The sequence below is a fragment of the Microcaecilia unicolor genome, chromosome 2, assembly GCF_901765095.1.
Source record: "Microcaecilia unicolor chromosome 2, aMicUni1.1, whole genome shotgun sequence".
NCBI lineage: Eukaryota > Metazoa > Chordata > Amphibia > Gymnophiona > Siphonopidae > Microcaecilia > Microcaecilia unicolor.
Window position 1 is genome coordinate 334,074,125 of NC_044032.1, and position 1,153,433 is coordinate 335,227,557.

The following is a 1,153,433-nucleotide window of genomic DNA, read 5'->3' on the forward strand; positions in this document are numbered from 1 at the left end:
TTAAGCTGATGAATTGAAAATCATGGTCCCAGAAGTGCCCAAGTCACTGAGCCAAACAACTCATGCTTTCTGGTATTATTTATCAGCTCTTGATATTAACAAATGCAGCGCACGTACCGGCAAGAAAGAGCAGTGATTGGGGAGGAATGCTGGAAACAAAAGGGTTTAAATGGGCCAGTAGAAATTAAATATAGATATATAGACTTTCTTCATTACTTGGACTATATATATACAACAAATTCAATTCACCCAATTCTTTTGAACCTTGGAGAGCAGCTAGTGGGGGAAAAAGCTGAATAGAAACTGGCATCAAAGCAGATGTGGCATAACAAAAGTTAATGTTTTTCATAGACTGAAAAATATTTCAGAGTGCATAGGAGAAGCAGACACCATGCATAATCCATGAATGCAATTCTCTCCACCTGCATTCATGCCCACAAATACTACTAATCATTTCTATAGAGCAACTAGACGTATGCAGCACTGTATACATTATATGCAGGTACTTTGTCCCTGGAGGGCTTACAATCTAAGGGCCCTGTTTACTAAGCCACGCTGTAGGCACGCTAACACTCTAGTGTTAGAGTGTACTAATAAGTTAGCGTGCCTACAGCGCGGTTTAGTAAACAGCGCCCTAAGGGGTCCTTTAACTAAGCCACGGTAAAAAGTAGCCTGCGGTAGCGTAGGTGAAACACAGATGTGTAAAAATTATAAGCTAAAACCCCTGAAGATGCATACAGTGAAACACAGATTTCTGTAGGGTTTGACGTTGTTAAAAGTGAAGCGGACAAAACCTGTGAACATATGAGATCGAAAGAACCGAGGGAACCGCAATTTGGACATCTGCCATGTGAAGAAAATTGTATCAGAAAGATAAGGCATACGTGTGGGAACTGCAATCATTGGAATGGAAGTAACAGTGGTAAGTGAACATTCAGGTTAAAGTATTTCAAAAATGATGGATAATTAGAGGGTCTTTTACTAAAGATTAGCTCAAGTTATCTGCAGCAGGGCCCATTTTATTCCTATGGGCTTTGCTACAGATAACTCAAGCCAATCTTTAGTAAAAGACTCCCTTATTGAGGAACTCTGTATGGAAATAATTTCTGTGTGAAAAAAGTGCATATGCTATATTTCAGTGGAGGTATATTTCACATGGAGTGAAAAACATAAACATTAGAAGTTTAAAGAGCCCCAATGTGGGAATTATTCAATAAAATGTGAAGGGGTCTTTTACTAAAGCTTAGCTCAAGTTATCTGCAGCAGGGCCCATTGGAATAACATGGGCCCTGCTGCAGATAACTCAAGTTAAGCTTTAGTAAAAGACCCCCTGAGGTAGTTACTTGATAGCTGTTATATAATAGATTTGGGATAGGCACATACTTGGCCTTCACACCTAGGTAACCTGTTATAAAATAATCTCCTAAGTGGTTTTGAATAGTTACCCAAGTATAAGCAGGAGGTTGAACTACTTACTGGGATTGACAGCAGATAATGGATAAATTTGGTGGATTGGGTCTATAGTTAGCAAAGATTACCTTTAATCTGTTCAGATGTTAGTGTGTAAACTTATGTTTACCTTATAAGTAAGAATACATATGTAGCACACTAATATACAATAATATGGGCTATAATATTGATAAATAAATAAAATAAATTGGTCATTGTCAGTTCAAAGAAAGTAAACTAGATGCTTTGAACTTAAAAAAATTTACTTTTATTTTCAGAACCAATAAAATTATGGTAAATATTTACAAATAATTATGTCACATAAAGGTTACATAAAATCAATTCTTCACAATTAACAGTCACTCTCATGGAAAGACACACATATATTGAAACTACGCCAGTCTTATTGCATGTTTCTTCAACTATTCTAAATAAACAGATTTGCAGTCAACCATTTAACTTAGAAAAACTGACAATTCCAATACTGACAGGAAAATAAAGTTAAAAAATAAAGAAAATGCTCTTCCCCATCTTTAAAAAAAATATAAAGAAAATGAAAAATATGTTCAACATCTTTGGCAAATTGGCACTGCTGTAATTACATTCAAATATTATCACACACAAAAGCAACACACTGCACTAAGAAAAAAAACACCAAGATTTCAAATCAGTTCTTGTCCTGCTTAAAAAAAAAAGGAATACAAAACATACGCATTTTTATAAGAAGCAATGTTATCTGTGAGGAGACTGATCTATCTCCCATTTTCAAAGGCAATAACTTTTTTCCCTTTTTTAAACAAACTTTTATGCAGGCATCACAGACTTTGGCGGATACAATAGATATGTATTTCTTTGATGCTGGAAGTCCCTAATACAAAGTTGTCTTTGTCTCATGAAATCAGTTATGATTGTGTTATCAAGTAAAGAAATTCCAATGACAATTTTTGAAATGCATTTCAGTATTTTTAGAATGCACAAAGGCCACTAAAGAATGAAAACCAGGATGTGGTTTACATCAATGCAAGGCTGTGCTACAGAAGAGAAAGACGTAAATCTCCATTGGCCATTCTCCTGTCTTATTTAGATCTAGACACAAGGCAGAGTGGAAAATGCCTGAAATTATTACAGTCCCCACCAACCAAAAAACATGGATTTTACAAATAGGCATATATTCTTAATATGTACATAAAAGCATTCTGCAATCATCCTCAGTTCTTTTGCCTTCTTTTTTCTTTTTAAAATAGAAACATAGTTTTAAAAAAAAGGTCAGCAACAAGTACCTTAGCTGACTCAGAGTAACAGATTAGGCAGTTGCACCTGTTATATCACTGATTACAATTGTCATTTACCATTGGTTTATAATGTAAACACTGTATAAAAAAGGCAAAGTACAACTCTTTGGAGTACAGTTTCAAAGATGCAGGGCCAGATGTGTTTAGCATTTTTCCCATAAATGCTTTGAAGGAGAAGACTTTTAGAATATAAACTCCTTGGTCATCTATTCTACAGGTAACAATAGCATTAATCCAATTAGCCATATGCAGGTAAGTGGATTTTCAGCCACGTCAAAGTATTTGCATGCTTTTATGGTGCACAGGGACTCGGCCACATAATAAAGAGGTGCTTGCTTCAGGGGTGCATATTAGATGCACACACGAACATTACATTTTCAAGAAGTACACATGTACATGACATGCTGCTAATACATCTAACTTTACATCCCTGTTTTGTATATCTACCCATCCAGCTATCTATATATAGACAGAGATATAGATATACATACATTTAGCCACATCATCTGATTTTCAAATTCAGTTGAGTAAGGCTTTTTAGTATTTTATTCTATGAAGGAGTTTTTGTAAATTGAGGGGCCCTTTTACAGAGCAGCAGTAAGCCCAATTCCCTGGATCCTATATAGCACGCCTAGAGTTATGCACGATTCTGTGTGTAAATCTAGATATATTCTATAACTATGCACATAGATTAATTGTTTTAACAAGCTTGTTAACAGCTCTTAACAAGCAATAGCGAGCACTAATTGGCAAAAATTAGAATTTACGCACGTACATTGCTAAGTGTATTCTGTAATATGCTGCACCTAAATTCTAACACACAGAGGCAAAAAGGGGTATGCTTTGGGGGTGTGGAAATGGGCATTTTGTTGGCATTCCAAAATTTACGTGTTGTTATAAAATATGGGCCAGTGAGCATAAATCTCTGTGCAGGGATTTACATCTGCTTTTCATTGGTGTAAATGGATGCGTGTAGATTTACGCACATGAACTGCACCTAAGCGTATTCTAAATACTACACGTAAATTTACGTGTGGTATTTGAATATGCTTAGGTGTGATTGCCTAATGTGTGTTAATTTTAGGCACCATATATAGAATCGGGCCCAATGTGGGCTTACTGCATGCTAATCTGGAACTACCACTAGCCGAACACGGGTGCCAGTGGTAGTTCCAGTCCCAGTGCATGCCATTTGCTGTGCTATGGAAAATAGCTAGCTATTTTCCCACATGGCGCTAACCCGGTGGTAATCAGGCAGTGCTGTGCTCTACCTGGTTACTGCTGGGTTAGCGCGGGAACCCTTAATACCACCTCAATGGGTGGCATTAAGTGCTTCCACCATGGCCATGCAGTATGTGATATCTTACCACATGGCTGTGCCATTTTCTGGGCTTTTTATCTGCTGCGGTAAAAAGGGCTGCAGCGCACAGCAAAAAGGGCAAAAAGCGCAGAGCCCTTTTTCCACAGCTTGGTAAAGGGACTCCTTAGACTTTTGCAAACTATTGTATTATTTTATGTGGTTAATTTGTATTATCGTGAATGTATGCATGTAAATTGCACAGAAGTGTAGTAATGGATAACTATAAATCTAATACATGAAAGTATCTTGTGTTAGAAAAGGGTTTGTTTTGTGCAGTCTTAAAAGTATACACATATCGCAGTTAGGCACTCTATTTAAAGTGTATTCCATTTAGACTAAAAATGATACCATACATAAGCAACCTTCAATAGTAAGCATCACCTAGGTAATTACCAGCTTGAGACCACAACTCTCATTACTAATGAAATATCTGCTTCAGAGTATAGTATTGCTATTGCAAAACTGACATAGAGGGGGTCCTTTTACTAAAGTGCGTTAATGGATTTAGCATGCACTAAAAGATATGATGCCCATTGTATTTCTATGGGCTTCTTATCATTTAGCGCAGGCTAATCGTTAGTGTGCACTAAATCTGTTAGTGCACCTTAGTAAAAGGACTCCTGAATGTTTAAAAAATTTTCATTTTTGAAGAGTTAAAAATTATATAGCCAAAACTACATTTCACAGATTCCCAAGTCACTGAGGGGCCCTTTTACTAAAGGGTTGGCATGTGGCAATGCCTAAATTTGAAAAAAGTCTGTTGACTTCAGTAAAAGTAGGGTTGCAAAAATACATGCTAGTCTATGGAATTCTCTTTAGAAGGCCTGAGTGCTTTTTAAATGTCTAAATAGCAGTATGTCCTCTGCATATAAACAGCTGTTTTAGAAAGCAGCTATTTACACATGAAGATCTAAAGCACACACAGGGGTCCTTTTACCAAGCTACAGGAAAAATGGCCCTGTACTAGTGGTGGGGGCCATTTTCCTGTGCACCAGGGCTCTTTTTACCACAGCAGGTAAAAAGCCCCCAGACACACATGACCATGCAGTAAGAGAACTCTTACCGTATGGCCATGCGGCAGGGGTCCCTTACCACCACCTAAGGTGGCGATGAGGGTTCCCATGGTAACCTGGCAGTAACTGGGCAGCATGCAGCAGTGTCGATTGCCGCCAGATTATTGCCATGTAAGCCAATTCAGGGGGTTTTCTTTTTCCCCTGGAAATGGGGTGCACTCGGAGCGAACAGTAAGCCTGCAGTGGGCTTACCGCCGCTCTGTAAAAGGGCCCCACAATTTCCAAGGTGGAATGTTGTGGATGTATATTGGGTGAGCCAAAGACATATGTGCTATTTTCAATCTGCAGCAATAATACACACATACTTAAAATTAAAAGGCTACCGAGGTCTTCTCCAATTTTTGATATTTGAAACTGCACTGAGGCATACTTGTCAGCTAGCTGTTCATTTGGACCTGAGGTTGGCAAAAGTGATTAAGATGGCAACTGCGCTTACCTCTTCGGTGAATAACGCCACCCCAAAAATCTGAAAAAGAGGATTTTCACTCTGCTCCTTAGTTGGCCCTTCCTGATGTCCACTTTTGTAAGATCTAGCAGTTACGTGTATAAGTAGTAGTAGTAGTAAGAGTCAGCAGTTAAACACTTGAAAGGCATTCCTATAATTGGGTGCATGTAAAGTGCACAGAAAAATGACACACAAGTGCTATAGTGTGTGACCACAAGGGGTATGCGTACATGGGCAGAGCATGGAAGGGGCACGGGTGTGTGTCCAACATACACATGCAACTTATAGAATACACGTAATGTGCTTTGCAATGGTGTAAATGGTTTCACCTAACTTTAGGGTTCAAACTAGAGTTGTACAATGGTATCTTGGTGCACAGATGCTGTTCTAGAAGTTGGTGCTCAGGGTGTAGCATTGGTCTGCTTTTCCAAAATACAGCTGTTATACTCTTATCCAACTCCAAACGGTACAACCATATCACCCTTCTTCTCGTCACTGAACATTGGCTCCCGATAGGCCATAGAATTACTTTCAATTCTTACTCTAACTCATAAAATTCTCAAATCAGATACTCCATCTTTCCTTACCCATCATTTGTTCCCACATACCCCCTCTAGATCGCTTCGCTCTTCTTCCTCTAACCTGTTATATGTCCCTTCCCTTCGTCACTCCCACTTTGATTCTATCTACTCCAAGGCATCCAGTGTCATTGCTCCTACCTTTTGGAATTTTATTCCCCAGCCCCTAAGTTCCTTGACTAATCATTCTGATTTTCGCACTGCCCTTAAAGCTTTCCTTTTCAAAGATGTTTTTGATCATAAGTAGTACTCTGTGATTTACCCTTTTTGCTTTGCTTGGCTTAGAGGGGCATAATCGACCAGAAACGCCTATCTCCATGGGCGTTAATCTCCGAGAACGGGTCCGTGAAGGGGCGGAGTGAACCGTATTTTTTAAAAAAAAATAGACGCCCATGCTTTATTCGCCAAGGTGTGAGCTGGGCGTTTTTGCTTTTCACCGATAATGGAAAATGAAATCGCCCAGCTCAAAAACGAATAAATGCAAGGCATTTGTTCGTGGGAGGGGCCAGGATTCATAGTGCACTGGTCCCCCTCACATGCCAGGACACCAACCGGGCACCCTAGGGGGCACTTTTACAAAAACAAAAAAAAAGGTAAAAGAGCTCCCAGGTGCATAGCACCCTTCCCTTGGGTGTTGAGCCCCCCAAATCCCCCTCAAAACCCACTGCCCACAAGTCTACACCAGTACTATAGCCCTAAGCGGTGAAGGGGGGCACCTACATGTGGGTACAGGGGGTTTGGGGGGGGTTGGACGACTAGTAGCATTAAGCAGCACAATTGTAACAGGTAGGGGGGGGATGGGCCTGGGTCCACCTGCCTGACGTCCACTGCACCCCCTAACAACTGTTCCAGGGACCTGCATACTGCTGCTTGGGAGGAGGGTATGACATTTGAGGGTGAAAGTAAAAAGTTGTGAAACATCATTTGTTGTGGTGGGAGGGGGTTAGTGACCACTGGGGGAGTCAGGGGAGGTCATCCCCGACTCCCTCTGGGGGTCATCTGGTCATTTAGGGCACGTTTTGGGGCCTTATTCGTCAAAAAACAGGGTCCAGGAAAAGTGCCCTAAATTCTAGCTACAAACGCATCCATTATCGGCGAAGGGCGCCCATCTCTGTTCGGGTGATAACCACGCCCCAGTTCCGCCTTCACCACGCCTCCGACACTCCCCCGTCAACTTTGTCCGCATCCGCGACGGAGTGCAGTTGAAAGCGTCCAAAGTTCGGCTTTCGATTATGCCGCTTTATTTGTTTTTGTGAGAAGAACGCCCATCTCCCGATTTAGGTCGGAACTTGGGCGTTATTCTCGTTCGATTATAAGCAGGTTAGCCTCCTTTTTGGACAGCTCAGGATCCCTTCTTTCCCCTTCCCTCTCCTATATACAGTATTTATGGAGTTCCACCCCTCCCTTCCTTCTACCCCTACTTCTCACTTAAAGCTCTTTTCTCATGAATTATTTTATTGTTTGTAAAACCCCTTGAAGGCATTACCAAAGTGCGGTATATCCAGCTACTAATAAATTTGAAACTTGAATTACATACTGGAAGTCCGGAGTGACAATGGGTTTTTTTTTTTCACATTTTGTATTAAAACTGTTTGATATCCTTCAACATATTTTACAAAAGGACCCATATTCACAAAAAATAGTGATTGTTCCAAAATGAAACTCCCATTTCCCACTTAGAAACCTAAGCAAAATTAGTTTTTTGAAATATTTAACACTATCAATTTTGACGAAAGGTCAGAAAGAGAGACCGAAATGCATAGTCCCACAGTGACAGCAGTAATCTGTAATGAAGGGAAATTTTCTGAGACTCTGTGGGGTCAGTGTACATAATTTAAGTAACTAATAAGCTGTCATCTGTTGTGGCAACATTTACCACAAATGGTCAAAGAAGCCACAGAGATGTACATACAGCTATTAAATAATATTATTTTGCATCCCCGACTCCCAATGACTTCCTGTACAACACTAGGCAAGTCACTTCCTCTCCCAGTGCTAAGTTTACCCAAAGCAAACCTGATAGCAATAAAATCACTAATCTACTACTACTTATCATTTCTATAGTGCTACCAGACATACGTTGCACTGTACACATTATAATCTCCCACTTTGAAAGTGGTCATACAAGTTAATAACCAAGGGGTCTTTTCATTAAGCTGCGCATGCTCAGTTTCATTAAAACAAGTGTGCACAGTGACTGAAAACAGCATGTGAGACCAGCGTGGGACAAATGCTTTAGCTGGCAGGGGTTGGGGACCCCTGTCAGCCAAGGTACCGTGGCAGTGGGGGGAGAGCGGCAGCGGGTGTCAGAAGCGGCGGCGGGTGTCGGAAGCGGTGGCAGGAGGGTGGCAGCGGGAAGTCAGGCCAAAATGTGCCCCCCTCCCGTCAAGGTCTGGCTATGCCCCTGGAGCATGTCAGGAGTGGAAAGTAGGTGTTCTGTGCAAACATCTAATATTACTGTGCACTGACTGGTTAGCACACATTTTACGTGGGAGTCCTTATCACCTCCTTAATAGGTGGTGGTAAGTGCTTGCACAGTAATTTCTTTTTAAATGGCCATGTGCTAATGATCAAAACAACATATAGAAGAACAAATATTTGCAAATTGTACTGAGATTGCACATTCATATTTAATAAAAACTTATAAAATGAAGGTAAGTATGGAGGCTTTTGTCCTATGAAAGAAATTTCAGTCCACTATAGTCACTGTGGGGCCTTTTTACTAAGCCGCGTAAGCATCTACGCACGCCCATGTGCCAAAATGGAGTTACCGCCCGGTTTCCATGTGGGTCTTGCGGTAATTTCATTTTTGGCGGGGGGAAGAGGGGTTGGTGGTTGAGAGGCTAGGATAGGGGAGGGCAGACCTATACGGGGTCTGTGCCAGAGCCGGTGATGGGAGGCGGGACTGGTGGTTGGGAGGCGGGAAATACTGCTGGACAGACTTATACGATCTGTGCCCTGAAAAAGACAGGTACAAATCAAGGTAAGGTATACACATATGAGTTTATCGTGGGCAGACTAGATGGACCGTGCAGGTCTTTTTCTGCCGTCATCTACTATGTTACTATGTTAAATTGCAAGAGGATTGTGAAAAATTACAAGAGGACCTTACGAGACTGGGAGACTGGGCATCCAAATGGCAGAATACATTTAAGTGCAAAGTGATGCATGTAGGAAAGAGGAACCTGAACTATACGTGTGGCAAGGTTCCACATTAGGAATCATCGACCAGGAAAGGGATCTAGGTATCATCGCTGATGATACAGTGAAACCCTCTGCTCAATGTGCAGCGGTGGCTAAGAAAGCAAATAGAATGTTAGGTATTATTAGGAAAGGAATGGAAAACAAAATTGAGAATGTTTTAATGCCCTTGTATTGCTCCATGGTGCGACTGCACCTTGAATACTGGGTGTGGATCTAGTCACCACATTTCAAAAAAGATATAGTGGAATTAAAAGAAGTACAGAGAAGGGCGACAAAAATGATAAAAGGGGATGGGACAACTTCCCTATGAGGAAAGGTTAAAGGGCTAGATTCTATATATGGCGCCTAGATTTGTGTGCTAAAATCCAGGTGCAATAATTTCAAGTTACACACATTCTGTAATGAACTGCACCTAAATTGTGAAGCGTGCAGTTCAAAATAAATGTGCATTTAAAAGGGGTGTCTTTATAAGCATGTTTATGGGCATTTTGTGGGCGTTCCAAAATGTATATGTGTAATTATAGAATACGGTGTGGCCACCTAAATCTACACACTGGGATTTAAACCTAGTTTTTGTTGGTGTAAGTGGGCATGTGTAGATTTAGGCGCAATGATATTGACTAAGCTTATTTTATATACTGCACCTAAATCTTATAGAATACACTTAGGCAAAACTGAGTTCCATGCAGATTTTTTAGGCGCCATTTATAGAATCTGGCCCAAAGTACCTAGTGCTCTTCAGCATGGAGAAAAGATGGCTGAGGGGAGATATGATAGAGGTCTATAAAATAATAAGTGGAGTGGAACGGTAGACGTAAATTGCTTGTTTACTGTTTCCAAAAATACTAGGACTAAGGGGTACGAAATGAAGCTACAAAGTAGTAAATTTAAAACAAATTAGAGAAAAATATTTCTTTACTCAATGTGTAATTAAACTCTGGAATTCATTACCAGAGAATGTGGTAAAAGTAGTTAGCTTAGCGGGGTTTAAAAAAAGGTTTGGATACCTTCCTAATAAAAAAAGTCCATAAGCCATTATTAAAATGGGGAAAATTCACTGCTTATTTCTAGGATAAGAGGCATAAAATGTATTGTACTGTTTTGGGATCTTGCCAGGTACTTGTAACCTGAATTGGCTACTGTTGGAAACAGGATGCTGGGCTTGATGGACCTTCGGTCTTTCCCACTATGGCAACGCTTATGTTCTTATCCATGAAAATATCTTTCTTGCCCCATGCGAGGGAGTGGGTGGTACACAGGAAAGAGGATGGGATTTGATATACTGCATTTCTGTGGTTATAGTCAAAGTGGTTTACGTATTATATACAGGTACTTACTCTGTACCTGGAGCAGTAGAGGGTTGAGTGAGTTGGCCAGAGTCACAGGGAGCTGCAATGGGAATCAAACTCAGTTCCCCAGGTTCTTAGTTTGCTGGTTCTTAGGCTACTCCTCCACTCTCTTTAGGAGCAGTCCTTACAGAAGCAGAGCCACCTTAAGAAAAGATATGTTAGCATGTCTGGCCAGAAGGGTGTGGCTCAAGCAAACAGCAGTAAGTTAAAAGGCTTCTAGCAGAATAGAATGGGGAGGCCTTGAGCAAGGATCCTCCCAGGGTGTTCTCCCTTGGTAGCAGTATCTACCGGGAACTCCAAGGAAGAGGATTATAACCACAAAAATGCAGTCTATCAAATCCCATTCCCTTTCCCTTTGTACCACCCTCTCCTTCCCATGGGGCAAGAATGATATTTTCATGGATAACCTGCAAAGAGGTGGGAAAATGTGGGATACAAATGCAATAAATAAATAAATATGGGTTACCTTGTGTTGCATGAATCCTCAAGCCTCCAGGGATTCCAAGGATTGCATGAAGTAAATGAAGACTGCCTAGGTAGGCCAATTATCCCTTGGCTGTTTGAACTATGTAGCCATGTCTAGGACAGGCTATTGGAACTGTGATTACATTAGAGAAGGTTATTGCATATTGAAGTGTGTAGCTATGTCAAGGACAGGCTACCGAAACTGGGACTGTGCTTGAAGATACTTTATTAGAAGTACCTAGCCTGTGAGGAAACAAGGATGGTTATTTCCCTTCCGTATGTAAATAAAATGCTTTGACTTTTACCTGCAACTTGTGTGTGCCACATTTTGTGAAGTCCTGCAGTTAGACAATATGTGAATTTTACCAAATGAATTTCTCCTATTCTTTAGTAAGAATCCCTATTGGCTTGCACTCGAGTCTCACCATGCTGTCCTCTATCACCTGCAATTAACCAAACGGTTCTGCAGAATATCCCCTCTAACCACCGTGGCACTGTGTGATTAGTGCCAGGGTGGTCTGTGGGAAGGGAGGAATTGGCAGTTTTAGAGGCACAAAAGTAGCCCTATCTTTGCCTACCTAGTTGTATGGAGGCCGAGACTGAGTATTGGCCGGCAAGTACACAACTATGAGGTCAGCAGATGACAGTTAGATTCAGCCTGCGGTGATCTGTGGCTTTAAAAATGCTGGCCACTGTAGGCTGAATATTGAGTGGATCATTTTCACCCTGTACAGTAGTGATATTCAGGTACAATATATCCCTTCCTAAAAGAGCTTACAATTGAGGTAACATGACTTACCCAAAGCAGAATCAGGAACTGAATCTTGGCCCTTCTTCTTAATCCATTGCTCTAATCACTAACAGGCTCATTTTCGAAAGAGAAGGACGCCCATCTTTTGACACAAATTGGAAGATGGGCGTCCTTCTCACAGGATCACCCAAATCGGTATAATCGAAAGCCAATTTTGGCATCCCCAACTGCTTTCCGTCTCAGGGACGACCAAAGTTCATGGGGGCATGTCGGAGGCATAGCGAGGATGAGACTTTGGCGTGCCTAACACATGGATGTCCTCGATCTATAATGGAAAAAAAAGGGCGTCCCTGACGAGCACTTGGCCGACTTTACCTGATCCTGTTTTTTTTTTGTCCGAACAGACCAGATGACCACAGAGAATCGGGGATGACCTCTCCTTACCCCCCTCCCACCCTAAAAAAACATCTTTAAAAATATTTTTTTGCCAGCCTCAAATGTCATACTCAGATCCATCACAGCAGTATGCAGGTCCCTGGAGCAGTTTTAGTGGGTGCAGTGCACTTCAGGCAGGCTGACCCAGGCACCCCCCCCCCCCCCCACCTGCTACACTTGTGGTAGTAAATGTGAGCCCTCCAAAACTCACCACAAACCCACTGTACCCACATCTAGGTGCCCCCCTTCACCCATAAGGGCTATGGCAGTGGTGTACAGTTGTGGGTAGTGGGTTTTGGGGGGGATTTTGGGGGGCTCAGCACACAAGGTAAGGGAGCTATGTTCCTGGGAGCAATTTATGAAGTCCACTGCAGTGCCCCCTAGGGTGCTCAGTTGGTGTCCTGACATGTCATAGGGGACCAGTGCACTACGAATGCTGGCTCCTCCCATGACCAAAGGTCATTTTTGAGATAGGCGTCCTTGGTTTCCATTATCACCGAAAATCAGAAACAACCAAGTCTAGTGACGATCATCTCTAAGGATGACCTAAATTTCAGAATTTGGGCGTCCCCGACCATATTATGGAAACGAAAGATGGACGCCCATCTTGTTTCGATAATTCGGGTTTCCCCGCTCCTCCACCAGGATGTTTTGTGAGGACGTCCTCAGCAAAACTTGGGCGTCCCTTTTGATTATGCCCCTCCACACTACTTCAGACAGTGTTTTTCAAAATGGTCCTGGTATATCCTCTAGCCAGTCTGATTTTCAGAATATTCACAATGAAGCTACTTGAGTTAGATTTGCACTGCCTCCATTGTGCACAAATATATCTCATGCATCATCATTGTGGATATCCTGAAAACCAGACTGGCTAGCAGGTTCTGGTTTAGAACATAAGAGTAGCCATACTGGGTCAGATCAATGGACCAACTAGCCCAGAATCCTGTTTTCCAAACAGTGGCCAAGCCAGGTCACAAGTACCTGGCAGAAACCCAAACCATGGCAACACTCCATTGCTACAAATCCCAGGGCAAGCAGTTGCTTCCCATGTCTCTCTCAATAGCAGACTTTTTCCCCAGGAATTTGTCCAAACCTTTTTTAACCCCAGATATACTAACTGCTGTTACCACCTCCTCCGGCAAAGAGTTCCAGAGCTTAACTATTCGATGAGTGAAAAAATATTTCCTCCTATTTGTTTTAAAAGTATTTCCATGTAACTTCCTCGAGTGTCCCCTAGTCTTTGTACTTTTGGAATGAGAAAAACTGCTTTCAAGAATAGGTCTTCATAAACTGTTCAGCTAGTCATTTGAGAACCGTGCTTTCTTTTATTTATCCCAGGGACAAAAGTATATTTAATAAACATACACTCCTCTGTAAAGTAGGTAAATGCATTTTCTAAAAAATTTGTAACTAAATTTTAAGCAACAATTTGAAAAATCATGATATCCTTAACTGATTAAAAGCTTATATTGCCGGATTCTATATATTGTGCCTTAATTTCTGTGTTGAAATTGAAGAATATTGTATAACAATGTACATAACTTAATTAGTTAACTAGCTAATCAGCGCTGTTAATTGGATGTTAACAAGCAATTATCAGCACTAATTGGCATTAAGATTTATGCGCACAACACACTAAGTGTATTCTGTAACATAGCGCATGTAAATTCTAAAAGTCACATAGCTGAAAAGGAGGCGAGGCATGGGTATTTTTAAAATCTATGCACATTGTTACAGAACACACCCACTCTGCGCCTAATTTAGGCATCAAGATTTACGACAAGTAAAATATGGCGTAAATGGTCACAACTAAATTTGGTCGCATGGAGAGGTGCTCATTGTATTCTATATACTGCATGGAAATTTAGGCGTGCTTTAGAGAATTCGCCTAGGTATATATATATTTTTTTCATGTGGAATTTTCAGGCACCATATTTAGAATCTAGTCCATAATGACTAAACATAATCTCATTGTTAAAGCCACACTTGTATTTCATGGTATGTTGTTAGCCTAATTGTAAAACTATTTCCAGTACCAATATGGCAAATCCAGGATGGGCCATCTCAAGTTCCGCTAACATTTTAGAATACAATCTGTCAACACAGAACTTGTTCTAATATACATGATGAAATGGATGTTTATGCATTGCCGGAGCATCCATTTTAGAAACATAAATGTCGTAAATATTAACAAGCTCAACATGGCAACATAAATGTGTATGTGCCGGTATTTCAGAACATACATATTTAGGTGCCGGCACAGAAACGTTTATGATGTCCGTTTTAGAAGTATGCGTCTCTATGCTTTCCAACATTTTTGAGCATCACTTTTAGGCAGTGTGTTTTTTCTAGCAAAAAAGGTGCCGGTACTCAAATGCTAGGCCACCCTTCAGGGGTGGGGTGATCACTGAGGGACCCACCCCACAATAGCCAGGCCCCCTGCAACTAGTCACACAATCTATGACAAGGCAGAATTGGTGTGTAGAGCCTGAGCTCTTTCATTAAAACTTGGGGTCCATGGATCAATTTTAGCAGACAATGGAAAAGGTACCGGTACTCAGTACCCCCAAGTACCCCCTCAAAAATAGTCCTGCTTTTAGGGAAGGGGGGGGGGGGGGTAACATTGGGAGATTAAGGGGTTGACCTCTCCTAATAGCTCCAGTGAAGTGCTACATGAAAAAAAAGCATTTTTTCAAAACCTCGATGTCCTAAGAGGTGTAACATACATAACATAGTAGATAATGGCAGATAAAGATCTGTATGGTCCATCCAGTCTGCCCAACACATCCTAACATCCATCTTTCTGGACAGACATGCATTCCCTTTCTGAAATGGGGAATGCACATTGGTTTTTCCACCCCGCATTAGTACAGCCTCAAACACACCTATACCACGCCCCTTTGCCTTATACACAATTTTAAGATATATGTCTAAATGCCTGGTTATGGGTGACTAAAACACATATAGGGCTTCTAAATAATCAACATAATTTAACTAGGTATAAACAAATGGATCAGTATTCAAAAGCACATATCCGAAGAGCAGCAGACACTGAGGGCCCAATATTCAGCCAGCAGTGGGCAGCACATTTGCTGTCCGTCACCAGCATTAAACCCAGGTATTCAATGACGGGCCATATCCGGCAACCAGCATTGAATATCAGGGTTTATTTTGGCTGCTAAAAGTTAACGATATTCAGCGCTAACTAGTTAACTTTTTAGCAGTCAAAGATAGGCCTGCTATTTGTGACTTACTTTGACCACTAAACATAACCGGTTTGACACTGAATAACTGCACCTAATCGGCTATGTCGTACGAAAAAGCTGGTTAGGGCCAGATTCTATATAAGGCACCTAAAAAATCGGTGCCTATGCGTATTCTATAAGCCACGCCTAGATTTAGGCACAGTATATAGAATACACTTAGTTGATATCCCAGTGCCTAAAATTAAGTGCCTCCATTTACACCAACAAAAATGTGGCGTACATCCCTGCACATAGATTTACGCACACCGGAGCCATATTCATAACTATGAACATAAATTGTGGAACGCCCATTTCCCTGCCCATAGCAACTCCCCTTTTGAACTAGAATTTAGGCGCAGTTCATTACAGAACACACTTAGCGAGTTGTGCACGTAAATTCTAATTATTGCCAATTACTGCTCATTATTGCTTGTTAAGTGCTGTTATCAACCCTGATTAGCTTGTTAAGCCAATTAAGTTATGCTTGTTGTTACAGAATACACCTGGATTTCAGCGCAGATCTCTAGGCATGATGTATAGAATCCGACAGTTAGCGGCTAGTCGCTAACCAGGATATTCAGAAGGAGATAACTGGTTATCTCCTGCTGAATATCCACGGTTAGGCGCTTAAACACTATTTAACCGGCCAGGAGCTATATCTGGCTGGTTAAATAGTTTTGAATATTGGAGGAGTATGAGTGCAATTCTATAACTGGGCACCTCCACTAGGCACAGGGTAGGAGCCTGTTCTATAAAAGAACTGAGGCTCAAAGGTCCTGTTATAGAATAGTAGTGTAAACTGGTTTTTTGACATGCCTCGAACATTCAGGTGTGTATACTTACGCCAGCCATAAATCTGGTTTACATACAAGCACCTAAATGCAGCAGTAACCGATGTAACCTACAGTATTCCGTAAGTTACACATATATGTTGGAAACCCCACTCCTATGTAGGTCCCACTTGCAAATCTGTGCTATGTAAGATGTACAGGTATTTGCAGAACAGCGCTTAGTCAGCATGCAATGCGCACATTCATGCATATATCCTACTGTTCTAAACAATTATGCACTTAAATGCACATGGAACTGTGAGCACCAAGGTTATAGAATTGTCCCCTATATGGATCAGTGCCCCTATCCACAATCTGGATAGTGCTGTTCAAAATTCATAGAGACTGATCTGGCACTATCTAGATAAGGGGTAATTCTCGAAAAGAAGCTTAACGTTAGGAGTCAGGATAGAATGTGCTAAGAGTGAATTCTGTATTGGCAACTGTATGCGTAAGTGCCAGCATAAGTCGGCATTTGCACACCTAGCTTTCGGAGCGAGCACTTATACTAGCTCAATGCCTGCTGTAAATGCTCGCACCTAACTGTACGCAGTTAGGTGTGTAAATGCTAGTATTCTGTTAATTATGTGCACTACTGCTAGGCACTCCCCTGACCTACCTATGCCTCCTCTCCCACGTCCACGCCCCCTTGCCACTGTGCACGATACATTCTGTGTGCTAGCTCTACTGATAGTGGCCTAATGGTTAGTGCAGCAGGCTTTGATCCTGGTAACCTGGGTTCAATTTCCACTACAGCTCCTTGTGACTTTGGGAAAGCCACTTAACCCTCCATTGCCCTAGGTACAAAAACTTAGATTGTGAGCTCTCTAGGGACAGAGAAAGTACCTGCATACAATGTGTACAGCGCTATGTATGTCTAGTAGCACTATAGATATGATTAGCAGTTGATGGTATTCATCTGTTGTCCATAAAGCTGTGCAGATATCTATAGGCCAACAAAAGAGCTGTCTTAGGGTCCCTTTTACTAAAGGGTTAGTGGGCGGCAATGGGCTTTCCGTGTGCCAATCTGGAACTACCGCCGGGCTACTGCGGGAGACTGGCAGTAATTCCCACCCCCAGTGCGTGCCTTTTCTGGATTACCTGGTGGTAGATTAGTGCAGGACCCCTTACCACCCCTTCAATGGGTGGCAGTAAGTGCTTCCTCCCCTGAAATGACTGTGTGATAAGTGGTTCACTTACTGCACAGACATTTTGTTCAGCCTTTTACCCGCTGTAGTAAAAGGGGGCCTCAGTGTGCATCAAAAACAAGCGCTGACACTAGACCAGGCCCCCTTTTACCGCAGCTTAGTAAATAGACCCCTTAATGTACTACTGAATACTGCCACTACCCTTAGAGCCAGCAGTGGTCAATTCTCCATCTATATTCAGCACTGCTTGCCTCTGGATAGCAGAATACATGGAATATGCTGGCTGCAGTATTTCTGAATATTAACTTGAAAGTACAGTGCTCGTTGTTATAAATGTCTTTTTTGAAGTTAATTGATCAGAAACCATTTTTCCGAGTGCATCTTAGAATTACAAATTCAAACTCTAAATTAATATTTAAGCTGTAAAATATCACAGAATGCTGGTTTTCTTTTTGCTCATCTGATCCAGTGCCAATATACAGCAAGATTACATGGCCTTCATACTAAGCAACAGCACCTCTACTGCTTCAGCCCCAAACACAGTCAAATGAAGTTAAAATGGTTAAAGCTTTCTGAATTCTTTGATTCAATGCAGTATTGTTTTTGGATATAATTTGAGAGAATAATATGTATGATGTTGCTGTTTATGCTAAGCCACTCTCATAAAATCACAAGGAAGCAAAGTATTTACATGAAAACTGTAAAGTTGAACGGGTTGGTCTTCCATTACCAATCAGCTGGCAGTCCGTGAGTTATACAGACTGTGTCAATATATATTAAGGATATCCCATCTTGGACTGCTCATAATTAAAAATGTTTTGCCATTATTCCAGTGGAACTTTCAGACGGAAATACAATTTGTCCAGTAGTTGGTAGATTAGAGACAGGAGACACAGCCATTCTATTTTTTAAAACATTATGGAACATCCACAGAACTTTTGATTTTTTTTGTTTGTTTCGTTGTTAGATTTAGAATCAGTAGCAACTTTAATAATATAAAAATTTTGTTCACCCAGCTTAGGGGGGGGGGGGGGGGGGGGGGGGAGAAATGTGTCCTTTCGTCTACAAGTTTTTCATTCTAGAACTTGCCCTCTGTTGTTTTTTTTCATTCTGGATTGTTACAAGTCTGGGTGATGTAAATGCCTCTTTCCCAGATGATATGTATAATAAGTGCTTGAGTTCGTAGTTCCTTGCGTCAGTGGCGGTCATAGGCCGTAGCAGCTGCAGGTGGTGCTGCTCCTCGTGCTGCACTGTAATAGTAAGGAGAACCTGAAAGACAGAAGAAATCTATGAGAATTCAATAGCTAAAAACAACATATGTAAGTCACGAGAATGCTCTTCCGGGTATGGAATTAGTGCTAAACTACATGTTTACTAAAAGACTCATCCCTCCTCCTGAAGAGGAGGTGATTAGTACATCTGCATTGTATGAGAAAGAAAACAGAACATAACATGGGATTTTTATACACTGTTTCAACATGTAGCTCAGTATGGTTTACAACTATAGGGTTAGAATCCAAATTATTTCTAGCTGTACTCTCCTTCACATAGGATTTACCTAACACACATAAAAGTTCTGACCTCTGCAGTAGACACATGGACAGATACTGACCATACTCCTAAAGGTTTCAGCTCAGTAGAAAGATAGTCTACATACAAAATTACTAATCACTGTTGGTACAAGTTCGCAATATAAATGAATAAAAACTACTATTATAATAGTGTGCATGTGGTTATTCAGTACATTAACTGTGGCTACAAGCCCTCAGTATAATAAGTGTCAAATCTAAAATCCAAACGTTTCTGCACAGGTTCTGTAACTTGAAGCATATTTTCAAAGCATTTAACCTTCCAAAGTTCCATAGGTTTCTATGGAACTTTGGAAGGCTAAGTGCTTTGAAAATATGTATGTTAATTTTTGCAACTAATGCAGGCTAACTGCAAAACTTTAAAAAAAAAAATTGGGACTCCTTGTCAAAGCAGATGGATGTCTCAAAATGGCCCCCCAAAAATGTCCATATGCCAAAAATGTCCAAAATGAGATTTTCAAAAGGTAGAATTTGGTTATTTTACACTGCAGTATGTCCAGAAAGCAAGGGGGGGGGGGGGGGGGGGGGGGTGTTGGAAGCATGTTTTGTGCAGAACTAGGGTAGGCCCAAAATTAGGACATCTTTCAGTGATACTGGAACAGGGCGGTGGGGGGAGAAGTAGCGGCAGCTTTTCTAAAATGGCTGCCATGACCTCTAGTAACAACCTCACAGTACTTCAGAAAGGTATTTTAGAAAGACTGGACCAACGATGATTGCAGGTAAGTCTGGGAGGAGGGATCTATCCTGCATGATGGGGTAGTGGGAGGTGGTGATGGTGGTTTGCATGGTCGGAGGGAGGGGGAGAGGAGCTTGAACTCACTTCAGAGAGGGAAGGGAGAATTGGGACAGAAGGAAAAGATCGGGACCGGGGGGGGGGGGGGGGGGGGGGAATCATCAGGCCTCTGTACAATTGTTTTTTATTGTTAGTGTTATTATGTGGGTCCCAGCCAATATTTAGCAGGGGCCCACATAGCAAAGATGTTAGGAAGTATTTTTTCACGGAGAAGGTGGTGGATGCTTGGAATGCCCTCCCGCGGGAGGTGGTGGAGATGAAAACGGTAACGGAATTCAAACATGCGTGGGATATGCATAAAGGAATCCTGTGCAGTAGGAATGGATCCTCAGAAGCTTAGCCGAAATTGGGTGGCGGAGCAGGTGGGGGAAGAGAGGTTGGTGGTTGGGAGGTGTGGATAGTGGAGGGCAGACTTATACGGTCTGTGCCAGAGCCGGTGATGGGAGGCGGGACTGGTGGTTGGGAGGCGGGAAATACTGCTGGGCAGACTTGTACGGTCTGTGCCCTGAAAAGGCAGGTACAAATCAAGGTAAGGTATACACATATGAGTTTATCTTGTTGGGCAGAGTGGATGGACCATGCAGGTCTTTTTCTGCCGTCATCTACTATGTTACTATGTTTTGAGCTGCAGTGAATATTGCTGGTATCTGCATAACTCCCCCCCTGTACTGTCTCTGACTTGCCCATTTTTTGAATGGCTGATCAGAGCCGATATTCAGCAACATAGTAAGTGATGGCAGATAAAGATCTACATGCTCCATCCAGTCTGCCCAACAGTCACATTCATTATCAAATCTTTATTGAACCAACAATCCAATTTACAAAGTTTTACTTGCTATGTTCCATTTTACAATGCCTTCCCCTCCCCCCCACAGAGATTAACAGCATACAATATGAATGTGGTATAAAATATGCATACTTGATCTTGATCCATCCTTGTCAATTTCAGGGCTCAGGCCATAAAAAGTCAGCTTTGCACTGGCCCTACTTCCCAACTACTGAAGATGCCATCAAAACCCATTCCAACTCATCCTGATCTGTCTTGCCATATGCGGGACACAGACCGTACAAATTGGTCTGACATTGTCCTCACTACCCCACTGCTAGGATATAAATGTAGGCATTCCCAGAGAGGGAGAATAGGCAGATTTACACGAATACATACATGCATTTGTACTTTATACATGTACAAAGTTCTTATCTCAAAGCAGGTATAACTTTGTGCAGCAGCGTTTAGGGAAGCAATTTTTTAAAGGCACATGTTCATAATCCCCCACATTCTATATATGGCACTCAGGTTTGCGTGTCCAAATGTATGCGTCACCCAAGATGCACATGCAAATTAATTGTTTAATGAGCTTAATGGCATCAATTATTGGGTGCTAACAACCAAATTATCGATGTTAATTGGAACTCATTAATATTTGCACGCGCATCTGGCTGCATGCTATTCTGTAAGGCAGTAAGCCTAACTCCCATAGCGCATATCTCAGAACGGGGTGTGGCTATGAGAAGAGCACGGGCTTTTCAGGGACGCTACAAATACTTGCGCACGTAGTTATAGAACAGTGGGTCAGTGCGCTTAACTTGGGCACCAGTATTTACACCAGTTTTCAGCAGGTGTAAAGTCTGGATCAGCTTCCAGAATATCTCAGATCTCAGTCATCTCTGGAATGGTTTAAGGTTGACAATTTCACTGATGCTAGACCCAAGCACTACGGGGCTCTGGGAATGTTCCCCTTCTTAGAGTGTTTCCCTCACCCCCTGCTTTCCTGTCATGATTATTGTAGTTCTCCTCCCTTATTCATCTATCCTGTCCACCTTCTATATACTTCATGCCTCTTCGCTATCTTTGCATAGTCTGTAAGCCGCCTAGCTGGCATTGCTGATAGGCGGGATAGTAAGTCCTTAATAAACTTGAAACTTGAGCCCAAGATCTGCGCTTAAGCACTATTCTATAAAGGCTGAATATCCTTTACAGAACAGCCCAGTTCTATTCCCACTGTAGCTCTAGTAATTTTGGGCAAGTCATTTAACCCTCCATTGCCTTAGGTACAAACCCAGAGTGTGAGTCCTCAAGGTTCAGAAATATACCTACTTTACCTGAATGTACACCAGTTTGATAGCTTTCAGGCTTGGAGGCAGTATATAAATAAAGAAACAAAATAAATACATTGCCAGCATAGTGAAAACATCAGTTATATAACTATTGGCTCCAGAATGATCGTAAGTTCAGCTGTAAGGAAGCTTGAAATTTTAATATCAGTACCACTGCTATAGTCCTGATTCATCAACACTTGTGTTCTGTTCTGTGCCGATGGGTAAAACCCCTCATGAATCTAATTCACTGCTATTATTATTATTTTTTAAAATGGCATTTGGATCAGGGCTAAGATTATTATTTAAATAATTGATTTACCCTTTACACGACATTTGTAATCTCTTTTCCACTCTGCTGACTTATGACATTCTCTTCCAAGTCCATTGTGTTCGTAAAGGTTTTCATTTTAAAACTTTAGGGCACAATAATTTGCTTTTGCATAGTTTATTTCATAGAAGTTGTATGCAAAACAGTTTACAGTTACTAGAAGTGAGAGAAAAATAACAGTTTAAACTGGAGGGAAATAAAGATTTCAATTATTTATATAGCTCAAATTGTATGCACCAAAGCACAGGGGAGATCAAGCAAAGCAATGACAGAAAATTTAGAAGGCAATTTTCAAAATGTCTGCAATGGGATTAAGGGATATGGGATTCTTTTTAAAAGGGTTAACTGTCATTTTGCAAATGTAATAAAAGCTAGTCTACACATGCAAAAGGGCATACATATGCTTATTACTTACACATGTATCTTTGCAACATGCACAGATTTCAAGGCTGCATGTTCTGGGTGTAATTTGCACATGATCTTGGAGGATTTTTAAAATATGCATACTTTCCCTATTTTACAAGGGAAATGTACATTTATGTCATAAAATGTCCTCATCAGAGTTTACACTGCCTCTGAATCATGCACAGATTTATGAACTAACTGCTCATGTAGACCTCAGGTACTGAGGAGTGAGTGAGGTGGCGATTGTGCTTATCTCTCATCTTAAAAGCAACCTCATAAAGCCAAAGGTTGAGGATTAGAACCTGCTCGTTAATTGACTTCTTTTGTATGTATTATTTTTCAAAATCCAACACTTAACATTTATTTGCCTACAATTCCATATGGAAGTTGTAAAAAAAGGCACTTACAGATCTAAATACCACTGCTTAGATGTGTATCACGTATCACCCTGACTGAGGTTGCTCTGTCTTTTTTTTTTAATCCTGTGGTTTTTGTATAATGGCTGTTCCTGCTATATGTGGCAATAGATACAACTGTTATTTCCAGTGCCCTTCTATATATTTTACAAAATTCTCTGCATTCAGCAGGCCTTCTGTAAAATACCTTGAAAACTTTGGCCAAGTTTGATATCCCTTTCCCAATCTAGATGCCGTGTATTTTTTATCCCTAAACGTTACACGTATATGATGGTACTGTGCCCTGTATTATCTTCCACAACAGACATTCTAGTTTAAAAGTAATCCTAGGCTCGACACTAAATCAATGATTCTTGATAAAATAATCTGTAATTTTATCTGATTTCTTAAGTGAAAAGATCAGTCGAACAGCTACATTCTGGATCGTTTGGACCTTTTTCAACAGATACTTCAGTAACCCCAAATAAACAATGTTGCAATAATCCAACCTGCTGAGAATTAAAGATTGTACCATAAGTATAAATAATTCCACTGAAAGATATATTTCCGAATAGCCCATAATCTTCTCATAATATGAAAAGAGCTTTTAATAAGTAAATTTGGTTCCATGGATAGTTTGTTATCTAGTGTGATGCCTAAGAATTTAATGGATTGATCCAATATAAAACTTTTCCTATCTATAATCAGACCTGATGCAATTAGTTTAAAGCATTCCTGATTATCTTGCCACCTTAACTATTCCATATATATCTCAACATGTAATCTCTGATCATTTAGGGGCCCTTTTACTAAGCCGCGTAAGTATCTACGCAAGCCCAATGCGTGCCAAAATGAAGTTACTGCCTGGCTACCACGTGGCTCTTGCAATAATTCTATTTTTGGCGCATGTCTGATACGTGTGTCTGAAAAATAATTTTTATTTTTGGATGCACATATTGGACACACGCCAAGTGGCATTTGACATGTGTAGGTCATTACCACCCAGTTACTGTGTGAGTCTTTACCACTAGGTCAATGGTTGGTGGTAAGGTCTCAGACCCAAAATGGAGGCATGGCAATTTTGATTTTGCCGCACGTCCATTTTTGGCAAAAATTTTAAAAAGGCCTTTTTTACAGGCGCCCTGAAAAATGGATTGGTGCACACTCAAAACCCATGCCTACACTACCACAAGTCATTTTTCAGCGCACCTTAGTAAAAGGACCCCTTAATGATCATAGAATGGTCCTATCCAGCCTGATAAAGGCTTACTGGGAGTCTACACGAAGAGGTGCTTTTTATTTTACTGCCCCATTTTTATGGAACACATTGCCTATTTCCTTCTGATCTGAGACCTCATTCTGGCATTTTTTAAGGTTGGGCTCAAAACTTACTTTTTTAATTTGGCATTTGAAGGTTTCCTAAATAACAGATCTTAGATTTTATGAGCGTCTGTTCATTAGGGGTTCTCTGTGCTAGGGATATGCTTACAGTCAGCCATAGGCGGTCGGTGGCCCAAATGTTTGAGGAGGCTAAAGGGGGTGGGGTCAGGGGCAGTGCCAGGGGTGGGGCTTACATCCATAATTATCCGACAACAGAAAAAAAGTAAAATAGGAACAAGTAATACCTTTTATGAAATTTAGATATTAGATATGTATCATATGTCAAAGAATAAAGTGGTTACTCAAACTTGATAGCTGAACAGTATAGTTGGAAGGAAAGTGCATTTCTACAGAATAGGGATCCAGAACTTTTGGATGACACAAAAGCACCAATGCTAAGGTATAATTTCCAGAGTGCAGAGATACCAAGGGTGTCCCATCCCAAATGTGAAAAGTACCACCCCAATTAGTGAGATTCAAGGTTAGCAAGTGAAAGTTGAGCTACTACTGAGAATGCTATGAGCAAAATTAAGTCCAAATTCTAATATTAGGCATATTGAAAAGTAATGCAAAACCTTAAAAAAAGTCACTCAGGACCTAGAAAGCAAATTGACTGTAACATAACAATTGGCATACTGAGTCGGACCAACAGATTTAAATTTCAGAAACTGACACATTCCACTCACTAAGTTAAAAAATGAATAAATATTTGAAACAAAAATGTATAATAAGGTGATACCTTTTTATTTAACTAATTTAATAAATTTTTTTACTAACTTTTTGGAGTTTACTAACCTGAGGAAGGAGGTTTAGACCTCTGAAAGCAAGTCAAAAATGTATTTAGTCCAATAAAAAGTTGTCATCTTAGTTTACATTTCTTTTGTTTTATTTTTATTTATTAACCTGTAAAGTGGACTAACATGGCTACTTCATTGTACATTAAAAATATTTTTACCTTTGCTATCTGGCATCTAATTTTTCTAATTGTGCAGGTCGCAGTCTTTGGTTACTGCCTTTCTGTCTTTTAACTCTTTCCATATCTCCTGTCCATTTATCATTTTTCTCTCTTCGCATGTCTTCTTCACATCTTCTATTACATCTGTCTCTGACACTGATATTTTCTTTTCTGCTTTCTTCCATTTTTCTGCCTCTCTGACCACTCAGACTTATCCATGCTTCATTTTTCCTATTTTCCATCTTTTTCCCTCACCCAGGGTGTGTGTGTGTGTTTGTGTGTGTGTGTGTGTGTGTGTGTGTCTCAACTCCCCCTCAGCCATATCGGATCTGTTTCTCTCGCTCCCACTCCACCATCCAGGATCTTGTGTGTGTGTGTCTCTCTCCCTGCCTGCCATAATCTCCTCTCTGTTTCTCTCCCTCCATCTAACTTTCTTCCCCCTCCTTGCCATGCAGCATCTCTTCTCTCTTCCCCTGCCCCAGGCATCCAGTTTCTCCTCTCTCTCCCATCTCACCCTACCTCACATACCAGATCTCTTCTCTGTCTCTCTCTCTTTCCCCCATACAATGTACCTCTGTCTCTCCCCCACCTTCCAGCATTGCTCCTCCCTCTCTTTCTTCACTTTACACCTCAGCCTCTCTTCTTCCACTGCCTGTTTTTCTTTTCACTATCTAGCTTTCTTCCTCTGTCTCTTCCCCCCCCCAATATCCAGCTTTTTGTTCCTCTGTTTCTTCTCTCCCCCTAATATCCAGCTTTGCTCATCTGCCTCTTCTCCCCCAAAACATCTAGCCTTGCTTCTCTGTCTGCCCCCCTCCCCAAATATCCAACATTGTGCCTCTGCCTTTTTCCTCCCCCATCACCCTCTCTCTTTCCTCCCATTTCCTGCCTCCAGCATTATCTTCTCTCTCTTTTTTATTCCCCTTAGCTGCAAAAAGAAGATGGAACTTCCCTTCCATACTACCTTGCTGCCACCCGCTGCCTCTCTGATTCAGTGGCCATCGGTAAACAAACACTGTGCATGGAGCCATAGAGCTCTGCGACAGCACTGACAGCTCTTCTGGTCCCACCCTCTATGATGCAACATCCTGTTCAGGCAGGAACCGACAATCTGTCAGCAACGTGCAGAGCTCTATGGCCCCGCACACAGTCTGTTTATTGACGGCCACTGAATCGGGGAGCAGTGAGTCTCAGGCAGAAAGGCAGCAGGGAGGGGAAGCTCCAGTTAATACGTTTTGCTGCTGCTAGAGTGGGAAGCGCTTCAAAAGAGGTTGCAATTGGGCTGGGGAGGCTTAGCGGGCCAGTAAGGAGGAGGGGGGACCGGTGGAGGGGGGAAGTGGCGGCGATGACCTCAGGGGGTGGGGTACGGGGGCCGAGGATGGCGGGAGGCGGAGCAGTGGTGGGAGAAGGAGAAGAGAGAAACAGGAAGGGAGGGGTGCCCGGCGCTGCAAAAGGTTTGATTTTTATTTTGAGTTTTCTTTTCATACAGGGAGAAGCGGGGAGCGGCGGCGACCTCGGGGGGGGGGGGGGGGCGCAAGGCCATCCATACAGGACGCTCCTGATGAGCGCCTTTGCCCCCTCCCGATCCTTTTTTTTTTCACTTTTAGATTGATGCAGGGGGAGCGGGGAGAAGCAGCGACCTCGGGCGTCAATAAAGGATGCCCCAGATGCATGTTTTCGCCCCCCTCGCTTTTTGGGGGGGGGGTGGTTTTTACATAGAAGATTTTAGTTGGATAGCCCTAACGACAGGTACAGACCTGTCATTAACGTTTTGGCAGTTTTCCAACGTTAGGGCAGGTGGAAAACTTTAGTGCATCTCGTTTCAATAGGGGTTCTACACAATTTGCTCATCTGCATTCCGTTTTCGTTTTCTGCTACCGTCATCGGAAAATGGCCTTTAATGCATGCCATGGTTCAAATATTCTTCATTAAAGGGTCGTTAAAGTTTATTGCATCTGGGCCTGAGTTAGCTTCAAAGAGCCTGTTTAAAAAAGACCCCTTAGATTCAAAGCTATATAAAGAGGAAAGGTCCCACTGAACTTTCTTTCTGAGAAGTTCTGAGAGAAAAGGACATTTCTCTGGTAAGTGAACACTATTTTGCTTTGTGCTTTGGGGACTTAAAGATTGGGGTTTAAAAGAGGAATTGTAGGTTAGTGATAAGCAAAATAAAAATATAAAAAGCAAATTTTATCAACTAATCTCCATAGTCTTTTCCCCTTAGTTTTAAAACTTGAACACAGCATTAACAGATAGACTCTAACAGGCACAGATTGTGTTGGAGGCAAAAACATATAGTAAAATGTTTGTTTTTTTAGGTATATTAAAAGCAGGAAGCCGGCAAAAGAATCAGTTGGACCACTAGATGACCGAGGAGTAAAAGGGGTGATCAGGGAAGACAAAGCCATGAATTCTTTGCTTCGGTCTTCACCGAGGAAGATTTGGGTGGGATACCGGTGCCAGAAATGGTATTCGAAGCTGATGAGTTGGAGAAATTTAATGAATTCTCTGTAAACCTAGAGGATGTAATGGGGCAGTTCTAAAAATTGAAGCGTAGCAAATCTCCTGGACTGGATGGTATTCATCCCAGAGTACTGATATAACTGAAAAATGAACTTGTGGAGTTATTGTTAGTAATATGTAATTTATCCTTAAAATTGAGAATGGTACCGAAAGACTGGAGGGTGGCCGGGAAATTATAGACCCGTGAGTCTGATGTCGGTGTCAGGCAAAATGGTAGAGACTATTATAAAGAACAAAATTACAGAGAATATTCAAAAGCATGGATTAATGAGACAAAGTCAACATGGATTTAGTGAAGGGAAATCTTGCCTCACTAATCTATTACATTTCTTTGAAGAGGTGAACAAACATGTGGATAAAGTTGAGCCAGTTGATATTGAGGGGCATAATCGAATGGCACCAGCCATCTATATGGCTGGCGCCGCAAACAGCAGTCCCGAACCGTATTATCGAAAAAGATGGCCGGCCATCTTTCATTTCGATAACACGGTTGGGGCCAGCCAAATGTCAGAGATGGCCGGGGTTGAGATGGCCAGCATCAGTTTTCGCCGCTAATGGAAACCGATGCTGGCCATCTCAAACCCAGCCAAATCCAAGGCATTTGGTCGTGGGAGGAGCCAGCATTTGTAGTGCACTGGTCCCCCTCACATGCCAGGACACCAACCAGGCACCCTAGGGGGCACTGCAATGGACTTCAAAAATTGCTCCCAGGTGCATACCTCCCTTACCTTGTGTGCTGAGCCCCCAAAACCCACTACCCACAACTGTACAACACTGCCATAGCCCTAAGGGGTGAAGGGGGGCACCTACATGGGGGTACAGTGGGTTTTGGGGGGGGGGTTGGAAGGGTCACATTTACCACCACAAGTGTAACAGGTAGGGGGGGATGGGCCTGGGTCCACCTGCCTGAAGTGCACTGCACCCACTAAAAACTGCTCCAGGGACCTGTATACTGCTGTCATGGAGCTGGGTATGACATTTGAGGCTGGCATAGAGGCTGGCAAAAAAATGATTATTTTTTTTTTTGGTGGGAGGGGGTTGGTGAGCACTGGGGGATTAAGGGGATGTATCCCCGATTCTCTCCAGTGGCCATCAGCTCAGTTGGGGCACTTTTTTGAGGCTTGGTCCTAAAAATAAATGGACCAAGTGAAGCCGGCGAAGTGCTCGTCAGAGCTGGCCTTCTTTTTTCCATTATCAGCTGAAGTCGGCAATCTGATAACCAGGCCCCCGCCCCGCCTTCCATACCCTACCGAAACGCCCCCTTGAAGTTTGGCTGGCCCTGCGACGGAAAGCAGTTGAAGCCGGCGAAAATCGGCTTTCGATTATATCGATTTCGCCAGCTTCAGGAGATGGCCGGCCATCTCCCGATTTGTGTCGGAAGATCGCCGGCCTTCTCGTTCGAAAATAATCAGGATTGTGTATCTGGATTTTCAGAAGGCATTTGACAAAATACCTCATGAAAGACTCCAGAGGAAATTGGAGAGTCATCGGATAGGAAGTAGTGTTCTATTGTGGATTAAAAACTGGTTAAAAGATAGAAAACAGAGAGTAGGGTTAAATGCAGTGGTATGCTGGAGCCATTTGTTAAAAAGCGCGAGCCGGCTCTGGCTCTCCTCCCTCCATCCGGATCAGGTCCCTCAATGACTCTTTGTCCTTCGAATTCTTCGGGGTAGGCAGTCTTGCCTGCCCGCTGTCAACGCTGACTCTCCCCCGCTGACGGTTCGCGCTTTAAAAATGGCCGCCGAGACTTCCAGAGGCGGCCTTGCGAGACTTCTGCTGAAGTCTCGGTGGCCATTTTGAAATGCAATCTGGCAGCAGGGGAGAGTCAGCGCTGCCAGCGGGTAGGCAAGACTGCTTGCCCCGAAGAATTTGAAGGAGAAGGAGTTGGTGAGGGACCGGATCCGGAGGGAGGGAGGGAGGAGAATTCGCTGAACAACTCGGGAGGGGGTGGCAGGGGAAAGAAGGGAGTCACTGGGCATGGGTGGATGGAGGGGAGAGAAGGGTCGCTGGGTATGGGTGCATGCAGGACAGGGGAGAGGAGGGTCACTGCTGGACATGGGTGGATGGAGGGCAGGGGAAAGGAGGGTCACTGGACATGGGTGGATGGAGGGCAGGAGAAAGAAGGGTCACTGGGTATGGGTGCATGCAGGGCAGGGGAGAGGAGGGTCACTGGACATGGGTGGATGGAGGGCAGGGGAAAGGAGGATCACTGGGTATGGGTGCATGCAGGGCAGGGGAGTGGAGGGTCACTGGGTATGGGAGCATGCAGGGCAGGGGGAGAGAAGGGTCGCTGGACATGGGTGGATGGAGGGCAGGGGGAGAGAAGGGTCGCTGGACATGGGTGGATGGAGGGCAGGGGAGAGGAGGGGAGAGAGAAGAAATGCTGGACATGGATGGAGGGGAGGGAAGAGTGAGGAAGGAGATGAGATGAGGGGAAAGGAAGAGAGGAGAAAAACTGCACATGGATGAAGAAAATAGACAGAAGCTGAGGACCAGAAATGAAGAAGAAAGGAGGAAAGGAAAGAAATAAATGGAAAGGAAGCCCTGAAAACGGAGTTAAGAGGACAGATAGCAGCAGAATCGGATACTGGGCTAGCATGATCAGAAAAACAGTCACCAGGCAACAAAGGTAGAAAAAAATCATTTTATTTTCATTATAGTGTTTGGAATATGTTCACTTTGAGAATCAGGTGCTCAACATTAAAAGTTTATATTTATTTACTTATTTATGGTATTTTATTGCACATTAAACATGAATTAGATTGGAACCTGGGATCATTTAATTTTTTTTCCTGGAGTAATGCATTGCCACCACCCCCCCAGGCTCTCTCCCCAGCTATAGCCAGCTCTGCAATTTGGGGGAGAGGCGCAGACGGGGACCGGGGGGGGGGGGGCGCAGAGGGGGACTGGGGAGAGAGCCTGTTGTTAAACATTTACCAGCACACCACTGGTTAAATGGTCAGTATTCTCAATGGAGAAGGGTAGATAGTGGGGTTCCCCTGGGGTCTGGGCTGGGACCGCTGCTTTTTAATATATTTATAAATGACCTAGAGATGGGAATAACTAGTGAGGTAATTAAATTCAAAGTCATTAAATAGCGGGAGGATTGTGAAAAATTACAAGAGGACCTTACGAGACTGGGAGACTGGGCGTCTAAATGGCAGATGACGTTTAATGTGAGCAAATGCAAAGTGATGCATGTGGGAAAGAGGAACGCAAATTACAGCTATGTCATGCAAGGTTCCACGTTAGGAGTCACGGACCAAGAAAGGGATCTAGGTGTCGTCGTTGATGATACGTTGAAACCTTCTGCTCAGTGTGCTGCTGTGGCTAAGAAAGCAAATAGAATGTTAGGCATTATTAGGAAAGTAATGGAAAACAAAACTGAGGATGTTCTAATGCCTTTGTATCACACCATGGTGCGACCGCACCTCGAATATTGTGTTCAATTCTGGTTGCTGTATCTCAAAAAAGATACAGTGGAATTAGAAAAGGTGCAGAGAAGGGTGACAAAAATGATAAAGGGGATGGGACGACTTCCCTATGAGGAAAGGCTAAAGCGGCTAGGGCTATTTAGCTTAGAGAAAAGGCGGCTGAGGGGAGATATGATAGAGGTTTATAAAATAATGAGTGGAGTGGAACGGGTAGATGTCAAGCGTCTGTTTACACTTTCCAAAAATACTAGGACCAGGGGGCATGCGATGAAGCTACAATGTAGTAAATTTAAAACAAATCAGAGAAAATATTTCTTCACTCAATGTGTAATTAAACTCTAGAATTTGTTGTCAGAGAACGTGGTAAAGGCGGTTAGCTTAGCGGAGTTTTAAAAAGGTTTGGATGGCTTCATAAAGAAAAAGTCCATAGACCATTATTAAATGGACTTAGGGAGAATCCACTATTTCTGGGATTAGCAGTATAGAATGTTTTGTACTTTTTTGGGATCTTGCCAGGTATTTGTGACCCGGATTGGCCACTGTCAGAAACAGGATGCTAGGAATGATGGACCTTTGATTTTTCCCAGTAAGGCAATACTTACAGTGGGGGAAATAAGTATTTGATCCCTTGCTGATTTTGTAAGTTTGCCCACTGACAAAGACATGAGCAGCCCATAATTGAAGGGTAGGTTATTGGTAACAGTGAGAGATAGCACATCACAAATTAAATCCGGAAAATCACATTGTGGAAAGTATATGAATTTATTTGCATTCTGCAGAGGGAAATAAGTATTTGATCCCCCACCAACCAGTAAGAGATCTGGCCCCTACAGACCAGGTAGATGCTCCAAATCAACTCGTTACCTGCATGACAGACAGCTGTCGGCAATGGTCACCTGTATGAAAGACACCTGTCCACAGACTCAGTGAATCAGTCAGACTCTAACCTCTACAAAATGGCCAAGAGCAAGGAGCTGTCTAAGGATGTCAGGGACAAGATCATACACCTGCACAAGGCTGGAATGGGCTACAAAACCATCAGTAAGACGCTGGGCGAGAAGGAGACAACTGTTGGTGCCATAGTAAGAAAATGGAAGAAGTACAAAATGACTGTCAATCGACAAAGATCTGGGGCTCCACGCAAAATCTCACCTCGTGGGGTATCCTTGATCATGAGGAAGGTTAGAAATCAGCCTACAACTACAAGGGGGGAACTTGTCAATGATTTCAAGGCAGCTGGGACCACTGTCACCACAAAAACCATTGGTAACACATTACGACATAACGGATTGCAATCCTGCAGTGCCCGCAAGGTCCCCCTGCTCCGGAAGGCACATGTGACGGCCCGTCTGAAGTTTGCCAGTGAACACCTGGATGATGCCGAGAGTGATTGGGAGAAGGTGCTGTGGTCAGATGAGACAAAAATTGAGCTCTTTGGCATGAACTCAACTCGCCGTGTTTGGAGGAAGAGAAATGCTGCCTATGACCCAAAGAACACCGTCCCCACTGTCAAGCATGGATGTGGAAATGTTATGTTTTGGGGGTGTTTCTCTGCTAAGGGCACAGGACTACTTCACCGCATCAATGGGAGAATGGATGGGGCCATGTACCGTACAATTCTGAGTGACAACCTCCTTCCCTCCGCCAGGGCCTTAAAAAATGGGTCGTGGCTGGGTCTTCCAGCACGACAATGACCCAAAACATACAGCCAAGGCAACAAAGGAGTGGCTCAGGAAGAAGCACATTAGGGTCAAGGAGTGGCCTAGCCAGTCACCAGACCTTAATCCCATTGAAAACTTATGGAGGGAGCTGAAGCTGCGAGTTGCCAAGCGACAGCCCAGAACTCTTAATGATTTAGAGATGATCTGCAAAGAGGAGTGGACCAAAATTCCTCCTGACATGTGTGCAAACCTCATCATCAACTACAGAAGACGTCTGACCGCTGTGCTTGCCAACAAGGGTTTTGCCACCAAGTATTAGGTCTTGTTTGCCAGAGGGATTAAATACTTATTTCCCTCTGCAGAATGCAAATAAATTCATATACTTTCCACAATGTGATTTTCCGGATTTAATTTGTGATGTGCTATCTCTCACTGTTACCAATAACCTACCCTTCAATTATGGGCTGCTCATGTCTTTGTCAGTGGGCAAACTTACAAAATCAGCAAGGGATCAAATACTTATTTCCCCCACTGTATGTACTAATGCAACGTGGTCTAATACTGAACATAACAAAGACTCTACTGCTACACTAGTGTTTCTTTCATTGTTGCCAGCCCAAGGAAATGCAGTGGCAGTGGCAAAACAGAAGGTAAAGAGGGAGGTTTGAAAATAAAATGCTGAACTAGGGGGGAGGGAAGAGAACGTGGGAGATCCTGGATCACTTTGGGCAGATAAAAGAGAGAGTATGCTGGATGAAGGGGAGGGAGAGTAAATAGATAGAGGGTATGCTGGATCATATTGGGGGATAGAGGAAGACAGATGTGAAAGGGAAGATGCTGGGTCACAGGAGAATATGAAAGAGGGAAGAGAGATGCTAGACATGGGGGAGGAGACATAGTGAAAAAAGAGGGGAGATGCTGGGCATTAGGAGGTACAACAGGGAGATAGAGTAGAAATGCTGGGTATGAGGAAAGGGGACTAGGGGCCAGATGAACTAAACTTAATGAGCCATTAACGAGTAAGTAGTAAACCCTGGCATGCAGTAAAGGCTTCTCCCAGCCATTTTCCGATCATGGTAGCAGCTAACGTAAACGAAATGCAGATGAGCAAATTAGTATTATAATGTATAGAACCCGCATTGTAATGAGATGCACTACCATTTCCCAATTCCCTTACCGTGGAAACCCCTAACGGGAGGTCTGCACCTCTCGTTGGGGCTGCTGTGAGGGAATCGGAAAGAAAAAAAAAACATCCAAGTGTTCGTCAGGAACGTCTAACACGAGCTGGATGTCTTCCTGCAGCTTTTGTGTTGGGCGTCCTTCTTGGACGTGTTTTTCTTATATGCAATTTGGAAGGACTTCTCTGGAGAAAAAAAAAAAGGACGTTCCTGTTTTTCTTAACTGCCTAAACTGACCACAAGCACAGTTCTTTCAACAGTCCCCTCCAAGATTGTTTTCAGCTTGCACCCCCCCCCCCCCCCCACTAGATCGGAACGTGTGAGGACATCCAAATCAAAACTTTTGGATGTCCCTGCCTCCAGGTCACTCTCAGCCAATCCCAGCGCGTTTAGCTGTTAGCAGTATCAGCTAAACGCGCTGTGATTAGCTGAGAGAGACCTGGAGGGCGGGACGTCCAAAAAGTTTTGATTTGGATGTCCTCGCATATCCCGATCATGTGTGTGTGGAGGGGGGGGGGGGGCGCAAGCTGAAAACAACCTTGGAGGGGACTATTGAGAAAACTGTGCTTCTGGTCAGTTCAGGCAGGTAAGAAAAACAGGGACGTCCTTTTTTTTTTCTCCAGAGAAGTCCTTCTCCTGATACTTTTTGGATGTCCCTCCCTCCAGGTCTCTATCAGCCAATCTCAGCGTGCTTAGCTGTTACCAGTATCAGTTAAACACGCTGGGATTGGCTGAGAAAGACCTGGAGGGAGGGACGTCCAAAAAGTTTTGATTTGGACGTCCTTGCACATCCCAATCCTGTGCGGGGGGGGGGGGGGGGGGGGGGGAGGGGATGGGGCGCAAGCTGAAAACATTGCAGGTAGGAAAAACACGTCCAAGAAGGACGCCCATCACAAAGGCTGCAGGAAGACATCCAGCTCATTGTTAGATGTCCCTGAGGAGCACTTGGATGTTTTTTTTTTCTTCACAGAAGTCCTTCCTAATTGCCTGATGTAAGCCTGCCTTTAACATGCAAAGCAGTAAACAATGGAAATGTTACACAAGTGAAGAGCAGTAGCACTTAAATTAACTGGGGCTCTTTTCAGCACTGTTTCTCTTCTGAGGTTCAGGCTGCTGACAAGTTTCCTGCTCGTCAGGGACCTTCTTTTTTTTGTTGTTTTTTGAGTACAGGACATCCATAAAGGACGTCCTGGCATGCGCAGAGCAGTCAGCTTAAAGCTTGGCTGCTCTGCGCATGCTCCACCAACTGACTGGCCGACTGTTTACCGACTGTTTAGAGAATGCAAGTGAGCTACAACGAATGCCCGTTCCATTCCTTACCGATTCGCTAAGGGAATCGGTAAGGGAAGGGCTTTAATGATTTTTTAGTGCATCTTCCCCTAGGAAGACAGAAAAGAAATGAGGACATGTGAGAGAGAGAGAGAATAGGGCACTGAGGTGAGACACCTGATGGGGAGAGAAAGAGGTAAGATTCTGGATGGGGCACAATAAAAGGATGGGTGGAGAAAAGGAAGAGAGGATATGTTGGACGTGGTGGAAGAGAGAGGAGGAGGCTGGTGTTGGCAGATACTGGGGGTGGAAGAAGGGTCCTGATGCTGTGAGAAGAGGGCTGGAGTCTGATAAGAGGGCTGCAGTGTTGGATATGAATCTGACAAAAGCAAAGGCTGGCCAACAGGCGCTCCAACACAGGAAATGGTGCTCAAAAGATGCTTTATTCTCTGACTGGGCAAGAGGACCCAACATGGTCCGTGTTTCGGCACAATAAAATGCCTGCCTCAGGGGTCATATTAATATTCAAGCAAGTCCTGAACTAATTAAATTGCCCAAAGAACTCCAGGTAACGCTGTGTGTCTGGATTTTCTCCCAGAGTTCTTTGGGCAATTTCATTAGTTCAGGACTTGCTTGAATATTAATGTGACCCCTGAGGCAGCTGTTTGATTGCGCTGAAACACAGACACATTCCTGATTTGCATGCGCAATTTAATAGAATAATGAGCCAATTAGTGCCAATTATAATTGGCTTTTAACAAGCAATTATTGCCACTAGATGTATTTGTGACCAATGTGCCTAAAAGTTACAAACAGTCCAAAACTGGCTTTTTAACAAGTAATTATTGCCACTAATTAGATGTAATTGGGGTCCGTGCCTAAAATTTACACACAGACCAAAAACATTATGCACGTAAATTTGAATTATTGCCAATTAGTGCTCATTATTGCTTGTTAAGTACTGTTAAAAATGCTGAATGGTTTGTTAAGCCAATTAAGATACACACGTCGTTATGGACCATGCTTAGATTTCAGTGGGGAACGCTGGGCATGATATATAGAATCCGGCAGTATGTCACTTAGAATTTAGGTGCACCACGTTATAGAATACACATAGAGGGGCATAATTGAACGAAAACGCCTATCTCCATGGGCGTTTATCTCCAAGAACGGGTCCGTGAAGGGGTGGACCGAACCGTATTTTGGGAAAAAATAGACGCCCATGTTTTATTCAACAATGTGTGAGCTGGGCGTTTTTGTTTTTCAGCGATAATGGAAAATGAAAGCGCCCAGCTCAAAAACGAATAAATCCAAGGCATTTGTTCGTGGGAGGGGACAGGATTCGTAGTGCACTGGTCCCCCTCACATGCCAGGACATCAACCGGGCACCCTAGGGGGCACTTTTACAAAACCAAAAAAAAAGGTAAAAGAGCTCCCAGGTGCATAGCACCCTTCCCTTGTGTGTTGAGCCCCCCAAATCCCCCTCACAACCCACTGCCCACAAGTCTACACCATTACTATAGCTCTAAGGGGTGAAGGGGGGCACCTACATGTGGGTACAGTGGGTTTGGGGGGGTTGGACGACTAATAAGCATTAAGCAGCACAATTGTAACAGGTAGGGGGGATGGGCCTGGGTCCACCTGCCTGAAGTCCACTGCACCCCCTAACAACTCCTCCAGTGACCTGCATACTGCTGTCAGGGAGCTGGGTATGACATTTGAGGGTGAAAATAAAAAGTTGTGAAACATCATTTTTTGTGGTGGGAGGGGGTTAGTGACCACTGGGGGAGTCAGGGGAGGTCATCCCCGATTCCCTCCAGTGGTCATCTGGTCATTTAGGGCACTTTTTGGGGCCTTATTCGTGAAAAAACAGGGTCCAGGAAAAGTGTCCTAAATTCTAGCTAAAAACGCATACTTTTTTCCCATTATCGGTGAAATGCGCCCATCTTTGTTCGGCAGATAACCACGCCCCAGTTCCGCCTTCGCCACACCTCTGACATGCCCCCATCAACTTTGTCCGCATCCGCGACGGAGTGCAGTTGAAAACGTCCAAAAATCGGCTTTCGATTATACCGCTTTATTCGTTTTTGTGAGATAAACGTCCATCTCCCGATTTAGGTCGGAACTTGGGCGTTTTTCTCGTTCGATTATAAGCAGGTTAGTGAGTTGTACATGAAAATCTCAATTCATACCAATTTAGTGCTGATAATTGCATGTTAACATCCAATTAACGGCACTTATTAGCTAGTTAACCAGTTAAGTTATGTGAATTGTTATAGAATATGCTTCGGTTTCCGTGCGGATTTTTAGTCACCGTATATAGAATCTGGGGGTATAAGTCTATAAGTAGCGCACTTTGTAAGATCTTTCCCCAATTTGGGAAGAACAATTACTTGTGCCTGATACATTCTCCCAGGGAGGTTTTCGCCTAACAGAACATCATTAAACAGCCGAACCAAAAAGGGGGCCAGCTGCTCCCACAGAACCTTGTAAAATTCCATGGGAAATCCATCATTCCCCGTAACCTTCCCCATTTTCAAGATGTTAATATTGTATTCATGTTTATATTTGGTCATCTTACTGTTGTTATGCTGCTAACAAAATTGTAAGTTTTACGTTAAACTGTACCTTCTGTACACCACCTTGGGTGAATCTCTTCAAAAAGGCGGTTAATAAATCCAAATGTATAAAATAAATAAATAATTGCATCTATAAGCTCCTGCTCCCGTATATCCCTATTCAGCCATCTTTGATCCTGTTCTGTCAAAACTGGGAGATGCACCCTCTTCAAATATTCATAAATGGCTTGCCTCGGTGCTGTACATTTGGCCTATATTTAATTTTTTAGTGGCTTATTTTGATATAATTAGATTTCATATATTTGTATTTCTATGTAGTCATATATTTTATATCATTTTCTCACAACGTTTTGTTTGTTTTTTTCTAGTGGCATATATGGTTTGTTAATTGTTTAGAGTTCTTTTATATCAATTTGTAAAATGTATTCTCTCTTCATGTTGTTGTTCTGTATAGTTATGTAAAGAATCTAACAAAAAAATGTGTTTTGGTCTTTTGTAGATACAATTTGGGCTCCTGATGTAGGCCATTGGGCCAAAACATTATCCATGTTGAGTCCCATGTTATTTTTAGTGTTCGTTTTTAATGAAGGTTTTTTTTTGGGGGGGGGGGGGGGTTGCTTTTTGTTTTTACTGCACACTGCACCGTGTGGGTGTTGTTTTTTTTCTCCACTTCCCACTACACAGAACACAATTTAGAAAAATGCCCTATTGTTAGAAAAAAACAGGACTTTAAGCACAGCAGATAAGTTAACAGAGAATTCTTTTCTACAATGGCATTCATGACTTCAAATCACCAGCTTATAAGGTGGCCTCCGCAGGATCAAGCGCCAAAGGAGTTATCAGTACTTAATGAAAATAAATTCAGAAACACATTTACTAGAAATGCTTTCGCCCCCCACCCCTCAGAAAACTACAACAACCTGTTAGGTAAAAAGGTTAAGGCACAAACTCTGAGTTCATTCAGGAGAAAATGAAATGGCTTTCAAAGGTAACAAAACTAATGTAATACACAATGAAAATAGAAGAAGCTTTGTAGACCAGATTATTATTTTGCTCTCATCTGGCTATACTGCTTCGAATTTCCTAGCATTCTGTCTTCTAATTCATAAGAACAACTGAAAGGTGTTCTTTTTAAAGCTCCTTCTACTTCTTACATTGTCTGACAGGTCCACATTTATTCTCCTTGGTTTGATGTGTTCTAATTCACATTTGTATGATGAAATGAAAAGAAAAAACCCACCATTTTTCTAGCAAGATGAAAACCTCCCATCAGAAAGCATTCATTCTTTCTCTATCATTAGTCTCATATTTAAAAAAAAATGGGCCAGTCCTTTGTCATTATTATTTTTGCCTGCTTTCTAATTCATATTATCATCAATTTGTTCCTTGACACAGTCATTTCTGCCTCATACTTGCTCTCTAATCCTTTTATAGAAATCCAGAGAAAAACTGATTCTAATCCTAATTGACTGGCTCCAAACCTTTAACCCACTCTGAAGCCCATGCCAATATCGTCAATCTTATGCTGACCCCCGTCCCCTATAACAACAGCTAGATAGCTCAGGTGTATCCAAAAGGGAATCCTGTCAGACTCACTTACATTTCACAATGTACACAAATCACATCAGTTCAGAGTGGGAACAGTGCATCAAACAAAATCTGTCATGATCAACATCAAGTCGAAAGTAATGAGTGGAAATGGTAAAAGAAGTTATTACTACAAACCAGAATGAAATTGAATCATTTTTCTTCATTAGACTGGGTTGTTATTATCTACTTTTAGCATGTTTTTATTAAGCAGGCTATGTATACAGCAGCTTGCTATACCCCTTCTACTCCATATTATCTAATATGTCACAAGAACTTTTATAATTTTTTTGTTGGTGATTACAATGCACAGTGTAGAAGTGCCATATATCATGATACACACTGACATCTGGTGGAATTGGTGGGCACTTCACAGGTTGAAGATAAGGTACTCACAGCTGACAGTAAACCTGTCGCCTTGCTGATTATTATCAAGCATATCTTTTTTCCAATTGGGAATAAAAGGATAATGTAGCCCAGCAGCTTCCGTCTGTGATTTGGAAATCAATTGGAACTAATAGTTAGGAGAAGAAGCTCAGAACCAGGGAAGCCTGGTTCAAACACCCCTGCAGCTCCTTGTGCACTTGGGCAAGTTACTTAGGGGTCCTTTTACAAAGGCATGCTAGCATTTTTAGCATGAGCCTAAAATAAGCATGTGCTAAATGCTAGAGACGCCCATATATTCCTATGAGTGGCTGTAGCATTTATGGCACACTAAAAAATGCTACCATGCCTTTGTAAAAGACCCCCTTAACCCTCCATTGTCTGAAGTGCAAACTTAGGGGCCCTTTTACCTTACCGCAGCTGAAAATGCCTTACTGCGGGACGTGCTCAGGCATCCTGTGTTTATATATATATATATATATATACACTATAATAAATCGCACCCTCAACGTTCTGAGGACACTGACGTCACTGCAGGCACTCACACACCAGTTCGTAAGTTCATGGTGGTGAAGCCACAACACTCGGATATAACAAAAGAGAGGGAACAAAGTACAAACTAAAGTCCAAACAAAAAAAAACAGCACCACGGGCCTTTAAAAATGGAACACAGTTCTTTAATGAATGAGCCTTGACAATATTAAATGCTTTAGGTGTTTATATAGGCTTATATATGTACTGTATGCTTGATGAGTCTAAATATTAATCTTTGGTTTTACTCATTATATTTAAAAAAAAAATTTAAAATTATATTATTTCTATGTTTTGTATTCTATGTAGACCCCTGACGCAGGTGCTAGTCACCGAAACACGGCCCGTGTCGGGTCTTTTTGTCAAGGCTCATTCATTAAAGAACTGTGTTCCATTTTTAAAGGCCCGTGGTGCTGTTTTTTTTTTTTGTTTGGAAGCCACAACACTCACCATGTCTTCATGCCCCGCCCTCGCATCACACGTGATGACGTCGAGGGCGGAACACGTACAAAACAAGACAAATGAACGCACGGGGAGCAGTAGGGAAACACGCAGAGCGGGTTTCCCTACTCCTCCCCTTCCAACAAATCGCAGCCGCCGAGGACGTGCCCATCACCCTGCCTCTTTCGCCCCATCACCCCGCCCCTTTAAAGGTACCGCCCCACCCCCCGTCGCCCCCTCTTCCCCTCATCACCTTCCCTCCCCCCTGTCACCTCCCCTCCCCTTACGCCACTATCCCTGGTGGTCTAGCGGTACCTGTTCGCTTGGGCAGGAATGAGAGAGCCTCCGCTTTCCTGCCCGGAGCGCTGCTGCTAGCTGCCCGGCTGCATCGTGTGTGAGTCCGGCTCACAGAGTTTCAAAATGGCCGCCGAGAGTTCAAGCTGCCTCGCGAGACTACAACTCTCGGTGGCCATTTTGAAACGCCGAGAGCCGGACTCCCACACGATGCAGCAGGGCAGCTAGCAGCACCGCTACGGGCAGGAAAGAGGGGGCTCTTTCTTTCCTGCCCCGACCGAACAGGTACCTCTAGACCACCAGGGAGACTAGCGTAAGTGGAGGGGAAGGGAGTCCCGTGCCAGCTAGCGCCCATTTCATCAGAGGCAGAAACGGGCCTTTTTTACTAGTATATATATATTGGGGGCAGTTCTGGGGCGGAGAGTAGGCATGTTCTGTACTAATCAGTTGCACAGCAACATTGCCACATGCTAAGATTAGTGCGTGGTTCGTGGCTCACACGTTAATGGCCACACACTAATAGGAAAATTAGTGTGTGGCCATTAATTGAAAAAAATCTAAAATTCGCCCATTTTACCCATGTGGAAAAATTGGCCTTAGTTCGTGGGAATGAGCCATGTAAGCACATGCTAAGGTCACATTTTACTGCAGTTTGATAAAAAGGCCCCTCTGGGGACAGAAAAATACTAAGGGGACCTTTAACTAAGCACGTCCTACAAGCATCAATTTTGAACTACAGCCCGGCTACCGTGTGGCCTGGGCAGTAATTTCATTTTTTATGCGAGTCTACTACGCACACCGGACATTTTCCAGCACGTATGAGTAACCGGGCGGTAGTCAGCATTATACACACATAGACCAGTACTACCTGGTCAATGGGTGGTGGTAAGGTCTCAGGCCCAAAATGGATGCGTGTCAATTTTAATTTTGCCACATGTCCATTTTCAGCCCCCCAAAAAGCTTTTTTTTGCAGGTGCGCTGAAAAATGGACCTCTGTGCATCCAATACATACATCTACACCAGTGCTGGCCATTTTTTGGTGCACCTTAGTAAAAGGACTCCTTACTGCATCTGAATATGCATCTCTTCAATAGCTGGGTTCAATGCCAACTGCAGCTCCTTGTGACCACGGTAAAGTCACTTAACCCTCCATTGTCCCAGGCAAAAACCGTAGGGCCTCTTTTATTAAACCATCCTACAGATTCTAACATGGAAAATGTGACACAGTCCATTGGGCTGTGTTGCATTTGCTGCGCTAGGAATCGCTAGTGAGGTTTAGTCAGGGGTGTGCTGGTAAAGTTTTAACAACGGGCTCTCTCTCTCTCTCTGGGCATAGCCAGCCCTGAAATTTTGGGGGTGGGGTGGGGTGTGGGAATACATGCCTCTCTCTCTTCTCCCTTGTGCGGGCACGCTAGGTATACCTTTGCCGAGCCCCACCAGCCAATAAATGGATTGCTGCCATTCTCTGCTGCTTGTTTCTGGCTCTGAGCAGCATGATGGAACCTTCTTGCGCTTGCATGAAAAGTCCCAGCCTGATGATCAGAGTCAGAAACAAGGAGCAGGGAGCAGCAGCAGTCTATTTACTTGGCTGGTGGGGCCAACCTCACTGCCAGCAAAGTAAAAGAGAATTCAGGAGGGGGCCCAAGCCCACATTTTGGGAGTCAGTTGTTAAAGTAGCCATGGGGAGGCCTACTTTAACAACCGGCTCCCAAAATTCTTAAAAACTTAACAAACGGCTCTCGCGAACCCGTGAGAGCCCGCTCCAGCACACCACTGGGTTTAGTAAAAGAAGCCCTTAGATTGTGAGCCTACTAGGGACAGAAAAAGTACCTGCATATAATATATGCTACTAATTGGGTTTCTGCCAGGTACTTGTGACCTGGGTTGGCCACTGTTGGAAGCAGGGTACTGGGCCAGATGGTTTATTGGTCTGACCCAGTATGGCTATTCTTATGTTCTTATACTTTGGTTGTACCCACAGAAAGGCAATTTATCAAATCCATGACCCTTTACAGCTTGTAGGCAATATATAAAAATTATGATAAATAAATAAATAAATACTAATTTCTACAGGAAAGCAGTGCCATGAATCTTCATTTGCAATTGTATGGGGTTGTCACTATTTAAAAAAACCCTTTTTATTCTTTTCAACCCAACAGAAGTTGGAAAGAATTATACAAAAAGGGTCAAGAATGTCTGTCTGTCTACAGGGCAAAATAACTCTCTGAAAATGTAATGGATTGGGAGGAAATCTGGGATGAGGGAAAAACCAATACAAAGACATGAGTTCAATAATAAGCCAAATTGTACTGGGGGTACGAGAGAAATAAGCCACCTCAAAAAATGGTCCAATGCATTTCTATGTGATAAGGAGTTCAAGCTTCTGTAGCAGAGAAAAATTAATGGAATGGGATGAAACTTGGCAAGTGGGAAAACCCATTAAAATGACACAGGGATTATAAAATGAAATTGGACCAGGTTTCCAGAGAAATGACGCCCTCAAAATATTATTAAACGCATTTGTATGGGAAGAGGATTTCCAGGCTCTGTAGCAGAGAAACTTAGATACAGTGAAATGTAGCACTTAGGGAACAATGTAAAGCAGTTTAAAGGTGAAATTCCCTTCTCTTCCAAATTCTCAAACTGCCCAACCTCACCAGTGCCCCCACAGCCCAAAAACTACCTCCCCTCAACTCCACACCATCCTGCAAACTGTACATCCCAACAAACTGCCCCTCCCGTAACTGACATACAACCCTACTTAGAATTTAGGCGCATCACGTTATATTGTGCGTGTAAATCTCAATTAACGCCAATTAGTGCTGATAATTACTTGTTACCATCGAATTAACTGAGCTGATTAGCCAGCTTATTTTATTTATATATGACATTTATATCCCACATTAGCCCGAGTAGAACTCAGGTTCAATGTGGCTTACATAACAATAAGAAAAGTATGAACATGCTCAAAATATATTAACAGAAAGTAAAATACATCATATAATGTTAAACCAGTGAGACAGGAACAGATGTAATTAAATACTTAGGGGCCCTTTTACAGATCGGTGGTAAGCCCAATGTGGGCTTACCACTCGCTCTTTCGGAACTGCTGCCGGGCCAATGCAGCCACCGGTGGTAGTCCCACCCTGAGCGCGCGCCATTTCTGGGGGAAAAAGAACCCCCCCCCCCCCCCCCGGAAAGGGCTTGTGCGGCGGTCACCTGGCGGTAATCGGGCATCACTGCACCATGCCAGTACCATGTCCTCCTCTCCCTCCTACATCTCCTGTGCCACTCCATCCCTGGCCTCCTATTCCCTTCTCTTTCACCTACTCCTCATTAGTACAATTCTTCCCTCTGTACTTAACTATCCTCCTCTCACTCCTCTCCTTGAGATCCCCCATGGTCTCTCCCACATGGTTCCATCATGCCAAGTATCTCCCCCTCCCTCTTCCTTCTTACACCCTGGTAGCCTAGCATCTCTCTGTCCCTCCCCTCTCCTCCACCACTATGGTCCAGCATTTCCCTTTCTTTCCCCCCCCCTTCCTCCTTATGGTCCAGCAACTTCCTATCCCTTCTTCCTTTCCCTCCACCCCTATGGTCCAGTAACTCCCTATCCTCTCTACACCTATGGTCAAGCAACTTTCTGTCCTCTCTCTGCCCCTCCACCTTTATGGTCCAGCAATTCTCTGTCCTCTCTTCCTTTCCCTCCACTCCTATGCTGCAGCAACTCCATGTCCTCTCTCTCTTTCTTTCCCCCCCCCCTTATGGTCCAGCAGCTTCATGTCCCTTCTCTCTCTCTCGCCCTTTCCCACACCTCGAAGTGAAGCTTCAGTGTTCAGCAGGGCAGAAGCTCGGAGAAGAGAGCCTACTCAGGAAATCCAGCCTGGTGCCAAGAGAAGTGGATACACGTATCCCAGTGCTATGCACCATTCCAGGTTGTGTAAGTGGCAAACTGCACAGTAAAAATAAAAACCTGCTAAGCATGGTTTAGCCCCTACACAACCCAGAAAGGAGCATCGCATCAAGGTTTGTGTACCTGCATCTCCTGTGAGTCCAGCATTTCTCCCCTGCTCTTACTCTCTCCATCCCCCTATGACCTTCCATCTTATTCCTCTCTCCCTGGTCCCCTCACCCGTAGTCTGGCATCTCTCCTATCCCCCTACCCCTGCAAATCTAGCACCTGCCCCCTTCCCTCCCTCTTTCTCCCCACCCCCATGGGTCTTTCTCCCCCCCCCCCCCCCCATGGGTTCAGCACATCTCCCTTCTCCCCAATGAGTCCAGGACCTTTCCCTCTTCTTCCCTGAGTCCCCCTGGAGTACAGAACCTCTCCTTCTGCCCTCAGCCCCCCCCCCCCCCATGAGTCCAGCAACTCTTTCTCTCATTCCCTCAGCCCCCCATGAGTCCAGCAACTTTCTCTTTATCCCTCAGCCCCCCCCCCCATGAGTCCAGCACCACTTTCTCTTTATCTCGCAGGTGTCTCCTGAATCCAGCACCACTCTCACTTTTTTCCTAGCCCTCCCTTGAGACCAGCACTGTTCCTTTATCCCTCAACCCCTAACCTGAGTTCAGCACCTTCTTCTTCCCTCTCCCCCCATTCCCACCTTCCCAAGTCCAGCACCTCTTTGTGTATTTGTGTATCTAAAAAGTAACTTTCTACAAAACATGAAGTGAAGATGTGATTCCATGAGCCCCAATGAAAGGAGAGTTTAATTTTACTTCCATTTAATTTCAATATATTCCATCAACTTTATAACACCTGGCTTCCCAAGGCAGATTTCAACAGTTAAGATGAACCCGTGAAATTTCAGTGAGGATATCCTGTTTCTTCACCTGTGTTGTATAGAACAGTGTAAAAAAATTAGCCAAAAAATACAGAGTTTTTAACTGCTGTTTCTACCAGCTACACTAATTTTTTAAGCTGTTGTAGTGATGCTCAATTTTTATTTCATATAATGGGCTAGATAGGCTCACTCACCCTGGCTGTCTTCTGTTTTTATCCAACTTCTGAATCCTTGGCTGATACCGTCTTCTGTTCTCAATCTAACCTTCTCCTCTCCTTGTTCCACATCCCTCAAACCTGCTTTTCTTTAGCAGCCCCTGCAGTGATAACAGGCTGCCTGAGCCGGTGCCTAATGCTTCCCTCTGCCACATCCCACCCTCGCGTACACAGTTGTGTCAGAGGGGTGGAGCAGAAGGAAGCATCAGACGCGGGCTCAGTCAGGCAGCCCCTGATCACTACAGGGAAACAGCAGCAGAGAGGGGCTGCTAGAGAAAGCACTAAAGCAGGTTTGAGGAACCGAGGGGGAGGGGGAAGAGAAAGCGAAAGTGTCGGTATTAGTCTGCTAGGCTCAGGCAGGGGGAGTGTTTGAGGAAAGAAGAGGGACGGTCATTTTGGTACGATATGGGAAAGGGGAGAAGATGTGTTAGTCTGTCATGCAGCAAAGTTTAAAATAAAATCCATGCTGCTGTGTGGCGACTCAGCAGCAGGTGAGGTAGGCACCGTTTTTGTTTGAAATCTGATTGGGGGAGCAGCCGCTCCCCTTGCGCCCCACCTAGCTACGCCACTGGGCGGGATGAGGTAAAAATTAATGCCATCAGTTTATCTGAAAAGAGTACTTATTTCCTTAAAGGCTAGACTGAAGAAGTGAGCTTTCAAAAGACCAGAATAATAAAAAATCATCAGTGCATTTGATGGTTTTAGGTAAGGAGTTCCAAATTTTAGTGCCTCAATATGAAAAGATAGTAGAATGGATTGTTTTGAATGTTACTTTCTTACAATTCAGGAAATGTAGGATAAGACATTCTCTAGATAATTTAGAGGCATTACGTGAGGGTAATTCAATTAGGTTGTTCATGTATATTGGGGCCAAACCATACAAAATTTTGTGAATGAAGGTACACAGCTTCAAAGATATTCTACCTTTCATTGGCAGTCAATGCAAATTGTACAGAAGATTTGGTGAAGCGTGGTAGTCTGAATCTGAGAGATGCAGCAGTGTTTTGAGTGGTTTATAGTTTGTGGAGGAGATCCCCTTTAAGTCCTTCATAAATAGAGTTGCAGTAATCAAATTTTGTTAGGCCTAGGGATTGAACTAGGGTACGGAAAACTGATTTTGCAAAGAATGGTCTAAATTGGTCAATTGTGACTCCTAAGATTTTCATAGTTGAGTTAAGGGGATATATGATGTTCTCAATGGTAAATGATTTAAGATTTATAGCGTGATGAGGATTAGTAACTAATAAGAATTCAGTTTTATCGTTGTTGAGTTTTAATTTGAAATTGGATGCCCAAGATTCCATTAGAGAGATACCTAATCTGATGATATGAGTAATTTAATTTATTTCATTAATGAATGCAATATAGATGGTAACATCGTCTGCATAAATGAATGTTGGGAGACCATTTTTCTCCAGTAAATTGCCTAATAGAATCAACTTGATGTTAAATAGGATGGGGGACAATGGAAAGTCCTGGGGCACTCCACAAAGAGGGGACCATGCTGATGAAAATGTACCTGATTGTTTCACTTGGTATGATCTAGACCTTAGGAAGCCTGAGAACTATTTTAATACAGCTCCACAGATTCCGTAATGGTCAAGGATGTTTAGAAGAATATTATGATCAACAGTGTCAAAGGCACTGGATATATTAAATTGGAGTATTCATAGGCGCCGACTCCGTGGATGCTGTGGGTGCTCAAGCACCCCTAATATTTTATGGACTGGAAGTTCCCTTCCAGCCCAGCCAGAATTTTAAAACTACTACTACCCTCCGAGTTCCAAGGCCACCCCTCCCTCTGAGTCCGAGTTCCAAGGCCCCCCTCCCTCTGTCCGTCCGAATTTTAAAAGCCCTCTTCTTACCTCGCATCAGTGAAAAGCGTGCACTGCAGGCTTGTCGGCGCTTCAGCCTTCCTTTCTGTCTCTCGGCTCTGATCTGGTCCCGCCCTCATTTCCTGTTTCTGCAAGGGCGGGACCAGACCAGAGCCGAGAGACAGAAGGGAAGGCTGAAGCGCCGACGAGCCTGCAGTGCATGCTTTTCACTGACGCGAGGTAAGAAGAGGGCGTTTAAAATTCGGACGGAGGGAGGGAGGGGGGCCTTGGAACTCGGATGGAGGAGGACCTTGGAACTCGGAGGGAGGGAGGGGGGCCTTGGAACTCGGAGGGGGGCAGGCCTTGGAACTTGGAGGGAGGGAGGGAGGGGGCCTTGGAACTTGGAGGAAGGGGGCCCTTGGAACTCGGAGGGAGGGGGCCTTGGAACTCGGAGGGAGGGAAGGGAGGGAGGGAGGGAAAGGAGAGAGAGAGGGGGAGGGAAAGGAAAGAGAGAGGGAGGGCAGGCCCCTGGAACTGGGAGGGCGGGCGGGCGGGAGGGACTGGAACTCTAAGGGAGGGAGGGAGAGGGGGGCTGGAACGCAGAGGGAGGGGGTGGAGGAAGGGGGCAGAGGGGGAGAGGGGGCGGGGAATGCACCACCTGTAAAAAAAAAATTTCAGCACCCCCAATCATTTTGAAAAGTTGGCTCCTATGGGAGTATCAATATTTTATTACCAAAGCTACATTCTCATCTAAACTTAGCTAGAAGGGTGGTGAGAACACTTTTAGTACTGTGAGAAGGTCTAAAACCAGATTGTGGCTATGTAAAATGGAGTGAAGTTGGAGATAGTCCATTAGTTGGTATGTGACTAACCCCTCCATTACCTTTACCAATAATGGGATTGAAATCACTGATCTGTAGTTAGACTACACTTAGGCTGGTTTGGGTATGCTTTGGTATGGGAGTTAAAATAATGTTGCCATTTTGAGGGGGGAATAGGCTCTGAGATAGCATTAAAGTTATGTTTGAGTGAAAATAGCTTATGAGTAAATTAGGGTCTGATTTGAGAAGATAGCTAGTTAACCAATTATGGTTATGCATATTGTTATAGAATAGTCTTCAGTTTCTGCACAGATTTTTAGGTGCCCTAAATAGAATCTGGGGGTATGTGCGTAACATAATATTCTATAGATTAGATGCTTAACTTTGTGCCCTGCCCACATTCCACCCATGTGAATGCCCACCTGCAAACTATGCACTATTAGAAATATACACATAGTTATAGAATAGCGCTTAGGTACATATCCGGGATGTACATGCATATGTTCACATAAACACCCATATATGTTAGTAAACATTTTTGTGTGCATCTGGTGTATAAATGTTAGTGCACACTTTACAAAATTACTTCCATGCTGCCTCTGCCTCTGTGGTGAGAGGATTATATTATTTCCTGATGTTCTGAAAGACATTCAGTCAAGCGGAATGGAGGAGTGGCCTAGTGGTTAGAGCACTTGCAATCCAGAGTGGCCAGTTCAAATCCCACTGCTGCTCCTTGTGATCTTGGGTAAGTCACTTAACCTTCCATTGCCTCAGGTAGAAACTTAGATTGTGAGCTCTCCTGGGACAGAAAAATATCAAGTACCTGAATGTAATTCATCTTGAGCTACTACTGAAAAAAATGTGAGCAAAATCTAAATAAATAAGTTTTTCTGCCTAAGGTAGTGACATAGGAGGGGGGGATTACTGTGATTTTACATGTAAGTGCCTTATAACTTATTAAAGTGTTAGGTATGCTTTATTTGACCTTATTCATTTAGGGGGTCTTTTACTAAGCTGCAGTAGCATTTTTAGAGATGCTATGGTGTCTCTAGCTTTTAGTGCTTGCTAATCATTAGCGCGTGCTAAAAATGCTACCACGGCTTAGTAAAAGACCCCCTAAGAGAATTTTCTTCAGGGTAAGTAGAAGCGCATGGAATTCTGATTCTGATTTTACCTTGCCTTGGATATTTTTTTCCTTTGATTTTCTCACTGTAGGTTGCTAGGCCTTGCTTAACAAAATTTTGGCTTAATCGTAATTAGGGTTTAAGAGAAGTATATTTTTGTTTCCTTGAATTATTTCATTGGTTTGATTATTTCTCTTCATTTCCTCTATCTACTGTATATTACATGCTCTTGAAATTTATATAAATAAAAAATATATATATGCTTAAACCTTGCTGGTTGGGTTAGCTTTTAATAATTCATTTCTGTAAGTAGGCCACTAGAATCTATAATACTTGACATTTCAGCCATACTTACAGGGCCATATTGATTTTAATATTTATATTTTAGATTTGATTATTTGCCTTTCCAAATCCAAGCTCAAGGCAACTTACATATAGTAGGTATTCCCTTCCTGAAGACACTGCACTATCTAGGGGTCTCAATTACTAATGAGTTAATATACAGTGGTGGAAATAAGTATTTGATCCCTTGCTGATTTTGTAAGTTTGCCCACTGACAAAGACATGAGCAGCCCATAATTGAAGGGTAGGTTATTGGTAACAGTGAGAGATAGCACATCACAAATTAAATCCGGAAAATCACATTGTGGAAAGTATATGAATTTATTTGCATTCTGCAGAGGGAAATAAGTATTTGATCCCCCACCAACCAGTAAGAGATCTGGCCCCTACAGACCAGGTAGATGCTCCAAATCAACTCGTTACCTGCATGACAGACAGCTGTCGGCAATGGTCACCTGTATGAAAAACACCTGTCCACAGACTCAGTGAATCAGTCAGACTCTAACCTCTACAAAATGGCCAAGAGCAAGGAGCTGTCTAAGGATGTCAGGGACAAGATCATACACCTGCACAAGGCTGGGATGGGCTACAAAACCATCAGTAAGACGCTGGGCGAGAAGGAGACAACTGTTGGTGCCATAGTAAGAAAATGGAAGAAGTACAAAATGACTTTCAATCGACAAAGATCTGGGGCTCCACGCAAAATCTCACCTCGTGGGGTATCCTTGATCATGAGGAAGGTTAGAAATCAGCCTACAACTACAAGGGGGGAACTTGTCAATGATCTCAAGGCAGCTGGGACCACTGTCACCACGAAAACCATTGGTAACACATTACGACATAACGGATTGCAATCCTGCAGTGCCCGCAAGGTCCCCCTGCTCCGGAAGGCACATGTGACGGCCCGTCTGAAGTTTGCCAGTGAACACCTGGATGATGCCGAGAGTGATTGGGAGAAGGTGCTGTGGTCAGATGAGACAAAAATTGAGCTCTTTGGCATGAACTCAACTCGCCGTGTTTGGAGGAAGAGAAATGCTGCCTATGACCCAAAGAACACCGTCCCCACTGTCAAGCATGGAGGTGGAAATGTTATGTTTTGGGGGTGTTTCTCTGCTAAGGGCACAGGACTACTTCACCGCATCAATGGGAGAATGGATGGGGCCATGTACCGTACAATTCTGAGTGACAACCTCCTTCCCTCCGCCAGGGCCTTAAAAATGGGTCGTGGCTGGGTCTTCCAGCACGACAATGACCCAAAACATACAGCCAAGGCAACAAAGGAGTGGCTCAGGAAGAAGCACATTAGGGTCATGGAGTGGCCTAGCCAGTCACCAGACCTTAATCCCATTGAAAACTTATGGAGGGAGCTGAAGCTGCGAGTTGCCAAGCGACAGCCCAGAACTCTTAATGATTTAGAGATGATCTGCAAAGAGGAGTGGACCAAAATTCCTCCTGACATGTGTGCAAACCTCATCATCAACTACAGAAGACGTCTGACCGCTGTGCTTGCCAACAAGGGTTTTGCCACCAAGTATTAGGTCTTGTTTGCCAGAGGGATTAAATACTTATTTCCCTCTGCAGAATGCAAATAAATTCATATACTTTCCACAATGTGATTTTCCGGATTTAATTTGTGATGTGCTATCTCTCACTGTTACCAATAACCTACCCTTCAATTATGGGCTGCTCATGTCTTTGTCAGTGGGCAAACTTACAAAATCAGCAAGGGATCAAATACTTATTTCCACCACTGTATTAACATGCATTAATACAAAGTGATACAAGTTAAACAACACAACCCCCTTTATTCTCAATGAGATCTATGTATTAAAAACACTCCACACAAATTAACATGCAGTTAGGTACATGGTCAGCGTTAACTTAGGGATAGCAGACATGGAAGGGCCAGAACAGAGTAAGTAGATGGAGAGCTCATAGGTGAGAGGATTTCAACGACTGAAATGTTAACTTTGGAAATATGTGGCTTTTGTATGTATTTTCCTCAGTATAGAAGTTTCTTTCCCTAGCATCACACTGCTTCTTGGGATTTTCAGTTAATTTGTTTGTTTCATTTTATATCTAATTTATGGTTTCTTATTCCTTATATGGTGAGAAGCTATCCATGTTCTGCATGTATTACAGAATTTAGAGAGTTTAGTAATGTATAGTTTCAACACAGAGATCTGTAGAAGTCTGACTTTTTCTGGTTTTCTAATAAGAGGTCTGTTGGTGCTCTAGGGCACTTCAAAATTTGCAGAGTACCTTGTTGAATGTTTCAGGGTTGTTGTTGAGTGTTTGAGTCCTGGAATGTATTGCTACATCATCATTTTCAAAATCATATTTCAAACTACTTGCAAAGCTCTCAGAACCCTGGACAAGGTGTAGCAGGTGCAGTGATCCAGGAGGTCCGTATGCTCCATTATAAAGGAATCCTTTATTGAAAATAGCAGATCAGCTTGTGTGATTGACAGAATGGTCAGAAAAGGCTTTAATCCTTTTGACACCTTGCAGTCATCCTTTGGGCTGCCTCCCTCCAAGTTCTTTCAATGGCTACAACTGAAACACTGCTTGCAATCTACCTGCTATTTCTCTGATCAAATGCTGAAACCCCCAGACCTATTGGATCTCTCTTTTTGATGCTACCAATTTGGGCACACAGCATCACTATGTTACAAAATTTTAAGAGATAAAGTACATAAGTATTGCCATACTGAGAAAGACCAAAGGTCCATCGAGCCCAGCATCCTGTTTCCAACAGTGGCCAATCCAGGTCACAAATACCTGGCAAGATCCAAAAAATGTACAAAACATTTTATACTGCTTATCCCAGAAATAGTGGATTTTCCCCAAGTCCATTTAATAACGGTCTATGGACTTTTCCTTTAGGAAGCCGTCCAAACCTTTTTTAAACTCCACTAAGCTAACTGCCTTTACCACATTCTCTGGCAACGAATTCCAGAGTTTAATTACACGTTGAGTGAAGAAAATGTTTCTCCGATTCGTTTTAAATTTACTACATTGTAGGTTCATTGCATGCCCCCTAGTCCTAGTATTTTTGGAAAGCGTGAACAGACGCTTGATATCTACCCATTCAACTCCACTCATTATTTTATAGACCTCTATCATATCTCCCCTCAGCCACCTTTTCTCCAAGTTGAAGAGCCCTACCCACTTTAGCCTTTCCTCATAGGGAAGTCGTCCCATCCCCTTTATCACTTTCGTCGCCCTTCTCTGCACCTTTTCTAATTCCACTATATCTTTTTGGAGAATTGAACACAATATTCGAGGTGCGGTCGCACCATGGAGCGATACAAAGGCATTATAACATCCTCATTTTTGTTTTCCATTCCTTTCCTAATAATACCTAACATTCTATTTGCTTTCTTAGCCACAGCAGCACACTGAGCAAAAGTTTTCAACGTATCATCAACGACGACACCTAGATCCATTTCTTGGTCCGTGACTCCTAACGTGGAACCTTGCATGACATAGCTATATTCGGGTTCCTCTTTCCCACATGCATCACTTTGCACTTGCTCACATTAAACATCTTCTGCCATTTAGACGCCCAGTCTCCCAGTCTCGTAAGGTCCGCTTGTAATTTTTCACAATCCTCCCGTGATTTAATGACTTTCAATAATTTTGTGTCATCAGCAAATTTAATTACCTCACTAGTTACTCCCATCTCTAGGTCATTTATAAATATGTTAAAAAGCAGCAGTCCCAGCACAGAGCCCTGGGGAACCCCACTAACTACCCTTCTTCATTGAGAATACTGACCATTTAACCCTACTCTCTGTTTTCTATCTTTTAACCAGTTTTTAATTCACAATAGAACACTACCTCCTATTCCATAACTCTCCAATTTCCTCTGGAGTCTTTCATGAGGTACTTTGTCAAACGCCTTCTGAAAATCCAGATACACAATATCAACCGGCTCACCTTTATCCACGTTTGTTCACCCCTTCAAAGAAATGTAGTAGATTTGTGAGGCAAGATTTCCCTTCACTAAATCCATGTTGACTTTGTCTTATTAATCCATGCTTTTGAATATGCTCTGTAATTTTGTTCTTAATAATAGTCTCTACCATTTTGCCCGGCACTGACGTCAGACTCACCGGTCTATAATTTCCTGGATCTCCTCTGGAACCTTTTTTAAAAATCGGTGTTACATTGGCCACCCTCCAATCTTCCGGTACCACGCTCGATTTTAAGGATAAATTACATATTTCTAACAATAGCTCTGCAAGCTCATTTTTCAGTTCTATCAGTACTCCAGGATGAATACCATCCGGTCCAGGAGATTTGCTACTCTTCAGTTTGTAGAACTGCCCCATTACATCCTCCAGATTTACAGAGAATTCATTAAGTTTCTCCGACTTGTCAGCTTCAAATACCATTTCCGGCACCGGTATCCAACCCAAATCATTTAATCTCTCCGCTACGGCTTTGTCTTCCCTGATCGCCCCGTTTACTCCTCAGTCATCTAGCGGTCCAACTGATTCTTTTGCCGGCTTCCTGCTTTTAATATACCTAAAAAAAAAAATTTAGTATGTGTTTTTGCCTCCAACGCAATCTTTTTTTCAAAGTCCCTCTTAGCTTTCCTTATCAGTGCTTCACATTTGACTTGACATTCTTATTATTTTCATTCGGTTCCTTCTTCCATTTTCTGAAGGATTTTCTTTTAGCTCTAATAGCTTCCTTCACCTCACTATTTAACCACGCCGGCTGTCGTTTGGTCTTCCGTCCTCCTTTTTTATGTTCATCAGTTTTTATTAACAACAGAATTGCAAAACTACAAACACCAGAATGACATATTCACAGTATATTCAACTGATATATCACAATGACAACGAAAATCATTTTCATTTTGTTTGGACCGTTATATCCCCCTCCCCTCCTCTACCCCCTATACCCACCCTATATTCCCATATACTTATTTCGCCGGGCACCAGAGTTAAATGCAATATCAATCATAATTTATTAAGGATTAGACTTCTTCCCTGTTGTGTTATCTTGGCTAAGTAGGGGTTCCAAATCCCAAGAAATAGGAGCTTACGTTTATAAGAGCCTCTGGCTTCTTGTGCTTCCCAGGTAATAACTTGATGTACTTGGTTTCGCCAGTGCCAGTATTCTGGCTTGTCTTGTGAAGCCCATTTTTGCAAGATGCATTTTCTTGCTATCAAGCAAAGCTTGCGACACAGCAAGACTTCACCCGCACTGAGCCCCCTAAATGTGTCCGGACAATCAAGTACCGGCCTGGGCTTCCAGGATGATGTTTTTGAACAGCATCCACACCTGATGTAAATTTTTGACCTTCGCAGTCACTCCTCTTTCTTTTCACCATTCTTCTTATTTTATCATAGTCTTCTTTTTTAAAGTTAAACGCTAACGTATTTGATTTCCTATGCATACTTACTTCAAAGCTAATATCAAATCCGATCATATTATGATCACTGTTATCAAGCGGCCCCAGCACTATTACCTCCCGCACCAGATCATACGCTCCACTAAGGACTAGATCTAGAATTTTTCCTTCTCTTATCGGTTCCTGTACCAGCTACTCCATAAAGCTGTCCTTGATTTCATCAAGGAATTTTACCTCCCTAGCATGTCCCGATGTTACATCTGCCCAGTCAATATCGGGGTAATTGAAATCACCCATTATTACTGTGTTGCCCAGTTTGTTTGCATCCCTAATTTCCTTTAAAATTTCTGCAGCCATCTGTTCATCCTGGCCAGGCGGATGGTAGTACACTCCTATCATTATCCTTTTCCCTTTTACACATGGAATTTCAATCCACAGTGATTCTAAGAAGTCTTCTGTTTCCTGCAGAATTTTCAATCTATTTGATTCAAGGCTCTTGTTAATATACAATGCTACCCCTCCACCAATTCGATCCACCCTATCACTACGATATAATTTGTACCCCGGTATGACAGTGTCCCACTGGTTAGCCTCCTTCCACCAGGTCTCAGAGATGCCTATTATATCTAATTTTTCATTTAGTGCAATATATTCTAACTCTCCCATCTTATTTCTTAGTCTCCTGGCATTCGTATATAGACATTTCAAGCTGTGTTTGTTGCTCCTATTTACATCATGCTTATTTATTTTATTTATTGCACTTATATCCCACATTTTCCCACCTATTTGCAGGCTCAATGTGGCTTACAGAGGCCTGTTATGGCATTACCATATCAAGGTACAAAAGATACAGTTGGTGTTCTAGAGATAACATGGATATCAGGATACTAAGTCAATCTAATCAAGCAATTATAAAAGAATACAATCATAATAAGGGAGGAGTGGTGCTTTGTTGTATTTAACTATGGATTCTCGTGATAGGCTTTGGTGAAGAGATAGGTTTTCAGTGATTTGCGAAAGTTGGTGATTTCGTTAGTTGTTTTCAGGAGATTTGGTATAGCATTCCACAGTTGCGTGGTCATGTAGGAAAAGCTGGATACGTGTGTTAGTTTGTATTTTAGTCCTTTGCAACTGGGGAAGTGTAGATTGAGAAAGGTGCGGGTAGATCTTTTAGCATTTCTGGGTGGGAGGTCCACGAGGTCATGCATGTAAGACGGGGCGTCTCCATAAATGATTTTATGAGCAATCGTGCATATCTTGAACGTGATACGTTCTTTAATTGGGAGCCAGTGTAATTTCTCTCTTAGGGGTTTTGCACTTTCATATTTTGTTTTTCCAAATATAAGTCTGGCTGTGGTACTAATTTGCAATCTTTTGTCTGATTTTTATTTTTATTTAGGGACACCTGATCTACTACAGTCACTTTTGTAATCTCACTATCTGCATACCCTATCTTCCCTGTTTTGGTGATATCTTTGAAAGATACCTTATCCCGAACCATGCGCTGTTGAGTGACTGTCAGCCTTCTCCCCCATTTCTAGTTTAAAAGCTGCTCTATCTCCTTTTTAAATGCCGATGCCAGCAGCTTGGTCCCACCCTGGTTAAGGTGGAGCCCATCCTTTCGGAATAGGCTCCCCTTCCCCAGAATACTGCCCAGTTCCTAAAAAATCTAAAACCCTCCTCCATGCACCATCGTCTCTGCACCACGCATTGAGATTCCAGAGCTCTGCCTGTCTCTTGGGCCCTGTGCGTGGAACAGGTAGCATTTCAGAAAATGCTACCTTAGAGGATCTGGATTTGAGCTTTCTACCTAAGAGCATAAATTTGGCTTCCAGAACCTCTCTCCCACATTTTCCTATGTCATTGGTACCCACATGTACCAAGACAGCCGACTCCTCCCCAGCACTATCTAAAATCCTATCTAGGTGACGCGTGAGGTCCGCCACCTTCGCACCAGGCAGGCAAGTCACCAGGCAATCCTCACGTCCACCAGCCACCCAACTATCTATATGCCTAATGATCGAATCACCAACTACAACAGCTGTCCTAACCTTTCTCTCCCGGGCAGCACTTGGAGACATATCTTCGGTGCGAGAGGATAATACATCCCATGGTGGGCAGGTCCTGGCTACAGGAGTACTTCCTACTGCACCAGGGTGATGCTCTCCTTCTAGGAGACCTCCCTCGTCCAAGGTAGCACAAGGGCTACCAGACTGGAGGTGGGACTTCTCTACAACATCCCTGTAGGTCTCCTCTATGTACCTCTCTGTCTCCCTCAGCTCCACCAAGTCTGCTACTCTAGCCTCAAGAGAACGGACATGTTCCCTGAGAGCTAGGAGCTCTTTGCATCGGGCACACACATATGACATCTCACCAACTGGGAGATAATCATACATGTGACACTGAATGCAAAAGACTGGATAGCACCCCTCTCACTGCTGGACTGCTGACTCCATCTTAGTGTTTTTGACTTTTTCAATAATTTAAAACTTGCTACAGTATTAAGGATATTAGCCTAATATAAAAGTGTCTTTTAGTTCATGTGGAGGGGCATAATCGAACGTGAACGCCTATCTCCATGGGCATCTATGTCTGAAAACGGGTACGTGAAGAGGCGGGACAGACCGTATTTTTGAAAAAATGGACATTTTTCAGCTGGGCGTTTGTTTTTTTTAGCGATAATGGAAACTAAAAACGCCCAGCTCAGAAATGTCCTAATCCGAGACATTTGGTCGTGGGAGGGGCCACGATTCGTAGTACACTCGCCCCCCTGACATGCCAGGACACCAACTGGGCACCCTAGAGGTCAGTGCAGTGGACTTCAGACAACGCTCCCACATGCATAGCTCCCTTACCACGGGTGCTGAGCACCCAACCCCCCTCCCCCAAAACCCACTACCCACAAATGTACAACACTACCATAGCTCTTAGGGGTGAAGGGGGCACCTACATGTGGGTACAGTGGGTTTTGGAGGCCTCCCATTTACCAGCACAAGTGTTACAGGTGGGGGTGGGGGATGGGCCTGGGTCCACCTGGCTGAAGTGCACTGCGGTACTCACTAAAAGTGCTCCAGGGACCTGCATACATGCAGGACTCTAGGACTTGTTGCTGCTATATAACATTGGCACACCAGTTGACACCTGAAGACTAATCTCTCTGAAAACGTCCTTTATTGGAATACGCACGCTTACTCACAGTTAACTGCAGATCAGAGGTTGTGCCCCACTGGCAAACAGTCTCCCTGGTACTGAGATGAGCAGTAGGTCCGAGCTGGCAGAATGGTGTACAATGCCCTCTTTCAGCCACATTCAAGGTAAGAACTAAGTTCTGTAACGTGGCTAACACGTGAAAGGGATCTAAAACTGGCTTACAAAAATGGCCACTACCTCATGGACTACCGGAAACAAAACAGGGCATACTCTGACCCAGTAAGCGGGGGGAAAAGCACCATGGGAGTAGAGCCTACCAACTACCAACATCGTGAGCATTTGCCACAAGCTAGTGGAATCACAGACCCTACACCCACCACAATGCATTGCTGATGTGACTCTGCAGTGCACATAACAAAAAAGGTGTCACACTCACCCTACACCCACCACAATGCATTGCTGATGTGACTCTGCAGTGCGCATAACAAAAAAGGTGTCACACTCACCCGAGAGCCACATCAGAACCAGGGAAAGGCTGTCACAGGATAGAACACATTCTGATGTCATGGAGGTGGGTATGGCATTTGAGGCTGGCATACAGGCTGGAAAAAAAGTTTTTAAAGTGGGGTCTTTTTGGTGGGAGGGAGTTAGTGACCAGTGGGGGAGTCCGGGGAGGTCACCCCCGATTCCCTCCAGTGGTCATCTGGTCAGTTGGGGCACTTTTTTGGGACCTGTTTGTGAAAAAAAAGGGTCCAAAAAAAAGTGACCCAAAATCGCGGTAAAAACGCTTTTTTTTCGATTATCAGCTAAAGACGCCCATCTCTCCTCGGCCGATAACCGCGCCCCAGTTCCGCCTTCACCATGCCTCCAACACGCCCCCATCAAGTTTACCCGTTTCCACGAAGCATTGCAGTTGGAAACGCCCAAAATCGGCTTTCGATTATACCGATTTGGGCGCCCACGGGAGAAAGACGCCCATCTCCCAATTTGGGTCGCAATATAGGCGTTTTTCTCTTTCGATTATAAGCAGGATAGTATATTTTATGATTTATTTAGTGTTTCCTTCTTAGATGTTAATGAAATGTATTTAAAACTCTGTGTTAAGAATTTAGGGGTCCCGAGCCCCCCCAAGAAGGCTAGAGTGACCTTAATCTGACTCCATCTCTAAATAACACTAGTACTGGGGTAATCAAGGAGTTATTGCCTCTAAGGGAGATTTAGATTACAAGTTATACAATGCATTTATACTTACAGCCTTTCATCATTAAGTGAAGCCCACAAATCATCATTTGGAATGAGGAGTTTATTTGCCAAGGTATAAGTCAAATCAATAATTGACAACAGGCATGTACAATTAATTCATTATAGGAATATGATAAGCTGCAAACAGGTGTTAATTATTTGCTAATCTTTTATAATTTCTTTTACCAATTGGGGGTTTTACAAGGGAAAGCAATTAGGTAATTTGTTAATTCTGCTGGACACATTGGTTTCCCTTGGAGAGAGAGTGGCAACCCTTGTCTCTCTAACTTAAACCAGGAAATACCCTGAGTTTTATAGGTGCCCTTAGGATATGGGTAATATGACAGTAGATATACCTGATTGGATCTATGCTAATGTCATGGTTGTTACTGATTGGCTCATGCTAATGAGTAGCTTCTATCTTGCTAACATGGTTTTATCTTTAGCTCGCTTCTATGAGTCATTTCTGGCAGATGTTCATCTGTACCATCTGTACCATCTGTACCATCTTCTTTCCTGTTCTAGCTATTTTAAGTTATTGTGCAACTTCCTTTTTTGTCAACATTTCCCTAGATACGGACATCCAAACATCAAAACATGGACATCTCTGTCTTATATCATCTTGTGATCTGACTTAGGATTTTAGCCATCAATTCCTTGATCTTGGCTTTTGCACTGCTTTTGAATGTCACACTAAATTCTAATGAGGCCTAGTCAGTGCCTTTTAGTAGTTTAAGCTGTTTAAGGTATGTAAATTGACCCACCACTATTCCAGTGGATGGATCCCAAACAGGGACGCATATTACTTTACAGGAAAAGCACGTCCTTGCTCAGCCAGTCATAGATTTTTAAACCAAGCTGGTATTTTTACAGCCTGAGTCCTAAAATCTGGCCTTCCACCCTTCCGGTGGGCATCCAGTGAGGACCTCTTGCTGTACTATAATTATACATCTGTAAGAACACTCCTTGCTTGTTACCCTAATTACAATAACTGACTATAAATGAAGAGTTGTCCTAGGGGTGGGAAGACTAAACTAGATCTTGCAGTGCCTGTTAGAGTCTATCTGTTAATGCTGTGGTACAAAAATTTTTAAACTAAGTGGAAAAGACTATGGAGATTAGTTGATAAAATTTGCTTTTTATATTTTTATTTTGCCTAACACTAACCTACAATTCCTCCTTTAAACCCCAATCTTTAAGTTCCCAAAGCACTAAGCAAAATAGCGTTCACTTACCAGAGAAATGTTCTCTTTTCTCGGAACTTCTCAGACTAAATTTAGTAAATGGGCACTGAAAAAAATGCATGCTGAGCACCATTCTATAGACAGTACTCCAAGTTGGGCACCATTTATATAATAGTGCATGAGGATTTATACCAGCTGAACCCTGGTGTAAATCCTTGTGCCTAAATTAGGCTCAGATCCCCCAAATTCTTTAATAGCTTATAGTTTATTTGTGCTTGATATACCGCTCTAACTGACTACACGAAGCAGAGAAGTGTACAGAATACAAAGCATACAAGAAAAAGGAAAGGCACTCCATTATTTGACAGAAAAGTAAAGTCATTCACCCTAAGAAGAGCAATAGGGAAAACAGGAGGAGATAAGGACTAGGGGAAGAGAAAATAAAAGCATCCAGAGGAAGGAAATGAACCAGGAAGAAAGGGAGGGGGGCTGGTAAACCCTGACAATCTGATACTCCAAAAGCTTGCATAAAGTTTTAAGTTCAGAGAGAAGTGTTAAATTTATTTATTTAACACATTTGTACCCCACATTTTCCCACTAAGTTGCAGGCTCAATGTGGCTTACATAGTACCGTAAGGCAACGCCAATCCGGTAGAAAACTGTTACAGTACAGCAGGTTTGCTACATAGAATCTGAGTGTCTTTTTGGCATGTTTTTTGTTGTATGGCGGGGGGTGTTTGTGTTCATATGACAGCAGAATATGCTTTTTTTAATGGTGGACAGGTTATGTTCTATGGATGGATGCTCCCAAATCACTGAGGGGCCCTTTTACTAAGGTGCGCCCAAAAGTGGTCTGCACTGGTGTAGGTATGTGTTTTAGACACAGGCTGGTCCATTTCCTGAGCACGCCTGGAAAAAAGGGATTTTTTTAATGTGCTGGAAAATGGATGTGCAGCAAAATGAAAACCAGAGCACGTCCATTTTCAGCCTGAGACTATAACGCCACCCACTGACTTAGCAGTAAGGTCTCATGCACTAACCAGGTTGTATGCATCCAGCACGCCAACTGCTGATTACTGCCGGGTAAGCGCCCCACGGGCTCATGCAAAAAATGGAATTACTGCCTAGGATATGCAGTAGCCAGGCGGTAGTGCCAATTTGACATGCGTTGAACATGGTAGGCGCCTACACGCCTTTGTAAAAGGACCTCTGAATGAAAATGCTATAGGTTACTTCTGGTCAGTGATGGGAATTTTTCTCTTGAAAGTCCCTCTGTGTCTGTTCTGGCTTTTGGACAGGGTGTGGCTCAACTCTACACCCAAAGAAGCCTTTTATCTGCAAATGCAGGCAGATACCACTTCTTTTTTTCAGTAGAAATTCAACTGTGCTTTCCATTTTAGAAATCCTCTGGCTTGCTTGAATCCCAGGGAATCAGGGGCTCCTGCTGTCGATTGTGAAGGACCAGCTTTTCCATCTCCAGTCTCTTCTTTGGCTGTTTCAGTTCCCAACTAACTCTCTAAATGCATCAGAAGTGTCCCAAAAGTCAAAACAGCCCATGACAGTTAACTCTATCATTGTTTATAGAGACAGAGTCAGTCCTGCAACTTCCTGTGAGTTCCACTTGCATGGGTCTAGATGAATCCAATCCAGATTTTCTCCCTTAGCTGCCTTTAGGCTGTGCTTGAGTCCCATAGCAGCAGAACTACATCAGTTTCAGGATGTACTCCAACCAAGGGAACGAAAACAGAACTTGGTAAGGATCGGTCCTTTATAAGCTCAAGGGAACTGGAGCCTATATTTAGTGAGTTACTTTCATACATATATGGAAGTATCATTTTAGTGTGCTCCCCCTCCCCCAATCTAGCTTGCTATTTTCTTGCTTCCGCTCCCCTCCCCCCCAAAAAGAATTCCACTTAGAGATTCCACTGGACAGCAGACTGGAGCTAATTGGTTTATGCATTTATTTATTCACAGTTGTTTTACACACCTAAAAGCCGTACACTCTATGAGTTACAATGTTAAAATACAGTACTTTCCAGTATATTGGTAATCAGTAGTTGAGTACTTTCACTTTAAGGAGTCTAGTTTTCAACAGAGACAACAGCAGAACATGGGGAGAAGCTGGTTTCACATTAACACTAGTCTGGGCAGAAACACAAGTGAGAGAACTGAGGACATTTATTAATCATTCTTTCTCCTGCAATGGAGAATGTTGGCATTCAATTATAACCAGAAAAGCAGATTTTACTTATGGGGATAGTTTAGTATGTTTTCCAATTAGAACCAAAAATCAAAAGGCCAAACAATGATATCAAATGTGGTCCATGTGGTTGCTTTATTTCTTATTCAGGATGGGTAGATAAGGGAAGAATTTACTGTAGGTTAGGGTGGTCTTGAGCTTAGGAGTCACAGTATTTTATGACTCTTATTAATATTTTGAAGTAGGGTTTATTTTATGATGTCATATGTTGAGGGGTTATTATAACATTGGTGATTTATGTTATAAATGATCATGTTTGGTATGTCTAATTTATTATGATTCTTGGATTTATTGTTTTCAATGATCATATCTTGTCTTGAACTGAGCTATTTGAAAGGCAAGTAAAAAATATCAATCAATACATAAATAAATATAATGCTAGCAATCTAACAGTACGTTGAACAAGAAAATCTAAAGTTCTCAATAACTGTATCTAGAAAAACCTGTTTTGGATTACTCTTTTGCTTCTTGGATTTGCTACATGATAGTCATGTATTTCTCATTTGTTAAGTATGTCGTAAATTTTGGATTGCCATCAAATCTTAAGTTTCCTGACAGGAAACTTTCCATCTCCTTCCTTTGAATGCCTCTGAGTTTGGTGAACCTTGTAACATAATAACATAGTAGATGATGGCAAATAAAGACCTGCATGGTCCATCCAGTATGCCCAACAAGATACAGTATGATATAATGTATGCATACTTGATCTTGATCTGTCCTTGTCATTTTCAGGGCACAGACCATAGAAGTCTGCCCAGCACTGGCCTTATTCCCCAACTATTAGAGTTGCCATCGAAGCCCCATTCCAGCCCACTCTCAATACCTTGTGTTACACTATGGGAAAAAAGTAACACTTTTATAACAATTGTGCTCACTGTGTGCCAAGGCATCTACACATGCAAATAATGACTTTCTGAAAGTATAACCAATCTGCACTTTTAAATTCTGCTATGTACACATGTAGACACTTCTAAAATAACCATCTTTGTCACTTTCGTTACTAGGGAATCCAATTCTATATTCTTCAGCCTCTAAGACAGATATCATTTACATATATAAATGACAAATATACACATGTAAATTGGGTTCTACATATAAGTAGAGATTTTTAGAAAAAGGGCTACTTATACATATATGCAGCAGCATACTGAGATTTAAAGAAGCACGTTACATAGTACCATAGTAAATGATGGCAGATAAAGATCTGAACAGTCCATCCAGTCTGCCCAACAACATAAACTCATTTACATGGTATGTGATACTTTACATGTATACCCGAGTTTGATTTGTCCTTGCTATTCTCAGGGCATAGACCGTAGAAGTCTGCCCAGCACTGTTCTTGTACTAAAAGTTCTGAAGCTAACATCGAAGCCACTTACAATTTACACTCCAGTCCATCAATATCTATTCAGTTATGATCAGGGTGTGGACCGTAGAAGTCTGCCCTGCACTGGTTTAAGTTCCCAATTACGGGCATTGCTATCCAATCTCCGCTAAGATTCCGTGGATCCATTCCTTCTAAACAGGATTCCTTTGTGTTTATCCCACACATGTTTGAATTCCATTACTGTTTTCATCTCCACCACCTCCCGCAAGAGGGCATTCCATGTATCTACCACCCTTTCTGTGAAAAAATACTTCCTGACATTACTCCTGAGTCTGCCCCCCTTCAACCTCAATTCAAGTCCTTTAGTTTTACCACCTTCCCATCTCCGGAAAAAGTTTGTTTTGAGGATTAATACCTTTCAAATATTTGAACATCTGTATCATGTCACCCGTTTCTCCTTTCCTCCAAGGTATACATGTTCAGGTTGGCAAGTCTCTCCTCATAGGTTTGCTACGCAAATCCCATACCATTTTTGTAGCTTTTCTTTGCACCGCTTCCAGTCTTTTTACATCTTTAGCAAGATACGGCCTCCAAAACTGAACACAATACTCCAAGTAGGGCCTCACCAATGACTTGTAGAGGGCCATCAACACCTCCTTTCTTCTGCTGGTTATACCCCTCTCTATGCAGCCTAGCATCCTTCTGGCCATGACTGTCCGTCGTCTTGTCACATTGTTTCTTCACATTCATATCCCCCCTAAGACTGAACTAGGCCCTGCTGTACCTGCTAGAGGCTATCTGTTAATGCTGTGGTACAAAATTCAAGTTTTAAAACTAGGGGGAAAGAGTATAGAGACTAGTTGATAACGTTTGCTTTTTAAAATTTTTATTCTGCCTATTAATAACCTACAATTCCGTCTTTAAACCCCAATCTTTAAGTTCCCAAATGTTCACTTACCAGAGAAATGTCTTCTTTTTTCAGAACATAGTGGGGGAAACAGCAGTGGAAGCCATCTCTAGTCACAGGAAGTAAGAGGTTGAACTAGAGAGAAGGTCCTGTGCAGTACAAATGAAGCTTCTGGATGAGATGGGAGGAGTAATGAGCTCTGCTATAGGCACGACTGATCTTAGAGACAGCCAGTGAGTGTACCGAGGATAAGTTGGGGGGGGGGGGGGGGGGGTGGAGCTGCAAAACATATGAATCAAATGGAAAGAGGAAGCTGCTACAGGCTGAGGAAAAGAACAGTCAGAAACTGCAAGAACTATGCATTATGAGCAAAGCTGACAAAGGTGGGGAGAGCACTCACTGAATGAGCAGATGAGCAGCAGGTAGCAGCACAATACCAGAAATATATGTGACCAGTGGAGTGTTGGTAAATGCTTAACAACAGGCTATCTCCCTGGTCCCCCTCTGCGTCCCCCCATCCCCTTCTGCGCCACCCTCCCCCCCCCCTCCCAAATTGCAGAGCTGGCTATAGCCGGGGAGAGAGCCTAGGGGGAGGGTGGCAATGCATTCCTCCAGGAAAAAAAATTAAATGATCCCAGGTTCCAATCTAATTCATGTTTAATGTGCGATAAAATGCCATAAATAAGTAAATAAATAAATATAAACTTTGATTCTCAAAGTGAACATATTCCAAACACTATAATGAAAATAAAATGATTTTTTTCTACCTTTGTTGTCTGGTGACTGTTTTTCTGATCATGCTGACCCAGTATCCGATTCTGCTGCTATCTGTCCTCTTAACTCCGTTTCCAGGGCTTCCTTTCCATTTATTTATTTCCTTTCCTCATTTCTTCTTTATTTCTGGTCCTCAGCTTCTGCCTATTTTCTTCATCCATGTGCAGTTTTTCTCCTCTCTTCCTTTCCCCTCATCTCATCTCTTTCCTCACTCTTCCCTCCCCTCCATCCATGTCCAGCATTTCTTCTCTCTCCCCTCCTCACCCCTGCCCTCCATCCACAGATGTCCAGCGACCCTTCTCTCCCCCTGCCCTCCATCCACCCATGTCCAGCGACCCTTCCCTCCCCCTGCCCTGCATGCACCCATACCAGCAACCCTCCTCTCCCCTGCCCTGCATGCACCCATACCCAGTGACCCTCCTTTCCCCTGCCCTCCATCCACCCATGTCCATCAGTGACCCTCCTCTCCCCTGCCCTCCATCCACCCATGTCCAGAAGTGACCCTCCTTTCCCCTGCCCTTCATCCACCCATGTCCAGCAGTGACCCTCCTCTCCCCTGCCCTCCATCCACCCATGTCCAGCAGTGACCCTCCTCTCACCTGCCCTGCATGCACCCATACCCAGCTACCCTTCTCTCCCCTCCATCCACCCATGCCCAGCGATTCCCAACTCCCTTCAGCGAATTCTCCTCCCTCCCTCCCTCCCTCCGGATCCGGTCCCTCACCGACTCCTTGTCCTTCTAATTCTTTGGGGCAGGCAGTCATGCCTTCCCGCTGCCAGCACTGACTCTCCCCCGCTGCCGGCTCATGCTCCAAAATGGCCACCGAGACTTCAACAGAAGTATCGCAAGGCTGCCTCTGGAAGTCTCGGCGGCCATTTTTAAAGCACAAATCGGCAGTGGGGGAGAGTCAGCTGGCAGCGGGCAGACAAGACTATCTGCCCCGAAGAATTAGAAGGACAAGGAGTCGGTGAGGGACCAGATCTGGAGGGAGGGAGGAGAGCCAGAGCCGGCTCGCGATTTTTAACAACCGGCTCGCAAGTCGGTAGAAAGTTTAACAACCGGCTGTTGCGAGCCGGCTCCAGCACACCACTGTATGTGACTATGCATGTTTCTATGTCTTTCTCTTGGGGAGGGTGTGGACAGATTATGTGGTTCAGGACAGAGCCTGGACTTACTCAGCAATATTCAGTCCTAAAACCAGGTAACTATCTGGATAAAGTTAGGACATTATCTAGGTACCAGTCTGAATATCGCCAGTACCTGGATAATTGCCTGTGTCCAACTTACACTTAAATATTTGAACTGGCAGATATTCAGATACTGCCTCTGAATATCCAGGTACATAAAACTTGCAGCAGCTGTTTTGTTTTTGTTTAATGCTGATTGCCACAGGTTGAATATTGGGAGACAGAGGGGCATAATCGAAAGGAACACCCAAGTTTTGTTGAGGACATCCTCGCAAAATGTCCAGATAGAGGGGCAGGGAAACCGGTATTATCAAAACAAGATGGACATCCATATTCTGTTTCGATAATATGGTCGGGGACGCCCACATCTTGAAATTTAGGTCGTCCATAGAGATGGTCGTCCCTAGACTTGGTCGTTTCTGATTTTCAGCAATAATGGAAACCAAGGACGCCCATCTCAGAAACCACCAAATGCAAGCCCTTTGGTCGTGGGAGGAGCCAGCATTTCTATTGCACTGGTCCCCCTCACATGCCAGGACACCAACCGGGCACCCTAGGGGGCACTGCAGTGGACTTCATAAAATGCTCCCAGGAACATAGCTCCCTTACCTTGTGTGCTGAGCCCCCCAACCCCCCCCCCCTAAAACCCACTACCCACAACTGTACACCACTACCATAGCCCTTACGGGTGAAGGGGGGCATCTAGATGAGGGTAAAGTGGGTTTCTGGTGGGTTTTGGAGGGCTCGCTGTTTCCTCCCCAAACATACCAGGTAGGGAGGGGGATGGGCCTGGGTCCACCTGCCTGAAGTGCACTGCACCCACTAAAACTGCTCCAGAGACCTGCATACTGCTGTGATGGAGCTGAGTATGGCATCTGAGGCTGGCATAGAGGCTGGCAAAAAATATTTTTAAAGATGTTTTTTGAGGGTGGGAGGGGGTTAGTGACCACTGGGGGAGTAAGGGGAGGTCATCCCCGATTCTCTCTGGTGGTCATCTGATCATTTTGGCCACCTTTTTGTGCCTTGGTCGTAAGAAAAACAGGACCAGGTAAAGTCGTCCAAGTGCTCGTCAGGGACGCCCTTTTTTTTCCATTATGGGTCGAGGACGTCCATGTGTTAGGCACACCCAAGTCCCGCCTTCGCTATGCCTCCGATACGTCCCCTTGAACTTTGGCCGTCAAAAATCGGCTTTTGATTATACCGATTTGGACGACCCTGTGAGAAGGATGCCCATCTTCCGATTTGTGTCAAAAGATGTGCGTCCTCTTTCGAAAATGAGCCTAATAGTTTCCCTTTGAAAATTTGAGATGGACAAGTCCACTGTTTAATTACCTGGGTAAATTCCCTCAAAAACTGTCCTAATACTTTTTCCATTCTGTCTATATCCTTTCAGAGGCACCAAAGAAAGCTAAATATCATTGTCTGTTGTTTCTCTCATCTGTGAAGCCTTTTTAACACTTTCAAAAAATCCTTTCCAAACGAACAGAGTGCTTATGTACTGCATCATTCAAGCTGCCCCTCCACTCTCTCTTCTGAATGAAAGATACACAGAGACAACACAGCTACAAACACGTATATAGAAAGAATTCCATAAGTCCCATGCTTTCCCCAATTATCCTTAACATGTGTGTTGTGTTTTCCTGTGGCCTTATATATGTATATATTTTACAAAAAGGATCCGGTTTAGCAAGCCTGTCATAAAATACACTGCAAATTATGAATGTCTCAACTTGGGCATCTCTTTTTCTAATTAGATAACCTATAAAATGTTGGATTTAAATTAGGAAAGCAAATTAGAATTCAGTATAAATGAAAGGTTCTATATAAGTCAAATGATTATAATATCATATTATTATAACTTTACCCACAATAACACATAAGTGAAAATATCATAAACTTAATTTATCCAACAGAGGTCACATTTGGTAGCTTTGACTTCTATACTGCAACTCTAAAAATCTCTGAATAAGATTTTCTGTTGTTGGTTGATAACGGGTAATTGAAGATTTTACTTATCTTAGTCATGTAAATTATGGAAACAAATACTAATTATATTACAGAAGGTTAACATAGGCTTCTTTTTGGCAGTATAAATATTATGCCTGTGCTTCATTCTCTGTGTTGTTAAATTGACTTGATGAACAAGCACAAATTGGGGTCTGTATAGGACATATTTTGAATTACAAGACCAGGTCAAATTAGTGTTACAGAATGAATGGGATCTGTGGTCAGATTCAGTCTTGCAAGTAATTTATGTTGTAACAATCATTGGGAAGCGTTCACAATTTCTTTAACATACACGAAGTTACAGTCCAGTGATGTGCTTTATGGAAATGATTCAGTGTCCTGGAAATTACTGACTTTGACCTTGTATACAGTAATCCAATTTGTGAGTCAATGTTTTTTTCATTCTCAAAATTAGTAGAATGAAAGAGGCATGCTGATTTTACATGTTAAATCTCATTTGCATAGTTTGTAAAGGTAATATTTTGGTCTGTTCTGGAATGACAAGCCCTTTTTGGAATTGTAGTGCATGCTAAGTGTGTGTTATATATTTTTCCTTATATGCAAGGGGAATCTCAATAATTTGTTGCTGACGGATATGGTAAAAGTAGTTAATATAGATGGGTTGAAAAAAAGTTTGGACCAGTTCTTTTTTTAAATTTATGCACATTTTTCCTATTTCTCAATATAGAAATTATAATCCATTTCAAAAACAAAGAAAAACTCAATATATAAGGCATCTAAAAACAAAAGTTAAATTAAAAACAAATTAGAATGGACTAGTTAAGAGGAGCACCCATGCAATATAAAAGAAAAATAAAAGGAAAATTCTTCCAGAGCCTTCTACGATGGTCACACATCAAATATAAGACTCAAAATTTTCATGCAGGGCCAGCACCTCACATTGGAGAAGACAATACAGTCAGAAAAGGAGGCATCCGAGCTTCCAAAAAATTATTTAAATGAGTTGAATCAACAAACACAAATGTTTTCTCCCCAAGCTTTATAACTACTACTACTTAACATTTCTAGAGCGCTACTAGGGTTACGCAGCGCTGTACAATTTAACAAAGAGAGACAGTCCCTGCTCAAAGAGCTTACAATCTAATAGACAAGTGAACGGTCGGTCCGATAGGGGCAGTCAAATTGGGGCAGTCTGGATTCACTGAACGGTAAGGGTTAGGTGCCGAACGCAGCATTGAAGAGGTGGGCTTTAAGCAAAGACTTGAAGACGGGCAGGGAGAGGGCTTGGCGTAAGGGTTCAGGAAGGTTGTTCCAAGCATAGGGTGAGGCGAGGCAGAATGAGCGGAGCCTGGAGTTGGCGGTGGTGGAGAAGGGTACTGAGAGGAGGGATTTATCCTGTGAACGGAGGTTACGGGCGGGAACGTAAGGGGAGATGAGGGTAGAGAGGTAGTGAGGGGCAGCAGACTGAGTGCATTTGTAGGTAAGAAGGAGAAGCTTGAATTGAATGCGGTATCTGATCGGAAGCCAGTGAAGTGACCTGAGGAGAGGGGTGATATGAGTATATCGGTTCTGGCGGAATATGAGACGTGCAGCAGAGTTCTGAACAGACTGAAGGGGGGATAGATGGCTAAGTGGGAGGCCGGTGAGGAGTAAGTTGCAGTAGTCCAGGCGAGAGGTAATGAGAGCGTGGACGAGAGTTCGGGTGGTGTGTTCAGAGAGGAAAGGGCGAATTTTGCTGATGTTAAAGAGGAAGAAGCGACAGGTCTTGGCTATCTGCTGGATATGCGCAGAGAAGGAGAGAGAGGAGTCAAAGATGACTCCGAGGTTGCGGGCAGATGAGACGGGGAGGATGAGGGTGTTATCATCTGAGATAGAAAGTGGAGGAAGAGGAGAAGTGGGTTTTGGTGGAAAGACGATAAGCTCGGTCTTGGACATGTTCAGTTTCAGGTGGCGGTTGGACATCCAGGCAGCAATGTCGGATAAGCAGGCCGATACCTTTGCCTGGGTCTCCGCGGTGATGTCTGGTGTGGAGAGATACAGTTGGGTGTCATCAGCATAGAGATGATACTGGAAACCATGAGATGAGATCACTTTACTATAGAAACTGCAGGAACTAAGTCCTTCCCAGGGCTGCTACATGATAAGCCAAAAAGGCCTTCCTCCTTAGTTTCATAGCCCTGGACAAGCCAGGAAATACCAACATTTTTTAAAATCAAAATATTTGATCCTTATAACAGAGAAATAACAAAGGACTCAAATACGGACTGGTTCCAAGGCATAGGTCGCTATTAAAGTAGCTTCAGTTATTACATCTCCTCAGTTCTCTAGGAATTCAATCAAACTGAAAGTACCAAGGAGTTTCAGTTTTTCCCACTACCCCTAAGGTCTGGACAAAGCCCTCAACATAATAGACTCGAGTTATAGGTGGCTTAGTACCCGTGGAGGGGCATAATCGAATGTCGCTGGCGATCTATTTTGGCGGCGGCGCAACAGCTGGCCGGAACCGTATTATCGAAAAAGGTGGCCAGCCATCTTTTTTTTTCGATAATACGGTTTAGCCCGCCTTAATGCCAGAGTTCGCCGGGTTTCAGATGGCTGGTTTTTTCAGCGATAATGGAAAAAAATGCCGGCGATCTGAAACCCGGCGAAATCCAAGGCATTTGGTCGTGGGAGGAGCCAGCATTTGTAATGTTCTGGTCCCCCTCACATGCCAGGGCACCCTAGGGGGCACTTCTAAAAATGTTTTAAAAATACAAAAAAAGCTCCCAGGTGCATAGCTCCCTTACCTTGGGTGCTGAGTCCCCCAAATCCCCCCAAACCCACTCCCCACACCTCTACTCCATTACCATAGCCCTTATGGGTGAAGGGGGGCACTTACATGTGGGTACAGTGGGTGTTGGGGGGGGGGTTTGAGGGCTCAACACTTAGCACCACAAGTGTAACAGGTGGGGGGGATGGACCTGGGTCTGCCTGCCTGAAGTGCACTGCACCCATTAAAAACTGCTCCAGGGACTTGCATACTGCTGTCAGGGACCTGTGTATGACATTTGAGGCTGGCAAAAAAGTGCTTTATTTTTATTTTTTTCGTGTGGGAGGGGGTTGGTGACTACTGGGGAGTACGGGGAGGTCATCCCCCATTCCCTCCAGTGGTCATCTGGTCAGTTGGGGCACCTTTTTGAGGCTTGGTTGTGAAAATAAAAGGACCAAGTAAAGCCGGCGAAATACTGCTTAACGCCCCTTTTTTTTCCATTATCCGCGAAAGCCAGCCATCTGGTAGCCACGCCCATGCCCGCCCATGTCCCGCCTTTGCTTCACTGGCAACATACCCCTTTGAACTTTTGCCGGCGAGGCGACAGGAAAGCGGCGATGCTGTCAAAAAAGCAGCTTTCGATTATACCGATTTCACCGCCTTTCCGAGATTGCCGGCCATCTCCCGATTTATGTCGGAAGATGGCCGGCGATCACTTTCGAAAATGAGCTGGATAGATATCTGCAGTACTTCATTCAACTACTTTCTCAAAATCTCCAATGGTGACATTAATGAAGATTTAGAAAAATTCAAGAACTGGAGATTCAAACGTCTCATAGTTCTCTAAAGCCTCTAATTTCCTCTTTGTAATAACATTATTCTTGAACATACCAAATTGAATAAATTTTAAATATCGCGTGACTGTTCCAGCTGCAAAACACTCTTTTCCTGCTTTCACACAGTCTCTTCCTGAAGTTATACTTGTGATTGGAGAGAACCAGGACCTTCCAAAATCTTGTCAATTTTTTTAGCATAGATTTCTCCAAAAACAACAACTGCAGTCAATATCTCTTTTAAAGTGATGACTCCACTTGCATTTTCACATCCCAAGCATTCCACAGTCCCCAGCTTTTGCTTACAATCAGCAAATTCTCCCAGTAGATTCACCACCACAACATCAGCTGATCTTAAAAGTACCTCCATAACTATATTCTGGGGCTGGGGAGACCCATATCACCAGTTCTTAATGCCCTGTCCACCTGGATCACTGAAGCAGCACCTCTGGCATTGACAGCATCTCCCTGAAGTTCAGAACTGCCCATATTATCTGGCTTAGCATGATGCCCAATGCTACTGGAATAGATTTTCCACTTCCAAACTCTCGTTCTTGGCCCAAGGCACCAACCATCAAGGTAAGAAAGCCCAATAACATCTGTCACACCAGATTCGGTAAGGATGCATCTACAGATAGGTAAGCACGCACCTTGCCATTGTGCTTAACCATTGTTCTCCCACAGTTTGGTCCCAATCTCCGACGGCAATAAGCTGTACACACAGCCTCCGTTCAGTCCACCATATTGTATCCTGGGCCAATTCTTGTAGAAAATATCCATTAACATTATTAACCACATCGATTTGGAGAAATAAGAATATAACATAAGAATGGCCAAACTGGGTCAGACCAACGGTCCATCTAGCTCAATGTCCTACTTCCATCAGTGGCCAATTCAGATCACAAGTACCTGATAGATTCCCAGATAGTAGCAAGATTCATGCTACTGATACATGGAAAAGTAGTGGCTTTCCCCACTTCTATTTGATAGCAGAGTAAGGAGATTTCCTCCAGGAACTTGTCCAAGCCGTTTTTAAACCCAGATATGCTAACTGCTATTATCACATCTTCTGGCAATGAATTAACTATTCATGGAGTGAAAAAATATTTCCTCCTGTTTGTTTTAGAAGTAGTACCATGTAACTTCCTTGAGTGCCCCTTAGTCTTTGTACTTTTTGAAAGAGTAAAAAATCGATTTATGTTTACCCATTTTACCTCTATCATATCCCCTCTCAGTGGTCTCTTTTCCAAGCTGAAGAGTCTCAAACTCTTAAGCCTTTCCTCATATGAGAGGAGGTCCATCCCCTTAATCATTATGGCCACTCTTCTCTGAACCTTTTCTAATTCTGCTATATCTTTCTTAAGATATAGAGACCACAATTGCACAATATACTCAAGGTGTGGTCACACCATAGAGTGATATAGAGACATAAGAATGTCCTGTCCTCTTTTCTATGCCTTTCCTAATAATTCCTAGCATTCTGTTTGCTCTTTTGGCTGCAGCCACACACTGCACAGAAGATTTCAGTGTATTATCCACAACGACACCTAGATCTTTTTTCTTGAGTGCTGACTCCTAGGGTGGAACCCTGCATCAAATAACTATGATTGGATTATTCTTCTCTATGTGCATCACTTTCTACTTATCCACAATAAATCTCATCTGCCATTTGGATGCCCAGTCTTCCAACTTTCTAAGATCTTCCTGCAATCTTCCACATACTTTTTACAACTTTGAATTTTTACTTACTTTTTTCTTGAGATCCGCCTTGAGCCTTTCAAGTAAAGCGGAATAGAAATGACCAGATTCGATTAGATTTTGTTGACATCTGCACATTTAAACACCTCACATGTCATTCCCATTTCCAGATAATTAACAGATATGTTAAATACCACCAGATCCAGTACAGATCCTTGGGACACCTCATTATTCACACTCCTCCACTGAAAGAATTGGTCATTTAACCCTACCCTCTGTTTTATATCTATCAATCAATTCCTAATCCACAACAGAACATTGTCTCCTATCCCATGGGTTTTTAATTTTCTCAGGAGTCTCTTATGAGGGACTGTGTCAAATGTTTTCTAAAAATCTAGATGCACTACATCAACCAGCTCACCTTTATCCACATATTTATTCACATATTCAAACCATATTGGTGAGGCAAGACTTCCCTTGGCTGAATCCACGTTGACTCTGAGGGGCATAATCGACCAGAAACGCCTATCTCCATGGGCGTTTATCTCCGAGAACGGGTCCGTGAAGGGGCGGAGTGAACCGTATTTTCAAAAAAAATAGACGCCCATGTGTTATTCGCCAAGGTGTGAGCTGGGCGTTTTTGCTTTTCAGCGATAATGGAAAATGAAATCGCCCAGCTCAAAAACGAATAAATCCAAGGCATTTGTTCGTGGGAGGGGCCAGGATTCATAGTGCACTGGTCCCCCTCACATGCCAGGACACCAACCGGGCACCCTAGGGGGCACTTTTACAAAAACAAAAAAAAAGGTAAAAGAGCTCCCAGGTGCATAGCACCCTTCCCTTGGGTGTTGAGCCCCCCAAATCCCCCTCAAAACCTACTGCCCACAAGTCTACACCATTACTATAGCCCTAAGAGGTGAAGGGGGGCACCTACATGTGGGTACAGTGAGTTTGGGGGGGTTGGACGACTAAGCATTAAGCAGCACAATTGTAACAGGTAGGGGGGGGATGGGCCTGGGTCCACCTGCCTGACGTCCACTGCACCCCCTAACAACTGCTCCAGGGACCTGCATACTGCTGCTTGGGAGGAGGGTATGACATTTGAGGGTGAAAGTAAAAAGTTGTGAAACATCATTTTTTTGTGGTGGGAGGGGGTTAGTGACCACTGGGGGAGTCAGGGGAGGTCATCCCCGACTCCCTCTGGGGGTCATCTGGTCATTTAGGGCACTTTTTGGGGCCTTATTCGGGAAAAAACAGGGTCCAGGAAAAGTGCCCTAAATTCTAGCTACAAACGTATCCATTATCGGCGAAAGGCGCCCATCTCTGTTCGGGTGATAACCACGCCCCAGTTCCGCCTTCACCACGCCTCCGACACGCCCCCGTCAACTTTGTCCGCATCCGCGACGGAGTGCAGTTGAAAGCGTCCAAAGTTCGGCTTTCGATTATACCGCTTTATTTGTTTTTGTGAGAAAAACGCCCATCTCCCGATTTAGGTCGGAACTTGGGCGTTTTTCTCGTTCGATTATAAGCAGGTCTGTCTCTTTAAACCATGTTTCTCTCTTTGTTGGTATTTTAGTTCTACCTTTTCCTTTTTCTATCCTATCTATTTGTTTGCGTTCCTTTTCCTCTTATTATTTTTATTTTTTTTTTTTTTTTGTAGCATTGGTTAAATGGGAGGAGACAGAGGGTAGTGGTAAATGGAACTTGCTCTGATGAAAGGGCTGTTAGTGGTGTACTGTTGGGGTCAGTTCTTGGGCTGGCTGTTTTTAACATCTTTGTGAGTGATATTCCAGAAGGACTGTCCGGTAAAGTTTGTCTCTTTGCGGATGATACCAAGCTCTGTAATAGGGTGGACACCCCTGAGAGGGTGGATGACATGAGGAAGGATCTAGCGAAGCTTGAAGAATGGTCCGAAAATCGGCAACTAAGATTTAATGCTAAGAAGTGCAAGGTCATGCACTTGGGTTACAAGAATCCAAGAGCACAGTACAGTATAGGGGGGTGAAGTGCTTCTGTGTACAAAAGAAGAGCAGGACTTGGGGATGATTTTGTCTGATGACCTTAAGGTGGCCAAACAGGTAGAAAGGGTGATGGTCAAAACCAGAAGGATGCTTGGGTGCATAAGGAGAGGGATGACCAGCAGGAAAGAAAGAGGTGATAGTGCCCTTGTATGTGGTGAGACCACATTTGGAGTACTGCATACAATTCTGGACACTGCACCTACAGAAAGATATAAACAGGATGGAGTCGGTCCAGAGGGCTGCTACAAAATTGGTAAGAGGTCTCTGCCATAAAACATATAGGGACAGGCTTATAAATCTCAACATGTATATGCTGGAAGAGAGGCAGGAGAGAGGGGATATGATAGAGACGTTTAAACACCTCAGTAGCATTAATGTACAGGAGGTGAGTCTTTTTCAAATGAAGGAAAACTCTGGAATGAGAGGGCATACGATGAAGATAAGCATGGAATGGCCTTCCAGTGGAGGTAGTGGAGACGAGGACTGTGTCAGAATTTAAGAAAGCGTGGGACAACACGTGGGATCCCTTAGGAAAAGGAAGATTTAGTGGTTGCTGTGGAAGGGTAAACTGGATGAGCCTTTTGTCCCTTATCTGCCATCATGTTTCTATGTTTCTATTGATTATAAACCACTCTGCTGTGTTCTCCATGAAGAGTGGTATATAAAGTCTTTATAAACCATAAACAATAATAGTTTCAACTATTTTGCCCAGCATTGTTTTCAGGCTTACTGGTCTGTAATTTCCCAGATGATCTGACGACGAAGGGCTACCTTCGAAAGCTAATCAAAAATGTATTAAGTTAGTCCAATAAAAAAGATATAATCTTATTTTCTCTGTTTTATTTTATTCTATTTCTATTGATTACCAGATGACCCCTGGATCCCTTAGAAAAAATAGGCACTACATTGGCTACCCTCCAATTTTTAGGTACAATGAATGATTTTAATGACAGGTTACAGATCACTAACACCAGATCTGCAATTTCATATTTGAGTTATTTCAGTACCCTAGGGTATAAACCATCCAGTCCAGGTGATTTACTACTCTTTAATCTGTCGATTTGGTTCAGTACATCTGCCAGGTTCACCAAGACTTCTTTCAGTTCCTCTGCATCATTACCATTTGAAACCATCTCTGGTACAGGTAGATCTCTTACATCTTCTTCAGTAAAGACTGAAGCAAAGAATTCATTCAGCCTCTCTGCTATGGTCCAGTCTTCCCTGAGTGCCCCTTTTACTCCTTGATGATCTAATAGTCCCACAGATTCCCTGACAGGCTTTCTGCTTCTAATATGCCTGAAAAAGTTATCACTATGAGTTTTTGACTCCGATGTAAGTTTCTCTTCGTATTCTCTTTAAGCCTTCTTTATCAGTGTTTTGCATCTAAACTTGCCATTGCTTGTGTTCCTTCTTTTTTCTTCATTCGGATCTTTTTTCCATATTCTGAAAGATATTCTTTTGGCTCTAATAGCCTCTTTCACTTCTCCCTTTCACCACGCTGGCTATCGTTTGCTCTTCTTTCCACCTTTATTAATATGTGGAATACATCTGATCTGGGCTTCCAAAATGATATGTTTAAACAATGTCTATGCCCGATTTAAAGTCCTAACCTTTGAAGATGAGCCTTTAAGCTTTTTTAAAGACAATTTTCCTCATTTTATCATAGTTACCCTTTCAAAAATTAAATGCTGCTACAGTAGATGTTGTTAGTGACTGCACTCCAGTTATTAAGTCAAATTTGATCATATTATGATCACTGTTTCCCAGCAGACCGAACACTATTACCTCTTGTACTAAGTACTGCATTCCACTAAGGACTAGATCTAAAATAGCTTCCCCTCTTGTCAGTTCCTGGACCAGTTGCTCCAAGAAGTAGTCATTTATTATGTCTAGGAATTTTATCTCCCTTGTACACCCTGATGTGACATTTAACCAGTCAATATTGGGGTAATTGAAATCACATATTATTATATTGTTGCCAAATTTGCTAGCTTTTCTAATATCTATTAACATATTTTCATCTGTCTGATTGTTCTGGCCTGGCAGATGGTAGTATAGCCCTACGTGTATATTCTTTCTCTTCACACATGGAATTTCTGTCCATAAAGATTCCGTGTTGCTGTCTGTTTCATGCAGAATTGTTATATTGTTTGACTCAATTCCCTCTTTAGACAAAAGAAGGAGGTCCAAATCCTCACAAGTGTGCAACAGCAAACAAAGAAAGTGAGGCAACAAAAAATAAGGATTCCAAAGATGTAGTATAGCACCTTTAATTATTTGAAGAAATCCAATCACCTAGTGTGTCAGACTTGACATGGCCATGTTTTGGTATGTGTGCCTGCATCAAGAGTCAAGAGAACCTGTCACATCCAGCAATGCAAAAATGTTCAAAACATATGCAATAAAAGGAATAAAGCATCCCGTGCTTAATGGCACTTGTGTGGGAGATCCAGCAGCATACCACATACAAAGTGAAACTAGCAGCGTTTCACATGTTTACATGTACTATCGAAGTACCACGAGTTTGGCAGCCATTTTGTCATGGCAGCTGTTAGGGGCAGGAACGAGTGGGGTTCACTCTTGCACCCATTGCCTGCTGGACCACCAGGGACTTCAGGTAGACCCAGGGGGACCTATCCTATGTTGGGAGGGAGTATGGACCTGTGTGTGGTGGAGGGTTCTTGTTTCATTTGGGCATATTGGGGGTCTATGGACCTCATGGGGGTGGGGGTGGGAAGGGGGATTGGAGAGAAATGGGTCAATTTGTTTTATGCGGGTCCCGGTCAATATTCAGCTGGGGCTCACATAATTGTCTTATGCAAACCCTAGCTAAATATCGTTTGGGACCTGCGTAAGCACCAGTGGCTAGCCCTGCTTAAATTAGCACTATATATTCAGGCACTGAATATCTGGGGCTGATTCTGCTCATAGCTGTCAGCAATGAACTGAATATCATTCCCTTGTTTATAAGCCTTAATGAGGAACAGAATCAAAGGCTTTGCTGAAATCCAAGTACACCACATCCAGTATGCCCTTTATCAGGTTCTCTGTTCATGACAGGCTTTTCGTAAACCCATGTTGCTTTGGATTCTTGCAACCCACTAGATTATAAAATTTTTTCTATCCTTTCTTTCAGGAGCTTCCCCATTACTTTTCCCAATACCGAGGTGAGGCTGCCTGGTCTGTAGTTTCCCACTTTTGTAAAAAGGAACTGCATCTGCCTTTCTCCAGTCAAGTGGAGTCTTTCCTGTATCCAGGGATCTGTCAAACACATCCTTATGAAGACCTGCTTGAACTCTTAATCTAATCTAACCTGGATATTTATAATCCTCCTTCTACCTAACATGGTCCAAGTAAGATTGCATAAAAGAGACCAGCAAGCTCTAGGACTTGAGTTTTCCAATAAGCCCAAGTTAAAAGGGAAAGGGAAATGGGACTTGATATACTGCCTTTCTGAGGTTTATGCAACTACATTCAAAGTGGTTTACATATATTCAGGTACTTATTTTGTACTAGGAGCAATGGAGGGTTAAGTGACTTGCCCAGAGTCACAAGGAGCTGCGGTGGGAATTGAACTCAGTTCCCCAAGATCAAAGTCCACTGCACTAACCACTACTACACAAACTACATAAATTCTTTTAGAAATTCAGAAACATATTGTTACATATACTTAAACAAGTGGTAGATGTGATAGCAATGTATTATAGCACTTTAATTCTGACAGTATTTGAAATGTACAATGTATAATATTACAATTATAGAAGGCTAAACAGAGGAGCCATTTTACATAGTTGTGTTAGGCATCTAATGTGGATTTTACCATGCAGTTAGCATCAGCGTGAGCCCAACTTAATCTCCTGTGCTAAAACGGCAGCCTTTTTATAAAAAAACCCACATTGCTGCCTAATGCAGGAGTGAACAGAAGATGGGCCTGACATAGGTCAGCTGAGGTGTGGACAGCTGTGATAGCGGAGGAGGATCGCTACTGCCCAGGACCACTGCCTCACCAATGTTGGCCCCCAAGATAGTCCTGGTGGGGAGGCATAGGTGATAGTGCTCTGGCGGAGCAGGGGTTTTGTTGGGGACGGGCTTTTTGAAGTGGGTGGGGGTTTTGGATTAGGCCGCTTGGGTTTCTCATCATAGATCTGATGGGGAAGGGGACAGAGTTGTGCTGGGGGGGAGGGGTAAGCTACAACAGCTGTAGTGTTGTGTGTGACTAAAAGGCCACTGCATTACACAGCTGGGCCCAAGCTACCAGTCCAGGCATCAAATTTTGTGACGATACATTAACTGTGTGCATAGTGAATTAAATGGAGGGCAGATTCAAGGGCACATCCCCTGTATTTACTACAAGACCGTTGCACTTACTGCACATTAAGTTTTGCTTTTAACATATGGTACATGCCAAATGTATCGCATTTTGGTAAAAGGGCCCCTGAAGCATTTGGGTATGCATCTAAGTAACTAAGCATACAGCTATAGGGTCACAAAGGAAAAGTGCATGCTCACCTAGTAATCCAGGATTAGGAAATCTCCAAGAATCATTGTATGTTGAATACTGTGGATGACTGTAAGGACTTCCAGAGAAATCACTCCCTAAGTTTAAGAGAAAAAATAGCATTTATAATACTACTGTATATTTTTAAAAAGCAGTTTAATTTAGGTATAGATGATATTGTACATTAAAAAGAAAACAACAAATACATATAGCACAAATATATTTTTCACAGATTATTACATGAAGAAGAATTAAGACCTGAAACCCCATTTTGCAAAGGATAACTAGGTAGGAAGTGGGACTTCTAAGTCTGAATGTTCCAAATTAAAAAAGTACTTTACAAAAGGCTGTGCTGATCATGGAACCTTTTGTAAAAATTAATATAATTCATTTGCTGGCACTTCCAGTAGTAACCACTATTTCTAAAAAAAAACACATTCAGAAAAACAGCATCATCACTTAGGGCTTTACACCTGTAAACAATAGTAACCACACATGTAAGTGCTGATCTTGCAATATACCATAGATAAGCATATATATATTGCCCTCATGTATGAGTTGCAACCCTAACTTTCCCCTTACATCCTGAGAAAATGTGGTGACTCACATCTAGGCTGTATTTGGAGGGCACCCGTTCTTGTGGCCAGCATATCCCCTTCCCATTTCTACGCCCTCCCCGGGGTCCAGCATCTCATCTCTTGTTCCCTTAGACAATGTCTCCCCTTCTCCTCACTATCCTCCAAAGATCCAAAATCTCATCTCCCATTCTCATGACTAGCATCTCCACTTTCCCTTCCCTTCAAACACCCCTCCCCTCATGTCTTGAGTCTCATCTCCCAATCCCTGGAGAGATCCTGTGGCCAGCATTGTCTCCCCCTTCCTTTTCCCATTTGGCCACTGTCCTCCATACCTCTTCCAGGTGTTGTGCAAAGGTGTTGTGCACCAGTGCAGGGACTTTCTGTACAGTCCTGCACTTAAGCATGCTGCAGCATTTTACCCTCTCACTAACAGGAAATGCATCATGGTTGCTCTTGAAAGACTGAGTCGTCTTTCCAAAGAGCTCCTGTGATGCATTTCCTGTTGAGATGAGGGTGGGACAGAGTAGGACACTTGAGCATAGGTCTGAAGAGGAAGGCCTTGCACCAGTGCACACCACTGTTGGAGTGCAAGAGGCATGGAAGACAGCAGCTGCATGGGGAAGGGAGGGAGGAGAAAATGTTGGACATGGGACCAGGTGGGGGGCATGGGATGCTGGACCCTGGGGGGGGGGGGGATAGGACAGAGAAGGAGAGATGCTGGACCTGGTGCAGGTGAGTAGGGAAGGGAAGGAAAATGCTAGATCCATGGGCAGACGTGTATTGTTGGCTCCTCAAATTTTTACTTTTAAATTGGTCATAAATTTTGCCTATAGGTGAGTATCTGTGGCAGATGTGTATTTATGCCACATGGAGCCAAGTGAAATAATTCTTCATTTGTAATTTTTGGAGGTGGTGTTAGACACCGCTGGGGGAAGCACAATTGCTTCCTCTATTACTGGTAGACTCCAGATCAAAAAAAAGATGTAATTTAACACGTGCCATGGAGCAGGTGTAAATGTTATGTTATCTGAGTGTTATAACCTGCCAAATCTTCCAAAAAATGAAATTCAAGGCTAGGTAACAAAAGAATATAAACTGATACATAAATCAGGATGTAACAAGAAAACTAAACAACAGAAGAAAACAAAACAAAGAAACTAAACAAAATAAATCAGCTATTAAAATTAGAAAAAAAATATGTTTTAAAAGCTTTATGAAAAGCAAATAAATTCTGTATAGAACGTAACTGTACTGGTAAACTGTTCCAGAGATGAATAACAGAAAACAGAAATGATACAGAAACTAGTGTTTTAAAATGAACGCATTTAGCGTATGGAAATATCAGAAGCATGAATTTGCAAGTTCTAGATGAAGCAAAATTCTTTAAAGTCTAAAAACCGCCCAATCAGCAGAACAGGTTCCACATAAAAATTTAAATACAAGAAATAGTACTTTAAAATGAATTTTTGCTCGAACCGGTAACCAATGCAGTTTAACCAACAATGGGGAGACGCTATTGTACTTTGAGCAGCGAAAGAGCATCCTTGCTGCTGAGTTTTGAATCATTTGAAATTTGGAGAACTGATTACACATTAATCTTATATATAAGGAATTACAATAATCAAGTGTTGAAAGAATTGACAATTGCACAATGTTTGTGAAATGTTCAAATAAAAAATATGAACGTATGAAATGTAACTGTTTAAGTTTAAAGAAAGACTTATGTATGACATGTTTTATTTGAAACTCCATTGAAAGTGAAGAGTAGAGGGACACTCTTAAAACTCTAGATTCTTGATCAACTCTGATGGAAAATCCATTATCAAGTGTAAAAGTTTGTGGAATATTAGGATGGTCAAGCCCAAACCAGAGAATCTTTGTTTTATCCTTGTTCAATTTAAGTCTCATGGCTTTTGACCATGCTACTATCTTCTCTACATAAATATTAATTTTAGAGTCAAGAGTTCCAATAACCGTATCTACAGGAATCAGGAGAAAAATATCATCAGCATATGACCAAAGTTTAACATCTGTTCCAAGGGAAAGTTGACCTAATGTACTCATATGCAAGTTATACAACATAGAAGATAAAGGAGAACCCAAGGTAATGTTAACAGGAAGATTTTAAAATATACTTTGAAAAATGGGAATACACATATTTTCTTGGACTACCCAAACCACACCCAGTAATACCCCCTTTAAGCCTATGTATGCTGTGGCATCTATGGTTTAACTAGCAGCATGATAGAATTGGCATTTATATGTGTAGATCATTTACATATGTAAAAGCTGTGCAACCCTTCTATCATGACCAACACAGTAAAATACTGCAGATGGATCTTCCTAATTTTTTACCTTTGGGGCCTATTTACTAAGCTTTGATAACTCATTAACACGTTAAATACTGAAATCATCTCTCAATGGGCTGGATTCTGTAAATGGCATCTAAAATCTAGACACGTCCGAAAAAAGCGCTTAGTACTACTCTACACAATACCCCACATTCTAAATAGTGCACCTAGAGATCCGCACCAAAATCAGTGTGGGTTCTATAACAATGTGTGTAACTTAACAAGCTTAACAAGCTAATGAACACTGATAACAGCACTTAAGCAATAATGAGCAAAATTGGCACTTATTAGAATTTATGCACACAGCTCGCTAAGCGTATTCTGTAACGAAGTGCACCAAACTTCTAACGCACGCAGGCAAAAAGGGGCATGGTTATGGGCGTGGAAATGGGTGTTCTGAAATTTACACACGTAGTTATAAAATATGGCCCTTCAGTTGCTAGTGGCAGTCTCTGGATCTACCCTCTGCCACATTTCGCCCATTACATCGGAGGAGGTAAGATGCGGCAGAGGAAAGAATCAGGGGCTGGCTGAAGGCAGCCTGTCATGCTGCTGCTGCTGCTGCAAGCGAACAACATAAACTTTACAGGACTGTGAGAGAATGAGAGAGGTGAGGGAGAAGGGCTAGAACCACAGGGTGAAGGGGAGAGACCGGCTGGAGGGGGGGGAGAAAGGCTTAACTTGCTGTCTAGATAAGGTCAGAGATTGGGTATTTTGGTGCCCTTATTGGCATCCTGGGCCATAGCCTTACCTGGTCTGGACCCTGTGGTTAAGCCGGTCCTGTCTACATTTAGATGCAGCCACTTTAGTCACTGAAAACATGGTGTGAATACCTGCGCCTAAATGTAGGCCTTTTCCCCAAATTCTATAACAACGCATGTAAATCTGAGTAATGCCTTGACATGCCCACACTCCTCTCATGGCCATGCCTCCTTTTCAGTTACACGTGTTAGAATTTATGGGTATCTATTTTTAGAATATGCCTAAAAAGAAGCATGCAAAAATTCCAATTATTGCCAATTAGTGATAATAATGGGTTGTTACTGGCTAATTATCATCACTGTTTGGCTCATTGTTCAATTAAGTAGCAAGCGTAAACTGGGCACACGTCCAATTTAATGCATGCTACTCACTGGGGAAAGGCGCCCCCGACCGGTGATACAGGCAAACTAGGAACCGATTATTGTGATTGCAGCTGGTAATCGAGACGGAAGGTCTGAACCCCTTCCTCTGTAACAGATGTGTTCCTTTTCCTGGTCATTCCCGTCTCCCTTTTCCTAAAGGAATAGAGGTTGGTTGTTCACTACTTCATTTGTGGGGATAAGGCCTACCAGTCACTGCTTACCACTGGCGTAGCACTTGTTTCTTGGCTATTCTCTTACCTTTTTCTTCTTTTCTCGGAGTTCAATGCATCTGCTGACCCCTTTGTATGGGGGTGAAGATCCATACCTTCACCTATATCTGCTTCTGAAGATAGGGAAGCATCCCTTGTCCTTGCACTTGAGTATGTAACTACTGCTTCTCCCTTGTCTGGATGCCATTAGGGCCCTCTGCACTTGCTGCTGAATATGGTACTTCTATTAGGCATTTGCAGGCTGTGGTAGAAATCACTTTGCACTATCACAGTCACGCCATCCTGGCTTTACAGTCCCAGATAGATGATGTAATCTAATATGGTACTGATACACGCTTTGCTGTGGATATGCTTTCGGCATATGTGGGTGGGGTATGCAGTGTTATTAATTCTTCCACCTGTTCCCTTGCTGATTTTATACACTTCAAGTTCATGCTGACCTCCTTCCAATCTGCTCTTTTGCTTGCCAAGCAGGACTATTACATCCAACTGACTAATTCTCTCGGCTCAAACCCTCGTCTTCTCTTCGCCACACTGAATTCTCTCCTCAGGGTGCCTCCTTCTCCAACTCCCTCCTCACTATCTCCTCAGACCCTAGCTGAGTTTTTCCACGACAAGGTTCAGAAGATAAACCTCGAATTCTCATCCATGCCACCCCCACCTCTTTCTCCCCTTGTCCCTTCCCCTATCTCCCTAGCTCCCCGTCCTTTTCCTCCTTTCCCGAAGCCACTGATGAAGAAACAACTCATCTTCTCTCCTTCTTTAAACGAACTACCTGTTCCTCTGATCCCATTCCTACCCACCTTCTTAACACCATCTCTCCTACTCTCACCCCTTTTATCTGTCATATCCTCAATCTTTCACTTTCCACTGCGACAGTTTCTAATGCCTCCAAACATGCTTTGGTCACACCACTCCTTAAAAGCCTTCACTTGACCCTACCTGTCCTTCCAACTATCGACCTATCTCCCTCCTCCCCTTCCTCTCCAAGATACTTGAATGCATTCACTGCCGCTGTCTTGACTCTCTTTCATCTCATCCTGTTCTTGATCCACTCCAATCTGGCTTTCGCCCTCTTCATTCTACTGAAACTTCACTTACAAAAGTTTCCAACGACCTGTTTCTGGCCAAGTCCAAAGGTCTCTATTCTGTCCTCATCCTTCTCAATCTATCCACCGCTTTTGACACTGTTGATCACAGCCTACTCCTTGATACGCTGTCTTCACTTGGATTCCAGGGCTCTGTTCTTTCCTGATTCTCCTCCTACCTCTCGCTTCACACATTTAGTGTACACTCTGGTGGATCCTCTTCCACTTCTGTCCCACTACCAATCGGTGTACCTCAAGGTTCTGTTCTTGGTCCTCTCCTGTTGTCCATCTACACTTCTTCCCTTGACTCTCTGATATCATCCCATGACTTTCAATACCATCTCTACGCTGACGACTCCCAGATCTACCTCTCTACCCCCGAAATCTCAACCAGCATCCAGACCATTGTTTCAGCCTGCCTGATATCACTGCCTGGACTTCTCAACGTCATCTGAAACTTAACATGGCCAAGACCGAGCTTCTCATCTTTCCCCCTAAACCCACCTCTCCTCTCCCCCCTTTCTCTATTTCTGTGGATAGCACTTTCATTCTCCCTGTCTCATCAGCTCATAACCTTGGGGTCATCTTTGACTCCTCTCTCGCCTTCTCTGCTCACATTCAGTAGATGCCAAAACCTGTCGTTTCTTTCTCTATAGCATCAGCAAAATCCATCCCTTCATCTCTGAGCACTCTACCAGAACCCTTATCCACACTCTTATTACCTTTCACTTAGATTACTGCAACCTGCTTCTCACTGGCCTCCCACTTAGCCATCTCTCTCCTCTTCAATCAGTCCAAAACTCTGCTGCGTGACTCATTTTCCGCCAAAGTTGCTATGCTCACATTAGCCCTCTCCTCAAGTCACTTCACTGGCTCCCTATCCATTTGGCCACCTTTAAATCTAGACTGAAAGCCCACCTCTTTAACATTGCTTTTGACTCATAACCACTTGTAACCACTCGCCTCCACCTACCCTCCTCTCTTCCTTCCCGTTCACATGAATTGATTTGATTTGCTTACTTTATTTTTTTTTTGTCTATTAGATTGTAAGATCTTTGAGCAGGGACTGTCTTTCTTCTATGTTTGTGCAGCGCTGCGTATGCCTTGAAGCACTATAGAAATGCTAAATAGTAGTAGTAGTAGTTTTCGCATAGGGAGTGGCCTAGTGGTTAGAGTGGTGGACTTTGGTCCTGATGAACTGGGTTCGATTCCCACTGCAGGCACAGGCAGCTCCTTGTGACTCTGGGCAAGACACTTAACCCTCCATTGCCCCAGGTACAAATAAGTACCTGTATATAATATGTAAGCCGCATTGAACCTGCTATGAGTGGGAAAGCGTGGGGTACAAATGAAAGAAAAAAAAATTCAAACTTCTCTTACTGACCTATAAGTGCATTCACTCTGCCACTCCCCAGTACCTCTCCACTCTTGTCTCTCCCTATGCCCCCCCTCGGATACTCCGCTCTGTAGATAAATCTCTCTTGTCTGTCCCTTTCTCCTCTACTGCTAATTCCAGACTCCGTTCCTTTTATCTCGCTGCACCTCACGCTTGGAATAAACTTCCCGAGCCTGTACGTTGTAAACGAGCCCGCTGTGCCAGTTTGTGGGGGAAGGAAGCCTCCTCCCCCCCCCCCCCGAATAGCCAGAACTATACAAAATGCCAGCAGTTGAGACTTTAAAATATTTTTTTATTTTCCAAGTTCATGACAAACACTTCAGGTAATATGTGCTCAGTCTTTTAGGACATGGCTCCCCCTACTTAGCCAGTTATCAAGACCAACAGCCTTATAACATCAGGGCATTTAGTACCTTCCTGGTTTTGAGAGGCTCCTCCTGGCCCTCCTGCCTTGAGACCTTCTCTCCCAGGCACCAGGCACACCCAATCAAGCAGCACACATTAGGCATTTGGCTTCCCCCCTCAAGCAGCAAACATTAAGCATCTGGCTTCCCCTTCCTAAAGAAGCCTTTCCAATTTCCACAGAGTCTCTCCAAACTAATCAGGTTTAAGCTTGGGGGAACCCGGTTGGGTAATTCTTCCACCCACCTCCCCAACAGTCAAGGGTTCCCCAAAGCAAACAGTTCTCACCCAAGAAAGCAGGCTTCTCTATTCAAGCAGGGTTTAAATAAAAATAATTTTCAACCAAGGTAGCTTTTCAAACCTTCAGGTACTACACTCCTCAGGGCTCTCAGGCTCCCATTTCATTCTGCTTTCTTTTCCCTGCTCAACCTGATTAACCCCCTCTTCTATCCAATCCTCCTCCTGCTTCTCACCCCACCCCTCCCTATTACAGGTGGGCAGCATGATACACTGATTGCGGGTCCAGGGAACTGGGCTCCTTCATTCTCCCTCCCTCTTGTGGTCAGAGACGGTATATGGCCAGCTTGCCTATCCCCTGGGCTCTCACTGCTGGGACTGGAAATGCATTCTGGGAGATGTAGTTTAGGGTTTTGCCATGAGCGTAGATTGGGGGGGGCGAGGGGGGGCATTGCCCCCCCAAACGAGTCGCACCAGCGAACTGGTGGGGCTTAATTGTGTCTTCCCCGCCGGCGCTGCCTCGGTCTCTGACTCCCTGCAGCATTTTTGTCCGTCGCCGTCAGCGCTGTCATTCATTCTCACAGGCAGCCTCGTTCCCGCTCCCCTTTGCCGCTTCCACTCCTCCGACCGGCTCTCTCTGATGCACTTCCTGTTAAACAGGAAGTGCATCAGAGAGAGCCGGAGGACGCGGCAAAGGGGAGCGGGAACGAGGCTGCCTGTGAGAATGAATGGCAGCGCTGACGGCGACGGACAAAAATGCTGCAGGGAGTCAGGGACTGAGGCAGCGCCGGCGAGGAAGAGCGAGGCAGCATGCTGGCTGGTGGCAGGGAGAGACAGTCACAGGAGCACTGTTGAGGTGATGGGGTAATGCTAGGTAGAGGTGAGCGAGAGAGGTGGGAAATGTTGGTGGGGGGAGATGCATGGGGGAGAGAGAGGGAGAAATAATACTGGATGTGGAGGAGGAGGGAGGGACAGCAAGAGAAAAGGGGAAATGTTGGAACATGGAAGTGGGAGGGAGGGAGACAGAGAGAGATGCTGTATGGGGATGGGAGAGATGCTAAAAGGGGAAGGAAGAGAACGAAAGAGATAGATGTTGGGCCCAGGGTGCAAGGAAGAGAGATACTGAGAGTGATGTGGGCAGTGGGAGAGAAGAAGGAGGGAAGAGAGGTTGTACATGGGGATGGATGAGAGGGAGGGATAGATATACATTAGAGGGGAAAGAGAAAAAGAGGGAGATTGTGGATCCAGGGACAGAAGGGAGTGAGGGAGAAATGCTGGACAATTGGAGGGAGGGGAGAGAGAGAGGAAGAAATGCTGGACCACAGGGAGGGGGGGGGGGCTGGAAGATACTGGGGTGTGGATGTGTGTGTGGAAGGGACAGGGAGATATTAGGCTACAAGGGGAGAAAGGGAGCAGGCGTGCTGGGCTAGAAGGTTGGAGGGAGGAAGATGCTGCAAATGGTGGAACTATTTGGGAGAGGCCAAAGGGGAGGTGGGAAGGAAACAAATGAGAGGATGATAGTGATGGGGGGGGGCAGAAATGTGGTAATGGAGAGTTGATTAAAGATGAAAGGAAATGGAAGGTTGGAGGAAGGACTGAGAAGAGGAATGGGGCAGCTAGTGGGTGAGAGAAGGAAATGGAATTTGATAGCTGAAAACTAAAAAGGAGAAGGATGAGGACGAGGGTGAAATTTAAGTGAACAGAGAGGCAGCAAAGAAAAAAAACAGAGGAAACAGCTAAAAAAGAAATAATGTGTCAAAGGTAGGTGTAGTGAAGGAATGGAATAAGACAGGAGAGAAGAGAAAAGACAAATGGACAGCAAGCAGTTGAAGGAGAATTAGCAGAAAGACAGGAAAAGAGGAAACTGGAACCAGCATGATTGAACAGTAAAATGTCCAGACAACAAAGGTACAAAAAAGTATTTTATTTTGAATCTATTAAATGGAATATCAAATGGAAAGAAGACACTGCATAAAACAGAAGACACTGGGACCAAAGCGAATAGAAAAACTAAATGATCAGACAACAAAGGTAGAAAAAAGTATTTTATTCAGAATTTATTAATTGGAATATGTCAGCTTTCTGTGAAATTTTGCATGTAAGTTTCAATTTTTCTGGTATTGCTGCATGCTGAGTCTGACATCGAGTTAACTTTCCAGTTCAGTATTTTGCCTTCATATTTTTTGCTTTCTAGTTCCTTGTGTCATGTCTGTTGTGTCATGTGTTTTTCACGAGGTAGTGTATTGGTGTTTTAGAGCCTGGTGTAATTACAGTTCTGCCTTTTCACGCATAAGGTTGCAGCTCGTCCTGTCCTTGGAATTAGTGCTGTTATGGTTTAGTAAGGTTATGAGTGTGTTTTTGCACAAGTTTGTGTATAGTGTGTTGCAGTGGAGAGATTGTGTGTTGGCTTTACTGAGGTGGCACCAAAACATCAGAAAGGGTGTAGAGCCTAAATCATGACACACTACCTCTTGAAGGATCTACATATAGAGCTTATGCATTTCTAAGGTCAACACTGGCATGGTATGGGAAAAGGGGTGGGGAAATACTACTGGAGTGGAAGAAGGAAAGAAGGAAGGGAGAAAGAGCTGGCTTGATATCTCATACATATTCATTATGGTTATTCTCAAAAAAAGCCAGCTTTTTTTCCCTTCCTTCCTTCCTCCATATTAGCATATTCATTTGCATATGTATATATGCAAATGAATATGCTAATATGCTCCGCCCCATCCTTTGCCCCCCCAAATGAAACAGTCAAACTACACCTATGGGTTTTGCTGCTTCATTCTATACATCTGGGATGTAGCCTTGTCACAACGTCTAGCCCCGTCTTTGGCCATTTTCAAGTCCAGGCTAAAAGCCCACCTCTTTGACACTGCTTTTGACTCCTAACCTCTACTCACTTGCCCTGTACCCCACCTCTTTAAGTCCCTTTAATTCTCTTTAATTCTTAGTTGTTCTATCTGTTTACCTGTCTTTTTAGATTGTGAGCTCTTTGAGCAGGGACTGTCTTTTCGTGTATGGTGTACAGCGCTGCGTATGCCTTGTAGCGCCATAGAAGTAATAAGTAGTAGTAGTAGTAGTTGTACATTGTTGAATTCTCAGTCTGACCTTGTTGTCAGTGCTGTTCAAGATATGCTGTCAATCACACATGTAAGTACTGATAACTACTAGGGTGGTTTAGACTGGTCTTGGTGGTCCTCCTTTATGGGTTGGTTTCAGAATCTTGGAGAAGGTTTATGTGGGGGTTTTTAGTTTCAACAGTTTTTATTGATGATTCAGCATATTAACATTACAGCAAGGTCCACCGATAAACTAGTTATCAAAACAGACTGAACAAGGCAAGGTGGAATTCCATCATCAAAATTTTTTAACATTTTCTCCCCTCCCCCTCTTGAACTATTGAATTTCTACCCAAATTATACTTAGAACAAGTAGTTGTAACAGTTTTGCAGTCCTGCAACCCCTCCCACAGATGACAACCACACCACACTGCACTCCAGTCCTCCCCTCACCCCTCCCACCACACTCCCCCCGAACAACAGAGCAAGGAGAAACGAGAGATACACCCCAATCAAGTTCCACCATCACCCAACTAAACATCACAAATCCCATCCCTCCCACCCACCCCAACTCCCCCCTCTTTCTTGAATACAACCTTATAAGGGTGGTATAACATGAAGTGAAATAGACACACCTGCCCTACTAAGCGAGAAAGCAAAACGCTACCCCATTTCTTCAATCCACTCCCCAAATCCTATAGTGACTTAAGCCAGACTTATACCTAAGTGTGAATCCCTCCCCCCCCCCCCCCCCCCAGCAACTTCTACTGTATCCCTACCTTCCTCATCACCCAATCTGTTCTTGTGGGGCCTGAGTCCTTATAACCCCACCAGGCCACTAAGTAAATGAAGCCCCATGAATTATTCCCCTCCCACCCTCCTGATACCCCTCCCATCATACAGAATGCTAAGTATCTTCCTCCTAAATTTCAGCAATTCCACAATTGCCCATCCAATCATAGCTCGTTTAGCACCAAGCTCCTTCCACGAGAGGATAACGACGACAAGTATGGACCCAAGAGCTTCAAAAAATGCATCTTTCACCTGTGTGAGCCCCTCACCTCCCTTGCCTCCCAGACCATCAATTGATGAAGTTGGTTACGCCAATGCCAGTATGCTGGCGGTCCCTCTGACGTCCAAGATGTCAAGATACATTTCCTCGCTAATAAGAAAGGCTTCCGAGGCAGTAATGTGGCCGACGCCACCCTTCCCCCTCTTGGACCAGGGTTGTCCAACAGTGATATAGATGGAGTACACAGCAGTGGGCGTCGAGTTATACACGAGAGATATCTGAAAATTTGCTTCCAAAATCACTGGATTTTGTCGCAACCCCAAAAAACATGATAAAATGAATTATCTGAAAGTTTGCATTTGGGACAAAGTACAGAAGACAATCCCCCTTATCGAACCATCTGTACCTGAGTGCCCTATGTAAAACCCGAAAGTAACATTCTCTATAACTTGCATTACTTGTAAGCCTCGGTATACTTTTTATTGAGAAAAGCACATCCCAAGATTCCAAGGACAGACCCATATCATGTTCCCATCGACGACGAATTAAATCTAGATCTTTAGTTCCCCCCCAAAGCCCACAGCGTGCTATGTATGCCGGAAATGGATGTGGCATGTTATGAGATAGTATCAAAAAACTCCCGTACCCTCGCAACATTCCACCTTGCAACAAGTCTTTACAAAGCAATTGCACATAATGCTTGAGTTGACAATACGCAAATTTGTCTCCACAGTTTATTCCCTCTTGACCTTTCAGCACAGCTAAAGAAGCCTCCTTCAGAATTCAAAACCTTTTCCAGACTAGTGAGTCCCAGTCGGTCCCAAATCAAAATGTTCTGTTATCAAGACCAGGTGGGAAAGAGGGGGGTACCACGCAGAGGGAGCAGCTCGGTAACATGTGGATCCCCTCCAAGACTCTTCACCAAGAAGCGCCAAGCCTCCCATAAGGGTTTCAAAAGTATCGAGGTTTGCAACCCAGCCGGTATGAACGAGCGGTCCATGTGTAACAAAGAAATCAAAGTATACGGTGCAAAGAACTCACGTTCAAACTGCAGCAGAGTAAACCAGCTCTGTGAAAACACCCAGTCCCAGACACTACATAAGAGGCAGGCCAAGTTATAAAAATGTAGATTGGGTAGACCCATCCCCCCCTGTGCCCAGTTGCCTAATAAGAACTGATAGCGTACCTTTGGCTTCTTCTTAGTCCAACAAAATCTGCTAACCAAACGGTTGAAACGTCAGATATCTTTGTTCAGCAAGCGTATAGGCAAAGTTTGTAATAGGTACAGCCATCGGGGCAATATGACCATGCATATTAGGCTTATTCGACCTGCAAGAGGCAGTGGTAAGACCTGCCACTTATCTAGTTGTAATTCCAAGTTTTGCAGCATCTTGTTTACATTAAGATCATAAAGGGCTGACACACGAGTTGTGAGAAGAATCCCCAAGTATACAAAACAATTGCACGCCCATTTCAGCGGAAAAGTCCCCGTTCAATGCAGCTCAATCTCAACGGTAGTTGCCAAGGCTTCGGATTTGTCAAGATTTAAACGCAAGCCTGCAAAATCTCCATACTCTGTGAAATTCTCCAATAGGGCAGTGAGAGAGGCTTGGGGTTTTGTTAAGATTACCAAAAGATCATCTGCAAAAGCTGCCACTTTAAATTCCACTGTTCCTAGTGCTATCTCCTGTATTTCCGGATTCCAATAAATATCTCGTATAAGTGGGTCCAAGGTTAAGACAAGCAAAAGAGGCGATACAGGGCAACCCTGATGAGTACCCCGGGCAATCACAAAATCGTCAGATAAGTGATCATTGACCATAACCCTTGCCCTTGGGTTGCTATATAGTGCCCTAATTGCTGCCACAAACCAGCTTCCGACGCCATATGCTGCAAGGGTATCAAATAAAAAATCCCAAACCGCCCGTTCAAATGCCTTTTCGGCATCGAAGCTGACCAGCAGTGCTGGCAACCCCCTCGCCATGGGGCCTATCACAGGTAGGGAAACAGAGTTCAAGAAAACAGATGTGGGTTAGATACTGTAGCAAGTGTCAGATTTAGAGGCATAAATGGAGCTATTCACACACTGTTGGGTGGGGGTGAGGGGTTGGTTTGAGACCTGCATGGAGGTGCTGTCTCCAGCCTCCTCCCGTTACCCTTTGAATGAATGCACTTGAGTGATTGTTAGCTTATATGCCTAGGTATTTCTGATTGCATATCTCTGTAACTGTATTATCTTTTCTATAGCTGTCTCCTCTTTTCTGTACTAAGAAAGAATTTCTGCATTTAATTTTGTGTAAGTGTGTGGTGAGTAAGATTACTGAATAAAAGATATTTGCTGGATAAGTAAGTCTTCAGTCTCAGAAGGGATAATGTGAGTGACAGTGTGCGAGGAGAGAAACAAGTGCTGCAGGGATTGGGTGTGTGAGGTAGGGTGGGGTGTCCTTGGGAGCGAGGCTTGGGACCCCTAGCCTGATTTCTGACTCATATAGCATAAGCGAAATCAAAATCCCTTTATATGTTTCAAGCTACAGGAGTATTTTCCAAATTGCTTCAAGTTCTACAAACATTTTGTAAAATATTCAGAAAATTGTGCATGTCCTAATTTAGATTTCCCTTTTTTTCAACCAGATGGCCTAAGTAAAATCAGTGTTTAAGTATGTTAGTTTATCATGCTGCTTTGGATCATAATACCAACTAGCACAGACAGCACTGGCTATCTCACTTTAAATATATGAACTTGCATCCAAAGCTTCTTAAAGAAATTAGAGCCACAACCTTTACATTCAATGGGACAAAACAAGAACTGGCTGAATGTCTCACCAATGACTTGAGCCTTGTGGTAACCCAATGAGCCTTTCATCTTTGTTTAGCATAGTTACTGTTGTCTAGATTCATTTTATGTAGAATAAAATCTCATTTTATGTAACATTCTGTAATTATCCTTCCTTAGTAATTAGTTATCTTTGAGTCTTAGTCTTTTGAATTCTCTGTTAGAATTGTGTACAGCTTCCAAGCTTAATTGTAGACAAAAAGGAAGAAGAAATCTGGTAACAGCAGGTGACTTCAGGAGTACTGCTGTCCCTGCTACCAAAAGAGAAGAAGTGGGAGTGTATATGTGGATGGTTTCCTACATAGAAGGCTACTGGAATGAGCTGTAAAATATAATGGTGCCGATATTCAGATCGTGGGAGGTAAACGGGCTGCCTCCCGAAGTTGGCACTGAGCCCGGATATTTAATGCTGGGTCGTTTCCGGTGACCGGCACTAAATATCAGGGTGTTTTATAGCCAGTTTTAACTTAACCAGCCAAGCCAATATTCAACACTGGCTGGTTAAGTTGAAACCCAAAGATATTCTAGCTATTTCTGTGGTATAATTTGGCCACCAAACTTAGCTGCTGAGGGGCTGAATATATCATACAATATAACCAGCAATCCACTAAGCACTAACTGACGATATTAAGCGGGAGATAGCTGGCTATCTCCTGCTGAATATTGCAGGATAGCTAGTTAAGTACAATTTAACCGGTCAGGAGCCATTCCTGGACAGTTCAATAGTTTTATATATCATCCGGAGTGAGTTTACAGAATAGCTAGGGCTTCTGGTTTTGATTTTAACTGATAAAACATCAATAAAACATTTGATGTAAAAATAAGATAGGTGTTTACCCTCAAATTCTATAAATGGCTCCTAAAGTTAGGCATGCAATCCCGCACCCATTTAAAAAAATAGGGTCAGTTTCGCACATAACATAATTAGCTAATTGGTGTTAAATTGGAAATAAGTATTTAGGCACTTCCATTTTCACCAGCCATAAGTGGTCACGCCTAAAGGTAGGCATGTTACTGTGGACTTATGCTAGTATTCTATAGCAGATCTGGTGTGCAGTTGTGTTATACAAAATACTCTCTCAGTCTTCCATTGGTTTATCATATATCCTCCACTCAGTTTTTTTTTACTTTTTCTGTGGTGATGACTCCTAAGTGACACAACAGTACATATTTCATTCCACCAGAAAAGGTACCCAGCAATGGTAGCTGTGGTGTGAAATGACTGATACAGAAGCAAAAAGCAGGAAGAGTAGGCTCTTCTCAAAAACCGGAGGAGACGTAATGATGGAAATCAAATCTTTATTGCAAGAAAACCAGAAATGACTCAACACAGCAGCCGTGTTTCGGCCCCCAAGCACCTTCCTCAGGAGTCTTATGATGTATAGTTGATTATGAAAAAAAGATGTCTTTATTAAATCAATAGTCACAAACAATATAAATATAATCCAAAGTTAAACAAGAAAATAACACCGGACTCTCAAAATAGCTTCAATGAAGAAACAACATGGCTCCTGTGTTGAGTCGTTTCTGGTTTTCTTGCAATAAAGATTTGATTTCCATCATTACATCTCCAGTTTTTGAGAAGAGCCTACTCTTCCTACTTTTTGCTTCTGCATCCTTTGACGTAGGAAACTAGCGCACCTCCACCTTTTTTTTTTGCAGCGGGCACAGACCTCAGGAAGTAGACCATGGCTTAACGGGAATTGGGTCCTGAGTACCAAAGCAATTGTAGGAAAAAAGGAAATGGATAAGAATAGCTTCCCCTCTTCCTCACTCAGGAAAGGGTTGAAGTTCACAGCTAAACATTTCAGATTCAGTAGAATGTGTTCCTCTGGTAAGAGAGCCACAAGTGTGAATCAGTTAAGGTGTTTGGACAAAGCTGTGTGTTTTTATTCTGAAAATCTTCCAGAGAAAGATCAGGTGCCCCTCTGAGAATATCTGGACTTACAGGAGAAGGTCCTGAAAGTCAAGGTGAAAGAAGAAGCCGGAGAGTAGAAGAGATTTTTGACACTTTGGGGGTATTTCCCTACTGCCCCAGCTAGCTTACTGAGCCTATGGGGGAGTGGGAGGGGAAGGAGAGGAAGTTTGGATTTAGTTCACAACTTTTCAGCAGTAGCTCAAGGTGAGTTGCATTCAGGTACTGTAAGTATTTCTCTGTCCCCTCCCCCCCCCCCCCCCCAGGACTCACAATCCAAGTTTGTTTCTGAGGCAATGGAGGGTAAAGTGACTTTTCCAGTATCACATGGAGCATCAGTCTCCTAGGTACAGAATGAGAATTTGCAGGAAATGTCCACACCCAGAGGGGTTCTAAAAGCTCAAGGAGGAGGACTGGGGGGGGGGGGGGGGTTGGAAGGTGTTTTGCAGGTTCTAGAAGCAGTAGCACACATAAGGAGAAGATCCACCTGTTTGAACAGAAGTGCATGCCTGTCATCCAGGGAACAGAGGATCTACAAATTCAGAGATGACAAACAAGACTAAGGGGCTCAGGTTTGAAACAAAAAACCTCCAAAATGCGGCACAAGGCAGCAGATGGACTTGTTTTGCCAAAATGTCCAAATCACTATTGTTGAAACCAATTTTAAGACATGTTTCTATGCAGTTAGTATGCAGTGCATTCAAATCACAAGGGGGCATGTTAGGGGCATATTAGGGGTGGGATTTGGACATTCCCAAAACTTGGACTTTTTTTCCATAATGGAACAAAGCAGAAACATCCAAGGCTAAAAGTTAGACATTTTGATCTAGACCTGTTTTTAGAACAAATAAGGCACAAAAGGTGCCCTAAATGACCAGATGACCACTAGAAGGAATCAGGGATGACTATACAATATAGGAGGTGTAATGGTGAGATGTGTACCTGGGACCTTTTACGTGACTGCAGTGCCCCCTAGGGTGCCCCACTGCTCTGCTGGGATGTCTGTGTGGCCAGTCTACTAAGAATGCTGGCCCTCCCATACATCCCAATGTGGCTTGTTTTTGTCTGTTTTTCCCTTAAACTTTTTTTTTGTTTGAAAGTGGTCTAAAAAGATAGGTGCACAGAACACAAAAACATCTAGTACATGGCCATTTTCAAAACAAAAAGATAGATGTTTTTCTGGTTCAAAACTGTTTGTCACTTGATTTTTGGACATTTTCGGTAAAATGTCCAAAATCATATTTAGATGTCATATCGAAAATGCCCCACTAAAGCTTCTAAACAGGAGAAAATAAGTTCAAAAGCTTCAGAGAAGTAAACTAAAGACTTTCAGTCCATATTTCTTCATCCTAGTGATTTGAACTGCTTTATATTTTTGCTTTAATTACTTAGGGGAGTAGCCTAGTGGTTAGTGCAATGGACTTGGATCCTGGGGAACTGAGTTCAATTCCCACTGCAGCCCTTGTGACTCTGGGCAAGTCACTTAACCTTCCATTGCCTCTGGTACAAAATAACTACTACTACTACTACTTAACATTTCTAGAGCGCTACTAGGGTTACGCAGCGCTGTACAATTTAACAAAGAGAGACAGTCCCTGCTCAAAGAGCTTACAATCTAATAGACAAGTGAATGGTCGGTCCGATAGGGGCAGTCAAATTGGGGCAGTCTGGATTCACTGAACGGTAAGGGTTAGGTGCCGAACGCAGCATTGAAGAGGTGGGCTTTAAGCAAAGACTTGAAGACGGGCAGGGAGGAGGCTTGGCGTAAGGGTTCAGGAAGGTTGTTCCAAGCATAGGGTGAGGCGAGGCAGAATGAGCGGAGCCTGGAGTTGGCGGTGGTCGAGAAGGGTACTGAAAGGAGGGATTTATCCTGTGAACGGAGGTTACGGGCGGGAACGTAAGGGGAGATGAGGGTAGAAAGATAGTGAGGGGCAGCAGACTGAGTGCATTTGTAGGTAAGAAGGAGAAGCTTGAATTGAATGCGGTATCTGATCGGAAGCCAGTGAAGTGACCTGAGGAGTACCTAAATACATGTAAACCGCTTTGAATGTAGTCGCAAAAACCTCAGAAAGGCAGTATATCAAGCCCCATTTCCCTTTTCCCCCTTCCCCTTTCCATTTTACTAAGCTGCAGTAAAAAGTGGCCTTAGCATGCCCCTATGTGGGTCTTTCCTGTAGCAGTAAAAATGTAAAAGTGTATTTTTTCTATTTTTAATTTTTTAATTAAAGACCATGTGCTGTTGCTATTAGCATATGGCCATTTTTTAAAATTACCGCACAAAAACTTACTGCGGCCCATTTTGTACATAGTAAGGGCTCCTGCGTTATCCATGCTCTAACCAGTTAGCATACAGTAATGTAGATGCACTAATTGGTTAGTGCAAGAATGCCCATTCTCCATTCCTGACATACCTAACTTAAGCTCGAGCCCTTATGCATGTCAAAAGCCGATGTACATGGTCACGCCTAAGGTTGGCAGTTGCGCACGTGATAACATTCTATCCCTCAGATTCTATATATGGCGCCTAGTCTTCTGTGCCGAAATTCCTATAACAATGCACATTACTTAATTGGCTTAAAAGGCTAATCAACATTGATAACAGGTCTTAACGATCAATAATGAGCACTAATTGGCAATAATTAGAATTTATACACACAACTCACTAATAGTATTCTGTAATGCTGAGCACCTAAATTCAAATGCGCGCAGTCATAAAGGAGTGTGGTTATGGGTGGGGAAGTGGGCATTTCGTGGGTGTTCCAAAATTTATATGCACTGTTATAGAATATGCCCCTGTGTGCCTAAATCTACGTGCCGGCATTTACTCCACAATTCCTTTGGTGGAAATGAATGCATGTAGTTTTAAGCGCTGTATTCTACATACCTCAGCTAAATATAGGCACCGCTTACAGAATACACTTAGGCAGAAATGTATTCCACGCATAGTTTTCAGGTGCCATATAGAGAATCGAGCCCTATGCGCACAAGTGCAAGACATTCCTCTGAGTCACCCATGTGCACACCCCTTTTGTAGGGCTGTTACTGGTACTTAAGGTCAACTGGCATCTATTTTAACAACTGTCACTATTCTGTAACTTGTGCGCCCAAATTTGTGCACTAATCGGAAATGTGGGCAGGCAACTTTATAGAATCCGAGAATGACGGCAATTTCATTTCATTTCATTTTCATTGTTATTACAATTTATATTCAGCTCTTATCCAGGGCGAAGTACAAACGAACATACATAATAATAAAACAGGTCAAATAGTATTTGTGACCTGGATTGGTCAGTTGGAAACAGGATACTGGGCTATATGGACCGTTGGTCTGACCCAGAATAGCTATTCTTTTATGTTAAGATCAAGTCCAGCAATTCTATAAAAGGGAATATATTTTTAGGCACCATAAAAGCACCTATTTGGAGTAGGTGACTACTTTTCTTTATAGAATAATAGCATAACCGAGTAATTATGTGCATGTGGTTTTGCTTGCATGCACTTACGACATCCACAGAGCTGATGTAAATACTTGCACCTGGACTGAGGAGATACATATGTAAATTATAATTATTTCTTAGGATTTGTTGACTGCCTTTTTGAAGGAATTTACTCAGGGGTCCTTTTACCAAGCTGCAGTAAAAAGGGTTCTGCGGTAGGGGCGGGGGCCATTTTTCTTGCACACCAGGGCCCTTTTTACTGCAGTGAGTAAAAAGCAAGCAGCGAGAACCACTTACTGCCACCCATCAAGGGAAGCGGGACTGGTGGTTGGGAGGCGGGGATAGTGCTGGACAGACTTGTACGGTCTGTGCCAGAGCCGGGGTTGGGAGGCAGGGCTGGGGAGGTGAGGATAGTGCTGGGCAGACTTATACGGTCTGTGCCTGTGCCAGAGCCGGTAGGTGGGAGGTGGGGCTGGTGGTTGGGAGGCGGGGATAGTGCTGGGCAGACTTATACGGTCTGTGCCCTGAAGAACACAGGTACAAATCAAAGTAGGGTATACACAAAAAGCAGCAAATATGAGTTATCTTGTTGGGCAGACTGGATTGACCGTGCAGGTCTTTTTCTGCCGTCATCTACTATGTTACTATCAGGCTCATTTTCAAAGCACTTAGCCTCCCAAAGTTCCATAGAAACCTATGGAACTTAGCCTCCCAAAGTGCTTTGAAAATATGCCTCTATGTTACTATAGTAAGGGCTCCTGTGGTAACCCGGCGATAACCACTGCCCGTTTACTGCTGGGTTAGTGTTACGGTAAAAACTACAAAAATATTTTTTCATTGCACCGGAAATGGTGCATGCTCAAGGCAAAACTACTAGTAATAATCATTTCTATAGCACTACTAGATGTACACAGCACTGTATTATTAATTACATTTGTACCCCACGCTTTCCAACACATAGCAGGTTCAATGCAGCTTACATAGTAAATAGAATTACAGGGTTTTGAATGACACATTATAGGCAAGTAATTTCTCTGTCCCTAGAGGACTCACAATCTAAGTTTGGTACCTGGGGCAATTGAGGGTTAAGTGATTTGCCCAGAGTCACAAGGAGCTGCAGTGGGAATTGAACCCAGTTTCTTACGATCAAAGTCCACTGCACTAACCACTAGGCTACTGCTCCACAGGTTGTGTTGGGTTGGCAGTAATTCCAGGTTGCCACATGGTAACCCTTTAGTAAAAGGGCCACTCAAGGTGGTGTACAAAAATGGTATGGGGTTTGTGTTGCAAACCAAATGAGGAGAGACTTGCTGACCTGAACATGTATACCTTGGAGGAAAGGAGAAACAGGGGTGACATGATACAGATGTTCAAATATTTGAAAGGTATTAATCCGCAAACTAACATTTTCCGGAGATGGGAAGGTGGTAGAACTAGAGACATGAATTAAGGTTGAAGAGGGGACAGACTCAGGAGTAATGTCAGGAAGTATTTTTTCACGGAAAGGGTGGTAGTTACATGGAATGACCTCCCGTGGCAGGTGGTGGAGACGAAAATGGTAATGGAATTCAAACATACGTGGGATAAACACAAAGGAATCCTGTTTAAAAGGAATGGACCTACAGAATCTTAGCAGAGATTGGGTGGCAATGCTGGTAATTGGGAAGCAAAACCAGTGCTAGGCAGACTTCTATGGTCTACACCCTGATTGTAACTGAATAGATATGGATGGGCTGGAGTGTAAATTTAAGAGTATTCAACGTTAGCTTCAGAACTTTTAGTACAAGAACAGTGCTGGGCAGACTTCTATGGTCTGAGCCCTTAGAATGGCAAGGACAAATCAAACTTGGGTATGAATATAAAGTATCACATACCATGTAAAATGAGTTTATCTGGTTGGGCAGACTGGATGGACCGTACAGGTCTTTATCTGTCATCATTTACTATGTTACTATATATGTTACAGTAAGAATGACTCAAATATAAGCAATAGACAATTACAGCAGTAAAAATATTCAAATAACAATACAAAAAAAGTATGGCATAGTATACCACTTACAATGTCAACACAATACGTAATAATATTCTATAATTTCCATGTTTGTGAGCTTTACCCATGCTCTATCCATATTCCACTCACGTGAAAACCCACCTGCAAAGTACACACCACTGAAGATAGTTACATACTTACAGAACAGCATAGAGCCAGATTATTTGTCACCTAAATCTGCATGGCTTCTTACAGAATTATCCCCTATACACGCAGGCATTCCCAGGGGCAAAAGTCAGTGGCATGGATCGGAACTGGCAATTGCGAATATATGCTTGGAACAGGTGTAAATGTGTGTGCCTACTTTCCCTGGAGGACTCAGAATGACATGTACTGGAATTACATAAGCACGCAATTCTGGAATATACTACCGCGCAACTTGAAAACAATCCACGAACTAACCAACTTCCGCAAATTACTGAAGACTCATCTCTTTGATAAAATTTACTGTAAGGATCAATACACATGAAGTCCACACTCACTGTTCCAGAAATACACCAATACATTCTTTTCTGAACTCTCATCCCCCGTAATTTTATCACACTTAAACCTTTACTCACAAAAAATGTTATACTGAATGTTCATTTGCTAAGGTTCTATTACCCTATTAATTTCCCGTTGTCTCTTTCCATTGTTCCATTGTTCTTTTCCTTGTCCTATTCCCTAACGATACCTTGACTCTGCTTTCGCTTAAATTCTCACAATGTAATCCATAACTGAATTGTAACAAATCGTATTTCCATTATTTACAATGTATTGTAAGCCACACTGAGCCCGCAAATAGGTGGGAAAATGTGGGATACAAATGCAATAAAATAAATAAAATCAATAAATTTATACCTGGGTCCTGTTGTTGTTTAAAGTCCATTGCACAACCACTAGGCTGCCTCTCTACTCTGCAGGGACGTCTGTGTGAACATTTTTGTATAAATGCTGCCAGACAGAGGTTTTGGGGCTTGATTTTTTGGCATTCAGATTTTGGTTGTTTCATTTTGGAAAATGGCTGTTCATTTTGGAAGTTTTCAGCAATAGAACACCCTTCTCACATATTTTCGAACAGGAAATACTGTTTTTCCTGTTCGAAAATGGCTGTGAGATGGACATTTGTTTTTTAATGTTATGAGCAGGACGTCCCAATTCTGACTTGGATGTTCTTTCAAAAATGCCCTTCTACATCCTGTAACTTGATCCATATAATCTACATAATTTTGTACAACAGTGCATTGGGCAGTACTATTTGGTTGTCAAGAGCATCAATTTCTACACAGCACATTTGTCCACAGAGAAAAAAAAAGAAAAAACAGCCATACTTTTTGCATTTTGCAGGTGGAAGAATTTTTCATCACCTTGCAAGCAACTATGGGTTCCTTTTGCTAAGCTGCCGTATAAAGTAGCCTGTAGTAGTGTAAGTCCGTCTTTTGAGTGCGCACTGGGCCATTTTCTACCGCGTCTTGGAAAAAGGTCCTTTTTTTAAGGGGCCGGAAAATGGACATGCGCTAAAATTGAAACCAGCGAGTGTCCATTTTTGGCCTGAGATCTTACCGCCACCCATTGACCTAGTGGTAAGGTCTCATGCACTACCCGTGTAGTAAGCATGCAGCACATGCCAACGGCTGCTTATCACTGGGTAAGTGGCCTGTGGTAGAAAATAGAAAATTATATTCTACCAGGATTCAGTGTGCACCAAATTCAGTATTACTGCCCGGTAGTGTCAATTTGGCATGCGCTGTATGCACATAGGCTCTCCCACACCCTTTTAAAAGGGTCCCTATGTGCCAAAAAGCTCAGTACATCCTCTCTCTTTGCTTGGTGTGCTGATCAGTAGGGGATGGCACTTTTCAGATCATCAAATGAACTGCTATATGAGTTTCAGAAGATAATTTGGCATTTCATTGTTTAATTCTTTTTCGTGTGTGTCTCCCAAGCTACCCTATTTCACTCCCTTCTCAGACCAGAGAATAACACAAGCATTTCTCTGGGACTCTCTGGGGGACAATCCAGGGCCTGACAGGCTGAGGTTTCCAATTCTTTCTTTTTTATGCCTCAGTGATCAGGGTGTCAGACAAGCCAAAAGCTTCAGTGGTTAGCGACCGTATTGCTCATTCCACCCCACATACTCTGCATATTCATTAGGCATGCAAATGAGAAGAAGAAGCGAATGAAGACGAGGAAAAAAAGACCACTGGTATTGTTAACTACTATCAAAACCTTGGACAAACAAATGTCACAGGGAGACATAGAGTGAAACTAAACTGCAAGAATGACCACTGCGTGAGTGCCTGGAGAGATTCCATGAAATGCACTGCAGTGCCCATCACATCCACTTCTGGACAACTGTCTGAAATGATCAACAGAGTCACAAGAAATACTATATTTTCTGGGCTTGTTAATGCTTAAACAAAAAGTCTTTCTATCCAGCCCACCTCCTTAAAGACACTGTTTCTCCAAAGCCTTGTAATCTGCAAGGCTCTAATTTGTTTGGAAGCTGTGGGATACTGAACTATCAAGTTAATAAGACAATGGCCTTAGCTGCCCTGCCACATTCCATAATGCTCATTGTTCTTTAAGAAACATTGACTCCTTCACAGTATCCCCTGGACTAAAATTTCAACATTTCCAGCCTTTTACACAGAATAAACTGGGTAAGTATTCAGCTCATTTCAGTATAATGAAATTAAAAAGAAAATGGAACTGAATCGGCTATACCTTAGCAGACTACTAATTATTTATATATTTATTACAATGTATTAGGGATGTGTACGGGGAAAATGTTCATGTTGGTTTATGTTCAGATCAATTACCCATTTGGTTTGTTTTTAGATACTGAATGAATTGTTTTATTAAAATCAAAGGGAAAAAAAGAAATTTTCTTCTACAATAGTGGGGTTTTCATCCATTTTCAATTAAACTAACTGAAAACTTGTTATCTGACATCTATAACAGAAGCAGCAGTACTACAGGACATCAAGAGTGGTACAAAGACCCCCATGGTACTAACAATAACATGAAGACTCCAAATCATAGTCAGAGGGCAAATTAGCACAAAGAATGCAATGGACACTTCAAGTAACCAGAGAGTAGCAAAATGGCACCAATATGGGCTGGAACAAACCAAAGATTTAGGGCAGGAGTAAAATGGCATCAGCATTCACAGTAAGACCCAAGGAATAGAAAGAGGGAGAACATTGCACTAACATTGGCATGTAAGTCCCAAAACACTGGAGGAGGAACAAAGCACCAATTGGTAGAAACATCTCAAAGGAGTGAGAAAGGGGAAAAGCAACACTGAATGTGACTGGAAGACCAGTGGAAGAGGAACAAAAAACACTGAGATTGGCTGGAAGCATCAGATAGGCAAAGAGAATCCAGATATCTGCCTTCAAGTTATTGTCCTGGTGACTTTATTTTTACCAGTATGGGAATCTGTAGCGAGGCGCCATCTGGGCTGCAGGAATAATACACATTCATGAATAGCTTGGATGAGATTTTTATAGATTTGGATAGAGAGCAGAGGATGGTGGCAAAGGACAGACTCTTCCATGTTGTACTATGCACTTAGTGAAAAAAATATTTATTTCTATCGGTTTACAGTGTACTATTTTGTAACTCTATGATGTGTCTCCTTGTCTTTGTACATTTTGGAAGAGATCTCCCTTTAGCCATCTCTTCTCCAAACTAAAGACCCCTAGTCTTCCCATCCCTTTATCATTTTGTTTGCCCTTTCCAATTTTACTATATCTTTTTTGAGATACAGCAGCCATAATGGCATACAATACTCAAAGTGCATTTGCACTATGGAGTGAGACAGTATGATATCCTTTGTGGAAGAGTAACCTAATGGTTAGTGCAGCAAATTGAGATCCTGAGGAACTGAGTTTGATTCCCACTGTAGCTCCTTGTGATGCTGGGTAAAGTCGCTTAACCCGCCATTGCTCCAGGTATAAAAAAAACTTAGATTGTGAGCCCACTAGGGACAGAGAAAGTTCCTGCATATACCCCTGGATTCTACGTATCATACCCTAGTGTTCTGCGCCAAAATCTAAGCGTATTCTATAACAATGCACGTAACCTAATTGGATTAGCTAGCTAATTAGCATTAATAACAGCACTTAACAAGCAATAATGAGCATTAATTGGTAAATAATTAGAATTTATGCAAACAACTCACTAAGGGGTCCATTTATGAAGCTGTGGCAAAAGGGGACCTGTGCTGACGTCGGTGCATGTTTTTGATGTGAGCTGAGGCCCCCTTTTGACATGCGCAGGGGATAAAAGGCGTGGCCATTTTGGAGGGAAGCACTTAAAACCACCCATTGAGGTAGCGGTAAGGGCTCCCACACTAACCCAGCGGTAAACGGGCCGCATGCAGCACTGCTCGATTACCGCCGTGTATAACCGGCACAATAAAAATTGAAATGGATTTTGAATGAAATGGTGCCTATGGGAATTGGGCCTGCAGCCTCACACCGGCACCTATTTTACAAAAGGCTTGCTCCCCCTGGCTATGCTTCTTGTTGGCTTTACAAATTCCTGTGGAGATTCTCATAAGGGACTCTATCAAACACTTTGTGAAAATCTAGATATGCTATAGGTCTCCTTTATCCACAATGTAGCACATTGGCGAGACAGGACTTCTCTTGACTACATCTTTGTTGATTCTGCCCCAATGTATTGCCAGTTTTTAAAAAGGGTTCCAGGGGGATCCAAGAAACCACAGATTAGTGAGCCTGATCTCAGTGCCAGGCAAAATAGTAGAAACCTTTATAACGAACAAAATTACTGAATACATAGATGCATTTATGCATGTAAATTATAGTATTCTGGAAGATGTTCACATAAATGTCAACCATATACTTATGTCCCTCCCCTGAGAAAGTCCCCTTGCAATTAAGTGCTAAGGGGCCATTTTACTAAGTTGCGGTAAAAAGGGCCCTGTGCTAGCAGTGGAGACCGTTTTTGCCGCGTACTGAGGTCATTTTTACTGTGGCGGATAGAAAGGCCGAACAAGACATGACCATGTGGTAAGATTGCTCTTATCGTGTGGCCATGCAGGGGGGGGGGGCACTTACTGCCACCCATTGATGTGGTGGTAAGGACTCCAGTACTAACCCAGCAGTAACTGGGTAGCACACGGCACTGCCTAATTACCGATGGGTAACCCCCTGCAAAAATATTTTTTGAATATTTCTGCTAGCACCAGAAATGCTGTGCGCTGGGGATGGAACTACTGCTGGTGCTCGCGTTGGGCTGGCGGTAGTTCCAGATTGGCATGCGCGGTGGGCTTACCGCTGCTTAGTAAAAGGGCCCCTCAGTAATTTTAGCAAGTAATTACAAAACAGTGGTTAGGTGCATTACTGCAACATGCGTAAGTATACATGTAGCCATGTGACATTTATTTATTAGGATTTTTTTACTGCCTTTTTGAAGGAATTCACTCCAGGCAGTGTGAAATAAAAATAAATCAAACATGAGCAATAGACAATTACAGCAGTAAAATTATTCAAATAACAATACAAAGTATGGCATAGTATACTACTTACAATGTCAACACAATATGGAATAGAACGTTTTAATAGACAGCGTAGGGTATAAGCAAAGATGGAACATATGGATAGATAAGAGAGTAAGAGGAGTTAGAAAGTAAGGTGACTAATTTAAAGAAAGTTGCACATGAGGTCAGAGAGATGGTTAAATATTATCTCAGCTAGGGTAGGAGTGGATAAACATGTCCTGCTGCAGTATGTGCACCCCGAGTCACACCTTGTGTGTCTGAGTGAGACTAAGAAGCAGGGGCGTAGCCAGACACCCAATTTTGGGTGGTCCTGGGCCTAGGATGGGTGGGCAAAATAACTTTGCCCTGTCCCACAAGTGATTTGGTCTCTTCCTCTCTCGCCTGCATACCATTTGGTCTCTCAAACATCCTCCCTCCCTCGCATGCAGCAACTAATACACACTGCTCATGTTGGCCCCGTAGCCTTCCCTCTGATGCAACTTCCTGTTTCCGCATCAGCGGGAATACATCAGAGGGAAGGCTGTGGGGCTGGTGCAAATAGTATGTACTGTATCAGTCGCTGCTAGCTGCAGGCGAAGATCTGCTATTTACAAGGTATGCAGGAGGGATAGTTGTTGGGAGTTTTTGGCTGGTGAGGCTTAGGGATCCCTGCTTCTGCCAGCCACATCATAGGTGTGCTGCTACTGGGTGGGCCTGAGCCCAAAGTGGGTGGGCTCGGGCCCATCCAGGCCCACCCTTGGCTACGCCACTGCTAAGAAGTTAGTTACTTCTTCCATTAAAGGCCTAGTTGAAGAGCCAAGCTTTCACCTGCTTCCTGAAGTAGAGATAGTCTTGTGTTAAACGGAGCCTTTCAGGAAGTGCATTCCAGATTGTGGGGGCTACTCCGGAGAAGACTCGCTTGCAGGTATCCCATCGTGTAATGTCTTCTGGAGAGCCATATTCTATAAATTTCAGCCCACAAGCGGTGCTTAAATGTAGACAAATCTATCATAGAATGAGGGAGATAGTGGCTGCCACCATCGGAATGCACTTTTGAGTATTGGGCCCAAATATTACACATTTGATTTAACCACAGATATCAACAAATTAGTTTGCAACGTATTTTTCTTCAATATTCCCAAATCCGCATGCTGACACCACTGCAGGGCCCCTTGGTATAAGGAGCCCTAAATATTTATTTTATACAATACTACAGTAATATAACAATACCAGTACAGTATAGGAGTCTTTTTTCTATTAACAACCATTGTGCTTTATTTGCTCTGTAAGAAATTTAACTTTCTTAAATTAACAGCATAAAGATCTCGGGTTTGATTTCTATCATTTTTTTTTTTTTTTGCGGAAGCAATTTTATAGGCCATATATTTATTCAGCAAATTCCAATAACAATCATAATCCAGGGAGTTACGATATGCATGACTGCATGGAGAACAGGGATAAAGACTGCACTTAGCAACTAAATTAACAGAAGCAGTTGGCACAGTATACTGAAAGCAGCATTACAGAACAACTGCTAAATGCATACACATTCTGGTCCATAAACAGTCTAGTTTATAATATTTTATTATGCAAAAATGTAATGGAAGTTTAAGCATTCATTGGATCCATTCAGTAAATAACATCAACACTGTGCATTTAATACAATCAGGGCTCATAGTTGGTATTTATTTTTTAGGCTTTCTATCTGCATTTTACACATTAATTTTTAAAAAGAAATATTTTTAGCTTTCAGCATTAAGTTGAGTTATTTCAGAAGGCAGAGTTGGTAATTTTCCTATAGTTTTCAAAGTTTTGAATTGAGGGTACCTGGACACAAAATTAACAAAAATCCTTAACTCCCCCCTCCCCCCACTTGCTAAGCCGCGCTAGAGGCTGCCATGCGCTAATGTTGACACAGCCCACACAGAAAGCTGAAATAATTTTCTATAGCACCTGAAACTCTAAGAGGTCCTTTTACTAAGCTGCAATATGGACTAATGCGTGCTCATTGCAAGTTAAAAAGCACTACCATGAGGCACGCTCAGGCATCCATGGTAGTTTCTGTGTGTTGTCAGACAATTATGGATGTAAACCCCGTGGGGTTTACATCCATAATTGTCTGACAACACACAGAAAAAAAAAATAAGTAAAAATAAAATAATCACAATTAATACCTTGTATTAAATTTAGATATTAGATATGTATCATATGTCAAAGAATAAAGTGGTTGCTCAAAGTATATACTAACCACAATCGCTCAACTGCAAAACACTATGCACAACTTTGTGCAAAAACACACTCAGAACCTTACTGTACCATAAATATTACACTGGGCAGAACCTAATACACCAATATACCACCCATACGGAAAATGCAGACCGTCAACAATATGAAACAAGGGATCATAATACCACAATTCTCATGTAGAGCCACAAAACACCCTTTTAGGGTGGATAGTGTTCACAATGAGCTCCTTTTATTAACGACCAAAATTAGCAAATAAAACAAAACCAAAAAATAAGCTGATATCTTCTTATTTGACTTTTTGGCTAGTTTTCAGAGGCCAAAAACTCCTTGAAGTCAGAACGAGCATACTGTCCTGACCTGGAGAATTAGGTTTTGATCTCCGAAAGCTAGTCACAACAATGTATTTAATCCAATACAAAGGTGTCACCTTATTTTTAAAAACGTTTTTGTAACTATTTATTAACTTTTAAAGTGGACTAACATGGCTGCCACATTACTTCATCCTAAATTAAAAATAAAATTCTTTTTTCTACCTTTGCTGTCTGCCCGTTCTAATTGTGTTGGTCCTGGTCTCTGGTTACTGCTTCTCTGTTTTCTTTTAACTCTCTTTCCATGGGTCTCCTGTCCAAGTGCCATTTTTTTCTCTTCTGTCTTCTTCACCTCTTCCATAACAACTAACATCAACACTAATCTGTTCCTTTCAGCTTTCTTCCATTTTTTGTTACCTAGCCATTCAGATTTCACTCATATTATCGTGTCTTCCATCTCCCTTTTTTTTTACTGCACCTACCTACAGGTTTTCATCTCTTTTCCTCACTCTGGCCCTACCATTCTCTTTTCTCTTATTCCTCGGTCTTTCACTAGCTTCTTCATCTCTCCCACTGTCATTCAGTGTCTCCTCTCTCCTTACCTCTATAGGGTTACCATATGGCTCCAGAAAAAGGAGGACGGATTGAGCCAGCCGGGTTTTACTTCCATTGCTTTCAAAGCAATGGAAGTAAAACCCTGCTGGCTCAATCCGTCCTCCTTTTTCTGGAGCCATATGGTAACCCTACTCTGCCATCCAGCATCTCCTCCTTTTCTGTTTCTATCACCTGCCATCCAGCATGTTTCCTGTCTCTCTTTCTCCCACCATAATCCAGCATTGCATCTCCCCTCTCTACCCCTGTCATCCAGCATCTCCTTTGTTTCTATTTCTATCACCTGCAATCCAGTATCTTCTCTCTCACTCTCCCACCACCATCTAGCATTACCTCTCTTCTTTCTCTCACACCTGCCATCCTGCATCCCCTCTCTTGTCTCTCTCTCACCCCTACCACCATAAAGTATCTCATCTCTGTCTCTTTCCCTTACCCCCACCATCCAGCATTGTCCCTTCTCCCCCCCATGCAGTTTTACTTCTGCCTCTCTCACCTCCTCTCTGTCTCTCCCTGCAACCAATATCTCCTTTGTTTCTCCACATACCTCATACCCCTATCATCCAGCAGTGCCTGCAATGCCCATTGTCTCTCTCCTCTACTCTCCATCACTATTTAGTCCCTCCCAGCCATTAGCTATCACCTTCCGTTTTTCCAACACCACCTCCACCGGTTTTCTGCATTGATTTGATCGCCTGTACGTTTGCTGTATTGGCGGTGCCTTGGCTATTCCAGTATGGTAATGCTTATGTTGTTCTGTAGAATCTGCAGTATATTTGAGTATTGTACCCAGTTCTGCAGACCACATGCCCAAACACAAAGAAACAGTCAAGAGGGCTGTTAAACATAATGGTGCAGAGCTTCTCCTCAGAAACCCTATAAGAAGAGAAGGATTTTAAAGGCAGTGGCGTACCAAGGGGGGGGGGGGGCGGTCCACCCCGGGTGCCGGTCAGCGTCGTTGGTTTCCATGCTCTCTCTGCCCCGGAACAGGATGTTCCGGGGCAGAGGGAGCATGGAAACCAACGACGCTGACCGGCGCGCGACACCCCCCCAGCGGCGTGCAACCGGGGGGTTCTTTCACCGGGGTGGGGGGGGGTCCCTTCGCCGGGGGGCATTGCACCCGGGGGGGGGGGCGCATCGGCGATCCGCCCCGGGTGTCAGCGCCCCTCAGAACGCCACTGTTTAAAGGGTAATGTTATAATAGAACACCTATGTGAGAAATCCGAAAAGTTCTTACTTAAGCTCCACTCCTAAAGGTAACACAGGCATTTATGTGCTTTATAACCTAGGCTTCTAAAACTAGCCTCTGTAACATGATGCACTCATTTACACCTCCTTTATATTTTATAAAACATACTGAAACATCTCAACTAGTAGAGGAGTAGACTAATGATTAGAAAACCAACTTGACACCTGGCAAAAAGCCTGGTTGAAATCCCACTGCTGCTTCTTGTGAACTTGGGCAAGTCACTTAGGGGTCCTTTTACTAAGCTGTGGTAAAAATTATCTTTTGATATTTCATGTCTACATATAGTCACTGTTCCTGGAGCTTAATGCTATTCTAACTTTGACCGTCATTTATATAATAGCGCTTAGCGCTTTTTTTGCGCCAATTTTTCTGCACTGTTTATAGAATGTAGTCCAATATGCATACATTTAAGGTGTTATCACTTACACCATCCCTATGGCTGGTATAAATGCTCACACCTAGATGTTAGTCAGAACATGCATAAAGTATAGAATACTATATTATAATTTGTGTATATTTGCATTCTCCACCCATGATGTGCCCAATCTCCAGCCATGGGCATGCCTACTGGGAAAGTACTTTACAAACCATAAAAATAGGAAATATACTTTTCTGCTAGTTGATTTTCTATAAGAGGTGGTTCCTTCAAAGACAGTGTGCTGAGTTGAGCATCCCTAACCATTTTGAAATTGGGGGGGGGGGGGGGGGGAGGTGCAGGAGACCTTAATTTGAGTTTTGTACAGACTTTTAAAAAGATGTTACTTTGGACCTATAAACCATGGGGGTGGGGTGGGAGGGATAGGTCTTATTTTGCTGTGATCAATAACTCAAATTCATTATTGGTAGCATCAAAGCCCACCCACTTTCACCTCAGGCTCACCCAAAAGCAGTGCACCCCAGCTTCCCATGGTCTGACATCCCTCTCTCCTTTTCCTCCTCCCTCCCGCAGGTCCAGAATCTCTGCATCTTCCTTCCTCCCCTCCTGCATTCCTTTCAACATACTTATTGGTGCTATTTATAACTTCAACAGGCCATGTTCTGCCTCCTCTGATGCAACTTTCTATTTACACATGGGCGGGACTCAGCAGAGGGAAGGCCCTGGAGCCAGCCTGTATAAGTCACTATTGGTACCAATAAAGTAAGTTTAAAGGACCACAGACAAGGGGAGGGGAGGAGGAAAATGCAGAGATGCCAGACTCACAGGAGGGGGAGGGAAGGAACAGAGGGATGCCAGACCATGGGAAGCAGGAGTGTGCAGCTTCTGGGCATGCCCAGGTTGAAAGTGGGTGGACCAAGATCCACCCATGGCTACACCCCTGAAGAGGGCTTATTTTCTTCTGCCACTACAAGGCAGTACAGCTACAGCTTTAGAGAAGTCTCCAAAATGGATCTCTGCCAGAGCCAGAAGTGATTTCAGGAGACAAGACATGGTGGTTCATGTTACATAAAAACATATGTTTTGATTATGTTGTGTATATATATATTTTTTTCAATAAAGGTGTAATTCAAAGAATCTTTTACAAACTTAAGATGCTTCACTGTTTACATGATTTGTCCAGGTTTTTGTGTTTCCTTTGTTTGATTATTGCAATCCCTTACTTTTAGGATTTCCAATATGATTACTTCGAGCTCTGCAGATTTATCGTTTTATCATTCATTTGAATTTTGCTAAAACCGCCTTTAAAAAAAAAAAATGCAAATAAAAAAAGATGGTGCAAAATGCAACAGCTCAGTTGATTTCTGGTGTCTCTCATTTTGATCCAGTTGCACTGGCTTTCTATCTACTGGAGGATGCATTTCAAAATTGTGATGATGATGTTTTTAAACCTTCTTGATGAATCTCCTAAATGTCTTGTAGGACCAAAATTTGGAACATAGTATCCTTGAATTTACGTCAGAGTTCACTGGATGCAGCTGAAAGCAATTTTTTAAAGAGGCATTTTTTGGCACTTAGGGCCCTGATCACTAAGGTGTGTTAGCGTTTTTAGCATGTGCTAAAAATTAGCATGCACTAATGCTAGAGACACACATAGGAATATATGGGTGCCCCTAGCATTAGTGCGTGCTAAAAACGCTAGTGCACCTACAGTGTGGCTTAGTAAAATTTTAAACAAAAAACAGCCATATTCTAATTTTATTTATGGATATATGCAGTTTTGTATTGTTTTTTAAAATGGTATTTCCTGGACTCCTTTTACAAAGCAGTGTTACCAATTAGCTTGCGCTGGACACGTAGAAGCCCAAGGGAATTGAATGGGCTTCTTCACATTCAGTGATATGCTAATCGGTAGCTCCACTTTGTAAAAGGAACCCCATGTGTTTTAATTATGCATGTACATTGTATGCCACTTAGATTAGTGGAAAGGCAGTATAAAAGTTTTGTTAAATAAACAAAATAAAGTTTTGAACAAGTTTATATATGGTAATGCAGGGCAGGGGCGGCCCACGCAGATGCCTCTGTGACTGGGTGGATTTGTCATGCACTGCTGAAGTATGAAAACAAAATAAAAGTTAGAAAAATGTCTTGCTCTCATCTGCTTCAGTAGCTCACATCGAGCCTCATTATCCTATAATATCAAAATGTCAATACCACCAATAGTGGAGCTGTGGGACTACTCAGCTTTTTGACAGATATGATAGTGATAGGAATAAAACTGCTATATCTAATAACAGAGTTATTTATTGATTGATTTAATTACAATTTTGATACACCATCCTTCTAGTCCAGCAGACTCATCAAAACAGTTTACAGTGGTTTAGTTCCAAAACTTATAATTACACAAAATATACAAAGAAGGGTTAATAAAAATACAACAGGACAATTTTGTCTTGTTAAAATAACCAATGAAAGTAACAAATCTGTCCTTAGAGAGATGTGGTAGCCGTGTTAGTCCACTTTTAAAGGTAATCAATAGAAATAGAATAAAATAAAACTGAGAAATTAAGATGATACCTTTTTTATTGGACTAACTTAATAAATTTTTTAATTAGCTTTCGAAGGGCTAAGTTGCCTGAAAACTAGTATGCACTAAGGGCATCTTTTACAAAATCACGCTAGTGATTTCCAGCAAGGCAATGTTAACAAAGCCCATTCACTTTGTATGGACTTTATCGGCATTGCTGCGTGGGAATCACTAGCCCTAAATGCTAAATGCTAAGAATCCCATAGGCATAAAATGGGCTTCTTAGCATTCAGTGTGTGCTAATTCCATTACCACATGCTAAGCTTTAGTAAATGGGGACCTTATTTATTTGGATTTAGCTTACACTTTTTCAAGTAGTAACTTCAGGTTGGTTATTTTCAGGTACAGTAGGTAATTCTCCTATGTTGACATTACAAAATAGACTTAAAATAGGTGGGTTTTTTGGACTTCTCACATAGATGTCCTAATATAAACTCAAGCCTTATGTGAATCAAACATTAAGCATATAAGTGAGCACATGTTGCATTACTGATTAAGAAAATAAAAATGTGTGTTATTAATCCTGCTGAGATAGTAATATTTTTTGGATGGCTTAATTTCAGGGGCATAGCCTGGAACACAGTTCCACTGCTTCTTTTCAGACTCCAGAACAGCAGAGGTGTGCAGGGGAGAGGACAGGGGTGGGGGTGGGGGGGATCCTAGAACAGAGCAGAGAACAGTTACTCTATTCTAGTGGTTCTCACCTTTTTTTTCAGTTCTGACACACCTGACGGATGATGCTGGCTTGTGTGACACACTGAATACATGACCCTCACAGACATTTGGTCTGTAACTTCCATAAAGAAATCTCTCCACTACCAGGCATAATGTGAAATAATACAAAACCTGAATTTTGTTTTTGATTAAACATAAATATAGCAAATCTATCTTATTTATATTTTATTTTATTTATTGTATTTATTTTCAGCACTTGATATAGCTCAAGTGGTCCCTGAGGTTACTATGCAGTTTACAATTTCTATTACAGGGACTTCTAACCACCCCCTTTTACAAAGCTGTGCCAGCATTGACGCGAAGCAGCTGCTAGCGGGCTTTGTAAAAGGGGGGTAAGTTATATATTACATACAATACAATAGTAGTGCTAATTTCTATGATTCAAACAACAATGAACCCTATGAATAGGCAGCCCTGCAAATATTAGATGGAGCCCCAGAACAGCAATCCACCTACTACTGGTAAAACAGTACAAGTGGGCCTCCCAAAGAGTTCTACACAGAAACTACATGTAAACAGAATATCACATCTCAATCACATGCAAAACACAGACAAACCTTCAAATACAGCACAAGGGATCACACATTAGAAATATAAATATGAAGCCAAAAATTGTATTGGGAACCCCAAGAAGTCAAACTAGGCATGTACTACAACATGAAAGAAATAAACTCTCTGGTGCTTCCTCCATTAGTATCTACTCCGTGATGGGATAAGTGGGAATATGTTCTACTCATTTTTCCTATGTTAACCAATTTTTGAATAGTGCCTTGCCTATAATTGTGGACTTTAGCAGTAATTATCATTTTCTTTATAAAATATTTTCTTGTATGGTATGGTAATACTCCTTTTCTGTACAAGTGTTTCTTGTAAAATTCATTAAAATTACAAATAAATAAATTAAAAAAAATAGAAATGTGCTTCATCTTGTACTGAAGAAAATACAAAGACATCTGGGATGTCTATTTCCCCAAAGTTAACATATTCTACTTAATACATTCAAACTAAAACACTTTTTTATTTCTTTGTTGTCTTGGCATTCTATTTTTCCAAGCATGTTGATCCCAATTTCTCTTTTCTGTTTTCCTGCCTCTCTTCAGCTCTATTTCCAGTGGAAGCTGTCTGTTCTCTACTTTCCTCCTTCCATTCCCTAACTACATCTGTCTGACATATTTTCTCTTTCTTCCCCCCTCTCACTCTTCAGCCCTCCATCTTTTTCACTTACCTATCAACTTTCTATCTCCTCCTCTCATCCCTTAGCTCTCCCATTTATCCTGTCTCACTCCTTCACTGGCCTCCTATTCCCTTCTCTTTCACCATTCCCTATTACTACACTTCTACTCTCTCTACTCACCATCTTCCTCTTACTCATCAGCTTGACCTCCTCCATGGCCTCTCCCACATGGTTTCACCATGCCCAGTATCTCCCAACCCTCTCTCTTTCTCTGCCCACACTTAGAGTCCCTCTCTCCCCTGTACCCCTATCGTCCAGCATTTTCCCTGTCTCCTTTCCCCGCCCTTCCACTCTCTCCCCCTATGGTCCAGCATTTCCCTCCCATTCACTATGGTTTAGCAACTTCCTGTCCACTTTCCCTTCCCCTCCTTTTCTTTAGTGCAGCAATTCACTGTCTCCTCTCCCTTCACTCTTGTGGACCAGCTACTTCTTATCCCCCTCCCCTCTCCCAAGGCCTAGCAGCTCCCCTCTCAATCCCCTTTCCCCTTATGGTCCAGCATTTCCCTATCCCATCTCCCCTTCCATTCCATCCTTTTGTTCAAGCAGCTCCCTGTCCTTTTCATCCTTATGTCTCAGCAGCTTCCAGTTCCCTCTCTCTCCCCTCTCCTCCTCAAAAGTGCACCTTCAACTTTCAGTGCCTGGGAGGAGAGAGCAGCAGCAGAAAACACAGCCCAATGTAGATGAGGCTACATTACCCTGAGTCCGCATTCCTTCCTGGGTGTGTAGGCAGTGAATAGTTCTTAGAAGGCCTTCACCTCCCATGGTTACTGGCAGCCCAAAGAAGGACTATGGCATTCTGGTGAGCATAACCACATCTCCTGTAGCTGGGCTTCCTGCTGCCGCTCTTCACTCCAAGCTTCTGCTGTTTTTGCAGGTCACACGCACATCTGGGTGTTAATGACACACTGGCCGAGAACCACTGTTCTATTCCTTAATCCACCCCTTTTCCCCTGTTATGCCTGCCTGGTTCCACTTCCTTTTTTTCCGACAAATTAATCCCTGATTTTAAGTACAGATATCATTGTTATTCTTGCAACCCCTCCATCCTCGAGCAAAAATTGTGATTTGTGATTATTTTTATTAACTTTGTTAATTGAATTCTTTTTGCTGATGTTGAGCTGGCTTTTCTTTAAATGCTGATCGTATAAAAATTGTCAGTTTACGTTGCAGAAATGAATGAAAGAAGGTGTTATATTATTTTATATTTTATTAACATATACATAGATTACGCATTCTGTTTGATGTTACCTAGCTCTTGTACACTGAAGCTTCCCTCCATCTCCTACAATTGTAGGTGAGTTCCGTTGTTAAAGAATTAACAATTTCTTTTCATATTTTACCCTGGGAACATGCAGACATTTATAATTCCACCTCATTGCTTAGTGACTATAATGCACAAAAATCCCCATCAATGACTAATGAGTTGTAGGTTAAGGTGGACATGCCTTGCTGTGAAGTCACTGTACCATTCGCGACCTGCACTGCCTCCCATAAAATTTTAATGCTGCTTCTGACATATTTATGAAACGCCTTACAAAGTCTTTGCTAGAAGACAAAAAGATTTACCTGTGTAATTACTGCTGGCAAGCCCATTCTAGCTATGCACTTTAAACTTTTGTACATAAAGGTATTTAACTTTAGTACAACAATAAAGTCTGTGGTGTCATGCAGCAAATCTATGGGCAAAGAGATGCATCACAAAGAGACAAAACTGCTTTATATTCTTATTTTGAGGACATATCATGTTGGACTTTCTAGTACAGAAAATGTGGTTACAAGAAATAGACTCCTTCATTTTTATTAGAGTAGGTAGCACTGAAAATGCTCCAAGCCTTCACCTTCAAGTTTTCAATTTATCAGTATATACTTTACTGCACTCCCCATTCCCAGGATGGCTGTTCATATAGTACAGATTCCTTTGCTGATCAAAGGTAAAGAATTGTGTTTGCCATATTAGCCTACTTGGACATGTTACAGGTGACACTTTTATACCAGGGCTGCATTTTGATTAAAAAAAAGTTTTGCTTAAAATTTTTAATCCCAATTAACTGTTGATGAAAAGTTTTAATCATGATTAATCTTGCAATTAAAGGATCAATATCAGAAGCAAGAAGGGATGCGGCGGGTGAAAAGAAAATGAGAAAGGGGGTGTGGGATGGGTGAGGTCTGGCATACTCCCAGGTGAAGGTGTCAGAGATGGAATAAAGGGAGAAAATAAAGTGATTGAAAGGAGTGTGGCAGGGTTCAGCGAGAGTGTCTGATGGGATTGGAGATACTGTGGGTTGTGAGTAGAACTGGAGGGGGATGCAGGGTATGAGTTAGGTGTAGGGAGGGTTATGGGAGCATGGGGAAAGTGAGTGAGAACATCAGAGGGAGAGAGGTGGGCAGAGAATATGAGAGTGGAGAAGTGGGGACTGTGGAGAGAGTGAGGGAATTAGAGGGGCTGTGAGTTGATTAGTGAAGGGGTTAGAGTAGGTGTATGGGGAAAAAAGTAATTGAGAGGATCAGAGATGTGTGTAGGGTGTGAAAACTAGAAATAAGATCTTAAAAGTTATCCTATGAGCAATGGAGAGCCAATACTCTGCTTGCAATAAAGGCGTTACATGGTCATATCTTTTTGAATTAGTCAGCAACCTCACTGTCATGTTTTGAACTAACTGTAATCATCCTAATATTTGAAATCTGAATACCATTATAAAGAGCATTATAATTATCGAGCTGGCTCATTATAAAAGAATGAATTAAAACATGAAGAGCTGAAATAAAAAACAGCTTCCTAATGGAGAAAATCATCCGCAGCTTAAAAAAGCTACGTTGAACAACACTAGAGATCTGAGTGTGAACATTTAAATTCTGATCAAATATCACTCCTAGATTTTTACTGTTGGCCCAAAAGTGGTATTACTATTTGCTACTAAGAGAGGAACTTGTAATTCAGGTAATCCATTTCTGGCAAAAAGAACACCACATGACTTATCAGGGTTAATTTTAAGCTATTTAAGCTAAGCCATATTGCCAGCTTATCAAGTTCATAGCTCAGGGAATGAATTTCATGAGTACTAATATGATCGATAAGGACATAAGACCTGAATATTATCTGTGTAGACATATACCCCTTAATTCTGTATATGGCGCTTAAAATTGTGTGTACAAATTTGGGAACGCACCCAGGTGATCTTTTACAAAGGCGTGGTAGCATTTTTAGTGCACACTAATAATTAGCACGCGCTAAACACTAGAGATGCCCATAGGAATATATGGGCATCTGTTGTGTTTAGCACATGCTAAAAACACAAATGCACCTTTGTAAAAGGCCCATCCAATTTGCATGCAAAATGTAATAGCTTAACAAGCCGATTAGCACCTATAATTGGGTGCTAACAATCAATTAGTGGCACTAATTGGCAATAATTGAAATTTATGCATGCATCTTTATAGTTACTATTCTAGAAAGATGGATCCGAAAAGGGGGCATGGCCATGGGAGGGGCATGGGCAGATCAGGGGCATTCCTGGAATTTGCTAGCAGTGTTACAGAATAATGCTGATCCATGCCTAATTTAGGTGCCAGGATAGGCTTCAGTTGATGTAAATCCTTATACCTAAAATTCAGTGCAGATCCTGGTGCCAAATGTTATTCTATAAACGATGCCCAACTCGGACCACCCTTCTCCCCCTCTCTCGTCCCTCCCATTGTTCATCATCTCTCTCTTCCTTATCCCCATTGTTTAGCATCTCTACCTCTCTTTTCCCTTCCTCTCACCCACTGTCTATTATTTTTCTTTCTTTCCCTATCATTGCTCCCCTTCCATCCTTTCCACTGTCCAACATTTGTCTCCCTCCCCCTGGTGTGTGATCTGACATCTCTCCCTCCACATCCCTTCCTCCACCCACGGCTCAGCATCTCCCCCTCTCTCTCTCAATCCTTGTCTCCCCTCGCTACCTTAAAACTGGCCTTCTAGAGGTCCCTGGCAGTGTCAGCTGTAGAATTACACTGCATGCGCCCTGTTCTGGAGCTTTCTATCTGACCCATCTCACCCCTCACTGACAAAATTCCTGTTTCCAGATCAGGATGGGTCAGAGGGAAAGCTCTGGAGAAGGCTGCAGGCAGCACATATCCACCAGTTCCACTGCCAGGGATCTCTAGAAAACCAGTTTTAAGGTAATGGAAGGATTGAGATGTGGGAGATGTTGAACCCTGAGCAAAGAGGATTGAGAAAAGGAGGAGATGTTGAACCCCACCTGGGAGGGAAGTGGTGGGAGAGATGCCAAATAGCACACTGGGGGAGGGGGTGCAGAGAAAGAAAGTAATGGTGAACAATGGGAAGGAGAGATGCTGGGCTGGGGGAGGGGGAGGGAACAGGGTCATAACTCCTGTGTTGGGAAACTATCAGGATGTGCAACTGTGACATTTCTCACAGAATGACTCTCAGCACCACTTTCCTGCAAGGAAGGAGACAGACTGAGTTGCTACCTCTCAGAACAAAACGGTACCACAGTTCTGTCCCAAGATAGGGAAACATGGCAAATTGGCCTTGGATGCCTTCCTCCTAGATGGGGGGGGGGGGGGGGGGGTCTTCTGTATGCATATTCTCCAGCACCTCTCCTAGTGAAAACTCCCTTGAAATTCACATGGGACTGGGGAACCATGATTCTCTTTGCCCTACATTGGCAAAGGCAAGCGTAGTTTCTTCTTCTGGAATTTTCCATAAGAAGACCCATGAAAATTAGGAACTCCTGAACAGTGATCATGCAAGCTCAAAGAACTCTGTTGCATCAAACATCAAGTCCCTTGCTCTCACAACTTGTATGTTGAGGGGGTAAACATGGTTTATTTACACTTGCCTGACAGTATGCTGTGGGTGTTACTGGCTTCCAGGAGAGATTTCACTAGAAGGTTTTACACATTTACACCAAATATAAACTGGTTTGGTTGTACCACAGAAAGTCAGTATATCAAATCCATGACCCTTTACCTTTAACTTTGGATGCATCTGTCATGTGTGTTTGATATACCTTTTGAAGGGATGCCTTTTGCTAGATAAGATTGTACCATCCATCAGTACAAGAATCCAGAAGGGTTTTCTAACCAATATTATGCCCCACAGTCTGTGAGTGGCATGAGTCAACTGTGTGCATAGGTTATTGAGCTTGTCTCATTTTGAAATAAGTAAAAGATTTAACATGTACTGCTGAGGCCATGTGGCCCAACATTCTCAACGTGTTCCATGCTGATGTCTGCTGACTCCTTCAGATTTCTCCACATATGGACACTATTGTATACTTTGCTATGGTGGAAAGGCTTTTTTCTGAGTTGTATCTAGCACAGCTCCAAAGAATTCCAAATGCAGCAACAACAGGCTGAGTTAGAACTTAAGGTAATTTATGACAAACACTATGAAAAATAAAATGAAACAAACAATTTCCAATGTGAACCCCTACTAAGTATAAATCAAAAAGAAGAAGAAACCCCCAAGCAAGCCAGCAGAGAAAAAGAAAAAATGGGGGACGACCAATCAAATTCCAACCCAAGGGAAAATTATTTATTTTAAAAAAGCACAAATGTGCAACAAAAGCTAAAATGGTCCTTATTATTGACAATCAACTTATAAATTCAACAGACTCTTGTTGTATTCAATAGTCTCGATGCAGTCCTGCATTTTGGCGCAGAAGGCACCTGCCTCAGGATTCAGTCAACTCAGTCTAGTTGATAGTCCAATGATGTCAGTCTATGCAAGGACCTCAGTCAACATGTCCAAACAAAGAGAACAAAGGTTGTACTGTCGGTGCACAAAAATATATAAAGCAGCAATGTAGGGAGACGTCTGACTTTGAGATTATCTGTGGGGAGAAATCGCAGTGAAACTCACAGCACAGAACAAATGTGGAAAGGCGTCTGACATTAAAGCTATACACAAACACCAGATTTCTTTTTTTTATTTTAGAAAAAAATCCCTATCTAACTCTAATTAGACATTCTGAAATTCCCTGAACACTATATATAGGTTTGCTGTATAAAGGGGTTGATGTTCTAAAGAACTTACGAGGTCAGCATCCAATGCTAATCACATAAATGCTTGAAAATTTGGGACCTGTTAAACAGCATTTGGCTAGAAAGCTTGATCTTCCAACAAATGTCATCTGTCTAGGCCAGTAATAGTCTTAACTTAAAGGCACAAATTACTTGTGCAGGCCTCCCACCCCTAAATGGATAAATTTATCTGGATAGTGGTTAAATAACACTCCTGACACCTCCTAAACCTAGAAATCAAAACCATGCAGTTGATGCTAGCGTAAAAATATGGTAAATCAATACTAATATGTAATAACACTAACCACTAACAAGCTACTGAAGGATTAGAACTTGTTCATTTATTTAACTGAGTAACAGGAGAAAGATCCTTCAAGAACCATCTGAATTTAAAAATCCTTGGTTGTGACTGGCATAAGGTTTAAGCTAATGTCAAGTTTTTATCATAGGGTCCAATACTCATGTTTTAAAAAAAAAAAACTTTTTATGTGCCAATATTTAATGTGAATCAAACAATCTTCTGTGCTCAAATACACTATCTCCTAAACTGGGATGACAGATGCAGAAGCATATTAGACGAAATAGCACCACTACAAACAAGAACCTCACGCAGACACAATTCGATACCATGGTACAACGAAGAACTGAAAAAACTAAAAACACAAACCAGGAGGCTCAAACGAGCATGGACAAAAATAAAAGACGCACACACACTCAACACATGGAAACAAATGCAACGAAAATACAAATATGCAATAAGACAAACTAAAAGGTCCTATTACAGAACCAAGATAGGACCAGACTACAGACACGCATAAATTATACCAACTTGTGAATAAACTACTAGATACCACATCGGTCACCAAAACTAACACAGACACACCATCTGCAGACAACCTTGCTAAATACTTCAATGAAAAAAATTGCAAACCTACGTACTACATTACCACAGAACTCCACTGACATTGATAAATTCATGGACTGCATGGACCCAATCCTCGATGAGTACCCAGCAGACTGAATCTGGATAAACTTCACTCTCCTCACCGACGAAATTGTAGCCCAAGCGATCAACAGGTTCGCTAAATCCCACTGTAAACTGGACACATGCCCCAACTACCTAATAAAATCAGCCCCTCAATGCTTCATAGCAGACCTCACATCACACTTAAATTATATGCTACAAAATGGACTCTTTCCCAAGGACAAAGGCAACATACTACTAACCCCAATAGCTAAAGATCCAAAGAAAAAAGCAAACGAAATCACTAATTACCGCCCAGTAGCATCCATCCCCCTGGCAGTCAAACTGTTGGAAAGCATGGTAACCAAGCAACTTACCGACTACTTAAACAAATTCTCAATACTACACGAATCATAATCAGGATTTCGCTCCAACCACAGCACCGAAACAGTAATAATCATTCTCCTTACCAAGTTCAAACAAGAAATTGCAACAGGTAAAAGTGTACTTCTACTACAATTCGATATGTCAAGTGTGTTTAATATGGTAAACCAAAAAATACAACTAAGAATCCTAGAATATTTTGGGATCGGACGAAAGGTACTCAGCTGGATTAAGGGCTTCCTAACCACAAGAACATACCAAGTGATATCCAACTCGAATATCTCACCACCATGGAAATCAGAATGCGGAGTACCCCAAGGCTCACCACTATCACCGACCCTCTTTAATCTAATGATGACCCCACTAGCCAAATCCCTATCCAACCAAGGCCTCAACCCATACATCTACGCTGACGATGTCACAATATACATCCCGTTGCGATCTAACAGAAATCACAAACAAAATCGAACTCAGCCTGCAAATCATGAACTCATGGGCAGATGCATTTCAACTAAAACAACACTGAAAACACAAACTGTCTCATCCTCTCATCACAATACAATACTAACAAACCAACTAGTATAAACACCCCAGATTACACTCTACCTGTCTCAGACAGCCTGAAAATACTTGGAGTCACCATCGAACGAAACCTACTAGAAAGCCAGGTGAAAAATACAACAAAGAAAATGTTCCACTCAATGTGGAAACTTAAACGAGTAAAACCTTTCTTCCCAAGGGAAATATTCCGCAGATTGGTACAATCAATGGTGCTAAGTCACCTAGACTACTGCAATGCAATCTATGCTGGATGCAAAGAACAAACTATGAGGAAACTTCAAACTGCCCAAAACACAGCAGCCAGACTCATATTTGGAAAAACAAGATACGAAAGCGCTAAACCCCTACATGAAAAACTACATTGGCTCCCAATCAAAGAATGAATTGCATTCAAAATCTGCACCCTGGTTCACAAAATTATTCACGGCGAGGCTCCGAGCTACATGGCAGATCTAATAGATCTACCAACCAGAAACACAAAAAGTTCAGCACGCACATACCTAAACCTCCACTATCCAAGCTGCAAAGGACTAAAATATAAATCAACATATGCATCCAGCTTCTCCTACATAAGCACACAACTATGGAATGAATTACCAAACGTCTTGAAAACAATGCATAACATAACAATCTTTTGGAAATCATTAAAGACCAATTTCTTCAAGAAGGCATACCATAACGATCTAACCTAAACACCCAAATCATGCAACACAACGAAACTTGTTACCAGACCAGGACAATTAATTTCTCCTCTTAACCACCTAATTCACTCTCCTGCTTATAATCGAACGAGAAAAACGCCCAAGTTCGGACCTAAATCGGGAGATGGACGTTTATCTCACAAAATCGAATAATGCGGTATAATCGAAAGCCGAACTTGGACGTTTTCAACTGCACTCCATCGCGGAAGCGTACAAAGTTGACGGGGGCATGTCGGAGGCGTGGTGAAGGCGGGACTGGGGCATGGTTATCACCCGAACAGAGATTGGCGCCTTTCGCCGATAATGGAAAAAAAGTATGCGTTTGTAGCTTGAATTTAGGGCACTTTTCCTGGACCCTGTTTTTTCATGAATAAGGCCCCAAAAGGTGCCCTAAATGACCAGAATATCCCCAGAGGGAATCGGGGATGACCTCCCCTGACTCCCCCAGTGGTCACTAACCCCCTCCCACCACAAAAAATGATGTTTCACAACTTTTTATTTTCACCCTCAAATGTCATACCCACCTCCCTGGCAGCAGTATGCAGGTCCCTGGAGCAGTTGTTAGGGGGTGCAGTGGACTTCAGGCAGGTGGACCCAGGCCCATCCCCCCCCTACCTGTTACAATTGTGCTGCTTAATGCTTAGTCGTCCAACCCCCCCCAAACCCACTGTACCCACATGTAGGTGCCCCCCTTCATCCCTTAGGGCTATAGTAATGGTGTAGACTTGTGGGCAGTGGGTTTTGAGGGGGATTTGGGGGGCTCAACATACAAGGGAAGGGTGCTATGCACCTGGGAGCTCTTTTACCTGTTTTTTGTTTTTGTAAAAGTGCCCCCTAGGGTGCCCGGTTTTTGTCCTGGCATGTGAGGGGGACCAGTGCACTATGAATCCTGGCCCCTCCCATGAACACATGCCTTGGATTTATTCGTTTTTGAGCTGGGCGCTTTCATGTTCCATTATCGCTGAAAAACAAAAACGCCCAGCTCACAAATTGTCGAATAAAACATGGACGTCTATTTTTTGCGAAAATACGGTTCGGTCCGCCCCTTCACAGACCCGTTCTCGGAGATAAACGCCCATGGAGATAGATGTTTTCGTTCGATTATGCCCCTCCACGTAACTCATCTACATTAATGCAATTACCACTCTGTATTTCTCATACCGGAATTGGCGTTTCGCCATCACGGTACTATGTAAGCCACATTGAGCCTGCAAATAGGTAGGGAAATGTGGGATACAAATGCAACAAACAAATAAATAAAAATGCCAAAATAATGAAATAACAGCACTTAGCTTAACATTCAACGGACACATCCAGCCAGTTAGGTTTTCAAGATGCCCACAATTAATATGCATGACAGATTTACATACACTGGAAAAAGTGCAAGCAAATTTGTCATATGCATATTCATAATGGATACCTTATAAACTTGACCAGTTGGGTGTGTCCTGAGGACTGGATTAAGAACCATTGTGCCAAATATAGGAGGTGCCATGAGTGTTCCATAGGTGGGATCAAAACGTATCCATACAGTGGTATTATTCAAACATTATCCAGACAAATTTATTCATTTGGAGGTGGGAGGCCTGCACAAGTAATGTATGCCTTTAAGTTAAGACTATTATCTGTTTATGTTCAAAAGCAAGCATTTAGCATTCCAGAACAGACATGAATATTGTGTGTGTGTGTGTGTATATATATATATATATATATATATATATATATATATATTGCATTTGTATCCCACATTTCCCACAGTTTTGCAGGCTCAATGTGGCTTACAATGTATCGTTCTTGGTGGTAATGGATTAGAACATTATCACTTATTGTTACATAGAGATTTTGAGTAACATGGTGGAAGTTAAAACAAGCAGATATTATAAAAATAGGTCTGTATAAAGGTAAAGGAGATGCATGCATTTATATTTGTTGTTCTGTGTGGTATGCCTTATTAAAAAGATGGGTCTTCAGTGATATTCGGAAATGTGTTAGTTCGTAGAACTTTCTCAGGCTGTGCGGCAGTGCGTTCCATAGCTTGGCACTCAGGTAGGTAAAGTTTGCTGCATGCATAAGTTTGTAATTTAGACCTTTGCAGCTTGGGAGATGAAGATTAAGGAATGTGTGGGCTGATCTTTTGGCATTCCTAGTCGGTAGGTCTATCAGGTCTGACATATAGGCTGGGGCATCTCCATGGATGATTTTATGAATTAGAGTACAAATCTTGAACGTGATGGATTCAGATAATTCTTCTACTTATTTTTATCAATCCCAACATTTATAACAATTCCCTAGAGGAGAGAAATCCTTTTGTGCAATCAAGCTGCTTTCACATATATGTTCAAAGCTTATTCTGGGAGATTCACTTCAGTACAGTATAGAAATTGTGAGCCATAAAAGATTTTCTACAAAACATAAAAGACAGCAAGATAGAGGGAAAAATCAACTTATGAAAAAATGAACACTTCCTAAAAGTATTATGTATCTAAAGGTTCTTAAAATGTGAAATTCCCATAGCCCTTTATTTCACACAAAACAGAGAGGTGCTTATTTCCGATCTGACGAAGAAGGGCAACCTTCAAAAGCTAATCAAGAAATGTATTAAGTTATGTCCAATAAAAAAGGTATCATCTTACTTTCTTTTCCATGTTTTATTTTGTTTGATTTCTATTGATAACACAAAACAGATAAATGATTCTCCTGGAACATTGGCTTTCTGTCTAATATACCCTTACCCTACATATCCCCCCTCCAGTAATCACTAGTCAATATGTTCTGTTATACTATGTTACAGTTATATACCAGTTCTTCCAAGCGAAGGTTTGATCCACAGTAGATCACCAAAACATAATGTAATAATCAAATGCCATATCAAAACAATAATACTGCTATATAACAATAACCGTCTGAAATATGAACCAACAGAACAGCTGCATGTAGGTTTATAAAACATAAAAAATAAAATAAGATAAAATACAACAGTATTGGTTTCCTGTAACTTGCCATATTCAATTTAAGCTATAAGCACTACTCCATAAAACACTAACCCACCTGTTCACTGCTGTGCGCTAATGCCAACACAGCCCATTCACATTGAATGCTCTGTGTCAGCATTGGCATGCAACAGCCACTAGTGCGGCTTAGTAAATGGGGGGAGTAATTATTCTCCCATTTAGATTACTTCGTCTTCAAAAATTCATTGTCCATCATAGACACTGAGATCACAGAACAAGTTTCTCTTGGATGTGCCATCTATTTCTCAGATGAGGCTCGAGGAGGACCAGTCACATATATTTGATGTTGCAGCTCCATTGTTGTGGAGCTCTTTACCTATGGGAACTTTTACAAAGCTGTAGCAAAAAGCGGCCTTAGGTGGGGACAATTATGCTACCTCAATGGCTTGGGTAAATACTTGTGCCTCACTGTAGGCAGTGAGGCAAATAAATACTAGTGCTCTATAACCCACATACATAACTTCCTGGCTTGCTTCCATGACCCGCCCAGGGCCGTCAAGAGGGGGAGCAAAATTCTCCAAGAGGGGGCCTGTCACAGTCAAGGTTTCGAGGGAGCACTAGAAGCTTCTTCCTGCCTGCTTGCTTCCAGGTCTGTCTCTCTCCCTGTTCTGCATGCCAGGACCCGGGGTATCACGTTAATGTAATCATCCGGGTCCCAGAAGACAGGAGCAGGAGATGACAGACCAAGGAAGGAGCAGCCAGATACAGAAAGGTAATGGGGTGAAGGGCAGCGGCTCGATGTGTGTGAGGTGACAGTCTGAGTAAGGGGGGCGGGTGGCAGGAGGTGCCCCTGTCCCGGGCCCGGCTGGGTCTCTCAGTAGCCCTAGAATCATCTATGACCCTCCCAGGGTCTGTGCCCCCTTGAAGTTGACCACACTCTGGGAATTTGAGAGAACACAATTTTATAGAATACCAACTAAGGGCAGTTACGCATATTATTTATAGGATTTATTAGGATGTATTTACCCACCTTCATCTGCTAAATAGTGCCAATTAAGACCAATTTTATTTATTTACTTATTTACAGTAATTTGATATACTGCCCGAACTAACAGGTAGACCTAGGCGGTTTACAATTCTAAAAATTAGTACCAAATATGATAGGTATGAAAAAGGAACTGCAATGTTGATAGGAAAGTAAATAGCAAACACACTAAGAAGGACTGAGGAGTGAAGGAGTGGCCTAGTGGTTAGAGTGCTGATCTTGCAATCTAGAGGTGGCCAGTTCAAACCCCAATGCTGCTCCTTGTGACCTTAGGCAAGTCACTTAACCCTCCCATTGCCTCAGGTACAAACTTAGATTGTGAGCCCTCCTGGGGACAGAGAATATCCAGTGTACCTGAATGTAACTCACCTTGAGCTACTACTGAAAAAGGTGTGAGCAAAATCTAATCTAAATAATAGATAGCCATACAGGGATAGGGCAAACAAAGGGAAGGGCCAGAGGGGCAGGGGATGAGTTTGAACCAACAGTTGTGACCACAGGTGGCTAAGTTGGAAGATCAAATGCCTGGTGGAACAGCCAGGCCTTTAAAGCAGGCTTAGACTTTTTAAAGGATAATTCAACCCAGACTGTGGGGAAGGGAATTCCAATAGGCAGGGGCTGCAAAATAGAAGTCACAATGTCTGGTTGATTCTAAGATAGCTTGATTGGCAAAATTAAATGGTAATCATTGAGAGATCGCAACAGATGGGTGAATATGGAATGGTAAGATTAGCCAAGTAATCTGGGAATCCCAGTCGTAAAGCTTTAAAGGAAAGAGTAAGAAGTTTATGAATAATTCATTGCTCTATAGGAAGCAAGTGATATTTTTGAAGTAGGGGTGAAACATGGTCCATTCTTTTAGAATGGCAGAGAAGTTTAATTGTAGCATTTTGTAATGTTTGGAAACGCTTTAAAGAATAATGAGGCGATCTACGTATATTATGTTGCAATAATCAATTTTTGACATCAGAAAGGAGAGAATAAGTGAATGAAATGTATCGTAGTTGAAATAGCTTCTAACCAGTTGGAGTTGTCGGAGAAGAAAGAAACCTGACTTACATAGTTGGGAAATCTGTGCAGAGAAAGTGAATCGAGAATCTAAAGTAACGCCCAAATACCTGAACGAGTCTACTGGAGTGACAGTGGTGCCAAAGAGATTTAAAGGGGAGTTAGGGGTTGAACAACCCCCAGTGAACCAGCACACAACCATCTTTTCTTTATTTAGAACCAGCATATGTTCTAGGAGCCATTTATGAACTACTCCTAAGCAATATGGATTAGTTGGGAACAGTATCAGGCTTATTTTCGAAAGAGAAGGGCACCCATCTTTCGACACAAATCGGGAGATGGGCGTCCTTCTCCCAGGGTTGCCCAAATTGACATAATCGAAAGCCAATTTTGGGCGCCCTCAACTGCTTTGCATTGTGGGGACGACCAAAGTTCACGGGGGTGTGTTGGAAGCATAGCGAAGGGGGGACTGGGGCCTAACACATGGGCGTCCTCGACCGAGAATGAAAAAAAGAAGGGTGTCCCTCACGAGCACTTGGGTGACTTTACTTGGTCCATTTTTTCTTACGACCAAGCCTCAAAAAGGTGCCCGAGCTGACCAGATGACCACTGGAGGGAATTGGGGATGACCTCCCCTAACTCCCTCAGTAGTCACTAACTTTCTCCCACCCTAAAAAAACACTTTAAAATATTTTTTGCCAGCCTCAAATGTCATACCCAGCTCCCTGACAGCAGTATGCAGGTCCCTGGAGCAGTTTTAGTGGGTGCAGTGCACTTCAGGCAGGCGAACCCAGGCCCATTCCCCCCTACCTGTTATACCTGTGGTGGTAAATGTGAGCCCTCCAAAACCCACCACAAACCCACTGTACCCACATCTAGGTGCCCCCCTTCATCCCTAAGGGCTATGGTAGTGGTGTACAGTTGTGGGGAGTGGGTTTTGGGGGGCTCAGCACACAAGGTAAGGGAGCTATGCACCTGGGAGCTTTTTCTGAAGTCCACTGCAGTGTCCCCTAGGGTGCCCGGTTGGTGTCCTGGCAAGTCAGGGAGACCAGTGCACTATGAATCGGGGACGCCCATCTCTAAGGTCGACTTAAATGTTGAGATTTGGGCATCCCTGACCGTATTATTGAAATGAAAGATGGCCGCCCATCTTGTTTCGATAATACGGGTTTCCCCACTCCTTCGCGGGGACGTCCTGCGAGGACGTCCTCAGGAAAACTTGGGCGCCCCGTTCGATTATGCCCCTTCACACTACCTCAAACATGACTGAACACTACCAACAAATACAAAATAGGATACATCAATGCCAGATCGGCAGTCAATAAAACCTCGATACTAACCGACTGGATTACAACTGACCATCTTGATTTCCTACTTATTAGTGAAACTTGGATCCATGATCCCAAAGATCCAATAATCTTAGAGTTCTGTCCCCCAGGATACAAAATTACCCACTGGACAAGAGAAGAAAAAAGAGGAGGAGGAATAGCAATAATATATAAATCTCAATTCACAGTCACAACAACAGCAGAATCTATTCTTCCCCAACTCGAAATAGCCTCAGTCAGAATCAATCACCCCAACCTACGTGATCACCTAAACCTAATCTTATTTTACAGACCACCGGGCAACTTGGAAAACTCACAAACGCACTTTCTGGATTTCATATCGAATACTTGTGTTTCCACCCAGAACCTTCTTATAGTAGGAGATATCAACTTTCACCTGGAAGACACTAACTCAAGCAATGTATGCGAATGCAAAGACTTCCTCCAACTATGGGAGCTCCACTGGCCAAACATACAACTCACTCATAACAAAGGACATACACTAGATATCATCACCCACAAATTCTCATCAGAACCAAATCTCACACTAACAGACACAAAATGGACAGCCAGGCCGTGGTCCGATCACGACAGTGCAAACCTGTCACTCCAATGGATAACAAAAAAAACACAACAAAAACAACAAACATACACTACAAGAGGCAAAATAGACCCACTAAAATTCTGGCAACAAGTATACACCGACAATTGGACAACACCTACAGACTCATCCCAATTTCTTCAAGATTGGGATAACAGATGCAGAACAATACTAGATAATATAGCACCAATCCAAACCAGAACCTCACATAGAAAAAACTCAATACCATGGTTTAATGAAGAACTGAAAGAACTAAAAACCCAAGTCAGAAGACTTGAAAGAGCATGGAGAAAGAAAAAAGATGAAAATGCACTCAAAGACTGGAAACAACTACAAAGAAAATACAAATACACCATCAGACAAACTAAAAGGACATATTACAAAACCAAAATAGGACCAAACTACAAGGATACACATAAACTCTTCTCACTTGTAAACAATCTCCTAAACACTAATACGGTCACCTCCAACAACCCTGATACCCCATCAGAAACTAATCTTGCAAATTACTTCAAGGAAAATATCATAAAGCTCCGACTCATGATACCTACCAATATAACGAATTACACAAATATCCTTGAATGTCTAGACCCAAAACCCGGGGAATACCCAGCAGACCGATCTTGGACCAGCTTTGACAAGCTTTCATCAAATGAAATCTCACATTGGCTCAGAAAATATGCCAAATCGCAATGCAAATTAGACATTTGCCCTAATAGTCTAATAAGATCCGCACCTAAACAATTTAAAACAGACCTCAAGAACCACGTAAACTACAGACTCCAAAATGGGCTCTTTCCCACAGATAAAGGAAACATCCTACTTACTCCGCTACCGAAAGACACTAAGAAAAACACAATGGACCTAACCAACTATCGCCCAGTAGCATCCATTCCACCTATAACCAAACTCATGGAAGGCATAGTGACGAAACAACTTACTGAATACTTAGATAAGCACTCAATACTGCACGAGCCTCAATCAGGATTTCGGTCAAATCACAGCACCAAAACTGTTCTAGTGTCTGCAATAAACTCATTTAAACAAGCAATTGCAACTGGTAACAACATACTCCTCCTACAATTCGACATGTCCAGCGCCTTTGACATGGTTAATCATGAAATACTACTACATATACTAGAATACTTCAGAGTAGGAGGAACAGTTCTCAAATGGTTCAAGGGATTCTTAACCACAAGATCATATCAAGTAACAGCGAACGCAGACAGATCACTCCCATGGACACCTGAATGTGGAGTTCCCCAAGGATCCCCCCTCTCACCAACCTTATTCAACCTAATGACAATACCATTAGCAAAACTTCTAGCCAATCAAAATCTCAACCCCTACATATATTCAGATGACGTCACAATTTACATCCCATTCAAACATGATCTAAAGGAAATCACTAACAAGATCAACCAAAGCCTCCAAATAATGCACACCTGGGCTGATGCATTCCAACTAAAACTTAATGCAGAAAAAACACAATGTCTCGTACTTACCTCACAATATAACACAAAAAACTTCTCCACCATAATCACACCATACTGTTCTCTTCCTGTTTCACAAAACTTGAAGATTCTTGGAGTCACCATTGACCAAAACCTCACTCTTGATACCCACGTAAAAAAACACTATGAAAAAGCTGTTCTACTCCATGTGGAAACTCAAACGAGTAAAACCTTTCTTCCCGAGATACATCTTCCGTACCCTGGTACAGTCAATGGTAATAAGTCACCTGGACTACTGCAACACACTGTATGCTGGCTGCAAAGAACAAACTATCAAAAAACTCCAAACTGCCCAGAATACTGCCGCCAGACTCATATTTGGAAAAAATAAATATGAAAGTGCAAAATCCTTAAGAGAGAAACTTCACTGGCTCCCACTTAAGGAACGCATTGCATTCAAGATTTGCACGATTGTACACAAAATTATTCACGCAGTCTCCCCATCTTACATGCTAAACCTCGTGGACCTACCTCCCAGAAACGCCACCAGATCATCTCGCAAATTTCTCAACCTGCACTTCCCCGGCTGTAAAGGACTAAAATACAAGCTGATGCACGCCACCACCTTCTCTTACATGAGCACACAGGTATGGAATGCATTACCCTCAAACCTGAAAACATATTTCTTCAACAAAGCCTACAACGAGAACCTACAGCCACACTAATCCACTACACCAACCCATTCAGCTATGAAAGCACACCTGCTATAAATACCCTATTGAATCCCTTCCTTCTCCTGTCTTCCCTTAACTAATCCCTACACAATACTAATTGTACCTAACATACTGGAATAACCATGTTAACAATACTCATGTAAGCCACATTGAGACTGCAAATAGGTGGGAAAATGTGGGATACAAATGCAATAAATAAATAAAACTTGTGTGCACAAGTTTGAGTACTAGTTGCAAATTTGGGCACCAATGGCACAGCCAGACCTCGACGTGGGAAGGGTCTAGAGCCCAAAGTGGGAGGCACATTTTGGCCCACCTCCCCGCTGCTCCCCCTTGCCACCTCTGCTTCCGCCTCATATATCTTGACTGGCGGGGGTCCCCAACTCCTGCCAGCTGAAGCATTTGTCCAGCACTGGTCTCGCTGCATTGCCTGCCCTGCTCTTCCCCTCAGTCACGTCACAGACACACTCGTTTTAATGAAATTGAGCACGCTCGAAGTGTCGCGCATGCTCACTTTCATTAAAATGAGCATGAACGTGACATGAGGGGAAGAGCATGGCAGGCAATGCAGCAGAGAGCCGGAGACCAGCTCTGGACAAACGCTTCAGCTAGCAGGGGTTGGGGATCCCCACCAGCCAAACCAGGGTCCCCAGAGCCAATTTGGGGAGACCCAGGCCCCCGTACCCCCCCCCCCCCCATAGTTATGCCCCTGTTGAACACATTACTTTCTAGAATTAGGGGTTAGTTTGTATATGCAAGGGGCCTTAACAAGGGAGGGGCATCATCAGGTCTGAAATTTATAGGCGTAACTTATAGAACACAATACGTTATGCACGTAAGTGCAGCACTTAGACACTCCCTCTTATGCCAGTCATATATATACCCCCCGATATTCAAAGATACTTAACCAGCCAAGAATGGCTTCTGGCCAGTTAAATAGCGTTTACACGCCTAGTCCTGGATATTCAGCGCCAAACCGGGTATGTTGAGCAGTCAAAATAGGTTGCTTAAATAGCAGGCCTACCTTTGACTGCTAAAAACGTGGTGCTTTTTTTGTGCCGGTATGCAATGATACGGCGTACTGGCACCTTTGTTTTGCCCCCCCCCCCCCCCCCCCCCGGCGAGTCCTGCACTTCCTCTCAGTACCCTACTTACTTTTTTTTTAAGACTCAGCAGCGCGAACGGTGCAGGCAGCCATTGAAAGAGGCTGTCAGCATCAGAGTTTCCCTCTGCGAGTCCCGCCTATGTTGTTTCAACTTCCTGTTTCCGCATAGGCGGGACTCGCAGAGGGAAGCTCCGACGCTGATTGCCTCTTTTAATCGCTGCCTGCACCGACGCTGCTGAGTCCGATGCTGGCAGGCAGTGGAGAAGGAGGACAGGCTGGAAGGAGGATGGGCTGGAAGAAGAATCACTGGACATAGGAAAGGGGAGGGCAGGGGAGAGAGGAGAATCGCTGGGCATGCATGGGAGGGGAGGGCGGGGAAGAGGGAAGAATTGCTGGACATGGATGGGAGGGCAGAGGAGAGAGGAGAATTGCTGGACATGGAAAAGAGAAGAATCGCTGGGCATGGATGGGAGGGGAGGCCAGGGGAGAGAAGAGAATCGCTGGGCATGGAAAAGAGGAGAATTGCTGGACATGGACGGAGAACAGGAGATAGAGGAGAATTGCTGGACATGGATGGATGGAGGGGTTGGCGGGGAGAGAGGAGAAATGCTGGACTTGGGTGAAAGAGAGGGGACAGAGAATTATTGCTTTATATGGACACAGGGGAGGGAAGAGAGGAGAAATGCTGGACATGGATGGAGGGGAGGAGAGAGGAGAAGTCCTGGACATGGATGGAGGGGAAGAAAGAAAAAAGAAGATGCACATGGATGGAGATGAGGGAAAGAGAAGAAAGGAGAAAAACTGCACATGGATGGAGAAAATAGGCAAAAGCTGGATCCACGTTATACCTCCTCCAGTCAATTCCATGGAGGAGGACCCAGCTTTTACTTACGGATGTATGGCAAGAAATGAAGAAGAAAGGAGGAAACTAAAGAAATAAATGGAAAGGAAGCTCTGGAAACGGAGTTAAGGGAACAGATCGAGAGCAGCAGAATCAGAGACTGGGATGGATAGAAAAACAAAGTCACCAGACAACAAAGGTAGAAAAAAATCATTTTATCATCATTTTAGTGTTTGAAATATGTCCAGTTTGAGAATTTACATCTGCTGTCTCACTTTGCACTGGGTATACTGGAGCTGTAACAGCTTACAGAAATTATTTCTGATAAAAAAAATCACGTTATTTTTTTCTCCTATATTAGTATAATATTTTAAATGATGTCTGTTCATATATGCCATAGCTGGTATAAGGGGTGTGGCTAATGTGGGTGTGGCTATCATAGGGGTGGGGCCATATGTGGTGACCCTGCCCATAATGAGTACCGGCACCTTTTTTTCTACAAAAAAAGCACTGTAAAAACTTAAATGGTTAGCAATGAATATCGGTGTAGTCGGTTAACCTTTTAGCAGCCAAAATAAACCCAGATATTCAGGGGTCCTTTTACTAAGCAGTGGTAAAATGTGGCCTCCGGTAATGTGGGCATGTGTTTTTGGTGCACATTGGGACATTTTTGCCATGGCTGGGAAAAAAAGGCTTTTTTAAATGTGGGCAGTAAATGGCCATGCGCTAAAATTAAAAGTAGCGCGCAGCTATTTACTGCCTGAGCCCTTACCGTCATCCATTGACCTAGCGGTAAGTGCTCACGCGCTACATGCTCAGTACTCACGCAGTGCACCCCAATGTGGCCGCGCTGATGAATACCACTGGGAACACCCCCCGCAGTAGAAAATAGAAAAATATTTTCTACCACGGGAAACAACGTCTGCCAACTTTGAAATTACCACCAGGTGGGCACACTAACCGGGTGGTAGTGTCAATTTGGCGAACGATATGTGCAGTAGCCCTACCGTAACTTTGTAAAAGGGCCCCTCAATGCCAGTCACCGGATACAATGGTGGTGTACAGCAAAAACGCTGTCAACTGCCGGCTGAATATCAGGCCCATAAGCAAATTGATGCAAGTTATGCTATTATTTTAAAGCAGCAATTACACTGCCCATATGAAGTGGGTGCCTGAATTATGGCACTCAGGCATAGAATTTTCCACATTATCTCTTATTCTTTTTTGTTGCTGTTAATGTTTATTAGATAGCTGGTCTACTGTTTTAATAATTATATAAGTACATAAGTACATAAGTATTGCCATACTGGGACAGACCGAAGGTCCATTAAGCCCAGCATCCTGTTTCCAACAGTGGCCAATCCAGGTTACAAGTACCTGGCAAGATCCCAAAACAGTACAATACATTTTATGCTGCTTATCCTAGAAATAAGCAGTGGATATTCCCAAGTCCATTTTAACAATGGCTTATGGACTTTTCTCTTAGGAAGCTAGCCAAACCTTTTTTAAACCCCACTAAGCTAACTGCTTTTACTACATTCTCTGGCAACGAATTTCAGAGTATAATTAGACGTTGAGTAAAGAAATATTTTCTCCAATTCATTTAAAATTTACTACTTTGTAGCTTCATTGCATGCCCCTTAGTCCGAGTATTTTTGGAAAGAGTAAACAATTAATTCACATCTACCTGTTCCATTCCACTCATTATTTTACAGATATCTATCATATCTCCCCTCAGCCATCTCTTCTCCAAGCTGAAGAGCCCTAGCCACTTTAGCCTTTCCTCATTATTATTATTATTATTTGTTACATTTGTACCCCACATTTTCCCACCTATTTGCAGGCTCAATGTGAGTTACATGGTACTGTGAAGGTGATCGCCCACTCCTGTAAGAGAACAAATACAAACTGATGTTATAGTCAGATAAGGTTCATATGTTACAATCGCATTGGGAATCACAGAGAAGAAGAGTTATATAGTGTTAATTACGAGCTTTGGTTACGTTGTGTGGAAGGGTTCAGTCACTTAAGTTGGGTCGGTAGGGTATGCCTTTCCGAATAGGTAGGTCTTTAGTAATTTGCGGAAGTTAAGGTGGCTGTACGTTGTTTTCACAGCTTTTGGTAATGCATTCCACAATTGTGTGCTTATGTAGGAGAAGCTGGATGCATAAGTTGACTTGTATTTGAGTCCTTTACAGCTTGGGTAGTGGAGATTTAAGTATCTTCGTGTTGATCCAATTGTGTTTCTGGTTGGTAGGTCTATGAGGTCAGTCATGTATCGCGGTGCTTCGCCATAGATAATTTTATGGACCAGGGTGCAGATTTTGAAAGCAAGACGTTCTTTGATTGGGAGCCAGTGCAATTTTTCTCGGAGGGGTTTGGCGCTTTTGTATCGCGTTTTTCCCAATATAAGTCTGGCTGCTGTGTTTTGAGCGGTCTGAAGTTTTTTTTATGAGTTGCTCTTTGCATCCCGCAAAAATTCCATTGCAGTAGTCAGCGTGGCTTAGTACCATAGATTGAATCAGGTTGCAAAATGTTTCCCTCAGGGAGAATGGTTTCACGCGTTTGAGTTTACACATTGAGTAGAACATCTTCTTGGTTGTAGAGTTCACTTGGCTCACGAGAGTAAGGTTACGGTCAATAGGAAATTAATCAATATTTAGCGTGCAACAGTCATTGTTTTTTAAAGGATTAATCACCACAGGCTGAATTAGACCCAGATATCCAGTGCCAGTGCTAATCCAGGTACCAGCACTGAATATCCAGGACTTTTTCAGTCACAAAGGGGTCCTTTTACTAAGACATGTTAACGATTAGCATGCACTAAATGATAAGATGTCCATAGGATTATAATAGTCTCTTAGCATTTAGCATGCGTTAAATCCATTAGCACACCTTAGTAAAAGGACCCCCAAATTTTCAGGTCCAGTCTATATTCAGTGCCAGCATCTAGATAACTAACTGGGCATAATTAGGACTGCTTTTTTATGCATAACTTCTGGATCTGGCCTGACTCCCCTCTGGAGCACCCCAGCACTAACCAGAGAATGCTGTAGCAGTCAGCGCTGATAGCAAGCGGTATTTTCTGCTTAAGTGCCCTTGAATATCTGCTGCCAACCTTCCCCTACCCAATTAAATAGTGCTAAATATCTACCTTATTTTTAATTAGCATATTTAGAGTTTTACTGTCATTAACCTTATATATTTAGCTGTTGAGTTTTAAATTATGGTTGCTATTCACCTTGGATCTATTTTGGCTATGTGAATTATAAATACAATGTTGGATTGTTGCATATTAGTAGCTGATGGCAATTTTAATCCATAAAATTGGATCTATTTATCTATATATAGATGAAAGCTGCCAAGCAGTAAAACTTTCCCCATCCTCCCCCCAGCCCATGCAGACCACCGACTGCTGATCAGAATGAACCTTCCAGAGCCCATTCAGTTCATTGTTCTTCCATCATGTGGGGGCTTCCATCCAGTCTGTGCACCCACCAGAATTAAGCAGGTGCACACATGCACCTAACGCTGACCCCCACAAACACTAAGCATATATAAAGATAAATAAAGATTTAGATTTCTCTGTATAGATACAATTTGATATCTAAATATTCGTATATCTGTATGCATAAGAGGCCTGCAAGCTATCATCTTCCTATACAAGAAGGCTCTTAAAACAAAATAACACATGGCTAGGCATAAGCATTCATTCTTCGTCATTAAACAAGCAGTGATTAATGTCGGTCCCACTGACATTTTTCCCTAGCAAACAGAAGCTATGTTTATCATCATCAATATCTTGAATATGAAATTTTTTGATCGAATGCAGTGCTTTCACGGGTAATGTTTCAAATAAATTGTACAGAGAGCAGCAGGACACCTACACTTCCTGTAACATTTCTTTAATAGGGACACAGAAAATATAGATGTGGGGTTCAAAGCAAGACTAGTCACTGACCCACTCTTTGTTCTTTTGGCATGTCCACTTGCTAAAAGAGTATGGCCATCCATTGCTGGAAGTCCAGCAGATTTATTTTACTGAAATCAACCTGTCATTCATAAAGTGCCCCCTCGGTGCCTCTTCTGGCTGGATCTACTTAAGGGCTGGCTCCGGCCGCTTCTGTCTGCGTTCTCAAATGAAACAAGTCACCGAATGTGAATCTGACAGCTCAACTGCCGAATTACAACCATTTGCATGCTAATTTTCAGCATGCTTAACTCACTGGCAGACCTGGAGCGAGAAACATCCGCCTCATATTTGGAACAATGCTTGACTGATCTAGCTGTGTTAATGAGCAAATTATGCTAATTTTGTTATTACAAATGCATAGAAATTTCCACAGAGTTAAGCCATGCAACATATTTTCCCCTCTTTCTCACATCTAAATGTGGAGCCTTGTGTTTATATACCCTTTCTCGCGCTTACCTATGTTTAGATGGACCTAATATTTTGCTTTAAAGCAAGAAAGAGAGGATTCTAAAGCAAAGAAAACTACTAAAATAACCTAGAAACCTCATAAGGGACCAATTCAGTTTTGCTATGCGAACAACAGGAAAAATCTAACCGGAACAGGGCTTTAAAAAAAGTGATCATTTTACATATAACACCCCTCATAATATAATTTGTGTCTTTATATTATAGAATGCTAGCACTTATGTGAGTTTTATTTATTATTTATTAGGATTTATTTACTGCCTTTTTGAAGGAATTCATTCAAGGCGGTGTACAGTAAAAATAGATCAAACGTGAGCAATAGGCAATTACAGCAGTAAAATATTCAAAAAAACAACACAAAGTATGGCATAGAGGGGCATAATTGAATGAAAACGTCTATCTCCATGGGCGTTTATCTCCGAGAACGGGTCTGTGAAGGGGCGGACTGAACCGTATTTTCGCAAAAAATAGACGTCCATGTTTTATTCGACAATTTGTGAGCTGGGCGTTTTTTGTTTTTCAGCGATAATGGAAAATGAAAGCACCCAGCTCAAAAACGAATAAATCCAAGGCATTTGTTCGTGGGAGGGGCCAGGATTCGTAGTGCACTGGTCCCCCTCACATGCCAGGACACCAACCGGGCACCCTAGGGGGCACTTTTACAAAAACAAAAAAAAAGGTAAAAGAGCTCCCAGGTGCATAGCACCCTTCCCTTGTGTGTTGAGCCCCCCAAATCCCCCTCAAAACCCACTGCCCACAAGTCTACACCATTACTATAGCCCTAAGGGGTGAAGGGGGGCACCTACATGTGGGTACAGTGGGTTTGGAGGGTTGGACAACTAATAAGCATTAAGCAACACAATTGTAACAGGTAGGGGGGGATGGGCCTGGGTCCACCTGCCTGAAGTCCATTGCACCCCCTAACAACTGCTCCAGGGACCTGCATACTGCTGCCAGGGAGGTGGGTATGACATTTGAAGGTGAAAATAAAAAGTTGTGAAACATCATTTTTTTGTGGTGGGAGGGGGTTAGTGGGGGAGTCAGGGGAGGTCATCCCCGATTCCCTCTGGGGGTTATTTGGTCATTTAGGGCACTTTTTGGGGCCTTATTCGTGAAAAAACAGGGTCCAGGAAAAGTGCCCTAAATTCTCGCTAAAAACGCATACTTTTTTCCATTATCGGCGAAAGGCGCCCATCTCTGATCGCCCGATAACCACGCCCCAGTTCCGCCTTCACCACGCCTCCGACACGCCCCCGTCAACTTTGTACGCTTCCGCGATGGAGTGCAGTTGAAAACGTCCAAGTTCGGCTTTCGATTATACCGCTTTATTCGTTTTTCGTGAGATAAACATCTATCTCCCGATTTGGGTCACAATATAGGCATTTTTCTATTTCGATTATAAGCACAATGTCAACACAATATGTAATAGAACATTTTAATTGATAGTGAAGGGTAAAGCAAAGATGGAACATATAGATAGGTAAGAGAATAAGAAGAGTTAGAAAGTAAGGTGACTAATTTAAAGAAAGTTGCACATGAAGTCAGAGATGGTTAAATATTATCTCAGCTAGGGTAGGAGTGGATAAACATGTATGTGCAGCCCGTGTCACTCCTTGTATGTGTGAGTGAGACTAACAAGTTAGTTATTTCTTCCATTAAAGGCCTGGTTGAAGAGCCAAGCTTTCACCTGCTTCCTGAAATTAGGGTACATTTGTGCATGTAAGTGCTAGATACAGTGCTTTTTTTGTGCCGGTACGCAACGGTACGGCGTACCGGCACCTTTTTCTCCTCCTCCCCTCCCCTCCCATTATTTCCAGCGATTCTCCGCCTCTTTCTTGCCCTCCCATCGACGTGCAGCGATTTTTCCGTCCCTCCCCTGCCCTCATCTCTCCCATTTCCAGCGATTCTTCGTCCCCCAGCCGTCCTCCTTCACTGCCTGCCAGCCAGCGTCGGAGTCAGAAGCGAACGGTGCAGGCAGCGATTGGCTGGCAGCGTCGTAGCTTCCCTCTGCAAGTCCCGCCTATGCGTAAACAGGAAGTTGTAGGCGGGACTTGCAGAGGGAAGCTACGACGCTGCCAGCCAATCGCTGCCTGCACCGTTCGCTTCTGACTCCGACGCTGGCTGGCAGGCAGTGAAGGAGGACGGCTGGGGGACGAAGAATCGCTGGAAATGGGAGAGGTGAGGGCAGGGGAGGGACGGAAAAATCGCTGCACGTCGATGGGAGGGCAGGAAAGAGGCGGAGAATCGCTGGAAATAATGGGAGGGAAGGGCAGGGGAGAGAGAATTGCTGGACATGGGAAGGGCAGGGGAGAGAGAATTGCTGGACATGGGAGGGAAGGGCAGGGGAGAGAGAATTGCTGGACATGGGATGGGAGGGGAGAGAGAATTGTAGGACATGGGATGGGAGGGAAGGGCAAGGGATAGAGAATTGCTGGACATGGAAAGGGCAGGGGAGAGAGAATTGCTGGACATGGGATGGGAGGGAAGGGCAAGAGAGAGAGAATTGCTGGACATGGGATGGGAGGGAAGGGCAAGGGAGAGAGAATTGCTGGACATGGGATGGGATGGGAGGGAAGGGCAAGGGAGAGAATTGCTGGACATGGGAGGGAAGGGCAAGAGAGAGAGAATTGCTGGACATGGGATGGGAGGGGAGAGAGAATTGTAGGACATGGGATGGGAGGGAAGGGCAAGGGATAGAGAATTGCTGGACATGGGAAGGGCAGGGGAGAGAGAATTGCTGGACATGGGATGGGAGGGAAGGGCAAGAGAGAGAGAATTGCTGGACATGGGATGGGAGGGAAGGGCAGGGGAGAGAGAATTGCTGGACATGGGAAGGGCAGGGGAGAGAGAATTGCTGGATATGGGATGGGAGGGAAGGGCAAGGGAGAGAGAATTGCTGGACATGGGATGGGAGGGAAGGGCAGGGGAGAGAGAATTGCTGGACATGGGAAGGGCAGGGGAGAGAGAATTGCTGGACATGGGATGGGAGGGAAGGGCAAGGGAGAGAGGATTGCTGGACATGGGAAGGGCAGGGGAGAGACAATTGCTGGACATGGGATGGGAGGGAAGGGCAAGGGAGAGAGGATTGCTGGACATGGGAAGGGCAGGGGAGAGAGAATTGCTGGACATGGGATGGGAGGGAAGGGCAGGGGAGAGAGAATTGCTGGACATGGGAAGGGCAGGGAAGAGAGAATTGCTGGACATGGAGGGGAGAGAGGTGAATCGCTGGATGGGGAGGGGAGGACAGGGAAGAGAGAATTGCTGGACATGGAGGGGAGAGAGGAGAATCGCTGGACAGGGAGGGGAGGACAGGGAAGTGAGAATTGCTGGACATGGATGAGAGGGGAGAGAGGAGAAATGCTAGAAATGGATGGAGAGGAGAGCAGGAGATAGAGGAGAATTGCTGGACATGGATGGATGGAGGAGTTGGCTAGGAGAGAGGAGAAATGCTGACTTGGATGGAGGGGAGGAGAGAGGAGAAGTGCTGGACATGGGAAGGGCAGGGGAGAGAGAATTGCTGGACATGGGATGGGAGGGAAGGGCAAGGGAGAGAGAATTGCTGGACATGGGATGGGATGGGAGGGAAGGGCAAGGGAGAGAATTGCTGGACATGGGAGGGAAGGGCAAGAGAGAGAGAATTGCTGGACATGGGATGGGAGGGGAGAGAGAATTGTAGGACATGGGATGGGAGGGAAGGGCAAGGGATAGAGAATTGCTGGACATGGGAAGGGCAGGGGAGAGAGAATTGCTGGACATGGGATGGGAGGGAAGGGCAAGAGAGAGAGAATTGCTGGACATGGGATGGAGGGAAGGGCAGGGGAGAGAGAATTGCTGGACATGGGAAGGGCAGGGGAGAGAGAATTGCTGGATATGGGATGGGAGGGAAGGGCAAGGGAGAGAGAATTGCTGGACATGGGATGGGAGGGAAGGGCAGGGGAGAGAGAATTGCTGGACATGGGAAGGGCAGGGGAGAGAGAATTGCTGGACATGGGATGGGAGGGAAGGGCAAGGGAGAGAGGATTGCTGGACATGGGAAGGGCAGGGGAGAGACAATTGCTGGACATGGGATGGGAGGGAAGGGCAAGGGAGAGAGGATTGCTGGACATGGGAAGGGCAGGGGAGAGAGAATTGCTGGACATGGGATGGGAGGGAAGGGCAGGGGAGAGAGAATTGCTGGACATGGGAAGGGCAGGGAAGAGAGAATTGCTGGACATGGAGGGGAGAGAGGTGAATCGCTGGATGGGGAGGGGAGGACAGGGAAGAGAGAATTGCTGGACATGGAGGGGAGAGAGGTGAATCGCTGGATGGGGAGGGGAGGACAGGGAAGAGAGAATTGCTGGACATGGAGGGGAGAGAGGAGAATCGCTGGACAGGGAGGGGAGGACAGGGAAGTGAGAATTGCTGGACATGGATGAGAGGGGAGAGAGGAGAAATGCTAGAAATGGATGGAGAGGAGAGCAGGAGATAGAGGAGAATTGCTGGACATGGATGGATGGAGGAGTTGGCTAGGAGAGAGGAGAAATTCTGACTTGGATGGAGGGGAGGAGAGAGGAGAAGTGCTGGACATGAATGGAGGGGAGGAAAGAAAAAAGAAGATGCACATGGATGAGGGAAAGGGAAGAGGAGAAAAACTGCACATGGATGGAGAAAATAGGCAAAAGCTGGATCCATGTTATACCTCCTCCAGTCAATTCCATGGAGGAGGACCCAGCTTTTACTTATGGATGCAGGGCAACAAAAGAAGAAGAAAGGAAGAAAGTAAAGAAATAAATGGAAAGGAAGCCCTGGAAATGGAGTTAAGAGAACAGATAGCAGCAGAATCAGAGCCTGGGACCAATATGGATAGAAAAACAAAGTCACCAGACAACAAAGGTAGAAAAAATCATTTTATTTTCATTTTAGTGTTTGGAATTTGTCTTATTTTGCACTGGGTATACTGGAGCTGTAACAGCTTACAGAAATTATTTATAATGAAAAAAAATCAAATTATTTTTTCTCCTATACTAGTATAATATTTTCAATGATGTCTGTTTATATGCGCCATGGCTGGTACAAGGGGTGTGACTAATGTGGGTGTGGCTATAATAGGGGCGGTGCCATGTGTGATGACCCCGCCCACAATGAGTACCGGCACCTTTTTTTCTACAAAAAAAGCACTGGCTAGATATATGCTCAGCGCAAACATATGACACATGCAACTTGCTTAGCGTGTAAATGTACGGTGACTGTTCACAGGGGAGGAGAATGGGTGGAACCAACGTTTATGCAAAGCTTATAGAATGCCACAAATTACATATTAAAGTGCCACATTTAGATGCACGCATGTATGCCTACTGACATGACATTAACCCCCAGATTATATATATGGAGCAAATATTCAGACCGCGGGAGTTAGACCAGCTGAGCCCAAATATTCAATGCCGGGCTTTTTCTAGTGACTGGCATTGAATATCTGGTTTATTTTTGATTGGTTTAAAGATAACCTGCTAAGTATACTCAGACTTTGCCGGTTGTCTTTAAAGCAACCAAAGATATCCTACGTATTCATACGGCCAAATATTGCCGCTAAACCAGCTTTAAAAAATAGTTGTATAGCCAGTTATATCAGGTGATATAACCAGTTATCTGCTAGCCGCTAACCGGGAATATTCAGCGGGGGATAGCTGATTATCCCCCACTGAATATGGGTGGATAGCCAGTTAAACACTATTTAACTGGTCAACAGACGGTTAAATAGAACTGAATATCGGGGGGGGGGGGGGGGGGGCGGTGCTAAAAATTGCATGCACAAATTTGTGTGTGTGCCCAATTTGAACAAGCAATTTAATTCAGTAATGAGCCAATTAGCGCCAATAACTGGGTGCTAACAATCAATTATAGGTGCTAAATGTCAATAATTTGGATTTGCATGCAAATCTTGCGAAATGCTATTCTATAAAGATGCATGTCCAATTCTTTTAGCATGCAACTAAAAAGGAGGCATGGCCATGGGGGTTGCATAAGCAGGTCAGGGGCATTCACTGAAGATTCATGCAGTATTATAAAATTTGGGGGACCCACGCCTACTTTACAAGTGAAAATTTACACTAGGTTTCAGTTGGTGTAAATCAGTGTTTCCCAAGTCCAGTCCTGGAGTAATCTCTTGCCAGTCAGGTTTTCAGGATATTCACAATGAATTTGTATGTAAGAGATATGCATATAATGGAGGCAGTGTATGCAAATCTAGTTCATGCATATTCATTGTGGATATCTTGAAAACCTGACTGGCAAGGGATTACTCCAGGACTGGACTTAGGAAACACTGGTGTAAATTCTCACGCCCAAAGTTGGGCACAGACTCTGGCACTACACACTATTCTACAAACAATGTCTAACTCGGACTGCCATTTATAGAATAGCGCTCAGCATGCATTTTTCGGCACCCAAATTTGGGCACCATTTACTGATCCAGTCCTAAGTGGGCATGTCTAAATGTAGGTACATAGATGCCAACTTGCACCAGTATTCTATAAGGGAATCTTGGCACCCAGATGCCATCACAGAATTTGTGCTCAGCCCACTGCATCTAGGTGTCTAACTTGTGACTCCCAGTTATAGAATTGCCCCCATAGTGCAACACTGCTCAACTCATTTTCGGAAAAATATGAGTCTTCATGCTATAAAAGCAACAGGAAATCAGGGCAAAAATACCACCTTGTTTTAGAAGCAATATCTCACGATGTAAAGTGAACATGTTTGCTGGCTCCCTATGTCCCTACGCATGTCCTCTGTTCGTCGACACAGCAGAGTCTGATCATCCCCACAATTAGGGAGGTAGCCCACACAAAAATAAGGCGGTGTATCTTTTCAATACAAAGCCATGAATTCTGGAACCAGCTTCCAGAGCATCTCAGAACAGTCTGAAAACCTACCTCTTTCAGGAAGTATCTCGCTGACAACCACAGCAGGACTTCAGGACTGGGTTTGTTCCCCTACGTGGTGTGTGTTCCTTATCCCCCGCTTTCCTGTCATGATTATTGTAGTTCTCCCCCCTTACCCTTCTGTGCTCTCTGTCTTTACCTGCTCTTTCTTTTTCCTTCTTCTTTATTACTGTTTAGTCTGTAAACTGCCTAGCTGGCATCGCTGATAGGCGCGATAGCAAGTTCTAAATAAACTTGAAACTTGAAACATTTCCATTGATTTGCCAATGCTGTATAGACTATCAAGTACCATTTCACTGAGGCTAATGGGAAAAGTTATCGATGTAGGCTACTGTTAACCACAAGTCGGGTTATTTTACCACAAGTCTGTTTTTTTTAGTCCAGGGTCTCAATGCATAAAATAGGACCCTGTGCTAAAATAATCTGACTTGTGGTAAAATAACCCAATTTAACAGAAGCCCACATTGATAACTTCCCCCTTCCCCAAGTCACACATGCACTGGTAAACCCACATATTATTCTCAAATAAAAGGTATACACATACATTAAATCTGAAAATCAAGTTGTTAAGAGGGTAATATACATGCATTTGCTGAAGTACTGTAACATTAGGCCTGTTAACAATATTCCATCTATGCAAGTAGGAGGAAATTCCCTAAATCACACTCAAAATTTGGCACAAAAAAAAATCAGCGCTGAACGATATTCTATAATGGGCATTTCAGGATCAACGCTCTTTCTAGAATAGTGCATAGCACTGGGATTTGTGCTCAACTTTGGGTGCGAGGAGTTACACCAACTGAAACCAGGTGTAAATCCTGGTGCGCAAGTGAGGTGCAGATCCCCCGAATTCTATAACACTGTGCCCATTTTAAAGGAACGCCCTAGCCCACCTATGCCTCTCCCATGGCTACACCCTTTTTGCAGATCCACATAGAAATGTGTTATTTTATAAATGGGTGCATAAGTGTGTTTTTATGCAGATCTGCCACTTCTGCCCTGATATTCTGCTCGCGATATTCAGTGGCATTTAACCAATTAGTGCTTCTGATTATCACCACTAATCAGTCATCCCCTAACTGGCTAGGTTAGGGCCGGATGGGGGGCGGAGTTAAGGCGGAACAGTAATTTAGCTAATTAGCGGCGATATTCAGCCTACTAACCAGCTAAGTAACTACATAAAGTTAGGACAATAAAACAGGTGATCCTTACTTTATGTGGCGAGTTAACTGGGCACCAGTCTGAATGTCCCTTTTAGTGCTTCTACCCTGGTGCTCTGGACTCGGCTTTGATGCAGCTCAGCTCCTCCTGGGTCAAGCTTCCGGTACTCCCATCCAGATTCTCTTCCTTCCTTCTTAGTGCTTCTGCCCTGGTGCTGTGGACCCAGATTTGCTGCACTCCCCACCTCCCGGACCAAATGTTCTGGTACTCGTATCCTACACCTTCCTGGCCTTCTTCCTTTTTCTCATTCTTCCTTGTTACTTTGGACCTGGCTTTACAGCACCACTTCCTGGGCCAAGCCTCCCTATACTCATATCCTACACCTTCCAGGCTTTTCCTTTTCTCTCCTTCTCTTCTCTCTATAGCTTCTTGGGTTTTCAATCCTCACCACATGGAAGACTGCTCCCTCTGTCTGAAGGGAATATGCTATTCAAAGCAATATATATGTCCCTGATGCAGGTGTTAGCTGAAATGTGGCTGCGTTGAGCTTTCCTAAAATAAAGTGACTTTTCTACCATTCTGTACCGGACTCTGCTTTATCCAACTCTTCATCAAACTACATTTTGTTGGAGTTTGCCTCTATTTCTTGGTGGACTGCTCCCTCTGGCCTCATCCCTTGGCCTAGAGCCTCTCAATGACTGGACCCCTGAGGTTTCTCAGCCTTATTAGACTGTGCATCTTCATTAAATTAGTCACCTTATTTTCTTTTTTTTTTTCATATTTTTAATGAAGGTTTTTTCAAAACATAATATACAAAAGCAAACACAAACACAAAATCAAACAATATCAACAATCCATGACAAATAAGCGTAGATAAAGATCAAAACAACACTATCTTTCCATGACAATACCTTATTTTCTAACACCTCTTACTCTCTCACCTATCTATCTGTTAACTATCTCTCTGACCTCATGTGCAACTTTCTTTAAATTTGTCACCTTATTTTGTAACTCTTCTTACTCTCTTACCTATTTGGTCCATCTTTGCTTATACCCTTCACTGTCAATTAAAATGTTCTATTACGTATTGTGTTGACATTGTAAGTAGTATACTATGCTTTACTTTGCATTGTTATTTGAATATTTTTACTGCTGTAATTGCCTATTGCTCATGTTTGATTTATTCTTACTGTACAGCGCCTTGAGTTCCTTCAAAAAGGCAGTAAATAAATCCTAATAAATAAAAAATAAATAAATCAATCCTTGGTTTGGAGGGTTCCAGGGGGTACTTGCTAGCTTCCCTGAGACTTGGAAATTTAATGTACTAGGGTTTAAATCTTCTGATTAGTGTGGCAGTTAGTTGCTGGATCAGCTGAGTTTCTCCAGGTTTTCTCTAGCCTGGCTCTGCTGACCTCAAAATCTATGGCCTCATGGGACTTTCAGTTCTCTCTTTCTTAAAAACCAACCCACCATTTTTAGGTTGCTTGGCAATAAACTGTGGATAAATACCACAGTGCTGAACTCTCCTCTGCCCTAACAAGGGCACAGTAGTGCCTTATCACTATATACATTCTCACATAGTATGTTGCATACAGATACCATTGTCATCAGGCAGTGGGTTAACATCTGAGGCCATAATACAAGGAAGTTAAGATTTACTAAGGGGCTTTACTTATATTTGAGTATTCTGAGATGCTGTAAAAAAAAAACACAGGAAACATTGATTTGCACTGTATTGTAAGTAGGGCTACACATCGATTAAAGGCTTTAACCGCACGATTAATCACGATTAAAATTCTTAATTTCACAGTTGATCTCATGGTCTTGAATGGGCACTATCTCCTCCCATCTCCCTCCCCTCCATGGGCACCATCTCCTCCTTTTCCTCCCCCTCTCCCGTCCCTTGCTTCCCCTCCACTCCATAGACACCATGTCCTCCCCTCCCTTCCCCTCCATGGGCACCAAATCCTCCCTTCCCTTCATCCATGATCACTCTTGTTTCCCTTCTCTTTCCTCCACTCCATCTCCCTTCTTTGATTCTTCCATCCCCTATTTCCAGCTTCTGTCACTCTAACACTCCCCTCCCCACATCTCTCTCTGTCTCCTCTTTCTCCTGTGCCTCCCCACCCCGGTCCACATCTTTCTCTCTATCTTCTTTTCTCTGCTGCCTCTTTGTCCCATGGTCCCTACCCATGCTGTGGTCCACATCTTTCTCTCGGTCTTCTTTTTTCTGCAGTAAAGTCTCACATGATAACTGGGCAGTAATGAACTACGCATGTCAAATGCCACTTGGCGCGTGTCCAAAAATAAAATTTTTTCAGCAGCGCGTATTGGACGTGCACCAAAAATGAAATTACTGCAGCAGCCGTGCGGTAGCCAGGCAGTAACTCCATTTTGGCGCGCATTAGGCGTGTGTAGACACTTACGCAGCTTAGTAAAAGGGCCCTTAAGTAACTTATCCATTGTCACAAAATACTGCAAGGAATTGAACCCTGCTCCTTAAGTTCTCAGCCCACTACACTAACCATTAGGCTACTCCTAAACTGAAACTGCACTTGACATATACAAGGAAAACATAAAAGAAAAGTTGCCCTCAAGGCAAAACCTTGAATTTCAAAGCTAGGAATTGTTTCCTACATTCTTCAGTAGCACCGCTCACATCTGAAAAAAAGTTGAATGGTCTGCCCACAAGCCATATTTTTTTGATTAGAAAATTTGTAGCAAAGCATTACACCCAGTTATTTGTTGACCATGACAGTTAATTAGGGTTACAGCCTGCAACCACACCTACAAAAAGCACCCCCCCCCCAACAGAGACTCTTCCTTCTCGAATCCCCTCGCAACTGTACCAGAACAAGAGTCACCCACTTGCAAAATTGATCATTTTTGTACATTAGAATGTTTGTATCACAATGTTTGTGGAGAGTAGAAAACAAATGTTTGGAAGCAGAAAGACACAATAATCACAGTCAACCCATAAGAAGAGAAAAGCAAGTCTGCCAGGAAAAAAGAGCTTACAGGGAAACATTTTATAACCAACACATTCTTAACCTTGAAATAAGAGTTCAATATCATCAATTTATCCTTTTCAGATGCAAATATCTCTAACAAAGTAGCGTGCAAAGCAATTTTATCTTGTGAATCGTTCAAAAAGGCGGTTAAACCATAGTGGATAGGGAACCAATCATACTCTCTAGAGGAATTCTTACTGATTTAGAAGATAGAAACATTTGCTATTAGAAACAGTGTCAGAATTTTCTATATGCAAAACTTCCTTTAAATATGTTCTCACCAAAATCTCTGGGAAAATTAAATATGTCATAGGAAAATTTAAAAAACTTAAATTATTAAGGCACAACTGGTTTTCAAGAAATCCCAATTTTATGAAGAAGATTCACATTACCCCTGACTGCAGAAATATTAACTGCACCTGAATTCAGCCCAAACAACAGACTCCAATTTAGTGACTCTCTCTTGCATATCTGAAAAATTAGCAATATCGCCTGAAGAAAAAGGACATAATTCTGCTACTTTTCACCTTTAACAACTCTTCTATTCTAGAAACCACCCTCCATATGTCCACCAAGGAGCGGCAGTTGTAAATGGTAAATCTGCAGCCAGGTGCTGGTCAAAAGCAACTGGCTCCAGTTTGGGAGTCTCCACAGATCCCAAGGCAGAAGATTTGGGAAGAGACACAAGTTCAGACTGACTTTGTAACAGTCTAGGTTCAACCTCCAGATGAACACCAACTTTGAAGAGGGCAAAGGAAGGGTTCGTCCGCCTGAGCTTAGAGAGACGACCTTAAGAGGAATCAGAGATACATTCACAACTGGAACGATGCTCCCCAAATGTCTATCCATAGGACCTTTTTCAACAGGAGTAGATGCAATCACAGTTTTAGATATATTCCTCTGTTTCCCCATAACAGAAATAAATCTCAGACAAATTGAATAGAAGCTTCTACAATTACTCTGAATACTCCAAAGTCCTCTGAAGGGGCTCCAAAGGGACATGCCCCTTGAATAAGAGAGACAGTTGCTGTATTTCTATCTACTCTGTGAGCTGCAAGGCTGGCTATTGCTGGTTTCACTGGATATTAGCTTTATTGCGTGTTTGTGCCCTTTGGGACCTCAATAGCTGAGGAGCCTCTAGTGAGGTGAAATGTGGCCACGTCAGGACATTTTACAGAGTGGCACAAGTAAAGCCTATTTATCATACTAAGACGTGTGTTCTGCTCTTTGGACTACCAGAACATTTCGGTACTCTTCTGGTGTTCCTTGTCACACCCCTTCGGGCACACCCCAGTGGCCACATGCCAAAGGCCCCTGCCTAGGCATGCTCAACAGATGTTCGGGAGGTGGGGTGGAGTCAATGATGTCACTGCTGCAACCTGTCCCAGAAGCCACTCTCCTCCACATTACTCTCTGCTCTTCCCACTCCATGGTGTCCTGATCCTTGGTATATTTTCTAAATTTAATGACAATTTGTTGAGGTCTGTGCCAAGTGGAGTGCCATGGGAGGAAATAGTACAATGTGGTGGGGTCATGCAAAGGTATACAACCAAGTGAGTGGGCGGAGATTTTATCTTTTCTGTCACTAGAATTTGATAAGAGTTCCAGGAGAGACAAGACCTGAACTCTGTGTGGTTAGATTCCAAGCAACACAGGTCTCTAGGTACAAAAGAAAAAGAGCTACTGTTTGCCCTTGTCCCTCATTCTGAGCAGCAGCCAGACCTCAGGGTTGGAGCTTCTGGGCTCCACAGACAAAGGTTACCAGGCCAGCAAGCTTCGAGATGGTGCACAAAAGTGTTTGGAAGACATTGTCCCTAGTGGTGAGTAAATTAATGGAATATTGCTAAATCAGAGGGTAGTGGAGTTTCTGGAATCTAATAGATTATGAGCCCGATATTCAGTCGGCAGTGGTCAGCATTTTACTTACCGCTGCTGACTTTAGGAGTGGAGGAGTAGCCTAGTGGTTAGTGCAGTGGACTTTGATCCTGGGGAACTGAGTTCGATTTCCACTGCAGCTCCTTGTGACTCTGGGCAAGTCACTTAACTCTCCATTGCCCCTGGTACAAAATAAGTACCTGAATATATGTAAACCACTTTGAATGTAGTTGCAAAAACCTCAGAAAGGCGGTATATCAAGTCCCATTTCCCTTTCCCTTCCCTTTATTCCCGGAAATTCAGTGCTGGGCTATGTCTGGGCACCAGCATTGAATATCCAGGCATATGAGGCCTGGACAACACCTAGTTGGTTAAGTGCAATATTCAGCACTTAACCGGCTAAGATGAACTACATAAAGATAGGACTGCTTATGTGGTCCTATTGATATGGTTATCTTACCAGTTAAGTGCTGAATATTGGCACTTAACCACCTAACCTCCCTGTCAACTAAGCCACAGTGGCTGGTGGTGCGGTATGGGCTGTGTCGACATTACTGTGTGACTTTATAAACAGGGGGGTAAGTGTTGACTCCACCCCCAGGATGCCTACAAATGAGCCAGTGTCAGCTTAGACACTAACCAAGCATTTTCAGCGGCACTATCTGGTTAAGTGCTGCGGAATATACCTGGTTAGCCTTAGACAAGTGATTTAAATGGCCAGGAGCCATTTCTGGCCATTTAAATCACTTTGAATATTGACCCCTACATTATCCAAGGAAGCATGTTATTAGCAGTAGATCTTGTCAGAAGAATCAGATACATTTCTTTGACAGGGTAACCAGGTAGTTGGATTGGAAGGACGCACCAGATGTGTACTTACATTTCAACAAAGGCTTTTTAACACATTTCCACATAGGCAACATAAGTAGAATAAACTAAACACTCTTGATATGGGCCCTATGTTACTAACTGGTTGAGTAGGAGGTGACAAAGACAATGGCAAATGAAACAGAACACTGTAACCCTTGTGGAAGGGTTGTAGGGAAAGGTTTGCCTGTTTGCAAATGATTACCAAAATCTGCAATAGGCTAGATACTCTGGGAAGTGTGGATAACATGAGGAGGGATCTATCAACGTTTAAGGAATGTTCTAGATCAATATTTCCCACCTCGGTCCTGGAGTATCCTTTTGCCATTCAGGTTTTCAGGATATCCACAATGAATGTGCATGAAAGAGATTTGAATACAATGGAGGCAGTCTATGCAAATCAATTTCAACCCTATTCATTGCAGATACCTTAAAAACCTAACTAGAAAGGGGGTACACCAGGACCAACTTGGGAAACACTGATCTAGAATACAGCAGTTAAGATTTAATGCTAAAAAAAAAATGCAGGGTTATACATTTGAAGAGCAAAAACCCAAGAGACACTTACAGTATAGGGCAGTGATTCCCAAACCTGGTCCTGGAGGCACCCCAGCCAGTCGGGTTTTCAGGATATTCACAATGAATATTCATGAGAGATATTTGCATGCACTGCCTCCATTGCATGTAAATCTCTCTTATGAATATTTACTGTGGATATCCTGAAAACCTGACCGGCTGTGGCGCCTCCAGGACCAGGTTTTGGAACCATTGGTATAGGAGGCAAAGAAGTTCTGTGCAGCAGGGGCGTAGCTACAGGTGGGCCTGGGTGGGCCCAGGCCCGTCCAATTTCAGCTCAGGCCCGCCCAAGCGCACACACTGCAGCGCAGCCTTTTTTCAACGTTTTCTACTGTCATCGCGTTCGCGATCGCGATCGCGTACGACCGCAGACGGCAACCGCTCAGCTGATCTCCACTTCTCCGTCCAGCCCACTGAAATGCAGGTCACGTCGCGCAGCTTGGTCCATCCTACTTGCGGTATGACGTGGCAGCGTGCACAGCCTCGACCTCACTCACTCCGCGCTGCTGCTCCGCTCGTGGCCATCTGCACCACAGTGAGAGTGAGGGAGGGAAAAGGACGAAGTAATGCTGACCTGCGGGGCGGACTGGGAGTGAGTGGCTGTACTTGCAGGGTGGGAGAGGGGCCGGCTGGGAAACAGTGGCTGCACCTGTGTGGGGTGGGGGACTGTAGACCGAAGAGAAGGGAAGGGAAGGGAAAGAAAAGGAAAGAGGTTCTAGACCTATAAAAGGGAGGGTTTGGCTGGAAAGAAGGCAGAGAGGTTCTGGACCTGCAAGGGGGGAAGTGGCTGGCTGAGGCAAGGGAGAGAGGTGCTGGATTTATTGGGGGGGGGGGAGGGGCTGGACTCTGGAGTGAAGGAAGAGAGGTGCTGGACTTAAGGGGGAGAGGCTGGGGGCTGGAGGAAAGGAAGGAAGTTGCTGGACCTGCAAGGAGGGGCAGGCTAGAAGGAAGGGAGGTGCTGGACCTATGGGGGGGGGGCTAGAGGGTAGGCTTGCAGGGGAGGCTCAGGGAAGGAACAGAGGTGCTGTAGCAGGGGGAGAGATTAGGAGGGAAGGGAGAGAGATGACTGGTCAAGGGGATGAAGGAAGAGGGAGACAAATTTTTAACTCACAGTAGGAGAAAGAGCCAAAAGCTGGAAGGAAGGAGAGAAGCTGGATAGGTGGGATCGCAGAGGAAAGAGAGACATTGGTGTGGGTGAGGGAGAAAGGGGAGATACAGAAACAGATCTGAGATGCTGTATGGGGATGGCATATGAACACAGAGGGGCAATGCCTGACAGAGAGGGGGGGGGGGGGGGTTTGGAAATAGAGAGGCTATGCTGGACACTGGGAGGGAGGGGTATATGGACAAAGGGGAGAGATACTAGATATAGGGGAGAATAGGAACTCAGAAGGGAGGTACTGGATATGGGAGAGCATAGGGACACAAGGGGTGATGTTGGACACAGGGGTAGGGGATAAAAGGGTGATGGATGCAGAATTTTGAACACAGTGAAGATACTGGACAAGGAACTTTGGGGACACAGAGATGGGAGATGGATTGTGGAAATGGAGAGAGAAGGCATGACAGATAGACAGGAGACCTGGTGAGTTAATTAAGACTGAGGAAAGCAGAAACCAGAGACTAGGACCAAGCTGATTTGAAAAATAAAATAGCCAGACAACAAAAGGTAGAAAAATAATTTTATTTTCTATTTTGTGATTAGAATATGTCAGATTTGGAATGTACATCTTGCCAGAGCTGGTGTTAGACATGGCTGGAGCCCAGGCCATAAATTTGGGAGGAAACCCCAAAGCCCATCACGAGACTGCACTGCCTTCAGCTTCCATCATGCTTGTGGCTCTCTCTGGCCAGGGGACCAAGAGCAATTGCTCCAGTTGCATTCTTCTAACACCATCCCTGGCACGTACAATCTTTACATTTTGCATAGGAGGAAATGCATTTCTTTCTGTTTCTCTGGTATTGTATTACATGCAAGGTCTGGCTTCTTGGGGTTTTGATTAAATTTATGTTTATAATTTGTAGTCGATTATTCTATATTTTGGCATTTTTGGTCCATGTGTGTGATTGAGGTATTCTGATGGTATGAATTTTCTATGTAGCCTTCTGTAGTAATTTTGGTTTGTTCAGTTTTCCCAATAGACATATTGCTATTTTAGGACCCCACTGTAATATGTAGGGCAATACCTTTTTCATAGGTAGGATCCTTGTTTTGGAAGTTAGTGCTGGCATCGTAGATTTGCTCTAGGTTATGAGTGACATTTTGTTTTAAAGATTGTTTTATTTACTATATGGCGGCTGTTGAGATTATGGTGAGTTTTATTGGGAAATGACCTAATTCTGCTCTGCACCCATTGGGACGGGTGGGGGGGGGGGGGGGGGTGTCAGGGGGTTCTGTGGATGCAGAATTTATTTGCCTTTAATACTATACTATACTTTCTGGGATTGTTTCTATAGCGTGTACCTAGAGACATGTGTTGAAAAGTGTTTAGTCTTGCTATACAGGCTAAGTATGTGTGTTAGGGGACCGAGGCTGAAGAGTGCAATCTCTTGTACTTCCCCCTAGCCCTCAATGTGGCCTGCAGTCACTGAAGCCTGCACTGCTACCCTCATTAAAGTTATTGAGAGTGGGGTAGAGGTGGAGCATGGGGTGGGGCATCGGGAGGCAAGTTTTTCAATTTCAAAAAGTTGGCAACCCTGGTGCCCACCCATCTGACCTGTTGGCCCACCCAAAAATTGCCTTCTGGCTACGCCACTGCTGTGCAGAAAAAAAAAGCAGGACCTGGGAGTGATCTTAAGATGATAGACACCTAGAAAAAGTAACAGAAAAAGTCAGAAAGATGCTTGGGTACATCAGGAGAGGAATGGTCAGCAGGAAAAGGAGGTGATAATGCATTTGTATAAGTCTCTCTTGAGACCTCATTTGAAGTACTGTGTGCAATTCTGGAGACCACATCTTCAAAAGGATATAAACAGTTCAAAGGGCAACTGTTAAAATGATTCATCAGTGGTATGAGATCTAAAGCATATGGGTAGAGTACAAAGTAGCAGACACGATTGATGGATTATAAAAGAAACTTTGTTATAAAACCAAAATAAAACCACCCAACACGGCCATGTTTTGCCCAGAAGGGGCATAAGCTTATTGATAAAACTAGAAGAAAAACCTTAAATCACTGCAAATAAATTAATACATAAATAACTAAGATATCTAATTAATAATGAATAATAAGTAACATCCAAATCATACTATGATAAAATTGAAAACTCAAGACACATACTACAAATAATAAACATGAAAATGAAAGGAAGCTCTGGAAGTATTCTAAGGAAATATTCCTTTAAAGAAAGGGTGTTGGATGCAAAGAACAGCCTCTGTCATGGCTCTGTTGCGTCTCCCGCTCCGATGCACATTCTGCCACCCCTCCAGGTGGTGGTCAGCTGTCCCTTGGTACTTCTGGTGCCGGCTAATGCCAACTTCCTTGGGCACATGAGCCCAGTTTAAAGGGTTGCTTGCAGGAACGTCGGGGGAGGACACTGCGGATCACTTCCAGTTGGGGCATATATCAGGAAGCCCCTGACATTCTGTTACAGTTTGCTTCAGTGCCTGTGTTCCAGCCTTGCCTTATCTTGTCTCCTAGCCCTGTCTTGCCTTCTAGCCATGCCCTGCTATCTTTCCCTGCCTTGCTTCCCAGCCCTGTCCTGCCTCTTGGCCCTGCCTTGTCTCCAGCTCCAGCCTCACCTGGCTTGTCTCCAGTTCCAGTCTCACCTGCCTTGTTTCCAGCTCCAGTCCTGCCTTGTCTCCAGCTCTGCCTCTACTCCTGCTCCAGTCCTGCCTTGACTCCATCTCTAGCCCTGACTTGCCTCCAGCTCCAACCCTGCCTCATCTCAAGCTCCAGCCCTGCCTGCCTTGTCTCCAACCATACCAGCCTAGGCTTTACTACATGCAGCAAAAATTATTAGATGCTAAATAGTAAATGTGCCTGAATGCAGAAGACGCCAACTCATATCCTGGAAATAACTGAGCTATAATTACAATGAGCTCTATTCATACTTAAAATAACAGTCACTTTCCATAATGCTGCACTTTATTATTTCATATCCTTTGCATGAGACAGGTTTGATAAACTAGCATTTCTCAACATGAATCCTATATTAAAAAATCAATATATAATAAAACCTAGTTTTCTGTGCCTTTTGCTCTCCCCCCCCCCCCCCCCCCCCCCCCCCAGTTTTCTATTATTATTGGCATCACAAAGAAATTAAATAAATTACCTGCCTGTACATGGTGTACCTGTGATGCCCGAGATTCCACCCAGGAAAAAAAGGACAAAATAAAAGCAAACAAGAGACTTGCCTTTTTTAAGTAAACCTCACTTTGGCATTTAACTGTGTTTTCTGCAAGATCTTTAATCGAGTAATTGCACATAGACTTCGTATAAGGGAATTCATTTGTTCAGGGTCATCGCATGGTTTTTCATTAGAAACAAATTACCAGTGTTGAAAAAGGACATCTGGGTTTCAAGAGCCCCATTAATGACTATATTTTCAGCATCACTATCCTGGACAATCTACCCTTTCCTGTCACCCTCCGTTCAGAGCCCCTGGAGGGCAATGACAGAAGCAATCCAGGAAAGAGAAAACATAAGGGAGGAGGCCAAGAGCTCAGTCCTTCAGAGGATATGAGAGGTAAAGTGAAATAAATAAAGCCAAGGGTAACAAGGGCCTGTGCCTGATCACTTTCAACATAAGAATCAGAACACATATTTAAATGAATGATCATGATTAATAATTACTTTACTGCAATTCAATTATAGTATGTTATGTTCCTTTGTTAGAACATAAAGGGTCACAGTATTTAAGATCCTTTCTTCTATTTATTTTCCAGTGTCCTTCTAAGATATTTTTAATACAGGGACAGAGAGGGTAATATTTATTCCTGAGAGGAATTCTGCACAACTGCATTGCAGATTTCAGTGTGAGAATTAGGCGCACGACCAGGCCTGTGTGCCAAAGTGAGGCAAAAGGTACATGCTGTTGGCCAGGGGGGCTGAAGAGAGTCAGAAGGTGCATGCTGTTGGGCATGCAGGCCAAAGGGATGAGGAAGGTGCATCCTATCAGTCACATGGGCTGAAGGGAGGGGAAAGGGGCATAATGCCTGCTGCATGAGCTGAAGGAAAATGTGGTCAGAAGTGTAGGCCAAAGGGAAGTGGAAGGTACGTGGCTGCCAGGAAGATAAGAGGCTGCAGTGGATGGTTCCACTGGACCAAAGAGAATAATGGAGGTCTGCTGGAGCCTGAGGGCAGAGAGGAAACAAGATAGAGTTGTGGAGGGGAGTAAGATAGGAGAGAGAGTTTAGGGTCTTGTTATAGGGGAATAAAGGATACAGCTGATGAGTTTGCACACAGTGAGACTGTTGAGCCTGGTTGAGAACAAGCATGATGTGCTGAGGAGAAACCAGGCCTTATGGAAATGCCTTTAGAGATTTCTGAGTTCTGTAATATCTTGAAGATTTCTGAGTGCTACACTATGTTGAAGATTTGGATCAGGAAGTGTATTATCATACTTTAGAGATGTATGTAGACATGTTTTTGATTGTTTTCTAGATCATAAGATGTATTATATATTTAAACTGCATACTATTTGTCCTTATCCCTTATTTGTCCTGTTTGTCTGTCCTAATTAGATTGTAAGCTCTGTCGAGCAGGGACTGTCTCTTCATGTTCAAGTGTACAGCGCTGTGTACGTCTAGTAGCGCTATAGAAATGATAAGTAGTAGTAGTAAACCTTTTTAATACTAGTTGTCAAAAGTGGTATATCAAATTAATAAATCAAATCAACTCTGCATAAAAATGATACATCTGAATAATAACTTTTCTGTACAGTATTATCAATAAATACTTAAAGAATGAAATTACATTGTGTTATATGAACAAATGAAGTTGTTGGAGAGAGAGCAGACATTCCGCAGGGCACATTCAAGTTCTCTTTCTCTCACATACTCTGCATCTTTTTGCTCTGAGACTGAAGACTCTACTTCAGTTGCTGCCTTGAGTCATGGAGTTTGCCTTTTCTGTCAAACACCTTGTTTGGCCTTGGTGGTGGTGTTCGGTTGCTACTCTCACCTTCTTGTAGATTTCAACCTCTTCTTGCACCTCAGTATCACTGCTTTTTTTTTCCTTTGAAGTCCGCTCCACCCACCTATTCACTCTATTAACTCTCCAGGTAGCAGTCATTTATTGACCCCCCTGATAAATCCCTGACTTCCTTTCTCACTAACTGACTCCTGGCTTTCTTTCTTTCTTTGTTGAACCATCCACTTTTCTCCTCATTCTTGGGTATTTAATATTCATGCTAATGATGACCCCTCTGACTTTTATGCCTCTAAGTTTCTTCCTTTTACATGGATAAGTGCTGTGTGGATTATAATTAATTAATTCAATACAGTAATATAGGAAAGTAGACCTAGATAAGATTTATTCACGTAGATGGAAATTACCAGCCGTTCACATGATTACTCAATGTAAGAGAAAAACAAGCTATTTTCAGAGAATTACAAAGAACACAGAACAGCATTACAGGACTAAAGACAAGGTGTGCCCTGAGCAACAAGGCCAGGAAGCAAGCCATGATATGATAAAAAGAACCGTCTGGCTACAGTGGCCAATGACATTTCAGAAAATAACCCTAGCGGTCTGAAAAGCCTGGCATATGACAACCTAATATAGAGTTGTTGACTTGTTCTTGTTTGACAAAATACATACTCTCCAATATTCTGCTGGCAGCATGGTTAGCTGCTGCCTCTGGCACTGTCCCCGGATATTCAATGCCGGGCCATATCAAGCGACTGGCATTAAATATCCAGTTTCAGTTTTGGCTTCAGCAACTTAACCGGCTAAGCAAATATTCAGAGCTAGGCGGTTAAGTTAATAGCAGTTAAAGATAGGCCTATCTTAACCATTCAACTTATCCACTTTAGTACTATTTGCGCTTAGCCGGCTAAGTCGCACGACATAGAAGGTTAGCCGCTAAGTACTAATAGTCAGTGGAGATAGTATCGCACTGAATATTAGCACTTAGCTGGCTAAGAGTTATTTAATCAGCTAGGAGTCATTCCTAGCCACTTAAATAACACTGGATAGTGGGCTCATACAGCCTAATGTATTGGAAAAGGTTTATAAGAGTGGCCTGCGACTAAGGTGGTGGAGGATAACCTTCCCTTAAGAGTTAAGAGGTCATATGAACATTAAAATACACCCAAGCTGTGTGTATTGCAGCAGGCCAGGAGTTGAGCTCTGAGAGGAAAGTGCTAGTATTTCTTCATCTAAGAGAGACTGGAGGGCAGTTTGTTTAAAGAGAGAAGAAAATAAGATGATACCTTTTTTATTGGACATAACTTAAAAACATTTCTTGATTAGCTTTCGAAGGTTGCCCTTCTTCCTCAGATCGGAAATAAGCAAATGTGGTAGCAGATAATATATATGAGAGAAACATCAAAGCATAACTTTGACAGTCTGACAGAGTGGGAGGGTGGGGGTATGCATGGGGACATCAAAGCATTTCATTGATATTCTAACAGAATGGGTGTTGGTAGGTGAGAGGAGGGTGATAAACAGAGAAATAAACAGAGAAATACAGCTTTATGTTTTATAATGAGTTAGAAAACCCAGATCCTTATTAAGTCCTGTTTGTTGGGTGTCAAAATATTCAATCATTCTTATTTCAAAGGTCTTACGTTCCTGTATTGTTTTAAAATTACCTTTCAGTATTCTTACTGTGAAATCACTGGTGCAGTGTTCTGGTCTTGTGAAGTGTTGGCCCACAGGGGTGGGGGCTTGACTGGCACCGGCTATTTTCATGTGATGTCTGTGCAGATTGAATCTTGTCTTAAGCATCTGGCCTGTTTCTCCAATATAGCATCCTTCGTTACATTTTTTACACTGAATGATATATACCACATTGGAAGATGAGCATGTAAAATAGTCCTTTATGTTGAATATTTTTCCTTTGTGAATGACTGTGGGGTCTTGTGAAATGTTTTTGGCATAGTTTGCAGCTGGCTCTGTTACACGGAAATGTGCCCTTTTCTTTTTCCGTCTGTGTTGGAAGTTTACTTCTGATCAGCTTGTGTTTTAAATTTGGTGGCTGTCGATCTGAGGAAGAAGGGCAACCTTCGAAAGCTAATCAAGAAATGTATTAAGTTATGTCCAATAAAAAAGGTATCATCTTATTTTCTTTTCCATGTTTTATTTTGTTTGATTTCTATTGATAACCTTTAAGAGTGGACTACACGGCTATCACATCTCTCCATTTAAAGAGAGAGAGAGAAAGAAAGAAAGAAAGAGAGAGAGCGCTGAGAGACCAAAGGTCCTCATCTCTTAACAGAAAGCTGTGCTATTTGAGTAGCATGTTGGCAGTTTTGAGACATATTTGCAAGTACGAGAAACTAACATATGATTTTATTGTTGTAATCAAATGAATTGCTGATGTATTAGCCAGAGAAATAAAGAAGTGTATTTTTTCTTCTAATCTGTGTATGACTCATAGGTTGTAGAGTCACATACCCACAACCGTATTCCTAGCAAATAGAAGTGCAATACAAGATTTTGCTGTGGAGAACCTTTTCCCCAAGAATTCCCCATAACACTTTAACTTCTCATTCAATCTCCACTATTCCTACTCACCAGCATGGCCATTGCTTCGACCTTGTCATCTTCTCCTACTGATAACTTTCACACCTAATCATCCTTCCCCTCAGTCTTGTTCCATCACCACCAATACATTTGGGAATCTTCAGACTATAGAACCTTGCACTATCTCCAACACTGTTTCACCTCTCATCCACTATATTATCCAATCTGTCAGTGAGGCTGTATCTTCATAAAGGTTATTCTTTCCTCTGCTCTGGACACCCTCGCTCCTCCCATTCCCTGTTCTGTATCAAACCCCAGCCTTGGCTGACTTCTAGAATCTGCTACCTATGTCACTATCCAGCTTATTTTCAAAAGAGAAAAACGCCTATAGTGCGACCTAAATTGGGAGATAGACGTTTGTCTCGCAAAGGCGCCCAAATCGGTATAAATGGAAAGCCGATTTTGGGCGTTTCCAACTGCACTCCGTCGCTGAAATGAATAAAGTTGACGGGGGCGTGTTGGAGGCGTGAATGGAGGCGGAACTGGGGCATGGTTATCAGCTGAGGAGAGATGGGCATCTTTAGCTGATAATCGAAAAAAAAGGCGTTTTTACCGCAATTTTGGGGTCACTTTTTTTGGACCCTTATTTTTCACGAACAAGTCCAGAAAAGTGCTCCAACTGCCCAGATGACCACTGGAGGGAATCGGGGATGACCTCCCCGGACTCCCCCAGTGGTCACTAACCCCCTCCCACCAAAAAAAAAACCCCACTTTACAAACTTTTTTCCAGCCTCTATGCCAGCCTCAAATGCCATACCCACCTCCATGACAACAGAATGTGTTTGATCCTGTCCACAGCCTTTCCCTGGGTCAGATGTGGCTCTCGGGTGCAGTACAGGGTCACATCAGCATTGCATTGTGGTGGGTGTAGGGTATTGGGCTCCGTGATTTCATTAGCTTGTGTTACAGTCTCACATGTTGGTAGTTGGTAGGCTCCTCCCATGGTGCTTTTCCCCCTGCCTACTGGGTCAGAGTGTGCCCTGTTGTGTTTCCTGTTGTAGTCCATGCGGTAGTGGCCATTTTTGGTAAGCCAGTTTTAGTTCCCTTTCCTGTGTTAGCCACGTTAGACAACTTAGTTCTTCCCTTGAATGTGGCTGAAAGAGGGCATTGTATAGCATTCTGCCAGCTCTGACCTACTGCTCATCTCAGTACCAGGGAGACTCGTTGCCAGTGGGGCACAGCCTCTGATCTGCAGTTAACTGTGAGTAAAGGCGGTTATTCCAATAAAGGACGTTTTTGGAGAGATTAGTCTTCAGGTGTCAACTGCTGTGCCAATGTTATATAGCAGCAACCAGTCCTAGAGGCCTGCGTGTATGCAGGTCCCTGGAGCACTTTTAGTGGGTACCGCAGTGCACTTCAGCCAGGTGGTCCCCATCCCCCCCCCCCCCCACCTGTAAAACTTGTGCTGGTAAATGGGAGGCCTCCAAAACCCACTGTACCCACATGTAGGTGCCCCCTTCACTCCTAAGAGCTATGGTAGTGTTGTACATTTGTGGGGAGTGGGTTTGGGGGGAGGGGGGTTGGGAGCTCAGCACCCGTGGTAAGGGAGCTATGCATGTGGGAGCTTTTTCTGAAGTCCACCGCACTGACCTAGGGTGCCCAGTTGGTGTCCTGGCATATCAGGGGGGCCAGTGTACTACCAATCCTGGCCCCTCCCACGAACAAATAGCTCGGATTAGGACGTTTTTGAGCTGGGTGTTTTTTTTTCGAAAATTCGGTTCGGCCTGCCCCTTCACGGACCCATTCTCGGAGATAAACGCCCATGGAGATAGGCTTTTCTGTTCGATTATGCCCCTCCATGCCTACTCTGCTGAGCACCTTTGGTTATAACGCTATGCCCATGATGATTTCATACATTTCAAATTCTTATTGACCCCCTTTCAGTGTGCTCTTGCAGTCCTAAACTAGACTATTACATCCATTTGAAAAACTCTCTCTTGGATCCAACCTTCCCATCTCTTTGTCACACCAAACTCCCTCCTCAAAGTGTACTCTATCTCCAACCCTACCCATTTTCTTTCTTCCCAGACTATGGTTGAGTATTTCCATGACAAGATTCACAAGATTAACCTTGAGTTCTCCACCAGATCACCTTTATCTCCCTTTCCACCACTTCATTCTCAAACTTTCTTTCAACCCCTGCACCCTTTCTTCCTTTTCTAAAATCATACTACTACTACTTATCATTTCTATAGCGCTACTAGATGTATGCAGCGCTGTACACTTGAACATGAAGAGACAGTCCCTGCCCAACAGAGCTTACAATCTAATTAGGATAGGCAAACAGAACAAATAAGAGGTAAGGGAATATTAAAGTGAGGATGATAAAATAAGGGTTCTGAACAAGTGAATAAAGGTTAGGAATTAAAAGCAGCATCAAAAGGTGGGCTTTTAGCTTAGATTTGAAGACGGCCAGAGATGGAGCTTGACGTACCGGCTCAGGAAGTCTATTCCAGGCATATGGTGCAGCAAGATAAAAGGAATGGAGTCTGGAGTTAGCGGTGGAGGAGAAGGGTGAAGATAAGAAAGATTTACTCAGTGAACGGAGTTCCCGGGGAGGAATGTAGGGAGAGATGAGAGTGGAGAGGTACTGAGGAGCTGTAGAGTGAATGCACTTATAAGTCAATAAGAGGAGTTTGAACTGTATGTGGAAATGGATAGGAAGCCAGTGAAGTGACTTGAGGAGAGGGCTAATATGAGCATAATGACAGTGGCGGAATATTAGTCGTGCAGCAGAAGTTTGAACAGATTGAAGAGGAGAGAGATGGCTAAGTGGGAGACCTGTGAGAAGCAAGTTGCAATAGTCTAAGTGAGAGGTGATAAGAGTGTGGATGAGGGTTCTGGTAGTGTGCTCAGAAAGGAAAGGGCGAATTTCGGTGATATTATAGAGAAAGAAACAACAGGTTTTAGCAGTCTGCTGAATATGTGCAGAGAAGGAACGGGAGGAGTCGAAGATGACCCCAAGGTTACAAGCTGATGAGACAGGAAGGATGAGAGTGTTATCCACAGAAATAGAGAATGGGGGAGGAGGAGAGGTTGGTTTAGGGGGAAAGATAAGAAGCTCAGTCTTGGTCATGTTTAGTTTCAGATGGCGCTGAGACATCCAGGCAGCAATGTCAGACAGGCAAGCTGATACTTTGGCCTGGATTTCAGCTGAGATTTCTGGTGTGGGGAGGTAGATCTGGGAGTCATCAGCGTAAAGATGATACTGAAAATCATGGGATGAGATCAGAGTACCAAGGGAAGAAGTATAGATGGAGAAAAGAAATCATAGAAAAGGAAACTGCACATTTTTCCTCCTCCAAACTCATTATCTGTTCCTCTGATCCCATTTCCATCTATCTACTCAGCTCTATCTCCCCAACTGTCATCCCTTCTATCTGTCTTATCCTCAATCTTCACTTTCCACTGCAACTGTTTCTGATGCCTTGAAGCATGCTGTGATTACACTACTCCTCAAAAAACCTTCACTGCACCCCACCTGTCCTTCCAACTATTGTCCCATCTCCCTCCTCCCTTTCTTATCTAAGCTATTTGAACATGTTGTTCACTGCCATTGTCTTGACTTTCATCTCAATGAATTGGCATTTACCACAGGCTTTGCATTTATTGAATGTTAGGTTTTTGCAACTAAAGTATGATAAGTGCAAAATTTGCCACACTGTAAACATGCCCTAATTAAGGAAGGAGATAGAGAATGGTTATCCGTATAGGATACAACAATGAGAACATAAGAATAGCCATACTATGTCAGATCAACGGTCCATCTAGCCTAGTACCCTGCTTCCAACAGTGGCCAATCCAGGTCACAAATACCTGGTAGAACCCCAATTAGTAACAAATTCCATGCCACCAATCCTGAGGCAAGCAGTGGCTTCCCCCATGTCCGTCTCAATAACAGACATTAAACTTTTCCTCCAGAACCTCGTCCAAATCTTTTTCTTAAATCAGATTTTGCTAACAACTGTTACCACATCCTCCGGCAGCAAGTTCCAGAGCTTAACTATTCTTTGAGTGAAAAAATATTCCTACTATTTGTTTTGAAAGTATTTCCATATAATTTCACTGAGTGTCCCCTGATTTTGGAGTTTTGAAAAAAATGAAAAATAGATTCACGTGGAGGAGCATAATCAAACGAGGCACTCAGTCTTCCTGGGGCCGTCCTTGCAGGACATCCCCGCAAAGGGGCAGGGAACCCGTATTATCGAAACAAGATGGGCGGACATCTTTCGTTTCGATAATACGGTCGGGATGCCCAAATCTCCACATTTAGGTCGACCTTAGAGATGGTTGTCCCTGATTTTCGCCATAATGGAAACCGAGGGACACCCATCTCAGAAATTACCAAATCCAAGCCATTTGGTCGTGGGAGGAGCCAGCATTCGTAGTGCACTGGTCCCCCTCACATGCCAGGACACCAACCGGGCACCTTAGGGGGCACTGCAGTGGAATTCACAAATTGCTCCCAGATGCATAGCTCCCTTACCTTTGGTGCTGAGCCCCCACAAAACCCACTCCCCACAACTGTACACTGCTACCATAGCCCTTAGGGATGAAGGGGGCACCTACATGTGGGGTACAGTGGGTTTCTGGTGGGTTTTGGAGGGCTCACATTTACCACCACAAGTGTAACAGGTAGGGGGGGGGGGGGGGGGGATTGGCCTGGGGTCCGCCTGCCTGAAGTGCCCTGCACCCACTAAAACTGCTCCAGGGACCTGCATACTGCTGTGATGGAGCTGGGTATGACATTTGAGGCTGGCATAGAGGCTGGAAAAAATGTTTTTAAATATATTTTATAGGGTGGGAGGGGGTTAGTGACCACTGGGGGAGTAAGGGGAGGTCATGCCCGATTCCCTCTGGTGGTCATCTGGTCAGTTTGGGCACCTTTTTGAGGCTTGGTCGTGGAAAAAAAGGGACCAAGTAAAGTCGGCGAAATGCGTGAGGGACGCCCTTTTTTTTACATTATTGGCCGAGGACGCCCATCTGTTAACCACGCCCCATCCCGCCTTCAGTACACTGCCGACACGCCCCTGGGAACTTTGATCGTCCCTGTGATGGAAAGCAGTTGAGGATGCCCAAAATTGGCTTTTGATTATGCCGATTTGGGCGATCCTGAGAGAAGAACACCCATCTCCTGATTTGTGTCAGAAGATGGGCGTCCTTCTCTTTCGAAAATAAGTCAGATAGAGATTCACAGCATGAAGACATTTCAAAAGAGTGTAGTTTGGGTATACCCTCAGCAGGACTAACGTCTACATGTGCATTCCATTTACAAAGGGAATACATATTTACAAGAAAACATTTCCTCATCATGTTTTTTTTTTTTAACCAGTTCAAAGGCATGCACAGATTTCTTAAAAAGTGTAAGTTTCTTTCAAGGCTTAACAAAAGAGATTAAGGAAGTATTTATCGGGGGGGGGGGTGGGTGCATAAAGCTGACAGTTCATCTAGGGCTCTGAGAATGAAAACTTAAAAGGGATCTTTATCTGCTCTATTCCAGTTACATACAAAGATTTTTCTGCATTTATATGTTTGTTTGAGGGGTTTTTTAGATATGGGAAAGGCTTTAATATAATTTCCCCATGGTTTACATGCATATCAGTATGCATGCCAACAGGGTGCATACTTATACACGTGCCTTGTGCAGGCATTCCAGGGGCATAGCTTGGACAGAACAAGAACGGAATTGAGATGTACATGTACATTTTATCAACGTACGAAGGTACATAAACTGAGCATATGCACCCATTTATTACCCTTGAACTTTCGAGCAGGGTGTAAATGTGTGAAATGGCATTTATGTACTACTAGTAAAAAAAGCCCCGTTCTGATGCAAATGACAACTGGGGCTAGCAAGGTTTTCTTCAGAGGTGTGCATGGGGGAGTGTATGTGTCCCTTGCCCGCTGCCCTCTCTCCCTCCCCTCCCCCTTCGGAGTCCAGTCCTTCAGTGTTGTTTCCTGCTGTTCGTGTTTGTGTTACAGAGAGAGTGAGGGCATCTCTCTCCCCTCCCCCCTCTGAGTCCTTCACTGTTCCTGGGATTTCGTGCTGTGCTGTTTCCTTCACTCATGGGGAAAACCGGATATCTCTGGCGCTTCAACACTTCCGGCTGGAGGCTTCAGTGGTGCCTTTTATATATATAGTTATAGCAGGTTCCATGTGCCATAAAGGCACAAAGGCAAGTCTATGTTGCCTTGATAAAATAGGCACCTGTTATAAAATCATCCCAACTATGAAAAATGTATTCAGAATGAACAAAAGAGAAATGTCAAAAAAATGTATTGTTAGTCCAACAAAAAAGGTATGATCATATATTATTTATTTGTTTTATTTCTATTTTTTACAATATGAAAAGGTAAGAAGTCATTTTAGGTATGTGTTCTAAAGAATCAAATTTGGTACAGAAAAGTGATATCAATATAGAAAGGCAGACAGAAAACTAACCAAATCAAAATCTACAGGTCCCTTTCATTTATTATGAAATGTGTCTATAAAGTAACCTGAAAAGCACAATTGAAATGGTATTCGTCTTCAGTGAAAAGCTTGCAGAGAAAAGATGAAAAAGCAATTAAAAATGCTAGAAAGTTCAGAAAATTAACAAGATATTCATTTTAGATAGAGCGAGGGAAAGATTAATAGGAAACATTGTGGAAAAAAAAAACCTGTAAAAATTGTCCCACTAAAATGAAAGGGGTTGCACAGATTTAACAACCACATGACTCCAATTTACTGCACTTTGCTTCCTCCCAATTAAAAATAACACCTTTTCATTGCCCCTGACCTGGGCAACCTGTGTGCACACTTGATAGAAAGGTTAGGAGGAGCCTTTCTTTGAGGTGTAGCCATCTTCTCTTCCTCACCTGGATCAAGAGACTTTCTTTTTCATTCATTCTTTCTTTCTTTTTGTGTGTATGTGAGGGGGGGGGGGGGGAACACTTTATTAAGTTTGAAAAAAAACAGAAACAAAATCAATCTGATCTCGAGCAATTAAGATCATAAACAGTATGTCAGCTGTGTTAAAAGAAATGATCAATAAGCAATAGACAAAACTCTAAGAACATAAGAACATAAGCATTGCCATCCATCAAAACCAGTATCATAAGTACATAAGTAATGCCACACTGGGAAAGACCAAGGGTCCATCGAGCCCAGCATCCTGTCCATGACAGTGGCCAATCCAGGCCAAGGGCACCTGGCAAGCTTCCCAAACTTACAAACAGTCTATACATGTTATTCCTGGAATTGTGGATTTTTCCCAAGTCCATTTAGTAGTGGTTTATTGGACTTGTCCTTTAGAAAACCGTCTAACCCCTTTGTAAACTCTGCTAAGCTAACCACCTTCACCACATTCTCTGCAACAAATTCCAGAGTTTAATTATGCGTTGGGTGAAGAAATATTTTCTCCGATTGTTTTAAATTTACTACACTGTAGTTTCATCGCATGCCCCCTAGTCCTAGTATTTTTGGAAAGCGTGAAACAAACGCTTCACATCCACCTGTTCCATTCCACTTATTATTTATATATCTCTATCATGTCTCCCCTCAGCCGTCTCTTCTCCAAGGTGAAAAGCCTAGCCTCCTTAGTCTTTCTTTATAGGGAAGTCGTCCCATCCCTGCTACCATTTTAGTTCACCCTTCGCTGCACCTTTTCCAATTCTACTATATCTTTCTGAGATGCGGCGACCAGAATTGAACACAATACTCAAGGTGCGGTCGCACCATGGAGCGATACAATGGCATTATAACATCCTCACACCTGTTTTCCATACCTTTCCTAATAATACCCAACATTCTATTCGCTTTCCTAGCCGCAGCAGCACACTGAGCAGAAAGTTTCAGTGTATTATCGACGACCGACACCCAGATCCCTTTCTTGGTCCGTAACTCCTAAAGTGGAACCTTGCATGACGTAGCTATAATTCGGGTTCTTTTTTCCCACATGCATCACCTTGCACTTGCTCACATTAAACGTCCTCTTTCCAACAGTGGCCAATCCAGGAAACAAATACCTGGCAAGATTCCAAAAGAGTAAAACAGATTTTATGCTGCTTATCCTAGAAAGAAGCAGTGGATTTCCTAGTCCTATTAATAATGACTTATGGACTTTTTTGTTAGGAAATTTTCCAAAGCTTTTTAAAAATGTGCTACGCTAACCACTTTTACCACATTCTTTGGCAATGAATTTGAGTTTAATTACATGTTGAGTGAGGAAATATTTTCCCCAATTTGTTTAAATTTACTACTTAGTAGCTTCATTGCATGCCCCCTAGCCCTTATATTTTTGGAAAGAGTAAACAAGCAATTCACATCTACCCATTCCATTCCACTTATAGACCTGTATCATGTCTCCCTTTGGCTGTCTCTTCTCCAAGCTGAAGAGCCCTAGCCTTAGCCTGCCCTCATAGGGAAGTGGTCTCATCCCCTTTAATCATTTTATACCCTTCTCTGTAACTTTTCTAATTCTGCTATATCTTTTTTGAGATGCAGTGATCAGATTCAAGGTGCGATTGTGCAATAGAACGATATAAAGTAAGCTATTATATATTCTAATTTTCCTTTTCCATTCCTTTCCTATTAATTCCTAACATTCTACTTGCATTCTTAGCCGCTGCTGCACACTAATCAGAGGGTTCAACAATGACACCTAGATCCTTTACTGGGTGGTGACTCCCAAAGTGGAACCTTGCATCACATAGCTAGTTTGGGTTTCTCTTTCCTGCAAGCATCATTTTGCACTTGCACACATTACATGTCATCTGCCATTTGCATGCCCCATCTCCGAGTCTTGTAAGGTCCTCTTGCAATTTAACAATGTTGAATATCTTCATGTCATCAGAACATGTAATTACTTCACTAATTATTTCATCTCTAGATCATTTCTAACTTTGTTAAAAGCAGAGGTCCTTACACAGACCTTTGGGAGCCTCTCTAGCTACCCTTCTCCATTGAAAATACTAACCATTTAACCCTACTCTCTGTTTTCTATCTTTTAACCAGTTCTTAATCCACAATGGGATACTACCTCCTATCCCATGGCTTTCTAATTTCCTCAGAAGTCATTCATGAGGTACTTTGTCAAATGCCTTTTTAAAAATCCAGATACATGATATCAACCAGCTCACCTTTAACTACATGCTTTTTTACTTCTTCAAAGAAATGTAGTAGATGGTGAGGAAAGATTTCCCTTCACTAAATCCATGTTGGCATTGCTTCATTAATCCATGCTTATGTACATGCTCAGTAATTTTGTACTTTACTATAGTCTCTACCACTTTGGCTGGCACTCACATCAGGCTTATCGGTCTATAATTTCCCGGATCATCTCTGGAATCCTTTTTAAAAATTGGTGTTACATTAGCAACCCTCAACTTTTCTAGTACCATGCTTGATTTTAAAGATAAATTACATATTACTATCAATACTACTACTACTAATCATCATTTCTATAGCACTACTAGACATACACAGCACTGTATACATCATAAAACTCTGCAAGTTCCTTTTTCAGTTCTATCAGTACTCTGGAATATATACCATCTGGTCCAGGAGATTTTCTAACCCTTTAATTTATCAAATTGCCCCACTACATCTTCCAGGTTTACAGAGAATTGCTTCAGTTTCTCTGAATCAATAGCACTGAATACCATTTCTGGCATTGGTATCTCTGCCACATCTTCCTCAGTGAAGACCAAAGCAAAGAATTAATTTAGGGGTCTTTTACAAAGCCATGCTAGCATTTTTAGCTCATGGTAAAAATCAGCTGGTGGTAAATGCTGAGACGTCCATAGGAATATAATGGATGTCTCAGCATTTACCACCAGCTTATTTTTACCGCAAGCTAAAAACGCTAATGTGGCTTTGTAAAAGACCCCCTTAGTCTGTTCACTATGGCCTTATCTTCTGTTCTGTTTTGGGTAAGGCCGCAGAAAATAAAGGCTAATGGGAATGGATGTGTTAGACCAAGACCGATTCTTAGAAGACTAGGTTTGTAAGGAGCTAGCTAAACTAAAAATAAACAGAGTGAAGGGGCCTGATGAGATACATTCAAGGGAACTCAAGGAACTTAGAGAAGTTCTGATGGCTCCATTATCTGACCTTTTCAATGCTTCTTTAGAGTCTGGAGTGGTCCCAGAGGACTGAAGAAGAGTGGACGTGGTCCATCTGCAAAACAGCAGAAGAAGGAGGGTTGGGAATTACAGACCTGTTAGCCTGACCTCAGTGGTGAGTAAACTAATGGAAATGCTTCTAAAGCAGAGAACTGTGAAGTTTCTAGAATCAAATGAACTGCAGGATCTGAGGCAGCATGGTTTTACTAGAGACAGGTCTTTTTAGACAAATCTGATTGATTTCTTTATCTGGGTGACCAAACAGTTTTAAATAATTTTAAGTTGCATTTGTAGAGTGTAATATAGCTACTTATCTATCTATTTTAGATTCTTAATATGTTTTAAGGAAGTTCTTATATTTTTGGAACAAGTAACCTTTGACCTGGTTTTAAATATAAATAGATCCTGTGTCAAAGGTATGGTTAGACTTCTAGCAGGTGTGCTGTAAGTAGGAAGGATCTCTACCACTCTGTAAGTAGATATGCTGTTTGGACATTCCTTACCAAGCCCTCTTGATTGATTTTTAGTGTCATTTAGGTTTCTGAAAAAACCATTTGTATATAGTCCTTTAGGCATAAAGGAATCCTAACTGGCTAACAGAGGGTATCCCCTGTACTTTATTGCAAATAGGTATGTATGCCTCTGAGATTTGTTAACCCTTACGCTCTCAGTTTTTGGTTTTTTGTTGCCCGAACAACACATGGATTTTTAAAAATGGTACGGCACTTATATTTATACTCTTTCTTTTGCACCAACATGTATTGAGTACTTTTAGCAAGCGCTGTTCACTGATTCTTTCTTTCTCTGTATTGTGTCACTGATCTCAATGTTTCCAAATGCATGAGTTTCATAATCTCTGCTATTGAAGATGTGAAGTAAGTGATCATTTTTTCCTTCCTTTATATATATATTTTTTTTCTTTATGATTTTGTTTCTATGTGTTGATTTTTATGATTTTTAATATTTGTATATTTTATAGTGCTGTCCCTGATGCAGCTTCCTGGCAAAAAGTGGCCACGTCAGATTTGTTTTAATAAAGATCTTTCTGGACTTCCAGTCTACTTTGGTTTTCATTTGTTGTTTTGCTGTGGACTTGAAGAACCTCTTTGGTGTGTGTACTTTGTAAAGTTTGCCATTATCTCAACTTGATGAAGATCACTGGTGCAATCAAGCAAAAGAACCTTCACAAGGATAGGAGCAGAGTTAAACTGCAACTTCCTGTGCATCAAAGATATTAAAGAGATGGATCAGAGGCCTCAGAAGTGTGTCCTCTATAGCTCAGTGAGGAAGATTCTTGAGTCCCTGCTCCTAAGTAACCTCTGTACAATGTGATATAATGAGGAATGACTTTCCTATCAGTTAAAAGATCAGTGTCTCCTCTCTTTTGAAGGGAAGTATAAAAGGTTTTCCAAGCCAGCACCTGGGATCTTCCTTCTTAGAAGTCCAGAGAGTCAGAGAGGCTGTCTGGCTATAACTGTTTGGCCATAAATTAAGTACTGGTTTTTGCTAATTATGTTTAAAAAAGAACTAATGCAACGTCTTTTTTTAATATAAAACCCATAGCACATGCAACTGAAAGTCTGGTATTACTACTAAGATAAGTAGAAGCAGAAGACTCAATATAATGAGCTGAGCATTTCATTTTATTATGATTTATAGTATGCCCTTATCCAGAGCAGAGTACAAATAAAAATACATAATAAAAACATATTAAAAACAGAACAAAAAATGAAGACCAACAAAAAAACAATCTAAACCAGTCTCAACATTCAATCAACCAGAAATCTTACAGTCAATGCAGCACAATTCACTAGACTGCCTGGGCTAACAAATGCTGCTTCAATAGTTTTTTAAACATTGCTAAGTTCTTCTGTTTCCTAAGGGGAGCCGGTAACTTATTCCATTCAACAGGTTCAGCCACAGAATAAATCCTCCTCCTTTTGTGTTCAAGCTGAAAAAGCCAAATGTCAGGCACTTCCAGCATGCATGAAGACTCTGAGCAAAGTGTTCATGTTGGTCTGTACCAATGGAGGTAATCTGTCAGATATTGGGATGACTCCTGATATAGGCTCTGATGAACCAGAGTCAACAACTTAAACCAAATCCTCTCTAACAAGGGCAGCCATTGTAATGTCTTACAAAAGGAGTGACATTTTGTAGCCTTTAGTTCTTTAAATTATATTTTCTTTGAACCTGAGAAACTTCTTGAGTTTGTTTCCAGTAAAGAGTAGAATTGTTAACCCTGATTGTACTATTATGCATCGGCTGCACTCAAAGTAGATCCTTTCTGCTTCTGCATTTTTCTTAAAAAAGTTAATTAATATATTTTCTTTGATCTTGGATACCATTATTGTGGACTTAATAACAAATATATTTCTTTTCTTTTCTCTTATGAGTATTGTTAATTATCAAATTTTCCAGAATTTCTTATATTTGTGTTTATGCATGAATGTAAATGAAGAAATGTATAAATAAATAAGTTATTCCCTATAAAACAAAGGAGTGACATGATCATATTTAGTTAACTCATAACATACAAATTGTAGCATTTTGCACAATTTGTAAAGACTGAATACAAACTGCTGGTAAGCCAAAATACCCAATGTTGCAATAATCTAAACCAGACAATACCAGACTCTGCAGTACCTTTTGAAAATCATGCAGAGAAATTAGTGGACTATGAGGCATATTTTCAAAGCACTTTGGGAGGCTAAGTTCCATAGGTTTCTATGGAACTTTGGGAGGCTAAGTGCTTTGAAAATATGCGCTAGTTTACTCAAAAGCCTCAACTTAAAAAAAGAACTTCTTCACAACTGATTTAATCTGTGGCCTAAAAGACAAGGCTGAATCAAACAGGACCCCCCCCCCCCCCCCCATTCTTCATGACATGGGCAACTGGCAGGAAAATACCAGAAAACACAATTTAAGAGGGAAATTGAGCAGGAGATCCTGCTGTCACCAATTATAGCTCAGTCTTAGAAATATTGAGATTTAAACAGTTCTCAACTGTCCATTGATTTATCTGGGTGAAGATAGTCTGCAACCGGGTTACCACATCAGGGACTGACTCATCACAGACAAAAGAAACTGGAAATCATCACTTCAAATAATTTTAAAATTTGACATGTAGGTGATAAATAAACATTAAACAAAATCCCTGACAAGAGCAGACCCTTACGGCACCCTGGTTCCAATTGGTTTCAAAGAAGATAACTGATTTCCCACATGCACTTGTACTATACTATTACCAGTAGCAGTCAGATGCCACCATTTTAGAAGATAGTGGTGGTGAGAGAACGCTGCCACTGGATGCCTCCCCAGACAAGTATTATTGGTTTGAAATATGGAGGCTCTCTAGCTGAGGGCCTCCCTGTGTCAGGCAAGGGTGGCTACCAGGTACACTTGGGCCATAAGCCCTATAAGATGAAGTGTTGCACTTCACTTGATATGACCCTGCAGCTCCTGCATAGGATCTTTATTTCAGCCCCGAGCTGAAAGAAAGATTCTATACTACAAAGAAAGTTTCTTTAAAAACACTGCAAAATTCAATAATTGTTTTTACATTAAAAGCAATTCCTAATTTGGCAGGTTTGCATGTGATATGCATGCCAACTGTGATAACCTTTAGCATGATCAAGGGCATAGCCATGGGTGGGCCTGGGCCCACCCAGCAGCAAAGCACATTTGACAGACGGCATGGGGAAAGCAATCTGGGCACTCACAGTCCTGCATCTCCCTCTCTACCTCCCTTAACAAGATTTTTCTCTTCAAAGAATCACCGGCAGCAATTCCTACATGCTGCCTGCAGCTGGCTCAGAAACCTTCTCTCTGCTGTGTCCCACCCCACTCTGAGGCAAATTCCTATTTCTGCCTGGGCGGAATGCAGCAGAAGGAAGGCTTTGGGGTCAGCTGAAGGCAGCATATAGGAATCGCTGGTGCTACTGGCAAAAAAATTGTTAAGCTAGATGGGGGGGTGGGGGTGAGATCTAGACTGGTGATCTACTAGGGAGGGAGGGAAGAGAGAGGGGAAAATGCTGGACTATGGAGTAAGGGGAGAGGAAGGAAGAGAAAAGGGACGGGAAAATGCTGGGGAGGGGGAGTGGAAGGAATAGAGAGATATCAGGTTATGAGGGTGAGGAGGGGAGAAAGAGGATGAAGATACTGAGCTGGAAGGGTGGAGGGAGAAAGATGCTGGAAATGGTGGAACCATGTGGGAGATATTGGGAGGGAGAGAATGAACAAGAGGAGAATAGTGATTGCAGGGGGTAAAATATGGTAATGGGGAGTAGATTAATGATGAAAGGGAATGGAAGGCTGGGGAAGGAGTGAGATGGGGAATAGGAAAGCAAGTGGATAAGAAAAGGAGATGGAACTTTGATAGGTAGCTGAAAAATAAAAAGGAGAAGGGTAAGAAAGAGAGTGAAATTTGAGTGTACAGAGAGCAGAACAAAAAATAAGAGAAGTGAGATACAAAAAAGGAAAAGGAACAAGATAGGAGAGTAGAAAAGACAAATGAACAACACATGCTTGAAGGAGAGTTAGCAGAGGCAGACAGGAAAGCAAAAAAAAGAGGAAAAGAAAAAAACATGATGGAAAAATAAAATGTCCAGACAACAAAGGTAGAAAAAAGTATTTTATTTTTAATTTATTAACTGAAATATGTTAGCTTTTGAGAAATGTACATAGCAGATGTCTTTGTAACGTATCTACTTTGATTGTACCACAGAAATGTGGTATATCAAATCCCCTTACCCTCTTACCCTTTCTAGAAAGGAAATGCATTTCCCTTTTTTTTTTCTTCATTGTTGTAGTACATGCTGAGTTTAACTTCTTGGGGTTCCCAGTTCAAGCTTTGTCTATGTGTTTATATTTCTAATTTGTGATCCCTTGTTCTGTATTTGGTTAGGGTCTGTTGGTGGGGAGATCAGAGAGGAGGCAGGAAGGACAGGGAGTCAGGAGGATCCCTCCTTTATTTCTGACCTGGACCCTAGCATGTCTAGCACCAGCACTGACCCTTGCTGTAGTTGGTGGGGATCCCCAAGCATCACCTGCTGAGGACCTCCTTCAAAGCAGTGGCGTAGCCACAGGTGGGCCTGGGTGGGCCAGGGCCCACCTACTTAGGGCTCAGGCCCACCCGACAGTAGCACACGTTTAGCGGTAGCTGGTGGGGAGCCCAAGCTCCGCCAGCTGAAGACTTCCCCCTGATGGTAACAAAAACACTATTCTCCGTGATACCGGCACCTGCACATGCTCAGTTTTCAGCTCATGCCTGCTGCAGACTGCCAAGGTGGAAAGAAGCATTTTCCCACCAGCTGAGATATTTTTTGGTGGTGGGAAGGGGGGAGAACACTGGGTGCCCACCACTTTTTGCCTAGGCCCACCCAAAATCTGTTTTCTGGCTATGCCGCTGCTTCAAAGGCGGCTAGAACTCCCTTCTACCAAGCTCTGCAGTTGGCTGCAGCATTCTTTGAGCCACCAACAACTAAGCATGCATGGGGCACTAGAATTGATGGCTCATGGGCTGTCTGTGAAGCTTGGAAAAGGGGGTTCTGGCTGTTGCCTTTGGAGGAAGTCTTCAGCTGACAGATCTTGTGGATCCTCATTTATTAAAGTATTTATATTTTGAGTTGGGAGGTGTTGGGGGGAGGGGTGGAGAGTGGGGGAAGGGTAAAGACAGAGAGGGGATTTTGTGCCCATGCACTTTGAGCTCAGGCCCACCCATAACTGGCTATCTCTCTACACCACTGAGCACGATAGTTTTACTGTGGATTATTCTGCAATAAAACTCTTACTGCATCAGAAGTAAGGTTAGTGCGGGGAAAACCTAAACCACCTCACTGAAGGATCACCCAGTTTTTTTTAAACAGGGCCCAGAAATGTTTACTTGTTTGACTTTCATCTTACATTTCTTCTCTGTTTATTTGTCAAATGATTGTAACCTTTTAATGTAGTTTTCCCTCTTATTGGCAATTGAAGGTCGCCTTTAAACCGTGGCTTTTTATGAGAGCTTTTCCTGATTACTAACATTGATGATCCTTTTGATTCTTAGCTATTGCCTGAAAAATGATGTGGAGGGGCATAATCGAATGGGGCACCCAAGTTTTCCTGAGAGCGTCCTCGCAGGATGTCCCCCGCGAAAGGGCAGGGAAACCCGTATTATCAAAACAAGATGGGCGCCCATCTTTCATTTTGATAATACGGTCGGGGACGCCCAAATCTCAACATTTAGGTCAACCTTAGAGATGGTCGTCCCTAGAGATGGTCGTCCCCGATTTTTGGCGATAATGGAAACCGAGGACGCCCATCTCAGACACAACCAAATCCAAGCCATTTGATCGTGGGAGGAGCCAGCATTCGTAGTGCACTGGTCCCCCTTACATGCCAGTAAACCAACTGGGCACCCTAGGGGGCACTGCAGTGGACTTCAGAAAAAGCTCCCAGGTGCATAGCTCCCTTACCTTGTGTGCTGAGGCCCCCAAAACCCACTCCCCATAACTGTACACCACTACCATAGCCCTTAGGGATGAAGGGGGGCACCTAGATGTGGGTACAGTGGGTTTGTGGTGGGTTTTGGAGGGCTCACATTTACCTCCACAAGTTTAACAGGTAGGGGGGATGGGCCTGGGTCCCCCTGCCTGAAGTGCACTGCAGTACCCACTAAAATTGCTCCAGGGACCTGCATACTGCTGTCATGGAGCTGGGTATGATATTTGAAGCTGGCATAGAGGCTGGAAAAATGTTTACATTTTTTTTAGGGTAGGAGAAGGTTAGTGACCACTGGGGGAGTAGGGGAAGGTCATCCCCGATTCCCTCCGGTGGTCATCTGGTCATTTAGGGCACATTTTTGTGGCTTGGTCATAAAAAAAAGGACCAAGTAAAGTCGGACAAGTGTTTGTCAGGGACGCCCTTCTTTTTTCCATTATCGGCCGAGGACGCCCATGTGTTAAGCACATCCCAGTCCCGCCTTCGCTATGCTTCCGTCACGCCCCCATGAACTTTGGTTGTTCCCGCGATGGAAAGCAGTTGAGGACACCCAAAATCGGCTTTCAATTATGCCGATTTGGGCAACCTTGGGAGAAGGACGCCCATCTCCCGATTTGTGTCGAAAGATGGGCGCCCTTCTCTTTCGAAAATAAGCCTGATAGTCTCTTTTTTTTTAGTTTCTAGAAAAAAGCAGCTTGTTTGTAATTGTGATATATAAAGATAACAATCAGCTCAATAAACAAAACATAAATAATCCTACCCTTCCCCAATGCCTCCAATGTATAAATCGTTCCAGGAGTTGTGACAGAACAGCAAAAACAATCCATAAGGAATGCTATACTTCCATGTCAGAGTACCTCACCATTGCAAATACACATCCCAGGTTTATGATCCTGAAGGAGGCAACTAGAAATATGATCTAGTCTTGATCTCTAATGATATCTCGTTCCAGATGGCAAAGCAGCACTCCCACCCCCTCTTGTCCCAGTTATCGATTTGCTTTGTTTTCTGGATGTTTGAGCTTTTCATTCCCCTCCTCTTTTTCTTGTTATGTGACTTTTGTATTCATGTCTTAAGTGTTGACAGCTATTCTTTGGAAACTATGCAGTGTCATGATCCCAGTTGGCAAATGACAGTATAACGAATGACAAAACTAAATCAGCACACAGGCAATAATCTATTATGCTGCATTCTGTAAACTCACCAGGCACCATTCCCGTCAGTGTTGGAGCAGAGTAGCTGCCCTGTCCAGCAGGGGGCACATGTGGAGGGTATCCTGGAAGGGTTGTGCTCGCCAAATCACGACCTGAAGAATCAAACCAACGAATCATAGCATGAAGATTTCCAACAACAACATGTTTTAACATTTCCTTAAACAGTCAGAAGATTGATATTGATGATAAATACATAGCCAAAGTGGAATGTTTCCCCCTCAGGCTCAGCTTGGCAGGCATGGAAGACACTTTTTCCTTTATAAGCTGCCATAAAACTTGAAAGTCATAATAAAACGAGAGTGGGAAAAAGAAAATAGAGGAGCATTATGCTTTACAACTACATTAGACAGAGGAGGAAGATCATATAAAAGAGTTGCAGTTCATTAGTTGTTATTTTATGTGTAAATTTGTTTTCAAGTTTGGTTTACTCCCAAAATCAATCAAACAGAAGGTAAGATTCTGAGTGTGTTTTTGCACAAATGTGTACATAGTGTTTTGCAGTGGAGGGATTGTGTGTTGGTCTTACTGAAGTGACATATAGGGTGCTGCCTTTTATAGATAGTTTTTGCTATTTGAATCTTGGACGTTAGCACTGCTTTACTATGACCGGTTATCTATATATTTTATTTATTTATTTTTGTTACATTTGTACCCCGCGCTTTCCCACTCATGGCAGGCTCAATGCGGCTTACATGGGGCAATGGAGGGTTAAGTGACTTGCCCAGAGTCACAAGGAGCTGCCTGTGCCTGAAGTGGGAATTGAACTCAGTTCCTCAGTTCCCCAGGACCAAAGTCCACCACCTAACCACTAGGCCACGTGTTTTTTGCACCGGTTGGTTACTAGAATTCCGAAGAGGGTCTCCTCCCCCTGCTCCCCCCCCCCCCCCCCCCAATCCCCACTACCTTGGAAGAGATTAAATTATAAGGGCCCATCTTAATTTTTCTCCTAGGGCCCATTCAGTTCTACATCAAATGACCAAAGTAATGGAAGGCATAGCGGCCAGCCAGCTAGTTTTATTTATTTATTTATTTGTTGCATTTGTATCCCACATTTTCCCACCTATTTGCAGGCTCAAGGTGGCTTACATTGATCCGTCATGGCGATCGCCATTCCAGAGTAAAAGATACAAGCGGTATTACATAAAGAACATAAGTGATGTGGAGTGGCATAATCGAATGCGAACGCCTATCTCCATGGGCGTCTATGTCCGAAAACGGGTACGTGAAGAGGTGGGACAGACCGTATTTTTAAAAAAAATGGAAGTTTTTCAGCTGGGCGTTTGTTTTTTTTAGCGATAATGGAAACTAAAAACGCCCAGCTCAAAAATGTCCTAATCTGAGCCATTTGGTCATGGGAGAGGCCATGATTCGTAGTACACTCGCCCCCCTGACATGCCAGGACACCAACTGGGCACCCTAGAGGTCAGTGCGGTGGACTTCAGACAATGCTCCCATATGCATAGCTCCCTTACCACGGGTGCTGAGCACCCAACCCCCCTCCCCCAAAACCCACTACCCACAAATGTACAACACTACCATAGCTCTTAGGGGTGAAGGGGGCACCTACATGTGGGTACAGTGGGTTTTGGAGACCTCCCATTTACCAGCACAAGTGTTACAGGTAGGGGGGATGGGCCTGGGTCCACCTGGCTGAAGTGCACTGCGGTACCCACTAAAAGGGCTCCAGGGACCTGCATACACGCAGGCCTCTAGGACTGGTTGCTGCTATATAACATTGGCACACCAGTTGACACCTGAAGACTAATCTCTCCGAAAATGTCCTTTATTAGAATAACCGCCTTTACTCACAGTTAACTGCAGATCAGAGGTTGTGCCCCACTGGCAACGAGTCTCCCTGGTACTGAGATTAGCAGTAGGTCAGAGCTGACAGAATGCTGTACAATGCCCTCTTTCAGCCACATTCAAGGGAAGAACTAAGTTCTGTAACGTGGCTAACACGTGAAAGGAAACTAAAACTGGCTTATAAAAATAGCCACTACCTCATGGACTACCGGAAACAAAACAGGGCACACTCTGACCCAGTAGGCAGGAGAAAAGCACCATGGGAGTAGAGCTTACCAACTACCAACATCGTGAGCATCTTGAGCATCGTGAGCTAGTGGAATCAGGGAGCCCAATACCCTACACACCACAATGCATTGCTGATGTGTCTCTGCAGTGCGCATAACAGAAAAGGTGTCACACTCACCCGAGAGCCACATCAGAACCAGGGAAAGTCTGTCACAGGATAGAACACATTCTGCTGTCATGGAGGTGGGTACGGCATTTGAGGCTGGCGTAGAGGCTGGAAAAAAAGTTTTTAAAGTGAGTTTTTTTTGGTGGGAGGGGGTTAGTGACCACTGGGGGAGTCCGAGGAGGTCATCCCCGATTCCCTCCAGTGGTCATCTGGTCAGTTGGGGCACTTTTTTGGGACTTGTTCGTGAAAAAAAAGGTTCACAAAAAGTGACCCAAAATCGGGTAAAAACGCCTTTTTTTTCAATTATCAGCTAAAGACGCCCATCTCTCCTCGGCCGATAACCACGCCCCTGTTCCGTCTTCACCACACCTCCGACATGCCCCCGTCAACTTTACCCATTTCCACGACGGATTGCAGTTGGAAACGCCCAAAATCGGCTTTTGATTATACCGATTTGGGCGCCCACGGGAGAAAGACGCCCATCTTCCGATTTGGGTCGCACTATACGCGTTTTTCTCTTTCGATTATAAGCAGGATAGTAGAATTAAGCAAACAGGTATAAAGAGATCACATTTGGAATTACAGATACAGTGGTAATGCGTTACAGTTAATATAATACGTTAAAGTTTAAAAAAATGGGTCGATGCGGTATGTCTTGTTGAAAAGGTAAGTCTTCAGTAATTTCCGAAAGTTGGTTAAGTCGCCCATTTTTTTCACATCAGGTGGTAATGCATTCCATAGCTGCGTGCTTATGTAGGAAAAGCTAGATGCATGTTTTAATTTGTATTTTAGTTCTTTGCAGCTGGGGAAGTGTAGATTCAGGAATATGCGTGCTGATCTTTTAGTGTTCCTGGGTGGCAGGTCTATGAGGTCTAACATGTAGACCGGGGCATCTCCGTAAATGATTTTATGAACCAAGGTGCAGACCTTGAACGTAATACGTTCTTTAAGTGGAAGCCACTGTAGTTTCTCTCCCACATCCCCCCACATCCCATACCCACCTCCTGAAGGGCTCACCCAGTCAAGCCCTCCTCAAACAAGCCCCCTCAGTCAAGTGCTCCCCCTTATTATAGAAACATGACCCTTAATGGTAGTACCATAAGACTTCTGTTAGGGGTAGTCGGTACCATTTTGAACCTAATGCCCATAAGGGGAGGAGCAACTGTGGATGGCTCCTGCCCAGATCCCCACTAAAAGACAGGTACAATGTAAGGTAGGAAAAGATGCCCTTATATGGGAACATGACCCCAGTGAAATTACTGTGAGAACCATTAGAGGTTGCTGGCACCAGTTTGATCCCAGCGTCAGTGAGGACATGAATGAATGGAGATCAGTTCTTCCTAGACCCACACCAGACCCTAAGGACAATATAAAGTAGTCCTGGGATGGGGGGGGGGGGGGGGGTGCACGGGTCAGGGGGAGCTGATTGAAAGGGGAGATTCTGGAGTGAGGGAACTTCCAGCTGAGGGTTCTTGTCTTGGGGGGCCTTATTTGAGGAGGGCACTTGACTGGGCAGACCTTGACTGGAGGGCCCTTATGGAGCTGGTTATGAGATTGGCGGTGTGCTCGGGAATTAGTTGATTTGAAATGTGGCAGCTCCTTTATGATGCAGCCTGGGAGCAATCAGTGTTATGTATGTATCATGGGAGTCCTAAGCCTTCGGTACTGAGATACCACAGGTTGGTGGCTTCCATGGTAAATCAAGTTATAACCTGCCTTTTTAGCACATCTTGATAACTTACCCCTAAATCAAAAACTCAAACATTTCCATAAATCAGTTTTTGATATTAAAACAATGCAGTTGGTGGGGTTTTTTTTAAGCCACAGCTTTAAATATATCAGGGATATTCATCAGAAGCATAGCCAGGTGGGGTGCAGGGGGAGCGGTCGCTCCCCTAAACAGCTGTTTTAAAAAGTGGCACCTATGCGCCTCAACCGATAAATATTTTTATTCCGCTCCCTCTTCTTCTGCCGGCGCTCTCCCGTCTGCGAGGTCACTTTTACTTCCCGATGCATTCTCCCTCCTGCGCCGGCGATTATCAGTCAGCCTGCCAGCATCGGGGCTTCTGCTGCTTCTCCTCCTCAGGCGTGCGTCCCGCCTACTCTAAGCAACTTCCTGTTTTGCGCAGAGGTGGGACGCGCGCCTGAGGAGGAGAAGCAGCAGAAGCCCGACGCTGACAGGCTGACTGATAATCGCTGGCGCAGGAGGGAGAACGCTTGGGGAAGTAAAAAGTGACCACAGACGGGAGAGACGGGCGGAAGAGAGGGTGAAGCAAATTTGTAATCTAGTATGATTGAATTGCAAAATTTAAGTTGGGTTATCTATCTTTTTTTTAATGTAAGAAAGTGTAATCTTTTGAAATCAATGCAACCAAACAATCTAGAGCTTAAGGAAGGGTAATTTTAGCTTAAAGAGTAAAATTAAGAATGTCATTGAAACATTTATTAATAACCAGCGGACCTAAATTGTTAGGATAATTCTGACAACAAAAATTTTATATCATCCGTTATTTCAGATTGGCTACTTTAGTGGCATCTTAAATTTTGTCTTGGTGACATACTTCCTGATTGTATAAGAACAATTTTAATTGAAGCAATAGTAAAGTTTATGGCAGTTAATATGATTATCAGCTTTTGTGAATACTCTCGTCATAGTTCAACAATGGAAATGAAAGAGGATGTATAAAAAGTAGAAGTGATCTAGAATGTTTCAAGTCTGCTTTTTAAGTTGAACTTTACCTTTGCTGGATTGTCTTCCATTGCATTCTACTTGGTTTATAAACCAAGTGTTCATAATTCCTCTTCATTCTTTATCATAAAACCACCAGCAATAGTAAATACTTTTTACATAGTTATATTCTAGCAATTGAAACAGCTGAGAACTAGAATGCTGGTTCAAATTCCCTTTACCACTGGCACACTTATTTGAGCATATGCCTTGGTTTATTTAGCCACCACTTAACTGTAGTCTGACAACAGCCGGTGGTGGGAGGAGGGGCTGGTGGTTGGGAGGCAGGGATAGTGCTGGGCAGACTTATACGGTCTGTGCCAGAGCCGGTGGTGGGAGGTGGGGCTGGTGGATGGGAGGCAGGGATAGTGCTGGGCAGACTTATACGGTCTGTGCCAGAGCCGGTGGTTGGGAGGCGGGGATAGTGCTGGGCAGACTTATATGGTCTATGCCCTGAAGAGGACAGGTACAAATCAAGGTAGGGTATACACAAAAAGTAGCACATATGAGTTGATCTTGCTGGGCAGACTAGATGGACCATGCAGATCTTTTTCTGCCGTCATCTACTATGTTACTATGAAAGGGGAAGACGGCAGGGAGCTGGATGGGAGGGTCAGAGTGAGAAAGGGAAGGGACACGTGCTGGTTGGAAGGAGGAAGAGAGGGATTGGATGGGATCCTGAAAGAAAGAGTCTGAAAGAAGGGGAGGAGAAAGATCTGGAAGAGACAGTTACTGAATGGAGAGTGGGAAGGGACAGGTGCTGGTTGGAAGGAGGAATAGAGGGGACAAATTCTAGAAGGAATGGTCAGAGAGAAGGGGCAGGTGCTGGAAGGAAGAGTCAGTGAGATGGGTTAGAAAGGGGACAGATGGCGAAAGGAAGGTGGAAGAGAAGGGACAGACTCTGGAAAATAGGGAGAGAGAAGGGAGAAAGGGGCAGACATTGGATGGAAGGGGAAAGAGTGCAGGCTCGATGAAAAAAGTAGAGGAGGCACACACTAGGTGGAAGAGGGTTAGGGGCAGACACTAGATGGAAGGGGGGAGAGAGGGGCATCCTATTATTTCACAGGTTTTTTTTTGCTAACTCTCCCCCCTTTTCCAGCACCTTCTCTTTCCTCCCTACTGTATAGCACCTTCTTTCTATTTTCACTCCTCTACCCAGTATATTCTCTCTTGTTTTCTCTTACCCCCTCCAGCATCTCTCCCTAACACTCCATCCAGCTGGATGGAAGGGGATAGGCCTCTAAAGGGGTTGAGTGAGGGCAATTGCTGGCTTGGAAGAGGGAGGGAATCTTGGAGGATGCTAGACATGAGGTGAGTAGGAAGACGGGGGAGATGTTGGTCAAGGGGGAATAAAAAAAAACAGAAGGGGGTACTGGTCATTACACAAGGATGAGGACCAAGAATAGGTATGCTGCACATGGGAGGAGTAGGGATATAGGGGAGATGCTGACATGGAAAGGAGAGAAGGACAAGGAGGAATGCTGCATACGAGGGGGGAGTAGGGTGTCAGGGAGAGATGTTGGATGGAGGTGAGGGAAAGAGGACATCCTGGACGGAGGGGGGTAAGAGAAAATGAAGAGAATATACTGGTCAGAGGAGTGAAAATAGAAAAAGGGTGCTGTACAGAAGAGAGGAAACAAACGGTGATGGAAAAGAGGGGATAGCAAAAAAAAAAAACTATGAAATAGGATGAAGAATGGGAGGGCTGGAGTAAGGGAGATGAAAACTGTAGGCAGATGTGGTTAAAAATAAAAAGGAAGATTGAAGACTAAGTAGTAAAAATGAATGAAGTCTAAGAGGCAGAAAACGAAATGAAGAAAAGCTGAAAGGAAAAGATCGATTCAGAGGTGGATATAGGAGAGAAAGTGAAGAAGGCAGGAAGCGAGAGAAGAAGTGACAGATGAACTGGAGATCATATGAAGAAAGTTAAGAAAAGCCAGAAACTGGAGACTGAGACAAACATGACGGGAAAAAGAAAACAAAATGACCAAACAGTAAAGGTAGAAAGAAAAATTTTATTTTTAATTCACTGAATGGAAAATGTCAGTTTTACAGTAAGTTTACACTGCTTTCTTTATATTTTGCAGAGTGCTGTTTTGATTTCTCTTTCTCTAGTGTTGCAGTGTGGCTTCTTGGGTTTTAAGTTTAGTCTACATATTCATATTTTAACTTTGTGGTAATTTATTCTGTACCTGGCAAGGGTGTTCAGTGTTTGTGACTGAGGCCAGGTACTCTGTTTGCACCTAGTTTCTGTTTAACCATCTGTAAGAATTCAACTTGTTCCAGTTTTCTAATGGGCATATTGATGTTCTAGTTCCTACTGTAGTATTTCCTGTGTTGCATTTTTCTAGATAAGGTCTTTGTTGTGTTACTTCTGTAAATCAGTGGTGTTATGGTCAAGTAGATTATATAGATTTTGAGTGACTTTTGTAGGCTTTGTATTACAGGTACAGCTGATCCTTGGTAGAGTACAGGGGCATTCCTGCTAATGGTGTCACCAGACTCATGGCTGAAGAATGGAGTGTTGGTTCTCCTGAACCACAGAGGAAGGGCCAGCGCCGGTGGCACCAGCACTGCACTCTTCAGTCATGATCATGACAACACTAGCAGCACAAGCACTCCTGGTTGACAGAGTATGAAGTGCAGCTAAGTGCTAAAGAGCCAATGTGGGGTGAGGATGCTCTAAGTTAAGAGTGTGAATGGTAAATGACTGCAAATACTTTGCTTCATAGTTCAGGAAAAATTCAGTGAAAAATGTTTGGGCAATTCATAATGTGTTACCGAGCAGCATTCTTAGATGACTATCAGCTAATTAACCATAACAAAAATAATATCAATTTTTCTATTGTACAATGCATTTCTCCACTACCAGGGAAGTAGACACATACTCATACTGTTTCTTGTGGTTTCCAATTTGACTTCTGCTAGTTCAGTTGTGTGATCGTTGCTGGCGCCTATTTTACAAAAGTCTGCTCCCCCTGACCTTAAAACCTAGCTACGCCTCTGATATTCAGTGCTACTATCTGTATATAGCCTCTGAATAAACCTGCTGCTGCTCTATGGGTATTTGTCTTTGAATATCTGTCCCTAAATGTTCTTAGAAAATATTTGGTAATACCTTACATAATAATAATCAATACATAGATTTAATAAAGACCAGGTCTATAATAATTGTCCTTTCTATGAGGATCATTTGTGAATTAATGGCTGAAAATATGAATCCAATTAGCTACATATTTAGTTCATAATGAACTCTTCATTTTTGTTATAAGACCACTTCTTATTCTGTGGCAGTAATTAACCACTGGGGGTTGTCACTTTGAGACATATGACACACAGATCCTCTGGCCCAGTCATTTCAAATCCTTACAGAATTCATTACACTGACAGTGTAAAACTGAAAACTCACTTTTAGTACTACAGGGCACCAAGAAATATCTTCCTTTTAGTTAACAGATTGATAGAAAGATGGGAATTAATCCACTAGAGATGTAATTAATTATTGCAAAGAATATAGAATTAAATGTAGGGAGGTTCAGGTGTCGAGGCGGATTGAACATTCTTCTAGAAAGGGCTTCATTTTAAACATTTTCAACAGTGATTGTATTCGATTTGCATTAGATCTCCACTAGATTGTATATTAAAATACATTCTTCCCAGGTGTTTGGAAAAAATATCTGACTTTTGTAGCAGCAGTCCATGACGAAACTGGGAATAACAACAATTATGTGTTCTGTAGCATGGAACCCACAGCTTTGTGACTGACTGCACATACAAGATAAATCATGCTGAACATGATTATTTGACTGTTAGAGGGCCTAGCAACATCCATCATAATGTTCAATTAGTTCTCTGTATAAATTTCAACTTCGATGAATAAAATGCAGTCTTAAATAAATTGTATTGATGCTCCCAGGGTTCACTCTCAAATGCCCGACATGGCCATGTTTCGCCAAGAATATAGGCTGAGTCAGGGGCATAAAATACCAGTTGGTGCAAAGCTAAACACTCCACCAACATAGGTCAATGTGCATCTTCCTGGATCTGTTTGGTTTTTACTGTTCCAAACAGACCCAGGAAGAAACACATTGACCTATGTTGGTGGAGTGTTTAGCTTTGCACCAATTGGTACTTTATGCCTCTGACGCAGCCTGATATCCTCACTTATGATGGTCCAAAAACCCTTTTTCTAAATGTATGAAAAGTTGAATGTTAATAAACAACTTTGGTCAAACGAGAATATGGTGCCCATTTTCAAAGCAGATGAATGCCTCAAAATGCATAAAGAAAACGTCCATCTGCTAAAAATGTCCAAATGCTGATTTTGGAAAGTCAAAATTTGGATGTTTCACACTGCAGTTCATCCAAATAGCAAGGGGGTGTGCTGTGGGTGTTTTTTTGGGCAGGACCAGGGAGGGCCAAAAATAGGACATCCCAACAGTGTTTTTTGAATAGGAAGAAATGTCCATGTCTAAAAAAGATATTTTTGTCTAGACCAGTTTCAGTCACGTTCAAGTTACAAAAGGTGCTCTGATTGAACAGCTGACCACTAGAGGGATCAAGGTATGACCCCTCTTTAATCTACTAGTGGTTGCTGTCCTCCTCCCTCTCCCCTGCAAATGAAACCGGAAAGACAAAAACGAGCTCTGTGTCAGCTGCAGGTATTATAACCATTCTGAACACAGCAGCAAACATGTCAGGACTAGTCCAGTAGGTATTGCAGTAGACTGTCAACCAAGGGACACTGATTCAAATCCCACTATAACTCTATTATTATTTGTTTTCTGGGGCTCCCTCTGTCATGACTCTTGAAGCTTGGTAATTAGAAGCCCCAATATCATGGAGTATAACCCTGGCACAGCAATCACCTGAAGTCTCTATTATTTTATGAAGTCTCTTTTATTGAATAAATCACAGATAATTTACTCACAGATAGATGTTCAGGATACAGAGACTTCTTAATCTGGAGGTTGTGGGAGGTGGAGATCTGAAGAGAGGTAGTTATATTGCAGGGGGAGGGGAAGGTAGTTGAACAGGTAGAAATAGTCCAAAGCTGGGTGATTGGAATGTGCGATATCTCATTTGGAAGGAGATATTCTCAAGATAAAAAAACAGGTTCTTTACAGGGAGTTCTCAGCAGGACAGAGCTGTGTGGAGCCAGATGGTGTTAGCTCCATGTCCCTGGCTATAATGGTGAAAGAAGCCCCGCGTGGCTGAAAGGACAAAGAAGTGGTGGGGCTTCACACAGGGAGGAGCAGATAGAGACCAATGGGGAAAGAGCCTGCCATCGGATAGCAAGGGGTAGTCCTAGAGATAGGAGGGAAAGGTCATACCTGGCTGACCTCTGAGGACAGATAGTAAGACTGAACAGGAAGACAAAAGAGCCAAGCTTGGCAGAGAGAGAGAGAGGGAAGGTCTGGGCAGCCTCACAACCAGTGGTAACAGTTCTTACACAGCCAAACAAGTGTGGTTGCACTGCCTGTGAACTACATTACCAACAGTGCATTGCTCATGTATTTTTCCAGTGGGAAACTGCAGCAATGATAGTCCTTGGGACTGAGAATAACAGTAAAGGCATTACACACATTTTAGGATCCCGTTATAAACTAGTGCGAGGCTGTCGGAGGACAGAACACCCTCCAGGTACAGAAAAATACTTACTGTGTCTAAAGATATAAGAAACCTGCAAGCCTGGAGGCTACTGAAGTGGTGTACATTCAGGTGGCCATTTTAATAAGAATACTGCCAGACAGATGTCCCTTTGGCTTGTTTTCTCCCATTTATAATTTAAATGTTTCAGTTTGTAAAATGGTTGTTCAGGATGGATGTCTCCAGCATAAGGACATCCTTCTCACATATTTTCAAACAGGAAATCTGGACAACATTCCTGTTCAAAAATTGCTATGAGATGGACTCTTTTTTTGGATGTTGAGCAGGATCTCCCAGAGACAACATTTGTCGAGTCACAATTTGTATTGCCCACTGTAATCCCACCACTGCCAAACTACACCACTGGCAATTCCCACAACCCTATGTCCTATCAATGTTTCAGCCATGGAAGGTGTAATGAGAACGATCAACTTAGGCTGACAGACAGCCCAGATGGTATAGAACTACCCTACCCACAAGGCCTTAGGAGAAAAGGGAAAGACAGTCCACTTCAAACCCAGACCTGTAGTTTACCTAAGAGAAGGGAGGGAAGAGTTTGGGTAGGGAAGAAGCAATACCTGAGAATGGCCAGTAGAGGGAGCGACAATGTTAAAACTTTGTTTCCATGGGTACAGAATCAGTATAGGATTCCACCCACCTGTGGGGAGGGGGAGGATCATGGTAACCCAGCTGTGGAGATTGAGGAATTTAGGGAGCAGGGTGGAGAGGGAGCTGATTGGATGGAAGTCCTAGAAGAAGGGCTTGGTAACCCAGGGGAGGAGGAGGTGGATAGAGAGCAAGTAACCATGGACTGTGAGGAGCCAAGAGACCAGAATCTGCAAGTGTAAGAGGGCAGCGCGGGCGGATACAGGAGTGAAGTATCTGTGAAGAAGGTGGTGAGCTGCCCAGCCTGTATCTTTCTGATTGGAGTGAGGATCAGGAGCAGGCTATCTTTTTTGTTTTTCTGACAATTTTGTGAAGCAGTTTTGTTTCTTTCCTTTATGTACTGTGGACTACTGAAACTGAAAACTGACAGCCATGTTGAATAAGGATTATAAAGTGAACTGTGTATTTTGGTTCTAAATTCAAAGAGACCAGTTGATTAAGTCTCTGGATTAAAAACTGTGGTTCCTAAGAGGAGTTTATTTTTGACTTTGCTGCCGATTGTACTGAAAGACCAGGGCTACTATTTGAGGGCAGCAGCCAGGGATTCGTCTCCACATACCCCAGACAACAGGGAAGTTTACAATGGGTAATCTATCCATTTATAAGATAATACCTTACCTATAGAGCATCCCCTCTGATACGCTATCAAAGGGGCATCCCCAAAGCAATATGAACATTCAACACTGGCCAAAATTTAATTAACAAAGTTGTAACTAAAGAAATATGTGTGGTATAAGGAAAAACTGCTACCAAAATGCGAGTGGTCTGATATTGTAGCAGAGCTTCCCTATGAGCATGTTTTGCCCTATAATAGGCTCTCCTAATGACAGAGTCAGGATAATCATGAGCTCTAAGACAATCCATCAAATTCTGGGCATGAACTTCAAATTCAGACAAAGAGGAACAAATTCTTCTAATCCTCAGAAATTGACTTATAGGGAGATTAGAGTTTAAATTATATGGATGAAAACTCCCAAATTTCAACAAAGTATTCCTAGTGACAGTTTTACAGTATAAAGTAGTTTGTATACTATTCTCTTGTCTATATATTTGAACATCCAAAAATGCTATACTTTGGTTATCAATAGTAGCGGTAAACTGTAAATGACCTGTTAGAGTGTTTAACCACTGCAAGAACACTTGTAATTGATCACCTTCTCCCTCCCATATAAAATAAAAAAATAAGTCATTCCAAAACCGCTTCCATGAGTTAACAAATTGAAACTACTGAGAGGTATAGATGTATTTTTCTTCAAATTATGCTACTACTAGAGTAGCCACTGATGGTGCTACAGAAACCCCCATAGCTATTCCCTTATGCTGCTCATAATACTGCCCTTGGAAATAAAAATAATTGTTACCAATTACTAAAGTAGCTAATTGCATAAGAAAACTAAGATGGCCACGATATAGGTGGTCGCAGGAGCAGCTAGCTCCGAGGACCCTCTGAGAACACTAGCTAAGGATCGGCCCGAACGAGCCGATATCGCCGGAATGTGGAGCAGCAGTGACCCAGAACCTAGACTGCCCCATTTGGACCGGGTCGGGACACCGATAGGAGCCTACTGAAAAACAACCTCACGCGTCCACCCAGAGTCGCATGCAGCCTGAACCAGGCCTCGGGCTTGACTACTGCCCGACGGTACCCACTTCTAACATCACCGGGGAACCGTCCGCCCGCGATCACCTCTGGAACTGCCGTCCACTGGTCACCGGAGGACACCACACCACCTGCGCGGACGTCTGACTGTCCACGAGCGCCCATCCCCGAACAGCTGCTCACCCATCAAGCTCACCTTAGATGCTGCTGACCGGGCTCTCAGCGCCGATTCCTGAGGGGTGAGCCGACCGGCAGGGAAGAGAGCAGGACACCACACAGACTCTGTAGAGGAGTGGAGGACACAAACAAACTGCAGGTGGGAGGCCCGAGCACCGGAGCAGCTGAAGAGACGCGCAGTTGACGACACGTGGGTGCAGCTCGGAGAGGCTCATGACCGGGCTCGGAGAGGCTAGTGGCCGGGCGGCACTGACCTGCACAAGGAAGACCGCAACACAGAACAACTCGTGGCGGAGTTTGGAGCGACTCGCAACCGGGCAGCATTGCCCCGCACAATACGCGGTGTACAAGCGAGACCTGGAGGAACTCGAGACCGGGTCGAAGCAGCTTGTAGCCAGACGGTACTGCCTCGCATAACACGTGGCGGACAGCGGACAGAAGCAGGCCATACCACCGTCGAGAGTGATTGGAGCCAACCCGAGACAGAGAGCTACTGGACAAGGGCTGTCGCCTGTGATGCTGCATCTCCTAAATGGTTCTCTCACCACCAGGTTCTTATAAAAAATCTACCAAGTACATCACCATCACTTTAGCCCTAAGAGACTAGGAGAGCCTGCGTCCTGAAGCAACTCCACTAATCCACCCTACCACTCATACCCCAGCCACCGAACTCCACGAACCGCGGATTCTCCCCACCCTGAACAACACATCGGACAAGCCAACCAAGTCTCCATTAACCTCCTAGACCCAACAACACAGCACACATTACCACGGAGCCTTATGCCCCAGGACATCACTCCTGACCATCTAACTACAAGTAACTCCTAGACCCAACAACACAGCGCACAATACCACGGAGCCTTACGTCCCAGGACATCACTCCTGAACATCTAACTGTGAGTAACCTAACTATCACCAAACATATCCCACAATGAATACCGCCACATCACTCCTAGCAATTTACTCCCTATCACTGATTTACCTAACACTATCCATCCCACTTGCAGAAAAATACATCATACCCATTTTACAGAATCACCAAAGACTAATCAGACACTCCACACCTCACCAAACCAAAACTCACCAACATAGAAGAGAAGTATCTACATATGGACAACACCAACAAAAAGGAAAGCAAGAGCACATCAAACACACAACAGCCAGAGAATGACAACTAACAAAAATCCAAGCATCACCAAACACTGAAGCCTCATACCTAAACATTCAAGTGGGTTTCTCTAACGCTAGATCCATTATTAATAAAGCAACAATAATAACAGACTGGTTCACATCAGAAAACCTTGATTTACTTTTAATCACCGAAACTTGGATCCACAACCAAAATGACCCTATAATTCTAAATCTATGCCCACCAGGCTACAAAATTACTCACTGGACAAGAAAAGGAAAAAGAGGAGGAGGCATAGCACTAATCCATAAATCCCACTTCGTAGTAACAACAACAGCTGAGTCCATAACACCCCAACTTGAAATCGCCTCAGTTAGAATCCACCATACCTCCTTACGTGACCACCTAAATGTGGTCTTGTTTATAGACCTCCAGGTAACTGGCATGATTGCCAATCTCACTTCATGGATTTCATATTAAATACCTGTGTATTGAACCCCAATTTACTTATAATAGGGGACATAAATCTATACCTAGAAGACCCTAATTCAACCAATGCACATGAATGCATGGAATTCTTCCAACTATTGGACCTCAATTGGCCAAACATACAAGCAACTCATGTCAAAGGTCACACACTCGACCTTATTGCACACAAACTGTCCCCTGACCTAAACCTAATAGTATCGAATACAAAATGGACTGGCACACCCTGGTCAGACCACCACAAACTTAACCTATCCCTACAATGGTGAACAAAAGGCTCACACCACGAACTAGAACGCACGACCTACACCACGAGAGGCCAAATTGACCCTGCAACATTCTGGCAACAGATCTACATGAATGAATGGACAGCACAAACGGAATCAAAACACTGTCTCCAAGACTGGGACAACAGATGCAGAAGCATACTAGACAGTATAGCACCAATACAAACAAAAACCTCACGAGAACACAATTAGAGACCATGGTATAACGAAGAACTGAAAAAACTAAAAACACAAGTTAGAAGGCTTGAACAAGCATGGAATAAAATAAAAGATGAACACACACTTAACGCATGGAAACAATTGCAAAGAAAATATAAATATGCAATAAGAGAAACCAAAAGGTCATACTACAAAACCAAAATAGGTCCAGACTACAAAGACACGCATAAACTTTTCCAACTTGTGAACAAACTACTAGACACCACACCAGTTACCACAACCAACACAGACACCCCATCAGCAGACAACCTTGCCAAATACTTCAACGAGAAAATCATAAAGCTTCGAACCACCCTACCATCCAACATCACTGACCACAAAAAATTCTTTGAATGCCTAGACCCAATCACCGATGAATACCCAGCAGACTGAATTTGGACAAACTTCGCTATACTTACCAATAAAATCGTTGCCCAAGCGATCAGCAGGTTCGCCAAATCCCACTGCAAACTAGACATATGTCCTAATAACCTAATAAAATCCGCCCCCAACGCTTCATAGCAGACCTCACATCACACTTAAACCACATGTTACTACATGGTCTATTCCCTGAGGATAAAGGAAACATACTACTCACCCAAATACCTAAGGACACAAAGGAAAAAGCAAATGATATCACCAACTACTGCCCGGTAGCATCCATCCCTCTGATAGTCAAAGTAATGGAAAGCATGGTTATCAAACAACTTACCAAATACTTAAACAAATTCGAAATACTACATGAATCACAATCAGGATTCCGAGCCAACCACAGCACCGAAACAGTACTAATCACTCTCTTAACAAAATTCAAACAAGCAATTGCTACTGGTAATAATATACTCCTCCTACAATTTGACACGTCCAGCGCGTTCGACATGGTAAACCACAAAATACTACTGAACATACTAGAATACTTTGGGATCAGCGGAAGCGTACTCAGCTGGATCAAAGGCTTCCTAACCACAAGAACATACCAAGTAACCTCCAACTCGAACACATCATCACCATGGAAACCAGAATGTGGAGTACCACAAGGATCACCGCTATCACCGACCCCAAGGGAAACATTCCGCAGCCTGATACAATCAATGGTACTAAGCCACCTAGATTACTGTAATGCAATTTATGCTGGATGCAAAGAACTAATCATTAAGAAGCTCCAAACTGCTCAAAACACAGCAGCCAGACTCATTTTTGGAAAAACAAAATACGAAAGCGACAAACCCCTAAGAGAAAAACTACACTGGCTCCCTCTTAAAGAACGTATTACATTCAAAATCTGCACCCTGGTACACAAAATTATTCAAGGCGAAGCTCTAATCTACATGACAGACCTCATAGACTTACCAACCAGGAACACAAAAAGGTCATCACGAACATTCCTGAACCTCCACTACCCTAGCTGCAAAGGATGAAAATATAAATCAACTTATTCATCCAGCTTCTCATACATAAGCACGCAATTATGGAATGCACTACCAAACACCATAAAAACGATGCATGAACTATCAAACGTCCGAAAATCACTAAAAACCAACCTTTTCAAAAAGGCATACCACAATTGATCCATCCTAATTACCAGACAAGGAAACCGATACGAGAAATAGACAAAATGAACTTTAAACACTTGAATACCTTACCTACATTGTCAATTACTGAACTTTAGCGCACTACCACTTGATCTCTTACCCCGGAAAAATCTTTAACGATTGACTGCTTAATTCACTTGTAATGTACGAAGTTTACTACAATACCACTATGTATTTCTTGATCCGGATCTGCCGATCGCCATTACGGTACAACCCCAATGAGCCTGCAAATAGGTGGGAAAATGTGGGTTACAAATGCAACAAATAAAAATAAAATCAGTAGTCAATCTCTGAGGAGGTGTCCGTAGCTCTAAATGTTTATGAATAACTGATAATGCTAGTTCTTGGGAAATATTATTATATAATGAAGTTACATCCAGGGGGATACAACTAAAAACCTAGAAATTAATTGAATCCCTTCAATCATGTCCAAAAAATGAGTGGTGTTCTGCACATAGGAACACACTAACAGCTTGAGGTTGCAAGAACACATCTAATAATTTACTCAGTGGTTCTAAAACAGTATTATGGAGAGACATTATGGGGCGTCACAGAGGGTTTTCTAGAGTCTGATGAATTTTAGGGACAAAGTAGATCCTCGTAGTATTAGGATGAGCCATACACTGAGTGCCCAAACAGCAACCCAAAATCTAATTATTTATCGCAAAGTGCCAACAGGGCAATTTAACCTGAATAACAGAACTTTAAAAGCATTTGGCATGCTTTTGAATAATTAATGTGATTTTTGCTGTTGCATGCATGCTGATAACTCCCTTCCCCTCCATCCATGTGCATCTCCTTCCTGTCTTCCCTTCCCTCCCCTCCCCTCCATCCGTCCAACAATTGCCCTACCCTCCATCCATCCATGTCCAGCAACCCTCCTCTCTCCTGCCCTCCCCTCCATCCACCCATGTCCAGCAACCCTCCTCTCTCCCCTGCCCTCCCCCCATGTCCAGCAACCCTCCTCTCCCCTCCCCTGCCATCCCCTCCATCCATCCATACCCAGCGATTCTCTTCTGTCCCCTGCCCTACCCTCCTGCTCCCGCTCCCATCCATTCCCTGCATGTAAATCTTTTTATTACCTCTGTCGAAGCGGCCGTGTCTTTGAAAGCCCTGCCCGTCTCTAGCCTTCCCTTCATGAGTTCATTCCCTCAGAGTCAGTCCTGCCCTCGTGGAAATGATGTCAGAAGGCAGGACTGACTCTGAGGGAATGAACTCACGAAGGGAAGGCTAGAGACGGGCAGGGCTTTCAAAGATGCGGCCGCTTAGACGGAGGTAATCAGCGCCGGCAGGGAGGACATGCAAGGGGATGTTGGGTGGGCGGGCCTGGAGGGAAAGTGGCTGGGCCTGGGCCCATTCAGGCCCGCCCGTGGCTATGCCCCTGGAGACGGCACGCGTGCCCTCTCTAGCATGTGTGCCATAGGTTCGCCATCACTGCTCTAGGACATTAAAGACTCATAGGCCAACTGAAAATAATGAGGTTTCAATTTTATTTTGAAGTTTATCAAAGACATTTCATTCCGAACCTCTGGAGAGAGATCATTCCAAAGTCTTGTTGACGAAAAGAAAAAGACGATCGAGCATGTCTGGGAGATCTTAGGATTAGAATCAAAAGATCTAAGATTAAGATAAGTAGTATATGGAATAACGATGTTAGGTAATTTAAGGTTCTTTCAGTTTTTGATTCTTAGGAGCCCTTTTATCAAACTTCAGTAAAAAGTGGTCTTAGTGCATCCTTATGTGGGTCATTCCCATGCACATTTTAATACAGGGGTAAAATGACCGATTTCTCTATTTTTTGCATTAATGGCCACATGCTAATTTTCCCATTAGTGCATGGTCATTAGCATGTGAGCCCCTAACACCACCTATACGAATATAAGTGTCGCCATACTGGGACAGACCAAAGGTCAATCAAGCATAGAATCCTGTTTCCAACAGTGACCAATCCAGGTTTTAGGTATCTGGGAAGATCCCAAAACAGTACATTTTATGCTGCTTAACCTAGAAATAATACACAACCACCTAGTGGTAGAACAGATAGTACTATGTGTTTATAATTGCTAATTAGTGATGGGGAAGTCTCATACAGTCACTCAAGCAACTTTTATATCACCAAAAGGTGAGCCTGTACTTCATGACTATTATAATCATCAACTGCCCCCAGCCTTCCACAGTGCAATTTTAAAGTGCAAAAAGGGCCAAGTGCTCTATACTTTATCTGTATTTGCTTTATATCTTCCTTTTGTTATTCACTTTTCTTTTTTATTCTTTATTTATTTTTGTGTGCACTCGAGTCTCAATCGCTTGTCGTCGCTACAGCACTAGTACTTTCATTTGTCTCAAATGCAGGAAGCGATTCAGTGTCTACCACCTGTATATCGCCACAGTCTTCACAATGTCAGGCACATCTCACTCAGTATTGTGCGTTAACCAAACTGACTGTGGTCGTATATTCATTAAACAGTATTGACAATAAATCTGTGCCACTTATCTGCGCTCAGTCTCAGGTATATTCATGAGCGCAGATAAGTGACACAGATTTATTGTCAATACTCACAAGGAGCTGCAGTGGGGATTGAACCCAGTTCCCCAGGATCAGAGTCCGCTGCACTAACCACTAGGCTACTCCTCCACTTGAAATGCATGAAATGACCAGATGACCACCGGAGGGAATCGGTGATGACCTCCCGTTACTCCCCCAGTGGTCACTAACCCCCTCCCACCGTCAAAAAACATCTTTAAAACTATTTCTTGCCAGCCTGTATGCCAGCCTCAGATGTCATACTCAGGTTCATCACAGCGCATGCTGGTCCCTGGAGCAGTTTTAGTGGATACTGCAGTGCACTTCAGACAGGCGGACCCAGGCCCATACCCCCCCCCCCCCCCACCTGTTACATTTGTGGAGGAAATAGCGAGCTCTCCAAAACCCATCACAAACCCACTGTACTCATATATAGGTGCCCCCTTCACCCGTAAGGGCTATGGTAGTGGTGTACAGTTGTGGGTTGTGGGTTTGGGGGGGGGGGCTCAGCACACAAGGTAAGGGAGCTATGTTCCTGGAAGCAATTTCTGAAGTCCACTGCAGTGCCCCCTAGGGTGCCCGGTTGGTGTTCTGGCACGTCAGGGGAACCAGTGCACTACAAATGCTGGCTCCTCCCACGTCCAAATCCAAATGGCTTGCATTTGGACGTTTTTGACATGAACGTCTTTGGTTTCTAAAATCGCCGAAACTCAGAAACATCCAGATCCAAGGAAGTCCAAATCTAGGGACGTATCTGACGGTATTTTCGAAACAAAAGATGGACATCCATCTTTTTTTGAAAATACGAGTTACCCTGCCCCTGGATTTCGACGTTTTGCAAGGACATCCAAATCGCAACTTGGACGTTTCTTTCAAAAATGCCCCTCTGTGTCTCATTAATCCATGCTTTTGAATATGCTCTGTAATTTTGTTCTTTAGAATAGAATCTACCATTTTGCCCGGCACCGATGTCAGGCTCACTGGTCTATAATTTCCCAGATCACCTCTGGAAACTTGTTTAAAAATTGGTGTTACATTGGCCACCCTCCAATCTTCTGGTACCATTCTTGATTTTAGAAATAAATTACATATTACTAACAACAGTTCTGCAAGTTCATTTTTCAATTCTATCAGTACTCTAAGATGAATACCATTCAGTCCAGGCAATTTGCTACTCTTCAGTTTGTCAAATTGCACCATTACATCTTCCAGGTTTACAGAGATTTGATTCAGTTTCTCTGACTCGTCAGCTTTGAATACTATTTCTGGCACCTCTCGGTATCTCTCCCAAATCTTCCTCAGTGAATACCGAAGCAAAGAATTCATTTAATCTCTCCACTATGGCTTTGTCTTCCCTGAGTGTCCCTTTTACCCCTCGGTCATCTAACAGTCCAAATGATTCTTTTGCTAGCTTCTTGCTTTTAATAAACCTAAAAAAGTTTTTACTATGTTTTTTGCCTCCAACACACGCAGCAATGTAGGTGTGCTGATTAGCGCAGAGCACACCCAACAGATGATAGAATATACTGAAATTAAATGGAAGTAGAATTAAACTCTCCTTTCATTGGGGCACATGGAATCATATCGTCATCTGTTTTGTAGATATTTACCTTTTAGATACACAAAGGGATTATTCTGTTTTTAACGTGTTTCAAGGGCAAGTAGTTTAAGAAGTCAAAATAAACATAACTATTTTGTTTCATGCAGATCTCTTTTGTTTAAACATAAATGGGCTACGTCCCTAATTCAGTCCACTGGTTTTCTTATATTTTGTTCTTATGATGATGACTTATATTGTGCCAAAACTGAAAACTCTTATCTCTATCTGGTCGATAATAAAAGGAACACTATCTGCCCTAAAAAGTTGTTTTGTGGCTCTACATGAGGAATTGTGATATTGAATAAATAAGTGTATATTTGTGCCCCTAGTCATGCATCCTATGTTTATATAACCCTTTCAAGAAATCCAGTTAATTGTTAGTGGAAACATAACCACATAGGGATGGTATGGTTGCATTTTTAATATGGTAATACTAGGACCCAGCTAAGAAACAGGTTATTTTGAGTTCTCTTCACTGGACCAAACTTGCTTTCCTTGTGCCATCACTATCCAGCAGGATAGGCAGTGTCTTAAAAGGTGGAGGATAAAGGATTTTTTTTTTTAGCAATAAAGAGTGACAACGTGGAGGCAGCAGTTCATATGTTCACTTGCTTTGTTTTGAGAGTACAGCAATAACAGTTGTGTGGGGAAGGGGAAAGTGAGATTGGCCTAATTGGTTTAAACATTTTGATATCACTTGGTCTCCTGTCTATTAAACCTCCTTGGAGCTGCCAGAGGATGGACCGTGGGAGCAGGCCAAGGAGGATGGGGAGCGCTGAAAGAGATGGGGAAAAAGGTTAACATGGGGAGAGGAAAGGGTAAATGCTGGACAGGGAGGGAAAAGGACACAGAGTCAATACTGGACAGGGAGAGGAGAGGGACATTGGAACACAAAGAGGCAGTGCTGGAAAATGAAGAAATGGGGACACAGGGGCACTACTGAAAAGGGGGGGAGATAGGGGCTCTACTGAAAAGGAGGGGGATAGGGACACAGAGGGGCACTACTGGAAGGGGGAATGGAGATATGGGGACAATGGTGAAAAAGGGGTGAGATGGGGACAAAGAGGTAAGCTGGAAAAGGGAGACGATGGTAACACAGGGGTAGTGCTGAAAAAAGGGAGAGATGGGGACACCTGGATGGCAGATGCTAGAAAAAGGGGAGATGAGGAGACCAGGTAGGCTTGTGCTGAAAAAGGGGGGAGATGGGGACACAGAAATGGCAGATGCTGAACTTGGTTGTAGGATATGGACAAGGGACACAGAAGGGAGATGCTGGACAGGACAAATAATGGTGCAGAGGAAAGAAGGATAGTGCACTTGGAGACAGAAGAAATGTCAGATGGGCAAAAGACCCTGTAAAGGCACAAGTAACAGAGAAAAACAGAAAAGAGACAGCGGGACCAAAGCAAATGAGAAAATAAATTGTTCAAACAACAGTAGAGGGGTCCGAGTGCATTTTCTTAAGTCATTTTGGATGTACTGCAGCACGGATTTTGATGGGTAGAATCAGGGACTGCAAATCCCATATGAATTTGGGATGCGAGTTCACACTAGGACTGGTTGAAAAATCTCCCTTCTGGAACTGGATCACGTGGCAGCTCTATACACAGCTATTTGATAGTGGGGACGTAAAATGCAAGATCAGTGCCAAACAGATGTAGAGAAGGAATGGAAGAAGACAAGAGGCAAGAGAAGAAATGGAACGGCCAACCTGGAAAAGAATTTGTAAGACTGACTCATGGAACATGGAAAAAAAAGACTGGGACCAGCCAAATTCCCAGACAACAAAGATAGAAATTTTTATTTAATACTTTGTAAGGACTGAGATGTACCTGCTTTGTAAAATGTAAAGGAGAAAATGCATTTCTGTCTCTTTTTTACCAGTATTGCACTGTTTATAGAGTCTGGCTTCCTTGGAAAGAGAGTGGGGGGGTCTCTATTTCAAATTTTTTTTCTGGCTCCCAATTCTGTATTAGATTGGTAGAGTGGAATGTTGTCACAATTTAGGTTTCTGCCAGGTGCTTGTGACCTGGGTTGGCCACTGTTGGAAACAGGATACTGGGCTAGATGGACCATTGGTCTGACCCAGTATGGCTAATCTTATGTTTATATACATGAGGGTCTGTCCATGTTCTGCATGTGTGACTGTGAAGGATTCTGCTAGCATGTAGTGTCTGTGTAGGAATGTGTAACAGTACAGTTTGTTCCAGTTTTCCAATAGTAGGTATATTGGTGCTCCACAGTCCAGTGTAATATATATAGCACTGTCTTCTGATAGGTGGGTTAGGGCTGTTATGGTGTGGTACTTTTTGTGTTCTGGGGCAGTCCTGGAGTACCCCCTTGCCAGTCACCACACAAACAAAAGCCCATCTGATTTACACAAGGTTCTAACAGTGGAAGGAATGTGTGTGCTATTCTTGAATATTTTTACCTTGTAGTTAAGAAGACAGGTTGCCTGCTCTGGCCAGTCCAGGGACCTCTTCTCGTCCTGCCTCCTGATGTAACTTACTGTTTCCTTGTAGGCAGGACACAACAGAGACAGCCTGTATTAATCATTGCCCGCCACAGCCCCTGAGCAACAACACAGACACTGCTGTCTAGCTGACACCAACCGGCGCCTATTTTGAGGTTGCAGACATTCATCTATATCACTGCTGTTATCTTTTTGATGGTGATATTTCACTTATAATAGCTAAGATAAAACAGGTCTTAGATTGTCTCCAGTCCTGGGCAAGGTCTGTTAGACTGAAAATGAACACTAGGAAGACTAAGTCTAGGGACGACCATCTCTAAGAACGACCTAAATTTCAAGATTTCGGCATTCCCGACCATATTATCGAAACGAAAGATGGACGTCCATCTTGTGTCGATAATACGGGTTTCCCTGCCCCTCCATCAGGACGTTTTGTGATGACGTCCCTTTCAATTATGCCCTTCCACGTCTTCTCTCAGAGAAGTCCACTAAGGAGGAAAATGTAGTGTACAGGGTGGTGGATTTGCTGTCCTGGGGCCCTTCTACCTAACTCTTCTATCCAAGAGGCTAAGAAGGAGCAGTGAGGAGAAGGGAAATGCCAAGAATTGGGACCTATTCCCATAAATAAAGAGTGGAGAGGGTTTGTATGCCTCAACATCTGCTGAATGCTGGGGCATGTGGTGCCTTAAGCAGGAGAAAGGAGAAATCCTTGTCCTGTCCCCAAGGAAAAGTAAAGAGAGAGAAGTTGCAACCAGTTCCACACCTGAGCTGGAGAAAATATTGGAACCAAGACACAGTCTGAGTACATCCTGGAATCCAAGTCCAGGGTGTATCCTGCTTGCCTAGTCCAGAGACTTTCAGCATAGAGAACATGTGATAAGGAGTGAGGAGAATTAAGTCCTTGAATGTCAGGAGAGGAGTAAGAGATTAAAGACTAGAGTATATCCCATGCCCTAAAAACTGACTACATTTAAGTGTATCTAGGAGGATGAGATTGGAGCTGCAAAAATTCCTGAGCGTGGAAATGCACTTACCCATGGGGGGGGGGGGGGGGGGCACTCTTGAACATCAACCAAGATGATAGTCTAATCTGTTAGCTCCCTGCATGTTCTATAAAAGAATGTCACTAGTATTTTTTCTGCATTCCAATCCTCCCTCCCTAACTATCACACATCTTTGCTTTAATGGTGCAGATCCCTTGCGTCACTGTATTCTGTGGCTCAAACAACTCTAGTCATTAATTTCACGCCTTTGTTATGCATACGACTCATCTCTGCCCTACAGCTCCGACAAGAAGCAGTGTTTATCGTAGTTTACACTCTTGGTTATAAAAGATGTCTAACGAATCATCCATTGTGAAAAATGTGACAATAATAATATGATTAACTGAACAGCACAGAAGTCATAATTGAAGCAATTACTGGTATATCAAAACTTTGTAAATAATTAATAAATATTAGCTGTACATAACTTTTCTCCCTCCTCCCTCTCCTGTCTTTTATTAGCTGCTCTATTCTCTATGACAAGAGCCTCAAAGTTAGGAAATGTTGATTATATTACTGGTTCTTCTGAAGAGCATACCTGGACACCCAATAAGAGCCTCTAATGCTATATATGGTTTTTACAGATATATATACCACTATTCCATCTAAGCACTTTCTGTAAATACATGGCTATCTTATAGAGCCTGTATCTGTAAGGAAGCAGTGGCGTAGCCATGGGTGGACCTGGGTGGCACAGGCCCACCCATTTTGGGCTCAGACCCACCCAACAGCAGCACACTGCTGCAGTAGCTGGCAGGATCCCCAAGCACCGCTAGATGAAGATCTCCCTGAAGGCGGCCAGAAATTCCTGTGCACAGCTTGGCAATCAGCTACTGCTTCCTGAACTGTCAGCACTGGTACTCAGTTTTCACGCATGCACAGAGTGCTGGCAGAAGCAGCTCAGGAAGGAGCTGCCAACTGTCAAGTTGTGCACAGGAGTTTCTGGGCACCTTCGAGGAGATCTCCAACTGGTGGGGCTTGGGAATCTTTACCAGCTCAGGTACTTATAGTTTCTTTTAAAAGTTGAATGGGGAGGTGTACCTCGAGGGGGGGGGGGCAGGACAGTGCAGGGAGTAGAGAAGACATATACTGCCAGATTTTATATATCACGCCTAGCATTCTGCATTGAAATCTAAGTGTATTCCATAACAGCGTGCGCAATTTAAGGGGCTTAACAAGCCAATCAGTGTTGTTAACAGCACTTAACAAGCAATAATAAGCACCAATTGGCTATAATTAGAACTTAATTGCATAACTCACTAAGTGTATTCTGTAATTAACTGTGCCTAAATTCTCTAGCATGCAGTTCAAAACGGGCATGGCCATAGGCGGGGATATTGACATTTTGGGGACATTCCCAAATTTGCATGCATTGTTATAGAATATGGCCCAGTCCACATAAATCTATGCACAGGGATTTATGCCACATTTTCATTGGTGTAAATGGAGGGTGTGTAGTTTTAGGCACTGGGATATCAACTAAGCATATTCTATACACCATGCCTAAATTTTACCCATAGTGCCCACCCATACCCCCGTTAGGCCAACCCATGATCTGCTCTCTGGTTACCCTACTGTAAGGAAGACATACACAGAGCCAGAATATGGGTAGGACATAGGTCTTCTACTTATGTGCATAACTTACTGCGCCATGCATTTAGGCACCATGATATCAGATTACATTAGTAAGTTATAATAGAATCTAGATGGGCTAGAAAGCCATAAAACACCCAAAGAAAACCAACACAGCACCAAGACACGCTGAAGTCCATGAAACAAAACAGGAAGACTAACACAGCAACAAAATCAGATGTAAATCCCTAGAGAGATATGGTAGCAGTGTTAGTCCACTTCCAAAGGTAATTGATAGAAATAGAATACATAGTACATAAGTACATAAGTACATAAGTAGTGCCATACTGGGAAAGACCAAAGGTCCATCTAGCCCAGCATCCTGTCACCGACAGTGGCCAATCCAGGTCAAGGGCACCTGGCACGCTCCCCAAACGTAAAAACATTCCAGACAAGTTATACCTAAAAATGCGGAATTTTTCCAAGTCCATTTAATAGCGGTCTATGGACTTGTCCTTTAGGAATCTATCTAACCCCTTTTAAACTCCGTCAAGCTAACCGCCCGTACCACGTTCTCCGGCAACGAATTCCAGAGTCTAATTACACGTTGGGTGAAGAAAAATTTTCTCCGATTCGTTTTAAATTTACCACACTGTAGCTTCAACTCATGCCCTCTAGTCCTAGTATTTTTGGATAGCGTGAACAGTCGCTTCACATCCACCCGATCCATTCCACTCATTATTTTATACACTTCTATCATATCTCCCCTCAGCCGTCTCTTCTCCAAGCTGAAAAGCCCTAGCCTTCTCAGCCTCTCTTCATAGGAAAGTCGTCCCATCCCCACTATCATTTTCGTCGCCCTTCGCTGTACCTTTCCAATTCTACTATATCTTTTTTGAGATACGGAGACCAGTACTGAACACAATACTCCAGGTGCGGTCGCACCATGGAGCGATACAACGGCATTATAACATCCGCACACCTGGACTCCATACCCTTCCTAATAACACCCAACATTCTATTCGCTTTCCTAGCCGCAGCAGCACACTGAGCAGAAGGTTTCAGCGTATCATCGACGACGACACCCAGATCCCTTTCTTGATCCGTAACTCCTAACGCGGAACCTTGCAAGACGTAGCTATAATTCGGGTTCCTCTTACCCACATGCATCACTTTGCACTTGTCAACATTGAACTTCATCTGCCACTTGCACGCCCATTCTCCCAGTCTCGCAAGGTCCTCCTGTAATCGTTCACATTCCTCCTGCGACTTGACGACCCTGAATAATTTTGTGTCATCGGCGAATTTAATTACCTCACTAGTTATTCCCATCTCTAGGTCATTTATAAATACATTAAAAAGCAACGGACCCAGCACAGACCCCTGCGGGACCCCACTAACTACCCTCCTCCACTGAGAATACTGGCCACGCAATCCTACTCTCTGCTTCCTATCTTTCAACCAGTTCTTAATCCATAATAATACCCTACCTCCGATTTCATGACTCTGCAATTTCTTCAGGAGTCTTTCGTGCGGCACTTTGTCAACGCCTTCTGAAAATCCAGATATACAATATCAACCGCTCCCCATTGTCCACATGTTTGCTTACCCCCTCAAAAAAATGCATTAGATTGGTGAGGCAAGACTTCCCTTCACTAAATCCGTGCTGACTTTGTCTCATCAGTCCATGTTTTTGTATATGCTCTGCAATTTTATTCTTAATAATAGCCTCCACCATCTTGCCCGCACCGACGTCAGACTCACCGGTCTATAATTTCCCGGATCTCCTCTGGAACCCTTCTTAAAAATCGGAGTAACATTGGCTACCCTCCATTCTTCCGGTACTACACTTGATTTTAGGGACAGATTGCATATTTCTAACAGTAGCTCCGCAAGTTCATTTTTTAGTTCTATTAATACTCTGGGATGAATACCATCAGGTCCCGGTGATTTACTACTCTTCAGCTTGCTGAACTGACCCATTACATCCTCCAAGGTTACAGAGAATTTGTTTAGTTTCTCCGACTCCCCCGCTTCAAATATTCTTTCCGGCACCGGTGTCCCCCCCAAATCCTCCTCGGTGAAGACCGAAGCAAAGAATTCATTTAATTTCTCCGCTACGGCTTTGTCCTCCTTGATCGCCCCTTTAACACCATTTTCGTCCAGCGGCCCAACCGACTCTTTGGCCGGTTTCCTGCTTTTAATGTATCTAAAAAAATTTTTACTATGTATTTTTGCTTCCAACGCTAATTTCTTCTCAAAGTCCTTTTTGCCCTCCTTATCTCCGCTTTGCATTTGGCTTGGCATTCCTTATGATCTATCCTGTTACTTTCAGTTGGTTCTCTTCTCCACTTTCTGAAGGATTGTTTTTTGGCTCTAATGATTTCCTTTATCTTACTGTTTAGCCACGCCGGCTGACGTTTAGTCTTTTTTCCCTTTTTTCTAATACGGGGATATATTTGTCCCTGAACCTCCAGGATGGTGTTTTTAAAACAGCATCCACGCCTGATGCAAGTTTTTACTCTGCGAGCTGCTCCTTTCAGTCTTTTTTTCACCCTTTTTCTCATTTTGTCGTAATCACCTTTTCTATAGTTAAACGCTAGCGTACTTGATTTCCTAGTTTCACTTCCTTCAATGCCAATATCAAAACCGATCATATTATGATCACTGTTATCAAGCGGCCCTCGTATCGTTACCCCCTGCACTAGATCATGAGCACCACTAAGGACTAAGTCTAGTATTTTTCCTTCTCTTGTCGGCTCCTGAACTAGCTGTTCCATGAAGCTGTCCTTGATTTCATCAAGAAATCTTATGTCCCTTGCGTGTACAGATGTTACATTAACCCAGTCTATATGCGGGTAATTGAAATCCCCCATTATTATTGTGTTGCCCAGTTTGTTTGCGTCCCTGATTTCCTTTAACATTTCCGCATCCGTCTGTTCGTCCTGGCCAGGCGGACGGTAGTACACTCCTATCACTTTCCTTTTCCCCTTTGCACATGGAATTTCAATCCACAGTGATTCCAAGGAGTGTTTTGTTTCCTGCAGAATTTTCAATCTATTTGATTCAAGGCTCTCGTTAATATACAATGCTACCCCTCCACCAATCCGATTCACCCTATCACTACGATATAATTTGTACCCCGGTATGACAGTGTCCCACTGGTTATCCTCCTTCCACCAGGTCTCAGAGATGCCTATTATATCTAATTTTTCATTTAGTGCAATATATTCCAACTCCCCCATCTTATTTCTTAGGCTCCTGGCATTCGCATATAGACATTTCAAACTATGTTTGTTGTTCCTAAGTACATCATGCTTAGTACTTGACAGTATTAATTGGCAATCTTTTGTCTGATTTTTATTGTTATTTAAAGATACCCGATCTACTACAATCTCTTTTGCAACCTCACTATCAGGATACTCTATCTTCCCTGTTATGGTGATATCTTTGAAAGATACCTTATCCCGAACCATGCTCTTTTGAGCGACTGTCGGCCTTCCCCCCATTTCTAGTTTAAAAGCTGCTCTATCTCCTTCTTAAACGCCGATGCCAGCAGCCTGGTTCCACTCTGGTTAAGATGGAGCCCATCCTTTCGGAATAGGCTCCCCCTTCCCCAGAATGTTGCCCAGTTCCTAACAAATCTAAAGCCCTCCTCCCTGCAACATAGTAACATAGTAGATGACGGCAGAAAAAGACCTGCATGGTCCATCCAGTCTGCCCATGACAAACTCATATGTGTATACCTTACCTTGAATTTGTATCTGTCCTTTTCAGGGCACAGACCGTATAAGTCTGCCCAGCAGTATTTCCCGCCTCCCAACTACCAGTCCCGCCTCCCATCACCGGCTCTGTTACAGACTGTATAAGTCTGCCCTCCCCTATCCTCGCCTCCCAACCACCACCCCCTCTTCCCCCCAACTGCTCCGCCACCCAATTTCAGCTAAGCTTCTGAGGATCCATTCCTTCTGCACAGGATTCCTCTATGCATATCCCATGCATGTTTGAACTCCGTTACCGTTTTCATCTCCACCACCTCCCGCGGGAGGGCATTCCAAGCGTCCACCACCCTCTCCGTGAAAAAATACTTCCTGACATCTTTCCTGAGTCTGCCCCCCTTCAATCTCATTTCATGTCCTCTCGTTCTAACCCGCCTTCCCATCTCCGGAAAAGATTCGTTTGCGGATTAATACCTTTCAAATATTTGAACGTCTGTATCATACAGTATCACCCCTCTTCCTCCTTTCCTCCAGGGTGTACATGTTCAGGTCAGCAAGCCTCTCTTCATACGTCTTGGAACGTAAATCCCATACCATCCTCGTAGCTCTTCTTTGCACCGCTTCCATTTTTTTAACATCCTTCGCAAGATACGGCCTCCAAAACTGAACACAATACTCCAGGTGGGGCCTCACCAACGTCTTATACAGGGGCATTAAAACCTCCTTTCTTCTGCTGGTAACGCCTCTCTCTATACAGCCTAGCAATGTTCTAGCTACTGCCACCGCCTTGTCGCACTGTTTTGTCGCCTTCAGGTCCTCAGATACTATCACCCCAAGATCCCTCTCCTCATCCGTGCCTATCAGACTCTCCCCGCCTAACACATACGTCTCCCTTGGATTTCTACTTCCTAAGTGCATCACTTTGCATTTCTTCGCATTGAATTTTAATTGCCAAACGTTAGACCATTCTTCTAGCGTCTTCAGATCTTTTTTCATGTTTTCCACACCCTCTGGGGTGTCCACTCTGTTGCAAATCTTGGTGACATTTGCAAAAAGGCAAACTTTACCTTGTAACCCTTCGGCAATGTCACTCACAAATATATTGAACAGAATGGGCCCCAGCACCGATCCCTGAGGCACTCCACTACTCACCTTTCCTTCCTCCGAGCGAACTCCGTTCACCACCACCCTCTGGCGTCTGTCCGTCAACCAGTTCCTAATCCAGTTCACCACTTCGGGTCCTATTTTCAGGCCGTCTAGTTTATTTAAGAGCCTCCTGTGGGGAACCGTGTCGAACGCCTTGCTGAAATCTAAGTAGGTGACGTCCATAGCATGTCCTTGATTTAATTCTCCCGTCACCCAGTCAAAGAATTCAATGAGATTCGTTTGGCACGATTTCCCTTTGGTGAAACCATGTTGTCTCGGATCTTGCAACTTATTGGCTTCCAGGAAATTCACTATCCTTTCCTTCAGCATGGCTTCCATTACTTTTCCAATAACCGAAGTGAGGCTTACCGGCCTGTAGTTTCCAGCTTCTTCCCTATCCCCACTTTTGTGAAGAGGGACCACCTCCGCCGTTCTCCAATCACTCGGAACCTCTCCCGTCTTCAAGGATTTATTAAACAAGTCCTTAAGAGGACCCGCCAGAACCTCTCTGAGCTCCCTCAGTATTCTGGGATGGATCCCGTCCGGCCCCATGGCTTTGTCCACCTTTAGCTTTCCAAGTTGTTGATACACACTCTCTTCCGTGAACGGTGCTCTATCCACCTCATTTTCAGGTGTACTTTTGCCAGTCTCTCTCGGTCCTTCCCCAGGGTTTTCTTCAGTGAAAACAGAACAAAAGTATCTATTTAGCAAATTGGCTTTTTCTTCATCATTTTCTACATAGCGTTTTGTTGTATCTTTTAGTCTCACAATTCCCTTTATAGTCTTTCTCCTTTCACTAATATACCTGAAGAAGTTTTTGTCTCCCCTCCTTACATTTCTAGCCATTTGTTCTTCCGCTTGCGCTTTCGCCAGACGTACCTCTCTCTTGGCTTCTTTCAGTTTCATCCGGTATTCCTCCTCGTGTTCCTCCTCTTGAGATTTCTATATTTCTGGAACGCTAACTCTTTAATCTTTATTTTCTCAGCAACTTGCTTTGAGAACCATATCGGTTTCCTTTTTCTCCTGCTTTATTACTCTCCTTACATAAAGGTCTGTGGCCATGTTATTACTTCTTAGCCTGGATCCACTGTCCTTCCAATTCTCGTATGTCCTCCCAGTCCATCAGCTCCTTCCTCAGGTATTCTCCATTTGTAAAGTTAGCTCGCTTGAAATCGAGGACTTTGAGTTTAGAGTGGCCGCCGTCCACATGAGCGTTACATCAAAACAAACGTTTGATGGTCACTGTTTCCAAGGTGCGCAGCTACTCGGACCTTTGACACACTATCCCCATTCGTGAGCACCAGATCCAAGTGGCTGCCTCCCTCGTGGGTTCGTTCACCATTTGTCTGAGCAGAGCACTTTGGAAAGCATCCACAATCTCTCTACTTTTTTCGATTTTGCAGACGGAACCCTCCAATCTACATCCGGCAGATTAAAATCTCCCAACAACAGCATCTCTCCTTTTCTTCCCCAACTTTTGAATATCAGCGATCAGATCTTTATCCAGTTCTTCCAATTGTGTCGGGGGTCTATAGACAACACCCACGTGGATCAAGGTTCTATCCTCTCTTTTTAAGGTGTATCCATATCGCTTCTTCCTTTCCCCAGTTCCCTGTCATTTCAGTCGCTGGGATATCATTTCTCACATACAGAGCTACTCTCCACCTGTACGTCCCTCTCTATCCTTCCTAAAAAGATTATAGCCGGTATGTTTACATCCCATTCATGGGAACATTGAGCCATGTCTCTGTGACTGCAACTATGTCCAAGTCAGACTCCAAAATCAGGGCTTGAAGGTCAGGAATTTTATTGCTTAGACTGCGAGCATTGTGGTCATCGCTTTCCATGTACATTTCCTAGTATGTGTTTTGGTTTTAGTGATTTGGAGGGTGTTTTTTTCTTTGGGTACCTTCTCATATTTTTGTTCCCCCTTCCTTGCTTTTTCTTCTTTTTCTGCTTCAGTTTTATTTTCAGGAACATCAGAGTGCTGTAGTGGGAGCAAAAGAATTTTGTTAGTGGCAACACTTGTGCGGGCGGATGCTTCTGTGTCACATGATGAAGTCTGCCCGAGCCTACTGTGAACCATCTGTTCTTATGTGGTTTATTCTTTGAGGCAGTGGTGAGGAGTTATGATTCTGCACAGTCCTATAAGTTGCTTTAATTGCTTCTAATTCTTGCATTACTTTACAGAGCTCTTGTTTTTAAAGTAGATAGCTGAAGACAGATAGGACAAGCTTTAAGTCTCCAGATGATTGGCCTTGAAACTAAAGCATCACAATTATTGCAGAGAATAAAAGTCATCTGATTGGTTGAAATGGGTATGAACAGGTGTACTATGTGGGAGTAACAGCCTGCAAGACTGCCTGTGTATGATTGGGTAAAGTTAATGAGGACTGGTTTGTCTATAAATGAGTGGCAAACCCTGGGGTGGTGGGTTGTGAGGTGGGAGGGTGGGATATAAGTCCCCAAGTGTCAGCTAACTGCTGTTTTATCAAGGGAATTCTGTAGCTGGGTGGGACCAGGACCAAAGAATTTCCAATTGAATTAACCTTTAAATTGTCTAAGAATATAACTTTTTAATCTAAATATTCCCAATAATTACAGCTGTGTAAATGTTACTTTTGAGTCTCAATGATTCAATGCTGTTTTAACAGCCTCTCCTCTCTCTCCTATCAATCAGAGCTTGGTAGGACAAGATAGAAAGAAAGAAAAAGAAAGAAAGAAAGAAAAGAAAGAAGAAAGAAAGAAAGAAAGAAAGAAAGGAAAGAAAAGAAAGACAGAAGGTTTCACAGGGCTAATTAATTAATTAAGCAATAAGCATTAACTTTAAGAAAACAATCAGGTATCTCACCTCTAGCCTGAAAGTTGAGAAGTTTGGACTTTATTTTAAAGTCAGAATTTACTTTAGTGTGCAGGGGTCCAGTAACCTGGAAAAAATTTCAACAACAATTGGTTTGTCTCCCCTTCAAGGCCAATCTGTCTCCTGTAGTGCAGTGATAACATAGAAAGAAAATAAGATGCTACCTTTTTATTGGACTAAATACATTCTTTGATCAGCTTTCGAAAGTCAATTTTTTGGACACCACAGTTTCAATCAGCAATGGCTATATACAAACATCAATATACAGAAAACCCACAGACAAATGCAGTTACCTCGACAACTCCAGCTTCCACCCTTCACATAAAAAAAATCTATTATTCACAGCCAAGCCACAAGATACCACTGTATCTGCTCTGACCCAGGGGACAGAAATAGACACCTCAAAATCCTGACTGCATCCTTCCAACACAAGGGCTACAAACCCAAAATAATCTCCAAGAATATATCCTCCTCCCTCAAAACATCCAGCGAAAATCTGCTACAGTACAAGGAAAAGAGAGCCACAGACAGAATCCCCCTTGTAGTGACATACAACCCAGAGCTGGAAAACTGAGGAAAATTATAAGAGATCTGCAGTCACTTCTCTAGGAAGATGAATTACTGAAAGAGATATTCCCATCCCCACCAGTGTTGGCCTTCCGACAGCCACCCAACTTAAAACACAAGCTAGTGAGAAGTAAACTCCCTACCAGAGACACAAAAAGAAGAAAGTGGCACACATCCTTGCAATATATCCAGCTGCAAACTATGCCCAAACATTTCACGGGACCCCACCGTCACTCACAAAGGAAAAATATTCAACATAAAGGAATCCTTCCCATGCTCATCTTCCAATGTGGTAAATATCATTCAGTGTAAGAAATGTGACGTGGAGGGGCATAATCGAAAGGGATGTCCTTGTTTCAATTTGGATGTTCTCACAAAACGTCCCTATCCAGGATGGACGTCCATCTTTTGTTTCGATAATACAGTAAGGGACGCCCAAATCCTGAAATTTGGTCGTCCTTAGAGATGGTCGTCCCTAAACTTGGTTGTTTCTGATTTTCGGCGATAATGGAAATCAAGGACGTCCATCTCAGAAATGACCAAATGCAAGACATTTGGTCGTGGGAGGAGCCAGCATTTGTAGTGCACTGGTCCACCTGACATGCCAGGACACCAACTGGGCACCCTAGGGGACATTGCAGTGGACTTCATAAATTGCTCCCAGGTATATAGCTCCCTTACCTTGTGTGCTGAGCCCCCCAACTCCCCCCCAAAACCCACTAACCCCAACTGTACACCACTACCATAGCCCTTATGGGTGAAAGGGGGCACCCAGATGTGGTTACAGTGGGTTTCTGGTAGGATTTGGAAGGCTCGCTGTTTCCTCCACAAACATAACAGGTGGGGGGGATGGGCCTGGGTCCACCTGCCTGAAGTGCACTGCACACACTAAAACTGCTCCAGGTACCTGCATACTACTGTGATGGACCTGAGTATGACATCTGAGGCTGGCATAGAGGCTGGAAATCAATATTTTTAAAGATGTTTTTTGAGTGTGGAGGGAGTTAGTGACTACTGGGGGAGTAAGAGGAGGTAATCCCCGATTCTCTCCGGTGGTCATTCTGGTCATTTCTGGCACCTTTTTGTGCCTTGGTTGTAAGAAAAACACGACCAGGTAAAGTCGTCCAAGTGTTTGTCAGGGATTGTCCTTGTTTCTTTCGATTATGGGTCGAGGACGTCCTAGTGTTAGGCATGCCCAAGTCCCGCCTTCGCTACGCCTCCGATACACCCCCTTGAACTTTGGCCATCCCTGCAACGGAAAGCAGTTGGGGACGTCCAAAATCAGCTTTCGATTATATGATTTGGAGGACCCTGTGAGAAGGACGCCCATCTTCCGATTTATGTCGAAAGATGGGCGACCTTCTCTTTTGAAAATGAGCCAAAGGGTGCTATATTGGAGAAACAAGCCAGATGCTAAAGAAAGATTTAATTTACATAGACACCATATGAAAAATGCCAATACCAACCAGGACACCACCTCTGTGGGACAGCACTTTACAAAACCAGAACACTGTACCAATGATTTTATGGTGAGAATACTAAAAGGAATTTTAAAACAATACAGGAACGTAAGACCTTTGAAGTCAGAATGATTAACTACTTTGACCCCCACCAGACAGGACTTAACAAAGATCTGGGTTTTCTAGCCCATTATGAACCATATAAATTCTACTGCCTTAGCACCCTAACTACATAAGTAATGCCACACTGGGAAAAGACCAAAGGGTCCATCGAGCCAGCATCCTATCCACGACAGCGACCACTCCAGGCCAAGGGCACCTGGCAAGCTTCCCAAACGTACAAACGTTTATACGTGTTATTCCTGGAATTGTGGATTTTTCCCAAGTCCATTTAGTAGCGGTTTATGGACTTGTCCTTTAGGAAAACTGTCTAACCCCTTTTAAACTCTGCCAAGTAACCGCCTTCACCACGTTCTCCGGCAACGAATTCCGAGTTTAATTAGTGTTGGGTGAAGAAAACTTTTTCTCCGATTTGTTTTAAATTTACTATAATGTAGTTTCATCGCATCGTATTTTTGGAAAGCGTGAACAGACGCTTCATATCCACCTGTTCCACTCCACTCATTATTTGATATACCTCTATCATGTCTCCCTTCAGCCGTTTCTTCTCCCAAGCTGAAAAGCCCTAGCCTCCTTAGTCTGTCTTCATATCACCATGCATATCTTAATCACCATGCATATCTCCCTGTCCCTCATCCACTCGGCCCTCCCTGTCTCTCACCTAACCCACCCCACCACCGGGACAGAATGAACAGACAGATGAAGAAATGTTTACAGAGATAAGGAAAGCTGGCAAATTGGGCAATGCTGTCATAATGAGTGATTTCAATTACCCAATATTGACTGGATAATGTTCCATCAGGGAGTGCCAGGGAGATAAAATTTCTAGATATATAAATGACTGCTTCTTAGAGCACCAGGTCCAGGAACCGATTGTCACGATTGGGACTATCTTCCCTGTCGGACTGCTTTGGGGTTCCTCCAGCCAAGTCAGTCTGTTTGTTAAATCCTGAAGCCTGTGTGAAATCCTGAATCCGTTCCAGTCCAGGGCTAGTCCATTCCGGGATCCTGTTCCAGCCAAGCCATGCCCTGCTGTTGTTGCTGCCAAGTCCCACCCTTACTGGGACTCATCTGTAGTGCCTCATTAAGCACCTGGGACCTTTCAGGCTTGGCCTTTGCAACAGAGGTCATCTGATGAGTGCTCGCCGGTGAGGTTGTTGCAGTGCTACCCTGCTTACTTCTTATTCCGGCTTGACCCTGCTTGTTTCCTGAATTATCTAACTGTTGTTGCCTGCCTTTGACCCTGCTTGTTCCTGGAGTATTCTACTGTCTACTGCTGCCTTTGTTCCTGCTGTTTCCTGGGCTACTTGACGTTTTGCTGGCCGCCTGTGGACCCTGCAGTTCTGGTTTTTCTTCTGTCCCATAGTCCTGCCGGCTACCTGCACCCAGGGGCGGTCAAGCACAGGTGAAGTCTAGCTGTTCCTGCCCTGCCTGTCCAGCTTGCTCTGCCTCAGCTGCAGCTTCAGTCCGGTGGTCCAGTCCTGTTTTTACCAGTCCATCTGTTCTGACCTTGTCTCGTGTTTGGGTGGTTCTCCTGCCGCTGCTGCTCCTCGGCTGTGGTCCAAGGGCTCACGAGTCCTGATTATCCATAGGAGTCTGACACCGATGAGCGGGGGAGCCATTTTGAATCTGGTCCTTGGTGGCATGAGGACATAGTGCGAGATTGGTGGCGGTGTTTGGTCCCCTGGGAAACAATGATCACAACATGATCAAGTTTTGAACTACTATCTGGGTTGAACCTGCATAAGGAAATCTACTGTAGCTGCATTTAATTGTCGAAAGGGCGATATAATAAAATGAGGAACTGGTTAAAAAGAAACTAAAAGTTCAACTGCTAAGGTTAGGACACTAAATCAGGCATGAACGTTTTTTCAAAAACACCACCTTGGAAGCCCAGTCCAGGTGCATTCCACATATTTGCAAAGGTGGAAAGAAGAAAAAATGACAGCCCAGCATGGTTAAAAGGTGAAGTAAAAGGGGCTATTACAGCCAAAGACTGTCCTTCAAAGAATAGAAAAAAGGACCCCCAAATGAAGAAAATATAAGAAGCAAACATCAAGCACTGGCAAAAGTCAGATTGAAAGCGTTAATAAAGAAGGCTAAAAGAGATTATGAACAGAAAACTTGCCGCAGAGGTTAAAACTCACAATAACCGCTTTTTCAGGTACATCAGAAGCAGAAAACCTGAGAGGGAATCCGTGGAACCATTAGCTCACGAAGGAGCAAAAGGGGCACTCAGGGAGGACAAGGACATAGCAGAGAAACTAAATGAATTCTTTGCTTTTGTCTTCACAGAAGAAGATGCCAAGCGATCTGCCTGTAACAAAATGGTACATAGGCATATAGCTAGCTGGGTGGCTGGTGGACATGAGAATTGCCTGGATTTTAGATAGTGCTGGGGAGAAGCCGGCTGTCTTTGATATATATGGGTACCAAGACATAGGAAAATGTGGGAGAGAGGTTCTGGAAGCCAAATTTAGGCTCTTAGGTAGAAAGTTCAATCCAGATCCCCTAGGGTAGCATTTTCTGAAATGCTACCCGTTCCACGCGCAGGGCCCAAGAGACAGGCAGAGCTCCAGAGTCTCAATGCGTGGATGAGACGAAGGTGCGGGGTGGAGAGTTTTAGATTTGTTAGGAAGTGGGCAACATTCTGGGGAAGGGGGAGCCTATTCCGAAAGGATGGGCTCCACCTTAACCAGGGTGGGACCAGGCTGCTGGCATCGGCATTTAAAAAGGAGATAGAGCAGCTTTTAAACTAGAAACTGGGGGAAGGCCGACAGTCGCTCAAAAGCGCATGGTTCAGGATAAGGTATCTTTCAAAGATATCACCAAAACAGGGAAGATAGGGTATCCTGATAGTGAAGTTGCAAAAGGAGACCATAGTAGATCAGGTGTCCTTAAATAAAAATAAAAATCAGACAAAAGATTGCAATTAATACTATCAAGTACTAAGCATGATCAGGAACAACATACTTTGAAATGTCTATATGCGAATGCCAGGAGCCTAAGAAATAAGATGAGAGACTATATTGTACTAAATTAAAAATTAGATATAATAGGCATCTCTGAGACCTGGTGGATGGAGGATAACCATTGGGACACTGTCATACTGGGGCACAAATTATATCATAATGATAGGGTGGATCGAATTGGTGGAGCGGTAGCATTGTATATTAAGGAGAGCCTTGAATCAAATAGATTGAAAATTCTGCAGGAAACAAAACACTTCTTGGAATCACTGTGGATGAAAATTCCATGTGTAAAGGGGAAAAGGATAGTGATAGGAGTGTACCAGGGGCGTATCTGAACGGCGGCGGTAGGGGGGGCCAGGGCCAGAGAGGGGGGGCACATTATAGCCCCCCCCCGCCGCCATTGCCGATCCCCCTCCCCCCAGCCGCTGCCATTGCTAACCCTCCCCCTCCGTTGCTCGCCTACCTTCGCGGCGGGGGACCCAAACCCCGCCAGCCGAGGTCCGCGTCCTCCTGCCGCTGCGGCTGCCTTGGTCCTTTCATTTTTTTCACTGAAGCTGGCGCCGACGAAAAGTTTCTTTTGAATCTGACGTCGCTGCACGTTGCACGTGTACGTGCAGGACGTCAGACTCAGAAACAATTTCTGAGTCTGAGTCCCTGCACGTACAACGTTGCAGCGACGTCAGACTCAAAGAAACTTTCGTCGGCGCCAGCTTCAATGGAAGAATTAAAGGACCAAAGGCAGCCGGCAGCGGCCAGGAGGACGCAGACCTCGGCTGGAGGGGGTTGGGGTCCCCCGCCAGCGAAGGTAGGCGAGCAACGGAGGGGGAGGGGTTGGCAGCCGGTAGGGGGGTCAAGGGCGAAATCTGCGGGGGCCCAGGCCCCCTGAGGCCCCACGCAGATACGCCCCTGGAGTGTACTACCGCCCACTTAGCCAGGATGAACAGACAGATGCAGAAATGTTAAAGGAAATTAGGAACGCAAACAAACTGGGCAACACAATAATAATGTGTGATTTCAATTACCCCGATATTGACTGGGTAAATGTAACATCAAAGCATGTTAGGGAGGTAAAACTCCTTGATGAAATCAAGGACAGCTTTATGGAGCAGCTGGTACAGGAGCCAACGAGAGAAGGAAACATTTTTGACCTAATCCTTAGTGGAGCGCATGATCTGGTGCAGGAGGTAATGGTGCTGGGGCTGCTTGATAACAGTGATCATAATATGATGGGATTTGATATTAGTTTTGAAGTAAGTATACATAGGAAATCAAATATGTTAGCGTTTAACTTTAAAAAAGGAGACTATGATAAAATGAGAACAATGGTGAAAAAAAACTTAGAGGAGCGACTGCAAGGGTCAAAAATTTACATCAGGCGTGGATGCTGTTCAAAAACACCATCTTGGAAGCCAAGGCCAAATATATTCCACGTATTAAAAAAGGAGGACGGAATACCAAACGACAGCTGGCGTGGATAAAAAGTGAGGTGAAGGAAGATATTAGAGCTAAAAGAAAATCCTTCAGAAAATGGAAGAAGGAACCGACTGAAAATAATAAGAAACAGCATAAGGAAGGTCAAGTCAAATGCAAAGCGCTGATAAGGAAGGCTAAGAGGGACTTCGAAAAAAAGATTAAGTTGGAGGCAAAAACACATAGTAAATATTTTTTAGGTATATTAAAAGCAGGAAGCCGGCAAAAGAATCGGTTGGACCGCTAGATCACCAAGGAGTAAAAGGGGTGATCAGGGAAGACAAAGACGTAGCGGAGAGATTAAATGAATTCTTCACTTCGGTCTTCACCAAGGAAGATTTGGGTGGGATACCGGTGCCAGAAATGGTATTCGAAGCTGACGACTCGGAGAAACTTAATGAATTCTCTGTAAACCTGGAGGATGTATTGGGGCAGTTCTACAAACTGAAGAGTAGCAAATCTCCTGGACCGGATGGTATTCATCCCAGAGTACTGATAGAACTGAAAAATTAGGTTGTGGAGCTATTGTTAGTAATATGTAATTTATCCTTAAAATCGAGCGTGGTACCGGAAGATTGGAGGGTGGCCAACGTAACACCGATTTTTAAAAAAGGTTCCAGAGGAGTTCCGGGAAATTATAGACCGGTGAGTCTGATGTCGGTGCCAGGCAAAATGGTAGAGACTATTATTAAGAACAAAATCACAGAGCATATTCAAAAGCATGGATTATTGAGGCAAATGGGGGCATAATCGAACAGCGCCAGCCATCTATATGGCCGACACCGCAAAGAACGGTCCCGAACCGTATTATCAAAAAAGATGGCCGGCCATCTTTCGTTTTGATAATACGGTTGGGGCCGGCCAAATGTCAGAGATGGCCAGGTTTGAGATGGCCAGCATCGGTTTTTGCTGGTAATGGAAACTGAGGCCGGCCATCTCAAACCCGGCCAAATCCAAGGCATTTGGTCGTGGGAGGGGCCAGCATTTGTAATGCACTGGTCCCCCTAACATGCCAGGACACCAACCGGGCACTCTAGGGGGCACTGCAGTGCACTTCACAAATTGCTCCCAGATGCATACCTCCCTTACCTTGGGTGCTGAGCCCTCCCAAATCCCCCCAAACCCCACTCCCCACAACCGTACACCACTACCATAGCCCTGGGGGATGAAGGGGGGGCACCTACATGTGGGTACAGTTGGTTTGGGGGGGGGGGGGGTTTGGAGGGCTCAGCACTTACGACCACAAGTGTAACAGGTAGGGGGGGATGGACCTGGGTCCGCCTGGCTGAAGTGCAGTGCACCCATTACAACTGCTCCAGAGATCTGCATATTGCTGTCATGGAGCTGGGTATGACATTTAAGGCTGGCATAGAGGCTGGCAAAAAATGTTTATAATTTATTTTTTTAGGGTGGGAGGAGGTTGCTGACCACTGGGGGAGTACAGGGAGGTCATCCCAGATTCCCTCCGGTGGTCATCTGGTCAGTTTGGACACTTGTTGAAGCTTGATCCTGAAAATAAATGGACCAAGTGAAGCCGGCGAAGTGCTCGTCAGAGCCGGCCTTCTTTTTTCCATTATCGGCCGAAGCCGGCCATCTCGTAACCATGCCCTGTCCCCCCTTCCATACCCTGCCGAAACCTTGAAGTTGAAGCCGGCAAAAATCGGCTTTCAATTATACTGATTTCGCCAGCTTCAGGAGATGGCGGCCATCTCCCAATTTGTGTGATGGGATAGGAGGTGGTGTTCTATTGTGGATTAAAAATGGTTAAAAGATAGAAACAGAGAGTAGGGTTAAATGGCCATTATTCTCACGGAGAAGGGTTAGTTAGTGGGGTTCCCCAGGGGTCTGTGCTGGGACCACTTGCTTTTTAACATATTTATAATTGACCTAGAGATGGGAGTAACTAGTGAGGTAATTAAATTTGCTGATGACACAAAGTTATTCAAAGACTAGGGGACACTCAAGGAAGTTTCACGGAAATACTTTTAAAACAAATAGGAGAAAATATTTTTTTCACTTACGATCTGGAACTCTTTGCCAGAGGATATGGTAACAGTTAGTGTATCTGGGTTTAAAAACGGTTTTGGACAACTTCCTGGAGGAAAAGTCCATAGTTTGCTATTGAGACGGACAGGGGGAGGCAGCTGCTTGGCCCTGGGATTGGTAGCATGGAATGTTGCTAATAATTGGGTTTCTGCAGATACTTGTGACCTGGCTTGGCCACTGTTTGTAAACGGTATACGGGGCTAGATAGGCCATTGGTCTGACCCAGTATGGCTACTCTTACGTTCTTATGTACTGACACCCCCTTTAAAAATTACAAAAAATAATTACCGCACACTTAGTTTGCAAATGCCAATACTAAAGTGGAATGCTTTAATGCATCCTGTGTTAGGCTATTTTTCCTGTGTTACATACTGTGAGGGAGTTAGAGAACTCTGCCCTCACTCTTATGAAAAGCCCTCTCTAACTAGCCTGGGCCACCTTAACAGCACTGGTCCCGCCCCGGGAGAAAGTGTGCTGGGAGGAGCAGAGCCTATACCTGGAAGGTTAAAAGACAGGGTCAGGCTGAGGTTAAGGAGGCCCAGGGATGGAAGACTTGAATCCCCGCTGTATGTTCTGAAGCTTCTATTCCATTATCACAACCTGGGGTAAGCATTGTTATTGTTGGACTGAGTCTTACAAGTTTTGCTTTGAGGTCTGGCTTCAGTATGCACTGAAATGAAAAAAATGTGGCACTTTTTAGTGTTGGCACATGCTATTGGTGCATGCAGAACAAAATAGGGCACTCTGAAACAAACCTAAACTACTGAAATGGAAACATGCATCCCTAGTGTAAAACCTGCCCCCAGGTAGTCCCACCCATCTATAAATTCCAACCTATCCAAACAAAGAATACCTTCCGTTTTCCCAACTCTTCCTCCCTCCCCCACCTCCTGTTTATCCACAGCCTCTGGTCCGATAGGAGCAGGAACAATCCCCAGTCACACCTGCCTTGCAGGTGCCATCATCTAAACTGGTAACAACCAAAAGAAGCATAAGGAGCCTTCAAGAAATGGGGCGTCTCAACTGTACTTTTAATCAACCCATCTTGAGTTTAAAGGTAATAAATAGAATATATCAAAACAGAGAAAAGAAATAAGATAATACCTTTTACTGCAGCTTAGTACTACTACTACTAATTGTTTCTATAGCATTACTAGATGTATGCAGCACTGTACACATTATATGCAGGCTACTTTCTCTGTTCCTAGAGGGCTCACAATCTAAGTTGTTTTTTTTTTTTTGTTTATTGTTTGTTTTCATACCTTAGCTTAGTAAAAGGGACCCTTTATGTGCAAAAATGTCTTTAGAAATTGCCTGCATGTATGTAAACCACTTTGGTTGTACCACAGAAAGGCAGTATATCAAATCCATGACCTTTATCCTTTACCCCAGGGGGTGAGCAACCTCAGTTCTTGATGGAGGCAGTGCATGCACATAGATTCATGTATATTCATTGGGGAAATCCTGAAAACCCAACTGGGCTGCGGCCTTGAGGGCTGAGTATGCCACCCCTGCTTTACCCTTCTAATTAAATAAGGAAATTGTAATATAAAAATTGCCTTCTCAATGTTTTCATTTATCCACTGCTGTGTTGTTAGGTTGCTTTCATCTTTTTAAAGTATATGCTGATTGAATAATTAGTTTTATTAAAAGAAAAGGAGGGAGGTAATTGTCCTTGTAAGGTCAATTAATTCTGACCAGGATTTGTCTATGTCCTTACTAATTCAGCTCTGTGTATAGTTCACCTTGGTTTGGGGAATTGCACCTGCAAAATGCCAGGGTTACACTTGAATCATAAGGACAACTACACTGACATTCCCATCCTGACCAATAAAAGCAGGATGTAAGAAAAACATCAGAACAGCTTAATCGTAGAGGTATCACTTCCAAGCAATTACTCTGTGAATCACAAGGCAAGAAAGAAGATTTCCAAGTACCAAAAAAACAAATGCAGTCCAGGATGAAGAAAATGTGGCAGAAAGCTACAGAAATATTTCCCATCTTTATGGGTGTCACATGTTTCCTCAAATAGAACCAAGGACACATGGACAAGATATTTATATTGTTACCTCTTATGAGCTCCAGAGGAAGTTTGGTTTTTTTTTTTTTTGGGCACGATGCAAGTTCTACAGTGAGCATTAGCAGTAAATTTGAGGAGACTAAGATCATACTCCACATTGCTCTGGCTTTCATGGTATGTGCAAAACTGACCCATTTGGAGACACTGCCCCAGAAAGAAAAAATAAGTTACCTGTGTACATAAATACACATACAGTATTTTAGAGTATATAAACTGCACCTATATATACCCCCACCTCTTGTATACCTCGCAGAAAATAAAGCCACTTTTATAAGTAAAATCATATGTACCCACACCTGTGTATACCCTGCACTTATTGTATATTACTCTTACTGAAAGCACTGCTTTTGTAAATAAATTGTGTATACCCCGCAACCTCTTGCAAAAAACAACAAAAAAAGTTAAATCTATATAACCCGCGGGTTATATATGCGAAAATATGGTCATTCAGTCTGCAGCCTCAGCCTGATTTCTGAAACACACTGGAATAGTTTGCCTCCATCTCCCCCCCTTTCTAAATATGCCTGATTTCATTGAGGATACCTCATGATTTTGTGCCCCTGATATCAACTAGGCTAAATCACATTTCTGGGCATGAAAGAATAATTGGTAAGATGACACTTTTATAAGAAAGATTGTTCAAGGGTATGGTCAGAAATTTATAAATTGAATGTACACAAGTTACAAAAAAGTGCTGAGATATGAAGTGCTTCCAGGGTACTATTTATTAACTCAGAAATGAGGATAATCAGTTCACAGTGCCCTTTGAATACTGCGTACAATAGACTGTTGGCACAATACTAATTTTACAGAATCAAGGTCTTAGTTAACTTCTTTGACAAGGAGACACATATTCTCCTTTGCTTACCCCACACAATATTACATAAATCATCTATATCTAAACATTGCCTCACTCTGGGTCATAGGCTTTGTTTGTTTTAAAAATTAAAATTTTACATGCTAACTCTGGGCAAGAACATTTTTGGAAACCTAAGCAGCTGAAATAAAGGTTGAATTTGTATGCTGCTCTGCTTGCTACCATTTTCCACATCCTCTTCAGCTAATTAGAGAGGCAGAATAAAACAGTAATAACACACAGCTCGGCTGTACTGATTTTGTTAGCTCTATTATTCTTTTTTGGCATTCTGGTCTTCCTGCCACAAGCCTCACAGGAATGTCAGAACACACTTCCTACTCAAGCAGGTAATGCCACCAGGTGCTGAGCATGAAATCAATAACAAGGGCATAGCATTCACAGAGGGATCTGGGTCAGACAGAACAGCCCTTAATTAAACATTGATAAGCAGAACACAATTATCCATCATGTTTAAGTGGCTGCGTGAAATTAGTGGCAGGGAAATGGAGCAGTGGGGGAAGGATTAGCAAGAGGTATTGAAATGCAGTGTCCACCGTGACTGTTGCTGTAGGGCTGTGACAGCAAAACGTAATCTGTTATCTAAACTGTAAAATTTAGATTAAGATAACGGCAGGGAAATGATGGCCCCATATGTGTCTCAGTTTTAATTTTCTCCCCGTGCAAGGTGGTCGGTTTTTATCTCCCCCCACCCCCCCCCAGGCACCTTAAACTACCAGGGGTACAGCCTGCCCTACAAACAGTAGGAGATGAACAATACAATTTGGCGGCATGAAGATGGTCAGCAAGAACTATAAAAAATAAACAGCTATAGTAGGCTTATGCATGCTATTTCCTGCATGTAAGTGTTCATAATACTAGAAATCTACACATGTATGTTTGCAGATAAGCATGTACAAACTGGACTGTGCACCTATGCACTATTCCGTAAATATGCGCATTTCTGACTTAGTGCCGATTTGCAGGTGATAGTGCGCATGGCCCGACTCTGGGGCAAGCAAGGCCAAAACACATATTACATATGTAACTATAGAATAGTGTAAGTTGCACCTAGGCACAGTTGCCAGTTCTAAAAGCTCTAAGTTGGTGGTTGTCAACCTTCTTTTGTGGACATACCTGACAGACAGCATTCATGTATGTGGCACACTCTGAACACTAAAATTCACAGCTGAAAAAAGCATACCTAATATTTGCCTATCCCATATCAAAATATTGGGATCTTGCCAGGTATTTGGACCTGGATTGGCCACTGTGGAAACAGGACCCTGGGCTTGATGGACCTTTGGTCTGTCCCAGTGTGGCAATATTTATGTACTTATGTAAAAAGCTGTATGCAACACAACAGTCTCAGATTTCTCACTTATATACATCAAAACAAATATGTTCAAATTTCAGTGTCACCCAGTAATGGCAACACAAAATTCCCTCTGCTGCCAGATACTGTGAAGAAACACAAAAATCTGCAAATATGCTACTAGAATCTATGGACAGCAGACCTGCAACATTTTCAGTTGGGGCTTGACGGCAGCAATATTATTGGGGGTAGTGGGGGAAGCAGAATGTGCACCATTTAGGGCAATTTCAAGAACCTGACTCTCAAGGATGCTGGTCTTCTCAGCTTGCAGGCACTGAGCGTTGTACAGGAAACAAAGGGTTGCTTTACACCAAATTTTTTTGTGACATACCTCCCACCTCTGGGGACACACTGGTAAGAACCACTGCTCTAAGTGCTTGTGTATACATGCATATTATACCTGATTATACTGGTATTCTATAAAGGAAAGCAGGTGTCTACTTTCTGTTATACAATATGTCCCTCTCTGGTGCCCTCTGGAAGTGGCTGTATGAGGAAATTTTCATGATGCTATACAGAGAGGAAAATGGCTATTATAAAAATTTATTAGACATATATAGGATTGTGAAAATTACAAGTCGGACCTTACGAGACTGGGAGACTGGGCGTCTAAATGGCAGATGACGTTTAATGTAAGCAAGTGCAAAGTGATACATGTGGGAAAGAGGAACCGAATTATAGCTATGTAATGCAAGGTTCCACATTAGGAGTCACAGACCCAAGAAAGGGATCTAGGTTGTCGTCGTTGATGATACGTTGAAACCTTCTGCTCAGTGTGCTGCTATGGCTAAGAAAGCAAATAGAATGTTAGGTATTATTAGGAAAGGAATGGAAAACCAAAAATGAGGATGTTATAATGCCTTTGTATCACTCCATGGTGTAACGCACCTCGAATATTGTGTTCAATTTCTGGTCGCCGCATCTCAAAAAAGATACAGTGGAATTAGAAAAGGTGCAGCAGAGAAGGGCGACGAAAATGATAAAGGGATGGGACGACTTCATATGAGGAACGGCTAAAGCGGCTAGGGCTCTTATGCTTGGAGAAAAGGCGGGCTGAGGGGAGATCTGATAGAGCTCTATAAAATAATGGTGGAGTTGAACGGGTAGATGTGAAGCGTCTGTTCACGCTTTCCAAAAATGACTAGGACTAAGGGCATGCAATGAAGCTACAATGTAGTAAATTTAAAATGAATCGGAGAAAATTATTCTCACTCAACGGTAATTTAAATTCTGGAATTCAGTTGCCAGAGAATGTGGTAAAGGCGGTTAGCTTAGCAGAGTTTAAAAATGGTTTGGACGTCCATAGACCGTATTACATGGACTTGGGGAAATCCACTATTTCTGGGGATACGAAGTATAAAATGTTTTGTACATTTTTGGGATCTTGCCGGGTATCTGGGACCCTGCATTGGCCACTGTTGGAAAGAGAATGCTGGGCTCGATGGACCTTGGTCCTTTCCCAGTATGGCAAACTTATGTAATTATGTACACAGACGATGTAGACAGATTGAGGACATGGGAAAGAGCACGAGACCGGGACTGCTGATGGTGCCGGACGTATTTAACTGCGACAGATTCCATGAAAAATAGACACCCGGCAGTCGGAAGTCTGTTTGGGGGAGCAGCCGCTCCCTGGTGACCCACCTGGCTATGCCTGTGAATATACCAATGTGCAGTACAATTAATGAGTTAAGGATCACGTATACCTTTTATATGATCTATGCTTAAAAGCTCCCTGCATAACTTTGGCAGAGATGGGAGATTTGAAGCACATGTGGGTAAAAATAGACATGTAAATACATACAATATGTGGAGGGGCATTTTCGAAAGGGACATGCGATGTGGACGTCCTGTGCAAAACGTCCAAATCCAGGGGCAGGGAACCCGTATTTCGAAACAAGATGGACATCCATACCATCAGTGATGTCCAATCCTTAACTTTCGCCATCCCTAGATTTGGACGTCCCTAGACATGGATGTTTCTGATTTTCGGCGATTTTCGAAACGTAAGATATCCATGTCAAAAATGACCAAATGCAAGCCATTTGGTCGTGGGAGGAGCCAGCATTTTGTAGTGCAACTGGTCCCCTGACATGCCAGGACACCAACCGGGCAGCCTAGGGGGCACTGCAGTGGACTTCATAAATTGCTCCCAGGAACATAGATCCCTTACCTTGTGTGCTGAGCCCCCCAGAACCTCCCCCCAAACCCACTACCCACAACTGTGCACCACTACCATAGCCCTTATGGGTGAAGGGGGGCACCTAGATGTGGGTACAGTGGGTTTCTGGTGGCTTTTTGAGGGCTCGCTGTTTCCTAAACAAATGTAACAGGTAGGGGGGGCTGGGTCCGCCTGTCTGAAGTGCACTGCACCCACTAAAACTGCTCCAGTGACCTGCATACTGCTGTCATGGATATGAGTATGACATCTGAGGCTGGCATAGAGGCTGGCACAAAATATTTTTAAAGATGTTTTTTGAGGGTGGGAGGGAGTTAGTGACCACTGGGGGAGAAAGGGGAGGCCATCCCCGTTTCCCTCCAGTGGTCATCTGGTCATTTTGGGCACCTTTTTGTGCCTTAGTCATGAGAAAAACAGGTCCAGGTGAAAAAGTCCAAGTGTTCGTCAGGGACATCCTTGTTTTTTTCGATTATGGGTCAAGGACGTCCAAGTGTTAGGCACGCCCAAGTCCCGCCTTCGCTACGCCTCCGACACACCCCCTTGAACTTTGGCTGTCCTTGTGACGGAGTGCAGTTGGTGATGTCCTAAATTGGGTTTCGATTATACCAATTTGGATGTCCCTGGAAGAAGGACGTCCATCTTCCGATTTATGTCGAAAGATGGACGTCCTTCTCTTTCGAAAATGAGCCCAATAGACACATTTACACTTTCTTAAGAGTCATTTTAGATTTGTGCAAGAGAATTTGTGCAGTATTGCAGTTAGTTCTGTGGGCTTATATTGTCCTTACAAAAGACCATCAAAAAATAATACTTCTGCCATTACTTTTATCTTCAAAAGAAATCAATTTAAATAAAAGTGATGGATCATCATACAGGAGGCAACAGCTACTTTACCTGTATTGCTCAGTTTTCCACCTCAGCCACTATAATCATCAGTCTATACGACACAAAAAATAAAAAAAATGTGATCATTCCCATTTATATCACCAATATCCCTAAATCAATCCAAAATTCTATGGGGCCAATATTCAGACTGCAAGAGGCAGCCCAGCTAAGTCACACGATCGACGGTGAGGCTGGATATTCAGTGCTGGGTCGTTTCCAGTGACTGGCATTGAATATCCGATTTTAATTTTGTCCGCTATAAATTTAGGGATCTTTTTACTAAGGTACGCTGAAAAATGGTCTGCTGTAGTGTAGACACATGTTTTGGCTGCACGCAGGATTATTTTTCAACGCACCTGTAAAAAATGCCTTTTTTTGGGGAGGGCTGAAAATGGACGTGTGGCAAAATGAAAATTGGCACATGTCCATGTTGGGTCTGAGACCTTACAGCCAGCCATTGACTTAGCGGTAAGGTATCACGCATTAACCGGTGTTCTGTCCCCTGACAGCCTGGCACTAATTATAATGTGACCCTGAAATGTGTTAATGCCTTCACTGCTATTCTTACTTCTAAAGATCTTTACTGCTGCAGTCTTCACTGCTAGGATATGTGTGTGAGCAATGCATTGTATGTAATGTAGTTCACAGACAACGCAACCCCACTTGCTTGTCTGTATAAGATCCATTACTACTGGTTGTGATGCTGCTTAGATCACTCCTCTGTCTCAGCCAAGCTTGGCTTCTTTGTTTACGTGCCAGCACTTCCTGGCCATTCTTGCTATCTCTGTCCTGAGAGGTCAGCCAGGTATGACCTTTTCCTCCAATCAGGGGCTGACCCCTAGAGCCGCCTTTGCCACTCGAGGGCAGGCTTTGTCCCTATTGGCCTTTCTACTCTTTGTTCTCTGAGTCTGTATGAGCTTCTAGCTCTGCCCCCCCTGTCCATGAGGAGGACAGTATCCATTTTGCTCCAGGACAAAGCAATGATCCTGTTGTAGCTCTGGAAAAGCACTAGTCTTTTCACCCTGAAAATATCCTCCTAAAAGAGGGTACTACACTCCCAAACACCTAACTCTGAGCTGCCTCTACCTACGGAACTATTTTCTTACCTCTGCAACGAGCTGATCCTGGTTAAACTTCTACCTTCTCTCCACTGATACAGCTCACAAAACCACAGGATTCCTTTGTGTTTATGAACATCTGACTGTGAGTAATCATCTATGTTATTTAATAAAGGAGCTTCAGAAAAGAACAAGAGATTTAGGTGTGTTGATGTGCTAGGGGTTTATACTTCAAGATATTGAGACTTATAGCTAAATAACTCTTAAGAAACAGCTATACAAGTCTCGAGAGACTTGACAACCGGGCGGTAATGGTCAACGCGTGTCCAAATGCTGATTACCGCCCATGTGCCAGAAAATAAAGGGGTCCTTTTACTAAGCCATGTAAGCGCCTACATGCATCCAATGCGCACCAATTCCAAGTTACCACCCAGCTACCGCATGGCCTGGGCGGTAATTTCATTTTTGATGCGTGTCCAATACGTGCGTCAGAAAATATTTTTATTTTCTGGCGTGTGGGCAGTAATCGGCATTTGAACACATGTTGACCACTACCGCCCAGTTAACGCGTGAGACCTTACCACTAAGTCAATGGCTGGAGGTAAGATTTCAGACCCAAAATGGACACGCGACAATTTTCATTTTGCTGCATGTCCATTTTCAGCCTTTCCCCCCCCCCCCCCCCCCCCAAAAGGCATTTTTTACAGGTACGTTGAAAAATGATTATGCGCACTGCCAAAACACACACCTATATTACCGCAGGCCATTTTTCAGCGCACCTTAATAAAAAGACCCCTAAAAAAAAAAACTTTTGCAAAGCCACTTATCTTGTTATCCAGGATTACTTTATCCGGACCAGATTCTACCACTGCACAATTATGCATCATTTTGAAGATAAAATACTGACAGAGGTATGATTTTTTTGATGGTGATATTCGCAAGCATACCTTATTAGGGATATTAGTGGGTCATATTGAGGTTTTTATAAAACACATAAAATAGGCACTTTTTTGACAAGTCCCACAGGTGACCTATTATGGAATTTCTCCTTATCTGTACAAGTTTTTAAGTGTATATAATCTGGACAATATTGTACAAGGCTATACCTCTATGTACATGCAGAAACACCTTTTAAAATTACCCTCTATAGAGGAACTACCAATGAAAAATAATTTTAACAAATGATGCCTAGTGTTTATTCCCTTGGTCTTCAATCCTGATACTCAAGGGCGATAAATGGATTATGTTTCAGAATATCCATAATGAATATGCCTTAGAGAAATCTGCATGCCTACTACCTCCACTGTATGCAGATCTCTCTCAAGTATATTCATTAGGGATATCCTAAAAACCTAACATTTTGGCAGCCCTAAAGGACTGGGAGTGAAGACAAAAGGAATAAATACTATGCATAATCTGTTTTTGAAAATCAGAAAGAAAAAATCCATCATAGGAAAGGTAATATGTAAATGCATATATGTTTTACACACATATGATTTTACTGATTTGGATTTAGTTCATGCTTTTTCATTGGGACAACAAATCAAACTACAATAAATATTGCCCTAAGGAGCTTACAGTATACGGGTCCAAGTTACTAACATGTGAATCATATTAATGTGCAGTAAATTTAGTCCTAAGTTTATACATGAGGTAATGAAAAGTGTAGTGGGTTACCAGGTCATAGGGAATGGCTTCCTTGGTTCACAGCCCACTACTCTAATGGCTAAGTAGGTATTTCCTTGTTTTGTGTGATTTTATGGTGTTTTGTTTTTGAAATGTATTTATTTAGTGAAGTTTCTTGAATGAATTTCTTATTACTTTGATAATGATTATATACACTGCGTAGAGCATGAGCAATCGTGAATGACAAATACATAAAAATAAATACAGACCGCTATCTTCCCTTTTCAGGGTTCAATGAGGTGTACAATAGTTCAAATCACTGTAAAAAAAATATATATATCAAGCACAAAGCAGCATTAAATCAAATAGAAGTTATCATTCACATCCATCATTAATGCCTAACAATCCGTAGGCAAACAGTAATGTCCTAACCTTTTTTCTAAAAAGTAATTATGTATTCCTCAAATTAATATAATTTGGGAAAAGAATTCCAGTAGTTGAACTGCCATAATGCAAAAGTAGTTCTTAGCAATTCTTAAAATCAAACATTTTTTAAAACACAAGTGGTCGTAGAGCTAAATGATCTCATAACGGGATGAAACCAACTAAATAAGGAAATTGATAATGTTTTGTAAGTAGTACAACCATTATATTAATCCTGAAAAAGCAGGCATGCCTCTTTAAAGTTAATCCTATCCTGAATAGGAAGCCAGTATAACTTTATTAAACAAGATGAAACACTACTTATTTATTAAGTTTGAAAATCAATCTAGCTGCAGAGTTTTGGATAAGTTGTAATTTTTTAGAATGTTTGAAGCCAATGCCCCCAAAAAGGACATTGCAATAGTTCAAATGGGGTAATATTTGGGCCAATAAGGCAAAAGCATTTAGACTGAATAAAGCTCTAATTAAGCACAGTTGTCTTAATTTATACAGAGTTTTCTTCCATAAATGGTTATTGTGAGCGTCATATAAAAGAGCGGAGTCAAGAATTACACCTAGAACTCTGGCCTCCAACTCCACAAAGAGAACTTTACCATTAGACAGAGTAGGGGCTCTGTTTAGTAAGGTGCGCTAGCATTTTTATCATGAGTTAAAAATTAGCATGCGCTAATGCTAGAGACCAGTGGTGTAGCTATTTGGGACCTTGGAGGCCTGGGCCTCCCCCCCTATATTGTATCCAGGTCCCCAACCCCACCAGCTGAAGCCTTTCTCCATCAATGTTCTCTGCACGTTGCCTGCCCTGCTTCTTCTCACATTGTGTGCATGCTCAGTTTTAGTGAAACTGAGCATGCGCAAACTAAAACTGAGTATGCACGCGACATTAGGGAAAACAGGACAGGAGCAATTAGTGGTGCACCCCCCCCCCCCCCCCCACCACCACCACCACCACCACCACCTGCAGCATTTGAAGATGGCCCAGTTGAGGCAGAGGAGGCACAGCCGGTCCATAGCGGAACGCACCACCACAGGCAGCAGGTGCTGCGGATGGCCAGAAAACTGCTAGCGCAGAGTTTGCAGCTGGCACACTACAGGCTCTTCCTCTCCCATGAAGCTCTCCTGTGTGCCCTTAGCTGCCACACCTGAAGTGGCTGCCCTGCCTGCTGGCTGCTGGTTCCAGGCTCTCCATCTGACTCCTTGTCCTCACCTGCATAGAGAGAGTAGAGGAAATGTGTCTGTTGCACTACCTAACCTGGCAGTCTGCTGCAGCCCCTCCATGTGAACTTCTACAACACAGCTGATGAGGAATGTCAGGCAACCCAAAGTTATATGCCTCTACATCCAACAATGCAGGAGCCAAGGGGTATGGTGCTCTGTGATCCTCTGAGACCAGGGTGCCACACAGCCAGGTGGGTACAGAAGCAGGAATTGTGGAAGGGGTGTGGAGGGCACAATGGGAGGTGTGGACAGCAGACATTGAGATGGGTTGGTTGGTGATGGGCCTAGATGGAGAAGGGGAAATAAGGCACCTAAACATGATAGATACAGGGCCCTCCACCCAACAAGCCGAGAGGCCACAGACCTGCCCACTAACCATATTGGGACATGACCCCTGATAACCAGCCTTTCAGAATGTACTCTGGTGTGCCTTTTTACCCCTCCCCCACCTACCTGAGAACCTGTACTACATATGGGAGTGGTATCAATGAGGCCCCCCCACACTGTCCCTGATGGAAAAGAGGGTGACACAGTGAGAACAGCCAACTGAGCTTAGTATGCCCAAACTTACCTGACTCTCCAGCCTGTACTGAGGTGTCCTGGCTTCCCAGGCCATGGATGTCCTCATGGGGTAGGAGCCTGTACAACATGCGCTCCATTGGGGTGAGGTTCACAGTGTCTGCACCTGGCGGGTTAGCCCCAGCCTTGCACCTCACTAACCTCTTCAGTTGCCTCTATTTTCTTTTGATGGTGAGCCATTCTTTTTCCCTGATATATGTACAAATAGTTTGGCCCTTGGGAGCAAAAAGATTGATCTCTTTGACAAATCTCACCATCATTGAAATTGAACTTCCTGCTTGGGGCTTTCTTTTGGGTGCCATCAAAATAATGGGATAAGTAGGGTTGAAAATTCTAAGATGCATGATTGATTTTATATGGCACTGGAGATGTTTTAACTGTGGCTATTTAGACATTTGGAAGACAGCCTTTTTTTTATGACCCTCACATGGAAACATTTTGGGAAGAATGACATCTAAATCCTGTGACTTAGATGCCATTTCCGACCTCAATGTTACCTTAATGTTCCTAAGGCGGAGGTGGCTTCTCATCTGCAAGGAATCTTCCACATCTGGGAAACTAACTAATTTGCTCTCCATTCTGTGTCTGCAGCATCAGGCAGCTGAACCCTGGAAGCCATGAGTCAGCTGGAGTCCCCTTTTACCACTGTCTCCAGGTAAGCAGAGATCTCTGATCCTACCCTTCCCCTTCTGGTAAGGAACTGACCTGAGACTTGGTCTGCCTTATGTCTCTGCTAAGAAAGGACTCCTTGCTTTTTGAAGGACCTGGCTATAGAACAGGATAGAGCACAGGCACTGGTCAGCATGAACACAAGGGGCACCTTCTTCAACACTGAACATTGATAGTGGCCATTGGGATCAAACATCCTCAGCGCTGTGTATGCCTTGTAGCGCTATAGAAATGCTAAATAGTAGTAGTAGTAAGGATTTGTCATCATTCTCATCAGCACTGAGGGCCTCTGATGCCATGCATTGGGTAAAAGTCAAGAAGTATCAGCATCAATCCCCCTCAAAACTCTGCACCAAGTCATCAAAGTCATCAATGCCTTTGAAGAGCTCCCAACATGATGGTAACTCATCCTCCCAGGACCCAGACAGGGTGCAACAGCCTCCATCAAGATGAGACTAGGTCAGTGATACAGTCCCATTGACTTCAAAGGACATGACCTTTCTGGCAGAGCCCTAGGCTTCATCGATGGCAGCCCTTGAGGAGCGACTCAGGGCCATGCTCCAAGACAAGATCGGAGCACCTTCTGGCCCAGTAATAGGCATGACATTGATGCCATCCTCAAGAGCTCAATCCATCCTGAAGATCCATGCACTACCTGCAGGCAGCACCAAGGCCTCAAAGGGCCTAAGGGATGATCTACACCAAACCAGTGTTAGTCTCCACAATTTCAGGGCCATTCTTCATAGAAGAGATTTGCAGAGCTGCACATGAACTTTAGATCACACATTAACTCACTACTGTGTGGAAAAAGACTCCCCATGACACAGCCGATTTGATCAGACAGTCCTTTACAATTTATTCAGAGTCTAGAAAAGAACTTCACCCTCATAGCTCCATACATCTGGTACGTGGATGGGGGGTGTTGAAGCATACTCTCTTTCCTGTACATGTCAAATTTCCTTCACCAGAACGCTGTGGTACTTAGGTTTCTGTGTGATCTGCTATTACATTACATGTCCAACACAGATGCTTGAATCCCCTGAGTTTCACTGTAGAAATAATCCTACCTTCCCTTTCTGCTGCTGTCTTCTTTTCTTGTACATGGACCTGTAAATATGAGTAACACACTGTGTTGTGATTGTACCATGTGGTGTTAAAACTGCTTGTGAGTTACTCAGAGGAATACAAGCCAGGTCGGCAAGTTTTGTAGCAGCACTGTCTGTCCACTCCTTAGGTAGGTTGGTTTAGCTCCTTCCACGAAGAACAGCTGATTGAAAGAACAAATATGATGGACTGTTTTTTTCTGCACACCAAAATGTTAGTTTGGGTTAAGTGCAAATAACTTATGAAAGCCAGGCCTGTCAGTCTTGTTCCTTGAGACTTTTACCGCCTTGCCCTCCTCTACCCCACATTTCAGCTCTGTGATGTACAGGAGGCCAAGACTATTTCCAGGATCCCACATCAGCTAGGCCACCCCCACCTACATACGTGACTGTTTGATGCTTCCTTGAAGAGAGACTACCACAATCATATGCCCAGTTCTAACGAGATAAGCTGTACCCTAAGCACAGGAACTAAACTGATTCACCAGACCCTTCCTACAAAGTACACGATGGACTACACAGCCTCAAAATGAGGGGGGGGGGGGGGGGAAAGCCCAAACTTCCAGAACAGGTTCGTTTGAGGATTAATACCTTTCAAATATTTGAACGTCTGTATCATATCACCCCTGTTTCTCCTTTCTTCCAGGGTATACATGTTCAGGTCAGCAAGTCTCTCATACGTTTTGTAACGCAAATCCCTGACCTTATGACAGAACCTGAAATTCACTTCCTCTTTTACCCTTTTTGATTTCATCCCTCTTCCAGCCATCATTATACATTCTTCCTTAATTATAACACTCTACCCAATTTATACCCTCTTCCCACTCCATCCTCTACCACTTTCTTCCCTTACCCATCTTACTTACCCACTTTTTATTGTCCACCTCTTTATATACTATATTCACCTGTTTTATCCATTTTGCGTTTCTTGTAAACCTGTTATATTTGTAAGCCGCATTGAACCTGCTATTAAGTGGGAAAGCGTGGGGTATAAATGTTACAATACAATACAATTTGTTTTCTTTTTCTGGTTGTCGCAAAAGAAAAAAATTAATATAATTTTGTATGGTCATTTGCTTATAATGTTTCCCCCTTTTTAATTTATAATTTCAATAAATATAACAGGCAAAGAAAACCTTCAATAGGAAACATGTGAGATAGCAAACAAAAACATATATATAAAAGAAAATAGGTAAAATGATTAAATTCTCGCATAACTGGACCAAATATGGATGAGTCAAGAACCAAAAAGCCAATGGATGTTGACATCAAAAATGACAGAAGTATAGTAAGTTTAGCCTAATCATAGAGTATAAGGTCCATTTTCATAACAACTGTGTTTATGACACCAGTAGAATCTTTACCCTCAAGAAAAAATTGCAATTGTGGAGGATAATAGAAGACATACTTAATATTGTCTAACAAAATAATACATTTGCAGGGATATCTAAGTTGAAATTTTGCCCCAAAGATAACACTTGCTGATGATAATTCAAGAATTTCTTCCTTCTAATTTGTATCCATTTAAACACATCTGGAAAGATTGATATCTTGCCTCCTAAAAAATTTCAGTCTGTTCAGCTTAAGAATAAATGAAGCAAAGCTTATTTGCATTGAAAAAAGACAAGGCATATTTTCAAAGCACTTTGGGAGGCTAAGTTCCATAGGTTTCTATGGAACTTTGGGAGGCTAAGTGCTTTGAAAATGAGCAAAGAAAACCAACAAGGTAGATCTTTCTATGACCTCCTCAGTAGAACTCTCCAAAAACTGCAGATATATCCAATCTGTTGAATAATACTTCTTCTAATGATCTCCTAGAACACTGTGGAGCTCCACAGGTCCTGGGAATAAAGTAAACCTAATGCAAGGGTGGAAAAGATGAATCAGAATATCTAAAACTTTCTTTATGAAACCAATAGAATAGCTCTTTACGAGTATTCATCAACAATTTAGGAACATTCAAAATTCTCATGTTAAACTGTCTAGTACAATTGTCAAAATTTCCAATTTTCCAATGAAAAGTCATTTCATCTCACATAGGAGTCAGTTTCAAGTGTTGCATTTGCATACTTAAGTCTTCAAATTTCGAGCTACTCTGATTGTTAGATTGTTCCAGTTTAGAATTTTTTTCTGAATTCTCCTGTACTGAGGGGGTCAAACCAACGCTTATCTTATAGATAGAATCTAGTGCAGTCTATATCACATCCAAAGTTATTTCAGCTGGTCTACTAATGGGGCTAAAACCACCTTTGGTGTCCCCTCTCACCTGTGCTCACTCGTTTCCAGAGACAGAATACTCTTTTGAAACAGACATGCTGCCACCACTGTTCCTCCTGCCAGAGCACTCAGTGGCTGATTCCCACCCGCAGCTTCTCTCAGCAATGCTCTCTCCGTAGCCTCACATTGTTGCTCTGTATACACCTGGATTTGCGGTGCTGGAGGCAGATCTGGGCCTTGTGGGCGACAGTTCACTTCTGAGGTCAGGGCTCTTCTTTCACCCTGACAAGCTGAATTGCCCTTGCAATGAGGCTGACATGAAGCTGGTAATTTCCATCTGATGGAGGGCAGTTGTTTGTAGAAGACTGGCAGGAGTCTGCTGTTTCCCTCTTCTCTTCAGCATGATTAAAGACAAACATATACATATAAATATGCCAGTATTCCGTGTCTGTATGTCTTTGATATCGCATTGCTTGCAGCTGAATACATAAGGATAGTGTCTGGATGGAGCATGGGTGGGGTAAAGTTACCCGTATAACTTATAGACTATAGATTATGTGTTTATCACCAGAAGTTAGGAACACACACTTATGCCAGATCTAAGCTAAATTCTGCTTTGTCCTTGATTTCCTCCTGGTTTTGGGAAAATCGTCTTCTTCTTAATTTAGAAAAAACAAATGCAGTTTGAATCACTAGTAAACCTACTACTCTTTCTTTAGTCCCTCATCTAGGGAATCAGCTGATTAATTAGTTCCTTCGCTTCGATATCTTGCGGTTATATTGATCAGGAACTGAATTTCAAAGAACAAATCTCAAATCCAGTAAAAGACTTCCTTTTTTTCTCTGTCAGTTTCGAGTGATTAAGCCACTTCTTCATACTTCCTGTCAGCAGACTCATCTGTATGCTTTCATTTCTTTCTCGGTTAGATTTCTGCTCTGGTCCACCTAATTCAACCTTACGCAGACTTTAAATAGTTAAAAATATACCCATTCATACTCTCATTCATTTGAAACGTTCTAAACATGTTACTCCTTTATTTCTTATACATACATACATACATTTATACACTTGTAGCCCACAAAGTCCCATAAAAGCTACATGCGGTTTACAGATAAAGATAACCTAACCTTGGCTTTTCCACGGAGCTACAAAGTTAAAATTGTAAGGAAAAAATAGAAAAACAAAATTATATCACTTATTGAATAGCTGAAAAAGATAAGTTTTAAGAGCCTTCTTAAACAATGTAAACCGGTAACCCATCAGTAGAAGAGTATTCCATCATTTGGGTGATTGGAAAGAAAACAAACTATTAAAAAGGTTCTTGTAAATTATATGTTTAGGGTTAGGATGCTGTAATAATGGAAGTCTAGTACACAGAGTTCCATTTCTTTGAGATAGACCAACAAGATCTTTTAAATAGCCTGGTGCTAACCCACACAAAATAAGAAACGTCATGGTATATAGTTTAAAAACAACTCAAACCTTGACCGGGAGCCAGTGAAGATGTACCAAGAGAGGAGACACAGATTCAGATGTCAATGACCCACAGATAAGCCTAGCTGTAGTGTTTTGAAACATCTGAAGTCTTTTCAACAGGCTTTCAGACAAGCCCACAAAAATAGCATTTCAATAGTCTATTTGAGATATTAGCAAAGTTTAGACTACAAATCGAAAAGCATTAAAGTTCAGACTTGATCTTATTCTTCTTAGTTTCCTCATTGGCTGCCCATTGTTTATTGGATACAATTTAAGATTCACGTGCTTACTTTAAAGTTTTATATAATGGAGCAGATCATACCAAGTAACAACTAATATGGTGATATCAGACCCATGGATACCTGAATACCTGAATGCGGAGTCCCCCAAGGATCCCCCCTTTCACCAACTCTCTTTAACCTAATGATGATACCACTGGCCAAGCTATTAGACAATCAAAACCTTAACCCATACATATATGCAAATGATGTCACGATCTACATCCCATTCAAACAAGACCTCAAGGAAATTCCCAACGAAATCAATCAAAGCTTCCAAATCATGTACTCCTGGGCGGATGCATTCCAGCTAAAACTCAATGCAGAGAAAACACAATGTCATATACTCACATCACAACACGATACAAATAAATTCACCACCTTAACCACCCCTAACTTCTCCCTCCCCATCTCAAACAATCTGAAAATTCTGGGAGTCACCATTGACCAAAATCTCACACTCGAAAACCACGTGAAAATACAACGAAGAAGATGTCCACTCCATGTGGAAACTCAAAAGAATAAAACCTTTCTTCCCAAGAGCCATCTTTTGAAACCTGATACAATCCCTGGTACTAAGCCACCTGGACTACTGCAACTCACTCTATGCTGGCTGTAAAGAACAGACCATCAAGAAACTCCAGACAGCCCAGAATACTGCAGCCAGACTCATATTTGGAAAAACAAAATATGAAAGTGCAAAACCCCTAAGAAAGAACCTACACTGGCTCCCACTGAAAGAACGTACCACGTTCAAGATCTGCACAATTGTTCATAAAATCATTCATGGAGACGCCCCAACCTACATGCTAGATCTCGTGGACCTTCCACCCAGAAACGCCAAACGATCCTCCTGCAGCTTTCTCAACCTGCACTTCTCCAGCTGCAAAGGGGTCAAGTACAAACTAACACATGTGTCCAGCTTCTCCTATATGAGCACGAAGATGTGGAATGCACTACCAACTCATTTGAAAATGATCAACGAACTAAATATCTTCCGCAAAGCTCTGAAAACCTATCTCTTTAACACAGCCTACCACGAGAACCCATAATGACTATAACACAACCCTTACACTCCTTTATTCAGAATGTCTCACTGTATAGCTGCATAACCTGATCCTCTTGTCTTCTTCTATCCCTCTGTTACACCAATTGTATTTCTTCTCTGTTACGGCGATGCCATAACAGATCTCTGTAAGTCACATTGAGCCTGCAAATAGGTGGGAAAATGTGGGATACAAGTGCAATAAATAAATAAATATTTTGCTGCTTTTTCTGTTCCCAAGGTCCCTTCATTCTATTAATGATTTCAGTCTGCAAATTCTTTCTCCTAGAAATGCTATATTAGAAAACACTAGGAATAGCGTCTTTTATTGCAATTCAACATCCTTATGGAATTCACTTCCACCACATATTCAACTTGAACTCTCCTATCCAACATTTTGAGCTACCCTTAAAACGTTTCTCTTCCAAATGGCATTTGGGGAGGATGCGGTGAGTGCTGCTGGCGGTTTTCAGATCCACTAGTCTGTTTACCCTTGATTGTGTGATTTTGAGTGATTGTTTTATGACTTAAGTTTAATTTGTGTGTTTTGTTTGACAGTCTTCTTTTGTTGTTTGATATTTAACTGCTGCTTTTCTATCAATAATGGGATTCCTTCTATCTTTTTTGTTGTTCTATTTGATTTGTAAACCACCCTGTAATGCTCTCAGGAAGGGCGGTATATGAAATCTTAATAAACCATAAACCATCTATAGCTGGCATAAGAACCTAAATTATAGGTACATATTTTTGTGATACACTAGTATTCTATAAAAGAATGTAGATGTCTAGGTTCTTTTATCGAATAGATGCTCTCTGGGAGCCTACTTATAGAATTACCTCCTCTGTCTCTATAGAACCTACTTGTGACCAGTTATTCTAGTTTAATCAACTAAGTGCATGCACAAGTACATGAAAGGCTTTGAGGATAAATGAAAAGTAATCAACTCTGACCATTAAAATGAAAAGCTTTTTTGAATTGAAGAGGATTCAAATTCTCAAAACCAGGAAAGTGTGGGATATGTTGGATTTTGAATCAATAACCAAATGTTGCAGGTTACAACTGCTGAACAAGCCATTCTGTGCCTGAGGGCAAAATCTTTACAAACAAAGCAATTAGAGCATTTATGCTACCAAACATTAACATTAATAACACTGATCAGTGCATTGAAATCCAATAAGCCAGGGGAAGAAACTTGTTCTCAATATTTGGCTAGTCAAACAGGGCACCAGTATTTAATATCTATCTACATATTAAACCAAACTGCTGTCATAATTCTCAGCTTCTAAAATAAGTACAATCATTAAAGTTCTATTATTTCTGAAATGTACTACAGTCGTGCAATGTGCAATGAAAGAAGAACTCAGAGAATTAAAACTTTGCAGTGAAACAGCTTCTTGACGGATAAAGTCATGGAAATTTTAGGGTCCATTTACTTCTCAATCTAATTTTGTCCTCTGATGCACATTTTGCCTGAAATGGGATCTCATGTGGCTTGATCAGTGCTCTTAATGTATGCAGAACCAATATAGTTCCTCTATTGTTGTTCCCCCTCTATAGCATAGCAATACTTCTAATAAGAGAAGCTCAGCAGGTACTGAAAGCCACTCTCTTCAGTAATCACTCTCATACAAGTCAGCTCTCAGACAATGAAGGTTGCCTGCAGTTTTCAAACTAGTATGCCATCATTTCCGATCTTTCTTAGCTTAAGAGATTTTTTAACATAGTAATATGCAGAGATTGTAGCAAAGGTTCAAAAATCAATAAAAACAGGGATTTTTCACATTTATAATACATATCAGGGAATGATAAGTAGTGGTAGTAACAGTAACAGAAGGGAATAAATGAGACGTGAAAGCTTCATTTTGCATATGACTTCTAAGCAAGAATTTCAACGTCCAGGTTGGAACATTCGCAGTTCCCAGAGTATTTTCCAAAAGGCTGTGCTGAATGCAGAGTCCTTTATAAAACACATGTAAGGATGCCATTAAATACATGTGCATTTACTGGCAAACAGAGTAGGTGCAACAATTTCACAAAGACATACATTAAAATAAAAGAGCAGATCACTCAGGTCTTGTGAAGGAAAAATTTATAAGGGGGCATCTTTTGTAAATGAGTTTTCAGGTCCTATTTTACGTTAATTTTATAAAAGCAAGTAGGCACCTTGATGGCCAGTTCTTTCAGTGGAGAAGGGTGAATAGTAGAGTGCTGCAGGAATCTGTACTGGGACCATTGCTATTTAACATATTTATTAATGATCTGGAAATGGGAATGAGTGAGGTGATTAAATTTTGCAGATGACACAAAACTATTTAAACTCGATAAAACACCTGCGGACTGTGAAAAATTACAGGAAGACCTAGTAAACTGGAAGACAGGGCGTCCAAATTGCAGATAAGAATTAATGAGGACAAGTGCAAAGTGATGCACTTGAGAAGAATAATCCAAATCATAGTTATTTGATGCTAGGTTCCACCCTAGGAGAAAAACATCTAGGTGTTATCGCGGACAATACACTGAAATCTTCTGCCCAGTGTGTGATGTTGGCCAAAAAAGTACACAGAATGCTAGGAATTATTAGGGAAGGGATAGAAAATAAGACAAAGAATATTATAATGCCTTTTATTCCTCCATAGTGTGACCACACCTTGAGTATCTTATGCAATTCTGGTCTCCATATCTTAAAAAGATATAGCAGAATTAGAAAAGGTACAAAGAAAGGCGACCAAAATGATTAAGAGGATGGAAATCCTCTTATATGAGGAAAGGCTTAAGACGTTAGGGTTCTTTAGCTTGGAAAAGAGGGGCAATATGATAGAGGTCTACAAATACTGAGTGGTGTAGAATGAGTAAATGTAAATCGATTTTTTACTCTTTCAGAAAGTACAAAGACTAAAGGACACTTCAGGAAGTTACAGGGAAATAATTTTCAAATGAATAGGAGAAAATATTTTTTTCACTCAACGAATAGTTATTCTCTGGAACTCATTGCCAGAGGATGTGGTAACAGCAATTAGTTTATCTAGGTTAAAAAAAAAGATTTGGACAAGTTCCTGGAGGAAAAGCCTATAGTGTGCTATTGAGATAGACTGAGGGAAAGCTTGTCCCTGGGATCAGTAGAATGACTTTTGCTACTATTTGGGATTCTGTTAGGTACTTGTGACCTGAATTGGACACTGTTGGAAGCAGGATAGGCTAAATGGACCATTGGTTTGACCTAGTTTGGCTATTCTTACAAGCTTATGTCTTTAGCAAATGCTAGCATAAATTGCAGAAATTGTGCCTATGTTGCATGTGCAGAAATGTACACCTGCCTGGAGCAGTTGTAAATCTCTGCATCTATAAATTTTAATTATGATTTACTCAGTGTATGTTATAAATTGTTTGCATATTTTGCCACGCTCCACCCAAATTCTACCTCATCTGATGAAGAAGGGTTACCTTCGAAAGCTAATCAAAAAATGTACTTAGTCCAATAAAAAAGGTATCATCTTATTTTCTTTTCTATGTTTTATTTTATTTTATTTCTATTGATTACCTATAACCCCTGAAACCCCTTTAAAAAATTGGTGGTACAATGGCCACCCTCCAATCCTCAGGTAGCACGGTCATTTTGAATGATAGATTATAGTAACATAGTAGATGACGGCAGAAAAAGACCTGCATGGTCCATCCAGTCTGCCCAAGATAAACTCATATGTGTATACCTTACCTTGAATTTGTACCTTACCTTGAACTTGTACCTGTCTTTTTCAGGGCACAGACCGTATAAGTCTGCCCAGCAGTATTTCCCGCCTCCCAACCACCAGTCCCGCCTCCCATCACCGGCTCTGGTACAGACCGTATAAGTCTGCCCTCCCCTATCCTAGCCTCCCAACCACCAACCCCTCTTCCCCCCACCTGCTCCGCCACCCAATTTCAGCTAAGCTTCTGAGGATCCATTCCTTATGCACAGGATTCCTTTATGCATATCCCACACATGTTTGAATTCCGTTACCGTTTTCATCTCCACCACCTCCCGTGGGAGGGCATTCCAAGCGTCCACCACCCTCTCTGTGAAAAAATACTTCCTGACATCTTTCCTGAGTCTGCCCCCCCTTCAATCTCATTTCATGTCCTCTCGTTCTACCGCCTTCCCCTCTCCGGAAAAGATTCGTTTGCGGATTAATACCTTTCAAATATTTGAACGTCTGTATCATATCACCCCTGTTCCTCCTTTCCTCCAGGGTATACATGTTCAGGTCAGCAAGTCTCTCTTCATACGTCTTGGAACGCAAATCCCATACCATCCTCGTAGCTTTTCTTTGCACCGCTTCCATTTTTTTAACATCCTTCGCAAGGTACGGCCTCCAAAACTGAACACAATACTCCAGGTGGGGCCTCACCAACGTCTTATACAGGGGCATTAAAACCTCCTTTCTTCTGCTGGTCACTCCTCTATCTATACAGCCTAACAATCTTCTAGCTACGGCCACCACCTTGTCGAACTGTTTCGTCGCCTTCAGGTCCTCAGATACTATCACCCCAAGATCCCTCTCCCTGTCCGTGCCTATCAGACTCTCCCCACCTAACACATACGTCTCCCTTGGATTTCTACTCCCTAAGTGCATCACTTTGCATTTCTTCGCATTGAATTTTAATTGCCAAACGTTAGACCATTTTTCTAGTGTCTTCAGATCTTTTTTCATGTTTTCCACTCCCTCTGGGGTGTCCACTCTGTTGCAAATCTTGGTGACATCTGCAAAAAGGCAAACTTTACCTTGTAACCCTTCGGCAATGTCACTCACAAATATATTGAACAGAATCGGCCCCAGCACCGATCCCTGAGGCACTCCACTACTCACCTTTCCCTCCTCCGAGCGAACTCCATTCACCACCACCCTCTGGCGTCTGCCTGTCAACCAGTTCCTAATCCAGTTTACCACTTCAGGTCCTATCTTCAGCCCGTCTAGTTTATTTAAGAGCCTCCTGTGGGGAACCGTGTCAAAAGCTTTGCTGAAATCTAAGTAGATTACGTCCATAGCACGTCCTTGATTTAATTCTCCTGTCACCCAGTCAAAGAATTCAATGAGATTCGTTTGGCATGATTTCCCTTTGGTGAAACCATGTTGTCTCGGATCTTGCAACTTATTGGCTTCCAGGAAATTCACTATCCTTTCCTTCAGCATCGCTTCCATTACTTTTCCAATAACCGAAGTGAGGCTTACCGGCCTGTAGTTTCCAGCTTCTTCCCTATCATCACTTTTGTGAAGAGGGACCACCTCTGCCGTTCTCCAATCCCTCGGAACCTCTCCCGTCTCCAAGGATTTATTAAACAAATCTTTAAGAGGACCCGCCAGAACCTCTCTGAGCTGCCTCAGAATTCTGGGGTGGATCCCGTCCGGTCCCATGGCTTTGTCCACCTTTAGCTTTCCAAGTTGTTCATACACACTCTCTTCCGTGAACGGTGCTCTATCCACTTCATTCTCAGGTGTACTTTTGCCAGTCCCTCTCGGTCCTTCCCCAGGATTTTCTTCAGTGAAAACAGAATAAAAGTATCTATTTAGCAAATTGACTTTTTCTTCATCATTTTCTACATAGTGTTTCGCTGTATCTTTTAGTCTCACAATTCCCTTTTTAGTCTTTCTCCTTTCACTAATATACCTGAAGAAGTTTTTGTCTCCCCTCCTTACATTTCTAGTCTTTTGTTCTTCCGCTTGCGCCTTCGCCAGACATACCTCTCTCTTGGCTTCTTTCAGTTTCATCCGGTATTCCTCCCCGTGTTCCTCCTCTTGAGATTTTCTATATTTCTGGAACGCTAACTCTTTAATCTTTATTTTCTCAGCCACTTGCTTTGAGAACCATATCGGTTTCCTTTTTCTCATGCTTTTATTTACTCTCCTTACATAAAGGTCTGTGGCCCTGTTTATTACTTCTTTCAGCCTGGACCACTGTCCTTCCACTTCTCGTATGTCCTCCCAGCCCATCAGCTCCTTCCTCAGGTATTCCCCCATTTTGTTAAAGTCAGCTCGCTTGAAATCCAGGACTTTTGAGTTTTGAGTGGCCGCCATCCACATGAGCCGTTATATCAAAACAAACAGTTTAATGGTCACTGCTTCCCAGGTGTGCAGCCACTCGGACATTTGACACACTATCCCCATTCGTGAGCACCAGATCCAACGTGGCTAATAACTGGTTAGTAATTTCATGTTTGAGCTTTCAGGACAGTAGGAGTATTTACCTGCAATCTCACCTTTGCTGGTCTTGGCCTATACAAGCCCAAACCATTCTGTTATAACAATATGGATACTTCTGCCTGTGGCCTGCATACATCTGTAACCATCAGAAACCAGTTTTCTACAAAAGAAAAATTACTGCTGAGTATGCCATGATGACTTCATCCAAGGACATATTATTTGTTGCAAACTAGTCCAGTTATCTCCTGGGAAGAATGGAGGAGAGAGACACAGATGGCTCCAGGAGTATGGGATCTGACAGGGAGGTTTGCATGCCATTGATAACAGGTTCTTTGCTATAACAAAGGCCTCTCTTCATGACCATGAAGCTGGCTGGACATTATTACACCGTCTTTGTTTGGTCCACAGGTATCATCTGACCCTTGGATGCCAATGTTGGACTGAAGGAGAACAGAAGAAAGAAGACCAGAAGACTTGCAGGAGGATAGAAGGCGCTGAGAGAGAGAGAGCAAGAGACTGATTTCCTATACCATGAAACTGCAGACCTTGTAACAAATTTACAAGGTTAGCTCAGCTACCATACACAGACTCCCCGAAAGACTGTGCCATCTGTATCCAGAATACCAACCTTGGACTTTATTCCTGGACTGAGAGACTCGCTAAGGCTTCAGCTTGAGTCTCAGAGGAGGAATCCGCTTCTTTACCACTGGAAGTCTGCCACGGACTGCAGGGTGAGATAACAGGGTTTACTACCTATTAGTTAGGGGATAGTTAGTTCTTCACTTTTATCTGAGACAGACTGGTTTTATGTCAGGACTTATGGTCTGTAAATTTAGCTGCTAACTGTGTATTTTGCATAAGACGTGTGGTGTAAGTTATCATAGTAATCATTAGGATATCAGTATTGTGATTGGTTGTATAATCACTCATTTAGTTAGACTGTTTGGATAATCATATATCATTATCTATATTTTGGTGATAATCTATTTTTATAGCAAGTTATTTTGTATTTTGCTTTGCACTTTGCTTCAGAACTATATATATATATATTTCTTTACCTAATAAATAATATAAATTACATCTGTGGCATTGTTTCTTTTTCAAGCACAGCTACCTAGCCATAGGGCCACAGAGGTACGCTTCCCCTAGACACGAGTCCAGAATAATTGCTATTTGGTAGTGTTCTGTCAGCTAATTACCTCTGGATATATATTAGGAGTTGTCCTCCTAAATATACCCCTATAGAACTCTGCGATGAATATCATCTAGTCCGAGTGATTTGTTGCTCTTGAATTTGTCAATTTGATCTATTACATCTTCTAGGCTTACAGTGATATGCTTAAGTTGCTCTGAATCATTCCATCTGATATAAGACCCCAACATCCTCCTCAGTAAAGACAGATATTATTTATTTTTCTACTATTACTTTATCCTCCCTGAGCACTCACTTCACCCTTTGGTCAAGCAGTGAAACTGACTCCCTCGCAGAATGTTTGCTTTGGATGCACTTGAAAACCTTTTAACAATTAGTTCTTGCCTCTACAGCAAGCTTATTTTTTAAGTCTCTCTTGGCCATCTTTATTATTTTTTAATCTAACTTGCCAGTTATTGTGCTCATTCTCAATTCTCTTCATTAGGTACTGCTTTCTATTTTCTAAACAATGCCCTTTTAGCTTTCACTGCCTCTTCCACCTTACCATTAAACCACACTGGTCATCGTTTGGTCTTATATCAACCTTTCGTGATGTGTAGAATATATCTTATTTGAGCTTCCAAAATAGTCCTTTACTCCTGGATTCTATATAGTGGGCTTAGATTTAGGCACCGAAATCGGCGCAGATTCTATAACACTGCATGTAACTTAAATGGCTTAACAAGCTAATGAGTGCTGATAACAGCACTTTATAAGCAATAATGAGTACTAATTGGCACTAATTAGAATTTAAGTGCACAACTCACTAAGCGTATTCTGTAATGATGTGCGCCAAATTTCTAATGCGTGGAGGCATAAAGGAGCATAGTTATGGGCGGGGAAATGGGAATTCCAAAATTTAGGCAACTAGTTATAGAATGTGGCCCAGTCAAATTTACACCAGGGTTTCATTGGCGTAAATGGATGAACGCAGATATCAACGCTGAAATATCAACTAAGCATATTCCATAATTGATGCCTAAATCTAGGTGCCAATTATAGAATATGCTTAGTCGGCACCGATTTTAGCGCAATTTTTAGGCGCCATATATAGAATCTTCTCCTTAATGTCCACATTTCATGCAGACTCTTGGCCCTGTAAACCTTGTTTATTTTTTGTACTAATGTCCTCATTTTATCATAGACTCCCTTTTTAAATTAAGTGCTACAGCAGTAGTTTTTTTTTTTAAAGCATCTTCCTTCTAGTAATGACAAATTTGATCACATTATGATCACTATTACCTAGTGGCTCCACCACCATTACTCCTTACGCCAGTTCCTGCAGGCGAATCCTGGTTGGTTCCTGGATTAACTACTCCATAAAATAGTCATTTATGGCATCTAGAAACATAGGATCTCTTTTACTAAACTACGCTAGTGATTCCTGGCTCAGCAAATGTGCCACAGCCCGTTCAATTTGAATGGGCTGCGCCGTATTTGCCACGCAGGAATCACTAGCGCAGTTAGTAAAGAGGCCCTTAACTTCCTTAGCTTGTCCTGATGAAACATTTACCCAATCCATATTGGTGTAATTGACATCTTGAAAATCAAACACAATCAACAGTTTAAAAGATGCTATTGAGGCCCCATAGTCTGTGTTTAAGAAAACTTTAACAGTAGATGGTGGACAAAAAAAATACCTCAAGGTTCTATTGCTTATCAGCCACACAGAGTACCAAGTGCTTAAGGCTTGAGCAAGCACAATCACTGGTCGTAGAAAAAAAAAACCACTTCTCTGAAAATGATCTTTTATGGAAATATCAATCAATATCATGTTCTAAAGATAAGTCAAACCTGGTTTTTCAACACTTGACTTAAGGGTCCTTTTACAAAGCTGCAGCAAAAGGGGGCCTGTGCTGGCGTTGGCACATGATATTTTTAATTATTATTTTTTATGTATAATTTCCAATTTTTTACAAGAAAACTTGTGCAGAAAGTAGTATCATCACTACATTTTAGGAAATAATTATATACAACATATTTTTCAGTGACAATTACTACTAAAGTCCACAATTAGGGCAAGGCACAATTCAAGGATTTATCTACTGATGATATTAAGGAAAAGAATAGAAAGTGTTTCCGAATAATATTCTTTACGGAGTAGATATTTCAGGAGTTATCGACGGGGGAAGTGTAGTCGAGTCCTGTCTAGAGTCCAGGAAGGATAACAGGTGTTCACTTTCAAAAAAACATATTTAACAGATTGAAGTTTAACAACACATTTGCAGGAGAAATTAAGCTAAAAGGTTCCTCCCAATTGAAGCACACGGAAACGTAGTTTCAAAAAGGCCTGTCGCCTCTTTTGTGTTTGTCTCGAAATGTTAGGAAAAACTTTAACTTTACAATTCAGAAAATCTTCCTGTTGGTATTTGAAGAAAGATTTTAAAATCCAATTGCGGTCAGGCTGAAGGACAAAGTCCACAATTAAGGTTGCAGGTTGTACTCCTAATAAATCATCCTCTATAGTCTGTGAGAGATTTAAATTCAATTCCTCAAATGGAATTCCTATATTTGGTAGTGTTTGTTCTGTTGATTTCTTAACATATGGTGCTAAATAATATATTTTAGAAACAGGTGGATAAAGTTGTTCTGAAATTTTTAGCACTTCTGAAAGATATCTCTTAAAAGTTATCAAAGGAGCCACTGCAGGCACTTCAGGGAAATTTATAGACACATGTTTTGATGTGCGCTGAGGCCCCTTTTACCACAGCAGGTAAAAGGGAGATGTTTCTTTTTTAAAAGAAGTGGCCATGCGGCAAGTACAGCACTTGCCAAACAGCCATTTTGGGAGGGGGAGCACTTACCGCCACCCATTGATGTGGCAGTAAGGGCTCCCACGCTAACCTGGTGGTAACCCTTACCGCTGGGTACACACTGGCACTACAAAAATGGAAATATTTTTGCGGCGTTGGGGAAGGAAACTACCATCGGGCAGCTATGGTCGCCCGGCCGTACTTCCCTTTTAGCAAGCAGTAAGCCCGTGTTGGGCTTACTGCCACATCATAAAAGGGCCCATTAAAATATTCTGGGAGTTTCTTAGTAACAAAGATTTACAAAAGCAGCAGAAAATCCAAAACTGATTTCCCTGTAATTGACATCTCCCATCTTTATTCCATTATCTAACTTGTTAGCCTTCCTAATTTCTTTTAGCATTTCAAAGCCTTGTTTCCTCATCCTGTCCAGGTGGATGCTAGTGTAACCCCAGCACTATGGTCCTTGCTGTCACACATGGAATTTCTATCTATAAAAATCTCACATTGCATTTTGATTCCTGCAGAATTTTGTATCCTGTTTGACTCCATGCTGTCCTTAACACATAATACCTCCCTTCCATTTGCTAGATCCACCCTGTTATTTTGATATAATTTGTAACCAGGTCTCACGTGTTGTCCTCCTTTCATCAAGTCTCTGAGATACCTATTGGACTAAGTTCTATAAACAGCGCTTAAAGTCAGGAACCGTTTATAGAATAGTGCTTAGCACTGGGAACTGCGACTACATTTAGGTGTGACCATTTACACCAATGAAACTTTGGTGTAAATCCCTGCGCCTAAATTTGGCACAGATCCCCTTTATTTATAACAACGTATGTAAATTAAAGAAACGCTCATGATCCACTCATGACCCTCCCATGGCCGTATCCCCTTTTTGGCCCACATGTAAAATTTATGCCTGGACCTTTGTGCCTAAATGTATGCACAAAAAGTTTAATTAAATCCAATTAGTACTGATAATGGCTTGTTAAGATTGGTGCTAATTAGCTCATTATTCAATTACATTGCATGCAAAATTGGGCATGAACCCAAATTTGCACATAGAATTTTTTGTGACTTTTATTGAATTCAGGGGATTATGTATAACCCTTCATTTACTACCATACATTCTAACTCTCCCATCATATTTTTTTTAGACTTCTGGCATTAACATACAGACAATTTAAAGAATGGTTCTATTTGTATTTGCAATCTACATAGTAGCTGGCAGGGATAATTTGGAATCATTTATCTGTGTTTGCTCTTTATTTAAATAATGCAGAGCTACTTCAGCCTTTATCATAACCTCTATGACATTCTTGACTTCTGTATTTTGTCACTATCTTTTGAAGATACCTTACCTGAACACGTACTCCTGAGTGTCTGTTGGCTTTTCCTCATTTCCCTCATGTTCTAGTTTAAAAGCTGCTCTATTTCAGTTGTGGCAGCAGGCAGTTTTTACCCTCAGTAAGGTGAAGCACATCTTTTCAAAATAGGTTTCCTCTTTCCAGAGTGTTGGCTGGTTCCTAACAAACCTAAATTCTTCCTCCTTGCAACATTATCTCATACATTCATTGAGACTCTGGAGCTCTGCCTGTCTCTTGGGTTCTGTACACAGAAAGGGGAGCATTTCCCATAATGTTACCCTTGAGATTCTAGATTTCAACTTTCTACCTAATCGTCTTTAGCCTGAAACTTTACACACATATCTCTGAGGAAATCATGGCAAATGAGGCAAAAGCTTTTTAGATTATTTAAGGCCACATTAAAAGGCTTTAATAGAGGGCTTCATTCAAAGATAGCATTCAAACTGATTTTTGCACTGGATGTGGTTTAGGGAGTAGATGAATGCAGAGGAACTCCTCAGCTCTGTCTTTGTGGCACTTTGCCCAGTGATCAACCTGGATAAATAAGGGAAAAATCCTGGATGTTCCCATGTGCTCCAGTACCTCTCCCTCCCTGAAAAATATACAACATCCACTGTTCCCTCTAAGATGACCGAGAGTCCTCCAACTGCATTGCTACCAGTTTTAAATCTCTAGGAACAGGCAGGTGTCAGGATTGCTGGACATACTTAGATTAATATGAAACCAGCTTCTGATAACCCCCCCCCCCCCTCCCTCAGGAAGCCCTGAGGATGGCAGATGGACCAAATGTTGCCCAGCTGCCTGCTAGCCCTTTGTTTCTCAAGTAACCCTACTTAACATACCTTTGTCCTCTCTGGGCATCTGGGACCAGGGCTCTCTGAGAACAATGAAAGACAGACAGATAGGCTCCAAAACTAAGGACTTCAAAGATTAAAACCTGTGAAAGTACTCACCTTCCTTACATCAGGAAATTAAACTGGAGTTTGCAAAGGAAATAGCTGATAACAAAGGCTGGGAAGAAAAGAAGTTATTTGATCCCTCTCTGGTCCTGTTAGGTATATAAAAGTCAGAGCACATGGCTCTGCTCTCTTCTCTCTTTCTCTACACACCCCCATTTTTAGCCACTCCCCCCTTCTCCTTCAGCCCTACCCCAAGGCTCTCTCTGTCTTTTCCTCTGAACACACCTATCCTTACTTTTCTCTCATTGATTCCCATCTAAACACACACACAGTTACAGCATTGCAATATTTATCTGTACTAAGTGCTGTGAGCCTATATATGCAAATATATATATATCCAAACCCGTGCTGTACGGACTGGACCCAGGACCATACCTAGACAATGAATGCTGACAGCAGGTTCCCTGGAGTCCAGCAGAACTTGCCTGCCCTCACTATTGAAACACCAATTGTACTCTCTACCCTGGCATGGCTATGCCATAACAGGTCTTTGTAAGCCACATTGAGCCTGCAAATAGGTGGGAAAATGTGGGATACAAGTGCAATAAATAAATAAATAAAGCACCCCCCCCCCCCCCACTGGCAGGACAGTAGCTGGAGGACTCCTGCTCAGCTTAGAGGGAATAGTAACAACAGCGCTGCTTCAACAATGGAGTCTGTTGCTCCAGGATTCAGGAGACCTTTTTTGGCCCTGAATAGTGTTGTTTTCTTAAGACTCAGCATTTGGATCGTGTTCCCTGCAATGGAAGAGACAGAACTGAGCGGGGTATATGGTAGATTCAATGGCCCCAAAGGAGGACTCATGTCGCTCAGGCAAGGTGGGGGGTGGGGCACAACCACATCATCAAAGTAGTGACTTCAGTTAGCAGGGTCACAAGGAAGCACAGTCTTCTCGCAGGAGGGAGTGGCCGGTGCCTCATTTTTGAGAACTGGCATAGAAGTGTGTTCAGAACAAGGAATCAAGGAATCAATATTTATGTTTTACAGTGAAACTGAATTCATAAATGAATAAGTAAAGTACCAGAAATCAGGACATTATGTAGCAAACGTAAAGTTATTACTACCATTTTCTGTACTTGACGTGTATCGAAACAAATCTTAATGAATTTTAATAAGTAATTCCTACAGAAATTCATAGGTTTCGGATCTCTAAATGTGACATGGAGAGGCATAATCGAACGGGGACGACCATCTCTAAGGACGTTCTGGTGAAGGGGCGGGGAAACCCGTATTATCGAAACAAGATGTACGTCCATCTTTCGTTTCGATAATACGGTCGGGGATGCCCAAATCTCAACATTTAGGTCGACCTTAGAGATGGTCGACCTAAATAATGAGATGGCCGACCTTAGAGATGGTCGTCCCCGGTTTTCAGCCATAATGGAAACCGAGGACGCCCATCTCAAAAACTACCAAATCCAAGCCCTTTGGTCATGGGAGGAGCCAGCATTCGTAGTGCACTGGTCCTCCTCACATGCCAGGACACCAACCGGGCACCCTAGGGGGCACTGCAGTGGTCTTCACAAATTGCTCCCAGGTGCATAGCTCCCTTACCTTGGGTGCTGAGCCCCCCAACCCCCCCCCCCAAAACCCACTCCCCACAACTATACGCCACTATAATAGCCCTTAGGGATGAAGGGGGCACGTACATGTGGGTACAGTGGGTTTTGGGTGGGTTTTGGAGGGCTCACATTTACCACCACAAGTGTTAACAGGTGAGGGGGATGGGCCTGGGTCCGCCTGCCTGAAGTGCACTGCACCCCCTAAAAACTGCTCCAGGGACCTGCATACTGCTGTGATGGAGCTGGGTATGACATTTGAGGCTGGCATAGAGGCTAGAAAAAAATGTTTTATTTTAGGGTGGGAGGGGGTTGGTGACCACTGGGGGAGTAAGGGGAGGTCATCCGGTGGTCATCTGGTCAGTTCGGGCACCTTTTCGAGGCTTGGTCGTGAAAAGGGACCAAGTAAAGTCGACCAAATGCTCGTGAGGGATGCCCTTCTTTTTTCCATTATCAGCCGAGGATGCCCATCTCTTAACCATGCCCCATCACGCATTCGGTACACTGCCGACACGCCCCCATGAACTTTGGTCATCCCCGCGACGGAAAGAAGTTGAGGACGCAAAAAATCAGCTTTCGATTATGCCGATTTGGGTTACCTCGGGAGAAGGATGCCCATCTCCCAACTTGTGTTGGAAAATGGGCGTCTTTCCCTTTCGAAAATAAGCTAGATAGTGTCAATATCTAATGACATCTGATGTGACATTCTTGTACTGATATCTTATAGTAATCATCTCGCTTAATGTTCTAAAGAGCAGGTAAGTCAGACCTGGTTTTTCAACACTTGACTTAAAGCATTCCGGGAGTTCCTTAGCAGCAAAGATTTATGAAAGAAGCAGAAAATCCAAGATTGATTTCCCTGTTTCATATTACCTACATCCATCTGATCAGTAGAGTGTAAAATATTTTAAATCTAGTATAACATATCCTCAACAGTGTATAGAAATATCTGTCTGCTTGTACAATGCAAATGATCAGGAATACTTTCTGACAGCTAATCAATATTATGTGACATTCCATTGATGATTTCCCTTTATTCCTATACAAGGCAATCTCCCCAGGTGCCATGCCACAATTCCACATGCTACCCTTCTTCATGTGTTTCAAACCACTGGTGGCAAAAATGCAGCAGAAGGGACTTCCAAAACTATTAATCTTTTGTGTTTAACTGGTGTCTTTGTAAATTGTGAAACCCCTAAGAACGAATCAAAAAATGTTGTGTCCTTCTCTTTCGAAAATAAGCCTGCAGGTCTCCGATTTTAACATATTTTTGAGTATAAATGGACTTAACTTAATTCTTCCATTAAAGAGCAGTATGACCACCCTGTACTACAAGCAAAGCAATATGAGGCACGACATCCCCACATTCTAAAACTGCCTCAAAACTCAAATAAATAAGCTCTGTACTAAAACCAAAACTATTGGTCAGTTCTAAAAGGTTTTTGAGGCTCATAATGTTCTTTAGACTGAAGCCTGTGAACCTAGAGCTCTGTCTTCAAAGGGATCAAAACAATTTACTAAGGCGTACCCAAAAGTGGCCTGAACTGGTGTAGGCTCATGCGTTGGATGAACGCTGGTCCATTTCCTGAGTGTGCCTGGAAAAAAGGGATTTTTTTTATCATGCCGGAAAATGGATGTGTGGCAAAATGAAAACCAACGCGAATTCATTTTCGGCCTGAGACCTTAATGCCACCTACTGACTTAACAGTAAAGTCTCCTGCGCTAACCAGGCGTTAAGTGTCCAGCACACACCAACTGCTGATTACTGCCGGGTAAGTGCCCCACAGTAGAAAATAGAAAATATTTTCTACCGCGTGTTTTGGGCGCACTCCAAAAATGGAATTACCGCCTGGGGCATGCAGTAGCTGGGCAGTAGTGCCAATTTGACAAGTGTTGGATGCACGTGGAGGGGCATAATCGAACGAGGCCGGCCATTTCTAATGACAGCCCACGTTAAGCGGCGTACTTGACTGTATTATCGAAACAAGATGGCCTGCCATCTTTCGTTTCAATAATACGGCGTTAGAGATTGCCACCATTGGTTTTCGCCGATAATGGAAACTAATGGCAGCCATCTCAAACCCGGCCAAATCCAAGCCATTTGGTCATGGGAGGAGCTAGCATTCGTAGTGCACTGGTCCCCCTCACATGCCAGGACACCAACCGGGCACCCTAGGGGGCACTGCAGTGGACTTCACAAAATGATCCCAGGTGCATAGCTCCCTCACCTTGGGTGCTGAGCTCCCCAACCCCCCCCCCCCCCAAGCCCACTCCCCACAACTGTACCATAGCCCTTAGGGATGAAGGGGGGCACCTAGATGTGGGTACAGTGGGTTTCGGGTGGGTTTTGGAGGGCTCCCATTTACCACCACAAGTGTAACAGGTAGGGGGCGGATGGGCCTGGGTCCGCCTGCCTGAAGTGCACTGCAGTACCCACTAAAAACTGCGCCAGGGACCTGCATAGTGCTGTGATGGAGCTGTGTATGACATTTGAGGCTGGCATAGAGGCTGGCAACAAAATGTATTTTAATTTTTTTTTGGGTGGGAGGGGGTTGGTGACCACTGGGGGAGTAAGGGGAGGTGATCCCCGATTCCCTCCGGTGCTCATCTGGTCAGTTTGGGCACCTTTTCAAGGCTTGGTCGTGAACAAAAAGGGACCAAGTAAATCCGGCCAAAATCGGCTTTCGATTATACTGATTTGGCCAGCTTTAGGAAAAGGCCGGCCATCTCCCGATTTGTGTCCGAAAATGGCCGCCCTTCTCCTTCGAAAATAAGCAGGATAGGCACCTAAGCACCTTAGTAAAAGAGCCACCTAATTGAGGACTTAACTGCCTAGATCAAAGGCTTTGAAAATCCTGTCCTGCTAACTCACTCAGGGGCCCTTTTACAAAGGCATGTTAGGCTCTACTCGCGTGCAGCACGCACGAGACTATCACCAGGCTACCGCACCCCCTTGGCAGTAATTTCAGATTTGCTGTGCGTGCATAACACCTGGATGATTTATTTTTCCCACTCGTGGCTTTTCTGGTGGTAATCAGCAGTTGGCACACGCCGACCAGTCACCACATGTAGCGCATGAGCCCTTACCACTAGATCAGTAGGTGGGATTAAGGGCTAAGGACAGTTTTAGGCGTGCTCTGGTTTCAGTTTTACTGCATGCCCTTTTCCTATCCCATTAAAAAAAGCCCTTTTTTGCCAATGTGGTAAAAACTGGCCTGGCATGTGCCCAAAACACTCACCTACACTATCGCAAGCCACTTTTTACCACTGCTTAGTAAAAGGACCCCTCAGCCTCCTAGTTTGGCAGGCCTGAAGCAAGGGTAGACAAAGGAGAGTTATTTATTTATTAGCATTTATTTACTGCCTTTTTGAAGAAATTCACCCAAGACAGTGTACAGCAAGAATAAGTCAAACATTGGCAATAGACAATTCCAGCAGTAATAATATTCAAATAACAGTATGGCACAATATGCTACTTATAATGTCAACATAATACACAATAAAATATATTAATATGGCAGGGCAGGAGAGATTCAAGATGAAGCTAGGGATTTCCACTTTAAAAAACTTCTCTATTATGGTAAAAAAGAAAGGCAAAAAAAGGGTTTTTCAATCTGAACTTCCTACAATGCTGCCTGCTGCAACAGTGGATTTTTATACCCACCGTCTTGATTCAGAAGATGCGACCTCCATGGAAAACTTCCTGCTAAGGGAAATCCCAGAGAGTGGAGGACCAAGTAGAACTTCTGGAGTAGATCACTCTGAACCTGGAGCTCTCAAGTTTCCCCCAACACAACTGTTTTTTGCTAGTCGAAGTTTGAGCCCTGCTGCATTGACGATGACTGGAAATGTGGTCGCCAGTGCAACTAGAGGGGGAGATGTGGATACGACACCTGGAGACATAGGGTTGTTGCAGAACATAAGTATATTGGAACAGATCTGCAGGTGGTGGAGAACTGCCAGAAGAGAGGACAGTCAAGGACATCCTCCCTCCTACCCTTATTGGCTACTATGGAGCCTGTGTCCGACTTTTTGCCATCCAGCAAACTCAATTTGGGTAGGACTTTGACTTTACAGAATTCTGTGTTGCAACTTGCCTTTAAAAATTTGGAGAACAGAGTGAATGATAAAGAAGCCCTCACAGTTAAGCTGTGAGGGTAATAACATTGACGGAGGAAAAGGCAGATGAGAGAGGTGGAGAAGGGAGGGGGGAGGCAGTGGGTAGGATGAGCTGTAAGGATAGGTAGCAACAGAAGGGACGATGGTGATTAGGTAAAGGAAAGGGAGAGGATTGATTGGAAGGGAGAGTGACAGGAGAGGAGGAAGTTTTGGCGGTTAAGGGTTATTAGTTAGTTAGATAGGAGAGGGTGAGGGAGGGTAGAAGGGAGTTTAAGGACCCTACCCAGTCCGCCCGTTGGGTTGGAGTGGGAGTTTGGGGGATTGTTAGGGTTATTTGGGAGAGATGGTAGCAGCTTTTAAAAGAAAGGGAGGGGGGTGCCCGGATGAGAGTTTAAGAGGCACCTAAAGCGGTTAAATGAATTTGGTGAAATATATGAAATGGAAAAAAAACTCATGGGCGGAACCGCCATGAGTAGGATGTGGCTTGACGGCACCTGTAAGTCACATGGGGGGTAAGTTTGGGGAAGGCGAGCCAGTTTCGTTACCGAATGGCTTAGCATTATTAACCACTCTGTGAAGTAACCTGGTGAAAATTGTTATGTTATTAAGTGAATGTTAAGTAAATGAGTTATTTATTAATATTGCGAAAATAAAGCTGCAGCCAAATTTTATTCCAAAGAAAGTGTTGTTTGTGTTAATTTTAATTATAAGAAATGGGTTGAAAGACTGCCTGAAGTGCGAATGTCAATGTTATGAAGTAAAATTAATTTTGCTGGATAGTAAAGTTATTAAATTTGAAAAGTCTATATCTAACATGAAATATTTGGAGATTGCATTTGATAAAGACAATACAATTCTTAAAAGTACATTGGAATCTTTACAGAATGCAATTAAAGGTTGTAATCTGAGAGTCCTTAAATTTCCTTGTATACCATCTTTATCTGCTAAGGAACTATTTTTGAGAATCGAAAGAAAATCGGGTATTTCAAAAGATAATTCCACCTATTAGCAAAATTTATTATATTCTTGCCTGGGAGTTCTGATCTGGCTCAAACTGCTACTTTATTGGTTTCTTTTGCTTTCAAATTTGATGGCACTATATAACTTGCCAAGCAGCTCCACCATCATTATTTCTTGCACCAGATCTTGTGTTTCACTGAAAACTAGAACTAAACTAGACGCCTTATGTTTGTTGTACGACAAGTAGCTTCATAAAGCAACCATTTATGGTATCTAGAAACTCAACATCCCTGACAAATCCTGATGGCACATTTGTCCAGCTGATAATGGGGTAATTGAAATATGAAAAAAGAAAAATTGAGAATACAACCCAAACAAAAACAGCCAAACAAACAAAGAAAAAAACAACAACAGCTCTTTGCTTATGAAGAATGGCAAATCCCTGAGAATAAATACACACAAAATTCAACAAACAAAAAGTGGAGAAATATCCCATTATTAATATACTTCTACTTTTGAAAGCTAGTCTATTCCCTGACAGCATTCCATAGTCTGTCTCACTATCTTGGCCAGGTGGATGGTTCTCAATCCCTACTATTATACTTCTTATGAATGAAAATTCGATCCATAGAAACTCAAGAGTATAGTTTATTTCCTGAGGAATTTGTATCATACTTGACTTTATGAAATCCTTACTATATTAGGTGCTGATATTCAGCTGGCAGCACTCAGTGTTTTGCTGATCACCACCGGCATTATTCCCAGATTTTCAATGCAGGGCCCTGTTCAGACTTTGACATGTAATATCCAGTTTTGCGGAGATGGCTGATGCATAGCTGGTTAAGTGCGATGTTCAGCATTTAAATGGCTATGGGTTACCACATAATGCCTTTTATGCAGTCCCATTTATGCAGTTAATCTGGCTGGTTATGTGCTGATTGGCACTTGACCAGCCAAATGCCAACTTCACCCCCGGAATGCCCCCAAAATAGCTGGTTTGCAGTTTGGTACTGACCGTTTATTTTCAGCGTGATTTAACCAGCCAGGAGCTGTTTCTGGCCCGTTAAATTACTTTGAATATCAATCTGTTATTTATTTATTAATTTGTATTCTGTATATAAGTAGGTGGATCACATTTGCTTTAGAAGTGGACCGAACTTTGGTTTTGAAGTCTTATTTCTGAGTAATGGATGAGAAGTCTTTTGTGTCAAAGATAAGAATATTTCCTGATTTGTCAAGAGATACTTAGAAACAACGCCAAGAATTCTTGACTTTACAGCCAAGACTACACGCGTTGGAACTGAAGTTATTATTGAGATTTCCTTGCTTGTGTGTTATTGTTTTTCAAGTAAGTGATATATGTTTTTTGACTCCAAACAACTGATAGAATTTATTGTGGCTGAGGTCGGCTAGAATATGTCTGGAGCTGGCTGTGTTCTGTAGAACATTTAGTAATAGTATCCTTCGTATATTGTGTAATCTTGGATCTTTATATTGTGGTTGAATAGTTTATTATTTTATTTCCTTTATTTTACATCAGTTTATGTCTTATTATTTCTAATAGTCACAATGGGCCTGATTCTATATATGGTGCCTACAATTAACATGCATTAGGCAATTATACCTAAGTGTATTCCAAATACCGCACATAAATCTATGCATGGTATTTAGAATATTCTTAGGCGTAGTTCATACACGTAAATCTATGAATGTTCATTTAAGCCAACGAAAAGCTGGTGTAAATCATATTTTATAACAATGCACATAGATTTTGGAATCCCCATGAAATGCCCATTTCCACGCCCCTAATCCTTATTGCTTGCACATGTTAGAATTTAGGCGCAGTACATTACAGAATACAATAACAATGCACCTGCATAAATTGTAATTTTTGCCAATTAGTGCTCGTTATTGCTTGTTAAGAGCTGTTAACGTTTAATAGCTTGTTAAATCAATTAATCTTCGCGTATAGTTATAGAATATGACTAGATTTATGCACAGAACCGGGGTAATATGTAATTGTGAGTTCTCATATTTGAAATTGATAATAACATTTTAAAAAATAAGTAGGTGGATCACAAATTCCACATATATAATTAACAGCAGCCATCCCCTGCGAACTGCAGCTATTACTAGTGACAACAGCACCATCAGAGATAATATGCTGACACGGATGTGCTCAACTGCAACACGGCTGCAACAAGTTGTCAAGGATGAAGTCGACAGTTAATCACCAAAAACTAGAGTAAAAAGAAATGCCTTAAGTTGTGTCTTAAATCCAATGGTATTGGATGTAAATCTGAGATCACTGGGAAGTCTTCATTCAAAAATACCAGTAATCTGAAAAGACTGATCTAGTTTCAGCAAAATGTATTTTAGTTAATGAAGGAATAGACAAGAACTGCATTCCTTCCGAACTTAGAGCTCTGCAAGGCCTGTAGATTTTCAAAACACTACCACTTCTATCTCTTGTGTCACGTGGTGGCCTATACTCTCCTTGACTCTTTCAGACAGAATATTGTCCTGTCAAATCTTATTTGGCGTGAAATACTATGGTCTGTTTATTACATGTTCCAGTTCAACATAACCGGAGGCAAATTAAAGAAAGACAACTAACGTCTAAGATCTCTTATGTTATTAGGGGTAAAATTGATCAACAATTATCTTGGAACAAATTTAATTTAGATTTGACTTCTATTGATCCATTGGAACTAATTGAGAATTGGAATAACTACAGTGCAGAGTTGTTAGAAGATATTGCTCCTAAATTTAGGACGATGAAGTATGACAAAGTAATAAATGGTTTAATCAAGAATTGTTGCAACTCAAAGATGCTGTAGAAAGAAAATGACAAAAAAGCATAAAATACAGAGAATAGAGCAATTTGGAGGAAGGCAGTCCATGAGTACAAATTACAGCTTCTAAGATCAGAAAGGAATATTATTCCAATTTAATAGGTAATGATATGACCAAAACTAATTATCTTTTTCAGATAGTTAGAAGTTTGAATGAGATGCAAGTTTATTCCGCTAGCAGACTATTTTCAAAACAAAATTGAATCTAGCAGAGTTCACTTTTTAAAAAATGGTGTTTATTGATGTATGCAAAGTAGGAAATAGGTTAACGGCTCAATTCCATCTGACAGGAATTGGTCAGTTTTTGCTTCTTTACAGTGGACTGAAGTAAATGTTTTCTTTAAAAAGTATGCCAACCCCCACTGCTCACTTCATTCTTGCCCACTCATTATCATGAAATCAGCACCCATGAGCTTTAAAACATCTCTTATGATATGATTGCAATCAATACTCTTCCGGGGTAATTTTCCAAGTCACATGGGTGAGATTGTTATTACTCCAATACTGAAGAATACCAAGGATTCTCCTCTATTAACTTCTAAATATAGACCAGTGGCATCAAATCCATTGTAGGTTAAACTAATAGAAGCTTTAGTATCAAAACAGCTTTCTAAGTATTGGAGACACGTGATATATTGTACACATCTCAATTGGGTTTCCATTCTCATTGTAGTACAGAAATAATAATAGGTTTTTTATTAGACAATCTTAGATCAATGGTTAATAAGGGCCAGAAGGCACTTGTCTTGTAGTTCGATTTCTGTTGTGCTTTTGATCTGGTAGATCATGACATTCTACTTGGTATTCTTGACAGTATAGGTATTACAAGGAAGGTTTTTAATTGATTTCATCAATTTTTATCAACTAGGATTTACAAAGTAAAAATGAACAATATTTTTTCATTAGTATGGAAGAATCCATGTGGGGTACCACAGGGTTCTCCATTTTCTCTTATATTATTCAACATATTCATGCATTTCATAGGCTTAAGTTTTTGTTCTCACATATGTGCACATAACATTACTGTATTACTCCCTATAAAGGATTCTCTGGATCTGTCCATTCCTCATATACAATATTGTCTTCTGTTTATAGAAACTTGCATGGTAAATCATTCATTAAAAATAAATAAGGATAGGACCAAATATATGTTAGTGGGTTGGCAATCAGTTTATTCGTATCCTAGATCAGTTTGTGTGAATAACACAGAGCACAATTTGTCTTCTACAGTTAGGATTTTGGGAATCTTTTTTAATAAAACATTGGGCCGGATATTCAGACTGTGGGAGGTAGCCTGCATAAGTGCCGCGATCAGCGCTCACACTGGATATTCAATGCCAGGACATTTCTGGTGACCAACATGGAATATCCATTTTTTTAGGGGGGGGGGGGGGGGGTGGCTCAAGCAACTGGTTAAAGGCCTTGTTTACTAAGCAGTGTTATAGGCAAGTTAGTGTTTTTAATGCTCGTTAACCATGTACAAGCGTTAACAATGTACACGCCTACAATATCCTTATAGGCACCTACATAGTTAGCGCATGCACTAATTGTAGGTGCATTAAAAACGCTGACGCACCTTAGTAAACAGGGCCCTAAGTGAATATTCAGCACCGGCCAGTTAAGTTTATAGCGGCCAAAGGTAGGACTGCAAATTTAGGCAGTCCGATTTGGCTGCTAAACTTAGCTGGCAGTACTTGAACATTCGCGGATAGCCAGCTATATCGCACGATATAGCTGGTTAGCCACTATGGACTAGAAATCAGCACCAAAATGAAATATGCCTAGGCGTAGTCTATAAAGTATGCCTAAATTTTGGCATACTTAATAGAATAAGCCTACATTTCTGTGTGGTTTATAGAACACGCTGAGTGCCCATCCACATGACTAAATTTAGTCATGGGCAGTTATGTCAAGTAAAACTTGGTGTAAATGTCGACGCCTAAATTGCACGTGAACCGGGTGTATTCTATAACAACACAAATAAGATTTAGAAATGTCCAAGACCTACCCATTCCATGCCCATGGCCATGTCCCCTTTTCAACTTTGCAACTTAGAATTTACGCATATCACTTTATAGAATACTATTAGACAGTTCTAGGCATATATTATAATTAATGCCAATTTTTGTCAATAATTGCTTGTTAAATGGCAATTATTGGCTCTGATTGGCTTGTTAAGAAATTAAGTTGCATGAATATGACAGGATTTGCACACACAACTTAATCTGAGGGTATGTGCTATTCAGTGGACATAACTGGCTATCTCCGGCTAAATATTAGTGGTTAGCTGGCTAAATGCTATTTAACCGGCTAGGAGCCAGGAGCCATTAATCTGGCCAAATAAATAGGGCTGAATATCGGCCAGGTTATCTTTAGAACCTCAAATTAATCTGTTGATTAAGAAAAGTTTTTTATTAATATGTAAAATACACTGTAATTGTAAATATTTTGATGTGGACCATTTCAGATTACTTGTACAAGCACTTCTATTGTCTCAGGAGGACTATTATAATCTAGTTTATTTAGGATGCCCCCAAAATCTGATGAAGAAATTACAAACCATACAAAACACCTCTGTAAGGGGCCCTTTTACAAAGGCGCGCTGTAACATGGCCTGCAGTAGTGTAGACGCGTGTTTTAGGTGCGAGCAGAATCATTTTCCAGCGCACCTGTAAAAAATGCCTTTTTAAATTTTTTTTCTGAAAATGGACGTGCGGCAAACTGAAAATTACTGCGTGTCCATTTTGGGTCTGAGACCTTACCGCCAGCCATTGACCTAGTGGTAAAGTCTCATGTGGTAACCAGGCGGTAATGACCTACACGCATCAAATGCTACTTGATGAGCGCCCAATATGCGCGTCTGAAAATAAAAATTATTTTTCAAATGCGCATATCAGATGCTCGCCAAAAATGAAATTACTGCAAGAGCTACACGGTAGCTGAGCGGTAACTCTATTTTGGAACACATTGGGTGCACGTAGATGCTTACACTGCTTAGTAAAAAGGCCCCTAAGTTAATCGTCTTTGCCTAAAACTGCTAGTATTTTTCCATATTATCAGAAATTGCATTGGTTACCTATGGAGGGGAGAATTATTTTTAAATTTCTTTCTGTCCTCCATAAAGCTTTATATGGCACTTTGCATAACATACGTTTGTTCTATCTTGTTTTGCTAAAGTCACTAGGGATCGTAGAATTTGTAATAATTCTATTTATTTCCTCCCAACACCTAAAGGAAAAGAAAATCACTAATATTATTCCACATTTCTCTTGCTTACTAAGCAGCTAAAATCTGGAAAGATTTATCAAAAAATCTACAATGTATCTCTAACTATACATCTTTTGCAAATCAGTGAATACTTTTTTATTTAATAAGTTTTTTTATAATTTTTATATATTGCTTTTCTCTTATTTGTAGTGTAACCTAGAGGTTTTCCAGTTTCATTAGTGTGATCCACTTAGAACTATATTGGTGTTAGTGGAATATAAATCTTAATGTTATCTTATATCAATTCAGCGGTTCCCAAACCTGGTCCTGAAGGCACCCTAGCCAGTCAGGTTTTCAGGATATCTGCAATGAATATTCATGAGAGACATTTGCATGCACTGCCTCCACTGCATGCAGATCTCTCTCGTGAATATTCATCATGGATATCCTGAAAACCTGACTGGTTGGGAATGGATGCCTCCAGGATCAGCTTTGGGAACCACTGTAGTAATTGCTTGTTCCCTTCTAACCAGGTGTCTGAAATAGCCTAGTGGTTAGAGCAGCAGGCTGTGAACTAGAAAAGCCAAAGTTCACATCCCACTGATACTCCTTTTAACCAGAAGCAAGTCGCCCAAGCTGCTATTTCCTCAGGTACAAGATTAAATTATAAGCTCTCCAGAGACACAGAAATAGCTAATAAACCTGGATGTACATTGCCTTGAACTACTAGTTACAAGATGTCTGTGACACCCTAGGCAGTGTTGTGGGTAGTCCTCTGAACAATTCAACCAGACAAGAGATATAAAGGTGAAAGTAAATGTTTTTATTCAACTGAGCTCTGGGACCTGTTACCTCACAGGCCAGGAATCTCAGATACAACAGTTTCTCTGGATTAGTAACACTTTCAATAGGCCTCTGGCTATCAGGTCAAGCAGTCTGTGGCTGGTGGGGCTCCCCACCCCAAACACATCCTGTGAATTCTCAGGCTCCTGGCCATTTAAATCATTTGATCGAGGCTAACCGGCAATATTAAATGGCATCTAACTGGACAGTGCCACTGAATATTGCCTCTAAACAACCAACTCCTAACTAGGTGAGGGGCAGGCCAGAGGCATAGATTGGGTGGAGCATTTCCCTAGCCAGTTAGCGGCAATATTCAGACCGCTAACTGGCTAGGTAAGCACATAAAGTTAGGACAGAAAAAGCCTGTCCTAACTTTATGTGCCAAGTTTAACCAGTCACTGGTCTGAATATCGGCCAGTGCCCAGTTGAACTTGCATCAGAATCTGGCAGACCCTCTCCTGATCCCCTCCCATCCTCCCGAAGAACATAGAAACCTTCCCCAACCCCCCCCCCCCCCCCCACCACCACCACCACACACACACACACCCCTCTGTAGGCCCCAACTCCTACCTGGGAATGTCCCTGGTGGTCTAGGGGGAAATCGGGCAGGAGCAATACCCACTTGCTCCTGCCCGGCAATGCTTTCTCTTCAAAATGGCTGCCATGACCTTTAGTATCAGCCTTGCAGTACTTCAAGAACCATGCTACCTGAAGTACTCGTGGTATTTGAAGTACCGCAAAGCTGCTGCTAGAGATCGCAGAAGCAATTTTCAAGAGTAAGCAGTTCCAGGCAGGAGTAAGTGGGCATCATTTCTTCCCTTTTTCCCCCTAGACCACCAGGTACATCGTCGGATAGGCCGGGAGGTGAGGGGGGAGGGCTTGGGCAGCTTTATATTTTCTTCGGGGAGATGGGAGAATAGGGATGGGGGGCCTCCAGACCTTTGTTTGTGTGTTTTTTTAGGGGGGGGGGGTAATTATGCAGGTCTCAGCCGATATTTAGTTTTCCTATGTGGACCTCAGCTGAATATTAGTGGGACCCACAAAAAACCCCAGTGGCCACCACTGGGGTTTATTAGGCCCGGATATTCAGTACTCGTGGCTGGACATAGGCCTGCACTGAATATCCGAGGCTAATTTAGCTGACAGTGGTCAGCATTTTAAAAAACGCTTACCGCTTCCTGCTGAATATTGACCCTCTACTCTATTAGCAGAGCAGTAAGGTCCTCAATTTGGAATTAGAGTTATTCAATTTTAATTTCCAAGATTTCCCCTTTACAATAGAAAATCAAGGTTGTAGTACTGCTCGGTGTTACTCATCCTCTTGTCAGCATTTTACATTTGGGAATTCCAACATATTCTATAATCCAAATATTAGCCCCAGGATGAGTACAGTCCTGACAGTTAGGCACAGAGCCACAAAGAGGTAAATCTATATCAGTTAAACAGAGTTGAAGGGGGAAGGGAAAGGAGACTAGCTAGCAGAATTCACTATTTTCATGACCAGGAGCCAGTGACGTCAGGATTTATAACTGTATTAAATGGCATGACAGTTAGCCATGATAAATCAGTTCCCCCTTCTTCCCAAATCACAGACAATAAAAGCTTTGGCAGTGAAAGTCATTTATCATCATAAAGACTTGAGACACTCTAGTCATCAATTTCACTCACATCTTTAATACACTGGAGAGAGTGTTAGAGTGTTAGCAAAAGGGGAAAAAAAAAGACCATAGTGAAAGACTCAACAGGAATAATTACAAAGGTCAAAAGAAAGAATTCCTTCAGGAAGCAAGTTTTGCTCCTGGTAGACAAAGATGCATCATACTTTGGACTCCGAATTGTTTTTTTTATGAAGAAAAGACTACATCTTGTGATGTCCTCAATTTCATATTGTGTATGGCTGAACACATATAAACCAGGGAAACTAGAGCTTTCAACCTTCATTTAAATCTTTCCCTTCAAACTAGAAAAATCAGCAGCACACCCCAAATTAGATTAACAAAAATGATATGGGCAACAAACTGACATTGTTTTAAAATTATGGGTAGAGAAACACTGATTCCCACAAATTCTATATGGAAAAGGGATGCGTTAATTACTGAGACATAAAGTATGATGGCAGATAAGAACTTCAATGGACCCTCTAAACTGTCCCTTTACTGCTTCCGTAAAGGCCACCCTACCTCCAGGTTTAACTTCACATCCTTGCAAAAGAGAATCTTCTGTGTTTATCCCCCTTCCCTGGAAGGTTGTTCCATTTATCTACAACCATTTTTGGAAAGAAATATATTTTTATGCTGCTCATCAGTCTTTGCTCCTTATATTCTGGAATTATCTCATAGCCTATAGGAGAAGTGTTTATGAATAAAACCTTGATTACAGTTGATACCATTAAATTCTGTTTCTGACAATGTAAAATATTCATGGATTATGCACCCTTGCAAAAATTCTGGTGGGGGAATTTGAGCCTGATTGTCCAGATTTCATGGATTTAGTTTAGTTTATGTATGTGCTTTTGATTATAAAACAGGAAAATGGTTTTACAATAGCTCACAAAAGACATCATTTGAAGACTAGAGAGAAAGACATAAACAAGGAGAAGGAAAATTAGAAAGAATGGGCTAATGTACTCCCAAGAGGCAGTACCTAGCATCAACCCCTCCCTCCCCCCCCCCCCCCCCCACAACACTAAGTATATTGGAGGTTGTTCCCATATACCACAGCTCATAACATAAGGTTTTAAGGCCCAATTGAAACGTCAAAGGATAAGACCCTGTCCTGAGATAATGAAAAATATTCTTCCAAAGAGAAGAAGCAAGGTAGAAAAAAGTAGTTATCAAGTAGACTGAAGAGGCAGCAAAGCAGGGGACACAAGAGACGGGAGTTTGTCTGCTTGAGATCGGAGAAACTGATGCAGACATTAAGTGGTAAGCAAATCGGTGAAAGAGTGATATACTATGGAAAAGCAATTTATGTGTAATGATTATAATCTTTAGATTTAACCCCATATGATATGGAGAGCCAATGCTGATAGATGGGGGAAGGAAGGGGTGTCACATGATTAAACTTCCCAGTGTCTTACAACTGTTTGACTGCAGGGTTCTGAATGTTATGAAAATGCAACAGAACAGTGACTGACTATGTTATGCAGTGTGCTGAAGTAGTCTAGTCATTAAGTAACAGTGAGTGCGCTAGTACTTATAAATCCTTAGTCTGAAGAATGATCTAATTGCTCAGATATGTCTGAGAGCCCGAAAACAGACTCCGACAAGAACATTAGCCTGTTTCTCAAAGGTCAATTGTGAATCAAAGCAGGAGCCAAGGATAGAGATAGAATCATGCACATGATCAGGATTCCTTGGATTGTGGGTGAAAGTGTAAGGATACTTGAATTACCTGAGAACCGCATAGCCTCAGGTTTGGAGGGGTTTACTTTAAGTCCACTGGCGACAAGCTAATTGGCCACCACTTGTAGGCACAGGTTAAGCAGCCAAAGATCAACAGGCAATGAATCTACCAGATCTACTACTATGACTAATCATTTCTATAGCACTATTAGATTCACACAGCGCTGTACATCATGCGATGTGATACAGTAAGGCCGTCCTCATTGTCGCCCAATGAGTGTGGGTTGGGGTGGCACCCGCCATGAAGCCAGACGGCCCCAACCCATACCCAAACAGGCTTGAGTGTGAGCCATGCATTGCCTCGAGGGGTACACCGGCCCTCCAAGTAGGGCACCCCTCTCTCAGCCAATCTCAGTCTTTACTAATCCATTAAGTTCCTTTCTGGCTCGGGTACCACCGTCGCTGCGACAGATGTATTTCCAAGGTTGAGCTGTTCTGGGTGGGTGGGCTGTGAATGCTGTTGTATGATCCAGGGCAAAAGAGGGTTTGTGCTTTGTGGGGGCTCCTTAAAACTGCTGCAGCCTGCTCCCATTGGCCTCCTGGGTCCCGTCCAGCTTTGATGATGTCAGTGGCCAATGTACTTTTCACGTAATAATGAACATACTACTGAAATTCTTACCTAATATGTAACCAAAAGATGTTTTTGAATAACAGTCGGATACAAGAATGCATAAATAAATTATATGCAGGTACTTTCTCTGCCTCTAGAGGGCTCATAGTATGTTTGTTTTTTTGCTTTGTTTTGTTTTTGTACCAGATCTAGTATAAGAGTTGAATATTATCATATGTAGTTATTTCATAACCATGTACCAAATCTTTTCATGAACTGCACTGGAAGTGGATCTGATAGAGAGGAAAATTTATCATTGAAGAACGTTTTATAGAGACTAAACTGAGACACCTAGTTAAAAGAAGTCCAAGAACTAGACAGTAGTAATATAGTACAGGAGGCAGTGGCAGCAAGAAGAGGTCCTTCTTGACAATATGGAGATATGGTTACAATAAATGTTATAGGGTCGATATTCAAAACAATTTAACCAGCCAGAAACGGCTCCTGGCCAGTTAAATCAATTGTGTGAGGCTATCTGCAGCTGCACTTAAGTAGTTAGTTAAGACCTTCTTCTCAGGACCCTAATGGCATTAGTAGCCAATTTCAAATCTGCCAATTTTAGCAAAATAGGCAGAGAAATGTGCTTTAAGACAGTTGGAGGATTTTTTATGTGATGACATGAGTATTTGAAAATTTCCAGCATGGTTTCCACAAGGTTCAAAATACTGAGCTATTGTTTGGCTTTATTAACGGATTCCTTGTGTTGTCAAGTTGATGGTGGTACTTAAAGCTGTTAGTCATATTAGATATCTCTGCGGCATTTGACGTGGTTAACTACACACCATCTTATTATCTCACTTAGGGGGGTCTTTTATTAAGCCGCGGTAGCATTTTTAGCTTGCAGGAAAAAGCTGGCAGTAAACACCAAGACGTCCATAGGAATATAATGGGTGTCTCGGCGTTTACCACCAGCTGATTTCTACCACAAGCTAAAAACACTACTGTGGCTTATTAAAAGACCTTCTTAAACCATATTGGATTAAATGGACATGTCTTTCAATGGTTTGTCATTTCTTTGTGATCGTATGTAGAAAGTGACCACTTCAACTGCTGAAGATGAATGGAAACCATTATATTGTGGTGTACCAGAGCTCTGTCCTTTCTAACATAGTAACGTGGAGGGGCATAATTGAACGTCGTCGGCGAAATAGATCGCCGGCGATCTATTTTGGCAGTGGCGCAACAGCTGGCCGGAACCGTATTATCGAAAAATATGGCCGGCCATCTTTTTTTTTCGATAATACGGTTTAGCCCGGCCAAATGCCAGAGTTCACTGGGTTTGAGATTGCCGGTTTTGTTTTTCAGCAATAATGGAAAAAAAATGCCGGCCATCTCAAACCCCACGAAATCCAAGGCATTTGGTCGTGGGAGGAGCCAGCATTTTTAGTGCACTGGTCCCCCTCACATGCCAGGGCACCCTATGGGGCACTTCTACAAATGTTTAAAAAAATACAAAAAAAGCTCCCAGGTGCATACCTCCCTTACCTTGGGTGTTGAGCCCCCCAAATCCTCCCCAAACCCAATCCCCACACTTCTACTCCATTACCATGGCCCTTATGGGTGAAGGGGGGCACTTACATGTGGGTACAGTGGGTGTTGGGGAAGTTTGGAGGGCTCAATACTTAGCACCACAAGTGTAACAGGTGGGGGGGGGGATGGACCTGGGTCTGCCTGCCTGAAGTGCACTGCACCCATTAAAAACTGCTCCAGGGACTTGCATACTGCTGTCAGGGACCTGGGTATGACATTTGAGGCTGGCATACAGGCTGGCAAAAAAGTGCTTTATTTTTATTTTTTTCGTGTGGGAGGGGGTTGGTGACCACTGGGGGAGTACGGGGAGGTCATCCCCCATTCCCTCCAGTGGTCATCTGGTCAGTTGGGGCACCTTTTTGAGGCTTGGTCGTGAAAATAAAAGGACCAAGTAAACCCGGCGAAATACTGCTTAACACCGCTTTTTTTTTCCATTATCCGCGAAAGCCAGCCATCTGGTAGCCACGCCCATGCCCGCCCATGTCCCTCCTTCACTTCGCCGGCGATACACCCCTTTGAACTTTCGCCGGCGAAGCGACGGTAAAGCGGCGATGGTGTCAAAAAAGCAGCTTTCGATTATACCGATTTCGCCGCTTTTCCGAGATCGCCGGCAATCTCCCGATTTATGTCGGAAGATGGCCGGCGATCACTTTCGAAAATAAGCTGGATAGTAACATAGTAGATGACGGCAGAAAAAGACCTGCACGGTCCATCCAGTCTGCCCAACAAGATAACTCATATGTCCCACTTTTTGTGTATACCTTACCTTGATTTGTACCTGTCTTTTTCAGAGCACAGACCGTATAAGTCTGCCCAGCACTATCTCCGCCTCCCAACCACCAACCCCATCTCCCATCACCGGCTCTGGCACAGACCGTATAAGTTTGCCCAGCACTATCCCTGCCTCCCACTACCGGCTCTTGCCACCCAATATGTCTATCCCTACTGGCCTCATTTTTGTTTTCTAAGATAGGCAGTTTTGAATATTTACAGATGGTACCCAATTGTTGATACCTGATACTTTGTTTCCTTCTTTAGGTGGTCCTTTTACTAAGGTGCGCTGAAAAATGGCCTGCGGTAGTGTAGACATGTATTTTTTGGCATGTGCAGATCCATTTTTCAGTGCGCCTGCAAAAAATGCCTTTTTTAAATTTTTGCCAAAAATGGACGTGCGGCAAAATAAAAATTGGCGCGTGTCCATTTTGGGTCTACCTTACTGCCAGCCTTTGACTTAGCGGTAAGGTCTCACATGTTAACCGAGCAGTAATGACCTATGTGCATCAAATGCCACTTGGCACACGTAGCAGATGCACACCAGAAAATAAAATTTATTTTTCAGACATGCGTATCGGAAGCGCATCAAAAATTAAATTACCGCAAGAACCACACAGGTATAAAAGCTGTTCTATACAGAGCTTCTTTCTTTTTTGAAGATAAAGGATGTAATATTAGATATTTCACCAGTAATATGTGATCTGGAAGCCCATCTGGCCTTTTATATGGACTGGTGTCATGGTGAGGCTGTAAACATTTTTTAATACCCTTAATTTAGACAGAAGAAACAAATGATTGACTAGGTCAAACTATAGCAGTAACACATCTTTGTGTGTTTCCAGGGAAGACAAGATTTCTATATCTAACCAAAATAGCGGACTCAGTTCTGTGACCTGCCCTAATCTAGATTGTCTACTGTAAAAAGTATTAGTGACATCACAAAAGTATAGAAGTTGTTGATCCACTGCTTTCTTGGTTAGCTTATCCATGAATTGTAAGTTTGAAATGGTCAGAAATTACCTGAGGGACAGGAAACCAGGTTGGGTTTCTTTAACAAGAGGAGAATTACTTTCTTTCCATACTACAGGGCCCAATCCTTGAGCCAAACTATTATAATCCTTTATTGCCTGGTGAGTGTCAGGCAGTTTTAAGTACATTTTTTCAGTTTGCAGGCCAGTCAGAGCTGGGAGTGACTGATGCAGTAATCCACTCATTCAGCACTTCTTAGGTCAGCAGAAGTCTCGTGAAGCCGCCACTGGAAGTCTTGGCAGCCATTTTTAAAAAGTGATGCGGCAGAAAGAGGGTCGGCGCCGGCAGCGGGCTTGAAAGACTGGGAATCTTTCCTGCTCTGAAGAATCCACTAGACCACCAGGGAGGCTTCAGGTATGTGCCGGGACCCTGCAGCTCAGGGGAGGAGAGGCAAACAGATTGTGGCGGTGCATAAAGGCAGTAGCAGGGAGCGGGAGGGAGCCCTGCCTGAATTTAACAACCGGCTCGCAAAATGTTTAAAAACTTAACAACTGGCTCTTGCAAGCCGGCTCCAGCACACCACTGCCCCAGGCCCACCCAGCAGCAGTGCTCCATTCATGTAGTTGGTGGGAATCCACAAGCCCCACCAGCTGAAGACTCAGCAGCCCATCAACCCCCTTCAAAAAATACAGCCATCAGTGGCTAAGCTGGCAATGCCAGCACCTCGGACATGCTTAGTTCTTCAACACACTCTGTTCATGAATGGGGTGTCGGCAGGTCTAACTGCTGCCGCTAACTGCAATATTTTTGAGGGTGATTGGTGAGCTGCTGAGACTTCAGTTGGAGAGGTTTAGGAATTCCCACCAGCTACGGTATTTAGTTTTTAAGTTTGTGGGGAGGGGTTAGTGATGGAGTGGGGTGCTGTAAGAGGAAATGCATGCCCACCCACCCATTGACCTACCCAAAAATTGCCTTCTGACTAAGCCACTAGCTTAAGGACACACAATTATGACTAAATCTCCTCTGCTCTGAACATTAGCAAAGGCCAATAAGACAGAACTTCATTGTGTAAAAATCAAATACTAATTGCAGATTCAGTTTTATGATTTTTCTCTGTTAACCTTGTTGTCTGTTTTGTGTCCCTTCTGAACCATGTTTTTTCCTAACTTTTTAAAATTTCTGTGTGATATATTTGTGCTTCTGGTTCTCTCTTTCTCAGTGGGCTTTGCTTTGTTTTGAAATTTCCCAGCATTATTTTAGGTGATTCTTACACTGAAACCACTGTAAAACCAATTACAGATGTTGAATTTGATGCTTTTCCCCTACTTATTCTTTTACTCCATCACCTTTCTAACTAGCTGCTTCTCCTTCCTCCCCTGATAGATCTTCCCTCTGACATTCAGTGCTATTTAACTGGCCAAAATGGCTACTGACTGGTTAAATAGCGCTTAACCGGCTATCTGCTTATATTCAGCGGGGGATATCCGGCTATCCTCTGCTGAATATCCCCAGTTAGCGGCTAGCAGACTGCTGGTTATATTGCATGATATAACTGGCTATCCACCGATTTATAAAGCAAGTTTTGTGGCCATATTTGGCTGGATGAAACTGTAGAATATCTTTGGCCGGTTTCAAGATAATGCCAACATTAGTCGGCACTAGTGCACCTATATTTAGGTACAAACATTTACACCAGGTCTATGGTTGCTGTAAATGTTAGCACCTAAACGTGGCAGTTTCCTGCATAACTTACAGTATTCTGTAAGTTAAGTGGGTACACACCCATACTCCTCCCCTCTGAGGATCCCCTTACAATTACTTAATTAATGTATAATTATAGAATAGCAGTTGCCATTTACATACATAAGGGTACAACACTTTAGCCACCCATTTATTTACCCCAACTGACTCTGTACCACTCATCTTGTCCCCATCTATATATCTGCATTTGGCCCCTCAGCTATATGGTAGGCTGTATTGTAGAAAAGCATTAGTATCATAACTATGTTATTTGAATGTCCTAATTGTGTGCTTATTGAATTTCAGAACTGTTAAATGTGTATATTTTTGATCCTGTTTCATAGTAGTCCTTTTGTTAGGTTTCAATTTCATGTTTTTAGTTTTTCCTTTTTCATTGTATTTATGTTTATACTTGTTCATTTTACTATTGTTATGCTGTTAACAAAATTGTTAAATTTTATGTTAAACTGTACCTGCAGTACACCGCCTTGAGTGAATCTCTTCATAAAGGTGGTTAATAAATCCCAATAAATAAATAAACAGATGCTTAAATATAGGCAACCTGGTATAGAATGGGGGTTATGGCTAAGCTGAATTTATTTGTGTGTTTTTTGTTTTGGATGATGGATATAAAAACTGTATCAGGTCTTGCAAAATTAAAAACTGTTCAGATCTGGCTTTCAAACTTGGTCAGTGCGTACTGCTGGATGCTGCTGATAGAAACCATCCCTTGGAGTCACTGAACCCAGAACTGCCTATGATTTTGTCCATCCGCCCTCTGTGCTGTACTGGCTAGACAGCCTAGGGTGTCAATTCCAGAACCACTTTGTCCTTTCAAAGTGTTAGTAACCAAGCTGAAGTCAGCAAACTAAAGCACAGAAAATACATCTGCAGGTAATTAGTAACAATCAAGGCTGCAGTGAAACTGCTGACTACAGCACTAATGAGCTGGGCTTGCAAATAGAGAGCACACTTATGAACCATGGCAGTAAGAGCAGGGATTTTTTCTAAGCCCTAATATCTAATCTGGCAGAAAAACGATGAACAGAAACCGAGTTGTCTTCTAATCAGAGACTTAATCACTATCTTGGAGATGTAGAGAACTGGTGGCAAAAACTTGTAGAGCTCGTTTTAATCAAAACCTTTCAATCTACAGAACACTGTAAAGTTATTTGTTTCTTGCTTTTACACTTCAAATATAAGACTTTCATAGTTTTGCTCTAAAAGATTTTCAGTGTAAATTTCTTTTACTAATTTAACAGGGCAAGATTAACCCTTTGTTGGGCTCTATGCAAACAAGCAGGTTGACTCCCCTATAAGTATATTTTTAATCCTCTGAAGAATATGCAAATAACAATTCTCATATAGCCTAGCGTCTTATATGACGAGCATTGCATGGACCGGACCCTGACGCAGCACATGCGAAACATGCCACATGTCGGCCAGCAGTCCTATTGTCTATAACTGCAAACAAAAGCTAAGTTATATACATAGTAAATGACGGCAGATAAAGACCTGCATGGTCCATCCAGTCTGCCCAACAAGATAAACTCATTTTACATGGTATGTGATACTTTATATATTATTGAAATCTCTTTTGAGATATGAGTTAAACAATTCAATGATTGGATTTCTTTTAAAGTTCCAAATAAGTGGAAAAAGTATTTCAAAAAAGTGAAAATAATTTACAGTAAAATAGCAAAAAAGAGAGTTTTAAAATGAATTTAAAATTAAAGTCATTATAGTCCAGTGAAGAGGCAAGACAAGCTAAAAGTTGATCTGGCTCTTATGAAAAGAGTCGCCACTGAGGTCTATGGCTTTTCATTCTAAAACACCTCCTCTAATTTTGGTTTCTGAAAATATAAGATCAGATTGTTATTTGCATATTCTACTCCCATCTACTATAAATGAGATTCTTATGTGGGCCCTTTGAAGTTGATTTAAATTATGAACAGGATAAACCAGGCACATAGAATGTTCATGTGGCAGCAACATAAACATCTATCGTAGCCATTTTAGAAACATAGATGTTCAGTTTTCCTAAAGCTATCCCAGAGCCCAGTATCCCTTGCCTGTTTTCCTTTTGGGGGTGAGGCGGGAACATTAGAGAAGTAAGGAGGTGACCTCCTCTAATCCCTCTAGTGAAAAACAGCTCAAACCTAGATGTCTCTGGTAGCAGGTCCACATGTTGACATCCACCTTTTTGGACACAGATGTTCATTCCCTTTCTGAAATATGGACTGAACATCTTTTTTGGCCCTGCCCTAGTACTGTCCTCAACACACTCAGACCACACACCCCCTTACCATGTGGACATTTTTAAGTTTTAGATGTTCATATCCCAGCTTTGTAAAATTGGGATTTAGACATTCATGCCATATGAACAGCTAAATGCTGATCCATTGACATCTAAAACACGAATAGCATTTCTAAAATAAGGGCTATTATCTCTAGCCTCTGAAACATCCAGGCCCCTATTTGGCAGCTCACTGCTCCTCAGAAGGTTAATGACACCGCCCCTTTCTTTGGTGTTAAGTGATTGCTTCAGGAGTTAAAGATATGAAGACAGCAGGAAGGATAAATGTTCAGCAATGGCTCATCGTGCCACCTGCTGGGCAGACTTATACGGTCTGTGCCAGAGCCGGTGGTGGGAGGCGGGACTGGTGGTTGGGAGGCGGGGATAATGCTGGGCAGACTTATACGGTCTGTGCCAGAGCCGGTGGTGGGAGGCGGGGATAGTGCTGGGCAGACTTATACAGTCTGTGCCAGAGCCGGTGGTGGGAGGCGGGGCTGGTGGTTGGGAGGCGGGGATAGTGCTGGGCAGACTTATACGATCTGTGCCAGAGCCGGTGGTGGGAGGCGGGGATAGTGCTGGGCAGACTTATACGATCTGTGCCAGAGCCGGTGGTGGGAGGCGGGGATAGTGCTGGGCAGACTTATACGGTCTGTGCCAGAGCCGGTGGTGGGAGGCAGAGCTGGTGGTTGGGGGCGGGGATAGTGCTGGGCAGACTTATACGGTCTGTGCCCTGAAGAGGACAGGTACAAATCAAGGTAGGGTATACACAAAAAGTAGCACATATGAGTTTATCTTGTTTGGCAGACTGGATGGACCGTGCAGGTCTTTTTCTGCCGTCATGTACTATGTTACTATTCCTGGATACATGCCTAATGATTCCAGAGGTAAGAGATGCTAATCAAATAAATCAAATCAATATGTAACACTAGCTGATGACATAAACAGATGATAATAAAATCTGTTCCTTATGATAGGCTAGAAAGGGCTAGCTTAGGGTACATCTGAGAAGGCCCACCAAAACACTGAAGCCCTAGCTGCATGCTCAGTTTGCCTATAGCTTGGTCCAACCTGTTTTCTATTTCATAAATTATCCTGAGAAGGGCCTTTTAAATCGAACAACGCCATTAGCACTGGATGTGTTACTTAGGCCCAGATGATCAAAAGCAAACAAGTGCGCTAGATGCCATTAGCACCAGACTAGCGCCCGCGTTTGACTGCGCCCCAAGATCACAGCCAGCGAGCGCATGTAACAACGCACTTGCTGGCTCTGAATGCTAATAGCATGCAAATGCATGCTAAACAGGTCCATTTGTATTCCTCCCCAATAGTCAGTGGGCAGCATGCCAAACAAGGCTGCTGCTGCTACTACTGTAAACCCTATGCCAGCTTGGAGCTGGTGTTAGGGTTTACAAAGCATCGGGGAGGAATGGGAAGCCCTGTCCAGCATGCATCTGCATACTAGCAGAGATCCCCCATCCCCCCATGAGACCCCGACCCTCCCTGCAAAGACCCCTGACTCCCCCCTGAAAGAGACACGACCCCCTGACACCCAACCCCTACCCCCCTCCCCCGACAAAAGAGAGGGCTGGAGGTCCAATGGCTCCCACCTGGTGGTCTAGTGGCCACAAACCCCCCGTACCTTTAGATGACAGCAAAGGGAGTAGCGCTTCCTCCTCCTTCCAGCGTCACCAGCAAAATGGTGGCACCCTGCCCAGTGCATCCTGGGATCACTTATATGGTAGGGAAGCCCTGCCCAGCACATCCCAGGATGCACTGGGCAGGGTGTCACCATTTTGAAGGCCACCATACTTCCTCCTCTGTCATCTAAAGGTACAGGGGGTTTGGGGGCCACTAGACTACAGGAGGGGGTGCTAGACCAACAGATGGGGGGGGGTGCTAGACCACCAGATGGGGGCTGAAGGTCCTGTGACCTCCAGCCCTCTCTTCTGTTGGGGGATGTTAGGGGGCGGGAGGTCTACAGGACCTCCAGCCTCCCATGTTACTGTCTGGGGGGGCACTAAGCCACCAAGGCCTTGCCTTTGGGGGGGAATCCAAATTTTTGACAGATCCAGGATTAATTTTGACAGCCTAGACCTGTCAAACAAGTGTGGCATGTGCTCAGGCACAATCCTCCCGCACTTCCTCTGATGATCAACACTAATAACACGCCTAAATTTGAATGTTATTAGTGTTGATTATTGGGGAGTTAATTCCCTGCGCTGTTCCAGTGATATTTGTATGGTGCTGTTTCGGAACAGTGCAGAGAATTGATCATCGGGGCCCTTAATTCTTTCTGAAGCTGCACTACTGTCCTTCACTATAATGTAACTGGGCAAAATTACAAGTAGAAAAGAATAAGAAAAAATGTATATGGAAGGATGGAAGAGGACATGCCCAGAAAATGTGTTTTTTACAAATGTTGACAATGATACTAACTTAAGAAATTGAGAAAATGTAACCAAAGCATTGTTAAAACTGAAGTGACTAATCTCCTTCTAAGCTGCAAAGTGTATACCAGTGCTGGCTACTGGCGTGCGTTCTAACTTCTTTTAAGTTGTTAAAAAAAATCGAATGGTAGCACCAATAATTTACCTGGGCTCTTAGTTTCAAAACTAGTTTGCATTAAATTGTTTTATAATAACAGTGCAAGAGCAGTCGCGGTATGAAGTATACGTGGGATAGTTTGTGGATGGAAGCCCAGCACTGCCTTAAACTGTCTCATAAAAACTGCTGAAGCTTGAACTGCAGATTCCAGTCTATCAAATGAGACAGATTAGTTTCTTGGACACAATAAAACCCATTGCTCAAACTCGTATCTCTATATATTTCAAGATCTTCATCCAAGAATTCAGAGCTTTAAGCTCCCTGTACACTTAATAGCATAAAGCATTGCACAAGGGAATTTTTATCAGTAGTTTACATTACAGATCAACTTGCTATATGAACAGCCAATATAATGTGTATGGTGTTAAGAATTTAGGATTTCATTCACCCAAACTTGACAAGCATGTCAAATAAAAAATATTCAAGTGAGCCCTCCAGGGACAGGGAAATACCCAGTGTACCTGAATGTAACTCACCTTGAGCTATTACTGAAAAAAGGTGTGAGCAAAATCCAAATAAATAAATAAAATGAAAAAGGCACACATCAGAGACCCTGCATCATGGGATAACAAAAAGCATAGAATTTTAAACAAGCTCTAAGTTCAAATCATGTAACACATTATGGGCTTTATTTATAATTTATGCATGGTAATATTTATTTATGACATTTATACTCCACATTGTCTCGTACAATATGATAATGGGGGGGGGGGTAGTCTGGTAGGACGTGGCTGGGCCTAAGGTGGTAACAAAAAACACACATTTATTCACCGTTTCAGAAAAGGAATGCACACATAAGTAGCAAGATCATTTTCAGAGTTACAATTACTCCTGGATACATGTAGGTTATATAAAAACTAGTAAAAAAAAAGGCCCGTTTCCGTAACAAATGAAACGGACGCTAGCAAGGTTTTCCGCGGAGTGTGTATGTTTGAGAGAGTGTCTTTGAGAGTGACTGTGTGTGAGAGAGAGAGTGTGAATGTGCAAGTGTGTGCGTTTGACAGAGTGGAAGTGGGTGACAGTGTGTGTATGTGAGAATGAGTGGGTGAGAGTGCGTATGTGAGACAGTGATTGTCCTCCCCTCTCCCCCCTCTCAGGTCTCAGGCCCCCCTCCCCTGTGGTCTGAGGACTCCCCTTCCCTCCCTCTCTATGTTCTTAGAGACCCCCCCTTCTCCCCTCTCTGCCGGGTCCTCTTAAAGATTTGTTTAATAAATCCTTGGAGACGGGAGAGGTTCCGAGGGACTGGAGAACGGCAGAGGTGGTCCCTCTTCACAAAAGTGATGATAGGGAAGAAGCTGGAAACTACAGGCCGGTAAGCCTCACTTCGGTTATTGGAAAAGTAATGGAAGCGATCCTGAAGGAAAGGACAGTGAATTTCCTGGAAGCCAATAAGTTGCAAGATCCGAGACAACATGGTTTTACCAAAGGGAAATCGTGCCAAACGAATCTCATTGAATTCTTTGATTGGGTAACTGGAGAATTGAATCATCGATGTGCTATAGATGTAATCTACTTAGATTTTAGCAAAGCTTTTGACACGGTTCCCCACAGGAGGCTCTTAAATAAACTAGATGGGCTGAAGATAGGTCCCGAAGTGGTGAACTGGATTAGGAACTGGTTGACGGACAGACGACAGAGGGTGGTGGTAAATGGAGTTCGCTCGGAGGAGGGAAAGGTGAGTAGTGGAGTGCCTCAGGGATCGGTGCTGGGGCTGATTCTGTTCAATATATTTGTGAGTGACATTGCCGAAGGGTTAGAAGGTAAAGTTTGCCTATTTGCGGATGATACTAAGATTTGCAACAGAGTGGACACCCGGGAGGGAGTGGAAAGCATGAAAAAGCATCTGAGGAAGCTAGAAGAATGGTCTAAGATTTGGCAATTAAAATTCAATGCGAAGAAATGCAAAGTGATGCATTTAGGGAGTAGAAACCCCACGAGAGACTTATGTGTTAGGTGGTGAGAGTCTGATAGGTACTGAGGGGGAGAGGGATCTTGGGGTGATAGTATCCGAGGATCTGAAGGCGACGAAACAGTGTGACAAGGCGGTGGCCGTAGCGAGAAGGTTGCTAGGCTGTATAGAGAGAGGTGTGATCAGCAGAAGAAAGGAAGTGTTGATGCCCCTGTACAAGTCGTTGGTGAGGCCCCACCTGGAGTATTGTGTTCAGTTTTGGAGTCCGTACCTTTCAAAGGATGTTAAAAAAATGGAAGCGGTGCAAAGAAAAGCTACGAGAATGGTATGGGATTTGCGTTCCAAGACGTATGAGCAGAGACTTGCTGACCTGAACATGTATACCCTGGAGGAAAGGAGGAACAGGGGTGATATGATACAGACGTTCAAATGCTTGAAAGGTATTAATCCGCAAAAAAATCTTTTCCGGAGGTGGGAAGGCGGTAGAACAAGAGGACATGAAATGAGATTGAAGGGGGGCAGACTCAAAAAAGATGTCAGGAAGTATTTTTTCACGGAGAGGGTGGTGGATGCTTGGAATGCCCTCCCGCGGGAGGTGGTGGAGATGAAAATGGTAACGGAATTCAAACATGCGTGGGATATGCATAAAGGAACCCTGTGCAGTAGGAATGGATCCTCAGAAGCTTAGCTGAAATTGGGTGGCGGAGCAGGTGGGGGAAGAGAGGTTGGTGGTTGGGAGGCGAGGATAGTGGAGGGCAGACTTATACGGTCTGTGCCAGAGCCGGTGATGGGAGGTGGGACTGGTGGTTGGGAGGCGGGAAATACTGCTGGGCAGACTTGTACGGTCTGTGCCCTGAAAAAGGCAGGTACAAATCAAGGTAAGGTATACACATATGAGTTTATCTTGTTGGGCAGACTGGATGGACCATGCAGGTCTTTTTCTGCCGTCATCTACTATGTTACTATGTAATGCCCTGTATACTGGTCAAACTAAAAATTGTTTGCATCAGCTCCAACTAATTCAGAATGCTGCAGCACAGCTGATAGAAGACTTGCAAGCAGCGTGACCATATCACACCCTTTCTGCATTAACTATACTGGCTACCAGTACCTTTCAGGGCTAAATTTAAAACTATATGCTTGATTTTCAAGACCCTCAGAAAAAAATGGACCAGAGTACTTAAAAGAATATGTTAGTCATTCACATACCTTTGAGACCTCTAAGATCTTCTCAATGAGAATCACTATCTGTCCCCTCATCAAAAGAAATTGTACAATGTGATAACCACAGCAAACCTTCTCAGGAGTAGCCCCCATGCTCTGGAATTTACTCCCAGAAGGGCTACATATAACCAGTGGCGTAGCCAGAAGGTAATTTTTGGGTGGGCCAACAGGTTGGATGGGTGGGCACTAGAGTTGCCAACTTTTTTGAAAGAGAAAAAACAGCAACCTGATGCACTCACACTCTGTCCCTACCCACTCCCCATGACTTCAATGAGGGTTGCAGTGGCTGCAGGCCAATTGAGAGCTAAGGGAACACAATAGACTGCACTATCAGCCCCATTGAGCCACACATTCTGCATCCATAGAACCTCCTGCACTCCACAAACAATGGATACAGAGCACAGCAAGGACAATTCTCCATAAAACTCATCATACAAAGAATTTTGTTTTCTAGTGTAATCTCAATTACAGACATATTATAATTAACTAAAAAAAATCTATAAAACAAAAAGTCACTCAGAACCTAGAGCAAATCTACCATGCCAACACTAACTTCCAAAAACAAAGATCCTAACTATGAAAAAGAAGTGCCTTAAATATTATAGTAGGGCCCTGAAATACAAATACATTTATCAGGAAAGCTGAACAAGCCAAATTACTACAGAATACTACATGGAAACTTCATGCTAACAGAATACCTCAGTCACACACACAAGACACAAATGCCAAATACAGAATAAGTGACCACAAACTCTAGAAATACAAATTAAACGGAAACCCCAAGAAACTAGACCTTGCATGTAGTACAACACCAGAGAAACAAGAAAGAAAGGCATTTGCTCCTGTGCAAAATATAAAGATGGCACATGCCAGGGATGGTGTTAGGAGTTGCAACTAGGGCAATTGTGCTTGGCCAGAGAAAGCCTGCATGCTGGAAGCTGAAGGCACAGCCTAGTAATGGACTTTGGGGTCGTTTCCTAGATTTCTGTCTTGGACCCCAGCCATGTTTAACATCAACTTTGGCAAGATGTACATTTCAAATCCAACATGTTATAGTCACACATTGAAAATCAAATATTTTTTATATCTTTTTGTTGTCTGGTCATTTTTTCTCAAATCATATTGGTCCCAGTCTCTGGTTTCTGGAACACAGAAGGGATATGCTGGGCATGGGGTGCATAGGTACACAGAGGAATGATGATAGATGAGGGGATATGAACACAGGGGAGATTCTGGACAAGGAAATATAGGAAAACAGAGATGGGAGATGGATGATGGACATGAAGAAAGAAGAAATGTCAAATAGGAGACACTGGCAAGTGAGTTAGAGAAGACAGAGAGACAGAATGAGGTTAGGAGTAAGAATTTATGATTATTGAATTTTCCCTGTATGCTCCTTTTTATCACCTGATATTCTGTTTAGAAAATATCTCAAAGAATTTTGTTAATTCCAGAATATTTTGGTTTGTTTTGTGTTATATGCATAGAATTGTGATGCAGACGACCCAGAGAGTAGGTGAACCTGATGTTACTGGACCTTCAGATACTTTTAATTTAACACAATTTCTAGAGACATCTCAGGACCATTTTTCAGAGCATATCACCCTCTTGGTATCTTTTGTATCTGAGAAGGATAAGGTATTAGTATTGAAATCTTATTTTAGTAAGAAAGATGACCTTTTTGTGGTGGAAATTACAAATGCTTCCTGTTGTGGCTCATACCACACAACAACGTAGAAAAGAGTATTTTCAGCTGAAACCCACGAATGCTTGCAGTAGGTGCAAATTTTTTTTAAATGCAATTTCCATGTAAGTGTTTATTCGAGTTCAGATAGAATGTTTTTTGTTGGATAAAGAATGAAATGATTTTCTTGCAATTATTACTGAGATTGTCAGTTAAAAGGGGGATTAGTTAATAGATAGGTCTACTTTGTTAGGTGTAAAAATTACATTCTAGGTTTAGAGATGCTTGCTTTGTTGTGACAGTTTTCTTTGATTTGTACTTCTGCTCTGCAACCTTAATGTGGATTTGGTTTATTTCCTTTTGGCCAGTGGCATACCAAGGGGGGGTGGGGGGCGGTCCACCCCTGTTGCACAGCCGCTGGGGGGTGCCGCATGCCTGTTGGCTGAGTCCGCTCATTCCCTCCCTGCTGCTCCCTCTGCGCAGAACAGGTTACTTCCTGTGCAACTGTGCAGCACAGAATTTGCACTTGCGGGTATTTCCGCCAATACCGAAGTTAACTGGGGCATCGGCCAAGTATTCAGCTGTTTTTGCTGTCCTAACTTTATGCAGTTTACTTAAGGGGTCCTTTTACAAAGCCAAAGTAGTGTGGGTGCATCTTTTATGCGCACACTGGGCCATTTTTTTACCATGGCTGGAATAAAGACTATTTTTAATGGACCAGGAAATGGGACTGCGCTAATATTAAAACTAGTGTGTGCCTATTTATGGCCTGAGCCCTTACCACCACCCATTGATCTAGAAGTAAGGGTTCACAATGCTACCCACGCAGTAACTATGTGGGTGTAACTGCCAGTTACTGCCGGGAACGCCCCTTGTTAGAAAATTATTTTCTACCGTGGGATTCAGCGTGCACCAAAATCGGAATTATCACCGGATGCATGCACTACCCCGGCAGTACTGGCCACTAACCAGCTATATTGATGGTCTGACCTAACTCTGCCTTCAGCCTGACCTTTAACTATTCAGTGAGAAAGATGGCCGATTAGAGGACATATTCAGCAGCACTAACTCTTTTAAAACCTTTTTGACTATCAGGTTCGTAGTGTTTTTCTTGATGTAATGCCAAATCGACCTGGAAGTGACATAAGTGATTTCAGGCCTTGCGTAATAATGTATTCTTTTTCAGATTTGTCGGTGAATAACTACATAAGTTCGGAAGTATTGCCGTACCGGGACAGACCGAAGGTCCATCAAGCCCAGCATCCTGTTTCTAACAGTGGCCAATCCAGCCTTTCAAATACCTGGCAATACCAAAACAGTACAATACATTTATGCTGCTTATTCTAGAAATAAGCAGTGGATTTTCCCCAAGTCTTTTCTTTTAGGAAGCTATCCAAACCTTTTTTAAAGCCAGCTAAGCTAACTGCTTTTACTACATTCTCTTGCAATGAATTCCAGAGTTTAATTATACATTGAGTGAAGAAATATTTCTCTGATTCATTTAAATGTCTATTTTTAGCTTCATTGTGTACTCCCTAATCCTAGTATTTTGGAAAAAGTAAACAAGCAATTCATATCTACCCGTTCCACTCCACTCATTATTTATAAACCCTCTATCATAGCTTCCCTCAGGTCGTCTTTTCTCCAAGCTGAAGAGCCCTAGCCGCTTTAGACTTTCCTCATAGGGAAGTATGGCAAAAATTAATAATGTTTGATATATTTTCTGTGACCCCCAAACAATTGTCAGCTTTTCTTGGATAGTAAGTTTCCTTTACAAATTGGTTTTTACTGCTAGGTAAATGAAGATCACTGTCTTTAAATATCGACGTTAATGTTTTCATGCGTAATGACTGTGATCTGTTTTAAATTGGGAACTGAGAAATTGTGATTGGATTTCTTCAGTATGTTAAATATTGTTTCCATTTGAAAAGAATTTTCTTTACTTGTACAATCTTAATCAAGTGTATTACTTGTATAAAACTTTAAAAAGTTTCTATAAATGCATTTTTAAAAATCTCACTTCTCAATAATTGCTTTTGTCTTAAGCAGTGTCATTAAAAAGAGTGGAGGAGTAGCCTAATGGTTAGTGCAGTGGGCTTTGATCCTGGCAACCTGGGTTCAATTCCCACTGAAGCTGCTTGTGACCTTGGATAAGTCACTTAACCCTCCATTGCCCCAGGTACAAAAACTTAGATTGTGAGCCCTTTAGGGACAGAGAAAGTACATGCATATAATGTGTACAGTGCTGTGTACAATCTAGTAGCACTATAGAAATGATTAATCGTAGTAAGAAAATCAAATATATGTGTTTCAAAAGAACCATCAATTAATAAATATGCCTGGATAAAAAGAATTATTTGAATAGTTAAAACAGTCCCAGAATGCAATCTTCCATTTTTCCAACTTAATTTAAATATCTTGCTACACCGTTCCTCTGGAATGTCTTACTGGTATCTACAGCACAAAAAAAACACGCAAAGACCCTTTTACAAAAGTTTAGTGCATACTATATGCTGCCTGTCCTATTTTATACCTATGAGCCACGTGACGCTTAGTGCATGCTAATGTCCATTAGTACATGCTAAGCTTTAGTAAAAAGGCTCTCAGTCTCCTAAAATTCTCTCTCAGAGGTAACCTCTTCTCCCTTGCCTATAACTTTTCTTTGAATCCTGATCTGTAGTGATATATTCTATTTTTCTCTGCTGGATCCTGTAACATCTATTTGCAGTTTCAGATATATTTGCATGAAAGATATAGAAAACTAATTGTAGTGTAAATGTTGAAATTTAGACTGCAGTGTCATTTAAATACGGCTTTAAAACCAGAAAACATTTTTTCTTTCAATTATCTAAGCTCAACAGAGCCACGAATCTTCCTGGAGATAAGCATTCCTAGAGTTACATTTTCAATACTTCATAATCCTAATGCACTATATATGGAAGTAGTGACCACCTAAATATTATGTGCTATATTTTCTGCAGGGCACCTATTATTCTTAAAAGTTAAAAAAAAAACTTCACTTATTACGTGTTCAGTATTCCAACAGTTCTCAAGACCTCTATTCAGGTAGGAAGGAAAAGCCTCAGTTCTGTTACAGGAAGATCATATATTTCAGCTGTTTAAACATCCATCACTGGCAGAAAAACCTTTCAATTTTATAGTACATGAATAAATTCAGTTTTGTAGTTTTTTAAACCTTTTACTTTATAAAAAAAAATACACCTCTTGTTATGAGCAGATCGAATGTCCCTGGCGTTGGCCAGCGTTTCACAGTGTCATACTACTGGGGGAAACAAACCTTTCCACAGGGTATACCTAGATTTCCACACATAAGGTATCCAGAGACTTTAGGGCCATTATTTAAATACATTTACCCAGATAGCACCACCTGCTACCCGGGTAACTGCTTCTGACTAGGGCCAGTCACTAAGAATCATTACAGAATGCTTCAGGATTTGCCTAGACAATGCAGGAGCAAAGCCTGGCTGGATATTCAGGTAGTGCTGATATTCAGCACCAGCATCTAGAAAAAAAAGCTGTCCTAAGTTATCCAGATAGTTATCTGGATACTGACATTGAATATCACTGTTATTCTGCATCGATATGCATATAGAGGCCAGCACTGAATATCTGGGTATGTAAAAGAAATATTGACCAGCAAGTTTAAATACTGACCCATTTATATTTGAATACTGCTTGTTATGAAGCTAAAATTACACCTGTTATCCTAACCACAAACATAATTAAAACTTTGATGCATGCATGTAAGTCTTCACCTAATAAGTTATGTCCTCAAAAATCCCTCTGTTTACTATAAGTTTATATTTTGCATAAGTTCGAAAATCTGCTTAAGATAATTCAGCTAGTCGACCACTGTAACCCTCAGGTTTATCCATTCAGCTACTGTGTAAGCAATTGAAAATTCACCTTTATTTTTTTTTTTATTGAAATATATCATAATGAATACAAAGTATTCATTATAGAAACCAGTACAGCCCACATCAAGGGACCGAGAAAAAGATAGACTAAAGCAACAAAGAAATCAGTTTTCAAACTATAATAGCCGTGGCTAACTTATTGGCATTCTTAATAATATCCACCTGAGATCAATTTGTTTCCTTATCTAACAGCAATCTTTTTAGTTGTTATGGCTCAAAAAAAAAAGTATAAGTAACATGGGGGAAAGTAATTATACATCTTACAAGAAATGAAACTTGCACCAAATGATTGAAATCTCAATTTAAATCTAAAAAATTGCTCACGTGTGAATTGTGTTGCCTTGGAAACGTCAAGAAAGACCTGAAGCTTCCTTCCGCAAAACAGGAAATCTTTTTTTAAATCAAAAAAAGCCTTCTAAGCTAATATTTTATCCTAAATTAACCTTTATATGGAAACAGGAGAAAGAATAACATGATTTTCTTACCTGTTACAATAGGGTATGACTGTGGACCTGGAACACTGGCTCCTATATCTGCTGAAGTAGGACTTGTTAGACCGGACTTCATTTCATCCAGTCCACCAGCTAGAGATGCCATAGTTGAATATTCTGTTGTCTAAAAGAAAACGAGAAAATGCTATTAAGTCATAAACCCCAAATCCTATAAATGGTGACTAAATCTATAGAATAAGGTCAGTTAGGCACGAGACATAATTGCTAATTGGTGCTAAATTGGCACATAATTGGAGATAAGCACCAATAATTGGCCTTAACAAGCACTAATTAGCAATGTGCGAGTAACTGACTTATGCTCCTATTCTGTAAACTGGGGGCCCCTTTTACAAAGCAGCAGTAAGCTCAATCCGGGTTTACCGCTTGCTAAAAAGAACTACTGCCAGGTTACTGCAGCAGTCCAGTGGTAGTTCCCACCCCCAGTGCGCCATCATATCCGGTGCTACAAAAATATATTTATTTTGTAGCACTGGTGTGTACACTGCCCGGTTACCACTACCTCAGTGGGTGGTGGTAAGGGCTCTCCCCTGAAATGGCTGCATGGCCATTTCCTGCAGAAAAGAAAGACCTACCTTTTACCTGGCTGCGGTAAAAGGGGGCCTCGGCGCACATCAAAAACATACGCCGATGCTAGTGCAGGCCCTCTTTTGCTGCAGCTTGGTAAAAGGGGCCCTGAGTGCCTAACTTCTCTTAAGCACCAGCATTTACACCAGCTTTTGACAGATGCAATTGCTTGCATCCAGAGTTAGGCGTGATATGCAACTCTATGTTAATTACTACTACTACTACTTAACATTTCTAAAGCGCTACTAGGGTTACGCAGCGCTGTACAATTTAACATAGAAGGACAGTCCCTGCTCAAGGAGCTTACAATCTAAAGGACAAATGTACAGACAATCAAATAGGGGCAGTTAAATTGGGGGAGTCTAGATTTCCTGAATAGGTACTGTATAAAGGTTAGGTGCCGAAAGCAACATTGAAGAGGTGGGCTTTGAGCAAGGATTTGAAGATTGGTAGAGAGGGGCTTGACGTAAGGGCTCAGGAAGTTTATTCCAAGCATAGGGTGAGGCGAGGCAGAAAGGGCAGAGCCTGGAGTTGGCGATGGTGGAGAAGGGTACTGAGAGGAGGGATTTGTCCTGTGAGCAGAGGTTACGGGTGGGAACGTAAGGGGAGATGAGGCAATTACATGTTCCTCACACACACAGATTCTTTGCTGAGTCCTATAGACTATGAGATTTAATCTTAATTATTAGATGCATTTCATGAATGTCAATATACCTTAAATTGTATTCTTCAATTTGTTATTGTCATGTAATCCACATTGAACCTGAGCACATCTCGGGATAATGTGGGATAAAGATGTCAACAAATAAAATTAATAAATAAAATGCAGATAAGAAAACTACCCATAGTTAGGCAAAACATACAAGCAGAATTTGCCCAACCTGCTTTACTTTGATTAGTGCCTGAAGAAAATTATTCACACCAAACTGCAGGTATATTTTGAAGAGAAAACTCTGCATATACTTGCCTCCTGTGACCTCAACCTATTGCTGAAATAATTCCTATACCCCATACTTAGAAGTATGCAGGTCTGTCAGAGCAAGTAAAATATCATGCTTTCTTATCTTTCCTTTAATTTGATTGTTTTCACCTCTTATTCTTCTTAAAAAGTATTTGAAGGGGATTTTAAGACATTGTCTTCTGCCTGGTGAGTTTATGTGAGCTTAGGAAAAGGGGTGTATTCAGATTTCATTACCTGACAGTTCATCATTGAAACTCATTTTTGAAAGAGAATGTGGATGGTTTGCTTGACATAATGTTTAAATCTCTATTTTCAAAATCTATTTTACAGATGTTCAACTGTGCATTTCATCTGCAGTGCATTCAAACCTAAAGGGAGCATGTCAGCGGCGTGTTGGGGGTGGGATGAGGGTGATCCTAACACTTGGACGTTTTTCTACCATAATGGAGCAAAACAAAAAAATCCAGGACTACAACTAAGACATTTTGAGCTAGACCTGTGTTAATAATGACTAATGCAAACAATCCACAAATGTGGAAAGAACACCAGAATCCCACGTGGGATGCATGCAGCAAGAAAGAAGAGTAGGAGATGGATCCAGCACTTCAAACACAGACCATGGAGCACCAAAAGCTGGAAAGTGCATGGTTTTGAGACTATAACATTTTTAAAAAGTCTTCAAGACTTCTTTTAGCAATTCAGTCTTTGATGACAGACTCATTTGTAACTGTTATACTTACAATACAATACCTTCAAGAGACTCCTGAGGCAGACATGCTTGTGCCGAAACACAGTGCCCTGTCGAGTCATCATTAACATTCATCAACAAAAGATTAATTTTCATGTTTTGGTGTTCCTTGGTCTGTGTTTGAAGTGCCTGGATTTATTTATTTATTTATTATCACATTTGTACCCCGCACTTCCCCACAGAAGCAGGTACAATGCGGCTTATATAGTTAACAGAATTACAATTATTAGATTCATTAAGAAGAATATTAAGAACTATAATGTAACATAATAATAGAATGCTTTAAGTATATGTTAATTAACATGGGAAGGAGTAATGAAGATAGATAAGGAAATGGGGATGGTTATGATGAAGAAAGGAATGGGGAAGGGAAGACTAGGATAGTATGGAGTATCTAGGGGGGCATGGTTAATATATAGACATCGTTATAATAAGAGAAATGTGTAGGTTTATGTCGGGTCCATTTCCCACTCCTGTTTCTTGCTGCTTAATAATGACCAAGCTACAAAAAATGCCCTAAATGACCAGATGACCACTGGAGGAATAAAGGAATGACCCCCTTACTCTCCCAGTGGTCAATGACCCCCCATCCCACCTCCCAAAGATGTGAAAGAAACAGAACATACCAGACAAACATGACCATGTGGTAAGAGAACTCTTACCGTGTGGCCATGAGGCGAGGATCCCTTATCGCCACCCATTGAGGTGGTGATAAGGGCTCCCACTGTAACCCACTGGTAACAGGGCAGCGTGTGGCAATGACCGATTACCGCCTTGTTACCACTGCACAAGCCATTTCCGGGGGTTTTCTTTTTTTTGCTAGAAATAGCACGCACTTGGGTCAGAACTACCACTGGTGGCTGCGTTGAGCTGACGGTAGTCCTGATTTAGCATTCGGTAAGCTCGCGTTGGGCTTAACAATGCTTTGTAAAAGACCCCCTCAATGCCTGAAAATCTTCGCATGGTTTTGTAATCACTAGTCATTTCCAGTCTTGATTATTGTAATGGCCTACACTTGGGCCTCTCTGCATCTTCTTTAATAGTTATTCAGCTTGTTCAAAGTGTAGCGGCACTCATCTTGACAGGTGCATGAAGGCTGATCATATCACCTCTGTACTTTATGAGCTTCATTGGTTTCTGACCTGCTGTGCACAGTGTGTCTCTTCTACAAAGACACACTCCTTAGTATAGTTCCCATTGATGAATTAAACAAGTATTGTCTTATTGATTGTTTTCTTCTGTTTACTCAATAAGGGGGGGGGGGGGATAATTTTATAAAGGTTTTTCTCTTGCATATATGCCAGTATACGTGTATGTAAACTGTCTCATATAAACTTATCCCATGCATGTTGACAAAAATATAAGTACTTTTATATGACTCAGGCCTAGGTGTATTCAGGGGGTGGATTTTGGGTAGAGTACAGGCAGAGTTGCAATTTACCAATTTGTTTATAAATATATGTACATTTACCCCGCTCTTCAGCAGGTTAAGTGGATATGGATTCATTTAACCCATGATTTCAATATGATTTGTGCCTAAGGGGTCCTAAAAAGGTATGGGAATTTTTCTGGCTATGTTGGACTTAGCAGCTGTCCTCAAGAATGTAGTCTCATGTACTTGAAGGAATTAGTTTTGTAGGGACCTTTGATAGAGGTGCCAAGTTACCCAGTCAAAGGAGAGGTTCTTATTGGCTAGTCCTAGTTTTGAAATATCCCAAAGAAGTGTGATATCTATAGTTCCTGATTCTTCCAACCCTCCCCCCCCCCCCCCGATCCTCCTGACCCCACCCCACACACAGGGATTTAGAAAGATAAAGGAAGGGAGTAGTTTGATGGAATATACTTCAAACACACAAGAAAGCAGAACTTATAACGCACGAGTTACAACCCACTGCAGTGTTATATGATCTGCCAGAGGCATAGCCAGAACTCAGGTTTATTTGGAGAGGGTCTGAGTCCAAAGTGGAGGAGCACAAAAGTTTGTCCCACCACAACGTGACCCCATATGCCTGAGCTAATGGGGGTTCCAGCCCAGCCAGCGGAGGTTCTCCTCCAGCCGAAGCATGGCACTTTTCTTGGGCCACCGCCATGCAAGATCCCCACCCCTGTGCACGCTCAATTTTCACAAAACTGAGCACAGGTTGGAGAGGACCACCTCCTGCCCATGTTCATTTTTTGTGCATATGTGGGGGCTGACCTCCCTTGTGCATGCTCAGTTTTTTTTAAAAAAACAAGATGTGCAGGGGCAGGGACGGGGGCGAGGGTGCCAGTGCAGTATAGCGCTCAGGAAATCCAGCAGGCTTCAGTTGGAGGAGGGCTTCCACTGGCAGGGCTTGGGGTCCCCCACCAGTCAAAGCATAAAACAGTGCCTCAGTTTTGGAGGGGGGCCCAACACCAAATTAGAGGGACCCAGGCCCCCACAGCTACGCCACTGTGATCTGCCAGTGAGTAACTAGGCAGTAGCTGCACTCAGACTACAGCAGGGTTCTTAACTATTGGTGCCCGCACCCCAAGGGGTATGGGAAGAGGTCAAACAGGATACGGAGAAGGGTCTTAAAATCTGAGGCAATTTATTGAAACTTTCTGAGTGAAGGCAGTTATTAGGATAGTTATTGGTAGTATAACTTTGTACTACTGTAATTGTAGTAATACATTAGCAGTTAGAACTGTTCGGGCTAGACTCTATATATCATGTTAAATTGGTGCTGAAAAAATTACACCTAGGCATATTCTATAAAATATGCCTAAATTTAGACATACTTTATATAATATGGTAAAATTTCCACGTGGTTCTTAGAATACTCCGAGAATTCCCATCCACGTGACTAAATTTAGTCACAGGCAGTTATGCCAAGTAAAACTTGGTGTAAATGCTGATGTCTAAATTAGGTGCAGACTGGATGTATTCTTTAACAACATGCATAAATTTTAGAAATGTCCACGACCCGCCCATGGCCACACCACCTGTTCAACTATGAGACTTAAATTTATGCTCTTGGCCTTTTAGCTGAGAGGGGGAAGGGTCCCTCTTTGCTTGTCCATGAACTCCATTAACTAGCAGCCTAAGAACAATGGTTGCAATGCCTGATAGACAAAGGGTGGCCTGGAGGGAAATGTAGAAGCTTAGATGTGACAGAGCTAGCCACTGAAGTAAAACTCTGTGACCAGAAAACAAAGCAGCAGAAGGAAGCCTGTGGAAGCCTGTGGAGAAGTAGCTTAATGGTTAGTACTGTGGGCTTTGATCCTGGCAACCTGTGTTCAAGTCCTACAGTAGCTCCTTCTGACCCTGAGTGAGTCACTTAACCCTCTATTGCCCCAGGTGCAAAAACTTAGATTGTGAGCTCAGTAGGACAGAGGAAGCACCTGCATATAATGTGAACAGTGTTGTGTATGTCTAGTAGCACTATAGAAATGATTAGTAGTAAACAGTAGTAGTGAGCAACAAATGTGTGTGTGTCTGAGCAAACCTGAAAGTGAAAGCACATATTGGCACCTGTTTCCTGCTTTTAAATATAAGCCTTCCAAGTAAAAAATAATAATTTTGAAAATCTTATACCTTTTGTTCCATCTGGGAGCAGGGCTTCAGAGCAACCAAAGCCAGACAGTGAGGCTCCATGACTAGTAACTTCAAACAGGACAACCTGTAAAAGTTGTCACCTTTCCTGACTTCAGAAAGTATCTGGAGTTCTGTAAAGGAAATAACTGGGAAGGAGAGAAGTTTTTGATCTCTCTCTGCTCCTGTTCCCGCGCTCTGTTCTTAGTAGGTATAAAGCAGAGCACAGGGGGGCACTTCTCTCTCAGGGGTAGATGCATCAAGCAAACGTAAAAAAATCAGAAACGTTAAAACCTTTACCGAATTTCAAATAACGAAGCATGCTCCAAAAACACAGCCCCAAAAAGTTTGGTGCGGTATTGGAAAGAACGATGCACCAATCCCCGTCGGTAATCGGCTCGTAAAGCATGCGCAAAGCAGCCAAGCGTTATGCTGGCTGCTCTGCGCATGCCAGAAACGTTCAAAACACAGTCAAATCGCAAGCACATGGCTCCCAAATCAAAATAAAAATAAAAAAAAGGATCGGGAGGGGGCAAGGGCGCTCATCAGGAGCGTCCTGTACGGACGGCCTTGCCCCCCCCCCCCCCCGCTGCTCCCCACTTTCCGCCGCTCCCCCCACCCCGAAAAAGCAAACTTCTAGAAGCCCCTGCCCCCTCCCTTCCTCACTACTCTCTCACCTAAGCTCCGCCTCCCGACATCCTCCGTCCGTGCCCCGCCCCCTTTTGGGGTCGTCGCCGCCATTCCCCTCCTCCATCGGGCCCCCCTTCCTCTTACCGGGCCCGTGCAGCGCCTCTCTCCTCTGTCCGAAGGCGCTGCACGGGCAAGAAGAAAGCTGAATCAGCTGATGCCTGCCTTCGCCTAGCTTCGATAGAGCGTCTTTCTCCTCCTGGGCCCACCCCTGTCTGACGTCAGTAACCTACGGAGGCGGAGCTGAGGTGAGAGAGTAGTGAGGAAGGGAGGGGGGCAGGGGCTTCTAGAAGTTTGCTTTTTCGGGGTGGGGGGAGCAGCGGAAAGTGGGGAGCAGCGGGGGGGGGGGCAAGGCCGTCCGTACAGGACGCTCCTGATGAGCGCCCTTGCCCCCTCCCGATCTTTTTTTTATTTTTATTTTTTTATGTGTTTTCTGAGGTCCTTTGGACCAATCACAGCGCTTTTAGCTCTGCTAATGCGCTGGGATTGGCTCAAAGTTTGTTTATTTTTTCACTTAACACTTTTTCCTGGCACAGAGCTGTCCTAACGAGAGGTCCAGACCTCTCGTTAGTTTTCCTGCCTTTTTCCTGCGTAAAGGCAATCGGAAAAGGTTAGTGCATGTCGTTTCAATGGGGTTTTCACACTAATTGCTCATCTCCATTCCGTTTTCGTTAGCTGCTACTACCGTCGAAAAATAGGCTTTAGTGCATGGAAAGGATCGGAAATTCTTCCTTAAGGGCTCATTTAACGATGAAAAACGTTTAGTGCATCTGGGCCTCAGTCTCTGAGCCCGCAGGGCACAGGACTCTGTTAGGCTGCCTTTGTTTCTCCTTCTTCTTCCTCTGCACACCTCCATCTTTAGCCACCAGAACACAGAGCTCTGGTGGCTGGCAGCTTCTCTCTCTTCCTTTCCCTCTACACACATATATACCTCTTGCAGCACAACCCCAAGGCTTCTCCTTTCCTCTGAACAAACACCCTATCCTTTCTTTCTCTCCCTAAACACACACAGATACAGCCCTGTACCAGTTACCTGTACTAAGTGCTGTGAGCCAATACATATATGCAAATATAATATACTTTATATATCCAAATCTGTGTGGATTGCGTATTCTTTGAGAACCTACTGCCTCTGCGAACTGGACCCGGGACCACCCTAGACAACGATTGCTGACACGGTGCAGAAAACAGACACAAATGTGTGCTTCACGTTCAGGTTTGCCTGGCGCATGCGCACAGAAGCTGGGCTTACTGAAAAACTCTTCTGCGTATGCGCCAAGCACATCCTCCCTCCTTGCTTTTGTCTTAACAGTGCACATCTAATTTGCATACCATTTTCTTTGAGCATTGGTGAGCTAATTTTCTGTGCTGTTCAAGCATTTGTTAATTTTGTTAAATGTTTCCATCTCCATCACTTCCCGCGGGAGGGCATTCCAGGTATCTACCACCTTCTCTGTGAAAAAGTACTTCCTGACATTAATCCTGAGTCAACGCCCCCCCCCCCCCCCCCCACTACCACCTTTCCGTCTCTGTAAAAGGTTTGTTTGTAGATTAATGCTTTTCAAATATTTGAAAAGTATTAATCTATAATTAATCATATCACCCTTGTCTCTGTTTCCTCCAGAGTATACATGTTTAGGTCCTCAAGTCTCTCCTCATATCCTCATACATTTTGTGACACAAACTCCATACCATTTTCATCGCTTTTCTCTATACAGTTTCAAGTTTTTTTAATGTTAGCAAGATATGACCTCCAAAACTGAAGATAATACTCCATGTGCGGCCTCACCAATGACTTGCATAGCTTGTATAAGGGCATCAAAACCTTCTTTTTTTTTCCGCTGGTTATACCCCTCTCTATGCAGCCTAGCATCCTACTTGACTGTGGCCACTGTCTTGTCTCTCTGTTTCGTCACCTTGAGATCTTCAGACACCATCACCCTAATGTCCCTCTCCTGCACTGTGTTGAACACTCTCTCTCCTCCTATCTGGTACATCTCCTTTGGATTTCTGTACCCCAAGTGCCAAATAACAAAGAAGGACCAAAATCTCATGAAGAAGATCAAAATCAGCAAATGTAGTGAGGAGATGAAGTTACTTTGTGAAACCAAACGATCTTTATTCCAGCCAACAAATACAGTAAAACAACTGATGACCTGACATGGCCGTGTTTCCACTGAAAGATAGCCTGTATCAGGGGTTTCTTACTGCGGCACCCCTGTGGTTTCTCAAAGCTCTACACTAATGTATTGTGTTATTATATCAACATTGTAAAGCTGCTTTTGGAGCACAGTTTTATGTGAATGCTGTCTTTTTTTCCTCAGTTGGTTATAAGACGAGACCCCTGAAGCAGGCCATGTCGGATCATCAGTTGTTTTACAGAATCTGCTGGTTGGATTAAAGATCACTTGATTCCACAAAGTGACTCCATCTCCTCTTACATTTGTTGACCTTGCACCCCAAGTGCATCACTCTGTATTTCTTGGCATTAAATTTGAACTGTTCTCAAAATACAGTACAATGTATGTACTATTAATTTAAAACATATAAAGTTTGTTATGTTAAACAAAACTGATAAGATTTACATGTTTCCATCAAGTAACAGACTCATAACAATAGCTAACACAGTGATTGATATACACCTCTTTATTAACTCTAATTAAACAAGTTACACCTAAACTGACATCTTGTCCATAACCCAAATTATTTCACCCAATACCATATAGTTCTTTGTTTTCATCTTCAGGTAGGCAATGTATTAATATACTGAGTCCCACAGTTCAACAATCACATTTAGTCTGCCATTGTCGACACACCACCACATTAACGATCGGACACTTACACATCCAAGTTTGTAAAATAGATATCTACAAAAAACTCTGCCTATGACCTTGGGGGTGGAAGAAGGTACATGTTCAATCCTACAGTCACCATCAAACTCTTTTCATGGTGTAACCTTGTGCTTGAATAATCAATGGTGTAAATGTTCTTATAGAGGCCATTCACACGTGGATTCTTTTTCACACGCATAAATCCTTAACTCATGCAGAGTTTCACAAATTGCTTCATCATGTCACGGTTGTCGTCGGCGATGTCCATGCCTTACTCGTCAGGGCACTCATCAGTGCCTTGTTCCTCCTTCTAAACCTTCTAAAATTACCTGCAGTTCCAGTCAGTGACCTGTGGGGTCACTGTAGAGTGGTGGACAAGCTGGTGATGTCATCAGCACTGAGCACTTCTTAAGCTGGCTTCTGAGAGTTCTCAGTGTTTTGGCAATTATCCTTGATGGGGCCCAGGCCTGCCTGGGCTCTGCTAGTTCCTACTACTGCTTCTTTGCGAGCCTGTGGCCTGAAGCTTTGCCTACAGGTTTCTCCTTATGCTGTGTTCCAGTGGAAGTCTGCTTCCAAGCCAGGGAGTCCTGAGGAGTAACAGCTCTGCCTACAGCTTTCACCTTTGCTTGGGTCCAGTGAAGCCTGCTGCCAGTCCTATGAGTCCAGAGCCTCCTGTGGCTCAGTTGAGATTCCAGTCGCCCAACGTGAGTCCTTAGTTGCTGTGTGCAGCGAGTGGCTTTGTGCTGTGTTTGGGACTGTGTGGGCTGGATGATGGGGAGTGCTGTAGGTGCAGCAGCTGAGGCCACATTTCGAGGTATCTCTGGATGAGAGAGCGGTGCTTGGAGCACAGAGGGGTCTTTTTGGGCTGATTCTGGCCCTTGGGTGCTGTGCAGGGCTGTTGAGTCTTCTACCTTAGGAGCATCAGCTCAGGTTTGGCTTCTTCACCTTGCTTGCCTTGGGAGCATCAGCTCAGGCTGTGTTGCTTTATCTTGCTTGCTTTGGGAGCATCCGGTTCGGGCGCCTCAGTGACTGTCTGCTTGTCTTAGGTGTCATCCCTAGTCTTCTGTGAGCGGAGTGACCCACTCTACATGCGGTGCAAGTCCTGAAGAGACTCTTTCTTTTCCCTTTGTTGTGCTTCTGCTCCACTCTGGTTTTGAGGGAGATTGCCGCAGTTGTTCAGCAGCTCATCTGAGTGTTCTGACAGAATGAACCCTTTTCTTAACCACTACTGCTGTCAGCCAAGTATTGCCTGTTTATCTTTGTCCCGCTAGGGCGGGCCTTTTGCCTAGTATATTGTGTTCTACTGTATGCCATATGTTTGCATTGCTTTGCTAATATTGAGATGTGCAGCTAGGCTGCTTATGTTTGATTTCCCTATACAGCTCGGCTGTTCTACTTTACCTTAATCTATGTTTTATATTTGCCTTGCTTCAGCTAGGTTAGACTGTATAGCTAGGCTGCCTGTTTTCCTTTCTGTGCTGTTTGGCTACCCTTTTTGCCAAGTGTTTTGTTACTATTAAAACTGCCTCAATTTATCTCCACTTGTGGTCCAGTTCGGTTCTTTGGAGTACTCTTAGTTCTAAGGGGATTTGGTCTACCCAGAGGTGGTTGGTTGATTCTCACGCGGCCACCTCTGGGTCAAGGGCTCACAAATGCCACACATCAGAAGGATACACTGCTTCTAACAGCCTTCATACTATAATATAAAGACGACATACAACAATCATTCTGTTCAAATGCTATCCCTTTGTTTAATAAATTATAATAATATAATATATTATTGATTAGGTTCCCAGTTGTGGTAATTAGGTAATTACATTTTAACTGCCAGACCTTTGACCATTCTTCTAATTTATGGAGATCTGTTCTCATTGTTTCCACTCCCTCCAGGGTATCCACTCTATTGGCTATCTTTGTGTCATCCGCAAAAAGGCAACACTTCCCTTCTATCCTTTCAGCAATGTCTCACAAATATGTTAAATAGAATTGGCCCTAGTACCTGCCCCTGAGGCACTCCACTGCTCACCTTCCTTTCCTCTGAACGGATTCCATTTACCACCACCTTCTGTTGCCTGTCAGTGAACCAATTTCCAATTCAGTTCATCACTTTGGGTCCTAAGTTCATCCCTCTCAACTTATTCAATGACTTTGCTGAAATCCAAGTAGATAACATCTAGTGCATGCCCTTCATCCAGTAATTGGTAACCCAGTGAATGAAAACAATCATATTTGTTTGGTAGGGTTTTCTTTTGGTAAAACCATGTTGCTTCAGATCCTGCAACCTAGCTTCTAGAAAGTTAACTATCTTTTCTTTCAGCAGAGACTCCATTATTTTTCCTACCACTGACATGCAACTTATCAGCCTGTAGTTTCCCACTTCTTCCCTGACTCCTCTTTTGTGAAGAGGGACTACATCAGAACCTCTCCCATCCCTAAAGATCTATTAATTGAATTCTTAAGAGGACTCACCAGGATTTCTGTGAGGTCCCTCAGTATCCTGGGATGTATCCATTCCAACCCCATAGCTTTGTCCACTTTCAGATTTTCAGGTTGTTTGTAAATGCGTTCTAACATGAATTGTGCACAATTCACTCCGTTCCTAGATATACCCTTGGCAGCCGACTGCGGTTTTCTTGCGTGAACACCAAAGAGAAGTATTTGTTTAGCACATTCGCTTTATCTTGATCACACTCCACATAGCCATTCTCAGCATATTTCAGTCTTACAATTCCATTCCTATCTTTTCTCTTTTCCCCAATATATCTGAAAAAGGTCTGTCACCTCTATTTACATCTTTAGTCATTTTTCTTCCGCCTGTGCTTTTGCTAGCCATATTTCCCTCTTCGCTTCTTTGAGTTTAATCTGGTAATCTTTTCCGTGATCCTCTTGTTACATTCTTCTGTATTTCTTGAACATAGCCTCTTTTGTCCTTATTTTTTCAGTCACTGTTTCTCTTGTTTTTGCTTTCTTTCCTTGTATAAAGATCTGTTGGCATATTTATAACAACTTTCAGCTTGAACCACTGTGCTTTCATTTCTCCTATGCCTACCCATGCCATCAGCTCCTTCTTCCAATATTCCCCCATTTTACCAAAATCAGTATTTCTCAAATTCAGTACTTTGAGTTTTGTGTGTCTGCACTTCGCTTCTGCTCTTATATCAAACCATAATGTGTGATGATCACTATTGCCTAGGAAGGCACCAATCCAGACATTGGAAACAGTTGCTCCATTTGTGAGCACAAGATCCTGCGTCAACCCTTCCCTCGTGGGTTCCGTCACCATTTGTCTGCGCAAAGCACTTCGACAGACATCCACATTCTCTCTGCTTCTTGGTATTCTTGGCATAATATGATGTACCCACAAAGCCCATGTTAGAAGCCATTCCACAGCATTTTATATGTGCTAACATGGTTCTCAGTTTGTTAGAAACCCAAGGAACTGCGCATTGCAATAATCATTTGCATAAAATACCAAACATTGTAAAACAGAATAAAAGTCCTCTCATAGGCGCCCGGTATAAGAGGCTTCAGCCCCAAGCCCCAAGCTCTCACCCCCCCCCCCCCCCCCCCGATGCACCGTTTATCTCTCGCACTCCCTCCCTGCAGTCCCTATAATTTGATTAGATCGCCGGCGCTACAGTACTCTCTCACCCCCCCCCCACCCTGATGCAGCGTCTCTATCCCTCTCACTCCCTCCAAAGTGATTCAGATGATCGCCCATCGCTTCAGCCGGTAGCAGCACGCCAGCATCGTATTACAACTTGCTTCGGGGCTTCAGCCTGACTGCATGACGTGCCCCGCCTCCTTTTACCAGCCTTCCTTCTGATTCGTCCAGCCCTCGCGGAAGCAGTTTGGTCAGAGGAGGCGGGGCACATCATGCAGTCAGGCCGAAGCCCTGAAGTAAGCTGTAATACGATGCTGGTATGAGTAGGAACTGAAATTTGACTTTTTTTGTTAATAATCTGCTCTTCTGACGACGGCCAGCAACAGCTAGTTCTCTTGCAGATATAAGGTGTTTTTGGTTTTTTTTACCTATTCTGTTATCTTGATAATTAAATCTAAGAATACACACACACACCTTTCACTTTCGATCTCTGGATTTCAAGCGGATGAACCAGTGGAAGTCAATGCACTTTATTTTTTAAAATCCAGTTTATGTTGGGATATGTTCGAAAATGAGACTCGTAGCCTGGAATACCGAGGAGCTACAATTTTGAGCAGCTTCTGCAGCTAAAGCATTTAAGTAGAGATGCCATACGTGACCCATGTATAAAGCCACACAGGCAGCATGTTCCTCTTTGCAGTACCCCTCCCCTCCCACATACACACAGAGGCACCATGTTCAGATTTTTTCAGCACACAGCCAGCATGCACCCCTCACAAACACTCAGAATACCAGTATCTCTCTGCTGATCCCCCCACTCCAAACACACCCACTATATTTGTCTCTGTTGCCCCCATTCATACACCAAACTTGTCTTATTTTTCCACTGCCACAGATTCTCACATTCTGTACTGCTTCCAGCAAGCTTTCTGAGCAATTAATAGAAATTGGTACAGAAATTATGGCGACAATAGAAAGCTTGTCTCTTTTCAGTACTGTCATGGTACAGTAAGGTTCTGAGTGTGTTTTTGCACAAAGTTGTGCATAGTGTTTTGCAGTTGAGCGATTGTGGTTAGTATATGCTTTGAGCAACCACTTTATTCTTTGACGTATGATACATATCTAATATCTAAATTTAATAAAAGTTATTAATTGTGATTATTTTATTTGTACTTATTTTTTTTCTGTGTGTTGTCAGACAATTATGGATGTAAACCCCGCCCCTGGCCCCACCCCTAACCCCACCCCCTTTAGCCTCCCCAAACAGTTGGGCCACCGACCGCCTATGAGTCCTCTGTTGTAAGAAAGGGGCACAATCTGTGTAAAAGCCTAATTCTATAAAATGAGGGGGGTTGTTTGTTTTGTTTTTCTTTTGGGGGGAGGGGTGTTTGCTATTTGCCTGAAATGTGACTTAAATGATAATTGAGTGTCTAATAGTACATCCAAATAACATACCTCATAACAAAGAGTGAAAAAATTGTTCTCAATTACAGCTGTGTCAGGATCATCTAAGTTACAGTATCTAGAGACCACCATGATCTGTGTCTTTTGGTAATTCAGAAACAGCTCGCTTTCAACCATCTTGAGATTAGGCCCATGGTTTCAGTTACATTTTAAGTAACATAGAGGGGCATAATCGAACGGCGCCGGCCAAATAGATTGCCAGCGATCTATGTTGGCGGCAGCGCTATAGCTGGCCGGAACCATATTATCGAAAAAGATGGCCGGCCATCTTTTTTTTTGATAATACGGTTTAGCCCGGCCAAATGCCTTGGAGTTTGCCAGGTTTGAAATGGCCAGGTTTGTTTTTCAGCGATAATGGAACAAAATGCCGTCCATCTCCAACCCGGCGAAATCCAAGGCATTTGGTCATGGGAGGAGCCAGCATTTGTAGCGCACTGGTCCCCCTGACATGCCAGGACACCAGCTGGGCACCCTAGGGGTCAGTGCGGTGGACTTCAGAAAAACCTCCCACATGCATAGCTCCCTTACTTTGGATACTGAGCCCCCCAACCCCCCCCTCAAAACCCACTACCCACAAATGTACAACACTACCAAAGCTCTTAGGGGTGAAGGGGGCAACTACATGTGGGTACAGTGGGTTTTGGAGGGCTTCCATTACCAGCACAAGTGTTACAGGTAGGGGGGATGGGCCTGGGTCCGCCTGCCTTAAGTGCACTGCGGTACCCACTAAAAGTGCTCCAGGGACCTGCATACACGCAGGCCTCTAGGACTTGTTGCTGCTGTATAACCTTGGCACACCAGTTGACACCTGAACACTAATCTCTTTGAAAAAGTCCTTTATTTGAATAAGCATATTTACTCACAGTTAACTGCAGATCAGATGTTGTGCCCCACTGGCAAAGAGTCTCCCTGGTACTGAGATGAGCAGTAGGTCAGAGCTGGCACAATGGTGTACAATGCCCTCTTTCAGCCACATTCAAGGTAATAACGTTCTCTAACGTGGGTGACACATGAAAGGGATCTAAAACTGGCTTACAAAAATGGCCACTACCTCATGGACTACCGGAAACAAAACAGGGCACACTCTGACCCAGTAGGCAGGGGGAAAAGCACCATGGGAGTAGAGCCCAGTACTCTACACCCACCACAATGCATTGCTAATGTGACTCTGCAGGGCACCTAACAGAAAAGGTGTCACACTCACCCGAAAGCCATATCGCAACCAGGGAAAGGCTGTCAGAGGATACAACACATTCTGCTGTCATGGAGGTGGCTACGGCATTTTAGGCTGGCATAGAGGCTGGCAAAAAAGGTTTTTAGTTTTATTTTTTTAGTATGGGAGGGGGTTGGTGACCACTGGGGGAGTATGGGGAGGTCATTCCCCATTCCCTCCAGTGGTCATCTGGTCATTTGGGGCACCTTTTTGAGGCTTGGTCGTGAAAATAAAAGGGCCAAGTAAACTCGGCGATATACTGCTTATCGCCATTTTTTTTCCATTATCGCCAAAAGCCGGCCATCTGATAGCCACGCCCATACCTGCCCATGTCCCGCCTTCGCTTCGCCGCCGACACGCCCCTTTGAACTTTACCCGGCGACGCGACGGGAAAGTGGTGATGTTGCCAAAAAAGAGGTTTTCGATTATACCGATTTGGCTGCTTTTCCGAGATCGCCGGCCATCTCCCGATTTATGTTGGAAAATGGCCGGCAATCACTTTCGAAAATGAGCTGGATAGTAACATAGTAGATGACGGCAGAAAAAGACCTGCATGGTCCATCCAGTCTGCCCAACAAGATAACTCATATGTGCTACTTTTTGTGTATACCTTACCTTGATTTGTATCTGTCTTTTTCAGGGCACAGACCGTATAAGTCTGCCCAGCACTAGCCCCGCCTCCCAACCACCAGCCCCTTGATTCGTATCTGTCATTTTCAGGGCACAGTGATCCTTTTAGGGTATTTTTCATAGGTAAATAGATAATATCATCATCAGCATACATTCCAAAAATGAACCCTTGTTCCATAATTATGTCACATGAGGGGAGGAGATAATGAATGAATAAATAAATTAATATTGAATAAAACTACAGAAAATATGGATCCTTGAGTAACACTTCTCAAATATGGAAGCCAAGAAGTTTGATCTGAAAATCCATTAATTACATTGAAACCATTCTAAAATTATAGGCCTGATATTTAAAAGAGTTTAAGTGGGTTGGAAAGGCTCCTGCCCATTTACACGAGTGCCGCTCAATATATCCCCTGTCCGCCATAACACTGTTGGGTTAATGACTGGAAGATCTGTGAACAGAACCAGTATGTAACAAGTTAGCAGCAAAATTCAGTCACTAACCAGTTAATTAAGCAGATAAAGTTAGGCAGCAAAAAGGCTGCCCTAACTTTATTAGACAAACTATCTGGGCACTGGCCTATTGACCAAGCCCAGATGTGATTCTGCATTGCAAATCTGGCCTTAATTCACTCCATGGCTATCACTGATGACCACTGTTCCCTCTAAGCTGAGCAGAAGCCCTCCAACTGCATTGCTGCTGGGGAGAGGTGCTGCTTTAATATTATGTCTTCAGTCACTAGGAACAAGCAGTTTCCTAGGAGTTCTGCAGAGCTTGCCTATCCCTCACTATTAAAAGTGTGATAGTGAGACAGCACCCCCTCCCCCACTGTCAGGACTATAGGTGGAGGACTCCCACTCAGCTTAGAGTGAACAGTGCCGACCACTACAAGCTGAACATTGGTAAGAAGGAAATCTCCCAATTTCCATCATCTCATATCACTCTATCAAAACCTGAATGACAGTATGGAAAGCAGCTGAAATTTCTAAAAGTGCTACAACTAAAACTTTATTTTCCTCCACAGTTAGTTTCCAATGATCAATAGTTGAAACTAACATTGTCTTATTGCTGTGATTTGTACAAAATCCAATTTGATAATCATGTAGAGCATTTACCCACCACTCAACATATTTCTTTAATTGCTGATGTGCCTCATCAGCTGGCAGAGCTCAGGATCCTCGCCAGCCATAGCAGCAACCAGGTGCCTCAATTTTAAGGGCCTGAACCCACAGTGGGGGGCCCAGACTCCCGAGGCCCCCATGGCTACACCATTGCCATCTATATCTGTAATGATCCTGAGGATCCAACAACACCCCAACCTACCAAATATTAACCATCCCCCTACACTATATATTCAATTAATTGTACCAGGAACAATAAATTGGCAATAGGCCGGTAGGCATTTACAATATTTTTTACCTCAATCTAATTTTGAAACTGGACAAATCAAAGCTTGTTTTAAACAAGTATTCATAATTCCCTTGGCTAAGGATTGTGCTCCCATACAATATACTGTCTCTTGAAAGTCATTTTTCAGGACTTTAATTAGTGACACTGGACAAGGGTCACTAGCACAAGTATGTGAAGATACATTGTGTACTCTGGAGATATCTGATCGGCTATAACATTAGAAAACTTGCTCCATATTTCTTCTCATTCCACACAGGGGCAAAAGAAGGCAGAGGCAGCGTAGGGGAGAGCAGGGTAACAGTAACAGGCAAAACTAATGCCAACAGAGCAGAGTAGCAAGCACATCATGTACTCAGCTGAGAAATCTATGGAGCAGATTTTGACAGACATCCAATCTGATGAATCTTCATATGAGGGGTTTCCAGAATTTGATATTAGAAGTTTTGTAGCTGAGGTGGGTCTTGAAAATCTAGGACCCAATATACAATCAGATCAGCACGAACATATCTAAATCTCCACCACCCAAGCTGCAAAGGACTCAAATACAAATTAACTTATGCATCCAGCTTCCCCTACATCAGCACACAACTGTGGAACGCACTACCAAAAGCCGTGAAAACAACGTACGACCACCTAAACTTCCGGAAATCACTAAAAACCAACCTGTTCAAAAAGGTATACCCCTTCGACCCAACCTAAATGCCTAAACCTTGCAACACAACGAAACCTAACCCGGAAACAGACATTGCATAACTCTTCTTCTCTGCGATCCCCCAATGTATCTATAACACATGAACCTATTCGACCACAATACCTCTTTGTATTTATATAGTAACATAGTAGATGACGGCAGAAAAAGACCTGCATGGTCCATCCAGTCTGCCCAACAAGATAAACTCATATGTGCCACTTTTTGTGTATACCTTACCTTGATTTGTACCTGTCTTTTTCAGGGCACAGACCGTATAAGTCTGCCCAGCACTATCCCCCCCCCCCCCCAACCACCAGCCCCGCCTCCCACCACCGGCTCTGGCACAGACCGTATAAGTCTGCCCAGCACTATCCCCGCCTCCCAACCACCAGCCCCGCCTCCCACCACCGGCTCTGGCACAGACCGTATAAGTCTGCCCAGCACTATCCCCGCCTCCCAACCACCAGCCCCGCCTCCCACCACCGGCTCTGGCACAGACCGTATAAGTCTGCCCAGCACTATCCCCACCTCCCACTACCGGCTCTGCCACCCAATCTTGGCTAAGCTCCTGAGGATCCATTTATGTTTTTCCCACACATGTTTGAATTCCGTTATCCTTTTCATCTCCACCACCTCCCACGGGAGGGCATTCCAAGCATCCACTACTCTCTCCGTGAAAAAATACTTCCTGACATTTTTCTTGAGTCTGCCTCCCTTCAATATTTGTTTCTCTGCCGGAGATGGAGAACACCTCTACGGTACTATGTAAGCCACATTGAGCCTGCAAATAGGTGGGAAAATGTGGAATACAAATGTAACAAATAAAAGAATATCCGGTCCTAGATAACCACACAAAAGAAGCTCCTGCCCAGTTAAAACATTCTAAGTGAGCTGGCTGCTGATATTCAGCAGCACTTCTAGGAAATGCCATTCAATATTGGAACTAACTGACCATTGTCAAAACTGGGCAGTAGAGGGATGGTCCAGGGCAGAGTCAGGGAGCAGCTGGGAGTTATATGAGTGCCGGTGATATTCAATGACGGTGCCCACGTAGCTAAGTGACCTAATAGGACGGCATAAAAGACTGTCCTAACTTTGGTCACTTAGCTATGGAGATGCTGGTACCCAAATTACTTTTGGGTAGCAGCCTGAAGAGTCCTCTGTTCTCCTATCCCTCCCCATGAACAAAAGTGCGCCCCCCTCTGTATCCCTCCCAACAAGCAAAACTCTCCATGTGCATCCCCTCATGAAGCCTCCTTCCGAAGGTGTTCAGGATTATAGACTGGGAAGGAGCAAACCCCAATCACTCCTGCCCATGCTGGCTCTAGGTGCAAAATGGCAGCCGCAACCTCTACCAGTAATCTCATGATCCTACCATTAGAGGTTGCTACTGCCATTTTGCACCCAGCATAGGCAGGAGACACTAAGGTAGCCTGTCATGCTGATGCTGCACCAGCAGGAACTGACGAACTTTACAGCACCACAGGGGAGTGAGAGAGGTGAGGGAGCAGTGCGGGGAGGGAGCAGTGCGGGGAGGGGAAAATAGAGACTGGACTGGGGGGGGGGTGTAGATACCAAAACCAAAGGAGTAGGGGAGAGAGGGGGCACTGGAAGCAATGCAATGAGGCAGGGTACTGCCAAAGCAAGTTGGCTCAGGGTGCTACTATCCCTTGAGATTGCCCTCACTGACTGGGAAAGGAACTAGTTCAGTAGAAGGCAACAGAGGGTAATGGTAAATGAAGCTCACTCTGAGGAAAAGGATGTTACCAGTGGTCTGCCGCAAGGTTCAGTTCTTGGTACGGTTCTTTATAATTTTTGTAAGTAATATTGCCAAAGGTATGTCTAGTAAGGTTTGCCTCTTTGCAGGTGATACCAAAATCTGTAATATGGTAGACACCCCTAATGGGATGGATAACATGAGGAGTGATCTAGTGAAGCTTGAAAAATGGTCCAGACTTTGGAAGTTAAGATATTAATGCTAAAAAAATGCAGGGTCATGTATTTTGGCTATAAAAACCTGAGGGAGCAGTACAGTTTAGGGAGTGAAGTACTTTTGTGTATGAAAGAGGAGCAAGACTTGGTAGTGATCATATGTGATGATCTTCAGATGGTCAAACAGGTAGAAAAGCCAATGGCAAAATCCAGAAGGTTGCTTGAGTGCACAGGGAGAGAAATGGCCAGGAGGGAAAAGGAGGTGATAATGCTTTTGTATAAAACTCTGGTGAGACCTCATTTAGAGTACATGTTTGAGCTGAGAGAGTGTCTCCACTCCATACACAGAAATCTCTAAATTTAGTACCTGTTTTATAATCCCTGAGACCCTGTCAGTGGATCACAACAAATGGAGTTCATTATATCCAATGGCTGAAACGTGAAGACAGTGCTGGGCAGACTTTTACTGTCTTTGTCCTGCAAATGTCAAGATGGATTTGGATAGGCTGGAATGGGCTTCGATGGCAACTCCAGCAATTGGAACATAAGGACAGAGCCGGGCAGACTTCTATGGTCTATGTCCCAGAAACACCAAAGAAAGACCATGATCACGTAAATAATATCACGTTCATTGTTGATTTAAATCTTGAATTGATAATGAATGTTGGGCAGACTGAATGGACAACTCAGGTCTTTATCTGCCATCACTTACTATGTTACTATATTAGTGCTATTCACAATACTACTACTACTATTTAACATTTCTAGAGCGCTACAAAGTGTACGCAGCGCTGTACAAACACAGAAGAAAGACAGTCCCTGCTCAAAGAGCTTACAATCTAATAGACAAAAAGTAAAGCATTTAAATTTAAAATATTTAAGCAGTCAAGCACAAGAGAACAGTCACAGAAGGACAGAAGATGTTGAAGGGTGGTCAGTGTGATTAGGTGTAACTCTGGTTGGAGTAGTGGGAGAAGGTGATAGAAGAATAGAAATGGGTGAGGTAAAGTAATGAGTGGGTTGATAGGGAGGTTATATAAGACATGTCACTCTAGGGGTGGGTGGGTAGAGGGGTAGGGTGGGTGGAAGCAGGAGAAGGTATTCTCTGCAGCCTATCTGTGAGATGGAAAATGCTCTCTGAAGCTGCTGCTATAAGTTGTTAGTTTTCTCTCCCTGAAAGAGATCCAAGCCACACCCACGAAGTTCAAACTGTCAGTGGGGAGGGTGAGGGGAGGAAATGGCAGTGCTTGATGAAAAAGAGAGCTCAGTTTGATAGGAGATATACTATAGGATGTCATTCTGAGGCCAGGCTAAGTCTAAAGCAGGAGAAGGTATTCTCTGCAGCCTATCTGTGAGATGGAAAATGCTCTCTGAAGCTGCTGCTATAAGTTGTTAGTTTTCTCTCCCTGAAAGAGATCCAAGCCACACCCACGAAGTTCAAACTGTCAGTGGGGAGGGTGAGGGGAGGAAATGGCAGTGCTTGATGAAAAAGAGAGCTCAGTTTGATAGGAGATATACTATAGGATGTCATTCTGAGGCCAGGCTAAGTCTAAAGCAGGAGAAGGTATTCTCTGCAGCCTATCTGTGAGATGGAAAATGCTCTCTGAAGCTGCTGCTATAAGTTGTTAGTTTTCTCTCCCTGAAAGAGATCCAAGCCACACCCACGAAGTTCAAACTGTCAGTGGGGAGGGTGAGGGGAGGAAATGGCAGTGCTTGATGAAAAAGAGAGCTCAGTTTGATAGGAGATATACTATAGGATGTCATTCTGAGGCCAGGCTAAGTCTAAAGCAGGAGAAGGTATTCTCTGCAGCCTATCTGTGAGATGGAAAATGCTCTCAATACTTAGTGGAACATGACACGGACCATGTTTTGGCACTCTTGCCTTCATCAAGATTCCAAAAGCCCATCTGGAGCATTCACAGAAATGGAAAAATGGAAGTGGGGGATGGCGAGAGGGGATCACTAGAATACCAGGGCAAGAGTTTTATTTTAATTTGGGGGGAAATGTCAAGTTGGGGCAGTCTAGATTTCCTGAATAGAGGTAGGTGGTTAGGTGCTGAAGGCGACATTGAAGAGGTGGGCTTTGAGCAAGGATTTGAAGATGGGCAGGCAGGGGGCCTGGCGAATGGGCTCAGGGAGTTTATTCCAAGCCTCACCCCATGCTTGGAATAAACTCCCTGAGCCCATTCGCCAGGCCCCGGAAGATTGGAGGGTGGCCAATGTAACGCCCATTTTTAAAAAAGGCTCCAGGGGAGATCCGGAAAATTATAGACCGGTGAGTCTGACGTCGGTGCCGGGGAAAATGGTAGAGGCTATTATTAAAAACAAAATTACAGAGACCAAGTCAGCACGGCTTTTGTGTGGGGAAATCTTGCCTGACCAATTTACTTCAATTCTTTGAAGGAGTGAACAAACATGTGGACAAAGGGAAGTCGGTTGATATTGTGTATCTGGATTTTCAAAAGGCGTTTGACAAGGTACCTCATGAAAGGCTACAGAGGAAATTGGAGGGTCATGGGATAGGAGGAAATGTCCTATTGTGGATTAAAAACTGATTGAAGGATAGGAAACAGAGAGTGGGGTTAAATGGGCAGTATTCACAATGGAGAAGGGTAGTTAGTGGGGTTCCCCAGGGGTCCGTGCTAGGACCGCTGCTTTTTAATATATTTATAAATGATTTAGAGATGGGAGTAACTAGCGAGGTAATTAAATTTGCTGATGACACAAAGTTATTCAAAGTCGTTAAATCGCGACAGGATTGTGAAAAATTACAAGAGGACCTTACGAGACTGGGAGACTGGGCGGCTAAATGGCAGATGATGTTTAATGTGAGCAAGTGCAAGGTGATGCATGTGGGAAAAAAGAACCCGAATTATAGCTACGTCATGCAAGGTTCCACGTTAGGAGTTACGGACCAAGAAAGGGATCTGGGTGTCGTCGTCGATAACACACTGAAACCTTCTGCTCAGTGTGCTGCTGCGGCTAAGAAAGCGAATAGAATGTTGGGTATTATTAGGAAAGGTATGGAAAACAGGTGTGAGGATGTTATAATGCCGTTGTATCGCTCCATGGTGCGACCGCACCTTGAGTATTGTGTTCAATTCTGGTCGCCGCATCTCAAGAAAGATATAGTAGAATTGGAAAAGGTGCAGCGAAGGGCAACTAAAATGATAGCGGGGATGGGACGACTTCCCTAATAAGAAAGACTAAGGAGGCTAGGGCTATTCAGCTTGGAGAAGAGACGGCTGAGGGGAGACATGATAGAGGTATATAAAATAATGAGTGGAGTGGAACAGGTGGATGTGAAGCGTCTGTTCACGCTTTCCAAAAATACTAGGACTAGGGGGCATGCGATGAAACTACAGTGTAGTAAATTTAAAACAAATCGGAGAAAGTTTTTCTTTACCCAAAGTGTAATTAAACTCTGGAATTCGTTGCCGGAGAAAGTGGTGAAGGCGGTTAGCTTAGCAGAGTTTAAAAAGGGGTTGGACGGTTTCCTAAAGGACAAGTCCATAAACCTCTACTAAACGGACTTGGAAAAATCCAAAATTCCAGGAATAACATGTATAGAATGTTTGTACGTTTGGGAAGCTTGCCAGGTGCCCTTGGCCTGGATTGGCTGCTGTCGTGGACAGGATGCTGGGCTCGATGGACCCTTGGTCCTTTCCCAGTATGGCATTACTTATGTACTTATCCATAAGGATATTTTCCTGCTATCTCACCTTTGCTGGTCAGAGGCCTGGTAAAGCCTGAACAACTTTTCCTATTCTAATATGGATTCTACACACTGTGGCCTGAAACCATCAGAAACCAGCTTTCTATAATGGAATATTACTGCTTGCCATAGCTGTGATGACATCATCCAAGGGCATGTTGTTTACTGTTGAATGACCTCTGGTTATCTCCTGGGAAAGTGAAGGAGCTTACTTTACAGAGACAAAAGTCTCCAGGAGTATATGTGAACCAAGAGGGAGTTTGATACCATCAGACTTGTGAGTAATAAGAATTTCTTTGCTGCAATCACAAGGCCTTGCATTGTCACCACCATGAATTCTGCTGGACAGAAGCACATCATTTGTGATTGGTCCATAGGTATCACCTGAGTGACAGGGATGCCAATGTAGGACAGAAGAAAAATAAAGAAGAGGAGAAGAGAAGAGGATTTGTTGTGGATAGATCTCTCTCAGACTAACTAGAGAAACGGATTTTCCTAAACACACCAGTGAACTGAATTCCTTATGATAAAAGCTGACAAGGTCAGTTCTGCTGCAGCTGTGCAGTTTCTTACAAGACTGTAAATCAGGGCACAGAGCAAAGACCTTGGATTTTATTGCTGGATTTGGATAGACTCGTAGAAAACTTCTGCTAGAGTCTCAATGGAATAATCTGATTCTTCACAATTCTGGAAGTCTGCAACCGAAGGACTAAAAAAAGGGTGAGAGAAGCAGGATTTTATACCTATGTTTCAGGGTGTAGTTAGTCTCTGGTTTTTGTCTGTGAAGGACTAGTTTGTCCCAGGATTTGTGGTCAGCAACCTAACTCGCTGCTAAGAGTGGTAATCTTTTATTAGGATATATTATTGGTGTAATTTCTCATAATCTTCTTAGGATATTAGTAGTATAATCATATATCTTTATTTATATATCTATTGGTAATCATGATTTTTGTAGTACAATTCTATTTTTGCATTTTGCCATATTGTTATTTTTATATCTATAATAAATCATTTCCATTCTTGGCATTGTCCCTTTCATTGGTACAGCCTAATAGCCAAGCTTAGGGCCAAACAGGAGGTACGATCATATTCCTAAAAATGAGGCCAGAATAATTGCTATTTAGAAATTTTCTGCCAGCCTAAGTAAGTACTTGATCCTACATCTTAGGGGCTCATCCATCTCTGTTCACATAATAGGGACATCACTCCTTACATATCTGGGTTTTAAAAAGTTTTGGATGAGTACCTGGAGGAAACGTCCATAATCTGCTATGAAAATAGACATGGGGAAAGCCACTGCTTGTCCCTGGAATGGGTAGCATGGAATCTTGCTACTCTTTGGGATTCCGCCAGGTACTTGTGACCTGGATTGGACACTGTTAGAAGTAGGACACTGGGCAAGATGGACCATTGGTCTGACCTAGTATGTTCTCAACCCTGTCACCGGAGCCAGCAAAAAGTTTCCCATGTACAAATTGTGTCAAAAGTCAGCAAAATATTTCCCATTTAGAATGTCTGTCAAGAGCCAGCACAAAGTTTCCTGTTTAGAATGTGTGTCAAGAGCTTTTTTTTAATTGCATGGCAGTGGGATTGTTAATGACCACGTGGTAATGCATTTTTTTCTTTTTCTTTTTTTTCTTGGGGGATCCAAGATCAGGAAAACAATCTCAAAGAAAATAAGAAAAACACCAAGTGGTTAATCTTACAAATTCATATTTTCTGAGGGAGGAAGGTTAATCGGTAATTGCAGCCGTTACAGTGGTAACTAAAGGAAGTTGCTACACAGGGTTCTTCATCTGTTCTTCCACAAACTCTTGTAATTTCTTGGGTTCAACAAATAAGTAATAAGGAAATAAAATACTTACAAGGGAATCACTCTAGGAAGGTCCCACCTAGGGCAATGATTCTTGGCTTAAAAGCCAAGAGTTCACACCTCCTAGTCTGCGATTCCCTTGATATATCAGGAAATATATTTATCTTTGAACCCAAAAAACTATCAGCCATGTATTTATTTATTTATTTATTTATTTATTATATTTGTATCCTGCACTTTCCCACTAAAAGCAGGCTCAATGCGGCTTACATAGTAATAGGTAACACAGAATTTTGTTATGTAAAGTAGGAAATTAAGTATAACATAATAGAAGGATGGATAGGTAGTAAATGGATGGGTAGGTAGGTAGAGAAAGGTGATAGAGAGAGGAGGGTAAGGTGGGAGATAGATTCTGGGTCAATGTCGTTTTCTCTTCAGTATATGTAAGGTAGATGGGTTCATGAGATTAATCTGGGTCTTTTGGGTAGGCTAGCACTATCCAGATAGTGCCAGAGCAGTCTGTACAGATTTTCAGCAAAACTATTTATAATGCTCCTGAAAATCCACAGATAGTGCTAGTTGGGGAATTATTTGGATAAGGCCTGCCATTATCCATATAATTCCCTTTGAATACACTATGAGGTAAAATATGAGACGAGCCACCCCTGGTTGTGGGCTTGCCCCACAGCAAGGAGTGATCTTGTTTCATTTCAGCACACTCATATCACTTCCACACTTTATACATTGTGTTTTGTTTTAATACAAATCTGATTCCAGTGGTGGCAACACTTCAAGATTCTCCAAAGAAACAGTGAATTATGTCTGATACACTGCACAGGACAAGTCTACCTTTAATGCATCAGAAATAACCAAGCATAGCTTTGACCTAAACCTCTTAAGGCTTCATATTAATTGCATGCTTAACAATAATGAACACTGTACTATCTCTGTTTCATGTTCAGCAAGATATATACCCAAAATCAGAATTTCTAAAGGGAACACCAAGTTTCAATGTCTAAAATATCCCTGTTTTTATTCTTATTTTATACATACAAATAGCTACATTTCCATTCTCTTTTTGTTTCTCATTTTCATTTGGGTCTAATATCTACATGTAAATGTCTGAAAATAGCATCTGTAATTGAGGATTATGAAGTACAGCCAGCTCCTGACAGGCTGCTAAGGAAGATGGATTATCCTCATTTTTCTGTAAATTTTGTCAATTTTGGAATTCATAAGCTATCAACACTGATCAAAATGTGACTGCACAGCTGTGTCAAAAAAAAAAAAAAAGAGGAGCCATGCCGATGCCGGAGCAGCTCCCTTGTTCACTGAGAAGATTGGTTTTTGCTCCTTCTCCCTCCCCCTGCTCCCACACCTCATCCAATACATAATGTGCTGCCTCAGAATCAGCTCTGGTTACTTATGTTATTTGCCGGAAAATAAAATAAATAAATAAATAAATTGAAAGCATGCAAATTCTCTGGTGTGCCGATTCAAATCACAGAGTGTAATTTATTACATTTTTCTGCCCTTTTTTTATTTATCCTTAAGTAGTAAACACAATTTCCATTCAGGAGGTTCGTTATGTTTCACTCCTACCAGACAATCACAGCACACTTGAGTCAATTGTTCAGCCTCTTCCTCTCAATTTTCCCATTACTGGGAGTAAGTACTGTTGGGACTCTTTAATAGCCCAACTGCAGCCCATATCAATAACAGATGAGGTTTAATCGTCCAACACAAAAATTATTTAAGCTCAAGTAAGGACATTCAATGTCATTTGCATAATGGCATTTCCTATCCTGCGCACCTAACCCATTGTGAATAAACAAGGCCCAGAGACCATAAATACTAATAAATCATGACGCCCATGCTCCTCTTGCTGTAATAGCAGCCACTCTTTGTAGAAATTATTTCAGCAAGAAATGGGCACTGTAATTCCAAAGACATGTGGCATGTCACAAGCCAGTAAATCTTTCCTATGCATATGCTGTCCTGTGCCTAAAAGCCAAAGAAATCACCCCAGTTTGGTAAAGAGAGGGATATCACCATGTTAACGGTTTTTCTTAAGGCACACAAATACAAATGAAAACAAGAATGAATTGGTATAAATGCATGTGTTCACACAGGAAGATGCAAAACTAATCAATGTTCATTATAAATAGGAATTTGGGCTCTTGTCTGAAGTATCATCTTCTTCATGTAGTCAAATTCACTAGGGGCCCTTTTTACTAAGTTGTGTTAGTGTTTTTAATGTGCCTACACTTAGCATGCGCGCTGACCATGTAGATAAGGAGGGCAAAAAAGGACTTTGAGAAGAAATTAGCGTTGGAAGCAAAAATACATAGTAAAAATTTTTTTAGATACATTAAAAGCAGGAAACCGGCCAAAGAGTCGGTTGGGCCGCTGGACGAAAATGGTGTTAAAGGGGCGATCAAGGAGGACAAAGCCGTAGTGGAGAAATTAAATGAATTCTTTGCTTCGGTCTTCACCGAGGAGGATTTGGGGGGGACACCGGTGCCGGAAAGAATATTTGAAGCGGGGGAGTCGGAGAAACTAAACAAATTCTCTGTAACCTTGGAGGATGTAATGGGTCAGTTCAGCAAGCTGAAGAGTAGTAAATCACCGGGACCTGATGGTATTCATCCCAGAGTATTAATAGAACTAAAAAATGAACTTGCGGAGCTACTGTTAGAAATATGCAATCTGTCCCTAAAATCGAGTGTAGTACCGGAAGACTGGAGGGTAGCCAATGTTACTCCGATTTTTAAGAAGGGTTCCAGAGGAGATCCGGGAAATTATAGACCGGTGAGTCTGACGTCGGTGCCGGGCAAGATGGTGGAGGCTATTATTAAGAATAAAATTGCAGAGCATATACAAAAACATGGACTGATGAGACAAAGTCAGCACGGATTTAGTGAAGGGAAGTCTTGCCTCACCAATCTAATGCATTTTTTTGAGGGGGTAAGCAAACATGTGGACAATGGGGAGCCGGTTGATATTGTATATCTGGATTTTCAGAAGGCGTTTGACAAAGTGCCCCACGAAAGACTCCTGAAGAAATTGCAGAGTCATGGAATCGGAGGTAGGGTATTATTATGGATTAAGAACTGGTTGAAAGATAGGAAGCAGAGAGTAGGATTGCGTGGCCAGTATTCTCAGTGGAGGAGGGTAGTTAGTGGGGTCCCGCAGGGGTCTGTGCTGGGTCCGTTTCTTTTTAATGTATTTATAAATGACCTAGAGATGGGAATAACTAGTGAGGTAATTAAATTCGCCGATGACACAAAATTATTCAGGGTCGTCAAGTCGCAGGAGGAATGTGAACAATTACAGGAGGACCTTGCGAGACTGGGAGAATGGGCGTGCAAGTGGCAGATGAAGTTCAATGTTGACAAGTGCAAAGTGATGCATGTGGGTAAGAGGAACCCGAATTATAGCTACGTCTTGCAAGGTTCCGCGTTAGGAGTTACGGATCAAGAAAGGGATCTGGGTGTCGTCGTCAATGATACGCTGAAACCTTCTGCTCAGTGTGCTGCTGCGGCTAGGAAAGCGAATAGAATGTTGGGTGTTATTAGGAAGGGTATGGAGTCCAGGTGTGCGGATGTTATAATGCCGTTGTATCGCTCCATGGTGCGACCGCACCTGGAGTATTGTGTTCAGTACTGGTCTCCGTATCTCAAAAAAGATATAGTAGAATTGGAAAAGGTACAGCGAAGGGCGACGAAAATGATAGTGGGGATGGGACGACTTTCCTATGAAGAGAGGCTGAGAAGGCTAGGGCTTTTCAGCTTGGAGAAGAGACGGCTGAGGGGAGATATGATAGAAGTGTATAAAATAATGAGTGGAATGGATCGGGTGGATGTGAAGCGACTGTTCACGCTATCCAAAAATACTAGGACTAGAGGGCATGAGTTGAAGCTACAGTGTGGTAAATTTAAAACGAATCGGAGAAAATTTTTCTTCACCCAACGTGTAATTAGACTCTGGAATTCGTTGCCGGAGAACGTGGTACGGGCGGTTAGCTTGACGGAGTTTAAAAAGGGGTTAGATAGATTCCTAAAGGACAAGTCCATAGACCGCTATTAAATGGACTTGGAAAAATTCCGCATTTTTAGGTATAACTTGTCTGGAATGTTTTTACGTTTGGGGAGCGTGCCAGGTGCCCTTGACCTGGATTGGCCACTGTCGGTGACAGGATGCTGGGCTAGATGGACCTTTGGTCTTTCCCAGTATGGCACTACTTATGTACTTATGTAGATGCCTATAGGGATATTGTAGGCATGAACATGGTTAACACGCGTACATGGTTAATGTGCCTTAAAAATGTTAACGCGCCTATAACGCTGCTTAATAAACAGGGCCCTAGGACTGGAAATAGAAGTGGTGCTCTGTTTTCAAGAACAGTACAGTTATGCCTTATCTGATAACTATCATTCCTAGAGTCCTGCCAGACTACTGGGAGGACCCTGCAGCAGAAAGAGCAGAGCAAATTCCTGCTCCATCCACTATATATACTGGTGCAGCAGATAACCTATCAGTATTGCATAGCAAGCTATCTCTATAGCCAAACCCATGGGTTTCTCCACACATCCCATTTTTCTTTGTTAATATAAGTTGCACAACCTACAGTCTCCCTCTCTCTCTCTCTCTATGTAACTCCAGATTCCCGTGTGGGCTCCTCAACTGCCCTGGTCACACTCAAGGAATGACAGCAATCAGGTAAGACACAACCATACTTTCCTCTTCAGCTATACCAGACCACAGGGATATACAAAAACCATCTTTATTTGGAGTAAGAGGAATCCACTGTGGTTTCCAGGACTGCTACTCCAAAGGCGGCCTGTTTTATGGCCACCATGTCCAGTCTATACTGTCACAGTAAGGGATGGAAAGATGTCCATTCACTGCTCTACGGATATCTTCTGGTGGAACCAACCTATATTCAGTCCAGGCCATTGCTAGGCCTCTGGTCAGCAAATGTATAGGAGGCAAAAACACATAATACAAACTTTTTTTTAGGTACACTCAAAGCAAGAAGGCAGTAAAAGACTCAATTGGACCACTAGTTGATCAAGTGATAAAAGGGGCACTCAGAGAGGAGAAGACTAAAGTGGAGAGACAAAATGAATTCTTTGTTTCCATGACATATTCTCTTGGAAAGGTGATCTCGAACCTATAACCCCCATTAGTATAGCCAGATCAACAGTTGTATTAGGACCTACTACCAAAGCTTTAGGCTTTATTTTAGAACAACATCTAAATTTTAGACCACAAATATCTGATATCATATGCTCTTGCTTCTTCAAGCTGAGGATGCTCTACTCAGGGAGCACTTTGGATGTTAACTCATGTTTTTGTCATCAGCAAACTTGACTATTGTTTTTCTCCTGAATGTTACTTGTGTATCTGATATTCAATGTCTACAAATAGTCCAAAATCTGGCAGTTAAACTAATTACTAATTCATGCAAATATGATCATGTAACTCCGTTCCTTTGGTAGGAACACTGGTTGCTAGTTGCTTATAGAATAATGTATAAAAACTCTTGTCCTCACTCTTAAAATTTATCATTCCAGACAACCATTATTCCTTTCTCACTTACTGATTCCTTATTTACTCTCATGTTCCTTCAGATCTTCACAACACAACTGCATAACTATTCCTTCATTTCACATCAGCGGTTTTGATACTATTGGAGCAAACATTTTCAGCACTGTAGATCCTACAGATTGGAATTCCTTGCCCATACCCATGAGATTAGAACACTCTCATTTGAAGTTTAAACAAGAATTAAAGACTTTTCAATTTTGGGATGTATTCGATACCTAGTTCGTATATATATCCCATCTATGGCTATTCCTGCCTTCACCCCTCCAAGGGACAAGGCACAAACCATCCTGAATGTTTTCTTGATTATTTGTTATGTAATATTTTATAATCCTCCCTTTCTTTCTTTGCCTATCCCTTTCCTGTTGAATGTTTGTAGTTCTTTTCCATTCTCAATATTAACATTTAATAATTATAAACCGCTCAGATAGTTCTCTCTAGAGAGGCATATCAAGATCTAAATAAACTTGAAACTTGAAGATGTGAGGGAGATACCCATGCAAGAAATGGTGTTTAATGATGACAAGCTGGACTAACTGAAATAAATCTCTGTAAACCTGAAATATGTAATAGGGAAATTTGATAAACCAAAGCATAGCAAATCACCTAGATGAGATGGTATACATCCCAGAGTACTGCTGGAACTAAAAAAAATGACACTGCAGTTTTATTATTAGCATGGAATGGGCGGTTCATAGGCTTTCTGGAAATTTACATGCAGGGTTAGAGAATACATCTGCTCCGCGCCTAACTTAGGCACCAGTATTTATACTAAGTTTAACTTGGATGCGCCTAGAGTTAGACACTGGCATGGCTGCTAGGCATATTCTATAAACCCACTAGGCATATTCTATAAACCGTGCCTAAATCTAGGCACGGTTTATGGACTATATCTAGGTGGAAAATTTTTTGGTGCTGATTTTTCAGGTGCCATAAATAGAATGTGTGCAACTCTGGTTACCATATCTCAAAAAAGATATAGTGGAATTAGAAAATGTGCAGAGAAGGATGACCAAAATGATAAAAGTGATGAGACAACTTCCTTATGAGGAAAGGCTAAAGAGGTTAGGGCTCTTCAGCGTGGTGAGGAGATGGCTAGGGGGAGATATGACAGAGGTTTATAAAATCCTGAATAGAATGGAGCAGGTAGATGTGAATCACTGGTTTACTCTTTCCAAAAGTGCAAGGACTAGAGGGCATGCAATAAAGCAAAGATGTAGTACATTAAAAACAAAACAGAAAAAAATATATTTCTTCACTCGTGTAATTAAGCTCTGGAATTTATTGCTAGAGAATATGGTAAAAGTGGATAGCAAAGCAGGGTTTCAAAAAGGGTTGGACAAGTACCTAAACGTCTATGGACCTTTATTAAGGCGGACTTGGGGAAATCCACTGTTTTTTCCTGGGATAAGCAGCATAAAATCTGTTTTACTGTTCTGGGATCTTGCTAGGTACTTGTGACCTGGATTGCTCACTGTTGGAAACTGGATACTGGGCTTGCAGGAACTTCAGTCTGTCCCAGTATAGTGATAGTTATGTACTTATGAGCTCTCAAGTCCTTTGCAACTTTGCATCCATGTGAGTTATATACCATTATGATGGCCTTTCTCATCCATCTGGCCAAAGTGGTTTTTGAAAGATGCCTGTTATGCTATGTTATGTTACACGGATCTTGTATTCTGCAGATACCATACTCTGGTTCACTGTGGATAACAATAATAGACTGATCACAACATGCCAGGGAATTACAACATTATCTCTATATAATATTAAACTAAGCAATCCTATAAAATTATAGACTATAATCAAAAATATCCAACTGATTAGTTATTAGTTAATAAATATTTTGAGAAGAAAAAAGTTTTCAAAGATTTATGGAAAACCCAATAGTTGCTAAGAACTTAGAATCTCCAATGGTAGAGAATTTCATATTAATGCAACTTGGTAAAAATGGGAAGAATTAAATTGCCTTTGCATTTTGATCTGATTCACCATGGGATAACATAAAAGCAACTGGTTGCACGATTATGTAGAAGGCTGACCAGACTGCACAAATAAAACGGTGCTGCCCCTTGACAATAAAAGTGCACAACTTAAATTGTGTCCTTACCATATGTTATGTTTCTGCTATGTTTTTGCTAGCAGGCTGAGGAGAGACTGGAACCCACTCTTCTAGGGCTAGGGAGGGGCTGGAAACCTCTCTGCTAGGGTAGCTGAGTGGGACTTGTTTGCTATTGGTCAGCTGAGTTGTGGCTGACATCTGCAGCTACAGATGTCAGTAATCAGGATCTATTTTTACCTGCAATTTTCAGGTAAGCTTTGCTTTAGCATTAGGATTTCTCCTGCTGTGGCCTCTTATCTGATTTCTTCTGAGAGCTGTTGCTCTGTGCGCTGAAGGAATATGTTTTCCCCTCTTTTGTGTTCCTAGGTGTTGGCTTTTCAGCATTCTCTCTGTGTTCCATTCTGTATTTGGTTGTCTCAGTGTGTGGTTAATTGGCGTTTCTCTGCAGCTGGGCTGTGTTCTCTGGTTGACGGGGCAGTGTGTGCCTTCTGTGATGTGTCAACTTGTTTGTTTTAGTTCTGTCTGTTGTGGTTCCACCTCTTTTTCTGGGGTTAGTGTCCTATGTCAACCCCTCCCTCTCTGTGTCTGGCTGTGTGGGTTATTTGTACCTAAACGTCTTGCTGTAGCCTGTACTTCCTTTGCTTAGTGCTCTTTACTGCTGGATCCTGCCTGGTTTGTCTTGCCTATCTGTCTGGTTCAGCTTCACCTGATACAACTGCTGCCTTTGGTTGGCCTGAAGTCTTGCAGGCCGCCTGAACCCAGGGGCTCAACTCCTGGGGGACAGTGGCTAAGTGCAGCTGAAGTCTCGAGAAGCTGTTCCGGTATCTTTATCCCTGCTTTACCCCATGGATTCCTGTTGTTGCCAGTCAGTTCCCGGGGCTCCGCTTCCGGTAGTTGGCGGCAGCCTAGCCTGCTGGTGCAGGTCAAACATGTTCCGAAGTTCTCTACCTTTGAGGAGTTTTGCACCTCTCCTCGGGAGCTTGGTGTTCTGGGTGAGTACCCTGTGGTTTACTAATTTTTTTTCTAGTTGTGGTTCGGTCCACCCCAGGCCATTCCTAGACTTTCCTATCTGTTCGGCCTGGGCCCAAGGGCTCACGATCTGGGAGCTAGTGACAGAAGTAACACCATAATAGGCAGTCAATGTAGTTCTCTAAGTAGAGTTGGCAGATTCAAATTTTCCAGCTGAATATATTAATCTTGCCGTGGTATTTTGGATCAACTGCACCCGCTTAATCAGTGACATAGAACAACCAATATGTACAATGTTGCAGTTGTCAAGTCTTGCCAACTTAACTTAACTGCTCAAAATAGCAATGCACTGACATAACTTACGAAACATATGAAAGCATTTGCTTATCAAAGATTTTACATGAGTGTTAAAAGTTAATAGACCATCCAATTCTACACCCAGAATGTTTGAACAAAATTGAAAAGAAAAAACATTGCTAATACTAAACTGTTGAAGATACTGAGAGAGGTCTAAAGGACCAAGCCATAAGAATTTAGTTTTTTCACAATTCAGCTTTAGTCAATAATCCAGTTCTCAATCAATCCTATGCATTTAACTATGTCATTCAAAGTGGTGGTCCAATCACTAGAGATGGGTAATAAAATGGAAATATCATCCACGTAGATGAAAAATTTTATATTAAGTTTCTCTAAAGCCCATCCCAGTGGTTGGAGTAACACATTGAATAGCAAAGGCGATAGTGGGGATCCCGGTCAGGCTTATTTTCAAAAGAGAAGGACGCCCATCTTTTGACACAAATTGGAAGATGGGCGTCCTTCTTCCAGGGTCACCCAAATCGGCATAATCGAAAGCTGATTTTGGGCGTCTCCAACTGCTTTCCATCGTGGGGATGACCAAAGTTCCCAGGGGCGTGTCGGAACTGTAGCGAAGGCGGGACTGGGGCGTGCTTAACACACGGGTATCCTCGGCCAATAATGGAAAAAAGAAGGGCGTCCCTGACGAACAGTGCAGTACCCACTAAAACTGCTCCAGGCACCTGCATATGGCTGTCATGGAGCTGGGTATGACATTTGAGGCTGGCATAGAGGCTGGCAAAAAATATTTTTAAAGTTTTTTTTAGGGTGGGAGGGGGTTAATGACCACTGGGGGGGGGTAAGGGGAGGTCATCCAAGTAAATCGGCTCAACACCCAAGGTAAGGAAGCTATGCACCTGGGAGTCCACTGCAGTGCCCTCTAGGGTGCCCGGTTGGTGTCCTGGCATGTCAGGGGGACCAGTGCACTACGAATGCTGGCTCCTCCCACGACCAAATGGCTTGGATTTGTTCGTTTCTGAGATGGGCGTCCTCGGTTTCCATTATCGCCAAAAACCGGGGACGACCATCTCTAAGGTAGACCTAAACATTGAGATTTGGGCATCCCCGACCGTATTATCGAAACGAAAGATGGACGCCCATCTTGTTTCGATAATACGGGTTTCCTTCGCAGGGATGTCCTGCGAGGACGCCCTCAGGAAAACTTGGACGCCCCGTTCGATTATGCCCTTTACGGTACTCCACAGCCTGGCCTCCAACAGTTTGAAAGATTCCTGTTTTTTCCAAACTCTATAACACCGTAAAGTTAGAAAACTGTGAAACCAGCTCAATACAGTGTAACTTATTCCAATGTCATCCAGCCTTGTCAATAGAATATTATGATTAACAAGGTCAAACGCACACAACAAATCAAACTGTATGATAAACATATTCTTACCATGGCTCAATAACTCTCTACCGTTAGCCAAAATGGCAGCAATGACAGTCCCAGTACTCTCGTTTTTCCTAAAACTGGACTGTGATGGATGTAATGTTATGCTCCTCTAAATATGTATTCAACATCTTGGAGATATAACCCTTCAGTACTTTCACAAATAACAGAATGGAAGCAACTGGGCAGTAGTTACTGACTGCTTGCAAATTCCCCCTCCCCCCCCCCCCCCCCCCCCCCCCCCACACACACACACACATACACACACATTTTTTGGAATGGGTGTTAAGACAATTTCACCCCAATAAATTGGAAATTGGCCAATCAGTAAACATTGATTTATCCATGCTGTCAATACAGATAGAAAATCATCATTCTAGAATCCATCAACTATGCCGGGCAAGGACTTAAACTACAATTAGCTTTTGAGTAGCTCTTAAATAATGTTTTGGTCTCTTCACTTGTTATTGGAGCAAGGTGTTGCCAGATTTGATCTGCTGGAATTTTATTCACTGAAACCAAAAAAACTCACTCTCTGCTATAACAGAAGCCTGGGCTTCCTCTCATTTGCCACACCAAGAATTGGTAATACAGCTTTGTAAAAGAGGCATAGAGTCAACTGCTTATGAATAATTGCTTCTTTCTCCATAAAAAAAGGAAGCCAAAATATCAGCTGAAGGGGTACCAAATTCTACATCTAACAATAAAAGATCCTTTCTTTTTGTCTATACACCACTTACACAAGGACACTTTTGATCGCCATATTTGTTTATAAGTATGTGATGGATCCTTTCTCCAAACTCTTTTACTCCTCTGGCAGTCCTGTTTTAACAAAAGAAGTTCATCATCAAACCACTTTTCTGATTTATGTGGAACTTTCAATTTAACTTTAAGAGGTGCAATGTCATCTAAAATACCTGATACATAAGACTGCCACCTTAAAAACAAATCTTGCATTGTAAAAGCTTTTATCAAGTCTCCTAATCTACTCCAGAAAAGTAAAGCATCAATTTTCCCCTTGTCTGAATATAAGCTTTAGGACACTACGGAGAACAAAAAGCTGTTGGTCTTCTGGAAAGATCTGGTCATCTTCAGGTATCTACAGAGTGCTCCCATATTAAAAGATGCTTCTCAGGGTATTGACCAGTTATCCACTTATAGACCTATTGCTATTATTCCCATGTTTGTTAAGGTGGCTGAGGATTGGGTTGGAGAACAATTGACAGACTATTTGGAATGACATCACATTCTTCATGATATACAATCTGGGTTCCAATGAGGTTTCAGTACAAAGACCCTTTTAGGCTCTCTCTTGACTGCAATCAATGCTCGTCTTTCTTACGGATGTCAGGTGTTACTGATTCAATTTGACCTGTCTTCTGCTTCGATTTAGTAGACCATGAGTGTCTGTTACTTAGACTGGATCAAATAGGTTTTTCAGGGAAGGTTTTGTAGTGGTTGTGATGGGTTTCTTTTAACCTATCATACTTACAGAGTGAAAATGAAGAATGAAGTCTCTGCTTCTTGGAAGCTGCATTGTAGGGTACCACAAGGGACCCCAGTTTCACTCATTTTGTTTACTTTTATGATGTGTACTTTTGGATACAATTTTTAGACTTGGGATACATTTTTGTACAAATGCTGATGATATAACTCTTCTTGTTCCTATGTCTTCTACTCAAGCTAATCTTTTGCATCACCATTTTCAGTTTACTAAGAATTGGGTGAAGAAACACCATTTTAAAAACTGAACTTAGAAAACAACAAGTGGAAGATCACGTTTGGAGAATTGTATAGATTTTGGTTTTACTTTTGATTAACTACTGCAACTGTGTCTAAGTCAGTTGTACTGGTAACTCATTGAGACAACTTCAGACCTTGCAGAATAGTGCAGGCTAGGTTAAGTCATACTAAGAAATGTAATAGGGTTGGTCTAGGTTTGAGTAGCCTGCACTAGCTTCCAGTGTAGGTTTGTATTAGTTTCAAGGTGTGTACATTAGTTTTTAGAGCTATTTTTGGACAGCTACCTTAGGGGCCCCTTTTACAAAGATGTGGCAAGCCCACTGTGGGCTTGCCATGCGCCAAATCACTACTACCACTGGACTACTACTACTACTTATCATTTCTATAGTGCTGTACACTTCCATAGTAGCATAGTAAATGACAGCAGATAAAAACCTGAACGGTCCATCCAGTCTGCCCAACAAGATAAACTCATTTTACATGGTATGTGATACTTTATACCCGAGTTTGATTTGTCCTTGCCATTCTCAGGGCACAGACCATAGAAGTCTGCCCAGCACTGTTCTTGTACTAAAAGTTGTGAAGCTAACATCGAAGCCCTTTAAAATTTACTCTCCAGACCATCCCTATCTATTCAGCTACAATCAGGGCGTAGATCGTAGAAGTCTGCCCAGCATGGTTTTGCTTCCCAATTACTGGCATTGCCACCCAATCTCCGCTAAGATTCCGTAGATCCATTCCTTCTAAACAGGATTCCTTTGTGTTTATCCCACGCATGTTTGAATTCCGTTACTGTTTTCATCTCCACCACCTCCACGTTCCACGTATCTACCACCCTTTCCGTCAAAAAATACTTGCTGTCATTACTCCTGAGTCTGCCCCCCTTCAACCTCAATTCATGTCCTCTAGTTCTACCACCTTTCCGTCTCCAGAAAAGGTTTGTTTGTGGATTAATACCTTTCAAATATTTGAACATTTAAACATGAAGAGACAGTCCCTGCTTGACAGAGTTACAATCTAATCGGGACAAACAGGACAAAAAAAGGGATAAGGGAATTACTAAGGTGGGAATGATAAAACAGACATTAGTACTGAACAAGTGAATAAGGGTAGGAGCCCGGCTGCACTTCCAGTTTGACAAAAACATTCTTTATTTTTGTAGTGCCAGGGCTTACCTGCCGGTAATCGCTGCCTGGTTATGAGCCCTTACTGCCACCTAAATAGGTGGCAGTAAGAGCTCCCCCCAGGAATTGCCATGTGCGAATCCATTTTTTGGGCCAAAAACAACCTTTTACCTGCTGTGGTAAAAGGGGGCCTCGGCAAGCAGCAAATCCACACGCTAACGCCACTGCAAGCCCCCTTTTACCGCAGCTTGGTAGAAGGGGCCCTAAATATATTAGCCACCATATATTCTTGCCAGTGACAGTAAGGCTTTTGTGTGCTAATGACAATTTGATTTTAAATTTTCTCTCAGAAAAAGGTATTGGGCCTGATTCTACATATGGTGCCTGAAAAATCGACGCAGAAAAACATTCTGCCTAGGCGTATTCGATAAACCGCACCTAAATCTTGGCACAGTTTGTAGAATATGCCTAGAGGCTATGATGGCACCTAACTGTAGGCACGTCCATTTACACCTAGTAAAATTTGGTATAAAAACTGGCACCTGAGTTAGGTGCGGAGTAGGTATATTCTATAACCCTGCACGTAGTTTTTCAGAATACCCACATCTCCACCCATTCCATGCCCATAGCCATGCCCTCTTCTTGGCAGAGCATATTAGAATTTACACGCACCACTTTGCAGAATGCGCTTAGCAATTTGTGCATGTAAATTCTAATTAATGCCAATTAGTATTGATAATTGCTTGTTAACCGCTGTTATCAATGCTGATTGGCTTATTAAGGTTATTAAATTGCATATGCAAATCCAGAATACAGACAGATTTGTGAACACAATTTTGGTTGTGCTGTATAGAATCTGGGGGATTACGTAAAAACCACTTTGCAAATTTGCGATTACCTTATCAACCTACTTTAATGTGGTACTGAATCTTTACCATTGTGTTTTAGAAAGCAGAAAGAATTATTTTGATTTTTATAAGAAACTGAAGACATATCTGTTTGGAAATTCTTTTTACAGCATTAGTTTATTTATTTATTATTTACAAATATTTATATTCCACATTATCTCAAATCCTAAGCGGAGTACAGATAACATACCGCAGTATACAAACAATTACATATAACAAAATCTCAAATCAGCCTGGTTCTTACAAGTCCATAATACAACCAAGATTATTTAAGAATTGTCAGCTAAACTCATATCATTAGATTGTTCAAAAAGAGAGGGTTTTAATGCTTTCTTAAATTATTTTTCTGTTTGAAGCTCTCGAATATACAAAGTTAATGCATTCCTCATTTTTGGCCCCACTATGAAAATCACATGCATGTTTTTAATTATACTTCCTATGTATGGCTAGTCTTTTTATTGTGATATGTGAAGAACCAGTTTGATATTCTATGAAATATATGGATAAATATTGTATTATATTTTGCTGTCCTAACATCCAAGAGATGTAGCACCTATCTAGCTTGTTTATCCATGTCTCAATTGTCTGGTTGAGGTGAAGGGTAAAACTCTACCCTTATTGGACTGGCCACTATCAGTAACTGGATGCTATGCCTGATGGACCTTGGTCTGACTCAGCATGGTTTTTATGGTCTTATGTTCTTAGCCATTATTAGATGTGATATTGTATATGCAAGGACCTGGAGCTCCAAGACCCTTCTAGCTAATGTAATAGATACCATAAAGACAGGCTTTCTTGAGACATTCCCCAGGGACACTGGCCTGAGGGTTTCAAAAAGAAGTTCTCCTGAAGTATAGAGGACAAAATTTATGTTTCAATCATTTTTATTAAGTTGATATAATCAGCTGTAACATTTCACATTACACAAGTAAGTTCCAGAACAGCAGTTGGCATGTCTTCACATTTTGTATTTTTATTAATATTAGTAGTTTCCTCCCCTAAACTACTCCCCTCCCCTCCCATGGTAGCACTACCCATCTCAGAGAAGGCTTGATGCATTTAGCCCCTTGAAGGATTGTACCACTTGCCTGTGTGTTAACAGAGAATCCCCCACTATGCTCCCCTTATAACATTCTGGGATAGAGCAATGGACTCATGGAATAAAATGTCAGGACCTTATCGAGCCAGTGTGCAGAAAGTCTACAATGTCCAAGAATCTGATCCCTCTATGTGGAAATGTTTTTCTCCATTTATTTATTTAGATTTAGCTTACACATATGCCATACTTTGTATTGTTATTTGAATATCTTTACTGCTGTAATTGCCTATTGCTCATGTTTGATTTATTGTTACTGTACACCACCTTGAATGAATTCCTTAAAAAATGTGGTAAATAAATCCTAATAAATAAATAAAACAATAAAACATATATCAAGGCAGTAGACCTCTTTCTAGTTTTCAGTATGGTCTTAATCATTGGAATAAGAACTCCAGTTTCCTTTGCCTTGTCCTTTCAAGAACCAGGTCATTAGCAAGTACAGAGATGAGTCTCTCATGCCTATTAGTTCTTGTTGCAATAGCCCCCTGATCTATGGGAGCAGGAGTGACTCCACTACTGCTTGCCTTTACCAGGGTTGTCTTGGCCAATCTAGGGTCACCAAAATTGTGTGTCCTATGTGTGTGGAGATATGCTGTATCCTGCCTATGAAGGGCCGGAGGGGAGGGGAGAATGTACAGCAACTCATAAGGTCATGGGATTGTCAAGACATCTATTCCTCTGGATTATTTCATCTTTCATCTTCTGAAGAATGTGGGTGACTTGGCATTCTGAGATGTCAACATCAAATGCAAGATGGCCGCCGGGTAAACGGACGGGAAAATGTTAGCTCCGGGCATCCATGAGTTTTAACCTGGCATTTGAACGTGGTTCAACCCTCTTTTGCTGATTCAGTACCTCTCCAGGTCCGGAATACTGTAGGGAGCCTGTTCGTTATAGAAAGGCAAGTCGAGTCTGCACGTTGCCGTCATGTTCGTGAACCAACTGCCGGCAAGCCGTGGTCGCCTCTTCCCCATTGTTCATCTTTTTTCTGTGGAGGAGAATCTGCTGCCACTGCTGCACTGACCCAAGCAAGCTTCTGGTCGTTACATCAGAGTTGTTCTCCCCGCCTACACCACTGGCCGCTAGCTGTGCAGTTCTTCCTCTTCTGCCAGTCTGACGGAGCAGAGACGGTTGTCCCTGGTCTGGAGGGCCTCGTCGGTTGAGACTATGGAGGAGGAACATTTGAACCTGCACCACTATAGATCCCTCTCCGTAGCACCTGGATCGTTGGTTGCAGTCCAGCGGCTCCTATCTAGCCCACGATCCTTCAAAGCTAAACAAGCAGCAACCACTTCGCCGATGCAAACAACTGGGTCTTCGTTTCAACTTCCCTACGGTGGAACTAGCATACCCTTCCCGTTGCGGTCCAGGGTGCCGGAGTGCACGGACAAGCTGCAGATCCTATTCCTCTGCGATGGTGTTGTCGGGCCCATTGACATCCTGGGCCCCGCTGGCATTGTCCACCTCCAGCTGCTGTCGTCTGCCTCTGGTGATCACTACCGCTCTCTTGGCCGCTTACTGCTGTTTCTTCTGCACTTCGTCTGCGCTTCCTGGGTATTGCTACAGTTTCCCAATTGTGGATCGCCTTGCCAAGAACTGTTCGAGCCACTCTGGTCCATCTCAGCATCTGGATGTCTGCCGTCCATCTTAGTCTTTCTTCCCTTTTCCTTCTTACCCTGTTCTTTCTCCCCTATCTAATCTAATTGTAATTGATTCATCTGTGCATTGTAAGCCACTTTGAGTCTGCTTCATGTGCAAAAAAGTGGGGTATAAATGTTCATAAATAAATAACTAAATCCACAGCATAGTCACAATTATGTCAAAGTCACCAGCTGTTAACGGCTTAAGAAGTCTACCTGCATACTGGAGATGCTCAAAATATGGCATGGTGACAGTACCTCTAGATGACTCTCTGCCCACATGAGGATGAGGCTCATCTGTTTTGCTATGTGTTATCTTTTGATCCTTCTATATTTGTTGATGTATGCTATGGCTGTTGCATTGTCGAAATGGATCATACTGCTTTGTTTTCCTAGAAGCTTTGGAACCTTAGGAGGGCCAACCTGACAGTCCAGATCTCCACCTGTTTATTGGCTTCTTAGATTTTCTTTTGACTACCTTCTCTGGATCATCTGTCCTAGGTTTCTCCATCCTCAGGGCACCACATCAGTGGTCATAATGCTTCAGGAGTGTGATCCAAATCTACCCCTCATTCCAGATTGGCTCTGTTGAAACACCATTGCAGGCTGCACTTGGTAATTCTTAATACAAGAATCCTGGCATCATTGGTCAGAATATTTACTTGTAATGGCTGCATGTCACCACAGATCCTAGCAGATGTAATAGGTGCATTTAAGAACCCTCATCTACAGCTTGTTTATCCATGCATTCAACAAAAATAACTTGGCCTGTCAAGTGTAGAACATGTTGCCAGATATTCCGGGGACTGAGTTATAGCAAACTTGTCCTCGGCCTAGTTGAAAATCCATACCAACTCTTTGTGAAATGTGATGAACTTGGCTGTTGCTACCCTGCTTTCTCTTTGTTTTTATCCAGACTGGCCAGTCATCAAGATCAGCAATGCCTGCTTTCAACAGTCAGGCTGTTAAGACCACCAGTACTTTGGTAAACATCCATGGATCTCAAACCAACCAAAAGAACAGTACCTGAAACTGGGTGTCCTAGGACCACAAACCAGAGAAGTTTCTGCTGCCACAATTTACCCCAAAGTCTCTATGCAGAACATTGGAACCCTTAAGGAAACACAGATTTGCCTCAGAATCAAAATAAGCTGAAGGGAGCCCTTCTTTTTAGATACCACCAAATACAGGGAATATCTCCCTCTTCCTCTTTCTGGCCCTGGCATTAGCACTACTCTGTTCAAGTCAGGGTCAGCTGTACTTCTCTGGATTACTGCAGCATAAAATTGAAAACACTTCATGGATTGAGACAAGGAACTCAGAGGTACAGTTGTGTCTGATGTCAGATAGGCCCACTAGTCCCCTGTGATGCAGCCAAGGCAGAGGTAAACTGCTGAAGCTGTCTTCCTTCTGGAACAGCCTTTGTCTGGATTTCTCCCATATCTCTGGGTTGACTTAAGTCTGCCACATTTTAAGCCACAAAAGGAATGCCCTCTACCAGGGAATTTGTCTCTCTGGGGTTGAGCTATATTTTAATTGCCTGGCATCCTGAAGATCCCAAAATCATTTTTCTTGAGCCTGTACCTCAGGTCCTATGCTCTGGGAAGCACTAGGCCATCCCAAGACTGCCAAAACATTGCCCTCCTATGCAGTAGCAGGAGGAACATTCTGGCTCTCTGCTTCAGAAAAGTGTCATTCAAAATAAAGAAGGAAGTGAACTATTCAGGATATGTATCTCAATAGGAGGAGAGCCTTAATGTTTGGAGTAAAGTATAAAAATTGGAATCTAGGGAGGAGTCAAGGTCTTCCACCCCAAAAGAAGTCTAGTAAAGAGGAGGTGTAAAGCTGCAGGCAGGGATTCCCCACACTGGGGCTCATTTAGTACTTAGCCTCCTACCCTAAAGGCTGAGGGAGGGAGGGAGGGAAAAGAAAGAAAGTGCGGGGGCTGCCAGACAGGTTCACAGCTGTCCTCTAGGGCTAATGTAGAGGAGGAGAATATTGAAAGGCCGGTTTCCAGCTAAAAGAAGAGAGAAGAGGCTGATATCTGAGTCTACAGTTGTCTCCTTAGGCACAGAACATGTGATACAAGGAGGGTGAAGGGGAAATTAAAAGGAAGATCTCACTCTTTCCTCAAAAAAGAAAGAGAGAGAGAGAGAAGGTAAAGTGACCACTGGTTTACATTCCTGATGGGAAAGTAGTGGAATTAGTGAACTGTGGATCCAAAGCACTGGAAACTTGCAGGTGTAAGAGGCCTAACTGGAGTCGAAAGGATAAGAAGGGACTCTCTAACTTAAATGCATGCTGTAAAAATGTAACTTAAGCCTCTATACTTCAGGAGAAGGCAATGCAAGCCACTCTTTTATCATGCCAAGAAAACCATAAGAAGGAATCCCTCATTATGGGGTCCTTTTACAAAGGCACATAAAGGCCTATGCACATGCAGAATGCGTCAAATTGTCATTACCACCCTGCTAGCATGTGCATGTATTCCCTGCTAGTGCGAGCAAGTTTGGCACGCACCAAAAAACCACAGTAGAAAATAATTTTCTACCGCGGGGGCATTCCTGGTACTCAGCAGTTGGCGAGTGCTGGACGGTTACTGCGTGAGTAACATGTGAACCCTTACCGCTAAGTCAATGGGTTGAATTAAGGGCTCAGGCCATAAATAGACGCGCGCTGGTTTTAATTTTGCTGCACATCCATTTCCAAGCCGCCCCCCCCCCCCCCCCCCCCCCCCCCACCACCACCAAAAAAACCTTTTTTCCAGACTCGGTGGAGAAATGGTCCGGCGTGTGTCCAATACATGCGCCCACACTACCGCACCTTTGTAAAAGGTCCCCTTGGTCAGCAGGAGGCGCATCTGGATCTGGAATGTTGCTATTATTGCGGTTTCTGCCAGGTACTTGTGACCTGGACTGGCCACTGTTGAAAACAGGATACTGGGCTAGATGAACCATTGGTCTGACCCAGTAAGGTTATTCTTATGTTCTCCTGTGACTTTAATGTGCCTGTGTAATATTAACATCTAATATTAAAACCTGACATTAGGGGACTCCGTCTGTCTGTGTGCACTAGGAAAGGTAGTTTTGGAAGAAGTGAACAGTTTGTGTGCCAGCCCAGGGTAGGTTTTTAACCTAGTCTTTGGGGCACACCCAGCCAGTCGGGTTTTCAGAATTTCCACAATGAATAGGCATGAGATATATTTGCATACAATATAGGTAGTAGGCATGCCAATCTCTCTCATGTATATTTATTTTTATTTTTGTTACATTTGTACCCCGCGCTTTCCCACTCATGGCAGGCTCAATGCAGCAGGCAATGGACGGTTAAGAGACTTGCCCAGAGTCACAAGGAGCTGCCTATGCCGCGAATCAAACTCAGTTCCTCAGTTCCCCAGGATCAAAGTCCACCACACTAACCACTAGGCCACTCCTCCAGTTCATTAGATGTATCCTGAAAACTTGACTGGCTGCGCATTTCCCGATGACTGGGTTGAGAATCCTGCTCTAGGGTGACTCCCAGCCCCACTTGTCTGAGAGGTCCACTACAAAACAAAATACAAACACATCTCCATCAAATGCAGAACAAGGGACCACAAATCAGCAATAGGTATGAAGGAAAAAAAATTAACTAAATACCCCAAGAAGTCACACACTGTATGCAGTGCAACACTGGAGAAATAAAAACAGAAATGCATTTCCTCTTGAGCTGAGCAAAATATAAAGAGATGCACAATTCCCAAAACTGACATACTCCAATAAATTAATTAAAAATAAAATACCTTTTTTTCCCCCTACCTTTGTTGTCTGGATATTTCAGTTTTACAATCATATTAATCCTAGTCTCATGTTGTCCTCTGGTTAGGGTGCCTTTCTATCCCTCCTTTGCACCTGCTAGTACTCTATATTAGTCTTTTTTACTTTTCACCTACCTATCAACATTCCCTCTCCTTCTCTCACATTCTGCTTAGCCTATTTCCCCTAGTTCTCCCATTTCCCCTCTCTCAATCCTTCCACCACTTTATTCCCTCCCATCTTTCACCCACTCCCAAATACTACCCTTTGTGCTTAACCCATCCTATCCCTCATTTCCTTCCCTCTGTTTCTCAACTCCTCACCAGCCCCAGCTCCTTCTTGTTGGTCATCCCCTCCAGTTCCTTTCTCCTGTTTCTTATCCCTATCCAGTCTCACTTATCCCCTTTTACCAGCTCCCTACAGAACAGAAAACTACACCAGTTTAAGTGCCAGTTTTCTGCCAGTCTGCCAACCTCTGCCTAGGGTAATAACAAGAAAGAAATGTGGGACCTTGCTGATCCTGTGAGAATGTGCTGAAGCCTCTGCTACATCTTGTCCCCACAGAAACAGGAAGTCTGCATCAGAGGGGACAGGACTGAGCAGAGGCTTTAGCACGCTCTCACAGGATTAATCAGGCCCTGTGGGTAGTCGGGGGGGGGGGGTGGTTAGCAGGAATAGGGAGATAAAGGAGAGAAACGACATGGAGGACAACTAGGGAGACATGGAGAAGATACATGATACAGGGGGGTGCAGACAGGGAGCTGGAGAAGAGAGAGAGGGGAGATGCTGGATAGGGAGAAGAAAAAGAGAGTTGAGAGTAAAAGACTGGGGAATAAGGCTAAGGAAGGAGAGAGAGATAAGGAATGGGAGGGCTGGGGTGAGGGAAAGAGATAGAAAGCAGTAGCTAGGTGCTTCAAAAAAGGGAAATTAAGGAGTGATTGGTAAGAAGTTATAAAATCTGAACAGAGAAAGAAAAATAAATGGAAGAAAGTTGGAGGGACGAGAGATCAGTGTTATGAGATGGCTGTACGGAAGTGAAAACAGAAGGAGAGTGAAGAAATGGCAAATGCACAAAATAGGGGACCCTGCAGAACCTGCTAGCAGAAGAGTGACACTAAAGATTTCATTCGCACAGATGCCTTCCCTCCAACCCGCCAGTAGTGAAGGAACTCATCACCCATCTGGAGAGTGAGGAACTTAGAAGAGGGAAGAAATGAAGGAAGGGGGGAGAAGGAAAAACACTATGGTTGCAGCACATTCTTTGCCACAGATTTCCATATCCAATAAACCTACCCCCCTCCACGCTTGCTTGTAAAAGCTTGTGAACTTACCGAGGTTCGGCTGTGAGGCTCGTGATGAAGAGCGAGTCGAAAATCGCGCCACTGAGCTGCCGAGCCGCAAGAAAATTCAAACTGCTCCAAGCGTGGAAGCCAACGGACCTGCTGAAACCATAAGGTAATGTTCAAAACCAGATCACTGCTCTGTGATCGGGTTCTGAATCTGAGTATAATTTATGCATGTATGTACGTCTGTACAATATGTGCCCATGAGTGTGCATGTCTGAGAAAGTACTTGTGTCTGGGTATGAATGTGACTAACTGATTCTAGTCAGATGGGTCTCTTCTTGCACTGGATTTGAAAACGTGAACATTCTGTCTATTAAGATGCTGACTTTCCACTCAGTATCTGAACTACCTTGCCACACACCTTGCAGCTAAGACAAATTCCACATACTTTATTCAGCTATACATATACTGTAATTTCTCACAATTTAGCCACCCATCTCTTTACCCCAACTGTACCCTTCTTTCTATGTATCTGTATGTCTCAACTACTGTATGTCTCAGCTGCCTACTAAGACGTTTCACTATATTGCACTTCCATTATGAGCATCATATCTATGTTGTTTGAATGTTCTGAGTGCCTTTTGGACTGGCATCATGTTTATCTATGTTATATGAATGCTCTAATACGTTAACCAATACGGTGTTTCATTTGCATTGTTCTGACATTGTGTTTATTATATCTATGTTATATAAATATTATAAAACCAATGTTTTAAAATGTTCATATAATGCAGATATAATAAATATGATACTAAGTATCATATATGAATGCTCTAAAGGCTCCATTTACTAAGCAGTGGTAAGCCCAACGCGGGCTTACCACTTGCTATAATGGAAGTACCACCAAGCTTCCACAGAAGCCCGGTGGTACTTTCCACCCCTACTGCACCGTCATTTCCAGCACTACAAAAATGTATTTATTTTTGTTGCGCTGGCCTGTAACCGGCAGTGATCGGGCAGTGCCACACGCTGCCCGATTACACCCGGGTTAGTGTGGGAGCCTTTACCGCCACCTCAATGGTTGGCGATAAGGGCTCCTCCCCCCCCCCCCCCCCCCAAATAGCCATGCGGCAAGTGCTTTGCCATTTACTGCAGGAAAGCAAGATCTTCCATTTTTACCAGCTGCAGTAAAAGGGGGCCTTGGCGTGCGTGTAAAACAGCTTGGTAAAAGGGACCCTAAAACATATATTTATGTTATATGATTATTCTACTGTGCTGTTTTAACCAATTTTACTATTGTTATGCTATGAACAAAATTAAGTTCTGTGTCAAACTATACCTGCTGTACACTGCTTTGGGTAAATCTCTCTATTAAAGCAGTTTATAAATCCTAACAAATAAATAAATTAAAATAAACAATGTGTATAGTATTGACAGAGTAGAGGAGTAGCCTAATGGTTAGAGCTGATGACCAGAAGACCCAGGTCCAAATCCCATGGTAGTTCCTTGTATCCTTCCTTGGGCAAGTCATTCAACCCTCCATACTTCAGGAGATGGCAACAGCAAGCCACTTTTGTGTCATGTCAAGAAAGCCACAAGAGTGGGTCTCTCATTGTGTGGTCACTAGGAGTCAGTTCAACTTGAAGGCACATCTGGATCTGTATTATGTTGACATTATAATTAGCATACTATGCTATTGTTGTTTGAATATTTTTACTGTGTAATTGTTTATCGCCTCTGTCCAGCATATTCTTGCCATACACTATCTTGGATGAATTTCTTCAAAAAGGCATTAAATAAATTCTAATAAATGAAATAAAATAAATATGTTTTGATTTATTTAAATGAACAGATTTCAGTGATTTTTTTTTTTGCACATGTAAAATCTGTTTGGTGTGTCTCATCATAAATATAAATTGAAGGACAGGCTGGCATAACACCTCAAATGGAAAGCTGCTGATATTCTTAACAACAGTCTTCAAAAATGTGAAATTAGCAACAGCCATATGACGCTGTATGACAGCATGAAAAATAAATATTAGGACTAAATGAAATCCCTTCAAACAATGGAATATCCTACTACATTAAACAAGCTAACAGTCAGAATAGTTTACTGCTAATACTAATCTGGCATATTGAAACACTGTGTAGAAGATCTAAAAATCCCCTTACATTGACTTGAGATAGGCCTATGCATACAGTAGCAGGTCCTCAGAAGGAGGAACCCAGTGTACTCCACAAGCAACAGGCCAAATATGAATCCTGGCTGGGACATGGAAGAAAAGGAAATGATTATACAAAGCAGCCTCTGCTAGGAAGTATATGTACAATGTATATATATTTCCAAACCCAACAACCAATAAAACGTGAACAGCAGTAGCCATGGACTACTGTCATATGGGGATGGAGAGAACAAAGCATCTAAGCAGAAGTGAATGGATGAGCACAACTTTGGGGGAAAGGGAGAGAGGAAAGAAAATGGAGAACAATTGAAACTCATATGCACCTATTCAGTCATCATAAACTCTCAAGGTGTTGGGTTGTTGAAAGCTGATAAAGTGACATTCACAACCATACTCACACTCACAGGCCGAGCACCATTCTTCACACAGATTCAAAGCATGCCACTTGCAGACCAGCATCTGTGATCTCTCCCACTCTCTTCTCCCATCTGTCCACAGTTTGATAACTCTCCCTCCCCTCCCCTTGTCCTGCTCACAACCCAGAATCTTTTCCTTTCCTCTCCCCCAATCCCTCCCCCGACATCTCACCCTCTCTCTCTCAAATGCCTTCCCATCTGCCTTATTTCTAAAGTTCAGCAAAAGTGGCAGCAGCAATTCACATATGCTGCCTGTGGACAGCCCCAGAGCCTTTCTTCTGACAGATCTTGTCCAATGCCCATGTGGAAACAGGAAGTTGGGACAGACAGAGGGTAGGACCTGGCAGAAGGAAGGCTACAAGCTGGCCACAGGTACCATATTCAATTGCTGCTGCTGCTGCCAGTGATCTTTAGCAATAATAGCAATTGCAATGTAGATTGGGGGATGGTTTGAGAGAGAAAGGGAGCATGCCAGGTTGGTGGTTGGGGAGAGAGGAGGGGATGGAAGTGTAGGGATAAATGTAAGATCCAGAAGTGGAGGGGAGGGTGAAAGAGTTTAGACAATGGAAGGAACAAATGCTGGACACTGAGAGAGACAGAGGGAGAGATGCTGGACTTGGTGGAGAAGAGGGTGTGAGAAATGCTGGACAATGGGAAGGATGCAAGTAGAGAAGAAAGTGAGAGTGATGTTGGACCTGAAGGTGGTTGAGAGGGAGGGAGGAAAGAAGGAAGGATAGATGTTGGTCTTAGTGAATAGAAGGGAGGAAGGAAGGAAAATATGCTGGTGAACAGAAGGGAGAGAGGGAGAGCTGTTGGATCACAGAGGCAAGAAGTGAGGGAAGAGAGAGAGAGAGAATTTAAGATATGGAAAAATGTTTGCAATCCTATTTTGTTATCAGGCAGCAAAGTATTTAAATAACCACCAATTTAAGTATTCAGACTGTAATATGGGGTTCCGGAGAAATATGAAAACTCATCTATTAAATATTGTTACTATTATAAATTAGAAGGACTGTTTGTAATATCCTAGTAATGTCTAGCCTTTTTTTTATTGTAATCCACATCAAGCTATGAGTGGTATTTGTGGAATATAACAGTAGTATTATACTGTACTCAGATATGCTGGACCATGAGGAGGGGCCAAATAAGAGAGAGGAAGATATGATGGACCACAAGGCACTGTTTCCTCTAAGCTGAGCAGGAGTCCTCCACCTATAGTCCTGCCAGTGGGAGGAACTGTTTCACTATCACATTTTCAACTGTGAGGGACAGGCAAGCTCTGCAGGACTCCAGGGAAACCTGTCTATCCCCAGTGCTTGAAAACACAATATTAAGCACCACACCTCAGTGGCAACAATGCAGTTGGAGGTCTCCTGCTCAGCTTACAGGAAACAGTGCCAGAGGGTGGAAGGGTGGAAGGAAGGTTGGCAATAATGAGAGAGGAAGAGATGTTGGACTATGGGGTGAAAAGAGACAGACCAATGCTGGACAGTGGAGGTGGCAAGAGGAAAGAGAGATGGGACAAGGAGATGCTGGAGGGTGGAGGGGAAGAAGGAAGCTAATGTGAAGTTACAAGGGTAGAGGGAGAGGGAAGGAGAGAGAGGGATGAGATGCTGGGCTACAAGAGAGGAGGAAGGGAGAGAGAAAAGATATCCTGGGAAGGGTGAAACCATATTAAAGAGGTCATGGGGTTTGTCAAGGAAATGAGTTAGAAGATGATAATGAGTACAGAGGGTAGAAATGTGGTAATAGAGAGAATATAAAAGACAGACGGGAATAGGAGTCTGGGAAAATGGAAGAGAGTGGGATGAGAGGAGATGAAAAATTGATAGGTAGAGTCCATTTACATTTAACTGTCTTTCACCCTCCAGGACTCCATCTCCTTTTTTTTTTTTCATTTTTTATCTACCTATCAAAAGTAAAAATAAGGAGATGGAGGGCTGGATGGTGAAAAAGAGAGCTAAATGTGAATGGACAGAGAGGCAGAAAAGAAAGAGAGGAAACAGCTAAAAGTAAAGATCAATATGTCAGATACAGGTGTAGTGAGGTAATGGAACAAGACAGAAGGAGAGAGGAGAAATGGACAGCAGCCATTGGAAAAAGAGTTAGCAGAAAATAAACAGAAAAGAGAAACTGGAACCAAGATTATTGGAGATTAGGTGGCAACACTGGTAATTGGGAAGCAAAGCAAGTGCTGGGCACACTTCTATGGTCTGTGTCCTGATCATGGCTGGACAGATTTAGCTTCAGAAGTTGGAGAACAAGGCCAGTACTAGGCAGACTATTATGGTCTGTGCCCTGATCGTGGCTGAATAGACTGGGGTGGGCTGGAATGGAGCATTTCAGGGGCTTCAACGTTAGCATGGTATCGGAAGATTGGAGGGTGGCCAACGTAACGCCGATTTAAAAAAAAAAAAGGTTCCAGAGGAGATACGGGAAATTATAGACCGGTGAGTCTGACGTCGGTGCCAGGCAAAATGGTAGAGACTATTATTAAGGACAAAATTACAAAGCATATTCAAAAGCATGGATTAATGAGACAAAGTCAACATGGATTTAGTGAAGGGAAATCTTGCCTCATCAATCTACTACATTTTCTTTGAAGGGGTGAACAAACATGGGGATAAAGGTGAGCCAGTTGATATTGTGTAACTGGATTTTCAGAAGGCATTTGACAAAGACTCCAGAGGAAATTGGAGAGTCATGGGATAGGAGGTAGTGTCCTATTGTGGACTAAAAACTGGTTAAAAGATAGAAAACAGAGAGTAGGGTTAAATGGTCAGTATTCTTAATGGAGAAGGGTAGTTAGTGGGGTTCCCCAGGGGTCTGTGCTGGGACCGCTGCTTTTTAACATATTTATAAATGACCTAGAGATCGGAGTAACTAGTGAGGTAATTAAATTTGCTGATGACAAAAAGTTATTCAAAGTCGTTAAATCATGGGAGGATTGTGAAAAATTACAAGAGGACCTTACGAGACTGGGAGACTGGGCGTCTAAATGGCAGATGACGTTTAATGTGAGCAAGTGCAAAGTGATGCATGTGGGAAAGAGGAACCCAAATTATAGCTACGTCGTGCAAGGTTCCATGTTAGGAGTCACAGACCAAGAAAGGGATCTAGGTGTCATCATTGATGATACGTTGAAACCTTCTGCTCAGTGTGCTGCTGCGGCTAAGAAAGCAAACAGAACGTTAGGTATTATTAGGAAAGGAATGGAAAACAAAAATGAGGATGTTATTTTTATTTTTTATTTGTTACATTTGTATCCCACATTTTCCCACCTATTTGCAGGCTCAATGTGGCTTGCAATTTTTCCGTCATGACTTATGCCATTTCAGAATACAGTTACAATTGGTAATACATATAGAACATGGATGATGTAATGAACATTCAGGTAACACATATTTAACATGGATTACATACAATTGGTATCACATATTGAACGTGGATTACATAATGAAATTAGACAAAACAATAGAGGGAGAAAATTATCGGATTATTAAATAAATGATGGTGAATTACAGTTCCAATTATGAGTCATTATGGTATGTCCTGTTAAAGAGATATGTCTTCAGTGCCTTACGGAAATTAATTAGGTTGTGATTTATTTTCAAGTCAAGTGGTAAAGCGTTCCACATTTGCGAACTCAAGTATGAAAAGCTGGATGCATGTATTAATCTATATTTAAGACCTTTACAACTAGGAAAGTGAAGATTTAGGAATGTGTGTGCTGATCTTTTAGCATTCCTGGGTGGCAGGTCAATAAGGTCCAACATGTAGGTTGGGCATCACCGTGAATTATTTTGTGCACCAGAGTACATATTTTGAAAGTTATACATTCTTTCAGAGGAAGCCAGTGTAAGTTTTCTCTTAGGGGCTTAGCACTTTCGTATTTTGTTTTTCCAAATATAAGTCTGGCTGCAGTGTTTTGGGCAGTTTGAAGTTTTCTGATTTGTTCTTTACAGCCAGCAAGAAGACCATTGCAATAGTCTAAATGACTCAGTACCATTGATTGTACCAGATTACGAAAGATTCCCATGGGGAAGAAAGGTTTAATTCTCTTAAGTTTCCACATTGAGTAAAACATCTTCCTTGTAGTATTCTTCACATGACTTTCCAGTGTGAGATTCCGATCAATGGTTACTCTGAGAATTTTCATGGAATCTGAAATGGGAAGGATGAAGTTTGGTGTGGATATATTGGTGAAATTATTAGTATTATATTGTGATGTAAGTACGAGACATTGAGTTTTCTCTGCATTAAGTTTCAGTTGGAATGCTTCCGCCCAAGAGTGCATAATTTGGAAGCTATAATTGATGTTGTTGGTGATTTCATTGAAATCACGTTTAAACGGGATATTAATCATGATGTCATCTGCATATATGTATGGGTTAAGGCCTTCATTGGTTAACGATTTGGCCAGCGGTGTCATCATTAGGTTGAAGAGGGTTGGCGAGAGTGGAGATCCTTGGGGAACACCACACTCGGGTGTCCATGAAGCTGACATACTTGAATTAGCTATCACTTGATAAGATCTTGTGGTTAGGAAGCCTTTACATAGTAACATAGTAGATGACGGCAGAAAAAGACCTGCATGGTCCATCCAGTCTGCCCAAGACAAACTCATATGTGTATACCTTACCTCGAATTTGTACCTGTCCTTTTCAGGGCACAGACCGTATAAGTCTGCCCAGCAGTATTTCCTGCCTCCCAACCACCAGTCCTGCCTCCCATCACCGGCTCTGGTACAGACCGTATAAGTCTGCCCTCCCCTATCCTAGCCTCCCAACCACCAACCCCTCTTCCCCCCACCTGCTCTGCCACCCAATTTCAGCTAAGCTTCTGAGGATCCATTCCTTCTGCGCAGGATTCCTTTATGCATATCCCACGCATGTTTGAACTCCGTTACCATTTTCATCTCCACCACCTCCCGCGGGAGGGCATTCCAAGCGTCCACCACCCTCTCCATGAAAAAATACTTCCTGACATCTTTCCTGAGTCTGCCCCCCTTCAATCTCATTTCATGTCCTCTCGTCCTACCACCTTCCCATCTCCAGTTTAGAATATTACCACCTATTCCGAAGTAATCTAAGATATATAATAATATTTTGTGGCTTACCATGTCAAATGCACTAAACATATCAAATTGTAGGAGGAGTATGTTATTCCTAGTATCAATTGCTTGTTTAAATTTGTTTAAGAGAGTGATTAGTACGGTTTCAGTACTTTGATTGGAACGGAATCCCGATTGCGAGTCCTGGAGAATAGAGAATTTATTTAAGTAATCAGTTAGTTGTTTGGTAACAATGCCTTCCATTAGTTTGGTTACAAGAGGAATAGATGCCACTGGGCGGTAATTGGTTAGGTCATTGGTGGTTTTTTTTGAGCCCTTAGGTATGGGGGTGAGTAAGATATTTCCTAAGATATTTCCTTTATGTTTAGGGAACAGTCCATTTTGCAGCATAAAATTTAGATTTATTGTAAGTTCTGACATAAACTGGTGAGGGGCAGATTTTATAAGGTAATTTGGACATATGTCTAGTTTGCAATGGGATTTGGTGAATCTTTTAATTGTTCGAAAGATGGTATCATCCGAGAGGGTGTCAAAGTTAGTCCAGGTTCAGTCAGCTGGATGTTCATCAGGGCGTGAGTCTAGACAGTCGAGGAATTTGACATAGTTGATGTTATTGATTGGCAACGTAAGTCGTAGCTTTCCAATTTTCTCATTGAAGTATTTCGCCAAATTATCTGCTGATGGTGTGTCATCACTATTTGAGGTAACCGGTGCAGTGTCTAATAATTTGTTCACAAACTGGTAAAGTTTATGTGAATCCTTGTAGTCTGACCCGATTTTGGTTCTGTAATATGTTTTTTTTGGTGTGTCTAATGGAATATTTGTATTTTCTCTGTAGTTGTTTCCAAGCATTGAATGTTGGGACATCTTTCTTTTTATTCCATGCTCGTTCTAGTCTTCTAACTTGTGTCTTTAATTTTTTTCAATTCTTCGTTAAACCAAGGTACTATGTTCTTCCTACGTTTTCAAAGGTGCTATTTTGTTTAATATGTTTTCACATCTATTGTCCCATTCTGAAAGGAATTGATTTGATTCTGCTGACCATTCATTATTATAAAAAAGTTGCCAGAATATTGATGGGTCAATTTGGCCTCTCGTGGTATAGGTTAGTTGATCTTGACTAAATTGTATCTCTTTTTTTCGCCATTGAAGGGAGATGTTTAATTTGTAGTGGTCAGACCACGGTGTGGGAGTCCATTTTGTAATAGCTAATATAAAATTTGAGTCAGAGGAGAGTCTGTGTGAGATGATATCTAAAGTGTGTCCTTTCATATGGGTTGGTTGAATATTAGGCGTGTTGAGATCCCATAACTGGAAAAAGTCTTTACATTCACGCACATTTATTGAGTTAAGGTCTTCAGTGAAGATTAATGTCCCCTAATATAAGCAGGTTGGAATTAGAGACACATGCATTCGATATGAAGTCCATGAAATGTGTCTGGCAGTCATGCCAATTTCCTGGTGGTCTATAAAAGAGAACAGCATTTAGGTGGTCATGAAGATTTATATGGTTAATTCTAACTAAGGCAATCTCAAGATGGGGAAGTATAGATTCTGCAGTAGATGTAACAGTGAAATGGGATCTATAAATTACCGCTATACTTCCTCCTCTTTTTCCATTTCTTGTCCAATGGGTAATTTTGTAGCCTGGGGGGCATAAATTTAGGATGATGGGGACTTTGAGATCGTAAATCCAGGTTTCAGTAATAAACAGTAGATCTAGATTGTCTGTAGTGATCCAGTCCGTTATGGTTATTGTTTTGTTAACTACCGATCTTGCATTTATGTATCCCAGCTGGATTGATTGGTAGGGGACATTAAGAGTGGGGGATGTGTTAATTTGTATTATTTGTCTTCCCTCTTGAGATTTGGACTTTTGTCCTTTCTTACCTTTATACTGGTTGTATTCATATATGGTAGATCCACCTTTAGGTTGATTATTGTTCTTTTGATGAGGTGTGTTGTTTTTAGGCAGTCTGCATGATTTTAGTACTGTGGGAATGTTTTTGTTTGTGAGAGGGGTGGTTAAAGCATGATAAATTAGGGATGAAAAGTAAATTATTAACAGCAATTTGGAGATATTCATTTTGGCTTAACCTTTGTAAAGTTCAGTAGGTTTACAGGTTATACAATATAATAATAAAATAATAATGCAATAGTTGAGAGTGTCAATCAGAAGAATGCCTTATAATACAGCTGAATTAGTAGACACTTATAAGAGTTATCGGCCACTAGTACAGTTCTGTAGAATACAATAGAATGCTATAATAATTTAAGGGCATTCAAAGTCGTTAGAGCCTATCAGTCTAATGCAATGAAATGGAGTTAAGAGCAATTAAAATGTAGTCATTACTTATAGGAACTAAGATACTTATGCAATTCTACATAGAGGGGCATAATCGAACGCGTCTATGTCCGAAAACGGGTACGTGAAGAAGCGGGACAGACCGTATTTTCAAAAAAAATGGGCGTCCATCTTTTGTTTCGAAAATACGGTTTGGACGGACCAAATGCCATGGATTTGGTCCTTTCTGAACTGGGTTTTTTTTATTTTTTTGCGATAATGAAAAATAAAAACGTCCAGCTCAGAAACGTCCTAATACAAGCCATTTGGTCATGGGAGGGACAAATATACAACACTGCCATATCTCTTAGGGGTGAAGGGGGCAACTACATGTGGGTACAGTGGGTTTTGGAGGCCTCCCATTTACCACCACAGGTGTTACAGGTGGGGGGGGGATGGGCCTGGGTCTGCCTGCCTGAAGTGCACTGCAGTACCCACTAAAAGTGCTCCAGGGAAAGGACTTGTTGCTGCTGTATAACCTTGGCACAGCAGTTGACACCTAAAGACTAATCTCGCTGAAAACGTCCTTTATTTGAATAAGCACCTTTACTCACAGTTAACTGCAGATCAGAGGTTGTGCCCCACTGGCAATGAGTCTCGCTGGTACTGAGATTAGCAGTAGGTCCGAGCTGGCAGAACTGGTAAGAACTAAGTGCTATAACGTGGCTAACACATGAACAGGATCTAAAACTGGCTTACAAAAATGGCCACTACCTCATGGACTACCGGAAACAAAACAGGGCACACTCTGACCCAGTAAGCAGAGGGAAAAGCACCATAGGAGTATAGCCTACCAACTACCAACATCGTGAGCATTTAACACAAGCTAGTGGAATCACGGAGCCCAATATCCTATACCCACCACAATGCATTGCTGATGTGACTCTGCAGTGCCCTTAACAGAAAAGGTGTCACACTCACCCGAGACTCACATCAGAACCAGGGAAAGGCTGTCAGAGGATAGAACACATTCTGCTGTCATGGAGGTGGGTACGGAATTTGAGGCTGGCATACAGGCTGGGAAAAAAAGTTTGTAAAGTGGGGTTTTTTTTGGTGGGAGGGAGTTAATGACCACTGGGGGAGTCAGGGTAGGTGATCCCCGATTCCCTCCAGTGGTCATCTGGTCAGTTGGGGCACTTTTTTGGGACTTGTTCGTGAAAAAAAAGGGTCCAAAAAAGTGACCCAAAATTGTGGTAAAAACACCTTTTTTTCGATTATCAACTAAAGACGCCCATCTCTCCTCGGCTGATAACCACGCCCCAGTCCCACCTTCACCACACCTCTGACACACCCCCATCAACTTTATTCGTTCCTGCGACGGAGTGCACTTGAAGACACCCAAAATCGGCTTTCGATTATACCGATTTGGGCGCCCGCGAGAGAAAGACGTCCATCTCCCGATTTAGGTCGGAATATGGCGTTTTTCTCTTTCGATTATAAGGTGGATGGTGTACTAAAATACAGTAAAAGCTATTATAGGACAGTAATGTGAAGCAGAATCAATAGTAGCTGATAGAATATTACTCATTAATGGCAGTTTCAAATCATTAACGCAGTTCAGTCAGGGAGGTTTAATCTATTTCTTATACACTATAACAGCAAACTCCAAAGGATGGTCCATTAGGCCTTTTACAATGGTGAACAGCAGGGGAGCAGGTTGTTAACGTTAACAGGATAGGTAGTGTGGTAAAACCCGAAACATGGGCGTAGATAACAAGCTCTTTATATCAATACGGGACCAAGCAACCAGCTGTCTCAGCTCTAGTTCTTGTGCGTCCCGACAGTGATGATGGCTGTGAGTGGCAATTATGCGCTCCCATGCGGACGGTTGTAAGCTTTAACAGGATAGGCAGTATGGTAAAACCCGAAGCATGGGCACATACATCAGGCTTTTTATCAGTTCGGGACTAAACAATCAGCCGTCTCAGCTCTAGTAAGTCCTTGAGCAACCCGACAGTGATGGTGGCTATGAATGGGGAGGCTCAGCAGGGTGATTAGGAGCACAGGCTGAGATGGCTACCGGTAGTTCTGATGTATCAGGCGCGGGTCTTATTCTACTTTGGCAGCGGAATAGCACTTCAAGTATTGTAATGGATCCTATACAATTGAGCTGATCATCCACAGCCACGCCGCCCCGGGTCTGGTGCACTACACTTATGTTGGGCTCGATCTCGTGGCGTGCAGCGTGCATCTAGAGGCGCGAAACCCCTCTATGCTGATAAGCGTCGTGAATAATTATTCGATAGTGAACATATTTCTCAATCTGAACCAGGGCCGTGCTAACACGGTAAGCAAGGTAAGCACTGCAGGGGGGGCGCCGACCTCTGGAGGGCGCCTACCGTTTCCTGAGGTCAGCTCAATTGCAAAATGTTTTATCTGAAGCTGTGATTCTCCTCTCTCCCCAGCCCTCCCCTCTTTGACCACAGTGCTCACTGAGGCAGGCTCTGCTGAAGCTGTTTGAATGAATACAACCAGTGCTATTTATGTCTTTGGTGTGGGACGAACTCCTCATTCAGGGTGAGCTTGAACAACATTCAAATGAAAGAGAACAGCCAGGTTTAGAGGGAGGTGTGCAAGTGAGACTGGGGAGAAATAAAAACTAAATAGTGTAATTGTTAAAATCTGTAAGTGGTTCAAAGTTTTTGGGGGTTTTTTTTCTCTGAGCTTGTACACTGATAGTTACAGCTAAAAGCCATCATTGGCTGATGGTTCCAACAGTAGTTTCAGAGGAAGTTTAGCTGACGAAGAGCTGGTAAGTGAAAATTTGATTGTTTTTTTGATGTTTGTTTTTATATAAAAGATTCTCCTTGGATAGGGAAGAGTCTGTGATATGTGAAAATATATTTTGCTTTAATGAAATTGCTAAACTTTAGAGTCAGAGACTTATCAATGATCAGAAAAAGAAAGTCAACAGACAACAAAAATCATTTTATTTTCATTTTAGTGTTTGGAATATGTCCACTTTGAGAATTTACATCTGCTATCTTATTTTGCAATGTATAGCAATTTGTTTCTAAGAATATTGCTGACAATTCCTGTCAGTGTGGCGAGTGGTGAGCAATCATTTTCACAGTTAAAAATCATAAAAAACTAGTACAAAATGTCCGTTTCAAAAGGGAAGGAAACGGGCGCTAGCAAGGCCATCCCCCACCCTCCCTCCCTCGCTGTTCCAGACTCTGCCGTCCCTCTGTTTACACACACCCCTTTCCGCAACCCAGTCGACCCCCCTTCTTGGCGAAAACCGTCCCCCGCCGCCATCCAGTACCTGTGCTGACGGGGGACCCCAACCCCCGTCAGCCGAAGTCCTGTGCTGGCCTTCGAGGCGTTGCTTCTTCAATGATTTTGTGTCCAAGTTGCTCTGCGTGCATCTGACATCAGACGCACGCAGAGGAACTTGAACCGAAGATCATTGAAGAAGCAACGGCATGAAGGCCAGCACAGGACATCGGCTGACAGTGGTTGGGGTCCCCCGTCAGCACAGGTACTGGACGGCGGCGGGGGAAGGTTTTCGCCGAGAAGGGGGGTCAACTGGGTCGCGGAAGGGGGTGCAGCGGGCTGTAACACAGGGGGAGGAGTACTCCTCCCCTTGCTTTGGTATCAGCTTGCTTTGGTATCAGCTGTCACAGACCACCTCCGAGGGAGGCACGGTCCCAGGCACATCCTGTTGGAGGTGAGAATTATTATATAGGATTATTTGCGATCAAGTATTTCACAAGAAAGGCTTGTAAGCCTTGCCATGATTGCTATTGAGAATAATATATGTGCCCAGTTAGATATCAAAGATTTAATTACTAATTTCGTGAACATGAAAGCACGAAAAGCTAAGTGGTTGTAAACCCTCTATTTGTTCAGCAATCCCACAAAGATGCACTCCATCTTTCAGCTCCTATTTCCTTTGCATCTTGTGCCACACGGAGGGGGGGGGGGGGGCGCCACCTGATAGTCTGCAGGGGGGTACCAGAGACCCTAGGCACGGCCCTGGTCTGAACAATTCAGTTCCTTTTGAAGCATCAGCGTTATTTCAAGCTTGTAGTAATGGATGTTCGGTGCCTTCAGATGGAAGCTGCTACATAGCAGCGAAGTATGGCTTAGGAGAGCGACACCACTACTGCCCGAGCCAACGGAATGATTAATAATCGTGTTCTTTAACGGCAACGGGAGAAACAATGCCTTTGTATCGCACGTCGAATATTGTGTTCAATTCTGGTCGCCGCATCTCAAAAAAGATGTAGTGGAATTAGAAAAGGTGCAGAGAAGGGCGATGAAAATGATAAAGGGGATGGGACAACTTCCCTATGAGGAAAGGCTAAAGCGGCTAGGGCTCTTCAGCTTGGAGAAAAGGCGGCTGAGGGGAGATATGATAGAGGTCTATAAAATAATGAGTGGAGCTGAACTGGTAGATGTGAAGCGTCTGTTTATGCTTTCCAAAAATACTAGGACTAGGGGGCATGCGATGAAGCTACAATGTAGTAAATTTAAAACGAATCCGAGAAAATGTTTCTTCACTCTATGTGTAATTAAACTCTGGAATTCATTGCCAGAGAATGTGGTAAAGGCGGTTAGCTTAGCAGAGTTTAAAAAGGTTTGGATGACTTTCTATAGGAAAAGTCCATAGACCATTATTAAATGGACTTGGGGAAAATCCACTATTTCTGGGATAAGCAGAATAAAATGTTTTGTACTTTTTGGGGATCTTGCCAGGTATTTGTGTCCTGGATTGGCCACTGTTGGAAACAGGATGCTGGGCTTGATGGACCTTTGGTCTTTCACAGTATGGCAATACTTATGTACTTATATATGTACTTATGGAATATATTAGCTTTGGGAAATGTGTATCACAGATGTCTTTGTATTTTGTTCAGTACAAAAGCAAATACATTTGTGTTTTTATTTCTCCAGTGTTCCACTACATACCAAGTTTGATTTCTTGGGATTCCAATTTTCTCTTCGTGTTTCTATTTCTAATATGTGATCCTTTGTTCTGTATTTGCTGAGGGTCTTCCTTTTAAGTGAAATTGTTCAAGAATGCAGCACAAGGTGATAACAAAGATGGCTGGGTCTTCGACATCTAAACACTCTATGTCAATTTTTTTTTTTATTTAGTAGGTGAAAAAGAAAACAATATTTATATTAAGTGTAAGTTTTTTCCGGTAAGCAACAAATCTTGAGCACATTGAGAACCAGCACTTTGAATTTGGAGAAACACATGCAGGTACACACACATAATTTTTCTGTCTTCCTATTTCCAAATCTCTATAATCGGTCATACTAATTACTGTCCCAATTTTGGATTCTGAGTCACATGTGATGTTTTGGAGTCCAACGCATATATAGGCCCACGTGTATGTGCTAGTTACAGTGTAAGTTAGAGTCATATTTTGGTTGAGAAATATGCATGCATCTAATTAGGCCCAGCAGATGAATGCATTGAATTTTCAGGAGCATAGCCATATACTAGGATCGCATTGAGCCTGCCATGAGTGGGAAAGCGCGGGGTACAAATGTAACAAATAAAACATTAGAAGTAACCATAGATTGCATTTATTTTCATAGCAGATGATGATGATGATTATGACAGAAAAAGACCTATATGGTCCATTCAGTCTTCCCAACAAGATATACTGATTGCATAACCTACAATGTAGCTCAGTTCTGAGTTCCATGCTAGACCACATTCGACTACTGTTAAATGAAAGAAATAGCACACTGCTATTCCAATTTGACCTGTCCTCAGCATTCGACCTAGTAGACCATACTCTCCTACTATGGAACCTCAAAGAAATGGGAATCACAGTAACGTTTTAAAATGGTTCAGAGGCTTCTTTGAAAGCAGATCATACAGTGTCAAAGTAAATGCAGACTTATTCCTAAACTGGAACAACAAATGTGGGGTCCCTCAAGACTGACAGTGGAGGCCCCAGTGCTGCCACAATGGCAGATAGCGATGATCCAGCAAGCAGCAATAGAGTGTTGTGCTATCAAAGGTATGGACACAACTGTAGGCAGGCGTTTTCAACAAGTGCGGGGGCCCTTCTGGACATTCTGACACCTGAGGCACACAGTCGTTTACTTAATTGTTAACTGTGAATGAGTTTCATAGATCCAGGGTTCTACTTTGATGTGTAAGTTAGCAAGGGTGGGAGGTAGTAGTTCATAAGTTGGATGATATGTAAATGCACTGGTTCTGTATTTTTCTACCAATAAATATGATTGTCAAAAAGAAAAAAGAAAACAGAGAGTAGGGTTAAATGATCAGTAGATAGTGGGGTTCCCCAGGGGTCTGTGCTGGGGACCATTGCTTTTTTACATATTTATAAATGATCTAGATATGGGAATAACTAGTGATGAAATTAAATTTGTTGATGGCACAAAGTTATTTAAAGTTTTTAATTCACAAGAGAATTGTGAAAATTTGCAAGAGGACATTACAAGACTGGGAGACTGGGCAGCCAAATGGCAGATGATGTTTAATGTGAGCAAGTGCAAAGTATACCCAATTCTAGGTGCCCCCCTTCACCCCTTAGGGCTATGGTAGTGGTGTACAGTTGTGGGTAGTGGGTTTTGGGGGGGATTTGGGGGGCTCAGCACCCAAGGTAAGGGAGGTATGCATCTGGGAGCAATTTTTGAAGTCCACTGCAGTGCCCCCTAGGGTGCCCGGTTGGTGTCCTGGCATGTGAGGGGGACCAGTGCACTACAAATGCTGGCCCCTCCCATGACCAAATGGCTTGGATTTGGCCAGCATCGGTTTCCATTATCAGCGAAAACCAATGCTGGCCATCTCAAACCCGGCCATCTCTGACATTTGGCTGGCCCCAACCGTATTATCAAAACGAAAGATGGCCGGCCATCTTTTTCGATAATACAGTTCGGGACCGCTATTTGCGGCGCCGGCCATATAGATGGCCACCCATATAGATGGCCAGCACCATTCGATTATGCCCCTCTATGGCTCTTCAGCTTGGAGAAGAGATGGTTAAGGGGAGATATGATAAAGGTCTATAAATACTAAGTAGAGTGGAATAGATAGACATGAATCTCTTGTTTACTCTTTCCAAAAATACTAGGACTAGGGGGCACGCAATGAAGCTAAGTAGTAAATTTAAAACAAACTGGAGAAAATATTTCTTTCACTCAATGTGTAATTAAACGCTGGAATTCATTGCCAGAGAATGTGGTAAAAGCAGTTAGCTTAGCAGGGTAAAAAGTCCATAAGCTATCATTAAGATGGACTTGGGAAAAACTACTGCTTATTTCTAGGATAAACAGCACAAAATCTTTACTTTACTTTTACTTTACACTGGACTTGTATGCCTCTAATACTGTGATAGTTCAAAGCAGGTCACAGAACAAAAATAAGAGTGAACCATATGTTCAGATGATACAAATCATACATTTCTAAATAAAATAAGCTCTAAAATTAAAGAACCACAATTTGATGCATTAAAATATTTATAAAATAAAAAAGCCTTCAATGACTTCCTAAAAAGTAAATAATTTCTCATCATTCGAAGTTCTAAAGGTACTAAATTCCAAAATGATACTGCTTAAACCTAACATTACATACAGACAGAAACTGTGATAGACATGGAGGGGCATAATTGAACGAAAACGTCTATCTCCATGGGCGTTTATCTCCGAGAACGGGTCCGTGAAGGGGTGGACCGAACCGTATTTTCGAAAAAAATAGACGTCCATGTTTTATTCGACAATTTGTGAGCTGGGCGTTTTTGTTTTTCAGTGATAATGGAAAATGAAAGCGCCCAACTCAAAAACGAATAAATCCAAGGCATTTGTTCGTGGGAGGGGCCAGGATTCGTAATGCACTGGTCCCCCTCACATGCCAGGACACCAACCGGGCACCCTAGGGGGCACTTTTACAAAAACAAAAAAAAAGGTAAAAGAGCTCCCAGGTGCATAGCACCCTTCCCTTTTGTGTTGAGCCCCCCAAATCCCCCTCAAAACCCACTGCCCACAAGTCTACACCATTACTATAGCCCTAAGGGGTGAAGGGGGGCACCTACATGTGGGTACAGTGGGTTTGGGGGGGTTGGACGACTAAGCATTAAGCAGCACAATTGTAACAGGTGGGGGGGGGGGGATGGGCCTGGGTCCACCTGCCTGAAGTCCACTGCACCCCCTAACAACTGCTCCAGGGACCTGCATACTGCTGCCAGGGAGGTAGGTATGACATTTGAGGGTGAAAATAAAAAGTTGTGAAACATCATGTTTTGAGGTAGGAGGGAGTTAGTGACCACTGGGGGAGTCAGGGGAGGTCATCCCCGATTCCCTCTGGTGGTAATCTGGTCATTTAGGGCACTTTTGGGGGCCTTATTCATGAAAAAACAGGGTCCAGGAAAAGTGCCCTAAATTCTAGCTACAAACGTATACTTTTTTTCCATTATCGGCGAAAGGCGCCCATCTCTCCTCGGCCGATAACCACGCCCCAGTTCCACCTTTGCCACGCCTCCGACACGCCCCCGTCAACTTTGTACGCTTCCGCGATGGAGTGCAGTTGAAAACGTCCAAAATCGGCTTTCCATTATACCGATTTATTCGTTTTTGTGAGATAAACGTTTATCTCCCGATTTGGGTTGAAATCTAGGCGTTTTCTCTTTCAATTATAAGGTGGATAGTGGGGCATTTCCAATATGATGTCTAAGTCCAACTTTGGATGCACAAAACATCACGTACTCCACTTCCCCGTACTCTCTCCCACTCAACAATCTACCCACAGATAAAAACTGTCTACCCATCACTCTCCTGCTATTATTCGATCACCGTAATAATTCCCCAACGTCATATCCTATAGTTTCTACGCCCCAAAGGTGACCGATACAACTCTGTCTTCCTTAACTATTCACAATGTAACCATAATCGTAACTGTATTTCCATTATTTATTATTTACAATGTATTGTAAGCCACACTGAGCCCGCAAATAGGTGGGAAAATGTGGGATATAAATGCAATTAAATAAATAAATAAATAAACATCCAAAATCCAAACAGGAAAGAAGGTAATTTTTGAACAAGAAAAACATTTATCTTTTTTTTTCTAAAATTCTGTTTCAAACAAGAATTTGTGCTTTGGAGAAAATGTAGAAAATCAAGCCATTGAGATGTAGGAAGAGCCAGAATGTTTAGCAGACTGGTCCCCCAGACATCCCAGGAGAGCCATGGGGCACCATAGGGGGCACTTCTGTGCACTTCACAAAAACACTCCCAGGTACACATCTCACCTTTGCTCCCTTATCTTGTTCTCTGAGTGGTGGTGGACGCTTGTTGCACCAGCTGTTCGGGATCCCGTCTCTGATCTATGCTTCTTAACATTCCCTTAGACTGCAAGTGAGAGAATCTTACTTTTAAAGTGTTCCTGTGATCTATGGACAAATTTCTTATACACTTGGCAATGGTGATGGCCCCAAAAGCTTCAAAGTGCAAGGACAAGCAGCAGCAAGCGGTGGAAAACAAAGTGGCCACCATCGCCTCCCGCGGCCTCCCCGTGTCAGTTGATCCCATGATCACAGACCTGACGGAGCCAGTTGTGTGAGCTTTGGATCCGAGGTTTACTCAACTTTCCAAACAACTTTCAGGTCTGACAGCGCTAACCTCAGAGCTGACACACCGCGCCTGGGAGTTGGAGGCGCAGGTGTCGGAGGTAAAGGACACCCAGCAGGCACAATCGGAGGGGTGGCTCATCTGGAACAGCTGACCAGGGAATATCAGCAGAAATTGGATGTTCGCGCCCCTGACAGCGCTAACCTCAGAGCTGACACGCCGCGCCGGGGAGTTGGAGGCACAGGTGTCGGAGGTAAAGGACACCCAGCAGTGCTTCATTTGCTTTCGAATCTGATAGGAACCATGTCTTCAGACTATATTTCAGATCTATCTCAGCACACTTTCTCGGATCGAAAATACAGATTTTTCCAGATCTAAGTAAATTTACTCAAAAGAGGAGAAGAGAATTTCTGGGGCTTAGGCCCCGGGTTCTCGCCTTAGGGGGCACTTTCAAATTGAAATTTGCTTGTATATGTCTTATTTCCTTGAATGCGGTTTTCTATGTGTTTTTTTAACCAGAAAAACTGAGACAGTTTATTATTGCCACAGAAAGTGGTGGCGAATTGGTTTTGGGAGCATCAGGAGGGAGCTAAAACCACTGGCAGGCAAAAGACTCTCCCCTCACAAACCTAATGTTTGTAGAGTATGCACTCTTAAATAAAAATTTCCTTGTGTCTTGATCAATAAATGTGGACTAAGTAACAATATATATTTTCATGTAATCCTGGAATGTACAAAGGATATAGAAATTTCCTGATTTTCCTGCATTTATTTTGTAAGTAAATGTATATTTTGAAATAATAAATAAAGAATTTAAAAAAAAAAAGGACACCCAGCAGGCACAATCGGAGAGCGTGGCTCATCTGGAACAGCTGACCAGGGAATATCAGCAGAAATTGGATGTTCGCGCTGTGAGAACTTGCGCTTTGTGGACTTGCCAGAGTCCATAGCGGAAGGGAAGATTGAGCAAACACTGGAAACATGGCTCCTGGCAACATATCCTGAGGCGGGAGGAGTGATCTGCCTGGTTAGAGCGCACCGCGTGGACCAGAATCAAGTAAGAGACTTAGGCCTTGGGTGATAATCGCCAAGTTTCATAGTTACTCCCAAAAGGCATCTGTGCTGCGTCTCCACAAGGGCTGCAAAGAGGATGCAAAATTTGAAGGAGGTTTGATTAAAATGTTCCAGAATTATTCAGTGGCATTAATAGCCCACCGGCAACCATTTTCTCCAGCCTATGCCCTTCTAGTGGAGAAACAACAGCATTTTATCCTGCAGTACCCAGCCACTTTGAGAGTGCTCACGAACAGTGGTTGGAAATCTTTTACCTCATCAGAAGAAGTACTGGATTGGATTAATCACCCAACTTCATGAGTAAGATCTGTTGTGAAAGTTCTGTTCTAGATGGTTGGTGCTGGATGCAGTCGGAGTTTCAGAGCTTCAGTATGGCCTATTAATTACTCAGTTATAGTTTTGTCGGCTCTTGGTGGGTTCAAGTCCAAGTACATTTTCAACGGCTAATTGTGTGGGAGAACGGAGAGAATATAGCTAACTTGGCAACAGCATACCTCTCCATGGACTATTCAGTGATGTGGTCTCTTCTTGGCTTACGGCCCATTGGGGGCTTATGGCTCATTCTCAGGATACCTGTAGTTGGTCGAGGACTTTGATATGGTTAATAGCTGTGTTTTTTGGGGGTTTTTTTACAGTTGGGGTTGTGATAATTTAGTTTTATGGGGTACATGTGTTATCTTTATTGCACTCTTATTGAACTTTTGGAAGGGAATGTTCGACTGGTCCTATGAACAATGTGTGAATGGGGTAGGGAGTTAGGGGTGGTTTGGGGAAAGAGGGGATGGGGTGGGGAGGTAGAGGGGGTTCTCCACCAAATGTTATGGATGTATATGATGGTGTGTAATGGAATGTGTTTGAATTTCATTTTTACTTTTGGGGATCTTAAAGATCTGGGTCTTGCTGATTGGGGGGTATTCTCTGTGATGTCTTTGATTTTCTGGTTACCCATGGGGTTGTGGCTTGGAGTCCCGGGGCACTATGTGATTCTGGGTGGTTCTCGTATGTCGAGCTGGTTGGGTTGGGATGACTAATGTCTACATGTTTCGTTTCATATCTTGGAACGTCTCGGGGACAACCTCTCCTGTTAAACGTACTAAGATATTATCCTTACTTAAGCATCACAAGGTATCAATTGCGTGTCTGTAGGAGACAAAGCTGTCAGATGTTGAGCACCGGAAGTTATGTCAGCAATGGGTGGGGGATTGCTATTTTTCTTCATCAGTGGGGGGTGGCCATTCTTATTAGGCGTGGGCTGCCCTGTACGCCACGTTTGGTGGAGAAGGACACTGAGGGTAGATATGTTTTAGTACATCTAAATTACATGGGCCAACAATGTGCAGTTTATGGACCTAATGCATATGATGCTGTTTTTTTCCATGTTTTAGTTTAATTGGGACATAAATATGATACAGCGCCATGGATAATATTGGGGGACTTCAATCAGGTTTTTGATCCAGCTCTGGACCATTCGTCTCCCAGAGCTTGTAGTGCCCTGGGAAAAGGGAAATATTTGCCTTGTCTTTGCAAAATGCTTCATTTAGTAGATCCCTGGCATCTTTTGCACCCAACACAATGAGATTATACCCATTTGTCCTGAGTTCACCAAACCTGGTCCCATTTAGACTACATTCTGTTGTCCTCCACTATTTTTTTCAAGGTGGCCCCTGCAGTGTTAGGCCCGATGGTGGTGTCAGATCATACGTTACTCTGTGTGGACTTGACCCTGGGCCACCCGGCTACGGTTTTGCACCATTGGAGGTTCCCCTCTTACATGTCTGATAATTCTGACTTTCGGAATTTCATGATTCAGAAGTGGACCAGTTACGCTGACACAAATAGTAATCATAAGGATACTCCTATCCTATTCTAGGAGGAGTCGAAAGCAGTGATGTGAGGAGAATTAATCAGCTACATGAGAACTCGTACCAAGGGATTGTCCCAAGGGATCATTCTGTTGGAGCATTGCTAAAGGAAAGCTAAGCAGGCCCATTAAAAAAACCCTCTCAGGTGACCTATCAAAATATGATGGCTACTCTGGCTGCATTAAATTTTTTTAGTTCTCAAGCATACTAAGAAACACCTCTTTTTTCAACGTTTCCAATATTATAAGTTTGGTAATCAGGCAGGGAAATTACTTTCTAGGGTGGCAAACGCATGGTCACCCAGAACATTTAGCCTCAGATGGTACGCAAAAGTCTTGCCAAACAGATATTGTACAACTTTTTTATGATTATTTCTCCCAAATGTTTAGGGCAGAATCAGGACAGGTGGGTCCGTCAGTGGTAGACTATCTTGAGGATTCCGATCTTCCACAATTGTCTTTGGAAGCTCGGGCTCAACTAAGCGCTCCGTTGCATGCTCAAGAAGTTCAACAGGTGATCAAATCTCTTTCGTCTGGTACTAGTCCGGGCTCTGACGGGTTCTCGTCAGAGTATTATAAGATGATGGCCCATCAGGTGTGTATTCCGCTTACTGCGTACTTTGAGGAAGTGATTGGGGGGGGGGGGGTCTTTTCCATCTCAGGCTAACGAAGCGTTGATAGCACTGGTACCTAAACAGGGCAAATCTTTAGACTCACCTGAGGCATACCGCCCTATTTCTTTACTGAATGTGGATCTTAAAATATTAATGAGGATTTTGGCAGACAGGTTAGCTAAATATATTCCCAGTCTGCTGGGTGACCACCAGGTGGGATTTGTTAAAGGACGTCACCCGGGACTGAATGTGTGTAGAGCGCTTTTGGTGGTGGCTCATTGCCAGGCCCATCGTGATCTATTACTGTTAGTTAGTCTAGATGCAGAGAAGGCCTTTGACTGTGTACGCTGAGATTATCTTTTTGAGGTGCTACAATATGTGGAGCTATGGGGCTGGTTTCTTCAAGCGGTCAATTCATTATACACGGAGCCCTCAGCAAACATTGTAGTGAATGGCTTATGTTCTCCTACCTTTTTAGTTAGTAGGGGTACGAGACAAGGATGTCCTTTATCCCCATTGTTATTTCTATTGTATTTGTCGCATTTGTTGTGCACTATTATCAGGGACCCAGAACTCTCTGGGAGTACCCTCCCCCAGCTTTCAGTCAAAGTATTGGCGTACGCAGATGATATTCTCCTTACGCTTATGAACCCACAGCATTCTCTTTCCAACTTGATAGATGCAGTAGTGGAATTTGGCTACTATTTGGGATTTCGGCTTAATCTACAAAAATCGGTTGCTCTGCCAACACAAGCTTCAGTTCGGGACTGGTGGGTGGGTCAGTTCTCCCTCCATTGGGCAACGGATCAAGTATTTGGGTATCTACGTCCCATTGGCGCTGAATCAGCTGTATGTTGTCAATCTTGCTCTCTTATGGACTACAACACGAGCGTCATTGTTGATGTGGCAGAACCTTCTTCTGTCTCTGTGGGATAGAGTTGCCCTCTATAATATGCTGTTTGTACTTAAGTGGATATATGTCACACAGGTACTGTCACTGTTCCTTCACCGCATGGATGAATTGGCTCTGCATCGCTTATTAATGAAAATTTTCTGGAATGGTCGTTGGGTTCAAGTTTCAATGTCTCATACCTATTTACCTAGGTGTAAAGGGGGTCTGGGAGTTCTTAGTGTCAAACTCTTTTCAGTGGCTGGTTGTAAGCGTCATTTGTCTGATTGGTTCCAGGGTACAAGGTTCTTCTCTTTTCCAAGTACGGAGTAGGCTCTGCTTAGCAATTATCATTTTAGTTACTGGCTACATACATGACAGGGCGGGGCATGGACACCTTCGTATTTTACCCCTCTCTTTTCTCCCTTACGAAGGACTTGGCACTGGGTATGTAAACTTTATCATTTAAATTCTCATGTATCCCCATTACTACTGCTGTCTAGTAATCCAGATTTTCCGGCGGGTAGCTCTTCCTCAATTTTTCATAGATGGAAAGGGGAAGGAATTACTTTTCTTTTTCACATATTAAACGAAGATGGTATCCTGAAATCCTTTGTGGACTTGCAGACTAGCCAATGTCTCACTGCCCAAGACTTTCTTGCTTACTTTCAGTTAAAACATTATTTGGCCTCTTTACCTAAAGCCTCCCTTTCTTTGAGTGTTTGGGAGAGACTGGGTGTTTGGGAGAGACTGGTAGAGATCTACGATTTGAGGCCCAACTGTTAGTGGTTAGGGTGGTGGACTTTGGTCCTGGGGAACTGAGGAACTGAGTTCGATTCCCGGCACAGGCAGCTCCTTGTGACTCTGGGCAAGTCACTTAACCCTCTATTGCCTGCCGCGTTGAGTCTGCCATGAGTGGGAAAGTGCGGGGTACAAATAAACCAAAAAATATCTGGGACTCGCACCTTCAGTCATGTTTATTGAGATCTTACAAAGTTTTTGGGAGTGCGGATTGGTGAGAATTGCAATATAAATTTATTATGCGTCTCCATATCTCTCCACACAGGGCTTTTAAAGCTACGTTGCGTTTGCATGATGATTGTCCTAAGTGTGCAGGGACTGGAGCAAATTTGGGCCACATGTTTTGGTGTTGACCTTCAGTACTAGCTTTTTGGTCTACTCTGGGTGCTCAGGTGTCTAAGATGTGAAACATCACTTGGTGATTGACCCCTGTTTTGTTACTTGATTCTTTCTGTGTTCCAGGGCCTTCTAGATCAGGGCTTACAGATTTTTTGAAACCAGCGGTGATGGTAGGGAAAAGAACTATTCTTAGTGTCTGGTTGCAGCAAGATCACCCCTCATTTCAGCTCTGGTGATCTCATATGATTTCACTCAGTGCCTTGGAACGTAAAGATATTCATGATCTTCCCTCTAGAAGAAGAGATCATTTTCTGCAGTGTTGGTCCCCTTTTTGGGAGACTTTAACTCCACTTGCTTGTAGAAGAATCCTAAATGGTTAACTTTTTTGTTTGTTTGTTTGTTTTGGTGGAGAAGGGGTGAGGGATGGGATAAGGGGGGACAGGTGGTTGGGTGGGGCAGGATAGGGGAGTTTATAGGAAAGTTTTCTGCATGTTTACCTGGTTCGTGAGTGTTCTACATTGCATATGTGTATCTGTAATGTTAATTGGTTATATCCCATGTAACCAAAATAAATAAAGATGAAAAAAATACTTAATAAAGGACCAGAGAGATCTGTTTAAAGCTGCCACTTTGGCAAGGGGATTTACTGGTTTCAAGAGCACTGTTTAAAGGTTGTTTAGTAATTTTAGTAATGAACACTATTTACTCAGAAAACTTAATAAGTTGATTATCACAAATACTTCTCATTAGCAAATGTCTTACTGTTTTTATATAGTAAAAAAAATACATAGTTCAATAAATTATTTAACCTTTCAGCCAGCCTTGTGGTCTTTTTGAATTTATTTGGGGAAAAGAAGGGAAATCCCACTCACTAACACCTTTCTTCTCCAGGTGGAAGCACCAGGCACCAACCATTACAAGGCCCAATGGAGCCTGCCCAAGGGAGACTCCAGTCAGGGTGGCCCCGGATCCAGGAATGCTCCCAAGAGAGCATTACATTAATATTAAAAAATCTAGTCAGAAGGGAAAACTTTGTCAGCATGTTCCTTAAGTAAATAGAAGTTGTAATGTAGAATGCATGCATACAGTACCTCCCCTTTAAGATAGTCTTATTAAAATGCACTATTACCAATCTGAAAGGTATCAAAACAGCAAAATTCAGGTACCATCGTAATATTTTTTTAATATTTAAAATTTAAAAATTGCTAAAAATGTATCTCATTTGAACTGAGAAATAAACCTTAAGCATGATCCCCACTAGCAGATTTCTATTAACTTCAGTGATATTTGATAGACTTGCCTTTGCACATATAGCAGAAATTATCAATAACGTACTCCCCCCCCCCCCCCCCCCATACACACACACGCATGAAAGCACCTGCAGAGTTTTATGGACCTCTACATTGAAGGAGCACCCACTGCATGGTATGTTAAGTTTTGATACCATATTCTTCTGTTTTCTATCACTCTGTTCAGGAAAAATTACTTTAAAAACTAGCCTTTTTCCATAGAAAGTGTGTTATTCTAATCACCTCTGAAAATTCCAGAAAGCCTTCAGATAATAAGCAAGACACACTTCTGTCATTAGCTGGAATTGCCCTGCTACATCACTGAAGGTCATCAAGTACTTGCTCACAGATGTTCTTCATACCTTTAATCAGTGAGTGCCTTTGTACAGAGCAATATTCTTTATTCAGATTTTTCTTTTCAGTGTTTATAAGAGCAAGTATTATACTGTAATCAGATTTCTTTCAATTGTGTAAAGTAAAATGGATGTTCCTACTGGACGTGTTGGCATTTGAATATGTATTTCCCAGCATCTTTATATGTATTTTATAAAAGACTTGACATTCAGTGAATCTTTTGTAAAATACTGTGACACTATGCACATCTCAACCTGGATGTCCCATTTCCTACTTAAACATCCTATGCAAAATTGGGCTTCAAATATACTTATACAGTATGGATCCACTGACAGTAAAAACACTAGTTGTAAGAACATTTTTATGAAACATCAAAGAGACTTTCCTGCTTATTTTCGAAAGGAGAAAAACGCCCATGTTCGGGAGATGGGCGTCCGTTTCCCATGGGCGGCCAAATTGGTATAATCGAAAGCCGATTTTGGTCGTCTTCAACTGCACTCCGTCGCGGGAACGAATAAAGTTGACGGGGGGTGTCGGAGGCATGGTGAAGGCGGGACTGGGGTGTGGTTATCGGCCGAGCAGAGATGGGAGCGCTCGGCCGATAAGGGAAAAAAGAAAGGCGTTGTTAGCGAGAATTTAGGACACTTTTTTTGGACCCTTTTTTCTCACGAACAGGTCCCAAAAAAGTGCCCTAAATGACCAGATGACCACCGGAGGGAATCGGGAATCACCTCCCCTGACTCCCCCAGTAGTCACTAACCCCCTCAAAAAAACCCACTTGCAAAAACCTTATTTCCCAGCCTCTATGCCACCCTCAAATTCTGTACCCACCTCCATGACAGCAGAATGTGTTTGATCCTCTCACAGCCTTTCCCTGGGTCAGATGTGGCTCTCGGGTGCACTGCAGGGTCACATCAGCATTGCATTGTGGTGGGTGTAGGGTATTGGGCTCCGTGATTTCACTAGCTTGTGTTACAGTCTCACGATGTTGGTAGTTGGTAGGCTCTTCTCCCATGGTGCTTTTCCCTCTGCTTACTGGGTCAGAGTGTGCCCTGTTTTGTTTCCGGTAGTCCACAAGGTAGTGGCCATTTTTGTTTTTTTTTTATTTTTTTTTATATTTTATTTATTGGTGTAAATCATTATTTCACTACAAATTATGAATATGCAATAGGCATTTACAACAGGAAAAAAAAATAAAAACAAGAAATAACATTTAAAGCCTGTTTGTCCACAAATAAAGAAACATTGGTTCCAAGAATCAAGAAATATAAGTGTAAATGACACAAAATAATTAATCACCAGTTGCTACCTCAGGGTGCTGATCCCAGCCTGCATTTTATGGAGGGCACACCACATTCATATCTACTCTAGCATCAAGAAATTCTTTTAACTGTTTAGGGTCAACAAATTGAAATTGTTTACCCTCAAGCGTTAAATTACATATACAAGGAAATCGTAGTACAAAGTTTATTCCCAATGCCAACGCTCTAGGACGCTGTTCCAAAAAGGCCTTGCGCCTAGCTTGAGTGGGCCTTGAGAGGTCTGGAAAAACGCGAACCTTTGAACCCATAAACAGATTTTCTAAGTGTCTTAAGGAAAGTCTTAGTATTGCATTGCGGTCAGGTTCCAAGACAAAAGTAACAAGCATAGTAGTCCTCTGGGTAATAATCTCCAGTGAACTCTCAAGGAATGAAGTTAAATTCATTCCATCCCCCACCATTGGGAGGTTTCCATCGCCCCCCTGTGGGTTCCAGATGTAATAGGCCCGTGTTATGGGGGGCAATGAATCCTTGTCCATTCCGAGAATGTCCACCATATATTTCTTAATCATTTCAACAGGTGAAATCAGAGGAGATTTAGGAAAATTTAGAAACCTAAGATTAAGTCTCCGAATCTGATTCTCCAGGTATTCTGTTCGTTTATGAAGAAAAACATTGTCCTTAACCAAAGCAGTCTCTAAAGTTCCCATTTCTTGTAATTTAGTATTCAAATTTTCCAATTTCAAGGCCTGCTGCGCAGATACCTGTGCTTGGAGTAACGCAGCTTCAGAAATAGTTCTTATATTGTCAGTATTTTCTTTCAATGTTGGTTGCATGGAGATTTGAATATTATGTACCATATCCCATAGTGACTCTAATGTCACAATTGCTGGTCTAGTCACGCCAGAAATTCCAGGAGGGGATTGAATTTGAGCACCAACTTCAGATAATTTAGAAACAATTCCAAAGGAAGTACCTGTAAAGCTGATTGAAAAAAGCATTTCTTCGGTTGGGGACCATTTTCTATCGCCGCAGTCCTTCCCTCGAGCAGGTTAGGTCGAACGCCTTCATTCTCCCTCCCTGCTTGGGCTATCGGCAATTCCCTTCCGGGTTGAGGCGGAGCAATGCGCTCTACAGGGCTCAGGGAAGCCCCGTTAGCGCTCTCGATCGACGCCGATGCGTCGAGAGCGGCAGAGGGGGTCGAAGTTCCCCGAGGTCCCGGTTGCTGCGTTGGAAATTGCAGAGTCGTCTGCCAGAACGCCGAGGGTGTCCCAGGAGCCGAGGAATGCTCCCTAACTTTCCCCCTCCGTTTCCCCATCGAGGAGGGCACAGAAACAGCGAAAACAGCAGAAAGAGCTACAAAGGACCTCAGCAGCAAACTCAGGTGCGTCCGGTCAGAGCGCCATCTTGGAACCGGCCATTTTTGTAAGTCCGTTTTAGATCCCTTTCGTGTGTTAGCCACGTTACAGAACTTAGTTCTTACCTTGAATGTTGCTGAAAGAGGGCATTGTACACCATTCTGCCAGCTGTGAGCTACTGCTAATCTTAGTACCAGGGAGACTCGTTGCCAGTGGAGCACAACCTCTGATCTGCATTTAACTGTGAGTAAACGCGGTTATTGAAATAAAGGACGTTTTCAGCGAGATTAGTCTTACGGTGTGAACTGCTGTGCCAAGGTTATACAGCAGCAACAAGTCCTGTCCCTGGAGCACTTTTAGTGGGTAATGCAGTGCACTTCAGGCAGGCGGACCCAGGCCCATCCTTCCCTACCTGTACTACTTGTGGTGGTAAATGGGAGCCCTCTAACCCCCCCCCCAAAACCCACTGTACCCACATGTAGGTGCCCCCCTTCACCATTAAGTGCTATGGTAATGGTGAAGAGTTGTGGGGAGTGGGTTTTGGGGGGGATTTGGGGGTCTCAGCACCCAAGGTAAAGGAGCTATGCACCTGGGAGGTAATTTAATGTTTTTTCCTATTTTTTAAAAGTGCCCCCTAGGGTGCCCGGTTGGTGTCCTGGCATGTGAGGGGGACCAGTGCACTACAAATCCTGGCCCCTCCCGCGACCCAAAGCCTTGGATTTGGTAGTTTTTGAGCTGAGATGCTTCGGTTTTGATTATCGCTGAAAAACGAAAACGCCCAGCTCAAACAAACGCCCACATCTCAAAAACGCCCACATCCAATGCATTTGCCTGGCACAAACCGTATTTGCGAAACTAAAGATAAATGTCCATCTTTTTCGAAAATACGATTCGGCCCACCCCTTCACGGACCCGTTCTCAGAGATGGACGTTCTTACACATGGGCGTTTGCGTTCGATTATGCCCCTCCATGGCTCATCACCCTTAGATTGGCATTCTCGTATATAACATACATAAATGCTATAGTATTTGAGACATCCAAGTTGGTGTGTGCAAAATTTCTGAAGGTATTTTACAAAATGCTCTTTTACCAAACCATGGTAGTGTTTTTAGCTCGCAGTAGAAATCAGCTGGTGGCAAACACTGAAACACCCATACCTCGAGCTAAAAACGCTACCTGACAAAGAAGCAGGAGAGATTGCAGAAAAGAAACAGTCGCAGTGACCACAAACCCTGAAGCAGGACCCGAAACTCTGGCCACAGTTGGACGTGGATAGCAACTAGACTGTATGACTGCAAAGATAAGTTTTAAGAGTCTGAACATTTCACATAACTTTGATTATGAGTGATTAAGATTCAGCACAGAGTAAATAACAATCATAATATACAGGAGGTTTTTATGCCGGTGATGCGAGTGAGTACTCCATAAAGTGTACGACAGTGTAACTGCGAAGTTAGGAGTTACTTCACGGCACTTGAAACTTTTCCTCCAGATCTAAAAAAGATGATAACACGCTGTTTATAGAAGGACAGATTCTAGTATATGATATACCATGCAATATAGCCAGTTAGTGGTGATATTCAGCTCTGCAATAAGCAGTTAAATAGCAGTGCGTAAATAGCAGTCCTATCTTTAACTGCTAGAAACATAATCAGTTAACACTGAATATCAGCTTACATGGTTAAGTTCCGACAGCAAAAAATGAAACCAGATATTCAATGCCGGTCACCAGATACAGCCCAGCATTGTCTATCCGAGGTAAGCGCCTCTCACTAGCTGAAAATTGGGCCCCATGTATTTAAGAACAAGCTATACATTGGAATATTCTGGACATCCTTATTCTAAGTTGGACACATTTTCTAAAATGGCATTCCAAGTGTGTGTCAGCACTGACAAACAAGTCCTAGATTCTACAAAACTGAACATGTAGGAAGAACCAGCTAAAAAATCTGCCTTCAAATTCTGTATGTTAAAATGAATTATAAGTTCCCATGTAAAGCTAAATTAGAAGCCCTTTCAGTTGAATGTGTGAGTTTGTGTAAAATACCAGAGAGATAAGAACAACTGTCTCAACAAACACTGATGGAAACTTTGAAGTACAATTTAAAAACAGTAGTTACCTGGCATGGCCTCGAAGCAGCTATAAATGCCAATGTTTTAATTGTTTTAATTTTTCTCATTGCAAAATGAGAAATAAACACATGCTTTACTAGCCCACAACATGTTCCCTTCCAAACTGTGTGCGTTGCAATTCTAAACATACAAATAACAACATTTCTAAATGTACGTGTAAATGTCATGCAAGCCTTTTAAACAGCTTTAGTGATCTTTTTGCAATTCCTGAGCAAATGAGCCCTCAAAGACATTTTCTGGTTTTGTATTATTTTATCAAATGTTTAATGATGAAAGAAAATAATAATTTATTATTATTTGAACAAAAGCCTAGCACAAGTAACACATGTTACAAGAAAAACCCATACACTGCTATGCAAGGTGCTGTCTCAAGCACAATGTGATTTAAAGGTCACCCTCGTCATCAATTGGTTGGTTACACCCTATTGCACTCTAATACATGGCAATAAGACAGTCTGCACTACATGTAAGCATAGTAATTGTGCTTAGATTTATGGGCTGTGTTTCCTTAGGAAGGCTTCAAAGTCTCATCTCATCAAAGAAAATTAGCAAAATAATTTTAATTGTTTCTAGAGAGGGAAGTAAAGGGAAGAAGTCCTTGGACCTCTTGTTTAAACAGGTAGTGTATAAGAAAGGAACAGAAATAAGGGGTGGGGATCATAAATCCAGTATTAGAGGGAATATGCGAAAGTGAAAAGCTCTCTTCACAACATGCTAAATATTCATTACAAATCTGTATACAGATAGCCAAATCTGTAAAATACTGCACAGACAGAGAGGAGACCCTGCTTCTACTGTAGCCAGAGACTAGTAAAGCAACAAAGAAAATATCAGTAAGGGCCTTGCAGAAAGACGCAGCTCTCGTACAGTACACAGGCGAAGGCATCAGCATAGGGGAAGTGGCATAATGAACCATCTGAAGGTTAAATAATGGAAGAGGGGCCAAGTTTTCATGCCTCATAGACACAAACTTGAAACTAAAGTCTGTATTGTCCATTATCAGCATGGAATTTCAGAGATGTTTCAGCTAAAATTCAGTGCCTGGTTTCGACAACATTGTTGGAATGTAATTGTATTTTACATGCATTGCCTGTCACCTATTATTTCTCTGTGATTACTCTGTGACCTCTGATGTGAATTACTTAGAGAGGTCACATAGCTATGTAACTTCCTGTGGGGGTTAGATGCAGCAGATGCAGCACATGGAGCACATGGAGCTCATGATCTCTCCTAACCTGAGAGGATCTATGGTGGTGTGAGCATCCATTACCATCTAAGCACATGGAAGGAGCTGATAATACAAATGTATAGTAATATGTATATATATGCCTGTCTGATTATAATCTAACTGCAAACTGTGAGTAAACAGATGTTTTGTTACTTCAACTTTAAAGTGACTCAGCAGTGAATTATTCAGGGGTGAATGAGAGAGAGATGAAGAAAGAAATTAACATTTCTAAAGCTGAAGCTGTGTGTACTAAAATCTGCTAATTATTTACTACAAATAATCCAACAAAAAGGGTTATGGGCCCAGGGCCAGGAATTGAAAAAAGAAGAGAAATATTACCAGGCAGAAAAAAAAAAGGCCACATTTTTTCTCTTAAGTTTTAAAGGAAAGATTCAGTCTGTCTCTCTCTCCCCCCACACAGCAGACAGAAGGCTAAGAAAATGGCTGAGGGAAGAAATTCACCATTGTTCTATTCTCTCAAGGTGCCTAAATTAACTGAGTTTAATTATCGGCAGTGGGAACTAAGATTCATATGTCTCCTTCGAGCAAAAAGATTAAATATATGCTTAGATCAAGACAGAACAGCTGAAAATATGGCTGAATGGGACAATGCAAACTATTATGTGAAGTGCATGCTTTTGGAAGCTCTCTCAGAGAAACAAGCCATATTAGTGGAGGGAAAAGATACACCAAAGGACATTTTATATAAACTGAGAACTATGTATGCAACTACATATGCAAAGCAGCAACCAATTTGGTTGGCAGAGTTGAATGAAACCAAATTAAGGGATAAAAGTAAATGTAATGATCACATTATGCATCTTATGTCTTCATTTCAAAAGTTAGAACTTTCTGGAATTCCCATGTGTGATGCATTGAAAAGAGCATTTCTTTTTACCTCACTATCAAAGAAGTTTGATGTTTTAGGTCTGTAAATGAGGCCATTGAAGGGCAATCTTTTGAACAGGCAACATCAAAACTAAGGCAGGAATGCATAATAAATGATTCTGAGGAGATGTGTTCTCAAAGCAAGTCAGAGAGAAATGAAACAAATTTCTTGGCAAAGAACAGAGGAAGGCGGAGCTATGGGAAAACTCCACCCAAGGGCAAGCTGATTTGCTACTCATGTGGAAAGGAGGGACATGTATCTAAATGGTGTAAGGAAACACAAAACACTCCCTCTAGCTCACCTAAGCCAATGGAACTAAAGAATTTTCAAACCAGGAAATGTATGAAGGACAAAGATAAACACAAGGGCTTTCTAATGGCAGAAAAATCTTTGACTATGGTAAATAATAATTCAAATGAAAGTACTTGGATTTTGGATTCGGGGAGCACATGCCATTTAACCAATTGTAAGAATTTCTTTCAGGAAATGTGTCCAGAGGAAGGTATTCTTAAAACTGCAAACGCAGGGACTGCTAAGATCCAAGCAAAAGGTATTGGATTCTTAAAATGCAAAGTGTCTAATGAAGTTAAAGAAATTCCTGTAAGTGATGTCTTGTATATTCCCCAAGCAGTTTGCAATATGCTTAGTGTATCTACATTAGATAAGAAGGGATTGTGATTCATTTTGAAAACAGTAAGTGCACAATCTCTAAAAATGATGAAGTGTATGCTGAAGCTTTTATGCATAATGATGTTTATAAGCTGAACATTTCAGGTGAAGCCTCACATATGGCGCAAGTAAGGAAGAATGATGGTAAATGTAGTCTGGAAATCTGGCACCGCCGCCTGGGACATCGTGATTCTAAGGTGATCCAGGATCTTTACAGTAAGCAACTGGCCACCGGCATTCAGATAAGTGCAGATGCTGGTAAAATGGAGAAATGCATGAACTGTGTTACTCAAAAAGGTGTGAGACCCTCATTTCCTGCATACACAGGAAATAGGAGTAATAAAGTACTGGACTTAATACACAGTGACTTATGTGGACCGTTTAATATCCCATCATTGGGAAATAACAGATTGTGCTAATATTCTTGGATGATTTCTCTAGATACTGTGTGGCCTATTTGCTGAAAGAGAAAAGTCAAGTCACAGACATGCTGAAGAAATACGTAGCCATGGTGAGCAATAAATTTGAAAGAAAACCAAAGGTTCTTCAGACCGACAATGGTGGTGAGTTCACTTCACAAAGCATGCGCACATTTCTAGAACAAGAAGGCATTCAACATATCACAACAGTAGCTTATACACCAGAGAAAAATTCTGTTGCAGAGAGAAAATTTAGGTCACTTGTGGAAATGACCAGATGTATGCTGTCAGATAGCAATCTCCCTAAAAGACTATGGGGGGAAGCCATTCTCACAGCAGTGTACCTACAAAACAGAATGCCAACTAAAGGCGCTGAGCGCACACCACATGAGACATGGCATGGTAGGAAGCCAAACCTGTCACACATAAGAACATTTGGAAGTACAGCATATGCTCATGTACCAAAGCAAAGAAGGCATAAGCTGGATTCCACAACAGAAAGGGGCATTTTAGTTGGCTATACTCCAGGACACAAAGGATATAGAATTTTGAATCTGAAAACTGGCATTGTTGGCATAAGACATGTTACATATTTTGATGAAAACAAAAGGGTTGATAAAGGCTGGATTATCCCAGATGAGCCTTATCATCCAGAATATGAAACTAGAACCATAATAGACATGCCAGTGTATATAAATGCCATACCAAGGCAGATGTCTGAAAGCAACTCATCTGTATCTAACGAGGAACAGGCAGAGGAAGCAGACACAGAAAGGATCATTGAAGAAGACAGTACAGTTGGAGAAGGGGAATCAAATGGAGAAGGACTCTCAGATATAGAGGATGCAGAAAGGTCAGACCAACCTGTTGTCAGACGCTCATCCAGGGAAAACAAAGGTGTTCCACCCCAAGACTGTCTTACCTAACAAAGTCAGCAGAAGCTCAAGAGCCCTTAACATGGGATGAGATTGAGAAAATGCCAGCAGAAGAAGCTGCTGAATGGCATAAAGCTGCACAAGAAGAAATTGATGCATTGGATAAAAATAATACTTGGATTCTTACAAAATTACCTCCTGGCAAGAAGCTATAGGATGCAAATGGGTATTCAAGTTAAAAAGGAATGCACAAGGAAAGTGGAAAGGTATAAAGCCAGATTAGTGGCAAAGGGATATCTTCAAAAATATGGAGAAGATTTTGATGAAGTGTTTGCACCTGTAGTGAAACACACGACAATAAGAACACTTCTGAGCATTGCAGTCTCAAAAGGCATGCAAGTCAAACACATTGATGTGAAAACAGCATTTCTTCACGGAGATATAACTGAAGACTTGTACATGGAACAACCAACAGGTTTCATAAATACAAAACAAAGACAGCTAGTGTGTAAATTAAACAAAGGTCTTTATGGATTAAAGCAAAGTGCAAGATGTTGGAATGATAAATTGCATGAAATATTGACAAATTTAGGATTTAAACAAGGTGAAGCAGATAAATGTTTGTATACTAGGTGCAGAAATGGACAATATGCATACATTTTAGCTTTTGTTGATGATCTGCTCATTGCAAGCGAAAGTGAGCAAGAGTACAAGGACATTGTAAAGTGTTTAAACCTCAATGTTGAGATAAAAGAACTTGGAAATGTGTCATACTATCTTGGTATAGAAATTGAGAAACAAAATGATGGTTCTTATCTTCTAAGCCAGAAGCAGAAAATAAATGAGCTTATTGAAAGTTTAGGTATGCAAGATGCCCAAGTTGTAAGCACTCCCATGATCACTGATTTTCTGAAGGATGAAACAGTAAGAGAACCTTTACCAGATAACATCCAATATAGATCAGCCATAGGTAAGCTTTTATATCTAGCTACCACATACAGGGCTGATATAGCAAATGCAGTAGGAATTTTGAGCAGAAGGGTCAGCTCACCTACCAAATCAGATTGGACTGCAGTTAAAAGGATGGTAAGGTATTTAAAGGGTACCATTGATTGTAAATTAAAGATTTCAGCCAATAGTAATCCAAAACTAATATGTTACTGTGATTCAGATTGGGCAGGGGATCATTCTGATTATAAATCCACAAGTGGATATGTGTTTATGTATGGAAATGTACAAATTTCATGGGCCAGTCATAAACAAAGTATTGTGAGTTTGTCTTCTACAGAAGCTGAATATGTGGCCGTATCGGAAGCGTGCAGAGAACTGATGTGGATTGAAAAACTTTTGCTGGATTTCGGAATAGCTGAACAGAGACCAATCCAGATAATGGAAGATAATCAGAGCTGCATCCGACTGTCACAGAATGACAAGGTTCAGTCACGCACCAAGCACATCGCAACGAAATACCACAACGTGCGAGAGTTGGCGAAAGAAGGGGTCATCAGTCTACACTATTGTCACACCAGTGAGATGACAGCTGACATCATGACCAAACCGTTACCCAGAGAACATTTTGAGGATCTGCGTATAAAGCTTGGACTTTGTATGAATAAATAATTGCATGACAGTTATGCATGAGAAGGGGTTTGTTGGAATGTAATTGTATTTTACATGCATTGCCTGTCACCTATTATTTCTCTGTGATTACTCTGTGACCTCTGATGTGAATTACTTAGAGAGGTCACATAGCTATGTAACTTCCTGTGGGGGTTAGATGCAGCAGATGCAGCACATGGAGCACATGGAGCTCATGATCTCTCCTAACCTGAGAGGATCTATGGTGGTGTGAGCATCCATTACCATCTAAGCACATGGAAGGAGCTGATAATACAAATGTATAGTAATATGTATATATATGCCTGTCTGATTATAATCTAACTGCAAACTGTGAGTAAACAGATGTTTTGTTACTTCAACTTTAAAGTGACTCAGCAGTGAATTATTCAGGGGTGAATGAGAGAGAGATGAAGAAAGAAATTAACATTTCTAAAGCTGAAGCTGTGTGTACTAAAATCTGCTAATTATTTACTACAAATAATCCAACAAACATTTCTTAGAGGGGCATAATCGAATGCGAAAGGCCATCTCCATGGATGTCTATATCCGAAAACGGGTATGTGAAGAGGCGGGACAGACCATATTATTGAGCGGAGGAGTGGCCTAGTGGTTAGGGTGGTGGACTTTGGTCCAGGGGAACTGAGGAACTGAGTTCAATTCCTGGTACAGACAGCTCCTTGTGACTCTGGGCAAGTCACTTAACCCTCTATTGCCTGCCGCATAGAGCCTGCCATGAGTGGGAAAAGTGTGGGGTACAAATGTAACAAAAAAAAGATGGGCATCCATCTTTCCTTTTGAAAATATGGTTTGGACAGACCAAATGCCATGGATTTGGTCCCTTCTGAGATGGGCGTTTTTTTTTTTTTTTTTGTGATAATGGAAACTAAAAACGCCCAGCTCAGAAACGTCCCAATCCAAGCCATTTGGTCGTGGGAGGGACAAATGTACAACACTACCATAGCTCTTAGAGGTGAAGGAGGCAACTACATGTGGGTACAGTGGGTTTTAGAGGCCTCCCATTTACCACCACAGTGTTACGAGTGGGGGGGGGGTGGGCCTGGGTCTGCCTGCCTGAAGTGCACTGCAGTACCCACTAAAAGTGCTCTAGGCACAGGACTTGTTGCTGCTGTATAACCTTGGCACAGCAGTTGACACCTAAAGACTAATCTCGCTGAAAACATCCTTTATTTGAATAAGCACCTTTACTCACAGTTAACTGCAGATCAGAGGTTGTGCCCCACTGGCAATGAGTCTCGCTGGTACTGAGATTAGCAGTAGGTCCGAGCTGGCAGAATGGTGTACAATGCCCTCTTTCAGCCACATTCAAGGTAAGAACTAAGTGCTGTAACGTGGCTAACACATGAAAGGGATCTAAAAGTGTCTTACACAAATGGCCACTACCTCATGGACTACCGGAAACAAAACAGGGCACACTCTGACCCAGTAAGCAGAGGGAAAAGCACCATGGGAGTATAGCCTACCAACTACCAACATTGTGAGCATTTAACACAAGCTAGTGGAATCATGGAGCCCAATACCCTACACCCACCACAATGCATTGCTGATGTGACTCTGTAGAGGGGTACGGCATTTGAGGCTGGCATACAGGCTGGCAAAAAAAGTTTGTAAAGTGGGTTTTTTTGGTGGGAGGATGTTAATGACCACTGGGGGAGTCAGGGGAGGTCATCCCCGATTTCCTCCGGTGGTCATCTGGTCAGTTGGGGCACTTTTTTGGGACTTGTTCGTGAAAAAAAAGGGTCCAAATAAAGCGGACCAAATTCTCGTCAAAAATGCCCTTCTTGTTTCGATTATCAGCTGAAGACGCCCATCTCTCCTCAGCCGATAACCACGCACCAGTCCCGCCTTCGCCACGCCTCCAACACGCCCCTGTGATCTTTGTTCGTCTCCGTGACGGACTGCAGTTGAGGACGCCAAAAATCAGATTTTGATTATACCGATTTGGGTGCCCACGGGAAACGGACGCCAATCTCCTGATTTGGGTCGAAATATGGGCGTATTTCTCTTTTGAAAATAAGCTGAATAGTGTCAGAAAAGACATTGATTCACAGTGTTGTAAAGTAACTGAGTAAATGTAACTAGTTACTGTACTTAAATAAAAGTTTTGTCACTTTTACTTGTAAAGAAATATAGAATAACATGTTACTTTTACTTTTACTGAAGTAAAAATGTCATCAATTTATACTACTTTTACTCAGTTATATCTGATGCTTGCAGTAAAAAGTAAAAGCAGAAGCAAGATGAAAATGATGATTCCACAGTAAACCAAAGGAAACAACAAAACTTGGAACAGGATTTGCTATTGCAAACCTCTTCACGCAAAAAATGGATCATCCCATCTTAAATGTTGCTGTTCCGTGAATATAGCTTATGAGAACAGTGGAGTTGCCTATGATAGTTGAACTGGTTACTGGCCTCCAGTCAAACAGAACAGGGATGGGATGAGTTTTGTCACTTTACAGTAGAGATGAAACTGGTAGCAATTCTTGGTGAACAGACATATGTCTCTAGCACAACAGGCTGCTGGTCATCCCATGGAAAATTTTACATTGGGGTGACTGCCCACTGGATTGATAGTCTTTAGAGAGGATGTCTGTCCTTAAGACTGAAGGGTCCCCACATATTTGACATTCTTGCATCAGTTCTCGAAGATATTCCAACAGAGTTTTCCATTGGATGAAATGTTTTTAGAACAACAACATACAATGATTCCATACAATGATTTGTGAAAGCCTTCTTTTAAATGACAGTATGATGAAGACAATGACGATAAAAATGAAGATGTAAGCACTCTTCTATTGTTGATGATAATGACAATAATGATGATAAAGTATTCTTTGCTATACGAAAGTCAAGTGTTTCAGAGATTCCTTTGATCAAAACCTGCAGACCTAGTTGGAAGACATTAGTAATATTGCAACCTGGCCTGATTTGAAGGAACTTTTTATCAGATTGAACAATCCACTTCCTGCTAGTGCAGTTGTTGAACATTTTTTTTAGCTGTTTTGGGATAAAAATATTAACAATAGTTGCATTCATTGTAGTTGTGGTACTTTTACTTTTTACTCAAAAAGTATCATATTAGGTAACAACTTTTTTTTTACTTTCACTTAAGTAAAATTTTTAATGAGTTCTTTGCTGTACTTTTTCTTTTACTTAAGTATTAAAATATACATTTATTTTTACTTTTACTTAAGTACTTTGAACAACACTGTTGATTCAGTAGTATACAGAATAACAGGATACTGTGTTAGTGGTACCAAGGACATCACTGCTAAGTAGGAAAAACCCTTTTGTCAAGTCAGTCAATGTCTTTATGAAAAAGGAACAAAGAGGTCAATTTTCACAGAGTTAAACAGGCAACTTATCTGTTTAACTTCATGTGAATTTTCAGCAATCCTATCTATCCAATAGGATGACTGCAAATATACCCAAAAAGGCTAATTTAATACATCTTTTTCTGCTTGTAAAAAGGAAAGACATAAAATTGTAGATAACTGTCTAAAAAGTAGGTACCTTGCAAGATTATGCCTACTTTTACTTGATCTGTGTATAGGCATTTCCCAAGGACATAGTTTGTCAGTCTATATATTTTATAAAATATTCACATATACATATAGGGGTCAGTATTCAGTGGTGGTGGTGGTGGTGGTGGTGTCAACCATCTGACTTTAGTTGCTGGTGCTGGAGTTTAAGGGGTAGAGCCTGCTGCCCAGTTAAATTGCTTGTGCCTGGCTATCCATTGACAGTCTGCAATATTTAACAGGGTAGTGCCACTGAATATCAGCACTGACTGCTCCTACATTATTCAGTCAGTGCTTGCACAGTCCAGGGACAGAGTCTGGGCAGAGATGACACTTATCCAGACCCCAGTGATATTCAGTTCAGTTGCTTGGATAGCTAATCAAGCAGATAGGAATGCATAAAAAGCAGTCTTTAAAATGCCCGGTTAGCTATCTGAGCACCGGCACGGTATATTGGCCAGTGCCCAAATAATTTCCAAGTAGAGGCCTGATCACTGAATCTTTCCTCTTGATGTCTCCTCCAAAAGCATTTCCCCTCAAGAGCAGACCCCTCACGGACCCCCCTAAGAGCAGGCCCTTCTCCTGAAACCTCCCTCACCCATCCACTTATAGACCTACTGGGCCTATCTTAAACTCCCTGGTGGTCTAGGAGGATAGTCTGAGCAGGACTTTAAGGTAGGCCCAGAGCGGGCCTACAGGTGGGTGGGGGGTTCAGTGCTGGTACCTGCCACGGTGCTCATCATTTAAAAAAAACAATGCTAGGTGCCACCTGTAATATTAGGGCGGGGGGGAATTAGTACATACTAGGAAAAAAGGCCCGTTTCTGAACGCAATGAAATGGGCGCTAGCAAGTTTCTGTAATGGTAATTTTGTTTTTAAGGGAACTGTTAGGAGAGAGTATGTGTGAGAGAGAGAGCGTGTGAGTGAGTATGAGTGAGTGTGTGATTGAGACAGAGCCAGAGTGTGTGTCTGTCTGTCTGAGTGAGTGATTAAGTGAGTGTAGTGTGTCCTGTCCCCTGGCGTCCCCTCCTGTCCACATCGAGCAATCTGTTCTCTCCCCCTGGTCTCTCCTCCTCTCTATATGTCTCTGTATGTTTCCTTTCACCCATATAGAGTGTCCCCCTCCCTGTCTCTCTGCCCTCTGAGTTGTAGGCCCTCCTCCCTGTCCCCTGTGAGTTGTAGGCGTCCCCTCCCTCCCTCCCTTCCTCCCTTTCTCTCCCTCTGTGGCCTTTGATTTCCAGGGCCCCTCCCTCCCTCTCCCTCTGTGTCCTCTGATTTCCAGGCCCCCTCCCTCCGTCCCTCCGAGAACAGCACCCCCTCCCCCCCAGGTCGGTGGTCGCTCACTCCCCCCCACCCCGAGGTCACCACTCACTGCAGTTCTTCAATGTTTGCAGAACCCCGGCAACTGCAACCCCTCCCACCCACCCAAACACACAAACACAGGGTCACGGGGCACTTGCTCCCCCCCCCAGGGCCGTCGCTCACTTGCCCCCCCCCCCCCAGAGGCTGCCACTCACCCCCGAGGTCAACGGAGGCAGTGCTTTAAAATAATGTCAGCTGAGAGGAAGATAAGCACAGTACAGCAGCCTCGCATTCAGCTTTCCCCTTCTCTGTCTGCGAAACAGGAAATGAGGGTGGGACACAGAGAGAGAAGGGGAAAGGTGAACGCGAGGCTGCTGTACTGTGCTTAACTTCCTCTCAGCTGGCATTACTTTAAAGCGCTGCCTCCATTGACCTCGGGGAGTGAGTGGCGGCCTCCGGGGGGGGGTGCGAGTGAGCGATGGCCCTGGGGGGGGTGCGGGAGCGAGTGCGCATTGACCCTGTGTTTGGGTGTTTGGGTGGGTGGGAGGGGTTGAAGTTGCCGGGGTTCTGTGAACTCTGAGGGAGTGTGGTGAGCGACGATCTAGGTCCGCCTCCGCGCCTGTGCCTTGTCCGTTTCGCCCTCTGATGTTGAGGGTGTCTGCCTGCCTGCCTCCCTCCCTCCGTCCCACGTTGTTCCTGGTTCGCTCCTTGTTAGGATGCTCATTTTTTTTTTCTTGCTCCGCCTCTGCGCCTGTGCCTTGTCAGTTTCACCCCTCGAGTGTCATTGCTCTGCCCTCGACGTCATCACGTTGTGACGCGAGGGCAGGGCAGACACTCATGGGCACACCGGATATCTAGACCACCTCAAACTTCCGGCTGGAGGCTTCATTAGAACGTTGGAGGTGCCTTTTATATAGAGAGATATTCTGTGATCCCATCCATATAGTCAACAGTACTGAATATATGTGTAATGCTGTTCATTTAGTTTAGGCCCACTATCCAAATAATTTTGACAGTCCTCCCTTCTTTCTTCCTCCCCTTTGCTACATGGATAGAATCAGGCAGGGGAGATTTTCAAAAATACAAAGGCTAGGGACCAAGCATTGCAGTTACTTTGTAGTATATTTAAAACAAATTTAACAAAATATTTGTTTATTCTATTCATAATGAAGCTCCGGAATTCACTGCCAGAGGATGTGATAAAAGATATTAGTATAGCAGAGCTAGGTTTAAAAGAAGTTTGGACAAGTTCCTGGAGCAAAAATCATAAACCATTATTAAGGTGGACTTAGGGAAATCCCAGTAGTGTAGCCAGACCTGACATTTTGGTTAGGCCCACAGTTAATTTGAGCGGACACTAAGCATCTCTCTCCATCCACCCAGGGTCCTTCATCTGTTTCTCTCTCCCCCCCCCCCCCCCCCCCCATTGGTCAGACATTTTTTTTCTTCCTTTAACCCCTCCCCCTGTGTGGGTCTAAAACCTCTTTCTCTCTCTCCCCCCTCCCTTACCTTTCAAACTTGCATGTTTTTCACCAGAAGCAATGAAGCCAGCCCACGGGCTTTCCCTCCACAGCATCCCACCCATGGGGCAACAGGAAGGCACGTCATAGGAAAGGGAAGGGCCTCGGGCAGAGGTAGTCTGGCTTCATCAATGCTGGCAAAAAAACATGCAAGTTTGAAGGACAAGGGAGAGATACTGGACCTGCTGTGGGAGAAGGAAGGAGGACGGGATAAAGAGATGCTGGACCTGTATGAGGGGGATATGGAGAAAGAGATATCAGACTCACATGCTATGAGAAGGAAGAAGCACACAAGGAGAAAAGCAGCACCTGATTGGGTACCAGACTGGGAGGCCCTGAGCCAAAAATGGGTGGCTCCTGTAGCTATGTCCCTGGGATATCCACTGTTTATTCCTGGGATATGCAGCATGGAATCTATCTGCCTTTCCTTATCCTACCAGGTACTTCTGACCTAGATTGTCCACTATTGGAAACTTGATATTGTCCTTGATGGACATTTGATCTAATCTAGTATGGCAAATCTTATGTTCTTATACTATCCGTATAACAGCCAAAAATCTATGGAGAGGCAAGATATCCAGTCACCATCCATAGTACCTGAAGTTGTCATACAGCCTGTTATCCCTTGCCAGTTTGGGGAGAGGGAGGGGGGGCAACACCCACTGGGCGATTAAAGAGATGTCATGCTTTAATCCGTCCAGTGGAAAGCTGCTCAATCAGAGCATTTCCTGTAAACTGGAGATGCCCAGTACCAGGTCTACAGTATATAACATCATCTTTCTTTTTAGACATGGACATCCCTTCTCCTTCTGTGATTGGAGTTGGATTTCCATATTTTGGCTCCTCCCTAGTCCCACCTAAAACACGCCCAGACCACACCCCCTTACCATATGGAAATACTGTTAGACGTCCATATCCTGGCTTCATATAATTGGAATTTGGATGTCCAAGCAATATGGAAGTCTAAATGCCAGTTTTAGAGCTTCTAAAATAAACACCTTTATTTTTATTGTAAACTGCTCTGCTGTACCTAGCAGCAGTATAGCAAGTCCAATAAACTTAACTAAACTAAACCACTTCTAGAAATGTGTAATTAGTCCTTCATAAAAAAGGCAAATTGCTTATCTCAGGCAGAAGTACTAGTTTTCAGGAAATCTTCCAACAGACACAGGTTCTTACTGACCAACCTCTGTCTTGAATGAAGACTGTAAAATTCTGTCAAAAATGTTACTATCTAAACAAGAGGGCTGCATTTTAGATTCTTCTAACACCTTTTCCTTCCACTATGCATAATTTGATGTGTTATATTATAAACATTAATTATATGGACAATCTAAAAGTGGTTCTTCCTATATTCTCTGAGTCAGTTTAGAATAGAGTGAAATTTATCAACTGGATTAAAATTTTGTGTTATTCTTGTGAAGTTCTAACTGAAGTATTTCAGCTCTATTTCAGCCAATGTTAAGTGTGAGATGGTCAGCATTTTTTTAAACACTGACTATCAGCAGCTAAATCAGCCATGGATATTCAATGCTGGACCATGTTCACTTAGGGGGAGATTCTATATATGGCGCCTATAAAATCAGCGCTAAAATCAGTGCTGACTAAGTGCATGCTATAATTGGCACTGTTTAGTTGCTATTTCAGCGCCTAAATCTATGTGCATCCACTTACACAAAGGAAAATGTGGTATAAATCCAAGCACGTAGATGTAGGCGCACTAGGATATATTCTATAACTAGGTGTGGAAGTTTTGGAACGCCCACAAAATACCTATTTCCCTGCCCATAACCATGCCCTCTTTTGCCTGCACACGTTAGAAGTTTGGCGCACATCATTATAGAATCCGCTTAGCGAATTGTGCACCTAAATTATAATCAGTGCCAATTAGTGCTCATTGATGCTTGTTAAGTGCTATCATTGCTCAAATTATGTGCATTGTTATAGAAACCGTGACAATTTTGGTGCAGATCTTTAGGCGCACTATATAGAATCCAGGGGTTAATGTCCAGTGGACAACAGATTTTAAGCTCACAACCTGTGCTTTCAATTGTTAATATTATGAAGCCCAATTATGTATTTTTACAAGATCATTCTGGGAGGGATGACATTGGCCTAGGAACCTGAAAGGTACTTGAAGTTCTTCCCTCCCTCCCTCCACGTGTTTCATCAAGATATCGTTTGTGACCATCACCTCTATAATCAATGCCATTCTGGTGTTTTCTCTTTTACCACTATACATGGTTTTCTGGCATGCAGCTTTTTATCAGTCAGGATGGGGAAGCCCAAAGTGATCATAACCCCTTCGTTTTCCACAATTCTCTTAGAGTCATGATCTCAATGCTCTTCCGGTACACTGATGTTGTAATACTTACAGAGTTTCCAATGAATGAGAGGTGCCACCTTGTTGTGCACTTCCATCATCAGCACTTCGAGATGAGTAACTGTTTCTAGTTCCTTCTTATAGAATCTACATATGTCTGTTGAACCAGATTTTTCAATGCTTGCTGTAAACCATCTTGTCCGTAATCTGCTGTCTTAGGCTGCAACTATCAGTTCCTCATCCTTAGGTTTCAATTCACCGCTCCTTAACCATTCATGTGTCCAATGTTAATCCACAAATAGTTCCTGGAGTAGCATTTTGTATTTCCTGCTGTACTTTTGCATTGCCACTTGCTGTTCCTCCCCTGCTGCTCCAATTTCTTGAAGATATTTTTCTCTTCCTTAGCAAATTCTGTTGCTTCCTTCCCTTTTGCTACTGATGGATTTTCAACCATTCCTTCTACTTTTTGGATTGCTTGTCCAAGCTTAATGATGGAATTGGATTGCAGAAGTTTTCTTTCATCTTTGAACACCTTTTGTGCATTTGGATCTAGTGATGCCATTAGGTAAAACTGAAGGCCTTTGATAGTAGTTCGACAGGTGTAATCTATTTCTATGAAAGCCATCCCTCCTTCAGATATAGGAATGTACAGTCTAGGCATACACTGATTCTTATAGATGACCTTGTGGGTATGGAGGAGTTTTCTTATTCACACATCTAGTTTTTCAAGGTCTTTAAGAGGCCAGTCTACAATAGCAAAGCTATATGAAAGTGAAGGAAGTGACAGTTGATTAATAGCCTGTATCTTATTCTGTGATGTTAATGCACTCTTCAATATTAGTTTTAGACTCCTGTAATATTCTTTACTGATTTTCTTTCTGTGATTTCTGCTTGATAGTTGTTCCATCCTCCACTCCTAGATATTTATATACACCTTCCTGTTCAAGTTCCTTTATCTCACAGTCATCAGTTAGAGAGATGTTTTTAGTTTTGATCAACTTTCCTCTAAGGAAACTCACCTTAGCACATTTGTCCAGCCCAAAAGGAAAGGAGAAACAGGGGTGATATGATACAGACGTTCAAATATTTGAAAGGTATTAATCTGCAAACTAACCTTTTCCGGAGATGCGAAGGCAGTAGAACGAGAGGACATGAAATGAGATTGAAGGGGGCAGACTCAAGAAAAATGTCAGGAAGTATTTTTTCACGGAGAGAGTAGTGGATGCTTGGAATGCCCTCCCGCGGGAGGTGGTGGAAACGAAAACGGTAACGGAATTCAAACATGCGTGGGATAAACATAAAGGAATCCTGCTCAGAAGGAATGGATCCTAAGGAGCTTAGACGAGATTGGGTGGCAAAGCCGGTGGCGGGAGACGGGACTGGTGGTTGGGAGGCGGGGATAGTGCTGGGCAGACTTATACGGTCTGTGCCCGGAAAAGGACAGGTACAAATCAAGGTAAGGTATACACAAAAAGTAGCACAAGTGAGTTTATCTTGTTGGGCAGACTGGATGGACCGTGCAGGTCTTTTTCTGCCATCATCTACTATGTTACTATAAAAGTCATCTTGATGTCATCTGAAAAGCTTTTTATCACTTGAAGTTGTTCCGCTAATTGCTGGTCACTGGAACAGTTTCAAGTCATCTAAAAGCAGTAAGTATTCTGCCCCCATTTGCATGGAGGTAAACTGTTTGTTGTTTATGTATATGTATTAAGCATTGTCTGTAACAGGTTATGCCCTTGAACTACAAACCCCTGTAATCCTGTAGTAGAGCACATGTCCCAGATCCCTCTGCTTTATGAGACTCTTTCTATTGGCTTATCTTGTTCTCTGTGCAAGCTAGGTTAGTTCCCTCCCCCCCTTTCTCTTCCCATCCCGTTTGTAAGAGTTAGTCTGCAGCATTCTTCTCTCTGAAATGAAACTGCTTATGCTGTATTTTGCTGTATGACTCTCTTGAACCTACTGTGACACTATCAAGATTTCATCAGCGTAAAAGTATATACATCATTACTACTCAGCGTATTGCTGAAATCCTCCCAGCTTCTCTTGCATTGAGAGAGAGCTGGTTGAGAACAGACTCCCAGTTTGCAAGGAAAAAGCTCTTATCCAGCTCATCTGAACTGTAAACTATTTTTCTCTGTTTAATTATTGTTTAATTAATTAAAGAAGATTTTGGTTCAAGAGTTCTGAGTCTTCTCATAGTGATGTTCTATACTCTAGTTTAAGATGCATGCCAATCACACCCAGTGAAAATGCAGAACAGTAAGTGTGATGTAATTTCTGGATTACTGGCATCTTTTGGAGTAAGGCTAAACCTATAGCCCAAGGAGTTCATAAGAGTACTCAATGAATAAAGTGCCAAACAAAACAGAAACGGGGACAAGAGGTCTCCCTGAAATATGCTTTGCTGAATCTTGATATTAGGAATGACAAATTGTCTATCTGCATACTGCAGGTGGAGCATGGTTTTGCCACATTTTCATGGCAGACTTGATGTATTCAATCAATTCAGGGTTTATTTTGTACATTTCAAGGCAATTTATTTTGGCAAAATGAAGACCTTAGTTGGGCATAGACTGAGGAATATTATCCGACGATGAGTGCATTGAGTCTCACAGTTGTATGAGATCTGAGGAGTTTTTTTAGGACCAATGAATGAAATGATATAGCCAGTGAGCTTTGAACTTAGCATAAGGGTATATTTATTTATTTTTATTTATTTATTGCATTTGTATCCCACATTTTCCCACCTTTTTGCAGGCTCAATGTGGCTTACAATACATCATGAGTAGTGGAAATATATTAAAAAGGCATTTAGTGGTACAGAAGGATCTTGTACAACATGATAATGATAAAACATAATAATAGGCAGGGCCGGTCCTAGGGTCTCTGGCGCCCCCCTGCAGACTATGTTGGCGCCCCCCCCCCCCCCAGCATCTCCTTTCTCTCTTCTCCCACCCTGCCCCTGTCCAGCGATTCTTCTTCGCCCCCATTCCCCTCCCATTTATGGCCACCTGCCCGCCCTCTTCTCCCCCCAACATCCCCCTTTTTCTTCTTGCCACCCTGCGTGGTTTAAGTCTTTTTTAATTTACCTCTGTCCCAGCGGCCGTGTCATTTTAAAGCCCTGCCTGTCTCTAGGCTTCCCTCCCTTCGTGAGTTCGTTCCCTCAGAGTCCCGCCCTTCAGGAAATGACATCAGAAGGCGGGACTGCGGAACAAACTCACGAAGGGAGGGAAGGCTAGAGACGGGCAGGGCTTTCAAATGATGCGGCTGCTGGGACGGAGGTAAATTAAAGATTTAAACCCCCAAGGGTGGCGCAGTATGGTGCCGCAGCGGCGCCCTTGAAGGCAGGCGCCCCCCTGCGATGCTTACCCCACTTACTGGGTTTGACCGGCCCTGATAATAGGATAACAAGCAAATATTAAAATACAGTTCTAAATAGATGCGGGGGAGTTATGTATATTCATATTGGTTGATCTTTGTGGTATGCTTTGTTAAAGAGATGGGTCTTCAGTAATTTGCGGAAGTTCGTTATTTCGTAGATCGTTTTTAAGTTGCGTGGTAGTGCGTTCCATAGCTGTGTGCTCAGGTAGGTAAAGTTTGTCGCGTGCATTAGTTTGTATTTTAGACCTTTACAGTTCAGGAAATGCAAATCAAGGAATGTTCGGGTCTGACATGTAGGCTGGTGCATCACCATGGATGATTTTGTGAACTAGTGAGCATATTTTGAACGTGATGCATTCTTTCAGTGGGAGCCAGTGTAGTTTCTCTCTTAGGGGCTTAGCACTTTCATATTTTGTTTTGACAAATATGAGTCTAGCTGCAGTGTTCTGGGCTGTCTGAAGTCTCTTGATTATTTGCTCTTTACAGCCGGCGTAGAGTGTGTTGCAGTAATCTAGATGACTGAGCACCATTGATTGTACTAGGTTGCGAAAAACATTTCTTGGGAAGAAAGGTCTTACTTTTTTTAGTTTCCACGTTGAGTGGAACATCTTCTTGGTTATGTTGTTTGCATGATTCTCGAGTGTTAGGTTTCGATCGATGGTAACTCCAAGAATTTTTAGGGTGTCTGAAATTGGAAGGTTTAGATTTGGTGTGTTAATGACGGTGAATTCTTTCTTGTTATGTTACGAGGTGAGAATTAGGCACTGGGTTTTTTCTGTATTAAGTTTCAGCTGAAATGCGTCCTCCCAAGAATTCATGATATGGAGGCTTTGGTTAATGTCATTTGAAATTTCCTTTAGGTCTTGTTTGAATGGGTTGTAGATCGCTACGTCGTCTGCGTATATGTATGGGTTGAGGTTTGATTTGATAGTAGTTTAGCCAAGGGTATCATTAAGTTGAATAGAGTCGGTGAGAGGGGGGATCCCTGTGGGACTCCGCATTCAGGTATCCATGTGGCTGAAGTCGTCGAGTTAGATGTCACCTGGTATGATTGTGTGGTTAGGAATCCTTTGAACCAGTTGAGAACGTTATCTCCAATTCCGAAGTACTCAAGGATATGTAGTAATATTCCATGATCAACCACGTCAAATTGTAGGAGTAGTATGTTTTTTCCTGTTGCAATCGTTTGTTTGAACTTAGTCATGAGAGTGACTAGCACTGTTTCGGTACTGTGGTTAGATCGAAATCCTGACTGGGAGTCGAGGAGTATTGAGAATTTATTTAAATAGTTTGTGAGTTGTTTGGTCATCAACCCTTCCATTAATTTGGTTATTAAGGGAATGGATGCTTGATATGCCACTACTCGTAATAATACTTTGAAGTGGTTTACAATTATAAAATCCAAGAAAGAAGAAGAAAAGGAAAAAAACTAATCTGAAAATATAGATGAAAATAGCCAGGGTTCAAGAAGCATTTTAAATCGTGTATGAGAAGATCCTAGTCTGAGTACCAGTGGAAGGTTAGTCCAAAGTTCTGGGGCTGCATAGTAGAAGGCTGTCTCATAGGTGATGTCTAAACAAATCTGAGTTGGGAAAGGTAAGTGGAGTAAAGAATTTTGAGATGAGCAGAGAGTACAAGATAGCATGTACAGTACAAGAAGAGTAGATAAATACAATGATGCAGATACCGAAAGACCCTTGTGTACCAGAGTGATAAGTTTATATTGGACATATGCAGATAAAGGGAGCCAATTTTCTCTTTTAAGTAGAGCTGTAACATGATCAAATTTGTGCACTCTATAATAATTTGATTGCAGTAGATTGAACCAGTTTTAAATGTTTAAGTGTGGATAATATAATGTGTTACAATAATCAATATATGTAATAACTAAAGAAAGAATTAAAGAACGTACATAAGAGGAGGTCAAATAATATTATACTGATCAATGTGTAAAAAGAGGAGCATAACACTTTATCTATTTGTGAAACTGGGGGAAGGCCAACAGTTGCTCAGAAGCGCATGGTTCAGAATAAGGTATCTTTCAAAAATATCACAGTGTACATAGGGCATCCCAATAGCGAGATTGCAATAAAGAACATAGTAAACCAGGAGGGGCATAATCGAATGGGGCCAGCCACCTATAAGGCCGGCCATCTTTCATTTTGATAATACGGTTGGGGCCGGCCAAATCTCAACATTTGGGCCACCCTTAGAGATCACCTGCATTAGAGATGGCCGCCATTGGTTTTCGCCAATAATGGAAACTAATGACGGCCATCTCAAACCCGGCCAAATGCAAGCCATTTGGTCGTGGGAGGAGCCAGCATTTGTAGTGCACTGGTCCCCCTCACATGCCAGGACACCAACCGGGCACCCTAGGAGGGCACTGCACTGGACTTCACAAAATGATCCCAGGTGCATAGCTCCCTAACCTTGGGTGCTGAGCCCCCCGAAACCCACTCCCCACAACTGTACAACACTACCATAGCCCTTAAAGGGTAACAGGGGCACCTAGATGTGGGTACAGTGGGTTTCAGGTGGGTTTTGGAGGGCTCCCATTTACCACCACAAGTGTAACAGGTAGGGGTGGATGGGCCTGGGTCCGCCTGTCTGAAGTGCACTGCAGTACCCACTAAAAACTGCTCCAGGGACCTGCATAGTGCTGTGATGGAGCTGGGTATGACATTTGAGGCTAGTATAGAGGCTGGCAAAAAAATGTGTTTTAATTTTTTGGGGGGGTGGGAGGGGGTTGGTGACCACTGGGGGAATAAGGGGAGGTCTTCCCCGATTCCCTCCGGTGCTCATCTGGTCAGTTTGGGCACCTTTTCAAGGCTTGGTCATGAATAAAAAGGGACCACGTAAAGCCGGCCAAATGCTCGTCAGGGCCGGCCTTCTTTTTTCCATTATCGGCCGAGGACAGCCATTTCTTAACCACACCCCTGTCCCGCCTTCGATACACTGCCAACACGCCCCCTTGAACTTTGGCTGTCCCTGCGACGGAAAGCAGTTGAAGCCAGCCAAAACTGGCTTTCGATTATACCAATTTGGCCGGCTTTAGGAGAAGGCCAGCCATCTCCTGATTTGTGTCGGAAGATGGCCGCCCTTCTCCTTCGAAAATAAGCAGGCAGGTGTCTTTAAATAAAAAGCAGACAGATTTTCAAGATTGCACATTATCACTGTCAACTGCTGAGCAACATGTAAATAGGAACAACAAACATAGTTTGAAATGTCTATTTGTAAATGCCAGAAGCATAAGAAATAAAATGGGAGACTTAAAATATGTTGTGAAAAAATAGATATAATAGGCATTTCTGAAAACTGGTAGAAGGAGGAAAACCAGTGGGATACTGTCATACCAGGATACAAATTATATTGCAGTGACAGGGCAGATCGAATTGGTGAAGGGGTAGCATTGTATGTTAAGGAGGGCCTTGAATTGAATAGACTAAAATTTGTACAGGATAAGAAACACATCTTGGAATCCCAATGTATTAAAATTCCATGTGTAAAGAGGAAAAGGATAGTGATAGGAGTGTACTACCATCCACCTGGCCAGGATGAAGAGACAGATGTAGAAATGTTATCAGAAATTAGGTAGGCTAACAAACTGGGGAGCACAATAATAATGGGTGATTTCAATTACTTCGATTTTGACTGGATAAATGTAACATCAGTGCATGCTAGAGAGGTGAAATTCCTTGATGGAATCAAGGACTGCTTTATGGAGCAGCTGGTTCAGGAGACAACAAGAGGAGGAACAATTCTAGACCTAGTCCTTAGTGGAGTGAATGATTTGGTACAGGAGGTAATGGTGCTGGGGCCTCTTAATAACAATGATTATAACAACGATCAAATCGGATATAAGGCTCTGAAGTAAGTACACACAGGAAATCCAATAAGTTAGCATTTAATTTTCATAAAGGAGACTATGATAAAATGAGAAGAACAGTGAAAAAAAAACTTAGAACAGCAGCTGCGAATATCAAAAATTTACATCAGGCGTGAATGCTGTTCAAAAATACCATCCTGGAAGCCCAGGCCAAATATATTCCTGTATTAAAAAAGGAGAAAGGAAGACCAAACTACAGCCGGCATAGTTAAAAAGTGAGGTGAAGGAAGCTATTATAGCTAAAAGAAAATCCTTCAGAACATGGAAGAAGGATCCAACTGAAAATAATAGGAAATAGCATAAAGAATGGCAAGTCAAATGCAAAGCGCTGGTAAGGAATGCAAAGAGAGACTGTAAAAAAAGATTGTGTTGGAGGCAAAAACGCATAGTAAAAACTTGTTTAGTAGTATATTAAAAGCAAGAAGCCGGCAAAACAATCGGTTGGACCACTAGATGACTGAGTTGTGAAAGAGGCACTCAAAGAAGACAAAGCCATATCAGACAGATTAAATTAATTCTTTGCTTCGGTCTTCACCGAGGAAGATTTGGGAGAGATACCAGTGCTAGAAATGGTATTCAAAGTTGATAAGTCAGAGAAACTGAAAGAAATCTCTATAAACCTGGAGGATGTAATGGCGCAATTTGACAAATGAAGAATAGCAAATCGCCTATACTGGAATGTATTCATCTCAGAGTACTGATAGAATTGAAAAATGAACTTGCAGAACTATTGTTAGTAATATGTAATTTATCTTTAAAAACAAGCATGGTACCGGAAGATTGGAGAGTGGCCAATGTAAGGACGATTTTTAAAAAAGGCTTCAGAGGTGATCCGGGAAATTATAAACCAGTGAGCCTGACGTTGGTGCTGGGCAAAATGGTAAAGACTATTATAAAGAACAAAATTGCAGAGCATATTCAAAAGTATGGATTACTTAGGCAAAGCCAACATGGATTTAGTCAAGGGAAATCTTGCCTCACCAATCTATTACATTTCTTTGAAGGGGTGAACAAACATGTGGATAAAGGGAAAGGGGACTTACCCAGAGTCACAAGGAGCTGCAGTGGGAATTGAACTCAGTTCCCCAGGATTAAAGTCCACTGTACTAACCACTAGGCTACTCCTCCACTCTATAAAGGTGATCTGGTCAATATTGTGTATCTGGATTTTCAAAAGGCATTTGACAAAGAACCTCATAAAAGACTCCAGAGGAAATCAGTGTCATGGGATGGGAGAGAGTGTTCTATTGTAGATTAAAAACTGGTAAAAAGATTTTAAAAACAGAGAGTAGGGTTAAATGGTCAGTATTCTCAATGGAGAAGGATAGTTAGTGGGGTTTCCCAGGGGTCTGTGCTGGGACCGCTGCTTTTTAAAATATTTATAAATGATCTAGAGATGGGAGTAACTAATGAGGTAATTAAATTTGACACAAAATTATTCAAAGTTTATTTATTTATTTGTTACATTTGTACCCCACATTTTCCCACCTTTTTCAGGCTCAATGTGGCTTACATAGTACCGTAATGGCATTCGCCAAATCGGTTGATAACAAATACAAGGTTATATTGTGGTCGATTGAGGTAGGTGTGTATCAGGCATCATGAGGGCTGAGGGAATGAAGATTGTATATTGTCCAGTACGATCATTGGTTATGTTTTGTTGCTGGGTGTGGGGATTTACAGTGGATCACTGGGGTAAGCCTTTTTGAAGAGGTTGGTTTTTAGTGATTTCCTGAAGTTTAGGTGGTTATGGATTGTTTTCACAGCTTTTGGGAGTCAATTCCATAGTTGTGCACTTATGTAGGAGAAACAGGATGCGTAAGTTGCGTTGTATTTAAGTCCTTTGCAATTTGGGTAATGTAGGTTTAGGTATGATCGTGATGATCCGATTCTGTTTCTGGTTGGTAGATCTATGAGGTCTATTATGTATCCTGGGACTACGCTGTCGATAATTTTGTGGACCAAGGTGCAGATTAGGAATCTGAACTAGTACCACCTTTCTTTGATTGGGAGCCAGTGCAGCTTTTCTCGGAGGGGTTTAGCACTATAGAATCATGTTTTACCAACAATCAGCCTGGCTGCTGTGTTAAATCGCAAGAGGATTCTGAAAAATTACAAGAGGACCTTAAGAACTGGGAGACTGGGCATCCAAATGGCAGATGATGTTTAATGTCAGCAAGTACAAAGTGATGCATGTACATGCATAAATGTGTAAATGCTAGTATTCTAAACATTTATGTATGTATTATGCACACATAAATGTGAGTATCTAGGTTATAGAATTGTCCAAACACATGAAGTCCATACACACTAATAGAAATGCATCAATACACTCTCTTCTGAATTCTCTTCCCCCATATTTTCACCACACTTAAAACTCTACCCACAGATAAAATTGTTATACCCGAATGTTTCTTACTATTGTTCTATCGCCCATCATTTTCCCATTGTTACATTCCACTGTTCTATTCCCCTAATGATATTTTGACTTTGTCTTCCCATAACCCTTCACAATGTAACCCATAATCGAATTGTAACAAATTGTATTTCCATCATTCACAATGTATTGTAAACCACACTGAGCCCGCAAATAGGTGGGAAAATGTGGGATACAAATGCAATAAATAAATAAATTATGCAAGATCATAACTGCATTACTTGCATTCGCAGTACAAAGAAAAAGAAATCAAAGAGTAACCCGCTCTCTCCCCCAGGACTACTTTACAATCCCTGTGTGTAGTCAGGGCAGGAGTGATGCCCAGTTGTGGCAGCCATTTTGAAAGCAGAGTCAGAAGCGCTGGAGTAACTGGGGATCACTCCTGCCCCAACTATAGCCCTAAACCACCAGGGATTGTAAGATAGGTCCAAGGGGACCTAGGAGTGGGGAGGGGAGGCACTCAGGGGGTGGAGATCCAGTAGGAAGGGCAACTTCTGTCCAGGAGGGAGAGAGGCAAATGGGACAAAGCACAAATTTTCAGCTTCTACCAAAAACACATGGTCATTTTCAGTCAAAACCATAACCAGGCAGGAAAAGGATTTTTGACCAGTAGCAGCATTAGAAGTGAAACCGAAACTGAAATTTGGTCAGCCTCTACATACAATACCATTGAAAATTCTTACAGATCACTCCTGGCACCATTCAAATAGTACCACAAACTACATATATTCTATACAATCCTCAATAAATATTCAAGTCTGTGAAATGAATCTATAGATCTAAACAAAGTGAAAAGTGGGTGGAAAAGGCCACAAAGAGATCCAGATAGAACAACTTTGGAGTTAATATCTCTTCATCATTGGCAAAAACCACACCACAATTTACATAAGTACAACAGTACCACACTTTCATTTCTTATAATACTTTTTTAACAAAGTGAAATGCACTTATCTAGCCTTCTCCAGCAGAAAAAAGTAGTCCCCAGACTGACGCTGTTTCGTACTGCTGTCTGAAGATCGAAACCTTTCTAATCTTTTGACAAAAATTGCCGCAAGATAAGAAAAGTCCCGACCTTGAGACAGCAGTGCATAACACTGGCTAGCTAAGTGCATTTCACTTTTGTTCATCCTCTACTCATCTTTTTGGAATATAGTTGATACTATTCAAATAGTGGCAGATTTGTACGTAAGCATTCTGCCTAACTCTACATATAGCAGCAAAATTCAACTGCTATCCATATAACTATGTGGCTTAAATTAGGACAGGAAAAAGACTGTCCTAAAGTAAACAGCTTATCTATATGGATAGTGGTTGAATATCTCCACTATCCACAAAGCCAGTGGAAGTCAGTGTCTGTACGTATATTCAGTGTCACTGACTTTCTGGATAGCAGTTCTAAAGTCAGGAACCTTGGTGTACAGCTAGAATCAACATTTACATTAACCCCCCCCCCCCCCCCCCCCCAAATCCAAACAACCATCACGAGCTGCTTCTAACATTTTTGACAACTACACTGCCTCTCTCCATACATTGCCACAGTCACTGGTGTATTCCAGAACTTGATCACATAAAGACCTGTTCTAAAGAATAGAAAGGTGCAGTGATAACACTCCAATAAGGTATGCACTTTGCTTTGAATTTTGCTTGCCAATGTTTGCAATTTGGAAGGAAAAATACTTGTGTACTTATTTGGCTGATGCAAGGACAAAGGAATGTAGTCAGTCATGACAAGGACAACCCCCAGACTAAATTTGGAGAAAATCCTCCAGAAATAATGTCATAAGACGTTCCTGTGGTCAAGTTACTCACAACAAAATGTACCAGCCAATAATCTGTCACAATCTTATCACAACATCCAAGACACTGCTGATAACAAAATAATATAAAAGGCATCAGTTCAGCTCATCTAATGATAACAGCACACAACAAAAACAATGACAAAGAACAGCTACTCACATCTCATCGTCTGATTGACATCATCATCTCAGTATCTCATTATCTGATCAGCACTGGAACACCCCTGAGCACTACCTGCAGTCCCTGCTATTCCCAAGGGAATAGATAGATAGCTCCTTGACCCTGCTCGTAAGGCAAGCTCTGTAATCACTTGCAAGTAACAACGGGTGACACTTATGTTTCAGAAAGGTGCATGTTTGTTCCAACTAAAATCTAATGAGTGGTCATTTTCACAGTTAAAGAACTAATATTTTACTTTTATTTTACAATATTCTAAAATATTAAGGGCCCTGTTCACTAAGCCGTGTTATAGGCACGTTAGCGTCTTTAACGCATTTTAATCATGTATGTGTGTTAACCGTGTATGTGCCTACAATATCCCTATAGGCGCCTACATGGTTAGCGTGTGCGCTAATTGTAGGCACATTAAAAACTCTAATGCGCTTTAGTAAACAGGGCCCCAAGTGACATTTATATTCTAATTATTTATGTCTTCATTCATTTGCTTACACTTCATTCTTGTACATAAATTCTTTATTTCTAACCGTTTTGTGTTTTTAGTTTAGTAATATAAATATATCTTAGGAATCTGAACTCAGTACCACTAATTGAGAGATGTGGTTTTAATAATAACATCCAGACAGCATAACATAATTTAGTATTTGTACATCTCTCTCTCTCTCTCTCTACTGCTCAGTAGGGATTAGTGTGAATTACTGATCATTCCTATAGTAAGTTTGGAGGTTCAACCAGATATCTGATTAGATAAGAGATTATCAGATAAGATAAGCCATACCCAGTACCGCATTCACCTATAAATTGGTATATTTTGAGCACCAATTGCTTATCCCAGGCAGTTATCTTTCTGTCCTTTGCTATAAAGTAGCGTTTTTCAACCAGTGTGCCGTGGCACATTGTTGTGCCATGGCTGATGCCCAGGTGTGACACGGGAGTTGGGCCAGCTTAATTTGTGCCAAAATGGAATACGTTTTCTGATCTCTAGCGGTCGGTGGCAGAGAGCAGTCATTCATACAGCCTGCTCACACCAACCCTGGATCTACCTCTCTGACATAACTTCTTGCTTCCATATGGGTGGGAAGTGTCAGATAGAAGGATCCAGGATTGGCACGAGCAGACTGTGTGAATTTTGCTCGCTGCCACCAACCACTAGAGACAAGAACTTTTAAAAGGATGGGTCAAGAGGATCAATGGGTGATGCCTGGTTGCCAGCTAGAAAGAGGACAGTAGGGAGAGATATAGGACTAATTTTGTGGAAGTGGTGGGAAGAGAAGGTAAATGTTGGACTATTTGTGAGGGTGGGGGAGGAAAAAAGGTAAATGCTGAACTATTTGTGAGCTGGGGGAAGAGAAGGTAAACAGTGGATTATTTGTGAGGGTGGGGGGAGAGAAGGTAAAATATTGAACCATGTGTGTCTTGACAATTTTAGCACCATGTGAGTGTGCCGTGTGTCACGTTTTCCAAAGCAGGAACTAGGATCGTGAGCCCTTGGGCCACTGCCGAGGAGCGGCAGTGGCAAGCAAAACCACCTCACACAGGGATAAGACAGAACTCTGACAGGGATGGCTAGACTTCACCTGCTCTTAGCCACCCTTCCCCTGAAGTTGAGCCCCTGGGTGCAGGTGGCCGGCAGGACTTGCCGGACAGGGCCGGAACTGGATACCAGCAGGATACACACAGGGACTAGAATACACAGGGAGGCTAGGCAGAATACTAGACTAGGACTCTCAGACAGACAAGGGACAGAACTGAAAGCTGCAAGCAGCCACTGAAACAGGGAACAAACACTGATAGATACACACAGACTAGAATCAGGCAAGAATAACAGACTATAAACTGCACTAGGCAGAAGTGCACCAGCACCCCAACACACCAGGGCCTTAGGCAATGCTAAGGCAAAGCAGAGAGTTTTCAAATGGCTAATAAGCCCAGCAGCAGCTGAGATTCAGCTGCAGCAATCACCAGGCAGCTACGGGTGCTGTGCAGGCTCAAACAAGACAAGTAAGTCTGGCAGGCCGGAAGATCCAGACTGGACTGGGCTGAAGTCTGGAACAGGAAACAGCACACAGACAATCCAATGCAGCCACCAGGTCTGGCCACCAGAGGGCAAGAGGAACACAAACCAAAAAACAGGGAGCAGGCATACTGAAGCACAAAGAGGCTTAACACATACAGGTGCAGTATAGTGGAGTAATCAGAGCCATGCTGGAAGCAGCCAGCACACAGAGACAGAGACAGAACTAACTCAGGAAGAACAGACAGAAGCCAGCTCAGAAGCTGACCACCGGAAATAAGGTGAGTCTAAGAGGGGTCACGACCACAGACGTGACACCGTGACACAAAAAAGGTTGAAAATCTATGCTATAAATGAATGTTTATGTTTTGTTCTGTACATAATCAGTCTTTGGCAGTCCACCCAGATCAGTGGCATAGTGAGACCCAGTATTTTGGTTCGGCCCAGAGTTAACTTAGACGGGCCCTTCCACATAATGCCACACCCCCAAGATCTAAAAATATGTAGATTTATTTTCACCTACCTCATCAATATCTCTCCTCCTCCGCAGCATCTCGGCATCTGCCTGCCCATCGCTGAAACCCATCCCTTCCCAGTATACCTTACAGGCATCCCTAACACCTGCAGTGATCCATTATTGCTGCCTGCGTCGGACACACAGGCTTCCATCGACCAGATACCACCAGACAGGAATCAGGAAATGACATCAGCAAGGGCGGGACCCAGCCGATGGAAGCCTGTGGGGCCGGTGCAGGCAGCAATAATCGATCACTGCAGGCGCCAGGGACACCTATAAAGTAAACCGGGGAGAGATGGAGTTCAGTGACAGGCGGGCAGATGCCGGGTGCCGCAGAGGAGGAGAAATATTGATGTAGGGGTCCACCACTGGGTAGGCCTGAGCCAAGAATGGGTGGGCCTGTGCCCACCCAGGCCCACCCGTATCTATGCCATTGGCCCAGAGAGTTCTATTTCTAAGTGGTAAAAGCAGTGAAAGGGAAACAGAGGAATGACTTTTGCTGCTCTAGCTATAATAACTTATAAAGCTATGTTATTCCTGATTTCCCATTAATTTCTTCTGTACACTGTAATTAATCTATTTAGCATACAGCCCAAATTAATTTCCTGGTACCAGTTTTAGGTCAAGATGTCTGATCTTGCTTTCAAACCAAACAGACTTCACAGATCTTATAACTCACCTTGAGCTACTACTGAAAAGGTGTCAGCAAAATAAACTAAACTACGACAACACTGAAGGTTACGTTCCTTTCTTTCAACTCCATTCCTCATTATGTTGATCTTTTCAAGGTAAAGATTTGTCCTAACTACAGAAACTTATGTTTTATGTTCCTTAAACTGAGAAATAAAATGCCAAAAGCAATAGAAGAATGATTATATTCTGCAATGAACCTTTTTATAGAGGTAATAGAATCTGGGAAGCTCATTAAATGCTTTGGTATGTGGCAAAAACTGAATATGGAGGCTTGGGGAGAATTGAGGACTTTACTAAGGCTCTACTGTCAATATATAATTGGCCAAAAGCAAGCCTTGAGTTTGCAGCCAGCCATTGACGCAACTGAGACAGTCTCTCTCATGACAGTGGATAGGGAAGAGGGCTCCTTTTTAATATCGGAGCCATTCCAGATGTCCATAGTAAAAATAAGTGGGGTGCGGTCTCTTAGATCATTACTTGTACAGTAAACTAACATTTGCTTAGATCAGGAAACTAGCTGTGTACTGCTAACAAAGGAGTTATTTTTGGTTCTGAAAGGGAGGAAGGACAAAACTCAAAGACATTTTTGCTCTTAAACATGTTAAATACAGTTGCTGACTTCCCTGCACTTAAGCATGCTGAAATCAAAAGACAGTATGATAAGGGGGTGAGAGAGTATGTCCTTTGCCTAAAAAGCTAGTGGTGATGGAGGATTTTATATTTCTTTTGTCCAACTCAGACACAGATGGTGGGATAGGATCAGATGTCTTGATTTTAACCTAGACATTGTCACAAGTTTAACGATCTCTCTGACGTTAAGCAGTCTATGGAATTTGCTGATATTATAGGAGCAGTCTCCACTCTATGTGAGAGAGAACAAAGTTCTTGTTACTCCATGACAGAGAATCCTAAAAAAATTGTTGGTTGTAAGAAACAACAGTGCTCAGATGCAGAATACATTCCAGTCTACATAAACATACTGAAAGCACAGGTCAGTATCGTTCCTAAGAGGGGTGGTACAGCAGCTAATGATATATGGTTTTGACAGCTGGGAAAGATAGTGACAGGGTTAATAAAGTGGGACAAAACACAGTTATCGGGTTACTCTATGAGATAAAAACCATACCAGTTTCTACATACTCTGGAGGTAAGTCGGCTAAGATCAGAAGAGAGCAGGACTCCTTTGATAAGGGGGGTAAAGCAACCAGTTCTTTGGCTGTGTTTTCTCATTTCCTCTGTTGCATAGGTCAGAAAGAAGAAACGGAAGCCAGGAGCACCAGAGCTTCTCAAAGAGTTTGTAGGAACACTGCAAAGCTACTACTCAGAAGTGATAATCCCAGACACTGCACTGCTCAAAGAACAGACAATTCAGAATCACAAGTGCCTCAGACAAATCATGCACAGAAACACGGAAAGTGCTGGCAAGACTGCCACCTCCCTGCATAAATGTCACTAACACCAATGAATTAACTCTTTTTTTCCCATCCTGTTGCTGTGGTGGTCCTTGCCTCTGGAAGAGGTGCCTTTCAGTGATCAAAAGCAGGGGTCTGCCAATGGCTTCTGCCTACACCTAGGAAAGGTTTGCTGGTTTATGAAGTGCACCTCAGTAGCATCCAGGGCTCAGTGTCCACCCATGAATCAGCAATCCTCAACTGAAGGAGGGCAGAAGACTCGGTAAACCTCTTTATTGGGATGTGACAAGAAAAAGAAATTTTCCAAAAGGGATAAGCTAGAATAGACGTGTTATTGGTGCAAAATAATGCCAACTACAAAAATGAGCAAGAGAAAAATGACAAAATCAATACTGTGATTTCACTTATCAGGCTGGATGTTACTCCATAAAACTATCCTGAGTCTTTGAAGGATACAGCCCCAAATCTTCTCAGGGTCATTCGCAACATCAGTGGTCAGACTACATATTCAGGCTCAATCACATCAGGGGCGTAGCCAGACAACAGATTTTGGGTGGGCCTAAGCAAGAAATGGGTGAGCACCAAGTGTTCTTCCCAACCCCCACCAGAAAAATATCTGAGCTGGGGGGGAAAATGCTTCTTTCCACCTTGGCAGTCTGCAGTAGGCATGCGCTGAAAACTGAGTATGCACAAGGGCCAGTATCGTGGAGAGCAGCATTTTAATTACTATCAGGGGGATGTCTTCAGCTGGCGGAGCTTGGGATCCCCACCAGCTACCGCTAAACATGTGCTACTGTTGGGTGGGTCTGAGCCCTAATTGGGTGGGCTCTGGCCCACCTAGGCCCACCTGTGGCTATGCCACTGAATCACATTCTCAACAAACATAGGTGGGTCTGGTAACACTTCTACCTACGTTTTACACAGGTATCCATGTGATAGTTGAGGGGCTCGTAGTTCTGATCCACTAAGGTTCTAGTCCTTATGACAGGAATCTGTCTTTGTGTCAGGGGAAGGGTTTTCTCATTTCCTAGGCTCATGACTGCCTGCACTTCTTTCTGATAAGGTTTATAAAGGTACTTTTGACAGGTAAACCAATTAGAAGGCATGAATCTCCTAACTCATCATTTATCAAGGATATATCTTAGATAGAGAGGTATTCAATACATAGCTGTGGATAGGAGTTTGCATTGCATCATAGCATCTAGTCATATTTAACATCCAAAGTGTAACTAGTCTTTCAAGGCAGAATACATGATATTATCATTACAATCAGTTTACATGGATGTTGATCTACTTGGAATTAATTTATTATGATTATGTTAAAGGCCTATTAATTGAAAGCATACATATAAAAAATGGCACAAGAACTTCCTAGCAATTTGCTAAAAGAATAAGTAGTGTTAATAAGTTTGCCAGAATACGTTATAACTTATTTAGTGTCCCAGATGTTGTTAAAGAAATATTGTATCCTAGAATACTGTATCACTTTAATTTCCATATCATCTGGGCTTGCTACTCCTTCTCTATGAATGGAACTAATTTTGCTTTTTATCTAGGTTTAGCTATGACATCTTTCTGTGTAGTTATGAAACAAGCTTTAGTTTCACTACCTGATACATGTTACCAATATAAAAAAGTTACTCCAGTCTGCTATGTGCTTTTTCAACTGAAGGAAAGCTCTGGAAAGAGGGGGCATACGATAAAGTTAAGAGGGCTTAGGAGTAATCTTAGAAAGTATTATTTCACAGAAAGGGTGGTGGAAGCGTGGAATGGCCTCCTGGTGAAGGTTGTGAAGTTGTGGACTGTGTCAGGATTTAAGAAGGCATAGGCTATGCCTTTGGGATCACTTAGGAAAAGGAAGAGTTAGGGGTTACAGAGGATGGGCATAGATGGGCCATTTGGCCAATTAGTGTCAACAATTGCTTGTTAATTGGCAATTATCAGTGCTGATTGGCTCATTAATAGTTGCATGTGCAAATCCAGAATACAACCGGATTTGCACATGCATCTTTAGTCACACTATATAGAATCTGGAGGTAAATGTGGGATGGATGGGGCCAGTTAGGGTCATCTACTTTTGCATTGTGTGAGTGGGCTTTCCTATCATGTTTGTAGGATCCTACATGTCCAATTGCCTGTATTGTCCTAGCTTATATTATTTGATGAATTTGAGGTTGTTGAAGGCCACTAGAAGCAAAAGAGTTTCTTTACAACATATTTGTCTTAGAACATTTATTTATTTAAAAAATGTATAAACTACACTATCTTACAATTCTAGGCAGTTTCTAAAATACATACATAATAAAATCTTTACAAATAACACACTATACTTCAATCACATTAGACAAGACAACATAAAATACAGCAAATAAAAATAAATTAAAAGCAAAACTAACATCAGACCTTAAATGTTAGCAAAAACTTGTGTAAACATCTGAGCTTTTATGCACTTTCTAAATTATACAAGTTTTGTGCAAATCTTCGGGTAAGACATTCCAGAGAACAGGTTCTTCAATATAAAAAATAGAAGAACGATACACATCTAATCTGACCTGTCAAAAAGAAGGAATTTCTAAAAACGATCTGCCACTGGATCTCAATGATCTATGTGGTGTGTGGATTTTCAGGAAACTGGCCAAAATTAAAGAACCATTGTCATTCAGGACTTTATGGACCAAGGTGAAAACCTTGATCCTTCAAGCAACAGGCAACCAATGCAATTCTCGGAGCGCAGGAGTGTGAAAGATTACAGGAGGACCTCGTGAGACTGGGAGATTGGGCGTGTAAGTGGCAGATGAAGTTCAATGTTGACAAGTGCAAAGTGATGCATGTGGGTAAAAGGAACCTGAATTACAGCTATCAAGCTTATTTTCGAAAGAGATCGCCAGCAATCTTCTGACACAAATCGGGAGATCGCCGGCAATCTCCTGAAACCGGCCAAATCGGTATAATCAAAAGCCAATTTTGGCCGGCTTCAACTGCTTTCCGTCGCAAAGCCGGCGAAATTTCAAGGGGGCATGTCGGTAGGGTAGTGAAAGCGGGACAGAGGCATGCTCACGAGATGGCTGGCTTCGCTCGATAATGGAAAAAAAAAAAAAAAAACTTGACGAGCATTTCGCCGGCTTTACTTGGTCCCTTTTTTTTCACGACCAAGCTTCAAAAAGGAGCCCCAACTGACCACCAGAGGGAATTGGGGATGACCTCCCCTTACTCCCCCAGTGGTCACCAATCCCCTCCCACCCAAAAAAAATCGATGTGCTCGTCAGGGACGTCCTAAATCAAAACTATTTTTGCTCGGCTTTTTCAGTAGTACCAATGGGATTTAAACTGGCCACCTCTGGATTACAAGACCGGTGCTCTAACCACTTGGCCACAGCTCCACTTACTTGGATGTCCCACCCTTTTGATTATGCCCCTTCAGGTCTCTCTCAGCCAATCACAGACAGGGGTCTCTCTCAGCCACTCACAGACAGCTAAATGTGCTGTGATTGGCTGAGAGAGACCTGAAGGGGCATAATCAAAAGGGAGGGACAGCCACATAAGTGGAGCTGTGGCCAAGTGAGCACCGGGTTCAAATCCCACTGGTACTACTGAAAAAGCCATCCCTGACAAGCACTTCGATTTCTTTTCCTCTTTTTTTGAAGCAGGCCATCTGTAAACCTGGCGATCTCAACATTTGACCTAAGTGTTGAGATTTAGCCTGCCCCAACCGTATTATCGAAAGAAAAGATGGCTGGCCATCTTTTTCGATAATACAGTTGGCACCGCCCCTTTGCAGAGCCGGCCCTGAACATGGCCGGCCATATAGATGGCTGGCGCCATTCGATTATGCCCCTTCACGTCATGCAAGGTTCCGCGTTAGGAGTCACAGACCTAGAAAGGGATCTGGGAGTCATCGTTGATAAGACGTTAAAAACTTCTGCTCAGTGTACTGCAGCGGCTAAGAAAGCGCACAGAATGTTGAGTATTATTAGGAAAGGGATGAAAAACAAACACAAGGACGTTATAATGCCATTGTATCGCACCATGGTGCGACTGTACCTAGAATATTGTGTCCAATTCTGGTTGCCGCACCTCAAAAAAGATATAAAGGAATTAGAGAAGGTGTAGAGAAGGGCGACGAAACTGATAAAGGGAATGGAACGACTTCCCTATGAGGAAACGCTGAGAAGGTTAGGGCTCTTCAGCTTGAAGAAAAGGCGGCTGAGGGGTGATATGATAGAAGTCTACAAAATAATGAGCAGAATAGAACAGACAGATGTGAAGCATTTGTTTACACTTTCAAACAACAACAAAACCAGGGGATACAAGATGAAGCTAGAATATAGTAGATTTAAAACAAATAGGAGAAAGTTTTTCTTTACTCAGCGTGTAGTTAGACTCTGGAACTTGTTGCCGGAAAATGTAGTGGCAGCAGCTGGCCTTACAGAATTTAAAGGGAGTTTGGACAAATTCCTGAGGGAAAAGTCCATTGAACATTATTAAGAATTACGTTGTTTTTTTTTGGGGGGGGGGGGGGGGTTGCCAGGTTCTTGAAGCCTGGATTGGCCACTGTTGGAGACAGGATGCTGGGCTTGATGGACCCTTGGTCTTTTCCCAGTATGACGGTGCTTATGTACTTATATACTTAGGTATTATTAGGAAAGGAATAGAAAACAAAAATGAGGATGTTATAATGCCTTTGTATCGCACCATGGTCGTCGTATCTCAAAAAAAGATATAGAGGAATTAGAAAAGGTGCAGAGAAGGGCGATGAAAATGATAAAGGGGATGCGACGACTTCCCTATTAGGAAAGGCTCAAGTGGCTGGGGCTGTTCAGCTTGGAGAAAAGACGGCTGAGGGGAGATATAATAGAGGTCTATAAAATAATGAGTGGAATGGAACGGGTAGATGTGAAGCGTCTGTTTACGCTTTCCAAAAATACTAGGACTAGGGGGCATGCGATGTAGATACAAAGTAGTAAATTTAAAACGAATCAGAGAAAATGTTTCTTCACTCAACGTGTAATTAAACTCTGGAATTCATTGCCAGAGAATGTGGTAAAGGCAGTTAACTTAGTGGAGTTTAAAAAAGGTTTGGACGGCTTCCTAAAGAAAAAAGTCCACAGACCATTATTAAATGGGGAAAATCCACTATTTCTGGGATAAGCAGTATAGAATGTTTTGTACTTTTTTGGGATCTTGCCAGGTATTTGTGACCTGGATTGGCCACTGTTGGAAACAGGATGCTGGGCTTGATGGACCTTTGGTCTTTCCCAGTATGGCAATACTTATGTACTTATAATCCTGCACTAACCAGTTAGTTTGTGGTAATATAGATGCACTCACTACCTGATTACTGCAGGAATGCCTCCTGACACCCCTCTCCTAAAAAGAAGTTGAAACATTTTTAAAGCATAGATTTACACACTCTATTATGAAATTTACTACAGGATGCCATTTAAGCTGCGTTAGGTGTCCATTAGTAAAAAGGTCCCTATATTATTTCATCATTCCACTGGTGAAACATGCTACCAGCCCTTTTCACAACTTTAACAGAAGTAGCCATGTTAGTCTTGTGTAACAAAAATGAAAGAGGCTGGTTAGTCTATAAGGTGTCACCTGCCTGTGCCATTTTTAATTCCACCCTTATTCAATATTGAGTTGGCCAGAATACTTCACTTCCCATTACTAGCAGCAATTCCATACAATGCCAATTCTGCAGATAAGGATTCACATTGTCCTTCAGTAACTGCCCTAATGTGTGGGTCCCTCTCCCTGCCCACTTTCTAAGGGGCTCTTTTACTAAGCTGCGCTAAAAAGTGGCCTGTGCTATTCTTAACACGCTGAGGCCACTTTTAGCACAGCAGTAAAATAACTGCAGTTTCTAATTTTCTATTCATGGCCATGCACTAATTTCCCAATTATCTTGTGGCCATTAGTGCATAATTCCTTACAGTTACCTATTTAGTAGGTGGTAAGGGCTCCCACGCTAACCCCATGCTCATCAGACAATGTACAGCAATTTACCCACGCTACCCAATTTGCACAGGGCACACCTACTTTCCACCTCCAAATACACTCCCTCTTGAACTAAAACAGTAGTTGTAATTGATTTCGCCATTTCCAATATCTGGGAGCCTCCTCTGCAGTCCAAAATTGCAAAATACATTTCTTGAGCACTAGATACATTTTCCAAAATAAAAGTATACCCTCCTCCCCAACCTCCCCTCTGAAGGATCCTAACTTATCTAAAACCAACTGTTAAGGAAAGCTTAACAGACGTTAGCTTCAGAACTTAGTACAAGAATAGTGCTGGGCAGACTTCTATGGTCTGTGCCGTGAGAAAGGCAAGGACAAATCAAATTCGGGTATACATATAAAGTATCACATACCGTGTAAAATAAGTTTATCTTGTTGGGCAGACTGGATGGACCATACAGGTCTTTATCTGCCGTCATTCACTATGTTACTCACGTTAGTCATATATCGGGCACCTACTGTCCAAAAATGTTATATGTGCGGACAGGACCAAAAAGAGTGAAAAAGTATTATCAGCACCTTGATATCATACGCATAGGGGAGTGAGTAGTCTCCCTGATATAAGCATTTGTTTCTGAGTAAAATACACCCTGTGCAGCATTCTAAAATAACATTCACGAAGGTCTGCACTCATAGTCAACCCAGGGATACTCTTGATATTATTCAGCATCCGCCAATCACCTGAACCTCTACCCAGATCTTGTTCCCACAGATGCTTTATCACTCCCATATCCTTAAAGTCTTACAACCTACAAAGAGCCTTATTTAAGCCCAAGGCTGAGAGACTATGGGGCTCATTTTCAAAAGAGAAAAATGTTCAAAAAGTGTCATAAAGCACCATTTGAATGGATTTCTTCTCAAAACCTCCAATCAGTATTTTCAAAACCTGTTTTGAAGACATCTATCTATGCATTTCATCTGCAGTGCATCCAAATCACAAGACGGCATACTGAGGGTGTTTCAAAGGCAGGATTAGGGTGGGCTTAGGGCATGCCTAATACTTGGACAAGTTGCCATAATGAAACAAAACCAAAATGTCTAGGGCAAAAAACGTTTTGGTCTAGACATGTTTTTCTAATGAATAAGACACAAAAAGGTGCCCTAAATGACCAGATGAACACTGGAGGGATTCAGGGATGAACCTCCTTACTCCCTCAGTGGTCACTGACCTCCCCCCCCCCAAAAAAAAAATGTGAATAAAAATGGTACTCAACAGCCTCTATGACAGCCTCAGATGCTATAGCCAGGTCCTTTACAGCAGCATGCAGGTCCCCAGAGTAGTGTAGTGGTGGGTGCAGTGCTCTGTAGACAGGTGGACCAAGTCCCATACCTCCCCCTACCTGTTACATTTGTGGTGGAAACTGTGAGCCCTCCAAAACTCAGCAGAAACCCACTGTACCCACTTATAGGTGACCTCTTCACCCATAAGGGTTATTGTAGTGGTGTAGTGGTGTACAGTTGGGGGTAGTGGGTTTGGGGTGAGTTTTGGAGGGCTCAGCAGACAAGATAAGGGAGCTATGGTGAGATGTGTACCTGGGAGAATTTATATGAAGTCCACAGCAGTGCTCCCTAGGGTGCCCAATTGCTCTCCTGGGATGTCTGGGTGACCAGTCTGCAAAAAATAATGGCCCCTTTTACATCCCAATGACTTGATTTTCTCTGTTTTTCACTTTTGTAGGTTTTTTGTTTCAAAAATGGCTTGAAAAGAAACGCGTAAAGCACAAAACCTTGTTACAAATGGTATTTTCAAAAAAAAAAAGATAGATGTTTTGCTTTTTTGAAAACAGTTACATTTGCTATTTGGATTTGGGACATCAAGTGCAAAATGACAAGTCCAACTTGGACATCATATCGAAAATGCCCCTCTATATTTCTGAACGTCAGTAAAAAAAATGCTCTAATATTCCCGCTATCTGGAGACTAACCAGCTTATAATCGAAAGTGATCGCCGGCCATCTTCCGACACAAATCGGGAGATGGCCGGCGATTTCTTAAAAGCGGCGAAATCGGTATAATCGAAAGCGGCATTTTTGACAGCATCGCCGCTTTCCCGTCGCTTCGCCGGCGAACGTTCAAGGGGGCAGGTGGGACATGGGCGGGCATGGGCATGGCTACCAGGTGGCCGGCATTTGCCGATAATGAAAAAAAAAAAGCAGCATTAAGCAGTATTTCGCCAGCTTTACTTGGTCCTTTTATTTTCACGACCAAGCCTCAAAAAGGTGCCCCAACTGACCAAATGACCACTGGAGGGAATGGGGGATGACCTCCCCATACTCCCCCAGTGGTCACCAATCCCCTTCCAAACTAAAAAAATAAAACTAAAAACCTTTTTTGCCAGCCTGTATGCCAGCCTCAAATGCCGTACCCACCTCCATGACAGCAGAATGTGTTGTATCCTCCGACAGCCTTTCCCTGGTTGTGATGTGGCTCTCGGGTGAGTGTGACACCTTTTCTGTTAGGTGCCCTGCAGAGTCACATTAGCAATGCATTGTGGTGGGTGTAGGGTACTGGGCTCTACTCCCATGGTGCTTTTCCCCCCTGCTAACTGGGTCAGAGTGTGCCCTGTTTTGTTTCCTGTTGTAGTCCATGCAGTAGTGGCCATTTTTGTAAGCCAATTTTAGTTCCCTTTCCTGTGTTACCCACGTTAGAGAACATAGTTCTTACCTTGAATGGTGCTGAAAGAGGACATTGTACACCATTGTGCCAGCTCTGACCTACTGCTAATCTTAGTACTAGGGGACTCTTTGCCAGTGGGGCACAACCTCTGATCTGCAGTTAAATGTGAGTAAACGTGGTTATTTCAAGAAAGGACTTTTTCAGAGAGATTAGTCTTCAGGTGTGAACTGGTGTGCCAAAGTTATACAGCAGCAATAAGTCCTAGAGGCTGTATGCAGGTCCCTGGAGCAATTTTAGTGGGTGCAGTACATTTGTGGGTAGTGGGTTTGGGGGACTCAGCTCCCAAAGTAATGGAGCTATGCACATGGGAGCTTTTCTGAAGTCCACCGCAATGACCCCTAGGGTGGCTGGTTGGTGTCCTGGCATGTCAGAGGGGCAAGTGCACTAAAAATGCTGGCTCCTCCCACGGCCAAATGCCTTGAATTTGGCCGGGGTTTGAGATGGCCAACATAACTTTCCATTATCGCTGAAAAACAAACCCGGCTATCTCAAACCCGGCAAACTCCACGGCATTTGGCCGGGCTAAACCGTATTATTGAAAAAAAAGATGGCCGGCCATCTTTTTTCATCAATATGGTTCCGGCCAGCTGTAGCGCCGCTGCCAACATAGAATGCCGGTGATCTATTTGGCCGGCGACGTTCGATTATGCCCCTCTAAGTAAGTTTCGATTTAGGGAGTTGACATAAAGATGTATCTGGCAAAAGGCAAATCTATTACCCCAGAGTTCCCCTATATTATGTTGGAGTTCTTCGAAAAGCCTCAACTTCCTGCTCCCATCTAAGACATGCTCCAGCAGAGAAAGGCCTGCCCTGTCCCACTCGAGAAAGGCTGGGTTATCCAAACCTGGTTCAAAAATTAAATTGCCTCTTAAGGGAAGCAGGCCTGTTACTAAAGGATCTCTTCCCATTTTTACGCACCAAAATCTTCCACACCTCCCTCAAGAGATGGAAAATCATACTCTTAGGGGCAAAGTCTAGTCAGGGCCTACAACAGGTTTATTTGGTTTTTAATATACCTTCTTTAATTCAGCAAGGCAGTGTACAATCAAATACGCATAGGAAATCTATCAAGGCTCTGGATCTAGAGGTTGTGATAGAAGAGGCTGACTTGGATTCAATGGAAGTCATGGAGATGTGATTCACAGAGAACCATGGCTGGGATACAGTTAAACCAGGCTATAATCTATTCAGGGAGGACAGAGTAGGAAAAAAGGGAGGAGGAATGGCATATATTAAAGATAAGATAAAGTAACAAATGCAGTACTTAGAGGGTAAGGAAGAGGCACTGTGGGTTAATCTGGAAAGAGGGAATGGAAAATCTGTTTACATTGGTGTGATATACAGGCCTCCTTTACAGGCAGAGGAAGTGGTCAGATATTTAACGGAGGACATTCACAATATTTATTTATTTATTTATTTATTTATTTATTTATGCATTCTTGTATCCCACTATTATCCAAAAACAAATTTTGGTTCAAAGTGGCTGACAATTTACATTTTGATGAAGTTACAATAGTGTTGTGCAATGTTGAGAGGGCATCTATAGTTTGTGTGGTTATTCATAGAGTTTTTGAAGAGATATATTTGAAGTGGAAAAGGTAGTGGTAGTTTTTGTGTTCAGTTGTGGAGTTTTAGTGATATTATAGCTATAAAAGGGGAAGTTTTACTTACAGGTTACTTCAATATGGTAGAAGTTGAATGGGGCATTCCTGTTGTCAGCTAGTCTAAAAGCCAGGAGATCCTGGATTCTCTGTTCCAGCAGTTGGTAATGAAACCCATGCGAAATAAGACCGTTCTGGACCTGGTGTTTACAAATAAGGAGAGTATTTCTGATGTTATAGTGGGGGGTCACTAGATGGTGTGGTCACTAAATGGTGTGGCTCAATATTAAGACATGCATGGAGAGGGTTTATTCAAAAGTGAAGGTTGTAGAATTAAAAAAAACAACCCTAACTTCAACAAGACGGGAAAATGCCTCAAGGAGTTGTTAGCTGGATAGCTGGGGGAAGTAGAAAAGCAATGTGCAAAACTGAATAGAGCTATTTTAATGGGAAAAAAATCTTTTTGTTAGGAAAGTAAATAAAAGAGGAAAAGAAGGCCTCTTTGTTTCTCAAAAGTAGTAGATGACATGGTAAGGACTAGCCTTTATAAACTACAACAAATTGCCTAAAGAGGAAGACAGGCAGCAACATCTGGAAAAGCTAAGAGAAGCTGGTAGAGTAGTCAGGAAAGCAAAGACAAAATTAGAAGAAAAAATAGCCAATATGGTAAAATGGGGGGAGGGACAAGACATTGTTTTAGATATGTTAGTGATAGGAGGAAGTGCAAAAGTGGCATTGTGAGGCTCAAGGATGCAGGAGAGGAGTACGAAGAAGTTGATACGGATAAAGCAGAATTGTTTAACAAATATTTCTGTTCTGTGTTCACAGAGGAAGAACTGGGAGTAGGACCACAGAAGACAAACATAAATAGAAATGGAAATATGGAAAACCTTGAACTATATTCAGAAAATTGTGTTTGCAAGGATCTAACTAAACTAATGGTAGACAAAGTGATGGGTACTAAAGGAAATTCGGGAAGTTCTGGCGGCTCTGCTGTCTGACCTTTACAATGTCTCTTTAGAGTCAGAAGTGGTCCTGGTGGATGGTCTCTCTCTATAAAAACAGAACTAAGGAGGAGGTTGGGAACTGCAGGTCAGTTAGTCTGACCTTTATAGTAAGTAAATTAATGAAAATGCTTCTAAAACATAGGATAGTGCAGTTTTCTGGAATCCAGTGGTTTGCAAAACCCGAGGCAGCATTGTTTTATTAGGTCTAGTCAGATAAATCTAATTTCTTTGACTGGGTGACCAGACAGTTGGATTGAGGGAGAATGTTGGATGTGGTGTACTTAATTTTTAGCAAAGCCTCTGGCATAGTTCCACATAGGCTAACCCTCAATTTTGCCTATCTGCAGCTTTTTGGATCTATATTTTGGATCAATATTTACCTATGGACAAATGGACTAAGCTAAAAGCAAATGAGGATTGCATATTTTTTGCACATAACTGAATAGGCTGTCACCATTGGCCGCATGGACCACTAGAACAACCACCTCTGGTGTGAAAAGTGGGTTAGACCATCTAAATAAACTTAGTGCCCTCAGTATGAACTGACTGGATTATATCCTGTTTATATCCTTTTGAAGGTGCGGTCTCCAGAACTGTACACAGTACTCTAAGTGGGATCTCACCAGAGACTTATACAGAGGCACTATCACTTCTTTTTTCCTACTGGTCATTCCTCTCCCTATGCACCCAAGCATCTTTCTGGCTTTTAACATCACCTTTTCTATCTGTTTGGCCACCTTAAGATTATCACATACGATCACTCCCAAGTTCCACTCTTCTTTTGTGCATAGAAGTACTCCCCTATATTGTACTGCTCCCTCAGGATTTTGAAACCCAGATGCATGACCCTGCATTTTTTAGCAGTAAATATTAGCTGCCAAATTCTAGACCACTCTTCAAGCCAGGGCCGTGCCTAGGGTCTCTGGCACCCCCCTGCAGACTATCAGTTGGCGCCCCCACCTGCAGACTATCAGTTGGTGGCGGCGCCGCCCCCCCCCCCCCCCCCCCCCGTGAAAATGATCGCTCACCACTTGCCACACTGACAGGAATTGTCAGCAATATTCTTAGAAACAAATTGCTATACATTGCAAAATAAGATAGCAGATGTAAATTCTCAAAGTGGACATATTCCAAACACTAAAATGAAAATAAAATGATTTTTTTCTACCTTTGTCTGGTGACTTTCTTTTTCTGATCATGCTGGCCCAGTATCTGATTCTGCTGCTATCTGTCCTCTTAACTTCGTTTCCAGGGCTTCCTTTCCATTTATTTCTTTCCTTTCCTCCTTTCTTCTTCATTTCTGGACCTCAGCTTCTGCCTATTTTCTTCATCCATGAGCAGTTTTTCTCCTCTCTTCCTTTTCCCTCATTTCATCTCCTTCATCTCTCTTCCCTCCCCTCTATGTCCAGCAATTTCTCCTCTCTCCCTGAGCCCTGCCCTCCCATCCATGCTCCTCTGTCCCCCTCCATTAATCCCTATCCAGCAATTCCCCTCTCTCCCTGAGCCCTGCCCTCCCATCCATGCTCCTCTGTCCCCTCCATTCATCCCTAATTCCCTATCCAGCAATTCCCCTCTCTCCTTGAGCTCTTCCCCTCCCATCCATGCTCCTCTATCACCCTCCATTAATCCCTATCCAGCAATTCCCCTCTCTCCCTTCCATGACCCCCCCCCCCCCCCCGGCATCCATGCTCCTCTCTCCCCTGTCCTCCCGCTCCCATCTAGTCCCAGTTGGCCTGGCCCGCCCTCTTCTCCCCCCCCCCTTCGCATCCATGCTCCTCTCTCCCCTGCCCTCCCGCTCCCATTGTTCAACTGCCCGCCCTCTTCTCTCCCCCCAACATCCCTTTTCTTTTTTTCTTTTTAAATTTACCTCCGTGACAGTCCAGCAGCACAGCGTCAGTGAAGGAGGCGGTTCTCCCGATGTCTCTCTAGCCTTCCCTTCACTGTGTTCCGCCTTCTTCTGATGTCATTTCCTTGATGTCAGAAGAAGGCGGAACACAGCGAAGGGAAGGCTAGAGACGTCGGGAGCGCCGCCTCCTTCACTGACGCTGTGCTGCTGGACCGCCACGGAGGTAAATTTAAAAAGAAAAAAAAAGAAAAGGGATGTTGGGGGGGAGAAGAGGGCGGGCAGTTGAACAATGGGAGCGGGAGGGCGAGCGAAGTGAGCATGGTGCGGCGGCGCCCCCCCTGCCATGCTTACCCCGCTTACCGTATTGGCACGACCCTGCTTCAAGCTTTACTACATCCCTCTTCATGCTATCTACATCATCCGAGGTGTCTACCCCATTGCAGATTTTAGTATCATCCACAAACAGGCAAATGTTGCTCACAAAAATGTTACAAAGAGCCATATCAAGAACTGATCCCTGAGGCACACCACTGATAACATCCCTCTCCTTAGGTAGAATGTTGGCAGATATGTGCATATGTGTACACATAACTGCCTAAATGCCATTATTCTAAACATTTACACGCATAATGTTACTTTGAGCTGGTGTTATCTTTCCTCCCTAGGAGCATCAGACTGCTAACACACAGCCCTATGCCCCCAGGAAGCATCATAAAGGGACTAGTGTATGCACCTTTATTTGGCAGCTTGACCCCTAGCAGTACAATGATAGTACCACTAGGGGTCGAGACGTAAAATGCTGCCAGCTGATTTGGCAGGACAGTAACTGGGGATTGTTCTTGGCCCGACCTTGCTAGCCACCAGGTAACATCAAGTGTTAGGTGGGGTGTTGGGAGAGTGGGAGGATGGGATTTAACTGTCAGTTGGGTTTATTCCTCATTCAGTCCCTTTGAAAGATATCAGGTCCAATTTTAATATATATATATATATATATATATATATATATATATACCGTTACGTATCAGGGCATAGATAGACACAAACAATGTTTCATTATTCTTCCATAACTACTGCTGTTTCCTTGAAAACAAACCAAAGAAGGTAGGTAACAGCTGATTAAACTATTATAATTTTATGTAAGGGGGATTGTGAAACTAGTTCTGCAAAATATTGAAATTCTAAAATAAATTGGCTTTTGAAAAGCACATATTCCCTTAAAAAAGAAACCCTCTGCAATGTAACCTCTTCCAACCTTTGAACTCTGAGGGAGGTCACATGCATGTCACTGTTCTCCAGCTGTCTTTCTGTCTCTACCAAATCACAGGCCCTTAGCCCTTTCCATTTTGTAGTAGTATTGATCTGTTGGCAGCAGTGGGCTGGATAATTAGCCAGGAATTAGGGTTTCTATTACAGCCAGGAGGCTACCCCAGCTGATTTATCACCTGAATAATTTACTGTGATTGAAAGGAAATTAAAATGAACTCCATTTGACAACTGTGTGTTTTTATGGGCTTTAGTGAAGACTCAAAAGCCAAATTAATAGCCTGGTGTTGTTTAATAGTCTACTGAGAGTAAATATGGGAAGGTTTCTCTGCTGATGTGCTCTCTACTACAGGATTTAGGAGTTCTTTTTTCCCCGTTCTGTTTAGGAGCAAAGCAGCAGAGTACTGACAGAATCAAATGGGTTATAACTGCAAAATAGACTGAACAGTATTTGTAATATATTGCTTTCTAGAAATATATTTATGACTCCTGCCTCTATCTCACTCCGCATTCTCTTTCACCCTCCTTCTTTTGTTTTCTCCAGATTCTTTTTCATTTCTTCCTCCCGCATAGGTTCCTCAACACCTAACCTCTCTCATTTTTATTTCCCTCTCCTTTATATTAAACTCCATCTTCTCCCCCAAATTCCTTTCTCTTTGTCACCCTCCTTCAACAACAACAAAAGAAATATATTTATGAATAATAAATGAACAAAGAATTGTGAGAATGACATCGGTCTGCTTTTATATTTAACCCCAGAGCACAGCAATTAAGGGGGAATTCTGAGTTAATTTCAGTGCAAGATAAAAAAATAATAATAAAATTCACAAAAATCTGAAAACTAATAAACTTAAATCACAAAGGGACCCTTTTACTAAAGCTTAGTGCACGCTAACAGAAAAGTATAAAAGCACCAAATAGAAGACAAGCAATTTGTTAAACAAAACTTTTATAATCAAGCAATACACGTACAGAAAAGTTAACTTTCAAAAATAAATTAAAAAGGGAGAAAAGTAAAGAGGAACAAATATATATTAGAAGTCATAACTCAACTTCACATTTTAAATCCAAGACTACGAATCACGGAGAAGCTAAATTTAAAGGAAAAAACAACTTTAAGGCAAAAGACCCGACCGGATAACAGGAATCCCAAAATTACACTAAAGAAAGCCAATCACAAGGGTATAAAGTTGATAACTAATTCTCTGTGATATTTTTGATTGCCAAAAAAACTGTGCGATAAGAAGGTTCAAAAAAGATACCTGACTACACATTTACAAGGATAACATAAGAAAAAGAAAAAGGTAGCCCCTATCTGAAGGACTCCAGGCTTCAGCAGTAAAAACTGCTGACGCCATTTCTGAGTGTCTCTAGAGACGTCAGGCAAAATCTGAATTGTGAGTCTCAGAAAAGTCTTTTCTTCATTCTTGAAATACATTCACAATAGCCAGTTCTTATCAGGGGTCAAAACCACAGTAGCCACCAAGGTTTAATTCTATATCAGTTCTAATACCACAAACACATCCAATAGCGGATCCTGCTGATCTGCATTCTGTTGGGTAGCCACAGCTTTAGAAGGCAAATAATAAACTTGAGAAAAGGGTGGAATATTTTTTTCTGCAATCCCAAAATTTTCCTTAATATATCTCTTAAGTATACCTCAAGGAGTGACTGAAAAAACCTTAGGAAAGTTCAGGAAATGTAAATTATTACTCCTAATGGAGCTTTCAAACGACTCAGCTTTCCTCCTCAAGTTAGATAAATCTTTCACTACATCTGTTTAAAGGGACGTAACTGCCTCCAATCCCTTTTCCTGTTTATGCACTTTTTCAGACAGTATTTTTAACCCAGAGTCAGTTTCCCATAACTTTCTTTCCAAAATAGCCAGTCCCCTGGGGGCACAAATCTTTACCCAGGTCTGCAATTAAGGACCAAAGATTGTCCAGAGTCACTTCAGGAGGCTTGACAAAGGAATTGGAAGTACAGGTACCTGAGGGTCCATCGAAGAAGAAGGTTCCATCTCTGTTCTCACAGCAACCTCCCCAAAGAAAGAAACTACAGCCATCTCAGCTCCTGCTAGTAAACCGAACGCTTCCGGGGTTTCCACTTCACTCTCGAGGTGATTCAGAGCCTCTCACTGCTCACTTTCCATGACACTTCCTGGAAGCAGAACAAGAGGCGCTAGCATTGGGAAGCTGCTTCCTCATGGTTGAGATGGAGGAGCTCTCAGGTCGGGGCTGAGTGTGACCTCCAGCCCAGAGAATGCTCCAGAGTCTCCATTTATGCCACGTTGCTCCAGCAGGCTGCCCACCGGTCCAATAGGAGTCTCAGTTCTTTGAATAAATAAGTCCATTGTGCCAACAGCAGAAGGAAGACTCAGCCACTGAGAAGCCCCAGCCACAGACTGGCCCCTGCGTTTCAGCATGATGAACAAACAGAAGAAACGCTCAGAGACACTTAACCCATGTTAGGTATGAGTGGCCATCTTGGATCCCTCCCCTCTTATTTCTGATAAACAAAACTTCACTACCTTCCCAATAAAGTTAACACCTCCTATCTCTTACAAAACTAAGAATAATAAAAATAATACTATATGCTTGAATAGATCTGGATAAACAGATGAGTCTTCAATTTCTTTCTAAGGGTGGCCAAATCAAATTCTTACGTTGTGACTGCTGGTAAAGTATTACAAATTGTAGGGCCCAAAATAGAAAATATATGATTAAATATTTTCACTTTTAATTTCAATTTAATAGAAGGGACAGCCAGTCAATTTACCCACAGAAAATTGATGTTATCCAAGATGGCTTATATTGACAATTTAAAATTTTTAAAGACTTTTAGTGCCAAATCTTTTCAAAAAAGCCCACTCTGTATTATTGTTTGAATATTTTTTTTATTTGCATTTAAAATTTAAATACATCTATTACATAAATGTAAGATATAGAAACAAAATTAAATCACAATTCTAACATAGGAAAAGTAACCCATTATTTAGGCCACTATATATGAGCAAGATACAAGGAATAATTATACTGCAAAAAAGGAAAAAGAACAGATAATAAAGCAGGAACATGCGGATATCAGCAGCCAGAGTACATCAGCGTATTTTCTCTCTATTGGGAGTTCTGGGAAAGTCCTTGACTACTTTCTTTGGCAATTAAGAAATCTTTCATTTTTTTGGGTTCCGTAAACATATAATTCACAGTATTCAAGGACAAAATACAATGACAAGGAAAAATTAACTTAAAGACTCCCCCTATTGCAAGAACTCTTGGCTTTAAACTCAAGAATTCTCGCCGACGGGCCTGAGTGTCCTTGTTCAAATCAGGATAAATTCTAACGGTACCCCCAAGAAATTTATCATTCAAATGCTTAAAATACAATTTGAAAATATTCATCTTATCCATTTCAAGTGCAAAGGAAACTATAAGGGTAGTCCTTTCCGACACTAAGTCCATAGAATTTTCCAGAAATTCTGTCAAATTCATCTCATGTTTTGTTGAGGGCTCAGAGGGTTTAATTTTCTCCCAGTTATATACAGGGTTTGTACAATAGGGGGGAACCCCTCTATTGGAACTCCTAAAATTTCTTTAACATATTTACGAAGCATATCCAGAGCTGGGATCAATGGTGATTTAGGAAAGTTAGTGAATCGTAAATTATTTTTTCTCCCCTGATTATCGAGGAACTCTAGCTTTCTTGCCAGGATTTCTCTATCCTTAACGACAACCCCAGCAAAATTTTGAAGATTAGAAAGTTCAGTCCTTAAAGACTCCATTTGAACTTCGTGACTCTGAGTTTTCTCAGTCAGTTGTTTTTGAGACTGTTTCAATTTAAGCAAATCTTCAGTGAAGGCATTAGTTACCTTTGAGAGTAGAGAATTCATTCCCTGAATAGCATCCCATAGATTCTCTAAAGTTACCACAGTCGGTCTTCTCACATCCAACATCACCAGAATAGAGCCCATTAGAGTGGGGGTGGATGTACTCATACCCCTCTGTTGTTCCGTTTCACTCACCGCTGGGGAAAACGCTGTGGCGAGGCCTCCTTGGGGTTGGGGGATTCTTTCCACTTCGGGCGTTCCCTCGATACCCCTTGCCAACTGCATACTATTTCCGGGTTGTGGAGGAGCTGTGGTTGCCGGCGGGCTCAAAGAGATCGCCTCTACACTGTGTCCCGCTGATGAAATAGCAGAACAATCCAAAGCTGGTAACCGCATGGCCAGTGGCTGAAGCCCGAACTGCTCCAGAACCGTCTGCCGAGTAGCAGGAACATTCCCAGGGGCAAGGAGGCCGGCACACTGGGTTTTCCTTTCCGTTTCCCCATAATCACTCAGGGGTCGGAATCTGCAACACCGCCAAACGATCTGGTAAGTGCGGAGCGCTTTCAGACACGTCTGCTCTCGTCAGCCATCTTGCTCGATTGTTTGAATATTTTTACTACTGTAATTATTGCTTATATTTGACTTATACTTGCTGTACACCGCATTGAGTCAATTCCTTCAAAAAGGCGGTAAATAAAACCTATTAAATAAATAATAAATAAATATCTTTGAAAAGGAGTGTCAACAGTTTAAATTTAGCACATGTTTTAAATGGAAGCCAGCGCGTGGAGATCAAGCAGGGCATCAGATGATCCCTTCGAGAGAGGCTGTCAAGAGATACACAGCTGCATTCTGAGCATATTGTAATGCTTTCACACTTGTCGAAAGTAAACCTATATATAATATACCCGGTTACAGTAGTCCAAGATTAGGAATTATAGAACCTGGAGTATTGTTTGAAAATCACTGCCAAAAAAACTTTCAGCCTGTGTAATATTCGCAGCTTGTATATATATATATATATATATATATATATACAGTAGTATATATATATAAAGATATATAGTATATATATATAAAGATTTGTAACGTAGGGTTTCATAGTTAATCCTGAGTCTAGAATAACATAACAAACATTTGCAGCAATCAGTACCACACTCCCACCCCATTTGATATGCCCCAATCTGTCTTCTAGAAAATATTTACTTACCACTGCCTGTGTCTTAGCAGGGTTAAATGCATGATTATTTTTGGTTAACCACCCATCAACTCTATTCAAACAGTCCACTACCTTCTTATCAAGTATATCTTCAACAGCATGAAAAACATATCATCAGCATATCAATACTCAACATCACAGGGCTGGGAAGTTGCATCAGAGAGATGACTCAGGGCCAGCATGAGCAAGGGAAATGAGTTGCTGCTCCATGCCAGTGAAGACCTAAAGGATTTAAAAGGTACTTGGGGGTCGGGGGAGTGGAGTTAAGTGACTCCCCGATTGCCTGGGGGAGGAGGGAGGGAGAGATGGTGGGGGGTGGGGAGTCATACCTACTCACTTTGGCCTCAGGCCCACCCAAAATTGGGTGTCTGGCTATGCCCTGTCATGCCTTCATCCCTCCAGTGGTCAGCTACTCAATCAGGGCACCTTTTCGTACTCTGGACATAATTGAAAAGGTCTAGATAAAAATGTCCTTCTTTTTTGCCGTGGAATTTCTTCCCATTCCATTATCATTGAAAGACATCCTAATTATTGGTCCACTGTAGTACTGCCCAAAACATGTATCCAAAATACTCCCTTGCTATCAGGATGAACTGTAGTGTAAAACATCTGAATTATGCCTTTTGAAAATCGTGATTTAGATGTTTCCAGCAGATGAACTTTTTTGGCCATTTTGAGACATCCATCTGCTTTGAAAATGAACACCATGGTAACACAGTACTGTAGATGATGGCAGATAAAGACCTAAATGGTCTATTCAGACATTGCAGAGGCAATCCTGAAGATTGCTTGAATGATTAATGGGGTTGTGAGGGAGGGGGGTTTGGCACGGGAGGAGATTATAAGTGAAGTGGTTGAAGACTGACCCCAGAGGAGGATGAACAAATAGATTTTAGAAGTTTCTGTGGCCAACACACACCAAACTCTGCAGAGTTTCTTTTTCAAAATCTTATAGCAATTGATACTGCAGTGGATTATCCCAAGTAATTTCAACTGCTAAGCAGAGTGATCATGTGCAGAAATTTCAAAATGAAATTCCAGTACACTTCAGCCAACCCGATCCCTGTTTAGTGCTGCTTCTTTTGTTTGTTTGGTTTTATTTGAGGGGGGTATTCCTTCTGCAGGTAAATACCCATTTTATCCATGGAAATATATTTGAAAATTAACAGAGGTGAGCCAAATACTTAGTCTGCAGTTATCTATGTATTATTGAAGGCACGAGCAAAATTTGCAAACCAAATACTATTTTCCATTTTTCATTTTCATACACAATCCATTAAACACATGAAAAATCACATTATTTAAGAAGGATATCCTTTATAACAAACATATGTCCTACTTCAATATGTTCCCAATTAAATAACAGCATTTAACTTAACTTTTTCCTCCTGTGTGTGCCTGTAAACACAGCTGCAGTTCAACAAAAGCAACATGAAAAATAAAACACTGCTGTTTGAGTAGGCTTTAGACGAAGTGAGAGAACATACATCATCTATCATATTGCTAATAGATACAAGGACTCCATTGTGGCATTTTACATCAAGCCCTGAATGCAGAAAAGACTGTAAAAGTTTAATTGAACAGTTAGGTTTCTGTTGCCTGCTTAACCCATATGACTACAAGCTCCGTATCTGGCACATCTCTTAATTACATCAATCCTGCGTGGATGTGCACTGTATCACCTATGGTTCTGCCACACATGAGAGACTGGTGCATTCATCAGCTAATTGTAAGGTTGAGTGTCTATAATTCCTTGGATTCAATTAGTTGACACATATATTTTAACACATTTTTACTTCAGGTCAAATCAGAATCAACAGAACCGGTCAACAATCACTCTTTTGTCAGTTAAAAGTATCACTGAATACTTTTTTTGCTTTTAAATATAGAGCAGCAGTATATGAAAATATGGTCTTTTGTTAAAGGTTATTTCTTATCAATAAATAAAAGCAGATCGTTCATAGTCCAGTGAATCACACTGTATGACCTGGACTATGCTCCTCTGCATTTATCTTAATGTTTCATTGTAAAGGAAGGAGAACAACAGTGACAAACATGCATCATGCAGAGATTATTCACTAGGCATTTTTGTGTGCCCTTTCAATCAAACTGTAATTTCAGAAAGACTGCATTAATCTGTAATTCCATGCTCATTTTTGTATTTGCTAACATAGAGGGTCTTTCACTAAGGTGCGCTAGTGTTTTTTGCTGGTGCGAAATACTAAGATATTCAAAGGGATATAATGGGCATATCAGAGTTTAGCGCCAGCTGATTTCTAACACGAGCTAAAAATGCTAGCGCAGCTTAGTAAAACACCGCTATAGTTTATTCCCAGAAAATATCAATACCTTTGCTATTTCCCTAAAATAAAAAATATAATTAAAAAAATCTCCTACTTAATGTATTTCTTGTGAATTGAGATCAATGAAAAAGAAAGTCAACTTTTTACTCACAAGACAAATACAGCACAGGCAAACTGGTGTCCCCCCTCTCCCTTCCACTGCTATTCTGCTAATATGGCTCAACCGTACTCTGAAGGGAACGTCTCTAAGACTAAGAGGATAATTTGGTTTTCATAACAGTGCAATCATTGGTCTCTTTACAGAGATTACCAACAATGATGCCAACTACAGCGAAATTGTGCTACCATTTCACTAATTCATGTTGACTCCTCTCCTTTCAGGGATAAGTTGAGACAACACATAGACCACCAAACAGCTCTCAGACAAAAACTTTTTATGTGGTACAATTCTGAGCTGGATTTGGGCCAGTAGCCTAGAACTGAAATGTTAAATAAGCTTGTGCCAATATACTGAGCCATCTAGTCACTATCGTGGTTTTTTAATAGACACATATTTAAGAAAAATGAGAACCGTCTCTTAATGTTTGGCTGTATTACATATACCAACCCGAGCTGGCCTAAGGTATTGGACACCTTATTTTTATCTTTTTTACATTTTCTTTGGTGTGTTCTCCATTTTGTTCCGCCTATTTACATAATTAGCTTTTAAACGGACCTATGAGCCAACATCACTGCTTCACATCATACTCCATTATATTGTTTATCTCTTTGATTTTGTAGTTTAAGCTCAGTGGGAACTTTATTTCCAATCGCAAACCTTCCTGCCACCTAAAACTAGGCAGCTCCTTACAGAATTACCTTTGTAACGGTATTAACTGATTCAGTAAAATTCTCTTTTCCAGATATAAAAATTAGCATTTTAGGGGGCTGATGTGGAGGGGCATAATCTATTGCAACTTCCTGTTTTCCACAGAGGTGGGACGCGCCTGAGAAGAGGCCCCAGCGCCGGCAGAAGCAAGACTCACTCTGAATCGCCGGTGCTGTGCAGGAGGGAGAAGACGGGCAGAGGAGAAGGTGAAACTGAAAGATGCAATGCTCGGGGGGTGCTGAAGAAGGAAGAAGGGAGAAAGCTGCCAGGGGGGTGGTGTGCTGGAGAAGGGAGAAAGCGGGCGGACGGGGGCTGGAGAAGGAAGAAAGCGGGCGGGGAAGGTTTAATAGGCTCACTTCCATTCTGGTCAATCTAGTCCACTTTAACAAGGGAGCCAAACTTACTTTCCTTGTGCCATCACTATCCAGCAGGATAGGCAATGTCTTGAAAGGTGGAGGATAAAGGATTTTTTTTAATATATATGTTTATATCACACATTATCCCAAGCAAAGTTGGATTCAGTGTGGCTTACATTTTAAAATACAGTGAGACAGAATAATAGAATTTAGTTATATTATTACTACTACTACTACTACTACTATTTAGCATTTCTATAGCGCTACAAGGCGTACGCAGCGCTGCACAAACAAAGAAGAAAGACAGTCCCTGCTCAAAGAGCTTACAATCTAATAGACAAAAAATAAATAAAGTAAGCAAATCAAATCAATTAATGTGAACGGAAAGGAAGAGAGGAGGGTTGGTGGAGGCGAGTGGTTACAAGTGGTTACGAGTCAAAAGCAATGTTAAAGAGGTGGGCTTTCACTCTAGATTTAAAGGTGGCCAAGGATGGGGCAAGATGTATGGGCTCAGGAAGTTTATTCCAGGCGTAGGGTGCAGTGAGACAGAAGGTGCGAAGTCTGGAGTTGGCAGTAGTGGAGAAGGGAACAGATAAGAAGGATTTATCCATGGAGCGGAGTGCACGGGAAGGGGTGTAGGGAAGGACGAGTGTGGAGAGATACTGGGGAGCAGCAGAGTGAGTACATTTATAGGTTAGTAGAAGAAGTTTGAACAGGATGCGAAAACGGATAGGGAGCCAGTGAAGGGTCTTGAGGAGAGGGGTAGTATGAGTAAAGCGACCCTGGCGGAAGACGAGACGGGCAGCAGAGTTTTGAACCGACTGGAGAGGGGAGAGGTGACTAAGTGGGAGGCCAGCAAGAAGCAGATTGCAGTAGTCTAAACGAGAGGTGACAAGGGTGTGGATGAGGGTTTTGGTAGAGTGCTCGGAAAGAAAGGGGCGGATTTTACGGATGTTGTAAAGAATAAATAGATGGATGTGTCTGAAACATTTAACAAAGTTGAGATTAGCATATATACCCAACTGGGCATTTAAAAGTTTGTCCTTTATTGATACCACATGTTCAGAAATCATAGCCATAAGAATAGACAGTTATTAAAAGATTAACACATGGGAGGGGAAGGAGATAGGGACAGAAAGAGGGCACTACTGGAAAGGGGAGGAGGAGATAGGGACAGAGAGGGGCACCACTGGAAGGGAGAATGGGGATATGGAGACAATGGTGAAAATGGGTGAGATGGGGACAAAGAGGTAATGCTGGAAAAGGGGGAAGTTGGTAACGGGTAATGCTGGAAAAAGCAGGAAGATGGGGACACAGGACAATGTTAGAAAAAGGGAGAGGTGGGGGACACCAGGACGGCAGATGCTAGAAAGTGGGAGATGAGGAGACCAGGTAGGCTTGTGCTGAAAAGGGGGGAAGATGGGGACACAGGGCAGATGCTGAACTTGGGGGTAGGATAGGGACAAGGAACACAGAAGGGAGATGCTGGAGAGGATAAATAGCGGTGCAGAGGAAAAAAGGATGGTGCACTTGGAGACAGAAGAAATGTCAGATGGGCAAGAGACCCTGTAAAGGCAGAAGAAACAGAGAAAAACAGAAAAGAGATAGTGGGACCAAAGCAAATGAGAAAAGAGTAGAGGGGTCAGAGTGCATTTTCTTAAGTCATTTTGGATGTACTGCAGCACAGATTTTGATGGGTAGAATAGGGACTGCAAATCCCACATGAATTTGGGATGTGAGTTCACACTAGGATTGGTTGAAAAATCTCCCTTCTGGAACTGGATCACTTGGCAGCTCTATACACAGCTAATTGATAGTGGGGACGTAAAAATGAAAGATCAGTGCCAAACAGATGTAGAGAACGAAAGGAAGAAGACAAGAGGCGAGAGAAGAAATGGAAAGGTCAACCTGGAAAAGAATTTGTAAGGCTGACTCATGGAACATGGAAAAAAAGACTGGGACCGGCTAAATTCCCAGACAACAAAGGTAGAAAAATATGTTTATTTAATACTTTGTAAGCACTGAGATGGGAGAAAATGCATTTCTGTCTCTTTTTTTTTTTTACCAGTATTGCACTGTTTAGAGTCTGGCTTCCTTGGGCAGGGGGTTTCTATTTCAATTTTTGTTGTTGTTTTTTTTCGTGGGGGGGGGGGGGGTTTGTGGCTCCCTATTCTGCATTAGATTGGTAGCATGGAATGTTGCCACAATTTGGGTTTCTGCCAGGTGCTTGTGACCTGGGTTGGCCACATTGGAAACAGGATACTGGGCTAGATGGACCATTGGTCTGACCCAGTATGGTTACTCTTATGTTATATAGATGAGGGTCTGTCCATGTTCTGCATGTGTGACTGAGGTGAAGGATTCTGACAGCATGTAGTATCTGTGTAGGAATGTGTAACAGTGCAGCTTGTTCCAGTTTCCCAATAGTAGGTATATTGGTGTTTTAGAGCCCAGTGTAATATATATATATAGCACTGTCTTCTGATAGGTGGTTTAGGGCTGTTATGGTGTGGTAAGTTTTGTGTTCTAGGGCAGTCCTGGAGTACCCCCTTACCAGTCAGGTTTTCAGGATAGCCACAATAAATATGCATGACATTGATTTGCATATACTGCCTCCATTACATGCAAATCTTTTTCATGCAGATTCATTGTGGACAGCCTGAAAACCTGAATGGCAAGGGGATACTCCAGGACCACCTAGGGAAACACTTCTCTAGGTCCCACTGTAATATTTATAGCATTGTCTTTTCATAGGTGGGTTAGGGCTGTTTTGGTGTGGTAAGTTTTCAGTATAGGTTGTGGGTGTCTTTTTGCAGAGGTTTGTGTTATTTCACAAAGTGTCTAGCCCTATTTGAAAGTAGGCTCCGGGGCAAGGGCCACCAAAAGTCACCCAAAATAAAAATGCTCAAGACTAGTGTTCTTCACCTCCTGTAGAGTCACCACACAAACAAAGCCCATCTGATTTAAACAAGGTGTCTAGCAGTGGAAGGGCTGAGTGTGCTATTCCTGAGGTGATGGTCACGATTTGAATATTTTTATTTGAAGTTAAGAAGACAGGTTGCCTGCTCTGGCCAGTCCAGGGACCTCTTCTGCGTCCTGCCTACTGATGTAACTTACTGTTTCCTTGTAGGCAGGACGCAACAGAGACAGCCTGTATTAATCATTGCCCGCCACAGCTCCTGAGCAACAACACAGACACTGCTGTCTAGCTGACACCAACCGGCGCCTATTTTATAAAAGTCTGCTCCCCTTGAGATCAAAACCTGGCTACGCCTCTGAGCAGTAAGACTCACGTGCTAAACCTGTGATAATCAGTTAGCGCGCAGCAATGCCTACATGCTAACCAATTAGCGCACAACACACCCACTCTCCACCCCTGACCTAAAAAATAAATTTAATTTTTATGCGCTTTGTAATTAATTAGGTCTGCCTCACCCGGTTGAGCAGCGGAAGCCAGGGGCTTTTTGCTATCCTGGACAGAATTGCGAATCCCCTCTAGATACTTAATCACCCCAACCTTGCATCTGCAAATGACAGTTCTACACCGTCTGAGCAGTGGCAAATTCCCCAGTTAGAAAGAAACCTAGTATGCAGTAGATATGGTAAGACAGTTTATTAGCATTATCATCTCACCCAATGATGGTACAGGCAAGCAGGTATTCATATGATGGTACAGCAGTCCACGACACGTCTCCCTCCAGCCTTCTCTTGTCTGATTTAATACCCCCAGACTTTTCCTTATATACTATTCCAACCCCATTCATTCCAATGGACCCCAGCTTTGTCACCAGGGTTCTTGGACCTTATCAGTTGATCAAAATGACTTCACATATTCTCAAGCTCTAAGTATAAACAAGATATGCTCAGAGCGCATCTTGTTAGATGACTTTGCATTTTCCCCAAACTTTCCCCTAGCCCCCCCTTTGTATGTTCTCACCCGGGGTGCAGCTGATCCAGTACTATCTCTACATAACCATAGCAACTCCTGCTCATGACGTCTTGCAGGTGCCAGTCCCAGAGCAAATGCCCCCCTCCCTTGCCAGCTCAGCACTTGCTACAGTGAAATGTAACTGTGTCAAAGGTGATCTCTGATTTTTACAAGCTAGCTCTCTTTTGTATCAGAGATGATTTTGATTTTAAGAAGCCTAGCTCTTATTATGAGCCATTGGCCTGTATTTTACTGAGAGCAAGGGCTAGCAAGGCTAACATATTTCTTCATTCTCCTCTTGCCGAACCCCCCCCCCAGGGGGGGGTCGGCACACATGACTACTAGTGGGTGTGGCCATCCTTTCCTGAGGGCTGTTAGAGTCCTGTGGGGGGGGAATGTATAGGGATGAGGTGACAGGGGTGCTCTGTCATGATGAGGGACACGGCCATAGCAAGAGTCAGCATGTGGATACATAATTATATGCTGGATGAAATGCAGCGTTGGGATTCCCCATTTATCATAACAAACCCAAGGGGCATAACTATCTTAGAACTACCCCTCTAGGGCAGAGTTAGACTTGGAAACATGTGAACTCAATTAAGTCTAGGTACCATACAATGGAATCAATAAGGTTGAGTGTATATGATTGCAATTAACTAATATATCATGATTACAAAGCTGATGTTGGAAGGCGGGGGAAAGAAAATTTTCAATCAAAGTTTGACTAATGATCAGCTTTGATTGTGTAAATATAGCTGAAAATGGTATTAACAGGGAACAAATATTTCATTTTAGCATTTAAAAAGGATTAATATTGGCCAAATAATGAATAACTACTGCAAACTCATGAGCATTATAATTACAAGTATTGCAAAGGCTAAGCTATGGGTGTCATAGGCCTACATTATATATGAAGGGCAAGATAATAGTTTTGCCATTATCTTACTTCTGGGTGTAATAGATCTAGATCATATAATCTAGCACACACACTTTCCCAAATTACTGTGGGATGCTTCAGCACACCCCCACAGTAAAGGCCCCATAATGTTTAACTTGCAGATATGCTAAATGATCAGTTTGAGATATCCTATATTACTCCCAAAGATGGGCAAATGTCACAGCTTGACCATCATCATCAACACAATGTTTCACCATAGGATACCCTTTCAGCCCAACCTTGAAAACCTCTATTAGACATACCCACAGGAAAGTCCATATTACCTCGCAAAGGTAACCAAGTTGTAATGGCCAGATTCTATATATGGTGCTTAAAAACCACGTGGAAAACATTTTCACTTAATATAGAATATTCTTAGTAGATAGATATCCCAGCGCCTACAACTACATGCCTCCATTTACACCAACAAAAATGTGGTGTAAATCCTAGTGCATAGATTTATGTGCACTGGGCCATATTCTACAACTACGCACATAAATTTGGGAACGCCCACAAAACACCAATTTCTCTGCCCATGACCACACCCCTTTTGAACTACACACATTAGAATTTAGGTGCAGTTCATTACAGAATATGCTTAGTGAGTTGTGCACATAAATTCTAATTATTACAAGTTTGTGCTCATTATTGCTTGTTAGGTGCTGTTATCAATGCTAATTAGCTTGTCAAGCCAATTAAGATACGTGCATTCTTATAGAATATGCTTAGATTTTAGTGCGGAATGCTAAGCGCGCTATATAGAATGGGGCAGAATATTTTTATTAAGTTATTTGCCCTTGCAAAGCCACTGCCAAATCCTACAGAGAGGGTAGATCAATAAGTACATAAGTATTGCTATAGTGGGACAGACCGAAGGTCCATCAAGCCCAGCATCCTGTTTCCAACAGTGGCCATTCCAGGTCACAAGTACCTGGCAAGATCCCAAAAAAGTACAATACTTTTTGTGCTGCTTATCCTAGAAATAAGCAGCGAATTTTCTCCAAGTCCATTTTAATAATGGTCTATGGACTTTTCCTTTAGGAAGCCATCCAAACTTTTTTAAAACTCTGCTAAGCTAACTGCTTTTACTACATTATCTGGCAACAAATTCCAGAGTTTAATTACACACTGAGTGAAGAAAACGTTTCTCTGATTCGTTTTAAATTTACTACTTTGTAGCGTCATTGCGTGCCCCCTAGTCCTAGTATTTTTGGAAAGAGTAAACCAGTGATTCACATCTACGCGTTCCACTCCACTCATTATTTTATAGACCTATATCATATCTCCCCTCAGCCATCTTTTCTCCAAGCTAAAGAGTGCCGCTTCAGGCTTTCCTCATAGGGAAATCTTCCCATCCCCTTTATCATTTTCATTGCTCTTCTCTTTACCTTTTCTAATTCCACTATATCTTTTTTGAGATGTGGTGACCAGAATTGAACACAATATTCGAGGTGCGGTCGCACCATAGAGCGATACAAAGGCACTATAACGTCTTCATTTTTCTTTTCCATTCCTTTTCTAATAATACCAAGCATTCTATTTGCCTTCTTAGCCGCTGCCGCACACTGAGCAAAGGGTTTCAATGTATCATCAATGACGACGCCTAGATCCCTTTCCAGGTCAGTGACTCCTAACGTGGAACCTAGCATTACATAGCTATAATTCAGGTTTTTCTTTCCCACATGCATCACTTTGCACTTGCTCACATTAAATGTCATCTGCCATTTAGATGCCCAGTCTCCCAGTCTTGTAAGATCCTCTTGTAATTTTTCACAATCCTCTCACGATTTAACAACTTTGAATAACTTTGTGTTATCAGGAAATGTAATTACCTCACTAGTTACTCCCATCTTTACATCATTTATAAATATATTAAAAAGCAACCATCCAAGCAAAGACCCCTGGGGAACCCCACTATCTACTCTTCTCCATTGAAAATACTGACCATTTAACCCTACTCTCTATTTTCTATCTTTTAACCAGTTTTTAACCTACAATAGGACACTACCTCCTATCCCATAACTCTCCAATTTCCTCTGGAGTCTTTCATGAGGTACTTTGTCAAACGCCTTCTGAAAATCCATATACACAATATCGATCGGCCCACCTCTATCCACATGTTTGTTCATCCCTTCAAAGAAATGTAATAGTGCCCGGTACTGACATCAAGCTCACCGGTCTATAATTTCCCAGATCTCCTCTGGAACCTTTTAAAAAATTGGTATTAAATTGGCCACCCTCCAATCTTCCGGTACCATGCTCGATTTTAAAGATAAATTATTTCTAACAATAGTTCTGCAAGTTCATTTTTCAATTCTATCAGTACTCTGGGATGAATACCATCTGGTCCAGGAGATTTGCTACTCTTCAATTTGTCAAATTGTCCCTTTACATCCTCCAGGTTTATAGAGATTTCATTCAGTTTCTCTGACCCGATAGCTTTGAACACCATTTCTGGCACTGGTATCTCTCCCAAATCGTCCTCGGTGAAGACCGAAGCAAAGAATTCATTTAATCTCTATGCTATGGCTTTGTCTTCCCTGATTGCCCCTTTTACCCCTCGGTCATCTAGCAATCTAACAGATTCTTTTGCCAGCTTCTTGCTTTTAATATACCTAAAATAAATTTTACTATGTATTTTTGCCTCCAACGCAATCTTTTTTTCAAAGTCCCTCTTTGCCTTACTTATCAGCGCTTTGCGTTTGACTTGACATTCCTTATGCTGTTTCTTATTATTTTCAGTCGGTTCCTTCTTCCATTTTCTGAAGGATTTTCTTTTAGCTCTAATAGCTTCCTTCAGTGGCGTAGCAAGGGCGGGGCGGTGGGGGCGGGTGTCAGCAGAGAGGGGGGTGCTCCACCGCTCCCTCTGCTCGCTCCTCTGGCACCCCCCCCCCCCCGCACCAGCCCTTTAAAAAGAAATTTCCAACACGTTAGCGAAGCGCAGCACCTCGTGTCTGCGACTGCAAGCAAAACAAGCGGATCATCTCATTGGGCCTTCCCTCACCTGTCCCGCCCTTCTCTGACGCAACTTCTTATTTCCGCAAGGGCAGGACAGAGAGGGAAGGCCCGATGAGAGACGATCCACTTCTTTTACATGCAGACACGAGGTGCTGCGCTTCTCTATCGCGTCGGAGATTTCTTTTTAAAGACCGGGTGGCAGGGAGAAGACGAGGCAGGGTGAGGGTGGGAGGGACTCAGATAGCAGAAGGGACTGGGTGGGGGACAGATGGGGTGAGGGTGAGGGTGGGGGGGACTCGGATGGCAGAAGGGACTGAGTGGGGGACAGCTGGGGTGAGAGGGACTCAAATGGCAGAAGGGACTGGGTGGGGGACAGATAGGGTGGTGGGACTCGGATGGCAGAAGGGACTGGGTGGGGGACAGATGGGGTGAGAGGGACTCAGATGGCAGAAGGGACTGGGTGGGGAGCAGATGGGGTGAGAGGGACTCAGATGGCAGAAGGGACTGGGTGGGGGACAGATAGGGTGGGGAGACTCGGATGGCAGAAGGGACTGGGTGGGGGACAGATAGGTTGAGGGGAATCGGATGGCAAAAGGGACTGGGTGGGGGACAGATTGGGTGAGAGGGACTCAGATGGCAGAAGGGACTGGGTGGGGGACAGATAGGGTGGGAGGACTCGGATGGCAGAAGGGACTGGGTGGGGGACAGATGGAAGAAGGGGCATGGAGCTGGAACTGGGGTCTGAAAAGTGGGCAGGATTGAGAATGGGGTCATGCCTGGGGTAGGGGTAGGTGGGAGAATCAATGGATCTGGAACTAGGGGCAGCTGCAGGTGGGATAATGGGGCTGAAACTGGGAGCCGAAAAGAGGGGGCAGTGAGAGAGGGGGAATAGATCCTGGATGGAAGGGGGAGTGAGAGGGAGGGCAGACCCTAAATGGATGGGAGAGGGAGGGCAAATGGTGGATCGAAGGAGCAGAGAGAAAGGGCAGACAGTGGATAGAAGGGAGTGAAAGAGCAGACAGTGGATGGAAGGAGGCAGAGATAGAGGGCAGATGCTAGATGGAAAGGAGAGAGAGAGAGGGCAGATGCTAGAAGGAAAGGAGAGAGAGAGAGCGGGCAGACAGTGGATGAAAGGGGCAGGGAGAGAGGGCAGACATTGTATGGAGGGGACAGGAGAGAGAGAGCAGACACAGGATGGCAGGGAGAGAGAGAAGGCAGATGCTGGATGGAAGGAAGACAGTGAAAAGAAGATGAGGAAAGCAGAAACCAGAGACAACAAACTGTAAATAAAATATATATTTTTATTTTTTTGCTTTAGGATAAAGTAGTATTGTAGCTGTGTTAATAAATGCTTATAAATAGAACATGGAAATAAGGTAAGCTTTATTGGACTAATTTTAATACATTTTGACTAACTTTCGGAGAACAAAACCCCCTTCCTCAGGTCAGGATAGGATACTGTAACAGCACTATACTGTATTGATCTGAGGAAGGAGGTTTTGGCCTCTGAAAGCTAAATGTATTAGTCCAATAAAATGATATTATTTTATTTTTTATTTTTATTTTATTTCTATTTGTTAATTTGTAAAGAGATTGGTATTTGTTAGTTTTTTCAAATTTACACCTGCTGTCTTTATATTTCGCACAGTACTTGGGGACATTTTCTGTTTCTGTGGTGTTGCATTGTATGCTCAGTCTGGCCTCTTGGAGGTTCAGTTTAATGTTTGTCTAAATAGAAAGTTTATGATTACTTATTCTATAGTGGTTTAGGGTGTATCTGTGTTTGTGAAAAAGACATGGCTCTCAGTTGGCATTCACTGTGCAGGATCGCCGATCTGTACTATTCTGTCTGGTTTCGTTTTACAATAGGTGAATTGATGTTGTAGTGCTCACTGTAGTGTTTAAAATGTTTTCCTTTTCCTTATATGACTCATAGAAATTACTGCTTATGGTATGGTAGAATTGCTCTAGAGATCCTGAGTGTTTTGTATTCTTGGTATGCCTAGTACTGGATTTTGGAGGGGGGTGTTAAAAAGTGACCGGCCCCGGGTGTCAACTACCCTAGCTATGCCACTGGCTTCCTTCACCTCACTTTTTAACCATGCTGGCTGTCGTTTGGTCATCCTTCCTCCTTTTTTAATACACAGAATATATTTGGCCTGGGCTTCCAGGATGGTATTTTTGAACAGCATCCACACTTGATGTAAATGGTTGACCTTCGCAGCCGCTTCTTTAAGGTTTTTTTTTCACCATTCTTCTCATTTTATCATAGTCTCCTTTTTGAAAGTTAAATGCTAATGTATTGGTGTATAATTATCTGTATCTTTAATCCAATCGGTTATTTGTCTGTCTCTACAGTATACTGGGTCGTTTAAATATTCAAATGCAATTCACAGTGATTTTTTTTCTGGTAAAGTCTGTGCCAAACGTGGACTTTATTATAAGAAAATAGATGTACACATCCCAGAGGTGTCTTAAATTCCACACAAAAATATGGGTATGCAAGGGGAGAGGGGGGCTGTATTAAATTTAGTTGTGTTAATATAGGCAATGAGATGTTTTACATAATTTTGTAGCTGATTTCTTATTCTTCATAGAGTTTCCACTGGACTTTCCAAAAGCAAAACTGACTGCAAAATAAAACACACAAACAAATAGCAAGTGCAAAATTTTGCAATTGTGTTGTGCGGTGATTTCCATATATTAAAGCTTTTGTAAACCACAATTCAGCTTAGTACATCAGCAACTATATACAAGAGGAAACTGTTAAAGTGAATTTTTACTAGTTTGAGGTTATCATTAAATTCACATTGTTGACTCCCCCCCACACCTACACCCACCCACACGCACATACATACACATATTAATGGCTTTGATGGAGCTGAATGGAGAGTTGTCAGTAAACATCTCTTCTGGAATACCATGGAATGCAAAATGCTTTTTCAGGCAATAAATGATGTCTTTGCATTTCTTCTTATCTAGGCAATCAATTTCAAAGTATTTACTCAAGTAGGACTAGCCTTAGCAATTGCAGGGCCCTGTGCAGTCTCCCCCCCCCCCCCGAGTTAAGATTTCAAATGAGATGTCAGAAATGTATTTAACTATTTGGATTTGGTCACACCTTACTCAGTAGTAGCTCAAGGTGAGTTATTTTCAGGTACATTGGGTATTTCTTTGTCCCTGGAGGGGCTCACTCTCTCTAATTTTGTACCTGAGACACTGGAAGGTTAAATGACTTGCCCAAGATTACAAGGGGAAGCAGTGGGATTTGAACCAGCCACCGCTGGATGTCAAGACTGGTGCTCTAACCACTAGACTACTCCTCCACAGAATTTTTTAAATTGCCACCTACTATCATAATCTTAGGGGCCCTTTTACAAAGCTGCGGTAAGTCCAACACAGGCTTACCACACACTAACCTGAACTACTGCCGTCCCAACGCAGGCGCCAGCAGTAATTCCAGCCCCAGTGTGTGCCACTTGCCGTGCTATGGAAAATCAGCCATGATTTCCTAGCACCGCGGTAACCCAACGGTAATTGGGCAGTGCCATGCACTATCCGGTTATCGCCAGTTAGCACAGGAGCCCTTACTGCCACCTCAATGGGTGGCGGTAAGGGCTCCTGTGCTAACCCGGCGGTAAGTGACATGTGAGGCGGTAAGAGCCCCCCCTCACATGTCCATTTGGTAAGAGAAATCTTACCACATGGCCATGGCTATTTTCAAAGCAATGAGCTGAAAATTCAATCTTATCCACAAGTCTCTTCCTGTGAAAATCCAAGATCCAGAGCAGTATTATATTATCAAATTCTAGAACTATGGAATATTAAATCTGAATGGAGGAAAAGACCTCAGATGTCTCGGCTTGGCAGCAAGTGTGATATCTTAGTGCCAGCTCATCATAGACTCCAGTCATATCATTGGTCAAAGAACCTCCAAATGTTCAGTTTTTTAATTCAATTATTGTTCACTCTTATTTAAATGATTTTTGTCTTTTTTTATTTATATATAAAAAAAATCTTGCACTGTGGCTTTTAAGTCCTAGAATTACTTCTTCATTCCTAGGATTACTTTTCCATTTCTTCATCAATTATTATTTATTATAGTTCAATGCAAAAGGCACTTAGCTTGATTCTTATACCCAATGGGGCTCTCCGTTTCACTCTTATACCAACCTTCATCAGGAGTCTAAGTGCTCCTAGAACTACGTTCTCCTGCATGCCAAACATCCAACATGGCGCTTAGCGGCTACAAGCGCGGGACCCCTAGAAGCTCAAGTAGTCCACCACTAAGAGGTATTCAACTTCCTTGAACTGAAGTATATTGTTTTCCACCTTTGGCCATGGGTATAGAGTTCTCGGGCAGTACCCGACTGGTTCTTAGCACATATATAGCACCTCTAGACAAAGTTCTCAATTTCATAATTCATGAATGGCCTGAAAAGTACCTCTCTAGCTATTGAATTCATCCATCGATACCAATATGACTTGCATGAAGTCTTTCAAGCATCTTTTGCTTGGCTCTAGCCTGAACAACCCATTGTTATCCTTTGTAAATCAGGCCCTATTTGACAGTCAGTGCATCATAGAAATTGTGAAAATGTCTAATCTCTGGCAACATCTCTTCATAAGTAGACCATCCTCTCTGGATCTGTTTCATGGCCTCGTAGACTCCTCACTTTCTCCAGTTCACCAAATAGTATCTTTCATTTTGGGCACCACAACCGGCACTATCTCTGGATGAGACACCTCATCAATCAATAAGGCCAATTTTTCCATATAGTCTACAATTGTGATCTATGTAGGACTGCCAGTGGGAAAGCCTAGGTGAGCGTGTCAGCCAGTATGTATTGAAGATCAAAGGAAGTAGAAGTATCATTCTCTGTAGTCCTTTAGGCACAATGGCCAGGGGTTTCTTGAAGATGGACACCAGTGGCTTGTGATCAGTTTGAAGAGTCACTTGTCTAACAAAGACAAAGTATGAAAATGCTCCAGCACATAACCTATGGCTACAAGCTCTTTCTCTATTTGGGCACAATTTTGCTCTACTCTTGCCACTGCTCAGAATGCAAATACAAGTGGTTTTCCATTTTACAAAATACAGGCCCCTACACCATGATGGCTAGCATCACATTGCACCGCAAGACCAGAGCTGGTGTCATAGAATCCAATAAACAGAACCTTCCTTGATAAGTGCCTCAGCTCATTCAGTGCAGTACCATGTCTTTTAGGTTGCCAAATTAACTTGTTTTCCTGCCCCTCCCATGGCCATTCCCCCTTTTTGGATCCACATGGAAAATTTATGCATAGTGGCGTACCAAGGGGGAGGGGGTGGTGAGGGCGGTCCGCCCCGGGTGCACGCCGCAGGGGGGGTGGCACGTGCCGGTCACTTTCCTTCATTTCCATGCTCCCCCTGCCCCGGAACAGGAAGTAACCTGTTCCGGGGCAGAGGGAGCATGGAAACGAAGGAAGCTGATCGGCGCGCGGCACCCCCCCCAGCGGCGTGCACCCGGGGGAGGTTCTTTCGCCAGGTGGGGGGTGTCCTTTCGCCGGGTGGGGGGTGTCCTTTCGCCGGTGGGGGGTGTCGCGCTGCACCAGTGGGGGCGCTGCACCCAGGGGGCGGGGCGCATTGGCGATCTGCCCCGGGTGTCAGCCCCCCTAGGAACGCCACTGTTTATGCGCGTATCTTTATAAAATCCCAACTAGGAAGACGAGTGCAGAAATTTTCATCATTACTAATTTTTCATTAATTCATTAACACCCAATAATTCATTAACACCCAATTATTCCCAATTAGCTGCTCGTGTGTCAATTATGTTATGCATGCAATTATTGAATACACATGTTGCATGCCAAATTTCGGCACGCAATTTTGGGTGCCATATATAGAATCCAGGGGTCAGTACCTTTGCAATTGGTAGCTTGAGGAGCTATGGTGGTTATTTTAGAAGCCCTATTTGTGATTTGTTTTACACATGTAAATGCTAGCATTTACATGTGTATCTCAGATACATGTAGCAAACACAATTTTAGAAAGCCAGTATTTACATCTCTAAAGGTGCAATATGGGGGGGGGGGGGGCGTTAGCAAGCTCTGCAACTAATAGCAGCCTGAATGCATTGCTCCATTGGAAGCTGCTTCTATTACTCAAGAAATCATCATTAACATTCAGAAGTACAGCAATCTTGCCTGCACTTAATCTGAGAGCTATATCAAGTACCATCAAAGGCGCCCGGTATAAGAGGCTTGGAGAGGCTAAGCCTCCCCCCTGCTGCAGCAGAATGGATCAGCTGTGGAGTCCAGCTGCTCTGAGGGGATTAAATTGTTGATTTACCTCCATCCTCACAGCAGGAGCTGCAGTGAAAGCCCTCTAGCAGCTGTAGAAATTGTTTTATGGTTTGTTTACCTTACTGCTGGGAAAGCAGGGGGGGTTGGCTGGAGGTGTCCTGGGTTGCCAGGGAGATATTTAACGAGGATGACTTCCTGACCTGCACTGAGGACAGATAGCAGCAGAACGGATACTGGGCCAGCATGATCAGAAAAAGTCACAAGACAACAAAGGTAGAAAAGATCATTTTATTTTCATTATAGTGTTTGGAATATGTCCACTTTGAGAATCAGGTGCTCAACATTAAAAGTTTATATTTATTTACTTATTTATGGCATTTTATCCCACATTAAACATGAATTAGGGTGTTTTGTGGCTCTACATGAAAATTGTAATGATATGATCCCTTGTTTCATATTGTTGACGGTCTGCATTTTCCGTATGGGTGGTATATTGGTGTATTAGGTTCTGCCCAGTGTAATATTTATGGTACAGTAAGGTTCTGAGTGTGTTTTTGCACAAAGTTGTGCATAGTGTTTTGCAGTTGAGCGATTGTGGTTAGAATATGCTTTGAGCAACCACTTTATTCTTTGACATATGATACATATCTAATATCTAAATTTAATAAAACGTATTAATTGTGACTTTTATTTTTATTTATTTATTTTTTCTGCGTGTTATTATCAGACAATTATGGATGTAAGCTCCACCCTTGGCCCCACCCCTAACCCCGCCCCCTTTAGCCTCCCCAAACAGTTGGGCCACCGACCGCCTATGAGCACCATGTCTGGTAAACGATTGGTATTTACTCATGCATCTTGCTAAGCACTATTTTATAAAGGTCCACATGCAAATTATTTAGTGTGCAACTCAGAAAGGGGTGTGGCCATGGGAGGGGCATGGGCAAGTCCGAAGCATTCATTAAAGATGCACACAGCATTACTGCGGGGATCCACATCTAATTTACATGCCAGGATTTACAGCAGGTTTCAGTTGGCCTAATTTGGATGAAACTGCTGTTCTATAAATGGCACCCAACTTGGATCGTGGATTTTTTCAGCAACCAAATTTGGGCACCCATTATTGAATCTAGTCTATATTGTATTGTCTTTCACATTTTAATTATTATGTTTTTTATGGTATTGTGCCTTAAACTGTGGTAAGTGCAGGTTTTAAATCAATAAATAACAGGAATGAGAACAAGATGAACAGAGTAGCCTGATGAGACTAAATATTGCATGTTCATTCAGCTAAATACATTAGACCAAGTGCATGCTTCAATTCAGCCTTACAGAAAATGGGTTACTATAAAGGAAACTGTCGTCCTAGTAATCAAGTAATCCACTTTCACAGACTTTCAAGAATATAACCATCTTAATAATTGCTGGTCTTGAAAACTGAAAATTTCAGTCATTAGAGATTCAGCAGGCTGAGAGATATAATGAGTATATAACATATCACACAAAATGCCCAAGGTCATTAGCTAAGAATGCATATATTGCACTCATGTCTATGAAATGACAACATCATTCTCGGACATGCTGTCTTGACACACTAATTTCATTCCTCAAAAGTAATACACAATTGCTTGCATGATCCTATTTTTATTCAGTTATCTATACACAAAGAGGGGCTGATGCTATAAATGTTTTGTATACAGATTATCTTGGCTTTTGCACATAATTGTATGTGTACCCTATACAGACACAAGCTGTGTGCATGGACTACCCATGCACAAAACCTCCAGTACATATTAGGAGCTTATACACAGTTAGCTATTTAAATCCATGCTAATGATGCCATTAGCTATTCTGCTCAGATGCAGAGAAGTGCACAGAAGCCGAAAAGGTTGAACGCAATGCCAGGACTTTGACACAAGCTCTGAGGAGGTGTGAAAGGTTAGTTTGTTCTTCTATGGTAGCATTAGTGAGGATTTCATGCTTGTTTTTTCCCTTTATCATGAGCATAAGGACCCACTACATTTTTCTGACTTTCTTGAAAAACAAAAAAGACAGAGCTTAGGGGAGGTGTGCTGATTAAAGTGTAAAGTGCCGGACCTGTTGACAAATGGGTATTGGCATTCATCAGACCGCATGCACATACGCTAAAATGTTATTCTGTGCAAATCTATTGGTGTTTTATGCACAGAATATCATTCCATTATATGCATTATGTTCAAGGCATAGTTGCCACTATCACAGATCCAAGTGTATATGTGCCCGGTGTGCTCTCCCATACTGGTGCACATCTTTTTTGCTCTCTGCCTATTTGCATGCTTTTTGCTTATTTAATTGGGGAACAAAATGTTTGCCTTAAGTTTGTCTTAGGAGACAGTGCTATGCTTTAGCACATAGCTCTAATGCAAGCAGTGGCGTTCCTAGGGAGGGGCGGTGGGTGCGGTCCGCCCCGGGTGCACGCCGCTGGGGGGGGTGCCACGCGCCTGTCGGCGCCGCTTGTTCCGTGCTCCCTCTGCCCCGGAACAGGTTGCTTCCTGTTCCGGGGCAGAGGGAGCATGGAACGAAGCAGACAGGCATGCGGCACCCCCCCCCCCCCAGCAGGTGAAAATGCACCCGGGGGGGGGGGCGTTGCACCTCGGGGGGGCGCATCGGCGATCCGCCCCGGGTGTCAGCCGCCCTAGGAACGCCACTGAATGCAAGAGTCCATTAAGTGCTTTTTCAAGGATTACCATTTGGCAAGCCTTGGAACCTGTCAGAGACTCCATCCAGCCAACAACTGTAGACCCAAAATGGTAGTGGCAATTTTCATTTTCACATACATCATTTTCGGCAAAAGTTTTTTAAAAAGGCATTTTTTACAGGTGTGATTAAAAATGATTCTGCGCACACCCAAAACATGCATCTACACTACCGCAGACCCTTTTTCAGTGCGCCTTTGTAAAAGGACCCTATTTACTTAAAGTGAAGTGAATTTATCTTAGTGGCCCTAAATTCCAAGTCATAGTTACCTTTTCTGTACCTGGAAGATTCAGAAAGATGTCAACTTACTTTTTCCAAATCTATTAATTTTCTTCCTTTCAAGAAGGATTCAGATGAGAAAAGGAACTGAACAGGAGGTGAAACTTCTTCACATATCCTAATTCATTGGCCAACCACAGGATGGGCCAGTGCTGAACTGGTCTCTTCTACTTTTCCATCTCAGATCAAGGTCAGTAATGAAGTAAGTACCATCTAGTGGTAAAGGGTGGCATTTCACTCTAATTTTGTGGAATTTTCTTTTTCAACTGAAGGCACAAGTAGTGTTTAATGTTTAAATAGTAGAAAAATAACCTTAAAAGAGTATTTTCAGCATGTACATCACAGTAGAACCAAACTATGTACTTGTAGAAAGGATGTGTCTAATTCTGGATTTAGAGGTTAAGTGAATGCAATAAAATATACACCTTAAAACGCTACATTAATGAAGCCCTGCTAATTACTATAACCTCTTATTTGATTTTCAAAAATATTTTTCAATACAGTATAACATTTGAACAATACAGAGACAGCCATTTAAGATTAGTGCACAGGTTCCATGTTTAATAATGCACTTCCTGGGTTTTTTTTTTAATTAATCATACTGACTGAGTTGCTTTGAAAATTGCACTCTTTGGTGGCAGAAAGATCTAAACACACTGAAAAGTTCAAAAAGTCACTAAGGGCCCTTTTACAAAGGTACAACAAGCCCACCACAGGCTTGCTATGCATCAATTCGGCACTACTGCTGGACTACTGCAGCACTGTGGTAGCACTTGCCCCCACTACACGCCATTTCTTTTATTTCTTAAGCACCGCGGGCTTACCTATGGCAATCAGGCAGCCCCACAACCTGTCCGGTTACCGCCAGGTTAGTGTGGGTGGCAATAAGGGAAATGGCCATGCAGCAAGTGTTTAACTTACCACATGGCCATTTTCTTTCCTTTTTTTAAAGCCTTTTACCTTCTGTAGTAAAAGGGGACCTCTGTGCACGGCAAACACACATGCCAACACTAGCGCAGGGGTCTTTTTACCGTAGCTTGTTATAAAGACCCCTAAAGTATTCAAAGGCAAGCAGAAGATGACTCCATAGAAAGTGATCAATCTAGAGTGCTATAGATAGGGGAAACCATAAAGTTACTTGTATCTGTCCTTGACTTATTTCCTTTACATTTTTTTTCTTCAGCTCCTCATTGATGTGGACTGGCTTATTTCTTGTTTATTCTATATAATGTAGTAATAAATAATAAAGATATAAAAACACTTTTTTTAAAAGTTACTTGTATTTGTATAATAAAGAGTCAAACCTAGAGATGCATCTGAAGTTGCATAGGATACAATCTGATACAATAATGAGCTAATTTTATCACAGGACACCTATAAATATTCTTTAGAACACACATATGGAGCCAGAAAAATGGCCTGCGCTAGTTTAGCAGGGTGAAATTGGCACGTGCTGGGCCACTTTTTACCGCGGTGGGAAAAAAAGCCCTTTTTAACTGGGACAGTAAATAGCCCTGCACTAATATTAAAAGTAGCGGATGGCTATTTAATGCCTGAGCCCTTACCGACACCTATTTACTTGGCGGTAAGGGTTCATGCGCTACTCATGCGTCAGTCGGGCAGCAAATGGTAACCTGGCCACGCTGCAGATTACCGCCGGGAATGTATCCCGCGGTAGACAATAGAAAATTATTTTCAACCGGGGGAAACACTGCACGCAAACTTCGGAATTACTGCTGGGCACCCGTGCTACCCCGGTGATAACGTTGATTTTGCGCATGCTACCCGTGCGTTAGCCCTACTGCGGCTTAGTAAAAGGGCCTCTTAGGCAAAGGAAAAATGTACTCTAGACGCTATTCTATACAGGACAGGCTGAACACCCTTTATAGAATAGCGCTTAGAGCGGATTCCCATGCCTAACTCGAGGACATGCCAGTTGAAACCTGATGTAGATCTTGGAATGCATGATGGGCACTTAACTGGCATTCTATAACACTGCAACTAAGGGGTCCTTTTCCTAAGGTATGCTGAGAAATGGCCTGCGGTAGTGTAGGCGCATGTTTTGGGTACGCACAGATCCATTTTTCAGCACGTCTGCAAAAAATGCCTTTTTAAAATTTTTGCTGAAAATGGACATGCGGCAAAATCAAAATTGGCGAGCGGCCATTTTGGGTCTGAGACCTTACGGCCAGTCATTGACCTAGCTGTAAAGACTCATGCGGTAACTGGGCGGTAATGACCTACGTGCGTCAAATGCCACTTAACCCGAAATGATTTTTCAGACGCGCATATCGGATGCACGCCAAAAATGAAACTACCACAAGAACCACATGGTAGCCAGGCGGTAACTCCATTTTGGCGCGCATTGGGTGCGCGTGGACACTTATGCAGCTTAGTAAAAGGGCCCCTAAATATTTGGAACACTCCTAACTCACCTATGCCGCTCCCATGACCCTGCCCATTTTTGGTTAGCACACATGACACTTTAGGTGCCCAACATTATAGAATAGCACATAGGTAGATATACACGTAAATTCAAATTTGTTCCAATTAATCACCAATTAACACTAATTAAAATGAATTATTGGTTGTTGGCACCCAATTGACTAATTAGTTTACAGGCACATCTCGGCTCTGCACCTAAATTTGGGTGACCTATATAGAATCCAGGGGATTATACCTATTTTAGAAAAACCTCAATATATTTTGGGATCCTTTAACTAAGCTGTAGTACAAGAGGGCCTGTACTTGTGTCTTCATGGGTTTTTGAAGTGTGCTGAGGCCCCCTTTTACTGCAGCGGGTAAAAGGCTGTCTTTTTTCTCACAAAGAAATGGCCGTGTGGTAAGTGAACCACTTGCTGCACAGCCATTTCAGGGGAGCAATAGGTAAAGCAAAGATGGAACATATAGATAGGTAAGAGAGTAAGAGTTAGAAAGTAAGATGAGGTCAGAGAGATGGTAAAATATTATCTCAGCTCGGGTAGGAGTGGATAAACATGTCCTGCTGCAGTATGTGCAGCCCGTGTCACTCCTTGTGTGTGTGAATGAGACTAACAAGTTAGTTACTTCTTCCATTAAAGGCCTGGTTGAAAAGCCAAAGCTTTCACCTGCTTCCTGAAGTAGAGATAGTCTTATGTTAAGCAGAGACTTTCAGGTAGTGCATTCCAGAGTGTGAGGGCTACTCTGGAGAAGGCTTGCTTGTGTGTATCACGTCGTGTAATGTCTTTTGGAGAGGGTGTGGTTAGTGATAGTCTTTGGGAGGACCCTAGTGTCCTTGGCGGTGTGTAGAGGATCATCCTATTCTTCAGGTACTTGGGGCCATTTCCTTTGAGGGCCTTGAAGATCAGACATAGAGTTTTAAATTTAGCCCTGTATTGTACTGGTAGCCAAGGAACTTTTTGCAAAAACTGGTGTGATGTGGTCATGTCGCTTGCAACCTTCTATGAGTCTTGCTGCTGCATTCTAAATCAACTGGAGCTGGTGCAGGCCCTTTGTAGTCAGACCACTGTATAGTGCATTGCAGTAATCCAGTCTTGATGTTACCATGGCATGCTCAATTGGAATAAGGTTTACCTTCTCGATGTAAGGAGAGAGGCAGCATAGCTGTCGCAAATAATAGAAGCAGCTCTTGAAGGTTGCTTGGATTTGGGGATTTGAATGTCTTCAAGACTCAGGTTTTGGCAGTCTTGTACGAGAAGTGAAATAATTAGGCATGCTAATGGAGTCTACTTCATCATTTCAATCACATGTGAAGGGTCTGTTAAAAATATTTTCTTTAAATTAAAAGTGTTGTGAAGATTGAAAGGTTTATTATCTTATGATAATTTTAGAATGGTTTTGAAATCTTTGATAACCTCATTATTTGACTATTGTAACATGTTGTTTCTGGGATTACCAGCCTTTGTATTGAAACCACTGCAGGTGGCTCACAATGTAGCAGCCAGACTCATTGTGGGATTTCTAGATCTGAACATATTTCCCTAGTGCTTCAAAATTTATACTGGTTGCCTATTAGATATAGAGTTCAGTGGCTACACTCAGAATTTATGTTCCTTCTCGATCATTGTGATCAGCTAGAAAGTTATTGTTGTCTGTGCCCACCTTTAAGCATGTTGCACTTGAAGATATTAGATCAAAGATTTTTTATATTGAAGGGGCTCACTTGTGGAATGGATTACCAGAAGAACTGTGTTTGATGGATAATCATCTTTCTTTTCGCAAATGTCTTAAAGCATACCTTTTTACTCAGGCCTTTAATTGATTAATTAATCTTAATTAATTATATGGACAACAGGAATAAGCTGTAATTTATTCAGTAGAGAATGATTGTATAGTCTGTTATTATACTAATTGTGTTTTGTTTTGTGAATGTTTTTAAATTGTAAACCGCCTAGAACCAGGGATAGTGCGGTCTAGAAATTGTGTGATACATAAATAAATAAACTAAATATCCAGATTTAGGGCCCTGTTTACTAAGCCAAGCTGTAGGCACACTAACATTTTAGCATGCGCTAAAAATTAGTGTGCAGTGCACTAACGCTAGAGACACCCATATACTCCTATGGGTGTCTCTAGCATTAGCGTGCACTGAAATGTTTCTACGCCTACAGCTCAGCTTAGTAAACAGGGCCCTTAAGGCTTCTTTTATAAAATCGCACTACCGATTCTCGGTACAGCAAATGAGAGGAAGCCCATTCAATTCCTATGGGCTTCCTCTCATTTGCTGCATGGGAATCAGTAGCGCAGCTTTGTAAAAGAAGCCCTTAATGTTTAAATCCAAATCAGAGGAACATATCAATTTTAAGAACAAAAACTGTCCAATAGATAAGGCAGCTCTCAGCATTGTTTGCAAAATTACTACTTACTACTACTACTTAACATTTCTAAAGCGCTACTAGGGTTACGCAGTGCTGTACAGTTTAACAAAGAAGGACAGTCCCTGCTCAAAGGAGCTTACAATCTAAAAGACAACATGTGCAGCCAGCTTACAATCTAATGGACAACATTTGCAGACAGTCAATTGGGGCAGTCTAGATTTCCTGGATAGAGGTAAAATGATTAGGTGCCGAAGGTGACATTGAAGAGATGGGCTTTGAGTAAGGATTTGAAGATGGGCAGGGAGGGGGCTCTGCGTATGGGCTCAGGGAGTTTGTTCCAAGCATAGGGAGAGGCGAGGCAGAAAGTGCGGAGCCTGGAGTTGGCGATGGTGGAGAAGGGAGCAGAGAGGAGGGATTTGTCCTGTGAGCAGAGGTTTCGGGTAGGAGCGTAGGGGGAGATAAGGATAGAGAGGTAGTGAGGGTCTGCAGATTGAGTGCATTTGTAGGTTAGTAGGAAAAGTTTGAACTGTATGCGGTACCTGATTGGAAGCCAGTGAAGTGACTTGAGGAGAGGGGTGATATGAGAATATCGGTCCAGGCGGAAGATAAGACGTGCAGCAGAGTTCTGAACAGATTGAAGGGGGGATAGGTGGCTAAGTGGGAGGCCAGTGAGGAGTAGGTTGCAATAGTCAAGGCGAGAGGTAATAAGAGAGTGGACGAGCGTTCGGGTGGTGTGCTCAGAGAGGAAAGGGCGAATTTTGCTGATGTTGTAGAGAAAGGTCTTGGCTATCTGCTGGATATGCGCGAAGAAGGAGAGGGAGGAGTCAAAGATGACTCCGAGGTTGCAGGCAGATGAGATAATTGGGAGGGAAATCTAACAAGATTATGGAGAAAAAAAACTGTGTGCACATTGGGCTTTTCAAATTTGGCCCCTCAGATGGCACAGATTATTTATAAACATTGGCATCTATTTTCTATCCATTCTACATTTCAGCCAGGTCTCTGCATTGCATTCACTAGAGGCAATAATATGGTGGTGCATTCTTATTTTTCCCCCTCTGAAGTTCAGATTCAACATCAAGCTGGACATCGAGCATGTGGGAAGTGTACATTGTGTGCCACAACAGTATATTGTTCAGGGTGGATTAATCCTAGTATCAATCAAATGTATTTGATTAAGTTGCCTACAACGTATACTTCAGTGCTTGTGATATACATTATCTCATGTCTGTGTCTGTGTCTGAAGCTATATGCTGGTAAGACCAGTAGACCTGATGAGAATCTGTTTAACATATTACTAGGAGTGTGTCTTCAGCTCATTTAGTTTCCCATTGTTTAAAGAAGATTTGTTCTTTTAGGTGGTTGATCACTGACCAGATTCCAGAATCCTCTGCGTGGGGAGGGGGACGCTAAGCAGTGAGATTAACCCAACAAGGGCAATTTTGGATATTTGAATAGAGGAGTGTGGTAGCCGTGTTAGTCCACTCTTAAGGTTATCAATAGAAATCAAACAAAATAAAACATGGAAAAGAAAATAAGATGATACCTTTTTTATTGGACATAACTTAAAACATGTCCCCATGCATACCTCCTACCCACCCCTATCCTCCCACCCTGTCAGACTGTCATAGTAATGCTTGAATGCTTTCACTTATATATACACTGTCAGCTAGCACATTTGCTTATTTCCGATCTGACGAAGAAGGGCAACCTTCGAAAGCTAATCAAGAAATGTATTAAGTTATGTCCAATAAAAAAGGTATCATCTTATTTTCTTTTCCATGTTTTATTTTGTTTGATTTCTATGGATATTTGAATGTAATTTCTTAAAGCTCCGGGGTTAATTGCTGATGTAGAATGGAACAGCAATGTATGATCTTCAAGTTCAGCGAGAATTCTATGAGATGATTCATTTTGACATTTAGGGGCCCTTTTATCAAGCAGTGGTAAGGCTACCACATGGGTAGCCAGAGATGGGTTCATTACTTTTTTAAAGTAGTTAAGTAAAAAGTAAAAGCACTGGCTTCAAAAGTAGTAAAAGTAGAAAGTCCAAAAAAAAAAAAAAGCAACCCTCAAGTACAATTAATAAAGTACAGCTCTTAAAACTACTTTTTTACTACAACTTAAAAAGTATTCTTAACAAGTTGGACCACTGAATCTAATATGTTTACAAGCAAACTTCCTAGAAGGTCCTTCCTAGAAAACAACACATGTGAGCATTGTAGTGAGCAGAAGAACATTAATACACCTATTGGAAAACAAAACAAACTGGATTAGTACAGATTAATCCTTCCCAGACACTTGATACTAATAGAATACCCAGCCTATTTTACACACGATCACAGATAGATCCTCATGAAGTATAGAATAAGTAACCACAAACTAAACATAGAAATATGTAGACAAATATTAAACTGAACCCCAAAGAAGCCATACTCTGCATACAATGCAAAACCAAAGAAACAGAAAAAGTGGCATGTCCCTTTGTACCATGCAAAATATATAAAGAGAGCAGATGTAAAGTTCAAAAACTTGATTTTTCCAGTTCAACATTTAAAAGCTTAGTAAATCAGGCACAAGCCAAGAGATGAGACAGCACAACTTCATAGACCTTGATAATAAGCTCTGAAGATGTTACTAAGAGGGAAATAAAGACAGTAACATCTCAAAGATCACAAGTATGAATATAGTAATAAATCATTGAGAAAACATAATACCCCCATTGAAAGCATGTAAAAGCATGGCTTACTAAAAGACAGGGGTGTAGCCAGACCTGATATTTTGGGTGGGGCCAGGGTTAACATGTATGGAAAAGCCAGACCTATACGTCCCAACACAATCTACAGGCCAGCAGAACCTCTCACCTCTGTCACACTCAAAACAAGTTTCCCAGTTTATTTAAAGGCTTGATATACCACTTATGGGACATCCATCAAAGCAGTTTATACAATAGTGAAGGAGACCAACCCTCACCAATTACAGAATAAATCACCAAAAATTAAAAATTGTCCCATAGCCAGGCATCCTCCCTGCCCTTCCCTATGCCTGAACCCTCACCTCCCATAGCCCAGCCTCTCTTCTGCCCCTCCTTATGCACTCCACTTCCCCCAGTAGCCCGGCATCAACCATGCCCTTCCCTATACCCCCACTCTCATAGCTTGGCATCAACCCTGACCTTTTCTATGTCCCCACCCCCTCCCCATAGCTCAGCATCAGCCCTCTGATGCTAAGCCCTTTCTCTATGCCCTCCATGTAGCCCGGCATCAACCCTGACCTTACCTAGGGCTCCACTTGCACTCTTTCCCTTGCTCCCACCTCCCTGTAGCCTTGCATCAACCCTGCTCTTCCCTATGCCCCCCCACCTTCCCTATCCCCCACTCCTATCCTTTAGCCCAGCATCCAATCTGTCCTTCCCTATGCACCTTCCCTCGCCCCAACGCCCAGCATCAACTCTGTCATTGCTTAGAACCACCCATCCTCCCCCTATAGCCTGGCATTAACCCTGATCCTTCCTTTCACCCCCCCCCCCCCCCCCACCGCATCTCCCCTGCTCTTCCTTATGGTCCCACATGAAAGCCCAGTACAAAATATTAAACCTGTATTTATTTTTTTACCTGGGCACTGCAGCAACTTTTTCTGCTACAGACAGCAGCCTACTGAAAAGAAAGCCTGCGCTGAGGTCTTTGTCAAAGCGCACATGGTGTGGTGTTGCCATCCATCTTTTACCTTTTGCCTACTGCCAACTCCTCTGCTCTGGGTCTGGATGAAAGGTCCTGGATATCCACAGCACACGACAGGGGGGGGGGGGGAGCTGGCTATTAATTTACAAGCAGGCAGCAAACCAACTTGCAAGAAGCCACGAGGCACAGGCAGCTCCTGCACATTTGGTCACCGTATTGAAAATGGCTGCTGCAAGTTTCAGCAGCATTATTACAAGATTTGCTGTGGGAATTCACAGCAGCCATTTTTTGTATGGAGACCAAATGGGCAGAAGCTGCCTGTAAATTAGCCGGAGATGCATGGGCAGGAGTGTAGGAGTGTCACTCCTGCCCCAACTCACCACTGGACCACCAGAGCTGTAAGGTAGACTAGGGAGGGGCCTACAGTGGGTCAGAAAGGGAGGGTCATGGAGGTTTGAGTTTCCTCTCTAAAACAGAGGGAGTTTGTGAATTTTCTAGTTTGGGGGGAGCTAGGGGCACAGCTGGCCTCGGGGAAGGGAGGGGAATAGTGATGTGAGATGCAGCCTTGCAGCTGATTGAGCCTGAACTTCTGGTCACAGCTCAGCTGTTTTTGGGGCCTGAAGTTCAGGCCCAATCAGCTTCAAGAGATATTGAAAATACTTTTTTTTTTAAACAATTTCTTGAATTGTATTTAGTTACAAAGTACAAAAGTACAGCTTATTTGTAACGAGTTACAAGTAAAAACTATTTTTTAAAAAAAATGTGTCATTACATGTAAAAGCACTGACAATTGCACTTAAGTACTGTAATGAAGTATAAGTACTTTGTTACTACCCATTTCTGTGGGTAGCATGCAGCAAAACAGCACTACCGCCAGGCATTGCAAGGCACCCGGTACTAGTTCTGAGTTTGCCCCGTACCCTTTCCCATGCTAGATAATAAGTTTTATTTTCTAGTGCGGGGGGGGGGGCGGGGAGGGGAATAGGCGTTCCTGGTGGTAACTGGGCAGCGCGGCCACATTGCCGTATGCTGCTCGATTACTGCCGGGTTAACGCGTTAGCCCCTACCACCTACTAAATAGGTGGCGGTAAGGGCTCAGGAAGTAAACACGCTAATTTGTATTATTTATTACATTTGTATCCCACATTTTCCCGCATAGCAGTAGGCTCAATGTGGCTTACAGGATCCGGAGAGGAGAGTACCAACTCCGGGAATATATACAGAGTGGAAAATAGAGTAACAGTAGGTGCAAGGAAGCTGATAAGGTTCCGGAAAAGAGAATACAACTCTGGGATGAATATATAGTAGCATATAGAGAGAACTAATCCCAATGAGGCTGATAAGTCTCCGGGTTTGGGACTACAGCTTCTAGTGAGCAATACAGAGTACAATAAGGGTAGAAGTACACTTAATTATAGCTGGAGTTATAATAAAGTTTGAAATAATAGGATTATGTGGAAGGAGTATTGTTCATTTCTTAGACTGAAAGATGTGATGCATTGTTCATGAATTAGTTCGGGTCTGCTGGGTAGGCTTTCCGGAAGAGGTGAGTCTTGAGGTCTTTTCGGAATTTTAGATGGGTGTTCACAGTTCTACTGTTTCTAGGTGATGCGTTCCAGAGCTGGGTGCAAATGTAGGAAAAGCTGAATGTATATGTTGATTTGTATTTTAGCCCTTTACAGTTTGGGTAATGCAGATTTAGAAACGTTCTTGATGATTCGATGATGTTTCTAGTTGGTAAGTCGATAAGTTCGGTCATGTAGGTTGGGGCAAGACCATGGATTATTTTGTGAACCAGAGTGCAAATTTTGAAGGCTATTCATTCCTTGATTGGTAGCCAGTGCAGTATTTCGCGTAGAGGTTTAGCACTTTCTAATCTTGTCTTTCCGAAAAATGAGTCTAGCTGCCGTGTTCTGTGCAGTCTGGAGTTTCCTTAAGATCTGTTCTTTGCATCCTGCATATACGGCGTTGCAGTGTACCATTGTTTGAATTATGTTACAGAAAGTTTCCCTAGGGAAGAATTGTTTGATCCATTTGAGTTTCCACATTGCATGGAACATCTTCTTCGAGGTGGCAGAGGCTTGGCTCTCCAGGGTTAGGTTGGTGTCAATAGTAATTCCAAGAATCTTCAGTTTGTCCGATATTGGGAGAGTATGTTCCCCGGTTTTTATGGATGAAGGGAGGTTTGTTTTGTGGTGAGAAGAGAGAATAAGGCAGTGAGTTTTTTCCTTGTTCAGTTTGAGTTTGAATGCCGATGCCCAGTTACCATTAAGCTTAAACTAGTCTTTATTGCAACAGTGATTTCTGTTGGATTAGAGTTGAACGGTATGTAAATGGTGACATCATCCACCATTGCTTGTATAAGGCATGAGCAAGGGAGATCATCATCAGATTAAATGAAATGGGTGAGAGAGGTGAACCCTGGAGTACTCCGCAGTTGGTACTCCATGATGGTGATATGTTTGAGTTTGCTTTTACTTGATAGGATCTCGTGGTTAGGAAACCCTTGATCCATTTGAGTATATTCCCTCCTATGCCTTTCTTGTCGAGTATTCTTAATAGTATATAGTGGTCAACCATATCGAATACGCTTGACAAGTCGAATTGCAAGAGGAGTATGTTTTTACCTAATGCGATTTCCTTTTTGAACTTGGCTAGGAGAGTTACCAGGAAGGTTTCTGTACTGTGGAGAGATCTGAAGCCCGACTGTGATTCATGAAGGATTGAGAAATGGTCGATGTATTCAGTAAGTTGTTTAGCTACAATGCTTTCCATCAGTTTGGTTGTAAGTGGGATGGATGCCACAGGTCGGTAGTTGGTGATGTCGTTAGTTTTCTTTTTTGATCTTAGCGTACGGCCATTAAAAACTCAAAAAATGTCTATTTCCCACCATGGTAAAAAATGGACTTGCATGCAGCAATCCTTCGCATCAAAACTACTGCAGACCAAAAGGGCCCCTTAATATTCTAGTCTATTGTGTAGGCTACGAAAATCAGTTTTTGATCAGTTTCAAAGAGAACAGTCTTGTCTAAATCAATAAAATTGTTTTAACTTGTGACATCATTGCAGCCTGCTACACAGATGTCAGAGGAAACATAAATGCAGTAGAATGTACTGGCAACTTGACATGAAATTCTGCTGAAATATTTGGTGATTTTCTTACAGAGATAAACGTTACTATGATTTGTAGTGATTTTGATGGAGAATGGAGCAATTTTGACCCGGTCCCTGAATAGAGCTGAATAGGGTCAATGAGGGATCAAACAGAACACAATATAAAAAAAGTTTTGAGATAAGCACAATTTTGTTGATGCAAACAGTTGGCAATATACTGTGATAAAATTACATGAGGAATGAATTAACTGAAAGGTTGCCATTTTTGGTCTATACACAAAAATTTGCAAAAAAAAAATAGTACTGTGAATAAAGCAAAAAAAACAAACCATAATATAAGGGACAATTATATCAATTGACAGAGGGCAGCACTGATATGTTGCTAGAACAGCTCACTGTGGGGTCCTTTTATCAAGCTGCAGTAACAGAAGCCCTGTGCTAGCGGTGGGGGCTGTTTTTGCCACACGTGAAGGCCCTTTTTACTGCAGCGAGTAAAAAGTCTGAAAAAAGAAATAGCCATGCGGTAAGATTTCACTTACCGTGTGGCCATGCAGTGGGGGGGAGCACTTACCGCCACCCATTGAGGTGGTGGGAAGGGCTTCCGTGCTAACCTGGCAGTAACCAGGTAGTGAATGGCACTGCCCGATTACCGTCAGATTAGCACCTGCGGAAATATTTTTCAAATATTTCTACTAGCACCAGAAATGATGTGCTGGGAGTGGAACTACCACAGGCGCCCATGTTGGGCTGGTGGTAGCTCCAGATTGCCACATGGTAAGCCCACGGTGGCCTTACCACCACTTTGTAAAAAGGTTCCGGTATTTTGCTAATGGTACCTCATATGAACACTAATATTTTATTAGTGTATTAGCACACATACAGAATGTTTTATTGAGGACTGTGTTCAGTTGGATTGTTCTGTGACTTCTGGGTATTTTATGATTTTATTTTAGAAAAGCAACATAGGTTCCTATTTGGCTTTATAAAATTGGCTCCTAGGATCCAAGATGGCTGCTTGGACTGCCACACTGTGCTAATGTTCCTGGGACTTTGCTAGATTATCCAGTTTCCTTTGTGGATTTTACCTTGGTGTGATGCCGAAGCGCCATGGAAAGGTGAGGTTCCGCCCATCTGCATTGACACCTGCAGTTTGAGTGGGTCAATGTTTAATCCAGGATTTTGCCAGCAAATCCCTGTCATCTTCAGGTGTTCCTGCTGCAGAGAATCAGGAGAGCATCTCTCTGCTGGGCAGAGAGAGAGGAAAGCATGTCTTTGCTTGGCAGTGAGGTTTTGCCAGGATCCAGTACAGCACTTGGTTCCTACCTGGGGGATTGAGCCTGTGATTCAGATGGCAGTGGATTCAGAGGAAAGGCAAAGTTTTCAGGTGCCATTGGATGCCCAGCAAGATAATGTGGAGGTAGCATTGGATTTTCTATCAGTGCAAGCTTTGGTAAAACCTTCAGAAATAGCATCGGATGATACCTGGTTCACTGTTGCCTTCATGCACAAGCTGTATGTTACTTTTGATAATTTTGCCTCACAAACACTTCTTAAATCTCAATTTATGGAATCTAATTCCTCTACATTGACTCAGAAAGTGGATGGAATAGAGCAACATTTAAACAAAACTAGTAAAAAAAGGCCCGTTTCTGAAGGCAAGGAAACGGGCGCTAGCAAGGCAATCCCCCACCCTCCCTCGCTGTGTCGCTCTGTCCCCTCCCAGCCTCCCTGGCCTGCCACCCACCCAGTTCAAGGCCCCCTTACGCCCCTCCCACCGAGTTCCAGACTCTGCCCTCCCTCTGTTTTTAACACACACACCCCTCCGCGTTACGGACCCCTGTACCCCCCTTCCGCGACCCTGCCGACCCCTTCTCGACGAAAACCGTCCCCCACCGCCGTCGAGTACCTGTGCTGATGGGGGACCACAACCCCCATCAGCCGAAGTCCTGTTCTGGCCTTCGCACCGTTGCTTTCTCAATGATCTTCTGTTCAAGTTTCTGTGCGTGCGTCTGACGTCAGAGGCAGTACAGGAGCCTGAACAGAAGATCATTGATGAAGGAACACCGCGAAGGCCAGAACAGGACTTCGGCTGACGGGGGTTGGGGTCCCCCGTCAGCACAGGTACTCGATAGCGGCGGGGGACGGTTTTCTGCAGGAAGGGGGGGTCAGCAGGGTCACAGAAGGGGGTAGAGGGGGCTGTAACGCGGAGGGGGGGAGTTGTTGAAATCGGAGGGAGGGCGGACTGTGGAACTCGGTGGGAGTTGCGTGAGGGGACACGGGATGTTGATGCTCGTCGGTTGGGGGGGGGGTCTGTGTTGCCCCGCTCCCTGCCACTTGCTCCGAAGTGCCAGGGAGCGGCGCGCTGACAGCTGATTCCCAGGCAGGGGGAGGACTGACGTCAGTGCGTTCTAGCCTGCCTAGCAGACCACCTCTGAGGGAGCCACAGTCCCAGGCACATTAGAACGTTGGAGGTGAGAATTATTATATAGGATTAAGGAGACTCAATCAGCATTGGTGTTAGATAAAATTGTTATTCATGAGAAATAGAGAACATCAAAAATTTGGCTGGACATTTAAACTTAAGGATTTTAAATTTTCCACAAAAATGTGCTGTATCACCCAAGGATCTATTTTATAGATACTAGAAAGAGACCTGAAATTTCCAGAAGGTTCTTTACCCCCTTTGAACAAAATGTATTATCTCGTTATAGATACAGTGGTGGAAATAAGTATTTGATCCCTTGCTGATTTTGTAAGTTTGCCCACTGACAAAGACATGAGCAGCCCATAATTGAAGGGTAGGTTATTGGTAACAGTGAGAGATAGCACATCACAAATTAAATCCGGAAAATCACATTGTGGAAAGTATATGAATTTATTTGCATTCTGCAGAGGGAAATAAGTATTTAATCCCTCTGGCAAACAAGACCTAATACTTGGTGGCAAAACCCTTGTTGGCAAGCACAGCGGTCAGACGTCTTCTGTAGTTGATGATGAGGTTTGCACACATGTCAGGAGGAATTTTGGTCCACTCCTCTTTGCAGATCATCTCTAAATCATTAAGAGTTCTGGGCTGTCGCTTGGCAACTCGCAGCTTCAGCTCCCTCCATAAGTTTTCAATGGGATTAAGGTCTGGTGACTGGCTAGGCCACTCCATGACCCTAATGTGCTTCTTCCTGAGCCACTCCTTTGTTGCCTTGGCTGTATGTTTTGGGTCATTGTCGTGCTGGAAGACCCAGCCACGACCCATTTTTAAGGCCCTGGCGGAGGGAAGGAGGTTGTCACTCAGAATTGTACGGTACATGGCCCCATCCATTCTCCCATTGATGCGGTGAAGTAGTCCTGTGCCCTTAGCAGAGAAACACCCCCAAAACATAACATTTCCACCTCCATGCTTGACAGTGGGGACGGTGTTCTTTGGGTCATAGGCAGCATTTCTCTTCCTCCAAACACGGCGAGTTGAGTTCATGCCAAAGAGCTCAATTTTTGTCTCATCTGACCACAGCACCTTCTCCCAATCACTCTCGGCATCATCCAGGTGTTCACTGGCAAACTTCAGACGGGCCGTCACATGTGCCTTCCGGAGCAGGGGGACCTTGCGGGCACTGCAGGATTGCAATCCGTTATGTCGTAATGTGTTACCAATGGTTTTCGTGGTGACAGTGGTCCCAGCTGCCTTGAGATCATTGACAAGTTCCCCCCTTGTAGTTGTAGGCTGATTTCTAACCTTCCTCATGATCAAGGATACCCCACGAGGTGAGATTTTGCGTGGAGCCCCAGATCTTTGTCGATTGACAGTCATTTTGTACTTCTTCCATTTTCTTACTATGGCACCAACAGTTGTCTCCTTCTCGCCCAGCGTCTTACTGATGGTTTTGTAGCCCATTCCAGCCTTGTGCAGGTGTATGATCTTGTCCCTGACATCCTTAGACAGCTCCTTGCTCTTGGCCATTTTGTAGAGGTTAGAGTCTGACTGATTCACTGAGTCTGTGGACAGGTGTCTTTCATACAGGTGACCATTGCCGACAGCTGTCTGTCATGCAGGTAACGAGTTGATTTGGAGCATCTACCTGGTCTGTAGGGGCCAGATCTCTTACTGGTTGGTGGGGGATCAAATACTTATTTCCCTCTGCAGAATGCAAATAAATTCATATACTTTCCACAATGTGATTTTCCGGATTTAATTTGTGATGTGCTATCTCTCACTGTTACCAATAACCTACCCTTCAATTATGGGCTGCTCATGTCTTTGTCAGTGGGCAAACTTACAAAATCAGCAAGGGATCAAATACTTATTTCCACCACTGTAAGCATGATAGGAAACTAGAGATAAATGTTGACACTACTTTGGATGTAACTGGCTTGCTGGAAACTTCAGGAGATTTTGTAATCAAGAGATCCATTTTACTCGTACCTTTTGTCTTTCTGCAGAATAAGGATTGAGTCATACATTTGTGTCTTCATGTCAAAACATTAAGGGCCTTTTTATGAAGGTGTGGTAGGGATACCGCGTGGGTAGCTTACGCCAAAACAGCACCATTGCCAGGTGCTAAGTCTGATTTTGGAGCATGCCATTTCCCACAGTAGAAAATAATATTCTGTTTTCTAGTGTGGAGGAAGCTCTCGGCAGTAACCAGCAATCGATTACTGCTGGGTTACTACGTGAGCCCTTACCGCCTGCTAAATAGGAGAGGGTAAGGGCTCACATGGTAAATGGCCAGGCACCAATTTGGAAACTAGCACCTGGCCATTATTGCCATAAATGCTAAGAGATGGCCAGAGCATGTGGGAAAACCACGTGCTACAGGTACCACAGGCCACCTTTTAGCTTGCTTTGGTAAAAGGGCCCCTAAATTTCTTGGTTCTAAAATATGTATTTTGCTGATATTTGCAGTTTCTGGCGCTGGGGAAGGAAATTCCTGGCTCTTGTAGCAAAAACTTTTCTTCCTTATCCATTAAATGTGTGATTCAACTGAGAGAAGCTTCTTTTGTTTCCTTTGAGCTGGTACAGTTAAAGTATTTTGTACAAAGTTGTGCAAGGGAATCAACGACTTAGCTTTTCTGGAGAGATTATTCAGTAGTTTAGGGCTGATATTATTAAACTGCTATTGACAGGGATGGCAGTTTATTCTACTTCTGGGTTTGTTTGGGGGGGAGGTTGTTTTTTATTTTTTTGCTTTTGTAAAACCACTCTCCTTCGGTTTTCTATTCTTGAATCCATGGTCTAAGAGTCCCTGTTTGTCCTCTTTATGTATTACAATAATGATAATGATATATTTGTGATACCGAAAATTTCTTTTAGAAGATGTGATTGCCTTGTTGATTTTTTTTTTGAAAATCAAATAAATATATATTTTTTAAATGGCTCTTAAAATAATCCCCAGCAGAGCACAAATGTATACCTCCCCCATGACAATTACAAATATGTGCATGTCCTCCATATGTATACATCTATATTTTGTAACATATGCACATAGATTGTAACTCTACCCCTGCTCTGCCAAATCTATGCCCTAGAAATACTTACATATAGATCATGTAAATGTAAGTGATACCTTTCTATGCACATATATTTTTTTTCTAAATGTAAACCATATTTTACATGTCAAAAATACTTTATAAAATTATCCCCAAAGAGGGTAATTGTATAAACAACTTGAACATATAGAACAGAGTTTTACATGCTGATGTTCTTACAAAATTGCCACTGGGGCATACACACATAAAATAGATATAATTATTACCAATTAGTGTTCATCATTGCATGTTAAGTGCTGCTAACAATGCTGATTGGCTTGTTAAGTCACAAAAGCACAATGCCTACTTTTATGAAATATACACATTGCCATTCCAGGGAGTTGAGAATGAGCAAAGTGAGGGCAGGCTCAGCATTTATGTATCTGTTTTATAAAATAGATGCATATGTACATAAAGTTACATTTGTTTCGGTGTGGGCTTCTGCCTCAATGGACTATTTATAAAGACAGACAGGTAAATATGTTGGGCCTCATATTCAGACCGTGGAAGTTAGCCTGGCTAATTCCCGCTACTGACACTGAGCCCGGATATTCAATGCCGGTCCGTTTCCAGTAACCAGCATTGAATATCTGGATTATTTTTGACCAGTTTGAACTTAAGCATCAAGCCAATATTCAGCGCTGGCCAGTTAAGTTAGAACCGGCCAAAGATATTCCACCTATTGACGCATCCATATTTGGCTGCCATACATAGGGGCCATTTTACTAAGCCATGGTAGGGCTAATGCACAGGCAGCACACACCAAATTGACCCTACCGAAGGGGTAGCATGAGCGCCCTGAAGTAGTTTTGAAGTTGGAATATGTTGTTTCCAATGGTAGAAAACATGGTATGTATACCTGAGTTTGATTTGTCCTTGCCTTTCTCAGGGCACAGACCGTAGAAGTCTGCCCATTACTGTTCGTGTAATAAGTTCTGAAGCTAACATCGAAGCCCCTTAAAATTTACACTCCAGCCCATCCCTATCTATTCAGTCACAATCAAGGCGTAGACCGTAGAAGTCTGCCCAGCTCCCGAATCAGGTCAAGCGTATGCCCACTGCGTTGGGTAGTTCCAGTTACATACTGTGTAAGATTTAGGTCAGAGCAAAGAGTAATGCAATCCTGGGAAAAAGGTGCAAGAGGGTCATCTATATAGATGTTAAAGTCTCCAAGAATGATGGGATGGTTGTTATTTAATCAGTGGGCCATCCATAGTGCCCTAAGGTAGTTCCATGATGTCGTTGAAAGGGGAAGGGGATGGTAAACAAGTAGAAAATCTAACAGAATTAACTCGAAAATGTAAAGAATCTACAATGGGGAGCGAGTCAGTTGAACAGCAAGAAACTGAGAGATTGGTAGAGTAGATCACAGCAGTGCTTCCACCATGGCCTGAAGTGCGAGTGCAGGAGAAATAATCATAACCAGGAGTAGATTGATCTTAAGTAGGATGCATCAGTGTCCAAAAACCAGGTTTCCATCAGGCATAGAACAGAGAGTTTGTAAGTTGAAATAAGATCCCTCACCAAGAAATGTTTGTTACATAAAGAGCGACAGTTAATTAATTCAATAGATAAAGAGAAGAAGAAAAACAGTTTATTGTAGGGCGGGTAATGCAGGAAATGAATTAAGTATCTTACTTGTGGGAGAGTTTGCCAAGATGAAGCAGGAGGGAGGCGGTGACCCCAATATACTGGAAGCGGGTGAGAAAATAATGGGAATAACAACAGCAACAATCTTCCAGAGAAAACAGAGTATCTTGTTGGAGGGGGAAAACATATGGGCGTCCTCAGCTCATCCTCAGCGCATACAAAGGAGCTTACAAAGGAACATAACTGCTCCTTATGCGAGCTCCTTTGGCGCATGCATGTGGCGTGCACCGCTGAGATAGAAAGTAATAAAGGGTACCAATGGGAACTGCAGATGACATCACTTTCAGCGCTCAGCAAGTGCAGGGGAGAGAAACCACCGCTGTGCTGAATATTAGCGCTTAGCCAGCTAAGTAAAATTTAACCAGCCAGGTGCCGTTCCTGGCCAGTTAAATAGTAATTTTTAATATCGGGAGGGTTATCTTTATAAAATAGATGCAACACATTCACCTATGTACCACATAGTCTACGTTCCCTGTTATAAAATTATTTTTCCTAATTGTTGAAAGTGTCTGATTGGCTTGTTAGCTTTGCAGCAATCTGTACCCTGTATTGTGCATATATGTTGTAAACTACACCAAATTTCAGAGGTGTGGTACAAAAATGTTTTAAACGTTAAACATCTGTAATCCAGTTCAGCTCAAGGTTATAAAATAATAACCTTTGAAACCTTGTGCCACTGGAATGCCTGAGTTTGCAAGTTTAATCCTTGAACGAAGGATGAGATGGAGATAAAACTCTCAGAATCATCTTCCTTTGCAAGGATGTTCACACTGTTCCAGGCTGCTTTCTCCATTCTAGACTATAGAAGATATATCTGTTGTTTGCCAAATCATAACGGAGTAAATTCTATAAATGGTGTTGAAAAAAAAAGCACTTAGTGATATTCTATAAATCAGTGGTGTAGCTATGTGGGGCCCCATAGATTTGGCCCTGGACCCCCCTGCCGACGACCCTCTCAACCCCCCATCCCGCCACCAACCCGGCGTCGCCATCGCCTACCTTTGCTGGCAGGGGAACCCAACCCCCGCCAGCCGAGGTCCTCTTCTTCCGGGGCAAGGCTTTGTTCTGTTTCTGAGTCTGACGTCCTGCACGTTGTACAAGAGGGTCGTCAGCAAGGGGGGGGAGTCAAAGTTGGTGGTGGTGGCAGCAGTGGCTGTCGGCAATGGCGGGGGGGGGGGGGGTCAGCGCTGCCACCAAAGTCTGGCTACGCCCTTGCTATAAATGGTGCTTAACATTAGGTGCTGTTTATAGAATAGCACTTGGTGCCAGGAACCTTGGTGTAAATCCCTATGCCTAAAATAGGCACAGATCCCCTGTTATTCAATAACTACTACTTATCATTTCTAATAACAATGTGCATAAATTATGGGAACACTCTTGATCTGCCCATGACCCTCCCATGGCTATGCCCCCTTGTTGAACCTGCGCCTAAATTCATATGTGTAAATTTTAATTAAATCCAATTAGCACCAATAATTGCTTATTGAGAAGCCAATTATTGACACTAATTGGCTTGTTATTCAATTAAATTGCTTGCACAAATTGGGTGTGCCCCCAAATTTACATGTTCAATTTTTAGCAACTTTTATAGAATTTGGGGGTATACACAGTATAACCTTTTCTTTTCCCCTAACTTTCTTCTGCCTCTCCTAATCTTTATCATTTACTTTCCAGCCCTCAACTCTTCATCCCCATACCAGCATGAAAAATCAAATGGAGCATTGGAAATGAAGTAGGCTTAATACATGACGTATTTCTAAATGCCAAAGTGACCAGTATGCTATCCACCTTAACTGACAGGAGCTGCTTAAAACCTGACCTCCTGCTACCAATCACAAATTCTGCTTCAATAAAAGGAGAACAAGGGCAAACTGAATGGCTGCTGAAAGCAGAAGGCAGCAGCCTGACAGCAGCTGAAGCTGACAGTCAGGGATCAGCCACCTTCCTGTTTGCATTTAACTTGCACTGAGATCAAAAGAATATTTCTTCAAACTGAAGGAGGGTTGCTGGTGTTTTCTTTTCTTTTTTTAAATTTTCTTACTAAAAACTAAGGTGACTAGAAGGAAGTAACAGATTTTTTTTAAAGAAACTGCTGTAAAAATTTTAATAAAACAGCAAAACTCTCCTTGTGTGTTATCCAGCATATCTCCTGTTCAACACGCATTAATTTGAGGTTCTTGTCACAAACTCCTATGATTGATTCTTTGAAAGTCTAGGAAAGAATGAACAGATGACAACATTTTGTCCTCAATACAGTATATACCTAGTAAGTTCTTGTTTAAGCTGTCCGCTGTGCTCTTCTTAAGATCTTTATATCAAATGCTGAATAGTTCCCAACCTGCACATGTGCAAAGCATGAATGCAACCAAAAAGCCTCAGTCTGGCACATAGATGAATGCTACCGTACCTGCTCGGGTTTGATGGGTTCAGTGGTTGTGAAGATGTCTGAGTAATGTTGTCTCTCGAAGACTCGATCCAACACTTCCAACTGCTGCTGAGTAAAAAGGTCTCCCCGCATCTGTTTCCTGAGGAAATCTCTGCTGGGGAGTGAATGCCCATTTGATACTGGAGATTCCTGAATACCTTTCCAAGAAGATGAGAAAAAAAAAAGAATTAACACTCAAATAGCTACAATAAGACAGCAATACCTCCTAATTTCTTTAAAGTTAGTTCTGCAGGTTAGATAGGTTCATAGGCAGTCGGTGGCCCAACTGTTTGGAGAGGCTAAAGGGGGCGGGGTCAGGGGTGGAGCTTACATCCATAATTGTCTGACAACACACAGAAAAAAAAGTAAAAATAAAATAGTCACAATTAATACCTTTTATTAAATTTAGATATTAGCTATGTATCATTTGTCAAAGAATAAAGTGGTTGCTCAAAGCATATACTAACCACAATCGCTCAACTGCAAAACACTATGCACAACTTTGTGCAAAAACACACTCAGAACCTTACTGTACCATAAATATTACACTGGGACTGGGCAGACCCTAATACACCATATACCACCCAAACGAACAACATCACAGACTGTCAACAATATGAAACAAGGGATCATATCACAATTCTCATGTCATGTACTGCCACAAAACATCCTTTTAGGGTGGAAATTCACAATGAGCTCCTTTTATTAACGACCAGATAGAGATAACAGTTTTCAAATTTCAATTTTGGCACAGTATAAGTCATCACAAACAAAATATAAGAAAACCAAAAGCATTAGGGGCTTAGAGCCCATTTAGTTATGTTTAAACAAAAGAGATCTGCATGAAACAAAATATTTATTTTTTTATTTTGACTTATAATATAAAACCTGCCTCAGAGTCAGCACCTCTCCTGAAATCCAATGTGCAGCATGCCACAATTTAGGTCTGGGAACACTAGTGTTCAAGCTCAGAAACAGCCACACTGGGTGGATTAGTATTCACAACAATGAGCTCCTTCCTTTTATTAACAACCAGTTAGAGATCATAGATTGATTCAAATTTCAATTTTGGCACAGCAGTATACTGTAAGTCATCACAAACAAAATATAAGAAAACCAATGGACTGCATTAGGGGCTTATAGTTATAGCCCATTAGTTATGTAAGACTAAGAGACTCAAATGGGCTGAGATCTGCATTCTGCATGAAACAAAATATTTATTTTTTTATTTTGACTTAAAACCTGCCTCAGAGTCAGCACCTACCTCTCCTGAAATCCAACTTGTGCTGCGTGCCACAACTTCCTTTTCTTGTCTGGGAAGGAAGTGGGAACACCTCAGACAGCCAGCCTTGAGCCTTCCCTACTCAGTAATGGCCCCACCCGTGCGTTCCCGCCTTTGCAGGAAGTTGCATCTTGACGGGTCAGGAGCCCTCATAGGGAAGGCTGACTCTGACTGGCTGAGCCTGAGGCAAAGCAGATGATGACGATCGCTATTCACTACAGTACCGCTAGCGATTAAGGCGGGACTCGGGAGCACTCAGCAGGACTCAATCATGCAGCACAGCTCTGAAGGCTTAAGTGACTGTGAGAGTCGCGCGTTGGTGTGGGGGAGGGAAAGAGGAGAAACCATGGCAGGGTGCAGGCAGCAAGAACGGAAAGGAACAAAGACGGCGACGTAAAATGAGAAACTGCAGATCCAAGAGCCATCCTGCTGCTGTTTGTAACTTGTGGCTTCCCCAAGCCTCTTATACTGGGCGCCAGTGGCGTACCAAGGGGGGGCGGTGGGGGCGGTCCACCCTGGGTGCACGCCGCTGGGGGGGGTGCCACGCACCGGTCAGCGTCGTTGGTTTCCATGCTCCCTCTGCCCCGAACAGGAAGTAACCTGTTCCGGGGCAGAGGGAGCATGGAAACCAACGATGCTGACCGGCAAGCGGCACCCCCACAGCGGCGTGCACCCGGGGGGGTGTGTCCCTTCACCGGGGGGGGTCACGCTGCACGGGGGGGGCGCTGCATCCAGGGGGCGGGGCGCATCGGTGATCCGCCCCACTTGTCAGCTCCCCTCGGAACGCCACTGCCAGGCGCCTATGGATAGGTTGCTCAGAGGAATGCAACCATTTTGTATTAAATACCTACGCCTTTTGATTAAAAGTCTGAGGGGAAGGCTCTTAGGTCAGCTCAGAGGGGAACCTGCTAAGCTGCTTGAAACAGGCTGTGATTTGCCCCATTTTGAAAAAGACACCTTTGAATCAGAACAGTTCTGAAAATGGCAGACTAATTTCTAACACCCCCTTTTAAATCAAGCCTATTGAGAAGGCAGTAGCTTTGATGCTCAAGATCTTTCAGATCGCTCAAATAACGTAGATCCTCTCCAATCCAACTTTGATACAAAGATTACATTGTCTGCTCTAATTAATTAATGACTTTACGAGAGAAATGAGCAAGGAAAGTTTACTATCCACCACAGCATTCTATTTGCTCATTTATTGTTAGAGGAAGGGGTTGAGTGTGAATGCCCACATCCCCCCCCAGATTCTAGAAAGGTCAGCCAATTTATGCGCCAGGACATACCAGGATTCAGCCCCTTATGTGAATATGCAGGCACATGGGGAGATTATTACCTCATTTGGGATAAAATATCATATTTATACTGATAGTTCGACTTTACCTTCTAATGCTGTCCAAGCTCACAGAACTGTCTATAAGCTATCCAAGTGTTTAAAGATTGCCAGTATCTGAGTGAAAACAAATATATTAAGGGCTGGATTCTTCAAATGGCACCAACAATTAGGCACCAGGAAAAACCTGTGCTATTCTATAAAGGGCACTCTGGCCTGAGCGTTTTTTTTTTATAGAGTAGCGCCTAGCAGGGATTCCTGCACCCAACTTAGGGGCTCTTTTACTAAAGGGTTGCTGCATGGCAACCCAGAACTACCGCCGGCCTAATGCGGTCTTCGGCGGTAGTTCTGCCTCAAGTGTGCACCATTTCTGGCGCAACGAAAAATATTGTTTAATTTTTGCCACGGTGCTAACCCGGTAGTAATCGGACAGCACCACATGCTGCCCGGATACCGCCGAGTTACCACAGGAGCACTTACCACCACCTCAATGGGTGGAGGTAAATGCTCCCCACCACTTGGCCACACGGTAAGAATAATCTTACCACTGCTATTGTTTAGGGGCTTTTTACCTGCTGTAGGAAAAAATTGCCCTGACGCATTGGAAAAAATGGCCCCTGCCGCTACCGCAGGGCCCTTTTTACCGCAGTTTAGTAAAAGGACCCCCTTATTTATTTATGACATTTGTATCCCATAATTATCCTAAACAAGTTCGGGTTCAATGTGGCTCCCATTAAAGTAGAATGTCTGATAACAAATCCAAGTTACATTAATTATAAAGACAGAAACTTTTGTGAAACAATGTAATAACAATAATAGAATGCAAAAATCAACAGGAATAGTACATCTTAAAGACTGAACAGTGAATTGCTTTCGTCAATAAGAGATGACCTTAATAAGTAAGTTTTTAGCAATTTATGAAATATGAAAGTTGTATGACATAATCGCTTAGGGAGTTCCATCTCTTAGTACATTGATAGGAGAATCCAGCATTATAAATTGTTTTGTATTGAATTTTATTGCAATTTGAGAAATGGAGAACAAGGAAGTCTCTGGAAGATTTTAATGTGTTGCACATTGGCAGTTCAATAAGGTTCTGCATATCAGATGGAGATATGCCATATGTTATTTGATAGGCGAAAACTCAGAATTTGAAAGTGTTGCATGCATTTACTGGAAGCCAATGTAATTTTAGTAATAGTGGAGACGCTTTAGAGTAGCAGGGAGCTCTGAGTACAAGGCGAGCCACTGTATTTTGGGCAGTTTGTATTTTTCTGATTAATGAGGCTTTTAGTCCTGCATAGATTGCATTGCAGTAGTCAAATTTAGATAGAACCAGTGATTGGGTCATGGATCTGAAAATTGAACTAGGAAAGCATGGTCTCAGTCTTCTTAATTTCCATAGCAATTTAAAAACATTTCATACTACTTTGGATACCTGTGGTTCAAATGATAATTGATGGTCAATTGTTACTCCTAGAATTTGCATAGTGGACTCTAATGGGTAAGTTATGTTATCAATAACAAAGTTTTTGATTTGTATTTGATGACAGTGGCATAGCTACAGGGAGCCACAGAGGCCTGGGCCCCCTAAAATTGGCCCTGGGGACCCTGGTTTGGCTGGTAGGGGTCCCCAACCTCGCCAGCTGAAGCATTTCTCCTGCTCTGGTCTCGCTGCATTGCCTACCCTGCTCTTCTCAATCACGCCGTGCACACTCGTTTTAGTGAAACTGAGCATGTGCGAAACTTTGTGCATGCTCAGTTTAATTAAAACGAGCGTGCACAGTGCGACTGAGAACAGGACAGGCAATGCAAGACCAGTTGGGGAGTTGGGGACCCCCGCCAACCAAGGTACCTTTGTGCAGCAGCAGCGGGGGGGGGGGGGGTGGAAGTGGCAGCAGGGGATGGTGGCAGGGAGGTGGACCAAAATGTGCCCCCCTCACCTTGGACTCTGCCCCCCCCCCTTCAAGGTCTGGCTATGTCCCTGTTTGACGATAAGGATTTGTTAGTATTCAGAACTTAGGGGTGCTTTTACAAAGGTGCGCTGAAAAATGGCTTGTGGTAGTATAGGCACAAGTTTTGGGTGCGTGCCAATCTATTTTTCAGCACACCAGTAAAAATAGCCCTTTTTTTACAAAAATGGATGTGCGGCAAAATCAAGATTGCCGCGCGTCCATTTTGGGTCTGAGACCTTACCGCCAGCCATAGACCTGGCGGTAAAGAATCTGGTCGGTAATGACCTACGTGTGTCAGATGCCACTTGCGCATGTCCGTTACGCATGCCAGAAAATAAAAATATTTTTCAGACGCACGCCAAAATTGAAATTTCCACAAGGGCCACGCAGTAACCGGACAGTAACTCCAATTTGGCACGCATTGCCTGTGCGTAGGCACCTATGGGGCTTAGTGGAGGAGTGGCCTTGTGGTTAGAACACTGGTCTTGCAATCCAGAGGTGGCCAGTTCAAATCCTACTGCTGCTCCTTGTGATCTCGGGCTAGTCCCTTAACCCTCCATTGCCTTAGGTACAAATTTAAATTGTGAGCCCTCCTGGGACAGAGAAATATCCAGAGAATGCAACTCACCTTAAGCTACTGCTGAAAAAGGTGTGAGCAAAATCCCAATAAATAAATAGTAAAAGGGGCCCTTAGTTTTTTTCTCTATGAAGTTTCAATTTGAAATTGTTGACCCAGATTTCCATTAAATGTAGTCCTGATTTGATTTTTGTTTTAATTTCTTTGATGTCCTTGACAAACGGGGTATAAATGGTAACACCATCAGTGAACATGAAAGAGTGAAATCCATTGGATTCAAGTATGTTGCCTAACTTTGGGCGCAAGGACTTAAACCAAGTGAAACCTGGTATAAATCTTGGCATACAAGTTGAGCGTAGATCCCCAGAATTCTGTAACACTGCGTGCATCTTTTGTGGATGCCCCTGACCTCCCCATGGCCTTCCCATGGCCACACTCCCTTTTGGATTGCGCGCAAGAAGATTGAAGCACAGATCTTTATAGAGTTACATGCAGTCAAATATGCATTCTAATCCAAATCAGTGTCAATTAACATCAATAACTGATTAACAGCCAATTAATGATTGTTAATGGCTCATTATGTAACATAATAATGTGAAGGGGCATTTTCAATATGACGTCAAAATCTGAATTGATATGTTTTGCAGAAAACATATCAATCCAATGTCTAGCACACAGCCATAATTGAGCCACAACAATAATCTAAATGTCTGGTTTGATTATGGCTTTTAGCTAGACATTTTCAGGCTCAACATTTCCATCTGTAAGTACCATTTTCAAAAAAAAAAACAAGTCCCAGGGAAAATCATTTTTAAAAAATGCATCATAGGGACATCTGTCTGGCAGTACTTCTAGTGAACTGACCACATAGACATCCCAGCAGTGCAGAGGGGCAGCCCAGTGGTCAGTGCAGTGAACTTCACATAAAGGGACCCAGGTACAAATCTCACTTAAACCCCTTCAGACTGTATGGTGAGCCTCCAGAAACAGAGAAAACCCACTGTTCTACAGGTCCAGCATTACAATACATATTTTAGGTACAAGATGTATTTCAATGTTCCAGGAGGGCTCACATATTTGTACTGAAATGAAAAAGTTCTAATGGAAATTGAACCTGAGTCCCATTGTTCATTGTCCACTGCACTGACCACCACTAGGCTACTCCATCCACTTGCTTGCAACTTTCTTAGGAATGGCCATAATATTTAGAGCTGTCATAGATTCTGGTATCTATTGTCACTGTCACATCTTTGGGGCATGGGAAAGGGGTCAGTGACCACTGAGGGATGAAGGGAGGTTATGCCTTTATCCCTCCAGTGGTCAGATGGCAGTAAGGGCAACTTTTTCTGACTTAGTCGTGACTGAAACAGATCTAGATAAAATGTACTTCTTTTCTGCCCTGGGTCTTTTTTTCTGTTCCATTATCACAGAAAAACATCCAGATTGTAAGCACATAAGAATAGCCATACTAAGTCAGATCAATGGTCCATCTAGCCCAGTATCTTATTTCCAACAGTGGCCAATCCAGGTCACAAGTACCTGTTAGAAACCCAAACAGTAGCAATATTCCATGCTACCAATCCCAGGGCAAGCAGTGGCTTCCCCATGACTGTCTCAACAGCAGACTATGGATTTTTCCTCCAGGAACTTGTCCAAACCTTTTTTAAACCCAGATACGCTAACTGCTGTTACCATATCCTCTTGCAATGAGTTCCAAAGCGTAACTATTCATTGAGTGGAAAAATATTTCCTCCTATTTGTTTTAAAAGTATTTCCATGTAACTTCATAGAGTGTCCCCTTTGTACTTTTTGAAAGAGTAAAAAATCGATTCACTTCTACTCATTCTACACCACTCAGGATTTTGTTTACCTCAATCATATCTCCCCTCAGAGGTCTCTTTTCCAAACTGAAGAGCCATAACTGCTTTAGCCTTTCCTCATATGAGAGGAGTTCCATCTCCTTTATCATTTTGGTTGCTCTTCTTTGAACCTTTTCTAATTCCACTGTATCTTTTTTTTAAATACAGTAACCAGAACTGAACACAATACTTTACCATACCATACTCTCCCAGTCTGTGCTTATCAGTCTCTCATCCCCTAGCAAACACAACTCTGTTTGGTTTCTATACCCCATATTCATCACTCTAAATTTATTTGCATTAAATTTTAACAGTCAAACATTAGACTATTCTAATCTTTTTAGATCACTTCTTATGTTGTTCTCTCCCTCTGAGATATCCACTTTGTTGCAAATCTTTATGTCATCTGCAACATAGCAAACTTTCCCTTCTAACCCTTCGGCAATGTCACTCACAAATATGTTGAATAGAATCTGTCCCAATACCGATCCTTGGGGCACTCCGCTTTTCTCCTTTCTTTTCTTCAAATTAATTCTATTCACTACCAACCTCTGACATTTGTCAGTCAACCAGTTTCTAATCCAGTTCACCAGTTTGGGTTCTAACTTCAGTCTGTTCAATTTGTTCATAAGCCTCCTATGAAGAACCATGTCAAAGGCTTTGCTGAAGTGCAAATAGACCAAATCTAGCATGTGCCCTTGATCCAGTTCTCTGGTCACCTATTTAATCAGATTTGTTTCACACAATTTTCCTTTGGTATAACTATGTTGCATCAGATCTTGTAAGTCATTGGATTCTAGGCATTGTACTACCCTTTCCTCTTTCCTTCAGCAGTGCCTCCGTAATCTTTCCTACCACCAAAGTGAGGCTTATTGTCCTGTCCTGTCGTTTCCCACTCCTTCTCTTTCACCATCTTTGTGGAAAGGGACCACATCTCCCTTCTCCAATCCTATGGAACCTCCCCTGTCTCCATGGATTTATAATACAAATCTTTAAGAGGGCCCACCATAAACTCTTGGATTTCTTTCAATATCCTCGGAATGTATCTCATCCGTCCACCTGGGATTTGTCTACTTTCAGTTTTTCCAGTTATTCATAAACATTTTCTTCTGGGAATGGTGCAATACCTACTCCACTCCCATATATGTCTTTGTCAGCCAATAGAGGTCTTTCTCCAAGATTTTCTTTTGTGAACACAGAAGTATTTGTCTGCCTTTTCCTCATCACTCTTAACATATTGGTTCTCGGCAGCTTTCAGTCTCACAATTCCATTTCTAGTCTTCCTCCTTTCCCAAATATATCTGAAAGAAATCTTATCACCTTTCTTTATGGGTCTAGCCATTTTTTCTTTCGTCTGCACTCTTACCAGCAATATTGCTCTCTTTGTGTTTTATGCGGTATTCTTTCCTACGTTCTTCTCTACTTCATAAATGCAGTGGTGTAGGAAGTGGGTGCAGTGGGGCGGTCCGCCCCGGGTGCACGCCGCTGGGGGGTGTCGGTGCCTCACTGGTTCCTTGCTCTCTCTGCCCCAGAACAGGTTACTTCCTGTTCCGGGGCAGAGAGAGCAAGGAACCAGCGAGGCGCCGACACCCCCCAGTGGCGTGCACTCGCTGGATTGGCCCTCCTGCCCGCCCCTCACCGCCTTCCAGGTATGTTCTCGTGGGGGGGGGGGGGGTTGCGCTATGGAGGGGGGAGGGTGCGTCGCGCTGCACCCGGGGGGGGGTGCGCAGCGGCGACCCGCCCCGGCTGTCAGCTGCCCTCACGACGCCACTGCATAAATGCCACTTGTTTTGACATTATTCCTTCAGACACTTGTTTAACCATATAGGTTTCCTTTTCCTCTTGCTTTTGTTTACTTTCCTTACATTAAGATCCATTGCCATTTTTATTGTTCCTTTCAGCTTGGGACACAATGACTTTCCACATCGTCCCATCTGGCTAGCTCTTTCCTCAGGTACTCCATTTTACTAAAATCAGATGTTTGAAATCCAGGACTTTGAGTTTTATTTGTCTACACTCTCCTTTTATCTGTTACATTGAACCATATTGTGTAATGATCATTATTGTCCAGAGGGGCACCCACTCAAACAGACACATTTTCCCCGTTTCTGAGCACGAGATTCAGTGTTGCCTCTTCTCTGGTGGGTTCTGTCACCATTTGCCTGAGAGAGCACTTTGAAAGACATCCACTATGTCTCTACTTCTTTCTGATTCTGCAGATGGAACACTCCAGTCTACATCCAGCAAGTTGAAACCTCCCAGCAACAGCACCTCACCTTTCATTACCAACCTTAGGGAAAAATATCTATACCTAAATCTTTGTCCAGATTTTCCATTTCTGTTGGAGCTCTGTAGATGATACCCAGAGCATCTCTGCCCTCTCCTCTGGAAGACAAACCATCCCTCTGGCCATGTCAAAGTGGACCCGAGATACGCCAGGGACTGATACAGGGCCAGATGGCTGTAAGGCTGGTTCACTACCCAGCCCAGGGATTCCAGGAGGGAAATGACCTGCAAGGAAGCCAATCTGGCCTCCAAAGCTGAATTGGCCAGAAACATGCCAATTGTCCAGGCTGGAATGAAGCTGAATACCCTGATGCTAGAGGTATGCAGCTCCACCCCTATTACATTGGAAACGTGCAGGTTGCCTTAGCCCAGCCAAAAGGCAAGGCCAGAAACTGAAAGCGCCGCCCCAACACACAGAAGCGCAGATATCTCTTGGGATGATCCATAATGGAGAAGTGGAGGTAGACATCTGGGAGGTCCAGGGAAGTCAAGAACTATACCAGCCAAACTGAGGAATGATTGAGAGAAGCATTTCCATCTGGAAGCGCTGGAGTCACAGTCAAGCATCCATCTCCTTGAGGTCCAGGATGAGAATGAAAGGAACTGCCCCTTTTCGGGACCATGAAATAGATGGAGTACCTCTCCAGACTATGCTCCACCAACGGAACTGGTTCCACTACTCCTATATCGCAGAGCTGTGAAGGGTAACAACAGACTGGCACTTTAGAGCTGAGCCACAGACAGAGGTCATGATAGCATCCGGAATAGAATGGGCAAACTCCATAGAGTACCCCCTTTTACCCACCTCCAGAACCCCTTGATCTGAGATGATGTGGACCCACTCATTACAGAAGAGAGACACCCTGCCTCCCACTGGAAACAATGAGTGGTACCCCATTGGGCAGGCCCAGCAGCTTTGGTCTTGCCTGAGGGATCTGAGGACCTGGCTCACTTGGAGACTCAAAAGGACCCCTACTCTGCCTCCCCCTACGTGGGCTGAAGGGTGCTGAGCAGACCTGAAGTGACCTGCCCCCCTTGAGGCCAAGGATTGTTGTGCACCCTTGCACAGCTCAAAGAGATGGAGAGCCACATAAGTGCCCCCTAAGGACAGCTAACTCAAAAGCTTTTTAGAAGCCACACCCACACTCAGTGGTGAAGCCACAACCAATGGTAAACCCCAATGGCGCCACTGAGTGGGAGGCCAGACTGACCATATCATATGGAATGTCTGCCCAAAAAGGCTGTCCCGGATTCCAGGTGAGAAATTATTATTATTATGATTATTATGATTATTATTATTATTAACATTTGTATAGCACTACCAGATGCACACAGAACTGAACACCTGACACAGAGAGACAGTCCCTGCTCGATAGAGCTTACAATCTAAAAATACTGACAGACAAGACAATTAAGGGCGAGGAAAGTACTGGGTGAGAAGGAACAAGGATAGGGGAATTGAGTAGTGGTTAGGAGCCAAAAGCAGTGGTGAAAAGGTGGGTTTTCAGCATAGATTTGAAAACAGGTAGAGATGGAGCTAGGCTTACTGCCACAAATAGAAGCCTGAATGCTAGATCCCCCACTGAAAATGCCAGGTGAAGCTGCTGCTCCACATTCTTGTCATGGAGCACCCTGAGGGCCAAGCCCCACTTGCACAGGTACAGGGGTCACCTGCATAACAGGGCATTCACCCTCAGGAAGACCCAACCCTTCTCAACCTCCTAAGCAAAGGCATAGAAATGTACAAGAGCACCAGCAATACTGAGGGGATTATCCAGGACCCCCCCCCCACTCCGCTCTCATCTAGCAGATGAGGACCTTATAGAGCAGAAAACACTTCAGGGCTCCGAAGGCCCACTGTGGAAGGCTTAAGCATAAGCATAACCAAGGCCTCCACAACTTCATCTAAGAGACAAGACAGCTCCTCATGACAAGGAACCGGAGCCCATGGGCTGCTCCCTCCCAGCCTCCCAACAGGGAGGATCCTTGGAACTGGAGTCCATGGGGGACTAGAATTCCAAGAGGACCTCTGAGTCCTCCTCCAATCCCTCTGAAGAACTCAGACCCTCCGGAATGACAAGATCAGTTCCACAGCTCTGAGACTCCAAAACGGGGCCCCCACCGATCCCCACCAAGAAGATGAGGGTTAGGGCTAGGATTAGATCCTAAGAGGGGACCTTTGCAGGGCCTAACCAACTGGGTCAAGCTCTAGAGCCAAAAAACACTGGGGCTCTCCCCCTCCCCCGCGCTGAGGGAACTGGAGTGGACAGGAATGAAAAACCTTGTCACATGACCAGGGAATTTTTCTCTTTCTCTGTCTGAGTGAGTTTAATTGAGAGAGAAGAGAGGATTCTAACTGCCATTTTGCCCTGGTAGGAACATTGTGTGACAGCAATTTATCCATTTTAGCTGAAGGGGGAAAGGGAACAGCATATATAAAATGCTCACGGAGAGAAAGACAGACGGAATGAATGAACCACATTTACACACAATAAAAATAATACATTACCCCTGCTCAACAGTTGGCTCTAAAGGCCACGCGGTATGTGCTGTCAACATGCTCTACCCCATGGCAGACGCACCGGCCTGCCTTACTGCCCTAGCCTACCTTGGCCTGGGGCTCCAGCATCTCTGGCATTCCCGACTCTCTGGGTGTGCCTAGAGGGAAATTCTTTACTTAGCACTTTACAACAGCATTAGCGCCCCCCCCCCTCACCCCCAGAAAGGGCATGAAACTAGCCAGGCCAATTGAATTTTTTGGTATATATGCTTCCAATGTAAGCACTTTTGGAAAGCCTGGGAGCTGTAGGGGGAGGCTTTAGGGAATACACCCAAGCAGGTTGAACAGGCAAGAGGGTGGGGGGAGATGGGGACCTGCACCCCTTGGACAAGGCCCCATAGGACTGAACCAAAGCCTCACACTGTGACACTAAGAAGTGCCACTGTAGGGCTGCGGAACCAAGCTCCAAGCTCAACCAGGTTCAGTCCTGAGACTCTGACCTGAGAATGGCTGTTAGGCTTGACCACGCTGTTCAGCAGCAGCCAGCACAGCAGGGAGCTAGGCCAGGGACAGGAGCACCATCAGCACAACCTACCACCTGCTGAGAAGGCAGAGAAAAATACTGGACTATCACAGGGAGCACCTCTGCTTATGCTGGTGATGTCAGTGGCAAAATTCAGTTTTCTCTACCTCCACCTGCTGGTAGAAAGGGATAATACCCATTGGTTCAGAACAGTGGAGCTGACACTAAGAAAATATATATAGTACTAGGACATGTGTAGGGGCATAATTGAAAGGGGCGTCCAAGTTTTCCTGAGGACATCCTCGCAGGTCGTCCCAGCAAAGGGGCGGGGAAATCCGTATTATCGAAACAAGATGGGCGTCCATCTTTCGTTTTGATAATACGGTCGAGGATGCCCAGATCTTGATATTTAGGTCATCCCTAGAGATGGTCGTCCTTAGACTTGGTCATTTCTGATTTTCGGCGATAATGGAAACTAAGGTCGTCCATCTCAGAAACGACCAAATGCAAGCCCTTTGGTCATGGGAGGAGCCAGCATTCGTAGTGCACTGGTCCCCCTGACATGCCAGGACAGCAACCGGGCACCCTAGGGTGCACTGTAGTGGACTTCAGAAAAAGCTCCCAGGTACATAGCTCCCTTAACTTGTGTGCTGAGCCCCCCAAAACCCACTCCCCACAACTGTACACCACTACCATAGCCCTTACGGGTGAAGGAGGGCACCTAGATGTGGGTACAGTGGGTTTCTGGTGGGTTTTGAAGGGCTCACATTTACCACCACAAGTGTAACAGGTGGGGGGGATGGGCCTGGGTCCGCCTGCCTGAAGTGCACTGCACCCACTAAAACTGCTCCAGGGACCTGCATACTGCTGCGATGGACCTGAGTATCACATTTGAGGCTGGCACAAAATATTTTTAAACTATTTTTTCGAGGGTGGGAGGGGGTTAGTGGCCACTGGGGGAGTAATGGGAGGTCATCCCCGATTCCCTCCGGTGGTCATCTGGTCAGTTCGGGCACCTTTTCGTGGCTTGATCGTAACAAAAAAAGGACCAAGTAAAGTCGTCCAAGTGCTCGTCAGGGATGCCCTTTTTTTTTCCATTAAGGGTCGAGGACGCCCATGTGTTAGGCACGCCAAGTCCCGCCTTCGCTACGCCTCCGTCATGCCCCCGGGAACATTGGTCGTCCCCACGACGGAAAGCAGTTGGGGCGCCCAAAATCAGCTTTCGATTATGCTGATTTGGGCGACCCTGGGAGAAGGACACCCATCTTCCGATTTGTGTCGAAAGATGGGCGTCCTTCTCTTTCGAAAATAAGCCTGATAATAAGGTTGTGGTCATTAGTAAAACACCATATTGGGAATCTTGAAAGTATATGTTGATATTGTGAAAGGTTTATAAGAATGTCCTAAATAGACTGCAGAATACAGAGCAGAAACAAAAGCTGTGAGGCTGAATTAAGAAGACAGCCCTTGAGTTATTAGCACTGCACATGGGATTAACTTGTGAGGAGGTAGAATTGCAAGCTTTTCAAAAAGAGGGACCTGAAGAAGAAGGTACTGCCCTCAATAGCTAGTCAAAAAATGAATGAAGTTAGTCCAATGAAAAGGTATCATCTTATCTTCTGTTTTCTTTTATTTCGATTTATTACCTTTAAAAGAGGATTAACACAGGTACCACACTATTTGTCTTAATGAGAGGAGAAATGTTGCAGTGATGATAGAAACAACCCAGCAGTGGCATAGCAAGGGCGGGGCGGTGGGGGCGGTCCGTCCCAGGTACACGCTGCTGGAGGGTGAGAAATTCCTGCCCCTACCTATAATGGTGTTCACGTCTCAACCAAGGATCACTGATACATGTTCCAGTCTTACCTTTATACAGGTTTGCAGAAAGGGGACTGAGCCATTAGAAGAAGCGGACAGCGCATGTTGACTTTAGCATGGTGATGCTATTTTTTGTTGCGGCCTGATGCTGTTTGGCATACAGATGCTTGTAAGAGCATTGAAGTTATGCTGCTTGGTCCTACAGTGTCAGTGAGTCCGGTTACACTACAGATATGAAAGCTAAGTACTATAAAAAAATTCTTTTAGAAAGTTTTTACATAAACAAATTAAGGTTTTACATAAATAAGTTCTTTAAAAAAGAGATTTTTAGACCGATGACAGGCTGTTATTGCAGTATAAAAAATTGATGTGCTGTAAATTTGCCAGTTTTCTGGGGGTCTAATGAAGACCGGAAACTCAATTGATATGTTATATTTAATGAAGTGCGTTGCTGGGAGAGTACTGTTCTGGTACTAAAGTTATCCCTGCAACTAAAGTATTGCCCTGCTAAGTGGATTTATCATACCATTAGCTGCTAATGGTACAGCTAATAGTACTGACACACCAATGAGGTTATGTTGGTATTTCAGACAATACAAATGTATATGCCAGAATGTACATTTTAATATCATACACAGCTATGGTTTCCAGAGCTGTCACAATGTATTATATCCTTTGCCAGTTTTGCTTTTAGGTGGAGGAGGGCGGATTAAGGGGCAAACCACCCATAATCCCTCCAATGGAATGCTGCACAAAACAAGCAACTTTTTAAAATCTAGATATCACAGGAGTAGATGTAAATATCAGCATACATGTCGGTAGACATAAAAGTGCATTCTCCTTCTGAAATGGGGAATGTAATGAGCATTCTTTTGACCCAACCTAGTCCCATCCACAACATGTCCAGACCATGCCTCATTTTGGATATGTATATTCTGGCTTTCTAAAATCAAGATTTAGACGTGTATGCAATATAAACCTCTAAGGGCCCCTTTTACTAAATGGTTTCCGCGCAGCAACCCAGAACTACCACCGGCCCAAAACGAGTGCTGGCAGTAGTTCCACCCCCAGTGTGTGCCATTTCTGGCACTAGCAGAAATTTTGAAAAAATATTCTGCAGTGGGTTACTCAGCAGTAATCAGGCAGCGTTGCACACTGCCCTGTTACCACCAGGTTAGTGTGGGAGCCCTTAGTAAGTGACACCCTGCCCCCCCCCCCCCCCGAAAAAAATGGCCATGCGATAAGTGCGAAATTACTGTCATTTTAATTTTTGGTTATTTTTACCCACTGCAGTAAAAGGGACCCTGGCGCATGGCAATAACAGCCACCACCACTAGTGCAGGGACCCATTTACAGCAGCTTCAACTCAATGCAGAGAAAGCATAATGTCTTGTACTCACCTCACAACATAACACTAACAAATACTCCACCATAACCACACCATACTGTTCTCTACCCGTTTCACAAAACCTGAAAATTCTTGGAGTTACCATAGATCGAAACCTCACACTCGATGTCCACGTGAAGAATACGACGAAAAAGATGTTCCACTCCATGTGGCAACTCAAAAGAGTGAAACCTTTCTTCCCGAGATACATCTTCCGCACCCTGGTACAGTCAATGGTAATAAGCCATCTGGACTACTGCAATGCACTATACGCTGGCTGCAAAGAACAGACCATCAAAAAAACTTCAAACAGCCCAGAATACAGCCGCCAGACTCATATTTGGAAAAACTAAATATGAAAGTGCAAAACCCTTAAGAGAGAAACTTCACTGGCTCCCACTCAAGGAACGCATTGCGTTCAAAATCTGCATGACTGTACACAAAATCATTCACACAGATGCCCCAAGCTACATGCTAAACCTAGTGGACCTACCTCCCAGAAATGCCATAAGATCATCTCGCAAGTTTCTCAATCTGCACTTCCCCAGCTGTAAAGGATTAAAATACAAGCTGACACATGCCACTACCTTCTCCTACATGAGCACGCAATTGTGGAATGCATTACCTACTGCCCTGAAAACTATTGACGAATTAACCACCTTCCGCAAATCTCTGAAGACGCATCTTTTCAACAAAGCCTACAAAGAGAACCCATAGACTACAAAACTACTTCACCAACCTACCCAGCTATGAAATTCCAGCTTCTAGACTAACTTGCCTTACACTTTCCTTCTCTCTTTCTTTACTTAAGCTTTGTACATTACCAATTGTATCTGATATCCTGGAATGACTATGTCATAACAAAACTCTGTAAGCCACATTGAGCCTGCAAATAGGTGGGAAAATGTGGGATACAAATGCAATAAATAAATAAATAAATAAAAGGGCCCCTAAATGCTGGTTTCTGCATATCCAAAGTGCAAATATAGCTTCTAAAATGACTACCTTAATTTTTTAGCTTACACATGGTAACTTTTTACAGTGAGGTTAAGTACATAGGCCCCATAATTCTCTATGTTCTTGGAATCAGTGAGATAGAGCATAGGAGCCAGCTATATGGGTGCCATGGGTGCTGAGCACCCCTAATATTAAGCAAGTTGTGTTCAGAGAAGGATAATATGTATTATATATATTATTTTAGAATGATGACACCTAGGAGATCAAAAGATAGTCCAGGGAACCCTGCAGCAAAATGGACAGTGTCACAAGACCTCTGCTGCTGCTTCCTGTGAAATTAATTCAGTACAGTAGACGACTATACTGAAATATAAAGGAATAGTGTTTGTTTCTTTGAACTTTTAAATTATTCAGATGTGGAATTATTAAAATGCTTTGTTTTATTCAAGTTACTTTATATCATGGACTATTTATCTGACTTTTCTCTGTTGTTCAATGCTTTGTCTTCAAAGCCAAATTGTGGCTAACATTAGTGTGGCCTGAAATTCAGAGACAACATCTCCACAGACTGAAGACAGCGGCTCCCTGGCCTTGCAGCTAGCTACCAGAATTTTAATTTCATAAGTTATGGTTGGCTACACTCAGCAATGGGTCTATTATATATCACTTGATTTGGAATAGAAGGTTTAAAGATACACTGTACCTTTGTATACCTCTGTACCCTTATACACATCACTGCAAAGACCTATAGGTATCAAATGCCACAAGTTCACATTTCTCATCTTCAGAATTGCAATGACCTGAAAATGTTTGTCTAGCTCAGTACCTAGCATTCCTAATTGAAAAAGCACAATGTTGTAAATAGGCAAGTAGTCGACTGCTATAGCTAAAACTGGAAAATGTATCTCACAGATCTCCTTGGACCACAGAGTTTCCTGTCTGTGCAAAATGTTCTTAGATGCATATGGGCTACTGAAGAATTTTGTATAATTATTGGTATTGAATTCAGCATTTAATATGGTTACAGAAACTAGCTTATACTCTTTATGGGCCCCTTTTACTAAGCTGTGGTAAAAGAGGGCTTGCGCTGGCATCAGTGCATTTTTGACACGCACTGAGGCCCCCTTTTACTGCTGTGGATAAAAGACTGTCTTTTTTTTTTTTTAAGAAATGGCTTTGCGGTTAGTGAACCACTTGCTGCACGGCCATTTCAGGGGAAGCACTTACCACCACCCATTGAGTTGGTGGTAAGGGCTCCCACGCTACCCTGGAAGTAACCGAGAAGCGTAACACTGCCTAATTACCGCCAGGTAAACACCAGTATTACAAAAATAAAACAAATTTTGTAGCACCGGAAATGGCGTGCTCTGGGGGTGAGAAATACCACCAGGCTGCTGTGCTAGCCCAGCAGTAGTTCTGGATTAGCGAGTGGTAAGACCATGTTGGGCTTACCGCCGTTTAGTAAAAGACCCCCTAAATGTTTAGTTTGGTTTTCTTGCACTTGGTATGCCGCCTTTCAAAACGTGCATGCAACTAGGGAATATATATAATTATGTTTTTAGTTTGTAAATGTATAATCTGTAATACTCAAAGCAGCCCATAGTGGCATTTGTAAAAAAATAAAATAAAAACCATAGAGACAATATTCATAAGTACATAAGTATTGCCATACTGGAACAGACCAAAGGTCCATCAAGACCAGCATCCTGTTTCCAACAGTGGCCAATTTAGGTCACAAATACCTGGCAAGATCCCAAAAAAGTACAAAACATTTTATGCTGCTTATCCCAGAAATGTTTTCCCCAAGTCCAATTTAATAATGGCCTATGGACTTTTCCTTTAGCAAGCCGTCCAAACCTTTTTTTAAACTCTGCTAAGCTAACTGCATTTACCACATTTTCTGGCAATGAATTCCAGAGTTGAATTACGCGTTGAGTGAAGAAACATTTTCTCTGATTCGTTTTAAATTTACTACTTTGTAGCTACATCGCATGCCCCCTAGTCCTAGTATTTTTGGAAAGCATAAACAGACGCTTCACATCTACCCGTTCCACTCCACTCATTATTTTATAGGCCTCTATCATATCTCCCCTCAGCCGTCTTTTCTCCAAGCTTAACAGCCCCAGCCACTTTAGCCTTTCCTAATAGGGAAGTCGTCCCATCCACTTTATCATTTTCATCGCCCTTCTCTGCACCTTTTCTAATTCCACTATATCTTTTTTGAGATGCGGCAACCAGAATTGAACACAATATTCGAGGAGCGGTTGCACCATGGAGCGATACAAAGGCATTATAAAATTCTTATTTTTGTTTTCCATTCCTTTCCTAATAATACCTAACATTTTATTTGCTTTCTTAGCCGCTGCAGCACACTGAGCAGAAGGTTTCAACCTATCATCAACAACAACACCTAGATCCCTTTCTTGGTCTGTGACTCCTAATGTGGAACCTTGCATGACGTAGCTATAATTCAGGTTCCTCTTTCCCACATGCATCACTTTGCACTTGCTCACAATAAACATCATCTGCCATTTAGACACCCAGTCTCCCAGTCTTGTAAGGTCCTCTTGTAATTTTTCACAATCTTCCCGCGATTTAACGACTTTGAATAACTTTGTGTCATCAGCAAATTTTAATACCTCACTAGTTACCCCCATTTCTAGGTCATTTATAAATATGTTAAAAAGCAGCGATCCCAGCACAGGCCTCTGGGGAACCCCACTAACTACCCTTCTCCATTGAGAATTCTGACCATTTAACCCTACTCTCTGTTTTCTATCTTTTAACCAATTTTTAATCCACAATAGGGCACTACCTCCTATTCCATGACTCTCCAATTTCCTCTGGAGTCTTTCATGAGGTACACCTTCTGAAAATCCAGCTACACAATCAGGCTTATTTTCAAAAGAGAAGGACGCCCATCTTTCAACACAAATCAGAGGATGGACGTCCTCCCAGGGTTGCCCAAATCAGCATAATCAAAAGCCGATTTTGGGCGTCCCCAACTGCTTTCCATCACGAGGATGACCAAAGTTCCCGGAGGCGTGTCGGAGGCGTAGCGAAGACGGGACTTGGGTGTGCCTAACACATGGGCATCCCTCGACCCATAATGGAAAAAAGGGCATCCCTGACGAACACCTGGATGACTTTACCTGGTCCTTTTTTCTTAGGACCAAGCCACAAAAAGGTGCCCAAACTGACCAGATGACCACCAGAGGGAATCGGGGATGACCGCCCCTTACTCCCCCAGTGGCCACTAACCCCTTCCCACCCTCAAAACAAATTTTAAAAATATTTTTTGCCAGCCTCTATGCCAGCCTCAAATATCATACCCAGCTCCATGACAGCAGTATGCAGGTCCCTGGAGCAGTTTTAGTGGGTGCAGTGCACTTCAGGCAAGTGGACCTAGGCCCATCCCCCCCTACCTGTTACACTTGTGGTGGTAAATGTGAGCCCTTCAAAACCCACCAGAAACCCACTGTACCCACATCTAGGTGCCCCCTTCACCCATAAGGGCTATGGTAGTGGTGTACAGTTGTGGGGAGTGGGTTTGGGGAGCTCAGCACACAAGGCAAGGGAGCTATGTACTTGGGAGCTTTTTCTGACATCCACTGCAGTGCCCCCTAGGGTGCCCGGTATGGTGTCCTGGCGTGTCAGGGGGGCCAGTGCACTACGAATGCTGGCTCCTCCCATGACCAAAGGGCTTGCATTTGGTCATTTCTGAGATGAGCGTCCTTAGTCTCCATTATCGCCGAAAATCAGAAACGACCAAGGACGACCATCTCTAGGGACGACCTAAATTTCAAGATCTGGGCGAAATGAAAGATGGACGCCCATCTTGTTTCGATAATACGGGTTTCCCCGCCCCTTTGCCGGGACGTCCCTCGAGGACGTCCTCAGGAAAACTTGGGCACCCCTTTCGATTATGCCCCTTAATATCAACTGGCTCACTTCTATCTACTTGTTTGTTCACCCCTTCAAAGAAATGTAATAGATTGGTGAGGCAAGATTTCCCTTCACTAAATCCATGTTGGCTTTGTCTCATTAATCCATGCTTTTGAATATGCTCTCTAATTTTGTTCTTTATAATAGTCTGTACCATTTTGCCCAGCACCGACATTAGACTCACCAGTCTATAATTTCCTGGATCTCCTCTGGAACCTTTTTTAAAAATCGGCATTACATTTGCCACCCTCCAATCTTCCAGTACCACGTTCGATTTTAAGAATAAATTACATATTACTAAACAATAGCTCTGCAAGTTCATTTTTCAGTTCTATCAGTACTCTGAGATGAATACCATCCAGTCCAGGAGATTTGCTACTCTTCAATTTGTCAAATTACCCCATTATATTCTCTACGTCTATAGAGATTTCATTCAGTTTCTCCAACTCGTCAGCTTTGAATACCATTTCTGGCACCAGTATCTCTCCCAAATCCTCCTCAGTGAAGACCGAAGCAAAGAATTCATTTAATCTCTCCGCTATGGCTTTGTCTTCCCCTGATCACCCTTTTTACCCTCAGTCATCTAGCAGTCCAACCAATTCTTTTTGCCGGCTTCCTGCTTTTAATATACCTTTAAAAAATTTTACTATGTGTTTTTGCCTCCAATGCAATCTTTTTTTCAAAGTCCCTCTTTGCCTTCCTTATCAGTGCTTTGCATTTGACTTGATATTCCTTATGCTGTTTCTTCTTATTTTCCAGTCGGTTCCTTCTTCCATTTTCTGAAGGATTTTCTTTTAGCTCTAATAGCTTTCCTTCACCTCACTTTTTAACCACGCCGGCTATCGATTGGTCTTCCGTTCCTCCTTTTTTAATACGCGGAATATATTTGGCCTGGGCTTCCAGGATGGTATTTTGAACAGCATCCACGCTTGATGTAAATTTTTGACCCTCAAAGCCGCTCCTCTAAGTTATTTTTTAACCATTCTTCTCATTTTATCACAGTCTCCTTTTTTAAAGTTAAATGTTAACGTATTGGATTTCCTGTATATACTTACTTCAATTTCTCAATTAGGGATCAATGTTGAATCTAACCTGGTGTCTGCTATTAACAACAGTTCTCTGTTCACCAGAATGTAAACCAGATATTAATTCATTCAATGTTTTAATTTTTTTAATTTGCCAGTGCTCAGTCGTGCTGATGTGCATTAAAACCATAATGATATGGAGTAAGACCTCAGCTTCCAAACATCCAGCACAAGTCCTTCCTTCCTTCCTTTCCTTGTTTGTCAAATCTAACTAATCTTGCGCTGCCTCAGTAGACTGTCATATATCAATTGACAGGTCACAAATGTTATCTGAGGTAAAGAGTATCTTCACTTATCTTGAGAGTAGATGCCTGAGTCAAGTTTTGCTCATATCTCCCATATTCAGTGTTCTGTGTCTTTTGTGTTTTAAATCTTCTTTTTTCCCGACGTGGAAGCCACCTGCGATCTCTTGCTATTTTCAGAGAGATTTCTAGATGCAGGAGGGAAGCCTCCCCAATAATCTTCCCTTGTCTAGGAGCCTCCTTTTAGTCCGATAACATATCGGAATGCAAACTAACGCCCCGCCCCACTCCAGTGCTCATCTTCTCCAACCTTCATCTTGATGACAAGACAAGCACTCCTAAACCCCGCCTTCAAAGCTAATACTTCAAAGCTAATTCAAATTTGATCATATTATGATCACTGTTATCAAGCAGCACCAGCACCATTACCTCCCGCACCAGATCATGCGCTCCACTAAGGACAAGGTCTAGAATTTTTCCTTCTCTCGTCAGCTCCTGTACCAGCTGCTTCATAAAGCAGCCCTTGATTTCGTCAAGGAATTTTACCTCCTAGCATGCCCCGATGTTACATTTACCCAGTAAATATCAGGGTAATTGAAATCACCCATTATTATTGTGTTGCCCAGTTTGTTTGCTTTCCTAATTTCCTTTAACATTTCTACATCCGTCTGTTCATCCTGACCAGGTGGACGGTAGACACTCCTATCCTTTTCCCCTTTGCCCATGGAATTTCAATCATAGGGATTCCAGATGTGTTTTGTTTCCTGCAGAATTTTCAGTCTATTTGATTCAAGGCTCTTCTTAACATACAATGCTAACCCTCCACCATTTGATCCACCCTATCACTATGATATAATTTGTACCCCGTTATGACAGTGTCCCACTGGTTATCCTCCTTCCACCAGGTCTCAGAGATGCCTAGTATATCTAATTTTTCATTTAAGTGCAATATATTCAACTCTCCCATCTTATTTCTTAGGCTTTCTGGCATTCACATCTAGACATTTCAAACTATGTTTATTGTTCATATTTACATCATGCTCAGTACTTGACAGTATTAATTTGCAATCTTTTGTCTGATTTTATTTTTATTTAAGAACACCTGATCTACTACGGTCTCTTTTGCAACCTCACTATCGGGATACCCTATCTTCCCTGTTTTGGTGATATCCTTGAAAGATACCTTATCCCGAACCATGCGCTTTTGAGCAAACTGTTGGCCTTCCCCCCAGTTTCTAGTTCAAAAGCTGCTCTAACCTCCTTTTTAAATGCTGATGCCAGCAGCCTGGTCCTTCCCTGGTTAAGGTGGAGCCCATCCTTTCGGAATAGGCTCCCCCTTCCCCAGAATGTTGCCCAGTTCCTAACAAATCTAAAACCCCTCCTCCCCTGCACCATCGTCTCATCCACGCATTGAGACTCTGGAGCTTTGCCTGTCTCTTGGGCCTGCGCTTGGAACAAGTAGCACTTCAGAAAATGCTACACTAGAGGTTCTGAATTGAGCTTTTCTTACTAAGAACCTAAATCTGGCTTCAAGAAACCTTCTCTCCCACATTTTCCTATGTCTTTGGTACCCACATGTACCAAGACAGCCGGCCTCCTCCCCAGCACTATTTCAAAATCCTATCTAGGTGACGCGTGAGGTCCGCTACCTTCGTACCAGGCAGGCAAGTCACCAGGCAATCCTCACGTCCACCAGCCACCCAGCTATCTATATGCCTAATGATCGAATCACCTTCCCTCCAAGGCAGCACTTGGAGACATATCCTTGATGCGGGAGGATAGTACATTCCTGGTGGGCAGGTCCTGACTATGGAGTACTTCCTACTTCACCAGGGTGATGTTCTCCTTCTAGGAGACCTCCCTCCTCCAAGGTAGCACAGGGACTACCAGACTGGAGGTGGGACTTCTCTACAACATCCCTGTAGGTCTCTTCCATGTACCTCTCTGTCTCCCTTAGCTCCCCCAATGAAGGCAGGATTGCCAAAACGCGGCCTGTGTTGGGTCAAGCTGTCAGCATTTGTTTGTTAGTAGAATAAACTATAATTTGATGAAGTCCAAGTGCTACAGTTTTTTGTTGACTAAAGAAGTTTATTTGTTTTACTCTAGCTTACAATGGGTTTGTGGCATCTTCCACTCTCACTGTTTTGCTGTTCTTTTGTGGAAGACATTTTCCTGATTTGGATTGACTTTTGATTAGCACACCATCATCTCATATTGCTGTAAGTCTGCTATGGGTTGATCTCATATTGTTGGAAGTCTGCTATGGATTGAATAAAATTGTGGAGCCACTGAGTGAAAGATAAGTTGAAGGAATTATTCTTTATTTACAAAGTGCTATGTCATGCAGATTCCATATTAAGAAACGGACTCATGGAACTGTGCAATGCTGGAAACTGAGTGCTACCCATCTTCATAGACATTTATTTTGCACAAATCGATTTCTGAAAACATATTCTAAGTTTAGAAATATTTAAACTTACAAAATATTAAAGATTAGTGCTAAGTTTATTAATTATGGGAATATATTAAAGAAAAAATATTTTATCCTAGATCTTTGATATTCAGCACTTGATATAGCCAGTTAAATTTATCTGCTTAACTTTAGAACAGCCCTCTGGAGTAAACAGACTCATCTTGCTAAATTTAGCTGAGAATGCTGAATATCACTGCTGTCTAGCTAAAGTCAAACCATGTCCTCAAAAGCCCCTTCAATATCGTCTCTTCAGTGGTAGCTAAAGTTTTTCTGGTCAGCAATGTTGACAGGTAAGCCTGATGGACAGAATTGATAAATAACTATACTGGACTCTTGGAGCCATGACTCCATGGTAGAATGAACTTAGAAATTCCATTCTGCTATTAAATCAGAGATAATAGAAGGTTTGTTTTTAACTGATCTAATGCTAATCAATACACCAAGTGGGCACAGGCCCTGAAAAAGTAACGGCCCCTTAGTTACTCTATCAACCAACTGACTACATTTAATTGATAATTAGATTCAATTATCTGATTGAACACAGGCTTGATTGCAGCCAGCTCTGTTTAATCTAAACTTCACTATATTTTGAACCTTACTATGAGCGTGAAGTAGTCATCACAAGTTTCTACAAGAGTGCTATGCCACTATCAAAGAAAATTCCAGAAAAAAAGGAGAAAACAAGTTGTTGAAATACATCAGTCCGGAAAGGGTTACAAAGCCATTTCTAAAGCTCTGGAACTGAACCAAAGCACAGTGAGAGCCATTATCTACAAATGGAGAAGACTTAGAACAGTGGAGGAGTAGCCTAGTGGTTAGTACAGTGGACTTTCATCCTGGGGAACTAAGTTCAATTCCCACTGCAGCTCCTTGTGACTCTGGGCAAGTCACTTAACTCTCCATTGTCCCTGGTACAAAATAAGTACCTGAATATATAAACCGCTTTGAATGTAGTTGCAAAAACCTCAGAAAGGTGGTATATAAAGTCCCATTTCCCTTCCCAGGAGTGGCTGGTGTGCCAAAATTACTCCAAGGGTACATGACAACATATCTGGGAAGCCACAAAACTTCTCAGAAGAACACCAAACAACTATAGGTCTCTCTAGCCTCCAGCTAAGGTCAGTGCTCATGACTCCACAATAAGAAACAGACTGGACAAAAGTCAGATTCATGGGTAAATAGCAAGGCAAAAACCACTGCTATTCAAAAGTAACATCAATGCTTATTTCACATTTGCAAAAACACACCTAGATGATTCCCAAGCCTTTTGAGATCATGTTCTATGGACAGATGAGTGAAAAGTGGAACTCTTTTGAAAACACAGGTCCCATTATGTCTAGCATAAACAAATACAGCATTGCACAGTGAGAACATTATATCAACAGTCAAACATGGTGGTTGCAATGTGATGATGTGGCGATGCTTTGCTGCCTCAGGACCAGGAAAACTTGCCATTATGGAAGGAATCATGAATTCTGCAATGCAGTAGAAAATTCCTAAGAGGAATATCTAGTCATCAATCTGTGAGCTAAAGCTGAAACATAATTGGGATCTGAAACACAAAAGCAAGTCTACATCTGAATGGCTGAGGAGAAACAAAATTAAAGTTTTGGACTAGCCTAGTTAAAGTCTTGACTTGAGCCAAATAGAGATGCTGTGCCACAACCTGAAATGAGCAGATTGTGCACAAAAACCTCTGAATGTGTCTGAATTAAAGCAGTTCTGCAAAGAGGAGTGGGCTAAGAGTTCTCAACAGTGATATGAAAAATTGATATCAAATTACAGGAAGTGTTTATTGCTGCTAAAGGTGGTAAACCCAGTTATTATGTTTAGGGGATAGCTACTTTTTCACAGGGGTGCTGAGTCGCCCTTTTACTAAGTCAGGTAGGCGCCTACGTGTGTCCAACACACGCCAAATTGGAACTACCGCCCGGTTAATGAGGACCTTGGGCTGTAATTCCATTTTTGATGCGCAATCAAAACACACAGTAGAAAATATTTTCTATTTTCTACCATGTGGTGCTTGACAGTTTATGCGCGCTGGCTGCTTACTGCCCAGTTAGTGCATGAGACCTTACTACTAAGTCAATGGGTGGCGGTAAGGTCTCAGGCCAAAAATGGACACGCAATGGTTTTAATTTTGCCGCACGTCCATTTTCGGCCACAAAAAAAATGTATTTTTTCCAGGCGCACTGAAAAGTTGACCTGCACATGTCCAAAACACGCACCTACATTAGCGCAGGCCACTTTTCGGCACATCTTAGTAAAAGAGCCCCTATGTTGCTTAAATAAATGAAGCAATAATTTAAAAACTGCGTTATGTGTTTACTCAGGATCCCTTTGTCTAATGTTATATTTTGTTTAAAGATCAGAAACCATTCAGTGTGACTGGTTCAGCAATATCATAGCGTTTATGCCATTTCCAGTGGTTGAGACATGCAACCTTATTGTGCTTTTTTGAAGACAGGCCTCTGACACTAACACATCACAACCAGCAACAAGATGTACAACTGTTTCTCCATTTGTATGTTCTACCATTTCTGTTATATGGAGTTAGTAATGATATTAGTTGGCTGAAAACATGATTTATATAGTCTTACTATACTGTGCCCCAAATACAACCTTTCTGGCAGGGAGTTACTCTGCTTTATTACTTCTCAGCTTGAAAATTCCCTCCCCATATACTATTTGGTGACAATACTGAATCTACTTCATTAAGTTAACATTTTTCAGGGGTCCTAGGATGTCAGGTTGCCCAAGACATACGTATCTATGGTGCATGTTTCCTATGCAACAATACCCCCCATATACTGTTATAGAACAAGGATAAGATGCAAAGATATGACCTCCTTCTCTTCTTGCAGTTAAAAATATATATTCTGTCAGCAGAATCTCCAGTTCCATATTGTCCAACTCTATTACCTTCTAGCTTTCCTAATCATTTCACTTTTCAGGAACATACAGGCTAATTAAGATGTTAACCAGAGTTTCAAGTATTAGGAAGCAAATGAAATATTGTCAGGAACATAAAGAGATTTTTTCCCTTATAGCTTGCCTGTAGATTAGAGCAAAGTAGAAAAAGGTTTTATTTTCATTATCCTTGAAGACTTTTTTTATATATAGTTTAACATTAACTACACTACATTTCCTACCATCTCTTTATAGTTATTCAGTCCCTAGCAGTATCAAAGTAACAATTGCTTTAAAAAATCATATTTACTCTTCACGATCTTTGCCTAGAGGCCCTCATTCAGCTTTCAATATGTTTTTTGTGTCATTTAAAAGAAAAAGAAAACACATTTTTAAAAAATAGTTTATGCTGTGAAGCACATATATCTGTGCAAGATGGGTATAGTTTTATCATAGATCAAGGAAAGGGAAAGGGAAAAGCGATAAATCATCAGAGCTCCAAAAATACTTTTCATTTGGAGAAGATATCAGACCATTTCAACAGCCCTGATAGAGTCTCAGCTCTGTCTCCATTATCTACTAAGGCAGCAGAAGTCAGAAGCTGACTACACTAGATTATATTCCCTAAAAGATGGTCACTGATATATATATATATATGATCTTCAACCTCTATTGATTGACCAATTTCACAAGCAAAGACTGGTGAAATGAAGCTGAAATGAACATCATGCTTTAACTCATTGAACCTATCAGGCCTGAGTTAATCTCACTGTCCACTGTCTCTGATAGAATTCAATTGATCAATCATGTTTCGGTGATAGTACCATTTCACTGGCTTATTGCTTCTTCATTTCAAAGCGTGACCTGTTAGACATACCTGGGCCACTTCTGCTCTTCTAAGATACAGAGATCAGCTCCTGCCTACTACAGTGTCTGTAGGTTGATGTGCAAGTTTACATGAACACAGGATTTATGCCAAGCATAGCCTGAGAAAATAAACTTGTTGTTTGTATTGTCTATTTTAATATAATTACAGGAAAAAAATCTGTATAGGTGCTTGAAAAGGTTTTCTTGACTTTGAGATATATGAATGTGTAAATATCACTTGCTGTGAATGACTGGAGGCTCAATTATTCCAATTCTTAGACATATTTCCATCAAGTTACTCCAAACTTCATTTCAAGCTACACTTGTATTTTCAAGATTTAAGTGCCTTACTGTAGACTTCCTAAAATCCTTTATTTACACTTTCTGCGTTTTTATTTTGTAGTATTTGTCCAGCACAAAGTGCTTTGTGAGACATTATTTTTGTTTTCCTTGTGAACTGCATTTTAGATTTTATATGTCTTGTTGCAAAAGTGGTTGTTAAAAAAATGTCACTATGCTATAATAAACTTGTACACATTCTGGCTCCACCATAAGAACTGAAACAATTCCATAAGGAGACTGACCTACAGTCTATTGATTCCTGCATCCTGTCTCTGACAGTGGCTAGTGTGGGTCGCCTGGAAGAACACAGCTGATCATAATAAGAAGACCATTCACTTTTCCTCACTCCTAAAAGCATGACATGGAAACACCCAAGACTGTCTGGCTACCATATTTTGATAGAGCTACCCTCTAGAAGCTTGTCCATACCTTTTCTACTCTCAGCTAATGTATACTACTAGCCTTGATCATATTCTCTGGCAAAAATTCCACAACTTATTTGATGACTGAAAAAAAAACATTTTTTCAGATTTTGATTTATATCTCCTACCTGATAGTTCATAGAATGTCCTCTGCTCCTACTATTGCTTCACAGAGAAAATATCCTTTCCCTATTGATTTCAACAAGTATCACAATTCTGTAAACTTCTGTCATATCCAATTTCAGTCATCTCGTTTCTGAGCTGAAAAGCCTTCACCTCCTACATCTTTCCAATTATGTGAGCTATTCTATCCTCTTTATCATTTCTGTTGCCCTTCTCTGGACTTTGGTATAATTTTTTGACATCTGCAAATGTGATCACCTCACCAGATCTACTGCTACTACTACTCTGTTCTATAGCGCTGTTTCTCTAGCACTACTAGACATACTGCACACAGCACTGTACACATTAAGACAATGCCTCCCTGTTTCACGCAGCTTACAATCTGTTCAAGATGGACAAATAGGACAAATGAGAGATTAGCGAGTTTTTATTTATTATGGGAATGATTAAAACAACATGAGCATTAAACTGGTGAACCGGGCATTAAGAGTTAAAAGCAGCCTCAAAAGTGGGCTTTCATCCTGAATTTGAATAGGTCCAGAGATGGAGCAATACATACCTACTTTGGAAGTCTACTCCAAATGCATGATGCAGCAAGCTACAAGGAACAGAGTCTGGAGTTAGCAGTGGAGAAGAAGGGTACAGATAAGAGTGACTTACTTGATGAACAGAGTTCCCAGGAAGGGGGTTAGGGAGAGAGAAGAGAGGAGAGATACTGAGGAGTTGCAGAATGAATTTATAAATCAATAGGAGAAGCCTGAATTTTATGCAGAAAAGGATATGGAGCCAATGAAGTGACCTGAGAAGAGAGGTTATGAGAGTGTAGTGATATTGGTGGAAATAAGTAGTGCAGCAGAATTTTGAATAGATTGAAGTGGAGAGAGACGGTTCAGTGGGAAACTTGTGAGGAGTAGGCTGCAGTAGTCTAAAAGGGAGATGATGAGAGTGAGCACAAGGGTTTTGATAGAATGTTCAGAAAGGAAGGGACACATTTTGGTGATCTTATAGAGCAAGAAATGACCGGTTTTAGCAGTCTGTTGGATATGTGTAGAGCAAGACAGAGAGGAATCAAAGATGACCCCAAGTTATAAGCTAAGGAGACAGTAGGACGACGGTGTTATCCACAGAAATAGACAATAGAGGAAGAGGACAGGTGAGTGTAGGGGGAAAGATAAGAAGCACACTGTTGGCCATGTTCAGTTTCCGAAGGCGGTGGGATATCCAGGCAGTAAAATAGGACATCAGGCTGAGATCTGGGAATGGATTCCTATGAAATTTCAGGTGCAAAGAGGTAAATCTGGGAGTCACCAGTCTAAAGACAGGACTGAAAACTATGGAAGGAGATCAAAGCATTAAGGGTTTTTTTTACTAAGCGGCGGTAAGCCCAATGCGGCCTTACCGCTCGCTAAATCGGAAGTACCGCAGCAGCCCAGTGGTAGTTCCCACCCTCAGTGCACGCCATTTCTGGTGCTACGAAAATATTTTTATTTTTGTAGTGCTGGTGTTTACCTGGAGATAATCAGGTTGTGCCGAGCACTGCCTGGTTACCACCGGGTTAGCGCAGAGCCCTTGCTGTCACATCAATGGGTGATGGTAAGTGCTCCTCCCAAAATGGCTGCGTGGCAAGTGATTCACTTGCCACACAGCCATTTCTTTTAAAATTTTAAAAACAGCCTTTTACCTGCTGCGGTAAAAGGGGCCTCAACGCGCATCAAAAACATGTGCTAACACCAGTGCAGGCCCCCTTTTGCAGAAGCTTAGTAAAAGTACCTGTAACAGAACAAATATAGAGACAGAAGATAAAATGTCCCAGACTCATACCCCCAGATTCTATATATGACGCTCAAAATTGAGCACCGATATTTGGACGTCAATCTAAGATATCTGCCCAGCTAATCTGACTGACAAGCTAATTAGCACCAATAATTAGGTACTAATTGGCACCAGTTTGAGTTTGCGCACACATCATGCACCCAAATCCCACAGCATGCAAACCAAAAGAGGTGTGACCATCAGAGGTGAATGGGCAGGTCATGGGCATTCTTAAAATTTGTGTGCAGTGTTACAGAATGCAAGGGATGTGTGCCCAAATTGAGTGCCGGGAATTACACTTGGTTTGAGCAGACATAAGTCTTGGTGCCCAAATTTGGGTGTCGAAATCAGCACTCAATCTCATTCTACAATGGGTGCTCACATTTGCATGCCTATTATAGATTAGCATTGAGTGCGGATTTTTTCCCATGCCGATTTTTGAGCGCCATTGTATATTCCTTCCTATGCTAGGCCTGTTACAAAAGCCTTTACATTGCTCTGTTTGGTTCTCACAAGTTAGCCTAATAAGTTAGCATCTTTGTGACATACAGTGCTTTCTCAGGAACTGAGGAATGACACTTCAAGGATGCACATTTTGATTTGGGAGAAAATGAAACTTACAAATGGTATATATGTGATGGCTAAGCAAGGTGTGAGTGAGCAGACTTTGTTATCCAGTTCTTGCGTCTGGCTGTGTGTTCTGTGTGACAACTTGCTCCAGAGAGAACAATTCTTTTGTATTTGGCTTAGTGATATACCAATAAAGATTTTTACTGGCTGCGCCTACAACTAAGTCTAATTGTCTCTCTTATTTTTTTCTGAAGTGTTTCCCCTCCCTAGGGACAAGGGACTGGGATTACACACTGTCAGCAAGCACCTCTCCGTGCTGTCCGCTCTTGTTTCGACACCTCTCCGTGCTGTCTGCTCTCCACTCAACACCTCTCCGTGTGAGCTGCGCGCAACTTAGCACCTCTCCGAGCTGTCCTTCTTCACCCACACAATTGGGGCTAATCCATCTCCTAAGCGGAACTGTTCCTGCTCACTTGCAAAAAGTAATTCACAGTACTATTTATTCTGCAGAGTACTTTATTCCAGAGCACAACCAGCGGGCAAACAGTATGTCCACTGTACTACAGCTGCTGGTCTCTGTGCATCTTGCTTCCCTTCTCCCACACCCCACAATCCCCAACAGTTCAGAACAGTTCAGTCTTGTAACTCAATAACAACTTGAAATAAACCTTTGAATCAGTCAATTCCTCTACTCACTTTCTCCTACTGCCTAGGAGATAGAGGCATTTTCTCCACCCTCACTTGTCAGACACCAACACTCTGACAACCTCCCACAAAAATGTCCAGACTGACCTTCTTTAGGTAATTAACCTTTGTCCTGAGCAGAAGAACTCCATTTGCTCCTGCTCAGCCTCCTTCATGACATTTTCACTGTTCTCCTCTAGCTCAATCTCCTCCCACTCCATGGAGCCTTCCCCCACCCTCTCTCCCAGGTGCTGCTCCTCCACTTGATTATCTTCCATCTCCCAATCACCTCCTGACTTTTCTGCCTGCTGGGAGTTGGAGTGCTGTTTCTCATGTTCCCTCCTCTCATGCAAGTGCTGCTGGGTTCTGTAGTTCTCTTCCTTTCTTGCAAGTCTCCTACCCCCTTTTCCCGGCAGAGAGTGCTCTTCCTTTCTTGGCTTACTGCCCCTGTCAGCTCTTCTCTGCTTTCCCTCTACCTCCTCCTTACAACACCATTTACCAAATCAGCAGTGGAGGAGTATTCACTAGGGCAGTGATTCCCAAATCTGGTCCTGGAGGCACCCCAGCCAGTCAGGTTTTCAGTATATCCACAATGAATATTCATGAGCGCAAAACATTGTGGTATGCCAGTCGCAGTCAGGATGAAGAATTATCCGACGGGCTTGTGACACTGTTACTGTAGAAAAGCCCATGCTTTCTCAGGTGTATCTATAGCTTCCCACTTACCCTAATGATAGATTTTAAGTATGGCTGGATAAATGAGCATAAAATGGTGATTCTTTTCCATTAAAGGAGAGCAAATGTAAGTGAAGCTCCTGAGCTTCTCCATAAGAGCTGCCAAAAAATCCTGAAATATGCGAATAGGCTGCCTGTCATACAAAAACAAAATCTTTCTTTACCTGATATTGTCTCAACATTTCTATATGCTGTACAAAGTGTGAAATTTAGCAATGATGACACATGGCCGCACGTTGCCATGTTGACGGCAGATCAATCTGTGCACGCGATCAAGTTGATTGGACCCTGGCCCTCACACAGTGGAAATTCCTTACTCAGCCAATGCTCCAACATGGATAAAAGCTGAGTTTCAGGAAAAGTTTCAGGGAAGCCTAAAAACCGGACATTGTGTCACGTCAAGAACAAAACTCTAGCTAAGACTGCAAAGCAAACATCAGCTCGCAAGGCCTGGCTTTCATCTTCAATCGAAGAGACTCTATTTTCTAACTCAGGAACTCGACTGGCTATATCAGAGAATTATGTTTCCAGGTGAGTCATCTGCGTAGCAAGTTGTGTAAAGTAGGGTTCCAACGTAGTTGTCACTGAAATCATTAAATCCCCACGTGCTGCAGTAGTAAATTGAGAAACCGAAGTTCCAGGAGGACAATCCACCATCTTATCCTCCAGAGATTTAAGATGATCTCTCTCTTTACAGGCAGATTTGGTCATCATCGTCTCTCTCACTCTATGCATAAATTTGTCCATACAGACCCTCACCCTCCGATTCAAAAATCTACCATTTTACAAAGTAACTGGGCAAAGATGGAGGTAGGAAAAGCCAGGGCAGAAAACATGTCTCTGCCTGATTATTGCATCACATGACTCCACTCTGCTGCTGTTATATATTTTCTAGTTCTTTTGGTTAATTTTTTCTTTGTACCTTTGCAATAGCAAAGGCTGAAATTATGAAGGTAGAGTGAAATTTACCACCTGTACACCAGGTTGATGAGTTGGCTATTGCTATGGTGACTGAGGTGTGAAATTTTAGAATAAAATTAGATGATATGCTCTTTGATTTGAAAAAAAAAACCACATGTGAGGGCCTCTTTCTGTAACCTAGGGCTTTTAATATGGTTAAGGCACTACCTTTCATCTGCTGATCTTAGATCACTAATAAAGGTGTTAGTGTTAGGAAGCATGAACTGTATTGAATATATTGAATTGGGGCTGCGATGTCCATAGTGTTGCTGCTTCAGGTAATTCAAAATTCTACTGTGTGCCTTTAGACTGGGGAAAATAGGCAAACAAGAATCTTGCCTGATTTGGAGGCCCTACACTGGTTACCACAGCTGCAGAGGATTAAGTTTAAGATCGGTTCTCTCATTTTCAAGTCATTTTGTAAAGTGCTGCCCCACAGAGGTGACATCCAGGATGTCTAAGGACTCTTTTAAAATCCTGGAGGTCTACCTGAATAGTTCTCTCACCTTTCGCAGACAGATTTCCTTTGTTGTCCAATGCAGCTTTTTCACCCTTAGGCAGACATCGAGGAATGTCACCTCTGTGGGGCAGCACTTTACAAAACCGGAACATTGTACCAATGATTTTATGGTGAGAATACTAAAAGATAACTTTAAAACAATACAGGAACGTAAGACCTTTGAAGTCAGAATGATTAAATATTTGTCAGATAGAAATGGAACCAAAGAAGTGCAGTCCCACAGATACAAAGATCAGCTAAATGCTGAAGAAGAGAGTAGTTTACAAGGTCAAAAGTAACAGAAAAATCAAGCATCATTAAAAAGCGATTTTGCAAAGGTAGAATAGGGGCGTTCAACACTGCAGTACATCCAACTAGCAAAGAGGCATGTTCTGGGCATGTTTTGGGTGGGTCTAGGGAGGGCCTTAAATCTGGACTTCCAACAGCAATTACACATGGAGAAGAAACGTTCTTATCTAAAAAGAAGGATGTCCCTATTTAGACCTATTTCTACCTGTTTCAGGAACATCAAGATTACATAAAGGCGCTTTGATTGAGCAGCTGTCCACTGGAAGGACTAAGACATGACACCTCCTCAGTCCTCCAGTGGTTGTTGTCCCCACCCCAAAAGTGAAACTGGAAGGGGATACCAGGCTCTATGACAGTTTCAGGCATTATAGACATTCTTAAGAGGGTTCAAATCCCACTTCAGCTCTTTTTTTTTTTTTTACATTGTGAGCTTTCCAGAAACAAAAAAAAATAACAACTGTACCTAAATATATAAGACACCTGCAAGCCTGAAAGCTATTGAAGTGGTATATATTCAGAAACTAGGTATTTTTCTATTCCTTGAGGGCTCCCAATTACAAAAACAGAGAGTTAAAGTTGGATTTGAACCTGGGTCTCTTGGTTTACAGTCCACCACACTAACCTCTAGGCTGACCCTCTGTGCTGCATGGCAGTCTGTGTGGCCATTTTCTAAGAATGTTGCTATACAGACGTCCATGTCCCTTGTTTTTCTTGGCACAAAACAGTAGAGGAGACAAAGAAGGACCTCTCGCAGATGGTGTCCAAATCATCTATATTAAATCTTCCAAATAAATCTACAGCAATGGAGACCCGACACAACTCGTGTTTCAGCCATACTGACCTGCATCAGTGGGTCTAAAAACTTGGCATGTCATTTGTATCAATTATCCTACCATAGGGGAAAATTACTATACCCGGAGTACAAATATACTCACATATACTGCTTTAAGGCACTCCTTGCAAACATATAATTCAATAATTAGTTTATTTTATATTTGTGCCCTCTTACAAATAACCCAACAACAAGTTTATTACAGAACTCCTTTCTTACGCCCACACTCGTTCACAATCACTCAGGATGCCCCCACACACTCCCCTTTCAATCACATTATTGTTTAATCAAAGAACAATGTTACAATGGTGGAGATTAACCACGTATCCAATTCTGGATCCTCTTAGCTGTAATCACTTGAATCTTATAGAGAGCCACCCAAGACTCTTTGCATTGAAACTCCAGAAAAACAGAGTTAACCATGTCCTTTATGTACCAATAACGAAAGTGGAACCACTAAGGCAAACAGTGTGATGAAAAATTGGGTAAAAGTACTTTGTCTTCTCTCAATTAAACGACTGTGCCTTGCCAAGAACACTGCTGTGGGCGAATTGAAGGCTACTGGAATAACCATTAAAGTTTATTCACCACCTCTTCCTTAGTCCATGATGGTCCTCAATGCGAGACCGCATTTTGGCATGACCTTCATCAGGAGAACCAAATCACACCCTCTGATCTGCTGGTTTGTTTTCCACGTTGGATTTTGCAGATCGTTTGCCTTGTTGCTTTCTGTAACACTCTCATCCTTCCTGTCTCATCAGCTCGTAACCTTGGGGTCATCTTCAACTCCTCCCTCTCCTTCTCTGCACATATTCAGCAGACTGCTAAAACCTGTCGTTTCTTTCTCTATAATATCACCAAAATTCGCCCTTTCCTTTCTGGGCACACTACCAGAACCCTCATCCACACTCTTATCACCTCTCGCTTAGACTATTGCAACTTGCTTCTCACATGTCTCCCACTTAGCCATCTCTCTCCTCTTCAATCTGTTCAAAATTCTGCTACACAACTAATATTCCGCCACTGTCGTTATGCTCATATTAGCCCTCTCCTCAAGTCACTTCACTGGCTTCCTATTTATTTCCGCATACAGTTTAAACTCCACTTATTGACCTATAAGTGCATTCACTCTGCAGCTCCTCAGTACCTCTCCACTCTCATCTCTCCCTACATTCCTCCCTGGGAACTCCGTTCACTGGGTAAATCTCTCTTATCTGCACCCTTCTCCCCCACTGCTAACTCCAGACTCTGTTCCTTTTATCTTAATGCAATATATGCCTGGAATAGACTTCCTGAGCCGGTACGTCAAGTTCCATCTCTGGCCGTCTTCAAATCTAAGCTAAAAGTCCACCTTTTTGATGCTGCTTTTAACTCCTAACCCTTATTCACTTGTTCATAACCCTTATTTTATGATCCTCACTTTAATATTCCCTTATCTCTTTTTTTGTCCTGTTTGTCTGTCCTAATTAGATTGTAAGCTCTGTCGAGCAGGGACTGTCTCTTCATGTTCAAGTGTACAGCGCTGCGTACATCTAGTAGTGCTTTAGAAATGATAAGTAGTAGTTGTTTTGTGGATTTTCTGGAGATACAAGTGACATGACAAGTTTTTAGACCCCTGATGCAGGCCAGTACAGCTGAAACATGAGTCGTGTCAGGTCTCCTTTGTGTAGATTTATTTGGAAGATTTAATAAAGAGGATTTGGACATCCTCTGCAAGAAGTCCTTTTTTTGTCTCCTCTACTGTTTTGTGCCTGGGTGCTTCGTCCGTGGAGGTTGTTCCCTTGTTTTCCTTGGACATTTCCATTTGTAAAATGAATGTTCATGCTGGATGTTTCCAGCAAATGGACATCTATCTTACATATTTTCAACTGTTCAAAAATATATTTGAGATGGACATCCATTTGGGATGTTCTGACTTGGATGCCCCTATTCTGACTTGGACAACCTTTGGAAAAGGTCCCTCCACATAACAAAATCTCCCCCAGCATCCTCTTCATTTAGTTGATATCATAATTGCTTTAGACCATAAAACTATTTTAGAAACTGGAAGAATTTCTCATTGCTCAATAAAGATTATTGGTGGAATATTATAGGTCTTGAAAAGGGGGCGATAAGTAAAATGATCAAATTTGAAGATAACAATTAATAAGTTAAAATATGATCAGACTGAGAAACTATAGTAGGACTTTGTCAGAGAAGAGAATTGGGCATCTAAATGGCAGATTCAATTTAAGGTGGCCAACCTGTAGTTGGGAACAAAGGATGTTCCATGCTCGGATCATTGGGTACTCTATTTTTCTTTTGATGCACCATCTTCTGTCTGTGATACAGATAAAGTAGAACATTATTGGATGACTATGGGTAAAATGATATGAAAACATTATCAATCTTCCTTCAGGATTGCAATACCAGTCATTTACTGCCCCTGTGGGCTTTCTCATGGATCCCCGGCAGGCGAGGGTTATTATGTTATTTGGATAATTTATATTTAGTGAAAAAAGAGATAGAGAGAGGGAGAATGAATGCTGCTCCTTGATTTAGAGCTGAGTCACAGCAGCACAAAAGATTAGTTAAACACCTCATGAGACGATGGTAGAATCTACCTGTCCTGCTGATAAGGCTACCTTGTAGTCAACTATAAATTGATACCATGCTGATACTGCAAAATGTATTGTGGTGGGAGAATTAACAAGGCCAATAACAAATATGAAGGAATTGTTTACTGTTGTCAATTCCCTTCTGGGTACGTCACATATTCCTGTTAAGCATGCTAGCATTGCTCCAGATTTGCTGAGTTCTTCCATGATAAAGTGAATAATCTACGAACTGATCTGATCTCTATGCAAAGCATCCTAATCAGATCAGGAGGAGTCATGACATCAGCATTCCTAAATGCTATGCTGCAAGTTCCATTACTGTCTCGTGCAGTCATTATTAATTAATTTCAGTCATTGACATTGCTGCAACGCACTAGTAATTGCCTTGTCTTCATCTGCTTCTTAAGTGTAATTGAAGATGTCCAGTTACTTTGTAAACTGCTATAATATATTTTACAAATAGCAGTATACCAAAGAAAATAAATACATATCTGAGAGCATAGAAGGAGGCTTGTCCGTGCTTTTCCTCCATCATTTTTTGAGAACTTTTAAATCTGTATCTCTAGTACAGCTATCAGTAATCTTAGACGCCTTCTGCTCCTTGGGCTTTTCTTTAGCTGGAATTGTGAAATTACTAGGTCATGATATTATGTTGTGACTAAGCAAGAATGGCAGTTGGGCTCATTTTCGAAAGAGAAGGACGTCCATCTTTCGACATAAAACGGAAGATGGACGTCCTTCTCCTAGAGACATCCAAATCAGTATAATCGAAACCCGATTTTGGACATCTCCAACTGCAGTCCGTCGCAAGGACGTCCAAAGTTAAAGGGGGCGTGGTGGAGGCATAGCGAAGGTGGGACTTGGGTGTGCCTAACACTTGGATGTCTTTGACCCATAATTGAAAAAAACAAGGACATCTCTGATGAACACTTGAAAGTTTTCACACGGACATGTTTTTTTAACGAATAAGACACAAAAAGGTGCAGGAAATGACCAGATGACCACCAGAGAGAATCGGGGATGACCTCTTGTTACTCCCCCATTGGTCAGTAACCCCACCCCACCCTCAAAAAATATCTTTAAAAATAAGTAGTGCCAGCCTCTATGCCAGCCTCAGATGTCATACTCAGGTCCATGACAGCGCATACAGGTCCCAAAAGCAGTTTTAGTGGGTACTGCAGTGCACTTCAGACAGGCAGACCCAGGCCCATACCCCCCTACCTTACATTTGTGGAGGAAACAGCGAGCTCTCCAAAACCCACCACAAACCCACTGTACCCATATATAGGTGCCCCCCTTCACCCGTAAGGGCTATGGTAGTGGTGTACAGTTGGGGGTAGTGGGTGTTGGGGGGCTCAGCACACAAGGTAAGGGAGCTATGTTCCTGGGAGCATTTTATGAAGTCCACCGCAGTGCCCCCTAGGGTGCCCAGTTGGTGTCCTGCATGTCAGGGGGACCAGTGCACTACAAATGCTGGCTCCTCTCATGCCCAAATGGCTTGCATTTGGATGTTTTTGACAAGGACGTCTTTGGTTTCGAAAATTGCCAAAAAGTCAGAATCATCCATGTCTAGGGACGTCCAAATTTAAGGATTTGAACGTCTCTGACGGTATTTTCGAAATGAAAGATGGATGTCCATCTTGTTTCAAAAATACGGGTTTCCCCGCCCCTGGAATTCGCCATTTTGCAAGGACATCCAAATCGCAATTTGGACGTTTCTTTCGAAAATGCCCTTCAGTGTCTTCCTATACAAGGTCTGTTTCCAAACTCCTTAAAATGATCTACTGAAAATCCAATGTAAAAATAACTTGCCTGGAACTTTCTTTCTGAAGCAATTATCATCCAGTCTCCTGTATCCCGTTGCTTACTAATCTAGTTGAGAAAATGGTATTTAACATATTATTGTTGAACAGGTACCATTGACTGGGTTTGTGAGGAAGAGAGGGCAGTTGGATCTTATTCTACTTATCAGATAGATCATAATCAATATAATTTCTCTGTACCAAGGAGCATTTGCTGTTGTGATACTCAGGAATCTTTTCTTTTGCAGCTATTTTTTAAAATCTGTATGTGCTCTCTGGGGAATATCTTTAGCTATTTTAAGGTTACAAAGATAGGTCTTGTCAGATGAATCTAATCAATTTTGTTTGAACGCCTGAAAACCAGCATTTAGACATCCATTTTGCATGGGTGTCCAAATCCCGATTTTATAAAGCCAAGATACAGACGCCTAAAACTAGGTATGTTTGAACGGGACTAGTGAGGGGCCAAAATAAGAATGTATAGCTGATGATCAAAATTCTGGTGCTATTCTGATTAACACCATAAAAATATAACCAGAACAGCACAGAAGAACAATGCTCTCAAGCTCAAAGCTAAAGAGATGCAAATATAGGTGCACTTATATCTTTGAGCATTAGGGCGTTCGGTGGAAGGATTGTGCTTGGCGTATGCGTAGAAGAGATTAGTGGTAAGTTCAGCTCCTGTGCACATGCGCCTGGTAGAACCTGGACATGAAGCACACACTGACATCTGTTACCTACAGCCTAAATATAAGCATTTTAAATTTTTTTTCTGGGTGCTTATATTTAGATGTGATGTGATCTATTCCTTGTATACCATTAACTCCCTCTGGACAGAGGTTCAAAGTGGTTTAACAAACTGAAGACAAAAACAAAAAAAAATGAAAAAAGACCGCAAACAGAAACAAGAATTAAGGAATAAATTGGTTAAACAAATAGGTCGTTAACCATTTCCTAAAAGAAAGATAACTGGGAAATCCACGTAAATCCTGAGGGAGAGAAAGCCAGAACTGTGGTGCATGAAAGCAAAAGGACATTTCCAAAATCTGTTTAAATCAAATAAAAGAAGGAAGTAACAGGCAAAATGGATCCCTAACTTGCAACATTCCGTGAACAAGGAGGAAAGAAATTAATTTTTAAAAATACAGCCATCAAACATTTTAAAAATTAAACAGGCTAATCTGAACAAGATCCTAAAATGGATAGGAAGCCAATGTAAAGCTAAAGCAGCTGTTGAGCTGTCAGGTCTTTTCAGGCCCAAAATAAGTTTGGCTGCCCCGTTCTGCAATAATTGTTGATTGAAACAAAGTTTTAACATAAAAGAAACATACAAAGCATTGCAGTAATCCAAATGACTCAAAATACATGCCTGCACTAAAATGGTGAATTTATATTTATCAAAATACTTTCTAATACAATACAACTGACATTGTTTATGAAAGTAACAGATGCCAATGTGTGCTTTGGTGTTTTTTTTTTAAGCATGGATGCTTTAAATTTAGACGCAGTACAAGAATGCCAATGTGTCCGTCACATTCGAGTCTGCTGTTTCTCACAACCAGAGCTCAAGGGCTTACATGGGCTTCCTTCTGCTTCCAAAACCGGTAGATTTTGCAGAAAGAATCATGAGAGAAGCATGAGAATCATGAGAAATCCCCTCCTCCTACACCCTAACGCCTGATCGGACCTGGCATTATTTTTTACAGTGGTAAGGCACCTTTGTTTCGGGTGTTCTTTTCTGGTCATTGGGGAAGAATAGAAAATGACCTTATTTAAATGAGCTTTTTTTTTTTTTTAATTTGTACCCCGCGCTTCAGCCTGCCTTCCCTTCTGTCTCAGCTCTGCCTCTGGTCCCACCCTCATTTCCTGTTTCCTGCTCGCCTTTCACTGCTGCCGCCAGACCTCGAGGTAAGAACTTTTAAATTCTGGGTGGCACACAGGAAGGCAAGGGGCAGGCGGAGGACTGGGAGAAGAGGGTGGGCAACGCAGGTCGGGCTTGCACTCGGAGGGGAGAGAGAGAGAGAGGGAGGGAGGCGCGGGGATCTGGAACTCTGAGGAGAGGGGGGCATGGAACTCAGAGGGGAGAGGGCATGGAATTCGGAGGGGAGGAGAGGGAGGGAGGGAGGGAGGGGGCATGGAACTCGGAGGAGAGGGAGGGAAGGAGGGCGGGGGCATGGAACTCAGAGGAGAGGGGGCCTGGAACTCAGAGGAGAGGGAGGAGAGCCTGAAACTCAGATGAGAGGGAGAAGAGGGGGGCCAGGAACTAGGAGGGAGGGGGAGGGTTGGGGCCTGAGAGGAGAGGGTGGCCTGGAACTCGGAGGAGAGAGGGAGGGCCTGGAACTCGGAGGAGAGGGGGGCCTGGAACTCGCTGAGGGAGGGAGGGAGGGGGCCTGGAACTCGGAGGAGAAAGAAAGAGGGAGGGAGGCCTGGAACGCGAAGAAGAGGGAGGGGGGCCTGGAACTCAGATGAGAGGGGGGGGGGGGGGGGGCCAAGCTGGAACTCGGAAGATAACCTTGCTAGCGCCCGTTTCATTTGTGTGAGAAACGGGCATGTTTTACTTGTGTTTCCATAAGCTTCATCAACTTGCTAATGCCAGAACCATTTGGAATACGATTAAATATTCATCCAAAATTTGTAAAAATATAACAAAAATGTGTCCTTTCCTTTAGAACAGGCTTGTCCAACCTTTTTTTTATCAGGGGCCACATTTAATATTTTGTTATGTTCAGAGGGCCAAGACATACGTGCGTGTGCTTGTGGTATACCATAGAGTCGCTTTCATATGTGCCCCGCCTTCACCCATTCTCTCTTTCTCTTCCCCCGAAAACACAAACTGTTCTCCCTCTCTTATATCTTGAGAAAAAAATAAAAATAATTTCACAGATCAAATTCCCCACAAATCACATCCCAACTTCCAAAAGGGGAAAAGCCAAGGACCCACCTTCACACAGTCCGGTGGAGCCAGGTCCAGTAGCCCCAAAAATATGAAGAGAATGGAGGAAAGGGAGAACACCCAAAAACTCAAATTGTTCTCCCTCTCTTATATGTACCCCACCCCCAACTTCACCCTGTCTCAATACCCTCACCTTCTTCGATGCAGACTTGCTTCCCTGCTGTGAGTGGCCTGAAGGAGCTTCAGGTGAAGTTCTCCAATGGGATCCCTGTTTCTCTCCCATGAATGGTTTCACCATGAGGTAGAGCCACGCGGCACCAGCAATTGAGGTTGATCTCACAGTATTAAGTTTCACGAGACTTGATACCACAGGAAAAGCCCCAACTACAGTAACATAGAGGGGCATAATTGAATGAAAACGTCTATCTCCATGGGCGTTTATCTCCGAGAACGGGTCCATGAACGGGCAGACCGAACCGTATTTTCGAAAAAAAATAGACGTCCATGTTTTATTCGACAGTTTGTGAGCTGGGCGTTTTTGTTTTTCAGCGATAATGGAAAATGAAAGCGCCCAGCTCAAAAACGAATAAATCCAAGGCATTTGTTCGTGGGAGGGGCCAGGAGTCGTAGTGCACTGGTCCCCCTCACATGCCAGGACACCAACCAGGCACCCTAGGGGGCACTTTTACAAAACAAAAAAAAAAGGTAAAAGAGCTCCCAGGTGCATAGCACCCTTCCCTTGTGTGTTGAGCCCCCCAAATCCCCCTCAAAACCCACTGCCCACAAGTCTACACCATTACTATAGCCCTAAGGGGTGAAGGGGGGCACCTACATGTGGGTACAGTGGGTTTGGGGGGTTGGACGACTAAGCATTAAGCAGCACAATTGTAACAGGTGGGGGGGATGGGCCTGGGTCCACCTGCCTGAAGTCCACTGCACCCCCTAACAACTGCTCCAGGGACCTGCATACTGCTGCCAGGGAGGTGGGTATGACATTTGAGGGTGAAAATAAAAAGTTGTGAAACATCATTTTTTGTGGTGGGAGGGGGTTAGTGACCACTGGGGGAGTGAGGGGAGGTCATCCCCGATTCCCTCTGGTGGTAATCTGGTCATTTAGGGCACTTTTGGGGGCCTTATTCGTTAAAAAACAGGGTCCAGGAAAAGTGCCCTAAATTCTAGCTACAAACGCATACTTTTTGTCCATTATCGGCAAAAGGCACCCATCTCTCCTCGGACGATAACCACGCCCCAGTTCCACCTTCGCCATGCCTCCGACACGCCCCCGTCAACTTTGTATGCTTCCGCGATGGAGTGCAATTGAAAACGTCCAAAATCGGCTTTCAATTATACCGATTTATTTGTTTTTGTGAGATAAACGTCTATCTCCCGATTTGGGTCGAAATCTAGGCGTTTTTCTCTTTCAATTATAAGGTGGATAGTAACATAGTAGATGACGGCAGAAAAAGACCTGCACGGTCCATCCAGTCTGCCCAACAAGACAACTCATGTGCTACTTTTTGTGTATACCCTACTTTGATTTGTACCTGTGCTCTTCAGGGCACAGACCGTATAAGTCTGCCCGGCACTATCCCCGCCTCCCAACCACCAGCCCCGCCTCCCACCACCGGCTCTGGCACAGACCGTATAAGTCTGCCCAGCACTATCCCCGCCTCCCATGACCGGCTCTGGCACAGACCGTTTAAGTCTGCCGGGCACTATCCCTGCCTCCCAACCACCAGCCCCGCCTCCCGATCTCGACTAAGCTCCTGAGGATTCATTCCTTCTGCACAGGATTCCTTTATGCTTATCCCACGCAAGTTTGAATTCCGTTACCGTTTTCATTTCCACCACCTCCCGCGGGAGGGCATTCCAAGCATCCACTACTCTCTCCGTGAAAAAATACTTCCTGACATTTTTCTTGAGTCTGCCCCCCTTCAATCTCATTTCATGTCCTCTCGTTCTACCGCCTTCGCATCTCCGGAAAAGGTTCATCTGCGGACCAACACCCCTCAAACACCCAAACGTCTGCATCACATCACCCCCGCCTCCCCTCTCCCCCAGAGCACACGTCCAGCTCAGCAAGCCTCTCCTCACACGTCCTGCAACACAAATCCCACACCACTCTCGCAGCCCCCCTCTGCACTGCTTCAATTCCCCTTACATCCTTAGCAAAAAGAACTGAAGCAGTGCAAAGAAAAGCTACGAGAATGGCACGGGATCCGCGCCACAAGACGCACGAGACTCACTGAACCAAACATGTACACTCTGGAGGAAAGGAGAAACAGGGGCGACATGGATACAGACGCACAAATACCCGAAAGGCACCAATCCGCAACGAACCTCTTCCGGAGATGCGACTGAGAAAGTCTGCATGCACATTCAATGATCCCACAATGTGGGCGGCTTAGAGAAGAGGAAGATGGACTTCCACCCAACTGCTGCTAAAGGAGCACTCCTTGTGCCCCCCTGCCTGTTGACATGAACTACTGCCGTCGCATTGCTACACACGACACGAACCAGATGGCCCAGGATCCAAGGGAGAAAGGACTGCAGTGCCAAGCGAATCGTTTGAATCTCCAGACGATTGATGGACCAAGTTGACTACCTGAGACCAGGTGCCCTGAATCACACGTCCCAAGTAGTGTGCCCCCAAGCCTGAATGGCTGGCATCTGTGGTCACTACCTGCCAGGCCTGAGGGCCTAACAGCAGGACCTTGGCTAAATTGGTCGGATCCAGCCACCATCTCATGTCGAACCAAGTTGAAGGAATCCATGGAAGACGAATCAGGTAGTCCTCGGAGAGGGGAGACCAACGACTAAGCAAGGGACAGTTCGAGAAGAGATGTACGTACCATAACTCCGGACTCTGAGAATTGCAGAAATGGGTCTCGACAGGACAGCGCCTGGAGCTCAGACACCCATCTCACCGATGCAATGGCCACCAAAAGACCGTCTTTAGGGTCACATCCTTTTACGAAGCTCACCTAAGCGGCTTGAAGGGCGAACACTGAAGGGCCTTTAAAACTAACCCCAGGTTCCAGGCCGGGCACGGAGATTGCACGGGAGGACAGAACCGAAGCACCCCTCTAAGAAACCATGCCACATCCGGAAAAGCAGCCAGAGAGAGGCCAGCGTCCTTCCCTCGAAAACATGCTAAGGCTGCCACTTGAACATGCAGGGAAATATAGGCAAGGCCTTTTTGTAAACCATCCTGCAAAAAGTCAAGTATCGGCGAGACAGAAGCCCACACAGGTGTAATCGCTTTAGCAGCACACCAAGCCTCAAATTGGCGCCAAATCCTGGCATAAGCCACGGAACTGGAACGCTTGTGGGCCTGTAGGAGAGTGGAAATGACTTTACTGGAATAACCCTTGTCTCTCAATTGCGCCCTCTCAATAGCCATGCCTTAAGACCAAAGCGGCAGGCGTCCTCCATGGTTACCGGTCCCTGTGACAACAGATTCGGTACCAGAGGTAACGGCAGGGGAGTCTCCACCAGCATCCGCCGGAGGTCCGCATACCATGGCCTCCAGGGCGAATCCGGGGCGATGAGAACCACCTCTCCTTGATGTAGCCGAATCCGCAGGATTCCCGCAGTGCTTCCCAAGCTCTCGGTTAGACCAGTTGTGGCAGAGAAACGGATCCTATGAGAGGACTTCACCCAGAGCTTCTGCGGGCCAAGAGAATGAGGCCTGCGGGCCAGGTCTTGGCCCGCAGGCCATAAGCTGGACAAGCCTGCTTTAGAATTTGCCTATATGATATTCATCAAGTTTCTGATCTGAAGAAGAAGGCATTACCTTCGAAAGCTAGTCAAAAAATGTATTGTATGGTAGGGGGTTGTTTTTGTTGTTGTTTCTATTTATTATTCTTCAGAAGTGGAGGCAAGCTGATGCATTCCAATGGGGTCAAGACGTATGTCACGTACCAAGGCTCTTCTCCCCTTTCTTTTCAATGGAAAAAATATTTTGTACACCATTCTCTGTATGTAGCCAAAATATTTAATCGACAAAAAAACCAACCTTATACACTTTAAGTCATAGGTCTAAAGACAGTACTGCAAACCAGGCCCTTCATCCTTTAGTTTTGGCTTCTCTCAGGGCAAAGGTTAAAGCATTTGGTTTCACTGACACTTCATTTGCCAAACACTCCCTTCTGCATGTGGATCATCTGGCATGCTGCCTAGCTTCTTTCTGCTGGACTCCACACTAAAACACTTCCCCTGAGCCTCTAGGAAAGCTGGCATCAGTTGTTACCATAACAAACTCAATTGTTCTCAGCAGTGCTCCAGCAAATAGAGTCATTAATTACAGCCTCTCTCTTGGCCTTCCTTGGCTGGAATGGCAATCAATGCGAAACTGCTCATTGCCTTCTCTCAGGGACCGGAGACAGATGCCATAAAAATAAACTGCAGCATGAGCAGAACCCTGCCAGTAAGGCAGCAGCAGGCTTCACCCAGTAACAGCCATCATGCTGCTTCAACACGCGTGGCTACATTTATTTGGGCTGCCTCAACCATGGGGGAAGGTATCCCATTAAGCAATTATTTTTATCTTATAACGTCAATTTACTTATACTGATTGGCTTCCTGCCGCCAAATATCAATTAAATTGCAAATGCCTGCAGAAGCTTATTTTCTCTCTCTTTCTCGCCTTCTTCCTACCTCTTTTTCACTGTGTTCTAACATAATTTAATTTATTTCCCTTTCCATATCTCAAAGGAAAATCTATATCTCTTCCAGGAAGGCCATTTGCCCTCTGTTATTGGTAGCACAGGTATCACATTATTGGATCATTTGTTTTGGGCAACTATCGGCAGCCCATCAGCACTCTTAAATACCTATGCCATGCTGCTGTACTTACGATTGTTATGTTTATAATTTGTTTTTAATACAACCATATTTCTAGATTTCTTTTTAGTTCATCAGTCTAACTGCTTTGTTTCCTTTCCTCTCTTCCTTCATTACCCCATCCCTGTCTTTTCTGAATAAGGTTATTTATTAATCTGCTGCTGAAAGTTATGTTCATGGCATCCTCAGAGATGCACTGTAATTCTCTTTTTCTATATCTTTAAATTCTGTTTCAATAGGCAATGTAATATATTTTTTCTAAATGATTTAAGTGCTACAGTTGAGCTGAAGCAGCTTTCATACTAAATACCTAAAGGAAATGCTTATAACAATGATGTGCAAATGAGATAAAGGTAGTATTTTTTAACCCTAGGTGCCATTTTTCTAAGAACCCTAACCACTGCTCTAAAGCAGTATATGTTATTCAATGCAGAAGAGAAAACATGAAGAAGGATGCTAGCTACACTGGTGAGACAGGCCAGACACGAAAGATAGGAATCAACTCATCTAGACATACTGAAAGATCCCATGCCACAAAACAGAGTAAGGTGATATCTCTGTGAGGGAATAGTTTTCAGGACCAGACCACTTCTGCATCCATGATCATATGATCAGGATAATTTTTCACTATTTATCAGTTTTAAACAAAAAATCTGTAAGTAAACTACTTGCTATGAAATATAAGTCAAACAGACAGCTTGTATATGTGAAAACATGAAATAACAATGGGCAGATTTTAAGCCAGCTCAGTGACCAGTTTACATTAAACACCGATGCCAGCATTTAACAAATGCAGGGGTCCTTTTACTAAGGTGCGCTGAAAAATGGCTTGTGGTAGTGTAGGCGCGGGTCTTGGGCGTGCGTCGATCCATTTTTCAGCACGCCTGTAAAAAAGCTTTTTAAATTTTCCCAAAAATGGACGTGCGGCAAAATGAAAATTGCTGCACATCCATTTTGGGTCTGCCACTGACCTAACGGTAAAGTCTCACATGGTAACCGGGTGGTAATGACCTACACGCATCAAATGCCACTTAGTGCGCATCCGATACACGTGTCCGAAAATAAAATAATTTTTCGGCCACGTGCCAAAAATGAAATTACCGCAAGAGCCATGCGGTAGCCGGCCAGTATCTCCATTTTGGTGCGCATTAGGCGTGTGTAGACACTTACACGGCTTAGTAAAAGGACCCCACAGATATTCAGCATTCTATCTTATAGGTAGTGGACCTGAATATTTGGATAGTGTGGTGTCCATGTCAGCACAATCTGTTCAGTGTAAGCACAGAAAAGCAGAACTTATGAGTGAAAGTGCACTATTATGTGCTGTTCATTAAGATAGCACATACATGCTATGGCGCATAATTGCAAAGGGACATACACATGGGCAGAGCATGGGAGGGATACAGGCGTGTCTCCAACATATGTGTGCAACCTGTAGAATACTTTAAGTTATGTGCATTGCATGGGGGTCTTAGGAACACCCATTTATGCCAACCATAGACCTGGCATAAATATTCATGGCTAAATCTTGGCACGCAATGTGGGTTTCTGCTAGTATTCTATAATGGAATCAGGATGCCCAGATGCCATTACAGAACAGATGCTCCCTGAGCTGCACTGAGGTGCCTAAATGGAGGCGCCCTATTATAGAATTATCCCCTAAGGACTAGATGCTATATATCACGCCTAAAAATTCAGTGCCGACATGAAATTCCTCTAAGCCCATGTTGAAAGTGGGCAGGTCAGGAGCAGCACTGGGGAGGTGGTTATGCAGGTGCCAGCAATAATCAATGTCGGGACCCATATAGCTAAGTGGCTGATGGCCACTTAGCTATGCAGGTCCCTGCACTGAATATGCGGGTTCTTACTGTTGCAGGCTTGGGAGAGGGTATTTGGGAGGAGGGGAGCTGATTTGGGTGGCCAGGAGGAGGGGGGAAAACAAAAACAGTTATGCAGTCCTGGCTGATATTCAGCCGGGACTCGCATAACTGTCTTATGTGGGCCTCGGATGAATATCAGCCTGGACTCACATAAACTCTCACAGCCAGGGTCCTTTGAATTAGCCCCAGATATTCAATGCTGGTGACTGCACATGGCCTGGCTAATTGGATCATCTGAGGCTAATCTAGCCAGCAACGGTCAGTGTTTTAAAAAGCACTGACCGCCGTCAGCTGAATATCAGGCAGTAAGAGTATAAGGATTAATGCATTTCTGGAATTTTCCAGTTGTTGCCCTCTGCTACTTGGATAGCACTGGGATCCAGCTGAGTGGATCCAGTGAAAGATGAAGAGCTGGAAGGACTTTTTCCTGAATCAGGTCCCGGGGTTCTCTGCAGTTGAAACAGCCTCTTGGGGGGGGGGGGGGGGGGGGAGATAATATGGCCACAAGCAGTTTGTGAGTACTGGAGCTCTTTACCTGAATAATTGTTGTTACTCCTTTATTTGGATAGGGAAGAAGAGGAAAGAAGGCAGTTGAGAGTCTGGGAAAGTCACCCCATCATGTCCTACCTTTGGCCTGATGGATCAGCACCTCCAGCACTCTGTGTCTGCTTTACCCAGAGATCACCCACTGGCTGCAGCACAGAAGCCAGTGGATGCTGCCAACTTGGCTGCCGACATCTCACTAAGCCTGGGAGAATGGCAACCCACATCCAATCTAGAAGCAGGAAGATTTGTTAGAAACTGGGCAACATTCTGGGGAAAGGGGAGCCTATTCCGAAACGATGGGCTCCATCTTAACCAAGGTGGGACCAGGCTGCTGGCGTCAGCATTCAAAAAGGAGATAGAGCAGCTTTTAAACTAGATATGGGGGAAAGGCCAACAGTCGCACAACAGCGCACGGTTCGGGATAAGGTATCTTGCAAGGATACCTCACAAACAGGGAAGATAGGGTTTCTGGATAGTGAGGTTGCACAACAGACCGTGGTAGGCCAGGTGCCCTTAAATACAACTAAAGATCAGACAAAAGATGGCAAATCAATAGTGTCAAGTACTAAGCATCATGCAAATAGGAACAACAAACATACTCTGAAACGTCTATATGCAAATGCCAGGAGTCTAAGAAATAAGATGGGAGAGTTGGAATATATTGCACTAAATGAAAAATTGGATATAATAGGCATTACTGAGACCTGGTGGAAGAAGGATAACCAGTGGGACACTGTCATACCGGGGTACAAAGTATATTGTAGTGATGGGTGGACCGGACTGGTAGAGGGGTAGCATTGTATATTAACGAGAGACTTGACTCAGATAGATTACAAATTCAGCAGGACACAAATCACACCTTTGAATCACTGTGGGTTGAAATTCCATGTATAAAAGGGAAAAGGACGGTGATAGGAGTGTACTACCGTCTGCCTCACCAGGATGAGCAGTTAGATGCAGAAATGATAAAAGAAATCAGAGACGCAAACAAAATGGGCAATGTGATAATAATGGGTGACTTCAATTATCCAAATATAGACTGGGTAAATGTAACATCGGGACATGCTAGAGAGGCACAATTCCTTGATGAAATCAAGGACAGCTTTATGGAGCAGCTGGTGCAGGAGCCGACCAGAGAAGGAAAAATTCTAGACTTGGTCCTTAGTGGAGCACATGATCTGGTGAGGGACGTTATGGTACTGGGGCTTCTTGATAACAGTGATCATAATATGATCAGTTTTGATATCAAACTTGAAGTAACTATACATAGGAATTCAAATACATTAGCGTTTAACTTTAAAAAAGGAGACTATGATAAAATGAGAAGAGCGGTAAAAAAAACTTAGGGGGGCAACTGAGAGGGTAAAAACTGTACAACAGGCATGGACGCTGTTCAAAAATACCATCCTGGAGGCCCAGGCCAAACATATTCCGTAAATTAGAAAAGAAAGATGGAAGTCCAAAAGACAGCCAGCGTGGTTGAAAAGTGAGGTGAAGGAAGCTATTAGGGCTAAAAGAAACGCCTTCAGAAAATGGAAGAAGGAACCGTCTGAAAATAACAAGAAGCAGCATAAGGAGTGTGAAAGCAAATGCAAGGCGCAGATAAAGAAGGCCAAGAGGGATTACAAAAAAAAAGATAGCATTAGAGGTAAAAAAAACATTGCAAAAATGTCTTTCGGTATATTAAAAGCAGGATGCCGGCAAAAGAATCGGTTGGGCCACTGGATGGCAAAGGAGTAAAAGGGGCGATCAAGGAAGATAAAGACTAGCGGAGAGATTTAATGAATTCTTTGTTTCGGTCTTCACCAAGGAAGATTTGGGTGGGATACCGGTGTCGGAAATGGTATTTCAAGCGGACAAGTCAGAGAAACTTACTGACTTCACGGTAAACCTGGAGGACATAATGGGGCAGTTTGGCAAACTGAAGAGTAGCAAATCTCCTGGACCGGATGGTATTCATCCTAGAGTACTGATAGAACTGAAAAATGAGCTTGCGGAGTTACTGTTAGTGATATGCAATTTATCCTTAAAATCAAGGGTGGTACCGGAAGATTGGAGGGTGGCCAATGTAACGCCGATTTTTAAAAAAGGTTCCAGGGGGAGATCCAGGAAATTATAGACCGGTGAGTCTGACATCGGTGCCGGGGAAAATGGTAGAGGCTATTATTAAAAACAAAATTACAGAGCACATCCAAGGACATGGATTACTGAGACCAAGTCAGCACGGCTTTAGTGTGGGAAATCCTGCCTAACCAATCTACTTCAATTCTTTGAAGAAGTAAACAAACATGTGGACAAGCGGTAGCTGGTTGATATTGTATATCTGGATTTTCAAAAGGCGTTTGACAAGGTACCTCATGAAAGGCTACAGAGGAAATTGGAGGGTCGTGGGATAGGAGGAAATGTCCTATTGTGGATTAAAAACTGGTTGAAGGATAGGAAACAAAGAGTGGGGTTAAATGGGCAGTATTCACAATGGAGAAGGGTAGCTAGTGGGGTTCCTCAGGGGTCTGTGCTAGGACCGCTGTCTTTAATATATTTATAAATGATTTAGAGATGGGAGTAACTAGTGAGGTAATTAAATTTGCTGATGACACAAAGTTATTCAAAGTCGTTAATTCGCAAGAGGATTGTGAAAATTACAGAAGGACCTTACGAGACTGGGAGACTGGGCGGCTAAATGGCAGATGGCGTTTAATGTGAGCAAGTGCAAGGTGATGCATGTGGGAAAAAAGAACCCGAATTATAGCTACGTCATGCAAGGTTCCACGTTAGGGGTTACGGACCAAGAAAGGGATCTGGGTGTCGTCGTTGATAATACACTGAACCCTTCTGCTCAGTGTACTGCTGCGGCTAAGAAAGCAAATAGAATGTTAGGTATTATTAGGAAAGGTATGGAGAACAGGTGTGAGGATGTTATAATACCGTTGTATTGCTCCATGGTGCAACTGTACCTTGAGTATTGCGTTCAATTCTGGTCGCCGCATCTCAAGAAAGATATAGTAGAATTGGAAAAGGTGCAGTGAAGGGCAACTAAAATGATAGCGGGAATGGGACGACTTCCCTGTGAAGAAAGACTAAGGAGGCTAGGGCTTTTCAGCTTGGAAAAGAGACGGCTGAGGGGAGACATGATAGAGGTATATAAAATAATGAGTGGAGTGGATCAGGTGGATGTGAAGCGTCTGTTCACGCTTTCCAAAAATACTAGGACTAGGGGGTATGCGATGAAACTACAGTGTAGCAAATTTAAAACAAATCAGAGAAACATTTTCTTCACCCAACGCATAACTAAACTGTGGAATTCATTGCCGGAGAACGTGGTGAAGGCGGTTAGCTTAGCAGAGTTTAAAAAGGGGTTAGACGGTTTCCTAAAGGACAAGTCCATAAACCACTACTAAATGGACTTAGGAAAAATCCACAATTCCAGGAATAACATGTATAGAATGTTTGTAAGTTTGGGAAGCTTGCCAGGTGCCCTTGGCCTGGATTGGCCGCTGTCGGGGACAGGATGCTGGGCTCGATGGACCCTTGGTCTTTTCCCAGTGTGGCATTACTTATGTACTTATGATCTGTCGAAGCTGACTGCGGGAGGGCTGCAGTGATTAGTTTTGTGTGCAGCTGGAATTTCGAAGGGTGAAAAGGAAATCCCCTCAGAAGGTGAGTGTAGGCTTCCTCGACTAACAGACTAGGAGTTGAGATTCCTGCTTTTTCTTTGCAGAGGCCTGATGAGATCTCTCTGACTTCAATACAACAACAATATCAAAACAACAACAATATCAGACTGGATCACCTCAGAAAACCTCGATCTCATCTTTATCAATGAAACTTGGATCCACAACCAATACAACCCCATAATCCTTAAACTATGCCCGCCAGGTTACAAAATCACCCACCGGACCAGATCGGAAAAGACAGGCGGAGGCATAGCACTAATATACCGAGAACAATTCACCACCGAAACCACTGCCGACTCCATAACACCCCAACTAGAAATTGCCTCATTTAGAATTTATAACAACTCCCTGACCGATCACCTGAATTGCATTGTGTTCTACAGACCACCCAGCAACTGGAAAGAAAGCCAGCCCATCTTCAAGGACTTCATATCAAAAATTGTGTGAACAACAACAACATACTACTACTAGGCGACATTAACCTTCACCTAGAAGACCCCAATTCCATTAACGCACGTGAATGTAAAGACTTCCTACAGTCCTGAGATCTTAAATGGCCCCACATGCAAACTACCCACATCAAGGGACACACATTGGACCTCCTATCACATAAACTGTCCACAGATAATAGCCTATTAATAACAGACATCAAATGGACAGCAACACCTTGAACTGACCATTACAAATTGAACCTAACTTTAAATTGGCGGAAGAACGGTTCGAACCATACACCAGAACATACAACTTACACTACAAGAGGGAAAATCGATCCACAAGTATTCTGGCAACAAATATACAACAACGAATGGACAACACGTACTGATTCCATACTTTATCTCAACCGCTGGGATGACAGATGCAACAGCATAGTAAATGAAATAGCACCCTTAAAAACAAGAATATCAAAAGACAGAACACTATACCATGGTTCAATGACGAATTAAAAAACTCAAAACACAATCCAGAAAACTTGAACGAGCATGGAGAAAGATAAAAGATGAACACACACTCAACGCATGGAAACAAATACACAGAAAATATAAATATGCAATAAAACAAACCAAAAGGTCCTACTACAAACCAAATTAGGACCGGATTACAAAGATATGAAGAAACTATTCCAACTCGTAAACAAATTACTAGACACCACCCCTATCACTACAACCAACACAGACATCCCACCCGCAGACAAACTCGCTAACTACTTTAATGAAAAAATAATAAAACTACACAGCACACTTCCTCACCACAACACCAACATTGAAATCTTCTTCAACGATCTGGACCCAACCTCCGATGGATACCCAGCTGACCGGATTTGGACATTTAATCTCCTCAACACTGAATCAGTTACACAAGCAACTCACAGGTTCGCCAAGACCCACTGCAAACTGGATACATGACCCAGTCATCTACTCAAGTCCGCCCCTGACCGCTTCATAGCAGACCTCACATCCCACCTAAACTTCATGTTACAACAAGGTCTCTTCCCTGAAGAACATGGCAACATCCTACTCACCCCAATACCAAAAGACACCAAGAAAAGCACAAACGATCTCACCCAGTTGCGTCTATCCCATTAGTAGTAAAACTGATGGAGAGCTTGGTGACTAAACATCTTACGGAATACCTGGACAATCAGGATTCCAATCCCACCATAGCACCGAAACTTGTCCTAGTCACCCTCCTGGCCAAATTCAAGCAGGAGATTGCCACAAGCAAAAGCATACTCCTCCTCCAGTTCGACATGTCGAGCGCATTCGACATGGTAAACCACAACATACTACTAAGAATACTAGGCCACTTCAGGATTGAAGGAAACATACTTAACTGGATCAAAGGCTTTCTAACCACCAGAACTTATCAAGTAAAATCAAAGTCAAACATATCACCACCGTGGAAAGCAGTCTGCGGAGTACCTCAAGGATCACCATTATCACCAATACTCTTCAACATGATGATGATTCCACTGGCACAGCCCTTATCCAACCGAAGCCTTAACCCATTCATTTATGCAGATGATGTTACAATATACATCCCCTTCAGACATGATCTGACAGAAACAACCAATAAAATCAACGATGGCCTGAACATCATGGACTCCTGGGCAAACTCATTCCAACTGAAACTGAACACTGAAAAAACATATTGCCTCATCCTCTCCTCTCAACATAACAAGTACAAACCTACAACCATAAATACTCCAGGACATACCCTCCCTACCTCAATATGAAAATACTCGGCGTCACACTCGATCGCAACCTTACTCTCGAGAGCCAAGTAAACTCTGTAACAAAGAAAATGTTCTATTCAATGTGGAAGCTCAAACGATTAAACCTTTCTTCCCAAGAGCAACCTTTCGATATCTAATACAATCAATGGTCCTAAGCCATGCAGATTATTGCAACAGAATCTATGCGGGTTGCAAAGGACAACTCATAAAAAAACTCCAGACCGCCCAAAATACAGCAGCCAGGCTGATATTCAGCAAAACACGCTTCGAAAGTGCCAAACCCCTTCGAGAAAAGTTGCATTGGCTCCCAATCAAAGAACAGATCACCTTCAAAATCTGCACCTTAGTCCACAAAATCATATACGGCGTAGTCCCAGGATACATGACAGACCTTATAGATCTGCCAATAAGAAACAAAGTCAGATTGTCAAGATCCTACCTAAACCTACACTACCCAAATTGCAAAGGACTGAAATACAAAACAACTTACGCATCCGGCTTCTCCTACATAAGCACAAAACTATGGAATGGCCTCCCAAAAACTGTGAAAACAATCCACGACCACCTGAACTTCAGAAAATCACTAAAAACCAACCTCTTCAAAATGACCTACCCCAACGACCCCACGTAAACCTCTTCACCCAGCAACACAGCATGACTTTAATCGTACTGGATAACACACAATCTTCATCCCTTCCGATCCTCCACTTATACCTCATACCATCACTATACAGCCTTGTATTTGTTATCAACCAACTGGGCAAACGCCTTTGACGGTACTATGTAAGCCACATTGAGCCTGCAAATAGGTGGGAAAATGTGGGGTACAAATGCAACAAATAAATAAAATATGGATGGTGATAGAGGAATTAGGTAAACTTTACAATTTACTTCACAAGCCTTGCAAAATCAGACGTTTCAGGGGAATTTGAAGCTTTACCAAATAGAGTTAACATTCCTGGAATGCTAATATGAAGAAGACAGACACCCAGGAGGAATCTGTCTTTCAACAAAATTCTGCTCTGATTAAGGACAACGTATTGTTATATTAAAACTGGAGAATATGAAGAACATTTTGAGGAATAAAAGCTTCATTTTATACATTTTCCCAAAGTATCAAATATATTTTAAAAAAGTAACGTGGAGGGGCATTTTCGAACGGGGACGACCATCTCTAAGGGCGCCCAACTATAAGGATGGTGCTGCAAAGGGGCGGGGCAATGCGTATTATCGAAACAAGATGGACATCCATCTTTCGTTTCGATAATACTGTCGGGGACGCCCAAATCTTGAAATTTAGGTCAACCTTAGAGATGGTCGTCCTCGGTTTTCGGCGAAAATGGAAACCAAAGACGTCCATCTCAAAAACTTCCAAATCCAAGCCATTTGGTCATGGGAGGAGCCAGCATTTGTAGTGCACTGGTCCCCCTCACATGTCAGGACACCAACCGGGCACCCTAGGGGGCACTGCAGTGGACTTCAGAAATTGTTCCCAGGTGCATAGCTTCCTTACTTTGGGTGCTGAGCCCCCCAACCAAGCCAAGTCCGCTCCAGCTTGTGGTTCCAGTCCAGCTAAGCCTAGTCCACTCCAGCTTGTGGTTCCAGTCCAGTCAAGCCAAGTCCGCTCCAGCTTGTGGTTCCAGTCCAGTCAAGCCAAGTCTGCTCCAGTTTTTGGTTCCAGAACAGCCAAGCCAAGTCTGTTCTAGTGTGTGGTTCCTGTCCAGTCTGTTGGTGTTTGTCCACGCTTCCCTGTTGGGTGGTCTTCCTGCTGTTGCCGGTCTCTGGCAGCAGCCCAAGGGCTCACTACTCCAGATCGCTTGCAGCGACATGACAGATTGCAAAGGCCATGAGCTCGGAAGAGCCATCCGCTTTGCAGAGGCTTCAGGAGCAATCCAGCCATATTACACAACTCTATGAACTCTTTAAGGAGCAGACTGCATGCATAACCCATCTGCAGAGCATTATGGAGGAATGTTTCCGGGGACTCACAGCTTCTCGAGTTTTGGATCCAGTAATGTCAGGGGTCTGTCTTCAGGCACCACCAAGATATGACGGTAACCCCAAAGACTGTAGAGGTTTTCTCAAGCAGTGTAGAATAATTTTTGAACTTCAGCCCCGAGACTTCCCCTCCGATAGAACCCTGGTAGCTTATATTATTTCTCTGCTGTCCGGTCAAGCTTTAACATGGGCTTCTCCTCTTTGGGAAAGAGGTGACCCGGTGCTTAATGATTTCCCTCGATTCCTTGATCAATTTAAATGAGTCTTTGAAGAGCCGGGGAAGGTTACCTCTGCAGCTTCCGCACTCCTGGGATTAAAGCAGGGGATGTGGACCCTGGACGATTATGCCATCAGATTCCGCACTCTGGCATCTGAACTGGCTTGGAACAATGAGAGTTTGGTGGCGACCTTCTGGCAGGGGTTGGCACCCCAGATTAAGGATGAGTTAGCCGGATAGGAACTCCCGAACAGGCTAGATGACCTGATTGGACTCTAATATGATAGACATTCGTTTTCAGGAGCGTAATCGGGAACGGCGCTCTACAGAAAAGATGGGCATAAGGAGAGTGAGTTTTCGGGACACACCACAGGATCCTACTTCTAGAGGGGCTCCTCCCTTAGAGCCGGTAGAGCCTATGCAATTGGGTTGTACTCCACTCCCGATGCAAGAGAAGCAGAGGCGGCGAACCTTTAATCTATGTCTGTATTGCGGTAATACAGGACATTATGCTGACCAGTGCCCGAATAAACCTGGACCCTCAGATCAGAGTCTGACCGCAGGCACCATAGTAGGCTTATCTTATGGCTTACTTTGTAATCAAGTGTTACTACAAGCAGTGCTTGATTTAGACCCAAAAAAGGAGCATACCGAAGTCTTTTTGGATTCTGGGGCAGGTGGAAACTTTATAAACGAATCCCCGGTCCGTCAACTTAACATTCCTACACAAGCGTTATCTAAGACCATTCTGCTTCTCTCAGTCTATGGTAACACTCAAGGATATGTAAGCACACAAACGGTTCCAGTGCACCTGTGTATTGGTGACCACAAGGAAGATATTTCCCTATATGTCCTCCAGACAGCAGTGCAACCCATCGTGCTGGGGTTACCTTGGCTACAGAGACACAATCCGACTCTAGACTGGGGAAGTGGTGAGATCACGGACTGGGGTAAGTCTTGCAGAGAATATTGTCTCGCTCCTACGGCTTGCAGTGCGGCCGGCGAGCCGCAAGACCTAGATGCGGATGCATGGACTGATATTAGTGATTCACAGTCTCAAGACTCTGATATTCCTGCGATGACCCTGGCCATCGTTTGTGTTCCACCCCCATCCGGACATCTTCAGGTTGAAACCCGCATCATATCCAAGATTAAACTCCCCTCCAATGGAGGTTCTAAGAAGTATTCTTATACTAAGCCTGAAAAGCAGGATCCAGGGTATAGGGTTCAGGACATTCCTGTTATCAAGGGAGCTCCCGGTCCCAAAGACAGGCCGCGGCCACCCGTGGCGTGTAGTACTACCCTAGTGCGAAATGCTAGCTCTATTAACAAAATTCAGCTTTGTCTTTCACCCATAGACCTACTATCAACTTCCAGTTCGGTGGTTCCTGTCCATTCACCTAAACTTGTCAGCAGGTTCCACCAAAGATATCCCTGGAGACCCAAACCTTCCGAGGGGACCAGGAGAGCCTTGAGGGGAGGTACTGTCACGACTGTGACTTTATTCCATGCCTACACTCACCTTGCCTCCGGGTGACCGGGTCCTGTGGTTGCTGTGGACTGCTTTTTCCTGTTTCCCAGATGTCTTCCAGGTTCCATTCCAGTCCTGATGTTCTAGCTTTCCAGACTTGCCCCAGTGGTTCTGCTGTCAAGCCTCACTGGTGACATCATCTGTAATTGCCTTATTAAGCACCTGGGAACTTTCAGGCTTTGCCTTTGCAACAGAGGTCTTCAGATGCGCTTTTGTCTGAGAGTGTTTGTTGCTGCTCTAGCTCTGCTAGTATCTGCTTTGTGTGTCCTTAGCTTTAGTTTCTTCTGTTTGTTTTTGCCTGGTGTGTCTTTAACTTCAGTTCCTTGCTGCTGTATCTGCTCTGCCTAGCTTCAGTTCCTTACTGTTTGTTGCTGTTTTGCTCATTGTCAGTTCTAGTTTCCCTCCTGCTGTTTCAGCCCTGTGTGTCTTTAGTTCCCTGCTACTGTATCTGCTTTGCCTATCTCCAGTTCCTTATTGTTTCCCTGATCTGTCTGTTTTCTGCTATAGTTCCCTGCCTGCTTGTTCCACCCTGGTTGTCCTTAGCTTTAGCCCTTCCCCGTTCATGTCTGCCTTGCCTGAGTACTCCAGTTTGTGGTTCCAGTCCAACCAAGCCAAGTCTGCCCCAGCTTGTGGTTCCAGTCCAGTCAAGCCAAGTCCGTTCCAGCTTGTGGTTCCAGTCCAGCTAAGCCTAGTCCGCTCCAGCTTGTGGTTCCAGTCCAGTCAAGCCAAGTCCGCTCCAGCTTGTGGTTCCAGTCCAGTCAAGCCAAGTCTGCTCCAGCTTTTGGTTCCAGACCAGCCAAGCCAAGTCTGTTCTAGTGTGTGGTTCCTGTCCAGTCTGTTGGTGTTTGTCCGCACTTCCCTGTTGGTCTTCCTGCTGTTGCCGGTCTCTGGCAGCAGCCCAAGGGCTCACTACTCCAGATCGTTTGCAGCGACGTGACAACAGGTCCTGCAGAACAGGGGATGATGGGGCCCAGATGAACAGCAGTGCTGAGTGGAAGAGCATGGCGCCTGGATGGCAGAAACTAATAATCCCTGCATCACTCTCTTCTCTCCTTTCTCTAGGCATTAGAGGGTGCAGGAGTTCCCTATACCCCCACATAGTACAAGTCAATAGCCTTCTGCAGGATCTGACTCTTGCTCCTTGCCTTGGTGTGACACTGCTTTCTTAGCAGCTACCTAGATAGATAGGAGTAACCCATGCAGGTATAATCTGGCTGTCACTTCACACAGGGCATCTGCTACAGACTGGAAAGAAGCGGTATCCCTCAGGACATAAGGTCAGAGGCAGGAGATAGACCTAAGACAAATTTTGCAGCAATGAATTTAAATTACTTTGGGGGGAGTTTAGATCTGCCACCCTTTAGATATCCAGCTCCTCCCTTGCATCCATACCCCTTCCAGAGACTTCCCCAAATTTCTGGAAGGTTCTGATGCCTGAAGGTCTAAGTTCCTGAGCAGGTGCAGAAAATAAGAGTTCACTAAAGGACAGCCTAGAATTTCTAGGACTGCAAAAGCTGGAATAAACTGCTGCAGAAATTTGCAGGCAGCCTGCTCTCATTGGCTGGAACACCCCAAAACAGAAAAGTCTGCCAACCAAAGAAACAAACAAACATAAGCACATAGGCTCAAAATTAATATTGGAACAGCTGGGATAACTTCACACAGCTAATCTGTTGAATTTCTCCCAATGTTACAAAGAGATATGGAGTAAGAAGCTAAGAAGGAATGATGAGTGTCAGAGACAGTTGCATAAAAGAAGACAGGAGAAGAAAGCAAAAATGAAAACTAGGCCCTGGAAAGGAACTTAGATGAAACCCAACACAAGAAAAGTGCATAAGAGATACTGGGACCAACCCAATTTGTAAAACTGGAGGAGTGGCCTAGTGGTTAGTGCAGTGGACGTTGTTTTAGGGAACTGGGTTCAATTCCCACTGCAGCTCCTTATTACTCTGGGCAAGTCACTTAACCTTCCATTGCCCCAGGTACAAATAAGTACCTGTATATAATATGTAAACTGCTTTGAATGTAGTTGCAAAAACCACAGAATGGTAGTATATCAAGTCTTATTCTATATCAAAGGCAGAACATACATTATTTTCAATTTAGTGATTGGAATATATCAGCTTTTTCAACGTGCAACTCAGATAACTTGGCATGTTGTACAGTACTGAAGGAAATGTATTTCTGTTTCTCTAATGTTGCATGTATGCTCAGTTTGAACTCTAGGGGTTTCTATTTCTCATTTGTAGTTACTTATTCTGATATGAGGCCCAGCTGCTTTCTGCAGGAGTGACAGAAGTGATGGTATTCTGCTGACGATTAGTTACTGTGTAGGAATTGGTAGAAGTCTGACTTGTTCTGTTTTCTGAGTAGGAAGTATATTAGTGATCTAAGGTGCTGCCTTTCATAAGTAGGATTTCTATTGAGTCCTAGTTGTTTGTACGTTTTTATTATGAAGGTTTGCTAAATATGCCTGGAATGTGCTGTTTGCAGGGTTATGTTACTTCTAAAATATTTGCTAGTGGAGAATTTGAGTTGCTGTTACTGAGGGGATGACTTCAGACTTTGTACAGGTGTATTGTAGCAGTACCTTCCCCTCACACCGGAGTAGGATGGAATACTTACTAAGCTCTGGTCCGCCGGATCTCAATAGTCATGGCAGCGCTCCCAGAAACTCAGTTTTCCGGTGTGGGGAAAGGGCGACATTAAGCTAACCACGTCTCTGGCTCTCTAAGAGCCAGAGAGGAATTTAAAACTAAGTTCAGGATTTTTCCTTTCTTTGAGGATATCAAATGGAGTCACACAAAGTTTGATTTCTAAACTGTAAACTTTTAATAGTAAAATTCTGACTTTGGTACCACCACATATGTTAAGAATAACACAATATTCTTTCTTTGTTGACTCTTCTTTGAATATACTAAATAAATACAGACCAGAAAATTGTAACAGTTCTCACTTAATTCTCCCTTTGTGTTTCAACAGGTTACCATACACATCTCATCCAATTCCACTCCCTCAGATAAGTATTACTCCACTTTTATTTCTTTTAAACTCTTAACTCTATCCCCAGTACTGTGCTGTTTACTATACTTGAAGTTTTTAGTCGTTTCAGAAATGCAAGAGTTTGATTCTTTGTGTTATTTTTTTTTGTCTTTTGCAGATATCGTCCCATTTACCCACTTTCTCAGAGGTATCAGGTAAGTATCTTTTTCTCTTCCAGATTTCCCTATTCAATTAAACTCTCACTCAGTCACTTAGCTGCTATGAAACTCTTTTCTCTGATGCGTCGAGTAGCCTTTCTTGCGTTGGGGCCCGAGCTGTCTTCTGCAATCTGTACGCTCGTTCCGGCACCTCGCTTCCCCCTACACCTTCCACTTAATAAAAGTAAATGGAGGGAAAACCCTGCCTCCCTATATTTGCTGTAGGGTTTATATGGGAAGTTTTAACCAAAAGCTGTGGCCCAATAGTTTTAGTCAAATAAAATAAATCAAATTCTCCTATGCTTCCAGCCTGCACTTGAATTAATTGTCCCTCAGCTATAGAGTGTGGCTGACACAATTTCATTTACAGCACATCTCCCCAACATTCCTTCAGCAGCACCAGTTTTAACATTCTATCTCAGCACTAACCATGCACTCACACTGCAGGTCAGGATTCTTTCCCTCTTCCTATTTTTGGATTTCCTAAAATTCCCTCTCCAATACAAGAACAATCCTCCCCTTTGACTACCTATCCTCTCCTTTGACTACCTTTCAAACACTCCAACCCACTTCTTCTACCATCTATCCACCCAATACCCCAACCTCTCCAGTTTTGAATAATTTAGGTAAAACCCTTCCCAATTATACCTTCTCACTCCCACTTGCCTTAGTATACTGAGTAAACCAAAAATCCCGCTAGATTCCCCCTACTTCACTACTCAATCACACCACTGTCTCTCTCTCACCGCACAGCACATCCACTCTCTTCAGAAGTCAGCCCCACTCTGCCAACTGCCGCTGACTCCGTTACCCAGGATACGGAACCTCCGGCTAGAGTTCCAGAGACCCTCCAGCCAATCAGATGTCCTTTTCAAAATTCCAGTCCCTCCTGCTGACCAACGGAATGTTGGTCAGCCCTACCAAATCTCCATTTTAATAAATATTTTTCCATAGGATTTAATGGAAAAATTATTCTATTAAACCAAATCCCCTCCAAAAATCCATCAAATTACCCCAAACTTTCCCTAATAATAAAACTTCCCGTCCCCTATCAAGCTATGTATTTAGATTTTTAAAATACCAACTTTTAACATCTGCCCCAACACTTACTTCCCTACCACCCCCTTAAAAATCCCAAAATAATTTAAAACCCACACTAAAAATTCAATTACCTTCCCCTTTACCTGTTACATCGAATAAAAAAATGTAACCCTTAATTAGCCCCTTTAAAACAGACCCCCTCCAAAAGACCCCCTAAAAATATAAAAATTCAAAAACTAACCCACCTGAAAAATCCCCCAAAATTCCCCGAACCCAAATATGCAAAAATAATTTGAAAACTTTAACCCCTGAATTTTTAAAAATAAAAACGCAACTTATACAATTTTAAAAATAAACTAATTAAACTTTTGGGTTAAAAACCTGATTTCCTGATTTTCCCCTCTCTCGAAGACTCCCACTGGTTCCGTTCTCGATGGTCCTCAACGAAAAACGGAATTAAAACAAAAAAACGCCCCAAAAGCGGCCATTTCCCTGGAGCTCCGGTTTAAAATCGAGACCCAGGCTCTAGGCCTCGCCAGAGCTCCAGTCGGCACGCGTCCCCGATTCATGCATGAGGCTCGCCACCTCATGCTGCGCCCGCACGTCTCTCCTTCTCTTGCCGGCCATGCTCCCTTCCTCTGCTGCTCCTCAGACCGCCCGGACTCGGCTTGTCTTCGGCATCCCTACACGATTGCGGAGGACACAAAGACACTGTCCCTCTTCACTGGGAACACCGGAGCATCCCGGTCTTCATCTGGACACCTTTCCCTCCGAAACCGGACACCAGCACAGCCGCGAAACTGGCCAAAACACCCGGAAACCCCTGCTGCTTCCCTCCAACTGACCCCGATTCAGCCCCAAAACAACAGCGGTGCCCGGTACACCTCCTCACTCTTAGTGATGTGCCCAATCGTCCACGGGAGTCCAAAAACGACGGCGCTGTTCCTCCTGGCACCCCACGATTCAGGCGGCTGGCTGCACCTTCGGAGTTTCTCCCCTCTGCCGACGACGCTAACAGCGCCTCCTTCATCAGGTCCCAGCAGCCTATCTGAAGGTCCGAAACCTGCCCAAAACCCCCGTTCCTCGGACCGCCCGGGGCGCTCCTTCAGCACTCCCGACCCTGAAACAGCTCCACGAACTGGCCCCAAACAGCCACAGCCCCCAAGACCGGTTCAAAATGCCTCTGCTGCCCAGCCATCCACCAAAACGGCCACCAGAAATGGCCCCCACAGCCTCCAGCACATGGGCCCCCCCCCCCCCCCAGGTAAGAAAGAAAAAAAACTTTATTATTTTATTCCTTTCCCCTTGACCCTATGTTACAGTATAATTTGTACAAGTGTATACGTTTTCAAAACCAATAAGAAAGTTTCAAACCCAGTTGGGTGATGGAGCGGAATTCTGTACTGATATAGATTGGTTTATTTCTGTTGGGTAAAGGTTTTGTGAAATAGCATTCATAGGTGTGACAGGCATGGTTTTTGTCCCTTTTAAGACTGTCCACCCAAACCACATCACTGGAGGACACTGTTTGTGCTGCTCTTCCCTGCCCCACCCCACTTCTTCAGCTAAACGAGTCAGCAGCCACCTATACAGATGTTTCATACCTCAAGCCAGACATTAAAATGGCAGGGTCAATAGTCTATGTGATTTAACCAGTCAGAAATAGCTTGTGCCCTGTTAAGTCATTTGTTCAAGGCTATGTATTTAACCAGTAAGTGCCGCTTAATATCACCAGGCACCGCTAAACTGAAAGTAGGCTATTTTGTGGCCGGTCCGGGGGAAGAGTCAGCACTTATGTGGTTAAGTGCCAATATTTAGCACTTAATAGCCTTAATGGCCCCCCTGCTTTCACACACCCCCTCCCGCAAATCCCATACCATTTTTGTAGCTTTTCTTTGCACCGCTTCCAGTCTTTTTATATGTTTAGCAAGATACGGCCTCCAAAACTGAACACAATACTCCAAGTGGGACCTCACCAACGACTTGTAGAGGGGCATCAACACCTCCTTTCTTCTGCTGGTTATACCCCTCTCTATGCAGCCTAGCATCCTTCTGGCCACGGCTGTCGCCTTGTCACATTGTTTTTTCACCTTCACTTCATATCCTCAATCCCAGGGCAAGTAGTGGCTTCCCCATGTCTATTTCAATAGCAGACTATGGACGTTTTCAACAGGAACTTGTCCAAACCTTTTTTAAGCCCAGATACACTAACCGTTCCTAGATGCATTAGCAGCAAAACCTTAGCAGGCCTCAGTAAATAGACTTCATATTTCATTTTGCAGGTCAGCTAGACCATTGCATTGGAAGGGACACAGCTTCTTGGGTTCACATTTTCATTTCTGCTGTGGTCGTGCTAACATAACAATTCTGAAGCCCCATTGTAACTATTATGGAGGGGGTTTTTTTTAAATATTTATTTTACACCAGTTCTAGGGTTTTGTCTCTCCTTCCGCACTAAGTGGACCTTTTACTAAAATGTATTAAGTACATAGGGGGCAATTTTAGAAGTGGGCATCTCTGTTTAGGTACCATGGGTGCCCAGATTTCGTTATAAAATACTATCATAACCTGTGTGCCTAACATTTACATATCCGCAGTTACACCAGCCATAATCCTGCTGTAAGTATGGGCATATAAATATGGTAGGTTTGTGCATAATTTACGGTATTGTTTAAGTTACGCATGTAATTGGGAGCACTGCCCAGGTCCTGCGCATGCTGTGATCAGGTGTACACCCCCTTGCAAATATGCATGATGTAATTTATTGGGTATTTTGCAAGTGAGTGTACATTTGCATGCATAAGTGCTAGTAATCTAGACATTTACACAGGAAAAGCGTGTGTAAATGCGAGCGCCTACGTTACACGAGAATTAGCATGCACTATTAGTTCATAGCTGCAATAACTGTGACCACATTTGCTTTACATTTAGCATGTGCTAATTCACACACTGGCTCTGGTATGGAATGGGATGGGAAATGGGTATGTTATGGGCAAAGAATGGATGTGGACTATGCCTTGCAGTGCCTTGCTTGCTAACATTGCTGGCTCAAGGGACCATGGTGCCCTGAGCCAACTTTTGGTTTGACGCCCTCCCATTGGCACGTCCTCCTCACCTTCAGGCTATCTTCCCCCTGGCCTACTTTTAAAGGCAATTTCCCCCTCCTGAATATCGACAGCATTTCATCTAGCACTATCCTCATCGGCCCCTGCATCTTCCCTCTGCCAAACCCCTGTGGAAATAGGAAGTTATGTCAAAGGAGGGGCTAGGCGCAGCAGAAGTAAGACATTGGGGCTGATGCGGGTAGCATTAGGTGAAACGCTGTCTGTGTTTGGGAGGGGAAAACTGCCTTTAAAGGTAGACAGAGGAAGGTGGCATGAGACAGAATGAGGAAGGGGGATGCCGGCTTTTCTTTTTTCTCTGCACACGCAATGCCTCCAGGTAAGTTCTGGGCCAGCTTAGCCTATAGGGCCAGTGAAGCGAGTGGTGTCAGGTGAAATGCTGTCTGTGTTTGGGAATGGAAAACTGCCTTTAAAGGTAGACAGGGGAAGGTGGCCTGAGACAGAAAGAAGAAGGGGGTTTCCGGCTCTTATTTTTTCCCTGTACATGCCAATGCCTCCAGGTAAGCTCTGGGCCAGCTTAACCTATAGGGCCAGTGACATCACAGGCTCAGACATTTGGAACCCTTTCTCTCTGGTGCCCTGGGCCAGAGCGTCACCTGGTCCATAGGTTAAGCCAGCCCTGCATGCTAAGTTTCTATGTATTAACTGTTACCTCTGCAGACAGCACAGATCACTAAAAAGCCAACTCTATAACTTAGGCGCTCACATTTACACATGATTTGCACATATACCAGTGAATATTAAACTGGCTAGGAACAGCTCCTGGCAGGTTAAATAGAATTTAGCCGGCTAACCACTAATATTCAGCATGAGAGAAGCCATTTATCTCTGCTGAATATTTGCGGTTAGTACATAGCGGTTAACCAGCTATATCACAGAATATAGCTGGTTATCTGCAAATATTCAAGTGCCGGCCGGCTAAGTTTAGTGACCAAATTGGACCTCCTAAATAGCAGTCCTGTCTTTGGCTGCTATAAAATTAACCAGCCAGTGCTGAATATTCACTTACCCAGTTAAATTTGGCTGGTCACTGAAAATGGCCTGGCATTGAGTATCCGGGGTCAGCACCAATCACAGCACTTATGTGGGTTGCCTTCCGCGGTCTGTATATCGGGTCCGTGAATGTTTAGAATAATAGTATTTATGTGTGTATGTGGGAACTTACCATGTAAATGCTAATATGGTGTCTAAGTGTATTTATGCAAATACCTGCTCATCTTCATAGGCGTTTTTACAAGGGGGCATGCACAGGGGTCGAGTATGGATGGGACATAGGTGGGGCTCCACTTACACATGTCACTTACAGAATACTGTACTACATGTGTTCCTCCTGCACCTAAGCACATAGGCTTACACCAGCTCCAGGGCTGGCATAAGTGCACATGCCTACATTTTAGGCACATTGATAGCCACCCAATTGAAGGCACAGAGTATAGAACGGCTCCTTTTAGGTCATCTCAAAAGGTATGGGTTGCCTGCATGGGAGATGAAATTTTTATGAAATTTAATTTTTTATAGTTTTGTTTGAGCAATTTTTACTGTGTGATTGATATGCTGTCCTGTTTTCTTTTCTATTTTGTTTTATTTTATTCCACCTTGATTTGCTTTACTGGTAAAGGTGGACCTAGCGAAGTTTAATAAATGATAAACGCATGTATTTTATGAATGATAAAAGTTTTTCTTTTGCAGTAACTGCATGTACAGATGCTGGGAACAACCCCAGGAGTTACTGCAGAGGCTTTGCAGTTATCATGTGGCAACTTCAAAACTTTAGTGCACTTTAGTAAAAAGAACTCTAACAAACTTCCAGGCCAGCTAACTGAAACTGCAGAAGGTGGTGGAGATGAAAACGGTAACAGAATGCAAAAATGCATGGGATAGACACAAAGGAATCCTGTTTAGAAGGAATGGATCCAAAGAGGGTTAGTGGAGATTAGGAAGCAACACCGCTAATTGGGAAGTAAAGTCAGTACTGGCAAACTTCTACAGTCTGTGCGCTGATCATGCCTGGACAGATTCAGCTTCACCTTCAGAGGTTGTAGAACAAGGACAGCGCTGGGCAGATTTCTACGGCCTGTGCCCTGATCATGGCTGAATAGATTTAGATGTGCTGGATAGGAGCTTTTCAGGGGCTTCAACATTAAATTCAGAAATTTTAGAACAAGGACAGCGCTGGGCAGACTTCTATGGTCTATGCCCTGAAAATGGCAAGGACAAATCAAGACCAGACATACATATGTTGTATCACCTCATACCTTATGTAATGAGTTTATCTTGTTGGCCAGACTGAACAGACCGGTACGCCAAGCCTCATCTCTGGCCATCTTCAAATCTAGGCTAAAAACCCACCTCTTCGATGTTGCTTTTAACTCCTAAACCTAAACCTTCAACTGTCCCCTATCCCTGATATGTCCTGTCTGTCCTAACCCTTATCCCTTACTTGTCCTGTCTGTCTGTCATAATTAGATTGTAAGCTCTATTGAGCAGGGACTGTCTCTCCATGTTCAAGTGTGAAGCACTGCGTACGTCCGGCAGCGCTATAGAAATGATAAGTAGTAGTAGTAGGTCATTAGATAATATTACTTGCTTTTGGAAAAGTAATTCTCAGACTGAATACTGGCAAAGTCAAGTCAAATAAACTGCCTCTGCAGAAAAGTTATTTCTTTCACTTGATAAGCACAGTGTTGATTTGTATTTGTTACCCTGCTTCATTTGTAATATTGATGTAGTGCAGATAGAGTCTAAATACTGTTCACCAAAACTGCTCTGGTGTCTTTCTTAAAATAAAAAATAAATATCCGTAAGTCTCTCAAGCATAATACACAAATTTCATAAAACTCTTTTCATCATCAGTGATTTAAATGATCAGAAGAAAAATAAATCAGCTATTTTAGCAAGTTTGCAAGTTCAAGGCAAGAACTTCTCTTACGTTACTAGTTTTATCAGATAAAATGAAAGAGCACATCCTACACTCCACTTGCAGCAGATCTCTAATGAGCTTTAGAATGCATAATGGCCATTGCCCTGCTCTTTCTTTTAAACAATATTGTCAGCAGAGCTGGTGTGGAAAATTAGATGTCCTTTGACTGTTCACACTCAGGCCTGGGCAGCAGGTGTCACCAATTCACCTCTTTATAGCTGGTCCACTGAAAGCAGATTTCATCAATGACCTTCACTGAGAGGTCAACTGGCCCGTAATTACCAAGCTGTTGGGTGGAAACTGCAAGATGACACCAGCCAGAACATCCTACAAGTTCACACAGCCTGCCCAGCAGAGAGAATAAGACTCAAATATGTGATACGTGGGTGGAGATTTTCTTGCTGGTTTTGCTTTGTAAATCAAATGTTGCCCAAACTCATGCAGCTGAATGATTACTACTATGAGTTTCCCTTTAACAAAAAATGCAATTGTGTTTTCCTTATAACTATTACTAATTTAAATATTTATATAGCACTACCAGATACATGCAATGCTCACAACACACAGAAAAAGAGAATCCCCCAGCTCTGCACTTACAATTTCTGGCTTTGCTTTCCTACTATACTGACCCTTATTTTAAAAGCTTTGTTGCTTTGGATGGCTGAAAACTGGCATTAGATATCCATTATTGCATGGGGGTCCAGATCCCAATTTTATATAGCTGGGTACAGATGGCAAGGGGGTATGGTCTGGGTTATGTTTTGGGCAGGATAGGATGGGCCAAACTCCGGACACCCAACTCTGATTTCAGAAAGTGGAAGGGACATCTGTTGAACGTTGTCATTTAGACCCTGGTACCTAGTTACTCAGCACATCCGGTTACCGAAAGGTGCTCTGTATTAGCAGCTCTCCATTAGAGGGCTGAAGTCAAGTCATCTTCCTTAATACCGCAGGTGGTTGCCTGTCCCTCTCCCTCAGGGCTGCCGAGAATGCCTCTAACTAGTTAAAGTACGTAGGCTGAGAACCAGAGGACCCCAGTTCAATGCCACTTTAGCACTTTGTAATTTTTTTTATTGTGAGCTCTCAGGGACAGAAAATACCTACTGTACCCTAAATGTAAAACCGCTTCAACAGCCATAAGCTGCAGATTTCTTATATACACACGCAAAGCCCAAACGCTATTGAAGTGGTGTACATTCAGGTATAATGGGTATTTTTCTGTCCCTGCAGAAATCACAGTTTAAATAAAAATCACAAAATGCTAAAAGCAGGATTTGAACTGGGGTCTCTTGGTTCTCAGGAGGCGCCTACTAATGTTAGAGACGCCCATATGAATGCATTGGCATCTCTAACGTTTAGCGTGTGTCTAAAAACGTGAGCGCAGCCTTAGTAAAAGGGGGTCTCAGTCTGCTTCTCTGTTAGGCTACTCCTCCCCTCTACATGTTTATGTTCATGTTTCTTGAGACTTACTATACCGCCAGTTCTGGCAATCAGGTCACCGCAGTTCATAGAGTAAACATGGATGTCTATGTGGCCATTTATGACAAGGACGTTCCTCTGCTTGCCACTCAAACGTTAATGTCTCTTGTTCTACCCCCATTAGTATCTGGACATTTCAGTTTTGTAAAATGGTGTTGTTATGCTGGATGTAACCAGCACATTGATGTCCATTTCTTATGCATTTTAGAAGATCCTGTTCTAAAGTACTGGCACCATGAGCGACGTACTGACCTGGACATCCTAATTCTGAGGTTAATGTGCTTCCTAAAATGCCCTTCACTGTGTCTTAATCTCTTCAAAAGCATGCTTTATGAGCTAGAATTATGCAAATTTAGGGTCTTACAAATACTTATAGCCAAAAGCTATTTGCAGAGTTTGGTGAATAAAGATAAACAAATATGTTTACAAATGTAATTCATAGTCCCTGTGTATTTCAGAAAGGTGCATAAACCCTTTTTAAGTGGTATTTAAGACAAATGATGAGCTTAAAATATTATCGGTTTCATTCCAATATTCATGACTCTAATTCAAATCCCACTCTAGCTCCTTGTGATCTTGGGTAAGTCACTTAACCCTCCACTGCTTCAGGTACCTACTGTACCTATGTAATTCACCTTGAGCTACAACTGAAAAAAAATGCTCTACTCCCTATGGTTCCTTTTCGTGGTCTGTTTTGGTTCATCTTCTGCCCTTTTTGTGGTTTTCATTTATTTTCCGGAGATTTGGACCTTCTTTTTGTTGGTTGGGACGTCATAAAGCAAAACACTAACATGCTATGGCAAGAGTTATTTATGGGAGATAATTTGTGTGCTTTTTTAGAAAAGTACATAGGCGACCCATTTGCCTTTATAAAATAGGTATAAAACAATGTATTATTTGAAATGTTTTAGGTGCTGTTATGAAATTACCCCCATTCCCCCGCATTTAATATATAGCGCCTGAAAATCCGCACAGAAAACCCGCAGTGTATTCTATAACAATGCACGTAACTTAATTGGTTAATTAGCTAATCAGCACTGTCAACTGGATTGTCGACATTAACATGCAATTAACACGCGCTAATTGGCATTGAGATTTACACGTACAACTCACCTTAAGGGGGTCCTTTTACAAAAGTGCGCTAGCATTTTTAGCAGGTGCATTAATATGGGTGCTCTAAATGATAGAGATGCCCATATATTCCTTTGAGCATCTCTAGTGTTTAGCGTGCACTAATCATTAGTGCCGCACTAAAAACGCTAGTGTGCCTTTGTAAAAGGACCCCTAAGTGTATTCTATAAACATGGTGTGCTAAATTCTAAGTCACATAGTTTGAAAAGGGGGTGTGGGCTTTTCTAAAATCTATGCGCATCTATATAGAATAACCCCGCGATGACCAAAACAGAGAGCACCCTGGGTCCAGATGGATATAGTAGGTGACTTCTGTAAAGTACCACAAGATAACATTAATGTTCCACTAGTGAGTTGACTGAACTGGGGCATTTCCCTTATGACACTAATGAAGCCCCTGTTACAGTATTCCCTTGAAATCTGCGTTATACCACTCCATTTCTACTCCAGGGAGAATTCATAGCACTGCACGAGGCAGAATTTGCACAGAATTCCCCACCTCCGCAGACTATGCAGAAATCTGCCTTTCCCTGCGAACTCTGTGCAGTCTGCTATTGGTGCATCTGTGCTGTGTGTTTCTGTCTGCCTCCCTCCCTGCACACTCACCACTCCAGCACGGTAAGAGGAGGAACTGCACAGCCATATATCGGACTGCTTTCTCCTCTGCCACCTTGGACCCCAGTGGTTCCATTAAACCACGCAGCTATATAGAGACCCACAAGGCTCATAGGAACAGTTAGGCGTGGGACAGCAGAGGAGTAGGAAGCAGCCCAATATGCAGCTGTGCAGCCCTTCCTCTTACCATGCCGGAGCAGTGAGTGTGCAGGAAGGGAAGCAGAGAGTGGGGGAGTCTGAAAAAAAATGTAGATGGAATGAGGGAGCTGATAAAGAAAGGTAAATGGGGAATGTAGGAGGCTTGGAAAATGTGCATGGAGTGTGGTGGGGGGATGGAAAAAAGGAGTGTGTGTGTGTGTGTGTGTGCACCATGAAAAAGGAGTGAAGATCAACAGGAAACTGCATGGGAAACTGCTAGGGTAATGGTGGTGGCTGGTGGGGGGGGTGGGGGTATTTCATGTGTGCCAGCCTTTATAATGGGGGGATTCTGCACACAAAAATTAGAAATAGAGGGTTTCCTTTTACGAAGCGGCAATACCAATTAGCGTGTGCTGAATGCGAAGAAGCCCATTCAATTCCCATAGGCTTCTTCGCATTTAGCGCACGCTAATCGGTAGTGCCACTTTGTAAAAGGAGCCCAAAGTTTTGCAACATTTTTGCAGACTTTTCAATTTTTTGCACAGAATCCCCTAGAAGTATCTCTTCTGAATATGGACCATAAATTATTGCCTATGATAATGTTAGGCAGGCTTGCTTAGAACTTGCCACATTTGGTTTGAGTCTCAAGTGGCTTTACGAAGGGCTGGCATCTTCTGGTTAACATGAGGAGATATTTGCCTTGTTGAGTTTTGTATACAATGTTGATATCCATCTGTGTTATTTAGTATTGACAGCAGAAAGACATTTGAAAAGGTCAACTGGGGTTGAATGTTTTTGGTGCTGGAAAGATTTGGACTGGTAGGGAACTTTTTAAAGGCAGTTCCTTTTAATATTATGTTCCAAGGAGAGTGGACCTTATGAATAGAATGGCCATTGCAGGCTTTGTTCTGCAGTGGGGTGTTCCTCTCTCCACTGCTTTTTCTGCTGATGCTGGAGCCCTGAAGTATAAGAAAAGATCAGGAAAAACTGCTGGGGATGGGATGATGGGATGTGGACGGGCCAACTTGAATTCAGAACCACCTTTGCAGATGACATGTTCTTGCATGTAACAGATCCTGCTTGATTCTTGGAACAATTGATGGCTGAATTTCTGGACTTTGTGGGGTTGTCAGTGGATTCACCTCCTCTTATTTACAACTGCCAAATATATACCTTTCATATTACATTTTAGTGGGTTTAAAATAGGCTTCAAGTGCATCCAGGATAACATTGGTATCTTTCTTCTGCTTCTCTATGAGGCTCAATTGTGATTATAACATTGTGGCATTCAGCTCCATCACCCTTCTCAGCATAGCTGCCTGTATTTGAGCTGTCATCTACATAAGCCTGTTGCTGCAGAGTATTTTTCAACTCTGCTCTGAAATTTTCCCAGTTGCCACATAAGCCACTGCTAAACTTCATGCCTCTTGGGGTGGAATGCTGTTAGCTGCTGCCATGATGATGTAATGTGTTTGTGTTTGTGAGTCAAGGGAGAGCATGTGCAATTTTAGACTGATCAATATCACTGTAAGCCAGTGATGTAGCTAAAAATGGGCCCTGGGTGGGCAGTGGCCCGCCATGTTTGGCCACCAAAAAAGTTCAGCAGCAGACACTTTGTTCTCCTCACTTCTACCCCTGGATCTGACCATTTTCCCCATCCTCCACCTGTGGCCTAGCAACTCCCCTCCTCTCTCTCTACCTCTTCTCTACCTCTTCTCCTCTGCCACATCCCCCCTCACTAATGTTACTTCCTGTTTCCTGTCTGGCAGGATGCGCCAGAGAGAACCCTGGGGAGCCAATGCAAGCAGCAGCTGTGCTTTGTTGCTGTGCCAGCGAATATGCTGAGGTAGATACGGGGGAGGGGAGGTTGCCAGCCATAGGCAGGGTCAAACCTCAGTTCCTGGGGCAGAGGAGAGAGAGAGGACAAATGGGGGGGAGCGGGCAGTTTTGGAAGGCCCACAAATCTTAACTGTTGGCCCACCCAAAATGATAGGTCTGGCTACACCATTGCTGTAAGGCTTGTTATGCGCTGAACTGGTCTGCAACCCGCTGCATTCCTGAAACTCTCTCTATCATAGGTAGGGTTACCATATGTCCGGATTTACCCGGGTATGTCCTCTTTTTGAGGACATGTCTGGGCAACCGGGTGGGTTTTGTCAATCTGCCCGTTTGTCCGGATTTCTGGACAAATGGGCAGGCCTAGTGGGCGGGCCGTCCTATAGGACGGCCCCAACCACCAACCTGCCCATTTGTCCAGAAATCCGGACAAACGGGCAGATGCTAGCCTCCCCTCCCCTTACTTACTACTGCCCTGGTGGTCTAGTGACCTGTTCCGCCTTCGGGACTTCAACTCTCGGCGGCCATTTTGAATCAGCGCCGAGATCATGAACAGGAAGGATGCATGCAGGGCAGCATTCCGGACAGGAAAGAGGGGCTCTTTCCTGTCTCAAGAGTTCACTAGTAAAGTAAGGGGAGGGGGTGACGGGGAGGGGGAGTGACGGGGTGTTGATGGGGGAGGGGAAAACGTGACAGGGGGCGGGACAAGGACGTGAAAGGGTGGGGCTGGCGTGAAAGGGGCGGGCATATGAAGGGGGCAGGGCATGTGCCCTTCTTTTGGGGGGACAAAATATGGTAACCCTAATCATAGGCACAAAAAAGTGCAGGTTCAAAAACTTCTGACACCCATGTTTTGGAGTTAGAAATAAAGACACACTGTGAATGCAGCTGCTGCACAAGAACCATGCTGCATAACAACTAAAGATGACAACAACCAGGAAGTAGGAAAATAGTGAGATATAACAATGAGTCTCTAGGTGGCATCAGTATGGTGTAATCATATGCGATAGTCTTAAGGTGGCCAAACAGATAAACAGATAGAAAAGGCAATAGCAAATGCTAGGATGAATGGATAGATAGGGAGAGGAATCGCCAGTAGGAAAAGGGAGTTGGTAAAAGTCTCTGATGAGGCCTCAATTAAAGTACTATCTACAGTTCAGGAGACAGCAGCTTCAAAAAGATATAAACAGGATGGACTCAGTCCACAGTGCGGCTACTATAATGGCCGATGGTCTTCATCATAAAGCATACTCATAAAAACTACAATATGTATACTTTGAAAGAAAGGTGGAAGAGGAGAGATATGATAGAGATGTTTAAATATCTCCGTTGCATAAATGCTCAGCAGGTGAATCTCTTTCAGTTGAAAGGAAGCTATACGGTCTGTGCCAGAGCCGGTGGTGGGAGGTGGGGATAGTGCTGGGCAGACTTATACGGTCTGTGCCCTGAAGAGGACAGGTACAAATCAAGGTAAGGTATACACAAAAAGTAGCACATATGAGTTGATCTTGTTGGGCAGACTGGATGGACCGTGCAGGTCTTTTTCTGTCGTCATCTACTATGTAAATGAGGGAACATAGAATGAAAGTGAAAGGGAACAAACTCAGAAGTAACCTAAGGAAATACTTCTTCATGGAAAGGGTGGTGAATGCATGAAATGGCCTCTTAAAGGTAGTGGAGACAAAAACTATATCTGAATTCAAGAAAGTTTGGGACAAGTACATAGGATCTCTAAGAGTAAGAAAGGAATAGTAGATGGTATTGATGGGCAGACTGGATAGGCCATATGGTCTTTATCTGCATTCATTTTTCTCTGTTTCTACGTTGTTATTAACATCAGTTGCACACAGCTATTTTCCGAACGATGCACACAAGTGGCCCCTACCTTTACCGTGGAAATTTTAACGGGAGTTCTGGAGCTGTCAGTTCTTCATTGTCACAAGTAGGAAGAGGGAAGAAACAAGGCAGGCATGGGTGTAGTTTGACTCATTTGGGGGGGGGCAAAGGATGGGGCAGGGCATATTAGCATATTCATTTGCTCTCCATGTCCAGCGATCTCTTTTCTCCCCCTGCCCTCCCCTCCCATCCATGTCCAGCAATTTTCCCTGCCCTCCCTCAGTTCCCCGACAGTCCTCCTTTGCGTTCCTTCCCCCCCCCCCCCTCAGTGCGTTTAACCTTTTTATTTTCAGTGGCAGCGACGGCAGTGAAGAAGAAATCACTGCGGGCTCGCCTCCAGCTTCTCCCTTCCCTCACACAGTATCGTGCCTTCTGCGATGATGCATTTCCTGTTTCCGCAAGGGCAGGACACTGTGTAAGGGAAGGGAGAAGCTGGAGGTGAGCCCGCAGTGCTTTCTTCTTTACTGCCGTCGCTGCCACTGAAAATAAATGGTTAAATGCGCCGAGGGGGGGGGAAGGAATGGAGAGGACAGCTGACAGTTGGGGAGCTGAGAGCTGAGGGCGGGACGGAGGGACAGCTGCCTTCAGCATTGCACCAGCCCTGCATTTAGGGGGGCAATGCCCCCCCTCGCCCCCCAAACTACGCCCATGAAGACAGGGAAGACACTAGAGCACACAAAAAAAGTACACCGGCTTCATACAGGCAGCTTCTTTGCGTGTACGAAAGCCAGTGGGCAGCAAATGTTTAGTTCCCCGCCCCCCCCCCCGAAGGAAAGTGTGGGGGGGGGGTCCTGTGCCATGCTTTCTCTTCAAATGATATTTTACTGGCAAGAAACCGGGGGGGGGGGGGGGCAGTACTGCAATTACAAATAGTTCAAACTTCACTAGTGCCTACCATGGTAAAAAAATATTGCAGTGCCGAAATGTAAGTGTAAAACAAAGCATAAAAGTATGGTGCACTTACTAAATGCAATGAAAACAAGAGTCTGTCAAACAGTGTCTGCTGGGAAACAGCATCCTCCATGCTAGAAGCACAGAGGAGAGAAAGGGAAATGGGACTTGATTATACCGCCTTTCTGTGGTTTTTGCAACTACATTCAAAGCTGTTACTATATATTCAGGTACTATATTTTGCACCAGGGGCAATGGAGGGGTTAAGGACTTGCCAGAGTCAACAAGGAGCTACAGTGGGAATCCGAACTAACCAATGGACAGTGTCAGCCTGGATGTCCCACCCACTCACTACTGGAGGAGGACACCAGGAAGTTTGGATCCAATCAGCTCACAGCTCTGCTCTGTCATTGGAGGTGGCAGCTTCAGAAAGAGTGATGTCATCAGGGAAGCGCTGCAGAGAGGAGGACAGCCAGCCAGTCAAGGAGAGTCCATCTCAGAGAGACAGGCATTCAGGATGTAGCCGGCTAATAGAAGGAAGTAGAAGGAACAGCTGGGGGTGGAACCAAGCCCTGATGTTGATTCCTTACAGAAAATGACAGCCAAGAGTAGCAGAGAGCATATTTTACACTTTTCCCACTTTTTCCCAGCAGCGGGGAGGCAGGGATCCTCAACACAGGTCTGCCCATCAGCCGCTGAGTCACTGCACATTAACCAGTGTTGTCCCACCCGCCACCACCTACATGCTGCATCATCCAATAAAAAAGGCGCTTTTTGTGCTTGCAAAAAAATAAGGACTACATCTACTGCTTTCATACACGCAACTTATTTGCGTTGTATGAGAGCCGTCTCTAACATGCACAAAGCAGCCACGCATAGCGATTGGCTGTTCTGCGCACGCTCAGCTCACCGACTGGCTTCCCCCATATCACATGCAAATGAGCTGGGTCGCAAAAGCAATGAGCAGCTCATTTGCATGCGATTCTCTTTGTGAATCCGTCTGTATTTCCAAATTGGCAATTTCTACCGATTTGGAAATAAAGACGGACTCTTAATGGAACCTTTGTGCATCTGAGCCCCAGTTCCTAATCCTAACTAATTCTACTCACCCAATGACTAATAAATATTTCTCTGTTGATAATGTGTTTTACCTTTTTTCTGCCACCTTGAAAATCCTGGGAATAACTATCGACCAGTATTATCATTTGAATCACACGTATCTGTGGTAGTTTCTAGTGTCTTCAATTCCCTATGGAGATTAAAAAGACTGACACCTTATTGTGTATGTTGCTTTGTGATCCACCTAGTTGTAGGCAGAAGAGAACATTTTAAATAAATAAATAAATAAATAAATTTAGTACAGTCCTTAGTGCTGTCCAAGTTTGATTACTGTAATGCTGTTTACTCAGGTTTGAAAATCTCTCATCACAAAACTTCAAACAGCCCAGAACACTGCAAAGCCCCTCGGTTTACCAAATCAGCCCCTCTTTTAATCAAGTTGCATTGGCTTCCTATAAATGCAAAAGTCACCTTTAAACCGTGCACCCTTATTTATCAAATTTTGTTCAGTCTTCTACCTGATTATATGCAACACTTGCTGCAATTACTATCACGCAATGTCTATCCATCATCGAAAGACTACCTACTTCTCTATTTTCTGAATTGTAAGAATCCATTACAAATCAATTCATGATGCCAGTTTCTCACACCAAACTATTGAGCAATGGAATCCCCTCCCAAAGAGTGTGGTTCTGATTACATAACATTTCGTAAATTATCAAAAGCATTTTTATTTAGTGAATTCCTTGCCACTGTAATTCTCGTAGCCAGTTTGTTATTTTCAAATGAGTCATTCTGCTGCTATGATGTTATACCTCTTATTGTCTTTTACTTTTGTTTAATCCTTATTGTACTTTGCTTTAAAGTTTGATGTAAGCCACATTGAACCTGAACTTGTTTGGGATAATGTGGGGTATAAATGCTATAAATAAATAAATAGCACTGCTTTCAGATATTCTTTTCTGGGGGGCAGTTGAAAAGGCATTAGCATTTAGCTGAACACTGTCTGTACATTTGTCTGTCATGTCAGGTTGTGTGTGAATGTGAGTGAATGCAGAGTTTCTTTAAGTCTGTCTGGAGGAGGGAGAAAAGCTTGAATTGGTGATTCTCAGAGGCCCAGCGGAAGCCAGCACTCTTAGAGATCAAAGTCATGGTCAAAAAAACAGAGCAAAAGCACTGCCTGCCACCCCAGCCCATCCTTCAGGGGCAGCAGCTATTCAATGAGGGATCAAGCTCTGTCAGTGCTGATGTCAAACCCCCACCACTACCTCCACCACCACTCCTTCTTGGAAAAGAAAAACATTATCTATTAATGAGCTCTTCACAGACCCTGACCCCTAAGGCAAACTGCTTCATTCATAAAAGTTCTCAGAGGCCGGCAAGGGAGACACAAAGAAACAATTTCACAGCTGGTGCACCATCCGTTTTGGTTTGAACTTTTTTTTTTTTCAATTGTTGTGAATGACAGATGAGAGAAAATGTGCTCTCCCGCAGCTTAAGCCCCTCCCAGGGCAGAAAGAAAAACTAGTTGAGAACCTCCAAAGCAGTGACCACTCAACTTCAACAAGTGTCTTTTTCATGTGCCAGAAGGCTCATGTGGTGGGTGGGGACGGGATGAGTGGCAGAAAAGTTCACTTAAATCTTTTAGCGCTCATTAAATAGTTATGAAGGCAAGAGGATTTGGATTTAGCTCATGGCTTTTCAATAGCAGCTTAATGTGAGTTATGTTCAGGTACAGGACGTATTTCCCTGTCCACAGAGGCTTACAATTTAAGGGACTGATGCAGTAAAGTGAGCTTGGCTTTTTGCATCAGTTAGCTTAGCTTTAGCACACAACTTTGTGGGCGCCCTACATAAAAATTGGGTTTGTACATGAGCTAAGTGTGCACAACGCATTGCATAGACACCACTGCATAGCACGTTTAAATCTCATGGCAATAAGGCTGTTAGGCCTATTCAGGAAAGATGCAGAGAAATGCACAGAATACCAAATGGCTGAGACAACATGAGGGCTTCTGTGGAAAGCTTTAATGGGGATTTCATGCTCGTTTTTTTTTCTCGTTATTGCGAGCTTATAAGACCCACAACTTTTTTCTAGGTTCCATAAAGAAGATAGTTTTTAAAAAGCCAGAGCTGGGGAGGAGGTAGAGTGAAACAAAGAGCAAAGGGCTGGATTCTATATATGGTGCCTGAAAAATCTGCCCCCCCAAAAAATATGCTTAGGCGTATTCTATAAAGCTTACAGAATACCTGGACAAGTTCTCAGTACTACATAATTCACAATCAGGATTCCGATCCCACCATAGCACCGAAACTGTCCTAGTCACCCTCCTGACCAAATTCAAGCAGGAGATTGCCACAGGCAAAAGCATACTCCTCCTCCAGTTCGACATGTAGAGCGCATTCGACATGGTAAACCACAACATACTACTAAGAATACTAGGCCACTTCGGGATTGAAGGAAACATACGTAACTGGATCAAAGGCTTTCTAACCACCAGAACTTATCAAGTAAAATCAAAGTCAAACATATCACCACCATGGAAAGCAGTCTGCGGAGTACCTCAAGGATCACCATTATCACCAATACTCTTCAACATGATGATAATTCCACTGGCACAGTCCTTATCCAACCGAAGCCTTAACCCATTCATTTATGCAGATGATGTTACAATATACATCCCCTTCAGACATGAACTGACAGAAATAACCAACAAAATCAACGATAGTCTGAACATCATGGACTCCTGGACAAACTCATTCCAACTGAAACTGAACACCGAAAAAACACATTGCCTCATCCTCTCCTCTCAATATAACAAATACAAACCCACAACCATAAATACTTCAGGACATACCCTCCTTACCTCAGACAGTTTGAAAATACTCGGTGTCACACTCGATCGCAACCTTACCTTCGAGAGCCAAGTAAACTCTGTAACAAAAAAATGTTCTATTCAATGTGGAAGCTCAAACGATTAAAACCTTTCTTCCCAAGAGCAACTTTTCAATACCTAATACAATCAATGGTCCTAAGCCATGCAGATATTGCAACGGAATCTACGCGGGCTGCAAAGAACAACTCATTAAAAAAATCCAGACCGCCCAAAAACAGCAGCCAGGCTGATATTCAGCAAAACACGCTTTGAAAGTGCCAAACCCCTCCGAGAACACTTGCATTGGCTCCCAATCAAAGAACGGATCATCTTCAAAATCTGCACCTTAGTCCACAAAATCATATACGGCGTAGTCCCAGGATACATGACAGACCTTATAGACTTACCAATAAGAAACAAAGTCAGATTGTCAAGATCCTACCTAAACCTACACTACCCAAATTGCAAAGGACTCAAATACAAAATAACTTACGCAGCCGACTTCTCCTACATAGCACACAACTATGGCATGGGCTCCCAAAAGCTGTGAAAACAATCCACAACCATTTGAACTTCAGGAAATCACTAAAAACCTACCTCTTCAAAAAGGCCTACCCCAATGATCCCACGTAACCCTCTTCACCTTCCAACACAGCATGACTGTGATCGAACAGGACATCACGCAATCTTCATCCATTCTGATCCTCCATTTATACCTCATAGGATCACTATACAACTTTGTATTTGTTATCCACCGAATGGGCAAACGCCTTTGACGGTACTATGTAAGCACCTTGAGCCTGCAAATAGGTGGGAAATGTGGGGTACAAATGCAACAAATAAATAAATAATAAAGTACACCTAAATTTAGGCATACTTTATAGAATAAAGCTACATTTCCATGCAGATTATAGAATATGCCTAGTGCCCGTCTGTGCGACTAAATTTAGTCGTGGGTAGTTACGCCAAGTAAATTTGCTGTAAATCCCAACACCTAAATTAAGCGCAGACCTGGTGTATTCTGTAACAATGCTGCGTTGAGCTCACCCTTAAAGTCTTCTGTGCACTTCTCTGCCTCTGGACAGCCACAGCTAATAGCCTCATTACCATGATTTTAATATGCTATGCACTGGTTTTTAACACAATCTTTTGTGCAGGTACCTTCTGCGCAAAACCTTTTTTTTGCATCATGGGCCAGATTCTATATATGGCGCTTAAAAAATCCGCGTGGAAAACATTTCCATCTAAGCGTATTCTATAAGATTTAGGCACAGTATATAGAATAAGCTTAGTTGACATCCCAGCGCCTAAACTACGCACCTCCATTTACAACCAATGAAAATGTGGCATAAATCCCTGCAAGTAGATTTACATGGTCTGGGCCATATTCTATAACAATGCGTGTAAATCTGGGAACGCCCACAAAATGCCCATTTTCCCGCCCATAGCCATGCCTTTTTTGAACTGCACACTGTAGAATTTAGGTGCAATCATACAGAATATGCTTAGAGAGTTATGTGTGTAAATTCTAATTGTTGCCAATTTGTGCTCAGTATTGCTTGTCACGTGCTGTTAAAAACACTGATCAGCTTGTTAAGCCAATTAAGTTATGTGCATTGTTATAGAATATGCTTAGATTTCAGAACGGAATGCTAGGCGTGATATATCCAAATATTGAGCAGAAAAGGCATTATGCTAAACCATGTGCTACCATCTGCACTAGCTACTCTGTATCAGCCCCCTCATACAGGACATCAGCACTAACGGGGCAATGTGATACATGGCACCCCAATGCTATGCGGTCAGAACCCATTCTGTAACAGCATCCTGGAATGCCCTCCCAAGGGAGGTAGTGGAGAAAAAACAGTGGCTGACTTCAAAAGGCATGAGATGAACACAGAGAATCTCTAATTAGAAAATGAATGGTATAAAAAACAAAACTAAAAGGGTTGCATATGCGTTTGCATGTCAAATGGTGCTTAGATGGCAACTCTGGCTGCATCAACTGGGCTGGCTTGTATGGTCTGAGGATAGGCTGGAGAGGGCTTTGATGGAAACTCCAGTAATTTGGAATGTGAGGCCAGTGCGGAGCAGACTTTTATGGTCTGTGTCCTGCAAATGACAAGAGGGATTCAGATAGGCTGGAGTGGGCTTAACAGCAACTCCAGTAGATGGAACATAAGGACAGAGCCAGGCAGACTTCTGCGGTCTATGTCCCAGAAACATCAAAGAAAGAGCATGACTCAGTATATAATATCATGTTCATTGTTGATTTAAGCGTGAATTGATAAAAAATGTGACTGTTGGACAGCCAAATTTTTATCTGCCGTCACTTACTGTGTTATTATGGTACTATGGTACTGTGCATCTTACATTTAGGTGCCTGAAATTCTACAAGCCATAGACATGGGGTAACTATGGACGCCAAATGCATCAAAGGCACGTGTAACACTGTATTCTGTAAGTAGCACAACTAACTAGCAGCCCTGCCTATACTCCTCCCAGACTCCACCCATATGAATGCCCCCTGCATTTACATGCTATGCAAATCCAGAGATGCCAAGTTACTGGTTCTAGGCTGGAGATTTTGAGACAGGCCTAGATTTCTGATCACCCCATCCTGCTGCATTCTGGAACTTGCACAAACTGATTTCAATGAGAACGATCAGGAACTACAAATCCTACAGCACTTTGGGATTGTAAGTTCAAAGCAGGACTGGCCAAGAAATCTCCAGCCTGGAACTGGATAACTTGGCATCTCTGCAAATCCAATGCACATAGGTGCATAAATGTACACTTACCTGCGCTAAGGCCCCCTTTTACCGCAGTGGGTAAAAGGGAAGTCTTTCTTTCCTGCAGGAAATGGCCGTGCGGCAAGTAAAGTACTTGCTGCACAGCCATTCGGGAGGGGGGGAGCCCTACTGTCACCCATTGAGGTGGCGGTAAGGGCTCCCATGCTAACCCAGCGGTAACCGGACCGGGTACACCCCAGCGCTACAACATAAAATATTTTGTAGTGCCGGATATGACAGTGCGCTAGGGATGGGAAGTACCGCTGGGCTGCTGTGGTAGTCTGGCGGGTACTTCCTATTTAGGAAGCAGTAAGCCTGTGTTGGGCTTACCACCACTTAGTAAAAGGGGCCCTAAGGGTTAGAAGTTAAAGCAGCATCAAAAGGTGGACTTTTAGCCTACATTTGAAGACAGCCAGAAATTGAGCTTGATGTACTGGCTCAGGAAGTTCTATTCCAGGCATATGACACAGCAAGATACAAAGGAATAGTCTGGAGTTGGCAGTGAAGAAGAAGAGTGCAGATAAGAGAGATTTAGCCAGTGAACAGAGTTTCCGGGGAGGAGTGTAGGGAGAGATGAATGGAGAGGTACTGAGGAGTTACAGAGTGAATGCACTTGTAAGTCAATAAGAGGAGTTTGAACTGTATGCAGAAATGGATAGGGAGCCAATGAAGGGACTTGAGGAGAGGGCTAATATAAGCATGGCAACACTGGCGGAATATAAGTTGTGCAGCAGAATTTTGAACAGATTGAAGGGGAATGAGATGGCTTAGTGGGAGACCTGAGAGAAGCAAGTTGCAATCTCTAAGCCCATTTCTAGCATGTCCATAAAACAGGACACTCAATTCTTTTGTTTGCAGGTTGTGTGCAAATAATTACAAGGAACAATTTTCCGCCTCCTATTTAGAAGGCACTAAGGCTCCTGTGTTAACCCTGTATAATTCAGTTTGCATGTGCTAATGTGAGCACACTACATGAATAGTGCTTCCAACCCCCATTCTTCACCCCTGACACACCCCATCCAAAAAGAAATTATACAAAATAAATACCACATGGTTAGTGCATGAAAAAGGGAAAATTACTATAAGACACTTTAGCATGTCCTGCAATAACCTTTATGGTGCTAAACCCACATAGGGCTTAGTGCACCTTAGTAAAAGGGCCCCTTAGATTGTAAACTTCCTGGAGAAAGGGAAATACCTACATGTAATTACTTTGAGCTACTACTGAAAAGGTGTGAACGAAAGCCAAATAAATATAAATAAATGACTTCATTGATAATCCTTAACCTGCCATTCAGTGTCACCCTAATTAGAGTACCTAACTTAACAAAGGCAGAAAATGCAGCTTCAATACCTTAGCACATGTTTACTAAATGGTATTAAACCCTTAACGAGTGACGACATTAAGGTGTTCTATAGTAATATACCTGTTAACCCACAGGTTAGGGAATTTTGGGGGGAGAAGGCGTGGCATAGGCATGGAAACATTATCCTGCTAGCACATTCTAGGTAACATGCGATAACTGAATAACAGCAGAGTTAACGCTGGATCACTTAGAAGCCCTTTTTCTAAGCCGCAGCAAAATGTGGCCTGCGGCAGTGTGAGAGCATCTTTTGGGTGTGTGTCGGGCCAGTTTTTTGCCGTGTCTTGGAAAAAGGGCCATTTTAAGGGGCTGGAAAATGGACGTGCAGCAAAATAAAAACCAGCGCACATCCATTTCAAAATCTATTGGTAAATCACTTGAGACTACTCATTTGAAAAAGCCTATACAAATAAGGATGTCTTCAACAGTTTTTTTAATTGTTGTATAGTTGTACCAAAGCGGACATGCCCTGGCAACTTGTTCCATACTAATGAGCCTGCTGTTGAAAATGCAGATTCAGATGTCTCTACATAATGTATCTTACTCAAATCCGGCACAAACACACATTTATCAGTTGCAGACCAAATACTTCTGGGGCTTTAGATGATGTAAACTTTGATAACACGTTAACCTATAAGGGGAATTTTGTTTTAAACCAGAGTACAATTACTCAATTAGATTCTGGAATTTTGATCACATTAGTATGAATAGCATGCTTACAATATACACACCCATTGCACGCAGAATGATGGCCCCCTGCCCTCACGGTTCTGGGTCTTTTCAATAATTCCCCTAAATTTGCTTTTTGGCGATAGGCCATTTTGGGATGTTCTTTAAACATGTTTAAAATCGGTCACTAATTGTAATAGTGAGCGCATTGTATATTGTATAGTGTGCCCATGTAATAAATATTATATGGGCACACTAGGAGGAAGTTAAAAAACAGGTTGGCTGAACATGCTAGTAATGTGAGGAATTCGAGGATAGATGCCCCCTTAGTTGCTCACAGGTTGGAACAGAAGCACAGTGTTAGAAGATATTAAATGTTTGGTTTTGGTGCAGGTTCCTTGCCCGCTCGGGGGGGGAAATGTGAGTGATCAGTTGTTCAGGATTGAACAGCGGTTCATATTTCAGTGGAACACCGTGGCCCCAGCGGGTTTAAATTTGGAGGTTGAGTGGCTGTAAGTGTATGATGTGATGTGGGGCGGAGCCTATGCGGGTATTTGAGGTGGAAGAGAGAGGGAGTGCTGAATGGGTGTCGTCATTTCCTGACTGCATAGGTTTGGAAAACAGCCCTTTGGGTAAGCTGCCAGGTATTTATTATGTGATAAGATATATTTTGTCAGATTGATTATATGGAAAAGGGGAGGAAAGGTAGAGATTGATAAATAGGAATGTGATGTCTGTGTGTTTTCAGGTTGTGGAACGTGGTTCTCCTGAGGAAGTTAGAATGAAATGTGGTCTCGCATAGAGAACCAAGATCTGTTGTGATTGTTTGGATATGGACGCGCTAATGGTGTCTCCAGCAGCCAAGCCTTAACTCTGAATGACGCTCACTACATGCAATGGTTTATAACTTGAACGATTAGCCAACAAAAAGACTCGTTATGGACTTATGAAGCCAGCAAATCTAGATTTGAGACAAGTGCCTTTGGCCTTCAAGAAAATCTAGGACGTTTTGAAGAACATTTAAACGGGGGAATCCCGTGGGTGTGCAATATAACTGAGCTCAGATGATTTATATCTGCTGATAAGGTTTCCTAAGAAATGTATGGTATTGTGATAATAATGAAAATATCGATTGTGCATAAGTATAAGTGAGAAAGAGGAGGAGGGGTGTTTGGAATACTGTGGGCACTTTATGTTACACTGTAATAGGGTTTATACCTAGTGATTAGAGTAATAAAAGTTATTGATAAAATTGTTTGTTTAAATTGGGGAACAGTGAGTACTTGGTAAACTTTGATAAACCAATATTAAGAGTTAATACTGAATTTGATACTGTACTGGCAACCAATATAATTATTCAGCATTGGTGTCACATGTGCATACCTGCTCCCCCCAATAATCAACCGAGCTACTACATTCTGAATCAACTGAAGTGCTCTAATTCTTGATTTAGCCATTCCTAAGTACCAACGCATTACAATAATCCAGTCTTGATAAGATTAGACACTGTACAAATATCCAAACATCATAAGTGCACAACACTGGTTTCAACTTCACTAACATCTATATAAATAAATCCCCCCTCAGACGTTATGAAGCTCACTCCATCTGTCCTGAACTCCTGTCCTCCTGGTAGGCTAGGCTATTCGGACTACTCACCCTCAGTCTCAGCCACGCCCATCTGGGCCGTAGGCCACGCCCCATCTGCACATAAAAAGCACCCTCAACATTCTAAAGCACACTCTGAGGCTTCAACAGTTCGTATGTTCGAAGCTCTGTAACCATTTTTAAACACACTACATCTCTGCCCCGCCCTGACCTATCAGAGAAGGGAGGAGTGTCACGACTGCACCACTCTGACCTATCAAAGTGAACTGAAACAGGAAAAGGGAGGAGCATCACACCGAATGACGGACCTATCAGAGGGAAGTCAAATAGAAGAAGGGAGGAGCGTCAGAGGCCAAGGGGACGGCCGTATCTACGTCTCATAGGTTTCCTTGCTTTCTTTTCAGTGTATTGCAGCTGCAGCCACTTAGGTAAGTCTAGCAAGCCTGTCAGCTACTGAATACAGAAAGCAAAGGATAGCATGTGGGAACTTGCTCCATTTTGTTCTCTGGAATGCAATGATTATTATACAAATGGTCTTGCTTTCATTATTTTGGTAGGGGCTGCCTTCATGACTGTCCACAGTCCCCCCAGTCCTGACACCTGACAGGGGGGACAGGGAAGGACACTCACTGTCTCACATAAGCACTCGCACACACTCATTCTCACATACACACACGCTCTCTCACAGACACACTCATACCCACTCTCTGTCACACACACACACACTTGCACATTCTCACTCTCACACAGTCACTCTCACAGACACTCTCTCAAACATACACACTCCGTGCAAACCTTGCTAGCGCCCGTTTCATTTCAGTCAGAAACGGGCCTTTTTTACTAGTCCACAAATAAAAAGAAAAAAAACCAAGACTTTACAACCTGCCACACTTGTTCTCATAAAGATAAACGGACATCTAAAATGACACCCAAACTTTTCATTTGCTATTGTACAGGTACCTTTTAACAAACAATTAATATCTGATAAAGTACACATTTTACTTCCAAGAACCACTATCTCTATCTTCATCAAATTCAGTAATAGCTTATTTTTTTCCATCCAAAACTCCACTTGATCCATACAACTTTTCACCTTCATTTATATGTCTTCTCCAGATATTATAGGGAAAAAAATGTACATCAACTGCATACATTCTGTAACTGCTTTCACACTATCATGCACCTAACTGTCTATGGCTTTAACACTATCATGTATTCTACCATCATGTAACCAAAACTTCTGCTAAAACAAATGTATACTCCTTTCTACTTCTAATATTATGTATTTCACCATCATGTACCCAAAACTCGCTGTTAAACCAAATGTACATTCATTTCTATTTCCAGTATCCACGATGAATTGTAAGCCACATTGAGCCTGCAAAAAGGTAGGATAATGTGGGATACAAATGTAATAATAATAATAATAACTCATTTGTATCTCTTCAAAGAGATCTCCCAGTAATGACACATATAAATTAAACAGCAAAGCCAACAAGGTAGATCCTTGTGGGACTCCCATTAACACTGGAAATTACAATGATATTTGATCCCTAATCCTCACCTGCATCATGCTATTATTCAAATGCGACTTGAACTAGGCATATACAACCCCTTGTACACGAAACTGAGACAATTTCACCAAAAGCACTGTGATGTTAGCATCAATGCAGATGATACAACTAATGAAACAAGACAATAGTTTCTTTTATCATCTATCCCTCTCCAAATCTCATCAACAGTAGAAACCAATAATGTTTCTACACTATAGGTTTTTTTTAGATCCATATTGAAACATACTAAGTCCCTGCACACCATCTACAAATCCTCAAGTTTCTGTAAAAGTACTTTTTCAATCACTTTCCCTACAATAGGTAACTGAAATTGGTCTATAATTACTAAACTGTGTAGGGTTTGCAGTATGGTTTTTAATAATGGTTTCACTGTAGCTACCTTCAACACAGTGGCGTTCCTAGGGTAGCTGACACCCGGGGCGGATCGCCGATCGCCGATGCGCTCCCCCCCCCCCCCCCCGGGTACAGCACCCCCCCCCCCCGGCAAAAGGACACCCCCCCACGGGTGCATTTTCACCTGCTGGGGGGGTGCCGCGTGCCTGTCGGTTTCGCTCGTTCCATGCTTCCTCTGCCCTGGAACAGGATTTTCTTTGATGACTTTTCTGGAAATATGTATGGTATGAAATCTCTCCAGACCCCTGATGCAGGCCATTAAGGCCAAAACACGAGTCATGTCGGTTCTCCTTTGTTGTTCTTGAAGATTATTGAAATAAAGCATTTTTGGACACCATCTGCGAGAGGTTCTTTTCTCCTCTACTGTTTTTTTGCCTAGTAACATCACATAACATAATTTTGGATTTATAGTCTGCCATACCTTTCAGTTCTTAGTGGAGTACAATCACAAGAAGCTGGACATTACCAGGAAACTCAAAAACAGTATAACCATAAAACTAATACTAACATCACTATTCTATGCTAATCCATTGATGTCAATTTTTGTTACCCAATACATATTGTTGAAAGAGTAACATGTGAAGGTGTTGCCTAAACATTAATGATGTACCATCTAAACATTAATAATGAATAAGGATCTATCACAGATTTTGTTGGTCTCATTTGTTTCACAACCAAAATAATTATCTCAAAATCTACCTTCCGAAACTGTGTCTGTGAATAAGTATGTACCCCAGTCCCAGCTGACCTCATCTCAACATCCACCCCAAATTTTGCCCTAATTTATACACTAAAAACTGAGCATAATCCTCAGCATTTATACCTCTAACATATTTTCCTCTATCATTTCCATTATATAAATATCTCACCATCTCAGATAGTTCCTTTGGCCTGTTAACTGCTGTCTTCATTTTTTTAGCATAACTATTCCGTTCTGCAGTATACAAGGCACTCAACCACAAATCCAATGCAAGCATCTTACCTGGTAACACAGGGTTCTAATAAAAAAACTATAACACCTCCCAAAATTATCTTAGATCCTAATGCTCATAATCCCTTGGGTGACATTTACTATTCTAAAAAATAAATATCTTTCGCTTCTCTTTCAATATACACTAGTAGTTATGTATGCTTTGAAGCTGTGCTAAGGGCAGTTTGCTCTCCTAAGCAGATAATATTCACGGCTTCTAAGCAAAAGTTAATCTCCTCCCCAGGGATATGTTGCAAAACTGGGATTTGTGCCAGTTAAATAGAGACAAAATAAAGGCAATGATAAAGCTACAATTAGGGAAAATACAATATATGAATCATTGTTTCAGAAATAATAGTCTAGAAAAATAAGCTTTGGTTATTTATTTTCATCACACCTTTTCATTTGTAGCTCATGGCAAGTGTAGAGAAAACATTGCCCTGTCCAACAAAGATTTCAATCTAGAAAATAGATCCCACTGAGAACAATAATTTAACATGCATTAAGGGGTCCTTTTACCAAGCTTTGGAAAAATGGGCTCTGCGGTACCGGCGGGAGTCGTTTTTCCCAAACACCAGGGCCTTTTCTCCCGCAGTGGATAAAAGCCCCCCAAAATGCAGAGGAACACTTACTGCCACCCACTGAGGTGGTGGTAAATGCTCCCACGGTAACCCAGTGGTAACCAGGCAGTTCACGGTACTGCCCAATTACCGTGGGGTTAGCGCTGCAGTAAAATTCCCAAAATATTTTCATGGTTGCCAGAAATGGCATGTGCTCGAGGTGTAACTACCGCCGGAGGGCCGCGTTGGGCCAGCGGTAGTTCCGGGTTGCCACGTGGCAACCCTTTCAGTAAAAGGACCCCTGTATCACATTAATACATGTTAATGTGAAGTAAAACATGTTTAACACAATTAACACAGCTTGTAAATGAAAGCATAAGCTAGGGCTTCCCAAACCTGTCCTAGGACCTCCACAACCATGGGGTAAATGTAAATCGACTGTTTATGCAAAAGTACAAAGACTAGGGGGACATCTCATGAAGTTAGATACTGCTCCATGCTTCCTCCAAACCGTCTGCTGCCCTGAATGACTGCTTATATGTTGCTGGCCCCAATGCATCATACCTGCCAATGGCACAGCTTCCACATAAACTTAAGCTGGAGAAGTCTGCTTTGTTACCAGCTAGAGGACAGGGAGAATTTACTTTTGGGTCACAATATGTAACCTTGGAAAGTGGAGGGAAAAGGGAATCAATTTGACTTGGGGGATGTTCTAGATGACGGGAAGCATATCAGGACCTTTCAAGACTCCAGGGGTAATATTATTTATTTATTTATTTATTTATTTAGTTATTGGCACTTGTATCCCACATTTTCCCACCTATTGCAGGCTCAATGTGGCTTACAAAGATCTGTTATGGCATCTCCATTACAGGGTAAAAGATACAATTGGTATTACAAAGAGATCAAGGATGACAGAGAAGAACTAAGCCAACCTTTAAAGAAAGACATTGTTTAGAGTCAGGGTGGGGTGTTGAAGTCTTATAGTTAAGTTATGGATTCTCTTGGTAGGCCTTGTTGAAGAGATAGGTTTTTAGAGATTTGCAAAGTTAGTTATTCGTTGATTGTTTTCAGTTTTGTTGGTAGTGCATTCCACCAGTTGTGTGCTCATGTATGAAGAGGTGGTCGCATGTGTTAGTTTGTATTTTAATCCTTTACAGCTGGGGAGTGTAGATTAAGAAATGTGCAGGCAGATCTTTTAGCATTTCTAGGAGGTAGGTCGACAAGGTCTAGCATGTAGGTCGGGGGGTCTCCGTAAAGATTTTCTTAGGGGTTTTGCTCTTTCATATTTTGTTTTTCCGAATGAGAGTCTGGCTGCGTTGTTCTGGGATGTTTGAAGTTTCTTGATAGTCTGTTCTTTGCAGCCAAAGTATAGTGCTTTGCAACAGTCCAGGTGGCTTAGTACCATTGATTGTACCAGATTGTGAAGATGGATCTAGGGAAGAAAGGTTTTACTCTTTTAAGTTTCCACATGCGTGAAACATCTTCTTAGTTGTATTCTTCATGTGGTTTTCAAGTATGAGATTTCGATCAATGGTGCGCTCGAGAATTTTCCGTGTGTTTGAAACAAGTAGGGAAACATTTGGTGTGGTTATTGTGGTGAATTTGCTTGTGTTATATTGTGAAGTGAATATAAGACATTGTTGTTTTTTCTGCGTTGAGTTTTTAACTGAAATGCATCCGCCCAGGAGTGCATTATTTGGAGGCTTTGGTGATCTTGTGGAGATTTCCTTTAGATCATGTTTGAACAGGATGTAGATCGTGACATCATCTGCAATATGTATGGGTTGAGGTTTTGATTGGCTAGTAGCTTGGCTAGGGTATCATCATTAGGTTAAAGAGGGTTGGTGAAAAGGGGGGATCCAGATGAGAAACTTTTTGTGTATCTGCAACTTAGGACATTTTTAGGGCAATTTTATAACCTAGTGTTCACATTTACATATGTTACATGTATAAATGTTTAGAATATTAGCATATACATGTGCTATAGGCCAAATTCTATATATGGTGCCATAAAAAACCAGCGCCAACAAAACCTATTCTTTAAGCCACTCTTAAAGTTAGGTGCAGTTTATAGAATAGCGCTTATGCCCGGGAATGTGCCTAACTCTAGGTGCGGCCATTTGCACCAACTGTTATGTGGTGCAAAGTATGGTCTAAGGGGCCCTTTTAGTAGCAGCGGTAAGCCCGCTCACCAATCTGGAACTACTGCCAGCCCCATGTGGGCACTAGTGGTAGCTCACCCCCAGCGTACGGCACTTTCTGGCACTAGCGGAAATATTCAAATATTTCCACAAGGGGTTACCTCGAGGTTAGTGAGGGAGCCCTTACCACCACCTCAATGGGTGGTGGTAAGTGCTCCTCCCACATGGCCATGACCTTTTTACCCACTGCCGTAAAAAAAAAAAGTATAGACCTTGTAGATATGATTGTAGCTTAGTGGTTAGTGCAGCGGACTTTGATCCGGGCAACTGGGTTCAAATTCTCACTACCAGCTCCTTTGAATCTGGGCAAGTAAACTTAGGAGCCCTTTTACTAAGCCCCATAAGCGTTACGCACCCCAATTTGGAGTTACCGCCCGGCTATGGTGTGGCTCTTGTGGAAATTTCATTTTTGACGTGTGTCCGAAAAAATAATTTTTATTAACTGGTGTGCGTTCACTATGTGCACCAAGTGGCATTGGCACGTGTAGGTCATTACCGCCTGGTTAATGTGTGAGACCTTACTGCTAGGTCAATGGCCTGGCGGGTAAGGTCTCAGACCCAAACTGGACATGCTTCCAATTTTTATTTTACTGTACGTCCATTTTCGGCAAAGAGCATTTTTTGCAGGCACGCTGAGAAAAGGGATCTGGCGCACCCCAAAAAACACCGCCTACATTACGCAGGCCATTTTTCAGCGGCACCCTAGTAAAAGGACCCCTTCACCCTCATTGGCCCAAGTACAAATAAGCACCTCTATATATTATGTAAACCACTTTGAATGTAGTTGCAAAAAAACCAAGAACGTGTATATCAAGTCCCATTCCCTTCCCTATAAATTAGCACAAAAAATTTCCTGTTCAGTTACATGTGTTCGCTGCTGCACTTAAGTGCTCACACTAGCTCTATGGATAACATAAATGCCAGTACCTAAATGTTAGGCGTGTCTATACCAGATTACATGGTGATCTATAACAAACTTAGGCCACCTAAATCTTTTATAGATGAGGCTCCTATCTTGCGAGATTTTTCCAGGGGTTTCAGAGAGATTAAACATTCTCTGGAGGCTGAGAATAAGGTCACAGTCCCCTTACATTATATTAGTCTTTTGAGGATCAAAACACCAAATGGGACCCAATATTTAAGGATTTATACTCCTACTTTTGAGAGTTAGGCTCATAAATTGGCCTCTTTGAAAATTTACTAGGGCAGTGTGCATAACTTATACTAAAAATTTCACTGAACTCTTAAATTAAGGAGCAATAAATAGTGGGCAGCAACTGGGGTTGATTTAGGGTGGGGAGAAAATTAGTTTACCACTGATTGTCAGCACTAGGCCTAGGCTAATAACAGAAGGTCTAAAAGCATAATTTTTAAGCTCCTAAATTAAGATGAATTTCGTGGAAACCTATGCTCATGTTTGGCTGAAAATAGAGCACAAATTAGGATCTAAGTGTTTTTGAATAGCAGACCAATGATTTAAGGCTTTAGCAGATAAATGGCAAAAGGAACATAGGGCCCATTTACGAAGCGGCAGTAAGCCCAAAGCGGGCTTACTGCTCGCTAAAAGGGAAGTACCACTGGGCATACCACAAACAGTTCCCTCCCACCGCGTGACACCATTCCGGTGCTGCTAAAAATATTCCATTTTTATAGCACTGGTGTGTACCCAGTGTGTAATCAGGCAGGGCCGCGCGCGCTGCCCAGTTACCGCCACCTCAATGGGTGGCAGTAAGTGCTCTCCCCCAAAATGGCCACGTGGGCAAGTGCTTACTTTGCTGCGTGGCCATTTCTTGAAAAAAACAAAGATCTACCGTTTATCCGCTGCGGTTAAAAGGTGGCCTCGGGCACGTGACAACAACACACACTGATGGCTTTTTTACAGGCCCCCTTTTTGCCAGAGCTTTGTAAAAGGACCCCTAAATGTAGCCACTATCGATACAACTCTTGGAGGTTAGCGTTTGACAGAATATCCTCAGTTTCACCGAGAATGTGCTCCTTCAAGAGGGTTAAGCACATAAGCACTGCCATACGGTGGCGAAAGACCAATGGTCCATCAACCCAGCATCCTCTCTCCGACAGTGGCCAATCCAGGCTTCAAGAACCCGGCAAAACAAATTTTTAAAAAATTTAATTTTTAATAATGTTCAATGGACTTTCCCCTCAGGAATCTGTCCAAACCCCCTTTAAACTCAGTAAGGCCAGCTGCTGTCACTTCATTCTCCGGCAACGAGTTCCAGAGTCCAACTACACGCTGAGTAAAGAAAAACTTTTTCCTGTTTGTTTTAAATCTACCATATTCTAGCTTCATCTTGTGTCCCCTGGTTCTATTGTTGTTTGAAAGTGTAAACAAATGTATAAGGTCCTGATCCATCTCCATATTTCACAGCGTCAAGGCTATAAAGCATGACTGACCTCTATTATCCAATGTATTAAATGTAATAATGCAGAGGACCCCTTGGAACATGTCTTGTGATCTTGTCCATTAATATAGCAATTCTGGGTTGCAGTGCTGCACTACCTAACATCTGTGATTGGTTTGCAATTGTCTCAGAGTGCAGAGATCCTGCCGTTAAATATCTGCACTAAACTTAAAAGAGCAATTTGATAACCTGGTGCCTACACCTACACCAAAAGAAAGAGGAGGAAAGTCTCTGCAATGAAGGATCCAACCAAAATACACAGTGGTGAGAAACCAATGGAGGAACAAAAACAACCCCACAAGGTCCAAAGTCATGCAATTTAAAATTATTGATCAGCAGAAGAAGGCTAATGTATACATGGCCCGAAATGGCTGTATTTTGGCAGATATTGCCAGTGTCAGGGGTCTGCTGTCTCCCAGAATGATAAAATATGTAAACAGAAGTAAAAAGTCCTGAAGCCTGGGTGCCAGCCTGGTGAGCCATAGCCGCACTAGCTAAGGAAAGAGCGAGCATGTCAAGTTCAACGGGGTCACCAACCCCCCACAGTTGACACAGTTCCACAGCGATAACGGCAGTCACACCTTTTGGACTGATGGGCACTTGCTCTAAATGGAGTCACCCAGTTATAGAACTGCTCTCATAAGACAAGCAGTGGGGAGAATCTTTTTCTTAGAAAGCTTTCCTCATAGCGAGGAAATGAATATTGTTCCAGTGGAGAGAGGTCTCACCTCCTCCTTAATACAATGGCAGATTGTGCTTCATGACTAGATGGTGATGGAGAAGGCTGCAGCAAGGATGCACAGACCACCTTGCTCGGAAGCCTTTATGAAAAGATTTTGGGCCTGTACTTGGACTCTTTGCCACACAGAGAAAGAAGTTGCGCTCTGATTCCTTAGGCTGTGTTGGTTGGGATCTTGACAATCTTCCCCTGGCTAGAGTGGTCACTGCTGTTGCCGCTTCTGGGTGACGGCAGGGGATAGGGTGGATGAGTAAAAGAGGAATACGTTTGCTGGCATTGCTTTAAGAATTTGGAGTCTGTTTAGGTCAATATGGTATGAATAAGAACCACTATGTATCGTGCTGCATTGTATATGTAAACAAATGTTTAACAAAAGAGTGAAGAAAAAAATTGAATGGATATCCCTCCCTTCCACCCCTCTTCCCTTACACACTTATGTGTTTGTCTTCCCAAACAGGCCCTTATGCTGTATGCGAAAAATACTGCTCCCCTACCAAGGAAACATCTGCTCTGAGCCCGTGTTACAAGAAGAGAAAAAAAATGACACCCTAATCCTCATAAACCAATAAAGACTGTCTGATTTGGTTTGTCCCTGTTGTTACTAGGCAGGCATCCTGCCAAGTTAAAGACTGGCAACAGCTGCTTAAAAATGTCAAACCTGGAGAGGCCAAAGAGGTAATGAATTGCACAAAATCCTCTGGGTACAGAGAAGAATGCTAAGGAAGTGTGCTGCATTCACTCTCTCAGACAGAAGCCTTCATGAAGCATTATCTCTATAGCAGGATATTTTAGTGCAAGTTGTTGATTTTTTTAGAAACACATAGGAATAGGAGAAAAAAAACAAAGAAAGATTGATTTTTCTATACACAGGAGTTTGCCAAATGTGACTAATGAACTTTGTAGGTCTTCTGGAGCACATGTTGAAAAAGTTGTTTGCTCGCCACTTCCCAAATGGCAAGATTTTTAAAAGCTCACAGAAGAGAATTTCTTTGAGATAAACAATTGGAAGGAGAAAAGAATCCAAGGAGGCTTGCTGCAGATACACATTGAAGAAAATGTGTTGCAGATAACGCCAGAGAATCAAACTTTTAACAAATTTGGTTTGGATTTGTCAGCTGTATCAAAACAGTTCTGGTTTAGTTCATTTCAAACCAATAAAATTTTAGTAACCAGAATTATTTTGTTCTGGTTCGGTTGCAGTTTGGAAGAACAAAGAGACTGAATATTTTGAACATTCTACTGCTTTATTACACAAAACAAAAATTAGTTTTAGTAATATTTCTTCAATGTAAGTGGTAAATAGACAGCATCCCTCTCCTTCTGCGGATGGAGGACCCACAATGCCACTGGGATGGTTCCCTTCTTTCCTGATGTACAGCCTAGTCTCTGCAATGGACAATACCGGTCGACTTTCTTTTAAGCCCTTAATCTGAATACGTAACAAATATTGCCACTACCATCTGTCAGAATGTATTGAAAAAACATTTTCTTGAGCATCGCAAAATCTGTTAAAACTCAATACAGTTAAAACTAAATTGCTCTATTTTTGTACTTCTTTAGTCAATGTTCCAAAAAATGCCACTCTTAAGACAGGGGAGTGTTTGGTTTTGGAAACTTAATCTAGGGTTTTGGGTTTCATACTAGATTCGCAACTAACAGTGGAAAATCAGATTAATAATTTAAGCGGGAGGATATTCTTTAAATTATGATTGCTTAGGGCAATTAGATCATCATTCTTCCCTGCTCAATTTAGAATCCTAGTTCACACTATTATTTTACCACATATAGACTACTGTAACTTCCTATATGCTGGTATCTATCAGATCTTTTAGGTAAGGTTGCAATTTTTGCAGAATTGTGCAGCTATATTAATTTTTTGCTGTAATAAGTTTGAGTATGTTTCTCCTTTACTGAGGAATCTGCACTGGCTGCCAGGAGGTCTAGAATAGACTTTAAAGTTGCCTGTTTGATTTATAAGATTTTTTTATGGCTGTTGCCCATTGGAACATATATTTCTAATGTTCTATCCAACATCTCACCAGTCCCTCTTGATTTAACTATTTATGAACTTAAGCTCCTCCAAACAGTTAATAAGATCCATTATAAATGTTTCTATGACAGCTCCTTCACGTTGCTTTTCAGTTAAGCTATGGAACTCAATTCCAACTAAACATCGAGGCTATAGAAGACTATTTCCAGTTTAGACGAGCCTTGAAAACCTTCTTATCTGATAAATACTTCGATCTATGAAAAAACTTTAAACTGTGATAAATTCTTATTGTAACCCGCTATGATTAAGGAGATAAGGACGGTAAGGAGGGACTTTGAAAAAAAGTTAGCGATAGAAGCGAAAACACATAGCAAAACTTTTTTAGGTATAATTAAAAGCAGAAAGCCGGCTAACGAATCGGTAGGGCTGCTGGACAACGGTGGTGTTAAAGGGGCGATCAAGGAAGACAAAGCTGTAGCGGAGAAATTAAATGAATTCTTTGCTTCGGTCTTCACCGAGGAGGATTTGGGAGGGATACCGGTGCCGGAAAAGGTATTTGAAGTGGACGAGTCGGAAAGACTAAATGATTTCTCTGTAAACTTGGAGGACGTAATGGGGCAGTTCTGCAAACTAAAAAGTAGTAAATCGCCGGGTCCGGATGGTATTCATCCCAGAGTATTAATAGAGCTGAAAAATGAACTTGTGCAGCTGCTGTTAGTAATATGCAATTTATCCCTAAAATCAGGTGTGGTACCGGAAGATTGGAGGGTGGCCAATGTAACGCTGATTTTTAAAAAGGGTTCCAGAGGAGATCCGGGAAATTATAGACCAGTGAGTCTGACGTCGGTGCCGGGAAAAATGGTGGAGGCTATTATTAAGAATAAAATTACGGAGCACGTACAAAAGCATGGGCTGCTGAGACAAGTCAGCACGGATTTAGTGAAGGGAAGTCTTGCCTCACAAATCTACTGCATTTTTTTCGAGGGGCGAACAAGCATGTGCAACAAAGGAGAACCGGGGATATGTATCTCTAGATTTTCAGAAGGCGTTTGACAAAACTGCCTCATGAAAGACTCCAAAGGAAACTGGAGAGTCATGGGATCGGAGGCAGTGTATTATTATGGATTAAGAGCTGGTTAAAGACAGGAAGCAGAGAGTAGGGTTGAATGGTCAGTCTTCTCCATGGAGAAGGGTAGTTAGTGGGGTCCCTCAGGGTCTGTGCTTTTTAACATATTATAAATGACCTTGAGATGGGAGTAACTAGTGAGGTAATAAATTCGCAGATGACACAAAGTATCCAGGGTCGTCCTCGTCGCGGGGAGGCGTGTTGAAAGATTACAAGAGGACCTCGTGAGTCTGGGGGATTGGTGTGTCCCAAATGGCCAGATGAAGTTCAACGTTGACAAGTGCAAAGTGGATGCACGTGGGAAGGAGGAACCCGAATTACGGCTATGTCATGCAAGGCTCCGCTTTAGGAGTTACGGACCGAGAAAGGGATCTGGGAGTCATCGTGGATAGAACGTTGAAATCTTCCGCTCAATGTGCTGCGGCGGCTAAGAAGGCGAACAGAATGTTGAGTATTATTAGAAAAGGGATGGAAAACAAGCATGAGGATGTTATAATGCCGTTATGTCGCTCCATGGTGCGACCGCACCTGGAGTATTGTGTTCAGTTCTGGTCGCCTCATCTCAAAAAAGATATAAAGGAATTGGAGAAGGTGCAGAGAAGGGCAACGAAAATGATAAAAGGGATGGGACGACTACCTTATGAGGAGAGGTTAAGACGGCTAGGACTCTTTAGCCTGGAGAAAAGGCGGCTGAGGGGTGATATGATAGAGGTCTACAAAATAATGAGTGGGGTAGAGCGGACAGATGTGAAGCATTTGTTTACGCTTTCTAACAATAATAGAACTAGGGGACACCAGATGAAATTTCGAATGTGGTAGATTTTTAAACAAATTAGAGAAGAAAGTTTTTCTTTGCTCAGACGGTTTTTTTCGGTGGTTAGGACTCTGGAACCTCATTGCCGGAGGAAGGTAGTGATGGCAGCTGGCCTTGCTGAGTTAAAAGGGGGTTGTACAGATTCCTGAAGGAAAAGTCCATTGATCGTTATTAAATTTTGGGTTTTTTTCGCCTAGGTTCTTGGGGCCTGGATTGGCGCTGTCGGAGACAGCGTGCTGGGCTTGATGGACCTTTGGTCTTTTCCCAGCGGTGGCGTGCTTATGTACTTATGATTCCTGTCAGAAAATTTGCGGGATATAAAACTGGGAATGGAATGGGAATGAAATGGTTTAGTTCTTGCATGGTTGCAACCAAAATGTTCAAAGATTGCTTCAGTTCTGATTCAGAAAATAATCAGCAGACCCCTTAAGTAAAGCCCTGCTCAATCCGTAGCATAAACACATGACACAGATTATAACATTCATTCTCCACTTTGCAGTCTGTACATTTACATCTGTACCATAAAAACTGTGTACTAGGCACCTGAGAGAAGAAATGAAGAAACATGGACCTTGCTCACATTATTGAGTATGGCTGGAATGGCCCAACGATAGGAGAGTGTAAAGTAAAAGCAAGGATACTATAATCATTACCACAGCGATCATGAAAGACATTTTGAATTCATAGAGGGGCATAATTGAATGGCACCGGCCAAATCAATGGGCGGCCATCTTTGGGGCCGGCTCCGAGAAGGGGCGGAGCCAAGCGTATTTTCGAAATACGCTTGGCGCCGGCCAAATCGCTCGCCGAGGTTAGATGAGATGGGCAACTCCAATTTTCAGCCATAATGGAAACCGGAGCCGGCCATCTCAAATCCAGGCGAAATGTAAGGCACTTGGCGTGGGAGGAGCCAGCATTTCTAGTGCACTGGCCCCCCTGACATGCCAGGAGACCAACTGGGCACCCTAGGGCAACCTTCCCTTGTGTGCTGAGCCCCCCCAAATCCCCCCAAAACCCCTGCCCACAACTCTACACTATTACCATAGCCCTAAGGGGTGAAGGGGGGCACCTACATGTGGATAGCAGTGGGTTTTGGGGGGGGCTCCCATTTACCAGCACAAGAGTAACAGGTAGGAGGGGATGGCCTGGGTCCACCTGCCTCAAGTGCACTGCACCCACTACAAATTGCTCCAGAGAACTGCATATTGCTGTCAGGGAGCTGGGTATGACATTTGAGGCTGGCATACAGGCTGGCAAAAATGTCAGATTTTTTTTGTGTGTGTGTGGGAGGGGGGTGGTGACCACTGGGGGAGTAAGGGGAGGTGACCCCCGCTTCCCTCCAGTGGTCATCTGGTCAGTTGGGGCACTTTTTTGGAACTTGGACGTAAAAAAAAAAGGGTCCAAAATAAAACGGACCAAATTCTCCTGATGGCCAGCTTTCTTTTTTTCCATTATCGGGTGAAGCCGGCCATCTCAACGCCAGCCCCCATCCCTCCCACGTCCCGCCTTCGCTACCATGCCAACACGCTCCCTTCAACTTTTGTCGGCCCCATGACGGAACGCAGTTGAAGCCGCCCAAATTGGCTTCCGATTTGGTCGGAAGATGGCCGGAGATCACTTTCGAAAATCAGCCAGATAGTCTACATTCTGATGGCAGCAAACTATGGAGCCCTTTTACTAGTGGAGGAGTGGCCTATGGTTAGGGTGGTGGACTTTGGTCCTGAGGAACTGAGTTCAATTCCCAGCACAGGCTGCTCCTTGTGACTATGGGCAAGTCACTTAACCCTCCATTGCCCACTGCATTGAGCCTGCCATGAGTGGGAAAGCGTGGGGTACAAATGTAACAAAAAAAAAAACAGCACTAAGCAGGTAGCATATGAATTAGGGCATGATAACTGTTAGCACACTGCCGCAATAGCTGTTATCTTGCTAGCATGACAATGAGGGGCATTTTCGATATGACTATTCCCCGTTCTTGGAGTCAAATATGGAACTCTCTACCTATTCCCATCAGAACAGAAAACAGCTACCTCTTCCCAAAGACCTGCTTCATAACAATCCATTATGACTTCTACTTCCTAATATCATCCATTTATCCTTTCTTTAATGTTTTAGTCTCATGCATTAATCCAATGCCTCTAATGTTTCTCAACCTTATACTAACACTATTTGCTTTGTCTCACCTAGAATGTAAACCACAATGAATCCTGAAAAGGGGATGTTAGCGGTATACAAGAATTGATTTGAAACCGAATAACTGTTAAATGTATCTGTACTGCACTTACTATACCCACAATAGGGCATAGTCTTTGCACCTACTACACCGTAATTTGGGCACCTACCATGTACTAAGAGGGGCAATCTATAAGGAGGGGCACCAACATTTAGGCACCAGGAATATGTGTTAAGTGTTAATTGACCAGAATACTGGCATGCATTTATTTATTGGGCTTATTAACTGCCTTGATGATGAGATTCTACCCAAGGCAGTGTGCAGAAGGTACAGTTTAACATAAAACTTACAATTTTGTTAACAGCATAACAATAGTAAAAGACCAAGTATAAACTTAAATACAATGAAAGAGGAAAACTTGAAAGCAGCAAATTGAGACCTAATAACAGCCTACCATGAAACAATCAAAAATATGCATATTTAACAACACTGAAATTCAAATAACAGAGATATAATACGATGTAAGCATAATAGTGATGGAATATCTAATAAGACCACAATTAGAATATTCAAATAAACTTGCTATGATACTAATGCGTTTTTACAACACAGTCTTACCATATAGCTGAGGGGCCAAGTCGCAGATATATAGATGAGGACCTCGATGCACGGTATAGAGTCAGTGGCATAAATAGAAGGGGGGCTAAAGGCAAGTTCTTTGTATAGTTAATCAAGATAGAAGGAAACTTATCTAAGTTAAAATGAGTGTTGCAAGCTCGTCCAGGTACAGAATTGAGTGTATAGCAGTCATCCTATGAATTAAAGGCTTGAGAGAAGAGCCAGGCTTTCACCTGCTTTCTTGAGTTATATGTAGCTCCTCTGGAAGTAAATTCCAGAGTATGGAGCTACTCTTGAGGAGGCTCACTGATCACATCGTACAATTTTTTTTGATGAGGGAACAGATAGTGATGATCCTTGAGGGGACCCTATAAGTCTCAAAGGTGTGTAAAGGGATAACTTGTTCTTTAAGTATTCTGGCCCATTTTGTCTGAGGGCCTTGAATATCAAGCACAGAATTTTAAATTCAGCCCTGTAAGGTACTGGTAGCCAGTGTAGTTATTGCAGGAAAGGTGTGATGTGGTCATGTCATTTGCAGCCTTCTATCAGTTGTAGCTGATCCAAACTCTTTTTGGTTTGACCACTGTACAGGGCATTACAGTAGTCTAGTTGTGATGTTATCGTGACATGGACCACTGTAGTCAGACTCATCTTTTCAATATATGGATAGAGATTTCGTAACTGCCATAGGTGATAGAGACAATTTTAAAAGGTTGACTTTGTGAGATCATAGTGAGTGATGAGTCTAGCAGTATCCCAAGATTCCTGACCTGTGATTTTAGGAGGGGGGTTCATACTTCCCAAAAGATGTTTTGAAGTCAGGTATTTGTCCACTTGTGTTTAATACCCAAAGAATCTCTGTTTTACTTTGGTTCGGGCAGAGTGCGTTGTTGTTTGCCCATTCCCGAGTTGCTGTTAGGCAATCAGTTTTCTCAGAGCTGTGGGTAGATCTGGTTTAATGGGTAAGTGTAGTTGCACATCATCAGCATAGATGTAGAATTTTGGTCCATCAACCGAAGCAGCTCAGTCAGAGGCTTGGGGTAGATATTAAATAAAATGGGAGACAGTATGGATCTCTGTGGCACCCCACAGTTTAGTGTATCTCACAAATAGGAGTTGAACCATGTAAATACTGTTTTGTCCTCTTGTAATCCGAATCTAATTGATAAGGTAGTAACTTTAGATAGTACAATTGCTGTCCATTAAGGTGTTCTGATTACTCTGGAAGTTGAGACATATAAGATCGTACTACAATATAAGAACTACTTCTTTGCCAAGACCTACTCCTCACTTTATACCACTGCCTGATGCCCCTCCCTGACCCTACCCTGCTAGTTTGCCCTGTTAGATGCTTTCCCCCCTGCTTACGTCCTGTATACTTTTCTAAGTTTCCTATTTTGTAATCTTATTAACGTTTTGTAAGCCACATTGTGCCTGCATGAGTGGGAAATAAGCGAACAATAAATAAATAAATAAATAAATAAATAAATAAAATAACGCTCATGTTTTCCACTTGATAGTTCAGACACTTATGCTGAGTCGTGTGTATTATTGTACTATTATCTACATAGGTTGTAGTGAAGCTATCCACAGGAGGATCCAGCTGTTGCAAAACACAGCAGCATGTCTGATTTTTAAAGCCTCAAGATTTGAGAGCACCAAACCTCTACTTGCGAGGCTTCACTGGCTTCCTCTTGAGGCCCGTACGGTTTTAAGTTCTGCTATTTGGTCTTTCTGATTTTGCCTGGTTCTGCTCCATTATACATGCTACCACTGATATCGTTAATAAGTAAAAATTGTGAACCCAGCCCACAACATTATTTATCCTTACAATTTCCTCCACCGCTAAGGGTTAAATAGAAATCGATCCCCCCTGTTTACTAAGCCATGCTAATGGCTGCCGCACAGCAGTGCCAACATAGCCCATTCAAATTAGAAGCTTCTTTTATTTATCAAGCAGCTAAATGGTGGAATAAACTACCAAATTTCATTAGCCATCAGTTCAACTTTGCTATTTTTTGGAAAGCCTTAAAACATGGCTATTCCAAAAGCTGGCATTAACTTGATATCTGTATGTATTTTATGCATTCTATCTGTGGAGAAGTAGCCTAGTGGTTAGTGCAGTGGACTTTGATCATGGTGAACGGAGTTCAATTCCCACTGCAGCTCCTTGTGACTCTGGGCAAGTCACTTAACCTTCCGTTGCCCCTGGTACAAAATAAGTACCTGAATATATGTAAACTATTTTGAATGTAGCTGCAAAACCTCAGAAAGGCAGTATATCAAGTCCCATGTTCCCTTTCCCTATATTTGGTAAGGCATTGCTGATTAGTGTTGTTAAGACCACAATTCTTTTTAAGGTTTTAAAATGTTATAATTCTAGGATTATGTCCTTATCTTCTTACTGTTACCTGCATCGATCCATTTTTAGGGAGATTTTCTGGGAGAAGATGGGGTGGGCCAACAGCGGATCTCTCACTAATAGGTCAAGTATAGCGAAAATTAGTTTGAAAAAAAAAAGCCACACCCAATTTGAATCCAGCATTATTTAGATAATGAATTATTAGTTCTTTTGACTACTAAGTTATTAAGATTAACAGATCTTGCTGTGGATGAGGGCAGATGGTGACTGAGATGTTTGTGTGTGTGGTCTGTGGTTTCTCTCCAATTATCATGGCTACCAGGTTCCCTGACAGAAACAAACACAGGGTGGAAGAAAACAAGTCAAGTGGACCAGCAAAACACAGGAGTAAGAGCTCAAACAAAGTTTATTGGGACCCTACACGGTCCGTGTTTTGGCAAAAAGCCTTCCTCAAGGGTCTAACAACACACACAAAATTTAAAATCAAATACAAATAATAATAAAAATAAAAATATTACTAAGAGCATAAACACATAAATACATAGGCATACAATAGTATGAACTGCAAACATTATATAGACGTATAAAAGTATATAAAAAGGATATAAATCACACACAATTAAGATCCCGAAATCATAAAAGGTAATATCAGTAATAAAATGTTTAAAGTATATAGTGATACATAGATTTTAATGTACTGCAGTGCTTACATATAGAAAACATAACTAGAAACATGATATTTTGATGTAAAATGGTACAAAGAAGGGATAAAATGATAAGTACGTATTCTTAATGGCCAATTGTTTTTAAGTGCTATCCGCACACATATGGAATGTAGTGCAGTGATGGGGAAGAAGAGGAAGGGTAATCTCAGGTGTTGCCCCTCCATCCTCCCCAGATAGTGCAAGCAACACTGGAGCAGTATAGAGTTTGCCTGAGTCCAGATGACACTGCAGCTTCGGGTTGCTCCGAGCCTTCTACCTCGGGACAGAGCACTAAAGGGGTCTCACTAAGTCCAGAGAATAGGCAGTTCCCCTCAACCCAGAAGGGAATAAGCTGGCAGGATTTGAGATGTGAGAAGCAAGCAGCAGTGTGTGGGAGTTGTCTCTGTCCTCGATGGGGCAAGTGCTGGCAGTTTCTTCACCTGTGGCTAATTTTGGAGTAGAAAGAAATGCCAAAAGTGGGAAAAACATGGACTTGGAATAGAACTCAAGTCAATCTTCCAGTGTATTAAGGGGTGAGTTATTTAAAAAAGCCAAACTGGGCCACAGGAGATCCAAGATGGCCGAATAGACAGAAAGGCAGAGATTTTTTGCTCCCTAGAACTACTTTCAAATTTCAGCATTATCTCTTTTTTTTTATACCCATACAATTCTGAGAGAGCATGCCTAAGCGAAAGGGGAAACCGAGGGAGGACCTCCTCTCCCTCGGACAGAGACCCATGACCGAAGCAAAACATCTATCTCAGCTTTCTTGGCGTCTACACCTGCGGGCGTATCCGCTGCAGTACGAGGGACGATACTGGCTGGAGAGCGATTTTTCGCGTCAGGTCCGCTGGGTCCTGCTACCCCACCAATACCACAAGCTACCGGAGCATTGTTTCCAGAGGCCGGAACTATAGCAGCCCCTGAAGGGAGGCAGGACTCCGATGGAAACAGCAGCTATGGGAGAGAATTGGGAGGAGAGCCAGCTAATGCGAGCCCCAGAGACTGACGCCGACCAGCAAGCGGAATCCTCTGCTTTGCGCGGAAGCGCTTCAGCCCTGAAACGACCAACCGAATATCACTAGAGGCGATATGGGACTGCTCTAGAAAACTTCATTAAGGTTTGCACATCCTTTATTACAGAATCATTGAATAATTCTTCTCAGATTAAAGACATGGAAAGCAAAATGGAACTTTTTTCCGCTAAACAACTCAATAATGAACAGAATATTCTAAATACAAGCTACTCAATTGCAATTGGTGGCTGAAAAACTGTTGATCTCTAGAAAAATGAGAATTTAGAGATAACATGAGAAATTTGAACTTACGGATACTCAATTTCCCGGTGTGTGCCATGATCTCGCCGAAAGAGATGTTCTTCAGACTTTGAAGGAACAATTAAAATATTCTGAAAAGATGTTACCTCCATTACCAAAAAGTATTTTATTTACCGTGAAAAATACTACAGAAACTTTACAGAGCCTCAATCGAAAGGAGAAACGCCCACGCTAGATTTAACGGCTTTCCTGGAGCCATCCAGGGGAAGAGATAAAACTGAGATCAACATTACTTGGACATTTGTCTTCTTGCAAGACAAAGAAATGCTGTTAAAGAATTATTTTCAGAAAGCAAATGTAGATTTTCTTGGTGGTAAAATTTCTAATTTCCTGACATATCGAAATGGACTCAACAACGCAGGAAGAAATTTCTAGAAATGAAAATGGAAGTGCTTTCTTTACAGGCACGTTTTCTAGCTTCGTTTTTCCATGTAAATGCTTAGTAATGTTTAAAGATCGGAAATATATTTTCTATGATGATAAACACTGAATGATTTTCTTAAAGCCCAGAAGGCAGCTAGGTAAGTCCATATGTCTTAGCAGAAAATAGATAATGTAGAGCCTGAGATGTTATCAGAAATTGTTTCCTATTATGGCAAGTCCCTTGGTTTAACTTGATCTTGGATCCCCATAATGTGGGCTAAAATCACCAATTGTAATTTTGTTTTTCCTTGTTATAATTTTTCTTTATTATCTTTTACTTATTGGTGTGTTTTGAAAAGATTGTATGTCTTGAATATTATTGCAAAAATAAATAAATAATTAACAAAAAAAAGCCAAACTGACTATGGATAGTCTTTGGGAAGCATTTCATTCTTTGGATGCTCTCTTAAGTTCACAACAGAACAATTTTCTCATAAATTGGATGGCATTTTCGCACTGTTGCAAAAGCCTGGATGATCAGTTCAGGACATCCAGAATTTTAGGTTGTTTCCAGTTAAAGAATTATGCACAGAAGATTGAAGCACAGAAAAATTATAGCAGAAGAAGTAAACTGACCATTTTTTAAAATTTCCTAATTGATTCTCCGTTGGAAATGGTGAAGAGATGTATGCAAGAGATATTGAAAACGCCAGGCAGACGGATAACCTGCCCCCAGTACTAGAGAACTATTTGGTTATTTCTTCTTGAGAAGAACAAAGCCCAAGCAATAAAATAGGAAATAGGCAGGCTGGAAGTTTGAACTGGAAAATTTCATGGAAGTCATTACTGGAAGATCAACTCTCTTTGGAGACTTTTGTGTCAGAACTTGACAGAAACACAGTTCAAAACTGTACTTTAGAGCATGCAGGAGCAGTTTATGGGGTCTGTAACTAAGAATATTTCCTGACTTATCTAGGGATTCAGTCTAGGAGATGTGTATTTCTGGGTCTTCAGCCTACAGTTCAAGGCAGGTTCAACCTTTGCCTTCGACAATTACTGTGCCTTATAGTTTTGAGAATAAGAATGATATTTTTTTATCCCAAACAGCTTTCTTCAATGGGAGGTGTAATGAGAAAATTCTGAGGCACAGATTGCACTCCTTAAGGTGAGTTTCCAGCTGCTGTAATTTCTCTGATCATCTGACTTTGACAGGATAGTTTTGTTTTTATTTATTTCTATATTTTTGCTCTTTAAAGTTGTGGTTTGTGATTACCTCTATTTTCTATTTTCTTCTTATTTTTTTTCATCTTTGCATTCAAGTTTTCTTTCTGAGTGGATTAATATAAAATATATATTGTTCTAAATAGAAATTTAAAAAAAAAGATTTTACAAATCCTGCCAACCTCGAGGGTCTAGCTTCCAATTTAAAGAGCTCATCCCATACAGTATTTTTTATCAACCACTACCCAGTTTCTTTCTCTTCTGTTCAAGATCCATATAACCTTTGGGCCGATTGTTACTAGACTTGCCTAATCCAGGATTGCTTGGGGATTTTAATTTGCATTTATCTGGAGAAGACAATTTAGTGGTTCATGATTTCCACTCATTTCTTCAAGATATTATCTTATACATATAGCTGATAGACCCTGGACTTATTGATCACTACATTTTTTTTTTCCTGCATTTGTATCCCACATTTTCCCACTTATTGGTAGGTTCAATGTGGCTTACAAGAGTTTGGAGAGTTGGTTACCAGTTGTACAGAGTTTGAATTCATTGGTTACATTTTGTATCAAACAGATGTGATTAACAAGATGAGGTTAAAAATTGTCTAAGGTTCGACAATGTGGTTTACCAGAAGTCTAAGTAGATAAGTTACAATTTGAAAGAGTGTGGAATCATTGGTTACATTTCATATCAAGCAATATGAGATTAACACATGAGGTTAAACAGTGTCTGAAGTCACTCAATCTTTATGTGTTTCCAGTTGCCTCAGTTGAGCAGATAGAGTTTGGGGTACAACTGGCGAATGTGACTGATGTTCAAGACATCACTGTTGTCCCCTTTCTTGGACTGACCACTGCTTTCATTTATTTTAATGCCTCATAGGATTATATTCCTTGATCCACTCCATCCAATTTTATATGAATGGAAGGAGCAGTCTAGTGGTTAGTGCAGCAGACTTTGATTTATTTATTTATTGCATTGTACCCCACATTATCCACCTTTTTGCAGGCTCAATGTGGCTTACAGAGTGTTGTTATGATTAGTCATACAGGATCTTAGTACAATCGATAATAGGCTGAAGGTAAATGGGGTTTTAGATTGAAGGTGGTAGGTAAGGTAGTGTGAGAGGGTTTTTTTTAATGCACATGAGTGTGCACTCGAGTGTGTTTCCAGGAATGATTTGTTTCATTGCGGATTGTTTTTGTAAGCTTTGTTGAAGAGATGTGACTTCAAAGATTTGCAAAAATTGGTTAGATTATCCATGGTTTTCAGGACCATGGGTAATGCGTTCCATATTTGTGTGCTTCTGTACGCAAAAGTAGTGGGTATATGACTGTTTGTATTTATTCCTTTACAACTGGGGAAGTTCAGTTGAGGAATTTGCGGGCCGATCCTTTTGTGTTTCTGGGCGGTAGGTTCACTAGATTAACATATAGAGTGGGGCGTCTGCTGGGAGATTTTGTGAACAGTTGTGCAGATCTTGAACTCCAGTTTGTACTTTTCAGCGGGAGCCAGTGCCAGTTTCTCTCTTAGGGGCTTCGCATTTTTGTATTAGTTTTTCCAAAAATGAGTCTGGCTGCCGGTGTTCTGGGCTGTCTGGAGTTTTTTATGGTCTGTTCTTACAGCCTGCCTACAGAGCGTTACAGTAGTCCAAGTGACTTATCACTAATGATTGTACTAGGGTGCGGAAGATGTTTCTTGGGAAAAAAAAAGGTTTAATTCTTTGAGTTTCCACATCGAGTAGAACATTTTATTTCGTGTATTCTTCACGTGGGTTCGAGTGTGAGGTTTTCGATCAATGGTGACTCCAAGAATTTTGAGATTTCTGAAATAGGAAGGTGTGCAGTATTGGTGTGATATAGTGGGGTAGTTGTTTGTGTTATATTGGGAGTGAGGACTAGACATTGAGTTTTTTCTGCGTTAAGTTTTAATGGAACAGAGTCCCTCCAAGAATGCATGATTTGGAGGCTCTGGTTGATCTCGTTGGTTATTTTGTTTAAGTCACTGTTGAACGGGATGTAGATCGTAACATCGTCAGCATATATGTAGGGGTAAGGTTTTGATTAGCTAGTAAGTCTGGCTAGTGGTATCATCATTAGGTTGAAAATGGTTGGTGAAAGGGGGGATCCTTGAGGAGCTCCACATTCCGGTATCCAAGGTGGTGATCTGTCAGTATCGTTGTTACTTGGTAGACATCTGGTGGAGGGAATCCTTCGAACCATTTGAGAACTGGGCCTCCAATACCGAAGTATTCTAATAGGTGTAGTAATATTCCATGATCCACCATGTCGAAAGCAATCGACATATCGAATTGTAATACGAGTGTGTTCTTGCCGGTTGCAATTGTTTTTTTGAATGAATTCATCGCAGACACTAGTACAGTTTCGTGTGCTATGATTTGATCGGAATCCTGATTGAGACTCATGTAGAATTGATGTGTTGGTTAGGTATTCCGTGTGAGTTGTTTCATTGTATCCTGAAGAACTAGGTTTTATTCCCACTGTAGCTCCTTATGACTCTGGCAAGTCACATAACCCCTCCGTGCCCCAGGTACAAATAAGTACCTGTATTACCATGTAAACCACTTGAATGTAGGTGCAAAACCACAGAAAGGCGGTATATCAGTCCCATTCCTTTCCTTACATACCTTCTAGAAATCTCTCTACGCTACCAGGTCATAGTATTCCTTACTCACTCTGAGTTCCTTGTGCATGATTCTGTTTACTGCTAGGTGGAATTATCTATGTAGGACCCATTAAGTGGAATGATCTTGGTACTTTTAAGAAACAGTTGAAGGTATTTTTATTTGTCCAAGCATATTTTGGGATTTAGATAATGCTGTATTTGCTGGGTATTTTTGAGGAAATGGTATGAGCAAGCATTTATTGATGATGGCTATGGGGCCCTTTTACCGCTAGCTTGGTTACACAGCAAATCGGCCCTATAGCTAGGCTCGCCCAGAAGCCCAGTGGTAGTTCCAGTTTCCTGCACACCATTTCCAGTGCTAGAAAAATATGTTTGTATTTTCTAAACGCCGGGGTGTGTGCCTGGTGGTAATCTTCCCCATGTAGCTAGCGGGGGAACCTGGTAGGCTGCGATAATTGGTAGAGAAACCACGGAGCACACACACAAACATCTCATTCAGTCACCATCTTGCCCCCGTCCACATCAAGATCTGTTAATTTTAATAACTTAATAGTCAGGAGAAGTAATAACCATAGCTTGAATAACAGATCTAAATAAAGTTGGATTCAACATTAGGTGTAGGTTTTTTTTTTTCAAACTCATTTCCTAGATTGGAAGCGATAAATAAGGTAAAGTCAATGCACGTAATGACCTGAATCTAATGCCTTTGGGAGAAGGAAATGACAGATCCAGGAAACTTCCAGTTAGTCTCCTATCCTAATTATAAGCAATAATATCACTGATTTAGGTATTCAGGGCAAATTTCCATGAAAGTCAGATAAATCATTATGCAAACTTTAAAAAATCCCTCTTGTCTCTACCAGGAGCCAATGTAATGCGACATACAGTGGAGTGACTCTCTCAAATTTAGACTTAGAAAAGATCAATTTTGCAGTCACATTTGCACTGACTGTAATCTCTTTCTTACTAACACAGTGCAGTATACATATGACACATTACAATAATCAATTTGTGATAAAATAAGGATTGACCATGTCTAAAATTAATCAACACTAAAACAATGCCTTAATTTTCTGAGAACGCTAACACCTTTTTAACTACATCTGACAGTGTTTTTTCCAAGTACAGATGCCTATCCTCCAAGATCCCTAATATTCTCAAATCTGTTTCTATTTTCATGGGAACCCCATTAAAACTCAAGCTCTGCTGAAACAATTAAAAATTTGGCTTTGTCACAATTTTAGTTAAGACGTACACATGAGAGGGGCATAATCGAATGGCGCTGGCCATCTATATGGCCGGCCATCTTGGAATCCAGCTCCGCAAGGGGCGGAGCCAACCGTATTATCAAAAAATATGGCCAGCCATCTTTTCTTTCGATAATACAGTTGGGCCGGCTAATCTCAACATTTAGGTCAAATGTTGAGATTGCCCGGGTTTAGAGCATGGCCAGCTTCGATTTTCAGCCATAATAGAAACCGGGCCCGGCCCATCTGAAACCCGGCGAAATGCAAGGTAATTTGGTCGTGGGAGGAGCCAGCATTGGTAGTGCACTGATCCCCCTCACATGCCAGGACACCAACCGGGCACCCTAGGGGGCAGTCCTGAAAATTAAAAAATAAATAAAAATTGCTCCCAGGTGCATAGCTCCCTTACCTTGGGTGCTAAGCCCCCAAATCCCCCCAAAACCACTCCCCACAACTCTAGACCACTACCATAGCCCTAAGGGGTGAGGGGGGCACCTACATGTGGGTACAAGTGGGTTTTGGGGAGAGGGTTTGGAGGGCTTTCATTTACCACCACAAGTGTAGCAGGTAGGGGGGATGGGCCTGGTCCACCTGCCTGAAGTGCACTGCACCCACAAAAACTGTGCCAGGTACCTGCATACTGCTGTCAGGGAGCTGGATATGACATTTCAGGCTGGCATAAAGGCTGGCAAAAAATGTTTAAAAAAAACTTTTGGGGGGGTGGGAGGGGGTTGGTGACCACTGGGGGAGTAAGGGGAGGTGATCCCCGATTCCCTCTGATGGTCATCTGGTCAACTGGTTGCAATTTTTTGAGGCTTGGTCATAAAAAATAAATGGACCCAAGTGAAAGCCGGCGAAATGCTCATCAGAGCCGGCCATCTTTTTTCCATTATTGGGCGAAGCCGGCCATCTCGTAACCACGCCCCTGTCCCGCCCTCTCTACCCTGCCGAAACGCCCCCTTGAAGTTTGGCCGGCAACGGAAAGCAGTTGGCAATCGGCCAAATCGGCTTCAATTATACCGATTTGGCCAGGTTCAGGAGATGGCCGGCCATCTCCCGATTTGTGTCGGAAGATGGCCAGCAATCTCTTTCGAAAATAAGCTGGATGTTGACCATTTCTCAACTAGGGAGAGACCAAGAGAGATCAAAATATTGATTTCATCTTTAGAGATGGGAAAGTATAATGTAATATCTTATGCATAGGAAAAGCAGCTTACCCCTTCTCTTTCCATAAAAAAAAACCTAAGGAGGCCATCAAATCATTGAATTATATCGGGGAGAAGGGGGGTCCCTATGGTACTCCAGTACGTACCATCCAATCATCGTACAAAATTCCATTCATCTTCACAATATAAAATCTATAGCTGAGGAATCCTCTTGTCCAGTTTAAAACCTGACCCCCTATACCAAAAGAATCCAACATCAGAAATAACCATTTAATCCATCCTGGTAAATTGTAATAAAAAAAAGACATGGAGAATGAAAACTTTTAATTATCGGAGAATGGTGGAACAAACCACCTGAGGTGTGATACTCCTTTATTTAATGTTTAGAAAAGGATTAAAGTAATATCTTTTACCTCCTACTTAATTGGGCTTGATATTTCAGACTTTTATGATTGTGATTTTGAATGTTATTATTTTTAAGGGATCATGTACACCATTTGACTGTGATTCCCCAAAAGGAGGGTTCAAAAGATTTTAAATAAATAAAGGAAAGTAGCACGTGCTTTTCCTTACAGAATAGGCTCCAAATAGGCACCTAAAACTAGTCATCCTTTATAGAATTACTCCCTAAGTGCAAAACCTTTAAGCACTAGTAAATCTGTAATGTGTCCTCTGGATCCCAAAGAGCAAGCAACAATTCAGTGCCATTTAGACTCAGATATCCATTCAAACTGAAAGAAGACTGTGAATAGCACCCTGCAAGGAGAGAAAATCAAAAGACAATAAGGATTTCAAGGCGCAACATTTAGTTCAATAGCATTTGCTAATGCGTTGAAAAGTGCTGATGTACCATTAGGAAAGGTTGATCACCCAATGCACCAACAATTCATAAAATGAAAAATACAAATGGCCCGTTGCTTACCATGTGCAAATTAACTCTGACCAGGGCTACCATCGAAAAGCATTCCTACGCATCTACAGAAGGTTGTTTCTCATGAGCCCACTGATGAGCAAGACACTGTATACTTCATGTTCTATTAAGTTTATCTTCCTGATAAGCCTGAAGAGGTGCGGGTGGGAAAGCTTACTGCTGTGCTCATAAGTGTGTTCACTTGGATGCTGTTAACCATGCCACAGGTTTCTCAAGCATTTAATACAACTGTTTTCAAAATGCAATACAAATTTGACAACATTTTTGCTTGTCTTAAATACTCTACTGCAAATTACATGATGAACCTTTCAAATCCCTGCAAGTTATAATGCCAAAAGGATGCCCATGTTATATACAATGCTCATGTAATTTCTTGCCAGTGAAGTCTAGCAATGCCGGTTTAGTGAAAATGATCAATTGTCAGCTATAGTTTTTAAAAATTTTAAACATAATCACAGCACAAATTTTGATAAAGGCACCAGCACTGCAAATACAGATGAAATATATTGGAACTAGGATAGCAAAGTTACAATTCCCCCTCCTGCACTAAACCAGCAATAATTTGCTAGAATTATTGATATCATTCTGTACATCTCTACATTACCACAAATTTATCTCAGAAAGCTGACACACTAAAACTGCAGGTCTTAACAAACTTTCCCCCCTGTTTTCTAAGCTACGCTAGTGCACTCCATGCGCTAATGTCACACAGCAAGTTCACTTGAACGGGCTGTTTCGGCATTGCACACACGCAGCCACAAGCGCAGCCTTAATCCTGCTAAGATGCTCAACTGAATAAAGAAGTTCAGCGTGTTGTAAAGCATAAGACTGTAGGATTTTCAACCTCATTTCCTGCAAGAATTTAAAATTCTGACCAACAAAACGTTCCCTCTGAAATTCAAATTTGTAACTAATGAACTTTTCCCCACAAAAGTCAAATTTGTGACCAACGGACTTTCCCCAGCAAAATTTCCTGCCTTCCTGAGGAAGCCACCCACCTTAAAACCCCCAGCAGATTAGGTTTGAGAACCACACTGCAGACCTCAGAGCAGACCCTGAAGAAAGCCACAGCACAATGGCTGAAACATCAGCTGTGACAGACCCAGACAACTGACACTTATTTTTTCACTTCTTTATTTCTTTATTTAGTAGAATAGCTTGCCTATTAGTCAAGTCTTGCGGCTTCAACGGATACACTCCTCTTTACAGGATTTTGATAGCAAGGGGCTACCCTTACAGTTGTTAAGAAAGCATACACTTGAACAAGACATGAACAGTATGGTATTTTATTATCACTACACATGACAAGATTCACAACAATCTATGACATGTGTTCTTCCATATTCACAATTATCTTCAGTGATAGCCAGAAGTATTCATAAACATTGGCATATTATAGCTTCATTGTTATATTTATTTATTTATTTATATTATTACACCTTTATTATATCCCACCTTTTCCCACTGATCACAGGCTCAAAGTGGCTTACATAAGTCTGCAATGGAAGCTACATTACAAGAAGAACCAATTATACAAATTGAGGATAAAGATTATAAAATAACAAACAGCAAAAAAAGGCAAGAGATAATACAGGTAATTATTGTCCTTGGATCTGAAATTTATAGTAATAATTAATTATAGTTAAGTTAAACCTGGGGAATAAGCAGTGGCGTAGGAAGGGCAGGGCGGTGGGGGCGGTCCGCCCCGGGTGTCAGCGGGTGGGGGTGCTCCGGACAGCCCTCGTCTCCTGCCCCCTTCATTTTTTTTAATCCATTGCAGCGACGCAGGCAGCACTTCGCGTCTGCCCTGCGTGTGCTGTGAAGATAGAAAATCACTTGTTAGCGTCGCGGGCCTTCCCCCGTTGTGTCCCGCCCTCGAGGAAATAGGAAGTTACCCAGAAGAGGGCGGGACACAAGGGGGAAGGCCACGACGCTAATGAGGTGATTTTCTATCTTCACAGCACACCGCAGGGCAGATGCGAAGCGCTGCCTGCGTCGCTGCAATGGATTAAAAAAAAAACAAAGGGTGATTGCATGGAGACAGGGCTCTGTCAGCTCTCCACGAGGGGGGACGGGACCAGGTTCGGGGGGGGGTCCAGATGGGAGAGGGGGAGCTCAGAGGGGAGAAGGGAGTGCTCAGATGGAAGAAGGGGTGGGGGTGTCAGAGGGGACAAGGGGATTGGGAAGGGGTGGGGGAGCCCAGAGGGGTGTTCAGAGGGGACAAATTGATTGGGGAGGGTGGGGGAGCCCAGAGGGGAGCTCAGAGGGGCCAAGGGGAAAGTGGGGGAGCCCAGAGGAGAGAAGGGGATTGGGGAGGGAGGGTGGGTGAGCCCAGAGGGGTTCTCAGATGGGTGCTCGGAGGGGAGAAGGGGATTGGGGAGGGTGGGGGAGCCCAGATGGGCGCTCGGAGGGGAGAAGGGGATTGGGGAGGGGTGGGGGTGCTGCGAAGGGAGTGCTCAGATGGGAGAAGGGGTCTGAAGCTGGAACTGGGGTCTGACAAGGGGCAGGAGGGAAATTGGGTCCATGCCTGGGGCAGGTGGGAGAATGAGTCTGGGGCTGAAAAGGGGGGATGCAAGGCATGTGGTGGATGAAGGGGGCTGGAACTGGGGGCTGAAAAGGGGACAGGGAGAAGTGGCTGGGGGCTGAAGCTCGGGACTAATGGAAGAAAAGGGCTGGGGACTGGTGGGATAGTGGGGCTGAAAAGGGGGGCAGATGAGAGGATGTGGGCTGGGGCTGGAACAGGGGCAGGTGGAATAAGGGGGCTGGAACGGGGGGCTGAAAAGAGGGGGCAGAGAGAGAGGGGACATACCCTGGATGGAAGGGGGGAGTGTGAGGGAGGGCAGACCCTAGATGGATGGATGGGAGAGGGAGGGCAGACGGATTGAAGGGGCAGAGAGAAAGGGCAGATGGTGGGTGGAAGGGGGAGAGAGAAAGAGGGCAGACTGTGCACATTGGTGGATGGAAGGGGCAGAGATAGAGGAAGGGAGAGAGAGAGATGGCAGACTGGGGCAGATGGTGGATGGAAGGGGCAGAAATAGAGGGCAGATGTGGATGGAAGGGAGAGAGAGAGATGGCAGACTGGGGCAGATGGTGGATGGAAGGGTCAGAAATAGAGGACAGATGTGGATGGAAGGGAGAGAGAGGGCAGACAGTGGATGGAAGGGACATTAGAAAGGGCAGACACTGGATGGCAGAGAGAGAGAGAGCGAAGACAGATGCTGGATGGAAGGAAGACTGAAAAGAAGATGAGGAAAGCAGAAACCAGAGACAACAAACTGTAAATAAAATACATATTTTTATTTTTTTGCTTTAACATGTAAATAAGGTAATCTTTTTATTGGACTAATTTTAATACATTTTGACTTAACTTTCAGAGAACAAAACCCCCTTCCTCAGGTCAGGATAGGATACTGTAACAGCACTATACTGTATTGACCTGAGGAAGGAGATTTTGGCCCCTGGAAGCTAAATGTATTAGTCCAATAAAATGGTATTTTATTTTCTGTATTTGTTTTATTTCTATTTGTTAATTTGTAAAGTGGTGATTGGTATTTGTTAGTTTTTTCAAATTTACATCTGCTGTCTTTATATTTTGCACAGTACTAGGGGACATTTTCTGTTTCTTTGGTGTTGCATTGTATACAGAGTCTGGGGGGTTCAGTTTAATTTTTGTCTAAATAGAAAGTGTATTATTCTTATTCTATAGTGGATTAGGGTGTATCTGTGTTTGTGAAAAAGACATGGCTTTCAGTTGGCATTGACTGTGCAGGATTTGACGATCTGTACTATTCTGTCTTTTTTCGTTTTACAATAGGTGAATTGATGTTCTAGTGTTCACTGTAGTGTTTAAGATGCTTTCCTTTTCCTTGTGTGACTCGTACAAATTACTGGTTTATGGTATGGTATAATTGCTCTATATATAGGTCCTGAGTGTTTTTATTTTCCGGTATGCCTTTTGTACTGGATTTGGGGGGGGGGGGGGGGGGGGGTGTTAAAAAATGACCGGCCCCGGGTGTCAACTACCCTAGCTATGCCACTGGGAATAAGCCTTCTTAAACAATACTGATTTCCATAATTTTCGGAAGTTTAGTTCTGGGTAGATTTAATTTCTTTGGGTAGAACATTCCATAATTGAGTCGTCCTATGTATGTAAAGTTTGGTGGCGTAAATTGATTTGTATTTAATATCAGTTGAACCCCAGTTATGGCTTTGTGCAATGGGCCTCACAAAAAATGTAAGGGGCTTATAAAAAAGTCACTAAGGCGGCTTTTTTACTAAGCTGTTTAGGAACTAATGCATTCCTAATGCAGCAACAAAAAGCCTCATTAATTCCACATTAATTTTGGGATGTGTGCACACTAAGGGGCCTTTTTACAAAGGTGTGTAGGCACCCACACACCGTCCCAACGCAAGTCAAAATTGGCACTACCACCTGGCCGGCTGCTGCCCTGGGTGTTAATTCCATTTTTTGGTGTGCCCAAAACATGCAGTAGAAAATATTTCTATTTCTACTGCGGGGCGACTTACCCAGCAGAAATCAGCAGTTGGCACGTGCTGGACACTAGAGAAGGAACCAACTGAAAGTAATAAGAAAACGCATAGGAATGTCAAGTCAAATGTAAAGTGCTGATAAGGAAGGCTAAGAGGTAGTTCAAAAAAAAGATTGCGTGAAGAAGCAAAATACATAGTAAAAAATATTTTAGGTATATTAAAAGCAGTAAGCCGGTAAAAAGAATCAGTTGACCGCTAGATGACCGAGGAGTAAAAGGGGACGATTAGAGAAGCAAAAGCGTAGCGGAGAAGAATTAAATGAATTCTTTGCTTCGATCTCACCAAGGAGATTTGGGTGAGATACCGGTGCCAAGAAATGGTATCGAGAGCTGACGAGTCGGAGAAACTGAATGAATGCTCTAATAAACCTGGAGGATGTAATGGGGCGTTCTACAAACTCGAAGAGTAGCAAATCTCCTGGACTTGGATGGTATTCATCCAGAGTAATAGATAGAACTGAAAAATGCAACTTGCGGAGCTATTCTTAGTAATATGTAATTCAGCCTTAAAATCGGGCGTGGTACCGGAAGATTGGAGGGGTGGCCAATGTAAGCCGATTTTTATAAAAGGTTCCAGGGAAGATCCGGGAAATTATGAGACCAGTGAGCCTGAGGTCGGTGCTGGGCAAAAATGGTAGAGACTATTATAAAAAACAAAATTGCAGAACATATTCAAAAGCATGGATTAATGAGACAAAGCCAACATGGATTTAGTGAAGGGAAATCTTGCCTCACCAATCTACTACATTTCTTTGAAGGGGTGAACTAACATGTGGATAAAGGTGAGCAGGTTGATATTGTGTATCTGTATTTTCAGAAGGCGTTTAACAAAGTACCTCATGAAAAACTCCAGAGAAAATTGGAGAGTCATGGGATAGGACGTAGTGTTCTATTGTGGATTAAAAACTGGTTAAAAGATAGAAAACAAAGAGTAGGGTTAAATGGTCAGTATTCTCAATGGAGAAGGGTAGTTAGTGGGGTTCCCCAGGGGTCTGTGCTGGGACAGCTGCTTTTTAACATATTTATAAATGACCTAGAGATGGGAGTAACTAGTGAGGTAATTAAATTTGCTGATGACACAAAGTTATTCAAAGTCATTAAATCACGGGAGGATTGTGAAAAATTACAAGAGGACATTATGAGACTGGGCGTCTAAATGGCAGATGACGTTTAATGTGAGCAAGTGCAAAGTGATGCTTGTGGGAAAGAGGAACCCAAATTATAGCTACATCATGCAAGGTTCCACATTATGGATCTAGGTGTCGTCGTTGATGATACGTTGAAACCTTCTGCTCAGTGTGCTGCTGCGGCTACAAAAACAAATAGAATGTTAGGTATTATTAGGAAAGGAATGGAAAACAAAAATGAGGACGTTATAATGCCTTTGTATCGCTCCATGGTGCGACTGCACCTCAAATATTGTGTTCAATTCTGGTCGCCACATCCCAAAAAAGATATAGTGGAATTAGAAAAGGTGCAGAGAAGGGCGACGAAAATGATAAAGGTGATGGGACGACTTCCCTATGAGGAAAGGGTAAAACGGTTAGGGCTCTTCAGCTTGGAGAAAAGGCGGCTGAGGAGAGATATGATAGAGGTCTACAAAATAATGCGTGGAGTGGAACGGGTAGATGTGAAGCATCTGTTTATGCTTTCCAAAAATACTAGGACTAGGGGGCATGCGATGAAGCTACAAAGTAGTCAATTTAAAACGAATCGGAGAAAAGTTTTCTTCGCTCAACGTATAACTAAATTCTGGAATTCATTGCCGGAGAATGTGGTAAAGGTGGTTAGCTTAGCAGAGTTTTAAAAAGGTTTGGACGGCTTCCTAAAGGAAAAGTCCATAGACCGTTATTAAATTGGACTTGGGGAAAATCCACTATTTCTGGTATAAGCAGTATAAAATGTTTAGTACTTTTCGGGGATCTTGCCAGGTATTTGTGGCCTGGATTGACCACTGTTGGAAACAGGATGCTGGGCTTGATGGACCTTTGGTCTGTCCCAGTATGGCAATACTTATGTACTTATGTACCTTACTACTAAGTCAATGGGTGGAGTTAAGGTCTCAGGCTGAAAATAGACGCGCACTGGTTTTCATTTTGCCGCACATCCATTGTGAGGCACATTTTAAAAATCCCTTTTTTCCAGGTGCGTTCAGGAAATGAACTAGCACGGATCAAAACATGCACCTACACCAGCACAGGCCACTTTTGGGCGTGTCTTAGTAAAACGACCCTAAGGTCCTTATTCTATAAAGGATATACTCCTAAATTTATGCTCCTAAAATTTATGAGCATAATTTATGCTCATTACGAGCATACTCTATGCTCCAAAATAGATTATGCTTGTAATTTAGCATACATTTAGGAGCGTAAATTATGCTCATAAATTAGGAGCATAAATTTAAGAGCATAACCTTTATAGAATAAGGCCCTAACCGTTTTTTGTTTTTTTTTAGGGGGCTTGTCAGGAATGGAGAGTAAGCATTCCGCTCCTAACTAATTAGTGTATCTACATTACTGTGTGCTAACTAGTTAGCTCATGGTTAACACAGGAGCCCTTTACTGCCATGAATGAAATAAAAATAGCATAGGGTTTTTTGATTTCACAGTAAAAATGGCCTTAGTGCATGGGAAAGACACGCGTAAGAGCACACTGATGCCAATTCTTACTGCAGCCATGTAAAAGGACCACCTAATGAGTGAAGCAAAAAGATTTAAAGTGGGTTTGAGATAGAACATAGGTATCGGAATAGAAATGTCAAGGTCAGGATGTCTCAAATTTCGCTACTATTCTAGAAAATGTTTGCGGAACAGATGTGTATATGTTGGCTACATGTGTCTATGTATTTGTTGGTATTTCAGAATATACACATGTATGTGCCAGCAAATAGACATGTATATCTACCGTTTTAGAAAGCTAAACAGCTATGTTTCCCCAAGCTGTTACAGAGCCTGATATAATTTGTGGTATTACGTTTAGGAGTGGAGGAACAAAAATCACCAATCCTTCCGTTACAGCATCACACACAACAAGCACCTTTAACCTAGACGTCCCTGGGGGCAGCTGTAAATCCCAATGATGATCTTGGAGGACATAAATATCATTTCCCCTTCTGAAACGAGGAATGAACATGATTATTTTAGCTCTAACCTTGTCCCACCCAGATCATGCCTCTTGCATGTGATTTGGATGTGTAAATCCCAGTTTTCTAAAATCTGGATTTCAAAATGTATGTGATATACATGTCTAAATGCCAGTTTATATACATCCAGATCACAAACAGGGTTTCTAAAATAACCACCTTTGTGTGCTTGTAGTCAAAAATGTCAGAAACTTCATGCTAATGCTATTCTCATTCATGCAAACACAAAAATGTATTAAGCATGCTCAATTCTCTTTTCCTCTTATCTCCTTCTGCAGGCTTCCAAGGGATACATAGCTACGGCGAGTATCTGAAGGTTGCTTGTCAGGGCAGAGGGATGAAGTGGAGAGCTGGTGTATTGCAGATCAGAAGGTCAAAAGAGAGCTAGAACTTCCAGGAAGCAGTAAACTGATATGAGTTAATGTTTGAAATCATCTATCTTCTATAACAATAAAAATTTTCAAAGAGTAGTGTCAGAGGATGTTTTTTGGATGGAGACAGAAGAAAGTATGCAAGAGATAGGCTCATGGATGAATCAGGTCGCTGTGACTCATAAGAGCATGGCATCTGACCACGCCTCCTTCTTCAACCACCCTGTAGTATACCCAGTGCATTTTTTCTAGCAAAAAAGGTGCCGGTACTCAAATGCTAGGCCACCCTTCAAGGGTGGGGTGATCACTGAGGGACCCACCACACAATAGCCAGGACCCCTGCAACCAGTCAGAGAATCTATGACAAGGCAGAATTGGTGTGTAGAGCCTGATATCTTTCATTAAAACTTGGGGTCCATGGCTCAATTTTAGCAGACAATGAAAAAGGTGCCAGTACTCAGTACCCCCAAGTACCCCCTCAAATAAAGCTCTGAGTATACCTCAGCAATGGCAGCATCACACAGTCTATTACAGCCTCAAAGCTTTCAAAAATGAGCTCAGTGTTCAAATGAAACAGTTAGTTATCCGACAAAAGCTGTTACAGCTCAGACTATTCTTCGGCCTCAAGCCTCTGAATGCCTACAGTGATCGTTGGCCACACTAATACAGTTAGCTATAGCAGGGGAAATGGATTTATTTTTGAAGTGCTACATGTTGATGTATCTTATATTTCAGCTCCTTCTCTTTCTCATTCTGTTTCGCCTTCTCCAAGTCTCCCCTGTCCTGCTGGTGTCCTGCAAAAGCTTTTTTTGTATATTTAAGGAACAAAGGATTTAAGATCCCACTTGCTAGTCACTTGCCTCTGGGGAAGACTTGTCCAGAAAAAGGTCCTCTATTTTTGTGACTAGTTAAATTGGGAAAGGAAGTTCAAAATCGCCCCTGTTTAGGAAGAAGTCTCTGAATTCCAGTAATGGCCAGTGGTCAAATAAACCCCTGCGATGATAATAGTGATCCTGAATATGATGCTAATTTCTATGAAAGCTCTGGGTCTGGTACATTGTGAAATCTGTAGCACAATAAATGTATGGTTGATGTTATCATCTAAAGGGCCTATGTATTCAGTTATAAAGGTTAATCTCCTTCCAGGGCCTTCATTTTTTCAGGCCTTCTATATAAGAGAACCCCAGCGAACCCCTTTTTAGTGGCAGATTTAGCATCCTGAGGAGCAGGGAGAAGACTCAGTCTTCAAGCCCTGATATGGAACATGACTTCTGTCCAGTACCCTGTCTTTACTGGTATGTGGACGGTACACCTGACTACTGAAACATGTCCCCTCAGTCTTCTTCCCTCTCACCCAAATAAGTCCATTTCACACTGTTTTGTGAAATAAGATTATAATTTATCGGATCATACTTCTTAAACACGGTTCCTTCTGTTGATTCACAGCTATTCACAAACTGAAAACCTATTTTATTTTTATTTATTTCAAATCATTTTTAAACCACCATCTCACATGGTTCACAGGAGCTAACAGTTAAACATCTATAAATGATTGACAAAACAATAAATATTGATGAAACAATATAAATGAGATGCCAACTAAGCAATAACAAACATCCTTTCTGCCATGACAGTGTCTAATCTGTCTGCGTCAGATGCAGTACAGTCTCTGAAGCTGTGGGTAATCAGCTGTAAGAAGCTATAGTGCTGAACACCTGAGAGAACAAGCACCTTAAGCTTCTTTCTGAAAGTAGTCTCTGTTCCATGCATGCGGAGGTCAATAGGCAAATTGTTATAAGTGCATAAGTATTGCCATACTGGGACAGACCAAGAGTCCATCAAGCCCAGCATCCTGTTTCCAACAGTGGCCAATCCAGGTCACAAATACCTGGCAAGATCCCAAAAAAGTACAAAACATTTTATGCTGCTTATCCCAGAAATAAGCAGTGGATTTTCCCCAATTAATAATGCCCTATAGACTTTTCCTTTAGGAAGCAGTCCAAACCTTTTTTAAGCTCTGCTAAGCTAACCGCCTTTACCACATTCTTTGGCAACAAATTCCAGTGTTTAATTACACGTTGAGTAAAAACAATTTTCTCCGATTCGTTTTAAATGTATTACTTTGTAGCTTCATTGAATGCCTCCTAGTCCTAGTATTTTTGGAAAGAGTAAACAGACGCTTCACGTCTACCCGTTCCACTCCATTCATTATTTTATAGACCTCTATCATATCTCCCCTCAGCTGTCTTTTCTCCAAGCTGAAGAGCCCTAGCCGCTTTAGCCTTTCCTCATAGGGAAGTCATCCCATCCCCTTTATCATTTTCATCGCCTTTCTAATTCCACTTTATCTTTTTTCAGATGCGGCGGCTAGAATTGAACACAATATTCGAGGTGCGGTCGCACCATGGAGCGATACAAAGGCATTATAATATCCTCATTTTTGTTTTCCATTCCTTTCCTAATAATACATAACATTCTGTTTGCGGTCTAAGGATAAGGCCCAATGCTTGTTTCTAAAAAATGGGTTAACTTGATTGAATATGTAATAACTGTGTTCTTTCTGAATGAAAAGAACATGCTGGTCTTCAGTACCCTGTTCAAATATAAGGACGACCCTCAGCCCTAAGCTGAGGGCACACAATAGCAACTGTACCTGATCTAAGGAGTCAACAAAGGGGGTTGGGACGTGGGTGGAGGGGGGAAGGTCTATAGGTGATAGTCTTTCCAGGAGATAGGTAGCAATAGGGAGAGGGGAGGGTACAGGTGATTTTATGTGGTGATAGGAGGAAGTTTGTGTGCTAGATATAGATTGGGTGTGTAAGAAATATATATGTGGTATGAAAGGACCAGATCACACAGGAAAAGGTCTTTTGAGAAATACTTTATTCATGTGAGGTCTATAAAAAAGCCAGACACTGGCCATGTTTCGCCCATGCAGGGGCTGCATCAGGGGCTAAAGTAACCAAGTGGTATTTACAAGCCACCTTGGTAAAAAGCAGACTGTGCCAAAAGATAGCAGCCTCACACAGCGCTTCAGTAATGCAACTAGCAACTGCTACTTGCATTAACTGAAGCACTGTGTGAGGCTGCCATCTTTTGGCACAGACTGCTTTTTAGGTTACTTTAGCCCCTGACACAGCCCTTGTGTGGACAAAATACAGCCAGTGTTGGGCTTTTTACAGACCTCACATGACTAAAGTATTCTCAGAGGCCCTTTTCTTGTGCGATCTGCTCCTTTCATACCGCTGTTTTGGATCTTGTGGATCGCTTGCCCTGCTGTTTCTTAAGAATATATGTGTGCTTTTGCAGGCTGTGGGTATTCTGGGGGGAATTCTATAAATGGTGCTTAAAAATGGGCACTGGGGGGGGGTGTCATGTGATACTGTGAGCAGCGCAGGACGTGTGTTACACCGGCTGCTCGAGGACCCAACCGCAATCCATACATTTCTTACATTCCCCTGGATTTAGCCATCTGGATCCTCAACTAATGTGTTGGTAGAGCCTTTTGGACAAATATTTAACTCAAGCTTCGATGGCGCAGGCTCCCAAGAGCTCAAAATGCAAAGACGAAAGGCGAAACTCCTGGATTCCAAAATGGCGGCCGCTTCTCCAGCGTCCTCGCCGTCACACTCTCCCTCGGACACCATGGTAATGGAACTGACTCGGTAGTGCGAACACTGGGCCCTAGATTCACGCAGCTGTCAGAACAACTTTCTGGACTAACAGCCTTAACCTCAGAATTAACGCGTAGGACTAGGGAGTTGAAGGCGCAGGTATCCGAGGTGGAGGATATTCATCAGGCCCACGTGGGGAGAATGCAAAAGTTGGATCGCTTAACTCAAGAGTACTAACAGAAATTAGAAGATTTGGAGAATCGCTCTCACCGAGACAACCTGTGGTTCGTTAGGTTTCCTGAATCTATCACTGAAACGCAGCTCAAGCAAATGCTGGAGAGATGGCTCCGTGCAACATTCCCGGATGCGGGGAAGGGAAGAGCGATCCACCTGGACCAGGCACACCGAGTGAGCCAAAAGCCTACGAGAGATCTGAGGCCCCGGGTGGTGATCGCCAAATTTCATAGTTACTCTCAGAAAGCAGAAGTGTTGTGGCTTTATAAGAACTACAGAGAGGATACAAAATTTGATGGCGATTTGATAAAAATATCCAGGACTACTCCGCCGCCTTGAGGATTAAGTGTCGTGCGTTTTCTGCGGCCTGTACTAAGCTTGGGGAAAAACAGTTTTGTTTTATTCTGCAATACCCAACTACGCTGAAAGTGCTTGCCAATGGAAGTTGGAAATCCTTTTCATCTCCTGAAGCAGTGTCGAAGTGGATTAATCAACCTAATACCTGAATTGAAGCAGGTATAATGTTTGTTCCTTGGAACTGCTGTCAACTAATATTCTGGGAGCCAGAAATTATGTTTGACGGTTGGTTTGCTTGTTGCAGACAGCTTCTATGGGTTTGGAATTTGAGTTGAGTATTTCCCTACTTGAGTTTGAGAATTTGGATATTATGCGACTTTTGATTGAGTACCTTCGCACTTTGCGGGGGCCTTGTGGCCTGCCTGGAAATAATCCGGAGGTCTGCAATGAGGAGACATCTTTGAGCTATTTGTAACAATAAGGCTGGACTCACTTGCAGTGAGTCGCTGGCATGCAGTGATTGCACCCTTCCGGTTAATAACAGTTCGTGATGGACTTTATATGCTGGACTTTTATCTGTTGTTTCTTTTTTTTTCGTAATACATATCATGGGGGAATGTATATCTTTGTACCTCGGACTGCACCTACGGATTGGGGATGGGTACTCCACAGTGTTTTAGGACCCTTTGACTGTCCCATTATAGGTGGGGCAGTCACAGTCATTGAGTCGGTGGGGGAGGGTTTAGTGGGGATGTTTATGCTTGGTGAGGAGGGGGGAGGTGGAGTTGTGGGGGTGAGGGGAAGGGAAATGGGTGGGGTGGGTTTCATTTTCAGTACATGGGTTTAAGGGTGGAAATGTGCTCAGAGGATGGTATGGGTGTTGGTTTGCTGTATTGAGTAGTAGGACGAGTGTGTGTTGGGTGTTTCGATATGAGCAGTGGCGTTCCTAGGGGGGCGGTGGGGGCGGTCCGCCCCGGGTGCACGCCGCTGGGGGGGTGCCGCGCGCGCCTGTCCTCCGTTCGTTTCATGCTTCTTCTCTGCCCTGGAACAGGTTACTTCCTGTTCCGGGGCCGAGAAGAAGCATGGAACGAACGGCGGACAGGCGCGCGCGGCATCCCCCCAGCGGCGTGCACCCGGGGGGGTTCCTTCGCGGGGGGTGTCCTTTCAACCGGGAGGGGGGTCCGCGCTGCACCTGGGGGGCGGGGCGCATCGGCGATCCACCTGGGTGTCAGCCCCCCTAGGAACGCCACTGGATATGAGTGTCTTGAAGAGTGGTCTTAAGTTATTTCGAGCTGTCCCCTTGGTTCAGGGTTCAGGCTGGGCAACTGGGGTTCTGTGTGGACTGAAATCTGATTGTAATGCTGAAACTGGATGATTGGGATGGCTAATGTGCCGTTGGTATGTTTGATTTCTTGGAATGTGGCATGGATTACGTCCCCTATTAAGCGCTCCAAGATTTTGTCTAAATTTAAGCGCCACAGGGCCTCTATAGCATGTTTGCAAGAAATGAAGTTATCGGATGTGGAACACCAGAAGTTGCGCCAACAGTGGGTGGGGGAGTGTTACTTTTCCTCTTCTGCGGGCCGGCAGGGGGGAGTGGCGGTTCTCATAAAGAGAGGCTTGCCATGTGTGTCTCGGTTGGTGGAAAGGGATTCTGAGGGAAGATATGTATTGGTGCATTTAAACTACATGGGTCAAGAATATTATTTGTGTGTTGTTTATGGGCCCAATACGTATGAAGCCAATTTTTTTCATACATTAGTCAACTTGGATCTTAAATATGATGCAGTTCCGTGGATTGTAGTGGGTGATCTCAACTAGGTTTTTGATCCAGCTTTATACCATTTGTCGTCTAGTGCGTGGAGTGCATTGAGTAGGGGGAAGGGTTTACCTTATCTTTGTAAGCTTCTAGATTTAGTGGATCCGTGGCATCTACGGAATCCGACTCAGCGTGATTATACCCATTTGTCTAGGGCCCACCAAACTTGGTCTCGTATTGACTATATATTGCTGTTCACTTCAATTTTCTCCAGGGTCCTTTCGGCTGTGCTGGGTCCTATGGTGGTATCGGATCATACCTTACTTTGGACGGATCTTTCATTGGGCCCGGCTGTAGAGGCTGCAGGATCCTGGAGATTCCCTTCTTACTTATCTGACAACCCTGATTTTCATGGAACCTTTTTGTAGAGACCAATGCTAGCCATCGGGACACCCCTGAATTGTTTTGGAAAACTTCAAACGCGGTGATGCAGGGTGAAATAATTAGTTATGTGTGTGCATGAAATAAGAGAATCACTCAGGGGATCCTTTTATTGGAACGTCATTACCAACAAGCTAAGAGGGCCCACATGACACATCCGGCCAGGGTTAAATTTGAGAATGTGAAGGATGCTTTACCTGCCTTAAATTCCTTGCTTCATGAGCGAGTGAAGAGCCAGTTGTTTTCTTGGCGCTTTCAAAATCACAAGTTTGGTCTCCTAGAACATTTGTCTCTACTCTGGTGGCACCCGACAGTTCCAGGAAATCCAGCCCAACTGACATTATGCAAAATTTTCATGATTATTTTTCACAAATGTATCGGGCAGATCCGGAGCGAGGAGGTCCTTCAGTGCTGGAGTACCTTGAGGACTCAGGACTCCTGTCTCTTTCCCCAGAAGCCAGTGGTCAATTAAGTGCTCCGCTGGGTGCACTCGAGGTTCAACAGGCAATTAAATCTCTTGCATCAGGAACCGCCCCAGGGTCTGATGGGTTCTCCCCGGAGTAATACAAGATGTTGGTGCATCAAGTGAGTGTCCCGCTCACGCTGTACTATGAAGTGGAAGTCTTGGGGGGGGGGCGTTCTCGGCCTGGGCCAATCAGCGCTCATGGTATTCATACCTAAACCAGGTAAAGCCTCTGATTCCCCTGATGCCTTTCGCCCAATTTCTCTACTTAATGTGGATATTAAAAATTTTAGCAAGGGTGTTGGCGGACAGGTTGGCTAAACATATCCTTGATTTGGTGGGTGACCATCAGGTAGGTTTTGTTAGAGGGTGTCACCCGGGGTTGAATGTTATACTCTTGTCTGTCGCTCATAGTGGGGCCTCGCAGAAGCCGATGTTGCTGATTGGTCTAGATTCTGAGAAAGCTTTTGACCATGTGTGTTGGGATTATCTTTTTGAAGCTCTACATTATGTAGGGACGGAGGGGATGGTTCTTTCAGCAGTATCTACTTTGTATTTGGGACCGGTAGCTTGGGTGATAGTGAATGGGTTACGTTCTCCTAGTTTTTGGGTGGGTAGGGGAACTCGGCAGGGGTGCCATTATCTCCTTTGTTGTTTCTACTTATTTAGAACCTCTTCTCCGTACTATACTGAAGGACCCTGCGGTTGTGGGAGTCTCAGTACCCCAGCTTTCAATTAAGGTGCTGGCGTATGCAGATGATATTCTGTTAACTATTACGAACCCCCAGAACTCTTTAGCTTCTGTGTTAGATATGATTGTGGAATTTGAATATTATTCGGGTTTTAAGCTTAACCTACAGAAATCGGAGGCCTTGGCCATGCCAGCCTCGGTCCGGGAGGAGTAGGTAGGGCCATTTCCGTTAAGGTGGGCAGTTGGTCAAATTAAAAATCTAGGTATCTGTATCCCAGTGAAGTTGAAACAGCTTTATACTGTTAATTTAGCTCCATTATGGGCTACAACTCAAACTTCCCTGGGACTGTGGCAGCATCTTCCATTATCTTTGTGGGGAAGGATTGCCTTATATAACAAGATCTTAGTCCCTAAATGGTTTTATGTTATCTAAGTGCTTTCTCTTTTCCTCCTACAACGGGATGAACGAATGTTACACCGGCTGTTAGTGAAATATTTTGGAACGGATGGCGAGCCCAGGTCCCTATCTCACAGACATATCTCCCTATAAATAAGGGTGGTCTTGGGGCACTGAGCATAAATTGGTGTCAGTGGCTAATTGTTTGAGACATCTGAGTGATTGGTTCAGGGGTACTGTCTGTTTCTCTTTTCCTGTTACCGAAGGTACTGTGCTGAGTTTTTATCATTTTAGCTACTGGCTACATGCGGCCCCTGGCCATGTGCTCACAAAGTCACATTTTGCTCCTCTTTTTCTACCCTTGAGGAGAGCATGGCGATGGATTTGTAAACTTTATAATTTTGACCCTCAGGTATCTCCCTTGTTGTTGATTTGTGGAATGCAGAATTCCCAGTGGCAAGATCATCAGTGGTTTTCCGTAGGTGGCAAAATGAGGGGACCATTTTTCTGTTCAGGTATTAAATGAGGAAGGCACTTGTAAATCCTTTCAAGATTTGTGTGCGAGTAATCATTTAACTTCTCAAGACTATTTTTCTTACTTACAGTTGCACCATTACATTACCATCGTTGCCACAGCCTCTGTCATTGAAAAAGGTGGGGAAATTAGTAGAGCTCTACGATTTGGCGGCCCAGCTGACGGTTCCCTTGAAATATTTTCATTGTCAACTACGAGAAGCATTACCCATGGTAGATATGGGGCTCTAGCATAGAGTTGGTCCACAAATTGGGGTTCCAGATTCAGAATAAGCATCTTCAATCTTGCTTGCTCACGTGCTATGGAACCTTTGGAAGTGCTGAAATCCAAGAGTTGCAATACAAATTCATCATGCACCTTTACATCTCCCTGCATAAGGCTTTTAGGGCTACTTTGCGCCCTTGTGATGACTATCCGAGGTGTGCAGGAACCGGGGGCACATCTAGGCCATATGTTTTGGCTATGTCCTCCGGTTTTGGCATTTTGGATGACTCTGTGTGTGCATGTTTCTGGGATTTGGGGAATCAAGTGGCGGCCTACCCCCGCTTTGCTGTTTGATTCCTTCATATAGGGGGACTCGTAAGGCAGGGTTGACAGCCTTTTAAGGAGGGCTGTGTTGATGGGGAAAAAGACTGTTTTAAGTACATGGCTGCTTTCAAACCGTCCTTCGATCCAGCAGTGGCGGTCCCTCATTATCTCTTTGAGTGCGGTGGAGCGTAAAGATGTTCATGATCTAGCTTTACAAAGGGGTGATAATCTCTTTCAACACTGGTCCCCCTTTTGGGATACTTTAACATCAACTGCTCGCAGCAGAATTTTGAATGGTTAATGTCCTCTGTAGGGAGGGATGGGGGTTGGGAGGTGGGGTAAACGGGGGGAGGGGTGGTTTAATGTGGGTTTCAGTTTAACTAGTTGCTGCTCTACATGTTGACATATGGGTAGTTTATGCAAAAAGATAAATGGTAATTTGTATATTTGTTTTTGTAACCATATGTTCATCTATAAATAAAGTTGGGAAAAAAATGAGCACTGGAAAAGATTGGCGCCTTTAATAAAATAGTGCATAGTGCCAATTCCTGCATCCAACTCTGGGTGCCAGACTTACACCTGCTGACACCTGATGTAAATTCTGGTTCCCAAGTTGAACACACAGAACTATTATTCTATAACACTGTGTACAATTATGTTGAATGCCCCCGATCTACCCTTGCCCCTCCCATGGCCATGCTCCCTTTTGGGTTGTGCACTATAGGATTTAGGTGCCCAGGTTGTAATTGGGTTGTTAGCATCCAATTACTGATAGTTAACAACTCGTTAGCCAATTAAGTTGCATGCACATTTCAGAAGCTTGCCAAAATTTGGGTGCCCAGATCCAGGGGTCTGTGTTGAAAGGGCAATTGGGAGGGAGTGGAGGATTGTGAGTGTGTTAGGAATTTCCCACCCACCCCCCTTCCCTGGTTATTTTGGTAGAGGTGGGGGTAGCCAGTTAAAAGTTATGCAGTTAAGTGCAATATTCAGCACTTAACCGCATAAGATTATCCACATAAAGATAGGATTATATTTTATGTGGTCCTATTTATGCGGTTAACTTATGCAGTTATGCACTGAATAGTGGCACTTAAATATGTGCTGACTCCACAACCAGATGGCCCACAAAATAGCCAGTTTCAGCTTAGGGGCTAACTAGGAACATTCAGCAGCGCTATCCAGTTAAGAGCCACTGAATGCCCGGAGAAGCGATTTAAATGGAAAAAACAACACAAGTTGCAGTATCAACTAGAGTCACAAACTCGTAATATAATACAAATATACAGGGACTCTAGAGAACAAAAACTTCAGAGGAAGTGCATTAAAGTGGAGAAAAAACCCTCAAAAACCTGAGGCAAACTGCCACAGGTTTAGAGCGAGATTACTGATAACAAAAGTAACACTCACCCGGTTCTATCACTGGGTATTGCAGAGACGAGAAGCTCAGTGGATCTTTAACTTAAATTTATTGGAACCCAATGGTCTCAATAGCTCCATTGATTGGCATATTTTTTATTAGCCAATCAGTAGATTGTGACAACAGGTTAATTGAGGACTTTATTTATATCAGGTGATCTATTGATGACGCTGAGACCGCATTTTGAAATCTTTTGGTGCTCTGTTTAGCTGTAAGTGGATCCGAGTGTGACTGCGTTTGTGCTTATTTTTTATTCTTTTCTGCCTATGTTTAATTTTTAACTTAAATGTTTTTCAGATTCCAGCATCATGTTATAGCGCTCTGTTCCTGATGAAGCCTTGATGCCGGGGTGAAACGGTGGTGGCCCCCGTCGAACGTAAAAGACTAGAGTGCTTTACTCATGCCATTAAGCTAAGTGCTTTCAGTTTTTGATGCTGTAAATTATCAGTCGATTTTCCAGCATTTAAGAATCGGATTTAAGAGTATATTTTTGTTAGAGCAAAATAATTATGCCTATTTAAAGGCAGTTTAGTGTTCAGCGGAAGAAAAAATTATCCAGCTGTTCTGTTTTGTGGAGTTTTTTATACCCAGTGATAGAACCAGGCGAGTGTTACTTTTGTTATCAGTAATCTCGCTCTAAACCTGTGGCAGTTTGCCTCAGGTTTTTGAGGGGTTTTCTCCACTTTAATGCACTTCCTCTGAAGTTATGTTCTCTAGAGTCCCTGTTTATTTTGTATTATAAAGCGATTTAAATGGCCAGGAGCCTCTCCTGGCCATTTAGATTGTGTTGAATATTGACCCCTAAGGTTTTAATATCAGAATACTAGCCCTGTTCATGTCTTTTCTTTCCTGCACGTTTACACCAACTTTTAGTGCAGTTTCTCCACGTGTATTGAACTGCTCACAATCTACAGATCTTCTCTGACTCACACATGCCTAGATCCAACCCTGGATATCCAGTCCTCCATGCTTTTGCAAGTCTGATGGATCTCGGATTCACAAAGCCTCAACATGATTCCTCTCAGGGTAACATCTCCTCACAGGTGGTCTTCTCCTGTATATTCTCTTTCCTAAGGGTGAATTTTCAGGTCCTACCCTCATAAGACTGGAAATTGCAAGCTTCTGCTGTCTTCTTGCTTTTGAATGGCAACAAACTCTCCTTCCAGTGGCTATAGTACTGAGACTAGTTCAGCAACTCACTACCATTTCATTTCATTTGGAACAGGCTTTGTTCAGTTGCCTGGTCCCTTGCTCTTTCAGCTATCAACTTGACAGAAAAGGAAGGTAAAAGACACTTTTCCCTCCAAAACTCTACCTTATATGGCCTGTGTCACCATCTGTCTCCTCTCCTGGTTTCTCCTTGCAGAAAATCAATCTAGAAAATTACTGGGGGGGGGGGAGGGGGGCATATACCGCTATGCTCTTCTGCAGGAAGTGGTAGAGTAAAAAACGAGTGACAAAATTCAAAAAGGCATGGGATAAACACAGGTTCCCTACAAGGCAAGAAGATGTAATAAAGCATACAGCATTACTCTCACAGTAAAACTTAAATAACTTTCACACTTTAAAGAAAAAGAAAGGCCTAGAGGGAAGTAGACTGCACCAGGAATCAGATACAGTTTTAAAGACAAAGGGAAAGGGGATGGGAATTAATATACCACCTTTCTGTGGGTACAATTAAAGTGGGTTACATACTATATTCAGGTACTTATTTTATACCTGGAGAAAATGGAGGGTTAAGTGACTTGCCCAGAGTCAAAGAACCTGCAATGGAATTGAACCCAGCTCCCTCTGGTTCTCAGGCTGCTGCACTCACCATTAGACTACTCCTCCACTCCAAAGGAGAATAATCTAAATGGGACTAGATTCTACATACGGCACTTAGAATCTAGGTGTGTCTGATAGAGATGCCTAGGTGTATTCTATTAGATGCATCTAAATTCAGGCGCAAAATATAGAATGCGCCTGGGCCAGGCGGAGACACCTAAATCTAGGTGTGTCCATTTACCCCAGTGAAAAGCTGGTGTAAATACCCATGCCTACATCTATGCGCACTGGTACAAATTCTGGCTGAGTGCATGGGGATTTCAACTTTGCGCATCTGAGTTTATATGCGCTGCTGTGCAGAATACGCCTTGCAAAGTGCATACGTAAATTCCTATTAAGACCTATTAGTGTTGCTAATTGGTCATTATCAGGCAATTAACACTAAGTGGCGCAGAAAGCAATTAAGCATACGCATAGATTAGGCGCATGCACTAATCTACACACGTGCTTCCGCGCACCTTACACAGAATCCAGATAGTGTCACAGGTACAACCTCGGCCCCCTTTCTGGGCAGACTGGAAGAGCCATGCTGGTCTTTCTCTGCCATGAAATATTATGTTATCTAAAAAGTGGCATAACATCCAAATTGGAATTTTCAAAACCCATTTCCAGGCGTCTTTCTATGCTGTCTGTCTGCAGTGTGTCCAAATCTCAAGGGGGACATGTCAGGGGCGTGTTTCAGCCATAATGGAACAAAATGAAAATGTCCAGGACTAAAACTAAGATGTTCTGAGCTAAACCTGTGTTAACAAAGACTAAGCCACAAAAAAGTGCCCTAAATGACCAGATGACCACTGGAGGAATAAAGCCAGTCTGGGTTTTACTTCCATTGCTTTCAATGGAAGCAAAACCCGGACTGGATCAATGTGTCCTCCTTTTTCTGGAGCCATATGGTAACCCTAGGAATGACCCCCTTTACTCCCCCAGTGCTTACTGACCCCCCTTCTATCCCCCAAAGATGTAAAAGAAAAACAGTATATACTAGCCTCTATGACAGCCTCAGATGGTATAGCCATCAGCAGATAGACCTGTACAGCAGGGGCGTAGCCAGACCTCGGTGGAAGGGGGGTCCAGAGCCCAAGGTGGGGGGGGGCATATTTTAGCATGCCAGGTACCTTTGCTGGCAGGGGTTCCCAACCCTCGCCAGCCTTAATCTTCTTCAGCGCCAATCACCAGTGCGGTCGCTGATTTGTGCTGTGAGTCCTAATTGACGTCCTGCATGCACATCCTGCATTTTTCACTTAGAGGCAGTGTGCTGCAGCAGGCTCTCACAGGCTCGCAAGAGCTGGTTGTTAAGTTTTTAAGAATTTTGGGAGCCGGTTGTTAAAGTAGGGCCCTCCATGACTACTTTAACAACTGGCTCCCAAAATGTAGGGGCAAGTGTTGCTCTCCCACCCCCCGGCCACCCCTGGCCCTTCCAACTGCAGAGCTGGCTACGTCTGCAGAAAGAGCCTGTTGTTAAAAATTTACCAGCACACCCCTGCTTAGAGGGGTTTTTTTTTCAAAAATGGGCCAAAAATATTTTGTTAACCTTGGTCGACCCGAGCGACTCCATGCCCCAGATAATGCAGGAACTAAATCGATATGGTAAATTATCTGGGTTTCGAGTGAACATGGACAAATCAGAAGCTCTAGGACTGGGGCTAACATTGGGAGACGAAGCTTCAATACGACAACAATTCCCGGTCAAATGGGTCACGAGATCCCTTAAATATTCAGGCGTGCACTTAACACCCAAATTGACAGATTTATATCAGGCTAACTTTCCCTTGAAACTCAAGGAACTATTTGAAGATCTGGATAGATGGGAGGGCTTAGAATTATCTTGGCTGGGACGAGTGGCAGCGATAAAAATGATGATACTACCCAAATTGTTATATCTATTCCTTGCACTGCCTATACCAATACCGAGGGGGTTCTTTAGGCAACTCAAAAGGAAGGTTTTCGCATACATATGGCAACATAAAACCACCCAGAGTGAAGGCAGCTGTAATGTATCAGTCCAAGAAATTGGGAGGTATGGAGGGTGCCAAATTTTAATTATACCATCAGGCGGCACAGTTGCGGGTGCTGGCGGGATGGAGCGCTGGTAGTACAAAAGCATGGTGCCAAATAGAGCAACAATGGATGGGACTAAACAATTTGGGCTCTCTATTATGGATACCAAGGGCCAACTACAGACATATATCAAGATTGCCCCACTAGCGGTGCAATACCCTTTACAGACATGGTTGGCCATAAGGAGGAAACATCTTCCTAACTGCCTTTGTTTCCACCAGATGGCAATAAAAACGGCCCCGGGTTGTCCGCTGGGGATGGATAACTTAATATATAGACAATGGGAGAAGAGAGGTTTGAACACGTTAGGCCAGCTATGGGATGAGGGTCAGGTATTCTCATTTGGAGAATTACAAGAGGATTATGGGTTACACTATCACATTTGTTCACTACAATCGCATTAGAGACTATATAAACAAAAGAGCCAAAGCAGAATTACTTATAGAGGAGACGACTCTAGAAAGAGCAGTGAGAGTGGGAAGTCACAGGGGTTGTAGTTCTCGCCTATATGCTGCACTACTTAGTGACAAGGGGCCCATACTATATTATTTACAACGATGGGAACGAAACTTGCAGATCACCATAGATTACACACAATGGGAAAAAGCATTGGAACACTTGCTGCGGGTTTCCATATCTAATTCAATGATTGAAAATAGTTATAAGATACTATATCAATGGTACTACACACCACAGAGACTGGTAAAAATGTATGGACAGGGGTCTGCACAGTGCTGGAGAAACTGTTCAATGGTGGGTGATATGCTCCACATCTGGTGGTCTTGCCCTAAGGTTCAACCATACTGTTGGACCTATTTGCTACAGTGACTGGGGTAAGATACCCAACTAAACCGGAGATCTGTTTGCTACATATTCGACCCCCAGGAGTTCGGTTGTCTGTTCACAAGCTCACGACAGTTTGGCTGGTAGCTGGAAAAATCACACTGGCATCAGCGTGGAAAAGCCAGTTGGCTCCACCAGCGATAAAGGTGATACACAAGATGGACTATCTATACCAAATGTCCAGATGACAGCTCTACGATTGGGACATGTAACAAAATTAATTTGCAATGGGAACAATATCGAGCCTGGCGATTACAAAATGGGATAGATTTAGATGCACCTAAATTGATTATACCAAGACTATGACTGCTATAACACAGTCTTCACATTATGATATTCCACTAGTAACAAGGGGGAGGGGGGTTGCGGTAAGGGATAGGGGGGAGGGGATGAAGGGGGGATACACTGCTTTCTGTTCTTGATGTTTAAACATTCTGTATGTGATATATGACTGTTATGAGGATGTTGTCAATATGCAATTGTTCAAAAATTTCAATTAAAAAAAAAATGGACCAAAAAGATAGACACAGAAATAGAGTGGATGACGTTAGTTTGAAACCAGAGCTCTTTGATTGGTGGGTTTAGGAATCAGCGGAAGAAAAAATGGCTAGAAATGTAAGGAAGGGTGACAAATTTCTTCAGGTATATTAGTGAAAGGAGGAAGACAAATAAAGGAATGTGAGACTGAAAGACGCTGCGAACCGCTATGTAGAAGATAAAGATGAAGAAAAAGACATCACTAATCATATCTATTATCCTGGAATGGCAAAACCCGATTTATGTCGGTTGATGGCCAGCGATCACTTTCGAAAATGAGCTGGTATGTTATGTATGTATGAATACTTTTAAAATTTAGGCATGTAAACCATTTTTTTAAATTCTACCTAAAGACAGTGTTTCAAATTTGCATAAACATAAATATAAATATATGTGTTTAAAATGTGTGAATGTGAAAGAGTGCACAAATTCTCAAAGCTGAAGTTTGTGCATATATTCACAGTAAAAGTTACCATAGCTTGCACAGAGATGCATGAACTTTTTTACTCACAAAGGTATAAAATGATCCCATTCCAACAAAATGATTGATTTTAAATGTCAGAGATAGGTATATTGTTAGGATTTATTATGCTTATGATTTTTTTTTAATTATTTATAAATATTAATTATTTTTTACAAGAAACTCTTGACATGCAAAAATGGAAGAAATTATACATCTTTTCTCAATACAAATTCAAATTATAAGGTAACAATATTCTATCTCATCCATTTCAAGTCCACAATATAGGGGGAGACAAGGTAAAATTCCAGGAAACATTTTTTTATATAAGTACATAACTTAAAAATAGAAGAAAACCTTAATATGCCTAGTTCTTTTTTAATTTTATGGAGTAGATGTAGACAAAGCCAATGATTGTTGACTAAATACAGCGGCTAGCTTAGAATCTAAAAAATGACTCAATTGAATTGCTTCATAGAAAATATATTTGACTGAATTAACTTTCACCACGCATTTACAAGGAAAATTAACCAAAATAAACATCCTAACTGTAGGTCCCTTGGACGGAGCTTTAGAAACGCTTGATGTCTCTTTTGTGTTACTCTAGCATATCCGGGAAAATCTAATTTTATTGTTCATAAAAAGTTCATCTCGATGACGGAAAATTGTTTGAGCAGCTTATGATTGTTTTAATCATTCACTGTCTTGTGATAAAAAGTATTATTACATTGCTTTAATAAGGTTGCATGAAGGTTCACAATATGTTTAAAATTAATATTGCTTTGTAGGGTATATAGTATGAAAGAATTTTTTAACATATTAATTCATTTCATTCTGCTACCCGCTTTGTACTGCTCAATGGAATAATGAGCTACAAATTGTTAAATTAAATTAAAATAAACTAACTATAGTCTCTTTCCTGTACCTACAAAACAGGAAGGGTACTGAGGCTGGTGCTTCAGGAACCCTATCTGTAGGTGACTCTTCTCCTTTGTTAATGGTGTGCTCTAGTGGTACAAGCACAAGCCAAGGAGAACCTGCTCTGCACAAAAAACAGCAAAGCAAACGATGATGGGCAGAAGATCTTTATTCAATGAAAACGACTCAACAGCACACATCTATTAAAAGCTTCAATGGAGGAATCCATGGGACCAGGAGGTACCCATCCTGAAGGTTTTTTTTATCACTAACAGGCTCATTTTCGAAAGAGAAGGACGCCCATCTTCCGACACAAATCGGAAGATTGGCATCCTTCTCACAGGGTCGCCCAAATCGGTATAATCAAAAGCTGATTTTGGGCGTCCCCAACTGCTTTCCGTCGCAGGGATGACCAAAGTTCACAGGGGCATTGTCGGAGGCATAGCGAAGGCGGGACTTGGGCGTGCCTAACACATGGACGTCCTTGACTCATAATGGAAAAAAAGGGCGTCCCCGAGCACTTGGACGACTTTATCTGGCCCTGTTTTTTCTTACGACCAAGGCACAAAAAGGTGCCTAAACTGACCAGATGACCACCGGAGAGAATCAGGGATGACCTCCCATTACTCCCCCAGTGGTCACTAACCCCCTCCCACCCTCAAAAAATATCTTTCAAAATAATTTGTGCCAGCCTCTATGCCAGCCCAAATGTCATACTCAGGTCCATCACAGCAGTATGCAGGTCCCTGGAGCAGTTTTAGTGGGTGCAGTGCACTTCAGGCAGGCGGACCCCAGGCCCATCCTCCCCCCTACCTGTTACACTTGTGGTGGTAAATGTCAGCTCTCCAAAACCCACCACAAACCCACTGTATCCCACATCTAGGTGCCCCCCCTTACCCGTAAGGGCTGTGGTAATGGTGTACAATTCTGGGTAGTGGGTTGGGGAGGGTTGGAGGGGCTCAGCACACAAGGTAAAGGGAGCTATGTACCTGGGAGCAATTTCTGAAGTCCACTGCAGTGCCCCCTAGGGTGCCGGTGGTGTCCTGGCATATCAGGGGGACCAGTGGACTACGAATGCTGGCTCTCCCACAACCAAATGGCTTGCATTTGGTCGTTCTGAGATTGGCGTTCTCGGTTTCCATTATCGCCGAAAATCAGAAACGACCAAGTCTAGGGACGACCATCTCTAAGGACGACCTAAATGTCAAGATTTGGGTGTCCCTGACCGTATTATCAAAACAAAAGATGAACGTCCATCTTGTTTCGATAATATGGGTTTCCCCGCCCCTCTATCGGACGGTTTTACGAGGACGTCCTCAGCAAAACTTGGGCGTCCCGTTCAATTATGCCCATCCACGTATCCATCTCTGTTCTATCTTTATCAGCGAAAAAATTAATAATTTGTAGCTTTCTGCTGAAACAAAAGAGATCAACCCGTGTTTGAAAAGGCTGATATCTAGTGTCAAAACAAACAACAACCTTTCTGTAGGACATTTGCTTGATCATCAGTTTAAAGCCATCGTTGATAAGTTGAAAATAGGAATAACCTCACATACTATGGGCAGATGTGCCTGCCTCATACCCTTCCTCTGCCTCTGCTGGGGTAGAAGGTTTGAGGGTATGGAGCATAATGATGATGAGTCTCTTGTATCTGGTAATGTTGGTAATTTCCTTGACCAAAGCTCAGGATGTTACATTGTAGTGTTGAAATTGCAGGTATGGTACCTTTTTAGATATCACTAATTATGTACATTTGTTATATGCACTTGTATATTTTCTGCTCTACATACTATTATGTATACTTATAGAAACCATTATTGTTTTAGTCCATTTATTTTGATTTAGTATTTATAAATTATCTATGTATTTATTTATTTATTTATTTTATTCATTCATTCATTCGAAAGTGGAATGTTTTTAATGTATCTTTGTATTATTTTATATGTTTTTAGATCCCTGATGCAGGCCTTAGAATCAAAATACAGTCCGTGTCGGGTCATTTTCATTGAATACAGATCTTCTACCCACCATCGTTTGCTTTGCTGGTTTTTTTGCTCTCTTTGTGGTCTCACACCCAGGTGATATGGAGAGGTCGCAGGTTTAACCAATATTTTCATTATGCTTTTCTGGCAAAGATCAAGCAAAACAAATGTTGGGACTCTTAGTAGAGTAAAAAGCATGTCATCCTATATAATAATTCTCACCTCCAACATTCTGAGGCTGCCTGGAACCATGGCCTGCTAGGTGCTGTAGATCAAACTGACCTCATGAATCCCACTGATTGGCTGCACCTCAGGTGAAGTCACAAAGCAAGCAAACCTATGAGATGCTGCAGGACGTTTAATAGACAGGAATGGAAGTGAGCAAAGCAAGTCTATGGTAAGCAAAGAAGTCCATTGGTTAATCTCTGTTTCCACTCCCCTACGCAGCCGTCATTGGTATACATTCAAAAACAAGCAAACCTAGGAGCTGCTGCTTCACATTGTCATTTTTAAATTGTTGTTCCATCTGAAACAAGTCTAAAGCTGTTTCAACTGGATAGACAGTGCCTTAAAATGTGGAGGATAAAAGGAGGGGTGAGACAGACAGACCCTGCAAATGGGAGGGAGGAAGGGCGACCGACCCTGCAACTGGGTGGGAGGGAGGGAGGGGGGACACTGCAACTGGGAAAAAGGGAGGGAGGAAGGGAGGGGGGACCCCCCTGCAACTGGGAGGGAGGGGGGAACCTGCAACTGGGAGACAGAACGGGGGGGGGGGAACAACGACCCTGGAACTGGGAGGGAGGGGGGACCCTGGCACATACTCTCATTCTCACAAACACACTCGCACCCAGTCTCACTCTCTCTCTGTCACACACACACCACACTCGCACATTCACTCTCTCTCACACAGTCACTCTCACACACACTCTCTCAAACATACACACTCTGAGAAAAACCTTGCTAGCGCCCGTTTCCTTTAAAACAGAAACGGGCCTTTTTTACTAGTCTTTAATGATTTGAAATGGAGCAGGATGAATTTAGAATATCCGGGAGTCTAGCAGTCAACAGCACAGACCATGAGCTCTATCAGTGATGTTAGCTGATGCACTGGTCTGTTAAAAATGCTATCTTCAAGTGGAGTGCCTTGATGATCAATCAGCTGATTGATCAGCTTGGGCCTGATCCTGGAGGTTTTAGCCCATACCTCAGTGGAAGTAGCTGGACTTCTGTTGGGACAGGAAGCACGGGGGTCTCTTTCACAAGTGGATTCTGTTTCTCAAAAGCTCATACCTCAATAAATTGGTTAGTCTATAAGGTGATACCTACCTCTGGCATTAATGGAAGTTCTGAGATTCCTTTTAGGACATGGAAGACTGGCTGTAAAATGTCTTCAGAGTCAGTTATGAAAAGACACCTATATACAGACTCTGTTACACATTGAAGCCCACTCACGTATTTTTATTTTAGCCATCTTCACAACCTAAATTTGAACTGCAAACTTTTTGTTTCCATTTGATAGTGTTGGCAGAAACCTCTCAAGGCTGCCCCTTTCCAGCAGTAGGTTTCAAGCTCAATAGAATGTGATTTCCATTTCAAGAGATCCTTTGGCAGCCATGAGAACTTTCTATAGAAGTTGCTGGTCTTCAACCCCTTCCTCACTTCTCACATGCTCTAGTCCCCCATGATTTGTCACTGACCAATATCAGCTGGAGTTATAGGAACCTGATAATTCGCTTCCTTGGATATGGTGAAGTTGAGGGGTGGGGGGAAACCTGTGCTGCACAGATTTTCTCTTTTTTTATCCCCTACCTCCTGGGAACTCTTAAACTCACACAATCCCTCCCTTCTCTCTACAACTCTACCCTTACTCATTTGCTGTCTCCTCTTACTGTCCCCTACACATAATACTCACTTGCACTCTCTTCTTTGAGCCCCCACCTTCTTCCTTCCTGCTGCATGAGTTACAAAAACTGTTTCCCCACTTTTGATTGCTGATTGGCTCATTGTGCCAGCCAGGACCAATTAAAGGCAGGAAGTCGGAAATTAGCTGCTTTCTCTAGAATCCTGCCTCAGTCACCACCCTAGTGCCTGCCTTGTTCTCCGCCTAAATGTTAGTGGTTCATGATCCAGGGTCGCTTTACTCATACTACCCCTCTCCTCAAGTCGCTTCACTGGCTCCCTATCCGTTTTTGCATCCTGTTCAAACTTCTTCTACTAACCTATAAATGTACTCATTCTGCTGCTCCCCAGTATCTCTCCACACTCGTCCTTCCCTACACCCCTTCCCGTGCACTCCGCTCCATGGATAAATCCTTCTTATCTGTTCCCTTCTCCACTACTGCCAACTCCAGACTTCGCGCCTTCTGTCTCGCTGCACCCTACACCTGGAATAAACTTCCTGAGCCCCTACATCTTGCCCCATCCTTGGCCACCTTTAAATCTAGACTGAAAGCCCACCTCTTTAACATTGCTTTTGACTCGTAACCACTTGTAACCACTCACCTCACCCTACCCTCCTCTCCTCCTTCCTATACACATTAATGATTTGATTTGCTTACTTTATTTTTTGTCTATTAGATTGTAAGCTCTTTGAGCAGGGACTGTCTTTCTTCTATGCTTGTGCAGTGCTGCGTACGCCTTGTAGTGCTATAGAAATGCTAAATAGTAGTAGTAGTAGTAGTTCTGCTCCTGTCTACCCGCCCATATTTTGGAAAAGGCTTAGCCTCCCCCAAGCCTCTTACACTTGGTGCCTTTGGTTGGAGTCACAAGGGTTAGGAATCTCCTGGAACATGACAGATTCAAGAAGGTGATGCCAAATATGCTAGCATATCTCATGGGTCTGAGACCCCTTCATGTTACCTGTTTCCTGCAACTTCTTTGAGGAAATTTTGTACATTGGAGGTTCCTGCACCCTTAGCCTCCGACCTGCTCATCTACCCATAGCCCCATGAACTTCCTTAGCTTCCCCATGCTAACAGCACTACAAAATTGCCTTTTTTTCACTCAACACATTTCTGTTCCGTGTCATTGCAGGACTTGTACTTGCTCACAGCATACACCAGGCATTATCTGATCCTCATATGCTATCTGGCAGGAGATTTTGTCATCCTTGGAGTGTAAGAAGTCTGGGTAAGTATTGTTCTATTACCTTCTAGTGACATAACCCACTGGGGATTTCAACTAGAGAATTTTACACATTTCTGTCTGTTCAGGCAAGTGCCTGACTCATTTCACAGATAAGGCACCCTATCAGGAGAGAAGGGATGTAATTTTACATTATTCATATATATGAATTCCTACATCATTATTCCTCTGCACTATTTTTACAATAACTGTTATACATTATCTTGTTTTCATATATTTTCAGTTTACACTGGTTTCATCTTTTAGTTAATCCCCATTTACTGCACAGAGAAGTAATATTTTTGAAATCACTTCTGAATTTGGCGAACCATTGACATCCATCTAATCTAGGCCAGCTTTTAGTGGAGAACACTAAATCGTCAATATTCAAAATGATTTGTGCGGTTCACTTCAACTTAAATGGATAACTTATCCATTCAGCTATAAGACTGCATATTCAGTGGTCTGACTTACATGGATAGTGTAGCTGAAATTCTGAATAAATATAACTGGATAAGCTACCTGCTTCTCTATGCAACTGCCACCCTACTAAATATTGGCCTCAGTAAGTCCTGAAATACAGTGCGATAAAACTAAAAGTCAAATCAGTTTTTCAAAGAAAAAATGTAGGTTCCATTTTCTGGTCCTCTGCTCATCACCAGAATCCAATACTACAACAACAGAGTTCTCATACTTTTATGCTAATGACTTCAAAATCAACTTAGACAGAAAGAAACAACAGAAGAACAATCCTCCAGGTCAAAATAGCATCAAACAGTGAAGGTGAAACAAAACACAATTTGTACACTAAAGATGCCACAAAATCCTTTATTGTAGCTTGAACTAGACTTGACACGGGCCTATCAGCCTGCTTCAAAGTCTGAGAAAATGTGTCACAATGTCATATATAAAATCTGATTAGGTCACAACCCAGTGGAGCTTTTTTTTCCCAGAGTATGAACTAATCAGATTTTATATACATTGTTGTGACAAATTTTCTCAGACTCCTGAAGCAGGCTGAAAGGCCAAAACAGGGCCCATGTCTAGTTCAACCTACAATAAAGGATTTTGTGGCACCTTTAGTGTACAAGTTGCAAAATCAACTTCTCATACATCAAACTAGAAATATCAGCATAGCCTACACAGTATAAAATACACACAACATCCATTTTCAGGTGTATGCTTAGTTAGAAGGCACATATACAAGAGAGAAAGCTAATCTTACCTTCATCTCGTTTACGCTTGCTGGTTTCTGTACCAGAAGATGTAATTCCCAGTATTCCACTGATAGAGTAAGAGGAGCCTGCAGAACGGTACTCACTGAGGACACCTGAGTCACCGACCCTGTTGAGGCTACAACAAAATAAAGAAATTAAACGAGAATTCTCAAGATACAAAACACAAACATATATATGTGTGTGTGTGTATATATATATATATACTAGTAAAAAAAAGGCCCATTTCTGGAACGAATGAAACGGGCGCTAGCAAGGTTTCCTGGGAGTGTGTATGTTTGAGAGAGAGAGCCAGAGTGAATGTGCGGGTGTGTGACAGAGTGAGACTGTCTGTGTGACAGTGTGTGTGTGAGAATGAGAGTGTGTGACAGTGCCCCCTCCCTAATGCCCCTCACCCCGTTCCCTTCCCTCCTCTTCCTCCTCCTTCCCACACTTTGGGTTCCTTAAGGCTTTCAAAAGTCTATGTACCCCCGTGGCCCTAAAGCCCAGTATCCGGATACCCCACCGCTTTCCTCCTCACCCCTCCCCCAAGATGTAATACTTTCACGTCCTTCATTTTTTTTTTTTTAAAGTGTCCTATCTACCCTGTGTACAAATGCCCGGCATATTCAGATTGTGTTCCTCTCGTAAATGTTCATTTCTTTCATTCATTCAGAACTTGCCCCCCCCCCCCCCCCCCCCCCCCCCCCGAACACGTTTGGTTCCTTCAGTCTTTTAAAACTCTCCTATGTACCCTGTGTGCTAATGGCCAGCATTGAGATTGTTTTTCTGTCCCAAATTTGCATGTCTTTCAGTCATTCACAACTCCCCCCCCCCCCCCCCCCCCCCCCCCCCCACTTCTCCAGTTTAACACTTTCGTTTCCTTCAGTCTTTTAAAACTCTCCTATCTACCCTGTGTCCTAATGGCCAGCATTCAGATTGTTTTCCTTTCCCAATGTTCATGTCTTTCAGTCATTCAGAACTCCCCCCTCCCCCATTTAACACTTTCGGTTCCTTCAGTCTTTTAAAACTCTCCTATCAACCCTGTGTCCTAATGGCCAGCACTCAGATTGTTTTGCTTTGCCAAATTGTCTGTCACTGATGTCACTGAGGTCAGTGCGTGCCTGCCTAGCAGACCACTTCCGGCAGGCACGGTCCCAAGCACATCCTGTTGGAGGTGAGAATTATTATATATTACTCAAACAATAACAATCCAGCTGACTTTATAAGTCTTTATTTAAAAACCTTTTTAAAAAAATGTGTATGCCATGTATTTTGGGAAGGGACTTACTAAACTTTCTCATTTTGAACATTGAAAAAGTGAAGCAACCTCATTCGGAAGTTTGTAATGCACTTTTCGGATCCCAATATTTTAATATCAAAGTAGACTCAAAGTTGGTGAGGTAAAATGTATCATATAGTCATTTGGAGGGTAATTTTATAATAGGTCATCTATATGTGAAGACCAAGTAGGTGCCTATTTCGAGCCTATTTTATAAAGACACGTGGAGGGGCATAATCGAATGGCGCCGGCCAAATAGATGGCCAGCCATCTATATGGACGGCGCCGTAAAGAGCTGTCCCTGACCATATAATCGAAAAAGATGGCCGGCCATCTTTTCTTTCGATAATATGGTTGGGGCCGGCGAAATGTCAGAGATGGCTGGGTTTGAGATGGCTGGCATCGGTTTTCGCCGATAATGGAAACTGAAGCAGGCCATCTCAAACCCGGCCAAATCCAAGGCATTTGGTCATGGGAGGAGCCAGCATTTGTAGTGCACTGGCCCCCTTCACATGCCAGGACACCAACCGGGCACCCTAGGGGGCACTCAGATTGTTTTGCTTTGCCAAATTGTCTGTCACTGATGTCACTGAGGTCAGTGCGTGCCTGCCTAGCAGACCACTTCCGGCAGGCATGGTCCCAAGCACATCCTGTTGGAGGTGAGAATTATTATATAGGATATATATACACCAAATGGGCACCCTAGGGGGCACTGCAGTGGACTTCAAAAATTGGTCCCAAGTGCATAACTCCCTTACCTTGGGTGCTGAGCCCCCCAAATCCCCCCAAAACCCACTACACCACTACCATAGCCCTAAGGGGTGAAGGGAGGCACCTACATGTGGGTACAGTGGGTTTTGGGGGGGATTTGGAGGGTTCCCATTTACCACCATAAGTGTAACAGGTAGGGGGGATGGGCCTGGGTCCACCTGCCTGAAGTGCACTGCACCCACAAAAAAACTGCTCCAGGGACCTGCATACTGCTGTCAGAGAGCTCGGTATGACATTTCAGGCTGGCATAGAGGCTGGCAAAAAAATGTTTTTTTTAATTTTTGGGGGGTGGGAGGGGGTTGGTGACCACTGGGGGAGTATGAGGAGGTGATCCCTGATTCCCTCCGGTGGTCATCTGGTCAATTGGGGCACTTTTTTGAGGCTTGATCCTAAAAATAAATGGACCAAGTGAAGCCGGCGAAATGCTCGTCAGAGCCGGCCATCTTTTTCCATTATCGGCCAAAGCCGGCCATCTCATAAACACGCCCCGTCCTGCCTTCCGTACCCTGCCGACATGCCCCCTTTAACTTTGGCCGGCTCTGCGACGGAAAGCAGTTGGAGCCAGTCAAAATTGGCTTTCCATTATACCGCTTTGGCCGGGTTCATGAGATGGCCGGCCATCTCCCGATTTGTGTCGGAAGATGGCCGGCGATCTCTTTCAAAAATAAGCTGGATAGGTGCCTATGGAAGGAAGTCTTCAAACTGCATTAGGCTCTAAGGACACATTATTTGGACCTTATACATGTTAAAGGGCACTAGCATGCAGGGCTGCCGAAAGACACAGCTGGGCCCAGGACAGGACCGCCACCGCCCCTTCCTGGGCCGCTGCCACTGCTGTGCCACATTCCCCCCCCCCCCCCCCCACTCAGGCCACCCCCCACATTTGGGCCACAGCCCCTGCCTGCCCCCTTACCTTCCTATGTCTGACTGATCCTCCCTCGGTCTATCTCTCTAATCCTGTGTGCCAGAAGGACCTGGATAATTGCATTAACGCAATAACCCGGGTCACCCAAGTTATCGTATTAATACAATCATCCGGGTCATCCTGACACAGAGGAGCAGACAGACAGACCCGGAAGCAGGCAGGCAGGAAGAAGCTTGCTGGCGTCAGGCTTCCCCTTGGAGGCCTAGCCCGGGGAATTTTGGCCTCCCTGCCCCCCTCCCCCTCAGCGGTCCTGCTAGCATGACTTAGATTAACATAATGCAGTGATAACTAAGTCACCACAGGCTACATAGTAATGAGATGCAAAACATGCAAATGTATGTAAAGCAGCTCATTACCGTGCAAATTATATAGCATGCTTTAACTGACCCCTATCCTCCGAATTCTATAAAAAGCACTAACAATTACACGTGCAAATATGGGCACATGCTCAATTTGTGTGTGCAATTTAATTGAATAATGAGACAATTAGCACTGATAATTGAGATCTTCACAAGCCATTATTGGTACTAATTGGAATTAATTACAATTTTTACATACATAAATTTAGGCATAGGATCCACTCGTAAATTTTAAACACAGGTTCAAAAAGGGAACACAGCCATGGAAGGGTCAAGGGAGGATCAGGGACGTTCCTACAATTTATACGTGCAGTTATAGAATTAGAGGAATCTGAACCTAATGTAGGCAAGGTGATTGACACCAAGGTTTAATTGGTGTAAATGGTCATACCTACATGTAATCACGGTTACCTGCTCTAAGTGCTATTCTATAAACAGTACCTAACTTTTTTCAGCACCAATATTTTTAGGCACTGTTTACAGAAATCATTGCTATGTATCTTCATAAAATACCTGGGCCAAAATGGCAGAAACCATGCCTAGATTGACACTGTGGACCTTTATGCCTGCTCAGGAATAGGAATAAAAGTTTGACCTAAAGTGTGTGCATACACATATATTTTATAAACGTAATGCCCCGTTTTTGAGTGTTCCTGGGCTCAGGTCTGATCTGGCAGGACCACCCCCCCCCCCCCCCCCCCCCCCCCCCCCCCCCCCCCCGCGGGCCAACTCTGTTGGTCCCTTGTACGTGTGACATCTGGTGCCTCCACCTGAGGTAGAAGGGTTTAAGCAGCTGAGATCACCCTTCCTTCTCCCCAGGGAAATTCCAACAAATGCTTCCATGAATTTAACTCTTAAGATTTTCCAATCCTCTGTTATCTGTGATCTGCAGTAGCCAAAGAGGCTTCACAGATTTCACAGAGCAGAGAAATCAGTCTGTATTCATTCTTTTGGAACCTCAGCCCTCTTTTGGACAAGTCCTGCAGCTGCAGTTGTTTTTCAGCACTGAGGAAAACCTTTCCTCCTCTTCTCAAGTATAGAGACAGACAGACAGACAGACAGAGAAAGAGATAGATTTTCCCTCTCTTTTAGCTCCTTTAGAATCCCAACCTCTGTAGACTGTAATTGCAGCCTTTTAGCAAAACCCTCTATCTTCTCCAATCCAATACCCACTCCCCTTTTCCCCTTTTTTCATCTCCCAAACCCATCACTCTATTCATCATCCCATCACTGAAACTCACACACCTCCCCTGGGCCACTTTATTTGTCTTCTCCAAGTATCAGGGTGAGACATTTCCCTTATCACCAAAAATGCCTCTTTTTCCCTTCCATAATATGTGCCTCTCTTCAAACAGGCTCTGATCTTTTCCTTCAGTCATTTTAATCATTTTACATGTACAAGTGATCATTATTTAATGATCCATTTTTTACAGTAAGTGCAATAATTTCTATATGACTATGACCCTTCTCCTACAGCACACACTGAGAGATCAGAAAGAGGATGCAAGAGAGAAAAGAAAATGTACTTTAAAGAGTAGTAAATTACCTGGACCAGATGGCATGCACCCTAGGGTACTGAAAGAACTCAAACATGAAATTGCTGATCTGCTGATCTGCTGTTAGTGATCTGTAACCTTTCATTAAAATCATCCATAGTACCTGAAGATTGGAGGGAGACCAATGTAAAACCGATTTTTAAAAGGGGTTCCAGGGGTGATCCAGGAAATTACAGACCGGTAAGCCTGAACCAAAAAAAGCAACACTGGGCTTCCAGGATTGGATCATCAATGTCCCTCCTTTATTGAATGATGACCTCACATGGGCCGTGTTTCAGCGCAACAGGCGCCTGCTTCAGGGGTCAAAAAATTCTTACTCGTAATTCTCCAGAGATGAGTGTATAGCCAAAAAAGACACAATGTCTCTAAGGTAGGTAGTGACTAAGCTCACAGAGCGCTATCAGCAAGAGAACACTGTCGGTACATAAAAGTGGGCTCTCTAGAGAATCACAAGTAAGAATTTTTTGACCCCTGAAGCAGGCGCCTGTTGCGCCGAAACATGGCCCGTGTCGGGTCATCAGTCAATAAAGGAGGACATTGCACAAAGCAACAATGATTTTCCTACTGAGAGAAAAATGTGATTTATACTAAATTGAACCCGCCGATTCCAAATATGAACTCCGAATTTGCCTGACACGTCTAGATTTTAAGTTATATATGCAAAGCCTATTCACTTATAATATTAATGCTTGGGATACATTTGTGCTAGTAGTGCAGAACTTCCTTAGGAACAGACGAGCTGAAAACTATGCTGAACTATGCTTAAAGCATATGAACAACTTGGCTGCCGAATGTCATTGAAAATGCATTTCTTATATTCTCATCTTGACTTTTTCCCACCCAATTGGGGACACGTAAGTGACGAACATGGAGAGAAGTTACGTAAAGACATTTCCACAATGGAGAACAGATATCAAGACCGCTGGAAACCCAACATGATGGGGGACTACTGCTGGTTTTTGCAACGGGAAAATATAACCGGTCACAAACGCAAAAGTAGATGCCTGAAGCACTTTTAACAGTATTGGGCCTTGCTGAAGTAAGACTTTTAAACTGGAATACGAGACTTTTTTTGAAATTTTGTTATTCCATTCCATTTTCATATACTGTTTACTACGAAAACTTTGATGTAGATCAGGTAATTGTTGGAGTAAAACTCATTCTGTAAAAAATTATTCCATGTTTTATTTTGCTTGATTTCTATTGATAACATTCCTATGTAAAAATAAATTCATAGAGGAACCCTTGTAGTAAAGGTGAGCGACAGTGGGCTTGCTATGTGCCAGTCCAGAACTACTGCCAGGCTACTGCAGGAGCCCAGTGATAGATCCCACCCCCAGGCACTTCATTTCCCCAGGCAGGTGCTTACCCAGCGGTAATCAGTGTTGCCCGCTTACTGCCAGGTTAGTGCAGGAGCCCTTACTGCCACCTCAATGGGTGGTGGTAAGTGCTCCCCTCGAAATGACTGTTCGGGAAAAAAAGATAGCCTTTTACCCACTACGGTAAAAGGGAGTCTCAGTGCATGTCAAAAACACGCAACAACGCTAATGCAGGCCCCCTTTTACCACAGCTTAGTAAAAGGACCTCATAATGAACCCACTCCTATAACATGTGTTATATGCATAAAATATGGTTTATGACAGCAACAGGCCCACCCCGCAATCCTCCATGTGTTTGGCATATCTCCCTTTCCCTCTTTCCCTTCCTCTCCTCCCACCCCACCCCCCACCCCCATCCTCCTTACTTTGTTTCTGTATCCGATCCAGTAGCAATCCAGACAGGCAGCAATAAGCAGCACCACAGACCTTTCCTCTAGCATGAGCATCAGAGGCTTTTTCCTCTAGCATGCCCACCTCCTCTGACTTAACTTCCTGTCTCCACACCAGAAAAAAGACCTTTGATGCCACTCTAGGCTGCCTGTCTGGATCGTTGCTGGATCAGATACAGAAGGACTGTTGGGAGGAGTGTAGAAGAGGAAGGGACAGGCAGAGATGCAGGAAGCGTGAGGGACTGCGTGGAGAGGGGGAAGAAGGAGAAGGGAAAGATACCGCATTCGGCTGACCGTATAAAATATATCTGTATAGCACACTCACATATATAGCGCACAGAGGGTGTCCCGGTTTAAAAAAACGCATATAACTTGCATGTTATATGTGTGAAAATATAATAATTAATCCTGATTGCCAGACATCAAAGCACTCTAGCTCTCATTTACTAAGTTTCTTTTTCCAGAGACACAGAACGGCAGAAAAGCGTGGGTAAATGAAACCCTCTGTGATGCCTGCAAGGAAACTGGTCAAATGAAGAGTGATCAGCTTCAAGAATTAATGTTTTGGTTTAATTATTTCTCCTTGACCACTGAAGTGTGAAGGAGAAGGGGAAGTCTGGAGATTAGAAGTTGGGATTTGCAGTCATGCTCTGAGGATTTGTTGGTCCTAGTCATGGTTTTGATATTGTCTGCATACCCCCTTGTTTACCCTCTGTTTTCATTGCATTTTACCTGTATCTGTGGCAATAGTAATAACCTTCCCTTCAAAATGTATACAATATTAAGGTGACTTAATTTATATTTCTGTACAAAGAAAATCACGAAAGCCTCTTCTTACCTGAGACCTGATGTAGCTGTCCTGTTCATGCCACAAACATACCGAAGTGAGTGACCCGAATGTAGCTTAATGATGCATTTTTGCTTACTTGATAAATATCAATTTGCCATTCTTCTGAGAACACACGTTATCTAAATTCTAATTATTGTTATTATTATTATTGATCAAATTCTATTATTGATCAAATTCCTGCTATGATACTGCCCAGAGGAGAGACCAACAAGCCATCTATGCATCAATATATCACACAGATCCTTCAAGGAAACAGTAAACCTCTGCCAGAGAGAAGGCACCCAAACACTCTAAGCACAGACCCGTAATTATATTAACTAATGAACCATGTCAATGGACATTCTGACTCAGGCCTCTACACTGTGATACAAATGACAGTATACTCCTCAGCAGCGGATGTACTTAGTCTGCATTTACACTTGGTGGAATTTTAAAAAAAACAACAAAGATTTTTGAGAGCGAAAAAAAAGTTTGGAAAGTTTGGCTACTTCATGGCAGGTATGGTTGATAAGGTATTTTCAAAAAAACCTATTCAAAAGTACTTACAGACTAATGATGCAGAAAATATTATGAATAAGTACCCCTTTCTTGATTTATTACATTAATTATCTGACATTCTATAGACCCCCATTAGTAGAGATTTTTTTTTATTTAGATTTCAATTTGCTGTACCACTTTGAAAGCAATTTATCATAATAATCACAAAATTCAAAACCTTTTAGTAGTATTTATAAAATTCATTTGCTGCATTCAGGCCTTGGGGAATGACAAAGCAGTAGCATTAGTGCGTGTGTACTGAAGTGTTTTATGCAGAATTATCATCCATGGGAATAATTAAAAGTTCTTTAGAATATCCTTATTGTATTAGATTATCATGTAAGAAAAGAAAAGAAAAGTTTTTCTCACCTATGCTGTGACTCGATGCTGGAACCTGCTGGTTAGGGGGCTGCTGCACCTTTGTCCGGATAATTCTACAGAGAAATGAGAAGAAATAAATGAGTTACATGGTATTAACTATCCAATAAAGGGGAAATAAGTGAAGCGAACAAATTGATAATTATAATCATGAAAAGCAATAATCATCAGTATCATAAAGGGCATGGAAGATCTCTTATCAGGACAAGAGGCATGTCTTAAAGCACAGAGCTTACTTCTCATGCTAGAAAATCTTCCATAAACCATAACAACAGGCAGAGATTGATACACTAAACCATAATCACAAATCAAGTGCAAGACCCCTCAGCTCTGCAATGGCAAACCCACTTTCTGAAATCCTCAACCTAAAGTGCAGAAAGTCAAAGAGAAATAAAAGACAGGATACTTGAAGAAGGCCATAGAAGGATTCTGCTGGTTAGGGGTATTGCTGTATCTGCTGTATTTAAATGGATAATATTAGTCTCTCGGGTTTGTTCTGCATTATTTGGGGTCAAATGTGTGTTGGGTCATTGTGTAAATTTTGTTAAATATTGCTTTTCCTGGTGACGGTCCAGCTTCTTGACATTGTGATCCGCGTAGAACTGTGAGGACGACTGCGGAATATAAATCATATTGTTATTGCTACAGTAAAAGCAGCAGTGAAAGGTAACTGACTCAATTTCAGGTGCATTAGAATAGAATTATATAATATCAACTAATGCCATAGTTTCATGAATGCCATTGTGACTTCAGATAAAAGTGATAGCAGCAGGTAAGTGCTATTTCCCAGGCATTCAGGCATCAATTCTGTTAATTTGTAAATATAGAAAATTTTGAGGCTCTTTATAGTTCAGGTTTTACCACGATAAACATTCATGTAGACAACAGCCCCCCCCCCCCCCCCCCCAAACAGCTGCCATGGATTAAAACCAGCTAGCATGGTAAAAATCCATGCTAGGTGCTTAATGTAGGAAGGGATGGTTGTGATGGGATGGAGCAGAGCAGCGGCCAGCTGTGACAGAATTGTGGGTTAGTTTTGTATATTAGTTGTTACACTGCCAATAATGGCATTATGTCTAGTCATGTTACTGGCAGTCTAGTAACATGTCTGCCCCAACCTTCCACAAAAAAAAAAAAAAAAACACTGACAGGGAATATAGAATCACTAAAGTAAGAAACATCCCCAATATAAAGAAAGTACAGGATGTGACACTCCAACCTAAAGAACATTTTTATAAAGATAATAGCTACTCTCAGTTATATTAGTCGTGGCATTCCCGCACCTAAGGCTTCTAAGGCAGCAAGAATTATGAGCCTACCATATGGGGCTCTCATTTAGTGCCCAGATACATCCAAACAGCATTTTCACAGAGATTTTGGTTTACTCAGGGATGTATCTGGGCACCAAAGGAGAGCCCCATATGGTAGGCTCATAATTCTTGCTGCATTAGAAGCCTTAGATGCGGGAGCACCATGGCTTGGACAACTAAAAGTAACCATTATCTTTATAAAAATGTTCTTTAGGTTGGAGTGTTATATCCTCTACTTTCTTTATATATGAGATTTTTCTTACTTTACCAACCTTCCACAAGACGTGAAGCCATGGTGCAGCCACTCCTCCAGTCTGTTCCCTTCCACAGTATCCCTCTGCTCCCCCTAGAAGATCCTCTCCACTTAATCTGATCTCCCCCAGATGCACCTCCTGATCTGATCCACCTCTAGAAGAACCCCCAATACAATTTCACCCTAGAAGGCCCTATCCTGCAAATGTAACCCCTTGGTGAAGCTCTAGTTCTGACCCAAAGCTTCTTCCCCTCACTCTAACCTGACCCTCACTACACTCCAAAACTGCAAGTACTCCTAGACCTTACTTGGAATTAGTCCCTGGTCATCTAGAGGGACAGGGTGGAAGTGGTCCCCCTCCACTTCTACCCTCTCTGGTTCCAGGTGTCAAAATATTGCCAATGATGCCTAGTGGTAGACTTGCAGTACTGCCACTAGGGGTCAGTGTGCCCTATAAGGGCAATTTACCTGGTTCAAATGCCACTGCAGCTCCTTGTGATCTCTCCATTGCCTCAGGTACAAACTCAGATTGTGAGCCCTTCCATGACAGAAAAATGCTTACTGTATCTGAATGTACACAATTTTGACACCTTTCAGGCTTCCAGGCAGTATATATAAAACTAAATAAATATGGAAGGCTGACGCCTAGCAGTAGTACCATAATAATACCACTAGGGGTCATTGCGGCCATTTTGACACCCAGAGTAAAGCAAAGTGGGAGCGAAGAGGTACCACTGCCCCCCCGGGTCCTACAGATGACCAAGGATTACCCCGAGGGGGGTCGTGGAGGGGTTGGAGGAAGGAACAGGTTGGACTGAGTGGAAAGAGCTTTGCACCAGAGGTGGGGTTGGGGTTCCATTCAGAGAGAGGGGCTTCTACATGGGATTGGATCAGGGGATCTTTGGAGGGACCAGATAGATTGTGGGATTTTCTGGAGGGGGAAAGGATCAACAGAATAGGTGTATTGTAGGGCAAGGAGAATTGAATCTGATGCATGGTGGGCAGGCTGCACCAGGGCCAGGCATGTGAAACAGTTTCCACGTGGTAAGTGTCTTCCCTGTGAACTAGATACAGGGTAAATGCTAGGCATTCCCTCTGTATTTATCACATAGGCTTTGCACTTACTGCGTGCTAGATTTTGCACCTAACATACAGTAATGCAAACACTTATATTCAAAAGTATTTAACTGGCCAGAAACAGCACCCGGCCAGTTAAATACCCTCAAGTCAGCTATTTGCCACTATATCAGCAGGAGATAACCGGCTACCTCCCGCTGAATATCCCAGTCAGTGGCTAGCCCGGTTACCAGCTATAGTAGATACAGTACATAGTAGATGACGGCAGAGAAAGACCTTTATGGTCCATCCAGTCTGCCCAACAAGATAAACTCATATGTGCTACTTTATATGTATACCTGACCTTGATTTGTATCTGCCATTTTCAGGGTACAGACCGTAGAAGTCTGCCCAGCACTAGCCCTGCCTCCCAACCACCAGCCTCACCTCCCGATCTTGACTAAGCTCCTGAGGATCCATTCCTTCGGCACAGGATTCCTTTATGCTTATCCCACACATGTTTGAATTCCGTTACCGTTTTCATTTCCACCACCTCCCACGGGAGGGCATTCCAAACATCCACTACTCTCTCCGTGAAAAAATACTTCCTGACATTTTTCTTGAGTCTGCCCCCCTTCAATCTCATTTCATGTCCTCTCGTTCTACCACCTTCCCATCTCCAGAAAAGGTTCATTTGCAGATTAATACCTTTCAAATATTTGAACGTCTGTATCATATCACCCCCGTTTCTCCTTTCCTCCAGAGTATACATGTTTAGTTCAGAAAGTCTCTCCTCATACGTCTTGTAACGCAAATCCCATACCATTCTCGTAGCTTTTCTTTGCACCGCTTCAATTCTTTTTACATCCTTAACAAGATACGGCCTCCAAAACTGAACACAATACTACAGGTGGGGCCTCACCAATGACTTATACAGGGGCATCAACACCCCCTTTCTTCTGCTGGTCACACCTCTCTCTATACAGCCTAACAACCTTCTAGCTACGGCCACCGCCTTGTCACACTGTTTCGTCGCCTTCAAATCCTCAGATACTATCACCCCAAGATCCCTCTCTCCGTCCGTACCTATCAGACTCTCCCCGCCTAACACATACGTCTCCCGTGGATTTCTAATCCCTAAGTGCATCACTTTGCATTTCTTGGCATTGAATTTTAATTGCCAAACCTTAGACCATTCTTCTAGCTTCCTCAGATCCTTTTTCATGTTTTCCACTCCCTCCCGGGTGTCCACTCTGTTACAGATCTTAGTATCATCCGCAATAGGCAAACTTTACCTTCTAACCCTTCGGCAATGTCACTCACAAATATATTGAACAGAATCGGCCCCAGCACCGATCCCTGAGGCACTCCACTACTCACCTTTCCCTCCTCCGAGTGAATTCCATTCACCACCACCCTCTGGCGTCTGTCCATCAACCAGCTCCTAATCCAGTTCACCACTTCAGGTCCTATCTTCAGCCCCTCCAGTTTATTTAAGAGCCTCCTGTGGGGAACTGTGTCAAAAGCTTTGCTGAAATCTAAGTAGATTACGTCCATAGCTCGTCCCTGATTCAATTCTCCTGTCACCCAATCAAAGAACTCAATGAGATTCGTTTGGCACGATTTCCCTTTCGTAAAACCATGTTGTCTCGGATCTTGCAACTTATTGGCTTCCAGGAAATTCACTATCCTTTCCTTCAGCATCGCTTCCATTACTTTTCCAATAACCGAAGTGAGGCTTACCGGCCTGTAGTTTTCAGCTTCTTCCCTATCACCACTTTTGTGAAGAGGGACCACAACCGCTCTTCTCCAATCCCTCGGAACCTTTCCCGTCTGCAAGGATATATTAAACAAATCTTTAAGAGGACCTGCCAAAACCTCTCTGAGCTCCCTCAATATCCTGGGGTGGATCCCGTCCGGTCCCATGGCTTTGTCCACCTTTAGCTTTTCAAGTTGTTGATACACACTTTCTTCTGTGAACGGTGCTCTATCCACTTCATTCTCAATTGTATTATTTCCAGTCCATCGTGGTCCTTCTCCAGGATTTACCTTCTAACCCTTCGGCAATGTCACTCACAAATATATTAAACAGAATCGGCCCCAGCACCAATCCCGGAGGCACTCCACTACTCACCTTTCCCTCATCCAAGCAAATTCCATTAACCACCACCCTCTGGCATCTGTCCGTCAACCAGTTCCTAATCCAGTTCATCATGCTGGGTCCTATCTTCAGCCTGTCAAGTTTATTCAAGAGAGTCCTGTGGGGAACCCTGTCAAAAGCTTTGCTAAAATCTAAGTAGATTACAACTATAGCACAACCTTGATTCAATTCTCTGGTCACCCAGTCAAAGAATTCAATGAGATTTGTATGGCACGATTTGCCTTTGGTAAAACCACGTTGTCTCGTATCATGCAACTTATTGGCTTCCAGGAAATTCACTATCCTTTCCTTCAGCATCGCTTCCATTACTTTTCCAATAACTGAAGTGAGGCTTACCAGCTTGTAGTTTCCAGCTTCTTCCCTATCACCACTTTTGTGAAGAGGGACCACAACCGCTCTTCTCCAATCCCACGGAATCTCTCCCGTCTCCAAGGATTTATTAAATCTTTAAGAGGATCCACCAGAACCTCTCTAAGCTCCCTCAATATCCTGGGGTGGATCCCGTCCGGTCCCATGGCTTTGTCCACCTTTAGATTTTCAAGTTGTTCATACACACTCTCTCTTCTGTGAATGGTGCTATATCTGCTTCATTCTTATATGTACTTTTGCCAGTCAATCATGGTCTTCTCCAGGATTTTCTTCAGTGAAAATAGAACAAAAGTATTTGTTTAGCAACTTAGTTTTTTCTTCATCATTATCCACATAGCGGTTTGTAGCATCTTTCAGTCTCACAATTCCATTTTTAGTGAGACTGAAAGATGCTATGAACCACTATGTGGATAATGATGTGGCATGACATAGAGGGGCATAATCGAACGGGGACGAGCATCTCTAAGGGCGCACATCTCTAAGGACGTCCTGGCGAAGGGGCGGGGAAACCGCTATTATCGAAACAAGATGGGCGTCTATCTTTTGTTTCGATAATACGGTCGGGAACACCCAAATCTCAATGTTTAGGTCGACCTTAGAGATGGTCTACCTAAATGTTGAGATGGTTGACCTTAGAGATGGTCGTCCCCAGTTTTTGGCGATAATGGAAACCGAGGACGCCCATCTCAAAAACGACCAAATCCAAGGCATTTGGTCATGGGAGGAGCCATCATTCGTAGTGCACTGGTCCCCCTCACATGCCAGGACACCAACCGGGCACCCTAGGTGCATAGCTCCCTTACCTTCGGTGCTAAGCCCCCCAAAAAACCCCAAACCCACTCCCCACAACTGTACACCACTACCATATCCCTAAGGGGTGAAGGGGGGCACCTACATGTGGGTACAGTGGATTTCGGGTGGGTTTTGAAGGGCTCACATTTACCAGCACAAGTGTAACAGGTGGGGCCTGCCTGAAGTGCACTGCACCCACTAAAACTGCTCCAGGGACCTGCAAACTGCTATCATGGAGCTGGGTATGACATTTGAGGCTGGCAAAAACAACTTTTAAAGGTTTTTTCTTAGGGTGGGAGGGGGTTAATGACCACAGGGGGAGTAAGGGGAGGTCATCCCCGATTCCGGTGGTCATCTGATCAGTTTGGGCACCTTTTGGGGGCCTGGTCGTGAAAAAAATGGACCAAGTAAAGTCGACCAAATGCTCATCAGGGACGCCCTTCTTTTTTCCATTATCGGCCGAGGATGCCCATCTCTTAAGCACGCCCCAGTCCTGCCTTCACTATGCCTCCGACACGCCCCCGTGAACTTTGGTCATCCCCGCGACGGACTGCAGCTGAGGACGCCCAAAATTGGCTTTCGATTATGATGATTTGGGCGACCCTGAGAGAAGGACACCCATCTCCCGATTTGTGTCGGAAGATGGGCACCCTTCTCTTTCGAAAATGCCCCTGATTGTCAGTTACTGCTGATTTTCAATGGCTGACCGGTTAAGTTTAGCAGCCAGATAGACCCGTGTAAATAGTAGGTCTATCTTTGACTACTAGAACCTAACAGGTCAGCTATGAATATCGGCTTAACCAGCTATGTTTGCAGTGCCAAAAAAAACCCCCGAAAATTCAATGTTGATGGCCGGATACGGCCCCGGCATTAAATTTCCAGGTTCACTGGTGACAGCAGGATTTAGCAGGTCTAACTCCGGCTGTCTCAATATCAGTGCTTCACTGTACTTTAGTAAAAGAACCCCATTATGTACAGGAATCAATTCTCTGAGGACAAAGATGAATTTGCAGCCTCTCTCCACCATGGTTTACCTACCTACTGGACTAAGCTTGTTTTTGCAGAATGAGAAATAAATACAGCACACACATATGTTTTAGCTCAACACAAGTAAAGTAATGATGAGATGCAAACATCCAAATGTATGCAAGGAAGTACATTAATAGGCAAACTGAATAATGCAGTATCCATTTGACTTTACAAGCTGCATTATTCATTGAAAGATAACACCAGCTTTAACTGCTGTTCAGTGGTGTCTCTAGATAGCAGTATCTGGGATGTCAATGGGGAGCAAGCCAAAGTGACATTCTGCACATCATGTCCGCCACATCACAGCTCCCTCCCCTTATCTTTGAGTGCCTATAAATCAGACTCTATAAGAAAAAGTCCCAAGGCCTTCTGTGTATGAAGAATCCCACCCCAACCGATTTCAGCCACACAATGGGCCCAATATTCAGCCAGTGGCGATCAGCATTTTGGTGACTGCAACCAGCATTAAACCCAGAAGTACCGGCACTAACTTCCAGGTTTCCGAAGCCGGATAACTCATAGTCGGTTAAGTGTGATATTCAGCACTTAACTGGCTAAGGGGCACCGTATAAAGATAAGACCGACTTTTATGCGGCAATGGCGTTCCTAGACGGGTTGACACCCGGGGCGGATCACCGATGCGCCCCGCCCCCCGGGTACAGCGCCCCCCCCCCCCCGGTGCAGCGCGACCGCCCCCGGCGAAAGGACACCCCCTACCCCAGCGAAAGACCCCCCCGGGTACACGCTGCTGGGGGGGAGTGCCGCGCGCCGATCAGCGTCGTTCGTTTCCATGCTCCCTCTGCCCCGTAACAGGTTACTTCCTGTTACGGGGCAGAGGGAGCATGTAAATGAACGACGCTGATCGGCGCGCGGCACCCCCCCCAGCGGCGTGCACCCGGGGCGGACCACCCCCACCCCCCCCCCCCCTTTGTACGCCACTGTTATGCGGTCCTATGTCTGTGGTTAACCTGACTGGTTAAGGGGTCCTTTTTTCTAAGCTGCGGTAAAAGGGGGCCTGTGCGTGTTTTTGACACGTGCTAACGCCCCATTTACCGCAGCAGGTCAAAGGCTGTCTCTTTTTCTTGTGAGCCACTTACCGCACGGCCATTTCAGGGGGAGCACTTAACACCACCCATTGAGGTGGCAGTAAGGGCTCCCACACTAACCCAGTGGTAACTGCTGCCTAATTACCACCGGGTAAGCACCAGCGCTACAAAAATAGAAAATATTTTTGTAGTGCCGGAAATGGTGCACGCTGGGGGTGGGAACTACCACCGGGCTCCTGCAGCAGCTCCACAGTAGTTCTGGATTGACAAGCTGCAAGCCCACTGCCACACGCCAACCCTTTAACAAAAGGACCCCTAAGTGCTAAATATCGGCACTTAGCTGGCCAAGTGCCAACCCCGCCCCCGGAATGCCCCCAAAACAGTCAGTTTTCAGTTCGGCGCTAACTTGTTATTTTCAGTGGCACTAACCAAACAGGTAATTTAATCAGACAGGAGTCATTTCTGGCCATTTAAATCACTTTCAATATTGACCAAGTACCATTATAATTATTTGATAACAATATTCAACAAATATGGGAATGATGTCTAGACAGCAAGGAAAGAATCACAGTACAAACCCTGCACTTTTATATTAAAAGGCAACAGTGCAGATAGTACACCAGGTCCTAGAGCATCAATTCACCTCCTTTTAGCAAACCACAACAAACCAAACTGCTACATATTCCTTTATGCAAAGTACACACTAGCCAGTGGTGTGCTGGAGCCGGCTCGCACCGGCTCACAAGAGCCAGTTGTTAAATTTTGCAAGATCTTGCGAGCCGGTTGTTCTGCAGGACGAGTCAGCTCCAGTGAACGAGGTAAGCATGGCAGGAGGGATGAGAATTGCTGGGCATGGATGGGTAGAGGGGGGGCAGGGGAGAGAAGAGAATTGCTGGACATGGATGGGTAGAGGGGGCAGGGGAGAGAAGAGAATTGCTGGGCATGGAGGGCAGGGGAGAGAAGAGAATTGCTGGGCATGAATGGATAGAGGGGGGCAGGGGAGAGAAAAGAATTGCTGGGTATGCATGGATAGAGGGGGGAAGAGGAGAGGAGAGTTTCAGGACATGGATGGAGGGGAGGGCAAGAGAAATTCTGGACATGGATGGAGGGAAGGGAAGGGAGAGAGAAGAAATGCTGGACATGGAGGGAAGATAGAGGAAGGAGATTAGATGAGGGAAAAGGAAGTGAGGAGAGAAACTGCACATGGATGGAGAAAATAGGCAGAAGCTGGATCCACTGTACAGTCAAGTCTGCGAAGGACCAGAAATGAAGAAGAAAGGAGGAAAGAAAAGAAATAAATGGAAAGGAAGCCCTGGAAACAGAGTCAAGGGAACAGATAGAGAGCAGCAGAATCAGATACTGGGCCAGCATGATCAGAGAAACAAAGTCACCAGACAACAAAGGTAGAAAAAAATAATTTTATTTTCATTATAGTGTTTGGAATATGTCCACTTTGAGAATCAGGTGCTGAACGCTAAAAGTTTATATTTATTTACTTATTTATGGCATTTTATCCCATATTAAACATGAATTAGATTGGAACCTGGGATCATTAAATTTTTTTTCCTGGAGAGAGTAATGCATTGCCCCCCCCCCCCCCCCCCCCCGGCTGTAGCCAGCTCTGCAATTTTTTTTTGGGGGGGGGGGGGCGCCGAGGTGGACCAGGGAGAGAGCCTGTTGTTAAAAATTTACCAGCACACCACTGACACTAGCTGAATGCTTTACCTTGGTCACACAAACAAAACATGGACGGACCCCCACACACACACACATACACACACACACATAATACAGAACAAGAGACCACAAACTATAAACAGAAAAGCCAGACTTTACTAGAAAAAGAGAAACAAATGCACTTCTTTGTGAAATATAGTAGATGAGATGGATATCTCACAAAACTGACATATTCCAAGTCCTAAACAGTTAAAACACTCTTTTTTTCTGCCTTTGTTTGTTTATTTATGTCGCAGATTTATATCCCACTCCATCCACAGTTCTAGGCAGGTTACAGAAAAAACATACACAGTAATTAAAATAAAAAATATTACATACAATAATAACATAGTAAAACAAAGGCAAATTTTTAAATAACATATTAGTCATAACAGATACACTGGTTGACAAAACTAATCACTATAAGCCTCTCAAAAAAGCAATGTTTTAAGTCCCCTCTTAAACCGAGCAAAAGAAGTAATACTGCGAAAAGATACAGGCAGTTCATTCCACAGTTTTGGACTCATAACTGAACATAGACTTCCTGTTAGCTTCGAGTGGTGCCAATCAGTGCTGTAAATCTTCTAAGCTCTTTCTCAGGATCTCTTTGCCATTTCCTTCTGTCCTCCTCTCTGTTTCATTTTCTTCTCTTCATCTTTTTTCCATTTTTCTCTTCTCTGCCTCTGCATTCATGCCATTTTGTACCTCTTTCTTCCTTTCTGTCACCATCCAGTGCCCATGTTCCTCTTTTCTCTTCTCATTTACCTTCCAGCTATCTGCCAGTCTTGCCCCCTTCGCAGTTCTCCCATTGCCTATTCTGATTCTTTTCCTAGCCTCACACCACTAGTTATCAGAGTACATTGGCTTATGCTTAACCCATAAGGCCTACTATATGGTCCAGTCTTCCTACCTTAGGGGCCTTTTTACAATGCCATGGTAGAGCTATCATGGCACTGGAGTGCTCCAATCTGGCACTACAGCCGGCCAAGCACAGGAGCTGGAGGTAGTGCCTCCCCCTCCACATGCCATTTCTGGCACGACTGAAATATTTTTTATTTTTACCTCCGGGTTAGGGCGGGAGTCCTTACCGCCTCCTAAATAGGACACGGTAAGGGCTCCCCCAGGAAATGGTAATGCTTGAAGTTTGTACTTACCACATAGTCATTCTTTTTTTTTTTTTTTCAAAAACGCTGCAGTAAAAGGACGCTTGGTGTGTGACAAATCCACGCACCAACACCACCACAGGGTCCCCTACCTGGGAATCCATGTTGCTGTCCTTCTAGTTCCTCTCGTTTCTGCCCCTGCTGCAAACAAATTGAAAATTCTGGTGCCTCACTTACTGTAAGCTGATCTCATGTATCACCAGGTGGGCTTACAGAAAGTGAGGCCCAGGAGTTTTCAGCTTCCTCACAGACTGACAGAAGCACAAGGGTAAAAGGGCCCCTAAGTTCTTTAGCTATTCCATACACCCCTGTTAGAACTGTACAATCACTAGATGCTCACTGACTAGTTTTGCCAGGACCAAAAATGGTACACTATGAAAGCAGAAGACAATCTGCTTTCTATTATCTGGCTCCGAATGATTTGCCTCCCCATACCTGTTTGGAACAGTCACTATCAAAATTTTTTAAAAATTTGTTAGGCCCACCTTTTAAATTTGACTTGTTGTGTCAGGTAGGATTGTTAACTGACTTGCCTGAGTGATCTGCCTGTATGCACTTACCCTCTTGTTTACTAAGCCGTGCTAGTGGCTGCCATGCGCTAATGCCGACACAGCCCATTCACATGGAATGGGCTGTGTTGGTATTGCCGAACGACAGCAAACATGGGGGTTAGTATGCTATTTTTTTCCCTGATATGAAAGGATGCTTTCTTTCCTATCAATTAATGGTGTTCTTTTCTTAATATGTTTTATACATTTTTTAGTAATTGTAGACTGCCACGACCCACTAGATGGAATGAGTGGTATAACAACCTCACAATAAGCATAAAAACTATGAGGGGCATAATCGAATGGGGCACCAAGGTTCTCCTGAGGACGTACTCACAGGACATTCCCGTGAAGAGGTGGGGAAACCCATATTATTGAAACAAGATAGATGTCCATCTTTCTTTTCGATAATACGGTCGGGGACACCCAAATCTCAACATTTAGGTTGACCTTAGAGATGGTCGTCCTTAGAGATGGTCCCCCCCACCCCCCCCCCCCGATTTTCGGCGATAATGGAAACTGATGACACCCATCTCGGAAACAACCAAATCTAAGCCATTTGGTCATGGGAGGAGCCAGCATTCATATTGCACTGGTCCCCCTGACATGCCAGGACACCAACCGGGCACCCTAGGGGCACTGCAGTGGACTTCAGAAAAAGCTCCCAGGTGCATAGCTCCCTTACCTTGTGTGCTGAACCCCCCCCCCCCCAAAAAAAAAAAAAACCCCTCCAAAACCCACTCCCCACAACTGTACACCACTAACATAGCCCTTAGGGATGAAGGGGGGGCGCCTACATGTGGGTACAGTGGGTTTGTGGTGGGTTTTGGAGGACTCACATTTACCACCACAAGTGTAACAGGTAGGGGGGGATGGGCCTGGGTCCACCTGGCTGAAGTGCACTGCAGTACCCACTAAAACTGCTCCAGGGACCTGCATACTGCTGTCATGGAGCTGGGTATGATATTTGAGGCTGGCATAGAGGCTGGAAAAAAGATTAAATTTTTTTTAGGGTGGGAGGGGGTTAGTGACCACTGGGGGAGTAAGGGGAGGTCATCCCCGATTCCCTCCAGTGGTCATCTGGTCATTTAGGGCACATTTCTGTGGCTTGGTCGTAAAAAAAAAGGACCAAGTAAAGTCGTCCAAGTGTTCGTCAGGGATGCCCTTCTTTTTTCCATTATCGGCGGAGGACGCCCATGTGTTAAGCATGCCCCAGTCCCGCCTTCGCTATGCTTCCGACACGCCCCGTGAACTTTGGTCATCCCCGCAACGGAAAGCAGTTGAGGACGCCCAAAATCGGCTTTTGATTATGCCGATTTGGGCGACCCTGTGAGAAGGACGCCCATCTTGCGATTTGTGTCGAAAGATGGGCGTCCTTCTCTTTCGAAAATAAGCCTGTATGTCACCCATTTGCCATACTCTGTATTCACCCCTCCCAAGCCCTCATCTATCTTTCTCTAACTCTTATTCCCTCACCAGCACCATCCCTGTCACATAACCCCTCCTGGAATCCAGCCTTTTCTTTGTTTTCTTTACACTTACCCAGCTTCTCAATCCTTGTCTTTCAGCTCCTCCCGTAAGAACTTAAGAACAGCCATACTTATGTTCTTAAAATGTCACCCAAATCCTGCTAGTGCTAATCTGTCCTGTATCCTGCTTCCAACAGTGGCCAATTCAGGTCACAGAATCCCAAATAGTAGCAAGATTCATGTTGCTAATCCTAGGGACAAGCAGTGGCTTTCCCCATGTCTATCTCAATAGCAAACAATGGACTTTTCCTCCAGGAACTTGTCCAAACCTTTTTTAAACCCGGATAAGCTATCCGCTGATACCACATCCTCTGGCAACGAGTTCCACAACTTAAATATTTGTTGAGTGAAACAATATTTCCTCCTGCTCATTTTTAAAATAGTATCATGTAGCTTCGTTGAGTGTCTCCTAGTCTTTGTACTTTTTGAAAGAGTAAAAAATCAGTTTACGCATACCTGTTCTACACCACTCAGTATTTTGTAGACCTCTATCATATTCCCTCTCAGCCATCTCTTTTCCAAGCTGAAGAGTCCTAACCTCTTAAGGGCTTTCCTCATATGAGAGGCATTCCATCCTTTTAATCAGTTTGTCCCACTTCTCTGAACCATTTCTAATTCTGCTATAACTTTTTTAAGACACAGTGACAAGAATTGCACATATTATTCAAGGTATAGTCGCACCATGGAGCAATATACCCACACCCCACCTATAGCCATGCCCCCTTTTCAACTATGCGACTTTGAATTTAGGCGCAGCACGTTATAGAATACACTTAGCGAGTTGTGCACGTAAATCTCAATTAAGTCTAATTAGCGCCAGTGGCGTAGCAAGGAGGGCTGCCACCCGGGGTGGTTTGCTGTTGCACCCCCCCCCCCCAGGTGCAGCACGATGACACCCCCCTCAGCGCATCAACACCCCCCCCCCCCGACCCAGTGCCTACCCTCCTCAGCTCCCTCCAACCAGCTGAGCACCCTACCTTTAAAGAAATTTCAGAAACTGTGGAGAGGCGAGGCACAGCGCCTCGCGCCTGCAAGTAAAAAAAGCATGGATCATCATCGGGCCTTCCCTCACGCTGTCTGTGCCGCCCTTGCGGAAATAGGAAGTTGCATCAGCGGAGGGCGGGACAGACAGCGTGAGGGAAGGCCCGATGATGATCCACGCTTCTTTTACTTGCAGGCGTGAGACGCTGCGCCTCGCCTCTCCACGGCTTCTGAAATTTCTTTAAAGGTAGGGTGCTCAGCTGGTTGGAGGGAGCTGAGGAGGGTAGGCAGTGGGTTGGGGGGGTGTCATCGTGCTGCACCCGGGGGGAGGGGGAGCTGGCATGGAGCACCCCCCCCCCCCCCCCGAGCTGACACCCGGGGCGGACCGCCCCTCCCGCCCCCCCTTGCTACGCCACTGATTAGCGCTGATAATTGCTTGTTAACATCCAATTAACAGCACTGATTAGCTAGTTAAGCAATTAATTTATGCACATTGTTGCAGAATACGCTTCAGTTTCCATGCAGATTTTCAGGCACCATAAGTAGAATCCGGAGGTTGGTGCCTAAGATTAGGCACAAAGATAGAGAATGAGAAGGCAGGTGTTGAATGTGGCACTAATATCTTCTTACATCTTTTGCATTCGAAACCGATAAGAATAATATATTCAGACTATACTTCAGATTTATTTCAGCTCAATATTTTGGATCAAAGATACAAGTGTTTCCTGATCTTAGTAAATCTACTCAAAGAAGGAGGAGAGAATTTCTGGGGCTAAGGCCTCGGATTCTATCATTAGGTGGGACTTTCAAATTGAAATTTGCATGTAGATGTCTTATTTCCTTAAATACGGCTTATTATGTATTTTTTTGAACCAGATAAATTGAGACAGTTTATAGTTGCTAAAGAAAGCGGTGGCGAAGTAGCCTTGGAAACACCTGAAGGGAGCTAAAACCGCTGGTAGGCCTATGGATCCTACCCTCTCAATGTAAATTTATTTAGAGTATTATCTCTTAATTTTCTACATTTTCATTACTTTGTATCTTGATCATTGTGTGAGGACTAAGAAACAATGCATTTTCATGTGATCCTTGACTATGTAAAGGACGAAAAACCTTTTCTTATGTTATTTCCTGATTTTCCTACATTTATTTAAAGTAAATGTATATTTTGAAAACTATAAATAAAGAATTTAAAAAAAAATACGTGTTAACTGTTTTTTTTTCTATCTCTATGCTAAGAGACAATGCATGTTAAAACCCAAGTTGAACACCTAACATAGTTTTAATAGACAGGCCCTTTTCTCCTCTAAACACTTCTACATACTTCACCAGTGGTGTAGCTACAGGGGGCCACTGGGGCCCCTAGTTTGGCTGGTGGGAATCCCCAACCCCCACCAGCTGAAGCGTTTGTCCATCACTGGTCTTCCCCTCACGTCGCACGCATGCTTGTTTTAGTGAAACTGAGCATGTGCGAAGTCACGCATGCTCAGTTTTATTAAAATGAGCATGCACGCGATGTGAGGGTAAGAGCAGGGCAGGCAATGCAGTGGAGACCAGTGCTGGACAAATGCTTCAGCTGGCTGGAGTTCGGGACCCCCGTTAGCCAAAGTATGTGAGGTGGAGGTGGAGGCGGTGGCGGCAGGGGGGGAGCAGCGGGAAGGAGGGCCAAAATGTGCCCCCCCCCCCACTTTGGGCTCTGGACCCCCCCCCCCCCTCACGTTGAGGTCTGGCTATGCCACTGTACTTCACTATTATATTTAACCTCTATAGAATATGCCTCCTTTAGATCTGAAAGTAGAGTACTCTACTGCTTTTTCACCAGGACCCTAAGGTGATCTTTTACTAAAGATTAGTGCAGGCAGGGGTGGTCTTAAGGCTTTTAGAGGGCCTCATACTTATTAAACATGTATAATGATATACTGCCAATTCAAAAAATATAGAATAATTTATGCAAATTCTTAATTCATAAAGTGCCACTAGTGTGTCTTTGCTCCCTGTCTGCAGTAGCACATTGTTTGTTCTATGATACCAATCATATTTATGTGTACAAATTTTTTAAAATACACTGGTCACATTAGTTATTTTGGGCTATTATTGATTCGATCAACAGTGCGAGATTCTACCATGTCAATGATAACATGTTATGTCACCATCCAGTGGTAAAAGGTGTTTTCATTACTCTTGTAATGTTATTAAGCTATCAATTCACTGGCAAAGTATTTTGAATTTGGTTGAGACTAGGGCTGCACATTTAATGTGTTTTAACGAGATTAACACATTAAATGTTTAACTTGAGTTAAAATTTTAACGCATTAAACTTGTGAAACTACTTACTTGAGGTTTCGGCACCTAACCTTTATACCTTTCAGGAAATCTAGACTGCCCCTATTTGACTGACTGTACATTTGTCCTTTAGATTGTAAGCTCCTTTGAGCAGGGACTGTCCTTCTATGTTAAATTGTACAGTGCTGCGCAACCCTAGTAGCGCTTTAGAAATGTCAAGTAGTAGTAGTAGTAGGTTCCACTATCTATCTTTCTCTTTCCTCCTCTCCCAGATTCTTCTCCCTTCAGGCATATTTTTCTCTCCTACTAATGCCCCCTCCCTCCCCAGTGCTCCTGCAGCTTGTTCTCTCCTAGCCCATCCCCCCCTTCCGCACACTGCAGCCTTTTCTCTCTTGCCATCCCATGTCCTCTGGCTTCTCATCCCCCCCCCCCCCCCCTCCGCACAGCCCTCCGAACTTGCTTTGTACACACTGGTGGCATTAAGCACATGCTGCTCCTCTGTAACCAGAGCCCGCCCTCTCTAGCATCCCACCTCCTCTGTTGAAACTTCCTGTTTCCTACTGCAGCAGGACACTAGAGAGGGAGGGCTCCAGTTATAGAGGAGCAGTGTGTGGTAAGTTTAGAGAGCCATGTTGGGGGTGGGGGGAATGAGATACCAGAGAACACAGGGTGGCAGGAGAGAGAAGGCTAATGGTGTGCAGTGGGGGAGTAGGAGAGAACAATCCACAGGAGCACTGGGGAGGGAGGGGGACAGTGGTGGGAGAGAAAAAATATACCAAAGTAGGAAAAGTCTGGGAGAGAGTCACGGGGTGGCAGGAAAGAATAGACTGCCGGTGTGAGGAGAGAACGTAGGGCGACTGGAGAGAAAAAGCTACAGGAGCACCCGGTGAGGGGGAGAGTGGTAGAATAGAAAAATATGCCAGTCTGGGGAAGGGGAGGAAATTCAGACCAAAGCATTCTGTCTCCTCACTGGGTTGTATGTGGAAATGAGATGGTGCTCATAGAGAGGAAGGGAAGGGAAGAGATGGAGGAGATTGTGCCCATGGAGAGGAAGGGAAAGAGAGAAGAGAAGAGATGATGCCCATAGAGGAGAGGGGAGGAGAGACCAAAGGAGGGAGGATATGGTGCCCATGGATGAAGGGGAAGAGAAGGGATGGAAATAAGACAGATATAAGGAGGAAGAAAAATAGCAGAAAGTTGAATGTGAAAGATGTTATAGGGGAAGAAGTGAAGAAGAGAGGAGGAGAGAAAAGAAATAGTGAGGAGACAGGAGGCCCTGAAAATAGAATTCAGAGCACAGACAGAGGAGCAGAACCAGAGACAGGGAATAAGATGATTAGAAAAGTAAAATCACCAGACAACAAAGGTAAGAGAAAAGCTTTTATTTTCAGTTTAGTAACTGAAGAACTGTATGCCAGTTTTCTGAATTAACATCTGCAGTCTATATTTTGCACTATACAGGTGAAAATGTGAGGGAAACATTCTATGTGATTAACCAAGTGACTATTTTAATTGCGATTAATTGTGCGACTACAACTTATAATCATGCTTAGTCATGCGGTTAAAAATTTTAAGCGACGTACAGCCCTAATTGACACAAAAAAATTGAAACTAGGCTTTATCACATTTTAAAATAGCCCAGTATGAGTGTGTTGAGAAGACAGTACATATCTGGAGCCCAGAATAGAAAAATTACGAAACAAAAGGAGCATGAAATATCTAAACCAGATAAAAAGCTGATGAAATTTGTAAGTTTTTTGGCCAGCCCCAAACCCCTGCAGGGCAGGAGCACAGTGATGAGCAATCCATGATAGTCATGCACATGGATGACAGAGAGATTATGACACATGGTAATGATGACAAACTACACATAAAAGTTGAAGCAGGCGATACAGCTGGTAATGTTATAATGCCAGTTGATGCTGGTACAGACTTACTTGACAGTAGAAAAGTGACAATGCCAAATATAGAGACATGATTGACACTGATAGGCCTAACGAGCAGCAAATTGGTGCCAACGATGCTGCAAACAGCAGACACCCAGCAACTTGGCCTTTAAATATTTCTGATTCATTGCAAATTAAGTAGGTAAAACGAGGACCATGCAAAATTACCAGCTTTCATTTCCATTTAATGATAAAAGACGTCGATTCACGGAGGACAATTATTACCGTAAATTAAGTTATTGAACATGGCTGGCTCACTTATTCAATGCAGTGGGATGTTGTTTTCTGTTTTTCTTGTCAGCATTTTGGGCATTTCAAATCCCACCTGACTGAGAACGATTATAGCGACTGGAAGTACATTTCTTCATATCTGTGAGACCATTAATGAACATGAAACCATTTGGAATCAATGCAGAAATGGAAGCTTTTGCACAGCTTGTTAGAGACAAATACAACACTTGATCCATGTGTGTAGATATTGGTTGAAGCTAAGAGAATACACTACTATTGTATTATCGCAATTATTCTACATTTAGCTTAAAGAAAGTTGAGAAACTAGACATGCCAAGAAATGGACATTTTCTTGGCCAAGTTGAACTACTTTATAATTTTTTTTTATAACATCTCAATTACAAACCAAACAGTAAACTTGTACAGAAAAGCCAAATCAAATATCAAAGAAAAACTACATCCATTTAGGATAAAAGAAAAAGGAAAAACAAATTAACCATCTTTTTTTTAGCTCGAGTCCACAAAAAAAGAAAATTTCAATACTATTATTTGGAGAAATCAAAAAGAAAGTTCAAAGAAAAACGTTTATATGATCTTATTACCCCTCTCAATCATGGTGCACTCTCCAATAAAAATGAGCAAGATTCACCCCTAGTAGCCAAGAAAGTAGTCAGGTATGAAGGATCCCAAAAAACATTCACTGAATGAAAATTCACCAATATATTTATAAAATGATGCCCTTAGTGGGATGCAGGGCATGGCATGAGAGGTAATGGTGTTGGATTCACTGAGAAACAGTTATCATAACATGATCAAATTTGAGCTGATATCTTGAGTGAAGTCACTAAGAAAATCTACTGTAGCGGCATTTAATTTTCGAAAGGGCAACTACAACAAAATAAGGAAAACGATTAAAAAGAAAATAAAAGGGTCAGCCGCAAAAGTTAGGACTTTAAATCAGACAAGGACATTTTTTTTAAATACCAATCGTGGAAGCCCAAACTAAATCTATTCCATTTATTAACAAAAGTGGAAAGAAGAGCAAATGACAGCCAGCATGGTTAAAAAGTGAAGTGAAAGAGAGCCAAAAGAGCATCCTTCAAAGAATAGAAAAAGGATGCAAATAAAGAAAATAAGAAACAACATAAGCACTGTCAAACTAGATGCAAATCATAGATAATAAAAGCTAAAAGAGAATATGAAGGAAAACTTATAGTAAGGAAAACTTATAGTAAGGTATTATGTTAGGTATTATTAGGAAAAGAATGGAAAACAAAAGTGAGGATGTTATAATGCCTTTGTATCGCTCCATGGTGCAACCACACCTCGAATATTGTGTTCAATTCTGGTCGCCACATCTCAAAAAAGATATAGTGGAATTACAAAAGGTACAGAGAAGGGCAACAAAAATGATAAAGGGGATGGGATGACTTCCCTATGAGGAAAGGCTGAAGCGTCTAGGGCTCTTCAGCTTGGAGAAGAGACGGCTGAGGGGAGATATGATAGAGGTCTATAAAATAATGAGTGGAGTGGCGCATACTCTGCAACTTCCTGTTTTCCGCAAAGGTGGGACACAGGAAGTTGCAGAGTAGGCGGGATGTGCCTGAGAAGAGGCCCCGATGACGCGCGCTGGCGGAAGGCTGGCTATGGGAATCACCGGTGCTGGAGGGAGAACGGCACTTCAGGGCAGTAAAAGTGAGCAGACCACGCGGACGGGGAGAGTGGGCAGAAGAGGCTGGGCGGGCCTGGAGCAAAAGTGGCTGGGCCTGGGCCTGTCAAGGCCCACCCTTGGCTACGCCCCTGCCATAGACCATTATTAAATTGACTTGGGGAAAATCCACTGCTTATTTCTGGGATAAGCAATATAAAATATATTGAGCTTTTTGGGGATCTTGCCAGGTATTTGTAACCATTCTCCTTCCCTTTCACCTATCATATCCTTGTCTGCCTCCCCTATTCTAGTTCATTACGTTCTTTTCACATGTCCTTTGTAATGCCTTTCATAATGTAAGTAGTTATGATCATCACAATTTATAATACTGTTCCTATATTTCCTTGTTTTTACTGTATTCTTTACCATGTAAGATGCTTTCTTTTACTACGTAAGCCGCACTGGACCTGCTGTATGTGGGAAAGAGCGGGGTACAAATGTAATAAATAAATAAACCTGAATTGGCCACTGTTGGAAACAGAATGCTGGGCTTGAAGGACCTTTGGTCTGTCCCAGTGTGGCAATACTTATGTACCTTTTTCAGAAGCAGAAAGCCTGTGAGGGTATCTGTGAGATTGTTAGATCATGAAGTAGCAAAAGGGGCACTCAGGGAGGACAAAGCCAAAGCAGAGACACTGAATAAATTCTTCGCTTCGGTCTTTATGGAAGAATATGTAAGAGATCTACCTGTACCAGAAATGGTTTTCAAGGGTGATAATGCAGAGGAATTGAAAGAAATTTTGGTGAACCTGGAAGATGTACTGAGCCAAATCAACAAATCATAAGAGATTCCTGAGAAAATTAAAAAGTCATGGGATAGGAGGCAATGTCCTTCTATGGATTAGGAATTGGCAATTGGTCAGAAAACACAGAGTAAGGTTAAATGGCCATTTTTCTCAATGGTGGATTGTGAATAGTGGAGTGCCGCAGGAATCTGTACTAGGACTGGTGTTAATTAACATATTTATAAATGATCTGGAAATCAGAACGACGAGTGAGGTGATTAAATTTGCAGATGACACAAAACTATTCAAAGTTGTCAAAACACATACAGATTGTGAAAAATTGCAGGAAGACCTTAGGAAACTGGAAGACGAGGCATCCAAACGGCAGATGACATTTAATATTGGCAAATGCAAAGTGATGCACATTGGAAAGAATAATCTGAATCATAGTTACCTGATGTTAGGGTCCACCTTAGGAGTCAGCACTCAAGAAAAAGATCTAGGTGTCATTATAGACAATATGCTGAAATCTTCTGCCCAGGGTGTTGTGGCAATGGCCAAAAAAGCAATCAGGGTGCTAGGAATTATTAGGAAAGATATGCAAAATAAGACCAAGAATATTATAATGCCTCTGTATCACTCCATGGTGTGACCTCACCTTGAGTATTGTGTTCATACTTTTATTTAACAAACAGCTGATATTACTGAACGAGGCTTTTTTGTGCCACTCCAACTTGATAGATCCTAGGATATTTACGTATTTACAGTATCAACCAGTCCTCCAATACCCATCCTTTCTGGCAGAACAATCCAAGGCTGTGGCTTCCTACTTCTGCAGCAAGTTGTCTCACTGGGCTTACACTCAGCCTCTAGACCCACTTAGGCTCAGACCTCCCCTGTCTGTCCTACTCCTTCCAGCTGCCACATCTGGCACCGAACAGGCTCTTCCCGTTTTGCTTCCGGGGGATGGGGATAACCCTTTCTACCCACCCAGAGCTCACCTCACACTTACTGCTTTTGTTAGGCGGGGAGAGTCTGATAGGTACGGACGGAGAGAGGGATCTTGGGGTGAAAGTATCTGAGGATTTGAAGGCGATGAAACAGTGTGACAAGGCGGTGGCCGTAGCTAGAAGGTTGTTAGGCTGTATAAAGAGAGGTGTGACCAGCAGAAGAAAGGGGGTGTTGATGCCCCTGTATAACTCATTGGTGAGGCCCCACCTGGAGTATTGTGTTCAGTTTTGGAGGCCGTATCTTGTTAAGGATGTAAAAAGAATTGAAGTGGTGCAAAGAAAAGCTACGAGAATGGTATGGGATTTGCGTTATAAGACGTATGAGGAGAGACTTTCTGAACTAAACATATATACTCTGGAGGAAAGGAGAAGCAGGGGTGATATGATACAGACGTTCAAATATTTGAAAGGTATTAATCCGCAAACGAACCTTTTCCGGAGATGGGAAGGTGGTAGAACGAGAGGACATGAAATGAAATTGAAGGGGGGCAGACTCAAGAAAAATGTTAGGAAGTATTTTTTCACGGAGAGAGTAGTGGATGCTTGGAATGCCCTCCCGTGGGAGGTGGTGGAAATGAAAACGGTAACGGAATTGAAACATGCGTGGGATAAGCATAAAGGAATCCTGTGCAGAAGGAATGGATCCTCAGGAGCTTAGTCAAGATCGGGAGGCGGGACTGGTGGTTGGGAGGTGGGGATAGTGCTGGACAGACTTATACGGTCTGTGCCAGAGCCGGTGGTTGGGAGGCGGGGCTGGTGGTTGGGAGGCGGGGATAGTGCTGGGCAGACTTATACGGTCTGTGCCCTGAGGGTGGTTGGGAGGCGGGGATAGTGCTGGGCAGACTTATACGGTCTGTGCCAAAGCCTGTGGTTGGGAGGCGGGGCTGGTGGTTGGGAGGCGGGGATAGTGCTGGGCAGACTTATACGGTCTGTGCCCTGAAGAACACAGGTACAAATCAAAGTAGGGTATACACAAAAATTAGCACATATGAGTTATCTTGTTGGGCAGACTGGATGGACCGTGCAGGTCTTTTTCTGCCATCATCTACTATGTTACTATCCTGCTTATAATCGAACGAGAAAAACGCCCAAGTTCCGACCTAAATCGGGAGATGGACGTTTATCTCACAAAAACGAATAACACGGTATAATTGAAAGCCAAACTTGGACGTTTTCAACTGCACTCCATCGCGGAAGCGTACAAAGTTGACGGGGGCGTGTCAGAGGCGTGGTGAAGGCGGGACTGGGACATGGTTATCACCCGAACAGAGATGGGCGCCTTTCGCCGATAATGGAAAAAAAGTATGCGTTTGTAGCTAGAATTTAGGGCACTTTTCCTGGACCCTGTTTTTTCACGAATAAGGCCCCAAAAAGTGCCCTAAGTGACCAGATTACCCCCAGAGGGAATTGGGGATGACCTCCCCTGACTCCCCCAGTGGTCACTAACCCCTTCCCACCACAAAAAATGATGTTTCACAAATTTTTATTTTCACCCTCAAATGTCATACCCACCTCCCTGGCAGCAGTATGCAGGTCCCTGGAGCAGTTGTTAGGGGGTGCAGTGGACTTCAGGCAGGTGGACCTAGGCCCATCCCCCCCCTACCTGTTACAATTGTGCTGCTTAATGCTTAGTCGTCCAACCCCCCCCCCCAAATCCACTGTACCCACATGTAGGTGCCCCCCTTCACCCCTTAGGGCTATAGTAATGGTGTAGACTTGTGGGCAGTGGGTTTTGAGGGGGATTTCGGGGGCTCAACACACAAGGGAAGGGTGCTATGCACCTGGGAGCTCTTTTACCTTTTTTTTTGTTTTTGTAAAAGTGCTCCCTAGGGTGCCCGGTTGGTGTCCTGGCATGTGAGGGGGACCAGTGCACTACGACTCCTGGCCCCTCCCACGAACAAATGCCTTGGATTTATTCGTTTTTGAGCTGGGCGCTTTCATTTTCCATTATCGCTGAAAAACAAAAACGCCCAGCTCACAAATTGTCGAATAAAACATGGACATCTATTTTTTTCGAAAATACGGTTCAGTCCGCCCCTTCACGGACCCGTTCTCGGAGATAAACGCCCATGGAGATAGACGTTTTCGTTCGATTATGCCCCTCCATGTATGTTAACAGCAGCTGCTCCTTAGTTCAGCCTTTGGTTATTTGGCCTGATCAACCTGCCTTCACGGGTCCTGGTGGGGTTGATGGCAACCAAGACTATGTGCTCACTAAAGCTATAATTTTTATAGCCTTCCAACGCCACCCAACTATGACATCCCTTGTCACTTATTCTCTCCTAAACCTCCCTCTGGGCTGGGCTCTTCACCTTCCCACTCATGCTGTTCTCCCTCCCCTCAGTGAATCTGGAGAATTCTACACCAGCTCTAATAAGCCTGTTTTTCTTCACAAGGTCTGCTTTCTTCTTTTCTGTTCCACATTGGATCTAGTGGACCGGTTGCTTTCTTATTTTCTTACTCCCATTAGCGCATGAGCCCTTACCACCACCTCTTTAGTAGGCAGAAAGGGCTCACGAGCTAACCCTGCACTAATCAGTTGGCATGTGACAATGTAGCTGTGCTAACTGATTAGTGTTAGACATACCTATTATCCACCCCCAAACATGTGCATTTGTACTTACTGCCACTTAGTAGAAGGACCCTATGACAGAGTGTACATCCTATCACTGGGAAATAGATCTCCCAGACAAGAGAAAATATCTCCAGCTAAGTATAGGAGGATCACTTGGGTGTAGTCCATTTCATCATACTCAGGATAGACTCCTGGGATCCTGCTGGGGTGGTTGTAGTCCTGGGTAGAGATTACGCGGAAGGAGGCAGGAACAGATTAACCCAGTCCTGACAGGCGGGGAGTGGATTAATTATTGTGAGAGAAAACTGTGGAGAGATAACATTGACCTGAACGGTGATCTGCATGTTATTTTCATATTTGGACTGGTAAAGAGTTTTGACTGATTTAAAACCCCAGGAGAAGGGGAGTTGGACTCATTGGCTTTACTAGTGTTGGTTGAAGTGGTATACTTTCACCCCGAGTGACAAAGGGACCTTTTAAGAGGACCCAGGAGCCAAGGAGGCCTAGCAAATAGAGTCTGACCTCTTCAGAGGTCTGGATTCTGGCTTACACTTCAGTAGGCTGTGGATGGTGGATTCAGTTTGTGGTTTGACAAACAATGCTCTGGATTTTAGTTTTCAATTCAGTAAGCAGTCAACAGTGGTTTTGGCTTGCATTTTGGCAAATGGTGCCTTGTGGCTCTGGTTTGTTCTTTGGTAAGCAGCATTTGACAGGAAACCCTCAACCCAGTGTAGGCAATGTGGGTTACAGACCCCTAGGTTCCATATTAGGAGTACCACCCAGGAATTTTATGGTTCAATAATTTTTATTGTTGAAAAACCTCAGCACAACATTTCCAATAGGATTTGAACAGGTTACAAATCTAACACATACACTCTAGCATCTAGGTCATTGTTCACCCTGATCTGCATTACTTCTTGCTCTCCAACAACGTTTTACAATTTTCTCCCCCCTCCTTCCCTCCCTCTCTCCCTTTACCCCCCTCCCCTCCCTTCTTTTCTGTCCTATCACCGTTATAGTCCACATCCCCACGCTGTGATTACTTGGCTTCCACTTCCCTATCACATGTTCATTATCTGCCCTCTAGCTTGGGGTGTCAAAGTCAGCCAGAAAGGAGTCCAGCAATGCCAGAATGTTTTCATAATCTGCGGCCTCCGAGCTCCCAATCTTGTTCTCTCAGTGCGCAACAAGTGGATCATCTGTCCTCTCCACTGAGGGAGTGTAGGGCCCTCCGCAGACAGCCATGCCAGTAGTATTGTCCTTTTTGCCACCATTATGGCTCTTGATACAAACGCCCGGCATCCCCTTGGCAGGTATCCCGTCAGCCGGGGGTGTCCAAACAGAAGCTTGGCCTCAACTTGCCAATGTATCTCCCAGATGACGGCAGTCTGCTGAGCCAACATTCTCCAAAAGGTTCTCACTCGCGGGCAGCCCCAAAACATATGGCCCAGAGTTGCACCTTCCCCTTTACATTTGGGGCACGCTCCATCTGGCGACAGACCCATGTGAAACGCCCTTCTTGGGGGGATACGGGCTCTCATTGTAAATTTAAATTGAAGTTCCCAGTAGTATGTTTGATCTGTATTCTTGCGATAGCCTAATAAGTGTTCCCGTACCATGGCTGCCGTAATTTCGGCTTCCAGCTCTATGCTCCATCTATGTGACAATGTCTCAAAGTCTGGCTCTTTTGCCATGTCCTTTAGATGTCTGTGGTAATACGTTAGCGGGACTTTCTGCTGTGCTCCCAGCGAGAGTGCTGACCCCAGCTCCTCCTGCACATCCTCTGTCAATGCTTCTTGTGGAAGGCTATTTATATAGTGCTTTAATTGGTAGTAATGGAACCAATCTGATGGGTTCAAAGAAAACTGGTTCCTAAGCTCCTCCCATGACTTGATTTGCCCTTTTTCATCTATTGCCTGTAGGAGGTACTCCAGTCCATTGCTCCTCCATCGCTTAAAGGCCGCGTGGCTCTGCCCCGGCGGAAATTCCAAATTACCCCAAATTGGGAGATAGGGGGTCACGCGGGCCGAAAACCCATGGTGCTGGCAGAGCCAACGCCACGCCGCCTGTGCCGCCGGCAACAATTGCGCTTCTACCAGTAAATTAGTCACCCAGGAATTTTATAACAGAGTGCCAGTTTTAAGAGGGCATGAAGACACTACTTAAGTTACAGACTGCACTTTGAATGCAGGTGTGGATATTTACACAAACTGACCTACAAGTACATTCATTCTGCAGCTTCTCAGTATTTCACAGAAAACAGGGAGGCAGGAATCAACAGTGTTCCACATGGGAGTATACACAGCAGATCAAGTGGACGCTAGTGTTTAATTCTTAAAAGCACTGTTTATTCTTGCAATGCTTGGAGATAAAACAACAATAAGCCCGATGTGGCCATGTTTCACCCTAGTGATGGACTGCATCAGGGGCATTATACAGTAATATATACAGTAATACAATAATTGTAAAATACAAAAGTGAATTCAAAATCAAATAAAATGAGACAAGCATAATTAGGATAATGCAAAAACATTTTGGGACATATATATTTAAATGATTAAAAAAACAAAAAGCTCAAAACTTAATGGGGCTCATTTTCAAAAGAGAAAAATGTCCAAAAAGTGTCATAAAGCACCATTTGGATAGATTTCTTCTTAAAATGTCCAAATCAGTATTTTCATAAAATATTTTGCAGACGTTTATCTATGGATTTTGTCTGCAGTGCATCCAAATCACAAGGGGGCATGTCGGGGCATTGCAGAGGTGGGATTAGGGCAGGCTTAGGGCATGCCTAACACTTGGACATTTTACACCCATAATGGAACATAATGAAAATGTCTAGGACAAAAACTTCAATGTTTTGTTCTAGACCTGTTTTTTGAACGAATAAGGCACAAAAAAGTACCCTAAATGACCAGATGATCACTGGAGGGAATCAGGGATGACCCCCTTACTCCCCAGTGGTTACTGACCCTCCATTCCCTCCAAAAATGTGAATAAAAATAGTACTTACCAGCCTCTATGACAGCTTCAGCTGTTATGGCCAAGTCTATTAGACCAGCAGGCAGGTCCCTGGAGTAGTGTAGTGGTTGGTGCAGTGCACTGCTGAGAAAAGGATTCAGGCCCTCTACCTGTTACATTTGTAATGGAAAGTGTTAGCCCCCTGAAACCCATCAAAACTGTATTGTACCCACGGTTAGGTGACCCCTTCACTCATAGGGTTATTGTAGTGGTGTCCAGTTGGGGGCAATGGGTTTTGGGTGGGCTATGGAGGGCTCAGGAGGCAAGATAAGGGAGCAACAGTGAGATGTGTACCGGTAGCATTTATATGAAGTTCATAGCTGTGCCCCCTAGGGTGCCCCATTGCTCTCCTGGAATGTCTGAGTGACCAATTCACCAAAAATGCTGGTTCCTACCACATCCCAATGGCCTGATTTTCTACATTTTTCTCTTGCACGTTTTATTTGTATGACTTTGATTTTGATCTCCAGTGAGGTCTTCTCTTGACATTTAGGGAAATGCCCCCATCTGTTACATCAGAATAGAGATGCTTTTTCTTTGCAGTAGTGAAAGGATTTCCCCGGGATCACAGGAATTGTAATGGTTCAAAGAGATTGCATTAATTAAAAAAAAACTGTAGCCATTTCTTTCTATATAAATTGTTATACACTTACTGGTAGCTACGGTAACAACTTGAATCTTTTTGAAATCTCGTTTTGCTATGTGCGTCGTCTCTTTCTGTTTTTTTTCCCTGTAACTCAGAAAACCTGAATAATAAAACATATTTATTACTTCTAAATTTTTTTGATAAACTAAGATGAACTAAAATTCTGTTTTCTTCTAATTGACACATTTGAGATTTTTAAAAATTTTATTTATTTATTGTACAGTTTATATACTGCACTATCTGGTTTTTAAGTTTGCTATCTCAGAAGAATAGGAGAAGAGCCTGAGGGAAAACAACAAGGTAAGATCATGTAGCACTGTGATCTATGTGGTTTCTTACCCAGAGCAAATTCTCTGTGGGAAGACCTGGGGTACATACTTCATGAAAGGTAGCACTACTCTGCTTAGGTCTACTACCCATGGGATATGAATCTCTAGGAAAGGACCATTTAAAACTGAGAGGCCATTGGCCCCTGGGATTACTCACTCTACCAATTCCAAAAACTCACAGTCTAGTCCAGATTTTGTTTTGAACCATTAAAGTTTACCGAAAGTCTTAATATTGGTACTTGCATTGCATCCGTTCCTGACACACACATGAACAAAGAATACTATGACAACCTTATAAATTGGAAAAATAATTTTGGCCGCAGCTTTATTAACCAATTAAAAATTCATACCCAACACAAATAAAAATGTTATTATCAATATTTCAATGCAGCCTTCACTTTTCGTATTACTTTTTATAAAGCTAGTCAGTGCCAACCTAGCTGCACATATTTATTCCATCAAATGTATTAATACCCCATGAACCACCTTGTAAAGTGAGACCTGCGGTGACGTCAAGGCCTGACTTCTGCTTCTGGCGGTTTCGCACACAAGCAGATTATACTGTAAAATCCATATAGCCAGTAAATTCATTGTCCTTAAATGAAGGCTGCTTGAAAGATTCTCATTTAAATTACCACAGCTGTGACTTAAACTACCCCTTTTAACATCCCTAAGCATTACTATCCCAACTACAAAAACACCCAACATCCCAATCCCAACTCTCTTCTAAATTTTGGGATGGATTGGGTGGGATGAAATTTCTTGCTTCAGTTCCCTCAACTAGCTTTCCTCCTTGCTTCCCATTAATTTTCCTCAGCCCGGAGCCTGCCAATTTTCCTGACGTTCTCATGCTCTTTTGCTCCGCCCCCAACCTTAAAAAACAAAATTTACATACCTTTTGAAGTCACCACTCTTGCTGCTCTAATTTGAATGACTTACTAAACCTCAACATCTCTTCCCAGTAATCCCTTCTTATTTTGTTTACCCCTTTTTGCTAATTAATTTGTTAATTCATTAATTTAATTAAGTCAAAATTTCATTAATTTTAATTTTAATACCTTAAGTCTTTATAAGACTCCCATTGCAAAATAATTAAATTATCTTCTTATCGAATATATATCTCCCCTCCCACCACCCATTTTTCTTTTATCCCTTCACCATAACAAAATATATATAGGCACTACTGTAGCAATGCCAGTATTATCCACCCATAATTGATCTTATGGGTTTTCTTTAAATAGTCAAGAAAAAACAATGAATTAATAAAGATGTATATGTCAATATTTTGCCAGCAGTGGTCAGTAAATGCAGACCACTGTTGGTTAAAATAGACATGGATATTGAGTGCTGTGCCTTATCAGGGCATTGGCATTGAATTCCTGGGTTGTTGGCAGGTACGGCAGATATTCAGTGCTGTACCCGCATGACTAACCGGGCAAAGTTAGGACTGCTGTTTAAGCAGTGTTGCTGGTTAGCTCTGTGGGCAGCGGCACTGAATATTGCCAGTATGTGCTTAACTCCCAGCTGCGTCCAGACTACCAAAGCGCTGCCCAGAGAGTGCCATATCCATCAGAGGGGATATTCAGTGGCATGGGTAACTGCTGCTAAATATTCCCTCCAAACTCACTCAGCATGGTTAATTGCTATTGAACATCCCCAGATAGCCCTGCACAAATGAATTAAATGGGCCGGAGCCTCTCCCGGCCATTTAAAACACTTGGATTATCAACCCCTTATTAACTAGTACATTTAAATCAAATAGGAAAAATAATTTTACGTAGGGGCCTTTTTACTACAGGGTTGCCGCACGGCCACCCGGAACTACCGCAGGCCCAACACAGCCACCGGCACTAGTTCTGCCTCGAGTACGTGCCATTTCTGGCACTATGGAAAACAATTCCATAATTTCTAGCTTGGCACTAACCTAGAGGTAATCAGGCAGTGCCAGATTACCGTGGGAGCACTTACCACCACCTCAGTGGGTGACGGAAGTGCTCCCCCCCCCCCCCCCACATGGCTGCATAGTAAGAATAATCTTACCGCATGGCCATGTCTTTTTTAGGGGCTTTTTACCCACTACAGTAAAAAGGGCCCTGGCGTGTGGCAAAACCAGCCCCCGCCACTACCACAGGACCCTTTTTACCACAGCTTGGAAAAAGGACCCCTCAATCAGTCCACAATAGGACACTGCTTTCTATTCTTGTCACCTGCTCGTAACCTTTATCTTGTCTTTCTCTCTTCAATAGTCCCTTTTCCCTATGTGTCCTATCTGTCCTTCCCTTGAACAGATCTGTTTTCAGTAGTCTTCGGAAGATGGCATTGAATTTTTTGGTCTTTGGAAGTGTGTTCCATAGCTGCGTACAGATGTAAGAGAAGCTGGTCGCATATGTGGCTTTATATTTTAGCCCTTTGCAGCTAGGATAGTGGAGATTGAGGAATGTGTGTGATGATTTTTTTGCATTCCTAATAGGCAAGTCTATAAGGTCTGACATGTAGGTCAGAGCCTCTCCGTGAACGATTTTGTGTACCAGGGTACAAACTTTAAACATAATTCGTTCTTTTAGTGGTAGCCAATGTAGTTTTTCTCTTAGGGGTTTGGCGCTTTCGTATTTCGCTTTACCTAATATGAGTCTGGCTGCTGTGTTTTGAGCGGTTTGAAGTTTTTTAATGATTTGTTCTTTGCATCCAGTATAAATGGCATTACAGTAGTCTAGATGACCTAGCACCATTGATTGTACTAGGCTGCGGAATACTTCCCTTGGGAAGAAAGGTTTGATTCTTTTAAGTTTCCACATTCAATAGAACATTTTCTTTGCTGTATTTTTCGCATGATCTTCGAATGTGAGATTTCGGTCGATTGTGACTCCCAGAATTTTCAGGCTGTCTGAGACCAGAAGGGTGTAGTCTGGGGTGTTTATGGTGTTGGGTTTGTTTGTGTTGTATTGTGAGGACAGGATGAGGCATTGTGTTTTATCTGCGTTTAGCTTTAGTTGGAATGCGTCCGCCCAAGAGTTCATTATTTGGAGGCTGTGTGTGATTTCATTTGTGATTTCAGTTATGTCTTGTTTGAACGGGATGTATATCGTGACATCGTCTGCATAGACGTACAGGTTGAGTCCTTGGTTAGATAGCGATTTGGCTAAAGGTGTCATCATTACGTTAAAAAGGGTTGGTGAGGGCGGTGATCCTTGTGGTACTCCGCATTCAGGTGTCCATGGTGTTGATGTTTTTGAATTCGAAGTCACTTGATAAGTTCTTGCTGTTAGGAAGCCTTTAAACCATCTTAGTACGTTTCCTCCAATCCCGAAGTAGTCTAGGATGTTCGAGAGTATTTGGTGGCTGACCATGTCGAACGCGCTAGACATATCGAATTGTAAGAGTAGCACATTGTTTCCAGTTGTAATTAGTTGTTTAAATTTGGTTATGAGAGTGGTTAGCACTGTTTCAGTACCATGGTTGGATCGAAATCCTGACTGTGAATCATGTAGTATTGTGAATTTGTTTAGGTAATTGGTGAGTTGTTTGGTTACCATGCTTTCCATTAGTTTTACTATCAGGGGGATGGATGCTACTGGTCGATAGTTGGTTGTGTCACTTAGTTTTTTCTTTAAGTCTTTGGGTATGGGTGTAAGTAGTATATTTCCTTTGTCCTTGGGGAAAAGTCCATGTTGTAACATGTAGTTCAGGTGTGACGTTAGGTCTGTTATGAAGCGTTTGGGGGCGAACCTTATTAGATTGCTGGAGCAGATATCCAGTTTAGAGTGTGTTTTGGAGAATTTGTTGAGTGCTTGAGTTATGGTTTCTTCAGTTAGCAAGTCGAATTCATTCCAGGTTCGATCTGCTGGGTATTCACTGTGAGTAGGGTCCAGGCAGTCCATAAATTTTCCGTGGTCCATGGTGTTGAGTGGTAATGTGGATCGAAGTTTTATGATTTTCTCGTTGAAGTATTTGGCAAGTTGATCTGCTAATGGGGTGTCTGTGCATCCATCTTAAACACCAAACAACAACACTATACACGATCTATACTAAACCGAACTCTTATCACATGACTGATCTAACTCTTTGATATCAATGATTAAGATATACCACTTTAACCTTCTGTTGAACAGGGTCTCCCCATAGTTGGTGACCTAACATGTTACTATCCAACTTATTGCTCAGGAACCTCATACATTATCTTAATTCATTCTTCTTCACCATGTATGTACGCACATGGTGTGAATTTAGACCATGTTCTGTTCCATTTATGCTATGTTCCATGTTTGCTACCAGACATGTATGTTCCATGTTTGCTACCAGGCATGTATTCACCCTAACAAAATATCATTTGTAAGTCTGTTACCCAGAAATGGCAACCGCCATTACGGCAAATGTAAGCCTCATTGAGCCTGCAAATAGGTGGGAAAATGTGGGATACAAATGCTACAAATAATAATAATAATAATCTGTCCTTCCCTTATCCCTTATTTGTCCTATCTGTCTGTCCTGATTTAGATTGTAAGCTCTTTTGAGCAGGGACTGTCTTTTCTTCATGTTCAATTGTGAAGCGCTGCGTACGACTGGTAGCACTATAGAAATGATTTGTAGTAGTAGTAGTAGTAATGTATAGTTACAGTGAGTTTTTCCCACTCTCCTGATTTCCTATATTATTGAATATATGTCACAATGAATGGTTTCTGTCAATTCATTTCAGTATCTAGGGGTAATATTAGAAACGCACCTCACTTTCACTCCTCAAATTTCTAATGTGTGTGAAATAGGGTTCTTCATTCTTCATCAGCTTCGTTCAATCCAGCGCTATTTCAACATTGATATTTTTCACTCTCTTATTGTTTCATTACTTACGTCTTGTTTTGATTACTGTAATATCATTTATCTAGGTTGGCCTCAACTCAGCATAAAAAGAATCCAGTCTCTGCAAATATGGCTATCTGACTGCTTTGTCATGCTCAGCATCGGGATTATGCCTCTCCATTACTTCAAAAGTTTCATTGGTTGCCTATTCAACAATGAATAATCTTCAAATTTCTTACTCTTACTTTTCAAGCAAAAAAGGTGGTTTTCCTCTTTATTTGAATTCACATACTATTCCATATTCTCCTGTTCGTTTACTTTGTTCTCTAAATGATCACCGACTTGTTCTACCAGGTCCAAAACTCACTCAATTGGAATTTACTAGGAATCGTGCTTTCTTTTTTACTGTCCCTTTTTGAAATTCACTTCCCCTGCATTCTTTTAAGGCATTCGGGGGTCCTTTTACGAAGCTGCGGCGAAAAGGGGCTTGCCCTGGTGTCCGCATGTATTTTTGATGTGCACCAAGGCCCCCTTTTACCACAGCAGGTAAAAGACAGGTCTTTGTTTTTTTTCAAGAAATGGCCATGCAGCAAGTGAAGCACTTGCCACGCTGCTATTTCGGGGGGGGGAGCACTTACCATAACCCATTGAGGTGGCAGTAAGGGCTCCGGTGCTTACCTGACAATAATTGGGCAGCTCACGGCACTGCCTGATTACCTCCCCTTCTTTAGTTTGTTTACTTTTATGTTGCTTATCTGCTGGATGTGTACCTTTCCTATCACATCTCCTAGTTCTTTTCTTTCTTAATTATTGATTTTAATTATTGTAAACCGCTGAGACCTGCTAGTTAGCATTAGCAGTATAGCAAATCTATATGGAGCGGAGGAGTGGCCTAGTGGTTAGGGTGGTGGACTCTGGTCCTGGGGAACTGAGGAACTGAGTTCGATTCCCACTTCAGGCACAGCTCCTTGTGACTCTGGGCAAGTCACTTAACTCTCCATTGCCCCAGGTACAAATAAGTACCTGTATATGTAAGCCGCATTGAGCCTGCCATGAGTGGGAAAGCGCGTGGTACAAATGTAACTAAAATAAATAAAATATATAATAATTTGTACCTCAGGTTCTCTGGCTGGCTGAGTTCGTAACATGTTGCTGACGTCAGCTCGCCTCCAGTGTTCCCTTCCCTCTCACTGTCCCGCCCTCGCGCAGAGACAAAATTACGTCAGAGGAGGGAGGGACACTGAGAGGGAAGGCAAGGGAATGCTGGAGGTGATGCGAGCCCAGCCTGCCTACCTACCACCACTCCGACCTGAGGTGAGATGGACGGCTTACAGGCAGGGCGGCAGGAAGGAGAGAGTCACTGGCCATGGAGGGGAGGGGAGAATCGCGAATCGCTGAACATGGATAGGATGGGAGGGCAGGGCACAGGACAATCGCTGGGAGGGCAGGGCAGAAGCAAATCACTGGATTTCGATGGGAGGCGAGGGGAGGTGAGAATTGTGGGACACGGATGGGAGGGCAGGGCACAGGACAATCGCTGGACATGGAGGGGAGGGCAGGGCAGAGGAGAATCGCTGGACCTGGAGGAGAGGCCAGAACCACGGGACACGGAGGGGAGAGCAGGGCAGAGGAGAGTCGCTGGACATGGAGGGGAGGCCAGAATCCTGGGATACGGAGAGGACGTCAGGGCAGAGGAGAATCACTGGAAATGGAGGGGAGGACAGAATCGTGGGACACGGAGGGGACGGCAGGGCAGAGGAGAATCGCTGCACATGGAGGGGAGGTCAGAATCGCTGGACATGGAGGGGAGGGCATGGGAGAGAGGAGAAATCGCTTAGACGAGATCCTTCCTAGGGCCCGTTTCATTTTTTACGAAACGGGCTTTGTTGCACTAGTTTTAAATAAACAATAAACTATTAGTCAAAGGGAACTTAAGTAAACACAACACAGTTTCTAAATTATTACTTCATTTATTTAAGGAACAAAGTTATTTATTTATTACATTTGTATCCCACATTTTCCCGCATAGCAGTAGGCTCAATGTGGCTTACAGGTTCCGGAGAGGAGAGTACCAACTCCGGGAATATATACAGAGTGGAAAATAAAGTAACAGTAGGAAGATGTGATGCATTGCTCATGAATTATTTCGGGTCTGCTGGGTAGGCTTTCCGGAAGAGGTGAGTTTATCCCACATCCTATCACCTATGTGAAAAAGTAACTGCCCCCTAAACATATTAACTGTTTGCACCACCTTTAGCAGCAATAATTGCAACCAAACGCTTCCTATAATTTGATATCAGTCTTTCACATTGCTGTTGAGGAATCTTAGCCCACTCTTCTTTACAGAACTGCTTTAATCCAGACATATTTGTAGGTTTTTGTGCATGAACTGCTCATTTCAGGTCCTGCCAAGACATTTTTATTGGGTTCAAGTTAAGACTTTGACTAGGCCAATGCAAAACTTTCTTTCTCCTCAGTCATTCAAATGAAAACTTACTTTTGTGTTTTGGTCATTGTATTGCTGAATAACTCAATTACACTTCAACTTCAGATCATGGACAGATATATATTAAATCAATCCATGACTGTACTACTAATTTCAACATATTGTAATTGTAACTGTAGAAGATAATGATCTTCTAATCTTAAATCCTCACATTGGCTTCCGATCTCTCATCGAATTACTTATAAAATCTTTCTAATAATCTTTAAAACTCTTGCTTCTTCTGAACCCTTCTATCTTTTATGCTATCTCACCCCTTACACCCAGACTTACGAATATCAAGATCATCGCAACTCAACCTTCTCTCCATTCCTTCGTACATGAACACAGTAGGCATACTATGTTTTCTTTTGAAGGCCCAAAGTTATGGAATTCCCTACCACCTCATTATTCCTCTTTAAGTCAGACTTTTCTTTTCCCTGATGCTTAAGCTTAGTCTTTTTCTACTTTATTAGATTGTACACCACTCAGATGGCTTGTCCTGTTGGATGGGATAGAAAGTCTTTAATAAACTGTTAGATTAAATTTTATTTAATTTATTTCCACTTGATAATACCGCCATATGGCCTGGACTAGGCAGGTGCCACACCAGGGCTATCTGACTGCTCTTCTAAATACTATGGACCTAACTAAGGAAAGCTGCTATAATTGTTTCTGTGCTATACCCCATCCAAACCCTGGACTACTGAGAAGGTAATATATTGGGCAGATTCCACAAAACTGGTTAGCTCTTTAACAATGACCTTCTCCACTATTTAGACAAAAAACACAGAAGGGTAACTGGGTTTAAAAAAAGGTTTGGACAAGTCCCAGAGGAAATGTCATTAAAACATGATTAAGGTAGACCAGGGGAAAGTCACTGCTTATCCCTGGGGGTAAGTAGCATGGAATTTTGAAGTTTTGGGGAACCTGCCAGGTACTTGTGACCTGGATTGGCCACTGCTGGAAAAGGGATACTAGGCTTGATGGACCTTTGGTCTTACAGTATGACATGACTTATGTGCTTGAGGAGGATCCATTCTCACACCCCTACTCTTATAACCCACAATTCACTCAATTTCTTCACTCATAGTCTACATCCCCTGCAATCCACTTATTTAATTTAAGTTAAGTTAATACAGAGTTTGAAACATTATTTACTGTCAAGCAATTACCTGTTGGAAGTTCCTTCTTAATGAGTTATGGCCAGTTAATCATTATAAAACTTCTAGAAAACGTTTAAAAATGTTATTATTTGAACAATTTGTTTTGCAGTAGTAATGTACTATATCAAGATACAGACATAGCTGTAATTGTTTTATCTTTTATATTTGATTGTTTACTGTATTCTCGGAATGTACCGGTTATCTTATGTTATCCGTGTTGAACTAATTCTTTAGAATATGTGAAATACAAGAATAAATATTATTATTATTATAGACACTTTATCCCACAAGGTCCAGAGCAGATAACAATCGAGGAGTAAAGTGTTACAATTAAACCCAAATTAACATAATTCAAATTCTTAGCAAATAAATAAAAGTTAAAGCACATAAAATAATGATAGTAAAGCAAAATTGATATGTTCTTCTAATATATTATTCTAACATAAATTTCTTAAAATTGTTTTAAAAGAACAACAAAATAAAACATTCAAATTAATACTCCTAACTTCATTGCAAAGATTATTCCACTTTATTGCAGCTTGACAAGAAAATAATTTGTCAAACATTCCTCTGGAATGAACGTTTCACAGTAGGAGACGTTTAAAAAGATTGTCTTCTGGACCATAAAGATGACAGTAAATGACACTAAAGAGGACATATAAGCTGAAGCCAAACCATTAAAAAATTTAAAAACAAGGCATAGTAATTTAAAAGTAATTTTTGCCTGAACTGGTAACCAATGTAGTTTATGTAATAATAAGGAAGCTCTAACCAATTTTAAACCCTTAAATATAAGTCTTACCACACTATTTTTCAATAACTGAAATCTGAAGTGATATCTGCTTGAGTGGGGGGCTTGTGTTCCAGGCAAGGGATTTTGCTTGGGATGTGTGCTCAAGGGAGAATTGTCTAGGGGGGTGGATGCTGATGTGCCTGGAGGATTAGAACTAGTGTGTGTGGGGAGTGGGGGGGGGGGAATCAGGAGATGAGGCAACCATTGCCTCAGCTTCTACATTTGTTTTAACTTTATACATTGACAATGCAACAGACTGCCACTAGTGTAGCTGCATTTAACTCCAATTCTCGAGGTGGGATAAGCAGCAGTCATGACAGCTAGCACATGGCAGCAATTTGCACTCTATCTGTCACTGCTATCCACATCCTTTCTACCCCTTAACCACGCATCACCTGCCCCTGCACACGTTAAGCATTAAACAGCTGGCACAGGTCTTTTACCTGTGCCAGCTGCTTAATGCAACTCAGCAAAAAGTCAATATAGTTAAAAAATTTATTTTGTACAAAATTCTGAAAAGCATTTACTGGAGATGAGATCATGTAAATATGAATGTACATAGCTATATAGTTTTGTGAGAAGAAATGTAAATAGAATTATTTTTTTCTTTATATGTAAATATGTGCTTTTGTAATAAGGGGAACTGAGGAACTAAGTTCGATTCCCACTTCAGGCACAGGCAGCTCCTTGTGACTCTGGGCAAGTCACTTAACCCTCCATTGCCCCATGTAAGCCGCATTGAGCCTGCCATGAGTGGGAAAGCGCGGGGTACAAATGTAACAAAAAAAACTGGAAAAAGAATTAAAAAGGTCAGTCCTAAGAACTCTTTCTACAGATTAATGTGGTCTATAGGTGGTGTCCTGTCCACTATGGCTCTAATAACTAGTGCCTTCATAGAAAATTAAAATGCAAAACCAGGCTGAGCCTTTCTGTTTCACTATAAATCAGGAGCCATATACTCCCTCCTTACTCCTAATTCCCCATCCTAAATTTTCTCCCCCTCCCACACATACATTACACTCACACAATATTCAAGGCTGCAGATGATTGGCATAATATGAGCTGTGCAAATTAATAGGAATCAGCTGATGGTATTAAATTAAATAAAAAAAATTTAAATAGGCTAAAACTTATTTTAAACTGTTCAACAGATCTATCTGTAATTCTGATGCTGAAAGCTTTTTCTGCTAACGGTCTGTCAGTTTGGTTCTTTCTTCCTCTTGTGCATTTACAACAGAACTGGTTTTCATTTAGGAAGAAAGCAAAGGTTATTTTTGTTTTCTTTTGGGGGTTTTTATAAAGTTGATGAAGGTTTTGAAAGTGATACAATTCCATTTGTTAGCTGTTCCTTGCAGGGCTTTTAGTCAGGGGTACCAAGCACTGGAACCTTTCCTATTGCTTGCTAAAATTGACCCATGGTCCCCAAGTGATCACAAGGCTCTGCATGCACACCCCAAATAGAGAGGGCCCACCATGGGAGAAGCAGCTTTCAGCCAAAACCTCCACAGGCCTATGGGAGGTGCATGGAGCTGCATGCTACAGCCAGCACATAAGAGCTCAGTCCTTAGAAAAGTGAAACAACAGAGTCTGAACTGTCTCAACAATAAAAGTAGAAAAAAAAATCTTTCTTTTCGGTTTAGCCATTTGAATATGTCAGCTTTGGGAATCTAAAAGTGCAGCATCTTTATTTTATAGATTACAGAATGAAATTTTGCGTGCACATTTTATTTCTAGCACATCTCTCCATTTATAGTCTTAACTTATAGTCAATTATTCTAATTTGGATAATGAGGGGAGTTTTAATTACATTTAATTATTTTCTGAGAACCAAACACTAAATATCACACAATATACCATATAATCTTAAGGCTCTTCATATTGATCTAATAACCCTAATATCTTAAGAAGTTTTAATTAAACAACTCAATAATACGCCGCATCTCAAGAAAGATATAGTAGAATTGGAAAAGGTGCAGAAAACGGCGACTAAAATGATAGCGGGGATGGGACGACTTCCCTATGAAGAAAGACTAAGGAGGCTAGGGCTATTCAGCTTGGAGAAGAGACGGCTGAGGGGAGACATAATAGAGGTATATAAAATAATGAGTGGAGTGGAACAGGTGGATGTGAAGCGTCTGTTCACGCTTTCCAAAAATACTAGGACTAGGGGGCATGCGATGAAACTACAGTGTAGTAAATTTAAAACAAATCATAGAAAATTTTTCTTCACCCAACGTATAATTAAACTCGGGAATTCGTTGCCGGAGAAAGTGGTGAAGGCGGTTAGCTTAGCAGAGTTTTAAAAAGGGGTTGGACGGTTTCCTAAAGGACAAGTCCATAAACCACTACTAAATGGACTGGGGAAAAATCCACAATTCCAGGAATAACATGTATAGAATGTTTGTACGTTTGGGAAGCTTGCCAGGTGCCCTTGGCCTGGATTGGCCGCTGTTGTGGACAGGATGCTGGGCTCGATGGACCCTTGGTCTTTTCCCAGTGTGGCATTACTTATGTACTTATGTACTTATGTACTAAGATGCAGACAGCTGTCCAGCACTGAGAGGGGTGCTATCCAGTCTTTTGCATTAAGTGTCACATATATGATTAGCTCCCAGGGGCAGATGTACAGAACATGCTGGGAATGTTTGTATTGGACTGGTAGCCAGTCTAAAGCAAACGCTATTTAGCCAGTAATGCACAAAGGGTTTTCTTTTCTGTGGTTCTAATGTGTGCCGTTAGCAGCCACAGAGAAACCCATGCAAATGTATTACAATTAGTTCATTAGTATTCTAATGAGCATTCTGGGGGTTGCACTCCTCCAATTTGCTTAGCTGTAATGAGCAAATGTTATGGCTGCTCTGGAGCTCTCACCTCCTGATCTCCTGCCCTCCCCCAGCAACTGACCTCTCAACCCCCCCCCCCCCCCATGAGCGACCCCCCTGAATATTTTTCTAATATTCCCTGGTGGTCCAGTGGACCTCAGAGCTCCCCTGCACCCCCTCCTGACCCTGAAAAGGCAACAATGGCCCTGGTAGTCTATTGATCCCGGGCTCCCCTGTGCCCCCTCCTGACCCCCCAAGGCAAGAACTGTCCTGGTAGTCGTGACCCTGTGACCACAAGCCCCCCCCCCCCACACCCCTCCCAACCCCCCCAAAAGCAACAAGTGACCCACCCCTCCCCCTCCTCATACCTGAAATTGATAGAGGCAGGAAGGCGGGAGCAATACCTCCCACATTTCTGCCTCAGGCCTGCCCTGCACAAAATGGAAGCATCCCAGCCCCGGCCCGATGCATCTTGGGATCCACTGAGCAGGGCTATGTGCCATAGAAGGAGTTTTTAGGTCATTAGCACTGGAAAACTAGAACAAAAATTCTCTAAATTGGATATGAATAAAAAATGTACAGATCTGAACAGAATAAGATCTAAAATTATTAATTCCCCTTAACAAAAATTCCTTACAGTAGAATGAAAATTAACAGTGTGTAGTACTGTCCATGGTGTCTTCCCCTCCTATAAGTTCTCCTACCCAAGCCGGGGCTGTGTCTCTGCTGCTGATGCTGACAAAATGTTGCTGTTTTGCTCTGCAGTGTACTGCATCTCCCTGACACCTCCGACATTGGCAGCCACATACATGGTCAGGTAATGGCGTCAACACAGAGCAGGGAGATGCAGCAGAATGCAGAGGTGGCCCACCCAGGTCCACCCAATCTGCTGTGTGCTGAGCTGTAGAAGAACAGCATTTCTTTCAGTACCCGATCACAAGGCAAGAGTGAATAACCTGTTTTCTATCTAGTAGGATTAGTTGAACCATGACATGAGAATACTTCTGAAACAAAACGCTAAATTCAAACACTTTTATGTTCATGTGTCTGTTCTGCTCTCAGTAAAACAGAAAGCTGGAACTACAATTATTTGTCATGACATTCCAGAACTGAATAAAAGCTAAAATTGTCATTGCTGCCAAGAATTACAATAAAATAAGAATAAAAATGACATGTTTTGCAAATGAATAAAAACTAGAACTAAAATTATTTTCTGGACTAAAATATCACTGTTGTGGTCATGCCAATGCCACCCCTGCTTCCTTGCTGCACCTCGACTATCTGTATGCTTGAGCCATGCAGTGCAGGAAGTTTGGGAGCTCTGGTGGTTTCAAATCTCACAAGACTTGAAACTGCAAGACCAACCCGAACATCCTGAACCACGCAGCTCAAGATTACAGACAGCCGAGCAGCAGTGGGGAAGCAGGAATTGTGCTATTTCTTCTTCAACTGTTGCCAGCCAGATGAGAGGAAAAAGACTGGGTGAAGGCTGGGCAGGGAAACATAATGGAAAGAGAGACTGGGCGAAGGCTGGGGGAGTGTACATGAAAGAGAAAGAGACTAGGTGAAGGCTGGAGGGGGCGGGCACATGATAGAGAGACACTTCTGTATGTTTTTGGCACGTTACAAAATATAAAATGTGGCCCCTGATAGAATAAGGTTGGACAAGCCTGAACTAATCTATTCTGATAGCTCAATAAACACGATGGACAACATGGGATCAATAACTCTGATAAATAACATGGTAAGCCAGAATAAAACACCTCATGAACCAAGACAAGAATTTTAAATTTAATACGGTACAATATGGGGAGCCAATGGGCTTCCTTAAGAAAAGGCGAAACATGATCAAGCCTGCAAGCCCCCATAGCAAGTTTGATAGCCATGTTTTCTATGACCTGAAGTTAACCTAAGGGAAACCCAAGAAGAGGAAACTGTAGTCTGCAAACAATACCAAGCAGTCCACAGAAACAGTGGCGTACCAAGAGAGGGGTGGTGGGGGAGGTCCGCCCCGGGTGCACCCTGCAGGAAGGGTGCAGGGAGCAGCCACACGGCTGTAGGTTCCGCCAGTTCCCTGCTCCCTCTGCCCTGGAACAGGAAGTAACAGCAGAGGGAGCAAGGAACCGGCAGCGCTGACAGCCGTGCAGCTGCTCCCAGCACCCCAGCAGGTAAGAAGAATGCACCCGGGGGGGCTTGTAGGTAAAGAGCCGGGGGGGAATGGTGATGCGCTAGAGGAAAGCTGCACTGGGTAGGGGTGTCATACTGCACCTGGGGGGGGAGTGTCATGCTGCACTCGGGAAGTGGACAACGCTGCACCCAGGGGAGGGGGATACGCAGCGGCAAACTGCCCCAGGTGGCAGCTGACCGAGGAACGCCACTGCACAGAAAGCAGAACACACGTCTTCAAATACAGAAAACTTTATTCCAATCAACTATAGAAATTGCAATGCCCAATGTGGTCATGTTTCATCTTCTTAAAGGCTGCGTCAGGAGTTAATACTATTAGGCTCCCAAAGGTCACTTACTCCTAATAGCAGATAATAAAAACCAAACACTGGCTGTGTTACAATAATGCAAACAGCAGAAACTGTGAATACACAGAGTTCCTTCCTCCTCAACCAGCAGCTCTGTGTGTTTGCTAATAGTATTAGCCCCTGATGCAGCCTTTAGGAAGACAAAATGTGGCCACATTGGGCACTACAATTTCTACAGATGATTGGAATAAAGTTTTCCTGTATTTGAAGATGTGTGTTCTGTTTTTTGTGGACTGAAGTTAACATAGGCAGGATGCTGTGAAACCATTATGTAATGCATTACAATAATCCAAATGAGTAATAATTAGTGAAAAAATTAGAACAATAAACACTGATCTGTCTTCATATGTGATGAAACCCAGCAGCACAGTAATCTGCACACTTTATTTATTGACATTTTTCCAAAAAATTTAGCTACACCTCATTGGTTTGCAAAGTGTTTTTCACACATAGTTTAACTATGCATTCATAGCTAATTGGCTTTTCATTAGTAATGATTTTGCATTAAACTTGACAAATATAGAAAAATGTACAAGAAAAATGGCTATTTGCAGGAAACAGATCATCTTTGTCTGCAATTTGGGCCAACAGTTCACGTGGAGGGGCATTTTTGATTGTGGACGCCCATCTCTAAGGGCGCCCATCTCCGAGGACGGCGCCGCAAAGGGGCGGGGCCAACTGTATTTTCGAAACGAGATGGCCGGCCATCTTTCGTTTTGATAATACGGTTGGGGCCGCCCAAATGTCAGAGATGGCCGGCCTCGGTTTTTGCCCATAATGGAAACCGAGGCCAGCGATCTCAAACCCGGCCAAATTCAAGGCATTTGGTCATGGAGGGGCCAGCATTTGTAGTGCACTGGTCCCCCTCACATGCCAGGACACCAACCGAGCACCCTAGGGGGCACTTCTAAAAATTAAAAAAAATAAAATATAAATAGCTCCCAGGTGCATAGCTCCCTTACCTTGGGTGCTGAGCCCCCAAAACCCACTCCCCACAACTCTACACCATTACCATAGCTCTTATGGGTGAAGGGGGGCACCTACATGTGGGTACAGTGGGTGGGGGGGGGGGTTGGAGGGCTCCCATTTACCACCACAAGTGTAACAGGTGGGGGGGGTGGGCCTGGGTCCGCCTGCCTGAAGTCCACTGCACTCACTAAAACTGCTCCAGGGACCTGCATACTTCTGCGATGGACCTGAGTATGACATTTGAGGCTGGCATAGAGGCTGGCAAAAAAAGTTTTTAAAGTTGTTTTTTTGAGGGTGGCAGGGGCTTATTGACCACTGGGGAAGTCAGGGGAGGTGATCCCTGATTCCCTCCGGTGGTCATCTGGTCAGTTTGGGCACGTTTTTGGGACTTGGACCTGAAAATAAAGGGACCAAATAAAGCGGACCAAATTCTCACCAGGGACGCCCTTCTTTTTTCCATTATCGGGCAAAGCCGGCCATCTCAAAGCATGCCCTCGTCCCGCCCCGTCCCGCCTTCGCTATGCTACCGACATGCTCCCTTGAAGTTTGGCCACCTCTGCAACGGAAAGCAGTTGAAGCTGGCCAAAATCGGCTTTCGATTATACCGATTTGGCCGGCTTCAGGAGATCGCCGGCCATCTCCCGGTTTGTGTCGGAAGATGGCCGGCGATCTCCTTCAAAAATAAGCTGGATAGTCTGCAATGAACGAATGGAATTCACCATTTTTCTGCACTTTGGTACATTGGTTTCTATGTCTGGAATAGCATTATCTGAATGTAGGTGTATTGCCAGAATTTCCAAAGACTGTTAGCACATTTAGGAGTCCTTTTTTTAAGATGCGCTAACGAATTAGTGTGTGTTAAGAGCTAGATTCTATATATGGTGCCTGAAAAATCCATGTGGAAAAAAATTACGCCTAGGCATATTCTCTAAAGTATGCCTAAATCTTAAAGAATAGGCTTAACTTTCCGTGCGGTATATTGGATACGCCAAGTGGCTCGCCAGGTGACCAAATTTGGTCACGTCCGTTTTCCTTGGTTTAAATCCCAATGCCTAAATTAGGCATAGAGCAGGTGTATTCTATAATAATGTGCATAAATGAGCAAAGCGCCCAAGCCCTGCCCATGGCCACACCCCTTTTCCAACTATGCAACATAGAATTTAGGCGCAAAACGTTACAGAATACACTATAGCGAGTTGTGCATGTAAATCGCAATTAATGCTAATTAGTGCTGATAATTGCTTGTTAACATCCAATTAACAGTGCCGATTAGCTAGTTAACCAATTAAGTTATGTGCATTGTTATAAAATACAATTTGGTTTCCACATGGAATTTTAGGCGCCATATATAGAATCTGGGGAAATATATGGGAAATACAGAAAGTGTCATTAACCAGAGTTTTGGCAAATTTAAATATTGTATTTCACAAATATTTTCTGAACAGCAGTTCTATCTGTTTGCTTCCGTTGTTTATCACAGAAGGTCTGTGGAGTTCTGTGCATTTCCGGTTCCAACATTATGTAATGTTGTGGCCTGCCAGCTATGTTCCCTCTAAGGACTGAGTTGACATGAGCAAAAATCTTTCTTCGCGAGCAAAGCACTGCTTTGACATTAGCAAAACTTTTCCGTCACATTACCTTGTGAGCACTTCTTACAGATGCACACACACACTCGCAGGGGGGTTGAAAAGAATCCCATTAGGCATGCTGTGCATGCTTTCCCTACTTGTTCGGATGTAGTTTGCTGCGCATCTGAATTTTACTCACATACTGGATGTTTAGTGCAGCTTAAAAGGGAACACTGCTCCCCCTGTATGAGCACCACTATTTAACGAAATAAAAGGGGGACAGTAGGGAGATTTTTGAACCCCAGCAGGGAAGAACCCTTTTACTGTCTATCAGCTGCCTCCTCCAGTATCTCTAGCGTGTTCTAATCATTAGCATGCACTAAAGGAGTCTTTTATGAAGTGGTGGTACGCCCAACACAGGCTTACCGCTCGCTAATTCAGAACTACCGCTGGGCTACCGCAACTGCTCAGCAGTAGTTACCACCCCCAGCACGAGCCACTTCTGGAACTACAAAAAAATTTTTCTAGTGCCGGTATTTACCCAGCGGTAACAAGGCAATGCCGTGCGCTGCCCTGTTACCTCTGAATTAGCGCAGGAGCCTTTATTGCCACCTCAGTAGGTGGCAGTAAGTGCTCCCTCCTGAAATGGCCACGCAGCATGTGACTCACTTGCCACATGGCCATTTCTTTATTTTAAAAAAAAGACAGCCTTTTACCTGCTGTGGTATAAGGGGGCCTCAGCATGCATCAAAACCATGCACTTATGCTAGCACAAGCCCTCTTTTACCGCAGCTTGGTAAAAGGACCCCTCAGTTTGTTTAGGCACCTTAAAAGTTTTAGTGTATGAAAATGTGATTGTACATATGTAAATCTATGATTTAATGCACATATAATTGATTTGCATGCACTAGAACATTCTAACACATATACAATGCACGCAGTAAAAATCTATATTTGATATGAACTGAAAAAAATCTGAAATTGGGAATCATTTGGAAAAATCTGTTAAATGAACCAGATATTTTTTGCTGTGCACCTCTCTAAACGATAACTTTTTTAAAAAAATTATCAACAGCAGTAAGAGCCAAATAAGACAGAATGTTCGGATCAAGAAAAAAAAAGACACTTCTAGAAACTTCAGATCAGAGACACGGAAAAATGAGCAAGAATGGAAGACACACTTAAGTAGGAGAGAACTACAACCCATTATTTTCCAACTGAACTCCACCAGAAAACAAAGTTGTATAATCCAATATGTTTAATTACCTTTTTTTTCTTGTGAGCTCTCCAGGGACAGGAAAATACCCAGGGGGTCTTTTACTTAGGCGCACTGGCGTTTTTAGTGCGTGTTAAAAATAGGCACGTGCTAAACGCTAAAGATGCCCATAGGAATACATTGGTGTCTTTAGCATGCGCCAATTTTTAATGTGTGCTAAAAACGCCAGCACGCCTAAGTAAAAGACCCCCCCCCCCCCCCCCAGTGTACCTCAATGTAACTCACTACTGAAAAGGTGTGAGCAAATTTAAATAAATAGATAAAATAACTATGTGTTCAATGTTACTCCAACTTTTTGTCTTTTTTTTTTAATATAAAGGACATTCTGGCTTTTTTTTTTTTTTCTTTCTTCAGAACACCATGAAGGTTAAGTATAACTTGGTTTCTATCCCTCCAAAGTGAGATCTCTGAATAAAAATCACAAACAATTCAGTATGAATTTTTGGTAAACTACCACTGAAGCACATGAGGCTATGAAGCTAGCTACAGCCTGTATTGTGAATGATATTGTGCATGGTGTGGGGGTGGGGGACTACCAGGATGGTTAGGAAAATCCAAAAAGTTAAAGATCATGCGAGTGGGCTGCTGTCATGACTCAATCACAAACTACTGGTGTTTCACAGCTAGTTCAGCTTACAGTCTCTTTTTAAGAGGCATTATCCCCCCCCCCCCCCCCACCCACCCCCAAGAGGAGGAACATTTTGCCTGCAGCACCCTTAGGAAAATGTCTTAGCTTATTAAAATTTATACAGCAGGAAAACCAAAACAATACATTTAAAGAGAGAAAAGAAAGCAATACTAATTGATCTTTAGACTCTATTCACCTCTACAGTATCTTTATGCTGTAGCATCTGCCGTTGACTGCTCATTCTTTTGTTTCTGGGACAAAAGTTTTGTACATAACACCTATACACAGAAAGAGAAGACGGGGAAAAGCAAGTGAGCAGGAAGCCAGCCCAGGCCTGTGCTACCTGTTGATGGAGCTGACACTGGGCACTGTGTCGTTGTCACACACACGCTCCGCTAACAATCGGTCTCGGATCTCCCAAGCAAACATGGTGGGGTTTTGGCGCTTGTATTCAGCGATTTTGTCCACGACTTTGGGTGTGGCAACTTTCGGTTTGGAGCCCCCGATCACCCCAGGCTTAATACTACCCGTCTCGTAGTACCTGCAACAAGAAAGAAAACAAATAAAACACCCACAAGACAAGACATATCATTATCTACAGCAGTTCAAAATGAATAGTACAAGTCTGCTGGGTGCGAAGGGTGTTTCCATACATGTTGTAAAACATTTCATCAGTCACAAACAGAAGAAAACTCCACGGATAGGATGCACCAGGCAAAAAACAGTAGAGGAACAAAAGAGAAACCTCACACATATGGCGTCCAAAAAGCTTTCTTTATTTCAGTAAACTTCAAAAACATAGTAACATAGTAGATGACGGCAGAAAAAGACCTGCACGGTCCACCCAGTCTGCCCAACAAGATAAACTCATGTGCCATTTTTTGTGTATACCATCCCTTGATTTGTACCTGTCTTTTTCAGGGCACAGACCATATAAGTCTGCCCAGCACTATCCCCGCCTCCCACCACCGGCTCTGGCACAGACCGTATAAGTCTGCCCAGCACTATCCCCACCTCCCAACCACCAGTAAGCTTCAAGAACAATAAAGGAGACCCGACATGTTTTACCAGTGCATTGCTGTTCTATTTTTGCAGTGATTACCAAGTGGAGACTTTTTTTTATGAACTTTTCTGGGAATATGTAAGTTATGACAAATTCCTAGACCCCTGATGCAGGCCAATAGGGCCGAAACACAAGTCGTGTCGGGTCTCCTTTATTGAAGTTTACTCGTTCACGCTCTCCTTCCTTCACCCACTCTGTATCCCTCCATTTCTCCCCTTTCTCCTCTCCTCCGTCGCTCCCCACCCCCTCTCCCCTCTCTATATCTCTATATTTTTCTCTCCCTCCCTGTCCCCCATTCTCCTCCCCCTCTTCTTTCTCCCCATCCCCTCTCCCTCCCTCCCCTACTTTCTGTATTCCACCCTCCCTCCCTCTTCCTCTCTCCCCACTCCCTCTCCCCTCTCACTCTCTCTCTCTCCCTCCCCTCCTCTGTATCCCTCCCTCTCCCTTCTCCTCTCCTTCTTGCTCTCTCCCCACCCCTCCCCTTTCTCTCTCTTTGTCTCCCTCCCTCCCCCACTCTGTATCCCTCCCTCTTTCCCCCTTTCTTCTCTCCCTCTTCCTCTCTCCCCACACCTTTCTCTATATCCCTCCCTCTCCCCCTTTCTCCTCTCCCTCTTCTTCTCTCCCCAGCTCCTCTCCTCTTTCTCTCTCTCTCCCTCCATCCCCCACTCTCTGTATCTCCCTCCCTCTCTCCCTATTTTTTACAGCAGCAGTAACCTCGGTTACCACCGTGTTAGCACAAAAGCCCTTACTGCCACCTCAATGGGTGGTGGTAAGCACTCTTCCCCCACATGGCTACATGGTAAGTGCAATCTTACCACTTGGCCACTTCTTTTTTCGGCCTTTTTACCCGCTGTGGTAAAAAGGGTCTCAGCATGTGGCAAAAACGGCCACCACAGCAGGGCTTAGTAAAAGGGCCCCTTGGAGAGATACTTGACATTTGATCAGCATATTTCTAGTCTAGTGAAAAAAATCATACTTTATATTGAAACAACTGCGCAACATTTATTCCATTTTGGATCAAAGTACACTTCGCCTTCTTCATTTACTAGTACTTTCATGCTTAAATTACTTTAATTCAGCACTTCAAGAAACAAAACTCTCATCTATTAGTAGCAGTAAGTTCAAAAAACATCTGTAAAATTGCTTTTTGGTGCTAAAAAATACAATCATGTCAGTCCTTTACTAATAAATGAACGCTGGCTCTCAGTTTCGTACCGGATACCATTTTAAGTTCTTAGCATTGCACATCAGATTTAGTATTCGGGATCACCTACTTTTTTATATATATGTTGATGCCCTACACTCCAATTAAGAAGTTTCCACTCTTCTCATCAGAATTTCTTGGTTGTTCTTTCTCATCTTCAACTACGCTTAGATTCTACTAGAAATTCTTGTTTCAGTGATAGCCCCATATTCTGAAAGTTTGCCTTTGAATATTTGGTTGAAAATTTCATTTTAACAAAATTAAGCTGACTTTAAAGACCCATTATTTAACCAAGCTTTTTCTAACTAGACCTAGTGGCTTTCAGCAATGTCTTCTTTGATTTGTGTTGTTCTGCTTTCCTTTCTACCCACCTCTTGTGTCCTATAGTATTAATATTGCACACTTTTTATTTATTTATTTATTTATTTATTTCATTTATTTAGATTTTGCTCACACCTTTTTCAGTAGTAGCTCAAGGTGAATTACATTCAGGTACACTGGATATTTCTCTGTCCTGGGAGGGCTCACAATCTAAGTTTGTACCTGAGGCAATGGAGGGTTAAGTGACTTGCCCAAGATCACAAGGAGCAGCAGTGGGATTTGAACCGGCCACCTCTGGATTACAAGACTGGTGCTCTAACCACTAGGCAACTCCTCAACTCTCAACTTTGTATTACTATTATTGATTTTTTTATACGTAACATTGTAACCTAGGCCTCCTCTCATTTTTCATCCTTTTGTCCCTCTAGTTTATTTTTATTGCAAACCACTTTGATATATTTTAATACAGTGCTATATCAAATAAAGATGGAATATGAATAAAATGAATGAAATTACCTCCCCCACAAATGCCAGACCACTCTACAAACTTTCCCCACTCCCAAAAACTACTCCCTGTGACTGCCCTACCTTCTTCCAACTGCCCCTTCCCAAAAACTAACCCCTACAAATGTTTCACCGCACTAAAAACTACCCCAACCCAAAATACTACACCCACAAATGCTCCACCACCCTAAAAACTTCCCCAGGTTTAGACCCACAAATGCCCCATTATCTCACAAATTGCCCAACCTAAAAGCTATCCCCACCACAGCCTCTTTACCCCACAAACTGCCCTACCCCCGATAAATATTCCTCCATAGCTTCTCTCACCCTACAAGTTACCCCTACACCTACCTCACCACCCCACAAACTTCGCCACACCTAAAAACTACCTTCAGAACTGTCACACCACCTGGCACACTGCCCCACCCCCAAAAAGGTAGCCACAGCAACTGCCACATTATCCCCAAATTGTTCTATCTTCTCAAGGGTACCTCACAATTGCCCCACCACCCCACAAATGGCCTCACATCAAAACCTATCTCCTGTAACTGCCCCACCACTCCTCAAACTGCTACCACCCCCAAAACTCTACATCTCACAACTGACCCGCCACCTTCCAAACTGCCCCCAATCCAACAACTCCCTAACACACACAAACATTCACATATGCATGCACATGCAGAGCTTTGGAAAGAATTCCATGAGTCATGCTTTCTATGCTTTTACCATTTATTTTAGTTATTCTTCTGCAATTCTTGTACCTGGTCCAGAGTGGGCCCTTCCCTCGCACAGTAAAACAGTAAATGACAGCAGATAAAGATTTGCATGGTCCATCCAGTCTGCCCAACAAGGCAGCCAGAGCCACACCCACCACAACCATTCTAAACATCCACATTCTGATTTTTCCATAACTAAAGGGCCCTTTTACTAAGCCGCGTAAGCGTCTTTGCACGCCCAATGCATGCCAAAATGGAGTTACCGCACAGCTACTGCGTGGCTCTTGCAGTTATTTTATTTTTGGGGTACATCTGAAAAATAATTTTTATTTTCAGACGTGCGTATCAGACACACGCCAAGTGCCACTTGACGTGTGTAGGTCATTACTGCCCGGTTACCGTGTAAGTCTTTACCATTAAGTCAATGGCTGGCGGTAAGATCTCAGACCCAAAATGGATGCGCAGCAATTTTGATTTTGCCACACATCCATTTTCGGCAAAAATTTTTGTGTTTAAATCTTTTTTATTCAAAAGATCAACCAGCAAAATGCAATACAACAGTAGTATTTTCTAACATGAAAAGCTCGCTTTATCAACCCCCCCCCCTCCCTTCCCTACTCTCCCTTTACCTCCCCTATCTCCCAACCTCTCCCCCCTCCACCTCCCTTTTCCAATCCCCCCCCTCCCCCCCTCCCCGCACAGGAGTTGTGATCTGCAGGTGTAAACAATGACAATGTCCAGTGATCCCCTAGTTTAAAATTCTGCTCCTAGCTGTGGGTTGCAGAGTGTCCCAAAAGTTCACCCACGTCTTTTGAAGATGGGTCTTCAGTAGAATTTGGAAGTCGCATGGAACATGCTACCGTGAGATATCGTATATTGAGGAGCCCCATCCCTCCCTGCGGTCTTGGCTTCTGTATAATATGGATTGGGAGCCTAGGTCTCTTCCCGTTCCACAAGAAGTTCTGTGTTAAACGATGTAATGTCCGCTCCTCCCCCCTCCTCAGGTATAGTGGCAACATCTGGAATAGATATAGCCACTTAGATATAGCCACTTAAACAGGCCTATGCGGCCCGAGAAGGATAGAGGGCAAGCACCCCACAGCTTCAATAACCGCCTAGTGGTGGCCAATAAAGGTCTTACGTTTACCTCATACAGTGTCTCCATGGCCCTTGGGAATAGTTACCCCTAAATACCAAAGCTGACAATCTGCCCACTGTAAGGGGAAAGGACCTCTCCATTCTGATTTCAATGTTTCATCTAGGGCCAGTGCCAGTGATTTTGACTTGTTGAGCTTATATCCCGAAAGATTGCCATAGTCAGTAATGGTATGCAGAAGGCACCTCAAAGAGGTCTGTGGGTCTCTCAGGAGCACCATCACATCGTCCACATAGGCGAGCACCTTAAGATCCCTCCCACCGACCTTAATCCCTTTTATGCTATCCTGTGAGCGAATCTCCGTTAGCAGCGGTTCCAGCGTCAACAGAAAGAGTAATGGGGATAAAGGGCAACCCTGACGTGTGCCTCTACCAATGTCAAATCCTGCGGTTTTGACCCCATTGACCCGAATCATAGCTTGCGGATGTGTATAAAGCGTTTCTACTGCATTGAGAAACCACCCACTTAATCCTATGTCTCTCAGCGTTTCAAACATAAATGGCCACTCCACCTGATCAAATGCGCGTTCTGCATCTAGGCTCACCATCAATCTCTGAGCACCAGAGTGCGGGCTAGACAACATTGCTAGGATCAGCCTGCATGTGTTCAACACTGATTGGCAGCCCCAGACGAAGCCCACTTGGTCCTCTTTAATAAACCGCGGCATCAGGGGCGTCAGTCTCTCTGCCAGAATGTGGGATAGGAGTTTAATTTCAACATTAATCAGAGAGATGGGTCTATAGGAGTTGGGTTGTAACGGATCTCTATCTTTTTGGGGAATCAAGCATGTGGTGGAAAGTGCCCAGTCTCCACCACAGTGTTAAGATACTCAGACAGTGGCCCTATGATCTGTGTGTTGAGCATTTTATAAAATTCTCCAGAGAGGCCATCTGGCCCCGGGGCTGAATATAACCTCAACGCTCCAATAGCCTTTTGCAACTCTTTAGCCAACACCGGAGTGTTGAGGGAAGTTAATTGAGCTTCGGGTATTTTCTCTAATCCTACATCTTTCAAATACTCCTGTATAGCCTCTCGTGTTCCTACATTCTCCCGTTCCCCTCTATACAAGGTGGTGAAATGGTGATGGAAAGTCTGTGCGATCTCATGGAGGTCATTTGTCATTCCCCCCCCCCCCCCCCCCGCCAGTTTACGAAGCGCTGTAATGAAGTGGGCTTTTCGCGTGCCTTTCACGAGTCTAGCTACCATCCCTCCCGCCTTGTCTCCATATTTATGCAACTTATATTTTTTGTACAAGAGGGATCTCGTTACTCTTTCGTGCAGTAAACTATTAAGTGCCACTCTGGTGGACATGAGTGTTTCGTAATTTGTCTGTGTCGGTGCTCTAGCATATGTGCGCCTCGCCACTCTGAGCTGCTGTTCTAGAGCTACAACCCCTTGGGAGATTTGCCGATTCCGCTTGCTGGCGTAGGCTATAATCTTGCCCCGGAGCACGGCCTTGGCCGTGAACCAGAACAAGACTACATCCTCGAGGTGCTCCTGATTGTGCATGGCAAACTCCTCCCATTTCTTTTGTAAATACGTTGTAAAATCTTTAGAGGGATACAAGTAAGCAGGGAACCTCCACGCCGGTGACTGCTGGAAGAATGATGTTGGATCGAGATCCACCCAGATTAATGAGTGGTCTGAGATTTCTTCTGGACCTATAAAAGCATCTACAACCCTAGGGAATAGAATCTGCAATGTAAAAATATAGTCTATTCTGGATTGCCTCCGGTGGACCCTGGCTATGTGGGTATAATCTCTTTCTTCCCGTGTAATATTCTCCATGGATCCACCAATCTCATTTCCTGACAGAATGTTTCTAAGACGGAGGGGGCAGATGACAATCTCGGTTGTGAGTGTTTAGATCGATCTAGTTCCACATTCAGCACCTGATTCATATCCCCCGCTAAGATCAGTGGGAGCGACTGATGTCCCTGGTATCGGGCCAGTAGCTGGGCAAAAAAACCAGATGTTGCTGAGTTAGGGCCGTAAGCCGACACCAGCAGCATCTCCCTGCCCTGCAGATTAATCTGTATCCCTACCATCCTCCCCTCGTTATCCTTGAACTCTAGTTTTGCCTTACACATAAGCGTTTTGTGAATTAATATAGCTACTCCCCCTTTCCGTCTCGTAGCTGGCGAGCAGAACACCTCCCCCACCCAAGAACGTTTCAGTTTTTCATGCTCTTCCTGGGAAAGTCTTGTCTCCTGGAGGCAGGCCATCCCCACCCCGTGTCGGTTTAAAGCTGTTAAAATCTTAGTTCTCTTAATTGGGGAGGAGATGCCACCCACATTCCAGGAGATCAAGCGCACTTTACTCGATGCAGGACTGGGTCCTTAATTGTGTGTGTCCTGAGGTGAATTGTGAAACAGCGTCTCCCGGGCACCCAGCCTTACCCCAGAGAAATACAGTGGCCACTACACTCCTCTCCGCAAAATATCCCATGTTCCTGTGTATTCTCTGCCATGTATTCCAGATTGTGCATGTGTATCCTGTGCGTTCCCCATCCCTATCTGTCCCCCCTCCCGAAACCCTTCACTATCCCCTCCCCCCCAATAATCTGATCTAATTCCCATCCCCTATACATCAACTGCTACTAATAAGTAAGTAGCCCCTTCCATGCCCGAGGCCTCCCCACCCTCAGGAGGTACAGTACTTTCAAACCTCATCTCTCGTGTTACTAGTTTGCTGCAGAGAATTCAGGGTTAAGCTTAGTCACTCTCCCACCAGCTGTCCATTCGAGTCTGCAGGTTGCTGCTCAAGTTCAGTGATGAATGCTTTCGCCGCAGCTTCGGATTCAAACGACTTCCAGCGGCCCTCATGGTGGACCTTCAGCACTGCTGGATAAACCAGCATGAATCTTACATGCAACTCTTGGAGCCGGCGACACAGCGGGGTAAATTTCTTCCGGTGCTCCTGGAGCGAGGCAGAGTAGTCCTGAAATATTCTAATAAGGTGTCCATCATATTTCGTATCATCCCGTTTCATGCGGTAGCCCCGCAGTATCTCTTGTTTATGTAAGTAGTTATGGACTTTCAAGATAACAGCACGCAGGGCCTGGCGGCCATCTTGAACACGACCTATACGATGCACCCTTTCCAAGCACAGGGCTCCCGCATGGTCTGACAAGGCAAACTCTGCTTTCAGCCAGTTCTCCACCACAGTTGCAAGTGCGGAGTCACTGATCGATTCAGGTAGGCCAATCAGGCGCAAGTTACTACGCCTGCCTCTGTTCTCTAATTCATCTACCTGGTCTGATAGCATTGGCACCGTGGTCTGGAGCTGGCGGATTTATTGTTGCATCGGGGAACCCGCGTCTTCTAGCTCGGAAACCCTATGTTCCAGTTCCCCGGTCCGCCGCGATGCTTCCACCAGCCGTGCATCAAAATTTTTGATCTGCGTTGATATGCGCTCCAATCTGGGTTCCAAAGCTTGTGCTACCACTGCGGTCAGTTGTGAGAGCTGCACTTCCAAAAAGGATGGCCCACTCTTCTGCATTTGTTGTTCCGCGCCAGGGTCCGCCGCTCTCGGTGTTTCTTTTTCTTTCTTCGTGCCGGCATAATTTTGGAAGGCTTATCGATAAACTTGTCCATTGATGGTATAGCTGACGGGGTATACTCGCTGGCTGGCCAGAGATGAGGTTTAAACGTGATTTTTGTCGATTTTCGGGCGTTGGGCCTCGGAGAGCAGGGACACACGTCCTACTCTCTCAGCGCATCACGTGACTCCTCCTTCGGCAAAAATTTTAAAAAGGCCTATTTTACAGGCGCGTTGAAAAATGGATCAGCACGTACCCAAAACCCGCACCTACACTACCACAAGCCATTTTTTAGCGCACCTTAGTAAAAGGACCCCTAAGGCAGTTATGAACCAAGGATACTATGTTTTTCTTTTGGAAGAAAAGACAAGAAGCAGACCTTGCTGAAGAAAATATGGTCTTTAATAAGTTATACTAATGCTCCTAGGATTCACAGTCAGATGCCCGACATGGCCATTTATCACCAAGAGTATAGGCTGCATCAGGGGCATAAAAACCAGTTGGTGCAAACCTAAATACTCCACCAACATAGGTCAATGTGTATCTTCCTGGGTCCATTTGGAACAGTGAAGACCGCATTTTCTTCAGCAAGATCTACTTCTTGTTGTTTATTCCACAGTGGATATTGTGGACCGGTTGCCTTTCTGTTTTCTTTTGGAAGCGCCTTTGGTCAATGGAGCCAGGTCATCCAATATGGACTGCAAAGTAGTATTCCATTGATCTAGCATCTGATAAGAGCTATCTGTAACCTCTTGTAAAATAGGAGTAATATGTGATCAAAATTAATTAGAGTTCATCTTATTTCTAGAACTGTAACTCTTTTTTGAAGGGTTAATAATTAATCTGAGACCTTTTCCAATGGAACACTATTTTAAGCAAATAATGATCTGACTGTTATATGGTGTCCACTTTACTTTAGTAGGAAATAGGCCTGGCACGGCCATCATGGCATAAGCCAACAAATGCAACTAATGACCTTTAAAATGGCTACAAATGCTTTGGGAAATAGAAAACCCAATAAAATCCAAGAACTGATAAATATCAGCCACATTAATAGCTAAAATGTTATTAGATTAGATTTGCAAACTTAGAGGAGTATTGCAAAATAAAGCCATAGAGAGCTTCAGGCCAATTACCAGGAGGACAATAGAGCAGTACACAGTCTAACCTTCCTTGTAATGTATGCTTTAATATTTCCCAGCATAAAACTTCTAATTCCATACTTAAAAAAACTATTAAAGAGATATTAAAATAATCTTTGTAAATAAATGTGGAATATATAAAATATTACAACCTAGTGGACAAATTTCCAGGAAGACTGGATCATCCTGCAACTGAATCCAAGTTTATGTAATGCAAGCAAGATCTTGCATTAATGCTTTAACATAGGATAGGGGAGGTAGAAGGAAGGTGTAATTAATATGTATCATCACTTATTTTTTTTTTGTTTATGAGAGGTCTAATTACTTTAATTCTTTCCGAGGAATAAGTTTTCTTTTCACTTTGGAGATGGCTTTGGTATGTGACCAGTAATTGCTTCAATTGCTCTAGACCAGGGGTTCTCAATCCAGTCCTTGGGACACATCTAACTAGTCACGTTTTCACGATATCCACAATCAGTGCTTTTTTTGTGCCGGTACGCAACGGTATGGCGTACCGGCACCTTTTTCTCCTCCTCCCCTCCCCTCTCATTATTTCCAGCGATTCTCCGCCTCTCTCCTGCCCTCTCATCGACGTGCAGCGATTTTTCCATCCCTCCCCTGCCCTCACCTCTCCCATATCCAGCGATTCTTCGTCCCCCAGCGTCCTCCTTCACTGCCTGCCAGCCAGCGTCGGACTCAGAAGCGAACGGTGCAGGCAGCGATTGGCTGGCAGCGTCGTAGCTTCCCTCTGCAAGTCCTGCCTATGCGTAAACAGGAAGTTGTAGGTGGGACTTGCAGAGGGAAGCTACGACGCTGCCAGGACCTCTGTTAACATATCCATAGACTGCTATTCTCATTATATATCACATAGGATACCATTTTACCTTCTCTTCCTTAAACTTGTTCATCAAGCTTCTCTCACTGTTGGCAGTACCGTATTGGCAGGATAATCAAAAAAAATCATTATTAATCAGCTATACCCATAGATCTACCCTCTTTCCTTTCCTGCCTAGCTCTGATAGAAAATAGGCTTTTCTAACTACTTCTGGTCCTGTAGCATTCTAACTTTGAGGAAAGGTTCTGCCGGTCCTAGTTATATTCTAGTGGAATTTGAAAGTTAAATCAACTTGATCAGACTGTATCAGTTCTGGTCATACCTAGAGAACATTTTAATACAGCACTTGGCTGACTCACTGGGACTAATAATCTCACCCACCCCAGGGTTTTCCAGTCATATATAAAGCCAAAACTCGTTGGCTTTACTCCTCGGTCACGCACAGGCAGTCTTGCAGACTGTTGACTCCTGTAGGGGTATTTCCCTGTGATCTAGCCTAAGCTGGTCTTGGCCTATACAAGCCTATGACATCTTGGTGTAATAAGATGGCTGCTGCAACATCTCTGTGTCAGCAAGATCCAGCTTCAGCTTGTGGAAAATCACTGACAGGCTTGCTAAAGCCAAGGACAGTCTGTGTTCTAAACACCCCCTTCTATCACCCTGAGAACGGAGTAGGGAGGCAGACATGGCTCCAGAAGTTACCATTCTCCAAGGTCACAAAACAAAGAACTCTTCTTGCCCATGTACTGAACTGGACAAGATCATGATTGGTTCCTACCGTCACCTGACCGAGAGGTACGGGGAAAGCGGGAACAGAAGTAAGTTAGTGAGTCGGAGACCCTTGGAAGAGGGGCAACTGGTAAGAGGACCTGAGAAATCCAGCAAGGCTCGGGGGAGCCAGAGACTTTGTATGATACCAACCTCGTGACCTGCATCCTGGTGCAAATACCTGTGGCAGAGATATTGGCTCTGATAACCAAAGGAGTGACAGGAACCTACTTGTTTGCTGATAAAGACCTGCACTACATAAGACACAGACAGCTAAGATAGCGTCTGGGGAGATTCTGGTCCAGTCTTATCTGAAGCCGTCATCAGGACAGCGTGGTAAGATCACAGTGATATATTTCCTGGTCTGGGGTTAGGCAGTGGTTTTATCTAAGTATGACTGGTTTATGTCAGCTCTTGGTCAGGGACAGCTGCTAATGTGTATGTTGCATAAGATGTGATAAGTTTCATAAGGATTATTAGGTTATCATTTGTACTGTTCTAATCATTACCGTACTTAGTCTCAGGATAATCAGAGTGTAGTTTAGACAATATATTTTCGGTAGTGCTCATATCAGTAAGGGATATTTTTATTGCATAAGCTAGCACAGAGTATTTCTATTTTCTTATCCATAATAAAGCTAATATATATATATCTATCAGCTGTGTCTTTCTTTTTCACTCTACACACCAACACACCTGGAGAGGTGCCAGAAGCAAGATTCCTGTATCTCACCCTAGACAGAGCTAGTGAGTCTGTTAGGCAGACTTATGCATCAGGGAATCTTGGTATAAGTAATCTGTGGGTACCTGTTACCCTAAGTATTATTTATCTCACCCTACACTCCATCATAGTACACCTGTTCATATCCATTTCAACCAATCAGGATGACTTTTATTGTGGTGCTTTAGTTTCGAGGCCAATCATCTGGAGACTTAAGGCTTGTCCTATCTGTCTTCAGCTCACTAGTTTAAAACAAGAGCTCAGTAAAGTAAAACAGGAACTGGATGCACTTAAAGCAACATCTAGGACTGCACAAAATGATACTGCACAGAATCATACCAAATTCTCACCACTGCCACAAAGGATAAAACCGCCTAAGAACAGATGGATCACAGTAGCCTCAGGCAGACTTCCTTATGTGACACAAAAGCACACGCCCTCACAAGTGTTGCCCCTACAGAATTCTTTTGCTCCATTACAGCACTGTAATGTTCCTGAAAATAGAATGGAAGCCAAAGAAAAAGCAATGAAGGTGAAGCAAAAAGATATGAAGGTACCCAAAGAGAAAAGACACACCCAAATCACTAATGTTGAAACACATAACAGGAAATGTAGATAGAAAGCGATGACCACAAATGCTCACAGTCTAAGCAATAAAGTTCATGACCTTCAAGCCCTGATGTTGGAGGCAGACTTAGATGTTGTTGCAATCACAGAGACGTGGCTCAATGGTTCCCATGAATGGGATGCAAACATACCAGGCTATAATCTGTTTAGGAAGGATAGAGATGGTCGTAAAGGTGGAGGAGTAGCTCTGTATGTGAGAAATGATATCGCAGCGACTGAAATGACAGGGACCTGGGGAAAGGAACAAGCGATATGGATCACCTTAAAAAGAGAGGATAGAACCTCTGTCCACATGGGTGTTGTCTACAGACCCCCAACACAAATGGAGTAACTAGATAGAGATCTGATCGCAGATATTCAAAAGTTGGGAAAGAAGAGAGAGGTTCTGTTGTTGGGAGATTTCAATCTGCCGGATGTAGTTTGGAAGAAGTAGAGAGATAGTGGATGCTTTTCAAAGTGCTCTGCTCAGACAAATGGTGACGGAACCCACGAGGGAGGGAGCGACACTGGATCTGGTGCTCACAAATGGGGATAGTGTGTCAAATGTCCGAGTGGGTGCCCACCTGGGCAGCAGTGACCATCAAACAGTTTGGTTTGATATGACGGCTGAAGTGGAGGGTGGCTACTCAAAACTCAAAGTCCTGGATTTCAAGCATGCTGACTTTAGTAAATGAGGGAATACCTGAGGAAGGAGCTGATGGGCTTGGAGGACGAACAAGAAGTGGAAGGACAGTGGTCCAAGCTGAAAGAAGCTAAAAATAGGGCCACAAACCTTTATGTAAGGAGAGTAAATAAAAGCAAGAGAAAAAGGAAACCGATATGGTTCTCCAAGCAAGTGGCCGAGAAAATAAAGGCCAAAGAGTTGGTGTTCCTGAAATACGGAAAAACTCAAGAAGAAGAACACGGAGAGGAATACCAGATGAAACTGAAAGAACCAAGAGAGAGATACATCTGGCGAAAGCGCAAGCGGAAGAAAAAATGGCTACAAAAGTAAGGAGGGGGTGACAAAAATTTTTTCAGGTATATAAGTGAAAGGAGAATAACTAAAAAGGGAATTGTGAGACTGAAAGATGCTGCGAACCGCTATGTAGATAATGATGAAGAAAAAGCAAATTTGCTAAAGAGATACTTTTGTTCTGTTTTCACAGAAGAAAATCCTGGAGAAGGGCCGCGATTGACTGGCAAAAGTACAAATGAGAATGGAGTGGATATAGCACTGTTCATGGAAGAGAGTGTGTATGAACAACTTGAAAAGCTAAAGGTGGACAAAGCCGTGGGACCGGACGGGATCCACCCCAGGATATTGAAGGAGCTCAGAGAGGTTCTGGTGGGTCCTCTTAAAGATTTGTTTAATAAATCCTTGGAGACGGAAGAGGTTCCGTGGGATTGGAAAATGGCAGGTGTGGTCCCTCTTCACAAAAGTGGTGATAGTGAATAAGCTGGAAACTACAGGCCGGTAAGCCTCACTTCAATTATTGGAAAAGTAATGGAAGCGATGCTAAAGGAAAGGATAGTGAATTTCCTGGAAGCCAATAAGTTGCAAGACCCAAGACAACATGGTTTTACCAAAAGTAAATCGTGCCAAACAAATCTCATTGAATTCTTTGACTGGGTGACTGGAGAATTGAATCAGGGACGTGCTATAGACATAATCTACTTAGATTTCACCAAAGCTTTTGACACGGTTCCCCACAGGAGGCTCTTGAATAAACTTGACAGGCTGAAGATAGGACCCGACGAGGTGAACTGGATTAGGAACTGGTTGACGGACAGACGCCAGAGGGTGGTGGTTAATGAAATTCGCTCGGAGGAGGGAAAGGTGAGTAGTGGAGTGCCTCAGGGATCGGTGCTGAGGCCGATTCTGTTCAATATATTTGTGAGTGACATTGCCGAAGGGTTAGAAGGTAAAGTTTGCCTTTTTGCGGATGATACTAAGATTTGTAACAGAGTGGACACCCGGGAGGGAGTGGAAAACATGAAAAAGGATCTGCGGAAGCTAGCAGAATGGTCTAAGGTTTGGCAATTAAAATTCAATGCGAAGAAATGCAAAGTGATGCCCTTAGGGAGTAGAAATCCACAGGAGACGTGGCCGTAGTGAGAAGGTTGCTAGGCTGTATAGCGAGAGGTGTGACCAGCAGAAGAAAAGAGGTTTTAATGCCCCTGTGTAAGTCATTGGTGAGGCCCCACCTGGAGTACTGTGTTCAGTTTTGGAGGCCATATCTTGCTAAGGATGTAAAAAGAATTGAAGTGGTGCAAAGAAAAGCTACGAGAATGGTATGGGATTTGCGTTACAAGACGTATGAGGAGAGACTTGCTCACCTGAACATGTATACCCTAGAGGAAAGGAGAAACAGGGGTAATATGATACAGATGTTCAAATATTTGAAAGGTATTAGTCCGCAAATGAACCTTTTCCGTAGATGGGAAGGCGGTAGAACTAGAGGACAGGAAAGGAGACTAAATGGGGGCAGACTCAAGAAAAATGTCAGGAAGTATTTTTTCACGGAGAGAGTGGTGTATACTTGGAATGCTCTCCCACGGGAGGTGGTGGAGATGAAAACGGTAACGGAATTCAAACATGCGTGGGATAAACATAAAGGAATCCTGTTCAGAAGGAATGGATCCTCAGAAGCTTAGCCGAGATTGGGTGGCAAAGCCGGTGGGGGGAGGCGGGGCTGGTGGTTGGGAGGCGGGGCTAGTGTTGGGCAAGATTTCTACGGTCTGTGCCCTAAAAATGGCAGATACTTTTTGTGTATACCTTACCTTGATTTGTATCACGTATGAGTTTATCTTGTTGGGCAGACTGGATGGACCATGCAGGTCTTTTTCTGTCGTCATCTACTATGTTACTATCCAGCTTATTTTTGAAAGAGAAGGGCGCCCATCTTCCGACACAAATCGGGAGATGGGCGGCCTTCTCTCAGGGCCGGCCAAATCGGCATAATCGAAAGCCGATTTTGGCTGCCCTCAACTGCTTTCCGTTGCAGAGCTGGCGAAAGTTCAAGGGGGCGTGTCAGCAGTGTACCGAAGGCTGGACGGGGGTGTGGTTAAAAGATGACCAGCCTCGGCCGATAATGGAAAAAAGAAGGGCGGCCCTGACGAGCATTTGGCCGACTTTACTTGGTCCCTTTTTGTTCACGACCAAGCCTTGAAAAGGTGCCCGAACCGACCAGATGACAACCAGAGGGAATCGAGGATAGCCTCCCCTTACTCCCCCAGTGGTCACCAACCCCCTCCCACCCCCAAAAAATTATAAAACATTGTTTTCCAGCCTCTATGCCAGCCTCAAATGTCATACCCAACTCCATCACAGCACTATGCAGGTCCCTGGAGCAGTTTTTAGTGGGTACTGCAGTGCACTTCAGGCAAGCAGACCCAGGCCCATCCCCCCCCCCCACCTGTTACACTTGTGGTGGTAAATGGGAGCCTTCCAAAACCCACCCGAAACCCACTGTACCCACATCTAGGTGCCCCCCTTTACCCTTTAAGGGCTAGGTAGTGGTGTACAGTTGTGGGTAGTGGGTTTTGGGGGGGGGGGTTGAGAGACTCAGCACCCAAGGTAAGGGAGCTATGCACCTGGGATCAATTTGTGAAGTCCACTGCAGTGCCCCCTAGGGTGCCCGGTTGGTGTCCTGGCATGTGAGGGGGACCAGTGCACTACAAATGCTGGCTCCTCCCACGACCAAAGGGCTTGGACTTGGCCGGTTTTGAGATGGCCCTCCATAGTTTCCATTATTGGCGAAAACCAATGGTGGCCATCTCTAAGGTGGACCCAAATGTTGAGATTTGGCTGGCCCTGACCGTATTATCGAAAGGAAAAAAGGCCAGCCATCTTGTTTCTGATAATAGATCAGAGGAAAAGGCCTGGTGCAGGCTGAGGCAGCATTTCAATATTGCTGCTACTGGAGGGTGAAGATTTACTGAAAAAAAGGTAAACTAGGAGAGAGGAAGGGAGGGGGGAGAGAGCTGCTGGCAGTCCGACAGGGAAGGCAGATATGCCGTACCATATGTGCCTGTATGCATGTAGGTGGGCAGGGGAAGGAGGGCAGTTGTTCATTTATTTTGCTTAAATTTTTTAGTTGTGATTAGTAATTAATGCATTAGTTGAGGCATTAATTGCGATTAACGTGCAGCCACAGTTAGGATGTCTGGAGCTGTTAGCAATCAATGGGATTAGATTAATGATTGTAGATGAGAAATATGTACTATTCACCATAATTCCTAAGTTAAAAGCAAATAGAAATCTAGCCACCTTACTTTTGTTGCCAATAGCAGTTAACATAAAACCAATGCCTTTCCATAAGCCCCACCCTAAAAAAAATCTTAGAGTTTCAAAATCAATAGTATGGGTTCACAGCTCATGGGTGTTCATAAAGAGGCATGCCCCTTTGCCATAATGCCTGAGCCAAAACACCTCAGGAGCTAGCATCGTTTAAGTAGCCCTCGTAGGAAATGTCATCAACTGGCACTCAGATCCTTCCACAACTGCCTGATGTGCAACAGAACAGTTGTAAAAGTCTTTGGGGCTCCAGTTAGGATGGTAACAGCATTGGAAATGAAGTATGCATTCTGGTGCAGTGTGCAATGTGTGTAATGGCACAATAAGATCCTCAGAGCCGGTATCAGAAAGACCTTACCACATTTAATCCTCGGAAACATTAACAAATGAAATTCTTCCATGGGTTAGTATTGTTTTTGTACAGCCTCACGATGAACAGTGGCAGCAGCAGGCGACAGTGACAAAGATTGACAGGGGCCCTACAAAACCTTTTGATGGACCTACGCTGATTTAATGTTTTTCTGATCCTGTGTAAAATAAACTTAGAAGAATAGATGTCAGTGCCGAATATTTCCAGCTATATCATCACAGTAAGACAATAAGTATGGCATGACTTCTGAAACTTGTCTTGGAGACCCTATAGCCTGTGAAGATTTCAAGATATCTACAATAAATATGCCTGAGATGCACTGGATGCTCAGTATATTCAAATTTATCTGATTCATTTTAATTGTGGATATCCTAAAAACCTGGCAGTCTGTGGGTTCCCCAGAACAGGTTTGGGAAGGCCTGATGTATGGAGAAAGAGGAAGCAACTGGTGGATGAATACAAATAATAGCTAATGAGAACGTAAAGCATCTCTCTTTCTCAAATGTCATTCTCAATCTTTTGTTTAAGAAAAGGCCAACCAAAGGTCAAGAAACACCTAGAATGAGCAATTTAATAAAATAGTTGAATTAGTTTCAGAGGGAATATGCTTTCCATCTGCTTTTCTAGGCTTCCTGCTCATTCAGAACTGACTGCTACTGCTACTGGAGTTATTATGCCATGATACTTCACTTATAGGTACACAAGGCTTCTCCTTACTTTTAGCCTCCTCCTAGCTCAAGTCAGTGCAGTGACAGTTCTCTGACTGAAAAAGAAAGGATCATAGTTCCTTCAAGAACCCACATCTGCTCTTCAGCCAACAAACAGATGACTTTTCAGCAATAGTTAGAACTCTGTCCCCTGATTGCTGCAGCATTCTCAGCTCAAGTAGCAGAAGTCATTCTTGCTCATCAGTCCTGTGTCTTAAACTGTTTCTAAGCTGTTTTGCTGGCCCCAAAGAGTTTTCCTTCAGTTTATAGGAGGAGGTAGTTTAGGTTAGTCAAGTCCTATTTCAAAGTTATTCCTGTTGACCAGTTACTAGATTGCTTGGTAACAAGAGATGAAAAACCTGGATCAACTCATCTCAGTTCTTTTGGACCTAAGGCCAGATGATAATACTAGATACAGGTCTACCATCTAGTTCCAAGTTACAGGGAAATGTTAAGTAGTGTGGTTGCCATGTAGTCCACTTTAAATGTTTATACATGATTTACAGGGAAGGGTCGAGTCATTCCTTTAAAATCCATCTCTAAAAACACATTAATAGTTTGGCTTCTTTCATTACAGAAAACAAGACAATAAATCCAGCCCGCTTAGAGGCAGAAATTTAAAAAACCAGGATTGGTTCATGTTATCCCTGAACAGAGATTTAGCAGCTCTGCTGATGAAAGTCAGAATAGATCTTCTCTGATCACTTCTTATAGTGATGATAATAGGGATATGCATTTGTTTCTGAACTAATGGTAAAATGTGACAAATGAACAAATTATTAGCTTAAATACCTTTAAATGAGCTGATTCAGTGAGACCCCAAGCCTGATCAGAATTCTCCTTCATGGAATTTGTTTTTGACAGCAAATCAGACCCATGAGAAGGAGGAAAAGACAATTATAGCCTCTTTGGCCAGAGAGAAGGCAGAAGCAAGAGAAACTTAATGGTGAAACTTTTGGACAAGCAGCTAAACAAGCCTATCTCTACCACCCTTCCCCAAATCCCACAGCTGATGATGCCATCAAAACCTGAATTGAAAGAAAGCAGAGTAGGAACCATTTTCTTGCACTGAGCCAACGAAGATCAGCTGGCAAGGTGCAAAGCAGAAAAAAGCATGCTGAAGTGCAAACATAGAATTAAAATACAGAAAGCATCCAAACATTCAGCTAGGTAGCACACTGAAGGTAATTTTAATAAGGCAGGAAAGCACCTATTTTTTGCCTATTTTATAAAAACACATAGGTGCTAATTTTCAAACCAGATGGATATCTCAAAATGGCCCAAAAAAAAAGGTCCACCTGCTGAAAACGTCCAAATTGTGATTTTTGAAAAGCGGAATTTGGATGTTTTACACTGCAGTTCATCCAAATAGCAAGGGGGCATGTTGGAGGCATGTTGCGAGCAGGATTATGACAGGCCCAGCATTAGAATGTCTTTCCGCATAATGGAACAGGAAGAAAAGTCCAAGGCAAAAAAAGGATGCTTTTATCTAGACCTGTTTCAATTAAGTCCACGGTACAAAAAGGTGCCCTGATTGAGCAGCTGACCACTGAAGGGATGAAGGTATGACCCCTCCTCAATCTACCAGTGCCTACTGATCCCCTCCCACCCCCCTAAGAAGTGAAAGTGACAGTGGATACCAGGCTCTATGACAGCTTCAAGTGTTACGGCCATTCCTAATAGAGCAGCAAGCAAGCATAAGGGGTAGCCTAGTGGTCAGTGCAGTGGACTTTGAATAGGACCCAAGCATAAACTCCACTTTAACTCTTTTATTTCTGTACAAACAAGTGAGTCCTCCTGGAGCACAGAAATACCTACTGTACCCAAATTTATAAGACACCTGCAATCATGCAAGATGGGAGAGTTAGAATATAGAACAATTAAAGAGGTAGATAAAATAGAAATCTCTGAGATCTGGTGGAAGGAGGACAATCAATGGGACACTGTGTTATCAGGGTACAAATTAAATCATAATGATAGAGTAGATCAAATTGGAGGGGTAGTTAAAGAGAGAACTGAGCCATCAAAATAAATATTCTGTATGAAACAGATAGCAGCATGGAATCCCTATGGTTAGAAATTCCATATGTGAAGGGAAAGAGTATACTATATGGTTGTAGTACTGTCCGCCAGGACAGAACAAATAGGCATAAATAAATATTAACAGAAATTAGGAAAGCTGGCAAACTGGGCGATAGTATAATAATGGGTGATTTCAATTACCTTGTGATAACAATAATGTGCTAGGGATGAGCTGTATAAACTCAGAACATCAACAATATCAACCCACACATAAGCAGTAACAATCATTGTATGGGAATCCACTCTTAACAAGCACAAAAGGGAATTTATTATTTAAATATATCCAGCAAAAAAAGTAAAATAAATATATAGAAAAAAAAGACCTCATGACAAAACTCTGTCAATCCAGTAAAGAGCAGACTTCAGAACATACATCACCAGTCAGAAAAAAACTCCACAAACAGATTCCCCAAGAATAGCTAAATGGATCAGCCACACAAAGATTACTGCTATATCAAGAAACTTTTCAAAAACTAGAACCCTCCCAGGAACAGTGAACAGTTTACACCATGTAATATAGTTCTTATAATTCTTTAAATACAGATGCTCAAGTCACTAATCTCAGCCAAAACTCTCAATAGTTGCACCAGATCCTGAGGTTGAGAAATGAAGCTCCTCATCAGAAGCTTTGTTTCGCCTATAGCTGCATCAGGAGGATTCAGATTACAGACTCCCCGTTTATACTGTAACTCTCAAACATGGTCTTTTTTCCTCCTCATTTATTTCACATTTTTTGCTGGATATGTTTATGCAACAAAATCTCCTTTCTGCTTGTTAAGAGTAGATTCCTATACAAACATTGTTACTGCTTATGTGTGGGCTTTGATGTTCTGATTTCAATTACCCCAATATTGACTGGATAAATGACACATCAGGGAGTACTAGGGAGGTAAAATTCCTAGATGAAATAAACAACTGCTTCTAAGAACAACTGATCTAGAAACCAACAGAAGGGCTATTTTAGTCCTTGTGGAATGCAAGGCTTAGTAAAAGTGGTAACAATGTTGGGCCCCTGGGAAACAGTGATCATAACAAGATCAAATTTGAGCTGATATCTGGAATTAAGTCACTAAGGAAATCTACGGTAGCAGCATTTCATTTTCAACCAGCCGCCGACCCCCGCCACTTTCGACCCCTCCCCCGCCACGTTCAACACCCCCCCTGCCGCCACCGCCAGGTACCTTTGCTAGCGGGGGTCCCTAACCCCCCCCCCCCAGCCAAAGTCTTATTCAGCGCCGGTCTCTGGCGCCTTCGCTGATCTGTTTCTGTGAGTCCTGACTCCTGACATCCTGCGTACGTTATATGCACGCAGGTCATCAGGACTCACAGAAACAGATCAGCGAAAGCGCCGGAGACCGGCACTGAAAAGACTTCAGCTGGCGGGGGTTGGGGACCCCCGCCAGCAAAGATACCTGGTGGTGGCGGCAGCGGGAGGGGGGATCAAAAGTAGCGGGGGAGGGTCGTCAGTGGGGGGTCAAAAGTAGAGGGGGCCAGAGCTAAATCTGTGGAGGCCCATGCCCCCATGGCCCCACCTAGCTACGCCCCTGCTTTATACATGTAAAACTCTGTTTTATGTTTGAAAAAGGTTTATAAAATTACCTCCACGTGTATGTCAGTGACACAGGAAAAACTGATTTAAAAAAATCGCTCTCACTCTACCCAGATGCAGGACCCACTCAGGACCAGACCTCCCTGCCTGTCCTTCCTCCAAAGGTGCACTTCCACAAGCTGCTGCCTCTGGCACTGAACAGGCTCTTTCCTGTTCTGCTTCTGGGCTGGGTGGGTTAACCCTTTCTACCCACCAAGAGCACTCCTCACAAGCCAGTTAATGTTTTTAATGGCAAAAACTTCCTCTTTATATTCAGCCTTAGGTTATTGGGCCTCATCGGGATAGCCCCTCACCTCACGGGTCCTGGCAGGGGTGAAGGCAACCATAGACCATGTGCTCCCTAATCCCATCACTTTTATCACCTTCAAACTCCACCCCAGCTATGACACCTATTGTCAGTTACTCCCTGCTAATCCTCCCTCTGGGCCGGGCTTTTCACCCTCCCACTCATACTGTTCTCTCTTCCCTCAGTGACTCTGGAGAGTTCTACACCAGTTCTAGTAATCCCTTCAGGAAACTTCCAAACTCAGTTTACCAGGGGGATTACATTTAGTTTTGGTGGGGACCTGGGAAGCGGAAGGGGTGGAGATGAAATTTGGGCCCACCCACTTTGGGCTCAGGCCCACTTTAAATCAGCTGAGCACTGGGCAGTACTGACTGTGTGTCAGAGACACAGTAAGAACTGATTTAAAAAAACATTTTCATCTTCTGTGGCTACAGAAAAAGGAAGAGAAAGTGCATACAGTGACAGGTCAGAGACAACTAAGCTCAGAATCAGCTGGGCACTGGATAGCACTATAAAGTTAATTCTATAACCTAAGCCTAGGCGCTCACATTTACATGCATATTATGCACATAAATGTTTAAAGTACTAGCACTGTACTATATGGGCATATGTACACACATAATTGCTAGAATGGCACCTAAGCGCTATTCTGCAAATACCTGCATAACTTACATAATGCATATTTGCAAGGGGGCATACAAAGGAGGAAAGCATAGGCAGGGCACAGCTGGGGCTCCTACTTATACACGTAACTTGCAGAATACTGGAAGCTAAGCATATTCTTGTGCAATACATCAGATCTACAGCAAGCAGATAGCAATAAGAACATAAGCCTTGCCATACTAGGACAGATTGAAGTATCCTATTTCCAACAGTAGCCAATCCAGGTCACAAGTACCTGTCAAGATCCCAGAAAAGTAAAACTGATTTTATGCTATTTATCCTTGAAATAAGCAGTGGATTTTCACAAGTCCATCTTAATAATGGCATATGAATTTTTCTTTTAAGAAATTATCCAAACTTTTTTAAAACCCTGCTAAGCTAACTGCTTTTACCACATTCTCTGGCAACACTGCATAGCTTCATTGCATGCCTCCTAGTCCTAGTATTTCTGGAAAGAGTAAACAAGTGATTTACTTCTAATCATTCCACTCCACTCAGTATTTTATAGACCTCTAAGATATCTCCCCTCAACCATCTCTTCTTCAAGCTGAAGAGTCCTAGCTGCTTTAGCCTTTCCTCATAAGTATGTCATCCCATCCTCTTTATAATTTTTGTTGCCCTTCTCTGTACCTATTCTAATTCCACTATTGTTATGACCCGGTAGTAGTGAGCCCCTGTGCCCCGACTGAGCACGGCAGAGATGGAGTGACACCGCACTCGGTCAGGCAGCCAGACAACCCCTGGCTTCACCTGGGAAGCAACCACCGTTTACCAGGAGTTGAGCTCCCAGCTGCAGATGGCCACCAGGAATTCTGGAACCGGCGGGGTTGCACAACTGCTGACCAGGCTGGCGGGCAAGCAGACACAGTCCAATAGCCAAATAATCCGTAGGGCAAAGAATAGTCAAATCAGTCCAAGGTCTAGGCAGGCAGCAAACAATCGTGGTCAGGAAAACAAGCCGAGGTCTGGTACACAGGAATACAGGAACTGAGGAAAGCAGGTGAACAGAACTCCGGCGTGGACCTCTCAGACAATTGAGGCTGAAGCAACAAAGGACTGGAGGCAGGGCTTTAAATAGTGTAGGAATCAGTCTCAAGCATGTGCAGCTGATCCAAGATGGCTGCCCCCATCAGCAGAGAAGCACAACGCCCAAAAATGGGCTTCCTTCCTGCAGCCGGCCAACCCCAAGATGGCCGCCATAAGCTGAGATGCCCATCCCAAGATGGCCAACCTATCCTGGAGAAACACCACCAAGATAGCTGGCTATCTCTGCTGGACCGCGCCTCGCCGGCGACTCAGACGCGCAGGCCTGGAACCAGGTGAGGAACGTAACAGTATCCCCCCCGAAAGCCTCCCCCTTCTCCCTGGTCCGGGCCGAGTAGGATGGAGGGAATGGTACTCACAGACCAGGTCTGGAGCATGCACGTTGGTTGCTGGCTCCCAGGAGTTGTCCTCTGGTCCGAAGTGTTTCCAGGACAGCAGGTAGAACAACCTCCCTCCACGCAGCTTAGAGTCCAGAATCCAGTCCACCTCGTACTAGGGGTCTGGATCACTCTCTGGCATGACCACCTTCTTGGGCTCCAAATGCCACTTGGACCTGCGGAAAGGTTTCAAGAGAGACACGTGGAAGGCATTGTGCACTCTGAGTTGAACGGGTAGGTGCAACCGGTAAGTCACCGCTCCTATCCTGGAGTGCACCGCAAACGGCCCGATGAAGCGGTGGGCAAACTTGAGTGATGGGAGCCGCAGCTTCAGGTACCGGGTGCTTAGCCATACCTTCTCTCCTGGCTGGAACATGGGAGCTGGTTGCCTCTTGCGGTCGTACATTTCCTTGGCCTTGACCGCTACCCGGCGCAGCTGCTCCTGAACCTTCTTCCATGCTTCCTGAAGCATTCAGACCATGGGCTGAACCTGAGGTGGGACCTCAGTGGGGGAAATTGGCGGAGGTAGACGAGGATGACGTCCATAGATGGAGCTGAAGGGTGTAGTCCGGGAGGCTGAATGCAGACTGTTGTTGTGGACCAGTCATCCTGGCGCTGGTTCGAGTAGGCCCGGAGGAACGCCATCACGGTTTGGTTGACCCGTTCCACCATCCCGTTAGTGTGCTGCTACCTCCAACAGGTAGCGCCATTCTTCAAAGGCTAACTTGAGTGTCAGAAGCTCTCGATCCCCCACCGTATAGTTTCGCTCCGCGGGGTTAACTTGCGGGAGAAGAAAAAGCAGGGATGCTTCTTCCTGGCAGCCGACGTCTGGGAGAGCATGGCCCCTACTCCCAGGGCTGAGGCATCCACCTCCACCAAGAAGGGCTGGGTAGGATTCGGACTGCAGAGGACCGGCGCCGACAGGAATGCTTTCTTTAAGGTGGTAAATGCAGCAACCGCCTCCGGCGTCCAGTTTTTTACATCCACTCCCTTCCTAGTGAGGGCCGTAAGAGGAGCCGTGATGAGGGAGTAGTCCTGGATAAATTGCTGGTAGTAGTTGGCGAACCCCAGGAACCTCTGCAAGGCCCGCAGTCCCTGGGGCGCCGGCCAGTCCTGGATTGCGGTCAATTTCCCGGGGTCCATTTGTAATCCGGTGGAGGACACGATATACCCCAGGAATGGAAGACTCTGCTGGTGGAACGAGCATTTCTCCAATTTGGCATATAACCAATGCTCCCAGAGTCGCTGAAGTACAGTGCGGACATGGGACACATGCTGGGACAGTGAGGGAGAGAAAATCAAAATGTCATCCAGATACACGATTACTGATGTGTAAAGGAGATCTTGAAAAATAAAGTTCACAAAGTTCTGAAACACCGCAGGGGCACTGCAGAGGCCAAACAGCATAACCCGGTACTCAAAGTGTCCCTCATGTGTGTTAAACGCCGTCTTCCACTCATCCCCCTCCCGGATCTGCACCAGGTTGTAGGCCCCATGTAAATCCAGCTTGGTGAAAATCTGGGCCCCTTGAAGGCGGTCAAATAATTCCAGAATGAGTGGAAGCGGATACCGGTTCTTCACCGTGATCTTGTTCAGACCCCGATAATCAATGCAGGGGCGTAGGGACCCATCCTTCTTTGACACAAAGAAGAACCCGGCCCCCGCAGGCGAAGTAGAGGCTCAGATAAACCCCTTGAGAAGGTTCTCCCGGATGTATTCCTTCATGGCGCGAGACTCCTCACGGGATAGAGTGTAAAGGCGCTCCCGGGGAGGATCGGCCCCTGGCAGGAGGTCTATGGCGCAGTTGAAAGACCGGTGAAGAGGCAGCGTATCAGCTGCCCGGGCACTGAATACGTCCTGAAAGTCCTGATAGTCCTTGGGCAGCCCGGGCAACCCCTCCTGCGGGACCTGGAGTGAAGCAGAGCAGAGCGGTAGAGGGGGCTTGACCTGCTGAAGGCAGTGCTCAACACACCGGGAACCCCATTGCCCGATCTCTCTGGTGGACCAGTCGATCACAGGAGCGTGTAGCCAGAGCCAGGGCAGTCCCAGAATCACCGGGTGGATGGCCTGGGCAAGAACCAGGAACTGGATCTTCTCCTGATGCAGCCCCCACCTGAAGATGTATAGGCGAGGTGATCCGAGTGATGGTCCGGGGAAGACTGTCCCCTTGGATGGAGGTGACCCGAAGCTCTGGCTGACAGCGTAATGTGGGGCTTCCCAACTGTGATAGGAACTCCATGTCAATGAAGTTCCCTCCGGCTCCGGAATCCAGCAAGGCTCTAGTATGCACCTGGCGTCCCCCATCTTGAAGCAGGACGGGAACAGAAAATAAGAAGTCCGGAAGGGAGGCCAACCGGCCCAGAGCCACTCCCTTCATGGGGCTCGGGCCGAAGCATTTCCCGACCTCCCAGGCTTGTTTGGGCAGCTGCCCGAGAAATGGCCGGCCTCCCTGCAGTACAGGCAAAGATGTTTTCTGAGTCGATGAGCCCTTTCATCCTTGGACAGGCGATGACGCCCCATCACCATGGGTTCCTCTTTGGTTCCTTCCGAACCCTCCTCGCGGGACCCAGACGCCTCTGGACGACGAGACAAACCTTTGGAACTCCGCACCACCCGTGGCGTAGCCCTCTCCTGGGCTCTCTCCTGGAACCAGATGTCGATTCTTGTGCAGAGTGCAATAAGGGCATCCAAAGTAGCAGGAATCTCACGGCTGGCCAACTCATCCTTTATTTGGCCATCCAACCTCTGCCAGAAAATGGCCGTCAACGCCTCCTGGTTCCACTGGAGCTCCGCGGCCAGGGTGCGGAACCGGATTACGTACGCCCCGACCGACCCGGAGCCCTGCCGAATCCACAGCAGTTCCCCCGAGGCAGACGAAGGCTGGCCGGGCATGTCGAACACCATCCGGAACTGCCGCAAGAACTCCTCCAGGTTAGTCAGTACTGGGCTTCGCTGTTCCCACAGTGGAGACGCCCAAGCCAGCTCGGCACCGGACAGCAGGGAAATGATGTAGGTCACCTTGATTCTGTCAGATAGGAAGGCCTCTGGTTGCAGCTCGAACAAAATCCGACATTGATTCAGGAACCCCCGGCACTCTGCAGGGGTACCGTCAAAACGGGGCGGCTCCGGAGCCCGCAGTCGGGCGGCGGATGACCCCATCCCAGGGGCTGGAGGAACTGGAACCGCCTGCTGCTGGAGCGCTGGAAGTTGATTGCAGACCCCCCCGCAATGCATCGGACAAGCGGGTGATTTGAGCCTGCTGCTGGTGTAGCACCTGAGCCAGGTTGGAAAGCTCGGTATTGTCTGGCGAGCTCATGGCTTCGGCCTACTGTTATGACCCAGTAGTAGTGAGCCCCTGTGCCCCGACTGAGCAAGGCAGAGATGGAGTGACACCGCACTCGGTCAGGCAGCCAGACAACCCCTAGCTTCACCTGGGAAGCGACCACCATTTACCAGGAGTTGAGCTCCCATCTGCAGGTGGCCACCAGGACCTCTGGAACCGGTGGGGTTGCACAACTGCTGACCAGGCTGGCGGGCAAGCAGACACAGTCCAATAGCCAAGTAATCTGTAGGGCAAAGAATAGTCAAATCAGTCCAAGGTCTAGGCAGGCAGCAAACAATCATGGTCAGGAAAGCAAGCCGAGGTCTGGTACACAGGAATACGGGAACTGAGGAAAGCCGGTGAACAGAACTCCGGCGTGGACCTCTGAGACAATTGAGGCCAAAGCAACAAAGGACTGGAGGCAGGGCTTTAAATAGTGTAGGACTCAGTCCCAAGCATGTGCAGCTGATCCAAGATGGCTGCCCCCATCAGCAGAGAAGCACAACGCCTAAAAATGGGCTTCCTTCCTGCAGCCGGCCAACCCCAAGATGGCTGCCATAAGCTGAGATGCCCATCCCAAGATGGCCGACCTATCCTGGAGAAACACCATCAAGATAGCCGGCTCTCTCTGCCGGATTGCGCCTCGCTGGCGACTCGGACGCGCAGGCCTGGAACCAGGTGAGGAACGTAACAACTATATCTTTTCTGAGATTGATACGAGTGATAAATCACCTGGGCCTGATGGCATACACCAACATGAAATTCAAACATGAAATTGCTGGTCAGTGATCTGTAACCTGTCGATAAAATCATCTGTAGTACCTAAAGATTGGAGGGTGGCCAGTGTAACGCCGATTTTTAAGAAGGGTTCCAGGGGTGATCTAGGAAATTATAGACCAGTATGCCTGACTTCAGTGCTGGAGAAAATAGTGAAAACTATTATAAAGAATAAACTTACTGATCACATAGACAAACATGGCTTAACAGGACAGAGCCAGCATGGGTTCAGCCATGGGAAGTGTTGCCTCACCAATTTGCTTCATTTCTTTGAAGGCGTAAATAAACATGTGGATAAAGATGAGCCAGTTGTTGTAGTGTATCTAGATTTTCAGAAAGCTTTTGACAAAGTTCCTCATGAAAGACTCCTAAGAAAATTAAAACGTCATGGGATAGGAGACAACGTCCTTTTATGGATTAGGAATTGGTTATTGGACAGAAAACAGGGGGTAGGTTTAAATGGCCATTTTTCTCAATGGAAGTGAGTGAATAGTGGAGTGCTGCAGGGATCTGTACTGGGACCAGTGTTATTTAACATATTTATAAATAATATAGAAATCGGAATGATGAGTGAGGTGATAAAATTTACAGATGACGCAAAACTATTCAAAGCTGTCAAAACACATGCGGATTGGGAAATAATTCAGGAAGACCTTAGAAAACTGGAAGACAAGGCATCCAAATGGGCAAATGGAAAGTAATGCAAATTTGGAAGGATAATCCAAATCATAGTTACCTGATGCTAAGGTCTACCTTAGGAGTCAGCACTCAAGGAAATGATCTAGGTGTCATTGCAGACAATACGCTGAAATCTTTTGCCCAGTATGCAGCGGCGTCCAAAAAAAGCAAACAGGATGCTAGAAATTATTAGAAAAGGGATGCAAAGTAAGACCAAGAATTACTATAATACCTCTGTGTTGCTCCATGGTGCGACCTCACATTGAATATTGCATTCAATTCTGGTCACCGTATCTCAAAAAAGATATAGTGAAATTAGAAAAACGTTCACAGAAGAGCAACCAAAAAGGGGGTGGAACTGCTCCCATTTGAGGAAAGGCTAAAGAGGTTAAGACTCTTCAGCATGGAAAAAAAACGGCTGAGAGGCGATATGATTGAGGTCTGTAAAATCCTGAGTGCATAGGAGCCAACTTTTCAAAATGATTGGGGGTGCTGAAATTTTTTTTCTTTTTACAGGTAGTGCATTCCCCCTCCCCCTCCTCTCCCCTTCCTCCTCCCCCCTCTCCCCTGTCCCCCCTCACCCCTCTCTCCCCCTCCCTCCCTCTCCCCCTCCCTCTCCTCTGAGTTCCAGGCCCCCTCCCTCTCCGAGTTCCTGGCCGGCCCACCCACCCTCCCTCCCTCCGAGTTCCAGGCTCCCCTCTCCTCCGAGTGCATCCCAACCCCAGCCCGACCTCTTCTCCCACAATAGTCCTCCGCCCTTGCCTTCCTGCGTGCTGCCCAGAATTTTATGTTTCAATCGTTTTTATTGCAAATTTCAATAAACAGTGTACAGGTGTGCAATGATCTTTGCAGGATTAACAGCTAAATCAACACTATTACAACGATGCACTCCAATGTATCTATCTAACAGTTCTTCTATCTCTTCCCAGCTTCCCCCCCTTCAAAACTCCCCCCCACCTTCCCCTCCCTCCCCCCCCCCCCCCCCAGTTCCTCAATGATCTACTATCAGTCTACAGGTATTCAGGGTCTCTCATTTTTGCATCTACACAGTCTCTCAATTTAGAATTTTGCTCTTTGCACTTGGTTGTAGGGTATTCCAAAATTCCGCCCAGGTGGTTTCCAGCTTTTTGCCCTCCACAGAGGAAATGTCTGTAATTCCACATCGTTCTAGTTTTAGCAGTTCAATCATATTTGTCCTCCAAGCTCCCAGCGTGGGCCCCTCCTTCGCTCTCCAATTGAGCAGGATTATCTTCTTGCCGATCAGCACTGCCCTGTGCAGAAAGGAGGTAAGTCCTGGTGGGGCCTGTCCCGTGTAGCAGTATTTTCCAAAGAGTAATAAAGGCTGCCTCTGTATTGTGTTGCATCTCCAGTATTGTTTGACGGCCGCTAACAGCTGGGACCAAAAACGCACCACCCGAGGGCAAGACCAGAACATATGTCCTAGTCCCACCAATGCCTGGGCACAATGAGGGCATGCACCTGTGCCACCATATCCGGCCTTAAATGCCCTAGCTGGTGGGATATAAAGTCGTAATGCAAATTTATATTGTATTTCCCAATATCTGGCATATATTGAGGTGCGTAATGCCAATTGTAAAAAGTTCTGCAATACCTCTTCCGACACGTCCGCGTTCAGATCTATTGCCCATTTCTGTGCTCTGCCTCTGTAGTCAATGTCCTCCGTGGAGTCAAAACTCATCTACCTCGGGGTCCCGGTGGCAGCAGTGAAAGGCGAGCAGGCTCGGCGCTTCAGCCTTCCCTTCTCTCTCAGCTCTGGTCCTGCCCTCATTTCCTGTTTCCGCAAGGGTGGGACCAGAGCTGAGAGAGAAGGGAAGACTGAAGCGCTGAGCCTGCTCGCCTTTCACTGCTGCCGCCGGGACCCCGAGCTAAGATGAGTTTTAAAATTCTGGGCAGCACGCAGGAAGGGAGGGCGGAGGGTGGCACCGGGCAGGTCGGGCTGGCTGGGAAGGGAACTTCCAACTTCCAGCGGGTGAAAATATGCCTGAGTGGTGTATAACGAGTATAAATGAATCTTTTAAAATTACAAAGACCAGGGAATACTCAATGAAATATTTTTAAAACAAACAGGAGGAAATATATTTTTACTCAAAGAATAGTTAAGCTCTGGAACTCGCTGCAGGAGAATGTGGTAACATCGATTAGCGTATCTGGGTTTTCCTGGAGGAAAAGTTCATAGTCTCTTATTGAGATGGAAATAGGGGAAACCACTGCTTGCCCTGGAATTGATAGTAAGGAATGTTGCTACTAATTGGGTTTCTGCCAGGTACGTGTGACCTAGATTGGGTACTGTTGGAAGAAGAATACTGGGCTAGATGGACCATTGGTTGACCCAGTATAGCTATTCTTATGTTTTTATGAGATGTGATGACCAGAATTTCAAACAGTATTTGAGGTGCAGTCGCACCATGGAGTGAAACAAAGGCATTATAACATTCTCATTTTTGTTTTCCATTCCTTTCCTAAGAATTCTATTTGCCTTCTTAGCTGCCGCTACACACTGAGCAGAGGGTTTTGACGTATCATCAACGATGACACCTAGATCTTTTTCCTGGGCAGCGTGATTCCTAATGTACCTATAGTTTGGGTTCCTCTTTCCCACATGCATCACTTTGCAGTTGCTCACATTAAACATCATCTGCCATTTGGATGTCCAGTCTCCCAGACTCATAAAGTCTAGTATTCTATAACAGGTTCTTACGTTCCTTTATGGACTAGGGCTCCTAGCATGCGGCCTCCAGGCACCTAATTGGAAGTGCTCACTTATAGAACTGCCTCCTATATGTTTGTTGGAGGCACTGAGAAGACTGATTTGAAACAAAAAAGCTCTCAACACATATAAGAGAGACAGTCCCTGTTCCATAAAAAGCAGTTAGCTTATTGAAGATGATAATAGACCAGAAAATTTTGAACAAAATGAATATTATTACAGATTATTAATATCGAGATTGTTGTTTTCCCAGAGTTCCGGGTATGACTCCTAAAGTTTTTTCCTCTGAAATGATTCCTCTTAGTATATTTATTCAAAAGGAGTGAACTGTGAAACTGGGATTACCTTAATCAGTGGGAATTGGATTAGAGACTCAAGTGTTTGTATTGTTAAATAATTTCTGGTTTTAAAAAGAGAAAAAATGAAATCAGTTGTATTATTTCCACTAATATTGGACAATAAGTATGTTTCCAATGAAATAAATTGACTATACACCGTTTTGGGTTTGAAGAAGCCAACCAGACGATCAATGTGGAATAATGATTCAGATAATAAATAACTGGGGATAATCAGGTTAATACCATGTTTTCTTTGTTTACTGTTGTTTAATTGATCTCCTTGTCTTGTTTCACTCTCCATATTTTGTGGTCTAAGGAAGAGTTTATAATTACCTGATTGAAATAATTCTTGTATTATTTTGTCTGTATTTCTGGCAAGTTATTTTAGTGCTTGTAAAATTAAATTCTTATAAATAAAATTTTTAAAAAAGCAGTTAGCTTAGCAGGGTTTTTAAAAGGTTTAGACAATTTCTTAAAAGAAAACTCCATATGCCATTATTAAGATAGGCTTGGGAGAATCCACGACTTTTTGTCTAGGATGTATTCACTCTGCTGCTCCCCAGTATCTCTCCACACTCGTCCTTCCCTACACCCCTTCCCGTGCACTCCGCTCCATGGATAAATCCTTCTTATCTGTTCCCTTCTCCACTACTGCCAACTCCAGACTTCGCGCCTTCTATCTCGCTGCACCCTACGCCTGGAATAAACTTCCTGAGCCCCTACGTCTTGCCCCATCCTTGGCCACCTTTAAATCTAGACTGAAAACCCACCTCTTTAACATTGCTTTTGACTCGTAACCACTTGTAACCACTCGCCTCCACCTACCCTCCTCTCTTCCTTCCCGTTCACATTAATTGATTTGATTTGCTTACTTTATTTATTTTTTGTCTATTAGATTGTAAGCTCTTTGAGCAGGGACTGTCTTTCTTCTATGTTTGTACAGCGCTGCGTATGCCTTGTAGCGCTATAGAAATGCTAAATAGTAGTAGTAGTAATAAAACCTGTTTTCCTCTTTTGGTATATTGTCAGGTATTTGTGACCTGGATTGGCCACTGTTGAAAACAGAACACTGGGCTTGATGGACCTTTGTTCTGTTCTAGTATGACAAGGCTTATGTTCTTAAGTTCATAGAGCTTATAATCTAGTCTGATCAATCACAATGCTTGGGAGGAGTAGGGATGGAAATGCTAGTAGAAACAGAGGAGGGAAGTCAGTTGATGCTACTGACATGAGACTCAGGGGCAGTAGCAGCACCAGAAGGGAGGAACATAGGACCATCTCCCATCTCCAGAAATTCATCAGCCAAGTTGAATAAAAAAAGTTTTAACAAGGGCGCATCAACAACCATCTTAGGCTTCAGGCAGTGGGCCATAGAGGTATTCATCTGTGTCTCTTGGGTAAAATAAGCTTGGTGCTGCTGGTGGTATGCTCAGCTATGTGGTGGTTCTAGGCTTAATATCACTGGCTTGCTGCTCAGAGGCTCCTCTTTACTATAGTCAAAGTCCTCACAATGACACCAGTCTTCCAGAGTGCAGCTTAAATACCTGGCCCTCTCCAAGTGCTGTGGTACTCTCCGATTGAGTGGAAAGAAATACATTGTGCTGATGTCATGCCTTTTTTGGTGCAAATGGTTCTCTTCCTTTACTTTACTTTACTTGACATGCATTCTTATATTGCACAAATACCCAGTCAGGTTTTATGCTAATAAAAGATGGAGTAAAGAAGAGCGACCAAAATGATAAAGGGGATGGAAATCCTCTCATATGAGGAAAGGCTAAAGAGGTTAGGGCTCTTCAGCTTGGAAAACAGACGGCTCAAGAGAGATATGATTGAGGTCTACAAAATCCTGAATGGTGTGGAATAAGTAGAAGTAAATCAATTTTTTACAAAGACTAAGGGATACTCAATATAGTTACATGGAAATACTTTTAAAAGAAATAGGAGGGTAGGCCCAACCCAGGTATCAGACCATGCAATGATTTGGGTGTCTTTGAAATGGAATGATGAACCTATGAGACCTCCGTACTGGAGATTCCCCAGGGCATTATATTATGATTCCCAGTTTCACATTTTTATAAAAGAAAAATGGGAAGAATATGGGGAACTCAATCGAGAGAGCTTTCAGTCAAACCCAGTACTATTCTGGGAGGCTGCTAAGGCGGTATTGCGGGGACACATAATATCATACACAGCTCATAAAAAGAAAATGAGGGAGGCTGAGATGCGACGAATGGAGATGAGAGTGTGCTCGCTCAGACAACTATATGGGAGGACACAGTCTAGTGCCCACAGGAAAGCATTGGTGATAGCACAGACAGAGCTTAATCAATTAGTTCATTCCCACACACAAAAATCTTGGATATACTATAAATATCAGATGTACCAATATGCCAATAAACAAGGAAAACTCTTAGCGAGGTTGATTACCCAAACGAGGGGGAGGAGATGGGTAACACAAATCACAGACGCACAAGGCACTAGACAGCACACTAACGAGAATATTAATAGAGTATTTGAAGCCTTTTATACCAGTTTATATTCACCACCAGAAAACGAGGGACTGGAGGCAATGTCATATCTAGAGGGGCAGAATCTCCCCCGACTAGGGAGGGACCAGCAAGAGATATTGAATGCAGCTATCACAGTGGAGGAGGTTCAGTGGTGTATACGAGATAGCCCTTTGTATAAAGCGCCAGGAGTAGACGGATTTACATCAGAGTGGTACAAACTTTTAAACGATGAGATTGGAGAATGTTTAACAAAGGTCTTTAATACTTATGTAACACACAGGAAACTCCCATACTCAATGAGGACAGCACAAATAATTGTATTATTGAAGCCAGGGAGGGATCCAACCTTAGCAGAATCCTATCGCCCAATATCTCTAATCTCATATGAAGCTAAATTATTTGCGAAAGTGCTGTCAAATAGGCTGGCTAGATTTTTGCCCGAACTGGTACTTGATCCTCAGGTAGGATTTATACGAAACCGATCGGTTGCGAAAAATCTGAGAAAGATTTTACTAGCATTGGAACAGGTTAAAAATGACAAGATCCCTTCAGTACTGATTAGCTTTGATGCCCATAAAGCCTTTGATCGGGTGCGGTGGGACTTTCTATTCGCGGTACTGGAGACTTACGGTATAACGGGGTTCTTTCAGGAAGCCATTAAGACACTATACCATGACCCCTTGGCAGAGGTTTTGGCGAATGGAGTGACATCCCGGAGATTTGAGATAGCACGAGGAACTAGGCAAGGCTGTCCCCTGTCACCTCTCCTATTTGTGTTGGTGATCGATCCTTTAATTAGGGATATAGTGGGGACGACAGAGATCCAGGGGATACATGTGGGGCATGAACATTTTAAAATATCCGCTTTTGCGGATGATTTACTGATAATCCTCAGCCAACCTAATACATCACTGCCAGTGACTTTGGAGCTTTTTCAGGAATTTGGGGATTTTTCAGGGTTTGGACTTAATTTAGACAAATCTGAGATCCAACCATTAAACGTGACAGCTGACGAGTGGTCTCACTTAACTTGCCCACTCAGGAGAATAGATGGATCATTCATCTATTTAGGCATACAACTACCGGGGGATCCCTCAAAGATATACCAAAAGAATATCACTGCCCTATTTGAGTATACAAAACGCCTATTAGAGAGATGGGCTAATTTGCCAATATCTTTGTTGGGAAGAATTGGCTTGTTTAATATGATCCTATTCCCGAAGTGGCTTTACTGCTTCCAAATACTACCAATATATCTTCTAAGAAAAGACTGGAGAAAATTGATGGGTCTGCTCTCAAAAATTTTTTTGGAAAAAGAAAAGACCCCAAATAAAATGGCAGAATCTATTAGACAATTGGGAGCGGGGAGGTATGGGGGTATTAGATTTACTCAGATACAATAGAGCCTGCCTAATGAGGCATATTGGGGATTGGGTAACAGGAACAACGTTTCATACGCCACGAGCTATGGAAGCAGCTTGGGTTAATCCGCTACAACTACAATATGTGTTACAAGCCAAACAATCTTCTCTCCCGAAAAATATCAAAAATAGTTTGTTGATTAGACCACTTAGGCTGACATGGAGAGAACTTGGCCGCACATGGGCGTTTGATGCCCACCAAAATGGGTTAATGCCTATAATGGGGAATGGAGATTTTCTACCAGGTATGGGCAACTCCAGATTTAGGACCTGGGGACAAAAAGGAATACATAATGTGCAAGATATGGTAGACCTAACTGGCAAAATTAAGCGCTTGGATTCTCTGGGATTGGGAACGATCACAGTAATGGACGTCTTTGCATACCAACAGATTTCTCACTATATTATAGGAATTCCGAAGCAATCACTTGTTAAGGATATACCCAATAAATTAGATAAACTATACGAACTACCCACAAATGAAGCAATATCAATATCACTTATCCATAAAAGGCTCCAGCAACAAGAACAACATAAACGCATACACCATATTGTGGTGAAATGGTCCACAGATACTAAAATAAGGATAACAACACAAATGCTGATGAGCAGTATGAGACAGATCCCTAGGAATATACACAGCGCAGAGTTAAGAGAATGTCAGGGTCGGATAATCACACGAGCCTATACATCTGGATCGAGACTCTATAACATGGGAAGAAGGGATTCTCCTACATGTGAGAAATGTAAAGAAGTTCCGGGTACCTTTTATCATGCTATATGGGAGTGCCAACAGATCCAGAGATTCTGGCTCAGGATATTTGGGTTTTTAAGATTCTTATTACATAGGAACATTTTGATAAGACCAGAACATGCTATATTGGGAATGGATGTGGTGCAGGGGGCCGGTGCTGGTCACCATAACCTGTTGATATACAAAGCATGCTTAATAGGGAAAAAATGCATAATGATCAATTGGGTTAAACCGGATCCTCCCACATATTGGCAATGGCGTAATAGATTCCATGCCCTGTTGCTTATGGAACTGAGAGGTGTCCACCTGAGAGTCAAAAGACAAAAAGAATTATATTTTACTTGGAAGAACTATATCCATAATCTTGCACCCAGAGCCCGTAGTTATATACTTAATCGTTTGGGGGACCCTCACATTCCTACATGACATAATCAGCAATAACTCATGGTGACATACATTAATTAATCAATTGAGGTTTTGAACCTTCCTGCAGTAAAAAAGGGGGGGAGGGAGGAGGAGGGATGGGATATAGAGGATTTTCGGAAAGGAAGTATGGCAGAGATACTGAATACTGCAATTAAGGGGAGAGGAGGAGGAAGAAGAACATATAGGACTGACAACAATAGGGCGATGATTTCCTTGCACTACTCATATTATGTCTTCTAACAGATGTATATACTTGTTAACATAGTCACTAGACATTAATAAGTAAGTTTTACACAATTACATTCTGGTTCAGTATCTATACTAAAAGGAGGGGATAGATGGGGGAGGGAATAAAATTGGAGATAATTGGAAGAAAATGACTTGATACAGGTATTAGTCATAATAGACCATGGTTGTATTAGCAATGTTCTCTGTTACAAATTTTGAATGTAATGCTGAAATAACAAGTCAATAAACAGATTTATAAATTAAAAGAAATAGGAGGAAATGTTTTTTCACTGAAAGAATAGTTAAACTCTCGAACTCTTTGCCAGAGGAAGTAGTAACAGCAGTTAGCGTATCTGGGTTTACAAAAGGTTTGGACAAGTTCCTGGAGGAAAGGTCCATAGTCTGTTATTGAGATGGACATGAGGGAAGTCAATTCTTGCCCTGGGATGGTTACATTGAATCTTGCTACTAACTGGATTTCTGCCAGGTACTTGTGACCTGGATTGGACACTGTTGGAAACAGGATACTGGGCTAGATGGACCATTGGTCTAACCCAGTATGGCAATACTTATGTACTTAAGTGCTCCCCCTTGAAATGGCCGCACGGCAAGTGCTTCGCTTGCCACATGGCCATTCCCTGAAAAAAACAATGACCTGCCTTTTACCTGCTGCAGTAAAAGGGGGCTTTGGCGCATGTTGAGAACACAAATCGATGCCAGCACAGGCCCCCTTTTACCATAGCTTTGTAAAAGGACCCCTTTATACGCTAGCCTTTATGCCTGCTGAAATCTGATGTAAATCCTGACGCCCAAATTAGGCACGCTAAGGCTGTATTGTATAAGTACACATGCAACTTTTCAGAACACCTCTGACACACCCATGGTCATGCCCCCTTTTCAGTTAGATACTAGTAAGATGCCGTGCTTTAGTGCTCAGCCAGATGCTCACACAAATTTTAATAAGTGCCAATGAACTACATTAACTGGTTGTTAGCACCTAGTCATTGATAGTTACCCCTTTTTGTTTTCATCCCTCTTCCAGCCATCATTATACATTCTTCCTTAATTACAACACACTATCCCAATTTACACCCTCTTCCCACTCCCTCCTCTACCACTTTCTTCCCTTACCCATCTTACTTACCCACTTTTTATTGTCCACTTCTTTATATGCTATATTCAGCTGTTTTATTCATTTTGTGTTATCTTGTAAACCTGTTATATTTGTAAGCCGCATTGAACCTGTTATTAAGTAGGAAAGCGCGGGGTATAAATGTTACAATACAATACAATAGTTAAGAGTTTGTTACTCTATTAATTTGCGCACACATCTTAGGTGTGTGCATTAATTTGGGTATGCAAGTCTGGCACCATACATAGAATCTGGGAGATAATTTGCTGCGCATCCAGTGAGAATTGCCATTTTACAAATGACCACATTAAAAGAGAGAGAGCCGCTTCACTGAAGGGCCCTTTTACAAAGCAGCAGTAAGCCCAATGTGCTAATCTGGAGCTACCGCTGGCCCAATGCGGGCACCAGCAGTAGTTCCAGCCCCAATGTATGTGATTTCCTATGCTGGGGAAAATTGGCCTCTGTTTTTTAGTGCAGTGCTAACCCAGCGGTAATCAGGCAGTGCTGTGCGCTACCCAGTTACTGCCGGGTTAGCACGGGAGCCCTTACGGCCACCTCAATGGGTGGGGGTAAGAGCTGCTCCCCCAGATGGCCACACAGTAAGAGCAATCTTACTGCATGGCCATGGCTATTTTCAGCTTTTTTTACCTGCTGTGTTGTGGATAAACATGTCCCGCTGCAGTATGTGCAGCCCAAGTCAATCCTTGTGTGTGTGTGAGTGAGACTAACAAGTTAGTTACTTCTTCCATTAAAGGCTTGGTTGAAGAGCCAAACTTTCACCTGCTTCCTGAAGTAGAGGTAGTCTTGTGTTAAGCGGAGCCTTTCAGGCAATGCATTCCAGAGTGTGGGGGCTACTCCGGAGAAGGCTCGCTTGCGGGTATCACATCGTCTAATGTCTTTTGGAGAGGGTGTAGTTAAAGTCCTTGGGAGGACCTTAGTGTCCTTGGCGGTGTGTGGAGGATCATCCTATTCTTCAGATACTTGGGGCCATTTCCTTTCAGGGCCTTGAAGATCAGACATAGAGTTTTAAATTTAGCCTTGTATTGTACTGATAGCCAATGAAGTTTTGGCAAAAATGGTGTGATGTGGTCACGTCGCTTGCAACCTTCTATGAGTCTTGCTGCTGCATTCTGAATCAACTGGAGCTGGTTCAGGCCCTTTGTAGTCAGACCATTGTATAGTGCATTGCAGTAATCCAGTCTTGATGTTACCATGGCATGCACAACTGGGATAAGATTTACCTTCTCGATGTAAGGAGAGAGGCAGCGTAGCTGTCGCAAATAGTAGAAGCAGCTCTTGAAGGTTGCTTGGATTTGGGGAATCAGAGTAAGTGTTGAATCTAACTGTATTCCAAGGTTCCTGACTTGTGATTTGAGGGGGAGTTCATACTTCCCAAAAGGAATTTTGATGTCAGGTATGTATCCACTTGTGTTAGGGACCCAGAGAAGCTTGGTTTTACTTGGGTTCAGGCAAAGTTTGTTGTGTTTAGCCCATTCTTGAATTGATGTTAGACAAGTGATCAGTTTATTCAAGGCTGTAGGTAAGTAAGGTTCGATGGGTATGAGTAACTGCACATCATCCGCATAGATGTAGAACTGAGTGTCCATTGACCGAATCAGCTCAGCTAGTGGCTTGAGGTAGATATTGAACAGAATAGGTGACAGTATCGATCCTTGTGGTACCCCGCAGGTCAGTGTCCATGGTGGTGATGAGTTGCTGCCAATCATTATGGATTGTTGCCTGTCTGATAGATAGGATCTGAACCAGGCAAGTACTGTTCCATTGATACCTGTTTCTGTCAGTCGTGCTAGCAAAATATTATGATCCACAGTGTCAAAAGCTGCTGAGAAATCTAGCAGTACTAACATCGAGGCAAATCCCTTGTCTCGGTTTCTGTGAAGATCATCTAGCAGGGATACGAGGACCGTTTCTGTTCCATAACCAGGTCTGAATCCTGATTGACATGGATCTAGCCAGTTACTCTTTTCTAGCCATTCATTAAGTTGAACACAGGCTGTTCTATGAGTTTCCCTAGAAACGGGATGTTGGATACTGGCCTGCAACTTTCAAGTTTGTCCTGGTCAAGGTTGTTTTTCTTCAGCAGAGGGCAAACCACTGCCCTTTTTAATGCTGTTGGTAGTTGCCCATTAGAAAGAGAGGTGTTCAAAAATTTTGTGGCACCTTCTATAAGGCCCATACTTGCCTGCTACACTTTGATTTGCAGGGATCGAGGGAGCAGGTAGTTGGTCGAAGGTCTTTTAGGATTTTATCAAGGCTCTCCTCTGTCATTAGGTTAAAAGTGTTCCATCTGTCTCTGTTAGGAGGGGGCGAGTTTGTGCACCCCTGGTTGACTGGTTGGGCACTGGGTGGGATTGCCTGTAAATCCTGGTGGAGACTTTTAATTTTGTTGGCAAAGTATGCAGCAAAATCATTGCAGTTCAGTTTAGACTGGGCAGGCTGGTTTTGTTGTGGGGGTTGCAGTAGGCTGTTTACTATACTGAACAGCTGCTTGGTTGAATTGGCAGCCAGTGCAATGCATTGAGAGAAATACTGTTTTTTGGTTGCTGTTAAGGCTTGGCAGTACTTTGCCATGTGCTTCCTGTAGTTTAGCCCATCTTCATCCAGGTGAGATTTGCGCCATCTCCTTTCCAGTTTTCGTCCTTCACGTTTAAGAATCCGAAGTTCTGGAAAAAACCAAGGTGAGCGTTTGTGAGTGGGGCATAAGACCTTTTTTAGTGGTGCTGTTTTCTCTAAGGTCTTGGCTAGGTGTGTTTTCCAGATGTCAACTTGTTCTGACACTGTTGTCTTTTCATCTAAATTCAGATAGTCCAAGGCCTCTAGGAAATTCTCAGCGGTCAGCTTTTTTTTTTTGTCTCTGATCTCCTTCCAAACTCTGGGAGGTGCCATTTGTTTTAGGTGGTCACTTAGGGAGAGTTTAATTAGAAAATGGTCTGACCATGATAGGGGTGTTATTTCAATACTGTTATCCCAGAATTCTGGGATATCCACCCCTTTGTAGAATACCAGGTCTAGTAAGTGACCCTTTTCGTGGGTTGGAGAATTGATCACCTGTGTAAATCCTAGTGCTGTCATCGTGTCCAGAAAGACAGCTGTGGTGGTATCTGGGGTTTTGATGTGTAGATTGAAGTCTGCCATGATCACCAGCCTAGGGTAATTCAGGGACACTTGAGTAATCCGGTCTAGGAGTGATCATTTTTGCAACCTGCATATACAAGCTGGCTTTTGGAAAACTTGACATCCAAGGGGACCTAATTAAGGAGCCAAGTTTTAAAATGCAAATGTTAGGATTTCTGAGGTGCTTTTTAATGCTAGAGAAGTTAGACCCCATAACGTCTCTAAAACCTAGGATCAAATGAGTATTTAGCTGACCCCTTCATGACTCAGAGCAGGTGTAAATATTAACATCCATTTTTTAAGTATACATGGATTGCATTGCAGAATAGGCAAGGCTTTTTTGAGGGGGTACTTGGGGGTACTGAGTACCGGCACCTTTTCCATTGTCTGCTAAAATTGACCCATGGTCCCCAGGCCTTAATGAAAGAGCTCAGGCTCGACACACCAATTCTGCCTTGTCATAGATTCTGTGACTGATTGCGGGGGGCCTGGTTATTGTGGGATGAGTCCCTCAGTGATCACACCACCCCTGAAGGGTGGCCTAGCATTTGAGTACCGGCACCTTTTTTTACTAGGAAAAACGCACTGAGAATAGGAAACACATATATACTTCTCAAGCCTACCCAGAACACGCCCCCTTGAAAACTTGCATGCTGCAGACATTTACATGTAAATAGTGCTTTTCTAATGTGACTGCTTGGAGACCTTGAGCCACTTACATAAGCAAATGCTGCATCAGCTTTCTAACATGACCTCCTAAATGTCCAAACTGTGTTCATCAATTGATTTCCACAACTGGGCAATTTCCTTACATCCCTAGGTCTTCTGACTGTGAAGACCTTAATGTTTGAAAAAAAAGATAACAATAAAACATGACTTAGAATTGCAATGCAATTACTTTACAAATTTGTTTTATGTTTGTAGCCATTGTTTTACAGACAACTCTCATTATAGTGACATTTTATTTGGCAACCTATGACCGGATTTGACTGTAATTAATAGTTAAAAAAATAATGAGCTATGAAATCTCAATTTATTGTTGACAACTTAAATGAAATAGCTACAGAGAGATCCTCTTAAATTCATAATGCCAACACATTCACTGACAAATCTGTTGAGATGTAGAGCAGTTAAATGGATTAGCTTTTCAGAAGTTTAAAAGTTCACTTTAATGCAAATTAGTTACTATTTTACACACCAGTATTGAACATTTTAGGAAAGCCAGCACACTGGTGAAGTGGAATCGTTACCATTCCCTTCAGAAAGAAAGCAGGCAGCCTGTGGAAGTCAAGAGGACTTCGGTAATCAGTGTTCATTTCCTTTTTCTGTATAGGAACTCTGAAGACAGGTGAACTATACCTATGAATACTGCAGTATTCCATCAAAAATGAAGAGTAGTTAGGGTGGTCCAGTAGCTCAGTGGTGGCATGCAACACTGCCATATGGAAGATCTCCAGTTCAGCTGGGTCTTCTGCCTCCCATATCAATTAGGGTTTGGGGATGCAGCCAAGCTTCACAGCTCAAGGAAGAGGAATGAGATAGTCACGGTCCTCAGTCAGAACATGTGGCTGGATTCATGGCCCACGACTGCAAGATTACAGAATGAACCCTGCTGCATAATACCCAGTCAAGGACCATCAGTGCATTTACCAGATCAGTTAGCTGTGAATGAAGACTCATGGTGCCAGGATCCCAGCCCTAGTTCCAACTAAACTGGGATCCTGGAAAGCACATCTAACCACTCTGGTTTTCAGAATAGCCACAAAGACTACACACGATATAGATTCTCATACACTGGATCCTGATCTTTATAACTCCAGGGCCAACGTAACCATTAGGCAGACTAGGCAGCTGCCTAGGGCATCAGCATCTAGGAGGCAGCACAAAGCAGCTGTAGTCAGAGCAAAATGATAGATCATGACAGTCCCACAAACACAAAGAACCATCAGTGTGTACTTTCTTTGGGGGAGGTGAACAATTTTCAGATAAGCCATTTACTCAGATCATTACCTGAGTAAAGGTTTTGGGAAATTAACCTCATGGGTGGTTATTTTATAGTAACATAGTAGATGACAGCAGATAAAGACTTGTATGATCCATCCAGTCTGCCCAACAAGATAAACTAATTACATAAGGTGTGATGTGACACATCATATGTATTATCTGATCTTGATTTATCCTTGCCACTTTTAGGGCATAGACCATAGAAGTCTGCCCAGCACTGGCATTGATCTAAAATGTATGAAGTTGTTAAAGCCCCTAAAAAGCTTCAGCCCATCCAAATCTATTCAGCCTCGATCAGGGCACAGACCATAGAAGTCTGCCCAGCACCAGCTTTCCGATTAGAGGCGTAGCTATGTGAGTCACCAGGGGAGCAGCCACTCCTCCAAACGGATGTCCCACAGTGCTGACACCTAGTTTTCACATGATCTATCATGTTTAAAATATGCACTGGTGCCATCGTCAGTCCACTATCCACTCCCCCCATGCCCTCAACCTGGCTACGCTTCTGTTTCCTACCTAATCTCCTCTAAGAGGCAGATGCAGCAACCAAACGTAAAAAAATCAAAATCATTAAAGTCCCTAACGATTTTTTAAAAACGAAGAATGCACCAAAAAAAAAAGTCACACATGCTCAGATCGGTATTCAAACGTACAATGTATCAAAGAATCACAATACACATCGGTAATCGGCCCCTAAATCATGCGCAGAGCAGCCAAGCGTTTTGCTGGCTGCTCTGCGCATGCTGCAAAACGTAAAAACAAACAAAAAAAAAAGCCACAACACATACACGTGGCTACCCGGTCAGCAAAATCCAAAAACAAAGGATCAGGAGGGGGCAAGGGCGCTCGTCCGAGGCATCCTGTATGGACGGCCTTGCCCCCCGCCCACCTGCTCCCCACTTTCCCCCGCTTTCCCACCCACCACGAAAAAGCAAAATGCTAGCTGCCCCGGTCCCCCTCCCTTCCTGTTCTTGTGTTCTGCAGAGCTAACTCCGCCTCCCGTCATTCTTTCGCCCCGTGCCCCCCCCCCGCTGCCCCCCTGAGGTCGACTACGCCGCTCCCCCCCCTCCACCGAGACCCCCCTCCCTATTAACGACCCGAGCAGCGCCTCTCACCTCTTTCTGAAGCGCTGCACGGGCAGGAAGATCTATTGTGTTGGTTGTAGAGTCTCCATGACGTCTCTTCTTCCCTGGCCCAGGCCCCGCCTCCTTCTGACATCACACATTTTTTAATTCTGTTACCGTTTGCACCTCTACCACCTCCTGCGGGATGGCATTCCAGGTATCTATCACCCTCTCAGTGAAAAAATACTTCCTGACATTTTTCCTGAGTCAGCCCCCTTTCAACTTCAATTCATGTCCTCTAGTTCTACTGCCTTCCCGTCTCTGGAAAATGTTTGTTTGCAAATTAATACCTTTCAAATATTTGAAAGTCTGTATCATATCACCTCTCCCGTTTCTCCTTTCCTCCAGGATATATATATATATTTAGGTCAGCAAGTCTTTCCGTGTACGTCTTGCTACGTAAACCCCATACCATTTTTGTTGCTTTTCTTTGAACCACTTCAAGTCTTTTACATCCTTAGCAAGATAAGGCCTCCAGAACTGAACACAATACTCCAAGTGGGGCTTCACCAATGACATGTAGAGGGGCATCAACACCTTCTTTCTTCTACTGGTTATATCCCTCTCTATGCAGTCTACAAGATGCCTATGTCAGAAGTACAAAAAAGTGTCTATTTTAAGAGGTAACATAGGCATCTATGTACTTTTAAGAAATTGGCACCCATAACCAGACTGAATATGCCCACACAGAAACCCCCAGATTCTATATATGATGCCCAAACTTGGGCATGCTTCTGAGATGTGGGCACAACTGAATTGGCTATCAATAATTGGATGCTAACAACCAATTACGTTAATTGGCACCAATTAGGATTTGCAAACACATCTGGCTATGTGCTATTCTATAATGCTGGGCACCTCAATCCCATAGTGTGCAACTCAAAAGGGGGTGTGGCCATGGGAAGGGTATGGATGGGTCATGGACATTCCAAAAAGTTGTATACAGTGTTTAGAATAAAGAGTCTCCATACCCAACATAGGTGCCAGAATTTAAACCAGATTTCAAAATCTTAGATGGGACCTGGGAACCTAAAATATAATAGAGGGGGGAGCAGGGATGAAGGTTCACCAAAGGCATCTAATACTTTTACACTGGATTTCTACACATTTATTTATTTAAAAATTTTATACCCTGCCTAAATACCAAGCAGTTTACAGTAAAACTTTCATTTAAAAACAAAAACAAATGAACAGTATAAGTATAGAACAAATGAATCCTAATACCAGGGGCGTAGCTAGGTGGGGCCATGGGGGATGGGCCCCCACAGATTTACTCCTGGCCCCCTCTACTTTCGACCCCCCGCCGCCACCACAAGGTACCTTTGCTGGCGGGGGTCCCCAACCCCCGCCAGCCTTAGTCTTCTTCAGCGCCGGTCTCCAGCACATTCGCCGATCTGTACTGTGAATCCTGACATCCAGCACGTCCTGCACATTCCTTTAAGTGAAACCTGTGCAGGATATGCAGGACATCATAGAGATGGTGCATGTGCTAATGCCTTTCTGGGGCTTTTGCTAAGCCGCAGTAGCATTTTTAGCTCATGGTAGAAATCAACTGGTGCTGAGATGCCCATTATTTTCCTGTGGGTGTCTCAGCGTTTATGGCCAGGTGATTTATACCGTGACATAAAAACGCTACCGTGGCTTAGTAAAAGACCCCCTAAGTTATGTACATAAATGTGAGTCCCACCCATGCTCTGCCCAGACTCCACCTTTTACTAAGCCGTGTAAGCGTCTACACGCACCCAACACATGCCAAAATGGAGTTACCGCCCAGTTACCGCATGGCTCTTGTGGTAATTTCAGCTTTGGCGCACGTCCAATACGGACTCATGGATGTGTGGCAATTTTGATTTTGTCGCACGTCCATTTTCGGCAAAAATTTTAAAAAGGTGTTTTTTACAGGCGCGCTGAAAAATGGATCGGCGTGTGCCCAAAACCCGCAAGCCATTTTTTCAGCACACCTTAGTAAAAGGACCCCACATTATGTAAAAATGCTTTTATTTACAGAATAGTGCTTAGGCAAAATTTTGCCATTCACACATATATGTGCCCACATATAGGCATATATGCCATTAATCAGGGGCCTTTTTACTAAGCAGCTAACATGCGGATAATGTGCGGCACTACCACCGGGGTAGTGTGGGTGCCCGGCTGTAATTTTGAAGTTGGTGCACGCTGTTTCCCATGGTAGAAAATAATTTTCTATTTTCTACCACCGGAGGCGTTCCAGGCAATAATTGGCAGCGTAGCCACATTGGTGCATGCTGCATGATTACCACATGAGTAGAGCATGAGCCCTTATTGCTAGGTCAATAGATAGTGGTAAGGGCTCAGGCAGTAAATAGCCAACGTGTTACTTTTAATTTTAGCTCACGGCCATTTACTGCCCCCATTTTAAAAAGCCTTTTTCCCAGCCGTGCAAAAAACAAATCGCCCAACGTATTCCAATTTCACATGTCCAAACTACCGCAGGCCACTTTTTACCACAGCTTAGTAAAAGGGTCCCCTGATGATTTAGCATATAATTTGTAGAATTACCCTCCACATGCTCTCTTTGTACCATATGTGAATAGTATATTTTCAGTTGTCTGTACTGTGACTATTTCCAACCATTTTGTTGAACTGTACCTACTGGAGTGCTCTTGTGATGTCGTCAGCCACCGTGTAAGCAACTACCTCTTTGACAATAACCTGATTGAAGAGAGGTGGACCGCCATGACTGCATTTAAATTCCAGAACCCTCCAAAGGATTCCTTCCAATAGAAACCAACCAATCAATATTCAGACAGTGGCAATAAGCATTTTTTTTTTTTTTTTTTTAAACACTCACTGCTGCTGGCCAAATTAGACCCAGATATTTAAAGTCGGAACATGTCCAGGCACTGGCACTGAATATCCAGGTGAACAGCGATACCCGAAAGTTATCTGAGTATGGTCAACATTCAGTTTCGTACAGTTAACTGGTCAAAGTTAGGAGCCCTGTTTACTAAGCCGCGCTGTAGGTACGCTAGTGTTTTTAGCATGTGCTAAAAATTAGTATGCGCTAATGCTAGAGACACCCATGGAGGGAGAGGAGAAGTGGGTTTGGGTGGGAAGACAATAAGCTCGGTCTTGGCCATGTTCAGTTTCAGGTGGCAGTTGGACATCCAGGCAGCAATGTGGGATAAGCAGGCCGATACCTTGGCCTGGGTTTCCGCAGTGATGTCTGATGTGGAGAGATAAAGCTGGGTGTCGTCGGCATAAAGATGATATTGGAAACCGTGAGATGAGATCAGGGAGCCCAGGGAAGAGGTGTAGATTGAAAAAAGAAGGGGACCAAGGACAGATCCCTGAGGAACTCCAACAGAGAGCGGGATGGGGGTGGAGGAAGAACCATGAGAATGTACTCTAAAGGTACGGTGGGAGAGATGAGGAGAAACAGGAGAGGACAGAGCCCTGGAACCCAAATGAGGACAGTGTGGCAAGAAGTAAATTGTGATTGACAGTGTCAAAAGCGGCGGATAGGTCGAGGAGGATGAGGATGGAGTAGTGGCCTTTGGATTTGGCAAGGAACAGGTCATTGCAGACTTTAGATAGTGCCGTTTCTGTCGAGTGTAGGGGGCGAAAGCCGGATTGAAGCGGATCGAGGCTGGCATGAGAGAAGAGAAAATCAAGGCAAAGGCTATGAACGGTGCGTTCAAGTATCTTGGAGAGGAAGGGTAGGAGGGAAATTGGGCAGTAGGAGGGACAGGTAGGGTCAAGTGATGGTTTTTTGAGGAGTGGTGTGACTACAGCATGCTTGAAGGTGTCAAGGACAGTTGCAGTGGAGAGAGAGAGCGGTTGAGGATATGACTGATGGGGGGGTGACAGTAGGAGAGATGGTGTTGAGTAAGTTGGTGGGGATGGGGTCAGAGGAACAGGTGGTGCATTTCGAGAAGGACAGAAGATGGGCGGTTTCTTCGATGGTATCAGAAAAAGAGGAGAAGGAGGCCTGGGTTGGTTGGTTGAGGGAGTGGGTTAAAGGGTGAAGAGGAGGAGATGGTTTGGTGGTGAATTCGAGGTTGATCTTCTGCACCTTGTCACGGAAGTAATCAGCCAGTGATTGAGGAGAGAGTGAGGGGGGGTGGGAGCGGAGGGCACTTTGAGGAGGGAGTTAAGGGTGGCGAAGAGACGACGAGGGTTAGAGCTGAGGGAATTAGTCAACTGGGTGTAATAGTCCTGTTTGGCGAGGAATAGGGAGGACTGGAAGGAGGATAGCATGAATTTGTAATGAATGAAATCAGTATAGGTGCAAGATTTCCTCCAGAGGCGTTCAGCCGATCGGGCGCAGGAGTGAAGGTATCGGGTGCAAGGGGTCAGCCAGGGCTGGGGATTATTACGCCTTGTGGGACGGGAGATGGATGGTGCAAGGGTGTCCAGTGCAGAGGAAAGAGTGGCATTGTAAGTGGAGACAGCCTTGTCGACAGACTCGGAGGACATAATGGAAGAGAGGAGATTAGAGATACTAGAGGATAAGGTGGAAGGGTCGACAGCCTGGAGATTCCTGGAAGTAGTGGTTAGTGTTGGGCAGGACTGAGGGGGAGGGTGATGAAGTGTGAAGGTGATCAGGTGATGGTCAGAGAGAGTAAGAGCTGAGGCGCAGAAATTGGAGGGTGAGCAGGTAGAGGAGAGGATGAGGTCAAGACAGTGGCCAGATTGTTGAGTAGGGGTGGTGGAGGAACTGAGAAGCATAAGAGTCGGATAGGTCATCAGTGTGTATGTTAAAGTCTCCAAGAATGAGGGATGGGGATGAGGGCTCAAGAAAAATGGAGAGCCAGGCATTGAAGTCGGTAAGTAAGGAAGAGAGGGACTTATCAGGGGGGCAGTAAATGACTGCAACTTTGAGTGGCAGCGGGTAGAATAGACGGATGGAGTGAACTTCAAAGGATGAGAGCAGTGAGACTGCGGTAGAAGGAGAGGTTGAAAACTGCAGGAGGGCGAAAGTAGTAACCCGATGACGCCACCGCGGCCAACTGGGCAGGGAGAATGGGAGAAGAGATAACCTCCATGGCATAGGGCCGTGACTGAGGCAGAGTCGTCGGGGGTGAGCCAGGTTTCAGTTAGGGCGAGCAGTTGAAGGGAACGGGAGATGAAGAGATCATGGGTGAAGGAAAGTTTGTTGCAGACCGAGCGGGCATTCCACAGGGCACACGAGAAGGGGAGGGAGGAGGGGGGGAGGAGGGGAATAGAGATGAGATTGGAGACATCGTGGAAACGTTTGCATGGATGAGACGAGGACGAGGACAGGTGTGGGGGACCTGGGTTGCTTAGGATGGTATCCATGAGTGGTCCACACTACTACTACTATTTAGCATTTCTATAGCGCTACAAGGCATACGCAGCGCTGCACAAACATAGAAGAAAGACAGTCCCTGCTCAAAGAGCTTACAATCTAATAGACAAAAAATAAATAAAGTAAGCAAATCAAATCAATTAATGTGAACGGGAAGGAAGAGAGGAGGGTAGGTGGAGGCGAGTGGTTACAAGTGGTTACGAGTCAAAAGCAATGTTAAAGAGGTGGGCTTTCAGTCTAGATTTAAAGGTGGCCAAGGATGGAGCAAGACGTAGGGGCTCAGGAAGTTTATTCCAGGCATAGGGTGCAGCGAGACAGAAGGCGCGAAGTCTGGAGTTGGCAGTAGTGGAGAAGGGAACAGATAAGAAGGATTTATCCATGGAGCGGAGTGCACGGGAAGGGGTGTAGGGAAGGACGAGTGTGGAGAGATACTGGGGAGCAGCAGAGTGAATACATTTATAGGTTAGTAGAAGAAGTTTGAACAGGATGCGAAAACGGATAGGGAGCCAGTGAAGGGTCTTGAGGAGAGGGGTAGTATGAGTAAAGCGACCCTGGCGGAAGATGAGACGGGCAGCAGAGTTTTGAACCGACTGGAGAGGGGAGAGGTGACTAAGTGGGAGGCCAGCAAGAAGCAGATTGCAGTAGTCTAAACGAGAGGTGACAAGGGTGTGGATGAGGGTTTTGGTAGAGTGCTCGGAAAGAAAGGGGCGGATTTTACGGATGTTGTAAAGAAAGAAACGACAGGTCTTGGCGGTCTGCTGGATATGAGCAGAGAAGGAGAGAGAAGAGTCAAAGATGACCCCAAGGTTTCGAGCTGAGGAGACAGGGAGAATGAGAGAGCCATCAACAGAAATAGAAAACGGGGGGAGCGGGGAGGTGGGTTTGGGGGGGAAAATGAGAAGCTCGGTTTTGGTCATATTTAATTTCAGGTGGCATTGAGACATCCAGGCAGCAATGTCAGACAAGCACGCTGAAACTTTGGTTTGGATGCAAGGTGAGATATCAGGGGTAGAAAGGTAGATTTGGGAGTCATCAGCATAGAGATGGTAGGAAAAGCCATGGGATGAGATTAATGAACCAAGGGAAGAAGTGTAGATAGAAAAGAGGAGGGGACCAAGAACAGAACCCTGAGGTACGCCGACAGGCAGAAGGATAGAAGTAGAAGAGGATCCACCAGAGTGAACACTAAAGGTGCGGAGGGAGAGGTAGGAAGAGAACCAGGAAAGGACAGAGCCCTGGAATCCAAGTGAGGACAGGGTATCGAGAAGTATGCTGTGATCGACAGTGTCAAAAGTAGCGGAAAGATCAAGAAGAATGAGGATGGAATATTGACCTCTGGATTTAGCCAGTAATAGGTCATTGGAGACTTTAGTAAGCGCAGTTTCGGTTGAGTGGAGAGGGCGAAAACCAGATTGTAGTGGGTCAAGAATAGCATGTGAGGAGAGAAAATCAAGGCAGCAGCGGTGAACAGCACGCTCAAGTAATTTGGAGAGAAAAGGAAGGAGGGAGATGGGTCGGTAATTAGAGGGACAAGTAGGGTCAAGTGAAGGCTTCTTAAGGAGAGGTGTGACCACAGCATGTTTAAAGGCAGCAGGGACAGTCGCAGTGGAAAGTGAGAGGTTGAGAATGTGACAGATAAAAGGAATAAGAGTAGGAGAGATGGCATTAAGAAGGTGGGTGGGAATGGGATCAGAGGAACAGGTGGTACATTTTGAGGAAGAAAGGAGAAGTGTAGTTTCCTCAATAGTAACTTCAGGAAAGGAGGAAAGGGAATGAGGGGAAGGAGAGAGAGGGGAACGGACTAGTGGAGAGAGAGCTGGTGAGCTCAATGGTCTCACAGTCTCCTCTCTGTGGACTGCTCGATGGGTTTGGCTGGTCTTTCCTTCTTAGGGGTCTCGAACGAGTGTGGTTATACAGCTAGATCCTCAGTGATGGTGGTGTCAGTGGGGGGGGGGGTCGCTTTGCACGCTTTGGGAAGGTGGGGGTGAGGGGAGGACGATTTGTACCCACTTTGGGCTGTGTTAACCGGCTCATCGCCTGGAGACAGCATGGCAGCTCCTGTATAGGTCCTTGGTTTGCTCCTCCTTGGGTCCCAAAGTCTTTTGGTCATCTCTCGGTGGACTGCCCAGCTGGTCTTTTCCTGCTGGTAGTCTTGGTGGCAGGCTGTCCTGCTCAATCCTTCACTTCCTCGAGGGGCCTGGTGGAAGTCCTAGGAGTTCTCAGTTGCTGGTAGGTTCGCTTGTGTGGTGGCAATGCAACATCGAAGCCTGAAGGTGAGACTCACTGTATGGTGGAACTGATCTTGTGCACCACCATTCATGAGGCCAGATGCCGCTGCAGCACCACGTGTGCCTGGATGCTCGGTGGACTTCCCAGTTCGTCTTGTCCTGCTGACAATCCCGGTAGTAGAATGTCCTGCTTAATCCTCCGCTTCCTCGAGGGGCACAGTAAAACTTCTAGGCGTTCTGGTGGGTCTGCTTGCGTGGCAGAAGCAATTCGCTGACCTTGAGTTCCTGTAGGTGGATCTCACTATGTGGCGGTTCTGTAACAGCGCGCCGTGGTTCACGGGGTCGGATGCCACCAAGGCACTGATGCCCGGGTTCTCAAGGGCTCGGCTATGGATCCGACGCAAAAACTGATCCTGTCTGCAGGTTTGAGATGGCCTGGTGGCTGGGAGAACCTCTCGGGAGCTCCTCTCATAGTAACATAGTAACATAGTAAATGACGGCAGATAAAGACCTGTACAGTCCATCCAGTCTGCCCAACAAGACAAACTCATTCTACATGGTATGTGATACTTTATATGTATACCCAAGCCTGACTTGTCCCTGCCCTTCCCAGGGCACATTTTTGTGTGAATTTATGCGCACAACTTTCTAGGCCTATTCTATAATGTGGTGTGTAAAAAATTCAAATGCACACAGTTAAAAAGGGGGGATGGCCATTGTTGTGGAATGGATGAGTTATGGGCATTTCAAAAAACTATGTGCACTATTATGGAATACACCCGATCTGCGCCTAACTTAGGCGCGGGTATTTAGGCCTGGTTTTAGGTGGCCTAAATGTGAGCATATTCTATAAAGTACATCTGACTTTAGACATAGTTTATAGAATCATGCTAACCGTGTGGTTTTACAGTGCCAATGTTTAAGGCACCATTTATAGAATTTCCCCCAAAGTGAAGTTCTTTGAGCAAGGGTGTTACATGATCTCAGCGTTTTGCTCTACAAAGAATCCTAGCTACAGTGTTATGCAGAGTTTGCAGACTTTTCAGTTGGTTTTATGATTCCTGCATAGATGATATTACAATAACCATAATACGAATTGATGTATGCATAAAACAGAGAATATAAGGAATCAGTATCTAAGTAATTCCAAATTGCCCTTAGCTTACGCAAAAAGTGAAACCTAATTTCAAAACATTGGAAATTTGGGGAGAAAAGGTGAGGGATGAGTCAATAATAACTCTCAAATATTTGAAAGAAGAAACATTGGGAACTGGTCTATCAAAGGAGTATGAATAAGAGAAGGAGATGGTGACTTATCAGAAATCCAGCAGGCCAAAGTCTTGTTTGGGTTCAACATCAGATGATGATTCTGGAGCCAACCCGCCACCTCACGAAGGCAGCATTGAGTCATCATTAACTTACAAACATCTGAAAAGCTTTATTACAACTAAATAAATAAATAATGCAATCATACATGTAGTTTGAAACTTAGATTCACAGCTTTCTTGAGATATAAAATGCAGACCTGGAACTGGTAGCAAAGTCCCTTTCCCTACTATTTATATTATTTTGTATATCAAATAAGTTTATCAAATGTCTCCTTTTCCTTCTTCCTACCTTTTTTATGTCTTGTCTATTTTTTTTACTAATATTCGGGGACTGTAAACCACTTAGATGTATTTTTTGATGCGCGGTATATCAAGTACCGGTATTATATAAACTTGAAACAATGCTTGACAAATGCAATGAGTAACCAATCATCTGAATAATTGTGACTGGTGCAAAAATCTTAGGCAGTGTTTCCCAACTCTCACTAGCAGACACACATGGCCAATCAGGCTTTCAGGATTAGGCAAGATACATTTGTATGTCCTGGATTTCCCCTGTATGCAAATTGAAACTCTACCTCATGCATATTCATTGGAGTAATTCTGAAAACCTGACTGACTAGCTGTGTCATACATGAGTAGTCAGACTACTGAGCCTTTCTTTCTTCTAGCACTGAGATGCCTGAAGGCACAGGAAGGCATCTTCATAAAAAGCATTTTCTGGCTACTCTGTAAGTTTTAAAACCTGGCTCAACCATAGTTCTACTAACACTTAAAAAAACATTCATGAAATATAAGCTATGTATGCTTTCCTACTAGCATGCTCTTGAAAACATAGAAGGGGTCTTTTACTAAAGCTTAGCTTGAGTTATCTGCAGTAGGGCCCATTTTATTCCTATGGGCCCTGCTGCAGATAACTTGAGCTAAGCTTTAGTAAAAGACCCTTAGAATCTATTTTATGGCAGTTATTGTTACTATTTTCTGCAAATTAATTACCTGGCTGGCATTTTTGCTCAAAAATTCTTAAATCATATTTTAACTATAGTATGTCTATTAACTATTTTGCAAATAAATTAGCTGTACAGCCCATAGTATAGGAAGGGTATAAACAAGGGAGAAAGTGAAAACAATGCGTATGTGGGATTTCTAACTTTTTTCTGTGTTACCCTATATAGCCATTATCTCCTTGATGCTATATAGCGCAACTTAAGTTGCTCATGCACACCCAGTCATATTCTGGATTTGTGTAAGCAAATTAGGGGCCCTTTTACAAAGGCACGTAAGGGCCTACGCACTTGCGTGTGTCAAATCGGCATTACCGCCCAGCTAGCACATACACCTGGCAGTAATTCCGAGTTTTGTGCATGCCAAAAACCCACAGTAGAAAATAATTTTCTACCGCAGAAGCATTCCCGGCAGTAATCGGCTGTTGGCGTGTGCTGGACGGTTACCGCTACCGCACATGTATCACAAAAGCCCTTACCGCTAACTCAGTGGGTGGTGTTAATGGTTGAAGCCGTAAATAGACACATGCTGGTTTTAATTTTGCCGGATGACCATTTCCCTGCCCCAAGAAGCACCCTTTTTTCCAGACATGGTAGAGAAATTGTCCAGTGCACGTCCACACTACCGCAGACCACATTTTGGTGCACCTTTGTAAAAGGGTCCTTTAGTTTCTTAACAAGAAAATCAGCACCGATAATTGCCACTTAACAAGGGATTATTGACACTAATTGGCATTAATTAGAATTTATGTGCAGAACTTCTAAGCGTATTCTTTAACGTGATGAATGAAAATTCTAAGTCACATAATTGAAAAGGCAGCATGTCTATGGGCATCAAATGAGCAGGTCACAGCGGTTTCTAATATCTATGGGTGTGATTATAGAAGGCACCCAGTCCATGCGTATTTAGGCGTTAGCATTTACACCAAGTTTTACTTGACGTAACTTCCTGCGACTAAATTTAGTGACGTGGATGAGCGTTCAGAATATTCTATAAATCGCACAGAAATTTAGGCTTATTTTGTTTCAGCGCTGATTTTTTAGGCACGATATATAGAATATAGTCCTATACACTAAGGTTACATCTAGCACTGGAATCTATTCAAAAACACATCAGAGTAAATACTAAGCATAAATGTAACATAGAGGGGCATAATAGGAAGGTTGTCCAAGTACGAATTAGGACGCCCTTGCGAAGTCGGGCAAAATCCGGTAGGTATAATCGAAAAGTAATATGGACATCCTTAGACATTCAATTATCGCAGTTCAAAACGCCCAAATAACGGCCGCACAAAGGGTTGTAAAAAGGGCGTCTTTAGACATTCGATTATCGCAGTTGACAACGACCAAATCTGGCCCGCATAAACTATAGTCTAAAGAATGTATCTAGTTGTTCTGCAAGTACAGTGCATGCAGTTCCGGACATCCAGGTACGAGAAATATGAGGAATGTTCATAAGCGTAAACTACAGTAGGATCATGCCGGTCCACCAAATATTCCTCATATTTTCCGTATCTGGATGTCCGGAATTACATGCACTGTACCTACGGAACATGCAGCTATATGCATTTTGTGTATATGTGAAATGGTTCGCAATCTCCATACTCATCTATATAAGGCAAGCTCCGCACGCATCAAGGGCCCGCACGCATAACAAACATTCATGCACGTCAGGGACGTCTATGCTTACGATGGCGTCCACATGCTGACTCGGCCATATATGGGATGGTAATCCATATATGGAGCTGTGCACGAAACGACGTCCGTCACGCAAGGGCGTCCATATAAGGCGCTTGTTTTCCAACGCTTATTCACTGAGAAAAATGGAGGAGCTCCGGAGAGAGCCGAATTATACTGAGGCCGAGAGCCTGTTGCTGGTGGAGCTGTGCCTTCATACACCACCACCACCTGCCCCCCAGGATACAGGCAATGAGAGCCTGGTCCCGCATAAGGGACAGGCTGGAAAGGTAAGTGTTTGTTCCCCCCCCCCCCCCATCAGGTCCCCCTCCTGTAGCTACACATATAAAAGCTCCGTCATCAATGTAAGCACTAACTGGAGTCTGCATTCAAGGATAATGAGTAATATGTGTACATGCACAATCAGTAATAAAATGTATGTACAGCAAAGGAACACCATTCCCACATCCCTACAATAATGCATACAAATGGTACTTTCTGGCCTCATGGCCACCTCTATGACATCATCTCAGTGGCGTACCAAGGGGGGGGGCGGTGAGGGCGGTCCGCCCCGGGTGCACGCCGCTGGGGGGGGGTGCCGCGCGCCTGTTGGCCGAGTCCACTCGTTCCCTCCCTGCTGCTCCCTGTGCGCAGAACAGGTTACTTCCTGTTCTGGGGCAGAGGGAGCAGCAGGGAGGGAACGAGCGGACTCGGCCAACAGGCGCGCGGCACCCCCCCCCCCCCCCCAGCAGGTAAAAATGCACCTGGGGGGGAGGGTGTAATTTTGCCGGTGGGGGAGTGTAATTTCGTCGGTGGAGGGGGGGGGGCTGCACTGCACCCGGCGATCCACCCCGGGTGTCAGGCAGCTTAGGAACGCCACTGCATCATCTGTACCAATGGAATGTCCCCCTCCCCCCCCCCCCACAGTGTTGTGCCTCTCTGCTATTGGATTTACAAATGAATATGTGTGCTGAAGCCAAGAACGACCATCCCCTGACTCCTGCTGTACAAAATTATATCTCACAGACGGTTTGGCATTCACAGGGACTTAGTCCCTGCGCAGGAGGTTCCGTCGAGTAAGGCGGGAGAGCCCTGACATCATCAGGGCAGTGCGACAGCACCTGAGGGCGCGACGTAAGTATTACAAACAGGACATCTGTACTCATTTGTAAATGTATTTATTGAATAATGAAAATATACTGTACAATATCAGTCTCCATGTGGCTAATAGGCAACTAGTAAGTCATAACACCTCTGTCCCAGATCAAGGCCTCAGGTTGCAGGTGCCCTCCCATGAGTGTGGCTGCAACTTCCAACCAACCTCCTCCGAGATGAATTAGATGACATGCCTCACTTTAGTATCCCCCTTTCTGGGGTGGGTGGATACTGGTTCCTGGTAGTCCTGCCTGAGGTCCTACTTTTAGTGGATGTCATTGCCTCATAGTAACGTTATGTGCTAAACCCTCTCCCCCCCCAAATAAAAAACAATACAAAGAACAAAAACCGGTCAGCAAACCCTAGTCACATATCATAATGCAAACATGCTGGTCACCAAAGAGTGTGGTCTGCCAACATGTCCTGTGTGTTCTGTGTCAGAGCACCTGCCAGGGTTCCCTGTCATGTCATCTGACGCATCTCAGTCCCCATAGGTATAGGCCACGCCTCACCACACCTTTCCCCATCCCCCGCCTCAGGCCACCCAGCTCCTGCACTATGCAAGCCATGTTGCATGTGCTGATCTCAACCACAATCCTTTTACATACACAGGGCTCCAGCGGCAGGAGGAGGAGGAGGCGGCTGAGTAGGCCCAGCAGGAGGAGGCAGCTGAGGAGGCCCAGCAGGAGGAGGAGGGGGTCCTCATCACTGATGAGGGCATTATGGAGGAGCCCTCACCACCTGCAGCTCCATCACCCTCACCACCTGCAGCTCCGTCGCCCTCACCACCTGCAGCTCCATCCCCTGGGCCAGCTCCATTCCTTGGGCCAGCTCCAGCCCTGCGCCTCCTGTAGCAGCTGGTAGATGGTCAGAACCAGCTGATAGATGGCCAGAACCAGGTGCTGCAGGAGCTCAGAGCCATAAGGCAGGGTAATGAGCGGCTCCACAGGCCACTGAGGGTGCTTCTGGCGCTGCTCATTACCGTGCTACAAAGGGCACTACACACAGGGCTTGGCCGCCCTTGAAAGACTTTGGGGGGGGGATTTGTAGGGTTGGGGGATTTGTAGGGTTTGGGGGGATTTGTAGGGTTGGGGGATTTGTAAGGTTGGGGGGATTTGTGTCCCCATGTTTAAATAAATATATGTTTTTTATATTGCATATAACAGGGTGTGTGTGTCTGTACCTTGTGCATTATATATTATCAAATGCTGTTGTTGATGTGAGAGGAGGCAGCAATATGCATTGCTTGAAATGTGAAGTGTGCAAGAGAAATTTGATGCATATCTGTGATAATTGTGGCCATACAGAAGGCCACCTGTTCATTCCAACCTGCATGGCCGTATGTGCAGGTTGTGTTGAGGAACACAAATGGCCATCCAGCCTCTCTCCCTCCCCCTTACCATAGAGCCCCATAGCACAGAGTGCTGTAAATAATAGATTTGTTGTGTAGCACTTGTGATCTGCCAAGTAGAAACTTGCAGATAACCCTAGGTAGTGCATAGACGATGTTTGCTCTCTGATCACCAGACACCCTTACCCACAACCACACCACACTGGTGTGGGCCACCAAGGAGCTACAAGCAGCTGGGTCATCTTTTCACATTCAATGCATCAACAATGGTATGTCATGCTGAGGAGAAAAGGGAAAACAATGGTCACAGTATTTGATGGATATTTATATCAGCACAATTGCAATATAATACAACATGTACAGAAGGGCACCCAAATATATATGTGTTTATTTATATTGAGTTTGGTCACCCCTTTTTCAGTAGTAGCTCAAGGTGAGTTACATTCATGTACTCTGGATCTGTCTCAGTCCCAGGAGGGTGTTAAGTTTGCACCTGATGCAATGGACAGTAAGTGACTTGGCCAAGTTCACAAGGAGAAGCTGGAATTTGAACCAGCAACCTGTGGATTACAAGACTGGTGCTGTAACCACTACGCCACGCCAGCCACCAGGCTACAGGCAGCTGCAGGTAATTTGGATTAGGAACTGTAATCAAACACCCTCACCGTCACCATGACTGAAGGGCTCAGTAGGCAGGTACCTGTGGCCACCTTGCAAATCGTTTGCAGACTACAACTTAGAAATGCTTCACTTCCATAACTATGGGGAATTATAGGAGTGTGTTCAATAATGTGGAGAAGACATTCATTGCATAGATTCTTCCCCTCCCCCCCTCCCAGCAACCTTCAGAATGGGTGAGCACTTCATAAATGGGGACTGGGGTGCAGCACATAAAGCATGGAACCTAACGGCCAACATGATATGGTCCAGCAACTCCAACGGCAACACCACACAGTACAGCCCTAAAGCAGCACCAATAAGTGCCCTCAACATTCTCCACTGCACAGCATCCACCGGCAAACCTGGTGAAAATAGAAGTAACAGTTGAATGCAAAGCACATCCAGAGAATGGGGAGCCCTTGAACAAGTGGCTGAGAAGTATGAGCTTACCTTGAACGTGTGTAGCAAGATTCTAAGCAAGCACCCACCTGCAAGGGAAATGTCACTGATGCGGAAATGGAGTTCAAGGGATGTGGAACACTGCAAACAGAGGTGGCGAGGCCAACCCCCCAGCAGATGACACGAAAAAGAAAAACCCTACAAACAAACAGGTGTTGAAACGCATACCCCCCCCCCCCCCCCAATGTAAAGAACAATCGATAAAGTGCAAGCAAACAGCCCGTTTAAAAGGCCAGCAGTAAATGGAATGCAGGTGAGGACGCCCATACGGCTCCGGCCATAATCAGAATCGCGCCCACAACACAGAGCAGCTGGGGACACTCATAGTGCTCCGCCCATAATCAAAATCGCGCGCGCCAAATCGCTGGAGCAGCTGGGCACGTGTAGGGATTTTGTCCATAATCAAAAAATCAATGCTTATCTCAAGCCCGCCCATCCCCCTTTCAATATGGACGTCTCTGGCGAGTATTTAGGCATTTTTCTCTGGATTTTCGAATCGCATTGCTACAATGGCACCGAGGCTGCCTCCGACCCGCAAGGGTAAGTTTAGCGATGCGGAAATCGAGCTCCTGGTCTAGGAGATAGACAGGAGACACGCTCATCTGTTCGCTCCCACAGGCCAGAGACTCGCTGCTACTACCAAGCAGCGGGAATGGCAGGCGATACGGGACCAGCTGAATGCAGTCTTCCACTGTGGCAGAGAGGTGGAAGACTGCAAACGCAAGTGGCGCAGGCTGAGGCGGGATGTGAGAAGGAAGGCTGGTGGGAACCCCCCAGCACATGACACCGCTAACCTGACGCCCCTGGAGTGGATTGTTCAGCGCCTGTTACCCCAGGAGGGCATTCATGGCGTCCCTGGGACCCTTGACACATCAGCACAGCCTGAGGGCACAGGTAGGTTGACCCTTATGAAGCTGGGGTATCTGTTGTGCTGCTGCACTACACTCTGTTTTACACAATTGGGGGACAGGAGGAGGGAGGTGGGGCGAGTAGTGTCAGCAATGTGTGTATCTGACTGTCTTCAAACTTAGCCTCAAAGGCCACCTTTATGATGCTGCTTTGAACTCCTAACCACTACTCACTTGCTGAGGACCCTTACTATCCCCACCTTTGTAATTCCCTTCCCTCTTAGTTGCCCTGTCTGTCTGTGTGTCTGACTTAATTAGAATGTAAGCTCTATTGTGCAGGGACTGTCTCTTCATGTTCACATGTACAGCGCTGCATATGCCTAGTAGCGCTATAGAAAGGATTAGTAGTAGTGTGTAGGTTGGCACTGTCTCACAGCTTTGGGGCCCTTCCCCACTCCCTCCTCTTTTTCCCATTTCCAAACTCAGCATATATCCTTCCCACACCTCTGTGCTGTAGCCAGCAACGTGGTTCATACACCAGTTGTAGCCAGTCTAGGAAGTCAGTAGTAAAAGAAGACATGCACATATGTCCTTCAGTTACAAAGAAACCCAACAAAAACAAAAAGGATGTGGAGGGAGATCTTCAGAATTGGTGATTGCTGTCCTTCTCTTGGGTCTTCCTCCAGCACCTCTGCCTTTCACATCAGTCTCTCCTGTCCTGGTCTCCAGCTCTGGCCCATGTACAATCACATCTGTGGCTTGCCTGCCAATCCTATTCCTCAGCATCTCTTTGCTGGGTCTTCAAGTGTGGGGCCATGTATACGAATGCTGAAAAACAAAAGTGGGTTCTTTTCACCAACACACTTCCTCCCCCTTTTGCTATGCAGGTGATGACAGCCACTCAGATGAGGCTGGCCCTAGTGGGCTCCAGGCCCAGCAAAGCACTGCAGCAGCAGAAGAAGAGGCGCTACCTCCACTTCCATCACCTCCATCACCTGCAGCAGCAGCAGAGCGAATACCTCCAGCTGCACCTCCTGCAGCCTTTGCTAATAATGAAGAGGATGGAGAAAGGGGGTCACCTCCTCGCCAGAGGCTATCCAGCCACAGGAGGCAACTGATGCGTGTGACCACTCAGTTGCTGCGCCACAATGTCGAGCTGCATGACCACTGGCGGCAGAAGCTACAGCTGCAGCGGGAGGCGGTCCAGGTGCACCGGGAAGCACTCCAGGTGCACCGGGAGGCGGTCCAGGTGCACCGGGAGGCGGTCCAGGTGCACCGGGAGGCGCTCCAGGTGCAGCGGGAAGCGGTACAGGCCCAACATGATATGCTCCAGCAACTCCAACGGCTGGAGCATAGCATCGAGGGCCTGCGCCGTGACCTGACACCACCTACTCCAGCCGTGCTGCAGCAGCAAGAACTGGCCTCAACGTCCTCCACTGCACAGCAACCACCGGCTGAGAGGAGGACGTTGAGATCGTCCGCCTCCCCAGCCACTGCTGCACCACCCACCAGACCAGCTCCCATTCTGGGTCCTGTGGCCAGGTTGCAGGCCAGCACTGCAAGGTGGCCTGACTTTCAAAGAGCAGCTGAGGAAGCAGGCTGCCATGTGCATACTGAGGAGCAGTGGCGTACCAAGGGGGGGGCGGTCCGCCCCGGGTGCACGCCACTAGGGGGGTGCCGCGCGTCTGACAGCAACGCTCGTTCCCTGCTCCCTCTGCCCCGGAACGGGTTACTTCCTGTTCCGGGGCAGAGAGAGCAGGGAACGAGCGAAGCCGACAGGCGCGCGGCAACCCCCCAGCAGGAAAAAGTGCACCCGGGGGGAGGGGGGGTCGTTTAGCCTGGGGGAGGTGTCCATCGTTTCGCCGTTGGGGGGTTGCCGTACATCTTTCGGCAATGCTCGTTCCCTGCTCCCTCTGCCCCGGAACAGGAAGTAACCCGTTCCGGGGCAGAGGAAGCAGGGAACGAGCATTGCCGACAGACACGCGGCACCCCCCAGCAGGTAAAGATGCACCCGGGGGGGGTGTCCGTCGTTTCGCTGGGGGAGGGATCGTGCTGCACCCGGGGAGGGCGCATCGGCGATCTACCCCGGGTGTCAGCCACCCTAGGAACGCCGAACTGAGTTCGATTCCCGGCACAGGCAGCTCTTTGTGACTCTGGGCAAGTCACTTAACCCTCCATTGCCCCATGTAAGCCGCATTGAGCCTGCCATGAGTGGGAAAGCGCGGGGTACAAATGTAACAACAACAACACTGCTGAGGAGGACAGTGAGAGCAGCTCATCATCAGAGCACTCTGAGCAGACTTCCCCTGCAGCACCAGCTGCAACCAAACACGGTGGGAGGGATAGGAGGGGTCGGGGCCAGGGGAAGGGAAGGGCCCAGGGAAGGGGGCGTGGAAAGTGATGGGACATGCAGGGAAGAGGGGAGGTGATGGTGGTGGAGGGGGTGATGGTGTGTACATATGTGATTGCTATGAATAAATGTCAACTTACTGTCAGAGAAAACTTGTCTGGATGAGTCGTTGCCTTGCTCTGACCCCCAGCTGGTGTGCAGTCTGCTCTGCTCTGTGGGCAGGAGGTGGAGGGGGCTCCTCTTCCTCTGGGGCCTGCTGCTCTGGTGGCTGTGGCTACTCTGGGAGGGGCTGTCCTCTGCGCAAGGCCAAATTATGGAGCATGCAGCAGGCCATGAAGATTTTGGCCACCTTTTGGGGGCTGTAGAGGAGCTCCCCTCCAGAACGGTCCAGGCACCGGAACCTGTTCTTCAGTAGCCCAAAGGCCCGCTCTATGATGACACGGGTGGTCCGATGCCTGCTGTTGTAGGTCTCCTCCAATCCTGGTTGTGGATGTACCTGGGGGGTCATGAGCCAGCTCCGCTGCGGGTAGCCTCTGTCACCTTTGAGGAGAAGCAGAATGAGAAAGATGAATGTGTATTGTTTGGAGGTGTGTGTGGGGGTTATGGAGGAGGTCTAGGTTGGGCAGATCCATGCTGCACTTACCTAGGACAAATACAAATTCTTGATATCCAGTCACGATTCAGTTAACACACAATCAGAACTTCTTATTGCATCCGATCAAAGCATTTAGACCTTTATATCTTCAGATCATATCATACATATTTCCCCAGACCTCAGTGATGTTAATCGCTATCATTTTCATGTGCATGATAGCGAATAACATCACTGAGGTTCTGGGGAAATTTGTATGATATGATCTGAAGATATAAAGGTCTAAATGTTTTGATCGGATGCTATAAGAAGTTCTGATTGTGTGTTAACTGAATCGTGACTGGATATCAAGAATTTGTATTTGGACTGTTGTGAGGATCCAGCTTCAAAAATTATTAATTTGCCTCAATACTCAGTCTTGGCACTTACCTAGGAGCCATCCGCCAGTGATCTCCCCTCACTCAAACCTGCGGAAGATGCCTGAGTGCTGTAGGATGTAGGCATCGTGGGTGGAACCCAGGTACCTGGCACACACATCTAATATCTCCCCCTGGGCATCACACACAACTTGCATGTTCATAGAATGAAATGCATTCCTGATTCTGTAGGTGGCTTCGTGTGCCTGGGGGGGTCTGAGTACGACGTGTGTGCAGTCAATCACACCTATGACCGAGGGGAATCTAGCTACAGCATAGAAGGCAGCCATGTTGTTGTGCAGGGCCTGGGGGGCGGGGGAAGGTGATGTATTCAGGGGTGTGGGTAAGGAAGGCATCAAGGAAGTGGGTGAGGCAGTTGGAAATGGAAGCCTGGGTGAGCCCCTTGTTGACAGCAAGCACAGACTGGAAACTCCCAGTGGCCAGAACAGAGAGAGCGACAGTGACTTTTAGGTGCACAGGGTTGGGGTTATTCCTATGGGTCCTGGGCTGCAGGAAGGGTTGGAGCTGGTCACAAAGGTGCTGAATGGCTGCCTTATCAAACTGGTATCTAGTGAGACACTGGAGGTCAGTGAGGTCAAGTAATAGATACGCATCAATACACTCTCTTCTGAATTCTCTTCACCACACCTAAAACTCTACCCACAGATAAAATTGTTAGACCTTTATGTTCCCTTGCTATTGTTTTATCGCCCTATCAATTCCCCACTGTTATATTCCATTGTTCTATTCCCAAATGATATCCTGACTCTACTTTGTCTTCCCATAACTCTTCACAATGTAACCCATAATCGTACTGCAACAAATTGTATTTCCATCATTCACAATGTATTGTAAGCCACACTGAGCCCGCAAATAGGTGGGAAAATGTGGGATACAAATGCAAATAAATAAATAAATAAACACCCTGGGGCGTGAGTACCTCCTACGGGGGGGCATCTCTTCCACCACCATGTGCATCGCCAGTGCATTTAGTGCGTCCATTGCCTATAAGCTCACTCCCACCACCACAACCACACTGCACTTGCAAGCACTCTCTGGCCACACCCTCTAGCCACTCACTCGCCAAACACACGCTGCAGCAGTACACAGGACAAACAGAGACTCCAAACAGGTAAGGAAATGACGTATGCACGTGGGAACAGTGAATGGAGAGGGATGGGGGAGGGGAAGGAGTTTGGGGTCTAGAAGGGGTAGGGAAGGATGAAAGGGTCAAACACAAAAGAGGCATGTGAGGGTGAAAACATTCGGACAAGGGCACACAGGCAAAGGTAACAGGTACTCAACAAACTCTCAGCTTTCTCTCCAAACAACAATTCAGTTCTCCCAACAATGATCTCGCCACTCTCCAACTCTGCACAATCGCTAATGGGTCTAAAGACAATTTCACCCTTACTCTGGTCACTTTTATTTCAGGTCCAATTAGTAACGCCCATGCCAAACCATTTCGCTATCCGTTATACATTAAAAACGCCTATCTTGTAACGCCACCCCTAACGCCCCCGACACGCCCCTTATGATGTCGGCCGTCGATGGGCGTTCACGCACTGAGAGCGTCTTTAAAGTTGTCTTTCGATTATTAGGTTTGGGCGCACTTTGGTCACGGAGACACACATATGCCTTTTGGGTCGCTTTTTGCACGCCTATGACTTTCGAAAATAAGCTGGATAGTAACATAGTATTTGACAGCAGATAAATGCCTGTATGGTCCATCCAGTCTGCCCACAAGATAAACTCATAGCATAAGGTATCATTGTGATACTATATATGTATACTTATTGGGATTTATTAACCACCTTTATGAAGAGATTCACCCAAGATGGTGTACATAAAACTTACAATTTTGTTAACAGCATAACAATGTAAAATAACCAAGAATAAACATAATATAATAAATGAGGCAAACTTGAATTTAGTAAATTGAAACCTAATAATAGAATTACCGTGAAACAGGATAAAAAATATACACATTTAACAACACTGGAATTCAAATACCAGAGATATAATACAATGTTAGCATACTTTATCTTGATTTGTGCTTGCCATTTTCAGAGCACAGACCATAGAAGTCTGCCCGGAACTGGCCTTGTTTTCCAACTTCTGAAGCTGTCATTGAAGCCCCATTCTAGCTCATGCAAATCTGTCTAGTCACAATCAGGGCACAGACCATAGAGGTCTACCTGGTACTGGCCTTGTTCTCCAGCTACTGAAGCTGAATCTATCCAGCCACGACCATACTACCTCTATGTTTCTGATATTGTTTGTGCCAAACTAGCATAGGCTTAAGCATACTTTTAACCTACATACCTATAAACTTTTTTATAAAGGGTTCTAAAGTTTGAAAGCTAAAGTTTAAAGTTAAAAAATGCAGGATCATGTTTCTAGGCCACAAAAATACACTGTCATGTGTTGTGCCAAACTTAAGTAACAGAGTTGATGCATGTGCTTGTAGAATAAGAGGCTTGCTCTAGATCTCCCTTTTCCCTTTTTTCACAAAACGTCAACAATCTTTGCCTGCTCTGTACTGCATAATGATTCATGTTATCATTAAACCACACCTAAAGTTAAGCATAGTTATAAAAGAGTGCTTTGGTACCGGGGGTATTGCATAAATTTAGACGCATCCATTTGCACCAACAAAAATTTGGTTCAAATGCCCCCACATAAATTTACACGCAAAACCCCCTTATTCTAAAATTGTGCACTTAACCCAAAACCAGGCTCACAATTCACCTGAAATCACCCTTGACCCTGTTTTAATCTGGTCTTTTTACCACCACCCCAAAACAATTATGTGCCAGCCACAATATTTTAAAGTGATAAAAGACTAGAAGGCTACGTATGAGAAAAGTAATCTTTTTTATTTACTTACCAAAGTACAGATATATAAAGGTACAGATATAATCAATAGTTTCTCATGGGAGAACAGCCGCCGCTACACATAGGTGTTTTCTGCCACTGTCTCTCCAAAGTAATGTTCTGATTCAACTGCTTATATATTCTTTATGTTCACATAGGTTTAACAAATCATCTTTCTCAAAGATCATTCTGTTTTCTTTCAATACCATCTGCTTTTTCTCTGTCGTTAAACCACATTTTTCTGTCTGTTATAATTGCCCCTTTCCCAAGCTTGCTTGCATGCAAGAATGTCTTATCAGATCATGTATCTCTGGCTCACACAGCTTCTGCCTTTTTGCCTTGTTTCAAAATGCACTTTCGCTCTGTTTCAAGGTGCACACCCATGCTCATTATCTACAACCCTCCCACTTCTGTGCCCCCTTTTTCAGGGTGCGCATAAAATTTAGGCTTAAGTTTATGCACATACATCTGAATTCCAATTAATATCAATAAGTGCGGGGAAACCAAGATGGCATCAGAGTAAGACGCTGGGACTAGGTGCTCCCGCGCTGGAGTTTCATTATTTGCCCCTTACCTCTTTCTGTGACATTTCATGATGCCTACGCACAGGGGAGAAGCTGTGAGGAGTTCCTCCCTCTCCACCAGCTCCTAGTTGGCTGCGACAAACCGCCATTACATCTTGCACAGTTGCACGCTAATCTGGAGCTACCGCCAACAGTAGTTCCAGCCCCAGTGTACACCATTTCCCATGCTGGGGAAAATAGGGCTGTAATTTTTAGCACAGTGCTAACCCGCTGGTAATCAGGCAGCACCACGCACTACCCGGCTACCACTGGGTTAGTGCAGAACCCCTTACCACCACCTCAATGGGTGGTGGTAGATGCTTCCCCTCGCACGGCCACACGGTAAGAGTAATCTTACCGCATGGTCATGGCTATTTTCAACCTTTTTTACCTGCTGTGATAAAAAGGGCCTCAGCACGTGGCAAAAATGACTCCCACCGCTACTACAGGGCCCTTTTTACCACAGCTTGGTAAAAGGACCCCTCTGTTAGCAATTATGAATGCAAGTGAGAGAGAAAGCGCTGTAAAATAGATATGTAGGACTGAACTAAAACTTACTACACAATATTCAGCAGCACTTAGCTAGGAAGCAAGTGCTGCTACCTGAATAAGTGCAACTGGCTTGGAGCTCATGCTCAGATTTTCAGTGGCTGCAGCAGTCCAGGGATGGAGCTGGAAGTTACCTGGAGACTGGTGATATTCAGCACTGGTAGTTTAAACAACAAAACACTATTATCCAGGTAACTCCCAGCTCTGCCCATTAATTGCCAGATATTCTGCACTGGTTTATATTGAGATATTTGCACTTAACTTCCAAGTACAACTTAACCACAGTGGCTGGCATTTAAAACAAACACTGGCCACCGCAGATGAATATTGGGCTGTACATTTATAAAACTGATGTGGTTTCAATGTTGTAGATATTAACAGGGAAAGCTCATTTTATACATTTTTTCCATATGTCTTACTTGTGGAAAACCAATAAATTAAATCCCACAGTCTCTGGTAACAATCAATCAAATTCATATACTAGAACCAGGACGATCAGCTGTAACATAGGCATCAATCGCACAATCCAACTGACTTCTGAAATTCAATATTAACTATATGTTCTTTAATATTTTAAAGATTTTAAAGAGTGCCCTCAGACAAATATCCACTTTTTCAGGCAAAAAGTGGATATTTGTCTGAGGACAATCTTTAAAATCTTTAAAATATTAAAGAACATATAGTTAATATTGAATTTCAGAAGTCAGTTGGATTGTGCGATTGATGCCTATGTTACAGCTGATCGTCCTGGTTCAAGTATATGAATTACATGTGGAAAAGACATTTTTAAAATTGCATGTCCATATATATGCATGTAAGTACACACAGCACAAAGATGGTTCATACATACAGTCATTCCTGGATGCATAATTTGGGCAGAGCATAAGCAGAGTTGTGATGTACACAGTTATACATGCTATGGAGCAGGTTTTAATTTGTGTATGATGATTTGCATGCTATTGCTATTTTATAAAGCAACATAGGTGCTTATGTTGCCTTTATTTTAAAAAAAAAACAACATAAAATAGACACTTTTGGGGACTTTCCACATAGGCACAAAGGTGGTAATTTTATAACTTTTTCCCACACATATGTGACCACAGACATGTGTAAATGGCATGTAAACTGTGAAGAAATCATAGCAACTTCTCATGTTGCTCAGCCCTAAACTTACACAGTCACCAAGAACGGACACCCTCACCTCCCCCATCTCTCCCTTGCTCTTCCATTAATGAAATGGGGGACTTTGGCTCTCGTAACCCCCATCACATACTACCAACTATACTGATATCTATCTCCTTTTTTTTTTCTTTCCCTCTCTCTCCCCCACCCCCACCCCTTCATGAAGCTTCCCACTAAAGCAGCAGGAGGAGGTCAAGGCTACAGCATTCAATTGTTCCTTTGTTATGTTAGTATTTTATACAGACAAATAGACAAAATAGAGCCCACCCCTAATGCCCTGTTATAAAATTACCTGCTTAAAGCAGTGTTGCTCATTTTAAGGCTAGTGGCAGATCCCATTGACCCTGGGTGGCTCCCTAACTCTTTCCCCAGTACATAGTCTCTCCCACCTTTTTCTCAGACTTGCCACAGGCATATTCCTATAATAGTTGTTCTGTTTAAAACCTGTACCACACAACTCTTGGTGAGTTTGAGCTAGGCACTGCTCAAAATACCATTCAATTCTCACAAGAGTGAGACAGCACCATGTAGTTCAAACTTATTGCAAACTATTTGATGCTGAAAGAAAACAGAATAGCTATACAAAAAGTGGCACTACATACAGGTCCCCAGAGGTGTACAAGGGGAGATTAAAAACTGGAGAGGGAGAGACATTTTGAAGGGGATGATGAATGCTGACAGGGTGCCTGCCGCTTTGTCTCGTGATGGTTGTGGCTCTTACACTGAAGGGTTTTTTGATCGACTGGCACCCTGCTCTTAAGGGGTAATTCTAGAAGGAGCTGCCAACTTTAGGAGGCAAGAAGGCACAAAAAAATGGTATTCTAGTCATTTACACGTGTGAGTACTACCTCTTATAGAATACTGACTAGCGGAAAAGTACACGCTATGCCTTGATGACACGTACTTTTCTGGTGGGAGTGCTTAAAGGCGGGGATTGGGCGGAGCTCACAGAAAATGATCATTTATTCGCATTCTTGCATACATCTAGGTATGGGCATTTGTACTATAGGGCTGGTGTAAATGGTCGCAACTATATGTATACATTTCCTCTCCCACTTGCACCTTTATTATACAAATAAAAATAGATGTCCACTTCTCTTTACAGAATAGACTTACCAGTGCTTAGAGTATGCACCCTGTTACAGAATTACCCTAATTTTATGCAGATATATGTATTATGTTATATGGTATCTATATGTGCTAAATGAACAAATGCTTTGGGAATACAAGAACAAGTACATCTGTCTGCTATTCTATTGTTAACTTGTTTTATTTTACAATTGTGAGCTCCCAGTTTATTAGACTGGTTATATTTTGAATTGTAACCCACCCTGAACCTACTTTAAGGTGTTGAGGGTAATATAACATTAACATTTGATTTCACTCATTCACATAGCATGATAGCCTCTGAAAGATAGCCAGAATAATATGAGAATAGATAGCCAATTACAGATGTGTGACCTGAGGTACATGAAATTTCTTGCTCGGAGACTGTTGTGGTGTAAGCGGCAGAACCAACATTATAAAATAAGGTGTTTTTAGATTTCTGTAAAGCAGTCCCAGGCTCTTGCAATTAGACAATTCTTCTCCCTGTTTTCTCAATATTAATTTTTATTTTGTACCTGACAGTTTCTTTCTGTACTGTTAAGCTTCCACCTCAGTAAGAACCAGCCTCTTCTTTCCAACTAATAGAGGTTTTCAACCATATTCTAAACTTCCATTTCTACTTTGCCCAAGCATTATTGTGACAGTCCCTAGCCGGTGACCATAGACTGTGGCTTCTTCTAGAATTGATGGTGACAGTTACGGAGGTATTTTTCACAGGGAACCATGACTGGGATATATTTATACCGAGCTAAAATCTATGCAGAAAGGACAGGGTGGAAAAGAGGAGGAGTGACCTTATATGTTAAAAATAATAGTAAAGTGACAGAATTCCAGGACTAAGGAAGAGGCACCCCCCAAACAAAAAAAGTGTTCTTCTGACCCTGGTCTGGGCCGTACTGGACCTAGTACTTACAAATGAGGAGAATGTTTCTGATATTAAAGTGGGTGATCAACTGGCATCCAGTGATCACTGTGTGGTGTTGTTCAATACTAAAACACATATGGAGAGAGTTTATTCAAAAGTGAAGGTTCTAGACTTCAAAGAAACTAACTTTGACGAGATGGCAGATCTCCTTGAGGAGATGATAGCAGGAAAGGAACATCTGAGAGAAACAGAAAAGCAACAAACCTTTTTTTGTTAGAAGGCCACTAATTCTCACAAGTAATAGCTGAAAAAGGATGGAAAAAAAGGTTAGCTTTCATAAACTGCAAGAGATCATAGATAGAGGAAGACAGGCAACAAGATCTGGAAAAGATAAGAGAAGCTGGTAAAATAGGAAAGCAAAGACACAAATTTAAGAAAAAATAGCCAATCCAGCAAAATAGGGGGACAAGGCATTTTTATTTAGATATGTTAGTGATAGGAGGAAGTGCAAAATTGGCATTGTGAGGCTCATTGGTGAAGGAGAGGAATATGTAGATGCTAATAACAATAAAGCGGAATTGCTTACGACATTTCTGCTCTGTGTTCACAGATGCAAGGTTTGGAGTAAGACCACAGAAGACAAACACAAATAGGGAATGAAACTGTGGCAGACCTTGAATGATTTTCATAAAGCTATGATCATGAGGAGCTAGACAAAGCAATGTAATACATCCAAGGGTACTGAAGGAATTTAGAGAAGTGCTGGCGGCTCCACAGTCTGACCTTTTCGATGCTTCTGTAGTGTTGGGAGAGGTTCCAGAGGACTGGAGAAGGACAGATATGGTCCCTCGCCACAAAAACAGAAGTACGGGGGAGGTTGGAAAATAGAGGTAGATTAGACTGACCTCTGATAAAAAAATTAATGGAAACTTCTAAAACAGAGGATAGTGAGATTTTTAAAATGGAATGGATTGCAGGACCAAAGGCAGCATGGTTTTATCAGAGCTAGGTCTCGTCAGGTGAATCTGACAAGATTTCTTTTATGGGTGACCAGACAATTTGATTGAGGGACAGCGCTAGATGTGGTATACTTAGATTATAGCCAAGCCTTTGACACAGTTTCACATAGGCAACTTATACATAAAGAGTGCCCTCAGAATGGACATCAAAGTGATTGCTAGGTTAGAAATTGGCTGATTGGAATACAAGAAAGAGCAGTGGTACATGGAGTGCCACAAGGCTCGGTTTTTGTTCCAGTTCTGTTTAACATTTTTGTAAGCGATTTTGCAAGAGGGCTGTCTGGTAAGGTTTGCCTCTTTGCAAATTATACCAAAATCTGGACTACAGTAGATTTCCTGGTGGTCAGGATAACATGAGGAGGGATCTAGTGAAGCTTGAAAAATGGTCTAGAATTTGGCAGCTAGGATATAATGCTAAAAAATGCAGGGTCATGCATTTGGGCTGCAAAAGCCTAAGGGGGCAGTACAATATAGGTTGTGAAGTACATTTCTGCATAAACGGAGAGTGGGACTTGGTTGGGGGTGATCAAATATGATGATCATAAGATGACCAAACATGTAAAAAAGGCCATGGCAAAAGCCAGAAGGTGCATATGGCAAGGGATGGCCAGCAGGAAAAAGGAAGTGATAGTGCCTCTGTATATGTCTCTGCTGAAGCCTCATTTCGAGTACTGTGTACAATTCTGGAGACTGTATATTCAAAATGATATAATTAGAATGGAACATTCTGGAAGTTGGCTACTAAAATGCTCGGTGGTCTTTGGCATAAAGTGTATGGTGACAGACTTAAAGATGTCAATATGTATACTTTGGAAGAAAGGGGAGAGAGGGGAGATATGAAACAGACATTTAAATACCTACATGGCATAAATGCACAAGAAGCGAGTACTGTATGTTTCAACTGAATGGAAGCTCTGGAATGAGGGGGCATAGGATGAAGGTGAAAGGGGATAAAATCAGGAGTAATCTAATGAAATGCTTCTTTACCAAGAGGGTGGTGGATGTGTGGAACAGCCTCTTGGTGGAGATGGTAGAGATGAAGATTATATCTGAATTCAAGAAAGCATGGGACAAGTACATAGGTTCTCTAAGGAAGAAAAAGGGATGGTATAGATTGGCAGACTGGATAGGTCAGGGATAAGCAACTCCAGCCCTTGAGTTCCATATCAAGATCAGATTTTCAGGAAACTTACAAATTGATATGCATGAGATAAATTTGCATGTACTACCTCCATTCTATACAAATTTATCTCATGCATATTCAATATGGATATCCTGAAAACCTGACCTGCCTATGCCACTTGAGGACCAAAGTTGCCTATCCCTGCCATTTTGAAAAAGAAAAAAGATACCAGCAGTCATCAGTTGAGAATTTCTCACTCCGTAGGAAGGAACCCCGTTTTAAATCTGGATGTGAGCTGGGAGTTACTGCAACTCGATTCAGCAGATAAGTGCATGTTATTGTTATGGTGCTATTGAGAGACTGCTTTCATTCACATTTTGAGTGAACATGAATTAATTTAGAGGAGGTTTGATTGGTCTTAAACGTTGTTAACATTTATTTATCACTTTATATAATTTGTGTGGTCACTGTGCACACTGTTGGGAGATTCGATGATGGTGTGAATGTTCACACAAGCTTTCCTACCTCTCATTGGGCAATGTTTTGAACATCATTGTGAGAAATAATCTTGTCCGACCCCTATACTTTAGGGTAGTGAATGGGATACTGAGGACTCCCAACAACACAATAATTAAGTATAATATTTATTTTCTTTAACTTTTTTATTATTTGGACTGGCTGAACCTCGTTTAATTTCTTTTGGTTTCCCTGTCTTTAGTGTGTTTCCTTGGGGAGTTTCGCTTATTGGGTTTTGGGATTTTTTAATTTTCTATCCCTGACATAGGCCATGTGTTCTTTATCTGCCTTCATTTTCTCTATTTCTCTGTTTTTATTAACATCTGTAACAAACTGATCAGCTGTCATTTCAAGCAGTTCTACTATCTGTCTAGGCTCTTGATCCTGAAGATGGCCTCTGCACATATATCCACATAAATGCTAGAACTCTAAACATTTACGTGTGCAACACATGCATAAGTGTGAGCTCCTAGGTTATAGAATTGCTCTTTTAGGGGTCCTTCTACTAAGGTGCGCTGAAAAGTGGCTTGTGCTGGTGTAGATGCATGTATTGGGCGCGCGCAGGTCCATTTTTCAGCACGCCTGCAAAAAAGGCCCTTTTTTGCCAAAATGGGCGTGCAGCAAAATAAAAATCAGGGCGCGTCCATTTTGGGCCTAAGACCTTACCGCCACCCATTGACTCAACGGTAAGGTTTCACGCGTTAACCGGGCGGTAATCATCAGCGTGCGTACACTGCTGATTACCACCTGGTTACCGCCACACAGTAGAAAATAAAAAGTATTTTCTGCTGCGCTTATCAGACGCGCATAAAAAATGGAATTACCACCCGGGGCACGTGGTAGCTGGGCGGCAGTTCCAAATTCACATGTGTTGGATGCGTGTAAACGCCTATGCGCATAAGTAAAAGGGCCCCTTTGGAAAAAGGTGATACAGTTCTCTCCCGCAACTAGAAGTCCAAGCTTTTTAGTCTGTACAAGCAATTTAAATATATAGGGTGAGGCAAAAAAAGTAACCCCCAAGAGTTTTTTGCCATTTTCTCAGCAACCGCTTTGAATTTCAACGAGAAATTTTATGTACTTATTTAGTCATCATACTTATGTATTAAACAACATTTAATTATCATAAGCTATGTTGATGTTACTGACATTTTAGCATTACTGACTAGCAATTTTTGCGCATTAAAAATGCTTGACCTAAAATAACTTCATTCAAATCGTACAATTAACAATGTGTCAGAATTTCGCAGTCACTGTGAATGCTCAAAGTGTCCACCCTCAGCTTTAACACAGGCCTTTTGTTGCTTTGGGAAGTTTTTAACAGCCTTGTCGATCAGTCCCTGTATCAGGCTGTCCCAGATCATCTGCAGCACTTCTTTGAATTCGTTGATTGTTTAAGTACATAAGTAAGTATGGCCATACTGGGACAGACCGAAGGTCCATCAAGCCCAGTATCCAGGTCACAAGTACCTGGCAAGATCCCAAAACACTACAATACATTTTATGCTGCTTATAGAAATAACCAGTGGATTTTCCCCAAGTCCATTTTAGTAATGGTCTATGGACTTTTCCTTTAGAAACCCCACTAAGCTAACTGCTTTTACTACATTCTTTGGCAACTAATTCCAGAGTTTAATTACATGTTGAGTGAAGAAATATTTTCTCTATTCCAAATGTACTGGAGTGAAGGAGTAGCTTAGTGGTTAGTGCAGTGGACTTTGATCCTGGGGAAGTGAGTTCAATTCCCACTGCAGCTCCTTGTGACTCTGGGCAAGTCACTTAACCTTCCATTGCCCCAGGTACAAATAAGTACCTGTATATACTATGTAAACTGATTTGAATGTAGCTGCAAAACCAACAGAAAGGCAGTATATCAAGTCCCGTTCCCCTTATTTTCTAGCTTCATTTCATGCCTCCTAGTATTTTTGAAAAGAGTAAACAAGTGATTCACATCTACCCATTCCACTCCACTCACTATTTTATAGACCTCTATCATATCTCCCCTCAGCCATCTTTCCTCCAAGCTGAAGAGCCCTAGCCACTTTAACCTTTCCTTATAGGGAAGTTGTCCCATCCCCTTTATCATTTTCGTCGCCCTTCTCTGTACCTTTTCTAATTCCACTACATCTTTTTTGAGATGCAGTAACCAGAATTTGTGGCTTTGGGTGCAGCTTGTGATAGACCTCCAACGTTGCTCCCCAGACAAAAGTCTCCCTCGCTGTGGTATCATTAACAGTAAGCTGGAGCCCCCCTTTTTTTCAAATGATGGTAGCTTTACACTGCAAGCATTATTTTTAACGCACAAAAATAGTTGAGTGATCACGCTAAAAAGTCTGTAACTTCGCTGTGTTTAAAGATAATCTCATTCCACTTGGCACATACACATAGATTGCAGCAACAAATAAACCTGTAAAATTTCACATTGAAATTCCAAGCAGGTTTTATTTTTATTTATTACATTTGTACCCCACATATTCCCACCGATTTGTAGGCTCAATGTGGCTGAGAAATGTGTGCTGAGAAAACAGCAAAAAACTCTTTGGGTTTTTTTGTTTGTTTTGCCTCATCCTATGGAACCAGCAGAACATAAATTTCAAATACGTAACTGAGTCAGCTTTGGCAAGGAAACACTGTAAAATAATTTAGGGGGTCTTTTACTAAGCCACAGTAGCATTTTTAGCTTGTGGTATTAATAAACTAGCAGTAAATGCCAAGACGCCTATTATATTCCTATGTTTACCGCCACCTGATTTCTACCGTGGCTTAGTAAAAGACCTCCTTACTGGCATCAACTAAGGGGTAGATTTGCTAAGAGGTACTACTGAGCACCCACTAACACATATTCCATATAGTGCACCTAGAGATTGGTGCCAAACAACACACGTAACATAAGCTTATGAGCACTGATTGCAGTGGAGGAGTGGCCTAGTGGTTAGAGCACCCCTCTTGTAATCCAGACGTAGCTGGTTCAAATCCTGCTGCTGCTCTTTGTGATCTTGGGCAAGTCACTTAACCCTCCATTACCTCAGGTACAAAATTAGATTGTGAGCTCTCCTAAGACAAAGAAATATCCAGTGTACCTGAATGTAACTCACCTTGAGCTACTACTAAAAAAGGTGTGAGCAAAATCTAAAATAAATAAATCAATATCCTGCTTATAATCGAACGAGAAAAACGCCCAAGTTCCGACCTAAATCGGGAGATGGACGTTTATCTCACAAAAACGAATAAAGCGGTATAATCGAAAGCCGATTTTTGGACGTTTTCAACTGCACTCCGTCGCGGATGCGGACAAAGTTGATGGGGGCGTGTCAGAGGTGTGGCGAAGGCGGAACTGGGGCGTGGTTATCTGCCGAACAAAGATGGGCGCATTTCACCGATAATGGGAGAAAAGTATGCGTTTTTAGCTAGAATTTAGGACACTTTTCCTGGACCCTGTTTTTTCACGAATAAGGCCCCAAAAAGTGCCCTAAATGACCAGATGACCACTGGAGGGAATCGGGGATGACCTCCCCTGACTCCCCCAGTGGTCACTAACCCCCTCCCACCACAAAAAATGAAGTTTCACAACTTTTTATTTTCACCCTCAAATGTCATACCCAGCTCCCTGACAGCAGTATGCAGGTCACTGGAGGAGTTGTTAGGGGGTGCAGTGGACTTCAGGCAGGTGGACCCAGGCCCATCCCCCCTACCTGTTACAATTGTGCTGCTTAATGCTTATTAGTCGTCCAACCCCCCCAAACCCACTGTACCCACATGTAGGTGCCCCCCTTCACCCCTTAGGGCTATAGTAATGGTGTAGACTTGTGGGCAGTGGGTTTTGAGGGGGATTTGGGGGGCTCAACACACAAGGGAAGGGTGCTATGCACCTGGGAGCTCTTTTACCTTTTTTTTTTGTTTTTGTAAAAGTGCCCCCTAGGGTGCCCGGTTGATGTCCTGGCATGTGAGGGGGACCAGTGCACTATGAATCCTGGCCCCTCCCACGAACAAATGCCTTGGATTTATTCGTTTTTGAGCTGGGCGCTTTCATTTTCCATTATCGCTGAAAAACAAAAACGCCCAGCTCACACGTTGAATAAAACATGGGCGTCTATTTTTTCCCAAAATACGGTTCGGTCCACCCCTTCACAGACCCGTTCTTGGAGATAAACGCCCATGGAGATAGGCGTTTTCGTTCAATTATGCCCCTCTATGAGTACTAACTGGCACTAATTAGAATTTATGCACACAACTCACTAAGCGTATTCTGTAACATGCGCAAACAAAAAGGGGCATGGTTACAGGCAGGGAAATGGGTGTTCTAAAATGTACGCATGTAGTTATAGAACATGGCCCAGTGCGCCTAAATCTATGTGCCAGGATTTACACCATGTTTTCATTGGTGAAAATGGATGAGCATAGTTTTAGGCGCTGAAATATCAACTAAGAGTATTCTATATACTGCACCTAAATCTAGATGCCACTTATAGAATACACTTAGTCAGCACTGATTTCTGTGCTGATTTTTTAAGCGCCATATTATTATTATTATTTATTATATTTGTATCCCACATTTTCCCACCTCTTTGCAGGCTCAATATGGCTTACAATACATCGTGAGTAATGGAAGTATATTAGGAAAATAGATACCGTATTTTTCGGACTATAAGACGCACCGGACCATAAGACGCACCTAGGTTTTAGAGGAGGGAAATAGGAAAAAAAAAATTTTCCTCTTTCCCTCCTCTAAAACCTAGGTGCTCCGGTGCGTCTTGTCCGGGTTTTGGACCTCCGTCCCGTACTTACAGGATTCCGTGTTCCCTGGTGGTCTAGTGACGTCGGGGCAGGAAAGAGCCCCCTCTTTCCTGCCCATCGCGCTGCTCTCCGTGCTTCTCAATGCTTTCCGACGGTCTCGGCGAGATTCAAAATGGCCGCCGAGATTCTCGGCGGCCATTTTGAATCTCGCCAAGACCGTCGGAAAGCATTGAGAAGCACGGAGAGCAGCGCGATGGGCAGGAAAGAGGGGGCTCTTTCCTGCCCCGACGTCACTAGACCACCAGGGAACATGGAATCCTGTAAGTACGGAACGGAGGTCAAAAAACGCTACCTTCGGACTATAAGACGCACCCCCCATTTTCCTCCCAAATTTTGGGGGAAAAAAGTGCGTCTTATAGTCCGAAAAATACGGTAGTTAGTGTTACAGCAGGATTTTTGGTAACATGATAGTGATAAGACATGGTAGTAGTATAACAAACAGATATTGACAAACAGTTCAGAATTTATGTGGGGGAGTTTTGTATATTCACATTGGTTCATTTTTGTGATATGCCATGTTAAAGAGATGGGTCTTCAGTAGTTTGCGGAAGTCCGTTATTTCGTAGATCATTTTTAAGTTGCGCGGCAATGTGTTCCATACCTGTGCGCTCAAGTAGGTAAAGTTTGAATATCCCCCATTATGCCATGTTATGTATTGTAGGTTCCATTTTATGCAAAATAATCTATTTACCAATAATGCAGTTTAATGGTATTAGCATTAAATATGGTGTGAATATGATAGCACACATTGGTAAAGCTAGCCCAGAACTTGACTTTTCAACCCATACTGTATATTATACATGCATTTATACCAGATATTAAGGAAGTCACCACAACTCAACATGGCCCCAAAGGAAATTAACCTAACTGAGGGAATATTAAGTGCCCTTGAACAGAATAAAAAAAATTATCTCAGTGCTTTATAGTGCCTTGATCAAGGCACTATGTGGCATATTGGAATATATCACAGACCGGTAGAACATGGGTTTAGGTCTACAACTAACTGTGGATGTCTGGAAGCCTATTTGGATTCAGGCACATAAGGTTTCCATTTGCTATAAAAGGGCTAACAATTGTTCTACTGTATTTATAGGTATCAAATATCCTCCACAAAGACTGATCCAAGAGCAAAGCTCTGTGCTGGAGGGATGGTGTGGAAAATGGTTCCTATCTACATATGTGATTGGCTTTTATGTGTACTAAATGTTAGACCAGACAGTGGTGGGGAAAGTCAGGCTCTCTCCCAGATTATAAAAAGCAGAATCAGGCTCCTCTTTGACCTGGGTATTTGGTGTATTCAAAATCTGTCACCCTAGGTATTGCCTATACACCAAAATCCAGCCTGGAAAAAGCATAGGTAGGGTAATTAGGAAAATGGTAAAAGCAAATGTATTTTGGACACCTAAACTACGCTTGCTAAATATTTGCAATGACTGTACAATAACTGGCAAACAGAAATAATTGATGTTTCATCTGATGCACAAACAAAATATGTAACTGCACTAAATTAGAAGCTAAAATACAAGTTGGAAGCCGAAAATCCAGTGGCGTACTGAGGGGGGGGCGGTGGGGGCGGCCCGCCCCGGGTGCACACCACTGGGGGGGTGCCGCGCATCTGTCGGCAACTCTCGTTCTCTGCTCCCTCTGGCCCCGGAACGGGTTATTTCCTGTAACGGGGCAGAGGGAGCAAGGAACGAGCGTTGCTGACAGATGCGCGCCGCCACCCCCCCCCCCCCCAGCTGTATTAAGTGCCACTCTAAAAGTATTCTACCTCTTCAGACATAGGACAATATTTGAGAAACTGGACATCTTCTGGGAGCAACAGAGGAGTAAAAGCTATCGTGCACAATTCTTCCAACTGGATTCTCTTTTTGTCTTTTTTCCTTTCCTTCAATTTCTCCTCTACTAACCCACTTGCCAAGGAATTAACACACACTAGTAATTCCCCTTCCTACCTATCTCGACCATGAGGAAATTCCCCAGATCTCTAGCTGGATAGCAGAGTTCAGGATCCAGGAAACTTCCCTAAGGACTTATAATAATATGGAAATAATATAGATGCTCATTTTCATACACATGGACTTACAAAGTTCCATTGGGTTACTTATCTGTAATCATTTAGCATATGAAAAGTGCAATTGGAGCTGGATTTGTATCTTTTTTTAACAAATATTTATCCCCCTGTTTACTAAGCCTCACTAGCGGCTGCCGTGCACTAATGCTGACACAGCCCATCACTTTGAACGGGCTATGTTGGCATTGCTGTGCCACTTAGTAAACAGAAGGGTTTGTTTCCTTGTTTCAAAAGAATTATTGCAGCATTAACTGATTCATAATTGTCTTGCCTTCCTCGGCTTCATTGTGCAAGTTATATTTATACTGGTACATGTGGTTCAAGGAAATTACAGGCAAACTATCCTTCAACAAGATTAGTGCTTCTCAGTGTTAGATTTATCTTGGAGTGGGGGGGGGGGGGGGGACATGGGATTTAATATACCAACTTTCCGTGGTTACAATCAAAGCAGTTTACATATTATATACAAGTGCTTATTTTGTACCTGAGGCACTGGAGAGTTAACCCCAGGATTTTATATATGGCATCCAACTTGTACAAAGACACAGCAAAACGTGGGCTGCGGTAGTGTAGGCGCATGTATTGGACACGATCTGGACCATTTCTCCAGAGCATCTGGAAAAAAGGGGGGGTTTGGGCCGGGAAATGGGTGTGCAGCAAAATGAAAACCAGTGCGCATCTATTTATGGCCTGAGCCCTTAATGCCACCCATTGACTTAGAGGTAAGGGCTCATACGTTACCCGCATGGTAACCATCCAGCGTGCACCAACTGCTGATTACCACCACATGCCAAACTGAATTACCACCTGGCACACACGCTAGCCAGGCAGTAATACCAAATTGATGCACACAGTACACACATACGCCCTTATGTGCCGTTGTAAAAGGGTCCCTAAATTGGTTATTGAGGCAATTAGTGTTATTAATCAGGTGCTAATGGGCACTAATCAGCACCATTTTGGATTTTGGTGCACTTCTTGTTATGCGCGATACTGTAACACTGTGTGCATAAATCCCATAGCACGCAACCCAAAAGAGGGTGTGGGCATGGGAGGTGCATGGGTGGGTCCCCTAAATGTCTCTTTTGAAGAACTATGTAACAATGAATTCTATGCAGAGGGTGTGCATCATTGCTCAATATCATCGTTTTTGTTTAATCAGAACTGTTGTCATTTGATTTTTTTTTCCATATCTGTTGGTTTTCAATTATTTATTTCTGTGGAAAGACATTGCGACAACTATACAGGTCAATTTTGCTTATATCTGTTCTTATACCACTATGAATATTTAGGCATTTTTATTTCTGGTTTATGTAATTTTGAGTTTTGTTCCTCTCCTTTGATATCATTGGATTTTAACACTGAGGGGTTCTTTCACTAAGTCACGGTAAAAAGTGGCCTGTGGAAGTGTGGGCGCATGTTTTTAGCACATGCTGGAGCAGTGTTTAACCATGGCTGGGAAAAAGCCTCTTTTTAATGAGGCCAGTAAATGAACGTAGCTCTCGGCTATTTACTGCCTGAGCCCTTACCGCCACCCACTGACCTAGCGGTAAAAGTTCACACGCTACACAGGCGGTACTCATGCAGTGCACACCAATGTGGCCAGACTGCCGATTACCACTGGAACACCTCCGCAGTAGAAAATAAACAAATATTATTTTATACCATGGGAAACAGCATGAGCCAACTTCAAAACTACTGCAGGGTGCCCACACTACCCTTGTGTTAGCCCTACTGCTGCTTTCTAAAAGGACCACTGAGTTTTGTATTGTCATGTGACATCATACTATATTTGAGATATGTTTTCTATTTTATACTGTATATATTGTTCTTTGAGGTACATCTATTTCTGTCTTAATGTTATGTATGTATATTTTTTTACATCATGTACTCATAATTTTATTCATAATGTAAATTTTGTTTACGATATATTCATTTCTTTGTTTTGATGTATTTTGTATATGAAGATACCTAGGAGCCCTTTTACAAAGCAGCGGCAAGCCCAACGCGGGCTTACCGCTTGCTAAAATGGAAGTACCGCCTGCAACAGCCCAGCGGTAGGTCCCACTCTCAGTGTGCGCTATTTCCAGTGCTACAAAAATATTTTTAAAGCCTGCCGTGTGCTGCCCGGTTACTGACAGGGTAGTGCAGGAGCACTTACCCTCAATGGGTGGTGGTATGTGCTCCCAGCTGAAATGGGCACACGGCAACTGCATCACTTGTCGCACCTCTATTTCTTTTTTTAAAACCTGCCTTTTACCCACTGCAGTAAAAGGGGCCCTCAGCATGCGTTAAAAACACACACCAATGACAGCGCAGGCCCCCATTTGCTGCAGCATAGTAAAAAGACCCCTTAGATTCCTGAAGCAGGTATATTGTTGCCGAAACACGGGACTGTGTCAAGTCCACCATATCTGTGCTTTGACAATAGAAGAGTGGCCTAGTGGTTAGAGCTCTGGTCTTGCAATCCAGAGGTGGCTGGTTCAAATCCCACTGCTGCTCCTTGTGATCGGGCAAGTCACTTAACCCTCCATTGCCTCAGGTACAAACTTAGATTATGAGCCCTCCTGGGACAGAGAAATATCCTGAGTACCTGAATATAACTCACCTTGAGCTACTACTGAAAAAGGTGTGAGCAAAAATCTAAATAAATAAATATATCTATTCTACCTTTGGAGCCTCACATGTGTTTGTTTGACCTACATCCCTTCCCTATTTCTCTGGGCAGCACTTTCTCTGTAGGGTTCCCTCCTTCTCTGTCAAGTGGGTGGGTCTGGGCATTCCTAAAATTTGTGCTCAGTTATAGAATACTAGGGATGTGCACCTAAATTGGGTGCCGGAAATTACCCCAGGTTTTTCAGCAGACATAAGTCCTGGTGCTCAGATCAGCACTCAAGTGCTGCTCTATATGTTTCTGTTTATTCCACACTTGATTCTGGATTCTATAATGGGTGCCCATCTTTGAGGGCCCCTTTTAGAAAGCGACGTTAAGCCCAGTGTGTACCTGGAGGTAATTGGGCAGCGCTGCATGCTGCCTGGTTACCACAGGGTTACCGCAGTGTTAGCACAGGAACCCTTACCGCCACCTCAATGGGTGGTGGTAAGTGCCACACGGCCATTTCCTGAAAAACAGAAAGACCTGCCTTGTACCTGCTGTGGTAAAAGGGGGCCTTGGCGTGCGTCAAAAACACACACTGACGCCAGCACAAGCCCCCTTTTGCCACAGTTTCATAAAAGGGGCCCTGAGTGCCCAGCATAGAACAGCATTGAGTGCCAATTTTATTCTGCACTGACTTTTCAGCATCACTTACTGAATCTAGCCCTAAGGGGACCTTTTACCAAGCTGCGGTAAAAGGGGCCCTGTGCTAGTGTCAGCACATGTTTTTTCCATACACCGGGGCCCCTTTTACCGCAGTGGGTAAAAAAGCCAAAAAAAGAAATGGCCCTGTGGTAAGTATGCACTTGCTGTGCAGCCATTCAGGGGGAGCACTGAGGTGGTGGTAAGGGCTCCCGCGCTAACACTAGCACTGGAAATGGTATACACTGGGGGTGGAACTACCGTCTGCACCAGCTCTGGGCCAGCGGTAGTTCCAGGTTGCCGCATAGCAACCATTTAGTAAAAGGGCCCCTTAGGTGGAGATTCTATATATGGTGCCTAAAAAATTGTCACTGAAATCAGTGCCAACTAAGCATATTCTATAATCAGTGGCTAGATTTAGGCACTGATTATAGAATTCGCTTCGTTGATATTTCAGCGCCTAAATCTACACGCATCCATTTACACCAACAAAAACATGGCGTAAATCTCAGCATGTAGATTTAGGTGCACTGGGCCATATTCTATAACTAGGCATGTAAATTTCAGAACACCCGTGAAATGGCCATTTCCCCGCCCATAACCACACCCCTTTTTTGCTTTTGCCTGTGCTTTAGAAGTTCAGCACACATCATTACAGAATACGCTTAGTGAGTTGTGCACCTAAATTCTAATCAGTGCCAATTAGTGCTCATTATTGTTTCCTAAGTGCTGTTATCAGCGCTCATTAGCTTGTTAAGTTACGCAAATTGTTATAGAACCCGTGCCGATTTCGGAACAGATCTCTAGGTACGCTATATAGAATCCAGAGGTTAGTGACTTGCCTAGAGTCACAAGGAGCTGCAGTGGAAATCAAACCCAGTTCCCCAGGTTCTCAAACCACTGCACTAACCATTAGGACTCTGTTTGATTTATCTAATTAGAGTCATTTGAATTGTTTTAGCGGTTACTTTTAAAATTCAAAAGTAATCCTTTTATAGCTCTTATTGGAATTCTAGGAACTTTGTGGAAATGTGAGCCAGATTTCTTGTGGAAGATCTATAATCTTTTTCAAAGAGTAAGGGTTAAAGGATACAGACACAAGTGTTACGGGGCACTTTCTTACCTGCCCAGGATTTTGCTGACACAGCCATGGCTGACCCGCAATTGCCTGGAGATGTCACATGGCCTCACACCCTGATGGGCAAGTTCCACAATCCTTTGACGAACAACATCAGGCAGTGGGCGACCATTCACAAATACTCCTCCTAACTGATTCACTCCTCCATGTCCTGGGAAAAGGAAAATAAACAGAATCTTTGTACTAATTGGACATTTGAATATATTATTATTATTATTATTATTAGTGGTATTTATTTATTTATTTATTTATTTATTTATTTGATTAGATTTGTTAATCTCCTCTGCAGAAAGCTCAAGGTGATTTATAGTACACATTGAAATATACATATAAATCATATACCACCAACCTGCAATCCACCCTCTTCTTCTTCCTCCCTTCCCCCTACCACCCCCTACTATCCAAAACCCAATGCAACCTTGGTCCAATAAAACAAGCCCAACACCCTACATAAAACAGTAAAATCTCCAAAATATCCTCGTATTTAAACATTTCCAAAAGTGAACCACCCACTATCATTTCTTCACCCTTTCATGGAAGCAAAGATAATATGTTTCTTGATTAAAGCCATCTAGCAATTTATTCTCCCAAGTGGGCCAAAAAATTGAAAATACCCTTTTCATAACCTACTACATAGGCAATGCCTTGCTAGACAATATCTCCAGAAGATCTTTATATGAAAAACGCAAATTACAACCTGGATAATTCAGAATGAACTGATCACTTAAATATTGAGGGATAAAGGATGCTTAGCTTTGAATAAACAACATCGACTTCTTAAAAATTCCCTGATATGTGATCAGCAGCCAGTGAAGACTCTGCAATATTGGACATACATGATCTCTGGTCCCTAAACCTGCCAATAACCAATGCTGCTCTGTTCTGAAACAGCTGTACCCGTGCAAGAAATATCTTTGGCAAACCCACAGTCAACATACTCCTATACTCCTACATAAGTACCTACAATAATCCTCACTCAAACAAGATTTCAGCTGTCTAATCATATGTAGGTGGTAAAACACCACCTGAGCCACTTTAAAATATGGGTGCCAAATATTGAATCCCTTTCCAACCAAATCCATAAATTCTGTACAACCTTTTTTCATAGGGACTTGATCTCTTCCTGTGCTATGCTATTGCAGGAATAGAAACCTTCATCTTAAAAATTGTCAATTACTCCTAGAAAAAAGAACCATCCAAACAATTATGTAGTATATTATGATAAATTTATTTTTGTCGTGAGCCACCATTCACGTAATTATAGAGTCAGACCCCAACAGCTATAGAATGGAGGTAGAAAATATTTTAATTTAATTCATGGGAGTGTAAAGGATTTCACCTGAACCAAGATATGTTGTGCAGATAAGTGGAATTAATCACTTGCAGTGCTCAGGAGAAGCATTCATTAACATTTATGTCATAGTTTGTTTTTCATTATTGATTTTAAGAATGCCACAGTCGCACAAAATGTAATAAATTTTGACAAGATATACCCCTGTTCCCATTCAGACACATATGAACAAGAGATCTATATGAGCAAGAAAGGCCTTAGACCTGGAGAAATGAAGTACCCTTCTACTGATTTTAAAGAGTTACACGGGGACAGAAATTTCACCCATCCCAGCCCATCCCCAATGGAACCTAACCCATACCCACCTAAGATCCATTCCATCCCCCACATCCCCACCCATACCCACAGGAGTCAACGCTATTATTTACTTGCCTACGGCCCTCTTTTTCCTCCCAATCCCAACAGCCTCTTCTGTTTTTTTTGGATAGCATCCACTGTTCAACCAATGAGTGTTCCAAGCCTCAGTCTGGTGTTCTGGCTGCCTCTCTGGGCAACCCAAGCCTCATTCTGGTGCTCCAACTGCTCCTCTCCGTGCGTTCCAAGCCTAATTCTGGAGTCACCATAGATTTTGACTATACTCCCACGGGAATCCCAAGGCAACATCTTCCATCCCCGTTGGAATTCCGTGGGTTCCGCAGGATTCCCACGATCCCCATTCTTGTGCAGCTCTCTAAGGGGTCCTTTTATTATGTCCTGAGGCCCCCTTTTACCGCAGCAGGTAAAAAGGCTGTTTTTTTCAGAGGGGGGGCACTGACCACCACCCAGTAAGGTGGTGGTAAGGGCTCCTGCGCTAACCCAGCAGTAACTGAGCAGCATGCGGCACTGCCTGATTACCACTGGGTAAACACCAGCACTACAAGAATTTAAAAAATTTTGTAGCACTAGAATTGGCGCACGCTGTGGGTGGGAACTACCGCTGGGCTGCTACGGTAACTCTCCAGCACATCCAGTTTAGTGAGTGGTAAGCTCGAATTGGACTTACTGCTGCTTAGTAAAAAAAAAACCCTAACTGATTTAGGGCCTTGTTTACTAAGGTGCGCTAGTGTTTTAACGTGTGCAAAAAATTAGCATGCACTAACGCTAGAGATGCCCATAAATTCCTATGGGTGTCTCTAGCATTAATGCATGCTCATTTTTAATACATATTTAAAACACTAGCGTGCCTATAGCACAGCTTAGTAAACAGGGCTCTTAGGATCCTTTTACTAAGCTGCGTAAGGCACTAATGCATGCTTACCATAGCTTAAAATAGCGTACTGCAGATGTGCTCAGGCATCCTGCAGTAAGTTCCAAATTGGTGCACAATAACTGTGTGCTAAAAAATATGTTTTAATTTTTGTTGAAGGGAGCATATCTGGGAGAGAGAGGGCGTTCCTGTGCTACTCAGTGCAGCTAAATTACCGCACGCTTATTGATTAGTATAGGATTACCATATAAACCCTTAGGAGGAGATTCTATATATGGCGCCTAAAAAATCTGCACTGAAATCAGTGCCGACTAAGCGTATTCTATAGCCGGCACCTACATTTAGGTGCTGATTGTAGAATATGCTTTTTTGATATTTTAACACCAATATCTGCGAGCATCCATTTACGCCAATGAAAACCTGGTGTAAATCTCAGCACGTAGATTTTGGCACACAGGCTCATATTCTATAACTAGGCACCTAAGTACATAAGTACATAAGTAATACCACACTGGGAAAAGACCAAGGGTCCATCGAGCCCAGCATCCTATCCACGACAGCGGCCAATCCAGGCCAAGGGCACCTGGCAAGCTTCCTAAACGTACAAACATTCTATACATGTTATTCCTGGAATTGTGGATTTTTCCCAAGTCCATTTAATAGTGGTTTATGGACTTGTGCTTTAGGAAACCGTCTAACCCCTTTTTAAACTCTGCTAAGCTAACCGCCTTCACCACGTTCTCCAGCAACGAATTCCAGAGTTTAATTATGCGCTGGGTGAAAAAATATTTTCTCCGATTTGTTTTAAATTTACTACACTGTAGTTTCATCTCATGCTCCCTAGTCCTAGTATTTTTGGAAAGCGTGAACAGACGCTTCACATCCACTTGTTCCACTCCACTCATTATTTTATATACCTCTATCATGTCTCCCCTCAGCCATCTCTTCTCCAAGCTGAAAAGCCCTAGCCTCCTTAGTCTTTCTTCATAGGGAAGTCGTCCCTTCCCCGCTATCATTTTAGTTGCCCTTCGCTGCACCTTTTCCAATTCTACTATATCTTTCTTGAGATGCGGCGACCAGAATTGAACACAATACTCAACGTGCGGTCGCCCATGAACGCCCATGAAATGCCCATTTCCCTGCCTATAACCACACCCCTTTTTGCCTCTGTGCGTTAGAAGTTTGGCGCACATCATTACAGAATATGCTTAGCGAGCTGTGCGCCTAAATTCTAATCAGTGCCAATTAGTGCTCATTATTGCTTGTTAAGTGCTATCAGCGTTGGTTGGCTTTTGTTAAGTCAATTAAGTTACACATAGTGGTAGAGAATCTGTACAGATTTCGGTGCCTAAATCTAAGCACACTATATAGAATCCAGGGGTTACTGCCTTCAAAATAGGTGTCAGTAAGTGCTCACGTGATAATTCTTTTAATGGCCACATGCTAATGGCAACATTAGTGTATGGCCATTAATCGAAAAAGTAGAAAATCAGGCATTTTCTGGCTGCGGTAAAAATGGCCTTAGCACACAAAAAAAAAAACCCCGCATAAGAGTGTGCTACGGTCACTTTTTACCCCAGCTTAGTGAAAGGATCCCTTAAAGAGTAGAGATTAAGATATTCTATGGAGACATTCACTTCTAATAGCAGCACTCCGTGCAGCCACACTGGTGACACACCCTTAGTGAAACACTGATCTGTAACACCGAGAATTCATGTTTAAGTTTCAGCATGATTACCATAATCTTTCATACTTCTGAAACTGATTAATAGCATCTGTAATTCTGGAATGTGCATGCAGTCATGTGTATATGTGGATCAAAAAAATGCTTGTCAGATCCCCTAGAATCTCAAACATATACTGAGAATTTTTTGTGGATAGTACACTAAGCACAAAAGTTAAGGCTGCCCTATAAGCCTTTTTCCCTGTGAAAAGTAAGCCGAAAATGAAAATAAAATTATAATTGAGTAATATTAATTATTTAATATATCAGTGAAGTGCCGAATAAGCAGACAAATATTGTTATTACAAAGTAAGCTGGCAGGTAACATATCTCAGTGGCAAATACAAGGTAGAAAACATCCATTTTTTGTTCACACCAGTCACACAGTGATCTGCCCTCTCCTCCTACACAAGTCGCTTTCCTCTTCTGCCCTCCTTATTTCGTATTTTTTATAAACATTTAAAATGTATCCTTCTGCCAAATTTCATTGCAGCAAACGGAGGGACCCTTTTACTAAATGGTTGGCATGTGGCAACAGGCTTGTCATGTGCCAATCGGGAACTACTGCCGGACTATCTAAGAAGCCTGGTGGTAGTTCCCAACCCCAGTGCATGCCATTTCTGGCACTACAAAAATATTTTCTATTTTTGTAGCACCAGTGGCGCTGCCTAGTTACTGTCAGGTTAGTGCAGGAGCCCTTACCGCAACCTCAATGGGTGGCAGTAAGTGCTCCCTTCCCCCCCCCAAAACAAAAAACAAATGGCCGCACAGCAAGTGGTTCACTTACTGCATGGCCATTTGTGTTCCAGTAAAAAAAGGCAACTTTTCACCCAATGCGGCAAAAGGGGGCCTCAGCATGCATCAAAAACAGGCGCTGATGCTAGTGCAGGCCCCCTTTCACTGCAGCTTAGTAAAAGGACCCCTAAGTCTGTCCGCCAGCCTAATTTAGGCTCACATTCTGTAATCTCTAGTTCTTCTGAATCTACCAGACCCCCATGGAACTACACTGATTTTTATTCAGTTCCTGCCTTTCCAGTGATGGCATAAGGTAAGCTCTATTCAGCTACCAAAGCACAATGGAGGGTGAAGTGGCTCACCTGAGGTCGCAAGAAGCATCATTGGGATTTGAACCCTGCCTCTCAGTCTGCTGCTCTAATCCACAAAATTACTCCTTCACTCCACACTTGTAACCCTTGTTTGTGAAATCACAGTCTTTCGGATAGAGTGCTTTTCTGTTAAATGAAAAGCATCAACTGATCAAACTCTATTTTACAGCTTTAGATTTCTTCCAATAGGACTGGGTTCACTATAAACCATTATGGCACTCCAGCACTGGGCTCACCAGTTAATGAGTGGTATAGCCTATTCAGCAGATAAAAGCACAGATGCCCACGTGTTATTGGAGTCACGTATTGACCCAACGCAACCCAGAGCCAACATTATTTAGCACAGTGCTGCACCAGGCAACCTATTTTAGCACAGGATGAATGTAGACTAAACAGTCTGCCAAATACGGCAAGGATTCCTATTTTCTAAGATAGCAGCACATAGGCAGGAGCCAGTGGGTATTGCTGCTGCCTCCTGACTTAAAGGGGGGTTCCCAGGATTAGGGGTTCTGGGAGGGGGATTGGGAGTCTACCTGGGCCACTGGGGTAATTCTGGTGGGGAAGGTGAGGGGAACATAGACCGGGGCCATAAGCCAACATGGAAATCTTTGGGGTGGGGGGCCAGGGACCAGGGGCCACCAGGGAACTTTTGTAGGGTGGGTCGGGCGGGGCAAAGTCCAAAGATTCTGACCTTTTTTTTTTATAATATCTCCCTTCCATCAGTGTCTAAGCACTGGAAAAGAGATATTTTACTCCCTAGTGCAGCAAACAGCTGCATCTTACCATAGCTGATGTACAATGTTTTTTCTAACAATGCATACTTATTAATGGAGTGGTCATTTGCATGTCATTTGCTTACAGCACTGGGGAGCAAAGGTTTTGTGTTACCATACATTAGGCAAGGGCACCCTGAGCTTTAGCATAGGGTTATAAGAAGAGATAACTGCATGGGCCCCAGGTTGTGGTAACTATAAAAACTTACTGCACTTTAGTAAATGCCCTTATATGCCATGTACATAGGAACATACTGAGCCAGTCCTGGACCACAACTAGCTTGTTTTGTCATGGAACAGTATCAATACACTAAAGAATGGGCAGAGCACACATTAGTGAATGCAGTGGAATTTAGTGCTGCCGTTCACCAGTGCCAGAGGCCAGGGACAAACTGCCGCTAAATATCCTTGGTTAACAAATAAGATGTGAGCATTTTAAATCTAATTTTTTCAGACATCTTCTTTGGATTTTTTAGTGCATGTCTTAAGCTACACTGAAAAACTCAAAACTGAGCAAGATAAACCCATAGGTTAGTTTTCTGACATTGACTTTATTGCCTATAAAGCACAAGGAAATGTATGATGGTGGTGATTTGGTGAGTGCTTGTACCATGGAATATCCTTAACTCGGAGAAAAGCAGATTTTTAATATTTCACTGAGGAGTGATGTTCAGCTTTAGTAAAACAGCATGAAATCTGCTCTCAGCCATGCCAAGTTAACTTTCTGAAGCTACCTCGGTACGCTCGGACACGGCTGGCTACAGTGAAAGTGAAAACCTACACAAGAGACACTTCCTTCTGAATGGTAGTAAAGAAACTCTCACGGGAGGGAGGCCAACTTATGATACCTGAATATTACTTTAGAAAAATTCATGTACGTCCCTCTACTTTGGGTGGTTTAGTTCAAAGAAGATTTAAGTAAAGGAAAATGATGAGAGCAGTTGTCCACCAAAATAATAAAGTGACCAAGCAATCAAAAAGCCATTATAAACTGTTGTTAGCAGACCATATTTCACACAGTAGTTTCTAAAATAACCCTTTACACTGCAAGTTCTTTCCGAGAACTAAGTTTTTGGACCTCTTGGTAGAAGTAATTTGAACATCTTAGAAAAAAATATCAGTGTAAATGCACAGTTGCACTAACTGCTAAGCGAAATATTCCTCTCTCTCTGAATGAGTTAGGCCTACCACAATAAAATGGCCATTTTCAATGTCTGGAATCCTTGATCACTTTCATGGCTGAGAAGGGACACTTAAAGTTTATTATAGAATCCTTTTAGGAAAAAAAATCCAATTTATTTGCCTATGCAATGAACTTGAAATTGACAAAAAATAAACAATGCAAACAACAGCTACCGACTTAAATCATCGATTAAGGTCTACATTTTACAAACATAAATAAATAAAGGGGGGGTCCCGTGGGGGGGGGGGGTTCTTTTATTTCTTCCAATCAAGTGCAAACATGAAGAATTAAGACAGCTGTTGTTACTATATTTCAACCCCCCCTTTCTAGTTTTATTATAGAAGAAGCCCCTGAAATATATATTAAAAAACTTAGTTTGAGGTGAACTTGGGTTCATTACAATCCAGTCATCCAGGTTTTTGACCTTCATATTGGTAAATGCAATCAAGCCATTGGCAGTTCAGAGGCAACTGGGGTAAATTGTTAGCATGTTTTGCTTTGGAAATATTTTGGATGGAAAACAGCAATAGCAGTAATTCCAAGTAAATACATAAACCATTTTTTAAGGTGGAATATCCGTTTCCTCCAGCTCTTCATAAGATATGATCATTTTGTCACCTGCTATTATGTGAACAAAAATCCGTGCTGATTCCAAGGAAATTCGATTTACAAAAATGTCAGGGCAGAAAAAAAAAAAAGCTGAGTTTAAGTATAGTCCACTCAGGATCTATTTAAACAGGCTTAAATGACACAATACACTGAATTGATGAATTCAGTTTGGTAGTTTTATCAAACAAAAATCTATCCCGAGGGTTATAGACATAAAATTCAATTATCAGCCATGGCTGGATGTCCAGTAAGATAAATCGAGCGGTTGACTATGCTTTCTTCTCCTCAGCGGTGGACCTACCTAAAACCGTAAATAGAGTTTTTTGGAAGTTCTCGAGGACTTAAAATAAGAAATTAACCCATTGGGAAACTTGAGAGAAGTGTTCCGAATTATAGCGGGAAGGAACTAAGCAGTTCCTCACACTGGGTAGATCAAGGCTGTGTCGATTCCTGCTGACCGGCCGGCTGGCGCTGATGATATCCAACAGGGGAGGCCCTTACAGAGCCTTCTGACTAGGAAATCCAGGAGTAATTACAAGAAAAAGCCAAACGCTTTCCCTGCACAACACAGATTACAGAACAAAGGGGAAACAACAGACATGGGGGGGGGGGGGGGGGGGTTAGACGGAATCTGAAGAGTGACTTCAGAAAATGTAAGTAGACTACATGCAGGCATGTATGAAAGTAAAAAGAAACCGCGTGATAAACCTATGGCACATATTTTTGGAAATCACTCTTCCACCTGAAAAATGGAGGCTGCAGGAGGGAACTTCATTTTTCAAAATGAAGACTCCATCTTTTTAACAAATGTATAATTTAAAGTCAGTTCTGTGCCTGAGAGGCGTGTTGCCTGTGGCCCTGTAGAGCTCCATTGTCGCCGCTAGTGCAGGAAAGAGTCGTACAATCTTCCCCGCAGGCTTTTTTTTTTCCCTTTTCTTTTCTTTTTGCGGACATCCTTCTCTAACAGTCAAATGATCTCATGCCTGAAATCCAGAGTAATTCCCTAGCTTTTCATTTGACCCTTCTCAAATATATCTTCAAATCCCTTCCTTTTTGACATCCTCTGTTCCTTGACAGTTTTCTTTCCATTCCTTAATTAAACGGATAATATCTGCAAGCCCACCTAACAAGAAATATATTTGTTTCTTCAAGTAAACATAAGACCTGACCTCGCTATTCAAGCAGTTGCCTTTTCAATATTGAGTAATTTCTAACAAAATCCTTGAAAAATAGTTATTTACTTGGCTCTACCAGTCAAAATAAAGCTTTTAAAATAAGCACAACCAGGGAATGTTCTTTAAAAACCGAGAGACAGGGAACTTGAGCTTCACCTTGAACAGTGACTAAAGTCAAAGAATGAGCAACAGAAGTATAGGAAAGCTCTTTCTGCTAACCACTAACAACGTCACTTCTTGACTGACTTCCAAGTCTTAATATCATGCCAAGTAAGCCAGCCAAGAAGGATGAAAGCAAACTTGGCTTGCTGATGATTTTGTGTATAATTGTATTGATAGTTAGATAGATCTGTAAATAACTACTCTCCCCCCCCCCCCCCCACACACACACACACACATTTAAAATACACACAAGAACCGAATTCTCTGCACTACTTGTGTTTTAGATAACAAAGCCTAATTGTTTTTTGTTTTTTTACTAAAACCTTTCTTTTCCAGCAATAACACTGAGAGGATGTGGAAAAACAGATCCAAACTATGAAGATTTGGAATTTCTTTTAATGTAAAGGAAAAAGTAGGGACTTTTACTGAAAACTGGATTCCAGAGAGGAGTTGTTATTCTGTGTCTTGGAAGAAACTGTATTTAAAAAAAAAAATCGCTCCATCAGACGGAAAGGCTAGGAATTTATCTGTAGGATAAACTCCTTTGTCCAATAACGTTAACCCTTTTTCAGAGCAAACTCTTAGGTGGGTTTAGTGTATTTTAGAATAAATAGCTTTGTGTGGAAAACAAAGATCTATGTAGGGAAAGAGAGCGTTTTGGGATGAGAAGGTTTCTTTGTTTACGCCTCAGAACCTTTGTTCACCAAATGCACTCTGTGCTATGAATTTAGAGATATTTGATATAAAGAACCAGTTCAGCTCCAAACTACTGTATAGAAAAGGTGTATTTATTTTCAATAATTTAAGAAAAGTTTTATCAAGATAAATAAAATTGTTTAAAACAATTATTCGCCTGAAACATCTTTGCTTTTCACTTTTCTACATCTTGGTAAAATATGCTTAATTGTTAGAAATCAAGTAGAACTAGCCTCTAATTTAATAGTCTAAGTACAAGAAATGTCTTCTTTAAAAACAAAAAAGATATCAAACTTACTTATAAATAATTGGCTCGAATTTCTTAATAACAATTAGCATTGCTTTTCTCTGTGAAAAAGTCCCGACGAAGATATCGATTAATCATTATTCAGGTTAATAGGGGAAAGCATCTCAGTCCCTTTGTGGTTACTTACTCCACATAATGTTGTCTTCAGATTTAATGCCAAAGCAATTCCAAGCCCTATTCAACAAATATTTTTTTTACATGCATGGAATTGGAAAAAGCCGTTTTCATCATCGCCCTAACCCTTTTACATCAAATAATGCTTTAAAATTTAGCTCCCAAAAGAGTATTCATGCATAGCAGTCATATGGCAACTAGGTCTAACATTCTGCAAGTGATTGCCTTCTTGCTGATATCTTCAGTTGGTGGCGGTGTACGAATTCTTCAATCCGTTTAATCAGACTTCATTTTGTCACTCAAAAATTTAAAAAAAAAAAAAAAAGCCTTGTCAAGATACCACTGTCATACTAAGTTATTCTTTTCCCATTCTCTTTTGCCGACTGTTCGCCTGTGAGCAAAAAGATCGTTAAGACTAGAGGCTGTGCACAGAGACCAAAAACCACAGTTTATTTTCTTGTAGTTTCAAACCTGACTGTGCTACATAAGGGAAATGTGATTAGTTCTAGTTTATATTTCCTTGAAATCTCTAGATCTAATCCAGCGTTTAACTCACCGTGAGAGGAGATGTCATTTCACATAATACTGTGTTAATGGATAAATCTTCCCAAAGTCTTTCAACCACAACAAATCTCAAGTAAACACATCGCACACATTCTGTGAACTTCCTTCCTCTAGCATACCGACCTAGCACAATATGAATATTTTGTTCTTCCTTAGAATGAAAGAACATTATAAATGCAACACTCAAAAAGCAAAAGAAAAAAAATCAACATTTCTAAGCACAGCAATACTTGAAAATTCTGATCTGAATTTGAAAAAGTGATTTTTGAGAAACTGTGATTTCAAAAGATCGGTGTCTTCATATAAAAGAGAAATACTATGAAGGAAATCACTAATGGTTTTCAAATTTTAAGCCATAACGTTAATTTTATTTTAGAAAAGTTTATTTCACAATTTCCAGGTTAGTGCACGTTGTTTAAAGCGCATAAACTTTGTAGTCCTTAGGGGAGATCTCTAACAGAACTTTTTTTTTGTTAACTTTTCCTCTGCTGTAACCGCCAGTTTATAATATTAATATTTTCATTTCATATTTTCATGAAGTTTTGTTTAAAGCAATCTCAGCTACGAGATGGCTGCATATTTTCCTAAGGCATACATATTTATGAATTGATTGTATGTCTTGATATGTTTACGTATGTGTGTGTGTGTGAGAGAGAGAGAGAGAAGGAGGAGGAGGAGGAGTGTGTGTTTTGGGAAATTGCCTGTCACTAGTTTCATAAATTTAAAAAGAATATATAGTAAATTTATACGTGTGTGTGTGTGTACTATTAAAAGATAGCATTATTAGACTAAAAACTAAAAAAAAAAACTAATCTTTGAATACTGATTTAAATGCTACACTCCATGAATTGAAGGCAAACAACCTTCCTGCTGTTGCTGCTCTAGTTCATCTGCTCTGTTTCCTGCAATGCATAGATCATATGCTGTGCATTCTCACTCACTACCGATGCCCAGAGGTATTTCAGCTAGGGCAACCTCATTTAACAAAATATACTCAGGATGCTTTGAGGATAGGAAGGAAGGAAGGAAGAAATTCTGGATCAGTCCTAAAATATCAGAGAAGTTAAGGAGCAGCCTACTTACTATGCATTGCTGCAAACGGGTCGTGCTTACAGTGTATTTCCATCGCAGCGATCCACAGCTTGAAGCTGGGGTTTTCAGATTCAATCTCCAGGCTAGGAACCTCCGGACCGCAGGGACTTGCTCACTCTCTAAACCAATTTATTTTAATTCCTTTTTGAAGTTATAATGTCGGATTCTTCTTTGGATCAAAAGCAAATGAAAAAAATAGGATGCATGTACTCTAAAGCTGTTTGCTTTGACTTAACTCTGGATTGCTCATACCCCACTCTAATTCCAGCAATCACTTGCCAGACCTGCAGATTTGTAAGGCTCGTAGGTGCTGCTGAGGGGACAGATCTTCCAGCAGCCAGACTCAAGGAGCCGGGAAATCGCAGCAAAGCCACATGAACCTGACCCTTAGGCGAATACAAAAGTCTCCTGAACTTGCGATTGTTCCAGAGCTGGGGGTCATTTATACAAATCCGGAAGTGGTAAACACTTTGACTTTAAAAATGCATGTTTGTTAAACATCAAAACGCTGGTGGGAATTGAAAAAATGCCTATTCTGTAAATTAAAAAGGAAACCGTCCATTTGGGGAGATGATTTTATAGTAAACAGCGTTTTCTTTGCTCTTGTTGGTACGCTCTGTCTTTGCGCTGATAGAATTTATAGATTTCCAATAGAAAACGACCTTGGTAAAGTTTTCGTCAGTAGTTGAACATATATACATATAAATATTGTATTTATTTACTTATTCACATAACCACAAGTAATTATTAGAAGAACCCTGGAGATTGTTTTGAATTGTAAAGCGTGCCTTATATCTGACTCACTGTTCTTTCTCTTAAATACTAGAAATACACAAAAATGTCCTCGTTTCTGTTGCCGATGCCGTGAGGTGGTCTGGCTGCAATAGCTTTTCTATATGAGAAGTTTGTGTGAACTTTATTCCACTGGGTGACTGCGGCAGCACAAAGCGACAGCAACTCGAAGTACCAGGAGCTGCTGCTGCTGCTGCTGTTTACTTGGGAAGCCGTTCCAAAGAAGCACGAGGAAGGCTCGTAAAAGCTGTAGCGTAGGAGATGGAGATTCCTGGGCAGTGCTTGTGGGATAGTAGAAGCTGATGACGGCCTTCTGTGTCACACGTTCATATCCATGCGGGGCGAGGGCCCCTCAGCCCCAGCCGGGGCCCGATTGCTAGAAATCCCCCCGCTCTGTCAGCGAATCCGGGTGCTCTCAGTTGCGCTTGTCTCTTCTGGCTTGCTGCACCGATCGCATCCCTGCGCTGCGCTCCTGAGCATTGAGCGGTAGAGGGAGTAGGGGGGGGGGGTCCTGTCCCAGGTTCCGAGCGCCGCGTTTGGCAGCAGCCGAAGAAATGCAGGTGTCGCTGCGGCTTGTTTGCTGTTTGTTTGCTTGTTTGTTTTCCTGTGGCGGCTGCTGCTAGTTGTCCCTCCCCCTCCGGCGGCGATTGCGATTCCACAGTGAAGAAATGCGGCTGCTGGAGCACATTTCAGAACCAGTTTCTTGTGGACAGCGCTCGCAGGCTCAGCCTCGGGGGCGGGGGCGCGAACCGCGGGGCCTGCGTCCATCACGCCTAGGCGGCCAATCAGCCCAGGGCAGGTCCCGCGCGCCCCCTTGGTCCCATTGGTTGTCTACTGTGTTCCCAGAAAGGTGCGATCTGATTTGTAACTCCCTGGCCAATGGGAGGTAGAGGAGGTGGTGACTGTATGACGTGTGTTCATTGATAAACGGTAGAATTCTCTGGGATGCCGAGAGGAGCGACGGAGCTTATACATCAGAACAAGAGCCTTTGCTAGTACAGCTTAGTAAGCGACATCGGCTCATTCCCCTCTACACCACATTAGATATTTGCGGGAGGGGGAGCCTTATAAAGTGGTCTTGTGTTTAAAAGTAAGATTTAAATATTTTCACAACATTCAATATCTAATATCTTTTTTTCTACGTTGGAAGTCACAAGCCATCCGGTACATGGAGTTCTATAAATCTGAGAAAAAAAGGAGTTCAGTGTTTTTATTTAAAAGTCAGTGTTAAGGTACTTCGCTATCGGTAAACTAGGTTACCGAGAAAACAGAAAATGAGAATAACATTATCGTAAATGAGAAGTCACTTTATTCTTTAAACCACCATTCTGATGATCTTGTTCAGAAAAATCATAGCTATCAGATGTAAACAACATTCCAGCAAAGCAGATCTCTCAGGAAACAGAAAACATTTGTTATACTTAGATGTATTATTTACTATTTATTAAAAGACTATGAAAAATAATTAATATTCACGGATCCGAGTTTTGTCTGACAGATACACACAGCACTTTTTCAACATTTTGATTTCTTTTATTTTTATGGCAAAGCTAAATGCATAGATACATAAATCGCATTCTTCAGGAATAAAAAAAATAAAAGCTTTGTATGAAGACCAAGTAAACTTCCTCATTATCAGTATCTTAATGTGAAAACTAATGTGTATCAGGCAGACTAAACAATCTCCTCCACAACTTCTCCACATTAGGAAAAAAATAGTCTGAGTTACAATCTCCTACTTTTTGCTGTGTTATCTTTTTACTCAGCTATTTGATTACTGAATCTAAGGAATTCTTTCTGAAAATTATGGAGTGAAACATAGTTAAACAGTATGACGACCCTTCTTCCGGGCATATGCTTTCAGAATCCTTCATATATTTCAAATGAAACACAAATGCCTATTCAGTATTCCTTCCTTACATATTAGGGATATGTGAAAGCACCGCAACATTTAGCTGTTGGGAAACTCTATAAACTCGTTTTAAAAGACCGATAATTCGCTATTAGCTTTTAGCAAGTACGGAGTGTGAAAACGCGGACAGTATTCATAAAGCAAACATTGTGCAATGTAATTGTGCATTAACTGGAAAAATAATGTGGTAAAATACTATCTATATCGATAGATAAATATCTATACCTATCTGTATCCATACCTATGTATATCTATTTATATCTATTTCTCTCTGTCTACATATTACCGAATTACTGGTCCAAATATTGTTATATCGTAGGGTAGATTAAAGTTAGATTAAAATATCCATATAATATGTGATGCCCTATGCAAACATGTATGCAAGAGATGTAGTATGAATATATCTGTTTAGATATATGAAAAGCTAAAGATTCAACATTAAAAAATTCTAGATATGACATATTTTCCATATTGACTGTCTTGCCTCATTTTGTCTTTTATTTTTAGAGACAGCAATGTCCCTCTTGATTTCTTTATGCCCAGGTACATATATGATTCAGTATTCTTTTTTGATCTTTTTCAATATGTTATCAAGTGTTTATATCGTTGTCTCTCCCCCTCCCTTCTCTCTCTCTCTCTCTCTCTCTCTCTCTCTCTCAATTATTTTCTAAAATTGCCAAAAATGTAACAAAAAATTTGTTTTTAATTCTTCAATAACTACCCATAATTTAGGTTAATATAACTGGATGAATGACTCTGTATATGCTGTCCTGTAGCAGACATAGCCAAGTGGGACACCTGAGTACTGCTAGGTAATATAAGGAATTCCTGGATAGTAAGGACTATACAGACAATTTCATATAGAAAAAAAAGTGTCTCAACGTTCAGACCTCTAAATTCCTATAAATGTTTTTCCAGTCATACAACCAGTCTGCTCATAGGCACATTTGCCTTTAGATCTAGTCATATGATTGTAAAAGGAATACTATATAGGCTGTAAATATTTGGTAAAAGTGTAAGAGAAACAGAAACCTTTATCACTCATTTGCCCTGCCTTTAGTTCCAACATCTAACGTCATCTTCATATTATATCCGGATAATATTACAGTAATATCTGTATACTTTAAAAAATCTGAAATAAAATAACAGTTTTGAAAATGCCATCAGTTTCCAAATATCCATGAGTTCCTACTGCTACTCCAGAACAAAGTCTACAGCTACTCCTGATGTTATAAATATCCCGTTGCTTTCGTGGGAAACGTTTCAAAATGATCACAGGGCACTAGTCTCTCACAGGGCATTAGTTTATACAAGCGCAGCTTCCGCAAAGTGACGGTAGAGGGAGTTCCCATCAAACTCTTCCCAGAAAAGTTAACGGCTCGGACAAATAAGTTTCTTCCTCCTGCACCTGTAGTTCGTACCTGTCCATGAGCACTAGCTGTAAAATATGAGGTGTGTTTGCCAAGCAGAAAGGTTTGGAAACTTAAGGGATTAACTGTGCTAAGGGGCACAGCCGTGAAAGGAGGAACTACCCAACATTTATAAGAGTTCAGAACCCAAGGCAGTAGCCTAGTTTGGGTCCATTCAGATATGATATCTATTGTAATATAATATCCTTACGTTAATTTGTTTGATTTTGTTTAAATAAACATGTCCAGAACAAGTTACTATATACATCGATTGGTCCTGGGAACAAAGAAATGATCTTATATGTTACAAATTATTTTCATTTCTTCTTCATAAGCAACTGTGGAGCATTCTAGTGTCTGTATTTTCCTGGTGAAAAAACTGAAGTTTCTGTTGATGGACTAATAACACTTCTACAGTCACAATGCGTTGCTGGTTCTTTAAGAGGTGTCTTAACCTACAAAGGCTTCTTTTTTTTTTTTTTAATAATCAATAGGCCATGGTGTAAGGCTGCCCACCAGGAGTCGGATTTTCCACTGTTTTCCACCGCTATGTCTCTATGGGCACATTTTACTTTTATGCTATAAGCAGCAAGTGTAATGTAGATATGATTAGGTAAAAGCAAACACACACATAGGCGCAGGTGGCAGAGTAGGTGAAATATTTTTGATCCCAGGAAAATAACCTGATTATTTCACCTTTGTAATGGCAATAAAGCAAATAGCATGGTCTCTTTATATATTTGGTCACAGGCAACTGTTGATCGAACGAAAGGTGTCAAACTGCAATCCTGAAAGGCCACAAATCCATGGGTTTTCGATATTCTTACTGAACACACATGGGAATATATTTGCACCATCTAGAAAAATACAGTTGTCTTAAAGAAAGCTAACTCTGAGCAGTTAATTTCCCACACATCTCCCTGGTTTGTCCAAAGCAGCGACCCATATTGGACACATGGTAACAGACACAAACAGAGACTGAATTATCATCCACCTGCAAACCTACAAACCTGTTTCCCTACTGATATTTAAATTTCCCGAGGGAAACTCCTTAAGAGTTTGCGGCATGCATGTTCAAGCATTGCAGATCCAAGCATGAGGTAAGTTTAATGTGAATATAGAAAACTTTTTAAAGATGTTTGAATTTTGAATATATAAGAGAAATGTGCAAATGAACAGTAGCCAGGCTTGAAGCCTTAATGATTGTCCCTACAGCTCACAATTTTCAAACATGTGCTAATCCAGCCCCTTTTTCTGTCCAAAGCAGGGAACGAATACACAAAGCTGGACAGTTTAAAGTTTTTGATTTAACTAACTAGTAGTAAAAGCTGTAAGCATTCCAGTTTCTTCTGAAGTCTAGTTATAAGCTAAATCCTGAGAAAGTTGCCTGACTTCGCAGGATTAATATTGCTGATGGATCACTTATCGGAGCCTCTTCAGTCAGGTCAGTGTACCTCCAAGCAGCACTTAGCATTCACTAAAATATTTTGTTTGAAAAAATACCTTAAAAATTGTGCTAAAAATAAAATAAAACAACTTGAAAGCAAGATATGTTTAATAAATTGGCTTTGGTCATGTAACAAGTTAGACCCCAGGATGCCTTCTCACAATGATTATGAAACAGAGCTCTGTTTGCCCGACAGGGAATGTCCTCCTGATTTATCCTTCCCTGAAGGTGCTAACCTGCAGTTTCCGTGCATAATGATCTGAATCAAAGGTATACCAAACATCAACACTTTGAAGATATTTTGAAAGTTAAGTGACAAAAGTGAAAAGCAAAAAAAAAAAAAAAACTGCTTCTGCTGCGCTCATAGGACTGACTCCTGTCTACAAATCAGAGCAGTTTAATGTCCTGGTCAAAAATAAAATGTTAATTCATCACATAGAAATATGCCCTGTATTGTGGTTTAATATTTAAAAATGCAATCAATCCTGGCTATTATTTTGCAAAGCTAACAGCTGCAAACATATAGGACATTAAAATAAAATATTTTTCACATGAATATTCTGTCCTTTTTCTTTTTCTCCCACTAGGAAAAGAAACAAAAGCTACCTTGTTATCAATATACAGATGCACCTTAGCGACAGCGTGAATTAACTCTTTGGACCGAATCCAGAAACTGACAATTAGAATTTTAAAAAAATGCACAAAAAGCATAGCATGTCTCACCTGGAATTAAATGTGTAGCAATTATAAAATGTCATTAAATGTAAAATAATTGAAACAATAAATTGTGGTCTAGTATCCAATACAGTCATAAACTACCACCTAAATAATATAACTCATTAAGGTAGTTCATATAAAAATATTTTTGTGGCCCGCCAGACGGTAAGTCATAAGACATTCAACATTCTTAAGCTTATGCCTCCATTTGTTATCAGTTCAACATCAACTCTGTTCATCTTACATAATCTTCTTGAATATGTTCATATTATGTTAATTTTGTATCTATATTATCTATGTCAACTTATCTTAAGTACTTATCTCAGTTTGAACTGCTGCATCTCTAACATGCATCTCCATGTGGCGAGAGATGATGAAAAAGCAGGAAAACAGAATTATATGGGCATACTGAAAATGTGAAATTAGCCATTTGTCATATAATACAAATGAAGGTTTAGCACAGATACTATAGAAGCTCTGGCTAAAATATATATAATTTTTATTTTATTTTTTAACGAAATTAAAAAAAAGAAAACGTTAAAATTCGCCATGGATAATATGATGTGTGAGCAGGAGTCCTTAGGACCCCATTGTTAAATTATTTTAGAACAAAGAACATTTGAATGAATGGAGCAGAGCTGGTCTGTTTCTCTAATAAGAAGCACATCATTGCCCGGAACTTATAGCTAAACCCAATACCACATCTGATTGTACTTAATAGCTATTATTTCAATATACCCATAACCGAATAAATTGTGGGGCTCATTAATCAAAAGTTTAACACTGCTGCTAAGAGTTTAGGGAAACCACTAACTTATGTCAACATTCGTCAGCAGGCATTAATTGGATTTGCACGGTATTCTTTTAAATAACAGTGCGCCCTGATCATAATGCTTAAATCAGGCAGGGCAACCACTGATGCAAAGGTCAATTCTATTATTATTTACGGGTTACAGAGAAAGCTTTTTTCCGTCGCAGTTTTACCACTAGTGAAAACCAGAAACAATTTAACCGATGCACACTCTCTTCTTTCGCTTAGTTTTCCTCTGTTTAATAGCAATCAACTTTTGTAGGTTTACAATGGGTCTTTCATCTATGCCACAGTTGAAAAACTTGACTTATATTGTATAGGAAGGTAATGGGAAATACCTGTTAGGACTGTCGTGAAAGCGGGTTTTATCAGAATTTTGTTCTATTTCAGTTATTTTACGTTTTTGTTAATATTTTATACATACCATATATTATGCCCGCATAATCGGATACATATGCACTTATTTAGAAAATATACATACAACACAAACACTTAGAGAAAAGTCAATAAATAAAGCGAAATTTTACTGTCTCGATATCTGATGCTATACTTTAAATTTATCTTATTTTTGGACTCGCTCGTATACACAAAAACATACAGGTCAAATTCAGAAAGCATTGCAATCACATAAAAATGATCAGTCCTATCTGAAATAAAATGGTGAATTAATAAAAACATATATGTCCTGCCTTTCTAACATTATACCAGTTTGCCTTATCTTTTAATATCAGGATATTACTATTGCTGGGTAATGTTAATGAATTAATTCAAATAATGACAGGGCACCAACCACATAGGAAATTAAGGACTGGTAATAACGGACAGCCCATGGTAGAAATTGCTTTAATGCCAAACCATAAAACGTAAAACTAACATAAACCCATTGAGAAGGTTTCATACCCAAGTTTTTTTTTAACCGTCCTGACTGGGGTGTGATCAAGTTTTGTCATCATTAGTGGGGTTCAATTTCATTGTTCCCTCCCTCCAGTAGCAGCACTAAGGTCTGTTCTCAAGGGAATGAAGTTCCACTCTCTAAAATATTAGCAGATTATTAACTTCCTTTGTGCTGAATCTAGATCTACTGAAATCAAACAGTACTCCCACTTTAAACTGAATAATATGCAGCAGATGAAATTAAAAGTTAATATTCAAGACAAGAAGCGAAAAATATGGGAAAATTGGTCGATTTTCATCTTAATTTACATCTTGGTAAGAATGTCCCAATAGTTTATTAATTTAGTGCAGATGATAATTTCATCCAGTGTTAAGGGGGTCTTTTACAAAGTGGCAGTAAGCCAATGAGGACTATTTCCGGTACTACAAAAATACTTTTATTTTTGTAATGCAATGTGTGTACCCGGCGGTAATCGGGCAGTGCCACACGCTGCCCAGTTACCACTGGGTTAGCGCAGGAGCCCTTACTGCCACCTCAATGGGTGGCGGTAAGTTCTCCCCTGAAATAGCATGTGCAAGTGCTTTTTAAAAAAAGAAAGACCTACATTTACCCGCTGCGTCAAAACCACATGCCCCCTTTTGCTGCAGCTTCGTAAAGGACCCCTCAATGACTTAAGGTAGCATAGTTTGGCAAATTTCTTGCTAAGTGCTGGCATGATTAACATCTCCTTCATAAATGAGCTCTACTGTGCCTTCAATTGCTACAGCTGTCCTGCTGCTAGTTCCTACAGTAAAACTCAATATGTAAATACCTCTTTAGAATGCATCTTATAATAAGAATATTTCCATAAATTCATAAGATGGTAGAATTTTAAGCAAACTCTGCACTGGGAATTGTACATGCATATTTACAGGTAGTGCTCTCATGTAAGAAAGCAGTCACACAAGACAAGGATGTGAACTAATGGGTTTTAATGAACCCCTATTATAAGGCGCAAGGTCCATAGCCAAGTGCCTTCAGAATCCGGGAAGTGGCATGAAAAACCTCAATTTCATTACTGTAGCCTAGACCAGTGTATTCCTTCCAGTCCTCAAAAGGCCTGAAATAATCTGGTTTTCTGTCTGTCCCTAATGAAAGTGTGTGATATAGATTTGCATGCCATGCAACCTATCATATGCATATTCATTAAGGGTATCCTAAAAAATCAACCTGTTTGATTCTCTTGAGGTCCTGTTGTCTCTGTCTGTCATGAGTGAGGGTGTGGTGTGTGCTTACCGCAGCTGGAAAAGGGCTTACCACAGGATGCACAGAGGCATCCTGCAGTAAAAGTCCAAGGTGCATGCGCAAACCATGCACTAAAATGCACTTGTTTTGTTCACAAAAGGGGCATGTCTGGGGTGGAAAGTGACATTTCTGCACTAATCAGTTAGCACAGCTGCACTGTCACACACTAAGGCCCCGATGATCAATTTCCCTGTGCTGTTTCAGACAGTGCTGTAAAATTAGCACCGGAAAAGTGCAGGCCCCTATGATCAGAGCTAATAGCTTGCAAACTTTGGTGCACTATTAGCTTTGATTATTGGAGAACTTCTGTGGGAGGACTGTGTCTGGACATGCGCCCAAGGCACAATCTTCCCGCAGAAGTTGTTTAAGAGGTCTGGGCTGTTACCCCCTCCCCCCCCTTGGACAGAGGCCTGATGATCAATTTGGGCTAGAGGGATGGTGGTCTAGCGCCCCCAAACCCTGACAGAAGACCAGACCCAACCCCTCCGACAGAAGACATGATCCCCCAACAGAAGAGAGGGATAAAGATCCACCATACATCCAGCCACCACCACCCCCCCCCCCCCAGTAGTTTAGCACCCTCCAAACTCCCCTACTTTGAAATGATGGAGGAGGGAGTAGCACTCCTTCCTCCTTTCAGCGCCGCCTACCAAAATGGCGGCCCCTGCCCTGCTCAGTGCATCCTGGGATACGGTGGGTAGGGCTTCCCTACCATATAGGGGAGAAACTCCCTTATATGGTAGGGAAGCCTCACCCAGCACATCCCAGGATGCACTGAGCAGGGCAGGGCACTACCAATTTGGAGGCAATGCTGGAAGGAGGAGGGAGTTCTACGCCCTCCTCCGTCATTTCAAGGTACGGGGGTTCAGGGATGCTAGACCACCGGGGGGTCGGGTCTTCTGTAGGGGGGGTCAAATCTGGAGGTTTGGTTTCTGTCATGGGGGGGGGTCAGGTCTTCTGTGGGGGGGGTCAGTTCTTTCTCTGTCTGAGGTGGGATGGGGAAGCTTGCTAGCATGCAGATGCATGCTGGACAGGGCTCCCCAAAACTCTGCAAGCCCTACAGCCAGCTCCGAGCTGGCATAGGGTTTGCCACAGTAGCAGCGCCCTTGTTAGCATGCTGCCTGCTGAGCATTGGGGAGGAATAGTAAATGCTCTGTTTAGCATGCATTTGCATGCAACTTGTGGTCAGAGCTGGCAAATGTGCTATTTCATGTGCTCACTGGCTCTGATCATGGGATGGGAGCAAACACAGACGGTAGTATGGCACTAATAGCTCTAGCATCCGCGTTTGCTTCTGAACATCGGTCCCTAACTGATTAGTATGGGATTAGTGTATGCGACCTTAACACCTACAAAATAGATGTCAGTAAGGGCTCACATGCTCATTTTTAATAATGCCTTGCACTAATGGAAACATTAGCACGCGGCCATTAATTTAGAAAATGGAAAATCAACCATTTTCCAGCTGCAGTAGAAAGGCCTTAGTGTATGGGAAAGACATGCGTAAGGGCATGCTAAGGCCATTTTCTACCACAGCTTTGTAAAAGAGCCCTTAAATGTTGTATTATATTTTATTTTTGTATGCTGTCTTGAGCCTGCATGGATGGGTGGATATAAATCAAAGAAAGGAAGGAATAAATAAATACCATTGCCCTAGAATGAAGGAGTAGCCTTTAGAGCAGCAAGCTGAGAACTTTGAAAGCCAGGGTTCACGCCCTGTTTCTCCCACTAATGCTTCTCCTGAACTGGGCAAGATATATTGTAGTCTGCTGCCTTAGGTACAAAGCTTTGATTGTAAATCCTCTGGGGACACAGAAATACCTACCATACCTAAATGTAATTGCCTTCTAAACCACTTGAGTCTTTGGGAAAGGTGGTATATTCAGTTCAATAAACCATAAACAATGCCAGTGTCAAGGCATGGGATAAAAAATGTGAAATGTATAAGGACCAAACATTCCATAGATTTTAAAATGTATAAAGCTATATTACTTCCTTACTTTATAGATCCTTTACAAAGCTGCGGTAAAAAGTGACCTACGGTAGTGTGGGTACTTCTTTTGGGTGCGCACTGGGCCACTTTTACTGTGGCTGGGGAAAAGGCCATTTTTGAATGGGCCGGGAAATAGGCTTGTGCAAAAATAAATCTAGTGTGCACCTATTTACGGCCTGAGCCCTTACTGCCAGCCATTGACTTAGCAGTAAGGGCTGACGCGCTGTGTGGTAACCATGCAGTGTGTGCCAACGTAGCCTGCACTGCCAATTACCACCGGGAACACCTCCCACAGTAGAAAATAGAAAAATATTTTCTACCCGCAGGATTCGGCATGCACCAAACTCAGAATTACTGCTGGGTGCAGTGCTAGCCCGGTGGTACTGCCGATTTGGTGCATGCTACCCATGCATTAGCGCTCCCACGGCTTTGTAGGGGCCCCTTAGTTTGCAACTTGCTTTGACTACATTTTCGGTGGAATTTCACCTTATTTTGATGTTGGCAGACATCAGTGAGTCTGCTTTGCCTTTGCTTAAGCATGGGTTTATCAACCCAGTCCTTGGGACACATTCAGCCAGTCAGGTTTTCAGGAAATTCACAATGAATATGCATGAAAGAAATCTACATGCACTACCTCCATTGTATGCAAATCTATCTCATGCATATTCATTGTGGTATCCCGAAAATCTAACTAGTTAAGTGTGTCCTCAGAACTAGGTTGAGAACCACTGGCTGAATGCCTCATAGTATGTTGACATTTCTTAAAAGAAAGCTGCCATTTAACTCGAACTGTAATCACATGGATTATGTGATAAATGAAAGTTCTTTATTATTATAAGCGTCTTCTGTTATATCCAAAAAGAAAAATTGAATGCCTCTAGTAAAGCATTGCGTCAATAATAACCATATATTTGATCAACTACGCTGTACTGTAATTGAACATATAAAAGATAATGGTAGAAGGGGGTGACATCTCAAAGGTTTTGCACCAAAAAGAACAAAGATGGATATACTGTTTACATACGATTTCTCCTAATGGCCTTAATGGCCCTATGGAATGGGAAGTGTTTTACTGATACACAGTGATAGAATGAAATGACGTCTCAATATTGACATGTCTGTTTGATGATGATTTACCTGGAAGTGACGTCAGAATAATTCAAAGTTTAACCGCATGAGCATCCTTATAAGCAGTCGCCATTTTGATACAGATTGTATGCAATAAGGAAGATGAATGTTTATGCATATCCTCTCCTGATGAAGTAGCGAAACAGAGAATTCTTTGACTGTCGAGAGAGACTGGTTATTACTATACTACGTGGATAAACTTGTGAACAGATTTACATTCTATTGATGCACACCAAGCTGGAAGTGGCCCGTGGATAGCGTGTCACATTTTTTCTGTGGATGAAGCGAAGTACTTCTTCGTTTTTTTTAGTGGTGCTTTATGTATGTTTTGGACATATATTCTTCCGTTAGTATAGTTTTTGACTCTTCTGATAATCATTCTTCCAAGAATATAAACAAGATAGGCATTGCTTGTATATTTGGATAACTGATTTGTCACTATTACACCCTCTGTTTTTACTGCAGACTGTTTTTTTCTCTAGATATAGAGTTGTTTCACTCTGCAGGTTTTTCAAAGGTGGTGGTTGGCCTGTGATGAAAGCCAATGTAGGTGTGTCCACAGAGTTAGTACCCTTGGCTTATGAGGCCTATATTTAGAAACACACTATAAGTGGCCTTTAATATATGTACAAGCAATACCAATTCTTTAGAGCAATATATGTAATAGTTCCTCATTCTATTGCTCTAAGCAGATTTTGCAATTTTTTGATACTATACTATATTATATTAAATATTAGAGCAAACATGGAACAAGCTGGCTTATTAACTGTTGATATCATTGATATACACTGTGTCCAGAAAAAGTGAGCCCTCTCAACATTTTGCAATAACAACCTTGAACCTGCACTGAATTAATTACAATTTTATGTGTACAAGATGACATCTATTTGTGTCACCAACACCAAATTACATAGGAATCCCTCACTCCATTTAAGAGATTTTTAATTTTTACAAAACTGCTGTTACAAATCTCAGTTTTCGACATGACTTACTTACTCACTGACATCTGCCATGATATCATTGCACGTTGATAAACAAACAAATGTTGTGATAAGAAGATCGAGTTTTATTTAAAATACTCAGGGGTCCTTTTACAAATGCATGCTGAAAAATGGCTTGTGGCAGTGTAGCGCAGGTTTGGGGCATGTGCCGATCCATTTTTCAGCGCACCTGTAAAAAAGGCCTTTTTAAAATTTTTGCCGAAAATGAAAATTGCCGCATGTCCATTTTGGGTCTGAGACCTTACTGCCAGCCACTGACCTAATGGTAAAGACTCACACGGAAACTGGGCGGTAATGACCTACGCACATCAAATGCCACTTGGCACGCGTCCACTACGCATATCCGAAAATAAAAATATTTTCCAGATGCACATATCGGATGCACACCAAAAATGAAATTACTGCAAGAGCCACATGGTAGCTGGGCGGTAACTCCATTTTGGCAAGCATTGGGCACCAGTAGACGCTTACGCGGCTTAGTAAAAGGACCACTCAGAGTCTGGATCTCAATCTGATGGACTACCAGAGTTGGAGGATTTTGCAGGAGCAAGTCTACCACTGCCAGATCCATGACGTCAACCATCTGAAAAAAAATGATTGAAGAGTGGCGCTGCTTTGATCATAGTATCATTGACAGAGCAGTGAACCAGTGGCGAGATCAACTGCATAAAAATGTACTCTTGCAAAAGTGGGACACTTTGAACATCAGATTCAAACGTTCAAACTGTTTGGGGTTGACATTAACTGTGTTAGAAAGTCTAACTTTGGGTAGTGTTGTTTAAAATTTGATATCATAGTAATGTTAGGGTGGATTTCTATGAAACCACACAACATTGTTTGAAATAGATGTCACTTTGTGCACATAAAATTGTAATTAATTCGGTGCAGGTTTGCAGTTGTTATGGCAAACTGTTTAGGGTTCTCACTTTTTCTGGACACAGTGTATTTTCAGGTTCCTGTATCAACTTCCTGTACACAGACATAGCTAGCACTATTTATGAGGGAAGTTACCAAAGTGAGTCACTGTTATGTGGGGTTTACTTTACCACAATTTGGGGTTATTTTAGTACATGGTCCCATTTTATGTAATGAGACCCTGTGCTAAATTAACCCATGTGGTTAAATTACACAACTTAACAGTAGCCCAGTTGATAGCTTTCCCCCCTAACCCCTGGATTCTATATAGCGCATGATTCTGTGTGTAAATCCAGGCGTATTTTATTACTATGTGCGTCGATTAATTGTTTTAACAAGGTGTTAAGTGTTATTAACAGCTCTTAACAACAATAATGATCACTAATTGCAAAAATTAGAATTTACGCGTGTACATTGCTAAGCGTATTCTATAATGTACTGTACCTAAATTCTAACACGCACAGGCAAAAAGGAGTGTGGTTAGGGCATAGAAATGGATTGTTTCATGGGCATTCCAAAATCTACATGCATTGTTATAAAATATGGGCTAGTGCGTGTAAATCTATGTGCAGGGATTTATACTAGCTTTCCACTGGCGTAATGAACACACATAGAGTTCAGTCGCATAGACTATGCCTAAGCATATTCTAAATACTGCATGTAGATTTACATGCGGTACTTAGAATATGCACAGGTGTAATTGCTTACTGCAAATTAATTTTAGACCTGTTTGAAGCTGCTTTTAATTCCTAACTTGTCACCTGCTCGTAACCTTATCTTGTCTTCATCTCTTCAATAGTCCCTTTTCCCTATGTGTCCTATCTGTCTGTCCTACCCTTATCCCTTATTTGTCCTGTCTGTCTGTCCTGATTTAGATTGTAAGCTCTTTTGAGGCAGGGGCTGTCTTTTCTTCATGTTCAATTGTGAAGCGCTGCGTACGACTGGTAGCGCTATAGAAATGATTTGTAGTAGTAATAGTATAGTAAGTGGCTTTGTTTACACTGAACTGAAATAGCCATGCGTTCTTTCAATCAACCCTCATCAAAATTCAAGATTTATTAAATTAAAAGAAAATTACAAACTACAGTTCACTATTTCATTTGTTAACAATGTTTTAAAAATATTGGCATAATGCCTCTTTGAGATACTGCGCAGTGGTCACTCAGGACACTAAAAATGAGTATAGTGCATGTTATTGCATGAAAATATGGTAAGTATTTCCATCTTGGGTGTTGTTTTTGCAAAATCAGTGGTAGGTTTAAAACTTCCCAAAATGTGGTGAATCCCCTTTGATATAACTCCTAGAACTCCGATTACAAATGGTATTGCAATCATTTTTTTCTTCTCTAATCTTTCAACTTCAGTTATGTTTTCCCCTTTTTTCTCATCGATTCTAGCATCTCTTGATATTGCCACATTTATGAGCAATACATTTTTCTTTTCTATAATCATAATAGTTGGTGTATTCCCCAGATTCTATACAATGGCGATTAAAGTGTGCACGTAACTTAATTGTTTAACAAGCCGATCAGTGCCAATAATTGGTCACTAACAAACAATTATCAACACTAATTAGAATCTACATGCGCAATTTTCTAAGCCTATTCTGTAAAGTGGTGCACTTAAATTCTAACATGTGGATCTCAAAAGGGGCGTGGCCATGGAGGGGCATGGGCAGGTCATGGGTGTTCCTAAAAATTATGTTTATAGAATACGCCCAATCTGCGCCTAAGTTAGACGCGAGCATTTACGCCAGGTTTTAGTGATGTAAATGATCAGACTACATTTTAGTCACAGGGACGGCTTTACGCATATTCTATAAGCCATGGCCTAACTTTAGGTGACATTTGTAGAATAGTGCTAAGCATATTTTTTTTAAGCATTGATTTTTTAGATGCCATAAGCCAGATTCTTTATATGGTGCCTAAAAAATCCACCCAGTAAACATTTCTGCCTAAATGTGTTCTATAAGCAGCACCTAGATTTAGGAGCAGTATATAAAATGCACTTAGTTGATATTCCAGTGCCTAAACTATGTTTATCCATTTATACCAACAAATATGTGGCATAAATCCCTGGACATAGATTTGTACACACTGGGCCATATTCTACAACTATGTGTGTACATTTTGGAATGCCCACAGAATGCCATTCCCCGCCCATAGCCACGCCCCTTTTGAACTGCACGCATTAGAATTTAGGGGCAGTTCATTACAGAATACATTTAGCGAGTTGCGCACATAAATCTAATTGTTCCCAACTAGTGCTCATTATTGCTTGCTAAGTGCTGTTATCAACACTGATTAGCTTGTTAAGTCAATTAAGTTACGCACATCGTTATAAATATGCCTGGATTTCGGTGCGGACCTCTAGGCGCATTATATAGAATTCAGCAGTATGTACTGAATCTGGTCCATTATTATTTATTTATTTGGATTTATTAATCACCTTGATGAAGAGATTCACCCAAGACAGTGTACAGTAGGTACAGTTTAACATCAAACTTATAATTTGTTAACAGCATAACAATAGTAAAATGACCAAGTATAACATAAATACAATGAATGAGGAAAACTTGAAAACAGCAAACTGAAACCTAATAATAAGACTACCATCAAACAGGATAACAGCACTGAAATTCAAATAACAGAGATATAATACGATGTAAGCATAATAGTGAAGGAATATCTAATAAGCACACGATTAGAACATTGAAATAACATAGCTGTGATACTAATGCTTTTTCTGCAATGCAGCTTAGCTGAGGGGCCAAGTGCAGATATGTAGATGAGGGCAAGATGCATGGTACAGAATCAGTTGGGATAAATAGATGGGCAAGTTCTTGTACAGTTAAACAAGATATAAGGAACTGGTTCTAAGTTACGGTGTGTGCAGCAATGAGTGTATAGTCAGTCACTCTATGTATTAAAGGCTTGGCAGAAGAGTCAGGCTTTCACCTGCTTCCGGTGTAAGATGTCTGTCTGTATCTTAAAATCCCACAAGATTTTGGCTTCCTCATTTCTAAGACATTTTCATTATTATTATTACAGTATTCACAATTCAAAAATAATGCACCACAGATAATATTGTCCAATTTTCTCCATCATGATTTGTGTCCTACCTAAGGGCCCTGATGACAATGTGTGTAACCTAATTGGCTAAACAAGCTAATCAGCATTGTTAACAGTGCTTAACAAGCAATACTGAGCACTAATTGGCAATAATTAGAATTTATGCGCACAACTCACTAAGCGTATTCTGTAATGCAAAGGGGCATGGCTGTGGGTGGGGAAATGTGAATTTCATAGGTGTTTCAAATTTATGTGCACTGTTATAAAAAGTGACCCTCTGCACCTAAATCTACATGCCGGGATTTACACCATGCTTTCATTGGTGTAAATGGAGACAGTACTTTTAGGTGCTAGGATATCAAATAAGCATATTCTATATACTGCACCTATATGTAGGTGCCGCAGGGGCGTAGCCAGACTTCGGCGGGAGGGGGGGTCCAGAGCTCGAGGTGAGGGGGCACATTTTAGCCCCCCTGGTGCCGCCGAACCCCCATTTTAAAAAATGACATTTTTTACCTCCCCGCCGCCACCACCACCTTTGACCCCCCCCCCCCCCAGCACCAACCCTTTCGACCCTGTCTTCCCGCCGCCGCCAACCTTCCCCTGCCACCAGGTACCTCTGCTGGCAGGGGTCCCCAACCCCACCCAGCCGAAGTCCTCTTCTTCGGCGCTAGCCGCATTGCTGATCTGCAAGGGCAGGCTTCTGTTGTGAGTCAGACATCAGACTCACAGAAACAGAAGCCTGCAAGGTGGCGTTGCTGATCTGCAAGGGCAGGCTTTTGTTTCTGTGAGTCATGTACGTGCAGGACGTCAGACTCACAGAAACAGAAGCCTGCCCTTGCAGATCAGCAATGCGGCTGCACCAGAGAAGAGGACTTCAACTGGTGGGGTTGCGGACCCCCGCCAGCAAAGGTACCCGACGGAGGCAGGGGAGGGTTTGCAGCAGTGGCGTAGCTACGTGGGGCCTGAGGGGCCTGGGCCCCCACACATTCACCCCCGGAACCCCCTCCCGGCGAACCCGCCCCCGCCGCGCCTACCTTTACTTTGCTGGCGGAGGATCCCACTCCCCGCCAGCCGACGTCTTCTTCTCAGTCGCTTCCTGCTCTTCAATTGTTTGCTGACGTCCTGAACGTGCAGGACGTCAGACTCAGAGAACAGTTCTGTTCTCCGAGTCTGATGTCCTGCACGTACAACGTGCAGGACGTCAGCAACAAATTGAAGAGCAGGAAGCGACTGAGAAGAAGACGTCGGCTGGCGGGGCGGGGGATCCCCCGCCAGCAAAAGTAAAGGTAGGCTGCAGCGGCTGCGGGTTCGAGGCGGGAGGGGGGGCGGCAATGTCGGCGGGGGGGCGGCGCCGGGGGGAGGGCTAAATGTGCCCCCTCCCCCTGGGCTCTGGACCCCCTCCCCCACGGAAGGCTGGCTACGCCCCTGGTTGGCAGTGGGAGGGGGGGGTCGAAGGGGTTGGCAGCAGAGAGACCAGGGCCAAACCATGGGGGCCCGTGGCCCCACGTAGCTACGCCACTGGGTGCCGCTTATAGAATACTTAGATGGAATGCTTTCTGTATCAGTTTTTTAGGCCTCATATAATCAAGCCCATAGATCTAAAATCTAGAAGAGCAAGCCAACTAAAGAGCCAAACTCTTAAAGGCAATTTTTTTTTTAATTTCTAAGATAATTTAAATACCAGATGGTTTAGCACATTTGCTCCTTCAATCTCTCTTCCAAATCTCTGGCTGAAACAAGTGGTTCGCTGACATTTGTACGTGACACAGAGAAGGTACAAAAAGACTGTCAGAGAATTTTTTTAAAATATGCATGTACTCTGTTGCAAAATTGGAAGTGCACATATATTTTGGACTTCCCAAATCAGTCCCGAGCACTCCCCATTACAATCTATATGCCCCATGACATCTACACATATAAATAGTGGCACTGTAAGCGTGTGCAATTTATATCTGTAAATGCTGAAAGATGCTGCATAATCATTCTGAAACAACTTCCATAATAGTCAGATTACCTAGTTGAGAGGTCCTTTCACAAAGGCAATGCAGCCAGGCTAGCGCACCCCCCGGCAGTAATTTCAGATTTGGCATGTGTCCATAACTCCAGAACAAATTATTTTTATTTCCTACCATGTACAGTATTTTCGGCATTAATTGGCAGTTGACGCATGCTGACTGGTCACCGCACGTGTAGTGGTGAGCCCTTACCACTAGGCCAATGGGTGGCGGTAAGGTCTGAGTCCGAAATGGACACACGCTGGGATTCCATTTTCCGGCCCCTTAAAAAAGGCCCTTTTTCTAAGACGTGGTAAAAAAATGGCTCAGCACGTGCCCAAAAGATGCGCTTGCACCACCGCAGGCCGCTTTTTACCACTGCTTAGTAAAAGGACTCCAGAATGTTTGCATTGTTTAAACTCCATAATAATCAGGACAATCCCTTCTTGGAATTTACAATCAAGTAAAGGACAAAAAATAGAATATATAAGCACATTTACAAATTTAAACAATTTGTGGGAACACAGTTACCCAGCTGTCCTCTGTCTTTTTTGGAAACATCGCCTACATTGTTATCCAATTTCAATTCATTGTATTTAGGGCTTCTATTCCTAGGTCATTATAAATCATAATTTAGTGTTTATTTTCCCAAGGATACAAATAAATTAGCGGCCCATTTACTACTGCGTGTAAGCATCTACATGTGCCCAATGCATGCCAAATGGAGTTACTGCCTAACTACCACGTGGCTCTTGCCGTAATTTCATTTTTGGAGTGAGTCAAATATGTGCGTCTGAAAAATAGTTTTTCTTTTCGGGCGTGCATAACGGATGTGCGCCAAGTGGCATTTGGCTTGCATAGGTCATTACCGCCCGGTTACCGCGTGAGTCTTTACCACTAGGTCAATGGCTGGCAGTAAGGTCTCAGACCCAAAATGGACATGTAGCAATTTTGATTTGCTGCACGTCCATTTTTGGCCAAAGTAAAAGATCTTCTTTACAGGCATGCTAAAAAAATGGATCGCCGCGCACCCCAAACCCACACCTACACTACCGCATGCCATTTTTCAGCACACCTTAGTAAAAGGACCCCTCAGTGTTTATTGGTGTTTTCCCGCCACAGCTGGAATCAAACATGCATGTTTATGTCAGTCAGAAGTCATTAACAAGAAAATGCACAAAAACTGAGTAGGGGATTCAAAACAAAGCAAAGAAAGGATGAGAGAGTACTAGGAGAAGTAATATTTTTTCCACTGCTTATCCAATGAACACCTGTTTTAATTTTTTTGCATGGGGTGTTTTATCAGTGTTTATCTGCAAAAACTTCAAATCAGAAGCCCTAATTATATTTCATTAGAAACGTCAAACTGTAGAGGTGCACTTTGCAAATGGTTTAAAAATTGTATTTCTGCTGATTATTTATTTATTTGCTTAGTACACGTTTCGGCAGACAAAATACAAAACAAGACTTATGATCCCACTTCCAAAGCCGGAGAATGAGCATAGAATAGATCCACAAAGAAGAAATTGATGTAATAGTTTGCAATACAAATACATTTTTGTCATAATAGATTTAAACCAATTTTTATTTCCCTATTCCAGAAACATTTGGAAGGGCTTCCAAATCATAAAATATTTGTGTTGTAATCTGTATATTGTAAGCTCTTTGAGCTGGGACTGTCTCTCTTTATTAAATTGTACAGCGCTGCGTAACCCTAGTAGCGCTCTAGAAATGTTAAGTAGTAGTAGTAGTAGTAGTATATAAAAAACAGATTGCAAGCATCTTGTTAAAAGCTTGATTCTTCTTGGCATAAAATTTTAATACATGGCATACATTTCAATGTTAGATTGTAAGCCTACATAACGACAGGGAAAGATATTGGATTGATACAGACATGGACAGTGCAAGTATATCTAACACGCTACATAAACCTTTAGCCTTGCCCCCACCTAACCCCAATTAACTTTCAGGCACATAGTCCCCCCCCCCCCCCACCTTCCAAGATTTTGCTAATTAAACTCAACACTCATGATCTCTCCACATTACTCTTTCTAGAACAATACTGGATAAAGAAGCTGGCTGGCGTTTTAGTCCACCTTAAAAGTAATAAATAGCACAAGTCCCTGCAGCATACCAACCTGTAAATTATGGGGTCCTTTTACCATACGATAGCAGCAGGGGCCCTTTTTCCCATGCACCAGGGCCCTTTTTACCACAGCAGATAAAAAGCCTCCAGACAAATATGGCTATGCAGTAAGAGAATTCTTACCGCATAGCCATTCAGTGGGGAGCCCTTATCGCCATCCACTGATGGTGGCGATAAGGGCTACCATGGTAACCTAGCGGTAACCAGGCAGTACATGGCGATGCGCCATTACTGCCAGGTTACCACCAGGCAAGCCATTTTCTGGGGGGGTTTCTTTTTCCCCCGGAAATGGCGCACGCTCGGGGTGGTACTACAGCTGATCTCTAAGTTAGGCCGGCGGTAGCCCGTGTTGGGCTTACTGACACTTTATAAAATATCCCCTATGTCACAGGACCCCACAGTTACCCACGTGGGCAAAACATTCAGCATAAAGAGACTCCACTCACGCTCTTCTTCAAATGTTGTATATATTATTTAATGCAGAAAATGTGAAGAAAGAGTGCTATATTCAGTACGCAGAACAGATGCTAAAGACAAGAAGCAACTCACATAGGCACCACATCAAACACCAAAAAAGCAAGCAATCTGGACACTGCATCAATGACCTTATAACACTAAGGGATAATGTAAAACAATCCAGGAACTTAAGACCTTTGAAGTTAAGATGATAAAATATTTTGACATCCAGTTTACTGGAGTTAACAATGATCTGCTTTTCTATCACATTATAAACCATAAAATTATATTGCTTTGTAATCTTCTGATTATCCACCCACCACTCCCTGTTTCTCACCCCTCCCTCCCTCCCTCTTTCCCATGAGGCTGTCTTTGGAACGCTTTTCATGTTTCTTATATATATATATATATATATATATATATATATATATATATATATTCTGATATTATCTTTGTTTTTTTGCTGTTATTTAACCTGAAGATGAAGGTTCTACCTTTGAAAGATTGTCAAAAAATATATTGTTAGTCCAGTAAAAAAGGTATCATTTTATTTTCCTCTGTTTTGTTTTGTATCCATTTAGAACAATCCTGTAAAAATGCATAATTGGACACCATACTTTTTAAAATATTAAACTTATATTCATGCAGGGGTAATTTTATAAAGAATTTTTTAAATACCACTATAAGCATATAAAATGCCCTTTATAAAATTTATCACATCTACAAATATATACTGGCAAGTATTTGTATGTGACCTGGGTTTAGGTGTGTTCAGGAAGGAGTTTGGATGGAGTTACAAAGAATACTCGTAAGTTATAAAATATATGTAATAAATGTAGAGCAGGTGTAAATATACACTGATTCATTCTATCCAGTATTTCTGTGATATTTGCATTGGTTATTTATAAAGCTACACAGGTTGCTATGGCCTTATTTTAGAAGTTCTATTTGTGTTTTGGATATCTGAAAACCAGCATTTAGACACCCATATTTCATAGACATCAAAATCTCGATTTTATAAAGCTGGGATATGGGTGTCTAAATTTTATTTATTTTATTTATTTTATTTTCGTCAATTTATATACCGTATCTTATTGCAACTGCAAGACAGAACGGTTTACAATTTGTAAAGTAAAAAAGAACAATACAACATTATATGTACAGTTTAGACAAACAATGGAACTCCAATCATTACAGGAAAGCACAACAAAAACCACAATTAGCTACATAAGATAAAAACAGTGTAGATCATGATTTAGTATACAGGAAAGCACTGCAAATACAGAATTGAGTACATAGTATAAACTACACAAACATAAACAGTACAAATTATGATTTAATATACATTGAAGTTTCCTTTTATAACCTAGTTTCCCTTAGTCTAAATTCTGTTCTACATAGTTGATAAAGTAAAAGGTTTTCAAAAGTTTCCGAAAATGAAAGTAGGATTTCTCAAGTCTGATCTCTTTGGAAGACCGTTCCAAAGAGAAGGGGACAAATAGAAAAAAAACTGTATGTCCTTATGGTCTGGGTATGTTTTGGGTAGGACTTGAAAGGGGCCAAAATATGAATCTCCAAGTCCAATTCCAATTCCAGAAAAGAAAGGGACATCTATGCCATAAGGATGGACCTAATACACGGTATGTCCAGGTTACAGAAATGTGCTCCAAATGGAGCACTTCTCCAATGGAGAGGGATTAAGGGAAATCACAGTAGGTATTTTTTTTTTTTTTGCCCCTGGAGGGCTCACAATTTAAAAACGAAAAATATTTTCACAAAGAGCTACACTAGGATTTGAACCAGGGTCCTTGGAATCTCAGCCCATTGCTCTAACCATTAGGCTACTTCTCCTGTAGGTGGCCAGATATCTATTTTGTGCCATGGATGTGTGGTCTACAAAATTGTACACAGTACTCCAAATGAGGTCAGAGCAGTGACTTACACAGAGGCACTATCACCTCCATTTTCCTGGTGGCCATTCCTCTCTCTATACACTCAACTATTTTTCTAGCTTTTGCCATCAACCTTTCCACCTGTTTGACCACATCAAAGCTCACGTTGCTATAATCCAACATAAAAGCCAGTTTTAGTTGAGTTTCAGGTGGTTCGAAGAAGGATGAAGCCAGGGTCATGGTTAGACATTCTGGGACCCAAGGCAGGAATTTGGGAGGGGGCTGCAAAAACCATCTGGCAGGCTGCACTTTCTTTTACTTTGAGCAAGTTGGAGGCCTGCTGTGGCATGAGGTCCCAGGGCAACTGCCCTGTTTGCACCCTCTAATGCCAGCCCTGAAGGAAGCAACTGAGCTAGAAATACATTTTTTAAACATTTACATTTATTTCTATGCAAAAAGTTGTTAAACACAAACTCTGTCACCTAAATATATAAAGAAAATATTTTAAACAGTTGTTTTAATGATAATAACTTTTAACAACATATATACAGCATATTGAGTTACACAGATAGCTAGCCTTTTCTAGAAAGCCCAAAATTGTTTGCCCCTTTTTTTGTGCTATGGTAAATTCTCAGCACAGTTTAGGACTCCTACCTGCCCATTTTCTTATATCCAAAACAGGGGCGTATCTGTGTGGGGCCACAGGGGCCTGGGCCCCCGCAGATTTTGCCCTGGACCCCCCTACTGCCGTTAACCCTCCCCCGCCTACCGCCAACCCTTTCCCCCGCCTACCGCCGTCACCTACTCCCGAGGTCCGCTCCTGCCGGTTTTTTAAAATATTACTTCAGCTGGCGGGGGACCCCAACCCCCGCCAGCCCAGCCGAGGTCTTCTTTAACTCTTCATCCTCGTGCTGTTAAAGCGCATGATGCATCCTTCCAGTTGGACAGAGTTTGACGTCGCAGCACGTTGATGTCCTGCACTTACAACATGCTGAAACGTCAAACTCCTTCCAACTGGAAGGATGCATCATGCAGCTTTAACAGCACGAGGATGAAGAAGTTAAAGAAGACCTCGGCTGGGCTGGCGGGGGTTGGGGTCCCCTGCCAGCTGAAGTAATATTTTTAAAAAACGGCAGGAGCGGACCTCGGGAGTAGGTGACGGCGGTAGGCGGGGAAAGGGTTGGCGGTAGGTGGGGGAGGGTTAACGGCGGTGGGGGGGGTGGCGGCCGGGGGGGTATAATGTGCCCCCTCACTCTAGCCCCTGCCCCCCTACCTCCGAACCTCAGATACGCCTCTGATCCAAATATCCAGGAAGCACTTGCACTTAAAGGGCAAGATCAGTGTTCTCAAACCTGGTCCTGGAGTTACCCCAGTCAGTCAGGTTTTCAGGATAATTCACAATAAATATTCATGTGAGAGATTTGCATTCAGTGGAGGCAGTGCAATTCTTCGCAGTCTATCGAGAAGTGCAAAATAAATAATAAATAAATATTTCTTCATAAATAGATCCTAATATATTTTGGGAAGGGGGTTCTAAAGTAAATAGATCCCAGAGTGGAGAAAAGAAGAAAGAAAGATTACATAGAAATGAAGTAGTAACTGATGACTTAAATCTGTCCCCCATAATGGACAGATGAGGAGATAGAACTTCACCTTCTTAGGAATGTTGCTATTTTTTGTATGTAGAAGATAACTAAACTGAAGTAAAGGCCTTACTTGGGTCTCAGTGTGTAGCCATAAAGTGGGCCAAGTTTCTAACCAATCATTCAGATGCTGCTTTCTACAGTCTAAATTACACCTTTTAAGATCCAATAATCCAAGCCTCCCTCATTGTAGAGAGTAGCCATAAGCATTAAAGGCAGGTTCACTCTCTGTACATAATAATTTGTGCAGTTTCTTTTCATCTCCAGTAATCAAAAAAAGCAGCAGGGTCAGCAGCATATATCATGTTATCTGGGAAAATCCTTTCCATCAAAGCAAGGGGAGAGGCACACTAGAGGGTTAGTTTGGCCTCCATACTCTGTATTAAGGGGTGTACATTAAGTGAATATAATTTATTTAAATGTCAGTACGTGCACCCTTAAATATTGATAAGACCCAACTAACCAACTTAATAGGAAACTACCCAGCCATGACCCTTTTACACTGTCCCATACTGGAAGAACCAATAATTTGGTTAAATTTAAGTTAAAGCCTGAGACAAGTGCTCAAATTATCTCCAAACCTTTAGGTAGAGCAAGCTGTGGTTTGCTAAGGACCAACAGGATATCATCCACAAATGCAAGGCGTTGATTTTCAAGCCTCCACAATGTACATCCAGCACTCGAATGTCCATCTTAAGTGCCCTTAAAAGGATTTATTAAAAAGGAGAAATAGTAAAGGGGATAGGGGACACTCTTGTCAGATGCACCACTGGAATGCACATTGTATGAATGCCATTGACTAATTTCACTGCATATGGGGAATTCAAAAGAGTCTGAATAGTATTTATTCATACTGCGATAGGGTTTGAAATAAAAAAAAGCTCACTCTGTCAAAGGCTTTTTCAGTATTCAATGCCACCAATATTGCAGCTCGATTATCCTGCTGGCACCTAATCACAGCTGCAAGGACTTTACATATATTTACCACAACCTGCCATCCACTCAATGAAGTTACACGGAAATACTTTTAAAACAAATAGGAGGAGATATTTTTTTTTATTCAACAATAGTTAAGCTCTGTAACTCATTGTCGGAGGATGTGGTAACAGAGGTTAGCATATCTGGGTTTAAAAAAAGGTTTGGACAAGTTCCTGGAGGAAAAGTCCATAGTCTGTTATTGAGACAGACATGGGGAAGCCACTGCTTGCCATAGAATATTGCTACTATTTGGGTTTCTTCCAGGTACCTGTGACCTGGATTGGTCACTTTTGGAAGCAGGGTTCTAGGCTAGATGGACCATTGGTCTGACCCAGTATGGTTATTCTTCTGTTCTTATGTTCTCCCCCACCAATTTAAGAATATAATCTATTAATCGATTTGCTAAGATTTTGGCCAATAATTTAGGGGCCCTTTTACAAAGCTGTGTGAGGGCTAACGCTTAGGTAGCACGCACCAAATCACTACTACCGCTGGAGTATCGTGTATGCCCAGTGGTAATTCCGAGTTTTGCGTGCACCGAATTCCGCAGAAGAAAATATTGTTTCTATTTTCTACTGTGGGGGGCATTCCTGGTGCTAATAAGCAATGTGGCCACATTGGTGCATGCTGCTTGGTTACTGTGCAGGTAGCACTTGAGCCCTTACCACTAAGTCAAAGGATGGCGGTAAGGGCTCAGGCCATAAATAGGCACATGATAGTTTTAATTTTTGCGCACTCCCATTTACCGGCCCATTAAAAATGGCCTTTTCCAAGCTGCAGTAAAAAAACGGCCCAGCATGCGCCCACAAGACATCCCCACACTACTGCAGGCTACTTTTTATTGCGGCTTTGTAAAAGGACCCTTAGTATCTACATTTAATAATGACAGAGGGCAATACGACTTGAGAAATTGCAGATCTTTGCCCAGCTTGAGAATCAAACATATAGTAACATAGTAGATGACTGCAGAAAAAGACCTGCACAGTCCATCCAGTCTGCCCAAGAAGATAAATTCATATGTGCTACTTTTTTTATTTGTACTGTCCTCTTCAGTGCACAGACCGTATAAGTCTGGCCAGCCCTATCCCCGCCTCCCAACCACCAACCCCGCCTCCCAACCACCAACTCTGGCACAGACCGTATAAGTCTGCCCAGCACTATCCCCGCCTCCCAACCACCAACCCCGCCTCCCAACCACCAGCTCTGGCACAGACCGTATAAGTCTGCCCAGCACTATCCCTGCCACCCACCACCGGCTCTGGCACAGACCGTATAAGTCTGCCCAGCACTATCCCCGCCGCCCAACCACCAGCCCCGGCACAGACCGTATAAGTCTGCCCAGCACTAGTCCCGCCTCCCAACCACCAGCCCCAGCACAGACCGTATATGTCTGCCCACACTAGCCCCGCCTCCCAACCACCAGCTCTGCCACCCATTCTAGGCTAAGCTCCTGAGGATCCCTTTCTTTTGCACAGGATTCCTTTATATTTATCCCACGCATGTTTGAATTCCGTTACCGTTTTCATCTCCACCACCTCCCGCGGGAGGGCATTCCAAGCATCCACCACCCTCTCCGTGAAAAAATACTTCCTGACATTCTTCTTGAGTCGGCCCCCCTTCAATCTCATTTCATGCCCTCTCGTTCTACTGCCTTCCCATCTCCGGAAAAGGTTCGTTTGCGGATTAATACCTTTCAAATATTTGAACGTCTGTATCATATCACCCCTGTTCCTCCTTTCCTCCAGGGTATACATGTTCAGGTCCGCAAGTCTCTCCTCATACGTCTTGTAACGCAAATCCCATACCATCCTCGTAGCTTTTCTTTTAAATGACAAGTGACCGACTCACCCGCAAATGCGCAGTAGAGACCGAACGTTGAGACTGCAGAAGTCCAAACCCCGCCTCCACCAGCAGTACAGCCCAATAGGGAGGAGGGCTTGGACATGGGCGTGGAAATCGGAGGAGGAGGGAGCAGGGAGGGAAGGAAGGGGCGGAACTGAGGGAAATGGACACAGCGATGGAGGAGAACTGACGACACGACAGGAGGAATCAAGGGAGGTAAAGAAAGCAGCTGAAGGAGGACACGACGACGGCGGAAAGAGGGGGGCGACGCCGGGGGGGTCAAAGGTGGCAGCGGTGGGGTGAAATGGCGGCGGAGGGGATGGCAGGTGTAAAGGGAATGTGGAAAACCATAGGGACCTGGGAGAAACACAGGGAACCAGATCCTACAACCCCCAAAAAGACACAGAGGAGATTCTCCCTTACCGGCCGCTTTTCCCCAAGAGACAACTTAGGGGCAAGAACTACAAATCCCAGCAGCCACCTTGGGAAAAAGAGAGACAAACCAGGGTGCATTCACAAGAGTCACCAGAAGGGGGCTGCAGGAGAAGGAGTAATACTATTCTCCAACCTGGGGGAAAGAGAGGTGGAACAGGTGGGAAAAAGAAGAGAAAAAAGCCCGAAAGGGTTAATGAGGAAAATGAGGAGCAGCTGGGGAGAGGGTGGGGCGAGGAGAGTATGGACTGGGCTCCTGGGAAGGAGAAAGAGGAGTTTGGGCCTTGGCCCATGGAGCTGACAGTACCAGAGCAAACCCTGGAGGAGCCCATGGATATATCAGCCCTGGCCCAGAGAAACACACAGAGGTAGGACAGTCCCTGGCTAAACGGGCCAGAGAAAAAGGGTCAAGCGGGAGGAGGTCAGAAGAGTAAGTAAAAGTCTGACCAAGTGGGTGGGACCCCAGGCTTTGAGCCCGCGCAAAGCCAGATGAACTGTGGATTTATAAAGCCAAGGTATAGTGCTGTTTGAGCGCTTGGCTACCTGAACTGTGGATTTAAAAAGCCAAGTTATATTGCCATTCTGAGAGAGCTTGGCTACCTGAACTGTGGATTTATAAAGCCAAGGTATAGTGCTGTTTTGAGCGCTTGGCTACCTGAACTGTGGATTTAAAGAGCCAAGTATAGTGCTGTTTTTGAGAGCTTGGTTACCTGAACTGTGGATTTATAAAAACCAAGGTGTCCTGAGCAGTTTTGTTTTTGGGTGTTTTTTTTTTTGACCCAGGCTGTATGGTGCCTGGGTTATAACAAGCCCGGGTGGGACTGAATTAGGGTTTCTCTCTTTTGGAGCCGCTCCACCCCAGGAAACCGAAAAGGGGAACCAGCGGCTGAAGCCTGGGCTGAGTTCTCCCAAGCTGAATGAGAGAACAATAAAAGGGAAAAGGTTGTATTTGATCCTGATGTGTTTTTTTTGTTTGTTTCTTTGTTGAACAAGACTTGTATGCTAAAGGCTGCTGAGAAGGGCGGATAGCCCTAGAGGCTGAGCAACGCCCAGCAACCTATTACACAGGGCAGAGGAGGTCACAATCGCGGTACACTTAGGAGATGAGTGGACATAGATGGGAGCCCGAGGATGGAGGGTAGGGGAGAGAACAGTTGATGGACACGGGTGGATGGAGCGGATGGGAGGGGTAGAGGAGGGTTGCTGGACATGGGGGGAGGACAGGGGAGAGAGCAGGGTTGGTGGACAGGGGAAGGCCATAGGAAAACAAAAAATTTGCCCGTTGTTACGGGCTTAACGGCTAGTAAATGTTATTAAAGCACTATATGCATCTCTCAGGCTCCCTGATCTAACATCACACTATAATAAGCTTCTAAAGGCACACACAGTTTTATGTTTAAATCTGTTTATTAACAAAGAACTTCAAAAGCACGTACATAAGATTCCATCAAGATACATCGCCCAACATGGGTCGCATCTATCCTTTCACACAGTTTTATATAGGGCAGATCCATTGCCAAAACAGAGATAATTTATTTTCTGCACCCTGTAAACTGGTTAGATACATTGCTATTTTTAATTATTATCGGTACATATTTTCATAATTTTCCCCATAAGATCACATAATAAGTTAAACATATTAGGGCTTATTTACAATATTAGGACTGGAGAAGTGTAAAATACTATTGCGCTTTGCTTCACAGCTAATATTCACATACTAGCCATTTACTAACCAGGCGAAAATTTGTAACGGATAGCACATGTGAACCAGGGATGCCAATTTATGTTTTTTTCGCTGACAGTCTACCAGATTTTTACTGATAAACTAATCTTATTTACTGACACACGTTTCACCACTGCTATTTTGCACATTACTGTGCAGAAATTCACAATTTTTTCACCTAGTCCCTAGTTCCTAAGAAGTGCAGCAGGCAGAACTTTAATGCACAGCACTGAAGATAGGTTTCCTCATTCATCATGATGTTAATGACATTAAGGAGTCCTTTTACTAAGCTGGGGTAAAAGGGGGTGTGTGCTAGCATCAGCACGTGCTTTTGATGCTCGCTGAGGCCCCCTTTTACCACAGCAGGTAAAAGGCTGTCTTTTTTCTGGAAAGAAATGGCCGTGCAGTAAGTGAACCACTTGCCATGCAGCCATTTCAGGGGGAGCACTTACTGCCACCCATTGAGGTGGCAGTAAGGGCTCCTGTGCTAACCTGGTAGTAACTGTGTAGTGCTTAGCACTGGCCAATTACCGCCGGGTAAGCACCAGTGCTACAAAAATAGAAACATTTTTGTAGTGCCAGAAATGGCGTGCATTGGGGGTGGGAACTACTGCTGGACTCCTGCAGTAGCTTGGTAGTAGTTCCAGATTGGTGTGCAGCAAGCCTGTTGCTGTGCACTAACACTTTATTAAAAGGGCTCCAACAAGCTGCTAATGCATGAATTAGAATACAAAGTGGAGGAGTAGCCTAGTGGTTAGAGCACTGGTCTTGCAATCCAGAAGTGACCAGTTCAAATCCCACTTCTGCTCCTTGTGATCCTGGACAAGTCACTTAACCCTCCATTGCCTCAGGTACAAACTTAGATTGTGAGCCCTCCTGGGACAGAGAACTATCCAGTGTACCTGAATGTAACTCACCTTGAGCTACTAATGAAAAAGGTGTGAGCAAAACCCAAATAATAAAATAGAAGTGGACCAAACAAACAAAACGGTGTGCTACGTGACGCGCTGTTGCGATATCAATCGAAAGACTTCTCTAAGGTCTTTTTCAAGATCATTTCGGGTTTTTTCAATACATACTGACCTACTTGGTTGAACATACTATCGAGACTCCTGTGGCCAAAACACAGATCTGTGTCAAGTCATTAATAAAACATTATCTATTTCTGACTCAACTGTCCCAGTCTCTGAAGTTTTTGGTCCACTTCCCACTTTTCTTTGTATTCCGTTTGATATCGTGAGACTTCGTTATCCATCCACCCAGGTGGATTTTTCTCCAATGCATGAATTAGGGCATGTTAATCACTAAGGAAAAAGCACGCTAACAGCCAGCTCATTGGTGTGATGGTTTGCTCGCATTAGTTAGCACATTCACTGCTTAGTGTGTTAGGGAGGCAGGAACTAGGCAGGTCATGGGTGGAGAATGGTTATGGACTGCATAATATGCTGAGTCCACAGTAATAAATGCATGCTAACTTCCATTTGTGCAGTTAGTGCAGCTTAACTTAGGGGCCCTTTTACTAAAGGGTTGCCGAGCGGCAACCCGGAACTACCGCCAGTCCAACACAGCTGCCGGCGGAAGTTTCTCTTCCAGCGCTCCCCATTTCCGGTGCTGCTGGATTTTTTTAAAAAATATATACCCCAGGGGGTTACCTGGCAGGGTAGTGCAGAAGCCCTTACCGCCACTTCAACAGGTGGCAGTAAGTGCTCCCCCTCACATGGCCATGTGTTTTTTCGAGCTTTTACCTCCTGCGGTAAAAAGGGCCCTGGCACATGCAAAAACAGCCGCCAACACTACTGCAGGGCCCTTTTTGATGCAGCTTGGTAAAAGGTCCCCTTAGCCCCTCCTCATTACAAGCAGGTTAACATAGAGGGGCATAATCGAACGGGGCCGGCCATCTATAAGGGCGGCCATCTCTAATGGCAGCCCCGTTAAGCGGCATACCCGACCGTATTATTGAAACAAGATGGCCGGCCATCTTTCATTTCGATAATACGTTTGGGGACGGCCAAATCTCAACATTTGGGCCACCCTTAGAGATTGCCGGCATTAGAGATGGCCGCCATTGGTTTTCGACGATAATGGAAACTAATGGGGGCCATCTCAAACCCGGCCAAATCCAAGCCATTTGGTCAAGGGAGGAGCCAACATTTGTAGTGCACTGGTCCCCCTCACATGCCAGGACACCAACCGGGCACCCTAGGGGCACTGCACTGGACTTCACAAATTGCTCCCAGGTGCATAGCTCCCTTACCTTGGGTGCTGAGCCCCCCAATTCCCCCCTAACACCCACTCCCCACAACTGTACACCACTACCATAGCCCTTAGGGATGAAGGGGGGCACCTACATGTGGGTACAGTGGGTTTCAGGCGGGTTTTGGAGGGCTCCCATTTACCACCATAAGTGTAACAGGTAGGGGGGGATGGGCCTTGGTCCGCCTGCCTGAAGTGCACTGCACACACTAAAAACTGCTCCAGGGACCTGCATAGTGCTGTGATGGAGCTGGGTATGACATTTGAGGCTGGCATAAAGGCTGGGGAAAAAAACAAATTTTGGGTGGGAGGGGGTTGGTGACCACTGGGGGTAAGGGGGAGATGATTCCCAATTCCCTCCGGTGGTCATCTGGTCAGTTTGGGCACCTTTTCAAGGCTTGGTCGTGAAAAAAAAGAGACCAAGTAAAGTCGGCCAAATGCTCGTCAGGGCCAGCCTTCTTTTTTCCATTATCGGCCGAGGCCCCCGTCCTACCTTCACTACCCTGCCGACACGCCCCCTTGAACTTTGGCTGGCCTTGCGATGGAAAACAGTTGAAACCAGCCAAAATTGACTTTCGATTATACCGATTTGGCCGGCTAGGATAAGGCAGGCCATCTCCCGATTTGTGTCAGAAGATGGCCGCCCTTCTCCTTCGAAAATAAGCAGGATAGTAACATAGTAAATGATGGCAGATAAAGACCTGTACGGTCCATCCAGTCTGCCCAACAAGATAAACTCATTCACATGGTATGTATACCCGAGTTTAATTTGTCCTTGCCTTTCTCAGGGCACAGACCATAGAAGTCTGCCCAGTACTGTTCTTGTACTAAGTTCTGAAGCTAACGTCGAAGCCCCTTAAAATTTACACTCCAGCCCATCCCTATCTATTCAGTCACGATCAGGGCGCAGACCGTAGAAGTCTGCTCAGCTCCCGTTTTGTTTCCCAATTACCGGTGTCACCACCCAATCTTCGCTAAGATTCTACAGAACCATTCCTTCCAAACAGGATTCCTTTGTGTTTATCCCACGCATGTTTGAATTCCACTACCGTTTTCATCTCCACCACCTCTCGCGGGAGGGCATTCCACATATCCACCACCCTCTCCGTGAAAAAATACTTACTGACATTAGTCCTGAGTCTGCCCCCCTTCAACCTCAATTCATGTCCTCTAGTTCTACCACCTTCCCGTCTACGAAAAAGGTTCATTTGCAGATTAATACCTTTCAAATATTTGAACGTCTGTATCATGTCACCCCTGTTTCTCCTTTCCGCCAAGGTATACATGTTCAGGTCAGCAAGTCTCTCCTCGTACGGTTTACAATGCAAATCCCATAGCATTTTTGCAGCTTTTCTTTGCACCGCTTCCAGTCTTTTTACATCTTTAGCAAGATACGGCCTCCAAAACTGAACACAATATGCACACTAATGCATACATCAATGTGTTTAATTTCAGAGGACATCCTGGCCGATCCCCAAGAATTAGCACACAGCCTTTGCACCTAACACATGCTGACTTTTGCTGTTAGGGCATATTAAGTGTGCTCAACGTGCCCTAACTTAACATCCCCTAACTCAATAAATAATTTAAGGGGCCTTTTTAGCAAAAGACCTCTTAAATTATTTATTTAGTATATTTATTAAAAGTTGATCACTCAGATATGATTTTTTTTTCCTCATAACAGGTTCTGATACTGGCACTGTTCGCTGTCATCGGTCTCTGTTGCTAATGCAAGTTAGAGACCAATGGGAAAATAGGATTTTTTTTTCGCCCCACTAATTTCTAAAAAGATTGGAACATAGGGAAACATAACACTTTGACCAAAATATTTCAAAATGCAGGAAAATGTTTACATTTTACTAACAAATTTGCCCCTGTTTTTCATAAACAGTATACTCAAAATTAAAAGAAGACAAACTTATTTTTGCAAATTGCATCAAACAACCTATCTGTTTGGTTAACCTTGATTTTAATATTTAAACTTAGAAGAACCAGTAGCACATAAAAAAAGGCCCTTTTACTAAAGGGTGTTAAAACCTAATGTGCATTAAAACATTTTGTGTTAATTTGATAGTTTGGGTCTGCCTATCATACATTATTTATTTTTTAAAATATTTTTTGAAAGAGGCATGGCATAGGCTGTGAATGAACGTGGAAGCACTATCCACGCATTATGATTAGTGTACACTAACTAGATAACGCGGACATAACACGCATTACTTTTTTGCAAGTCCCATACGGTAATGGAAAAATTAATGTGGGACCTGCAAAAAACATGTATTTAAAAAGCCCTAAATACTGCATGTTAGATCTGGGCTTACTGCGTAGGAACTCCCAAGTTAAAATGCATTAAGCCCAGTTTTTAATGCATTTTAATAAAAGGGCCCCAAAATTAGGTAGTACGATGTGACGTTTCCTAATTTACATTGAAAAATGTAGGCAGTTAAAGACCATATAGCCTATCCAGTCTGCCCATCCATGCCATCTACTCTCCCTGTCACTCCCTTAGTGATCCTATGTACTTGTCCCAAGCTTTCTTGAATTCAGATACTGTTTTCATCTCCCCCACTTCCGCCAGGAGGCTGTTCCACGAATTTACCTCCCTTTCTGTGAAGACGTAATTCCTCAGGTTACTTCCAAGTCTATCTCCTCTCACTTTCATCCTATGCCCCCTTGTTCCAGCGCTTCCTTTCAATTGAAAGAGACTTGCCTCCTCTGCATTTATGCCACATAAGTATTTAAATGTCTCTTATCATATCTCTCTTCTCCTGCTTTTCATCCAAAGTATACATATTGAGTTCTTTAATTGTGTCCCCATACGCTTTATGATGAAGGCCATTGTCCATTTTAGTAGCCGCCCTCTGGACCGACTCCATATTGTTTATATCTTTTTGAAGGTGCGGTTTCCAGAATTGTACACAATATTCTAAATGAGGTCTCACTAGAGTCTTAAACAGGGGCATCATCATCTCCTTTTTCCTACCAGCCATTCCTCTCCATATGCACCCAAGCATTTGTCTAGATTTCACCATCACTTTTTCTACCTGTTTGGCCACCTTAAGATCATCACATACAATCACACCCAAGTCCCACTTCTCTTTCCTGCACAAAAGTTCTTCACCCCCTAAACTGTAGCACTCCCTCGGGTTCTAAACGCTACTAAACTTTGTACACTGGTGTTATCCCTCTGATGCCAGCACAAAAACAAGTATGTGAGCGCCACTGTATATAAAATTCTACCAACAAATGTGATAAGAAATTGCAAATATACTGTAGACAAATATCTCTATTAAACTCAAATGCTGTAGCAAAGGCAGCAATTAATAATTTTCATCTGGAGACTAGAGTATACCTTACGGACATGGTTTTTTAACATTTTCTAACTTCAGTCCCTATGCCAATATAATAGAGGGAAGTTTTTAATCAATTGTATCCCACTCTTCACCTGCAGTTATCCTTAAAGAAAATGTGTGCTTGCATTTCAAATGACCTACCTATGAATATGTGTGCTTAAGTTATGGAGAACCTTAGGATTATCTAGCTGTATATGATATAAATTTAATCGTATATTCCCAAACTAGGATCATCCTTAAACATAAACTTGTTACATATATTTTGTTTATTACAGGTCATTCCTACTTTCAATCACGCATTTACAGAAGTGTATACAAAAACATGGTATATGAGATATTCACTACAGCTACATAATTCAACATGTGACCAAAATATTGTCTTTCTAAGGCACCACCATAAGATAACACATTTTTCAACCCCCCCCCCCCCCCCCCAGAAATGCTCATAACCAAAAAAAGCTAAATTATTTTTTAACTCTGCATTAATTTATATGCCTCTGCTATTTAGGAAGTATATTTCAACCACTAATGGGGAGCCATTGCTGTACAGAAACTGTCATATATTTTCTTAAACAATAAATACCTGTAAAATCTCCTCTTTTATTATTATGTCTTCATTTGCCTTGAATCTGAGTCACTAAGCTGTTTTTTTTTTTCCATAGTCACAGACTGGGAAAAATCTAGGCCTCTGTTTACTAAAATGTGTTAAGATTTTGCAGTTACCTTGTAGTAATAGACAAAATTAGCATGCAGTAACTGGAAATCTTCTGCTTTAACTACTGGGGCATTCCCAGCATGTTTGGAACAGCTGCCGTGCAGTTATAATGCAGAAAAATAGTCTCTACTGTACACTGAGGGCCAGATTATATATATTGTCCCTAAAAATCCATGCAGAAAGCATTTCTGCCTAAGCGTAGTCTATAAACAGTGCCTAGATTTAGGCGTGGTATATAGAATATGCTTAGTTGATATCCTAGTTCCTAAAACTACGAGCCCCCATTTATACCAACACAAATGTGGCATAAATCTCAGTACATAGATATACATATTGTATAACATTGTCCATGAAACGCCCATAACCATGCCCCTTTTGCCTGTGCAAATTAGAATTTAGGCGAAGTACTTTACAGAATATGCTTAGCGAGTTAAGTACGTAAATTCTAATTTTTGCCATTTAGAGCTCATTATTGCTTGTAACAACAGCAATTGTTAAGCCAATTAAGTTATGCGCATTGTTGTAGAATACGCTTCGGGTTTGGTGGGAAACGCTAGGCGCGCTATATAGAATCTGGGGGTAAGTGCACAATGAATTCTCTATACTTGACTGCTAATCTACTTGGTCACTTATGAACATTTAATGCAATACCAATTTGTAATTCCTCATGCCAGAAATGGCGATCGCCATTACGAAATAATGTAAGCCACATTGAGCCTGCAAATAGGTGGGAAAATGTGGGATACAAATGCAACAAATACAAATAAACAGATAATACACCATACAATTAGCTACCTGTCTACAGGTAGCATTAACTGTTCTGTATTATCTTCTATGTTATCAGTTAATGCATTATAATGACCTCCATGATAATGGTAAAGCATACTTCACATCCATATCTGATGGGCAAGAGTGGTATTTATTTGGCACTTCTGGGGGTCACTAGTGTTTTTAGTGCATTCTAATGATTAATGCACACTAAATGCTAGAGATGCCCATAGGAATATATGGGCGTCTCTAGCATATAGTGCATGCTTATTCTTGGCGTGCGCTAAAAACGCTAGTGCACCTTTGTATAAGCACCCCTAAGTCCAGTGTCAGACAGACTTCTATGGTCAGATGAAGATTTGTCAACTCCAGTAGTTGGGAACTAAGGACAGTGCTGGGCAGACATATATTACTCTATGATTGCATCATATTTAACTGTCCATATGTGGTTGATATGATGGCAAATTGTCAACCAGTGTTTAATCATGAAAGACTGTAACCTGCACAGAGTGGCAGGTGTGGGTCTGGCTGTCTTGTTGGGCAGATTGGATGGACTATGCAGGTCTTTCTCTGCTGTCATTTACTATGTTGCTGCTTTACTATTTTCTGTCATTCTATGTCCCAAAATTACTTTTTTTTTCTTTTTTTGCATTAGCTGTTTGACACATTAGTTAGTACATGCTAATTCCTGGGCCTTTTGGGGGGAAACCCTTTAACACGTCTGGTCTTAAATGCTTGTTCTCCCTTCTAAGCACAGTAATTCCACTAAAAGGTACAGGAAACAGTTGCTTGCCCATCTTCCGGTGTTGCTGTCAGACTTTAATGGGGCACTATAGCTTTTAACAGCAACGCCGACCTTTGATACATTGACCCCACTGAGGGAGGTTAATTTACAATATATTAACTATAGCACTAGGGGCACTGGCAATGAGATCCAATTTACAGAGCTGTAATATGGTCTTTAGCACTGAAAGTCACTCTGCAGTGCATTTTGAAGTTAAAGCCCAGTCAAGCAACATCACTTTACCTTTGGTTCTGGATCCTGCTGATTCTTTTAAATTGCAAATAGGTTGGTGACATTAACAAAAATAATAACATAGTAATATAGTAAATGATGGCAGACAAAGACCTGAACGGTCCATCCAGTCTGCCCAACAAGATAAACTCATTTTACATGGTATGTAATAATTTATATGTATACCCGAGTTTGATTTGTCCTTGCCTTTCTCAGGGCACAGACTGTAGAAGTCCACCCTGCACTGGTTTTATTCTCCAAATAATGGCGTCGCCACCCAATCTCCGCTAAGATTCCACGGAACCATTCCTTCTAAACAGGATTCCTTTGTGTTTATCCCACGCATGTTTGAATTCCATTACCGTTTTCATCTCCACCACCTCCCGCGAGAAAGTAAAATGATGCTTTTCAATTGATCATACACCGTACTGAGGTTTGACATTGCCTTCTTCATCTGGACTGTATTGATTGCAATTATAATAATTTTCCACAGTCAAGATGCTTACAGTGTGAGTAGAGAAGTGTCAGAATCCTTTTAAAGGTCTATAGTGCAAGTCATCTTTCTCAACCTATTTATAAAAGTTTTCATTTGCAACACCACTGAGCCTAGTGATTAGAACACTGTACTAAGAAGCCCCAAGGAAGCTGCTCTTTTTTCCCTTGAGCAAGTCACCTGCCTCAGGTACGAATTTAGATGGCAAATTCTTCAGGAACAATGAAATACTTATCATGCTCGAATATATCTTGCCTTGAGGGACTACTGAAAGGCATGAGCTAAATCCCCCAAAAATAAATAAATGAAGTGACCGTTTGCCTAGCATTGAACTCATTAGATTTCAATTATATAAAATCCAGGCTCTAAGCAGTCATCTATCATCAGTGTCATAAAGTCAATAGATCAGGAGATCTGCTTCCAGAAAGACAGTGGCCTCCTATGAGCAAAACAGCCTAATATAGACACAATGAGAGCTCATTTAGTTTTGTTATATAGGGCATAACCAGACTTTGGCAGGATTGTCTTTTACCAATGGAAAAGAAGAATTTCCATAATTAACTTTGACTTTACCATTTAAGACTGTAATGGAAAAAATAGTGGCCCCTTGGGATAGCATAGTGACTGTTAATAGTAATATTGCCCTCGGACTCTCCTCTGGATGAATATAATTGTCACCAAACACTATTAGGTACTTCAGGGTCAATAGTTCTGCACTACTGACCTCATTGAAAGTCCATATTATAACTATATCTATCTATACGGATCTATCTATGTCTCTTAAGAGAAAAAGAGAAAGATTATTCCTCTCTCATACTTTCTGATGTATATTTCATTGAATCCATATCATGTTTTATATTGCTGAGAGATGGCCCATAAGGTCACACAGTTCCCTCCCCAATTCTTTTATCGAAAAGAAACACTATAACATAACATAATGATAAGTGGCCATGTCAACCCATCCATGATAGCAAAAGCTAAGAGTGCAAGTGTGGATCCCACGTGTGTTGTACAAAGGAGTGTTTGACAGTGAGATCAGAGCTGAAAGTAAACAATTCTATAGATTATTTCACGGGTCACAGAGAGGAAAAGCACCTCCTTCAACAGACTACAGCAGATATTTAGTGTCATGTCAGGCACCAAGAGACGATATTGTCCAGCTGAGTCATTTCATCCTTATAGGAAACATGGCCTTTCCTGGAATATAAAACTACTAGAAAGAACTGGTCACATCATCCCGTACAACTAGAGTATCGCAAATATTAACCGAAGTTTAACGAGCATGAAGCTTTTGACCTTGGTAAATAGGACTCGTTGTGTAATGGGAAAGCTTTGAAATGTAATAACGTTTCCATGTAGGTATGAGCTTTTGACTAGTGGGCATAGAAAAGGAACTAAAGTCCAACTATAACTTCATGTACTCGTGGCGCAAGTGAGCACGGGAAATGAAACGATGAAAAAGAGCCGAATTTACCTCTGGCCGCAAGGCATCAAAAATGTCTCAACTTCCAAAGATGAGAAATTAATTCTATGTTTAAGTCAAGGTGGAAAATAGAATTTACAATGTTCTTACTCAGATTAACTACCCAAAAGCTAACCAACTGACTTCCACGGCGATATTCAATTGATCACATTAGAAAGATGAGGAAAGAAAATTATTTTATTTTCAGTGAAGAGATATGCCATATTTACTTATCAATTATTATGATATGAAGATAAGCTTTCTAAATGACTAGAAGCTGTCACTCTGTCAGTTATAGTTATAAAACTTTCTCCCATGCAGAGTAAACAGAGAAAACTTAGATTTTGAAACAGGGGCCAATAGGTATATAAAATGAAACGCATTTAATCTGATTCCAGCAATAGGCGTCAATAAACTTACAGACTTCGGATATAATCACATAGGAAAATAATAGGCTAGTTGCTCTTCTGAAGTCAAAACCAGGTCTTTAAAGGAACTAAACTAAACTGCATTGATTTTTCTGTGTGATAAACCTGGCAAATGTCTTCACTGCATTCTATATAAATAAAATGAATAGCCATTATGTATGCAACGTTATTATGTTTTTCTAAACAAAATTTAAAGATAGTGTTATATCCTTTTGACTATATTGAGGGGGGAGGGGAGGAAACTTAACCTATGAATCCAGTTAAGACACATTTTCTAGCAAATTTGGATTCTGAATGATAAGGCCCAAGATCATAATGTTTGGCTGCTTATAGGTATCCTTCACAATTACTTTTAAAAAGTTCAGTATTTAACAAAATGCAGTTTATCATTCAATATTTTTTTTAGCGTTCAGTGTTTTTTTGCATATAAGATACAAGTTAGTATGACTGATGTGTGTTTTGTGGTCTTAACCCATTTTTATCTATATGTTGAAAATGGAACGAGTTCAGTGACCTGAAGTGTCAAATACTTAATTATTCTAACACATCCTTGGTAGTTTGTGATAATGATTTTGTTTCGGAATTATCCAGAATGAATAAATATTCGTTGACACCACTATAGAAACATCTATATTTCTGAAAGCAAGAAGCCATTTTAAAACTGTTGTATCAACTGAGATACATTTGTGAGGTCACAAGTCCCAGTTAAAGTTTATCTATATGACTTCTAAGATATTTAAGTCAATAGTGCTATAATTTTTAAAAATATGTGATATGAAGAGAGTAAGCTCTGACGTGAGAGTGCAGCAAAGATTTCATTTTCTTCATTTGAGATTATCATAAAGTGGACTTGGAGGCCAGGTAACTCATTTCTTTAGTTGTCATGAGGTCCCCTGTGATAGATAGATAGAAAGACCTGGTAATGCTATACAAATACATTTAACACTTTGTAGTAATGCTTAATGCCATATGTTATCAAAAAGATCCATTAAGTACTTGAAGCTTGAAATGAAGAAATAATGTATGATATAGGACATATTGGCCATATTGTATATTTTGCACTTATAGACAAAACCAACGTATCTTATTTAAAGCCAGAAGCTTCCTTATGTGTGTTGTTTGTCTTCGATTATTTTCTTTAGTCATCTAACTGTAACTTAGGGACCAAGGTCATTTATTGCAGTTTGCTCAGGGTGCCTTCCCTTTTCCCTTTATCTGCATGTGCTTTGTTGCCTGAACTGGGGTGAGTAGCATCAGTCCGCACGGCACCTAGCGTAAGGTACATCAATGTCCTAGAAGCATTCTGGCCCAGTCACAGGAGACAGTAATTCTCACTGAAGTCTACTGTCAGCTATAAATCCCTAGGAAATCTTCTTCTGTCTGTGTTTTCGCCGATGAGACATTCTCATCCCCATACACAAACCTAAACCTAAATATGGTCTTTGCAAAACCACTCTCGGAGCATCAGAGATCAAGTTTTCGGCCTGCTTTGAAAAATGACCTTTACGACAGGTAGCAACTGTGGGTGCCCCTAAAAAAAGAGGAGGCACCAGAACATTTCGGATAAACTAACTGGGAGACACATTTCCTCCTCCAAACGCTTGCGCAGCGGCCTAGTGTAACGTTTCATTCCCATTAGTTGGACGGAGGGCTCCAAGCGGGGAACGGCATTAACCTAAGCAGGGACTCTGAAAGGATCACTGATCAGGCATAGAAGCAGGAGGGCTGCAACTCTTGGCTAATAGAAGATGCCTCCCGCTCTTCCTCAACACTTTTGCCTTGAAATATGTATGAAACTGTTTATTGATTAAACGATGATTCACGCAATTTAACTAATAAAAGGTTCATCGATCGCCTTAGAATGGCATTATTTATAGACGACTTGTCAGCACACAATCAGGAAGCAAAAGGAACAGTAAACAAATGGGTAAACACCGCCAGGGTCAGAGATTTGGCTTCCTACGAAAAGAATTACAAGAAAAATAGATGAATTATCCAGTCCCGATATATCCACCCCTCCACACACATGCACGCATTTCCTATTCAACGAGCTCGTCCTCAAAATTATATTGCTTTTTGCTCATGATACTATTGTTTTAATTTATAAATATTTCCCACTACAAGAAAACAAGTTGGGAACATTCTGTCAGCCACAACAACCGAGAGACATTTTCTGAATGATTTCATTGCGAACTTCAGCGTCTGCTTGAAAACACAATTATTAGGTGTTAGGCTGTGGGGGGGTTTGGGGGGGAGGAGGAGGAGAGGGGGGTTGCGGAAGCACCACTTTTTTCTCTCTTTTTTGTTTTAATTCAACTCTTCTCTTTTTGAATTCAGCGGTAACTGTATTGCACCTGAATCAGAAAACTACAATATGCCGGCTTCCGGCATCACATATTGGGAACTGCTTTGAAAGGAAAAACAAATCTCGCTCAGTTTAATTTTTTTTTATCTATTGGTCAAAAGCCCCCTGTTTATGTTGACATTACTCCCCCAAAACATCCCCCCTCCCCCGCCACCGACCTGAATATTATTTGTTTTGGGCAGTCTGCTGAGCTCCTTCGTGCTGTGAAAACATCGTACATTTTATTCGAACGCGTTTGCCATTGTCCTTGGAGTCACAATGCATTCTTTTTTCATTCCGCAGAGAAATGACTCTCAAATTTCAGGTGTATTTCTGACCTCCGTGCACGCTACACAATTCTACAGTATATTATTTGATATATGGTTTTAATCACTCTTTCTCTAGTCGTCTTGTAATAAACTGATCACATATGTATCACTGCTTTAAAAAAAATATGACTATATGCGTTTAAATGTATACACATATATTATAACGTGCGCAAAGAGAGGAAGAGAGAACATCTCTATATTTAAATATTTACACAATGTAAAATTTTAACAAAGTTGTTCCAATAAAGAGAATCTATCTGTCTTACCTGCTCTACTAGTTCTTGGAGTCGTGTAGTTTTTCTCTAATTCCATTCTGATTTTTCAGTGCTTGGAGGAATAGCCAGAGAAAAAAGTTTCCACTTTTTAATTTTTTTTTCTTTTGTGGGGCGAGAAGGGGGGGCTGCTGGCAGGTTGGAATAATTCAACTCTTCCGCTCCCCGGCCAGCTTTTGCAGCTGATCACTGAGCTGAAACTAAACGTTTTAGGTGAAAAAAAAAAAAGCCTCCGAAGGAACCCTGAAATGATTAAGGAACTAAAGAGATGCTCACCATGTGAGATCATGTCCTGTTCTCTTAAACATCACAAGAAGTCCCTAGACGCAGTCCCACACCGAGAAACTCTGACATCTGTTGTAGAAGGAATCAAAGTTTGTTTTCAACCAACTAAAGTATCTCTTTATTGTTTGCAGAATGGCACTCGGGATCAGCATAAGGACGTGCAGTCTACAAATTTTGAAAGAAAAACATCAACATTTCTACAACTTTCTAAATGTGCAGCAAACTCCAAAGTAAATTAGTTTTAGCACAATAGAAATAAACCTAATTGCAGACCAACACGGGGAAGCAGAAAGGGAGAAGGATTAGGAGTTCTTTTGTCTTTCCCGATCTTTAAATATTCATAAAGTGATAGTAATGGTCTCTACAAAGAGATAGTTTGGGATTCTGCAGCCACTGTCTATTTGCATGGTACTCTATGTAGCCCACACATCATTATCTAAGAGAAAATGTACCTATACTGCCCTTCTGCTATTTCCTGTTTTGGAATTAAAAGGTTTAAGAAATTTACTAGTTGGCTACTTGTACCAAATCTTGATGAGAATTATATTCATAAACTCAAGAAAGACGAAATGTGCACAAGGTTTGCAAGCACTTTAAAATTTCCTTATTGTACTACAGAGTATATGTTAATGATGATGATGATAAGCATAAGAATACGATTACCAGCGGCATGAAAATCTTCCTTCGATCAAATGAAAGACCCAAATATGGAAATGCAAAGGAGCAATATTAAACTTTAACTGGAATTTTTCGTTTATATGTATACAGTTTTTATTCTGAAATAAATCAATATAACTATGACATGGCTATTTCCCGACGTGTTCGAAAGCCAGTTGCTGTAAGAGAATGTGTTTGTGTGCATATAGTCTAAAATTATAGTGAAGGATAACTCGGAGCAAATTAAATATCAGGGTCAAAAATATTTTTAAAAGACGTTTGCACTTTAATCCTCTAGCAGTAAAAGCAAATCTGATTAATTCAGAAATATTCATGCCTGCCTAAAATCTACTTGCTCAATGGAACAGCTAAGCCACCCATACTTTCCTATCTGTCATTACAGCTGAACTTGATATCAAAATAGTTTCTTAATCTAGACGCTTATTTTTTTACTGAGTGCAGAATATGAGGATGCTTCACTGGGTACGGTTTCAAGGAAAGCGAAAGCCTCTCTAGCAAAATTAGTAAGTGGAAAACCTGTAAGATATCGATTACATGTTAAATGATGCATTTATGCAAAAAAAAAAAAAAAAAAAAAACTCTTATCATGTAGAAAAGAGCAAGACAGTCCTGTAGCTGGTGAAGTGAATAACTGTCTCCATTACAGTGTAAAATGTGAAAAGTGAGTTTGGGGGATTGTGGGTTTTACTAAATTTAACAATCTTCTACATATTCACCCAGAGCAACTAAACGGGATCTGAAAAGGAACAGATCGACCATTGTAAATAAAAGGGCATCAGATCCAAAGAACAAGTGAAGTGTTGTCGATTGAAGCTACGCTAATTGGTTTCCTTCATGTAACTGAATATATCTCTCATATTATAAACTTTCTCTTCAATTCCTCTAGGCCGCTCTTCCTTTTTTTTCTTGCTTTCACCTTTTACACTAAAAAAGCTAAAGAAAAGTTTCGTTCTAAGTTTACTTTTGTTTAAGCAGTTCAAAAATAAATCATATTCTACTATAGATAAGTAAAAGTGTAGAGAGAAAATATAAATAAAGGCGGTGCTGGGCACAGTGGGTTTTATGTATCATCCACAATTAGCTAACTTTTAAACATATTTGCAATGGCACTTTATGTCATTGGTGTTTGTTTCTTTCACATCCTTTTTATATATTTGTAAAAAAAAATGCCATTTCGTACTGCGCCAGTGAATCTGTATGTAGAAGGCCTTAGCGGTCTGCTAAAGTCTGCCTACTTATCCAGGCTACTAATCTGTAATACAGTTTTGGCTTTGGAGACCTCAACTACATGCTTTTGATTTGTAATAGACTTATTTACATTAAAGCAAAACTGAATTAGTCAACTATTTATGGTAGAAGAGCGAAAACACAAACTCAAAAGATATGTTTGAATTTTGTGATCTGAGTTCAATCATTTTTTCCGTCTCACGCTGGTGAAAATATGCATTGTTTAAATTCAGCTTATTATTTGTATGCAAGAAGACTTCTTTTTTTAGAAGTGCCATCTAGTTTTTCATAAGATCGCTTTCTTCCTATTTTCATACATCGATAGAAGCTGTTTTGTGTGCGCTCGCAAATTTCGTGACAAAAATTAGCTTTTCACGGGAACTCGGTATTTCCAGAAAATAAAATATTTAGAATTCTTTTGTGCCAGCTGCCTGTTCTTACAGAGCTCCTGATTTCTCCAACGCGGTGCAAAGCTCCTCCAAAGCAAACGCTGTAACCGAGAGATCAAAGGGCTCTTAAAACTTGCTTCCAGAGGTTTTTTTTTTTTTTTTCAGAACAGTGGAAACGATTTTATTCCAAGCTTGTATTATCTTTGACGAAAGATACCGAAAGCTTAGGTAGTTTGAAAATAATAACTTCAGACGGGAAGGCAAAATTAGGTCAGTTTATTTTGGGCTACTTAATCCTCTCAGTACAAATGAACAAAGTTAAACTCTAATTGCACAAGCGTATTAATTTTACACATTCATGTTTGGTGTTCTTTCACTATATGGTTTCTAAAAATGTGGATATTTGAGTGTTTTACACATAATGTACATTTTATACGTATAGATAATTTGTTATATATGACATGTCTGCTATGTTGTATATGTGTTTAACAACAAATATCTTTTATATAGCATATAAAACTTAATTTTATATAATATTTTATGTACAATATTATTTTGCATATATATATATATATATATATAGTGACATTATATAGATCTAGATATATACTGCGTCGCTATGCATTTATGCACACTGTCTTTCATCTACTATCGTTTTCACTGAGACTTTAGAAACCTATCCAGTGCAGCGATTACAATTCGCATGCAAGTTAAAGCCAAAACCTGTACTTTGCATTCTCATCGTGTTTACTGTTCGCAAGCTATCTTTTGTCAAATGTCAGATAGTCCATTGTAGAACCACTGTTCCACTAATTGCAGTTCACTAATTACCTCCTCAGTGTCTGCCGTCCATTCTAGATACATTTATTGAAGTTACATATTTATTGGGTGGGCACAGAAAGGCTGCAGCGAATTACTATCCTGAGGCAGTTACTGAAAAGAATCAAACTAAAGCAGACAGACAGAATATGGGGCTTGGTATTATTTATTTATCTATGTTACAGGGTTGTTTTTCTTGGCACGTGGTCAGGGTGCTAAACGTTTCCTAGTGACTGTGTCCTTTCTGTCCCCGCATTTACACACACAGGACTCCGTGACTAAGGAACGCGATATATCTTAACACTATATAGTTTTCCTAGTCAAGGACGAAAAAATAATGGCAAGAGGTTTTCACCTCTAGTGTTAATCGCGCTGTGAATTTATCGAACTTCTCCGCCCATAAAACAAAAAAAAAAAATCTAAAATGACACAAAAACGTACTTCTAGCTTGTCAAATCTCATCTTTCTTTTCTGCCGTGTTAGGCAATCGGAAGTCAGTGTTGACAAGCTGCTGTTTGATTTTATTTTTAACTCGTTTAGCAGAAATTCTTCCGACCGTTAGCCCTGTTCCCCCTCCCTCCTTCCCCTCCAAACAGGTGCCCTTTTCACTGCTGCAAAAACCTCCTGTCACACAGGAAACCCAGCGGGGGGAGACTGCACGGTCGGTCCCTGCAGAAGGAGTCCGTTTTAGTCAAGGAATCCGTCATTTATTTTATATCTTCTTATATTTTCCATGTTTATTCTTCACAAACTGAATGCTAAAGTTTATGACCAAGTAATTTGGTTCTCGCCAAACGGTGTAAGTCCAAGAACTGTAAAAGGCAATAGCGCTGATTTATTGCAAGACTGCGCCCATTTTGTTTAGGTACCAAAGTTATACCAGATTTTTCCACCCCAAACCCCCTTTAAAAAAACACAACATTTTAATTAGAAGAGGTAGGGAAAACATTGACACAAAAATATATGCGCTATGTAGATAGATGGATATAGATAATATATGGATATGGTGAATAAGTAGACGTTTGGGCTCATTTGTTCAAGGTTTGATGCCAGGACTCTGTAGCATATATAAACAGAAACAGGAGATATCAGAGCCGCAGCATCACTGAAAATTAATGAAATACACTTCTGTACAGAGCAATTAATAAGGGCCCCGACTTGCGACTCTTTCCTCGGTCCGGAACATTGATGTAAAAGACGCAAGCCACCCTTTGCAGCCTTATGCTCACAACAATACAAGTATGGGATAATTAACCTTATAAATGCATTTCATTGATAAATTAAAGAAAAACTCATTGGTGAGGTACAATCCCCAAGTGGCACGGCTAGAAAAGTAGATAAAACAAACAAAAGGAAAGCAGACCTCTCTTCAAAACTCTACCTTTAGACGCACTGAAGATAAATAGGGCTTGAATAAAGCCTGGAGAATACAAACACCTTGATAAAACTATACAGAACAGAGCACCAAGGTTATAATGAACAGTAAAAGGGGCCATTTTTTCACTTTAGGCCACATGCAATATGATAAGATGTTCAAACAGTTCTGATGGATAAACCCATGCAAGTAATAACATGCTGAAGGAAAGGATAGTGAATTTCCTGGAAGCCAATAAGTTGCAAGATCCGAGACAACATGGTTTTACCAAAGGGAAATCGTGCCAAACGAATCTCATTGAGTTCTTTGATTGGGTGACAGGAGAATTGAATCAGGGACGAGCTATGGACGTAATCTACTTAGATTTCAGCAAAGCTTTTGACACGGTTCCCCACAGGAGGCTCTTAAATAAGCTGGATGGGCTGAAGATAGGACCCGAAGTGGTGAACTGGATTAGGAACTGGTTGACAGACAGACGCCAGAGGGTAGTGGTGAATGGAATTCGCTCGGAGGAGGGAAAGGTGAGTAGTGGAGTGCAGTGGCGTAGCCAAGGGTGGGCTCAGGCCCACCCATTTTGGGCTCAGGCCCACCCAGTAGCAGCACACCTATGATGTGGCTGGCAGGGATTCCCCAAGCCCCACCAGCCAAAAACTCCCAACTGTCCCTCCTGCATACCTTGTAAATACCAGATCTTTGCTTGCAGTGAGCAGCGACTGATACATACTGCGTGCACCAGCCCCACAGCCTTCCCTCTGATGTATTCCCGCCTATGTGGAAACAGGAAGTTACATCAGAGGGAAGGCTGTGGGGCCAACATGAGCAGTGTGTATTAGTTGCTGCTCACTGTCAGTGAAAATCTGCTATTTAAAAGGTATGCAGTGGAGGGGGTGATGTTTGAGAGACCATATGGCATGCAGGTGAGAGAGGGAGAGACCAAATCACTTGTGGAGTACTGCCCACCCATCTTGGGCCCAGGCTCACCCAAAACTGGGTGTCTGGCTACGCCCCTGGTGGAGTGCCTCAGGGATCGGTGCTGGGGCCGATTCTGTTCAATATATTTGTGAGCGACATTGCCAAAGAGTTAGAAGGTAAAGTTTGCCTATTTGCGGATGATACTAAGATCTGTAACAGAGTGGACACCCAGGAGGGAGTGGAAAACATGAAAAAGGATCTGAAGAAGCTAGAAGAATGGTCTAAGGTTTGGCAATTAAAATTCAATGTGAAGAAATGCAAAGTGATGCATTTAGGGAATAGAAATCCACGGGAGACATATGTGTTAGGCGGGGAGAGTCTGATAGGTATGGGCGGAGAGAGGGATCTTGGGGTGATAGTATCTGAGGATTTGAAGGCGACAAAACAGTGTGACAAGGCGGTGGTCGTAGCTAGAAGGTTGTTAGGCTGTATAGAGAGAGGTGTGACCAGCAGAAGAAAGGGGGTGTTGATGCCCCTGTATAAGTCATTGGTGAGGCCCCACCTGGAGTATTGTGTTCAGTTTTGGAGGCCGTATCTTGTTAAGGATGTAAAAAGAATTGAAGCGGTGCAAAGAAAAGCTACGAGAATGGTATGGGATTTGCGTTACAAGTCGTATGAGGAGAGACTTGCTGAACTAAACATGTATACTCTGGAGGAAAGGAGAAACAGGGGTGATATGATACAGACGTTCAAATATTTGAAAGGTATTAATCCGCAAACGAACCTTTTTCGGAGATGGGAAGGTGGTAGAACGAGAGGACATGAAATGAGATTGAAGGGGGGCAGACTCAAGAAAAATGTTAGGAAGTATTTTTTCACGGAGAAAGTAGTGGATGCTTGGAATGCTCTCCCGTGGGAGGTGGTGGAAATGAAAACGGTAACAGAATTCAAACATGCGTGGGATAAGCATAAAGGAATCCTGTGCAGAAGGAATGGATCCTCAGGAGCTTAGTCAAGATCGGGAGGCGGGGCTGGTGGTTGGAGGTGGGGATAGTGCTGGGCAGACTTATACGGTCTGTGCCCTGAAGAGGACAGGTACAAATCAAAGTAGGGTATACACAAAAAGTAGCACATATGAGTTATCTTGTTGGGCAGACTGGATGGACCGTGCAGGTCTTTGTCTGCCGTCATCTACTATGTTACTATGTTAGTTAAAAAGAGGATTTCATAGCTTAGCTTCACAAAGCTTGGGAAATAGCAATTCTACCATCAATATCTTTCTGCTGAATATCATTTACTAATTCTACCAGGAAACAAAACTTTGGCAATAAACTAGACTGTGAAGTGCTTTACAGAAATCCCAAAGTTTTATCAGCAGTGTGATATACAAGATATTTGTCTTCAGTGATCCAGCTTATAAATCCTCAATGTCCCCCTTATTAACTTATAACAAACCAGGCCAGGCAATCCTCAAAGGCAGAATTATCATCCAAATACCAGACAGCCATACAAGGCATAACAGCTTTACCTGTTCTGTGACCAGTAAGAATTCAAGATTTTGATCATAGTATGCAGTATTTGATGGTAATTTTGGACATTACAGCTGCCTTTGACACTGCATGTTCTACTTTCAAGCAGAGGCCTAGCTACGGTGGGCCACAGGGCCTGGACCCCCGCAAATTTCATCCGGGCCCCTGGTTTGGCTGGCAGAGGTCCCCAACCTTCGCCAGCTGAAGCCTTCTTCAGTGCCGGTCTCCTGCGCAGCCGTGTTCACTGCCTGCCCTCTGTTCTTCTTTCTTCTTGCTCCTGTACACGCTGACGCTGAGCAGGCGAGGCGAGGTGGTGGGGGGGCGAGGACACAAAGCGAGGCAGTGAGGGGGGCGGTGGGGGCGGCACTCAAGATGTGCCCCCAACCTCGGGCTCTGGCCCCTCCCACTGTGAGCTCTGGCTACGCCCCTGCTTTCAATAAACTTCAATCATTACAAAATATAGCAATTAAGCTTCTGTGCCATGTCAGCTGTTTTGACCATGTTACTCAGTACTTCATTAAGCACTATTGGTTACCATGGAACAGAGAATTACTTTCAAAATACTGGTCCTTATGTTCAAAGCCCTTAGAACAGGTATACCAGAATATTTAGTGTCCCCTATTCCAAACAGTGTGTTACATTCTCTGAAAGATTTTTGGTTGGTACTTCCTGGACTCAAAATTGCACAATTTGAAGTGTCTAGACATAGTAAAAGGACCCCAGAATGTGCTAAGCTGTGAGAAAAAGGGTCCTGTGGTAGCAACGGAGGCCATTTTCCCCCACCACCAGGGCCCTTTTGACCACAGCAGGTAAAAAGCCCCCAAAAATGGCTATGCAGTAAGACAATCTTACTGCATGCAAATAACAATCTACTCGTGTCGCCCGACACTGGCCGTGTTTCGTCCAAAAAGGGCTGGCTCAGGGGCTACAAGACAATAAATTATATTTAAAAAATGAAATAATTAAAAACAGACATAGTCCAAAATCAATAAACAATTAAAACAAGCTTAATATATAGTAAATAAAAACAATAATAAATATAAATGACCACAACATGACATGTTAAAATAAATATTAAATATTGCATTAAGGCTCATTAAGACCTAAAAATAATAACAATAATATCAACAATAATCATGGCAAATACTGTCACATAAAAACAATAATACTAATAACACCAACAAATAACCATGATAACAATATCACATTACCAGTGATGTTGTGTTCATTTATATTTATTATTGTTTTTATTTACTATATATTAAGCTTGTTTTAATTGTTTATTGATTTTGGACTATGTCTGTTTTTAATTATTTCATTGTTTTAATATAATTTATTGTCTTGTAGCCCCTGAGCCAGCCGTTTTTGGGCGAAACACGGCCAGTGTCGGGCGACACGAGGAGATTGTTATTTGCAAGAATAAAAGTCCATATATACTTTATTGATCTGATTTTATCGTTTCCATCTTGGAGCTTGTGAATCAATTGCCTTTTTGTTTTTTGGACTCTTACTGCATGGCCATGTGGTGGGAAGCACTTACCATCACTCATTGAGGTGGCAGTAAGGGCTCCTGTGGTAACTGGGCAGTGCGTGGTGATGCCCAATTACTGCCGGGTTAGTGCCACGCTAGGAAAAACATTTTTTGGCACATCAGAAATGACGCACACTCAAGCCGGAACTACTGCCAGTGGCCATGTTGGGCAGCAGTAGTTCTGTTTTAATTTCCGCCAGTGTCGTTCTGCTCATATTAGCCCTCTCTTCAAGTCACTTCACTAGCTTCCTATCTGTTTCCGCATACAGCTCAAACTCCACTGATTGACCTATAAGTGCATTCACTCTGCAGCTCCTCAGTACCTCTCCACTCTCATTTCTCCCTACATTCCTCCCCAGGAACTCCGTTCACTTGGTAAATCTCTCTTATCTGCACCCTTCTCCTCCACCGCTAACTCCAGACTCTGTTCCTTTTATCTTGCTGCACCATAAGCCTGGAATAGACTTCCTGAGCTGGTACATCAAGCTCCATCTCTGGCTGTCTTCAAATCTAAGCTAAAAACCCACCTTTTTGATGCTGCTTTTAACTCCTAACCCTTATTCACTTGTTCAGAACCCTTATTTTATCATCCTCACTTTAATATTCCCTTATCTCTTGTTTGTCCTGTTTCTCTGTCCTAATTAGATTGTAAGCTCTGTCGAGCAGGGACTGTCTCTTCATGTTCAAATGTACAGCGCTGCGTACGTCTAGTAGCGCTTTAGAAATGATAAGTAGTAGTAGTGTGCAGTAAGCCCACCTTGGGCTTACCGATGCTTTGCAAAAGAGCCCCTCGATGTTTGGCCCCTTTTACTTGTTACAGTCTTCTTCTCCACATTCGTTGTCAGCCTGCATTTAACAAGTTCAAAATAGCAATAAAAACGTGGTTGTTCTATCAAGCTATCAATAAAGGGTAGGTATGGAGTCTGCTGTTTTTGTTCATTTTAAATTGATGCTATTTTTGAGAATGTTATATTTATCTGTGCTTACTATTGTCAGTTTGATTGATTTTCTTTCCTATCATATCACATGGAGTTATATTTTTTAGTCTATACACCACCGCTCAGTTCTGCTTGTTAGTTTGAGCGGTATAGAAAACTTTTAATAAGCTATAACTTTTAGACAGTATGAAATCTTTGGGAATTACTAGCAATGTTTTGAAGTGATTTAGATCATTCTTTTTTTATCTTTTTATTGAAAACATTTTTTCTTAAATGTTCACAACTACAATTTAATAGAACAGGAAAAAATCCATGGTATCTGGTGTGATAATTCACAGATTGCTTAAAGTCCAGGAAAACTATGAGGTAATAATAAAGGCAATAGCGGTTAAGTTACAGTGACCTCAGCCAAGGTGTCGATAGTAGCACAATATGAGTCCAGCAGTGCCCAAGCTTTTAACACGTTGTCAATTTGGTGTGGAGCAATGATTTCATTATTCTAGTTGGAAAGAACTATCCTCAGGCATGCTCCAGGGCTCTGCCCTTTCAGCAGTTTTGTTTAATATCTAGACGATTCCTTTGTGTCAATTACTACCTTGCTTGGGTGTGCATTACAAGCTTTATGCTAATTATTTTTCCTGCTACAGTTTAAAGTGTTACCTCTTTAGTGTCCAATGTTCCCATAATAAGCCATATGGGAACAGATTGATGGGAACATTGGACACTAAAGGGTTAATTCACCAATTTCATTTTTTTTTTATTTCAGAATTTATATACTGCTTAAACCTAAGCAGTTTACTGTTTTCTTTGTCTGTCCTTAGTAGGCTCACAATCTAAGTAGTAGCAACAAAGCAGTAAATAATGATAATCCATTATGCAATTGCAATCTCCCAGTGGCGTAGGAAGGGGGGGCGGGAGGGGCAGTCCGCCCCAGGTGCACGCGCTCAGGGGGTGCCAGCCCCGTTGGTTCCCTGCTCTCTCTGCCCCGGAACAGGTTACTTCCTGTTCCGGGACAGAGAGAGCAGGGAACCAGCGGGGCCGACGCAGCTCCGAGTGACGTGCACTCGGGGCGGATCGGCCCTCCCGCAGGTAAGAATGCGGTCCAGGGGGGGGTTGCACTCCAGGGGAGTGCACCGCAGAGGGGGGGGGGTCGCGCCGTGCTGCACTCAGGGGGGTGCGCAGCGGCGACCTGCCCCGGGTGCCATTAGCCCTCACTACGGCACTGCAATCTCCATCCAAGTTTACCATCCCTCTGGATCACTTTGACCAGCAGAGAGACTTTTGCTGGATATCCTATCATTTCACCAGATCAGGCTAGATGAATAAAAGGCCCGAGAGTTTGTCTCGATGGGCCCTGTTAAAAGCGGGCTGGGCCCGTTCGAGACAGTTCTAGAGGAGTGAGCGAGGGGAAGGGGGGCAAGACGCCCCTTGCGCGTGAAGTGCGAGAGGGGTGCGCTGTGAGTGGCCAGCTCAAAGGAAGTGGCTGACCAGTGGGTCCTGGGAGGGCTGCTATTGGCGGATGGCGGCGTGGGGGGGCAGGGCTGAAGGGGGGAATAAAAGAGGGCTCCTCCAAGGCTCAGGGTGTTGCCCTGTTCCTCGGAGGTGGTTTGCGGTTTGTTCAGCTTTCAGGAGAGCTCAGAGCAAGATACTTTCAACTGCTATTGGTGGCTCAGAGCACAGTTCCTGCCTCTATAGTGCAGCGTTGGAAGCTTTGGGTGTTCGGTTGGCACGAAAAACTCTGGGTTTTCCCCATGGCGTCGGGAGCAGCGGGCGAGGAGGAGCAAGGTGTGGAACTGTCATTTTGCGCCAGTGATTCCATGGACGCCAGTCAGCCATACATGAGTACGGGGGGGGGGTGCTCCTGGGAGCACGCAGATCAAAGGAGGTGGCCCGGACGGCTATCGCTGCGGACGCAGCTTTAGGAATGGGGAAAAAGAAAACACATCATGTGGGCATAGGCAAACAGGGGGCGTGCAGCCGGCGGCAGAAGCTGTGGGGGACGGGGCGGGGGAGGCGTTGTTTCCCTGGGCGGTGGATCACAGTAGGGAGAACAGTGGGGGCGATAGGAGTCCCGGCGGCCGGCATTAGGAGCGAGCTGAGGGGTGTCCGGGGAGCAGGCAGGCTGTTGGGGTGGCCAGGATGACCAGCGGGGAGGCAAAGAATGCTCCAAGTACCCCAGCGGGGTTTTTTCCAGGAGGTGTCGAGAAAGGAGTCCTATGGGGAATGGGCAGTGCCACATTTGGGTGGGGCCCGCATCAGTGGGGGGCCTGGCCCCCTATTGGGCGCTCGTGGTCGGCACCGGCGGCCCACCCTTGGGCTGTTCCCTGGATGGGCACGCCTGCGCTGGGAGACGCGAGATGGGCGTGTATGGCAGAAGGAGGGGCTCTAGCCCGGGAGGCGGGGTGGGGCACCAGGTGGGCCGGTCCTGCTGCTTCCCCTGTTTTATCTTCACAGGGCCAGAACAACATGGAAGGCGCTGGAATGGGCGTGGCAAGTCGAGAGGAGCAGGAGGCAGAGCACCCTTTGACGTCCGCGGCAGGAGGAGCCAGCAACCGGCTGACGGCGGGTGTGGACCAGACCTTGCTAAGCACAGAGGAGCCAGAGCGGCAGGATGGAGCGGAGGAATATGGACCGGAGGCAGTTTCTGTAAGGGCTGTGCCAGGTGCTGCAACGTCTGGAGACAGTAATAGAGCGGGCCCTAGTGGGGGGCAGGGGAGGGGTGCGCGCCGCAAGCGGAGGGGGCAGGGGAAGAGGAGTAGAGACACTTCCTCCTCTTCTGGTTCCTCCTCTTCTTCCTCTACATCATCCTCCACTTCTCAGGCGGGGAGCGGGGCTTGGCAGGAGGGCACGATGACAGGCACTGGGGAGGGAGTTAGAGGACCGCCGGCCTTAGTGACCTTGTCAGAGCTTTGGGAGCAGGCGCCGCAGTCGTTATGGAAGAGGATCAGGTAAAGGCGGTGCATTGATATATTCCGTTTGTTAGAGGGCAGGAAGAGATGGAAGCAGGCGAAGCATAGCAAAAATCAGACCGAGGGAACAAAGGAGCGCAAGGTAGCAAAGACGGTGGTCAATTGGATGCGATTCTTTTTGTGCCTGACCAGCATCTGGGGGCGGAGCGATCAGAGTCAGTATGGCTTAATGTTGGCATATGCAGATTCCGTGTTGGACGCGTTCCAGCACTTCGGGGGTTGGGCGTGGCTAAACTACGACGAATCCTTTCGAGACAAAATGGAGGAGAACACGCACATGACCTGGGGTACGCAGGATATCAACCTCTGGTTGGTACACATGGCCCCTCGATCTTGGGCGGCAGGGGGGCAGGCAAAGGAGGGTTCATGTCGCCCAGCTCGAGCAAACCCTTTCATGCCGCGGGGAGGGGGGAGGGCAGAGCTGCGGGGGCCATCCCTGGCCCAGCCTCAGAGGTCTGCTGGCGATTTAATAGAGCAGCCTGTCTTTTCCCGGATTGTAAGTTTCGCAACACCTGTTCTGCAAAACTTGACATTGTCCTTGCCTAAATGCTGTAGTCAAATGTCCGAGAAAGGGGGCAGGTAAACAGTAGGTGGTTAGAACAGGTGCCCACGCCGGTGAGGGTTGGTGCGATGCTGCCATGGCTCCACCAATACCCGGCGAAAAAAGCAGCGGTGACGCTGGAGAAAGGTTTCACAGAAGGGTTCATTATTCCTTACCAGGGGCGGGTAGTGTATAATTGGGTTCGGAACTCAGCATCAGTCTCGAGGATGAGGAGGGTAGTGCGGGGCAAACTGGACGAAGCGCTACGGTTGGCTAGGGTAGCGGGCCCATTTGTCGGTTGCCCTTTCATCCCCTTTATGCTGTCCCCGTTGGCGGTCATCCCGAAAAAGCAGACAGGGAAGTTCCGTCTGATACACAACCTGTCCTATCCGATATAGAGGCGACCCTTAGGTTGTTGCCGGTCCACCCATCCGCCTTTCCGCTGCTTGGTTTTCATTTTGATGGGGCCTTTTATTTTGACCGATGTTTGCCGATGGGGTGCTTGGTGTCATGTGCTTACTTTGAGTGCTTCAGCTCCTTCGTGCACTGGGTGACCGTGCAGAGGGCGGGGTTGGACACTCTGGTGCACTATCTGGACGATTTCCTGTTCATAGGAGCCCTGGATAGCGGCGATTGCAGTAGGTTGTTGGGATCCTTTCTACAGGTGGAGGTGGACTTTGGCATACCGTTGGTCTCTGACAAGACAGAGGGCCCCGCTTCGGTCCTGACATTTTTGGGCATCGAGATCGACACGGTGCGCATGGTGACATGGTTGCCGCAAGAGAAGGTGGTTCAATTGGAGGAGCAGATCATGGGGGTGTTGCAGGGCAAGAAGGCCATGCTGGGGGTCATCCAGTCCTTATTGGGGAGTCTAAATTTTGCTTGTAGGGTCATCCCGATGGGGCGTGCCTTTTCGCGGTGTCTGGCAGTGGCGACGTCCGGGGTAGTGCAGGCTCACCATCATGTCCGATTATCTGCGGGGGTGCACAGTGATCTGCGGATGTGGTTGGACTTCCTGTCGGCATTTAACGGTACGCTGGCACTGCGGCGTGCAGAGGTGTCCAATGTGGATCTTGAGCTGTTTACAGATGCGGCGGGGAGCACGGGTTTTGGAGTGTACTGTGTGGGGGCTTGGTGTGCTGCCCCATGGCCAGAAGGTTGGGTTAAGGCAGGACTTACGAAGAATATCACCTTTTTGGAACTGTTTCCGTTTGTGGTAGCCTGCGAGTTGTGGCCGGGACAGCTGCGGGATAGGAGTATACTAGTATACTAGTGTGGTGCGACAATCAAAGGGTGGTAGAGGTGGTGAACAAGCAGGCGGCGTGTTGCTTGACGGTGAACTCCTTGATTCGGGAATTGGTGCTGCGCTGTTTGCATCTGAATGTACACCTCAGGGCTAGACACGTCCCGGGACTGGATAATCGGGTAACTGATGCGTTGTCTCGATTTCAATTTCAGGTGTTCAGGGCCCTAGCACCGGAAGCGGACATGGAAGGGCAGCAGATGCCGGAGCAGCTTTGGTGACTCGGAGACCAGAGGTGTGGAAGATGCTGAGGGCCTCGGTGGCACCGACAACTTGGTCTGCCTACGTCAGCGACTATGTCCAAGTGTCTAGCTTTCTGCGGAGGGCTGGTCCGAGTGGCAGGCTTCCGATGAACTGCTCGCTGCATACATCGCCAACGCTAAGAGTCGGGGGAGCTCACATAGTGCGGTGAGGCGGCAGCTGGCGGGCTTCACGTTTTTCAGCAAGGCTTTTGGATGGGGCAACCTAGTACCCGTTTCCTATTGAGCAGTGCCTTAAAAGGATGGAGCAGAGCGGTTCTGCCGATGGGGGATGCGCATCGGCCGATCACCCATGACTTGTTAGTGCAAGTGTTACAAGTAGTGGGAAAGGTGGCTTGGTCGGTGTTTGAAGCCAGGCTATTCCGAGCAACCTTTGCCTTGGCCTTTTATGGGGCCTTTTGGGTGGGGGAGCTGGTGGCGAGGCGCGGGTCACCTGATGTGTCCTCGGGGTTACTGTATAAAAATGTACGCATTCAGGATGGTGTGTTGCGCATCAAGTTGGCGCGGTCTAAGACCAGAAGGGGGTAGGTAGCACGATAGTGTTGAGGGGGGGTTCGAGGTATGGACTCCTATCCAGTAGCTTTGTTGACGGACTACTTAGAGGTGCGGCCCACGGGCTATTCCTCTCTCTTGGTGCATGCCAACGGCACGGTGTTAACGAGGTACCAATTTGCAGCGGTACTCCATCGGTGTCTGGGGGCGGCGGGGGAGAACCCGAGTCAGTTTGGTACGCATTCCTTCCGCATTGGAGCAGCAACAAGTGCCAGTCAAGCGGGGTTAGGAGCGGACACCATTCGCAGTATTGGCAGGTGGGCTCCTGGGGCCTATCAGGGTTACATCCGGCCTTTTGAGAGGACGGGGTTGGGTGGCGCAATGCCTGGGAATTACTGTCTGCTAGGCCTATCCTATAACACCTGTTAATTTGTTTGTTCTTTGTTGATCTCGGGGGGGGGGGGGGGGTCCATGGGTCCTGGTTTGCCCAACATTTGCTGGCCCTCCCACTTTTAGATGCTGGTTCGACAAATACAGTGTGGATTGTCGGTCATTCCTTCGTCCACTGGGCTAGCGTCCGAGGGGTGCAGCAGCCAGGAGTGGTCCATCTGGGATTGGCACAGAGTGGAATCAGAATATCCTGGTGGGGTGAGCGCGGAATGAGATGGAGTCAGCTCCTGCCGTTCCTGTGTCGGGTGCGGGATGCACCCCGGCACCCTCAGATGTTGCTTCTCCATTTGGGTGGTAACGACGTGGACGGCTGGACAGGCAAGAGGCTCATCGACACTGTAAAAGAGGACTTGCGACTGGCGATGGCATAGTTCCCTTATACCAAGGTGGTGTGGTCAGACATTATTCCCAGACTGGCCTGCCTCCCGGCCCGCAAGTTGCACCGGGGACTGAGTAAAATCAACCGGCAGGTCAGTGTGTGGATCATGGCAAGGGGGGATCTGCAAATCAGGCACACCTGGGTGGACACTCAATGTGCGGGATTATTTGCAAGGGACCGGGTGCATTTGTCTGATGTGGGACTGGACTTGTTTCTGTTGGATATTCAGGACTGTCTGGAGAAAAATGAGGGGACAGGGTCTGGGTAGGCCGCAGATTTCCGGGGGTGGGGAGGAGAGTCCTTGCGGGCACAAGGACCTCCCCCTGTGGCAAAAAGAAGCAATAAAATCCTGAGCTACACGAGCTATGGCTCATGGGGGCTGAGCCAGGGCATGACAGGCGGGTCGGGCGACCTGGAAGATGTGCGGAGGTCCGCACGGATCAGGGCTCTTGCTGTTATGGCAGGGCCCAGAAGATGCTGAGCAGTGGCCGCTTTGCTAATATGGCGAGCGGCGGAGGGGAGGGGCTATCTGTTGATGTTAAGCCTGGACATATGTAGCTCGGGGTGGGGGGTCATGTTGTTTCTTCAAGTTAATGAAGTTAACTAAGTACATGGTTAATAAAGCAAGCTGCGGCCTATATTTACCCAACTCTGGTGTCGGAGTTATTGGGGGGGCAGGCAGAGGGAGGGGGAAGGGGGTCGGGGGTGCAAGGGGGTCGAACGGGGTCCCAGCTCCAAGGTTTATACCAGGCTTAAATATTCACTGTTGCTGGTCCCTGGAATGCATTTCCTCTTGAACTGCAATATTAACAATCATATTCCCTTCAAGAAACATCGCAAAGACTATTTAGTAAGTCTTTCCAATAATTTCTGCTGTTTTTAAGTGTCATTACTTTTGCTGACTACTTTGAGGGTGTTGTCACATTACCCTTATTGAATTTTCATGTGTCTTTGTTTGAAAGTACCTGCATATAATAAATGTTAACCATTTTGGTTGTATTACAGAAGGCCAGTATATGAAATCCATTACCCTTTTCCTGCTATATTTTATTGTTGGTATCTAGTCTTTTATGTGTTGTTTTTCTATTTTATTATGTATGCTTTTATTGTTACCTACCTAGAACGGCAGATAGTGTAGACTATATATTTTTTAATAAAAATAAATCCTTTTATTTTAATAACATTGATGCATAAATATGTCTTGCAATTTTCAAGCTTTGTAAATTTACACTAACTTTAATGCTCAGGAATTGTTTTCTTTATAATAATTAAAAAAAAATGAATATATACATAGGCATAGATTAATGGAGCAAAGCCAACATAGATTTAGCCAAGGGAAATCTGGCCTCACCAATTGGGTACATTTTTTTAAAGGCGTGAATAAACTTGTGAATAAAGGTTTGTACGTTTGGGAAGCTCGCCAGGTGCCCTTGGCCTGGATTGGCCGCTGTCGTGGACAGGATGCTGGGCTCGATGGACCCTTGGTCTTTTCCCAGTGTGGTATTACTTATGTACTTATGTACATGAAAATACTTTGCCAGAGGATATAGTAACAGCAGTTTGCATATCTGTATTTAAAAAAGGTTTGAACAAGTTCCTGAAGGAAAAGTCCATAGTCTATTGAGACTGACGTGGATTGGTAGCATGGAGTGTTGCCAAGATTTGGGTTTCTGCCAGGTACTTGTGACCTGGCTTGGCCACTGTTGGAAACAGGATACTGGGCTAGATGGACCATTGGTCTGATCCAGTATGGCTACTCTTACATTTTATGGCAATATTCAATATTCATTGCAATTGACAACTAAATTATTGGGAGCATATTTAGATCAGACACTGTCATTTAATTTGTATGTTTCTATGCTGATAAAAAGCGTTTTCTCTTTGTTGAGAAAATTAAGGTGAATAAGAAAATTATTTGAGATAATACAGTTTAGGCTCTTGGTACAATCATTTGTATTATCCAAACTGATAGGGCCTTTTACTAAGCTGTGGTAGCATTTTTGGCACGTTCTAAAAATAAGCTTGCGCTAAACGCTAGAGATCATAGGCGCCGACTCTGTGGGTGCTGTGGGTGCTCAAGCACCCCCAATATTTCACCCACCGAAAGTTCCCTTCGTCCCTCCTCCCTCCCTCTGAATTTTAAAAGTCATTATCTTACCTCATCGGGGTTACAGCGGCAGCAGCAGTGAAAAGCATGCAGGCTCGGCGCTTAGTTCAGTCTTCCCATCTCTCTCTCTCAGCTCTGGTCCCGGGAAGACTGAACTAAGCGCTGAGCCTGCACGCTTTTCACCGCTGCTGCCGCCGTAACCCCAACGAGGTAAGATGATGACTTTTAAAATTCGGAGGGAGGGGGCCTGGAACTCGGGAGGAAGGGAGGGGGGCCTTGGAACTCAGAGGGACCCTGGAACTCGGAGGGAGGGGGAACGACCCTGGAACTCAGAGGGGGGAGGGGGGACAACCCTGGAACTCAGAGGGGGTCCCTGGAACTTGAAGGGAGGGGGCCCTAGAACTCAAAGGGAGGGAAAGGAGAGAGAGAGGGGAGGGAGAGAGAGAGGGGAGGGAGGGATAGGGGCCTGGAACTGGGAAGGACTGGAACCAGGAGGGAAGGAGGGACTGGAACTCGGAGGGAGGAGGGGCCTGGAACTCAGAGGGAGGGGGGATGAGGGAGGGGGTACAGGGGAGAGGGAGGAGGGAGGGGATGAGGGAGGGGGGGGAATGCACCACCTGTAAAAAAAAAATTTCAGCACCCCCAATCATTTTGAAAAGTTGGCTCCTATGCTAGAGATGCTTATATTCCTATGGGCATCTCTAGTATTTAGTGTGTGCTAAAAATGCTACTGCGGCTTAGTAAAGGACCCCCTGCATTATTACAATCTTTTGTTACTTGGTGCTCCAAGAAACCAGTTATGATAATTACAATCTATTCAAAATGCAGCAGTGCATTTAATTTTCTCTCTGCATAAACATGTTCATATCTCTCATTGATATGTAGAATTACATTGGCTGCCAATAGAGGGAAGGGTTCTATTTAAATTTGTATGCTGTTTAAAATTTTATCAGGAGATTGTCCAAGTTATCTCGTTTTTACCATGTGTAATGAGCTTATATTGTTGGACAGACTGGATGGACCATACAGGTTTTATCTGCTGTCATCTACTATGAACTGTGTGAAGTTTTTAGTCCTAATGTTAGGTTGAAAGGTTTATCAATCTTTCCCTTTTACATTTCCTTTACCTAAAGGGATAAAAAGGTCAGAGTTTATGCACAATTATTGGCCTATCAGGCCCCTAGACTCTGGGGAGTTCTGGCATTAAGTTGGGATAATTTGTATAGTTATATATTATTCAGAAAACAAGACCATATTCTTTTAAAAGATTTTTATGTTAGTAATTTGTTTTATGATTATATGATCTTGTAGATTTTTATCTATTATGTTTGAATCTGAATGGCATATGTTATTTGATTGTTATTTCCGAGAGATTGTCTTGGTTACTCTATTCTTTTTTTTTTTTTAATCTTTAAACTGCTTTGAACTCTCTTGTATAAGCATCTAGAAATTCAAGTAAAGTAAAGTATCTGTACTTGGATGACTGGCTTATTGCTGCACAGTCGAAGCAGGCCTTTCCAACTGAAATACAAAAAACAATGACATTGTTTCAAAATTTGGGTTTTATAATCAGTCTTGAGAAATCAAATTTGACCCTCACCCAGTGTCTTCAGTTTATAGGGGCCCATATAGACACTTTACAAGCAAGAGCTTTTTGTCCTCACAATCGAGTGCAAAACATGTGGTCAATTGAAAGTAGCATGACTTAACCACATTACTGATTTGCAAATTAAATTTCATTTTGTTATGGTATCAGTTTAATTGTCAGGATTATTGAAATATATGTAGCATAATTATTGATTATGCTGAATCAGATATACCAATATAACTTTAAAAGACGTATTGAAACTGCAACAGAGAAACTGGCTTTCATTTCAAGTCCCTATTCCTCCTCCCTTTTCCTTGGGAAACCTTTGATAAGCAAAAGCTTGGCTAGGCGTTCACCTAAAACCATTAACACCTCTACTACTTAACAAAGGACAAACAAGAGGCTGCTTCAAAGGGTTTAACTTTCTTCCTCTGATCAAAAGCCTGGCTGGTCAACAGAACAAATGATCAAAGGTAACCAGCAGATACAAGGAGACAGAAAACCTGTGAAGGTGGGAATCCACACACCTATTGACAAAAGGAAAGTATAATGTGTATCTGCTATAGAGACTGAGACAGGAAGCCTTGTGCTTCAAAAGACCATTTGTCAGCAAAATCCAGACAGGAAGTTTTGTGATGTCATAAGACATGAGACCAAGATACCACAATGCTTTGCAACTACCCAGGGTCGAGTGCAAACCAGGAAGCAAATGCACACATGACATGCACTCATATTTCCCTGCAAACAGACTGTATAAAAAGCCTGGAAAAGCCCAGCTCTCCAGCTTCTTGGGACCTGCTTCTTCTTGGGATCTGCTGCTCTGGGGACCTACAGCTCTACCCTTCTCTCTCTGTACCAAGTGTGCCATGTGCTCATCACTCAGCTTTGTAATAATTCATATTTACCTTACTTAAGCACGAGTTCTCTGTAAGACTCTTATCTCTCGCTGCATAACATTAATCGCTGGCAATTGTATTATAATTGTAACTTTAAAATAAACCCCTTTTGAATCTACATATATAGTGTTCCTGTTCTTTAAATCTGGTAATGCAGGTTAATGCAATCCAATAAATATCTAATTCCTTTTCATTCAGTGCAATTGTGAATCTTGTTGCTTTAAATCGGCAACTGGTGGAGATTATCCATATATATATATATATATATAGATATTTTTTTTTTTTTTTTTTTTTTAATTATAAATATTAGTGAGTGCTCTAGCTAATCCCAAGTATAATTATTCCTTGCTACAATTTGATCATCACAATGAAAACCGTAAGGTAACAAATCATGAACAATAGCAGCTATTTATCCTGAAACATAGGTTTTGAACCGAAGATTAGACTTGCGAGAAAATCTACTTAGCACAGATTTCTCACATTCAAGACTAACGCCTGATTACATAACCAGTTGCCTATGATGGTTATTTTCTGATTAAATCTGAAATCGTTCACAAAAATCACATTGAATGTCATCTGCAAAAAAATGAAAATGAAAATGTCACCAAGGGAGCCAACACAATTAAATTAACAAAGGAGATAAAAGTGAACCTTGAGGAACACCTCTTACTAATTCCCTTAGCGAACAGATGTCCTGGTTCCAAAAAACTATCTACGAATGCTTTGACAAGTTAGAGGAAAACCACTTCATAAAATGAAGATACTTACCTGTAGCAGGTATTCTCTGAGGACAGCAGGCTGGGCATCATCACGCATGGGTCTCATCCGCGATGGCCCCAGGAGCTCCGGACTTTTAAAAGAAAAATTTTAAAATTTCTAGAAGCAACGCGACGGGTGCGAGGACAACACACTCGCGCATGCGCGAGGACAATGCACCGCACATGCGCGAGTGACTTCCCGCCCGCGATGCCCACGTGCTTCCCATCAGTTATATAACAAGAAGAGAACAACTCCAAAGGGGAGGAGGGAGGGTTTGTGATGATGTCTAGCCTGCTGTCCTCGGCGAATACCTGCTACAGGTAAGTATCTTCTTTTTCTCTGAGGACAAGTAGGCTGGGCATCATCACATGAGGGGTATCCCTAGCACCCAGGCTCACTCAAAACAATGAACATTGGTCAATTGGGCCTCACAACGGCGAGGACATAACTGAAATTGACCTGAAAACAACACAACTAGTGAGAGTGCAGCCTGGAACAGAACAGAAATGGGCCTAGGAGGGTGGAGTTGAATTCTAAACCCCAAACAGATTCTGTAACACCGACTGCCCAAACCGAATGTCGCGTCGGGTATCCTGCTGTAGGCAGTAGTGAGATGTGAATGTGTGGACTGATGACCAGGTCGCAGCCTTGCAAATCTCTTCAGTAGAAGCTGACTTCAGATGAGCCACTGACGCAGCCATGGCTCTGACATTATGAGCCATGACATGGCCCTCCAAAGTCAACCCAGCTTGGGCGAAAGTGAAGGAAATGCAATCTGCTAGCCAGCTGGAGATTGTGCGTTTTCCGATGGCAACCCCCATCATGTTGGGATCAAAAGAAACAAACAACTGGGCGGACTGTAGGGCTTTGTCCGCTCCATGTAAAAGGCCAATGCTCTCTTACAGTCCAAGGTATGCAACTTGTCCTCACCAGGGAGGGTATGCGGATGGGGAAAAAATGTTGGCAAGACAATTGACTGGTTCAGATGGAACTCCGACACCACCTTTGGCAGGAACTTAGGATGAGTGTGGAAAACTGCCCTGTTATGATGAAATTTAATGTAGGGAGCATGAACCACCAGGGCTTGGAGCTCACTGACTCTACGAGCTGAAGTAACAGCCACCAAAAAAAAATGACCTTTCAGGTCAAGTACTTCAGATGGCAGGAATTCAGTGGCTCAAAAGGAGGTTTCTTCAGCTGGGTGAGAACGACGTTGAGATCCCATGACACTGGTGGAGGTTTGACAGGGGGCTTTGACAAAGCAAACCTCTCATGAAGCAAAACAACTAAAGGCTGTCCAGAGATAGGCTGACCTTCTACACGGTGATGATAAGCACTGAATGCACTAAGGTGAACTCTTACTGAGTTAGTCTTAAGACCAGACTCCGACAAGTGTAGAAGGTACTCAAGCAGGGTCCGTGTAGGACAAGAGAAAGGGTCTAGGGCCTTGCTGTCACACAAGACGGCAAACCTCCTCCATTTAAACCCATAACTCCATTTCGTGGAATCTTTCCAGGAAGCAAGCAAGACTCGGGAGACACCCTCTGAAAAGCCTAAAGAGGCAAATTCTACGCTCTCAACATCCAGGCCGTGAGAGCCAGAGACTGGAGGTTGGGATGCAGAAGCGACCCCTCATTCTGAGTGATGAGGGTCGGAAAACAGTCCAATCTCCACGGTTCTCCGGAGGACAAGTCCAGAAGAAGAGGGAACCAAATCTGACAATGCCAAAAGGGGTGCTATCAGAATCATGGTTCTGCGATCTTGCCTGAGTTTCAGCAGAGTCATCCCCACCAAAGGAATGGGAGGATAAGCATACAGCAGACCCGTCCCCCAATGAAGGAGAAAGGCATCTGACGCTAGCCTGCCGTGGGCCTGGAGCCTGGAACAGAATTGAGGAACTTTGTGATTGTACTGAGTGGCAAAAAGATCCACTGAGGGGGTGCCTCACCCTCAGAATATCTGGCAGACAACGTCCATGTTCAGAGACCACTCGTGAGGTTGCATGATCCTGCTCAACCTGTCGGCCAGGCCATTGTTTAAGCCTGCCAGATATGTGGCTTGGAGAAGCATACTGTGCTGAGTCGCCCAAAGCCACATCCTGACGGCTTCCTGACACAGCGGGCGAGATCCGGTGTCCCCCTGCTTGTTGGTGTAATACATAGCAACCTGATTGTCTGTCTGAATTAGGATAACTTGGTTGGACAGCCGATCTCTAAAAGTCTTTAGAGCATTCCAGGTCGCTCGCAATTCCAAGAGGTTGATCTGAAGATGTGTTTCCTGGAAGGACCAAACTCCTTGAGTGTGGAGCCCATCCACATGAGCTCCCCACCCGAGGAGGGATGCATCCGTCGTCAGCACTTTTTGCGGCTGAGGAATTTGGAATGGGCGTCCCAAGGTCAGATTGGAGCGAAAGGTCCACCAGTGAAGGGAATTGCAAAATTCAGTGGAAAGATGGATGACATCCTCTAGATCCCCCGCAGCTTGACACCACTGGGAAGCTAGGGTCCACTGAGCCGATCTCATGTGTAGACGTGCCATGGGTGTCACATGAACTGTTGAGGCCATGTGGCCCAGAAGTCTCAACATCTGTCGAGTTGTGATCTGTTGGGATGCCCGAGCTGAGGACACGAGAGCTAGGAGGCTGTCCGCCCGTGCCTGGGGAAGATAAGCTCGAGACATCTGTGTGTTCAACAGAGCTCCTATGAATTCCAATTTCTTTATGGGAACCAGGTGGGACTTGGGATAGTTGATGACAAACCCCAGTAGTTTGAGCAATTGAATAGTAATCTGCAAGGATCGTAGAGCTCCTGCCTCCGAGGTGCTCTTCACTAGCCAATCGTTTAGATAGGGGAACACATGTACTCCCAGTCTGCATAGCGATGCTGCGACCACTGCCAAGCACTTTGTGAAGACTCTGGGTGCAGAGGCGAGACCAAAGGGCAGCACGCGGTACTGAAAGTGCTGAGTTCCCAGAACTAAATCGAAGGTACTGCTTGTGAGTTGGGAGCACCGGAAATGTGGTGTAGGCATCCTTTAAGTCCAGAGAGCATAGCCAATCATTTCCTGAATCATTGGAAGAAAGGGTGGCCCAGGGAAAGCATCCTAAACTTTTCTCGGACCAGATATTTGTTCAGGGCCCTTAGGTCTAGGATGGGACGCATCCCCCCTGTTTTCTTTCTACAAGGAAGTACCTGGAATAGAATCCCAGCCCTCTTGCCCGGGTGGAACAGGCTCGACCGCATTGGCGCTGAGAAGGGCAGAGAGTTCCTTTGCAAGTACCTGCTTGTGGCTGGAACTGAAAGATTGAGCTCCTGGAGGACAATTTGGAGGCTTTGATTCCAGATTGAGGGCGTATCCAGACCAGACTATTTGTAGAACCCACCTGTCGGAGGTTATGAGAGCAGTGGCGTAGCAAGGGCGGAGCGGTGGGGCGGTCCGCCCCGGGTGTCAATGGGTGGGGGGGTGCTCCGTCCACCCCCACACCCCCCCGGCGCAGTGCCTCTCACTCCCCCCGACAGTCCCCACCTGCCTACTAGCTGAGCTCCAGCCGGCACCTCCAATCTGCAGCGCTGCTGTCTTTAAATGAAGAAAACCATTTCGTCGTTGGCCCTTCACTCAATGAGTCCCGCCCTTTGATATAACTTCCTATTTCCTCGAAGGGCCAACGACGAGACGGTTTTCTTCATTTAAAGTCAGCAGCGCTGCAGATTGGAGGTGCCAGCCGGAGCTCAGCTGGTAGGCAGGTGGGGACTGTCGGGGGCAGTGAGAGGCGCTGCAGCAGGGAGGGGGGGTTAGGGTCCACGCCAGGGGGGGTGCCGACACCAGGAGGGTGCCATTCCACGCCGAGGGTGGGCGCCGTGTTGCACTGCACCCCGGGGGGGTGCACGCAGCGGCGATCCGCCCCGGGTGTCAGCCAAGCACGGAACGCCACTGTATGAGAGGCCACCTTTGGTGAAAAAATATAAGCCTCCCTCCGACAGAAAGATCGTCCGGTACAGACACTTTGATGTCGGCTATGCTGCTCTGGAGCCAGTCAAAAGCTCGCCCCTTGGTTTTGCTGGGGAGCCGGAGGGGCCTGAGGAGCACGCCGCTGACGAGAGCGGGCCTGCTGGGGCCGAGCCTGAACAGGCTGTCGAGAAGCAGGAGTGTACCTACGCCTATTAGAGGAATAGGGAGCACTCCTCCTCCCTCCAAAAAACCTCCTAAAGGAGGAGGTAGTAGCAGAAGGCATCTGGCGGGCGAGAGAGTCCATAGCATCATGGTGCTTTTTGAGGGAATCAACCATATCCTCAACCTTCTCTCCCAAAAGATTGTCCCCCCGGCAAGGAACATCCACCATTCGGTGCTGGGTCTTCTGATCTAGGTCCGAGACACGCAGTCAGGAGAGTCTGCACATCACGATACCTTGAGCAGCCACCCTGGATGCCACATCAAAAGAATCAAAAGCTCCCCTGGCCAGGAATTTGCGACACGCCTTCTGCTGGTGAAAAGGCTTGGCAAGCTCAGGAGGAAGAGCTTCAACCAAACTGGATGGTTGCTTTATCGAGTTCCGTAAGTGGATGCTGGTGTACAGCTGGTATGTTTGAATCTTGGCCGCGAGCATTCCGGCCTGATACATACGCCTCCCAAAAGAATCCAAGGTCCTAGACTTTCTGCCCGGGGGCACCAAAGCATAGTCCCTAGTACTCTTGGATCTTCTGAGAGCAGAGTCCACCACCATGGAATCGTGAGGAAGTTGGGCCTTCACCATCACAGGCTCACCATGGACTCTGTACTGGGACTCAGACTTCTTGTTGACAACTGAATTAGGTAGAGGGCAAGACCAATTCCGCAATATCACTTCCCCGAGAGTATTGTGCAGGGGGGGCGTTGCAACCTCTTTTGGCGGAGAAGGATAATCCAGGACCTCCAACATCTCAGCCCTGGGCTCATCCACAGCCTCCATGGGAAAACAAATGTCCCTAGATATTTCCCGCACAAAAGATGAAAAGGAGAGACACTCAGGTGGAGATTGTCTGACCTCAATAGGTGGCGTGGGATCAGATGGAAGCCCCTGAGAATCTTCCTCCGAAAAATATCTGGGGTCTTCTTCCTCACTCCATGAGTGCTCCTGTTCGGTGTCGGACAATAGCTCTCGAAGAGCAGCCCGAACCCGATCCTGCCTCGACCTCGAGGATCGATGTCCCCGTGAAGGACGTCGAGAAGTGGACCCTTGCCTGGACTCCGGCGAAGCTTCCTCCACCGATGTCGAAGGAGAGTCCACCCGGGTGGCAACCGGCTCAGGCACCGCAAGCGGTACCGAGGGCGGGGACCTCCTCGCAGGAGATGGGGCAGACGCTGTCTCAGCAGTAGGTACCGGAGGCGCAAGCACCTGCGGTACCGAGGCAGAAGGATGCATCATCCCCTCCAGAAGGCCTGGAAGCATGGCCCAGAGACACTCATCGAGGGCTGCCATCGGAACAAGCTGTGGGATCCGTACGGGAGTCGGTGGTAGAATCAGATGAGGTTCGAGAGCCGGTACATGGCTGCCAGACGACCGACGCGTCGGCACCTCCTGAATTGAGGGCGAGCAATCCTCCCGGTGCCAACGCTTCTAGGGTGCCGACTCCCTCGGCTCCCCGGAGCTCTCGGTACCGTGATGGGAAGGAGATCGATGGCGATGCTTCTTAGCCTTCGCCTGACGCCCGTCATCGACACTCCACGGTACCGATGAGGAGAAAGTGGAATCCTCACGTCTCCTCGGGGCTGGGTCCGACTCAGGGCAGTCCCGGGGGGCCTGCATAGCAGTAGGCCTGGAGACGGGTGGAGACCTGCTCGATGCCTCGCTGCTCCCAGCTGTAACAGGTCTTTCGGCAGCCATTACCCTGGACTCTCGATGCTGCATCCCTCGACGTCGATGCCGTCGACCTCGGTACCGATGTCGATGCCGACGTTGAAGGACTGGACCGATCTGGAAAAAGCTTCTCACGCTAAGCCTCTCGGGCTACCTGGGTCCTCTTTTTCATTAATTTGCAAAACTTACATGAAGCTGGCAAATGGTAGGGCCCGAGGCACTGGAGACACCAGGCGTGAGGATCGGTCGATGAGATGGTCCGGTTGCAGCGGAAACAGCGTTTGAAGCCGCTGGGAGTCCTCGATGACATGGGAGGAAAATAGCGGTCGAAAATCAAACGACTCGATGATGCCAACGAAAAGGCACGAAAAAAGGAAAAAGCCACGCGACCAGGCGGCCTAAAGACGGCCGCGACCGGAGGAGAAAGGAAACTTAAAAACAGGGAAAAAACTAAGAAAAATAAGCTGTTTTTTTTAAAGTTTGAATGAGGAGAAAAAAGGTAGCAAAAGCTACAATCGGAGCGCATAAACGCAACGGAAAAACGTCTCCTGGGCCAAAAAAACATGAGGAGGGGCAGAAAAACCCCTCTTCGCGAAGCGGAAAAAAGAAAACTGAGGGAAGTGCGTGGGCGTCGTGGGCGGGAAGTCACTCGCGCATGCGCAGTGCATTGTCCCCGCCCCTTCGCGCTGCTTCTAGAAGTTTAAAAAATTTTTCTTTAAAATTCCGGAGCTCCTAGGCCGTCGCGGACGACAACCCATGCGTGATGATGTCCAGCCTGCTTGTCCTCAGAGAACAGTTGAACTAAATCCTAAATTTCTCAGTATACTAAGCAACTTGGAATGAGAAGTGTCAAATACTGGGCTCAGATTCAAGTGTGCGCAAAGGGCATCAAAGCCAAAAGAGTTTCAGTACTATGATTGTGTTTGTACCCTGATTGACGTTCATGCAGTACTTGATTTCTTTAAATGAATGCAGAAAACTAACCCAGCACAACTCGTTCCAAAACTTTACTTAGTAAGAACAAATTTGAAATAGGGCGAAAGCTAGAATAACCACCCTCTACCCTTTTTCCTTTTTTCAAAATTGGTGTAATATCAGCGCTCTTCAAATAGTCAGGGGCAGATCCTTTACACAAAGAAAGATTAATCAAATAAGTGAGAAATGGCAAAAAATCTTTACCAAGCTGACTTGAAATGGAAAAAGGATGCTGTCCAAAGCAACAGATGAAGAATAAATATCTTGAAGAGATTTAAATACTGCTTGTTCAGACACCTCAGAAAATTCTTCCCCTATCTCTACATCAGAAACTGTGCCTTCTCCAACTGAAGAATAATCAACCTTATTTATGATCTGCATTATACTTCTAGCAGAAACTAAATTAATTATCACTTTAGATTAGCCAGTGAGTGCTAGTGCTAATTTAGTACTAGAACAGTGGTTCTCAAATTTTCTTCTATTGCAACCAGGGCCGTGCCAACACGGTAAGCGAGGTAAGCATGGCAGGGGGGCGCTTCCCTCTGGGGGGTGCCGCCGCACCATGCTCACCTCGCTCGCCCTCCCGCTCCCATTGTTCAACTTCCCACCCTCTTCTCTCCACCCCCCCCCCCCTAACATCCCTTTTCTTTTTTTTTCCTTTTTAAATTTACCTCCGTGGCGGTTCCGGCAACGCAGCATCAGTGAAAGAGGCGGCGCTCCCGATGTCTCTAGCCTTCCCTTCGCTGTGTTCCGCCTTCTTCTGACATCATTTCCTTGACGTCAGAAGAAGGTGGACACAGCGAAGGGAAGGCTAGAGACGTCGGGAGCGCCGCCTCCTTCACTGACGTTGCGCTGCCGGAACCGCCACGGAGGTAAATTTAAAAAGAAAAAAAAAGAAAAGGGATGTTGGGGGGAGAGAAGAGGGCGGGCAGTTGAACAATGGGAGCGGGAGGGCAGGGGAGACGAGAGCATGGATACGAAGGGGGAGGGGAGAAGAGGGCGGGCCAGGCCAGGCCAACTGGGACATGGGAGCGAGAGGAGAGAGAGGAGCATGGATGCGAGGGGGGGGTCATGGAAGGGAGAGAGGGGAATTGCTGGATAGGGATTAATGGAGGGTGACAGAGGAGCATGGATGGGAGGGGCAGGGCTCAGGGAGAGAGGGGAATTGCTGGAAAAGGATGAATGGAGGGGCAGGGGACAGAGGAGCATGGATGGGCATGGATTGGGAGGGCAGGGCTCAGGGAGAGAGGGGAATTGCTGGATAGGGATGAATGGAGGGGGCAGGGGACAGAGAAGCATGGATGGGCATGGATTGGGAGGGCAGGGCTCAGGGAGAGAGGGAATTGCTGGAAAAGGATGAATGGAGGGGGCAGGGGACAGAGGAGCATGGATGGGCATGGATTGGGAGGGCAGGGCTCAGGGAGAGAGGGGAATTGCTGGAAAAGGATGAATGGAGGGGGCAGGGGCCAGAGGAGCATGGATGGGCATGGATTGGGAGGGCAGGGCTCAGGGAGTGAGGGGAATTGCTGGATAGGGATGAATGGAGGGGGCAGGGGACAGAGGAGCATGGATGGGCATGGATTGGGAGGGCAGGGCTCAGGGAGAGAGGGGAATTGCTGGAAAAGGATGAATGGAGGGGGCAGGGGACAGAGGAGCATGGATGGGCATGGATTGGGAGGGCAGGGCTCAGGGAGAGAGGGGAATTGCTGGAAAAGAATGAATGGAGGGGGCAGGGGACAGAGGAGCATGGATGGGAGGGCAGGGCTCAGGGAGAGAGGAGAAATTGCTGGACATAGAGGGGAGGGAAGAGAGATGAAGGAGATGAAATGAGGGAAAAGGAAGAGAGGAGAAAAAACTGCACATGGATGAAGAAAATAGGCAGAAGCTGAGGACCAGAAATGAAGAAGAAAGGAGGAAATGAAAGAAATAAATGGAAAGGAAGCCCTGGAAACGGAGTTAAGAGGATAGATAGCAGCAGAATCAGATACTGGGCCAGTATGATCAGAAAAAGAAAGTCACCAGACAACAAAGGTAGAAAAAAATAATTTTATTTTTATTTTAGTGTTTGGAATATGTCCACTTTGAGAATTTACATCTGCTATCTTATTTTGCAATGTATAGCAATTTGTTTCTAAGACTATTGCTGACAATTCCTGTCAGTGTGGCAAGTGGTGAGCGATCATTTTCACGGGAGGGGGGGGGAGGGGGAGGGCCGCCGCCAACTGATAGTCTGCAGGGGGGGCGCCAACTGATAGTCTGCAGGGGGGCGCCAGAGACCCTGGCACGGCCCTGATTGCGACACACCAAACAGACAGTATTCACATGCATGATGCACTAAACACTACAATTTGCAGCTGAACAAAGGAAAAATCCTATATATTATTTAATTGTTGCTAATAATGATGCAAGGGAAATACAGATGCAAAGGTGATGTCTGTCAGGGTGGAAGAGAAGTGGGCTGCAATATTTTAATCTGAGCCAGGTCACAGAAGTAGGGACAGTTATGGAGATTTTGAGTATCTGACTTCCTGGTTCTCAACTCTCCCCAACCTACATCATACATAGTTGTTAAGAAAAGCAAATGCATACTATTAGTCAAAAGTTTGGTGCATCTACAACCTCCCAGCTGTTGGTGACAAACCAGTGTGTCCCAAAACACTGGTTTATGCTAACTTTGTGTTCATACTGCCTGTTTCAGATAATTATCATACTGTTACTGATTGTTTTGCTTTTAATATTAAACTAGGTACAATGCAATCAATGAGGCCATGTGGTGCAATCTATAGTTTAAAAAAAGTCACAAAAGATACTGCATTTTCATGCAATGGATTGCACTCTAAGATGCAAGTCGTGATGTTTTCTTATAGACTATTAGCTGGGTGGTTTGTTACTGCCTTACCAAGTTATCTTTACCCCCACATCCTCTCAGATACACATTTATTGACTGGGTTGCATTGTATTTTAATATTAAAATCAAAACAGGCAATCAGTAATAGTATGATATAACATTAACACAGGTACTATAGCTTTTGGTAAAAGAAATCCATGGATCCTCCAAATCTAAGTCTGAATTGGGCAATGTGCAATCCTTTTTGGAATTGCGGCCTGTGGAGGGTACTTATTTTTTGGTGCATGATTTATCCCCACTGACTTGGTTATAGTTTGTGGCCAACCTACAGCGGCTCTTGGAGGCTGTAATCTTTAACCTCCTGGAATACGGGTCCCATTCTTTTCAGACTGGAGAAGCAATGGGCGTGCCTGCTGCAAGGTTAGCTCTAGGGGTGAATCAGTTAACAGGAAGTTGGAAATCTAAGGCCTGTGCCAAATATATTTGCCTAGAAAAAAAGGGGAGGGGGAAATTGCTAATTTTGTTTTTCTTCTTACAGATCTATGTACTGGGGGTGATGGACGACAGATTATCTGACTTATGGGCCATTCGTTTGTATTCTGGGTGTTCCAACAAGCCCTTCTTCAGCCTTATGGACCTCACCTGACTTTGGAAGCTGCTGGAGTAGTGGTTGTCTGGACGGGTGTCTGCAGCATGCACTGATATCAGTTCCTGTCAGAGTTGAGCTTTCATACAATAGGCAATTGGTCTTCAGGTGTGACCCTTGTCCATTTGGGTAAAATCACGGGACAGCAGGTTATAGCGTGGGTGAGAAAAGACTTTTCTACCTTGTAGGACTGATTTCCTCATGTAGTTATTAGTTGATCAGATATTATTCCTCAATCAAAGTTTGTGGGAGAACCTTTATGGTCTTGGGGTGCGAAGAAAACTAATAGACAGATTGGTCATTGAGTGACTGAACAGGGTGGTTTTCAGGTTAGTCGCAATTTGCTAAGGGGGGGGAGGACACATGGAAGACCTTTTTCGAGGAGGCGGTGTCTGTCTCTGTAACATCAGCCTTGATTTGTTTAATTATTTATTTATTTATGCATTTTTGTATCCCACTATTATCCAAAACAAAAATGCTACTCTGGAGGACCTGGACTTCACCTGTCTACCTAAAAGCCTAAATTTGGCTTCCAGAACCTCCCTTCACATTTTCCTATGTCATTGGTATCCACATGTACCAAGAGAGCTGGCTCCTCCCCAGCAGTATCTAAGATCCTGTCAAGGTGATGTGTGAGGTCTGCCACCTTCACACCAGGCAGGCAAGTGACCAGTTGATCCTCACATCTACCAGCCACCCAGCTATCTACATGCCTAATGATTGAATTACCAACTACAACAGCTGTCCTAATCCTTCCTGCCTGGGAAGAAGTTCTCAAAGACATATCCTCGGTTCGAGAGGATAGTGCATCCCCTGGTGGGCAGGTCCTGGCTACAGGAGTACTTCCTACTTCACCAGGGTGATGCTCTCCTTCTAGGAGACCTCCCTTCTCCAAGGCAGCACAGGGGCTGCCAGACTGGAGGTGAGACTTCTCTACAACGTCCTGTAGGTCTCCTCTATGTACGTATGTAATACACTGAAACCTTCTGCTCAGTGTGCTGCTGCGGCTAGAAAAACGAATAGAATGTTGGGTATTATTAGGAAAGGTATGGAGAACAGGTGTGAGGATGTTATAATGCCGTTGTATTGCTCCATGGTGTGACCGCACCTTGGGAATTGTGTTCAATTCTGGTCGCCGCATCTCAAGAAAAATATATTAGAATTGGAAAAGGTGCAGCGAAGGGCAACTAAAATGATAGCGGTGATGGGGCAACTTCCCTATGAAGAAAGACTAAGGAGGCTAGGGCTTTTCAGCTTGGAGAACAGATGGCTGAGGGGAGACATGATAGCGGTATATAAAATAATGAGTGGAGTGGAACAGGTGGATGTGAAGCGTCTGTTCACACTTTCCAAAAATACTAGGACTAGGGGGCATGCGATGAAACTACAGTGTAGTAAATTTAAAATAAATCGGAGAAAATGTTTCTTCACCCAACGCATAATTAAACTCTGGAATTCGTTGCCGGAGAACGTGGTGAAGGCGGTTAGCTTGGCAGAGTTTAAAAAGGGGTTAGATGGTTTCCTAAAGGACAAGTCCATAAACCACTACTAAATGGACTTGGGAAAAATCCACAATTCCAGGAATAACATGTATAGAATGTTTGTACGTTCGGGAAGCTTGCCAGGTGCCCTTGGCCTGGATTGGCCGCTGTCGTGGACAGGATGCTGGGCTCGATGGACCCTTGGTCTTTTCCCAGTGTGGCATTACTTATGTACCTCTCTGTCTCCCTCAGCTCCTGCCAGTCTGCTACTCTAGACTCAAGAAAACAGATTCATTCTCTGAGAGCTAAGAACTCTTTGTATTGAGGACACACATATCACTGCTCACTAACTGGGAGATAATCATACATGTGACACTCAATGCAAAAAAACTGGATAGCACCCCTCTTGCTGCTGGACTGCTGAGTTTTTAAATAATTTAAAACTTGCTAAGGTATTAAGGATATTAGTCTACAATAAAAAGTATTTAGCTTATATGGTATATTGTGTGATTTATTTAGTGTTTTCTTCTTAGAAGGTAATAAAATGTAGTTAAAACTCTGTCCCTTGTTATCCTAATTAGAATAAATTAATATAAATGAAGAGTTGTGTTAGAGGTGGGTGGGGTTGAAGACTAAACTAGGTCCTGCTGTCTACCTGTTAATGTTGTAGGCTGTGACAGAAAGTTCAAGATAACTCAGTAGTCTGATTGCCCTTAATAACCTTTGCAAATATTCTAATTCCTCACACCTTAATTAACACCTAATTCAGGTCAGTAGCAGTGCTACCTCTCCAGCAGTGAAAGAACAGAAAATAACTGTTTTATAACAAAATTTGAGCCTTATTACTATTCTTTTTAATTTTCTTTGGTTGTTAAGTTTCTACCTCTAAGAAAAGTTTCAGTTTAAAACTATGGGAAAAGGGTTGTACACTATGGAAACAAGTAAATAATGTCTGCTTCTTTTTTTGTTCCCCCTAAGACTTAACTAGGCCCTGCTGTGTTTTCAAGAAGCTGTTAATGCTGTGGTACAAAATTAAAGCTTTAAAAATAGGGGGAAAGGGTATGGAGACTAGCTAAGTTTTTTTTTTTTTTTAATTCTGCCTATCTATAACCTACAATTCCTCCTTTAATCCCCAATCTTTAAGTTCCCAAAGCACAGAGCAAAATAATATTCATTTACCACAGAAATGTCCTCTTCTCTCAGAACTTCTCAGAAAAAAAGTTAAGTGGGACCTTTCCTCTCTATATAGTTTTGAGCATCCATACACACATTGCAGAAGTAAACAACAACTTATACAGAGTACATCCAAAACTTAATTTTTATTTTCTAATTTCCATCTTCCAAAATTCTAGACAGCATATTTCCAGATCAGCAGGACCCAAAGTAGTCCAAAACAAGTAAAGTCAGAAACAACACAGTTTATATCTAATTGCTCAACCACTCTTGGGATTCACCTTTGGGTTTGAAAAGCAAAACCATGTGCATATGAGGACTGGATAAATGAATTAAAACAAATTTTAAAGCAAATGCCTTTAATATGTAATACTTGGTAGCAATAATGAAACAATGATGGAATATTCACACAGAAACCAGCCTGAGCCAACAGATTTATTTTCCATTGAACATAATTAACTTTGTATGAACTTGGTGACAATAGTGTGCTTAAACTGGACAATGTTGGCATATTTAGACTGACTCGACAGAATATCTGCATGAAGAATGCCCATCCCTCATTATTCAATACCTCTCTGTGAAATAATAGTAATAAAGAAGGCAAACGCATTTTTATATCATACCACTGCAATGCACAAAATAAAAGGAGCAAGTTCCCACATTCTATCGTTTTCTTTTGATGTAGGCACAGGAAAAAAAAAGATGTTAATTGCTCCCAGATTTTTACCTAATTAATGTGTTTTTTTAAAAATTGTGTAAGTCTGGGGGGGTGTCACATGATGCAATGTGTAGGAGCAGACACTAACTAATGTAGCTTCTCCACGCCTCCTCTTATCTTGCTAAATTTTCAACCTCTGCCTTTTTGTAAACCCGGGAGATGCTCTATACCTTTCCTGGAATCCTGTGAGACACTAGTAGAGCTGTTTTTTTAGCAGTCGCCAGCTTGGAATGGCTTCAAAACCTCTTTGGAAAGACTGTGAGAAGCAGTGTCAGCCAGAAATCAAGATGGCGGAGTAACGCACCCCGTCGAGCCCCTCGGTAGGTTCCGCTTAGGAGGTGAAGATTATGTCTGAGGTGACAGCGGTGGCAGAAGCCGCGCTTGACAAAAGGCTTCAGCAATTATTTATTAGCTGCATTTGTATCCCACATTTTCCCACTTTTTTGCAGGCTCAATATGGCTTACATTATGCCGCAATGGCGATCGCCATTATCGGAATGAGAAATACAGAATATTATTACATTTAAGGTACAGAAAATGTAGTAGAAATTAGAAATGAGTAGATATACAATTCATTTCAGATAGTTGAGAACAAGGATAAAGTATAACATTCAATAATATCAATGAGATTAAAGTAAACAAATAAAAAGAGTTCAATGTCAGCTTGCTCTGTTGAAGTTGTGATGATAGTTGAGATGGGTCCAAATGATAAGTCTCTTTGAACAGGTTAGTCTTTAATAGTTTCCGTAAGGCTACCAAATCGTGCGTTGCTTTTATGGAACTTGGTAATGCATTCCAAAGTTGCGTGCAGATATAGGAGAAGCTAGATGCATAAATTGATTTATATTTGAGGCCTTTGCAGTTATATAATCAAGTGGAGGAGGCTCATGAGCGCATTGATAGCACTAATTTGGAACTAGACGCCCAGCTTTATCGCACTGAAACTTTAGAAGATCAGACACAACAGCTTTCTCAGACCCAACAATCACTGCTAAAAATGGTAAAGGAACTGGAATCCAAAGTGGATGATTTAGAAAATCGTTCTAGACGCAACAATTTGCGACTGATTGGCTTGCCGGAATCCTTGTCGGACAAAGAGCTGGCCTATTTTTTTGGAAACATGGATCCCATAGGTAATTAATTTGAAAGATCAGCTAAGCTCCTTCAAAGTGGAACATGCACACCGGCTGGGAGTGCGGCCAACAGAGGCAGGTCACCCACGTGCAGTTATACTCCACATTTAAACTTTTGTACACAGAGAATTATGCAAGCAATTCGTGCTGGGTCCTCTACAATATGAGAATGTTAAAGTGCTGTGCTTTCAGGACTTCTCTCCATCTGTGCAGGCCTAATGGAAAGCTTTTATCCCAATTTTCTCAGCACTTCACACTAAAAATATTAGGTTTGTGCTGCTGTACCCAGTGAGGCTACGGGTGGTCAATAATGATAACACCATCTTCTAAAACACCGTGTCGGAGGCCCAAGATTTCCTGGATGGCCTAGCAGCAAGGCCCACTGCCACATTACTGTGTTATTGACAGCCCTGAGCCCAGGGGCGTATCCATTGGTGGGCCTGGGTGGGCCTAGGCCCACCCAATTTGAAGTCAGGCCCACCCAGCAGTGGAGCACCTTCATTAGAACGGCAGCAGAGGAAGCAGGTTGAGCTCCGATCCTGCATCTGCCTCCCTCTCTCTCACGGCAGCGCCTCCCAGATGCTGCCTACCTACCACCACCACGATCCTGCATCTACCTCCCTCTGTCTCAGCAGCAGCTGTTATGGTATAAGCCAATCATCAGAATTAAATGTGTAGCATGATGTTGTGTTGGATCAGATACATATATATACACCAATATATTTGTGCAGCTTTTAAATATATATATATATTTGACACTGCAGCAGAGAAAATAGTTTCATTTCAAGCCCCTCTCTCCCCATTCCTTTTTCTGGGAACTTCTGATAGCAGGGATAGTCAATTACAAACACTTAACAAAGACAAAGAGAAATAAAACTCTCTCTGCCCTCCCACCTAAAAAGACTGAACAAAAGCTTGACTAAGGTGGGTACCTGGACGCTCATCAGGACATCTCTGAAAACCAAAGACCCAAGAGACAGAAAGTCTGGAGAACCCATTGAAGACAAAGACTTCAGAGGGGAAACCATAAACAGGACATTTGCTTGTCAAAGGTATACCTGCCCCTCCCATCAGCTTTCAGACATGTGCAGAAAGGAAGGACTTGTAATGTGTATCTGCTCCAGAGACTGAGCAGGAAGCCTTTTTACATCAAAAGACCATTTGTCAGCAAGATCCAGACAGCAAGTCTTGTGATGTCATAAGACATGAGACCAAGATACCACAATGCTTTGCAAATGCCCAAGGGTCGTGTGGAAACCAGGAAACCAGGACAAAGATCCACATGGCATATCCTCCTGCAGCTTGCAAGATATAAAAGCAAAAGCTGTTTCCCCAAGATTCAGATTCTCTTCAGCTGCAAGCAACTCAGATCCACTCACTGCAGAAGCCCTGTTCCTGTCCTAACCATGTGCTCATCAATCTGCTGGACCACAGCATGCTTGTAACAAGGACTTGTAAGTAACATAACTTTTGATCTAGACCTGCTACTTTGCCTTACTTAAGCACAGATTATCTGTAAAAGATCTCTTAAAACCTACCTCTCGTGTGCAATTGTATATTAAATCAACCTTTTTGAAGCTAAAAATACGGTCTCTTTGTGTTCTGAGTATATGGTATCTTTTATATATACTTAATTTATTTAATTTATTGCAATTATCACCTTTGGTGATTGGTGGAGAAATTAATATCCTAAAACTTATAAATACAGCACCTGCTCTTAAATTATAAACAGTAGCGAGTGCTCTAGAGCTCTTTCCCCAAAATAAATAATTTCTTGTAACATAGCGGACCAGCCTCTTGCTTCATTCTAACCTGGAAGCATCTCCTCTGCCGCGTCCCGCCCCCATTATTACAACTTCCTGTTTCTGCTGGGGCAGGACGCGGGCGCGCGGCAGAGGAGACGCTTCCGGGTTAGAACAAAGCAGGAGGCAGCATGAATCACTACCGCTGGTCCGCTGCTGCTGAGAAGCTACATCAAAACCACTATGGTGTGAAAAAAAAAATGAAAAGGAAAATACCAAGCTGTGAGGGAGTCTATAGGACTCTGCCCCCCTTCCTCGATAGCACTCCTGCACAGTGTCAGAGCCAGGGGGGAAGTGGCACGGGAGGAGTGGAGCCCAGAGGGCATGGTCCACGAAGCATAAGAGCTAAGGCCATAGCTCCACGGCATGTGCTTTCACCTCTTATATATGAACTGCAACTGCTACAGTCAGGTAGGCCAAGCTCCACTTTAAACCTTGCAGATTTTGTACTTTGATCTGAGTAATTGCTAATTGCTTCCCTGGTAACTTTGAATAACCAGGCCAGGGATAAGTAAAGTGTGCTGCTGTACTAAGGCAATAAGGTACACCGTGGCCCTACAGGAGCAGGAAACCTAGGAACACTGTTACATTTACAGACTAATTTTATGTTGCCTTTTTTACCTACCTGTGAATGTAACAGGCCCTCTTGACCTAACAACTTTAATAAATGTTCTTTTCCTTTACCTGCAACTGCTGTGTGGCTCTGTCTGGGTCCCGGGCCCACCCTCATTCACGTTACCACACAAGCATTACAGTCATGTATCAAACTGGTGCTTTAGCCTTCTTTGCCCTTGGTTAAGGCTTTGCCATTTAGAGTGAGCCACTATCTGACCTCTCACCATGGGAATTCTAGCAGGTTCCACGTTCTGTAAGGCTTCTGTATCTGATACACCTGTGGATTGAAGTAATGGCACTGCCGAGTCCACTATGGCTGCAAACTTCCATTGGCCTTGAAGTTTAATGCTAAGGCCCTGGGGGAATTGCCATATATAAAGGATATAGTCTTCTCAGACTTTAGCAGTTACAGTCCAGAATTCTGTCCTGTGATCCTCCCGTTTGAAAATTCCTCGTCACCAAGCAGCACATAGAATAGCCTCTTTTCCTGGTATCTCAGAAATCAGGCTATAATATCTTTTTGATCTGTTAAGGTCCCCTTTATCCCAAAGCTTTATGCACTAGTTGAGATTGCAGAGTTGATTGATTAGAGGCAGTGGCGTACCTAGGGTAGTTGACACCCGGGACTGGTCATTTTTTAACACCCCCCTCCTAAATCCAGTACTAGGTATGCCGAGAATACAAAACACTCAGGACCTATAGAGCAATTCTACCATACCATAAGCAGTCATTTCTACGAGTCACACAAGGAAAAGGAAAGCATCTTAAACACTACAGTGAGCACTAGAACATCAATTCACCTATTGTAAAACGAAACCAGACAGAATAGTACAGATCGTCAATCCTGCACAGTCAATGCCAACTGAAAGCCATGTCTTTTTCACAAACACAGATATACCCTAATCCACTATAGAATAAGTAATCATAAACTTTCTATTTAGACAAAAATTAAACTGAACCCCCAAGATGCAAGACTCTGCATACAATGCAACACCAAAGAAACAGAAAATGTCCCCTAGTACTGTGCAAAATATAAAGGCAGCAGATGTAAATTTGAAAAAAACTAACAAGTACCAATCACCACTTTACAAATTAACAAATAGAAATAAAATAATATAGAAAATAAAATAATACCATCTTATTGGACTAATACATTTAGCTTTCAGAGGCCAAAACATCCTTCCTCAGGTCAATATGGTATAGTGCTGTTACAGTATCCTATCCTGATCTGAGGAAGGGGGTTTTGTTCTCCTAAAGTTAGTCAAATGTATTAAAATTAGTCCAATAAAAAAGATTACCTTGTTTACATATCCTATATAATAAAACTCACCCTCAATGTTCTGAAGCCACTTCCTTCAAGGCGGGTTCGAAGGGTTCGTGGTGGTGAAGCCACTGAAATCGCCAAGTCTCGGGGCCCCGCCCTCACGTCAAACGTGATGACGTTGAGGGCGGAGCAATGGCGTCACACACCAAGGGCAGAGCAATGGCGTACGGTGCGTTCAGGAGGTGCGGAGCAATGGCGTCAGAACGATGAAGGGGTCGGTAGGTAGGGAGGGAGGGAGGGAGAAGGGGGGGGGGTGTTGGGGAGGAAAACCTTGCTAGCGCCCATTTCATTTGCTCCAGAAATGGGCCTCTTTTACTAGTTCTATTATAAACATTTACTAATACAGCTACAATACTGAGTTCGATTCCCACTTCAGGCACAGGCAGCTCCTTGTGACTCTGGGCAAGTCACTTAACCCTCCATTGCCCCATGTAAGCCGCATTGAGCCTGCCATGAGTGGGAAAGCGCAGGGTACAAATGTAACAAAAATAAAAATACTACTTTATCCTAAAGCAAAAAAATAAAAATATATATTTTATTTACAGTTTGTCTCTGGTTTCTGCTTTCCTCATCTTCTTTTCACTGTCTTCCTTCCATCCAGCATGTCTTCATTCTCTCTCTGCCATTCAGTGTCTGCCCTCTCTGCTGTCCCCTCCATCCAATGCCTGCCCTCTCTCCCTGCTCCTTCCATCCACATCTGCCCTCTATCTCTGCCCCTTCCATCCACCATCTGTCCTCTCTCTCTCCTCCTTCTATTCACTGTCTGCCCTTTCTATCCCTTCCATCCACTGTCTGCCCTCTCTGCCCTTTCAATCCACCATTTGCCCTCCCTCTCCCATCCATGCAGGGTCTGCCCTCCCTCTCGCTCCCCCTTCCATCCAGGATCTGTCCCCTCTCTCTGCCCCTTTTTTCAGCCCACAGTTCCAGCCCCCTTATCCACCTGCCCCTAGTTCTAGCCCCAGCCCACATCTCCCACCTGCCCCCCCTTTTCAGCCCCCAGTTTCAGCCCCAGCCATTTTCTCCCACCAGTCCCGAGCTTCATCCCCCAGCCACTTCTCCCTGTCCCATTTTCAGCCCCCAGTTTCAACTCCAGCCCTTTTCTCTCACCAGTCCTGAGCTTCAGCCCCAGCTACTTCTCCCTGTCTCCTTTTCAGCCCCCAGTCCCAGTACTAGCCCCCTTATCCCACCTAGCCTCCTTTTCAGCCCCCAGTTCCAGCCCCCTTCATCCACATGCCTTGCATTAGGGCCCCCCTTTTCAGCCCCAGACCCATTCTCCCACCTGACCCATTGGAGCCGACTCTGTGGGTGCTGTGGGTGCTTGAGCACCCCCAATATTGAGAAAATTCCTTGTATGTGTCCAGGGAGGGGTTATTTCCATTGGGCTTAGCACCCCCAATAATTTTGAAAGGTTGGCTCCTATGCCCAGGCATGCCCCATTTTCCCACCAGCCCCAGGCATGGCCCCCATTTTCCTGCATGGCCCCTTCTCAGACCCCAGTTCCAGCCACATTCTCCAATCTGAGAACCCCTCCCCTCCCTCCTTCTCCCATTTGAGAACCCCCCCCCCGACCCGACCCAACTACCAGCTCCATCGACAGACGACAGCCCTCTTCTCCTACCACCACTCTGCCTTAAAAAAAAAATCTGTGAAGCGGCGTGGCAGGCAGCGCCTCGCGTCTGTCCTGCTTGTAAAAGAAGCAAATCTCCTCGTCGTCGTCAGGCCTTCCCTCACTGTGTCCCGCCCTCACGGAAATAGGAAATTACCTCAGAGGAGGGCGGGACACAGTGACGGAAGGCCCGACGAGGAGGAGATTTGCTTCTTTTACAAGCAGGGCAGATGCAATACGCTGCCTGCTACGCCACTTCACAGATTTTTTTTAAAGGGTGGGAGCAGCGGGAGCGGAGCACCCCCCACCTGCTGACACCCGGGGTGGACCGCCCCACCCTTGGTACGCCACTGATTAGAAGTAAAGTCTGCTGCCCCTTCTGATTTTAAAAGGAGCTCATATTATCTCCTGGATGATTCGCTCACATGATTTGTCCATTATTGTATCAGGATTACTCCTGAAACAGAGGTTATACCTCTGAACCCTGTTCTCCAAGTCTTCCATTTTGAGCCACATAGCATCTGTATGTTTTTCCGATTTCTCATCACACCTCTGAAGAACCCCCAGGGCATCTGATACTCCACTTTTGTTTCTAAAGCCTCTACTTTTCCAATGTCTTTCAGCTTAGCCCAGCTTAGTTGCTCCCTTCTCATATTTGTAATCTCAGTTTTCAATTCTCCAAACCAACAATGAAAATCTGCTTTTGAGGCTCCATGGTGTTGACCATTATCAAAGCACAAGTCACCAGTGTATGTAATTGATTGATCCTCCGGCTGCTTGTTAGCCTCATCCACCATCTTGGGGTCAATATTTGCGGCCATCTCTCCACTGCTAAATCCAACATTTTTCAAATCAGGAGACTGCTTTTTCGAAGTCATCGTATGTGATTGGAAGTAGTACACTTTTATCTCCCCACAGCAGGATAATAGCAAGTCAGAGTTCCCAATTACACTGTATTTTAGCGGGAATGGAAGTAGAGCTCCTTGATCACACCACCAATTGCACTGGTGACATCACTTTCTTCCACTGCTAGGCATTTTGTAAATACCCTGGGGGCCGAGGATAGGCTGAATGGTAATACTTTGTATTGGTAATGTTTGAGACAACTGAGCATGAAGAAATTTCCAATAGTATGGATGTATTAGGATGTGGGTGTTTGCATCCTTGAGGTCTAATGATGCAAGCCAGCTATTTTGAGCAAGTAATGTTAGGATGGTTTGAAGCATAGGCGTAGTTTGACTGTTTCATTTGGGGGGGCAAAGGAAGGGGCGGGGCATATTAGCATATTCATTTGCATATATGTATATGCAAATTATGCTAATATGGAGGAAGGAAGGGAGCAAGAGCTGGCTTTTTTGGGAATAACCAGTGTTCGTTTGCCAATGGATAGCCACTGAATCAGAGAGGCAGCGGGTTTGGCGACAGGCAGTGGTGTGCTGGCAAATGTTTAACAACAGGCTCTCCCCCCAGTCCCCCTCTGCGCCCCCCCCAAATTGCAGAGCTGGCTATAGCCGGGGAGAGAGCCTGGGGGGGGGGGGGTATAAATAAGTAAATATAAACTTTTAATGTTGAGCACCTGATTCTCAAAGTGAACATATTGCAAACACTATAATGAAAATAAAATGATTTTTTTCTACCTTTGTTGTCTGGTGACTGTTTTTCTGATCATGCTGGTGCAGTATCTGATTCTGCTGCTATCTGTCCTCTTAACTCCGTTTCCAGGGCTTCCTTTCCATTTATTTCTTTCTTCCTTTCTTCTTCATTTCTGGTCCTCAGCTTCTGCCTATTTTCTTCATCCATGTGCAGTTTTTCTCCTCTCTTCCTTTTCCCTCATCTCATCTCCTTCCTCACTCTTTCCTCCCCTCCATCCATGTCCAGCATTTCTTTTCTCTCCCCTGCCCTCCATCCACCCAGTCCAATAGTGACCCTCCTCTTCCCTTTCCCCTGCCCTCCATCCACTCAGTCCAGCAGTGACCCTCCTCTCCCCTGCCCCCATACCCAGTGGCCCTCCTTTCCCCTGCCCTCCATCCACTTAGTCCAGTAGTGACCCTCCTCTCCCCTGCCCCCATGCCCAGTGGCCCTCCTTTCCCCTGCCCTCCATCCACTCAGTCCAGCAGTGACCCTCCTCTCCCCTGCCCCCATACCCAGTGGCCCTCCTTTCCCCTGCCCTCCATCCACTTAGTCCAGTAGTGACCCTCCTCTCCCCTGCCCCCATGCCCAGTGGCCCTCCTTTCCCCTGCCCTCCATCCACCCAGTCCAGCAGTGACCCTCCTCTCCCCTGCCCCCATACCCAGTGGCCCTCTTTTCCCCTGCCCTCCATCCACTCAGTCCAGTAGTGACCCTCCTCTCCCCTGCCCCCATACCCAGTGGCCCTCCTTTCCCCTGCCCTCCATCCACTTAGTCCAGTAGTGACCCTCCTCTCCCCTGCCCCCATGCCTAGTGGCCCTCCTTTCCCCTGCCCTCCATCCACCCAGTCCAACAGTGACCCTCCTCTTCCCTGTCCCCATACCCAGTGGCCCTCCTTTCCCCTGCCCTCCATCCACTCAGTCCAGTAGTGACCCTCCTCTCCCCTGCCCCCATGCCCAGTGGCCCTCCTTTCCCCTGCCCTCCATCCACTCAGTCCAGCAGTGACCCTCCTCTCCCCTGCCCCCATACCCAGTGGCCCTCCTTTCCCCTGCCCTCCATCCACTTAGTCCAGTAGTGACCCTCCTCTCCCCTGCCCCCATGCCCAGTGGCCCTCCTTTCCCCTGCCCTCCATCCACTCAGTCCAGCAGTGACCCTCCTCTCCCCTGCCCCCATACCCAGTGGTCCTCCTTTCCCCTGCCCTCCATCCACTTAGTCCAGTAGTGACCCTCCTCTCCCCTGCCCCCATGCCCAGTGGCCCTCCTTTCCCCTGCCCTCCATCCACCCAGTCCAGCAGTGACCCTCCTCTCCCCTGCCCCCATACCCAGTGGCCCTCTTTTCCCCTGCCCTCCATCCACTCAGTCCAGTAGTGACCCTCCTCTCCCCTGCCCCCATACCCAGTGGCCCTCCTTTCCCCTGCCCTCCATCCACCCAGTCCAGCAGTGACCCTCCTCTCCCCTGCCCCCATACCCAGTGGCCCTCTTTTCCCCTGCCCTCCATCCACTCAGTCCAGCAGTGACCCTCCTCTCCCCTGCCCCCATATCCAGTGGCCCTCCTTTCCCCTGCCCTCCATCCACTTAGTCCAGCAGTGACCCTCCTCTCCCCTCCCTTCATTCTGCCCTCTCCCCGTTCCTCCCCCCCCCCCCCCCCCCCAGCGAGCCAGTTCTCCTCCCTCCCTCCGGATCCGTCCCTCACCAACGACCTTCGAATTTTTCACCTGCCCGGCCCGCTAGCGCTGACTCTCCACTGCCGGTGCACGCTTCAAAATGGCCGCCGAGACTTCTTGCGAGGCCGCCTCTGAAAGTCTCGGCGGCCATTTTTAAAGCGCGAACCAGCAGGGGAGAGAGCGCTAGCGCCTAGTGGGCAGGCAAAGGATTCGAAGATCAGGTCGGTGAGGGACGGATACGGAGGGAGGGAGGAGAGCCGGCTCACGGGGGGGGGGGGCCAGGGGGGGAAGAGAAGGAACGGGGAGAGGGTGGGGTGAAGGGAGAGCTGCCTGTTGCCGGCCCTGCGTTTGGGGGGGCATTGCCCCCCCTCGCCCCCCCCAGTCTACGCCCATGGTTTGAAGAGAGTACATTTGAAACAAACCTGTTTAGTCTCCTGAGATCTAGAATCAGCCGGAGACCCCCTGACTTTTTTGGGATAAGAAAATAGTTTGAGTAGTGACCTTGATTGATTTTGGCAGATACAAACATAGAAACATGACAGCAGAGAAAGGCCAAAAAGCCCAAGTCTGCCCATTCTCTGTAATGGTAAAGGTTTGATTGCATGGGCCTCGAGATGGTGTTGTATCTCTTTTTCAGGATGAGAATACTGAGATATTAATGCATTCTTAGGGGGAGGAGGTGAATTGGGAGGCAGATGAAGGAAATTTATTTTGTATCCTGTACTAATGATTTGAAGAACCCACAGGTCTGTGATTGATCTCCACGAATCCTGAAAGTGACGACATTCTTCTACTGGATAACTGTCAAAAACTAGGCAAAGTCTTTTATGATATTCCTGTAGTGATTGCTTGTGATTTTCGCTCTCTAGTCCTTTGTTGTTGGACATGGATGGAGGTGATGAAAGAAAAAAGAATATGCACATGGATGGAGATGAGGGAAAGGGAAAAGAGGAGAAAAACTGCACATGGATGGAGAAAATAGGCAAAAGCTGGATCCACGTTATACCTCCTCCAGTCAATTCCACAGAGGAGGACACGGCTTTTACTTATGGATGTAGGGCAAGAAATGAAGAAGAAAGGAGGAAAGTAAAGAAATAAATGGAAAGGAAGCCCTGGAAACGGAGTTAAGAGAACAGATAGAGAGCAGCAGAATCAGAGACTCGGACCAATTTGGATAGAAAAACAGTCACCAGACAGCAAAGGTAGAAAAAAATCATTTTATTTTCATTTTAGTGTTTGGAATATGTCCACTTTGAGAATTTATATCTGCTATCTTATTTTGCAATGTATAGCAATTTGTTTTCTAAGAATATTGCTGATAATTCCTGTCAGTGTGGCAAGTGGTGAGTGATCATTTTCACGGTTAAAAATCATAAAAAATTATTTGCGATCAAGTATTTCGCAAGAAAGGCTTGTAAGCCTTGCCATCTTGTGCCACACGGGGGGCACCAGAGACCCTAGGCACGGCCCTGTGATTGTCTGTAATATTTGAATTGATATGGTCTGCAGGAATAAGATGTATGTGTCACATCCATCGCTCCCTCCGGCTGCTCCTCCGCGGGGAGCAGGAGCCGGCGTCCTCCACGACGAAGGCCGGCCTTCTTAAGGCAACGGAGGGGAGCCGGGGTTCGCCGGGGTGATGGCCGCCCAGTCCGGGGCCGAGGATCGCGGCTGCCGGTCTATCGATCGCCGGCTATGGGGGCTATGTTTGCGCCAGTAAGGGAAATGGCGCCGAGGCGCGATGGCTGGCGTTCCCTTCATTCTTGGGCGCGGGAACCCCAAACTCCGCCTCAGAGGAGTTAGACTGGAAGGCCAGCACGATAGACCCACCTGGGAGGTCGGTTAGAGCCAATCAGAAGAGTTCCGTCGATAACCAAGTTCTGATTGGCCGGCTATGTCTACAGGGGCTGGGCGGCTGACTGCCGAACAGTATTTAAGGAATGAGTCTGAGGAAGGAGGTTGCTTCAGGTTCTTTTACCCGAGGCCAGTCTCCGTGGTTCCTGTGTTCCGTTGATTTCCTGGTGTTGCTGATTTTGGACTGTTTCCTGGTTTTCTCTGCTAGCTGCCTGCCTTGACCTCTTGCCTGACTCTGACTACGTTGTTAGCTGCCTGCCCAGTTCTGCTGCCTGTTTGTGGACTCTCTATTCCATCTGCCCGCTTCTATCCTGGTTCCAGTCCAGGTCAGTCCTTCAACCCCGCGGCTCCTGAAGTCCCGTTGACCGCCTGCAGCTGGGGGCGGTCGCCGCGGGTGAAGATTTGGGGTTGCACGGCTGTCCTTTGAGGTCCTTCGAGGCCTTAAGGGACCTAAGGGCTCACCTTCCTTGCGGACAAGACAGTATGAGACTTCCTTAAGGTATGTGTCAGCTGGAGAACTGAGCTGACAGTTGAGCAGTTATCTTTTACCCTTGCATCATTGACCTTATCACCAAATAGATTATCTCCCAGACAGGGAGTGTCTGCCAGATGGTCATGGAGTTCCACATAGTCCCAAGGCACGCAGCCATGCCACTCCATCCAATCTGGAAGCTACGTCATAGGGATCATAAGTATTTTTTTATTTCTTTATTTATAACATTTCTATTATTACAAGTACATAAACTTGATGAGAAAATTGGCAAAATTAGGTTACATTATTCGAAGAAAAAAATATTAACTTCTACATACTCCTCAAACGAATAAAGTCCACTATGAGGGAGTTCAAAACGTATAGTTGAAGATTTCAAGAAAATAAACATTTTACAACTGGCAGACAGGTGTATTTTAGACACTTTTTCAAAATTCAAACATTATTATTAGTTGAAGAACTTGTTCCAGCTATTCTTCTAGACGTTATAAAAGTTTCTAATTGAGAAGGATCATGAAACACATATTTTTCAGACCGATAGGTAATTAAACATCTGCATGGAAATTTTAAGAAAAAAGTAGCTCCCATTTGTATCGTTTCCTGCTTCTTCTGAATAATCTTTTTCCGGCGCACCTGTTTCTCTCGATACATCAGGGTATACGTTAATTTTTTGACCCTTAAAAGTTTTGTCTCGATTTTTGAAGAATAATTTTAATAACCATAGTTTATCCGGTATCAATGCTACCGTAGCCACCAAAGTGGCTGGTAGCACTTGATCTGTATCTGAGGATTCTAATAAGGCTGAAACATCAAGGGGTTGATTCTCCAAAATTTGTTGATTCCTGGGCAGTAGATAAAAGACTTGTGCCAATGGAGGTAAATTCTCCTCTTTTATCTGGAGAATTTCCGTGAAATACAATTTTAACATCTCCCTAGGGGATATTAATTTTAAATAAGGAAAATTTATAAAACGTAAATTGTTATTTCTTGAGAAATTCTCCAGGATCTCTGTCTTCCTTCTTAAACTGGTAAAGTCTTTTAACATGGTTTGTTGGACTTCCTGCAACTGTTGTAGGTCTTTCTCTTGTTTTTCAACTTGTATATTCAGTTGTTTTACTTTATCTTCCACCCGTTCAACTTCTTGTGTAATTCTCTGTACTTGGGGAATTAGCGCTCTGCCTAAATCTACTATTAATGTCCAAAGGCAGTCTAACGTGACTTCGGGAGGTTTAGTTTGAGGAAGTGCAAAAGTAAAAGTTCCTACCTCTGTCTATTGTTGCTGTAAGGAAATTCCTTCCAAACTAGAAACGTTTTGTTCCTCCCTCGCTGTTTCGGCCATGGTTATCAGCACACCTCCTAAACGTTCTTCTTTTGCCTCCGGTCTGCCTGATTCTTTCACCTCTTCCGAGATTAGAATCAGCGACGCATTCACTGGAGGGCTGACTCCATGGAACACGGGAGGAAGCGGCGGAGTTCGAGCATCGGGCCTGAGAGAAACGTCCAGCTCTAAGGCCTCCTGCGCACCTTCAACAAGCGCAGGAGGCAACAGCGAGCCGCTCACTAGCGTACTAGTGTCTAAGGCCCTCCGGAGAAAAGCATTGATCGATCCACTTTGAGTTGGGGTTCCAGGTTCCTGGGAGGCTGCGGCAGCTGCTTTCCCCCTTCTCTTGGGCATCGTAGGTAATGATTGTAGCTAAGATGCTACCGTCTTAAATAAAGGTAAGTTCGCCAGGAGCTCAAGAAATGCATCCTGTCTGCTCAGCAGCCATTTTGAACTCGGGATTGTAAGTATTTTTAATGAGGTGTAAAGCACATTTTTCAATATTGGATAAACTTTCTGAGATAGAGGCTGCAGGGATGGTTGCTAAAATGTACAAAATTTTGAGTTGAGCATATTGGAAATGTAGAATGTATAATTGATGGGCTGCTATTCTTTCAAAAAAACATTACTCCCATGGTGTCCATAGCTTTAGGATCCCTAGCAGGGGGATATTGGAAAGTAATCTTAGCAAATTTAGTCTTTTTGAGCACTGCGTCTAGAACTACCAAATAGTGGAATCGCTGTACTCTGTCATGTCCAGGCACCGATAGTACCTTAAACCTTGAATCAAGATGTTTGGAAATGGGTTGAGCTGAAAAAGGATTTTGCCAAATATTGGACTGAAGGGTTTGCAACATGGTGTGTATTGGAACTGCAACTGGACCTTTGGGCAAATCAAATGACTTCATAAAGGCCTCAAAATCCATCTTATCTGAAAAAGCTCTCAGGAGCTTCTAATGCACAATTCTTTGAGAAATTTCTGAATAAATAAATCTCAAGTAGAGGAACACGGGGAGGAATACCGGATGAAACTGAAAGAAGCCAAGAGAGAGGTACGTCTGGCAAAGGCGCAAGCGGAAGAACAAATGGCTAGAAATGTACGGAGGGGAGACAAAAACTTCTTCAGGTATATTAGTGAAAGGAGAAAGACTAAAAAGGGGATTGTGAGACTAAAAGATACAGCAAAACGCTATGTAGAAAATGATGAAGAAAAAGCCAATTTGCTAAATAGATACTTTTGTTCTGTTTTTATTGAAGAAAATCCTGGGGAAGGACCGAGAGGGACTGGCAAAAGTACACCTGAAAACGAAGTGGATAGAGCACCGTTCACGGAAAAGAGTGTATACGAACAACTTGGAAAGCTAAAGGTGGACAAAGCCATGGGGCCGGACGGGATCCACCCCAGAATACTGAGGGAGCTCAGAGAGGTTCTGGCGGGTCCTCTTAAAGATTTGTTTAATAAATCCTTGGAGACAGGAGAGGTTCCGAGGGATTGGAGAATGGCGGAGGTGGTCCCTCTTCACAAAAGTGGGGATAGGGAAGAAGCTGGAAACTACAGGCCGGTAAGCCTCACTTCGGTTATTGGAAAAGTAATGGAAGCCATGCTGAAGGAAAGGATAGTGAATTTCCTGGAAGCCAATAAGTTGCAAGATCCGAGACAACATGGTTTCACCAAAGGGAAGTCGTGCCAAACGAATCTCATTGAATTCTTTGACTGGGTGACGGGAGAATTAAATCAAGGACGTGCTATGGACGTCATCTACTTAGATTTCAGCAAGGCTTTTGACACGGTTCCCCACAGGAGGCTCTTGAATAAACTAGAAGGGCTGAAGATAGGACCCGAAGTGGTGAACTGGATTAGGAACTGGTTGACGGGCAGACGCCAGAGGGTGGTAGTGAATGGAGTTCACTCGGAGGAGGGAAAGGTGAGTAGTGGAGTGCCTCAGGGATCGGTGCTGGGGCCCATTCTATTCAATATATTTGTGAGTGACATTGCCGAAGGGTTACAAGGTAAAGTTTGCCTTTTTGCGGATGACACCAAGATTTGCAACAGAGTGGACACCCCGGAGGGAGTGGAAAACATGAAAAAAGATCTGAAGAAGCTGGAAAAATGGTCTAACGTTTGGCAATTAAAATTCAATGCGAAGAAATGCAAAGTGATGCACTTAGGGAGTAGAAATCCAAGGGAGGCGTATGTGTTAGGTGGGGAGAGCCTGATAGTCACGGACGGGGAGAGGGATCTTGGGGTGATAGTATCTGAGGACCTAAAGGCTATGAAACAGTGCGACAAGGCGGTGGCCGTAGCGAGAAGGTTGCTAGGCTGTATAGAGAGAGGTGTGACCAGCAGAAAAAAGGAGGTTTTAATGCCCCTGTATAAGACGTTGGTGAGGCCCCACCTGGAGTATTGTGTTCAGTTTTGGAGGCCATACCTTGCGAAGGATGTTAAAAAAATGGAAGCGGTACAAAGAAAAGCTACGAGGATGGTATGGGAGTTGCGTTCCAAGACGTATGAAGAGAGACTTGCTGTCCTGAACATGTATACTCTGGAGGAAAGGAGGAACAGGGGTGATATGATACAGACGTTCAAATATTTGAAAGGTATTAATCCGCAAACGAATCTTTTCCGGAGAGGGGAAGGCGGTAGAACGAGAGGACATGAAATGAGATTGAAGGGGGGCAGACTCAGGAAAGATGTCAGGAAGTATTTCTTCACGGAGAGGGTGGTGAACGCTTGGAATGCCCTCCCGCGGGAGGTGGTGGAGATGAAAACAGTAACGGAATTCAAGCATGCGTGGGACAGGCATAAAGGAATCCTGTGCAGAAGGAATGGATCCACAGAAGCTTAGCTGAAATTGGGTGGCGGGGGGAAGAGGGGTTGGTGGTTGAGAGGCTAGGATGGGGGAGGGCAGACTTATACGGGGTCTGTGCCGGAGCCGGTGATGGGAGGCGGGACTGGTGGTTGGGAGGCGGGAAATACTGCTGCACAGACTTATATGGTCTGTGCCCTGAAAGACAGGTACAAATCAAGGTAAGGTATACACATGAGTTTATCGTGGGCAGACTAGATGGACCGTGCAGGTCTTTTTCTGCCGTCATCTACTATGTTACTATGTAAATGTAACATAACTAGAGTCTACTGAGGATTCTTGAGGGTTAGGATCCTTGTGGCCCATGTTAACATGGATTCAAATTTGAGGTCACGCCCTTTCTGGTAGAATTTCACCCTCTAAAAAAGGGTCCTCCTCAGAGTGAATAATGTCCTCCATTGAAGAAGACAAATGCAATTGTGGAGACTTTGCTGGTGGCATCTGAAGAAACATAGATGGAGCAGGTGAAAGACTGTGTGGATGAGGAAGACTGTTGTAGGCTTTGAGAGGAAGAGGGGGCACAGCTGCATAAACACCTGTAGAGATCTGAATAGGCAGTTGCTGCAAGATCTTTTGAAATAGTTGCAGCAATAAAAATGTTGCATCATGAGTTGTTTGTGGTGCCACAATAAAGTGACAGAGCCTTGCAGAGAAACAGGCATAGAAGTGTGCAGCTAGTGAGAGAGGGGGTGTCAATGAGATTGTGTCAGGTTTATAGGATTTTTTTTTCTTTTTTTTGCCAGGGATGCTGATGACTGGCTTGTTTGTGCTAAATGAAGGGATGGAGTGAACATACAAGAGAACTGAACTTGCCTTGTTAAGTTCTGTTTGAGATCGAGAGCCTGCCAGTTAAGAAACCTGCTTAGTTCCTGTCACCATGTTAGCTAGCCTTCTGTAAATTTTTGAGGCATGGTCATTGTGAGCAGACTTTTGCGTTTGTGGCTTTGCCCCTGAGGGAGAGCCCTTAGCAGCAGATGAAACATCTGTGCTGGCTCCCGTTGGCAGTTGAGTAGAGCCTGTCAGGGAGGATTACTCTGTTCCTGCAACAAAATTGAGGCTTCCAGTACCTGAGCAAGGCCCTTTGGATTCGCACCAGACTTAAATTGTGACATGGAAATACTTCTTCCTTTCCTCAGGACAAGAAGAGAGGACTGATGCTTCTGAATCACAGTGCAGAAGAAAAAAGACTGCTGGACAAACTGCTAGCATTACTGAGGCTGGAAGGTAGGCAAATGCACTATTGATTGAAATTTATCATACAAAGGAGGGAGCTCCACACTTGCAGCCAGGGCCGTGCCGATGCGGTAAGCGGGGTAAGCGCCGCAGGGGGGCGCCCACCTCTGGAGGGCGCCGCCGCGGTGCTTACTCTCGCCCCGCGCCGCCGAGGCCTTTAAATCTTTTACCTGGTCGCAGCAGCGTCAGTGAAAGCGCTGCCGACGTCTCCCTTCCCTTGCACTCATTGGTTCCCTCAGTGTCCCGCCTTCTAGAAGAAGGCGGACACTGAGGGAACCAAGAGCGCGAAGGGAGATGTCGGCAGCGCTCCGCTTTCACTGACGCTGCTGCGACCGGAAGTAAAAGATTTAAAGGCCCCAGGGTGCGGAGGAAAGAGCAGAGGCATAGGCGCCCCGTATAAGAGGCTTGGGGAGGCTAAGCCTCCCCAGCCCAACCATGACCTTTAAAACCGGCTCCGGTCCCCACCTGGCAGTGTTGACGGCGTCCCCTGTGCCTTTGAGCAGCTTACCGGCACACGCAGCACTTCTCTTGTTTCTCCTCTTCGTTGCCGTCGCGTCGTCCCACCCCCCCACCCCCCCCCTTCACGCGATTTGCGAACCGCGCTGCCGCTTAGCACTGCTTAAAAAAAAAATTTACACGTCAGCAGGAACAGGCTGCTTCAGCCAATCCCAGGAGCCTTCCTTCAGCCCTTGGGCGGAACACGCTGAAGGAAGGCCCCTGGGATTGGCTGAAGCAGCCTGTTCCTGCTGATGTGTAATTTTTTTTTTAAGCAGTGCTAAGCGGTTCGCGAATCGCGTGAAGGGAGAGGACAATTTGCTGGAAATGGAGGGGAAGGGAGAGAGAGGAGGATTGCTGGTTATGGATGGAGGAGGGAAGGGCAGAGGGGGACAAGGATGGACATGGGGGCCCACGGATGAGGACAATTTGCTGGAAATGGAGGGGAGGGGAGAGAGGAGGATTGCTGGCTATGGATGGAGGAGGGAAGGGCAGAGGGGGACAAGGATGGACATGGGGGCCCAGGGAGAGGACAATTTGCTGGAAATGGAGGGGAGGGGAGAGAGGAGGATTGCTGGCTATGGATGGAGGAGGGAAGGGCAGAGAGGGACAAGGATGGACATGGGGGCCCACGGAGAGGACAATTTGCTGGAAATGGAGGGGAGGGGAGAGAGGAGGATTGCTGGCTATGGATGGAGGAGGGAAGGGCAGAGGGGGACAAGGATGGACATGGGGGCCCAGGGAGAGGACAATTTGCTGGAAATGGAGGGGAGGGGAGAGAGGAGGATTGCTGGCTATGGATGGAGGAGGGAAGGGCAGAGGGGGACAAGGATGGACATGGGGGCCCACGGAGAGGACAATTTGCTGGAAATGGAGGGGAGGGGAGAGAGGAGGATTGCTGGCTATGGATGGAGGAGGGAAGGGCAGAGGGGGACAAGGATGGACATGGGGGCCCAGGGAGAGGACAATTTGCTGGAAATGGAGGGGAGGGGAGAGAGGAGGATTGCTGGCTATGGATGGAGGAGGGAAGGGCAGAGAGGGACAAGGATGGACATGGGGGCCCACGGAGAGGACAATTTGCTGGAAATGGAGGGGAGGGGAGAGAGGAGGATTGCTGGCTATGGATGGAGGAGGGAAGGGCAGAGGGGGACAAGGATGGACATGGGGGCCCAGGGAGAGGACAATTTGCTGGAAATGGAGGGGAGGGGAGAGAGGAGGATTGCTGGCTATGGATGGAGGAGGGAAGGGCAGAGGGGGACAAGGATGGACATGGGGGCCCAGGGAGAGGACAATTTGCTGGAAATGGAGGGGAGGGGAGAGAGGAGGATTGCTGGCTATGGATGGAGGAGGGAGGGGCAGAGGGGGACAAGGATGGACATGGGGGCCCAGGGAGAGGACAATTTGCTGGAAATGGAGGGGAGGGGAGAGAGGAGGATTGCTGGCTATGGATGGAGGAGGGAAGGGCAGAGGGGGACAAGGATGGACATGGGGGCCCAGGGAGAGGACAATTTGCTGGAAATGGAGGGGAGGGGAGAGAGGAGGATTGCTGGCTATGGATGGAGGAGGGAAGGGCAGAGAGGGACAAGGATGGACATGGGGGCCCACGGAGAGGACAATTTGCTGGAAATGGAGGGGAGGGGAGAGAGGAGGATTGCTGGCTATGGATGGAGGAGGGAAGGGCAGAGGGGGACAAGGATGGACATGGGGGCCCAGGGAGAGGACAATTTGCTGGAAATGGAGGGGAGGGGAGAGAGGAGGATTGCTGGCTATGGATGGAGGAGGGAAGGGCAGAGGGGGACAAGGATGGACATGGGGGCCCAGGGAGAGGACAATTTGCTGGAAATGGAGGGGAGGGGAGAGAGGAGGATTGCTGGCTATGGATGGAGGAGGGAAGGGCAGAGGGGGACAAGGAGGGACATGGGGGCCCAGGGAGAGGACAATTTGCTGGAAATGGAGGGGAGGGGAGAGAGGAGGATTGCTGGCTATGGATGGAGGAGGGAAGGGCAGAGGGGGACAAGGATGGACATGGGGGCCCAGGGAGAGGACAATTTGCTGGAAATGGAGGGGAGGGGAGAGAGGAGGATTGCTGGCTATGGATGGAGGAGGGAAGGGCAGAGAGGGACAAGGATGGACATGGATGGGAGGACAGGACCCAGGGAGAGAGAAGAAATTGCTGGAAATGGATCTAGAGCAAGAAATGAAGAAGAAAGGAGGAAAGTAAAGAAATAAATGGAAAGGAAGCCCTGGAAATGGAGTTAAGAGGACAGATAGCAGCAGACTCAGATACTGGGCCAGCATGATCGGAAAAAGAAAGTCACCAGACAACAAAGGTAGAAAAAAATCATTTTATTTTCATTTTAGCGTTTGGAATATGTCTACTTTGAGAATTTACATCTGCTATCTTATTTTGCAATGTATAGCAATTTGTTTCTAAGAATATTGCTGACAATTCCTGTCAGTGTAGCAAGTGGTGAGCGATCATTTTCACCGGGGGGGGGGGGGGGGGGGCGCCAACTGATAGTCGGCAGGGGGGCGCCAGAGACCCTAGGCACGGCCCTGCTTGCAGCTCAGGAGGAACTAAAACTAAGTGTGTCTGTATTATCCTATCTGTTCACAGAGAATCCTAACTACTTTTATTACATTCTCTGGCAACAAATTCCAGAGTTTAAATAACGAGTGAAGAAATATTTTCTCCAATTTGTTAGCTTCATTGCATGCCCCCAAGTTCTTGAATTTTTAGAAAGCATAAACAAGCAATTCATGTCTACCCATTCCACTCCACTTTATTTTATAGACCTATATCATATTTCCTGTCAGCTGTAGAGCCCAATCCTCTTTAGTCTTTCCTTATAGGGAAGCTGTCCCATCCCCTTTATCATTCTCATCACCCTTCTATGTATCTTTTCTAATTCTGATATATATTTTTTCAGATGCAGTAGTATTTATTTATGGTGAGGCTACCCTAGGGTTACCATAGCGCCAGGATTTTGCCAGCCTACTCGTTTGTCCGGGTTTGCAGGCAGGCTGGCTTGTGGGCAGGCAGGTTGGCTGGTTGCGTAGTGGGCGGGTCTCGGGGGTGTCCAGTTCTCCCCTCCCATACCTTATCGTGATGTGCATGGTGGTCTAGCGGCCTCTTTGGGGCAAGAAAGAGCCCGCTGACCGCTCGTTACTGGCACCACTTCAAAATGGTTGCCGAGACTTCCACAGAAGTCTTATGAGATCACCGCTGGAACTCTTGGCAGCCATTTTGAAGCAGCACCAGCAGCGAGCAGTCAGTGGCAGCACCAGGCAGAAAACAGGGGGCTCTTTCCTGCCCCGGAGGCCACTAGACCACCAAGCACGATAAGGGAGGGGAGGGGAGGTGGATGGAGTCATATATGTACAGTGGGGGAAATAAGTATTTGATCCCTTGCTGATTTTGTAAGTGTGCCCACTGACAAAGACATGAGCAGCCCATAATTGAAGGGTAGGTTATTGGTAACAGTGAGAGATAGCACATCACAAATTAAATCCGGAAAATCACATTGTGGAAAGTATATGAATTTATTTGCATTCTGCAGAGGGAAATAAGTATTTGATCCCTCTGGCAAACAAGACCTAATACTTGGTGGCAAAACCCTTGTTGGCAAGCACAGCGGTCAGACGTCTTCTGTAGTTGATGATGAGGTTTGCACACATGTCAGGAGGAATTTTGGTCCACTCCTCTTTGCAGATCATCTCTAAATCATTAAGAGTTCTGGGCTGTCGCTTGGCAACTCGCAGCTTCAGCTCCCTCCATAAGTTTTCAATGGGATTAAGGTCTGGTGACTGGCTAGGCCACTCCATGACCCTAATGTGCTTCTTCCTGAGCCACTCCTTTGTTGCCTTGGCTGTATGTTTTGGGTCATTGTCGTGCTGGAAGACCCAGCCACGACCCATTTTTAAGGCCCTGGCGGAGGGAAGGAGGTTGTCACTCAGAATTGTACGGTACATGGCCCCATCCATTCTCCCATTGATGCGGTGAAGTAGTCCTGTGCCCTTAGCAGAGAAACACCCCCAAAACATAACATTTCCACCTCCATGCTTGACAGTGGGGACGGTGTTCTTTGGGTCATAGGCAGCATTTCTCTTCCTCCAAACACGGCGAGTTGAGTTCATGCCAAAGAGCTCAATTTTTGTCTCATCTGACCACAGCACCTTCTCCCAATCACTCTCGGCATCATCCAGGTGTTCACTGGCAAACTTCAGACGGGCCGTCCCATGTGCCTTCCGGAGCAGGGGGACCTTGCGGGCACTGCAGGATTGCAATCCGTTATGTCGTAATGTGTTACCAATGGTTTTCGTGGTGACAGTGGTCCCAGCTGCCTTGAGATCATTGACAAGTTCCCCCCTTGTAGTTGTAGGCTGATTTCTAACCTTCCTCATGATCAAGGATACCCCACGAGGTGAGATTTTGCGTGGAGCCCCAGATCTTTGTCGATTGACAGTCATTTTGTACTTCTTCCATTTTCTTACTATGGCTCCAACAGTTGTCTCCTTCTCGCCCAGCGTCTTACTGATGGTTTTGTAGCCCATTCCAGCCTTGTGCAGGTGTATGATCTTGTCCCTGACATCCTTAGACAGCTCCTTGCTCTTGGCCATTTTGTAGAGGTTAGAGTCTGACTGATTCACTGAGTCTGTGGACAGGTGTCTTTCATACAGGTGACCATTGCCGACAGCTGTCTGTCATGCAGGTAACGAGTTGATTTGGAGCATCTACCTGGTCTGTAGGGGCCAGATCTCTTACTGGTTGGTGGGGGATCAAATACTTATTTCCCTCTGCAGAATGCAAATAAATTCATATACTTTCCACAATGTGATTTTCCGGATTTAATTTGTGATGTGCTATCTCTCACTGTTACCAATAACCTACCCTTCAATTATGGGCTGCTCATGTCTTTGTCAGTGGGCACACTTACAAAATCAGCAAGGGATCAAATACTTATTTCCCCCACTGTATGTGGGTGGGTGGAGGAAGGGAGCTATAAAAAAATAGTGGCGAAGGGAGGCTGAGAAATTGGGGAGGGGATATACATGGGGGAGGGAAAAGAGGGAAATACATAGAAGGGGATGGACAGGAGAGGGAGATATGCTGCCCATGGATGGGAGGGAAAAGAAAAGGGGACATGCTCATAAAATGTACACTTCCAAGCATTTCATGAGCATGTCATATACATCTTTTCATTTTGTATTTAGCACGGAAGAAAACAACATTTCTGTTACTTTACCAGTATTTTCGCTGCTTACAGAATTTGGCTTTCTGGGGGGGGGGGGGGGGATGTCCAAGGTGATATTGTGGCACAGGAGTGTGGTGGGGGCTGGGGTGTGACAGGGGCTGTGGCAGGGCATGGCCAAGGTGTGGTGAGGCTGAATTTTATTTTGTGTCCTCTTAGCAAATATGGCTACCATGATAAGAAAGGTAATGAATTCCACCATTTAGCTGATCGAAACTGAAATGTTTCAGAAAGAACAGAGATTTATGTTTAAATCTGTTTATTAAAGTTTTTCCAAATATTTAACAAGGAGCAACCACAAAGTCAATAAAAGCATGTTACATGAATCAAGATACAAGTCTCCAAAATATACCGCCAAGGGCCTTAAGAACAGAGATTTATAAACTATTTTTTTAAGACTAGGATACAAAAGTTCCAAATATTGTCTACCTGTTGCTAATCTATTATGGTTGGGTAGAACAGCTAGACAATATTTGGAACTTTTGTATCCTAGTCTTAAGAGAATAGTTTATAAATCTATTCTTTCAGAAAAATTTCAGTTTCAAGCAGCTAAATGGTGGAATTCATTACCTTTCTTATTTCAAATTTATTTTTATATTATGTATCATTTTATATTTATTAATATATATATATATATATATATATACACACACACACACACACAGTGCACTCCATTTAAGTGCATGTCGGATAAGCGCATGCTCTGTTTAACTGCATGCCGTACTTCGGTCCCGTTTTTTGGCGCCATCAATTTCTATGGGGACAAATTTTGGTTTAGCGCAACACTGATAAGTGCAAGATTCGCTTATATGCATGGTTTAAGACTGCTCCTCTGCAGGAATATGGAAGCCGATTGGTGCGTGACAAAGGGGCGGTAAATTTGAAATCTCGTTGGTTAACTGCCACAGGCAGAATAATCAAAAGAATGCTGTTAGAGTGTACACTGGAGTCGTCGTCGCACAACTATAAGACTTTAACACTGGCTGAATGAATAGAAGTTCTTAAACAAATTAGAAAACAAAGTCAAGAATCTATTGCTAAAGAATATGTCAAATTTCACGTATCTTGGCAACACGCTAGGACTCTGGGTGAGCTTCTCGGATGTTTGTTCGATTAACTTTTCCTCTTTCAATATGCCCCATACAAAACACAAGGGGCTTCCTCGGCTGCCAACACGTCTTCCCCGCAGCAACAAACTATCGAGCGCTACACTACGAGACCGCCGGTCTTACACTCCGAGAGAGGCCCTATCGCTTCGGGGGAAGACACCCTTACCGATTTGGGGCTTGAAGTATCACTCTCCCCTCCGGATCATCATCCTCTGCTGCTCCCTGATGAACGTCCTTCCAGGCGAGACCTGCCCAACCCGGAAGTGGAATCGGGAATGGTCGTCGATCGAGGAACAGGAGAGGCGAGCCTTACAGGAGGCCTGGGTGGAAAAACCCCGGCAGAGCATGGCGCTCCAAAAAACAGATCAGCAGCGGTGACTCTGGAGAGCATTTGGGAAGCTCTCCAGAGAGTGGAGTTGACGACTACCAAATCTGCTAATGATATTACTGCTTTAGTAAGTACTGTTGAAAACTTAAAACTCTCTTTTACTCAGTGCGTTTTTTCTTGCAAAAAAGATGCCGGTACTCAAATGCCAGGCTACACTTCATGGGTTGTGGTGATCACTGAGGGACCCACCCCACAATAGCCAGACCCCCTGCAACCAGTTACAGAATCTATGACAAGGCAGAATTGGTGTGTAGAGCCTGAGCTCTTTCATTAAAACTTGGGGAGCATGGGTCAATTTTAGCAGACAATGGAAAAGGTGCCGGCACTCAGTACCCCCAAGTACCCCCTCAAAAAAAGCCCTGCTTTTACTACATATAAACAAGAAACCACAGAGCAGTTAACTGTTGTTAAACAAGAAATCTCCCAGCTACAAGGGATATCAGCCTCGGTTGTTAAAGATAATTCTACAATTTATCGTAGACTTGAACAGATAGAAAATTACAACAGGAGGTTAAATTTATGATTTTTGAATTTTCCTATGGAATTAGGGATTAATCCACAAGATGGCTTCAAGACATATCTTTTAGAGGTACTAAACTTTACCCCAGAGACTATTCCTCCGCTGGACAAAATATTCTACATACAAACAAGAAAAAAATCAGAGGGAGATTCCTTGCAAGCATTACCATCAGTAAATAGAGATGAAGGATTGAACATATCAGAGATATTTGAAACTACTTTAAATGCAGAATCAGAAAGAACGACTTTAATAGTGACCTTTATATTTCAACAAGATTTGGAAGCGGTAAAACGTGTGTATTTTAAGAAGATGCAAGTGCCGTTTCGAGAGAAAAAAGTCTGGATGTACCCGGATATAACCAAACATACACAAGAAAGGAGAAAACTTTTTCTCTCTATGAGAACAGAAGTGGTTAAGCTGGGAGCTTCTTTTTATTTTTTTTCCTCCAAATATTTTATTAATTTCCAAGAATACAAATAACAGGAAAACAATGATGGAAAAACATAGGAAGCAAGAAACATAACAGGTCTTTTTATTTGAACTACCCATGCAAATGTGTTATTAAATATACGGGGCTAAAATATATTTTTTATCATCCGGAACAACTTAAAGCGTTCATAGATATGAAAACAATAGGATAATCGTCAACCCCCAGTTTTGATGATATAATTTGAATATAAAGATCGGATTGTCGTGTTAAGCTTATTTCTCTGTGTCTTAATAATGCTATATAATGTCTTCTATTTCCTCACATGCTCCTGCCATTATTTTTGGGGTCTAAAGAAGAAAAATTCTTTTCTACTTATTGTTTTCTTAATATAACATTTTTCGATCTGTATTTCCTTTCAAGTGTAAAAGCTTGTTAATTAGTAAAATGAATAAATAAAAATTTTAAAAAATTTCACATATCTTGAAGCAGAAAGATCAGCTTCTGGAAGACTGGCAAAACAATACAATCCACACTGGAAACGCAAACGGGCGGGAAAAGCTGAGGATGTAGAAGATGCTCTTCTTCGGTGGTTTTCTCAAGTCAGGAGCAGACAGTTTCCTGTCAGTGGTCCACTGCTTATGGAGAAAACTAATCAGCTAGCTGAAAGTCTTGGATTAACTGAATTCAAAGCCACTGTTGGATGGTTGGAAAGATGGAATGAGAGGAACAACATAAAATTTAAAGAAACAGCATGGTGAAAAACAAGTAAAACTTTGAAGGACCGACTGATGATCCTCCTTTGCTGCAATATGGATGGGAGTGAGAAGTTGGAACCACTAGTCATTGGAAAGAGAAAACAGCCCCGTTGCTTCAAGAATGTTAAATGACTTCCTGTGTCATACGAGGCTAAAGCAAATTCATGGATGACTGGGGAAATTTGGAAGCAGTGGCTAAAGAAGTTAGACACTAGAATGCGGGCACAAAAGCGTCAGATTTTGTTGCTTTGTGATAATTGTGCTGCACACAGTGATGATGTCAGGCTGTCTAACGTCAAGGTGGTCTTCCTGCCACCAAACACTACCTCTCTGATCCAACCTATGGATCAGGGCATAATAGCCAATTTCAAACAACATTATCGGGCTCTTGTGCTACGTCGTCTGATGAGCGTTATGGATGACCAGACTGGCAAGGATAAATGTGCTGCTGAACTGGCTCGTAATCTATCACTGTTGGATTCCCTACATATGCAGAAAGAAGCCTGGAATCATGATACACAGGCAACCATTGTGAACTGCTACAAGTGGGCAAGCTTTGTTAGGGATGTGGAGAGGGACAAAACAGATGCAGCTGTTGCAAACGCATCAGATGAACAGGCTATTGACATCCCAGCCGGTGTTAATGAAGAGGAGTTTCATCACTATGTAGCTGTTGATTACAATCTACAAACAGCTGACGACAGCACTGATGTCGAGATATGCGCCTACATGCAGGCAACGGCTGATGATGAAACATATGATGAAATGAGCAGCGAGGCACATGCTGACAAAATTCAACAACCTCCTGTCACTCTTGCAAGAGCGCTGGAGAGTCTCAATACCGTGCGCTCCTATCTGGAGGCTACTGGATGTCAGTGCTGACAGTTTTTACCGTCTGGCAGACGTAGTCTATGGAACTCACAGACACAAGAGTGTACAGAGGACTATGACTGATTACTTCAAGTAAGCCTAACGTCAGTTAACGGAGACTGTATACTGTACGTATAATAAACAGTACTGTATATATGTTTATCAAATGTCAAGCTTCTTTGGGTCACAACGGTTACGTGCACGCTCCGTTTAACTGCATGTATTTCTTTGGTCCCAGACCCTTGCACTTAAGCGGATTGCACTGTGTATGTGTATATATAAATTAACCAAGTAACAACAAAATTAGGGGGACCCGTCTCAAATTTATGCAAACAACAATAGTCAAAAACGGGTCTCTACACAAAATATGATCAGCAGGGAAGGAAAAAGAAAAAACGGGGGGAAAGACCTCAGAAAAGGTGATTCCCACAAAACTGCTGAAATATTCAAAAAGGAGACTTCACCATCGATTCTTTAATTATTGGCCTGACCCCCCCCCCCCCCCCCCGATCCTTCCGGTATATAATTTATTTTGTTTTTATGCAATTCACTCAAATGTGCTTAAATAACGTCTTCAAGGCTCAAGAAAAGTTAAAGAGGAAAACCACTTAGCTGGCTGCAGCGTCCAGGACAAGCATCCACACCCGATGGACCCGTTTCACCTAAGGGCTTCTTCAGGGATTGAGGATGCCGCTTCTATACTGGTAATCCCTACTCCAGTGGGTCTCTGTGAAGACCTGGCTGCAGGTTTCAAGCTCAACCGCTGCATAATAAAATAATACATAATACTTTTTTTTTAATGTACAGTGTGTTGTGACCCCTGAGGCAGGGGGATACACCTGCCCAAACACAGTCCTATATCGGGTCCAAACCTTGCTGCTGTGTTCAGTAAAGGCAGATTTGGTATCACTGAGTCATTCCCTACTTCCTCTGTTGTGTCCTGGAATTCATTATCTTTACAGCTCAGACAGATTTCTTATTATGGTTTATGTTGTAAATCAAATCACTCAACATTTTTCTGCTTACAAAATAAACACTATCTAATATTTAAACTGTGATTTTAATCATAGTTGTCACGACTGTGGTCGTGACTCCTCTTTTACTCACCTTATTTCCCGATGTTCAGCTTCCAAGATGGCTCCTGTCTGTCTTTCCTGTGTGCTCACTTCCTGTGTGTTCCAAGCCTCTCTTTGGTGTCAATGTGTTCCCTGCTGCTGTCCTGCAGTAGGTGACATCATCAGAGAGAGTCTTTATAAGGAAGTGGTGTACTTGCATTCAGGGCCTTTGCATTGCCAAGGGCCGTCAGGTTAGTTGGTGTGCTGTTGCATGCTTTACCTAGCCTTGTTCTGTGTGCTCTTGCCCTTGTGCTTTGTCTTGCTCTTGTCTGTGGGCTTCCAGTCCTTTTGTTTGCCTTGTTCACTGTCTGTGTTCCCATTTGTGGCTGCCTTGCAGCCTTCAGCCTTGGTTCTTGTGTCTGTGCCTACGTGTCCCTGTTTGTGGTGGCTTGTCAGCCTTCAGTCTTGGTTCTGTTGCCTGTGTGTGGAGCCCTGGTCTATCATTCTGAGTGTCTGCAGTAGCCAGCATTGTCCCTAATTAGCTCTCTGCTGTGCAGGTAGTCTGCTCCTGTTCTACCCTGTCTGCTTTTAGCTTTCTTCCCTCTGTTTGGAACCCTGCTTCTGCCCAGCTTGTGTTTCCTGAACCCTGCTCCTGCCAAGCCTTTATGTACGCCCTGTCTGCTTAGTCTGTCTTTGAATCCTGATCCAGTCCAGCTCCATCCTGTAAGTCCTGCAGGCTGCCCGCACCTAGGGGCTCAACCTCTGGGGAATGGCAGTCAGAGCAGGTGAAACCCGGAGCTGCTCCAGTCCTGTTTGCCTCCTGTTATCCCAGTCCTGTGGTTCCAGCATTGTCTGCCTACAGCCGCAGCTCCTGTCCTGCATTCTGGCCAAGTCCATTTCAAGATTCCAGCTCCAGCTTTGCTTGTTTGTCCAGTCCCCAGCTGGAGGTTCTTCTGCCTGCTGATGCCGCTCCTCAACAGTAGCCTAAGGGCTCACGTTCTAGTCACTTTTTTTTGAACCTGAGATCGTGACAGTAAGTTAGTTTTGTTTTCCTGGGGTATGCCCAGCCCTTGATTTATAAGCGGCATTGAACTCTGATGGGGCCACATGTAGGATAAACAAAATTAGATTAATAATAAGGCCCTGTTTACTAGGGTGCGTTACTTTTTTTGGCTTGCTTACACTTAGCGTGTGCGCTAACCATGTAGACGACTATAGGGATATTGTAGGCACGCACATGGTTAACGTGAGTACATGGTTAACGCACCTATAACAATGCTTAGTAAACAGGGTCCATAATGTAATATAAAATTGAACACAGTATTTGAAGTGCAGTTGCACCATGGGGTGATAACAAAGGCATTATAATATTCTCAGTTGTGTTCTACATTCCTTTCTTAATAATTCCTAAATTCTATTTCTTAGTTGCCCCTGCACACTAAGCAGGTTTCCTCCGTGTCCAGCCATCATCTCTCTATCTCTTTACACCCAAGTATCCATATGTTTCCCTATGTCCAACATCTCCTTTGTCCCTCACATTGTCCAGCATCTCCCCATCCCTCCCTCTCCTCCACTTCTAGATCAAATATGTCTCCCTCTTCTCTGTCCTGGGGTCTAACATGCCTCCCTCCACTCTGTCCTGGGGTCTAACATCTCTCCCTATAATTCCCATCATTGTTCAGCATGTCCCTTTCCCTCAGGTATCTCCCCCTCTCTCTTAACCTCCCATCCATAATTGGGTCAGGGGTCTCACCCCACTATCTCTTAAATCTCCCCTTCGTGCCTGGGTCAGTTATCTCCTCCCTCTCTGTCAAACACCTCTTCCCCTCCCCCCCGATGATCCAGCTGCATCTCTTTTGTACCTTTCAATGTGGTTTTCTTTTGCTGGTGGTGGTAGTGTTTCACACAAACTTTACATGTACCGGCCCCCGAGTCTTCCCTCTGCCGCATCTTGCTTTCTTTTATGTTACTTCTTGTTTCGCAGGGGTGCGGCAGAGGAAGACTCTGGGACCAGCACAGACATATGTGAAATGCTTACCATTGCCAGCAAGAGAAAAACACTTGGAAAGGTACAACCAAGGGAGCGGACGGGATGGGGGGGTTGAAAGAGAGAATGGGGGAGGAGATAACCCTGCCCCCCCATGCCCAGGTTGGGTAAGAGAATTAGGGTTTGCCAGACCCAGGGACGAAGAAAAGAGTGAGATGTGCCAGGGAAGCAGGGGGTTGGCCACTGCAGGGGACCAGGTAATACAGTGGTTCCTTGAGCCGGTGCTCACCTGTGGCTGTTCCAAGCCTTGAGCCACCCCGGTTGCTGTGGTGCATCATTGACCGGTGGAGGAGGGCAGCAGGGATGAACAGGCCGGTCATTTAAAGATCCCAAATGCTAGATGTTTGTAAGCATCTTAGTGACATCAGGATTTCCAGGTCTGGAAAGACTGGCACTAGTAACCCCTGAAACGAAACATGAGAAGGAAGAATACCTGTCTGAAGAGGGTGAGGAAAGCACATCATTGGATGAGCCTGAGGCAATGCCATCCCATGATGAGATGAATGGTGTGGAAGACAGCAGGGGAGCCAGAATAGGATACTGATCAGCCAGAGGAGGTAACAGCAGAGAGCACACACACTCATGACACCAGTGGCCATGGGCAGGAGAAAAACATTAGAACTGTGTGACATCAGTGGCCCTGGGCAGGAGAAAAGCATAATATCAGAACTGTCCAACTACATCTGTCGGAATAATGTCCTGCTAAGGGCAGAGATACGTGGCTTCTGCCAGGAAGTTCAGGGTCTGTGATCCACTATAGCAGAGGAGGTGAGTAGATGAACTAGATGTCATCAGTGGTTAGCTCCAAACCCTGAATAGGAACCTGACCCCTTGCTCCCCCACAACATCAGAGGCCGCTAGACAGGCAAACAGACTGTTGTGAGGGACGACACTGGGAAGCAACTGCAAAGAACAGAGCAACATGACATACTGGCACGAGAGTGGGAATATCCACAGAAGAGAACGGACTGTTACCACTGGAAATAAGAAGACAACAGCTAGAGCTGGATCTATGAGAGTAAATTCATATACATTGTGATAAGGCCCCAAGGGCAGAGGCAGTTGAGCCCCTAGAAGATAACTGCGAGGAAACCTAACAGTAGCCCACCTGGTTGCCTACACAGCAAATGCTGAAATTCAAAGCATAGAAGACTGCCCCACAACCATCCAATCATCATAGAGAAGCATACTCAGAAGAGAAGCAACAAGGATCCCTTGTGAGAATGGAGGCGAGCGCTGAAATCTGACAAGTGGGAAATTCAACAGACATGGAGCAATGTCCCACAATGAAAGGCGGAGATAAGTTTCACCGACAGGGAAGGAAATGTGCCTGATATCCCGAGATGGAGCTCTGCTTAATATCCTGAAAGTTCAAATCCAGAACCTCTAGGGTAGCATTTTTCTGAAGTGCTACCCGTTCCACGCGCAGAGCCCAAGAGACAGGCAGAGCTCCGGAGTCTCAATGCGTGGATGAGACAATGGTGCAGGGAGGAGGGTTTTAGATTTGTTAGGAACTGGGCAACATTCTGGGGAAGGAGGAGCCTATTCCAAAAGGATGGGCTCCACCTTAACGAGGGTGGGACCAGGCTGCTGGCATCAGCGTTTGAAAAGGAGACAGAGCAGCTTTTAAACTAGAGACTGGGGGAAGGCAGACAGTCACTCAAAAGCACATGGTTCGGAATAAGGTATCTTTTAAAGATATCACCAAAACAGGGAAGATAGGGTATCCCAATAGTGAAGTTGCAAAAGAGACCATAGTAGATCAGGTGTACTTAAATAAAAATAAAAGAAAGATTGTAATCTAATACTGTCAAGTACTGAGCATGACGTAAATAGGAACAACAAACAGTTTGAAATGTCTATATGCGAATGCCAGAAGCCTAAGAAATAAGATAGGAGAGTTAGAATATATTGCACTAAATGAAAAATTAGATGTAATAGGAATCTCTGAGACCTGGTGGAAGGAGGATAACCAGAGGGACACTGTCATACCGGGGTACAAATTATATCATAGTGATAGGGTGGATCGAATTGGTGGAGAGGTAGCATTACGTTAAGGAGGGCTTTGAATCAAATAGATTGAAACTTCTACAGGAAACAAAACACATCTTGGAATCCCTGTGGATTGAAATTCCATGTGTAAAGGGGAAAAGGATAGTGATAGGAGCGTACTACCATCCGACCGGCCAGGATGAACATACAGATATAGAAATGTTATCAGAAATTAGGGAGGTTAACAAACTGGGCAACATGATAATAATGGATGATTTCAATTACCCCAATATTGACTGGGTAAATGTAACATCAGGGCATGCTAGGGAGGTAAAATTCCTTGACGAAATCAAGGATTGCTTTATGGAGCAGCTGGTACAGGAGCCAAAAAGAGAAGGAAAAATTCTAGACTTATTCCTTAGTGGAACGCATGATCTGGTGCAGGAGGTAATGGTGATGGGGCCACTTGATAACAGTGATCATAATATGATCAGATTTGATATTAGCTTTGGAGTAAGTACACACAGGAAATCCAATATGTTAGTGTTTAACTTTCAAAAAAGAGACTATGATAAAATGAGAAGAATGGTGAAAAAAAAACAACTTAGAGGAGCAGCTCCAAGGGTCAAAAATTTACATCAGGTGTGGATGCTGTTCAAAAATACCATCCTGGAAGCCCAGGCCAAATATATTCCGTGTATTAAAAAAGGAGGGAGGAAGACCAAACGATAACCGGCATGGTTAAAAAGTGAGGTCAAGGAAGCTATTAGAGCTAAAAGAAAATCCTTCAGAAAATGGAAGAAGGAACCGACTGAAAATAATAAGAAACAGCATAAGGAATGTCAAGTCAAATGCAAAGCACTGATAAGGAAGGCAAAGAGGGACTTTGAAAAAAAGATTGCGTTGGAGGCAAAAAACACATAGTAAAATTTTTTTAGGTATATTAAAGCAAGAAGCCGGCAAAAGAATCAGTTGGACCCTAGATGACCAAGGGGTAAAAGGGGCGATCAGGAGACAAAGCCATAGCGGAGAGATTAAATGAATTCCTTGCTTCGGTCTTCACTGAGGAAGATTTAGGAGAGATACCGGTGCCAGAATTAGTATTCAAAACTGATGAGTCGGAAAAATGAATGAAATCTCTATAAACTTAGAGGATGTAAGGGGGCAATTTGACAAACTGAAGAGTAGCAAATCTCCTGGACCGGATGGTATTCATCCCAGAGTACTAATAGAATTGAAAAATGAACTGGCGGAACTATTGTTAGTAATATGTAATTTATCTTTAAAATCAAGCAGGGTACCAGAAAATTGGAGGGTAGCCCATGTAACACCAATATTTAAAAAAGGTTCCAGAGGGGATCTGGGAAGTCAGTGCCAGGCAAAATGGTAGCGACTATTATAAAGAACAAAATTACAGAACATATTCAAAAGCATGGATTAATGAGACAAAGCCAACATGGATTTAGTGAAGGGAAATTTTGCCTCACCAATCTATTACATTTATTTGAAGGGGTGAACAAACATGGGGATAAAGGTGAGCCGGTTGATATTGTGTATCTGGATTTTCAGAAGGAGCTTGACACAGTACCTCATGAAAGGCTCCAGAGGAAATTGGAGAGTCATGGGATAGGAGGTAGTGTCCTATTGTGGATTAAAATCTGGTTAAAGGATAGAAAGCAGAGAGTAGGGTTAAATGGTCAGTATTCTCAATTGAGAAGGGTAGATAGTGGGGTTCCTCAGGGGTCTGTGCTGGGACCGCTGTTTTTTAACATATTTATAAATGATCTAGAGATGGGAGTAACTAGTGAGGTAATCAAATTTGCTGACGACACAAAGTAATTCAAAGTGGTTAAATCGCGAGAGGATTGTGAAAAATTACAAGAGGACCTTACGAGACTGGGAATCTAAATGGCAGATGACGTTTAATGTGAGCAAGTGCAAAGCGAGCATGTGGGAAAGAGCAACCCGAACTATAGCTACGTAATGCAAGGTTCCATCCTCAGGAATCACCAACCAAAAAAGGGATGTGGCGTCGTGTTGGTGATACGTTGAATCCTCTGCTCAGTGTGCTGTGGTGGCTAAGAAAGCAAATAGAATGTTAGGTATTATTAGGAAAGGAATGGAAAACAAAAGTGAGGACGTTATAAAGCCTTTGTATCGGTCCATAGTGCAACCGCACCTCAAATATTGTGTTCAATTCTGGTCGCTGCATCTCAAAAAAAGATATAGTGGAATTAGAAAAGGTACAGAGAAGGGCGACGAAAATGATAAAGGGGATGGGACAACTTCCCTATGAGGAAAGGCTGAAGCGTCTACGACGCTTCAGCTTGGAGAAGAGATGGCTGAGGGGAGATATGATAGAGGTCTATAAAATAATGAGTGGAGTTGAATGGGTAGATGTGAATCGTTTGTTTACTCTTTCCAAAAATACTAGGACTAGGGGGCATGCGATGAAGCTGCAAAGTAGTAAATTTAATACGAATCGCAGAAATGTTTTCTTCACTCAACGTGTAAACTCTGGAATTCATTGCCAGAGAATGTGGGTAAAGGCGGTTAGCTTAGCAGGGTTTAAAAAGGGCCTGGATGGCTTCCTAAAGGAAAAGTCCATAAACCATTATTAAATTGACGGGGGAAATCCACTACTTATTTCTGGGATAAGCAGCATAAAATGAATTGAACTTTTTTGGGATCTTGCCAGGTATTTGTGACCTGGATTGGCCACTGTTGGAAACAGGATGCTGGGCTTGATGGACCTTGGTCTGTCCCAGTGTGGCAAAACTTATGTACTTATGAACTATCCCCACCCTGCGGAGACAGAGCTCAGATGTTGACCCATAGGTTAACCTGCATCGCACCTCAAGAGAAGGATCTGTGTGCCATATCCAGTGTTGGATCTTAACTCAATATTGACAGATTGAACGCTGGGAGACACCGAGCCAGGCTTTCTGCCTAGCAAGAGAGAATTGTGGTCTACAGCTATAAGTACTGTCACACTGGGAAGACCAAAGGTCCATCAAGCCCAGCATCTGGTTTCCAACAGTGGTCAATCCAGGTCACAAGTACCTGGCTATTCAGTTCTCTTAAGAGTTGAAAACTAAGAAAATCTTAATATCCTGAAGCATAAACCTTGGCACACCAGCAGACCCTGAAGCCTCTTTCTTTTTCTGATATTTTCTTTATTGCATAAACACATCAATGTACTCAGTCAGAAGGGGTGCTTCATAGCACAGAGACTTTGTTATTCTGGGCTGAAACAATGCTTGGAGGTAGAAGTCTGAGGAAAAAACAATTCTACTGCTGAGGTGGAAAACAGATCAATAGGCAGAGACAACTCAGAAATGGATGCCTGGAACGTGCTATATCTTATTGAAAAGATATATTTTACAAGGTAAGAAACCAAGTTCTCTTCAGGGAGTTTATCAGGCCAAGTACTACTACTTATCATTTCTATAGCGCTACTAGACGTACGCAGCGCTGTACACTTGAACATGAAGAACTGACAGAAAACAAGATGGAGACAGTTTCAAAGCTAGAACAACGGGAAAAGCAGGGGGGCTCTCAAGCCCAAAGAACAAGAGCATAAAGACCAATGAGACAGAGCCATCAGGTAGCAAGGCAATCAAGCTAGGCTGAGAAGGAGAAGAGGTTCACGCAACATTACATCAATGATAACAGCTTTTAAACAAACAGACAAGTGTGTCTGCACTAGCTGTGAACTATATTACACATAATGCATTGCTCCTCTAACTTACAGACAGATCTGCAGTAACGTATTAAACACATTTCAGGAACCTACTATAACTAAGGCAAGGCTGTCAAAGGCCAGAACACTGGCAAGATATCAAAAAAGTTCAATACACCTTCATCCTGGTTGGCATTGGCATTTTTCATATGATGTCACCTCTGTGGGGCAGCACTTTACAAAACCAGAACACTGTAGCGATGATTTTATGGTGAGAATACTAAAGGAAAAGCTTTAAGACAATCCAGGAACGTAAGACCTTTGAAGTCAGAAAGATTAAGTAGTTTGACACCCACCAGACAGGGCTTAATAAAGATCTGGGTTTTCTAGTCCATTATAAACCATAAAGTTGTACTGCTTTGTCACCCTCTTATCACCATGCATATCTCCCTGTCCCTCATCCTCCCGGCTCTCACCTAACCCACCCCACCCCCCCCTCATCCTGTGAGATTGTCACTGAAATGCTTTGATGTTTCACTTCTATATACTGTTATTTATCAACATTTGCTTATTTCTGATCTAAGAAGGGCTACTTTGGAAAACTAAATCATAAAAAAGGTATCATCTTATTATCTTTTCTATGTTTTATTTCTATTGATGATTACAATTTTTCACAATCGGCATGTGTTTTGACAACTTTAAATAGTTTTGAGTCATCTGTAAATTTAATCACCTCACTTGTCGTTCTGTTTTCCAGATGGTGGTGGAGGAGTGGCCTAGTGGTTAGGGTGGTGGACTTTGGTCCTGGGGAACTGAGTTTGATTCCCACTTCAGGCACAGGCAGCTCCTTGTGACTCTGGGCAAGTCACTTAACCCTCCATTGCCCCATGTAAGCCACATTGAGTCTGCCATGAGTGGGAAAGCGCAGGGTTCAAATGTAACAAAAATAAAATAAATAAAAATCATGTATAGATATGTTAAATAGCACCAGTCCCCAGTAAGATCCCTGTGGCATTCCACTATTCACCCTTCTCCATTGAGAAAAATAGCCATTTAACCTTACCCTCTTTCTGTTCAATAACCAATTCCTAATCCACGGGACACTGCCTCCTATCCTATATCTGGCCGCAGCACTGAATATCCATTCTTTTAAGCCGGCTAGTGCATGCCAACTTAATGCAAAATTCAGAGTTGTGTGGCTATTTGTTAGCGCATAAAGATAGGACTGCTATTTATGCGGTGTTATTTATGCGCTAATACTGGCCAGTTAGCTCTCAGAAGCTAACTGGACTCCACCCCCGAAATGCCACTGAAACAGCAGGCTTGTACTTCGGGCTAACCAGTCATTTTAAGTTAAGATAATTGGCTAAGTGCCGTTGAAAATGACCGTATGGCTGCCAATAAGTGAGTTAACTGGTCAGCGGCCGTTCCTGGCCTGTTAACTCCATTAGAATAACAGGAGACCAATGTTTTGCCTATGCAGCCAAAAGATCAGGTCCTCACTGAGACACTGTGCATTTCAGTCCTGCTATGTCCTACTCCTCTCCAACTGCAGAGAGATGCCCATGGCACAGCACACTATCGTTAGAGAATGTCCACATCAGACCTCTCTAAATACTGTATTTTTACACATATGGGGTTCCTTTTACAAAGCTGTGGAAAAAGTGTCCTTACATAGGTCATTCCTGTGCGCTAAGGCCACCACAGCTGGAAAATGGCTGATTTTCCATTTTCAGAATTGCCAGGTCCTAACATTGCTGTTAGATTGCCAGGTGCTAACACTGATATTTGAGCACAGCCATTAGAACAAATTAGCGTGTGAGCCCTTACTGCCACTTACTTTGTAGGCGGTAAGAGCTCATGTGCTAATCAGTTAGCATGCAGCAATGTAGATGTGCTGATTATTGCAAAACCACCAACTTTCTGCCCCCAGATATGCTCCTCCATGAAAAATTTTAAAAAATAGTTTTTAGAGTGTGGTTTGCGCACGCACATTCAGAACTTACCACGAGATGCCTCTGCACATCAGACGATAAAACCTTTTAAGCTACGGCAAGTATACACTAGTACCTACCATAGCTTAGTAAAAGGACACTATAGTGTGCATAATGTTCGTACACATATAACATATGCAAATGGTGTGTCTATATAAAAATAAACTTGTATAATGTGCCCACACATAAAATGCACACTACACCAGTTTATTTTTCTAAAGCACACTAATTGCAAAATTAGTGCATTTGTTTTTAAGGGCTTTTCTTTTTAGGTTTTTGCACGATCATGCACGAGCAACGAGGGGGTAGGTGCAGTATTGTAAAAGTATGTATAATGCACGTGTTTTAGGCATAAAAATGGGAAAATTAGGTTCTTACCTTGGTAATTTTCTTTCCTTTAGTCATAGCAGTTGAAGCCATTACGTATGGGTTGTGTCCATCAACCAGCAGGGGGAGATAGAGAGCACTCAACTTTTCACAGTTCCTCATGGCCAGCCAGCTCCACTGCCTCTTCAGTATTTGAAGCTTCCAAAGCAGTATGGCAAACCGCAATGGGAATAACATGAACTTTCCTCACAGCGAACGATGGCCCCTTAACAAGGGCATGAACTAAAAGGAGGAATGAACACATCCTCCTGGATGGAATTAAACTCGTCCTCCTTATTGTATAACTGGAGGGGATACACGCAACCTTCTGGAGGGAATAAACTCATCCTCCAAAACATAAACTGGATGGAATGGACTCATCCTCTTATAAGTGAACATGAATCCTGAAGACTGTTTTCTAACTTTCTCCCATGGAAGGAACTTCAGGAAACAAGAACAGAACCTGAAACAGATTCACAGCATAAAGACAATCATACAGGGAGGGCTCATGGCTTCATCTGCTATGACTAAAGGAAAGAAAATTACCAAGGTAAGAACCTAATTTTCCCTTCCTTGTCATCAAGCAGACGAAGCCATTACGTATGGGATGTAACAAAGCAATCCCTATATAGGGTGGGAACAGGTCACACCGCGCGCTAGCACTTGTGCTCCAAAACGCGCATCCCTCCTAGCAGCCACATCCAGCCTGTAATGTTGGGCAAAAGAGAGCTTAGAAGCCCATGTTACTGCACTGCATATCTCTTGACGAGAGAGTGCTCCAGTTTCAGCCCAAGAGGAAGAAATCGCTTTGGTAGAATGCACCTTAAAGGCTACAGGCGGAGACCCGGCCGGCAAGCAGATAAGCTGAAAGATAGTTTCTTTGAGCCAGCGGGCAATAGTGGCTTTAGACGCTGGAGACCCTCTGAGAGGACCTGATGGCAAAACAAACAGATGATCATAGATCCTGAAAGAGATAGTAACTCGCAGCTACTGCAGCAGAGTCCTGCGCACATCCAACAGGTGCAACTGCCCAAAAGATTCTGGAAACTCCTCCTTATCAAAGGAGGGCAAGAAAATAGGCTGGTTTAGGTGAAATGCTGAAACCACCTTAGGAATGAAGGAAGGCACGGTCCGAACCGTGACCCCGGACTCTGAGAATTGCAGAAATGGGTCTCTACAGGACAGCGCCTGGAGCTCTGACACCCGTCTCGCCGAAGTAATGGCCACAAGAAAAACGGTCTTTAGTGTCAAATCTTTCTCCGATGCTCGCCGAAGTGGCTCAAAAGGAGAAGCCTGCAGGGCCTTCAAAACTAGCCCCAGGTTCCAAGCTGGACAGGGTGCTCACACGGAAGGCCGGAGCTGAAGAACCCCACTAAGAAACTGTGCCACATCTGGATGAGCAGCTAAAGACACGCCTTCAACCTTACCACAAAGGGAGGCCAACGCTGCCACTTGCACCTGCAGGGAATTATAGGCCAAGCCTATTTGTACACCATCCTGCAAAAAGTCCAGAATCGGCGAGACAGGAGCCCGCATGGGTGTGATCGCTTTTGAAGCACACCAAGACTCAAACTGGCGCCAAATCCTGGCATAAGCCACGGAAGTGGAACGCTTGTGGGCCTGCAGGAGAGTGGAAATGACTGTGTTTGAATAGCCTGTGTCCCTCAATTACGCCCTCTCAATCGCCATGCCATAAGACCAAAGCGGCAGGCGTCCTCCATGGCTACCGGGCCCTGTGACAACAGGTTGGTACCAGAGGTAAAGGAAGGGGAGCCTCCACTAGCATCTGTCGGAGGTCCGCATACCAAGGCCTCCTGGGCCAATCCGGGGTGATAAGGACCACTTCTCCTGGGTGCAGCCGAATCCGCAGGAGCACGCGCCCTATCAAGGGCCACGGAGGGAACACATACAGTAGGCCCGGAGGCCAGTGTTGAGCCCTGTCGAGCAAGGATCTCTCTGTCTGCTGAAGAAGCACGGGACTTTGGCATTTGAACTTGTCGCCATAAGATCCATCACGGGCTTGCCCCATTTGGCACATATCTGCAGGAATACTTCGTCTGCTAGTTCCCACTCCGCTGGATCAATCTGATGCCTGCTTAGATAATCGGCTTGCACGTTGCTCTGACCTGCAATGTGAGCTGCCAACAGAAACTGAAGATGCAGCTTGGCCCAGTGGCAAATCTGTTCGGCCTGCACGGCCAGTGCTCTGCACTGAGTGCCGCCTTGTCGATTTATGTAGGCCACTGCTGTCGTGTTGTCCGACATCACTCTGACAGCCAATCCTTCCAGGGTCACTTGAAAGGCCAGAAGCGCCTGAAACACCGCTTTCAACTCCAGGCGGTTGATGGACCACTCCGACTCCTCGGGTGTCCATAGACCCTGGGCATGCTTCCCCTTGCAATGTGCGCCCCAGCCCTTCAGGCTGGCATCTGTCACTACTAGACACCAATCGAGGAGCGCCAGCGGCATTCCTCGCCACAGCATGCTGTCTGAGAGCCACCACTCCATGCTGAGTCGGGCCGCAGGGAGCCAAGAAAGTCTGCATTGATAATCCTGAGAAACTGGAGACCATCTTTGAAGTAGGGAATACTGTAGAGGTCTCAGGTGCGCTCTCGCCCAGGGCACCACTTCCAATGTGGCTGTCATTGATCCCAGCAGCTGAACAATGTCCCAAGCTCGCAGGCGGGGCATCCTCAGGAGCAGACAGACCTGATTCTGAGGCTTGCACCGCCTTAGCTCGGGTAGGTATACATAGCCCGAGTCTGTGTCGAACCTGGCCCCCAAATATTCTAGAGATTGCGAGGGGGTCAGGTGACTTTTGGCCATATTGACGACCCAGCCTAGAGATTGAAGTACTGAGACCACTCTGGCTGTAGCTTGATAGCTCTCTGTTACAGAGTCTGCTCTGATGAACCAGTCGTCTAGGTACGGGTGAACCCTGATACCTTCTCGCCTGAGCAAAGCAGCTACTACCACCATTACCTTCGAAAAGGTTCGGGGAGCTGTGGCGAGACCAAAAGGCAAGGCCCGGAACTGGAAATGTTTTCCCAACACCGCAAACCTCAGAAACCTCTGGTGCGGGGGCCAAATTGGTATGTGCAAGTAAGCTTCTTTCAGGTTTAGAGACGTGAGGAACTCTCCTGGCTGTACCGCAGCAATAATGGAGAGCAGGGTTTCCATGTGGAAATGCTGCACCAGGGCCGTGCCTAGGGTCTCTGGCGCCCCCCTGCAGACTATCAGTTGGCGCCCCCCCTGCAGACTATCAGTTGGCGGCGGCGGCGGCGCCCCCCCCCCCCCCCGTGACAATGATCGCTAACCACTTGCCACACTGCCAGAAATTGTCAGCAATATTGTTAGAAACAAATTGCTATACATTGCAAAATAAGATAGCAGATGTAAATTCTCAAAGTGGACATATTCCAAACACTAAAATGAAAATAAAATGATTTTTTTCTACCTTTGTTGTCTGGTGACTTTCTTTTTCTGATCATGCTGATTCTGTTGCTATCTGTCCTCTTAACTCCGTTTCCAGGGCTTCCTTTCCATTTATTTCTTTCCTTTCCTCCTTTCTTCTTCATTTCTGGTCCTCAGCTTCTGCCTATTTTCTTCATCCATGTGCAGTTTTTCTCCTCTCTTCCTTTTCCCTCATTTCATCTCCTTCATCTCTCTTCCCTCCCCTCTATGTCCAGCAATTTCTCCTCTCTCCCTGAGCCCTCCCTCCCATCCATGCTCCTCTGTCCTCTGCCCCCTCCAGTCATCCTTTTCCAGCAATTCCCCTCTCTCCCTGAGCCCTGCCCTCCCAATCCATGCCCATCCATGCTCCTCTGTCCCCTGCCCCCTCCATTCATCCTTTTCCAGCAATTCTCCTCTCTCCCTGAGCCCTGCCCTCCCAATCCATGCCCATCCATGCTCCTCTGTCCCCTGCCCCTTCCATTCATCCTTTTCCAGCAATTCCCCTCTCTCCCTGAGCCCTGCCCTCCCAATCCATGCCCATCCATGCTCCTCTGTCCCCTGCCCCCTCCATTCATCAAGGAAATGACGTCAGAAGAAGGCGGAACACAGCGAAGGGAAGGCTAGAGACTTCGGGAGCGCCGCCTCCTTCACTGACGCTGCGCTGCCGGAACCGCCACGAAGGTAAATTTAAAAAGGAAAAGAAAAGGGATGTTGGGGGGGGGGGGGAGAAGAGGGCGGGAAGTTGAACAATGGGAGCGGGAGGGCGAGCGAGGTGAGCATGGTGCGGCGGCGCCCCCCCAGAGGGAAGCGCCCCCCTGCCATGCTTACCTCGCTTACCGTGTTGGCACGGCCCTGTGCCGCACTCTCAGGGACTTGTTTAATTCTTTTAAGTCCAGAATAGGGTGAAAAGACCCACCTTTTCGCGGCACCACAAAGTAGATGGAGTATCGGCCGTAGCCGTGTTCGGCGGGAGGTACCGGGGACATGGCCCCTAACTGAATCAGACCTTGCAAAGTCTCCTCTACCGCCGCCCATTTGGCGGCAGAACCGCATCGGGACTCCACAAACACGTCTCTTACTGGGGTGTTGAATTCTATTCTGTAGCCATCTCTGATCAGGTCCAGAACCCACTGGATCTGAGGAAATATTGGCCCACTCCTCGGCAAAGAGGGAAAGACGTTCTCCGATGACAGGAAGTGAGTAGGTGGCCGGCGCCCCTGAACTCCACGCCTAGAGCCGATGGCTGCGGAACGCTTGTCCGAGCGAAAGGAGTTCCTCTGCTGAAAAACGGGCACGAGAAGTGAACCCAGCACAACGCCCCGGGCGGTACCTTCTAGCTTCACTGAAGTGAGGTCTATAAGAGGAGTGGACCGCCTGGCCCTTGGAGGAAGGCCTCGGCCTATCTTCGGGCAAGCGCTGGGGTTTAGGATCTCCCAGGCCTTTAACAAATTTTTTTTTCCAACTCCTCACCAAATAGGAGAAAGCCTTGAAAGGGCAACTTCACCAACCTTTGCTTAGAGGCCATGTCCGCTGCCCAATGTCGTAGCCAAATAAGATGGCGAGCCGCCACTGCTACTGCCATTTGTTTAGCCGAAGCTCTGACAATATCATAAAGGGCATCAGCCAAAAAGGACAAAGCCGACTCCAGCCGCGGAGCCACATCCGAGAAGGGCTCCGCTCCATCTCCGGGCTGTTCCACTGCCTGTTGCAACCACGCCAGGCAGGCTCTAGCAGCATAACAACTGCATGCAGACGCCCGAACAGTAAGACCTGCAATTTCAATTGACCGTTTTAAGTGCTGCTTCCAGCCAACGGTCTTGTATATCCTTCAGGGCAACTCCTCCTTCCACAGGGAGGGTAGTTCTCTTTGTCACCGCAGTGACTAGAGCATTTACTTTAGGCATAGCAAAGTGAGCCAAATGCTCCTCACGCAGAGGGTATAATTGCTCAATAGCCCTGGAAACTTTCAAAGGTCCCTCGGGGTCAGCCCACTGAGCGGAAATATGCTCTTGGATGGAGTCATGCAAAGGAAAGGCTCGAGCAGGCTTTTTGGTACTAGCCATCCTAGGATTCAGAGGAGGCCGTGCCACTGTCAGGCTCTTCAATAGAAAGGACCTGTAGGGCATCTGAAATAAGCGCTGGCAGCTCATCACGGTGGAAATCCTCACCGTGGAGGGATCATCCAGATCCTGTGGTAATTCTGCACCTGACTCTGGCTCCTCAGACCACGAAGGCCTGCCAAAACTCTCCGAATCCCCACAGCCCGACCACGGGGGGGGGGGGGGGGGGGGGGGGGGGGAAGGAGGTGCACCACAATCTGAAGGGGAATTAGCCCTTCTACGCTTTTCTTTATGCCAATTATCAGGGAAAATAGCCTCAGCGGGCAGTCCCAGGCCAGACTCCACCGGTGGGGGGGGGGGGGGGGGGAACAATAGAAGGGGCCTCAGACGACCCTTGAGGGAGAGCTCTTTTCAGCATGTATGCTTTATGCAATAACACAAAATCAGGGGAGAAAAACTCGCCCTGGGCACACAGATCCCGTCCGGGGCTAGCCGCTCCCTGAATAGCCTCAATTCGAGGTCCCCCCCCCCCCCCCCCCGGGCTCAGGGCTCTCCATCTCTACGGAGGCCGCGCCATGTGGAGAATTCAAAATGACGTCCAATGCCAGCTCTGAGCGGGAAGAATCATCGCTCGCCATGCTCGGGCCGGCTCACACCTGTACAGCATGATTTACAGAGCCCCGCTGCTGATTTGCGCTTGCCACACCGGGAACAGCGCTTTACATTCTCTGCAGCCATTGCCAAAAACGGCAGGAAAATTCAAAATGGCGGTTGTGCGCCAAAAACGCCCTGATAGCGGGCCCACCCCGGAGGAGTTAGAAAACACTCTTACCTCACCAGACCGAGTATCACAGCTCCGGTCCCATAGAAGAATCAAAGGAAAACCTCTGTTCCATTTTTTTTTTAACGCTGTGAGGAAAGCAGAGGTAATAAGAACTCCAGAGGCTCAGATGAGTGGGAAAGGCAGGGAAAGGCGAACCAATGTGCCTGCATCCACTGAGTGGGAAAGGACAAGGAAAAGCAAGCTAATATGTCCACATCCACGGGGGAATGAGTAAGGCAGAAAAAGGGCTAACTATGTGCCTTCAAAGTGAAGCTGCTATAGCCTCTAACACCCTGGCTAACAACTGGCAAGCCAGGAGCCACCCCCAGGCAGATTTTTGATGGAGCTCGAAGAAGCTGCAGCCACCCTGCTTGGGGAGATAGAGAATACTGAAGAGGCAGTGCAGCTGGCTGGCCATAAGGCACTGTAAAAAGTTGAGTGCTCTCTATCTCCCCCTGCTGGTTGATGGACACAACCCATACGTAATGGCTTCATCTGCTTGATGACAAGGAAACAGTATATTATCAGGTATGACTCATCTTTGCGGCATGTCCCAGCACAGCAAGATGGGTCCCAAAAAACAACAAGGCAAGCAATCTGCAAGATCCAACGTGGAGATAAAACGAGCAGATCAAAGTGACATCCAAAGGATGCAGAGAGCAGTAAGCCTGTTATACAATTTGAACAAATCCAGTGGGAAACTGCACTGAATGCAGGGCTCCTCCTTCCACAGGCAGGTGCAAGTTTAACCATGAAGACTGTAGTTTTACTTTCCTAGTCTGAGAAAGGGAATTCATGACAAGGAACCTTTACCTATCTCCTCTTCCTTTGTTCAATGCATCCAGCCACTTGTTCCGTCTTCTTAGATATATATTAGCAAGGCAAGAAATAGCTATTCCAGTGCTATTTAGCTGCACATAGAGGACAATTTTATAAAGAGTAGTGGCTTGTAGGTGCATATCTGGAGGCTATTCTACAAACGAAAGTAATTTAAGTGTGACATTTACACCAGCCATAAAGCTAGTGTAAAACCTTGAGCCTATATTGCTAACAAAAAAAAGAGGGCAAGTTACAGTATTCTTTAATTGTGCACCCCACCCAGACTCCACCATGTGTACACCCACCTTCAAACTACATAACACTGCATTTATACACCATTTTATAGAATAGTGCATAGTAGATAGACTATTAGTACTTATGTGCATATGTGCACACATATGCCCACGTATTTTTATGAGCGAAGGTGTGAAATGGGGGGGGGGGGGGTGGTGAGGAAAGAGAGAGTGGATGAACTGTGGGGGAAGGCTGAGATATAATATGAATGACCTGGTGGACTGGAGAGAGGATGAGATGCATTGAAAAGGGATCAAGGGTCCTGAGCAGGGTACTGGAGGAAGAGGATAAGAATAGAAATGGTGTAAAAAAAAAAGTGGTGGTGAAAGACAGGCAATTTGAATGAGGTAGAGAGTAAGATTAAAGTATAGAATGGAGGCAAGAGAAGAATGGAGATAGGTAAATGCAGAGAAGAGAAAAGTGGGAAAAGAAAAACATAGATCAGTGGCAGACAGATGTAGAGAAGGAAAAGAAGAGAAGAGAGAAGAAATGGAAAAGCAAACCTGGGAAATAATTTAAGACTGACAAAAGGGGTCAAGGAGACAGAGAGGTTCTGCATGAGGGGCAAGGAGGGAGAGGTGCTGGACAGGGAGATCAGTTAGGGAAGACAGAGATCCAATGAGGTGGGTGAAGATAGGGGAAAAGAGGTAGAGGGAAAGAAGTGCTAGACAGGAGGGGGGGGGGGGGGGGTTCCAGGACCTGCAGGGAAAGAAGGAGAGAAAATACCATAGACGAAAATGACTGAAATGCTGCACATGAAGGGAAAGGAAGAGGGGAGAAAGGCTGCACATGAAAGAAAGAGAAAGGGAAAACAAGATAGATTTGAGAAACAAGGGGAGAAAATAGCTGAATGTGAAAGATCAGTGCCAAAACAGACATAGGGCAGGAGGTGAGAAAAGAAATAGAGCACAGATAGAGGAAAGCAGAATCAAAGACTGGGAACAAGATGATTGTAATAATAAAACCACCAGACCACAAAGGTAAGGAAAATGATTTTATTTTCAGTTTAGTGATTAAATTATGCCAGTGTTGAGAATTTACATCCATTGGCTTTATTTTACACTTATCACATAAAGACTCCGGTGTAATTTAAATATCAAAAGAAACTTTTATTCGTTATACTTTAGTGTCATCCTACAACAGCTGACACTATCAACTACCTAAAAACTCTAATTCACTTCATCCATTCACCGTCCTCAACCTGTACCTAATAATATGAACCACACTGGAGTCTTTATGTGATAGGTTTTAAATTTGACTCTGGGAGTGTCCCCTAATTAGTTGTATTTTATTTTACACTGTCAGGAAGATATGCATTTCTCTCTATTTATCTGTATCTCTGCTTTCAGTTTTTGTAACATAGTAGATGACAGCAGAAAAAGACCTGCACGGTCCACCCAGTCTGCCCAACAAGATAAACTCTCATGTGCCATTTTTTGGGTATACCTTACCTTGATTTGTACCTGTCTTTTTCAGGGCACAGACCGTATAAGTCTGTCCAGCACTATCCCCGCCTCCCAACCACCAGCCCCGCCTCCCACCACCGGCTCTGGCACAGACCGTATAAGTCTGCCCAGCACTATCCCCACCTCCCAACCACCAGCCCTGCCTCCCACCACCGGCTAAGCTTCCGGGGATCCCTTCCTTCTGAGGAGGATTCCTTTATGTTTATCCCATGCATATTTGAATTCCGTTACCGTTTTCTTCTCCACCACCTCCCGCGGGAGGGCATTCCAAGCATCCACCACTCTCTCCGTGAAAAAATGCTTCCTGACATTTTTCTTGAGTCTGCCCCCCTTCAATCTCATTTCATGTCCTCTAGTTCTACCGCCTTCCCCTCTCCGGAAAAGGTTCGTTTGCAGATTAATACCTTTCAAATATTTGAACGTCTGTATCATATCACCCCTGTTTCTCCTTTCCTCCAGGGTATACATGTTCAGGTCAACAAGTCTCTCCTCATATGTCTTGTAACGCAAATCCCATACCATTCTCGTAGCTTTTCTTTGCACCGCTTCCATTTTTTTAACATCCTTCACAAGATACGGCCTCCAAAACTGAACACAATACTCCAGGTGGGGCCTCACCAACGTCTTATACAGGGGTATTAAAACCTCTTTTCTTCTGCTGGTCATACCTCTCTCTGTACAGCCTAGCAATCTTCTAGCTACGGCCACCGCCTTGTCACACTGTTTCATCGCCTTCAGGTCCTCAGATACTATCACCCCAAGATCCCTCCCTGTCCGTACCTATCAGACTCTCCCCGCCTAACACATACATCTCCCGTGGATTTCTACTCCCTAAGTGCATCACTTTGCATTTCTTCGCATTGAATTTTAATTGCCAAAAGTTAGACCATTCATTGTTTGCATATTTTTTTTTGTGGTTCCCTATTTTGTATCAGGTGAGCATCACAATCTGCATCTGCAACTGATGTGAAGGATTCTGCTGGCATGTGTCTTGTGTAGGAATCAGTATGTCTTGCTCCAGTTTCCCAGTAGCAGGTATATTGTGCTCCAATGTATTTTAGTAGCACAATTAAATGAAATAACTACTTCTGAATGTTACAGGAACGGGTGGGGATGGAATGGATCTTAGCTGGGATGGGCAGGTATGGGTTAGATTCCAGTGGTGTGCCTTGACAATTTTTGTACCAAGATGAAAAGGTTGAAAATCACTGCTCTACATTTTGTTATTGGTTCTACTACTAATACTACTACTTAGCATTTCTATAGCGCTGCCAGGGTTACGCAGCGCTGTACAAGTTTAAACATGGGGAAGGACAGTCCCTGCTCAGGTACTAGAATTTAATGACCACTGGTTAAAAACATGATTTTATTCAAGCAGATTGTTCTAATTAGAGCAAATGTATGATAGGTGTCACTGAATGGGGGATCTCTCCTCACATTCTGAGCTAAGGTTTCAAAGTTTGGCAGTGTGCCAAAAATTGATAAACTGGAATGTGTTTTACAAGTTCTCATTGCAGAATAGAGAAGGCAAAAACAAGCGTAGGCACGAAATAAAACAGAAGATGCAAGATAAGGAGTTACTCAGGACTGTATCGAGCTATAGCTGTGTCCTGTGTGACTCACCAATGGTATTCCCCCTATTCTGCATGCTTCACAACAGCCAATAAGAGGAGACAATGGGCCGAGAATAATTTTTATACCTCTCCATATACGCGCCCTGTGTAGCTGTAGCATGTTCTCAGCTCTTGTCTAGGTATGTCCCCAAGACAGGTGTTTACTACTGATTACTTTAACGTTTAGATGGTTATTAGGATCAGGAAAACCAAACAACAATCACCTGAACATAAAAAACTAAGCAAACTGAAGTAGAAAATGCGAACAACAGACTTGACATCATACATCAGGAAAACAAAGACACTCACCATCCCAGTTATATTATCCCCCACTGGCCTCATCCTCATGACCAAATGCTGATGATATGACTCAGATGGCCCATGACTGGACTCTGAAGACTTCAGACCATTTTATGAAGATGAGTGGGACCAAAAGCAGCACATTCCCATCCACCCCCCACCCGGGGGCAGAGGATCTCGGTTCAGTTGCTAGCATGCCAACCAACTGAGCACTAAACACTGGGGAATTTATTCAGGACTGCACTCCATCTCTGATGGGAAATAGTCTGCAAATAACCATTCCAGTCTGACAAAAAAAACCTTTCGCCACTTTGGGGTGGCATGCACAGCTCCTACTGATTACTTTATTTGCTTCTGGTAAATCCTAGCCATGGAAAACTTAATTACCTGATAATTTTATTTCCTTTAGTTCCAAAGTAACAGTCCAGACAAATGGGTTGTGACCATCCGCCAGCAGGTGGAGATAGAGAACTCTTAGTTGTGCCTCATAAATTCCTGTGCTTAGCAACCAAGCCAGTATTCGACAACAAAGCAGTGAAAGAGAGTGACTTCCAGAGAAAAAAAACTTCAGCCTCTAGATAGAAAAAGAACTATGAAATAAAGGGCAAAACCTGTGCCTTAGAAATAATGGAAACAGAACATACAAACACCCGAAATTACATAGAACCTGGAAAACCCGAAACCATCACAGAAGGGCAGGTTCTGGACTGAACATTTGGGACTAAAGGAAAGAATAGCTGGTAATTAACTAATTTTTCCTTCCATTACGTCCCAAGGATCAGTCCAGACAAATGGGATGTACAAAAGCAATCCATAAGAGGGGAGGGACTGTGAAATCCCTGCAGCGAGAAACGTGGCCCAGAAGGAAACATCTTCTCGAGCAGACACATCCAAATGATAATGCTTAACAAAGGAATGAGAAGACCACCACGTCACTGACCGACAGATCTCTGCCAACTAAACTGCCCTAGACTTTGCCAAAGAAGTAATCAAAGACCTGGTGGAATGAGTCTTGACATGTATGGAAGCAGATCTACCCCTTAAAATGTAAGCCGAAGAAATAGCCTCCTTAAGCCATCGAGCCACTGTCACTTTAGAGGCCAGCAAAGAGGACAAAAAGATGATAACCTGAAATCATTGATAGCAGTAAGACAGTGCATAAGGACGCGCGTCACATCCAACAGTCACAGGGAAGCATTCTCTGCAGACTAGACCTCCCTGGAAAAAGAAGGAAGAAAGTGAGTGACATGAAAAGGAGATGGTAAAATTATGCCTTACCTGCTGATAATTTTCTTTCCTTTAGTAGCAGCAGATGAATTCAAGAACTGGTGGGTTGTGTCCATCTACCAGCAGGTGGAGATAGAGATTACAAAGCTGAAGGCAGTGATACCAGACGGCCAGCTCCTCCTTCACCTCAGTACATGTCTCATCACCAAGCAGAATCAGATAAGAAACCAGGAAGCCTTCCTCACCAACCATACAAAACAGAAACTTGTCAGTCAAGAGAAACCACGAATGTGATGGAGTCCTCTTCAGTGGTTTCTGTTCTCTTTCCTCTTCTCCTTTTTTTTTTTTTTGGGGGGGGGGGACTGTAGTGGTATTTCCCTGTGATCTCATCTGAGCTGGTCTTGGTTCATACAAGCCTAATGCATCCTGTTACAAACAAGATGGCTGCTACAACCTCTGACCTGAACATCTCTGTGTCAGCAAGATCCAGCTTTTCAGCTTGTGGAAAATTACTGACAGGCATGTTCCATCCAAGGACATTCTGTGTTACAATCACCCCCTATTATCACCCTGAGAAGCTGAAAGGGGAGTGAGACCATGTCTCCAGAAACCTGGTTAGAAACAGAGATGCAGACCAGAAAGTTACCATTTCAAGGTCAGAAAACAAAGAACTCTTCTTGCCCATGCAGTGAGCTGGAGAGGTTCAGGATTGGTTCTCTGCTGTCACCTGACAGTGAGGTACTAAGAAAGCGGGAACAGAAGAAAGTCAGTTAGTCGGAGACCAGCAGAGAGTTTGGACTGACAAGAAAAGGGAGAAGACCTGAAACGCCTGTGAACTGCATATCTGGTGAGAATACCTTTGGGTTCAGCTATACCAGCTCAGAAATACGGCACAGAGTGACTGACACCTGCTATTTGCAGAGAGACCCTGCACTACATCTAAGACTGACTCGCTGGGGAGACAGCTAGAGTCTAAGAAGGAATCCGCATCTACCTCATCGTGAGGCTGCCAGACAGCGTGGTGAGATGCAGTGATTTACTTTCTATAGTCTGGGATTGGTGTTTATCTAGGAAAGATTGGTTACGTCATAGCTCCTGGTCAGGAGATTGATGCTAACCTTTGTATTTGGCATAAGAACCATAGTTTAGGTTACAAATCAGGCTTGTGTAATTGTCTTGTAGTCCAGGAAGAATCATTTTGCATAGTCTTTATTCATTAGCAATCTAGTTCTGTTTTTATTATCAGCAAGTTCTATATAATTTTTTGTATTTTGCTAAGCCTTGCTACAGAGTTATTCTATTTGTATATCTTCTTTATCTATAATAAATCTAATATATATATATCAGCTTTGGCTTTGGTTTCACTTCTCTGTAATGGCAAATTTGGCTAGGTGCCAAAACCAAGGTTCTGTTTCCCCTAGCAGGAGTACAAAATATTTGCTTAGGCAGAGTTCTGTAATCTAGGACCTTGGCATAATTCTGTTGGGAGTTGTTTTTCCTATAAGACTTATTTATTCTACCTACAAAACTAAAGACCAGGTGTGAAAGATTCCACCGGCCTCTCGGGGTCCGGAGGATCTTGCCCTGCCTGGGACCGGCTGTTACGCCCACGAGATTCCTGTCCCAACCTTGTAGTCCACGGGAGTCCTCAGGGTAGGCTTAAAGAAATCCACTCAAAAAAAAGTAAAAAGCAACAAGTTCCTTTTATTTCAGGGATTCACAGTCCAGCAAGTTCAAAAGAAATACAGCAACCCTTTAAAACAGACTTCTTCTGCTTTCTCTCAGGGCACAAGCTCATCAGGGGTAAAAAGAAAAAGAAACAACTCAATCCCTGTGGTGTTTAGAACCGAGGGGAGCCACCCTAAACAGTCCCAACAGCTCGGCTCTCCTGCTCACCACCTCACTCCCCTTTTCGAGGGAGGTGAGCGGTCGGGCTGCAGTCCACAACAAAAAAAACAAACTCTGCAACTTGCTCCCTCCTGGCTTTGAAAAACAGTTCGCACAAACAACTTCTTCGTGCCTTAGCACTCAGTTCACAACATCCAGTTCCCTCTAGTCTGGGCGCAGGTCACATCGGGGAAGGAACACACCCCTCCCTTCACACTGTCACATCCGTCGCTCCCTCCGGCCGCTCCTCTGCGGAAAGCAGGAACTGGTGTCCATCGCGGCGAGGGCCGGCCTTCTTGAGGCCGCGGCGGAGAGCCGGGGCTCACCGCGACGATAGCCGCCCAGTCCGGGGCTGAGGCCGGGGGCCGGCGATCGCGGCTGCCGGGCTCTCAGTCGCCGGATATGGGGTCTGTGCTTGCGCCAGTAGGGGGAATGGCGCCGAGATGCGATGGCTGGCGTCTCCTACACTTTCAGGCACGGGAACCCAAAGCTCCGCCTCGGAGGGGTTAGATTGGGAGGCCGGTGCTGTAGTCCCGCCTGGGAGGTCGGACGGAACCAATCAGAAGGAGTTTGTCTGTAACCAGGTTCTGATTGGCCGGCCATGTCGGCTGGGGCTGGGCGGTTGAATGCTGATGGTATATAAGGAACGGGCCTGAGAATAGACTTTGCTTCAGGTTCTGTTGCCCGAGGCCAGTCTTCGTGTGTTCCAGTTCTCAGTTGGTTTCCTAGCTTTCCTGGTTTTGACCTTTGGACTGTTTCTGGATTTCTCTGCTAGCCGCCTGCCCTGACCTTTTGCCTGTTTCAGACTACGTTGCTAGCCGCCTGCCCTGACCTTTTGCCTGTTTCAGACTACGCTGCGAGCTGCCTGCCCTGACCTGTTGCCGGTGTTGGACTCCTCTGTTTTCCACCTGCCCTCTTCTCCCCTGGTTCCAGTTCTGGGTCAGTTCGTCAACCTCGCGGTTCCAGAAGTCCCTTTGACTGCCTGCAGCTGGGGGCTCTACCCTTGGTGAACGGCGGTCGCCACGGGTGAAGACTTGGGGTTGCACGGCTGTCCTCTGAGGTCCTTCGGGGCCTTGCGGGACCTAAGGGCTCACCTTCTCTTCAGACAAGACACACACTTTAACACACTAGCACTCCATTACACACAGTTCAAACACCGACTGAACTCTTGTTGGGAACAAGAAAGGATCCCACCCTTTCTGGGTCACTCTATTAATGCACTGACCCTCCTCCCGCATGACCCTCTCTCTTCCCCCTGCCAGTCCAGCGGTCACACCACGAGTTCACCTTGGTTTTCAGTTTTCTTCCTACGGAATGAGCCCAGGCAGAAAGGTTCATGGGTTCATCCAGGCTCTCCTCTTTCTCCCTCTCTCCGGTCTCCTGCCACTCCATAGGCTCTACATCCAACCCCCTTTTCAGCTGTTCCTCGTGCACTTGATTATCCTCCAGGGGCCCCTCCCTTGCCTTGTCCGACCTCTCACCTGGGGCCTGCATTCCTGCCATTTTAGCGCGAGAAAAGGCTGCTTGGGGAAGGGGAACTTCAGCACTTCCCTCCCCAGCGTTCAAACATGCCACCACACAGAGTCCCCGCTGCGGAGCATCTGCTATCGCAGAGGTAACAGCTCTCAAATGCCAGCGTCACCCACATTAAAGCACGGTACCCCCATGCCGAAAAGAGAAAGGCAGGGACTCACTGAACAGCAGGTGTCTCTGGAGGAGAAGTAGAGTCCCACAGACGCAACAGCCTACTGCCTAACCGGCCGCTACAAAAGGAAAAAAAACATAAATGTTTTTAATCCCAGCCCAAATCATTCGCAAATGCCCGAGTCTTAAAACGCAGTCTCTGCAGTCGCTCCTTCTCTCACCTCCACGTCACTGCCCCTGGAGTAAGACCCCGGAGCGCAGCGATGTGAGAGGTGAGAGAAGGAGTGCCTGCAGAGACTGCGTTTTAAGACTCGGGCATTTGCGAATGATTTGGCCTGGGTTTAAAAACATTATCGCTTTTTTCCTTTTTGTAGCGGCTGCTGCTGCTCAACAGGAGAAGCAGCAGTGCCGGACAGCACTGGCAGCTGCGAGGGGGGGGGGGGAAGGGAGGGTCGCTGGACATGGGTGGCTGCAGGGGGGGCAGGGGGAGAGGAGGGTCGCTGGACATGGATGGCTGGAGGAGCAGGGGAGAGGGGGTCAGGGCTCACACTCACATACACTCTCTCACACACTCCCTGTCTATCTCACACACACACACAGACTCACACACTCTCTCACACAAACACACACACTCTGTCTCTCTACTTTCTGACAGACACACACATCGAGGAAAACCATGCTAGCGCCCATTTCATTTGTGTCAGAAACGGGCCTTTTTTACTAGTATGGATATAAAATTCAAAGTCCTACATCAAAACCGTACAAACTATAGAGTACGGTTCTGGTTACATCTGCGGTGCAAAATCTGGATTCTCCACAAGCTACCACGCCTTTTGATACAAGTTTCTTAATTACCCAGAAACGCTGCGTCACAACAGCCCTTGAAACTAACGAAATTTGTATTTTTTTTAAACAGTATTATACCACTTTTATTTGAAATTTGCAAAGCAGTTGTAAACATTCTGCAATAAAATCCAAATTTGGTTGTACTCAAAAGAAGCGACATTCATGGGATGTCAGCTTCTAATTTGTTTAATAACCTATTTTACAACACGTAGTAGAACTCAATCCCCATCACGATATCACCACTGAACCATATTGAATTAAATAACTTTGCTTTTTAAACAAAATAAAGTATTTCCCTACATATTGTATATGGCCAAATCTCTCTCCCTTACTTCAGCTTCTCGCAAACATATCATATGCAGTATAATAAAATCCGCCAGCAACTTCCTGAGTGCTTGCAAAAATAGCAATATAGCATTATGGGTAATGTAGTCCTGGGAACACTGGCTACACGTTCTTAATCGAATAATGGCGCGAAAGGAAGACCTCTTCTAATTCTTAGCTTGCCCTGGGTTGCAATGTAAGTTCTTCTGTTGAGAATCTGTGGCACGTGCAGTCTACGTATGCACGGCGCACTTCCTGTTGGCGTCCGATGTTTTTTTTTTTTTTTTGGTGTCGCCTCATGTGGTTCCGGGTGGCTGGCTGTAGGATCTCCCACTCGCAGTGAGTAGGTAGCAGCAGAGCTCTGTAATGAAGTAGAGAAAGAACTGACCCCGAGAGTGTTCTAACCCGGTGAAAATAATCCTCAAAGTCCAGGCCCGCTGTGACACCGCTAGGTCCGATGTCAGCTTAGTTTGTCCCTGTGTAGTAGAAGCAGTGGCATAATAAATTAGGGGTGACCCTCGCGCTGGTTAAGTGGTGCCGAAATTCATCGTTGGTGAGGCCGCTGAGGTGTGCGTTTCTTCCTCCCCTCTGCCCGGCGCTGCGGCACTGAGTCGAAACTAGATTCTTAGCTTCTCTACTCTTCGAAACATGTGGATCCGGTGCATTAGTTCGTCGCTTTCGGGCGGCATTGACCTGCCTCTCGTGGAGGCTGTTACCAGTCTGTAGTACCTAACATAATAGAAAGTAAGTTTGCTTATTGGTAACGTTAGGATAATTTAGTTACACACATGGATGATGCGATTCTGTAGATCCAGGCAGGACCACTCTCCTAGAGTCTAGGAAAAAAAAAACTTCCTATGGATTGTGCGGGTTCTAAATGTTTTAAATAAATGTATTGGGTAGGTGATTTATTTTGTTGTTTAAGTCGAATTTTCAGGTAAAAAACTGGACAAGCAGGATAGAATCAGCTATACAAGTGGGTAACTTCCAAGCTGAGGGTGCAAGGCAACCCTGGTCTTACCACACATGAATGCTATGGTAGCTTGAAGTCAGACAAAGATAAGAACATAAGAATAGCCATACTGGGCCAGACCAATGGCCCAACTAGCCCAGTATCCCTGCTTCCAACAGTGGTCAATCCAGGTCACAAGTACCTGGCAGAAACCCAATTAGCCACATTCCATGCTACCAATCCTGGGGCAAGCAGTAGCTTCCTCAGTGTCCATCTCAATAAGACTATGTTAACATGACTAATTCTTAACCTAAATGATACTGTTAAAAATGAACTTGAGGAAGATCTGCCCTGGACTTCTTTCTGCAAGGGTCCCTTCTGCCATCCCGTACCCTTTTCCCCAATATAAATAAAAATTAAATAAAAATAAACATGTGGTCTGGTAGTCTTGTGGCCCCCTTCTCCCTTTCCCAAAAATATCCCTGGAAGTGTAGTGGGTGTCCACCATAGTAGAGATGAGTAGATGACGGCAGAAAAAGACTTGCACGGTCCATCCAGTCAGCCCAACAAGATAACTCATATGTGCTACTTTTTGTGTATACCCTACTTTGATTTGTACCTGTGCTCTTCAGGGCACAGACCATATAAGTCTGCCCAGCACTATCCCCACCTCCCAACCACCAGCCCTGCCTCCCAACCACCGGCTCTGGCACAGACCGTATAAGTCTGCCCAAAACTCCTGTCCCCAATTTTAAAAGAAAAAAAAATTCCTAGTGTCTAATGGCACCCCTCTCAACTCTCTTCCCCCCCCTCCACCTCAGAAGAGTCAGGAGCAATGACCACTTGCTGCTGCCTGCACTTCCATCTTCAAAATGGCAGTGTTCTGCCCCATATGATACATCTTGGGATGCAACCAGGATGGGGTTAGTCTACCATATAAGGAATGTTTCCCTTGTGTCGGTGGTTCCTAAACCTGGTCCTGGAGGCACCCCAGCCAGTCAGATTTTCAGGATGTCCACAATGAATATGCATGAGAGAAATTTCCATGCACTGCCTCCACTGCATGCAGTTCTTGGGAACCACTGCCTTATGTTGCAAACTAAACCCGCCTGATGCATTGCATCGCCATTTTGAAGACGGTGCTGAAGGCAGGAGCATGTCGGCATTGCTCCTTCCTCTTTTGACGTACAGGTCTGGAAGGGTTATGGGAGGGGTGCCACACCAGAGATTTTTGTTTTAAAATTGGGGAGGGGTGATACTAGACCACCAGTGACTTTTGTGTCGATGGAGGTCAGTGGGGGGCACTAGACCACCAGGGAATATGTTTTACTGTTGAGAAGGAAGCTGCTAGACTGAAATAGGAGCCCTGCAGAAAGCTGGGTTGGGGTGCTGCCAGTTTGTATGTTGTTTTTTTCTTTAATGTCACCCTTCCTGTTGGTGTCTGAGTCAGTCACTACTCGGCACTGACAGGAAAGGTGACATTTATCAATAAGCTGCAGATCACTGGAGCGATTTTAATGTGGTAGTAATTTGCATGCTCATTTATTATAGCATGCTGTGGTAGAATGTGGGCTATACTACAATGCTTTCTGCATGATCCCCAGAAACTGATTTGTTCCTGGTCCTGTCATGTTATTTTTTTACTGTAAAATGTCTGCTGTCCAGTTGAACTTTGTCATGCTTAGGGTAGCTGCGGTGGTGGACTACAATTACAGGTGATGGCTTTTGTGTGACCCGAGGCAAAAGAGTAGTTTCTGACGTGGTTAGCTGTAGGACATTGGGGAATGTGATTGTCTAGAGATCTCAGCATTTGTGAACAGATCTTACTTGCTACATTGGTGGCAGATAGTTTTAACCCATGTGCTACTATTTCACCTAGTCATCTTGAATAGCAGTGATATCAAGTGAGGTAAGCTGGTTCTATGAATCCTGATCAAGTGGTTTAAATACGGCTTTAGTAGTTGTGCCAAGGGACCTGTTCCCACGAAGAAATATTAGTTATATAGGTGATCTTATTAAAGAAGGCTTTTTCCAAGATGATGATGATTGGAAATTGCAGTGCTAGAATTTTAGAAATGATGCAGGAATCTGTAAGGCAGCCTTTCAGCAAAGACACAAAGCGAGGAAAGAAATGTGCTGTCATATCAGTAATATATTGTGAGGCAGGATTTGGAACACTGGAGCAGCTGTAGAGGATTTGGCTTGACCCGACTTCAGGTCTTGGAGTTGTACAAGAGACGCACAAAAGCCTGCCTGCAGTTTGGAACATTGAAGGACTGTAGCCACAAAATTTTGTCAGGTTTTAGAGAGAGAGGTTTTACGCTCTGCTTTTTCAACAAAGTGACTGTTGAGTACATAAGTATTGCCATACTGGGAGAGACCGAAGGTTCATCAAGCCCAGCATCCTGTTTCCAACAGTGGCCAATCCAGGTTACAAGTACCTGGCAAAATCCCCAAACAGTACAATACATTTTATGCTTCTTATCATAGAAATAAGCAGTGGATTGTCCCCAAGTCCATTTTAATAATGGCTTATGGACTTTTCTTTTAGGAAGCTATCCAAACCGTGTTTAAACCATGCTAAGCTAACTGGCTTTTACTACATTTTCTGGCAGTGAATTCCAGAGTTTAATTACACATTGAGTGAAGAAAGATTTTCTCTGATATATTTTAAATTTACTATGTAGCTTCATTGTGTGCCCCCTAGTCCTAGTATTTTTGGAAAGAGTAAACAAGCAATTCACGTCTACCCGTTTCACTCCACTTAGTATTTTTGGAAAGAGTAAACAAGCAATTCACATCCAGTCAATATTTTATAGACTTGTATCGTATTTCCCCTCAGCTGTCTTTTTTCCAAGCTAGCTGCTTTAGCCTTTCCTCATAGGGAAGTCATCCCATCCCCTTTATCATTTTCGTCACCCTTCTCTGTAACTTTTCTAATTCCACTATATCTTTTTTGAGATGTGGCCAGAATTGCACACAGTGTTCAAGGTGCAATTGCACCATGGAGTGATACAAAGGCATTATAACGTCCTCATTTTTGTTTTCCATTCCTTTCCTAATAATACCTAACATTCTATTTTCTTTCTTAGTCGCTACCACCTCACACTGAGCAGAGGCTTTCAACGTATCATCAACAATGATGCGTAAATCCCTTTCCTGGTTGGTGACTCCTAATGAGATTACTAAAGGTTAAAAAAACCCAAAACTGAAACTTCCAAAAAGCTAATGATTACGACTGATTGGATCTTTACTGGGCCTGTTAATCTGGGATGTTTCTCATGTTCATAAATGTTCTTTAAATAAAAGTTCAAATATCTTCCCATAGATGGATAGCATATTGCTGTGAACTACTGCCAAAATAGTAGTTTTTTATGTGCCTATTTTTTATCAGTTTTTCATTCAAATTTTGTTATTGCATGTATCATTTTTTTTACAGTAATAGAGAAATGGGGTATAATGGTTAGTTTGAACTGTAACTGTGGGTTTTTGTAGTTCAGTATCAAATCTGTAACTCATGAGATGCGGCAAGCCTAACAAAACATGATCAACATAAATGTGTAGGTTGGTAGTATTCCATACAGTGATAATTTCATCATTGAGGCCTTTTAGGCGATCACAACTTTAATATTATGCCACTTCTCAGCACATTCTTGACATAATGAGTTCTATGTTTGTTTATGTTTATTAAGTACTTGATTCTGATCTCAGCAGTATACAATCCAATAAAAGCAAATGTAAAGGAAAGGAATGTCATAGGCTTACCACACAGCATAGATACCAAAACTAGAACTAAAGCAAAAACAAAATCCTATTTTCTCATCTTGATTGCTGAAGTGCCGCAGGTCAACTGGGTCCACCCTTGGTCAGTTTTAACTGAATACCAAATGCCAGTTCAAAGACGTGAGCTTTTAGGAGGGATTTGAATTTAGAAAAATATAATTCAGACCACAGATAAGGGTTCTAGTCCATGATTGGTTTGAATCCTAATGTTCTACAACTTGATAATGTTCTACAACTTGAAATGTTAGGGAAGGAATTCTCCATCTTGACAAGGCCTTGGTGCTTTAACTCTGTCTTTTAATTTGTTAGAACACATTTCTCTGGATTTCTGTTCATGTAAAGTACTCCCCCTTCGGTGCTTACACTTAAGCTAAAACAGCAAGAGAACTCTGCTCAGTTTTCACCAAGCTAAAATGGGTTCTCTTGTGAACCCTCAGTGGAATTGGAGAATCATGGGGGGGAAGTGGGGAGACAGAAGAATTGTGGTTGTAGTCGTAGTACTGGAAATGGTGGACATGCTGAAGAGAAAAAAATATATATATATATTTTAAATTTGTCTATATTATCTGAAAAAAAAGTATTTGTGAGCTATATGTCAGGAGACTAAGGGGTTCTTTTACCAAGCTACGGTAAAAGTTGGCCTTAGTGTGCCTTAAAGTGGGTTTTTCCTGTGTGCTAAGACTATTTTTGCTGCAGCTGCAAAATGGCCGATTTCTATTTCTTTTCAACTAATAGCCGTGCGCTAATGTTCCCATTAGCATACGGCCATTAAAAAAAAAAAAACTGCAGAAGTACTTACCAACACCTGTTTTCTCCGAGGACAAGCAGGCTGCTTGTTCTCACTGATGGGTGACGTCCACGGCAGCCCCTCCAATCGGAATCTTCACTAGCAAAAGCCTTTGCTAGCCCTCGCGCGCCGATGCGCACCGCGCATGCGCGGCCGTCTTCCCGCCCGAAACCGGCTCGTGCCGGCCAGTCTTCTTTTGTCCGTGCTCGATACGGTCGTGTTTCGCCGTTCATGCCCCGGAAAGTTGACCTCGCACGTCGTTTTTGACTCGTTTCTTCAGAGAAAGTTTGAGAAAGTGTTTCGGGAGGGCCCTTTTTGGTTTTTCCCTTCCCGTATTTCGAGCTTTTCGCCCCGGTAAGTTTTCTTTCATCGTTGGGGTAGGCCTTAGTTAGGCCTCGGTCGAGATTTTCTTCTCCCTATTTTTGTGGTGCCAATTTTCGCCATTTCGAGTTTTGATCTTGCCGGCGTGAGTTTTCCGCCCATGACATCGAAGCCTTCCAGCGGCTTCAAGAAGTGCACCCAGTGCGCCCGGGTAATCTCGCTCACTGACAGGCACGCGTCGTGTCTTCAGTGTCTGGGGGCTGGGCACCACCCTCAGGCCTGTAGTCTGTGTTCTCTTTTACAAAAGCGGACTCAGGTAGTGAGGTTAGCCCAGTGGAACATTTTGTTCTCGGGCTCTTCGTCGGCATCGGCACCGGGGGTATCGAGTGCATCGACGTCCTCAGCGTCCAGACCTTCATCCTCGGCCGCCAGTGCATCGAGTGTATCGAGGCATCGACCCTCTGCATCGGCGCTGAGACATCGGACGACTGTATCGACGTCGGTGGTACCGGGACCTCGTCTGCTGATGTCGTCGGACGGTGGTGCTTCGTCTGGAGTGCAGGTGAGGGCTGTCCATTCCCCTGCTGGTGGCGGTGAGCCTTCGGGTGGGTCTCCCCCTACCCTGAGGGCTCCTGCGGTACAGCCCCCCCGAGACCGACCCTCTTCGGTCTCGGCCCCGAGGAAGAGACGGTTGGATTCTACGTCCTCCTCGTCGGTGCCAGGAAGCTCCGGTGACGTGCTTCGTTCCAAAAAATCGAAGAAGCATCATCACCGGTCCCCTTCCCGTGTCGGCACCGAGAGCTCTGGGTCGCCGAGGGAGTCGGCACCCAGCAGGCATCGGCACCGAGAGGACCGCTCACCCTCTGTCCAAGAGGTGTCGATGCGCTCCACTCTGGACAGCCCGGAACAGCCTCCACGCCCGGAACAGACTCTGACGTCGACGCCTGCATCGACCTCCATGCCTTTTTATGCAGCCGCTCTGAATGAGAGCCTCCGGGCCGTTCTCCCAGAGATCCTGGGAGTGCTGTTGCGCCCTACCCCTCCGGTACCAGGGGTGCTTGCGCCACCGGTACCGTCGAGCATGGCGCCGGCTGGTCCATCGCCCGGGGTGAGGTCTCCGGCGTCGGTGCGACTGCGGTCGCCTCCCAGGAAGGCTCCCCGACTACGTCGGCGGAGGGAGCTTCGCCGGTGCGGGCGAGGGAGTCTACCTCTCGACGCCCCCACCGTGGCCGTGGTTCCACGGAGTCGAGCCGGGCACGGTTGCAGACACAGGTTTGTGAACTTGTGTCTGACACCGAGGGTGAGGCCTCGTGGGAAGAGGAGGAAGACATCAGAAATTTCTCTGACGAGGAGTCTGAGGGTCTTCCTTCTGATCCCACTCCCTCTCCTGAAAGACAGCTTTCTCCTCCCGAGAGTCTGTCTTTCGCTTCCTTTGTCCGGGAGATGTCTACGGCCATCCCCTTCCCGGTGGTTGTGGAGGACGAGCCCAGGGCTGAAATGTTTGAGCTCCTGGACTATCCTTCTCCACCTAAGGAAGCGTCCACAGTACCCATGCATCATGTCCTAAAAAAGACATTGCTGGCGAACTGGACCAAGCCATTAACTAATCCCCACATTCCCAAGAAGATTGAGTCCCAGTACCGGATCCATGGGGACCCAGAGCTGATGCGCACTCAGTTGCCTCACGACTCTGGAGTTGTGGATTTGGCCCTAAAGAAGGCCAAGAGTTCTAGAGAGCATGCTTCGGCGCCCCCGGGCAAGGACTCTAGAACCTTGGACTCCTATGGGAGGAAGGCCTACCATTCTTCTATGCTCGTGGCCAAAATTCAGTCCTACCAGCTCTACACGAGCATACACATGCGGAACAATGTGCGGCAGTTGGCGGGCTTGGTGGATGCGCTCCCCCCTGAGCAAGCCAAGCCTTTTCAGGAGGTGGTCAGGCAGCTGAAGACGTGCAGAAAATTCCTGGCCAGAGGGGTGTATGACACCTTTGATGTTGCGTCCAGGGCCGCTGCTCAAGGTGTGGTGATGCGCAGACTCTCATGGCTGCGTGCCTCCGACCTGGAGAATAGAATCCAGCAGCGGATTGCGGACTCGCCTTGCCGTGCGGATAATATTTTTGGAGAGAAAGTCGAACAGGTGGTAGAGCAGCTCCACCAGCGGGACACCGCATTCGACAAGTTCTCCCGCCGGCAGCCTTCAGCCTCTACCTCTACAGGTAGAAGATTTTTGGGGGGAAGGAAGACTGTTCCCTACTCTTCTGGTAAGCTTAGGTACAATCCTCCTTCTCGACAGCCTGCGGCCCAGGCTAAGCCCCAGCGCGCTCGCTCTCGTCAGCAGCGTGCGCCTCAGCAAGGCCCCTCGGCTCCCCAGCAAAAGCAAGGGACGAGCTTTTGACTGGCTCCAGCAGAGCATAGCCGACATCCAAGTGTCTGTGCCGGGCGACCTGCCAATCGGAGGGAGGTTGAAAGCTTTTCACCAAAGGTGGCCTCTCATAACCTCCGATCAGTGGGTTCTTCAAATAGTCCGGCAAGGATACACCCTCAATTTGGCCTCAAAACCTCCAAATTGTCCACCGGGAGCTCAGTCTTACAGCTTCCAGCACAAGCAGGTACTTGCAGAGGAACTCTCTGCCCTTCTCAGCGCCAATGCGGTCGAGCCCGTGCCATCCGGGCAGGAAGGGCTGGGATTCTATTCCAGGTACTTCCTTGTGGAAAAGAAAACAGGGGGGATGCGTCCCATCCTAGACCTAAGGGCCCTGAACAAATATCTGGTCAAAGAAAAGTTCAGGATGCTTTCCCTGGGCACCCTTCTTCCCATGATTCAGGAAAACGATTGGCTATGCTCTCTCGACTTGAAGGATGCCTACACACACATCCCGATACTGCCAGCTCACAGACAGTATCTGCGATTTCAGCTGGGCACACGTCACTTCCAGTACTGTGTGCTACCCTTTGGGCTCGCCTCTGCGCCCAGGGTGTTCACAAAGTGCTTGGCTGTAGTAGCAGCGGCACTTCGCAGGCTGGGGGTGCACGTGTTCCCATATCTCGACGATTGGCTGGTGAAGAACACATCCGAGGCAGGAGCCCTGCAGTCCATGCAGATGACTATTCGCCTCCTGGAGCTACTGGGGTTTGTGATAAATTATCCAAAGTCCCATCTTCTCCCAGTGCAGAAACTCGAATTTATAGGAGCTCTGCTGGATTCTCGGACGGCTCGCGCCTATCTCCCAGAGGCGAGAGCCAACAACTTGTTGTCCCTCGTCTCACGGGTGCGAGCGTCACAGCAGATCACAGCTCGGCAGATGTTGAGATTGCTGGGCCACATGGCCTCCACAGTTCATGTGACTCCCATGGCCCGCCTTCACATGAGACCTGCCCAATGGACCCTAGCTTCCCAGTGGTTTCAGGCTGCTGGGGATCTAGAAGACGTGATCCACCTGTCCACGAGTTTTCTCAAATCCCTGTATTTGTGGACGATTTGGTCCAATTTGACTCTGGGACGTCCTTTCCAAATTCCTCAGCCACAAAAAGTGCTGACCACGGATGCGTCTGTCCTGGGGTGGGGAGCTCATGTCGATGGGCTTCACACCCAAGGAAGCTGGTCCCTCCAGGAACGCGATCTGCAGATCAATCTTCTGGAGCGATCTGGAACGCTCTGAAGGCTTTCAGAGATCGGCTGTCCCACCAAATTATCCAAATTCAGACAGACAACCAGGTTACCATGTACTACGTCACCGGATCTCGCCCCCTGTGTCAGGAAGCCGTCAGCATGTGGCTCTGGGCTCGCCGTCACGGCATGGTGCTCCAAGCCACATATCTGGCAGGCGTAAACAACAGTCTGGCCGACAGGTTGAGCAGGATTATGCAACCTCACGAGTGGTCGCTCAATTCCCGTGTAGTGCGACAGATCTTCCAGGTGTGGGGCACCCCCTTGGTAGACCTCTTCGCATCTCGAGCCAACCACAAAGTCCCTCAGTTCTGTTCCAGGCTTCAGGCCCACGGCAGACTGGCATCAGATGCCTTCCTCCTGGACTGGAGGGAGGGTCTGCTGTATGCTTATCCTCCCATACCTCTGGTGGGGAAGACTTTGTTGAAACTCAAGCAAGACCGAGGCACCATGATTCTGATTGCTCCTTTTTGGCCGCGTCAGATCTGGTTCCCTCTTCTTCTGGATTTGTCCTCCGAAGAACCGTGGAGATTGGAGTGTTTTCCGACCCTCATCACGCAGGACGAAGGGGCGCTTCTGCATCCCAACCTCCGGTCCCTGGCTCTCACGGCCTGGATGTTGAGAGCGTAGACTTTGCCTCTTTGGGTCTGTCAGAGGGTGTCTCCCGCATCTTGCTTGCTTCCAGGAAAGATTCCACTAAGAGGAGTTACTTCTTTCTATGGAGGAGGTTTGCCGTCTGGTGTGACAGCAAGGCCCTAGATCCTCGCTCCTGTCCTACACAGACCCACCCTGCTTGAATACCTTCTGCACTTGTCTGAGTCTGGTCTCAAGACCAACTCTGTAAGGGTTCACCTTAGTGCAATCAGTGCATACCATTACCGTGTGGAAGGTAAGCCGATCTCAGGACAGCCTTTAGTTGTTCGCTTCATGAGAGGTTTGCTTTTGTCAAAGCCCCCTGTCAAGCCTCCTACAGTGTCATGGGATCTCAATGTCGTTCTCACCCAGCTGATGAAACCTCCTTTTGAGCCACTGAATTCCTGCCATCTGAAGTACTTGACCTGGAAGGTCATTTTTTTGGTGGCAGTTACTTCAGCTCGTAGAGTCAGTGAGCTTCAGGCCCTGGTAGCCCAGGCCCCTTACACCAAATTTCATCATAACAGAATAGTCCTCCGCACTCACCCTAAGTTCTTGCCTAAGGTTGTGTCGGAGTTCCATCTGAACCAGTCAATTGTCTTGCCAACATTCTTTCCCCGTCCTCATTCCTGCCCTGTTGAACGTCAGCTGCACACATTGGACTGCAAGAGAGCATTGGCCTTCTATCTGGAGCGGACACAGCCCAACAGACAGTCAGCCCAATTGTTTGTTTCTTTTGATCCCAACAGGAGGGGAGTGGCTGTGGGAAAACGCACCATATCCAATTGGCTAGCAGATTGCATTTCCTTCACTTACGCCTAGGCTGGGCTGGCTCTTGAGGGTCATGTCACGGCTCATAATGTTAGAGCCATGGCAGCGTCGGTAGCCTACTTGAAGTCAGCCACTATTGAAGAGATTTGCAAAGCTGCGACGTGGTCATCTGTCCACACATTCACATCTCATTACTGCCTGCAGCAGGATACCCGACGCGACAGTCGGTTCGGGCAGTCAGTGCTTCAGAATCTGTTCGGGGTTTAGAATCCAACTCCACCCCCCTAGGCCCATGTTTGTTCTGTTCCAGGCTGCACTCTCAGTTAGTTGGTAAATTTTTTAGGTCAATCTCAGTTATGTCCTCGCCGTTGCGAGGCCCAATTGACCATGGTTGTTGTTTTGAGTGAGCATGGGGGCTAGGGATACCCCATCAGTGAGAACAAGCAGCCTGCTTGTCCTCGGAGAAAGCGAATGCTACATACCTGTAGAAGGTATTCTCCGAGGACAGCAGGCTGATTGTTCTCACAAACCCGCCCGCCTCCCCTTTGGAGTTGTGTCTTCCCTAGTCTTTGTCTTGCTACATATGAGACTGGCCGGCACGAGCCGGTTTCGGGCGGGAAGACGGCCGCGCATGCGCGGTGCGCATCGGCGTGCGAGGGCTAGCAAAGGCTTTTGCTAGTGAAGATTCCGATTGGAGGGGCTGCCGTGGACGTCACCCATCAGTGAGAACAATCAGCCTGCTGTCCTCGGAGAATACCTTCTACAGGTATGTAGCATTCGCTTTATAGGCAGTAAGGATTCCTACAGTAATCCTGCGGTATGTGGACGCGCTAAGTGATTAGTGCTGGAATACACACTCTCTGTCTCCAGGCGCGCCCCTCCACAAAAAAATAAATACTATTTTTTGGTGTGCGGGTAGTGTACATTCATTGGGAACTAAAAGGGATTAAAAGGGATATCAGACCATCAATTATTTAAGAAGTTTTTAAAGACATTCCTATTTACGCAAGCCTACTCCATAACGAACTCCTCCTTTTGACTCTCCCATTGTAGTTTGAAGTGGGTCTCTAACCCAATTGCACTTGTTGGACAGTTTTTCCTTCCTATGTATTTTCTGTGAATTCATCCCAGCTCTGTCATCCTATGTTTCTACCTTTCTTTCTTTTATTGTAATTTTTCTTGAACTACTGTACTCCACATTGTGCCTGCGCTTGTGGGAAAATGTGGGATAGAAATGCACTAAAATAAAATAAAAATATATTAAATTCAGTAGTATGTGTTGATGTAACCAGCATTGTCAGTGGGCTAATGTGTATTCTGAAAGGGGTATGCAGATGAATGAGTGGAGAAGTGAAAGACTTGGATGGGTGAGTTCCGGAACCTGCATAGGTGATTTGTTGTACATCATATGATTATCTGTAAATAAAAGGAATGAAATGTCATAAAGGAAGTACATTTTTGTGAAATAGTTAAAATTAATGCCAAGAAGTGCAGAGTGATGTACTTGGGGTGCAGAAATCCAAAGAGATGTACCAGATAGGAGAAGAGAGGAAATTCATAGGTACAGCTCAGGAAAGGGACCTTGGGGTGATGGTGTCCAAGGATCTCAAGGTGACAAAACAATGTGACAGTGCGGTGGCCATGGCCAGAAGGATGCTAGGCTGCATAGAGAGGGGTATAACCAGCAGAAGAAAAGAGGTGGTGAGGCCCCACTTGGAGTATTGCGTTCAGTTTTGGAGGCTATATCTTGCTAAGAACAAAAAAAGACGAGGGCGGTTCAGAGAAAAGTGACCAAAATGGTATAGGGTTTCCATCGCAAAACGTATGAGGAGAGACCTGAGGATCCGAACACGTATACCCTGGAGGAAAGGAGAGAAAGGTGAGATGATACAGACATTCAACTATTTGAAAGGTATTAATTTACAAACAAACCTTTTCCAGAGACGGGAAGGTGGTAGAACTAGAGGACATAAACTGAGGTTGCGGGGGAAGGGGGACACTCAGGATTAATGTCAGGAAGTATTTTTTCACTGAGAGGGTGGTAGATACCAGGAATGCCCTCCCACAGGAGGTGGTGGGGATGAAAACTAACGGAATTCAAAAATGTGTGGGATAAACACAAAGGAAGCCTGTATAGAAGGTGTGGAACCAAACAAGCTTAACGGTGATTAGATTTCAAGACCAGTAATTGAGAAGAGAAGCCAGTGCTGGGCAGACTTCTACAGTTTGTGTCCTGAAAACGGCAAGCACAAATCAAGACCAAGTATACATATCATACCTTATACTATGAGGTTATCTCGTTGGGCAGACTGGATGGACCGTACAGGTCTCTTATTTGTTGGCATCTACTAACTCCAGAACACAGACACCTAGGCAGTACTCTCTCTACTAACTGTTGCTACCAAAAGTCTTAGTGAAGGTAATATGATAGTGTCTTTTGTGTACAGTTGCTAGGGCTTCCTCACTGTCTATAAGAAACAGGTTCTGTGATTTGAGATGGTCCTTCATTTTGATGTATTTATTTGGTTTTAGCTCTGGTTGTAGAAGGAAAATAGGGAAGTTTGGTATTTCTCTAACAGAGAGAAACTGACATACTGGTTTATGACCAAGGGTCTTTTATATATCTGAGCTAAGCGAGTGTGCGTGAGGCAACACAAGATGGATGGCTAAAGGCCTACCATATCCTGCATTTAATATATGAATTTAGACCTTCCTGTCATGCCTTGTTAGAGATTGCTCATTGTTGAGTATTACTACATGATTTGGGAATTATCTGATGCTCAAAAAAATATATTAGATATTACCATTTTGTCTGCTTGACCCTGTAGAAAATGTGGTTTTTAAAATTTGTGTTTTTATTTCTAGAATTTAGAATTAAATAAGTATACACTTGGTTGGTAAGAAATACAGGAAAAGTAAAGCAAATTCATATTCCAGAACAAAGGAGAAAACAAAGAAATTTCTCATACAAATCCTGTAACTAAATACTACAAAGGGAGGGGCAGAAAAACTTACAAGAGGAATCATAAAGAAATAATCATTTTGAATAAGAAAAAGGCATCTAGTGATCTAATCTGAGTAATAATGGAAGGCAGATTTAAGGTATGGCACTGGGCGAGCTGTCTGAAGATGACACGGGGCATTTATCACTTTAGGAAAATTACAAACAAATGGATTATGACAAATGTACGTCATATTCTTATATTTAACAAAACATTTGCATGGAGATTTCATAAGAAATAATACCCCAATTTGCAGAACTCTGGGCCTCATAATTAGAAGTTGTTTTCTCCTTCTTTGAGTAGTGCTAGCTACATCAGTCAAAAACCACAGCACAGCAGGGTCAGGGGATTTCCTTTTCTTTGGGGGGGGGGGGGGGGGGAGCCAGTTTGATATCCATGGTTAAGGGGCCCTTTTACTAAGGTGCGCTGAAAAATGGCCTGCGGTAGTGTAGGTGTGGGTTTTGGGCACGCGCAGAATAATTTTTCAGCGCACCTGTGAAAAAGGACTTCTTAAATTTATTTGCCGAAAATGGACGTGTGGCAATATCAAAATTGCCGTGTGTCCATTTTGGGTCTGAGACCTTACCACGCGGTAACTGTGCAGTAATGACCTACATGCGCCAAATGCCACTTGGCGCGTGTTCGATATGCGTGGTAGAAAATAAAAATTATTTGCCAGGCTTATCGGACGTGCGCCAAAAATGAAATTACTGCAAGAGCCACGCGGTAGCTCCATTTTGGCATGCGTTGGGCACGCTTAGATGCTTATGCGGCTTAGTAAAAGGGCCCCTAAGGCTACCTACACCACCTTCCAGCATTTCCACAATTGAGGATAAAATTGGACTAGGTCCTGTGATTATTATTATTATTTTTTTTTTTTGGAAGATGTTTTTTATATCCCTAATCTGGTTTGGGCAAGAGAAGGACTGGAATAAGTATATTGCATGGTCAGACCACCCTTTGCTAAGTTCTAAGGGGACTGGATTTTAATGAATGAGTTATCCTGCCTAGTACTCAGTTCTTGAAGCCTGGAAAAACATCCTTCTTGAGGTCCTGGGATGGCGAACTGCTTGCTTATACACGCCCTTACCTCTTGGCAATCCTGGTAGGCCATGATGGTAAGAATAATTGCCAATCTTGAATACTAGTTTTAAACCAGGGAATAGACTTCTGATGTAAGAATTCTCTTTCTAGGAGAAATCTTTAAAAGGAAATCAGTCCTACTAATCATGCTTAAAACAGAACACTTAGGCCTTGCTGACAGGGAAACAGTTTAGGGGCCAATGAAATTGGTGAAACTGAAGAGTAGCAAATCACCTGGATCGGATGGTATTAATCCTAGAGTACTGATAGAACTGAAAAATGAACTTGCGGAGCTACTGTTAGTGATATGCAATTTATCCTTAAAATCGAGCGTGGTACCGGAAGATTGGAGGGTGGCCAATGTAACGCCGATTTTCAAAAAAGGTTCCAGGGGAGATCCGGGAAATTATAGACCGGTGAGTCTGACGTCGGTACTGGGGAAAATGGTAGAGGCTATTATTAAAAACAAAATTAGAGAGCACATCCGAAGACATGGATTACTGAGACCAAGTCAGCATGGCTTTAGTGTGGGGAAATCTTGCCTGACCAATTTACTTCAATTCTTTGAAGGAGTAAACAAACGTGGACAAAGGGGAGCCGGTTGATATTGTGTATCTGGATTTTCAAAAGGCGTTTGACAAGGTGACTCATGAAAGGCTACAGAGGAAATTGGAGGGTCATGGGATAGGAGGTAATGTCCTATTGTAGATTAAAAACTGGTTGAAGGATAGGAAACAGAGGGTGGGGTTAAATGGGCAGTATTCACAATGGAGAAGGGTAGTTAGTGGGGTTCCTCAGGGGTCAGTGCTAGGACCGCTGCTCTTTAATATATTTATAAATGATTTAGAGATGGGAGTAACTAGCGAGGTAATTAAATTTGCTGGTGACACAAAGTTATTCAAAGTCGTTAATTCGAGAGAGGATTGTGAAAAATGACAGAAGGACCTTACGAGACTGGGAGGCTAAATGGCAGATGATGTTTAATGTGAGCAAGTGTAAGGTCATGCATGGGGGAAAAAAGAACCCAAATTATAGCTACATCATGCAAGGTTTCACTTTAGGAGTTACGGACCAAGAAAGGGATCTGGGTGTCGTCGTTGATAATACACTGAAACCTTCTGCTCAGTGTGCTGCTGCGGCTAGGAAAGCGAATAGAATGTTGGGTATTATTAGGAAAGGTATAGAAAACAGGTGTGAGGATGTTATAATGCCGTTGTATCGTTCCATGGTGCGACCGCACCTTTGAGTATTGTGTCCAATTCTGGTCTCCGCATCTCAAGAAAGATATAGTGGAATTGGAAAAGGTGCAGCGAAGGCGAAGAAAATGATAGCAGGGATGGGGCGACTTCCCTGTGAAGAAAGACTAAGGAGGCTAGGGCTTTTCAGTTTGGAGAAGAGACGGCTGAGGGGAGACATGATAGAGGTATATAAAATAATGAGTGGAGTGGAACAGGTGGATGTGAAGCGTCTGTTCACGCTTTCCAAAAATAGTAGGACTAGGGGGCATGCGATAAAACTACAGTGTAGTACATTTAAAACAAATAGGAGAAAAGTTTTCTTCACCCAACGCGTAATTAACCTCTGTAATTCGTTGCCAGAGAATGTGGTGAAGGCGGTTAGCTTGGTAGAGTTTAAAAAGGGTTTGGACGGTTTCCTAAAGGACGAGTCCATAGACTGCTACTAAATGGACTTGGGAAAAATCCACAATTTTGGGAATAACATGTATAGAATGTTTGTATGTTTGGGAAGCTGCCAGGTGCCCTTGACCTGGATTGGCAGCTGTCGGGGACAGGATGCTGGGCTTGATGGGCCTTTGGTCTTTCGCCAATATGGCATTACTTATGTACTTAAAATTAGGCCCCCTTGTGCTGCTACTCTGAGGTGTGGATTTTTGATTGAGTTCATAGCTGCAACTGCATTATCAGAGCTCTGTGCTGCATGGGCCTGTAAAAAATGGGGTCTCTACCAATGTGTGTTATTTCACAACCAGAGGGAGTATGGTCGTGTCCACAACTGAAGAAATACTTCCATTAAAGCTAGCATGATTTGCATAGTCTCTGTAACACATATTGATAGACTGTGGTTTTCAGAAGTAAATATGTTTATCTGTGGGGTGCACCAGAACTAGAGTGACAATATGTAAGGAGGAAACAGAAACTTTTCTGACAGATTGGTAAACAATGGACGCTAAGGCAGGAGTTCAATTAGAATTCCTTCCCACTTTAAGACAGCACTGTGCTACTCAGTCTCCAGCTGGTTTTTCATATATGACTGCAGCCTTTGGAAATACAGTGCTTTCAGAGCCATGACCAGGAGATCTTCTGAGGCAGATTTAGCCTCTGGTACTGTTTTACACATTGGGGAATCCTGTGTTAAAATTCTACTACCAAACTTATCAGAGAGTCAGTGCACTGCTTTCTCTTTATAAGGTAGCTTTTTATGTATTTATTTTTAAATTTTGTACCTCGCCTGGGACTAAGCAGCTTAGAGGAAAATATCAGCTAAGGTTAATCTCTGCAAAAGTTCACCATTTAAGGCAGAATAAAAAGACCAGTTGGTACTCACATTTGGCTTTTGTGTGCTTGGGAGATTTCTAGAAAAATTAAAAAAATTAAAAAAGAGAATATCAGCAGTTATTGAAAAATACCTGCATGTACCACATTGAGTCCTTTTGAGTCAGCGTTTCTTATGTATTCAGTATCGACAAGAGCAACGAAGTAAAGTTCCTTGAAATTCTTTTTGTTTCACACACAGAGAAAAGCGTGAATCTATGCTGCTTTTGTTGGTGGACGAAGTAGACTGAGGGCAGGATTTGCCATCCACACAGGAGAGAGCATTTGCCCTGAGAGATTTTGTAGGCTCTAATGGGCTCTGGGAGAGCAGTCTGGCCTGATTGTCAGGATGTCATCCATGTGCGTGGCTGATTCCTGCTTGTCCATGGTGAATCATTCAGCATTGATGGCTAAAGTTGCCTTTTGAAGGAGCATAACTATTATTGGATCCATTTATTTCTCCAATGGGCCTGGGTTGTTTTTGCTTTTCTGATATTTTTTGTGTTCTTCAAATAAAAGTTGTGCATTGTTTATTATGACTATACCTGTCTGATTTTTTTTTCCTCCCAAAAATCTTCTTCAGGGAGTTCTAACTTTAGTTTTGTGTCCTATCTCATGATTTACATTTCCTTAGCGTCAGCAGCAGATGAATCCAGAGTCTTGTGAGTTGTGATCATCTACCAGCAGGTGGAGATAAAGAATGCTGAACTGAACTGTCTTATAGGATGGCATATTGCTTGGTCAATCGGTTTTCTCTATTTCCAGCAGGCGGATGGACAGTCTCTGACAAACTCCTGATCTCATCTGATGATGGCTCCTGTTCTGGGTCTCTCAGTTCAGTGGAACTCTTCAGTGGAACTCTGGGGAGTGTGACTGAGCGGGTGCCGACTTTATGGGTCACACCTGATGATATGAGGTACCTGAGGTACCTCCCCTGCCCTTCTCTCTAGTCATTCCTCCATTCTCCTTCCTCACTGAAAAACAAATTGGGGCATGTCTTTAAACCCGTGGTCTTGGCTGCAGGAGAAATTCTGGTTTGAACCAGTATAAAGGGCTTAGTAGCGGAGAGGATCTGAGTGTGCTTCCTGTAGCACTGAGTTTGACAACTCAGGTGAGTTGTGGGTTTACTCTAGTTTTCTTTGTGATCGCTGCTGAAGTTGTTAAATGCTGCTTCTGCGGAGAGCAGTGTTGGGGCAGCGTCTGGGTGGCTGTTCAGGCTCTCCTCTGACAGAGGAGGCTGTGTTTGGGGAGGCCTTGTAGTTTTCTTTGCGAGAGAGAGGGAGAGAGGCTCATTCTCATGGCGCTGAAAGTGATCCGGCAGCCATTTTACAGCAGCTTGATTCGAGAGCTTTTATCTGGCACTGCTTCAGAGGTCCTTACACAGATTTCAGCCGCTCCAGGGGTTTCTCTGAGGATGGGTGTCTTCTGACCATTTTTCTCCCCCGAGTTCATTCTGCTACTCCATAATGCCTGTGTGTTGAAGAAGTCTGGTAGGGGTACTGACAGTTTTTTTTTTAGCCTTTGAAGATTTCTGGCTTGCTCCTTGCCTCAGTTTCCCCCTGATGGACCTTACCCCAAAGAGGAGACATTTACACTGCAGCTCAGAAGTAGGGTCTGTCGCTCCCCTGTCTCCCTCTCAATCTGAGTCATGCCCCTTTCTGCCCAGATGTAGGAGGAGGGGGAGCTATTTACAGAGGAACCAGATCCCACCGCGGTGCAGATGTTTCATAAGGAATATTTGCCTTCCTTTATACCTAAGGCTCTCCAGGTCCTTAATATTTCTTCTTACCCTGCTACACCTGCATCTGCTAATCCTAAAATGACAAGCACTAGAAGACCGCCTAAGTCTTTTCCAATGCATGAGGCTATCCAGGAAATCACTGCTCAATGGGTCGCTATCAGGCTTATTTTCAAAAGAGAAGGGCGCCCATCTTTCAACACAAATCGGCATAATCGAAAGCCGATTTTGGGCGTCCTCAACTGCTTTCCGTCGCGGGGATGACCAAAGCTCCCGGGGGCGTGTCGGAAGCATAGCAAAGGCAGGACTGGGACGTGCTTAACATATGGGCGTCCTTGGCCGATAATGGAAAAAAGAAGGGCGTCTCTGACGGGCACTTGGCAGGCTTTACTTGGTCCATTTTTTCTTGCGACCAAGCCTCAAAAAGGTGCCTGAACTGATCAGATGACCACCAGAGGGAATCGGGGATGACCTCCCCTTACTCCCCCGGTGATCACTAATCCCCTCCCACCCTAAAAAAAACCTTTAAAAATATTTTTTTGCCAGCCTCTATGCCAGCTCAGATGTCATACCCATCTCCATGACAGCAGTATGCAGGTCCTTGGAGCAGTTTTAGTGGGTGCAGTGCACTTCAGGCAGGCGGGCCCAAGCCCCTCCCCCCCACCTGTTACACTTGTGGTGGTAAATGTGAGCCCTTCAAAACCCACCACAAACCCACTGTACCCACATGTAGGTGCCCCCCTTCACCCGTTAGGGCTATGGTAGTGTTGTACAGTTGTGGGGAGTGGGTTTTTGGGGGGCTCGGCACCTAAGGTAAGGGAGCTATGCACCTGGGAGCAATTTGTGAAGTCCACTGCAGTGCCCCCTAAGGTGCTCGGTTGGTGTCCTGGCATGTCAGGGGGACCAGTGCACTACGAATGTTGGCTCTTCCCGCGACCAAAGGGCTTGGATTTGGTTGTTTCTGAGATGGGTGTCCTCGGTTTCCATTATCGCTGAAAACCAGGGACAACCATCTCTAGGGACGACCATCTCTGAGTTCGACCTAAATGTTGAGATTTAGGCGTCCCCGACTGTATTATCAAAACGAAAGATGGCCGCCCATCTTGTTTCGATAATACGGGGTTCCCCGCCCCTTCGCGAGGACGTCCTCAGGAAAACTTGGGCGCCCCCGTTCGATTATGCCCCTCCACGTCATGTCTGTACCCCATTTCCATGCCTAAGCTGGAAAAGCTACGTTTGCCTAAAGTGGATTCATGGGTGGCAGCAATCGCCAGAAAAAGACCACACTGCCTGAGGTGAGGTAAAATTTTATTTATAGTTCCAGAGTTGGTTAAATGCTGTTCCTAGGCTGCGAGCCAGTGCACATGTTCTCATATTCTTATATACCTTTCGTTTAGAGAGTTTTAAGTCTACTCAGTTTTTTGACAGAGGGCAGTTACTTTAAAAAAACAACCTGAAAGTTTGTTCACTTCATTTGTGGAACTTTCTTTTGGTTACCAGAACTCTATTTATATTGGCAATACAGGTATTCCTTTTTTCAGCATCTGTATAAAGGAGTTTGTGGTATAGAGTCAAGCTTAGTGCTGTTGGCTCCATGTTTCTGTGAGAAGTTTTACATTTTTTTCTGAGGCTAGTTCACTGTTTCCATGTCTCTCCTGGTCTCCATGGTAACCATGGAAGAGTGGGAACGGATGTTGCAATGCTGGGATTTTCAACAGGTGCAGTGTTTATAGTGCTTTGACAAGCAGAATAGTTTATTCTGGAAGGTGGCTGGCTTTCAACTTGAAGGTCACAGGTTGAAGGCTGGTTTGTGCATAATAGAAGCTAAAGGAACTCTGCTCTAAAAAGGGCATATTTTATCCCATATTGCTTGCCATTCCATGGCTGGGGCAACTAACACTACACTACAGTGCTAAAGCTTAGCTGTGTTGGTTTTCTATAGCAGCTCTGCTCTTTGGTATTGCACACTGACACTGGCCAATACTCTTGCATACCAGCTGCAGCCACCACTGTCTCAGCGGCACCACTAGCTGTATGTCGTAGTGTCTCTAAATTCATCTATTACAGTTTTGAACCTTCTTATTGTATTGAATAGCTAGTGATATTACAGAGCTACCTCAGTGTAGATGAATAGTTTAGTGGTTAAAGCAACCGGTTGAGAGTGATCACAGAGATTCAGAGGTTTGTGGTTCAAGTCCCACTGCAGCTTGCCATCAATAGTGGACAATGGTACAGCAGTCATATTCTGCTACACCATCTAGCTCTGGCTCTCAGCCACACTAGTTAGCTGCAATGCTACACCAGCCAGTTCCTGACACACTCAGCAAGAAGATAGTTCTGGTTTAGGTATTGGACATCTGATGTGACTTCTAAGTCACATTTATCAGGCTACCTTTTAGAGGTAACTTTTGTTTGGAGAAGATCTAGGGAAGTTGGTTAAAGACCTAGGGGACTCCAAGTCTCAAGAGATTGCCAGAGGATAAGCCTAAAGATTCTTTTAAATGCTCTGTCTCATCTTAGGTTTTGTGAGGCCAAGTACTATACACCAGGCAATTCTAAATTTGAGGGTTTCCATGTCAATAAAGACAAGTCTTCTTTCACGCTGACAGAAAGAACTCGGCTTCAGGTCTAATGATGGGGTCTTGGTTCACTCCTCGAGTTTCATAATAGCAGAACATCTCTCCAGGTTCTATGAGGAGTGGACCAAAATTAACTCAGACCAATGTGTGTTGGAAATACTAAAGCAGGGTTACAAACTGGAGTTCTCTAATTCCATTGCAGATTTTTTCTTGGAATCTTCATGCAAGCTCCAGCCCAAATGTCAATCAGTTCAATCCACCTTGCAAATGCTTCTTCATTCAGGCACAGTAGAGACTGTCCCCAGTTGCGATTGGGGAATGGGAAGTTATTCTATTTACTTTGTAGTTCCAAATAAGGGGAATGCCTTCCACCTGGGTTTGGACTTCAGAAGAGTCAACAGAGTGATAAGCTTCAACATTTCACAATGGGAACATTACAACCAGTAATAGTTTCAGTCCAGCAGGGAGAATTTCTAACCTCCCTGGGTCTCAAGGAAGTGTACTTTCATATTCCCATTTGACCTCCCCCAGAAGATTTCTGTGATTTGCAATCCTTGAAGAACTTATCAATTTATAAACTGATGTTATAAATTTATATAAATTATCAATTTAAAACCACGCCATTTAGCCTTTCCACGTCACCAAGTACATTTTTTCATGGTTATTCTGGTAATGTCAGCCTTCCTTCGCAAGGATGGATTGCAGGTTCATCAATACCTCAACAATTGGCTGATTTGCGACTATTCCTATCAAGAAAGAGAGTCTGCAAGATTCATCCAAAATAACTGCTCCTCTTCAGTCCTTAGGATTGGTATTCAATTTCACAGTTGTTTCTAACACAAAGCTTGGAGTATCTGGATATTTGACATAGGCTTAGGGAAGACATTTCTTCATGTTGCTCATCAGCAAAAGATTCACCCAAGTCAGGATCTACTTTCCCTTCTATGTCCTGGGTTCTGGGAATATGTTCAAGTTCTGGGCACAATGGCCTTCGTCTTGGACGTTGTTCCATAGGCCTTATTCCACATCAGACCGCTTCAGTGGTCCCTTCTCAATCGTTTCCATCTCTCTTGGATGCTCCAAGCCAAACTCAGCCTCAACTGTTGCATTCAGTGCAGCCCTCCTCTGACAATTCAGAAGTGCTCTCTCTCTCTTCAGGTGTCTATCTGCAGCTTGTATGCTGCTAGGGTGTGCCTTAGTTGGGTGCAACAGATTTTGTATTCCTTCCAGGAGTCCGACGGTCAGCTGCCTCCTGAATTGCCAGATATGGAGACGGGATTGGCATATTTGGAGGATTCCATGTAAGACTTGATTTGGGCGTCGGCCAAGCAGTTGCAACACAGGGCGACAGATGCAGTTCAAACAGTGGCTGATTAAGCTCCCTTTTAAGGGCAGGCTGTTGTTTAGTGAGGACTTAGCGAAGGTGGTGAAAAGATCTGGGGACTCAAAGACTCGGCGTCTTCCTAAGCACAAGTCTAAATGTTCTTCTTGGTTGGGTCATGCTCGCAACTTGTTTTAAGATAATAGGTGCTATTGTCCGGGGGTGGCCTAGTTTTAATGAGATCCAGGTATCAGCCCAAGAAGGGTTTTGGAACTCCAGGCTTTGTCCTGTCAAGATACTCCAGATTTCTTCTGAAGGGGTGATGGTGTGCACAGTTCTATCTAAGGTGGTTCCTGTCTTTCATCTCAATCAACCTTTGTCTCTTTCCACTTGCTTGATGTTCGCCATGTACTCCTGCACTATTTGGAAGTGACCAACGAGTTCCATCGGCCAGATCATTTGTTTGTACTTTGCTCAGGACCTCAAAAAGGTAATGCAGCTTACAAAGCTATGATTGCTCTCTGGGTCAAGAAGGTTATCGTGTCTGCATATTTACAAGTGGGGAAACCACTTCTGGCCAGTTCAGGCGCATTGTACCTGAACTGTTGTGACTTCCTGGGCGGAAGCCTTTCTGTTCTTCCTGGAGGAAATATGTAGGGTTGCAACATGGTGTTCCTTGCATACCTTCTCTGGACACTACTGTTTGGATGTCTTCGCTCGGTTGGATGCATCTTTTGGAGTTATCAGTGCTAGCCGCAGAAGCCTCAGGTTCCCACCCTCCTTAAGGACTTCTTTACTACATCCCATGTCTCTGGATTCATCTGCTACTGACGCTAAGGAACAAAAAATTATGCCTTATATGACAAATTTCTTTCCTTTAGTCACAGCAGATGAATCCAGAGGCCCACTCTGTTTTTTTCCTGACAGTTTCTCTTTTGGACCGTGCTATTGCATTTTTATATTTTAGATGGATTGTTGTAATTGGTTTTATGGGTTTGCAGTTCTTGGTTTATCACTTTTCCCTATGGGAAAGGAGAAATGTTATAATTCTGTTTCCTTCTACTTTGTTATGAGAAATACTGACTGACCAAGGAGCATTTGGACCTATAAGACAGTTCAGTGCTCTCTATCTCCACCTGCTGGTAGACAGTCACAACCCACAAGTCTCTAGATTCATCTGCTGCAACTAAAGGAAAGAAAATGATCAGGTAAGACATATTTTTTAGATATCAATGTTCATGTGGGTTTTCATATGGTTTAGCATAATAGAGCCTAGACAGTCAGCTGTTATTTTCTATGTTTTGTAGAAATCTAAAATCTGATGTCAAATAGATCACTGTACACTTGGCAGTAAGGTGATTTGCTTGGCCACAAATCATAGAAGACAGGTTACTAATATGCTCTTTCAGTCTGAATACTTGTGAACTGTTTTGAAAGAAAGATGGTCAATACATTTTTGTTTTGTTTTTATTAAGATTTAAAAAAGTGGGCCTGACTTACTAATTTGGATAAAGTAGTATGGTTGCCTTGTTAGTCCACTTTAATGCACAGAAATAGATTAAATAAAAACAAAATGTTTTATTGAACTAACAACATATTTCTGGACTCATTTTGAGTTAGCTGATAATAGTATATGGTTGGCAGTTTACATCTATGATATAGGTAGGGTTATATATATATGTGTACATGCAATTAACACACATGCTTCATACTTAATCCTTAAACAATAAATTCATTTTATATGTTATTTAGATTCCCAGCATTTTGTCATAATTGTGTATTTTTGGAAGCATTCTGATCATATGTGGCTGAGTTAATGGGGCAATTTCGATACTGTAGCACTATTGTAGTTGATAATAAACATTCTTGGCTCTTAAGTTGTATTTAATATATGAAACTTAATTCAGCATTTAAGAAAAGAGTGCTAGCAGTTCATCATGTACTAATAATGGTTGACCCCAAATGGAATGAAGTTTGAAAATAAAAACAGAAATTGTAACCTCTGGTAAAATATTTGTATGATTACGAATAACAGATTTTGTGGGAAAGGAATACCATAGTGTAAAGCCTTGGTCTTCACTTCCAGTTTTGAAGGGTTGCCAACAGATAAGGTTGTAGCAATATCTCTAATGAATATGCATCAGGTAGATTTGCATGCCTACTAACTAAGTTACATACAGACCTCTTGCACATATATTCATTAGGGGTATCCTGAAAACCTGACCTGTTGAAGGGCTCTCAAGGACTGGAAGTGAAGATCAAGAAAGCCTAAAAGTGGTTCAAACATCTTTAGTTTTTGACTTCTTTTTTTAGGCTGGTAGTTGAGTCCATTTTTGTTTTCTTCCTTTTATGTTTGTTGTCCACCACTTTGATCTTGCTAATGAATCGCAGTATATGAAGACTTGCAATAAACATAAACTCTGACCTTGCTATTCTTAATTTTAAATTTAAGCAGGCATATATATTCCACTTCCATTCTCAAGGGTTCAAGGTGGTTTACAATAATTATAAGATTGGTAATGTATTGAGTGCTTTAATTCATCTACTACGGGAAATAGTTTCATAACATGGCACTAGATTAATAGGACAGGGAAGTACATCTTTTAGGTGCTGCTGTCTTTTTAAAATACTAGCACAAATCCTTCAGAAACTGTGCTTAGATTGAATGTGAGGGTGTTATACTTGTGAGTGTAAGTGTACATGAGTACTTTATAAAATATGTATGTAAATTGTGACTGCACATGCTCTGGCCAGACTCTGCCCCTGAGCTTGCCTACTGTACAAGTATATGCTGGTTGCACTGTGCATACTATTAGGCATGACTTGATTTTATAAGAGCCCATCTATGTGTGAAAATGGTTGATAAATGACCATCATATAGAATATCATAACTATCCAAAATCTAATCATCCCATCGCGTACTTAGACATAATCATTCCCAATCTACTGCTTTCAGGATAATGTAATTGTGGCCCACTGTCAATTTTTATCAGTAAATCTGCCACATTAGCACATACGATTTTGAAGCATTATAGAGCTATTTGGTAGATATATTATAAAGTCACAATTTCAGAAAAGATTCACATATTTTAATGAGTACAAATCTTGCTATAACAAAGTAAAATGACCTTCATGCATAATGAATTTCTGATTGTTATGGACTATAAAAAAAAAACTATGACAAAACTTGGATGTCTGCCTTTTCTTTTTTTTTAACTTATCACATATCACCAACAAACTGTGATAAAATGAAATGCGTGTAATAATTCAAGAAAATATTTAATAAAAAAAATGAGAAAATATGTAATGATCGTCCACCAAAAGATTAAGATGAGATCCAAGAATTGGGAATTAAAGAGGAAAATACTAATAAACCTCAAGGAACACCCCCAGATTACTCTCCATAGCCAGCCCTTAACAGTGAACACATGGGTCTGTACTTGAAATACTCTTGGTTTTTGACACCAGGAGTTTTCCTCTACAGCTGTGTTTTTTCCCCTTCCTGTGTTATGACTCCTGTCCAACTCAACATTACAGCAGAGGTGCAGGGACTGTCTCTTGGGGGCAGTGTTCCCAGATGTGGTTGTGCAGTACTGTGTGTCCTTCAAAACAATAGACATAAGTAGTGGTAAGTTTCCTTCTAGAATCATTCAGTTGTGCTCGCTAAGTCTGACCCCTAGCTATTGCTGTCGTGTGAATACTGGGACTTCTCTCCCCTCTTACACTCATCTTTTAAGGGGCTGTGAACTGAGGGCCCTGACTTCGGAATCCAATGGATTGCCTCTGGGTCCTTCCATGAAACTGGGTCTACATACCCTTTAAAAAAAATATATTATAGCAGGCTCATTAGGATCGAATTGCTATTTCTGACATACATATACATAATAAAGATGTTCTGTAATAATGGGTTCTAGAGATTATTTAACATAACGAAGAATAACTGCTAGTCCTTGTAAAATAGGTAAAATGTGCCTTACTTGGGGATCTGTTTACTAAGGAGTGGAGGAGTGGCCTAGTGGTTAGGGTGGTGGACTTTGGTCCTGGGGAACTGAGGAACTGAGTTTGATTCCCACTTCAGGCACAGGCAGCTCCTTGTGACTCTAGGCAAGTCACTTAACCCTCCATTGCCCCATATAAGCTGCATTGAGCCTGCCATGAGTGGGAAAGTGCGGGGTACAAATGTAACAAAAATAAAAGAATAAAATAAGCTGTAGCAAGAAGCTGCTTTAGTACACCCTTACGCGAGTCTTTTGCACATACTAGAGGCCATTTTCTATTTTTTGTATTAATGGCCATGTGCTAGTGTTGGAGCAAACATGGTGGTAAAAGTTATTAGTTAGATGAATTGAAAAGTGTGCCTGACACGGCCATGTTTCAGCTGGTAAGGTCTGCTTCAGGGGCAAAACATCACTTTATGATGTTATCCTTTCACTTCTTCATAGGCAATACAGGACCTCCAGCATCTGCCAGGTCAGTGACCCCCCTGATGGTTGGAGGACCTGCATTGCCTATGATGAAGGGAAAAGTTAACATCATAAGGTAATGTTTTGCCCTTATCAGCTGTGCTCTACACTGATTCTGTGGTAAATTCTAGAGTAGTTCCTTAACTGCTAGCTTACAAAACTGTAGAACAGGTAAACGTAAATCAGTGTTTTACTCTCTTTCAAAAACTACAAAGACTAGGGGACACTCAATGAAGTTACATGGAAATACTTTTACTTTCAACAATTTTTATTGACGACATGCATAACCAATACAATTGTTTCATGACATAAAATGTTTGAACTACTCAATCTAATTCAAAGACATAAAGCTACTAACATGGGCCGCCATCAACAAATTATTTCTTACTTAACAGCTTTCACCCTTAACCCAACCCCCTATGCTGTATTGCTATTACAATCTAGCAATGAGCATAGTATCAAAACCCTCCCCCTAATGACCACAAACCCCCTTTACCCCACCCATCCCCAGATACAAAAACAAAGCCCTCTTTCCAGATCCCGTGAGGTCTGGTTTCTTATGACCCCATGAGACCTCTACTGCAGGGAAATTAATGACATCATACTACCTTACCCGCTACCCAACCATGTACCTTCACAATTAAATGTGGAACTTACATGGAATCTGAACTCAAGGAGTATTCTAGTCGGCCAGGTAGCACCCTCACAATACATTAAGCACCAAACTTCTGCCTCTAGGAGACAGGAGAGGACAAATAAGGCTCCCAAAGCTTCAGCAAGCGAGTTTTATGTTTATAGGAGCTCTTCGCCTCCCTTGCCTACCAAGTTAACAATTGATGTAGCTGATTGCGCCAGTGCCAATATACAGGAGGTGCATCTGACATCCAGGTCTGCAAAATACATTTACGTGCCAGCAGACTAGCTTTCCGGAGCAACATCGTCGATTCTGCCAGGGCTCCCCTCATGAAAATACTCTTAAAATGAAGAGGAGGAAATATTTTTTCACTCAATGAATAGTTAAAACTCTGGAACTCATTGCCAGAGGATGTGGTATCAACGGTTGCTGTATCTGAGTTTAAAAAAGGTTTGGACAAGTTCCTAAAGCCTATCCATAGTGTGGTATTGAAATAGACATGTGGAAAGTCACTGCTTGTCTCTGGGATCAGTAGCATGAATCTTGCTACTATTTGAGGTTTTTGCAGGTACTTGTGACCTAAATTGGCCACTGTTGAAAGCAGAATACTGGGCTAGATGGACCATTTATCTGACCCAGTATGGCGGTTCTTAAGAAGTAGCCCTTACTGAGCGAAAGATGGCCATTTCGGGCACACTTTTTAATTCAATAATTAATTAAGTCTTATATTCTTTTTACCACCATGTCTGCTTCATCATCTTCATTCCTTTTGGAAATTGCGGACCACCTACCAGTTTACTTTGTGGGACCATGCACTAATATTTCCATTAGCATGTGCTTTAAAAAAAAAAAAATAACCATGTGAGCACTTACTACCACCCATTTTGTAAGTGGTAAGGGCTCATGCAGTATCCCCGCACTAACTAGTTAGCACCACAGTAATGTAGATGTGCTATCTGGTTAGTGCAAGAATGCCCACACTCCATCCCTGATACCGCCCCCTCAGATAAAATTAGAAACAATTTTTTTTAGCCCATGGTTAACACGCACACATTTTGAAGTTACTGTAGGATGCTTAAGTGCATCCCACAGTACTCCATTTTTAGCTGCATTAGGTGCGTGTTAGCAGCTAACAGTTTAATAAAATGACCCCTTGGTTTGTTAGACAATCATGTGGCATCTCGGACACTAAATTTTTATTTGGTGCCACGATTGTCCGAAGTCTTTTTCTGTTTTGTTTTTTTTAATTATATGTGTAGATGTGTATTCTGGTCTTTATGATGCTTGCAATGCAGATGTTTCAATCTGGAATTTATGTTGATAATGTTGGATGAATTACTGAGTTTGAATGTAATGCTTTGATTGGGTTACAGCGTGAACAGCCAACCATAAGAAGTTAAAAGATCATTGTCAAAGTAATTGGATAAGATGATACCTTCATAAACAAAGTGAATGTTTGAAGATGGCAAGTTTCAGCTTGCTTGAGCAAAGCAGTGGTGTAGCCAGAAGGCAATTTTTGGGTGGGCCCCTACTCCTACCGCACACCTACCCCACTCCCAATAACTTACAAATCCGTGAGTGAATAACTAATTCAAATAGGCACAGTTTTCAGACTCTCTTAAAAGTAGCCCCAGAAGAGAAGAAAAAACACCCACACAACACACGATAAGCCAAAATAAGTCACCATACTAAAATACAATGCTGCCTCATTATTCTCCAGTAACAAGTCAATATTCCTTTGCAGCTGTTTTCATGATTCAGAGTGTTGTACATAAATTCCAAAAGCAAAAACGTAAAGGTAACCATACTGGGTCAGAGTTGCCATCCTGGATGCAGAAAGTATATATTGATGTCCGGGGGCCTCCATGGACCCTGGCCCTTTCTCACAGGTATATGTACAGGGAATCCTCAAATCGGGGCTATTTACATATAGGCAAATACTCCTCTCCAGGCCTATTCTTGTAGCCAGGTGACAGTATACACAGGCTATATACCTATAACATTAGCAAAATTCGCCCTTTCCTCTCTGAGCACACCACCCAAACTCTCATCCACTCTCTCATTACCTCGTGCCTTGACTACTGCAACCTACTCCTCACTGGCCTTCCACTTTGCCATCTATCCCCCCTTCAGTCCATTCAGAACTCTGCTGCACGTCTTATCTTCCGCCTGGACCGATCATATCACCCCTCTCCTCAAGTCACTTCACTGGCTTCCGATCAGGTACCGCATACAGTTCAAGCTTCTCCTATTAACCTACAAATGCACTTGATCTGCAGCCCCTCCTTACCGCTCTACCCTCATCTCCCCTTATGTTCCTACCCATAACCTCCGCTCTCAAGACAAAGCCCTCCTTTCAGTACCCTTCTCCACCACCGCCAACTCCAGGCTCCGCCCTTTCTGCCTCGCCTCACCCCATGCTTGGAATAAACTCCCTGAGCCCATACGTCAGGCCCCCTCCCTGCCCATCTTCAAAGCCTTGCTCAAAGCCCACCTCTTCAATGTCGCCTTCGGCACCTAACCACCATACCTCTATTCAGGAAATCTGGACTGCCCCCACTTGACACTTCGCCTATTAGATTGTAAGCTCTTTTGAGTAGGGACCGTCCTTTTCTTAAACTGTATAGCGCTGCGTAACCCTAGTAGCGCTCTAGAAATGTTTAGTAGTAGTAGTAAAACAAATATGGTCTGGTATCACTTTCCCTCCTCTTTCCACCCTTCTTTCCCCTTCCCCTGAGGTCTGGGATCGCTCTCTGCCTCTCCACTCCCTCTTCCCCTTCGATCTGGCATTGCTTTTCCTTCTCTCTCCACCCACCTTTTCTCTTCCCCTGAGGTCTGGCATTGCTCTCCCTCTTCTCTCCACCCCTTCTTCCCCTTCGAACTGACAACACCAGATGATCTCTCCACTCCCCCTTATCCTTTCCCTGCGGTCAGGTTGACATCGCTCTTCCACCTCGGCTGTCTCCACCCCTACCCTGCTCTGCAGACCTCCAAGCTTTCCAGGCCCACCGGCAGCATCAGCGATGTAAAAGCTGCCTTTAGCCTGCCCCTGAATCTTTCTCTGTACAGCTTCCTGCGTAGGCGGGACATTGTACAGAGAAGACTTCCGGGGCTGGCTAAAGGCAGCGCTCGTATCGCTGATGCACGCTCCTGGTGGTCTGGAAGTTTAAAAGGCCTGCAGAGTGGGGGAGGGGGGAAGATGAAGCGAGGAGGGAGAGCGATACATTGCAGTAGTTGAAGGGAGGGGATGCCAGAACGGAACCTTCATTGTAGCAGCAGCGAGGCATGTTGGGTGGGCGGGCCTGGAGGGAAAGTGGCTGGGCCCGGGCCCATCCAGGCCCGCCCGTGACTACGCCCCTGGAGCAAAGGACTGTGTCGCTTGTGAAATCTTGCTGTTTTGAACATTTATTATCCTTTGAATATATCATCTCTACTTAAGTAGATTTAGATTTATTACTTATCGTTTCCAAACCTGAGATCAAGACGAGTTATGTTTGGGTACACTGGTTATTTCCCTGCCCAATTGTTCTTACAATCTGAGTTGCATGTGAAACAATGGAACATAAGCATAACATAAGCATTGCCATACTGGGACAGACCAAAGGTCCATCAAGCCTAGTATCCTGTTTCCAACAGTGGTCAATCCAGGTCACAAGTACCTGGCAAGATCTCAGAACAGCAAAACAGATTTTATGCTGCATATCCTAGAATATACAGTGGATTTTCCTAAGTCCATCTTGACTTGCCCAAGGCCACTAGGAGCATTGGCGGGAGGAACAGAATTTGAATCTTGGTTTTCCTGGTTTGCAACCTGGCTACTACTATGTTAATTTTTGTTTAATTTTATATTGCTTAATGGCAGTAAACTGACAAAGGTCTCCTTTCAGTTTGCTGTCTTGTTTTATATTACTAGTCTTTTTACCACCTCCCCAAATTGGTACCAGCCACTCGCAATTTAGAGAGGTAAAAGACTAGGAAGGCCACGCGTATGAGAAAAGCAATTATTTAATTATTTACCAAGAGAAAGACAATTACACATGCTAGTTTCTCATGTGGAGAGCAGGGGACACAAACATGTGGTCTGACTGACTATTAGATTGTAAGCTCTTTGAGCAGGGACTGTCTTTCTTCTATGTTTGTACAGCGCTGCGTATGCCTTGTAGCGCTATAGAAATGCTAAATAGTAGTAGTAGTAGTAGTAGTCTGCCACTGCCTCTCCAACGTAATTCTCTGGTTCAATTGTTTATATGCCTTTTGTGTTAAGCAATGCTTCACATTACGTCAGCACTTATCTTCCTCAGAGATCATTCTGTTCTCTGTTCTCATCATCTATTTTCTCTTAAGTTGCTAAATCACATTCTTCTGTCCATCTATAATTGCACCTTTTCCACACCAGCTTGCCCATAAGGGTATCATAATATATCATAAATTCCTGAGTTTACACAGGCTCATGTTCTTTAATAAATTACAGGCTTCTCAATCTCTGATAGAATCCAGAGTCGCACCGGCTTGTCAGCCTCTGCCTGTTTTGACCTGTGCTGGGGTGCTGACCTGTGCTCATGATTCTACAGTCTCTCTGGTATTCTCTTTTCTGCAGGCTTTAGAGCAGCCTTTCTAACCACAATTGTCTGCTTCTCTTTGCAGTTTGTCCTTATATCTCCATATAGGTATCTATTTTCTATAGCAGAATTGTGGAAAAGATTACCTAAACACCTTTAGATTCAACCTGACCCTTTTTTTTTTGTACTTACAAGTTCCTTAGTCCTACACCTAATAAGAAATGAGATTCGTAGAATCAATTTTTGATCTCGTCCACTTAAAAACAGTGGGACTGATATTCACAGGCACTTAATCTGGCTTGTAGCAACTTTAAGCAGATAGGAGGTGGCGAGAGGGATATTGAGTAGCACTAACGTTTATAGTGCTGCTGAATGTCCTATCCAGACAGTGCTAAGGTGGCCTGTAAGTGGAGCTTGGGCAGTGCCAGAGGTTATATGGTTAGCAGTTACAGTCAGACTGCTTATCAGATAAAGTGAGGACAGCAAAGAGGCTGGCCTAATTTTATCCGGTTAGTGGTCTGAATATGGCTGCACAGGATATTTAGTGCTAGCCGGTATCTCAGTACCAGTACTGAGTATCCAGTTTCATTTTTAACTGTGGTGGCTGGCCTTTTGCATAAACACTAATCGCTGCTGTTAAATATCTGCCATATTCAGTTTAACTGTGAGGATTTCACATATGGGACTGTATTGGTTTTGTCTCTGAATCATGTACTTTTGAGCTCCTTAACAACAGAATTTCAACTTTGTATTTGGTGGAACTGTGAAGCCAAGATTTATTTAGCTTGCCACTTACAGTGGTGTGGAGACATTCGATTATACAACTATGATGACTTCAGAGTTGAAAATTTTATCTTGAAGATTGTGGTAGTAGTTACTGGTCCCACTAAAATTTCTTTTTATAATAAAAAATGTATTTGTAGCCTGCATTATCATTGTATCCTAAGTGGAGAACAAATTTACATACATAATATGGCATGTTATTTTTGTAGAGGTTTTCTGCTCTTACATATAATTTTTCTGAAGTAGCTGATACTACTGACACTTTTTTTTTTTTAATTATAGGGTGTTATTCCCTTTTCATGATGTTTGGTGGTTATGAAGACATAGAAGCATATGAAGATGACCTCTATCGTGATGATTCCTCCAGCGTGCAGAGTATTGACAGTGAAGTAGAGTGTCATTTATACAGCCAGGTTCATTATGCACAGAAACATAACATCAGTGGGCAGGAGGAGGAGGAGCAATTACTGCCCTCTGTGGTTGAAGAGAGCTTGAATGACCTAAAAAGTGATGATAAGGAAGAAGAGAAGAGCCTTGTAATTTTGTCAGATAGTGATGTCATCCAGATTTCAGATGGTTCAGAGGTCATCATCCTTTCTGACTCTTCAGAAGAAGATAGTGTTTATAGTACCAAAGGCAAGAAGTTGGTGACATATCAGACAAAAGGTACCAGACAAGCCACACCAAATAGTATCAAAACCATTGGACACAGTTTCCCAGATAGCTGTCATTTGGATACAAGAAATCATCGTAGTCGGAGAGAAGCAGAAGAATCCAGTGCCAGCACAAGCTCTAGGTCTGCCAAAATCCATCAGATTTTGATAACTGAGGAAAGTTCAGCTACAGAGGACAAGGAGGAGAGCTCCCTTTCAGAAAGTGAACTAAGTGATAATATAGAGAGCTGGATGCTACTGGGATGCCATAAAGAGGACGGAGACAACAGCATCCAACTGAACATTAAGAGCTATGGGACATCCATCAGCGAAGAAGGTCAGTAGAATCCAGAGTTTCTGTTCCTCAGTGGAAAATGTGGAGCAGCATTAACAGAGATTGAGTTATGGGTGAATGAAACCTTAACATCTTGTTGCTAGCTTTATGACCCTATCATGTTTTATTTGCCCTGATTTTTAAAGTAAGAACAGAATAAGTGTATACAAAGAATGTGTATTAAAATAGAGAAACATGCCAAAGAAAGAGAATAGCAGAAGTATTAGTGAATATAGTGGTAATGATATGTTGTATTGCACAAAACAAATTGTCTCCTCTTTACTGCTAGGTCAAGTTGAGGTTTCACAGTTAGCACAAATTAACTGCAAACGTTAACGCATGGTAGCTGCAAAACATCAGCAGTAATTGTACCAGGAACATACACTACTAGGGTGAAGAAAGCTGTGTGGCTACTATAGGGCAGCAGTTACTACTGCAAGTTAACATGTATTAACAATACCTGCATTAACTGGAATGTGCATTCTCTCCTCTTCTGTGTCCTTTTTAACTTGAAATCCTGTATTAATGAGCCAATGTAGTAACCTTGTTTTAGAGCTTTGCATGGTTTCCTAATGCATGCATGATCTAGAACAGCTGTGACTCCTTGTGAGTTCTTTTGCATTTTTGGATGGCAAATATGCATAGACTACAGACAGACTCGCATACGTTGCAGTAAGTATCTTTAATATGATGCCAGAGTAAACAGCTACACAGCTTCTGGTTAGAAGATATTCATGGCAGTTTCTAGCCTCCCATGCATGGGTAGGGGGCATGAAGGATCTGGACTGTAGGGACTTGCGTCTGCAGCCCCACAGTGCACAAAGAAAATAACAGAGCAAAAGGGCAAGGAAAGGAAAAAGAAGCTCTAAAGAAGATCTCTAAAAAACCCTAGTTTATAGTGCAGTCAGAGGCAGATGCAGCAACCAAACGTAAAAAAATCTAAATCGTTAAAGTCCCTAACGATTTTAAAATAACGAAAAATGCACCAAAAAAAAAGTCACACATGCTGAGATCGGTATTGAAACGTACAATGTATCAAAGAATCACAATACACATCGTTAATCGGCCCCCAAATCATGCGCAGAGCAGCCAAGCGTTATGTTAGCTGCTCTGCGCATGCCACAAACAGTCAAAACACAGTCAAATCACAAGCACATGGCTCCCAAATCAAAATAAAAATAAAAAAAGGATCGGGAGGGGGCAAGGGCGCTCATCAGGAGCGTCCTGTACGGACGGCCTTGCCCCCCCCCCCCCGCTGCTCCCCACTTTCCGCCGCTCCCCCCACCCCGAAAAAGCAAAATTCAAGCAGCCCCTGCCCCCCTCCCTTCCTCACTACTCTCACCTCAGCTCCGCCTCCCGACATCCTCCGTCCTGTGCCCCGCCCCCTTTTGGGGTCGTCGCCGCCATTCCCCTCCTCCATCGGGCCCCCCTCCCTCTTACCGGGCCCGTGCAGCGCCTCTCTCCTCTGTCCGAAGGCGCTGCACGGGCAAGAAGAAAGCCTGATGCCTGCCTTTGCCCAGCTTCGATGGCGCGTCTTTCTCCTGCTGGGCCCGCCCCTTTCTGACGTCGGTAACCTACGTTACCGACGTCAGAAAGGGGCGGGCCCAGCAGGAGAAAGACGCGCCATCGAAGCTGGGCAAAGGCAGGCATCAGGCTTTCTTCTTGCCCGTGCAGCGCCTTCGGACAGAGGAGAGAGGCGCTGCACGGGCCCGGTAAGAGGGAGGGGGGCCCGATGGAGGAGGGGAATGGCGGCGACGACCCCAAAAGGGGGCGGGGCACAGGACGGAGGATGTCGGGAGGCGGAGCTGAGGTGAGAGTAGTGAGGAAGGGAGGGGGGCAGGGGCTGCTTGAATTTTGCTTTTTCGGGGTGGGGGGAGCGGCGGAAAGTGGGGAGCAGCGGGGGGGGGGGGCAAGGCCGTCCGTACAGGACGCTCCTGATGAGCGCCCTTGCCCCCTCCCGATCCTTTTTTTATTTTTATTTATTTGTTTTTCTGACGTCCTTTGGACCAATCACAGCGCTTTTAGCTCTGCTAAATGCGCTGGGATTGGCTCAAAGTTTGTTTATTTTTTCTCTTAATGATTTTTCCTGGCACAGAGCTGTCCTAACGAGTGGTCCAGACCTCTCGTTAGTTTTCCTGCCTTTTCCTGCGTAAAGGCAATCGGAAAAGGTTAGTGCATGTCGTTTCAATGGGGTTTTCACACTAATTGCTCATCTCCATTCCGTTTTCGTTAGCTGCTACTGTCGTCGGAAAATAGGCTTAAGTGCATGGAAAGGATAGGAAATTCTTCCCTGAGGGCTCATTTAACGATGAAAAACGTTTAGTGCATCTACCTCTCATACTCCTGCTGTGCCCAGTCCAGGCAGGGCAGGACCTGACCTGGATGACCAATCAGAACATGAGCATGTATTCAGAACCTGGACAGAGTAATATGCAGGTGCATAGAAAGGAATGTTTCTTTCTCTGTTAGTAACTGATAAGGGGGGAAGGTGAAGACCTCTGGCTGTGGCAGGAGGATTCATTGACAAATGCGGTGTAAACATGGGCATGTCAGGTAAGAAAATCAGATGTGAGACCAAAGATAAGGCCTTGGATACCTAGGGAGAGGCCTCTGAAAAGCCCAATTCACAGCATATGTGGGCCCATTTCCACTGACGAGCAGGTTTGTTCAATTCTGCATCAATGCGTAAAACAGAAACTTTTGTTCCCCAGTGCAGTAACCAAATAATATGCAAATAAGTTGCATTGCAAAAAATGTACACTAGCATGGGAGAGCAAACAGAGAGGCTCTTCAGATGTGCATCCACCAGATGTGATGCTAAAGAAAACAGATCCCAGACGAACTGCTTTAAAACAAAATCTCTTTGTTTAATCACCCGATGTATTCCATGTTGCGCCCACTTCTGATATTGTACCCCTGAAGCAGCCCATGAGTGAGTGAAACGTGTACCACATTGGGTGATTGTTCTAACATGGGAGAGCACACCAGAACATGTGCATATGGGTTTGTGCTAGAATTAGCTATATTTTGCACACACCAAAAATGTATTCCATAGCGTCCCACAGATTAATCCAGAGACGAGTGGGTTGTGTCCCTCTACCAGCAGGTGGAGATAGAGAGAACTCCAGAGTTTTACTATATGTAGACCCGTGCAGCCATCTTACTCTCAGTATTCTCTCTATCTCAGCAGGTGGATAGACATATCCTGTGCAGCTCTCTGGATTGAAATGTGCTCCTAGCCTGTTCCCTCAGGTTTAGTTGCGCTGATGGAAATTTGCTCCTAGCCTGTTCCCTCAGGTTTAGTTGAGCTCATGGGAATTTGCTCCTAGCCTGTTCACTCAGGATTAGTTGAGCTGGGGGTTCATGGCCATCCTGAGCCAGTAAGGGGTACACCTGGTGGTGCCAGGTCCCTCCCCTACCCCTTCCCTGTCGCCAGGCTTGGTGGCCTTTGTTGGAGCGACGCTTCTGATGTTCCCTGCAACTCCTGCCTCTTTAAGAAAAAAAAAAAAAAACAGAAACAAAAATGCATCAGCTAGTATTCCTTTCCTTTGGGGCTTTATTTCTACTTTCCTGTGGGTAAGTGTAATTTTCTTTATTTAACGTTCGGTTTCGGCACTGGCAGGGAGAACATTATTAGTGCTCCGTTGTATTACTAGTCAGCGCCGCGGTTTTGGTGGGATCTCGCTGTTGCGGATGCCATTTTGGGTTGCTAACTACTTCGCGAGACGCTTTCAGGCTCCCTGCAGTTTCGAGGTTAATTTCTCGGGAGCGCTTTCTGAGGGCTAGCGGAAGTGTGGGGTGCGAGGCGTTTGGGTCTTTGTCCGATCCGTCGTCTTTTCGTCGGCTGTTTCTATGAGAAGTGAGGGAACGTTGTTCTTCCTCATGGTTTCTTGGCTGCGGTCCCCTGTTGCAGTGAGAGTTCGTCCTTGCACGTGAAGGCGTGCGTCTCTCGTCTCTTGCTGGTTTAGGCAGCATTGTTTTGCAGCAATGGAACGTTATTTTCCTGCGCCAGGCCTGAGATTCCAGTCCCTCTCTTAGTGTGGTATCCTCTCCTTCGGTTAGAGGGGCTTTTATGGCTAGTAGATGGTTTGCTGCATTTTGCATAGTTAGTGCCTTCTGCGATTCCCTGGGTCCTACTAGCACTATCTTTGGTTTTTAGTTTACTTTAGCCTTTACTTCTGGAAGACAGGGGTTGTTGGTGGCAGCTATTCCGATTGCCCTGTTAGGCACCTTTCTAGAGGAAGGCATGGGCTCTTTGCTCTTCTATGTGTTTTCCCTTAAGCGGTGGTTATTTCTTTTTGGCTGTTAAGCCTCTAGAGGTGGAGGCCTGCTCCGTCTTCCAACACTGAGCCCGGTTCGATCTCTGAGGGCGTTCCGGGGTTTTTGCATTGGATTTGCTTCAGTTTATGGATTTGGTGCGCTGTTGATTTTCGCCGTTGCCGGCCTCCGCAGGTGTCATGCTGCCGTGCCTGTGTCTGCAGTTGGCAGGTTTTTGGTTACCGGGGAGTTTGCTGCTTTTCCTCTATTAGGAATGGCTTGCGCAGGCTTTGGGCTAGTTTCCTGAAGCTGTCCGTGGACTGCATCTTTGGCAAGCGGCATCTTCCAGTTTCTTCTGTGCAACAGACTTCTGCCTTCCTTTGTTTCCACCTGTAGGGGTGGTATGGGCGGCACGGAGAAACTGGGTGTCGGTATGGCATGGAAGAGGGGTTTGTTCTCCTCTGTACTCATGCTGCTGTATCTGGTCGGTATTGAACTGTACAAACTTCTTCCCTTTTGGGTGTGGCTTGGATAGTCTTGGTTGCCCAGTCTTAGGGCGTCAGGATTTTCTCCTGTCTGCCAGTGTTGACCCAGTTTTTTTGTTGGGATTTTCCTTTAGTGATTTCGCTGTTTTGTGGCTCAGGGGCCCTGGTTCAGGGCTGTCTTCATGGCGCCATCGTGGGAGTTAGACCGTGATAGGTGTGAGGCATTGGACCTCGTTCCAGCGGAGGCTGTAGTTCAGCTCCGAGTGAGAGACCGTCGAGCCTTCTTCCAGTTGAGACCGTTGAGTCTTGCTCCGGCTGAAACCATCAAGCCCCGCTCCGCCAGGCACCGTTGAGCCAGGTTCTGGCTGGTACCGTCAACCCTGGCTCCGACTGAGACCGTCGGGCCTTGTTCCGACTGAGACCTTTGACCCTGGCTCCGGCTGAGGCCGTTGGGCCTTGTTCCGGCTGAGGCCGTTGGGCCTTGTTCCGGCTGAGGCCGTCGGGCCTTGCTCCGGCTGATGCCGTCGGGCCTTGCTCCGGCTCATGCCGTCGGGTCTGGCTCAGGCTCATGCCGTCGGGTCTGGCTCAGGCTCATGCCGTCGGGCCTTGCTCTGGCTGAGGCCCTCGGGCCTTGCTGCGGCTCAGGCCGTCGGCCCTTGCTGTGGCTCAGGCCGTCGAGCTTTGTTCCTGCTGAGGCTGTCGAGCCTTGCTCCGGCTGACACAGTAGGGCCTTGTTCCGGCTGAGGCCATTGGGACGTGCTCCGGCTGCGCCGTTGGACTTTGTTCTGGCTGAGGCCGTTGTTCCTGACTCCGGCTCGGGCCGTAGAGATTTCAGCCGGCTTGAGCCTTCGACCCTGGCAAGACGTCGAGAGTGCTCCGGCTCACGTTGAGCTTTGTTCCGGCTCAGGCCGGAGAGCATTGTTTTGACTGAAGCAGGTAGGTACTGTTCTGGCTTTGGACAGTCTGCTCCGGCCGGGGACGGCCTTCTTCCGGCGGAGGCCGGACAGCCTGGCTTGAGCTGAGGCCGTCGAGCTTGGCTCCGGCAGAGGCGGTTGGGACTTGCTTCGGCAGAGGCCGTTGGGCCTTGCTTAGACTGAGACCGACGGGCTTTGTTTCCTTTGGCTGAGGCCATCGGGTCTTGTTTCGGCGGAGACCATAGGGCCTTGCTTCGGTGGAGACCGTCGGGTCTGGCACCGGCAGAGCTGACGAGCCTAGCTTCGGATGAAGCTGTCGTGGTTAGTCATCTATACTCCTCGAGATTTGTTCTCCTGAACCCATCTGGCTTTGGCCTGGTTCTGGTTATTCTTTATATCAGGCCTTGTGCCGTTTTGGGACGGCAGAGTCTGCGTTTCTCGACACGCCCAGAATTCTCTTTCAGGGGGCGGTCGAGTAATGCTTCGTCAAGCTCGGCATATGGGCCAGTCACTCGTTTTCTCCTCTTTCGTTGGATGAGTTATATTCCGCTAGGCTGAGTGGTGGAGCTAGCATGCTCTCTGCTGCTGGCAGGTCTTGTCTGTTCCATCGAGGTCTAAATGCGCGACCGTTTCTCCTCTTCTCGGAGTAGGGTGTTCGTCCATGTCTTGCAGTGTTGGACTGCTTTATGGATCAGTCGGACTGCTTTTATTGAGCGCGTGTCGTCTTTTCTCCGTATTGGCTACAAGCTGGGAAGCTATAGGGCAGTAATCCTCTGCTGTACTTTACTGTTTCTCTTTGTGGGGCATACGAATTTCTTCCCTTGACAGCTTTAGTCGGGTTTTCCAGCAAGCAGACTTTCTCTGTAGTCAGTGACGGTTATTTCTCTCCTTTGAAAGGGTAGACTTCCCAGTACCGGGAGCATCTCGCTCTACTGTGGCCTATCACTATTTCTTTAGGTGGCAATTGATTAGGTGCTGAGTATTCAGCTTTATTAGTCTGGTCCTTTGCCTTTTCGGGCCTGCCGCGTGTTTATTTCATGTCACGCTAGCTTGGCTTTTCTATCTAGTCCGGTTGTCTCCATTGTTTACTGTTGGGCAAGTTCCTCGGTTGATCACTGATCTTCTTTGGGGAATGGGCCTCTCGTTCGCGACGAGTCACTCTGGTAGACATCTAGTTTTATGCTCTGGTTGTGCAGGGTCAGCTTTGACGCCTTGTGGGAGTCGGACTGGCAGTTTGCTTTGTGTTGCTGCTGTGGCTGTTAAATGGCTCTCTTACTAGGGTAAGGAACCAGACATTCTCGATTTTCAGGAGTGATGTTCTTTCGTACAGGTAGGCTTCTCAGCTCGGGCCGTATTCCCAGTCCTGTAACAGATTGGCATGGCAAGAGACGCTTCTCTCGTTCAGGCTGTTACGGTTTTAGGAAATTTTGAGATTCTGCTTGTCTCTACTTTTGTTCTGTCTCTTCTTCGAGAGGTACCCCTATCGATCTACGGGTGCCTGCTGGGAGATATATAGATTGTTTTCGGTGTTGGGGGGTTTCTTTCCCTTCTGGCCAACTTTCGCCTTTCCTCAGTCTGTGGATGGGCGAGCTTTTCAGTTGCAGGAGTCTGGTTCCCTGTTCTTGAATCACGTGGGGTGTGTTTTCCTGTTCTACCTTTGCTGGTTATGTCGTCCATTTCCTCTGAGGTTGTTGAGTTCTATTATAGTTAGATCTACTCCGACCTCTGTTTGGAAGTTGAGTCGAGTCTGTCCTCGAACCTTTGGATATAAAGATCCCACCCTTCTTTGGGGACTGCTTTTGTACATTCCACTCGTCTCTGGATTGATCTGTGGGACGCTATGGAAGGTAAAATTATGTCTTACCTGATAATTTTCTTTCCATTAGTCCCAACAGATCAATCCAGAGGCCCGCCCTTATGGTGTTTGGTGGATTAAGGTCCATGGTCATCAGAGGCGTGTTTGTTCCTATTCTTCTCCTCTAGGTTCTCTCCTTCTTTAAGGGACCATTGGACACGGACGGAGAACTACAGAACATGGACTACTCTCATGTTGTCAGTTTGCCACTTAGGTGGTTTCCCTCCCGCTGGTGCGGTGGACGAACGGCCTGCAAAGATGTTATTGAGTCAGGAGTGAGCTTTGATGTTGGACTACTTGGCTTTTCACTTGCTTTGGTATCGACAATACTGAGAGTAAGATGGCTGCACGGGTCTACATATAGTAAAACTCTGGAGTTCTCTCTATCTCCACCTGCTGGTAGAGGGACACAACCCACTCGTCTCTGGATTGATCTGTTGGGACTAATGGAAAGAAAATTATTAGGTAAGACATAATTTTACCTTGGCTTTCAGTGGTCCATATCCATATGCATATGTGCTAGAATGCTATTTTGTGCATAAATAGTTTGTCTTGGAAAACTGTAGCTGTGCACAGGGTTTTAATGTGCATACATTACTTTCCTTTATACGAATAAAGGCGCTTAACATTTTAGGTACGGGCACTTAAGCCAGCTATAGAACTGCTGTAGGTATTACCGCCTAAGTGTTGCAGGTACCCACATAATTTAGAGCCCTTTCCAAGCTCCATACATGTATATACTCCCTTGCCAGTAAGTGAAACAGGTATTAGCAGACTAGCACTTGGGTGGATTTTTGACATTTATGCACATATGTGCACACATAATGTTAATAATGGCATTTATATGCTTGTAATGGATGTGTAAATGTTAGCACCTATGTTTGAGAGTTGCTCCATATGTGCACGTGCTGTAATGTTTCTTTTGGAGTGCTATTTTGCACATAATATTATTCTGTAGTTCACCATTTTACTGTTATAGCACAACTTCTCCTTTGCTGCTCATCCCTTGCCATTTATTTTTTGACCCATCGATTTTCAACAAAGCCAGAAAAAAGCTGAAGGTCCTTCATGTTTGCAGTAAAAAGAAAAAAACAGAGATGAGATCCTTACTAATGGTGACCGCAGAAGAACAAGCTAGCCTTTTAATCGTCCTCAAATCTGGTGTTGAGGCCCTGGCATTTAAGAAAAAAAAATTGTATTTAGCTTCTGTTGCTTCGCTATTTTTCTGGGATTTATATTTAATACCTTATTTCATTTATTGTTGTAAATTATCGGCTTATTTCAACATTACCAGCAGTGAAAAACTACTACTACTATTTAGCATTTTTATAGCGCTACAAGGCGTACGTAGCGCTGCACAAACATAGAAGAAAGACAGTCCCTTCTCAAAGAGCTTACAATCTGAAAAGATTATTGAGAAGCTGGTGTTAAATCACTTAAGGGTTCTTTTACTAAGCCACGCTAAAACATGTTTTCCCACATGCATTTGGTTGCTTTTCTGTAATGGCCACATGCTAATTTCTCCATTAGCACATGGCCATTACCACTGGGAGCCCTTACTTCCACCTATTTAGGAGACAATAAGGGCTCTCATGCTACTCTCATGCTAATCAGGTATATAGCCTGCTAATGTGCCTGTGCTACCTGATTAGTGCAGGCACATCTACTCTCCACCCCCAGATATGCCTCCCGTGACAAAAAATAAAAATTATTTTTTAACGTGGGAGTAGTGCGCGCGCTGATGGCCAAACTACATGTGGAACGCCTCAGCACGTCCTGCAGTAGTGCCTTTACTGCGTGGTAGGTCCATTAGGCCTACTGCACCTTAGTAAAAGGGCCTGTGACAAAGCAGTGTGTTTCTAAGCCTATGAACTGTATTATTTTGCTGGTAACATGTATTTTTCCTAATTATTTTACTGATGACATGTATTTCTCCTAATTGGCCAGCAGATGGCGAATGTCTTTTTTGTTAAAGCTGTTCCATAACTGTCAGTTTCTTCTTCCCGCCAAAAGCTGTTAGCTTAATCTATGAGGTAATTTTTTTAGTTTCAGATAAAGGAGTGACATAGTAACATAGTAAATGACGGCAGAAAAAGACCTGCATGGTCCATCCAGTCTGCCCAACAAGTTAAACTCATATGTGTATACCTTACCTTGATTTGTACCTGCCTTTTTCAGGGCACAGACCGTACAAGTCTGCCCAGCAGTATTTCCCGCCTCCCAACCACCAGTCCTGCCTCCCATCACCGGCTCTGGCACAGACCGTATAAGTCTGCCCTCCACTATCCTTGCCTCCCAACCACCAACCTCTCTTCCCCCACCTGCTCCGCCACCCAATTTCGGCTAAGCTTCTGAGGATCCATTCCTACTGCACAGGATTCCTTTATGCATATCCCACTCATGTTTGAATTCCGTTACCGTTTTCATCTCCACCACCTGCCGCGGGAGGGCATTCCAAGCATCCACTACCCTCTCCGTGAAAAAATACTTCCTGACATCTTTTTTGAGTCTGCCCCCCTTCAATCTCATTTCATGTCCTCTTGTTCTACCGCCTTCCCATCTCCGGAAAAGATTTTTTTGCGGATTAATACCTTTCAAGTATTTGAACGTCTGTATCATATCACCCCTGTTCCTCCTTTCCTCCAGGGTATACATGTTCAGGTCAGCAAGTCTTTGCTCATACGTCTTGGAACGCAAATCCCATACCATTCTCGTAGCTTTTCTTTGCACCGCTTTCATTTTTTTAACATCCTTTGCAAGGTACGGCCTCCAAAACTGAACACAATACTCCAGGTGGGGCCTCACCAACGACTTGTACAGGGGCATCAACACTTCCTTTCTTCTGCTGATCACACCTCTCTCTATACAGCCTAGCAACCTTCTCGCTATGGCCACCGCCTTGTCACACTGTTTCGTCGCCTTCAGATCCTCGGATACTATCACCCCAAGATCCCTCTCCCCCTCAGTACCTATCAGACTCTCACCGCCTAACACATAAGTCTCTCGTGGGTTTCTACTCCCTAAATGCATCACTTTGCATTTCTTCGCATTGAATTTTAATTGCCAAACCTTAGACCATTCTTCTAGCTTCCTCAGATCCCTTTCATGCTTTCCACTCCCTCCCGGGTGTCCACTCTGTTGCAAATCTTAGTATCATCCGCAAATAGGCAAACTTTACCTTCTAACCCTTCGGCAATGTCACTCACAAATATATTGAACAGAATCGGCCCCAGCACCGATCCCTGAGGCACTCCACTACTCACCTTTCCTTCCTCCGAGCGAACTCCATTTACCACCACCCTCTGTCGTCTGTCCGTCAACCAGTTCCTAATCCAGTTCACCACTTCGGGACCTATCTTCAGCTCATCTAGTTTATTTAAGAGCCTCCTGTGGGGAACCGTGTCAAAAGCTTTGCTAAAATCTAAGTAGATTACGTCTATAGCACGTCGATGATTCAGTTCTCCAGTTACCCAATCAAAGAATTCAATGAGATTCGTTTGGCACAATTTCCCTCTGGTAAAACCATGTTGTGTCGGATCTTGCAACTTGTTGGCTTCTAGGAAATTCACTATCCTTTCCTTCAGCATGGCTTCCATTACTTTTCCAATAACCAAAGTGAGGCTTACCGGCCTGTAGTTTCCAGCTTCTTCCCTATCACCACTTTTGTGAAGAGGTACCACCTCCACCGTTCTGCAGTCCCTCGGAACCTCTCCCGTCTCCAAGGATTTATTAAACAAATCTTTAAGAGGACCCGCCAGAACCTCTTTGAGCTCCCTCAATATTCTGGGGTGGATCCCGTCCGGTCCCATGTCTTTGTCCACCTTTAGCTTTCCAAGTTGTTGATACACACTCTCTTCCGTGAACGGTGCTATATCCATTCCATTCTCAGGTTTACTTTTGCCAGACCCTCGCGGTCCTTCTCCAGGATTTTCTTCAGTGAAAACAGAACAAAAGTATCTATTTAGCAAATTGGCTTTTTCTTTATCATTATCTACATAGCGGTTCACTGTATCTTTTAGTCTCACAATTCCCTTTTTAGTTATTCTTCTTTCACTAATATACCTGAAGAAATTTTTGTCGCCCCTCCTTACATTTCTAGCCATTTGTTCTTCCGCTGGCGCCTTCGCCAGACGTACCTCTCTCTTGGCTTCTTTCAGTTTCATCCGGTATTCCTCCCCGTGTTCCTCTTCTTGAGATTTTCTATATTTCTGGAAAGCTAACTCTTTAGCCTTTATTTTCTCAGCCACTTGCTTGGAGAACCATATCGGTTTCCTTTTTCTCTTGCTTTTATTTACTCTCCTTACATAAAGGTCTGTGGCCCTATTTATTACTTCTTTCAGCCTGGACCACTGCCCTTCCACTTCATGTTTGTCCTCCCAGCCCATCTTTTCCTGAGAACCTATGAACAGTTAGACATCATTACCTGTGAGCTGCTATATCTTGTTCCTGAACTCCCCAGGTGCTATTTAGGTAATAGATAAATGATAGCGCTCCTGTTTACTAAGCCGTGCTAATGCCGACAGAGCCCATTCAAAGTGAATGAGCTTTGTTGGCATTAGCACTGCGACAGCTGCTTGCACGGCTTAGTAAAGAGTCCCCTAGGTAGTTTTATGTTTGAGCCATATTTAGTTATCTGTTATTGCCTGTTCTTTTCCACCTGTTTATATGGTTTACTGTTCTACTCTGACAATAAACCTGATTTGTTTATTGACTCTGCTTGTCTGGACTAAGAATCCTGGTGGTTTGTGTGTTGGTCTGTGGGTGCTTTCTGGGACCTGTGGGACCCCTGAGAATGTGGCCCCAGTAACCTGGAAATCACCGGGGAATAACCTGAGAGTGGGAGACTTGCCCAGAGGCAAGTGAGACCCAGTTGGTGTGGAGGAGGGTGCTAGTGCAGAGTACAAGCGGCAGGTGCAGGCGGGCCTGAACTGTGCTAGGGACAGACCCTCCAGGTGGCCGCAGGGTTTGTCTCAGGTGGCTAGGTGTTTCATCACAGGGCTCCTTAGTGTTTTTTATTGATAGTGCTGAGTTGTTGAATGCTAATCAATATGGTTTTAGAAAGGGATGTAACACTGAGATGACATTTTGTTTTGTTGCTCTTGATGTGTCTTTGGCTTTTGATACAGTGAATTATACTATTCTTTTAAAAACTGACTTTGGAGTTTTGGGTTGAGGGGAAAAGCGTTTGGTTTGTTTCTTATTTGCAGAATCGAGAAATGGTGGTGAGATGGAATGAGACTACCTCAGTGGTGTGTCGGGTAGAAATGGGAGTTCCACAGGGATTGGCATTATCAGCCCTGTTTACTTTGTATATGAGGCCATTATGTGAAGTATTGAGAAAATTAGATGTAGAGTTTAGGATCTATGCTGATGAAGTACAGTTTTTTCCCCCCCCTGTGGATAATGATTTTAATACTTGTCAGTTATTATTATTATTATTATTATTATTGCATTTGTACCCCACATTATCCCACCTTTTTGCAGGCTCAATGTGGCTTACAGAGTGTTGTTATGATGCAGTCATTACATTATCTTAAATACATTCAATAATCGGTTGAAGATGTAAGGTGCTAGGTAAGGTATTGTGAAAGGTGTTTTGATGCACCTGAGTAATTTGAGAATGGTTTATTAGGATGTATTTAGTAGGCTTTGTTGAAGAGATGTGTCTTCAAAGCTTTGCGAAAGCTGGTTAGATTGTCCATAGTTTTCAGGGCCATGGGTAGTGCGTTCCAGATCTGTGTGCTTTTATATGCAAAAGTAGTAGCGTATGCCTGTTTGTATTTAATTTCTTTGCAGCTGGGGAAGTTCAGATTGAGGAATTTGCGGGCCGATTTTTTGGCGTTTCTAGGCAGTAGGCCCACTAGGTTTAACATATAGAGTGGGGCATCTGCGTGGATGATTTTGTGGACGGTTGTACAGATCTTGAACTCAATTCGTTCCTTGAGTGGTAGCCAGTGTAGTTTCTCTCTTAGAGGTTTCGCCCTTTTGTATTTAGTTTTTCCAAAGATGAGTCTGGCAGCGGTGTTCTGGGCTGTTTGGAGTTTTTTAATGGTCTGTTCTTTACAGCCTGCGTATAAAGAGTTACAGTAGTCCAGGTGACTTATCACTAATGACTGTACTAGGGTGCGGAAGATGTTTCTTGGGAAAAAAGGTTTTATTCTCTTAAGTTTCCACATCGAGTGGAACATTTTTTTCGTTATATTCTTCACGTGGGTCTCGAGTGTGAGGTTTCGGTCAATAGTGACTCCAAGAATTTTCAGACTTTCTGAGATAGGAAGTGTGCCGTATGGTGTGGTTATGGTAGTGTAGTTGTTTGTGTTGTATTGGGAAGTGAGAACTAGACATTGAGTTTTTTCTGGGTTCAGTTTTAGCTGGAATGAATCCGCTCAAGAATGCATGATTTGGAGGCTCTGATTGATCTCGTTGGTTATTTCGTTTAGGTTACTTTTGAACGGGATGTAGATCGTGACATCATCCGCATATATGTAGGGGTTGAGGTTGTGATTGGCTAGAAGTTTGGCTAGTGGTATCATCATAAGGTTGAAGATAGATAGTTGGCGAAAGGGGGGATCCCTGGGGAACTCCACATTCCGGTATCCAAGGTGGTGATCTGTCCTTGTTCATTGTTACTTGGTAGGATCTGGTGGTGAGGAATCCTTTGAACCATTTGAGAACTGGGCCTCCGATTCCGAAGTATTCTAACAGGTGTAGTAATATTCCATGATCTACCATGTCGAAGGCACTAGACATGTCGAATTGTAGTACAAGTATGTTCTTGCCGGTTGCAATAGTTTTTTTGAATGAATTCATTGCAGACACTACTACAGTTTCAGTACTATGATTTGTGTGAAATCCTGATTGAGACTCATGTAGACTTGAGTGTTTGGTTAGGTATTCCGTGAGTTGTTTCGTCACTATGCCTTCCATCAATTTTGTTATGAGCGGGATAGAAGCAACTGGTCGGTAATTGGTTAGGTCCATTGTGCTTTTCTTAGCATTTTTTGGCAGTGGAGTGAGGAGGATATTTCCTTTGTCCGTGGGGAAGAGACCATTTAGGAGTCTGTAATTTACTTGGTTCGTGAGGTCTTTTTTGAATTGTTTGAGGGTGGCTTTTACTAGGCTAGTAGGGCAGGTGTCAAGTTTGCAATGAGTTTTGGCATATTTTCTGAGCCAGTGTGTGAATTCGTCAACTGAGATCAGATCAAAGTTGGTCCATGATCGATCGGCTGGGTATTCCCCGGGTTTTGGGTCTAAGCATTCAAGGATGCTTGTGTAGTCAGTGGTATTACTTGGTATCATGCGTCGGAGTTTTATGATTTTTTCCTTGAAATAGTTCGCTAGGTTGGTTGCCGATGGGGTTTCTATGCTATTCGAGGTGACCTGTGTGGTGTCTAGGAGATTGGTTACAGTGAAAAGAGTTTATGCATATCCTTGTAATTTGGTCCTATTATAGTTCTATAGTGCGTTCTTTTGGTTTGTCTGATTTTGTATTTGTATTTTCATTGTAACTGTTTCCACTCATTGAGTGTGTGTTCATCTTTTTTTTTGGTTCAAGCTCTTTCTAGTCTTCTAACCTGTGTTTTTAGTTCCTTCAGTTCTTCGTTGAACCAAGGGATTGAGTTTTTCCTGTGTGAAGTTCTAGTTTGGAGTGGTGCTATCTTGTCTAGAACTGTTTTGCATCTGTTGTCCCATTCTTGTAGAAATTGGGGTGAGTCTGTAGTTGTTGTCCATTCGTCGGTGTTAGAGGGTCTATTTTGCCTCTTGTAGTGTATGTTCTTTTTTCTTGTTTTTGTTCTGTTTCTTTTGTTTTCCAGAGGAGGGAGGTGTTTGCCTTGTAGTGATCTGACCATGGTGTGGCTGTCAGTTTTGTACCATTGATTTTGAGGTTCACTTCTGATGAAAATTTGTAGGTTATGATGTCTAATGTGTGTCCTTTCTTGTGGGTGGGTTGCATGTTAGGCCAGTGGATCTCCCAGAGTTGAAGGAATTCCTTGCATTCGTGTACATTGTTTGTGTTAGTGTCTTCAAGATGAAGGTTGATGTCTCCTGCTATAAGAATATTTTGGGAGGACATACAGGTATTTGAGATGAAGTCCATGAAGTGTAACTGGGCATCTTGCCATTTAGCTGGGGGTCTGTAAAATAGGATTATATTTAGTTGATCATGCAGGTTAGGGTGGTTGATTCTGATTGAGGCTATTTCGAGATGGGGGAGGATGGATTCAGCTGTTGTTGTGACTGTGAATTGGGATTTGTAAATTATAGCTATGCCTCCGCCTCTTTTTCCTTCTCTTGCGAGAACAATATTGTATTTAAACTATTCAAATGTGGATGGATGAGAATATACTTGCTTTAAATTTAAACAAAACAGAAGTAATGCTTGATCTATTAATAAGGAGGTTATTTGTCCTGTTAAGTTGCAAGGTCACAGTATCCTTGTAAAAAATCAAATTAGGAGACATACTGTGAGGTGTATTTTCAAAGCACTTAGACTTACAAAGTTACGTGGCGGGGCATTTTCGATGGAATGTCTAAATCAAATTCTGAACAAGAAAGAAGGTCATTTTCGAAAAAGGTAGGCGTCTATCTTTTGTGTTTGAAAATGCTATGGACGTCTTGTGATTTGGACATTTTATGATTTGGACATCCCTTGTTTTGGTCCATTTTTGAACAAAAGACATACAAATGCAAGACGTCCAAAACAGAGGAGGAGTGGCTTAATGGTTAGTGCAGTGGGCTTTGATCCTGGCAACATGGGTTCAATTTCCACTGCTGTTTCTTGTGACTTTGGGCAAGTCAAATGCACAAGGGGCATTTTTGGATATGACATTTAAGTCTGAATTTGGATGTTTTTTTGTAAAACGTCCAAAATCAGAACAGGAAAGGTCATTTTCTACAAAAAAAAAGTCTCTCTTTTCCTTTTGAAAATGCTGTTTGGAAAAATGTTTTGTGATTTGGATGTTTTATTTTTTGGTCCATTTTCAAACAAATACATCCAAGTGCAAAATGTACAAAATACACAAGAGAATCCACAATAAAGTGAAACCGTTCACATGTTCTAAGTGTGGTAAAAGCCTTGGTTGTAATGTAAATCTCAAAGTGCATCAGAAAGTCCACACGGGAGAGAAACCATTTGCATGTATAGAGTCTGGTAAAAGCTTTTGGTCAGAAGGTAAACCTCCCAATGCACCAGAGAATACACATAGGAGTGAAACCATTTACATGTCCTAAGTGTGGTAAAAGCTTTGGTTGGAAAGAAAGCCTCACATGGCATCAGAGAATCCACATAGGGATGAAACCATTTACATGCACAGAGGAGGTAATTAGGGAATGTACACTCTTGCTATGAAGAATGGAAAAATAGCACTCTGGTATTTAGATATATGTAATGAGAGACCTCATTTTCATCTATAGATTTGAATTCAAAGCCCAAATCTAATGATAAACAATAGACACAAGGCTCAGATGTTAAAAAAAAAAAAAACCCCAGAAAGCTTGGCATCAGGTAGAATAGTGGAAAAGTGACATCCCAGGAAAGCAATAGGGCATCCTTGGGGGCACTGCAGTGGACTTTATAAAATGCTCCCAGGTACACCTCATCATTTCTCCCTTACCTTGTCTGCTGAGCCCCCCCCCCCCCAATCCAACCAAAACCCACTACCCCCAACTGTACACCACTTCAGTATCAGAATTTAAATTAGATGAGATCTGAGGAGACTCTAATGAATCCACAGTAACAGGGCCGGTCTTAGCAAGTGCGGGGCCCTATGCAGACAAATTTAGTGGGGCCCCATCCTAGCCCTGCCCCACCCTAGCTCCGCCCCTACCCTAGCTCCGCCCCATTGATAAGATTATTCCATTTTTAGAAATTTTTTTTATTTATGAAATTTCAAATAAAGACAAATGAAGCTAAACTTGTACAAAAAAAACGGATTGAAATAATAAGCACAATGCTATCATGAAACCTCCCCTCCCCAGAAATTATTCAGTTCAAGTCCACTACAATTAGTAGTTCCAATTCTCATAACAAAGGAGAATAAAGGAAAAATATTAAGAAAAAATTCAGTACTTTCAAATTCCCCTATTACTCTGTAACCCATCAAACCAGAGAGGCAAGTAGCCAAAAAAGAGGTAAGTGCAAGGTTCCCATTAAAGACAAAACCACAACACATTTACAGTACCAAATGTTTCCATAAATCAGGTATATTACAGATAGACCGACTGTCCTAAATCTAGTCCTCCTGCTCCTGGGTGTGCAACTGCCTAGCTCACTTAGTGGTTGGGCAATTAGAGCTCTTCAGCTGAGGGGAGCTATGATAGTGGTACATAAAATACTGTGTGGAATGGAACGGGTAGATGTGAATTGCTTGTTTACTCTTTCCAAAAATACTAGGTCTAGGGGGCACACAAGGAAGCTACTTACTAGTAAATTTAAAACGAGAGAAAATATTTCTTCACTCAATGTGTAATTTCATTGCCAGAGAATGTGGTAAAAGCAATTAGCTTAGCAGAGTTTTTAAAAGTTTTGGATAATTTCCTAAAAGTCCATAAGCCATTATTAAGATGGATTTAGGAAAATACACTGCACATTCTAGGATAAGCAGCATAAAATCTGTTTTACTGTTCTGGGATTTTGTCATATACTTGTAACCTGGACTGGCCACTGTTAGAAACAGGATACTGGGCTTGATGAACCTTCTTTCTGTCCGTGCTTATGTTCTTATGTCTCCGTACTGTGAAAAGAGCGGAAGCCATGTTGAGAATTATGCAGAAGTTTATACTTCTCAGTATAATTTACAAATTGAGATCCTACCAGAAACTCAATTAACTTAGCAAGGAATGGAATATTAGCAATAGGTCTGAAATTAGAAACAGAGGTTGGATTACCAACAAGCTGTTTCAATATAGGCATCAGAACTATATTCCCGGCCTGACCCTATATTTTGAGAAAACCAACCCAATGTCAGTGCAGAGTTGACAAATAGAAGCCAATTCAATAACTGACTGTAGAAGGATCTTTTAACAGATAAGATGGAATAATGTCTAACAGACAACAAGACCTCGAAAGCCTATTTAAGGGGCTTAAAGAAGACTGTGAAATAGGTTCAACTTAGTGTAGTCCAATCCAGTCCACAATCATCTATCAACTGCCAATTTAGATTTTTGCACATCGGACCCTGGGAGACTTCAAATGATTAGTTGAAACTTTAGAAGCAAAGTAATCAGCTAGTGCATCTGCACTGCAGAAGGGCCTGGCTGACTAAAGAAGAAAAATAAATGTTCCATACACGACCACGGACCACTTTATTTATCTTTTAAGTCGACTCGCAATGATGGCTGCCTGCCCCTGCCTGCTGCTGCTGCTAGTGCTCACCTGCTCCGACCACGACGCTCGCCTCCAGCTCCTTCCTGATGGCTTGGCTCCTGCTCACCTCCGACCACGCTCTCCAGGCAGCTCCTTTTCCCTTCCCGCTCAGACTCCCGCCCGCCCTCGAGGAAACAGGAAGTACTCATCATCAGAAGGCAGGCGGGAAGGCTGAAGGGAAAAGCTGGGGTGAGCTGCTGCACTGTCTGTCTTTCCGGGCGGGCCGTTGCTGTCGTCGTCATCCTGGCCTCTGGAGTGGGACTGGGAGGCGGGAGCTGTTGTCGGCGGGCTCAGCGGGGGTGGGGGTGGTGGGAGGTGGGAGCGAGCGTCAGCGCGATGATCGCCATTCGTGGTCCGGAGCGAGCAGTGGGCGGGATCGGATCATATATTGATGGATCATGCGAGCAGAGCAGCCGGGTTGACTCGGAGAGGCAGAGTTGAGGCACGCCGCGCGGGGCCCCCTTAAGCACGGGGCCCTATGCAGCCGCCTCGGTCGCCTCTGCCTAAGATCGGCCCTGCACAGTTAAGCCCCTAATGGCATTGGGTTCCCATGATGGAAGACAGCAAGCTTTCATAATAGATGGCATTTGTTCAGCTGATAACGGAAGAATTTCAATACAATATGATTTCACCATTGTCCTAGGGGAAATCTTTGCATTGCAGGGAAAATTTACACTTCTTAAAGCATTTTCATCCACACCAGTCACATCTTTTTTTTAAATTGCCATCTGGTTGTTTGAATTTGAATTTCAATGTTTTTTTTTTTGTTCTGCTTTCCAAATGTTTCCATAACAGGTTTAATTCTTCTACATCTTTTTTTCAGTTTGCACCATTCTCTTTTCAAGGTCTTTAGTTTGGGAAGATAGAGTATTCACAACTGGGTGTATTGATTTTGTCAAATCACAAAATGCTAACTAAATTGTCTCTGAAATCATTTCAGTAGGTTTCTTTGTTAATGTCTCTGCTAAATGTATGAAAGTATATTCAACATCTCCTACTAGGCCACCTTCAGCCCCCTGGGCAATAGTAAGGTCCTCTCTTGGAAATGCACATTCAGTGGACTAGATGTTGAAAATATATTTGGCTCACCACCACATTGTGGGCTTCTACCTCACTTCCTCTCAGTCAGACGCTTTCCTGCATCAGGTCATCCTCTTGACTCCAACCCACAGTAATTGGGGAGCTTGCAGCACATGGCTGCAGAGGTGGAGTCCTTTGGCCTGACCTCAAAGTATCATGGGATTTAAATGAGCTGTGCGCTAATGTCTGTCTGAATCTTTGTGCACAGTTAGCCTAAGTCTTCCCCACTTCGGCACAATATTTTTCACAAAAGCCTAACTAAGCTGTACACAAAGCCTACTATACCTTTGTTACATTGGCCACTAGGTGTTTAATGTGGCAGAGAACTGTACTGAGACTAAATGTGTGTTAAAATCTGCCTTTGGATTACATCTTCTTGGCAAGACTATAGACTAGCTAGCTGGCCATTGTTTGTGAAGGTGAAGGGTTTATGAAGCTATTTAGTGTGCTTTTTATGTTTGATCACATAATCACAAGTGACACGAATAGCATGAAGCATAGTGTTAAATGAAGAGTAGCTCGATGAATGAAGTGCTATACCAGTAGGCAAAGGTTATTATTAACCGTTATAGAAAGTGGATATCTCTGAGGGCACTCTTAAGAATATATATATTTTTTTGAAAGAAAGATTTTACTACTCCTACTATTTAGCATTTCTATAGCGCTACAAGGCGTACGCAGCGCTGCACAAACATAGAAGAAAGACAGTCCCTGCTCAAAGAGCTTACAATCTAATAGTCAAAAAATAAAGTAATCAAATCAATGAATGTGTACAGGAAGGAGGAGAGGAGGGTAGGTGGAGGCGAGTGGTTACAAGTGGTTACGAGTCAAAAGCAATGTTAAAGAGGTGGGCTTTCAGTCTAGATTTAAAGGTGGCCAAGGATGGGGCAAGACGTAGGGGCTCAGGAAGTTTATTCCAGGCGTAGGGTGCAGCGAGACAGAAGGCGCAAAGTCTGGAGTTGGCAGTAGTGGAGAAGGGAACAGATAAGAAGGATTTATCCATGGAGCGGAGTGCACGGGAAGGGGTGTAGGGAAGGACGAGTGTGGAGAGATACTGGGGAGCAGTAGAGTGAGTACATTTATAGGTTAGTAGAAGAAGTTTGAACAGGATACGAAAACGGATAGGGAGCCAGTGAAGCGACTTGAGGAGAGGGGTAGTATGAGTAAAGCGACCCTGGCTTGTAGCATTTTTCATGGTTTTCTTGTTAGCATTATTGGAACTATAACCAGTGATTTGGGGATTATTTGTGTTTGCAAATGCCGTTATCATGAATACCAATCTTGATATTTCTAGAAAAAGATTCAAAACATAAAAACTACCTTAAATATTTAACACTAGTAAAAAAGCCCCGTTTCTGATGCAAATGAAACGGGGGCTAGCAATGTTTTCTTCTGTGTGCATGTGGGAGTGTGTGTGTCCCTGTCCTCTGGCCTCTCTCCCCTCCCCCCTCTGAGTCCTTCACTGTTACAGAGCCAGCGATTTGATTTCGTGCTCTGCTGTTTCCTTCACTGACTGTGTTACAAAGAGGGCGGGGCAGACACTCATAGGGAAACTGGATATCTCGCCCCCTTCACACTTCCGGCTGGAGGCTTCATAGAACGTTGGTGTTGCCTTTTATATAGAGAGATGGTTTAATAAATAGACTCCTAAAAGACAAGAATAACTTCCTTCTGTGGTAAAATCCTAAAGGAGTGTGTGATGTGTGTAAGGGTCTCAAAAGTATCACAAGTCAGTTGAAGGGTACTCGGGCTGAATATGGGTTGTAGTATTTGCAGTGGTGAAGGGGCTACTGTAGAGCTATTTGAAGGAAATGTGCTGAATATGGGCTTCATCACATTAATAGGTCATAGATGTAGCTACTCTGTCGGGGGGATGGGTTGGAGGCATCAGGGTTCATTGTTTATTGTTTTAGGGGTTTGTATTTGGTGCTTAATACAACTGTTACCTTTGGGTAAGGGTTATAATATACATAGGCATCATCAATCTCTTCTCATCTGCAGTGCTCTCACAGTGAGGAGAGCATGTGTTTGTTGCAGCTCCTCACAGCATCTGCATGCTTTTTTACTTTATGAGCTGTTGTGCCTTCCCTTGCGAGAATTGCCCCTTTCCCTCTTCAGGTATTTTTCCTTCCTTTAGAGTTTTTTTTTTAGTTTCTTTTGCCTGGGTTTTAAGTTTCCTTTATTTTTCTCAGTCTCACAAGGCTCTCTTGGGCCTGAGCATCAGCCAGGAGTTTTTTTCCTTTGGTTTTTTTTTGGTGATTTGCCCCTTTTTATGTCACCATAGAGTTGTTTGATTTGGTCACGGCTGTTTTCCCTTCTGTGTCATCGAAGGTTCCCAGTGGCTTCAAGTGCTGCGCTTGGTGCAATAAGACCATCTCTGGGGCTGACACTCATTCCTGATGTATCCAGTGTTTGGGGCCAGACCATAACTCTACTAACTGTATTCGTTGTTTGTGTATGCAAAAACGATCCCAGAAGTCCAGAAAGGCTCAAAAAGAGAAGATTTTTGGAGCTCGGTCCGAATCATCAACATCAGCATCGATGCTTGCACTAGTATCGGGTGCATTGGTCCCCAAGGTCAATAGACTACTGGGAGTGGACTTGCATCGAGCAGGTCTCCAACTGCTTTGAGGCTGACCACTGTGCAGGGTTGTCCTCATTGGCATCGAGGGATTTTGATGCTCGGCATTGGATAAAACCCAAGAAGCATAAGCATCAATCCCCCTCGATGTATGGTACCGGAAGCATCAGTGCACCATGAGATCTGGTACCCAAGAAATGTTGGCACTTCGAGGCGGTGCTGAAGCAGGGGTCTCCATGCAGCCAGGACAAAGCACCCGAGTTGACACTGGCAGTTCAGAGGGTTTTCTTTGATCCGACACCCCAGCCTTTCCTGATGTCAACCCTTGATGAGCGAATCCAGACCATGCTCCATGAGCACTTGGCGGGGCTTTTTCAGCAGAGCTCATTGGCATCAGGGATGCTTGCGCCAGCCATGTCTCTACCTGCTGCCCTGCATGGCCCTCAGCCCATGGTGAAGTCTCTGACGCACATGTGGTATCTGTGTCGACAGCTACCCATTCCGGGACCCCCTTGACATCTATGGCGGAAGCTTCGCCAGAGTCGAGGGTAGAGCTTGCATCTCAATGCCCTTCCAGGCAAGGACCTACTTCCTCCTATACGAGGAAGGCTTGGTGTCAGCCGTCCTATGAGGAGTTTTTTTTCTGACACTGATGTGGACTGCTTGTGGGCGTCTGATGAAGATCCAGAGTACATTTTGAAGGAGGAGTCCTATGGTATATCATCAGACCCCTTCCCACTTCTCGCTTTGTAAAGGAAATGATGGCTGTTCGAGGTCCTGGACTACTACTCCATGCCTAGAGAGTCTGTGACTGTCCCACTTCACAAGATCCTGCATAATGTTCATGTGAAGAGCTGGGAGTCCCCTCTGTTCCTGTTTTTCCTAAGAAGATAGACACCATGTATCGGATCCAGAGTTCACCTGGATTGAATAAGCTGCAGTTGCCTCATCAATCCTTGGTGGTGGAATCCACGTTCAAAAGGGCCAGAAGTGCTCCCAAGCAGAGAAGCTCTAACTCTGGACTTATTTGGGTGTAAAATGTATCAGACCTCACTGCTGATATCCTGTATACAGTCATACCAGTTTTACATGAGTTTCTACTTGTGGAATTTGGTGTGCAATATGACTGATTTGGCAGATTCTCTCCCACTGGAGCAGGCCGAATCTGTTCGCCAGCTGGCCATGCAGCAGAAGATGTGTTGTAAATTCCTAGCCAGTGGTGCTTACAATACTTTTGACGTGGCATCCATGATTTCTGCTCAACGATTAACGATGCTCACACTCATGACTGCATGTCTCTGACTTGGACCCAGCAGTCCAACAGATGTTGGTGGATGCTATGTGCCGTGGAGATAATCTTTTTGGAAAGAAAGTGGAGGAGGTCGCAGACTTCATAAAAAACACAATACCACTCTCTCCCCGCAAGCGCCTTCTCCACCTTCTTCTTCCAGGCAGTTTTTGAGCAAGTCGAAGAAGTCCCTATTACTCACAGAGGCATAGGTACACTCCTTCTTGCCGTCCTCAGCATTCTCAGCCCCAGCGCATTCGTTCATATTAACAGCATGAGCCTAAGACCGAGCTGGCTCCCATGTCAAAGCAAGGGATGAGTTTTTGGCTCCAGCAGAGTATAGACATCATACAAATGACCTACTGGTGGGGAGAGACTGAGCTTTTCCAAGAAAAGTGACCCCTTGTAACCTCTGACTGGTGGGTTCTTCAAATAGTCTGTCTCGGTTACGCCTTGCATTGGCAGCAAAGTCCACCAACTTGCCCTCAGAGAGCATCTTACTTCAGCTCTCATTACAAGGAGATACTTGCATTAGGAACTCTCTGCCCTTGTAATGCTCTTTGCGGTCAAACCCGTTCCACCAGGGGAAGAAGGAAGGGATTCTATTCCAGGTACTTCCTTGTGCCAAAAAAGACAATGGGACTGTGTCCCATCCTAGACCTATGGGCCCTGAATAAATTCCTGGTCAAAGAAAAGTTCAGGATGGTTTCCCTGGGCATCCTTCTCTCAGTTATTCAGGCTCAAGATTGGCTATGATCTCTGGACTTAGATGCCTACACACATATTCCGATACTTCCAGGCAACAGGAGGTATCTCAGATTTTGAGTGGGAATACATCACTTTCAGTACCCAGTGCTACCTTTTAGCATTGCATCAGCTCCTAGGGTTTTCACCAAATGTCTAGAGGTTGTTGCAGTGTTGCTACACAGATTGGGAGTCCATGTGTTTCCCTACTTGGACAATTGGCTGGCGAAGAGTAAATCTAGGGACAGTGTTCAGGAGTTGTTGTTGAGAACCATTTGGGTGCTAGAGCTACTAGGATTCATTTTAAACTTACCAAAGTCCCATCTGCTCCCAGTTCAGCAATTGGAATTCATTGGAACCCTACCAGACATGCAGCAGGCAGGAGCCTTTCTCCAAGGACAAGCAGGCTGCTTGTTCTCACTGATGGGTGACGTCCACGGCAGCCCTGAGGTCCAGATATCTTCCTAGCAACAAAAGTTTGCTAGAGCCTTCGGTTGTGCGTGGGCGCGTGCACCGCGCATGCACAGCCATCTTCCCGCCCATCGTGCTGGGACACCAGTTTCTTTTTCTCTGCGATTGAGAGAGAGACTGTGTTTTGGTCCCTCTCAGCGCATCCTGAGAAGCCTTCGGTTTTTTCGTCGCAATTTGTGTCTCAGTCTCAAGAAGTGGACGCAAGCGGCGAGACAAGCTCAACGGGACCGTCTGTTTGGATCTTTGCCCGGTACTTTGGCGTCGACAGAGGTACTGAGTTCGGTGGTGTCGGCACCGGAGCAAGCATCGACCTCGAGAGTGCAGGTAATGGCTGTCTGCAGACCACTGCACGCTGGGAGTAGTGAGCCGTTGAGTGGGTCTCCATCTGTCTCGAATGCTCCTGCTTCGCAGGCCCATCAGGACTGACCATCTTCGGACCTGACCCCGAGGAGGTGTTTGGATTCGACGTCCTCCTTGTCGATACCGAAGTGTACCGTTGCCGTGCCTCAGGCGAAGGCCAAGAAGCATCGCCACCGGTCTCCTTCTCGATACAGTACCAGGAGCTCCAGGACGTCGAGGGAATCGGCACCCGAGAAGTGTTGACGCCAGGAGGACCGCTCCCCCTCTGTTCAGGAGGTGTTGATGCGTCGGTCGATGGACAGCTCGGTACCGCCTCCTCGTCCTTTGCAGGTTCTGCCTCCGACTCCTACATCGGCTTCCCTGCCTTTTCCGGTAGAGACTCTGGACGAGCACCTCCGAACCGTTCTTCCGGGTCTCCTGGAAGGGCTGATGTGCCAGTCTGTCACGGTCGTGCCCTGGTTTCAGGCTCTCAGTCATCTCACCCCCTGGTGGCTGCATTGGATTGTCTGTGTGCTGTTTCCCGTTCCAGACTTCAGCCCAGTCTAGTCCGGATCTTCTGGCCTGCCAGACTTGCTTGTCTTGTTTGAGCCTGCATAGCACCCGTAGCTGCCTGGTGATTGCGGCAGCTGTGAATCTCAGCTGCTGCTGGGCTTATTAGCCATTTGGAAACTCTCTGCTTTCCCTTTGCATCGCCTAAGGCCCTGGTTTGTTGGTGCTTGTTGCACTTCTGTCTAGTCCAGTTTCTAGTCTGTTATTCTTGCCTGATTCTAGTTTAGTCTTTGTGTAGCTTCTTGTACTGTATTGCTTGTTTCCCAGTATTGTTTCTTGTTTGTATGTCTTTGTCTAGTTCTAGGTTGTCTGTGTTTCTTGTTCAGTGGCTGCTTGGCAGCTTTCAGTCCTGTCCCTTATCTATCAGTGTTTGTTTCCTGTTTCAGTGGCTGCTTGCAGCTTTCAGTTCTGTCTCTTGTCTATCTGTGTTTGTTCCCCGTTTCTGTGGTTGCTTGCAGCTTCCAGTTCCTACCCTGTCCTGTAAGTCCTGTCGGCTGCCTGCATCCAGGGACTCAACTCCTGGGGAAGGGCGGCTAGTGCAGGTGAAGTCTTGCTGTTCCTGAGTTCTGTCTTGTTCCTGCTGTGGGGTGGTTTTGCCTGCCACTGCCGCTCCTTGGCAGTGGCCCAAGGGCTCACTAACCTAGTTCCTGCTTTTGAAAACGTGACATAGTCTGTACTGGTACCGACGGTGCTTGCGCTCTCGGTACCGTTGGGAGAAGCGCCTGCTGGCTCCTTGCCTGTGGTGAGGTCCCCAACACGGCTTCGGCTGCCACCCAGGTCGACTCCCTGTCAACGTCGTTGGAGGGAGCTTCATCACCACCGCCGAGGGAGTTGACTTCTCGACGACACCATCGAGGACATCGTTCCTCGGAGTTGAGACGGGCCCAGTTTCGGACTGCTGTTCGGGAGCTTTTGTCCGATACCAAGGAGGAGGCCTCGTGGGGGGAGGAAGAGGATCCCATGTATTTCTCATCTGAGGAGTCTTGTGGTCTTCCTTTTGACCCCTCTCCCTCTCCTGAAAGAAAGACTCCACCGGAGAGTCTTTCTTTCTTCTCTTTTGTCCGGGAAATGTCTGTGGGCATTCCCTTTCCGGTCGTTACTGAGGATGAGCCCAGGACTGAGATGCTCGAGATCCTCGACTATCCTTCACCACCTAAGGAGTTGTCCATGGCTCCTTTGCATAAGGTTCTCAAGGAGACTTTGCTTAGGAACTGGACGAAACCCTTAACTAATCCCACCATCCCTAAGAAGATTGAGTCCCAGTATAGGGTCCGTGGAGACCCTGAGTTGATGAGGACCCAGTTACCTCACGACTCTATGGTTGTGGACTCTGCCCTGAAGAGAGCTGGCAGTTTTAGAGATTTTGCCTCGGCGCCCCCAGGGCGGGAATCTAGAACTCTCGACTCCTTTGGGAGGAAGGCCTACCAGTCCTCCATGCTCGTGTCCAAGATTCAGTTGTACCAGCTCTACACGAGCATCCATATGCGGAACAATGTGAAGCAACTGGCGGACCTGGTAGATAAGCTCCCTGTGGAGCACGCCAGGCCTTTTCAGGAGGTGGTCAGGCAGCTGAAGGCATGTCATAAATTCCTGTCCAGGGGTGCTTATGACACTTTTGATGTTGCATCCAGGTCCACTGCTCAAGGTATAGTGATGCGCAGACTCTCATGGCTGCGTGCCTCTGACCTGGAAAGTAGGACCCAGCAGCGGCTTGCGGATGTTCCTTGCCGGTGGGAAGGTCGAGCAGGTTGTAGAACAGACCAACCAGCGGGTCACCACCCTCGACAACCTCTCCCACCGGGCGCCTTCAGCATCTATCTCAACTGGTAGACGTTTTTTCAGGGGCAGGAGGAGTGCTCCCTATTCTTATAATAAGCGTAGGTACACTCCACCTGCCCAACAGCCTTCTCAGGCTCAGCCCCAGCTCGCTCGTTCTTGTCAACAGCGGGCGCCTAAACGGGCCCCTGCAGCTCCCCAGCAAAAGCAAGGGACGGGCTTTTGACTGGCTCTGGATCAGCATAGCCGCAGTAAACGTGCCCGTACCGGACGACTTACCAGTCGGGGGGGGGGGGGGGGGGGGGGGGAGGTTAAGATTTTTTTCACCAAAGGTGGCCTCTCATAACCTCTGACCAGTGGGTTCTTCAAATAGTCCAGTTAGGATACACCCTCAATTTGATTTCTACACCTCCAAATTGCCCACCGGGAGCTCGGTCGTTCAGCTCCCAGCACAGACAGGTACTTGCAGAGGAACTCTCCACCCTTCTCAGCACCAATGTGGTCGAGCCCGTTCCACCCGGGCAAGAAGGGCTGGGATTCTATTCCAGGTACTTCCTTGTGCAAAAGAAAACAGGGGGGATGTGTCCCATCCTAGACCTAAGGGCCCTGAACAAATTCCTGGTCCGAGAAAAGTTCAGGATGCTTTCCCTGGGCACCCTTCTTCCCATGATTCGGAAAGACGATTGGCTATGCTCTCTGGACTTAAAGGATGCTTACACCCACATTCCGATACTTCCAGCTCACAGGAAGTATCTTTGATTTTGTCTCGGAACGCAACACTTCCAGTATTGTGTGCTGCCTTTTGGCCTGGCTTCTGCACCCCGGGTCTTTACAAAATGCCTGGCGGTGGTCGCAGCGTCGCTACACAGACTGGGAGTGCATGTGTTTCCTTACCTTGACGATTGGCTGGTGAAGAGCACCTCGGAGGCAGGAGCTCTACAGTCCATGCAGATGACTATTCAACTCCTGGAGCTCCTTGGGTTTGTTTTAAATTACCCAAAGTCCAATCACCTTCCAGTTCAAAGATAGAATTCATAGGAGCTCTGTTGGACTCAACGACAGCTCAGGCCTATCTTCCCGAGACGAGGGCAGACAATCTTTTGTCTCTTGTTTCTATGGTCAGAGCGTCACAACAGATCACGGCTCGGCAGATGTTGAGACTTCTCGGCCACATGGCCTCCACAGTTCATGTGACTCCCATGGCACGCCTTAATATGAGATCTGCTCAATGGACCCTAGCTTCCCAGTGGTACCAAGCTTATCGGGAATCTAGAGAATGTTATCCAATTGTCCATCGGGTTTCGCAACTCTTTTCGATCCAATTTGAACTTGGGACGCCCATTCCAAATTCCTCAGCCACAAAAAGTGCTGACGACTGATGCATCTCTCCTGGGGTGGGGAGCGCATGTAGATGGGCTTCACACTCAAGGACCTTGGTCCCTCCAGGAATCAGGTCTCCAGATCAATCTCCTGGAGTTGCGAGTGATCTGGAACGCTCTAAAGGCTTTCAGAGATCGGCTATCCAACCAAATTATCCAAATTCAGACAGACAACCAGGTTGCCATGTACTACGTCAACAAGCAGGGAGGCACTGGATCTCGCCCCTTGTGTCAGGAGGCTGTCCAAATGTGGCTTTGGGCTCCTCGTCGAGGCATGTTTCTCCAAGCCACGTATCTGGCAGGCGTAAACAACAGTCTGGCTGACAGATTGAGCAGGATCGTGCAACCTCACGAGTGGTAGCTCAACTCGCGTGTGGTGCGCAAGATCTTCCAAGCGTGGGGCACCCCCTTGGTGGATCTTTTTGCCACTCAGCTCAATCACAAGGTCCCTCAGTTCTGTTCCAGACTACAGGCCCACGACAGACTAGCGTCAGATGCTTTTCTCCTTCATTGGGGGAAGGGTCTTCTGTATGCGTAGCCTCCCATACCTCTTGTGGGGAAGACTCTGCTGAAACTCAAGCAAGACCGGGCAACCATGATCCTGATTGCTCTTTTCTGGCCGCGTCAGATTTGGTTCCCTCTTCTTCTCCGAGGACAAGCAGGCTGCTTGTTCTCACGACTGGGTTGACGTCCGCGGCAGCCCCCACCAACCGGAAGAAGCTTCGCGGGACGGTCGGCACGCAGGGCACGCCCACCGCGCATGCGCGGCCGTCTTCCCGCCCGTGCACGACCGCTCCCGCCAGTTCCTTTTTTTCCGCGCCTGGAGAGAGTCGTGCTTTGCCGCTCTCTCTACTTCAGCCGCCGGATTCTTGCGATCGCGTATACGCGGATCGCGCTTCGTTAATTTAATTTAATTTCCTTTTATTATCTTTTCTTTTAAAAAAAAAAAAAAAAAAAAAGACTGCGCGTGTGGAGCACGCGCTCCCCTTTTTCCCTCGCTTCCAGCGGGGACGCCTCGTTGCGGCCTAGTGGCCGCTCGGTCGGCTGGTTTTTTCGTGGTGTGATTTTAGCCACCATTGCCGACTTTGACTTCGCCGACGCGATTTTTCCGTCGATGTCCTCGAAGGTCCCGAGTGGATTTAAAAAGTGTGGTCGCTGCGGCCGGCCGATCTCGCAGACCGACACCCACGCTTGGTGCCTCCAGTGCCTCGGGCCGGAGCACAATCTCAAGTCGTGCGCGCTGTGTCTCGGTCTCCGGAAACGGACTCAGGTTGCGAGGCAAGTTCTGCGGGACCGTCTTTTTGGAACTTGCGCCGGCCCCTCGACGTCGACCTCGACGGCATCGGTATCGAAGGCCGGATCTTCGGTACCGGTATCGATGCCCGAGACATCGGCACCGATGGCAGCGACCCCAGGAGAACAGGTCCCGTCGGCCCGCCGGTCCGCCGGTGAGAGTGGGGTTGAGAGGCCGCGTGGGCTGTCGGCCCCGGTCACTCCCTCAACTCGTGAGCCACGGGACCGAACCCTGTCGGACCCGGTACCTCGAGACCGAGGGGGATCGACCTCCTCCTCCTCCATGCCCTCCGGCGCCGGTGACGTGCACCGGAAAAAAGACAAGAAGCGCCGTCACCGGGAGCCCTCGGTGCACCCTGAAGGGGAGTCGACGCCGAAGCGTCATCGCAGAGAGGAGAGATCTCCGTCGGTGGTGGAGGTACCGACGCGTCGGGGTTCCGGCACCTCGGTGCCGTCTCCTGGCCCCCAGCAGCTTCTGGCACCGACACCCTTACCGGCCCCACCGCCTTTCCCGCAGCGGGCCTGGACGAGTGCCTCAGAGCCATCCTTCCGGGGATCCTGGAAGGGCTGATGCGCCAGGCTGTGCCGGCGTCGGGGGTGCTTGCGCCCCCGGCGCCGATGACTGTGGCGCCGGCGAGCTCTAGCCCGGCGCCGGGGCTGTCGACACCGCCGCCGCTTGCGGTGCCGGTCTCGACCGCCACGCAGGTGGAGTCCCCGTCGACGTCGATGGAGGGAGCTCCGTCCCCGCCGGCGCGGGAGTCCACCGCTCGACGACACCGAGGCCTCGGTGCCTCGACGTCGAGCCGGGCCCGGTACCGGACTCAGCTACATGAGCTAATGTCCGATACCGAGGATGAGGACTCGTGGGGGGAAGAGGAAGACCCGAGATATTTCTCCTCAGAGGAGTCTACGGGCCTTCCCTCGGACCCCACGCCGTCACCGGAGAGGAAGCTCTCACCTCCTGAGAGTCTCTCCTTTGCCTCCTTTGTGCGGGATATGTCTATAAGCATTCCCTTTCCCGTGGTCTCTGTGGAAGAGCCGAGGGCCGAGATGCTCGAGGTCCTCGACTATCCATCACCACCTAGAGAGTCCTCCACGGTACCGCTGCACAATGTCCTGAAGGAGACGCTGCTTCGGAACTGGGTGCGACCACTAACTAACCCCACCATTCCCAAGAAAGCAGAGTCCCAGTACAGGATCCACTCTGACCCAGAGCTCATGCGGCCCCAGTTGCCCCATGACTCAGCGGTCGTGGATTCTGCTCTCAAGAGGGCACGGAGTTCGAGGGATACCGCCTCGGCGCCCCCGGGGCGGGAGTCTCGCACTCTGGACTCATTTGGGAGGAAGGCCTACCAATCCTCCATGCTCGTGACCCGCATCCAATCTTACCTGCTCTATATGAGCATCCACATGCGGACCAATGTGCAACAGCTGGCGGACCTGGTCGATAAGCTCCCGCCGGAGCAGTCCAGGCCATATCAGGAGGTGGTCAGGCAGCTGAAGGCGTGCAGAAAGTTCCTGTCCAGGGGGATTTTTGACACCTGTGACGTGGCATCTCGTGCTGCGGCCCAAGGTATAGTGATGCGCAGGCTCTCATGGCTGCGTGCCTCTGACCTGGACAACCCTTGCCGGGGGGATAATATTTTTGGCGAGAAGGTCGAGCAGATGGTTGACCAACTGCATCAGCGGGAAACCGCTCTCGACAAGCTCTCCCACCGGGCGCCTTCAGCACCCGCCCCCGCGGGCGGGCGTTTTTCCCGGGCTCGGCAGGCTGCACCCTATTCTTTTGCGAAGCGTAGGTACAACCAGCCGGCCCGAAGGCCTCGTCAGGCACAGGGACAGCCCCAGCGCGCTCGTTCCCGTCAACAGCGTGCGCCTAAGCAGCCCCCTGCGCCTCCACAGCAAAAGCCGGGGACGGGCTTTTGACTGGATCCACGGGAACATAGCCGCCCTACAAGTGTCCGTACCGGACGACCTGCCGGTCGGAGGGAGGTTGAAATTCTTTCACCAAAGGTGGCCTCTCATAACCTCCGACCAGTGGGTTCTCCAAATAGTGCGGTGCGGATACGCCCTGAATTTGACCTCCCTGCCTCCAAATTGTCCTCCGGGAGCTCAGTCTTTCAGCTCCCATCACAAGCAGGTACTTGCAGAGGAACTCTCCGCCCTTCTCAGCGCCAATGCGGTCGAGCCCGTACCACCCGGGCAGGAAGGGCAGGGATTCTATTCCAGGTACTTCCTTGTGGAAAAGAAAACAGGGGGGATGCGTCCCATCCTAGACCTGAGAGGCCTGAACAAATTCCTGGTCAAAGAAAAGTTCAGGATGCTTTCCTTGGGCACCCTTCTGCCAATGATTCAGAAAAACGATTGGCTATGTTCCCTGGATTTAAAGGACGCATACACTCACATCCCGATACTGCCAGCTCACAGACAGTATCTCAGATTCCGCCTGGGCGCACGGCACTTTCAGTATTGTGTGCTGCCCTTTGGGCTCGCCTCTGCCCCACGAGTGTTTACAAAGTGCCTCGTGGTGGTGGCGGCGTATCTACGCAAGCTGGGAGTGCACGTGTTCCCATATCTCGACGATTGGCTGGTCAAGAACACCTCGGAGGCAGGAGCCCTCCGGTCCATGCGGTGCACTATTCAACTTCTGGAGCTGCTGGGGTTTGTGATAAATTACCCAAAGTCCCATCTCCAGCCAACTCAGTCTCTGGAATTCATAGGAGCGCTGCTGAATTCCCAGACGGTTCGGGCCTACCTTCCCGAAGCGAGGGCCACCAATCTCTTGGCCCTGGCTTCGCAGACCAGAGCGTCTCAGCAGATCACAGCTCGGCAGATGTTGAGACTTCTGGGTCATATGGCCTCCACAGTTCATGTGACTCCCATGGCTCGTCTTCACATGAGATCTGCTCAATGGACCCTAGCTTCCCAGTGGTTCCAAGCCACCGGGAATCTAGAGGATGTCATCCGCCTCTCCACCAGTTGCCGCACTTCACTGCTCTGGTGGACCATACGGACCAATTTGACCCTGGGACGTCCATTCCAAATTCCGCAGCCCACGAAAGTGCTGACGACGGATGCATCCCGCCTGGGGTGGGGAGCCCATGTCGATGGGCTTCACACCCAGGGTCTGTGGTCCCTCCAGGAAAAGGATCTGCAGATCAACCTCCTGGAGCTCCGAGCGATCTGGAACGCACTGAAGGCTTTCAGAGATCGGCTGTCCTGCCAAATTATCCAAATTCGGACAGACAATCAGGTTGCAATGTATTACGTCAACAAGCAGGGGGGCACCGGATCCCGCCCCCTGTGTCAGGAAGCCGTCGGTATGTGGCGTTGGGCGTGTCGCTTCGGCATGCTTCTCCAAGCCACGTACCTGGCAGGCGTAAACAACAGTCTGGCCGACAGACTGAGCAGAGTCATGCAACCGCACGAGTGGTCGCTCCATTCCAGAGTGGTACGCAAGATCTTCCGAGAGTGGGGCACCCCCTCGGTGGATCTTTTCGCCTCTCAGACCAACCACAAGCTGCCTCTGTTCTGTTCCAGGCTTCAGACACACGGCAGGCTAGCGTCAGATGCCTTTCTCCTTCATTGGGGGACCGGCCTCCTGTATGCTTATCCTCCCATACCTTTGGTGGGGAAGACCTTACTGAAGCTCAAGCAAGACCGCGGCACCATGATTCTGATAGCGCCCTTTTGGCCCCGTCAGATCTGGTTCCCTCTTCTTCTGGAGTTGTCCTCCGAAGAACCGTGGAGATTGGAGTGTTTTCCGACTCTCATTTCGCAGAACGACGGAGCGTTGCTGCACCCCAACCTTCAATCCCTGGCTCTCACGGCCTGGATGTTGAGGGCGTAGACTTCGCTGCGTTGGTTCTGTCTGAGGGTGTCTCCCGGGTCTTGCTTGCCTCTAGGAAGGATTCCACTAAAAGAGTTACTTTTTCAAGTGGAGGAGGTTTGTCGTTTGGTGTGAGAGCAAGGCCCTAGAACCTCGTTCTTGCCCTGCACAGAACCTGCTTGAATACCTTCTGCACTTATCAGAGTCTGGCCTCAAGACCAACTCAGTAAGGAATCACCTTAGTGCGATTAGTGCTTACCATTATCGTGTGGAAGGTAAAGCCATCTCTGGAGAGCCTTTAGTCGTTCGATTCATGAGAGGTTTGCTTTTGTCAAAGCCCCCTATCAAGCCTCCTACTGTGTCATGGGATCTCAACGTCGTCCTCACCCAGCTGATGAAACCTCCTTTTGAGCCACTGAATACCTGCCATCTGAAGTACTTGACCTGGAAGGTCATTTTCTTGGTGGCAGTTACTTCAGCTCGTAGGGTCAGTGAGCTTCAAGCCCTGGTAGCTCATGCTCCATATACCAAATTTCATCACAACAGAGTAGTGCTCCGCACCCACCCAAAGTTCCTGCCGAAGGTGGTGTCGGAGTTCCATCTTAACCAGTCAATTGTCTTGCCAACATTCTTTCCCAGGCCGCATACCCGCCCTGCTGAACGTCAGTTGCACACATTGGACTGCAAGAGAGCATTGGCCTTCTACTTGGAGCGGACACAGCCCAACAGACAGTCCGCCCAATTGTTTATTTCTTTCGACCCTAACAGGCTAGGGGTCGCTGTCGGGAAACGCACCATCTCCAATTGGCTAGCAGATTGCATTTCCTTCACTTACGCCCAGGCTGGGCTGGCTTTTGAGGGTCATGTCACGGCTCATAGTGTCAGAGCCTTGGCAGCGTCGGTGGCCCACTTGAAGTCAGCCACTATTGAAGAGATCTGCAAGGCTGCGACGTGGTCATCTGTCCACACATTCACATCACATTACTGCCTCCAGCAGGATACCCGACGCGACAGTCGGTTCGGGCAGTCGGTGCTGCAGAATCTGTTTGGGGTGTAAATCCAACGCCACCCTCCAGGACCCGAATTTATTCTGGTCAGGCTGCACTCTCAGTTAGTTGTTCTTCGTAGGTCAATTTCTGTTGTTCCCTCGCCGTTGCGAGGTTCAATTGACCTGGGTTCTTGTTTTGAGTGAGCCTGAGAGCTAGGGATACCCCAGTCGTGAGAACAAGCAGCCTGCTTGTCCTCGGAGAAAGGGTATGATACATACCTGTAGCAGTTGTTCTCCGAGGACAGCAGGCTGATTGTTCTCACCTACCCTCCCTCCTCCCCTTTGGAGTGTGTGTTTCATCTTTTGCTAGTCATTCAACTGGCGGGAGCGGTCGCGCACGGGCGGGAAGACGGCCGCGCATGCGCGGTGGGCGTGCCCTGCGTGCCGACCGTCCCGCGAAGCTTCTTCCGGTTGGTGGGGGCTGCCGCGGACGTCAACCCAGTCGTGAGAACAATCAGCCTGCTGTCCTCGGAGAACAACTGCTACAGGTATGTATCATACCCTTTCTGGAATTATCCTCCGAAGAACCATGGAGATTGGAGTGTTTTCTGACCCTCATAGTGAAGGGGCGCTTCTGCATCCCAATCTTCTGGCTCTCAGCCTGGATGTTGAGGGCGTAGAGTTCGCCTCTTTGGGTCTTTCTGAGGGTGTCTCCCGAGTCTTACTTGCTTCCAGGAAAGATTCCATTAAGAGGAGTTATTCTTTCAAATGGAGGAGGTTTGCCGTCTGGTGTGACAGTAAGGCCCTAGATCCTCGCTCTTATCTACACAGACCCTGCTTGAATACCTCCTACACTTGTCAGAGTCTGGTAATCAAGACCAACTCCGTAAGGGTTCATCTTTGTGCAATCAGTGCTTACCATCAATGTGTAGAAGGTCGACCTATCTCTGCACAGCCTTTAGTTGTTCGCTTCATGAAAGGTTTGCTTTTGTCAAAGCCCCCCTGTCAAACCTCCAACAGTGTCATGGGATCTCAACGTCGTTCTCACCCAGCTGATGAAGCCTCCTTTTGAGCCACTGAATTCCTGCCATCTGCAGTACTTGACCTGGAAGGTCATTTTCTTGGTGGCTGTTACTTCAGCTCATAGAGTCAGTGAGCTTCAAGCCTTGGTAGCCCATGCTCCCTATACTAAATTTTATCACAACAGAGTAGTCTTCCACACTCACCCTAAGTTCTTGCCGAAGGTGGTGTCGGAGTTCCATCTGAACCAGTCAATTGTCTTGCCAACATTTTCCCCCGACCTCATACCCGCCCTGCTGAACGTCATTTGCACACTTTGGACTGCAAAAGAGCATTGGCCTTCTATTTGGAGCGGACTAGCCCATTCAGACAGTCCGCCCAAATGTTTGTATCATTTGATCCCAATAGGAGGGGAGTCTCTGTCGGGAAACGCACCATTTCTAATTGGCTAGCAGATTGCATTTCCTTCACTTATGCCCAAGTTGGGCTGACTCTAGAGGGTCATGTCACGGCTCATAGTGTTCGAGCCATGGCAGCGTCAGTGGCCCACTTGAAGTCAGCCACTATTGAAGAGATTTGCAAGGCTGCGACGTGGTCTTCAGTCCACACATTCACATCTCATTATTGCCTTCAGCAGGATAGCCGACGCGACAGTCGGTTTGGGCAGTTGGTGCTGCAGAATCTGTTTGGGACTTAGGATCCAACTTCACCCCCCTAGGCCCATTTTTGTTCTGTTCCAGGCTGCACTCTCAGTTACTTGTTTTCTTCGTAGGTCAATCCTTGTTATGTCCTCGCCATTGCGAGGCCCAATTGACCTTTCTTTGTTGTTTTGAGTGAGCCTAGGGGCTAGGGATACCCCATCAGTGAGAACAAGCAGCCTACTTGTCCTCGGAAGAAGCGAAGGTACATACCTATAGCAGGCTGATTGTTCTCACAAAACCGCCCTCCTCCCCTTTGGAGTTGTTCCTTCTTTTCATCTTTGCTTTTTGATCTAACTGGTATCCCCGTGCAATGGGTGGGAAGATGGCCGCGCCTGTGCGCGACCGAAGGCTCTAGCAAACTTTTGTTGCTAGGAAGATTTCCGGACCTCAGGGCTGCCGTGGACGTCACCCATCAGTGAGAACAATCAGCCTGCTGTCCTCTGAGAATACCTGCTACAGGTATGTATCTTCACTATATCAAGTTAATAAATCCAACCTAACCTATTTAAACTAAAGATACTAAATTTTATTTTTTTACCACATTAGTTTTATCTTCAAGTTTATTTAGAATTTGCTACTCCGCCCTTCGGTAGTGCCAGCTGGGCGGCTTACAGACTACATAGTAAGAGAGAAGGCAGAGAGAGAGTGAGATGAGCACATACACAAGAAACACACAGACAACCAAAACGGGAAAGGGGGTAATCTACAATTGTAAAAGGAAAGTAAGGGATAGGAATACACACTAGGCAAGGGAGTCTCCGAGGGTCCAAAACTACTGACAGTGGTGGTTAGCGAAATGTTTCCTGGAAAAGATAAATTTTCAGATTAACTTTAAAGTTCTCCAAAGCTGTTTGGGTTCTGAGATATTCCAGAAATCGGTTCCAGAGCTCAGGACCTTGTACTGAGAAAATACAGCACCTTATTTTTCTGTGGGTGACTTCACGAACTGAGTGGACAACCAATCTTAACTTATTCCATCAGTGAGAAGTCTGGAACTGATGTAAAAACGTTTGTTGAATGCTAGATAAATTCACAGTAAGAGGCCCATTTACTGAAGGACGTTAAGTGCTTAACATGCAGTTAGCGCTCGGTGACAGGCTGCAGCAGAAATGTGTTAAGTTGTGTGGTAGTTTGGCATTAAACTGTGCATTACTGCGTTTTTCTGAAATTTTCTCTGTGAGAGAGTGGCATAGGTGGAGAGTTTGCGTTGGAGAGTTAGCTATCTAGCGCGTTATACTTAGTCCACCCTAACTGGCTAACACAGAGTTAACATGGGAACACTTAGTACTTGAATAGGAGAAAATAAGTGGTCCTGCTTTAATGTCCTGCAGGTACCACACACTAATGGTTACATTAACATACAACCTGTGGTAAAAAAAGACAAGTAACATCCCCAAAAGCTGGCACATTAAATTTGGGCTTAGCACATAGTAAAATCCTGTGTTAAAACACATTTAAGTTCATATTTTAGCACACTTCAGTAAAAGAACCCCTAAACTCGTATCAACATCAAGAAAGCTAGGATGATTTCCTCTTAACAGCTTTAAGGGCCACAGAACAGCAAGCAGAACCCCCCCCCCCCCCCAACACACACACCATTATTGGGTGAGATTGACAGTGCTGATCATAGGTGCCATGGAGAGTGCAGAATACAGAATTTCTAGCCCAGGCTAGTGTCAGGGATTGCAGTGGCAGCATAGATAGGTTCAGGATACGGTGGTAATGACTGCTAGAAGGGGGAAAATGCAGACTTGTAATATTTTCAGTTGCCATTAACAGCAGCAGTGGTTACTGGGAGTAGTGGGGAAGAGACTGGTAATGGGTAATTGAACTACCTGTCTCCCTGGCTCTCTCTTTTCTCTCCCCAGCCTGCAGGGACACATGGTTGCTAAAGAATGCATGGGCTTTTTGTCCAATCAAATATTTTTGATGAGACGCCTCCCAACAGTTGGTGACACACTGGTTGGGAACCACTGCTGTACACTATAAACAGGCTCTTGCTTATTTCCTGAAAAGGATATGTGAGGGTACAACTATGATGTAAAATATAGACTTGTAAATAGTGGCATTAAATCTAGGGTAAATAGTCTACACAAAGGTCCCAAAATTCAGAATTCCCTCTTATTATTCACTGATAAGCCACATGGACCACTTCGAGCAATACAGAAAAATGTATTTACAAAGATAAAGTGTAAAAGCCAATTGTAAACAGAAGTAACGTTTAGGACAGATTTATAATTCCCTAATGTAAGCACTTAGGATAATAAATGATTAGATGTTGGCAAAAACCATGTGCAATCCAACTGTTAGTAATCACAGAACTTAAGTATCTTATGGCCTCAGTCTGTTGGTATTTGATTGTCTCCTCACAGAGGCAACTGGAACGACAGGTGCTCTTCTGTGACATCAGTACATGTTGTGGTTGTGGTTGTGGTGATGTTTTCTATGTACATGTTGATGTGCCTTTTGTAGGTGCAACTTATAAACAATTTCTTATCAGAAGTGGCCTTCATTTTATGATATCATCATGATAGGTGATTGGTCCATGCCCTATTATAGTTATGGAAACCACAAGAATGTTTCTGATGTCATCTCAGATATCCTCCTAATTCCTGGGACACTAAGTAGTCTGGAGCTTTGAAAACAGTAGTCCTTTTCCAAGGTTATCTGCATGCCTCTACACTGGTGGTTCTCAACCTCTTTTCTGTTGTGTTACACCTGATAGACAATATTCATGTATGTGACACAATGAGCACTAAAATTCACAGCTAAACAAAAAATGTAAATATTTCATTGTTAACACTAAGTTTAGTGTGAATTTACCTATCATTTCAGTCCCATATTGTTCAAAGATTTTATCTGTGGAATTAAATGGAATGATAACTTTTGATGTACACATTAAATCTTTGATAAGTAAATCTTATCTTTTTATTTATTGCAGAAACTTATTTGTAGCAGTTTTGAGCCTGGTAAATTTAGAATTGCAGTTCAATCACTCATCTTGTCAATGCTTGATTATTGCAATATAGTATATAAAGGTTGTTATAAGTCCTTAGTTAAACAAGTACAACTATTTCAGAACACGGTAGCCAGACTAATATATTCAGAAGGCAGATTTGAGTCTGCCAGTCATTTACTTAAGGAATTGCACTGGCTGCCTTTTCTGGCTAGGACGCAGTTTAAATGATGTATAACGGTCTTTCTTGCATGGAATGACACCATCCTATTTATGTATTTTGGCTATTTTATAATCTTGTAGGTAGAACCGATAATCAGTTTGTTTTCCTTCCATGAACCAGATAAAAATCGAAAAGAATCTTCGATTCTTTCATTTAATATCAAGTGATATCGATATGGAGTTCTTTTAGACATTCGCATTCTTAATAATTGAGATATTTTGTAAATCTTTGAAAACCTTCCATTTTTCAAGTTACTTTGCTGCAGATAATTAAGTTGTGAATCATATGACTTTTTAAGTATTTTATCATGTTATTGGGATGTTATTGCACTGTATTATTTTAGCTAATTTCTTTTTCATTGTTACCCACAGTGAACCAGCAGAATGGTATTTGCGGAATATAAGACATGAATAACCTAATATAACCTAATAAGGACTGTCTTTATCAGTATAAAAGTCCTGTCCTATTTTGATTTCTTTTTTGTGAGCCATCTTGTATCCATGCCTTATAAGAGAAGTATAAGATCTGTTTCTCTCAAACTTTAGTTTTCTTAAGTTTGTTGTCAGATTCAACTTATAATTTCAGTGTTTTGTCAAGCAAATTTATGTTTTCTGCTCCCTGCGTAATTTGGAAAGCCTAAGATAAATATGAATGTAAATATATTTAACACCTCTCTTTTGTTAGACTTAGAAAAGTACACTACTGACTTAGCACAGTGACTCAACTCTTTTGCCCAAAGACTTAGTGATTCATGTGTTACAGCCTGCTTCTAGTTTTAGCTGTTAAGTCTCATGCTTGGCTTGAGTCTCTGGTAAGTAGTGCTGTCATGGATCAAAATGGTCGAAAAAGGAGAGTCCAGGCATTGAGGCACACACAAATATTGTTTTAAAGAAAGACATCCAGAAATAAAACGGACATGTGAACACCACATCAACAAAGATATCTAGTAGTCAATAGGTGTCACACCCTAAACCCCTCTAAAATCTCCTTTTCACTTTTATGACTGCTACTTATATAATTATTTCTTTATTTTTCTAACATTTTACAAAATGTAAACTTTCTACATTGGGATTATTCTTTGCTTTGGATCTTTTCTTAGTACAAAATAAGCTTTGGATGCTTATTTGGATGTTCATTGAAATAGTGTGTGGATGAGTAATTGTATTAGGCTAAAGAATTTAATCCATTTAGTCATGGGAAGTACTCTTTAGCCTTTTTCTTACAGCTGAACAGTGACAGAGCTTTAAACAGGATGTATACATGTAACTAGGAGCTTTTACAGCAGGAGCCTGGTTTTGTTATCAGGAGTAAAATACTCTTGTTTAATGTAGTTATGTGATCCACTAGTACATGTGAAATTTTGTAAGAAAAGAAAATAGAAAAATTGTAGCCATAGTTCAGAAAAATAGAATGAATTGATTGTGTAAACAGAATCTCATTTTTCTGTACCCCTAAGATGCAAATTAGGGGGTAGTATAAAGGTAAAAGGCCTTTATAAAATTACCACACTGCTAATGCAGAAAGCTTGGGGGGGGGGGTAGGGGACCACTAGACTCCAGGAAATGGTTTTTTTTTTTTAGATAAAGGGGAATGGGCCATGTCAGGTGAGGGTGCAACTAGATACCAGGGCAATGTCGGGGGGGGGGGGGGGGGGGTAGGGAGGCTGCTCATGTTGGGGGTGGGGTGTACTGGTAAACACCATGGAACATTTTTAAAATATTGAACAGGAGGAATGTAGTGGGTTGCTGGTGCAGGGAGCTGTCAGAGCAAGGAGGGTCAGTCTGGTAAACAAATTCCTGCAGTAATCACACATGAAAAGTCCTTTATTCCTTCTCTGTAGCGCCACGGAGTACTATATGGCCTCGTGTGTATTCATTTTAATGCAATATATGGCCGTGTATTCTGTGGAAGTTCACATCTGCAATCCTATCCCTTCCTGCATTGCTTAGCACATAGAACCTGTGGTAACTGCTTTGTAGCTTTCTGCATCGATATTTGAATAATGTACAGAAAAGTACTTTTGAAAATTTGCAGGAAGATTGGGCATCCAGATGGCAGATAAGATTTAATATGGACAAGTGCAAAGTGGTGTACATTGGGAAGAATAATCCAAAACATAGATATTTGATGCTGTTTCAACCAAGGAGTCAGCACCTATGAAAAAGATCTAGGTGTCATCGTGGGCAATACGCTGAAATCTTCTGCCCATTGTGTGGCAGCAGCCATAAAAGGAAATGGGATGCTAGGAATTAGTAGGAAAGGGATAGAAAATAAGATAAAGACGTCATTGTCTCTAATGGCAGCCTAGATCTTACGCTCCTCACTCACTCACTTATTTATTGGCTTTTATTTCGCCTCACACGGTGTTTTGGCTCGGATTTCCTTACTTACTTGGAGTTCTGTGTACAGTGACAGCAGCTGTGATGAGCAAGTCGGCAGTGGGAGGGGAACGGAAGGAGAGCGTCCGTTTAACGGCGCACAAGGCCCAGGTGGGGCACGCATCATCGTCGCGACTATCCCACTCTGACTCCCAGTTTTCCACTGACACCAAAACACCTACTTCCAAGTTGAAGCAGGGGGTCTCTGCTGAGCTTCAAACACTCCTTTCTGCTATACAAGCGGACATCAAGGCCTCTAAAGTGGAAATCCTCGACAGGATCGACACGCTGAGTGCGGATCTTCGGGATCTGGGTGGTCGGGTTGAAGATTTAGAGCGCCGGATGGATGATCACTCTGACTCCCTTGAGTCTCACAAAACTAAGCTTAAAATGCTTGGCACTCAATATGCTGATGTCCTCCTGCAGGTAGACGACCTGGATAACCGTGGTCGTTGACACAGCCTCCGCTTTAGGGGTGTGCCGAAAGGCGGGGCAATGGAGGACGTGCCAGCCATTGTTCAATCGCTGTGTGTGGCCCTGCTGGGGGCGGACCTGTGTGTATCTCCTATTACGCTCGAGTGGGCTCATCGTGCAGGGGCGCTGAGTCCAGGAGGTTCGCCGAGGGACATTGCAGTGCGATTTGGAAACTACATGGACAAGGAGCTGATATTAACACGGGCTCGGCAGTCTCAGGATTTGACTTATAATAATGCCCGGGTGGCGGTGTACCAAGATCTTTTCCAGCTGACCCTGCAATGACGTAGAGAAATGAAGCCGGCTTTGCAGCTTTTAAACAAGGAGCGGATCCGCTACCGCTGGAGCTTTCCCTTTGCTTTGAATTTTGCGTGCCAGGGGCAGAGCCATCGCATTCAAACGCTTCCCGACGCTTGGAAGGTGCTACATTTGGCGGGGCTAACAACTTTACCATCTCCTCCACCCGCTGTAGCACTTGAGACTCTTGCCAAACTCCGGAAATGGCAGCGGGTGCCAAGTGCTTCTAAGAAGCCTTAACAGGCTTGCAGCAGAACTGTTTTCTGCTGAGTGGGTGGGTGAGGGATGGTTGGGTTGGGCTGTCGGGGGCGCTGGGGTTGGTTCCTCTACTCTCACACGTAGGGTGGTGTTAGACTTGTATTCTCCTGTCATGGGGTGTGTTCGGGTATGGTTGGGACGGTTGACAGGTTTCTTCTTGTGAGCAGCTGGGGCAACCCAGGGGAGGGGGTATGCTTGGTTGGTTCGGGTTGTTGGGGGTGGGGGGTTGGGTCTCTCTTTTCTAGTGGATTGTTTGGGGGGGTAGAACTGGGTGGGTGGTCTTTAGTGGTTTTTTTTCCCCTCTTCTCTTCTCTTTCGTTTCGTTTTGTATTGCTCTGTTTTTGTTTCCTTTCTACATTTCCTCATGTTGCGATGCTCCATGTTGCAATGCAGTTCGCCTGCTCCTTTGCCAGATGTCTCAGTAAGGCATCCCGCTGGCGCCTGCAACCTCACACTCTAAATGAGTGCTGCCCTTAAGTTTTTGTCTTACAATGTAAAGGGTGTGAACTCTCCTCAGAAGCGGTATAAGCTTTTCCAGGAGCTTTTACTTCATAAGCCTCATGTGATTTTTCTGCAGGAGACTCATTTGAAAAGGGACCATGAACAGTATTTGACGAATCATCATTACCCATATGTTTATTGTGCTTCCGCTGCCGATGCATCCAGGAGGCGGGGGGTTGCGATCTTGTTCCACAGCTCTCTGCGGGTTCAAGTAATGAAAGTTCGGTGTGACTTTGCGGGCAGATACTTGATTTTGCAAGTATTGTTGAACCATGTAGCTCTCACTCTGGTGGCTGTTTATGCCCCTAATGATTCACAGGGTGCTTTCTTTGCTCAGCTCGGGAAAAAAGTCCAAGCTGAACCATACGGTAAAGTGGTTATAGGGAGTGATCTTAACGTGTGTTTTGATCCGGCATTGGATCGGTCGGCTGGGGGGTCCAGCTCGGATGCTAAGGTTTCTTCTGCTCTTGTAGCTTTGGCTGAATCTTTGGCTGTGGTGGATGTGTGGCGGTTGCATCATCCAGCTGATCGGGACTATTCCTTTTACTCTCATCCTCATGGTTGTTATTCCCGTATTGACCACTTGTTGTTTGATGTCTCCTTGATACAGGATGGCTGCTCTTCTGGAATTGGCCCTATCACTATTTCTGATCATTCTCCGTTTTGGGTACAGCTTCCCTCCTTAGGTGAGGCTGTTCAGGATAGTAGATGGACCATGAATGTTTCTTTATTGCAAGAGGAAAAAATTCTGGCTTTCTATTGATCCCTTCTGAAAGACTATCTTGAGTTCAACTTGGACTCGGGCCCGAGTTTGGGGATCGTGTGGGATTGCTTGAAGGCAGTTACGAGGGGGTTTTTCTTGAAGCTGGCTAGTTCCCGGGCAAAGGCTCGGAAAAGGGAGGTTGCGGACTGTGTTACTCAACTGTCTCGCTTAGAGGAGATTCACAAGGTTTCCCAGTCTCCTCCTGTTTTGCGGCAAATCCAATTGTTGCGATTGCGCCTTGATGCAGTGTATTTGGATCAGTTGGCTTTTATCTGGGGTCAGCAGCAGCAACAGCGTTATATGTTATATAACAAACCTGGTTATTTATTGGCTCTTAAGTTGAGGCAGCGTAGGTTTTACCGTACTATCTTGCAGATTTCTGATGATAAGGGCAAGATTCTGACAACATCTTCCTTGATTCGACAGAGGTTTCAAGCCTTTTACCATACTCTATATATGGCTGATCCTGCGTTGCAGCCTGGGGCTATGAATAATTTTTTGGCATCCCAAGGGCTTCCCTCTCTGACTGTGGAGCAAAGTGATATGTTGGATGGTCCTATTCAGGTGGACGAGGTGGAGGAGTGGCCTAGTGGTTAGGGTGGTGGACTTTGGTCCTGGGGAACTGAGGAACTGAGTTCGATTCCCGGCACAGGCAGCTCCTTGTGACTCTGGGCAAGTCACTTAACCCTCCATTGCCCCATGTAAGCCGCATTGAGCCTGCCATGAGTGGGAAAGTGCAGGGTACAAATGTAACAATCAATCAATCAATTAAGGACTTGCCTGCAGGGAAGGCTCCTGGGCTGGATGGGTTGCCAAACAAATTTTATAGAGCCTTTCGCGGGGAGCTTGCCCCACTTTTGTTGGAAATTTTGAATGCAGTGCGGACCGGTGATGCCTTGCCGCCTTCCATGATGGAGGCTTGGTTGGCTGTCATTTTGAAGCCTGGTTCTGATAAAGTTAATTGTGCTTCTTATTGCCCTATTTCAATTCTAAACTCAGATGTTAAAATTATAGCTAAAGTTTTGGCTAACCGCTTGGCTAGGGTGCTACCTGATCTTACTCATCCTGATCAGGTGGGTTTTGTCCAGCATCGGCACGCAAAAAATAATGTTCGGTGCATGGTAAACTTGATACATGTTGCGAGGCAGACAGATCTTCCCTTATGTTTGTTGAGGTTGGATGCTGAGAAGGCGTTTGATCGGGTGCATTGGCCTATCCTGTTCAGCGTTCTGGAGCGGATGGGGTTTGGGGATGGTTTCAGATGTTGAATTCAGGCTCTTTACCGGTCCCCTAAGGCCTGTGTACGCATCAACGGTGGGAATTCCTCTGCGTTTCCTTTATCACGGGGCATGCGACATGGGTGCCCCCTTTCTCCTATGCTGTTCACCTTGGTTATGGAGCCTCTTGCTTGCGCTGTATGGGCCCATCCGGATATTTCAGGAATTACTGTGGGGGATCAGGAGTATAAATTAGCCCTATTTGCAAATGATATTTTACTTTCTTTGAGCAAACCTCTTCTTTCAATGCCTAATTTAATCAGGCTCTTGGGTGATTTTTCTTCAGCCTCGGGGTTCAGATTGAATATGTCTAAATCGGAGGCATTGGCTGTTAACCTTCCTGATCCTGTTTTCACTCATTGCAAGCTCATTTTTCTTTTAAATGGGTGACTCGGGGAATTACGTATCTGGGAGTTCTTCTTTCGAAGGATTTTTCAGACTTGTTTTTGATTAATTATCCTCCTCTTTTACGAGATATCTACAGAGACTTGGATTCTTGGGACTCTATTGAGCTGTCCTGTTTTGGAAGGATTAATACTGTGAAAATGAATGTGCTTCTTCGCTTGATGTATCTTTTCCAGGTCTTGCCTCTTTGTTTATCTCGTCTGGTTTACAGAATCGCTTACTAAAATTTATATGGTTTAATAAACGGCCGCGTCTTTCCCGTTCCCTGTTGTATGGTGATCCGAGCCAACACACACAGAAGGTGTTCTCTCCACAGGAGAAACGCAAAGCAAAGGACTTTTTTGGATCCACTGTTTCCTTTGCTTTGTATGGTGATCCGAAACACGGTGGGTTAGGTGTGCCAAATCTTTTCTGATATTACAAAGCAGCTCAAGCAGTTACTGCTTTTGAATGGTTTCATGCTTCTTCTCAGAAACGGTGGATAGCACTGGAGTAGGCCTCAGTGGGCCTGTGTCCCTTATGTTCCTTAATATGGCTCCCACGTCGTTATCGTTCTCTGCCTAGAGTGATGTGTCCTTCTATCATGACAACTTTATATTACTGGGATGGTTTATTTGAAAAGCCGAATACGGTTCTTTCTAGATTTACGCCCTTGTTGTATAACCCATTGTTTCCCCCTGGTCTTGGTTCTGGGTTGTTTTCGCGTTGGTTTTCAGCGGGCTTAGAGACTTGGGGGGGGGGGGGTCAACTTTTTGATGAGAACTACTTTGTTTCTTTTCAATCCCTGGTTGACACCTACTCTATTTTTTCCACTGATATTTATGCTTATGTGCAAGTGAAGCATTTTCTGTCTTCTGGTATGATCAAACCTTTGTTAACGCGGGAGGCTTCCTTTTTGGAAAGTCTTTGTAAAGACTCTAGACTAACGCGAGGTCTTATTTCTTGTTTATATGCATATTTGCGCAGTTTAGGGCGACCCCAAGTTGAGCATCGTATGCTTGGCAGTGGGAGTTGAGCTTGACTTTGGGTGCTGATGTTTGGACCAATTTGGAACATGCGTTATTACAAACGTCTGTGTCTGTCCCTTTTAAAGAGAATGCAGTCAAAGTCTTACACCGTTGGCATTTGACTCCTGTTCATTTACACCACATGTTTCCCAGTCTCACCTTTATGCTGGAGGGGTTGTGGCAGGAGAGGTACTATGGGGCATATCTGGTGGAATTGTAAAAAGGTGAGACCTTTTTGGAAAGCTGTTCAATATAGACTTCAGAGATGGCTTTCTAAACCAATTAAACGATCACCAGAATTTTTCTTGTTTCCAGGTATCCCTCCTGGACTAACCACATCTCAGGGTATATTGGTTCGACATGCAATGTCTGCTGCTAGAGTTATTCTAGCTGCTCATTGGAAGTCTCAGAAAATTCCTTCTCTGATTTCGTGGTTAACAAAGTTGTGGTACATTTGTGATATGGAGAGATTGTGGGCTAAGCGTCATCATACTTTAACTAAATGGGAAGCTATTTGGGAGCCTTTTGTAACCCATTGTTCGTTTTGTTGTGGGAATGGATTGGGACATGGTTTTTCCCCCCCCCCCCCCCCCTTTCCTTTTTTCACCTTTCACGGGGATTTGGTTGGGTTTTACTAATATTAAAAATTAATGTTAAAATAAGGAAGTTGCTTTTTGGTGTGAACTGGTTTTTAAAGAGATTTTTTAGCTACAACTGCATACAACTGTTGTCTTTGTATTGCATTGCACAATTGTTTCCTGTTATCTCTTTATATTCAATAAATACTTCTTAAAAATGAAAAAAAAGAAAATAAGACAAAAGATAATTCTTCTGTATCATTTCATAGTGCAACCATACCTTGAGTGCCGTATGCAGTTCTGGTCGCCGTATCTTTAAATGATATAGCAGAATTAGGAAAGATTCAAAGAAGGGTGACAAAAATGATTAAGGGAATGGAATTCCTTTCATATGAAGAAAGGCTTAAGAGGTTAGGACTCTTCAGCTTGGAAAAGAGATGGCTGAGTGGGGGGGAGGGGGTATGATTAGAGGTGTACAAAATGCTGAGTGGTGTAGAAAGGGTAAACGTAAATCAGTTTTTTACTCTTTCGAAAAGTGCAAAGACTAGGGGACACTCAATGAAGTTACATGGAAAGTTACATGGAAACAAATAGAAGGAAATATTTTTTCACTCCATGAATAGTTAAGCCCTGGAACTCATTGCCAGAGGATGTGGAATCAGCGCTTAGTGTATCTGGGTTTAAAAAAAGATTTAGACAGTAGTCTGCTATTGAGATTATAGAGAAAACCACTTCTTGTCCCTGGGATCAGTAGCACGAATCTTGCTACTATCTGGGATTCTGTTAGGTACTTGTGACCTGAATTAGCCACTGTTGGAAGCGGGATACTAGGCTAGATGGACCATTTGTCTGAACCAAGATGGCTATTATATTATTTTCAGATACACAGTATATAAAATAAAATTGTATAGTATCGTAACTATAATCATCTGTGCTTATCCTAAATTTTCTTAAATTCTGTTATGATTTTGGCCATCTCCACTGAGAGACTATTATATATTTGTTATCTGTATGAGGAAATTTTTCTTATATAGCAGCATCTCTCACAAAGAGGGTGAGTGTGGCCCTGTAAGAGATACATAAATGAAAGAAACACATTGGCACGTACAAAATAAGTGGGGGGGGGGGGGGGGGGGGGGGGGAGTGGAGACAGCAAAAATAACCAATGCCTCAAGGAAAGGATCTAGGTGGATTGGGAAGGAAAAACCTGAATGCTTAAGCTGCAGTGAGGTATATAAGTAAATAAACCCACTGTTAAGTCCTGGGCAAAACAATCGAGTGAAAACCAGGAGGCATATTTTCAAAGCACTTAGCCTTCCAAAGTTCCAAAGAAACCTATGGAACTTTGGAAGTCTAAGTGCTTTGAAAATATGCCTCCAGGTATCTTTAGATAAAATAGCTTTTTTGGGGTGATCTCCAAAACAAAGTATATACATAGGCAAATACAAGAGAGTCAAAATAATAAGCAAAGTTTAAAACTATTATTTCAAGTTCGTAGACAAGAAGCAGTGTTGTCTAGAGAAACATCACTCCCTTTTTCCTTTTTTGGGTCTCAGTTTGAGGAACTCCAGTTATCTCTCTGTAGATCTGTAGTATATTGCCTCAAAACTTCTCTCATCATAATGCAGTTCAGTGGTGAGTGTTGAAAACACTTAGTCGAAAACCTGTTGGGCAAATAGACCCAGTGACCTTCTGCACTGAGTTCCTTTTACCTTCTGTTCCTTGAAGTTCCTCTTGGCTTCTTTTTCAGCTTAGACCCCCTAATGTTCTCTTTCACTTCTTCTCTCTGATTGAACGGACCTCCGTATAATCAAGCCTTAACTGACTTATGATATTTCTCCCTGTACTGTGTCACCTAGCTGGCCATTAGAAAGGCTGATCCTAGACTGCTTCTTAAGCCCTCTGGGCTCTTGCTGCCTCTCTCTCATTCTTGGACTTCACTACAGGAAGAAAGTCTCCATGCTTCTGGAGGTAGGATCTTTTATCTTTCACTCTAGGAGACACTCCCCGACCATGGAAGGACAGGTAGGCCCAACCAGGATCAGGATAGGAGCATTGCATGCAGAACCTTCCTTGTAAAAGTAGGGCATTCTGCTATACTTATTTTGCTCTTAAATTTAACCTTGTGTTTCAGAATTTCCTTTTTATTGAAAGAAATACTTAATGCTATACATAAGAACATAAGTCTTGCTACACTTGTACAGACTGAAGGTCAGTCAAGCCCAATATCCTGTTTTCAACTGACCAATCCAGGTCTCAAGTACCTGGCAAAATCCCAGAAGAGTAAATCAGATTTTTGCTGCTTGTCCTAGAAATTAGCAGATTTTCCCAAGTCCATCTTAATAATGGCTAATGGACTTTTAGGAAATTATCCAAACCTTTTTTAAACCCTGCTGAGTTAACTGCTTCTACCATGTTCTCTTGAAACGAATTCCAGAGTTTCATTACATGATGAATGAAGAAATATTTTCTCCAATTTGTTTTAAATTTATTACCTTCATTGCAGACTCCCTAGTCCTAGTATTTTTGGAAAGAGTAGTAAACAAGCAATTCACATCTACCTGTTCCACTCCACTCGGTATTTTATTGACCTCTATCATATCTCCCCTCAGCCATCTCTTCTCCAGGCTGAAGAGAGCTAGCCGCTTTAGCCTTTCCTCATAGGGAGGGAAGTCGTTCCATCCCCTTTGTTATTTTCATCGCCCTTCTCTGTACTTTTTCTAATGCCACTATATCTTTTTTGCGATGCGGTGACCAGTATTGCACACAATATTTTTCCGATCTGACGAAGAAGGGCAACCTTCGAAAGCTAATCAAGAAATGTATTAAGTTATGTCCAATAAAAAAGGTATCATCTTATTTTCTTTTCCATGTTTTATTTTGTTTGATTTCTATTGATAACCTTTAAGAGTGGACTAACATGGCTATCACACCTCTCTACACAATATTCGAGATGCATCTACACCAAGGAGCAATACAAAGGCATTATAACATCCTCATTTTTGTTTTCCATTCCTAACATTCTATTTGCTTTCTTAGCTGCCGCTGCACACTGAGCAAAGAGATTTCATCATATCAACGATGATACTTAGTTCCTTTTCGTGGATGCTGACTCCTAATGTTGAACCTTGCATCATGTAGCTATAGTGTAGGTTCCTTTTTCCCCACATGCATCAGTTTACACTTGCTCATATTAAAACTTCATCTGCCATTTGGATGCCCAGATGGTGTCGTCAAGAGTATTTGGTTTCCTGGACCATGAAATGTCTTTCCAAGGGCTGCTGAGCAGAGATGCTGTCCATCCATCAAAGAAGGGAAGAAGTGTCTTCAGCAGCAGACTGGCTAACATACTGAAGAGGGCTTTAAACTAGAATTGTTGGGGCAGGGTGATCAAGTCCATCAGGTAAGTACATGTCTTCAGGTAAATGAAGCATTAAATACCTGTACACAAGTGGGAAAAAGGGACAATGTCTTAAAAGCAGTATATACTCATGCCCGAAATATGGGAAATAATGCTTTAGATCTTGAGGCTGTGATGGAAGAGACTGATTTGGATTTAATGATGATCACAGAGACATGGTTCGCAGAGAACCATGACCGGGATATAGTTATACCAGGCTATAATCTGTTCAGAAAATATAGCGTAGGAAGAAAGGGAGGGGGAATGGCATTATGTATTAAAGATAATTTTAAAGCCACACAATTTCAAGACCTACAGGGTAAGGAAGAAGCATGGGAAAGAGGGAATGGCACATGTATTTACATTGGTGTAACATGGTTGATGATGGCAGGTAAAGATCTGTACGGTTCGTCTAATCTGCCCAATAAGATAACCTCATAGCATAAAGTATAATGTGATACTACATATGATGTATAGGCCTCTTTCACAGACAGAAGACATGGACAGAGATTTAATTGAAAACATTCAAAATATAGCTGTGAAAGGGAAAATACTAGTAATAGATGATTTTAATAGGACAGATGTTGATGAATCTGTTTTGTGGGGTCATTTAGAAGCAGGGAGATCCTGAATTCTCTACAGCAGTTGGTAATGGAATCCACATGGAATGGGGCCATACTGGACTTATTGCTTACTAATTGGGGAGTTTTTCTGGTGTTGTAGTAGGTGATCATCTGGCATCCAGTGAGTTATCAGATGGTGTGGTTTAATATTAAAATAGGGGTGGAGAGGGTTCATTCAATAATGAAGATTCTAGACTTCAAGAAAACTAACTTTGTTGAGATGGGGGGTTGCCTGAAGGAATTGTCGTCTGGATGAGAACATTTGGAAGAAGCTGAAAAGCAGTGGGCAAAACTGAGTGGATCTATTGTAAGGGCAACAAACATTTTTGAAAGTACATAAGTATTGCCATACTGGGAAAGACCAAAGGTCCATCAAACCCAGCATCCTGTTTTCCAACAGTGGCCAATCCAGGTCACAAATACCTGGCAAGATCCTAAAAAAGTACAAAACATTTTATACTGCTTATCCCAGAAATAGTGGATTTTCCCCAAGTCCATTTAATAGTGGTCTATGGACTTTTCCTTTAGGAAGCCGTCCAAACCTTTTTAAAACCCCGCTAAGCTAACCGCTTTTACCACATTTCTTGGCAACGAATTCCAGAGTTTAATTACACGCTGAGCGAAGAAAAAGTTTCTCAGAGTCGTTTTAAATTTACTACATTGTAACTTCAGCGCATGCCCCCTAGTCCTAGTATTTTTGGAAAGCGTAAACAGATGCTTCACATCTACCAGTTCAACTCCACTCATTATTTTATAGACCTCTATCATATCTCCCCTCAGCCGTCTTTTCTCCAAGCTGAAGAGCCCTAGCCGCTTTAGCCTTTCCTCATAGAGAAGTCGTCCCATCCCCTTTATCATTTTCGTCGCCCTTCTCTGCACCTTTTTTAATTCCACTATATCTTTTTTGAGATGCGGCGACCAGAATTGAACACAATATTCGAGGTGCGGTCACACCATGGAGCGATACAAAGGCATTATAACATCCTCATTTTTGTTTTCCATTCCTTTCCTAATAATACCTAACATTCTATTTGTTTTCTTAGTCACAGCAGCACACTGAGCAGAAGGTTTCAACGTATCATCAACAACGACAACTAGATCCCTTTCTTGGTCCGTGACTCCTAATGTGGAACCTTGCATGACATAGCTATAATTCGGGTTCCTGTTTCCCACATGCATCACTTTGCACTTGCTCATATTAAATGTCATGTGCCATTTAGACGCCCAGTCTCTCAGTCTCGTTAGGTCCTCTTGTAATTTTTCACAATCCTCCCGTGATTTAACAACTTTGTGTCATCAGCAAATTTAATTACCTCACTAGTTACTCTCATCTCTAGGTCATTTATAAATATGTTAAAAAGCATAGGCCATTATTAAAATGAGGAGAATCCACTGCTTTCTTGTCATCAAGCAGATGAAGCCATTATGTATGGGTTGTGTCCATCAACCAGCAGGGGGAGATAGAGAGCACTCAACTTTTCACAGTGCCTCATGGCCAGCTAGCTCCACTGCCTCTTCAGTATTCTCTATCTCCCCAAGCAGGGTGGCTGCAGCTTCTTCGAGCTCCATCAAAAATCTGCCTGGGGGTGGCTCCTGGCTTGCCAGTTGTTAGCCGGGGTGTTAGAGGCTTTAGCAGCTTCACTTTGAAGGCACATAGGTCAGCCCTTTCCCTGCCTTACCCATGCCCCCGTGGATGTGGACATATTAGCTTGCTTTTCCCTGTCCTTTCCCACTCAGTGGATGCAGGCACATTGGTTCGCCTTTCCCTGCCTTTCCCACATATCTGAGCCTCTGGAGTGATTTTATTTACCTCTTTTGCCTCTGCTTTCCTTACAGCGTTAAAAAAAAAAAAAAAAAAAAAGTTGCGTCGCGCTTTAGCGCAGCGATCTTGGAAAAGAGGTTTTTTTTCTTGAGATTCTTCTGCAGGACCAGAGCTGTGATACTCGGTCTAGTGAGGTAAGAGTGTTTTCTGACTCCTCCGGGGTGGGCCCGCGATCGGAACGTTTTTGGTGCGAACCGCCATTTTTGAATTTTACCGCCGTTTTCGGCGATGGCTGCGGAGACTGTAAAGTGCTGTTCTAAATGTGGCAAGCGCAAATCAGCAGCGGGGCTCTGTAATTTGTGCTGTACAGACGGTAGAGCCGGCCCGAGCATGGCGAGCGGCGATCTTTCGCGCTCTGAGCTGGCAGCGGACGCCATTTTGGATTTTGCACATGGTGCGGCCTCCGTTGCGACGGAGAGCCCTGAATCCGGGGGGGGGGGGGGGGGGGGTCCTCTGAGTGAGGCTAATAATAGAGCTGATAGCCCTGGGCAGGATTCGGGCGGTCAGGGAGCGGTTTTCTCCCCTGATTTTGTTTTAATGCTGCATAGGGCATACATGCTTAAAAGAGTTCTTCCACAGGGATCTTTGGACCCTCTGCCTGCCCCCCCCCCCCCCCCCCGGTGGATCCTGGCCTTTTGGAGTTGGCTTTGCCTGTTTCTTATCCTCCTGATAAACGCAGAAGGGCTAATTGCCCTTCTGAGTGTGGCGCACCCCCCTCCCCCCCCCCCCCCCCCCCCGCCCCCGTGGTCGGGCTATGAGGATTCTGAGGGGTCTGGCAGAACTTCTTGTTGGATTATTTGTAGTAAATAATTAGCAGATTTTAGTACACACAGCTTCAGCTTTAGAAATGTTAATTTCTTTCTTCATCTCTCTCTCATTCACCCCTGAATAATTCACTGCTGAGTCACTTTAAAGTTGAAGTAACAAAACATCTGTTTACTCACAGTTTGTAGTTAGATTATAATCAGACAGGCTTATATATACATATTACTATACATTTGTATTATCAGCTCCTTCCATGTGCTTAGATGGTAATGGATGCTCACACCACCATAGATCCTCTCAGGTTAGGAGAGATCATGAGCTCCATGTGCTCCATGTGCTGCATCTAACCCCCACAGGAAGTTACATAGCTGTGTGACCTCTCTAAGTAATTCACATCAGAGGTCACAGAGTAATCACAGAGAAATAATAGGTGACAGGCAATGCATGTAAAATACAATTACATTCCAACAAACCCCTTCTCATGCATAACTGTCATGCAATTATTTATTCATACAAAGTCCAAGCTTTATACGCAGATTCACAAAATGTTCTCTGGGTAACGGTTTGGTCATGATGTCAGCTGTCATCTCACTGGTGTGACAATAGTGTAGACTGATGACCCCTTCTTTCGCCAACTCTCGCACGTTGTGGTATTTCGTTGCGATGTGCTTGGTGCGTGACTGAACCTTGTCATTCTGTGACAGTCGGATGCAGCTCTGATTATCTTCCATTATCTGGATTGGTCTCTTTTCAGCTATTCCGAAATCCAGCAAAAGTTTTTCAATCCACATCAGTTCTCTGCACGCTTCCGATACGGCCACGTATTCAGCTTCTGTAGAAGACAGACTCACAATACTTTGTTTATGACTGGCCCATGAAATTTGTACATTTCCATACATAAACACATATCCACTTGTGGATTTATAATCAGAATGATCCCCTGCCCAATCTGAATCACAGTAACATATTAGTTTTGGATTACTATTGGCTGAAATCTTTAATTTACAATCAATGGTACCCTTTAAATACCTTACCATCCTTTTAACTGCAGTCCAATCTGATTTGGTAGGTGAGCTGACCCTTCTGCTCAAAATTCCTACTGCATTTGCTATATCAGCCCTGTATGTGGTAGCTAGATATAAAAGCTTACCTATGGCTGATCTATATTGGATGTTATCTGGTAAAGGTTCTCTTACTGTTTCATCCTTCAGAAAATCAGTGATCATGGGAGTGCTTACAACTTGGGCATCTTGCATACCTAAACTTTCAATAAGCTCATTTATTTTCTGCTTCTGGCTTAGAAGATAAGAACCATCATTTTGTTTCTCAATTTCTATACCAAGATAGTATGACACATTACCAAGTTCTTTTATCTCAACATTGAGGTTTAAACACTTTACAATGTCCTTGTACTCTTGCTCACTTTTGCTTGCAATGAGCAGATCATCAACAAAAGCTAAAATGTATGCATATTGTCCATTTCTGCACCTAGTGTACAAGCATTTATCTGCTTCACCTTGCTTAAATCCTAAATTTGTCAATATTTCATGCAATTTATCATTCCAACATTTTGCACTTTGCTTTAATCCATAAAGACCTTTGTTTAATTTACACACTAGCTGTCTTTGTTTTGTATTTATGAAACCTATTGGCTGTTCCATGTACAAGTCTTCAGTTATATCTCCGTGAAGAAATGCTGTTTTCACATCAATGTGTTTGACTTGCATGCCTTTTGAGACTGCAATGCTCAGAAGTGTTCTAATTGTCGTGTGTTTCACTACAGGTGCAAACACTTCATCAAAATCTTCTCCATATTTTTGAAGATATCCCTTTGCCACTAATCTGGCTTTATACCTTTCCACTTTTCCTTGTGCATTCCTTTTTAACTTGAATACCCATTTGCATCCTATAGCTTTCTTGCCAGGAGGTAATTTTGTAAGAATCCAAGTATTATTTTTATCCAATGCATCAATTTCTTCTTGTGCAGCTTTATGCCATTCAGCAGCTTCTTCTGCTGGCATTTTCTCAATCTCATCCCATGTTAAGGGCTCTTGAGCTTCTGCTGACTTTGTTAGGTAAGACAGTCTTGGGGGTGGAACACCTTTGTTTTCCCTGGATGAGCGTCTGACAACAGGTTGGTCTGACCTTTCCGCATCCTCTAAATCTGAGAGTCCTTCTCCAATTGATTCCCCTTCTCCAACTGTACTGTCTTCTTCAATGATCCTTTCTGTGTCTGTTTCCTCTGCCTGTTCCTCGTTAGATACAGGTGAGTTGCTTTCAGACATCTGCCTTGGTATGGCATTTATATACACTGGCATGTCTATTATGGTTCTAGTTTCATATTCTGGATGATAAGGCTCATCTGGGATAATCCAGCCTTTATCAACCCTTTTGTTTTCATCAAAATATGTAACATGTCTTATGCCAACAATGCCAGTTTTCAGATTCAAAATTCTATATCCTTTGTGTCCTGGAGCATAGCCAACTAAAATGCCCCTTTCTGTTGTGGAATCCAGCTTATGCCTTCTTTGCTTTGGTACATGAGCATATGCTGTACTTCCAAATGTTCTTATGTGTGACAGGTTTGGCTTCCTACCCTGCCATGTCTCATGTGGTGTGCGCTCAGCGCCTTTAGTTGGCATTCTGTTTTGTAGGTACACTGCTGTGAGAATGGCTTCCCCCCATAGTCTTTTAGGGAGATTGCTATCTGACAGCATACATCTGGTCATTTCCACAAGTGACCTAAATTTTCTCTCTGCAACAGAATTTTGCTCTGGTGTATAAGCTACTGTTGTGATATGTTGAATGCCTTCTTGTTCTAGAAATGTGCACATGCTTTGTGAAGTGAACTCACCACCATTGTCGGTCTGAAGAACCTTTGGTTTTCTTTCAAATTTATTGCTCACCATGGCTACGTATTTCTTCAGCATGTCTGTGACTTGACTTTTTTCTTTCAGCAAATAGGCCACACAATATCTAGAGAAATCATCCAAGAATATTAGCACAAATCTGTTATTTCCCAATGATGGGATATTAAACGGTCCACATAAGTCACTGTGTATTAAGTCCAGCACTTTATTACTCCTATTTCCTGTGTATGCAGGAAATGAGGGTCTCACACCTTTTGAGTAACACAGTCTATGCATTTCTCCATTTTACCAGCATCTGCACTTATCTGAATGCCGGTGGCCAGTTGCTTACTGTAAAGATCCTGGATCACCTTAAAATCACGATGTCCCAGGCGGCGGTGCCAGATTTCCAGACTACATTTACCATCATTCTTCCTTACTTGCGCCATATGTGAGGCTTCACCTGAAATGTTCAGCTTATAAACATCATTATGCATAAAAGCTTCAGCATACACTTCATCATTTTTAGAGATTGTGCACTTACTGTTTTCAAAATGAATCACAAATCCCTTCTTATCTAATGTAGATACACTAAGCATATTACAAACTGCTTGGGGAATATACAAGACATCACTTACAGGAATTTCTTTAACTTCATTAGACACTTTGCATTTTAAGAATCCAATTCCTTTTGCTTGGATCTTAGCAGTCCCTGCGTTTGCAGTTTTAAGAATACCTTCCTCTGGACACATTTCCTGAAAGAAATCCTTACAATTGGTTAAATGGCATGTGCTCCCCGAATCCAAAATCCAAGTACTTTCATTTGAATTATTATTTACCATAGTCAAAGATTTTTCTGCCATTAGAAAGCCCTTGTGTTTATCTTTGTCCTTCATACATTTCCTGGTTTGAAAATTCTTTAGTTCCATTGGCTTAGGTGAGCTAGAGGGAGTGTTTTGTGTTTCCTTACACCATTTAGATACATGTCCCTCCTTTCCACATGAGTAGCAAATCAGCTTGCCCTTGGGTGGAGTTTTCCCATAGCTCCGCCTTCCTCTGTTCTTTGCCAAGAAATTTGTTTCATTTCTCTCTGACTGACTTTGAGAACACATCTCCTCAGAATCATTTATTATGCATTCCTGCCTTAGTTTTGATGTTGTCTGTTCAAAAGATTGCCCTTCAATGGCCTCATTTACAGACCTAAAAACATCAAACTTCTTTGATAGTGAGGTAAAAAGAAATGCTCTTTTCAATGCATCACACATGGGAATTCCAGAAAGTTCTAACTTTTGAAATGAAGACATAAGATGCATAATGTGATCATTACATTTACTTTTATCCCTTAATTTGGTTTCATTCAACTCTGCCAACCAAATTGGTTGCTGCTTTGCATATGTAGTTGCATACATAGTTCTCAGTTTATGTAAAATGTCCTTTGGTGTATCTTTTCCCTCCACTAATATGGCTTGTTTCTCTGAGAGAGCTTCCAAAAGCATGCACTTCACATAATAGTTTGCATTGTCCCATTCAGCCATATTTTCAGCTGTTCTGTCTTGGTCTAAGCATATATCTAATCTTTTTGCTCGAAGGAGACATATGAATCTTAGTTCCCACTGCTGATAATTAAACTCAGTTAATTTAGGCACCTTGAGAGAATAGAACAATGGTGAATTTCCTCCCTCAGCCATTTTCTTAGCCTTCTGTCTGCTGTGTGGGGGGAGAGAGAGAGAGACTGAATCTTTCCTTTAAAACTTAAGAGAAAAATGTGGCCTTTTTTTCTGCCTGGTAATATTTCTCTTCTTTTTCAATTCCTGGACCCTGGGCCCATAACCCTTTTGTTGGATTATTTGTAGTAAATAATTAGCAGATTTTAGTACACACAGCTTCAGCTTTAGAAATGTTAATTTCTTTCTTCATCTCTCTCTCATTCACCCCTGAATAATTCACTGCTGAGTCACTTTAAAGTTGAAGTAACAAAACATCTGTTTACTCACAGTTTGTAGTTAGATTATAATCAGACAGGCTTATATATACATATTACTATACATTTGTATTATCAGCTCCTTCCATGTGCTTAGATGGTAATGGATGCTCACACCACCATAGATCCTCTCAGGTTAGGAGAGATCATGAGCTCCATGTGCTCCATGTGCTGCATCTGCTGCATCTAACCCCCACAGGAAGTTACATAGCTGTGTGACCTCTCTAAGTAATTCACATCAGAGGTCACAGAGTAATCACAGAGAAATAATAGGTGACAGGCAATGCATGTAAAATACAATTACATTCCAACACTTCTTGTTCTGAGGAGCCAGAGTCGGGTGCAGAATTGCCACATGAGCTTGATGATCTGTCTGCGGTGAGGATTTTCCACCACGAGCAGCTGCCAGCGCTTATTTCAGATGCCTTACAAGCCCTCTCGATTGAAGATCCTGGGAGTGGCACAGCCTCCTCTGTTAATCCAAGGATGGCTAGTACCAGAAAGCCTGCTCGAGCCTTTCCTTTGCATGACTCCATCCAAGAGCTTATTTCGGCTCAATAGGCTGACCCTGAGGGACCTTTGAAGGTTGCCAGGGCTATGGGGCAATTATACCCTCTGAGTGAGGAACATTTGGCTCGCTTTGCAATGCCTAAAGTGGATGCCCTGGTCACGGCTGTGACAAAGGGAACTACCCTCCCTGTTGAAGGAGGTGTTGCCCTGAAGGATATTCAAGACCGCAGGCTTGATTCAGCTCTGAAATGGTCCTTTGATTTGGCAGGTCTCACTGTTCAGGCGTCTGCAGCCAGTTGTTGTGCCTCTAGAGCCTGCCTGGCTTGGTTACAGCAGGCAGTGGAACAGCCCATTGATGGAGCGGAGACCTTATCTAAAGTGGTTCCGTGGATGGAGTCGGCCTTGTCCTTTTTGGCTGATGCCCTTTATGATATGGTCAGAGCTTCGGCTAAACAAATGGCTGTAGCAGTGGCGGCTCGCTGCATTCTTTGGCTACAACATTGGGCGGCGGACATGGCCTCTAAGCAAAGGTTGGTGAAGTTGCCCTTTCAAGGCCTTCTCCTGTTTGGTGAGGAGCTGGAAAACATTGTTAAAGGCCTGGGAGATTCCAAACCTCAGCGCTTGCCCGAAGATAGGCCGAAGCCTTCCTCTAAGGGTCAGGCGGTCCGCTCCTCTTACAGACCTCGCTTCCGTGAAGCTAGAAGGTACCGCCCGGGGCGTGCTGCTGGGTTCACTTCGCGTGCCCGCTTTCAGCAGAGAAACTCTTTTCGCTCGTACAAACGTTCCGCAGCTGCCGGTTCAAGGCCTGGAGTTCAGGGGCAACCCTCTCAATGATGGTGCGCCGGCCCCCTCCTCGTTTCCTGTCATCGGAGGAAGATTTTCCCTCTTTTTCGAGGAGTGGGCCAAAATCTCCGCAGATCAGTGGGTCTTGGACCTGATCAGAGACGGATACCGAATAGAATTCGATGCCCCGGTGAGAGACGTGTTTGTGGAGTCCCGATGCGGTTCTGCTGCCAAATGGGCGGCGGTAGAGGAAACTTTGTACAGTCTTTGCCAGATAGGGGCTGTGACCGGTGCCTCCCGCTGAACAAGGTCTAGGCCGCTACTCCATTTACTTTGTGGTGCCACGAAAAGGCGGGTCTTTTTGCCCGATCCTGGACTTAAAAGAGCTAAACAAGTCCTTAAGAGTTCAGCATTTTCACATGGAAACCCTGCGCTCCATCATTGCGGCGGTACAGCCAGGAGAGTTTCTCACGTCTCTGGACCTGAAAGAAGCTTACTTGCACATACCAATTTGGCCCCCGCACCAGAAATTTCTGCGGTTTGCGGTGTTGGGAAAACATTTCCAGTTTCGGGCCTTGCCTTTTGGCCTCGCCACAGCTCCCCGAACCTTCTCCAAGGTAATGGTGGTAGTAGCTGCCTTTCTCAGGCGAGAGGGTATCCGGGTTCTTCCGTACCTAGACGACTGGCTCATCAGAGCAGACTCAGAAAAAGAGAGTCATCTAGCTACAGCCAGAGTGGTTTCAGTCTTTCAATCTCTGGGCTGGGTCATCAATATGGCCAAAAGTTACCTGACCCCCTCGCAATCTCTAGAATATTTGGGGACCAGGTTCGACACAGCCTCGGGCTATATGTTCCTTCCCGAGCAAAGGCGGTGCAATCTTCAGAATCAGGTCCGTCTGCTCCTGAGGATGCCCCACCTGCGAGCTTGGGACATTGTCCAGCTGTTGGGATTGATGACGGCCACCTTGGAAGTGGTGCCATGGGCGAGAGCGCACCTGAGACCTCTACAGTATTCTCTACTTCAACGATGGTCTCCAGTATCTCAGGATTATCAGTGCAGACTTTCTTGGCTCCCTGCGGCCCGCCTCAGTATGGAGTGGTGGTTCTCGGACAGCATGTTGCGACGGGGAATGCCGCTGGCGCTCCCCGATTGGTGCCTAGTGGTGACAGATGCCAGCCTGAAGGGCTGGGGCGCACATTGCCAGGGGAAACATGCCCAGGGTCTGTGGACGCTCGACGAGTCAGAGTGGTCTATCAACTGCCTGGAGTTGAAAGCGGTGTTTCTGGCTCTTCTGGCCTTTCAAGTGACCCTGGAAGGATTGGCTGTCCGAGTGATGGATCCTAAGGAGCTTAGCCGAGATTGGGTGGCAGAGCCGGTGGCGGGAGGTGGGGATAGTGCTAGGCAGACTTATACGGTCTGTGCCAGAGCCGGTGGTGGGAGGAGGGGCTGGTGGTTGGGAGGCGGGGATAGTGCTGGGCAGACTTACACGTTTTGTGCCCTGAAAAGGACAGGTACAAATCAAGGTAAGGTATACACAAAAAGTAGCACATATGAGTTTATCTTGTTGGGCAGACTGGATGGACCATGCAGGTCTTTTTCTGCCGTCATCTACTATGTTACTATGTTACTATGACAACACGACAGCAGTGGCCTACATAAAGGCGGCACTCAGTGCAGAGCTCTAGCCGCGCAGGCCGAACAAATTTGCCACTGGGCCGAGCTGCATCTACAGTCCTTGTCAGCAGCTCACATTGCAGGTCAGAGCAACGTGCAAGCCGACTATCTAAGCAGGCATCAGATTGATCCAGCGGAGTGGGAACTAGCAGATGATATATTCCTGCAGATGTGTGCCAAATTGGGCAAGCCAGTGATGGATCTTATGGCGACCAGTTCCAATGCCAAAGTCCCGTGCTTCTTCAGCAGACGGAGGGATCCTCGCTCTGCCGGGTTGGATGCCTTGGCTCAACCCTGGCCCCTGGGCTTGCTGTATGTCTTCCCTCCGTGGCCCTTGATAGGGCGAGTGCTCCTGCGGATTCGGCTGCATCCAGGAGAAGTGGTGCTCATAGCCCCGGATTGGCCCAGGAGGCCTTGGTATGCGGACCTTGGACAGATGCTGTTGGAGGCTCCCTTTCCGTTACCTCTGGTTCCGCACCTGTTGTCACAGGGTCCGGTGGCCATGGAGGACGCCTGCCACTTTGGTCTTATGGCATGGCGATTGAGAGGGCGCAATTGAGAGATAAAGGCTACTCAAATAAGGTAATTTCCACTCTCCTGCAGGCCCATAAGCGCTCCACTTCCGTGGCTTATGCCAGGATTTGGCGCCAGTTTGAAGTCTGGTGTGTTTCAAGAGCGCTTTCTCCGTTGCGGGCTCCTGTCTCGCCGATTCTGGACTTTTTGCAGGATGGTGTACACAAAGGCTTGGCCTATAATTCCCTGCGGGTGCAAGTGGCAGCATTGGCCTCCCTGCGTGGCAAGGTTGAAGGTGTGTCCTTAGCTGCTCATCCAGATGTGGCACGGTTTCTTAGAGGGGTACTTCGGCTCCGTCCTCCCGTGTGGGCACCTTGTCCAGCTTGGAACCTGGGGTTAGTATTGAAGGCCCTTCAGGGGTCTCCCTTTGAACCGCTTCGGCGTGCTTCAGAGAAAGGTTTGACACTGAAGGCCGTCTTTTTAGTGGCCATTACCTCGGCGAGACGGGTGTCAGAGCTCCAGGCGCTGTCCTGTAGAGACCCTTTTCTGCAATTCTCAGAGTCAGGGGTCACGGTTCGGACCGTGCCTTCCTTCATGCCTAAGGTGGTTTCAGCGTTCCACCTAAACCAGCCTGTTTTTCTTCCCTTCTTTGTTGAGGAGGCGTTTCCAGATTCATTTGGGCAGTTGCACCTTTTGGATGTGAGCAGAACTCTGTTGCAGTATCTGCGAATTACAAATTCTTTCAGGACCTCTGATCATCTTTTTGTGCTGTTTGCAGGTCCTCGCAGAGGGTCTTCAGTGTCTAAAGCCACTATTGCCCGTTGGCTCAAAGAAACTATCTTTTCAGCATATCTGCTGTCTGGCCTTAAGGCACATTCCACAAGAGCGATTTCCTCTTCCTGGGCGGAAACTGGAGCACTCTCTCTTCATGAGATTTGCAGTGCTGCAACATGGGCTTCTAAGCTCTCTTTCGCCTGACATTACAGGCTGGATGTGGCTGCCAGGAGGGATGCGCGTTTTGGAGCACAGGTGCTAGCGCGTGGTGTGGCTTGTTCCCACCCTATTTAGGGATTGCTTTGTTACATCCCATACGTAATGGCTTCATCTGCTTGATGACAAGGAAGGGAAAATTAGGTTCTTACCATGATAATTTTCTTTCCTTTAGTCATAGCAGATGAAGCCATGAGCCCTCCCTGTATGATTGTCTGTATTGCAGTGATTCTGATTTTAGGTGCTGTTCTTGTTTCCTGAAGTTATATTCCTTCCTTGGGGAGTCGGAAAACAGTCTTCAGGATTCTTGTTACAGTTATAGGAGGATGAGTTCATTCTCTCCAGGAGGATGCAAGTATTCCCTCCGTTTATACAAAGTGGAGGACGAGTTTATTCTCTCCAGGAGGATGAGTTCATTCCCTCCTTTTTTGAGTTCATGCCCTTGTTAAGGGTCCATCGTTCGCTGTGAGGAAAGTTCATGTTATTCCCATTGCGGTTTGCCATACTGCTTTGGAAGCTTCAAATACTGAAGAGGCAGTGGAGCTAGCTGGCCATGAGGCACTGTGAAATTTGAGTGCTCTCTATCTCACCCTGCTGGTTGATGGACACAACCCATACGTAATGGCTTCATCTGCTATGACTAAAGGAAAGAAAATTATCATGGTAAGAACCTAATTTTCCCTTTCTTCTCTGTTCAGTTTTAACTTGAAAGCTGTCACCCAAGACTCCATAATATTGACCCCCAATCTAAGTAGTTATGGTTTTCTCTGCAGGCGTCTGGATTATATCCTTTCTATGTAGATGATCCAACTGGGAGATAAATTGGTCTGTTTCTGTCATTACATATTAATTATATTGTTTTGTTACTGAAAGGTCAGTTTTTTTCGTTTTCCAACATGTGAGATGTGGTTTGCTGATAATTGCCAGTCCCTATGTGGTTACTTTTATGGTGGTTATATATGTTTCTGGTTCTTTAAACGCATGAATACAGTGGAGTTTCAAAGTGAAAATGGCAGTTTATTACTGGTGAAAACATAACCATAGAATTAATGATATTACTTGTATTTAAATCAAATCAGTTGTGGAAATAAATTGTTTATTTGCTTTTAGAGACTGGGAGGCTAATAATGAGAAAATGTCTTGCTGTGTTTGCAGTTGAAAGTGCTTCTAGTGTTCACTTTAATTTAAATAGCATTGCCATTCTGCTTGCTTTATGAAACCCTTTATTACAAACTGTTATGAATATGAACATCTCATTTGACTGATGATGAGCAGAGGGGAAAATCTAAATTAAAACTTTAAATACCACTATTTAATTACCCAAATGGCTTTGAATGTGTTAGAGTGTCTGGGATTATTCTGTTTTTCAATTTGTTTTAATGCTTCCTTGGTAGAAGCTGATGGATTCCCAGACCCATTGCTGACACTGATGAGCTATATAAAGATAAATGACATTATGGTAAATTCCACTTAATGACACATTTTTAATTTTCAGAACACAGACTTTTTTGGCTAGTGAATGGAGGCTAATTACCTGAAGATCAGAACAAAATAACTCCTCATTTTGAAAGATAATAGAAAGAAATGTTGCAGATTAATAATGCCATTTATCTTTAAAAGAAAAAAAATTCTCTTTATCCAGATAACAGTATTCCCCAAGGAAACTGGTTATAAAATGAATCTGAAGTTGCAACTTAATAGGTTATTAAAATGGAGTGCTCCTCTGGTTCACTTTTTCCATAAATTTAAATTGAAGATCAGCTGTTTCTAAGAGGAGCAACTTATTTGTGATATCTTGGAAAGTAGAATTTATCACTGACCCCTTCTCATCCATACACTTTTCTCTTCACCCTTAAAAAATTGCCCATTCTAAATTCTGCTTGCTTATTTATCTGTGTATTTAGACAACATCTACAAAATAATTAATTTGAACAGTTCAGAATATGCATCTGTATGAACCATTTAGATTTCTACTTTTTAAGGTTTGGAATTACCTGAAACAGAGTAAAATAATGTCCTGATAAAGCTAGAGCAGCAGCCTAGGTTACCATGGTAATCTACTAACTAATTCAGTGGTTTTCAGTGATAGGAAAAGAGTTGAAAAACAAGATAACACATGGGGAAGAGAACTAATGTTGACTATTTTGGAGGTACTTTGGGGACAATTATCAGGGCACCTAGAATTAGTCTTCTGGAGGACGAATAGTAGGAGCCTATTCTATAAAGGAAAGTAGGCATATATTTTTGTTTATAAAATACTAGTATAACCGGGTATATACAGTACTGTATGTATTTAACATTTAGGCATGAGTATTTATGCCAGCCATAGAGCTGGTGTAACTGTGAGCACCTAAATGTGGCAGATAGTCATGAAACTTTTATTTTGTAAGTTACAAGGGGAAGTTGAAGTCCTACCTATGTCCTGCCCATGCTCTATCCCTGTGTGTGCCTTCTTACAAAAATGCGCTATGTAAGCTAAGTAGATATTTGTTGAATAGATCTTAGGCGGCATGTTTAGTAGAATCCCCCCCCCCCCCTATTTGTTTGTGCCTGTTTAATCAAAGTGAAAAATTGTAATGGGGCAGATTGAATGGCCAATATGCTTTGGTTTCTGAGAAGTATAGGCACATTCAATCCTAAAGAAGTCTTTCTTGGACATACAGTTGATTCAGTTAACTCCTTGGTGTTTGCTAAAAGCACTCTAGGTTTCATGGCTACTGTTGCATCTATAACTCTTGTGAGGGAACCTTGGGGTGGGGGTCCTCATTTTACATATACATTTGCATATTGTATTTACTTATTTGGTATCATGATCAGTTTAATGAAGGGGAGGGAAGACAAAGTGAGAAAAAGTTCTCAAGATCATGGCACAAGCTGGAATAGGCCAGAAATCTATAGTGAAGCTATTTATAAGGTCATAAAACAAAGTAAATTAAACTGAGATGTTCTCTTGTAATATGAGATTTCCTTGGATCTGAGCTGACAAAATCTTTTACTTTTAGGTTAGCAATGTCACAAGCAAAGATGATCTATATATTTATATCCCTACCAACATCCTACAATATAATAGACTCTACCAGTCTCAGAGCTCCCACAGATACAAAACTCAGCCAGTGAAGTTTCTATATGCTTGACTCCATCTAATAGGGATTTGTGAGAAAATGTTTCATTTACTTAAGTACATCTGACCCATAGTAGTGTTCCCGCTCTCCTTTTAGCTTGAGTCTTCAATCTCCCTGTCATCAACCTAGTCAGTTTGCACGTATTCACATTAAATTTCATCTGCCATTTGGATGCCCAGTCTTCCACTCACAAGGTCCTACAGTTTTCATGGTCTGCATGTGATTTAACAAATGAATAATCCTGTGTCATCTACTAATGTGATCACCTCACTTCATCGTTCCCAATTCCAGTTTTCTGCAGACTCACAGATTTGTTCTCAATCAAATCAAAACAATGCCTGCTGGATTACAGTCCACATGATGTGTCCCCCAGCAGTTTCTACCATGGGATGTTCCTGTCCCAGTTGTTGATTTCTTTAAATATCAGAACTCATTTTTGATTTTGAACTGTTGAGTAAAGTGGTGTGGTTTATTTACTATTAGTCCACTATTAAAGTTAATAAAGGACTTAACAAAGATTTAGGTTTTTTATCCCATTATAATATAAACCATAAAATTATATTGCTTTTCACGCTGTTATCATCCATTCATCTCTCCCTCTCACCCATCCAGCTTTTGTTTCTTACCTAACCCACCGCACCCTCTTCCTCTAAGACTGTGAATGGAATGCTTTTCTGTTTCACATTTATTCAGATATTTGTCAACATTTGCTTATTTCTGATCTGAAGAAAAAGGATTACCTTTGAAAGCTAATCAAACAAATTTATTAAGTTAGTCCAATAAAAAAGATGTCATCTTATTTTCTGAACTCACTTTTTAAACATCAGTTGTCATCAGTGGTCAAAACTGGTTTTCTGGTCCTGAGTCAGCTCTGATCCTTACATGAAAATCTATGAAATCTATGAAATCTCCTGTCTACATACTCATCTTAATGCCTTCTTAATCTCCTGAATTGATTATTGTAATATTTATTTATTTGTTTGTTGCATTTGTATCCCACATTTTCCCACCAATTTGCAGGCTCAATGTGGTTTACATTGTTCCATCATGGCAATCACCATTCCAGAGTAAAAGATACAATTAGTATTACATAAAGAACATGGGTGACATAATAGAATTAAGCAATCAGTATGAAGAGGTCACATTTGGAATAACAGATAAAGCGTTAATGCGTTACAGTTCTTATGATCATTGTAGTATGCTTTGTTGAAGAGATAATTCTTAAGTGATTTCCGAAAGTTTATTAGATTGCATATTGTTTTCACATCAAATGGTAGTGCATTCCACAACTGCAAACTCATGTAGGAAAAGCTGGACGCATGTGTTAATTTGTACCTTAGTCCTTTGCAGCTGGGGAAGTGGAGATTCAGGGATGTGCGTGCTGATCTTTTAGTATTCCTAGGTGGTAAGTTATGCAGGTACAGTGGTGGAAATAAGTATTTGATCCCTTGCTGATTTTGTAAGTTTGCCCACTGACAAAGACATGAGCAGCCCATAATTGAAGGGTAGGTTATTGGTAACAGTGAGAGATAGCACATCACAAATTAAATCCGGAAAATCACATTGTGGAAAGTATATGAATTTATTTGCATTCTGCAGAGGGAAATAAGTATTTGATCCCCCACCAACCAGTAAGAGATCTGGCCCCTACAGACCAGGTAGATGCTCCAAATCAACTCGTTACCTGCATGACAGACAGCTGTCGGCAATGGTCACCTGTATGAAAGACACCTGTCCACAGACTCAGTGAATCAGTCAGACTCTAACCTCTACAAAATGGCCAAGAGCAAGGAGCTGTCTAAGGATGTCAGGGACAAGATCATACACCTGCACAAGGCTGGAATGGGCTACAAAACCATCAGTAAGACGCTGGGCGAGAAGGAGACAACTGTTGGTGCCATAGTAAGAAAATGGAAGAAGTACAAAATGACTGTCAATCGACAAAGATCTGGGGCTCCACGCAAAATCTCACCTCGTGGGGTATCCTTGATCATGAGGAAGGTTAGAAATCAGCCTACAACTACAAGGGGGGAACTTGTCAATGATCTCAAGGCAGCTGGGACCACTGTCACCACGAAAACCATTGGTAACACATTACGACATAACGGATTGCAATCCTGCAGTGCCCGCAAGGTCCCCCTGCTCCGGAAGGCACATGTGACGGCCCGTCTGAAGTTTGCCAGTGAACACCTGGATGATGCCGAGAGTGATTGGGAGAAGGTGCTGTGGTCAGATGAGACAAAAATTGAGCTCTTTGGCATGAACTCAACTCGCCGTGTTTGGAGGAAGAGAAATGCTGCCTATGACCCAAAGAACACCGTCCCCACTGTCAAGCATGGAGGTGGAAATGTTATGTTTTGGGGGTGTTTCTCTGCTAAGGGCACAGGACTACTTCACCGCATCAATGGGAGAATGGATGGGGCCATGTACCGTACAATTCTGAGTGACAACCTCCTTCCCTCCGCCAGGGCCTTAAAAATGGGTCGTGGCTGGGTCTTCCAGCACGACAATGACCCAAAACATACAGCCAAGGCAACAAAGGAGTGGCTCAGGAAGAAGCACATTAGGGTCATGGAGTGGCCTAGCCAGTCACCAGACCTTAATCCCATTGAAAACTTATGGAGGGAGCTGAAGCTGCGAGTTGCCAAGCGACAGCCCAGAACTCTTAATGATTTAGAGATGATCTGCAAAGAGGAGTGGACCAAAATTCCTCCTGACATGTGTGCAAACCTCATCATCAACTACAGAAGACGTCTGACCGCTGTGCTTGCCAACAAGGGTTTTGCCACCAAGTATTAGGTCTTGTTTGCCAGAGGGATTAAATACTTATTTCCCTCTGCAGAATGCAAATAAATTCATATACTTTCCACAATGTGATTTTCCGGATTTAATTTGTGATGTGCTATCTCTCACTGTTACCAATAACCTACCCTTCAATTATGGGCTGCTCATGTCTTTGTCAGTGGGCAAACTTACAAAATCAGCAAGGGATCAAATACTTATTTCCACCACTGTATGGCTCAGCATCACCTTAAAGAAACTTCAGTCACTTCAAAAGTTAGTGGCTCCAGCTCTTTGCGGTGAATGCAAGTACGACTGTATTACCCTGTTACTTGTTAACTTACATTAGCTAGCAGTCTCTTTTAGAATTAAATTCAGAGTTCTCTCTTTGGCAGATAAAGCACTTTTTCAGGGGGAATCAAATTTATTTGTCAACTTTAACCATCTCGCATAACCCAGCCCACTCCCTCATGTCTGCCTATGAGAGACAGTTGGTTTTTGCCAGTTCCTTCAAAAGCCCATTTTGAATCAAATAGGAACTCTATGGGTTTTTTTTCTTAGCCCCAAGCTTTTGGAATTCCCTATCTTCTCCTTTGCAAGAATTTAAAGATTTACTTAAAACACACTTTTTTACAACTCACATTTGTGGATTAGTTTGTTGGCCCTGAGATTTGGAGCATTCTGGGTGTGTGTGCTGTCTGAAGTTCTTTATGTGATAGTATTGCCTTGACTGAACTCATTACATAAGTATTGCCATACTGGGAAAGACCAAAGGTCCATCAAGCCCAGCATCCTGTTTCCAACAGTGGCCAATCCAGGTCACAAATACCTGGCAAGATCACAAAAAAGTACAAACCATTTTATACTGCTTATCCCAGAAATAGTGGATTTTCCCCAAGTCCATTTAATAATGGTCTGTGGACTTTTCCTTTAGGAAGCCGTCCAAACCTTTTTAAAACTCCGCTAAGCTAACCGCTTTTACCACATTCTCTGGCAACGAATTCCAGAGTTTAATTACACGTTGAGTGAAGAAAAAGTTTCTCCGATTCGTTTTAAATTTACTACATTGTAGCTTTATTGCATGCTCCCTAGTCCTAGTATTTTTGGAAAGCATAAACAGAAGCTTCACATCTATCCGTTCAACTCCACTCATTATTTTATAGACGTCTATCATATCTCCCCTCAGCCGTCTTTTCTACAAGCTGAAGAGCCCTAGCCGCTTTAGCCTTTCCTCATAGGGAAGTCGTCCCATCCCCTTTATCATTTTCTTCGCCCTTCTCTGCACCTTTTCTAATTCCACTATTTCTTTTTTGAGATGCAGCAAGCAGAATTGAACACAATATTTGAGGTGCGGTCGCACCATGGAGCAATACAAAGGCATTATAACATCCTCATTTTTGTTTTCCATTCCTTTCCTAATAATACCTAACATTCTATTTGCTTTCTTAGCCGCAGCAAATAAACTCTGTCATATAAATGTAATGGTGTTCCTTTTCTATACTGACCATTTTTATTTGTATATCTACTTTGACTTGAATATTAGAGATGGTAGTATATGAAGTTTAATAAACATAAACATCATTTATAAATATGTTAAAATGCACTGTGCCCTGTGGCACTACACTATTTACCCTCCTCCATTGAGAGAACTAGCCATTAAATTCTACTCTCTGTTTTCTGTCTTAACCAAGTTCTCAGTCCACAATAGAACATTGCTTCCTATTCCACAGCTTTTTAATTTCCTCAAGAGTGGTAGAAGATTTGATCAAGTTACCCTTTATTTTGATTCCTTTTGTTAAAATCATCCATAGTACCTGAAGATTGGAGGGTGGCCATTGTGACACCGATTTTTGAAAAGGGTTCTAAGGATGATTCAAGAAATTACAGACCGGTAAGCCTGACGTCAGTGCCGGGCAAAATAGTGGAAACTATCATAAAGAATAAAATTACAGAACAGAGGTTTAATGAGACAGAATAGAAGTTTAATGAGACAGAGTCAGCATGGGTTCAGCCAAGGGAAGTCTTGCCTCCCAATTTGCTTCATTTCTTTAAAGGCGTGAATAAACATGTGAATAAAGGTGAGCCGGTTGATGTAGTGTTTCTAGATTTTCAGAAAGCTTTTGATAAAGTTCCTCATGAGAGACTCCTGAGAAAATTAAAGAGTCATGGGATAGGAGGCAAGGTTCTGGTGTGGATTAAGAATTGGTTATTGGACAGAAAACAGAGGGTAGGGTTAAATGGTCATTTCTCGCAATGAAAGAGGGTGGAGTGCCGCAGGGATCAGTACTGGGACTGGTGCTATTTAACATATTTATAAATGATATGGAAATTGGAATGACGAGTGAGGTAATTAAATTTGCAGATGATACAAAACTATTCAAGGTTGTTAAAACATGTGAGGACTGTGAAATATTGCAAGAAGACCTTAGGAAATTGGAGGACAGAGCATCCAAATGGCAGATGAAATTTAATGTGGACAAATACAAGGTGATGTACATTGGAAAGAATAATCCAAATCATAGTTACCTGATGCTAGGGTCCATCTTGAGGGTCAGTACTCAAAAAAAAAAAAAAAAGATCTGGGTGGTGTTGTAGATAATACACTGAAATCTTCTGCTCAGTGTGCAGCAGCAGCCAAAAAAGCAAACTGGATGCTAGGAATTATTAGGAAAGGGATGGTGAGTAGCACTGAAAATACTATAATGCCTCTGTTTCGCTCCATGGTACGACCTCTCCTTGAGTATTGCAGAATTAGAAGAGGTTCAAAGAAGAGCGACCAAAATGATAAAGGGGATGGAACTCCTGTCGTATGAAGAAAGGCTGAAGAGGTTAGGGCTCTTCAGTTTGGAAAAGAGATGGATGGGTGGGGGGGATACAATTGAGGTCTACAAAATCCTGAGTGGTATAGAACGAGTAGAAGTAAAATGATTTTTTTATTCGTTCCAAAAGTACAAAGACTAGGGGACACTCAAGGAAGTTAAATGGAAATACTTTTAAAACATATAGGAGGAAATATTTTTTCACTCAATGAATAGTTAATCTCTGGAACTCTTTGCCGAAGGATGTGGTAACAGCGGTTAGCGTATCTGGGTTTAAAAAAAGGTTTAGACAAGTTCCTGGAGGAAAAGTCCATAGTTTGCTGTTGAGACAGACATGGGGAGGCAGCTTCTTGCCCCAGGATTGGTAGCATGGAATGTTGCTAATAATTGAGTTTCTGCCAGGTACTTATGACCTGGCTTGGCCACTGTTTTGAAACAGGATACTGGGCTAGATGGGACCATTGGTCTGACCCAGTATGGCTACTCTTATGTTCTTATGATACGGTTACACTGGTGCCCTGGAAGAGCTAGAACTGAGTTTAAAGTTCTGCTTTTTGTCTTTAAAATCCTTCATGGTTTTAGTCCTGGCTATATGACTGATTTTGTTAAAATTTATACTCCTGCACGAAATTTGCGTTTACTGGTGGAAACAAAACTGGCTAACCAAGCTAAGGTTTTCTGCAAACTGAAAGTTACACAACAACGAACAGTAGTAGGCAAAGGCCTTTAACTCCACGAATTCGTTTCCATCTGTAACATTAAGATTTATATGATTTTTTGATGCAGTTTAAAGTCTTTCTTGCTTAATAAATACCTGGTCAAGCCTGCTTAATTATTAACTCCTCACTCATTTGGAATGTTAGGATTTATAACAGCTGTGGTATTTGTTATATCTTGTTTATTTGATTGTTTTTGATGTATTGTTTTAATGCTTTGTGTGTATGTATTAATTTCCCTGTATATTAATTCTTCCCTTTTTGTAATCCTCTCTGAACTGGCTGGTTGAGCAGAATATTTGAATTTAAATTAAATTTGTAAAGATTTGAATTAAATTAAATTAGTGAGAGGTCCTGTGACGCTATGCTCGGGAGCAGCAGCTAATTGTTCTTCTCCTGCCGCCTCTCCATTAAACCCATCATTTTCACTTTACGGAACCCGGTATTTTAGCCCTCCTTGTACAACAATGAATACCGTTGAGTTAGATTTTCGGAAATCGGCGAATAATAGCGAATTGCAACCAAAAACCTCCGAAAAGACAGGGACAAGCAGAAGCTACACGATGACAAGATGGCAGTGCCTGCTAGCCTGCCTAGCTCTATCTTCGGCTCCACATGGGTAGCGGAAGTAGCAGCAGAAGTGATCGGAGCTATGGAAAATGTTTTGGATAACCACTTGGGACCCATAGATTTGAAACTGGAGCAGCTTCAGAGTAATCTGTACCGCATTGCTGCTGAACTGGTGGTTGACCGACATCGCAGTGGGGAACTGGAGGACCAGGTGGCCAAAGTGGAAGAAGCACTATCCTCATGCAGAAAGTGTTGAATACCTATGAGGAGAAAATGGAAGATCTGAAAAACAGATCTCACAGAAATAACTTACGCTTTGTGAGATTGACAGTCAGTGGAAGAGAGAGACCTTTCGTGGGTTTCTAGAATGTTGGTTACCACAGCAGCTATTGCTTCCAGATCGGGGAGGTCCGTTGATGGTGGAGTGGGCTCATCGGGTAGGCCTTCGTCAAGCGGGGTCTTTCATTCCCCGGTTGGTGATATGCCGCCTTCTCAATTTTGCCTTTAAGACTGCCATTCTACAAGCGTTATGCGGTGGCAAAGAACTGCGCTATGAAAATAAAAAAATATTGTGTTTTCAGGATTATTCATCAGCGGTGGCACACAGAGGCGGAACATTTTGCCTATTTGGTCACAACTATATAATCAGAAAATTAAATTTGCTGTCCTGTATCCCGCCAAACTGTGCATATCATATCAAGGAGAGACAAAATTCTATGTTTCAGTGACGGCGGCCCAGAATTTTCTCCAACACTTGGCCTCTTCGGAGAAGAATGGTGGAAGCCCTGAATGTTGATTTCCCCACTTGGAGAATAATAACAGAATGGCCACCATGAGAGAACGTTGTTTTCGGTGTTAAATGGATGATTCTAAGTGGTTATTGCTTCTGGCTGAACTGTGGCATTTGAGACTAATTGATTTACAATGGAGAATGCTATCCTTTATCTTCGAACACAAGGTTACCTTCCCTAGGACTTGCCTGCATAGGCCTGCTGACTATCGTCATGGTGCTCCTGAATTGTCCATTGTCCTGTTGACCACTTTGGAGATCTTCAGGGAGAACTGTGGTATTGTGAGAGATTGAGGCACAAACACTGGATCGAAATTCCCCGTTATTGAAGTTAACATTGATGTTTAGACTGTTCGTTTTTTGTTTTTTTAATCTGTTCACTAATCTTATTTGCATAGTAGTGATCCTCAAACTTGCACCAGCTGGATAAGACTATACTGGGCAATGAACAGAGTCTGAATTGGGAGGTGTGAGTGCCTGGTGTTACGAATGTGTTTTTTTTCTTTTTTCTAATGTGTTCATTAAGTTTATTTGCATAGTAGCGACCTTTAAACTTAAACCAGCTGGATAAAACTGCACTGGACAACGAACAGAGTTTGGATCGGGAGGTGTGGGTGCCTGGGGTATGAGTGTGGGGTTTTTAATTCATTTATTTATTATAACAATAGCAGTGAATGGGAGGTTGGGGGTTCGGTATGTTTGTGTTCTAAGGGGTTTGGGGGGGGGTTTCTGGTAGTGACTTGTTCCTTTTGGAACCTTATGAAAGGGGAAATGGGAGTAAGTTGGGTTGGGGTTTTTGGGAAGGAGGAGGAGGGTTAAGCTACCACTCGTAAATCATTCTGAGGTTGGAGTTCATGGAAACCGATATGTCCCTTGCAATCATAACATTTGTGTAGCACTTACCACCACTATTTTCCATACTGTGGTGGCTGAGGGGGGAGGCCGTGGGCTGGGACAGTCTCTCTATTTCACATTAAATTGTTTAGCTATGGACCCTCCCTTACAATACTTGCTATCATGGTAAAGATTGTCACTTGGAATGTGGGGGGCGTTCACTCTCCTATTAAGCACTCTAAAATTCTGCAACACCTTCAACAAATTGGGGCTGATGTAGTTTTTCTTCAGGAAACTCACTTATCTGATCAGGAACATGCAAAATTGGCTCACTGGTGGGTGGGAGATTGCGTAGCATCACCAGCTGATGGTAAAAAGTGGGGAGTCAAAGGATTTGGGAAGGTGATTCCGGGGGTCGCTTTATCTTTTGTCAGGCCCTGATAGCCAGGCAACCAGTATTATTGGGAAGCATTTATGCTCCCAACCACTGGGATAGTGCTTTTTACAAACATCTATTGAACATGCTTCTGGGCGATTGTTAATAGGGGGTGATTTCAAAATGGTCTGGGACCCAGAGCTTGACAAATCTTGCCCTTCAAAGTGCCTGAGGTCTTTGTCAGCGAAGGGCTTGTCTAATCTCTGCGAGCTGTTGGATCTCTTAGACGTGTGGCGGGTGTTAAATCCCCTCGATAAAGACTACACACACTTATCCCAGGCTCACAGAACACAGTCTTGGATTGACTGTCTACTAATCTTTCAATCCTTATTTGCCTATATCATAGACTCCCAGATTGGTCCATATGTTATTTCAGATCACACAGCTGTTTGGTTGGAATGGTAGCTCGCCGGGTCTGGGCAATCTGTCCGGCCCTGGGCCTTTTCCGAGTCATTTATATCACAATTTGAATTTTAAGGAGAGATTGTTGGAATGTTGGAACGAATATAACCAGGATTGTGTAAAGAACTCAGCATTATATTGGGAAGCTGCTAAGGCTGTTTTGCGAGGAGAAACTATTAGCTATGCAAGCCATCTTAAAAGGGTGAAAGAGAACTGCTCTGATTGGAGCAGCAGTTGTCAACATTGTGCCGACAATATAAGTACATAAGTAATGCCACACTGGGAAAAGACCAAATGTCCATCGAGCCCAGCATCCTGTCCACGAAGCGGCCAATCCAGGCCAAGGGCACATGGCGAGCTTCCCAAACGTACAAACATTCTATACATGTTATTCCTGGAATTGTGGATTTTTCCCAAGTCCATTTAGTAGTGGTTTATGGACTTGTCCTTTAGGAAACCGTCTAACCTCTTTTTAAACTCTGCTAAGCTAACCGCCTTCACCACGTTCTCCGGCAACGAATTCCAGAGTTTAATTACGCGTTGTTTTAAATTTACTACACTGTAGTTTCATCGCATGCCCCCTAGTCCTAGTATTTTTGGAAAGCGTGAACAGACGCTTCACATCCACCTGTTCCACTCCACTCAGTATTTTATATACCTCTATCATGTCTCCCCTCAGCCGTCTCTTCTCCAAGCTGAAAAGCCCTAGCCTCCTTAGTCTTTCTTCATAGGGAAGTCGTCCCATCCCCGCTATCATTTTAGTCGCCCTTCGTTGCACCTTTTCCAATTCTACTATATCTTCCTTGAGATGCTGCGACCAGAATTGAACACAGTACTCAAGGTGCAGTTGCACCATGGAGCGATACAACGGCATTATAACATCCTCACATGTGTTTTCCATACCTTTCCTAATGATACCCAACATTCTATTCGCTTTCCTAGCCGCAGCAGCACACTGAGCAGAAGGTTTCAGCGTATTATCGACGACGACACCCAGATCCCTTTCTTGGTCCGTAACTCCTAACGTGGAACCTTGCATGACGTAGCTATAATTCGGGTTCTTTTTTCCCAGATGCAACACCTTGCACTTGCTCATATTAAACGTCATCTGCCATTTAGCCGCCCAGTCTTCCAGTCTCGTAAGGTCCTTCTGTAATTTTTCACAATCCTGTCGCGAATTAACGACTTTGAATAACTTGTGTCATCAGCAAATTTAATTACCTCGCTAGTTACTCCCATCTCTAAATTATTTATAAATATATTAAAAAGCAGCGGTCCTAGCACAGACCCCTGAGGAACCCCACTAACTACCCTTCTCCATTGTGAATACTGCCCATTTAACCCCACTCTCTGTCTCCTATCCTTCAACCAGTTTTTAATCCACAATAGGACATTTCCTCCTATCCCATGACCCTCCAATTTCCTCTCTAGCCTTTCATGAGGTTCCTTGTCAAACGCCTTTTGAAAATCCAGATACACAATATCAACCGGCTCCCCTTTGTCTACATGTTTGTTTACTCCTTCAAAGAATTGAAGTAAATTGGTCAGGCCAGATTTCCCCACACAAAACCCGTGCTGACTCGGTCTCAGTAATCCATGTCCTTGGATGTGCTCTGTAATTTTGTTTTTGATAATAGTCTCTACCATTTTCCCCGGCACCGATGTCAGACTCACCGGTCTATAATTTCTTGGATCTCCGGGAGGTCACGTGATGGTTTGAGAGAGGAAGTCGCGTCTTCCATCTCTCCGAGGCGGCCCCTCTCTCTTTGCTATTAAAACGACCGCAATAACTCGGCGAAACTGATCCCACTGAAAGATACAAGGTAGAGGCTCGACATGGACTCATTTGTGACTCGTGAAATGAGGGCGACACCGAGCAGGCTGGCGAAACAGAGTGCAGAGAAGCAGCACGGGCCCGAGGAAAACAAGATGGCGCCAGGCCCCAGGTCTGACCTGACTCCGCAGTTCCACCCGAAACAACTAGAGCAACTGGTGGAAACAGTTAAGACCGCACTGGAACCCCAGCTGCATAAATTATCTGACCAGCTGGCTGCGATGGAGACTCTGCTTGGCGACACGACGCGCAGGATGGGGGAGCTGGAGGTCCGGGTGTCCGAGTTGGAGGACTCCGAAGCAGACAAGGACAATACAATAAAAGAGTTGCAGCGAGCATTGAAAACGCAGGCGCAACAACTGGACGAGATGGAGAACCGGTCGCGAAGATCTAATTTGCGCCTGATTGGCATCCCCGAAACGGTCCCGGATCGCCTGCTGTCAACCCAGTTGGAGAGCTGGCTGAAGACAGAGTTCGCGCTCTCAGATAGCTTTGGCCCCTTGTGCCTTGAAAGGGCACACAGGCTGGGAAGGAAGGCACCTGCTGGTAACAGGCCCCGGCCAGTCATAATCAAAGTCCATAACTTTCTCCATAAAGAGGAAATCCTGAGAGGTGCTAGGGCAAAATGGGACACTCTGGTCTTTGATGGCACAGGAGTCAAAATATTTCAAGATTACTCAGCTGCACTGCAGGAGCGCAGGAGAGCCTTTGGCCCCATTTGCCGCCATTTGGCCAGGAAAAATCAAAGATTTATGCTTTTATACCCGGCCCAGTTGAAAGTTCTAAAGGAAGGAGGATGGAAAACCTTTCTGACTCCAGAAGAAGCCCAGGACCTATTAGAAACTGCAGGCCCCTCGGAGGTGGGAAAGAACACTTGAGCAGCACAATCAACGCCTAGCAGATGGTACAAGATCTGGTGGAATTGCTCAACCGCCTGGACTTGGAGCGGTGAATTGCCACACCTTTAGAGAACAGGGTAATTGTAAAGAAGTGTTATGTTGTAGAGAAGTATGTATGTTCTCAAATGCACAGTTGAGTTATACGTTTGGGGGATGAGCATGGAGTAGAAGGTAGAGGGACAGTATAAGTGGAGGGTGACTGTCACATTTGGGGTTCGCTTCGGGTTGAATATATGGGGATGGTAAGAATATAAGAGCTGAATGGATGGGGATTACACATAGGGCGATGGAAAGCGGATGGAAGGACAGGCTAGGTCACGAGAGGGGGACGCCACAATCACACGGCCTCTAATCTCCTACGACTGTAGGGGCACCTAGGGGATCCAGAAGGGTATAGGGGTAGAGAAGGGAGATTTCAGGGAGGGGGGAAGGTGGGAGGGGAGTAGGGTTAGAAGGGCGGACGGAGGATAAGGGGGGGGGGAGTTGTGGGTAGGGGAGGGGGACATAGAGAAGGGGAACTGTCACAACTATGGATTCGCAGACCCTGTATATCTTGTGGTAAGGCCCATGGGTTCGCCAGCAGAGTGTACCCGGAGTCAGGGGTGGGTGAGGCTGGGCGCCCGATCCCCACTTAATACACTTGAGACCAAAGCATATCATACCAAATATAACATGCAGGGATGAAAAAAGCAACCCGAGTTGTGTCTTGGAATGTAGGGGGCATCGCCACACCAGTGAAAAGAACAAAAATATTACAGGCCCTTAAAAGACAAAAAGCGGATGTGGCTTGTCTCCAGGAGACTAGACTTACGGAGGCCGAACATCACAGATTACAAAGAATGTGGGTGGGGCAGGTGTTCTCGGCCTCGGCAGAGGGTAGAAAACGGGGCGTAGCAATATTAATAAGGAAAGGATTAGCGGGTAAAGCCGAATTGCTTAAGGCAGATCCCCAGGGGAGATATGTGTTAATATACCTCTGGCTTCAAAATAGAGGTTTCATTGTATGGCCCAAACGATTATACACCATCCTTTTTTCAGTCTATCATAAAACACTGTGCTCCCTATGCTTCGTTGAAGTTGCTGGTCTGTGGGGACTTCAACCTAATAGCAGATCCGGAGGCCGACACTACAAACCCCAGGGGGGCCCCTCAAGGTGGTAGTAAACTAAGAGCACTTCCAACATTCATGCGTACTCTGAATCTAGTGGACACTTGGAGGGCTCTACACCCAGAAACTAAAGACTACACACATTTATCCAGGGCGCACGGCATGAGCTCCAGGATAGATTACATACTGATAGACAGACTGGCTTTTTCCTGGGTGTGTGGCGCAGGAATAGGACCCACAGAGATCTCGGATCACGCAATTGTATGGCTAGAGCTGGAGGTCCCCGAGCACTATCAACATGTGGGGGGATGGCGGTATCCGGGCTACCTATATGGAAACAATGAATTCGCACGATATTTAAATGACAAATGGGAAGATTATGAGAGGTTTAATAAACAGCATGTAGATAACCCCAACCTTTATTGGATGGCCTCTAAGGCGGTCATAAGGGGAGATATAATAGCGTATGTGCAAATGAGGAAGAAGAAACAGGCTAAGGCGATTTTACATCTAGAGTTCCAACTTCAGGAAGCCAAATGGAAATATATAAACTCCCCCACGGCAGCCAATAAGGAACAATATCTAGCGGCCCAGGTGACCCTGAAATACGCTAATTCATAGTCAAACCATGAGATCTCTCACGTACTTCAAATGCCGGGTGCAGAGATTTGGCAATAAGTCTGGCGCACTCTTAGTGAGATTGGTAAAATCAGAAGGCCCTGACAGAGTGATCACGACGCTGCAGGTCGCCCAGGGGGTGCTAAAAACAAGGAGTGAAGACATAGGGCAGATTTTTTACAATTATTTTAGTGTACTCTACAAGGGAACATCCACTAGGGACATGAGTCATCTGGCCAGCTATTTAGAGCAAGTGGGACTCCCTAAGCTTCAACAACCACAGATAGACATGCTGAATCAGCCGCTTACCGGGAAAGAATTACAAGACACGATAAAAGCCCTGGCACTTAACTCGGTCCCAGGGCCAGACGGCTTTATGGGTGAATACTATAAATCCCTACCAAAGGCGGGGCAAGAGGCACTAGGGAACTACTTAGAGCGAGCCATAGAAGACAAAAAAATTCCCATACATGCAAATGAAGCCTTAATTACGTTATTGCCGAAACCGGGGAAAGATAGGACACACCCGAGTTCCTACCGACCCATTTCCCTTATCAACGTCGATATAAAGATCCTGGCCCGGATACTTGCCACACGTTTGGGATCCTTGCTGCCTGAGCTCATTGGAGAGGAGCAAGTGGGCTTCGTCCAGAATAGGCAAGCAGGCAGCAATGTGAGGTGCCTCTTGCTGGCCATGGCGAAGTGTCAAAGGGAGCAGAGATCAGCAATGATTTTTAGCTTGGATGCCGAAAAGGCGTTTGATAAGGTGGATTTGGGGGTATTTGTTTGGGTTGCTGGATTAAATAGGAATTCAGGGATGGTACGGGGATGCGGTAAACGCCTTGTACAGCGGCCCCCGTGCGGCGGTTTTGGTGAATGGGGTGAAGGGAAGGTATTTCCACATACGACAGGGGACGCGGCAGGGCTGCCCTCTCTCGCCCCTCCTATTTGTCTTGGCAATGGAACCATTGCTTAGAGCCTTGCGGGCAGCTGGGAGGGGTGAGGGGGGTGGACCTGGAGGGTGGTACGGTCAAGGCCCTCGCATTTGCGGACGATTTGCTGGTGGTGACCCAGGAACCGGAGCAGTCTGTACCTAGGATCTTGGAGCTGATTCAGGAATATGGGGCTTTATCAGGCTACACACTAAATATTCAGAAATCTAAGGCCCTAGAGAGATAGTGCCTGGGGATAACATAAAAAGTAGGCTATCACTACCCATAGAGTGGGAGGAAGCATCCATAAAGTATTTGGGAGTTACTATACCCCGAGAACTCCCACAGGTGTATGCCTGGAATGTGCGAAAGCTATTGAATGATACGAGAATGAGTTTACAACTATGGCAGGGACTACCTTTATCACTTTTGGGGAGAATAGCTCTGTACAATAGGGTGATCATACCGAAGTGGCTATATGTGTTCCACACCCTGCCACTGTACCTGACTAAAGTTGATGAAAAGCGGCTTAACAGGACTTTACAGACATTTTTATGGGCAAAGAAAAGACCCGGAGTAGCGCTGTCCACGCTTCACTTGCTGGTGGAATATGGGGGCTTAGGGCTCCTGAATTTGCGATACATGACTATAGCAAGTGGCATGAGACATTTAAACGACTGGCTACGGCGTACGCAATTTTTCACCCCTACCCACCTTGAATTGCAAGAGACAGAACAGAGGCACATTAGCTACCTCCTACATAAGAAAAATAAAGAGGAGACCAGCCTGCTCGCCCCAGCACAACTATTGCCAGCAGCGCAGGAAACTTGGCGCTGGCTTTGCCGGCACCACCTATTCTCGGTGGGAACCACCCTGTACCTCCCAATCTGCGGCAACCCGGATTTCCCGCCGGGACAGCTTTATGAGGTGTTCAAGAGATGGGAAGGCAAAGGACTGGAGTATGTTCTACAAGCGATAGATGATGAAGGGACAGTCAAATCATGGGGGGCAACTCTAGGATCAGTTTGCTTTGAACCCAGCGGATTGGCTCAATTACTACCAGCTGCAGCATTACATATCGAGCCTTCCCCAAGAGGCTCTGACGGAGGATGTGCAGGAGGAGCTGAGCTCGGCACTTTTACTGGGATCACAGCACAAAGTCCCGCTAACGTATCACCAGAGACATTTAAAGGACATGGCAAAAGAGCCAGATTTTGAGAGACTATCAAACTTGTGGAGTAAAGAGCTGGGGACTAAAATAACTGCCACAATGATCCGGGAGCACTTCCTTGGATATCGCAGGAACACAGACCAAGCAAATTATTGGGAATTACAATTAAGTTTGTGTTGAGAGCACACATACCACCCAGGAGAGCGTTCCATATGGGGGCCTCGCCGGATGGAGCATGCCCCAGATGTGCAGCGGAGGGAGCAACCCTGGGACATATGTTTTGGGGCTGCCCGCGAATCAGAAAATTTTGGAAAGACGTGAGTGGCCAGATAAATGCTATTTGGTCCACGAGCTGGATATTGGATGCTAAGCTCCTTTTTGGACACCCAAGGCTGTTGGGGCCCCCAATTAGGGGTTGCCGAGCATTTGTCATGCGCACGGTAATGGTGGCTAAGAAAACAATACTGCAGGCCTGGTTGTCGGCGGAAGGCCCCACAGCATCTCAGTGGAGAGGGCAGATGATCCACTTGTTGCGCACTGAGAGAACGAGACTGAGAACCCAACGACCCTCTGTTGCGCGAGCCTTCTGGGCCTGTTGGACCCCATTTTGGCTTACAATAACACCCCAGGCTAAGGGGCAAATAATGAACATGTGACTGCTGCCTTAGAGCAATTAGAATATGGGATCTGCGAAATAAGAAACTGTGACAGTAATTGGATAGGGGGGGTATAGGTATGGGGGAGGGGGAGGAGAGGGGGGAGGAGGGAGGGAAGGGGGTGAAAATGTAAAAGTTGCTGGAGAGATAAGTGGACCTTTGTATACTGCTAATGTGCTTGCCAGGGAAGTTATGTTATTTATAATACTAATTGGAGAGGAAGTTAAGTACTGTCTAGATATGTTTGCTGTGATCTCTCTAATAAAAATTATTGAAACATAATTTCTCGGATCTCCCCTGGAACCTTTTTTAAAAATCGGCGTTACATTAGCAACCCTCCAATCTTCCGGTACCACGCTTGATTTTAAGGATAAATTATATATCACTAGCAGTAGCTCCGCAAGCTCATTTTTCAGTTCTGTCAGTACTCTAGGATGAATACCATCCGGTCCAGGAGATTTGCTACTCTTCAGTTTGCTGAACTGCCCCATTACGCCCTTCAGGTTTACCATGAAGTCAGTAAGTTTCTCTGACTCGTCCGCTTGAAATACCATTTCCGACACCAGTATCCCACCCAAATCTTCCTCGGTGAAGACCGAAGCAAAGAATTCATTCAATCTCTCCACTATGTCTTTATCTTCCTTGATCGCCCCTTTTACCCCTCGGTCATCCAGCGGCCCAACCGATTCTTTTGCCGGCTTCCTGCTTTTAATATACCGAAAAAAATTTTTGCTATGTTTTTTTTGCCTCTAATGCTATCTTTTTTTCATAATCCCTCTTGGCCTTCTTTATCTGCACCTTGCATTTGCTTTGACACTCCTTATGCTGCTTCTTGTTATTTTCAGATGGTTCCTTCCATTTTCTGAAGGCACTCCTGATATTAAACAAGAATTACTGTTGGTGCAAATGGCGGTCAACACATTAATTAATGAATGCTCAGAAAAATCACAAACTTACTTTAAATTCATAGTAACATAACATAGTAACATAGTAGATGACGGCAGAAAAAGACCTGCATGGTCCATCTAGTCTGCCCAACAAGATAAACTCATATATGCTACTTCTTGTGTATACCTTACCTTGATTTGTATCTGCCATTTTCAGGGCACAGACCGTAGAAGACTTGCCCAGCACTAGCCCCGCCTCCCAATCTCGGCTAAGCTTCCGAGGATCCATTCCTTCTGAACAGGATTCCTTTATGTTTATCCCACACATGCTTGAATTCCGCTACCATTTTCATCTCCACCACCTTCCGTGGGAGGGCATTCCAAGTATCTACCACCCTCTCTGTGAAAAAAATACTTCTTGACATTTTTCTTGAGTCTGCCCCCCTTCAATCTCATATCGTTCCTCTAGTTCTACTGCCTTCCCACCTACGGAAAAGGTTCGTTTGCGGATTAATACCTTTCAAATATTTGAATGTCTGTTCATATCACCCCTGTTCAGGTCAGCAAGTCTCTCCTCATACGTCTTGTAACACAAATACCATACCATTCTCATAGCTTTTCTTTGCACCGCTTCAATTCTTTTTACATCCTTAGCAAGGTATGGCCTCCAAAACTGAACACAATACTCCAGGTGGGGCCTCACCAGTACTTATACAGGGGCATTAAAACCTTTTCTTCTGCTGGTCACACCTCTCTCTATACAGCCTAGCAACCTTCTCACTACAGCTACCGCCTTGTCACACTGTTTCATCGCCTTCAGATCCTTAGATACTATCACTCCAAGATCCCTCTCCCCGTCCATACCTATCAGACTCTCCCCGCCTAACACATATGTCTCCTGTGGATTTCTACTCCCTAAGTGCATCACTTTGCATTTCTTCACATTGAATTTTAATTGCCAAACCTTAGACCATTCTTCTAGCTTCCGCAGATCCTTTTTCATGTTTTCCACTCCCTCCCTATATAATTCCAGTTATATAGACATGACAATAAATGTGGGAAATTACTAGCCAAGTTAATTGCCAAAAAGCAGGCCTCCAAGTTCATTGTCAGTATAAAAAAATTCTTTGGGAGAGTCAGTCCACATTGATAAAGGCATTTGTGAAATCTTTAAAACCTTCTATCAAGCCTTATACACTCTATCATCTACGGTGTCTTTTTTTGGAAGGTCTTGTTCTACCTTGTCTATTGCAGTCCGATCGCAAATTTTTAAATACCCCCAGTTCATATGGATGAAGTTTTGTGGGCGATTCACACTCGTGTCTTAGGTAAGTCTCCCAGCCTGGATGGCCTTGGGGCCAAATTTTACAAATTATTGGGGGAAGTCATAGTTACCCCTTTGAGCACCCTATTCAATTCTTGGGTGGCGGCGGGTACACTGTCTGACTATCTAAATTTGGTGTAAATCATTGTTTTGCTGAAACTGGGCTGCAACCCTACTCTACCAGGGTCTTATAGACCTATATCACTTATAAATCACGATGTGAAAATGTTTGCGAAAATCTTAGCCAGACGACTAGGGAGGATATTACCTTCGCTTATCCATGAAGCACAAGCAGGCTTTGTGCAAGGATGATCGGTGACTAAAAACATTAGAAGAATTCTGACGTCCTTGGAGGTTGTATCTGAGCAAGACTTGTCTGCTATATTGGTCAGCTTTGATGCTGAAAAAGTCTTTGACTCTGTGTCCTGGGATTTTTTGTTTGATACCCTTGCAGTCTTCATTTTTGAGGGTTGGTATGTGTCGACGATTAAAGCATTATATACTTCTCCCCGGGCAAGAGATATAGTGAATGGGTACCTATCTGCTGACTTTTAAATCTGTCGGGGGACTCGGCAGGGCTGCCCATTGTCACCTCTCCTGTTCGCCCTATCTTTGGACCCACTTATTCGAGACATCTATTCGAATCCTGACATTAAGCATGACATATATTCCATGTATTAAAAAAGGAACAAGGAAGGCCAAGCGACGGCCAGCATGGTTAAAGAGTGAGGTAAAGGAAGCTATTAGAAGTAAAAGAAAATCCTTCCGAAAATGGAAGAAGGATGCGATTGAAAATAATGGCATAAAGAATGTCAAGTCAAATGCAAAGCACTGATAAGGAAGGCAAAGAGGGATTTTGAAAAAAAGATTGCATTGGAGGCAAAAACAGATAGTAAAAACTTTTTAGGTATATTAAAATCAAGAAGCCAGCAAAAGAATCAGTTGGACCACTAGATGATCGAAGGGTAAAAGGGGCATTCAGGGAAGACAAAGCCATAGCAGAGAAATTAAATGAATTCTTTGCTTCGGTCTTCACCGAGGAAGATTTGGGATTTTTAAGATGAGGTGACCAGAGTTGAACACAGTGTTCGAGGTGTGGTCGTACCATGGAGCGATGCAGATGAATTGTTAGGAAAGGAATGGAAAGTAAAAATCAGGATGATATGATGCCTTTGTGTTGCTCCATGGTGCAACCGCACCTCAGTTGCTGTTTGCAATTCTAGTCACTACATCTGAAAAAAGATAGTGGAATTAGAAAAGGTACAGAGAAGGGTGATGAAAATGATAAAGGGGATGGGATGACTTCCTATTGAGGAAAGGCTAAAGTGGCCAGATCTCTTCAACTTGGAGAAAAGACTGCTGAGGGGAAATGTAATAGAGGTATATAAAATAATGAGTGGAGTGAAACAGGTAGATGTGAATTTCTTGTTTACTGTTTTCAAAAACACTAGGACTAGGGGGCATGCAATGAAGCTACAAAGTAGTAAATTTAAAGTGAATCAGAGAAAATATTTTTTTACTTAACATGTAATTAAACTCTGGAATTCATTGCCAGAGAATGTGATAAAAGCAGTTAGCTTAGCGGGGTTTAAAAAAGGTTTGGATAAAATCGTAAAAGAAAAGCCCATAAGCCAATATTAAGATGGACTTGGGAAAATCCACTGCTTATTTCTAGGATAAACAGCATAAAATGTAGTGTTTTGGGATCTTTCCAGGTACTTGTGACCTGGATTGGCCACTGTTGGAAACAGGATGCTGGGCTTGATGGACCTTTGGTCTGTCCCAGTATGGCGACACTTATGTACGCACTTATGGATTAGCACTTGGCACGGAACACTTTAATTTAGCAGTCTTTACTGACGATCTCTTGGTGCTTTTAATGGACCCCCAGAGTTCTCTGGCTGTTCTATTAGAGACCTTTTTGGAATATGGGGACTTTGCAGGCTTTTGGCTAAATCCTGACAAATCAGAAGCATTGGCATCTTTTTGAGATCTTCCATTACTCTGGCCTGGGATGTTTCCACTGAAATGGGCAAATAAATCCTTTAAGTATCTGGGTATCCTTCTTGCACCTCAGGTGACAGATCTTTACAATCTCAATGTGAATTCGATGCTATGCAAAACAGAGCAACAACTAGACAGATGGCAGGTGTTATCTCTTCCTTTTGTGGGGTGAATTAGTCTTATCTGCATGGTGATATTACCTAGATGGTTGTATCTACTCCAATTCTTGCCGTTACGATTGTTGAAATAAGATATACAATGATTTAACCGATTGATTAGCAGGTTTTGCTGGGCCAAGAAGAAACTCAAAATACGTTACCAGCTTCTGTTGAGAAATTGGGCACAGGGGGATGGGCCTACCTAACTTAAAGTTGTACAATATTGCTTGCCTATTGTCGCATTCTCGAGGACCTTGGCATTCTGTCAGGCTTCTTCCCCGGGAGCACTGGGTTCGTGAGTCCTTGGACCACTACCGTGGAGCGGCAGTGGCAGGCAAGGTCACCTTCAAGGTAGAGATGAGGCAAGACTGCACTGGAACCCAAGGACTGGAGTTCTGCACAGGAATACACAGGACTGGAACGCACCGGACGGGTGCGCACTGGAGTGGAACCCGCTGGACTGGAACACACTGGAGTGGGCCCACTGGACTGGAACACACCGGACGGGTGCGCACTGGAGTGGAACCCGCTGGACTGGAACACACTGGAGTGGAGCCCGCTGGACTGGAACACACTGGAATGGAGCCCACTGGACTGGAACAAACTGGAGTGGGCCACTGGACTGGAACACACCGGAGTAGGCCACTGGACTGGAACACACCGGAGTGGAGCCCGCTGGACTGGAACACACTGGAATGGGGCCCACTGGACTGGAACCCATGGGACCGGAACCTACTGGACAGGAACACACTGGACCTAGGCTTCACCTACGCTTAGCCACCGTTCCCCGAGGGTTGAGCCCTCAGGTTCGGGCGGCCGGCAGGGCTTACAGGAAAACCGGAACTGGAACTAGCAGGCAGGAACAACAGGAGTCAGGATACAGAAGTGCCCCCAGGCACCTAGGCGAAAGCAAGGCAGACAGGCAGGGAATGTCCGGGTTCCAGCAGTAGGCAGGTTCAAAGCAAGTCTCAGGGCAGGCGGCTAGCAAAGCAGAAGTCAGGTTCAAAGCAAAGTCTCTGGGCAGGCAGCTAGCAAAGCAGTAGTCAGGTTCAAAGCAAGTCTCTAGGCAGGCGGCTACCAAAGCAGTAGTCAGGTTCAAAGCAAGTCTCTGGGCGGGCGGCTAGCAAAGCAGTAGTCAGGTTCAAAGCAAGTCTCTAGGCGGGCGGCTAGCAAAGCAGTAGTCAGGTTCAAAGCAATGGTCGGGTCATGGAGCAAGACTATGGCTGGAGCTCCAGTAACAAGGAGTACTGGCAACAGACAGAACTAGGGCTGAAGCTCCAGAAGCAAAGAATACACACACGGAAAAGCCAGAAAACTAAACACAAGAAGACTAGTAAGCTGTACACAAGCTAACAGGAAAGCTATGCCCAAGCTAACCAGTCATACACTAGGAACACACACTAAGCAAACACAGGAGAACTAGTAGAGCTGTACACAGGCTAACAAGCAAAGCTGTGCCCAAGCTAACTAGTCATACACTAGGAACTCACACTGAGGAAACACAGGAGAACTAGCAAAGCTGTACACAGGCTAACAAGCAAAGCTGTGCCCAAGCTAACTAGTCAGACACTAGGAACTCGCACTGAACTGGAACAATGTAGCAGTGCACAGAGCACTCTAACATACCAGGGACCTTAGACAATGCAAAGGCAAAGGCTGCAATCTCTAAGTGCTTAATAAAGCCCTTCAACACCAGAGGCGCAGCTGCAGCAATCTCTAAGTAACTATGGAAGCTGTTCAGGCACAAACCAAGGAACAGCCAGAAAGCACTGTGACACACAGAGAGGCTTCCCACACCCAGGTGTAGTGTAGTGAAGCAATTAGAGTAATGCTGGAAGCAGCCAGCACAGAGAGAGAGAGAGAGCTAACCTAGGCAACACCCACAGGTGCAGTATAGTGAAGCAGTTAGTGTCATGCTGCTGGATGCAGCCAGCACAGAGAGCCAGAGCTAGCTCAGAAAGGACAGACAGAAGAAACAGGAGCCAGCTAGGAAGCTGACCCCCAGGAACAAGGTACGTCTAAGGGTGGTCACGGCCACAGACGTGACACCTATTGCGAAATGTACATGACTGGCTTTACTCCCAAAGATGTTTCACTCCCTTGAATTTTGAGCGTTCATACTTTTCTCCTTATAATTTGATTTTGATTTCACTGTTGCAAACGGAATGTCAGCGGTTACCTACCTGTCCGAAGGCTTCTGTGCTCTTGAACCCTTTACAGGAGACTTGGAGATTATTGGTGAGGGGCCTTGGTGGGGACCTGCGGATCACTGAGCTACTCTTTCTGCGTGATAACCCCTCCTTCCCCCTTGGTTCCGACAATAAAACTTCTAAATGTTGGGAGCAGTTGGGTATTGGCAGATTGGAACATGTCTTGGACGCAGCTAGTGGGCTTAAGACTTTGACTTTATTGAAAGGTCAGGAAGGAATAAAATGTGGAGATGCCTTTGCACACTGCCAGTTAAAGTAATGCGTTCGATCCCTGTGTGTGGAATGCCTCAACAATGGTACTGGAGTCAGGTATATGATTTTTTTTTTTTGATACCATATCAAAGCACTCCACTTCCATTTCAGGAATTCACAAGGCATTGTGGAACCTGGAGACTCCTAGGGGGATGGAGGATATTCGGCATCGATGGGAGCAAGATATGGGATTGAATTTGGAATTGTGGGATATGCTCTCCTCTATTCTGGGCACTCCGCGGGCTCACGAGTAATTCTACTTACAGAGAATGTTACTTTCGAGCCCTGCTTGGGGCCTACCTAACTCAGGTTCAGGTAGCCTGAAGGGGGGGGGGGGGGGTCTAACCTCATCTCTATGTCCTAAATGTAACAGGTCAGGTAACACTTTCTACCATGCCTTCTGGGCATGCGAGAAGGACCAACAATTTTGGGATCAGATCATTGCGTATCTGTCATCGATTCTTTGGAGTCAGTTAGCAAGAACTCTGTCCCTATTGGTATTGGACTGTCCTGGGTCTTTGAGGGGAGTCACAGCGGAGCTAACTTTGTTGTTCGGAAAGCTTGTTTGCTGGCACAAAATTTTTGCAGCCCTGGATGGGCAAAGCAGTAGTCAGGTTCAAAGCAAGTCTCTAGGCAGGCGGCTACCAAAGCAGTAGTCAGGTTCAAAGCAAGTCTCTGGGCGAGCGGCTAGCAAAGCAGTAGTCAGGTTCAAAGCAAGTCTCTAGGTGGGCGGCTAGCAAAGCAGTAGTCAGGTTCAAAGCAATGGTCGGGTCATGGAGCAAGACTATGGCTGGAGCTCCAGTAACAAGGAGTACTGGCAACAGACAGAACTAGGGCTGAAGCTCCAGAAGCAAAGAATACACACACGGAAAAACCAGAAAACTAAACACAAGCCCTGGATGGGCTCTGGAGCAAACGTAAGCCCTTGGGCTGCTGACGAGGAGCGACAGCAGCAGGCAAAACCCACCAACCAACACTGGGCTAGCACACCGGCACTGGCAAGGACTGCAGGCACCGCCCAGCGAGACGGAACACATGGACTGGAACCCCCTGGACTGGAGGACACCGGAATGGTCCGCACTGGACTGGAACACACCGGACTGGAACACACCTGACCGGAACACACTGGACTGGAGTACACTGGACTGGTCCGCACGGGACTGGAACACACCGGACTGGAGCACACAGGACCGGAACACACTGGACTGGAGTACACCGGACTGGTCCGCACAGCTTCATCTGCACTTAGCCACTGACCCCCCAGGAGTTGAGCTTCTGAGTTCGAGCGGCCGGCAGGATTTACCGGATACAGGATAACACAGGGACCAGGATACTAGAACAAGCTTGAAACAGGAGTGCTCCTAGGTACTGCACGAACAGAAGTGCTCCTAAGCACTAAACTAACTGAGGTGCTCCTAACAGTAACCCAACAGAAGTGCTCCTAACAGTAAACCGACAGCAGTGCTACTAAGCACTACACTGACAGCAGTGCTACTAAGCACTACACTGACAGCAGTGCTACTAAGCACTACACTGACAGCAGTGCTACTAAGCACTACACTGACAGCAGTGCTACTAAGCACTACACTGACAGCAGTGCTACTAAGCACCACACAAACAGAAGTGCTACTAAGCACTAAAAGGGAAAGCAGGGAAGCCACAAGGAGAAAGCAGGGAAGCTAAACACAAAAACTAATAAAGGTGCCCCTAAGCACCAAGCTATAGCAGAGCTCCACAGCACTAAACTAACACAGGTGCCCCTAAGCACCAAGCTACCAGGAGTGCTCTTAAGCACTCCACTAACAGAAGTGCTTCTAACAGCACCAAAAGTGAAAGCAGGGGAACCATAAGGGAAAAGCAGGAAAGCTAAACACAAGTCACAAGTGCACACTGCACCCACACTAACCTGGAGCTTTAGCAAATGCAAGCAGGGAAGCTAGACACAAAGTCAGAAGTGCACACTGCACCACCCCTACCTAAAGCAGATGCAAATGTTGCAAAGGCCCTGAAGGGAAGAACACCACTTCCTTAACAAGGCCCTGCCTGATGATGTCACAACTACCAGACACAGGCAGCCAGCACACTGAAACACTGAGAGGCTTAACCCACACAGCTGCAGTATAGTGAAGCAATTAGAGTCATGCTGCTGGAAGCAGCCAGCACAGAGAGACAGAGCTAGCTCAGAAAGGACAGCCATTTAAATTTAGTTTTTTTTTTTTAAACTTCCATTTTCTAAGTAGAGATCCTCTCTGTTCATCCCATGCCTTTTTGAATTCCATCACCATTTGTGTCTCTACCACCTCCTTTAAAAAAAAAAAAAAAATTTATTTATAATTTTTCATTTTACAAGGATCACTTGCAAACAGTAATACAGAGATGATTGTACATTAATACAATATTAGAAGAAAACAACCTCAACTAGATAAATAGATTATATACAATCTTTCTCTTTCTTAGACCACAAAATAAATAGGGAGAATGAAACAAGACAAGGAGATCAATTAAACAACAGTAAACCAAGAAAACGTGGTATTAACCTGATTATCCCCAGTTATTATTTATCTGAATCCTTATTCCACATTGATCATCTGGTTGGCTTCTTCAAACCCAAGACGGTGTATAGTCAATTAATTTCGTTGGAAACATACTTAGAAGCATAATTTCAAAGCACTTAGACTTACAAAGTTCCATAGTAACCTATGGAACTTTGTAAGTCTAAATGCTTTGAAAATGAGCACCTTATTGTCTAATATTAGTGGAAATAATACACCTGATTTCATTTTTTCCCCCTTTTAAAACCAGAAATTATTTAACAATACAAACACTTGAATCTCTAATCCAATTCCCACTGATTAAAGTAATCCCAGTTTCACAGGCTTCACTCCTTTTGAATTAATATACTAAGGGGAATCATTTCAGAGGAAAAAAAACTTTAGGAGTCATACCCGGAACTCTGGGAAAAAACAATCTCGATATTAATCATCTGTAATAATATTCATTTTGTTCAAATCTTTCTGGTCTATTAACATTTTCAAAATCTTAACCATTTCCTATTCCTGTAGAACTTCATTTGCTGTATCAATTTTTCATTCTCAAAGGAATTGATTAGATTATCCATGTGGCTCACTAATAAGATTATATCTGAAGCAAAATTATTTACTACCATCGTTAGGTCCTGGCGCGCCTTCCAGATGATACTCAATGTAACCTCCACGGGAGCCAAAAACTCCAAGCTGATGGCTCTTATGGGTTTAGGAGTGGCACCGCCAACACGGGTTCAGCTGTAAACGACTTCCGTTTCAGCATACACTCCTAACTCACTCCTCCACTCCTTTGGACATGGTGGTTAAATGATTTGAAAGTGATGAAGTTGTTTTCAGGTCCAAGAGCATCGACGCTCATCAACCTAGTCATCTGTGGGCAGCTCGTTGCGCAGCGGTCCCACACTTGCTGCACAGGGGACAAAATGCTGGCCATTGGCGGCTGACCCCCCATTGTCCCCTTCCTCTCAGTTAAGGTAACTGCAGATGCAAAGAGGAAATTTCAAGTAAACAAAGACAGAACTTCAGAGGACAGCTGGGCCGTTGAGCGTACGAGCTTCAGGTCACCATCTTTCCACTCTCCCTAGTTTGGGACACTCTTTGTCTGGTTTTTCCTCAGAGGCCTGTCTGATATGGGTAACCCTTCAGCATAGCCCTCTGAGTCATTGAAACACGGAAGCCTGTCCACCACTACAAGGTGGTGTCCCTTCGGAGGGGTCTACCACCTCCTTAATGGAGACTTTCCGCGTCTGTGCTGTTAAAGCAAAGAGGAGGAGAAGACAGCATTCAAAGAACTTGGTAAGTGAGAGGCTGCCGCAGAATGAAAGCAATGGAGTCAAGGGTTCAAATCAAGAACCCTGCACCCCACACCATGTGCAATGAGGAGTAGGAAAGCATCCATAAGAGTGGCAGGAGGAGGAGAGGCACATAGCCAACTACTAAAGTGTCATGGGGCACCCAGCGCAATTTCCGCCAGTGACACAGAGAAATGACCGAAACCAATCTACAATATGTCTCATACTGCAAGCTAGGGAAAATATTTGGATGTCCAATAAGCCCAAACCACCCTTACTCCTGGGTAATGTTAGAACTGAAAGGGGGGGGGGGGGGGGTACCAGAGCCCGCTTTCCTCACCACAAGAATCAAATCACTTCCCTTTCCAGAGCGTGAAGATGTCTCAAGGCTAGCCAAACAGGTAGCATTGGAGGACATAAAGTCATTGATATGAGCATCATATTATAAAGGGCTAGCAGGGAGATAGGAAAGTGTTGCCACATTTGCAATTTTTGGGAAGTAAAAGCTAGTAAAGGCTGAACATTGAGTGAGTATAAATGTGATAGCACATGAGGAATCCACATCCTGCTATAATGTGGTGCATCATCTGCCCAAGCTAACAGTAAACTCCCTTCCCATCTTTGCTGAACAGAGTCCTGCAATGGGAGAACTAATGATTTGTGAAAAATTTGAGAGACAGACGAGAGAAAAATCCAAACTCAGGTATCACACAATAAACGGGGCAAGGAAGTTTGAGGCCTTGTCAAAGTAGCAGCATGTCATCTGTGTACGCCAAATCTTCAAGGATGCGGTGCCAAGTACAAGTCCTAAAATATCAGGGTCAGACTATCGTTCGCAAAAGCGGTTCTATATAGAGAGCAAAAAGCAATGGCGACAGTGGACAGTTCTGATGTGTGTCATGTTCTATAGGAAAAGTCTCAGTTCTTACACCATTCACTATAATCACAGCTCTTGGAGTGGAATAAAGAGCACAAAGAGCCTGTTAAAACTAACTTGTCATTCCCACATAGCATAACATATGAAACAAATAAGTCCAATTGACACATTCGAATCCCTTCTCAGCTTCTAATCCTACCACAATACCTGGCTCCCCTGCCTCCTGAGCATTCGCCATGACTTGTAAAACTTTGTGAACATTTATACCCGAGTGTCATACTACTTGATGATCCCCCACTATCAACGGTAATATATGGGCCAAACAGTTGGCAAGGATGTGCGCCAAACTTTTAAGGTCCACATTAATCAGTATGATCGGTCCATAAGCCTTGCAACAGTCATATTCTCTACCTGGTTTAGATATAAGTGAGATAAGCGCATCATTAAGCCTAAGAGAAAATGAATCCTGCCATATACCACATTCATAATAGGCTTGCAATGGTCCAATCAATTGTACTGAGGGCATTTAAAAAAAGGTTTGGCGAGAGTCCGGCCAGTCCCGGTGCAGTCTGAGATTTCAGCTGCTTAATACCTAACGGTATTTCTTTTGCACATATTGGTGTATCTAGATGTGTCCTATCAGACCTATTGAGCTTCAGAATCCTCGAGTCCTCCAAATAGTCTGCAAGTTGTGGACCAATTCTATCTGGGGGAGGCTGTGTAAAATGCACTAAAATAATTATAAAACGTAGCTGCTATTTCCGTCAATTTGGTCACCACCTGCCCCATTTTGTTATTTGAGCTAAAAAGCGGCCTGCACGATTTCCCTATCGATTATACTGAAATTTGCGGTAAAAAAGCATTTTCTTTGTCCTCTCATGAACCAAAGCATTCAAGACGGCCTTTGTATCCAGAAAAGTCTCCCGTAGTTCTTGTGGGGTGTTTTATATGAGTTTTTTTGTACAAGACAATTTCTTTTCAAGATGAATAATACCCTGAGCAATACACTTGGTACACGTTGCTATATACAATATCCCCTCCCAAAACTACTGTTGCAGTTTCCCAAAAGAGGGGAGGATCGTCCGATGCTGTGCATTAAATAGTAAGAAGTCTTGCCATTTTTGCTGCCGAAAAGACTGAAAATCTTTATCTTCATGTAAATAAGCTGGTAATCTCCACCCACTAATATTTCTCACTGTCTCCCCCCAAATCAAGTGGCAGCCAAATGAGAGAGTGGTCAGAGACCCCCATCATATCAATCCTTGCACTAGGGGAAATAAGGACTGGGACAGTAAAAAATAATCGATATAGGCCCATGTATGATGCACCTGAGAGAGATGAGAATAATCCCGCTCAGGTGCCATGGGTCAACCAATCCCAGGGCTGAGCATAAGTAAGGTAGTGCTTCGCCAAGGCTGCTTTCCCACAGAATTGGTCCAGGCGATAATCCAGGACGGTTCAAATACCAGCCAAGACTAGCGGCCTGGACAGATGACGTGCCCCTAAAGCTGCCAGCTCTGTAAAGTATATATCACCAATAAAGAGAAGATTACCCCTACCCCCCCCTGCCCCCCCCCCCCCACACACAGTTAACCTGCAGGAGAATATACCTGCCCTCAAGGTATCCCTGCACAACACTCATACCTCCCCAGACATATTTTTTCATATTAATACCTCCACCCCTACTTTTTTCTGGGTTGATGAGGAGTAAAACACCTTGCCCACCCAACCCTGTCACAATTTCAGATGTTCCTGATCAGATAATTTTGTTTCTTGCAAAGAGGCGGTGTCTGCTTTATTGTGTTTTAACAGTGTCAGACTCTTTTTTTTTTTTCTTTTAACATGGAAGGAAATGCCCAACCACGTTCCAAGAAACAATTTTCAGTTGCCCATCATGTGATTCACTAACACAAAATCCCATATATGCCAGAGAACATCAATTCCCGCCCCCAGGGTTCCAGCCACCACCCAAGGAACTTTCATAATATGCTACAGTCAAACCAGGGCGAACATAATTCAGGAAGACCGTAATGCTGAAGATCCATCAATTACCTGTCACCAGCCACTCATATCATCCACTCTTGCCCAAAACCAACTATCCACACAGAGCTAAAACCACCCCTACCTACCCCCACTCCCCCCAAACATCTCTCCAATACAAGGTCACACCCAGAATAAACCAGATTGACCAGGGACAGATCAAGGATACATTACAGGGCCCCAGCCCCTTCCCCAGAACAAACGAACACCTGCCATTCCCATAAAATGGGGAGATAGAACAATGGTAAGAGCACAGCAAATAATAGTCCACCTCGTAGAACTGCAGAAAGGTCAAACTGGTGCTTCAGAAGACCCATCAAGAGTATTTACAAAGTCTTTATCTTCAGCCACATTTTCCCATACTTGCCATTTCCCTCCATGGAAAAACTTTAGGCTAGCCGGATAAAGAAACATTATGCTTTGCTTCTTCTCAGCCAGGCATACACAAAGAAGATAAAACTGCTTTTGGCGTTGTAGGGTGAGATAAATAATACCTAGGGCAACAAGTACCCACAGATTACTTATACCAAGATTCCCAGATGCATAAGTCTGCCTAACAGACTCACTAGCTCTGTCTAGGGTGAGATACAGGAATCTTGCTTCTGGCACCTCTCCAGGTGTTTTGGTGTGTAGAGTGAAAAAGAAAGACACAGCTGATAGATATATATATATTAGCTTTATTATGGATAAGAAAATAGAAATACTCTGCGCTAGCTTATGCAATAAAAATATCCCTTACTGATATGAGCACTACCAAAATATATTGTCTAAACTACACTCTGATTATCCTGAGACTAAGTACGGTAATGATTAGAACAGTACAAATGATAACCTAATAATCCTTATGAAACTTATCACATCTTATGCAAAATACACATTAGCTGCTTTCCCTGACCAAGAGCTGACATAAACCAGTCGTACTTAGATAAAACCACTGCCTAACCCCAGACCAGGAAATATATCACTGTGATCTTACCACGCTGTCGTGATGACGGCTTCAGATAAGACCGGAGCAGAATCTCCCCAGACGCTATTTTAGCTGTCTGTGTCTTATGTAGTGCAGGTCTTTATTAGCCCACGTAGGTTCCCGTCACTCCTTTGGTTATCAGAGCCAATATCTCTGCCATAGGTATTTGCACCAGGATGCAGGTCACGAGGTTGGTATCATACAAAGTCTCTAGCTCACCCCGAGCCTTGCTGGATTTCTCAGGTCCTCTTACCAGTTGCCCCTCTTCCAAGGGTCTCCGACTCACTAACTTACTTCTGTTCCCGCTTTCCCCGTCCCTCTCGGTCAGGTGACGGTAGGAACCAATCGTGTTCTTGTCCAGTTCAGTACATGGGCAAGAAGAGTTCTTTGTTTTGTGACCTTGGAGAATGGTAACTTCTGGAGCCATGTCTGCCTCCCTACTCCGTTCTCAGGGTGATAGAAGGGGGTGTTTAGAACACAGACTGTCCTTGGCTTTAGCAAGCCTGTCAGTGATTTTCCACAAGTTGAAGCTGGATCTTGCTGACACAGAGATGTTGCAGCAGCCATCTTATTATACCAAGATGTCATAGGCTTGTATAGGCCCAGACCAGCATAGGCTAGATCACAGGGAAATACCCCTACAGCGTTCAGATAATGTTGGGGAGTAATCCTGAAACACTTACTGCGTGGCCTTCATACTGTAAATCCTCTCATTTTCCTTTATATTGCTGCATGATTTCAACTTCGTGAATATAGTTATCGAGTTTAATAATAATCACTCTTGGGTGTAAATCTCTAGAAGTATTCAGCCCCAATCAATGTGTGCGCTCTAGATGTGCGGGACCCAATTCCTCTCGCATTAGTAACACTGAGGCTAACCATGTCTCTAAAGCAGGGAGCAATCCAGAGTCTGCAAGAGTTTCCAGAATGTCTGCAATACGAAGATTCCCACGTTGGGATCTGTTCTCAAGATCCTTCAGCTTAGACACATGTTGCTGCACTTGGTTTTTCAGCGTCTCGATGTCTGTGAACCCTGCCTGAGATTGGTCTTCCACTGCTGACATGGCGATGTTCCAACTCCGCTGTGCAGGATCGCGTTTCCAAAATCAGGCTTTCTAAATTTGAGATTTGAGTAGATAAGTTTGCAAATTGCGGTCCCAGTGCCTGCAACACCACTTGAGTGATCTCTGCCAGCGTCAATTCCGTGAATTGTGAAACAGCAGGCGGTGTGGGATCCACCATCTTGTCCTCTTGTGATTTCGCCTATTTGCTAGCTTTACATGTTGGTTTAGAAGACATATCTCCTCTGGCATGGAAAAGAAATTTGTACATATACCTCCCCAAACAATTTGCTACTCTGGAATGGGAGGTGAATCAAACGATGCTCTCAAAAATAGCCAGGAAAGAAGCTGAGGCCCTAGAGCCAATCTGACAAATACCTACCTGCTCTTACTGCATCACGAGATCCCCTGTGTTGTTAGGTTTGATAACATGATATGGGGCCATTCTATAACTGGGTGTCAGAATTGGATGCCTAGTGCAGTGCGCTGAGTGTTAATTCTGTAATGATATCTGAGCACTGAGATTTCAGTGTTACAATACTAGCATAAACTGGCATCTGTGAACTTACAATTAAGTATACTTACACCATATCAATAGCAGGTGTAAATATGCATGCCTTAAATGCTCTTTAGTATGAAACTTACTACTACTACTAATCATTTCTGTAGCGCTACAAGATGTACGCAGTGCTGTACATATTATATGCAGGTAGTTTCTCTGTCCCTAGAGGGCTCACAATCTAAGGTTTTGTACCTGGGGCATTAACCTGGGAGGGTTAAGTGACTTGCCCAAGGTCACAAGGAGCTGCAGTGGAAATCAAACCCAGATTATCAGGATCAAAGCCTGCTGCACTAACGATTAGGCTACTCCTCCACAACCAATAAATTACATATGTAAATGTTGGTCCCATCCATACTCTGTCCCTATGAATGCCTGCCTTGCATTTATGCAGTATCCAAGTTGTGCATGTCGTTTATACAATAGTGCTGAACATATCCATAGCACTTATGTACATTAATTATACATTTCTGCTTGTAAGTTCTAGTATTCTATAATTTTAGCACACAAATGGTATTAATATAAACAGAAAAGTCCTGTTCAACAAAGCTGGCAGCAGGATAAACACCTTGGAAGGTGTGGATAACAAGAGGAGAAATCTAGTGAAACTTGAAGAGTGGTTTAGAATTTGGCTGTTGAAATTTATGGCTGAAAATACAGGATCATGTATTTGGACTGCAGGTAGAAAAGTGGCTGTAAAAACCTGAAAGAGGAATGGCCAGCAGGAGAAATGAGGTGATATTACCTCTATATAATTTATTTATTTTTCTGTAATTTGATATACCACCAAGCACCAAAATGGCAGCAAGGTGCTTTACAATAAAAGTTTGATATGAGCAATAGCAAGAAGGACAGAGAGGCTGCTTGTGTATGTCCCCTGTATTACCAAGGAAAAGCTTGATTAAAAAGCCAGAATTTAAGAAGCTTTTAAAAGTGAGGTGTGAAGATTCAGATTCTGGTGAGACCTCATGTAGAGTACTGGAGATCGCACCTTTAATAACTTATAAGCAGGATGGAGTCTGCCCAGAGGGCGGCTAATAATATGGTCATTGGTCTTTGTCATAAAGCATATTGAAACAAAAGATGTATGCATTGGAAGAAAAGTGGAAGAGGGATGATATGATGGAAATATTTAAATCCTCTATGAATTGATAAAAGATCTGAAACAAAAGGTGCATAGGATGAAGGTGAAAGGGAATAGACTCAGGAATAACTAATAGCACAAGCAGAGAAGATGTCTATGTAGAACCTCATGGTTGGTAGAATGGGCAGACTGGATAGGTCATATGATCTTTAATTTGCCATCATTTTCTCTGTTTTTGTATGTTTCTATGAGACATTTCCTGGATTGGTTCCATTATATTGTGTGGAACTGGAAGTTGCATTTGAAAATAATAAGAAACGGCATAAGGAATGTCAAGTCGTCAAATGCAAAGCGCTGATAAGGAAAGCTAAAAGGAACTTTGAAAAAAAAGATTGCGTTGGAGGCAAAAACACATAGTAAAATTTGTTTTAGGTATACTAAAAGCAGGAAGCCGGCAAAAGAATCAGTTGGACCGCTAGATGACCAAGGAGTAAAAGGGGCGATCAGGGAAGACAAAGCCATAGCGGAGAGATTAAATGAATTCTTTGTTTCGGTCTTCACCGAGGAAGATTTGGGTGGGATACCGGTGCCGGAAAAGGTATTCGAAGCTGACGAATCGGAGAAACTTAATGAATTCTCTGTAAACCTGGAGGATGTAATGGGGCAGTTCTACAAACTGAAGAGTAGCAAATCTCCTGGACCGGATGGTATTCATCCCAGAGTACTGATAGAACTGAAAAATGAGCTTGTGGAGCTATTGTTAGAAATATGTAATTTATCCTTAAAATCGAGCGTGGCACCGGAAGATTGGAGGCTGGCCAATGTAACGCCAATTTTTAAAAAAGATTCCAGAGGAGATCCGGGAAATTATAGACGGATGAGTCTGACGTTGGTGCCGGGCAAAATGGTAGAGACTGTTGTTAAGAACAAAATTACAGAGCATATTCAAAAGCATGGATTAATGAGACAGTCAACATGGATTTAGTGAAGGGAAATCTTGCCTCACCAATTACTACATTTCATTGAAGGGGTGAACAAACATGTGGATAAAGGGGAGCCGGTTGATATAGTGTGTCTGGATTTTCAGAAGGCGTTTGACAAAGTACCTCATGAAAGACTCCAGAGGAAATTGGAGAGTCATGGGATAGGAGGTAGTATTCTATTGTGGATTAAAAACTGGTTAAAAGACAGAAAACAGAGAGTAGGGTTAAATGGTCAATATTCTCAATGGAGAAGGGTAGTTAGTGGGGTTCCCCAGGGCTCTTTGCTGGGACCGCTGCTTTTTAACCTATTTATAAATGACCTAGAGATGGGAGTAACTAGCAAGGTAATTAAATTTGCTGATGACACAAAGTTATTCAAAGTGGTTAAATTGCGGGAGGATTGTGAAAAATTACAAGCGGACCAGAACCGGTGGTGGGAGGCAGGGCTGGTGGTTGGGAGGCGGGGATAGTGCTGGGCAGACTTATACGGTCTGTGCCCTGAAGAACACAGGTACAAATCAAAGTAGGGTATACACAAAAATTAGCACATATGAGTTATCTTGTTGGGCAGACTGGATGGACTGTGCAGGTCTTTGTCTGCCGTCATCTACTATGTTACTATGTTACAAGACTGGGAGATTGGGCGTTTAAATGGCAGATGACTTTTAATGTGAGCAAGTGCAAAGTGATGCATGTGGGAAAGAGGAACCCTAATTATAGCTATGTCATGCAAGATTCCACGTTAGGAGTCACGGACCAAGAAAGGGATCTGGGTGTCGTCGTTGATGATACGTTGAAACCTTCTGCTGTGGCAGCTAAGAAAGCAAATAGAATGTTAGGTATTATTAGGAAAGGAATGGAAAACAAAAATGAGGATGTTATAATGCCTTTGTATCACTCCATTGTGCGACCGCACCTCGAATATTGTGTTCAATTCTGGTCGCCGCATCTTAAAAAAGATATAGTGGAATTAGAAAAGGTGTAGAGAAGGGCAACAAAAATGATAAAGGGGATGGGACGACTTCCCTATGAGGAAAGGCTAAAGTGGCTAGGGCTCTTCAGCTTGGAGAAAAGGCGGCTGAGGGGAGATATGATAGAGGTCTGTAAAATAATGAGTGGAGTTGAACGGGTAGATGTGAAGCGTCTGTACCCGCTTTCCAAAAATACTAGGACTAGGGGGCATGCGATGAAGCTACAATGTAGTAAATTTAAAACGAATCGGAGAAACCTTTTCTTCACTCAACGTGTAATTAAACTCTGGAATTCATTGCCAGAGAATGTGGTAAAGGTGGTTAGCTTAGCGGAGTTTAAAAAAGGGTTGGACAGCTTCCTAAAGGAAAAGTCCATAGACTGTTATTAAATGGACTTGGGGAAAATCCACTATTTCTGGGATAAGCAGTATAAAATATTTTGTACATTTTTGGGATCTTGCCAGGAGGTATTTGTGACCTGGATTGGCCACTGTTGGAAACAGGATGCTGAGCTCGATGGACCTTTGGTCTTTCCCAGTATGGCAATACTTATGTACTTATGTTGGTGGGCTTTATGGTGTAGCCCTATGTATTTTATGTGATTACTGGAGACAAAGCTTTATTTTAATAATATTGATTATGCATAACTATATTCTTGACCTTATATTTTGAGGGTCTCCCCTCCATAAACACTGGCAAATAAATGATTTTGTTCAAAATATGTGTTTCTGGTATTCCCTCCTTGCTCCTGTCTTTCCTTGTTTTTCACCCCCTCCCCTCTTCTTTTTTGAAGTTGAGCAAAAAGCAAACAGTTTGTGGTGGTGGTATTAATGTCATGGCCTTGTGTTAGGATCCCAAAACGGTATCTCTAAAAATGATTGTTCTTATGTAGTTGTTCCTTTTAAAACAGGCCTCTTGTATAGCTATTTGTTGAACTGTGTACCCACAGAATTAGATGAAAAATCTGTCTAAAACGTTTCTTTCTCTTTACTCCTCCCCACCCCCAAAACTTGCTTTTCTTATGCATTGGCTTGCTAATCCTTGTGTTGAGCAGTATCAGACATCACCTTTCTTGGGTGCAGTTAGTCCACTCTTCCGCTCCCTTTGTCAAAGGGCTTCCTTAATAGGAGAAGTCAACAGGGAGGACAAAAGGGGAATGAAAGTTGTATTTAATCAGGGTCAGAGAGGTGGTGTTCAGAGTGACGGGCCCACAGGCAGGCTGGCCTTTTATGCTTGCCGACACAGATGGTCCCAAAGTATTCAGCTAAGTGAAGAGAAAGCTGCCCAGTGAGATCCATTGTAGGGCAGCATTGTTACAGTTGAGAAGGGTTGCCAAGGGTAACTAGAGAGTATCACCAGTATCATGTGATCATTAGTCTGTTCCTTTGAAAGTGTTCGGCTACATTCTGCTCTGGGTCTCTTGGTGTCCTGATGTTCATTCATAAACTGTATTATGGAAAATTAATTATTTAAAATCAGTATTTTTGTACTTATTTAATCATGGAACCATTAGATATTGAGCTTGCTGTGAGAATATATGAAAGCATATGCTTCTCTAAATATAAAAAATATCTACCCTACTAAATGTATTGATTATATAATTAGAATACACTGGATAGCTTTTTTGACCACTAGAAAACTAATATTATGTGAATAATTGCCAGCATTAAAGGTTTTAATTGATCAATATATCTTGCCTTCTCAAGAATTGCAAAAGTGCTTTGTCAAAAACATTCACTTTAAGAGGCCATTCACAGGTTCACAACCCAAACCTTTATTCCTCCTCACCAGTTGTGTCGTGTGCCTGACCAGAAAGAACAGAATATGCCTTATCTTGTTTAGTCATGCAATTGTACATTCATGATTAGATGTGAAGACTAGTGACAGTATGGTATCAGGTAGTAGTATATCTATTGGATAACATTTTCAACCCATAATTGTTCAGTATGACAAAACATTTATGGATGAAAAAGCCCTCCCTTGTTTACTGTAACAGAGCAGTAGGTTTATTCTAAATTTTTATTGGAAAATCCTGTGACACTTTTAAGTAATTTTTGTGAGAACTCTAACATCTGAATATTTAATCAGCATAGGGGCCCTTAACGTACCTTAATTGAAAAGTCTGCACAGTAAATTTATTTATTAGGATTTATTTACCGCCTTTTTGAAGGAATTCACTCAAGGCGGTGTACAGTAAGCATAGATCAAACATGAACAATAGGCAATTACAGTAGCAAAAATATTCAAATAACAATATAAAGTATGGCATAGTATACTACTTACAATGTCAACACAATACGTAATAGAACATTTTAATTGATTGTGAAGGGTAAAGCAAAGATGAAACATATAGGGGCCCTTTTACTAAGCCGCATAAGGCTCTACATGCACCCAATGCATGCCAAAATGGAGCTACCGTGTGGCTCTTGCGGTAATTTCATTTTTGGCGCGTGTCCGATATACATGGTCAAAAAATAATTTTTATTTTCAGATGCGCGCCAAGTGGCATTTGGTGAATGTAGGTCATTACCGCCTAGTCACTGTGTTAGACTTTACCGTTAGATCAATGGTTGGCGGTAAGGTCGCAGACCCAAAATGGACGTGCGACAATTTTGATTTTGCCACACACCCATTTTTGGCAAAAATTTAAAAAGGGCTTTTTAAAGGTGCGCTTAAAATGGATCGGCGCGCCAAAAACCCGTGCCTACAGTACCGCAAGCCATTTTTCAGTGCACCTTAGTAAAGGGGCCCCATAGGTAAGAGAGTAAAAAGGGTTAGAAAGTTGCACATGAGGTCATAGAGCTAGTTATAAATATCTCAACTAGGGTAGGAGTGGATAAACATGTCCTGCTGCAGTATGTGCAACCCGTGTCACTCCTCGTGTATGTGAGTGAGACTAACAGTTATTTCTTCCATTAAAGGCCTGGTTGAAGAGCCAAGCTTTCACCTAATTCCTGAAGTGGAGATAGTCTTGTGTTAATTGGAGCCTTTCAGGCAGTGAATTCCAGAGTGTGGGGGCTACTCTGGAGAAGGCTCACTTGCGGGTATCACATCGTGTGGGTGTGGTTAGTGATAGTCCTTGAGAGGACCTTGGTGGTGTGTGGAGGATCATCCTATTCGTCAGGTACTCGAGGCCATTTCATTTGAGGGCCTTGAAGATCAGACATAGAGTTTTAAATTTAGCCCTGTATTGTACTGGTAGCCAGTGAAGTTTTTGCAAAAATGGTGTGATGTGGTCACGTCGATTGCAACCTTCTATGAGTCTTGCTGCAGCAGTCTGAATCAACTGGAACTGTTGCAGGCCCTTCGTAGTCAGACCATTGTATAGTGCATTGCAGTAATCCAGTCTTGATGTTATCATGGCATGCGCAACTGGGATGAAATTTTCCTTCTTGATATAAGGAGAGAGGCAGCGTAGCTGTCGCAAATAGTAGAAGCAGCTCTTGAAGGTTGCTTGGATTTGGGGAATCAGAGTAAGTGTTGAATCTAACTGTATTCCAAGGTTCCTGACTTGTGATTTGAGAGGGAGTTCATACTTCCCAAAAGAGATTTTGGTGTCAGGTATGTATCCACTTGTGTTAGGGACCCAGCAAAGCTCGGTTTTACTTGGGTTTAGGCAAAGTTTGTTGTGTTTTTGCCCATTCTTGAATTGATGTTAGACAGGTAATCAGGTTGTAGGTAAGTCACGTTCAGTGGGTATGAGTAGCTGCACATCATCCACATAGATGTAGAACTGAGTGCCCATTGACCGAATCAGCTCAGCTAGTGGTTTGAGGTAGATTTTGAACAGAATAGGTGACAGTTTCGATCCTTGTGGTACCTCTATGATGGTGATGAGTTGCTGTGAAACATTATGGATTGTTGCCTGTCTGATAGATAGGATCTGAACCATGCAGGTACTGTTCCATTGATACCTGTTTCTTTCAGTCGTGCTAGTATGATGATACGGTACAAAGTGTCAAAAGCTGCTGAGAAATCTAGCAGTTTTAACACTGAGGCGAATCCCCTGTCTCGGTTTCTGTGAAGATCATTTAGTAGGGATACGAGGACACTTGTGGCCTAGTGGTTAGGGTGGTGGACTCTGGTCCTGGGGAACTGAGTTCGATTCCCACTTCAGGCACAGGCAGCTCCTTGTGACTCTGGGCAAGTCACTTAACCCTCCATTGCCCCATGTAAGCCGCATTGAGCCTTCCATGAGTGGGAAAGTGCGGGGTACAAATGTAAAAAACAAACAAACTTCCCACACTGTATCAGACTACATACACCTGCAGATAGCACAAATGACAGTAACATGGTTGCCTGACCTGTCACATCTACCACCCCTTCCAGTATCCTCCCCTCCACAGCACTACAAACCCTCCCCAATATCAGACCTCCCCTCAGAATATACCCAGAAACCCAACATTCCAAATGCACTCCTGCAGGACCAGACCCTCTTCATTCCCCCTCACAGCCTCCACCAACCCTGGGACTCACCTAATGGTTCCCTGGGTTTTAAAATGTACCGATGATCACTAGCAATAGTCATGGTATGCTGCTGCTGCTTGGGGACATCATTCCAAATATGATTGAATCCGAGTGGGAGAAGGATCAGTCCCTGCAGGGAAGCATTTGTTCTGTTGGGGAGAGGTCTGAATTTGGTGAGGGTCTGATGCAGGGGCTTGGATTGTGGCACCAGTTGGAGAGTTTGGATAACATGGAAACAAAGAAAAATATAGGCAGATAAAGACCATATGGCCTATCCAGTCTGCCCATCCATGCCGTCTACTCTCCCTATCACTCCCTTAGAAATCCTTTGTACTTATCCCAAACTCTCAGATACTGTTTTTGTCTCCACTTCTTCCATTGGGAGCTGCTCCATGAATTCACCACCCTTTCCATGAAGAAATATTTCCTCAGGTTACTTTTGAGTCTATCCTCTTTCACTGTCACCCTTTGCCCCTCATTCCAGAGCTTCATTTCAGCTGAAAGAGTCTCACCTCCTGTGCATTTATGCCACATAGGTATTTAAATGTCTCTATCATATCTCCCCTCTCCAGCCTTTCTTCCAAAGTAAAGATCTTATGCATAAGTCTTGACACCATGTTCTTGCTGATGAAGACCACTGACCATTTTAGTAGTCGCCATCTGGACCAACTCCATCCTGTTATATCTTTTTGAAGGTGCAGCCTCCAGAATTGTATACAGTATTTTACTTGAAGTCTTACCAGAGACTTTTCCTACTGGCCATTCCTCTCCCAGTGCACCCAAGCATCCTTCTAGCTTTTGCCATTGCCGGTCTCCTTAAGGTCATCACATAAAAATTACAATCCCTGCTCCTTTTTTTGTGCACTAAAGTTCTTCACCCCCTAAACTGAACGTTTCCCTTGGGTTTTTGCAGCCCAAATACATGACCATGCATTTTTAAGCATTAAATCTTAGTTGCCAAATACTAAACCATTCCTCTGGCTTTCCTAGTCCTTCCTCTTGTTATCCACACTATCAGGGGTATCTACCCTATTGCAGATTTTGGTATCATCCACAAAGAGGCAGACTTTTCCAGACGGCCCTTCACCAATATCACTGACAAAAATGTTAAAAAGAACCGGCCCAAGAACTGAATCTTGTGGCATACCACTGGTAACATCCTTTTCCTCACAATGATCTCCATTTACCACTATCCTTTGTTGCCTTCCACGCAACTAGTTCCTATCCCAGTCAGTCACTTTAGGGCCCTTACCGAAGGCACTTAGTTGATTTATTAGTCATCTATGTGGAACCATGTCAAAGGCTTTGTTAAAATCTAAATTCACCACATTTAGCCCTCTCCTTCATTCCAACTCTTTGGTCACCCAGTCAAAGAAATTAATCATAAATACATAAGTACATATAAGTACATAAGTATTGCCATACTGGGCCAGACCAAAGGTCCATCAAGCCCAGGATCCTGTTTCCAACAATGGCCAATCCAGGTCACAAATATCTGGCAAGATCCCAAAAAAGTACCAAACATTTTATGCTGCTAATCCCAGAAGTAAGCAATGGGTTTTCCCCAAGTCCATTTTAATAACGGTCTGTGGACTTTTCCTTTAGGAAGCCATCCAAACCTTTTTTAAACTCCGCTAAGCTAACCGCATTTACCACATTCTCTGGCAACGAATTCCAGAGTTTACTACTTTGTAGCTTCATTGAATGCCCCCTAGTCCTAGTATTTTTAGAAAGAGTAAACAGACGCTTCACGTCTACCCTTTCCACTCCACTCATTATTTTATAGACCTCTTATCATATCTCCCCTGAGCCGTCTTTTCTGCAAGCTGAAGAGCCCTAGCCACTTTAGCCTTTCCTCATAGGGAAGTCGTCCCATCCCCTTTATTATTTTTGTTGCCCTTCTCTGCACCTTTTCTACTACTACTACTACTACTACTACTACTTATCATTTCTATAACGCTACTAGACGTACGCAGCGCTAATTCCACTATATCTATTTTGAGATGCGGCAACCAGAATTGAACACAATATTCGAGGTGCAGTCGCACCATGGAGTGATATAAGGGCATTATAACATTCTCATTTTTGTTTTCCATTCCTTTCCTAATAATACCTAACATTCTATTTGCTTTCTTAGCCGCCACAGCACACTGAGCAGAAGGTTTCAACATATCATCTACGACGACACCCAGATCCCTTTCTTGGTCGGTGACTCGTAATGTGGAACCTTGCATGATGTAGCTATATAGTTCAGGTTCCTCTTTCCCACATGCATCACTTTGCAATTGCTCACATTAAACGTCATCTGCCATTTAGACGCTCAGTCTCCAAGTCTCGTAAGCTCCTCTTGTAATTTTTATTTATTTATTTATTTATTTATTTATTTGTAGCATTTGTATCCCACATTTTCCCACCAATTTGCAGGCTCAATGTGGCTGCCGTAATGGCTGTTGCCATTTCTGGGTAACAGAATTACAAATGGTGTTGAGTTAAGGTGCATACATACATGGTAACATACATGGAATAGATCATGGTGTGTGTGTGTGTGTGTGTGTGTGTGTATATATATATATATATATATATATATATATATATATATACAGTGGTGGAAATAAGTATTTGATCCCTTGCTGATTTTGTAAGTTTGCCCACTGACAAAGACATGAGCAGCCCATAATTGAAGGGTAGGTTATTGGTAACAGTGAGAGATAGCACATCACAAATTAAATCCGGAAAATCACATTGTGGAAAGTATATGAATTTATTTGCATTCTGCAGAGGGAAATAAGTATTTGATCCCCCACCAACCAGTAAGAGATCTGGCCCCTACAGACCAGGTAGATGCTCCAAATCAACTCGTTACCTGCATGACAGACAGCTGTCGGCAATGGTCACCTGTATGAAAGACACCTGTCCACAGACTCAGTGAATCAGTCAGACTCTAACCTCTACAAAATGGCCAAGAGCAAGGAGCTGTCTAAGGATGTCAGGGACAAGATCATACACCTGCACAAGGCTGGAATGGGCTACAAAACCATCAGTAAGACGCTGGGCGAGAAGGAGACAACTGTTGGTGCCATAGTAAGAAAATGGAAGAAGTACAAAATGACTGTCAATCGACAAAGATCTGGGGCTCCACGCAAAATCTCACCTCGTGGGGTATCCTTGATCATGAGGAAGGTTAGAAATCAGCCTACAACTACAAGGGGGGAACTTGTCAATGATCTCAAGGCAGCTGGGACCACTGTCACCACGAAAACCATTGGTAACACATTACGACATAACGGATTGCAATCCTGCAGTGCCCGCAAGGTCCCCCTGCTCCGGAAGGCACATGTGACGGCCCGTCTGAAGTTTGCCAGTGAACACCTGGATGATGCCGAGAGTGATTGGGAGAAGGTGCTGTGGTCAGATGAGACAAAAATTGAGCTCTTTGGCATGAACTCAACTCGCCGTGTTTGGAGGAAGAGAAATGCTGCCTATGACCCAAAGAACACCGTCCCCACTGTCAAGCATGGAGGCGGAAATGTTATGTTTTGGGGGTGTTTCTCTGCTAAGGGCACAGGACTACTTCACCGCATCAATGGGAGAATGGATGGGGCCATGTACCGTACAATTCTGAGTGACAACCTCCTTCCCTCCGCCAGGGCCTTAAAAATGGGTCGTGGCTGGGTCTTCCAGCACGACAATGACCCAAAACATACAGCCAAGGCAACAAAGGAGTGGCTCAGGAAGAAGCACATTAGGGTCATGGAGTGGCCTAGCCAGTCACCAGACCTTAATCCCATTGAAAACTTATGGAGGGAGCTGAAGCTGCGAGTTGCCAAGCGACAGCCCAGAACTCTTAATGATTTAGAGATGATCTGCAAAGAGGAGTGGACCAAAATTCCTCCTGACATGTGTGCAAACCTCATCATCAACTACAGAAGACGTCTGACCGCTGTGCTTGCCAACAAGGGTTTTGCCACCAAGTATTAGGTCTTGTTTGCCAGAGGGATCAAATACTTAATTCCCTCTGCAGAATGCAAATAAATTCATATACTTTCCACAATGTGATTTTCCGGATTTAATTTGTGATGTGCTATCTCTCACTGTTACCAATAACCTACCCTTCAATTATGGGCTGCTCATGTCTTTGTCAGTGGGCAAACTTACAAAATCAGCAAGGGATCAAATACTTATTTCCCCCACTGTATATATATATATATATATATATATACCATGTGCATACATATTGTAATAAACAGAGGCCTGCCCTACCCTGAGGAGGCTGCTAGAGGGCGCTCTTCTACCAGTAATAGGAAAATGGTCATCAGGGTAATGACCTGAATGGGCCAGCAGAGGGAGCCCCAGCTGAGGCCTGTTAAGAGAAAGACACCCAGAGGGTGCTGGACTCTTCCAGAACTAGGAGGAGGGGCCCAGAAAGGGTGTGGGGGGGCTAGTAGCAGCCCTATATAAACCGTACCTCCTGAGGAGCTAGAGAGAGAAGATGGGGGTACCTGCAACGCCTGGAGCCTGAGGATTATAATCCAGGAGGAAGTGAAGGAAGAAACCTGCTGAAGGAGAGCTCAACAGAAGGGTTAAGAGAAGGTTCCCTCCAAGCCCTAAGAGGTACTTACCTGGCTGTGGACAGGATTTGGGACATTAGGTATTGTGTGAAGTTAAAGTAATTAACAGACGTGGGGTGGAGGATAGGACGATAAAGTTGTGGAGAGTGAAGAGTGTCCTATCCAGGGGTGGAGGCTGTTAGACACTGAGACCCAGGGTCTCCCAAAGGAAATGGGCTCAGTGAGTGGATTTACAAAGCGAATAACTTGTTCCTCACAAGACTGAATCCAGGTTCTAACAATAAAGTGAATTTGCATATGTTGACTGTCTGAATTTGCATATTTTTGAAGGCTGGAGAAGCAGAGTTATAGTCCCAGGGAAAGTGCAGTGGGTCACTGTCTGTGAGCAAGAGGAGTGACCGGGGCACGTTGGACATAACTGGAAGGAGTTCCAGGGGGAAGGAAGGCAGGTCTGAACAGTCACCCTGGGTGAAGCAGGAACCCAGGATATTGAGGTGGGGGCCTGCAAGCCACTAGGAAAAGACCAGCTGGAGTCTTGCTCAAGAGCCAGGGGCCAATGAGGCTGGGTGGAGAGCAAGAAGTGCATGCGTTTTGCAGGTGAACCTGGATGGGAGCCACTAGAGGGCCCCAGCACACACAAGAGCACGACTGGGGATTTACAATATATGGTAAAGAAGAATACATTATGGTATTACAAGAAGGTTCCTGAATAATAACTTGGATTGTAACATACATTAGGCCATTGACTATAGAGATCGTATTCGACATAAGGATTAAAGTATTAGTGGTTGTTCATTACTAGCAAAGAGGTCAATCAGTCAAGTAATAAGATTTCGGTTTTGTCTACATCGTGTAAAGTCTTATTTAGTGTTTAAGATGGATGTTTATGGTATGCCTTCTTGAACAGATCAGTTTTCAGTAGCCTTCGGAAGATAGGTCTTGCGTTGTTTTTGTGGCCTTTGGTAGTGCGTTCCATAGCTGCGTGCAGATGTATGAGAAACTGGTTGCGAATGTGGATTTATATTTTAGCCCTTTACAGTTGGGGTAGTGTAGATTGAGGAATGTGCGTGCTGATCTTTTTGCGTTCCTGGTAGGCACGTCTATGAGATCTGACATATAGGTCGGGACTTCCCCGAGAACGATTTTGTGTACCAGGGTGCAAACTTTGAACACAATTTGTTCTTTTAATGGGAGCCAAGTGTAGTTTTTCTCTTAGGGGTTTGGCACTTTCGTATTTCGCTTTCCCAAATATGAGTCTGGCTGCTGTGTTTTGAGCGGTTTGAAGCTTCTTAATGATTTGTTCTTTGCATTTGGCATAAATGGCATTGCAGTAATCTAGATGGCTTAGCACCATTGATTGTACTAAGCTGCGGAATACATCGCTTGGGAAGAAAGGTTTGATCCTTTTTAGTTTCCACATTGAGTAGAATATTTTCTTTGCTGTATTTTTCGCTTGGTCCTCGAGTGTGAGGTTACGGTTAATTGTGACTCCCAAGATTTTCAGACTGTCTGAGATCAGAAGGGTGTAATCTGGGGTGTTAATGGTATTGAGTTCGTTTGTATTGTATTGTGAGGACAGGATGAGATATTGTGTTTTTTTTCTGCATTTAGCTTTAGTTGGAATGCGTCCGCCCATGAGTGTGATTTCATTTGTGATTTCGGTTTTATCTTGTTTGAATGGGATATATATAGTGACATCGTCTGCATAAATGTACGGATTGAGTCCTTGGTTGGATAGCAATTTGGCTAAAGGTGTCATCATTAAGTTAAAAAGGGTTGGTGAGAGCGTTGATCCTTGTGGTACTCCGCAATCAGGTTTCCATGGTGTTGACGTTTCTGAGTTTGAAATCACTTGATAAGTTCTTGCTGTTAAGAAGCCTTTAAACCATCTTAGTACGTTTCCTCTAATTCCGAAGTAGTCTAGGATGTTCGAGAGTATTTGGTGGCTGACCATGTCGAAAGCGCTGGACGTATCAAATTGTAGGAACAGCACGTTGTTTTCAGTTGCAATTAGTTGTTTAAATTTGGTTATGAGAGTGGTTAGCACTGTTTCAGTGCTATGGTTGGATCGAAATCCTGACTGTGAATCATGTAGTATTGTGAATTTGTTTAGGTAGTTGGTAAGTTGTTTGGTTACCATATTTTCCATTAGTTTTACTATCAGGGGGATGGATGCTACTGGTCGATAGTTGGTTGTGTCATTTAATTTTTTCTTTAAGTCTTTGGGTATGGGTGTAAGTAATATATTTCCTTTGTCCTTGGGGAAAAGTCCGTGTTGTAGCATATAGTTCAGGTGTGACGTGAGGTCTATTATATAACATGTGGGGGCGAAGCTTATTAGGCTACTGGGGCAAATATCCAGTTTGGAGTGGGTTTTGGAGAATTTGTTGAGTGCTTGAATGATGGTTTCTTCGGTTAGCAGCTCGAAGTTAATCCAGGTTCGATCTGCTAGGTATTCACCAGGAGTTGGGTCCAGGCAATCCATAAATTTTTCGTGGTCAGTGGTATTGAGTGGTAATGTGGATCGAAGTTTTGTAATTTTCTCATTGAAGTATTTGGCAAGTTTATCTGCCGATGGGGTGTCACAATCCTCTTGCGATTTAATGACTTTTTTGTGAGATCTAACCCTTAGAAGTGTTGGGATTTCAAAAGAGATTATTTAGGTCACCTCCCCTTTTGAAATGGCGGTAAAAAAAGAAATCCTGGAGCAAGCAAGCTAAGAAGCTCCCTAAAGAGAAAATTAAGTCCTCTCTACTAAGATAAGAAAAAATAAATAAAGCTACAGTTTTCCCAGCAATATAAAATTAAAATTTAAATAAACTCTTTTCTAAAACGAATAAATCAGGCTCAACACTTGTTGAAAAAAAATGCCAAAAGAAATCTACTTTAATATTCAGTGTTCTTCCTGGTATATGGAGGGGGCAGCGTGGTGTGATAGAGCAGATCAGGATGAGGGATCCACTGGTGTCACGACTGCATCTGTTTTTGAGAAGTAATGGTTTTGCTTCCAGACTGGCAGGAGCCTGAAAGCACTTTATGCCACCTCTTTAAGTTGTAACAGTGTGACACAACCTGCAGGCTAGCTGTCATAGCCAGCCATGCTTCCATGCTACCTGTCATGCCTCGTTCCTGCTTCTAGCTGTATTAACTAGTGCAGGTTTTATACTGTGCTGGCTGGTTTTAACAGATACTAACAGTCGGGCAGGAGAACTAGAAGAGAGAGTTTCGACTTTGGAGGAGATGCACCGCATGTCGCCGTTAAAATTGTCAACCTAGAAAAACTGATTTGTAAGCAGGCTGGAACAGTAGATGACTTAGAAAATAGATCTTGGTGCAATAACGTACAGATAATTGGCGCTCCAGAAAGTGTAGGGGATCGAGAGTTGCCTAATGTCTTGGAGCGGTGGTTGTCTTCCGAGTTTGCACTGTTGGATCATGCGGGTCCCTTGAGTCTGGAGATGCCTCACTGTGTGGGACATTTTCAAGATGGACGCTGGGCCCTGCAAGCAGTAATAGTGAAAATTCTCAACTATAATCACAAAATCGAGATACTGCGGTGGTACTGACAAAAGAGGGACACTTTGAATTATGAAGGTCAGCCTGTAAAGATTTTTTAAGATTACTCACTCTCTTCTTGAGCAACAGTGTAAATTTACCCTCGATGTGTACCGTACCTTTTGAGAAACAGACTAGATTCCTGCAGCTATAGCAAGCTCTCCTTAAGATTTTTGGTAATGGGTGTTGGAACACATTTATTCAGCAACTTTTACAGGAACCACAAGAACCTGCATAAAGAAAATTCACCGGGAGGATGTAATATTCTAACTTTCTTTACCTCTTCAGCTCTGCCAGCCCTGAACTGATGTTGCAAAGCTAGTGAATACTCTTTTACCATTACATATTTAGAACTTACTGGATTGCACCATTACTGAACTGCAGGTACTCTCTTAGCGGAGTCATTAAGATTACTAATCCTGAGGCTGGCCACCAATATACCTCATTGCTACCGCCTTGCAGTAAAACTGATTTCTTAATACTTATTGTATTGCATTGTCACTATGCTTAAATAATGCCATAGTTTGTTGACTGTACTAGCAGATAGTTGATAAAGGGTAAAAATGTGTTTTGTTTTGATATATTACTACAGCTGAGGATTTAAAGAATCTATTTCTCCATTTCTTATACTGATGTTGTGTTGGTGCAGGGTCCCCAGCTCATAGCGTGATCCCTTTGACTCTCATTTGCAAGATTTGCCGTGAAGTCGACAGAGAGAAATAGAAGGGCCCTATGAGGGTCATGTTGGGGAAGGATTTCAGGGATAGGGAACTGGAGGGAGGGATTAGGGAGGGATTTGGAATGCTGGGGGAAGGGGGGAGGGTAGAAATTCCTACAGTGATCTATGGATCCTCACACAAAGTGCATTGGCTGCAACCTTATTATGGTTTACTTTGTTCTGGAAAATACTCAGTGAGCTCCGGGATGAGGACTGGGCATCCCAAGGTTTTTGTAACACACTTGGGTATTATCGTATTGTGCAATTGGAACAACCACCATGACTATCCCAACGTTTAGAATAGCTACTTGGAATGTTGGAGGAATTACATCCCCGATATAGAGGGCAAAAATACTAACAGCTTTGAACCGCAAAAAGATAGATCTTGCTTGCATACAAGAGACCCAACTTAGTGGTACTGAACATGAAAAGTTAAAGCTTCGAGTTTTCCAAGATGGCGCTGTGAATAGACGGACCTGTGTTTGCTCCTGGAGGCTGCTGTGTTTGTGAGTGTCTCTCGGTGCCTCTGTAGCCTTGTTAACCATGGGGAAGTGGAGGGGGAAGGTAAAGGAATTTCCCTCGGTTCCTGTGACCTCCTCGACGATGAAACAAACAACCCTGCAATTTCCCAGGCAGCAACCGGGTCCTCAGGGAACTTCGACCCCCACTGCAGCTCTCGGCCCTTCGGAGTCGATTGAGAGTGGAAACGGGGCTTCCTTGAGCCCTGTGGAGCAAATTGCACCTCCCCAACCTGGAAGAGAGTTGCTGGCTGTTCAAACAGAGACAGACGCCGAAGTGGCTCAGCTGGTCCTGTCTGAGGGTGTGGCTGCAGCAACTGAGATAGATTCTCAACTTCGGGAAACATTACTACAACAGGCTTCAAAGGTATTGCCTCAAGCTATTGTTTCCAAGTTAGCTCGGGCTGATAGTCTACCTCAATCTCCTTCTGTGGCTAGTGGAGTGATTAGACCAGCAATTGTGACGCTGGAGTCACTGTGGGATATGGTTTACAATATCCAAACCTCTATGCAAACTACTTTAAAGCAGAATTCTCCTGATATTGAAGTTCTTTCTGAGGCTGCCCTGCTTCAAGCACAAGTGACTGCATAGCAAACCCAGAAATTGGAACGTGTGGATATCAAAATTCAAGAAATGGGATCTGTAGAAACAGCTTTGGTTAAAGACAATAATTTCCTACATAAACGACTTGAATACCTTGAAAATCAGACTAAAAGACTTAACCTTAGGTTTCTTAATTTTCCCAAATCACCGTTAATTTCTCCTTTGGAGATGGTTAAACAATATTTGGTGGACATCCTGGGAATGGACAAGAACTCACTCCCTCCCATTACACGGGTTTATTACATCGGGAGTACTGGAGTGGAGGTGGGAACCCCCCCCTCCCCCGTAATAGGGGAGGGAATGAATCTTACCTCATTCCTAGAAAGTTCATTAGAAATAGTTACTCAGAGATTAACTCTGCTTGACACTTTCACGTTGGAGCCTGATAGGAATGCCGTACTGCGTTTTTGGGCTCAAAGGTCCGTATCTTTCCAGATCTCTCACGGCCTACACAGATGAGACGAAGGGCCTTTTTGGAAGTTCGCCCCAGGGTGGTGGCATTGGGAGCAAATTTTGTTTTGCGATTTCCTTGTTTTTGTAATGTGATGCTTGAGGGTAAACATTTTCAGTTTGTAGATCCAAAACAGTTGAAAGAGTTTATTGATGCAAGAGTTGATGTGAATATAGTAAACCTTCCCTAATTTAGCAGGCTGGGGTCTGAACCAGAGGAAGCATCTATTGATTATTAATTTTTGCATTTTTGCATTTTTTTTTCTTTTTTAATTTCCTTAATCTTGGAATCAAATTTCTTTAACTTGTGGATAAATGAGCTGTAAAGATATATACTTATCATTTTTGTTTCCTAATGTTAAATAATGCCGATTGCATATTCACTTTATGTGGTGATATATTGGAAAATTAAAAAAAAAAAAAAAAAAGTTAAAGCTTCAATGGGTGGGCAATGTGTACTATAGTTCATCTGTAGGACATAGATGCGGGGGGGGGGGGTTTCAATATTATTGAGACGTACCCTTCCTTATAAAGCAAATGTAATCTTCAGAGATCAAGAAGGGAGATATCTATTTTTAAAACTGGGGGTACATAGTCGAACATTTTACTTGTTAGTAATTTATGGCCCCACACCTTTTATGGCCACCTCCTACCCCTTGTTGCTGCAGCGTCTTCTCCCTTATGCTAATGAAGACCTGATGGTGTTAGGCAATATGAATGCAGTTATGGATGCCAAATTCAACTATTCAGCAGAAGGTGTAGAGCAAGGGACACTTCGTTTGTTCACTACTTCTCTGGCTTTGGTTGATGCTTGGAGACTCCTCCACTCCATGGAGTTAGACTATATCCATCGTTCCAGGGTTTATGGCTCCTTTTCACGTTTAGACTACATTTTTATGAACCAATCATCATTTGCTTCCGTGAGGGAGGCAGTCGTGAGCCTTGAGATTATATCAGATCACTTCATGGTGTGGGTAGACCTAGAGGCACCTATTCCCCAGGCAGTGGGAAAAAGCTGGCCGTTTCCGGCATACTTGGCCGGGAGTTTGGAATTTCAGAAATATTTGGGTGAGAGATGGGATTTCTATCTTGCAACAAATGGGCAACATACTGATCAGCCTACACTTTTCCGGGACACTGCAAAGGTGGTATAATAGCATTTGTCAGTAAAAGAAACAAAACACTGGCAGCCAGTATAGTGAATTTGGAAAAGAAACTGCAATATTATATTTGAGGATTCCCTCCTAGACCAATAAAGATGTCTTCCTTTCGACACAGATTGCTCTCAAGTCCCTTATTCATTAACATTCAGTGAGAGGTCTCTTCTCTATCGTAAATATAAATTTTATAAATTTGGGAATAAAACAGGATGTTATATGGCACGATTGGTCAAAAATTGGGGAAGCTCTCAAGCAATTCCTTCTATGTGTCACGTTTTCAAAGCAGCAACTAGGTTTGTGAGCTCTTGGGCCGCTGCCAAGGAGCGGCAGTGGCAGGCAAAACCACCCCAACCAGCACTGGGCTAACACACAAACAAAGCAGGGACTGCAGACAGGGATAAGCAAAGCAGGAACACACTGGACAAGAATACTTGGACTGGATCACAGGACTGGAGCAAGGCTTCACCTGCACTTGACCACCCTTCACCAGGAGTTGAGCCCCTGGGTGCAGGCTGCCGGTAGGGCTTACCGGACTGGGCAGGAACTGGATACCCGCAGGAAACACACAACAGAGTCAAGACTACAAGCTGCCAGGCAGCCACTAATAAAGAACACAGACACAAGACAAGGAAATGCAGACCAGAAACAAGACTAGGAGCTAAACAATAAAACACAAACCAACAAGAACCAGGCAAGAACTCAGAATAAAACTGGACTAGGCAGAAGTGCACAGAGCACACCCACATACCAGGGACCTTAGACGATGCAAAGGCAAACACAGAAGTTTCTAGGTGATTAATAAAGCCCATCAGCACCTGAGGCTCAGCTGCAGCAATCTCAAGGCAACTACGGGTGCTGTTCAGGCACAAACAAGAAAGACAAGTCTGGCAGCCTGGAAGATCCGGACTGGGCTGGGCTGAAGCCTGGAACGGGTAGGGACAGAAAGACAGTCTATGGCAGCCACCGGTTCTGGCCACCAGAGGGCGAGGGGAGCACAAACCAAGAAGCAGGCAGAAGGCATACTGAAGCACAGAGTGGCTCAACATGCACAGGTGCAGCACAGTGGAGAAATCAGAGCCATGCTGGAAGCAGCCAGCACACAGAGACAGAGACAAAGCTAACTCAGGAAGAACAGACAAAAGCCAGCTTAGAAGCTGATCGCCAGAAATAAGGTAAGCCTGAGAGGGGTCACGACCACAGACGTGACACTATGAGAGATACCACCGGGGCCATCACTAATAGAACAGATAAGATTGCAGACATACTCCCAACCCATTTTCGTAAGTTGTATGTTACAGAGGGTGGATCATCTTTGGCAGACTGCAAATACTTCATAGAGCATTCAGATATTCCTAAGTTGCCCCAAGAAGCAGTAGTGGCTTTAAATGTACCCTTACAGGCCAAAGAACTACAAGCAGCAATCAAATCTCTTTGCTCTCATACCGCACCAGGAGCCGATGGTTGTACAAGCAACTTTTGTAAAATTCTTCAATTTAAAGTTATAGGACCTCTCTTGGAATATTATCAAGAAGTAGTACAGAAAGGGTCCTTTCCATTATATGATAATCTAGCCCTAATTACGCTTATTCTAAAACCGACTAAGTCGCAGGAGGAGGCCAAATCTTATAGACCCATCTGTCTCCTAAATGTTGATGTGTAAAGCTCTTGGCCAAGATGTTGGCCAATCATTTAGCCAACTACTTGCCTACATTAATAGCAGAGGAGCAGGTGGGCTTTGTGAGGGATCGCAAATCCGTACTCAATGTTCTCAGGGGCTGCCAGCATGGCTATCAGCCTTGATGCAGCAAAAGCCTTTGATAGGGTGGAGTGGGCTCACATGTTTGCTGTCCTTTAAAGAGTAGGCATACAAGGCTGGTATCTAGAAGCAGTTAATGCACCTCATGCTATCCCTCAGGAATAGATTATAGTCAATGGAGTTCAAACTCCGGACTTTCAGCTTTATCTAGAGACTTGCTAGGGCTGCCCCCTTTCCCCTTTATTATTTGTTTTAAATTTAGAACCACTGTTGCGCCTGATCAAATCAGATCCAACTATTTCAGGGTGACAGTGATGTTGAATTAAAAGCTTTGGCCTTTGCATATGACTTACTATTACTCATAACAGACCCCCAAAGAAGTTTGAATAATGTGTTAACATTGTTGGATGATTTTGTGAAAATTTCAGGATTTCTATTACATTTGGACAAATCAAAGACCATGCCTCTATTGCCAACAGTAAAGACCTCATGGGTTGGCCACTTTCCATTGGTTTGGGAGGAAGATGTCCTGCAGCACTTAGGTGTTAACATTCCAGCAAACCTGTCAGACCTTTATAAATATAATATACAGCCCTTACTTACTGACACGTGACAGAGATTAAGAATCTGGGCAGCCTATCCATTGTCCCTTTGGGGATGTATTTATTTGTTTAACATTATACAAATTGCAAGATGACTGTGTTTTTCAACCTCTCTCTCTATATCTGACTCATAAAGAAGAAAGGGCCTTGCAGAAACAATTAAGATAATATCTTTGGAAAGGGAAAAGTCGTAGTTTTTCACTAGAACTATTTCAGATCCCTCATGATATTGGGGGTATGGGGTTATGTAACTTTTGTTATATGATGGTGGCATGTGGAATGAGACATATTAACGACTGGTATAGAAATACTGCTTATTTTTCAAACACAGATTTAGATATTACTTTGATATCAGAAATGCATTTTAGTCACATCCTGCATGCCACGGTTGCAAGGCTGGTCTTAGGCCGAGGTGGCTGCATAGGGCCTCGCGCTTAAGGGGGCCCTGCGCGGCGCACCTCACTCAGCCTTCTCCGTTCCATCCTGGCGCTCCGGTTTTTTAATTTACCTCGCTCCGACGTCGCAGCAGCTGTGCAGCGTCAGTGAAAGCGCTGCCCCATGTCTCTAACCTTCCCTTTGCTCGTGCGTTCCCTCTCAGTGTCCCGCCCTTGAGGAAATGACATCAGAAGAAGGCGGGGCACTGAGGGAACGAGCGAAGGGAAGGCTGGTGGAGAGACATCGGACAGCGCTTTCACTGACGCTGCGCAGCTGCTGCAACAGAGGTAAATTTAAATACTAGAAGAGAGAAGAGGGCGGGCAGGTGGACATGGGAGCGGGAGGGATGGGGAGAGAGGAGCATTGATCGATGGACATGGATGGGAGGGCAGGGCCCAGGGAGAGAGGATTAATTGCTGGACACGGAGGGGAGGGAGGAGAATTGCTGGATATGGATAGATGGAGGGGGGCAGGGGAGAGTGGAGCATCAATGGACATGGATGGGAGGGCAGGGCCCAGGGAGAGAGGAGAAATTGCTGGACATGGAGGGGAGGGAGGAGAATTGCTGGATATGGATGGATGGAGGAGGGAAGGGGAGAGAGGAGCATCGATGGATATGGATGGGAGAGCAGGGCCCAGGGAGAGAGGAGAAATTGCTGGACATGGAGGGGAGGGAGGAGAATTGCTGGATATGGATGGATGGAGGAGGGAAGGGGAGAGAGGAGCATCGATGGGCAAGGATGGACATGGATGGGAGGCCAGGACCCAGGGAGAGAGGAGAAATTGCTGGATATGGAGGGGAGGGCAGGGGAGAGAGGAGAATTGCTGGATATGGATGGATGGAGAAGGGAAGGGGAGAGAGGAGCAAGGAGCATCGATGGACAAGGATGGACATGAATGGGAGGGCAGGGCCCAGGGAGAGAGGAGAAATTGCTGGACATGGAGGGGAGGGCAGGGGAGAGAGGAGAATTGCTGGATATGGATGGATGGATGGATGGAGGAGGGAAGGGGAGAGAGGAGCATTGATGGACAAGGATGGACATGGATGGGAGGACAGGGCCCAGGGAGAGAGGAGAAATTGCTGGGCATGGAGGGGAGGGCAGGGGAGAGGAGAAATGTTGGGCAGGAATGGAGGGAAGGAAAGACAAAGGAAGGAGATGCACTTGGATGGAGGGGAAGGGAGAGAGGAGAAATGCTGGACATGGATGTAGGGGAGGGGAGGAAAGTAGATGCACATGGATGGAGGGCAGTGAGGAGAAATCCTGGATATGGATGGAGGGGAAATTGCTGAATTTAGGGGCTGGATCGGAACACTTTGAAGGCAGATGCTGAAATTGGAGAAAGGATAGGGACAGGGCTACAGATGGTAGACAGGACACATAAGGACACAGGAGGATGGTGGACATGGTGAGAGAAAAAATATCAAATGGAAAGAAGACACTGCATAAAACAGAAGACACTGGGACTAAAGCGAATAGAAAAACTAAATGATCAGCCAACAAAGGTAGAAAAAAGTAATTTATTCAGAATTTATTAATTGGAATATGTCAGCTTTTGGAAATGTGCATCTGTGATATTTTGCATGTAAATTTCAATTTTTCTAGTATTGCTGCATGCTGAGTCTGACTTCTTGAGGTAACTTTCCAGTTTAGTATTTTGCCTTCATATCTGTTGCGTTATGTGTTTTTCATGTGTGATCAAGGTGCAGTATCCTGCTAGCGTGTAGTATTTGCAGCCCTTTTTGTTTTGTTTTTTCACGAGGTAGTGTATTGGTGTTTTAGAGCTCGGTGTAATTACAGTTCTGCCTTTCCACGCATAAGTAGTAGCTTGTTCTGTCCTTGGAATTAGTGCTGTTATGGTTTGGTAAGGTTATGAGTGTGTTTTTGCACAAGTTTGCGTATAGTGTTTTGCAGTGGAGAGATTGTGTGTCCACACCTCTGACCCCCCGGGGTTATGAGAATTGGAACTACTAATTGTAGTGGACTTGAACTGAATAATTTCTGGGGGTTCATGATAGCATTGTGCTTATTATTTCAATCAGTTTTTCTGTACAAGTTTAGCTTCATTTGTCTTTATTTGAAATTTCATAAATAAAAAATTTTCTAAAAATTGAATAATCTTATCAATGGGGTGGGGTGGGGCTAAGGAGGGCTAGGATGGGGCCCCACCAAATTGGTCTGCACAGGGCCTTGCACTTGCTAAGACCGGCCCTGCACGGTTGGGCAGCCCACGGGGATCTATCAACGCTACCCAATATTATATGGGTCATTCCATGCCAAGTGGTCTAAAATTAAAAAAAGTTCCCACCATCATGTTCTCCAATTTTGTTCAAATTTTATCTGTTGCACGAGTCAGGTGTTAAACGAAGTTTCCCAAAATTTGAGGTCTCTAACTGCATTAGTTGCAGATCTAGCCCCCCTTTTCTGAAAGGTTGTCAGTCTATGAGCACGCAACATTTACCAAAATGCCATTTTTGGGGTCTAATAAAATCCAAACACATTTATGTTTAAATCTTTTTTATTCAATAGATCTGCCAGCAAAATACAAAATCAACAGCAGTATTTTCTAACATTAGGATGCTCATTTATCAACCCCTCCTCCCTCCCCTACTCTTCCCCTCCCCTCCCTTCCTCCCAACTGCTCCCCCCTCTTCCTCCAGTCCCCTCCCCACCCCCCCCCCCCCCCCCCCCATGAGGCACAGGAGTCTCGAGCTGCAGGTTTGAGACAGTAGCAGTGTCCAGTGGCCACTTAGATGAGAATTCTACTCCTAGCTGTGGGTTGTAGTGTGTCCCAGAAGTTTGCCCACGTTTTCTGTAGCTGTTCCCCCTCCCTGGAGGACATATCGGAGATTCCACGTCTTTCCAACTTCAATAATTCAATCATTTGTGTTCTCCAAACTCCCACAGATGGTGCCATATTTTCTCTCCAATACAGCAATATGGTTCTCTTCCCCATTAGCGTGGCCCTCTGTAGAAATGCCCGGAAGCCTGGAGGGGCCGGTGTTGCATATTTGTACTCCCCAAAAAGCATCAGTGGTTGCCTCTGGATTGTGCGGCCCCAGTATTGCCGTAGCTCACCAAGAACTCTAGCCCAGAACTGGTTTACATGTTGGGAAAACCAAAACATATGTCCTAGTGTGACTGAAGCCTGTCCACACCACGGGCAGGCATCCGAGTCACCAAAGCCCGCTTTGAAGGCTCGCGCTGGCGAGATGTACAGTCTGAGAGTAAATTTATACTTCATCTCCCAATAATGAGTAAAGATGGACGTTCTTTGTATTTCGGTCAGAAATCTGCACAGGATCTCTCCTGTTACCTCTGCCATTAGATCTTTGGTCCAGTGCTGTGCCCTAGTGAGGAAGTCTATATCCTCTGTCGAGTCTTGTAAGAATCTATGATGAAATTTGAGAGGTATCGAGTTCTGGGCCCCCAATGTCAGTGCCGTGTTTAAAGTATCTTGAACGTCCTCACTCAAGTTGACCCATCCCAGAGCTGTGATATAATGGCGCACCTGAAGATATGCAAAACGGTCGGCCTCTGTGAGTCCAAACTCCTGTTGCAGATCTGTGAGGGGCTGTGTCTTGCCTTCCTCCGACACCAGCTGGAAAACATACTTTATCCGAAGCTTCCTCTAGCGATGGAAAGCCACGGAGCAAGATCCTTCGGGAAAGTCAGGGTTATGACACAGCGGTAAAAAAGGGGTTGCTTTCCAGTCAAATCTGTGCCTTTTGCAAAGCCACTTCCAAGCTGCCCTCGCTGATGCAATTAATGGGTTCTGCCCCTTCCCGGTTCCTAGCCCCCCTCCCGGTGCATGTAACCTCCATCCTAAGTGTACAGTGGGAACTAAAGCTCTCTCTAAGTCCATCACCGAGAAATCAGCTGCCCCCACCAGCCAACCCCTGATGTGTCGCATGGAGCACGCTATCGTGAGGTGTTGTATGTTAAGCAACCCCATCCCACCCTGAGATCTTGGTTTCTGTATAATATGAATTGGGAGCCTGGGTCTCTTCCTGTTCCACAAAAAATGTTGTATTAAGCGATGGAGTGTCCGTTCCTCCCCCTCTTCAGGTATAATGGCAACATCTGAAATGTTTATAGCCACTTAGGGGCTATCATCATGTTAAACAAACCTATGCGGCCCGAGAGGGAAAGAGGGCAGGCACCCCACAGCCTCAGCAGTCGGCTAGTAGTGGCCAATAAGGGTCTCACGTTTACCTCAAACAGTGTCTCCATGGCCGTTGGGATAGTTACCCCTAAATATCGAATCTGCCGATCCGCCCACTGTAGGGGAAAATGGCCTCTCCATTTTTGTCTCATTGTTTCATCTAGGGCTAGTGCCAATGTTTTTGACTGATTGAGCTTATATCCCGAAAGCTTACCATACTCTGTGATAGTGTGGAGAAGGCACCCCAATGAGGTCTGTGGGTCGCTCAATAGCACCATCACATCATCAGGATAAGCTAGCACCTTAAGCTCCCTCCCGCCAGCCCTGATCCCTTTTATGCTGTCCTGTGCGCGAATCTTTATTAGCAAGGGTTCCAGCGTCAACAGAAAAAGTAACGGGGATAATGGGCAACCCTGACGTGTGCCTTTGCTGATGTCAAATCCTGCTATTTTGACCCCATTAACCCGTATCATGGCTTGTGGATGTGTATATAGTGTTTCTATGGCCTTGAAGAACCACTGAAGCCAACACCCACAGAAGGTGATCTCTCCACAGGAGAAACGGAAAGTCAAATGTACAACAGTGGATCCAAAAAAAGGTCCTCTCACAGATGGTGTTTCCCAAACAAGGTCTTTATTAGAATCAATAAAATGACCCGACACGAGTCGTGTTTCGGCCACAAGGGTCTGCCTCAGGGGTCTATAAATAGAAACATAAACAATCAAACCCGCACATATCATAAAAAATAATGATAGAAAATATTTGGATACATACTGATTAAATACTAAATAATAATCGGAACATATAAACTCATTAAAATATTTAAAAATATATATAAATAAAAATATGGTAATTGACACATACTGAAAGGAACGTACCTATAGACCTTTGGTGCAAAACAATGGTAAAACAAATGACTCACTAAAAAGGTATCTAGGATGAAACATATAAAAATGAATTAAGATATGTCAAGATGAATATAAAATGATTATATAAAACCACATATCACCAAAAACAACCATCATACAGAAAAAATAAAAGATATATCATACTATACATGAAAAAATATTCCATAATATACAAAAAAAGCAATCAGGAAACCATTTGTAAAAACAACCAGCATTCAAAGAGAACTAATATGATGTATCAAAAAAACAGGAAAACATCTGTAAAAAACGTGTAAAAGAATATGTAACAAGGAAAACAAAATTTCATTTACATATATATGATGTTAGTTGATGCTATCACACATAGAAATTGCAGCTAGGATATCTTAAAACAATATATATGAACAACTGCTTCATTTTTATATATGTTTCATCCTAGATACCTTTTTAGTGAGTCATTTGTTTTACCATTGTTTTGCACCAAAGGTCTATAGGTACGTTTCTTTCAGTATGTGTCAATTACCATATTTTTATTTATATATATTTCTAAATATTTTAATGATTTTATATGTTCTGATTATTATTTAGTGTTTATTTAATCAGTATGTATCCAAATATTTTCTATCATTATTTTTTATGATATGTGCGGGTTTGATTGTTTATGTTTCTATTTATAGACCCCTGAGGCAGGCCCTTGTGGCCGAAACATGACTCGTGTCGGGTCATTTTATTGATTCTGCTTGAAGAACCACCCACTGAATCCTACGTCTCGCAAGGTTTCGAACATAAACGGCCACGCCACCTTATCAAATTCGTGTTCCGCATCCAGACTCACCACCAATCGATGAACCTCAGGGTGTGGGTTAGACAACATGGCGAGGATCAGCTTACGTACGTTCAGCACCGATTTGCGGCCCCGAACGAAGCCCACTTGTTCCTCTTTAATAATACGTGGCATCAGGGGCGCCAGTCTTTCTGCCAAGATGCGGGATAAGAGTTTGATTTCAACATTTATCAATGAAATGGGTCTGTAGGAGCTGGGCTGCAACAGGTTTCTATCCTTTTTGGGAATCAGGCTTATTAATGCAGTTTTGGCATGTAGTGGAAAACAACCCGGTCTCCACCACAGAATTAAGATACTCAGTCAGTGGCCCTGTGATCTGTGCCTTGAGCATTTTATAAAATTCTCCGGAGAGGCCATTGGGCCCTGGCGCTGAGTAAAGCCTCAATGCTCCAATAGCTTTTTGTAGCTCTTTGGCCGTCACTGGAGTATTAAGGGGAGCTAAGTGAGATTCGGGTAATTTCTCTAAACCCACCGTTTTCAGATACTCCTATATTCTCCCGTTCCCCCCTATACAAGGTGGTGAAATGGTGGTGGAAGGTGTGTGCAATTTCATGGAGGTCATTTGTTATTCCCCCTGCGAGCTTTCAGAGCGCTGTAATGAAGTGAGCCTTTCTTGCACCTTTCACGAGTCTAGCTACCATCCCTCCCGCCTTGTCTTCATATTTGTGCAGCTTATATTTTCTGTGTAAGAGGGATCTCGTCACTCTTTCATGCAGTAAACTATTGAGTGCTACCCTGGTGGACATAAGGGTTTCGTAATGCGTCTGGGTTGGAGCTCTAGCGTATGCTCTCCTCGCCGCTGTGAGCTTTTTCTCCAGATCCACCACCCCTTGAGCGATCTGCCGGTTGCTAACATAAGCAGTAGTCTCGCCTCGGAGCACGGCCTTGGCCGTGGACCAAAACAAGGCTATATCCTCTAGGTGCTCCTGGTTGTATGTAACGAATGAACTCTCATTTCTTTTGTAAGAAGGACATAAAATCTTTGGAGGGAAACAGGTAGGCAGGGAACCTCCACCCTGGTGACTGCTGAAAAAATGATGCTGGCTCTAGATCCACCCAGATTAAGGAATGATCTGAAATTTCTTTAGGACCAATAACAGCCTGGGGAACAGAATCTGTGATGTAAAAATGTAATCTATTCTGGATTGCGTCTAGTGGGCCCTGGATGTGTGGGTATAATCTCGCTCTTCCCCATGTAAAATTCTCCATGGGTCCACCAGTCCCATTCCTGGCAAAATGTAACTAAGACTGAGGGAATATATGATGGTCCTACTGGGGGCTGTTTAGATCGATCCAGATCCACATCCATTACTTGGTTCATATCCCCCCGCTAAGATCAATGGAAGAGATAGGTACCTCTGGTATCGGGCAAGGAATTGAGCATAGAAGCTTGGCGCTGCTGTGCTAGGACCATAAGCTGATGCTAAGAGCATCTCCCGCCCCTGCAGATTGAGTTGTATCCCTACCAATCTCCCCTCTCCATCTTTGAACTCTAGTTTTGCCTGACACATAAGCGTTTTATGCATTAATATAGCTACCCCCCCCTTTCCGACCAGTTGCCGGTGAGCAGAACACCTCCCCCCACCCAAGAACGTTTCAGTTTTTCATGTTCTTCCTGGGAAAGTCTTGTCTCCTGAAGGCAGGCTATCCCCATGTCGTTTTAAAGCTGTCAAAATCTTAGTTTGCTTAATTGGGGAGGAAATACCACCCACGTTCCAGGAGATCAAGCGCACTTTATTCGATGCAGGGCTGTACCCTTAAATGTGTGTATCCCAAGATGAACTGTTGAACAGAGTCTCCCGGACACCCAGCCTTACCCCTGGAAACCTACATTGGCCACCACGCTCCTCTCCACAGAATGTTTTCCGAACATGTCTATTGTGTTCGTGTTCCTTTTGTGCACATTCCTGCCAAGTATTCCAATATGTGCGTATTTATCCTGCGCTCTCCCCGTCCATACCTGATCCCCTTCCCAACTCCCCCCACTATCTACTCCCCCCCCCCATTGATATGATCTGATTCCCATCCCTTATACATCAAATTCTACCAAAAAGTGAAGAGCCCCTTCCATGCGTGAGGCCTTCCCGCCCTTGTGCTTTACAGATACTTTAAACCCCATCTCTTACTGTACTGTGTTGCAACAAAAGATTCAATGCTAGGCATCATCACTCTCCCTCCAGCTGCCCAGTCGAGTCTGCCGTCTTCTGTTCCAGCTCTGCGATGTATTCTTTCGCTGCAGCTTCGGTTTCAAAGGACTTCCATCAGCCCTCATGACAAATTTTCAGCACTGCGGGGTAAACTAACATGAATCTTGCATGCATATCTTGAAGCCGACGGCACAGCGGGGTAAATTTCCTCCGACGTTCCTGAAGCGGGGCAGAGTAGTCCTGAAATATTCTAATAAGGTGTCCATCGTATTTCATGTCATCTCGCTTCATGCGATAGCCCCACAATATCTCCTGTTTATGCAAATAATTATGAACTTTCAAGATAACAGCACGCGGGGCCTGGCGGCCATCTTGGACACGACCTATGCGATGCACCCTCTCCAGGCACAAGGCCCCCGCATGGTCCGATAAGGCAAACTCTGCCTTCAGCCAGTTTTCCACTACTGTTGGAAGCGCAGCGTCGCTGATCGATTCAGGTAGGCCTATCAGACGTAGGTTATTGCGCCTGGCTCTATTTTTCAGTTCGTCAGCTTTATCTGACAACGATGTCACCGTGGTTTGGAGCTGGCGGAGTTGTTGTTGCGTCGGGGAGCGTTCGTCTTCTAGCTCTGAGACCCGGTGTTCCAACTCCCCGGCCCGCCGAGATGCTTCCGCCAACCTTGCATCAAAGTTGTCTATCTTACGCTCCAAACGTGGTTCTAAAGCTTGTGCTACCGCTACGGTCAGTTGTGAGAGCTGCTCCTCCGAGAAGGGCGGCCCACTCCTCTGCACCAGTTGTTCCCCGCCGGCGTCTGCCGCTCGCAGTTTTTCTTTTTCTTTCTTCGCACTTTGTGCTGGTGTTGTTTTTGAGGGCATGTCAAGGAACTTGTCCATCAATGGTGTAGCTGACGGGATAGAGCTGTTTGCTGACCAAAGGTGAGGTTTAAATGTGATTTTTTGTTGATTTCGGGCATTGGGCCTCGGAGACCAGGGTCACATGTCCTACTCTCTCAGCGCATCACGTGACTCTCCTCCCAAACACATTTATAAGAATGGCTAAAAAAATTCAAATCCTGTACAGTTTTTGATGCTAATTCCGATGAAATACATTTTAACATTATGGATGCAAAGTCCAGTCAAACAAGTTGACTCAGTGTGCATCAAAATTGGTCGCGACGCATCGGAACATATTTGGACCATTATTCAGACCGCAACAACTTCCATGCAAACAAAGATACAGACTTGAAATTTTGAACAAGCATTATGCTTGTTCGTGCTGGACATAATACTGCCAGATTTGCAACTAACCAGCATCTATAACCGCCCTGCAGGATCTATGCAACGTTGGCACTGTCAGCACAAATGGTAAAATGTACCAAAGTTCAAAGCAATTATTAAAAAAGTGTCTGCCTGAATCAGCTTGTAAACAGTATCATCTGAAAGAGAAAATTGTGCTCTACTACACTGATATGTTTTTGTTTTGCAGTGCCACCATTAAGTAGCCATGTACTCAGGTCAAAGTATGTTATATTTTGTGTGTGCGATGTATTGCGTTGGTCCATGATGGCTGAGCCATTACTGGTTATCACATTGAAACCAGCGTCCCCATCACCATAGGGGCCATGCCTGATAGCCATGCAGTAACAGCCACGAGTGGGTACCTTTACTGCAGGATCCCAAGCCTGATCGTGTGTTTCTTTACTGCAGGTTCCCAAGCCTGCCTTCTTCAGTTACTTCACTGCAGGTTCCCAAGCCTGCCTTCTTCAGTTACTTCATCATTCTGAAAGCATCATTGATCTGCAAGAGAACGGTTTCAGGGAAACTATATTGCCGAGCAGATGATGTCACTGATGGAGCTGGTATAACAGCAGTGATAAGTTGTTTTGGAGTCCAGCAAGTATCGCGTCTTACCGGCCAATAAAATGAAGTAGTGGGACCATGAGGATGCATAAAGCTTATGAAAGCATCTTTCTGTTCAACTGACGTTTCACAAATGTTTCCAATCCACCATAACAGCACACAATAAATGATTGGACAATCAACGAATAAAATACAAATGAATAAATAATTATATCAATACTTTTAAGCGACTATTAAGACTCAATTTCCTAGAAATGAAGAAAAATTAGCGCATCAAGCGTACTAAATATAACATATTTTGACCTGAGTAAATGGCTTCTTAATGGTGGCATTGCAAAACAAAAACATATCAGTGTTGTAGAGCACAATTTTCTCTTTCAGATGATAATGTTCTTAAGCTGATTCAGGCAGACTCTTCTTTAATAATTGGCTTTGAACTTTGGTACATTTTACCATTTGCGCTGACAGTGCCATCTTTGAAGAGATCCTGCAGGGCGGTTATAGATGCTGTTTAGTTGCAAATCTGGCAGTATTATGTCCAGCACAAGCATAATGCTTGTTCAAAATTTCAAGTCTGTATCTTTGTTTGCATGGAAGTTGTTGGGGTCTGAATATTAGTCCAAATATGTTCCGATGAGGCGCAACCAATTTTGATGCACACTTGTTTGACTGGATTTTGCATCCATAATGTTAAAATGTATTTCATCGGAATTAGCATCAAAAACTGTACAGGATTTGAATTTTTTAGCCATTCTTATAAATGTGTTTGGATTTTATTAGACCCCAAAAATGGCATTTTGGTAAATGTCGCACGCTCATGGACTGACAACCTTTCAGAAAAGTGGGTCTAGATCTGCAACTATTGCAGTTAGAGACCTCAAATTTTGGGAAATTTTGTTTAACACCTGACTCGCGCAACAGATAGAATTTGAACAAAATTGGAGACAAGATGGTGGGAAGGTTTAGACCACTGGGCAAGGAATGACCCAAATGCCAGTCGAAACATTTGGCATTGGGTATATAAAAGGCACAGTTTCAACCCTAAAGTGTCACCCTTCTTGTCTATATGTGCCAACCCTACGTTCCCTCCTGGCAGCAGGGTGTCAAATATCTCTTACAGGTGTTAATGGAAGAAGGTAAAATGAAACCTCTGTTAGACTTGGTTCAAGAATTTGGTTTAGCACCAGGCTCTGATTTTTCTATGCTCAATTACATCATTATGTATCCTCATTGTTGTGGACTGTTTTGACAGAAGATGTTCAAGAAACCATTGGGGAAGCATATACTTTGGATTCACAGCTAAAAGTACCCTTACCTTTTATCATAGATACTAAAAGATTCTACACCTGATATTGACTGTTCTAGGTGGGCATCATCCTAGACTGCCAATCTGGCAACTCCTATTTCATCCTCCATGTTGCAAGTTTGTATTACCAATTTACAGAAATGATTTGTTAATATTGCACATCAAGAAACCTTTTACAAATGTATCCTACATCTTTACATTTATTCTTATCGTGCACACAAAGCTAGGCTTCATACAGGGGATCATTGCCCTAAATGTGGAACTCCACGGGCTACACTGGGATATTTATTTTATTTTTTTATTTTAGTTACATTTGTACCCCGCATTTTCCCACTCATGGCAGGCTCAATGTGGCTTACATATACAGGTACTTATTTGTACCTGGGGCAATAGAGGGTTAAGTGACTTGCCCAGAGTCACAAGGAGCTGTGCCTGAAGTGGGAATCGAACTCAATTCCCTCAGACCAGAGTCCATCACCCTAACCACTAGGCCACTCCTCCACTCCTCCATGTTTTGGCATAGTTCAAGAGTTCAGGTGACATCTCTGCACTATAATTACGGCCTAATTCTCTTTGGTAGTTATGTAATAGGTGGTCCGGTGTCTCCTGGTTTTAAGACTTCTTTAGACTGAAAAAAATTTTGTTTGCTTGTATTTATGAGACCCCTCCTTCTGTACAACAGTTGAGAATTTATATGATTGAGCAGATGCGAGTGGATCGTCTGCAGGTATCCGACATCGCACATCCTAGAGGACGTTGCTTCCAGGAAATCTGGAAACCATTTTGGCTAACATTGCCTCATCAGGAATGCAGTTGACTATTGAATTGTGAATGACTTGGTAGTAGTATGCACAATAGAGTTATGTTTCTACTGTGGGTAGGGTGGAGGGGGTAGGGATGGGAAGTTTTTCTGTGAACTTGTTGCAGTTTTCAATAATGGTTATTGTATCTTTCTTCTCTCGACTCAATAAAAAAGATTTAAACATAACACACAAGCAAAAATACACATGTGAAAAGGAAAAACAGAGCAGCAAATCTCAGAAACATTCCAACAATAAAGTAGTAAATTTATCTAATCTTTAAATCAAAAGAAAAGAAAAAATAGCTCTTCATTAGTCCACAGTATTAAGGGCCGTGCAAAAGAAAATAATAGGAAATAACAAGAATATGTGGAGGGGCATAATCGAACGCAAACGCCCATGTGTAAGAATGTCCATCTCCGAGAATGGGTCTGTGAAGGGGTGGGCCGAATCGTATTTTCGAAAAAGATGGACATTTATCTTTAGTTTCGAAAATACGGTTTGTGCCAGGCAAATGCATTGGATGTGGGCATTTTTGAGATGTGGGCATTTTCATTTTTCAACGATAATCGAAATCGAAGCATCCCAGCTCAAAAACGACCAAATCCAAGGCTTTGGGTCGTGGGAGGGGCCAGGATTCGTAGTGCATTGGTCCCCCTCACATGCCAGGACACCAACCGGGCACCCTAGGGGGCACTTTTAAAAATAGGAAAAAACATTAAATTACCTCCCAAGTGCATAGCTCCTTTACCTTCGGTGCTGAGACCCCCAAATCCCCCCCCCCCAAAACCCACTCCCCACAACTCAACACCATTACCATAGCACTTAATGGTGAAGGGGGGCACCTACATGTGGGTACAGTGGGTTTTTTTTTTTTTGGGGGTGGGGGGGGTTAGAGGGCTCCCATTTACCACCACAAGTGGTACAGGTAGGGGGGATGGGCCTGGGTCCGCCTGCCTGAAATGCACTGCATTTCCCACTGAAACTGCTCCAGGGACAGGACTTGTTGCTGCTGTATAACCTTGGCACAGCAGTTCACACCATAAGACTAATCTCGCTGAAAACATCCTTTATTTCAATAACCGCGTTTACTCACAGTTAACTGCAGATCAGAGGTTGTGCCCCACTGGCAACGAGGCTCCCTGGTACTAAGATTAGCAGTAGCTCAGAGCTGGCAGAATGGTGTACAATGCCCTCTTTCAGCAACATTCAAGGTAAGAACTAAGTTCTGTAACGTGGCTAACACAGGAAAGGGATCTAAAATGGACTTACAAAAATGGCCACTACCTCGTGGACTACCGGAAACAAAACAGGGCACACTCTGACCCAGTAGGCAGGGGGAAAAGCACCATGGGAGAAGAGCCTACCAACTACCAACATCGTGAGACTGTAACACAAGCTAGTGAAATCACGGAGCCCAATACCCTACACCCACCACAATGCAATGCTGATGTGACCCTGCAGTGCACCCGAGAGCCACATCTGACCCAGGGAAAGGCTGTGAGAGGATCGAACACATTCTGCTGTCATGGAGGTGGGTACGGAATTTGAGGGTGGCATAGAGGCTGGGAAATAAGGTTTTTGCAAGTGGGTTTTTTTGGTTGGAGGGGGTTAGTGACCACTGGGGGAGTCAGGGGAGGTGATTCCCGATTCCCTCCGGTGGTCATCTGGCCATTTAGGCCACTTTTTTGGGACCTGTTCGTGAGAAAAAAAGGTCCAAAAAAAGTGTCCTAAATTCTCGCTAAAAACGCCTTTCTTTTTTTCATTATCGGCCGAGCGCGCCCATCTCTGCTCGGCTGATAACCATGCCCCATTCCCGCCTTCATCACGCCTCCGACACACCCCTGTCAACTTTATTCGTTCCCGCGACGGAGTGCAGTTGAAGACCAAAATCGGCTTTCGATTATACCGATTTGGCTGCACATGGGAAACGGACGCCCATCTCCCGAACATGGGCGTTTTTCGTCTTTAGAAAATAAGCAGGATAGAAGCATTGTGGATGACGGCAGAAAAAGACCTGCACGGTCCATCCAGTCTGCCCCACAAAATAAACTCATATATGCTACTTTTTGTGTATATCTTACCTTGATTTGTATCTGTCATTTTCAGGGCACAGACCGTAGAAGTCTGCCTAGCACAAGCCCCGCCTCCCACCACTGGCTCCGCCACCTAATCTCCGCTAAGCTTCTGAGGACCCTTTCCTTCCGAACAGGATTCCTTTATGGTTATCCCACGCATGTTTGAATTCCGTTACCGTTTTCATCTCCACCACCTCCTGCGGGAGGGCATTCCAAGCATCCACCACTCTCTCCGTGAAAAAATACTTCCTGACATTTTTCTTGAGTCTGCCCCCCTTCAATCTCTAGTTCTACCGCCTTCCGATCTCCGGAAAAGGTTCGTTTGCGGACTAATACCTTTCAAATATTTGAACGTCTGTATCATATCACCCCTGTTTCTCCTTTCCTCCAGGGTATACATGTTCAGGTCAGCAAGTCTCTCCTCATACGTCTTGTAATGCAAATCCGATACCATTCTCGTAGCTTTTCTTTGCACTGCTTCAATTCTTTTTACATCCTTAGCAAGGTATGGCCTCCAAAACTCAACACAATACTCTAGGTGGGCCCTCACCAACGACTTATACAGGGGCATCAACACCTTCTTTCTTCTGCTGGTCACGCCTCTCTCTATACAACCTAGCAACCTTCTAGCTACGACCACCGCCTTGTCACACTGTTTCGTCGCCTTCATATCCTCAGATACTATCACCCCAAGATTCCTCTTCCCGTCCGTACATATCAGACTCTCACCGCCTAACACATAATCATAATGATCATTTAAAATAATGATCATTTAAAAGATTGGCCTTACATGAAATCCTACCCACTTACACAGTCTGCTTCACGTGCTCGTATTCTGAACTATGGAAATACTTTTCATGTGAAAAAAAGACCAGCTGAGATGGGTCATAGAAAACATATTTGACTCCTAAATATTTTATCAAACATTTGCAAGGATGATAGTAGCACCTAAATCTTTAACTGTTGTCTCATTGCCAGAAAACTTTTTCACCTTAGTTGAGTGTGATTTCATTATGAAGGCAAACACTACACCACCAAAATACAGTAGCCAGCAGCCCAATATTAGCTGCCAAGTTCATACAAAGTTAATTATTTTCAGTGGAAAATATATCTGTTATCTGCCTGCTATGTGAATATTCCATTACTGTTTCATTATTGCTACCAACTGTTATATATTATGGGCATTTTCTTTATACTTTGTTTTATGTCATTTATCCAGACCTTACATGCACATGGTATTATTTGTTAAACTCAGAGGCACAATCTGAGGGTGGTTAAACAAATTAGAATAAACTGTGTTGTGCTGTAAAAAAAGAGGAAGGAAGACCAGACAACAGCCAGCATGTTTAACAAGTGAGGTGAAGGACGCTATTAGAGCTAAAAGAAAGTCCTTCAGAAAATGGAAGAAGGAACTTACTGAAAATAATAAGAAACAGCATAAAGAATGGCAAGTCAAATGCAAAGTGCTGATAAGGAAGGCAAAGAGGGATTTTGAAAAAATGATTGCGTTGGGGGCAAAAACCTATAGTAAAAATTTTTTTTAGGTATATTAAAAGTAAGAAGCCGGCAAAAGAATCAGTTACACCACTAGATGACCGAAGTGTAAAAGGGGCAATCAGGGAAGACAAAGCCATAGCGTAGAGATTAAATGAATTCTTTGCTTCTGTCTTCACCGAGGAAGATTTGGGAGAGATACCGTTGCCAGAAATGGTATTCATAGCTGGTGAGTCAGAGAAACTGAATGAAATCTCTATAAACCTGTAGGATGTAATGGTGCAATTTGACAAACTGAAGAGTAGCAAATCTCCTGGACCCGGATGGTATTCATACAGACCGAACAGAGAGGGTAAACAGCATACATAGAAAGTATACAGACAAAAGAAGCAACACTGGGCTTTCAAGACTGAGACAACAGGAGTAATTTATTGATCAGAGACCCGACACGGGCTGTATCTTTGGAGGTTCCGTTTTTCCTATAGACATTGGACAGATACACTTTATAAACCACTTACAACTAAACCCTGACCCCTGAGGCAGGCGTTGTTTCACGCCTAAACACGGCATGTGTCGGGTCACTGATCAATAAATTACTCGTGTTGTCTCAGTCTTGAAGGCCCAGTTTTGCTTTTTTTGTCTGGATGGTATTCATCCTATTGTATTGATGGAATTGAAAAATGAACTTGCAGAACTATTGTTAGCAATATGTAATTTATCTTTAAAATAAAGCATGGTATCAGAAGATTGGAGGGTGGCCAATATAATACCAATTTTTAAAAAAGGTTCCAGAGGAGATCTGAGAAATTATAGACCCGTGAGTCTGATGTTGGTGCCGGGCAGAATGGTAAAGACTCTTATAAAGAACAAAATTACAGAGCATATTCAAAAGCATGGGTTAATGAGACAAAGCCAACATGGATTTAGTGAAGGGAAATCTTGCCTCACCAATGTATTACATTTCTTTGAAGGGGTGAACAAGCAGGTGGCTAAAGGCGAGCTGGTTGATATTGTGTATCTGGATTTTCAAAAGGTGTTTGACAGAGTACCTCATAAGTGTGACGTTTGTGACCGTTTCCTTGTCTATGCTCATCTCGCCCTCTGGTGGCCAGACCTGGTGGCTGCAATGGACTGTCTGTTTACTGTCACCCGTTCCAGACTTCAGCCCAGTTCAGTCCAGATCTTCCGGGCTGCCAGAATTGCTTTCCTTGTTTGTACCTGAACAGCACCCATGGTTGCCTTGTGATTGCTGCAGCTGAGCTTCAGCAGCTGATGGGCTTTTTTAATCACCTAGAAACTTTTGTGTTTGCCTTTGCATTGTCTAAGGTCCCTGGTATGTGGGTGTGCTCTGTGCACTTCTGCCTAGTCCAGTTTTATTCTGAGTTCTTGCCTGGTTCTTGTTGGTTTGTGTGTAGTTAGCTTTGGTTTTATTGTTTAGTTCCTAGTCTTGTTTCTGGTCTGCATTTCCTTGTCTTGTGTCTGTGTTCTTTATTAGTGGCTGCTAAGCCCTGCCGGCTGCCTGCACCCAGTGGCTGAACTCCTGGTGAAGGGTGGTCAAGTGCAGGTGAAGCCTTGCTCCAGTCCTGTGTTCCAGTCCAAGTGTTCTTTTCCATTGTGTTCCTGCTTTGCTTATCCCTGTCTGCAGTCCATGCTTTGTATGTGTGTTAGCCTAGTGCTGGTTGGGGTGGTTTTGCCTGCCACTGCCGCTCCTTGGCAGCGGCCCAAGGGCTCACAAACCTAGTTGCTGCTTTGAGACCTGACAATAAGAAACTCTACTGGAAATTGGAGAGTCATGGGATAAGAGGTAGTGACCTATTGTGGATTAAAACTGGTTAAATGATAGAAAACAGAGAGTAGGGCTACCTGTTTAGTATTCTCAATGGAGAAGGGTAGATGGTGGGGTTCCACAGGAGTCTGTGCTGGGACCGCTGATTTTTTTAATTAATATTTTATTTATTAAATTTACTATATGATCAGACTCAGGAAAGATGTCAGGAAGTATTTCTTCACGGAGAGGGTGGTGAACGCTTGGAATGCCCTCCCGCGGGAGGTGGTGGAGATGAAAACGGTAACGGAATTCAAGCATGCGTGGGACAGGCATAAAGGAATCCTGTGCAGAAGGAATGGATCCACAGAAGCTTAGCTGAAATTGGGTGGCGGGGGGAAGAGGGGTTGGCGGTTGAGAGGCTAGGATGGGGGAGGGCAGACTTATACGGGGTCTGTGCCGGAGCCGGTGATGGGAGGCGGGACTGGTGGTTGGGAGGCGGGAAATACTGCTGCACAGACTTATACGGTCTGTGCCCTGAAAAAGACAGGTACAAATCAAGGTAAGGTATACACATGAGTTTATCGTGGGCAGACTAGATGGACCGTGCAGGTCTTTTTCTGCCGTCATCTACTATGTTACTATGTTACTATCAGAAGCAAAAATCTACTTGTACTGAAAAGTAAATTGGTTTATAATCGGAAAATATTAGGAAAAGAAACAAACATTTCTAATAACAAAATTGTTTTTTGCCAACTAATACTCAAGTCCACATTTGAGAGATTCAAAATATACAGATATGGATATTAACTAATATAAAGACAATAACTTTTACCAGGAATTCGTTATACCTGAGTACCATAATGATACCGCAAATACATCTTCTTAATATAATAAAACGCACCCTCAACGTTCTGAGGACAACGTTCTGAAGCCATGAAGCCTTCTGACGTCACTCCTAGGCTGAAGGTTTCGTGGATTCGTGGTGTGAAGCCTTCAAGCCAGCCAGCCGTCTCTGCCCCGCCCTCGCGTCAAACGTCATGACGTCGAGGGCGGAAAAAAAAACCCAAACAAATCCGGCAGCGAAGCGTCAGGGAAGGAGGCGGCGCTCCCGACGTCTAGCCTTCCCTTCGCTGTGTTCCGCCTTCTTCTGACGTCAAGGATGACGTCAAAAGAAGGCAGAACACAGCGAAGGGAAAGCTAGACGTCGGGAGCACCGCCTCCTTCCCTGACGCTTCGCTGCCGGAACCGCCAAGGAGGTAAATTTAAAAAGAAGAAAAAAAAAAGGGGGATGTTGGGGGGAGAGAAGAGGGTGGCCAGTAAAGAAGAACAATGGGAGCGGGAGGGCAGGGGAGAAACGACAGCATGGATGCGAAGGGGGGGGGGGGGGAAGAGGGCGGCCCAGGCTGGGACATGGGAGAGAGAGGAGCATGGATGCGAGTGGGGGTCATGGAAGGGAGAGAGGGGACTTGCTGGAAAAGGATGAATGGAGGTGGCAGGGGACAGAGGAGCATGGATGGGCATGGATTGGGAGGGCAGGGCTCAGGGAGAGAGGGGAATTGCTGGAAAGGGATGAATGGAGGCGGCAGGGGACAGAGGAGCATGGATGGGCATGGATTGGGAGGGCAGGACTCAGGGAGAGAGGGGAATTGCTGGATAGGGATGAATGGAGGGGACAGATGGGCATGGATGGATATGGATTGCAGGGCAGGCCTCAGGGAGAGAGGGGAATTGCTGGAAAGGGATGAATGGAGGCGGCAGGGGACAGAGGAGCATGGATGGGCATGGATTGGAAGGGCAGGACTCAGGGAGAGGGGAATTGCTGGATAAGGATGAATGGAGGGGACAGATGGGCATGGATGGATATGGATTGCAGGGCAGGGCTCAGGGAGAGAGGGGAATTGCTGGATAGGGATGAATGGAGGGGGCAGGTGACAGAGGAACATGGATGGGCATGGATTGGGAGGGCAGGGCTCAGGGAGAGAGGGGAATTGCTGGAAAGGGATGAATGGAGGGGGCAGGGGACAGAGGAGCATGGATGGGCATGGATTGGGAGGGCAGGGCTCATGGAGAGAGGGGAATTGCTGGATAGGGATGAATGGAGGGGACAGATGGGCATGGATGGATATGGATTGCAGGGCAGGCCTCAGGGAGAGAGGGGAATTGCTGGATAGGGATGAATGGAGGGGACAGGTGACAGAGGAGCATGGATGGGCATGGATTGGGAGGGCTGGGCTCAGGGAGAGAGGGGAACTGCTGGAAAAGGATTAATGGAGGGGGCAGGGGACAGATGGGCATGGATTGGGAGGGCAGGGCTCACACTCTCTCTCTCATATACAATGTCTTTCTGACTCTCACTCTCACACACTCTGTCTCACACTGTATCACATTCACTCTCTATGTGCCACACAGTCACTCACACACTCGCTTGGTCTCATACACTCACTCTCACAGAGAATCTGTGTCTCACACACACTCTCTCTCTCGCCCACACACACACACTCTCACACTGTGTCTCACATACACACTTGCACACACTCTCATTCTCACACACACACTCTCTCACAAACACACTCACACCCAGACTCAATCTCTCTCTCACACACTCACACTTTCACTCTGACTCTCAAACAGTCACTCTCACATACACTCTCCCAAACATACACACTCCGAGGAAAACCTTGCTAGCGCCCGTTTCATTTGTGTCAGAAACGGGCCTTTTTTACTAGTTTCTATTAAAGAGCAATTACCTTTCTCCAGTCACAATTCCTTTTGATGTTATAAAGGTTGAGAGCTGAATGGGATCAAAGAACACATATTTGTTTGCTTGGTGTTTAATAACGCATTTACAGGGGTTTCTAAGGAAAAAGGTTGCCCCCGTTTGGATTACCCCAGGTTTCTTCATTAAGAATCTTAGTTGTCTCTTCTGCGTATTTTTGGTAACATCAGGAAACACACTAATCTTCAATCCTAGGAAATTCTTCTCTCTATTCTGGAGAAATTATCTCAATAACCAATTTTTATGCAGTGTTAAAGCCACCGTTACAATCAGCGTTGATGGCGTTACCAATTCACTACCCGATGCCTCTAGAATCTCTGAAATATCAAGTGGGACACTAGGAGCTAATTGTGATTTTAAAGGCAAATAGTATATTTGCGCAAAAGGAGGAATTGCCTCTTCAGTTACTCCCAGAATTTCTTTAATATATCTCCGTAGCATATCTCTTGGGGATATCATAGGCTGTTTGGGACCACTGATTTTCAACATATTTATAAATGATCTAGAGATGGGAGTAACTAGTGAGGTAATTAAATATCCTGATGACTCAAAGTTATTCAAAGTTGTTAATCGCGAGGATTGTGAAAAATTGCAAGAGGACCTTACGAGACTGGGAGACTGGGCATCTAAATGGCATATGACGTTTAATGTGAGCAAGTGCAATGCGATGCATGTGGGAAAGAGGAACTCGAATTAAAGCTATGTAAAGAAAGGCTCCACATTAGGAGTTATTGACCAGGAAAGGGATCTAGACGTCATCATTGATGATATGCTAAAACCTCTTCCCAGTGTGCTGCTGCGGCTAAGAAAGCAAATTGAATGTTAAGTATTATTAGGAAAGGAATGGAAAACAAAAATGTGGACGTTATAATGCCTATATATCGCTCCCTGATGCGACTGCACCTCGAATATTGTGTTCAATTCTGGTCACTCCATCTCAAAAATGATATAGTGGAATTAGAAAAACTACAAAGAAGGGCGACGAAAATGAGAAAGGGTATGGGACAACTTCCCTATGAGGAAGGGGTAAAGCGGCTAGGGCTCTTCAGCTTGGAGAAGAGGTGGCTGAGAGGAAATATGATAGAGGTTTATAAAAGAACAAGTGTATTGGAACGGGTAAACGCAAATCGCTTGTTTACTTTTTCCAAACATACTAGGACTAGAGGGCACACAATGAAGCTACAAAGTAGTAAATTTAAAACACATCAGAGAAAATATTTCTTAACTCAACGTGTAACTAAAGTCTGGAATTTGTTGCCAGAGAATGTAGTAAAAGCAGTTAGCGGGGTTTAAAAAAGGTTTGGATGGCTTGCTAAAGGAAAAGTCCATATTTAATTATTAAAATGGACTTGGGGAAAATCTACTACTTAGAATAACTACTACTACTTATCATTTCTAAAGCGCTACTAGACGTACGCAGCGCTGTACACTTGAACATGAGGAGACAGTCCCTGCTCGACAGAGCTTACAATCTAATTAGGACAGACAAACAAGAGATAAGGGAATATTAAAGTGAGGATGATAAAATAAGGATTCTGAACAAGTGAATAAGGGTTATGAGTTAAAAGCAGCATCAAAAAGGTGGACTTTTAGCTTAGATTTGAAGACGGCCAGAGATGGAGCTTAAAATGCAGCATAAGATGTAGCATAAAATGTATTGTACTGTTTTGGGATCTTGCCAGGTACTTGTGACCTGGATTGGCCACTGTTGGAAACAGGATGCTGGGCTTGATGGACCTTCGGTCTGTCCCAGTATGGCAATATTCATGTACTTATATACCAAAGAAGGTCATCTAATGTCCGTGTATCCATGAACAGCTTTGTGCAGAGGGCCTTCTTCATGGTCTGGAAGGCTGTGTCCAACTCCGACATCAAATGCACCTTCTTAGTGACTGACTTTTGCAGGATACCGTGTTTCCCCGAAAATAAGACATCCCCCGAAAGTAAGACCTAGTAGAGGTTTTGCTTAATTGGTGAACATAAGGCCTCCCCCAAAAATAAGACCTACGTAGCAAAGTTTGAGGGAGGGAACCGCCGAGGTCGCTACCGCCCCCCCCTCCCGGAGTCGCCACCACCCACCCCCGGAGACGGCACCGCCCCGTCCACCCGGCCCGGGCCCTTTCATCGGTATTCAACTTACAGCGCCAAAACCGCAGCAACAGCAAGCAGATCAGCTTCAGCTCCCGTCGGCCTTCCTTCACTGCCTCTGACCCGCCCTCGCCGATGTGATGTCACACGTGGGCGGGACAGAGGCAATGAAGGAAGGCCAATGGGAGCTGAAGCTGATCTGCTTGCTGTTGCTGCGGTTTCGGCGCTGTAAGTTGAATAGCGATGAGAGGGCCGGGTGGAGGGGCGGTGGCGACTCCGGGGGGGGGGGGGGAGGGAGGGAGGTGAGGGCAGGAGACATGGGAGGTCTGAGAAGGAGGGGGGCCTTGCAGCTGGGAGGGAGGGGGGCTTGCAGCTTGGAGGGGCCTTGGAACTGGGAGTGAGTGTGGGGGGGGGGGGGCCTTGGAGCTGGAGGAGGAGGTGGGCCTTGCAGCTGGGAGGGACAGAGGGCCTTGCAGCTGGCAGGGAAGGAGGGGGGCCTTGGAGCTGGGAGGGGTGGACAGAAGGGGCCTTCAAGCTGGCTGGGAGGGAGGCACGGGGGGCCCTTGGAGCTGGGAGGGAATGGGGCCTTGGAGGGAGGGCAGGGGGCCTTGCAGCTGGGAAGGAGGGACTGGGGCCTTGGAGCTGTGAGAGAGGGACGGAGGGGGCCTTGCAGCTGGGAGGGACAGAGGGCCTTGCAACTGGCAGGGAAGGAGGGGGGCCTTGGAGCTGGGAGGGGTGGACAGAAGGGGGCCTTCGAGCTGGCTGGGAGGGAGGCATGGGGGGCCCTTGGAGCTGGGAGGGAATGGGGCCTTGGAACTGGGAGGGAGGGCAGGGGGCCTTGCAGCTGTGAAGGAGGGACTGGGGCCTTGTAGCTGGGAGGGAGGGACAGAGGGGGCCTTGGGCCTTGCAGCTGTGGGGGGAGGGGGGCATTAAATGTGAATTGCTCTTCATGAAAAAATAAGACATCCCCTGAAAATAAGACCTAGCGCATCTTTAGGAGCAAAAATTAATATAAGACACTGTCTTATTTTCGGGGAAACAGGGTAGCAAAGAGAAACTTTGACAAAAAGATTGCTTTGGTGGCAAAAACACATAGTAAAAACGTTTTTAGATATGTTAGAATCAAGAAGCTGGCAAAAGAATAAGTTGGACCGCTAGATGACCGAGGGGGTAAAAAGGGCACTCATGGAAGAGTAATCCTTAGTGGAGAGATTAAATGAATTATTTGCTTTGATCTTCACCGAAGAAGATGTGGAAATGGTATTCAGAGCTGACGAGTCAGAAAAACTGAATGAAATCTCTGTAAACCTATAAGATGTAATGATGCAATTTGTCAAATTGAAGAGTAGCAAATCACCTGGACTGGATGGTATTTATTCTGGAGTACTGATAGAATTGAAAAATGAACTTGTAGAACTATTGTTACTAATATTGGGAGGCGGGGATAGTGCTGGGCAGACTTATATGGTCTGTGCCCTGAAGAGGACAGGTACAAATCAAAGTAGGGTATACACAAAAAGTAGCACATATGAGTTTATCTTGTTGGGCAGACTGGATGGACCGTGCAGGTCTTTTTATCTACTATGTTACTAATATGCAATTTATCTTTAAAATCAAGCATGGTACTGGAAGATTGGAGGGTGGCCAATGTAATGCCAACTATTAAAAAAAGGTTCCAGAGGTGATCCGTGAAATTATAGACTGGTGAGCCTGATGTTGGTGCCGGGCAAAATGGTAGAGATAAAGAACTAAATTACAGAGCATATTCAAATGCATGGATTAATGAGTCAAAGCCAACATTGATTGGTGAGGCAAGATTTCCCTAATTTATTAAATTTCTTTGAAGGGGTGAGCAAACAAGTGGATAAAGGTGAGCCAGTTGATATTCTGTACCTGGATTTTCAAAAAGCATTTGAATAAGTACCTCATGAAAGACTCCAGAGGAAATTGGAGAGTCATGGGATAGAAGGTATTGTTTTATTGTGGATTAGAAATTGCTTAAAAGATAGAAAACAGAGAGTAAGTTTAAATGTTCAGTATTCTGATAGGAGATGTGTAGATAGTGGGGTTCCACAGGGGTGTGTGCTGGGACTGCTGTTTTTTAAACATATTTATAAATGATCTAGAGATGGGAGTAATTAGTGAGGTAATTAAATTTGCTGACACAAAGTTATTCAAAGTTGTTAATCGCGAGAGGAGTGGAGTGGAGTGGCCTAGTGGTTAGGAGTGGTGGACTTTGGTCTTGGGGAACTGAGGAACTGAGTTCGATTCCCACTTCAGGCACAGGCAGCTCCTTGTGACTCTGGGCAAGTCACTTAACCCTCCATTGCCCCATGTAAGCCGCATTGAGCCTGCCATGAGTGGGAAAGCGTGGGGTGCAAATGTAACAAAATAAAAATAAAAATTGTGTAAAATTGCAAGAGGACCTTACAAGACTGGGAGATTGGGTATCCAAATGGCAGATAATGTTTAATGTAAACAAATGCAAAGTGGTGCATATGGGAAAGAGGAACCCGAACTATAATAATATGATGCAAGGTTTCACATTAGGAGTATGCAACCTGGAAAGGGATCTAGGTGTCATTGTTGATGATACGTTGAAACCCTCTTCTCAATCTGCAGTGGTAGCTAAGAAAGCAACTGGAATGTTAGGTATTATTAGGAAAGGAATGGAAAACGAAAATGAGGATGTTGTAATGCCTTTGTATTACTCCATGGTGCGACCGCATCTCAAATACTGTGTGCAGTTCTGGTCACTGAATCTCAATATGGATATAGTGGAATTGGAGAATGTGCAGAGAAGGGCGACGAAAATTATAACGAGGATGGGACCACTTCCCTATGAAGAAAGGCTGAAGCAGCTGGGGCTCTTCAGCTTGGAGAAGAGATGGCTGAAGGGAAATATGATAGCAGTCTATAAAATAATGAGTGGAGTGGAACGGTAGATATGAATCGCTTGTTTACTTGCTCCAAAAATACTAGGACTAGAGTGCACGCAGTGAAGCTACAAATTAGTAAATTTAAAACAAATCGGAGAAAATATTTCTTCATTCAAACTGTAGTTAAACTATTGAATTTGTTGCCAGAGTATGTAGTAAAAGCAGTTAGCTTAGCAGGGTGTAAAAAAGGTTTGGATAACTTCCTAAAAGAAAGTCCATAAACCATTATTAAGCTGGACTTGGGGATAATCCACTGCTTATTTCTAGGATAAGCAGTATAAAATGTATTGTACTGTTTGGGGGTCTTGCCAGGTACTTGTAACCTGGCTTGGTCACTGTTGGAGAAACAGGATGCTGGGCTTGATGGACCTTTGGTCTGTCCTAGTATGGCAATGCTTATGTTCCTGTGTTTTTATTGATGAATGACTCTGCCTTCTCAGAGAACCACAGAATGAAATGTTGGTAAAAGTCAATTAGTCCCAGGAATACTTGCACTTTCTTCTTTGATTTTGACATGAGTACTTGCATGATTGTTTCCATCTTCCAGACCTCGGGTCTCACCTGCCCTTTTTTGACAGAATATTCCAGGTATTGAACTCCTTGACCTCCCTGAATGTATTTTTTAGGATTTGCCATTAATCTAGCTGTTCTCAGACTATGCAGGACTGCTTCCTATTGTATTAGATGGGTCCACCTGTTATTTCTATAGATTTCAATATCATCCAGATTGGTGGTCCCATAACCTGCAATGTGGCTTTAACAGGTGGTTGACAAGACTTTGACAAGATGATGTTGTTGGAGGTTGATGAAGGCCAAAGGGTGCGCTGTTAAGTGGAAAAGGTTGTCTTCTTGGTAGCTGGAGTGAGAGCTACCAATGCCGAGTTGAACTGGGCATCTCCCAAATGTTCAATTAATTCCTCAACCCTTGGCATCGGGTACACCTCAAGTTTAGAGGTGACGCTCACTTTAAGGAAATCTTTGCAGAACTGGATGTTCTTGTCTGTTTTAGACACCAATGCAGTAGGGGAGTACCAAGTATTGGTGGACTGCTCAATATTTCCTTTGCCACTTCCTGCTGACAGGCTTCTGAACCACCACTCCTGGGTCCTTGATTATATAATGGGACACGAAATGAATCTAGCCTGGTTTGCTGGTGAACACATCCGTATTCTGGTGGAGTAACTGCTGCAAGCCATCTTTCTGGGCAGCTGAAAGCTGGTCTCCAAATGGGACTTGCATTGGCTGTGGCTGTGTTAGGGCCGAAGTCATTTTCTTAGATCATGCCATGGTAACCGTAGCCCATCTCTTTGGTTGATTGATGTGATAGATTTATACTTTGGTTCTTCTGTCTGGTTAGGCCACTTTATAGTTGACAGGTTCAGTCTTTTCTGCTATCTCATAAGGCTCTTGCCACTTGAATAACAGCTTACTTTCTGACGAGGGCAAGAGTACTAAGGTTTGGTCCATCGTTTAGAAAGTTCTCTCTATAGCTGTCCGATTATATGTTTAAACTTGCTGAGGTATTGAGGGTGCCTGCACCATCTCTGGATGTGACCCAGCCCGTTCTGGAGGCACATGCTTTGCCTATAGGCGGAATCAGTGTTTATGCCTCGATGAGTGGCGGAGTCGCCACTGTCTGATGCAGTCACCCTCTTCATCACGGGAGAAAGTTGTCTCGAAGTGCAGGAGAGCTGCTGCACCATGGCACCCGTTTGCAGGGCCTGGTAAAGACTTAAGAAACTTATGAGGAATACTTCACTAAGTCTGAGTCTGATTGCTCCTGGGTGTCTGAAGAGGACACTGAAGTCTTTTCAGAGGAGTGGTCTTTGGGTTTGCCTTCTGACTCCTCCCTACCACAGGAAAGACACAAATCCCATCAAGAGGACTTCTCCTTTGCCAGTTTTTTGTGGGAGATGGTGGCCACTATCCCTTTTAAGTTAGTACTAGAGGGCTTGGATGAGCCCAGAGGTGAGTTAATTGTCTCCTGGACTATGATTCACACCTAGGGATGCTGTGAAGCTTCCTGTTCACAACATCCTTAAGTTGCACAAATGAGACATTGGGAGAGCCCTCTCTCTGTGCAGATCATTGCAATGGTGGACTCTATGTCTAGAGTCTAGGGATCTTCTGAATTTGAGAATACACAGCTGTCCCACCACTACATGGTGATGGAATTCACTCTAAAAGGCTCTAGAAGTTCAAATTCCTATGTCTTGGCTCCACCAGGAAAGAATGCTTGAATCCTGGATTACTTTGGGAGGAAATCTTTTCAGTTCTCATTTCCCACATTCATGCCTACCAGCTCTACACTAGCATGTACTTATGGTGGTTGGCAATGTGCTTGATTTCTCAGACACTCTCCCTTAGATGCAGGCCACTCAACTTCGCAAGTTGGCCAGTAAGCAGAAAGAGTACAGGAAACATCTGGTTATTTTTGATTCTTTTATCATCACATATAGGCTCTCTTCTTTGAATATTGGGATGCAGAGACTCTCCTGGCTGTATATGACTTGGATTTGAAACCTGCGATTCAGGAATAGCTAGTGTCCCTTGCCAGTGTAATAACCTTTTTGAAGATAAGGTGGAGGAAGTTATAGACCTCATCAGGATCAAGTCTCTTCTTCTACACCTTCCACCTCTTAAAGGTTTTATGGCAAGGGCAGAAGGAGTTCTTAGTATTCTAGTACTCTTCTGCTTCCCGCTCCCTGCATAGCCCCAACCTCAATGCTTCCATCTGCCTCAGCAACATGCTCAGAAGCCTGAGCCAGGCTCCCAATCGAAGCAGGAGATGAGCTTTTGACTGGCTCCAGGAGAGAATAGCTGCCATAAACATAACATATCAGACAACCAAGCGAAAGGAGGGAGGCTGAATTTTTTCTTTGAAAGGTGGCCTCTTATAAACTCAGACTGGTGGGTTCTTCAGACTGTCCGGGTGGTCTGCGCTGTCAGTTGGTATCGAACATCTTCATATGGCCCGCCTAGAGCATAAAAACTCAACTCTCAGTACCAGGAAGTCCTTGCAGAGGAAATCTCCCTTCTCATGGCCCACGTGGTCAAACCCATTTCACTAGGGAAAGAACTGATGGGATTCTATTCCAAGTACTTTCTTGTGCTCCATCCTAGACCTAAGGGGTCTGGACTTGATGGATGCTTACCCCCACATTCAGATACTCCCAAGCCACAGGAAGTATCTCAGATTTCGAGTAGGGAAACAATACTATCATTACTACATCCTACCGTTTGGCTTAGTGTCTGCTCCCAGGGTGTTTACGAAGTGTTCTGAAGTAGTCAAAGCATTGCTACACAGATTTGGGAGTCCATATGTATCCCTACATAAATGATTGGCTGGTCAAAAGTACATACTGGGATGGTGCTCAGGAGTCGGTTAGGAGTACTGGAGATACTAGGGTTCATTGTTGCGTACCCGAAGTCCCATCTACTCCCTGTTCAATGATTAGAGTTCATTGGAACCCTGCTAGATACAGTGCATGCTTGGTCCTGTGCCGAGGCCCTAGTGGCCATTGCCACTCAGGTTTCATTCAGCCAGTAAGTGTTGACTCAAAAGATGTTAAGGTTCCTGGGCCACTTGGCTTCCACTGTTTGTGACACTCATGGCACACTTCCACTTGAGAGGTGTTCAATGGGACCTAGCTTCTCAGTGGTCTCATGCCACTGGGAACCTAGCAGATGTCATCTCTGAATCTGTGGTTTCAACTCTGATGGATAATTTGGTCCAGTTTGAGCCTGGGACTTCCATTCCAAATATCTCCATCCCAGAAAATTCTGACGACAGATTCGTCCAGTCTAGGGTAGGGAGCCCAGGTACATGGTCTTCACATTCAGGAAGGGAATGGGACTTGATATACCACCTTCTGTGGTTTTGCAACTACAGTCAAAGTGGTTTTCATAGTATATATACTGTAGGTACTTATTTGTACCTGGGGCAATAGAGGGTTAAGTGACTTGCTGAGAGTCACAAGGAACTGCAATGGGAATTGAACCCAATTGCCCAGGATCAAAGTCTGCTGCACTAACCACTAGACTACTCCTCCATGCCTCGTCTGCTCAGGAGGCCAGTTACCAGTTCAACCTCCTGGAGCAGTGGACAATTTGGAATGCTCTATAGGCTTTCAGAGGTTGGCTGATGATCCAAATTATTCTCATTAGAATCAGAATACCATGTACTATCTAATCGAGCAGGGGGAACATGGGATCCTACCCCTTGTGTCAGGAGGCAGTCAGGATGTGACACTGAACTGTCAGCCATGGCATAATGCTTTGAGCTATGAACCTGGCTTTATAAGAAATATGTTCAATTTTATCGTATGTTGGATAGTTGTTCCTCTTCTGTGATGTTGACTGTACCTTTGAAGTTTAAGCAGCAACTTTTTAGCAAGCTTGAATTTTGTTTCCCTGAGGTGAAATTTCCTTCAGATTTGGGGGAGATTATTATTATGCCAATATAGAAAGATGGTAGGGAATCAGTGGGTTGGTCTCTAATTACAGAACAATTGCATCGATTCCTTTGTTAAATTAATGGAGTGCGTGGCAGCTTCTCAGTTGTCACAATATTTAGAACATCATGAGGTTCTTCATCCCTCCCAATCGGGATTTAGATCGAATTTTAGCACAGAGACTTTAGTGGGTGTTTTATTGGATACAGTTATGCTGTGGCTTAGCGAGGGGATGAAGGTATTGCTTCTTCAATTTGACTTATCAAGTGCGTTTGATTTAGTTGACTTTGAAATTCTCCTACAGATTTAGGACACATTTTCATCATAATAGAGTAGTTCTCCGTATTCACCCTAGGTTCCTTCCTAAGGTGGTGCCGGATTTTTATCTTAACCAGTCAGTCGTTCTGCCAACATTCTTTCCCAAACTTCATGCCCATCCTGGCCAGAGCACACTGCACTCTGTGGATTGCCTTGGCCTTCTATCTGGAGTGGATTAAAGCCACAGACAGTTCACCTAGCTTTTTGTTTCTTTAGACCTGAACAGGAAGGGGGCAGCCATTGGTAAATGCACTTTATCCAATTGGCTAGTGGACTGCATCTCCTTCATTTATTCTCAGGCTGGGCTAACCCTGGAGGGGCATGTCATGGTCCACAGTGTCAGGGCTATGGCTGCATCGGTAGCTTCCGTGAGGTCAGCCTTCATTGAAGAGATTTGCAAGACTTGAAGTTGTCTTCAGTCCTTACATTCACATCCCATTACTTGACACAATAGCCAGTTTGGGCATATAGCCCTGCAGAATTTGTTTGGTGTCTAGAATCCAACTCCACCCTCCTAGTTCCATTCTTTTCTGTTCTAGGCTCCACCTCCACAACTGTCTTTTTTGTTCTTAGGTTTATTGGTTCTAATTGGCCTTGCCGTTACAAGTCCCTATTGACTGTTGTTTGTTTTCGGTGAACCTGGTGGCTAGGGATTCCCCACATGTGAGAATCTACTACTACTACTACAAATCATTTCTATAGCGCTACCAGTCGTACGCAGCGCTTCACAATTTAACATGAAGAAAAGACAGTCCCTGCTCAAAAGAGCTTACAATCTAAATCAGGACAGACAGATAGGACACATAGGGAAGGGACTATTGAAGAGAGGAAGACAAGATAAAGGTTACGAGCAGGTGACAAGTTAGGAATTAAAAGCAGCATTAAACAGGTAGGCCTTTAGCCCGGATTTGAAAGCGGCCAGGGATGGAGCTTGACGTAATGGCTCAGGGAGTCTATTCCAGGCATAAGGTGCGGCAAGATAAAAGGAACGGAGTCTGGAGTTAGCGATGGAGGAGAAGGGTACAATTAGGAGAGATTTGCCTAGTGAACGGAGTTCCTGGGAAGGAGTGTAGGGAGAGATGAGGGTGGAGAGGTAGTGAGGGGTAGCAGAGTGAATGCACTTATAGGTTAATAAGAGAAGCTTGAACTGCATACGGAAACGGATAGGGAGCCAGTGAAGTGACTTCAGAAGAGGGCTGATATGGGCATAGCGACTGTCGAAATATTAATCGTGCAGCAGAATTTTGAACAGATTGAAGAGGAGAGAGATGGCTGAGTGGAAGACCGGTGAGAAGCAAGTTGCAGTAGTCCAAGCGAGAGGTGATGAGAGTGTGGATGAGGGTTCTGGTAGCGTGCTCAGAAAGGAGAGGGTGAATTTTGGCGATATTATAGAGGAAGAAATGACAGATTTTAGCAATCTGTTGAATATGTGCAGAGATGGAGAGGGAGGAGTCAAAGATGACCCCAAGGTTACGAGCAGATGAGATAGGAAGAATAAGCGTTTTGTCGACAGAAATAGAGAGTGGGGGAAGGGGAGAGGTTGGTTTAGGTGGGAAGATAAGGAGCTCAGTTTTGGACATATTGAGCTTCAGGTGACAGTGAGACATCCAGGCAGCAATGTCAGACAGACAGGCAGATATCTTGGCCTGGATTTCTGCTGAGATTTCTGGTGTGGAGAGGTAGATCTGGGAGTCATCAGTATAAAGGTGATATTGAAAACCGTGGGCTGAGATCAGAGCACCAAGGGAGGGAAGTATAGATGGAGAAAAGGAGAGGTCCTAGGACAGATCCTTGAGGTACACCCACTGAGAGCGGGATAGAGGAGGAGGAGGAGGATCCACCAGAGTAGACACTAAAAGTATGCTGAGAGAGATAAGAAGAAAACCAGGAAAGAGCAGAGTTCTGAAATCCAAGTGAGGACAGCGTGCCAAGGAGTAGGCTGTGATCAACAGTGTCAAAAGCAGCAGAAAGATCGAGAAGGATGAGTATAGAGTAGAGCCCTTTGGATTTAGCCAGGAATAGATCATTGGAAACTTCAGAAAGTGCTGTTTCAGTTGAATGAAGGGGGCGAAAGCCATATTGGAGTGGATCAAGAATAGCTTGAGAAGAAAGAAAGTCAAGGCAGCGACGGTGGACAGCATATTCTAGTATCTTGGATAAGAAAGGGAGGAGGGAGATGGGGCGATAGTTGGGAGGAGAGGTAGGATCCAGAGAAGGTTTTTTGAGGAGTGGGGTGACTACGGCATGTTTGAAGGCATCAGGGACAGTTGCAGTGGAAAGTGATAGATTGAGGATATGACAGATGAAAGGGGTGACAGCAGGGGAGATAGTGTTGAGTAGATGAGTGGGGGATAGGATCAGAGGGGCAGGTGGTTAGTTTTGAAGATGAAAGAAGAAGTAAAGTTTCTTCTTCAGTGATTTTGGAAAAGGAAGGAAAGGAGGCAGGCAGGGGTAAGAGTATTGAGAGAGTGGACTAAGGGAAGTGGGGGTGGAGGAGAGCTGGTTGCGAATTCAAGTTTAATTTTGTGAACCTTATCGTGAAAGTAATCAGCCAAAGGCTGGGGAGAAAGTGAAGGGGGAGTTGGAGGAGAAGGCACTTTGAGGAGAGAGTTTAGCGTGGCAAAGAGACGTTGAGGGTTTGAACCAATAGAGTTAGTCAGTTGGATATAATAATCCTGTTATAATAATCTAATAATCTGTTATAATCTAAGTCCTGCTTGTCCTTGGAGAAAGCAAAGTTACCTGTAGCAGGTGCTCTCCGAGGATAGCAAAACTAGAATTCGCACAAACCCTCCTGCCTTTCCTAGGAGTTGCATTCTTGGATCAGAGTATTTTGACGAAGACCTTGTATTCGACCAGAAAGAGAATGTTTCAGAGACATTAGCCCTTCTCAAACAGATCTGGAATCAAAATTTTCAGGTCTTGCCAATATTGAAACAACTGGATTCCTGCACTCCTTCAGCTCATTTTTGGGGACAAAAGCGTTGCATGCTGTTCTGGCAGGTCTCCCTCATGCCCAGCAACTCTGCTTCTTGTAGATTGTAAATCTCAAGCAGTTTCACTCCAGACACACCCAGCTTCCATCTCTTTCTGAATGGTACTGTTTGAGCAAAACAAGCACCATGCAGCACTCTGTGTGTTCCTATATAACAAAGTTATATGGGATTATAATACATGGCACTAGCCAGCATTAATAAACTGACTTCTAAAATGCAGACTCAAGCTTATTCTGTCTTTCAGCGCAAAGCCTATTATTTGCTGACGCTGTGACCTTGCATACAGACGAAGACTGCTGACAAGGTTGTTATCATCAGTGTCATAGCCAGAACATCCAAGGACTCTTGGATTACCTTTGCAGCTGGAGAGACGATCTGGCTAGTAAATTGCACATTGTTTATGAAACCCCAGCTTCTTATCATGGTGACTCCTTCAATGTGGTGCCAGTGAGACTTTCAGTTGTCCATTGAAGCCACAATATTTGGGGTAAACAAAGGTATGTGTGTGTCATCCCCAGGCCAGAATGTACATCATTAGCACAGCTGCAGCCCATGATTTCTATATAAAAAGGGTCTCTTATCTGAGGCAAGATGGCTGCTGACATTCCATCCAAGGAGCAGACTGCACTGAAGCTGATTGAACATCTGAGGAACACGCTGCCACCAGCTAGAAGTCTGTTTCAGGTTATATGTGTGCCATGTACTTTTGTATAAGTGCTGTGGGCTCAGTGAGACTCTCTTACTTAGGAGTCAGGGATTTGTGTGTGTTTACTTTGAGCTGTTATATGATAAGATTTCCTGTGCCTTTATTCTTGCCTTCGTTGCACATTTTCTTTGCTTCTATTGTAAATAAATGCACACTTTATTTTTATAATATTTAATTGTGGAGTTCTTTCTATTATTTAGGGTGGATCTAAGGATGAGAGGGAACACATTTGCTTCTGACACTTCACTCGCTAAGGCTAGTATTACCAGACACCTATTACTGTTAGAATTTATGCTAAGTGTCAGGTACCCCAATAACACCCTAAAAGGGTTGTATCTGTATATGCCCATAATACCACTAACTGCCAACTTCAAACCTCCCAAATTCGCTGGGGGCAGTTCAGGCAGACTGGAGACATGCTCTCCCACTGGCAATGCAGGAGGCGCCCATACCTCAGGATTGAGAGAGACTTTCAGTTCAAGGGAATTCTTGGTGTCTCCGTCCATACCAGTAGCTCACAGCAAACCTCCCAAGGCTACCAATTTCGCTATGGACCAAACAACAAACATGTTCATTGGTCCAGTTCAGACAGAATCCAGCTAAGGTGTTGAAGTCTGCTCCTTGCCTTTCTTTTTGCACCTCATTAACAGGAAGAAGGTAAGGAAACTTCTTTTTCGGGAGCAATGGTAGCAGCAGGTGAGTCTCTGCATCAGCATTCCACCATCCTGAATCTGCTCTAGCTACCCAGCTTTTCACATTGGCCTTTAATGTTCCCCCTTACTTTTAGGAGTGACAAGAGAATTTGAAGAATTATGTTCCTTTCTTTTAGAGAGTATGAGTACTTTTCGCTATAATTGTGGCACGCAAGAGGCACTCCTTCCTCTTGTAAAGTGTTGTCAGTCTGTGAGTTGCTCTCAGAATGAACACAACAGTGTTTAGAAAGCATTAAGGAGTGTGTAATGCCAAATTTTTCTTGAAATTTATGAAGCCAATATCTCTTGATCTACCAAATTATAATTTCCTTGGAAAGGGAACATTGAAAAAAATGACGAAGTATTCTTTTATGGGGGCATTTAAGCCTAGCAAAATTGTTTTTTTTTAGCTTGCTTTTCTGAACTTGCTCCTTCTTTGAGAACTTGTGTTGTCTCAGACTCGGGTGGAGTTTTGATAAGATCTTAGCTAGAATCCTAGCATCCATACGAGAGAACCTTATGGTCAGAACTTGAAGGAGGCTTAGATTTTGCATAAACTGTTGGCCCAGTTAACCTTGAATATATACATGGGTTCTCTGCATAGTATAAAACGGAGACCCACCAAATTTCCCCATAGTCAAACTCTTAGCATGAAGAAGTACTTTTAAAAGAACTTTGCTTATTTTGAGGTGAATTTTGTTGAACCTGTTCTATTATGAAAGATGTTGTTTTTACTCCAAGTATTTCTTGACATCAAAAAGATGGGGGGGATATGTTGCATTGTAGTTCTAAGAGCCTTGAAGAAGTTTTCTTTAAGAGAAAACTTCAGAATGCTTTCACTGGATACCTTCTATTCAAAAAGGGAATTGGCTATCTTCTCTAGATCTTTACACCCACACAAAGATACATAGTAAAGAAACAACTTCTATGGAATTGCATCCTTACCTTTGGCTAGTCTCTGCTTCACAAGAATTCATAAAATGCTGTAATTTGGTAGCTTCTGTACAAATTGGGAGCTCTAAGAGAAGAGGACTTTTCTCTGGACATTTTTCCTTGGGTTATAAAGGAGGAATTGTAGGTTAGTGATAGGCAGAATAAAAATATAAAAAAGCAAATTTTATCAACTAATCTCCATAGTCTTTTCCCCTTAGTTTTAAAACTTGAACTTTGTACCACAGCATTAACAGATAGACTCTAGCAGGCACTGCAGGATCTAGTTTAGTCTTCCCACCTAACCCTAGGACAACTCTTCATTTATAGTCAGTTATTGTAATTAGGATAACAAGCAAGGAGTGCTCTTACAGAGTTTTAAATACATTTCATTACCATCTAAGAAGGAAACACTAAATAAATCACACAATATACCAAATAAATTAAAAGTCTGAAGCCAAGATGGCCACTACCTAATGGTCACGGACCATGGCTCCGAAGACCCTAACCATATAATCAGTTCGGAGGCCAGCTGGGAACGAGCGTCCGACCCCCAAATGGACCAACGGAATGACAGCCGATGGCTGCTGGTCGATGGCCCCGTCCGAGGGATTCGTGCAACCTCGTGGCTCCCTCCCAGGTAGGCCTCCTCCTAGGTAGGACTGTGGGCCGAATCGCTGGTCGCGAGCTGGATCGCAGGAGTCGCCAAAGACCGCGGCTGATTGGATCTACCCCCAACAAGGCCAGCAGTTCAGTCTTTCCTGCCCTGCCAGCCTTAACACCCGTCCGCCGCACCAAGCTTTAGTGCCACCGACCACCCGCCTGCCAGCATCCACCCTGGCATTGTCCGCCGACGATCACCTCCCACGTTGCCAGCCACCTGCTGCCTGTACCCGCAGCCACCCGCGCCTGCACTCACCTCTTTACCACCGGCACTCGCCGCGGTCCTCTCCTACACAGCTGATTGGGCCATCCCCGCCACAAACTGAACTCAGAATCGACCGACAGAACGTGGGAGCAGAGAGCGACACACGTTGGGCTGTGGAGGTGGATGAGAATGGCAGAGGGGAACAGGAGAGAGGTGTAGACACTGGAGACGACCACCGGTGTGCAAGGTGAACGACACGAGGCCCGGAAGAACACGTGGCCGGCCGACGCTACCCACCACTCATAACATCTGCCAGGTGAGATTTGGCTAACAGAGAGCCGGTTAGAAGAATTGTAACCGGCCCCAAAGAGCAACTAACAGACCACAACTAAAGCCGTTTAGGATATATCACCTGCTTTGTCCTCACACTCGGCCAAAGGAGAAATAGAGGAGCGAGAGGGACCCGATAGACTGGTAAAGCGCATGGCCAATCAGCAGTACCAGGTCATACGAGTCACGACGATTTGAGAGGGGCCCCGAGCACTGGGAGCAAGAGAACCCATCCCCAGAAATCATAAATAAATAGAACTAGGCTCACCACACTGCACCAAAGACCACAGAACTGAAGCCACAATGAATACCATCAAAACTTTCCTAGCAATCTACTCCCTTTCGCTAATCCACAAAACACTCACCAAACCACTCGCAGATAACACAATACCCATACTGTACAATCATTAAAGACCAAACAGATACACTACATCCCACCACACCAACAACAACCAAAATGAAAGAAAAACACAAACAAACGAACACCCACAACAGAAAGGAAAGAAAGGTCCAAAAAAACCCTCACAAACTATGAAAAGACAATTGACAAAAGTCCACATAACACCGAACAAAAGACCCATACCATAAAATACAAGTAGGCTACTTTAATGCCAGATCTGTAGTAAACAAGACATCAGTAGTAACAGACTGGTTTACGTCAGAAAAACTAGATCTACTCTTCATCACTGAAACATGGATCCATAATCCAGAAGACCCAATCATACTAAATCTATGCCCTCCAGGATACAAAATCACTCACTGGACCAGAAAGGAAAAGAGAGGCGGAGGCATAGCGCTTATATACTGATCCCATCACCATCGAAACCACAGGCGAATCCATAACATCCCAACTCGAAATAGCCTCAATCAGAATCCAACATAAAACCCTACTCGACCATCTAAACTATGTCCTGTTCTACTGACCACCATGCAATTGGAAAGAAATCCAACCAAACGTCATGGACTTCATTTCAAATACTTGCGTTTCCAACTCTAATATACTAGTTTTAGGAGACATCAACCTCCACCTAGAAGACCCAAACTCTACCAACGCACGTGACTGCAAGGACTTCCTTCACTTATGTGCTCTTAATTGGCCACACATGCAAACAACCTACGCGAAAGGGCATACACTTGACCTCATCTCGCATAAACTGTTTACGGACCAAAACCTAATAATAACAGAAACCAAATGGACAGAATCACCATGGACTGACCATTACAAACTAAACTTAACCCTGAAATGGCGAAAAAAGGGTTCCACCCACAAACGAGAACATTTATTTATTTTATTTATTTTAGTTACATTTGTACCCTGCGCTTTCCCACTCATGGCACGCTCAATGCGGCTTACATATACAGGTACTTATTTGTACCTGGGGCAATGGAGGGTTAAGTGACTTGCCCAGAGTCACAAGGAGCTGTGCCTGAAGTGGGAATCGAACTCAGTTCCTCAGTTCCCCAGGACCAGAGTCCACCACCCTAACCACTAGGCCACTCCTCCACTCCACATACAACCTATAACACGAGAGGACAAACAGATGCAGAAACTTTCTGGAAACAGGTATACAATAATGATTGGACAGCACAAACGGACTCCACACACTACCTCTCAGATTGGGATATAAGATGTAGACACATATTAGACGAAATATCACCTTTACGAACAAGAACCTCACACAGACATAACCCGACATAACCCAATACCATGGTTCAACGAGGAACTGAAACAAAAACACAATCAAGGAAACTAGACCGCATGGAAAAAAAAATAAAAGATGAATATACACTCAACACATGGAAACTATTATAAAGAAAATACAAATATGCAATAAGACAGCAATAAGATAGCTACGTCATGCAAGGTTCCACGTTAGGAGTTACGGACCAAGAAAGGGATCTGGGTGTCGTTGACAATACACTGAAACCTTCTGCTCAGTGTGCTGCTGCGGCTAGGAAAGCGAATAGAATGTTGGGTACTGACATGAGAGCGCCTCTTACCTCAGTGTGAAAGCGCTGCAGGCAGCAGCAGATCACTCTACTGCTGCCTGCAGCGCTTCCACACGGAAGTGAGTTGCTGTCATGTCAGTGCAGGGGGCCCGATACGGAGGGGGGCGGGAGTGTCGGGGATGGGGGGGGGGGGTGCAGGTTGGTGCGCCGGCGATGTTGCTTCGTCTCCAGGGCAGGCTGCAGCGGCAGCGTCTGTTTCTTTCTCTGTTCCGCCCTCTAACGTCATCACGTCTTGACGCGAGGGCGGGACAGAGAGGGAAGTCTCTACTGCACATTTGCGGGTGAGTCGGTCACTTGTCATTTATATGTTTGATGTATTTATATGTAATAGAAAATACTACAAAACTAAAATAGGGCCGGAATACAAAGACACGAAAAAACTATATCATCTTGTGAACAAACTACTAGACATAAAACCGGTCACCACAACAAATACTGACATCCCATCTGCAGACAACCTTGCCAAATACTTCAACGAAAAAATTGTAAATCTACGCATCTCTGCCTCAGGACAACACGGACATCGAAACCTTCATCAGTAAACTGGACCCACCACCTGGTGAATACATAGCGAACCAAATTTGGACAAAATTTGCCCTCCTCACTGCCGACACAGTTACCCAAGCGATCAAGAGGTACTCCAATAGTCGCTGTCAACTGGATATCTGTCCCAGCTACCTATTAAAATCTGCCTCCTATCGCTTCATAACAGACCTCATATCCCATTTAAACTTCATGCATCAACAAGGTACCTTCCCTAAAGAAAAAGGCAACATCCTACTCACCCCAATACCAAAAGACATCAAGAAAATAAATGACATCACCAACTATTGTCCAGTAGCATCCATCCACTGGTAGTCAAACTAATGGAAGGCTTGGTAACCAAACAACTTAATGGCTACATGGACAAATTCACAATATTACACGAATCACAATCAGGATTCCGCCCCTTACACTGCACCGAAACAGTACTACTCACCCTATTAACTAAATTCAAGCAGGAAATAGCAATAGGTAAAAGCATACTTCTACTACAATTCAACATGTCCAGTGCATTACTACTACTACTACTTAACATTTCTAAAGTGCTACTAGGGTTACACAGCGCTGTACAGTTTAACAAAGAAGGACAGTCCCTGCTCAAAGGAGCTTACAATCTAAAGGACAACATGTGCAGACAGTCAAATTGGGGCAGTCTAGATTTCCTGGATAGAGGTAAAATGGTTAGGTGCCGAAGGTGACATTGAAGAGATGGGCAAGGATTTAAAGATGGGCAGGGAGGGGGCTTGGCGTATGGGCTCAGGAAGTTTGTTCCAAGCATAGGAAGAGGCAAGGCAGAAAGGGCAGAGCCTGGAGTTGGCGATGGTGGAGAAGGGAACAGAGTGGAGGGATTTGTCCTGTGAGCGGAGGTTTTGGGTAGGAGCATACGGGGAGATAAAGGTAGAGAGGTAGTGAGGGGCTGCAGATTGAGTGCAGTTGTAGGTTAGTAGGAGAAGCTTGAACTGTATGCGGTACCTGATCGGAAGCCAGTGAAGTGAATTGAGGAGAGGGGTGATATGAGCATATCGGTCTAGGCGGAAGATAAGACGTGCAGCAGAGTTCTGAATGGATTGAAGGGGGGATAGATGGCTAAGTGGGAGGCCAGTGAGGAGTAGGTTGCAATAGTCAAGGCGAGAGGTAATGAGAGAGCATTCGACATGGTCAATCATAACATACTGCTAAGACTCCTAGAGTATTTTGGAATCAGCGGAAACATACTCAAATGGATCAAGAGCTTCCTAACCACTAGAACATATCAAGTAAAAGCTAGCACAAATATATCATCACCTTGGCAACCAGAATGTGGAGTATCGCAAGGATCATCATTATCACCGATCCTTTTCAACCTCATGATGACCCCACTAGCCAAGTCCTTAGCCAGTCAAGGCCTCAACCCATTCATATATGCTGATGATGTCACAATTATGTCCCCTACAAACACGACCTGGCAGAAATCTCCAATGAAATCAAGCTCAGTTTGAACATCATGGATTCATGGGCAAATGCTTTCCAACTAAAACTCAACGCAGAGAAAACACACTGTCTCATAATCTCATCCCAATACAACACATATAAACCCACAAACATAAACACCCCAGGTTATATGCTTCCTATTGCAGACAGTTTGAAAATCCTTGGAGTAACATTTGATCGGAACCTCTCACTCGAGAATCAAGCGAAATCCACCATAAAGAAAATGTTCTACTCAATGTGGAAACTTAAACATGTGAAACCATTCTTCCCAATGGAAATATTTCGCAACTTCAATCAATGGTAATAAAGCCATGCAGACTACTGCAATGGAATCTACGCGGGCTGTAAAGAACAGATTATAAAGATACTCCAGACCGCCCAAAACACAGCAGCCAGGCTTATATTTGGCAAATCGCATTTTGAAAGCGCCAGACCTCTCCGAGAAAAACTGCACTGGATCCCAATCAAAGAATGTATTGCTTTCAAAATTTGTTCCTTGGTCCATAAAATTATCTACGGCGAAGCCCCTGGATACTTGGAGGACCTCATAGACCTGCCAACCAGAAACACAACAAGATCAGCATGAACATACCTGAATCTCCACTACCCAAACAGCAAAGGACTCAAATACAAATCAACGTATGCATGCAGCTTCTCCTATTTAAGCGCACAACTATGGAACGCACTGCCAAAAATAGTAAAAACAATGTACGCCCACCTAAAGTTCCGGAGAAAACTAAAAATGAACCTGTTCCAAAAGGCATACCCCACCGACCCAACATAAAAACAAGAGTACCTGTCATACAACAACACCAGGAACGAAATGGACTCACCCCAACTCTCCCTCTTCTTACCTAATGTTCCCCCAATGTATCTACCATATATGATCCCCATTGTGCCACAACCACACCTTGTCCTTATGTATACTTTATATTTGTTCAGACTGGAACCGGCAAATCGCCGCTACGGTACTATGTAAGCCACATTGATCCTGCAAATAGGTGGGAAAATGTGGGATACAAATGTAACAAATTAAATAAAATAAATATTAGGCTAATATCCTTAGTATTTTTGAGTTTTTCAATAATTTAAAACTTGCTAAAGTATTAAGATGGAGTCAGCAGTCCAGCAGGGAGAGGGGTACTATCCCGTCTTTTGCATTGAGTGTTACATGTATGATTATCTCCCACTTGGTGAGCGGTTATATGTGTGTGCCCGATGCAATGAGCTCCTAGCTCTCAGAGAACATGTCCATTCTCTTGAGGCTAGAGTACCAGACTTGGTGGAACTGAGGGAGACATAGGTACATAGAGGAGACCTACAGGGATGTTGTAAAGAAGTCCCATTTCAAGTCTGGTAGCCCCTGTGCTACCTTGAAGTAGGGAGGTCTCCTAGAAGGAGAGCATCACCCTGGTGAAGTAGGAAATACTCCTGTAGCCAGGACCTGCCCACCAGGGGATGTACTATCCTCTTGCACTGAGGATATGTCTCCAAGTGCTACCCAGGAGGAAAGAGCTAGGACAGCTGTTGTAGTTGGTGATTCGATCATTAGGCATATAGATAGCTGGGTGGCTGGTGGACCTGAGGATCGCCTGGAGACTTGCCTGCCTGGTGCGAAGGTGGCAGACCTCATGCATCACCTACATAGGATTTTAGATAGTGCTGGGGAGGAGCCGGCTGTCTTGGTACATGTGGGTACCAATGACATAGGAAAATGTGAGAGAGAGGTTCTGGAAGCCAAATTTAGACTATTAGGTAGAAAGCTCAAATCCAGAACCTCGTAGCATTTTCTGAAATGCTACCCATTCCACACGCAGGGCCCAAGAGACAGGCAAAGCTCCGGAGTCTCAATGCGTGGATGAGACGATGGTGTAGGGAGGAGGGTTTTAGATTTGTTAGGAACTGGGCAACATTCTAGGGAAGGGGGAGCCTATTCCGAAAGGATGGGCTCCGCCTTAACCAGGGTGGGACCAGGCTGCTGGCATCGGCTTTTAAAAAGGAGATAGAGCAGCTTTTAAACTAGAAACTGGTGGAAGGCCGACAGTCGCTCAGAAGCACATGGTTCGGGATAAGGTATCTTTCAAAGATATCACCAAAACAGTGAAGATAGGGTATCCTGATAGTGAGGTTGCAAAAGAGACCATAGTAGATCAGATGTCCTTAAATAAAAACAAAAATCAGACAAAAGATTGCAAATTAATATTTATGTATTTATTTATTGCATTTGTATCCCACATTTTCCCACCTCTTTGCAGGCTCAATGTGGCTTACAATACATCATGAATAGTGGAAATACATGATAAGATAGATATATAGTATTACAAACAGATTTTGGGTGACATGATTATGATAAGACATGATAGTAGTCTAACAAGCAGATTAGCGAGGAGCGACAGCAGCAGGCAAAACCCACCAACCAACACTGGGCAAGCACACCGGCAGGGACTGCAGGCACTGCCCAGCGAACTGGAACACATGGACTGGAATCCCCCGGACTGGAGGACACAGGACTGGAACACTGGACTGCAATTCCCCGGACTGGAGGACACAGGACTGGAACACACACCGGACTGGAACACACTGGACTAGAGCGCACCGGACTGGAACACACTGGACTAGAGCGCACCAGACTGGAACACACACCGGACCGGAACACACACCGGACCGGAGCACACTGGACTGGTCCATACAGCTTCACCTGCGCTTGGCCACTACCCCCCCAAGGGTTGAGCCCTTGGGTTCGAGTGGCCGGCAGGACTTACCGGATACCGGATGACACAGGGACCAGGACTGGAAACAGAAGTACTCCTAAACCTAAACTGATCTACGTGCTCCCAAGCCCTAAACCAGCAGGAGAGTTCCTAACAGTAAACTGACAAAAGGACTTCCTAAGCCCTATACTAAACAGGAGCTCCTAAGCCCTGCTCAACAAAGGGACTTCCTAAGCCCTAAACTAACAGAGCAGGGAACTAAACACAAAGCTAACACAGGTACTACTAAGCACCAAGCTACAAGCAGAGCTCTACACTAACAAGCTAAACACAAAACTAACAAGCTACCTAAGCACTGCTCTAGCAAGCTAGATACAAAACTAACAAGGAGATTCCTAAGCCCTACCCTAGCAAGCGAGACACAAAACTAACAAGGTGTTTCCTAAGCACTAATCTGGCAAGCTAGACACCAAACTAACAAGGTGCTTCCTACAGCACCAAAACCCAAACAGCAAAGACTGCAATGCTCCCAATAGCACAAACACCAGAAGTACTTCTAACAGCAAAATCTGTAGTGTTCCTAACAACACCAAACCCTGAAGTACTTCTAACAGTAACAGAGCTTCCAAAGCCCTACACACAGCAATGCTTCCAAAACCAAGAGGGAAAAGCAGGGGAACCACAAGGGAAAAGCAGGAAAGCTAGGCACACAGACACCAGTGCACACTGCACTAACACTAACCTGGACCTTAGCAAAAGCAAGCAGGGAAACTAGACACAAAGTCAGAAGTGCACACTGCACCACCCTACCTAAAGCAAACACCACCGTTGCGAAGGCTCTGAAGGAAAGAACACCACTTCCTTATCAAGGCCCTCCCTGATGATGTCACACTCCCTAGACCCAGGCAACAGCACACTGACCCAGAGTGCACACTGAAACCCATAAAGGCCCAACCCACACCAATGCAGCACCGTGAAGCACTTGAAGCCAGTACACCCAAAGAGAGGTAGAGCTAACTCAGTCCACACACACAGCTGTAGTAAAGTGAAACAATTAGCCCCATGCTGCTGGAAGCTGCCAGCACAGAGAGAGAGAGCCAGCTACTCAGAAAGGACAGACAAAAGAAACAGAAGCCAGCTAAGCTGACCACCAGGAAAAAGGTAAGTTTGAGCAGGGTTATGACCACAATCATAACATTAGGCCTTTGCAGTTGGGGAAGTGAAGATAGAGGAATGTGCGAGATGATTTTTTAGCATTCCTGGGTGGTAGGTCTATCAGGTCTGACATGTAGGCTGGGGCATCCACGTGAATGATTTTGTGAACTAGGGAGCATATCTTGAACGTGATGCGTTCTTTGATTGGGAGCCAGTGTAGCTTTTCTCGTAGGGGTTTGGCACTTTCATATTTTATTTTACCGAATATGAGTCTAGCTGCAGTGTTTTGGGCTGTTTGGAGTTTCTTGATTATTTGCTCTTTGCAGCCAGCGTATAGTGCGTTGCAATAGTCTAGATGACTGAGGACCATTGATTGCACCAGGTTACGGAAGATGGACCTTGGGAAGAAAGGTCTTACTCTTTTTAATTTCCACATTGAGTGGAACATTTTCTTGATTGTGTTTTTCATATGGTTCTCAAGTGTTAGGTGTTGGTCAATTGTGCCTCCCAGAATTTTTAGGGTGTCTGACATTGGAAGATTCAGTTTAGGTATGTTAATGGTGGTGAATTTATTCGTGTTGTGTTGAGAGGTGAGTATTAGGCATTGGGTTTTTTCTGCATTGAGTTTCAGCTGAAATGCATCCACCCATGAATGCATGATTTGTAAACTTTGGTTGATTTCATTGGAGATTTCCTTTAGATCTTGATTAAATGGGATGTAGATCGTTACGTTGTCTGCGTATATGTATGGGTTGAGATTTTGGTTTGATAATAGTTTGGCCAAGGGTATCATCATTAAGTTGAATAGAGTCGGTGAAAGGGGGGATCCCTGTGGGACTCCGCATTCAGGTATCCATGTGGCTGATGTGGTCGATTTGGATGTCACTTGGTATGATCTTGTGGTTAGGAACCCCTTGAACCAGTTGAGAATGTTGCCTCCGATTCCAAAGTACTCGAGGATATGTAGTAGTATGCCATGGTCAACCATGTCGAAGGCGCTGGACATGTCGAATTCTAGAAGTAGTATGTTCTTGCCAGTTGCAATCAATTGTTTGAATTTAGTCATGAGAGTGACGAGTACTGTTTCTGTGCTGTGGTTTGAACGAAATCCTGACTGGGAGTCGTGTAGTATTGAGAATTTGTATAGTATTGAGCATGATGTAAATAGGAACAAGAAACATAGTTTGAAATGTCTATATGTGAATGCCAGAAGCCTAAGAAATAAGATGGGAGAGTTAGAATATATTGCACTAAATGAAAAATTAGATATAATAGGCATCTCTAAGACCTGGTGGTAGTAGGATAACCAGTGGGATACTATCATACCGAGGTACAAATTATATCGTAGTGATAGGGTGGATTGAATTGGTGGAGGGGTAGCATTTTAAGGAATGGAAAACAAAAATGAGGACATTATAATGCTTTTGTATCGCTCCATGGTGCGACCACACCTTGAATATTGTGTTCAATTCTGGTCGCTGCATCTCAATAAAGATATAGTGGAATTAGAAAAGGTGCAGAGAAAGACGACGAAAATGATGGGATGGGTCGACTTCCCTATGAGGAAAGGCTAATGCGGTTAGTGCTCTTCAGCTTGGAGAAAAGACGGCCGAGGGGAGATATGATAGAGGTCTGTAAAATAATGAGTGGAGTGGAACGGATAGACGTGAATCATTTGTTTACTCTTTCTAAAATACTAGGACTAGGGGGCATGTGATGAAGCTACAAAGTAGTAAATTTAAAACGAATCGGAGAAACTTTTTTCTTCACTCAATGTGTAATTAAACTCTGGAATTCGTTGCCAAGGAAAAGTCCATAGACCATTATTAAATTGGACTTGGGGGAAAAATCCACTATTTCTGGGATAAGCAGCATGAAATGTTTTGTACTTTTTTTGGGATCTTGCAGGGTATTTGTGATCTGGATTGGCCACTTTAGGAAACAGGATGCTGGGCTTGATGGACCTTTGGTCTGTCCCAGTATGGCAATACTTATGTACTTATGTAACGGGTAGACGTGAAGTGTCGGTTTACGCTTTCCAAAAATACTAGGACTAGGGGCCTGCAATGAAGCTACAAAGTAGTAAATTTAAAATGAATCGGAGAAAATTTTTCATCACTCAACGTGTAATTAAACTCTGGAATTCGTTGCCAGAGAATGTGGTAAAGACGGTTAACGTAGCAGAGTTTAAAAAAGGTTTGGACGACTTCCTAAAGGAAAAGTCCATAGACCCTTATTAAATTGGGGAAAATCCATTCTCCGAGGACAAGCAGGCTGCTTGTTCTCATATGTGGGTTGACGTCCACGTCGGCCCAGGAATTGGCATTTTGCCAGGAAAATAAACAAAGTTTTGCTAGAGTCTTCTAGCGAGCATGCGCGGATGACTTCCCGCCTGTAGCGTGAATATGCTACTTCAGTGTTTTCTTGTCCGCGGCAGAGAGACAGCGTTTCTACACTGCTCTTCATTTTTGGCCCAGGAAAAAGAGTCTGAGACGTTTGCTAACTTTTCTTTTCTTTTCCCTCATTTATTTTTTTTTTTAAAACACTTCTCGTATTTTTCTTAGTTTTAGGCCTTTTATAAGGTTTCTTTCTTTTTCGACGCGACCGATTTTCAGGCCGCACGGCGGGCTCTTTCCTTTCTTTTGTGCCTTTTTGTTCTTTTTGGGGTACAATCGCGTTGTTTGATTTTGCTGAAGCCGTTTTCCCTTCCATGTCATCGAAGACACTCAGCGACTTCAAGCGTTGTACATGGTACAACCAGACTATCTCAGGTACCGATACCCATGCCTGGTGTATCCAGTGCCTTGGGCCCGACCATAGCCCAGCCCTTGAAGTCTTCGTATGAAGAAACGGACTCAAAAGTACATAAGTAATGCCATACTGGGGAAAAGACCAAAGGTCCATCGAGCCCAGCATCCTGTCCCCGACAGTGGCCAATCCAGGTCAAGGGCACCTGGCAAGCTACCGAAACGTACAAACATTTTATACATGTTATTCCCGAAATTGTGGATTTTTCCCAAGTCCATTTAGTAGTGGGCTATGGACTCAAGCGTCTCGAGAAGCCCAACGAGAAAAACTTTTTGGGTCTCAGTCCGGTCCTTTGACGTCGATATCGACATCGGTGCCGAGGTCGGCGGCGGCGGCATCGACTGCAGCATCGACGTCGGGAAGAAAGGTAATGGCTGCTCAGAGACCAACTCGCGCTGGGAGCAGTGAGGCGTCGTGTGGGTCTCCACCTGCCTCGAGGCCTCCTGTTAAGCAAGCTCCCCGGGACTGACCTTCATTGGACCTGGCTCTGAGGAGACGTGAGGATTCCACGTCTTCCTCATCGGTACCGAGGAGTCTCCATGACGGGTGTCGAGCGAAGGTGAAGAAGCACCGTCATCGTTCTCCGTCGTCACACGGTACCGGCAGCTCCAGGGCATCAATAGAGTCGGCACCCAAGAAGCGTCGGCGCCGAGAAGATCACTCCCCCTCGATACAGGAAGTGCCGATGCGTCGGTTTCCTAGCAGCCCAGTACCTGCTCCCGAGCCTCCACGGATTCTGACTCCGCCTGTCCCACCGACTCCGCAGCCCTCTCCGATGGCGGCTCTCAACGAACGCATCCGGGCCTTGTTTCCAGAACTTCTAGAGGGACTGCTGCGACAGTCAGCTTCGGTGTCAGGGGTGCTTGCGCCTTCTGTACCTGCTGCTGCAGCAGTGTCTGGCCCTTCGCCTGTGGACGGTGGCTGCCACCCATGTAGACTCCACTTCGACGTCGGTGGAGGGAGCTTCGCCGCAGTCGGACCGGGCATCAACCTCTCAACATCTCCATAGAGGACATCGTTCCTCGGCGTCAAGGCAGGGTCCAGTGTCGAAGCACGTTAACTTAGGTGGAGGTTGAGGATGAGCCCAGGACTGAGATGCTCGAGGTCTTGGACTATTCTTCTCCACCTAAAGAAGCTGTGGCAGTTCCTCTGCATAAGCTACTGAAGGAAGTCCTTATGTGAAACTGGTCAGCCGCTCTGTATGGCCCCGTGGTCCCCGAAAAAAGATGAATCCCAGTATCGGATCCACAGTGATCCTGGGTTGATGAGGTCTCAGTTACCCCACAATTCCATGGTGGTGGATTCCGCCCTCAAGATAGCCAGGAGTACTAGAAACTATGCTTTGGCGCCCGCAGGCAGAGAAGCTAAGATTCTTTTGTGAGGAAGACGTATCAGGCTCCTATGCTCGCTGCCAAGATCCAGTCATACCAGCTCTTCTCGAGCGTACACTTGCGGGACTCGATAAGTCAACTGTCCAGCTTGGTTAATGCACTCTCTACGGAGCTGGCTGAGCCTTTTCATCAGGTGGTCAGGCAGCAGAAGGCGTGTCGCAAGTTCCTGGCCAGGGGTACTTTTGACACTTTTGACGTATCATCCAGGATTGCTGCTCAAGCTATAGTGATGTGCAGACTCTCATGGCTGCGTCTCTGACCTGGATCACTCTGTCCAGCAGCAGATGGCGGATGTTCCTTGCCATGGGGGCAGTCTTTTTGGTGAAAAAGTAGAGGATCTAGTTGATCAAATCAAGAAGCATAATTATGCTATGGATTCTCTCTCCCACCGGGCGCCTTCTACTACTGCTTCCTCATCTAGGAGGTTTTTTGATGGGAGGAGGAGTGCCCCCTTTACCTATTCTAGGTGTAGGTACACTCTTGCTTCTCGGCAGCCTGTCCAGGCCCAGCCCCAGCGCGCTCGTTCTCATGAACAGCGTGCATCTAAGGCCCATTCTGCTCCCCAGCAAAATCAAGGCTTTTGACTGGCTCCAGTTCTGCATAGTCTCAGTAAAAGTGTCCGTACCGGACGACTTGCTGGTAGAGGGGAGGTTGATGTTTTTTCACCAAAGGTGGCCTTTCATAACCTCCAACCGGTGGGTTCTTCAAATAGTCCGGTTAGGATACACCCTGAATCTGGAATGCAAACCTCTAAATTGCCCACCGGGAGCTCATTCTTACAGTTCCCAGCACAAGCAGGTATTTGTAGAGGAACTCTCCGCCCTTCTAAACACCCATGCGGTCGAGCCCGTTCCACCAGGGGAAGAAGGGCTGCGATTCTATTCCAGGTACTTCCTTGTGCAAAAGAAAACAGAGGGGATGCGTCCCATCCTACACCTAAGGGGCGTGAACAGATTTCTAGTTTGAGAAAAATTCAGGATGGTTTCCCTGGGCATCCTTCTTCCCATGATTCAAGAGAACGATTGGCTATGCTCTCTGGACGTAAAGGATGCTTACACACATGTCCTGATACTTCCAGCTCACAGGAAGTATCTGCGATTTCGGCTGGGAACTCAGCACTTTTAGTGCTGTGTACTGCCCTTTGGTCTGGTATTTGTGCCCAGAGTGTTCATAAAGTGCCTGGCGGTAGTTGCAGCTTCGCTACGCAGACTGGGAGTGCATGTGTTTCCTTATCTCAACGATTGGCTATTGAAGAGCACCTCAAAGGCAGGCGCTCAGCAGTCCATGTGAATGACTATTAAGGTGCTAGAACTTCTGAGGTTCGTGATAAATTATTTCAAGTCCCATCTCACCCCATTTTAGAAATTGGAATTCATTGGAGCTCTGTTGAGCACAAAGACAGCTTGTGCTTATCTTCCCGAGGCAAGGGTGGACAACCTCCTATCCCTAGTGTCCTTAGTATGAGTGTCTCAACAGATCACAGCTCGGCAGATGTTGAGACTCCTGGGACACATGGCCTCCACAGTTCATGTAACTCCCATGGCATGCCTGCACATGAGATCAGCTCAATGGACCCTGGCCTCCCAGTGGTATTAAGCTATGGGAGATCTAGAGGATATGATCTAATTATCCACCGACTTCCGGAATTCTGCGCATTAGAGGACGATTCGGACCAATTTGACCTTGGGACGTACATTCCAAATTCCTCGGCCACAAAAAGTGCTGACGACGGATGCATCCCTCCTAGGGTGGGGTGCTCATGTGGATGGGCTTCACACTCAAGGAGATTGGTCCTTTCAGGAAAAAGGTCTTCAAATCAATCTCCTGGAACTGCGAGCAATCTGGAACGCTCTAAAGGCTTTCAGAGACTGGTGTCCAACCAAATCATATTGATTCAGACAGACAATCAGGTTGACATGTATTACACCAGCAAGCAGGGGGGCACCGGATCTCGCCCTCTGTGTCAGGAAGCTGTCCAGATGTGGCTTTGGGCGCGCCGTCATTGCATGTTTCTCTAAACCACTTATCTGGCAGGTGTAAACAACAGTCTGGCCGACATACTGTGCAGGATAATGCAACCTCACGAGTGGTCTCTGAACATGAGAGTAATCCGCAAGATCTTCCGAGTGTGGGGCACCCCCTTGGTGGATCTTTTTGCCACTCAGATAAATCACAAGGTCCCTCAGTTCTGTTCCAGGCTTCAGGCCCACGACTGACTAGCTTCAGATGCCTTTCTCCTCCATTGGGGAACAGGCCTTCTGTATGCGTATTCTCCCATACCTCTAGTAGGGAAGACTTTGCTGAAACTCAAGGAAGACTGTGAAACCAAGATTCTGATTGCTTCCTTCTGGCCGTGTCAGATTAGGTTCCCTCTCTTCTGGAGTTGTCCTCTGAGGAACTGTGGAGATTGGAGTGTTTTCCAACCCTCATCGCCCAGAATAAGGGGTCGCTTCTGCATCCCATCCTCCGGTCTCTGGCTCTCACGGCCTGGGTGTCTCTCAAGTCTTGCTTGCTTCCAGGAAAGATTCCACAAAGAGGTGTTACTCTTTCAAATGGAGGAGGTTTGTCGTCTGGTGTGACAGCAAGGCCCTAGATTCTCTTTCTTGTCTTACACAGACCCTGCTTGAATACCTTCTACACTTGTCAGAGTCTGGTCTCAAGACGAACTCCGTAGGAGTTCACCTTAGTGCGATTAGTGCTTATCATCGCCGTGTAGAGGGTAAGCCTATCTCTGGATAGCCTTTAGTTGTTTGCGTCATGAGAGTTTTGCTTTTGTCAAAGCCCCTGGTCAAACCTCAACCAGTGTCATGGGATCTCAACGTCGTTTTCACCAAGTTGATGAAAGGTCCTTTTGAGCCACTGAATTCCTGCCATCTGATGTATTTGACCTGTAAGGTCGTTTTCTTGGTGGATGCTACTTCAGCTCCTAGGGTTAGTGAGTTTCAGGCCTTGGTAGTGCATGCACCTTATATCAGGTTTCATCACAACAGAGTAGTCCTCCGCACACACCCTAAGTTCCTGTCGAAGGTGGTGTCGGAGTTCCATGTGAAACAGTCAATTGTCTTGCCAACATTCTTTCCTCGTCCGTATACCTGTCCTGGCGAAAGCAGATTGCATACCTTGGACTGCAAGAGAGCATTGGCTTTTTACGTGGAGCGGACAAAGCCCTTCAGACAGTCCGCCCAGTTGTTTGTTTCTTTCGATCCCAAAAGGAGGGGAGTCGCCATCGGAAAACGCATAATCTCCAGGTGGCTGGCAGATTGCCTTTCCTTTACTTACGCCCAAGCTGGGCTGACTCTGGAGGGCCATTTCACGGCTCATAATGTTAGAGCCATGGCTGTGTCAGTGGTTCACTTAATGTCAGCCTCCATTGAGGAGATTTGCAAGGCTGCAACGTGGTCATCAGCCTACACATTCACATCTCACTACTGCCTTCAGCAGGATACCCGACGCGACAGTCGGTTTGGGCAGTTGGTGCTGCAGAATCTGTTCGGGGTTTAGAATCCAAATCCACCCCCCTTCACCCATTTTTGTTCTGTTCCAGGCTGCACTCTCAGTTAGTTGTTTATGGTTCAGGTCAATCTATGTTACGTCCTTGCCGTTGTGAGGCCTAGTTGACCAATGTTCATTGTTTTGAGTGAGCCTGGTTGCTAGGGATACCCCACATGTGAGAACAAGCAGCCTACTTGTCCTCGGAGAAAGTGAAGATACCTGTATCAGGTATTCTCCGAGGACAGCAGGCTGATTATTCTCACAAACCCACCCACCTCCCCTTTAGAGTTGTGTTGTTTGTTTGTTTTTATGCTTTTTGACTAAACTGAAGTAGCACGTTCACGCTACGGGCGGGAAGTCATCCGCGCATGCGCAGTGTGTGCGGCTCGCGCACTAGAAGACTCTAGCAAAACTTTGTTTATTTTCCTGGCAAAATGCCGATTCCTGGGCTGATGTGGATGTTAACCCACATGTGAGATCAATCAGCCTGCTGTCCTCAGAGATACCTGCTATAGGTAAGTGTCTTCGCTCTATTTCTGGGATAAGCAGATTAAAATGTTTTGTACTTTTTGGGGGATCTTGCAGGTATTTGTGACCTGGATTGGCCACTGTTGGAAACAGGATGCTGGGCTTGATGGACCTTTGGTCTGTCCCAATATGGCAATACTTATGTACTTATGATCAAGAATATATCTGAGGAGGGTGACACAGAATTTATTTATTGCATTTGTATCCCACATTTTCCCACCTCTTTGCAGGCTCAGTGTGGCTTACAATACATCATGAATAGTAGAAACATGTAAGAAAATATACATTTAGCATTACAGAAGGATCTTGGGGTAAATATGATAATGATAAAACATACAAGTAGTTTAACAAGCATATATTGTAAGGCATTTCTGGATATTTGTATAAGAGTTCATATTTGTGATCTTTGTGGTATGCCTTGTTAAGAGATGGGTCTTCAGTAGTTTTGCGGAATCAGTTAATTCATAGAGCGTTTTTAAGTTGTGTGGCAGCACGTTCCAGAATTGTGTGCTCAGGTAGGAAAAGGTTGACGCATGCGTTAGTTTATATTTTAGGTCTTTACAATTGGGGAAGTGAAGATTAAGGAATGACCGGGATGATTTTTTAGCATTCCTGGGTGGTAGGTGTCTTTTAGGGTTTGACAGATTTTATCCCAAATCACATTTGAAGCTGTTATCTCAACTGGAATTCATAGGAGCTTGATTAGGCTTGAGCAAACTTTTCTTTCACCAATAATGGACCTGTTGTTTGTAGTGGAAGGAATATACAAATCACAGATATCAATGTGCAGTATGTTGAAATTTCTAGCTAATGTCCTCTCCACAGTGCATTTTTTAATTTAGGTTTTCTCATGGACTGTGTGATCTCGGTGAAATCAAGCCACTGAAAGCTGTAGAATGGCATCCAGCTCACCCAGCAATTCAGGAGTTTCCTTCCTGATGACTGACCCAATCAAATCTGGCCAGAGGTATTGCATTCCAGTTCTTCAGACTCAGATTGTCCTTAAGAACAGATGTGTCCTAACTGACATGTGGTACTTATGTAGATAGGCTTCACACAATAGGGTCTGCTCTGTAAACATTTCAACAGATAAACTTTATAGAGCTAGGTGTGATCTGGAAAGCTCAAAAAGCTTCCAGGTATCTGCCGGCCAACAAATTCAAGTTCGAGTGGACAGTTAAGTAGCAATGTATATTTGAACAAATAGGGAAGAACAGAATCTTTCTTCTTTGGAATCTATGAAGTAGTGGAGCTGAGTCATTTTTCATGGGATGACTCAGAACCACAACCTGTCAGGGAGGGACAAAATCCTGGCAAACAATCTTTGGCCAAGCCCCTACAGTTTTAGATGGAGCAATCAAGTGGCTGCTGTGCAAGCCAGCTCATCCAGGAAAGAAAGTGATGTATAAGAGCTTGGAAAATGCATCAGGTACATTAATTTGAGCAGTGGTTAATTTCCCAAAAAATTGCGTAGAAAAGGTGTGGAATCCGTGTTAGTCCCTTTTAAAGTAGGTAATCAATAGAATAAAACAAAATAAGTGAAGTAGACCCGGCCTTTGTGCCTGGATTGATTTACCCAGCATTCCATAGATGGAAGCGGAAAGGGATTGTGTACCTGTTGCATGTTATTAACAAGTGAGGGACGGATCAAGCCCTTTCAGGACTTAGCAAGGGAATTTGCTTTAACCTCCCAGACGAATTCTATTAGCCTGCAGCTGAGGCACTACGTGCGATCCCTGCCCTGGGAAGAGTTGGCGGAGGATGTTCAAGAAGAGCTGGCTATGGCCCTTTCTTTAGAGGCGCAGGAAAGAGTTCCACTTACCTTTCATCATAGACATATTAGAGACTCGGTTGCTGAGCTGGACTATGATAGATTGTTGACCATGTGGAAACAAGAAATACCTTTCAAACTTACTTCATCGCAGTTTGAAACACATATCCTTACAATGCGCAGACTGTCGCCTATGGCCACGCACTGGGAAATGCAGTATAAAGTGGCACTGTGGCTTTACATCTCCCCGAGGCGGGCCTTTCATGTAGGGCTTTCGCCTTGGGTGGATTGCCTTAAGTGTGCTGATCCTGGGGCCACTTTGGGACATATGCTTTGGACTTGTGTAGGAATAGCCCAATTTTGGAAAGTCCTCACTCAATATGTCTCTAGATTGTGGAAAACGAGCTGGAAATGTGATCCTGGCCTGTTATTGGGGCATCCCACTTTTGTTCATCCTATACCATCTGGCTTCACTGCGTTTGTACATAAGACTATCATTGTAGCCCAAACAAGTGATATTAGCGCAGTGGCTTTCACTATACTTACCCAACAATCTCTCAGTGGCGAGCTCGTATGATTCAATGATGAGGGTTGAGCCGGATGGAATTATAGACTTTAAATTGCACCTGGCGTGTGCTTACCAGATACTTGGCTCACCATTTCTACATACTTTGTCTCCTGCCGCTAGAAGCCGCCTGTTAAATTTCTAAGCATGGCTGTGTGATTAGTTATAGTCTTTTATGTTAACAGGAATGGGGGGGGGGGGATGGGGGTAGGGGTGGCACAGAGGGTTGAAGGGGATGTTAAGTGTTCTAATGTTTGAACATTACTGCAAGTTGTGTGCCTGATTGTTTTGAATAAAAATGATATTACATAAACAAAATAAAACATGAAAAAGAAAATAAGATGATACCTTTTTTATTGGACATACTTAATACATTCTTGATTAGCTTTGAAGGTTGCCCTTCGTCAGATCAGAAATAAGCAAATGTTGGTAGATGACAGATATAAAGAGTGACCCCGACCCAACATAAATCTTCACAACCAGCAACACAACATAATCAACCGAATCATACTGGACAGGTTTACTTTCCTCTTCCCCCCTGACCCCATGATGCCGAATCACCTCTACTTAGACCACAACACAATCTTATATTTGTTATCAACCGCAAATGGGCAAACGCCGTTACGATAGTTTGTAAGCCACTTAGCCTGCAATAGGTGGGCAAATGTGGGGTATAATGTAACAAATAAATAAAAAGAAGGGAATTTATCTATGAATATTTTTGATATGAAGGGATGGGATAAGAGATCTACCTTGATAACTGGCTTGGTATTTCCTCAAAAAACTGTAACCAACAGCTCATGGGGCAAAAGATCCTGGATTTGTCCAGATGTATGCCAAATGACTCGGGATCAAAGGGGAAAAAATCTTTTACAGTCCAGGAAGCCTTATCTGTTGATGCACCAGATCCCCCCCCTTCCAAAAGCAAGTAAGCCCGGACAGGCCCAGGTCAACCCAGCAGTGGCACACCTGTGATATGGCTTGTGGGGATCTGCATGACCCTCCAGCAAAACACCCTGGCATCTCTCCCTGCCCTCTCCTGCAAATGATCCAGTGTTTCTCAAACCCCCTTCCTCGTATGCCTTTTAAACACTTTAGTTCTTCATCAGCAACAAGCAGCAAATCATACACACTGCTGTGCTAACCCCAGTGCCTTCCCTTTGACGTACCCCCCCATGCTAAAACAGGAATTTGGTGTCAGAGGGAAGGCTCTGGGGCTAGCGTAGCAGTGTGTATGAGTCGTCTGCTCACTGCTGGCGAAGAACTGAAGATGACCTTATTATTTATTGCTATATGCAGTTTTGATTCTTACATGTAGATGTGTTTGGTGCATTGCTATAAATTTGTTTTAAGAAGAAAGAAGGTACAATTCATACTTCAATTTTGGATTCCTCTCATTTTTCCATGACTGCCACATTTTCATCATTATGTTTTTCGTTATTAATCAGCCAGGAATCAGTGACTTTAGCAGCTGTTTAAGGTAGCTTAATTACATAATTCAGCTACCAATATGTGCTCATCAAATTGGCATCTGATATTTCCTTTCTTCTATTTCACATGATATGCTTAATCCATAAATATCACGTAGTGGCATCTCTCTTTTTATGGCAAAAGGAGTAACATGTATGCTTTTATCTTGCTTCACTAAATTTAAAATCACAGTTTAGACACCTGTCTTTCTAAATTCAGTATTCTGTAGTACATTTTCTTTACTGGGTATAAAATTATGGTGATACATTTTTTTCCCATTTAACATTGGTTGATGAGAACATTGGAACAAATGGTCTCTGCAGCGTGGCTACTTTTTTTGATTTATTCATTTATACTTTTCAGACGGATTTTTCTCCAGGATGAAACAAAGGTTAACTGAAATTTCCTCTGTTGTGTACCTGAACGAATCTGCAGTTTGAGAAGGAAATCCCATTGATGAGAGAGGAGAAATGACAGGCTCTATTTAAAGTATTCCCCTGACTGTGTGGTAGACCAACCATACCATGAATTTAACTGTTCCTGTGGTCTGCATAGCTGTGCTCGCCAAAAAAAAAAAAAAAGAGAGAGAGAAATCCACTTTGTTCTGCAAATGTCACACTAAGCTTTGAAAGCCATGAGCCATTCAGTTTTGTGAATTACTTAGGCAGCAGTATTTGTTACTACTTAGAACAAGATCTGAAAGAAAGTATTATTAAAACAGGTATGGATATGTAGAATACGCATAAATACGTTGTGTTTAAAAAGCATTAATACCAATTGTGTGGTCTGTGAAAATATTTATGAGACTCTAGTCAAGCCATGATCTAAACTACAAGCTATTCTGTGAACAACAAAACTGAGCATGGATTGTCAGTGTAGGAGAATTCTCAGGAGTTGAGGCGTGCTTATGATGATTTGTAATGCTTAGGGAATATTCAGATTTTCACCTTACTAAAAAAATTTGAAACTTGGAACAAAATGTACGAGTGTATGATCAGAAGAACCCTTTCCTCCTCTTATTGTTTAGGAGTGAGAAAAGGGCTTAAAGCACTTAATTTCTTTTTGTAGAGACCTTAACAGGCACTCCTTGCTCCTGTAGCGTGTCAACCTCAAAACAGTTCTCTGAATGAACCCAGCAGTGTACAGAAAGCAACAAAGAAAGTGAAATATCAAACTGGTTTTAGAATACATGAAGAAAATATCCCTTAATCTACCAAGGCATATTCTTTCTTTGGAAGGCGTGTTTAGAATATTCTTGATTGGGAGCATTTTAGCTTAGATGATTTTTTTTTTATTAAATTGTTTGAAATAAATTTTTAACTTGCTCTTCTTAAATTGCACATGGCTGTGCACCTTCTCTGTCTAATGGGGTTGTCTCTGTCCTGGAAATAACAATTAATCTTGCCCTGCTCCAGTGACAGATTTGGGTATTAAATATCTATCGCTTTCTGGAACCAGTCATTCTAAATATTTAGTATTTCATTTTTTGCTCATTGCTTATTTCTTATTTAAATAACTTGTGTACTATATATTCACAATTGACAGAATTTTGGAATATTTTGTCAGTGTCAGCAGAGGTATATTTTCTAGATTTTCATAGTCCAAAAGACTCTTTTCATTGATCTACTTGACCAGAAAAAGCTCTCCAATAAGCAATCTCTGAAATCCATTCTAAGAGCAAAAATGTAGAATTACATTGTTAACTGCATCAAAATAACATAACAGTTTCCATTAAATATTCATGGGACTAGAGACAAATCTTTCACAGTATGCAAAAGTGCAGGATATAAGCAGTGGCAGATAGGAAAGGGCCATACAGCTCTAATCATTACAGAGAAACAGGAGGTTTGATAACAGGAGGTGGCATGAGTGGACGGAGCTTGCTGTCATATTGGTGGCACCAAAACAATAGCAATCGCTATTGAAAACAATAGTAAATTTGTGATGTTTATATTAAGAACATAAGAATAGCTATACTGGGTCAGACCAATGGCCCATCTAGCCCAGTATCCTATTCCCAACAGTGGCCAATTCAGTCACAAGTATCTGGCAGAAACCCAATTAGTAGCAACATTCCATGCTACCAACAGGGGAAGCAGTGGCTTATCCCACATTCATCTCAATAACAGTCTATGGACATTTCCTCCAAGAACTTGTCCAAACCTTTTTTTTAAACCCAGATACACTGACCACTGTTTCCACATCCTCCAACAGTGAGTGAAAAAATCTTTCCTCCTATTAATTTCATTGAGTGTCCCCTGGTCTTTGTGCTTTTTGAAAGTGTGAAAAATCGATTCACTTTTACCCGTTTACAGCATTCAGTATTTTATAGACCTCAATCATATCTCCCCTCAGCCATCTCTTTCCAAGCTGAAGAGCCCTTGCCTCTTTAGCCTTTAGTTCCACCCCCCTTTATCATTTTGATCAACTCTTTTTTGAACATTTTCTATTTCCACTATATCTCTTGTGCAATAAGGCACCAAATTGATGGCAGTACTCGAGGTGAGGTCATACCATGGAGTGATACAGACGGCATTATAATATTCTTGGTTTTATTTGCATACCTTTCCTAATAATTCTAGCACCGTTTTCTTTTTTTTTTGCTGCCGCCACACACTGGGCAGAAGACTTCAGTGTATTGTCTACAATGACAACTAGACATTTTTCTTGAGTGCTAATTCCTAGGTTTTGCGTCCTCTTTGTTAGGAATGATTGGAGGGAGAGATGTAAGGGGAGTTGGTGGGGAGGGGGGAGGTTGGGGAGGTCTGTGACATGGGTGAGGGTTATATTCAAAATGTATTTGCCAGTGCTTCAGAGCTTATATATGTTTATTTTTCCTTATGATGACAATAAATATATTTCTACATAAGAACAATAGCAGCTTGGACCACAAAACAAGCTGGGAGGAGGGGGTCGAGATGGATCGCTAACTTTCTCCCCATCTTGGTGTTACATAGCAATAAACCAAAGAGAGCCTCGGAAGCTGTTTCCTCTACCCGACAATGGATAAAGGCCCTGCAGCCGGTAACTCACCACACTGAGCCTCCACAGTCGCCTTCTCTCCCCTCACCCCATCTTGCAGCACTCGCTGCCTTCCCGGTCACAGCCTTCCAGACTCTGTCTCTACTGTCACGTTCTAAATTGTCCCTATACCAATCCCTTGAAATGACACACTGATTACGGTTTAGAACTAATTACTACTGTAACCATGAAAGGTTATTCTGTTCTGGACGGTTCCTCTCTGTACATCTGTATGCGGCACAAGCCGGCATGTTCTATAACTGAGATTGATATAATTGCTACTAACAAGCATGCACATAGTTTGTTTGGTGTCACCAGTATGGTGGCTACGGGGAGCGGCTTCAACTTTTGACATCATGCTGTCTGCTGTCTTCATTAAATGTCCTTGACAGAGAACAAGGCTCTGAAAAACCTTTGGTAGTGCTTCCTGATCACTTTGATCTAAGCACTAGTTGTGTATTAAGGCAGCAGAAACATATTTTGTTATTGCAGATTAGGATTCTTGTAATTTACTGCACTGAATGTGAAGAAGCCCTTGGGAATTGAATTGGCTTCTTTGCATTCAGCTCGCTGCTAATTGGCAGCACCACTGTGTAAAAGGAGCCCTTAGTATTTAAGTAATTTTTTCATGGCGCCCCTAGGCCACACATTTCCTCTCGAGTCGTCATGTCCTCCAACCCTCACAGTGGTGTGTCCTACCTTTGCTGGTGGGGGTGCTGAAGCCAAGCCTGCTGAAGTGGTCTGCTGCCCTAGCCCCAAGCTCCATGCTGCCTGAGGAAGTTGGTGGCATGCTTCAGCTGCTGATGCTGGCATACCCATTCATTCTCAGTTCAACATAAACTGAGCTTATGTGGGAGTGCCAGCGTTGGTGGCTGAAGTATGCCACCGACTTCCACATGCAGCATGGAGCTTAGAGGCTTAGGTAGAGGACCACTTAAGCTGGTGGGACTTAGGCATCACCGCCAGCCATTCCATGGGTGACATAGTTTTGAAGAGGGTCTTTAAATATGCTGTGGCTCCTCTGTGAGTTTGTGCACTGTGGTGCAACTTTTGGGACCAGTCTATTAGAGGTTTAAAGACAGATAACATAAGTTAATCTGTTCCAATGAGAAATGGTGCCTAGATGTGTGAACCACTTTAAACCCAGAAGTCCTTCTGATCTCAAGAGTTATCAGTATCATTTACAAAATCTTTGGAGATCTTAACCTACAAAAATAGATCTCACACACACACACACACACACACACACACACACACGCACACACGCACACACACACGCACACACGCACACACCACACGCACACACACACACCGATGCGCGGCCGTGTTCCCGCCCCAGTCTTCATGTGTCCGTGATCGGTACGGTCGTGGTTCGCCGTTCGCGCCCCGAAAGTTGACCTCGCGCGTCGTTTTTGGACTTCGCTTCAAAGAAAAAAAAAAGTGTCGGAAGGAGACCTTTTCGGTCTGCTCCCCTTCCCGTATTTCTAGGTTTGCCCTGGTAAGTTTTCTTTCGTTGTCGGGGTAGGCCCTATTTAGGGCCTCGGTTTTGAAGTTTTTTCTTCTCCCTTTTTTGTGGTGCCATTTTCGCCATTTCGAGTTTTGATCTCGCCGGCGCGATTTTTCCGCCCATGACATCGAAGTCTTCCAGCGGCTTCAAGAAGTGCACCCAGTGCGCCCGGGTAATCTCGCTCACTGACAGGCACGCGTCATGTCTTCAGTGTCTGGGGGCTGGGCACCGCCCGCAGGCCTGTAGTCTGTGTTCTCTTTTGCAAAAGCGGACTCAGTCAATTGTCTTGCCAACATTCTTTCCCCGTCCTCATTCCTGCCCTGCTGAACGTCAGCTGCACACATTGGACTGCAAGAGAGCATTGGCCTTCTATCTGGAGCGGACACAGCCCAACAGACAGTCCACCCAATTGTTTGTTTCTTTTGATCCCAACAGGAGGGGAGTGGCTGTGGGGAAACGCACCATATCCAATTGGCTAGCAGATTGCATTTCCTTCACTTACGCCCAGGCTGGGCTGGCTCTTGAGGGTCATGTCACGGCTCATAAGGTTAGAGCATGGCAGCGTCGGTAGCCCACTTGAAGTCAGCCACTATTGAAGAAATTTGCAAAGCTGCAACGTGGTCATCTGTCCACACATTCACATCTCATTACTGCCTGCAGCAGGATACCCGACGCAACAGTCGGTTCGGGCAGTCAGTGCTTCAGAATCTGTTCGGGGTTTAGAATCCAACTCCACCCCCCTAGGCCCATGTTTATTCTGTTCCAGGCTACACTCTCAGTTAGTTGGTAAATTTTTTAGATCAATCTCAGTTATGTCCTCGCCGTTGCGAGGCCCAATTGACCATGGTTGTTGTTTTGAGTGAGCCTGGGGGCTAGGGATACCCCATCAGTGAGAACAAGCAGCCTGCTTGTCCTCGGAGAAAGCGAATGTTACATACCTGTAGAAGGTATTCTCCGAGGACAGCAGGCTGATTGTTCTCACAAACCCGCCCGCCTCCCCTTTGGTGTTCTGTCTTGCTACATATGAGACTGGCTGGCACGAGCCGGTTCGGGCGGGAAGACGGCCGATGCGCGGTGCGCATCGGCGCGTGAGGACTAGCAAAGGACTTTGCTAGAAAGTGTTCCGATTGGAGGGGCTGCCGTGGACGTCACCCATCAGTGAGAACAATCAGCCTGCTGTCCTCGGAGAATACCTTCTACAGGTATGTAGCATTCCGGGCGGTCAGGAGCGGTTTTCTCCCCTGATTTTGTTTTAATGCTGCATACGGCATACATGCTTAAAAGAGCTCTTCCACAGGGATCTTCGGACCCTCTGCCTGCCCCCCCCTGAGGATCCTGGCCTTTTGGAGTTGGCTTTGCCTGTTTCTTATCCTCCTGATAAATGCAGAAGGGCTAATTGCCCTTCTGAGTGTGGCGCACACCTCCTTCCTCCCCCCCCCCCCCCCCCCCCCCCCGGGTCGGGCTATGAGGATTCTGAGGGGTCTGGCAGAGCTTCTTGGTCTGAGGAGCCAGAGTCGGGGTGCAGAATTGCCACAGAGCTTGATGATCTGTCTGCGGTGAGGATTTTCCACCACAAGGAGCTGCCAGCGCTTATTTCAGATGCCTTACAAGCCCTCTCGATTGAAGATCCTGGGAGTGGCACAGCCTCCTCTATTAATCCAAGGATGGCTAGTACCAAAAGCCTGCTCGAGCCTTTCCTTTGCATGATTCACATCCAAGAGCTTATTTCGGCTCAATGGGCTGACCCCGAGGGACCTTTGAAGTTGCCAGGGCTATGGGGCAATTATACCCTCTGAGTGAGGAACATTTGGCTCGCTTTGCAATGCCTAAAGTGGATGCCCTGGTCACGGCTGTGACAAAGAGAACTACCCTCCCTGTTTGAAGGAGGTGTTGCCCTGAAGGATATTCAAGACCGCAGGCTTGATTCAGCTCTGAAGCGGTCCCTTTGATTTGCAGGTCTCACTGTTCGGGGCGTCTGCATGCAGTTGTTATGCTGCTCGAGCCTGCCTGCTTGGTTACAGCAGGCAGTGAACAGCCCGGTGATGAAGAGGAGACCTTATCTGAAGTGGCTCCGCGGAATGGAGTCGGCCTTGTCCTTTTTGGCTGATGCCCTTTATGATATGGTCAGAACTTCGGCTAAGCAAATGGCTGTAGCAGGTGGCGGCTCGCTGCACTCTTTGGCTACGACATTGGGCGGCGGACATGGCCTCCTAAGCAAAGGTTGGTGAAGTTGCCCTTTCAAGGCCTTCTCCTTTTGGTGAGGAGCTGAAAACATTGTTAAAGGCCTGGGGATTCCAAACCTCAGCGCTTGCCCGAAGATAGTCCGAAGCCTTCCTTTAAGGTTCAGGCGGTCCACCTCCTCTAGACCTCGCTTCTGTGAAGCTAGAAGGTACCGCCCGGGGGGCGGCTGCTGGGTTCACTTTCTCGTGCCCGCTTTCAGCAGAGAAAAAAACTCCTTTCGCATCGGACAAACGTTCCGCAGCTGCCGGTTCTCGGCATGGAATTCAGGGGTGACCCTCTCAATGATGGTGCGTCAGCCCCCTCCTCGTTTCCTGTCATCGGAGGAAGACTTTCCCTCTTTTTTCGAGGAGTGGGCCAAAATCTCGCAGATCAGTGGGTCTTGGACCTGATCAGAGACGGATACTGAATAGAATTCGATGCCCCGGTGAGAGACGTGTTTGTGGAGTCCCGATGCGGTTCTGCCGCCAAACGGGCGGTGGTAGAGGAGACTCTGCATAGTCTGTACCAGATAGGGGCTGTGACCCCGGTGCCTCCCACCGAACAAGGTCTAGGCTGCTACTCCATTTACTTTGTGGTGCCATGAAAAGCCGGGTCTTTTCGCCCGATCCTGGACTTAAAAGAGCTAAACAAGTCCTTAAGAATGCGGCATTTTCACATGGAAACCCTGCGCTCTGTCATTGTGGCGGTACAGCCAGGAGAGTTTCTCACGTCTCTGGACCTGAAAGAAGCTTACTTGCACATACCAATTTGGCCCCCGCACCAGAAGTTTCTCCGGTTTGCGGTGTTGGGAAAACATTTCCAGTTTCGGGCCTTGCCTTTTGGCCTCACTCCCCGAACCTTCTCCAAGGTAATGGTGGTAGTAGCTGCCTTTCTCAGGCGAGAGGGTATCCGGGTTCACCAATACCTAGACGACTGGCTCATCAGAGCAGACTCAGAAAAAGAGAGTCATCTAGCTACAGCCAGAGTGGTTTCAGTCCTTCAATCTCTGGGCAGGGTCGCCAATATGGCCAAAAGTTACCTGACCCCCTTGCAGTCTCTAGAATATTTGGGGGCCAGGTTCGACACAGCCTCGGGCTATGTGTTTCTTCCCGAGCAAAGGCGGTGCAAGCTTCAGAATCAGGTCCGTCCTGCTCCTGAGGATGCCCCACCCGCGAGCTTGGGACATTGTCCAGCTGTTGGGATCGATGACGGCCACCTTGGAAGTGGTGCCATGGGCGAGAGCGCACCTGAGACCTCTACAGTATTCTCTACTTCAACGATGGTCTCCAGTATCTCAGGATTATCAGTGCAGACTTTCTTGGCTCCCTGCGGCCCGCCTCAGTATGGAGTGGTGGCTCTCGGACAGCATGTTGCGGCGGGGAATGCCGCTGGCGCTCCCCGATTGGTGCCTGGTGGTGACAGATACCAGCCTGAAGGGCTGGGGCGCACATTGCCAGGGGAAGCATGCCCAGGGTCTGTGGACGCCCGACGAGTCGGAGTGGTCTATCAACCGCCTGGAGTTGAAAGCGGTTTCTGGCTTTTCTGGCCTTTCAAGTGACCCTGGAAGGATTGGCTGTCCGAGTGATGTCGGACAACATGACAGCAGTGGCCTACATAAATTGACAAGGCGGCACTCAGTGCAGAGCTCTAGCCGCGCAGGCCGAACAAATTTGCCACTGGGCCGAGGCTGCATCTACAGTCGCCTGTCAGCAGCTCACATTGCAGGTCAGAGCAATGTGCAAGCCGACTATCTAAGCAGGCATCAGATCGATCCAGCGGAGTGGGAACTAGCAGACGATGTATTCTTGCAGATATGTGCCAAATGGGGCAAGCCAGTGATGGATCTTATGGCGACCAGTTCCAATGGCCAAAAGTACCGTGCTTCTTCAGCAGACGGAGGGATCCTCGCTCTGGCCGGGTTGGTATGCCATGGCTCAACCCTGGCCCCTGGGCTTGCTGTATGTCTTTCTTCCGTGGCCCTTGATAGGGTGAGTGCTCCTGCGGATTTGGCTGCATCCAGGAGAAGTGGTGCTCATCGCCCCGGATTGGCCCAGGAGGCCTTGGTATGCGGACCTCGGACAGATGCTGTTGGAGGCTCCCTTTCCATTTCCTCTGGTTCCGCACCTGTTGTCACAGGGTCCGGTGGCCATGGAGGACGCCTGCCGCTTTGGTCTTATGGCATGGCAATTGAGAGGGCGCAATTGAGAGATAAAGGCTACTCAAATAAGGTAATTTCCACTCTCCTGCAGGCCCGTAAGCGCTCCACTTCCGTGGCTTATGCCAGGATTTGGCGCCAGTTTGAAGTCTGGTGGGTTTCAAGAGCGCTTTCTCCGTTGCGGGCTCCTGTCTCGCCGATTCTGGACTTTTTGCAGGATGGTGTACACAAAGGCTTGGCCTATAATTCCCTGCGGGTGCAAGTGGCAGCATTGGCCTCCCTGCGTGGCAAGGTTGAAGGCATGTCCTTAGCTGCTCATCCAGATGTGGCACGGTTTCTTAGAGGGGTGCTTCAGCTCTGTCCTCCCGTGCGGGCACCTTGTCCAGCTTGGAACCTGGGTTAGTATTGAAGGCCCTTCAGGGGGCTCCCTTTGAACCGCCTTTGGCGTGCTTCAGAGAAAGATTTGGCACTGAAGTCCTGTCTTTTTAGTGGCCATTACCTCGGCGAGACGGTTGTCAGAGCTCCAGGCGCTGTCCTGTAGAGACCCTTTTCTGCAATTCTCAGAGTCGGGGGTCACGGTTCGGACCGTGCCTTCCTTCATTCCTAAGGTGGTTTCAGTGTTTCACCTAAACCAGCCTGTTTTTCTTCCCTCCTTTGTTGAGGAGGAGTTTCCAGGTTCATTTGGGCAGTTGCACCTTTTGGATGTGCGCAGGACTCTGTTGCAGTATCTGTGAATTACAAATTCTTTCAGGACCTCTGATCATCTTTTTGTGCTGTTTGCAGGTCCTCGCAGAGGGTCTTCAGCGTCTAAAGCCACTATTGCCCGTTGGCTCAAAGAAGCTATCTTTTCAGCATATCTGCTGTCTGGCCGGGCTCCGCCTGAAGCCTTTAAGGCACATTCCACAAGAGCGATTTCCTCTTCCTGGGCGGAAACTGGAGCACTATCTCTTCATGAGATTTGCAGTGCTGCAACAAGGGCTTCTAAGCTCTCTTTCGCCTGCCATTACAGGCTGGATGTGGCTGCCAGGAGGGATGCGCATTTTGGAGCACAGGTGCTAGCGCGTGGTGTGGCTTGTTCCCACCCTATGTAGGGATTGCTTTGTTACATCCCATACGTAATCCATCTGCTTGATGACAAGGAAGGGAAAATTAGGTTCTTACCATGATAATTTTCTTTCCTTTAGTCATAGCAGATGAAGCCATGAGCCCTCCCTGTATGATTGTCTGTATTGCAGTGATTCTGATTTCAGGTGCTGTTCTTGTTTCCTGAAGTTATATTCCTTCCTTGGGGAGTCGGAAAACAGTCTTCAGGATTCTTGTTACAGTTATAGGAGGATGAGTTCATTCCTTCCAATTCATGTTTTGGGAGGATGAGTTTATTCCCTCCAGGAGGATGCAAGTATTCCCTCCGTTTATACAAAGTGGAGGACGAGTTTATTCCCTCCAGGAGGATGAGTTCATTTCCTCCTTTTTTGAGTTCATGCCCTTGTTATGGGGCCATCGTTCGCTGTGAGGAAAGTTCATGTTATTCCCATTGCGGTTTGCCATACTGCTTTGGAAGCTTCAAATACTGAAGAGACTGTGGAGCTAGCTGGGCCATGAGGCACTGAGAAAAGTTGAGTGCTCTCTATCTCCCCCTGCTGGTTGATGGACACAACCCATACGTAATGGCTTCATCTGCTATGACTAAAGGAAAGAAAATTATCATGGTAAGAACCTAATTTTCCCATCCTCTGTCAAGACTTTCCTGGGGATCTCACAAAAAAGCGTTATTTTGGGCTTAACATGCTATAATGTGGGATATTAACATACGGGAAGCCTGAAACTAGTACTCAAGAAGGAGTGTTCCTCCTAATTTTTATTGCAGATCATGAATTGACATTCAGATTAAGGCATGATACTTGTTCACGGTTAACACAAAAGCACTTACTGCCTCCAGTGTAGGAAGCAGGAGGTGGTCCCGTGTTAATTCCGCATTAACCAGTTAATGCCACTTTAAGTAAAATTCACCAGCTGACTAATGCTTCCATGCCCACTCTTTGCCCATATCATGCCCCTGGAAACAAAGCTTGAGTAACGTATGGTTTAATTAGCGGAAACAGGCAAACTACTGCAAAACCCCTAAATGTGGTCGCACGGTAGCACATTTCTGTGTATTCACCACGTGTTAATTGTTTAAGACTTTTTAATAGAAGGGCCCCTTAATGAACAGTAAGTGATGTTTTTTATTCTAATGAGAGTTGAATTTGTGCATTTTGTAGACATAAGTATATGCGTTTGTTTTACAGGTGAAATAGGAGATGGCTGGTCAATCAGTGATAAGGATTTAGAGGTAAGAAACTGATTAATGTTATTTATGATTAATATTCTTGGTAGGATGTGGTTGTGCCTTAACAAAGCAATTACATTTATCAGCCAACCAGTCATCAAGCATACATAAAGGACTTCAAGCAGTCATAAGAAATGTGACAGCATACAACCTATTAATAAAGTGATGTTTGTATATTAAGTGCTTGGATATTTCTGGCTAACCTTATTATCACTGCCCATACCTTTGTTCTCTCCTCTTCATAATGATGTTAGTCTTTTGATATAATTCCTTGCCCATGGATATTATTATCATACTAGTAAAAAAGGCCCATTTCCGAAACCAATGAAATGGGCGCTAGCATGTGGCTTTTTTTTGTGTGTGTGTGTATGTGTCACAGAGTTATTTTGTCTGTGTGTGTGTGTGTGTGTGTGTGTGTGTGTGTGTGTGTGTGAGGGTGCGGTGTGTGTGCAGGTTGTTGATGTGTGTCTTTTTTTATTTTGTTTTTTGCTTGGGGGTTGGGGGATGTGCTGTGCTTTGCTGGCAAAGTGGGTTGGATTGGTGTGTGGCTTTGAGGGTGTGTTTCTGTTGTATTGTGTGTGTGTGGTTTTGTCTGTCAAGGAGGTTTGTGGAGGGGGGTCTTTCTGTTGTTGAAATGTAAATGTGGTTGTAGGGGGGTCAGCCTTTGCTGAGTGTTGTTTTTTTTTCCAGGTTTTTTTTTGTGTTGTACTGAGGCAGCAGTGTTGTTTTAGATGGGCGGAAGGTAGAGGAGCACGTTCTTTGTCTGTCGGTATTTTTTGGCCATTTCAGGGCTGCTGTAGGGGAATGCTGGAAGAGAAATGTGCTGTCTTTCTGTTGGTGAAATGTAAATGTGGTTGTAGGGGGGTCAGCCTTTGCTGAGTGGTGGATTGTTTTTTCCGGGGTTTTTTTTTTTTGTGTTGTGCTGCAACAATCATCAGGCAGCTATGGGTGCTGATCAGGGACAAACAAGAGTAAGTCTGGCAGTCTGGAAGATCCGGACCGGACTGGCCTGAAGTCTGGAATGGGTAAGAACAGCAAGACAGTCTATAGCAGTTCATAGCAGCCATTGGCTCTGGCCACCAGAGGGCGAGGTGAGCACAGACGTAACACAGTCCAACCAATTCTTGCTAGCTTCCTGTTTTTAATATACCTTAAAAAAAATTTACTATGTGTTTTTGCCTCCAGCGCAATCTTTTTTTCAAAGTCCCTCTTAGCCTTCCTTATCAGCGTTTTGCATTTGACTTGCCATTCCTTATGCTTTTTCATATTATTTTCAGTCGGTTCCATTTTCTGAAGGATTTTCTTTTAGCTCTAATAGCTTCCTTCATCTCACTTTTTAACCATGCCGGCTGTCGTTTGGTCTTCCATCCTCTTTTTTTAATATGAGGAATATATTTGGCCTGGGCTTCCAGGATGGTGTCTTTGAACAGCATTGGGCTTCCATTTTTTTTTAATACTTTTTAGCTTGTTAAGGCTTCATGTGACTTTTAGTAATTGATCAGTAAATGCTCCATCAATCAATATATTACAGAACATCCATTGATTGACCCCTGAAGAAGGCTGACACAGCCGAAACACGGACCGTGTTGGGTCCCAATAAAGGCTTTTCTGGAGCATCTTACCCTTGAGTGTGGTGACTGATCTCTTGACATTGGGCCCTCTCCACCCCCTTTTTTTTCTATTGTCCACGCCTGATGTAAATTTTTGACCCTCACAGCCGCTCCTCTTAAGTTTTTTTTTTTCACAATGCTTCTCATCTTCTACTATAATAAAACTCACCCTCAACATTCTGAAGACAACGTTCTGAAGTCACTCAGTCACTCCCTGAAGGGTTCGTCAGTTCATGGTGGTGAAGCCACAACACTGACCATGTCTCTCAGCCCCGCCCTCGCATGACGGACCAATCAGAAAAAACACACTCAACGTTCTGAAACACAAAGGACCATCACAAAACCGTTCCCAGGCAACGCTAGGCAACGTAAGACGGACCTATCAGAGGAAACTACGTGGCAATAAGGGAGGAGCATTCACCAGCAGAATGGCTCATTATCTGTGCAGCACGGAGAGCACAGAACCACCGCTTGAACAAGAGAAGAATATTCCTGCTGTGGGTATGTGCAAAAATAGACCGGAAGGGGGGGGGGGGGGAAGAAATTTTTAAATGCCTAATGCCGGTACTGAAGAGTGCTGGAGGGCCTATAGCACAGACTATATTTGGGTTCGCTAGATGTGGAGTCGGTGGAGCCAGAGAACAGTGTGCCCCTCACCATCTGGGACGTGGGCGAACAGGACAAGCTGTGGCCCAGCTGGAAGGATTACCCGCGACCCAGCCAGCAGCAAACAGCGACTAAGGAAGGGGGAGGAGTAGGGAAACGGGCGGAGCGTGTTTCCCTACTCCTTCCCTGCCTAGGAATCGCTGGAGACTGGCTGCCAAACTAACGAAACAACCGCACACCGACGCACCACCTCCATCATTTGAAAGGCATCCACTCTTTCTACAACAGAAATGCAAACTAATAATACAAAACAAACAAAGAATACCCGGTTTCTCACGCGGCTGCAGGTAACTCCCTACCCCCTTCCTCTTCCCCTTTTGCTGAAGTGGCCAAGGACGTGCCCAACCATCCCCAGCCTCAGGCAAGCCATCTCCCACCTCGGGGATTCCCCAAGCACCCGGAAAAAGATGGCGCTGCTTCCCGCAGCACATAAATGTTCCAGCATTCCCCTGCAGCAGGCCTGAAATGGAGCGAACATACTGGATCACCCCCCGACGGCCCGAGACCGTGCTCCTCTCCCTTCCGCCAACTTAAAACAACCATTCCCGTCCTCAGGCAAGCCGTCTCCTACCTCCAGGATGCCCAGAACCCCAGCCTAACGGAAAAAGACGGCGCTGCTTCCTACAGCACATTTCACTTCTAGCACTCCCCTACAGCAGCCCTGAAACGGCCAAAAAATACAGACAGACCAAAAACGTGCTCCTCTACCTTCCACCCATCTAAAACAACACTGCTGCCTCAGCACAACACAAAAAAAAAAAAACCCCGGAAAAAACAATCCACCACTCAGCAAAGGCTGACCCCCCTACAACCACATTTACATTTCACCAACAGAAAGACCCTCCTCCACAAACCTCCTTGACAGACAAAACCACACACACACAATACAACAGAAACACACCCTCAAAGCCACACATCAATCCATCCCACTTTGCCAGCACAGCACATCCCCCAACCCCCCACCCAAAAAACAAATAAAAAAAAACACACATCAACAACCTGCACACACACACCCCACCCTCACACACACACACACACACACACACACACACATACACACACACACACAAAAAAAGCCACATGCTAGCGCCCGTTTCATTGGTTTTGGAAACGGGCCTTTTTTACTAGTTTTATCATAGTTTCCTTTTTTTAAAGTTAAGCGCTAATGTGTTTGATTTCCTATGTGGAGGAGTGGCCTAGTGGTTAGAGTGGTGGACTTTGGTCTTGGGGAACTGGGTTCGATTCCCACTGCAGGCACAGGCAACTCCTTGTGACTCTGGGCAAGTCACGTAACCCTCCATTGCCCCAGGTACAAATAAGTACCTGTATATAATATGTAAGCCGCATTGAACCTACTATGAGTGGGAAAGCGCGGGATACAAATGTAGGAAAAATAAAAATAAATATCAAATCCGATCATGTTATAATCACTGTTATCATGGGAAATAGATGTTCATGTTCACTGGGAGGCTAAAGAATGGGAAGTTGTGTTTCAAGAAATGTATAAAACATCTATCTTTGCTAAGTTAACAGAAACAAATATAAAATTGCGTAGAATAAATAGTGGATTCTCAAATTTGTGCTGGAGGGGATGTAGGATTCTGGGATCATATTATCATGTATGGTGGGAATTTGACAAAATTCCTCTTTAGAACTGACAATGTTAATACACCTAAACTGAGCCTTTTGGGCTTTGGCTTATGCAGGTGACCCTGGTTTAAGAAAAGTTGTTTGAATAATTTACTTTTTGGCTGCCAGAGGTGAAATCACCTTACATTGGAAATCCTCATGTGTTCCTAGTATCTGAACATGAGAAAAAAAAAACTTTCTTATGTGTTTTTAATGGAAAAGTTGATAGCCCTGAGACCTAATAAACTACAGAGCTCTGATCATCAGTGGAGTGGGATGCAGCGATGAATGTACGTTTAGTCTATATGCTTTGCATTTTGCATAGGGCATATTGGGAGAAGGTGGTTAAGGGGAAGGGTGTGGTTTATTGGAGTAGGGGAGAGGGAGAAAATGGGAAGGTAGGATATAGGTGAACATTATCTGGTACATTTATTGTTTTATTGATTACAACTTTTATTGTGATTTGTTCACAGTACATTTCGATTAGTTGTATTTGGTAAAACTTTAATAAACATTAAGAAAAATAAAGATTTTGCTCCCCTCATTTTCCCCTCTATAATTGCATATATGTTACACTGAATGGTTTCTGCTCTTTAAACAAAATACAATATTAGGCAAAGGGAATCTAAGGAAACACCTAATACAGTTTTCATTATTGCATCATTTATTTGAGGAACAAAGTTATTCAATATCCATATCACTCACGTGAAAAAGTAGCAGCCCCCTAAACTTGTTAATTGGTTGCACCACCTTTAGCAGCAATACTTTCAACCAAAAGCTTCCTATAATTTGATATCAGTCTTTCACGTTGCTGTTCAGGAATCTTAGCCAACTTTTCTTTGCAGAACTGCTTTAAATCAGACACATTCATAGGTGTAACTGCTCTTTTCAAGTCCTGTTACACCATCTCTGTTGGATTCAAGTAAGGATGCCAATCCCTAATCTTTATTTTGTTTCTCCTCAGCCAGTCATATGTAGACTTGCTTTAGTGTTTTGGATCATTGTATTGCTGCCAGAGGCGTAGCCAGGTTTTGATCTTAGGGGGAGCAGACTTTTATAAAATAGGCGCCGGTTGGTATCAGCTGGACAACAGTGTCTATGTTGTTGCTCAGGGGCTGTAGCAGGCACGGATTAATACAGGCTGTCTCCGTTGCATCCTGCCTACAAGGAAACAGTAAGTTACATCAGGAGGCAGGACGCAGAAGAGGTCCCTGGACTGGCCAGAGCAGGCAACCTGTCTTCTTAACTACAAAGTAAAAATATTCAAATCGTGACCATCACCTCAGGAATAGCACACACATTCTTTCCACTGCTAGACACCTTGTTTTTTTTTTTTTTTTAATCTCTTTATTGGTGCATGAAGCCAGGCACATTCTCGTACAATATTAGCAAAAACTATGTTAACATTGACACTACAATCACTTTTTAAAGATAACATATAACATCATGACACTGACCTTCATGTCTTTTCCATTAACTCCCCTGCCCTCTTGAAATTACCCCCCTGTGTTCCCTCCCTTTACTCTCCCACCTTCCCCATGCTTCTTGGAAACTGTATCATGCTTATCCTGGATTCTCTGAGCCCAAACTGTGGTGAGAGAACAAGGAGGGCGCCCTCCCCCACAAATCTCGATACTGACGCTTTCCCAAAGAGGCAGAAAATTTATGCGCTATGTTTACCCAATTAGCCATCTCAATCATACAATTCTGCCACGCATCCAGTGCCGGAGGTTCTGCGTCAATCCAAACTCTCAAGATACATTTCTTAATTAGTACCATTGCCAGCAAGACAAATTTGCACTGCATAGCTCCCAATCTCTGTTCTCTCAATGATTCCCCACATCCCAGCAAAGTAACTGAATACTTCCATTCCACTGATCTCTGCAAGATATCTTCAATGGCACTCAGCACTCCGGCCCAGAAGGCATGTAAGGATGGGCATTCCATGAAGGAGTGTAAAAACGTGCCCACTCCACTCCCACACTTATTGCAACCTGCATCCTCCCACATCCCTAGGATCTTTCCCCTTTCTTTAGTGATATGTACCCTGTAAAGAATCCTGTACTGTATATCTTGTAATGAGGCATTTGGGGTCAGCTTGCTTAAGTTCCCGAAGACCACCCCTAGACGGTCCGCTGAGATGTCCTCTACCACATCCTTGCTCCAAAGATCCGCTAAGTGAACTAAATGTTGCCCTTTTTGATTATCTTTGAGCACTCGGCACCATTGCGCCAGCTTGTTAAAGTGGGGCGCATCTGCAAAAACAAGTGATCCAGTTGTGTAAAGCGAACCACCACTCGACTCCTGCGTTCCACACTCAATACATAGTCTCTCAACTGGAGATATGCAAAGAATTGGGAGCCAGATATCTGCAATTCCTTTTTAACTTCTTCAAATGTTGGAAACACATCCTCTCCCGTTCTCTGAAATTGGCCTATAAAGCGGCACCCTTTCTCTCGCCATCCTTGGAATACCGATGCTCCTATTCCTGCCGGGAAGGCCAAGTTCCCCACCAATGGGAGAAACGGGCTGGCCCCTTTAACCGCTCCCCCCTGCCCTCTCCACCACCTCCATACCCGCTGTAAGGCCGCCACATAGGGATTCTCCACTAGCTTCCTCGTTCCGGCCACCGCCCAAGATTCTAGAACAGTAAACAGGTAATTCGGTCTACACCAACTTTCCCAGAAGCTTCCACATGCGTAGAATCCTTTCCCTGAGATCAGTTCATGGATCCATTGCATCAGTGCCGCCACATTGTAGGAGCGTAAGTCTTGCAGCCTAAGTCCTCCCTGTCTCCGGTCATAAGCTAGCTTAATATAACTATCCGCGGCTTCTTTGCATGCCATATAAAAGTGCCTATCAGACTCCGGTACAGACTGACTTCCACTGTCCGCACCCACAATGGAAGCATTTGTAATGGGTATAAAAGTTTAGGTAGAGCCACCATTTTGATCAAGGCTATTTGTCCCATAAAATTCAGCGGTAGGTCTTTCCAATTATGACACAGTTGTTTCACGAAGTGGAAGGTCTGTGGTCCAGGCTGAAAGAAACAATAAATAGGGCCACAGACCTTTATGTAAGGAGAGTAAATAAAAGCAAGAGGAAAAGGAAACCGATATGGTTCTCCAAGCAAGTAGCTGAGAAAATAAAGGCTAAAGAGTTGGCGTTCCAGAAATATAGAAAATCTCAAGAAGAGGAACACGGGGAGGAATACCGGATGAAACTGAAAGAAGCCAAGAGAGAGGTACGTCTGGTGAAGGCGCAAGCGGAAGAACAAATGGCTAGAAATATAAGGAGGGGCGACAAAAATTTCTTCAGGTATATTAGTGAAAGAAGAATGACTAAAAAGGGAATTGTGAGACTAAAAGATACAGTGAACCGCTATGTAGATAATGATGAAGAAAAAGCCAATTTGCTAAATAGATACTTTTGTTCGGTTTTCACTGAAGAAAATCCTGGAGAAGGACCGCGAGGGACTGGCAAAAGTACACCTGAGAATGGAATGGATATAGCACCGTTCACGGAAGAGAGTGTGTATCAACAACTTGGAAAGCTAAAGGTGGACAAAGCCATGGGTCTGGACGGGATCCACCCCAGAATATTGAGGGAGCTCAGAGAGGTCCTGGCGGGTCCTCTTAAAGATTTGTTTAATAAATCCTTGGAGACGGGAGAGGTTCCGAGGGACTGGAGAACGGCGGAGGTGGTACCTCTTCACAAAAGTGGTGATAGGGAAGAAGCTGGAAACTACAGGCCAGTAAGCCTCACTTCGGTTATTGGAAAAGTAATGGAAGCCATGCTGAAGGAAAGGATAGTGAATTTCCTAGAAGCCAACAAGCTGCAAGATCCGAGACAACATGGTTTTACTAGAGGGAAATCGTGCCAAACGAATCTCATTGAATTCTTTGATTGGGTAACTGGAGAATTGAATCATCGACGTGCTATAGACGTAATCTACTTAGATTTTAGCAAAGCTTTTGACATGGTTCCTCACAGGAGGCTCTTAAATAAACTAGATGGGCCGAAGATAGGTCCCGAAGTGGTGAACTGGTTTAGGAACTGGTTGACGGACAGACGACAGAGGGTGGTGGTAAATGGAGTTCACTCGGAGGAGGGAAAGGTGAGTAGCGGAGTGCCTCAGGGATCGTTGCTGGGACCGATTCTGTTCAATATATTTGTGAGTGACATTGCCGAAGGGTTAGAAGGTAAAGTTTGCCTATTTGCGGATGATACTAAGATTTGCAACAGAGTGGACACCCGGGAGGGAGTGGAAAGCATGAAAAGGGATCTGAGGAAGCTAGAAGAATGGTCTGAGGTTTGGCAATTAAAATTCAATGCGAAGAAATGCAAAGTGATGCATTTAGGGAGTAGAAACCCACGAGAGACGTATGTGTTAGGCGGTGAGAGTCTGATAGGTACTGAGGGGGAGAGGGATCTTGGGGTGATAGTATCCGAGGATCTGAAAGCGACGAAACAGTGTGACAAGGCGGTGGCCATAGCGAGAAGGTTGCTAGGCTGTATAGAGAGAGGTGTGATCAGCAGAAGAAAGGAAGTGTTGATGCCCCTGTACAAGTCCTTGGTGAGGCCCCACCTGGAGTATTGTGTTCAGTTTTGGAGGCCATACCTTGCGAAGGATGTTAAAAAAATGGAAGCGGTGCAAAGAAAAGCTACGAGAATGGTATGGGATTTGCGTTCCAAGACGTATGAGCAGAGACTTGCTGACCTGAACATGTATACCCTGGAGGAAAGGAGGAACAGGGGTGATATGATACAAACGTTCAAATACTTGAAAGGTATTAATCCACAAAAAAATCTTTTCCGGAGATGGGAAGGCGGTAGAACGAGAGGATATGAAATGAGATTGAAGGGGAGCAGACTCAAAAAAGATGTCAGGAAGTATTTCTTCACGGAGAGGGTGGTGGATGCTTGGAATGCCCTTCCGCGGGAGGTGGTGGAGATGAAAACGGTAACGGAATTCAAACATGAGTGGGATGTGCATAAAGGAATCCTGTGCAGCAGGAATGGATCCTCAGAAGCTTAGCCGAAATTGGGTGGCGAAGCAGGTGGGGGAAGAGAAGTTGGTGGTTGGGAAGCGAGGATAGTGGAGGGCAGACTTATAAGGTCCATGCCAGAGCCGGTGATGGGAGACGGGACTGGTGGTTGGGAGGTGGGAAATACTGCTGGGCAGACTTGTACGGTCTGTGCCCTGAAAAAGGCAAGTACAAATCAAGGTAAGGTATACACATGAGTTTATCTTGTTGGGCAGACTGGATGGACCATGCAGGTCTTTTTCTGCCGTCATCTACTATGTTACTATTTTACTATGTAATCTGTTGATCTCATTCCTTTTGTATACCCATGTCTGGTTAGCACCTAGATAGACCCCTAAGTAGTGGATACCCCCCACTGCCCATTTCAAAGGGAAGCTCTGCAGCTCCTTACTATTACATGGCACACTAATGGGTAATGCTTCAGATTTCTCAAAATTGATGCTGAGACCCGAGAATTCTCCAAAACTCCTTATGATGGACATAACTATTGGCAAAGTGCACGACGCTTCCTCCATCATCAGCAGCATGTCATCTGCAAATAATTTGATTCTGTGTTCCTCTCCGCCTACTTTAATCCCTTTGAGCTCCTCCTCCCTCCTTATTCGTACTGCCAGCGGTTCCAAAGAGAAAATGAACAGTAACGGTGACAGTGGGCAGCCCTGCCGGGTCCCACCCTTTAAAGGAAACACATCCGTAAGAGAGTCATTAATAATGATTTGTGCTGTTGGTGCGCTGTACAAGGCCCGGACCCAACTCAAAATGTCACCCTGGATGCCGAATCGTCCCATGACCAAAAACAAATACTCCCACACCACCTTGTCAAAGGCTTTTTCGGCATCCAGGCTGGCCAGAATTGCATCTCCAGCTCTTCCCCTCCCCTCTAGTAATGCTCGGCCCACTGTTAAAATGTTGGCCAATACAAATCTACCTTTAACAAAGCCCACCTGGTCCGAATGAACCAGGCTGGGGACTACCTGTCCCATTCGATCTGCTAACACCGCCGCCAGTATTTTTACATCTTGATTGAGTAGGCATATTGGTCTATAAGAGCCTGCCAACTCCTCATTCTTCCCCGGTTTTGGGAGCACAGTGATATAAGCATGATTCATTACCTGTCCCATACCGCCCCCCTCCTTCATTTCTTCACACATAGCTATAAAAGGTAGAGGTATCAAATCTTGTAAGATTTTATAATATTCCACCCCAATCCATCTGGACCAGGGGCTTTGGCCAGCTTCAATCACTTGATTACCCGTTGGACCTCTCTGCCCTTCAAAGGCGCATTCAACAGTCTTTGCTGATCTCCCGTCAATGAGGGGAGGCCCACTTTTTCAAAAAATTTCCTACACTTGTCTTTAGAGAAGGACCCCTCCTTATAAAGAGACGTATAAAAATCCACAAATTCCTTTTGAATCTCTTTATGCTCTGTTATTAACTTCCCTCCTCCGTCCCTTAATTTGCTGATAAACTTTTTGCCCCCCCCCCCCCCCCGATTTTGTTTCACCAAAGCTGCCAATAACGTACCAGTTTTGTTGCCCCATTGGTGTAGCCTATACTTATACAATTGGATATTGCAGAGTGCCCCCGCATTCAGAACCTCCTGCATCTCTTTCCTGCATTGAATATACACCTTCCTGTTGTCCTCAGAGGAGGACCCAATGAGGTTCCGTCGGGCCTCTCTCAATTTCAGAGTGAGAGCACCAATTTGCGCGTCCCGTTTTTTCCTCTGATATGCGGCATATGCAATAATTTCCCCCTGAATCACCGCCTTTGCCGCCTCCCAGTATCCCTAATATAGTCCAGCCAATTCTGTCGCAAGAATGATGCGAAAGTCCCTGCTCTGATACATTGCCGGATTCATCCGCCATCGAGCCGCCCTTCCCCCTCCTCCCCAGTGCAACTCCACCCACACTAGGGCATGGTCCGAGATATCTGGCTCTCCAATTCCCGTGTTGATCGTTTTTAAACTCACCAAGTGAGACACAAGCAGGTAGTCCAAGCGTGAATGTACTCCATGTGGGTGTGAGAAAAAAGTATAATCATGTTCTTCTAAATGCTGCATACGCCAAATGTCCACTAACTCCAAATCCCTCATTACCATGTTCACTCCTCTCTCCTCATGGGCTTTCTCTGCTCTCCTTGGGGGTTTGCAGTCTATGGATGGATCTCTCTTAATATTGAAGTCTTCCCCTACAATAAGTTGATATTCATCTAATGGCATCAATTTGGCCACCAGTGTAGTAAAACATTTATGTGTGTATACATTGGGCGCGTAGACACTGCAGAGCCCCACTTTAACACCTTGCAATAAGCCCGTCACTACTATGAATCTCTCCTCTGGATCTTGATACATTGTGTGCATATTGAATGCAACTGATTTGCGAATCATTATAGCTACCCCTCGCTGTCGCCCGTTGTATGCTGCAAAGTATATATCACCTACCCAATCCCTGTTTAATTTGAGGTGTTCATTTCTATTGAGATGTGTTTCCTGTATTAAAGCTATGTTGGTTTTCTGCCTCCTCAGTGTTTGTAAGATTTTTGCACTCTTTACCGGGGAGTGCACTCCATCAACATTCAACGATACTATTTTTAAATTAGCCATGCCACTCTATACTTAGCTGCCATCACTGCATAACTCCTTGAAATGCACCAGGAGCCTCCCAGCCAAGCCCCCAGCGCAGCAGTGTTCTCACCTGGTCTCAGCTCGGTCAATTGGGCCACGCTTCCCTCATTCTCACAGGCCTGCTCTCCATGTACCCTCAGCCCTGTTCAAATCCAGTACTGCAATTGCCCCCTCCCCCCTCTTCCCTCTCGTCCCCTCCCTACCCCGTCACCCCCTCCCTTATCTCTGCTTTCCCCCTCCCTTCCCAGTCTAAACCCCCCCAACCACTCTAAACCCCTACTTCATACATATCCCCTCAAACTCAACAGGTCACAACACACACTCTCCCTCTTCACACCACTAACTCTCCCAGTTCCCTTCTCCTATGCCCACTCATCCATACCTCGCGCTATTCCCCCCCTGTGAAAAAAGGGGTTAACAATATATATGTGAGAATTACTGCCCTCCAACCAGAATTGGCTAACCTGAGCTCTCCTCACTGCCCAAGGGCTGAAATCCCAACTTCAAACATATAACCAGGCCACCCTGTTGCCAACTAAGGAACATAAACAAGCAAGATGTTCAACTTCGTGCTAGTACTTGCAGCTTTGAGGACAAAGATCACCAGTGAAGCTGAGGTTTACACCTCTTCCACTGTTATCCTTCTCACCAGCCGACATGAAAGCTCACAACTCCCAACAAGTGAGCTCACAATCCACTTGCCTGGCTTCCTCCGACCACGCACTCAGCCCCTGCACTTCCAGTCCGCTGCAATCTCTAGTCCTCATTGTAGTCTCTCTACAAATGCTTCCAGCTCTGCGGGCTCGTTGAAGAATAAAGATTTGTTTTCATGCAAAACTCGTACCTTTGCAGGGTATAATAGGGCAAACTTCACACCCTTTTCAAACCTGCAAGATGGCCGACAGGTAAGGAGCTCCGTGACCGAGCTCCTGAGGTCCGGAAGAGTGGACTTACTTGGACCGTACTAAGCCGTCTCCAACCGATCTGGAACGGATTGGAATTAACCCGCAACCGACAGGAGACCACAACACCGCGAGGATCTCGCTGCAATTCTGAACAGAAGAGCGAGTGGAAACTGATCGCGGTGGTCTACCTGAGGTCCGGAAGACTGGGCCTACCTAGTCGCGCTGCGCTATCTCCAACCGGACTGGAATGGTCCGGAGCTGACCCGAAAGTAACAAGTAAACCGCAGAACCGCGACAGGCTGATCGCAACGGTGATTGCCTGCCTCGTGGCCACGACGCATCCACATCCCGAACCGGACTGGAGCCGAGCTGGATCCGACAAAGAGCAGGCTCGAAGACAAAGCGAGGAACTAACTAGCTGAATTCCGCCAGACCTACTAAAGGTGGGAATTCTCTGCTCGCCCCTAACATCGCTCCGAACGGCGGCGACGAAAGAACACAGTACTGAGCTTCCTCCACCGCCGAACGCCCAGCAACCGACCACCACGTGACCAGCCTCCGCCACGGACGAACAACACCAGGCCTCCAGAGCTTACCGGAGAACCCCTCGTGGACGGCTTCTCACCCCCCGAGCTCATCCCCGTCACAACTGGCCAGGCACGGCTGCCGGTCAACCATCAAGGCACACGTCACGTTCACCATCCGCCACTGCCGACTGGCACCCACCCGCCTGAACATACCGGAGACCACCTCATGGCCGACATCGGGGACTAACATAGAATTCAGCTAAGAACCTGCTCGCTCCCACGGTGAACTCCAAAATAGCCAAAATAACAGTTTGCTCTGATTAATTTGCATTTACTGCTTTTAGCTAGATTTAAAGTTTAAACCCTGCATTGCTTGCTTACAGATAAAGCTTTAATTGCTCTCAGCGCGATCTAAAAGCTATACTCTGCACTGCTTGCTTTAATAGACGCTTTAATCTAACTTAATTGTCTTGAACCTGATCTAATAGCTGATATTCTGCACTGCCTGTTTTAAATAGATGCTTTAATCTAACTTAATTGTCTCCAACTTGATCTAATAGCAGATATTCTGCACTGCTTGCTTTAAATAGAAGGCTTCATCTGCTCTTAGCCCGATTTAAAAACTTACATTTTGCACTGTTTGCCACACATATAAGGCGTTAATTGCTTTCAGCTATATCTAAGAGTTCTACTCTGTGTTGCTCGATTCAATAGTTCATACCATGCATTGCCTGCTTAAACAGAAGGCTCTAACTGCTTTCAGCTTGGTTAAAAGTTTATACCCTGCACTGCTTGCTTTAAATAGAAGGCTTTAATCCAATTGCTTTCAACCCGATCTAAGAACTATACTTTGCACTGCTTGCTTTAAATAGAAGGCTGTATCTATTAATTTGTTCTCAGATCGATTTAAAAGTTTGTACTTTGCATTGCTGCTTTACATAGAAGGCTTTATTGTGTCCAGATCGTCTCAAAAGCTTATATTCTGCACTGCTTGCTTTAAACAGCAGTTTTTTTTTTTGTTTTTTTTTTACCATGCTCTACCTACTTGAATGCTAACCAGCTGATTATGCTTTACCTACTTGAATGCTAACCAACTGAATATTGCCACAGGGACCAAGCACAGATATGAATATCAGCAAAACACTCCTAACCATTTATTGTCTCACCCTACTCTCACACACAAACACAACCCGTAACCCAGATAACAACAGCACCATAAATCACAAATCAAACAACACTCACATACAGACTATGCCCACCCCAAAGAACATCTATAATAACTCACCCACAACACACCAATCATACGCACAACCTACCAATAACTCGCCAAACCAACGACACAACAACCAACCAAGAGGAAAAATCTCCGAACAGGAACACCACCAACAAAAAGAGGAAAACAACAACAACAACAAACTCAACCACCGAAGACACAGGCAACTAATAAATATAAACACATCGAACCCCCCCACAGAACCATATCGCTCAATCCAAATAGGATACATCAATGCAAGATCAGCAGCAAGGAATTCAGTAGATATACTAGACTGGATCACCACAGACGACTTAGACCTTCTATTCATTACAGAAACCTGGTTCCACTGCCCTACAGACCCCGCCATCTTAGAAGCATGCCCACCAGAATACAAAATCACCCACTGGACAAGGAGTGGAAAAAGAGGGGGCGGAATAGCCATAATTTACAAATCCGAATTCGCCATCACAACCACGGGTGAATCTACCTCACCACAACTTGAAATTGCATCGACAAGAATTAATCACCCAAACCTAATAGGACACCTCAATGCAATCCTATTCTACAGACCACCAGGAAAATGGCAAGACTCCCAAACACAACTCATGGACTTCATCTCGAACACATGTGTATCTGCCACAAACATCCTTATATTAGGAGACATCAACCTACACCTTGAAGATGACACCTCAACAGGCACACGAGAATGCAAAGAATTCCTAAAACTCTGGGATCTACATGCACCCTACACGCAACCAACGCATGAAAAAGGACATACACTGGACATCATAACACACAAATTCGACCCGGACTCAACTATCACAATCACCAATACAAGATGGACACCCACACCATGGTCGGACCACTATAAAGCAAATGTCTCTCTCAACTGGCATAACACACACATAAACACAACCAATAAACATGAGCGAACAACATACACCACGAGAGGAAAAATAGACCCCACAACATTTTGGCAACAGATCTACCAGAACGAATGGTCAACCAATGCTGACACCATCCAATTCCTCCAAGAATGGGACGATTTATGCACAACAACATTAGACAAAATCGCCCCAATCCAAACCAGAACATCACGCAGAAAAAAATGTAACCCATGGTTCACCGAAGAGCTGAAAAAGCTTAAAACACAAGTCAGGAAACTAGAACGTGCATGGAACAAAAAAAGAGATGAACAAACACGGAATGCCTGGAAACTACTCCGGAGGAAATACAAATATACCATAAAACAAACTAAAAGACTACACTACAAGACAATGATAGGACCAAACTACAAAGACACACACAAACTCTTCTACCTCGTGAACAAACTATTAGACACCACACCAGTCACAAACAACAGCAAAGATACACCAGACGTGGACAACCTTGCGAAATACTTCAAGGAGAAAATAATAAAATTAAGACTCCAAATACCTACCAGCCCTACCGAATACGCCACACTCCTAGATTGTCTAGACCCAGAAGACGGAATATATCCAGCAAACAGAACCTGGACCGAATTTGAACTACTATCAGAAGACCTCATCTCTGAAACACTTAGAAGATATGCCAAATCCCACTGCAAACTAGACATATGCCCAAATAACCTCATGAAATCAGCTCCTCAACAATTCACAATAGACCTAACAAACCACGTAAACTTCATGCTACAAAACGGACTTTTCCCAAAAGAAAAAGGAAAGATTTTACTCACCCCCATACCCAAAGACACAAAGAAAAGCGCGAGGGAAATAACCAGCTACAGACCAGTAGCATCCATACCACTAATAACCAAAATAACTGAAGGAATTGTAACTAAACAACTCACAAACTATCTAAACAAATACTCAATACTACACAATGCCCAATCAGGATTCCGATCGAACCACAGCACGGAAACAGTATTAATTACCCTCATGACTAAATTCAAACAAATGATTGCAACCGGCAACAACATACTCCTCCTACAATTTGACATGTCTAGTGCCTTCGACATGGTAGACCACGGAATCCTACTACACATACTTGAATACTTTGGCATAGGAGGAAATGTCCTAAACTGGTTCAAGGGGTTCCTAACCCAACGTTCATACCAAGTCACATCAAATTCAGCCACGTCTGCCGCATGGACACCTGAATGTGGGGTACCACAAGGATCACCTCTCTCACCAACCATCTTCAACCTAATGATGACCCCGTTGGCAAAACTCCTATCAAACCATAACCTCAACCCATATATCTATGCCGATGATGTAACAATATACATCCCTTTCAAACAAGACATCAAAGAAATATTCAATGAAATCAACCAAAGTCTACGCATCATGAACACCTGGGCAGATGCATTTCGTTTGAAACTAAATGCAGAAAAAACCCAATGCCTGATACTCACCTCCCAATACAACACGAACGAATTCACTGCAATAAATACACCTAACCTAAGCCTTCCAATCTCAGAAACATTAAAAATCCTTGGAGTTACTATCGACCGACACCTAACACTCGAAACCCATGCAAACAACACAACCAAAAAGATGTTCTACTGCATGTGGAAACTGAAAAGAATAAGACCATTCTTCCCAAGATCCGTCTTCCGCAGCCTAATACAATCCCTCGTACTCAGCCACCTGGATTACTGCAACTCACTGTACGCCGGATGCAAAGAGCAAATCTTGAGGAAACTGCAAACAGCCCAGAATACAGCAGCCAGACTCATCTTTGGAATACCAAAATATGAAAGTGCAAAACCCATACGAGAGAAGTTACACTGGCTTCCACTCAAGGAACGAATCACGTTCAAAGTATGCACATTAGTCCACAAAATTATTCACGGCGAAGCCCCAGCCTACATGTCTGAATTAATTGACTTACCACCCAGAAACGCTAAGAGATCATCCCGAACCTTCCTCAACCTCCACTTCCATAATTGCAAGGGCCTGAAATACAAGACGCTGCACGCATCAACCTTTACCTACATGAGCACGCAGTACTGGAATGAACTACCGCGGAACCTGAAAACGATCTACGAACAAACCAACTTCCGTAAATCACTAAAGACACTTCTTTTTGATAAAATCTACGGAAGAAACCACAACACATAAAGCTCACACTCACTGTTCAGTTATACATCAATACATCTACTTATGAATTCTTAACCCTAATCTCACTACACCCAAACATTTACTCACAGAAAAATGTGTACCATTTGCTTCATATAACGCCCCTTAATTTCCTGTTGTCTCCTTCCAATGTCTCAATGTTCTTTCAATTGATTTACTCCTTAACGAATTTGATTTTGACTCGTTTAACTCTTCACAATGTAATCCATAACCTGAATTGTAACAAATTGTATTTCCATTATTCATAATGTATTATAAGCCACGCTGAACCCGCAAAAAGGTGGGAAAATGTGGGATACAAATGCAATAAATAAATAAATAAATATAAGCGTTTACAGTGATGCCCCATTGCCTTCCGTTGCTCTGAAACTATAGTCGAGTAGTCTTGAAAAAGTAGGATTCCCCCCCCCCCCCCCTCATATTCAAGTCGCGGCTTGTCCCTATATGCCTGCAAAAGCGCTTCCTTGTCCTTGTAGTTAAATATTTTAGCCAGCACTTGTCGGGGCCGATTTTCATTTGCTCGCACTGCCCCCACTTGATGCACTCTTTCAGCTTGCAGCTGTTCCAGGCCCAACTGTGTGGGAAGCCATTGTTCCACAAACTTCTGTAAGTCCGCTGCTTTAACCGACTCCGGGACTCCCACCATCCGTAGATTGTTGTGCCTGCTGTGGTTTTCGAGATTGTCTGCCTTCTGCGCTAGTTGTTCACACCGCCGTTCCAGCGCTGCCACTTTCCTGCTCGTGCCTTCAGCTAGATCTTTGCAGTGCGATATGCGATCCTCCGCTTGTTGCAGGCGCGTTCCCTGACGTTCTATTGTCTCGCGGATCTGGTCCACTGACGCCTGCAATTTAGACAGCTTGTCCTCCAGCATGGCCGAAATCTGCACCAGATCTCTCACCAATTATGATGGGATCGCTCCTGTCCCCGCCGCCTCTGGAACCGCCGCCATCTTTGGTGTCGCTGCACTGGCACTCTTTTTCCCCCGCAGGGTCTTAGCGGGCATAACCGGCCTTCCACACAGTGATAGGGCCCGCGATCACACTCTGCACCGCTCTCCTCCTTCAGCTTCCCTTTCCTTCAAGTTGGGGATTGCTACGAGGTCCTTTTACAGGTAAATTAGCAGGTTTTTGGGGCATCTGAGTCGGAGCCTGTTTACTAGGCGCCCGCTCAGTCCCGCGTCATCACGTGACCTCCGCTAGACACCTTGTTTAAATCAAATGGGCTTTTGTTTGTGAGGTGACTCTACAGGATATGAAGAACACTAGTCTTGAGCATTTTCATTTTGGGTGACAAAGGCCACCAAAGGTGGTCCTTGCCCCACAGCCTACATTCAAATAGGGCAAGACACTTTGTGAAATAACACAAACCCCTGCAAAAAAGCACCCAAAATCTATACTGAAAACTTGCCGCACCAAAACAGCCCTAACCCACCTATGAAAAGACAGTGCTATAAATATTACAGTGGGACCAAGAGAAGTGTTTCCCTAGGTGGTCCTGGAGCACCCTCTCGCCATTCAGGTTTTCAGGCTATCCACAATGAATCTGCATGAAAAAGATTTGAATGTAATGGAGGCAGTATATGCAAATCAATGTCATGCATATTTATTGTGGATAGCCTGAAAACCTGACTGGCAAGGGGGTACTCTAGAACCAATTTGGGAAACACTGCCCTAGAACACAAAACTCACTACACCATAACAGCCTTAACCTACCTATGAAAGGACAGTGTCATATATATTACACTGGGCTCTCGATCACCAATATACCTACTATTGGGAAACTGGAATAAGCTGCACTGTTACACAGACACTACATGCTAACAGAATCCTTCACCTCAGTCACACATGCAGAACATGGACAGACCCTCATCTATATAACATAAGAGTAGCCATACTGGGTCAGACCAATGGTCCATCTAGCCCAGTATCCTGTTTCCAACAGTGGCCAACCCAGGTCACAAGCACCTGGCAGGAAACCCAAATTGTGACAACATTCCATGCTACCAATCTAATACAGAATAGAGAGCAACAACAAAAATTGAAATAGAGACCCCCCTCCTCTCTGCCCAAGGAAGCCAGACTCTATAAACAGTACAATACTGGTAAAAAAAGAAACAGAAATGCATTTTCACCTGTGCTTTGCAAAATAAAAATAGAAAAAAATGTACCTTTTACAAAGCAGGTACATCTCAGTCCGTACAAAGTATTAAATAAAAATAATTTTCCTCTACCTTTATTGTCTGGGAATTTGGCTGGTCCCAGTCTTTTTTTTCCATGTTCCACGAGTCAGCCATACAAATTCTTTTCCAGGTTGGCCTTTCCATTTCTTCTCTCGCCTCTTGTCTTCTTCCTTTCCTTCTCTACATCTGTTGGCACTGTTCCCTTCTCTACATCGTTTTATGTTCCCACTATGAAATAGCTGTGCATAGAGTTGCCAAGTGATCGACTAACATCAAATTAAAAATAAAATACCCTTTTCTACTGTTTGAACAATTTATTTTCTCATTTGCTTTGGTCCCACTGTCTCTTTTCTGTTTTTCTCCCTTTCTTCTGCCTTTACAGGTTCTCTTGCCCATCTGACATTTCTTCTGTCTCCAAGTGCACCATCCTTCTTTCCTCTGCACCACTATTTGTCCTGTCTAGTATCTCCCTTCTGTGTCTTTTGTCCCTATCCTATTCCCAAGTTCAGCATCTGCCCTTTCTGTGTCCCCACCTCCCCCTTTTTCAGCACAAGCCTACCTGGTCTCCTCATCTCCCCTTTTTCTAATATCTGCCCTCCTGGTGTCTCCATCTCTCCCTTTTCTAACATTGCACTATGTCCCCATCCTCCCCCCTTTCCCAGCATTACCTCTTTCTCCCCATCTCACCCCCTTTTCACCCTTCTACTACTACTACTTAACATTTCTAAAGCGCTACTAGGGTTACGCAGCGCTGTACAGTTTAACAAAGAAGGACAGTCCCTGCTCAAAGGAGTTTACAATCTAATGGACAAAATGTGCAGACAATCAAATTGGGGCAGTCTAGATTTCCTGAATTAGAGGTATAATGGTTAGGTGCTGAAGGCGACATTGAAGAGGTGGGCTTTGAGCAAGGATTTGAAGATGGGCAGGGAGGGGGCTTGGCGTATGGGGTCAGGAAGTTTATTCCAAGCATAGGGAGAGGCAAGACAGAATTCAGTCCCCACTTCCAGTAGTGCCCTCTCTGTGTGTCTATCTCCTTACCCCCCTTTCTAGTAGTGTCCCTGTGCCCCTATCAGTGAACAATGAAGAAAAATGAGTTCAACCTACAGAGTTTATAACTGCGGTTTCTACCAGCTATAATAATTTTTGAAGCTGTTTTAGTGATATTCGATTGTTGTTTCTTTTCTCCTCCAGCTTTTAAGGCACTGCCTATCCAACTGAAACTGCTTTAGACTTGTTACAGATGGATCAACAACAAAAATTACAAGTTGGATGCAGCAGCTTATAAGTTTGCTTGCTTTGTTTCGAGTGAACGGCAAAGGCAACTGCGCGAGGGAGTAGAAACAGATTAACCAAACTGGCTTCCTTGCTTACAGTGGACTAGATACGCTGAGTTCCACTCCTGTCTATTAAACCTTCTTGGGCAGCTTTCTCCCCTCTCCAGCCCCCCCTCACCCCACCCATTCTGAGTTCCACTCCTGTCTATTAAACCTTGGGCAGCTTTCTCCCTTCTCCAGCTCCCCCCCCACCCCATGCTGAGTTCCACTCCTGTCTATTAATCCTTCTTGGGCAGCTTTCTCCCTTCTCCAGCACCCCCCCCCCCCCCCCCGAGTCTTATAGGTTTCATCCGTGGTGATTTTCACTGCCTTCCTGCGCAAGTTTTGCACCTACTCCGAGTCCTGTCTCTTCCGCCCGTTCTCTCCCAGCCGTGTGGTCCTCGTTTTTAAAGCCCTGAGGCGTTCTCCCTCCGACACCGGCGATTCACAAATACTAGGACTAGGGGGCATGCAATGAAACTACAGTGTAGTAAATTTAAAACAAATTGGAGAAAATCTTTCTTCACCCAACGCGTAATTAAACTCTGGAATTCGTTGCCGGAGAACATAGTGAAGGCGGTTAGCTTGGCAGAGTTTAAAAATGGGTTGGACGGTTTCCTAAAGGACAAGTCCATAGACCACTACTAAATGGACTTGGGAAAAATCCACAATTTCGGGAATAACTTGTATAAAATGTTTGTATGTTTGGGTATCTTGCCAGGTGCCCTTGACCTGGATTGGCCGCTGTCGTGGACAGGATGCTAGGCTCGATGGACCTTTGGTCTTTTCCCAGTATGGCATTACTTATGTACTTATTTACATAGCAACAATAAAAAGAATTACAAGTCGTAAGAAGAATATACAATTTGTAGCAAACGTAATATTAATGGGGTAGCGGATAAGTAAATTGAACATAGGAGGAATTAGGTGTAGAAGGAAATGGGCGTTAGGAGGTAGGCATAGGAAGATGGAGAGGAAAAGATTAGGGATAGCAATAAGGATTATGGGAAACATGGTCAATATAAAACAATCGTTGGTAGAATCATGTGGGCATGCTTTAGATAGTTGAATCGTTAGGGTAGGCTTGCTTGACTAGATGGGTCTTCAATGCTTTTCTGAATGGCAGAAGGCCATTGATTGTTCGGATTGGTCTTGGTAGAGCGTTCCAAAGCTGGCTACCCAGAAAGGAAAAATTGGATGCAAAGAAGGATTTGTACTTTAATACCTGTGTAAGTATCACATTCTTGACTGTCTCAGGGTAGTCAGACCAGAATTTTCCTACACTAATATATAAAATCTCTATCAGTTCAGGCGATCCTTTTGGGCTTAAAGAGACATACAATCACAGTACTTATGTTCAGCTTGTTTATGGCTGTTTCCCAAACAAAGATTAAACACTTGACATGGGCATCAAAGTTTTGATCTTTCTCACACAGTGTAAGTAGGAGCAGAACCCTGACTTTTGTTGAGATATGCCAAGTAGAGAATGACAGAGGACTGGGACAAGCGGGTAACCGTGGGGATGAGATGGGGGAGGGACAGAGCCAAAAAAGACAGACTTTGGCCCTGTGTCCTTTTCTAATGCAGACACGGATGCTTTACATGGGGGAATCCTGTGTATTCCTGTTACCAGCATGTCTTCTGAGAGGACATGTTCTATTTTGGGAAGAACTGTGAAAGTCAGGAGAAGTAGACTAAATTCTGAGGTTGTTGATGACTTATTATTCACCCACAGATTAAAAACATCATAACAGTGCTTCATAGGGCATATTTCTCCCCTGTTAGGGCGTACAGAGCAGGTTGTATTTTGTATCACTGGGTGGATTAGAATTCCTTGGAAACAACAGTTGTACAGAATATTGGTTATCTATATAAATAATTCCCACCTCCAACGTTCTGAAGCTCAATCAGCACCTGAAGCTCACTCAGCACCACTCACCCTCACTCATACACTCGCCGTCAACCATGCCCCATCTCTATAGGCTCTCACCGTCACTCACCCTCACTCATAGACCCGCCCTTAGCCACGCCCCATCTCTCTTTAAAATGCACCTCCAACGTTCTAATGAAGCCTCCTCCAAGTTATAACTTTGTAGTTGTGTAGATCGCGATTTCCCCATGAGTGTATGCCCCGCCCTCGCGTCACAACGTGATGACATCAAGGGCGGAGCAATGGTACTCAACAAATAGCATCGCTCACCCACCCCGCCCTCTCGTCAAAACGTCATGACGTCGAGGGCGGGTAATGAAAACAGAAAATAGAAAAGGAGTTAATTGTCTCCGCAATGCTGCCGCAAGCCCACCTACAAACATTTAAAGCGCAAGGTACGGACCACACGTCACCGTTTTCTTCTCTCTCAAAGGATCTCGGCCGCATGCTGCAAAGTTTACTTTCAGCTTTCTACCACTTAAACTGTGTCGCTGGTTGGAGAGCAAGGATGCGAAAGAACTGTTTGCGAAATGGCATGGAAGCCGTGTGGGGAAAAGGGTTTTGTCTTGGTCTCTTTCTTCTTTCTGGCTTTCAGTCCGTCTCCCGCACTACAAGCGCGAGGACAGGGCGAGTGGTGGTCATTCTTTACTAAGCTGTCAGAAGTCTATTACAATATATTTTTGATGCTGACGGGAGGTCTTACTAGATCTCTCTGAAGCTGCTTCAGGGGTTTCCCCCCCCCCCCCCCCCCCCCACACCTGGCAATGGTGCTGCAGGAACAGGCACTAACTGGGAGGGAAGGAGGGAGGGAGAGAGAGGGAAAACACTGGAACTGGGAGGGAGGGAGGAACATGGAACTGGGAGGGAGGGAGGAAGGGTGGGTGAGGACCATGGAACTGGGAGGGTGGGAGGGGGTGGGAAAACCATGGAACTGGGAGGGAGGGGGGAGGGAAAACACTGGAACTGGGATGCAAAACCCTGTAACTGGGGGGGGAGGGAAAACACTGGAACTGGGACGCAAAACCCTCTAACAGGGAGGGAGGGAGGACCATGAAACTAGGAGGGAGGGAGGGGGTAGAGGACCCTGGAACTGGGAGGGAGGGAGGGAGGGGGTGGGAAAACCCTAGAACTGGGAGGGAGGGAGGGGGTGGAAAAACCATGGAAATGGGAGGGAGGGACGGGGTTGAGGACCCTAGAACTGGGAGGGAGAGAGGGAGGGGGTGGGAAAACCCTAGAACTCAGAGGGAGGGAGGGGGTGGGAAAAAACTGGAACTGGGAGGGAGGGAGGGGGTGGGAAAACCCTGGAACTGGGAGGGGAGGTGGGCCCTGGCACAAACTCTCATTCTCACACACACACACTCTGCACCCAGTCTCACTCTGTCACACACACATTCACTCTCTCTATCACACACTCACTCTCACACACTCACTGTAAAACACACACACTCCGAGGAAAAGCTTGCTAGCGCCCGTTTCATTGGTTTCAGAAACGGGCCTTTTATCCTAGTACTTTAATAAAAAGATTTAAATATAAAATCAAAAGTGTTAGAGGCTTGTGCACATGAGGACAGAGCTTACGGGGATGGGACAGGGATGGGGGTCACACTTTGTCCCCATGTCATTCTCTAATGCCAAAACCCAGAAGAAAGTAACAAAAGAGAAAAATAACAAAGTAATGTAGTGGCTTTTATTTTTTTAAGAAATGAAATCATTAAAAAACAATAACACATAGAGAAAACCTTTTGTAGAAACAGGAGAGAGAGCTTTGTTCAGTGTCTGTTCTCAGAGCAGAAAAAAGAAAATTGGTGTACCGAGTTGACCACTGTAAACAGGAAGGACTGCATGTGATCAGAAATTTTACACTTAGTTTAGAGCTCTGGGAGCGCTGCTTCCTACTGGTGATGTGTGATAAAGTCAGGGTTCTCAATGGAACCAAGAGGGAGTTTATGGCATTTTTTTCCGCACAATAGTTTATTGGACTCAGCACTGTCCTGCGTGTCTGTTTGTTCTTAGTAAGGCACTCTGGCCCTGACTGCTTTCCTCTTGCAAGTCCACTGCAGAGGCTGACTTGGTTGTGTGTCTAGAGTTGGTCTTTACTGTTCCACACAGCTTGATTCCAGATGCATAGGGCGTTCACTCCTCAACCGGGCCACTCAGCTGTATTTATGCAGGGTAGATGAGTTCTGTGGGCTTTTATAAAACTGTGCAACTGCTGTGCATGTAAAAAGCTTGTGTAGAAAAAGTGTATGCCTACTTTTACATAATCTGCATATAGGCATTCCCAGGGCCATAGTTTGGGCAGTGCAGACGTAGGGTTGCAGTGTGAATGAGTATTGTATAAAATACAAGTGTATGTATGTGGAGTACAGCCTAGCATTCACTCCTTTAGAGCAGATGTAAATTTATGCATAGGCACTTATGCACTGTTGGGGTACGATCCGGGTGCTTATTTTGCAAAGATATATAGGCATCTATGTTGCCTTTTGCAAATAGGTACTTTATTTAGTCTTCTGTCATAGGGATTCTATTATAAAATCAAGTCCCTAAAGTCCCATTTATTTCAGCGCTATATAACCTTTTCTTGTTTTGTCTCATTTTTCAGGCACAGATTGGTAATTATATTCCTTTCAGACGAGCTAACAGATACTACACAGCAGACAAAAATATTATATGCAGAAATTGTGATAAACGAGGTCATCTTTCCAAAAATTGTCCTGCTTCAAGGGTGAGTGGAAAGGTTGTTTGCGTTTTTGCACTAATAATATAATTTTTTTAAATGAACTTATGAATTTCAGAAGATTGCTACTGTATATCACAATATGGAGCTAAAACTGTACCATGAAACAATTTATATATGGACAATAATTTTTGTATGTAATCTTTCAGGCATGCTTAAAAGTAAATTATTTAACAGTTGTAAGTTTTTGTTTCTTACATGGGACCAAGGTTAATCTTTATTTATTTATAAGTGTTTACTTTTTTTACCTGATTGTTCATTATATCATCCATGTTTCTATATATATTACCAATTGTATCTGTACTCTGACATGGCATAAGTCATGACGGAAATTGTAAGCCACATTGAGCCTGCAAATAGGTGGGAAAATGTGGGATACAAATGCAACAAATAAATAAATAAATAAATACCATCTTCCTGAACAAATTCATTCAAAATGATTTGCTCAATCAATAACAAAAAGCAGGAGAAAACGCTCTGCAGTAATACACAAAGCAACACAGACAGCAAAGGTGATAAAAGGAATAAAGAGCAAACATGAGTTCACCAAAGCAAGCTCTATTGAAGAAGGACCCACACACAGGTGTGTATTGGGTGGTGTGTCTTTGAATATTGGATATTTGAATCTTGGAAAATGCCACCTAAAAGGAATTGTGACTACTGTAAACAAATTATTCAGTATTAATAATTCTGGTTGTTCTCTTGCTCATATCTTACATTTAGGTTGCTGGATATTCACCATTGATCACTGTCTGCGTTCATCTGGCATCCGCTCCATTAGACATCTATTCATAGTTTTTTATTTCTTTATTTATTTTATTTGTAGCATTTGTATCCCACATTTTCCCACCGTTTTGCAGGCTCAATGTGGCTTACATTTGCTGTAGTGGCGGTTGCCATTTCCGGGTAACCGAATTACAAATGGTGCTGCGTTAAGGCAGCATTGGTCAGAGTCTGCCTTTGCGCCGGTTTAGCAGGCTTTTTAACTTGCATGCCTTTAATCATGCAAGTCTCATGTCCACCATCTCCAGAGACCAGCTCCTTTTTGCAGTTGCTTCAGGGCCATAGGTTGTTCATAAATACATGACATAAGAATAGCCATACTGGGTCAGACCAATCGTCCATCTAGCCCAGTGTCCTGCTTCCATTAGTGGTCAATCCAGGTCTCAAGTACCTTGCAGAAACTCAATTAGTAGCATCATTCTATGCTACCAATTCCAGTGCAAGCAATGGCTTCCCCCATATCCATCTCAATAACAGACTATGGACTTTTCCTCCAGAAACTTGTCCAACCTTTTTTAAACCCAGAAATGCAAACCGCTGTTACCACATCCTCCAGCAATGAGTTCCAGAGCTTAACTGTTCTTTGAGGGAAAAAATATTTCCTCCTATTTGTTTTAAAAGTATTTCCATACAATTTCTTTGAGTGTCCTCTGGTCTTTGTACTTTTTGAATGAGTGAGAGATCGATTTACCTCCTTCAGGATTTTGTAGACCTCAATTATATCCCCCCTCGGATGTTTCTTTTCTAAGCTAAAGAGCCCTAACCTCTTTAGCCTTTCCTCATGTAGGAGCAGTTCCATCCCATCTATCATTTTGGTTGGAGTTCTTTGAACTTTTTCTAATTCCACTATTTCCTGTTGATGTCACACAATATTTTCATGTTATGGCCCTGTAGGTCTGGTTGTGAGAGGTTGTTTTCTGGATTTGGTGGAACTTTCTCTTAACTCAGCATGCTAGCCAAATTATAAGCATAAGAGTGAGGATCTGCCCAATTAATACCACTACAATGGGATGGAATAATCTATTTAGCACACTATTTCCAGTATGCTACTTCCCAAGAAAAATACCCACCATGAATGTTTCCTTATGTTCTCTATTTCAGAGGCTAAGTGGTGTATTAATTTTATATCCTTTGTGATTTTCTCAGTTACTATTTTGTTTTCCTTTTTAAGTCGCTCCCAAGGATCTCTGTATAATAAGGTGATCCCATACTTGACTGTAATTGTATTACATTAAAACATAAGGGAATAGGTAAGTCGCTCCTAGGATCTCTGTATAATATGTGCTCTTGCTCATGTCTTACATTTAGGTTGCTGGATATTCACCATTGATCACTGTCTGTGGTCATTTGGCATCCGCTCCATTAGACAACTATTCATAGTTGGCAGCATTGGTCAGAGTCTGCCTTTGCTCTGGTTTAGCGGGCTTTTTAACTTGCATGCCTGTTCCACGTGCAGGGCCCAAGAGACAGGCAGAGCTCCAGAGTCTCAATGCGTGGATGAGACGATGGTGCAGGGAAGAGGGTTTTAGATTTATTAGGAACTGGGCAACATTCTGGGGAAGGGGGAGCCTATTCCGAAAGGATGGGCTCCACCTTAACCAGGGTGGGACCAGGCTGCTGGCATCGGCATTTAAAAAGGAGATAGAGCAGCTTTTAAACTAGAAATGGGGGGAAGGCCGACAGTCGCTCAAAAGCACATGGTTCGGGAAAAGGTATCTTGCAAAGATACCTCACAAACAGGGAAGATAGGGTTTTTGGATAGTGAGGTTGCACAACAGACCGTGGTAGACCAGGTGCCCTTAAATACAACTAAAGATCAGACAAAAGATGTCAAATCAATAGTGTCAGGTACTAAGCATCATGCAAATAAGAACAACAAACATACTCTGAAATGTCTATATGCAAATGCTAGGAGTCTAAGAAATAAGATGGGAGAGTTGGACTATATTGCACTAAATGAAAAATTGGATATAATAGGCATTACTGAGACCTGGTGGAAGGAGGATAACCAGTGGGACACTATCATACCGGGGTACAAAGTATATCGTAGTGATAGGGTGGACCGGACTGGTGGAGGGGTTGCATTGTATATTAACGAGAGCCTTGACTCAGATAGATTACAAATTCAGCAGGACACAAATCACACCTTTGAATCATTGTGGGTTGAAATTCCATGTATAAAAGGGAAAAAAACGGTGATAGGAGTGTACTACCGTCCGCCTCGCCAGGATGAGCAGGTAGACACAGAAATGATAAAAGAAATCAGGGACGCGAACAAAATGGGCAATGTGATAATAATGGGTGACTTCAATTATCCAAATATAGACTAGGTAAATGTAACATCGGAACACGCTACAAAGATACAATTCCTTGATGAAATCAAGGACAGCTTTATGGGGCAACTGGTGCAGGAGCCGACGAGAGAAGGAAAAATTCTAGACTTGGTCCTTAGTGGAGCGCATGATCTGGTGAGGGACGTTATGGTACTGGGGCCGCTTGATAACAGTGACCATAATATGATCAGTTTTGATATTGACCTTGAAGTAACTGTACACAGAAAGTCAAATACGTTAGCGTTTAACTTTAAAAAAGGAGACTATGATAAAATGAGAAGAACGGTAAAAAAAAAACTTAGGGGGGCAACTGAAAGAGTAAAAACTGTACAACAGGCGTGGACGCTGTTCAAGAATACCATCCTGGAGGCCCAGGCCATACATATTCCGCGAATTAGAAAAGAAAGTCGGAACTCCAAAAGACAGCCGGCCTGGTTGAAAAGTGAGGTGAAGGAAGCTATTAGGGCTAAAAGAAACGCCTTCAGAAAATGGAAGAAGGAACCGTCTGAAAATAACAAGAAGCAGCATAAGGAGTGTCAAAGCAAATGCAAGGCGCAGATAAAGAAGGCCAAGAGGGATTACGAAAAAAAGATAGCATTAGAGGCAAAAAAACATAGTAAAATTTTTTTTCGGTATATTAAAAGCAGGAAGCCGGCAAAGGATGACCGAGGGGTAAAAGGGGCGATCAAGGAAGACAAAGACGTAGCGGAGAGACTGAATGAATTCTTTGCTTCGGTCTTCACCGAGGAAGATTTGGGTGGGATACCGGTGTTGGAAATGGTATTTCAAGCGGACGAGTCGGAGAAACTTACTGACTTCACGGTAAACCTGGAGGACGTAATGGGGCAGTTCGGCAAACTGAAGAGTAGCAAATCTCCTGGACCGGATGGTATTCATCCTAGAGTACTGATAGAACTGAAAAATGAGCTTGCGGAGCTACTGCTAGTGATATGCAACTTATCCTTAAAATCGAGCGTGGTACCGGAAGATTGGAGGGTGGCCAATGTAACTCCCATTTTTAAAAAAAGCTCCAGGGGAGATCCGGGAAATTATAGACCGGTGAGTCTGACGTCGGTGCCGGGGAAAATGGTAGAGGCTATTATTAAAAACAAAATTACAGAGCACATCCGAGGACATGGATTACTGAGACCGAGTCAGCACGGCTTTTGTGTGGGGAAATCTTGCCTGACCAATTTACTTCAATTCTTTGAAGGAGTAAAGAAACATGTGGACAAAGGGGAGCCGGTTGATATTGTGTATCTGGATTTTCAAAAGG

The 1,153,433-nt window shown here is 43.7% G+C and overlaps 2 protein-coding genes across 2 annotated transcripts in view; one reads left to right on the forward strand and one right to left on the reverse strand.

Annotated features, from left to right (window-relative positions):
• Nucleotides 1-18,819: 18,819 nt before the first annotated feature.
• PAX5 (paired box 5) lies at nucleotides 18,820-809,315 on the reverse strand. Its single transcript, XM_030194363.1, is given in 11 exon segments — nucleotides 18,820-18,893; nucleotides 81,720-81,806; nucleotides 183,299-183,400; nucleotides 293,831-293,960; nucleotides 465,202-465,377; nucleotides 612,336-612,422; nucleotides 612,425-612,463; nucleotides 620,742-620,806; nucleotides 668,556-668,753; nucleotides 753,271-753,436; nucleotides 809,237-809,315. Coding segments are annotated over 11 exon segments (1,170 nt in total). The 5' UTR covers nucleotides 809,283-809,315.
• A 90,573-nt stretch (nucleotides 809,316-899,888) lies between these two features.
• ZCCHC7 (zinc finger CCHC-type containing 7) overlaps nucleotides 899,889-1,153,433 on the forward strand; it is a 746,336-nt gene continuing 492,791 nt past the window's right edge. Inside the window, exons 1-4 of the mRNA XM_030194364.1 lie at nucleotides 899,889-899,927; nucleotides 933,501-934,208; nucleotides 1,123,451-1,123,494; nucleotides 1,148,907-1,149,029. Of these exons, the coding sequence (XP_030050224.1) occupies nucleotides 933,518-934,208; nucleotides 1,123,451-1,123,494; nucleotides 1,148,907-1,149,029 (858 nt within the window). The 5' untranslated portion in view covers nucleotides 899,889-899,927; nucleotides 933,501-933,517. The remainder of the gene's footprint in view (nucleotides 899,928-933,500; nucleotides 934,209-1,123,450; nucleotides 1,123,495-1,148,906; nucleotides 1,149,030-1,153,433) is intronic.